At 39.2% G+C, this 973,622-nt stretch overlaps 3 protein-coding genes and 1 pseudogene across 18 annotated transcripts in view; 2 read left to right on the top strand and 2 right to left on the bottom strand.

Annotated features, from left to right (window-relative positions):
• Window positions 1-12,216: 12,216 nt before the first annotated feature.
• Window positions 12,217-507,655, bottom strand: RELN (reelin). 3 transcript variants are annotated; one of them, XM_004739578.3, is made up of 65 exons: window positions 507,141-507,655; window positions 440,993-441,103; window positions 374,824-374,959; window positions 306,485-306,555; window positions 282,440-282,472; window positions 279,656-279,734; window positions 261,430-261,526; window positions 256,301-256,352; window positions 229,489-229,585; window positions 225,938-226,178; window positions 207,532-207,677; window positions 192,801-192,952; window positions 185,286-185,398; window positions 183,280-183,488; window positions 181,943-182,071; window positions 180,896-181,005; window positions 176,613-176,679; window positions 172,205-172,438; window positions 171,411-171,572; window positions 166,450-166,686; window positions 144,301-144,493; window positions 143,137-143,249; window positions 136,425-136,562; window positions 135,307-135,493; window positions 128,720-128,925; window positions 123,405-123,576; window positions 122,687-122,887; window positions 117,618-117,850; window positions 108,828-108,985; window positions 107,354-107,561; window positions 105,946-106,022; window positions 99,859-100,017; window positions 99,483-99,671; window positions 98,676-98,949; window positions 96,041-96,181; window positions 95,757-95,934; window positions 91,933-92,017; window positions 90,898-91,080; window positions 88,560-88,731; window positions 88,343-88,445; window positions 86,392-86,621; window positions 82,256-82,476; window positions 80,529-80,676; window positions 77,948-78,206; window positions 76,834-77,083; window positions 73,128-73,296; window positions 60,039-60,179; window positions 58,642-58,819; window positions 56,387-56,580; window positions 51,272-51,528; window positions 48,115-48,269; window positions 46,635-46,849; window positions 44,275-44,452; window positions 41,571-41,746; window positions 41,312-41,418; window positions 39,802-40,044; window positions 39,144-39,319; window positions 30,530-30,603; window positions 29,548-29,709; window positions 28,659-28,816; window positions 25,761-25,980; window positions 23,791-23,988; window positions 23,063-23,161; window positions 18,591-18,596; window positions 12,217-13,333 (listed from the first exon to the last, which is right to left on the bottom strand). In XM_004739578.3, the coding sequence occupies exons 1-65, from the start codon at window positions 507,364-507,366 to the stop codon at window positions 13,237-13,239; spliced, it is 10,383 nt and encodes a 3,460-aa protein (XP_004739635.2). In that variant the 5' UTR covers window positions 507,367-507,655; the 3' UTR covers window positions 12,217-13,236. The 3 variants fall into 3 exon arrangements, with proteins under 3 accessions (XP_004739635.2, XP_004739636.2, XP_044945628.1); XM_004739579.3 differs by lacking the exon at window positions 18,591-18,596; XM_045089693.1 differs by lacking the exons at window positions 12,217-13,333; window positions 18,591-18,596 and adding an exon at window positions 18,936-22,453.
• Window positions 314,991-324,162, top strand: LOC106006290 (annotated as a pseudogene).
• A 112,961-nt stretch (window positions 507,656-620,616) lies between the features above and the next one.
• On the bottom strand, window positions 620,617-721,444 carry ORC5 (origin recognition complex subunit 5). Of its 13 annotated transcripts, XR_006609599.1 has the most exons (15): window positions 721,248-721,444; window positions 717,874-717,966; window positions 716,423-716,623; window positions 706,826-706,900; window positions 701,918-702,029; window positions 697,503-697,633; window positions 688,198-688,246; window positions 688,019-688,109; window positions 680,557-680,609; window positions 679,103-679,215; window positions 678,094-678,141; window positions 677,907-677,939; window positions 677,693-677,785; window positions 675,478-675,647; window positions 671,301-671,411 (listed from the first exon to the last, which is right to left on the bottom strand). XR_006609599.1 is itself a non-coding variant. In XM_013060370.2 (14 exons), the coding sequence occupies exons 1-14, from the start codon at window positions 721,317-721,319 to the stop codon at window positions 620,768-620,770; spliced, it is 1,371 nt and encodes a 456-aa protein (XP_012915824.1). In that variant the 5' UTR covers window positions 721,320-721,443; the 3' UTR covers window positions 620,617-620,767. The 13 variants fall into 13 exon arrangements, 10 of the variants coding, with proteins under 10 accessions (XP_012915824.1, XP_012915865.1, XP_044945626.1 ...); XM_013060370.2 differs by lacking the exons at window positions 675,478-675,647; window positions 677,693-677,785; window positions 677,907-677,939 and adding exons at window positions 620,617-620,876; window positions 640,367-640,479 and having other exon boundaries at window positions 721,248-721,443; XM_013060411.2 differs by lacking the exons at window positions 675,478-675,647; window positions 677,693-677,785; window positions 677,907-677,939 and adding exons at window positions 629,563-630,371; window positions 674,064-674,112.
• Window positions 721,445-822,575: 101,131 nt separating this feature from the next.
• LHFPL3 (LHFPL tetraspan subfamily member 3) overlaps window positions 822,576-973,622 on the top strand; it is a 572,439-nt gene continuing 421,392 nt past the window's right edge. The window contains exon 1 of one of the 2 annotated variants that reach the window (XM_004739574.3): window positions 822,576-823,350. In XM_004739574.3, the coding sequence (XP_004739631.1) occupies window positions 822,909-823,350 (442 nt within the window). In that variant the 5' untranslated portion in view covers window positions 822,576-822,908. The remainder of the gene's footprint in view (window positions 823,351-973,622) is intronic. The other variant, XM_004739573.3, reaches the window with a different exon arrangement.

Genomic DNA, 973,622 nt, shown 5'->3' with positions numbered 1-973,622 from the left:
AAAAAGAAAAAAGAAAAAAGAAAAAAAATTAAGTAAAGGAACAAAGCATTCTATTTGAGAGAAAAGAATATACCAGAGGGGAAAACGGAGAATGGAATGAAAGAACGGAGAGAAAGACGAATAAAAGAGGAAAGAAGGGAAGGAGGAAGAAAAGCGAGAAAGAACGTGTGTGTGTGTGTGTGTGTGTGTGTGTGTGTGTTTTAAAGATTTTATTTCACAGAGAGAGGGAACACAAGCAGGGGGAGTGGGAGAGGGGAAGCCGGCTTCCCGCTGAGCAGCGAGCAGGATACTGCGGGGCCCAACAGGACCCCGGGATCATGACCCAAGCCCAAGGCAGAGGCTTAACGATTGAGTCCCCCAGGCGCCCCCCCCCTCGTTTTGTTTATAACAACTGAGTTGCAAGAGGGCCCCACAGCCTGAGGGCCTAAATCCTCGAAGGTGAGGGTAGAAATGATTTCAACGTAACAACTTGCCCCTGGTTTTAAGTCCTAGTGAGGGTTACAGTTGGTTCACCAGCGTCGACTTCTTTTCCGCTTTGTGCATTTCTGCGCGTGCACACTCTACTCACACATGTGATGGGCTATTTGGCCGCTAGGCTTAAAGATGAAAAGTGCACCTGGAGACACCACTGGGGCTGATAAGCAGATGCCACCTCCAGAGCGGAGGCCAGGCATCAACCTAGGGGCATCCGTGCTGTCCTTCCGGCACCGGAAGAAGAAGAGCTGGAAATAAAAAAAGGTGTCTTCAAGGAGCTCCGAATCCTGAGCGGAGGCATCACTGACATCTGCGCATATATGTAAAACCAGTTTTGCTCGTCTTCAGGCTTTGAACATCTCTGAATAAATCCTAACAGAATGACACACTAAGGGGGGAACTGGGCTTCTGTGACAGACCTTTCTGGTGCTACACGTTTGACACTTGGTCTTTGCCACGGTATGAGATGATCTTGTCACATGCATGGCTGGAAGCCCAGTACTTCAACTGTAATGCAGATACCAATCACCTGGGGATCTTGTTAAAAATGCAGATTCCTAAAAAAAAGAAAAAAAAGGAAATGCAGATTCTAATTCAGGAGGTCTGGAACAGGGCCTGAGATACGCATTTCTAGGGGCTGAAATAAGCCCGTAAGTGGCGCTGGTGTATTTATTTTATTTTATTTGAGAGAGAGAGGGGGGAAAGAGATGAGTAGGGGGAGGGGGCAGATGGAGAGAGAGAGAGACAGAAGCTCAAGCAAACTCCAGAGAGAGCGGGGAGCCCTGCGGGGGCGGGCGTTGGGGGGGGCGCGGGTGGATCTCACGACCCTGAGATCACCAGCTGAGCCAAAATCTAGAGTATCCTACCGAACTGACTGAGCCACCCAGGCGACCCTGATTTGCTCTTGGAAATAGCACCAGATTATCTGCTGTAACAACAATTGTTTTTTATATACTACCTGGCAGATAAATTGCTCTCAGGGAATTTGCCACCTAATGGGGGAGACGACAGTTTGGTTAGGTAATCATATTAATAAAAGTAAAATTGCAAACATGGATAAATGCTCTCAAGGCAAGCAAACCAAAATCCAGATGGATGGACACATTTAAGTACACAGTCCAGTCCAGATCGGGATGGAGTGTCAACAAACAGAGCGGGAGGCGGCATGGGAGGAGCTAGTATGTGCAAAAGCCCGATTAGTGCAAGTAGCGCCCTGCCATGGAGGAGCTGGAAGAAGCCTGGGCACTGCCGCTGTCGGAGGAGCGCGCAGAGACCAGGGGCAGAAAAAGTAAAGCTGGAGAGAAAGGTGGGGCCAGATCACGAAAGCCCGCGTGGGTCAGTTATGGATTTTGATTTTGGGAACTCTCTGAAGAGTTTGAGCAGGAGGCGTTATGATCATATTTGCATGTTGAAAAGATCCATCTAGGGGCGCCTGGGTGGCTCAGTTGGTTAAGCAGCTGCCTTCAACTCAGGTCATGACCCCAGGGTCCTGGGATGGAGTCCAGCATGGGGTTCCCTGCTCAGGGGGCAGTCTGCTTCTCCCTCTCCCTCTCCATCTGCCTGCCGCTCCCCCTGCTTGTACTCTCTCTCTATATATCAAATACATAAAATCTTAAAAAAAAAAAAAAAAAAAAAAGGAAAGATCCATCCAGTCACTGCTCCAAGAATGGATTACCAAGGACCAAAATGGATGCAGAGGAGAACCAGAGGCTGGTTACTGTAATAATTCAAGTGGGAGAGAGGCAGAGTCTGTAAAGACTAGGACAACACAAACAAAACAGGAAGATGAAAACTAGAAGAGAGTAAAGAGCAAGCCAATCACCAAATTTTATAAGAACTAGAGAGATTACTACCTCTCCTGGGGTTCAATCCCATGACCCTGGGGACATAATCTGAGCTAAAGGCAGACTGACTGAGCCACCCAGGCACCCCTCAGGCAGTTCCAGATAATGTTTATGGCATCTCTCAACTTTCGGATTTAAATTTTTTTTTTCATTTGGAACGTGTGTACATGTATACATTTAGAACATGTTGTGATTTATTTTCCTTTCCTAAATAAATATTCACATCATGACCTAATTTTTCATTTATAATTTTGAGTTCAGAGTGCACCAAATTGTGTAAGCTTCAGGCCCAGACAGGGATGACAAGAAGCATGGAGATAATAAGGACTTGAGAAGAATGTGCAATCCAAAGATTGGGCACAATGATATAATTGTTTCTGCCTGAGACAGTGCCTGAGTATCTTTCCATGGAGACTCGGGTCCAGGTTCTTTATTATAAAGGCTCACTTACCAGGGCAGTGAAAGGCAAAGGAGGGAAGACATGCCACTGTAGGTACTTAAAATATGAAAAAGTGACCATTTGTGTGAATTAAGTCTTTGAAACGGGTCCAGTGGACTGAGTGGCAGGTCCCCTCTCACAGGCTATCTGATCCAAGCAGAAGACTTTAATGGCATTTTTACCAAAACATCTACCTCAATCACCTAAACAAATACTTAAAAGTTCACCATTAAAACACTCATGCTCTTGGATCTTGAAGCATTTCTGGAAGTTTAACCCTATTCATTAAAATAGAAATCTCTCTGGGGAAAGTTCTAGTTTATTCTATATTAACACTTTTTCTGAGATGACCATGTCAATGCCTACCACTGTGTCTGACATTTGGTAAAGCTGAGTTGCCCCTTCTCTCACCTATGTGAGAATTAGTTAACACCTGTAGGACCAGGACCCAAGCTGGTTTTCTCTGTTGTGGGGATGTGGGCATGTTCTGGTTCTGTGGGTGTGTCTTAGGGAGAGAAGCCAAAGCCCAGCTGTCCTCCGTTGATGTTTTGCCAACACCAAACATGCTAGAATATAAATGTTGTTACAGTTGGAAATTTAGAGGCGGACCAAAACATCAACTTTAAGTCATCTAAAATATGAATGTGGGAGAAATTGTATTAGAATTCGGAGATTCTAATTAGACTTTAATTAATGAGTTTCTTCTTTAACATTGGCTAAAGGTGTTTAGTTTCTATTGAGGTGATTCTTAGGTTCTATTAAAGTATCTGACTTACCACAATATGTCTTCTTTCCCTGGACGGTAACATTAAGGGATTCTTGTACTAACTTTGGTGTAAGTTAGTTTACTGTCCCTAGATTTATTGAGGCAATATTTCTTATGCACATTTCTGTGCCTTTTTATTATTCACATCTATATATCTCCATATATTATTCTACCAGTATTCTTTCCATGAAAAATTATGTTTTCGGACTTAACTTCCTCTTTCTCTGCTGTACTGACATGATTTCTAGACAGTGGGTCCAGACACTGAAATAAAGTAATAAGAACACTGGAAGACTGGCAGACTTTCCCACAGTCACTGCACAGTCTTCCGAGTCTGTAAAGAGGGTATCAATTTCCATCATGTTGGATTAAAAAAAAAACTATAAAAATTCATTTCTAATAACCACCCAAAGGACTAAATGGGAGATGCAGTAAGAATGACAAAACTGTCTCACCTCTGAATTGGAGTTCTTTTAATAACAGCTGATTTTTTTTTTCCCCTGAACGATAAATAAATGCATAGTGGCTTTGGTATTTACTACTATATTTTGTATGTGAAGCAGTCTGTTGTTACTCTGGAGAAGTATGAATCCTTAGTAAAATCCATTCCAGACAATTTAAAATGATACTATGGTCCCAGGTCTACCAGTCAATTCTAGTGTCCCAGCTTCTTTTTTCAATTGGCTCCAACCACTCTCCATCCCTTGGTCAGTGGATTTATTCAAAGGTTATGGGCTTAAAACCCTCCCACAGCTTCCCAGTGCCTCCTAATTACAGTTGAATTTTGTCGGTATGAGAAATTGCTTCTCTTCCCTTGCTCCCAACTAAACCCCCCACCCCAGCACTGGCCCCCCAGGAACTCTCCTCAGCAAATTCAAAAGATCTGAGACTCTCCTAAGGAGCCAGGCTAGCTCCTGCCTTTGTGTTTTTGCATACGTTGCTCATTCCTAGAATAGTCTCCCCACTGAATCAGCCTCACAAATCCTATTTATTCTTTTCTTTTCTGGCTATAACATTTAGATCTTCACGTGAAGCTAGTGAATAATACAAAGAATACTTTTGTATGCACACAACTCAGTCCAACCTGAATATTTTACTGTATCTTATTCTGGCTTTTAAAAAAGAAAAAAACATTTTAAATAGAGTTGATGTCTTCCACATACCCCTCTCTGATTTTATTCCTCTCCTGAGGAGACCATTGTCATGAATTTGGATTTATTATTCCCACACATGCTTTTAGATTTTTGCTATATATGTATGTATTCATAAGCAACAAATTGTACAATTGACCCTTGACCAACATGGGGGTGAGGGCGCCACCCCCCCCCGACCGTGGAGTCGAAAATCTAATTTTTTGCTTTTGGATCCCCCAAAACTCATAGCCTAATGCTGACCATACGCCTCACCCATAACATAAACAATCATTGACACACATTTTGTATTTTTTAAAAAGATTTTATTTATTTATTTATTTGAGAGAGAGAGAGAGAGAGAATGAGAGAGAGCATGAGGCGGGGAAGGGTCAGAGGGAGAAGCAGATTCCCTGCAGAGCGGGGAGTCCCATGAAGGACTCCATCCTGGGACTCCAGGATCATGACCTGAGCCAAAGGCAGTCGCTTAATCAGCTGAGCCACCCAACTGCCCCTGTTTTTATGTTTTCTATCTTATATACTGTATTCTCACAATAAAGTAAGCCTGAGAAAAGAGCCTGTTATTAAGATAATCACAAGGAAGAGAAAATACACTTACAGTACTGTACTATATTTATCCAAAAAAATCTACACGTAAGCGGACCCACCAAATTCAAATCCATGTTGTTCAAGGATTGACTGTGCTTGTTTGCAAAGCTTAAAAATCCGATAAATGCGATAAATGGCATCATGCTATACATTGCAACTCGTTTTGTTGTTATTGTTAATGGGTGTGGTCGTTTTAACACCCACAGAATATTATACAAATAAACCACAATTTATCCATTTTCTTGTAGATGGACACTTGGATTGTTTCCAATTGTTTGCAGTTATGAGCAATACCTCTGTGAACACTTGCACACATCTCTCTGCGTGTACATGTGAGAGTTTCTCTGTGATAGAGATCCGGAAGTAGCTGGGTTATGCTGTTATATACATATTCAGCCTTATTGATATTGTAACATATTCAATGTTACTGATATAACACTGCTTTCTAGAGGTTTGTGTTAGCTATGCTTACTGCTTCTTCTTTTTTTTTTTTAGACTATTCTTTTTTAAGTAATGTCTACACCCAATGTGGGGCTCGAACTTCCAACCCCAAGATGAAGAGTCACATGCTTTACCGACTGAGTTAGCCTGAGTTATTTGTGTCAGCAAGGTGATCTGGCTGGCTCATGACAGAGTTCCTCAAATTTCAGTTCAATTTTTATTTTTTATCCTTTATTTATTTATTTATTTATTTTAAAGAGCAATCTTTCAGCATTTTCTCTGGATGATAGAAGCCCAATTACAGGATTCTAGGAGTTGAAAGATGAAAGGGTGCTGTGGTGAGGGACCGAGGCTTTTGCCCTTCAGCTGGTAGGCTTTTGCTTAATACCTTATTTTTTATATTCTTGATGCCCTCACATCTGGGGCCCAACTGACAGAGAGACTGCCCCTCCCAGGGTTAGCCAATTTCTAGAGAGAGCAAACAACTCTCCAAGGATTTCCCCTCTCATATGCAAACAAACCAATGGACTTGAACTGCCTCCTACATCTGGCTTTTAGGTTTCAGAACCTAAACATTCCAGGGTCTTAGAAACAGTCCCTAAACCCCAGAACCTGCAGAAGTCATTCAAACTAGCCAGTTCTGAGCCTGCTTACCCTGCCTTGCCTTGCCTTTCTTGGGGAGGCCACAATCAAGTCTCAAGTCCAGGCTTTCTTTCCGCCTCTTCACCAACCTTGGTGCTCCCCATGTGACCACTGTGTGGTAATGGCATGCCCCCTGCTCTTGGGAAGGGTCTGAAACAAACTCTCTTTTCAATGGCAGTGGTATCCTGCCTGATCCGCTGGTCTCATCAGACCTGGCAAGTAATAAAACCTACATTTTATTTTATTTTATTTTATTTTTTTAAGATTTTATTTATTTATTTGACAGAGAGAAATTACAAGTACACTGAGAGGCAGGCAGAGAGAGAGAGAGAGAAGGAAGCAGGCTCCCTGCTGAGCAGAGAGCCCAATGCGGGACTCGATCCCAGGACCCTGAGATCATGACCTGAACCGAAGGCAGCGGCCTAACCCACTGAGCCACCCAGGCGCCCTAAAACCTACATTTTAAAACAAGGTTGTATCAGCGTAAACCGGGGGGTATGAGAGTTCCTCTTTCCTGCACCACTACATTCTGGATTCTGATTTTGTCTCCCTGGTTAGGTACGACATCATTGTTTTATTTATTTATTTATTTATTTATTTAAAAGATTTTATTTATTTATTTGACAGAGAGAGATCACAGTAGGAGAGAGGAAGGGAAGAGATCACAGAGAGAGAGGAAGGGAAGCAGGCGCCCCGCTGAGCAGAGAGCCCGATGTGGGACTCGATCCCAGGACCCTGAGATCATGACCTGAGCCGAAGGCAGCGGCTTAACCCACTGAGCCACCCAGGCGCCCCATTATTGTTGTTTTAAATGATGTTTCCGTGGTTATTAGCGAGGTTGAACATTTTAATCTTTTGTCATTTCTGTTTTTCCTTCAGTGAATTTTCATTCCTGCTCTTTGTGATTTTAAAAAAAAATATGTTATTACCTTTTTTTTTTAAAGTTTATTATTTTTTAAAGGAATTTCTACACCCAGTATGGGGCTCGAACTCACAGCCCCGGGATCCAGAGTCACGTCCTCCACCAACTGAGCTAGTCAGGCATCCCCATCCCCACAAATTATGTCATTACCTTCTATTATCTAGTTGCATGAGTTTGTATTTTCTAGAGCCCAGTCCTTTATTAATAGCATATTGTGGCTTAATTTTCTCCCCTTCAGTGGCTGGTTTTTAGACTTTGTGGTCTCTCCTGTTATGCAAAAGTTGACAAATAAATCCAGTTGAACTACAGACCAATAACCCTGTAATCTTTTCTTTCTTTCTTTCTTTCTTTTTTTTAAAGATTTTATTTATTCATTTGACAGAGAGAGATCACAAGTAGGCAGAGAGGCAGGCAGAGAGAGAGAGTGGAGGAAGCAGGCTCCCCGCTGAGCAGAGAGCCCGATGCGGGACTCGATCCCAGGACCCTGAGATCATGACCTGAGCAGAAGGCAGCGGCTCAACCCACTGAGCCACCCAGGCGCCCCCTGTAATCTTTTCTTATGGTTCCGTCAGTTTTATGTCATGTTTAAGAAATCCTTTCTTCCCATGATCCTGCAATGATATTTCCTTCTAAAAGTTGTGAAGTTCTATTTCTGCCATTTATGTCTTTAATTTCCCTGGGGTTTTTGTGTAATGATGTATCTAGGGATCTATTTTTGTTTTTTTTTTCACTTGAGTAACGAAATGTCTTTGTACCACTTGTTGGCTAGTCCATCCTTTCTCCACTTCTGACAAACAAAACTACTATGAGTGAAAAAGGTTGATAGGGAGTTATTTGTATCAGCAAGGTGATCTGCTGGCTCATGACAGAATTCCTCAAATTTCAGTTCATAAGTCTTTTTTTTTTTTTTTTTTAAGAGAGCAGTCTTTCAGCATTTTCTCTGGATGATAGAAGCCCAATTACAGGATTCTAGGAGTTGAAAGATGAAAGGGTGCTGTGGTGAGGGACCAAGGCTTTTGCCCTTCAACTGGTAGGCTTTTGCTTAATACCTTAAGAAAAAGTACTAGACATATCGATCTGCCTGAAATCTCTGGATCTTCTTCAACCTCTCTCAAGATATCAAATAAAATAAAATAAAATAAACCTCTTGTCCCTTGCCAAGATGGAAAGGATAGTTTCCTGTTGGTGGTGGGATGAAAGAGGTCTGTTCCTTAATCAGAATTTTAACCAACAACCTTATTTTCATCCTCTTGCCTATTCCTTGCTTGCAGAGGAAGTTTTCTCTCCAGTTCCAGAATCTTCTGTGTTCTATGATGCAAATAAATCCCTTCTCTGTAGACAGTTGGATTTTAGCTTTTTACAATATGATTAGTTACTACTCATCCATTCCCTTTTCATTTTTCAAAATTTTGTTGGTATCTTTTATCTGTTTGTCTCCATCCTATATTTTCTTTGTCCTTTTATGGTTTTATATCATTTAAAATGTTCTAATCCTTGTTTTATTTGGGTATTGGGTTTTAGTCTAGTTCCTGTTTTTTTTTTAAATTTTTTTCTACTTGGTTACATTTAGAAATGGTTATTTTTATGTTTATATATGGATCTTGTATCCAGAGTTTCTTTTTTTCCTTCTTTTTTTTTTTTTGAGATTTTATTTATTTATTTGACAGACAGATCACAAGTAGGCAGAGAGGCAGGCAGAGAGAGAGAGAGGAGGAAGCAGGCTCCCTGTTGAGCAGAGAGCCCGATGCGGGGCTCAATCCCAGGACCCTGAGAACATGACCTGAGCCGAAAGCAAAGGCTTTAACCCACTGAGCCACCCAGGCGCCCCCAGAGTTTCTTGAACTCTTAATTTTTGTGCTTTTCCCTTTCGAGTTCCTTGGGCTTTCTATGAAGATAAGCTTATAACTGCATCTAGGGAGAGCTTTATCTCTTTTCCAAATCTAATACCTGTTATATCTTCTTCTTGTTTTATTGCATTGGCTACAGCTTCCAATATTAGGTAAGCACTACTCTAGCCTTGTCTTTCATATGCAAAGATTTCCCACATTCAGCCTTCCCTTCTTATTCCCACTTCCAGATAGAGCAGATTATTCTCTTTTCTGTGCCAATGAGATCTAGAATACGCTCCTATTGCACTATCTTTTTCACTGTATTGTATTTGTTGGTATTTCTGAGTTCCAATTAGACTACAAACTGAGGGAAGAAACTATGGTTCATTCATTGTAATATCCCCCAAATATATCTTAGTATGGTAGTACATATTTAATAGAAGCTTACCAAAAGAATGTTTATTGCTACATGAAGTACTGCCACAGTTACAAGTTTGTGTGATTATTGGTGAATATCTTCCTTCTCCACTAAACTGTGAACTTCTTTAGGGAAGACTGTGTCTCCCCTTGTTTACCAGTGCATCCCTGATGCCTTGCCCAGGGTGTGGCACATGGTATCCCTTAATGTAATATGAACACATAAACAAAAAGACTGAAGTGGGCTCTTGTATGAAGGATCAAAATAAAAGTTACATTCTGTCACACTTAAGCATTTAAAAAAGGTCCCGTCCTTCAAGGGGTGTATCTCCTCTCAACAGATTATCAATTCGCTCACTGTAGGTGTATTTAGGCTCAGCGTTAGTGGTGTCAAAAGTATTGTGAAAATTTGCCATTGCTGAAACCTCTGGATTTAACAAATTCCCCCATAAGTGTTGTTTTATTTATTTTAATTCTGGGATAATTTATTAACTATTTGGAAAAAAATTAGCTAGGGTCATTCCTCACAACAGATAACAAAGTAAATTCCACAATAAATTGTTGGAATATAAATAAACTAAAGCAAAATATAGAATAATATTTATATAATGTGAGATGTAAGCCTTTTAAGCACATGCAAAAAACCCCAATACCCATCATAAATAAATGCACATGAATACACTAAATATCTAGACACCATATGCCCAATAAACCTATATGAAAAACAAATTTTACTTGAAATGCATCCTGAATACCCATCTCAGTAAATAGTATACATCTTTGTATAAAAATTAGATAGGAAAAAAGAATATTATTAAGTGTTAAAAGTGGCAATTGCCAAGTATGGCAATGTTAAAAAGATAAAGGTACAGAAAGTCAATACAAAATGCTGTCAAAAAACTTCAATTGGGCGCCTGGGTGGCTCAGTGGGTTAAGCTGCTGCCTTCGGCTCAGGTCATGATCTCAGGGTCCTGGGATCGAGTCCCGCATCAGGCTCTCTGCTCAGCAGGGAGCCTGCTTCCTCCTCTTTCTCTCTCTGCCTGCCTCTCTGCCTACTTGTGATGTCTCTCTGTCAAATAAATGCATAAAAAATCTTTAATGGGAAATGCTAAAAAACAAAACAAAACAAAACAAAACAACTTCAATTGACAAACATTAAAATGAATGGGCACATATTTTAGTGATCCCCTATATATTTTTTTAACCTTGAGGCATAAGGACAAGAGTGACAACCTCAATTTGGGGAATTTCCCAAGTAACATATATATGCTCCTTCTTAGATAAAGGGTAAAATATATGTGATATTGGTTATGTTTAAGATCAGATATTGAGTATAATTTACATTAAAATGTACAGTGAAGAAGAGATAACTGTGTAGAAATCATGGAAACCTGGCCATGCAAATATTTTTTAATCTCTGCTATTACTAAACCTTGTTTCCTTTATTTATTTAGAAAGGTAAGTCTGTTCAACCAACAATACTTGAAGCCCTACTTAATGTTTCAAATTAAATAAGCCAATTACATATAAGTCGCCACTTACACTATTAAAACTTTGAGGAGATGGACTGATAGGGAGGTCAGCCCTTTTCTGATGGTGAGAAGACAGGTGGAAGGGAGCACTATAAAATACCTTGCCCGAGTACCCGGTAGATCTATGGCACACATACAAGACTTGGGAAAAATTCAACCCCTTCTACCAATGAGAAAATGAACCAAATGTGCCATCAAATGGTGAATGAGCAGCAAACAATTTGTGAAACAAGAAACAAGAATCAACAACTAATATACAATAGTTATAAACATTCTTGGGCCAAATACCACATTTAATTATAAAAAAATATCATATGTTAAATTAGGCAGAGAAAAGAAGGTCTTGTATCTCCAAAGCAATGATTCACAATGGATTTGACAACAGGCTCAAAATATAGTTTAGCTAGACTTCTCAGAGGGATCATCCTTCATCATTTCCCTGTTCAATGAGAAATACTACTGCCATCTATTACACTATTATGCAGATACTTTTTTTTAAAGATTTTATTTATTTATCAGAGAGAGATGGGGGAGAGAGCGAGCACAGGCAGACGGAATGGCAGGCAGAGGCAGAGGGAGAAGCAGGCTCCCTGCTGAGCAAGGAGCCTGATGTGGGACTCAATCCCAGGACGCTGGGATCATGACCTGAGCCAAAGGCAGCTGCTTAACCAACTGAGCCACCCAGGCGTCTCATCCAGATACTTTTTTGATCCCTTGAGAAATCAATACATTCCACACTACCCACATACTTTTTATTGTGTAGACTTTAGAAGCAGGAAAAATGCCTCAATTACCATTTTTATTGTCAACACATAACACAGTGCCTGTCACATAGCAAGCAATCAACAAACATTTGCTGAATGAATGCGCGAGTGCTTATTATGAGCCAGGCATTATGTTAGCAGCTAACAAAATTCTCTAAAATTCAGTAATTTTCAGAATTCTCTGTTGGCTGTTCTTGGTGTAATGAGAATGATTAATAGGAAAAGCTGAATAAGAGAAACACAGCTCAGTTGAAAGCGTAGCTTCCTAATAGTTACTAACAATGATGAAACAGAACCCCAGAAAATATATGAGATACTACTGTTCCTTCCAAAACTGATCCGGCTTACAAATCCTACACAAAATTTAATTAAATAAAAAAAATGAATAAAGACAAATGAGCCTCAGGTGAATTATGGACATAATTTTTATTTAAGCATGGGCTTTTTAGCTTGGCTCACCCTACAGGACAACCTTTCAGTTAGGTTAATAGAGAGTTCAGGGCTTACAGGGCCATTATAATGTTGCTGGTGTTGGTACAGCTTCATCAGAAGGTATGCTTATGACCCGCAGGAAAAACAATCCACAAAGAGAACACAATGAAAACATCCACTGTTTTACAAATCACTCTGTTACCACAGACACGAAATGGCAGTTACTGTTAGTAAATCAGCCACAGAACACTTTAAAAGAACCTTTAGACAAGGAGCTGGGAACTTTGTGGGAAATAGGGTTTTCATCCACAATTTTTAAGTAGAAAATATTTCAAGGTCAAGCATTTTTCTTATCCACAAAACAACGCTAAACCAACATACATTTTAAGGAGTAGATTAAAGGAGATACAATATCTTTACAACTATCTTCTTGAGTAGGTATTTCAACGAATTTTCTGCAGAATATAAGTAGCCGGAAATTCAGCAGCAAAATATTGCAACGTAACAAGTAAATACAGTGTCAATGTGTTATACTGTAGAAGAGAATACATAAAGGAACAAACGATGATAATTTAATCATAGAAAACATGATAAAGAGTTGAAATACAGTCCACTTAAATAGCTTTGTGACCAAGAATGTTAGATTCTGTACTAAACGCCATTTTAAACATAAAAATCTCTTAAATTTTTGTGCTTAAACTTTTTTTTTCTGTTAAACTATCTCTTATTTTTAATACTGCCACTGTAACTGATATTACAACAGATCACAATTTTCACGGACACAGCAACATGAAGACATTTACTTATGAGAAAATAAGTCACTTATCATTAGTTCACAGTGTGGGAAAGTGGTGTACACTCGGTCATGAGAAGGGCTTTCAGTTAGTCACCAAGTCCTTCACAAGAATTTTCCTGATATCAGATGCTGTGCGCGATTTAAAAGAACAGGAAGCAACACATCACATGTCGGAAGGAAAAATAAATGTTTTGATTCTTCATGGGTATCGTCTAAGTGACCTTCGTCTTCTGTTGTAGAAGTGCCTGAGCCCATGTTGTCGTGAAAAATTCATCATGTAATTTTGTTTGCGAGTGCTGTTCAAATCGGAAAGGACAGAGGCAGAGCATATAAGTCCCACCATGGAAAGCACAATCTAGGCTATGTTCTAAGTTACCCTGCTATTTGTCTGAAAATTTTCATTGTTAATAGGTCATGCTGGTAGTGCTACCCCAGGACAGGATAATTAAAGGTTGACACCTGTATTCACTGCCTTTGGCTTTGAAGAAATCCCCTTCTTTTCATTAGTGAGCTCCAAATCGGGGTGGGGGAGGGAAGGTAACTTATCTTGATTCACAGTGAAAGTGGATTGAAATTGTTTTGGCTTTTTGAATTTTATTCGTGAACTTTTTCTGAACACTTGGACGGATTTCATTTGAGAGGAAGTGGGTGCTGTACCCATCACCTTATTTAGACACATCTTTAACAAGTAGGAAACATAACTTTAGCAAACTTTCTCATTCGAACTTAAAAAGCAAAAACCAAGTTGTTAGTTGAATCAGCTTGACCTTCCTATTTCATCAGACTCAGGTGCAAAATAAAGTAAGTTTTTCTCACGGCCGTCCACAAACAGTAAGCCTTTGGGGTCTAGAAACATAGTCTTATGAAAAAGACACTCCATTGGAAAAAAGATCGTAATATGCTAAGAAAGCGTATAGATTGTATAATTGTGCATGTATTGTGTATATATTTCCTCCACATACATACATACGTACATACTGTACGTGAAGCTGATAAAAATACTGAAAATGGATTTTCAGAGTCTGTCAGAAACTGCACAATATTGGTAGAGAAAGCTATTAAAAGTTTTGGTATGGAAAATATACTTCACAAAGGATCATATCGACATCACTGAAAAGAATCTCACTCCTTTCACACACTGGCTTGAGTGACAACATATCTCTATGTGGCATTAGAATGTGGTTTTGAAATGTGAACCTATCAATATTTTTCAAATTCACTGAGTCTCTTCAGTGCTTTCTGGACACAGAGTTTTTTCCTTCTTAATTTCATGGAAACATAAAATGCTTCTGGAGTGGGATGATGTCATGTGCTGTGATTCCACTGTGAAGGTCAATATGACATGAACTTGAGTCAGGATAAAGAGGAGGCAATGGGTGATTTTTGTACCGAGCAGCATATTCTGGGTTATTAATGATCAATATATTAGGCAAGGTGTCAAATGTTTTACCTAGTATATTATACTAGGTATTATATTTAAACACATTATACTAACATTTGTAATACACAAAAACCTTTAAAATTAGGGTTTTATAGTTTGAGCATTAGAAAATTTATAATAAAATGTCTCCAAGGAAAATGACATAAAAAATAACATGATTCACATAAAGTGAATGTCATCAGATAAGCTTAATCAAAAAGCAATAGCATCTCTACTGAAAACCTGATAAAAAGACAGACTCACAGTGATATATTTTATAAAATAAAATGAAGTGCTAATAACATTCTACTCTGGTTTTCTATTTTATCAAAGTGCAAGAAACAGGACACCTGAGTGGCTCAGTTAGTTAAGCATCTGCCTTAGGCTCAGGTCATGATCCCAGGGTCGAGGGATGGAGCCCTGCATCTGGCTCTCTGCTCAGCGGGGAGCCTGCTTCTCCCTCCCTCAGTCTTCCCCCTACCCCAGGCTTGTGCTCTCTCTCTCTTTCTCTCTCTTGCTGTCTCTCTCAAACAAGTAAGTAAAATCTTTTAAAAGATGCTGGGAACTGGGGCACCTGGATGGCTCAGTCGTTAGGCGTCTGCCTTCCGTTCGGGGCATGATCCCAGAAGCCTGAGATCGAGGCCCGCATGGGGCTCCCTGCTCTGCAGGAAACCTGTTTCTCCCTCTGCCCCTCCCCCTGCTTGTGTTCCCTCTCTCGCTATGTCTCTATCAAATAAATAAATAAAATCTTTAAAAAAAAGTTGCTGGGAACTATAGAAAGGCAGCTATAAGATTTATCTTCATTTGCTTTACTCCCCATCCTTTCTTCCCTGATACGACAGTGTTACATATATCAAAAAAGTCACTGGTTTTAATCTCATAGTTGAAGATGAAATGAATTTATCCACTATTTACCATCAGCTGTAAGTACTAATTGCTGCCTAGGTACAAAAGAAGAGCAGTGACCTTTTAGTCTTGAACTAATTAGTCGTGAAGGAATCAAGGGTTAGGAGAAAGAATCCGGTTACCTCTTTCATTACAAAATGCTGGTTCTGGCACTAGCCATCTTCCTCCCAGCATGGTAGGTCACTTTGTAGCCCTTTCCTGCGTTATTATAGTGGCCCCCTAAACTAGCCACCTCATTTTCTCTCCTTATGGAAAAAAACACTGCTGCAAAGAAACCATGAGATCCTGAGAATGTATCACCGAACACACAATGGTATGCACGTGTGTGCATGTCTTCCCACATCCATAGGGCGCATTTGGCACACCAGTCTCAGTGAACATTCCCTCAAATGCTGGCTTTACCTTGGTAACAAGCCACTCACAGTCCTTTTGTCCATGGACCCACATCTAAGCCAACTTAGCCAGATACTTCAAGTTCTCTAGGATTTCATCTTATTCTGTTTGTCAAGTCCTTTCTTCTACTACATTCCCATGCAGACCCCTTATTCAAACTCATCCGGAACCTTTTCCATCTGTCTCACTGGTCAACCCCTTACATCACTTCTTAAATTTCTACATTTTTTCCCCAAGAATCACCTTTTATGTATTACTCGCTGAAGGGATTTCCCCCCAACTTTCAACCCTCATAGTGCTCATCTTCTGCTTTGGCTGGAAATCAACTGTGTTCTTTTGGGGGAGTGGCCTGTCCCCCACTCCCCCCACCCCCACACCATAGAACTGAGCCTCCTGCCTCACCCGTGGGTGGTCAAGGCATGTCTGTTGAACTTTTGGTGACTTACTGATTGGACTCCTGTTGTAAATCATTACTCTTTAACTATAAAGAATAATTGCAAAGTTAAAGCAATGAAAATTATTCTGTTGAAAACACGTTTAAATATATAAGGTACTCAGAGAATTTAAAATGGTTAAAGTAGTTTACATAGAAAAAACTTGTAACACTCAAGATATTTAGTTATCCCAATGCAACCTAAATTGACATGAAAGTGACCTCAGTACATGGGAACAAAGGAACATTCAATTTTTAACAAAAAGTGATATGTGTGTTTAATTGTTTTAAATCAACTTCTCTAATAGAATGATTGACTCATTATCCTCCATCATTATATATAAGAAAATAAATATTAACGGGTTACAGATCTTTAATACCTTGACAGTCCAGCATGGAAGCTTATGTCTCATTTAGGAGGCATTTTGATTCACTGGATACCTTTTAATTTTGAATATATTTAAATATCAGCAACGTATCTTTGGATCCCTGTGAATGCTGATGCACACATGTGTTTGCTATAGATGCCTCATGTTTCTCTAGTCACATTAAAAATGGCCACATTTTCAAAGCACTTTTGAAACTAACTAGTTCTTTCATATGTAAAATATAAGTATATCTGGAGTCTGTTAGGTCAGACTCTAAAGAAGCAGGTTTCTCCAGTTCAAAACGTTTTTAAAATCAAGCACTGTGGGAAATTATACCAAACTGCTGTCTGCCTCTTAGGCCATTTAATAAACTAATGTGGTCATTAAACAGGAATTGTGGCTTCTACAATGTCTAACTTACAGGACTGGGCAATCTTAAGCTGAAATAGCTCATGTTTACTTATGTATTTATTTTTTTTTGTGGAGCCTGTTTTTGTCCCTGATACAATGTAGATATATAGTTACAGAAAACCTTATAACCAAACTAGTAACAGGTGTGATGGAATTAAGATTTGTTTTTCCAGCGCAGTTACAGGGGAAAGTAATTTTTTATTGTAAGTCCACTGCAGGTAGGTAATGTTTATCCCAAGGTATATCAACTACACTCCTTGACCTGTCAACTTGCTCTGGCTGTGCATAGAACTCAGTCCATTTTAAAATTCTCCTATTGTTAGTCCTTGAAAGAAGGGAGAATGAACACCAGTGGCATCTTGGAAATGCTAACTTAAATGTCCATTATCGCTGAGTGAGTTTAGGAACTTAGATGATATGGAAATATAAGATACTTCTTCTTTTCTGCATGGGAAATGCAGATATTCCAAGAATTTTCAAGAATGACTGTGCTCTTTTGAACTGTTGCTCACTAAAACCACTATCTTGGTCATTAATTATTAGGAAAAAATCCAGTTGATTTTGAATGGGTTCTAATGGAAATGGGAAAGATAGAGACTTGGTGGAAGTAATTTGAGCTCATAGAAGTGTAGGTATTTTTACTGATATGTAATTAATTTACTTATTACCAAAACATATGATGCAATAAATAACACCTCAGATGAATGCAGAAGTAAGAACTCAGGGGACTGTCGTATCTTCCAAAGAAATATTGGTGAGGGTCAGATGAGGAGCTGCTGTTCAAACTAATCAATGAAACTCCCCTGCACAGAGGATGCTCAATACTTCATTTTCAAGACCATGCATTTTCAGGAAGTCTTCACAGAAATAAGTGTAGGCTCATGTTATCTCACAAATGTTGAAGATTTCATGTTTATTTTCTCTGCTCAGGGGGAAAGAGAATATCTGGTAACGTGTGCGCAGGGAGTTTTAAGGACTAAATGGAAACTTTTAGCATAAAATGCGGATGATTAATAAATGAAAATCATTTTAACTTCTTTCCTAAGTCTAAAAGTATTTTCATTAGAGGACAAATGCAGCTATATATTAAGGAGGGCAAATCTTACCTAAGGATAGGATCTAGAGCTCACAAATATTTTAAAGTCCACTACTTTCTGCCAATTCACTTATTTAGAATAGAATTAAAAAGTCAAGTGACCCTCGTGCATCTCCAGCACAATAGATCTTTTGAAAGACATTACATTTAATCAGAGCCCCTAGGTCTTTGGCACAGATTTCTAGTTTTAATTTCCTTTCACAACAAACTTATAAACTATGAGCACTTCAAAAGCACCGAATACAGTCAAATTTGTCACCCAATGAAGCAAGGCTGATTAGCGCTCTGTCTACGTTGTTTTGTCCAGTATTTGCATGTACATTAGAGAATTGCCACAAGGTTGCTGAACCCTGAGTTAACTTGATATAGGCTTCAAATGTCCCAGTGTATCTCAGTATCATATATAACTTTGTTTTCACACTATATCTTTTTAATTGCAAAGGTCTTCGACAACACTTCTGTTAACGTAGGTAACACTGATGAAACTATTAGTCTATGGTTACCCAGAATTAGTAAGAGGACTTACCTTACTCTAGTGGAAAACCAATGACAGCAAATAATGAAATATAACACAAGTTAAAAAATGCCTTTCAATGCATGCAGCACTGTGATTAGTCATAAAAGTCTGATCAGGTTTAGATGCAATATAGGATTTTTCATCTCTTTTGAAAATAAAAATTAAAGAAGTTAATTCTTATTCTTTGATACCTAATATATACATATATTTAACTTTTTAATGTAATGCAACATGCAATATTTGCTCATAACCATATGTCAAGGTACATGTAGCTTAGTACTACATTTGGCATAAATGTTGCATATAAAGCATAAATATGAAAGTAGCAGTTAATTACTGACATTAATTTTACTATCTGTTTTTTTCAATTATTCACATTTTAGAAAATCCTTATTTCTGAATATATTAAGGAATGGGCTTTAAAAAAATGCAGAAGTCCTCTATGTCAGATAACACAGTCAAATTAATAAAGGATAAATATGCTTTGCAACAAATGTACTCTGCTCATTTCTAGAAATCATTTGTGCCAAAAATGACAGTATTTTGATAATGAATAGCATGAGGGGATGGTCATGATGGTACTGCTATTATTAAAATCTGATAGATGCGTTTAAGACCATAGTTAGCAACATACTGGTTTTCATTCCCAGTAAATGTGGTAAAATTTCAATTCTTAGTAAATCAATTCACAAAGGCTCTTTACTGAGCAATTTGCTTTCAAGGTACACATGCAAAAATTGGCCCACTTCATTATACAAATGACAGGTTGTGACTTAAACACGTACACAAAAAAAATGTGATGTGTGAATGAAATGCATAGTTGGGTGAGGGAGATTCTTAGGATAGAAGAATGAGTGCCCAACAGAAAAGATTAGAACCCCAAATTTTCTTTTATCCTAAGAAGAACCCCACCAGCATGGATCTTGTGAGGGGTCTGCCCAAGTGTGTTCACAAACATTTACTGAAAAATGTTCTATACTAGCAAGTGAATTCAGAGAAATTAGGTTTCTGACATGATTGTCAGTGACTGTATTAGACTACATTGTTCAGACTTTACAGAATAAGGTTTTTTGGTAAGCTAGTGAGGCTGGAAGAAACTCATCTGTCAATTCAATCCACCTGTTTTATGCCAGAATAGTGGGGCCCAATCGTCACAAAGTGCTTTTCGTGGGCAGGTTTTCTTGAAAAACATCACGAAAATGAAAAGATTTCACTCTCAAACAAGCATAAAGCATAAACTAACTTTGCTTGTTAAATGCTAAATGGTGCTTTTTATCTTCATGGTGTGGGGCCTGTTACTCCGTACATCCATATTTATGAAATACAAATCCTTGCATATGGAGCATGTTAGAATTAAACCGTTAGATTACACATTTATTATGTATGTTGTCAATTTCGGATGCATTCCTAAACCTCAAAATATATTCAAAAGTGCTGAATTTGTTCTCATCAAACTCTTTTCTCTTCTTTGTTAATTTGGGCAGTAGTGAGGTTAAACTCAAGATACCATGCGTGACCACAATTTTTCTTTCTAGGGATTTTTAGCATGTGTCCTTAGTGCACATGCACAGAAGCAAAACTATGGTACTAAAACTAGATTAAGGCCAGTCTGCACTCAGAAAAGAAAATATGTTCTAAAAATGTAATGGTTTTTCAACCATTAGTTGCAAAAACATATTAGCAGCCCCCTTTGTGGTAATCTGTTAGGGGAGGGCTTGTATCTCTTTTGATTTGTATCCCAGTCTCCTCTCCCGTCCACACTTGAGGAGTTAGCCATTCTAGTTTATGTAACTAAATGTTATCATATAAAAGCATAGTGAATTTGAGGATATTTTGAATTATTAGGGATATATGGGCGTATTCTATTTCTAAATATACATCCACTGTAGCAAAATTATAATTGGTAATATTTGTGAATCATCAAATGAACCTTGGATAGTTTCTTTGTGCCTCATTTGGTTGAAAGACACTCTGGAAAATTATTGTGATTTACTTTTCTGAATTTTCTGGACCTTTCTTTTTTATTTTAAGCTCATCAAGTGAATAACTTGAAGTAATTATTCTATAGAGCTTCAATAGCATATTAATTAGTAAATGCCTTAAAAGTTTTGACTCTTCTGAAAAGAAGTACTTGAAAGGGTACAGTGGTATATGGAGAAATGTTAAATCCCAAGACAAGAGCAAAATATCACAAAGATAGTTCTGAAAATATAATTTCTCTGTATTGGTATTTCTCTCCCCCCCGCAAAAAAGAAAGAAAACCAAGTGACTCCTTTAATTTTAACAAGTTTTAAAAATATCATTAAAGAGACAGTATTTGCTTCTAAAATTACATGTGTATTATATAAAAATAAAATTATATGGTGATATGTGTGAAGCTATAATTTTTTTTTATTATTCACTGAATATTTTTATATTATTCACTGAAAGTATTCATGGGTGGCGATGCTCTTTCCTCACTCAAAATGTTTCAGTGTCCTGAAAGTCTGAGAGAATCGGGCAGAGTAAGAGCAGAAAGGTGCCTGGTAAGTGATAGATTCTTGAAAGTACTAAAAGTCTGGAGATGGATTGAAAGTGAAGTCTTTACAAATACAGATTATTTCTCCAGAAAAATACGGGAAACAATAGGTATGATTGATAGGATAGATTCCAGAGAACCTGAACTTGATTCTTCCAGTAATGTCATGATGCTGGCGGCTGCTTCTAAAAATTAATACCAACACCAGGTATTCTTGAACAGGGAACAAAGAACAGAGTTCTGTTTCAAAGCTGCAAAGGGGTTGTTTCATACCAGGGCAAGATATTTGCACAGCTGAGCCCACTTGCTCTTTAACTCTGTCTAAGGAAGGGTATGACGGTGATGATAAGCCTCTGAAATCTGAAACTGACAACTGAAATTGCTTGGCTGGGTGGCAGAAGAACTATCTACTCGCACCCATGCTATGCCTACCCCAGGGTGTATTAGCTGCCTTCTCTTGAGGACTGTCAGGTTTTGAAGTTTCCATAGGAGTTGGTAATGCTTTGTCAGGCACAGGAAGCCCCATTAATGTAAACTAACTTGGCAAGAGACTTGAAAGACAGAAAGTGTTTATTGACTCTAACTCCAATTCTCAACCAGTTTATTAGAATCACCCGAGGTGCTTTTATAAAAAGACTGATGCTCAGGTCCCACTGTGGATCAGTTTAAATCATCTTCGGGGATATTTCCTCCCCCAGGCTCCCAAGTGATTCTGGTGTTGGATCAGACTGAGAAGTGCTGCTCTGAAGGGCGAGTAGTTAGGGCAGAAAGGCTCTGGGGATGGTTTTTCGGTCTATTTGGACACATTTCTGGCCTTATCATATGTAGATATGTATTCATTTTAGAGCCCAGGTATTCTCCTGGAAGCATGTATTCTGAGGAAGTCAGTGTCTCAGTAAAACTCAGCCTCATAAAGATCCAAATGAGTGTGGACTTTTATTTTAAACTTCAACTTTGTCTTGTGGAGGCAGAGCCCAGCAAGTTGTCCAAAGCAGCAGAGCGCACAGTGGGGGCTTGTGTGGGGACCAAGTTGTTCTTGGATTTGGGGGTTGATATGGATGCCATGCAAGCAGGTGCCTCAGTGAAAACTAAGACGAGGGCTAACTCAAGACTGGAAAATTCAGCTCATGGCTATGATTGAAAGAAAACAAATCTGGTAGTTTGCCTACCAATCGATCATTTAAGTTTGCTTTCAAAATGACTGAAATCAGCCAAAGGACTGATTTCATTTTCGGTTTGGTAAACAGAATGAACATTTGAACCTATCTACCGAGAAGATTCGCCTCTCCTTGCCAACCACTTGGAGCCATCAGTCCGAACCCGTCGAGACATAAGCATTCCAGTTCTACAGGAACTAGATTGTTAGAGAAAAAGCAAGTCATCTCTCTGCAGAACAGTCAACCCGGCTAGGTGAGAGCGGTGCCAACTTTATCGTACAGGAGAAACCACAGGGGAACACCTTCCACATGCTCCGTGCGGGGGTTGGTCAGGGGGACTCTGAAACCACAAATTCCTTGCTCTGGTGGCGACTGTGGCATTTCACAGAAGAATGCCTTGGGCATCTGTGGCTCAGACAGGTGTTTGTAACTGGGCGCCTTAGCTAGAAATAGACCCCTTCTCTGTTCAGGATATCATGCCATTTTATAAGGCAACCCAGATGTGACAAGGACATTGTTTCCCATTTATCTCAGGACTTTTGTGTCACCCAATTTCACTAATGTGGTCGAATCTGCAGATACGTCTTTTGCTTATTAAAGTTTTCTAAGGCATATTAAATTATTTTGGGACTTTCCTATTTCAGGTTGACTCGAGCTACAAATAGCAGTTGTGGAAAGGGAGAAGACCAAAGTCTCCTGGGGGCTTCTTATCAGGAACGGTTGTTACTGAATTAAGAAGCATGCCATAGCAAAGGAATATCAAACCTTCCTGAAATGGACAAGGGAGCTATCTATCAGATACTCACAGGACAACTTCCACATGGTCCAAAGCCCATTGATCATGACCTGTTCCATTGTGGCGAGGTTGCCACCAGCGCAATAAAACTCCTTTCATCCGTGCCTCCCTGGGTCACAGAAGGACAAAGAGGTTAGCTGCTAGAAGACAAACTTCTGGTATGCCATTTCCAGACCTCGAAGATAATAGGCCCGTCTAACTCAACATGACTGAGCGTATGAATTCGGATTCACTTAGTTCACGGTACCCTTTTGAGCAGTGTTAAATTTCATTGGTGACTCAGGGATCTGGAATCTGTTTCCCTCTCCCTCCCAGCTTCCCCTCACTCCAGGAGCAGCTGGAAGAGCATCGAATTTGGTCCATGTCCGGGCCATGCCTTCTGCATGAGAGGTGCTGAGCTAGAACTGGGGGTGCGGTGCTCAACCAAAGGGACCCCATTGCCTAGCCTCAGAAAACCTGCAGAAGAGTGCACCAGAAAATTAAAAACGTTCTTCTCTAAAAGACTAGAAATCCCCGTCAGAGAAAGGGAAATCAGCAAAAAGCGCCCCTGCATTTTCTTGTTAGGTTCTCTTCTCTCGTGAGCCCGCACCCCCACCCCGCGCCTCACAGGGAGCAGCGACACAACTCTGGAGATCTGGGTTCGTCAGGGTTCTGCCGCCACCTGCTTGGGTGGGGTCGGCACAGTAACCTCAAGCTCCGAGCTCCATCTCACGGATTTCTGGTGATCGGGCCACTTACAGGGGCACGTTGTAGGACACCCTCTGCGCCTGCGTGAAATCCTTGGGCTGGTGCTGCGCGATGACGTGCCACGTGATGCCGTTGTTGACGCTGTACTGTAGCAGCACCGCCTTGTCCACGGCGTGTGGGCCGCTCACGTCGCTGTTGCAGCTGTCTGTCTGGGACGTGCTCCCAATTTGCAGAACAAACATGATTTTGCTGCAAATACAGGGAAATGCATGTCAGACAGTAGTAGATGAGTTCTAGTTTTTTTTTTTTTTAAACCTTTCCTGATCCTAAAGTCCATCACTTCTGAGCTGAAAGAGTAGAAATGGAAGCATCCCGTTTTAGGAGTAAGGCATGTAAATAAACTAATGTATTTATATTAATCTTTACTTCCTACCTATGAGAAATAATCTCAGAAGGTGGGCTTTCTACACCAAGAGAACAATTTTGACTTCTATTCTCTGGAAGGTAAAATGGGCCAAATAGGCATGAGGAGATAGAGAGGACTAGGAACAAAACCACAATATTTATGCTACATACTTTTTTTTTTTTTAAACCAAACAGCTCCAAGCTGAACAGCATCTGCACAAGGATAAATCATTAGGTCTATTTTAGGAGAGGCTGTCTGGAGATCAGAAAAGAGGGAAAGCTGAGTTGGATATGCAGGCTCTGGACCGTACCTGTGATTCTGTTTGAAGTGTCTTTTTGCTCTTTACAGGCATTCTTGCCCTCAGAAGACACAGTTTTTAAACACAGGGAATCTATTCTAATAAGAGTCCTAGTGATTAATAGAGTGGTGCCATTTACAGGAGCTGGTGACATAAGGCAGCAAACTTAACACTTGTAAATTCATAAAAACAAACTTGCTTGCACAACACGGTGTGCAATTATTTGTTAAGCAGCTACTTGTTGCTGTATATGGGGTCAAGGGAAACATCAGGCTGTCCGCAGATTAAGTCCATCTTTCTGGCGGGAAAACATGGGATGGGTGACTGTAACTTCTGGCACCTCTGTGGTTACCACAAAGGACTTAATTGTATTTTCATTGTTTATCACACCGAAAGACACTAAACTTGCCTTTCTGCTTCTGAAAATACATCACGAATGTTTTCCAAAGTCAAAAGCCTTGAGTAAATTATGTGTACATTTTTATTAACCAAGCATCTGATTCTCAATGTCCTCGTAGCTCTGGAACACCTTGCAGTAGTCAGGGAATACTCTAGCCAGCACTTTGCAGTCTTCATGGACCCTTGGAATCTTTTTTCTGAATTATACAGACAGAAAGTCATGTTTGCATGGATAAGGTGGCAGAGCTGGGAAGGAGCAGGTGGGGAAGGGAATCCAACCTTCCTGGGGTCCTTCTGTCTCTGTCACTTCCCAAGTCGATTTGCACAGTCCCCATCCACTCTGCTTTCCATTAATAAGCAGTTCCGAGAACATTTTGAAAGTTCCCATCTATCCTCCATTTCTGTTTATTGTAACCATGTATGCTAAATATAGTTATATGTTTGCCTGATTATAAATCTACTCCATAGATACATTTGTATTTACATACTTGTAATTAGTCAACATGAAATTATCTATAGAGTGATCTACAGCCCATTTAACATTTTTTTGTTATTTTTTTTAACTTTACTGAGATCTGATTGACATAAAACATTGTATAGGCTTAAGGTATACAGCACATTGATTTTATCCACATCAGTTTTTATTTTTGGCCACTTCTCCTGGCTTATGCCTATGTCACCACCACTCAGCCAGAATACGTGAAGAAAAACAAGGTAGTTCTACAATAAATTGAAGCAAAGCATAACTCTGAGTGGGGAAAACATTGCTTTCTCCTACCAAATTCAAGTGACATTTAGGTCTCCACTGCTTTGTGACACCCATGCTGTGAAGTTCATGGTTATATTTGACAGAGAGCAGAAAGTGACCAGTCTTGTGGCCAGTTCTGGGTCTGAACTACAACACAGGAGTTTGGTTACCTTGCTCGGGTGAGATCCAGAGGCTTGGTGGCTGCCTGTCGTATCTGACAGCCATTAAAATAGAGTGAGTCTCCATGGGCGTAGGGTGCCAGCTGCCCACAGCCACTTCCTATCACGCCACCTTGGATGGTCTCCCAGTTTGCTTCAGTGACTCTTGCTGACTCGAAATTATCTTTGATATAGCTGGGAAGATCATGACTGAAAACAGAGCAATCATCACCTAGAGGGAAGGGAATAATTGCAAAAGTTAGCTAAAAGAAGTGGCATCATTAAAGACGATTTTTGGCTTAATCCATTATTGTTACTATAAGAGCAACAACATACTAGGCAGATACAGACTCCCAGAAATAAATGTTTTCTTTGTATTGGAGCAATTATTGGCTTATGTTCTTTTTTAAAATTTATTTTTATTTCTTATTTATTTTTAAAGACTTTATTTATTTGACACAGAGAGATCACAAGTAGGCAGAGAGGCAGGCAGAGAGAAAGAAGGGGGGGAAGCAGGCTCCCTGCTCAGCAGAGAGCCCAACGCAGGACTCAGTCCCAGGACCCCGAGATCACGAACCTGAGCCGAAGGCAGGCTTAACCCACTGAGCGACCCAGGCACCCCTGGCTTATGTTCTTGAAAAAAATCCCACTTTCTCTGAGTGAATGTGTGCTACACTGTGTAGGGGCTAATGTACTTACTGCTCACATGAATCGACTATATAAATACCCAGCATCGGGCCTACAAGTTTACCAATGATGGGTCTTGCAGGAGAGCTCTCACCCTGGCATGAGAAGCCAACCTAATTTCTTTCTCCCCAGCATGCCTTTGCAGCAGGAAATAGGATAAGTCATGTTCTTGTTCTTCCAGCTCTATACTTGAGTCTTGAGAGCAGAGTCTGCATTTTATTCATTGCTGGGTTCTGGCACCTAACACAATACTTAGCACATGTAAGATATGCAATAACAAGATGATATAAATAAATGAGTGGTGAATAGGCTGGAAGGATGAGAACACTGAGCTGAAATATTGGCATTTAAGAGAGAACATTAGCAAATGTGTATGTGTTTGCATTCGCCCTTGATTTGAACAGAACAACTTCCCTAAACATCTATAATAGTTCTATATCAAAAGGTCATGGCTCTAGCTCTGTGGATCAGGGGAGAGGGCAAATTCCAGACATCTGGGACTCCTTGTGAGACATATGATTTGTTCATGTGTCTAAAGTTCAAGGTGTCCAGCTAATACATGGACAGATACAGGTGGTCTCAGTGGTAATGAGACCAGAGGAAAGAGATCATGGCTAAGTAATTTCTGACATGAGAGGTGTGCAGTCGTGTACATTAATCATACTCATTTCATTTGGAGGCCAGGAAATAGCATCAACAAGCAAATCTAACTATATTCTACTCCAGAAGTCAAATCTGTGGATTTTTCCATTGTAAAAACTTACTATTAGGGAAGTTGTATAATTTTGCTCCTCTTTGGATTAATCTCCCAGTTATGGGAGACAGCAAAGTTGACTGGAAAGAACTGAGTAATGGTCATCTTTCTGACACTGACTAGCTGTGTCATCTTGGGCAAGTCACTTAAGTTCCCTGAGTCTCAGTTTCTTTACCCATGAAGTGGGAATAATTATATTAACCACAGCTAACTTATGGGGATATCATAAGTCGTAAATGACTGCTGAATAAATAGGGGGACACTGTGTAAGTAGTAAAGTACAAGGCAATGTAAGAATTCATTCAAAAAGGATTCACTGAGCATTGCTATATGCCAAGTATTAGGCACGGAGGATATTATGGTGGTTCTGTAGACTCTGTAACAACAGAAACCTGTTGGAAACCCTGCATCAGAGGAAAGCAGACTGCAGGCCTTCTCTCAGGCCAAGGAAACAGTTTCCTATGATGTTAGGGGTTGAGTAGATAATCAGTCCCAAATCATATACTTGGCTTCTAGAAGCCCAAGCAGTAAAAAGTTTTTTTTTTTTTCTTCTTCTTCTTTTTTTTTGTGTGTGTGTGTGTGTGTGTATGTGTGTTTGTGTGTGTGTGTGAGAGAGAGAGAGAGAAAGAGAGAAAGCAACCTAGAAAACAGAATATATTGAATCATCAGCTACATCTTGGGAGGATGGGGCAGCTGCTACTGGAGAGACTGAGAAAGGAATACCGGCAAAGTATCCAGGGATGGGCAGCCAGGACAGGAAGGAAAGAGGCCCAGAAGTGAAAATAAAGTGTTGGGGGTAGTGGTTGAGTCAGGGAGTTATATAGAGAATGGGGAATGTGAAGTGCTATAGATTTTATATTATTTTTAAAAGATTTTATATTATTTTTAAAAGATTTTATTTATCTATTTAGAGAGTGCATGAGCAGGGGGAGGGGCAGAGAGAGAGGGAGAGAGGATCTTAAATGGGCTCTACGTGCAGCGTGGAGCCTGACATGGGGCTCCATCTCACGACCCTGAATCATGACCTGAGCCGAAATCAAGAGTCGACCATCTAACTGATTGAGCCACCCAGGCAGGTGCTCAGAATTCTGCATTTAAAAAATACTTTAAGGAACACGGCAGAAAATTATCCTTGACACTTCATTCCAAAGATAAAGAATGCTGTGATCAAACGGTGTGTCATCCACCCCAAATCCCTCAGGGCTGGAGTTTTTCTTTGTGGCCTTTTGCTTTTTTAAATTTTTAAAAAAAGATTTTATTTATTTATTTGACAGAGAGAGCACAAGCAGGTGGAGTGGCAGGCTCTCTGCTGAGCAGGGAGCCCGATGCTGGACTTGATCCCAGGACCCTGGGACCATGATCTGAGCTCCCCCAGGTGCCCCACCCCTCCTGATGGTCTTTGTATATGTGTTGATGTGAGGAGAGCCTCATGGTCTTTTGTATTAAAAGTGACAGCCTGGGATTCAAACCTTGGAAACTTTCATCACAGATGCAGACGGCGCCCGTGGTGCAGTATCCGTGCCCACTGCAGAGCCTGGGGCAAGCCTCTCCGATGTACACGTGGTCGATCGCCCAGCTTTGCTTCTCCGTTTCTTCCCCCTTCTGGATCCAGCGGAACTGTGTTGCACTAGAAGTCCAGAGAGAGCAGGAGGGTTCAATAGCCTGTTATTTCCTGTGGCTGTGTCCCTCCTCCAGCCCTGGGAATGGGGACTATTTCTGAGAAAAGGATGCCCCCAAGCTTCTCCTTGAAGCCCCCAAGTCAATGGGAGTGAACATGTACCCCCTCAGACTCTGGGGATATCTCTCAAAATGCCATTCTGGAAGCTTGTACCTTCCCTGAGGGTTTGATGTGAATTTCCTATTCTATTCCATAATCAATTTGTGTCCCTTTTTCTTCTTATTGAGGTATATCATTTTCCAAATTTTTGAGTAAAGTGAATGCTGCTCTAGGAAGATCGCACTCTATCATGTTTAGCCTGTGGCTTCGTGTAATCAAACCAGCCCTGCATACCCCAGAGGGTATCTGTATATGGGATGAGGAGTGCAGCTTTTGGGAATCACAGAACACTTGAGCAGATACGGTGCTAACTCCAGGTCTTTGAGTGTCTGTGATTTGGGGCCTGTGATTGAGCTTGGCTTGTGCTGTGGTATTTTATCCAAAGCAAATCTGAGATCTGTAGCATTTACAGACAAGATCCTATGTCTTCCTATTTCTTCTTGGGACATGCCATTGCCATATGGGGACATGGGTTGGTGAAAGGAGGGAGAGGGTACCGCAGCTGTGATGGAAGGTCACTGCAGCAGCTCTGTAGAGACTGCCAGATAATCCCACCAAGTTTACCTTCGTATGCAATTTACCTGGAGGAGACATGGTCAGGCAGCTGAATGGTGATTCTTTTCCAGCTCGAGCTGTTGACAGAATTGTAGATGGTGGCTTCATGGAACTGGAAGGGGGAGCAGCCGATGCTGTTTGAAGAGGAAGGAAGGCACTGGGTCTGAACGAGCTGCCAGGAATCCGACCTGTGGAAACCAGAGAAGTTATGGTAGACAATTCTCAAGAGGAAATAGATGACTTGACTAATGTCAAAGTAACTCTTTGGGGTTGGGTTAAATTGAGGTATTTTTATGTAAGTTTTCTATTTCCTGTATATATTTATAAACACAATGAAAAGTAAAACTGAAAATAATTTCAAACAAGATATAACTCTTTACAAGCACAGGAATATATTCACAGATAATAGAATAAAATAATAGCATGCCCGCTACTGCATTCAAACGGCTTCCTCCTGGTATATTTATTACCAGAAATATACCTGCAGTTGATTGACAAAACTCTCTGTTTACCCAAACTTAACTCTCCATAATTCATTTTCAAAAGTGGTGGCGGGAGACAGGGCTCTCAACATCCCAATAAAGTAACTGCACTGGGTCAGACTTTTACTAGGCTTCAAGACATGTGACTCTGGCTGCAGCATATTTAGATCTTGTATTGATTTTAATTCTCATTAAGGTTGGTTGAAAATGAGCAACATGAATAAAAGAGAAATCTACTTTGAGGACAAACGTAGTCTCTTACTTAGTTTAAAAGACAAAAAAAATTTGTTGGCTTGCAGCCAGTCTAGTAGGAAAATGAGTTTTCTGAGTTTGAAGGAAATTTCTGAAAATAAGACATTCATGTAAGTTTTATATAAGGGAAATGAGTACATGTGAAATAAACATAAGCTGTACTTTTAATATAAAAGGTTGCTCCCCTGGAGTTGCTTTAAAAATAGACATCCATCTGAAGTTGTATTCAAGTTTGGAAGAACATAAAAATTTATTCCAGAATGATTTCACAAACCTTGCATCCTTAGTGTACTCCAACATTACGGAATGAAGGTCACCACAGGAAGTAGCTTCGCAACCTACCACAATCTAAAAGAAACATAAACGAAAACTGTGTACGGGGGAGATTAAATACCTGTCACTAATTAATTAAATCCCTCTCTCTAAATTATGCCTCTAATGGGAAATCAACAAATATTCGGAGCAGCTTTTACAGAGCAACCTGCCAGAATACCAATATTACCTTTTTTTTTTTTTTGAGTTCCGTTAAAAATATGCAACTTTGTGTGAAGATGAGAATCAAGGTTTAAAAAAAGCACTAATTCTCGGGGCGCCTGGGTGGCTCAGTCATTAAGCATCTGCTTTCAGCTCAGGTCATGATCCCAGGGTTCTGGGATTGAGTCCCTCATCAGGCTCCCTGCTCAGCAGGGAATACTGCTTCTCCCTCTCCCACTCCTCCTGTTTGTGTTCCCTCTCTCACTGTGTCTCTCTCTGTCAAATAAATAAATCTTTTTTTAAAAAAAGTATTTATTCTAATCAAGAGCTGGTTGTTTTAAATGATGAGATTGATAAGCCTTTAGTTAGACTCCTCAAGAAAAAGAGAGAGGATGTAAATAAATAAAATCAGAAATCAAAGAGAAGAAATAACAACTGACATCACAGAAATACCAGGGTTATAAAAGAATACTATGAAAAATTATATTCTGACAAATCGGACAACATGGAAGAAATGGATAAATTCCTAAAAATATATACTCTTCCAAAAACGAATCAGGAAGAAAGAGAAAATGTCAACAGACTGATTATAAGTAACAAAACTGAGGCAATAATGAAAAACTCTCCCAACAAACAAAAGCCCTCTCAGATGGCTTCATAGATGAATTCTACCAAATACTCAAAGAAGACTTAATATCTGTTCTTCTCAAACTATTCCAAAAAATAAAAGAGGAAGGAAAATTTCCAAATTTATTCTACGAGGCCAGCGTTAACATGATACCCAAACCAGACAGAGACACTACAGAAAAAGAAAACTACAAGCCAATATTCTTAAAAAAAAAAATTATTTATTTATGAGAGAGAAAGAGCACAAGCATATGTGAGTGGGGGGAGGGGCAGAGGGAGTGAATCCTCAAGCGGACTCCCTGCTAAACACAGAGCCCAATCCCACCACCTCTAAGATCACAACTTGAGCCAAAACCAAGATTGGAAACTTAACTGACTGAGATACCAAGCATCCCAGCCAATAAACTCTTTTTTTTTTTTTTTTTTAAAAGATTTTGTTTAACCGAGAGAGAGAGAGAGAGAGAGATCACAAGTAGGCAGGGAGGCAGGCAGAGAGAGGGGGGGAAGCATGCTCTCTGCTAAGCAGAGACCCCGATGTGGGGCTCGATCCCAGGACCCTGAGACCATGACCCAAGCTGAAGGCAAAGGCTTAACCCACTGAGCCACCCAGTAGCCCCCTCTTTTTTTTAATTTTTAAAGGTTTTATTTTTAAGTAATTTCTATAGCCAGCGTGGGCTTGAACTTAAAACTGAGATTAAAAGTTGAACGCTGGGGCTCCTGGGTGGCTCAGTGGTTAAGTTTCCGCCTTCAGCTCAGGTCATGATCTCAGGGTCCTGAGATCAAGCCCCACATCAGGCTCTCTGCTCAGCGGGGAGCCTGCTTCTCTCTGTCTCTCTGCCTACTTGTGATCCCTGTCAAATAAATAAATAAAATCTTAAAAAAAAAAAAAGTCAACATGGATGGAACTAGAGCGTATCATGCTTAGCGAAATAAGTCAAGCAGAGAAAGACAACTATCATATGATCTCCCTGATATGAGGAAGTGGTGATGCAACATGGAGGCTTAAGTGGGTATGAGAAGAATAAATGAAACAAGATGGGATTGGGAGGGAGACAAACCATAAGTGACTCTTAATCTCACAAAACAAACTGAGGGTTGCCGGGGGGAGGGGGTTTGGGAGAAGGGGGTGGGATTATGGACATTGGGGAGGGTATGTGATTTGGTGAGTGCTGTGAAGTGTGTAAACCTGGTGATTCACAGACCTGTACCCCTGGGGATAAAAATATATGTTTATAAAAAATAAAAAATTAAAAAAAAAAAAAAAGAAAGGAAAAAAAAAAAGTCACATGCTTCTGAGCCAGCAATGATGAATGTAAATGCAGAAATCCTCAACAAAAATTAGCAAATTGAATTCAACAATACACTAAAAGAATTATTCACTATAATTAAGTGAAATTTATTCCAGAAATGCAGGCATAATTTAATATTTGCAGATCAATGTGATATGTAACTTTAACAAGAGAAAGCATAAAAACTATAGGATCATCTCAATAGGTGCAGAAAAAGCACTGAACAAAATTCAACATCCCTTCATGATAAAAACTCCCAACAAAGTGGGTTTAGAGGGAACATGCTTCAACTTAACAAGGCTATATATGAAAAATCCACAGCTAACATCATACTTAGTTGCGGAAAATCTGAGAGCTTTTTGTCTAAGATCAGGAACAAGATAAGCATTTCCTCTCTCACTGCTTTTATTCAACATAGTATTGGAAATTCTAGCTGCAGCAATCAGACAAGAAAAAGAAATAAAAGGTATCCAAATTGGAAAGGAAAAGTGAACCTGTCACCATTTGCAGATGACATGATACTATCTATAGAAAACCCTAAAGACTCCACCGAAAAACTGTTAGAACTGAAAAATGAATCAGTAAAGTTGCTGGGTACAATATTAATATACAGAAATATGTTGTATTTCTATATGATAATAACAAAGTAGGATAAAGAGAAATGAAGAAAACAATCCCATTTACAATTACACAAAAAAAAGTACCTAGAAGGAATTTAATCAAGGAGGTGAAATACTTATACTTTGAAAACTATAAGATCTTGATGAAAGAAATTGAAGATGATGAAAACAAATGAGAAAACATACCATGCTCATGGATTAGAAGAATTAATAATGTTAAAATGTCCATACTACCCAAAGGCATCTACAGATTCAATAGACTCTCTATCAAAATACCAAATGCATTTTTTTTTTCAGAAATAGAACAAATAATCCTAAAATTTGTATGGAACCACAAGATGCCCCAAATAGCAAAAGCACTCCCGAGAAAGCACAAAGCTGGAGGCATCACAATCCAAGATTGTAAGATAGACCACAAAGCTGAAGTAATCAGAACAGTATGGTACTGGCACAAAAGCAGACACACAGAACAATGGAACAGTATAGAGAGTCAAGAAATAAACCCACTTCATGATCAATTATTCTATGACAAAGGAGGCAAGAACACCAAATGGGAAAACGATAGTTTCTTCAACAAACGCTGTTATGAAAACTGGACAGCAACATGTGAAAGAATGAAACTGGAACATTCTCTGAACCATATACAAAAATACATTCAAAATGGATTTAAGACCTAAATGTGAGGGGCGCCTGGGTGGCTCAGTGGGTTAAAGCCTCTGCCTTCAGCTCGGGTCATGATCTCAGGGTCCTGGGCTCAAGCCCGAACTCAGCGGGGAGCCTACTTCCCTTCCTCTCCCTCTCTGCCTACCTCTCTGCCTACTTGTGATCTCTGTCTGTCAAATAAATAAATAACATCTTTAAAAAAAAAAAAAAGACCTAAATGTGAGACCAAACTCCTAAGAGAAAACATAGGCAATAATCTCTTGGACATCAGCCAGGGGGAAGAGAAAAAAAGCAAAACCAACTAACTAACTAACTTATTCAGACTACACCAAAATAAAAAGTTTTTGCACAATGAAGGAAACCATCAGCAAAACAAAAAGGCAGCCTACTGAATGGGAGAAGATACTTGCAAATGATATATCTGGTAAGGGATTAATACCGAAGATATACAAAGAACTTACACAACTCAAGAAAACAGAAATCTGTCTAAAAAATGGGCAGAGGACCTGAATATGTTTCCCAAGAGGACATACAGATGGCCAACAGACACATGAAATGATGCTCAACCTCACTAATTATTGGGGGAATGCAGATCAAACCATAATGAGATATCACCACACACAAATTAGAATGGGTAGTATCAAAAGATAAGAAATAATATGTATTGGTAAGGATGTGGATGAAAGGGGACCCTTGGGCACAATTGGTGGGAATCTATACTGGGTACAGCCACTATGGAAAATAGTATGGAGGTTCCTCAACAAATTAAAAATAGAAACACACAATGATCAAATAATTCCACTGCTCAAAGAAAATGAACATACTAATTCAAAAAGATATATGCACCCCTATGTTCACTGCAGCATGATTTTCAATAACCAAGATATGGAAGCCATCCAAATGTCCATGAACAGATGAATGGACAAAATATGGGGTATATCTACAATGGAATATTACCTAGCCATAAGAAAGAATAAGATCTTGCCATTTGTGAAAACATGGATGGATCCAGAGTGTATTACGCTAAGTGAAGTAAGTAAGACTGAGAAAGACAAATACCACATGATTTCACTTATTTGTGTAATCTAAAAAACAAAACAAATGAACAGACAGAAACAGACTTAAAAATACAGAGAACAAACTGGTGACTTCTAGAGGGGGTAGAGGGAATGGATGAAATGGGTAAAAATACTGTAATAACACTGGAAGTGACTTAAGATAGTGGTGAGCACTGAGTAATGTAAAGAATGTCCAATCACTATGTTGTACATCAGAAACTAACATAACATTTTATGTCAATTATACTTCAATAATAAAAACAAAAAAGTTAAAAGAGCAAGCTATTAACCTTTGAGAAACGTCTTTTTTTCAAAGACATAAAAGTTTTTGTACAGAAATGACCAGGCCCCATTTTTTTTTCCAGGCTTAATTTTGGCCTATCGATCTAGCTAGTTAATTTTAACTTTTCTGGATTATGCTGTTGCTCTTCAGCTTTTTCTACTTGCCAAATTTGGCAGTTATGGTTAAGACTAAGAGTCAGATGCCTCTCCAGGAGAAAAAGGCATTCCATACCAATCAGAGCTGGCTGTAAACAGAATGATATCCATGACTAAGCAATAAAACAAACAAAAAAAGTGCTATTTCTATTTACTGGATAAATATAACAACATATTAATTATAAATTTGGGGAAGAAAATTTAGCCGAAAGCAAAGTAACACTTGGAGAATTAATGCAAAGAAACTCGAAGTATGACTGCTTCAAGACATTTTCATTGATATCCTAACTTCCTGAGGCTACTACATTTCTGGCACAGAATTTCTATTCTTGTGGTTTTTTCATTTTCATATGAATAAGAGCTTTCCACATTATATGCAATTAAATGTTTGAATCATTAATATTGCTATAAAACTTCAGCAATTTAAATTTAAGTCCTAATCATCTAATTATTAACATGTCCTATTTTAGTGCTGATACAGGGGAAGGTTAGTGCTAAAAATTTCAGGCCACACACTCATGAATAAAACAGCCCTGGCTTCAGAGAGAGTAAGAAGCATATTCCAATAATGAGAAAGGAAAAAGATATAATTAAAACGCTGTGGTGCTTCTTATGAAGGAGAGACAGTATCTGGTTAAATGGATTGGAAAATAATTAATCAGAAGTGGAAGATCTTAATTATTCCAGCCACAAGAAAGAAATGATAATTACGTGACATGATAGAGGTGCTCTCACTACAATGGCAATCATATGACAATATATGTATGTATCAAATCAACATGTTGTACAAATTAAATTTGCACAAAGTTAAATGTCAAATATACTTCAACTAAAACAAAACAGAAAAGAGTTAACCAAATAGGGTGCATGTGAGCTGCCTCTGGAGAATGGGAAGAGTGTGAGAGGTGGAGGTAGGAGAAACACAGTTAGATGGGAGGAGCGTGAGCAAAGACACAGAGGTGGGAAGACACTGTGTCATGTCTATAGGAGAGCATGAGCTATGTTTTGGTCCAGCTGTAGAAGGTGTAGAATACTGGGAGAGAACATGAGACAGATTAGTGAGTTCGGTAGACCATGAACTGTAGTCTTTGGCTTTTGACCTTAATTTGGTAAGCAATGGGGAGCCATTAAAGGTTTATGAGCAGTGGAGTAATGTGCTCAGAGTTATGCTCTGTAAAGATGAGTCTGGCTGTGCTGTTGAAGGACAGGTGGGAGTAGAAAGGAAGACTAGTTACTGGACTACTGATTTAATGAGTGCAAGTGGGAATAGAGCAAATGGAGAAGATGGGATGGGTGCCAGGCACACTGGAAATTACAAGGCTGCAGTAGCTGGTTAGATGTGAAAAGTTAAAAGTGAAAAATCAAAGACTATTTCAACTTTTAAAGCTGATCAGTAAGTCAAAGGTGGTGCCATCAATAAAAACAGGAGAATCAGAAAGAGGAGTCGGTAGGGAGAGGGAGGAGATGAAGTTCACTATTTGCCGCTACGAGCTGAGATGCTGGACAATGAAAGTGTAGGAATGTACACAGAATGTAAAAGTACTGAATTAATGGTTGGTGAATCAGTCAGGGTTGGAAAGGCAGGTCTGGGAGCTGGTCTTAAACATGTCCCGGAAGCCAAAGGATGAATGGAATTTCCCATGGGGAGACTATCTAAGAGAGAAGAGAGCAGAGAAGTACCGCAAAATGCTAGAGTACTAGTATTATACTAGTACTAGAGTACTAGAGGTCTAGAGACCTCTAGAGCGTCGGAGGAAGAAGAGGAGCCAAAAAGGAAGCAGAAGTATATTCCAAGGAGGAAAGAGGAGAACTGGCAGAGAACTCAGAGCTGGAGAACAAGTGGAAAACAAGCGCAAAGATGGCCCCAGCTGTGGAGGGCAAAGACAACAGTGCCCAGGGGTACAGATCAGAAAGGAAAGGCAAGAAATGGGTGAAGTTTAAAAAATTGTTGGTGACTTAGAAAAATGGAGTGTTGGTGATACTTTAAGTACTACATTTCTGGGGATGAACTTTTTTCTTTTTTTTAAACAAATGGATTTGGTTAGAGAAGTTGATGTCCATCTCTTCAGTTTGGGTTGACAGAGGCAGCAAGACAGGAGGCTCCAACCAACTTAATCAAATATGACAACTTTGATAAGGGCCTGGTGTGGGCCTGCTAGAGGGAAAATCTTCACTCTTAAAGGAGGTGGCTTGGAATTAGGGGTGGGGTAACACCAGACATGACCTTCAGCATCCTTTATGCAACTTAGTTAAGGATAGACCTATAGAGTGGTAGTATTTGAGGAGATTCCCTCACTCTTTAGTTTCTGAAGGAAAATTTAACAGAAAGCTGAGGAAAACACTGAACATCCCTAATCCCCCTCTTTTTTGCAAAAGATCTGAACTCTTAAATCGAGCAAAATCCAAAGCTCTATACCCATTAAATAATAGCGCCCTATTTTTCTCTCCTACCAGCTGTGAATACATTTTTATTCCTGCTAGAGAGGATTCTTACTATTAACCATCATTGAAGGACATCTTTTTAAAACATTTAATAAATTTTTTAAAAAAGATTTTATTTATCTGACAGAGAGAGATCACAAGTAGGCAGAGAGGCAGGTAGAAAGGGAGGTGGAAGAGGGAGGTGGAAGCAGGCTCCCTGCTGAGCAGAGAGTCGGATACGGGGCTCGATCCCAGGACCCTGGGATCATGACCTGAGCCGAAGGCAGAGGCTTAACCCACTGAGCCACCTAGGCGCCCCAAACATTTAATAAATGTTTTAAATAAACAATCAATTGTTTTTGAGTAACAAAGCATTTTTCTGTAATACCCTTTTTCAAAAAATGTTTTATAAAGAGAAAAACATAATTGATATTGCTTTATCTTTCTCTCTGATTATCTGAATATTAATGATCTCCTATGACTTTCCCTTTACTCTCCTTTATGAATAAAATATGCATGTAAAAGATTTGAGAGTCCTTTTTAAATGAGGATTTGGAGGAGTTCCAACTGGGCTACTGTATATGTTTGTGTTTAGAAGTCAGAGATCAAAAAAAAAAATAGGCATGATAAAGAAGGATAGAAAGTGGCTTAACATATGAAATCAGAGTAGAGTAAGAGATACAGAAACTGTGTGTATGTGAGAGAGAAAGAGAGAGAAAGAAAAATAGGCAGAGCAGGCCAGGGTACCTCTATAAGCTTTCATTTCCAGGGTTTGGGAAACTGAACTCAAGATTACATATATGAGAGAATAAATGAAAGAAGATGGGATTGGGAGGGAGACAAACCATAAGTGACTCTTAATCTCACAAAACAAACTGAGGGTTGCTGGGGGGAGGGGGTTTGGGAGAAGGGGGTGGTATTATGGACATTGGGGAGGGTATGTGTTTTGGTGAGTGCTGTGAAGTGTGTAAACCTGGTGATTCACAGACCTGTACCCCTGGGGATAAAAATATATGTTTATAAAAAATAAAAAATTATATTAAAAAAAATAAATAAAAAAAAAGATTACATATATGAAATACAATACAGTTACATTTCTTGCTATGTCCCAACAAACTAATTGATTTTATCTGTGCTCAAATAATCCTATCTGATAAAGGCCTTTGCTAAAGATTACTTCTTTTATTCATAAGATAGTCTCTTTTAACGAAAGAAATCAGTCATTTCCTTAGAGTTGTTCAATTAAGCATTCTCCCCATCCTCTACCCCCAATGTCTGGAGGAGCGACGTCCCCTTACTTTAAACTGCATCATATATCCTGGCTGTATAATGAGTTCTCTGGAGGAGAGAGCATTGTGAGTTTTGTCCTTCTTCTTATTCGGCCAGTAGAGGTGGAAGGATGGATTGCCACAGAATCCTGCTGTTCTTACTGCATTAGGGTAAAAACTCCAGTTTTCTTCATGGGAAGTACCTTCTGTCAAGGGAAATTGGAAGCAATGTGGCAAGAATGTTTTCTATGTAATTGGTATAATATATAAATCCAAGGTGATCAATAAAATCTAGAAGATATTATTAAATGCTCACATAATGATTAACCAAGTTAAAAAATGTAACTGCTAGTCTGATTGACTTGTACCATTACAGCATTTTTGACACACTCTTAAAACAATGCAATGTGCATCTCTGTGGTGCAGAAATTCCTAAAGAAACTAAAATTCTTCCAGATATTGAAATTTCAAATTATATTTATAACTAGACATTTTGTCTTTAACAGAACTTATTAAATTCTCAGTTGACAATTCAGCAAACAGTTAATATTGAAGATTTATAAACCACTGAGTAAAAGAACAGCTAACATTTGTTGAGCAGTGAATATGTGCTAGGTACTTTCTGAATGCTTTTCACGTAGTAACTCACCTAAAGACATAGCAGGCAAAAGGCTCACAAAATCCTTACCATCATCGAAAGTGTCAACCAGTTGGCTAGGATTGATTTCTGCTCCTCCAATCAGTATGTTGTCTAGTGCCCACTGCGCACGCTCCACTCCAGACACCACGAGTCCATTGCTGATCACAAAAGGCTGCCACCAGCGAAGTCGAGTTGTGTTGGTGAGGGCGTCCTCAGGAAGAAGTATGTAGTCGTGTCTAACAGAGATGTATTTCTGGTAATCCATCTCATGGAGCAAAGTCCAAGTAATTCCTATAGTAACAAATACACAACATAGTGACATATCTGGAAAAAACTCCCCAAAACAACAGTAGACTGCAGCTACCATAAGCTTCCCAAAGAAATCTTTGACTGGAAAATAATAATTGATTTCACTGACTTTAATATAAATGCTCTCTACTGTTTCAAAAACCAGGCTGATGGTATGAGAGGAAGGGTAGTTAGAAATATTTGGCCAAAAATAGAAACACTGAAATAAAAATTACATATTTTCTGCTCCTAACATTTTGTTCTAGATTGCTATGTATATTCTTTTTCATAAATAATGAGATACATCCATGTTTTGCATGTTTCTGGACAGGAACTCCTAGGAATTTAACATTTTATTTATTTTTTAATGTAGTTTTAAAAAAAATTTTATTTATTTATTTGACAGAGATCACAAGTAGGCAGAGAGAGAGAGAGAGAGAGAGAAGAGGAAGCAGGCTCCCTGTGGAGCAGAGAGCCCGATGTGGGACTCGATCCTAGGACCCCGGCATCATGACCCGAGCCGAAGGCAGAGAATTTAGCCCTCTGAGCCACCCAGGTGCCCTGGAATTTAACATTTTAATGTAGCTATTTTAAATCTAGGCAATTTTTATTTCATTGGACTGATAAGTTTTCCTCTTATCAATTGACAAGACTGTAGGTGGGATGTTGAAATTACGTCAGGAAACACTTCTGAATACCCTAAAATACTGAGTTCATCAAGATCTCTGCTAGTCAGTAAAGTGACACCTATCCGCTAAAATTCATTTTCTAAGGACTTTCATGGTATTCTTGGTCTGGTTTTAGCTACTTCAAAATAATACAACTGAATTTTATTCAAATATTCTTTAAAAAACTCATGAATTCAGACCGTCTTCTTTCACAATAAAGTTTTCTTCTAGATTTATTGTTATTTATTGCTCACACAAAAGTTTTAAAAGTGTTTTTAAAATGATCTTACTTAGAAACCTTATCAAATTTATTTCTGAATTGTACCGTTTATAATCAAACTTCAGTTACACAGATTTCTTTTCTTTATTCAGAAAGTATGGAGCTTATTTTTTAGTGTGGTTTCTCTCTTATCCCCTTGTGGGTAGATTCTGTGGAACACATAGGTCTCATGTAATTTGACTAAGATCTGCCGTTTTCTCTCTGTGATTTTTGCTATTCTCATTGCAAAGGCAGCAAAAGTTTGCAGAAACTTTTCTGAGGGGCACTGGATGTCAACTGGGAATCTGAAAGCCAAAGTGTGGCTTTCACCCCTGAAACGTGCCTCCATCAGTAGAGTAGTCCAACAGCACGCCTTCCTTCCGGCAGATGGGCCGATGGCAGGAGGTCATGTTGTTCTCACTCCCGATGCGTCCCCAATATTGCAGGAATCTGAATGCAAACACACATTATGATCCATCAGAACAGTGAATTAGAACAAGTGGTCTACTCAAGTCCTGGATAACAACTTCTCCAGTAAGTGCATTCCTTCCTTTGGGGGCCAACTTGTGATGCTGTGATTAAAATAACAAAAAATGACTTACTTGGCCCCTCTGAGGTCCAGATCTTGAGTAATAGCTTGTCTCACGGTGGATCCCCCAAAATAGAGTGCAGTGTCCTCAGCAAGAATGCCACACTCTGTACAAGTACTCCCACCTTCTAAGGACATCCATAAATCAGGCTTGATTTCTTCACTGTCAAAGCGTTCCTTCAGGAAAGTCTGGGAAAAAAAAAATAAGTGGGATGTGGTTAAAGGTAAAAATTTCAGATAATAACTGTGGAATAATTTAGACAATGTAGTTTCATCTTGGACTTAAAAAAAATAGGGCCAATTTCAAATGCTTTTCCAAAGACATTAAAAAAACCCTGATATTTCTCTACAATGTTCTTTTTCATCATATATTATGAACATTTAAAGTGATTAAATAATGTTTAGTCATTGGAATTTTAAGTCTAGAAAGAATCATAAAATAAAACACTATAGTAACACTATAGTAACACTATAGTAACACTATAGTAACACTCCTATTTGTGAAGTTACTTAAGCATGTATTCTCCAAATATATATATATCTATTTATATTGTATATAGAAGTACAGTTGTAATTTATTATATGAAACATGCACAAAAAATGAAAATGTAAAGGAATAAGATAAAATAAAATGGATGTTCAAGCACTTTTTTCCCCTAACATTTTTCAATGGATTGTTCTGTTTTCTCCCAGGAGTGTGTGCCCCCTACCTTGGAGACTGCTTTAAGCAACCAGGACCCTCTAGCTTCTGGGACAGTGTGAACTTGGAAGGTCTATATGGTTAGACAGGGATGTTTGAAACCAAAGTTTTTTGTATGAATCAAAAGAAGATCAACTTTGGAAGTCAGGTTTTACGTGTTTATCAGGTTCAAGATTCAGGATGATGATGAGAAGTACTCAAAATCTGGAATATTTCCCCTACATCTCCAGTTTATCTTAACTGAGAATGACCAACAATCAGGAATAGTCTGTTTTCCAAAGAGAGTAGATAAATAAAATATTAGGGTTTGTTATGGCTACATTTTATATGAAATTATTTCATCCCCTCACATCATAGTAAACATCTTGATTTTTCTATTTATTTTGACCATGGTACCTTCATTTTGCCCATAGTAGTTTTGCACTGTGTTGAGGTATAATTCTTCTGTTTTTTGTTTTGTAAATTACAGAAATGATGTATCATTAAAACAAGTTGTCACAGTTGCAACTGCAGTAACTGTATAGAGAAAAACTATAGTTTTTCATTTCTTTCAATGAGTTGTCTAGTTGGTGTCTTACTGTGTAGTTAAAATGATTTAAATGGACTCTCTTCAAACTCAGAACATAATCCTCTTTATAGTTAAGGACATGTAGTCACGTGTCAGACTTACCTTACCTTACTGATGTGAGAAAATAAATGTAATAACTTTTTTTTTTAAAGTAGGCTCCAATGCAGGGCTTGAACTCACAACCCTGAGATCAAGACCTGAACTGAGATCAAGCGTTGGATGCTTAACCAACTGAACCACCCAGGCGCCCCACCCCAGCAAATAAATGCAATTTAAAAAATGGAGGTTTACATGTAAAAACATGAGTCAGAAGACATGCACTGTTAACCATGTAAACCCTCATTAGAAAGGTCTGATCAGAGTTCATAATATAGACTTGTATAATTTTTTATCCAACTGAGGAATATTAATAAAATTTGAATGCTCATGAAAGAAACTAGACTTTTTTTAGTTAATTCATTATCTAGGGCTAGGTTTCTCATATTATAATCTCATTTGATAACAAATAGACCAACAGCTTCAGAAACAAGTGAGCATTGCTCCAATGTTATTTTTTTTAACTTATTAATTCCGAAGTTGTTGCTGTTTTATAGAAAAAAAATAACAGAACAGGTTTGGTTTACATCATTTGCCACTTACATGTTCGATTTCAGCAATTTGTACTTTTTTGGCTTAGTTGCTTTTCTGTTATTGCAATGAAGAATGCCCTATATTTGTTCACAGACACAGAGTGTATATATGGCAACTGTGTTGAGCATTATTTGCACAGTAAATAATGACATAACAGCTAAAGTTTCCAAGAATGACCTCTCTATTCTTAATCCACAGCCACGTTTCAGCTGCAGTCATCAGAGCCCTGAATTTTCCGAACAAAAATTCAGGTAATGATAATATTGTAATTATGTTGGTTGGTGACATAATGAGGACTATACTTATCGCGGTGAGCACCGAGTAATGGACAGTATTATCCAATCGCTGCGATGCATACCTGAAACTAAAATCACATTGTATGTCAATTATAATTCAATTTTAAAAATGCAGGTACTGTTTAGTCATTTTTCAAAATTTGTTTCTTTGTGATAGCGAATCTAGGTTATTTGCTTCATAACATCAGCATCCTCCTTCAAACTGTCCATCTACAGAAAATGTGAAGAGGACTTAATATTGATTTCAAACCAAGAGTCTGCTTTAAAAAAAAAAAAAGCAGAGTATTAATGTTCTTTAATTGATACAGTCTAGTTAATTTTATGAACTGATAAGTTGTACCAGACTCGGTCCTAATATTCTGGGCTCTAAGAAACCCAAGGCATATTCTTTAGTTGCCATCCAAAGGATTTACTTCCTGGGGCCCCCAAAGAATGCTGTTAAGAAGTATTAGTCTCACACAATGTCTCTTCAGGCATGACCTGTAGTGTGGGTAAACGCTTCTTTTGGGGACTTTAATATTACCTTTAGAGTGTGAGTCAAGTAGCAATTGGGCCCAGAGTATCCCGGATCACAAATGCACTGCTCCTTTAAGCAATCGCCATGGCCTCTACAGTTGTCCAAGCATCCAGGGCCCAGGTAGAAATTATCGATTGCCCACTGCATATCTGAGTACTTCTGATAGAACCTCAATCTTACTGGACTATAGACAACACAAAAACAAAGGAATAAGAACCAATGTTAACTTGATTCAGGTCCACTTTCCTATGTGTACATTCAGTACTCAAGAGAAAAAATAAAACAATATTTAAGATGATCGCAAAAGGATGAAATGGGTAAATAAAAAAATGTTTTCTGACCACTATTAGTTATTTCTAGTAGAGGAACACTAAAGCCAGTTTCATTTAAATTTTATGCTCTGTGAGCAAACTTGGAAAACAAAATGAAAATGCAGTGGGATCTCTATTTCAAGCAACAGGAATATTTTAAAACACGAAACTGTAACTATCGTAAATTAAGCTGGTTATGAGCTGGAGTCCAGGGGTTGTGTTGCTTTTTAGACCCATTAAGTAACATTTCTGAAATTGTACAGAAGACAAGTGACTCCTTTGACAGATACCTGTCAGCAGGCACACAGTCCTCAGCTGGTCAGGGAACAGCAACTTCTGAACCCCCAGAGATAACCAATATTCTCAGAACAACTCTGCTAATTAGAAAATAATTCTGAAAGGGTTTTTTAAAAGGGCAATTTCCCTAAGATTTTGATTTCATCTTTGCTCTTCTCTGTCTTCTGGGGAAAATACAAGCCTCATAATTAACTCTATACAAAAATAAGCTGTACTGTCTTGGTGTAAGAGTTCAAAGGGCATGAGGACACTCTCTGGGGTGATGTCAATGTTCTGTATCTTGGATTATGGGGTAGTCACACGGGTTACACAATGGTAAGGACTCATTGTGCTAAAAAATTAAGATGTGTGCATCTTAATGAATCTAAGTTATATATCATTATAAAAAGAGAGAGGGAGAACGGGAGGGGTAAAATGAAGCAGTGACCTTAGGGTGGCTCCCCATCATCCATTCACCCCAGGTGAGTCATACGAGTAATAGAACATCTCCAGCCCATTGGCTGTGTCAGGGATGGACTTTCCTGAGCTAATATGTACCAAGAGGACATGCTCCTTGCAAGGAGGTAGTTGCTCTGGTTCTGAAAGAAATGCAATTCTATTTCTCTTCCTTTCTCTTACCAACCTTATGTAGGTAAGGATGCATTCTGCTTAAGTTTTCTCAAAGCTATCTATGTTCGTGAGGACTGAGTGTGACACCAGTATGGAGACAGTGCAGCAAGAGTCAAAGAGGAAGAAGTAACAACGTCCTGGAGGACATTTTTGAGCTTGTGAATCAACCCATGTTAGAGTTCACTCATCCTTGTCTTTTCATTAGAGCTATAAAACATTTCATTTTTAATTGAGTCCACTTGGATTGGGTTTTCTGTTACCTGCAGCGGAAAGTATCCTGATCTAATTTCCCAGCATGTTAATTGATGAAGCCTTTCATATTTGTTGCAGGAAACAGTGAGTGATCATGTAGTTAATGATATTTATGGCAGACTGGCAAAGCCAAGTGCAAGCACCTTATTTAAAGGTTCTATATGCTCTGATCATATATCATAATTCTGTTTCATAAGAAGATTTTGCATTTAGCCAGTCTCTATGATTCATATGATGGAGGTATACCTGTCATTTTCTCTAGTGTATCTCCAACCCCCGCCCCTCCCCCCAATTTTATAGTTAAAGGGAAATCCTTTGGAATTGCTTTAAATTAACTTAGCCACAGACTTCTCAGGGAATGGTTGAATCATCTTGGCTCACCACTGCTCCAGGCTAATGAATTTTCACTGCGGGTGCATAACATAATGCTTTGGTAAGAGAAAAATGAAATCTACAAACCACATTTGCAAAGACAGCACGAAAAATTACGATTTGTACGAACATCATGACAAGTTAGGATTTGCTCCTGGTTCCATCTATGGAGTGACAAGGCAGTAATATGGAAAGCATGTGATGCATGGTGGACCACAGTCTATAAGATTCATGAGGAAGCATACACCTTTTGATGTGGTTCTAAGACTATCACTATTGGTCCGTCCCCATGTTCAGGGATTAAAGCATGGGAAATGGCAGGGCCTGCCAAGGGCCAAGTCTGAGGATTAAAACTTGAGGTCTCCTCAAGGTAGCTCATCATGGAGGTCACCAATTAAAGAACCTTTAGAGTTGGGTGTAAGAGAGTATTATTATCCACAATTACATAAAATTTCAGGCTAAACAGGTAGCCCTAATGAACTTCTGGATGCTTGGAACAAGGCTTTATTTTAATTTTCTACTTACTTCCCCACTAAGCTTTCAGGAAGTGGGTAGGTGATCCTTTTCCACCCTTTGGTTGGAAAGAATACAGATGGCTGAGAAACACTTCCAGAACATTTGGGGTCTGCAGGTAAGCACTGAGGGACCAGATAATTCCAGCTCACACCGAAGTCAGTAGAATACTGCACATGAATTTGATTCTGGGCAACTTTTTCAGATACTTTACATCCAACAGAGATCTAATACACAGAAAAGAAAGATTGTCAAATGATTAAAAACGTATTACATGTTTCTGCTCTAAGGACCTACCAACGAGAAAGTTTCTGATCACTTGATAGATGCTACAACCACATCCATCCTGTATTTCCAGGTTCATTATCTGTTCTGCTGATGGACGGGGGAGGTGAGGTGGTTGCCCAAGGTGACAAATTATAGAAAGTGCCAAATATATTGTGCAGGGACTTTGGAGAGAAGCTGAAAGCTGTGCTTCTGCCATGGCTGGCCAATTGCCGTGGAAGGCCTGGGCCCACTCTCACAAATTGTTGTTTGTTGTGCTAATGGTTTGGCACTACCATCTGGCAGAATACTCGATCAAGAAGGATTGCTATCAGCTTTTCCAAGTTTACTATTTTGTTGTACAATTTATCACTCTCCATAAATCACTTTCAACTACAAGTAAGATGCAATGAAGTGATAACAGAAGGTACTTCTAATAAGGCACAATACCCTTTGTTGACGCAAAGAGATATACTGCAACATTTGTTGTTAATACGGTGGAGTGAGATAGATAATAATTGGTTGACATAAAACAAATTGGCTGACATAAAATCTTGGCCAAAACTGACGTTAGCTTTAATGCTAATCATGCCTTTGTTTTCTAGAATTTTCTTTCTCTAGAAACATTAAAATGCTCTTGTAAAAAAAAAAAAGAGTTATTATGACCATAATAGCTTTAAGCTTCTCTTAAAGGAAGAAATTGGCTAACGCATAATGATTATGGGAAACTGGAATCAGTATCCTACATTTTTTTTTTAATATTTTATTTATTTATTTGACAGACAGATCACAAGTAGGCAGAGAGGCAGGCAGAGAGAGAGAGAGGAGGAAGCAGGCTCTCCGCGGAGCGGACAGCCCGATGCGGGGCTCGATTCCAGGACCCGGGGACCATGACCTGAGCTGAAGGCAGAGGCTTTAACCCACTGAGCCACCCAGGCGCCCCAGTATCCTACATTTTTATTGTCACTATTTTTCTCTATCAGTATTTAATCCTGAGGAGAAACACATTTATGAAAGTTTTATCCTGGCATAGTTCAGAAGTAAAATCATCTTAATTACTTTTAATCATTAAGTTAAATATAGTTGAGATGGACATGACTGAAACATACATTTTATTTTTCGAAGTAGAGATTAAGACAGTGAAATGTATGATCTTTATCTCTACAAATTGTTTTTTCATTTTTATATTGCTAGTGGATGGTTATTTATGTAACCATAACATTTTCACCTTGAACTGCATGATCCAGCCTTCCGTGGGAGTCAGGTCATGGGTAACTGCATACACTTCTCTTCCATCATGGCTGCCGCAAATCATGACGCCATCAGGGGAGTCACAGAATCTTTCTACTGTGCAATCATCATGGAATAGCCAATGCTCATTCACTTGAATGAAGAAAAATTTTATTTGTTTTATTTTATGACAAATTCATAGCAAAATTACTTGAAGCCATTTTTCAATCTATGCAATTCAAAAACAATCTATGCAAGATTGTTTTCAGTAGAAATCTCTCTTACATTACATACAATCCATAGGCAAAACACTAATATAAACATACCATTTTAGGAACATGGATACCAGGAGGTTGAGATATATAATATTTGTAAGTCTACATTTAGGAAAAAAGTGTATTGTATGTGTTATAAATGAAAAGCAAAGGGACATGTATACCAATTTTATTTATTTACTTAATTTTTAGTAATCTATACACCCAGTGTGGGGCTCGAGCTATGACTCTAAGATTAAGAATCACATGCTCTCCTACTGAGCCCACAAGGTGTCCCTATATAAATTCTTTTTTTTTTTTTTAATTTTATTTATCTATTTGACAGAGAGAGAGATTACAAGTAGGCAGAGAGGCAGGCAGAGGAGGGAGAAAGCAGGCTCCCTGCTGAGTAGAGAGCCCGACTGGGGACTTGATCCCAGGACCCTGGGATCATTACCTGAGCCTAAGGAAGAGGCCCAATCCACTGAGCCAACCAGGTGCCCCCAAATTCTTTTCTGATAAATATTTAACTTATAGGGAGGATTTAAAGGACAAAGAGTTGTTAGTAATATGATAGGGAAATAAATTAGCTATTTCTACTGAAATACTCATACTGTAATCTGCATAATTAAATAAATTATAATATTCAAACTCGTAGAGTAGAATAGCAGTTACTAGGGGTTGAGGAGAGGAAGAAATGTCAGTCAAAGGGCATGCGTAAAGTTTCAGGAATACAGGGCAATAAGTTCCAGAGATCTACAACAGAGGGCCTATAGTTACCAATACTGTACTGTATATTTAAAAATTTGCTAAGAAGGTTAAAAAAAGGTCGGGGGTGCCTGTGTGAAGAAGCTTTAAGAGGTGATTGATCAATTTGTGACCGTGGTTGTGGTGATGGTCTCTTGGGTGTATACTTATCTCCAAACTCATCAAGTTGTATACATTAATAACAACAGCTTTTTGTATGTCAATTATGCCTCAACTAAGTGACTAAAAACAGGCTTGTAAGAGTCCAAGGAAAATGTAGGCAACAAGACTATGACCTGATTAGTGCAGAGTACATCCTATCATCTCTCCTATTTCTCAATCACACACAAGCACACATCTACACACACACACACACTCACACACCGTCCACAATGTCCTTTCTGAGACAGGTGTCTTTAACAGTATGATTTTATTCCAGAAAGTTTAGGAATAGAATATTTCTGTAAGTTGCATCTAATTCACAATATACTCTGATTTTATAGGTCTCTTCCTCTGAAAGTTTCCTGGTTAGCTCTAGCATTCTAGCGATGAACGGGTATAATTGGAGGTGTGGGGTCACTGTGTGAGTCACAGAGTCGTATGGCATCAGAGAAGTCAGAGGAGAGACCAAACAATATCACTGAAACTCAGCCTTCACCTGTGTGGTGTCCTTTGGAGTTCATCTGAGCATTAACCAATGTCACAGAACAAGTAGTTTATGTCTGGGTTCAGATGGCTAACACAATGCTATTGCCATTACCTGCTAATTTTCATTCCATATCCCATCCTGATTCATGGGATTTGGAGCTAGATTTAATCCTGCATCTACTACTCAAGATTCAAGGTGCACAGAAACTTGAATTCCATTGAGAATACCCCGCACCCGTTTATTCCGGGGCACACGTTTTATGCTAGAACTCTGAATCCTGATGAAAGCAGGTTTCATTAATCAACTCCCTCATCAATCCCTTCTGAAATATCAGAAACTACTTCTGTAAGCAGATATCACAGCGTCTAGAAAACCAGTGTTGCAATTCTCCAATTGCACATCACCAGTCAAATCTAAAGTAAAACCCCATATTTTAGGTACTTGAAAAAATAATCTGTATTTGCTTGTATTCACACAGAGGCAGTGCTTCAATAATTCTCTGACCAGAAACTCACTTACATAAATCTTTACACAGGGAAAAAAATAAATTAATAATTTAGCCAGGGTCTGAACCGGGTCTGTGTAAGTCAATCTTCTTCTTCTTCTTCTTTTTTTTTTTAGATTTTAATTTATTTATTTGACAGACAGAGATCACAAGTAGGCAGAGAGGCAGGCAGAGAGAGAGAGAGGAGGAAGCAGGCTCCCTGCTGAGCAGAGAGCCCAATGCGGGACTCGATCCCAGGATACTGGGATCATGACCTGAGCCGAAGGCAGAGGCTTTAACCCACTGAGCCACCCAGGCGCCCCTAAGTCAATCTTCTTAATAACCTTCTTCAGAGAACGATTTTCAGATAACTCTTTCAGATAACACTTGCAGTACTGGTAGGAGCTGTATAATTCAACATCACTGCTTTGCCTGAGGATACCATGTTTTATGTAGTATAACCAAGGATGTGGCATGATAAAGCCACAAACTTGACATAAGACACCACTTTTAAAAAAGAGACCAGATTTTCAGTTAAGTGAAACAAAGACAAGACATTAAAAATGATCATGGCATGTAGAGATCTTTTCTGGTTTGGCAGGATTACTGCTCTACTTTTAGAGAGAATGAAGAGTAACCAGCAAGACCTTTAGACATTCTTATAAACATGAAATGCCATCTCAAAGGTATCGGACATGTAGTAAAACAAGACACTTGTCTTTGGGTATAAGTGACCAGGAAATGTTGGCTTTCTACCCAAAGGAGAAAATATAGGAAGCACAGAAACGAAGACTCTCTTAAAAAAAAAAGAAAAGGGATTATTATAGAATGCTATTTATTAAAACATTCTTGCTGCTTGAATGAAAGAAAAGATGTAGTTACAACATACACCAGGGAGTGTGAGAGAAACAACTATACCATTTGAGAACCTGTAAGAGGCACATATTCTACTTTTTTGAAAAGACCCAAATCTACACTACATTTCTGTTGGATTTTTATTTAGCATTAGGGAAAAATGTACCTGCAGTTTTATCCTCCATAAATGTGTCGAAGGCAATTCTCCCAACGGGGCCAGCGTCTGCTGGGGAGCGCTCATGCTGGGGCACGGGGGCGCTGCTGAAAGTGTCCAGCATGACGGTCCTCTGGTCAGCAGAGCCCGAGATGAGGACATTGTCAATGGCCCAATCATTCTGATCCAGGCCGTCGTGTCTTGGCTGCCACCAGCGGAAGCGAGTAGCAATCTCTTTAGCATCAGGAGGGAGAAGGATATTCACAAATCTGTGAGAAAATGATGGGGGTGAGAGGGTGGGGGATCATGTCAATATCTCATGAGTCAAAGATTTACAACAAGAGATAAGATGTTACAAGTCATGTGGTGGGTTGGGGAGGGCATGAGATAAAATTTAAAAATTTTTAAATTTAATTTAAAAAATTACGGTGTAGCCACTTTGGAAAACAGCGTGGAGATTCCTCAAGAAATTAAAAATAGAGCTTCCCTATGATCCTGCAATTGCACTACTGGGTATTTACCGCAAAGATACAGATGTAGTGAAAAGAAGGGCCATCTGTACCCCAATGTTTATAGCAGCAATGGCGATGGTCGCCAAACTGTGGAAGGAACCAAGATGCCCTTCAATGGATGAATGGATAAGGAAGATGTGGTCCATATACACTATGGAGTATTATGCCTCCATCAGAAAGGACAAATACCCAACTTTTGTAGCAACATGGACGGGACTGGAAGAGATTATGCTGAGTGAAATGAGTCAAGCAGAGAGAGTCAATTATCATATGGTTTCACTTATTTGTGGAGCATAACAAATAGCATGGAGGACAAGGGGAGTTAGAGAGGAGAAGGGAGTTGGGGGAAATTGGAAGGGGAGGTAAACCATGAGAGACTATGGACTCTAAAAAACAATCTGAGGGTTTTGAAGGGTCAGGGGGTGGGAGGTTGGGGGAACCAGGTGATGGGTATTAGAGAGGGCACGGATTGCATGGAGCACTGGGTGTGGTGCAAAAACAATAAACTATTATGCCGAAAAGAAATAAAAAAAAAAAGAACTAATATTATATGTAAGAATGTTGCTACATGAAAGTTTTTTGTCACTTGCAAACTATCACTCAAATAGCTTTAAAAGTAAAAATGTCACCCAATATTATTTAAAAAATTAAAAAATTTTAGTTTAAAATGTAAAATTTTTAACTTTTAAAAACCATGATAAATTGGCTTGAGTTTATGAAGGTTCAGGAGTCCCTAAATTGGAGAAACAGAATGTGAACAAATTCAAGAATTGTGGAACGACCTACTTATTCTAAGTGTCCCTGGCAGACCATAAAAGGACTTTACAATTTTCTGCTTGCCCAGGGCATCTCTGGATCTGTAGGCCTAGGGATATGCACTTTGGTAGACATAAGCCAAGACTAACTTTTTTTTTTTCCTCTCTCCTACGGATTGGTTTCATCTCTTCCTTCCCTTGGCACCTTGATTTCATTCTACTTCCATGAGTAGCAGCAATTTGCTTAGAATTTAGACATTGGATTGTGGCAGGACATCTGGGCTCTAAGCTTGAGGGTGCCAGGTTTTTGTAATTATTTTACCAGTTGCCTGTAGTTTGACATTGATTTTGTCTTTATGTTTTATTGAAAACACTATACTAAATACGCTGAGTAAGAACCGTGGGCTAAGAAAGAAGCCCAGCTTGCTGTCCCCAACCCAGTCACGAAGAACAGACACAGACAAATCTGACTCCATGCTCCAATATGAATCAGAACCAGCTAGACATGTGGTCTAAAATACCCCTTCATCGCAATTATGCATTTAAAGCTCAAAAAGGTATCAAACCCTTTTGAACTTGTATTCACAGCCATGAAGCTGGCTGGGGAAAATAACTTCCTGTGGTTTAACCTTCTTTGCACAAATTCCTATTTTTTAAATCTATGCTAATCTACTTTCCTTTACTTTTTTTTTTTTAAAGATTTTATTTATTTATTTTGACAGACAGAGATCACAAGTTGGCAGAGAGGCAGGCAGAGAGAGAGGAAGGGAAGCAGGCTCCCTGCCGAGCAGAGAGCCCGATGCAGGGCTGGATCCCAGGACCCCGGGATCATGACCTGAGCCGAAGGCAGAGGCTTTAACCCACTGAGCCACCCAGACGCCCCTCCTTTACTTTTAAAGACTGCCTCTTAGTGTTAGTGTTCCAAGACGTAGCCAGTAAGCCCAAATTCATCTTGTGAAGAACCCTTAAGTTGAATGTTCGTGGTGGCCCCTTTAGTTTTTGTCTTTCACACTGAAGAGTGTTCACTATTTTAGTTTTATTTATATAGTATCTCCTTGTTGATTTTATTTTTCCTTCCTCTTTTCTCTTCTATGTCTTTCTTGAAGTACAGAGATCAGAAGAGTAGGCCATATTCCAGATGGGGACCAACTGAAACCCATTCAAATCAAGAATGCTTTTGGTTGGATTTTCAGTACTTGAATTTTAAATACTTTTTGAACTATGTCCCTCATTTTGTGTATCCCAATACCAAGATGCATTTTGTGTACTAAAGGGTAAACATGGAAAATACAGACTGTGAATCCTAGATCCTTACCTGTATAGTTACTGTCACTCTGGAGACCATCAGTGCCTAGGCAAATAGTCTTTCCCAAAGTTTATTTCCCCATGCATTTCAGTTTTGAAATTCATCTGCACCTCTCCTTGCCCCCTTTTTGTATGCTCACCTTGTAAGATCTTTCTAGAACTTATCTGCATTGATTTGGCATGTTTAACATTTTAAAGTGTATCAAATAATATCAGAAATCTATATGCTCCTGGAGGGACATACAGTCAGACTTCTTTACCCAGAGCAATGATCTTTATCTTTTTTTTTCTTTCCAATTTCTAAATTAGTTTCCCTTCTCTGATAAATCCTTGACCACATTTTACAAACTTTTGGAATGGAAATTTAGCTAACTAAGGCTGTTAGAAGTTTAAATAAATTATGACCAACTGTTCCTAATTTGGTCAATTTGTTTCTCCCTGAGAGAACGAAAGTGGATCAGACAGTTCTGATTATATCCTAACTTAACTTCCTTTTTTCTGTATATTATGCTAAATGTTCAAGAACTCATACCTGAGTCTTTATAACTTTTTCCATAAAGACTAAGGAAGTGGTTTACTGGGCTTATCTACTGTCTTCTACTAATAGATGAGCATGTTTTTTGCACTTTTACACTGTGTTCCTCTAAGCGTCTCTGGATTCCTTTATTGGTGTCCAAATTTAACGCAGGTGCAGGATTTAAAAACATTTGCTTGTGGTTGGCATTTCCTCAACTGCCATTTCCGCCTTCTTCCTTCATAATAGGAGCCTATCTTTTTCACAAGGTGAACAGTCACCCAGAATAAAGACGGTATGTCCCAGACTCCCTCGCATCTAGATGTGTTTCCATGGCTAAATTCTGGTTAAAGGAATGTGAATGGAAATGGGGGCAACTGGTAGGAAGTGTCCTTGGAGAGAGCGAGCACGCCCCTCCCGCCCATCCTCCCTTCTGCAGGAGGGAATGTGGAGGAGCTTCAGTTGCCCTTTTGGACCATGAGACAGAGGTCATGTGTCGAACGTGGCAAAAGTAATAGGTAGAAGGAACCTGGGTCTCTGATGCTTGTGGAGCCACTGTAGCAGTCCTGGGTTACTTACTTCTGGATTTAATTTATATAAGAGAGAAAACAAAACCCTTCTGTTTAAGTTGCTTGGGGTTTTCTGCCATTCACAACAACTTCTTAATGGATACACTGAGTTTAAATGAACATTTATAAGATTCTTTCATTGTTTTTACTTTACCTAATTTTTAGTCCATACCTGGTTTGCCATGCACTGAGGGATTATCTATGCTTTGTCTTCCTTTTTGGGTGCTTTTAATTATTGTATGTTTCTTGGTTGGGCCATATTCATTCCTCCTTTCCCCTCTGCTCTGCTCTCTCCTTTCCTCCAAACTTCTTCTTTCTCTCTCTCTTACCTTCTTCTCTCTTCTCCTTCTTCCACTTTAATAAATATGCTATTTTACTTTTGAAGACCCTTTTTTAACTTTTATCATTGGTCACAATGAGAATATATATATTTTAAATGACTCATACATTGTGTTTATTAAACCCATTGTGAGGGTTTTCAAATAAATACTCAAAAAATGGCCTCTGTGCTTCTTTTTTTTTTTTTTAATATTTTATTTATTTATTTGACAGAGAGAGATCACAAGTAGGCAGAGAGGCAGGCAGAGAGAGAGAGGAGGAAGCACGCTCCCTGCTGAGCAGAGAGCCTGATAAGGGACTCGATCCCAGGACCCTGAGATCATGACCTGAGCCAAAGGCAGCGGCTTAACCCACTGAGCCACCCAGGTGCCCGGCCTCTGTGCTTCTTAAAGATATTTACAATTTATTCTTCCTCATATCAGGGAGATCATATGATAGTTGTCTTTCTCTGCTTGACTTATTTCGCTAATAAATGAAACAAGATGGGATTGGGAGGGAGACAAACCATAAGTGACTCTTAATCTCACAAAACAAACTGAGGGTTGCTGGGGGGAGGGGGTTTGGGAGAAGGGGGTGGGATTATGGACATTGGGGAGGGTATGTGCTTTGGTGAGTGCTGTGAAGTGTGTAAACCTGGCGATTCACAGACCTGTACCCCTGGGGATAAAAATATATGTTTATAAAAAATAAAAAATTATAAAAAAGTTAAAAAAAAGATATTTACAATTTATCCTGTTTATTTCCAAGTCCTCGATTCTCTATAGGATCGAACACTCTATAAATGAATGAATGAATATATTGTTTTCCTGTTTTGATTTTCCCAAATGTCGTTGAAATTAATACCATATATTCATTAATTCACATGAGTTTTTGCACTGGGTCTATTCACGACTGGCATTGTGATAACATATTTTATCTTATTCTAGAATTAAAAAATTAGTTGTTCTTAAAATAAAAACCCAAACCAGCTGCTCACTCAGCTCAGAAACCTTATCTTTATGGCAGTCTCAGAAGCATCTCTATGCATGGGTATGGTTCCAGGTCACTCACAGTCCCTATGACGAAAGCTGGCCGACCTCATCAATCCTCTTTGCTCGACATTCTCATTACTAAAGATAAAACAGAATACAAACCCAGGTTTACTGTATTGATCATAGAAAATTTCCATTAGCAGGTTCCAGGTAATGCCTCCGTTGACAGAATATTCCAGGAGAACACCTTGGTTACGGTTGTTCGGTGTAATCAGGCATCCGTACATGAAGTAGAATTGGATAAACTCGGCATTAGTGAGGTTCAGATCCACGGTGACTAGCAGTCGACTGCAACCCTAAGGGAGAAAAGCGGGAGAAAAGCAGAATCCAACAAAAACAGTCATAAAGAATCGTAAGTGCAGGTTAAAGGTTTTCTCTGGCTTCCATCATTTTATATTTCTTTTGTAATACAAGTCCCATGGTATTGTAATATTGGTGTTTGCATCATCTCTCCCTTATCCAAGCTCCCAGCCTGGCCTCTAGCACACAGCAGGTACTCAGCAAATATCTGCTAAACTTTGAAATTTCATTATTAGAACTTACTTACAAAGAATGATTATTCTAAGGAGATTCTCTCTTTTTTTTTTTAATAAGCAAACTGAGAGCTGAAATTAAAGTAACTATTCTGTTTAATTAAATTATTTCCAGTTACTCAGAGGCATTTTTAGATTTTTTTTTTAAAGATTTTATTTGCCAGAGATAGAGAGAGAGAGTACACATAAGCAGGCAGAGAGGCAGGCAGAGGCAGCGAGAGAAGCAGGCTCCCTGCTGAGCAAGGAGCCCGATGGGGAACTTGATCCCAGGACCCTGGGATCATGACCTGAGCCGAAGGCAGCGGCTTAACCAACTGAGCCACCCAGGCGTCCCCATTTTTAGATTTTTTTAAAAGGTAATAACTATTAATAAAAGAGCATGTTGAGATAACTATTTTAACATGAAATTTTAAAATGACTACATCTAAGGATTTCATATAATTTAATTGTTAATTACAGATAATAGTTGTAATGATTTTTATTTAAACTTTCATAGCTGATTTTAGTGTCATCTATATTAATTTATTAGTGTAGATAGCCCAATATTTCTCAGTTGAACACATGCAGAAAACTTGGCCTCTTGGGAGTTCTGCCTACGCTAGGAAGAGTATTGTAAACGTGCTTTCTTAGTGTTAAGGATTATAGAAATCTTGTATTGTTACGGTCAGCTAAAACACTGAAAAATAATACACTTTATTCGACCAAAAGCAAATTCCAAGCTAGGGAATGTTAGGAAAATAAAGACCTGACAATGAATTTGTAATTTTTGAAAAACAAAATTGCTTATGATTAATCATGATGTTGAAGAAATTATATTTTTAAACACTTTATCTTCAGCAGCAATTAGAAAGACCAAAAAATTTCTCAAAGAAATTTTTTCTTTTTTTTTTTTTAAGGTTTTATTTATTTATGAGAAAGAGAGAGAGAGAAGCAGAGGGAAAGGGAGAAGCAGACTCCCCGCTGAGCGCAGAGCTCCACATGGGGCTTAATCCCAGGACCCTGGGATCATGACCTGACTTGAAGGCAGACGCTTAACCGACTGAGCCACCTAGGAGCCCCATCAAAGAAATTTTCTAACATTGCTGTTGACATTTGCAAAATAATTTGCTACAAATAAAAATGTCTAGTCATTACTGACAGTTATTCTTTCTTTGATAATTTATAGAAGGAATTAACTGGGGGTGCCTAGGTGGCTCAGTGGGTTAAGCCTCTGCCTTCGGCTTGGGTAGTGATGTCAGGGTCCTGGGATCGAGCCCCGCATCAGGCTCTCTGCTCAGCGGGGAACCTGCTTACCCCCTCTCTGTCTCTGCCTGCCTCTCTGCCTATTCGTGATCTCTCTTTGTCAAACAAATAAATAAAACCTTTTTTTTTAAAAAAAAAAAGGAAAAATTAACTGTTGTTAATAGGTTCAGGAAACACTGAAGCCCATTTTCCCAATTCCTGGCTCCTTAAATCCCAAATCTGTTGCAAGCTCAAGAGTTTTCAATTAGAGCATCATGTGGATGGAAGACCCTCGCACACTGTGCAAGCACTCTCTCCGAGGATGAAAAGTCACTTAAGTCCTTTTTAATGTGTGTTTACATATGCCTTGTGCCGATACTACCTTGCATAATTAAATGGTCTCGACTGAGTTGCAATGGGAAACATGTTGGAAATAATTAGTATTTCCAGATTTGTGTAACGTTTCAAGTTCACATCAGGGTTGTGCGTTTAGCGTGTCTAATTCTGCATCTTGATTTGCCAATTAAGCTTTAACAGAGACTCAGCTCTTTCGGGGGAACCTCAGCCAATGCAGAAACGAATGACCAGTAGCCAAATGCTTACCCCACTGAAGTGGAGAGCCATTCCTGAAGCCACGGCGCCACACACGGTACTGAGTTTCCCTCCGTTAACAGTCAACCAGTTCTGGCTGGATGGAGCCCTGTTGAAGTTGTCTTTGAGCTGGGTTGGAAGGGAGATCTCGGGCTCATCACAGTACAGGCCACCCCACTGCTCGTCACAGCTGGGTATGGAGAAAAGAAAGGAAAAGTCAACATTAAACAAAACCTCCACAATTGTGTTCTCAAACTAGTGAAGACAGCTGCTATTCCTAGTCTGGGATGATGAAATCTTACTTATCTTCACAGAGCTTTCCAGAGTTCATCTGCTTTTCTAAACAGTGCTTTAGGTTAGAAATAATCTGTGAATTAACTGCCTTTAGGCATTCCTAAAATAGGAATGGGCTTATAGGGAAAGAAGCAGCTTCAGAGGATTTACTAGAGCCCCGTCTCTACAGGACACAGCTCTAGCAAGCAGACAAGAAATTGTGGCTGCCAAACTGAACCGGTAGGTCCTAATAACTTAGGAAATTGGTCTTTTGAAAGAGGCTTTGGGTCAATTAGGAATCCAAGATGCTATGTTCCAAAAGGCAGTGGGTGCTTTGGGTAGTATCTGCCATCTTTGACCGAAGGACTGACCTTCGTGTTCAGTGTGGGAAGAAATGGGAACGTAGGATGGAGGCTCTGGGGTCTCAGAGGTCATTCTGGATACGGGCTAGAATCATTATCCAAAAGAAAGACCCCCCCCCAGGCATGTGGAGATTAGTGGAGAAGGGAGTATGAATTCTCTATCAGCATCTTCATTCATACTACCCTAACAAATGCAAAATCTTTGAAAATAAAGCACAAGGGCCTGTGGTACATAAGACACGTGCGCGCGCACACACACACAAACACACACTTTATTTAGATCCTTCCAAAGATGCTAAGGCTCGCGAAGTAAAATATTAGGTCTCTCCATTAATGGCAAATTGAGCAAGCATTTAAAAACCTTCTTATACAAACCACAGGGAATACCAATTCAACCACAAGTAATACGTATCTATTACATACATTCAGGCCTAAGTGAGAAAAATACTTACGACATACTATTTTTGGTCAGAATATACTGAACTCCTGAACCTCTTCCAACATCCTTTTCTGGGGTATCATAGGAACACAGAAGGAAATAAAATACAGTTGATGCTAATTCACCTTTTGCCTGACAAAATAGTTATTGTTCAGTTCCTGATCTCTGAGCAAGAAGGAAGATACCATATCCATAAGCTCTACAGTTATCAGATTTCAAGAAAACCATACAACTGGAAGCTTTGGAGTGATTACAGACCCAGGTTCGGAAAAATCTCCCGGCTGGAACAAGAGTCAGGAGCTTCCTACGGAAGGAGGAAAACCCAATGGACTTACACACAGCTTCCTTGGATGCACCTTCCGTGGCCACTGCACATATCTATACAGCCGTCCCCGATATAGACGTTATCTATGGCCCATGTCTGCTGCTTGTCAAAAGGGGCTGGTTGATGCCAACGGAAACGAGTGGCTTGGGACCTTTGAAGAACAAGAGAATTATAATGAAGGATGTGGTGGAAAAGAAAATGTGTTCTGGTATATTTGAACAACTGCACAGATAGCTGCAAAGAAAATGCGGGTACGTCTCTAACTCACGTTCTGAGAAAAGTGTTCGTTATTGTAATTGCCTAGGCAAAACTCTAACCACACCACACCAAACTGAACTGCAATAGCTTGAGAATATATTATCTTCACAGATAATAGTTAAGAATCTTTCACAGCCTTGTAAAAACAGACGAAAACAGAAACCCACACTAATCCTAACCAGTAGCCTCAGGGGAACAGTGAGTCCTGAATTTTGGGTGGGCACCATTGTGGAATGACACCAGGGCGGCTGCTAAGTTTTATTTGCAAATTAGGGAAAGATGTCTGTCCCTGAGCCACCCCAGCCACTCTGCATTTGACTTGGAAAGCTTGACTTCAACTCCTATGTGCTCCTGAAGATCAGACACTTTTGTATAGTGGGCATACTGGCCCACCTCTGATAGCATTCGTGAGGAATGGAAGTCTTAAGAAGACAGTAAGAGACAGTAAGAGTATAAATCAGAGGGATCCATGAAACTGTAGATAACTGGATGGAGAAAAAATAGAGAGGGTAATGTGGCCAGACTTATTTTATATTAATTCATATCTTCTGCCCATTTTTTGATACGATTGTCTGTTTTGTGTGTGTTGAGTTTGAGGAGTTCATTAATTCAAATGTAATATAAATAAAATAAAAACAGAGATTCTCCCATTCCAAAAGCAGAAAGGTATTTGCTCATTTGCACAGGTTTGAGAAGTGTCTTATTCAGAAACACAAATAAACTTACGTTCTCAGAGACACTAGATGGCAGTAAGTCCAAACAGTGCTCAAGGCTCAAAGGATGGTGAACATTCAGAAGCCCGTAGACAAAATAATTAGAAAAAGCAAAGTTTTATTTTATTTTTGAGGATTTTATTTTTTAAATCATTTCCACATCTAACATGGGGCTAGAACTCATGACCCTGAGATCAAGTCTTATACTCCACTGACTGAGCCAGTCGGTCACCCCTGTTTCATGGATTATGAGACTGTTAATCACTTGACTGAGAGATATTTGTTTTGAGCAGGACAAAGACCAAACAATAGCAAGGGTTGTGTATTTTCTAATTAAAAACATATGCATTAAGTTTAGAAACTAGAAAAGAAACAGACCAGAACTAAGATCTCCATTCTGAAAATAAATAGTTCTTTTTGATATTTGCTTACTGAGCATCTATGCACTGACTTTTCCCTAATACTTCTTGTTCCTCAGCTCCCATAGACTACCTAACATCCTCCCCTCACTTCCTGTGGCATTTAACTTCAACCCCAAACTCCTCCTGGGCCCCATCCTGCATCACTCCATCCCGGCTACTCAGTGTGGAGCACTGTTCCTTCTCCCATTCCCAGAGCTCACAACACTCTTTCCCATCTTCTGCCTACATTTCCTTCCTCTCTCTGCCTGGTTACCCCTTCTGTGTCCCTCAGGTCTCAGAGGCAGTCTTAGGTCCTCAGAGAAATTTTCTTTTGGGTCCCTTTAAAAATCACATTTATTCCAGACCAAACTGTTCTTTTCCTTTTATAGTATTTATCACAATTATAGTTATATATTTATTTGCAAAAGTATTTCTTAAATGTCTGCCTCCTCCTCGGAAGAGCAAGTTACAAGGGAACAGTGTTAATCCCCTTTTCCCAACATTATACCCTCTCTGCACAGTGCCTAGCACTTAGTAGGTGCTCTATAGGTGCAAGCAGTTAAGGGGCACCTGGGTGGTTCTGTCAGTTGGGCATCTGACTCTTGGTTTTGGTTCAGGTCATGATCTTGGGATTGTGAAATCCAGTTCCATGTTAGGGCTCTATGCTCAGTGCAGAGTCTGTTTGAAATTCTTTTATCCTCTTTCTCTCTCCCCCTGTACTCCTACCATTGTTAGAATGCATGCACTTTCTCTCTCAAATAAATAATTAAAATCTTAAAAAAAAAAAAAAGTTGCAGGGAGTTGGTATCAAGGGGCCACCATTCTCACAATTAGCAGTTGAAGAGGCTCCTCTGGGGCTGTGCTGTGCTAGTCAGTTAATTTTTTTTTTTTAAGATTTATTTATTTTATAGGGAGAACATGCAGGGCTGAGCAGAGTGGGTAGTGGGGAAAGGGGAGGGCCAGAGAGGGAGGGAGAGGGACAAGCAGACTCTGTTTGCTGAAGCTGACCCAGGGCTCGATCTCATGAGCCTGAGACCATGACCTGAGTCAAAATCAAGAGTCAGACACTTAACCAACTGAGCCACCCAGGCACTCCTGTTCAGTTACTTCTTAATGATGAAATTCATTAATAGTTATGCCTGTTTACATGCAGCAACATTTTATAAATAACATAGTAGAATATCATATCTCCATAGCACATGGCTACTTGGATTCTAATAACAAGTCAACACTTATATTCCTTTTCTTTCAGACTATAAATTTCTGAAGGGCAGGAAACATCTCTATCCCTTCAGGGAATACTGTTCTGTATCTCCAGTTCTTATAAAGGGTAGTCAGGTAATCTTCATTCCCCTAATGTTTTAGGATACTCCATCAAAGCCTTCATTACTTCTTATTCCAAGTGTTTATTTTTGTATAGTTTCCTATCTTGGATTATTTTTCTTGTTTATTATTTTATTGTTGGTGACACCTATAGATGGGACTTCATAAATATTTTTTGAAAGAATAGTAAGTTGACAGCAATAAATATGACCTGGAATAATCAAATAAGAGATGTCTTCAGGGTGGGTGGGCAGGGACCGGGGGTCAGTGCTGGAAGGGGCAGTGATTTGATGGCTGTCAAAGCAGGAGAAGAACTCCCAGGAGTTGAGAGATGGCGTGAGGTGCTTAGTAGGGAGCAGTTTTCTGAATGTTGGTTGTGTTGAATCACAGTCTGGGCAGCCACTTAACAGAGAGATTGTAGAGAAGATTTAAGAGCTAGACACATTGTTGGGGTTGATAGCTTTTATGGGGACTTCCAACCATGACATGTTCAGTTTGTACAACTCTGTGGCATTCCACAGAAAAGGAAACAGTGGGAGACCATGTGTAGGAAATACTAAAACCAGAGTTGGCCACTAAGAGTACAGATATTTAGGGACGCTAATCTGTAGTCTGGCACTAGTCAGTCCTGTGTCCGCGGTGAATAATTTAACATAAGTAATGAGGGGTTTAACTTAGAGGACTTCTAGGGCCCTGTCTCAAATGTGATTTTATATTCTTAGGAACACTGCACTTAGTAATTGTGTACCCATAAAACAGGGGTAAAAATACTATCCAATATTATTTTATAGGAAAGGGAGACACTTTCACTAAGGGGATGAGTTGGAATATAAGTTGAAAAATGAAGGTCTGGAAGTTGAATTTCTAGGACTTCTTAGTCCCAACCTTGTCACAACTTCACTATATAAAGGGGCCAAATCATTTATGTTTATGTGCTGACACTTCCCCATCTGTAAAACTAAGAAAATGCTACTTCCCACCTCACAAGGGTGTTGTGAAAATTAATTAGCTTGTGTTTACCAAGACCTGTGAGTGTCTTGGTGAAGTCCCTTGGCAGGTGTCATCATTTATCCTGAAGCTTCCTTATAATGACAGCCACCACCAGCTGCTGCTTCTTGGAGTTTGGGGAAAGTGGCCCCAGAGCATATTTCTCCTTTTCCATCTCCTTGAAATGTCTCCCTTTGCTTCTTTTCTGAATTTATATCATTTCCTCTCCATCAACTGCACATACTAAGTGCTCCATAAGTGTTGTTTAATAATTGAACATCCATTGCTATGAAGTTAAAAAATGTTACCCTCGCTAGTACGGCTTCCATCTCTGCTCTCCCAGGGAATTTTTCCCCACATTGCCTTCACACCTTTTAATAGGTTTCTAAACACATTTCTGAGTCTTTGTATCTGCTCTTTTTTCCAGGACTACTCTTTCTACCTATAAAGTCCTCTTGTCATCCTCATCATCAGGAAAAAAAGCCTTGTGATAGGAACCATACAGAATTAAAAAAAAAAACATTTTCACTCTTCCTTGATGCTTCCTTTACGCTCAGAAATACATAAAATATTTAGGACTAGTAAATATAGCCACTCCTCTTACTCTCAACGGAAAAGTTGAAGCTCAGCGCTTCATAGGGCTGTAAGTCTCACTCACGAAACGGAGAGAAGGCAAGAATCTCTTGGTTTGTTACTACAATGTATTTGAGTAAACTCAAAACCAACTCAAACTGTACAAAATCATCCTATCCCTACCACGACCTCTAAATATGAGCAGCTGTTCAGCTACGGAAGGCCGTGTATATTGTTGCTGTGTGTACACCCAAGTCTGTCTGTTCTTTCAGCAAGTTAATGTCCTAGCTGAAGCCCTTGGCCCTCTGTATTTAGTTAGAGGCTCTACAATGTCCCAAGGAAGCCAAGGTCCTGCCTCTATTATTTCCCTTGGCAGCCAAGGTCCTGTCTTTATCCTGGAAAACCATTTCCTCCACGAGCCTATTTTTCTGTGTTAGGCAAAAGTGAGAATACTCCAAAGGAGTTCTATAAATGGCTGATAAGTGTGTGTTCAACATCATTAGTCATTAGAGAAATGCAAATCAAAACCAAAATTAGATACAACTTCCTACCCACTAGGTGGCTGTAATAAAAAAAGACAGTAGTAACAAGTGTTGGCAAGGATGCGGAGCCTTCATATACTGCCAGTGGGAATGCAAACTGGCGTGGCTGCTGGGGAGAACATGTTTTTGTTTCTCAACATGTTGGACATGGAGTCACCATATGACCCAGCGATCCCACTGGTAGGCGTACACGGGGGAGGAAGTAGAGATCAGCGCACCTGAACAGAGTGGACCCACGGGTGACACCCATGACATCCAGATAAGAGCTAGAGAAAAAGTAGGCTCCAGAGAGGAGGCCTGAAATTTGGTACCAGGAATGTGAATGAATTACTTATGGCGAGGGGCTTTTATTAAAGGGATGGGTAGTCTGCCAGGGGATCCCTCCTCTGAAGGAGATCCTCATGAAGAAGACACTGAACTATGAACAAAAGAAGGAGGTTGAATTTTGGGGTGGAAATGAGAGGATGACTCTTAGAAACTTCTCTGTACAACTGACTCATTTCACAGGTGGAAGGACTGCCACTCAAGGAGGGGGCCGCGATAGCTTCTTAGTTGAGAACTGGCTCTAGAACTGTTATCTCCTGCTGGAGCTGATGTGTTATTGAGAACCCGAGTTGTCTTGAATAGCAGGTAAAGGCTGGAAGACCACTGATTTGGCAGCGAGCTTGGAGTTCTTAATTTAGGCATTCCAGACCTTTTGGTAGAAAATTCCTTCGGTGATTATAATTAACACTAGGAATTTGTAGGACACTAAATGACTGTGACATTTTGGGATTTTTAGGTAACATTAATCTACCCTCGAAAGAATATTTACTTATTTACTGTCACCTAGTCTTCCCTACTTCTAAATTTCTTACAAAATGCTGGGGTCTGAATACTGGAATGAGAGGAGAAAGTGTCTGGACCACAGGTTATGACCCCAAACAAATGTGATAAAGGTAAGGTGTCCTTTTAAAGTGACCTAGATCCTACAAGATACCTCCCTGGAACTCTGGTGGAAAGCACATAACAGAGTTAGCAACAGAAGAATTTAAACAGGCCATCCCACGTGGCCTTTCTTCCTTCCTGGTTCAGCCACCGACTATATGTCTATGGGGAAAGTAACATAACTTCTCTGTGTCTTAGTCCTCATCTGAAAAGGTTAACATTGAGACCTCAAAGTTAAAGAGAACTTGAGACACATATCAACCAATTATATTGATTTATATTCTAACTTGAAAAAAATGATAAAATGTTTTATGAGACAAACAGGGACATGTGAATACTGAAGACTAAGTAAATATTGAGTAAGAAAATATTGAATAAGAAACTCATTTATTTTTAGGTGGGATATTGATATCATAATTATATTTTTTAAAGTCCTCTTTTAGAGCTGCATACTAAAATATCTGCAGTTGAAATGATCTGATTGGGGACTGCTTCAAAATAGGGGTTCCAGGGCGCCTGGGTGGCCCAGTGGGTTCAGCCTCTGCCTTCAGCTCAGGTCATGATCTCAGGGTCCTGGGATCGAGTCCCGCACTGGGCTCTCTGCTCAGTGGAAAGCCTGCTTCCCCCTCTCTCTCTGCCTGCCTCTCTGCCTACTTGTGATTTCTCTCTGTGTGTCAAATCAATAAATAAAATCTTAAAAAAAAAAAGGGGGTTCCAGAGTGAGTGGTGCTATTGAAGAGACAAGACTGGTCATAAATTAATAACAGTTGAAGCTGGGTGATGATTATATTGAAATATAGTTTGTTATTTTCTAAAATTTTGTAATTTTAAATAGATAAATGTGAGCCAAAAATAATCTGTGGTCCCTTGAAATGCGAGAGTAAAATTTTGATTTGATTACAAAGAAAGGAAAACAGTTATCCTCATTTTAGTAAAATAAGGAATTATTATTTTTGCTGATAATTATAATTAGTAATGATAATTTTAAAAACTATAGTGTTCTGAGTAGGCCTACTGAGAGCATCAAATACAATGGACTCTCCTTCAAATAAAAGGAATTTCCTATAATTTTTAAAATGCCTTCTCAATGAAGAATGACTTATATTTAATTATTAAAGCAATCTTAAGAATTCATACATAGCAATATGTACAAAGCACAGCCAAACCTCAAATTTTCCTAACAAAACTTTGGCAAAAAGGTTGACAACTGAGAAAGCTTAGCTGGAATGCAGAATTTCTATACGCAGTTTTATTCTCCATTGTAGTGGAAATGGAAATAGGTTTTATTTATCTTCACATAATGTGAAAGTATTAATATATTCAGTATGTGAAAGTCTATAGTACCATGGTTTATACCAGACAAAATTATTTTATGTTCTGTTGTACTGAAAGACCAACACGAATTTGGTAAAGTAATAGCAATGGTATTCAAAGTATCAAAATGATGCATGAGAAAATGGATATAGAAGAGAAGTCCATGGCTTCCTTGACTTGACTGAAAATTTTTAACAAGATGTTCAGTAATATGAATGCTTTCAAAAAGTCTTTTAAAAGATAACTGGGAAATTGGAAGTGACAATGGAGATAAATAGTACTGAGGCAAGTTTTAAGAATCTGTCCTTTAAAAAATGAACTTGTAATTCCTTGGAATATCTCTCCATGACAAACCCTATAAATACTATATGTAGTCATTTGGTTTTCTTAGCATAAGATCCTTTCTTTGCCTATAGTTGGGATTATCATGGAAGAATATCCTCCCTCCTTAAATCTGTTTACCTAAAAAGAGGACAACCCAATCCTATTCCATTATCCCAAACCTTCCACAGTCTTTTTGCTGTTTCTGGTGCTTATCACTTCTGTAAACTGCAAACGTTAAGCAGTGTCCATGCTGTGGCTAAAACCACCTGGCTTCCAAAGCGTTACAGTTAATCTTTAAAGACAATGGTATCAGCCAGGTCATTAGGGCCAGTAGGAGGGAATGGATCATCTTCAAACTGTGACTTAAAATAGCCAAGTCACACCTGAGCCTTCCAGTGGCAGCACCTCCCTCCCCGCCACCTTTCTCAGTGGATTTGAATTACCTGTCCTTCCAATGACCCACCCTGGTTCTCAGATGACATTTCAAGAACCCATGCTACTTGAGCCACCTGTTAATTTTAGATCCGGGATTAGTGAGTAGGAGGAGGCACATTCAGATTACGGGCTGTGAAATTGATTTTAGCATCTCTGCATTTTTTTTCAGCGTCTCTCAAGATACCCCGCCTTCTTCCCTCCTATTTCTTCCAGGACCATATTTCCTAGGTAAGCAATAAAAATGTAGGACTAATATAGTGGGTAAGCCCATGGGCTCTGGGACCAGACAAGCTGTATTTATTTTCAGTATCTTTTGAAGGTCAGTGACTATCTCCTTGCTGAAAAATCTAGCAAATTTACTGTGAAACTTTTTTCTTCTTTAGTCCCAGAAGCATACGTCACAGGTGGTGACTTATTCCTCCGTGATACTCTATTCTCGCTTGCATACGGATGCCATGCTCTTGTGATTCTTCCTCTGCCTCCCTAACTGTATCCTCACGGTCTCTTTAATAACCATTTCCACTCCTTCTGCCATTAAATTTACAGGTCCTTTCTTTTCTTTTTAAATGCTCTCCTGTGGAGGGCTGACAGTTTTATGACACTGCCTATCACCTCTGTGCTCCTGCCTCCAAAGCTGATCACCTTTCCCTGGGCTCCGACCTTCCCATCTCTGTCAGATGGATGCCTTCATTTGTATTTCCAGCCATCGCATTGAATTCAGCTTCATTTGGTTAAGTTTGTCACACTGTCCCTCCTGGAGTCAACTGTAGCTTTCTCCCTGCTCTCTCCGGCTTCAAACTCCAGAGTCATCTCTTGATGTGTGCGGTGGAGAAGCAGCTAGTGAGTTTTGTCAGTTCTTTCCTTGAAATGTCCTGTAATATCCATCTCATCCCCTTCTTGTTAGCTGTAGCCCAGACCCTTGTTACTTCACATAAGTCATGATCACAACACCTTTGCCACCTTCTCTTACGTAAGAGAATTGTTTTCCTTGGAAGAACATTCTCCATTTCAAAACCCACCACAGTTTATTTTCCCATCAAGTCTAAACTCCTCTGCTTTGCTTCAGTGCTTGTAAGTTCAGCCAGCTCCACGAACAAACAACTTTCCACAGCTTCCAGGTATGAGCTCTCCGCCTTCATCAGCAACTCCTGGGCGCTTGCCAGGCCCTTATGTCCTGTTCACATTGTTTCCCTTGTTTAGAATGTTCTTCTCCTTACCCACCTAATAATTCCTAGCCATCCTTTGAGGAGAGCGCCCATCTTTTCCACAACCCCCCCTCTAAGTCTGCATTCAACACTGTCGCCCATCTCTCAGTATCTATGGCATCCCTAGCCCATTCCTCATTGAAGCTCTCAATTACATACGGCACATTTTATTTTTAAGTTGTTAATTTTTCCCCAATCAGATGGTAACCTGCTTCAGGGCAGGAACTTAAGACAGTGTCTGACCATTACCATTGGCTTCTCTTGTTAAGCGAGCTTAGGAAGACTTCTTAATCTGACTGAAGATAAAGCCTGATAATCCCGAGTGTGATCATGTAGTCAATGTATAAATATAATGATGATCTATGTAATATAAATGTTCACAATGTCCCAAGCTCATCCTTGCACATTTATTCGAGTTTTTATATGGCAAAAAGTCTCTTCACTTTTCATATGAGGACCCTACAGCTTTGGGACATGGAATGACTTCTTTAAAAGCTCACAGGGCTGAAAAGCCAGAGTCTCCACTAAACCACAATGATCTCCATTCATTTTTTAAAAATTTCCAGTAAGATCTAACTGAACCAGTATATATGGGAATGATAGAGATGAGGATTCTAGCCCTCTCAGTTTATTTAGATAGAAACGTCTAGGGCAGAGTGTGATGTGACTTGTGATCAATCTCAGTGCTCCCTGCCCAGTGAAATGCACGAGCATCCATTCAGTTCAACTCAGAAACCAGAGTCATCTTCAACATTGGCCCTGGCCTCATCTTCTTATGTCCACTTCACCATGAAACTCAGTTTTGCTTCTATTTCTCTTGAATTTCTCTACTTCCCTTCATGTCTCTAGCACCTTAGTCCAAGCTACCAGCGCTCACTGCCTCTTCAAGAGTCTCCTTCCAGGAACTCTTATCATCCCCAATTTGTCTTCCAATTAGAATAAGCTTTTCTGGTGCAAATCTGAGCAGCAACAGTGTCCCTCTATTCCCAAGCACTTTAGTAGGTTTTTAAGCACCTACCTATATGACATATTCCCAAATTGTTTAAAAAATTTTTTTCAAGATTTTATTTATTTGAGAGAGAGCACAGAGGGAGAGGAAGAGAGCACAGAGGGAGAGGAAGAGAGCACAGAGAGAGAGAGAGAGAGAAGCAGATGCCTCATTGAGCAGAGAGAACAGAATAGGCAGAGAGCATGATGATGTGGGGCTCGATCCCAGGACCCTGGGATCATGACCTGAGCTGAAGGCAGACACTTAACTGACTGAGCCACCCAGGCATCCTTGACATACCCCCAAATCTTCAGTATGACGTGCAATACTCTTCATGGTCTGACTCCATCTCACTCCACTTTCTCTCTAGGTCAGATCCATTCTTTCAGTATCTCAGATATGCCTGCTACCTCCTACCATAGGCTGTCTTCCTTGTCTGGAACACTGCTCTAACTTCAATTATGCTTTCCTCCAAAGGGTGTCCCTTGACTTTGCTGATTAAGACAAATCTCCCTAGGACACATAATCTCTCAGCATCATGCAACTGTCCCACATCACCTACTGCAGTTGAATTTTTTATTTACTTCTGCGATTACTTGTGATTTCTCTCCCACTGCATGTAAAGTTTGTTGAGGCAGGGATAAGTTCAGCCCCTCGTACAGACCTAGCATATAAATGTTTCAAAAATATTCATTTAATGGATGACTAAATGAAGGAAGAATCTCCATTGTTGACTACTGGCCATTTTAGACTGGGTAGGGGTTTGATGTCAGTTTGTGGATACCAACAAACATCTACAACTACATTATGCACGGTGCAAGAGTCTCAGTTGACTCTTATTACTGCTCTGCCAACAATACGGGGATCCTAGCCTTGTCTTTCTACCATAACTGAGTGAGCGGACAGATCTACCATCGGCACATTGTCATGGTCACTCCTCACCCCTACTTAACACAAAGTTTCAAGTCTTCAGCCTCGTTTTTGTTTACAGCAAAGAGCTACAAACTGAAATTCTCAATTCTGTCCTAGTGACCATGCAAGCACAGATGTCTCAATACTTTGCAGATGTTGAGGCTGTAAGTTCAGCTCAAAACACAGAAATGCCATATTGAAAAAGTAATAGGATACTAAGAGCACGTATAGTTGAGATACACTAACTTGTGTTTGAGACAAAGTGCTCCGAGCCTCGCACATTGTTCCAATGATCTTTGGCATATGGCAGAGCATAGTAAGAGGTGGGTCTGGCTTGGGCTCTATGCATGTGCATTTCTTTCAGAATCACCCAGAGGGCCTACTGTAAGGCAGTAAGGCCATTGTACAACAAGGGCTTTGAGGGTAGCATGATAAGCAAACTGCATATTTTCAATATGATAACAAGAAGAAATGGATGCTCACCAGATTTTTTAAATGTCACTCAAAAGGGTCAAAATTCTTATGGGTATGTGCAAAAGACAATTAAAATACAGATTTAAAGATGAGGAATAATTACCTTTCTTGAGTAGAAGACTCAAGGGTATAATGACTAGCTGGAATAAATCTTAGAATGTCATTTATTTGCAAAATGCTACCAAGTAGCTGGGTAATAATTCACAGAATTCATAAAGCCTTAGAAGACTACTGCCTTAATAGAGTTTTTTTTTCTATTTTACTTATTAAGATCGCCTTAATAATTCATGCACGGCAATACCTTTAATGAGCAACAAAATCTCACGTATCTCATTTAAACTTGGCAACTCTACTGACAGCTAATATAGTCTTGTACCTCTGAGCCAGCAATTGTAGGAGCCCTTGGCTGTTAGTAACCACAACCAGTCCATTTATGATAATCCCAAGAAAAGTTATGTCCTAGATGAATAGTTGAATTTTATGATCATTTGCTAGGAAGATTTATTCATTTTTCATTTGTGGGGAGCCCAAACTGTACCTTCTATTCCACAGAAGCTTTGCTTCTCTCTTAATGGCAACAAATGATTACCATTTTGCATTTTTTTTTTGGAGGTAATGGGAATTACTATCAAGATTTTAAAGCTTCCCTATGATTAGTACCTACTTAGCGAAAAGGGAGTGTCGTTAGCCCTATCCCTTAGGCAAGGTGAAGTCTCTGTTTTACCCAAATAAAGCATTTACCAGGCACTTTTATGAAGACACCGTCATTTCTTAGAGGCACCATGCATGATGTAGTCATCATTGTTTTCCATAGAAAAAGAATGCTCCAGGCAATAATTCTCAAGATACTCTTAAAAATACAATTTCAAAAGCAGACAATAATTCTAATATACATTTATTTGCTCTATCTATTTGATTTGACACTACTCACTATTGTCTCTACAGTAGTCAGACTGAACAGAAAGTAGACTCCATTTAAATCTATTCTGTATTTAATGTGACTCCTTTAAATTTAAGTGAATCAAGCTGGCAATTCTCACTGATTCAGCCACTATTTTCTTGGATATGCCATTTTTTCAAAATATGTTAAGTAAAAGTCAGTATAGACCTGGCTTTTGGGATATCACAGAACCATGTCACCACAAAAACTGGTTTCTACTTCGCTTTTCTATTTTTATTTTTTTTAAGAAAATAAACTTTAAAATTATTTACTTATTTAAGTAATCTCTACACCTAATGTGCGACTCAAGCTCATGTCCCTGAGATCAAGAGTTGCATGTTCTTCTAGCCAAGCCAGGTAGGCACCCTGTTTTTTTTAAATTCTCTTTCTTTCTTTCCTTTCCCCCCCCCCTTTTGTTCTTACCATAGCACATTCCCTCCCCAGCTGAGCTCTATGCCCAATGTGGGGCTTGAACTCATGACCCCAAGATCTAGAGTCACATGTACCACTGATTGAGGCAGACAGGTACCCCCTATTTTGCTCATTTTTTAAAAAAGTAAACTCTGTGCCTAATGTGGGGCTCAAACTCACAACTCTGAGATCAAGAGTCACATGCTCTACAGACTGAGGCAGCCAGGTGCCCCTGTTTTGGTTAGTAATTCATGCCTGGCAATACCATCACCAAGGAACAAATTGCATGTATATCATTCAAACGTGTTGTCTTAAAATCCAGCATGTCAAATAATATCAAATGGGGTTCACTACATGCAGAAGCACCCATACCTGGTATAAGGAGGAAGAGGTAGAGTGATTCTGGTCCATTTGTTGAATGTGTCTGACACCAGGATCCGCTGCAGGTGATAGCGGCTGCACTCAACACTGGTAGGTAGACAGTCCCTTACCAATGGGTGCCATGATAATCCAAGATCTACTGAGTATTCCAATTCAATAGCTGGAACAGAAAATGTTATTCTGCATAGAAATACATGTACGTAGACCCAGGAACCATAATTACTTATGTTTTCTTATGTTTTAATTCAAATGTCAATTTGATTTTCCTCTGTATTTATGTTTCCTATTTTGAAATATTTCTTGGTTTTATTTTTCCTTCTATATAATGCTAGTTACTAATTTTTACTTACCAGATTAAAATCATTTTTCTTTCAAGGGGCTAGGATCAAGTGAAACATAAAATAAAATTTCCTGAATCACTCTGTATACTGAGAAGCTTTCTAATCATAACAAAACCATTGCTCATATGTAGGTAAGCAATAGTAATGGTAGTTATATATATACTTACTGTGTGTGTGTGTGTGTGTATATATATATATATATAGTATATTGTATATAAATAGTTAAGGTATGTTATGAAATTATAAAATTATATGTATATATACTATAACAACTATGTCTGTTTATTTCATGGTTAACTTGCAAGTACAAACATAGTAACCATACTTTTTAATGATTACCTTTACATAGCTTAAAAAAATTGATCTACTTTCTCAAAATTTGACCATTCCACAGGGACCCTGACTAACAATGCCAATTTTGCTCCTGCTATAGGTAAAGCTTCTTAGAAATAGCAAAATCCCTCGTGCTCACATATCCTGCTGTACGGTATGAGGGAAGGTACTGGGGAATCAGAGAGGTATAAGGAGGTAGCCAAGCATGCAGTCAGGCTGTGGGTCTAGGAAAAGCAGTTTCTTTCTGTTTTGTCTGAAAAATCCAACTTAGAACCTATGTTTTGTATTCCTCTTGATTCCCTGCTTCAGTCTCTGTCAAAACTACTCGAGCCCCGACTTCTGTCTTGAAATTGCTTCCTCTAAGGTCATGATTCTCAAACGTGGCTGCACACTGAAATCACCTGGGTACCTTTAGAAAGCACTAATGCCAGGATCCCAGCCCCAGGGACTGTGATTTCACTCTCCTGGGGCACAGCCAAGGTGTTGGGAGCCATGCAGCTTCCCAGGTGATTCTCACGCACAGCCGGCGTGGGACCCCTCACTGCAGCACGGTCCCTAGCAACCCTTCTAGTGAAATACAGTGGTCCTGCTCAGACTTCATTGTTCTTGTCCTTCTTACAGTGATGGGCATTATTGATTATTCCTTGGTTCTTGAAACTTTCTTTTCTTTTGGAGGACATTATTCTGGATCTCCTGTCTTACTTTCCCTCTGACTCCCGTACTAACGAGCCCAGTTATGGGCATTCTTCCAAACTCCATTTCTGGCCTTCTATTCTCTGTGTATACTCCTCGGGCTTTAACTATTATCCCTGTGCCCAGAACTGCCAATTTTATGTCTCCAATTAATTTCCTTCATTCAATAAATGTTTACTCAGCCTGGCATCGCATCGGATGTTGGCATATTGTAATGCACAGTTTAGACAAAGTTCCTGCTTTCTATATTGTAAATCCTCTTTAGTCAAGGGCACCCCCACTTAAAGCTACTTGCACCCAAACTAAATAAAAACTCACCATTTCCCCCCATAAATAAACATCTCTTCTTAACTACCCAAGTCTTTCAATGGCCATACCTTTGGCACTGGTTTTCCGGGTTCAAAATCCAGAAATTATTTTAGAAATTTACTCTTCTCTCTTCTTTACTCTCTATATTCAAACTGGCACCTGGTTTTGAGACTTTTCTGCTTCTCTCCTTTGTGCTTGCATTGTCTCATTCAATTTTATCCATTCCAGTTTTCTTCCTGCCACACAGTGAAGACCGTATCACCTCCTACAGAGGTGACCACTGAGGTTCTTTATTAGGATTCTTCTCTTAGCTCCTGGGCTAATCTCCCTAAAACAGACCATGTCACTCGCCTGCCCTTGTGCCCTTTTATTCATGTCCTCGTCAAGCACAGATTCTAGTATGTGCCTTTCAAGGCTCTTCTTCCTTAGCTGCCAACTCTGCTTATCTACTTTCCTCTTCGATTGTATCATTCAGTTCAACCTTTCTCAAGAGGATGCACCAGCCTGCAGTAGAAAATACAGAGGACTGGACTTATGAGGGCAGAGCGTCAGTCCTGGTGCTGCTGTACGCCTACTGGGTCATAACTTACCTGAGTTCTCATTGCCTTCCCAAGCTATGGAGGAAGCAGGTATCTAAGACCCTAACGTCGTTTTCTATTTTCAAAAGCAGCACTCTTCTCTCCTCCACTAGATGCAAATATTGCCTGTTCAGGCTGTTCTGCTCATGGTTTTCCCTATGGATGAGGAGGACACCATCTCTGCTTCTTTGTTTATGCTGCAAGCTTGGGATGTCCTTTCTTCTCCATCCACCCTTCAAATCCATTCCAATCATCAATGCCCACTTGAGACTAAGCTTCTTTGTGAAATCTTCCCCAGATCCTTGGATTGGCCATCCATTGGTCATCTCACTCTCCTTTGAGCTTTCAGTACATTATGCTGTAGTACCAATGCATACAGCACTTGACTTCATCATCTACCGGACTCTAACTTTCTGATGTACCCCTCAGCTATACCTGTTGAAGACAGATGTGTACCTTATCCTTATTAAAGTTCCACCCCGTTGATGAATTTAGAGTTGACTGACTGAATCTGAGGTGGAAAGAGCACTTCTGGGATTCCCTCTAAGATATGTCCCTTAAGTTAAAACTAGGGTAAATCTGAAAAATGTGGATTTTGCAAGACCTTGGAAGTAACCAAATTTGTCAGATGTTGGCCCTCTGGAATCTAAAACAGAAAATAGTCCTTGTGGACATTCTAGTCTGGCTCTCCTGGAGGAAGAATGATACTTCCAGGAAGAAGTCTGGATCTTCTGGAGGTAAAAGACCAGAAGACCCTCAGAATCTGGACAGGTTTGCAAGTTACAGTGAAGGGCCCAAGTATGCAGTGATGTCAGTCTTTATACCTTCTAAGATAGGTGTGTCTATGTGTGTGTGTGCATGTGTGTGCGTGTGCACCCACATGCAAGGTATATGTGAGTGTGAATGAATGAATGTGCACAATTCAGAGGATGCACACTGGCCACAATGAAGGTGGCCTAGAATATGCTATGACCCAGAATGGCAAAAAGTGTAAAGTAAAATGGGGACAGCAAAATTTCACGATTCCTGGGATGATGGAAAGAAGACAGTAGCTGAACTAATCTAAAGCCCTATGAGTTAAAACACATGTATATACCAATTCATGTGTAAATCCTATTGCTGATGCTGGCATTCTCTATGTGACGAGAGTCCCTAATTCTGCAAGTCTGATGGTAAAAAAACAATCCGGATTTTCCAAAGGAGATAAATGAGGCATTATTCTTTATACGTAAAAAAGTCTTCAAATACATACACTTAAAGATAAGCTCACATTCTGATGCTTTAAAAAAGAAACTTCTAAAACTTGACGTATATACACCATTTTCAAGAACGCGATTATGGTTGGACTGATGCACGCTTCTGTTTTGCTTATAGACTTGTCAGAGGGGCGATGGATGACCATTTACACATGTCTGTCCCTCTCCCCGGAGATGGAATATTTACCGTAACAAGAGTCGGTGACCGAGCAGGAGGCGGCAAAGTCAATCTGTAGGAAGGAATCCTCGTTCACGGCAATGTCTGTGGTGACCACGTAGCGTGTGCTGGCCTTTTCGATGAAGACCAGGGCGTCACCGGTAGAGCCGCACACAGGCATCTTGGTGCCTCCTGGGTGCAGCAGCCATTTCCTACTATCCAGAGTCGTGAAATCATCCTCCAAGACTGTATTGCCAGAAATATTTCCTCCGATAAGAATCTGAAACGCATTTTTTTAAAAGAAAATGAATTTTCAATATGGTTTTGAGATATGAGAGAGTTTGGTGTTCTTGTTTGTATTTACCCGTTGGACTGCTCAACACTGGCATCACGCGGCGAGCCTCCTGTTGGGGGTCTTTCAGAATGCTTTTGTTTATGTGGCCTGCCTGCCCATCTGGCAAGAAGCGGCAGAAAACAAATCGAGGTATTGACAAAACCATTCACAGCCTTCGTGGGCCAAACTGTGCCTTTGGAAACTACACGCGCCCAAGCTGGGAAAGCAAAACTTGGCTTTATGTGTGATTATGTTCCATGTGAAATTTCTATTTAAGGACAGTTGTATCCTAAGGCATTTCAGTTCCAGGTCTTTGCCTGGATTCTACCGTTTGTTAACAGGTTCTTTTGAGTTCTCTTTCATATGCGGTTTATTATGTATGAAGATCCTTTAGAACTCTCCATAAGGATGTTAGGAAGATTTATTTATTTCTTCTTCAAAGGCTAGGAAAGAGGATTTGGAAATGACTGGATGTGGTACCATGGCTAATTTGCACATTTTCCCTTTCAGAGAATTATAACCTCACATCACGCTTGATAAAGTCCCTCTACCCATATGGCAGATTTCTCTATGCGCAGGACCTGGGCCTTCTGTTGTGCTGTTTGTTTTTATAGGCTCAGCTGACTGAAGGAAAAGAGAACGAAAGGAAGCTAAATGGCATATCTAATCTAGCTGTGTGGCCGTGGGCAAGTCCTTCAATGGTGGGTCCCGGGCTCCCTCGGCTGAGTGAGGGGGCTGGACCGAATGCGATCTAGGCTGCACGCGGCTCGAGTGCCAACAATTACAATAGATAATCTTGAATGGACTGACCTGGTCGATAACCCAGGGACTGTAGAAGTGACCGTTTTCAGACGGCTGCCACCAGCGGAGGCGAGTAGAAGCAGAGCGGGCTTTCAGGGGTATCTCCAGGGCGATATACCTGCCCACGTTGCTGGAGTTGCTGAAAAGGAACTCCTGAAGGAGACTCCATGACAGGCCACCATTGAGCGAATACTGAAGCAGCACAGGTTGGCTCCGGGGGTCAGGGACACCTTTACCACATCCCAGTCTCATGAAGAACTGCACAAATCTGACACGAGGAAGACTGACTGTAGATTTTTTTTTTTAACACACTTCAGTGACAAATTCACGCTATTTACAAAAGAAAAGCCCACAGGATCATGGCAGGTTGTTGGGGGGGGGGGTGGGCAGAGGAGTGCATGGCTTTAATGAATACGATGATTTAATCAATGTCCCGAGCAATCATTTCAAAGTCCAATTTTCCTTTTTAACATGAGGGAGTTAATAAAATGTGAAGTCTGGAAAAAGGCAACTCTGTACCAATTTTTGTATTTTGGCCCCCTCCACACAGATAAGTCTGAGGGAACTGAGCATTCACTGTCCCCTCTGGTTATCCTGTAAGAAGAAGGAAGGGCTCCAAGACTCTCCAAGCATGGGGCTGTGTATTGTTATCTATTTAAGATGAATCTGTCCTTAGTCTCTGAAACTGGAAGAATGTTATGAATGTAGTTTATGCCATTAATTGGCAAAACCATACACCTTCTGGTTTTACCAGCCGTTTTTCAGATCTCCAATTACTGCCTGGGGGAGACACATTTAAATGCAGCAGCTGTAGTGCCTTTTTGTGAAAGGCCAGGCATCTCTTGGAAGAGGTGTATCAAACTGGGCCTCTTTGCCATCCTTTGTGCCAGGGGCAGGGAAGCATGAGCGTGGGGTAGTGATGGGGGGGCTGTGTCAGCCTCTGACTATTGCCGGGTCTGGGATGGATGATACTGGCCATCAAGAACTGTGGCAGCCGGCCAAGGGCAGCCTTCCCAGCTGGCAGGGAGGTGGACAGAGTGGCAGCAACAAGCTGGGGTGCCAACGAAAACTAGATCACATGTTATCTTTGGCAGGCAAGCTGCTGGTGCTTGGTCTGGCCTCCGTGCTAGCCTGTAATGCGGAATAAATTTCATGTGTAACCCAACACACACGCCCAATTATGTATGCATGTCAAACACAGGAAGCATATTGGGACTTATAATAAAAGTTATCAGTTCCATATATAAAGCCATGCACTCTTTATGGGTTCCTCCCCTCCCCCATCCCATTAACTAGGCATTCATTTATCTTATAACCCTGAGAAAATTGGGATTTTACATGGAGCATTTTGAGGTCAATGTATGCAAATCCTACACAGCATGCTACTGAGATGAGATAAATAATGGAGCTTTTAACATTGGATTAATGAAAAAAAAAATACATAGTTAGTGCCTAGTGAATGTCGATATCTATAAAAATAATAACCATTTACAGAAAAAAAATCTTTTGGTCTATTGTCTACTTGTATCAGGGAATGTTTGTAGATTAATTTAGTTATGGATAAATCCACATCAGAATTATTTAGAAAAATCCAGTAATTTCTAAATTAGAGAACTCTGCAGCCAATGATAAATCTGAAATAAAGAGCATCAGATTAAACTATGTGCATTAAAATAGGTTGAAGAGAAAAAAAATTTTGCTTTCTATTACTGTAAAATTATTATCTCACAGAATTGTTTTTTTATGGAGCATGGTCAAATTAATAATTCAATAAATAAATGATTTAGGTGAAAGAGGAAGATACATATGTTAAGATCTATTTTAAGATACTCGGAAATGTTTTAAAAAACCCAAAACACGACTTCTTTTTTCACTTGCAAAAATAGGTCAGGGTTCCATTTTACACATGTTCAGTGGTCTTCTTTATTTTCCTGACTAAGTTTTTGGCTCGTCAAATGATCAAGGGATACACATCTTGACAGGACATAATCCTCTGAGCCAGTTTAAAATGTTTGTTTCTGAGAGGCTGTGCTCAAATCAGAAAATGAGTGCCTAGAAAGCATGAGCAAATCATTGGAAAGAAATGGTTATTAAGAATAAGACCACACTTCAAATATTCTTAACTTAAATTGCCAATGGACAGAAAATTAATGGTTGGTAATTTGAGGATGTATTGTATTTCAATTAAGCTTTCTATTAAGCATGTAGATAACTTTCCACATCATTCAAGTGCCCAGACAAAGTATTCTCTAGAAGGTGGATGAAAAAGATGCAACATTATTTTCTTGAAGTGAAAGGAAGCAAACCATTGTCATTTCCTAGAAACCACCTTGTAAATATCACCGATCTTATATTAACTTTTGTCTGTTTAGCTATGTTTCATTTCTGATCTAGCTTATTTCACCAAGCTCTCTCGGTTTTAGGATCAGAATTAAATGAATTGTGTCTTAATGGAGTCTTAGATAAGAGAGAGGCTCAGCATTTCCAGCGGAAGGCCTTGTCCTTGAGATGTTGGCTTCTTTCTGATTTGATTATGTTCTGTTACTGTACATCACAATGTGGTTTCTCAACAGCATCTAAAAACGTTTACCTAGCATGTGATAAATCCAGATCTCTTGTCATCAACATGCGCAAGCCATCTTCATTGAAAAAGAGGTTGTTTCCGCTGGAAAGGATTCCACACTTCCGAGAAGGCTTTCCACCACTCATTAGTAAGAATCTATCGGATTCTAGCTGACCTGAAAAAAGTGGTAAGGGTGATTTACCTATGACCCCAAAGACAGTCATACTCTTTTTTTTTAAAGGAATGAGGTAAAACTGCTTTGGGCAGTTTTAAAATACAAAGCCATGAATACTATTTATGTAAAGTCACGTATTTTGGGAGAAGAGGTCTCTTCAACAGTTCAGCTTTCTGAATTCTTTAACCTAAGGGGCCACAAGACAGAAGGGGGGGTGGGGCTTTTCCCGAGTAGCTATGGTCCAGCCAGATGGGTCCTTCGCTCAGCTTTCCTACAGTGCAAAAAATGACACTGGCTAGTCAGAGAGTGATTCAGGCCAAAAGTAAGAGAGGGTAATTTATGTAGCTTTTCCACTGGCCTCTTCATTCTGTCTTTGCTACTCTGAGGACCGTGTCTGGCACGTATTATAAAATATTTTAAAAAACCACAGTTTTAATGGAAGAAATTACAGAGTAATTTAATATTTTCTATTAAATAATGTCTTTCAAAACCAGCTCACAAATCTCTCCAGATACTTACCTTAGATCTAGGGTTTTCTTCTTCTTTTTTTTTTTTATTCTGGTAAGATGTACACAATACAAAATTGGGTCATTTTCAACATTTTAAAGTGAACAACTTGGTGGGATTTAGTACATTCATATTCATGCTGTGCAACCATCACCACTACCTAGTTCTAGAAGCTTTTCATCACCCATGAGGGAAACCTTATACCCATTAAGCGGCCACTCCTCTTCTCCCTCTCACCCAGCCCCAGGCAACAGCTGATCGGCCTTCTGTCTCTATGGATTTGCCTACTTTGGATGTTCTATGATCGTATGACATTTAGCCTTTTGTGTCTGACTTCTTTCACCTGGCATGTTTTCAAGGTTCATCCGCCTTGTGGCATGAATCAGGATTTCATTCCTTCTTATGGCTGCATCACACTCCACTGTGTTGATATACCTAAATCTAATATTAAATTGTACCTTGAAACCATAAGTCTATTATAACAATTGTATAAACAACTTGGGAAAAAGAAAGAAAAAGAAAAAGAAAAGAAATCTTTTCGGGAAAAAGAAAGAAATCTTCTGATCCCACTATCCTAACATGCATAGTTATTACAGTTGTTTAGACTTTCTCTTATGAGAATGGTTTCCCATTGTTTTATCAGAGTACATATCCATATACATATCTATATCTATAACATCATCAGACATAATGATGTGAGATTCTAGAATATAAAACTGAGGTACAGAAAGTGATGAGAGGCTGCTCAATGAGTTGATGATGAGTGACTCCTATCTAGGATTAACTCTCTAGAGATAGTTTTTTAAAATTATCATCAATCAGCGATTCCATGTGATAGAAAAGTGGTGAACAGATTTATTTCCCTCAAGCATGGCCTGACTCATTCTCACTGCATTGCTTTGAACACAGAACCCCATATAATTCAGAACTAAATGAAGCCATGGGTGGTCCCAATTGTAAGGCTAAATAATGGAATGTTAAAATGGGATTCGTGATTACTTCTGTATTACAAATTACATTTAATACGTAAGTTCTTTCACAAAGCTACCTAGGTTTTATTTTAAAAGATTACCTTCAAAATCATCCTTGAGAAAATCAGGATTTTTGGTGCTTATTTTACAGGTGGGACCTGAGTAGCCGGGATCGCATATACACTTGGTTCCATTGATACAACTCCCATGTCCACTGCACATCTCTTCACATTGGGGACCAATATAGACATTATCAATGGCCCATGTCACTGGCTGAGAGCCAGCGGGGTAAAATCCTTGGTACCATCTGAAACGCACAGATCTGGAAAAGAGGCACAAGGCTTTTAAAATTGAATCAACATAACAACACAGCTTCAAAGTAAGGCCATCCAATCAAGGAGCAGTGGGCAGTTACTACCTCTGCACCACACTCAAGAAGTAGAAAACACAATTTGACATCTCAAGAACACAAACTCTGTTCCTCAATCTCCAAGATAATTGCCAGTTTATGTTCCTGTTTCCTGTAAGCCCTTCCCAATCCTATCGTTGGGTCAAACTCCACCTGACCCTCCACCTTTTTCAATACTGACTTCTTTGGTGATGCTTCCTCCATTCTGACTATCTACACTCTGTATAACTCATTTTTTCTTCATAAATTGAGGAAAAATTCACGTTATACAAAAGTAAGCATTAACCATTTAAAGAGTACAATGGGGTGGGAGTCATCCCATTCAGTGTTTAGCAAACCACCACCTCAATCAAGTTCCAAGACATTTTCATCACCCCAAAAGAAAACCTTGTGTCTATTAAGCAGTTACTCCCCATACCATCCTAGTTCCAGCCCTCAACAACCATGAATTAATTTTATTTCCAAGTATATTGCCCTATCATCTTGTGGATGACAGCTTCTTGAAAATAATCTACATATTTAGGTAGTCATCCAAAAAATTTTAGTATATTTTATCAGACATAAAACTCAATTCAAAGAAGACAGATTTAGTTTTGAGGGGATGGATACAGAGACGGCATGCACATTCATTTTTGCACCCTATCAATGTGTCCCATTTCCAGTGATCATAGAAACCAAATTCAGAATAATTTTTTGAGAAACAGGAATTAGGAGTCAATTTTGGAATTATTTACTAGGCTTCTAAAGCTTAGTAGATAGTAAAGCAGAGGGAGTCAAGTTCCCACATATAATTTTAACCCAAATTTCATTGTTTATCTCAAGACTCCAACCATACTGAGCTGCTGCCAAAATGCCAGTTCATAATTACATTTTATTTTCAAATACTTGTCAGAGTTTATAGTCTTGGCAAGAAGCACTTTCTACCCTTTGAACTTTCAGACTGCTGAGCTGAGGGAAATGGCTAGAGTTTTCCTTTGAACAAAAGCCTACATGGATTTTTTTGAACTTCTTATTTATTCAAATGTTCTGAATACAAATGAACCACGTTGGTTGGATATTTATTATTGTTCACCTGTCTTGACACAGAAACCGCAAGCACTATGATAAATGGGCTGAAGGGTCTGGTTTCACTGCACTTCCCTTCTGCTGAAATCTTATTCTGAAAATTTCCCGCTGCCACCCTCCCTGGTGAGTGTCAGCGTCTGCTCTCCCAAGCCAGTGGTATTCAAAAGGATCTGTTTTTTAAACACAAACTTAAAATTTCAAGCACACAACAGTGCTTTCTTTAGACAGAGGTTTTGGTTGACTCATTATGAAACTGTATAAAGCAAAAGCAATTAGGAAGTTTTACAGACAAAAAGACTCCTAGTTTTATTCATGTCACACAAGGTGACATGAATAAAACTCAATGGAAGCTCAATACTTCATGCTTCAAATGTGACTTGACTAGATGTGGAGGCAAATATGGTCTGTTTCGCACCTGAAAACATTTCTGATGCTTTTTTGGTACCTGGCATACAATAAGTGCACAGAAAAGGGTAATTTAAACATGGTTATATATATATTTTTTAGCATCTAGCTTGTACTGTCACTATGGGCCATGTTGAATACAAACCAAGCAATGGTTCACTGAGTTGGAGAAAATTTAACTTTTGCCTTCCAGCAATTCATGCTTGTGTGGGTTTTAAGAAGAGTGCTAATTCTCTTCCTGAAACAAGGACCAGATAACACTATTAAGGCAAATTCTTCTCTTCGCAGAAATGGTTGAAGGCAGCTGGGAAGGTAATTTCATACCATTCTCAGAATGGACATGTCTCAGCAACAGATTTCTTTTTGTAAAAATAAAAATGGCAAAACAATGGCCCAAGTTCTGTACCTTTACCATTGGAAGAGGTATATTTTAAACTGACACTCAATGTGGGTGAAAGTACATGCATTTCTAATGTTCAAATTATATTGCCTTATGATTTCTCTCATCAGATTTCCAAATGGTATTTCCTAGTGCGTCAGCACTGCCCCGTGGATGTCACCAGTTCTATGTGAGGTGGTTTCCATGACACTGCAGCAACTGTCCTGTGACTTTATCCCATATTTTTAAAAGAAGACTGTTGTCATGTGGGAACGTGCCGAGGCAAGTCTCAGTTGTTAAAACAGTGTAAACTCATGGCCTCTACCCTATCTTTAGGGTGGTCTGGTACTTAATCCAATTCTTAGCTGAGCACCAGCAGGAAATGAGAGGTCCTTTAAAGAGAAAATTTGGAGCTTTTCAACAACAACCATAATGGTCACGATCTTGGTCATAGGTGCCTGCTTGATTGGCCAGCAGGCCTTTCCCTGTCTACACTGCCCGTAAGTATGGATTTCTGGCAGCTGGGGTTCTCTTGCAGAGATTAGCTTTCTGGCTACAGCTGATGGATTCAGACTGTCTTTTCTAGAAATGCGGAATTAAGAGTTCCAGCACATGAGAGTGGTCGTTTGCTGAAAAATGTTAAAGTCAGCATGATAAAAATGAGAATCAAACACTCCTTTTGCTGAGGTCCTCACACTTTTGGAGTGGGGCATCCCTGAAATTCCCCAGTACGCTTCTAGTAAGTTCTTCCACTGTTTTGGTAAGCCCTTTCATATTTCCTGCAACATAGGATCTTAAATAATACAACTGATCTTGGATAAAAACTTTTTCCTGACTCTTTCTCCCTGCCCTGTTCTTCTATAGACAATCCTCCCCACCCCCAGCAACAACAGCTTTCTGGTTGTGCCTGCTTTACCTTCTAGAGAACCGTGAGGACATTCTGCTTAGTAATGCTCATTTTTTTTTTTTTTGGTTGGATTTTCCATTGGAATCATATGCTGGTGTAATAGCAAGAATTAGTAAATGACATCCTTGACAGCTCAAAATATTAAAGTCCTTAGCAATCAAATTATAAAAATTATGCTGATGATATGATGAAAAGCAAATGGATTTATGTTAAAAGAGAACACAGACTTGTGAAAATTCACTTTCACCCTTTTGGAAAAGTTCTAGGTATTAGTCATTTTGCTTGAAGACCCAAGACTTCTAATTATGCTGAGTTTCACATCGGGAATATAAATCTATTTCCATCTTGAAAGTATATTAGTACTTTCTTCTTTTTTTGACATACCCTGAAAGAACAGGTTCTTTCTTCTGAGAGAAAAGACAAATTCCGAGGCAGCCTGCTTTGTTGACTTCCTCTCTTTGTTCACTTATATTATTAGGTTTCGTTTTTGAACAATTCATTTCATTTCTATCAGAATTGAAGCCCTTTATCCCCAAATAGCCTTTCAACAGAAGAGTCAAATATATGGAGCAAGAATGCTGAGAGAAGTTGGAAAAGCAGAAATGCTTTGGGGGAGGGAATGGAACAATTCATATTTTTTTTAATGAGGCACCTAGAATATTCTGTGGGCTTCCATCCTCCCGCTGTGCCCCCTCCCTCCATAAGAGACACAGGTAGATGTCTGAAAGTCATAAAATTCTCACTGTATTTATATTGGGAGGTGGGGGCAGGTGCTGTGCAGAATTACAACATTAGGAGAAAACCATACTTCTGTCGCTTCCTCATGGATCTAGTAAAGACCCGTGGGGGATACGAATCACTACAGAGTGCAGCCATGATGTACTCTTTGAAATCTATCTTCAAACTGAGTAGTGTGTCAGCTCGGAGTACCACGTTTGGAGTAACCACTGGTGTGCTGAAGTGGAGAACTAGAGGGAAATCGCCCCCCCACATAGAGTGGCAAGTCAGTGGTAACATGAGGGAGAATGTTGTCAATGGAGAAAGATGGCCGTGTGAAGCGGCAGGTCCTTACCCGCAAAGGTGCAGCTTCCCGAAGTGCACGACCTCCCTCCTCCAGCCCTGGGTGGTCCCGGCATAGTAGGTGCTGCTCGGGTGGTGCTCGGTGGAGCACAGCGAGCTGACGTGGCTGCTGCTGTGGTAGCAGAGGGGGAGCAGTGGGTGCCACGTCGCCCCAAAGTCCCTTGAGAACTCCAGTCTGACTGGATCGGAAGAGGAGCTATCGGTGGAGCAGCCCACGTTGATCTTCAGGAGGAAGGGGAAAAAACAGATACAAATTACTTCAGAGCAAGAGGCTCTGAAATGATTCACCATTTCATTATTTTCTTGAGAGTCCATTTTCCTGGGAACTGCCTTGCTGAAATATTTAACACTGTAAAATTCTGTTTTGCCTAACTGAGTAATATCATATATTACCTTCAAATAATAATTTTTTCATAAAGAACCTCAAAGGGCCTCATAAAAAATTTATTTTCCCTCATTTTATAAAAAGCTAGGAAGTGGGTAAGGCAGAGGCTGGCATGGATTCCAAATTGTACCTCTGGCCTACTTTCATAGCCAAACCAAGCAAACTGTAATGAAAAGACTGTTTCCTGACTTATAACCATTAGCCTTTTTTTCAGTCCGCTAGATAGGAAGACCTTCTCTTTTCCTTCGTGTGACACCTTCCAAATGATCCTCAAAGTTCTGCACGTGAAAAAAACCTCAATATGTATTCAACAAAACACAATTATTGTCCCTCTTTGTCCTGCACAGGGAATGCGTGTTCAGAAAGACCTTAGCCATTAGGGAAATAACCACTTCATTCCTTTCTCCATGCTTCCAAATAAATAAACTAAAACTTAAATAAATAAATGCACGTAATTCTTCCTATGCAGTTCTCCCTTCTTGCAGGTGAGATTACTATTTTCTTGCTGTTGTAGCACCCAGATATATTTATATTTATAATTTCTGTTGTTGAACTTACTCCTTGTACCTTTTGAAAAGTATCAACATTAGACAAACTTTTCAAATATAGGCATTTGTTTCTATCCAAGTCCTTCTGATAACAGAAGAGGGCCACAGGTGCTATTTTTTATTAACATTTAAACACGTATTTAGAAAATAGAAGGAACTTAAAATAAAACTAGAAAACATTAGAGAAAGTTTAAAATAGATACAGAATAATTTCTCTATGAAAGTGCCATTTGGTTTCTTACTTTTTAAAAAGAATTTAACATTTTATTTATTTATTTGACAGAGAAAGACACAACGAGAGAGAGAGAGAACACAAGCAGGGGAAGTGAGAGAGGGAGAAGCAGGTTTCCCGCTGAGCCATCGAGGTGCCCCACGGTCTCTGACTTTTGAGATGCAAGAGACAACTCTAATTTAGAGGCTACCGACGGTAGCTAGAGATTTCAGCTAGGAAACAAGCATTTTTGAAACTTTATCTAAGTTTTTGAAATACATACAAGTTTTTCTTTATACATTATTAATTTGCTCTCTTCCAAATTATAAGAGGTCCATGAATATTAGTGAAATACACAAAAATTATAAAAATAGTGTAGTGTTGTTTTATCTGTAAAATTCATGGCACCATGATAAATATTATATAAATATGCCAGCCTGGTATAAGAGTAGTTACATTGACTGAGTCTTAAGTAACACATAAAGATTGTGAAAACAGTCATATTAGAATAGTATGGCCTTTTTCATTTTTATAATGTTTAAAATAATTTATTTCAATAACTTCCCACTGTAGTAGGTAGGAAGATTATATCATAAATAAAGGACAAAAATTCCGATGTAAGACTTAGTAGGACAACTGGTTCTGCTAATAAAAATGAATTATGATGTAAAACCTCTTTTGTCCTTGGGAAAAAGGGAAAGTCATAATGCAGGAAAACTACCTGAGATTTTCCTTCTCTTTCCTGGCTTTTTGTTCAAGATAAAATTTAAAGCATTTCTGATAGAACAAAGTCAAGTACCTCGAACTGTATGATGGTGTTCTCATTCACATCCAGGTCGCGAGTGGTGATGGAATGCTCACCGACCTCATTGGAAACAAACACCATAGCTGAATCTTCCTCGCTGTTATGGAAGAAAACAAGAAGAAATCCGCTTGGGCAAAAGTTCACTGTGATTTATATAGAGCAAGCAAAATTTGTATAGACTTTTGTTTTAGAGTCTTAATGAAAGACTTACGGTGCTCCTTTTGAAGAATATGGGCAATAAAGACCAATGTTACCACCGGGATAGAAAAACCAATTGTCTTCTCTGGGTCCAAAATCAAATGTATCCAGAAGCATCAGAGGGTTGTTGAGATTGTTTCCATCAATAATGAAGTCATCAACAATCCAGATTTCTTCTTTCTTACCTAAGGCATTTTTGGATTAAAAAAAAAAGTTTTCCAATGGTGAGAACTGGAGGGACATGTTTGCTCTTTGGAAGAAAGTAAATGACAGAAGGGAATCAGTAACAACAGGTTAAATATATGCTTTCCAGACAAAGGAACACAAACTACACAACACGTCTTTAAAGCGATTCGAGTATGGAAAAATCAAGCTGTCAATCACCTTAAGTTGACAGAGCAAGGAACAGCCTCACTGATTTCAGAAAGCTGATTCGGTTTGAGAAATTGTGCTCCCCTTCCAATCAGTGCTGTGGTGTTAGAGCCTGTACTGCCACGAATGGGGTTTATGTTTTCAAGGTTTAGGAGAACCTGTAAGATATCTGAATCTGTGAGCACAGGGGTCAAGCCTGCAGATTTAAAACTGAGGTGCACGAGTCGATCTGAGGAGCCTCTTACTACCTTTTAGAGTCAGCTCATGACTGAGCGTCGTGCTGTAGTCGGGCTGAAGGGCTGTGGTCATGAAAACGCTGGTCTGATGCCTAATTTTATCTAATTGTTAGAACTACACAGAAGAAAATACTCTGTGTTATATCCTTTCAAATGCTTTTCAAAACTTCTATGCTTATTTAAAGTTATGTGGAACTATCTAAAAAACTAGTGAAATCACTCCTTGGGCTGTCATAGAACTTGATTCGGCAACCCAGCCTGGGTGTTGAAGGCAGGTACCTACTTTGCAGGGAGGACGGCAAACCCAGGCTGCCTTTGCAAAGCACTGTTTGGACTCAGGGGGAAACAAGGAGGTAAGACCATGCCAAGCAGAATCATCAAGATTCCTCAAGGATGCTTCTTTATTGTTTTCTACATTGATTACAATTCTTAGAATATATATATATATTTTTTTTTTCTGTACACACACACACACACACACACACACACACACACACATACATAATCTGTAAACAGGAACCTGTAGAAATAATCTGATGATTTAAATGAAGTTGCATGTGTCCCTCTCTCTCTCTCCTCAACCTATCACTTTTCTAATTCTAGCAGCTTTCTTCTCTTTTCTTGTTTTGGAAGCAGCTGGTGAAAACGATAAAGAAAAACCAGGTAAGCATTCCAACCATAACATGAAGACAATGATTCTCTGGATTGTGAAACTTGGTAGTATTTATATTTATTCATATTTATTTGGTGATTATAAAAGATTATTTCTTTCTGTTTATAATAAGTTAAAAATTATTTTTGGTTTACTAGTTATGAGGTAAATATTCAGGTTAAGCTTTAGAGCTAGCGGTACGTTTTTCTTATTCATTTCTGTGTTACCTTAAGCAAAGAATCTGCTTAATGGGATATCTCTATGCTTACTCAGGCCATTAAATGCATGATTTGGTAGAGTCTGGTCCTTTATAATCGGCAGTTAATAGAAATATTGGAAGCAATAAAACATTACAAATTTGTAAAATCATTTTCTGTAACCATCTGGAAATGCTGTTAAATTATACATTCACTTTAACTTATCAACGGAAGCGGGGTATGTGATAAGAATATTTTATCTAAGGCACTTTCTGCTTGGTGTGAGTCCCTGTCACTTTGTCATGGTATTTTGCTGCAATGTTGTTCTGTCTCACTAATGAAATGCCACACTCAGAAGAACTATTTATTCCTAAATGAATTCAGCAGGAATGTAGTTACAATTGATGAGTGACTAATGATAATGCTGAACTTTTTTTTTTTTAAGATTGTATTTATTTATTTAAGAGAGTGTGCTCCTGAGAAGGGCAGAGGGGCAGAGGGAGAAGCAGGCTCCCCTGGAGCTCTACATGGGACTCGATCCCACGATCCTGGGATCATGACCTGAGTCGAGGGTAGACGCTTAACCGACTGAGCCACCCAGGTGCCTCAGTGCTCAATTGTTTTTTAAAAACCTTAGCTCTGAAAAAAAAAATTAATAAAAACCTTAGCTCTGTAAGTGGCTTTAGCTATATTTACATCATCGAGAACTGACGAGTCAAGTACAAAGAGACACTAAAGATACATAAAGTTAATTATTCATTGAGACTCCTTTAGGTAAAATGTGTGTCACAGACAATGAAACTTCCCAGTTGACAAACACTTCCTCCACATCTTAGAAACAAACATGTTAAAAGCCAGTCAGTTTGGATCACAGGAGAACAAGTGCCTTCTTACCATTATTATAAGGTTGCCAGAGTCTGAACCTTGTAGCGTTGGTCTGGGCAGTATATGGCAAGGGAACATTAATGAAAAGTATGTTGGTTGTTTGAGGGAAGTAAAATTCATCCATCAAGTGCCAAGTGATTCCCCCATTGATGGAGAATTGTAGTAGAATAGAGTGAGACCGTTCTGGGGTACCTAGAGAGAAGACACCACAGGCATAAAACATACTGTGATAAAAGTGGGCACAAGGTATATTCTAAGACTATCCTTTTGGCATTGATGCATAAGCTGACTTATATTGCCATAGGGGCTTTAGAGTCCAAATGCTTTGGAGGCAACTTTAAGCAAAGTCAGGTGGGGCTTTCTGTATGACTGTATCTCAAAACACACACCAGAACTCAGATTTTCACACAATAGTATCTCCTTCTCTTTCTCAGATATGAACACGTATCTTTCGGTATTTCATTTAGGAAATCTTACATCAGAGAATTTTGCTTCTACGGGCATCACGATTTTATAAAAGGTCAAACATTTTAAATCTCAGGATACAAACAAAAATCTACTTGCAAGCTTATTATATCCTTAGGGCATTATTTGTCAGGGAAATGATTTAGTTAATACAAAAGGTCATAATGGCAAAGAGTTGTCTTTTAGGGGTTCACATCTATAAAAGAAAATCTAAAATGTCCCTAAGTTAAATTTTTAAAATTTAAAATTCTTACAACTAGGAAGTAGTGGTGGAAAAAAAAAGACTCAGGGATATAATGATAAATGTAGCTACCATAGAATTAGTATGATTACTACAGCTATATGAAATTTTTGCAAAATCAGTAGTTACCTTACCCTTACATTAAGATGAACTTATATAAAAAATTAATTAAAAAAAAAGATGAACTTATAGAAGCACATCTACATCTAGTTACTCAAATTTATGTCAGCTCTCCCATGCAACAGAATTTATGGGCCTCAAATCCATCGTTTCTTTGTGGGGGAGGAATTGTGTAAGGCAAGGGGAAATAATGAATTCTACCCATACAAATGACTTACCTTTTGCTATAAATCTAAGTGAAAACTGGACATACATAGTATTGGTACAGTCCAGATCTCTTGAAATAAGCATCCTCAGTCCTTCCTGAAAACAGAGACATATACATTAAACGACCTTATTTCATATGCAAAATTATTTTCCTTTGACTTTTATACACCTCACTTGCATTAGCTAAGTAATAGATGCATACACGTAATGATTCAATTATGTGTATTCACTCAGTTCATTCAAGAAGCAATGTTGGGTCCAGTTGAAAAGGAAAAATGGATCCTTTCCAGTTTCTTAAGGCTTTCATTTCTTATGACTGCATAACCCAATTTCATTGTCTCAACTCGACATCCCACTTTGCTGTGACGTTTATAAAAAGCAATGCAAAAATGACAGCATTACCTATCTGCAGGCCTTTTTAAAAAGTAGTCTCCTTTGACCACAGCATGCCATGACAGGCGTAATGAGGAAATGGATGGAAATTCTCTGCCAAGTGCTCCTGCTGGAAGTTGGGAACTAATAGGTAACTTTTTCAGGTTCCAAGGAGTCGTAGGGACTCACTACTCCTTTGTGTGCTCTGACAGCGCTGGGAAGCTCTCATTCAGGCTGACACAACACCCTCCAGTTGGTCAAGATAAATAAGGCATAACTAAGCGAGTCCCCATGCCTCAGCTGTAACTGCTCAGGCAGAGAAGCCAAAGAAGGAAGAAAGCGATCACATTAGCTTTGGCAATTTTTTCTGCTAATTAACTATTTCTGGATGCCTGGGATTGACAGCCCTGTAGCTTGTTTTCTCTGCATGTACACAGGACTGCAGTGACAGCCAGTAAAATAGAATTTCACTGTGCAAGTGTCCTAAGGTGCAAATAAGCCTTTTAGGGTCTTAGCTGTGACATCTGAATGAAGTGAATCTTTAGTGGTATAGGGCTGTGTGATACTGAGTGGACACCAGATTTCTTCCTTCCTTTCTCTCTCCCTCTCTCCCTTTCCAGATTTATTTATTTATTTGAGAGAGAGAGAGAGAGAGAGAATGAGCAGGAAGGACAGAGGGAGGGAGAATCCGAAGCAGGCTCTTTGCTGAGCAGGCAGCTCGAGGCAGGGCTTAAACCCAGGACCTTGAGATTATGACCCGAGCCAAAACTAAGGATCAGAGGCTTAATCAGCGGTATTATCCAGGTGCCCTTGGATTTCTTAGTGGTCAACTAACAAACACCAAATGTAATTTTAGCTAGAGAAAAGAAATTCATCCTCTTTTTCTTATTACCCAGCACAAAACCCCAATAACTGAAAAGCTTTAAATAGGACTAATTTTGTCATAGCAACCATATTACTGAATGCCTATAACATGCTAGGTTCTAAGACACTTTCTTCCTTTAATGCACATCACACTCATAAGGGTGAGATATTATTATCTTTATGATGCAGAGAAGGAGCCTAGAACTCAAAGAGAGTAACTTGCTCAAGACTGCACAGCTTAAAAGTATTGATGGGGGAAATCGAGCCCAGATGTGTTAGACTGTGAAACTTGTCCTCCATCCTTCATAGGATACCAGTGTTTCATTTACTAAATCATCTTCTGGTTTTGGGAGAAGAAATCCAGATAATGCTAAATTTAGAGTCTGAGAATCATTTAATACTGTCATGAAAAAGGAGCGGCATGTGAACCTGTCCCTGAACTTCAAAAAGCATCAACTCAAACTTCCAGGATTGAAGGTTACACTGTAAAGCCTTATATTTTCAGTCTTTTTTTTTTTTTACCCTAATAACTCATCGCCATACTCAGTCCATGGCACCGAGTCCATGCCTGTTCTTCCTGTCTCATGGTCGAGAGACACTCTCTCCCTCCTACCTTGACAGGCACAAAGCCTTGAATGGTTTTACAGTGTGGTGCTATGTGGACGTTGAGGTGATGAGGAAAGGCAGCTTCTTCAACTTACAAGGAATAAGCTTCGAGGTGGCTAGTTGGCAGAACAGGCTAAAAAAGATCCCTTGCTAACAACAATTAAAGGAGTATGATCACTCTTCCCCCTTGATTATGGAACCTAAGTATGAAGCTGTTCCCATAGGCAAGTACAAATCAGCCATGAAAGGACCACTGCACACCGCATCTTGTAGGAACAGTTATGTTGAAAGTGGGCACGATGAAAGTATCTTTCATGTTTGTAGTATTTGCTTGTAGTTCAGCACTTGGTATTAATTACATGGTGGAAATGTCAAGCCCTGCTTCTGTGCATATTCAAGTTCACGAACAGGTTTCTTTCCTCATCCCTTTTCCGGGCTCATTAATCCATTTGTGCTAAATGTGGGAGTTCTTTGGCATCCAACAAGCTATTTGAATAGCTGATCATACTCCTGAATCTATAAACATTAAAGTGAGACTATCACTTCCTTTTTAACGAAGGAGTGCCTTTCTAGGTCAAACTGCACCCTACTGAGTGGCCCACGCTGGGCCCTCTCTACATCTTGCAGAACTGAGAGATAATGTCTAATACAGATAATGCTTGGCTGCTCTTGCATTTGGACGGCTAAAGGGAAAATAGAAAACACTGTGCGTCTTCTTCCTTCATAGGATCTAGGGACCAGGTTAATTCACTGGCTTAAAAATTTATCAGGTAAAGATATTTAAATCATGAAAAGTCATGGGGCTCCTGCTTTTCGGTCTTGTCAATGCTGTAAGCAGATCGGAAGTGAGCTAGTGGTGGTAATCACAGCTAATGCCTCCAACAAGACTGAAAAAACATACACATGAAAACCAGCAGTTTCCATCCTGAAATGTTACCTCAATTTCTTCAGCTTCTCAGAGCTCGTAGGGACTAGTGAATCTCTCCGACCTCTAAGTGTTTTTTTTTCTCTCTCTCATCCAAACTTGAGACAAATTAGGTATTTAAATCAGAACGGTAGGCAGCCTCTATCAGCTATAACTGGGAAAGTTCCACCAGGCGCCTGGGTGGCTCAGTTGGTTAAGTGTCTACCTTAGGCGCAGGTCATGATCCCAGGGTCCTGAACTGGGCTCCCTGCTCAGTGGGGAGTTTGCTTCTGCCTCTACCCTTCACCCCTGCTCGTGCACTCTCTCTCTCAAAAATAAATAAATGAAATCCTAAAAAAAAAAAAAAGTTTCAGGGTATCTAATTTTCTAAGCATTGGATGTTAATCATGAAGGTTGTATGGGGGCCCATGCAGATTTTTGTGACAGATTTCACTAGCGCACCCTGTATTAGCCGACTTCCCCATGGTGGGAGAGACGGGATACGGCCTGTATTCACAGGGGAAGGTACAGTACAACCAGTACAGCACTTCACACAACTGCTTAACTCTTTCTCAGCAAACATCTAGGTTGAAACACAAAAACAGACTAACAATGTTTCAGAATGGTATTTCACTTGACTCCGATGTTTGGTTTTCTTCAAGTCACCAAAGGGTTCTATTGGCCGGAGGAAAAGGAAGAAAGAAAGAAAGGAAAAAGCAAAGCCCTTTTCTAAAGTCATTTTTTACAGTTCTCTAAGTTATATATTCAATAACACAGAAAATGCTACATTCTAGAAATTGCATATGCATAATTCATGTGTGTGTGCGTGCATATATACATATATATGTATATAATTGCAGCAGAAAGTAACAGGGGTCTGATCACCAAAGCGGAGGAAAGATTTTATGCCTAAGTGATCCTGAAAAATGATGATGGCGAACAGAGGAGGAAACGTGGTCTGGGCTAGAAGACAACAGCTTCATATAAAGTAATACACTATCTGAGCCGGTTCACAAACACATTTGTGTGGAGCAGTAAGGGAAGGAAGGAATCCCGATAGCAGAGTATAGAAGTAGAATCTTATCTGACCCCTTTAAAAATGAGCGATGTTCCCGATTTGATGGTTTCACCATTCAGGTTCCCCCTCTCGGCACCATATACTTCAGGCCAAAGGTCGGGATGTAGGTTCCCGTTGAAATCATCCTTAAGAATCGAGGGCAGAGGAACAATGGGCACACAGTAGGCTCCTCCAAAGCCCCGGTCACATCTAAAAGAGAAGAAGGAGGGGCGGAAAGGCATTATTTGTCATGAGTTCGAAAGTCATTTTTGCTTTTGCATCCTAAACAAAGAAACTGCCGGTTTTATGGACTTACACGCAGCGTCCCGCGTCGCAAACTCCTCTTCCAGAGCACAGCCAGGGGCAGCCCGAAGCCAGCACAACATTATCAATAGCCCACGTGTCAGCCCCCACAGTGTAGTTGGACTGAATCCATCTAAACCGGGTCCTGGGAGACCTGACCAAAGAAAACATACTTGGTTCGACAGGCATCCTTGAAAGCAGGAGAACATTTCCTTTAACTCCCCTTTCCCTCTGAAGAGCCCTCCTCCAAGTTCTCCTTCCCTCTTCTTGGAGACACTTAGTTCTCACACCAAGTGTTGGATGTTCTTTCCTGATGAACCCACCACTGCGAGAGAGTAGAAAACATGCTTGGTAAATATGTCACCCTTCTTTTCATACAGATGTCTCCTAATACGCCTGTGATGGGAAAGTTATCTTGGACTAGTGATTTATTGTGTGTTTGAACCACGCGCCAAATTTGGGGTTTTGGGGTTCAGGCTTTTCCTGCCATTCAGGATGAGGAAAGAGGCAGAATGGATGAGAAGCATGAGGAAAAGCACGAGGAAATGAGGTCCCGGCACTACTGTCCCTAAATGGTTTCTGAGACAGAAAATGGAAACCCCAGGGAAGTTCTGCCTCCATGATGGTGCCTGAGGTCTGGCTGCCGAAAGGTGAGGGCCAGAACCAGGTGAGGCACGCCCACATTTTCCATTCCATTTGTAATCTGCTCTTTGGACTACCCTGTCAGATCACCTTATCCAGAAATATACGCAGCCTGGGCCAAACCACAGTAACAGTCTCTAACTTAGAAATAGACCACAAAGCGGAAGTGGAGGAATCACTTGTTTGGAACGTGGAACCCAGCATCCTTGAAGTAGAATGTCAACAGCAGCATTTCCAGTGCTATTGTTTCCAGACACAGGTTCTCCCTCAGTGCAACACAGCTACGGGTGTGGTAGCTTTAAAGTAGAAATCGAATCCCATCACCACTCCACAGAACACCCTTCCAGTGATTCCCCAACAAATGGAATGTCAAGGCCAAGCTGCAGAATGTCTTCCCTTCCCACATGCCCTCTTTACCAGGACTCGCTATTTATTCAGAGTTGGGCCCTTCCAGGAAGTTCCCTCAGTCCCCCTAAACTCAGGTAGTACCCCACCCCGCATTTCAGTAACATCCCTGGGGACTAGCAACATCACCATTTTATATCATAAATAACTGCTGAGACGTCCAGTGTCCCAAATAAGATCTTTGGATGCTGGCATCAGTTTGTTAATTTTGTAATAGAGTTCTAAAACAAAGTAGATATTCAATAAATGTTTGTTGAATAAAAATAAAGCGAATAAATGAGCTACCAGTAAGCATTCTTTAAAGCACAGGGCGTCCACAGCGTTTAGCTTCAATGCTAAAATGCTCTGGTTTCCTGCATTTTTCCCTGCCATTTGGTGGTACATCTCTGAATCAGACTCAAATCAGCAACATGGAAACCACTATGAGTATTTAATTCTAGTGAGTGTTTAACACAAGATGCTGGAGGTTAGTGCCAGAGCTGAGAAGCCAACGGGCAGCGAGGAGACCAGAACTGAGCAAAGTTGGGACACTGCTGCAAGTCCGAAGCTGGAGGGACACTGTTGGCTGGTGCCCAGGGGCCAGGGTCCTGGTGGGGGGCCTTCTTTGGGAGTGGGAGCCACTGAAGTTAGCCAAGATGCTCTTGAGACAGAAAGGGAAGAGAAGGGATATCCTGTTTTATCTCTGTTTCCACTCTGATTATCACGCCAGGTTCTGCTACTAAATCTATCTGGGAGCCTACAGACGCAGGAGCCTGGTAAATGCAGCCTGCAGAGGCCAATGTGGCTGAATTCCAGAACACAGCAGTGGCAGGGCACGGCGGGAATGGCACGCTCTCTAACCAGCCACCTCAGGACACACTGGTTCCTAGAAAGATCCCCAAATTGAGCCTGCTGTAAGCCCGAATACAAGTTTTGAATATAATCTGAAATCCCAGGAGGGGAAAGAGAGATGTAAAAACAATATGAACATTCTGAAGGAACCATCTTTTTACTCTCACTGTGGTACTGAAAATAAAGAAAAAACAAACAAAAAAGAGGGGCGCCTGGGTGGCTCAGTCATTAGGTCTCTGCCTTCAGCTCAGGTCATGATCCCAGGGTCCTGGGGTCGAGCCCCGCATCAGGCTCCCTGCTCAGCAGGGAGCCTGCTTCTCCCTCTCCCACTCCCCCGTTTGTGTTCCTTCTTTTGCTGTCTCTCTGTCAAAAAACAAATAAAATAAAATAAAATAAAGAAACTAAGGCTACTATTCTTCCACGTGTGATGATTTCACATACTGCTTCACATGAACAAATATTTCTCTGGTTGTTGGGTAGATATGTATTTTTACAACAGAACAGGACTACTTGTACAACTGGCTCTGGTGGGCAGGCTTCCTGTTGCCAGAAAACAGGAAAGTTCAGACCTGAACTTTTGGAACTCACTAACACGTTATAAAATTGCAACCCCAAGTGCCTTGTTCGTTCCCCCTCCCCACCGCTCCACGCAGACTCCCTGCGTAATTATCATGAGAGCGTCACAGAATTGCCAAGCGGAATCATGATTACTTTCACATGAGGTGACAGGAACCTAGAGTTCTGAAATGAAGCCACATGGCAATTCTCACATGGTGGAGAGTGGAAGGTAGACGGTGATCCGCTTCCAATTCTGGAATCTTTCTGAGGTGTACACAGAACTTTCTGTGTAGTGCAGGCAGCCAATGGTGGGAGGTACACACTCCTCGGTGACCAGATGCCAGTCCCTGCCATTGTTCAGGGAATACTGGAGCTGGACGCTGTGGGCCTCACTGAAGGGCTTGCTGCAGCCCATGCTCATCTCAAACTGCAAGAAGGTCGATGCCGACACGTGGAAGTCCCAGGTCTCAGCGTAACGAGGTTTTCCTGCAAAAAAAAAAAAAAAAGAAAAGAAAAAAAAAGAAGTTGAGTGGTAGCATTTAATGGTCTTCTCTTTGCTATTGGGCGTTTTTGCTTGGAACGAATACGTTCAGGAGCGAACAAGAACCCTGTCTTATTCGAAGCGACTTTTGCTCCCGCAATAACTGCTTTCATTTGGTTAGCAGAGGCTTGGACCCGCGGAAGGCTGCTAATTTGAAAAGCGTGACTATCTTGGAGAGTCTTCTCTCTGCCAGTTCTGCAAATTACGAGACATGGGAGTGAGTCTTCCGAGAGAGATTTTATTGCTCTGATTTGAGGAAACCTTATTAGATCACGCAAGGAGGACAGTTCAAAGGCAAGCGGCCGCTAGACGCACCAAGTTCTCTTAGAGGTCAACCCAGCTCCTTTTTTTCCAGAATCTCCCTCAGCCCAGGCAGTTAGGTACACAGTTTTGCATTAGGGAGTCTCCTCTTGGGCTTTAGTTAATTTAGTCCTCTAGTTAATGAAATACTCTCCCTTTAGCTGGTGAAAATATATACCTATGTTTTCAGTGAATATCAGAGCAGTATCCATGGAGAGACAGTCAATACCGACTTGACCTCCTTGTATTCGGTACCAGCTGGCTTGCAAATCTATGGAGCCATCAAATTTGTCTTGAAACCCAGTTTGAGAGCTGTCATTCATTCCGATAAGGACATCATCCAAGGCCCACTGGGCTGAATGCTTTCCTGAAATCCAATGAATAAAGGCAGTTAGAGAAAGTTTGTTATCCAGCCATATGAATATCTTTATGACTATGCTTTTAAATCAAATTGTCTAGGAAACCGACAGCAAATTACAAAGCATACGGTACAACGCGGCTTTAACTGTATGCTCTCAAGGCCACTGGGAAGGGTGGAGGGAGCAGAAACTTGCCATGTTGGGGTTGCCACCATCGAAAAGCTGTGGCAGGGGTCTTAGCCTCCCGTGGCAGGTCAATGGAAATGATCTGTGGCTCCAGAAATGACATGAAGTCCAACTCTCGCAGCAAATGCCAGAGTATCCCGTTGTCATTTGAATACTGAACAACAAGCCCTGAGTTAAAAGACATAAATCCAGTTACTTGGACAGCTTTCCTAGAGGCAAAGAAAGGCAAGGAACAGTATTTTTTAAATGGCAAGACTGCAGCAGAAACTTCAAATTGCATCTCATAGAACGAGGGCACATTCATCTAACTTCCTAGGAATGAATTAATAGACCTGAAGGCTCATCAATTCCTTGACAGTTTCTAGTGCACCAACTCCCAGGAAATGGAAGATGAAGAAGGAAAAAAAAAAAAAAAGAAAAAACATAAGCTCTTTTAAAGACTACTCAGCTTTGTATGAGTGATGAGTGGGTTGATAAGGGGGACATAAAAATCCACATGTATTTGAATTTTAGATTCTGTCCGGAACATTATCAAGTCTCATCTCATTATTATACACTCCGAAGAAATATCTCAATTTCCCCAGCACAAATCAAGTAGGGCTTTTTTCCTGCCGAAGCACCAGACAGTAAGCAGGGCCCAATATGAAATTCTGTTACATGGGAGGATCCTTTCACTGGCCCTTTATATTTGGTCAGGCTTTGGTTACTAAAGCTGAAATGAGGTCACATTACTAAATAGCAAAGCAGGGGGACACCTGCGTGGCTCAGTTGGTTAAGCGTCTGCCTTCAGCTCAGGTCATGAGGCCAGGGTCCTGGGATCAAGTCCTGCATCAGGCTCCTTGTTCAGTGGGGAGACTGCTTCTCCCTCTGCCTGCTACTTCCCCTGCTTGTGATTTCACTCTCCCTCTCTCTCTTTTTGACAAATAAATAAAAATAAAATAAAAATCTTAAAAGAAGTAAAATAAATTGCAAAGCAGAAAATTCACTCCCCTTCATATTAGTTCTACTCTCCTTTCTGTGTCAATCTTTCCCTCTCTACCCACCCCCATCTACCCAATGTCCCTCCTCCACCTGTTTCCATGGTGACATGATTTAGTGACCTGCACATTCAAGTTATAGGACCATCTGCACTGCCCCCGCTACCTCCCCTGGAAACTTTTTAAATTTTAATTAGTTTTTTTAAAAAGTAGGCTCCACACCCAGGATGGAGCCCAACATGGGGCTCTGGAACTCAGGACCCCGAGATCAAGTCTTGAGCTGAGATCAAGAGTCAGACGCTTAACTGACTGAGTCACCCAGGTATCCCGAAACATTTTTTATTTTAAAAGAGGGGACAGGGAATAGGTAAGGTTGAATGCAAAAAGAAAAAAAAATTGCTAATGATGGGAATCAACAGGATATCTACTTATCTATCTGTTGTTATTGATGGGAGGAGTAGAGGGTTTTCTGGGCATCTAACTGCCTATTTGTACAACTGGCACCACATACTCATAATTATGACTGGAGATACTGAAGTACTTTGAGTATTCACAGAAATTATATTCAGGAAAGTTGTATTTGTTACACTAATTTTGTTATATCTTAACCTTTTCAGAAAAAGGTTTTAAATCATTCATGAAATATATGATAACTTTCTAATTTCCCCATTACTGACTGTGGGAATATCTCAATCCCTTTATCATGCTGGGCAACAAAGAGTTTACTAAAATTAAATTTCAGGAACTATTAGGATAAAATACAGAACACAAAGACAGCCTTTTAAGGCTAATTGTTAGCACATGGGATTATTATCACCGCATCTGACAAGGAGGATGCCAGGAACAACAATGACTAATATGCAAAAAGTTAGAACTCTCGGGAGAATTAATCTTACTGTATTTAAAATAGAAGAAACCACCATTTATAATGAGAGGATAAAGACAGCACAAAGAATAGCAACTCCCTGGGGCGAGAGCATGACGGATCTAAGTGTAGAGATTGGCAGTTATAGCTTCAGTGGGTGGCTGTAGACCCATGAGTTGGAGCAAGAGAGTCACAGTAAAGTTCATGCAGAAAATGGAAGGTAGTCTGTTTCTAGTCTTCATTCTAGTTAAGCTGAGGAACTTCTGGAGGAACTCCAGTCTCCAACCTTTGATGTTTGCTCGAAATATGTCCTATTGGCTTTTAATATGAATTTGGGTGGCTGAGAAAGCCAGACAGTTCAAAATTTAGTTTTTCTTGTGGCTATTAATCTGTGTTGATATGGTTTATATTTAATAAGATGGGAAAGAGAGAGAGAGAGAGAGAGAGAGAGAGAATAGAGAATAATTTAGATTATTCTAAAGGTAGATTACCTTTAGAAAGGTACCAGAGAGGAAGCATCATGAGAATAAAATCTCATTGGCTAGTCCTTTCTAGTACCTTCTACTCAAAGTATGGTCCAAGGACCAGCACCTGCGTCACCTGGTAACAGGCCCTGCCTGTGGTGGTTATAAAACATGTCCACAAATTCTTTGACACTCTTCCCTTTAAAAAGTGGAGTTTATTTCCCCCCTTTTTTGGGGTGCTGCTGAACTTAGTAACTTGCATGCAATACATAGAATATGGTAGGAGTGACAGTGTGTGACTTTTGAGACTAGGCCATAAAAGGCTTTGCACATTTATCCTTGTGTCTTTCTCATGGATCTCTTACTCTGAGGAAAGCTGACTAACAGGTAGTAGGGATGGCGCTCAAACAGCCTATGGACAGGTCCACCCAGTGGGAAACTGAGGCCTCTTTCTACCAGCCATGTAAGTGAGCATCTTGGAAATAGATCCTCCAGCCCTGCTTGGGTCTTTCCATGATGGCCCCTTCTCCCGGCATTTACCCTGGCTGCAACCTTATGCAAAATCCTCAGTCAGGACCACCCAGCTCAGCTGCTCCTGAATTCCTGACTCATAGAAACCAGAAGATAACTGCTGTTTCTTGTGCTAAGCCACTCAGTTTTGGAGTCATTCATTATGCAGCATAACATCCCTAGTCCTGCTGACTCAGAACTTGCCTTTGAAAGCTCCCTAGAGGATCAAGTGTACATGAGAAGCAGGACTCAAGGGGTCCATATTCTGTTTTGTTTCTGTTTGCAGTACTTCTCAGTAGCTTTTTTAGGAGGGACACAACCAGGTCTGCAGAGATTAGGACCCAATCCCAAAGGACAATAAAGGAGGGCTTCCCAGAAGTCTGAAACAATGGGGGAATGCAAGAAAGGAAAACAGCAGTATCTCTATTTCATATAAATTGCCGAGCCCCATTAGCTGGGTCATATGACACACTGCACATCTGAAAAATAAAACCAAGCCATTTTAGCTCATCTCCCAAGTGTTTCGGGCATGTACCACATTTCTCTTTTTGAATTACAACCCCATCTACGTTCTGCCCAGTCTTATTGAAAATAGCCTAATTTTGATTTTAATTCCAAATATGTAAATTAAGGCTTCAGCTTGAGTAAGTTAAAAAAAAAAAATCTGTACTTTCATCAACTGGAAGAGATTGGTTCAAGGATTTAGGCAGATTGACATTTTAACAACCAGTTTTCAATAAAAGACTGAGAAATGCCTGTGGGATGTGAATTAAATGGCTAGCAAGGAGTTCAAGAAAACAGCTCAAGGGTAGTAGAGAAAAAGTTGCTTGTTCCTAAATGGGTCCTCAGAGAATCTACCCGGCAGGACAAGCAACAGCATTTGTAGTCAGAGGCTAAGTGTCGAGCAGAACTTCATCTCTATGACAGGTAGATGTTTCCTAGTCTATTCTGGTCAGTTTTTAATTTTTTTTTTTAAGTTCATATCCAGGGATCTACAATTTTTAGAAGAGTCACGCACACAATTGTTACACAGTTCCAACCACCCAGTATTTTATAGTAATTTTATTACAGAGGTTAAAGAAAATGTTAACATGCTCTACCTCTCCAATCAGAAAATAAGATCGTCAGGATGAGACCCTGTCATCTGTACACCTCAAAGTTCTCACCTCTGCATGGGCCGAGCATGTGTTCATACTTCACACATACTTCTGTGTTTTGAACTACTTATTATTTTTGTGGGTCGAGCTTGTAAAAATTTAAATCAGATGATGTTGTCCCCTGGGTTCAAGGCCTTCAGCTGGTGTTCATGACCCTGGACTCACACCCCATCTCCCTACCATAGCTAGCAAGGCCCCACGTGCCTGGGCTCCTGCCCCTCATTCTCCACGAGTCCCAAGCCATACCAGTCTTCCTTTTGTTCTCCAACATCACAATTCTTTTCCACTTCGTGGCCTCTGCTGCTGCTTCTCATTGGAAAACTCTCCCTGGCCTCGTCATGTTGCTGGCTCCTTTCCATCCTTTAGATTTCAATTTAAATGTTACTTTCTCAGTGAGCCCCCCTCCCAGACCGCTTTATCTAGATCACATCTCTCAGCCCACAGCTGTCCATCTCATCAGCTTATTTTTTTCCGTCTAACCATCAATCTAACATCTTGCTTATTCGTGTGTTTTCTGACTCCTCTCACTAGGAGCGAAGTGCCCTTTGAGGCCTGGTTTTTATCTGCCGTGGTATGAGGGCCACTCTGGTTCTTCTTCCCCTTTTGGCCTGTGGTGGTTTGGACCTCTAGTCCCCTGTGACACACTCTCTCTTTCCCTCTGCTACATGGCGGGCAACATCCAGGATCTACCCCGCATCCATCCTTGGTGCTAGAAGGAGAACCTCAGAAGAGCCTCGATGAAATGTAGCAGAAAGAAGAAATCTTTCCTTTCCGAACCTATTGAGATTTCGAGGGCTGTTCGTAATAGCTCATCGCCGAGCTCATTGTGACTGCTGTGTCAGACATTTGGGGACACGGTATCCACAGCCTAGAACATGTGTGGCTTAGAGCAGACTCTTGAAGAGACATTTGTTGAAGAGATTAGGGAACACAAAATGGGTCTGTAGAAGTTTCTAGATTGCTGCTTCAGTAAATCAATGATCTGGACAATTACTAGACTAAAAGTACTAACATATTCAGAAAAAGTCATGAAAGCTTTTAGTCAGCAATAATACGGCTGAGGACATGTCCGATCAGTTATTGAGCTCTCAGCAGCTCCACTGATTAACAGGGATTGTTTAGGCCAGCATGTTACACACAGTCATGCCTGAGATAATAACAAACTCAGAAGCTACACAACCGGTCATGTCCCATTCATGAGATCAAGTTTTGGAGGAGGCCCCATCTGAGAAGCCCAGGGGTTTTGTGCTAGGAAAACTCGCCTTCAGAATTCCTTAGGGCATCCCCAGTCTGTAGGGCTCCAGGAGGCTACTAACATATGCTACAAGCCTTTTGCATTTCTTTTAGAACTGAATCACGGAAGCAGAAAATGGCATGGAAGCCTAGAGAAAACAGAGATCTGGGCAAGGAGAGACGCAGGATGTGGGTGGTTAAGGCGTCCATTCTGGAATGAGCTTCTGTAGTTTGAATCCCTGCTCATCCACTTAAGACTACATGATCTTGGCTAGGTTACTTGATCTACCTGTACCTCACTTTCTACATCTGTGAAATAGGACTAATAATACCTTTGGCAAAGAGGTATGATGAAGATGAAATGGATTAACAGATAAAACACTTGGAACAGTACCTTGAATATAATAGGTGCTTAGTAAAATTTAAGGTTTATCACTGCCAAGAATTGTTCCTTCTACCAAAGGATGCTAGTACCCCCAGAACCTTTATGGGCACGAAGTAGAGTCTGATGTGCGTTCAGTAATGCCCTTGCAAACAAGCTTCTAGCCCCACACTAAATGTAAAAGGTTCTACTATTTTTTTCTCCTTATTGAAAGTTATAAAGGAACAGCATTCCTTAAAATGAATATACTCTGACCACAAACAAATACTTAGAACAAAAAAAAAAATATTCTGACATGATCCATAAGCTTTTCCAGTTTAAGGACCTAGATAAGGGGCCTAAAAGATCATGGCTCTATGCAGCTAGTCATTTAATGATGGAGAAGAGAAGAGAAGAGAAGAAATGATTCAGGGTATCTCAGCTTACAAAATCCTGGCCAAACTTTGGGAAGAAAAACGAGTAATCTACCCACAGTAACTATAATTTCTAAGGAAATACAGCAACTTACCTTCATTTCTAGCTCTCGGTTTGATGCAGGTAATCCCTGAAGTTTTGCTCCCAATTTGTATATAAAACTGAACGAGTCTGTAAGGGAGGAGGGGAGAAACTCCAGTTTACTTACAAATAGAGAAGAAGAAATTGAACTTTTGCATTTTGACACATTAAAAAAAAGCTTCTGTAATTCCAAAATAGTACGTTTAAGCACCAATGGCATATGAGAAGTAGAAACTACATAGATTATATAGCGACCTAATTCTGTAACCATTTTAGAAGTGGTTACTTATTAACCACTAATTTTATACTATAATAATGATTTAAACAAAAAGAAACAGCTGAATTTTACTTCAATGTGAACTTTGATGTAATTGAGTGTAATCATGGAAATGCTCATTCCTTAGATTGAGATAATACTGTTCTTGGAAATTCAGGATGAGGAAAAATCTAACCTTATGCTACATTAGTTTAGGGACACATAATTATCTATAGTACTGATTTAGAGTCAGAGGTTTAATTTTTCACAGCTGAGGGGCACCTGGGTGGCTTAGTGGGTTAAGTCTCTGCCTTTGGCTTGAGTCATGATCTCAGGGTCCTGGGATCGAGCTCTGCATCGGGCTCTCTGCTCGGCGGGGAGCCTGCTCCCCGCCCCCTCTCTGCCTACTTGTGATCTCTCTCTCTCTGTCAAATAAATAAATAAAATCTTAAAAAAATTTTTTTTTCACAGCTGATACTCAGTGTGATGTAAATTAAGCCTCAGTCCATAGTAAACCAACAGAGAGGGCCTATGCAATAGTTGCTCCTCTGAGAGAACGCAGAAGGAAGGGGAAAGAGATCAAAGGCAGAAATAAAACAGGACATAGAACTCCAGACTTTAGTGATGACAAGTCTAGAAGTTCCAAATAGTTCTTCAGTTTCTTTTCTTCTGATTCTCAAATATTTTAACTGACAATAATGAGAAAAGCACAGTTTCATTTTAGGCGTGATACGATTTCATTTGACCTTAAAACCAAGCATTTATTTATTTTACCAGCAGGTGTCAGTGTAGGTATTTAAAATTTCTGGAGCAGTTTTTAATAAATGAATACATAAAGTTTCAATCAATGGAATACATCATTCTTGGACACAGAATTTAAAGTTGAAGCTATAAGCATAAAAGAAAACACTCTTCATAGTAACACAGAACTTTAGAAAACCAAGCAGACATACTTTAGACAGACTTTGGTGATGTAATGAATTGTGGTTTTGCAGAAACTAATGCATTATGCTATTTAAGTTATGCTGCATTTTTTTACATATCAGAATGTATATAGAGAAACCTTGGATTATGTAAATCCTCAATAACAGTACAAAGAGTTTTAAGTTAGACCAAAGGCATGGTAAATACTATGTTCATGGAGAAGTATACAAATAAACTCTACCTGATATTCCTGGTGTCCAGAGGGACAGTCCTTGCTTCCCTTTTCCCGGGGCCATTGAAGTAGAGAGATTTGCCATCATTAAGTGTCCCACAGCCAGTTCCAACCTGGCCCCCAGTTATTTTGTACCACAGAGGGCTGAGCTTCCCCTCAAATCTATCGAACATCTCACTGTGATTAGGGACATTAGACACACAGGTTCCTTGCGCGGCTTCCGAGAAAAAAAATACATAGGAGAGAGAGGCTTTGTTGAAACTGTTACATGTAAGAAGGTACAGTCAGAACATGGGCTAAGAAAGCATTTTCACAGGTGTTAGGGGCACACGAAACCACATGGAAGTCTGTATCCCACAATTGCCTGTCTGAAATACAGCCACCACTACCATCACCAAAAACATTATTCCACCTCTGTAATTTTTTATTCATGTGTAAAGAGACAGTAGGAAACACACATTTCCATGGTTCTTGTTACCAAGAGGAGGTGGGCAAACTGAAAAATAGATTTTGTTCATCATAAAATTTGCTCCTTTGTTGTCCCTCTATCAGAGGATCAATAAGGAGAGTTAATCCCTGACTTAAAAAAAAAATACCCTGAAACCATGAGTGGCAGTACTCCCCACAGAAGGCCTGCAACGACATATGTTTGTCTTTGGTCACAAGCCAGATGAAGAGCAGAGAGCTGAAACTCTGGGAATCATCCTTTTGAAGTTGTCTCTAGGAAACACTCTAAACAAAATTTTGAAGCTTATAACATTTTCTTCAATTTTACTCTTTAATCTCAGTTCCCTTTTTATTTTTGCTTGTAGCAATAGCCAAGGGTGACTGTGGTCAGAAAATCTCTCTCTTGTAAAGTTTTCTTTTGGCAGCCTTGGATTTATCATTTCAGGCACTGACTTTTACTCTGCATGTGTAAAATTACAGTTCTTATAAAAAGCACTGTAAAGAGCACAGAGAGTCCCTTGCAGCCAGTGGTCAAGGAAGAGCTTAGGTCTGAGTGTTAGAGAATGACTTGCCAGAGTCTGAAGCCTGGCTTTAGCAACTCCTCGCTGTGTGCCTTGGGAGAGGTACTAAGCCTCTCTTTGCCTCAGTTTCCTCAAACATAAACAAGAAAATAACAGTATGTACTATGGAACAGGGTTTTTGTTAGAATTCAGTGAGATGATATAAAATGCACTTACTACTTATAGTGCCTGCATAAAGTAGAGCTGAAAGCAATGTTAACTATTACCACTATTACTAATAAATTAATATCTTTTAGGGAGTGAAACTGGTGTTACCTTGTATTTTTTTCCTTAGGTAACTCAAAACTATAAAATATCTCTCAGCACCTCCAATGCCTGGGTGGCAAATTCCTACAACTAGGACTTAAAGAAGAATCATCTTGGAATATATTTCCTTGGAAGAAGCAACATGAAAGGCAGTAACTAGAGATGAATATTTTACAAACAAACCATCAGACACATGCCTGCAGCCTTACCGGTGTACCCCAGGTCACAGAAACACACCCCTGACACACAGTCTCCGTGGCCACTGCAGTAACTGGGACAAGGCTCAGATATATATACTCCATCCAAACCAAAGGGAGGCACGTTCTTCTGTGAGCTGCTCTCCTGAATCCATCGGAATCTGGTTTTACTGTTGGGGAAAACAACACATGTGTCTCTTACACCAATACCACATGCAAAAACACTGAAACAGAGCAGTTCAGAAAAATTTAAGAAAGGTTTCGTGTTTGACTGGACACTTAATCTTTATAATAAAGTGTCTCTCACAGAGCTTTCTTGAAACTTGTTGATTTCCTCTTCAGCCTTAATGTTTCAACACCCGGAGAAATCAGGTACAAAAGATTATTGACAGCCAGACACCTATTATACATTATAGCTTGTATATGTTCTATCTCACATGCTTTTTTTAAAAAAAAATGTATAGACCTTCCTTTTTCTTTTTTTAGATTTATTTTATTTATTTATTTGAGAGAAAAAGCAAAGGGAGAGAGAGAACATGAGCTTGGGGAGGGGCGGTGGGAGAGAGAGAAGCAAACTCTCTGCCAAGCAAGGAGCCTGGCATTGGGCTTGATCCCAGGACCCCGGGATCATGACCCTAGCTGAAGGCAGATGCTTAACTGACTGAACCTCCCCGGCACCCCCCATCTCATATGTTTTTAGTAGTAAAAACCAGAAATGTATTCCTTTTGCATAATTAATATATTACCCTTCCATTGCATTGATTTTATGGGCATTTTCAGAAGAGGCTATTTAGGAATTTCTGAGATAATCAGATAGAATATTCTTTGTTGAGACACATAAAGGGACTCTGGCTATTTGCCACTGACATGATCCTGGCAGGAAAGAGTTAACAAGTTTGTACTGACCGTGCTCCTCCCACCTGTTGCCTTCCTCCTCACCTCCCAACTTCAAATCCCTAAGACTGCTCATTCTACTAGCTCTTAGCAACGAGATAGGCTGCCAATACTGGTGACTGCCAATGAACAAAAGAGGGACCTGGTCCCAGTGCTTCAAACCTTGGAACACCAGTGGGCTGGGCTGCTGCCCGGTACTTCTTCCCCCACAACAGTCTTGAGGCTGCCAGACTAACTCTGGTCTCAGTGGCTCTCCAGTCTTTGTGAGCCTCTCAGCATATCTCTTTCTTCTCAAATATATGGAAACCTGTGCACATCTCTAATGTCACACCTCTTCCTTCTCAGTTCTACTGACAACAAGGAAGGAAGATGGATTAGGTTATCTGGAGTCCAATTAATTTCACTGCCAATATTTATAGACTTTTGAGTGAATCCAGTTTCTTTGTGAACAAGGGTAAAAAATCTTAAAGATTAATGAAGACTGCTTGAGAAAACTATAGACAAAGTTGGTTCCTTCTTCTCTCCATTATTGTGGAAATAATATGGCAGAGTCAGAATGCATTTCTTTCTAGCTCTTCGAATAGCTTTGATTACTTGGCAACCAGAACCATAAACCTGGATTTTTCTTCTTCATTATTCTAAGTTATCTACTCCTGGCAAATTTGCGAAATGTGACCTACAATATTTTTTACTAGGTTCAAGTATTCAGAGACTAATCACTCATTAAGGCAAGTCTTAGCATACATTTGTCAGCATTAAGAAGAAGGTGAACACATCTTCAACTTTCCTCTACCCCTAAGTTCTCCCATTTGGATCAGATGAGAGTATCTCTATCAGCTGCCCTCCTTCATGAGAGAAGTGGGCTCTGGTTGAGGCCCAGAAGCTTTCAGAAGGTTGAAGAATCCCACTTTTAAGTAGAATTCTAGAAGCTTTGGTAATTTGATAATGAAGAAGAGCAAGTGAAACCCTTTGACTCATCTCTGTTTTTTGAGGTCCCCATAATTTTCATAACAATGAAAGAATCAGGATCTGGTGTAGTCGGACCAAGGAGGCACCCCCAAGTCTAAGGTTCCTATAGACCCAAGAAGCAGAGTTTGCAGTTAGATATTTGAGAATGTGAAAGACCTCAGGAGCTGAGCTTTAAAGAATCTATTTTTAAATAAAGAAAAAAAGAACAGGGCAAATCAAAGTGATGAGTTATTGGTTAACAGGGCGAGTCCTGGACATGATGAATCATAGCAAGGAGTCCTAGCTGAGAGCCCACGTTTCAGAGTAAAAGGGCAAGAGATTGTATCTAAAGGGGTACAATCTTTTAATATCTGCTAGATGTTTTTTAGTTTTTTTGTTTTGTTTTGTTTTTACGATTTTATTTGTTTGACACAGAGAGAGACAGTGAGAAGGGGAACACACGCAAGGGGACTGTGAGAAGGAGAAGAATGCCTCCTGCTGATCAGGGAGCCCAATGTGGAGCTCAATCCCAGGACCCTGGGATGATGACCTGCAATGAAGGCAGACGCTTAATGACTGAGCTACCCAGGCACCCCTAGATGGTTTTTAGTTAGTAGGTGCAAATCAAAGCAAGAAAGTTTTTACCCATCATGACATAGGCAACTTTTGCTTCATTTAAATTTTTCCCAGTTATGTCTGGTTCCTGATGCCTACTGCTGCCTGTCCTACTCTCCCTTGCACTGTTTTGGAATTGAGCACAAATAATTCAGAAACTGAGGGTTGCTGGAATAAGAGGAAGAACTAGTAAGAGATTCACTAAAGAAAAAAACTGTAGACATGGAGAGACCATCAGAAGAAGTAGGCCCAAGTGAGGTGGGTGCTTGACTTCTTCCCTGAAAAAACAAGTGGTTTCTGATGGTTAAAGTTATCATGCCTGTTTCTTGAAATGTCTTCTAATTCCTTGCTTAAGAGCTATTTTTTATAATAGAATACTTTTCATCAAACTGTTTCTGAATCTTTGCTTGAAAACCTCTTCTTATACCAGCAAAAATCTACTGTGCTTGGGATCCTACATGCTCCTAATTTAAACACTATGTTACAAGAGACCCGGCATGCAGGGAATTTCCTGACTCCGCACCATGAATTCATCATTCTCTCTACATTGGGATATTTGCTGCTCACTACTGGAATGGCTTTGTTAACTGAAGACTGAATAACTTTTATCCTTGGACTAGTTCTTTTCTGGGTACTCATACTCCACACAGGAACAGTATGGTGGAACAATGGAGAAGGCTAGTCAAAGACAAGCAAAGTATGATGCTGTCCACTTACAGAATGAACCTCCAACTGAATCTAGCTGCAGGAACCAGAATGAGTCTGTTATCCATTCCCGTGTGCAGAACCAGGCCTCAAGTGTATCTTACCTTTATTTACTTTTCTTAAACATGAAATAACATGTAATTTTCAGGCTATAGCAACAACAACAAGAAGTGGGCCAAAATTGAGCTAATAAGCATGTCTAGATTCCATATAGTTTGTCCTTCCTAAAGTAGAAGAGATGAAGTCTTAAAATTATTAATGCTATTAATGTGTGTGTGCCCATGTGTGCACGTGAAATCTGTGCCTTTTCAGGGAGATACAGCAGAATGCAGAAGAATGTTTTTTTGCTGAACGGCACTGAATTTATTTTGGAAAACACATTTTAAAAAGGGAGGTATCAAAAAAAAAAAAAGGGAGGTATCTTCACTGTAGGTCATCACCTACTTTTGGTCCTTATTCCTCATTCAGGATCCCTTCATTCAACTGGCATTTACGAAGTGTGTCTGGCACACCAGGCATAGTGCTAGGGCAAGGTGTAGGATGGCAAGCAAAACCCAGCACAGTTCCTGCCATCACGAAGCCTGAATTCAAGTGAGGAAACACATTATTCAAACCCCGAACAAAGAAATGTCCATGTGCAACCCTGTTTACTACTGTGATTGAGAAGGACATAATGCTAGAAGAGCATCTTTCACCTGACAGGAAGGATCGAAGGAGATGAGGATTGGGGAAAAGATGAGTTTAATTTTACATAATTTTACTAGATATAAACCACAGTGGGGCTTGACCATTCAAATCATTGAACAAAACTTCCCCTTTGTCTTGCTTTCCCAGATGAGGAAGAAGTTTTAGAAGATAAGACTATATCTGACTCCTTTCCCAATTACTTTTGTTCACAGGATGCCTGAGTGACCAGGAGAATAGGATTCTATACCTTCCCCTTCCACCATCACACCTGAGAGTACTGTTGTACTGACCTCTCCAACCAAGAAGATTCCTGTGAACCTGCTTGTCCTGTGGAGAGGCGCACAGGTGATAGTGGCCATGGAGGAGATATTCTGCTGAACGCTAAACAACTGTGTTTCTAGCACATTCTCCCTTACTGTGCCCCCCACCCCGGCCCCAGAGATACCAACATTTTGCATTCTGCACAGGGAATTTACAGCAGGCTGCGTGACAAGACATATTGTATTGCCAGAATGTTGCTGAGTGTCAGGGATACACCAGGTTATATCTACAGCCACCAAAGTCTCTCCTTTGAAGGTAAGAACTAAGGTAATGAGTACAAGGACAGAATGCCCCTTTGAGAAAACCACCTTAGAATTGTTTGTGAGAGAATAATGTTCTAGTAACTATTATAAGCACGCTGCCTCATGGCAAAATAGCTCCCAATTTTAACAATTTTCACACTTAGAATTCTCAGCTTTCCAACACTGCATTTGGAGATAGCAGAGCTGAACATATTGCAGAAGAAACAACAACCGCTCTCAAAGTGGAAACATATTTACTACTCTTCAGTAGAGAGCTCTTTGTCATGGATGCCACTAGCCAGCTGGCTGGATGGTGTTCAAATCAGCCAGGAAGCTGGACTCTAATGAAGACTATTTCTTCTTCCCAGGGCTGAGGTCCAAGACAATATGGATACATTGGAAGCCTCAAAATATTGGCTCACTTTGCAATATTAAGGAAAACCTTTTAGTTCTCATATATAGCTTTACCACTACTTTCATAGCAATGTCTTGTAGTTCCCTGATATTCCATCATTGCAGGAAATATACACCCCGAGCTGTGCGCCAGGTTCAAGGCATGCTGCACCCTCTATATGGAAGAGCTGTAGTTGGGCCAAAGTTTCAGAAAAGCGTCAGAGGAGGCAGTCATCTTGGTGAGGTTTAGAGGGCTGCACTGCTATGTGCCCAGCTTGCAATGAGCAGAAAGAAGGATGAGATGGTTATGAGGTTACCAACACAGATAAATTCTCATGGCAAAGGAAAGATGCCTCAGACGTCTTTACCTACAAAGCAGAGGTAATAGCTGGGAAGAACAACAGATTAGGGAACCACTCCTAAGGAGTAGAATTTAATCAAGGCAACGTTCTTGTCTTGGACATTGCTCATGCAGGGGGGAGTCCTAGTAACAAGTATCTTTTTTAAAAAAAGATTTTATTTATTTATTTGAGAGAGAGAGAGAGAGAGAGAGAATGAGAATGAGAGGAGAGAAGCAGTCTCCTCACAGAGCTGGGAGCCCGATGCGGGACTCGATCCCGGCACTCCGGGATCATGACCTGGGCCAAAGGCAGTAGCCCAACCAACTGAGCCACCCAGGTGCCCTAATAATAAGTATCTTAATGGCTTTTAGTATTCCTATTGGCCAGTGGCTGTTGCATTTCCTATTCCCCACCCCTCAATTTTTTTTGAGTGGAAGTATCTATTGTCATCAACCTGTCAGTATCTCACCACTGTACGTAGGATATGGATTATTGTCTTTTTTAGTTCATAGGCCTCTAGATCATGAGAAGCCCTATCCAGACCATAGCCTGACCTGATAGAGATCACGAGATCAGTGACTTAGTGCCTGATACTGTAATGGGATGACACTTGGCAGGTCTTGGGAGAAAAGTGAATTGAATGTATCTGGCCGTGGGAGATGTGAGTCACTGGAGGTAGGACAGATTATCATAGATTGTGACAATAATGCCCCCCAGTGAATTAGACATCTCCTCATTGATATGTTCCTTGGTAGTCTGACTTTTCTGCACTTCCTGTCAAAAAGGGGAGTCTGTTTTCCCACATTCTGAATCTAGAGTAGCCTTGTGACTTGCTTTGACCAATAGCATGTGGCAAATAAGATACTTTTACTTCTGTTTTCTTGGAATTCTAGAAATACCAACTGCGATAAATACTGGGCTAAAGACGACACAGAGAGAAAGGTCCTGCTGGGCCCAAACACTAACTAACCCTCTGACTAAATACAGTTCCATGATGGAGCCCAGACAGAGCTGTGGCAGGACCACCCAGATAATCCACAAAACCACAAGGAAGTCAATCACTTGTTGCTTTTGTTTGGAGAGATAAGATTTGGAGACCGGTGGCATAGTAATAGATAACTGTACATATATCATCCTAGGTGGCTGTACTTGGTAATATAAACAAGGAGTAGGATGATTTTTTGAAAAGTAACCTATCTGAGCAACTTGGTGGCACAGTCAGTTAAGCATCCAACTCTTGCTTTCGGCACAGGTCATGATCTCGGGGGTTGTGATCTCAGAGTTGTGACCTCTAGCCCTGAGTCAGTCTCAGCACTTAGCGGGGAGTCTGTCTGGGATACTCTCTCTCCTCCTCCCTCTCCCACTGCTCCTTCCCCTGCTTGAGATCGTTCTGTCTCTCTCTAAAATAAATAAAATAAACTCAGGGCGCCTGGGTGGCTCAGTGGGTTAAAGCCTCTGCCTTCAGTTCAGGTCATGATCCCAGGGTCCTGGGATTGAGCCCCACACATCAGGCTCTCTGCTGGCTGGGGAGCCTGATTCCTCCTCCCTTTCTACCTGCTTCTCTGCCTACTTGTGATCTCTCTATGTCAAATAAATAAATAAAATCTTGAATAAATAAATAAATAAACAAACAAACAAACAAACTCAATCTTAAAATTTTTTTAAAAAAAGTATCTATGCACCCCTGCTTCCTTTTTCCTTCCTCCGGTTAAGAGATGACGAGATCTGGAATGCTGCCTTGGAGCCAGAGATGAGACTGTTGTGCTCAGAATTGCAGACCACCCTGTCGGCTCTGAACCGCTCCCCTCTGGACTGTGATAGGAGAAAGACTTTCTATCTGATTGAAGCCTTGTTAACCATTTGTATCTGTTTTTCTGTTAGAGTAGCTGGGCCTGTATCCTTCCTAAAGCACACTGCAAGTCAAATTCTTACATTTCACCAAAGAAGGCCAACCCAGCAACATCGCCACCATACATCAGTTCATCTGAGTCTCTCTTTAAGATACTGCAAAGAACATTGGGATATAAAGACAAAAAATTACTTAGAAGTGGACTTAGATCCACCAACTGACAAGCTCTTTCCTGGGAATAACTGGTATTTAAAGATTAGGCTTCAAAGTTTAGTAGATTAACCCAGAAATTTGTACATCCTTGACTAAACAAGTTCTCTCCCGATCTGAGAAGTTTGTCTACCAAAGTGTGCGGTGTAATTTTTGAGAGATACACACCTAAGTATGAGGGAAGGAGAGAACATAACCAGCTTCTCTAGCTAGATGATGCACAGTGAGTTTGGTGATCAATTCAGTGAACGATGTCACATCCAGAATGGTTGGAATGGAAGAACTCTATGAATAAAGCAGTCCTCTAGCTTGCTAAGCTGTTACCACTGTCAGGATGAGATCAGTCCTTGTTGACAAACTATCCCCAATCTCAGTGGCTTAACTCAAAACAAGTTTATTTCTTGCTTATGCAAGTATGTTCACTGTAGGCCAGCAAGGAAGTCTGCTTATTGTAGACAGTGACCCAGACTGATAAATATTACATCTCCAAACACGCTTTCAGAAGGCAGAGAACACGGCAAAATGCACACGGGCTCTCAAAAATCACACATTTCATTACCATTTACATTTTATTAGGCCATGTCAAACTTTAAAAGGTGTGAGGAAAATATAAATCCTTCTATATTCCAGCAAGGAAGCAAGCTGGAAATACTGCTGAATGGCACTAATGAATATTCCAAGCATATATTAAGCCGTGACCAGAAAGCTGTACAAGTAGATTTGTACATCTAGGCTCTGCAGAAATGCTTTAACTTAGTCACAATTTAATGCTACATTCTGGGATTCAATTAAGAAGTGTCCACTTGAAGAATGTTTCTTTATTTTTCATAAAATGATAGAGTTAAAAATCCTGGTCTCTGTGTTAGCTACTTTACTTGCCTTAAGGATACCTATGCATGCTATACATTTATTCTAGAATAAATGGAATGGAGAATGGAGATGGAAAAAAAATTGTATATTTTTTCTTAAAAATCAGAATGTATTTTTTTCTTTTTACTCAAACATGAGAACTAAATGACCCTGCATTTTCTCCCTTTGTCTTAGCTGCTAGAAAACTGGGTTAAATTTATTGCCCTATTAATGAAACTAATTCACTTCAAGTTTTTTTATCCATTTATCTCATTTCTCTGTCAACTAATTTTTAATCTTTCTATTATTTTAATAGTCATTTAAAGGGATCTTTTATATTGCAAGATATCTCAAATTGTCCACACAGGGAAGCATTAAGTTATCCAAAATCTCTAGAAAGTCAAAGTCAGAGATTATAATGACTTGCTATTCTCTTAGACTTTAACATCTTTTGTTCACTGCCGCAATCCCAATGCCCAGACTGGTGCTCACTAAGTATCTGTTGAGTGGATGAATCAATGAGCAAGTTTGTTTGTCAAGCACACAGGGCTGTATGTGCACAGACACCAATGCACACACCCTGACGTTGGGAATTTTGCCCCAGGGCTTTTTTCCTCAAGAGTCCTTTAGTGACTAGATATAGCTAGCCTCTATAAACTCTTGTAGGCTACTGAAATGATGATATTGAGATAAATTTCTGCTCCCAAGAAAGAATGCCTATGGCATGTAATAAGAATGTTCACTTTACCTGGATGCAAGAGACCTTGGAATGACAATGGTGATTCTTGTCCACTCCTCAAAGTCCCCCGTGTGATACACGGTGGGCTCGCTTAGTTCTCTGGAGTTGCCCTCACATCCTTTGCCGGCAGAAGCTGGGTAACAGCCTTCTTTGACCAGAAACCAGGACATACCCGCATCATGAGAGTACTGAAGAAGAACGGGGGCAGCACTGCTGAACTGATTGGCACAGCCTATGTTTAGCTGTCAAAAGGAAAGACAGGATTAGACAAGGTTTTGGTTCCAAGTTAGCACTCAACACATTAGGTGCTACAGCAGACAAGGCTCTTGCTACGGAGTCTGCCTTATATTGACAATGATAAGACTTTCAGCTCCATTCCAACAAAGATCCTTCCACGGGTTCTAGAAATCTTTAGGTGACCAAGAGATGCTTTTTAATGAAATGCTCAGCCAGTTGCCATTTGGGGATTTCTTGGGATTACAGGAGTAAAAGTGGAAGCATACTATCTATGATGTTAGAGCCAGGGATAAAATCCAAGAAGCCAAGAAATGGTTTTCTTCTCTTATTCCAGGCATATAAACAGAGGGAAGCAGAAGATGAAGAGCTATTCTTTTCAGGACAAGAAGGTAACCTGAAGAGAGGGCTATCTTCCCTGCTTTCAGTGGAACAAGTGTCTTTACTCTATTTTCTTGCCAAAACTCAGTAAGAAAGCATTGCCACCTTAGATCAAAGAGCTAAGTTTTTGCCACTGCATCAAAAAACCAAAATGATCCAGAAATAGAACTACTATTGTTCTGTGTACTCATGTAGTGGAATGTCATCATAGAATTAACAATGTGAAAAAAATTTGGAAAAAAAAAAGAAAAGAAATAACTTAAATCCGAATACCCTAGCATAAGTGTTTTTATTTTTTCTATTTTCTCTTCTAAATTTTAGAAAGAAGTATGTATTTTGGTCATGTAGTTGAAGTTATCACACGTCTAGAGCTTTCCTTCTACTTTCTATTTAACCTGTTATTTTATTATTATATGTAGCATTGCAAAGAATGTATATTTTTTTCTTCAGTTGATCCATTATCACCAGATAAATTTCTGACAATAGTATCACTGAGTGAAAATGTAGAAACACTTAAAATTTTTTATTTGTATGTGTTCATTTTTAATCAGCTGGGTTCAAATGAATCAGTTTTTACCACACCTTTGAATATTATTTGAGTTTAAAACAGTTTTTTTCTAAATTGGTAAATGTATAAATGATTTTATTACTGTTTTAGTTGACATTTTTTTGGTAATTACAAATGTCAAGCTCTTTTCCTGGTATTTATTTAATTATCTGCCATCTTATATGAATAACCCATTCATATCTTATTTCATTTGTTGGTGGGAGCCACCATAGAATTTTATTGTTTAGACTATAGATAAGAACAGTAGAATTATATAGAAAAAAACCACTGAAGTAACCACTCAAAGGAACATGATAATGGCTGGAGAATAAAGGATCAAATCAAAGTTAAGGGCCGTAGGCAAATAATATTGGCCCAGAGCTCAAGAGATCAACCAGTTCATCCCTGTGACTGTTGGCAGCTTGATCCAGTCTATCAAAAGAAGATTCTCTCTTTTCCTTATTCCCATACCCACAGCTAGAAAGCATCTCTCAGAAGAGTTTGTAACTGGGTTTGTAGAAATTTTATTGTGATACGTTTATCTAAGTTTATATAGTTCAATGTCAACAATATAAGCAAAGACTTGACAATCTCCGACGCGTGATTAAACTCGTCTAACACAAATTCCTTTTTACGCGTAAGTAAGCATAGCTTTCGGTTGGTGTGTGCTGACAGTAATTACAACAGACACACACAGTGAGCTTTTTCTCATAGGCCTCTTATGACTGCTGTTGTTTCTAAAGTAGGCAAGTCTCAGGAACCTTCAGTTCTTGACAAGTCTTTGCCTTTTTTAATTGATCATTTAGCCTGCCTCTTAACTGTCAGTGTTTTCTAGTATTCAATTCTGGCTTTAGTCTGTACATGCTCCCAAATCTCTTTCACAATCATTATTTCAAATCCCTTCTGAATATCTGTAACTCCCAGACCGGACCCCTCTTCAGCTCTCTGGAAATGTCTATAACTGATTCCTACGAATTTCCCCTTCAGTGGTCCCCAGTCACGCCTCGTTCCACAGATCCAAGTCTGCTCTCATCATCTGCCACCCTCACACAAATCATTCCTCTGACTGGATCTCTAATCTCAGCGACTGGAGCCAGTGTAGTGTGGGAGTCATTCTCAACTTCATTCTATCATCCATCAGCTCACCAGAGAACATGTTGACTGTGGCCCTTTAACATCTCTCAGGTCCATTTCCTTATTGTTATAATCCCACACAATGCCTTAATCTTCCTTTGATGCCTACTCTAGCATCCTTTGTTTGCTCAGAGTTTATTCCACAGTTGGAGCACCTCTCTCCGCCTCCTCCACTCCCACACCATCTTCTTTATCTTTTACCTGGATCACTGCCATAGCTCTGCCCTTGCCTCTGTCACTGCACTCTCAACACTGTCACTAGGAGGCTTTAAAAGTCTCAGTCACAGTATGTCACTCTCCTGCCAGCCATTTTACTCAGAGTAGAAGCCCAAGTCTGACCTCCTTTGTGCTACCTGTTCCCTCGTTCTGTATCTTTGTGCTGTAGTCACAGTGGGGCCCTTCTGATTTTCTGAACCTTTCCAAGCACACTACAGATTCAAAGCCTCTGTACTTTTTGTTCCCTGTGCCTGGAACGTGCTTTTCCAGACAGCTGCAGGAATCACCCTTTTAACTTTTATTTAAAAATTTTTTTCTATTAAGATTTTTTTATTATTTATTTGACAGACAGAGACAGCAAGAGAGGGTATACAAGCAGGGGTAGTGGGAGAGGGAGAAGCTGGCTGCTCACTGAGCAAGGAGCCTGATGTGGGGCTCCATCCCAGGACCCTGGGTTCATGACCTGAGCCGAAGGCAGATGTTGAACAACTGAGCCACCCAGGTGCCCCATCACCCTTTTAACTTTTACAGGTTTCAGTTTAAAAGTCATTTTATTAGTTAGGGGACCTGACCATCCTTTATAAAATAACAGTTCACGCTCTCTATTCCTATTTATTTTCATAGCCTACAACAGACCCTGGTGCATAGTAAAGGCTTTATAAATATTTGCTGGATCAGTGAATAAATGTACTTGTTGATTACAGCTTCTCCTCTTGCTAAGTCAACATCCATACTGCTGCCAGGATGATATCTCTAAAACAGGTCTGATTCTTGCACTTAATGGATGAAAAATCTCCCATGACTGATTGCTCTTGGGTTATTGTCCAAGTGCCTTAGCGTATCATATAAAGCCAATTTGGATCAACTTTCTCTCTTACCTCTCTGGCACATACTCCAGGCTCCTGAAAGTTTCCCAATTATCTAGTTGCACTTTCATGTATTTTCATATATTTGCACATTCTGTTCCCTCTAACTGGAATTCTTCCCCCTCTGTTGTTCATCGGGCTAACTCTTTCCATCTCAATCCCTGAGTTTCCATCTCAAGGAAAAGTCTCAAGGAGACTTTCCATCTCAATCCATCCATCCATCCACCCATCCACCCATCCACCCAACCATCCAACCATCCAACCATCCAACCATCCAACCATCCATCCATCCATCCATCCATCGAACAGTTGTTTCTGGAGTACCTGCCAGGCACCATGCCAGGTACTCTCATAGGATCCAGGGTATATTTCTATGACAATACTCCTTTGATAATGACTATTCTTTTTTTCTGGCTCACTTGCTAGTTTCTGAGCTCCTTGAGGGCTAGGGCCATATTTTTCATGTCCATATTCCTAGCAACTAGTGTTTGACAAATGGCATGCGTTGCAAAAAAATGTACCAGCACTGTGTACAAATGACACCAAGTTCTTGTCACAGATTCTAAATAGACATTCATCATCAACTCCCAAGTGAACCATAATAAATATCTACTATCAACTAATAGCCACAATCAGAAGTTTTTTCCTGGTATGATTTGAGAATGGAGATTTTTCTCACGTGTTGTGTGTTCTTACTGGTTAAGTACTTGGAACATTTAATAATGTTTTCTTGACTTAGATTTTCTAAACATCAGAACACCATCTTGCAGACTTTAACGCCTACACTATCATGATTTTGTGACTAATTAAATCAAGAAGGTGTAAGGTGAGAAACAGCACAGTATTCCAGCCAACATATTTGCTATTGCTATTATCCTGTTACCATTTTAAGGCGGTACCAACAAATTAATACCGAGGCACATACTGCTATTAATGGTTTTTTTCACTGTAGTTTAGCATCAGAATCTAAACAAGGAAGGATAACATTTCAGTAATCATTTTATTTATGACTAACTTCCTTGTTTACAGACCTGTGGAAATTATATTTGAAGAGCTGCCTATAAACATCTGATCTCTTTAGTAATTCCATTTGTAAATTATTTAGCATCTCCATCCTGTCATTACATAAAGACCATGTAGTTGTGTTAGCTCATTAAAACTGCATTACTTTCGACCCCAGAGTTCACCGATGGGATTTTATTATAAACAAAATGAAATTTTGATTAGGCTTCTGAAAAAAAGAGCTTGTCAAAGGAAATACTTGCTATACATGTTGACATGTGATCACAGTGCTGAAAAACAGCAAGCTTTTAAGAGAACGGTGATAATTATGGTACAGCGTTACTAAATCAAAGGAAGGGCAATTGTTTGAAAGTCCTATAGTAAAACCACAAAATAACTCGTAAGTCCAAAAACTCAAACTGAAAAAGAGAACTTCTCTCTTACCATTCAGAAGCATGGGGTTCATTAAGTCACAACAGACTGAAAATCTAAAAGTCAGTTTTCAAACTGACCAGCTTTTCTCCTTGTGGGTAGTGCTAACTTGGGAGCTCTGCTGTTCTAGGACTGTTGAACCTCTGTTCAGGTGGGTCCCTTCCTTCTGAGAGTTGGAAAGATTTGTATCCATTTGATTTCACCTAAGAGTCTGGAAGATATCCTGTTCTTTGACCCACATTGGGAAGAGACCTGTGCATAAATACCTTGAACTGTAGCACATATCCAGGTTTCAAAGTCAAATCTCGAGTTACGGCAAATCGATCCCCGTCTGATTTTCCAAATACCATGGCTGATGGCGTGGCAGAGCAGAAAGTTTCATTTTTAACCATTCCTTCATTAGCCAACATCAACCACACACTCATCTGATTCATTGGGTAATCAAAAGCTGGCTTCTCATAAAAGTTCTAAGAGGAACAATATAGACAAGGCAGAAAGGCAATTGGATAGCTTTGAAAACAACAAAGAAATTTTCAGTTCAAGATATGCAGGTACCATTTGTATTTCCAGAAAAATACAGCAGAATCTCTATATTATTATTATTATTTTTTACTGCCACAGACCTTTTTCCCTGATGATTTAACAACTGAAAATACTATGTCACTGTGTATCTAATTTTATAAACACAGTAATAATCATGGTTGATGTCTTGGCCAGACTTTCTAGGCTTTCACTCCCTCCCTCCCTCCCTTTCTTTCTTTCTATTTATCTATCTATTTATCTATATAATCTGTGAACTGGCAGCATAGAGGGATAACAGAACAATTAAGAGCAAACCAGAAAAGTACAGACACTGAAAATTTAGTTTACTTATAAAACTTAGATTCAAGGGTCAAGCACTGAATCTCTGGGGGAAGTGAGAAGTTCTTGAATCCCATCTACTCACAATCCTGTCTTCTTGGAGCTCAGACATAAGAAAGATACCTGAGGTAAAGTTGGGTTCACAATCGGGATGACCTGCTTTTGCTTCTCTGACAGGATGATGATGTCATCGACTGCCCACTGGTCGTAGCCCTCCCCTGAGAACACAGGCTGCCACCAGCGAAACCTGGTGCAAGGGGTCTTAGCAGCCACTGGGAGCTCCAGGTAGACGAATCTGCACAAAAGCAAATCATTTATGGCTGGGAAAGGAAAAGCTGATTATTAGCAGCTCTTAAAATAGCAAGGGTAGCAACAAGAGAAAGTTTAGTTTTGTTTGATCTCTGGATCGTTTTTAAAGTTGTTTTTTTTTTTAAAGGTCTTTTTTTTATTTGAGAGGAGAGAGATTGAGAGAAGGAATCAGGAGAGAGAAGCAGACCTGCTGCTGAGCAGGGATGCTGACATGGGGCTCGATCCCAGGACCCTGAGATCGTGACCTGAGGTGAAGGCAGATGCTTAAGCATCTGAGCCACCCAGAGGCTCCCAAATTTTCCAAGTTTAGACACATCAAGAGATTTAAAGTTTTAAGTGACTTTAGTCCTTGTCATATTTATTCCATTTGGAATTGTATCTTTTGGAGGCAAATATTTCTACTAAACTTGATTTATGAACAGTCTTTTGATTACCATGGTATCACGTTTCTAAGAAAAACCTGAAGAAACTGTTCCTTTGTATGTTTTTACATTAAAATAGCATTAATTTTTTTCCAAAGCAGTTCTAACTGTGGGTTAATATGAATTAAAAATGAAACAGAAAATCACCCAAATCTTCTGCCTGGGGTTGACCTCTGTTAATGTTTTGATATATATCATGAAAGCATGTAATCTTTTACATAGGTGAGATATATGTAAAAAATGGTTTTTATTTTAGTTTAAAATTTCATATTATATCATAAACACATTTTCATGTCAGTATATTTCTTTTTTTTATGATTTTATTTGTCACAGAGAGAGAAAGAGAGAGAGCAAGGGTGTACAAGAAGGAGGAGGAGTAGAAGAAGAGGGAGAAGCAGACTCTGCTGAGCAGGGAGCCCAATGCTGGACTTGATCCCAGGACTCTGGGATCATGGCCAGAGGCAAAGGCAGACGCTTAACTGACTGAACCCCCCAGGCATCCCTAATTATTTTTTAAGATTTACTGTCCATATATTTTCATGACACAGACATACTATTGTCTATTTTACTTTTCTCTGTTATAAATAATTCTGTAATGAAAATCTTTTTTTTTTCCTAAAGATTTTATTTATTTATTTGACAGAGAGAGATCACAAGTAGGCAGAGAAAGGCAGGCAGAAGAGAGGGGCAGAGAGCCTGATACGGGGCTCGATTCCATGATCCTGAGGTCATGACCTGGGCCAAAGGGAGAAGCTTGACCTGCTGAGTCACCCAGGTGCCCCTGTAATGAAAATCATTATGCATAAAGCTTTACCTACACCTCGGTTTCTTTCTTTCTTTTTGTTTTTTAAAGATTTTATTTACTTATTTGAGAGAGAGACAGCAAGAGAGGGAACACAAGCAGGGGGAGTGGGAGAGGGAGAAGCAGACTCCCCAATGAGCAGGGAGCCCGATGCGGGGATTGATCCTAGAACCCTGGGATCATGACCTGAGCCGAAGGCAGATGCTTAATGACCAAGCCACCCAGGAGCCCTTCTCAGTTCATTTCTTTAGGGAAGACTCCTAGAAATGGAAGTATCAGAGTGAATGAACTAGTTATGGTTAAGGCTCTTGCTTTTTCCAAATTTCTTCCTGGAAGAGTCCTACTGTTTGCAGAAACACAGGAGAGGACCTGTCCTGCTGCTCTGTGTGTAGACAACACTGGTGTAATCATTGAGAAATGACCACCAGACTGTTGAAAAATGGTCTCTCTTTTAGTGCAACAGAGTTTAGCTATTATTCATGTTTTATTAAACCTCTAGGCTTCCTCTTTTGGAACATCAACTCATTTCTTTTACCCATTTTTTAAGCTCTTCCCAGGAACACCAGCCCTCTGTTGCTCATTATCAGTGGCAAGTATCATCTCAGTTTTTTTTTCTTTCACTGTTTTCTGTTTTCTTTGACAGAGACGTGTTATGTGTGTATGTAGGTTTACGTCTGCAGATAGTGTATTTCTATATGAGCAGCCCTTTCCTCTGTTAATTCTTCTATTGAATTTGTGTTTAGGAAGTTTAAATCTCTTTCTAAGATCACATACTCACCCAAATGTTTAAGTCTTCAACCGGTCTTAAACAGTTTTTGATGGGGTCAGGTAATGAGCTAAAAAGATAATTTTCCCCAAAAGCCTACCCATTTTTTTCCAACACCACTTGATTGAATAACAATTTTTCATTGATAGTTCATGGTCTCGTTTTAATACACATTTTTTTTTTTATATATATGTGAGTTGACTTCTAGGTCATGCATTTGGCTACATTATTTGCTCTGTCTATCCATGCACTATTTAAATTATTTTGGTTATATAGTGTGTGTTTTAATATTATGTAGGGGTTTTCTCTGTTTTTTTTTTTCCCCAAAAGTTCAAGCTATTTTTGCCAGTTTATATTTCTAGATCTAAAGTTCCCCAAAACATATCACTAAGATTTTCATTGGAATTGCATGAGACAAAAATTAAGAGATATCTTCATATCACAATATTTAGTTTTCCTATCCAGAAATGTTGTATTATTTTCCATTTATTTGTTTTCCTTTATATCTACGAGGGAAGTTTTGTAGTTCTTCTTTAAAGAGATGTTCAGTACTGTTGGTTAAAGTTCTTCCTTATATTTTATTTGTCACCATTAATGGGGTCTTTTTCTGATATCCCCCAACTCAAAATTTCCCCGCCATTTTAGTGTCACAGAACTCTTTGAGAATGTGGTGAAATATTTTGGCTCTAAAGAAAAATTTCCATAAATAAAAGCTGAATATTTCGGAAATTTGAAGAAACTATTGAAGTTTTGTTAGTCTCTACAGTAATCTAGTAACTTTACTGAATGTTGACTAACTTCCCAAACGACCATGACAATGTTTGGAAAAAATAATTTGAATTATTTTAAATTGTTGTTTAAACTAGTTTGGCACCATTATCAATTCCCTTTGTCCTGTCCTAGGAGAAATCTCACCTGGTTCTGTCTCACAAATACTGTTTCTGACATTCTCCCTAGAGGTTATGGCTCTCGTTTTTCCTAGTTTCCTCCCTTCTGGTTTCTGCCTCTCTCCGTGTCCCTTAGAAGAAAAGCTTTTTGTTAGCTGTCTACATGTTCACTTATGTTACATAATGAAAAGTTATGTCACCTTTAAATGACTCAGTGTTTTAAAACAACAAACTTAGGAACCTTCCAGGTGCAAAAGAGCTATATGTTACACAGTATGCTCAAATATATTTAATCTGTAAGAACTGGATGTATATAGTCTTCGATAATATTTTTTCTTCAGTAAAACAAGGTTCAGTTGTAAAATGCAAAACAAGACTTGACACAGTTGATGGTCAACATATAAAGAAAGATTCTGGGGATGCCTGCGTGGCTCAGTCATTAAGCATCTGCCTTTGACTCAGCTCATGATCTCAGGGTCCTGGGATTGAACCCCACATTGGACTCTCTGCTCAGTGGGGAGCCTGCTTCTCTCTCTTCCTCTGCCTGCTGCTCTGCCTACTTGTGATCTCTCTCTTTGTGTTAAATAAATAAAACCTTAAAAAAAAAAGAAAAGTTGCTCTCTTTATGTTGAGGTGCAAATACAAAGATTATAAAACAGAATACTCTAAAAGTTATATCTGTGAATAGATTTTAATGACATATAAAATATAAAGTACAAATGTTGAATTTCAAAATGCTACATATTTGTAAAATAACTAAATTTAAATATAGAAAAATATCGTGATTGCCTGGTATAGGTATTAGTATTAAACATGAGGCATTTTCCTAAACTCCTTAACTGTCATTGTTTTTATTTATTACATATATTCTTCATCCATGAAAATGAAGGTAGGAATGAGCCAATAAAAAATTTTAGAAAAATCTGAGCCCCACAGATATTTTGTTTACCATTAGCTCTAGCGCTATATGAAAACTTTAAATAAAATCTATCTTGCTGGGACTCCTGGGTGGCTCAGTTAGTTGGACGACTGCCTTTGGCTCAGGTCATGATCCCGAAGTCTCAGGATTGAGTCCCGCATGGGGCTCCCAGCTCCACAGGGAGTCTGCTTCTCTCTCTGACCTTTTCCTCACTCAGCTCTCTCTGTCTTTCTCTCATATAAATAAATAAAATCTTTAAAAAAAAAAAAAGAAAGAAAAAATATCTATCTTGCTGTTAAATCTAACCAATGAAAACATATATTTATGTGGTAATATGTTTATATTCTATATATAAAAATAATGTTGCTTTAAACATATTTTTACATGTTTTTATTTTCATACATTATATAAATTTATATTTAATACATATTTAATTTTACAATAGTTTACTATATAACAAATAACTTTTTTAAAAAAAGTTTTTATTTATTTAATTTGACAGATAGAGATCACAAGTAGGCAGAGAGAGAGATGAAGAAGCAGGCTCCCTGCCGAGCAGAGAGCCTGATGTGGGGCTCCATCCCAGGATCCTGGGATCATGACCTGAGCCGAAGGCAGAGGCTTTAACCCACTGAGCCACCCAGGCGCCCCTATACAAATAACTTTATATGTATAATATATGGTATGTGTATACTTAAAAAACCCGCAAATGGGAAAAGTGAGTTTTTCTTTTATTTACTTATTTTTTAATTTTCTGTAGTAAAACTGGTCAACTATTCTATTTTTCCCCTAGTCATGATTTTTCTTAAGTTCTTTAAAGAATACAGCCATAAAAACAAGGGCTTTTTGTCCAGAAACAAATTAAATGAAAAAAAAATTTTAAAGATTTTATTTATTTATTAATTTGACAGAGAGGGGCACAGTGAGAGAGTGAACACAAGCAGGGGGAGTGGGAGAGGGAGAAGCAGGTCTCCTGCTGAACAGGGAGCTTGATTCCAGGACCCTGGGATCATGATCTGAGCCGAAGGCAGACGCCCAGTGACTGAGCCACCCAGGAGTCCCTTAAATGAAATTTTTATCTGCTGGGCCATTATTTATGTCAGGCACTTATGAATTTGTCTACTTTCTTTAAAAAAATTTTTTTTCTTTTATTTACTTATTTTTTAATTTTCATTTTTGTACTAAGTTCAGTTAGCCGACATATAGTACCCATCATCAGTTTTCGATATGGTGTCTCCTTTTGTAAGAGTTAGCAACATTTTAGAAACAGTGCAACAAAAACATACTCTTTACCCTTCCTGGGAACCACCAGGAGGCCATCTGGGGAAGTTACCTGGGTTTGCTGAAGTCTGAGAAGTACATCTCTGCCAGCAGGTGCCACTGGATGCCCCCGTTGTTGCTGTACTGGAGTAGGACGCCCTCCTCTCTGCTGTCTGGCTTGTTGCACGCAGCACTCTCTCCACCAATCTGAATGTAGAACTGGACAAAGTCCACCCAAGATGTATCCAGATCCCAGCTTACCAGCTGTCTTTTTCCAGCCTTCCCAAAAGATGGAAGAATCACAGAGTCAATCATCTGGGAGCTCTTTGGCATTTTGCTGTTTCAGTTTCAAGATCATACAAACATCCTAGTACTCTGGGGAGATGATTTTGTTCCCACTTAATGTTTAGAGGCACGAGTCACACCATTTAATCCTTTGCTCTGGTTATGGTAACTGTTCCTGCCTATGTTTGATTAGTCTCTGCATCATTGACTTCCAGACTTGGTTATGAGACCCTTGGGAACTGCTAATCATAGGAACAGTATTCAAAAGTCTTTAAAAATAAGGCAAAATTAATTTTAATTAAAACACTCCCTCTATTTGCTTTGTAAATCTCCTCCAGGCAGAGTAGCAGAGAAGAAAGATCATCTACTTTGAAATCAGTTGGAGTTGGGTTGGAATTTCAGCCAATTATTCATGCTCTTCACTAGTTGTGTGACTTTCTGAGCTTTTTTCCCCCTCAATGATACAATATGGGTAATAACACCTTCCTTATAGGGTGCTGCAACAATTAGATGAAATACACGTCACATGTAATTTGCCTAGCACGTGGCATTGCTGAGGAAACATCCTCTCCACGGATACACCTGGACCCTCCTCCTCCTTGGGAATTAAAGTGAAACTGGCAAAATAGGAACTTCCTGATGAAAAGACAAGAGTACTCAAGCTCCTGGTCTCTCTGGTTCTTTCTTGGAATCAGAGAGGTTGGGTGGGATCATTTCAATAAGTTTTTGTGACTATGAAATGGTCTTTGTGTTTTAAAAAATATGAAAAATTTCCTCAAATTCAGCAAGTTGCTTCCTCTGCTCCATGTGTCCCCTACATGTCACAACCCTGTTGTGAGTAAATGGGTTCATGCTAATGGGACGGGAAAAAGGTTTGCTCATGAGATTCCAATGCCCAAACAGATATGCCAAAGCTAATCCACAGGCTGCACTGAACGGGTTTTGGAGAGCTCCCAAGGAGTTCAATTTAAAAGTCAGGAAGAAAAATGGAGATAGGATACACAGTATAGAGAAAAACACCTCTCATGCTTATAATTTAAACCCTACTCTAATCCACTAAGTTAATTAAGAAAGGGTTTCAGTTATTAGAAGTCACAGGGGGAAATACTTGGGGATAATTAAAACAGTACACTGTTACTGATAAATCTAAAGCCAATTAAGAGATTCCAAAATAAACGAGGGGGCCAGTAAAATGAGAACTTAAGTTGATCCTGAGACAGGAACTTATTCTTTGGAACTCTCAATCTTAAGTGTATTTTTTTTTTTAAAGAATTTTATTTATTTAGAGAGAGAGAGAGAGCATGAGAGGGGAAAGGTGAGAGGGAGAAGCAGATCCGATCCAGGACTCGATCCCAGGACTCCAGGATTATGACCTGAGCCAAAGGCAGACGCTTAACTGACTGAGCCACCCAGGTGCCCTTAAGAATATATTTGAGAAAGGCTTATAAGTAATATAGATTTTCAATGTGCTAGGTGCACTTTTAATTTTTCTTTTTCTTGATTTGAGATATTATAAGCAAGAAACACCTGAGAGGTTATTATAATCTGGTCTAGAATTTTCATGCCTCAGGATCATTACAGGAAGAATGATTTTCAGGGGCGCCTGGGTGGCTCAGTGGGTTAGGCCGCTGCCTTCGGCTCAGGTCATGATCTCAGGGTCCTGGGATCGAGTCCTGCGTCGGGCTCTCTGCTCAGCGGGGAGCCTGCTTCCTCCTCTCTCTCTCTCTGCCTGCCTCTCTGCCTACTTGTGATCTCTCTCTGTCAAATAAATAAATAAAATCTTTAAAAAAAAAAAAAAAAGAATGATTTTCAGAAGAAAACCTACAGAACCTAGCTAGTTAATTCTAATACAGCAGACTTCTATGAAAAATTTGGCATGTGGAAATGAGCCAGAAGGATAAAGATGTAGGGTGAGGAGAATTATAAAAATCCAATTATCACAATTAGCTGGTTGGAATGATTGGTCTATTGTGAAAATCACAGAGCAGTATTGTTTTTCCAGGAGACTATGGTGTCGGTCTACAAAGGTTTTTAAAGTGTTTTGTGGGATTTTTGTAAGTGGAAAATATCACACAAATGCTTAGTTTGGCACTGAAGATGTTTTTTCCCAGAGAAGAACACAAATCATTTTCTTTTGTTTAGTGACCTGAAATGCTGAACACTGTTTTACAGGGAGATAAAAAAGAAAAAGGAAATGGCTCATGGCAAACTTTTTGTCAGAATTTAGAATGTGATGTAACACATGCTTTGCAGTTTCTCTCTTCTACTATGATCAATGTGCTTACGTGTGTACATGTGGATCTGTATACATGCGTAATGGGCACACATGTGTGTTAGAGTAATTCCTTACAGATCTCTTTGCTCTTGGAATGTCAAAAATACTCTCCTACTTCCCCCCAACATTCTAGGTCAAAATGTCTCACTGCTTTCAGGGTTTAGATAAAATAAAACACATTCAAAGGAATGTGTTTTATTTTATCTAAATAAAATGACCTCTAAAACATTTCATGAAACTTTAACCTTTTGCCTATTAAAATCTTCTTTATTCAAAATCTACTAGAAAAATGATTCTACTATATTTGTTTGAAAATAACCATTTCTTTAGAACCTCTTGTTTTCTCACTTTCTTTCATTCGTTCATTCATTCCTTTCTTCGGTAATAATTATCGGGTGCCTATCACACCAGCCACGATAGCTACAGACTTGAAAGGAGAGTTCACAAGCATGTGCAGTGACAATAATGACAGACAGGGCTACAGACCAAAGTCTGTTCCTTGTAGAGTCCCACTTTGTCATACTATCATGTATCAAATCCCCAATCTATTCTGTCTCAGAGGTACTTACTGATTTGTAAATGCCTACCATGTGGCATGGTTTTCTGAGCTGAACATCTTATCTAGCATTCAGTCAGTCAGTAGGACTCAGCATCTAGCTGGGTCCTATGAGAATAAAAATAAAAACATGATCGATGTATGTATAGAACACTGATGAGGGAGGAATTCAAAGAACAGGGAGCTCAGTATAGTTTGCCATAGTCCCAAAAAGCTCCATGGAGCAGCAGGATTTGAGCCAAACGCTACCAGGTTGATAGAGAAACAGAGCTGGTGGAAGGCATCACTGTAGGCAATGGAGATTAAACAAAGGCAGGGAAATTGGCAAAACCTGGGATGTAGAGGAGAGATTTCTGTTTGGATGAGAGGTCTGATGTTTCAAAAAAGAAAGTAAGTTGTATAGTTAGGGCAATGTCTGTGATAGAAGAGGGATAGGATGGAACACATTTTAGGTTTAGGGTGGTTTGCAAAAGGTGGTGGATATGCACAGTGTCCCCGCGGGTGGGGGGGTGCCAAACCCTGTATCCCACACCTCCCTGGCTATGCCACCCAGAGTACGCCATTCCCCAGGACACTGTGATTGGCCAGTCAGAAACGGTCCTGAGGTTTTTCCATGGGCCTGCTCAGAAAGCTCTGTGGTCCCAGTACCACTTTCATGAAAACTGACCTGAAAACAGAGAGGGTAATGTGGGCATTTGAGTTTCTGATTCCAGATATCTCTGAGGCCAGTTTCATCTAAGCCCTCCCTTTTTTTTAAGTATATGAACCAATTCCCTCCTTTTTTGCTTAAGCTAGTTTCTCTCACTTAGAATTCAAGACAGATCTGCTTGATATAAGAGGAAAAAGGGAAAAAAGTGCTCTTCAGATATTTTGATAAAAATTTAGAAAGAAAGCTGGATTAGGAGGTGAAAAGAATGATTTTACTTTTGAAATTGATTTTATTCATTTATTTGAGAGAGTGTGAGAGCATGAACGAGAAAGCAGCAGAGGGAGAGGGAGAAGCAGACTCTTCACTGAATGGGGAGCCCGATGTGGGGCTTGATCCCAGGACCCTGGGATCATGACCTGAGCTGAAGACAGACACTTACCCAACTGAACCTCCCAGGTGCCCCTGAAATGCTGATTTAGCGGCAGGGAATATACATGGAAATATCTAATGACACCAATTTAAAATATATCCTCATAAACTGTAATTGTGATAGCTAACACTTACTGAGTGATTTCTATATGCCCAACACTATTCTTTATTCTTTACCTTCTAACCCACTGATCCTCCCCAAATCCCACTTTACAATAGAGAAAACAAAAGTACAGAAAGATGTTATAAATTTGCAAGATGAACCAGCTAACAAGTTTTGGAGCTTGGGTAAAGATTCAGGTAGCTTTACTACATAAATCACCTTGAATTACAGTTATACACATGTTGATATGTAACCTTTCATATTTGAAATATTTGTGTGTATGCATACATGTTTACTGGGATGTTTGGTACATACTGGAAAACTGATGCTTATGGGAGACATAATCTTCCCATTTCTGAACAATTACCCAGTGTATCCTGATCTGTGCAATGACTATTGGTCTCTTGTGGACGATTATCACTAACAATAATGACCAGTGGATGTTCATTGTCAATAGATAGGAAATACCATCAAGTAGAATTCATCCCTGATTTTCTGTCATTCTCTACCTTGTTTGCTTGCTGCTGATTCTTTGTTCTGCACCTGCATCAAAACAAAACCTGTACCTATTTTTGCATTTGCATAAATTAACTTATTTTGGATTTCTGCCCAGATTCCACAACATATGAGCCCTACAGTGTATCACCCACACCTGCGTATTTGTTAGGTGATGTAGACTGGGACATTTCCAGTTGTCCTAGAACTGGTGGCTACAGTCCCTGCTGGAAAGAAGTGGTTTTAAGCACCTTACATTCTAAAGAGAGCTGCTAATAAGTAGGGTTAGATATGCAGCTCAGGTTGGAGAACTGGACCTGCTCCTGCTCTAGTCCTTTTGAGGACTAAAGAGATGAACTGGAGGAGGGAGAAAGAAAATAATGTTCTGCCTAGATGGTAGCAAGGGAGGAGGAAGGTGGTTTGCTCCTCCCCATTGCTAACCAAGCAACAGGGGTTGGGGGTGTTCCAAGAAAATCAGTCTTAGAGATTCTAGGTGGCACCATAGTCCCTTGGGGGTGTCTACTGACCTGTCTGCCCAACTTGGTGCTGTCCCTAGTGAAGATGAACACCTCAAGAAAAACTTCTACACTGTCTCTGTACAGACTTCCTGTCTGTGTGCCCCCAAATCTGTATGTTGAAAGCCTAAAAGAAAGCCTAAAGAGATGGCATTAGGGCATGGAGCCTTTATCAGGTTATTAGGTTAGTCGGTTATGAGGGTGGAACCCTCACCATGGTATTAGTGCCCTAATAAGAGACACAAGATAGTCTGCTTTTTCTCTCTGTGCTCTCTCTACCACAAGTGAGGATACAATGAGAAGATGGCTATCTGTAAACCAGGAAGCAGGCCCTCACCAAACACTGAATCTACTGGTGCCTTAATATTGAACTTCACACCTTCCAGAACTGTGAGGAAAAAAAATTCTATTTAAGCCACCAAATCTCCGTATTCTTGTTACAATAGTCTGAGTGGGCTAGGGAGTGGCAGAATCAGATTGTGGCAGGAACTTGCTACTCTTTTTTTTTCCCCCATGGAAAAACCCTCTTGTTTATTTGATTAAACAAAAATAAAATAAGCTGCATAGGAACAATTTTAAAGTCCAAAGAGACACCAACTTTGTTTTAAGGCTGTAGTAGCTGATACAGCATCTCCTTGCTACCTTCTCCCAGTCAGCAAAATAATTTTTAAGTGTAGAACACATGACTTGTTTATTTTTTGTTTTTGTTTTTTGTTTTATGGGAAAGGTGAATGCAGAATTGGAGAGGTTAAATTAACATGGGCATGTTGCCTGATGTTAGGATGACTAAGTTAAGCCTTTAAAAAACTTTTTTAATTTGTCCAAGACAGACCTCATGTAAGGAATATGCACCACCAGACTAACTCTCCGGGCCACAGGAACTTGATACTCTTAAAGTTGAGGCTTCACCTTCACCACCACCACTCACCCCTTGCCCCCAGGCTACATGCTCATGCACCCTCCAATGCCAGGGCTAGAAGACCCGGAGTCCCTGTCCCACTCAAAGACCCTCAAGACATAAGCCCTGCTGGCATGGCAGGAGAGGAAGGCAAGGAGGTTTAAATCAGGGACAAGAAGGGCAGGAATTTTCAACTGCTCTAACCTGGATTTGCAGTAACCCAAAACAATCACCCAACTACAAGAGTTTCCCAAATGTAGTTCAGGGATAAGGTCAGACAAAGGAATTTAAAAGCAAGCAGTGTGGGGAAACATAAAACCGACCCACGTTTGTACCTTCTGAGTTCAGGCTGCTTCATAAACACTCACAAATGGAAATAGCCATTGCGCGGATCACATATTCCCAGAGCTTAGTCAGACCTTAGTCATCACTCACCCCCCACCCCCAGCTTCTACCTTGCTGAAATACAGAGATGATCCAGAAGAGATGACCCCACATCCTTGTTCTGGCTTTACAATTTCTCCCCCAATGACTTCTTGCCAGTCAGACTCCCAACCATTCTGGTTCTCAAAATCCGACATGATCGTGGAAGGAAGAGCAGCTTCTGGGTGGCATTCTGTGCCTTGGTATCCCTGGTCACACCTAGGAGAGAGGAAAGGCCACATCAGCAAGTCACAGCCTCTTTTCTGGGAATGCCACGGCCACGCTCCTGCGATGTTTCCCATGTCTCACTTTAACTCAGACCTTAGCATTCACACGAGATTTTTCTCGACAAAGTCAGTCTGTGTTGGCAGGTCGGAATAACCTTCAGTTTTGGACACTGAGAAGAAAAAAAGGACAGAATCCTTTCTTGAAAGAAACGGTGCTGTAACAGCAGAACGGAGGCATCAAGAAGTAATTAAGGACGTGGATATGTGCGTATGTGCATGCGCGTGCACGCGTATGCGTGTGGGGGTGTTTCGGCGGCTGGGGTGGGGCGGGGCGCGGTGGGGCGGGGCGGGGCAAAAAGAGTGGGATCTTCCTGTAGGTCTTGAAAGTCACGTGGAAGTGTTTGCTCGTTCGACAGCCATGTTTTATGGCTCTTTCTGACTAAATTACATCTCTTTTAGAGTCTAAGTATTAAAGTGTGTTCCTTTCTCATCCCCATTAGCGACGATCACCGCCTTCCCCTGCCTACAGCCTTCAGCTTCTGGCCACGCGGCACAGGACAGCACGCAGCAGGGCTCTGACTCGTGTTTTAAGACTGTCAGGGGAACGGAAGGCAAACAATAGCAAGGCCCTTTTAAACCCCAAAGACGACTTTGGGGTAAATTAATTAACTCTGGGATGTAAACTCAGGAGGCCTCGTCTTGAGGTGCGGTTTTGAAGGGTAGGATATCTGGCTTCACACTACACTTAAAATGTAACAGCACCTTTTACACCTAAAATAAGAACAGAAAGAAGGATTGTGTCCTTTTGCCTCCTTCATTATTTATCAGTCTGTCCCTACCGCTCTGATGACAACTGCTGTGTCATCCCTCTGAACACAAACCGCGAGAAGCAGACAGTTGATCACAGGTGGCCGTGTGTGTACCTGCACACGCCGTGGTCACATGAGCCGTGCCCACTGCACATGTTGGGACACTGCTGACCAATGTAAATGCTGTCCAAAGCCCACTCGTCTTGGGCTGTGTAATAGGTCTGACTCCAGCGGAAGCGGGTGGCACTGGACCTATAAACAAGGGACGGGAGTGAGAATAATATATATACAGTTATATATATATGTATATACACACATATATGTATATATTCAACATACTATTGTCAATATACGATATACTATATATATATTTAAAGATTTTATTGATTTGACAGACACACAGCAAGAGAGGGAACACAAGCAGGGGGAGCGGTGGGGGAGAGAGAGAAGCAGGCTTCCCACCAAGCAGAGAGCTGGATGAGGGTCTCCATCCCAGGACCCCAGCCCAAGACAGATGCTTAACAACTGAGCCACCCAGGGGCCCCGAAAACAGTACTTTAATGGACACAAAGAATTTCAGAGTTCAGACTCTTTCAGATGACGAACTTTCTGGAACTTGCATTTAGCTGCCAATAATTTTTCTGTGGTGGTTGAAAGTCTGTCAACAATTCAATGATGACAAAAAGTTAAAAAGAAACATGGGGCTTAGATATATACCTCCATCTTAATTTAATTTGTTACATTTTGGAGAAAAACAAAATATCAGATTTTGTTGTTACACAGAGATTTGATGCCAGGAAAAGAAAGGAAGCAAGAAAGAATAATAATTTTTTAAAAAGGTACATACAAAAGAGCCTCTCTTCCACAGAGGAAAATCTGAGGTTTTAGTTATAGTAATAAAATTTCTTTCGATAATTGGAAATTATTGAAATTGGAAATTGGAAACGTCCAGTGAGCTCTCAATATCAAACAAAAGTTTTGTTTGGGGGTATTGTTTTGGGATTGAGGGACACGTTACAATGTGCTATAAGAAAAACATGTTCCAGAAGTAAGAACATCTGGGTGCTAAATTCTGTGGATCATTTCAGACACATTAACTTGGGTAGATTTCATGGACAAGCTGTTGTTAAGTGGAAATAAAAAGTTAAACTGTCCATTACACATAAAGAAACACTTGGGACCTCCATTCCTCTAAATCAGACAGAAAGTCTACAGAAGAGGGTATTTTGGGAGCAATGTCAAGAAAGTTTCCATCCACTGACAGTCACAAAAAATTCTTTTCAGTTCCCATCAGATTTTTTGCCTCTAGAAATTTTCAGAGAGTGTGATGTATTCTTTTTGGTCAAAGTGCAAAACAAAAGAAATCAAAAAGGATTTGCCGAATTAATGTGCATCCATGGATTAAACCCTCCTTAAGCACACTATCTACACATACACTTGATCTTGAATGCTCTGAATGATCCCTTAATGTCTACTGCATCAATTACGCACATATTAAATACTCCCTAAGTATGTAACAGATTGTTAAAATCCAGACTAAGCCTTTATTGTTTATTTTGCCAATGATCTGTGGCTAATAAGTTGCACTTTCATTCCTAGCAGGATAATTCCAGGACTCGCTGAGATGCATCCAATAGACACCGATTTGCTGCATATCAGTGCCTGTCATGATACATGCAAGACACAGATACACCTCCTCTGTGATAATAGTTTATATCTGAAATCGAATAGCCATCACAATTTTCATAGTCCCATTAAGAAACGGTTTGTAGAAGATCCAACGATAAAAGTAGGTATGTTGTTTTAGAGCATGGAGCCCTAGAGAGAAGCAGCAAATTAAGTTTGATACATCAGTATCAAGCAAGGAAAGATGACCATATTTTGTCAGGATAATCTGAGTCAAGTCTGAGGCCACAAATGTCTAGACTGTGGGCTTTTCTAGGGACAAGGTTATCTTTGGTCTCAACTATTTGCACAGGAACAGAATAAAGTAGGTATACTGAAAGAGACTGTGAAAAAAAATGAGTCAATGAGTAGATGAACAGGCCAGGAAAGGGCAGCCTGTTACTGCCTTCTGTAGGTAATGGAGTAAAGAATGTGCTAGGAGTCTGGGGACTCGACCCCTTGGACCCTAGCTCTGCAATTTATCAGCTGTGTGACCTTTAGTGAGAAATTTAAGCTTTAAGGCTTTCTAGGTCCTCACCTCTCAAATAAAGGGATTGGGCAAGCTGATTTCTAAGATCCCTTTTAGCTAGAAAATTTAGTGATTGTTCTGGTGGCTGCTGACTGAGGTGATGGTTTATTTTCTGTATAGTTACATGCCTATGTGAAACCATGGCATACCTTGTTCTGAAGTTTGGCTATCTCAAACATTAAAATGGGGTTGGAGGGTTTCAGACATCTGTCCCAGATTTCCCAGTTTATTTATGTTTCTGAACAGTCACATGTAAGTAAGCACATTCTAAATTCTTTTACTAAGTAAATTAGTCCTTACATGCATCTTGTGAACTCTCAAAAAAGAGAATATTTCCTTAAGAAGAAAAGCTGTGGATTTTTCCGTTTAAAATTATAATCCACAGTTTAATGTGCTGATGTTAATTAACAGAAAAGGAAGCAAGAAAAGGTTGAATATTGGCTTCGTTTTTAGTGAGAAAAAAAAATTAGTTGTGTGAGCTATCTCCAGCTGGTCACACATGAGAACCCAAGGTGTGATCTCACTGATTTGCAGCTGTGTCACTGCTAAATATTGCCCTCAATACAAATATTTAATTTGCCAATCCCCCCACCCCCAGCCCAGATCTAAGCATTCTTAGAAGGAAAATCTTGAGCACTTTGGATTGGGTCTGAAAGTGAGACCACTGTTATGTGGATCATGAGATGAAGTTGACTAGCATTTCAAACCCAAACTCTGTGGATTTCCCAAAGCAACAAAACTTGTCAGTCTTGCTTTTATTTGATTTTTTGCCCCATATAAACTTCTAGACTGAATTAAAATAGCATCCAGTCATCTCTTGATAGTTAGGTATCAAGGTATCAAAGCTGAGGAATTGCGGTAAATGAAGGCAGACCAAATTGTATTTTCCACCTTCAGAGTTACTGTAATCACATTTACCCAATTATTCTGAAACTCATTCAGCCATTAGGTGTAGATTTGTTTTTGAAGTCAGCAACTGACATCTGTTTGGGTCTCATTAGGCCCTGTTCTTATGTAAATGCCTCTCATAAAAACAAAATTAATTTTCATTGGGTAACAAATGTTCAGTTCATATGCAATATAATTTCTCCAAGCAGGTGTATATATATTCAGTACTTCTACTCTAAGTTGTCCTATCTAGCATATTTTCCAAAGTTAACAGATCTTTGGTAATGTGGGGACCACATTTGCTCGTGTGTATACAATTTAGAGTTGTGTATGTGTGAATCAAAGCAGCAGAATGAAGATTTGCCAGAAGGAATACTGTTTCAAACTAAACTGCACTCCCTTTTCCCCGATGCTTGAGAGAAACATGCTTTTGCAAAAATTTGAAATGATGATAATAAATAAAATGATCAAGAATGCCAGGAACACTAAATGCACTTTATCTTTACAGCAGAGCTTTTAAAAAGCATTAGAAATCCCAAACCAATGAAAACAACCAGATAAATGCTATTTTAAAAAAATATATAGCAATCACGTTTAGTTTAAGTATTAGCAGGAATATTAAAAGAAATTATCTTATTGGGTTTGTTTTTAAAAAATATTTTTACTCTCTTTACCCAGGGCGTTGGAAAAAAATTTGGAAAAGCAGAGTTCAGTTAGATTGCAGGAATAATGTGGTAGACATTGAGGCACCCTGAATTAAAACTTTACTCAATGACTCAACATTGAATGAATACCCAACATGTGGCAGGTAGTGTTGGAGCTGAAGTGTTTATGGGTCCAATAGATTTCTTCTCAAGTGCTGAATAAACATTGATGAGAATTGATCTTTTCTGACTATACTAAAACTTTGAACTTAGTGCTACTATCTTGTAAGCTAGGAAATAATAATGCAAGATACAATCTAAATGTGAAATAACAGGCAAAGGTGAGGTGTTTTTCTTTTTTTGATAAAGGATAATATTTTTTGGATACTGCCTAAATTCCACTAATAAAGAAGAATAGTTTAGTGGCATCTGGGTGGCTCAGGTGGTTAAGCATCTGACTTCAGCTCAGGTCATGATTTCAGGGTCCTGGGATCAAGCCCACACCGGGCTCCCTGCTCAGTAGGGAATCTACTTCTCCCTCTCTTTCTCCCTTGCCCCTCTCCCCACTGCTGCTCTATTGTGTGCACTCTATCTCTCTCTCAAATAAATAAAATCTTTAATAAGACAAGAATAATAGTTCATAACATTTCTGAGGAGGAAAAGACATCTCTAAGATATACTATCAAGATGACCTTACCATCATAATTTTGAAATTATACCCCAAATGTCAATAAAGAAAAATCAACATTTTTAAATCATGAGGGTGATACACTTAATGGTGAAATAAACATAAAGAAAAAACCACAGTAGTCTTAAAGCAAGTATGACTACTTTCGATTGTTTGATCTGTTGCTTTTTTATAATCGTGATTGCTATGCTTGGAATATCATTGAAATTAAATACAAATCTTGATTATATTCCCAGCAGTAGACATAAAAAACTAGGATGCTGGAGAAAGTAGCAACTTGTTATACAAAGCATTAACAGAGTATCCAGGAAGTGGCTCACAGTTGGATATAAAAAAAAATCTGTGGAAATCAAATTTTAAGCATTTTGTTCCAACTGACATAATGATGAATCCTTAAAAATAATCAAGGAGGCATTCTTCTATAATTCAGTAATTCAGTCTCCAACTAAAGGATGTATAATAATAACTCAAGGTTGTTATCTAACCAATTGTTTTTGTACAGAGCCCAACTTCCATGAAAAATAATCGAAGAAGGCTTTATTTAGTAATTTTCTCTTTACGAAAGGGCTCTTGGAAGGCTGATGGCACAGAAAAATATAATTCTTGTCTCTTTCATGCTTTTTCTACTACCCACATTACAGAATCTTAGAATTCTTGAACTGAAAGGGACTTTTAAGATCACCTAATTAAATTTCTTCATTCTACTCCTAAGAAATCAGACTTGAGGGGGTTCGAATGGTTAAAATAATATAATTAATTAATCATTGGTAAGGAAAGACTGAGAGCTTGGGCCTTCTGATTTCTAGTCCAAGGTTCTTTCTTGGGTAAGCTTATCCTGTCCCAGGACTTCAAACAGTACTCATAGTATTTAATTTTCAACCCAAACCTCTTTTCTGAGCTCTGGATGTGTAAGTCCAGTTGGCTTCTTGGCATTTCTGCTTGGATAGAAAAGTACCCTCAAACCCCACATCCCCTGCAGAACACTTCATTTCCTGCCCCAAATCCACTCCTTCTCCAGGCTTCCCCACCTCGGTCAGTGGTATCTATCACTATCCAGCAATTTCCCTAGGTCTCAGACTTACAAACTGGTTTTGACTCTTACTTTCTTACCACAACTCCCATCTAGTGCATCAGCAAGTCCTATTTGATTCAAATATATTTCACAATGATGGCTCCTGTCTTGTCTGCTACAGTCATGCTCCAAGCCACCTAAAAGTCAAACTCCTGGAAACTTTTAACACGACTCCCTGTCTTCACCCTTTCTCCCACAATCTCGTCCTCACAAGGCACCCACAATGAATCTAACACAAAATTATGTAATATTAAGGGGAAAAAAGGTGTTTTGCTCTCCTATATTATCAAATATTTAAATTTCTCCCTAATTACTGAGGCTTTAGCTTCCTGGGGGATGATTTTTATGGTTATTGAGAGAATGTGAATAGGAAAAAAAAAAGTGTGTATTAAGCTTTTAAAATAAAAAGTAGGGCTTTCCAGTGAGAAAACAGCCTTGAAATCCAAATTGTCTTGACATAGGAGATATTTGGATTCCTGTATCCTTCCTTTCTACATATGCCAAACCTAAAGGAACAGGTCATTGAGTTGGGGCAGAAAGGGAGGTCAGAAAAAGCTGGGACATAGAGGGTATTATGTTAAGTGAATTAAGTCAGACTGAGAAAGACAAATACTACACAATTTCACTCATATACGGAATCGAAAATACAAAACTGGGGCTCTAGGTGACTCAGTCGGTTAACCATCTGCTCAGGTCCTGGGATTGAGTGCCCACAAGGGGCTCCCAGCTCAGCAGAGAGTCTGCTTCTCCTTCTCCTGCTCCTGCTGCTTGTGCTCTTTCTCTCAAATAAATAAATAAAATCGTAAAAAATAAAATAAAATACAAAAAATGGAATAAACCACCAAAAATCAGAATCAGAACAACGAACACAAAGAACAGCCTGCTGGTTGCCACAGGGCGAGGAGGGTGGACAATGGGTGGCGGGGAGTGGGAAATAAAGTTTTCTATTTAGGGAAAGGATAAGTCATAGGAATAAAAGGCAAAGCATAGGAAATAGGTCAACGGCATTGTATTAGTGCTGTATGGGGACACATAGTAGCTACACTCGTGCGAGCAAAGCATAACGTCCAGAGTTGTCGAACACTAAGTTGTGTAGCTGATATACTCATGTAACATTGTGTGTCAACCCTACTAAGGTCAAAAACAAAGTAAGACAGTTTGGAAATCAAATTTTCATTAGCTCTATTTTTCAAATAGAGTATAAAAGAACGATCTGGGTCTTTCAATGACAAAGAAAATTCCTCTTGCCATTGTGCTTAACTCTTCTTCACAATCAAGTCATGCTAATAGGGACGGTAAAAGTTAAAGTCACAACCATATCTATAGATATCATCTCTCACCAAGTTTTCTGGGGAAGAAGCACTGTGACTCTTCTCCATTGTGTGAACTCAGTGGCATGGTAAATACTTGCTGACGTGAATTCCTGACAACTCGGCATACTTGGAAGACATTCCTAGAAGAGAGGAAGGCAAAAGTTAAACTTGGCTTCTGTTCCTCCAGGCACAATATACGATGACTCAGTCACCACGAGTGATAAAGGCCTTAAAAAAATCTATGTCATAATCTTAACCATTTGCAATATGGATGCAATCCATGATTCTTCCTTCTGTGAAGCTAAAATATTTGTGAAATAATGGAAACAAGTGTCACCGTGAAATTAAATGTCTTTTAATTCTGACATATGAAAGCGGACATGGATTAGGATCCACGTTTTTGACCTGTTATCACAGCACAGGCATTTAGTAAAATTTTTCTACGCGGTGTGCTATTTATGCATTTATTCCAACATTCTATCACTATGTATATACATAAAGGAGTACATTTGATCTTAAGAATCTGGGGGCACCTGGGTGGCTCAGTAGGTTAAAGCCTCTGCCTTCGGCTCAGGTCATGATCCTGGGGTCCTGGGATCGAGCCCCACATCGGGCTCTCTGCTCAGTGGGGATCCTGCTTCCTCCTCTCTCTCTCTCTCTGCCTGCCTCTCTGCCTACATGTGATCTCTGTCTGTCAAGTAAATAAATAAAATCTTAAAAAAAAAAAAAGAAGGAATCTGGATCTACGTGCTTCTTTTCTTTTTTTTAAAGACAAGACATGCCAGATTCCTAATACAGTCTACCTACAGGTAAAGAGAGTTAGAAAGGCACAGACAAAGACATGCTATAGGGAGAGAAGAAAGAGTGGAGGGAGGAAAAGGGTCCGAGAGGAAGGAGGAAGGAAGGATTAGAGAAAATTTATGGAAGAAGAGGGTTAGAGAAAATAATATCCCAAACACCATCCTAAAGTATCCAGTCCTGAAGTTATTCCCATTTCTTTATTTTCGATTACAATTTAGTATCCGAGAGTGCAGAATGTGGAATCCTTGTTGCTGACTTGATGCCAGTGCTAAGTCACAAATAACAGTGTTCCTTTGGAACAAAACCTAAACTTTTAGAATTGTAACTCTTTGCTTCCTATGTAAAAAGAAGCAGCCCACCTGTTACAAGCATGAGAGAAAACAGACTTACCTCTTGGACCAGGTGCCAGGTGAGGCCGTGATTGGTTGAGTACTCTAGCTTCACCTGGTTGTCCATGTGCGGGGTGTACTTCTGGCCACAGCCCATCACCAAGCTGAACTGAATCATGTAGGACGCTCCTATCTGCATTGATTGTGTTTCCACATAGCGCATACTTGAGGCAAGTTTGGAGTCTCCCGTGAAACTGAAAGACAGAGGTGGGAATCAGAAGATTAGAAAGATTAAGAAGAGCTCGAGTGAAAATCACTCTTCATTTCATACCACACACCAAAATAATTTCATTTTGCTTGTTTACACCTTGCCAAGCTTGAGAATGGATTTCAGTCAATCTAATAAATGCAATTTAAAACAATCTTCCTGTCAAAGAAGCGATGTTTTTTTTTAACTTAATACCTAGAGTTGTCAAATATACTTGAAAATGGGACTCACTCATATAATGTTCATGGGTGTAAACCCTTTGACTTATTAATATTACTGCTTAAAATCTTTCCAAAGGAAATCATCCTAAATTCAAGGACAGTTTTATAAAATATGATGAATATTGCAGGTCTACTTATAAGAGTAATTGGTAACCATTTCAATGTCAAATTAAAGGGAAAATAGAATCCTTAAGAAAACTGGGATAGCCTCCTGACAGATTATCCATATTGCAAATATTTATGAAGGTAATGTAATCACATTAACATGCTTATGAGAAAATACATTTTTAAAAACCCACAAAATGATCTATAAAGGAAATTCACCAGAATGTTTGCTGTGGCTCTGTTTGGTGGTACGAAACTAGATAGTTTACATCTTTTCTTTCTTCTTTCTTTCTTTCTTTCTTTTTTTTTGATAGTCTTCAATGCTTAGGCATTAAATACTGAAAACATCATAATGTAGTTTAATGACTGTGCTTCAAGCTGGTAAAATTTTACTGGGTCCCAATTGAGTCCACGTAATTATAAACTATTTGAAGATAGACACAATTACTTTTTTGGAGCAAACTGCTCAAGGAATTTATAATCCATCAGAGGAGATCAAAATATGGACACATTGTCACTGTGGTTAATAAGGGTCAGTGTAAACATTTCCAGGGTTAACCACACTGAAGTTTGTCTGCCATAATGCTTGGTACTGCTATCGTGAAGCAGGGACAATACCATGCATCAGGAGTAGTTCCTATTTGTCAGGGGGCTGAGCCGATATAAAGGGAATGATGCAAAAATCTGTGACATCTTTGAAGCATATTTGCCCTTTGCTGACTAACTACTCTGCCTTGCTTCTCGTAGACATTAAGATGTTATTTAAAGATGGAACATTGTCCATATGGAGGATCATCACAGGTTTGGGCTCAAGGTCACAAAATGCAAGAGGTTTTTTCCTAACAGTGACTAATTACTCTTTACCAATTTTAAATTAAGTTTTTACACTTGGACAACGAATAGAGGAATAAAATGGCTAAGAGCCGCAAACTCTGCTTTTGCTGAAGGGTCAATAAAAAGAAGGGACATTCATGTTTATAACTGCTGGTCTTAAACATTTGGTGCTTACAACTTGTTTTTTGTTAATAATACAGATGCCCACACGTTGTTGAGTCTAGGCCATATCCTCAGACTGTGCTAAGCACAATACCCACATTATTGTCCTTAGTTCCATCCTTATAGTAACTCTGTGAAGTAGGAATAATATCTCTTTAACAGATGGGGAATGGGGAAATGGGGATAGTAAGTGGTAGAGAGTCGGTGTGAACTCAGCTCTACCCAAATCTAAAACCTCTCAACCAATACATGATCTCTCTTTCTTCCTATTTCTATAAGATGGAGAAGAAAACACTGCAGTTTTGAATAACTTTCATATATAGTTAATTTAAAAATCATTAACTTTTACTGTTCAATGATACTTGGTGTTAGAGATGTACGCCCATGAGTGTTGCTATGTGACAGAGTGTACAGAACACATTCTAGCAAACACAAAGCTGTAGAACGCAATTTTTAGTAATACTACAAAATAAAAGAATCAACATAGAGGAAAAACACTAGTAAGCTCTACATGCACAAACTTGCCCATATAAATTCCACAGTCTTTAAAGTAAGCAAAAAGCCCCCAAAACCAAAAAAACCACAACAAAAACCCCCCACATCCTGACTGCTTCTCCCCATGAGAAATGAACGCTGCCTTTTTTTTTTTTTTTTTTTGTATTTATTTGACAGAGAAAGAGAGATCACAAGAAGGCAGAGAGGCAGGCAGAGAGAGAGGGGAAAGCAGGGTCTCCGCTGAGCAGAGAGCCTGATGCGGGGCTCGACCGCAGGATCCTGGGATCATGACCTGAGCCGAAGGCAGAGGCTTAACCCACTGAGCCACCCAGGCATCACCATTTCTGAAATTTAAGAAAATAATTTAAGATTATTTTCACAATCAGTTCCTTGTAAATTCCTCCCTTCAGAGATGGTTTAGTGTCCTTGCAATTCTAGGAGAAACAGAAAGAAATGCTATGTTTTGTAAATACTGCCTGCACCTAACTCTTGCATGATTGCACTCAACCATGAACCCAATTGAAGACAGTAAGTATTCAAACCTGAGAAGGATGCCCTCTGTGAGCTACCCTCACAATAACAGCTTTTAAAGTGCCAAGACACCAAGAAAGAAACAACATAAAAATGATATAAAAGAATAAAGAGTCTCAGGTGGCTGGCTGTCTTGGTTGATACCACATGTGTCAGGTTGTGAGTTTGAGCCCCACATTGGGTGCAGAGATTACTAAAAATAAAATCTTTAAAAAAAGGTCAAGAGTCTAAATGAGGTCTGTTAAAGAGTGACAATAAAATCCTTAGCACAAATATCTGTTCCACCAGCAGTTATGTCTTTTCTTGATTTTGTTGTAAATTAGAGCTGAATGCTTTTTAACCAAAATGCCTGTCATACTTCATGGTACCATATCATATGTGTCCCGATATCTTTTTTAATAAAAATCAAAATTCAATTAGCCAACATATAATACCTTTATTTTCAATGTAGAGTTCAATCATTCATCAGTTGGATATAACACCCAGTGCCCATCCCATCACATGCCTTCTATAATGCCCATCACCCAGTTACCCCATCCCTATAGTTAAGGGTTTCCTATAGTTGAGTTTCTTCATCTCTGATGACTTCCCATTCAGTTTTCCCTCCCTTCCCATATGATTCTCTGCCCTGTTTCTTATATTCCACATATGAGTGAAACCATATGATAACTGTCTTTGTCTGACTGACTTATTTCACTCAGCACAATACCCTCCAGTTCTATCTGCATTGATGTAAATGGTAAGTATTCATCATCTTCGAAGGCTGAGTAATATCCCATTACACACACACACACACACACACACATTATATCTTTTTTTTCCAATCAGGGAGATTTAAATCAAAACCACATTGAGATACCACCTTATACAAGTTAGAATGGCCAAAATCAACAAGACAGTAAACAATAAGTGTTGGAGAGGATGTGGAGAAAGTGGAACCCTCTTACACTATTGGTGGGAATGCAAGTTGGTGCAGCCACTTTGGAAAACAGTGTGGAGATTCCTTAAGAGATTGAAAATAGAGCTACCCTATGACCCTGCAATTGCACTACTGGGTATTTACCCCAAAGATACTGATATAGTGAAAAGAAGGGCCATCTGTACCCCAATGTTCCTAACAGCAATGGCCACAGTTGCCAAAGTGGGGAAAGAACCAAGATGCCCTTCAATGGATGAATGGAAAAGAAGATGTGGTCCATATATAAAATGGAGTATTATGCCTCCATCAGAAAGGATGAATACCCAACTTTTGTATCAACATGGATGGGACTGGAAGAGATTATGCTGAATGAAATAAGTCAAGCAGAGAGTCAATTATCATATGGTTTCACTTACTTGTGGAGCATAAGGAATAACCAACCAGGAGGATGCTGGGAGATGGAGAGGAGAAGTGAGTTGGGGGAAATTGGAGGGGGAGACAAACCATGAGAGACTGTAGACTCTGAGAAACAAACTGAGGGTTTTGGAGGGTAGAGGGGTGGGGATTGGGTGAGCCTAGTGGTGGGTATTAACGAGGGCATGTATTGCATGGAGCACTGGTTGTGATGCATAAACAATGGATTTTGAAACACTGAAAAAATAGAATTAAAAAAAAAACCCCTACATCTTCTTTATCCATTCATCTGTCGATAGACAACTTGGCCCTTTCCATAATTTGGCTATTTTGGACATTGCTGCTTACAAACATTGGGGTGCAGGTACCCCTCTGGATCACTACATTTGTATCTTTGGGGAAAATGTCCAGTAGTGCAATTGCTGGGTCTTAGGGTTACTCTATTTTTAACTTCTTGAAGAACCTCCATACTGTTTTCCAGAGTGGCCGTACCAGCTCACATTCCCACCAACAGTATAGGAGGGTTCTACTTTCTCTACCTCCTCACCAACATTTGTTGTTTCCTGCCATGTTAATTTTGACCATTCTGAATGGGTATGAGGTGGTATCTCATTGTGGTTTTGATTTGTATTCCCTGATGGCTAGTGATGTTGAGCATTTTTTCATGTCTGTTGGACATAATACGTCTTCTTTGGTGAACTGTCTTTTCATATCATCTGCCTTGTTTCTGTAGTGTAGTGGTTTTCACCTTCACCTCACCTATCCTGATACCTTACTCAGAAGCAAAATAACACAAGAAAAGTACAGACATCTATGCCTGAAAATCTTGACCATTCATAGTAGAGGTTCACTCAGTTGTTTATCATTTATTCAAGACTAGCTGGAAGCTGGTAATATTAGGTCAGCTTTTGCCCTCCTGAATATGCTGATATTCTTACTCAGCTGGAGTTTTAGAGGTGAGAAATTCACAGACTGCCATCCTTTCATTGATAAAACTGCTCCTCTTTGTTGCTTGTGTAAGTCAAGATAGGTTCATAAAGGCAAAAACGAAGCTGAACTTCTCTGTTAGAATCAGAGAAAAGAAAAAGAACAGTTCACATCAGCCTTTTGTGGAGAAATTCTAGAGACAGAATGCCCTGGGAATCAGGATGCTTAGTTTCATTTATGTTGATTTTCAGGAGTGCCTCTAAAATAAAGGAAGAGTAGAAAAGCTCCTGCCTGTAATTACAAGATTTAAGGAAAGAATGGGGATAGATTATTCTTTCCACTTGGAGAAGGTAACCTTTGGTAAAATGGGTGACACCACAGTGTAACTCAGGTCTCCACGATTCTATATAGTCTTTAGCATGGCTCCTTTGCCTTCTCCTCCCTTGTTAATGTCACATATTGCCAAGGACCTGTTTTCCCAACTAGGCTGGAAGCCTCTCTGCAGGGAGAGATCATATCTTATTTCATCTCTGCATCCCCTAAAGCACTCAGAACCTGGGCCCCTCACAGAAGCACCTGGTGCTGTGGAAGGACATCATGGGTTTCCAACAGCTAGATGATCTTACGTGACCTTTGAATCAAGGCCATTTGGGAGGCCATCAGGCATCCTGAACACTGGGTAATGGAGATTAAAAAAAAACAAACAAACCCAGAAGCTGAGTTGCTGGCCCCAGAATCGTACAGTAACTAAAAAGCTAGAAACCAGGCCTTCTCATTTCTGCTTGGATGTCCTTTCCAAGCTGTCATGCCTGTTAAAGGCACTTAAAGAATGTTGAATAAAATGAGCACATGAGTAGGGCTTCTCAGTTTGCGAAGAAGGCAAGTTTTACAAAACCACAGTTACTTACATGTTATAATGACCACAGACAAGGTTTTGAGGTTATCCTTACTTAAAAGAAATCACTCTTCCTGCATTTCCCCAGTGGCCCTTTCCCATCTCCATAAAAAAGGCTCTTTTATATGAAGAGCAGATACACAGAGCCAACCTAAGTGGGAGAATGCTTAGATCATGATGTTTCTTCAAGGCAAATTCACCCAGGGACTGAGCCGTTTTCAAAAACTCATCCCATCTCTTTAAGAAAGTTTTGGTAATTGGGTGCCTGGATGACTCGGTTGTTTAAGCATCCAACTTGATTTCAGGGTCCTGAGATCGAGCCCTGTATCTGACCCTGGAGCCTGCTTGGGCTTCTCTCTCTCCCTCTCTCGTGCCCTGCCCCCGCTCGCAAACATGTATGCATTCACTCTCTCTCTCTCAAAAAAAAAAAAAAATAGTAAGTTAGACAGTGTGTCTGAAGTCTCACTACCAATACACCACAAGACAAGATAATGCTTCAATATTTATGTTTCTTAGAAACCTAAGGAATATTCTGCTATTTTCAAAGACCCCACAGAAAAGAATAGCTCTGCAAAGCCCATTTCCACAACAGAAGAGCAACACAAAGCTGGTTTTGGTTTGATACCATTCAGAAGTTATATTCATCTGCAAAAGGACATGTAAATGAATCTAAGCCTCTCTGATATCCTGCTTTTCATTGTGTTTTTGCAATTATCAAAGAAATATTTGCTGGAGTTGACTGTCTTGTTGATATTACGGAATTAGAGTGAGTGGCATTTTAACTCATTTGTTATTTCTATAATATTCTATCTTAAAACAGAAATTACTATTTTAGTGGATTACATAAATTTTAAAATTTATCAGAAAAAATAATCTGACTATATAGTTTTTTTTTTTCAAGTAAAAATTCATTGTTCTACTACCTAAAGATGATCACTGCTAACATTCTGGCATACATACTTCCAGACTTATTTTTATGCACACATAAACACTTTTCCTTCTTTTAAAAAAATTATTATAAAATAATAATAAACCTGTTCTTTTTTTTTGAGAAAGGGACAGAGAGTGCATGCACATGAGCAGGAGTAGGTGAGGGGCAGAGGGAGAAGGAGAGAGAATCTTAGGCAGGCCCCACATTCAGTGGGGAGTGGAGGTGGGGCATGATCCACCGGAGGTCATAACCTGAGCTGAAATCAAGAGTCAGCTGCTTAACCGACTAAGCCACCCAGGCACCCCTCTTTTTTTTTTCTCACAACTATTATATTGACATCTCTCCATATCGAAAAAATGTTGAGACTAAAGCCTATCTCCAATTATGGAACTCTTGGTAGATTTCTCCCTTTTTCATTATTATAAACAATGCTTCTATAATATGCATTCTTATATATCTTCAAGTACTGTTCCAATTATTTCCCTAGGATAAACTCCCAGACGCAGAATTACTTGGTCAAAGCAAATTTTAAAAATGAGCATTTCCTGCCAAGTTGCCCTCAAAAAAGGTGGTACTGAGTTAGGGCAATGGGAAAGATAGCCTTCACGTTATGGAATGAATAAGTCACAGGAATGAAAGGCACACCATAGTGAATATAGTCAAAGATACTATAGTAGAATTGTATGGTGACAGACGGTAGCTATACTTGTGAGAATACCAGAACGTACAGAGAAGCTGAATCACTATGTTGTACACCTGAAACCAACACTGTGTGTCAACCATACTCAAATTAAAAAAAAACTTAATTAAGTTCTTGCATATTTCTAAATAGCTAGACCACTCCTTATTTATTTTTGTTAAACTGGTAATCAAGGGCATGGCAAGAGAGAAAAAATACATGAGGAATCTTTGAAATTCTCTCTTTTTTTACCCTTCCAACTATGAGAAGCCAAGCAGGGCCATGTTAAGACTTTTAAAGGACCTTGATAATTATAATGTTGGAAACTCCATTACACATCACGGCAAACACATTAAAGTATACCCATGTCCATTAAATATATTTTTTTTACTGCAAAAACTTTCAAATGGTTTTTATAACTTTGCTTTTAAATTTTATTTGGCTAGTAGAAATGCATATAATTTACATTTAGTTGTAATTTCTCAGCATACTCAGGAATCTGACCAAAAACTTACTTTCGGTATCATGAAATTTTATGAATATTCAAATTTAGCAATGAATGGAGTTAACATATATTATGTCTTGTAGATAGTTAATTTAAATTTATTAATTCTATTTTTGCAATTTTCTTATCCTATTTTTGAGACAATATTCATTTCCCCAGACCCTGGACTTCTTCCAGGCCCCTGGAAAGATTGCAGGCCCTGGCATGTACCCAAAATGATTAATGAAAGAACTTCCTAGGAAGAGGCAGAGCTAATGCAAAGGTGCTAGAAGAGGAAAAAGCTTGACTTGTTGGAGTAGAGAGAAGGAAGATCAATATGGTTGGGAAGGATTGAGTGAAAGGCAGGAAGGCAGGAGAGGCCGACTGGGACAGGTCACTCTATCTAACCTGGAGATCTTTTGAATCACATCCATAGAAAGTAATTGTCTCAGCCTACTGAATTTCTGTTTCAATAAGCCACACATACTATGAATCTAAATCATCAAATGTAGAATTCTCTTATTAATTTGTCTAGTGGTGTGTTGTCTTACTTCCAAAGACTCACTTGGCTACTTAGTCTAAATGGAGATTTTTAGGGAAATCTAACTTTGGAGAAATAAATGACTTTAAAGTTAACTATCTGAGGGCACCTGGGTGGCTCAGTGGGTTGAGCCTCTGCCTTCGGCTCAGATCATAATCTCAGGGTCCTGGGATCGAGCCCTGCTTCAGGCTCTCTGCTCAGCGGGAGCCTCCTTTCTTCTCTCTCACTGCCTGCCTCTCTGCCTACTTGTGATCTCTGTCTGTCAAATAAATAAATAAAATCTTTTCTTAAAAAAAAGTCAACTGTCTGGACAACAATAGGACATGAGTGTTGAAACACAGCCACTTTATCCATTTCTTTGGCAGGTCCTAAGTTTTCAATATCTTCAATATCTTCAAGTGGTCCATTTTCCACTGCATCATTCTGTTCCTAACACCATTATAAGCACATCAAATGACACCATTAGCCTCCGAGCTGAGCTCCTTCTACTGCTTCTCCTATTACCCTCTACCATCTATCAAAAAGCAGCCATAATTATTTTTAAAATATAAGTATGATCACATCACTCCTCCGCTAAAAGCTACTTACTGGATTCCCATAAAACTTAGAATAAATTCTAAAATCTTTATGTTGCTCTATAAGCTCCTAGGAGCACTTGCGTGGCTCAGTCGGTTAAGCATCTGACTCTTGATTTTGGCACAGGGCATCATCTCGGGGTATAAGATCGAGCCCCACGTCAGGGTCTGCTCTGAGTGTGGAGCCTGCTTAAGATTCTCTTTCCTTCTCCTTCTCCCTCTACACCTCCCCACTTCTCTAAAAATAAATAAATACAAGGTCCTAATATAATCTAATTTCTTATCTGCCTCAGGGCCTTTGCTCTTGCTAGTCTCTCTACCTATGAGGCTTTCCTTCTACACTTTTATATATCATTGTCTCTCATTATTCTGATCTCTGTTCTTATGTTTTCCTGACTATCTTACCTAAAATCATTTCACTCTCCACTTATGCTACCTAACACTCCATTCATTTATCCTCATAGTGCTAAGCCACTTTTGTTTAATGGCTGCTGGAGTTATTCCCCTTTAGAAGCTCTGCAAACAACAGACTTTTCTATCTTCATCTCTAATACCGACCTCGACACCTCCAGTACAAATAGTGCCAAAGTGCAATCAATAAATAGTCAAATGTATAAATTAGTCTATCAATGAATGAAAAATCTCACATAACAAAATCCTCATGTTGAAAAAGCCTAATAAATAGACTCTCTTTTAGGAAGTCATTTGTAAGCCTATTTAGGGGAATACTCAATTATATTACCAATTCTAGAGAGGCACTGATACGCTTGGGTACTTTAAATAGTTGTTGAAAACAACAGTAAGTGACTTTTCAGTTTGTCACTCAATATATTTACCTCATCTATCCACTAAGCTTCCTAGAACGATCACTCACCAGGAAATGGCAGTTGAAGTGGCCCTTGGGAGCCACCTCACCCCAACTGGCTTCCTTGAGCAGCACAATTTAAATTGATTTACTGCTCTTTTTTAAGAGTCCCTGCAAAAAATAACTCCAAGAATACTGTAGGCTTACTAATAAACTATTTAAACTGACAAAATTTCTACATGAGAGATGGGTAGATGTTCACTGGAAGAAGAATCCTAATGAAAGGACTTGACTATGCCTTCTGATAGAAGCAGCTGGTGGCATTGCTAAAACTGAGGATTTGCAACTTCAGAACCTTGACTGCTCTGAACCTCACCAAGAACCATTTTTTGTGAGGGACAAGGAAGTGACACATTATTACCAGCCCTCGACCAAGACCATGAATTCTTTTCTTTTTAAAGATTTTACTTATTTATTGGACACAGAGAGAAAAAGAGAGTGAGTGTGTGTGTGCACATGCAAGAGTGGGGGAAGGGGCAGAGGGAGAAGTAAACTCCCCACTGGGCAGAGAGCCGGAGAGGGTCTCGATCCCAGGATCCTGGGATCATGACCTGAGCGGAAGGTGGGATGCTTAACCTGCTGAGCCACCCAGGTGCCCCAAGATTGTGAATTCTTACACTGCTTAACAACTACCACCACAACAAAAATACCAAGGCCCCACAAGTTCTAAACCAAGACCAATCCCTAGAAGGTAAGAACTCCTATGTCTTGGCATACTGCAGGTGGAAATCTTTTTAAACTGAACGCTAATAAGACACATAAAAAAATTAGCTTTTTCAATGTGAGGATTTCAGTACATGGGACACCCACACTTTGGCTCTTCTCCCCCTTTTACATCTCTATTTTCCTACATCCCCTGTGGCTGGTGTGAAAAACGAGGCTTCCCAGATCCCCCCATTACAATACTAAATACCACATAATGTTACCCCATTTTCTCGAGCCTGTTGTCATTTACAGCTCATTTCAATTTTGCATGTTGCTCTTCTATTTCTCTGCACTTTCATGACAAACCTTAGGAAATTTCCTTCTAAAAACCAACCTTAACATGACAAGTGCTACTGTATAAACAACAAAATTACACATAACAAGGAATGACTAAATTCTATTTTAACACCCGTCAAAGTACCTAGGAAGCCTTTCAACATTTCTACGTCTCATTGATCTCTAAGTCTTTTAATTAAATTTGCTTTTCTATTTCTAAATTAGCACCACTAAAGATAAAGAAAAGCTATAGCTTTTCTTATTTTTCCATTTTTAAAAATTTTAATATTTTCCAGTTTTATTAAGATATAACTGACATATACTATGGTATTAGTTTTAGGTACACAACATAATGACTTGATATATGTATACATAGTGACATGATTACAGTAAGTTGAGTCAACATCCAGTCACTTCACCTAGCTACAAATATTTTTTTCTTGTGATGACAACTTTTAAGATCTACTCTCTTAGCAACTTTCAAACACACAACATAAGCATACCTTGTTTTATTGTGTTTTGCTTTACTGTACTTCACAGACATGTGGTTGTTTGTTTGTTTTACAGACTGAAGGTTTGTGGTAACCCTGTGTCAAGGGAAGTTCTATTGGCATTTGCTCATTTGGTGTCTCTATGTTACATTTTGGTAACTCTTGCAATATTTAAAACTTAATTATTATTAATATGTTTGTTGTAGTAATCTGTGATCAGTAATAATGATTGAATGAAAGCTCAGATGCTGCTTAGCATATTTTAGCAATAAAATTTTTTTAGCAATAAAATACTTTTTAATTAAGGTAAGTACATTGTTTTCTAGACACAATGCTATTGTGCACTTAATATACTACAGCATAGTGTAAATCTAACTTTTACAGGCACTTGGAAACCAAAAAATTCGTGTGACTCGCATTTTCCCTGTATTTGCTGTATTGGGGTGGTCTGGAGCTGAATTTGCAATGTCTGAGGTATGCCTGTGCAGTCTAACCACGGTCTTCATGCAGTACATTATACTCCCATAACTTATTTATCTTATAACTGAAAGTTTGTGCCTTTTGATCACCTTCACCCATTACATCCACTCCCTACCCCCTACCTCTAGCAACTATCAATCTGTTCTCTATATCTATGAGTTTGTTTTTTTTTCAGCGTCAACCCACGTTATTGTGAATGGTAGGATTTTCTTCCTTTTTATGGTTGAAAACATACTATTGTACATATATATCACATTTTCTTTATCCACTCATCCATGGATGGACACTTAAGTTGTTTCCATGTCTTGGCTACTGTAAATAATGCTGCCATGAACATGAGAATATGAACATACATCTTTTCAAGATAATGACTTCATTTCCTTCATATATATTCTCAGGAGTGGAATTACTGAATCATATGGTAGTTCTATTTTTAATTTTTTGAAGAATATCCATATTGTTTTTCAATGTGGCTGTGCCAATTTATATTTCCACCAACAGTGCATGAGGGTTCCCTTTTCTCCACATCCTCACCAATACTTGTTATTTTTTGTCTTTTTGATAACAGCTATTCAAACAGGTGTGAAGTACTATCTCATCGTAGTTTTCATTAGCATTTCTCTGATGATTAGTAATTCTGTGCACCTTTTCATATCCATTGACCATTTCCATGTATTCCTTGGAAAAGATCTACTTACATCTTCTGCCTATTTTTGATCAGATTTTTTGTTTGTTTTTGCCATTGGGTGCTACGTGTATTTTATTCATTTTGGATATTAACTCCCTATTGGATATGTGATTTACAATTATTTCCCTGCATTTCATAGATTCTTTCCATTTTCTTAATGGTTTTCTTTGCTATCAAGAAAATTTTTAGTTTAATGTGGTCTGACCTGTTGATTTTTGCTTTTGTTGCCTTTGATTGGTATTATATCCCACCCAAAATCACTGTAGGTCAAGATGCTTACCATCTATGTTTTCTTCTAGGAGCTTTATGGTTTCAGGTTTTATGTTTGAGTTTTGATTCATATTTTGAGTAAACCTTTCTGAATGGCATAAGATAGTGGCCCAGTTTCATTCTTTTGCACGTGGCTGTCCAGTTTCCAAATACCATTTACTGAAGAAACTGTCCTTTCCTCATTGTACAATATTGGCTCTTTTGTCAAAAATGAATTGACATTCTTGACATTTATTTCTAAATTCTCAATTCTGTTCTTTGTAGATCTATGTCTCTGTTTTCATGCTAATACCATACTGTTTTGATTACTATACCTTTGTGAGGTAGTTTGAAACCAGGAAGTGTAATGCTTATGGTTTTGTTCTTCCTTCTCATGACTGAGATTGCTCAGATTGCTTCTCCTGCTCAGATTGCTTTTTGGGTCTTTTGTGGTTCCATAAAAATTTTAGGATTGTTTGTTCTGTGAAATTCAAAATGCTTTTGGAATTTCAACTGGGATTGCATTAAGTCTGTAGATTGCTTTGAGTAGCAACTAAATGAGCATTTAAATATTAATTATTTCAATCCATGAACATAGAATATCTTTGTATTTGTGTCTTTTAAAAGATTTTATTTATTTATTTGAGAGACAGAGACAGATAGTGAGAGAGAGAGCACAAGCAGAGAGGAGAGGGAGAAACAGGCTCCCCACTGAGCAGGGAGCCCCATGTGGGGCTTGATCCAAGGGCCCTTGATATCATGACCTGAGCTGAAGGTTAGTGCTTAATCGACTGAGTCAGCCAGGTCCCCCTTTTGTGTCTTCTACAATTTTTTTCATCACTGTCTTATTGATTTCAATGTATAGGGTCTTTTACCTCCTTAGTTAAATTTGTTCCTAGGTATTTTGTTCTTTTGATATAATTGTCAATGGGACTGTTTTCTTAACTTCTTTTTCTGATAGTTCATTTTTAATGTATAAATATTTGATTTTTTTCTATATTGATTTTATATCCTGCATTGTTACTGAATTTGATTACCAGTTCTTACAGTTTATTGGTGAAGGCTTTAAAGTTTTTTATATATACCATGTCACCTGTAAATAGAGACAATTTCACTTCTTCCTTTCTGATTTAGAGACTTTTATTTCTTTTTAATGCTTAATTGCTCCCACTAGGACTTCTAGTACTATGGTTCATGAAGGTGGGGTGGGCATCCTTGTCTGGTTACTGATATTAGAGGAAAAGTTTCAGCTCTCACCATTAAGTATGATATCAACTGTGGGCTTTACAAATGTGACCTTTATTATGTTGTGGTATACTCCACATATACCAAATTTGTTGAGAGTTTTTATCATAAAGCCTGCTGAATTTTGCCAAATGCTTTTTTTGTATCTATTGAGAAGGTCATGATTTCATCCTTAATTTTGTTTGTGGTTTATCACACTGATTGATTTGCACATGTGGAATCAATCTTACATCCTTGGAATAAGTCTCACATAATCATGATGTTTGATCCTTTTAATGTATTGTTGAATTCAGTTTGCTAATATTATGTTGAGGATTTAGTTTTGGTAGGCTGTATGTTTCTAGGAATTTACCCATTTCTTCTGGGTTGTCTAATTTATTGGTATATAATTGTTCACAGTTCTCTTACAATCCATTGTATTTCTGTGGTATCAGGTCTAACTTCTCTTTCATTTCTGATTTTGAGTCTTATTTATGTATTATTATTTATTTATATTTGTGAACCTAGCTAAAGATTTGCCTATCTTTTTTTTTTTTAATTTTTTATTTTTTATAAACATATATTTTTATCCCCAGGGGTACAGGTCTGTGAATCACCAAGTTTACACACTTCACAGCACTCACCAAATCACATACCCTCCCCAATGTCCATAATCCCACCCCCTTCTCCCAAACCCCCTCCCCCCGGCAACCCTCAGTTTGTTTTGTGAGATTAAGAGTCACTTATGGTTTGTCTCCCTCCCAATCCCATCTTGTTTCATTTATTCTTCTTCTACCCACTTAAGCCTCCATGTTGCATCACCACTTCCTCATATCAGGGAGATCATATGATAGTTGTCTTTCTCTGCTTGACTTATTTCGCTAAGCATGATACGCTCTAGTTCCATCCATGTTGTTGCAAATGGCAAGATTTCATTTCTTTTGATGGTTGCATAGTATTCCATTGTGTATATATACCACATCTTCTTGATCCATTCATCTGTTGATGGACATCTAGGTTCTTTCCATAGTTCGGCTATTGTGGACATTGCTGCTATAAACATTCGGGTGCATGTGCCCCTTTGGATCACTACATTTGTATCTTTAGGGTAAATACCCAATAGTGCAATAGCTGGGTCATAGGGCAGTTCTATTTTCAACATTTTGAGGAACCTCCATGCTGTTTTCCAGAGTGGCTGCACCAGCTTGCATTCCCACCAACAGTGTAGGAGGGTTCCCCTTTCTCCGCATCCTCGCCAGCATCTGTCATTTCCTGACTTGTTGATTTTAGCCATTCTGACTGGTGTGAGGTGATATCTCATTGTGGTTTTGATTTGTATTTCCCTGATGCCGAGTGATATGGAGCACTTTTTCATGTGTCTGTTCGCCATCTGGATGTCTTCTTTGCAGAAATGTCTGTTCATGTCCTCTGCCCATTTCTTGATTGGATTATTTGTTCTTTGGGTGTTGAGTTTGCTAAGTTCTTTATAGATTCTGGACACTAGTCCTTTATCTGATATGTCGTTTGCAAATATCTTCTCCCATTCTGTCAGTTGTCTTTTGATTTTGTTAACTGTTTCCTTTGCTGTGCAAAAGCTTTTGATCTTGATGATATCCCAGTAGTTCATTTTTTCCCTTGCTTCCCTTGCCTTTCGCGTTGTTCCTAGGAAGATGTTGCTGCGGCAGAGGTCGAAGAGGTTGCTGCCCGTGTTCTCCTCAAGGATTTTGATGGATTCCTTTCGTACATTGAGGTCCTTCATCCATTTTGAGTCTATTTTTGTGTGTGGTGTAAGGAAATGGTTCAATTTCATTTTTCTGCATGTGGCTGTCCAATTTTCCCAGCACCATTTATTGAAAAGGCTGTCTTTTTTCCATTGGACATTCTTTCCTGCTTTGTCGAAGATTAGTTGACCATAGATTTGAGGGTCTATTTCTGGGCTCTCTATTCTGTTCCATTGATCTATGTGTCTGTTTTTGTGCCAGTACCATGCTGTCTTGATGATGACAGCTTTGTAATAGAGCTTGAAGTCCGGAATTGTGATGCCACCAACGTTGGCTTTCTTTTTCAATATCCCTTTGGCTATTCGAGGTCTTTTCTGGTTCCATATAAATTTTAGCATTATTTGTTCCATTTCTTTGAAAAAGATGGATGGTACTTTGATAGGAATTGCATTAAATGTGTAGATTGCTTTAGGTAGCATAGACATTTTCATAATATTTATTCTTCCAATCAAGGAGCATGGAACATTTTTCCATTTCTTTGTGTCTTCCTCAATTTCTTTCATGAGTACTTTATAGTTTTCTGAGTATAGATTCTGTGTCTCTTTGGTTAGGTTTATTCCTAGGTATCTTATGGTTTTGGATGCAATTGTAAATGGGATTGACTCCTTAATTTCTCTTTCTTCTGTCTTGCTGTTGGTGTAGAGAAATGCAACTGATTTCTGTGCATTGATTTTATATCCTGACACTTTACTGAATTCCTGTATAAGTTCTAGCAGTTTTGGAGTGGAGTCTTTTGGGTTTTTGCCTATCTTTTTTATTCCAAAAATCCACTCTTATGAGGTACCTCGGTGGCTCAAGTCAGTTAATCTCAGTCAGTTAAAGGTCTGCCTTTGGCTCAGGTCATGACCCCAGGACCCTGCATTGGGCTCCCTGCTCAGCAGGGAGTCTGCTTATCCCTCTTCCCTCTCCCCTCGGTCATGCTCGCAAATAAATAAAATCTTAAAAAAAAAAAAAACCCTCACTCTTTCATTAATAGACCTTTCTACTTTTTAATATCTATTTCATTTATTTCTGCTCTGATTGTTATTTCCTTCATTCTGCTAACTTTGGGCTTAGTTTTTCTTTTTTATCTACTTCTTTGAAGTATAAGTTAGGTTGTTTATTTGAGATCTTATTTTTTTTTTTAACTAACACAACTGTTTTTTTTTTTAAAAGATTTTATTCATTTATTTGACAGACAGAGAACACAAGTAGACAGAGGCAGGCAGATAGAGAGGAAGGGAAGCAGGCCCCCTGCTGAGCAGAGAGCCCGATGCAGGACTCGATCCCAGAACTCTGAGATCATGACCCGAGCCGAAGGCAGCGGCCCAACCCACTGAGCCACCCAGGCGCCCCTGTTTTTTTTTTTTTTTTTTAAGTATTTTATTTATTTATTTGACAGAGATCACAGGTAGGCAGAGAGGCAGGTAAGGGTAGGGGGAAGCAGGCTCCCTGCTGAGCAGAGAGCCTGATGCGGGGCTCGATCCCAGGACCCTGAGATCATGACCTGAGCCGAAGGCAGAGGCTTAACCCACTGAGCCACCCAGGCGCTCCTCTTGTTTCTTAATGTAGGCATTTGTTGTTTGAAACTTCTTTTTACTGCATCCCATACATTTTGGTGTGCTCTACTTCCATTTTCATTTGTCTCAAATTATTTTTTTGATTTTTCCTTTGATTTTCTCCATGCATTGATTGTCTAATCTCCACATTTATGAAATTTAAAATTTTCTCCTTGTAGTTGATTTCTAATGTCATACCATTCTGATAGTTTTTAAAAAGTTGCTTGATAAGATTTCAGTCATCTTAAAATTTTTTTTTTAAATATTTTATTTGTTTATTTGACAGCTAGAGAGAGAGCACAAGTAAGCAGAGTGGCAAGGAGATGGGGAGAGAGAGAAGCAGGCTCTCTGCTGAGAGCCTCATGCGGGGCTCGATCCCAGGACCCTGGAATCATGACCCGAGCCAAAGGCAGCTGCTTAACCAACTGAGCCACCTGGGCGCCCCGTCATCTTAAAAATTTAAAGACCTGTTTTGTGTCTTAGCATATTATCTATTCTGAAGAACATTTCATGTGTGCTCGATAAGAATATGTATTCTTTGCATGGGATAGAATGTCCTGTAAATATCTGTTAAGTCCTTCTAGTCTAATGTGACCTTTAAGTTCAATGTTTTCTTACTGATATTCTGTCTGGATGCTCTATCCATTATCGAAAGTGGATTACTGAAGTCTATTATTATTGCATTGTTGTCTATTTCTTCCTTTAGATCTGTTACTTTTTGCTTTATATATTTGGGTCCTCCTATGTTGGGCATAGTGTTGTATCCATTTGTTGGATTGACTCCTTTACCATTATATAGTGACCTTCTTGACTCTTATTATGCTTTTTCCCTAAAGTGTATTTTGTCTGATACAAGCTTAATTAACGCTGCTTTCTTCTGGCTTCCAACTGTCTGGAATATTTTTTCCATCCTTTCACTTTCAGCCTCTATGTGGTCTTAAAGCAAAGCTGAGTCTCTCATAGGCAGCATGTATTTGGGTCTTATTTCTTTTTATTCATTCAGCCACTCGATGCCATTTGATTGGAGCATTTGTCCATTTACATTTAAGGTGACTATTGATAGGTATGAACTAACTATTGCTGTTTGTTAATTGGTTTTTGGCTGTTTTTAATTCATTTGTTGTTTTGCTTGCTCTTTTCCTTTGTCATTTGATAATTTTCTGTAGCGGTATGCTTAGATTCCTTTCTCTTTATCTTTTGTATATGTACTATAGGTTTTTACTTTGTTGGCACTGTAGGCTTATATAAAATACCTTATATTTGTAACAGTCTATTTGAAGCTGATAACTCAAGTTTGGATGGGTACTATAAAGCTCCACATTTTTACCCACATTTTATGTTTTTGATGTTATAATTTATATCTTTTTATCTTGTGTATCCATTAACAAATTATTGTAATTAGAGTTATTTTTACTACTTTTGTCTTTTAATCTTCACACTAAATTTATAAATAATTTAGCTTCCATCATTACAACATTGAAGTATTCTGAATTTAACCATATACCTACATTTGCCAGGGAGGTTTATACTTTCAAATGTTTTTCTGTTACTAGTTAGTGCCCTACTGTTTCAGCTTTCAAAGTTCCCTATAACACTTCTTGTAAGGCCTGCCTAGCAGTGCTGAGTTCCTTCAGCCTTTTCTTTTCTTTTTAAAAAGTAGGCTCCATACCTAACATGGCATTTGAACTCATGACCCTGGTATCAAGAGTTACTTGCTCTACTGACTGAGCCAGGTAGGTGCCCTGAACTCCTTCAGCTTTTGCTTGTCTGGAAAACTCCTTTTGTCTGCTACTAAAACCAAATGTCAATTCTAACATGCTATAACAACCATCCCTCACAGTTATAGACATTTTGAAATCAAAATCTTATATATATAGACAGCACAGTCCTTACCACCTGTATACCTCACTAGTCTATTAGATAAGACAGACGAATGTCAATGTCCCTTAGAGTTATCATTAATAGTATTAGGCAGATAATCTTTAATAAACCTCAACTAAAATTATTCCCTTAGTGATCTTAAAATATATAAAGGAAGTTTTAAAGGCTATTTTTAGAACATAAAGCAGATAAAGGTTGTGATTCAGATACTGGGCATGGAAGAAAGAAAGTACTACAAATAATTAACAGCAATTCATCTCTCTGTGGAAAAAAGTGCTCTATGATGACACACTGTAAAGTGATTTATAGCATATTGACTCTAATTCTTCTAATGAAAAAGCAATTGTCCAAGTTCTCCCTGGAGAACACTCAGCAGCCACAATCCATGCACATGGAAAGTCATGAGTTAGAAAACGAGAACCAAATGAACTCACAGCTGGGAAAGGCCAACAATAATTAATTTAACACCAACCATTTGTAGAGAACATGTATACATTTCAAAATTTCCCCTGAGAGGAATGAGGTCATTGAAGGGCAGAGGGGACATACTTGAACATGTTCAAAGAATGTTTAATAAGATAATATGCTTCAAAGGTTTTACGTAAAAAAAAAAAAAAAAAAAAAACAACTCATCTTGGACTAGGTAGTTAGGATAAATAGTTTGTAATACCACCACTTGAATTTCAGTACTGTAACAAGTATTTCTGAAAAACATATCCGAAGTGAGTTCTCATTGAACTTGAACAATATATTCCTCAACAGCAGCAGAGAGAAAACAGTGTCATTAAAAGGGGTTTTATTCTGACTCACTGGCTAAGAAAATGGGAACAGTTTGAGATCTTCCATGTTGTTTCATTTTAATGAGCAGCGAGAATTTTTCATGTCCTTATTAAAGTGGTTAATGTATTTCTCTAGTCTCATTATCACCGCCAGAGTATACTCTGTTGTTTCATAACCAAGACAACTCCTTTTCGTTTCCGAGGAGATCAGAAAGTCAAATCTGATTGCTCACACGTGGTTGTTAATAAAACTCCCACGGGGCTGCTTAAGGTGCCCATGGGGATTGTACAATTATTTATATTTTCTTATGGTTTTCTATAATTACTGTGATTGTATTTTCACAAAGTAAATGTATCTCCACCAATTAAAGCAGTGGTGGGTTAAGAATATTCATCAGACTCATGTGAAAGGATATTGTTCTTAGGGTTTTGATCAAAGCACACAAATTAAACTGCTGTTATCATGCATTCAACCCGAGTGTTAAATTAAAATGCTCAGCAACTTTGGAGTTTATTTGAGCAGATGTTAACTATTTATGAAAATAAACATGATACAGGACTTGCATTCATGATATGACTCTTTGTTGCATTAAAAGTGCTGGGGGAAAAACCTGCTATACAAATCTTGGGGGATATGGCTTATGATATATGACTGATTTGTGTTACTGTTAATTCAGGTCAATTTAAATTTTCAGAAGCATATAAATCTAACAAATCTCATTTTGGTTTACATCTTTGCATCTTCTTACTTCAGCTCACCCCTTTGTCTTTGAAGGCTCGAGGACCAAGAACGAATGTCCATAAAAACAAGCATCTGAGGCTATCAAATAAAAATCACACAATATAGCCTTTTACACTCTCCCATATAGAAATTTCATTCTATCTAGTTCAACAGTGCTTGCAGCAAAAGTGACCGGCCATACTTCCATTCCATTAGCTGTCATTTTGACGCTAGACTGTTAGCCTGCTGTGTGTGCGATGTGATGTCCATGCATCATTCCCATCAAAGGTAATTTTCTGTGCAATGGTGTGTAAAATTTGCCTCTAATTATGATAAGGCCACTGATGGGTCATTTATGGTATGTTCTCTGGAGACCACTGCAGTGAATAGCTTTCGGTGAGATTTGTCGGCAGAAATTAAATTGGTCTGACCATGACTCCATAGAAAGTAAAACTCTCTGAGAAAATTATTCCTCAATCACGTTTAAAGCCCTAGAGGAACTCAGAGAGGGACAGTATGTACACTGCTGAAGGCTGTGCATTTTGGAATGATGCAGACCTGAGGTTTAATCTAGAGTCACCGGGCCTAGAAGTCCTATGTGGTCTGGCCTCTACACAACTCTTGGCTTCTGTTCCTGATATCCACTCCCTCCCTTCCTGGGCTTCCTGGTCCTAGAATATGCCATGGAGTTATATACTGCAAATTTTCCTGCGGTTAGAATGGTCTTCTTTCAGATCTTCATGTGGCTGGAATTTCTTTTTACTGCTACGTTCTCATCAGTGGAATTTATCACATCCATCAACTGAATTCCCTGGACATAGCCTCCTCCTTCTTCCTACCCAACGTATCCACCTCCTGATGCCAGTTAATCACTGAACATCATTCTGCGGATGTTCTTAAAGTCCTAATCATGGTCTTCAATTATTTATTTACTATTTATTATATTTATTTACTGTTTAATGTATAGTTACGTTTGCATTTGATGATAAATCTAAGATGGAAAATATGTTGACTAGGATAGTCCATACCCTTGAAACCCCAACAACATTAACTGTATGGGTGAGTGGTCCAGTATTGCCCGATATGATGGGTTTGAAAGGAGATCCTCATCAATAAATAAGGGATGAAAAAATTCCTGGGCTTTATGCAAGATAGCATGAAAATAGAACTAGTTATGACAAATTTTATTAAAATAGTCATAAGAGTGATCTCACATTTCACCATGGTCATGGTGGGCCTCCAGGATGGGACAATGTGTTAGTCACTTTAGTTACTAACACTTTTGGAAGAGGGTTTTTATATATAACAGTGGGAAATAAAAATTTGAGATTAATAACTATGGTGAAATTTATACTTATTTAAATCTATCAGTATTTTGCTTTCAGTCCTCCTTCCCAAGATACTTTACTTGCAGACATAATGACTTTTGAAATGGTTTGTATTCAGTAAGTATTTGTCAGCAAATGACTAAGTGCTGGGTGGATTAGAAGATCATTCTTATGTTCCAATCCTCAATGCAAATTATAACAATAATAGAGATGAAATTCTTACCAAAGTGTCCAGTCATGGCCACAGTATGGCTGAACATTTCCAAGGTAGAATCCCAGAGATTGAGTAACCTCCACAAGATTGGTAAAGTCAAGGCTAATGCTGTTGAAAAGGACAGATGTCATGATAATCTCATCAATGGCCCACACGTCTTCTCCCTGGGAAGAATGATATGGTTGCCACCATCTGAACTGAATTCCAAACTGTCTTGCATCATCTGGTAACTCTACAGAGATTATTCTGAAGAAAAAAAAAAAAGTAAAAGTTCTGATTACGTTGATATCTTAAAACATGAACATTCATAGCAGAGTATTTTTTACCTTGTGGCACAGCATTTAAAAAAAATAGTTCTCCCTTTATTATCCACATTCTTCTGAGATTCCCAATTTCTTGTCTGACTCAAACAAAGTCCTCTAAACACATCCAAAAATGTGAGTGCTTTCACTCATCTGCTTTCAGAAAAGCTAACTCAATAAAACCTAGTTGTCAAAGTAGCACGATTTGTCTTCGTCCGAAAAAGGATCACGGGCATCTTGGTCCATATATTACAGTCTGAGGCTGGTTGGAACTGTGGCACTTCCTAACTCCTGTGAGTCTAGCCCAGTGTATGAGGGGACTTGCTGTGTCACGGTGGCTATGACAACAAACCTGGATGTGACAAATGGGGAAGAAAATTAAGAATAATATCTAATTTCCAGGAGCAATTACTGTACACAGCAGCAGGAACCATACATTAATTGCCACTGCAACGACATCTGCTTGAGAGCTCCATAAATCACAGGACCATGCTGCTCACATCCATACACAAGGTGAGATATGAAGCAAATGGCAAATGGAACATTTGTCTCCATCAGTGTACAATTAAGCACCAGGAGAGGTGTTCGCAGTAAACACACGCTTAAGGGACCAAGTCTTTTTCTCAGTGAGCAAAGGAAAGCTCCCTAAGACAGGTGACTAGTTGGATAACTTAGAAACAAATTATTTATAAACTTCAATGTCTATGGTGGGATTTAATTAGAAATTAGATTGATTTTCACATTTGTATTATATTTACTCATAGTTATTGCATAAAAAATGTCAAATCACATCTTGGAAACATAATTTTTAAATACTCAGTTACTGAAAAATAATATCTATTTTCTCTTTAAATAATTTTTATATGGAAATGTGGGTTAGAATAACATGATTTTCATCACTATTAAGTACACAAACTACCAGTAAAAAACTGGTAGAAGTTTTTTGCAATGTGAGAAAATATACTTTTTAAATAATTGAAAGTCAATATTCAAATACAGAAATAGAAATTTTAAAACACTGCTTAAATTAAAAAGACATAGCCATAACATTTATGGTTTTTAAATACCTTTAAATACTTATGGTTTTAAATACTTTAAGTCTGTTCATTTTTTTACCAATGTGAATTTATTAGAGGAGTAAAGTTTAGTTAAGTTGAATATTTTAATAATTTTCACTTTAATTCCTAGGTATTTACTAAATAATCAAGTAAGTATGTTTATTTATATTAACACATATCAAATATGTAAAGAAATAAAATAACTGAACTATATTTAAACTGGATGAATAATGAAAACATACATTAATAATTTAATTTGACCATCACATTACTAGAAAATTATAATCTTCCCTCATATTAATAATTTTAGAAGCAGTTACTATTCTCTCTGATGAAAATAAATATAATTTTTAAATAACAACTGAAAAGTTGAATTTCTCAGGCAACTTCAAAGGTTATTTTCCTTCATTTCCTTTATTTTAGCACATACATATGTGTGTGTGTGATATCAGATATTGAAATGACCAGTAAGTTCCTTGGCAGAGACATTAAGACTATGGGGTCTGTAATCAGACTCTTAGATTAAAATCCCCACTCTCACTGACTTATTAACTAATAGTTAATAAATTTTATTAGCTAGTAGTTCATATTAACTAGTAGTTAATAAGTTTGCAGCTGCAAGGAAGGTACTCAACTTCTGTGTCTGTGAAGTTGGGATAATAGCCCTATAGCAAAAGTCAGAGACATTTTCTGGTTTTTCATATTATATCTTAGTACCTAGAACAGTATCTGGGACACAACAAAAACTCATCAAATTCTTGCTGCGTAAATGAAGTACATATTGTTCATAAACCCGAAGAGAAATCCGAATACTGAGGCACAGAAAGATCAAATGTTCTCCCAATTGCTAAGCGGTTTTTACGTGCCAGTGCCCAGAGCTGGATCTAGGAGGGATGGCTATAGAGCCCGTGATCTTGACATTCACTTCATATCTGAGGTAGGGTGGGAATCTCTGCTTTCACGGCTCTGTGCAAACTGCAGCTGCTGGTCAGGATGGCCGTGGAACCATCTGATCCGAATATTCCTAACCTGGGTCACCTTTCTGTTATCGATCTTGCTTTTGGGGAAGATACTAACCTCAGACATGTCTTGCCATCACAGACAATAATCAAAGCAAAACTAAAATAAAAATAGGCTTTATAATAATTTTAGAATAAGAAACAAGCCCTACGCCTGGGTGGCTCAGTGGGTTAACGCCTCTGCCTTTGGCTCGGGTCATGATCTCAGGGTCCTGGGACTGAGCCTTGCATCAGGCTCTCTGCTCAGCAGGAAGACTGCTTCTTCCTCCTGTCTCTCTCTGCCTGCCTCTCTGCCTACTTGTGATCTCTATCTGTCAAATAAATAAATAAATAAAATCTAAAAAAAAAAAAAAGAAGAAGCCCTATAATTAAGAAAAATCTAGAATAATTTTAGTTTTGGCAGTGATACCAAGTTTTACATTAGAAATACCAGTTAGTTCTTGACATTCTAGTCAGTCTGAATTACAAGATCAGCTTAGATAAATGTACAGGCTTTACATTTTATGAACTGCAAGCAGATAGAGTCCTCCTGTTTACTGAGTGACTCAGAGGCAAATAAATTGTTTGAAATCAGTGAGGAGTAATAGTGGTTATCTAACTAGCATCTCTAATTTATGGATCATACTTCATTTTCTAACAGCCAAGGCTGAAAGGGACAATATGGGATTGACGTCAATTACAGGCAGCAATTTATACTGAAGAAAATACAGCAAATGGCTAAAGGCATCAAGATATATTTAAGTCTCCTATGAAGAACTTACATGGTTTGTATTATTTATCATATAAAATAATTTAGAATTTAGAATATATCAAATTCTACTTCTGCCATGTCGCCTTTTATTAATATTTGTAAGAAAGAGGGAGATGGAGGAAGAGTCTCGTGGACAGAGGTACATGCGTAGAAAATAAAAGTGTTCCTGATACCTCCCACCATGTTCTCTTTTTTAAAAAAATCTCCACTTGATCTTAATCTTTCAAGCTATGCACATACCTAGTGCTGAAAAGCCAGGTTGATTCTGCGTAGAAGAAAAATGTTGCTGTCAAATGGCAGGCAAGATTAAATGCACCTTTGCAATAGCACATTAAATGTGTAATTATTTTTCATATCAACAAAGATTAATTAAATTTCATGATAAAGATTGATTATTGAATTTTGGAGCTGTCCATCCTGGTTAGAAAAAATTGGGTTTTAGGCCAAGTTAACTTAGACAACAATATTTTCTTCATGCTTTCATCATTATTATGATTTTCATTTAATTTTATTTTAATATTTATTATGGAGAGTCTATGAAATGTTTCTTTGGTATTCATATGTGTCTATGGAATGAGAAAATTAAGCTTCATCTTTCATTTACCTTTATAGGGAAAATATTCAGCACATCTGCTGTGATTTTAAAATTTTATAAAGTAAATAATTGTAATTCATAACATTTGTTAACTATTATCTCTGTTACATGTTACTTTATTTTCTAGGAAAAGAAAAGTTGTCATTTACTTGTAAACACCTAAATGTAGGGACTGCTGTCGGCAACATTTTTAGGTATATAAAATCTAACATCGGTGCCCCTATCTTTTTGCATTGGTGTCAGTGCAAACCTCAGAGTCCAAAGCCCTCACTCAGTTTTACCTTCCCTCGTGATCAAAATGTACTTCCGGAAAGGCAAATGGTGTCAGTTCTTTACTAACTGGGAATATGCCCCAGTGTTACCTCTTCTAAAGATACTTTATTTTCTCATGCTTCTCTTCTGCAACTTTAAAAAAAGAATTTCAGTGAGCAGGCCAATATGGAGGGCATGTATTGCATGGAGCACTGGGTGTGGTGCATAAACAATGAATTCTGGAACACTGAAAAAAATATATAAAATAAAATAAAATAGTGTTCTAGAAGAAAACAGAACTTTTGGACATTTCTGAAATTGTACCACTAATGGGGATTACTACTCTGCTCACTTCAAAGGATGGCTCTGCTTCAAATAAGACTTAAATCTCACAATTGCACCTATAGATTATGAAATGGATAAGCTAAAAAAAAACCAAAAGTGGCCTGAAGAAAGGACCTTAAGTAAATCCTCACATTCCATTTTTGCCAGGAACTCGATACCGGCTAGAAAAACTTACCTATGATAATTACATATTCATATTACATGCAAATTTTAAATATATACTGGCTATCAGGTTTTATGAATTACTGTCTCATGAAATTTATTATAACATATTATAATATATTGATAACAAATACTTGTTAACAGCATTTATAATTTAGTACTATATAAAAATCACACCCAATAGGCTGCAGTAGGGTTGAAAAGGATTATAGTGTTAAGTGTTTTTCTCTTTCCTGGACATCAAAATATTTCCCTTAGATATACATTTCAAGATACTAGAATAAATTTCTTCAACTTATCAGAAATCAGTAGGACAAATAAAATAGAAGAATGTGACTTGCTAGCTTTTTATTGCAATACGCATCAATCTTCATCCTCATCATCCCTCAGTGGGAAAATATCTTGAATATTACACCAGTTGAATGATGATTTCCCCAGAGAGGAGATAATCACTCTAACCATTTTTCCAAAAGCTTTCCAACGTACCTGGGCTCATGATAGTTGAGATAGGAATAGTGCTCCAAGAGTTTCCAAGTTATCCCATTATCATACGAATAATGCAATAAAACTCCTTCACCAGGCTGGTCAGGGGCTCTGCATGTGCTCAGAACGGACTTGCTCCCCAACCTCAGTGTGAACTGGAGAAACCTAGACATGAATTGTCTGTAATTAGTGTGTGCAGAAACATTTTTAATCATAATGCTCATTTTGGCTTTTAAAGAATTCCAAACAAACTACTCAAAAGCTGCATGCTCCCACTCATCTCCCTTTTATAAAATGTAAGTAATTTCACTGTGAGATGTATGAATATGTATAGAAGATGAGGTCAATGCATGTTTATAGGCAGATATACCCATACAAATGCAAGTGTATGTTTATACATACTTGCACACTATGTACTTGTGTACGTACACTTCAAATGCCAATCATTCCTTTACTGCATTATTTATTAGGCACTGGGGGAAGGGAAGATGTAGAGTCAATCTAATCATCCTCTGCAAGCTGTCAATAAATAAAGCTACATAAATAATTAACTAACCCTTGGCTTAAGAACACAGTTTTGATGTTAACAGTTCCTATGTTTAAAAACCTCATCAGTCATCAGTAGACTTTTTAATTTATTAAAAACTAGGGCAAATTAACCCTGTATAAACTGTGAACTCCCTCTCCATTAAAAATTGGAAGATGTACATGTCAGCCAAAAAAGGAAAAAAAAATGGAAAATAAATTCAATCATTAGCATCCGGTTTCAATATGTGTTCCAGCCTGTCTTAACTCACCTGGATTGTGAGCTGTCAAGGAACGATGTAATCAGCTGACGCCTCCCATCTTTGTTGAAAACCAGGGCCTTCCCACTGGCCAAGACACCACAACCAAAGCTGACTTCAGCACCACGGATAGAGTAAAAGTTATGGTAAGAGGAGAGCCTGGAACTGCCAAAGCTTTCAGAAATAAACATTGGGAATGTCTGGGAAGCCATCTCACAAGCTGGGCCAGAAAATCCAGGGTCACACCTGAAAGAGATACCATAAAATAAAATTGTAAGCTGTTGGTCCTTCCAGAGATCCTTGAATCTAATTCAGGGAGGAGGAGGTCCAGGGGCCAGGATTTGACTAAATGGTAAGTGAGGCTCATTAGTCTTTGGAAAACAATGAATCTGAAGACTTGATAAGGGTGACTGATGGCAAATATTCCAGAAAAATATAGTCTTTGCACAACCCTGATATAAAAAGCTGTTGATTAAAACAATAATTCAGCACTCAACCTTAGCCAAGGCCAGTGATTTATCTGTATCTACATTTGTGCACTTGCTAGTTTAAAATCTTTGTAAAAATTATATTATTATGTATATAACTTTATACACAATGATGTTAATTAAATTTGTAAAAGAAACATCAATAAAATACTTCCAGAGATATCTAGAATAAATTTCCTCTAAGAACAAATATAAAAATATGTATTATGTTTGTGATAGAAATTATTGGAAATACTTGGGAAAGATTGGAAAATAAATCTATTTTTATTTCAAACTTAGATTGACACTATAAAGGGAATGTAAACACCTTGACCCAGATAGGTGCTCTTAGCAGAACTGTGCTGCTCACAGTGGAATCCCAAATTAGTAGTGCTTCAGGAAGAACAAAAACAAAACACAACAAACCCCATACAGCAACTTGCCTCCTACTGTATTTATATTAGAAAATTCACCACAGATAAGTCCATAGTTGAACATCACAAACTTCTTATATTTTAAGGCATTTACTCATCGGGAATTAGTATTAGATTTTTTTTTTTTTTTTTTACTGCACTACTACCAAAAAAGTATTTTTTGTAGCAACATGGATGGGACTGGAAGAGATTATGCTGAGAGTGAAATAAGTCAAGCAGAAAGAGTCAATGATCATATGGTTTCACTTAATTGTGGAGCTTAACAAATAACATGGAGGACAAGGGGTGTTAGAGAGGAGAAGGGAGTTGGGGGAAATTGGAAGGGGAAGTGAACCATCAGAGACTATGGAATCTGAAAAACAATCTGAGGGGTTTGAAGGGCAGGGGGTGGGAGGTTGGGGGAACCAGGTGGTGGGTGTTAGAGAGGGCACAGATTGCATGGAGCACTGGGTGTGGTGCAAAAACAATGAATACTGTTATGCTGAAAATAAATAAATAAATAAATAAATAATTTTTAAAAAAGTAATATTATGGTATAACTCTGAACCTTTTTTTTTTAAATTTTAAAGATTTAATTTGTTTATTTGACAGACAGAGATCACAAGTAGGCAGAAGGCAGGCAGAGAGAGAGAAGGGGAAGCAGGTTCCCTGCTGAGCAGAGAGCCTGATGTGGGGCTGGATCCCAGGATCCTGGGTCATAACCTGAGCTGAAGGCAGAAGCTTTACCACACTGAGCCACCCAGGCACTCCTTTCTCTGAACCACTTTTTTTAGTTCTAGTGCTGACACTGGATCTATGGTGGCCTCACAGAGGGTCCACAGAGTGGATGAACAAATGCCAAATTGTATGTATCTTGGATATTATGGATATTATGGGGAGAAGGGCTATAGTAACTATCATATTATCATGGAAGTTGGACCCTAAAATGCCAGAAACTACTGCAGCATGAAGTCTGGAGGTTGATGGGCATTAGGGATGGGAGCGGGGAAGAAAACCCATATTTATGGAGCTTGTAAATTAAGCCTCAAACAGTTTACTTCTTTCACACGTTATCTCACCGACTTAGAAGGTAAATAGCCAAGCAGTTTCCAAAAAGGGTAAAAACTTAGCTAAGGAGGACACATTTTGACATTTGAAAACTGAATGTGGTTTTCCATGGCCACACACTGGAATCAGGGTCCCCCAACAAGGCATGTATTTCAGGGAGAATGCATTTCTGTGTCTTTTAAATATATCTTCTTAGAACCAGTGATTGGGACACATTCGTGATGATTTAGAGATGACTCATGTCGGAGTCCGTTCCCATGTAATGGTTTTGAAAGTGTACTTATAATTGAAAGTTATATAATTGGGATAAAATGCTGATCAAGATTTCATTCATACACTTAAAATACACTTGCAGCCTTTGTTCTGCAGCAGAACAGTAAGGTAACACAGTCGGGAGATTCCAGGAATGGCCCAAGGCTCTCCTGAGTCCAGAAATATCCCCTGTTCCTTCAGCTACCCAACCTTAAATGTAGTATTATGGTCGGCTTGTGTGTCAGGAGAAAAGGCCCCAGGGTTGAGCTATGTGGAAGACACCCAGGCAGGAAAGTTTCTAATGCTTTTTGCCCTTCTCACTAGTACCTCTAACAGGGGTGGGCTTATCAGGATAAAGAATGGTCAGTTTAGACACCCAGGCCTGGGGATTATACACAGGCAAGAAAGTGTTAAGCAGCAGGAGAGGCAGAATCCTGGCAGCCAATAACAGCAGTGATGAGAGGAGCAAAGGGGGAAGAGAAACAAAGTTTCAAGGCTCCAAATTCAAGGATCCGTTTAAAAGAAATAGTACTGAGTATAAATGTCTTTTCTATGGCATCTTGCTCATACGTGACAAGTCACATATTGCTGGAAAAGGATGTAGTAGCCAAACATTTAGCACAGCCACTAATGAACAAAACCGATGAATATTACATAAAACATTGTCAGAAACAGGGAAGAAAACTCAAGTTCCAACTGGTGAAAATATTCTGCAAAACCTCAGTAGGAGGAAAAGGCAATGATTGTTCAAGATAATGTACAGTGTCAAAAAGAACAATGCCCAAAGGCATAGAACTGCCATTCAGACTTCCGTTTGCCTCCAGTATTAGCGACACAGATGCTTGCCTTAATAAGCCCACCAAATGCTAACAGGGAGACTGTACACAAAAGAACGAAGGATGAAGTATAACTATTCTAATTACAGATGGGTCTTTTAGAAATAGCACTTTCTATTTTCATTAATAAAAGCATCTGTCATTTTAGATAATTTGTTTTCAAAACTTTTTAGGACAACTTCGGGAATTACACAGATGTCTGGTGTTCTTGTGTTAATTTTATTTGAGAAATGCACTAAATGAGGGGATGGCCTGGTTAGGGATGACAGATGAAGAGAACAACTTGAAGAAAGCACAAGCTAAGGCAGCAGAGACCCAATGAGTAAGTGTTTTGGGGAGGGAACTGGCAGTTTTATTGAAAGACGGAGAGATGCATGTTCAGTTTTGAAATATGAATAGGAACTTTTCAATTCCTTAATACTTTCTCAAACATTTCTATTGTGCAGAGGTTTTTTGTTAATTAAATTCATTGTAATATAGTTAAAAAGTGAACACGACACTCTAATGTCAGTGCTGACAAGTGTCTTGCCTCATATAATTTCCAAATGATCAAGTAGAAATATCTTTTATGAGTTCTCCATTAATTAATTATTACTGTCTTTGTTTGGAGGACAAGAAGACAGACTAGATGAAGAGTGGTTGAAAACTTGTCTATATAACAAAGATTGTGGTTTCAGGAATTTCCAGGATATTTTATAATTAAATATTAATGAGGGAATGACATAGTACATATGGATATCCATTCTCATTATAAACATAACAGAATGCTTCAGTGGTAACTAAATGTTAACTATTTATATATGATTTCAGACTTCATATTCAACATCATTATTATGTAAAATAATTCATATATCATTTTGAAGACAAATGATTTTTGAAAGTAAGCAAGACTGCAAAATTATATTTAAAGATGACTTTTCTTACCAAATCTGCTAAATTTGGCTCATTCTAGTATCCTTTAGCCTTGGTCAGTGCTGATTTGCATAATTCATTTACGAAGCATGGTAGGAATTAAAATATGCTTCAAGAACACTAGAACAAGTTTATGGAAAAGCAGTATATTGAAGAAAGTAACCAAAGACAGAAAAGGCAGTCATCAAACTATGAAGAATTCAAATTTGTTCACAAATTTACATGAGGCATGCTAAATTTTTCACAATTTAGCTTCATAGAAAAGTTATTTATTCATCAACTTCCACCTACAAAAGACACTTAATATTCTACTATGCTTAAATTCCCTTTGGAACATCCTAGTTTGGTCTTGAAAAGACCTCAAAAGCCTAAAAAGGAAATCAAAACAAGTTAAAATGACTTGTGGCCACAATAGCTAAAGTATATATTAAAATAAAAATAAGTATAATTATTATTTTAAAAAAATGCTTACTTGCAACCATGTCGAGTACACTGTCCTCGGCCAGAACAGAATTTGAGACACGATGGACCAATATAAACTGCAGGCAGAGCAAAAGACAGCATGTGAAAAATAAGGGCAAAAACCAATTGGAAAAACCAAGAACAACACAAGCATGTCAATCAATTTTGTGCAGTGATACCCATAAAATTGAGCTCATTATATGCATGTTGTACGCAGGAAAACAGGGAGACATATAGAGTGCTGTGTGACAAGGTATGTGCTTAGCTACAAATCTGCTGGAAATGTTTTAAATTAATTCTTTCAAGATTTTAATGTTCCATAACAAAAATAGGTAGGAACATGCGATTTGGGTTCCTTAATGGAGTCTCTTCAGCTAAAATGATTTCAGGCAGAATACTATGCTTCTGACTTAAACTTTCTTTAAAGTTTCATTTTTTTTTTAAAGATTTTATTTATTTCATAGAGAGAGAGATCACAAGTAGGCAGAGAGGCAGGCAGAGAGAGAGGAGGAAGCAGGCTCCCTGCCGAGCAGGGAGCACGATGTGGGGCTCAGGTCCTTGGGATCATGACCTGAGCCAAAGGCAGAGGCTTTAACCCACTGAGCCACTCAGGCACTCCATAAAGTTTCATATTTTTTAGGTAGAAATAAAGAATTTGCAAAGGATCAGTTTGATATATCACAAAATGGAGATGTTATAATTAAATTTAAAAATCACAACTTCCATTCTTATCTGGGGAAAATCTCTAACACATTGCAGGTGATTGATACATATCTTTCTAAAAATAAATCCAACCTTCCTGAAATGGGAAGTTAAAAATCTGTTGTTGTGCATCAAGTTGTCTCTGAAATGCAGGTTTTTTTTCTAAACGATGGGACTGACTGATAATGATATTAAAAACCTCAATTCTAACCTTTGGAATGCCAAGAAAAGGGTTCCCAGTGGTTGAATGGTAGGTTCTGAGATAAATAGACTCAAATACATTTAAAGATAGTAAGCCTCTTGATAACCAACCAGTACAATGAGTAACACACTGAAAAGTACAAAAATGGAACTAAACCAAGACGCAATGGTTGTTAAGACTCACATATTCAATTTCAGGCACAAACAAATTTGCATTCCATGATCATTTTTTCTGTCTTGGGATGATGTGATCATGTCAAAATAGTCCAATAATTTAATTTAAAAATAATTTTCCCTGTGAATAATGCTCCTACAAACACTTGTTCTCTGGAGCCAATTAATTAAAGTGTGACACAAAGCAGGCAGGAACAACTCTTGCTGAAGGAAGCTGATTGTTGAGGAGGAGATCAGATAGCAGGCGGGGTGGTTAAAGTTATGGGTTTCAGGTGTCAAATAACCCTAGATTCAAATTCCTTCTTCACCTGGAAAACTCTGGATAAGTGATTTATCCAGTCTAAGCCTCAGTGTTCCTATTCTTTAAAATGGGATATTTTCCTCTTTTCCTTGGAGGAAAGGGCAAAAGAAATGTTCATGCTTAGCTTGCTGTCTGGTACCACATGGTTATGATCACCATAACACTGGGATCAAGAATTCTTCCTGCTCCATCTGCCTCGTTGGCCCCTATTGGACAGCACCAGTACTGAGACATCAGGAAAGGGCTTCCTTCTTTTTTAGCCTGGTAAAGTTTATGGATTATTTTCCCAGCACACTTGATTTTATGGCTGCAGTAGGATTTATTCTAAGTCCTGTAAATGGTCCATTCCATTTTGTGGGATCACTCTGGAGGGCTGCCCTAGAATGCACCCATGTCATAGTTCAAAAAGCTTCCATTGTAAAAAAGAAATTTCAACAATAAAACAAGATTTTCCAAGTCAATGAAAATATTGCAGTTAAGAATCTTGTCATCCCTCACCACTGATGATGGGGTCATTGGGATTCACGGCATGAGTAAGTCTATAGGCCCTTTTTCCTAAGAGTATGGAAAGGACAAATTTGTTTTTATCACTATTAATCAAGTCGAAAAAATTAAAAAGTGATAACAAACATACTTTGCCCCAGGATTTTCCATTTTGCTAAGAACTTCAGGGTGATTCCAAAAATACTTCCTGTACACACTAGCAGGAAAAACATTCCTAACAGACGTAGGATATTGACCTGTTTTTTTCTCTCAGTTTATTTTCCTTGACATGACTTAGAATTCCATAGAGAAGTGGGAGAGATTTCAGAAGTGTTCTTTGGCAAGCTGGCACACATTTCTCTTGGGAAGGACTAAGTGTGTGTCCTTTCTTTGTCTCGTGAAGAAGCCAGAGAGCGGGTCTTTTTGTAATGTAGGATGATAACAGAATTGAGGAGATTCTGCCCCATGTTTTGCATTTGACCTTCACTGCTAACCATTCTCATTCCCTATATTCTTACCTTTTCTCATTCGATTCACAACATGATGGTGGGATACATTCTGACTTGGAATCATGTAATAGCTTTCCTCAGGAAATTTAGATAATTCTTTTCATAGGCTTGTATGTGCTTCATAGCACTCTTAATTTCCTCATTTGCTTTATTATAGGTTTTTTGATTTCTTTTATTATTATCAAAGTAACATAAGTTCATCACAGGACTTCTGAAAAGTACGTCAGCAGGGGGAAAAGTCACCCATATCCTACTACCCAGAGGCACACATACTTATTCCCCATAGCTAATTAACAGGTGTTGTAACTCAAATGCTATGCAACATACTCTACCAATGGAGGAAGTCCATTTTACCAAATTAATTTTTATTTATTTTTTAAAAGATTTTATTTATTTATTTGACAGAGAGAGAGATCACAAGTAGTAGAGAGGCAGGCAGAGACAGAGAGAGAGAGAAGCAAGCTCCAGGCCGAGCAGAGAGCCTGATGCGGGGCTCGATCCCAAGACGCTGAGACCATGACCTGAGCTGAAGGCAAAGGCTTAACCCACTGAGCCACTCAGGCAACCCAAATTAATTTTTAGATGGTTTTGCAAATGCACTATGTTAAATGAACTATGTTAACTTACGTGGTCTCTGAAGTCTGGGGCTCTTAATGGTCTTCTCTGAATACAGACTGCTTAAAGAGTTTACGTTGGGTTATCAGTAAATTATCTTGCCTGAAATTATTCCTGAGTTTCAAGAATGTATTTCATTAAAAGTGTATCAATTTTTTTTTATTATTTAAGAATAGCATATATACTGGGTTGCCTGGGTAGATTGCTCAGTTAGTTGGGTGTCCGATTCTTGGTTTCAGCTGGGATCATGATCTTGGGGTGGTGGGATTGAGCCCCCCATCAGGCTCCAGACTCAGCCTGGAGTGTGCTTGTCCCCCTCTCTCCTGCTTTGCTCCATCTCCCCCTTCCCTGCTCATGCTCTCTCTCCCTCTCCAATAAATAAATAAAGTCTTTTGTAAAAATAGCAGAAACATTATAAAAACATGGAAGTTAGCATGAAACAATGATGTATCCAACTTTATAAAATCGAACAAAGTCAGTGGCTATGCTAAATTTGCTGAAGTATTGACATTCTGTTGCTCTTCCTCCCTTTCTACTTCCGCGTAGTGTAACTGCTCAGTCAAATTGATACACTCTGAGAATAGGAAATCTATGAATCTGCCTATAATTAGAATGATTAAAAAACCAGAGTGGGTTATTAATAACAAATATAAGATATTTATGGCCATGCCCCCCAGTACCTTAAAATATCTTCTCTCCTGTACAATCCTTCCAGGTGATACTGGCTTTAAAGTCACGTAAAAACCATCAACAACTCACTTAAAAACTGAAGATAACATAGGATATTTTATGCATATCTGCATTTTCCTCTTACACTGTTTTCTGAGAAGGAAGTTTAACTTTTGTTTCGGAAGTTTCATTATAGAGATGATATTCCCTTATGCGTGGTGTCTGCCTCTAAACGACAAGCCTTCCAGATGTTGCAGTAGTTACTAAGAGAAGAATGGATCTTATTTCAATACATGCAGTATGGGAAGTGTTTATGTTAATTTTGTGTAAAACATTCAAAGAAAATGTTAGGATATCCCATCATCAGCTGTGAATTTGCGTTTCAGGGCTTTACGCATTTCTACATTATGTGTGTTGAAACATTCTGGCATCTAATATTGCTGACGTTGCTGCCTTTTTTTTTTTTTTCTGATTGTGCATCCCTGGGCTTCTAACGGAATGCAAAGGAGAAAGGGAAGAAAGGGCGTTTAATGAATCGCAAGACCATGACTTAGAAATGTGATTAAGTCTGTGCCAGTGAACAAAAGCACAGGAAGACTCTGCATCAATGGCATGTGATTATGACAGGCGTAAACTAACCATTATCAATTGCCCACATGTTTCCAAGGATGGGTCCCGTTTGTCTCCAGCGAATTCTGGTGTCCCTGGTTAGCGCTGCGTTAGGAAGGGGAATCGTTATGCGGTTCCACCTGCAAGAAATTTAGCACAAGACAGCTTCACAGCTACATTCTCATCTTTTGAACCTCTTCTACGTGCCTTTGATGTTCTAGTTTCTGAATGCTTGGGGCAGCACTAAAGTTTGGCAATAATCTCTTCAACTGCACCTGTGGAGCTTCTAAAAACACCCGTATTGCACTGGACAGACATAGAGCTGCTAAAAACACCCGTATCGCACTGGAGTAATGCGTTTGTTCTTAATAGCAAGTGATATTTTCTTTGTTTTTAGACATTCTTTTTAGGAATTTTTACATCAATACTCAGACCTTACATATTATTCTATGATATGCATTTGGGCCGACATGGGGCTTTCTGCTTTTTGCTCTCCCCTGGTCCTGTGCACATTTCAAGAGAGGCTAAGAAAGAAAATCATTCTCAACTTAATTTTGCCAGTTAATCCAGTGCTTATTCTGTAAGGTGGAAGGTGTTTTGCACAGTCATCTTTAATTCTCTAAACAGCCCTCAAAGGGGGTGTACCATTGTCCTTAATTTAGAAGGGGAAAGTGAGAGAGTAAATATCATTACTCAAGTAGATGGCAAAACCAGGTTTGAACCTGGCTTCACTTTCTTCTACCTCTCTATGCTACATCTTTCCCTAAGTATCTTGGCAAGAAGCTTTTTTGGCAATAAACATGCAATCATGATACAGAATTTAAATTTATATATCCAAAATATAAAAGCCAAGTACGTAAAGAATGAGTGACCCTGCAAGCTGTGATCTTGCATCAGATTTACTGAAGTTATTGTACCCCCTGCGCTTTTTTTCCTAAGTGAGATCCTTCCTACATCACCTGAAAATGAGAAGGCAGCTTCCTTACCTATTATGAAAAAGTAGAATCTCAGGTTTACTCCTGGATTTTGAGTCACAACATGGATTCAAGTCTCCCGGTTCAGGGAGAACGTACTCACCCGCTATAGTTTTCGGAGGAGTAGATCGTACTATGCGGGAGGTGGGGTCCAGCACAGATCTCGGGCAAACACTCAGTGTGGAGGAGGGACCAGGAGCGCCCATGGTTGGTGGAAAACTCCAAGCTGATGCTGGTAACACCAAGACAAGCACAACAAAAAAGTACAAAGATGGGAAAACGAAGAGACTCACCCTTCACTAAGTATCTTAAACATTTGTAGAACTAGGGTCACAAATTTTAGGATGCTGTTTCCAAAATGATCACTTCCCCTCCCCTGCAGTCTGACCAGCCTTCAAAGGGCAAACAGTTAAATTACCGTGAGGGAAACAGACTATCTTTTAAAGCCAACAAATGAGAACTGGATTGGCGTGCTTCAATCTGATAGATGGCAAGGCAATTACCATGTCTCACACCGCCACCTCATCCCGTGAATGTGAGATCACAAAATTCTTCGAAAGGACGAGCAACACTTGTGCGAAGTGAAACTGAGAAGTCATAGCTCTTGAAGTGCTAATTTATTTCGGTGCCTATTATTAGGGGGTCACTAACCCGCATGAGGTCAACTTTTTTCAGTTTTATTTGTTTTTCTTCTCTCGGCAATCTGTCAGCATGAATGGCTGCCACAGCGCATGCAAACACTTCTGATACTTAAGACCAAGCTCGTAGAATGAACTCATTTCTACTTAAAATTATCCAGTCATACTCTACATATTAATTAAGAGCTCCTCTTTGTGGAGGGAAGTGTGTATTTTTTTTCTTTTTTCTTTTTAATTTTTTATAAACATATAATATATTTTTATCCTCTGGGGTACAGGTGTGTGAATCGCCAGGTTTACACACTTCACAGCACTCACCATAACACATACCCTCCCCAATGTCCATAACCCCACCCCCCTTCTCTCAATCCCCCTCCCCCCAGCAACCCTCAGTTTGTTCTGTGAGATTAAGAGTCTCTTATGGTTTGTCTCCCTCCCAATCCCATCTTGTTTCATTTATTCTTCTCCTACCCCCTTAACCTCCCCTGTTGCATCTCCACTTCCTCATATCAGGGAGATCATAATCAGGAAAGTGTGTATTTCTTTTTAAAGGATGTTTCATTAGAAATACAGCTGGAAACCTACTGAGAAGTTATCTGACTTAATAGCCAAGTCCACATGTTCGTTTATTTTTTTTAAAGATTTTATTTTTTAAGTAATCTCTACACCCAACATGGGACTCGAACTCACAAGTGAGAGATCAAGAGTCCCATGCTCCACTGACTAAGCCAGCCAGGCACCCCCACATGTTCATTTCTAATCAGTGTGAGAGTTTACACACTCACGGAATAGGACTTCCTACCTGTTACCAGGCTGATGTGTTCCACAGCCCAGATTAATGGAAAACTGTATCATGTGAGACATCGTAGAAGGGAGAACAGGTAAGACGTGGAAAAAGTCGACAGCCCAGACGTTCCTGTTATGTCCTTGATGGTTCTTTTGCCTGAGACAAAATCTGGTCGCAGGTGTCTGAAGTTCGGGATTGATGACGACAGAAACTAAAGATGGAACCTTCAAAACAAAGGAAACCGAAGTCACTCGTCGTCCCTCTATGTGAGTCTGTGTGAATTCTCCTAGATTCTGTCTTGCAGCTACTTAATATATAACTGCTGTTTATGAGCCCCGGGCAAGTTCCTGCGTGTTTCACTCTTATTTCACGGAGTCCATGTGGTCTTTAGTGGGTATCTGTTTGAGTCACTCAGGAGTCCTCCTTTGCAGGCACTTGGAACTCTCTATGTGTGCCTGATCAGGCCCTCTCTACCTGAAGATTAATTAGTCTAAGGTCTTTAAAAGTTATCAGAGCATATGCATTCATTTTATACACCTTGGCCCAAGACAAAGGCAACTTCATGTTATCCTTTATCATCGGCCTTCTTTTCTTTTCTTTTTTAAAGATTTTATTTATTTATTTGACAGACAGAGATCACAGGTAGGCAGAGAGGCAGGCAGAAAGAGGAGGAAGCAGGCACCCTGCTGAGCAGAGAGGCCGATGCAGGGCTTGATCCCAGGACCCCGGGATCATGACCTGAGCCGAAGGCAGAGGTTCCAACCCACTGAGCCACCGAGGTGCCCCTATCATCAGCCTTCTTTTTAAAAAAAGTGAATCTGAATGGCACTAACGGTTGCCAAACTACGTATTCTGAAAACAGGATGCTAAGTGGTAACAGCCAGTGTCAACCAGTTAATCCATAATAACCAACATAACTGACTTGGTCTGAGGCATGCAGCTGACCAGAGCGGGTGTAACCCTAGCTAGTCACCAGTGGAAAGCTAGTCCATTACAAAATCCCAAAGGGTCTAACTTGAATGACCCTAGCAGATGGGGTATGCCAGATACTTTCTCTGATTGTTCCATATTCTAGCCTCAATGTTTATCTCCCATCTTCCTAACTGAAACCAGAAAATGCTAGGTGCTGGCTGTGTTCAAGTTCTTTACGGTATCGAGGGTGCCATCAATGTGGAGAAAAGCCTAACTAATAATGAAAAAGCCTAACTAATAATGAATGTGTGAGCATAGTCTCAGCGCAAAGAAATCTACAATAGATTTCTAGAAAACTATAGAAACAATAAAAACAATATAAATTAGAAAACAATAGTTCTACACCTAATGATGAGCGTCACACATAATTTTGAAGATGTTTGCAAATAACCGGATCTAGCACATGCCCTAAATCCAAAGGGCAAAGGAAAAAAACGTCAATTTCAGTGGTTATAATTAGAAAAAAAAAGTGACAATAATCTGTACTTCTATGATGCCTTCTGCCTAGGAAATCCTAAGATGCTGGATAAATAGTCATTATGCCCGATACGTCTGTGAGGTTCTATAATGAAAGCTATAATGAGGGCTTTCTAGGGAACAAGAGTAAAGAGTACCGGACTCCATCCTATCATCTCTAATGGGCCGTACTTCATTTGTCCTGATAAAAACCTCCTTTTTTGTTTGTATCAGGAAAAAAAAGTGAATATTAAAATGTCCATCTCATTTTTTTTTTTTATTTGACAGAGAGAGAAATCACAAGCAGGCAGAGAGAGGGGAGGGTAGGAAGCAGGCTCCCTGCTGAGCAGAGAGCCCCGATGTGGGGCTTGATCCCAGGACCCTGAGATCATGACCTGAGCCAAAGGCAGAGGCTTAACCCACTGAGCCACCCAGGTGCCCCATCCATGTCACTTTTAAAGAAATCTGGCAATTTCCTGGGCTTCTAAGAGAGTGATCTCCTCCGCATCTAGCAGGATGTCCATGGTTTCGAACTCGGACTGTCTAGGGAGATCTGGGGTGGGGTCATTTGGTACCTGAATCGGCATCAGTACCTTATAGGAGGAATACGAAAGAGTATCCAGTGTAATGTGCTCTTTCCTTCCTTCAGTCTTTGCGTACAGGCTGACATCATTTTCATGAGAATCTCCAGGGTCACAGACTCCTCCTGAACAAAACAAAAACTCTAAGTTCTTGGTACCAGACTGCATCCATAAACACGTGTGGTGTTAACGTTCAGAATAAAAAAATACTTACAGAACCCAGATGTCCCTTAAGAATGACCCTAAACAAAAGTAACCAGACCCAAGGAAATAATTTATCAAGATAGTTCAAATAGAACTCTCTCCTGCTAAAGATCGAAGGCTTGCTATTTGGCAAGGCCAAAGTAACTGTGTGCTTAGTTAGTGAGGTTGCTCAAATGATAGTTTGCAATGAGCTGTGGCGGCCTGTCTGTATTTGAACACACATTAAAAAAGATATGCTCTGCTTTTTAAGAAACTGTCACTTCCTTATATTTAAGGTCTTACTGGCTCAAATTCAGACCTGATTGATGATGGTTTTGAAAAAATGTGGTGACTCACTGCATCAACTATTTCTTTTTTTTTTTTAAAGATTTTATTTATTTATTTGATAGAGAAACAGTGAGAGAGAGCATGAGCAAGGAGAAGGTCAGAGAGTGAAGCAGACTCCCCATGGAGCTGGGAGCCTGATGTGGGACTCGATCCCGGGACTCCGGGATCATGACCTGAGCCAAAGGCAGTCGTCCAACCAACTGAGCCACCCAGGCGTCCCACGTCAACTATTTCTGAGTGATTACTTAAACAGTTGCACTTGGTATCCTTAATATCTTAGCATATAGTAGGTACTGGCATCTTTTTTAAAAAAACTTATTTATTTAATTTTAAAAAGATTTTATTTATTTACTTGACAGAGAGAGACAGATAATAAGCAGGGAGAGAGGCAGGCAGAGAGAGAGGGGGAAACAGGCTTCATGCCGAGCAGAGAGCCCGATGCGGGGCTCGATCCTAGGACCCTGAGGTCATGGTCTGAGCCGCAGGCAGAGGCTTTAACCCACTGAGCCACCCAGGTGCCCCAGGTATTGGCATCTTAACTGCAGTTCATTCTACATTCTTCATTTTTATTTTTGTACCTCATTTGGTTGTTGGAAAGTACACAGAGTAGCTAATTCTCTTTTGGTCTACTTTACAGTCAAGTGGAACATTCGAACTGTAAGGTAATTAAGATTATCCTGAGGACGAAACTGAACAACAGAGCAGGGACCTGAAACTGACCATTCAAATAACCGATGGAAAAGCTGTGAGTCAATGGTATGACTTTTAGCCCTTGACCTTACTCTTTTCACTACTGCATCCAGCCAGTCATCCTTACTATTGCTGGCGTCCGCGAATTGTCTGCAGAATCTGGATTTTAAAGGACTTCATTTCTACACAGAGGCCTCTCCCCACCCACGGCTACCGTTCACAACGGCACCAATCATTGTAGCAGGAATGTAGGTAGGTACGTGGATTTCCTGGCAAATATTCTACCCTTATGGTCCAAAATTTATAACATTAACTCTTGATTTTATTCCTATCTTCCAAAATAACTCCCTCCAGTTCTTAAATTAATCACCATTAATGTTAACTTTTATCTATAGGCAATTTCTGTTGCTAATACTCTATGGGGACAGTAGAGTAACCTTAAAATTCTAGAACAAGGTTACCTTCTGATAATTAATCTAGTTAAATCAACAAATAATGGTTGAGACTCACCATCTGAAGGAAGAAAGGAAGGGAGAGAGGGAAAGAGGAAAGGAGGAAGAATGGCAGAATCTCAGTCTCGGACACTGGGGTCTGATGTTGGGAAGAAATTACTGACATGTGATGCTTTAAGTAAGAAAGCTAGAACTTAATCAGTATAAGAAAGATCATAGTAATAGAAGTAACTTAGATCCTGGTTATCTATGAAGCATAGAAATACAGCATGTTACATCTGTTAGACATATATAAGTTGACATATTATACATATTTATTGAGTTAACTAATCCGAACTGAGAAGAGAGCGGCCAGATGTGGTGATAATGTCACCTTCATCCTAACAGATGTTTATTATTTAAGGGCAACAACTGGTAGAGAGAACCTTATGCTTTTGCTATCTGATACCAGATTTTCTTTTTTCTAAGCATTTCATTACGCATGGCTACACTGTGGTAAACAGAGCTAGTCAAAGTCATTCTAGATGACTGTTTCTGGGAGAAGAGATCTGCATGAAAACTAAACCCCCATCTAAAAACTGTAACTTTATGAGGATGTATTCAAGACTTACCAAAAAGAACACAGGGAAGGTGGAAGGTCACAGGCAGTGTGGATTTAAAGCACCACACCCAGAGACACAGGAACTGCACCTCAGTCCTCTCTAATTTCACTGATTTGTTCCCTGTAAGTCTCTACTCTCTTAAGAACAGTTCGTGAACTTCACCTGCCTTTCAGAGGGAGAAGAGACACACGCGAGAGCTCCTCCCGCCCAGAATGACAGAAGAAGAAAGTCCAAAAGGAGCCAAGACTTTAAAACGATGACAGACTTTATCTAAAAGATCCCTCAGGGGGCAATTTATCAGCTCTGTGAAGTTTCAGTGACAGCAGCTCACACAGAAAGACACGGATTCTTCTTCAGTTTCATTCGCTTTGATGTATTGTGGGGAGGTATGACTCAAGGGGCATTGTGTACAGCAATTACAGAAGATTTCAATAAAAACTAGGTGGACAGTTAGGTTTCAAATAGTTTAAGTCCTGCTTTAAGTAGCTTTTAAGACATTTATGTTAGGAGAGCAATTTTGTTACTTACTATGTACAGGACATTGGGCTTGAAGGTAAAATAAAAGGTAAAAGTTTGTAATTTAGCAAGGAAACAAGAATAATACACATGGAAGAATGACAATTAGCAGTAAACTGTGTTGTGCTGTCATAATCACAGACAAAATTCAGAGAAAAGAGATACAAGTGGGGACAAAAGAGATGGGTGTATGGGAGATGTCCGGTGAATATGGGGAAGGCATAGTAAAGGAATGAATGATGAGTGTTCGATTATTTTTATCTCATTCACCCATTCTGACTCTAAGAACAGTGTCGGATACTGGTCCTCAGTGAATTTGTATTGAATGAATATATGAATGAAGGAAATAGACCTCAACCAAATTTTGAAAACTGAGCAAATTTCCCAGAAATTGTCCCAGTAGATCGATCTGAACCAAGGGATGAGACCAGGAAGAAAGCACAGGCAAGCCAGAGAGGAAGGAAGTGTGATTTTGTCTAGATGAACAATCAGACAATGATTTTCTAAAGATGCCCGTATAAGCTGTCTACCATATCTTAGAACTCTTTCCATGTTGCTGTCTTCTCCATCAGCTACAGAAGTTTGGAAGTCTTTCTAGTCTTACCGTACCCATTTTCCCCTTACTGTCCTGTCCGATTACATTCTCTCCTACCTTAAAAACCACCTTTGCTAGATCCTGCTTTCTCTGAGCTCAAGATCCAGACCCCATTTCTTTTCTTCTGTAACTGATGAACTGCTTGAAGGAGTAGCCTTTTTTCAGGGATACAAGTCTTTTATTTCTTTTAACTCTATGTGCTTTGGCTTCCTGAGCACCATACCATGGGGAATACTCGCTCAAAAGTCCCTTCGCGGGGGTGGGGTTCTCAACCCCTATCCTGGTTGGCTTCTCTGTGGGCTGGTCCCCACCCTTTCCCTTCCTTCTTCAGTGTAGAACACCTTCCTCCCACATCTTTGTGTCCTTTCTCAGTATCCTTTGTCTAGCTCCACGCCTTCCACCTTTACCTAGATGAGGGGTCCCCCTAAGAATTTTTCCTGTCCTTTGTCTATTCCCCCTTCTGTTTGGGAGAACACAGCAACTCTGCTGAGTGGCTCCTCTTATCACCTACGTGCTGATGACTTTCAAATCTGGTTCAGACCCTCAGAAAAATGTCTACCTTCGTATGGCTTTCCAGAAGCCTCAACCTCAACATACGTAATGCCAAAATCTTCTACTCCATATCTGCTTTTTATTTATTTATTTTTGGACATTTGCTATCTTGGGAAATAGGAAGGAATCCAAGAAATCCAAGGAAGAAATCTCTTTCCTTCCCAATACTGATCTCATAATCCCCGTAGTCTTTTGGGTGTGAACCTCAGTTGGTTCCTTCTCTTCAGCTGTTTATTCTCTGTCCCCTCCTTCATATTATTACCACTGTCACTGTCCTGTTCCTTTGTTGCTTGGAATAGTGCAATAGTTTCCTAACAGACTTGCCAGATGAAATATATTGCACAAACAATATTTATATGAAAAAATTATTTATCTGAAATTCAGATTTAAATAGGTAAAGGGGATTAAGAGGTATAGACTTCCAGTTATAAAATAAATAAGTCACGGGGGGTGACAGCATAGGGAATGTGGTCAGTAATACTGGAATAACTGTGCAGTGACAGATGGAAACTAGATTCATCACAGGGATCATTTTATCCTGTTTGAAACTCCCGAATCACTATGATGTACACCTGGAACTAAGAGGATATTGTATGTCAGTTACACTTCAATTAAAAAACTTTTAAAAGACTATTTTAGAAAGAGAGACTGTGCATGAGTGGGAGGGGCAGAAGGAGGAGGAGAGAGACTGTCAAACAGACTCTATGCTGAGTGTGGTGGCCAACATGGGGCTCAATCTCATGACCCTGAGATCACGACCTAAACCAAAACCAAGAGTTGGATGCTTAACCAACTGCACAACCGAAGTACCCCACATTAAAATTTTTTTTTTTAAAAAGCTGTTTTTTTTTTTTTTCTCCTTCTAACTCTGACAACCCTATCCTAACTGGCCTCCTACCCTCTAATTTCTGAGTGTTTCCGTCTTTCCTTCACATTCATGCTAGAGTTATCTTTCTAAAACACAGATGAGAATACATTACAGAACTGACAGGAATCATCTGGTGCCTCCACACGGCCTAGAGAAAGAACCCAAACTCCTCAGTCCTCAGTTAGTATTAAAGAAAATCGCCATTCTGGTTCTGGTTCTCTTTTCTTGTCCCATCTTCTACTTTTGTACTTGGTTGTATTGGGAAAATCACCCACCCCAAACAAGTCATGCGAATTTATACCTGTGCTTTTTCTCAAAATGCTGGCTTAGCTTGTCATTCTCTTCTCCCTTCAAACCCTTAAAAACTTGTTTTTAATATTCACAATTCACCCTGTTTCAATATGACACTCGAAATGAACTCTCCCGTTTATATATCGGCAGAAGTATAGGGGCGTATTTTTACATTACAGTTTCTGTTCTGACTTTGGATAAAATAAAATGCCCTTTATTTCCCTCTTCTTTGAGAGATCTATCATCTTCCTCCTCTCTCTCTTCCTTAGAGGTAAGTTATAATTTTTTTGTTCTTAAAATTTTTATCCAAGTGTAATGAAAACAGTGTGATATTGGTTTCAGTTTATAAATCCCTTTAGATTTAAATTATGGCCATCCTTCAAGTACCAGTTCAAATGTCATCTCCCTCATGGAGTGTTGCTCTGATCCCGACACTGAAGCGACCCAGAGTGTCCTTGGCACATACCATTTCATTTCATTATAGCCCATAACATTCTTTCTTCTTAAAAATTTTTATTTAAATTCCCAGGTTATCTTAGTTTCAGGCGTACAATACAGTGATTCCACAGCTCTGCACAGTTCTCAGGGCTCATGATGACAAGTGTACTCTTCCTTCCTTTCACCTATTTCACCCATCCCCCACTCTCTCCCCCTCTGGTGACCATTACTTTGTTCTCTAGAGTTAAGAGTCTGTTTCTTGGTTTGTCTCTCTCTTTCTTTGCTTATATCTTAAATTCCACATATAAGTGAAATCATACAGTATTTGTCTTTCTTTGACTGACTTTTAGATGTTACTTGTGGGCAGGAATTCTAAGCAATTTTTATGTATAAAAAAAGATACAGTGAGTCATACCTATTTGCATTAGGTGCTGTTTTAAGGGATTTGCCTGAATTCAATAACTGATCAGCAACTCTGAAATGTAGGTACCATTATGACCCCTGATTATATTCTCCACATAACTTAGCTCAGTGGACTCCAGTCAATCAGAATTAATTAATTTTTAAAATGAAATGGAGATGCTTTTATTTGGGATAATATATTGTCGGCTCATTCAGATGAGATTTTTCTTCATCATCAATATTATTTTAATTGATTCATTAATAATATGCAGAAAGAATTATAGATGATTAAATTCGTTCTACAAAGACACTTACATAAACATGTCAGTGCTTTACAAAGGTGCTGAATGGGGTTGATTTAGTATGACTGATCTTGAAAAAAAAATCAAGAATTCGAATATTACGTGAAAAATGGTAAAAAGTGAAAATGCTTAGAATTAGAAGCACTGACAAGCTGAAAGTTTATCACAACTTTTTTGAGAGGAGGGTTAAGCTTTCCCAGGAATCTTTCTTAATAAAACGAGAGCCAGTTTGAATTCTAATTTTGTAAAGGAAATGAACTTTGGGTCTCTAAGTATACAGTCCATTTCAGAGTCTAATTGGGGAGATCCTTAATGTAGGATGATTACATTATTATATTTTACAGGCACAACTTCCCCATTATCAAACAGATCATATGGAAAATGAGGTAGCATCAAGCAGACAGTGTTTTGGAACATGGGATAATCTGAACTTAACTGTGCCACTCTAACGTACAGGAAGTAAGGAATGTGAGGGAAATAAACAGCCAGTGCTAAAGCCCAGACTCAGGGGGCCTGTTTGTCCTGATGAGCTGACATCTTTGTGAGTAAGTTCAAAGGTGGTAAATGTTTATTAAATGTTTATTTCCTGTTTCGCTTCCAGGTGTTGCCTGTGCTTTTCTAGTCACTCAACAAAAAAGGCATGTGACACCTACTCACATATCTGGAATGACATCCAGTGGAAGAATACGTAACCAACACAATAATTTTGAGAGGGCCCTAATTTCAACCCCCTCATTCTTCCTTGGGTATTTTTCTAAATGTTTATCTACTTATATGCTCCACAATAATCTGGGGAAAAGTACATCTTATGAGCACTTTCTTTGTGTGTTTGGCACATATTAAAAAGCGGACAGTGTTATTAAGGTATTATAAACATGTTTCTTAACTTCCCATTCATTTCATCAGTGATGAAATCATGATATATCCATGAAAACAAATGGTTTACTTGGATGAATGCTTCTGGGGGAAGCCAGGGTCTTTGGACAAAGGAGTGATTTTGTTCTCAGCTTCTCTCCCATTGTCTTTTCAGCTATGACCACTGAGGGAGAGGTGGTCATTGAGGTGGCATTTTACCTTCAGGACTACCATGGCATTTCAGGACTAGCTCTCTTATAGGATGGTACTAGTGGGGCTGGTCTGAAGCAGGTGTGAGCTTTTGTTCTTCTAATAGAACTGTGATTTCATGAATTTCATTTTATGTTGTTAGATAACAATCTTACTTCCACAGGAATACGGGCTGGTGTAGGTTCTGCCTTAGGTCAACAAAATTTGTTCAAATTGTACCTACCCATAACAAAGTAAAATCTCAGGTTCCCATAACCGGTGGTATCCATATACGGGGTGCATAGTTTCCTCTCTCCATCTTTGAGGAAGACCATCGATAAACCTGATTCTACTGTTCCACATTCTGTACCAATGACAGCTCCCAAGATGTCCCACCTTAAAAAAAAAAAGTGAGAATCATGAACAATTGGAATATTAAGTCAAAGATTCATAGGTTATGGCATTTTATTTTTACTGAGGAACATATACTTAATAATCAATCATTCTGAAATAAAGATGTGGTACAACCGATTTAATAATGAACAAATTTTAAACACATTCCATTCACAATAATGATTTTTCTGCAGAGGATAAATTTAATCAATACTATGTATAGTATGTCTACTACATGATAGTCTTTATTCTCAAAGTACCTACAGTCAAGATTGGTGTGTGGGGGGGTCAAGTCTGAACTGAGGAAACAGGGAACCATAAAAGAGAGTATCATAAGATCATACACTTTTATGGTATTTTGCACATTACCAAAATGTAACTAGAATGTAATGTAAATAATAATGTAATAATGCAATAATAAAGTAATAATGTAAAAAATGTAAATAGAACGTAAAGTCGTAGGAGTGGCAAGAGTCTAGCAAGTTTTCCAAAGAAGAGGAGATTTAAACTGGATCATGTCAAAAAATATAGAATCAGATATACAGGAGAGAACAAAAATATCTAATATTTTAAAATTCCTGTTTCTCCTTAGTGTTTATTTCTGCTTGTGTCTAATCTGGACATTGCTAGTCACATAACTCGCCTGCCCACACATGGAGGAAATTGGGACACACAGAGGTAAGTGGCTTGCCTAAGGCTAATTGCCTATTTAGCTCTAAAATTGAGATCTTTTGTTTCTCAGTTTGTTGTTATTTTAGTAGTTACGGTTCTAAAGACTGTATCATGTCAGGGAGATTATGTTGACCCATTTCAGTTTATAATAGATTTGGGACCAAGATGTTTAGGAAATGTCTTTTTTTTTCATATTTTAGCGGATTATATTAATCACTCAAGAAACTCAAAAATAACTTTTTGAAGCAGCTCTTCATAGTGCTAGACCACTGTAAATTAACAAGAAACCTCTCTTGACTCATACAAGAAAATCTCACACTGGTTCATTGGTCTTTTACTTGCTCCATTTATCCCAATTAAACCACTCAGCCTACTGATCCACAAAGCAAGTTAAGCTTATAAATGATGCATATGATGACTCCTTTTAGGCGTTAGAGTATTTTTAAAGTGAAAAATTGGATAGAAAAAGATGGAATTGTCCTGGACTAAAAGAACCTTCTATTCAGGTGAAAAATGAGATTAGTTGTCTTTTTCTCATTATTAGTTGTAAATGAATAATTCTTCTAGATGAATCTAAATGAATTATTTTCAAGACTTCCACCACAGACAGAGCTGTGTGAGATATGTTCAGACTGTATATTTCTTTCTTTCTTTTTTTTTAAGGTTTTTTTATTTGCGAGAGAAAAAGAGTGAACACACACAATCGGGAGGGGCAGAGGGAGAGAGAATCTCAAGCAGACTCCTCATGAGAGTGGAGCCTCATGCCGAACTCAATCTCACAACCCTGAGACCACAACCTGAGCCTATACCAAGAGTTGGACGCTTAACCGACAGGGCCACCCAGGCATCCCTGTATGTTTCTTTTCAATCTTTATTTTAAGTCCAATATATTCAATTTTACTCTACATTAGTCTTTATTTCTCCACTTTTAAATGTTGGAAGATAACAAAAGTGAAGTTATTTTCTTTAGAAACCCAAATATTTATAATCAAATGAAATGGAAAGTTGAGTCTGCTTTGAAGAGAAAGAAGCAGAGAGAGGGAGATCTAAAAAATCATTTTGCGTGTCAGTGATTTGAATAAATTATCTTGCATTTATTAAAAATTCAGGCGAAGTCTGTTGTGGCATAAACTCATTCTTTCATGAATTTGTGTAGACACCGGCTCAAGCTTAGTTAGAGACAAAGTATCCTTGAGGGATTGCAGAGCAAGGCTTTCAGTCCCTGGACTTGAGAGTCCAGATCCATGAGGGTGCCAAGTTGTGGGTCTTTTCTAGATAGTCCCCAACCGTCTCTCCATAATCACTTACATGAAGTAAAATCATAACATAACCAAATCTTTGAGGCCAGAAGTAGTATCTGAGGAGCTCTAGAGTTTTAGTAGTATTTTTGATGGCATGGCATTTTCCTGAAAACAAGTGTTACTCTTCTACAGCCTAATTTATGTCTTTCTCAGGTAAATGTGGTTGTAGTGAGTTGCATTTGAAGGACTGTCTGCCTACAGGGGAGAGACCTCTACAACATAGCAATTTATATTTATGCTTTATGCTTTGATGACTAAGTCCAAAAAAAGAGCCCCTATATTATTTATTATAGATACAGTGGTATCTATTATTTATAATACAGTGGGTAGAATTTGGAACATAGGAAAAAAATTTCATAATCAATAAAATGCCTTAAGGCAACTTTGTTCCTTAGATGTAGCAAGGTTATAATGCTGTTTAATTTAGATCTTTAAAATATGACTTTTCTATTCTTGTGTCCAAAAAAGAGGAATATTTTTGTAAGTAAAGATGATTTAAAGCAGTTTCTTAGCTGGAAAGTGGATGGTCCTCTCTATCAACTATTTTGGAATGCTTTGAGAATACAATTAATTATGTTTTAATCAGCTCATACTTTGATATTTTTAAGAAAGGTACAAGAAGGTAGAAATTAAATCTTTTCACACAGAAAAGATAAATATGTTAGGCGATGGATGTGTTAATTAACTAGATGGAGTTCTTTCACAACGAATACATATATCGTGTCACGATGATGTGCTTTAACTTTCTCACAATCTTGTATGTCACTGATGCCTCAGGAAAGCTGAAATTAAAAAAGATTTCTTTCATTAGCTTAAAAATAGAATGAGATCTATTCTTTGAAGGGCAATTTGGCAGTAACTATCAAGATGAAAACTACATACCTCCATGTATGTATATGCACGTGTATGTATCTGATTCTCTAATTTTCCTTTCCCTTTTAGGAATCTACCTTTCAAAAATACTTTAACAAGTATGCAAAAATTTTCATTACAATATTTTTTGTTTGTCAAAGGAGTTCAACCAGATAAACTGGTACATCACCCTTTTGAAATCCTGATCTATATTTACTGACTAGAAGATACATTCATTATATGTTTGTGGTCCTAAAAAATTAAGTTGTGGCACAGTATACAAAATATGACTCTAGTGGGTGCTGTGTTTGTGTGTGTGTACTCACAGAAAAATTTCTGAATGAATATATGTGTACAATTTAACTGTGAGAAACGGGATTAGCATGGGGGACTTGGGATTTTTCCTTTACGTATCTGCTTTGCAGTAAGAACATAATTTTTAGGAAAAAAGAAGAAAGACATTCAATTTATAGGTATTATAATGCAGAATGAAAACGTCAATGATCTCATTATACGTTGATGAAAATGCTAAGAATATGAACAGAGGCAATAGAAGTCATATTTTAATCAGATATTCTTTGCCTACAAATATGGGCATAAAATGCTCTAAAGCTAATGAAGCATTTCACATTATCTCTGAAAATTTGTTTTATTCTATTTTCCAGACTATATCAAATCACCTAAAGTTGGCTCCTTTAAGTGTGAGCTAAGATATAGGATAAAGCCTGGCTACTGAGATCCCACATTTACCAAATTCATAAGATTTTTTAAATCCCTGTGTACTCTCTGAGGTTAAATAAGTTCATTCTATCCATAAGGTCTCTATTTGGGATAAATGCTGTTATTTAATAAGGAATGTGCCATAGGTAAAGACCCTTCCACATTCATTTATATTCATGAGGTTTATCTTGAGCATGAGCCCTGTGCGGTCTGGCAAGGTGTGGACTTCGACTGAAGCTTCTCTACCTTCATTTAGAGTTTTTTCCCTTAGCATGACAGCTTAGGAGAAGGTAAAGGATGAACTCTATCTGAAAGCTTCCCTGCATTTCAAAAATTCTTTTCTTCAATTGGTTCCCCTGTATTTCACTCAAATTCAATTTTGTTTTTGGTTTTTATTACATGCATTATGTTGATTTACTCTCTTGTCGGAATAACATTAATAAAGAACATTGTCTTTGGAATGGGAGAAAGCACTCAGCTTTCTCACCAATAAGACAGAAATATGACCCAGACTGGAGGACGGTTAGAGAAAATAATGTGCTGCCTGGGATGTGACAGCACGTCAGTAAGTGTTAGATCCCCGTCCCCCTCCCCCCACCAAAACGTAGTACTACTGCTGCTTTAAAGTAAGTGGAAGAGACCATTCAAGTGAACTTCTAAGTTATAATGAGTGTTTTTAATTTTTCACACCAGAATTAGCAAAGCAGCAAGACTGGACAAAGTCACAGTACCATGTACAAGTGCTACTACTTCATCTTTAAGCAAAGGGATACTGAACTGAAAGAAAAATGACACTTCATCTATCGTGGATCTTTGGTACTATTCATGATTTTTGTCTGTAATCTTCTGGGCTCCTCAGTTTATTATTTATGTTATCTAAATGGTCAGGTTGGTTTGGCTTTAATAAAAATGAACATGCTTATAAAAGAAAAAAAATCCACTTAATACAATATTAACACAGACTGCCAACCTATCTCTAGTCCACTTACCTTGAATTATAAGCTTAAATAAAATCCTTTTTTAGCTTTATAAGCATTTTTGTGAAAAGTGTTCTAAGTCAGAGGGAACATAACTTTTCTGGGTAGAACAGAGGGAAGAATTTGTAGAAAATACAAGAAGATATTCAAACTGTTCTGGAGAATTCTAAATAATTTGAAAACCCATTTTCAATTAAAGCACCAACTTATATTGAAGGGGGCTATAATACAGATTGTTCTTGTTGGTTTATATGCGATTTTGGTTTTCAATGGTCATGTGTAAGATTCTTTGCTACTATTTCCCTGGAACAAGGAAGCCAATATAAAATTGTTTTATTGAGTTTATATTGACTTTTACTTGTCCCCCTGCCCCACTGGATAACTTTCAATATTCAAGAAAGACATATTGAGTCAGATGTAGGTGTAATCCAGTTAGCAAGCAGTGCTATTAAAACATATAACTGATACTTTGAATTTTGGTCTCTCTGTAGTAAATAATCTGTCAGAGACGAAGCTGTGGCACACCTCGGAAAACCACTGTCTTACTCAATTTTTTCTTCTATAATCTTAGATGAATTAAAAAAAATATATACTTAGAGCTTCTTCAAAGCAAATTCATAAAGCAGTTACCTTAATAGGATATGGGTGGTAGCACAAGAGGATTGTTAGCAATGGAAGTTGGATGGAAGTGGAACGAACTGGTTCAGAGACTGCTCTCTTTCTAACCATTGAAAAAGCCAGCAACACCAAATATGGGAAAGCAAATGTGACCTCAGGATGAGTCCTGTTTGCCCTCCAAGCATCTTTTCTATATCTTGCTGGTGTATTGCCCTTATAAGCATTCCGTCATGTGCAGTACTTGCCAGTCGTTGCTTTTAATTTTTAAGTAGAGGAAGATGCTTCACAGAAATGACATCTGTGGCCTGGGAGGGGTTGGCTACATGTAGAAGTACAGTTGGCAATATTTTTTGAAACTTATAAAAAGAAATTCTATTTTGTTTTCTATTAAAATGCCAGTATTCTCATTACTGAAAAACTGGAAAATAAAAACGCCGGGAAAACATTGCCCATAACCACACTCTCCCCGAGACAAGCACAATTTTAGTATATTTATTTCTAATATTTTTGTATGTATATTTCCAAATGGTTGTGTAATGTGATATAGATGGTTTATACTCTGTCTTTCTTCACTTCTATTAGGAATGTTCACATTTTCCAGGCTACTATTAATTCTTTATAAATGAGCCACACAGGGGCACCTAGGTGGCTCAGTGGGTTAAAGCCTCTGCCTTCTGCTCGGGTCATGATCCCAGGGTCCTGGGATCGAGCCCCGCATTGGGCTCTCTGCTCAGCAGGGAGCCTGCTTCCTCCTCTCTCTCTGCCTGCCTCTCTGCCTACTTGTGATCTCTGCCTGTCAAATAAATAAATAAAATCTTTAAAAAAATAAATGAGCCACACAATATTTTATTAGGTATATGCCAAACTGTACTTAGTCAATTTTCTTATTTTTGAATTTCAAAACATAATAATAAATAGTTATACTATTTAGCATACTTTATGGGTCTGGGGAATTAAACCGTCAATTCCCTAATGCTCCTGGATGTGTTCTAGGATACAGGTAATTACAGGGTAAGCTTCTTGAGGTGTTAGAGCTCTGCTCTTACTTCACAGAAACCCCTAGATCATCAAGACTGACTTGTGGTCAGTGGTGATCAGGCGAACCACTGAAGAAGGGCTATGGAGAACAAAGAAAAGGTTGAAGACATGGGCATCTAAACATTTCGGTGCCAGCAGCCTCCTCCAATACCTTCCACAGAGAAATCCCATCACTGGCTGATGTTGTGCCAAGCTGTCAGAAATTAAATCACTTTGGAAAGACTCAGATTTCATTCTTTCTTTCTCTGTGACCTCAGTAAAGATTCTATCTTGGAAGGGAAGCCAGTGGAGGTATTCTGGATGTTCGCATGGACAGCTGGTTTTTGGAGGGGGATGAGGGGGGGCTACAAACTAACTCAAGAATGGCAGAACCAAAAGCAAAGATGGTGTGTGAATGTGCTGCACATGAAAGGTTTAACATTTAATTTCTATGAAGGAGTTCCAGAACAATACAGTGCTTACTTTTTTGTTATTTGAAATTTTAGTTTATATTTTTAAAGTATTAAAAAAAATGGCCTCAAGACTAAGCAACGTTAGAACTCAGGGCCAAAGCAAACCAGAACAAGATATACATTCTTTTAATAGCTTATAACAAGATTACTCAGATCCATTTTAGCACTTTCACGGTTTTAAAATATATCCAATTATCACTTTAACTAATATGGTCTTTTTTCTTAATGACACTTCATTGGTTTATTTAGAGAATCCAATTTAGGTTTCATTGGCCACTTCAACTTTATTTGTTTGCGTTTCTTCTATAGCTCATTAATTAATCTGAGTATAATTTTCCTTTGAGCACTACTTTGCTCATATCCCATTACCAACAGTAATTATAGTTGGGATAACAGCTAATTCTAAGTTTTTTGATTGCATATTATGTGCTATGCATTGTGGCAAGTGTCCTACATATACTGTTGCATAAAATATCCCCTTTTAGCCTTTTTAGTGCTTAAATTTGGATTTTTAAAATCTGATTCGAATGATCTGATTTTTTATTTATTTTTTATTTTTTTTAAAAGATTTTATTTATTTATTTATTTGACAGACAGAGATCACAAGTAGGCAGAGAGGCAGGCAGAGAGAGAGGGAAGCAGGCTCCCTGCTGAGCAGAGAGCCCGATGAGGGGGCTCCATCCCAGGACTCTGGGATCATGACCCGTGCCAAAGGCAGAGGCCTTAACCCACTGAGCCACCCAGGAGCCCCTGAATGATCTGATTTTAATATGCCTTCTTCTCTCATAGTTTTCTGGTGTATTTGTTTCTCTTCTTTGATTTTTAATTTCGTGTGTTATTGCAAATATATAGCTTACTTTTATTAAAAACTTACTTTGGAAATCTCATTTAATAAATGAATATAACTCAAATTTATTGAGTTACTGGTATGTTTGAAAATATCATTTAATAAATATAACTTGGTCAAATTTATTGAGTTACTGATATGTTTAGATGGATTCTTGACAAATTGTTTTCTGTTTTCTATTGACACTGTTTTTTACTCTTTCCTTTTGTTCCTTTCCCGGCATGTAGGCGACTCAGTCTTCCATGTCCTATGTGACCCTGATGTTTCAGAAGTTACATAGTCTGTTTCTGGCTAATCTATTATTTACATATTTACACTTAAAAGTTTTCTATTAACCTTAAGAGTTAACCCAGAGCTGTATCCTCATTCTAAGTAAGATAGGAACTTTGGCAGTATTTCACTTCCTTACTCTTCTTTCCTTCTTGTCACTTTCCCTTTGTACTTCTCACTGAGGTCATCTGGGCTTTAATTGCAAATTTTTATTAAATTACTTTTTAAGAATCAATACTTATTTAGACTGAACTAGAGGCTTTTCTTTTCTTTGATCGCTACTCCTTTTTGAATCTATTGTATTTCTCTTAGATTAATTACCAGGAACATATTACCTCGCAATTCTTTCAGAGAGGGTTTGGGGGGTAGTAAATTTTTTGAACCTGGTGAGTCTGAAAAGGTTTGTTTTCATTTTGTTTTTTTTCCAATTGAAGTGTAATCGACATATGATATCCTATTAGTTTCAGATGTAGATCACAGCGATTTAATATTTTTATGTATTAAGAAAAGATCTCTGTAAGTCTAGTTACCATATGTCTCCATAAAAAGTTATTGTAATATTATTGACTATTTCCCTATGCTGTACATTACATCCAAAGGTAGAAAGAAAAGTTAACAATGAAATCCCATTTATATAATATCCAATTTCAGTAACTGTCAAGTTGTTTGGGTTCTTTTCATATTGAATTGTGTAAGTTCTTTATATATTTTGGATTTTAACCTCTTATTGGGTATGTAATTTGCAAATACCTTTGACCATTCAGTAGGCAGTCTTTTTGCTTTGTGGATGGCTTCCTTTGCGGTGCAACAACTTTTAGTTTGATGTAACTTCATCTACTTTTCACAGATTTTGAAAAGTTGTATTTTGATTTTCATTTGTTTCAAATATTTTTTTAAATTTTCTCTTTGATTCCATGTGTTTGTGGTTTTTATTTCAGTTTTGTTCTTGTAGTTGACTTCTAGTTTCATATGTTATGATTAGAATAGATACTTGATATGATTTCAGTCTTCTTGAATTTACTGAGACTTGTTTTGTGGTCTAACATATGATCCATCCTGGTGAATGTCCCATGTACATCTGAAGAGTGCGTGTTCTGCAGTTTTTGGATGAAATGTTCTCTATATATCTATTCAGTCCATCTGGTCTAGTGTGTTGTTTAAGGTCAGTGTTTCCCTATTGATTTTCTGTCTGAATGATCTATCCATTGAGGTAAGTGGGGTATTAAAGTCTCATGCTATTATTGTATTGCTGTCAATCACTCCCTTTATGTCTGTTAATATTGCTTTATATACTTAGGTGTTGCCATGTTGGGTGCATAAATATTTACGAATGTTATATCCCCCCTGGGTTGACACTTTTGTCATACAATCTTCTTTGTATTTTGTTATAATCAGTCTTAAAGTCTATTTTATCTGAAATGAGAATTGGTACTCCAGCTTTCTTTTCATTTCTATTTGCATGGACTACCTTTATCCATCACTTCACTTTCAGTCTGTCTGTGTCTCTGTATCTCAAGTGTCTCTTGCAGACAGAATATAAAAGGGTGTTATTTTTTTCATCCTCTCAGCCACTGTGTGTCTTTTTATTGGAGCATTTAGTCCATTTACATTTAAAGTAATTATTGATAGGTATGTACTTATTGTCATTTTGTTATTTGTTTTCTGGCTATTTCTATAGTTCTTCTCTGTTCCTTTCTTTTTCAGCTGGTCTCTTCCTTTGTGGCTTCATGATTTTCTTTAGTGTTGTTTGGGTTCCATTCTTTTTATTTTTTGTGTTTCTATCGTAGGTTTTGGGTTATGTACAGAAAACACGGTTACCATGAAGTTCTTGTATATGTATAGGAATAAAAAGGTTTTTGTTTCTTCCTAATTGTTGTATGATTATTGACTGGAGAAGAATTTTATGTTCCAAATAATTTTTTCAGAACTAGATAACTTCTTCATTTTTTTTAAAAAACTTAATGCTTAGTGCTACCAAGAAAAGTACTATGAATCTCACCTAGAAGCTTTTAGGATTTCTTCTTTTATCAGTGTTCTGAAGTTTCTTCCTGATGTTCTGGGACTGGATAAGTTCCCATTCATCTTGCTAAACACTTCATTCACAGGAACTATGTCTTTTTTTTTTTTTTCTTTTTTCAATCTTGGGAACTTTTCCTCAGCAATATCTTTGAATATTTCATTTCATATATTCTCTCTGACCTCTCTTTCTGGAATTCTTATTTTTCTAACATCAGAAGAGCCAATTTCCCCCATACTTTACAACTTTCTTTCTTATATCTAGTGATCCCAAGTTTTGGGTAGATTTCAAGACTCAAATTTCTAGCTCATTAATTTGTTCTTCAGCAGAGGAAAAAAAATGAAGTTTGTTTTAACAATTATATATTTTCATCTCACATCTCTATGCTTTCTCATAAAATGTCTTTTAATTTATCGAATGCAGTACGCACTCTTATCTGTCTGAGGATATGAATTATGCCTCTTATCAAATCTCCGTTTGTTTATCCTACTCTGTTTTCTCAGACCTTAGTTCTTTAGTTTGATGATTTTTAAAAGGAGTTGACTTTCCTCAGATTTGTTAATTCTAGATCATTTGCTTAAATTTGTATCTGTTATTATTTTTATAATTTTGGTATAAAAATGGCTACTGGGCAGGTGGGCCTTTATATGGAACTACCATGTTACCCCTTGAGATTTCCAGTTACCTGGATTGCCCTGTTTCTCCACTGCAAGTGTCCACATTCATTGCTTCTTCCTGGGAATAGAGGCCTCTACTTGGAAGTAGGTATACTGAGGGACTCTCCTCTTTGGCAGTCATTATCGCAAAACCTGAGCCCCATCCTTACTCCTGTGACCAGCATCTGAGGCCCGGGTCAGGGCTGAGCCATCTTTTCAGTGTCTTATTTCAACATCTGTTTGGGGCTATAGTTCCCTCCTTCCATCAGATCTTCTCTTCCCTTTTTGGGTACAACACTTTATAATTCCTGACCCAACTAGGGCACATTCACATTTTTTTTGTTCGTTTTATAGTGTCATTATACATATGTTTGCTCATTTTCTGTAATTTCCAAGGATTTGGGGCAAGTGGTGAAGACTGAAGCATGCTGCGTCGATTCAATATTCTAACATTCATTACATTTGTGGAGTTCCTCTTTAACGTGAATAGTGACAACTGTAAAGGTAGTTGAATAGTAAAAACATACAATGTTTGCATTTGGGATGAAAAAGAAGTTTACAAAATCTATATGATAGTAGTGTGTGTTTCTACAAAGCTCTTTCCCACCTAAAGGCAGTCTCTGCTAGGTAAGATATGGTGGTGGCTAATTAAATGAGATATTTGTAAAGTTAAGCCGAAGCTTAGAAAGATTCACATAAATTATCAGTGTATCCATTAAAGTTTCTCTCTTGCTGAAGTAACAGATGTGTCTTGTTGTTGTTGTTTTTTTTCAGATGTGTCTTCTTAACGAAAAAGAGAAAAAAACCTTTACGATCCCACTTAAAAAATAAACCTACCAACATTGGATTTAGGACAGTTTTATGATATAAGAGGCAAACAGCTCTTACATCCCTGTGATGTGAGATCAAATAGTTTGACTCAAATGGTAGAAAAAGAGGAACATTTGGGAAACCAGATTCCCAAAATAGTGGCTTTCTTTTCTTTCTTAACATTCATATGAAGTGTTTTGAAATTATTAGAGAGACCTGCATATTCATTTTTCTCTTTCATATTCTTACAGGTGAAAAACATCATTAAGAGAAGTAAAAATATATACAGGTTAATAATTTAATTAAGTCATTAAAATTCTTTTTTTATTTTTAAAATAGTGACCTCAAGATTCACAGAGCTCCATCAATTCAACTGGCTGTTCTTGAGCACAGTTGGAATTTACTGTCTACATTTTCTATGTCAGCAGGTGAGCCAATAATGATTAATTATCAGGGTGGGTGATGATGACGGAGATGAAGAATGAGACAAATATTTAGTAAATCTGGCTGGTAAAACAAAACACATCAAGAATTTCACTACCAAATTCCTAATCTCATTTTCTTTGCCGGCTCTTACCCTAGGTAAAACAAATTTCACATTAATTTGATTTTGTGGTGGGCTTTTGTTCCCCTCCAAAGTTATAAATAAAAATTATCATGACAACATTCTTCCCTGGACCAGTAAAGCAACGTTTGGGAGTGGGTGAAAGGGATGCAGAGAGGGGAGACACACACACACACACACACACACACACACTCACTCTCTCTCTCTTTCTCTCTCGGACTAAACCAGCATTTTTATCATCACTGCAAACACTGAAAACACTAGATCTTCTCATTATCCTCCTACACCTTTATGTTATAACAGCAAGTTGGATGACTGGGCAACCAGATGAGAGCACAAATGAGGTAAATCTGGGGGCTATGGCCTGATAACTTAGGGGAAAAGCTGCAAATAAACCTACAATGTAGTTGCTAGGATAATTTATTGCTTTTAGGACTGGGAGGGGTTAATTGTACAGCAATTAGAGCGCACAGGTGCTTTTGTCAAGCACATTAGTCTATGTTATTGGAGCAGAGATCTGCTGACAAGGCCATGGCCGGAAAGTATTAGCCTCTTAACTGTGACCAAAATCCTGATACATCCTCAGGACTGAGAAGGGGCCAAAGAGCATAATTGCAACCACCTGAGTCACTGAGTGGGTGGAACTTGTGCTGACGTTCCTCTGTGTGCGTCCTAACTTTAGTTCTTTTTTCAGGAATACTAACAGTTCCCTCTTTGTTCTGGGGGATGTGTGTGAATAATTTAGTTTACCACAAATTCTCTCATAACATTAGTGCTCTGTGAAAATGCCTCCTCTGCTAACAGAAATAACTTTTTGCAAGCTATATCTCTGGACTAGTACACTAATTTTCTAAGATATGTTCAGTTTCTTCTAAAATAAAATCAATTCCTTTCTAAGCTTAACTCGTGGTTTTCTGTTTGTTTATACTAAATCTTCACTAATGTTACTAGAAGATTGCTGGATGGACCATTAATCCATCCAAAAAAGCTTTTCTTTGGTTCTTTTATAGACAAGCTTTGATGATACAACAAGCTGAAAAAAAAAAGAAAAGAAAAGAAAAGAAAAGAAAAAGAAAGCATTGTGCGACAGGGAATAGGTAGATATGAAAGCCATAATTAAAAATAAATTTTCTCTCTCCCCAAAAGAATAGGAATAGTAACACTGAAGTCTTTGACAAAAGAGATGGATAGGCAGGGATTTAGGTGGGTAAGAGAGTTGTCCTCCTGGAGTTAAACTTGTGTTTTTCTCTCGGCTTTAGTGGGATGGGGGCTGGGTATCATGAAATCATCTTCATCCCCAGGGGATGTGGGTCTCACTGAAGAGGATGGCTCATCACTTCCACATGGATGGTATTAGCTTGGAGAGATGAAGGAGTGGAGGTCAACAGATCTCTTGTGCTCCCAGATTTGGGACTCTCTCATAGGCAGTCAGGCTCCATAGCCAGGAAAGGGGTTTGAATTGGTCTTCTGTATCAGGAATCAGAAAGGAAGAACTGATCTACTGGTGAAGGTTATTTATCTCCACTAGGTAGGTAAAGAAGCCTTGCGTGCACTGTCAAAATTCTGGACCCCATCAAAGCCCACTGGTTTGAAAGGGGAGTGGAGTGAGTCCTGTGTAGTGTAGGATTTATGAAGGAAAGCAGCCTAACTCTTGAGAAAATCCTGGAAATGGAACAGAGGAGCAGTACTTGCTGGTCCCTCAAGGAGACACCCGGGCCACACTGGACATGGAACTGCCGGGGTGTTGGGAACTTCCAAGGAGAAGAACTTTATGGACTGAAGGGCTTGAGCATCACTGCTAGGCTCTGAACGAATGAGGTCCCTCAGAGTGTCAGCCTTCTTCAGAGGTGTAACCTGGCCTGCCCCACAGGCTGGACTTCCTTGAGACAGGGCTCTGTCAGCCACAACAGAAATCTAGCTTTCAACAAGTGAAACACCCTGATGTAGCAGCAAAAGGTCACAGCAGTGGTGGCAGCTCAGGCTGCTGGCCAGATCTCTGTCTATAAATCTCAGGCCCCAAGAAGATGACTGAAAGTCTCAATATAAGAGTAGTGGAAAGATTTTGTGTTCCATACACATTGAAAAAGAACATTTCCCCAGTAAAACCTGAATCAACAAAGCTGAACTAAAAGTGCTTCAACTGTAGTTAAAAGGTACTTGCGATTATAAATTTTTTAATATACATTAAAGTAGTTGATTATTTTTTTAAAGATTTTATTTATTTATTTGACAGAGACAGACACAGAAAGAGAGGGAGCACAAGCAGGGGGACTGGGAGAGGGAAAGCAGACTCCTTGCTGAGTAGAGAGCCCCACGTGGGGCTTGATCCCAGGACCCTGGGATCATGACCTGAGCCAAAGACAGATGCCCAATGACTGAGCCAGCCAGGTGCCCCAAAAGTAGCTGATTATTTAATAAAGAATGTTTAGGGCAAGTCTAACCATTTGTCCTGTCTATAAGAACAATTGGCTTTGGGGCACCTGGATGGCCCAGTCAGCTAAGCACCTGTCTCTTGATTTCAGCTCAGGTTGAGATCTCATGGTCAGGAGATGGAGCCCCATGTTGGGTTCTTCACTCAGCATGGAGTCTGCTTCAGATTCTCTCTCTCTCTCTCTCTCTCTCTGCCCCTCCTCCTCCTGCTTTCTCTCTCAAATAAATCAATGAATCTTCTAAAAGAACAATCAATATTGATTTAACTATGCTTTTGCTATTTAATAATATGCATTTAAAATATGTCCAGTGGATTAATATGAGTGCTATCCACAGCATGGGATAGTAATTACTTACCCTGTAGGCTGGCTTTCAAATTCTTCTGACCACTGCTCTTGAATATCCTCTGTAGAAAGATCTATATCCCGGGTGGTGGCAAAATTGAACTCACTGCCTTCATTTCCATGGAAATAAATGGAGTTCCCATCTGATTGACAGCTATGCTGTAGATGAAAAGAGAGCATGGGGTGGCTGTTGAATTGGTTTTGTAGCTGTGTCTGTATTACTCATGTATAATTAGAGTTTTTAGAAAAGTCAACGATATTATTCCCTTTATGATGGGTAGTCAGATCAGAAGAGCTTGTTACTTCTCTTTGTGTCTTAATTCAATTACAGTTTCTTTCAAACTTATTAAGTTATCCCCAAAAAAGGAGCCAAGAGGCCATCTGAGCTTTGGCACTTCAGCCTTTGGTGTGAAACAAGAATATTTTAATTGGAATAACTTCCCATCTTCACCCAGTCCTTGTCGGGAATTAAGTGTGATAATGACTTGTCATATATTTTCAATACTGTGCTTATGGGGCTAAATCTCACTGACCTTTTCAATATTCTATGTATTTCTGGTTTGCCATTCAAACCTTTCACAATTTGTCTGTAAGTGGGATAGGAGTTGAAGAGCCAGCTAATCAAAACATGGAATATAGAAAAGGTCAAAGTAATCCCTGATATGATCGTATATTCTCAGCTACCTTTGGAATAGAAGTTTCTGGCAAGAAACTCTATTGTGATGCGCCCAGTGAAGAGCTGGGAAATTACAATCTTTGTTATTCTCCCCAAAAGCACAAGGTTTACAAAGAATAGAGAAAAAGAGTTTCTTGTAATGCTTTTTTTTTAACCTCTAGTTTTTCAGATTAAAGTCAGAAAAAAGTTCAAACTTTGGAGCTGAGTAAAGTGAGTATTTACTTTTTTGAAAATATATTTTTGGTAGTAAGTCATATATACAGAAATACTAATAAAACAAAGAACAAATATCCTTTCAGTGTGATATATTCTTTTTTTTTTTTAAAGATTTTATTTTTATTTATTTGTCATAGAGAGAGAAGCAAGAGCAAGCACAGGCAGACAGAATGGCAGGCAGAGGCAGAGGGAGAAGCAGGCTCCCTGCCAAGCAGGGAGCCCGATATGGGACTCGATCCCAGGACGCTGGGATCATGACCTGAGCCGAAGGCAGCGGCTTAACCAACTGAGCCACCCAGGCGTCCCTCAGTGTGATATATTCTTAATATGAAATAGAAATGAAGAAAAATAATTGGACAGAAAATATCAGTGACTATAAGTTCTGTGGCGCTGGGGTCGTGTCCATTTTGTTCCTGCTGTGTATACAATCTTTGGCTTATAGTAGAAATTTAAAAAACAATTTTGTTGAGTAATTCAATAGTGAATGCATGAATGAATGAGTGAATTAGATGGCTCTACCTTTTCAAGTAATCAGTTTTTCTTTTACAGAGAACTTATTATGTAGAAGGCATTTAGGAAGGTAGTGGAGGGAGGGGTTTATAACGAAGTACAACAATACATAATCTTTGCTCTCAAAAGAATTCCAGTCTCATTGAGAGATATCAAAGATAGGTCGCAACACTAGGCAACAGACAGTAAGTGCTAATGAGTGAGAAAAGGTAAGAATCACTGTCCAGGGCTGGTCAGTGTATAGGTTTCATGGGCAAATAGGTCTTTAACATGTTTTAAAGGATGGATAAAGATCCAAGTTGAATGACAAATATGAATGAACAACAAAGATAATCAGTAGGCATGATGTTGAGAATTTGACTGGAGGCTGACAATAAAAAAATCTTTAGTAATCTTAGGGATCTCTACAATATCCTGTTGGCAGTGGTGTCCTAAAACAAGGGAGTGATGTATGCAAAGAAATGTTTTATGACAATTAAATTGGTTAAGGCTGATAAAATCAGTTGAAGGAGGTAACAGAATACCATTTTGAAACAGCAAATATTGCTTCTAGAAGCTTCCAAAAGTTCAAGAGTCAGAGCATATGATCTTGGAATCATTTCACAGCGCTAACACATAAGACACACCAACAGAGCCCGTCATCATCTTAGATAATATTGTAGCACGAAGCATGCATCACCTGCCCAAGAATCTTCTTCACACCACAGTGAATACAGATTATTCAAAGAAGCTAAACTGAACTCATTTTATGTGATCCTAAACCCACAGAAAAAAATCAAAACTAGGGCTCCGTTTTTTTGACTGTAGAAACTGTCAAAAGGTGACAAACCCAAGGGTCCACTGCTATTATCCTGTAAAGACTACATATGCTAACAAAATAACAAGGATTACTTTCCTAATAAGCCCACCAAACTCTAAGTAATTTTTTTTTTTTACAATTATCTTTGCATTCAGGAATCCTGATCAACTATAGCCTATGTGTATCTGGGATTATATAAGAACACTGATATCAGTGTAGATGACACATTTAGCCATTGTCTAAGGAAAAGCCATACATGAAATATCTTTTTGTGTGAAAACAGAACAATTTAATTACAATTTAAAAGGGCATATTTACATAATAAAAAGAGTGACTCACTTAACTTGGTCATTTCTGGCTAAACACCAACTTAATTATTTCGATTTTGGTTTCATTTGCCTCAGGATTGTTTGTTAATATTTTAAGACTGTTATAAATGAGTGTTTTGCCACTCTCCAAATTTTATATTATTAAGATATTTGATATATATTTTTATTTAGTTGAGATGGAAGATTTATGTTAAAAAAGCCATTATACAACTAGATACTGTTTAACTGAATATTGTTAAACTGATTTCCAAAAATTAAAATCAGTTGGTGTTTTAGACAAATAGAAAAAATTTTTAAAAGATTTTATTTATTTATTTGACAGACAGAGGTCACAAGTAGGCAGAGAAGCAGGCAGAGAGAGAGGAGGAAGCAGGTTCCCCGCCGAGCAGACAGCCCAATGTGGGGCTCAATCTCAGGACCCTGGGATCATGACCTGAGCCAAAGGCAGAGGCTTTAACCCACTGAGCCACCCAGGCACCCCAAAACAGAAATAATTTTAAAGGATCTTTTTGTTATGTTGCTATTACCAAATACATTTGGTAGCTGAATAGATCACTTTTAATTGTATAATTATTGAAAATTATCTACCAAATATACATTTTTGACACTATGACTACAGAGGGCTAGCATATGAAACAAGTAATATTTACCATATCAAGGGTAAATAAAGCAATCTGAAAAACTATTACCACTCAACTGAATGTCATCCAATTTTCACGCTAACATAATAGGATCTAAAAACTAGTAGGATCTATCTTTGGTAAGTTTCCATGAAAGAGATAATGATATTGTTTGGGGCATAGTTTAATTATTTCTATAGGGAAGGAGTTGTTCTTTAACAGTTTGTAGTGAAAGAAGAATAATGCCAAATCTAAATTCAAACAGAGGGGGCAGTGGTTTAGAACAATCAGTGCTGGTCTTTCCCCAGCAAATACCCTAATCCTGTCTGTCGGGCTGAAGGGAAGATTCGCAGTTGGCTCTCTTCTCCCTTCCCAAATAAGCCCAAAGTCTTCTGAGTGTGGAGGGGAAGAAGTACTGCTCTTGGAAGGTTTTCTTCTTCATAGTCTTAATGCTGCAATGCAGTACCAAAAAAAGGTTGTGACATACGCAAAGTCAGCAGCCACAGCTGAGCGGGAGGCAGCTTGACCTCCCCTCTCCCTGAGCGAGATGAGGCTGCCATTTTCTGGGCAGCGGGGCGGCGGGACCCACAGAACACTCACAGCAATGGATGGCTGCCTGACTCCCCGCCATGCTAACAGATCGGGAGACAACTTCTGACTCTGCCATTCCGAGTAGAGCCCAATGTTTTCAAGGTGTGGAGTCGGTAATATGAACCAGCAGGGTCATATTGGGATGATAGAGCAGGGATAGTGTGTGGGAAACTGGTGTATTCCTGAGTCATCTGAGCAAGAACAGGCCTCCTGAGAGGCTGACTGTATATAGGCCTTGTATTTAAGAATCCTGGGAAAGGGGGTGCCTGGGTGTCTCAGAGGGTTAAGCCTCTGCCTTCAGCTCAGGTCGTGATCTCAGGGTCCTGGGATCGAGCCCTACATCGGGCTCTCTTCTCAGCTGAGAGCCTGCTTCCCCCTCTCTTGCTGCCAGCCTCTCTGCCTACTTGTGATCTCTCTCTGTGTCAAATAAATAAAATCTTGAAAAAAGAAAAAAAAGGAATCCAGGGAAAGGTAGGGGGACCGTTGAGGGCTCGCATTCTGAGGATCTCTAAATCAATCACAAGGCAAGTTAGAATTCCCTGTGAATTCTATATTACGATTTGTCACAGGGGTTCAAAACCTTAGGATGGGCCTGGTTTCTCAGATGCTCTCTGAACTCAGAACTTCTTCTTCTTTTTTTTTTTTTTAAAAAAAAATATGTATTTATTTGACAGAAAGAGAGCACAAGTAGGCAGAGCGGCAGCGTGGGGGAGAGGGAGAAGCAGACTCCCCACCAAGCAGGGAGCCTGATGTGGGGCTCGATCCCAGCACTCCGGGATCATGACCTGATGAAGGCAGAGGCTTCACTGACTGAGGCACCCAGGTGCCCCCAACTCAGAACTTCTGCCTGAATGCATTTGGACTGAGATAGAATTGGCTTGTTTGATAGTACATTTCTGCCTCTGGATGGGAACCCGTGCTCTGAAAAATTGACCTCCATTTCTGCCTCTGGATGGGAACCTGTGCCCTGAAAAATCAGCACTTACGTGAATTGAGGAGATGAAGGTTGGAAAAGAACAAAATCCTAGAAACCAAAACCAATCAAGATGACAAGAAATGAAGACTCAGTTGCTTTCCATCCTCAAGGAGTCTGAGGATTGGAATCAGAAGCCTGTTTCAATGTGTTTGCTCTACTTAATAGCTACATGCTTTTGCATAGGTCAGTTAACCCTTGTAGGCTTCGGTTTCTCAGGCTATGGAATGATGTCAATAATAATCTGTTCCCTGGGGTGCTGTTAGAAGCACAAGTAGTAGTATGACCTGTGGAGGTGTGTTTCTGAAATGTCTGTGTGCTATACAATAATCTTTTTTTTTTTTCTGGATAGTTTTTCCAAAAATAAGCAGTTATAGTCCATACTCTTAGCAGTAGGGGAAAGAGAGATGGAAACATATGTAAACCCATTTTTAATTGTGTTTCTCATTAGAATAGTCATTCAAATGCTTCAGGTCAACTTCAGAACTTTAGTAAAATGTAAAAGAATATGTCCCACGATAGCCATATGGTAAAAATACTGCAAACATTCATTCACATTTAGGGCAGATAGAAGCATCAATTAGAACTTTAAAGGCCCTCCAAATTTTGGCAGGTTACCAAAAATCTTCTGAGGACAGGAAAACTTAATAATGGAAGATGTCATTGCCACTTTTTTTTTTTTTAACAGATGAACTTGCATTGTGTAGTATCAGTATACTATGTTAAAATCCAAGAGAAATGTGCACTGAGAGTATGAGAAGAATTTCAGAAAACTGCCAGTGATTTTAATACCCAGCTGTTTTTGTTTAGCATCTATTCAAACTCATGTCATTTCTACGTAATAACAATTAAAATCTAAACAAGTTTGTAAGACAGTTATATGTCTAACTTTGTGAGATACATGAGCTCTTGATATGATAAAAATAGGAATATTTTGGAATTCAGGAGTATTTTGAGCATACTAAGAATCCATCAAGGTTTTGTTTTGTTTTTTTGTTTTTTTTTTTTGAGCAAATGATCATAAAATTTGATTTCCTGAGTTACAGCTTTTGACTGACTCATGGTGAATACATATCAGGTAAGTAAACACGTATTTGGGGCAAAATAATGGTATAAATTCTGAAGATGGCCTGAAGCATTTCACTATTTTAGCACTGATCAATGACATCAATGACATATACTTCATAGTTCCAGGCACCAGAGTTCGCCAATTTTGAAAAATCCCTTAAATATAGTCCTTATTTGTTCCTATTTGTCAATTGAAAATATTTTCCTACTTTGCAGCTCAACGGGTTTCCTCTACTTGAAAAGCAGAACACAGTGTAGCTAAGTGACAAGAATTTGCCATTCAGAAAACCATCAACAGGAAACATCAGTGCAAATTCCTCAATATAACAAGTCCTTGGCCACAATTCAGGATAGCATTTTTCTAAGATTGCTCCCTTTATCCTCTGCAAATGTTAATGACTTCACCTCTGTACTTGTAAAAGTACTCACGATTGCCCCCACCATAGTTTAATTAGCCTTTCATCAAAGACGAACACTGAGGCACCTCTTAATATTATCTCCCTGGGGTCTAATGGCCCTGATGCTTTTTTCAGGCATCTGTAGCCTTACAATTTATTTTTTTGACGCTATCCTTTTTGTTGGAATGAGTATATTGGGCATTTGGGCAATGCCAGCTTGCAGAGAACTGGTGGCAGATGGAATGAAATCTGCCTAGTATGCCTTCCCCTCCACATGAGCAGAGAGCCATCCATTTCCTCCATTAAGGAGTTGTCACTCAGCCCACCCAGCTGGAAGACCATTTTTGATAGCCAAGCTGGCTGGTGGCAGACAATTCAGATACAAAGTGCACTTTAAAAGGAAGCTAAAACATCATTTGTAGGAAAATTGAAAATGCATGGCCTCCACCACAGCCAATGTTTTAATGACTGTAATATTTTAAGTGATTATTTTTGCCACTTCAGATTGCTCCTTAGAGAGGAGAGCTTTTTTAATTAAAATCTAGGCAAGGCAAATAGATGAGATATGAGGAGCAGAGGAAAGAGAAATAAGATGAATAAAATTAATTAAAATGGCATTGTTGGTAGAGTCATAAATTAGCCAATATCTGGATGAAAATAAAATAAGTTGGTGGAGGAGCTTCTAGATTACACTGGGATGTGTGATTGAGTGACTGGAAATTGACTGACTTAGAGCCTACATATTGCTGTGTTTCCTAAGCCTTTCTCTAAGCTAGAGCTATCATCATATAGAAATATGCATTTCCTACATCCCGGGTCAATGGTCTTTAAAGAATCAGCCTTTCATGCTATATTTAAAAAAAAAAATCAAAATAGGAAGAGAATGATTTCTCTCATGAGGAAAAATGAATTTCTGCCATTTTCCACACATTCAATTTCTAGGCAATTTAATGCCAGTTAAAAAACGGAAAACTTGGCTATGAACACAGTCCAGGTGCAGGAGGGCTGAAGTGCATTTTCTCTAGTCAACACAATAGACTCAGCCATGGTGAGTGAATTTTAGGGAGCTTAAAGAATAGATTTTCTCATTATTTTCTGGATTCATTAAGCATTTGCATTTGAACCACTTTGTACCAAGATTCATAAAGTTTCGATTTATGGTATATTTTGTGACAAGTGTATAATTACTTGGCAACAGTTATGACAACTCCAAAGTGGCAACAGTGACAAATTTGAATTGGAGTAATGAGAGTAAGAATAACAATGTAAAATTCCATAGGACGGTTGTTAACCTTGTCTTTGGAGATCAACTTGACTTTCACAGGGTCTGAGGTTTTTGGACTTGCCTTCTCAAATTAAGGCTGAGGATGCCAGGTACGATGTGGGAGGCTACAAGAGACTGAGGAACGAAAGGGCTGGCTTTCTAGTAAAACACATGTCAAAACTGTTTGATCTTGGAGAAGCCATTGGCCTCTCTGAGCCTCTGTCTTTTCATCTGTGAAATGGGAGTAATTGTGAGGATTAGATGAGATACTGTTGGTGACATGCCTCCTAAAGACTGGGGTATCTCAAGAAATCAATAAATGTTCATTGCCTCCATCTTCATTCATTCGCTTAACAAACTTTACTTCATTCATTTGCTTAACAAACCTTCCTCAGTGAGTGTCACTAGGCAGGTTACCGTGCTATGTCCTGTACTAGGCACAGAAATGATGAAAAATGTTCTGATGTTCATATAAAGTAAAATAAATCTCATGGAACATGGCAGTAATTAGTGATTAAATGTGGCAGCTTCAGATCAAAACTAAACAAAAAAGGGTGCAGCAGTCAGGGAGGTTCTGGGGGTTTGTTTGGCGAGTTACTTCCAGTAGAATTTACCATAATTATTTGATTCCGTGTTATTGCCATCCTTGTCATGGTGATTTGGCCCAATTCCATATTTCACTAATGTTATTCCCCATTAATTACTGTACAAATAGGCAGCATCGGAGGGAAATTGTGAAAAGCACACTACTTATGTTTAACCCTTCATCCCCAAAGTACTCTTATTAGCTTGACAAATTATATTCTGGCTCATTCTATGATATCATGCACTCACCTCTTGGGGGAAACATGACAATAAGAGCAATGCAATCCAAAGTGAAGAACATCCCAAGCAAAGGGAATTTAGGTAGACAGCATGCAATTAACCAGGCTGGAACCCGGCCAGAGAGATCATAGCTAACATTCCGATTCTTAATGGAAAAAGACATGGGAACATGGACTAGCCACAAGTCTTACTGAGTTCAGGTTTATCCTCATTAGAAAGCCGGGACTCAAATCCCTCAAGTTACACAGCAGATAGTTTCCAGTACAGCGATTTGCAAAGCACGTTTCTGGAAAGCACATTTGATTTCCTCCTGTTTGTCCTGATACTGTGAAAAATATCATAAAATCATTGACTGGATCGTCTGGGGTGCTTGATTTCTGGAAGACAAGTTGGGCATTATAGTAGGCAGGTCCTGATCTGCTAGGGGATTACATCCCCCAAAAGGCACGTTTAAAAGTGAGCTCTGCTTTGAGTGTGATCCCCCCTTTCACCATTCATCTTGGGTTTTCCTCACTAGCCTCAACCTGCATGAAGACTTCGAATTTTCAGACAAATTAATTTACACGTTTTCTTAATTTGGACATAATCACCTTTTATTCTGCATTAATAGTTCCACAATTCATGACAAAAGTACTAGACAGGTGACAGCAGAATCCCAGAATGAAAGCTCCAATTCTTATTCAGGACTGGAGACATGCCTAGTGTCCACTGGGACAATGAATTTGGCAAATGCTTAATGTACAAGAGCTATAAGAAAATTAATAGACTCTCCTGTTCTGACTTAATGCTCCCCCTTAATGGGTTGTTGATTTACCTAATGGCTGTTGTCTTCATTAGAGCCTTTGGTGTTTGTTAAACAGGAAAATTGTCATTATTACTGTGTATTTATCAACAGTAAATGTAATAAAGAGGAAGCAGTAACAGAGAAAAGATTAACATATGACCCTTCTAAATTCTGTATACTTAGTTATTCCAAATCCCTGGACTATTTTGGAAAAACTTAATAAATCACTTTTAAAGGAAATTTCTTTTAAATACATGTGATCAAATCACAGCCTATGCTAAAGGACAAACCTTCCTCACAGAATCTGTGACGTCTAGCACTGATTTACTTCTCAACCCAAGTTGACATAAATGTGTAGAAGGAGTAATCTGGAATTCTTTGCTAGCTACGCAATGAACTCAGGTAATAAAGAGAGAAAGATTAGCAGGTGTAGGCCTAGCAATCAGAGTGGGAAGAGTTCTTAACAATAAAAAATATGCGGAACGGCACCTATCTCACAGTGATCTGCATTTAATCTGCGGGTCAATTCCAGAGTAGACAGAAGCCAGTGATTTATGCCTTTGCAAGCCGGATGTAACCAGGCTGGCTGAGCGGGTATAAACATTTATTAATGGTGACTGAGCAAAACATATGCGCGCTCTCTCTTGCTCTCTCTCTCTCTCTCTCTCTCTCTCACACACACACACACACACACACACACAGATACCTAAGAGTCATGAATGATTCATGGTTTCAAAATACAAATTTGGCTGCCACCAAAGACGAGAGTAAACAAACAAAATGAAGCACGTGCTTGACCAAGAGTCGCCTCTGTGACATACTGATCCATTTGGAAACTCTGTTTTGTGGGTACTATGAAAAGGTGAGGAAAACAAAAAAAGAAAAACAACAAAACCCAAATACTTGTTCACAGCTCTTTCCTCATCATCCGCCCCTGGGTTCTCCTGTGAGTGCCTTACTGATCTTTGTGGCTTTTCTCTTTGACAGTGAGTTACGGACAGTAGGCGGCTAGCTGAAGGAGCTCCAGGATGGCCCTCCACGAACTTACATTTAGTAGCTGTCTTTGACCTTGAAATGAAGGATGTTGTCAGATTGCAGGCTATATGTTTGAGGAGCTGGAAAGAGATAGCTTTGATGGAATTGTCCAGATGTTTCAAGAGTGACTCAGGAAAATGGAGCGCTAAGCCTCCAGTTACGGACATGCAGTGTTTACCGACTAGAGAAACAAAACTTGGATGATAGAGCCTTCCCCCTGGTGCTGGCGCGTACGAAGCCTTCATGAGATGCCATCACGACTATTCTTCCTATTGTCATTGTCACTACTGTTTATCACCATTGGGTCACTATTTTTATTATTGCTTAGCACCCACACTAGTGCAAGTATCATTCCTGGATATGAGACTCCTACCCAAGGTGAAATGGTGATCCTCGATTCCTCGATACTCTAAGTCTTTTTTTTTTTTTTAAGATTTTATTTATTTATTTGACAAAGACACAGCAAGAGAGGGAATACAAGCAGGGGGGGGGGTGGGAGAGGGAGAGGTAGGCTTTCTGCTGAGCAGAGAGCCTGATACAGGATTCGATCCCAGGACCCTGGGATCATGACCTGAGCCGAAGGCAGCCGCTTAATGACTGACCCACACAGGCGCCCCTCGGTACTCTAAGTCTTAACTGGAAAGGGCTAGAAAGTTGATTAATTTCCCATAAAGCTTGATGGCAAAACCAAGACCACTGTCACAGAGTTGGAGCACCAGAAGTTGCCCTAAGATGAACTGTTGCCCCACTTTAGGCAGGACAAATGTGCCTCCCACTTTCGAATGTTACACAAAGACCCGCAGCCACCTGACCGGGAGATGTGTGCCCGCAGGCTGGGGGATGGCCGCTGTGGGCACCCTGAGCTCTTCTAGCAACTGCAGATGAACCGGCAGAGGACACTCCGTGTCTTTTGAATGGGAACAACGGACACAAATAATTCTTGATTCTTCTAGAAATCATATACCAAAGTTAAAAAGGGACGTGGTATTCTGGAAACAAAGCCAGAATCATCTTAACCAGTAATTAAGGCAGGTGATTCAATACTGAGTAGGCATCAGTTGCTTGCCTTGTGAGGCCACAATCTGCTTCCTTTGGGGTCTTGCTAATGAGAGTGGTGCTCTGGGGGGCTTTTCAACTTGAAGCACTGTATTTCTTGGCATTTAGAACCCCACCTACTTGGTCACGAACAAAGGGCTGCTTAGGGATTTGTGGGAAATAAATTACCATCATGATGGTAGTTAGAAGCATAAGAATGTGGTGTGCCTTTTCTTCCACATGGACAAGTTTTCTGGAAAAACATTGGAAGATGAGTCAGGCAAGGCCATGCACTTGTAAAGAGAACAGAGGAGAAACATAGGAAGAACAGATGAATCCCATAACCTTTTGAAGCTTACCAACCCCAAATCAAAAAGCACAACAAATGTAAGGCCAGATTCGATATTAAAAGCCAATACTGTTATACATCTATTTTATGTTAATTACCCAAGAGCCAACAGATGGTAATGGCCTTCTACCAACCCAGGGCAGATTTAAACCGGTGACCTATAATTGCAATTCTCCAGATCACATAAACTCCTTAAGTTAATTACTCTATTTGGTCTTATATCATTCTGCCCTACTTGAGATAAACAAGAACAGGCTCAGATGAAATGAATTGAATATTCCCAAAGAAACTAAAGCAAAAAATCTAAAGAAGACAAGGAGAAATATGCACTGGGAATGTGAATCATTTTCATCTTTCCTATCTGACCCGACACCCTCAAACACTATTTTCAAGGTCATCAGCTAGGCAGTTTACATACTCCCTCCTTTCTATTCCCTTGTTTTATGAACAGGAGCATTTAAGAAAATCATTTGTTGTTAATAATAGAAACCATTACAATTCTGATTACATGAGTGGCATTGAAACTTAATTTCAGTGGAAACCACTTCTTATTTTGATTGCCAAAGGTTACATGTATGGGCAACACTGTGTCCGACCTAATCATTTTAATGCATTTGATTCTGACATTACTTCAATGATGTATAAGAATGACATAATTTGGGACGCCTGGGTGGCTCAGTGGGTTAAAGCCTCTGCCTTCGGCTCAGGTCATGATCCCAGGGTCCTGGGATCCAGCCCTGCATTGGGTTCCCTGCTCAGCGGGGAGCCTGCTTCCCCCTCTCTCTCTGCCTGCCTCTCTGCCTACTTGTGATCTCTGTCTGCCAAATAAATAAATAAATCTTAAAAAAAAAAAAAAGGAATGATATAATTTGTGAGGTCTGTATTTTTTCTATCCCATTTCCCCCCATCTCATAATCTGAGTTGTTAGCTCAATCCTTCGCCTTCCACACATTTTCCTCCATGTTCACTTCTTTTTGGAGCCTATTCTCAAAGTTTCAATAAAGAGGACACATATTTATTAAACTCTTTCTAGGTGCTGGGGCCTGTTGTAAGGGTTTTATATGTATTTTCTTATTTAATTATCACAGCTTGGGTGGATACTGTTATTATCCCCGTTACAGATGAAGATACTGAGGACCCAAGAGATTTACTAAGTTGCCCCAAACCACGTGGCTAATAAATGGTAAAGCCAAGATTTGAACTGATGTAGTTAAACCCATTTTCTTCAGAGTTTTACTGTCTTCAGTTTCATTCACAGTATTTTCAGCTCCCTTCAAGTCATCATGGAATATGAAAGGCATCTTCCTCCGTCATAAACTAGATCCTCTGGTTATTTTTTCCACTTTTTCATTCATTCCGTTAACACCTAACAAAAATCCATCACATCCCAACACTGGAGATTCAAAGAGCTGACATAGTGTCCGAGCTTAAGAAGATGAACTTCTGACCAGGGAGAGGGACATGTAAATGGAAAGCAAGGTTGTAAGTGCTCTCATAGAGGTATATGTCCCGGTAAGAGAATACACGAACTACTCCACATTCTAAGGTGAGAGTGGGACAGACCAACTACAAGGACCACGTGAAAGAGGTAAAAAAGGGCTTAGTTACTCAGTCACACTGCTGGGATACAAACTCAAAGTTGGTGTGAGTGGGAAGCTGGGCAGCAGAGAAATGATTTTTTTAGAGAAGGCTGGTGGTGAACTATGCGTCCCACCCATGAACGCAGCAGCAGGGGAAGGTCCTCTTCTCTCCTCAAGCCTGGAGCACTGGAATTCAAGGACAGCACTTGGATGATATGCTGAATGTGCTTGGACTTGTGCCTGGACCTGCTTGGAGGACGGCTACATAAGAAGAGGGCTGTGCTTAGAAGTAACTACTTTCCCCCCAATCATGGACGCAAGGTGAATGTTTACTAGAGAGTATGCTTGGGTGCATGGACACAAGAAACAGCCTACTTTGCCTATGATCCTACCCCAAATGCCTCCCGGGAGGGGCAAGAAGCCCTCAGTGGAAATAGGTTATAATCACTAACCCGAGGCCCCATGGCTGGAAGAGGAAGCAGTCATGAGAGATGCATCAAAGAACAGCAGGTGAGAGATCCCAAGCATTAGTGAGGAGCCGGGAGAGCTCCAAAGAGCCCAAAGGTAGATTGAAGAGAGAGTCACAACTGTGATGGCTTGCCAGGCCAAGGCATCAGTAATTCCGGCTTCTAACAGTACCTGCCTCCTGCTTCTTCCGCTTCCCCCACATGCAGTCCTGGAGGGCTCAGGGGCTGACATGTATGGGATGGTGAGGAAGGAGAAGGAGCTGACCACCGCCCCGCCATGCAACAGACCTAAGCTGGAGGAGGAGAGAAGCTATGGATGAAGCTCGGAGCTTAGGTGATTACGGTGAACCGATCACATCTATTATTGAACTGAGACTGTCTGAGAGACTAAAGTGGTCAGATGACTTATTTGGTCTCTCGTCGGTCTTGGGACCTGCAACGAGGACAGAAATGAAGAAGCTCTCAGACTGAGCCTGAGTGGTCACTGGTGGTGGTGGGGGGGGACAAAGAGACCTGTTTTCCACAGCCAGTCTCCAACCCCAATTCCTGCTTGTTCAACCCCATAGTTACACCCACACAGAGAGGAGGGAGACATGAACCATGCACCACGTTCACACAGACAGTGACTTTGGAACTGGGTCCTGAAGGAGGCTGGGGAATTACTAGGCAGAGCAAAAAGAAGGTGGAAAGGCCTTTCTAAAGTGTAGGCGTGTGAAATTCTGTGTTGTGTGTGTGAGGCTGGAGCAGAGCGGAGCAGGATATGAGGATGGAAGTTCAGTGGGGCCTAGACTACGGGGCCTCGGATGACATGCTAGCGAGCATCATGTAGGCCCCCACAGGAAGCCATCAGAGGTTTTGAGTATGGAGGGAGCATGATGTGATGCCGGTAAAGGAATAGTGCTGAAGTTTTTGTCAGTGGCATCTCTGTATCTGGTCCTTGCCTCTTAACACCCTCGTCTCGGGCAGTCTGCAGCCATGAGACTGTTGATTTCTCTTTCTTGAGCATCTTGTCATTATTATACTGTATCTCCTCCCGCACAGGCTACTGCAAATACTTCCTCCTTCCACAGGGAAAACATGTTAATACTCCCATCCCCTTGAGGTCAGGAGTCAATATCTGTGACGGTGCAGGAACCACAACCATGAAAATTAAATCAGCTGGAAGAGAAGAAAGAGACTAGTGCTTGGGCCGAACTTAACTAAATCCTAATGTATAAAAATCAGTCATCGGGAGGGAGGAACATGCGGTGCAAATGGAAAAAAGCTGGAGCCAGATCGAGAAAGAGAAAAAACAAGAATCTTTTAACCTAAGTCAGAGAATGATGGGGAAGAAAATGGGCAGATAACAAATGGATGTTGGGAAGAAACACAGGACACACAGAAACATACCAGTTTCTATTGACGACCTCTAAGAGTAAAGCCATATGGCGAATTGGAATCAAGATCAAGTCAGATTCCTCTATGTGAGTCTCTGGCTCTCCCATGAGTGAGAGGGATATTTTGGACACGTTACTCGACACCTCAATGTCTGCTTTCCACATCTGTAAAATGGGGCTAATATAACACCTGCTTTATAGGCTTATAAAGACAGAATTTTTAAAACAAGATAAAATATATGAGATGATATATATGAAATCCTGTATCTGTGTGTGTCTGTGTCTGTGTGTACGCAAGCGTGCTCCCAGAACAGTGAGCCCTCAGTAAAAAGTAGCCCTTATTACTTAGACTAAGAATATTCTGTCTCTGCTTGGACATTTTTTTCTGCAACTAAGCTCTGTTTTGTAATTAAGCATACTTTCTCAATTGCTGTTAGGCTCACTTGTTGATTTAGTTAGGATGTAAACATCTTGGAGACTTTTACTGAATACAGAAAAGGTATTATGTAGGTAGAACAAGCAAACAGACAATAACCCTAAAAACTAAAAGCCCCCAATAAAACAATGTTTAAAACATGCCCTGTGTCTAACAGGAACATGGAGATGCACTTATGCTTTTTAATTGGTTGTATTTAGTTTTTGTTTCCGATGCCATCAAGTAAAGGAGAAATATTTAATAAAGGGGTTGCATACAGTTTAAATAAACAATTTTTATTGCTAGAATTCCAAATCACTTGGCAAAAGCAACTTTTTCATGCTCAGATATTTGAACCAGAAGGCAAGAGGGCAGTCAGGCAAAGGAGGTGAAATGATAATTCTTAGATTATGTTATAAAATTTTACACAAAGTCTTAAAAAGAATTTTCAAAAGAAACATCAGAGAAAAACTTCTACCTGATAGCCAGTCAAAGAGCGCGATAGATATCATTACTACAATGGTTTTGTCCACAGGTCACCAGGCAAGTCTCGAACGTATGATTGGTAAGTTTGGGAGTAAGATCATGGACCACAAAGCAAAACTATCAACCCACACAAAGTTGTAATTTAATTGAATATCACTGCTGGAGTAAAACCACATTTCATGCATTTTTAACAGGGATAGTACTAAAGTACAATCCATTAAGAAACTGAATGGCTAATTAGATTAGTGTAACAGCTTGTAAAACAAGGCATAAAAATTGCATTTATAGAGTAAAGGGTACTGAGTCCGAATGATAAATGAGAATCCTGGGAAAAGGATGTGAATCCCAGGCCCTGAGGTCCCCTTGTGTTTCCTGGGTTTTTGTGTTTTCTTGCCAATGTTGACAACATCAACAGAAATCCTTCTTCATCAAGCGGTAGTGAGATAGGATGTGGGATATCCTTACAAAGGTTCTTTCCTACACCCATATGAAAGGAATCCATGGACTCTCTTTCAAGGGACCACTAGGAATATGGACAAATTTCCATAAGGTTTACCGGGTGTTCCGAATAAGGATGATGCCTGTTCCTAATGCTAGGCAACCGGTGTGATTTCATTGACTTCAAATAAATTGTCTGGCACTTGATTTGTTAAACAAGAAGTGACTGTGTCAGGGGAGTTCCTGTGTTGATGGGTTCTAAATAATTTGGAATCATTTTTCTAGAATTTGAAAGCATTATTAAAAGGAGGTGAGCAGGGGCGCCTGGGTGGCTCAGTGGGTTAAAGCATCTGCCTTTGGCTCAGGTCATGATCCCAGGGTTCTGGGATTGAACTCCGCGCACCGGGCTCTCTGTTCGGCGGGGAGCCTGCTTCCTCCTCTCTCTCTGCCTGCCTCTCTGCCTACTTGTGATCTCTGTCTGTCAACTAAATAATTTTTTCTAAAAATCTTTAAAAAAAAAAAAGGTGAACATGAATGTTTATGTTCTACTTGCTGCTACTCCTGTAAGCTCACTTCCTTCAAGCAGCAGATTGTACCACTGAGTTGCATTTTTAAAAGTTCTCTAAGCTGTATCTGCACTTTAATTTCATATATTGGAAACTCAAGAAGGTCCAGCTGAGGGTCTAATGGCATTCTTTATTTGCCTAGGCACAGTTTCTTCTTCTACACTCTCTGGGGAGGCAAGCCCATGACTTCAATGTTCATTCAAAAGGCTGGTAATTGCCAAATTGCCTCTGAGTCCCTGATTTCTTTATCTAACCTCCCACCAAATACTTCTTTTTGACTGTCCCCAGGATTATCAAGATCAACATAGCCACAAGCTCTGGTGGAGCACAGTTAATAATACCATATTGCATCTTTGAAAGTTGTTAACAGATCCCGAAGTTCTCATCACAAGAAGAAAATTTTGTACACAAGGGAGGTGATGGATATTAACAAAACTTATTGGGATGATCATTTCACAATATAAGTAAATATTAAAGCATTACATGTCACATCTGAAGCTAACATACTATTATCCATCAAGTGTATCTCCATTAAAGAAAAGATCAACATGTCCAGAGTGAATTCATCAACTTCTGTGAACCTGCATCTCCTTCTGTCTCTTGTTTCCATGAATGGCAGTGCCGTCCACCCAGCTGCCCAAACCTTGTGCTCACCACCTGCTACATGCTCATCATCTCAGGAAGTCTTGAATCTTTTCTACTCCCTCTCTTAAAAATCTCTGAAGTCCATCCACATTCTCCCCTAAGTCTGGCAAACAGGGTCTCCCACTGGATTTCTGTTACCAGCCTCCTATGTGGTTCCTCCACCTGCACTTTCTCCCTTCCATCACATCTGCTGTCATTAAACATATATTTAAAAAGTCAAATCCGATGGTCAGACATACTTGGAGCAAGTCAGCGACTCCCTTTAAGATAAAATTCAAACTCTACAGCAGCTTGCAAGATCTTCAAAGTTTGTCACTGGCCATATCTCCAGACTCAACTATCACAAGTCTCAACTCAAAATCTGTCAGACAAAAGTGAACACTGAATGTTGTCTAAGACCTGGCTTGTGCTCTTGCCATCCAGGCCTTATGTATATGATTTCTGATTCTAGAAACACTATTCCTCCAATCTGGCCAACTTCGAATTACCTTTTGGTCTCTGCCTAGATTCTCCATCTGGAGCACCTTCCTAATCCCTTGAGACTGGATCTGGTATTGAATATTGTACTTCCAGAGCTCTAAACGTACCCAGCAAATCATAGAAACTGTGCTGTTTTGTATTTGCATAATGACACGTCTAACTACCCCCCACGAAGCTGACAACCATGTGAAGGGAAGAAACACATCTGCCTTTTTGTGGTTACGTTCCCTAGGTTCAGCCGAGGACACGGCACAATGGGTCCTCAAAGATACTTACTAAATGGGTGAATAAGTGAATTTTTTTTGGACCAATGACTCCCAATCCTTAAAAGAGAAGGTAGCATAAATAAGAATATTACCTATTCCTTTATTAGTAGATTTGTTACCTTTGTAACAAATTATAAAACTATTAGTAGAATAGTTACCTTTGTCTGATCTCATTGATGAAGCTTTAGGTTTTAAAGGGAAGGAGAAGAAACAAAAAAGAGCTCAAACCTTAACGGTAGCTCCTGGAAAAAAAAGCCAGTTGCCCGTGTCTACTGGATCAAGACTGTCTTCTAAAATGACTTGTCTGTGAGCTGAGTTGATGATCAAGATGTTATCTAAGGCCCAGCAGGCTTCATACACTTCGCCTACATGGAGACTTTCCTGCTTCCACTGGAACTGGATGTTCTCCCCTTTGGCGTCTTCAGGAAGGTAGAGGATATGGATGATGGTGCTGACATTGGAAGGGGCTCTGGAACATATGGTGAGATGGGAATTGGTGCCATATAATGAAGAGCCACATAACAAATGAACAATAAAGGTCAACAGTATCCATTTTTTCTTTCTTGTAGATCAATTTTGTTTTTTAATTAAGATCATAGTTTCATTAGCCTAACATGGTAGGTATTGCAAATTAAATATTCATACTCCCATAGCCCTTAAATCTTTTGGTATATGCTGATGATTAAGATGGTCCTACTAAGTGATGACAGTTTAAACATTAAACATCTTCAAGAGATCTTCTTTTAACACAAAGCAGACACCTAGTATATTCAAGTAAGCCAGTAAAGGAAAAATGGAAGAGAAAATGTCACATACTTCATGGCACCTGCAAAAAATCAAAGTGTCTCCAGCACAGTTTTTTGCATGTGGTAGACACTCAATCACAAAAAACCAATCAAATAATCTCACAGTTGATTTTATTTTATGTTATTTTTCCCATGTATCACATTTATTGATTTCTACTTTAATCTCATTATGGTCAAAGATATACTTTGGTGATTACAATTCTTCCAAACTCTTAATGTTATCCTTTATCTCACTGAATGCTCCAACTGCCCTGAAAAGAATTTGTATTTCTGCTGTGGTTGAGTAGAGTGTCTACAAATGTTAACTGACTCAACTGACTGTTCAATTTTTAAAAACATTTTTGATTATTGTTTTGTCTACTTGTTTTTTTAATAAAAATTATTTTTATTAACAGATAATGTATTATTTGTCCCAGGGGTACAGGTCTGTGAATCATCAGACTTACACACGTCATAGCACTTACCATGGCACATACCCTGCCCAATGTCCGTAACCCAACCACCCTCTCCATACTCCCCTCCCACTGGCAACCTTCAGTTTGTTTTGTGAGATTAAGAGTCTCTTATGATTTGTCTCCCTCCCTCCTGATCCTATCCTTTATTTTTTAAATCAGCATATAATGTATTATTTGTTTCAGGGGCACAGGTTTGTGATTCATCAGTCTTATACACTTCACAGCACTCACCATAGCACATACCCTCCCCAATGTCCATCACCCAGACACCCTATCCCTCCCACCCCCTCTACTCCAGCAACCCTGTTTGTTTCCTGAGATTAAGAATCTCTTATGGTTTGTCTCCCTCTCTGGTCAGTTGATTTTATTTGATGCTAAAAAGAAAAATAAACATACAAAAACTATAAAATTATCTTCTTAATCTTGATTCGTTCCTTGAAATTTTGTATCTATGAGAGACCACTGTATGCTGTTTCATAATCAGTGTTTAATAATAGTTATTTTATTTCTAATAAACAGGTACATTTTTGTTTTGTCTACATCAGTGTGAGATTTGCTATGAAAATTAAACATGCTATATAATTCTTTACAACCTGATGCAGCAGATCAATCTTTTAAAGCTTGATATAATTTAACATGATTTTTATAGTATGTCTGTTAGAATCTAGGCCCTTCTGCTATATGATAGAGTATTTTTATTAAATATCTTATTCTACCAAAGTAGAAACCTGCTATACTAAAAATGATTGCATAGCCAAGATTAAAAGTGGTACTAAAATGCAAACTAGTAGTACCCTGGGCTTACTATAAATCAGTTTTGAAAGGACCACAGAAAAGACATATTTTTCACTCACCGATGAAGCATATATATATCCAAAGAATTGTCAGTGTAGGTTATAGATGGTGTACCTTACCTTTGGGGGTAATCAATTTCCTTTTCTTTTAAAATATTTCACAATGACTATGTTTTTAGGTTCAAAAAAGAATTCAAACCAATGAAAATAATGTATTTTAGTTTTAGGAAGTGACTGAAAATATGTTCACTCTGATCATGACTGGTAAGGAGCATTAACGAGCATGAGAGTTTAGAGGATGGTTTAAAATTGAAAGTCTCATTTAGTGAAAAACCCAATGGAGTCAGCTGAATGTGATCTTGATATGTTGTAATTTAATATGTATGTTGACTATATGTTATATCAAAAATATGTAGCTGTTTTCCGTAAGAAATGTCTACTATAATTTACCTAAACTATGATACATAGCTATTGGACAGAGAAAAAAGAAGGTATGGATAAAATTTTCAATATGCTGCCTTGTTTACAGCCATTTATAAAAATAAGTATCTAATATGAATGCTTTTTTATAATAACTACTAGAAATTAGGAAGAATAGCAAAATGCTATTATAAAATTGACAGAGCAGGTAAGAGCTCAGCTTGTACCCAGTCCTTACGGATTATACGGCATCCTGTCTCGCAGAGAGTATTAAAATCCATGAGGTAGAGTCACTTTTCTGTTTCTGGTTGGAGTAGATTTTGGACATGTGACAGTTTTAAAAATCTGAAATATGTCTGGAAACTTTGGGCAGATTTGTTTAGCTTTAAAGACTAAGAACCTAATATTGACTCTTCTTCCCTAAATAAATCACAATTCTTTTAATAGGGAAATACAGTAAGGAAATTAGCATGCCAAGAAAGAAAACCGTACAAAACTGTTGGAAAAGGTTCTTCTTGAGTCATACAAATTTAAGAACCAAACCAAGCAGATTTAATTACCTTATAAAAGTCCAAGGCAGGTTTTTTTCCTTTAAATATCTTACCAGGCCTGAAATTAAGCATCCATTTGGAATTGTTTTATGATTTAAACTCTGTAGAAGGAGTAAATGTCTTTTTTTTTTTTTGCCAATTTAGCCACATTTTTTCAACTTGAGTGAGATTCTTCTTTAAGCATTCTACTTCATTCCTTTACTGAGGGATTTTTTTTTTTTTTTAATAAAGAAAATGTAACAAAATGACTACAAGTTGCATCACAATTATGATAATAGAATTTTAGAACCTGCCTTTGGGAGGTTGGAAGGGAAATGACAGAGCTAAAGATGAGATGCAAAAGCCCCAGGGCTATGAACTCATTACCATCTCAGGCTGGAAGGAATTTATGTGGTATTCTTGTATATTCCTAGGCCTCTGAGCCAGCCCATAGCCAGGCCACCTGGAGACTGGACTGATGTTATTTTGTGGAGCATTCCATCCCGAAAGTCATTCTCCCAAGGGTGCTTTTACCAAAAATGGTTTGTTATAGCTACTACTAATCGTGGGAGGTTCTGAATGGAAAATGACACTTTTAACAATACTTCTTCAAAGTGGGCAGAGGGTAATGTGTGCAAGCAAGTAATTCAGCATAATTAACAACCATGATCCTTCTGATCGTGAAGAATAAAATCAGTGGTAGAATGAAGGCAAACAGGGAAGTAGAAATCCACTTAGGTCAGGATTCATGAAACTACCTGAAATATAACAAACCTAATTCTCTCAAGCTGAATCCAGTCTGCGGTATTATTCTTGGCGTAGGACACAATGATGCCGGGGTCGGAATAACTAAAGCGACAGGAACCTGAGCCTGTAAAGAAAAATCACAATAAGTTTCAAATTTAAAAAACAGTGTAATTGCCTATTATCCGTCCTCATAAATGTGAAACAAAGTTTTGGGACCATTTAAATATTTTTTTTAACTGCTTCCCCATTCTTTCATCTAGCTGAAGTTTCTTTGGTTCTGCTTCGGTTATTGGTTCTGAGAAATACTATTAGATAAATAACTTTAGGAATCCGGAAAAAGGCAAGAAAGCTGTAGATTTCTTGAGCGTCATACACAACTCAACTAAGTCATAAAATAAACACTGAGTTCTATGCCGAGAAATAACTACATATTCTAGAATGATTAATAATGCCATTACGGTTCTTGCAAGTTAATATTAATTAAAAGCAATCGTATTAAATGGTATAGAAGTCATTAAATTGAACGAGGACTAAAAACACTCTACTTCTGTGTGTGTGTTATTCAAACGATTAGACAGCATGTGAGAAACTAAGATACTGTAAAGGAAATTCAAGTACCAAATGAATGAGAACTGTATATTATTATTCTACTATAGCCCAACATCAAAGATTTAAAAGAAAGACATTACATCGTGAACATTTGGTGATTATTTCTCTCTGATTTTCCATATAGAAAATATGACCAAAGAAAGTTTTAAAACACTGACAAGGATTTTTTTTTTCTACATGTTCAATGAATTCATAAAATAAAACATAGCATGACTATCATTTCAAAGATCTTCTCAGAATACCCCAAACAGCCATGAAACATATGCCAGAAGTAACTGAATAGCAGTTTTTTTTTTCATACTATCTTAAAAACAAATGAACCAACAGAATAAGAAATAGTGCAATTTATGTTTAACTTTCACCCATCTGCTAGAGGAGCCTCGGTTTCAGCAAATGGCATCTGTTGACGGCTTTTACATTTGTAGTTCTCAGGAGTTCCAAGCTTTAATAGACTCATTTATTTTATTTCAGTGGGGTTTAGTACAACAACAGTCAGTCTGCAATCGCCAGAGCTGGCAGTGCGCTCAGAGGCCAAAAGGCAGCTTTCCCAGACTTATTCTCAGCCAAAATGTGGGCGCAAAAAGTACAAAAGAAAGGGTACTCGAAGGACAGGTCTCCAACAACCCTACGCTCAAACACAAACCCACCTTAGGACATTCTGATCATTGCTAAATTTTACCTCCCATAAGTAGCTGCTTAAAATACCTATCAGGCTGCAAGGCAGGAATTGGAAGGGGCCAGGATTATGCGGGACCCACTACAACACAAACAACAGTAAGGACTGGCAGACAATCTGTTTATTTCAAAACAAAGTTCAAATCAGCCCCAAGAATTTCAATGGCATGTGTGTGCCTCCTTCATGTTGTGTACACCCCAAGCTCTCAAAAGCAAATGTATAAGGTGAATCCTTGAAAAAAGAACAGGCAGAACAAACATTGATCAAAAATGTTCCTTATAGAATTCAATTACTTGCAGACTGCTTTCAAATTATGGGAGAAAGACGGCTGACAAACATCAGAATAAATGTGTGTCCAAATCTGACCATGATGACAACATGACTTCTCTCCTATCTCCTTATGGTTCCATCTCAATGTTGGGAAATTCAGTTTATTATGCACCCGAAAAACACAAGGGCACCTGGCAGGGGACTCGATTTTCCTCAGCCACTTAGCCATTAAATGCTTGCATATCTAAAATATTAATATCTATATGAATCCCGCTTCTCCTCAATATAGTCAGCAGACCCTCATTAGCTTGGGCCAGGGCTCTGTAAGAGTGATTAGTTAGCCTCTCTGTCTCCAGCCTCAGAGCCCCCCTCTCTGGCCACATTGCTGCCAGTGCTCTCCCTACAAGCAAATTGCATCATGTTATCACCCCCTAGACTCCTTCAACAATCACTCAGTACTTTCAGAGAAAACTTCACTTGCACCCACAGTGGGACGAAGATACACAGTTCCTAGAGACCAGAGGTGTACCCTGCAAACAGAACTAGCCCAGGGTCATTGTAAAAGATTTCCATGTGCAAAGATGGTCAAAGAGGGGAAAGGGACTCCGACACAGGGATGGACAACCGGATACCAGGACCGCGGTGTGGGCTAGGAGGGGACAGTCCTGGAGGAAGTACCCCCACGAGTCAGCTTTGGCTATCTGCCTCACTCTGAGGCCACCCCCACCAAACTCCCATTCCAAATGGCACCAGTCCAATAGTAAATGATTCCCCACTCCCACTCTAAAGGTAGTTGTTCCGATTGTATTGGGTACAATTTTTCTTCACAGAAACCCTTCTGCGATTGCAACCCCACTGTCCCCCAGACTTCAGCCAGCAGAACAAGATCTTCCTTGCCCAGACTGACAATGGTTCCTTGAGTCTGTGTGGGATGAGGGGACGAAATCAGATATTCAGTGTCCGTGTGCCCAGGTGGCTAATGCCTGCTCCTGAATTCCCTGCCCCCCTTCGCTGTGGTGAGGAGCTGTCACAGACCTCAAAGCACCCTTTACACAGTAAGGAGCCAGTGATAACCAGGTGCCACCTGCCCCAGGTACCTCCCCCCTCTTCCTCTTAAACCAAAGACCTTTAATTGCCAACACTGGAATTCAAAACCAGGAAGACAGACCCAAATGTCAAACACAAAGTGTCTTCTTCTTGCAGATCCATTTTCTCCCCTCCAGATCCCTTCTGATGTCATCCTCTACTCTAAAGTAGCAAATTTGCAAGGATGGAAAGAACTGCAGAAGGAGGGAAGAGAATTCAGGTTCATGGTTCTAAAATTACAGTCTGATAGCCACTAACGTAACTGGTCAAAAAAATTCAAACGCCTCCTTTGGTTCATGATGGGCAATGAAGGAAATAAAGTCCACTTTATTTCATTTCAGCCCATGGCAAGGGTCCAAGTAACCTCCAAAGTGATTAAGGGCTCCTCAAGCTTTGTATTCATAAATAAAGTCAGTGAAATTTTAGGATTTGTGGAGGATCCCAATCCAGCAGTCTAAGAAATCTGGCTCTCCTGTAGAGCTACACATAAAATGTTACTGAAATACCTCGAGTGTTAGGGAGGACAGGACGTTTTGTGTTACAAGCACTTCATTAATATTGTTTTCAGTTGGTCTTGGTTGTCAGCTCTTGATTTAAAATGGACAAATAAATTGATAAACTATAAAGATAAGCCTACAGTTATTTACAGCAACTGTCATTGACATTATTATTAGTTATTTAGTGAACCCCACAGTATACAATGATGGATATTTTTACTAAAAATATTTCTAGTCTATTATTGTCCTATAGTTTCTCCTACGGATTAAGAAATACGTGCATTGCAATATAAACATGAGCCACCTTTACCCCTGCGCTAAAGAAGATATCTGCATAATGCCCTACGACTACTTTGCAACAGAATTAATGATGTCCTAAATTTGTGCTACTGAGTTTGTACTATTTTAAAGACTTGCTTTGCATTATCAAGCTCATATAAAAATACTGGATTGTTTTTTAAATTTTTCTTAATTTTATCTTATTTTTTTTCAGTGTTCCAAGATTCATTGTTTATGTACCACACCAAGTGCCCCATGCAATACCTTAATACCCACTACCAGGCTTATCCATCCTACCATCCCCCGCCCCTCCAAAACCCTCAGTTTGTTTCTCAGAGTCCACAGTCTGTCATGGTTTTTCTCCCCCTCTGATTTCCCCCAATTCACTTCTCTGCTCCATCTCCCAATGTCTTCTGTTATTCCTTATGCTCCACAAGTCAGTGAAACCATATGATAATTGACTCTCTCTGCTTGACTTATTTCACTCAGCATAATCTCTTCCAGTCCCATCTATGTTGATGCAAAAGTTGGGTATTCATCCTTTCTGATGGAGACATAATACTCCATTGTATATATGGACCACATCTTCTTTATCTATTCATCTGTTGAAGGGCATCTTGGTTCTTTCCTCAGTTTGGCGACTATGGCCATTGCTGCTATGAACACTGGGGTAAAGATGGCCCTTCTTTTCACTACATCAGTATCTTTGGGGGTAAATACCCTGTAGTGCAATTGCAGGGTCATAGGGTAGCTCTATTTTTAATTCCTTAAGGAATCTCCACACTGTTTTCCAAAGTGGCTGTACCAACTTGCATTCCCACCAACAATGTAAGAGGGTTCCCCTTTCTCCACATCCTCTCCAACACATGTTGTTTACTATCTTGTTAATTTTGGCCATTCTAACTGGTGTAAGGTGGTATCTCAATGTGGTTTTGATTTGAGTCTCCCCGATGGCTAATGATGATGAACATTTTTTCATGTGTCTGTTAGTCATTTGTATGTCTTCTTTGGAGAAGTGTGAGAATTTCAGACCAATATCCCTGATGAATATGGATGCCAAGATTCTCAACAAGATCCTCGCTAACAGGATCCAACCGTACATTAAAAAGATTATCCACCATGACCAGGTAAAATTTATCCCTGGGATGCAAGCATGGTTCAACATTCGCAAATCAATCAATGTGATAGAACAAATCAGAAAGAGAAGAGAGAAGAACCACGTGGTCCTCTCAATTGATGCAGAAAATGCATTTGACAAGATACAGCATCCGTTCCCGATTAAAATAATTCAAAGTATAGAGATAGAGGGAACATTCCTCAACTTCATAAAATCTATCTATGAAAAACCCACATTGATATCATCCTCAATAGGGAAAAGCTGACAGCCTTCCCTTTGAGATCAGGAACACAACAAAGGATGTCCACTCTCGCCACTGTTGTTCATTTTAATGTACAATCATAAGTCTGAATTCATTCTTACTAGGTTAAGAATGCAATACACATAATTAAGAAAAACACAAACACAGACATGAATGACCTCATCTCTGTGTCCACATGATAACTGGTATCATGTTCTCCATCCATCAGACCAGTGTTTTCTGCTTGCTTCCTGTTGTAGCGGTTGAAATGTTTCCATTCTAAGCAACGCGAACTTCCTCCTATGGTCTAGATCCCACCTCCTCCTGCTCCTTAAAATTTCCCCTTTCTTTTTCCTGAATCATCCATGAGCTTCCCAGATCATTCCTGTCATCATACAAACATGTCAGAAACATACAAAGCATCACCCATCTTTAAAACAAAAACTACTTTCTTGATGTCACTCTCTTTCTTCTCCTTCTCATTCTATTTTTGTTCGCCTGTACTGCAAAGCTCCTCAAAGGGTTATCCAGTGATTGCTGACACATCTTCACATCCTATTTTCTTCTTGCAAGCCCCTGCCCCTCGCCCCCTCCACACAGGCTCCTGCTCTCAAACGCTACCATGAAACTCATTGGGGTGGGGCGGGGGAGGTCCATGTTGCCCAATTAACAGATCCCAGATTCAAGAGATTTGTCACAGTCGATCTCTACCTTTCTCCCCTTGACTTCCCTCACCTTCTCAATTTCCTCCCCATTTACTGGCTGCTGATTCTCAGTCTCCTTCATGTCCCATTTCCTTCTTGATCTCAAACTGTTTTCACGCCTTTCTCTTCTCTTACCTACAACGCCTCCTTTGATGAGCCTTCCACTTTCAAGGCTTTAAATAATATCTACAACAGATAATACTCAAGATTATGCCTCCCATGATGTTCACATTTATAGATCGAAACTGCAGTTTTCATCCCTAATGAATATCTCAAACCCACTCTGTCAAAATTGGAAGTATTGGTTTTCTGCTTCCCCAATGGCCATGATTCTTTTCATTTCAAATGAAACCACCCCACACACTCAAACAAATGAACAAAAAAAAATCTAGGAGTCATCACTGGTTACCCCCTTTGCCTCAAGTCCCATTTCAGCCCACCAGACTCTGCTGGGAATTCTGCCCCCCCCAATACTATTCAGTTTATATCCCTCTTGACTGCTACTGCCTGTCAAGTCATGAGCACATCTTGGTGATTTTCTTGTTCCCCCTTTTGTCCTCCTGCCATCCATCATCCTCACACCAATCAGGGAGGGGTCTTTTAAAATGTTTTAACAACCGTACTGTTTCTTGCTTAAAACTGTCTCAAGGCTTCTCAGCACCCTAGGAACAAAAGGGTGAGCCCCTCATCTTGATATATAAAGTTCTTCATGATCTGCTATACCAATGATGCTTGGTACACAGTAGGAGCTCAATAAATTCTCATCTTAGACCATCCCTTGTACCACTCTTCCTCTCATTTATTATGTTCCAGCCATAAAGTGCTCTGGACTTTCTTTCTCTTCCCGTGGAGAACATTCCATCATCCCAGGGCCTCTTCAGTCCTTTTCTCTGCGTGAGAGTACACTTATGATGTCAACTTCCTTACACCCTATTCTTTCATATCTTTCCCCATAGAGTCTCTCCTGCCCGGGTCCCTCTTCTCCCTCAGGTATTCTGTGCAAATGTCACCTCCTCAAAGAAGTCTTCCATGAGCACCCAATCTAGATTAGTCTATCCCAATCACCAACCATTCTCCATCCTATTACTCAGCTTTGTATTATTCATAGTAACCTCAGGATTTAAATTTATTGTGTTTATTTAATCATTTACTTGCTCATTGTCCATATCCTATTAGGGTGCAACTCCATCAGAGTAGGAACTGCGTCGGTCTTGCCCATTACTTATGTCCCCAGTACCCACAATGATGCTTGGTATATAGCAGGAGCTCAAAAAACTAAGGCTAGATCAACAGTAAGTTTGCTGTAATTTATTTACTTCAAATTCTCCACTTCTTCATTTTTTACTAAGGTATGTTTCTACTAAAAACTAGGTTTTTACCCGACTGGGTGGCTCAGTCGGTTAAGCAATTTGCCTTCAGCTCAGGTCATGATCTCAGGGTCCTGGGATTGAGTCCCGCATCAGGCTCCCTGCTCAGCGGGAAGCCTGCTTCTCCATCTCCCTCTGCCTGCCGCTCCTCCCCCTGGTGCTCTCTCTCTGTCCTATAAATAAACAAAATCTTAAAAAATAAAAAAAGGAACTACGACAGCAGATGACACTTAAGGACTTTTGACTTGCCTTCAAGAGTCAAAGTGAAAAGACACTTAACAGCTATCCTTTAGGATACTGGGATGCTCATTTCCTCACCACAGATGAACTCTGGTACTGTTGTTTAGTCACCTGGGTAATAATTCCCCCAAATTAATTAGAAGATGCCCTAAGAGGACTTTACTGGTTCCATAATCCAGTCTGCTTTCAGAATAAAAATATCAGAGACAAATTACATGAATAATTATGGTTCATTTTTGTCAGCCAGATAAAGTAATATGAAGAATAATGATAATGAGATGATTTATTTTGCTTATTAGTAAGGCCTTATTATAACGGCACAGCCTAATTGAAAATAAGCCATTTGCAAAGTCATACAAGGCAGTCATAAGCCATGTAGAGTATCACCCCCAAGGCACAAGTTCTGACCTCTCCATCAGGAATTGGTTTCTATTGCATGAAAAATTTTCTCAAATGTAGTTACCTTCTTGATTGTGACATTATCTTGTCTCTTTAAGCTGATTTATTTCATTTCATTTCTATTGGAATATTTGAATACATTAACACATTGTTTTATTTTAGTTTTTGTTTAGAGAGAGAGTGTGTGGTAGGGGAGGGACAGAGGGAGAGAGAGAATCTTAAGTAGGCTCCACGCCCAGTGTGGAGCCCAATGCTGGGCTTCATTCTACAGTCACCCTAATACACTGTTCTAAGGGGGAAAACCCACCTTTACATTTAAGAACAAACTTAATACAATTGTAACCTTACAGAAAAATGTTACTTTTCTACAGTTTATTTATTTAAGCAATTGCTACGCCCAGCATGGGGCTTTAATTCACAAGCCCAACATCAAGAGTCTCACGCCCATCTGACTGAGCCAGCCAGGTGCACTGAGAAATGTTACTCTTAATTGTACTATTATAGATTAATGAGAGAATCTGTGATGAAAGGTGCATGTTAATGGGTCAGATAGCTTTAAAAAAAAAACAAAAACATTTATTTATTAGTTTTAGAGAGAAAGAGCAAGTATGTGGAGGGAAGGGCAGAGGGAGAGAGAATCCTAAAGCAGACACCCTGTGGAGCATGGAGCCCAATGAGGGGCTGGACCTCACAACCCTGCGATCATGACCTGAGCTGAAACCAAGAGTCGGCCTCCCAACCAAGGAGCCACCCAGGCACCCCCGTGTCATATAGATTTAAACATAGCTTATTTAATTTGTCTCATATGAGGGAAGTCTACATGATAGTAAAATCAGTGTTTGTTAGCATTACTGATAGTTCTATGTAATTTCTTACTTTACTTTTTTAGAGTGAAATATCTTCTGATACAAGTTATCTTTCAGAAAGGAAAGTCTGCATGGGGAGACTTGGTGGAGGATACATGGTAGAGGAGGTGGGGTGCCAAGTTATGATCTGGGTTTGGACACTTCTTAGCTACATGACCTTGGAGATGTCATTTAACTATTCTGTGCCCAGTTTCCATGTTTGTGAAACGTAAATAATAATAGCAATCTCTTCTTAAAACTAATGTGAAGATTAAGGAGTTAACACATGAAACATGCCTAGGAAATGGTTCTTGGCCCACACTATTTAACAGATTTCAGCTATGATTCGGTATTATTTTGTTTCACTTAACGAATTCATTTATCCTAGAAAAGGAACACATTTCTGTCCATACTTGTTCTTAGGCTAAATATTAAATTGAATTATTGCTTATCGAAGAAATTATAGTGCATTTTTCCTATGGCTTCTTATATTTTGGTGCTATTTCTAGGCTCTTCAATAGAAATGCTATAAATTCAAGAAATAAATAAAATCTGAGACTAAAATGAATAAACTACTTGTTTGTTGGCATTACTGGTAAAGTATTCATGGGGAAGAGAAGAGACTACCTGATAAGAAAAAGAGGGTGCTTTGGGAGAAGGATAGCAAGACAAATTGGTAGAAGCAGATCCATTTCATAAGATCCATATAATTGCTGGAGTGGAGTTGAAAATTTGATTTTACAGTCCTAGCATCCAAACACAACTGAAAATCTGATGATAAAGAAAATAAGTTCTAATAACTCAAGAGAACAATAATGGTTGTTATGAACAGGTAAGTACCACTATGTACATGCCTCCTTTACAAGGAAGGAAACAGAGGCAAAGAGAAGTTAAGAAATGTACTAGGGGAGTTATTGGGATTCAGAATTAGAAAGACCAGAACCACACTTTTGATCCCTTCACTGTAACTGCTTCTGGTGAACAAATGCACCCTTAAAAAAATTTATATATATATATATATATATATATATTTTTTTTCATGTGTCACAACAGGTTGGGACAGGTTTCTGTCCTGTGACTTCTACTCTGGCTTATGACTTGAGACCATAATGGCCAGTTCTTGGTACAGAGAAGAAAATCTAAAAGACTGAACCACTGCTAGCCTAAATATCCTGCCAGTCACCAACTCTGCTTTCAGGTTTTACAACAGGAGTTGAGTGAAATTGCACCCAGAAGAAATGACACATTGGGGAGCCTGGGGGGCTCAGTCAGTTGAACATCCAACTCTTGATTTCAGCTCAGGTCATGATCTCTGGGTCGTGAGGTCAAGGCCTGCATCAGGCTCCATCCTCAGCATGGAGTATGTTTGAGATTCACTCTTTCCCTCTCCCTCTGCTCCTCCCCAGCAAGTGTGTGCTCTCTTTCTCAAGTAAATAGATAAATAAATAAATAAATCTTTAAAAAAGAAAGAAAAAAAGGAAGGAAGAAAGAAGCATGTTTACTTGGGTATCACATTCTTTGCAGGTGCCCTGAAGATCCCTCTCCTTCCCTTGTCCCACAGCCAGCCACCCAAACCTCTGGACCCCTCTCCTGAATATTTATTAAATTGCTACTTTTCCTTTACCTTCACCACTACCTCCTTAGATCAGCTCTCACCCCCAGACTAATGTGATAACCTCATGCCTGGGTTTCCAGAACAAACACAAAGGTTGACCTTCCTCCAAAGAGTTCCATTGTTGTTTGCTTTTAAATCTATAGAAAGGGGGTGCCTGGGTGGCTCAGTGGGTTAAAGCCTCTGCCTTTGGCTCAGGTCCTGATCTCAGGTTCCTGGGATTGAGCCCCGCATCAGGTTCTCTGCTCAGCAGGGATCCTGCTTCCTCCTCTCTCTCTGCCTGCCTCTCTGCCTACTTGTGATCTGTCTGTCAAATAAATAAGTAAAATCTTTAAAAAAAAATCTATAGAAAGGCATTTCGAAGAGATTTCTTTTAGAAGTTTTGCATTCCAAAAAAAGCAATATCTGAACATTTCCCAATTTAGACTATTTTAATTATGTGAAAAGCATTCACCTGATATAATACTGCAATCAGGATTAAATTTAAGATACCAGATAATCCACATTTGTATTCTAAATAACAAATTCCATAATAACTTGTAAATCTGTTTCTAAAATAATCACTTACCATGAAGAAACCATTAATATTTACAAGTATTAAATAGCATCTATTACTGTAAAAGTAAAAGAATTTTAAAAAATGGCAAAGCCTATTACTCTATGGCGGCTTCCTTTCACTGTCTGATCCATGAATCATCTTCCTCAATTTAAAGTTATGATTGAAATTGGTATCAACTTCTACCCTGGTTATATTTACATAGAATACTACCCATAGTATAATTTAGAAAAAAAGAGACAAGTAAATTTCCACTTTTGTTATATGGAGCCAGGCCAAGATGATTACTCTATCAATCAAGCATTTAATCAATGAGTCGATCAATTATCACAAGTAGTTCCCATGTCAGAGGTACATGTGAACTCAAAAGCCTAGTTAGCTTTCTTGTGATGAAGTCCCATTTCTCTTGACTTTGGCTGTCATTCAGTCATTGCTTTGAGCAACCTTTGCTACCTAAGAAGCAAAATATCGTTTAGTGCTCACATTTACATAAGGCTCTTGTGGTGCCACAATGGCACTCTGTGTGGCTCTGACATTGGCTGGTCCTTCGACCAAGCTAACTCTCTTACACAATTTGGGCTTCTGCTCAGTGGTTATGCCCTTGGGAGCCTTCTCCCAGTCACTCCAATAAAGTGCTACCCCTCACTTGCTGGCCCTGATGTGTTTTCTTCATCGCATTTATTACTCGCTGACATATTCATTCCTCCGATGGTTGCCTCCCCCCCATCACAATGCCGGCTCAACCCGGGAAAACATTTTGTCTTGCAAATCCCATCTCCCCACATCGCGCTCTGCACTGACCATGGAGCCTGCTTAAGATTTTCTCTCTGCCTCTGCCCCTCCTCCCCCTTCCTCTCCACCACTACTCTCTCTCTCTCTCAAATAAATAAATACAATCTTAAAAAACAAAAAAAGGAAAAGTGCATAAAATAAATCTAGGAATCAGTAAAACTCTAGGAATAAAGTCTTTTGGAAATACAATGATACCATTATCAACTTTAAAAAAAATGTTATTTAAATAATTTTTTCTTCCTCTTCCATTGTTATTTACTTATTAAAAATCTTATTAAAGTATAATTAACATACAGTGTTACACTAGTTTTAGGTGTATAATGCGATGACTCAACAATTCTGTACCTTACTTGGTGCTCCTCCTGGGAAGTATAGTTTTATTGCCTCTTGTACACTTCTCAGCAGATTAAGGAGATGGGGTTCACTTATAGCCTCGATCCACCAACACAGACACTGCACTTTTTATTTATTTATTTTAGAGAGAGGGAAATAGAGAGAGAGTACAAGCAGGGGGAGGGGCAGAGGGAGAGAAAGGGAATCTCAAGCAGTCTCCCTGCTGAGTGCAGAGCCTGATGACATGGGCTCAGTCTCATGACCCTAAGATCATGACTGGAGCTGGAATCAGCATTGGACAGTTGACCAACTGAGCCACCCGGGGGCCCTGAGACTGACACTCTTACAGGAGTCTCTCTGGCTCCTAAAGTTTTTAACTCTTTTAGTTTTTAACTAAAATAGACATCACAAGCTTATGTTCAGACACAATGTTTTTCTTAATTAACTCCTACTTTGTTCTTGTCACACAGTCCCAGGATTTAGGACCACAGGGGAAAGGCACTTAAGAGTCATGAAGATGAACACTTTCACTTGAAAAACTAGTTGCCAGAGGTCTGGCAGCCCTTAGCACTTGCCCAAGGTTATGTGGCAAGGTCAACTGGCAAAGAAGGACCAGGGGGCCTGACTCCCAATCCAGTGCTCTATTCCCTTCCCTGTTTATTCCAACAGCCAAAGTTGTCTATCAATAAACACGAGCCTTAGAGACACGGAAATATATGGTATAATAACTGTAAAGAATACATGATTTAGAATATCTACACTTAAAAAGTACTATATTGCATTAATGATTTGGATTAATAATTTATTGGGAATCAGAACACTAGCTGCAGCAGTATGTAGAAATCTCCATGGGCCTTACACGTAACTTCTGAGATAAGCAAAACAATAGAATGTTAAGGGGAGGTGGCACTTGCAGTTGAGGCAACTTGCAGAAAGGTGTGAAAGAAGAATGGAAATGACATACGTTTATCAGAGTGTAAACATACAGTCATCGATACAACTAAATAAACATAATGCTCAATTCTAACATGTTGGTGTAGACACCACTGGATTTACTATGAAGCTCCAAATTCAGGATCCCGATCCTGTTTGTGAGCAACTCCCAAGGCTCTGGAAGGATCTCTAGCAATGTGTTCACATGACTGTGTTTTATAGTATTTGCTAGTTTTTTTTTTTTTTAAGATTTTATTTATTTATTTGACAGAGAGAGATCACAAGTAGGCAGAGAGGCAGGCAGAGAGAGAGGAGGAAGCAGGCTCCCTGCTGAGCAGAGAGCCCGATGTGGAACTCAATCCCAGGACCCTGAGATCATGACCTGAGCCGAAGGCAGCGGCTAACCCACTGAGCCACCCAGGCGCCCCAGTATTTGCTACTTCTTAAATACTTAAATTTAGTTAACATATAATATATTATCGGTTTCAGAGGTATAGATCTATGACTCAGCAGTCTTACATAGTACCCAGTGCTCATTACATCACATGTCCTCTAATGTCCCTTACACAGTTACCCCATCCCTCCAGCTACTGATATTTTTTTTAAGATTTTATTATTTATTTGAAAGACAGCCAGCAAGAGAGCAAAAGCAGGGGGATGGGAAGAGGGAGAAGCAGATTCCCAGCCAAGCAGAGAGTCCCAAGTGGGGCTCGATCCCAGGACCCCGGGATCATGACCTGAGCCGAAGGCAGTTGCTTAACTGACTGAAACACCCTGGTGCCCCCGTATTTGCTACTGGTTAAGACCAGCATCTCCCTCTGCCTATTCCCTCACCATATTCCCCTCATGCTGGATAGTGTTGGAGCAGCCATAGCTGCTTTTGAGATTTAGCTAAGGAGAGGCTGAGTTTGAAAATGGGTTATCTTGATTTAGTGTGATATGGTTATGTAGTTATGCAGGTCACTTCTATTTCATAGTATAGTCATTCTCAGCATAGAAAGAACTTCCAGGGTGCAACTGGGTGTCTCAGTCAGTTAAGCATCTGCCTTCGGTTCAGGTCATGATCCTGGGGTCCTGGGATCGAGTCCTGCATTAGGCTTGTTGCTCAGCAGGAAGTCTGTTTCTCCCTCTCCTACTGTTTCTCCCCTCACTTGTGTGCACTCTCTCTCTCTCTCTCTCTCAAATAAATACATAAAGTCTTAAAAAAAAAAAGAGAGAGCTTTCAGGTACACTCCTGCTGTCCACTGGGCTGATGTACCTGGCATCAAGGACAATGGTGACAAACTGTTTACTGAGTGATGCCAATTCAAGAATAATTAAGCCTACTGACTCCAAGAAAAGTTAAGAAGCCCCGAAATCTTACAGTTCATACCTGAAAGAAGTAAGATAAGGATTTTTCAATCTGATGATGATCCTACACATTTAAAGGACATTATCAAAAAGGAGTTGTGAAGGGAAAATGTTAAAATTACCCCCCAAAACCAAAAACAAGGCAAAACCCCTCTGACCCACCAAGCTAGAAGCAGAATTATCGTTCTATTCCTTCTATAGAAAATATTATAAAATTGTCATGGGAAGAGGTGATTGGAGAATATTCAGCCAAAAATTCCAAGGAAAAAAGTGTTATAGAGCATTTCGGTCAGTTAATAAAGATACTACGCTATATTTGCAGATTTGTGATTTGGGGGTATTGTTAGCTTCTAAAAATGTATTGTGATTTCTTTTTTCATTCTAAATAAATACATTTGCACCTAATTTTAAATGTGTGACTGTGTATGCTTTTCCTCAAAGAGATCCTTGCCCTTCCCCCCAATTCTATAAGCTTCCAATATGGACTCATAAAACCTGAACCCTGTTCAAGAGCACACACTTCATGCACCTTCCTGCCTTTCATAAATGTCTTAAATCACAGGTCCGAAAGCACTAGATCAGTCTAGATTGCATAGGACATATTCCACGTTGTTTAGCATACCACATTGAAGCAATAAATAAATGTATTTCATGCAGGACAGCATTGAAAAAGCCAATGGCAAGTTATCATTTCTTCTCTGTTACTTAAGGCAGATTTGGCCCAATGCAAACATTCTTAAAAGGAAATGATCTTGCATTAGGATTGATGAAGTGACTTCTAAACAATTGTTTTCTTACCCTAGACCCAGGCCACTCTCTTTTGGCCCCTGCCAAAGCTGAACCTGAATGCAATGTACATTGACCTTCTTGAACCTCAGGGGCTCAGCAGAAGTCCCAGAGAACCTGGACCTTCTGGGTCTCGCTCACCCGGAATGCTGCTGAGCAGTGCTGACTGAGAAGACCTCCCAGCGCTGTCAGAGTTTATAAGCCAGGAAGGCACGAACACACAAGCGGGTAGCAGTTATGTGCCAGTGCACGAAGCCCCTAGGAAGCACTTGGAAAACCTGTGCCCTTCGCACTAGTCCATTAAGCACAAAACACGTGTATGGTGATTGCAAATGTCTCCTAGAGCCGGGAAGTTTCCCAGACTCACAGAGGAACTTCCCCCTCTCTCCCCGTCTCTCCTGGGTAGTGAAGCCAAAAATTGCTTAATTTGGTATAAAATCAAGGCCACTTAAAAAAAAAAAACAGAAATATTAGTAATTTCTTCTGTTAAGAATTTAAGACTTCCTTCCTTCCTCAGACTCATAGCCATGCAGGCCCATAATCCCTTGCGGGAAGATGAATTTCAGGATCCAAATTACTTACATAATTAATGTATGGATTTCACAAAGGCAATGTGGTGCATAGAACCACAAGTTCGGCAGCAACCCCAGCAAAGTCTAGGGCAACGCTCGGCAATCACATTAGTATTTCTGCAGTGAAATGCAGGAAGATCTCACAAGTAATATGTAGAAATGAAGATTATGAGTAGCTTTAAATTATTTCAAGTCAGGATTTGCTGACAGACGAATCCAGGTCACGTTAGCTTTGCCATCATGTATTTTTTTTTTTTTTAAAATAGGCTTATGGTGTTTTTTTTTTCCTGAGGTTTTTTGTTTGTTTGTTTTTTTGGTAATACGGAATTACAGATCAGGGACAGTGAGCCTGTATCTCCAGGAGCTCTATTTCCTTTTACTCTTATTGTAGAAAGATAAATCATACGGTTTTAGTCTCTCAACGCCCAAGTCATTTTATTTTTATTTGGTTATGCCCTTCTCCAAAAAGCCCCGGACTTTTCAAAGTAAATCAGAACAGAAACAATAAGAAAGAGCTACTGTCCTCTCGGGAGGCCCTTGTCTCTTTCCTCAAAGCTCTGCCTGAAAAACAAAGCTGCCTTTTAAAAAGCGTCGCAGAGAGCCACGGAAGAAGGCGAGAATTGATCTCGCGGAATTTATGGAAGGGGAAAAGCACCGCCAGAAATCATGTCTTTGGAGAGCATAGCGGGGGGCCATAAATACTGAACCCTTGAGGACTACTTGGACAGAACCCTGCTGAGGGTCCTTGCGGCTCACATGCTGCCGCTGACATCGCTCAAAACTCAGACCTCAGAGACAAACAGGGCTCCGGGAAGCTGCACGTAAACCAGGGCATTTGATAGAGAAAGATCATAAAATTAGGAAATGGATGCAGTCGGGCTTCTTAGAACTCCCTGCTAGGACCAGTGTAAATCTTGACAGGTGCAACGCATCTTCTCATCTTTTCAAGGGAGGGGAATGGAAGACAGGACCATTAACTTGAGGTTGGGGGGTTGGAAAGAGGAGCGATGCACGGGGAACTTTCAGAAGAACCTTTAGGAAGCTAGACATCATCCCTCCTATGGGGTAGGACACGTTACTCAGGCCAGGGCATTCAAGAAAGGGACTTGCCTCATTCTGCATTGTGAAAAATGGGAGGAAGCACATGGAAATGTTGGTAAAACAGGCAGTTCTGGCAGTTATCCGCCCTAGTCTTGCTAAGAATCATTTTTGAGGACAGGACTACTCACTGAGGAGAAAATAACCTCGCTGTACCCAAAAGCATCAAGGAACACAGTAAAGGCTTATTTGCTACTTTGCAATGCATCTGCTTCAAAATAATCCTGCCATAGGCTGAACCATAGAACATTATTATGCAGGTGATCAACATTTCTATAGTTTTACAAACTTCTGTTCAAATATTTTGCTGGAGGCAGTGGCACATGTTAATTTCCAGAAAGAACAGTAATGTAGAACAATGATTACGTTACGTTTAGGTTTTTAGTTCCTTTGTTACTAAGCCTGCCAGAGAAATCCTAAGGGTACTAGCCCATGGCATCAAAATAATCTCCTATAAATAGAACGACATCTTGATAATAAGTATAAAAGTACTACCTGATGAACAGTACTTAAAATGATGACTCCCACTTTTAAGCATAAAAGGCTCTCATTTCCAGGATAACTGATTTAATGTTTCTTTTTTTTTTTTTTTTTTTTTTAAAGATTTTATTTATTTATCAGAGAGAGGGGGGGAGCAGAGAGCAAGCACAGGCAGGCAGAATGGCAGGCGGAGGTAGAGGGAGAAGCAGGCTCCCTGCCGAGCAAGGAGCCCGATATGGGACTCGATCCCAGGACGCTGGGATCATGACCTGAGCCGAAGGCAGCGGCTTAACCAACTGAGCCACCCAGGCGTCCCTGATTTAATGTTTCTTAGCTTTCATGTTTGTTTTATTCCTCTCCTAGTACAAAAACCTCACCTTTATTAGCATTTATGTATTATGCATAATGTTTTCTTCAGTGGCATATCTACATACATCTGTTCCATTAGTTTGTAAATTTCATAAAAAATGTAATCATGTTTATCCTCCAGCAGTGAGCCAGCTTCTTGCCTTACACTCCTTGAAACCAATTGTTTTTGCTACTTCTTGGCTTCCTGCACACAGTTATCTGCGGAGCACATTGGAATGCAGAATTCAATGAAAAGGGAAGAAAAATCTACCCGCAAAGGTGAGAATTTGACCGGACGTGGACTGTTCCATGAATTCTCAGACCATGGGTGGAATACATGTGTGTGAAAAGGCTCGCAGGGAGTGTGAGCCAATAGTGTCCCCCGCTTCCCAGAGGCAGTCTGTGGGCTGCTTTCCCATGTCTGTGTCTACACAACCTTCAGGCTCTCAGAAAGCATGGGCCTGGTTCACCTGGCCTGTGTCTGTACAGCGACAGCAGCTCTTGCCTTGCTGAAGCTCAGGGGCTGTAGCCAAAGGGGTCACAGTCTGATTTGTGGATAAGAGGCAGGGAAGGGAAAAAAAAATGGTTACTGTATCAGATAATGCTTTGTGGCAGCCCCGGGAAGCTTCCTGGGGCTTTTGGGTCCCAAATGACAGGGATGGGAATTGTGACTGAAAGGAGCCCCCAGATATGATTTTAATTAAGAACAGGTCCATTCCACATGAGAGGAAATCCTCGAATAATGCTTGGATCTGTCAAGAGCAAATGAATTCAATTTTGGTAAAAATACGATGATTGAACTTAAGATAAATCATTATTTTATCAATGAAAGGGGTCTATTTAGAGAAATCATGTCCAAAATCTTTGATTGTCTCGAAAGATCAAGTAATCGACTGTTTGAATATGGAAATCTGGAGTTTATGTCTATACTTCTGTTTTGCCCACACAGACAAAAATACCCTTTGGGATGGAATTTAACACATTTTTAACTGAAGAAGCATATTTCAAGGACAGTGCTGTGAGAAGGACCATTATATGGAAGTGAAATTTCCTTTTCCAGCATCTACTACAGACAGATACTAAGGATTAAGAGAGGTCACATAAAGTAGAACGGTAAAGCTCCTCAAAAATATTCTGTACTAACATTAAAAACAGGTTTCCTTTAAACTCAAAAAACCTCTCTTATGGTATAGAAAATGAGCTGGGTTTTAAAAGCAACTTGCCTTCACCTTCTGTTTTATATTTGTTTATTAGAATAAGGCTACTGGCAATAATTTCTGTTTTGACTGACTTTATTAGTAAACAGGCTACTGGATCTACAAACCTTTCTTTCTGAATAAGTGTGACAGTCCATGATTTATTGTACTTAATATTTTGCCCCTTAGTCACTTCCTTGGCTGAAATCCCCAAACCTCATTAGGTGACTTCTTTCAGTTTTTGACAGATGGACAATGACCACAGGATATAAAATGAACAGCTGTCCTCCTCCCCTTTTGTACCTTTCTCCCTTTCAGCCCTCTCCCTATTCCCTCACTTCCAAAATATTTATATTTTTTCCTCTTGACCACCACTCCTATCATAAGGAAGAAAGAAACCAATTCTCTCCCAATTTATGGGATACCATGCTATTTCCCACTACCTTTGGCGGTCCACCCCCTTTGCACATTTCCTCCCAAGCCCACAGCTTAGAGCTTTCATCAGATCCTATGTTGGGAGAAACATAAGGAAGAGAAATGCAAAACGTGTCAGGCTTTGCCAGGTTCCCTGCCAAGCAGCCCTCCTTTTCCTAGGGCCAAGACCATACAATCTAGCTAGCCCTAGTGGGTCAGGTCTGGCTCATTTTCTGGGAGGACTGATCCCCACCTTAGGCAGCAGGTGTTAAGTACTGCCCCTCCCGTCCCCCAGAAATATGGAAACTCAGCATTACCACCCTGGCTGCAGTTCTGGCTTTGATCTTGATCTTCAGGTCTTAGAATGGCCTCTGCCTTGTCCTCCTGCGGGCTTCAGTCTCTCTGACCTTCATGGCAGTGTTTAGCCTCTGCAGCAGTACTACTCCAGAGTACTACTCCAGAGCAGTACTACTCTAGCAGTACTACTAGTAAGTACTCTTACTAGTCTCCCTCCCACATGATGAAGTCCTACCACTGGCCCTCTCTCTGTCTGGATTTTTCCAGCACACTGGAAGTGTAGTCTGCACCCCTCCTTGGCTTCTCATATATGGACATTTCCTCTCCACCCTCCATCTATTTGATAAATAAAGTCCTTGCAGGCTGGGCAGTGTCTTGGGTTTGGCTTCCTCCACAGTGGATGCCGACACATCACATTATATAGAGCATAAGTCTCAAAGATCCCCCTGAAAGAAGAATTCTTGATCAAGAGGTGTTTGACTTGACTGGTAAGAACATGAAAGTCGCTGGCTTGGATCCGGTTCTCATGTTGCCCCTGGATTTCATGCAGCGTGCTCCCTTGCCTCAGCAGTCAAGAGCGGGTATAGTTTTGAGCACCAGCGTGGAACGTCACTAAGTCTCTTTCCCAACCTATGAATGAGATCCCATACTGTCCACAGTTCCTTAGTTGTAGCTGTGTGCAAAATTCTGCCCTATAAAGCAAGAAGGATGCTTGTATGCTACTTAGCCCTCAAGGGCTTTAAACATTTAAGCTTTAAAGGGTGCAAGTGGATGTGCAGAACTGTGTATAAGTGGGTATAAATCAAAGCAGAGTGAAGTAGGTGTGATAATATAGAGAAGCAGGAATCAGAAATACCAGGCTAAGGCAATGAGCTGAGTTTTCATAGGAGGGACTGTTTAGTCTAGAGCAATGATCAGTTTCTTCTCATCTTATAGTTTACTGCTTATATCCCTTCTCCTAGAACAGCCCTCAATAAATTTTAGTACAAAGTATTTATGAATGAATTGCTGATATTTATTTTTTAGCCCTATTAAGCAGAGCGACAAAGAATTAAATATTTTAAAAGGAATTGTAAACTGTATTTTAATTCACATAATGATAATTACTTAGGTATTGGTTTTATTCAAGAATGCTTATAACTAATCTCAACAATCTCTGCCAGAACCTAATGTTTAAAAGTCTTTAACAATATTTGAGAATATTCCCTTTTATAGCTTAAAACAGGATTTAAGAATTTGGGATGAAGTGGAATTTGAAATATATAAAATAAAGTTTATTTAAACTGGTCATTTAAAATAGACATTCCCAGAAAAGGAATAGATCAAATCCAGGGTGAAGAAGCAGGATAACCTGAGTTATCAGTTCTAAAGTTTAATTACTGAATTTAGATAAGACAGAAGTGTTCTCTATATAAAGATTTCAGTCTTTGTGTTAATATGGATCTTGGAAGATCTAAAACTCAAGTCATAAACAAATCTTATTTTAATATCTTTCATATCCAAGAATCTTACACTCAAATAAACACATTATGTAACCTTAAATTCATATGTATTAAACTAATTTCACCATTAAATATTTCTAAACTTCTGTATTTTATTAATATTTGTTTTGAGTTCAAGTCATCAGAGATTTTGTTCGTCTCATACTTTGAGATTATGTTTTTAGAAATGGTTTTCACTATTTCATAACAAATTCCCCAAGGTTTTACTCACTTACCAAGGAGAGTGACTCCTGAAAAAAATGAGAATCTAATTTAGAAACATAACTCAGGAAGCTCACAGAGGAAATGAGCAATAATTCCTACCAAGACATGGAGAGCTCAATTTCTCCTTCCTCTGAATTAGCTGTTCCAAGAGTAGAAAGCGACTTTCTCTATTGGATCAACTTCTGAGTAATTAAGATGTTTATGAATTAGGCTTGAGGGAAAAGCTGCTTCCCGTATGCTAAATGCAGTATAATACCTCATACAAGAAGCATTTTATTCATTATACCTATTTAAAACATTTTAAAAATTTATTTATTTATTTGACAGAGATCACAAGTATGCAGAGAGGCAGGCAGAGAGAGAGGAGGAAGCAGGCCCCCTGCTGAGCAGAGAGCTTGGCAGGGCTTGATCCCAGAACCCTGGGATCATGACCTGAGCCAAAGGCTTTTTTTTTTTAAATTTTTTTATAAACATATAATGTATTTTTATCCCCAGGGGTACAGGTCGGTGAATCACCAGGTTTACACACTTCACAACACCCACCATAGCACATACTCTCCCCAATATCCATAACCCCCCCAACCCCCCTCCCCCCAGCAACCCTCAGTTTGTTTTGTGAGATTAAGAGTCACTTATGATTTGTCTCCCTCTCAATCCCATCTTGTTTCATTCATTCTTCTCCTACCCCCTTAACCCCCCATGTTGCATCTCCACTTCCTCGTATTAGGGAGATCATATGATGGTTGTCTTTCTCCGATTGCCTTATTTCACTAAGCATGAAGGCTTTACCTCACTGAGCCACTCAGGTGCCCTGTATTTATTATACCTATTTAAGAAAAAATAGTGCCAGATCTCTTTTCTTCTACAAGGCAATCTTCCAATTCACCAATAATAGTACCCCTAAGCTTTCCTTATTTTCTAGCTTTTATTTTTCAAAATACACTCATACAAAGTGAGAAGCTCTCATTTATCTCAGAGATTGTAGCACATAAAGTGCCAAAGGACATTTTCATATCTTAATCTGTAAAAGTAAAACATTTGTGATTCAATGACTGTCCCCTGTCTTGAGATGGTTAAAAACAAACAAAGAAAAAAGACAGTACCAAAAAATGCCTACAGAAAACCCCAGATCTTTAAGATATTCATAAGCAAAGCCAAAGAAAAGAGGTTCTATTTCTATAAAGTATGAACAAGTAATAGATTCTAACTAGTTTTTAATAACAAACTGATAAGTACATGGACATATATTACTGTCCACTAGGTTCACGAAAAGCATAGTTCATTGGTGGTTTCATGTTTCTTTCTGGATCAGCTTTCCATTGATTGAGGTGTTCAAATCACCAAGCCCAAATCCTCTCTTGGCATGAAATGTCTGCATTGGACCAATTCAGCACTTAGTTACACACTATTACAGTTGTCTCTGTAATAGTTACTTGTCATTCAGGCAAGAAATATTTATGGGCGTCTATTTTGAGTCCCTGGGCTAGGGGTTGAGACTATCATGATGGACAATACAGATTTATCACCCAAGCCAAACTCTGTTCTTGATGGCATATGTTTTTAAAGGCTTTACCTTTAACCCCCAATCTGCCTCCGAATTCTATCAACCCGAAGAAAGAGCTAAGCTAAACTGAGCAAGCACAGTACTTGGCAAGATCTTACTGAGTGAGTCAAGCAGATTGTTATCAAAGAAGAGACAAGTCCACCCTGAACACAACTGTCCAAATGATCTTTCTTAAGAATTGATTTCATTATACTTTTCTATTGCTCAAGCTGACTTCTACTGACTATTCAGTAAGTTTAAACCCCCCACCAATTACAGGTTAACTCTTTAAACGGACACACTCTTATCTGACATTGACCTCAGCCACCCCCTGGCTAGTCCTTCTGCTCCGGGAGGGGCTCACGTTCCCATCCTGTATCTTGCTCATGTCACTCTGTCTTCTCACCTGGAAAACCTCTGTCCCTTCCAGTGACTCATGTCGTTGGCTTTCAGGGATTCTCCTCTCTAAGAAGCCTTCCTGACCTGCTCTACTGTGTGGGACTTGTCACCACGGGGACCTGTACACACGTCCATCTCTGTTTAGAGCATTCATGCAGTTCCCTAACAGAGCCTTCCACCAAACTGCTAAGCACGGCAAACACCCCTCTGTTTTCTCACTTTTTTGTCTATTTATAGTTAGTTAGCTCAGGAAAAGGTTGGGGACGCAGCAAACACTCAGTGAAATCTTGTGAAGTCAACGAATGATACAAAGCATTATCAGCACTTCCCTTGGACCCAGGATCCTGCCTGAGACAGCAGAGTTTGGAGGCATCTGTGAGATAATGGTTTGCAAGGACATCATCTCAAATTTTTCTTCCTATCCCAGAGGAAATCTAGAGGAAACGGGTAAATGTCTCTAAGGCTACGAGCATAAATTCCACTAGGTGACTTGAATGAAGCAAGTGAGGACTGTTGCAGATCAATGCTTCAGCACAGAAATGGACAGCAGACCTTTCACTGGAACAGAAAAATGAAAAGTTCATCCACAAACATTTTAGGACACTTCTCAAGATGCTTTAGCTATTGATAACTTGATCAATTTCAGGTTGCCCAGCTGTGTTTCCAGGATGCTTTAATGTTCAAGTTCATTTGGTGAAGGTAGCTTGTAGGTTTATGTATATATTTACGCGCGTGTGTGTACGCACGTCTGTGTGTGTGTATGTATATCTATTTAGAAAGGGCTGGGAGAGGACTGCTATGAAACAGTGGCATGGTACAGTTTATTTGACATGCTTAGTAATTTAAGCCATTTCTGGACACATAGCTCTGGGGTACTTGAATAAGGCTTGCGATGGAACTGAAAATGTTTACAAGAGCAATATAAAAGTATCAAGGCAATAACTTATTCAATTGTGGCTATATGTCCATAATTGTGAACATAATTCACCAAGAAAGCTAGGAATAATGACAGAATTCCCTAGAAAATGGCCCATATTACAGCTGAATCATCACACTAAACAATGAACATTTAACATCCTTAAGGAATTCCAAGGAGGGACACTAAATCTAACTCACCATATTGAACCATTAGTATAGATTTGGGTAATCCCACAATCCATGAAGAAATATAAATGTTGGATTGTCTACAAGCGGTGTTTTTCTATAGCACACGCAATAAATTTGTGAACTGAGTATAAGCACAATGGCTGCTACTTGACTCTGCATTTGCTTTTTTGGTATTTGGTTATCATAGGACTTGTAAAGCTCAGAATGAAATCACACGATTACCACATCTCTAGAATCTGTGTGTGTGCCCTCATCTAGCCCCACACCATCCATATAAACAGAATGATGCTAGCCCAAGCACTCATAACAAGTTACACAAAACCATTTCTGAAAATTGTGCCCACGCTACTGTATTGACCGTTTACCCCCATTTTCCACACAGCTAATGGTTTGTCACTACATTGTTTCTTGGCCACCCTAATCCTTCTTAGTTCCCAAGACTTTTATTCTCAAAATGCAGTATGCAAATTCCCCAGTGAAGTCCAAAGCAATGAGTTATAATTCTTCATTAAATACTTTATTTCAGATGAAACCAGAGAGGGAGACAAACCATCAGAGGCTTAATCAAAGGAAACAAACTGAGGGTTGCTGGAAGGGAGGGGAGGGGAGTGGGGAAATGGGGTAACAAGGTCATGGCCATTGGGGAGGGCATGTGCCCTAATGAGCACTAGGTATTATATAAGACTGATGAATCACAGGCCTGTACCTCCGAAACCAGTAACCCATTATGTGTTCATTAATTGAATTTAAATTAAAAAATGTTTTTAAAAAATTAAAATAAAATAAATATTTTGTTTCATTTCCAATGACATGCTAAAATTTCTCTTTTGATTCTAAACCCGCCACTCAAAAAAGATTTCTAAGTATTTTTTTAGTTACAAACTTGAGATATTTTTACCTGTCATCTCTTCATGCACTGATCTCTTCCAACATCCTGATTCTGTTACTCTTCTAGTCTTCTAACCTAGGCTTCAAATCCATGGTTTAAATGATCCAAGAAGATCTCTGGCCTGATGTGACAAGAGTCCTTGGTTTGCAGTGAAGTCAAGGGCTCTTACTAAGTCATATGTTTGGGTCTAGTCCCCAGCCCTTGGTCATGGTGCTTGTTCAGGCTTTGGGATCTCCAGCACCAGATCCTGAATCCTCTGATCGTTCCCTTCCCAGCCCTTTGGTAGGGTGATATTAAAAGGAGAGGAAGTTAATCTCTGCCAATTCCTTAGTATACTCCTTATTATTTATAAAAATAGAGGTTTTTAATCCTTTTAAGATAGGGCAATTTCATTGGTGGTGGAATAAAATTCCTACCTACCTTGAATAAAATTCAAATACTAGTAGAATTGTGAAGCATATATTGTAAAGAGGATTCTCATTAATTGGTTAGAGATAATATCTGAAATTAATGTTCATTGCCCTAACAAAAAAAGTTTAGAATAAGTACTTGGAATAGAGATAAATAGGAAAAAGCTTTTCAGCATATTCTTTTATATTAATAGCATTATAAGTTTAAACACATTGGTTCTGGTTAAGAACCTTGAAGTTACTTGCCTGGCCAACTTGAGTTTTTGAAAGAATTGTTTTTGTAGCACCACAACTTTCAAAAAACGAATTTCACATGTTTCCGATTATAAGTCTTACATGCTTGTTACAGAACATTCAGGATACACTTGTTAGCAGATCAAAGAAAACCCTCCTAAGAAAGACTCATTATTTTGTTTTTGCTAACGCTTTCCTTATGACCACAGATGGACTTCTGAACAGTGTGTAAATTGTTGTAGTCCCGTTATCGATGTGAGAAGAAAACAACCTAAACTGTAACAGGCAGTTTCATCACATAAGACCAACAGGAGAAGCTTCAGTGAGGCACGTGGATGAGAAGGTGACAACAAATGGGCTCTCTTGGGGACAATCAACCCCAGAGAGCTCCGGGCTGGGAGAACACCGCCTTGTGATCAGGACTCAGAGGCTATGTGGGAAACAGTCCTTTTGCTAATGCGGGTTCTCCAAAGACAAATGGGGAAAGACCCTGGGGTGGGGGTGGGGGATGGGGACGGGGGGGGGCATTGGGGGATGGGACTCGGGGACTAAAGGAAGCTGTCCGTCCCCTGTCCCTGAGGCCAGGCTGCCAGCATCCTCTTGTCACAGGCAGAGGCCAGGTAGAGGTCTCCCTATTACAGGACCAATATCATTAAGACTAGCCCCTATTGAGAAGGCAATATCTTTCTTAACCTAGAACATTCCTATTGGAAACTCATCCGTGTTATTTATTAATATATGCCTTTGGAGATGAGGACAGAAGGTAATAGAGACAGCAAAGCGGTATACACTTGACCCAAAGGTACTTTATTTTACTGAATGCTTTGGGTAGGAATTTTTAGCTCTAATATAAAAGCACTTAAAAGAAATATTGCCAGATACAGTCATTTTAAAATTATCCAAGTCTGAATTAAACATGGATTATTTATGTCAAACACAAAGCCCAAAACACATATAATATGCTAATTTTAAAAAACCTCATATACCAATATATATGAGGAAAAACCGAAAACCAAAAACCAAACCAAACAAACAAAAAAACAACCCCACAAAGCCCTCATTGGTTTCTCTCAGACAACATCTCTTTCACTACCAGCTAGTTAAGGTGCAGGAAATTTAACAGATTTTAGTCTTAATCTGAGCAAAACACAACCAGTCAGGTAATTCTGCTCTAACAGTACAATCCCAATCATTCTTAATCTATATGTAAATCACTTTTTTAAATGTTTTGGATTATCTGTATCATTCTTAAATACCGCTCCCTGCTGGAGAGCAGTGAGAACAGAAAGCAGCATTTCCGATTTTTAATTTCATTTAAAAATGTTTTAAATTATTTATAGCAACGTTAAGACGGACTCTAAATCTGAAAGCATTTGGCACTATAATCAGATGACACACTATGATTAAAACAAACACGTCCAAGTTAAATTGTTATAATTGCTAAAAATACTTACCAATGGAAAACTGGAGGACAGAGGCTGTTGTTGTATTAAGGCTTGTGGTAATCTAGAAGAAGAAATATACCAAAATAAGACAAGATAGAAAGATAGGAGGAGAAAGAGGAAAGGGGACTGAAGAGAGGAAAGAAAAGAGCCATAAACAGAGGTGATATTTACCCAGTGGTTAGCTTACTTTCATCAGTATGTCTGAACATAGACACATTTCATGGTGCCCTGTGGGGAATAAACTGTGAGTTCCTGCTTTGACTCTCAGGTCCTGTTAAAAACCATTTTCAGTGTGATCTGCCGGGTAACCTTGGGAGGGCACTTAACTCCATCCCCTCCGTCCACTTTGGTTACACCAATAGATCGAGAGTCCAAAGCGAAGGTCATGAGAAGGCTCCCAAGCAAAAACTGGGAGGTAAATTAAGAGCAAGTGAGGAGAATAAGATTATTTTGAAAAGTAAATAGAAATACAACAGCTAAAGTATATAGGATTTTGTTAGGGGATGATAAAATGTCTAAAATTGATTGTAATAATGACTGCCTAATTTTGTGAATGAACTAATAAACCTTGTGTTCTATAATTTAAATGAATGGCTTGTAGAACATGTGGATTATTTCTCAATAAAACTGTTACCTCTCCAAAAAAAGTAATCAAATGAGCCTAGAAATATCCTTCCAATGTATTTCTGTTACTGTACTTTAATCTCATGAAGAGGCATGCTTAAACAATTTCCCCCTTCTGAAAGAGGAATGATACCTTATTTAATTTGAAATCCATTTAAATTTTAAACAATTTTTTATTTATTCTGTGGAGCACTGACTTTGACCCTTACCAGCTCACACGAGATAAGAATTACGGTTCTCCTTTTCAGTGACTTTCTTGTTGGGTTCCTGACCCCTGTAAGCTAATGAATGGAATGCCTCCTGTGATTGCACCTATAAATTGGAGAACACAACTGTGTTGTCACCATGGCAAAACCAGTAAGTGGTCTTACTTCCGCTTCTTATATATCACAATATAATCCCTAGACTTATCCCTGCACTTTGCTGGCCCCCCTGTGATGGAGTTCACGACCGTGGTCGGGTCAGGAGATACCCAGTTTATGAATCACTGTGGGAATTAGTGGGAAAATGAGAGAACAAGCCTCTGGTTTCGCCAGAATTCAGCTGAGATGTGAGTATCCAAAGTTCAGATGTGTGCTTCCCATTTCTACATTATTTAGAAAGATGACTGAATGTATGCTTTAAACATGTGACTTTAAAATCCATGAGAAAGCAGAAAAGGTAAAAGAGGGGAGGGCAAGAGAAACTTTTTAAATTATTAGATTATCAGTATATATATCAGGTCCTAACTGATTTTAACTGTAGCAAAACACACTGATGTTAGGGTGTCAGAGCAAATTCTCCATTTAATTTAAATCCCTCATGATCGCAGATTATCTGCTAAAAGAAAACTGGCCCACCATGCCCAGAGCTGTTTCCTGCTCTCTTCCCCTCAACCAGAGTTATTGGAGAAAAATGCGCCAACAGATTTTCTTTAAATAACCAGGATACTAGCTCCTTTCCAAGATTCCTTTAAAAGGAATCTCCACCACCCCCTACCACACACACACAATTTTTACAGTAAGTTCAACTGTTTGTCCTCCTGGTTTTTCCACTTGGATAATTTGATCTTATAATCCAGAGAGGCACATGAAAATTTTTACTTTTCACACAACTTGAATGAATGCTCTTTCCACCTCTGATTTTATATTAACTGAGTAAATTCCCAGGTGAATCATGAAACACTCCTGAATGTAAGTTCTTTGAAACAATGGTATCCTCTGTAAGCTACAAGCACCGTGGGTTACTGCTAAGGCTGGTGCATGAAATATACTAGAGAGTCTGAGATACTTATCCTGCTGGTGTAATAAATGACACTGTGTCACCTGCATAATGAGGTCCCACAGACATGACCGCTGCTAGCAAACAGCAAGTTCCTTGGAAGATTGCCAAATTTCAAATTACATGTGCTAACTGAGAGTGAGTGACCCTGGACCTAGATTAGTCATTGATTCTACATTTTTCCCCCCTCAACCAGGGAAGCTAAGTAAGGGTAGAATGGTTAAGTCTCATTTCTCTACCATTCCCTTTTAGCTCTTTAGTAAAAAATGTTGGCTACAAGGAATAGAAAAGTTGAAGAGAAAAAAGTAGCAGGAAGCATTGCCTATAAAATTTGTTCATCCTATGTTTACATTTGGGGATTATCAATTATTTTTTATCCTTGAGTTCACATACATAATTTTAGTTTGTGAAGTTATTAAGTCTTTATGTCTGATGTTCTCAAAATGGAAAGGGTCTCTTACATGCCTTTTGACAAATAATACAGAGACTATGAATGTCTGACAGAACTTTTCTCCTACCAAATCTCAGTGATCTTAAGTTATCAAATAGACCCCAAATCACAGAAATTAGTAGGATCACAAAATGAATATGAAGTCGCTACAGGCTGAGGCTATTTATTTTGCATGTTTTCTCTGCAAATTTGGGGGTGGGGTTGATGCTGTTTTAGCCCAAACTCCTCCTTGCAACTAAAATGCATTTCCAAGTATATAATAGTTTAAAAAGTAATTTCTTTAAAAAAAGTGGGGGAGGGAGGTCACATAAGCCACCTGTTTCATGCTCTGAGAGAGCATATTTTCTCTTAAAGTAGTGGGTAAGTGAATTCCTCATGACTTTCACTTTGGACCAGCAAAATGAATAAAGTTGGGGTGTCACCACCTGAAATATGGGGGAGACCTCACTGAGTTAAATAAAACACGTGAGGGCTGCAGCCACAGCAGCAGTGGGCACATAATGCCTGGTGTGCCCATGTGATGACAGATGCCACCTCTCACTGATTCTGGCTTTTACTGAAATAAAATGCCATGTGACTGAATTCACAAAATGGAGATTTTTTGCTGGCTTTAAAGACGATATCGCATCAGCCTCTCAACATTCCTTGCCTGTGGCCCTTTGTTTCACAAAATCAGTAAGAACTGAATTTATGAAAAAGAAGGCAAATTTGTTAAAAAGTGATGTTTGGGGGACTGATACCTTTCATCCGTTCTCATGCATAACAGTTTTGACTGTATTCAGTCTTGAGTGCCAAGCAAATATCTGAATTTTAGTAAACATAATAGCATGTTAACTGACAACTGAATTCCTTTTTCATTTGGCTGATCTGTCTTCTGTAAACACAACTTGGGTATAATATGTATTTTTGCTCGTGAGACACCAACACAGTATAAAAATTATTGAAAATTAGAAGTTGCTAGTGTGTAAAGTGTGAATGTCATTCCTGTCTTTATTAATTACCTTCACTCTATTCCCTCGGCGTCCACAACACAATCCTTCGTACTTATGAGGGGAATATAAATCTATGTATTTTTTTTTCTTTCTTGGATGAAGAGAATTATTTCGGGTATTTTCTTTTTTACTTGAAAGGCTAATCTCACATTAATTACATAATATAATTCAAAACTAGCTTACTGGGTATATAATAAACTCTAAGGCTAAATAAGGAATAAATAAATAAATAAATAGAGAAGAGTGAAAACGGGATTAAAGTATACGTGGTTCAAATAAACTAGATACTTCAGCTTTTAGTTTTACAAACTGTAGAAATATGAATGCTGGTATTATATCCTTAGATATGTTTATATCTTATTTATCAGTGGAAACAAGAAAGAACTTGCCAAGCATCTCCAGAAATATTACCAAATGGGAGAACATTCTAAGAAAAGCATTTATTCTAAGCTCAATTAACTACAGTAAATTTTTATTTTGTTTTAAGGTTTACAGATAATTAATTCAGTCATGGTACATTATTTAAAAATGCACTAGCAAATTTATTTTTTCAAGAAGAACTTCACTGCCAGAGTCACATTTGTCTGCAGGAATATTAGAACACCTTGTTGAGACTTGAATTATGAGCACCTATTATTTTAATTTGCATCCAATTAATTCTGTTTGTGTTCTAACTTCAGCTAAAAACTTCAATTTATCAATGTTCTGCAGCTCCTATCTTTAATAAATTAAATGTATCCATTGCCATGAAAGGGGTATTCAAGCAGCATAAAATAAGAACCATGTTATAAAAATTAATTGACTTTCACTTTGATAACTAAATCTTCTAATTGCCTAGCTAGTTTTTCTCCCTTCCGTATTGTGGAAGTGTCTTCTGGCCACTTTTAAAGGTAATGAATCTGAAACGCAATGTGTGATGTAGGGGTGAAAAATAACAACCTGTCACCAAAAAGCCCCATGATAAGGAAGAGGTGAGAGGAGAAAAAACGCTGAAGCTCGAGCTGAAAATCAGAAAAGCAAAGCGTAAGAGACCCTGTGAGTAGAACATGTCTCGCAAACCAACTGAGCCAGGAGTATAATACAACAATTGCCTTTATACCCTTTTTCAAGAATGTGAATGTAGTCTTTCTGCCAGAACCAAGCAACAACAAAAAGCTCATTAGCCGCCTGCTGATGGCCAGTAGTTTCATGGCTTTTAATTTAGAACGCTCATGTTTCATTTTACATATAATCTAAGAACTTCTCCATGGCAGGCAAAGTCTAATCAGTCTAAATTAAAGGAAAGTAACCCACTCCTCAACAATCTGGCACAAACCAAAATTTGTTCAAAACTAGTTTATTCAGTACACTTTCACTTCTTTAAAAAAAAAAATTCAATGAACTTCCTCTGTGGGTGGGAAACAAAGTTTTAAAATAATTTGATAAAGTTGCTCATCTAACATTTTTGGCTTGCAAAGAGAATATAAGATGGTGAAAATTAAAGCTTTATATAAGAATTTAGGAGCCATAAATTATTTAAAGATGATATATATGTGTGTCATCTATGTTACACGTATGTCATACCTGTATTTTTAAAAAGCCATCTAATCATAATGATGTACCACGTGTATCCATGAATTTTTTACTTTTACATTTGAAAATAAACTATAAAACCACTGCTCCCCATTTTGAGATATTTGTAATAGGATTCATAATATAAACGATGCTGCAATTTCCTATGACTTACAAGACCATCAAAGAACCTTCCGTCAGTAAAAAGCTCCATAAAGACAGTATATTTGGGAAAATGTACATAAATAGCATGTACTTACCAATTCTCTTGGACCATATGGCTCACAGAAGGTGACAGCATTGCCATGCATAATTGCACCACATTGTTCTCCAATCTCACAGTTGTTACATTCAACCCTGTGAGAACACAGAATGCAACCCCAGTCTGAGAATTAAGCCATGCAAAGTGGTTTATTGCTCAGGTAAGGAAAGATGGAAGTTACTGTTATTTGGTTCAAATAACATTCTAAGGAAGGTTGTAGTTTTTTTGGATTGTGACATGTTTGTGAAACCAAGAAGACTTAAACTTAAATCCTGGTTCTTTCGGTCATTCACAACTGTGGACAAGTTAATTTCCCAAAGTATTGGTCTTCTCACCTGTACTATGAGGATAATAATATTAGCCTAAATCCCACATGAGGATTAAACAAGGAAGTGCACGAAACACTGAGTACAGAACCAATCTCCTATTGGCACTTAATAATGACAGATGGTGTTTTCATTAGCAATTATGTATAATATATACCATATCCAATACAAGGATATTTGCAAATATTAATGATAAGCAAAGTAATACACACTTAGATAATGAACTGAAACTTGTATCTCTGAAAACAAAAGCTGTTTGACCAATTTTAATTTTCTTTTGAGTTGTTATAAGTGTAAATGTTTAAAATTGCCATCCTCAAATGAATCTGAATGTCTATAAAATACACCATGCTAAAAATAATGGACTCAGATTATATTTAATTTACATATTAATATGAAATATATATGAATTCTAAATCAAGCAAATTTTGGATAGTGAGTTGTTACATTAACCTTGCAAATGATTTAATTAGCTGTATTTTTTATTACTGTAAAATGAAGTGATCAATACAATCTTAGGGCAGAATCTCAAAAATACACTTATTCATGTTTTTAGTAGAAATCGAAGGCATGAAAATTCTAGATTTGACTTTGTATATTTACAGTAACATCTCCGGATCGTGACATCTCAACCTGCAATGATTATATACCTAACATGGAGATAGGATAATCTATGTTTCCTCTGTCTGAACCTCAAACCACATGTGACCTATATTTCATGCAGAAAGGACATTTTCAGACTTTCACATTCTAGGTGCCAAACATTGTGGAAAGGGTAGAGTGCCCTTTGTTTGGGAGATCACTGTGTTTCAACTGTTGGCTAATTCAGAGAAAGAGGGAGTAGGAATTCCCATTTAAGGAAGAAGACGACGAAAGTGTGAAAAAGATACCAGGTATCCCATAAAGCCAAGAAGGACGGTAAATAAGTAAAAACTTGGCAAATAAATTTAAGTATTTCCTAGGTGTGAATCGCATGGATTAAGTGGTATTATTTTTTTGAGTTGTGTTCCCATAAGCAGATCAATAATGTTAAGAAACTTTGAATATTTTTAGAATAAAGAGAACAATTTCTGATATGAAATATATAATGTTAGTATCTCCTGGCATCACAAATCTTAGCGGGAGAATTAAATCTTCTCTTGATTACTATGGGAAAAATTAAAAAAAAAAAAATCTTTGACATTAGAAGAGACATGATAGTAGCTTCATAAAAGTGATAAAGAGATGACTGTTTTATGCCTGACATGTTGTATTCCATAAGTATCTACTGAATGAAGGAATAAAAGATAATTTCATAAACTGTACTATTATTAAGGCTTGAGGTCTTAGAATAGGACCTGCACATAGCTAACATGATGTGTTATCATTATTACTACTATCACAGATTTCCACCAGAACCAGTTTACTAGGGTTCTCCCCCCAAAGAGCCCATTACATGAACTTATTATTGTTTCTCTGTCTTTAAATTGTACATCAATGTTTTCAAGGAATGTGATTGTGATAAAATTAGAGAAGGAGCATAAAAATTCTAGTGGGGTTCTTACTTAGTGATAGATGAGGATTAACTGGTCTCCAAGTCATTATGAAATGACTTGAGAGAAACATCAACTTTGACAGAGAAAAATTTTAAAAATGTTCAACCCTCACAATGGCTATCTGTCATTTTCCTCCAGCGACTGAAAACTAAAAGCTTCATTGTTAATAAAAAGCTGGAAGATTTTCCTCTAAGATCAAAAACAAGATAAGGATGCCCACTCTTGCCACTTTTATTCAACATAATACTGAGAATCCTACCCATAGTAATCAGACAAGAAAAAAAAAAGGCATCCAATTTCATAAGGAAGAAGTAAAACTGTCATAGTTTACAAATAATGTTATATTATATATAGAAAACCCTAAAGATGCTACCAAAAAACTATTAGAACCAATAAATTCATTCAGTAAAGTTGCAGGATATAAAATTAGCATACAGAAATCCATTGTATATGCTATATAACAAATACATACTAATATTATTCACTAATTACAAGCTAGCAGACAGAGAATTAAGATAATAATCCCACTTACAAGTGCATCAAAAAGAATAAAATACCTAGGAATAAGTTTAACCAAGGAGGTAAAAGACCTGAACTCTGAAAACTGCAAAACATTTATGAAAGAAACTAAAGATGACACAAATATATGGGAAGATATACTGTGCTCATGAATTAGAAAATATAAATTGTTAAAGTGTATGAACTAAACAAAGCTATCTATAGATTCAGTGCAACCCCTATCAAAATAGCAATAATATTTTACATGAAACTAGAACAAATAATCTTAAAATTTATATGGAATCACAAAAGATTCTAAATAGCCAAAGCAATGTTAAGGAAGAACAAAGCTAGAGGTACCACAATTCCAAATTTCAAGATACACATCAAAGTTATACTAATCAAAACACTATGATATTAGCACAGAAACAGATTCATAGATTAACGGAACAGAATAGAAAGCCCATAAATAAATCCATACTTATATGGTCAATTAGTCTGTGACAATGGAGGCAATAATACACCATGGGGAGAAGACAGTCTTCTCAACAAAATGCTCAGAAAACTGGACAGCTACATGTGAAAGAATGAAACTGGGTCACTTTCTTACATCAGATACAAAAATAAACTTAAAACTGATTAAAAACATGAATGTGAGATCCAAAATCACAGAACCCCTAAAAGAAAACATAGGCAGTAAACTCTTGGACATGGATCTTATTAGCAATATTTTTTTGGATCTGTGTCCTTAGGCAAGGGCAACAAAAGCAAAGTAAATTACTGGGACCACATCAAACTAAAAAGCTTTTTCACAGCAAAGGAAACCATCAACAAAACAAAAAGGCAACCTACTGAATAGAATAAGATCTTTGCAAAAGCTATACCTCATAAGGGTAAATACCCAAAATATATAAAGAATTCATACAACTCAACACCAAAAAACTAAATAATCCAATGAAAAATGGGCAGAGGATATGAACAGATATTTTTCTAAAGAAGACACAGACAGGGCCAACAGATGTACGAAAAGATGCTCAATATCACTAATCATCAGGGAAATGCAAATTAAAACCAAAAAGAGATATCACCCTTACATCTGTCAGAATGGCTAACCAAAAAGACAAGAAATAACAATTGTTTGTGAGAATGCAGAGAAAAGAGAACTGCTGTGCACTGTTGGTGGGAAAGTAAATTGGTTCAGTCTCCATGGAAAATGGTATGGAGGTTTCTCAAAAAATTAAAAAAAGAAATACCACACAAACTAGTCATTCTACTCCAGGATATTTCCCCCAAAACCCAAAAATATAACTCAAAAAATATTAACTCAAAAAGATAAATGCACCACTATGTTTATTGCAGGATTATTTACAACAACAAATATGCGGAAGCAATCTAAGTATCTATCAATAGATAAATGGATAACGAAGATCACACACACACACACACACACACACACAGAGGAATATTACTCAGCCATAAAAAAGTATGAAGGGGTGCCTGGGTGGCTCAGTGGGCTAAGCCTCTGCCTTTGGCTCAGGTCATGATCGCAGCGTCCTAGGATAAAGTCCCGCATTGGGCTCTCTACTCAGCAGGGAGCCTGCTTTCCCCTCTCTCTCTGCCTGCCTTTGTGCCTACTTGTGATCTCTCTCTCTCTCTCTGTCAAATAAATAAATAAATAAAGTCTTTAAAAAAAAAAAGAATGAAATCTAGTCATCTGTGACTGCATAGATGATCTAGAAGGTATTGTGGTAAGGGAAATAAGCTGGTCAGAGAGAGACAAATACCATATAATTTCACTTACATATAGAACCTTAAAAAAAAAAAAAAGAAACAAACAGAGAGAATCATAAATACAGAGAGCTGGTGGTTTCCATGGGGTAGAGGAGGAATGATTTAAGTGAAAGGAACTGAAAGGTACAAACTCCTAGTTATAAAACAAGTCACATGGGTATAAGATACAGCAGAGGGAATATAGTCAATATGACTGCAATAACTTCATATGGTGACAGATGGTAAATATCCTTATCATGGTGATATATTTCATAACATCTATAAATGTCAAATAAGTACGTTATATACCGGAAACTAATATAAACATTATATGTCAACTCTACTTCAATTTTAAAGATATAAAATAAGCAGATTAATTACTTAATAATAAAAGCATCATTGTTGATATGAAGCCTGAAGCTTGATGTTTGAATTCCCTTAGCAATCATCAATCTATCCACAAATATTGATCATCAGTTTCCAAATCAACTGTATATCAGAAAAGTAAGACACCCTCTTCCCCATAGCTTTTATTAAGTGGAAATCAGGTGCAACCTAGAAGTCTGTATATTGTTTCAAGGTGATGCTAACATTGATGGCCTACAGCCTGGCATTGGGGAACCAGTGGCTAGACAACAGATGTGTGATGTGTTAGCAGAACCACTTTGATTTTGTAAGGCAACAGGAGTTAGAAAACCAGCAAACACAAGAAAAGAGCAAACAGGTAACAGCCCTTCTTCCTGTTTGGCTCAACAAACTTTCCAGACTTTTTTCTTAATTTGTTGTGCTATAGATCCAGAAACTTGAAATAAAATTTATAAAGGCATTGATACCCTGTTGAACTTAAAGCTTTAGAATTATCATGTATTTAGAATTACTGACTTGGTTGCTGCTTCTTGGAAGAACAATGGCTTCAACAAGGACTGATGGAACAAATCCATCAACTTTCTGCCAATGTCTTTGAAATGTCCTTTGCTCGAATTTCTCACAGTCTGAGAAATTTATTTAATTTATCCTGAATACCCATCCCTCCGGGTGGTTGAATCCAACATACTCTTGGCTGCCAATGTGTTATTTGTTTGTTCATCATTCATTAATTCATTCTTATAATTACCAAACTTGTGTTAAGGACCTATAGGCACTATGGCAAGCTTTAATGGTACAAAGACCAATAGAAGAGTGTCATTTTCTTCCAGCAGAGAAACAAGCACACAGTTACAAAATAGGGTGCCAATGCAATGACAGTATTTATGGCCTTCTTTATGCCAGGCATTCTAAAGCCCACGTAAATCTCTCATCCTCTCTATAAGATAATTGTCAGTGTCCTCATTTTACGTATAAGAACACTGAACCTCAGAGAAGTTAAACATTTGCTCAAGTCACCCAGCTACGAAGGTGACGGAGTTGCAGTTTGGCCCCGGGCTTGCTAATTCCAACAGGCATCAACATTTTCCATAGCCCCTCACTCCTTAGGTAGGTATGTACAGGTTATGTACCGGCTATCATGGCACCTGATTCAGACTGAGGATGGAAGGGAAAGTTCCTGAAGGAGATGGTCTCAGATCTGGTCCTGAATGAGAACTAGAAGTTACTCAAGCAAAGAAGAAAGGTGAGGGTGTGACAGGGCACAAAGAACACAGAGGGATGACACAGAAGTGGAACTGCCACTTCAGTGAGTTAGTATGACCAGAATCATACTGCTACATACACAAGGGTGGCAAAGGATGGGGCTGAAAAGTGGGAACCAGTTCGTGGAAGGCTGCTTGCACCATTTATATACAATGCCTCAGTAAATTCATATAAACCGCTGCCTCCATTTTTTAATCCCCTTGAGAGGATGTTTAAACTGAGATTTAGAAATATTAAATGATTGTCCAAGGTTATATATCTTATAAATTATAGAACTGGGATTCAAACCTGCATTCTATTTCCAAAGTCGTGATACAAATCCAGCTTTTAGTAAAATTACTCTGGCAGATGATGGATTAGAAGTAGAAGAAACACGACAACTGATGTAACACAAGTAAGACGTCGTAGTGCCTTGAAATAAGGTAGAGATGGAGAAAAATGGGCACATTCTAGAGTATTCTTGTTTGACAGAAATTTAATGTAAGCCACACATGTAATTTTCAACTCTCTAATGGCTACATTTAAAAGTAAAAAGGGGGATGTATAGGTGGCACAGATGGTTAAGCATCTGACTTTTGATTTCAGCTCAGGTCATGCCCTCAGGGTTGTGTGATCAAGTGCTGTACTGGGCTCTGCACTCAGGACGGAGTCTGCTTGAGATTCTCTCTCCCTCTCCCCTCCCTGGGATCATGCATGCTCTCTCCTTCTCTAAAATAAATAAAATCTTTTTTAAAAATGGTAAAAAGAAACAGGTGAAATTGGTTTCAATATTTTATTTAACCCAATATATTTGAATTCTATTTTAATATGTAATTAATGGAATATTATTAATGACATAGCTTACATTCTTTTTTCCTACTAAGTCTTCTCATACTAAGTGGGGTGCATTTTATACTTAAAGCACATCTCAATCCGGACTGGCCACATGTCAAGTGCCCAACAGCTGTACGTGACTAGGGGCTGCCATATGGGACAGCACAACCCTAGAGAATTACGGGGCTTGAAAACTGACTGTTCTCTGGTTCTGCCCAACATGCTGCTGACAATGGTCATAAGTACCTGATCTTCAGAGAAAGGAGATCATCACTGATCCGACAGTTTAAGTGGTTGAAATCACTGGAGTGCATGGGAGTCAGGAAAGAGGGAAGGATATTACGAAGTGAGAAGAGAAGAGATCCAAGAATGGATCCTGAGGGAGCAATTCATCATATTGTCTCTGGTCTGGTTGTGGAGAGCTCTAACCATCATCGTGACCTTTCAGCGTATAGCAGTCTGAGCCTATCTCCTCTTCCTTTTCCATAACTGTTGGCAGTGGGTTCGTTTTGGTTCCTAAAAATCTGTGCTGCTCATCAAGGTGACTTCCCTAATAATGAATCTATAACGTGACCTTCCTTATGTTTTTTTCTATAAAGTTAAGCATTGTAATACTATGCATATGAATGCCATTATCAGAAAGGAAAAGATACCATAATTTCATCATGAAACAATGATCTTGATGAAGACTAGACAGTACAAAGGGCAACTAGTGCTCATGGGTTCCCAGAAGAAGTGACCCATGTCAGAAAGAGAAGGTGAGTTTCGAAAACCTACTGATGTAAACAAACATTCAAACTGTGGCCTAACAACTGAATTTTCTCAGGAAAATGACAGGGTTTGTAAATTTAGGTATCATATTCTTCAGAGATTGGTGGGAAGAAGGAAGTTTTAAATAATCCAGTTAAACAGACTTTTATTTTTCAATTTAAAAAGGAATGTGACCTCGTAGGCTAAGGATTAGAAATGAATTGTTTCTCTGCCTAATAGTTAAAGTAATACTTTCCCTAATCTAAGAAAACTTCCCCCTTCTTTTCCTTTTTCCCAATATGAAAAATAGAATATAAGAATTTGACAAATACCATGGCGTATCATCTGAACTGTATACCTTGAAATACATTCCACCATGAGCAGTGTGATTAAAAGAGATTTTGAAGGAAATGCTTGCTATCTCCAAAGACCACGCAAAGCCTGAATCTATTAAGCTCTCTCTGAACCCATTTATCACACCCTTAGTTTCCACATGAAGCTTATCTATTACTAGAGTTAACAGATCATTGCACGTTCGAGTTAGAGGGCATCTGAAATATCCCCGAGTCTCGTCACCTTTCATTTTACAAATGATAGAACAGGACTAGAATTCGGGTTTCCTGACTCCTTGTCCAACATTCTTTACAGGCCACTCTAACACAGTCAGTAAGAGGAAAGAACTCTAATCCCCTAGAAACAATTTTCACTGAAAAAAAATGTTAGTCATTCTTTTTACTGTCAAGAGTTTAATTTGAAAAGCTACGATTATTTTTCTTATAAGTTTTTTTTATTTGATAAAAAGATTTTGTTATGAAAATGTACAAAAATAAGAAAGATGTCATGGACTTCACAGGAAATGTTAAGAATGAATTTGAAGTACATCTTCAAATTCAATGTTCTTTCGCTTATGTACAACCTTAGATAATTCTTCACTCTTTTAAACACTTGTTTTTCACTAACGAAAACATAAAAGGATCAGTAAACATAAAGGCAGGTACTTGTTGACCAACACATCTAATGTCAAACTATAAACATAAAGGAAAAAAATAAAGAGAAAAAATTAATTTATTTTTATTTTTTTATTGTGTTCTTAGTCATCATACATTAGTTTTTCATGTAGCATTCCAAGATTTGTTGTTTATGTGCAACACCCAGTGCTCCATGCAATATGCGAAAAAAATTTTAAAAAGAAAAAGAAATGTTTTGAACCAAGGTTTTGTTTTTCACTGTAACAAGGTCCTTGGCAATTTGAAACTTGTTATTTGGTGTCAATTCTCTATCTTTGTTTTTTATTATTTAGGTGGCTCTGTCTGTCTGGGATAAAGAATTATATGTGATGTGCATTTTTGCTGGAGAGCGTATACTTCTGAAGGTATAATTATGTTTTCAATCCTGATTGAAAAATTATTAGGCTGGAAAACACGCCAACCACCCATTCTGTAGGCACGGAGGAAGCAGAAGTGGAATGTCCCTGGAGGACATGGTCCCCACGTAAGGCAGTGACTCACACAGGACTTTAAGGACACAGGAAAGAGGAGGAGGATTAATGAGAAAATTGGGCTCCTTCACACAACAGAAGATTTATGAATGGTTGGTGGTGACATCATCCTCCTAACAATAAATAAATAATTGAAACACTATTTTCTCAAGAGCAGTCTAATTACATGGCTCATTCTTCTTTCTAGAGCAGAGTGAAATCACTTCAGCCTTTAGTCAGGCATTCTGCTGAGACAAGTTAATCACCTGGAAAGTCACTGACGATCAGTTATCATCAAATTCTCATTTGAGATACATGCCGTTTGTCCCCAAGATCGAGGACATCGGATGATCTCTCCAGAATTTATTGCCTCTGAGTAAGTCAGTGCCTGAGACTCAGCCTCCAAGAAGCAATCCAGCATTCTACGAGCCAGAATTGTGTATCTACCAGCATTTCCAAGTGGAGATATTAAAATAATTTTAATATGGGCACTGACTAGAATAAGTATTTGAAAATGGAAAAAGTAAAAGAAAAATCTCTTGACCCCAAGGATAACATGACTTTTCTCTCTGGCACCGCTCACATTATGTGTCTGACAGACTCTGATGTGTGAGTCTGCAAGGCAAGGCCAGATGAGGGATGGTGAATCCACTAGAGTAAAGGGGGCCCTGAGGGCCATTTGGTAGCTGGACAGTCCACTGGCTTCTTCTGAAGACTCCAGAGCTCCTGGTACTTTCCACTCAAACCTTAACAATGAGAACATTCAACTTTTGACCACATTTTACAAAAAAGAGACAATGTTTCAAAATGAAAAGGGCATAACTATTTTCTTGTGAAAGATTAAGCTTTTAAAAAACCCTCTTCTCTTTGTAAATGGGGAATATTTTTAGAAAAACAGCAAGGAAATTTCACTCTCTAAGACTGAGAATAATATCACCTTCAACGATGTCATGCCTTTTTTTTTTTTTAAGAAGCTAACACATGCCCTCGATGTGAAAATGACAAACCCCATTTATGGCTCATCCTCATTACTTCTCACCGAGGAAAGGAAGAGAGCTCTTTTTATTTCACTAGGGAGTTTTAAATTTTGATCTCTCTTTGTTAACAGGTACAATGACAAATACTATTTGGGTTGAAAATAACCCTTCTAATATCCTACTCCTGCATGCAATATTCTGACCTCCTACTATGGTGAATTCCACTACATGCTGCTCGAAGAAATATTTTCTCCCTTGTTTCAAATGTACTTGACATTTAATTCTATTGAGTGAGCTCTTACTTCTGTCATCTAAAACAGAGATTAAAGAAGGAGATAATAAGCCTCAAGATTCACACCTTATTTTATTGGTAGGACACCTCCTGGTTAACCTTTCTATTGTAGAAGAAGCTTTTCCCCAGAGCAATGACATCATGGTAAGAGAAGAAGAGGAAGGAGGGGGAGGAGGCAGGAGAGGAAGGAAGAGGAGAGTTTTGTAATAAGAGAAAAAAGTTATTAACAAAAGAGAAGAAACAGAAAGAGTGGGAAGAGGTGAAGAAGTCAAGAGGGAGGAAGTGAGAGGAAAAGTAGAGCAGGATGCCATAAGATCAGGACATTGGACCAGAGACCCTAAAAAATTCAAATTATAATTTTATAACTCACAAATAGATAGATACATTAGAGATTCCGGCAAAGATGTCTTATCTCAGAGAAAAGATTTATTTTGCCTGACTATTCACATCTATTTATGATCTCCCTTGGTCACCTGCTCTTGAAAGAAAATGGAAGGTTTATACTCTGTGTTCCACTAGGTAACGCAGAAGTCTATGAGGTCATATGTCTTCTACGTGATCAGCATTACCAACAAAATCCGCCAGAAATCCTTTAGCAGTGCTGTAGAGCCCTTGGTGTCCATGGTCAGTCCTCCCCTTCACCCATCCCTGTCTTCCAGGCTTCCTGCCCCTGGGCCTCCTGGACCTTGAGCAAAGTGGATGGCCTTTTATCCAGTTTCCTTCCCATTGACACCACTCATCAATCTATCTTGTTATTTTTCCGATTTCTTGGAAACCACTTACATTGTGGTTCTCACACTTGCCTACTAAACGGGGGTCCTCTCTCTGTTTTTGTTTTTTCTTGGGGGGCGGGCCTCCAAGATACCAATGAACCAGGAAGCAATTTTTCTGCTTGCTTGACTTGTTCTCTCTTATGGGCTAAGCTTTTAGTCACTGAATAGAGCTCCAGCTAGAATAACTCACCCCCTCCCATCCTTAGATCTCAGTCTTTTTATAGTCTTTGTTCAGACAGTCCTTCTTTTCAAACAAAATAAATTGTGATCAGCCAAATCACCATGTTTTTGCTCTATTTCAGAATAACTGCTCCAATAAATTAATATTTTTAAGACAATACGAGTTGCAGCAGACACGTGATCTCCCTTTTGCTGGTCCTGTAGTATGATCGATCCCAGATACAAACAGAAATCTTCTAGTCTCTTCTGGATTCAAGCAACCTTACACAAAGTTACCCATGGCTTTAGCTTCTTTAGCTATAGACTGAGGGGCTTTCTGTATGCTAAACCCATGGACAGAGGTCTTCATGTACCAGAGGACCTGAGAAAACTTCATTTGCATCTTTCCTCCTGATGTCTCATCTTCCTTTGGCATCACGACCTACTCGCTGAAGACGCTTGTTCTGAGGACTGACTCCTGTTCTTCCCTGGTCTCTGCTGAAAAGGACATCTCTGCTATTATTATTGTGCTGGAGGGAAAACATCTGTTGTCATCAAGTTGCCATTTATCATCATGTTTCCTAACAGTCCCACGTTTCCCACTAGAACATCAGAGCCTAGTGATATTACAGCCCCAAATGCCTTCTGTGATCTTCGAAAACAAGCATTAAAGGGATAATCCGTTAAGCAAAACAAGGATTCCTGTTTGACTTTGTAATTGCTTGGAGGATAAAGGCACTTCCTAAGAAAACTTAAGTCACTTTTCACAAATTATTCACTTTCTAGTTCCTTTAACTTTCTTTTGCTCTGAACTCTTCATAACCACGAGTTATGAACCAATAATGTCTCCTCTTTCTTATCTTTTCTCATTTTCTTGTTATTGCTGAATTTATTCATTGAGGTACATTTGGACAGAGTGACCTGTACAGACCTCAAGCTTTGACAAGTGCACACATATCTATGTAACCCAGGCCCCTCAAGAAATATACAACAGGGCACCTAGGTGGCTCAGTCATTTAGCGTCTGCCTTCAGCTCAGGTCATGATCCCAGAGTCCTGGGATCAAGCCCTACATTGCGCTCCCTGCTCGGTGGGAAGCCTGCTTTTCCCTCTCCCACCTCCCCCTGCTTGTGTTCTCTCTCTCGCTGTGTCTCTCTCTGTCAAATAAATAAAGAAATAATATTTTAAAAAATATGTATATACAACACATTTGTTACCCCTAGAAAGTTCCTCCTGCCCTTACCAGTCAATCTCTCTCTTACCCTAGAAACAATCACTGATCTAATTTCTAGCATTTTAGATAATGTTAACCTATCCTAAATTTCAGTCGAATCACATAGTAAGATCAAATAAATGAAATCTTAAAAAAAAAAAAAAAAGAACTATTCTGGGTCTGGCTTCTTTCATTCAACCTAAAGTTTTTGAGATTAAATTGTGCTGTTTCAACTATCAACAGTTCATTCCTTTTTATGGCTGAATAGTATTCCCTTGTGTGGTTATGTCACTGTTTATCCATTCTTCTGATGATGGGTACCTGGGATGCTCCCATTTTGGGGCAATTAGTTATGTTTCTTTTTAATAAAACAAAACCAAACTTGTGCTCCATTCATATGAAATACTGGTAGTGTTTATATCACATGAAAAAGTTTAATTTATTGAAAGGAACTATGGAAGTACAGTCAATGTACAAGTGGTAGATGCTTCAGTGAAATGTTAATGAGATAAAGCCTATTTTTAGGTCCTTCATATCTTCTAACTGTAGCTATATGAGGGTTTTCTTCTCACTTTCCCTTTTTTAAAAAAAGGATTTAATTTATTTATTTGAGAGAGAGAGTAAGCGAGAGAGAGAGAGCACAAGTGGGGGGTGGGGGAGCAGAGGGAGAGGGAGAAACAGATGCCCTGCTGAGCAGGGAGCCCGATGTGGGGCTCGATCCCAGGACCTGAGCTGAAGGCAGATGCTTAACTGACTGAGCCACTCGGGCACCCAGTCATGTCCCTTTTTCTGGAGGTTGGGTGATGGCTTCGATATGAATGAGACACTCCTGATCCCTTCCATCACAGTAACACACTTGAAATGATACTGGAGACTTGTCAGCAGTGCTGATACTGCTCTTGCCCCCTCCTGGCCAGGGACACATTCGAATGGATGAAGTCATCATTGCCGTGTAGAGGTAGACTTCCATGTGGTCCGACATCAGGGCACCGGAGAAGTGAAGAAACATAACTCTCAACAAACCTGAGCCACCGCTATACTCCTCTGAGGGGGCTTTGTTGTTCTCTCCCTTTGTAACTTCACATGTCATCACCCATTCAAACAAAACAATCAAAAGTGCCTGGGGGGAGGGGTGGGGGACAGCCGCTTCCTGGCAGAGCCCCAGAGATAATGGGGAACAAAGAGCAGAAGGACAGACACTCTGCATTTCGGGGAGGTAGAAGGACACCCGCTGCGTGACAGTGTACCGCCGGAGCGCAGTGTCGCCAAGATGCCCGGGGGCCCAGATCCAGGAGCGGCAGTGCAGTTTCCTGGTCCTCAAGCCGGCATCAACACAGAGCCCTGCTCTGAACAAATGAGTAGGACAAGGACAAAGGCTGTCTGTGTGGACCACTCACCAAAGACTAAATGAGACAGGGAGACGCCATGGGTATCAGCAGGACAGATGACTAGAAGCCCAGAGCTACACCCTCATACCACCCCCACCTTTGAGCCAGTAAGTCCTCTGGAACTTTCTTACAACATCAGGAAAATGGAAGAGGGTTAGCCAAAGGTGACTGAAGTTAAGTTTTCATCACTGGTAGGAGGTGGACAATAAAAAGAAATTAAGTTGGGTTATGAAAGAATAAAGAAAGTTTCATTTCTCTGATGCCCAAGTTTGTGGAGAGAATGTCTAACTGCCGCACTTGTGTAAGCACAAACAATTTCTGGAAGGACGGGCGGAAACGGCTAACAGTTGTTGCCCCTGGAGGAAGGCGATATAGGTGCTGTGTGGGAGGAAGGCTTATTTTTATTATTTACTTTTTAAAAACGTGATTGGACTTTTTGCCAGGTAAATTTATTATTTTTTAATGAAATCTAATATTTAAACTAAATATATAAAGCATTCAACATTGAATTGATGGAAAAAAAGTTTCTTGGCTCTATTCCAACTGCAGCCAGACACTTGGAATAGTAACTGGGCTGTTACGTTCATTCATAATAATAGTCATGTTGTTTTATGGTCCTTGTTTTCTATGTACAGTGTTTTGTACATGAGATAATAAACTTGGCTGTCAAAAATTACATGTAATGGAGTGAAAAAAATTGATTTTATTAGATGACATTAATGGAAGCAAATAAGTTGTGAGAGATTAATTTTTGAACGGCTCTACCTCTCCCTCACTGCGCAGACGTGACTTCAGTTTCTTAATTTATTCTTTAGCTTGTCCTTAAAAATTACAAATTAAATAATGCATATGATGACTTTTAAACCCTGGGGCAGAAACATGGTTATAAAAGCAGTACGTTTTTCTCTTGTGGCAAATTCCCCGGTGATGTACTTAGTCACAGGAATTTGGCCAGCGGCCGTGCCCCAGACCCTCTGCTCTATGTGGTAGGAGGCACAGAGGCACAGAGTTCCAGACTGGGCAGCAAGGTTTTCTCCTTCCCACATTGTCCAAGTTGTCCAGTGATTTCTAATTCTGCGGGGTCGGGGAAGAGAATCAAAGACAAGATCACGGAGAACAAAACTCATATGCCAGTACGCATTCTTAGAAAAGGGATTTCAGGAGAGTCAAAACTGCCCATAGAAATCCAAAAAAGTAGGGCTTCCTTACGTTACTTGAAAAATTTGACTGGGATGTCTGATTTTATTGGCTACTGGTTTCTGACTTTAGGGAGTTTACATCTATTTTTAAGGATTCTGAGACAGTGCCTATCATCTTTTTTCTCCTTCTCTGTGATTCTACTCTATTTTCACAAACATATGACCATATGTTATATAATACAGATGCATTTACTCTGATGTCTGTTTTTCATCCAAATGTAGTGAGGGAAGACTTGAGGACTCATTTAAATAAATTGGTTGAGAAATTTTTTTAAAAGATTTTTATTTATTTATTTTTCAGAGAGAGAGAGAGAGAGAGAGAGAGCGAGAGAGAGCGCGAGCACAGCCAGGGGAGCAGCAGGCAGACGGAGAAAGAGAAGCAGGCTCCCTGCTAAGCAGAGAGCCAGACGTGGGGCTCAATCCCAGGACCCTGGGATCATGACCTAAGCCAAAGGCGGCAGCTTAACCGACTGAGCCACCCAGGCACCCTGACAATTTTTAAGCTAATAATGACTTGGGGTCTCATGTGGGCTTAGAGGAGGCAAGGAGAACACTGCACAAATCAGCACAGGAGGAAGAAAGGAAGAAACAAAGAGAAGGAGCGAGAAAAGGAGAGAGGAAGGAAAGCAGGGGAAGAGAGCAGAGCAGGTAAGGGAGAAAGAAAGAGAAAGAGGGAAAGAGAGAAGAGAGAAGAGAGAGAGAAGCGAAGAGGGGAAGGAACAACATGTTCTGAGCACCTGCGATACCAGGCTTGACGCCAGACCTTCGCAGCCAAAGGTCTCATCAAACTAGAATGAAGCTGTAAAAACCGTATTTATCTCACTTTTACTGACCAGGAAACAGGCTCAGTGCGGTAAAGGAGCCTTGTCACTTTTCTCAAGGTACCCAGCTGGCCCATGGCGAGCTCAAGAATCAGAGGAGACACGCCTGACATCAAAACCTCTGCCACCTTTTTGCTCAACAAAGTCGTCTCTCAAATGATGAGAGGTTCATAGGGGGGAGTGTTTTTGTTTGTTTTGTTTTGTTTTGTTTTGTTTTTTAAAGGGACTACGTGAAGGAGATTGTGAGCAGTAAGGGTTAAAGTAAAATTACTCTAAGTATATTTGATAGAAAACAGAAGTACGTGGCTTTTTAAAGTTAACAATTTTTTTTTAAAGTGGGATAAACCATAGCTTAAGTGAAGGGGACACAAAATCCATAACTTCGGTCAAGGAAGCATATATCAGATTAGTCATGAAAATGGGTGAAGCAAAATCAATCATGTTTTATTGATTTCAAAAACAAAAGAATTTGAACCACATAAAAGTCACATTTTGTATCTGTCAAGAAAATTTGGTGAAGACAATGAATTAGCTTGACAGAAATGAACTTGCCTTGAAAGAAACAAATCATCTGATAACATCTATATTAATGGAATATAAAAAACCCAAATGTCAGGGAGAGGAAGAACTTTTCCTGGGTACAAGCAGTGCTTAGAAAGTTTCACTGGCCTTTTCTTAATAAAGATTTTCAATTTATTTTAAGAAACTTATATTTAGGATATGTTCACAGGGAAGTGAAATTTTATTGATAAATTATTTCTTAAATGGCAGATAAATTATGAGACTTTATGACTCTGTCCAGTCTGATTTTTATTATATAGTACCTAGATCATTCTAGAAGACAGAAGAAGAAAAAAAAGGACAGAAGACATTCCTCCATCTAGTATTGAAGCACAAGCCCTCTCTATATATCATCTTCAATGCTCAGGTCAAGGGTTACTTTCTCCAAGAAAATCCCACCAGAGTCATCTTTCTCTTTTTTTGGAACTACAGTACCTATGCTATTTGTACCCCTCTATTATACTTAAAGAATTTCTATCCTGGATCATATGGTTTTTAAAAATGTGTTCTTAGTATATCTTCTACTAAACTGTAAGCTACTTGAGAAGAGGAAGTATATGTCTTCTAAATTTATTGTATCAATAAAAAGATTATTGCTTAATATTTGTTGAACAGTAAAAATAAAGAAATACAGACATGAATATTACGTGCTGACATTTGAGGATGGAATTCTAGTCTTTTTTAAATTTTTAAATTTGAGTATAGTAGACACATAATGTTATATTCATTTCAGGTGCACAACATAGTGATTCAGCTTCTATATATTCACGCATAGCTCAAGCATAGCTAGCTACCACCTGTCACCATACAATGCTACCACAATATCAATGACTATATTCCCTATGCTAGAAGGAATTTTATTCCCATTCCGTAGCTAGAAGCCTGTATCTCCCACTCTCCTCCACCATTTTGCCCATCCCCCCTTCCCTCTGGCACCCATCAGTGTTCTCCGTATTTATAGGTTTGATTCTGATTTTTGTTTATGATTTGTTTGTTCATTTGTTTTGTTTCTGAGATTCCACATATATGTGAAATCATATAGTATTTATCTTTCTCAGTCTGACTTATTTCCATTAGCATAATACCTTCTAGGTCCATCCAGGTTGTTGCAAATGACCAGATCTCATCCTTTGTTGTGGCTGTGTAATATTCCATCACTCACTGTCTCTCTCTCTCTCTCTCTCTCTCTCACACACACACACACACACCCCTTCCTTATCCATTCACCAATCAATAGACATTTAGGTTACTTCCATATCTTGTCTATTGTAAATGATGTTGCAATAGCATCGCATATACAATTTGAATCAGTATTTTTCACTTTCTTTCTTTGGATTTTGGCTGTAACTCGAAAGTTCACATTAGAGCTTCAAATTTATTTTGATTGTGTATACAAAAACATTTAGTGTCATAGAAAATCCACATTCAGACATTCCCAGAAATTACACAGATTGATTATAGCTCTAGGTTGACAGACCTATTTCTCTAGTCAGCAAAAGTACAACAAATTGCCAACAAATTCATGCATCCATTTACGTATTCAACAAGTTTTTAATGAATGATTTTGGTTCATTATTTCTTTGTCCTCAAATATCCCACAGAGTTACATCTAAGCTGCCTTCGAAGGAGACAATGGAGTATAAAGAATGAGGTGGTCAAAAAACTTAGAAGTTATTTGTATGACTCAAATCACCTGTCATTTCAGACATACCACTTCCCTTCTTTTGCTCAGCATAAACACAATTGTTAGACACACTAAAGCATAATTTTTTCTACATAAAGAACTTGTACAACTGAAAAAAAAAATCTAACCATACACATGGCTTTGAGGTGGCACCTACACTCAGCTCTTAAAGAAGTCATGAAATAGACACCATGCAGTCTACACAGCTCTGCTTCCTAGTTGAACAACTCACAACTCTCACTGATCCCTTTTTGCTAACATGCAACTTAATGTTACGAACTGCTCGAAGGAAGCAGTCAGCATCATGTTTTCTTGGCATTGAAAAAACTCACTGAAGTGAGACACATTCCTGTAACTTACCATATATTTGGATTCAACTCTAGTTGGCGGTAGGAGTCAAAGTCATCTCGTAGGATAATGCTGTCACTATGTACTTCAGCTAAAAGAAAAATAAAATACTTAGAAAAAAATTACACTAAACAATAGATTCAGCTACTTGAAAGGGTCAATATGCTGCCTTTACAAGGAATAACAATATTTTAAATTAAAGCTGAATTTTAAATGAGTGGTTGATGATATTTGTTTTGCCCCTAAACTATGAAGGGAAAAGGGTAAAGGCTCTGCAGTTTAGACACACAGAAGTCTGGAAACCAGAGTTCCCAAAGAGAAATTCTACCAACTTGTCACCCACTAGACGAGGGAAGAAGGCCAAGGTCAGTACTAACCTACAAAGAGAGGTCAAGCAAGACTTGCCTCTGGTAGCTCTATATGCTCAGAAAAGATTCAGTGTTAACTCACTTTACAGTGCAGAAGGAGATGGAACATTCTGGCTATTCACTTGGCTAATATGTTTGGTATTTTACCCATTTCCTCTTCTATTTCCTACTATCCCTCTGTCCCTGACTTGTTTTCTCTCATTCTCTATAGTCACTCATTTTTTAATTTAATGTGTTGCAAATTGTTAACATTTCTTCCCCCAGAGCTGCATTGGAGAAATGATCTACATGAGTCGATGAAAGTCCCAAGTAAAGTCATGTTAAAAGTCAGAAGGAATACCAGGGAACCAACCACAGTTTAAAGCATGCCATCGTTACACTTGAACTGGTATTAAGTACCCATTTTCCAGCTTTAGAACAACTTGAGCCATTCTAAGGGTAAAAACTATCTTCAGAAAATGTAGAATATGTGCTTTTTCCACTGAATAGAAGGCGGACAAGTTAAAAAAAAAAGTCACACCTCATTTTTAAGACTGTGTGAGAAACTACCACTAGCTCTATTCAAGTTGTAAAAAATGAATTTAGTGCTTAAAAACCCTCTCTCATCCAATTCCCATGATCTGCTTGGGAAGTTGTTTTGGCTAATATAAATTCTCCAGGCCTGTATAATTTTGTTTGAACGAGTTTATACACACTTTTTGGAAGAAATTAAAATCATAGGATATGATTAACCAAAAAAAGTAACAAAAAAATTTATTATCAATTTTATATTTTTATTTATATTTTATAAAATATATTTTATCATATATATTTTATTATATATATATTATTTGGGGGGGGACTCACTTGAAAATAATTTTTTAACTCACTGGGTAATTAAAGTAACCTCCAACTATCAGGAAGCATACTTCCAGATTCTCTTTGGTGACACGGCCACCCATGGCCACCCTCGCTCTCTTGATTCCAGGTACGCCAGCAGGTGAGCCCATAACGACGTCTGAGCAATCAGCGAATCAGCACGTATTCAGAGCAATGGCTGCTCAGACTCGAAGCCTTAGGCAGGACAACAGGGAGACTATGGATTTCCGCTGGAGAGAACGCTGTGATGTGTTCTGTGCATGGGAGTGATTTAATGATTCCTCTGAGCCTTCGGATGCGGGGCCTGAATTGCCTGCAGGGTCCAGCTCTCCCGGACACCTAAGCTGGCCGAGACTGGGCTGGGCCACGGCGGGTCACCAGCCTGCCTGGGCTGCCAGAAGGCAGGCTTCTAAGCGCTGGCATTCGTCTGCCAAAGAAGAAGGGCCCCAAGTCGTAGTATTACATGAAAGTCAAGCTTCTCGAGGCAGATTCTCCAAAGAGAAAAATAAATTAATTGGGTTTGTATGTTGAAAGGAAAAGCCCGAGAGCCAAATAACTGACCCATCTCCAAGTCCCAGCGCGAGAGACATCAGAAAAGGCGGGAGCCAGCTGGGATGACTTATTCTTCATTCTTATGACATATGTAGCGTAGGAAATGGCTTTTAAAATAAATCTTCACCAACACAGATGAGAAACTCTTAACTCTTAGAGATCACTTGTTTTCTAGAGAATGTTTGACAAAGGTGTGGGTAAGCCTCAATGGTTCTTGTTCACGTGTTCACTGCTTTCCAAACACTGTTATGTCATTGCGCACTTTACACAAAGGAATTCATTTCAGCCTCAGGATAACCCTAGGAGGTAGGTATTATTATGACTTCCACTCTACAGATGAGGAAACTGAGGCCTAGAAAGGCTAAGTAACTTACTTTGTGTACGTGGCTAGCAAGTGGGAAGGTGAGATGAGCCGAGGTAGCAGCTCCAGAAACTATCCCCTTAACTGCTATATAACATTGCCTCGCACGGCCGTAGGCAAAGAACATGAGAAAAATGAGAGATGGGAACTTCACGTGGTGCCTTAAAATAAAGCTTACAGCTATTTAAACAGCCTCATTTGAATTTTAAAAGAAATGACCAAACTCCTTCTCTTTTTGCAACCCAGCACTGGCCTGAACTCTGAAATGAAATGATGATCTGAAGTCTGAAATGATCTCCATCCCTCCACACCCTCCTGACCACTATGCCCAAGTCTCCTATTTGTGATGGGCAGGAGCTCTGGGGAACATTTAGCATAGAATACAGGATGAAAAGGTCACAGTCAATAGGATCCTGAGGCTGAACGTACTAACAGGTTCAAAAGTCCCTCCATTAGCCCCAGCTGGGCAGCATGACCGCTGCCATGGTGAGGTCCCGTTTCAAGCATAATCTGAACCCAAGACTGATGCCAGTGAACGATCAGAGAAAATCAGAGAGGGCAGGAAGTTTCCTCACCTCTGTATCATCTGGCCACATAGAGGAGTGAAACATGCATATCTAGTACCAACATTAGTGACCTCAGGGTCTGACCACTTACCTAGATGTGGGTGCATCGTGGCTTCTGTTGGAGCTGGACCAAGAGAGAAAAAGGGAAAGATGATTGATTAGCAATGAAAGCAAAATCTAGTAATAATCAAATACAATGACAAAACTTAGGCCATACTATACAAATTAAATGGTTGAAACTTTTTGAGAGGAGTAAGAAAAAAATGTCAATAAAGGCCTATAAGTAAAGCATCCAACTCACTCTTTATTCCATTTAAAAGTAATGCATTACTCCTACACTGAAGAGTAGCACCCCTTACGCTCAGGATAGTTGTTTATTACATAAGCTCAGTCAGGTATCCCTTGAAAAACACAGTATCAATGCGATGTGATAGTTAATTTAATGGATATGCCAAAACTCTTTCCGAGCATCCAGTATCTGTCGGGGCTGTTCTGGGTGTTAGGGAAATAGATAAAAGACCCCCTCTGCTCTCAAAAGAGCTTCCCATCTGGTAGCTAGAGTGTAGTGTAGTAAGGGCTATGGCAGTGTGTCTGGAGGAGGCTGGGGGCAATAGACGACAAGGAAGGCATACTAATTCCAGACTGAAGAGAAGACGGTTGTCAGAAGACGTTTTCCTGAGAAGATGATTTCTCTGATGAAGGATTTTTTTTTAATAGTTTTATTTCTTTTTTTGAGCCAGAGCCAGAGCCAGAGAGAGAAGCAGACTCCCCCCCTGAATGGGGAGCACTACTCGGAACTCGAGCTCTGTGATCATAACCTGAGTGGAAGGCAGACGATCAACCAACTGAGCTACCCAGGCTTCCCCTCTGCTGAGTTTTGGAAGATGAGCAGAAGGAAGAGAGGTGGTAGTAAGGGGAGCAGAGAGGGGCTTCTTTCTGGAATAAAAGGAAATGGCATAGAGAAGCAAAAGAGAGCGTCGCCTGGGTGGTGCAGTTTGTTGTGTCCGACTCTTGGTTTGGGCTCGGGTCATGATATCATGGTTCCTCTGAACTTGGGCTCTTGTGTTCAGCAGGGCGTCTACTTGAATTTCTCTCTCCCTCCCCTCCTCACTGCCCCCACATTGCTTTTTCCCTCTCAACAATAAATAAGTCTTCAGAGAGAGAGAGAGAGAGAGAGAGAATGGCTTTGAGGGGAACCACAACAATTTCAGTGTGACTGGATGAAAGTTTAAGAGGAAAGAGTAAAAAAGGTGATACTGGGAAGATGCAGGGGACAAGACCATAGAAGTGAATGCTGGGGAATTTGGACTTAACCATGCGAGCCTGATGATTTTCTGAGCACTTATGAGCAAAGGAGTGGGTGTTAAATATATTCATTTTAAGAAAAGACGCTTTGCAAATAAGGGACACGGCCCAATTAATACTTTGGTTATTTTTTTTTTTCTCGAAGAACTACTGAGTCTATGAAGAAATGTTGGCAATTCACTATCTAAAAATTAGAACTTATGACACAAACATTTTTAAATCTCTTACATCAGTTTAGGAAGAATTTCAGTCAGATATGAAAAAAATTAGTTTCTATCACACAATGATGGAGTACTTCAGCTATGTTAGCTGAAAAATCCAGACTTAACAGAGTTTTAAAACTATAGGCTGATCTTTGTCTTATTGCTTCATACCAATATATTATACATATTGAAAATGCCTGTGTTTGGTTTTTTGAAACAGACTCTATGGTAAGTGTCATGGATACAACCGGAAGAAAAATGGAATGATCTCGTGTTTTGTGCTAACGCTTATTGGTTACATCACAGAAGAGTTTTATGAAGATTGACTGAACTGCTAACTCTAATTTGATGTGTTCTTGAAACAAGAGGAATAATTGCTCATTAACTAATAATCAATGACAAAAACATGGCACAATGATGTATGTTGCCTGACCAGTATCACGGTGCAAATGAATGAGCTGAATTTGGAGCTTCAAGAAAGGCAAGAGTTTATTTGCAAAGTGGTTGGAAAAGTAGGAGAACTCATACTGAAAGTAAAATCTCTAAAATACAAATAAGCAATGATTTTATACATTGCCTTAACATGAATCAATAAGCAGAAGATTTTAACTGCAATTGACAGCATTTTTTAATTGTCTGCAAAAAGACTCCAAAAATATTTTAAAATGTGTTGATGTGATAATCTTGGAGTAGGTTTTTGATTTAGGTAATATCTAATGCTAGGTTGACATAAGAGTAAATAGATTTACTTGGTCAAATATAGTTTTGAAACTGATAGGCCTTCATATTGAAGTTAAGTCATCTCTTCTAAAAATATGTACTCATTTTGTCAAGGTGGATATGAGTATTAAGGAAAAATAATTTTTTTTTAAAGATTTTATTTGTTTATTTGACAGAGAGAGACAGAGAGGTCACAAGTAGGCAGAGAGGCAGGTAGAGAGAGAGGGAGAAGCAGGCTCCCCGCCAAGGAGAGAGCCCGACGTGGGGCTCGATCCCAGGACCCTGGGATCATGACCTGGGCCGAAGGCAGAAGCTTAACCCACTGAGCCACCCAGGCGCTCCAAGAAAAATAATTTTTTAAAGATTTTCTTTATTTATTTGACAGACAGAGATCACAAGCAGGCAGAGAGGCAGGCAGAGAGAGGAGGAAGCAGGCTCCATGCTGAGCAGAAAGCCTGATGTAGGGCTTGATCCCAGAACCTGGGATCATCACCCAAGCTGAAAGCAGAGGCTTTGACCCACTGAGCCACCCAGGCACCCCAAAGGAAAATAATTTTTTGCTGTTTGGTTCAGTTATTGGAAAACCTGTAAGTAGATATGGAACAACTGGGTATGTGAATCTAATTTTTAACTCTAAATTTTACAGAATCTCAATACAAAATATTCCAATATGTAAGATGTACTCTAGGTGTAAAATTCATACCAGATTTGGAATACTTTGTACAAAAAATTATGAAAATTTTCTCATTAATAATTTTATATTGACTATATTATATTGAAATGTTTACTATTTTATATATTCCCTGTTAAATAAAATAGGTTTTTAAACTTCATCTATTTATTTTTGTTTTTTAAATGTGGCTACTAGAATATTGAAGATTTTATATGTGGCTTGCAGTATACTTCAACAGGACAGTGCTGAACAGGAGCTAGGAGGGAGGTCCGTGCTGGGTATCATCCGGGAATCATTACAGCGCAGGAAGTGGAGACACAGAAGAAGACTGTGTCACCCAGAGAGAATTGGCATAAAAACAGAAGTGAAATGAAGAGGTAAACACCCATTTAAGGGATTGGCAGAAGAAGAGGAGCTAGTATACGAGACTGAGAAAGACTAGGTTTCATTACAGAAATAAGGAAAAGAAAGTTTTAAGAGAGGAGGGTTGAATCAAAGTAAGATAATCCTAATAAAGATGCTATCTATTGAGACTACGCTCTTAGCAAGGCACAGCCAAGCAGAGTCTAGAGATGAACCCACGGAATTAGGCTTCAGAGGTCACACTTGTAACTATAATGCAGACTGTTCTTTCAAGAAAGTTCACTGCAAAGCAAGAGATGAGATTTTAATACCTAATGAGGAATGAGGACCAAAGAAATTTTGTTGTTGTTGTTTGCTTTGTTTCTAAAGCTGTGACAGTTGTTCACTATGCCTAACATCAGCTACTTTTAAAAAAGATTTTATTTATTCCAGAAAGACAGAGAGAGAGAGAGGCAGAGGCATGGGGAGAAGCAGGCTCCCTACAGAATTTGACCCCAGACTCCAGGATTATGACCAGAGCTGAAGGCAGATGCTTAACAGACTGAGTCACCCAGGTACCCTAATATCAGCTATTTTACAAAAGGGGTACTCTGTGTTCACAGAATAAATTCTGAAGAGGGAAGAAATAACACTGGTATCTATAAAATATGTAACCTCAAAAAGACCTGGGAAAAAAAGGTAAAATTTATAGCAATTATCAATTAAAAATACTTACTGGTCCGTACCATAGTTAGATAAGTACAACAAAATATCTGCAGAGACATCAGAACCTACTTGACTTTATATGACTGGTGATTAAGGCCTGAACCCAATAAAAAATAAGTTATAAAATGTTTAACCTACTTTAAGAAGTCTATCCATAGTAATAGCTACCTCTCCTACATTATTCTGGCACGAGGCATCTTACACTGAATAACCTATAACGTTATCATCAGAGCAGGGCCAATTAGAAAAGACCCACTGAGTCAGAATCTCTGGGAGTGGAGGTTTAGACTTTGTCTTTGTTTTTTTGTTTCTGGGGTGTGTGTGTGTGTGTGTGTGTGTGTGTGTGTATGTGGTGTGGAACAAGAAAGGTATTTATTTCAGTGAGGCCAACACCAGGAAGACAGTAGACCAACGTCTCAAAGACTGTCTCCAGATTTTGTATTTTTAAAAACCTTTCCTGCTGATTCTGACAGAAAGGCAGATTTAAGAACAATTGGTCTGAATCATACAATCCAGCCCTTATTTTTATAGTGTGCAGAACTATTCTCTGTCTTAATTATGTGTCTTTTCTCCCAAGAAAAAAAATAGCTCCTCAAAGGCAGAAAATATGCCCACCCAAGACACCCGCCTAAGCTGCTAATTGGTTCTCAATAAATACTAAATTAAACTGAGAGCTACTTCCGTGCGTGCGTGTGTGTGTGTGGTGGGGAGAGAAGAGGGAGAAGGAGAGAGAGAACCTCAAGCATGGAGCATGGAGCCCAACAGGGCGCAGTCTCACAACCCTGGGATCGTGACCTGAGCCAGAAATCAAGAGTCAAACACCTAGGTGACAGAGCCCCCCGGCACCCCACTACTTCTTAATTAAAATGTATTTTATGAAATTTTGGAAAATGAATAATTGAATATCCAAACCTATGGGGGAGAAAAGCCCAAATGTATTCATGACATTGTGAAAAATTCCTTTATTAATATAACCATCTGGGTAGTTTAAACCCCCAATAAATATCCAGCTGAATTTAAACAGACTCTATGGCAATTTAACAAATTTAAATCATATTTTAAATCACTAGTTAGGAAAAACTCAATTCAGTATTTTAAACAAAATCCACCAAGATAATGAAACATTATTTCATCAGAAAGAGAAACCTAGTATGCATTAAACTTGCTGGAAGGACAAGTACAAATTTCCTTGAAAAATATTCATCCACATACGGTGTAAACACAGTCCAAAATCTAGTCAAGTACTGGGCCTGGGAAGCTTATTTTAACCATATCTCAATAAGTTATTTTATCAGTCTAGTTTTATAAAGTATAAAAAATTTCTGAGCTTATAGGAAGTTCAACCTTTTTTCCCCACATTTATTGGGGTAAATGTACCAAAGAAAAATTAGAATAAGTAGCCTGAGGAAGAATAATGTAGTTTAACATTATTTATTACACTTCCACTGGGACAGTACCTGCTTTGCCTCATATTAGTAACATGGATGAATTATGTAAATCTGGCATTAAGGCCTTTGCTCTTTCCTTTATTAAATATAACATGCAAACCGTATAATCTGTCAACCTTCCAAGTGCTTGCCTGGTACACCACATCTCCAGCTACATATACCACATGTACTTTCCTGCTCCCTTGCCATTGAACTAGTTCTGACTCATCTTTATCAATTGCTTGAATTTTTTATCTCAACTTTTTGTTGGTCTGTTACTGCTTCTCTGCCTCTCCAAGGACCTTAGACTGACTGCCCCCACCCCACCACACCCACCTTGGTCCAATATCCCAGTTCCTCTCACCTGAAATTGCATGACCAACTCTAGCTATCACATCAAGTTGTCAAATGGCTTAGAATGGGAAGTTTTGTTCTGAGAGAGAGTAAAAATATTCCTAAAGAAGCAGGCTTTGGCTTTGGAGAAAACAGGGTAGGACACATCTTTAACAAAAGTGTAAAAGACATCCCAGTTCTTCCCAGGTGTGTCTCTCCATCAGGAGAAGAACACCAGGTCATATAATTGACCAGATATATAGAGGGGAGGAAGCACTGAGGGTAGAGGTCCTGCTAAAAATGAATTAGAGACAGAGGAAGACAGTTGGAAAGCCTTTGTACTCAAAGGTATCATTGAAGGGACCCTTCATAATAGGGTCCTGATTTAGCTTCACTGGTGAATCCCATGAGACATCAAGCCTGGACAGAACTTTAAGTTGTGGGAACTCACTTACTACCTTAACTCAAAGCTGTTAACGAATTTGGATAGTCCTAGAGTCACAAAAATGAGTAGTTGCACATCCTCTACTACAAAAAAATTCACTTCTGAGAAAAATACCAAAATTTCACTTTAGTTTATACCAACATGTGATTACTTACTAAATCATTTATCTTCCCATAAACGTGGGGGCAATTCCACTCAATAAGGAAGTTTCTAACAATAATTTATAAACTATAAACAATGCAAGGGTTAAAGGCCAAGCTTTGAATGACGTTTTAGAATCAAAGTACAATGATCATGGGATGCCATTTCTTACAGTTGGAGTTTATGGATCATTCCACAGAGATCCATGAGTATTGGCCATGGATAAATAAACCCAACTTAAAATTCTGAGTATCTACTAACTTGTTATTAATCCTACACAAGATGACAACACTGTGTTAACCAGAGGATAAAGGTGAAAATGAGTTTATGTTTTAGTGAAGCTGATGTCATTCAAAATGATCATACATCTCTATAATCTTTAGCCACAGACTTAATGTCATTTAGATTTATGAAAATTACATAAGGGGCACCTGGGTGGCTCAGTCGGTTGGGCATCTGACTCCTGATTTTGGCTCGGGTCATGGCCTCGTGGTCATGGGATCAAACCCTGTGTTGAGCATGGAGTCTGATTTGGAGCCTCTTCCACTCCCTCCTGCTCACTCTTTTTCTCTCAAACAAATCAATAAATAAAGTATTTTCAAAAAGATTATAGAAACTATGTCCTCTGTAAAGCTTGATCAGATTCAGATAATTGGACTGAAATGGAAATTGTGCTTAAGTTGTATTGTGATATTGTGATAACATCAAGAGTATGCCAAATGTCATTAAAATGAATCAACTTAGTCCAAACCACAGATAAAATATTACATGCTAAACAGGCTAGTTAAAAATGAACTCTCTACTTTGCTTTAAAGAAGAGTAAAAATAAGTCAATAGAATATAAGAATCATGATCAAATTTCACTAAAACCTCCAATGTTTTTTCAAAAGTCTATTTCCTGAAAAGGATTAAGAATGAAGGTATGGCATACTATGACTTGTTTTTAGTTGAAAAAAGCTGAACACTTTTAAAATGTTTTAATTATCAATGCAATTTGGTAGCAGTTTCACCAGGAAAGCATTAATAAATGTGGATCTATGAAATTTCATTAGTCAAATATCTCCCAAGAGCAGTTAAACAAGAAAAAATAACAGGAAATTTTTAGAGTTTTATGCACAATATAATCTTTCCATACTAAATAGGTAATAAATGTTCTAAAGAGTCTCAAAGTCATTCATAAATACACACTTAATTTTTCCAGATTTCTGTTGATGTTTGTGATAGTGCCACTTAAGTATAACTTAAAAATTACTTGTACTACAAATTTTCCAGCAGGAAAATTTTCCACCCAGATTATTCATGTTGGTAGAATACAAAGCTTTAGATCAATAATTAAATGGTTCAGTGATAATCTAGGTTTTGTTTAGCCAAATGTTTTCTTAGAGGTTAGGGTATTATTAAATGACCTGAAGATTAGATGTGTAATTTTACTAAGATTTTATAGACTATGTAAAGAGGACAGGAGTGAATTTTCTAAAAAATATTTTAAAAATTCAACTGCAGTAGAGTTAGCATTCAGTGTTATATTAATTTCAGATGTAAAATACAGTTTTTCAGCAATTCCATACATTCCTCGGTGTTGATCGTGGTGAGTGTACTCTTAATCCCCTTCAACTATTTCACCCATCCCCCATCAACTTCCCATCTGGTAACCCCCAGTTCATTTTCTATAGCTAAGAGTCTGATTTTTGGTCTCTTTTTTCCTTTGTTCATTTGATTTGTTTCTTAAATTCCACATATGAGTGAAATCATGGTATTTGTCTTTTTTCTGACTTAATTTCTGACTAATTCTGACTAGAACTTAACATTTTTCGCTCAAGATCTATACATATTGTTGCCAACAGGAAGATTTCATTCTTTTTTATGGCTGAGTAATACTCTATCCCATTCCATTCCAATATGCCACTGTAATAAAGAATATCACATAGTCTTAATCCATTCATCTATTGATGAACACTTGGGTTGCTTCCATAATTTGGCTATCCTAAGTAATGCTGCAGTAAACATAAGGGTGCATGTATCTTTCTGAATTGATGTTTTCATATTTTTTGGTAAATACTCAGTAGTGGTATTACTGGATCATATTGTAGTTCTATTTTTAATTTTTTGAGGAATCTCCATATTGGATAAGAGGGGATTTTTTTAATTGATAAGCTAATATAGTTGAAAATATAAGAAACCTGAATCACTGTTTTTATCTTTTTAAGATATCTTATTTATTTATTTGAGAGACAGAGAATGAGAGAGAAAGACAGCATGAGAGGGAAGAGGTCAGAGGGAGAAGCAGACTCCCTGCCAAGCAAGGAGCCTGATGTGGGACTCGATACCAGGACTCCAGGGTCATGACCTGAGCCAAAGGCAGTCGCTTAACCAAGTGAGCCACCCAGGCGCCCCTGAATCATTGTTTTTAGAAGGTACTTTAAGATACGCTTGAAAAAGAAAAAATTCCTTGTAGAGCTTTCTTTTTATTCAACTGTGCTATTCTTGAAATGGTTTGCTAATCTTCATGAGCTGTTTTAAGAACAAGACTGGAACTGCCTTGAATGAATACAATGAGTACAATGAAATCTGTACTAATGCAGATTTTATAAAGACAGTTGTGCCAGAGAGAGTGAAGGTGAATGATTATTATGTGACACACTTGTAAAGAAAGGGAACCAATTCACATCAAAACAAGCAATTCCTATCACAGAGACTGAATAGGCCTAACATGAAAACACGTAAGTTCTGTAGCAAAATTTTCAAAGAAAAACACGTTTCTTGGTTTCTGTAAACAAGGTTACCATTGATTTGTTTAAAATCAAGTAGAAAAAAAATGTGTACTGATACTTAACATTGAGTAAATGGAAAAAATACTTAGGCCATATATGTTCACGCATCTGGGTGTTGGCGTTGGTTCTAGAATCACAAGAATTACAGGTTCTTTCCTAAGGAATCTCTTCATTTGTGGGTGTGTGTGTGTGTGGAGATTTTAAATAGTGTATTATTTTTCAATTACAGTGAGTTGGTTAATCTGACCTTCACCATATTATGCAAATAACTACTTATCAATCCCTTTCCAAACATTTAAACACAACTGATGTTAAATATCTGTCTGTGGCTTGGCTCAGAGTTACTCTGTGAACACTACCTTTCACTTTGCTAAATACCTTTTCCCTATTATCTCCAACTATCTAGAGCACCTCACAGCCTGTCACAATTCGTCTTATGACACTGGCAAGAGAGCAGCAGTTGAGCTTTGTTGATGGAAGTGGAAGATCAGGGATGCTGGGTGGCTCAGTCGGTTAAGTGTCTGCCTTTGACTCAGGTCATGATCTCAGGGTCCTGGGATCGAGTCCTGCATCAGGCTCCCTGCTCAGCAGCAAGCCTGCTTCTCCTTCTGCCTGTTGCTTTCCCTGCTTGTGCTCTCTCTCTCTCTAACAGTTAAATAAATAAAGTCTTTTTAAAAAAGAGGAAATGGAAGATCAGAATTCTTTGATAAACTTAAAGGGCAGTAAACATGTCTCATGTCATATTAGTTCCTATGATTTCATTTGGATCCGTGACCACACAGTCAAGCTGTTCTTAATCACTTTCCCATAGGTTACATCTTTGTAACCTGTGTTCTTTAGAACCTGTTCTAAAGTAAATATCATAAACACGGATCATTACATGGTTTTTCAATATTATATTGAAGCAGAAATTCTTCCCATCATTTTGTCCAAGAGACATATTACATGCTGAAAGAAAAGCTTGGTTTCTTAAAAAAGCATTTCTGCGTTTATGCTTTTGCCAAATTGAGAACGCCACATCTCACAAGATCACAGCAGCCTAGAATAGGCACATTACAAAGAAGGAGGTTACATTTAATTCGCCCAAAGCTTGTTCTTTGGACAAAAGTGTTGAAGTTTCAACTCACTTATTTTGGAGGGAAACTTCTAAGTAATCATGTTACTTCAAAATATGTTTCTGCCAATCTTTTCAACAAATAATTGAGTGCAAAGGATAGAAATTTCAATATGCTGAGAAGAAAAAGGAAGGGTTGTCCACAAACAAATTGAGGGGGTGCCTGGGTGGCTCAGCGGGTTAAGCAAGTGCCTTCAGCTCAGATCATGATCCCAGAGTCCTGGGATCGAGTCCCACATCAGACTCCCAGCTCCATGGGGAATCTGCTTCTGCCTCTGACCTTCTCCCCTCTCATGCTCTCTCTCACTGTCTCTCTCTCAAATAAATAAATAAAATCTTAAAAAAAAATAAAAATAAAAACAAATTGAGGGAGTGGTTGATGAGCTTTGTGATAATATTATTGATTACTTTAAAAAAAAAAAAAAGCCTTGGAGTCTGGCAACCAATATACATATGACAGGCACTTCTTACAAATAAAGGTATTATGTTATGGGAACTATATCTCCCGGATCATTTTAGAATTCAAAGGCCCTAGGTAGTTTTGCCTCAGGTATCTCTTCACCTAATTTGAAATTCAAATGTATGAAATTTCCAAAGCTAAATATGACAAATTAGACACGGTCTGTGAAGTTACCATTTAATGAGCTATGAACCTAGACTTTCATCTCCCCAGGAATAATTTCTTTATTACTTTTGTATTTTATTGCAATAAAGAACCATTTGACCTTCAAGTATGATAATTAAGCTTCCAAAAATGTTATAAATTCAGAGTGAAAATAGTTCTCTCTCTGTTCAGGAATAGACTTACGATCAGTATAAAAAATTCCTTAATATTTAAAGACAGCTAAATTATACACAGAACCAGCAATATTAGGAGGTATTTTTCTCTTCCCCTCCCCCCCATTTCCCATCCCAATTTGATTTGTGTCTCATAACAACTTATCATCTGTCATATTGTAAAATAAATGGAATAGGAGAAAAAACTAAAATATATCTTTATAATCTGCAAATGGGGGAACAGAGAACTCTGTCAGGTAAGATTTATTCTACCACAAGCTGTCAATAATGAAATCTTAAATACTCACACTTGTGACTCCTTGTCTTGCTACGCTCATGCCCTGAACTTTTCTGGGGGAAATAACCAAACATTTTTCAAAACTTTGCCTATATGAATAAAAGTGAAAAATCAGAACACAAAACAATTTACCATCTGAATTGTTGGTAAATAGTTTTTTAAAATTTTCAAATCACTGTGTAATAATTTCTTTAAAAAACATCTTAAGACCTTAGAGAACTTGAGGAGATGAAGTTCATGGATGGGGCAGAGGAGAAGAAGTAGAGCTAAAAATTGACCTGTAGGCTGAACGCATATGATTTTTAACTAATAATCAGAGATAGGAGGGAATATTATTAGGATCATCACCATCATTATATAATTAATAACAATTACTACACTACTAATACCACTACTACTAAAAAGAACTCTTGTTGCTAATGTGAGCAGAGCTTTGCCAGAGGTCTGCCAACATCTGTTCTCCTTTTCTTTGTTTTAAATGAACTGTGGCCTCCAGTTAGAGGTATCTACCACCCTGTCCCCTGCAGTGTCCTGTGACAAAGGAATTAAGCTCTGATCGTAAGGAGGAGCAAAAGTGACTTGGGTCACATTCAGGGATGGGTGATGCTCTCTAAAGGAATGGCCATGCTTTCCTGGCCATTTACCCTTCCTTCTAGGACATGGTAAGTGCTGGAGCAGCCAGCTTGGGCCCCCGATATGGAATCACAGACCCACTCCACCAGCCCCGGCTCACCTGACTCCAGACTGATTTATGATGGAGAAATATACTTCTAACCACTTAAGCCCACAGTTGGACGCACTTTGCCATAGAAGCTCTATACACTAAGGGAAGAGTTAACTTCCTATGGGTTGGGGAAGGGGTCCATTTGGAGAAAAAGTAATCCCTCTGTAGATCACAATCCTAGAAGCTGGAGTGAAAATGAGGGCTGCTCAGATTGTGAGTTTGTATGGCTAGAGAATGTGTCTTGTGCATCTCTGCATCCCCTGACTAGCACGTCTGGCACACAGCTGCTCCAAAGATGTTAGTTTATTGGGAAATGATAACACCAACAAGAGAGTAATTATTGGGCACTAATAATACCAGCAAAACATTGTTGTTAGGAAATTTTAATGTTCTCTGTTCCCTCCTGTCTTGGTCACATGAACCTCTGTTATCATCTTCACATTACCTTACTTCTCACTTTCCTTTATATGTCTAAGGATACACTGCAAAATTCAACTTGTTCTAAAATAGATACAAGGCAGTTTACCAAAAAGCACTCCTCCCACCCCACCCCCGCAAACAAAACAAAACAAAACAAACAAAAAACCGAAAAAACCCCAAAACACCCAAAAGCAAAAATCACAAGAAAAAAAACCCTAATAGTCCAATCAAACAAGTTAATAAAGGGGAAAACACAAAGACGATGACAAATGAGGGTCAGAATGAAACTAAGACCAGGTGAGATGAGCAAAGTGCATGTTCTGAAGTCTGAAGTTTGGTCCTGCTATAACGTTACAGAGGCTATAAAGTTACAGAAATTGAAGGGTTCATAAAGTGAAAATTAAACACATTGCTCAGGAGTAGGGCAAGTCCTTCCCCAGATTTGGGGAAAAGTCAAATTCAGTTTAGAATATATTGAGTTTAAGGTACCTAAATGGACCTAAATGGCATCCAAATATAAATATCCTAGTACTAATAATGACAGTTAACATTTAGTGAGTATTCTGTGATAACCACCATCCTATGCACATCACTTGCGTTTAACCCTCGCAACTTGACCATGTTCCTCTGGGCACAGAATATTATGCCAGGCTCTTGGGAATAGTATGGGACGCAGCACAGTATGTATTAATATTAATGAATTCCAACTCTTAAAAACCTGATTACGAAAACCCATATTAACTATTACACTGAACAACTGAACCTTTGAATGTAAAATTACGGTTGGATTAATAGGTTTCCTGAAATAGTATCTTGCAATCCAAAATAAAATTATAATTTATGGTATGTTCAGTCCAGCTTTGCTCCCCTCTAGGCTTTTTGCCCTTCAGAATAGGGGGGAATCCAGCAGATTATATAGCAACTTCAGTAGAAAGTGTACTTCTCTCGATCCAAAAGAACTCAATGTCAAATTCTTCTTGGGCATAAATCCTGGTGTTTTGACTTTGGACTAGATAAAGCTGTCAAGTGGGAATGTATATAACCCTGAGAACTGAAAAGAAGGACGTTTAAATCTAGGTTCAATCATCTTGGGATAAACAGCACCAGTTCAAAACACCATTCTTTAGGAAATTAAAAAAGTGGTCAGACGCACCTAGGGCCAGTAGCAAGAAATTTTACTGTGGCCCCATGAGTCAGCTCTTTGATGTTGCTTTAAATCTTATCTGTCCTCAGGTTCACTTAGGAAAACTTTTTGCCTGCCCCATCCCCAAGGAGGGCTTAAGTTCCTCCCCTATTGGTAGTTTGTGAGACCCTGAAGCAAGAGTAAGGTTTCCAGGATGGTTTTACCAAAGTCTCCTAATGCAGCTCTATTCATTTGTCAATTACAAAGGCAGGATGTCAGGAAAAGGCGACTGTAACTGCAGAATGGAAAAGTAAACTCTAGAATAGTCATGGGGAAAACTAGCCTTTGAAAAGCAAAAACTTAAACACTGGGTAAATTCAAATGGAACTCATCATTATTTTTCACTTTAACTATTGAAGTAAATATGGTTGAACCCAATTCTATTAGTTGATTCTGACTTGTGTAGTATGATTAATAAAAAAATTTGCAGTTTAGGGTACTGGAAAGACATTTAGTAATATAAGTTAGCAAATAAGCAAGAATAGGCAAGGGAGAATTTTGGTAGATCTGATAAAAAATCTCATACCATGTTTGGTTATAAAAGGTATTCTTTTTTTTCCAGCTTTATTGAGGTGTATCTGACAAATAAAAATTGTATATATTTAAGTTATACAATTCAATGTTGTGATATATGTATAGACGGTGAAATAAACACCACTATCAAGCTAATTACCATATCCATCACATACTCTTAATGTGCTGAAAAATATCTAGGTAATTTAAATCCCTTTTTCACTTTATGGACTCGCTTACCGAACTTTTTATCTCCCTCCATCTCACAGCTCAAATAAACGTTCATTAGTCCTCATTAGAAAGAACTTAAAAATTTCAGTTCCCAAATGAAGTAAATTCACTGTCCACCGTCGGGGCCCTTAGAACATATAGCCGCTCTGTCTACCCCTCTGTTGAGAGTGATGAACAGCAGAGCAACTGCTGAGCATGGCAGAAAGCAGCCAAGGTTTTTGTCTCCAACTATACGCCTGACCCCTTCCCCTGACATAAAACATTTGCCTTTGGTTATAACCACTTCCATCAACCCAAGAGCAGAGAGTTCCAGCATGGTTTATAAATGGCATGCATCCTTTGGGGGCACTACAGGGCATGACTGCTGTCCGCCGTTAAGCCTGCCATCTGGCCTTGCTAAATAATCAACGTGTGTGTTTGAAGGGGGTATGCCAAGAAGCTCACAGGCCAGTGAATATACATGATTCCCCCCCCCGCCCCACCCCCACCCAGCCCCCACTGGGACATGTGCGCACCGCGGGACCAGCAGCCATGTTGAGAACGCCCACATCAGCTTCACAGTCACCACCTCTGTCTTACAAGGGCTTCGCAAAGTGTGTATTCTCTCCTAGGTGTTCAGGAAAAGGAGGCAATGGCAATGATTCTTATTTACTGAAGCTGGGGTTCCACAGGGTTTTAAATGTCTACTTCTTAAATGTTAAGAATCTACTTTGTATAATGAAACCGACATTGGGGGTGAGCCCTGAGGTTTGGATTCTAGTCCAGCCATAGATGAGTAGTGTTCGTCAAGCTAATTTGCTTGGTTTTGTTGCTAATCTACAAGGAGGAACTGACAGGTGCAGGGTCAGAGCATAAATTCAAATATGCCCTCATCTCCAGCTGATACATTAACTAACCACACTCATCTCAACATTTTCTTTTTATTATTATTTTTTAAGATTTTTATTTATTTCAGATGGATAAGAGTGAGCACAAGCAGGGGAGAGGGGAAGAGGGAGAAGCAGACTCCCCAGTGAGCAGAAAGCTTGACAGAGGGCTTAATCCCAAGACCCTGAGATCCTGACCTGAGCAGAAGGCAGACACGTAACCCACTGAGCTCCCTAGGCATCCATCATCTCAACATTTTCGACAGGACTCCTGATAGGTGATTCTGAGGGATATGACCTCGGATATGCAGCTCTTTCTGTATTGCTCAATAGTAATACCTGTAAAAGACTGACTGTCACTAATTTCTTTCAGGTTTTCAGTCTATTCTGAAGTTGCCTATTACTCTCATCACCTCTAACAGTAGTTAACAAAACACTACCATGTTTGTTTTTAAAATCACTTAGTGGTGGGGCAACTGGGTGGCTCAGTCGGTTAAATGGCTGACTCTTAGTTTCAGCTCAGGTCATGATCTCAGGGTTCTGGGAGTGATCCCTACCTCAGACTCCCTGGTCAGTGGGGAGTCTGCTTAAGATTCTCTCTCTCTCCCTCTGCCTACCCCCCCCCCCGCCCACTCTTTCTCTCTCTCTAAAATAAATAAATAAATCTTAAAAAAACTAAGATAATATCATTTAGCGGCATTTCAGATAATCCCCCAGATAGTTGTGTGGCTAGCTCCCTTACCTGGTCTTTGCTCTACTGTCAACTTCTGGGTGAAAACCACCTGACTTGCTACCTTAAAATTGTAATATGCCTCTTCTCTTTCCACCCAACTGTGTCATCTTATCCTGCCCCATTTTTAGTTTTAGTTTTTTCCTATAGCATTTACCACCTCCTAACATGCATCATGTCTGATGATGTATTATGTCTCATATTTATTCTTTCTTTCCTCTCCACTGCAATATAGACTCCAGGAGAGCAGACACCTTTGTCCACATTACTGATGTGTCCCAAGATCTAGCATGGAACAGTGCAGGGGCCACGGAAGGCATTCCACAATCCCTGTTGAGTACTGAATGTTCAATGAATTCAGTTCTTTATTGTCTACTGCTGGTGAATGAACCTAAGCATCTTCCACTTTCAAAACAATCTAGCACCTTCCCACCCCCACCCAGACTAGAAATGAGAACTCACTGGCTCCTCAGAAACACCGTGACCCATCAGCAGAGCTCAACTAGAGATGTGTTTGCAATTATTCAGGAGTTCATGACTCAAGGTGAAAACCTGAAACCTCTGAACTTGGAGTATGTTCCAAGAGCACTGAGGGGACCCATTGGATGAAAATCTGTGAATAATTTTTCTGATTTTCTGAAAATGGGATGTATACATTTTTCAAACTGAAGTTAGTGTAAGGACATTCCTTAGGGACACTCTTTCTGTTACAGCCACACTGACTCATGGTGTTCTATGGCTTAAGGTCAGGGTTAAAGGAGATTTTTCAGGAACGGCAGTGATTTTTCAACTGCAAGACGTTTAAGGTGATCATTCAGCAAACATGTCTGCTTTTATGCCAAGCATTGTTGGGTGTTCAGAAAGACAAAAAATCAAGTCATGGTTCTTGCCCTCCGAAGCTTTCATGGGAGGGCATGCACAGTTAAATAAATAATTATGACATCACCAAGACCAATCATGTTAAGAGCGTCAGGCAAGTCTTCACAAAGGAAGAGGCATGGGAGTTGGGGTTTAGAATTTTCCTCCAGTTCTCTGAAGTCCATCTGCTTCAATAGAATTGTCCCTCCTCCTTGTTAAATATAACTCTATATTTGTTATTTGAGGGAAGGGGAGAGAAACTTCTGCTATTTCCTTATAACCCAAATAATATAAGTTCACTATAAAAAAATTTTAGAAAATATAGTTAAGTTTCAAGAAAAAAAATTGAACATCCACAATCTGACCACACTGATCTATTTGCTCAGACTTTTGATTTCACACTGACTGACCTTGAATAAAAGTTTGCTCCAGAAAGATCCCTCCCCCTTTATCATTAACTGAGCCTGTACTCTGTGTCCAGGCTCTGAAAATAAGGTTACCCAGAGCTTGGATCCATTCCAAAATCCTGACAAAGCCTGAATCCAGAAGTAAATGACTGTGTACTAACACTCTCTCCTGGGCTTCAAGAAAGGAAAAGCAGCCCCTGGAATCCAGGAGCTGGTCTGGCGCTCACAGCTGGGTCTTGCTGTTCTCCCAATGAGCAGAAATGATTTCACAGGGCGCCTGGGTGGCTCAGTTGGTGAAGCGTCTGCCTCCTGCTCGAGTCATGATCCCAGGGTCCTGGGAGTAAGTCCCTTGTTGGACTTTCCGCTCAGTGGGGAGCCTGCTTCTCCCCCTCCCTCCATGTGCTGCTCCCCTTGCTTGTGCTCTCTATGTCAAAATCTTAAAAAAAAAATCTTAAATAAAATAAAATCTTAAAAAAAATGATTTCACAGAATATCAACTGCAGACAACGCCACTCTGGGAACGTGATGGGTCAAGACTGACACAGGGCCACTTTGTAATTATACCCGAACACAGACCCACCCAGAACACTGTCCAACTCACAGTCCACCAAGCGTCCCCTTCTGGTGAACAGTGGTGACTGTTCTGTCTTTTCAACGATTACAGCTTACCCTCACTCCAGTCTGCCTTCCCTACAGATAGGATTTATTGAGATCCCGAATCAGAATTCCTGGTTAGAGCATCCAACATAGAGCAAAGCCCCACTTCCACAAATCCTAGCCAAAGTCATCAGATAGAGGCCCTAATGTCATAGTAATTCCTCGGTAACATCCTCTTATTGAGATGCCCCATGGCTGGATGGCGTGCCTTCTCCATCCTGGAACTAGCACTAACCCTAACCTGTCAATTCCAGGAGTGCTCCTAGTGGTCTTTGGCTACAAGGCACTGGATGGTCATAAATATGTTCTGGTTCTACCAGGGGGTGTGCGAGGGAAAGAGAGGGTGCTCACCCTTCCCTTGAGTCTGCTTTCTCCTCCACTTGCCCTATCTCTCACCTTCGCATTAATCCTCGATTTTTTCAAAGCCTCAACTTTAAACACTGCTTCACATTTACTTCTCAGTTCACAGTAATCTTTCTTCCCTTGCCTGTATGTCTCCAAAGCCTGGGCAAGAACTTTCCAGACTACAAGGCCGTTTCAGGTGGTCCAGCCTCTCCTGAAACCATCGCCGATGGTTTATAGTCAAATCGCCATGACCTTCTAACTGCAAAATCTTAAAGGCTTTTCTCAGACGTCAACCTCTCTGTTATTTCAGAAGCCTTTGTCCCTGTTGAACACCTCTACCATGTTGAGATGTCTTCCTTGAGTCTCCCAGTCTCCCAGGCTGGTCCCTTCTCCAGAACTCCTTTTTCTTCCTGCTCCTATACCATCACCGCCTTCCACACTGGGGCCCTTCCTCCCTTCTCCCAAGGAGATCCTTGGATGAGCACATTCCATCCTAAAAACCAGCATGCTGACTGTTCTCAGATGAGACTCTCATCCCAGCAGGTTTCTTGGGAGAGTCCTGCAGGGTGGAAAGTAACTTCCTCGGGGACAACGTGTTGACGTTCAGTCCTTTATTTTCTCTTCCAAACACCTATAATGTTTCTTCATTTCTTCTCTCAGTCCCTGGCATTACTGGCCACAAGCCAGCCCAGAGAATCACTCTGGACCCTCTTCCTGCCCTTATTCCCTACAATGATCACATCTTCTCCGAAGTCCCTCTATCATATCCCCTTCTTTCTAGTCTCCAAGACCCCAATTTTTGAGAAAAGATTTTATTTATTTGACAGAGAGAGAGAACATAAGCAGGGGGAGCAGCAGATGGAGAGGGAGAAGCAGGATCCCCACTGAGCAGGGAGCCCGATGTGGCGCTCCATCTCCGGACCCTGGGATCATGACCTGAGCCAAAGGCAGATGCCTAATGGTTTCATTTAGCTTAAAATTTAGCTCTCACCCGGGTGACACAGCAGCCTACTACTGTGTTTAGCTTTGTCCAACTCCTATCTCTGCAACCCATCCCACACGGCATCCCCAGCTTTCTTGCAAAGACACAGACTGCTCATGTCACCCTCCTATTTCCCACTTACCCACAGAACAGGGTTTAAACCTCTGAGCAAACAGAGGGCCCTTTACAACCTGTCGCACTCACCTTCCCAGCTTAGCTGTAATGACCTGCCGGGTAGCTTCTTCTTTCCCGCATCTATCAGACCAGTTTGATTCAACTGTTCATTCATTCATTCATTCAGTAAACATTTACCGGGTGCATACAGCCACTGTGCGAGGCTTTAGCAACTCGGTAATAAAAAAGCACAGTCCCTGCCCACAAGGAGCCTGTATCTGATGGCAGATGAGGTACCTGTGATCACGTTCTTATTAGAACATGCATTAAATGGTTGTCAAGTTAAATGAGTGCATGCTGAAGTAAGTGCTTCATTGGAAAGGCGGTGTCACATGAGGGTCAATATCATGGGCTACTAGCCAAACGGCCCGAGCTCCCGTCCCAGCTCTGCCAATTCCTAGCTGTGTGACCTTAAGCAAGTTATCCTCACTGTGTCTTTGTTTCGTCATCTTTAAAGTGGAGGTCAGAGCAGTTCCTTCCTTAGAAGGTTGCTGTAAAGATGAAATGAAGCCATGTGTGTAGAATGAATGGGGAGAATAGAGTCTGGCATTTAACAGTGCTGAGAGTGTTTTCATTTGTAGTATTATTGTGCCTTTAGAGGTAGGTCCAAGGGTTATGTAACCATGTATGAGACTCCAGGATCAGCTTCAGGAGGAGCCTGAGGGAGATCAGAGATGTTTTTTTTGTCAAGAGGAGGCAATACCCAAGCAGAGTCTGAAAGCCTGAGTGACCCAGACAAGCCACATAAAGGTAGTCCAGCCCAAGAAAACGGGAGGCATAGTGTGTGTAAATACTATGAGGGTGATGGAATGAGGTACATTCTGGGAATTTTAAGGTAGAACCAATAGGATGACAAGAAATGAGGCAGAGAGGGGCACCTGGGTGGTTCAGTTGGTTAAGTATCTGATTCTCCGTTTCCATTCAGTCGTGATCTCATGGTCATGGGTTTGAGCCCTCTGTCGGGCTCTGTACTCTGTAAGGGTCTGCTCAGCCAGAGCGGCCCCACCCGGTTGAACGGCCATTTTGTTGTTTATGCAGTAAAACTTAAATTGACCCTGCCCACCCCCCATCCCACAGGGGAACTTACTTAAAAGCAAGTCGGGGAAACCAGTCCCAGGTAACAAAGCCCAAATACAAAGGTGGGTCAGGTCAGGTCGAGATAACAGCCCAAATTCAGGGATGAGTCAGGTCAGGTGGAGACATCCAATCAGTAAAGTGCACATACTGTCTCCTTAGCTACCAAGGATGTGCCCCCCCCCCCATTTAGGCACCAATTCTGACCAACGTGATAAGCTAGTTCAAATATCTTCTAGGGTAGGGATGCCTGGGTGGCTCAGTTGGTTGGATGACTGCCTTCGGCTCGTCATGATCCCAGAGTCCCAGGATCGAATCCCACATCAGGCTCCCAGCTGCATGGGGAGTCTGCTTCTCCCTCTGACCTTCTCCTCGCTCATTCTCTCTCTAACTGTCTCTCTCTCACAAATAAATAAATAAAATCTTTAAAAAAAAAATCTTCTAGGGTAAATTGTAATTCAATTGGTCACTTATTTGTGACCTAGCATGACTGTGCAGTTTTCTCTGTGTGTTACAATTTCATTGGCCACCTGTGCGTGGCCAGGCCCAACCACATGGCCTTTGCTCTATAAAATTTACTTTGTGAGGCAGGGAGGGGTCGCCCTCTCTGTAAGGGGTGGCCCCGACTGTTCTGTTTGATGGTCAGTTTGATTCTTGATGCTTGGCGTGAAATAAAGCTTTGCTTGACCTTGGCTTTGTATCAGTCGTGCTCCTTTAATCATGGACCCATTATTGGGGGACCCAGCATTGGGAGACCCAATACACGCAGCATGGAGTCTGTTCAGGTTCTCTCTCTCTCTCTCACTCCCTCTCTCTCTCCCTCCCTCCCTCTCTCTCTCTCTCTCAAATAAATACATTAAATCTTAAAAAAAAATGTAATGAGGTGGTGGAGGCAAATTGAAGCCACATTGTAAGGGACTTTCTTTGTATGCTGTGATAAGCAGTAGAGATTTTTACCTTGAAGATGAACTATTGCCTCCAATTGAGATACTGAAGGGTTTTCAGAAGGGACATGATAGATCATGTTTCCATCTTAGAAAGCTCATTATTGCAGCCCTGCTTAAGGTGTTGGGAAGTGGGAGCCAGAAATTCCAAGAGGCGGCTATGAAGCAAATCCCCAAGGAGATGATGGGGTTTGATCCAAGGTGGGTCAGTAGAATTGAGAAGGAGATAGATGGAATTCCTTTCCTTTTTTTCTTAAACTGCTGCTGACCCTTCAGGACTTGCTCCCTGGGGAGCCTTTCCTAAAGCCCCCTGGCAAACCTAGCTGATCTGCCATTTATACCCCACCCCCTCGGGAACAGAAATGGGTCTTTCTTTACTTTTATAGTCATATTTAGCATTGTGAGCAAAGACAGGGTGTTGGAGGTGTTAGATAAACGTTTACAGAATAAAATCCTTCAGCGAATGTCTTCTAAGGAAAAGGATTGAGACGACAGACCATCCAAGACTAGTATGTTTTCTGATCCTTTTACTTTGTCAATATGCTTAGCCACCAATACAGTCTTATAATAATAGCTGTTCCCAAGCTCCACAAAGCAAAATTTGCTTTGTTTAAATTGTTTCATTTAATTAAAATCAACAAACCTACTGACTATGTTGTAATTGAAAGGCATTATGCTTTGGTATATACTGATTGTCATTTTTTCCTCTCTCATAAATGCATTAAATACTCTCCATCCAATGCATAAGAAATTATAACACGTTAAATTTATGTTATTTTATTTAAGGAGATAATTAATGTTCTAATTAAAAGTAGATAGGTCCAAAATAGATCTGTGGTTTATAGCACCAATTATTTCCCTTATTATTCTTGACAGCAGGAAGCCATCACTCTTGTTAGTATTCTTTCCACCCTATCTTGGATGGATTGATATGATTTCAATTGATTAGGTGCTGTTGGAAAGCTCAGTGTTTTGCTTTGGTCCTGGGCTGAATAGTACTTTTAATAATATGCACATCTACCACTGTGTAAATCATATTCGTGTGCAATCTGACTATATAAGGCTTTTTTCTTCTTCTTCTTTTTTTAACCCACTGGTTGAGAATTTTTTTCCCACTGGTTTTTCTTATCTTTTTCTTTTCATTTTAAGTGAAGCCAATTCCAACAATTCATTTACGAAAGAAAAGACTCAAAAATCCAACGCCTAAAAGAGATCAGCTTTTAAACAATGTTAAATGTTAATAAAATTAGACACATCTTTTTCTAAACTATGCATTTTTCAGAATATTAATGTTCACTGTGTTATACAGTGTTCTACATTTTCAATATTGTGAACTTTTTCAGTCTAGAAAAAGATCTGTGTTGTGATAGATATCTTGAGCTTACTACAAAGGCTACCACAGTTTTGCATTCACAAAAGTTACAGTAAAAATCTACTCAACCCAAGAACCCTGATAATATATTTGAAACTATAATCAGAATGAGGTTTTCTGATTCAAGAGTTATATATGTAAGCAATCAGAAGTTTACCAGTAATAACTGTCCAGTACCACATTACCTAGGTAAAGCCATATTGAGGATGTATGTATTACTACCAATAATGAATGGTATTTTTTTAGGCCTTTCAAAAACCAATATAATTTTCCCTCATTTCTTTCCTAGGCCCATTAGATTCTTTTTAACAGAAATTTCCTTTAAATTAAAAAATGTAATTCTTAAGCTAACAAATTTCCCCAAAATATTGCTGTGTAAATAAAAATGGATATTAGACCTATGATGATGGTGAAAATGGCATGACATTAAAAAAAGACTGGCTTGAAATGTATTCATTGTCAAACGCTTAATCAATGAATAGATGAATGGCTGAGAAAAATTTGTATTCAGTCTATCAGCATTTTTTGAATAGTCATATGCCAGGTTCCAGGGAACCACAGAGCTCTAAAGGCATATAGTTTACACTTGAGAAGCTCAGTCTCTGATGGGTAATATTCACTTTTTTTTTTTCAGAGGAAAATTCTATGTGAAGCAGTAAGTGCTACAATGAAGACACAAACGAAGTCAGGTAGAAGCCCAGGAAGCAAAGTGAACAACTTTGTGTTGGGGTGTGGCTCCCGTTTTCCACCCTTTCATGGCATGCATACATGTGTGTACCTGTGCATATATGCATCTGTGTCTGGTATAGGTGAAAGTTAGGATGTGTATGAGGCACTCACAAAGTAGAAGTCATTGAATGTGACTACTTAAATGTCCATTAGTTAATGTATCCAAAATGATACAGTATCTATTCACAAATCTGAAATTAATGGTGCACACAATTGAAACAAGAACATAAATACTGAACCCAAGGGCATGTTTAAAAGCAATAAATAGAAACATTTTCAACAAATTTGGCAAGAAATTTAAGTGGTAAATTAAGCAGATACATTTCTGTAGAATTCTAAAACTCTAAGATTTATATTTCCAGGACTAATGGAATTAATTACTAAATGTAATTAGTTTGAGAAAAAAAATAGTAAAAAAAAAGATTAATTTTTTCTTGGTTTATTTTGCTCACACTTAGTCTTTTCAGAAGTCTACAGATATTTATCAATGACTAAATATGTAATTCTTAGGAATATGAAGGGATCAATAATTCCATTTTTAAAGCATTGTGATCAAGTAATAGTAATGAAACACAGTACATAGAACATTGGGCCTACCACGAATAATTTTGACATGACCAACACAGAGAAGTCAGAGATGATTCTTACTTACCTCCTTGTTCACACAGCTGCTGGGCTAAAGCATCTTTGAAAATGATCTGGCCCCTGTGTGTCGCCGTAGCCCTGAAAATGAATGGGAAAGGTTAAATTAAATCTTGTAATAAGTTAGGTGATAATTGAATTGTATTTTTAAAGCTTTTTTAAAAACCTCATTTTTAAATGTTTTTATGTAGATACACTCTTTTAAAAAATGAGTGCATTTGACCAGAGATACAAATGAACAAGAGTTAAGGCCTAGACGAAGACCCCTGGGTTGAGAAATATCTTCTGTTTTCCTTTATAAAAATATTGTAACATTTGTGGGCTTATTCCGAAAGTAGATGTGAGCAAATCCTGGGTAGGAGAAAAAAGTATGGAAAGGATGTTTTTTAAAGTTTCTTCCTTGGAAGACCGACACAAAATGCTTTGTGAAACAATGATGCTGTTACCACTGGAGAAAGGTGCTCAGAATGTACTTTTTTCTGAAATGAACAGTCACCATAATACATACAGAAGTTAGAGAATTACATTTTCTCAAAAGCATTTTTTTTAAATGGGGCCATTCAGAGCTTTCATAATTACAAACCTGTCATAATAAAATATACCCTTTCTCCCTACAGGGTCTAACTCACCATTTGAAGTAGATGGGTATCTTTCACCTCTTCTAATCAGAGCTGTGCACATTTATTGGTGAAAAAATAGCATGCTTGCAGTGGATGTATTACTCAATGGCTATAACAGGAACAGTTTTATTAAAGGAAGACTTACTTATGGCTTGTGTTTGAGATATGTTTCCTCAAAAAGAACTTTTCAGCACAAAATGCAATGTTTGAACAAGTTTAAAAGAGAAAATCATGCCTCTTTATGAAAATCCATTAAAAAAAATAAGCCATACACAAATCTTTTTAATAACAAAAGCACATTAAATCTCAACTTGAGTTCTACCAAAACCACGTGAGGACAAAAAATAATTTGACTTAGCCATCGTTTACTGAAGATGGATTATGTACAAGGCACCGTGCTAGGTCACCAGCGGGCAAAATTTGGCCTCTGCATTTCCCCCTCCACTTGCGTATCTTTCAGTCAACAGCTTATCCTTTGTGAGGCCCACAGGACCTCCTGGCTCCCAACATTCCCCACTTCAGTCTCTCTGTGGATGTCCTTTCCTCCTCTGCGCTGCAGACCTTTCCCATTTCTAGTCCCCCATTGAATTGTTACTATCATTGGCATCAGCTGCCAGGACCCAACGCTCCAAACGTAATCTGACAAACGAAGCCACACTGGAGTGTTAATGGGTAATGTCGCTCCAAGATAAAGAATTTCAGCAGAGAGACAGAAAATACTACACTTTAACACACGCGGGCGCGTGCACGTGCGCGCACACGCACACACACACACACACACACACAATGGCACGATAGTGAGAGCTCCGAATGGTGGAAGGGAGACAGAATCAGAGAGAAAAGTCACTGGGAAGACTTCATCTCACACTGCATATGAAGTTTGTAAGGTAATCCGCCCTTGTTTTTGCATAGTAATCATTATCAAAATTACTGATAAACAGACGTTACCACACCATATATTCACATATGTTTCTAGGTTTTCCTTTGCTTTTAGCAAGCTGACAATGAAGAGGACTAAACATGGGTCCAATCCAAGCCATAACCATGGCCTACGGGCTCACTAATCCATTACAGGTGTTATGCCCAGAGGGCACATGGAAACCTGACTGACCTAAACACATTTCATTGTCAACTCTCTATCAAGTCAAGAGCTTCTGAGTTCACACACACCTGTAGCAGCAACGCGGCAATCGTAAATGGAAACTTGTAATTTGACATTTGCTTTGGCAGGAACATATTTTCTAAAATCACTAACCACCAAGGAAAGTCCCACAACATAACAATGTAATTGTTTACTCTAGCTGTCTTCTGATTCTAAGTGTAGAATATCCCTATTATGATATTTCTCATTGATCCACAAACTTAATTATCATCGTGCCAGTCTCTGTTCCCATAAACACAATGAGACCAAAGGATCTAGATAAAACTCAGGCAACAGAGGTTTTGGCTTTTCCCTGAATATCAGAAGTACAGAAACAGCCTTGTCACAGCACCTTGTGACTAGTCCACATAGCTTGCCCCTCACTCGGTTTTGTCAGATTCAGTACTTGTTGCTTTCATCCGTGTTCTCATTTTTGTTCCTTTGGTTCCATGAGGGACTAGGGAATAACTGACACTGAAGGCCCTTTGATCATCTAGTCACAATTTCTTGAGCAGCAGTACTCATTCTTCAAACAAATACATGAAATCTCAGTATATTCCTTTCTTCCTAGCTTTTGAAGTCTTTGGGTTCCCTCTGCTCAAACACTTGTTCCTCGCCACCCATTCCCCAAAACTTCTTAGGACACACTTCTTGAGACCTCTCAGGGCCTTAGAGTGGCAGAGTGTGAAAACTACTGAACTCATCTAGCTCGTTACAGTGTCCAAATCACGGAACCGAGGCCATTGAGAACATGCTGAAGGGTACATGGCCCGGTAATGGCAGAGAGGACCTGATTCAAGGTCTTGATACCAGGCCAAGGATTCTTTCCAAGTTTTCAAAAAGTGCTCCATGGTGGTATCTTGGGGTTTCCATGGGAGTCCGAGAGAGAGGCAGCAGGCACCCCCATTCCAAACCAGAATACCTGTGCTTTACATGTTCTAAAATATTTGATGTTTGAAGCAAGGGCTCAGCAAGTAGGAACTGGCTTAAGAAACACACCAAATGCCCAATGTTATCAGCTGAAGTCCTCTGCTTGGGAAAAGTCAAAATAGTAATAACAATAATGTGACTGGTAAATGTTTATATATATATACTGTTTATATCTGTTTTTATATGTGTGTATATACAGACATACACACATATATTTTTATATATACATTTAAATACACATATATATACGTAAATATAAACACATATATACCATGTATATGTACACATACATATAGTTGTGTTGTTATTATTATTCTAACACCTATTAAGAAATGAAATCTACCCTTTGCAAAGTACTATTGTAACAGCTCTAAATAAATTAGCTCAATTAATCTCGACAACAAGTCTACAAGGTAAACAGTATTATTCCCATTTTTCTGGGACAGAGAATTATTGTGTGATTTCCCTAATGTCACATGATTGATTAAACTCAGGCAGTCCGAGTGTAGGGTTCTTGCTTTTAACCATTAAAATGTAAAATTTAATATAAAACCATTATTTAAATTGTCTTTGATCTGGTTCAAAGATTTGAAGGTAGCTTTCACTCTCTTTTCAGAGGGAAAGCCTGCTTTCAGGGCCTGATCTTTAAATTCATGAGGCCTGTGGCTTGGGCTCTCTACTCCATCCCTTTCCTTTACAGCTAAGCCCTTTTATTTAATCCCCTTTGGGACAAACTTCTTTTCTGTTTCCAGTTGGAAATTTGGCCACGTGGCCAGAAACTCCACGGGATCTGCCTTTAGTATTTTTTTTTAATTTAATTTTTTTTTCAGTGTTCTGAGATTCATTGTTTATGCGCCACACCCAGTGCCCCATGGATTTGCCTTTAAAGACAGCATTCCTCCCTCTTTTAAATTTTAATTCCAGTATAGTTAACATACCATGTTATATTGATTTCAGGTATAAAAATTAGCATAGGCCATGGTTGTGGCTTGGATTGGACCTATCTCACAGTACTCTGTGAGTCCCTTGGCTTCTGATCAGCTCACCACAGCCCCCTTCCAACTCTGAGCGACATTTGCTCCAAAGTCCCCACCCCACCCCTTGTGCAGTCCTCATCTCTACTAAAGACAAGAGCACTGGATGCCAACCTCATCCACACCACTACCCAAACTGGAGGGACACAAAGGACAAAAACACATGTTGAAGATAGTTATCATATGCATGACTTTCTTTACAGACCCTTAAACCCCTTAGATAACGTTTTAATATAAAGGTGCCCAACCCTCTGGTAGGTACATAGCTAATCATTTTAAGGGCCTGCATATTCACATCTTCTCTTGGGGAAAAGAAAGAACAGAATCCAGGTGACCAGCAAGAACACAAGTTCTACTGCTTTGTACCATGAGATGACGGCCCCACACTCAGGCTGCAGCTAATGTCAATAATGGCAAGCCTACTTTGAACATATTTAGAACTATGAAAAAATTCATGGTGGCCTGCCTACAGAATTACAGCATGTATTTCAAAAACTTTATGACTATCTATACTTACATAATGACAAATAAATATAAATATATCTAAATATATAAACACAAATTTATACTTAACAGAGAAATAGATTTATATATCCTACATACTCAAAAACTGTTAATAGCACAGTAAGTCAGAATCTAAAGTCCCAAGCATTGTCTTCCCATTTTTAATCCATACTATATTTTTCTTTTTGTATAAAAATAAACAGCTGTGTTAGATGGTGACAGCCTTATCATTCTCAGAATTACTTCAGTGTAATTTACAGCTTTCCTTTGGGGGCACGCCTATCAAATTTCTGGTGCTAATAACTATGTTGGCACTACTTCCACTTAATTTCCTCTAAGGAGCAGTAATTGTTCAGAAGAGGCGAGAAAAATCCTCATTGTTCCCTGTTCCAAGGAGTAGACCAAATTTATCAAACAAGTTTCTAGTAAGTACTTCTCATCTACTTGGGAGATACAGATATTTCTAAGGCAGGTTTGCCAACAAGAATCCCTATTAAATAAGTAATTTTAAAATTCCTTTGGGCTGTTAAGATCTATAATTTAAAAGCTTTGTAGATTTCACAAAATGAATAAAGTTCATTATGATCATCACATTCAGAGCTCGAAATAGCCATTGTTATGAATTTGAAAGAACATTCCAGATTCTAATTTTAAGTGAACTCCTAGAGCAGCTGTGTGCCCCAGCCATTTAAGAATTAGTGCATATCCAGGGGAGGCACGATGTTGAAGCTCAGTGTCTAGAAGAGCAAGACCAGTGTTTACACGCAGTAAGCTGCACTTACGAGCTAGCTGAGTTTGCCCAACTTCTTTGATTACTCTAGGATTCAGAATCCCTACATGAAGACAGGGCTTAATAATAGCAATTATTGTTTAAAGATATTAATATTCACTCTTCAGATACTTATAGTCTGTCTACCTAAATAGATTTCAAGCTTTCTGGAATAGCAGGCATAGTTCATTAAAGAGAAATATCTCCCATAAGGCACACGCCATAACGACTTCAGCATTTGAAGGAATCAACACTAAGCTTTCCAGTTCCCAATTCATTTGCAATGTGCAATACTGTCATCCAGTTTCCAAAAACGGAGTAAGACAGGAGTTTAATATAGTTGTTACAATGCCTACCCAAGTGTATTGTTTATTTCATGAATCGTTTTGCTCACAAAGTACTTAAAGAGTCATTTTTAAACCCAGGGCAACCCAGTAGTGGGTTACTTTTCCCAACATTTTCTCCTACTTTACCAATGAGTTATATGGTACTGCTCCTAGTCCGTTCACAGTTGGAAGGTCATTCATTAATCAGCAATCTCATGTTAATCACCCACCAGGAAATGTTACTAAATGTGGAATATGGGAAATGTTACTAAATGTGGAATATGGGAAAGGAGAGAGGTGGTCTGAATTTGGTAAATTTGATATTCAAAGGAATCAGTTCACTTGAAAATATTCTTGCCCCCTCTTCATCAGCAAAATGACATCAGCAAAATGTCATTAGGTTGTGGACGCAGCTTGACCCTTATTATAACAAAACAAAAAATACCAAATTCTTAAAACATATGAAATGGAGTAATGAATAACTTCAGGGAGAAATTTTTTTATATTAAACTCTCAAACTATGCCTAGGCCATCACAAAATGGTAAAATTGTGTATGTTTTCATAATGCTTTTGTTTTTCAAAGTTCTTACTGCTCTTTTTAATTACTTTTTATTTTTAATAATTTTTTAAAAAGATTTATTTGTTGGGGTTCCTGGGTGGTTCAGTGGGTTAAAGCCTCTGCCTTCGGCTCAGGTCATGATCCCAGGGTCCTGGGATCAAGCCCCGCATCGGCTTCTCTGCTCAGCAGGGAGCCTGCCTCCCTCTCTCTCTGACTGCCTGTGCCTACTTGTGATCTCTGCCTGTCAAATAAATAAATAAAATCTTTTAAAAAAAGATTTATTTGTTTATTTGAGAAAGAGTGCATGCATGCACCAGCATGTGGGCAAATGGGAGAGGGGCAGAGGGAGAGAATCTTCAAGTAGCCTCCCCGCTGAGCACAGAGCCAGACACAGGGCTGGGTCCCACAACCCATGAGACCCTGAGCTGAGCCAAAACCAAGAGTCAGATGTCCAACTGACTGAGCCACCCACATGCCCCTGCTCTCTTTTTTATAATTACATCTTTTATTACTAAGCCATACCATTTTTTCCAACTGTCAAATGTATAAATATTTCCTTCCCTTTAAAACAAGTTTCAGCATTAATGTTCACTAACCAGTAATCACTCTCACATTTATCCTTTTTCTCCATCTCCACAGCCACTGTTTTAATTCAGGGTTCAATACTTTGTCATCTGATAAACTGCAATCCTCTCTTGATTGGAATCCCCCTCCAGACTGACCCCCATGCCAATCCAGCTTCCACATTGTGCCAGTTTTCTTGTGAAAATTGCTTGAAGTCCTCCTGTGGCTCTCTATCACTTAAAGGATTCTGTCAAATTCCTCAGCGTGGCTTGAAAAGTTGTTTGGGATCTGGCCCCTGCTCACGTGTCCAGGCTCATCTCTCACCACGCCCTGCAACTGAGTACTGTAGTAGTTCTCGCAGGTTCCAGAATGTTTGACTTCTCTCATGCCCCCGAGATTCTTCATGTCCTGTCCCCTGTGCATGGAAGTCTCTTGCCAAAACTTTGATTCTTTCTTTAAAATTTATCCAGGAATCGGTCAGCCAGCTATCTTTGTCAGGATGAAACTGACCCAAAGGAAAAGGAGCTGAGGCCAGCACAGCCTGCAAGTTGCAGACTCTTATGGAGCCCTGCATGAGTTGTTCTTCCAAGCTCCCTCTAGCTTGGAGCTTATGCTGGCCCTTCCAGAGTCTAGGGAAGCACCTTGTACCTTCACGGCCTTCAGAATGCCTCCTCAGCTACACAGTGTGTGAGACAATGAAGTGTGGGAAGCAAGAACAGCCGCCTGAGTCAAGGGTGGAATGTACTCCTTGAACCTGCCTGAGCCTGTGGCTGGTATGAAGTCTCTCCCCCCAGTGTCCCCATTCTAGACATGTCTAGAAGGTGCTGCCATGGCAGATATCACTAATCAAGAAAAGCATTCATTGTAATGGAACCCAGACACAGGCTGCCTCACTACCCACAACCCTAGGCTCTAAGCAGCCTCTCTGTTTATTTATACATAACATATAGCCTACTTAGAATTTCTGGTGTAAGGACACCTCAGGGGTGACAGGACCTTGGCAGAACCCCAGCACAGACAGAACAATCAAAGGGGAGGACCCAGTCCTTGTGCTGGAAAGCCATGATCTCTTTGAGGAATGACATATACCTACCTGATGAAGTATATATACTATTGGGAGAAAGTCTCTACTGACCTAGGTAGTGAAAGAAGAGCAAAGTCAAAAGAGGAAAACCAAGTGTTGGTTTGAAGTGGTCACATGTGAACAGAATAAAGCAAAAGACAGTTATTAAATATAAGTTTGAGTGTCATTTTTAAAAAAAGGGGCTGCTTTTATCTTTTTAACGAGAGAAGTCATTGGTCTATAGTTAGATTTCTGGGATGAATTACAAACACTGATTTAAAAGCATAAAATACTCTTCTAGAAAATTCAGCAGAAAGCACTGAAAAGAAAGCTTATTGTTTGTAACAGTTTAATCTCCATTGAAAAGTGAGCAAGGCATCACTGAAAAAGATGCTATGAGTGATCTTCCTTACCCAATTCAGAGACTTTCAGAGGTCTTTGGCATACTGAATCAGTAATGGGAATTTTTCAAAGGATAATTCCAACTTGGAATGCAATTTGAAGGTCCGTGAAAAAAACAAAGAAGAAGAAGAAAGGAAAAGATAAAGGAAAAAAAAAGTCTGGGCTTATTAGAAAAAAAGCCATTTTCTGTACAATGATCATTAGATCCAACCCATGCAGAAAAAATTTCTCCCAAGAGGGTATTTGCAATATAGATTTTACACCTTTGTGTTTATACATAGTAGTTTTAAAAGTATACATTTGTGTTCTATTGCTACAATTAATTTTGATATTTTAGTGTGTGAAAAGAGATTTCAGGCATGGAAACCCAGCCAACAGCTTATGAATTTGACTGGAGATAGTTTGATTTGACACCAGGCCCAAGATCATAACTCCCTTTCCTCTTTTCTGAAATGGATCATTTTTCCACAACAATTTTGTTTGTGATTTCTGGGAGTGTCTTCCTATACATGTCAAAAGAAATTCACCAGGTTCCCAGAAGAGATGTGGGTCTCGATGTGTGACCACTATTGCCTGCACATGTGGAAATCTGGCAATGCATAGATGGTCTACATTCATCTGGCCATCAAACTGAAGGTAAAGTGGAGGTCAGAAAACCTGATCCAGACACACAGTGATGGTAGCCCCAAGGACTGGAAGCTGGGGCTGGAGGCCGAGCAGATACCGCAGGACGGTAAGACCAAGATTGACATCATCCACCTGCATTTCCACCAGGCACTGGAGGCAGGCCAGCTGGTGAGTCAGACAGCCCCAGATGAGCCCCAAGGGAATCTAGACGTGGGGGCCATAGAGCTGCGCATTCAGGACCTGGGACAGCACTTCCGAGTAGAACATGCGGTGCCGAGGGTACCAAGAATCACAGATGATACTGTCTGCATGCAGCCAAATGTAGCTGGAACTCTGATTCTCACTCAGTGTCTTCAGTAATTACTATGTGATGCTGCATTGCAATAAAGAATAATCATTTTGGTGAAAAAGCACTGATAGTTACAGGACAGATAACATGAAAGAGGCGAACATTTATCACTGGCAGAGTTTTTATCTTTCTCTGCTTTGCAAATCAACGACAAAGCAGATCTAGGGAGGGAGGACACCCCCAAGCAGATAAACCGTGTTTTGTTTTGTCACTGTGCAAAAGGATAGCTCTCATTAACTATTAAAAGAAGCAGAAATGCCAAATTTCTCAGGAGTGATCAGAGAACTTTAGAATAAGGCAAGGCTGATTGGACTGATTGATGTATCAAGAAGGATTATATCCAGGCGCCAAACATCTGTCAAAAGCTCCCAACTCACATGCTAGGTTTCTAAAACTGAAAGGAGGAGTGTTATATGACAAGATAAAGGACTTTTTATTGTCTAATTTCTAAATAGCTTCATATGAGCATTATCAACAATGTGCATGGTTCATAGATCCTTGATTAAAAACAACAAAAACCATGTACAACTTTTGTTATTAAAAAGATCGTGTTATCTCTGCCTCCACTAAATAATTCAAGAAGCCCTTAAGGATTATGAATCTGAGGAGGTGCCCATGTATTAGCCTGCTCTAAGTGCTCACATTCCTTAGTCTGACTCTGTTGACAGAGGATAGGTGTTCAGCAAATTTTTTTTGGTTAATTTGGAATGTACCTTTTTTATTATTAATTTTTTTATTAACATATAATGTAATATTTGCCCTGGGGTATAGGTCTATAAATCATAGGCTTACACACTTCACAGCACTCACCATAGCACATACACTCCCCAATGTCCATAACCCAATGAACCGTGTCTTCTAAACAAGGCTGTATGTACCCTAGACTAGGGATTTTTACCCCTTTTTTTTTTCTATATTGGTACTCAGAGCTTGACACATGGTAGCCTCGCAGCAAATGTCTGTGGAATACACAGATGATTAGTCTGTGTTATGCTTATTATATAATGTTAAATGCTTTAATAACTAATGAGTAAACTATCACATAAGAAACATTTTGAAAGAGATGATTGTATGATAATAGTAAATGGTCAAGATAAACATTATTATAGGCAAGGTTTATCTCAGAAATCAAATCAGTTAGCAGTAAGAACAAGGAAAGTAATTAAGCTAATGCATTTGCTTGGCCACTGCAAAATGTTGTTACCATTTAATACCTTCCAGAGTTTTTTAAAACCATTTATATCCCAGAAATGCCATCCAAAACTTCACAGTAAAAATAGTTTTCATATCCCCTTTTTAAATCACTAAAATTCATCAAAGAAATGTACTTGGGTGACTCTACTCTTTTAAACACCTTTTTACTAAGTAAGCCTTGTGTTAATTTGCCTCAGAGGCATCCTTAGGCAAGACAAGGACAAAACTGATAATATCGTTCATCAATTCCAAAGAACACCTTAGTAAAAATTATGTTATCTACTGGAGAGTGAATTAAAGAGTCTGCATATTTGTTAAAACACTAATGCAAAGTATTTAGGTACCACTTCTGAGTGGACTAACAAAAAGAGTACAAATTTCAGATACAAAAGAAGGGAGATTGAAAAAAAAGAATGGAGATTGCATTTTAGGTCTGGCATTCATTCTCTCCATGACTTAGGGCATATCATTTAACTTCTGTATGTCTCATTTTCTTAATCTATTATATAACTTGATTGTCTTGGATAACTTCTAACAGTAAATCTGGAATCAGGACAAACATTTTGGGTTAGCACTACAGCTCAGTGGTTTATGTTGACCTTATGTAAGTACTTATTTTTTTTAAAAGAAGACTTTAAAATTTGCACTACCTATTTTTCAGGACTGTGGTCAAAATCAAAAGAGCTCAACTCTATAAAAAGAGTGGAAAAAAATGTGAAGAATTATAATGATGGTGTTCTGACTGGTCATTTCAGAAAGTATCTGCAGAAACATGAAAGGGGATTTTTGGGGGTGCCTGGGTGGCTCACTGGGTTAGAGCCTCTGCCTTCAGCTTGGGTCGTGGTCTTGGGGTCCTGGGATCGATCCCTGAATTGGGCTCTCTGCTCAAGTGGGGAGCCTGCTTCCTCCTCTCTCTCTCTGCCTCCCTCTCTGCCTGCTTGTGATCTCTGTCTGTCAAATACATAAATAAAGATCTTTAAAAAAATAAAGGAAAAAAAGAAAGGGGCCTTTTCAAAATCCCTCCACTCTCACCACTTTTATTCAACATGGTACTAGAAGTCCTAGCCACAGCAATCAGACAAGAAAAAAAAATAAGAGGCATCCATATTGGTAAATAAGTTAAACTGTCACTATCTGCAGATGACAAGATCCTATTCACAGAAAATCCTAAAGACATAAAAAAAACTACTAGAAGTAATAAACAATTTCAGCAAAGTGGCTGAATACAAAATTAATACCCAAAGATTGGTAATGTTTCTATACACTAACAATGAAGTCGTAGAAAGGGGAATTAAAACATACACACGCACACACACCATTTACAATCACACCAAAAGTAATAAAATACCTAGGAATAAATAAAAGAGGTGAAAGACCTATACTCCAAAACCTATGAAACACTGATGAAAGAAATTGAAGATGACCGAAATAAATGGAAAGATATTCCATGCTTATGGATTGGAAAAATCAACATTGTCAAATGTCCATATTATCCAAAGTAATCTACAGATTCAATGTAATCTCTGTCAAAATACCAATAGCACTTTTTCACAATACTAGATTAAATAATACTAAAATTTGTGTGGAACCACAAAAGATCCCAAACAGTCAAAGCAATCTTGAAAAAGTACAAAACTGAAGGTATCCCAATTTTACATTTCAAAATATACTACAAAGCTGTATCAATCAAAAAGTATGGTCCTAGCAAAAAAAAAGACACATGGATCAACGGAACAGAATAGAAACCCCAAAACTAAGCCCACATTTACAGTGTCAATTAATCTATGGCAAAGGAATGCTCATTTAGGCAGCACATATACTAATCTATGGCAAAGGAGGCAAGAATACACAATGAGGAAAAGATGGACTTTTCTATAAATGGTTCTGAGAAAACTGGTCAGTTACATACAAAAGAATGAAACTGGACTACTTTCTAACACCATACGGAAAAATAAACTCAAAATGGATGAAAGACCTAAACATGAGCCCTGAAACCATAAAAATCCAAGAAGGGAACACAGGCAGTAATTTCTCTGATGTCAGCTATAGCAACACTTTTCTAGATATATCTTCTAAAGTAAGGGGGGAAAAGCAAAAATAAACTATTGGGACTAGCAAAATAAAAAGCTTTTGCACAACTTAGGAAAACATCAAGAAAGCAAAAAGACAACCTACTGAATGGGAGAAGATATTTGTAAATGATAAATCCAATAAGGAGTTATCATCCAAAATATATTAAGAACAGATACAACTGAATACCAAAAAAAAAAAAAAAAAAAAAACCCAAAACCAAAAAAACACAACAAACCCAAAAAACCAAAAAACCAAAAACAAAAACCAAACAATCTGATTAAAAAATGGTCAGAGGACCTGAATAGATACTTTCCCAAAGAAGACAGACAGATGGTCAACAGAAACTTGAAAAGATGCTCAACATCACTCATCACCAGGGAAGCACAAATCAAAGCCACAATGAGGTTTCACCTCAACCTATTAGAATGGCTAAAATCAAGAAGATAAGAAACAACAAGTATTGATAAGGATATGGAGAAAAAGGAACCCCTGTCCACCGTTGGTAGGAATATAAACTATATAGCCACTGCAGAAAACAGTTTGGAGATTCCTCAAAAAGTTACAAATATAAATACCATGTTATCCAATAATTCCACTATTTACTCAGGGACAATGGAAACAGTAACTAAAGATATATGCAACCCTATGTTTATGGCAGCATTATGTACAATAGCTAAGACATGGAAACAACCTAAGTGTTCATCAATAGATGAATGGACAAGGCAAATGCGGTATATGTATACAATGGAATATTACACAGCCATAAAGAATGAGATTATGACATTTGCAACAACATGGATGGATCTAGAGGGTATTATGTTAGGTGAAATAAGACAGAGAAAGATAAATACTATATGATTCCACTCATAAATGGAATCTAAAGAAAATGAGTAAATAAACGAAAACAGAATCAGAACTATAAATACAGAGAACAAACTGATGGTTGCCAGTGAGGAATTGGGCAAAATAGGTGAGGGAGAAAGGGAAATACAGCCCTCTTGTTATGGAATGAGTAAGTCATGTGAATAAAAAGCAGAGCATAAGGAATATAGTCAATGATATTGTAATGGTGATGTAATGAGACAGATGGTAGCTCTACTTATGGTGAACACAGAATAATGTATAAACTTGACAAATCACGAAGTTGTACACCTGAAACTAATGTACTGTTATGTGCCAACTATACTAAAAAAAAAAAAAATCCAAAGCATTTAGAATGAAAAGTCACCCCCTTATCTTCAAAAAATAAGACTATAAACTCTAAAATGTTTTATGACTATGACAAAGCTCATGAAAGCTGTAAGAAAGGAGAGGATATCTAAACTAGTTAATCATAACAAATTAGGACAATATTGGTATAATCTTGTAAAACAATTCTGAAGATTCTTATACAAGGGTTACTTTGAAGAAAACAAGTTTTTAATTATTTTTTTCTGTTACATAAATAGTGTGTGTATTATGAGAATTTAAAAATATACAAAAGGATTAGTGTGAAAATAAAATTACTCATATTCATACCCAGGAGAGATAATCATTATTAACATTTTGGTAAACTATATTCTAGCATTTTAAATTAATTCATGAATATAAAGTTTTTAGAAAATTGTTTGCCTAGGGGTGCCTGGTGGCTTAGCTGGTTAAGCATTTGCCTTGGCTCAGGTCATGATCTCAGGGTCCTGGGATCCAGTCCCTCATCAGGCTCCCTGCTCAGTAGGGAGCCTGCTTATTATCCCTCTCCCCCCTGCCCTTCCCACCGCTCCTTCCCTCTCCCATATAAACAAGTAAAATCTTTTTTAAAAAAATGAAACTTGCTTGCGTAAAAAGCAGGTTTCTATTCCTTTATATTTAATCTTCATTATAAATAGCTCTTATATCATTAAATATTTTTTAGAACAAGATTGTCAAAAGCTAAATAATGTTTCACCATATAGCTATGGCATACTTTCTTTAACTATTACACTGCTGTTGGAATTGTATTTGTTTCTACTTTTTTGAATGTTTTAAATAGTGAAGTATATAAATATCTGACCCTATCTTTAATTTTCCCCCAGATTTACTGAGATATAACTGACACATAACACTGCATAAATTTAAGGTGTACAACATGTTGATTTGAAACATTTACACACTGCAAAATGATTACCACGATAGCATTAGCTAACACTTCCCTTCTGTCATATAATTACCATTTCTTTTTTATGGTGAGAACATTTAAGATCTACACTCTTGGCATCTTTCAAGTATGTGATACAGTATTGTCAGCTATAATTACTATGCTGTACATTAGATTCTCAGAACTTGTTAATTTTATAACTGGAAGTTTGTTCCCTTTGGCCTATATTTCCTCATTTCCTCTACCCATCAACCCCTGGTAATTACCGCACCACTCTCTGTTTCTCTGAGGCAGACATTTTGTGCCTATCTTCTATTTTAAGATGGGATTCCAGGACTGGGATAATGAAATTCAAGGCATAAACACAGAGGCCATAATTCTAAACTGCATATAAGGAAAGGCAGGTTTGCCCACTGTTGTACCAGAGAGCATCCACCCCACAATAGCCCTGGTGGCACTGAGTGTTAGCAGTCTGGTTTCATTCTAAAGGTGTCAGGTTAGTTTTAATTTCCATCCCACTGATTATTAGTAGGATACTTCACATGTTTGTTGGTTACATTTTTCAGTTGGGGGAATTAACTATTCATGTCCTTGCCCATTTTGCTATGGCTTTTAATGTTTTTTTCTAACCAATTTATAAGAACTCTTTAAATGTGAAGGCTATTAACTCTATGCTATATATTTCTTACCAACATTTTCTATGCAGTTTATAATTAGTCTCTTACTATATTAATGGTTTTTTAATAAAAAATTAAATTTTCATGTGATCAAATCTTTCAATCAATTCCCTCCTAAATTTTTTCCAGGCTTTTCATGCTTAGAAGCTCTTTCCCCTTCTAAACTCAGTTGAATAGATACATACATGCATTTTCTCCGTGGAATTTTTTTCTATTCATCTGGAATTTATTTTGGGATATGGGCATTCAGTGGATTTTTAAATATATTTTTCTCATTAATAAAATAATTTCCTTACATATTTTATTGAATATTTTATAACTTTACTTATTATAGAATATTTCCTTTATTATGTTTTCAATATGTATCACAATTATTTCCTGAATTATCTATACATTCCTATTGATGTGAAAGGCTTCAATAAATTTCTACACTAAAGACTTTGCACAGTAAAAATTATATGGATACAGTAGTCAGGAAATTGGGAATAATTTTTTTCATTATTTCTGACTTTAATAGAAATAAAGAGTCCTTGTATTAACCATAATTAAATTAGATACATGAAGTAGAAATGCATAATGAAACTTCCAAAATCTGTAGATTATGCTTATTTTTAGTTATTCAATATCTACTGATTCAGATAATTTTAGGCAGTTTGAGAAGACATATTTGTCAGCTGAGCATTTATGTGGGTAAATTGCAATGAATTTGGGGGAAATATAATAATTCTGAGCCTTCTTCTCTAAAAACTGAATCAGGGGTACCTGGGTCATGCAGTTAAGTAAACCACCACCTCTTGGTTTCTGCTCAGGTCGTGATCTTAGAATCATTGGATCAAGCCCCAAGTCAAGCTCTGACTTCAGCACAGAGTCTGCTTAGGATTCTTTGCCCCTTTCCCACCCCCGCCACTCTAGCTCTCTTTCTCTCTTGTTGACTTATAAATCAATAAATCTTTTTAAAATAAATAAATAAATAAATAAATAGAAATACTAAGTCAGAGAGGGTCTGAACTTGAAATACGAAGTACAATATGCGGGGCTAAAAACCAGAAGATGGAGAGAACACCTCTGCCTCCTACTTCCTGTGCATTAAACACATTGTCAAGAAATTGAAAACCAACAAGCATGAAGAGAAGATCTTAAAAGCTTCCAGGCAATGAAAGTACAATAACTTTCAAAATATGAATAAAATTGTGTCATTTTCACATTCTCAATTACAGCACGGAAAGCCATCAAAATTTTCAGAGAGTACTATTTTTAATCTGGAATTCTATTTCTAGCCAACCTATCATCAAATGTAAGGAATCAAACATTGTACTTGCCAGGTATAATCTCTCAGGAGGCAACTGAGAAAGTGCTCCAGGAAAAGTAACAGAGTAAGTTAAGAAGGAGAAGAAATAATGCAAAGTGAAAAGTTGCTCAAGAAGGGAAAAAATCATAGTACACCATTTGGTTCTGCAGTGAATAATATTTATATAATCATTGATCAAAACACTGATGATTTTATTTAAAAATGTAATATATTTATATTGGGAGGATATGGGGATGAATTTGTGTGTTGGAGGTTAATGGCATAAAGGAAGTATACCTTCTACTACTACCATACGAAGTCACTTGGTTTAAGTATATTGTTTTAAAATATGAACATCAATACCAGAAGCAGTGGATAAAATGATGACAATAGCTTAGTCTGGGAGTGTTTCTGAAAGGAGCAGAGGTGGGAAGTCTTCTAAATTATTATAAGCCTTTTCTAATGATATTTATTTATTTATTTATTTATTTTTAAAGATTTTATTTATTTATTTGAGAGACAGGGCATGGGGGTTGCTGGCAGAGAGGGACAGAGGAAGGATGCAGAGAGAAAGAAGAGGTAAAAATGTTGTGATTAGCTCTCAGTAACTAGAAGATTTATTTATATGATGGTACAACAAGAAAACTTGAATGTGATTCGTGCCAAATGCGAAGGCCAAGGTGGTAAGGAAGGAGGGGTAGAAGAATGCTGTCCCAGGAGCTGAGGTACTGGAACGCAAGTAAAGAATTCATCAGAGAGGACCTGGAATGATTCAGCAAACTCAGTCTGTGTGCATGGTGTGTCAGGGCCATGCGGAACCGATCAGTCCTAAAGGTAGATGTAAAAGTTGCAATGGAAGGAAGATAGTTGGAGAGAAGATTCTAGAAGTTCATATTGACAAAGGCATGAAAGATGGCCAGAAGATAACATTCTATGGTGAAGGAGACAATAACCAGGACTGATATTATCATTGTTTTAGATCAGAAGGACTATGCTGTTTTTACCTGGCAAGGAGAAGACTTTACCATGTGTGCAGACATACAGCTGGTAGAAGCACAGTGCAGCTTTCAGAAGCCAATATCTACTCTTGACAATGGAGCCATACTGCTCACCTCTCCTCTAGGTCAGATTGTCAAGCATGGGGATATCAAGAGTGTGTGAATGAAGGCATGCCAGTTTATCATAGACCATGGGAAAAGAGTTGGCTAATCATCAAATTTCAGGTAACCTTTCCTAGGAATGGCTGTCTCCCTCCGGACAAACTCTCTTTGCTGGAAAAACTCCTCCCTGAGAGGGAGGAAATGGAAGAGACTGGTGAAATGGACCAGGTAGGACCGGTGGACTTTGATCCAAATCGGGAAAGATGGAGCCATTACAGTGAAGAAGCATCTGAGGACAATGAGAATCACCCACAGGGTGGTATTCAGGATCAGATCTCTTTACAAGGCCAGTGAGCAACACTGTTGCCATTTTATACATGGTAGTGAATGAGGGAAGGACTAGAATCATAGCTCACTATTCGCTATTGTTTTTAATATTCAACTACAGTAGTGTTTTAAAACTTAGATGAAGGATCAACTCAAATATGAAAGCTCTGACTTTGCCCTCTATGTAGGGTGACTTGAGTGTGCAAGGTAAGTTTAATACTTGTAAAAATGACTTTTAAAATATCTCACATCTTGGCAACTTCAGTATGCATCTGTGTTTGTAACAAATCAATACTGTTTTAGTATTAAGAGTAGGCCACAGAACAACAGGAAACTGATAAAAGTGTATATAAATATGCTATCAAATTAATAAACTTTGTTGGAATATGCACTTGAGTACCTAGGCACCCCTATCTTTTTTTTTATATCTATTTATCTATCTATTGAGATAGATAGATATCATATAAACATATCACATATATATATAGATATATGTATATCTATATATATATCTCAATCCTGGTTATACTTTTTTCCCCCTTCTCTTTGGACCATAATAAGCTTTAGAGTAGTGACTTCAGGAGCAGGGCAACTTGGGAGTGAGGAGACATGAGAAGTAATTTGCATGTATGAGATAGGAAGGTGTTTTTTAGGTATGATACAGGCTTACTTTAAACCATTTACGTTATGCTCTGAAGTAACTATAATTTAATGTTAGTAGGATAGCAAATTCTGATGCATAGCTTTAGTTGTCTGTTTAAAAGTCATATTCACAGGCTTAAAAATCTGGGTATCAGAATAAAATTCTTGAAATGTATGAGTGTCTCCTTAATATACTGATTACAAAGCAAAAAAGAAGAATGAAGTTGGACCCCTACCTAACACCAAATACAAATATTAACTTGACATGGAACATAGACCAAAATGTAATAACTAAACTTATAAAACTGTTAAAAGATAAGAGGTGACTCTTCATGACATTGTATTTGGCAATACTTTCTTAAAGACAACATGAAAAACACAAGCAAAAAAAAAAAAGTAAACAAACAAACTGGATTTAAAATATATACATTTTTGTGAAGCAAAAGATACTATCAAGAAAGTAAACAACAACCCATAGAATGGGAAATATTTGCAAATCATATATCTGATAAGAGACTTGTATCCAGCATGTATATATGTTTGTATGTGTCTATGTATGTATGTATATACATATACATCTCATATATATAACTCAAAACAATAAAAAATAACCCAATTTAAAAATGGACAAAGGATTTGAATAAACATTTAGCCAAAGAAGATATATGAATAGCTGATAAACACATGGAAAGATACACATCATCCTTCATTTGGGAAATACAAATAAAAACCATAGTGAGCTATCACTAGACCAATACCAGGATGGCTACAATAAAAAAGACAGACAATAATAAGTGTTGACGAAAACATGTAGTAGTTGAAACCTCAGATATTCCTCGTGAGAATGTAAAATGCTATCTAGTCAAATTTGGAAAATTTGGCAATTCCTCAAAATGTTAAATATCAAGTTACTGAATGAATTAACAATTCCATTTCTAAATGCATACCCAAGAGATTTTAAAACAGAAGTTCACACATAAAAAAAACATGTATACAAATGGTCCTAGGAGCATTATTCATAATAGGTCAAAGTAGAAACAACCCAAATGTCCATTAACCAATAGGTGCCTAAATTAAACATGGTATATCCATACATTGGAGTATCATTCAGCCATAAACAGGGATGAAGTACTGTTCATGCTATTCACATGGACCCTTCAAGGATGAACCTTGAAAACATGCTAACTTTAGAAAGTCACCCATCAAAGGCTACATGTTATATGATTTCATTTATATGACATGTCCAGAATAGGCATTCCATAGAGACAGGAAGTAGATTGGTGACTGCCAGAGGATGGGGGAAATGGGAACTAATTGCTCATGTGTAGCAAGGTGTCCTTTGGGGGTGATGAAAATGTTCTGAAAATTTTGATGATTGTATAACCCTGAATTGTGCTAAAAAAACACTTAAATTGTATACTTTAAAGGGATGAATTCTATGGCATGTGAATTATAACTCAATGAAGCTGCTATCAAAAAATAAAACTGAATTCCTCATATCAGAGAAATCATATGATAATTATCTTTCTCTGATTTACTTATTTTGCTCAGCATAATATCCTCTAGTTCCATCCACATTGAGAGACAGGGCAGGGGGTTTGTGGGGCTGGGGGAGGAAAAAATGAAACAAGATAGGATCAGGAGGGAGTAAAACCATAAGAGACTCTTAATCTCACAAAACAAACTGAGCGTTGCTGGGGGGTGGGGTGGGAGGGTTATGGACGTTGGATGGCTGGGTTATGGACACTGGGGAGGGAATGTGATATGGTGAGTGCTGTGAAATGTGTAAGCCTGATGATTCACAGACCTGTACCCCTGGGGCAAATAATACATTATATGTTAATACAAAAATAAAATTAAAATAAATAAAATTGAAATATATTCTAGAAGGCTATAGATAAGCTAATAGTATATAGGCATACAGTCATTATTAAGAATGGTCAGGAATTTTGGGGGTTATCTCTACCTTCTTTCAAATGATGCTATAATGGACAGAAAGAAGTGCTTTGTTGCTTGAAACATAAAGAGAAAGAGCTAATTTAGCATTTTTTTAATGTTGCCATCCTTCAATGCTTCATTAAAAAGAATGTAGTAGGTGGCCCAAGGAAACTATAAAGCCTCAAACTGCAACCAAATTTCAATTAAACCAAAGTTCAATTTCTGCATATTATATGCAACTCTGAGCCCAGGGAGTGAAAAATCTTTCTTTTGCAATGTATAAGTAGTGCTTCTTTTACCTGCCTCAGGACACATTTAGATGAAAGAAAACACATTAAATTATTGATGTAATGATTAATTGAAAGTCCCCTTAAATTATCTAGCATATTTATAGCAACGTCCTTTGGCCCCAAGCAGGCAAAACTACAACTCTTACAATTATGTTCAAAATCAGTCATGTATACCTTTCCTTATTCCTTCTTTCTTTCTTTCTTTTTTTTTTTTTAGATGAATTACCATATTGAAGGAAGCAGAATGAATGCTTAGGATGTCGCCTGGATAATGGCTGGTGTTTTCTCTGCCTCCTCACATTGACTACACTCCTTTAGCTCAATATAGAACCATATTTGGACTGAATCTCCTTAGTGTTTCAAGCCAACTCTAGTGCTTCCCATGGTGCTAGACCGAGGGTCCAGGTGGGATTTCTGATGCTAATCCCCAGTTCTGTCACTAGGGAGTCTGATCTTGGCATAGCAATATGGATAACAAGAACCATTTACTAGCCTATGAAAAACAAACAGTGGCTCCTGTGAAGCATATGTAACTCACTGCCAAGTGTTACACTCAGGCAGGTGTATTTTCAGGGAACTGAAGGGGGATGGGAGGTAGGAATAGAGTGGTCACCATGAGTAGGAAAAGTGAACATCTTGCTAGACAGATAATATTTTTTTTGTTTTTTTTTAAATTTTTTTATTATATTAATTTAGCCACTGTATAGTAGTACATCATTAGTTTTTTTTTTAATTTTTAATTTTTTATAAACATATATTTTTATCCCCAGGGGTACAGGTCTGTGAATCGCCAGGTTTACACACTTCACAGCACTCACCAAAGCACATACCCTCCCCAATGTCCATAGCCCCACCCCCCTTCTCCCAACCCCCCTCCCCCCAGCAACCCTCAGTTTGTTTTGTGGGATTAAGAGTCACTTATGGTTTGTCTCCCTCCCAATCCCATTTTGTTTCATTGATTCTTCTCCTACCCACTTAAGCCCCCATGTTGCATCACCACTTCCTCACATCAGAGAGATCATATGATAGTTGTCTTTCTCTGCTTGACTTATTTCACTAAGCATGATACATTCTAGTTCCATCCATATTGTCGCAAATGGCAAGATTTCATTTCTTTTGATGGCTGCATAGTATTCCATTGTGTATATATCCCACTTCTTCTTTATCCATTCATCTGTTGATGGACATCTAGGTTCTTTCCATAGTTTGGCTATTGTGGACATTGCTGCTATAAACATTCGGGTGCACGTGCCCCTTTGGATCACTACGTTTGTATCTTTAGGGTAAATACCCAGTAGTGCAATTGCTGGGTCATAGGGCAGTTCTATTTTCAACATTTTGAGGAACCTCCATGCTGTTTTCCAGAGTGGCTGCACCAGCTTGCATTCCCACCAACAGTGTAGGAGGGTTCCCCTTTCTCCGCATCCTCGCCAGCATCTGTCATTTCCTGACTTGTTGATTTTAGCCGTTCTGACTGGTGTGAGGTGATATCTCATTGTGGTTTTGATTTGTATTTCCCTGATGCCGAGTGATAAAGAGCACTTTTTCATGTGTCTGTTCGCCATCTGGATGTCTTCTTTGCAGAAATGTCTGTTCATGTCCTCTGCCCATTTCTTGATTGGATTATTTGTTCTTTGGGTGTTGAGTTTGCTAAGTTCTTTATAGATTTTGGACACTAGTACTTTATCTGATATGTCGTTTGCAAATATCTTCTCCCATTCTAGACAGATAGTATTTTTATTCTAAGGGTATTTAAAAGGTTAATCCTAAACCATCTTGACTAGAAATTGGAAACTTAAAAATATACAGAATGCCAGTCAATCCCCAATCAATTTCTTCAGAATGTTGGTACAGGGCTTGGCACACATGGTCTTATTTGTAGCCAGGCTTTTAAAAACTACTAGTCTGAACAGACACACAGTTGTACCTTCTTCCCTGAGTCAGAAATGTTTCATCATCCCTCTTAGTAATATCTTCTACCCTGGTAACAACCACCATCATCCATAAGTTATTTTATTCCTTCCTTCTCCAGCCAAAGACTCTTTAGAAAGGATTAAAAATTTATCCCACAGACTCTGGCAAGGGATCGCCCCTCATTTCCCCCTTGATTTTTCACTGTCTTTGGTAGATGAGAAACACATGTATATTTAACTCACAATAACAGCAACAGTTAGAGTAATTTTTCAGTGAAGTAGGACTCCCCTATTAACCTAAAGGGACACTGTATGAAATGATGCGTTTTCACAGTTGTCTCTGGTACTCACAAGGTAGTGTGTGGCAGGATTTCTCAAGCTTGCACTACTGACATTTGAGCTGGATGTGTCCTCAGCATCCCTGGTCTCTAACCTCTAGATGCCAGGTGTGACAACAAAAAATATCTCCAGATGTTGTCAAATGCCCCCTGGGAGCAGACATAAAATTCCCCTGGTTGAGAATCCCTGGTGTATAGTATTGCAAGAATGTAGCTCCATATCGAAATTATAATATTTACACTAAACCTTCTGTTTACTACACTGAATATCACTCACTTTGACATTTATATGATGAAAAATACTTGAAATTTGGCTCATGTCTAGGAGTCTAATTATATATAATATCTCCTAATGCCGAGTAGCATTTTCTATGGAAGTCAATTTCTACAGCACAGTCATAACTGGCTTCATGCATTGCTCCAGGCCAAAGAGAAAAATAATATCTGACACACACACACACACATACATTTTGCAATAGATGTCTGTATAAATGTCCCTTGCTGGCTCAAGTTGAGACTCAGTTTTAGGAAAGCTGTTTTGTCTGATTCACATTTTCTGTGAGTTTACTCTTTGACTAACAGTAGCCCTTAGGGTTAGGGCAGTTGAAGTGTCTAGTATTTTTGTTTAAAAGGCCTTTCTTGGAATTGAACACAATATTGTTAGAGAAAACCCAGTATGGATAAATGGGAGTGAATGAAAATACAAGGTATAAACATCAAAGCTCAAAGTCAAGAGCATACCAGGGATTTCCTAACAGAGCAAAGAAGATTGAGCTAATTAACTAGAAAATTAGGTATTTTAGAGTTGAATTATTTGCTTCATGATTTTTTTTCTTCCCTTTGCTGGGAAGACATGAACAAATCATCCAATTCCAGAAACTTAGCTAAAAGAAAGCCTTTATTGAAAACAAAGGCAGAGACAGTGTAGCTAAAAGTAAAAAGTCATGGAAAATGAATATTTTAAAATTCCTTTGGAATTACAAGGCACAGCCCCCTGACTAATAGCACAGAAATGATGACCCACACTTACAATTTTTGCCCCAGTAAATGAACACTATTTGCATTACATTCAGGATAAAGTAGCAACAAGGAATACCATTTTGACACAGCTTGGTGCTTATAATGTCATTCTTTGCCTTCCCGTGAATATTCCATTTTATACAATGCTAAAGAAATCACATTTTCATTTTTCTGTAGTTCATTATGGCTCATTGCTGTGGCAACTGCCAAACCAGTCCATTTGTATAAATAATAGAACAAGCTTCCATTGTCTCTCCTCTGACACAGTGCCAACTAGTCGCTCTACCTTTTCCAGGAGGGAAATCATATTTTTAAACTCTTTATCTAATTTTAATGTCCCTGGAGTTATACACAGTAAATTCTTCTGGAACCCTGAACTGAGGGTATGTATTCAAGCGCTTATTCCTTTAAATTAGGTCATATCAAGACTACTCATTCCCATGTTGCCATTAGATAAAGAACAAAACTGTATGTGAGTACTTGAAAGCCCAAGTGAATTTGTTTTCCTCCTGATTTTTTGAAACAATGCCACTTCGGTGACTTTTTGGTTTTTCTAAATTACTCATCTCCCAGCACATCAATTAATGTTTGCCTAGTTTAGATTTCTTGAACAAATCATACCTCCCTGAAGAAGTAAAAATGACTGTGTGCTTCCTGGGTGACAACTTTAATTCTCAGCTTCGTTTTTGTCTTTCAGCAATAGCAGTGAGTATATCGATACACTCTTCTTTCTCTGCATATAATTCAAAGTATCCCAAATTTATGAAACAGAAATACTGAGTGGTTAAATAAGTAAGAGTCTATAAAAGTGAATGAGTAGGGGCGCCTGGGTGGCTCAGTGGGTTAAGCTTCTGCCTTCGGCTCAGGTCATGATCTCAGGGTCCTGGGATGGAGCCCCACATTGAGCTCTCTGCTCAGCGGGGAGCCTGCTTCCTCTCCACCTCTGCCTACCTCTCTGCCTACTTGTGACCTCTGTCAAATAAATAAGTAAAATCTTTAAAAAAAAAAAAAAAAGTGAGCGAGTACCTAGCTACTGGGTCATCCTAACATACTTATAACTTACATACCTAAAATTTTTAATTAGAGATTTATTCCTTTGAATAGCAATTCATTTCTCTTAAAAATCCCTTTTGCTACTTTAAAAGTGTTATTTGCAGATGATTTTAGACTTATGGAAAAGTTGCCAGGACAGTACAAGAGAGTTTCCATATACCCTTCACTCAACTTCCTCTAATGGTAACTCCTCACATAACCATGATATGTTAGTCAACAGAAAGGATTAACATTCAGATTTTACCAGTTTTTCTGATGATGCCCTCCCCCACTTTCCACAAGTATCCAATCCAGGGTACTACCTTACATTTAGTAAGATTCCTTTTATAAATACAAAAATTTCCAGGCAGCGTAATTTATTAAATTACCAACCAACCCTATTATGAACTTATTTATTACATCAATCTTCTTCTGGTAGGAAAAGATAAGGGCAGCATAAAAATCCCGGGCATGTGAGGGAATTGTGAAGGGAGGGAAATGCTGCCAAGATAGGAGGTAACAAATCAAAGCCAAAAGACATTCAATTTTGCCTGGGGCAGGCCCTGTGCAGCTATGTGTAATTAGCTTCCTCAATTACTACATCTGACAAACTAATTTTCATTTGAGAGAAAACAACAAATCATTAATTATGGTAATAAGTCATGGATTAAAATCTTTGTGTGTGGATTCTACATGCTCTGTGATTTGTGCCCTTGGTCAGCCGCCATTTTGTTTCTTCAGCGTCTCCAGCACTTCGTTCCTGGGAATCCCATGTGCAGACATCTCTGGTGCCCAGCCCTGGACAGAACTGACTCTGGACCAACTCTGCTATTGGATTTACCTCCTTGTGATGCCTTTAGTAGCTACAGTCTTGTTCTGATAGCTACTTGAAAATGAAAGATGTACTTTTAGAAGCAGCAAAGTTTTGTGATTAAGGGCATGAATTTTGTAGTCAAATTTGGGTTCAGATCATGGCCACCACTTAACAGTCTTGATCTTGGTCAAATCAGATGACCTCCCCAAGCCTCAGTTTACTTATCTGTAAAACAGGGGCAATAATGGGACCTCACTATTTTTAATAAGGAGCCTGAATAAGATGATCTCCATGACTATGTGCTTGACATATTAGTCATCCCTAACACCCTTAAGGTCAATCTTATCTTTGTTCATAAACCAGTCCTAGCGTCAGGAAGGACAAAGGACATTGTCTCAGTCCTGACGTCCAGGGAGGTTTAGAATTTACTTGTTTTGTCAGATGGAGGATGTCAGGGATCAGCCATGATTCTTGAGAATCTGTGTTGCTTTCCATAGCTCTTTTACTGCCTGGTTGACCTGGGATCCCTTTCTTGCATGAGCATCCCGAAGGCACTCCCTTCCACATTGTCTCAGTGGACTTCAGACTTGTACCTAAGCCCTTGCTAACAAGACCTCCTGGTCATAAGGCTAAGCACTATTTAAGGCACTCAGGATAAGGATAAAGCAGTGAACAGAAGATGTTTTACAAGCACACACAAAAAAAGAAGGTGTTTTACACCAAGATTGATACTATAGTCAGCCACAGCTGGAGTTCTAGATCAAACCACCCTTTATCTAGGTTGACTGGGTTGGCTGCCCAGATGTGTCACTGGACTCCAGTTAAGGGAAATTCCAAAATCAGCTTTCCTTGGCCTAAACTGTCTCCTACCTGGGCCAGAGCCTCTAGCCATTCTCTGCTGTAGGGTCAAGTTTGTGAGCATTGGTGTCAGACCTATCCCCCTCCTTTCTACTTGTTTTCCATATGTTAGGGATTGCCTAACATATGCATAGAGTTTCCCTTTACAAGAGCAATAAGAATATCCACGAGGTTACAACCTTACTAGTAACAATAAACTGAAACAGTGTCAGAATTACCTACCTTAAGTAGCTGGTTTAAAGATTCAAATACTTCGTACTTTCAGGTTTTTTTGAATCTTTAGTAGGAAACTTGTGGGGAATCACACAGCTAGTGATAGTCCTCGTTTCTAATCCTGCACTGTCTATCAATAATATGCATTTTTGTATGAATAGATCTGCTTAATACAAAAGCAATTATATTTAGAACAATAGCAAAGTTATATTGTTTATAAGCTGTGCCTCTATGGGAAGAGACAAGTTTTTCTGGAGTACACACTTCTCCTCAGTATTCCTTCATCACCTATTACACTTTTAGTCTGGGGCCTGCTTTCAGTTCCTCTGACACCTAACCATTTCCTACCACAGGATATTTGTATGTGCTGTGCAATTACACTTAAGGGAATTTTCTTCCAGAGACCAACTTATAATCAACCTTGAGGTCTCATCTTAAATGTCTTCCTCAAAGAGGCTTTCCTTACTTTCTAGACTAAATCAAATTCCTTGTTATGATAGCTTTCATTCTTTCTTCATGGCATTTGTTACAATTATAATTGTTTTATTTGTGGGCAGCATACTAGAGTAATCAAGAGCACAGGCTCTGGGTCTGAATGCCTGAATTTAAATCCAGTTTTAGTACTTCTTAGGGTAAATGACATGAATAAATGACTTAATTTCTCTATACCTCATGAATATTAGTACCTACCTCATAGAGTTGTGATGAAGATTTAAAGAAATTATCTACATAAAACGCAGGGTATGTTATATAGTAAGCCTTCAGTAAATGCCAGCTACAATAATTATGATATAATATAATAATAGCAATAATAATATAAGTTCTATGGCAAAGACTACTTCTATTTGTTACTGATGCATTTTTTTAAAGATTTTATTTATTTATTTGACAGACAGAGACCACAAATAGGCAGAGAGGCAGGCAGAGAGAGAGGAAGGGAAGCAGGCTCCCTGCTAAACAGAGAGCTCGATGCAGGGCTCGTTCCCAGGACCCTGAGATCATGACCTGAGCAGAAGCCAAAGGCTTTAACCCACTGAGCCACCCAGGCACCCCTGATGCATATATTTTTCTTAAGAGTTTATTATTTATTTGAGAGAGAGAGCATGAGAGAGAGATCACAGGCAGGGAGGAGGGGTAGGGGGAGAAGCAGGCTCCCTGCTGATCAGGGAGACCAGTGCGGGACTCCATCCCAAGACCCTGGGATCATGACCTGAGCTGAAGGCAGATGCTTAACTGACTGAGCCACCCAGGTGCCCAACTGATGCATATTTCTAAGGCTTGGGAAAATCTATGGCACACAGTGAATGATAAATAAATAAATAACTGCTGAATTACTGACTAGATGAGAAACAAAATAAATATAAATCGGGTTCCTCTTGGTCAGTTTACTGTTTAAATAGAAGGAAATATTGTTTGTTGATGAAATTTAGGTAAGAAAACAAAGGTAAGAGCAACAGGAGAGATCAATAACTTTCACAAATTCAGATGGAAAAAAGTAAAGGAAACAATTTACTATATTCAAAATTTAGCAACAGACTCTTGAAAAACTTTTTAGAGGGGAAAAAATGATCAAGTGCTAAAAATTATCATTTTCAGTAACAAAACTAATTAAGATATGATCAAAAAAACAGAAATTGATATTTACTTTGCATGATGCTATGTGTATGTTTCTGAAAGGTATATGAGGGCATTCAAAAAAGGAACTGTACAAATGGAAATTGCTAGTTAAAGGATTACTACTGTGGTGCCTGGCTGGCTCAGTCTGTAGAGCCTGTGACTCTTGATCTCAGGGTTGTGAGTTTGGGCCCCATGTTGAGTGTAGAGATTACTAAAAACAACAACAACAACAACAACAAACTCTTAGGAAAAAAAAAAGGATTACCAACATAAAACAAATCCTAATCCTTTAATTGGTCTTTTTGTATAAACTTGGATTTTCATACATTGAATTAATCTTAGACCAAGGTTCACGAGAGCTTAAATTAATTTAAACATACTATAAAAGTCACATAAATTCAAGATACCCAAATGTGAAATTTTGAAAAGCATTTTGTTTAGCAGCAAAGGATAATATTAGCACTGTGCATTAAATCCCTAGGAAAATAAACTAGGCTTCTAAGTACCAATATAATTACAATACTCCTTATGAAATCAGAGTGCTGGTTCCATTTATAGATTGGGTTTGGCTTCAGGGATAGGTATATAACTACAACTGAAATATTCAAACAGGGATTTTAAAAGCGTATCTTTCATATAAAGTATAAATACAAGAAGAACTCCAATGCTTGTTTTATTAAAACAAAAACAAAGCCTCAGAAGTAACCACGGTCACAATACAAAACTATTTTTTAAATGCTAGCATTTTTTAAAAAGATTATTTATTTATTTATTTGAGAGGGAGTGGGGTAGAGGAAGCAGTGGGGAGGGACAGAAGGAGAAGGAGAAGCCAACTCCCCGTTGAGCAGGGAGCTCAACACAGGGCTCCATCCCAGGACCCTGAGATCATGACCTGAGCCAAAGGCAGATGCTTAACTGACTGGGCTACCCAGGCTCCCCTGGCATTTTTTAAAACAAAGTAAACAAACAGTATTTTAAACTAGGTAATATAAAATTATCCTATAATACATTATTTTCATATTTCCAATTAATATATAGGATGAGCACTCCCAGGACCTGTTTCCAAGTGCATTTAAATTTGGTCAAAATGGAATCATTTACACAAATGTATATATAAAATAAAGTTTTAAATCTCTCTCATGGGTCTAAAATAAGCTCCTCTTTCCCTAAAACCTTTTCTAGTTTTATGACTGCAATGCTAAAATAATCCATATCTTTGCTCCCCCTCAAGCTCAAACTTTCTAAACACATTTCCATTTCCTGCTTTTCACCTGCCATCTCACTAAAGGCATTTATCTTTGGTCCATACTAATGTACTCACAATGATAATGATTAAAACACTCTAATACATCCAGTGTTTTCAAACACAGCATCACTCTTGACTTGTTTAATTAACTGCCTTCATAGGCTAGGGTGTCTTTAATTTACTTGGCATTCTTTCCTTATAAATTCTTAGAGGCTGGGAATCAGATGATTAACACAGTATTAGATAATAAAAGACACCTGATGGGAGGGAAGATAATGGAAAACCTTTGAGACTAACACCACGACTGCCTAGTATCTCAAGGGCTGACTCAACAAATACTCTTCCACACCTTCTAAGTGTGAGCCTTTATGTTACATTCTATGGGGGATGGATGCCCAAATCTTGTTATCAAATTGCTTAGAGACTGCAGTTCAATATCTAGCTTCCAAGGCTAGAAGGAACTTAGGGAAATACAGGATTTTCCAGGCATTTCTGCAAATTTTAATGGGTGACGATCATTATGAGACTGGGTGACAACCTTGGCTCTTGCATTTCCAGAACAACAGAAATTGGCAAGGTTATAGATCTTAGGATGCTGTCATTTTTTTTCTTCTGCTCCTCTCCTAGCAACAGATGCAGTTACAGGAAAAGCTTTAGAAATTGGGGTTCATTAGCTATTTTAAAAGGTGAAAATTTTTATAAAGGGTGGAAATTGCACCCAAAAATATCTCGAGGCTATGAAAACCACTCAAAGAGAATCTTTGAGTTCTGGGTTTAAGATCTTCAAATGATGTGTAATCGGAAAGGAGACCTCCATCATATAATTAGCTTCACCTTCACTCCTGCTGAGGGAGACGCAGTCTATCATACCCATTTATTTCCCCTTCTTGTAGGGGAAAAAAAATTCCTATTGCTGGAATATTTTTAAAGTGTTCCAATCTCCATCTTTGAGACTTGTATTTGCTTATTGACAGTTTCATAAAAGTTGATTCCATTTGAAGAGAAAGGTTATTTCAAGGACATACAAGAATCGTTCTAATTTATATCTAACATAACTGCCAAGATTGCTAACAAAGCCAAAATATTAATGAGAAATCTCAAATTTCATCTGAAGTTGCCAGACATCTTTTCTATTTCAAATAGGATGACACTATGTAGTAGTCAGAAAAGAAACCTGTAATTTATGCTCTGAATCTCTGACAAATTGGGAGTAATGTCTGTTACACTATGCAGGTCACAGCCTGTCAGGTAAGCATTTCTTACTGTGTGGCAGCGACAATGCATATATTAGCTATGTAAATGGGAGACTTACACACAATTTCCAGGTTAGAATATGTTTAAAGAATATGGTCATAAATAATGCGTAGTAATACCAACCCTGATTCTGCAACGTCTGGGCATCTACAAATTATTCATAAGGAATAAGAAGCAAATCTTTTAGACAGATCTAATGAACTAATACATGATATCACTAAGAAATGATAGAGACTAGAGTTATAGGTTATTTCTTGCTAACAAATGAAACTACTAAATCTTAGTTACAAAATTAGTTAGGAAACAGCCTGCCCCACTTACTCAGTGCGGGGTGTATTTCTTTCCATTCTTTTGTTAAACATCACCTCACGCCAAGACATTATTAATTTGGGGGAACGAACAAATGATCATGGATGATCAAGACAAGCAACACTACTGGTCAAGAGGCCTGGCAGGGACTGCCTTCCACGAAAGAATTTAAAAGTGCTATTCAGGTGTCTCATACCTATATTCCTTCAGGTTGAGTAAAAGAATACCTCGGTGTCGAGAAACAATTCAAAATCTAAGCAAAAGAACACTAGACTCTATTCTCAGTTTTGCCACTAATAGTCTAGGTGGATGAAACCAGGGAAGGTCATATAACCTGTCTAAGCACCAGATTCCTCATCTGTAAAATGGAGACAAGAGCTGGGCTGACTATCTCATCGGGGCGGGGGGCGGGGGGAGAGGGGCGGTGAAGATCAGTTAAGACAACAGACCTGCAAGCATTTTGTGAGAGCTAGAAGGCTTACTGCACAGAGAAAATTAACATCTAATCTCAAGAACCAATGCTTTTTAAACCAACACTAGATACCTGAATGTATGTGGTCCATGAGTACATCTGAGGAGCGCGTATACCCAGGAAAGCACACAAAAGTCTGGTGTAGCCAACCCTCGATTTGCAAAACTGTCAAAGTCCCAAATCCTCCTGAATATTCCAGCCACCTTCCAGCTGTTCAGATTTTAGTCTAAGAAAAGATTTTAGTCTTCTATTAGCCAATGGTCTGATGACGGTTTGATCTTGGGGGTTGTGAAGATTGTTTATACCTCCCTGGGTCACAGGCTCTTTTAATATCAAAAGGTGCTTTCACTGGTCACAGAGCCACTTTTAAAATGAAGAATAAGCCAAAATGATTGGTTTATCCTTATGGGACATGTGGCATATCGTTACAGAGAGAGGAAGGAGGGTCTAAAGGGACCATGGACTGTTCCCAACAGCCTTTCTCATCAGATACTCCATGGGAGAGAACACTGACCCACTGTTTGAAATAATTATTATTTTTATTTTTTTTAGTTAAGAAGAGAAAATATACAAAAGAGAAAATGTAGATTTTGAGTTGCTAAGTAAGGAGGAATAAAGGTTTCATATCTGCAGGGAGTTTTAACCCATCTTGAAAAAAAAAAGTCCCACTTATTAATAAGGAATATATAGTGTGTATTTTTAGAAAAATTTAAGTAAAGTCAAGCTTCATTGTTCAGATGAGAAGGTCACTGGACTACAATATGTGTTGAAAAGTAGAGAAAAAAAAAAAAAACCAAACATTTTCTTAACATCTAAGTGCTACCTAAATGCTCTAACTATGAGTACTGGAGAGAGGGAAGAGGGAACTTAGTTTAGTCACTGGTTAAAGCAATTAGTCTTGGTATTGAGGGGAAACAGCACCTCCTGTAAGTACTTTCTTACAATGATAAAAAAATAAGTTGCCTCTCTCACATTCTAAAGGAAGAGGAAAAACAGTGAGCTGAGTAACTGTCAGGAGAATCTGAAAAAAATGAATTAAAAACTTTTTTATTTTTAATTTAATTTCTATTTTTTATTTTATTTATTAAAAAAAAAAACAATACCCAAAAATCAATCCATCTTTTTCTTGGCCTTAAAAATCAAGTACCACTGCAACTAAATCCTTAAGAGTCAGTATAATCTCTTCAGGATAGATGGAATCACTTAAGTCTTTCCTCTTTAGTATCCTAACATCTAAGCTCATTAGCTTCATGTAAGTGCTGGGGACAACACAAATAATACACAGCTTTCAAGTGAATGACCTCACAGACTAATGGCATATGAAACACATGAAATGGCCATTATTATGAAAGGACCTACATTCAATAGCCGCACCAAAAAAAAAAAAAACAAAACAAAACAGGAAGGAAGGAAAAGACTCCTAATTCAAAGGGGAAGAAAGAGAGGCTATATCTGAGATATCTGGGCTGAGTTTTAAAGTAACAGAATTCTACCAACCCTTCAAAGAAGAAATAAAACCTATTCTCCTGAAGATGTTTCAAAAAATAGAAACAGAAGGAAAACTTCCAGACTCTTTTCATGAAGCCAGTATTACCCTGATCCCCAAACCAGGCAAAGACCCCACCAAAAAGGAGAATTTCAGACCAATATCCCTGATGAATATGGATGTCAAGATTTCAACAAGATCCTTGTATATTAAGAAGATCCAACAGGATCCAACAGTACATTAAAGAAGATTATCCACCACAATTAGGTGAGATTCATCCATGGGATAAAAGGGTGGTTCAACATTCACAAATCAATCAATGTGATAGAACAAATCAGTAAGAGAAGAGAGAAGAAACACGTGATCCTCACAGTTGATGCAGAAAGAGCATTTGATAAGATACAGCATCTGTTCCTGATTTAAACACCTCAAAGTATAGGGATAGAGGGAACATTCCTCAACTTCATAAAATCTATCTATGAAAAAACCCACAACGAATATCATCCTCAATGGAGAAAAGCAGACATCTTTCCTTTGAGATCAGGAACATGACAAGGATGTCCACTCTTGCCACTGTTGTTCAACATAATACTAGAAGTCTTAGCAACAGCCATCAGACAACAAAGAGAAATGAAAGGTATTCAAATTGGCAAAGAAGAAGTCAAACTCTCTCTTTGCAGATGACATGATACTTTATATGGAAAACCCAAAAGACTCCACCCCAAACTACTAGAACTTATACAGCAATTCAGTAATGTGACAGGATACAAAATCAATGTACAGAAATCAGTTGCTTTCTTATACACTAACAATGAAAATATAGAAAAGGAAATTAGAGAGTTGATCCCATTTACTATAGCACCAAGAGCAATAATATACCTGGGAATAAACCTAACAAAAGAGGTAAAGGATCTGTACTTGAGGAACTACAGAACACTCATGAAAGAAATTGAAGAAGACACAAAAAGATGGAAGACCATTCCATGCTCTTGGATCAGAAGAACAAACATTGTTAAAATGTCTATACTGCCTAGAGCAATCTATACTTTCAATGCCATCCCAATCAAAATTTCACTGGAGTTTTTTTAAATTTATTTTTTATTGATTTTCAGCATAACAGTATTCTTTGTTTTTGTACCACATCCAGTGCTCCATGCAATCTGTGCCCTCTCTAATACCCACCACCTGGTTCCCCCAACCCCCCACCCCCCCCCCACTTAAAGCCCCTCAGATTGTTTTTCAGAGTCCATAGTCTCTCATGGTTCACCTCCCCTTCCAATTTCGCTCAACTCCCTTCTCCTAACTCCCCATGTCCACCATGCTATTCGTTATGCTCCACAAATAAGTGAAACCATATGATAATTGACTCTGCTTGACTTATTTCACTCAGCATAATCTCCCCCAGTCCCGTCCATGTTGCTACAAAAGTTGGGTATTCATTCTTTCTGATGGAGGCATTTAATACTCCATAGTGTATATTGACCACATCTTCCTTATCCATTTGTCCGTTGAAGGGCATCTTGGTTCTTTCCACAGTTTGGTGACTGTGGCCAATGCTGCTATAAACATTGGGGTACAGATGGCCCTTCTTTTCACTACATCTGTATCTTTGGGGTAAATACCCAGGAGTGCAATGGCAGGGTCATAGGAAAGTTCTATTTTTAATTTCTTGAGGAATCTCCACACTGTTCTCCAAAGAGGCTGCAGCAACTTGCATTCCCACCAACAGTGTAAGAGGGTTCCCCTTTCTCCACATCCCCTCCAACACATGTTGTTTCCTGTTTTGTTAATTTTGGCCATTCTAACTGGTGTAAGGTGATATCTCAATGTGGTTTTAATTCGAATCTCCCTGATGGCTAGTGATGATGAACATTTTTTCATGTGTCTGATAGCCATTTGTATGTCTTCATTGGAGAAGTGTCTGTTCATGTCTTCTGCCCATTTTTTGATATGGTTGTCTGTTTTGTGTGTGTAGGGTTTGAGGAGTTCATTATAGATCCTGGATATCAACCTTTTGTCTATACTGTCATTTGCAAATATCTTCTCCCATTCCATGGGTTGCCTCTTTGTTTTCTTGACTGTTTCCTTTGCTGTGCAGAAGCTTTTGATTTTGATGAAGTCCCAGAAGTTTATTTTGGCTTTTGTTTCCTTTGCCTTTGGAGACATATCTGGAAAGAAGTCGCTGAATTTTTCAAAGAGCTGGAACAAACAATCCTAAAATTTGTATGGACCCAGAAGAGACCCCGCATTTCTAAAGAAATACTGAAAAAGAAAAACAGAACTGGCGGCATCACATTGCCTGATTTCAAGGTTTACTACAAAGCTGTGATCATCAAGACAGCATGGTACTGGCACAAAAAGAGACACATAGACCAGTGGAACAGAGTAAAGAGTCCAGATATGGACCCTCAACTTTATGGTCAAATAATCTTCGACAAAGCAGGGGAAAATATACAGTGGAAAAAAGACAGTCTCTTCAATAAATGGTGCTGGGGAAACTGGACAGCTATGTGTAGAAGAATGAAACATGACCATTCTCTTATACCATACACAAAGACAAACTCGAAAGGGATAAAAGACCTCAATGTGAGGCAGGAATCTATCAAAATCCTAGAGGAGAACATAAGCAGTAATCTCTTCGACATCGACCACAGCAACCTCTTTCAAAATATGTCTCCAAAGACAAAGGAAACAAAAAGTGAAAATGAACTTTTGGGACTTCATCAAGATCAAAAATCTTCTGCACAGTTAAGGAAATAGTCAACAAAACAAAGAGGCAACCCACGGAATGGGAGAAGATATTTGCAAATGACAATACAGACAAAGGGCTGATATCCAAGATCTATAAAGAACTCCTCAAACTCAACACACACAAAACAGATAGTCACATCAAAAAATGCACAGAATACATGAACAGACAATTCTCCAAAGAAGACATACAAATGGCTATCAGACACATGAAAAAATATTCATCATCATTAGCCATCAGGGAAATTCAAATCAAAACCACATTGAGATACCACCTTATACCAGTTAGAATGGCCAAAATTAACAAGACAGTAAAAAACATGTGTTTGAGAGGATGTGGAGAAACGGGAACCCTCTTACATTGTTGGTGGGAATGCAAGTTGGTGCAGCCACTTTGGAAAACAGTGTGGAGATTCCTTAAGGAATTAAAAACAGAGCTACCCTATGACCCTGCAATTGCACTACAGGGTATTCACCCCCAAAGATACTGATGTAGTGAAAAGAAGGGCCATCTGTACCCCAATGTTCATATCAGCAATGGCCACAGTCACCACACTGAGGAAAGAACCAAGATACCCTTCAATGGACGAATGGATAAAGAAAATATAGAGATATAATAGACTATTATGCATCCATCAGAAAGGATGAATATCCAACTTTTGCATCAACATGGATGGGACCAGAAGAGATTATGCTGAGTGAAATAAGTCAAGCAGAGAGTCAATTATCATATGGTTTCACTGACTTGTGGAGCTTAAGGAATAACATAGAGGACATTGAGAGATGGAGTGGAGAAGTGAGTTGGGGGAAATTGGAGGGGGAGATGAACCACGAGAGACTGTGGACTCTGGGAAACAAACTGAGGGTTTTGGAGGGGAGGGGCGTGGTGGGATGGGTGATCCCAGTGGTGGGTATTAAGGAGGGCACGTATTACATGGAGCACTGGGTGTGCTGCATAAACAATGAATGCTAGAACATTGAAAATAAATAAAATAAAATAAAATGTAAAAAAAAAAAAAGTAACTGAGAAATCCTCAGGTTTTAAAGGTGGTAAATTGAATGCAAATATCAACTTCCACTCCTTTCTGAAACTTCACTAAAATACAGTCTTTTAAAAAGGCATAAACCCAAAGAGCCAAGAGGACAGGAGAAATGACAATTACATCAAAATATGGGAAACTAGAAAGCACATGGGTGAGTCACAACTAAGCCAGCACACATGGAAACAGAGTCCTAACCCAGCAGTGGGGTAGACTGAGAAAGATTCAGAAATTCGAAACACTAAGTGTTTTTTGAAGTGAGGATGGAGCTGAGACAGAAAACAGAGTCTCTGTTGAAGCTCTTTCCTTAAGAGCTCTTCTCCCTAATTCTGTGAAGTTCAGTAAGATCTTCAAAACAGCCAAAGATTAGAGGTTTATTTTCCAGAGACACCAGCCACATCGAAGAGCAGCACACAAGGGACAAGTGAAAGTTTACAGACTGAATGAGACACCCCAACCTTCCTTTCTCCTCTTGGCTCCCATAAAGCTGGAAACTAGGTTTGCACCCTCCAGCAGGAGATTGGGAAATCCTTTTTGGAGATTCTATCTTGCCTAAGGGGAAAAAGCTAAAGATACTAAAATCTTTGACCTTCCAGGGAATCAGTCAAATCAGATCAACCTACAATGAAACAACCACCAACTCCTCTCATTACCCCCACACTTCACCTACAAGACAACCAGGTGGTTTTTCAGGGTAGTGCAGACAAAGATCACTGGACTTTTGATAAAATTCTCTGTTGAGAGAGAGAGAACAAAACAAATCGGCAAGAAAGAAAATGGAGATTATACAGAGATACAAAAGGAAAAAATGGTGCTGTTAAAATATTTTTATTAAAAAAGGAATACCCAAAAGGAAAAAATGTATTAGGAATTTGAAATATTATAGCAGAGCTGAAAGGAAATATAGGATTTAGAAGATGAAGCTGAGAAAGTCATTCAGAAGGTAGAGCAAAAAGACAGAGACTATAAGAGGAAAAAGAAAAGAAAACTAGAGAGCAAAAAGGAAAAGAAAACCAGTCTGATTCAGAATGTCTAACGTATGAGAGAGGAATTTCAGAATGAGAACAGAGAAAATGAGGATGGGAACGGGATAAATCCTTAGTGAAATAATTTGATACAATTGTCTAGACCTGAAGACCATGAGTTTACAGATGGAAGAGCCAAGTGAGTTCCTAGGACAGCAGGTAAAACAGAACCATAACAGTATGTATCAATGCACAAATTCCACATTCCACACATTCCACAAATCCTACAAATTTATACAGAACAAAAGTTCTCCTAGGAAGTGTCAAGAATCAGAATGAGTTTGGTTCTATCAAGCTGTTCTGGAGGCTAGAAGGCCCTGGAACATGGCCTTCCAATTCCAACTTAGAATTCTATACACAATCAACCTACTAATAAGACATTTTCACACCAACAAAGTTTAAAAACTTTTTTTTCCTACTCAGAAAGGTATCAGAGGCTGTTCACTTTCAAACAATAGCAGCAACAATGTCAAAAGTGGGGGTGTGGTTGCAAGGAATGTATCCTGCAAAAGGAATATGTGAAATAAAGGACACTGGGGTCCAAAGCAGGAGCAAGGGAGAGGGAAATCCCAGGGTACCAGCTGTGCAGCAGGTCTAGGGAAAGCCAGTCCAGATTCCAATAGATCAGAGCAATCCAGGAACACTTCCTTCAGGAGGTTCAAACAGATGGAAAGCTTAATGGTTTTGAATGTGTTGAGAGAAGTTTACACAAGTAGGAGAGAAACACATACTTAGAAAATAAAGCAAATAAAAAGTAATGATGTTATTAATTCCTGGGTAAACAAAAAGCCAAGGAAAGAAAAGAAATAACAGTGCTATGTATGACTTAGTTGTGAATGGAACTGACGTAGTCAATATTACAGAGTGTTAAGATTGGTCCAATCAAAACCGCAAAAATAACAGTCAAGCTTTCCATTCAGGAAACTCAATAGATAATGTTTACAATAGGAAAACCAAGACTGGGCAAAATAAGCATGTTACATAGTAAACCGGTGCAACATTCTGAAAGAATCAGCTAACAGAGGAGCCCCGTTGTGACAACAAGCCGCGGAAACACACACAGTGGCCGATGTGTGACATCCATGACTTCTTGAATGAACAAAAACAGACATATTTTTTTAAGACACTGAAAGTCAGGTTTTTTCTTGGTGTAGGTGGAGCCTATTCCTAAATAATACAAATTTTAGGAAGCAGTTCTTCCAGTTGATAGTGTTTACAGAAATTCGCTTTTAGTGAATTTTTAATCTCACAATTTATACATACAGAACTACTTTGATTATCCTGATGTTACCAACCACCCTCCTCTAGTGATTTTCCTCCCTCTGAGGCATTTTATTCCCCAATGCTGCTCAAGTGCTTCCTTTGCCCTCCGCTGAGATGCCTGGGGCATCCTCTGCTCTCACTGCATGCATGTACCCAGCCCTTTGCCCTGAGCGTTATGAAATCAATTACTTATTACACTACTAAGTAATGTCATTTCCTCTCATCTTTTTGTCACTCAGGCCTTGAAAGCAATAGCTCATCCATCTTCTTTTCAAGCAAGGCCCGACTAGGTGGATCTTCCAATCATCAGGACCTCAAGCTCGGTCTAATCAGCTGGAACCAGAGGAAGCAGAAGACATTTGTGTCAGTTTCTTGCATATGTTGGAATTATTTTCTTTGGCAGGAACATGTCACATTCTTTCTTTGTGACAGTCAGCAGAGGGGATCACAGGGCTACACAGCGGGCCAGGGATGAGGCTCGTCAACCTGGCAATCTCGCCATTATCCCTGTGCCCTGGTCGCAGCACAGCTAGAGCTAGATTACCCTTCTCACCAGGAGAAAAATCCACATCTTTTGCATGGCTTATACTGCCCTCGCACTAGTTCAAAGAATCAGTATCAGTCATCGTAGTGATAGTAACAACAATACCAGTAAAATTCTTGAGGACAGTTAAAGTTTCCTTCTTAGAAAACCCGCACATAAATATACCTTGAATTCTATTCTGTGGAATTGTTCGCTTCTAAACAAGCAAGAGATTGACTTTCCTTGTTGTATATTAAGTTGTCATAGTCTCATTTCTTGGACTGGACTAACAAGCAAAGATAACCAAGCCCATTTTCTGAAAGTTAATCAGGCATTTTTCAAGTTCTCACTGAAAGGAAATTTTAAAAGCTTAAAATAAAAACTATTTTGACTCAGCATTAATGTCTACTTATTCTAGTTTTTAAAACCTTATGCTTAAAAAAGATCCAAAAACCAAATTATAAATATTAATTCGTCTTTAACTACTTAAAGAATACACAAGAATTTCAAACGCAAAGTAAAGATTCTTTCATTATACCTCTCTCACTGTTACTCTCTAAAATATATCCCGCTTGTGGGACAACAACAGAAACCAATCGTACCTAAATAAAAATAAATTGCATTTATCTGAAAAATGGCATAGCGTAGAGCAACCTATTATTTTTATCTGGTATATAAAGTCATATGGAAGGGCCTGGGTTTAATCACAAGAGGTACTGTAAAACACATTTGTGACATCCTCTAACCTAACTCACGCCTACATGAGAGATTGGTACATCTTATGAATTAAACATAAGTTCTGATTTATGTTCAGTTATCCCTCATATCAAAAACTACAGTAGCAGAGCTGTGTCACTGTGAATTCATTTAATGATATTGATGAGACAGCCAGCACAGAGATTGCAAAGTAACCGCCAGTGCATAGCTTGGCCCTATAAATCACTTCTGCAGAGTGTTTGAGCAATAAATAACAAGTCATTAATTCACTGTAAGTTATGCTAAGAAGCTCAAACTACATATGTACCAGACTGTAAATAAACGCCTCTGGTAGAATATTTGAAACAGGCAATGTTTAGCATTAAAACAATTTTATAAGAGCAAAAATTTCATTGAGCAGATTTAATTCATTGTGGATTTCCCTTGGCAGGCATAAACCAACACAGAATTTAAAAAAAACAAAAAAACAAAAACACCGCCCCCCGCAACTTCTTTAATCCAAAGGGAAACACATTTCAGTTATTAAATCCAATGTAACTTTTTTTTAGTGTCTGAAATTATGAATCTATCCAGTGAGTCATACAATGATTCTGCCATAAAGTCCTCGAAAAAGCTTATAGCATTTCTGTAAAGAATAAACTGGTGAGAATGAGGCTATTTATTCAAATGGTTTGCCTTGCTGCAACCACAGGACCAGCAGAAAATGGGTAGCTGTGGCCACAGCCATTTTGCTCTCTGATGTGAATCAGAAAACATTTACGTTCAAGTGACTTTCACTGACCTACAATTATCACTATCCATTACCACCTAGTAAGTGCTCCCTAATCACACCTTCTCCCCAGGTCCTCGGAAATGGAGTCCCTCGAGAGGCCCAGGGTGACCCTGTCTGCCCCCATCCGTCCCTTCTGAGCCTCCTGGAGACCCCAGGCCACACACCTGTTGTCCCCCACTCTGCTCTGAGTCTTGCCTCTAGCCACATGGCTGCCAAAGAGTCTTTCCAACAAATTCATTTCCAGATTAAGTCTTCCCAGGAAATCAATGGGCAATTTCATGGGAACTGTTGGCACAGCAACCTAACTGAAAAGTGGTACTCCGAAGATGAGAGCCTTGTGTACTACTTCCCACGGGTAAGAGACATATTTTAAGGGAAAAGGGGCCTTTTATTGGAGCATGTTGTTGGCTGGCCCTGGATTTTCCTGGACTGTAGGATAGTTGCGTGCACATGACAGACTCTAATATTTTCTTTTTCTTACAGCTTTGTAATCTGTAATCAAGGAAGTCTAAACGAGGTCTCATCAGCCAATAGTGTTTATCTGATTCTTTATGCAAAATCTGAATACAAGGGTTCTAAACGCAGTAGCATTTGAACTATATCACATTTCAGGCTTATGTCTAATTTTCTGCTTACTATTAGCTGAAGGCTCCTTTAATCATTATGCATTCTAATTGTAGCTTATCTAATATCAGTGTTTAAAATTGCTTCCTCTCTAGATACATTGGCTTGCATTTTTAAGCTTCAATTTTGTTGTTGTTGTTGTTGTTTTACTTCCTGACAATCTCTAACACTCTCTGGGGGCCTTTTGAATTCTGTCTTGTTCCTCACTGGTATTTAGCAACAAACACTTCTTTATTTAGCATTATGTGAGAACTTAATTAACTTGCTGTTTTCTGTTGGTTCAGGTCAATAATGAGGACGTTAATGTACACGTGACATTAGTCTCCCCAGAAGGTCACTAGAAGCCTGTACTCTAGCTATGTCCGACGCCAATTATCCCCTGTGATCCTCTGATCAGTTTTTTGTTTGTTTCTTTCTAATTACAGGGTAATGTTCACATCCTTGTCAACTTCAAGTTTCTGCACTGGAACTGAGAAAAGATAATACCCAATAGACAGTGCTTGTGTTTTAACAGTTACTAACACCCAGGAGTACCAGGAGGCATGCACTGAAACAATTCTTTATGGTTTTCTCCAAATAAATTGGGCAAATGCTAAGTAAGAGTAACTTTATATTTGGAAGGGGAAACTGAGGCAGGGAAGCCCACGACTTCAGAACTTTAACAAGTCTATCTGACTACCTTTGTCTTTACTTATTCTTAAGGGGACGTTACATATTATTCATTAAAGGCAACATAAATATGTATATAATAACGCTCTATTATTTGGACATAGTCAGAAAATTGGATTTTCCACATAAGCAAATTTTCCAGCAGAGTCCAGAAAACTGAGGTTTATGCCATGGGCATAAAAGAAAATCTTAAATTTGGAGTACAAGAAATATATCCAGAAGAAGATTTTTGAGAAAAGGAGAAATGCTTGAAGATCGCCTTTCTCGCTATTTTTCTCATCTTCTTTCTTTCTATTGTAACATGCCAGTCCTTAAATGACTCAGAAAGCCATGTCTTTTTTTCCTTTTATTTGAAAGCTCTTTTTTCTCCCCCACCCAATAGCGGTTTTCCTAAACCTTCGAAACAATCCTTATTAATCAATTTATTAACCATATAACTAGTCTCCAGACTATAGTATTTTTGAATGTCTATTTTTTTTGTTTCTTGTCCTGTCTTTTTTCATAGCCAACAATCAACTTTGTGTGGTCATCAGAAATGCATTGATGAAGGGCTCAGGCTAAACCTGAGCTAAAGTTCTGCCTCTGACCAGCTACAAGGAGAGAGCTGTTTAAATACCAAGACTCTGACTGTTATCATGGGGATCATAATACTGCTTAGTTCATAAGACTGTTGTGAGATTGAAACAAGGAGAATGAGGTAAAGAGCCAAGCATAGTGGATGACACACGGAGAGACACTTGGAGAATTATATATTCTTTTTTTTTTTTTTTTTTTTAATTTGACAGAGAGAAATCACAAGTAGACGGAGAGGCAGCCAGAGAGAGAGAGAGAGGGAAGCAGGCTCTCTGCTCAGCAGAGAGCCCGATGCGGAACTCGATCCCAGGACTCTGAGATCATGACCTGAGCCGAAGGCAGCGGCTTAACCCACTGAGCCACCCAGGCGCCCAATATTCTTAAATAAATATAAAGGTAGATAATCTGGCAAAAGCTTCTTTCTGATTTGGAATTTATTCTGATTGACTTACAAACTACTGAATATTACATTTTGCATATTTATTGGTGAGTTCTATACATTTAACAAACGACCTTCTCGGAGAGAATACAGTCTTCTGAGCCTGTCCCAAAAAACCCAGAGTATAAGGTCATGGTCTATGAAGATTAATAAATCCAAATGAAACATCTCCATTTTTTGTCAGTAATCAAGGATCAGCACTGCGGTGTTTAAGTGTAATACTTCACTGTCTTGGCTGTGTTATTAATATGTGCAGGAAAGATGGAGGGCAGGAGAATGGAACTCAGCTGGCAATGCCCTCCAAGTGCCCAGAGGGCCAACGAGCTGAGGACTCAGGTCACTGGGAAGTAGAACCCTGGGTCCACCTTGGACTCTCATCATTTAGCTCTGTCTTATTGAGCTACATTCTTTGGTTTTCAGTTACTTCATCTTTAATATAAGAGTTTAGAGGACACCTACGTGGCTCAGTCGGTTGAGTGGCCCACTCCTGATTTTGGCTCAGGTCATGATCTCGGGGTTGTGAGATCAAGTCCTGCATCGGGTTCTGGGCTCAGTGGAGAGTCTGTTTGAGATCCTCTCTTTCCTTCTCCCTCTGCCCCTCTCCTTGTTCATGCTCTCTCTCAAATAAATAAATAAGTCTTTAAAAATAATAATAAAATGAGGGTTTAGGTCTTCCTAGCTACGCTTAGAACCAAAGTAATGCCATGCTAAGAAAACTAACAGTACAACTACTTGGCAACGTTTTTTAAAAGGTAACATTAGACAAGTCTACCCATACACATCTTTGACTGTTTAGAGGAATGGCAAAGGCAATTAGGGATGGAGAAAAGTGCAGAAAAAAAAGAAGCAATCTTTAAGACAACAGAGAGGTATGTTGGGATTTTGGCTGTATGATTTTTCCATTATCAACTTATGGTTAATTATCACTTAAGAAACTTTACATACTGAGAAGATTTGTTCACAAAACTGATTAAATACAAAACTAAAAAGCAACCTATGGAATGGGAAGAGATATTTGGAAATGACATATCTGAAAAAGGGTTAGCATCCAAAATCTATAAGAACTTATCAAACTCAACACCCAAAAAACAAATAATCCAGTTAAGAAATTGGTAGAAGACATAAATAGACTTTTTTTTTTCCCAAAGAAGATATCCATATGGCTAACAGGCACATGAAAAGATGCTCAACATCACTCATCATCAGGAGAATACACATCAAAACCACAATGAGATACCACCTCACACCTGTCAGAATGGTTAAAATTAACAACACAGGAAATATCAGATGTTGGCGAGGATTCGAGAAAGAAGAATGAACCCTCTTTCACTGTTGGCAGGAATGCAAACTGGTGCAGCAACTCTGGAGAACAGTGTAGAGGTTCCTCAAAAAGTTAAAAATAGAACTACTGATATTCAAGCAATTGCACTACTAGCCATTTACCCAAAGGATACAAAAATATAGATTCGGGGGTGCCTGGGTGGCTCAGTCAGTTAAGGAACTGCCTTCAGCTCAGGTCATAATACTGGAGCCCTAGGATCAAGCCCTGCATCAGGATCCCCACTCAGCGGGGAGTCTGCTTCTCCCTCTGCCCTTTGTCCTGCTCATGCTCACTTTCTCTCTCTCAAATAAATAAATAAAATCTTAAAAAAAATACAGATTCAAAGGGGTACATGCACCCCAATATTTATAGCAGCTTTGGCCAAACTATGGAAAGAACAAATTGCCAAACTACGGAAAGAGCCCAAATGTCCATTGACTGATGAATGGATAAAGAAGATGTATTTTATATACATATATAAAATACATTTTGTATACATACACATATACATATGAAATATAAATATACACAAAGTATATACAAAATACATATAAAATACATTATATATGTAAATATTTACTCAGCCATCAAAAAGAATGACATTTTACCAATTACAATGACATGGATGGAGCTAGAGTATTTATGCTAAACAAAGTAAGAGAATGACAAATACCTTGTGATTTCACTCATGGAATTGAAGATATGGAATTTAAGAAAAAAAAACATAGGAGCATATGGGAAGGGAAAAAAAAAAAAAAGAAAGAGGGAAACAAACCGCAAGAGATACTTACTGAAGAGAACAAACTGAGGGTCAGTAGAGGGAGGTGGGTCGGGGTTTGGGTTAAACAGGTGATGGGTATTAAGGAGAGCACTTTTATGATGAGCACTGGGAGTTACACGTAAGTGAAGAATCATTAAATTCTAATCCTGAAACCAATATTATACTATACGTTAACTAAGTAGAAATTAAGTAAAAATTTTAAAAAAAAGTAAAAAAAAAGTGGTTTAATTTGTGAAAATACAGACAAATATTATAGAGCTATTATAGAACTATTTCTCAGTTGATTTTATGGAATTTTTTTTCCATTTTCAGATTTTTGAAAAGTTCAACTCTCAGCCATATAATCATATTTTGATTAATATTTGACCTTGTAAAGTTTTACACATTTCACAGTGTCGCATAAAAGTTTTACTCCTTCCAGGAAAAGAAAATAAATGTTTACCCACATGTTGAGGTGTCTAAAAAAAGCAGAGACTATGGACTCTGAAAAACAATCTGAGGGGTTTGAAGTGGTGGGGGGGTGGTGGGAGGTTGGGGTACCAGGTGGTGGGTATTATAGAGGGCACAGATTGCATGGAGCACTGGGTGGGGTGAAAAAATAATGAATACTGTTATGCTGAAAATAAATAAATTTAATTGAAAAAAAAAAGAAATTCCTTAATCTCCATTAAAAAAAAAAGCAGCTGGGTGGATGTCTTTAAGATGTAATTTTCCTCAGATTTATTAATTTTTAAAGATTTTTAAATTTTTTTTATTTTTTAAAGATTTTATTATTTGTTGGAGAGAGAGAGAGTGCAAAAGAGCACAGGGGCCCACAAGCAGGGGGAGCAGCAGAGGAAGAGAGAGAAGCAGGTTCTCCGCTGAGCAGGGTCTGACACTTAACTGACTGAGCCACCCAGGCTCCACAAATTTAAAGTCAAGTCATGAGTTCAGCTTGAGGCATCAAGGGAAAAGTAAGTTATCTGTGAAATGTTAAATGTATGAGCATCATTAGTATATTTACTATAACCTTATTAAACATTTGATTTACCAATGATTCATACTTCTTGTTCAAATACTGTTATTGTAACCGTTTTATACTTGAAAATAGAACTTCTTACTTGTGAGTTAGCATTATGGATTGTGGGAAGTCATTCTTGGGAGCCAGCAAAGGGGCAACTAATGTACGACAACAGTAACAGACTCTGTGCAAAAATAATTTTATCTAGGGGCACCTGCATGGTACAATAACTTAAGTGTCTGACCTTGGTTTCGGTTCAGGTCATGATCTCAGGGTCATAAGATCAAGCCCCGCATCAGACTCCACACGGAGTCTCCTTCCCCCTCTGTTCCTCCCTTCTCTGCTCCTTCCCTCACTTGCACACACACACACCCTCTCTCTCTCTCAAATAAATAAGTGAATAAATAAATAAATAAAATCATTAACAAAGAATTAAATAATTTTATCTAACATTACAACCACTACCTCATAGACTATTGCCTGTGTTCCTGTAAGACATTCATTTTTCACTTTCTAGTAGCCACTGAGAGGCTTCCCAGAATCTGGAGGATCTTGAAATCCACAATAGCACTGTCTGAAGCTGAAGACACAGGCCATCAATGCTCCTTGAATCTCCCTCTTGGAATAGAACTGACAACTCACAGACCATGATTGTGTAATAACAGCTCAAATTATTGTTCTTAGCTCGTATTTCTTCAAATCTACCTACACATTGATACACATTTTGCCACTCTTCTTCTCACTCATGTTTACAGTATCACCCTCAAATTTATTCATATCAAGCTAGCATTTCACTCCCTGGAAGAGTCTAGCGTGACCCATAAACTGGAAAATTTCAATGTGAATTCTCACTTCGAGGTGATTTATGAATCAACAAGTCGAGACCCGTGGCAAACAGATATTCAAAGCAGCAGGCCAAGGTTCTAAATATGTGGCCAGGCCCTTTCTATGTGAGGTAACACCCTCTTTTTAATATAGCAGAATCAGAGATGAAGGTGAGAAAGACTTTCACCCAGCTGAAAAGGACTTTAAAGATTCCTCCCATTGGTGAAATTGTCCATATTAAACATGCTCACATTTGTCTATATAATAAACCAGAATTTCTAAGATTTGGCCTGTAAGATTTCCTTTGGGAAAAGCTTAAAGACACTTGGATTAAGAATTTACTTTTCCAGGAAAGACTAAATTGAGTTTGGAAGAAAGGATAGATAATGACAATGCTAGGATGAAATAGCATTAATAAATAGAAAAATGTAGATGATGTCAGTTGTGACAATCTTAAAGGCTCTACTCTGGGCCTATAATCATTAATAATTAGGACATTAGAGATTGAATATTTATATAATATAATAAAGTCAATTCTTATTTACTAGTGGAATATACAGTCTCTATCGGAATGTCACATTCAAATTACAGAGCTAAAACAAAGATTTTTTTGTCTTTTGTTTTTTTATAATTTACTTTTTTAAAATTATTTATTTTTTAAATTTCTTTTCAGTGTTCCAGAATTCACTGTTTATGCCCCATACCCAGTGCTCCATGCAATATGTGCCCTCCACAACACCCACCACCAGGCTCACCCAACCTCTCACTCCCACTCCTGTCCACAACCTTGTTAGTTCCTCAGAGTCCACAGTCTCTCCTAGTTTGTCTCCTCCTCCAATTTCCCTCAACTCCAACAGCAAAGATTTTTTTAAAAATATAAACATTAGACTAAGAGGTTCACTCACTGCTGACTAGTTAGCTACAATGCCCTGTGTTCCAGGGAGCTTTGGAAAGCAGACACAATGTATTGTTTTTCAGCTGAATTAGTTTGCCTTATAAAACAGATCTTTAAAAAGCATTTATTAAAATTTAACAATGGAACAGAAAATGTTGCAAGGTGAGAGAGAGTTTCCTTCTTTCTGTTCAAGTTTTTATATAAATTCCAGTTAGTTAACATACCATGTAATATTAGTTTTGGGTGTGGAATTTAGTGATTCATCACTTATATACAACACCCAGTGCTTATCACAAGTGCCCTCCTTATTTCCGATCACCTATTTAGCGCGTCCCTCTACCCACTGCCCCTCCAGCAACCCTCCGTGTGTTCTCTATGGTTAAGAGTCTATTTTCTGGTTGGCTTCTCTCTTTTTTTCCCCCTATGTTCATCTGTTTTGTTTCTTAAATTCCACATCTGAGTGAAATCACATGGTATTTGCCTTTCTCTGACTTATTTCCTAATACAAGAGCATAATATGAAAGACAGTTTTTAAAAAAAAAATGTTTTATTTATTTATTTGAGAGATAGTGAGCAAGAGAGCAAGTACAGAGGGAGAGTGAGAAGAAGTAGACTCCCCACTGAGCAGAGATCCCGATGTGGGGCCTGATCACAGGACCCTGAGATCATGACCAGAGCCGAAGGCAGATGCTTAACCAACTGAGTCACCGAGGTGCCCCAACATAAAGTTTTCTTAGTTAAAGTGAGACTAGGTATTAGAGCAATGATAAGGATACTGGCATTTCTCTTAACTTCTGAATAATTATCAAACTTTATTATAAAGGACTATCACTGTTAAAAGTTGAAAGGTTAACTACCATTAGTCTTGTGATCCTGGTCTTAGCACAAATCTCATATTATAGTTTTATTTTAATTAGGTTGACTTCATAGCTTAGGGTTTCATTTTAATCAGGTAAACTTCATAGTTAACTTTGGCTTTTGCATGAAAGCACATACTCTCGTAATTAAGCATGTGCAAAGAGCATTAGCCACAAGACTGCTCATTAGAAAGCTGCTAAAACAGTGAACACTGCAAACAAGCAAAATGTCATAAATAAGGCATTGATTAAATACAGTACAGTGCAGCCATATAATAGAATACTTTCCAGATGATGAAGCAGATGGATGTTTATTAGAAAACATTTAAAATATACTGTTAGGTTTTAAAACAAAGCTAGATCATAAAATGGAATGCATGGTAGAGCCCCAAGTAGTAAAAATAAAATTGAACACATACATACATCTTAAGAAATATACCCCAAAGTACTTGCTATTCCTATTTCTGGGAAAAGGAACACATGTGTGTGTACAAAGGAGCAAGTGTTGGTGTGAAGGTGGGTGTGGACATACATAGGTATTCGCTTAGCTGTAGTTTTAAACATTTTCTTCAATAAATATTACTTCCCAACCTGAAGATAAAATGAATTTTTTTTTAAAGATTTTATTTATTTATTTGAGAGAGAGACAGTGAGAGAGAACATGAGCGAGGAGAAGGTCAGAGGGAGAAGCAGACTCCCCATGGAGCTGGGAGCCTGATGCGGGACTCAATCCCGGGACTCCAGGATCATGACCTGAGCCGAAGGCAGTCGTCCAACCAACTGAGCCACCCAGGCGCCCGATAAAATGAATTTAAAAGGAAATAGTATTCACTGTTAAGTTTAAATGTGAAGAACAGTCTGTTTGTAGCATACATTTGTCTACTGTCATTCTTTTAAATTCTAAGTGCAAATAAAGGGCTTTCGTGTTCTGACCCAAACATGAAATACAGAAAGCCAAAAAAATGTAACTTGACATTTTTACTAAAAAATAAACTCAGAAGAGAGAATGTCTAAAAAAAAGAGTTGGCAGGGGAAAAATATATATTATACATTTATTTATTTATATTTATATTTATAATTATATTTACACACACATACATTTTCCAAACAACCTTGGCATTAGAAAATAAGGTTTTTTTAAATATCCGATTTGGAGTTGCCAAAGTGTACTATACAGAACTGAAATCATAGAATAAATACTCCTTGAGAGAAAATTCTGATTCCCTTTGATCTTTAAAGAAGTCATGTCGTCATGCTCCAAATAAACCATTTAGAAATCTCCCCCTGCTGTTGATTTGTATGGGAACTCAGATTTCACAACATATTTGAGATCCATTATATTAAATAAAGAAACCTGCGTTTTAGTAGAAAACTATAAATTCAAAAGTTAGGAGTTGTTTTCCTTGAACAGATGATAGTAGTTATTTATACTCAGAGTTTCTCCTAAGAGGCTTTTATTTTTCCTAAAGCCCATAAATATTGTTTTAATGTATTATAGCCAAGATCTTTAAATGGAGACAAACACTAAACACCTTCTATTTATAAGTTCTGGTGATATGTAGATAACACAGTTTCAATTCTTCATCTACCATCTAACTATACAATTTAGAAACCTCTGTAGAGCTATCCTTTAGAACATACATATAAAAATTTCTCCAATGTGGTATTTATTATAAATCAGAAGGTCTTAAAAATAACAAAAATTTCCAAAAAATCAAATATTTAATTGTAATATTTTAGAATTAAATGTTACCATTTCAAATGCCCGAAGATATATCTACTTAGATTTCTTTATCAAAATATATTAATAACATTTCATTTTAACATCAGAAAATAACGAAAGTCATAGTTGCCATAATACTTGAAAGACTTGATGTTTTCACCTAATATGATTGTAGGTACATTTTTCTGTTCCATCTTGCCCTCCCCCACAGGAAATGATTCCATGCCAAATCCCTAAATTCCTCTTTTGAAGTTTAAAATTAATTCCCATGGTTGCTCTTCTATAATCCCCCATCTTTTAAAAAATGCAAAATATGCTTATACTTTTTGAGAAATCAGATGAAATCCCAAATATCCTATATGAGTGTGTGCTATGCTTTTAAAAAGAAAGCCCACATGCTCATTCTCAAAAGCTATTCATCAAGGAGTCTAATTCTGTAATTAATAGGAACAAGGTAACAATTTGCTTGAAGTGTCCACTCATAATGTTAAATAATGTTAAATTATAAAGAACTTCCATGGAAATACATAAGACACACACACTGATTCTAAATGAAATTCATTATGAGCAGCTCTATCAGACTGAATAGCAAATGAATTCTTAATAATGAGGCACTTGATGTGTTATCCAGAACTGGGGTTGACAAGAAAGCCACTTAGCTTCACTTTCTAATAATATTACACAGCAAGTAACTGATACAGTGCATATATTTTTCAATTTGGAAGGAAAAGTTGAAAGAAAATTATGTCTTACCAAACCTTTTTAATACTGTCTGTTACCTTCACAGACTTGTCGAAGGTTCTGCTCTCTTTTATAAGCTCATCTTGCCCTCACCATTGGAAGTCCGTAACAACAGATGCTGGAATAATTAAAAACCTATCACTATAGACTCTTCCATCACATCACAGACTAGGAAAATGAAGGCAGTTTATGGGTGTCCTTGTCTCACTTTATCCACCCCTTCGTGGTTGATGTGTAGGCTTTAATGTGCATCTTTGCACCTCTCCTCCAGCAGGAAGCCTGTCTCTGGGGATCACTTGCAGAAAATAGGACATTGAGTCCATAATTAAAGTAATCTCTTTCCAGGCAGATGCTGCAGTTGGCTCTGTTATCACATATTACAAAAGGCATCTTGAGGGTTATAAAATGTGCAGCAAATAGCTTTGGAGATGAGAAACAGCAATTTTTCATCTAATTTTGATCCATAGACATGTAAGCACTGTATTGCTACTTTTTGGTTTCGAGCCAAATAACTATTATGGTGCTAAGATGAGCCGGGCAGTAACCAAAATTAAAGAATACTTTAGCTTTTATCCTCAAAGTGAGAAAAGCTCTTTTGTAACCATCTTTGCACTTAGCAAATAAGGATGCCATCTCAAATCTGAGCATTAATGCCTGCAGGCGGATTTAGAAGAAAGGCTTATGTAGCTTAGCTTTACAGCCTTACTTTCAATGTATTTGCTTAAGTTAAAACCAGAGGTTGATTAAGGGACCTACCATCTTGGCTCCTTTGCAACCACAGCAAACATTTTTAATTAGAAGCATTTTTACTGTTTATCATTTGTATAATATTTTTGGACATTGCTCTTTTGAAATATATGTCAGCCCAGATAACTAATACGCTCATATTATTCCTAATCCCTTCTCTAAATACTAATAGTGGGAACAAATGGAGGACATTTGACAAACCCAAGTCCAGCTTAGGACTTGTCAATGTGGGTAACCAAACCTGACCTCGATATTGAGAAGTGCTAAAATGGAGATGGAAATAATTTTAATATTTATTCCTCAGTGCTAAACAAGACAACATTTGAATATGCAGTGATGTAATGTTAAAAAGTTTATCTTAAAATTCCAGAAAATACATAGTTTAAATTTATTTCCTCAAAGAGCAATTGTTAAAAAAATTTTTAACAGCCAAGTTTTACATGAACTTGGGCCTTTCAATGAAAAAAATACTATTGATAATATTAACCTTTATATTTTATGTTAGCATAACTAACTTTCAAAAACAGGATACATCCTATTTGGCTTAACAACAAAAATATTGTATTCTAGCGCATTTAAGATGTCAGAATTATTATTTAGAAGAATTTATATATCGCTTGAATTTTAGAGAAAAATTAATTGCAAATCAGAATTTTAAGTTATTGAAAAAGTTTTGTTAAATAACAAAATTGTTATTTCCAGAATGCCTAAAATATTATAATATAAACCCAACTGTCATCAGTGCAATAATTGGAGGTTTAAATAGCAGAGTATAAATCCAGTTCTCTAATACAGCCTTCTGATACATTTACGCATTCTTGCAATTTTTCATTTATGCATGCATGCATTCACTTATCCATTCAAGATATAATTTTTAAAGAATTTTTGTCCAAACAATTGTATAATACTATTGTATTTGAAATACTAGAAAATATGTACTCAGTATCTTGTCACTTCAAAGGCAGTTTTCAATTTTGCATTTTTCTTTCAGTTTTATCTATATTAATGTCATTTTGTCCCTGTGGAAATTACCCCTAATATTTATCTCTGATATTATTACATTTTATTGTCTGGAATTAATATTCCAGACAAAATAAATAAAATGTAATAATTTCTTTTTGTTAGAATTTGTCTGGTATATCTTTTCCTATCTCTTTACTTTCAATGTTTTTGTGCCATTGTGTTTAGGTTTGTCTCTGGAAAGCAGTACCTTGCTAGATTTTTAAAACTGGATTTTGAAAGTCAATGTGTATTAACTGGTGAATTTAATCTGTTCATATTTATTGTAAATATTGACCCTTGAGCAGCACGGGTTTTAACTGTGCAGGTCCACTTATAGGCAGATTTTTTTTTTAATACAATAGAGTATTGTAAATGTTTTTTTGTCTTCCCTATGGTTTTCTTAATGACATTTCCTATTCTCTGGCTTACTTTATTTTAAAAGTATAGTACATCGTGAAAAGAAGGGCCATTTGTACCCCAATGTTTATAGCAGCAATGGCCACGGTTGCCAAACTATGGAAAGAACCAAGATGTCCTTCAACGGATGAATGGATAAGGAAAATGTGGTTCATATACACTATGGAGTATTATGCCTCCATCAGAAAGGATGAATACCCAACTTTTGTAGCAACATGGATGGGACTGGAAGAGATTATGCTGAGTGAAATAAGTCAAGCAGAGAGAGTCAATTATCATATGGTTTCACTTATTTGTGGAGCATAACAAATAGCATGGAGGACAAGGGGTGTTAGAGAGGAGAAGGGAGTTGGGGGAAATTGGAAGGGGAGGTGAATCATGAGAGACTATGGACTCTGAAAAACAATCTGAGGGGTTTGAAGTGGGGGGGTGGGAGGTTGGGGTATCAGGTGGTGGGTATTATAGAGGGCACAGATTGCATGAAGCACTGGGTGTGGTGAAAAAATAATGACTACTGTTATGCTGAAAATAAATAAATTAATAAAAAATAAAGTATAGTACTTAATACATACAACATGCAAAATATGTGTTAATCAACTGTTTATGTTATCAGTAAGGCTATGCTAAGTTCTATGTTATCAGTAAGGCTTCTGATCAACAATAGTTAAATTCTGGGGGAATCAAAAGTTACAGGCAGATTTTCAACCATGCAGGTGGTTGGTGCCCATAAGCCCTCTGTTGTTTGAGGGTCAACTATATACTTATTTATCTTACATTTTATACTTCTATGCTTCTGAAGTTAACTTTTTTCCTTTCTTTGGAGGGATCAAGTTTTCTTTCATCTTTTCACCAATTCTTCCCCTGTTTTGGAAGTTATATTTTGATTTAATTTCTATAGATTTATGTTTTTAACTGCATCTACAGCTTTCTTCCAGAATAATTTGAAGACCTTAGAAAATTTTAATACTGACTTCTCTCCTTCCTCCAACTCACACACTCATGTTGCTCAGTATCTTAGTTATTCTTTGCCTTTAAATTCTATCTGAAAATAGTTATTGGTGTATGTTTTATATATAAATTTATTTACATATCCAAAGCTTATTTGGAATTTCTAAAATGCTTGCTAATTATTTTTAATTAACATAATTTCTCACATCACAACATAATTTCTTATATCCTATACCTTTCTTCTGAGTTTGTTTTCTTCTTAAATCACGTCTTTTAAAAACTTGCCTTAAAATCGTCTGTTTCTGTGTGTGATAAAAATATCAAGCCTCTTTTTTTTTTTTAACGTCTTTAGTTTTTCATGCCTAACTGATAATTTATCTAGGTACAGAATTCTAGGATGACAATGCATTTCCTTCACGACTTGGAAGATACTGTCCCATTGTCTCCTGGCATCTCTTGCTACTGATGAAAAAGCCACTACCAGACTAAAATGTCAGGAAATCTATCTTCTGTCTTTGGTGGTCTTTGAGATTTTCTCTTTGATACTCTGAAGGTTCACCATGATATGATTCAATACTAACTTTATTTAGTATTGAATAAACTTTACTAAATAAAGTTTATATTACTTAGATAGAAAAGACTGACATCTTCCTTAGTTCTAGAAAATTCTCCACCATGATCTCTTCAAATAGGTCTGTCCTCATTCTTTCTATTCTTTCCTTCTAAAGTTTCCATTAGATGTTACTTTCTTAACTTGATGTTCTATACCAGGTTAATAAGGTAAAGTCAAGTCAGACTCCTCACATAGAGAGTTTTAGTTTCTCATAAGTGACTTACTTTACCAAAAGTCTCGGTCAGATGATAAGCTTTGCTGTTCTCCCAGGCAGAGATGGATGATACTTTAAAGCTCCAGGCTTCATATAGTGGGCCCAGTGCCAGCTCCGTCTCCTTTCCTTTCTCCTACTGTCTTTGAAGAGGTTCTCAGTGATGGCTCCATATCCCACTCAGGTTAAAACTCCAGCCCTACGACCTAAATCTAAGTTTAAAATACGTGTAGACCTCCCATATTTTCTGCTCTCACTTCCTGATCCAATCTCCATACCTCTCCTTTCTTCTGGTGCCTCATGTCTTCACTTTCTTTCAAATCCATTTTATATGTATTTTAAATGTGTACTCATTTATCTAAAGTTTCTATGTGATTTTAATAGACAGAGTTTCTTCCATGAGAGCTCAGTCTTCCACGATGCCAGGAGTTCTCACAAACATAATTTTAATATGCATGAAATAGCAGAAATGCATTTTTTAAATGTTTTTGTCACTTAATCCTCCAAATATCTCTCAAGTTGCTACACTTATCTTTACAATGACCATTTTAGCAGTGACACAGAGTGGTAATAAAGGATGGAAGCCAAAAGAACATGTTTTCAATGAAAACAGACCTATTTCTGTGAGCTGTTCAAGCTCATTCTTCAGTAACAGTGGTTCTAGGAAAGTACAGGAACTGAATAGGTTGCCTGGTGTACAGGTGCTCACTAAGTGGAAACTGCTATTTTTACTACTGCCATCATCATCATTATCATCATCACCATCAAATGGTATTCCAAATTTTATTATTGTTTATTTTCATATTAATGATTAGCATTCTAGACAAGCTCATTTCAAATCTTAGGTTCATGGTGGTAAATTGTCACGGGGTAAAGGCATATTTGAGAAGGTCCTGAACTTTAAAACACTGTGGCAGGAGATAGCAGGGACAAGAGTGAGGGCAGAGAGAAGGACAGTGTCTTAGCCCAGAGCAGCCAATGCTTAGGGTACTAAGCCCTGAGCATTGTATGAGAAGGTAACCAGAGGGGATCCCTACCTGTCACACTTGGCCTATATAAAGTTAAGGTCCCCATAAAGTTAAGGTCCATAGAAATCTCTGCCTTAGCAAACAAAATTAAAATGAATAGTTAGGTAGGGACACCTGGGTGGTTCAGTCAGTTGAGCATCTGCCTTTGGCTTGGGTCATGATCCCAGGGTCCTTGGATCAAGTCCTGCATTGGGCTCCTTGCTCAGCAGGGAGCATGCTTCTCCCTCTGCCTGCGGCTCCCTCCACTTGGGCTCACTTTCTCTCTCTCTCTGACAAATAAATAAAATCTTAAACAAAAAATGAACAGTTAGGGGCGCCTGGGTGGCTCAGTGGGTTAAGCCTCTGCCTTCAGCTCAGGTCATGATCTCAGGGTCCTGGGATCGAGCCCCGCATCAGGCTCTCTGCTCGGCAGGGAGCCTGCTTCCCTCTCTCCCTCTGCCTGCCTCTCTGCCTACTTGTGATCTCTCTGTCAAATAAATAAAATCTTAAAAAAAAAAAATGAACAGTTAGATAACCAGCTTTCTACAGAATTTGCCCTGCTTGGCCAGGTTAGCAGTTATGATATTTTTAAGTTCACAGGGCTGTTGCAAAACCTTAGCTTTACTTCACTTCTTCTATATGTTCTTTGAAGTACATGGTTACATTCTACAAATGTTAAGGTAACAGAGGAGAAAGTAATTCATTAGATTCTCTCAGGGCTGCACATTAGAATTTTCTGTAATGATGGACATATGTGTTCTGGATCTGTGCTATCCACTGTAACAGTCACTAGACACACGTGACTCCTGAGAACTTAAAGTGTGACTAGTGCAACTGAGGAACTGAACTTTTTATCGTATTTGACTTAAAATATAAATAGACACATGTGCCTTATAGCTACAGTATTAGAAAGTATAGTTCTAAACAAATTTTAGAATATATATATGTTTGTGTATATATGTACATATGTGAATATACATATATTCTGCATGTAAATATATACATAAATATAAACACAACTACATACCATGGAGGTATTGCAGGTTTGGTTCCAGACCATGGCAACAAAGCAAATATCACAATAAAATGAGTCAATGAATTTTTTGGTTTTCCAGTGCCTATAAATGTTTGTTTACATTATAGTGTGGTCTATTATATGTGCAATAGCATCACGTCTTTAAAAAAGTACATACCTTAATTTAAAAATACTTTATTGCCAAAAAGTGCTAACCATCATCTGAGCTCTCAGCGAGTCATGATTACTGACCACGGATCACCATAACAAATACAAAAATAATGAAAAAGTTTGAAATATAAGAATTATCAAAACATGACAGACACAAAGTGAGCAATGCTGTTGGAAAATTGACACTGGCAGACTTGTCTGATGTAGGGTTGCCACAAACCTTCAGTTTATAAAAATCGCAGCATCTGTTAATTGCACTAAAGTGATGCACAATATAGAGAGATATGTCCATATATATCCAAGTAAGTCACAGTGGACAAGATAAGTTCTTTAAAAAATTCTTATCTAGAAGAAGCAATTGAAATTCTACTACACAAAAATCAAGACGTAGTAGTCAGAGATTTTACCAAAAAAAAAAAAAAAGGTAAATAAAATCTTGCTGCTAGTATATATTATCCAGTCACTGTATTGGCAAACCATGGAGTTGTTGCTGTCATGAGAAAAATTTATTCACCTGGTTCTCAAACATCTTTGTCATCACTATTTTTGACTGCGTAGGCAATTTGAAAAAAAAAATAATAATTTCACACGCAAGGCCTTTAAAACTGGTTTCACCAATTCTACTAATGAAGAAATAACCCAAATTTCTGCCCATATCTCACTTAGGAAATTTCTATTAGATACAGAGAGCTGCTAAGAATTGTAATACATAAAGCTTTTAGATTTACCAGCTTTGGTCTTTTTTGCTTTCCCAAATGTTCCATGTGATTTCAAATAATAAGAGCCAAGTGGAGTAGTAATCCCATCTAAACCACAAGGCCTTGTAATAAAGAACATCTTGAAGATTTCAAAACTCAGCCCATTTACTCAAGCACCCCCTCACAGGTTATGATTCCACTACACATGGGGAAGGGAAGAATGAAAGGATGGGTTTGCCGTAAGCTTGTTTGGTTTTTGCTTCTAGACTTAACATTAGGAAAAACTGGTATTTCTACCAAAAAGAAAAAACAAGCTGAGATTTACCAAAAAGAACAAATTCGCTAATTACAATTATTTGTTGTGGGACAGACTTCCACAAATAGAGGTCTGTCTTTGGATCCTAGTTAAACACAGCTCACTAGTGAAACAGAAAAATTTTCTCACTATAAAGCAGTTCTACTTCTCAGATGGTCTTATGCTCTGATGCAAAGAAAATGGTCCTATAAAACTCCAGTAAATTGCCCTAATATAACCAGTGATGTTCACACTGTGGTTTCTTGGAAGAAGCAGGTGATAGGAATGGAGAAGACAGGTAATACAAAGGGGTTAGTTTTTCCTTTTGAGTATCTGTTAAATTTTTAAAAATATGTGTATAACTAATATAAAAATTAATTTCTTTAGACCTTACCAGAGATTAATGGACATATTCTATCTCAACAATTTATCATACTCTCTAATATTACAACTTAAATTCTCAGGAAGCATCTTGACCTCATTTGCCAAAAAGTTGATAAATAAGAACACACATTAGACCCTGAACTTGGACTCTGTCCTTGTCCAAGCCTAATTGGCTATTCAACTTTGATGAAAAACAGGGGCTTACAGGGAGTGGGAATCATCAGGGTCCCATTCATTCACTTTTAAGGGTAGATAATATTTTTTTTCATCCTGTCATTTTTGAGCAGCACCGAAATAACTGTCTCAGGTTGCAAAATGTCTGTTTAAAAAAGAAAACTAGACCATCAAGGAAAAAATAAGAGACTTGTGAGTTAAGAGGCAGATAAAATTCCTCCTATGGAAAATAGCATATCTGGTTTTATCGAACAGTGTGGATACAATCATGTTAGCCTTCCATGAGAAGTGATTTATTTTTGCAGTAAGCTACATAAACCTAGAAAGTAAAATAACATTTGTATGACTCAACTGTTGGCAGCCTTATCTGTAGGTATGAATTCACTCCCAATAAATGCACCCATGGGAGCATCCCTGATCTCATTTCGAATGTTTAAATAACAAGGCAAATACATCTGTGATGCTTCCTTCTGATGGATGGAAATAAATGGGCAACCTTACTATCTTTCCTGAGGAATCCTCCAGACACAGTGGAATGGCTCTCATCAAAAATTAAAGGCTTCGGAGATACACTCAAGGCAGCACTTCAAATCTGTGCATCGGTATGATTTCCAGCCTGTCTGGTATTCAGAAACTGCTGTTGTCTTCCATTTTTTAAATGATTTTTTGTCTTCTTATTTAGTATAGTTTTAAAAAATTAGTTTTCTAGGAGAATCTTCCCTTAAAATGTTAAATGTTCAAATACAGTCCACTTGTGTACCTCTTCACTGGCCTGAGTTCATTCTTTGTTATTGCTTCTGTATTTTAAATAGAACGTCACTTGCTTCAATTCGGTTCTTGCTTTTCAGGGATTTGACTTACGGCTAAATTGTCACTAATTTGGGCATGAATCTGATCTTTTCTGCTCCATTTTAACTCTAAATATTATGTTAGCATCTCTGTCCAAGCAATTAAACCTAACTCTACTAGTGATAAATTTTGTCTTTAATACACACATTCCCTCCCTAATGGAATCCCTTTATGGGGGGGGGGTGGAATTCCCTAATGGATAGGATATAATCAGCATCCGAAGAATGAACCGGCATCACACTATATTAAGATCAAAGCCATGTCTGACATATAAGTCTAATATGTTCTGCACATTTCAGAAATTTAAATAGATGCCTCATATATTTATAAAAGAGCCTAATACACTGCATTTTAAAAAATTTTTAAGTTTTAATTATTTAAGTAATCTCTACACATAACATGGAGCTCAAACTCATGACCTCAAGATCAAAAGTCACATACTCTCCTGACTGAGCCATCCAGGTGCCCCAACAGTGTTTTAATCATAGTAAATGCTCACAGATATTCCTTTTTTTCCCCTTCATGGCCTCATAGACTTACCCAGATTTTAGTTTTCAGTGTCTGATTTGTCATCAATTTCCCTGTTTTTGCTCACATTATGTTACTTTTTTGGAAAACTTCAAAACTTTCAGTAAATATTTTGGCCTCAAAAATTTTTAAATAAATAAATAGGCGCCTCTTGACATTTGAATGAGTTAGATAACATCAAGAGATAGATCTCAAAATGAGGATAGGAAACCCACACTGGTCGGTTAAAAAATCTGAGAGATGCTGATACCAACTACCAACTCCATATAATTTTCACTGTATCACTACTGTGGATGTATTACCATAATAAAATAGAGAAGAGATCATTTCAGAGGCAACTGCAGTGAAGAGGAAAAACCACCTGCTTGAAACTGGACTACCTTCGAATCCAGGCTGTCTCAACCATTAGGTGAGTGATATTAGGCAAATTATTTAACATGTCTCTACTTCAATTTCCTCATCACCAAACTGAGATAAGAACAGCGCCTTCTTGGGTGCCTGGGTGGCTCAGTCTGTTAGCATCTGCTGTTGGCTCAGGTCGTGATCTCAGGTCCTGGACTTGAGTCCTGAATTGGGCTCCTCGCTCAGCGGAGAGTCTGCTTCTCTCTCTGCCCCTCCCCGCTGCTCCTGCTCTCTCTCTCAAATACATAAATAAATAAAACCTTAAAAAAAAAAAGAAGAGTACCTACTTCATGGAATTTCTGCAAGAAGGACATGGAGTAAAAGGTATAAACTACTGAGAACAATGGCCAGCACATTTTCAAAAATATTAATGTTACCGTTATTATTTTACAACTTCTTTTCCCTGGCAGTTACTCACTAAATTTGCAGATTAGAGGACTGGAAGATGTCTTTCCTTCCTTTGTTCCCTTTTCTCCTTGCCCTGTCCTTTTCTTTTTGCCTCTTCCCTCCTCCTCCCCCTTCCCCTTTCTTCCTCGTTCTCTCGGCACCCTCTCCTTGCCCTTAGGATTTGGTGGAGGGTGGGTAGTACATCCAAGAAATTTGGATAGTTAAATGTCTCTTTAGACTCAAGGCTTACTAGCCACTCAAGACTAGTCAAATAAAAAAGTAAAGACAAACCACACTGATGTAAGATCTGAATACTAAGCAGTTCTCTGAGTAAAATTATCACTTAAAACATAAAGGATATCTGGAGCACCTGGGTGTCTCAGCTGATTAAGCATCCAGCTCTTGATTTCATTTCAGGTCATGATCTCGGGGTTCTGGGATCAAACCCCCACATCAGGCTCCACACTGAGTGTGGAGTCTGCCTCTCTCCCTCTGCTCACTCTATCAGTCTCTTTCTCTCTAATAAATAAATAAATCTTTTTTTAAAATGTAAATGAAAGGTGTCATAAAGTACAGATAAAATAATTTTAGTTACTGATCCATTTAATACATCTGTACCAGTGTAGCCAGCAACTTTATCCTCAGGACATCCTCTCTTCAATGTCTCTTATTTGATTACTTTTTTTAAAATAAATTTATTTATTTTCAGCATAACAGTATTCATTATTTTTTCACCACACTCAGTGCTCCATGCAATCCATGCCCTATATAATACCCACCACCTGGTACCCCAACCTCCCACCCCCCCGCCACTTCAAACCCCGCAGATTGTTTTTCAGAGTCCATAGTCTCTCAAGATTCACCTCCCCTTCCAATTTCCCCCAACTCCCTTCTCCTCTCTAACTCCCCATGTCCTCCATGCTATTTGTTATGCTCCACAAATAAGTGAAACCATATGATAATTGACTCTCTCTGCTTGACTTATTTCACTCAGCATAATCTCCTCCAGTCCCGTCCATGTTGCTACAAAAGTTGGGTATTCATCGTTTCTGATGGAGGCATAATACTCCATCGTGTATATGGACCACATTTTCCTTATCCATTCGTCCATTGAAGGGCATCTTGGTTCTTTCCATAATTTGGCGACCGTGGCCATTGCTGCTATAAACACTGGGGTACAGATGGCCCTTCTTTTCACTCCATCTGTATCTTTGGGGTAAATACCCAGGAGTGCAATTACAGGGTCATAGGGAAGTTCTATTTTTAATTTCTTGAGGAATCTCCACATTGTTCTCCAAAGAGGTTGCACCAACTTGCATTCCCACCAACAGTGTAAGAGGGTTCCCCTTTCTCCATATCCCCTCCAACACATGTTGTTTCCTGTCTTGCTAATGTTGGCCATTCTAACTGGTGTAAGGTGATATCTCAATGTGGTTTTAATTTGAATCTCCCTGAGGGCTAATGATGATGAACATTTTTTCATGTGTCTGATAGCCATTTGTATGTCTTCATTGGAGAAGTGTCTGTTCATGTCTTCTGCCCATTTTTTTATATGATTGCCTGTTTTGTGTGTGTTGAGTTTGAGGAGTTCATTATAGATTCTGGATATCAACCTTTTGTCTGTACTGTCATTTGCAAATATCTTCTCCCATTCCGTGGGTTGCCTCTTTGTTTTTTTGACTGTTTCCTTTGCTGTGCAGAAGCTTTTGATTTTGATGAATGTCTATACTGCCTAGAGCAATCTATACTTTAAATGCCATTCCGATCAAAATTCTACCGGTATTCTTCAAAGAGCTGGAACAAATAATCCAAAAATTTGTAAGGAATCAGAAGAGACCCCAAATCGCTAAGGAAATGTTGAGAAACAAAAATAAATCAGGGCTGGGGCGCCTGGGTGGCTCAGTGGGTTAAGCCGCTGCCTTCAGCTCAGGTCATGATCTCAGGGTCCTGGGATCGAGTCCCGCATCGGGCTCTCTGCTCAGCAGAGAGCCTGCTTCCTCCTCTCTCTCTGCCTCTCTGCCTACTTGTGATCTCTCTCTGTCAAATAAATAAAATCTTAAAAAAAAATAAATCAGGGCATCATGTTACCTGATTTCAAGCTTTATTACAAAGCTGTGATCACCAAGACAGCATGGTAGTGGCATAAAAACAGATACATAGACCAGTGGAACAGAGTAGAGAGCCCAGATATGGACCCTCAACTCTATGGTCAATTAATCTTCGACAAAACAGGAAAAAATATACAGTGGAAAAAAGACAGTCTCTTCAATAAATGGTGCTGGGAAAACTGGACAGCTATATGTAGAAGAATGAAACTCGACCATTCTCTTACACCGTACACAAAGATAAACTCAAAATGGATAAAAGACCTCAATGTGAGACAGGAATCCATCAGAATCCTAGAGGAGAACATAGGCAGTAATCTCTTTGATATCAGCCACAGCAACTTCTTTCAAGATATGTCTCCAAAGGCAAAGGAACCAAAAGCGAAAATAAACTTTTGGGACTTCATCAAAATCAAAAGCTTCTGCACAGCAAAGGATACTTGATTACTTCTAACAAGTAAGGCTGTAAACAGATGGCCCAAATGACTATGTGGCTAAGTGGTTTATCAATAAAACCTGATTTACTCAGTGAGTATGCCACTTACTCTTCTATAGGAAAAGCACACACAGCACATTATATAATTTTCTTAGACTTGAGTTCAAATGTTCCATAATTCTTTTTTTAAAAAAACATTTATTTATTTGACAGAGAGAGAGAGAGAGACAGCGAGAAAGGAAACACAATCAGAGGGAGTATGAGAGGGAGAAGGAGGCTTCCCGCCAAGCAGGGAGCCCAATGTGGGGCTGGATCCCAGGACCATGGGATCATGACCCGAGCTGAAGGCAGTTACTTAACAACTGAGCCACCCAGGTGCCCCTGTTCCATACTCTTACTATGTTTTGTTTTGTTTTTTCTTTTTTAAAGAATTTTAAATAGAAAACTGGGTTTTAAAATCACAGAGTGTGCATCACACATTTGCTGTACTAACATTAGATTATAAAACTGGGTGCAGTGTCAATTTAATTGCCAGCTGTAGAGAGACCAGATACATGGTAAATGATCAGTATTCATTGCTCGGTTTTCTTCATGTCCAAGATGCCATCACAGTTGTTAAGACCTTAAAAGATAAAATTAGGATTGGCAATTATAATTAAAAGATGCCATCGAAGGTAAGATACAACTCTACTTCAGAGTTCCCAAAATGTAAAAAATCTGTATCTGGAGATCAATGAAATATGATACTGTTATTAGCCATTAAGAAATACTTACTGAGGGCCTTCTATTGTCCATAGTTTTAGCATTGGGAACTGTTAGGTATATAAAAATACTATACATAGTCTCTGACCTTGGGGGATTTAAAGTACAGTTAAGGGGTGCCTGGCTGTCTCAGTCAGTTAAGTATCCAACTCTTGATTTCAGTGCAAGTCTTGATCTCAGGAGCAGGAGATGGAGCCTGCTTAGGATTCTCTCTCTCCCTCTCCCTCTGCCCCTCCTCCTTTCCCTCTAAAAAAAAAAAAGAAAAAAAAATGACAGCTTTAATTTTGGGGATTAGTCCGAAAAGAGAATCAGGGCATATTTACATTCAAATGCTACAGATTCTGTGCTATTTTATTTTTGTTTAATACTCAAGAGTTACTGTTGAACATTAATACTCTCCGTCAGGTACTGCTGGGCATATACTAATTACAGATACTAACTCTTATACAGAGTTCTACTGAACACATCATAAATACTGGAGAAAGAAACAAAGCAAAAATTGCAAGACTTGGGTCAGAAAATTTCAAATAAATTGCTTTAGTGTTCCTGGACTCTCTAATTAGGGGAAGAGGTCAACAAAAGCATCCTGCCCACATGGGAAGCAGCTACTCTATGTAACATTCAATACAGTCATGGCTTACAATAAGGAAGAATTGACTGCTTATTAAGAATGCTAAGGGACGGCTCGGTGGCTCAGCAAGTTAAGCACCTGCCTTCGGCTCAGGTCATGATCTTGGGGTCCTGAGATCAAGCCTTCTTAGGGCTCCCTGTTCAGCAGGAGTCTGCTTCTCATCCCCCTCACCTCTCGTTCTCTCTCTCAAACAGATAAAGTCTTTTTCTTTTCAAGAAATGCTAAAAAGTGCAAACTGCATCATCAAAATTTTATTGGGAAATATGAGTGAGGGCATATGAACTTCTTTGCAGTTGGTAAATATTATTTCTGATGAAACAGCATTTTTGTAAGAAAACATTGCTTGCGTTAAGACTTTAAAAAAACCTAAGTTATGGGGTGCCTGGGTGGATCAGTTGGTTAAGTGTCTGACTCTTAATTTTGGCTCAGGTCATCATCTCAGCATCCTGAGACTGAGAATAATGTTGTTGGGATCTGTGCTCAGCGGTGTGTCTGCTTCTCTCCCTCTCCCTCTGCCTCTGCCCCTCCCTCTGCTCAGGTACGTATGTACACTCTCTCTCTCTAAAATAAATTAATAAATCTTAAAAAAAAATACCTAAGTTATTTCTCAGGAGAAAACAGAGTTTGGGACCCTGGGAACAGTGAGGCCCAAGGACAACAAATATCATTTTAAACAAAAACTATATCTACTTGGAATTAGGCAGTTGTATGCTGCTGATACAGATTTACTTTATGTTATAGTTTTTAAAAAAGTAATTCTTGTCTTAAATGAAGAAGTAACACAGGGCAAGGATTTAAAGTACCTTTCCGGTGCCAACACGAATAAGATAGAGCATGCCAAAAGCGAGAATCAGAGATCACTATTAAACTAAAGGAAAAGACAACACTGAACATCATTTAATTCAAGGGTCATCTTCTGTGATATCTATGTATGAGGTGTTGTACCAACTGTGGGGAGAATCACAAAGACATAAAAACATATCCCTGTCCAATCTGATCTAATAGCAAAGGCAAGAAATTAACTCAAGTAAGTACACAGTAAAATATAATCAGCATTACAACAGAGTTACAAGAAAAGTGATCATACACATCACTTCTGTTGTTGATATCTTGGAAAGCTTGATAGAAGAGTTGGCATTTTATTATTATTTTTTAAAGATTTTATTTATTTGTCAGAGAGAGAGAGAGAGAGAGAGAGCATGCACAAGCAGGCAAAGGCAGAGAGAGAAGCAGGCTTCCTGTCGAGCAAGGGACTCGACCCCAGAACCCTGGGATCATGACTTAAGCCAAAGACAGCGGCTTAACTGACTGAGCCACCCAGGCATCCCAAGAGTTGGCATTTTAAACAGGCCTTAAAAAATGTGTAGGACTTTAATAACTGGAGTTGGGGGGAAAAAGCATTTTGGGCTAAGGGGAAAGCATGGAAAAAGAGAAAGTCATGTAATATTTAAGGAGTTGTGGGATGTCCTGCAATTAGTGCCCAATCAGGATGAGCACACAGGAGATAAAACAGAAGATACACATCAGGAATTGGAAGACTTTTCAAACCCAAGCCAAGAGGCTGGTCCTCAGAAAGGAGGCTTAAGGGATCCAGGTTTCAAGTAATCAAGGTTATGCCTTAGGAAGACTAGCTAGATGACAATGTCCAGGATGGACCAGAGGAGAAACAGGCTGCAGGAGAAGAGATCACTTAGGAAGCTACCATAATCATCCTAGCAAAAGGTACTACTGGAAAGAGAAGGTTCATGTATGAAAACTTTCTGAAGAAGAAATGATGGGATTAAATGTCAATCAGCTGGATAGGATTAATTTGATGTTTGCAGCTTGGGTATCCCAGAGGATAGGCAGAAAGTCTATAATCGGTGATGTGGGAGCCATAGGAGCCCTTGACCCTGAACTGTATAGTAATAAAGGGGAAGGACGGGTAGTAGTAAATTTTAGAGTATGCAGGCTTTATGGGATGTTGTTGTCTGAGCAGAAGGTTCAGAACAGAAAATCATTCAAGATGGCTTCCAGCTCTCTTTTGCCTGACTGCCCACAGAACAACTGTTTCAGAACTGCCTTTGGCCTTATTCCTTTGGCCTACTCCTCCATGAAATAAATATTGAGTGAGTGTGTACTGAGTGCCAAGGACTGTTCTAGACAGTTGGGGCAAATCAGTTAACAAAACAGAAAATAAAATTCTTGCTTTCAAGGAACTTGCATTTCAGTTGGAAGAGACAGACAAAAATTACAGATAATTAAATGAACACAGTATATTATGTTAAAAGTCAAAAATGGGATTACAAAGAGAAAAGACTAAGAAGTATGAGGAGTAGAGATTCTGGGGCAGGGGTAGGGGTAGAGATTACATTGAGAGATGCAGCAAGTCACAGCCTTTGCTTCCCAGCCCAGTGTTATTAACAAAGGGTACTGTTGGGACATCGTTAACCACATTCCCCAGCTTCGTCTTAATGAAAGCACATGAGAGGGTCATTAAGTTTCCACAGACTCCCTGACTTCTCACCACCATCCCTCACCTAACTGATCACATTCCTCTCTCGGCATTAATGGCCAGAGAGCTGAAAGCTAAATTTGTGATCTTCTTCCAAAACACAGATGGAGCCTCATGGCATTTTTTGTATTTGTTTCCATCTTACTTTCCAAACATTCGTTTTTCTACTGCGTTGATTTCATCACATGCTTTTACTCCTATTGTGTATTTTTTGTCGGTTAAAATCCAATTTAAATCTCCTGAAGTATAAAGAAATATGCAAAACTAAACTGTTCAAGTTATTTGTTTTTTATGATCTGGACCTCTTTTTCACACCCAAATTAGTGGTTTTAATTAAGGTCGAACCTGTTAATACACTTAAACGCGTAGCCTGTATGTCATCCAGTGAGAGGTCTATCTGCCTTCCCTACTGGTCAGACAGTTTGGATACTTACATGAAATTCACACAGCCGGTGCCAGCAGGTGGAGCGATCCAGACGAAGCTGAGGTTGGTTGTGGGCAGATGACTCACATGTGAGGCCACCACACTGCACATAAACTGGTTACCAAACTGGTGGTCAGACATGATCCCTAAGACACAGAAAGGAAGAGAAGCTGTCATAAAAACAACAAAACAAGCTCTTTCTTATCATGGCATGAACAATATTTTCTGGACATTTTTCTTGTATGCTAAGATTCATCATGTTGATGAATCTTTGGCTGCTCTGTAAGTTATGCAATTTTCCGTGTCCTGTTGGTAGAAGGATTTTAATAATTTAAAACATTTTTGTTACGGGGTAATCTACTAGTTTCATTGCTCTCGTAGTTGCTCTGCTTTTGATTTTCTTGATAGGTCTCTGTCCGTCAACAAAGACTACCAGGGCCATATCTACCGTATAACAAGGGTGGACTTAGTGGAAGTGTTTACAGCAAACAAGACTAAATTATATTGGGAACTGGGAAGTATCTCAGTAAGAGGATATCAGCAAAGGCTTGTTAAACTCTTTGGGCTTAAGGTAGGTCATTTTAGACAGTAGGGGGATCAAGTTGTCCTGGGAATTTCCTGATTTTAGTACTGAAATTCCTGCATCCTGGGACCACCTAATCTTGCTGGGGAGGTTATAGGGATACGTGGTTTTGCTTCTGGATTTGGTGCCATCAGAAAGTGGGGGCAATTTTATCACGGAGTGCCTTATTAATCTGTATATGGGAGACATGAAGAGTGACACAGCCTAAAGTTGTGATTGATAAAATTCAAGTCAGCATGGAGAGGGGGATGGTCATTTTTGTGATTTGCACCATGTTCTTGCTTTTGTTTGTATGCAGGTTTGATTACAAAGTGGTCTTGGTTTTGGCTCAAGCCATCAGTTTAAGGTGGCCCTGTCTGATGTTGATTGTCTGATGTCTGATCTGTAAAACCGTTTACATTCCATGTGAGAATACCACAGCCCAGCTGTGAGGGCCAGGTCAGCTCCCAGCTGAGCTATCTGGAGATGCTTTTCTTTTTTTAAGAAGATGAGTCTCTTAGTTGACATCTGATATAAAATATTTATTTATTATTATTTTTTTTTCTTTTTAAATTAGCATTTTTGTTTTCCTTGGGTAAATGAAATTCCAGTACCCAATAGTAGAATTACTGGATCATATGGTATTTCTATTTTTAAATTTTTTTTATAAATATATAATATATTTTTATCCCCAGGGGTACAGGTCTGTGAATTACCAGGTTTACACACTTCACAGCACTCACCGTAGCACATACCCTCCCCAATGTCCATAACTCTACCACCCTGACATAAAGTATTAACAAATAACTCAACACTAAGAAAATAAACAACTCAAGTTTTAAAAAATAAGCAAAAGACCTGAATAGACACCTCATCAAAAAATATACAGAAGACAAGTAAATATGTGAAAAGATGTTCAACATCATAGGTCATTAGAGTATTGCAAATTAAAACAACAATGAAATGCCAATTCCCAAACTATTAGGACCATAGTACAAAACAATGACAACACCAAATGCTGGTGAGGATGTGAAACAAAAAGAACGCTTGTTCATCGTTGGTGAGAATACAGAATGGTACAGCCACTTTGGAAGACAATTTGGCATTTTCTTATAGAAATAAACATATGCTTACTGTACGATCCAGCAATCATGCTCCACAGTATTTACCCAAATAAATTAAAGATTTCTGTCCACACGAAAACCTGCACATGGATGTTTACAGAAATCTTATTCATACTTGTCAGATTGGAAGCAACCAAGCTACCCTTCAATAAGTGAATGGAATGGAACTGTGGACACTCCAAACAATGGGGTATGTATTCAGAGCCAAAAGGCCATGAGCTACCAAACCATTACAAGACATGGATAAATAAATGCATTTTACTAAATGAAAGAAGCCGATGTGGAAAGACTACATATTGCATGATTCCAGCTCTACGACATTCTGGAAAAGGCAAAACTATGGAGACAGTAAAAACATCCCCAGTTGCCAGGGGTTAGGAGGGAGGCAAGGATGAAAAGGCAGAACATAAAGGATTTTTAGGGCAGTGAAACGATTCCATTTAATACTACAATAGTGGACACATGTCACTATATATTTGTTAAAACACAAAGAATGCACAACATTAAGAGTGAATCCTCATGTGAACTAGGGACTCCGAGTGATAATGATGTGTCAGTGTAGGTTAATCTGTTGTAACAAATGTATCACTGTAGTTCAGGAAGCTGACAATAGTGGGGAGTTGTGGGGGGAAGGGGAGCATATGGGAATTGTCTATACTTTCCATTCAGTTTTGCTGTGACCTAAAATGCTCTAAACCCAAATTTTATTAATAGTAATATTAATAAAAGTATCGCCAGGAATGAGCAATTAGACAAAAAATTCACTTCCAGGCTTCATGAACTTAGGCAAATGACTTACTCTGAAACCCAGTTTTCTTGTCTATAAAATGGAAATACCATGGCCTTTTCACCCCAAAGTTATTGTGAGAATGAAGTGATCCAATACATTGAGTAGAGTCCCCACCATGTTTGCACAGTTACCCTTTCTACACGTCATCATAACAGTTCATACCTGATCATCACAGCACTTGACCTACAAGGGGGTAGATCTTTAACTGCTATATTCCAAGCAACTATCTTAATGTCTGACACATCACATATAGTCAAGAAATGTTTTTTTCTGAATCAATACAAGAATGACTTAACTAAAAACATTAAAAGCAACAGAAAAGATATCACATATGTTATATTACCTAGTGAAACAGAATCTTCTAGAATAAAGGAATAGGTCATACTGGATAAAGAAAGAGAAAAACAAATCTGTATTTTGACATAGCCTAGTGGTGCCTTTTTTCTCATGCAAGTTTTTATTTTTTTAAGCTACATCTTGAGACGAAATTCATCAAGCCAGAGAAACCACAAGGTTAGGGAGGATAAAAGACTCCCCTGGGAAATCATAGAGTGCTGTAGCAGACTCAAAAGCCATGACTCAGGAATTGCCACTCGACTCTGTTTGGGCATAAAGCAGAAATCCTGCGTGTGTGTGGAAAATGACACATCTGACCAAAAAAAAAAAAAGAAAAAAAGAAAAAAAAATACAAGTATTCCAGCCGCAATCGTGTGGGAAGGGAAATGAATCAAACAAATAAGGCTTCAGGGTTTCACAGCCTTGGGAACAGAATTCACATTCAAGTAGCTCCCTATTCTTCAGAACCCCTCCTAGAAAGTGAGTCTATGTCTAGGCTGCATATTACTTCACAATATTTTATAAAATAGCTACACTGTTGTAATTATGACACACCCCACTCTGGGTAAATTTGCCACAGAACAACATTCTTGCCATCCAGCTGTCTGGCACAGTAGTTCCTCCAACAAGGTTGCACAATGGCATCATCTGAAGAGATGGGATAACTACTCTACTGGTTCCTAGAGATTCTGAATTAACTGGGTGGGGATACAGCCTGGATACTGGGAGTTTCAGAAGCTCACCAAGCAATTTCAATGTGCAGTCAAGAACATGCAAAAAATGTGTCTTAGAAGATGTTGTCCAGGCTTCAGAGCTTGGAATAATTCCAACAGGGCACCAATAGAACAGTTCAAAAGTATCCAGCACTGTCTTATACAAGGGCCCTGATAGTAATGCAAAATATTCAGTCCTTTTACCCACTAATCCTAGAACCACCCAAACATGTATTCTGAGGGCCTTATTACATACCTTCAAATACTAGGAGTGTGCAGTGGTCTTTGCTTTTTTTAACAAAGAGCCCTAACCTACTCTACTGCTTTCACATTTTCTTTTTGTTTTTAATTGAAGTATAATTATCTTACAGTGTTATATTCATTTTAGGTGTATAATGACCCAATAATCCAATACATTACCCCATGCTGATCACAAGGGTAATTTTTTTTTCACAAGGGTAATTTTGATACCCTTTATCTTTTTCAGTCATTCCCCCACTCACCTCCCTCTGCCAACCACCAATTTGTCCTCTGTATTTAAGAATCTGGTTTTCCCTTCTGTTTGTTTTGCTTCTTAAATTCCATATATTATGGAACCATATGGTAATTGTCTTTGTCAGACTTATTTTAGTTAGCATTATAACCTCTAAGTCCATTCATGTTGTTGCAAGGTGCAAGATCTCATTCTTTTTTTGCGGCTAACATTCTATCATATATATACAACATATGATAATAAATTTTTTTATGCATTCATCTGTGGATGGACATTTGAGTTGCTTCCATATCTTGGTTACCACTTTTTTTTTCTTTTCAGTGTAACAGTATTCCTTGTTTTTGCAGCACACCCAGTGCTCCATGTAATACGTGCCCTCCCGATTTTAACTGGCATTTTCTTTGAAAATATCTAAAAGTTGGTCAGAGCTGCAACTATTAGCAATCTGTTCATCTTAATATTGACCAGCAGGAAATAACAGTATTTACAGAATACCCACTTGGGCTCAAACATTCTGTTAGGCCCTGTGGAGGTGCACAGAAGAAACACAGGCTGTGGTCCCTATCCCGAAATGAGTGAAGAGTTATGAAATAGGAGAAGAGTGACTAATAGAAACAATTGCAATAACGGTTATGATAATACTTAATTGAGCACTTAGTATGGCTTAGTGCTATTGTAAGCATTTCATGAATATTAACTTACTTGAGGCTCTTAACAACCCCCCATGATGTAGGAGCTGTTAGTTTCTGCATTTTACCTGTGATGACCCTCAGACAATGCAGATAAAAGAATGTGTTCCTGGTCATAGAGAAAGTGGAGAGTGTAGTGTGGGTTCAGACCAGAGCCCTTGCAATCCAGTCAGAAATGGCACTATTGAAGAGGGAGGCTGGAGCAGAGTCTTGAGAGAAAAGCCACGATTTCCCATGTTTGTTTTTACATGAGGCAGCAGAGTATAATCAAGAGACTGTCCCCTCACTCTGCCACACATGGCTGAATGACCTTGTCAGGGTACCCCCTCTCAAGTTTCAGTTCTGGCATCTGTAAACTGCTGGTCCGTGATCACTAAGACCCCCTTCAGTTCCATAGCTCTCTGAGTACAATCCAAAAGAATAGAAGAAAATATGGAAGGAAATCTCACAAAGGCAGACATAATGAGCAGAGGTGCAAATATTAAATGAGTACGAAGAGGAGGGCCGTCAGACTCAGCTTCTAGAGTTCTATGAAACAACAATTTACTGCCTCCGCCACAGTGATCTTAATGGCTTGTGTCATGAAAGACGTATACCATCTAATTAACATAGGTGATTTGGGAACCTATTCTTGGGACAACTGAAATTTGAATTTGATAATGAATTTAAGTTTACGATGGTGCTTTCCCTGCTGCATGCTGGATAATAGGATATATACTGAGTTTTTAATATTACTAGGAAAAGGGAAAATCAGATCCGCAATAGAACTTAATTACATGTATCTCAGGGATATACATACTTATTAAATGTATATGTGTGTGCCACAGTAATAATAAAAATTTTATTTCCTTGCTGTGTGTACATGTAAACTCTCGTGCAAAACACTGTTCATGTGGAACTTCTTCCTCAGAGAAAAAAGCTGTACTTTTCCAAGTACATTATGGACTCTGAGAGACAATAAGCACTTCAAGAAGTATGGCTCTCCTGACCTACCTTTGGGTAAAGAAAGTCAAGTACAATTTCAAACTCTGAAGTTCTACAAATTAATAACTTGTCTAGCAAGATCTTAAAGCATCCATGTTATAAACACATTTTCTTTTTGAATATTGTGTATATACACTTGAAAAATAGAATATTCACAATCTAGCCACACTTTCTATATTAGAGTCAGTACAACTTTTTGACATAGTATGAGTGTTTTAAATTCATCAAGGCATTCGAACCACTGGATATCTAGTGTAAAAATATCTCATATTTGTCTTCTTAATGATTACTGTGGTTAAAGGATATAAATCTATGCCAGAGTTTCCTTTACCCACATTATACTTCTGCAAGATGAGGCTCACAGTGTCTTTAATTGTTCTAAAGTTGCTTCCATGATTCCTTTCAAGACAGTGATACACATTTCTTTGCCTTCTGGGATGTCATTTTCCTTGACAAGTCTTCAGTTATTTTAAGTTTGTGACTAAACCTTGTATGAACTCTATTTTCCCAAAGGAATAGCTTTCTAAGCTTTTAATGTGCACACCTTGGATCTTCAGAACTGTAACTGAAAGTTCTATAATTTCCTCCATCTCTACAACAAAATGCACATAATTTCATAAAAATGTAGGCCATTCACTTCTAAGAAGCACACCGAAGACTTTATTACTCAAAATAACCAATGTAGTGGAAAAGTTACACATTTGTGTTGGGTTTATTCCATATTTTGTAGATTAAAGATGTGGATAACTCCAATCTGTTTAGTGTGTGATTTGCCATGGTTAGTGTGAAAGTGGGTAGAAACTTGCCCTGGTTTAAACTAGTTTATTTTTCACAGATTTCAAGCACTACGATATCTGTGTATGAGACACTGCCAAGGAAACAGCAAGTACCATAGTATTACAACTTTTTGTTCGTGAAAAATGTAGCTTGCATATTTTTAAATGATGAAAAGTTAAAAGAAATATTATTTTACTATTTCAAACACTTTCAGAAAGTACAGTAGAATGCTGTTGTGTCAAGAAGTTTTAGTAATCTATTAACTTATGTCTACATGAAGAGCAGAAGATAAGATAAATATTTAAGGTGATTTCTAATTCATTTAATTTTTATCATTTGCTCTTTCCTTAAAAGGGGTTTCTAAAGGCTTCAATCAGTTAATTAAAAAAAAAAAAACTGGGGCGCCTGGGTGGCTCAGTGGGTTAAGCAGCTGCCTTCGGCTCAGGTCATGATCCCAGCGTCCTGGGATCGAGTCCCACATCGGGCTCCTTGCTCAGCAGGGAGCCTGCTTCTCCCTCTGCATCTGCCTGCCATTCTGTCTGCCTGTGCTCGCTCTCTCCCCCTCTCTCTCTCTGATAAATAAATAAAATCTTTAAAAAAAATAAATAAAAACAAAAATAAAAACCCAGACCCTTTGGCAAATCTGGTTTGGAAAGTTAGTGTTGTATTGTAAGTGAATAGGGAAAATGAATTATGGAGTTCCTCTTAGTCATTTTTTAAATCTTTTCATTTGATTTGAATAAGAGTAACTGTTTACTTACAGAATTTGACTTGTCTATTATTTGCCTTCTTCACTAAGTTAATATACTCCAACATTTCAACAAAGGTAACGTGATTTTACAGGCTGAAAAGTCATCACAGAACTTTCTGAAAACATCCTTACTGCAGCTTATCTGTGAAGCACCAGCCTGATGAAAATGGATATGAAAGGAACAGCTCTCGAGTTGTGCTACTAGATAATGAATAGTTCGTGCACACATGCTCGCCTATATACACACTGGGTATTGTTTCATTTTTAAAACATTGATTTAAAGGCATTTGGTTTCAGGCGTAAGTCTAGACGCAAAAAAGCACGAAAACCTTTTAAAACCATTCTGAAATTGTATGTCTATGGGCATAAGTTAGAAAACGTATGAGGATTCACGCTATTTCCACCCCTCTTGTCAGTTATACACAAAAAGATGTTCTTTGAAGTCAACCTGATTCTTTCCTCACTCACCGCTGTTACAAAGATGAGAATTACTGCTGTTGCCTTCCCTCTCTTGTCCTCTTCCAGCCCTGCCATCGGCTGAATGCCTTCTCCGCGCCCAGTGTTTTAGCCCTACTATTGCCTTACTAGTACTAGAGGGACAATCGTCCGGAAGGGTTAAAGCATAGACCCTGCAGCCAGTCTGCCTGGGCTCAGATCCTTGCTCCATTACCGAGGAGCTATGGAACCTTGGGCGGGTTACTCAAAAACTCTGTCCCTCAGTTTCCTCTCCAGGAAAATGGAGATGGTTGTAATAGCGTGGTCACGAAGACTGAATGGGTACACAGCACAGAGTTAGCACTATACATGTTGAATATTATCATTCCCATTTTGGAGACCAAGGAGAATTATCCAGAACTAGTGATTTTAAGTGACTTGCAAGGATACCAGAGCTAGGGAATGACACTTAAACACATCTTCTATTTTACACTGTGCCCTGGCTTCTCCCCTACCTGTATCCTTACATGGAAGTACCTCAATTCTGGGACAGACCCCAATCCTGATCCAAAGGAAATCCTGTCCAAACAGAATGATGGAGAGCAAACCATCTGAGAGTAAGCAGGAGGAGGACCCCTTTCTCCAGATATAATTTTAGGTCCTCCTCCTCCATCCCCCTCACCCCATCCAAACCCCTTAATTTCTCATCAAAGAATTATTGGATACTCTTTGCCCTCTTGGTAGGCACATCTCTGAATGAGATATGGATATGAGTGAGACATCTTTAGGTCAAAAGTGCTCCCCTAAAGATCAAAGCCATTCAGTTATCCTTAGGTCTATTTGGCCACTGAGTTTGACAGAGGAGCAACTTTTCCAAAGAGCTAAAGTGCAAAAGTTTGCACTAACTCAAGTTCTCTGATCCACTGGTTCAAAGTATACCTCCACTGCCCCCTCCTAACACTGCATACCACCTCCCCTCTCCCATTAACTTCTGCTGCTGGCAGGGAATCACCACATACCGTCTGCACCCAGACTTTGCAAACTGACCACACCACACTGACTACCTGGGCAGAACTCTATTTTGCCTCCTTACCTGCTGCCTGCTCCTCTGACTTGCCCTGGTATATGTTGGATTCACGGTACAACTTCCAGGCTAGAAGTCAGATTTTACACATTTGCAGGAAAGAAAAAACCAAAGAGGGAGACGCTTCAGAGATATAAACCCAAGCCCATGTAGGAGGTTGAAAAGAACCTCAGAGGCAAGGCTTTCTTAACAAAACAAAACATCCTGCATAAATAAAACTTGATACCATTGGAATAGCAATTCTCCATTTCATCTTTCCCCCCAGTCCCAGGCAACCAGCATTCAAGTCTCTGCTTTCATGAGTTTGACTATTTTAGAAACCACATATAAATAGAATCATGCAGAATTGTCCTTTTGTAACTCGTTTATTTCAGTTGGCATACTGTGGTCTAGGTTCACCCATGTTGTCACATATGGCATATTGCACTGTAAGTATATAGCATATTCTATTTATCCATTCTTCCGTTGATGGACATTTAGGTTGTTTCCATTCCTTGGCTATTGGGAAGTATGCTGCAGTGAACATGAAAATGCAGATATCTCTTCAAATTCTGATTTAAACTCCTCTGGGTATCTACCCATAAGTGTTATTGCTGGATCATATGTTATTTCTATTTTATATAAAATACGGTATCACTGAGGCTCTGGGGATACTACTGATACCTCAGTTATAAACCACAGAATACAATCTAGCTAATTAAAGGAATGTTGAGTGAGATGAGGCAGCTTCTCTGGGAGACACACAGAAATAAACCTGGATGCCGCCCAGCAAGGAGTTAAGTCCACAGGACCGGGCCAACATAAAACAATAGCTGACACCACCCTCTCCTTGACATCAACCATATATGGACTAAAATAACAGAACATTCACCTCAGCTATTAAAAAAAAAATAAGAACTTTCCATGACTGTACTTGATGGAATATGGATGTCCCATGCTCAGTCCCCAGCTCATACTGCACTCTTCTGTATCCAAGTCTCACGAGGTTGTTCTAGATAGCAGGAGGAAACTAAGTTACATGCCTTCACCCCTACATAGGAAGTATGAGAATTCTATTTTGGAATAGTGGTACTCACAATATGGGAAACTTTATAAACATGTTGGATAACCATAGATGGCCTATGTCTACCACAGAGCAAGTTCAGACTCTATGAAGTTCTGATCCCAAAACAGCTAAAATAACTCATAGCTTTAAACAACCATGATTTTTAAGACTATGTCCATGAATGTACATATTGGGTTCCTTATCCCTTACCTTGCGTGAGCATTCTGTCACAGGAAAGATACTGCTTATAGCACCGAATCTATTTGATAGAACAGGCAAAGGCTCCCCATCCCCTTCCTGGAAGCCTAACAGATTTCCCAAGGAATCACATCAGAACAGATAGTGTGCCTCTGCTTTCCAACTCTGGATGGCATAAATCTGCAACAAATGGCAGACATCCTCTTAACAATCAGAGTTCCTGCTAAAGAAGGAACATCAGTGAGTTAGCATAATTTTATTAGCTCAACTAAAGAACACTATCTATCTAGTCTTGGAGTTTTTATTGACCTTTCCCCCAACCTATCAACCAATTAGAAAGTCCTTCTGATGTTCCCTCAAAATTTTCTCAACTCAGCCCCCTCTTACCTAATCTTCCTACTATGGCCTTATTTCAGGCTTTCATTATCTCTTTTTTGACCAGTACCAACAACCAGTACCAATTGGTCTCTTTGAGTTCAGTTTTGCTTCTTCAGGCTAACTCTCAGTCTCTTTGTAAAATGCAAATCTGATTTTATCATTCCACTGATTTCAATCCTTCAATGGCAATCCACATTTATAGAAGGAGGCCTAAGTTCCTCAGGGTAACATTCTGTCCCCGCTATTTCTCTGGACTCATTTATCATGATTCTTACTCACTTCACATTCCATCAAGACAAAATTGTATAAAGCTGTATGCACACACCTCTAGTTTTGCTCTTATTCTCTCTGCCTAGTCTAGGAGTCAGCAAACTATTGGCCCATGGTTCAAATCTGGACCATGGCCTGTGTTTGTATTACCACTGAGCTAAGAATGAACTTTATATTTTGAAAAAGGTGTAAAGCAAAAAGAAAAATATGTAATAGAGACATATCATCATGATCTAAAAAGCCTAAAATATTTACTACCTGGCCACTTACAGAAAAAGTTTCCTGACCTCTGGTCTAAGTACCCTTTCTTCCTCTCACATGTTTAAACCCTTACTCATCACTTAATACGCATATGAGGTCATAATTCATCTCCTCCATGAAGTTCCCCTGTAGAATCTCTTCCTGTATCCCAGATTAACGTTAGGAACAGCCCCATGCTCTCACAATACCCAGAGAATTGTGCTGTTATTGAACCTACCCATTGCATTACAAAGAGTTACCTGTCTTCCTCATTAAACTGTTAAATTTGTGTTATGAATTTTTTAAACACCAAATCTATGACAGGCACATGATAGATGTTTATGGAATGAAATGGTGCTGAATAAAGGTGTTAGTAATGACATCATGTGGTAACACAGTCATTTACATGGCAGGAGCTCTCCGTGGTACTGAAGATCCTTCCTCCAGCTTCTTTCCAGAACCTTAAGTTTTGTATTTCTCAATTATCTTCACCAGCTTCTGTAATCGCTTCATGACTTCTCCTGACACTTTCCACTTGACTTCCTGTAGAATACAAACTCTTGCCCAACTCTCTTCTTCTCCAATTAACTATACATACCTTTCAGTTAAGGCATTTATTGTCTACCAAACAGTCATAGGCTCTCCCACACTCTCTAGTCTCTCTAGTTCAAAAGGGCTGGGTGAATAATTTTGACCAATGGGATACTAGCAGAAATGATGCACACTCTTTACTAGTTGAAACTCAGAATAGAATGAGTTCTCTGGGTTCCTGTATTCCCTCGCCTTGATGGCAAAAGAAGCCACACACTAAGTTGGCATAGTCACAGTATGGAAATACCTTAGATTGCTGAGTCCCTGCATGGAGGGCAACTACCCTAGAATCTCTGACTTGTATAGAGCTGTTGAATAAAGCTGCAATTTGGGGGTTAATCTCTTACCATAGCAAAACTTAATTTCTCTGATTAATACATCCTTTTAATATAATAACTCTTATCACAGTTCATTTACTTCTAGTTCCTTCACTAGATTATAAATTTCTTAAAAGAAGTGGTTTGCTCCTATTGATTTTCACAGCACCACTCAATAATTGTTTGCTAAATGGATGAACAGACTGCTAAGTCTGCTTTCCTCTTTTCCATGACATTTCCTACTTTCAAAAAGAACAACAATCTGTTTATCTTACAGCTGTCAAAGGAAAACTGTGATGAGTGTAATTTCCTCATATGTGAAATATGGAAAACAATAGTACCCACCCCACTGCGTTCCCCAATTAATGTATGTAAGGTATCTAGAACAAAACCCAGCACATAATAAATATACTACATAAATGTTGGCTATTATGACATCACTAAAACTTCTTTTTAGGATCCCTAAATTTCTATCCATGTCCCCAGTGACTTACAAAATCAATGATTTTTTTTTTCTGGTAAAGGCATTGATTCAATAACTCTAGTCTTTGTTTTCTTATAAAATTAATAAATTTAAAAATGTTAAATCACATATAATATAAAAATACAGTTTATACATGTATAATGTTATAATTATTGCAAACAGTTTATCTATTTATATTATGGTAGCAGCTTAAGCACCACAAGAAAACATTGGCAATGAATGAATTCTGACAATGAAACATATTTCATGTTTTTAGCTCATGTGATTCCAAATCAGATAAAATATCAATACATTTTAAAAGACAAATCACAGGAAAATATGATGTACACTACTTTCATTAAATTCATTCATTCATTCATTATTCATTTATAGAGTGTGAGTACTCCTGGGGGTGCGGTGGGGGTGAGAAAATCTTAAGAAGGCTCCACGCCCAGTGTGGAGCCCAATGTAGGCCTTAATCTCAAAACCCTGAGATCATGACTTGAGCAGACATACAGAGTTGGATGCTTAACTGATGGAATGCCCCATCTTTTTACATCTTTTAAATTCTGTTGTCTATGACTTTCTTGAGATGGCATCATTAGTCACAGTGAACTATGATGTCCTTACATGCAGGGCTCAATCTAACGACCTGGAGATCATGACCTAAGCTGAAATCAGGAGTCAGATACTTAACTGACTGAGTCACCCAGTGGCATGAAACAAATTTAATTTTATATTTGAAATTATTTTACCTACAGTTTCTAACTGAAAAGACACCCCAAATATATATTTAAAATACTCATATACACATTTCTACAGTTGGGAAGAAAATATTAGAACTTTTATACTTTATTATCAAATTTATATGTCCTATAATATACAAAGTATGTAAGTACAGGAATATATGTATTGAACTTATAAATTAAAAGTAAATAAACAGACATATATTTAATTACACATGTATGCTCAAAAATTTTACTAACAGAGGAATTCTACGTTTGGTTTAGAAACTTCACCAGGTCAGGGAGGAAAGCAAGAGATTAAGAGATTTGATGTGAAAAAATCATCTCCCTTATGACTTTCTGAGACAAGAGAACTGTCAAATTTTTATGTTATCCCCCATGGTCAGTCAGGAGATAATATTAGTGATGAGAATAAGACAAAAGGCTTTGATTTGAGTCCATTGTTGTATTCTTCAAGGGAATGAAGGGAAACATGCCAGGAGGAGCCCAGCAGAACTGTGCAACTAGCAGTGTGTTTCTGGGTGTGCTATGGAATTATGATCTAGCAAGAGGATGCCAGATTTCTGCCAACAAGCATTAGAGATGCTATGAGGGCTTAATACAATGGAAGACTCATGCAAAGATATTGATAATCCAAAGCAAATTACTTTAAGTATCATAAGAGAAGCCTACATTATTTTGTGATCCCAAAGAGAGAGCAAATGCATCTCCTTAAGACAGAGAATCAATAAGCTATTACAGCAATGTTTGAGACATTGCTAGTTGAGAAAGGGAAACCAAATTATCTTGGGTTTTTGTTTCTTTTTTTCCAAAAGGAACAGCATTCTCAAAGTGGAAGAGTGCTGATCATCCTGAGACAACGAAGGAGATGTGAGAGTGGCTGGGATATGGGAGTATGTACAGCAGGCCTGGGAAGGGAAGTGCGGGAAGAGCAATTGAGGAGGCCAGAATAGAAAGATGCTGGATGCCTCGTCAAGAATTGGTACTGCTCAGGGTGCCTGGGTGGCTCAGTGGGTTAAGCCGCTGCCTTCGGCTCAGGTCATGATCTCAGGGTCCTGGGATCGAGTCCCACATCGGGCTCTCTGCTCAGCGGGGAGCCTGCTTCCCTCTCTCTCTCTCTGCCTGCCTCTCTGTCTACTGTGATCTCTCTCTGTCAAATAAATAAATAAAATCTTAAAAAAAAAAAAGAATTGGTACTGCTCACTCTGGAAAACAGCATGGAGGTTTCTCAAAATGTTGGAAACAGAACTGCCCTATAACCCAGCAATTGCACTACTGGGTATTTACCCTAAAGATACAAACGTAGTGATCCGAAGGGGCACGTGCACCCGAATGTTTATAGCAGCAATGTCCACAATAGCCAAACTATGGAAAAAACCTAGATGTCAATCAACAGATGAATGGATAAAGAAGATGTGGTATATATACACAATGGAATACTATGCAGCCATCAAAAGAAATGAAATCTTGGCATTTGTGACAACGTGGATGGAACTAGAGCGTATCATGCTTAGTGAAATAAGTAAAGCGGAGAAAGACAACTATCACATGATCTCCCTGATATGAGGAAGTGGTGATGCAACATGGGGGCTTAAGTGGGTAGGAGAAGAATCAATGAAACAAGATGGGATTGGGAGGGAGACAAACCATAAGTGACTCTTAATCTCACAAAACAAACTGAGGGTTGCTGGGGGGAGGGGGGTTGGGAGAAGGGGGGTGGGGTTATGGACATTGGGGAGGGTATGTGCTTTGGTGAGTGCTGTAAAGTGTGTAAACCTGGCTATTCACAGACCTGTACCCCTGGGGATAAAAATATATTATATGTTTATAAAAAAAAAAAAAAAAGAATTGGTACTGCTGTAGGCACAATGGGGAGTGAGTCCCAGAATTCTGTATACAAAGAAAGAAATATAAATATGATAGTGTGTATAAAATTTATGGATACAGACCAAAGAACATCAAGGACAGTGCCTGGAAAATTAACACAAGAGACCAGGCAAGGCATGAAAAGGATTGGAATTCCAGCGTTAGAAAGGTTTTTGATTTGCATTCATTGTTTCATGCCTTGTATTATGGTCCTGGGGCTGCTATAACAAAGTATTACAAATTGGATGGCTGAAAAAAACAGGAATTTACTGTTTCACAATTTGGGAGCCTAGAGTCCAAAATCAAGGTGCCAGCATGCTAATTCTTTCTGAAGGCTGTGAGGGAGAACCTGTTCCATGTTTTTTCTCTAGCTTCTGGTGGTCCAGGGCATTCTTTGGCTTATAGGAATATCATTCCAGCCTTCCCTCCTCACACGGCATTCTCCCTGTGTCTCTGTGTCTTCCTATGGTTGTCTTATAAGAACACCAGTCATACTGGATTAGAAAACCACCTAAACCTAAACCACCAGTATGATTTCATCTTCACTTAATTATATGTGCAATGACCCTATTTCCATATAAGGTCACCTTCTGTGGTATTGATGATTTAGGACTTCAACATATCTTTTTGGGGGAGACTCAATTTAACCCATAATTTGCCTGGGTTCTCTTCTAATGAAGAGAATCATGAGGAGCTACAGAGTTCTCACTCAGAAAAATAAGTTCGTGATTATGAAAGTATGGATGGTGTTCTGTGACTCAGTGTTAGGTAGAAAGGCTATGATTTATTAAGATGCTATTAAAGAAGAATAACTCATTTTCTAAATATTAACTTTTAATTCAAACTTCCGTAAAATATAACGTATATGGTAAATAATAACCACATAAAGTCATGGGGGCAGCAGGAAAGGGAGAGAGAATTCACACACACACACACATACACACACACACACACAAATTAAGTTGACAAAAAGTCCTAGAAAAAATTCGAGCTTTGCATTTAGAAATTGCATGCAGGAGTCCACAAGATTTTTAAAAGCAATATGTACCTTTAAGGAGAGGTAATCTATTGTCACCCATACTTTTCCTTAATAATGGAATCACTGGCTAACATAAACCCTACAAGAACAAATAAAGTTACCGTAAAATGATTATTAATGATCATTAATATCAGAGACCTTCAAACGGGACCTAGCAAAGTTATTAGTAAAAACTATCCTAGTGGGGCGCATGGATGGCTCAGAGGGTTAGGTCTCTGACTTCAGCTCAGATCATGGCCACAGGGTCCTGGGATTAAGCCCAGCATCGGGGCTCTCTGCTTAGCGGGGAGCCTGTTTCCCCCTTTCTCTCTGCCTGCCTCTCTGCCTACTTGTGATCTCTCTGTGTCAAATAAATGAATAAAATCTTAAAAAAAAAAAAAAAAGAACGATTCTAGTATATTTGCCCACTCAAGTAACTACACTACCACGCCCCGACATATGTTACTGATAAGAGCTATGCAAAGGTTAGGTTTACATGATAATAATATAGCTCCTTATAAAGATGTCACAAGAGGTGACATCAAGATCTCTCTGAAAACTGACTGCACAGCTGGGAAATACCACTAATTAAACTATTATTGAATGTCGATTTTACCCAAAAAAATTTCTGAGTAATAAGGAGCACTTCCTAAAAGACTGTGATTATATTTCATGAGACGTGACTGCAAAAATCCCACCCATGCTGTACAGTTTTTAGAGAAAGTTAACTGAGCGTCTTTTAAGCAGACTATTTTTTCCTTTCCATCCAATAAAGAAGGGTGTAATACAGTGTCATCAGAGAGTACAGGGATTTACAAACACAATTCCAATTACAAGGAACAGGATTTGCACACGTAAGGGCCTGCCCAGAGCACTATGAATTCACCTTCTAATTTGCAGCGCTGCCCCCAGAGGCTGAGCGTGATTCTGCCTGCATATGGTGAGTGTGTGGATGCCAGTGCCCAGTGCACCGGGTGGGCGGTACAGAGCTCCCAGTCAGGGAGGCTGAGCAGATGATTTACAGCTGACGTCTAAGAGCTCCACGGAGAACTGCCAAGCGCTGTACTAAACGCCACCAATCAGGCAAATCCAGTCGTGGCAAACAAGCTTGGCATTAACAGCAGAAATAAAATATGCTAATCAGTGTTCTACTCCAGGAAAACAAGTCACCAGGGAAGGAGGTTGGGGGGAAAGCCACATCTTTAAGGCTCTGCAGAGGTTTTGGGTTAAATTTCTACGTTTATCTCTAGTTGGGCTTCACTGATATTTCCGCCTCATTTACAACATAGTAAATGGTTCACACAACTACCCAGTTTGGCAGTCTCTCTGGAAATCTTTAAATCCCCTTCCAGGCTACCGGGAGTTAACTATGGCATTTAAAAGACACAGATCATGTCTACTTTACATTTCAATACTCTCTATAGGGTGCAGTGGAGTGTCAGAGTTAAGCACTGCAGGACTGGCACAAGGCCCACCAAGTTCAAATCCTGCCTCTGCCATTAAATAGCTCTGTGACATTGGCCGACTTAAACTCTCTCAGCCTCCACTTCCTCACCTGATACTCAGAACAGTTGGGAGAACTAAAGGAGTTAACATAAGCAGTCCTAGAAGAGGGCCTGGCACAAGGTGTTCAATGAACGTTAGCTACTATAATTCAATAGCTGTCTGTTCACCTTTAACATGATAACTGCATTCCTAATAAATATAACATTATACAATTTGCGTAATCAAACCAAATAGTTAGATGGCTTATAATGGGAGCTGGGAGTAGAGCTAACCAGAAATAAGATCTTTTTCAGGGAAGTAATGGAGGGTTGTTTCTTTCTTTCTTTCTTTTTTTTAAATTTTTATTTTTAAGGTATATAATTAGAAATCCTGAACATCATGAAAAAAAATAATACAGTATTTGACTGTACTTAGCTTATTTACAGCTTTCTGACTTGTCCCAGCACTGGCATTAATATATCTCTTCCTACACATCCTTATTGCATCACCTTGATTACCCACTGCTTTCACACATAAAATGCAAAGATACTCTAACAACGTAGCAATGATGTTCCAATAGCTGGTATTCTTTGTTACAGCAAATGTTGAGGATATGATGCAAATTTTATTTACTAATTAATTGATCTTATCATGTCCAACTGGCCTTAGAAATGAATACTAGCCCTACAGAAAGAACCCCCATACCCTTTATTACACGTGCTTAAAGATCAAGCCCAGGCTTGCCCTCCATTACACATAAATAAAACACCAGAGATAAAAGACCCCAATTCTGTATTTCAAGTGTTCATGACTGTGGGCCAGCAGTAATATTTGAGACTTTTAGCTTTAAAACTGAAAACATTAAAAAAAAAAAAAAACCCAACTGCTCAGTTGAATGGGTAGGCAGAAAAAGGGAAGAATATAGAAATTATCAGATTATCTTTAATGGGAAAACAATGCATGTGTTTTGTGACTTGCCTTCAGTTCACTGGGAAAAGATTACACACAGAAGAGAAGGTATCCCACGGAGGACACTGAGACGACTCCAGTGTTTTTTTCAAAACATGCACAATGACGACAATTAACATTCCTCAAATCCCCATGAACAAAATGCCAAAGCAATGTAAGTAAACCATTAAGCCACATCCATAAAGACATTAGTACAATTACTTGTTTTATTGGCTTTAAACATGCATGCCAAGCCACGATGAACTGAACTAGGCATATGTTGTTCATTACATCATAACTATAAATGGAAATTTTTAATATTCCCCAGCTGCTTCTATCAATAGCAGAAGGTAATTAATGATGACAAGACTAAAAAAAAACCCTAAAATAACTTCATATTCAACCCTCAAAACACTTAATATTCATCAAATTATGAAATCTGTGAGGCAAATACATTAACACTTCTTTACTATATCCCCTATGGCATCAAGGTATTTAAGTTTTTATTTTAATTATAATGTGCAGCATGCCAATTATTATATGGAGTAAGCCAGTGAATGGGATCACACTGCTTTATGGGTCCTTTGATAGTACTGGGAACTTTATGTTCAGATGCAAGGAAACACATAATGAGGAGGAACTTGTTGAAGAACTCTCTCAAGCGAGAAGGGGATCTCATTAGGCTTGAAATAATCATAACTGTGAGAGCTACCATTTACTGATGCTTAATATGTGAGCTGCACTTTTTTCCCCCAGTAAATCTTACCACTACCCTATGAACTAGCACCGATATGGTGGATCTAGCTTACACTAGCTACAGAACACGGATTGTACACATCTCTTCCTATGCCTCCCCAATTCGATGATACCACATCGGAAGCTTGAAATCAGCCACAGTGTGAGTATTTATTTATTCATTTATTTATTTTTTTCCCATGTGAGTATTTATATTATACAAATTGGCAAATGCTACAAATTAGGGCACTTCCCAGAGAACTGGTTCTTAAACATTTATCAGCACACCACTGAAACAATTTTTCCCACATTATAGAGGAGACAACTGACATTTAATAAGATGAAGTGATTTGATCAAGGTCACCAAATTCAAGCCTGAGATCTGCCTCAAAACAGTCTAGCAGAGGGACACCTGGGTAACTCAGTCAGTTAAGCAGCAGCCTTCAGCTGAGGTCATGATCCCAGGGTCCTGGGATAGAGCCTGGCATCGGGCTCCCTGCTGAACTGGGAGTCTCCTTTTCCCTTTCCTTCTGCCCCTTCCCACAGCTCATGTGTTTTCTCTCTCTCAAATAAATAAATAAAATCTTTTAAAAACTAATCTAGTAGAGAAAGGGAAAATGCATGACGGTATAGCTAAAACAAAATTGCTTCTGAGTTGATGATCACTGAAAATGAGAAATAGATGCATGAGGGTTCATTGAGCTATCAAGCTTTCTATGTTATAGATATTTTTTGTAATAGTTTAAACACAAACATATACACACAAACTAATGAGACTTGGATAAGCAAATCAATTGAATATAATAAAACCCTACTGAGTCAAAAGTTGAAGAAACAGGGCTCAGTAATATCTTCTGTGGTGAAAAGCTGACAACCACTACCTTATACTACTATTTTTAACAGCAAGAAAGCTAAAACAACCCAAATGACCACTAACTGGTAATAATGAATAAACATATTATACACAGGAAAGTATTATACAGCTCTAAAAAAGGAATAAAGAAATGCCCACGTATTACCCTTGATTGGTTTCCTAGAAATACTGTTAAATTTTTTTAAAACATCACAGATATAGAAACTTTATAGGTCTCTATTTATCTAAGAAAAGGAAGAAGATATACAGATAAAGATAAATTTAAAAAGCAGAGACAGTTGCTAATATAAAATAGTGAAAAGATAAACCATAATTTAAAAAACAGTGTGTGGGGGGAAATGATCAGACTAGAGGGAAAGTAGACTTCTTGAATAAATCTTGTTTTGGGGATTTTATAGATGCTTTGCAACCATGTAAATTATTTACCTAATTCTTAAAATTAAATAAACAGCAATCTCTAATAACTGAAAGTAAAATTAAGCAAATTAACTTAATTATACATCTACTTGGTGGCACAAATACAGAAAATAACTCTTCTAAATTACTCTAAAATACAGGAACTTGATTCTACGTCCCTAGGGATTTAAACTGTTTTAACTTAAATCAGAAGTGATGGGGTTATTTACATTACAAGACTTGGCCAAAACTACAAATCAGGATATATACCAATCCCCACTTCAAAGAACAGCTTGTTAAATATTTACTACTCCAGTTGGATAAAGCTCACCACTAATGTTAAGTAAAAATCTTGCAAGCCTAAATTTGAAATAGAACAACAGTGAAAACTCATATTTTATCTTGGACCTGCAAAGACATGTGTGTAGCACTCTCTTTCTCTCTGTGTCTCTCTTCTAGGTTCTGTTTACTGGAAAGGCCTAAAAATAATAACCAACCCTGGAACAACACCCATATAGTATTGTCAAAATAGCATTTCCCGTGAAAAGTAAACAGTAAACCTTTCGAGAGGAAAGTTCTGGTAAATGAAACATTCACGATGAGCCTAGAACATCTTGCCATACCAGAAAGCAAGCAAGCCACCAAGGATGCAGGGCTTAAATTAAATAGGCTTCTAATGGCCAAAAATGAGATAATTTGAGCACTAATTAGGATAATGAAACACATCAGATATATTTAAATCATGAGTTTAAAATGATACTTTAAAAAAACTCACAAAAACAAATTGCCCATTCTTGGAAATTAGTACATTATTCTTGGAAACTAAAAAAAAAAAAAAAAAAAAAAAATGCTGCTTTAAGACCTAAACTCTGCCTCAGAGTAACCAAACTGTTTATGAGGAATCATTTATTTTGAGGAAATTATACTAATTAACAAATTAAGAAGGAATAAAAAGAAGTGGGGTGTTACCATTTTGTAAACCATAATGAACTGATGGATCTAAGCAATGATCATCATGGCTCCTAACATCACAAAAAAAGAGAACCACACACTATACACTTCCTGATGGAACCTCCCAATAACACCTATGAAGAGGTTTTGCCAGAAAATAGCAACGCCATTCAAGCTTCCAGATCTAACAACAAATACAGGGGTCAGAGGAACAAGACACCTGCAACATTATCACAAGGATACAATTTAGCAAAGACAAAAATTAGGAAACAATTAGTCTAGGACAAAAAATAGGTTCTTCAACAATAACAACAACAAAGCAAGAGGAAACAAAGAATGAAGGGAGAATCTGTAGTTTAAAGGAGATTTAAGAGAGAATGATTTATAGCTATGTATATATTTTAATTGGATCCAGGTTCAGAAATGTTACATACACACACACACACACACACACACACACAGCTGTTTAAAAATGTAAGTTCTATCTGGATATATGATGATATATTAAGGAAATACTGTCTTATATAGGCATGATAATATTAGTCCGGTTATTTTTTTTAAGACTCCCTAACTTTTAGATACATATTGAAATATTTACAAGTGAGCTGCTATGATGTCTGGAATTTGCTTCAAAATAATCAAGGGCAAGGGGGAGAGGCAGGTAAGTGGATAAAACAAGAATAGCCAAGAATTGATCATTATTAGAACTGAGAGATGGACATATGGTGGTTTATTAGAGCATTCTCAATACATCTGCATATTTTGGAAAATTGTTATAGTAAAATATTTTTTAAAGAGGAAATTCTGGGGACGCCTGGGTGGCTCAGTTGGTTGACGACTGTCTTCGGCTCAGGTCATGATCCCAGAGTCTGGGGATCGAGTCCCGCATCGGGCTCCCAGCTCCATGGGGAGTCTGCTTCTCCCTCTGACCCTCTCCTCGCTCATGCTCTCTCTCACTCTCTCTCTCAAATAAATAAATAAATAAATAAATCTTCAAAAAATAAATAAATAAAGAGGAAATTCTGTATTTCAGCAAGGTACTAATGACAATGTACCAAAAAAGACCAAAACCACCCTAACTTATTAAAGGACAAGTACTGAATTAAATTTCACAGCCCTTGGTATAGCAACTGGAAGGGACAACCAGCAGCCAATATATTAGAGGACTAGATACAAATTCAAAATTTCCTTCATCCTTCTTTTTTTCTCTTTTTAAATAGCTTTACAATGTAATTTAGATGCCATCAAATTCACTCATTTTAAGCACATCATGATTCAATCATTCTTAATACTTTTAGAGTGGTGCAACCATCACCAAAATCCATTTTTAGGATATATCCATCACCCCCAAAAGCTCTCCTGCCAAGCTTTCCTTTGATTTATAATAAGTTCCTTTCAAAGGTGAAAAAGTAGAAAGTACTAACATTGGGCCTTGGCTCTTATACTGGTATCTATATTTTTCTAGTCAAAGCAGCCCTAGGACACATGTCCAGATTGGAGTTAAGGTCCATGGGGGATAATTCTGGGATGTAACCCCCAACATTTCACAATGGTAATTAAAATTCCTAACAATGATTTTTAATTCATATAGAGGACCGCATTTGGGGATGTGAGATAGCTAGATATTTCCTGGAAAATACACCAATCATAATTCTAAACCAAACAAAAACATAAGGAACAGGATCATAAGAATGCAGTGGTTATTTTAATTATTATTATTATTATGGACGATCGTGATGATAAATGACTTACTGATGCCCTACCAACTCCCTCACAATAATCAACAGCATGATATTAATGTGAAAATTTCATAACATCCTGAGGATAAGTCTGCCATGTATTTAGCATTGCAAAAAGTAACATCAAAGGGGCGCTTGGCTGTCTTAATCCCTAGAGCATGGGACTCTTGATCTCAGGGTCATGAGCTCAAGCCCCATGCTGGGTGTAGAGCTTACTTAAAAAGAAAAAAAAAAGTAACATCAAGAATACAGACAATGCAAAGCTCCTGGTAGCAAAAATATGGAGGAGACTAATACACATTAAAGTACAAGAGAGAAGATAAGTGCTAAGTTATAAGCGCTGAAGTAAGGTCAGAGTAGGAGGCACTGTCTTTTGCATAGAGGGAGAAGGGATGGCTTAAAATAATAGTATTTTTTTCTAATGTATGCAGTTTTGATCGAAGGTGCTACAAGGTTTCTAGAAACTGGTGTTAGAACATCCTTTCAGTTCTGTGAGGACTCTATCTCAAGGAACTAGAAATATTATCCAAGTTTAAAAAAAAAGTCCCAAATCTCCAGTATGCCAACAAGCTCTTAAGGGTTCACTTTTAGGAAAGAATGTAGAATATTACAGATTACTGCATTATTGTCAGTTGAGGAAGAGAGAGAATAAAAGCTGGACTTAGCCTGGAGGTTGGCATAAAGCAGGCCATGAATTGCACTATTCGCAACTGAATAGTGAATATATTTTTCAATAAGTGGCACTCTGCCCTAGTATATTCTGGGTAACGTAACATAAGTTGCCATAGTAAGACTGGTCATAAACAGTTACAGAAACTCCTGTTTGCCAATAGGAAAACCTGGCTTTTGTTCCACAGCAAAAAGGTAAGTTCTCAATAAAGTGGACACCAGTGTCCAATTCTGCCAAAAGACTAGGAAAAGTGAGATTCAAAATGGAATACTATGCAGCCATCAAAAAATACAAAATCTTGCCATTTGCAATGATGTGGTTAGAACTAGAGGGTATTATGCTGAGGAAAAAGGTCAATCAGAGAAAGACAATTATATGACTTCACTGATATGAGGAATTTGAGAAACAAGACAGGAGATCAGAGGGGAAGGATGAGAAAAATGAAACAAGATGAAACCAGAGAGGGAGACAAACCATAAGAAACTCTTAATCTCAGGAAACAAACTGGGGATGGCTGGAGGGGAGAGAGGTGGGAGGGATGGGGTGGCTGGGTGATGGACATTGGGGAGGGTATGTGCTATGGTGAGAAAATAAATAATAATAACAATTTTTTAAAAATAGGCCACTGGATTTGGCTAATAGAATGCCATTACTGACTTTTATGAAAGTAAAATCAACAGTGTCATGGGCAAAAAGAAAGCTTTACAATATTGTATTAAGTGGTGAGTAGCAGGTGAAAAAATGATATTAGTAGGTAGCCTCGGTGGCTCTGTCAGTTAAGGGTCCGGCTCTTGATCTTCACTCAGGTTATGATCTCAGGGTCCTAAGACTGAGCCCCACGCTGGGCCTCATGCTGGGTGTGGAGCCTGCTTAAGATTCTCTCTCTCACTCTCCCTCCTGACCTACCACCTACTCTCCCTCTTAAAAAAAAAAAAAAAAAAAAAAAAAAAGAGAGAGAGAGAGAGAAATTTTAAAAAAGAATTAAAATTTTACTCTACATCTCTCCATCTAAAGGCAAACATATGAGTGATTCCTAGCTAAGGTTCCCAGGAAAAGGGACACAACTGAAAGGGAAAAAGTCAAGGAGTACTGAAGCAGAAGTTGAGAAGAAACAGAAATCAAACCTTAGGCAGCCTTCCAGCAGAAAGGAGGTTAAGAAGCAGATGGTGTAAAGGATTCTTACCATCCTTTACCATAACCACAACAGCAATTGGGAAAATTGTACAGAAAAGCACCTTGGAATCCAAAACAATCAGGAAACCAAAGAAGAGACATGGCTCTTTCTCCCAATCAAGAAATGCAAGGATTTACTTAGGGAGAGCCACATACTCAACAGTGAAATTTCTTCAAGTATCTACCCACACTTCCCGGGGATGAGAATGTTCTAGGCTAGGCAGCAGGAGAACCAAAAGAGGCCAAACACAGAGTGGGCAAATGGAAGAAAGGCTTTAAAAACTTATAAAACCCAACAAAAGGAACTAGAAAGAACAAGCAATGTGGGTTCACCAATAAAGAACAACTTGGCAATTACGGAAAAAGTAGTGGGTCATTTTGAATGAAGGTGTTAAGATGCTTATGAATCTAAGAGGAAAAGACACGATGCTTGAAAGCAAAAGGCATATTATGGACATTATGATCTCTACCCAAAAGATAACTCTGATGCCATATACTCTGTGATCATAGAATATTCGAGCTGGAGGGGACCCAGCTCAGATGGAAACATCTGACTTAATCTCCTTTGACAGATGAGGAAAGTGGGCCTCAAGAAGATAAAATGATAAGGCCACTGATGAGAGAGCTGGGGTCTCAGAATCTCAGGCTGTTGTGCTGATAATCCCCCACCCCAGGAGGGGAGCAGTCCTTGGAATGGTCTCCTATTAGTGTTCTCCTCAACCACACTGGAGTTTTGATGATTTTTACAAAAAAGCTAGAGAATGGGGCTTAAATTGGGGGTATCTAGAGGACTTCACTTGCACTGTGGAATGTAGACTGCCCAGTGGGATCAGACTACAAAAAACACTCAATACTTATATATCCTCTAGCTGTATAGTGATTTTTTCCAAGGTGCTTTTCTGTACATTTTTTAACCTGAATCTCCCTTGAGTTGTTAAGGTGGGTATTACTAGCTCCATTCAACAGATGAGGAAGTTTTACTCCAAGACCGTATGGTGAAGTCCCATCTTCTATTTCTCATAAAAAAAAAAATCATTCGTAATCAATATTTTCCTTTCCAAAATTCCCTAAGTTGCTCAGCACTGGAAGAGATCACTGTTTTGTTGGCTGAGCACCAAATCAGGTAGTTGGCTTACACAAATGTCACATGTTATATAAAACATATGCATCCTTTTTTTTTTTTTAAGATTTTATTTATCCATTTGACAGATCACAAGCAGGCAGAGAGGCAGGCAGAGGGAGGAGGGGATAGCAGGCTCCCCGCTGAGCAGAGAGCCCAATGCAGAGCTTGATCCCAGGACCCTGAGACCGTGACCTGCACCAAAGGCAGAAGCCCAAACCACTGAGCAACCCGGCCGCCCCAAAACATATGCATCCTTAAACCATAAAGTTGCATTGAGCGTGGGGGATGTTCACACTATTGGAACCGTGAAAGAATTCAGACAATCCCAAGCAACAGCAGACTCACATCCCACATTTCCCCTTCACTCAGTCATCCATGCTCTTTGGATGTGAAGACATCTAGAATCACTCACACCCATTTATTTTTATTCTTCTTTCTGTCTCTTTCACTTGTACAGTTGATCCATGAATAACACTGTTTTGAACATCCAGATCCACTTACAGGCAGATTTTTTGGGGGTACAGTATAGTACTATAAAATGTATTTTCTCTTCCTTATGACACCTTGATAAATTTCTTTTTCTTCAGTTTACTATATTTGTAAGAATATAGTCTATAGAACATTTAACATACAAAATACATGTCACTCAACTTTTATATTGTTGGTAAGGGTTCCTGTCAACCATTAAGCTATTAGTAATAAAGTTATGGGGTAGTCAAAAGCCAGATGTGGATTTTCAACTGTACAGGGTGGCGGGGATAGTAGTGGGCACCCCAACCCTCACCTTGTTCAAGACTCAACTGTAGTTGAATTCCCATAATTTGAACACATGTATGACACAACTCTACTCCAAGTGATTATAGCCCGCACCATGAGACTAGTTAGTGTCATTTCATGTCCTTATGTATATGGTATCATGAAAAAGTTGATAGAAACTGTTTATTTGGAAAGACAAGAGTGTGAAAATCCCTGAGCTTGGGAGTTAAGACACCTTAATTTAGAGCACCCACATCACTGTTTGGAAACTATGGAACCTTGGTCAATTTCCTTAACCACTCAATTTCAGTTTCTTTACCTGAAAAATGAGGTTAATATTACCAAGCTTTCATTTATAGTATGTCCTGTGGATCAAATGGAATAATGGCAATTAGAATATTTTAGAAACTGGAAAGCCATAACAGATGCAAAAATTATTATTACTTTAAAAATGTCAGTTGCTACCTTGGAATTGGTCCCGGAAATGTGGTCAACTCTTCAGCCCATTACTAGAAGCGAGCAATAAGTACTATTTTACCATATACCTAAGAGCACTACAGCTTTTTAAAAAAACAATAATCCAAATTGAACTTGGGAAAAACGTATCAAACAGATTTGCTTTGCCCTGATGGTTCTTCCAAATCAAGTCAAGGTGCATTTTAAAGACACCTCTAGGGCACGTTTTTTGTTTTTTGTTTTCCATTTTATTTTATTTCTCTCAGTGTTCCAAAATCCATTGTTTATGCACAACACCCAGTGCTCCATGCAATACGTGCCCCCCATAATACCCACCACTAGAGCATGTTTGAGAGCAGACATGAGCTTGCTTCTTTATGGGGATGGATGTAGCTTTGATAACCCAGTTTATTAAATGCCCAATTGGTTATATTTTATAAAAACCAGGTATTTGTGATTGTACTTCTGAAATCATTTAGACCCCAGTAAATCATTTAGGTAACCAAAACATACAATTTACAAAGTAGTTATCTTTCTCTCATTTTCATATTTTAAGTCAAAAAGAAAGGTGTTGTAACCGGATCAAAAAATCAGGCATCCCTGCCAGAAAAATACTTTTGGAATACTTACCTTAGTATGTATGTTTTTATTTTATTTTATAAAATATATTTATTACTATACTATTATATTATGCACACTATAAAATAGGCCCAAAATAGAAATTATAAAAGGACAGGACAATAACAAAATAAAACAATACATAATTTCTGGTATTTTCTTCACATCATTCAAAGTATCATCTTCTCTGCCCTCTACATTGTATGCACAGCCTCCCTCCAGACCTTCTCATACACACACTTTACAGACAGAACTAGATGGCTCTTTGCTCATTAATTAATCAGAGAGGAAATAATTAAGTATCTCTAATTACTGCTTAATAAGTGAACATATTCCACCTACTAAATAAAACCAGCTGATATGCCAAATACAGATATATAACTTAAATTAAGCAACCTAACCAAAAATGAGAACTGGTAATACTGAAATTAGACACTTGAAACACAACCATAACTGAGTAGATCTTACTGAAGTTCCACAACAACTAAATTAATGACAGTTAATATTTACTTAAAGCAATTTGACTAAACATTTCTTTATGGAGCTTGTTACAAAATAAATATTATTTATGTATTCTTATTGTTGCACACAGTGCATTCAGACCATAAGGCAGTACCTTCATTTAAGAGAGAAACTCAATAAAGCACACCATTTATATTTCCCAGTTTGATAATAGTACCCCAAAATGTCAACCATTCAGAGAAAGATTAGTTCATTATATTGCCTTATTGAAAAAAAATTACTCACACACAGGTTTGTTATGTGTCCTTTGGGCATGAAAATATGAAGTCATTGAAGATTCTATGCTACTTTTTATTTGGGAATATATATCATGAGCCATTTAAAATGTGCTGGATCAAAGTTGCTGAGCTTTCTAAGCAACTATTATATTTAAGTAAGAAAAGAATAAAAATTTAACTGGGATATTAAAAAATATTTTCTAGAAGAAAAATTAGTATTTCTTCAACTGAAATAGCTAAGTTAATCTTTGGCTCAGCATTCTTACCTTTGAATATGCTATTTAAAAAACAAAATCTTTGTTGTTTCTACAATTTGGCATATTTTTCTCTGTGTCTCTGAAATTTAATCTCCTCTTGACCACAGGCGGCAACAATGTTTAGTAACTATACACATAGATACACTCTTGATTTCATTTTACAGAAGAGCAAGGGGTGGGGGGAAGAATCTCTCTCAATTTTGTGTGATAAAACAATGTGTAACAATCGCAAACTGCCTAATTCATATTCTAAACCAGAGCAGACCCCAGGCAACACTGTGAAGTCAGCCAAATTCGTCCACTGTGTCCTCCCACCTCCCTTTTCAATGCCTTTTTTCCTCCTGGCGCCAAGTGCCCTCCTGCTCTGTCCAAGTGCTCCACAAAATTCAAAGCACTATTTAAAAAAAAATTTGGCCCTGCCCAAAGGCACCCCTAAGGCCACCTCCATGCCCAAGTGTGATGGTGCTCCATATGGACATAAATACAAAGAGAGTGCCTGAATTTTCATAATGAAGTGCCACCTGCATCTCTGTTAACTAAAACACATGGACCTCATTTTAATCCATAATATAGATTATGAAGAATCAATTTGAAGATTTACCCTCAGACTGACCCAGCCAAATGTTTGGTTGAACCATCTGATACCTACTAAGAAAGCTTCTCAAGACTTTGTTAATATTTTCAGCCTTCCTAAACTCTATCTCTGTACTGATATAAACAAATTTAAAGGGCAAAATGTTTTCTTAACCTACTTCCACAAAGAAATCAATTAAATGTATTCTATTAAATTTTATTTAATAGAAAATGTAGAACAAGAAAATCAATTTAAAGATTGTTTGTACATCATTTCAGAACATTAATCCATGAAGAAAGTGTCCTTAGTTTAAGTATCTAGGCCATAAATCCCTCCCAGAATTTACTGCTAGTCTATTCATCTAGGTCACCTTCCACTAACCGCACAGGACTAGCTAACGATTGTTTTCCTTTTTGCCTGGTATGCTATGGAACTCAGACTTAAATTCAAAATCTCCTACGATTTTGAATTTGTCTATTTCTCCCTTAGTTCTTCCAGTTTTGCTTCATGAATTTTGAGATTCTATTAAAAGGTACATATAAAATATATGTATTTAAGATCATTAGATTTCTTACCAAATTGCATTTCTTATTCTCATTAAATGTTCCTTTTTATTGTTTGCAATAATTTTTGTCTTAATATTTTGTCTCATATTACTATAGCTGTACCTGCTTTTTATACGTATTGTTTGCATGGCATATCTTTTTCTATCCTTTTATTTGCAATGTTTGTATTTTTTGTTTAAACTGTACCTCTTGTGACAGAATATATGTGGATCTTGATTTTTATGTCCAGTCTGACAATCTCTGCCTTTTAATTAGAATATTTATTCTACTTATATTTAATGTAATTATTTATATGGTTAGGTTTAAGTCTATCACTATTTCATTAGTCCCTTCTGTGCCCCAAAGTTCAGGGGCAAGTAATAACCTGACAAATCTTGTGAAGTGTGGAATGTAAAATTTAAAGGTGTGAAGAAGTTGGAAGTGTGGAGTGGTACAATAAATAGGCATTTTTAAATCCTATATTTTAATATTATTTTTTCTTTTCTTTTAGGAAATTCATTATATTTTTATGTTCACCCACTTTCATACCATTTCCAGCGCTCTTCTTTACACTTTATTTTATGTAGATCAAGGATTCCACCTACTATTATTCCCACTTCACTGGAAAAATGCCTTTTAGAATCTCCTGTAGTGCAGATCTGATGAGAATAAATTATTTCAGTTGACATTTATGGAAAAATACCTTTTTAAATTTTATTCTGAGAATATCTATGCTGGATACAGAATTCTGGGCTGACACTCTTGTTTTCTCTTTTTTTCCTCATCTTAATGATGGCATTCAAACTTCCTGGCTTCCACTGTTTTTGACAAGAAGCAGTCACTCTTACTTACATTTAAGGTATCTTTTTGCACTGGATGCTTTAAAGATTTGCTTTTTGTCTTTGGTTTTCAGGTTTTGACCAGTGGCTTGAAGTATGAATTTCTTTGTATTTAACATTGCTTAAGATTTTGTGAGCATCTTAAATCTCTCAGTCAACATTTTTCATTGAATTTGGAGAATTTTTGATGATGATTTCTTCAAATATTTTTATGCTCAACTGTCACTCTCTTCTTCCAGAAATCTTATTCATATTTTAGACATTGGCCTCAGGTGCCTGAAGTTTTTCTTTAAAATTTGTCCTATTTGGACTGCAGATTGAATGCTTTCCATTAATTTGTCTTCAAGTTCACTGAATGAGAATGGGAAATAAGACTAGACTAGAATTGAGAGGAGGAAGACAGAAGAGCAAAACAAGGTTTTAGCAACCATTATGTCACTCTAATAATACTGGTTCATGTTTGGAAGGGTGGGCAACTCTGGTGTTACATTCTGGCTTGCTCATTTGTATATTTCAACATTTCTTTGTTGCAAACTACATGATTGATAAGAAGTTTTAAGTACTAGAGTCCATATTAGAAATAATGCGTCCAATTTTTGGTATTAGAAATGAAATCAATGACAAATAATCCTAATTCAATCACTTATTATTTATATTTTTACAATATATGAATAATATATAAGCATATCTTTGAATATAAGTTTCAAATGTCTTAGAAGGCCACATTTTGAAGTACTGTCTAGATATTAAATATAGGTTGATACTATATTTAATACAGCCTTAATGTGTTATTATTCCCCCAAAATGCCAAATATTAATTACAATCTAGGCAAACTCATGGTGCCTTATTAAAATTAACACGTGGATATAAACCTGTGACTTCTCAAATGATCACAACAAAGGAAAATATACACTAGACTTAGGAATTTTTTCCAAGCATAGTCTGGAAATATCAAAGATTGCAACAGTTAAAACTCAACACCCTGACTCTCTCCTTCATAATTGATGAATGGAAATCATCTTGGGAGCTTCTAAATGAAATTTCTTTGGAGTAAGGTGATTCTGAAGAGATTCAAGAGACTTAGGGCATAATTCATATTTTAAGTACATGTGAGAGGCAACTCCCAAGAGTCAGTGAAACATCACATAAAAGCCACTTTCTAGCAAGTGTTCTTGCAGAAGCATTCTAAAGACAACATAACTACACGAATTCCCACAGTAATCAAGATGCTTTGTTGCAGGATAGCTATTTGTTTGTTTGATTATGTACTCCTAAGGGACTATTGATCCTAGTTTCAGTCTCTCACTTTAACAATTGGCCATTACTGATACTTTTTAAGGATTAACTTGTATGGAAAGACTGAAAGAGAGGCATTTCATTAGGGATTCAATTAAAATGAAATGTCAGAATATATCTTTTTTATCCCCCCAAATATATGTTTGCTTTATCCTCTGGATACGTATATCTGTGGAAGGTTGTATGCAAGGGCATCCTCTCAAAGGAAAAAGATGGAGAGCATTAACTTTCGGATTTACTATATTCTGAACACAAAGAATGTAAATGGCTGTTTTCCTTAATCACAATTATCTCATGCTCCTCCAAAAGTATTTATTTGATTATAAGCTTTTATTCAAGCTTAAGTGGATACTGAAGTAAAAAATATTAACAAATATAAGTTATTACTACTACCAAGGTTTTATTGCTTTTGTAACTTCTATTGATATTAGTAATAATTTATATTGTAATTATACTGATCATTAACAGGATAAAGCCTGATGAATGGTTGATTTTATTTTTATTGTGGGAACTTATCTCTATCTAAAAAATTTAACAATATGTATTGTTTGAAGAAATATACCATGTAATACTTATCGTTATTTGAAAAAAAAAAAAAAACTGATTCAGGGGCGCCTGGGTGGCTCAGTGGGTTAAAGCCTCTGCCTTCGACTCAGGTCATGATCCCAGGGTCCTGCGATCGAGCCCCACGTCGGGCTCTCTGCTCCACAGGGAACCTGCTTTCTCCCCTCTCTCTCTCTCTCTGCCTGCTTCTCTGCCTACTTGTGATTTCTCTCTCTCTGTCAAATAAATAAAATCTTAAAAAAAAAAAACTGATTCAAAATATGAAAAAATGATAAAATCACACTAAAGCTAAAAACTACCAAATCACACTAAAACTAAAATTTTATTTTTTTAATCTCCTCAGTTAAAAAACAATATTTCAGGCTTTAAAATAGAAATAAAAATTAGTTACTTTTACTTACTGTTTAGTACTTGAAAAATTCCTAGACATAGAAAGTCTTACTCAAGGCAACCACACCTCTATACTGATATAACATACAGACACTCTTCAGGCTTTATTGTACTTGACTTTACCCTTTGACCTGCTGGCCTCCTCACCTTTTCTGGAAATGCTCTCTTCTTTGGCCTATGGGGTACCCATCCACTCAAGTATCTCCTATCTTTTAACTCTCTTTTCTCAGGGTCTTCTGCAAACTCCTCCCTGCCCCCCCCCCACAAGCATTGGTATACCTTAGAGTTTAATCCAGTCCTCTCTTCTCTTTCCCCTCCAGGGTGATCTTATCTAACCTATCTATGGCATCAGTTGTCATCTATGGAAAATAGCTCATTTCCAGTTTATATCACAAACCAAAGACATTCCCTGAGCTCCTTGTTGTTGCATATTGGACAGTTCCATTTGAACATCCCAATATGTATGACTCAACTCATCATCCTTGATATGTTCCCTGTCAGAATGAAGACCATCACCTTTACTCAGGTCAGAAACCTGAATGTTATTTCTGACCCATCACTTGCTCCCTCAACTCCAACTTCCAAACCTATAGATTCTATTTCTCTGATAATCTCTTAAATAAGTGCACTTCTCTCCATGTTTTCCAACATTACATTTGCTTATGCCCATCCCTTCTTCCCTGGATTTCTACCAAAAGTGTCCCTCTTCCATTCCTGCCTTTAACTAACCAATTCTCCATATTCTGTGCCAGTGATCTTTCTAAAATGCAAATTGGTCCTATGACTTCCCTGCTGAAATATCCTTAAGTCTAGACACCCTAGTACGGCCCATAATCTCTTTCCGGCTCCAGCATTCTTCTTGGGATCCCATTTTCCATCTCCTCTCAAGCTATGCTCAATTTCTTCCAGTTTTTCAAAAATGTCATGTTTTCTCCTGTCTGACACATGCTGGTCCTGCTTTCTGGAACATCCTTCTCCTTCCTGACTCTTCAATTTCACACACAGACAGAATTAAGCCTCTTCATGTTCTAGCTGAGAAGAAACTGTTCCTCTTATGTTCCCTTAATATTTGTACTTACCCTGATCTTTACAACAATGGCACAGCCAGTTTGCCCTCAGACTAGAACTCTGACTTCTTCAGCATTGTCTCTCTAGTGTCTACTTTGATAAGTAGTTATTAAGTTATTGAATACTCCTCAATTATAGGTATCTGTCCTCTTCCTGTCCTAACTTTCAAGTACAGACATCTCAGAGCTCCTGAGAAATGACCCATCCAATAACATAACAAAGGAGTTTCTGCCTACACTGACAATAAGTGTAGGTAGAGATCACTAGAAACTCCCACCTAGAGTCTAATAGAGGCTACCTAGAGGTGGGTGAATGGGGCTCTTCCAACTGCAAGGCCTGATACATTAATGGCAATGGAAATTTCCTACTTCAGAAACTTTTAGCTCTAATATGTGCATCTAAATTGCACAATCCTTTGTGCCTAGGATGGGGATGGGCTATTACAACACCAGAATTCAATACAGAAATAGTACTGAATTTATTTTCCTATCCTCAGGTAAGGCAGATTCACAAAGCCCTTCTAAAAATATCCAAATGTTTGTCTCCAACAGAATATATGCTTCCATCTACAGATCAATACCAGGTTGATTTCTATTCTTAATTATTTCCCTGCAGATGGGCAGATGATCAGGGTTTGGCTCTACTCTTGCTCGATTTCCAAACACTAAACTTGGGGTCAAGTCATAACTCTGGTTTTTATTAGAAAGTGAACCTCAGGCTGAGCCCCAAATGCTCAGTAAGGCAAAGGGTAATGGATATGTCTGAACTCTCTTGAATTTCAATCCATCTAGAAAATACTGTCAACCAAATTCTCTTCAGACATGGAAAGGAGTATAAGTTTATGGCTGAGCTCCGGAGTTAGACCCAGATTCTATTCTCAGCTCATTCCCTATACAGCTTTGGGCAAGTTGGTCAAACTCTCCTAGCATTGGTTTCCACACAGATTACACCTTTTCCAAAACATTTAAAATAGAGTAATTGAGTTAATACATGTGAAAGTCTTAACACAAAGTCACGAATAGGTATTAGCTAGTTTTAATAATATCCTTACCGTTCCTTCCTCTTCTATTTTACAAACCAGGCAGAGATAACTGCAGTTGGCAAAGAGCAGGGAGAGGAAGACATGTTTTGGTTTTTCATGTTCTGATGTTTGTATTAAGTGTCATACGATTACCCACCATAGTGAGGGACCCAAACCATACTTCCATATGCCCTTAGAAGGATGATATACCACATGCAAGACTCTAGTGCCAAAACATTTTTTTCATTTTGACTCAAAGGGCAGAGAATGACCTGCCAAAACACCAAATCAAAGCTTCCTGCAACACGTGAAATTTCTCTGACAGGTGTCTGCATTCCAAACACTGACCAAGCCAACAGTAGCTAGAACAGATGGCCCAGTTGGCAACATACACATTTTTATCATTTTGCAGTTTCTCACAGGTGCTAGAAGTAGGTGGGATAATTCTCTGTTTTCTCGTGTTTTGATAACCTTGACTGCTGTCTTTTCCATGGGCAAATTCTGTTTTGGACATATATCTAATTTTTAATCAGTGAATTCACTGATAGGAAATATAAAAATGGTTTTCTAAAAACTGATCTTCCACACGTATAATCAAACAGCTGGCTCCTTCCCAGACATCAAAATTTCCTTTCCCTTGAGCCATTTTTCTAACCAATGTATCATGGCACTATTTATCAAAATACCACACACACAAAAAACTGCTTATAATCATTTTCCACAAGCTGGGGGTTGATACTATAGTGTATTTAAATAATACACTCATCCTTTTCTGAAATGAAAAACTACATTCCTTCCCAACAGTCGCCAAGGCCAAGCCCACTTGTTCTTTATCTTTGTTACTTCTAGACTACAAACAGATGGCTTATTTAAGAAGCAGGCAATTTTAACATCCACCATCACAAGCAGAAAGGTGGCATAGCACATCTGAGTAGAAAAGCTTACACATCCCAGGTGTGATGTATAAGTAATTTTTATTTAGAACCTGAAAAAAAATATTTAAAACACAGGTTAGAACTTAGTACATGCAAATACTTCACATCTTTTTAAACCTCTTTTTAGCTGTTCTTTTATTTTTAGCTCAGTTGTGATATAGGTCATGAATCATTATCATTATGAAGCTACTCTTCCAAGTGTAAGAAAATTCAGGCATCAATAATTATATGCTGCATATACACAATATCCACTTCCTTATTCAAAACTCAGTGGAAGAATCCCTCCCTTACCATCATCATCATCAACTTTGTTAGCAGCAGCACCATTCAAATCCTTTCTCCTTCTCTTCTTAGCTGTATGACCTAGAACAGGTGGCTTAATTTCTCTGAACTTCCATGTCTTCATCCAAGGACATACTAAAAACTCAATAAATGTATTTTGCTTCATACTTATCAGTTCATTTTACAGTATGCTAAGGCCTCTCCCATCTTAAAACAAATGAACCAATTTTCTCCATCCCCATCTCCCTTGAGCTACTGGTTTTTTTGTTTTTGTTTTTAAGATTTTATTTATTTATTTGCCACAGAACAGAGAGCCCAATGTGGGGCTCGATCCCAGGACCCCGGCATCATGCCTGAGCAGAAGGCAGAGACTTCAACCCACTGAGCCACCCAGGCGCCCCTCAAGCTACTGTTCTCGTCCTCCCTTTCATTTCCTTACTTCTTGCTAAGTGACCAATCCAGTGTAATCTGGCTTCTGTTCCTACTAAATCTGGTTTTAGTAAGGCCACCAACAGCACTCCTCATTGCTGAATCTAACTATTACTTCTCATTCCTCATCTTCCTTGGCCTCTCCAGAGCATGTGGTCCTATTGATCATGTTGTCCTTAATATCCTCTCCTCCGATTTCTGTGATAACCCTGTCTCTTAGCTTTGTTTCCTACCTCCACCTGTAAACTCCTCCTCCTCCTCAACAGAGACTTAACTGTTGCCATCACCAACAATCCCTGCTTTAGACTCTTTCTGACCCTTTGTGATCTATCCCTGCTTAATTCTGTAGCCTTAGTTCCTACAATTATCCACATACTCCTTTTTCTGCCTCCTTTCTCTGGACCCTTCACACACTGACCTACCCGAAGTTCCCTAAATACATGATATTATATACTGTTTCTCAGTCTTGCATGTATCATTTCTTGTTTTTCTTTCATTTCTTCTTCTTCTTCTTCTTCTTTTTTTTTTTTTTAAGATTTTATTTATTTGTCAGAGAGAGAGGAGCGAGAGTGAGCTCAGGCAGACAGAGAGGCAGGCAGAGGCAGAGGGAGAAGAAGGCTCCCCGCCAAGCAAGGAGCCCAATGCGGGACTCGATCCCAGGATGCTGGGATCATGACCTGAGCCGAAGGCAGCCACTTAACCAACTGAGCCACCCAGGCATCCCTCATTTCTTCTTTTTAATGTTCCTTCTCCTTCCCTTTGTTCCTCATGTTTGTCCTTCAAAACTCCGCTTAAGCGTGACCTCATTCTCCAGCCATCTTAGTGAAGGCACCATATTTCTGTTGAAAAATTCATCTTTGATATTCCATCCACAGGAGATACTTCATGCAGTAGAGACTAATTTCCCCAAATTACAGAATCATGAACAAATAAATGATTTTTATTGTTTTTTTTTTTAAGATTTAATTTACTTATTTGACAGACAGAGATCACAAGTAGGCAGAGAGGCAGGCAGAGGGAAAGGAGGAAGCAGGCTCCCCACAGAGCAGAGAGCCTGATTCGGGGCTCGGTCCCAGGACCCTGGGATCATGACCTGAGCCAAAGGCAGAGGCTTTAACCCACTGAGCCACCCAGGTGCCCTATTGATTGTTATTGTTTAAGCCAACTAAGTTTCAGATAGTTTGTTAGTAATAGATATACAAAACACCCCCAATCCACTAGATTATAAGCTTCTCAGAGGCAAAATCATGTTGAATATTGTATTCAAACCAAAGCTCCCATGAGTGAATGAATCAATCAATCAATAAACTAACCAACCAACCAATCAGCTAACCAATCAGCAATCTAGGTTCATGAAGCTCCCATCAATGATGAATAAAACAATCAACCAATTAATCAAGCAACACCCAACCTGCTAACCAATCAGCCTCAGCCAATCAGTTAATTCCCTAAATTTCGTATTTTTCCCTTGTTTCAATAAAGTGTTTCTTTGAACCAAAGAACAAGGCAGGCAACAAACTGAGGGAAAGGGAGAGTTAAATTAAAAAACTAATGCTACTTAAATTCATGCCCATGGTAGCACCTCCCAGTCTAAAGCCCTAGCTCCCATCCACTTCTATGGCCACAGTCTCACTTCCTCTAGTTCCTACTACACATTTCCGATCAGGTGTGTCCACCTCTATTACCTCAAACTGGAGGTATGTATTTATTTACATATTTATTTTTACGTATTTACATTTATTTATGTATTTATTACATATTTATTTTTACATATTTACATTTATTTATGTATTTATTTTTACGTCATTGTAAGGACATATCTCATTACAAATCCTCCAAACCAGGGCCTATTTGATGATTCTAGTTATAATACAACCATTGCTCATTCTCTAAAACCTAATTTTATCTTTGCCTCCCCCTTCACCTCATCATTAAGGTATCCAGTCTTTAGTTCCTACCAACTTAGTTTGGCTACCTTCTTTTTTTTTTTTTTTTTTTTAAATTTATCACTTCCTCTAAAATCCTTCTATCTCTAGCTTAATTCAGATTATCATCGTCCCACTCCAGGATTACCATAATAGATTTCTAAATATTTTATAATTTTTAAATATCCTACCAATAAATGTATTGAGAGCCTTACAGTTGCATTTCCAAGTCACATATGTGTCCAACCTGAAGCTCTTTTATAAATTAAACATTGAATGTCCAGGTAAGGGTGCCTTGGTGGCTTAGTAGTTAAGTGCCTACCTTTAGCTCAGGTCATGATCCCAGGATTCTGGGATCAAATAAGATCTTTGAAAAAAATTAATGTCCAGGTAATTAGGTTACTGTTGTGATTATTTTAATAGCTACTCTCCTCTTCCAAAAAGAAATTATATTTTTAAGGGTGAAAGTAAATAGATCTTAAAAATAATTTCTGTGAAGTGATACAGATTAGAGTCTATTATTTAATGAGTTTTTGCCATCAGCAGTGCCATAAGAATAGATGATAGATGATGACTGCAGTAAGGAAGCAATTAAACTTGTTTCTGTTAGTCTTAAAACCAAAGTGAAATAAATAGGCAAAAAGAAAGGGAAAAAAAAAACCAAGTTGGAAAGCCATCTCTTTGGTATTCATGAGTCCAACCTCTGTTAATAGGATAGGGAATTCATTATCCATATCAAGAGGAAATGGACAAACAATTTATGCCTGATAAGATTTTTTTTTAATGCATCAAAGTCTTTAAAAGATATCCAACTGAAAGATATTTTTCATCGTGGGAAGTTTGGAGAAGGGATTTATCCATATGTTAAAATCTACCAAAGCTATTTCCTGAGTCTGTACTAACAGAAGCTAACCCCAATTAGCCTTTTTCAATCAAGGGATTATCTTTCATGTACAAAGCAATGCACATCTTGATTTTAAGCTATGGTGTATTATTTGTTTTGTGGGAACATAAAAGTCATTTTGATATTCACAACAGAAAACTAATCCTAATTAAGTAAATCCTATAATATTATAATCTTATCTAGGAAACAGCTATGAGATAAAGATAGTTGTTTATGAACTAACAACTGTGATAACAATTAAGGTCACTTAAACTTATCACTCCCTAAGGTAATGTCATTATTTTTAGTCATTGTAAGGACATATCTTATCACCAATGATAATTCTATACCCACAATGTATCTATCTTCATAACAGATGTTACAGAGTTTATACTATCAGCTGCCACCCTGAACTCATTTGCTAGCAATCTAGTGGAGATACAAAGTGGACAAGGAGAAGTTAAGAGCAGGGAGAAATAAATGTTTGTAGCAAGAGAATACAAATAAAGACAAGACAATGAAAAGACAATGTGAAGACCAATACAAGATGACTTTTCTGCTTCATGCAAATGTTATTTCTATCCAGATTACTAGCAAGAGTCTTTATTAATCAATAGAATGTTTACTCTAAAACCTCTGCTTGTTCCCATCTTGGATTCTGGCAAATGATTTAACTGTCAAAGAAAAAGCATGTCATGATACAAGGTAGCTGTTAAAGAGCTGAAACAGAGGTTGGTGGAATTAAGAATTCATGTCCAACTATACCAGAGTTGCAACTTCAATATTTGACACCCCAGACAACCTCACCATATCACTACTAGACGATTAATGGTCACAAAATGGTCATAAAACAATCAACCAATTAAGAAGTAAGGGTTAGCTGAATGCCCTATGATGGGAGGTTGTGGGTGAATGGAAGAAAGCTGCCTCACCCCTGTACCTGAGACAATGTGAAATGGAAGAGTCTGTTCCTGCTACAGTTGTAAGAAAAAAACCAAAGGTACGCTGCAGGAGAGAAGGACACTGGCATTCATGGGAGGACACTAACTCAAATACTAGCAACTTACAGGGAAATTATATAGAGGAGAGCCAAAGGACCAACTGACTGTGGCATTTGGGATGGGAGGAAGAGAAGTAGAAGTAAGAGTAGGATACTGTCTAAGTAAGAGGTTTCTGTGGTCAGACATGAGATCAACATAGTCTAGACAAAAAGGACAGTCACAGAATGTCATATAGAAAAAAGATACTCTGGTCTTTACTCTAATTAAAGTGTTTTGGTGTGGACATGGGAATCCCTGGTGGAAAAAGAGATGGAGGGTTGGATTTAATAAAACAGCATGAAGACTGGAAAAGATCTTCTGTTTCCTCACCTTTGCCTTTGACATTCTCAGAAGAGTTTTAGGAAGAATATGTTCATCTCTCATTTTACACACAGACGGAAAAGGGCAAAATAACTAGGGTTGAACTAGCCCGGAGGGTTCTGAAGAAAGCTCTCAGTGAAATGGATTTACTTGGTATCTTTTGCTTCGCAAGCTAGGGAAAAAACATTAATTACCCTTGACCTCCAGCGCTTTCATTGTTTTATCCTGTCCTCTCAAGGTTCGCTGTAGCTTCTGATATCCTAAACATAATGAGAGTTCTAAAGATTTTATTTGTTTATTTGACAGAGACAGAGAGACACAGCAAGAGAGGGAACACAAGCAGGGGGAGTGGGAGAGGGAGAAGCAGGCTTCCTGCCAAGCCTAATGAGGGACCCCAATGTGGGGATTGAGCCCAGGTCCCTGAGATCATGACCTGAGCCAAAGGCAGCCGTTTAAGGACTGAGCCACCCCCACGCCCCCATAATGAGAGTTCTAAGTTCACCTTCTGGTTTGTCTCAAATTCTCATACAAATCTTCCTTCCCCTAAATAAAATCCCCAGGTCTCCCACACTGACATATGGATCTGAGCTCTCCTGTATCAGCTCATCTAAGAAAAACATATAACCTGGAATCTGGGAACCTGGAATCAAATGGGTTTATGGAGCGAAGGTACAGCAATAGGGAGGAATCAAAAGGAACTACTATTGCTCTCCCCACCTCGCCTGGATCTTCAGTGTCTCCTCCCACAGAAGCAGCTCGGGCCAGGACCTCTGAGATGGACCACTGAAAGCCACAGAGGATCCCAAAAGCTGAAGCAGAAACTGCTTTCCTGTTTACATTTCCTTGATGCCAGGACATTGATAATATGTGGCAGTGCCTAATCCCAAGTAAATTTAACAACTTTTCTAACAACCAATTATTTAACACCGTGCTAAAGAGATGGCCTCCAAATCCATTCGTCCACTGATGGAAATTTAGGTTGTTTCCTCTGCTATTGTGAATAATGCTACAGTGAACCGGGCGTGCAGATATCCCCTGGAGATTCACATGTCAATTTCTTTGGATATCTACTCAGAGGTGGGATTGCTGGATAAAACAGTAACCTATTTTTAATTTTTTGAAGGACTTCCTACTGTTTTCCCTCCCACCAACAGTACCTGACTCCCCATCCTCATCAACCCTTGTCACCCTTTATTTATTTATTTATTTCATAATAGCCATCCTAACAGTGGGAAGTGATGTCTGGTCATGGTTCTGATTTGCATTTCTCTGATGACATGTAACAATGAGAACTTTTTCATACCTTTCAGATTAGTCATTCTTAAAAGGAAAATCCCGTCATTTGAGAGAACATGGAATGGACTGAGAGGGCATTATGTGAAGTGAAACAAGCCAGACACAGAAAGACTAATATTGCATGATCTCACCTACCTGTGGACCTGCGGATTCTAAAACTGTCAAACACATTAGCAGCAGAGAGTAGAACAGGATTTGCCACGGCTGGTGGAGGGTGAAATGGTGAGGTGTTGGTCAAGGCCACAAAGTTTAAGTTATGCAAAATAAATAAGTTCTAGAGACGTAATGTAATAAGAAGATACTCGGATTTATCAGAGCCACTGCTAGCCTATTTTTGGCCTCTGTAGAAAGTGGAAAGACATTCCCTCTGGATGGATGAAGCCCTGTGGCCCCACATCTTGGTAATCCTTGGTATTTTCTCTTAGAAGACAGAGTTCTGCACCAAAGCACAAGAGTTGGGATGCACATCCGATTTCAGCCCCACTTGCCAGTAAACTTTGTATAGAGCTCAAATGCATGGTCATTGACAGCAGCTCTGTTCCCCCCTTTCCAGCCACATGTCCTATATCTTTGGATGACTGTAACTGACCCCCCTTATCGCTCTGGCTTTCTGGTTCCCAGATCCTGGACTGCCTTGACATTCTCACTTGGCCTGCTAGCCACTGACCCGCAAACCATGACCTCAACATACCAAGAACTCATGAGTTACAGCTCCCTATTCTGATCCTCTGACACCCAGCCCTGATTTATGATGAGAGAAAAAATGCAGAGGCCCAAACAGCCAATTATACAGGCTTACATTTATCCAAAGGAATAACGTCAGGAATGAAAAGGCAGTTTATAGCATCTTTTAACCAATCTAAGTACTAAGATCTCAGACTTCTCTCAAAGATGAAAAAGGCTATACTTCATGTCATGTTTAAGTAAAACACTCTTGCTTTTCTGATTATCATCCCTTCAGGAGGCTATTAGCTTTGTGGGCAGCTCTTCAGGGACACGGAAAGGCTGGTAGCAGGCAGGCAGCTGTATCTACCCATTCAGAGCCCTAACAACAGAGGACTGAGGGTCACCACCTTTATTTCTCTTCTGAGAATGCTACCAAGAATTTAATGCATAACTTAAGAGCTAAAGTGCACAATGCATGGAACGTGTGAAAAGCCACATCAAATTTTACTCTTCTGAGAGTCAAGAGGGGTTTAGTGAGGAAGGGCTTAGTATAAGCCTGCGGAAGGAAACTTCTTGCTTTTCTCACTCTGTAGTCACTACTCATAGGACCAGACTTACAGGGAGCCAGAGACTCCTCCAGAAGATATTATACCCTTCCAGGGGCTATAGTATTATTTCCACATGACAGAGACAGACTAAGGGAGAAAGAGAGAGAGGCAGACAGACAGAGGGAAGCAGTTAGGAAGAGACACTAAAACTACAAATGGGAATGACATTGTAAAGATTGGTAAAGACTCGGGGTGCCTGGGTGGCTCAGTGGGTTAAGGCCTCTGCCTTTGGCTCAGGTCATGATCTCAGGGTCCTGGGATAGAGTCCCGCATCGGGCTCTCTGCTCAGCAGGGAGCCTGCTTCCCCCTCAACCCCTTCTGCCTGCCTCTCTGCCTACTTGTGATCTCTCTCTCTGTCAAATAAATAAATAAAAATCTTTAAATTAAAAAAAAAAAAGATTGGTAAAGACTCAATCAAATGGTAAGGTTTCTGAGGTTATTCTACCAAGACTCAGATATATCCCTGTTAGAGAAGACTAAGACACTATGAAGACACACAATCTAAAATCCTTGTCTAATGGCCTGAAACAAGAAACATTTTCCCAGCCTCCTCCAAATAGGTAGCACAACACAAAAATCTGTACCAGCTAAAGATGTGACCTTTCCAACACTGATTTAACTGGTACACTTAGCAGGCACTTCTCTAAGATCAGAGCAACTAGTTACCACCAATTCTATTTTTCTTGCAATTCAATGACTTTTTTGTTAACATACTCCTCAGGAGTTCTCTTATGTTCCCTTGACTTCACTCCTGTCCTTCACATGACATACTTGGGAATAGTTTTCCCATGCTCCTGGTCACTCCCCCAAGTCTTTTATGTATAGCAGCTGTACCTCTGTCTTGGGTCTTCCTAGGCACATAGTAGGCAGCACATAGACATTCTTCAAAGGTTTTTCTTATTAATTAAGCAAGACTCTCATTTCACCTCACTGCAGCTCTAGGGCAGTGTGTCTACCAAACTGCAGAAGACTGTCTTTGAGTCACAGTGGGAGACCCTATGATAAAGGGGAACAAGGTCCTTTTGATATTTGAGCCAGCAAGCACCCTGGATATGTAAGCCCTACAGAAAACGGTATGGCCCTTAAGTTCCCTTCTCTCCCTGAATCAAAAGGTAAGGTAGTAGCAATTGAAAGTAGAATTCCATCAAAGTTTTTATTTGCCCGAGGAGAAATTAACAACTGATGTAATTGGCTCACCTTCATTTATATCTAAAAAGTCTTCCTTGGCCACCCTGCCTAAGCTAGAATAAAAAATGCTCTTACCTTTTAAAAAACAACAGTGTTCAGTTTAGACTCCTTAAGGCTTAAATAAGTTGTATTGCATGCGTGACACTGGTTTATAAATTGCATCATATCACATTTGTGTGTGCAGATATCACACAAATGGTGAGTCTCATCTCACTGCACTACAGATTAGTAATTAACATCCCCATGAGGCAGGTGGATTATCTCAATGACCAATGACTTGGATCAGGTTGGAGGTCTTCTCCTCAGTGCAACCCCTGCCATAACTGTGAGTGTGCTCCATGCCTACAGGGACACCCGCTCTCAGAGCCTTTCCTCCCGGCTCTATGAGAAACTCAACACCAATTACCTTCTTCTCCACTCCACTTCAGCAATGCTTCAAATGACACACCAGGTCTTTTCCTGGAATTGTTGCACCTGTGAAGTATTAGCTCTCCATAACCCAACTCCTACCAAACGCCCTTATTCTTCCCGTCCTTACTACCTTACCCCCACCTCACTATTTATTCATGATTCGTTTATTCTACAAATATCTACTGCCTTTACAACCTCACTGAGCCCTCTGATTCTTTTACTTCTCTCATCAATCCCCATTTCTAGGGCCCTCCAGGCCTTCATTCCTTTCCCAACCAGTTCAGACCCATTGTGCATCACATCATCTGAACCCCGGACCCTCTCCGGCCAGCACCCTAAATTCCCTTGCTTTGGCCCACAGTGTAATAGAATAGCAAGAGAAGGGAAGAACATAGTGTGCTAGGGCAAAGGTGGGAGAAGAATGTATCAGAGGCAGCTCACTGTGCACAGAGTCATGCTTCCCTTGGCACAGAACAGAGTTATTACTGGTCGGCCGCTGCCCCAAACTAGAACTGTATTTTCCAGCGTGCCCCTGCCCTACCCCAAAGCAGTCAGACTAAAGCCATACAACTAGTTCTCACTCACCGAATGTGAGTGGAAGTGATCTATTGTTTCTAGCCAAGATTGTTAAGAAGTAGCTGTGTCTTCTTGACTCCGTTTTCTCTCTTCAATCAGCTGGAAATTGATGCCCAAATTCACCTCAGAAGCTTTGTGAAGACATCAGAGCCTCCGTGCTGACCAGAAACACCCATGAGAAGCTGATTCACAAGTGAGGAAACAGATTCGAGTTTCAAGCCATGGAAATTCTGCAGGCGTGAATGACAGCTCCTAGCAATTTGCCAGCAAACTGAACCAGTCGGAGCAGAGACAAGGAGACAACCGTTGAGAGTATACGTTTTATACTAGGTGTTTTCTTCTCTCTATGATTGCCGCCAATTCCTACCACACCTGTGTAAAGATACATCCATTTTGTAGATGTCTGTTAGGGAATGTCGGTAACTTCAGATAAGGTCACAATGAATTCGGATCTGGTTTGTTTTGGAGTCCTTAAGAATTATGCAGGACCAATACATTTATGATACTTTATACCTCAGAATTCATTTCATATTTCAAATATTTTTAGGAAAAATTATGAACAGGGACCACACAAGCTTATTTAGTACTTTTAAATTTACTTTAGAATGTGTTCATATAGTAAGTATACTTGTTACTTCAAAGCGTAATTTTAAAATGTGCTTTTATCCACATTATGGTCAATCATGTGACAATGGCTCAGAGTTTCAGCCTTTCACCTCGGGCATACCTCTTGATGCATCTTCGTAAGTCTGCTTTGCTCCCAACATGCTGTAAACATGGACCACACTCTACCTGATTATGTACACTATGAACCTAAGTCCATATTATATACCCAGGGACCTAAATACCATCACTCTGCATAATCCAAGGAGCAAATGTGGCTTACATAATGAGTGAAGGAATGAAGGGACAAGAGTAGGAAGTGCATTGAGGCCAACAGAAAAGGCACAGTGCAGAGGGATGAGAAAAAGTACAGGTAGGGACAGTGGAGAAGAGAAATACAGGATTAAAGGAAGGATGAAAAAGAATAGAGAATTGAAAGAAATGAGCAGCCACCTAGAAACAGGAGAGAAAATAAGTAAAGGCACTAATGGGGAGCTAAAAGGAAACCATCAACAGAAGGAAAAGGCAATCTCCTGAATGGGAGAAAAGAGTTGCAAATCACATATCTGATTAGAGGTTAATATCCAACATATATAAAGAATTCATGCAACTCAATAACAACAACAACAAAAAAAACTCTGATTTTAAAATGTGCAGAGGATTCAAGTAGACATTTTTCCAAGACAGACATTCAGATGGTCACTGAATACATGAAAAGATGCTCAACAGCAGTGATCACCTGGGAAATGTAAATCAAAGCTGCAATATCACCTCACACCTGTCAGAATGGCTAGTATCCAGAAAAGAAATAATAAGTGTTGGCAAGGATCTGGAGAAAAGGGAACTCTTATGCATTGTCGGTAGGAATGTAAATTGAAGTAGCTACCATGGAACACAGTATAAAGTTTCCTCAAAAAATTAAAAACAGAATGACCATATGACTCAACAATTCCACTTGTAGGTATTTGTCTGAAGAAAACAAAAACACTAATTTGAAAAGATACATGCACCACCATTTCACTGCAGCATTATTTACAATAACCAAGACATGTAAATAACCCAAGTGTCCATCAAAGAATGAAAGGATAAAGAAAAGACAGACAGACAGAAACACACACACACACACACACACACACACACAGAGGAATATTATTCAGCCATGAAAAAGAAAAATCTGCCATTTGTAACAAAATGGATGGACCTTGTGGACATTATGCTAAGTGAAATAAATCAGACAGAGAGAGAATAATACTGTATGATATGCATGGATCCCAAAAAGCAAGCAAAGGAACAAAAATCAAGCTTATAAATACAGAGAACAGATTGGTCATTGTAGGAGGAGAGGAGGATAGGGAGTGGGCAAAATGGATGGAGGGAGTCCGAAGATACAAACTTCCCGTTATGAAAGAATCATGGGCATGTGACAGCATGGTGACCATAGTTAATAATACCATATTGCACACTGAAAGTTGCTAAGAGAATAAATCCTGAAAGTCCCCACCACAAGGAAAAAAAATGTTCTAACTATGTAGGCTGATGAACGCTAACTAGACTTTTTGAGAGGACTCTTTTACAATAGATACAAGTATTAAACCGTTATACATTTACACCTGAAACTAATATGTGATATGTCAACTACACCCCAACTCAATATATTTAGAAAGAAAAAAGAAATGAGCAACCAGTAGAGGCAGAGAGAGAGAGAGAAAATAAGGAAAAGCACCAAAGAAGGACTAAAAAGAGGAATTTAAGAAAGAAGAGATAAAAGTAAAAAGAAGTGGGACAGGGCAGAAATGAGAGAAAAGAGAAGAAAAGAAAATGTAAGGAGCACCCAGAAAAGTCATCACGCCGCTTCTTCTCACAAACCTCGTGTGACCTATCTACCAGCCGCTAACCATTCTCCTCTCCCTCTCCTGTCCTCCTGCATGGCCTCAGCCCCCTCTCTTCCCCAGGGATGGGTCTCCTGTGGAAACTCCAGGGGAATATCAACATCCCCATTTATGAGGTCGTCCTTTCCCCGTTCACTATACGTAAGGTAACTTAAGATCTGAACTTTTTTTTTTAATTTTTGGGACCAAACCCCTTAAAACATTTTTAGGTTCAAGCACATATTCTGCTTTTAAAAAATGATTTCAGCTCCACAAATGAGTGCAATCCTTCAAGATTATAATTTACTTCACTTTCTTTGCCCTACATATAAATTATATCTCATTTAATAGTAAAATCACTAGCTCTTGGCCAGCAAATAGTACCTTTCCTATTTACAGATGCATAGTACCATGCTGAAACTAGGATTGCTTTAGGAAATTCCTATGATGTCCATAGGAAATGACATAGTTCAGAATATACTTGCTATCAATCATTAATCTGTACGCAAAAATAAAACAGAAAAACTGATGGCCTACCCAAAGGGGTCTTTAGGTCAACCCAAAATAGGAGTATCCAGAGACAAGAGAGTGACTCTGGGACAGGCTTCTGTGACTGCTATGTAAAATGAGCTTTTAGGGGAGGCCAGATGGATCCCTCTGTATCCACCCAAAGGGCATCCTTTCCAAGTGTATGCGCAGGGACAGAAAGATGCTGCACAGGGAGAAAAGAAAGAAATTCAGGCTTCCCCTTTCTGCTCCCAAAAGCTGTGTTTGCTGCTGACTCCAGGAAAGGATGGACTATAAGTATGCCAGGATTCAGCTAGAGATGAGTCAGGCCCCCAGACACTCTCACGGGATGCAGAGACCTCATAAAGTTGGAACCATAGCTTCCAAAGTTGGAACCATAGGGATGTGAGCATCCGGGCTAAGACTCTCCACTTTCCCTCTTGTCCATCTGTAGTTCTCGGGGAAACTGGCCATTGTCACAAAGAAATCAAAGTTCTCATCACTTTCACATCACTTATCACTACATGAGAACAAAATGCACTCAAATATGGGTAGTGAGCAGTTACTCACCAAGTCTTGAAATGTGTGCTATTCAAAATTTGTGCTCTAGCTGAACAGCAAGTTATTACATGGTCTCGGTCTCTGAGGAGGCTTACTGGTCACTGACACTACAGTTAAATTTCACACGCCAATGATCTAATGAGTGTTATGTGCACATACTTGCACACACACGCAACCACAATGTTGGGGGGACATCCTCTTAAGGCTTTCCAAACGTCTGTAATGCCACAACCTAGCAGAGAATATACTTTTTCTGGGCAACCAAGAATGCACAGAAAAACACGAGACCAAAACAAAAATCATGAAATGATCTGTACCTGTGTCATGATGAGTTGAAACATTAACTAAAGAGTACTGTGTATCCTAACGCTGAGGGTCATTAAGATTAGAAATGTGTACCACTGATAACTCAATTGGTTAAGTGATTCCATCTCATCAAACTAATTAGCAGACTAGTAAAATGGAGTAAAACAATTACTACATTGATTCTCCTTCCCTCATTCTTTGAGGAGAGTCTTTGAAGACGAAGGCATGGCTAAGGTTTGAACATAAGCAAATAAAATATAAGATTAATTTTTCTACTACAATAACCACTTCCAGAATTCTCAGTGTCTTAAGTGCTACGTGTGTGTACAAGGATTAAAATGTTCCTGCTACAAAGCTTTCTCTACACTTTCATGTATTTCATAAGAAATTAGCACACATATTCTTCATTTCCACCACACTCTATGAAACCATAGTTTTATGAATTGTTCTATCATCTTCCTCTCTTCTGAACAATTCAACATTTTATTATTCAAGGAACTTCTAAATTCTGCAAGATCTTTTTTTACCTATAGTAAACTCTTCACTGCAATGAAGATATTGCCAAAAAAAAAAAAGTTTAAAAAAAGTATGCATTCATAAAGAAATAATTGAATTTTTAGTTTCTGTGCAGTAATTAAGACTCCCCCAACAAATGGAATTTTAAAACACTTAAATTATCAGGCAGTGTGTATTTAATTCTCAGCACTACCCACTTACTCATTAGTCTAAATGAAAAGATCAAAAATAGGTTTAAAAGCAAGCTATTCTTTAACAAAAATGTTAACTTTTAAAAAACAGTTTAATGGATGTGTTTTCAAATACTTGTGAAGAAGAGCGTAATTGTAACTCCCACATTAACAAAAAACAAAGAAAACTGGCAGTCAAGCTTTTGATTTCTTCTTTGTGAATCTCCAGCTTCCCATTTCACACACTCAAATCACAACTCTCGTAAGCAGAAAAACCAAGAGGAGGCTGAGGTCCAATTTCATGAGGACATTTCAAGGTTGAGAAAGCCCATGCAATTATTGGGATCAAGAGAAAAACAAATTAATGAGGCCTCAAATCTTATGTGTTAACAGCAGAGTAGAAACCAGCAGTCAGTGTTTTTAATATTTAGCACCAAAGAGACACTAATTCTTTACTGTAATGACTGCCCACCTTGAGCACCATAAGGCTAGGTCAGGGTCACAGTCTTCCCTCCACCCATGCTCTGTTTGGGCTCAACGATGTGATCTTCACATGATGCGTGTATTTATTTATTTATTTATTTTACAAGAACTTCATCTGTAAACTTTCTTGACCAACACTGACTTGGCATCAACTCATCAGTTAATTAACTGTTAACAGATTCTTCTAGATATGACTGCTACACAGATATTTTATCTTCCTGTTAATTAGTAATTATGCACTGGCAAGAAAAACAGTGTTTCTTTCCAATTATCCCAGAACGCAGTGATTATTTAAACTTGGCTAATTAGCATTTGAGGGCTGTACATCTTCTGGGCAAATTGTGTTTGATAATCCCTATTAAAATATACATGGTGGTTGTTGACTTGTAACAAGAAAAAAAAAGTGGCAGTTCAAAGGGTATTAGATACAGCACGAGGCAAATGGGGGCCCATTAAAATTTCCCCAACTGCTCTAATGAGAATGCCGAGGGTCATTTCTGCCTAGTTTACCATCTGTTTGGTTTCTGGCATGCGTCTCTGGTGTGAAGGGAGTGTCCTAAAGCCCATTTGGCTTATCACAGCCTAATCCGTAAGTCTGAAGCAATTTTGGTCACTTATAAAGTGGCACATTAACATCAGAAGCTTACACATGTGGGATGAAAAACTTTTAAGGGCAAAAATGATGTCACATTAAGGAAAAAGCTAACTTTTTAAAAAATAAGCAGGCAATGGTTAATGAGAAACTTTTAGAAATACTGTATATGAACTCTGATATCTGCTCTATACTCACCCAAAGATGATGAAGATTTAAAAGAGCTACTTTTAAAAAGTCAAGAAAAACAGCTACTTTTTAGGCTCCATCACTTGGCGCACATTAAAAAATTAGACTTGTATTAGGACAGGCAATGGCTTCCTTAGCCAGGACACAGACAGCAATAGCCATAAAAGAAAAAAATTGATGATTTAGGGTTCATCAAAATTAAAACTTTTACACATCATAAGATACTGCTGAGGAGAAGAGCAGGTAAGTTACAGGTGGGACAATATATTCACAAAACACATCTAATAATGGACTAGTAGCCAGTCTATATTAAAATGCCTGTAATTCAATAATAAGACAATTCAACTTTTTAAAGTGGTTATAAGATTTGAACAGATACTTGACAAAAGTGGCGAAGAGGCACAAGGAAAAAGTGCTCAGCATCAGGTGGGTCAGTTGAGCGTCAAGCTCTTGGTTTTGGCTCAGGTCATGATCTCATGGGTCAAGGGATCAAGCCTTGCTTGGGACTCCATGCTCTGTGGGGAGTCTGCTAGAAGATTCTCTCCCTCTGTCCTTCCCCCAACTTGCCCCCGCCTTTCAATAAATAAATAAATAAATAAATCTTTTTAAAGAAGTTCTCAACTTCCTTAGTCAGTTGGGGAATGCAAATTAAAACCACAGTGAGATACCACATCCCCACCAAAATGGCTAAAATTAAAGACACTTGGCAACATCAAGTGTAGATGAAGATGCAGAACAATGAGGAGTCTTTCATAATCTTCTAATGTTCTGCAATTTTTATACTCAGAGTATAAGAAGTATAACCATTTTGGGAAAAGATCTGGCAGCTTCTTATAAAACCAGACCCAGCAATATCACTGCTAAGTATCTACCCAATAAAAATGAAAACAGGAGGGCCTAGGTGGCTCAGTCAGGTAAGTGTCAGACTTTTGATCACAGCTCAGGTCTTGATCTCAGGGTTGGGAGTTCAAGCCCCGCAAAGCAAAACAAAAACATAAATTCATAAAAGGACTTAGATGACTATGTACATAGAGCAGCTATATGCACAACAACCCAAACCAAGAAACAACCTGGTGTCCAAAGCAATACCACCAAGCAATAAAAAGGAACAAAGTACTGATACACACAACATGGAAAAACCTGAAAATTATGATGCTGAGTGAAAGAAATTTATACAAAAGGGTACATATTCTATACGACGTTTATACAAAGTTCCAGATCAGGCAAAACTAGTCTGTGGTGGAATAAAATCAAAAGTAGTTGCTTTTGGAAAGTGGAAGTGAGAGCCGATGGAGAAGAAGCACGAGGGAACTTTCTGGGGTCAAGGTCATGTTCTATATTTTAATTAGGGTTTGAGTTATACAGGTTTATACATTTATCAAGTCTAGCCCTATATATCCCTAAGAATTGTGCATTTCACTGCATACAAACTTTACCTAGCCAGTGGGTGCTCACTATAAAATTCTTTCAACTTTGATGTAGGCTTGAAATTCTTCATAATAAAATGTTTTTAAAAAAATAGATTGAGGGGTGCCTGGGTGGCTCAGTGGGTTAAAGCCTCACCTCAGGTCAGATCCCAGGATCCTGGGATCGAGCCCCACATTGGGCTCTCTGCTCAGTGGAGAGCCTGCTTCCTCCTCTCTCTCTCTCTCTGCCTGCCTCTCTGCCTGCTTGTGATCTCTGTATGTCAAATAACTAAATAAAATCTTTTAAAAAAATAGATTGAGATACTTCAGTCAAATTCCTGTTACATCTCATTTAAAAAGAACATCAGTTCATTAGATGAGTACCTATACATAATATAAAATCATGTAAATATAACTGGGATAGCATTTCTTTGGCCAACTCATTTGGTCCTATCAGTCTTGCACGTGGGGGAGCAGGTACCATTGCCTTCGTGTTTGATTTTTATGCTTGCATACATGTTCTTCTCCGGAGTGTTCTGACATGTGCATTCGTTGAGGGTGTGCCCCAAAGTCTGTTTATTTCATTTGAACCTCTTATTATCCTAATATAATTTCATTAATCACTATATAAACTGATTTGACATGAGCATTTCTAAGAGATTTGTTGTTTAAATATACACTAACTTAAATGCTCTGGACAGACTTAATAAAAAGAACCTAAAATGGAAGGCTTAGTTGGTTAAGCATCTGCCTTTAGCTCAGGTCATGATCCCAGGATCCTGGGATAGAACCTGTGTCAGGCTCCCTGCTCAGTGCGGAGTCTGCTTCTCCCTCTCCTTCTGACCTCCTCACCCCCCCCCCCGCTCATGCTGTCTCTCGCTCTCAAATAAATAAATACAATTAAAATAAATACAGTTTTTAAAAAAGAACCAAGAGGTGTTGTTTTCAAACTATGGTTGAGAAGGTACCTGAAAAAGATTGCAAACAAAATAAAACAAAACAAAACCAAAAAAAAAAAAAACCAAAAACCAAAAACCAAAAAACCATGAAATATCTAGAATCCTGCACTCAGAATTCTTCACAGGTCTGTTTATACTCTTGCTCCATTTTAAAGAAACTAAAACTGGAAATATGGTTTATTTGGACCCATATTTAAAGAACAGCCCTTTGCTAATATCTGAAAACTTGCAAATTTATTGTCCAACCATCCTATTTAATATCAAAACCTACACGAGTACCCCTAGTACCCTCTCCCTAGCCTGGACCCTACCCATAGCATGGAATGCCTTTTATTTTTATTCTTTGGAATGCCTTTTAAAACACTATATTGTTTAATCATTCCTAGAACATGAACAATAAACATGTCTAATCAATTCCTTTCAACTGACTCAATACCAGTAGTGACCATGTCAAATAAGAAGGATTCTATAGTTTCCTCAGTAGGTGAGTGTGGGTGTGTATTTGGGGCAAACTGATTCTGCAAACTGTGTGTGAGTGTATGTATGTGTCTGTGTATGTCTATAGTTATTCAATTGTACCATAACTAGTTTCTCATGCCATTATTACTCAAAATTTCACTTTAATAGGAGTATTTTAAAACCTTCTTTATGTGAGCATAATCGACACAATATTGCACTAGTTTCAGGGGACAGCAGAGTGATTCATCTTCTCTATGGGTTATGCCATGATTCACCACAGTGTAGCTACCGTTTGTCACCATACACGCCATTATAGTATTATTAACTATACTCCCCACGCTATGCCTTTTATCCCTGTGATTTACTCATTCCCTAAATGGAAGACTGCATCTCCCAACTCCCCTTCACCCATTTTGCCCATTCCTCCAAGACCCTTCCTTCTGGCAAGTCTAGTCTTTGTACTTACAGGTCTGATTCTGCTTTTTGCTTAATCATCTTTTTTGTTTTTTAGATTCCACGTGTCTTTCTCAATCTGACTTATTTCATTTAGTGTGACATCATCTATGTCCTCTAGGTCCACCCATGTTGTCACAGATGGCAGAATCTCACCCTTTCTTCTGGTTGCATAATAGTCGTGTGTGTGTGTGTGTGTGTGTGTGTGTGTGTGTGTTGCATCTCTTTATCTATTCATGGATACTCGGGTTGCTTCTATAGCCTGACTATTGCAAATATTGCAATGTCAACTTATTATTATTTCTTATTGCTCTAGCTTATTTCATCATTACCTTTTATTGACATTTAGATTAGGTTCGAGTTCTTCCTAACATAAATAGTGCCCTGGTAAACAATCACATGCATCAACCTTTGTCCGACATTTCTGGGTTTGTTAAAATTTCTAATAGATTCCCAAAGGTAAAAGAACTGTGTCAAAATATGTGAAAATTTTAACTACTTTCTTTACATATTGCCATATTGCCAAATTATTTGCTAGATAACTAATATATACCATATCAATAAATAACCAATTATCTAGCACTGATATCAGAATTAGGTACACATGGTTTTAAGCATTATTGCCAGTTTTAAAAAATGATTCATTAATTGAAAAAAATTTAAAACCTCATACTTGTTGGGGTGCCTGGGGGCTCAGCCGGTTGAGTGTCCGACATTGGTTTTGGCTCAGGTCATAATCTCAGGACCTGGAGGTGCAACCTGGTGAGATGCTCTCTCCCTCTACCCCTCCCATTCATACTCTCTCTCTCTCAAATAAATAAATAAATCTTTTCAAAAAATCCTCATAATCATTTTAATCATGCATTTTTATTAGCAGTGAGTTAAATATTTTCCTCACAGTTATTAGATATTTGTTTTTCTTCTTTTGTAAATGGTTTGAGTTTTTACTAGTTTTCTGTTAGGGTATTAGGGTCTTGGTTGTTTTCTTTTGTTTGAATAAAAGCTAACAGCCCCTTCACACCTAGGGCAAAATGTCTGTTTCGTCTTTTTAATTTTTTAAATTAACATTTTTTTATTACATAAAGAGTACTTTGCTGTCAGAAGATTAGAAAACAGGGAAGAAACATTCAGATGGGGGAAGATTAAACCAGCCTTACAGTCCAGGGATTCAAAAAAAATCAATGTAGTCAGGACGGACTCTTCTTCACATCACTTCACTATTAATCTAAAAAAAAAAAAAATCAAAGCAGAGAGCGAGTGTTGTTAAGGATGTAGGTAAATTGGGAAATCCCATATTGCTGCTGGGACGATAAATGGCTCAGGTGCTACAGAAAACAGTCTGGCAGTGACTCAAAAAATCAAACAGAATTACCACACGACCCAGTAATTCCACTCCTAAATAGAAACCCAAGAGAATTTAAACCATACGTTCCTACAAGAAACTTGTACACAAATGTTCCTAACGAGTGTTAGTTGTTGAATATTTGGAAACAATCCAAATATTCATCAACAAGGAATGGACAAATAAAATAGGGACTGTCCAAACAATGGGCATTTATTCAGACATAAATAAGAATGAAGTACTGCAGGGGCGCCTGGGTGGCTCAGTTGGTTAAGCATCTGCCTTTGGCTCAGGTCAGGAACCCAGGGTCCTTGGATCGAGTCCCACATCAGGCTCCCTGCTCAGTGGGGTTCTGCTTCTCCCTCTGCCTGCCTATGCTCTCTTTCTCTTTCTCTCTCTGTTAAATAAATAAAATCTTAAAAAAAAAAAAAAAAGAATGAAGTACTACATTCTTCAATATGCTTCAATATGGATGAACCTTGAAAATATGTCAAGTAAAGAAAGACAGTCATCAAGGCCTCATACTATATGATTTCATTTACATAAAGTGTCCAGACTAGGTAAATACATAGAGACAGAAAGTAGATTAGTGGCTGCCAGGGGCTGGGAGGAGAGGGATGCAGAACTGACCGCACTTACTAGGTACAGGGTTCTTTCTCAGGGGATGGAAATGTTTTCAGATTGGTTAGTGGTGATGGTTGCAGAACACTAAACATACCAAGAACCACTGGGCTTGGGCACCTGGGTGGCTCAGATGGTTAAGCGTCTGCCTTCGACTCAGGTCGTGATCCCAGTATCCTGGGATTGAGCCCCACATCTGGCTCCTGACTCCTGGTTCAGTGGGAGTCTGCTTCTCCCACTCCCTCTACTCCCCCTCCCCCTGCTCATGCTCTCTCTCTGTATCTGTCTCAGATAAGTAAATCCTTTTAAAAATTGTTTAAAAAAAAAAAAGAACCACTGGGCTGTCCACTTAAAGATTCTAAGAAGTACTATTTAATTTTGCTTAACCAGCATACTCCAAGGTGGTTTTTGTTTTGTTTTGTTTTGTTTTGCAATACACTTCTGCTACAGATTTTGTTAGTAACGCATCATAGGACACTGATGACTACAAGAGGCAGTGTAGGAAAAGGTACTTTTAGCTCAGTATTTTAAAATTCATTCTAAGATGGGTCTAATATCATCTCTTTGTTTAAATGGGAATAAGAAATGAGAGAAAAGGGAAGGGAAAGATATACTTGGTCAACCTCATAATGACTCCAGAGCGGCTCATTTGTCCCATTCTCTAGAAACAGAAACCCAAACCCCAATGGAGTTCTTCCTTTATTAGCAACAGATTTCTCTCAATCTTTGTTATTAACATTAAAAATGGTACTGGATCACATAGACTAAAAGTCTGGTTACAAAGCATCTTCTCATAATGCAAATAACTAATTACTTCAAAAAAGAAAGCCATCAAGGATAAACAAAACATCGTCCCAGAGCATGACCTCTGATAGCTCCATTTATTTCACTTTTAACTTGCTGTTTACTGGAGTTCATGTGGAGAGGCACTGTTCTGAAGAAGAACCAGAAATAACATAATTAACTGGATAATAGCAACAATGTGGTTCCAACGTCTGAAAACATGTGGAAGGAAAAGCAGGAGGGAAGCGCAGTCTGAACTTTTACCAAAATACTAACAATTTTGCTATTCTGTTTTCCAAAATGGCAACTCCCACACAAGCAAGTATCTTTCCATTCAGACATTACACAGTCCCCAAAACAGTAATTTAGTTGTGTGCCTGCCTCAGAGAGCAGCCTACACATCTATTAAGCGACATGCAGAGCTCAGCATCGGAGGGCGGAACACAAACTACACAATGGAAGACGGGAGTGGAAACAACAACCAACACTTGGTGAAGGGTCTCTATGGACTCCTACCGCTGTTTTCAAATTCATACGCTGCACCCAGAACTATCTTCCAGGTGACACCAGGGATTTCCTTTCACTACTTTTTCTAAAGAAATACTTCCGAGATTGTTATCAGAATTATTTCTAGGAAGTCATAACATGATACAATTATTTTAAGTTGCTGTGAGATTTAACTGCCAAGAAAGAAGTAGCCAACTTTAACCAAGAGTATTTATAAATCAGTTTCTATGAACATGGAACATAAACTCATTTATCATTATCTAGTTACCCCGAAGGAGGACTGGAAAACGTCAAGAGTAAGCCTCATTACAAACAACATGACGGCCAGATCAGAGTCAGAATTCAAAGTTTATTCCCCTAAACATAGACTTTGATCTTTCCTCCTGTTAAAACGGACAGTCTGGCATACTATGAAAAGCGTCACTCTTCTAGAAAAGAGTATCTCTTATCAGCAAAGAGCCATGATTCTTAAGTGCTTTTTTTTTTTTAAAGTATTATTTAAGAAAGAGAGTAAAATATTGCTGACTCTGTCTTTATCCAGGAAGGGATAAGACCTCATTTACAGAAACTTATTTTCCAGAACCACTTTTGAAAACTTTGACAGGAGAAAGTACCCCTGCATCAAAACCCATTGCTCTGTCCTTGTTTGTTCAGTGCTGTTTTGGGGGGCAAATACCTTCTTTAATAAGGTTACATTTGCCAGACAGAGGAGTCTCTTCATAATCTGTTCACCCTACAGACAAAACTGTAACAAAATAATCTCAAAAAAAAAATCACAACTTAAATAGCACAGTGGCAACTTCCATTAGAATCCACTCTAAAAATGTGACTTTCCTGACATTCATATTTATGAACAACCCGTTCCCTGTGATTCTGAGCACCTGAATTTGAGCAGGGATAAGGAGGAGAAAGGAATCAAAAGAACTCCCCTGCCTTAGGGAGACATTTTTAAAGTATCTACAAGGGTTTCAGGGCCCATGAAGCCTCATCAGGGCTAAATTCCAGAATCTAGAATCTATGGAGTGTCAAGAGATAACTGACAAGGTGAAGTATGAAGGAGCAATGAAATGGAGAAATCTTTCGAGGAGTGTGGTTTTTTAGCCTAAAGGAACGAAGATAAGTTGCTTACTGACTTTTTAACAAACTTTACCTTTTTCAATTACTTATATGAGAAAAATGTTGAGTTGACACAGGGGGTTACATGTACATACCAAGAAACCTTCCTTAATCATCTCACTTGATGTAATCTTAGAATATGTTCTTGAGAAATCATAGAGTCATCATTTTTGAAAGAGCTAAGAGATCTTTCTTAGGAAAGAAAGAATTTGAGAAAATAAGAACTTCTTAAGAAAATAAGAACTTCACTATCATGTATCATTAAGACATTGATCTGTCCTATTAGGAGGTTGGAGTGGACAATCTCACGAACTTCTTTCTATCTCGATTCTTTTTTTTTTTAAAGCATTTTATTATTTTTTTTAAAGATGTTATTTATTTATTTGAGAGAGAGACAGTGAGAGAGAACATGAGTGAGGAGAAGGTCAGAGGGAGAAGCAGACTCCCCAAAGAGCTGGGAGCCCGATGCGGGACTCGATCCCGGGACTCCAGGATCATGACCTGAGCCGAAGGCAGTCGTCCAACCAACTGAGCCACCCAGGCGCCCCCTTTCTGAGTTTTTAAATAATGCCTATGTCTAGGTGGCTCAGTTGGTTAAGTGTCCAATTCTTGGCTTCAGCTCAGGTCATGATCTCAGCGTCATGAGATTGAGCCCTATGTCAGGTTCCATGCTCAGTGGGGAGTCTGCTTGAGAATCTGTCTCTCCCTCTGCCCCTCCCACTGCTCTTGCTACCTCTTTAAAATAAAATAAATAAAATCTTTAAAAATAAATAAATAATACCTATTTTAAGCACATATACTAGGCACTTGAATCAATAATTCATTTAATCCACCCAACAATTTTGCAAGTGAGGCACCTCTCATTTTACAAAGGCAGACATGGAGGCTTAGGGAAAGAAAGAATGTGACCCAAGTTAGGAAAAAGCAGCGGCAGGGGGGCTTGGGACCTGAGCTGCCTAGCTCTGGAAGTCATGTGATGAACTCCTGACCTGAGCTGCCTTTCCCCACCAACTCCTCCACTTGGCTCAAATTTCATGCCCCTCAACATTTGCTTCAGCAATCTGTTGACTAATTCAACAGCTTTATATTCATCATGTCCACTATTCTAGTAAATGATTCTTTTTAGTTATTTAGGAATTGGAAATAATCCCTGAATTCCTTAGTCATATGTCAAATACAAACTACATTATACTATTTCGTAATGAAGGTAATGCTGGCATATGCAAATGGAATTGAGACTTAATGACTTAAGACCAAACTGAGGTTAATACCCAGTAAATAGGAAAAATTAATGGCAATTTCAACTCTTCAGCTATGCTCTTAGTATCATTGACTATAGCAATTTGTTTAATTAACCTGAAGTCTTCTTGTTAATTATAGATCATTTACCATATCCAATAAGAGGTCATGCCTTCAAAATCCCTGAATATGTTCAAAATTCCTCAAGCATGTTACAATGCATTTCTTTGTAAGGAGACAGATAAAATAAATTTAACAAGCTCATTCTGAATAATTTAGCCTAATTTAGGCTGGTGAATAAAGAGCATTACTACCCAGGACCCCATTTAATGAAGTTGTTAATGGCTGCCCCTTCTTTATATTTTTTAAAGCCTAAATATATGTATGTATAACATATGTGTGTGTCTCAAAGGCACAAGGATAGGCACCTAAGACTGAACTGTATTTAACGCCCAGGGATATAGGGTCCTAGTGACAATCAGTAAAGTTGTAAAAGGTTCTACTTAGTTTCAATGTGAAGGATAACTAAAACTTAGCTTAAACAAAGCCTGTATTTTTATTTTTAATGACAATAAAACAAAGGAGTGACAAAAATTTGCACCATGGCAGTGAAACATTAACATACAATCAAAATCTACTAGTAAAGTACACATTTTTATTAACTAGCGATCAACATAAGATTTACTAAAATTTTAAATCTTGAAACACTAAAATAATTTGTTTTATAAATATATCCTCTCTCATCTAAAGTCAGAGTGTCAGATTTCAGTGGGAAAAAAATCAGATCTTTCAGTTAAAAAATTCTACTACCCTGTTTCAAAAATAATATTGAAAATATTAAATTTTTAGGGGCGCCTGGGTGGCTCAGTGCGTTAAGCCGCTGCCTTCGGCGCAGGTCATGATCTCAGGGTCCCGCATCGGGCTCAGCGGGGAGCCTGCTTCCTCCTCTCTCTCTCTGCCTGCCTCTCTGGCTACTTGTAATCTCTCTCTGTCAAAAAAATAAATAAAATCTTAAAAAAAAAAAAAGAAAAGAAAAAAGAAAATATTAAAATTTTATGATTGGTGACTCCGTTGGCTAAGCAACTGCCTTTGGCTCAGGTCATGATCCTGGAGTCCCAGGATCAAGTTCCAAATCAGGCTCCCTGCTCAGCAGGGAATCTGCTTCTCCTGCTGACTTCTCTCTTCTCATGCTCTCGCTCTCTCTCATTCTCTTTCTCTCAAATAAATAAATAAAATCTTTTTAAAAATGACATGATTGGGGCGCCTGGGTGACTCAGTGGGTTAAGCCTCTGCCTTCGGCTCAGGTCATGGTCTCAGGGGTCCTGGGATAGAGCTCCACATCGAGTTCTCTGCTCGGCAGGGAGCCTGCTTCCCCCTCTCTCTGCCTTTCTCTCTGCCTACTTGTGATCTCTCTCTCTCTGTCAAATAAATAAATAAAATCTTTAAATAAATAAATAAATAAATGACATGATTAACTGAATGCTTAAGAGAAAAAATTAAAAAGAAAAGAAATATTGGTCGCTTCACCATATTTTCTCCCCAAAGTTAGATTTCATCAAATCTTGCCATTTTAAGAATTTCATAATTTAACAAATGACTGGATCCAGAATGCCTCATTACTATAGAAAAAGGAAAGGAAACACATAGAAAATTATAAAAGTTTACACGAAAAACTGTTAAAATGGCTCACATATTAGCTGAGCACAATGATCTAGCAATGGCAAAGCACAACATTAAATTTATGGAAGGTCTAACAATTGGAAGTGTGGCTGCCACTCATCAGACCTGCAAACCCAGTTCTCCGGTTTTAGAGCCAGAATACCAAAAACTAAGTAAAATGCTTTTAGAGCCAGAATACTAAATATTGAGTAAAATGCATTTCAGCCTCTGGAAAAGGAATAATTTTGTATGAAAGGATATTCAAATAGCCCTTCTTTGAGCGACCACAAAGAACCTTGAAGATTTACATGATTGAGCTGGAATTCAATGCCAAAGACAAGAGGAAGCATTTTTTTTTCCTTCTGGGATGCACAAAGAGATATCCATAATTAAACATCACTCTTCCCTAGGGCAGCATGTTTTCTTATATTGACAAGCAAAATGAGGTATTTCAAATCACGCATTGTTGGCATACAGTCATTTTTTGCATAGCTATTGTTTTAATGTATTTCTGGCTATTAGGCATTTGTCTATTTTTGGTCAGTGAGGCATGTATTTTAAAGAATTCTGGTTTTGCATAAAAGGCTGTAGTTATGTTAGTGGAATTACTTTTATACAACAGTATCTTAAGAATAATTATAGCCTTATTTTGGCTGGTCACACAGCCAAATACATTTTATATTTAAAGGAGAGCAGCTATAACTTTCATGTAATTAGTACAATTAAAATTATCTATAAAGGAAAAAACTTTCAGAAGTACTTTTTAGACTCAACTTTATGTTTTACTTTGTCTTATTTAACACAGCTAGTTAAATATATCCCACCCTAATCCTATGCTGTTGGGAAAATGCCAAACAAACCAAATTTGCTTAACATTCTATCAATTAAGTCAGAGCCTAATGACAGATTACATATTCAATAACTCTGTTGTTCTAGATCAAAGAATGCCACATTTTTTTCAACCTGACCCTACTGTAACTACTAAACTACCAAAAAGCAACATTTTTTTTTTTTTTACAATTTACCTCCTGTAGGAATTTCCTCTCCTTTCTTACCAGCACCCTACTCAGATCTTCATTTTCTTAAATTGTAAAGAGCATGTTAAACTTCAAATACCAAAAAATTCAAGTGCTTTTGTTTTCTAAAGTGACCATTTATCTAAAACAGACATTTTATGTCCTGCTCTCTAGTCAAAAACAGCACTTCCAAAGATTAACTCTGTTTAATAATATTGAGGTGTGTACTTTAAATTTTTTTAAAGGAATTTACCACTATCATATAAGTCCACATAAAATTACGCAGCTATTACTGGAATTTACAAAAGATCTCACTTATCTATCCATCCATATAAAAATCATGTCCTATAAAAATGCCGGTTGACTGGTAGGAGACCCGAGCTGTGATTGTGGAAGTCAAATGACCATGAACGGACTTCATGTTTTGAAACCTCTTCGGACCACCAGCCTCATGATCCAGGGTTCACGGTGATGAGGAGACCAAGTGTAACTTAAGCTAATCAAAAAACATTCTAATTCAAATGCAAATGCCTTTGTACAGCTTTCAAAGTCATGCAAGAAAATGTCTGGAAGCCCAGGTGTTTCACATAACTCCTGACAACTGGGGGACCTGGGTGTCTCAGTCAGTTGAGGCCCCCAGTTGGGCTCTGCATTCAGCATGGAGCCTGCTTGAGATTCTCTCTCTCTTCCTCTCCCTTTGCCCCCCAACCCCAAAATAAATTAATTACTTAAAAAAAAAATAACTTCTAACAATTGGATTTCAAGTTTTCCATTTGGCTTACTAGCTAAAATCAGAAGCAATAAGACACATGCATTTTATGTGTCCTTTCAAAATGTGTTTACAACAACATACTGATGAATGATATTTCATGATTTTTCTCATTGAAAGCCTCCATTGTAGCCTGTGATAGTTATTTCATCCAGCCAAGTCCTCTCAAATCACGTGGATCTACAAACCCCAGATTAATGGCTCCTAAGATCTGTTTTTTGCCCCTCCAAGAAGCTATAGACAAGTCCTGGGCTGGGAAAAGCAGCTGCTTCCATTATAAGGATAATTTTGGAATACCTCGGTTTACTGAGTATTTCCTATGTGCTAAGGGCTTCCTGTAAATTACCTCCTTTAATTCTCACAAATCTTATGAAGCAGGTGCTTTACCAACCCCTTTCACAGATGAGGAAGTCAAGCTCACATCTTAGCTCAATGCTACTTCCTCAGGAAAGCCTCTCCTAACTCTATCCAATTTCACTGCAGACCAAATCTAGTTCCTCTGGCATAGCCTCTCTCAGCCCTCAGGACTTCAGCAAGCTGGCCTGTGGCATGATAACAAGATTTGCTATTATGTATGTATATGGTCAGTTAAATAATGTCTATCTCCTCTCATTTAATGAATGTAGACAAGTGGTTCTCAATCTTCGGTGTGCACCAAAATCAACTGGACTGCTTCTCTGAAAGTGGTCACTGGGTCTCACCCCCAGCACATGTGGCTCACCAAGTCTAAAGACAGGCTTGAAACCTGTCATCATGGGCTCTAGGTGCTGCTGCTGCCGCCAGACCTGGACTGGCCCAGTACAGCACTTCTTAGCCTTGCGTGAACACTGGAACATTCCAATCTAGCAACCGAAATGGCATTAAAAACAACCAATGCCCATGCCCCACTTCCAGAGGTTTTGATTTAACTGGGCTAAGGGAGCACCCAGAATGTCTTATTCCAAATACCGTATTCTTTTACTAAAAAAATTGCTTATCTAAAAGTCAAATTGAACCAAATGGCCTATAAATTTTTATTTGTTAATCTGGCAACCCTTCTTCTGAGGCCTGTTGTAACATAACAGGTAGTACACCATGTACGTGATGCACGTAGATAGGACTGTAAGCTGACCTTTCACCTCTACAGAGCACAAAAAGGATGGGGCTAAATAAGCAGAATTTTTAGATCAAATTTTTTTTCCTGAGGATTAGAACCTAAAGTAGTTCTCAACACATTGTATCTGAGATCTTTTAAAAACAGGGCAAATTCTCAATGTCACATAATTTAACGTGATGACGAAATGACTTCCAGGTTCTGTGAAGCCCCGAGGCTATGAACCTCATATTGGGCCAGTAGGTGATGAGGGGGTGACAATGGGGCATCGACAGCATTCGTCAGTGAGTCACCTGGCCACAGCTACTGCTAGGATTTGGCACAGAGTCAGCACCCTTTCATTTATCAAAAGTAGGTAAAAATTATCTATTTAATAAATACCCAGAAAAGATAAAACTCGGAACACATGGCTGCCTCTGATAATGCAATTCTATCTTTTTCATATCAATGGAGGGAGCCTTGTGGTTTCCAATTTCAGAATAAGATCAGTGATTTCACATCTTACATAAACGGAGATATTAAATTTGCATTTTTGATGCTGAAAAGAGACTATTTAATTCCAGCTTGGCATGTTTATCGCATAATGGGTAAACCGGGGATTTCCAGACTGAAAATCCTCTGGGCACGTAATGATCATGTAGCCTTCTGCTTCCCCATATAAGTAACCTGCCAGGGCTACGATTCAAGGACGAGGACTCATGTAAGTGCTTTAAATATTAAAACACATTCTTTCATGAATACTCATAGAATTCAGTCACCAATCATTACTACCTTCCACTTTGTACAATGCTCAATTGCCAAACTTAATGTGACCCTTTTCACCTAACCCAGGATCATAAGAACTGTTTCTAAAAACAGCTCATTGGGGGTGCCTGGTAGAATATGCAACTCTTGATCTCAGGGTCAGTTTAAGCCCCATGTTGGAGGCAGAGTTTATTTAAAGTGATAATAATAATAAAACTTAAAAAATAGGTTATGGAATAATTGCATGCACGTCAGAGTGAATTCCAGTTCCAGTAACCTAAATGACAGAACACAAAAATCCACCTGATTCACCAAGACCAAGCATAACAGCCAGCGTCAACAGATGGAGAGGAATAGAAAGACTGTCACACTTTGCTTATGTTTGGCTGTTTAGTCACATGACTTATTTCAAGTCACCTAACATCAAGCAAACAACACAAAAATCGCTTCAGATTAGTTACTCTGAAATCATCAATGTCTGATCCTTTTAAAACAGATGTTTCAAAAAATAAGATCTGGTGTTGTTTAACCATGGACAATTCTTGATGGTATATGTCAGGATAGCTTACCAAATCCAAAAGCATTAGAACCTCCAATGCTCTGTGAAGCCTGCACACTTGTGGACGTGTACAGTCCTGTCACCAGCAAGCCGTCAAAGAAGGTGCTTGTTGAAATTGTCACTGAAATGCAGGGAGGGAAAAAGAAAAGAAACCTCAATTAATACAATCCAAATACTGAGACACGTTGCTCAAGAGTTAAACACTGTCAAAACAATTTTTACTCATTATTTAAAAAACTATTTTTATACTGTTGCTAGTCAGTGTTTTCTTTCCATCAGGAACTATAAGCAGAGGAGCAAAAAAGAAGCTCCGATCTCCAATGTCTGTAATTGCTGGTCCTAAATTTAGTACATTAGATCGCTCTTTCTGCATTCATTTACACGTTCCCCAGCTATATGCAAAATCATCTGAAAATAATGTAGTATTGAATAGCTAGCTTCCCACCTCCACTACCACCCCTGAAGGCAGTCAAAGGCATTGCTGGAGTTTTGGCATTGCTATTAAACACTTTTTTTTTTTTTTTTAAGTATTTCATACTGTGGGAAACAATCTTACAGCGGCTGAGAGAAGAACAATAAGATAAACTGTATTTCTTATTGTGCATCCACATTTCATAGATGAATCCCCCTGAAGTTTTTCAACAAAAGCAGACTAATTTGCATGAAGACAGATAGCCTTTTTCCTTCTGAGAACAAAAAAGGAAGACCACGGCATGCCTTAAGGTTCAGAACAAAGTCTGCAAGAGGACTCCAAATGGTTTCCTAACCAGAAAATCAGGATGTTCCTGGGAAAAAAGGGTCACACACAATGGATCTGTATGCCACTCAGGTCTGGCTTCTAAAAATTTTATCTTGCTCACCACCCTAAAATAATGATTAAAATTTCTGCCTTGACATAATATTTTCTCCTGCATTGTTTGATAAGATTAAGATGATGCCATTTATAGGAAGCAGCCGGGAAAAGGTAATATTATTTTGGTAGTGCACAGTACAAGGCTATCATCGTGCTTGGTGGCAGTAGGAGAATGGCCAGATACACATTAAGTGTGATGAGCATGTTTAAATTAAACTCCAGGAAATCCAGAGACTGGAGCTGAAGGGTCTCAAGCGCCCATATTAAAAGCAACTAACAAGACTCATAGATCAACAGAACATCCTGACATCACGCTACCCCCACAACGGCATTGGGTATTGGAACAAATCACCTTCACATCCTTTAATAATAGCTAATATTTTGACTGCTAGCACGTAAACCACTCAGCTGGGCACTGAGATAAGTAGTGAACATGTATTATCTCATTATCAAAACATTTCTATAAAAGGGGTACTATCATTATTCATGGGGCAAAAATGAGGAATTTGTGGCACAGAGCAATTTAGAACCTTGTTCAGGACCATCTGATATCATCCAAACATGTTTGATGCTGATTACCCCTGTTTTCTCTCAGCCTGCACACCACTCCCTCCCCCACTCCCGATCCCACAGAAGCCAAATGATGTAGCCAAACCCTTGTTTAATACACTATTTCCCAGATTATTCACATGCATGAGGAGTACTTGAAGAAAAGGAGAATAAAAGCTACAGGACCCAGTGTCACTGATATTAGAGAGGAAGAGGGCTAAGGGTAGCCAGGAGGTGACCCCTATACCCCTATGCCATGGTGGATGGAGCCCTAGGCTGGTTATGGGATCCGGGTAACAGGTACTTATCTGCTACTATTTTTTCTCAAGGAAAAGCACTTCATCGCTTCGAGTCTCAGTTTCCTCATTTAAGGAATCACACTTTCATCATCAGCCCCGTTTTGGCTGCCCCAGATTCCCACAGTTGGTTCTATTGCTGTCTCCAACCTTTGGTTCAGTGAGTTACCTTGGCCAAGGTAAATAGTGCTTAAACAGCTTCTGTGTCCCCATCCGTGGAGTTTAGAATTAAATTGCTTTCTTTTAAATCAACTATACTAGCCACTCATGTCTTAGATCGTCCTTCCCAGCAAATCAGACCCAACCTACAGTTCTCACTGTGGACCTATGGGACCCTGCTTTTTCCCTCTTCCTCTTCATCCACTCCACTCCAGTCCAGTTAGACAGCAGCAATTCTGTATTAAATGCACAAATACAGCCCCAGTGGACTCCTCCACTCCATGCTTCTACTCTGGTTCTTATTTCCAAGATACTACAAAAATCTAAGAGTTTTATGAGTTAGGAAGTGAGGCAAGCCTGAACCTGAATTTCACCTCTCTCTACTTCAGATCAGTGTGTGACCTTGGCTCAGATTCCTGAAATTTACAAAAAGAGGAATACTATCCAATTTACTGTAAGAATGAAAAGAAATATATCTACAAACTATCTGTTTAACAAAGTATCATGCATATAGTAACTCATCAGTGAAATTCAGCTCCCTTTCCCTGCCCTCTTTCAGACCTTGAAGCTCTGCCTTGCTCTTCCTTCCGCAGACCTGGAGTACTACAGAGAACTCATGACATCTGCTGAAGACAGAGCCGATCACTGGACGGCCCACATCAGAGTCCCGCTTCCTGCTGGGATGGTCTACTACCCTCTCAGGCGCCACTTCATTTCCACCCACAGTCTACAACATGTCTCAGCTGTAACCCCAGCAGGATCCAGATAAGTGGCATCCCCAGCTTGCTACTAACACCCCTTCGCTTCCAAAAGATACTTTGCTGAGTGTTGACTAAAGCAGAGGGTAAACACTCTTGGAGAAAGGGCTAAAAAAGAGGAGGACCATGCATGACAGCCCTTGGCTCTGCTCTCAAACAATGATGCATCCCTCAGTCTACCATGACGATTGATAAATTCAACTTGATGGCTTATACATATCTAGTGATATTTCAATATCTTAGACATGTGCACTTAGGAAGCTGCCTGCATGGCCTGGGCCTCATTTGGGGGTATTGAGCACAAGCAACATCTGCTGTACCCTTTAAATGTCCACCTGGGCTGTCCATCCCTTACCAGGCCTCCCCTCTCATCTGCCGCTAAGTGCCTCTCCAGACCCAAAGGATGATGCAAATTCTGATCTTAATGCCTCCATACAGTGCAGTGCCTACTTCAGATCAATTCTTTTCTTTACATAGGTTCTTGGGTGCTGAAACAGCAAGGTGTAGTGAAAACATCCCAGAAATAAAAGGATTGGAATATATCACCAGCAATATGTGGAAGGTCAGATCGGGTGAGATCTTCTCCTGCTTGGTTCTATTCCTAGTTGTAGTGAGACGAATATCAATTGTTTGGTAAACTCATGGCTAGGTGGACATATCATTCTTTTTAAACAATTTTTTTAAAAGATTTTATTTATTTCTTTGGCAGAGACAGATCACAAGTAGGCAGAGAGGCAGGCAGAGAGAGAGGAGGAAGCAGGCTCCCTGCCAAACAGAGAGCCTGATGTGGGGCTCGATCCCAGGACCCTGAGATCATGACCTGAGCCGAAGGCAGAGGCTTTAACCCACTGAGCCACCCAGGTACCCCCATATCATTTCTAAACATTGAGTGTCTTAGAAAACAAAATTGAATACTGTGAAAAAGACTTCTTACCCTTAGAATGTCCTGGCTTTAAAAGGCCTCCATAAACTGACTATTCTCACATTTCTGTCTCCTGTCCTGATCTCTACCAACCCTCTTTGTACATACTCCAGATATATATCAAGATACTGCTCAACATCCTCACTTGGACATTCAAGAGATGTCTCAGTGTCAATGTGACCAAAACTGAATGCCCACACCCACCCTCCAAAACTGCTTCTTCTACAGCCTTCACAAGATCAGTGGTTGGCAGCACTGTCCGTCCTGCTGAGTCACCTCAGGAATTACCTTCTCCCATATACTGCATCTAATCCATCAGTAAATCCTATCAGCCCTACCTTCAGAACCTGACCACATACTACCTTGTTCTAAGATTCCATCATTTCTTACATGGATTATGGTATTAGACTTTGATGTGGTCTTCCTGGTTCTACCCTCCTCTCTCTAGAGTCTATTCTCAGTATGAATCAGAGAAATTCTTTAGAACATTCATTGAATCATGTCACTCCTCTACTTACAACTTCTTCACAAAGTCAATGTCAAAGTTTTCACAATGGCCTACAGAGTCCTCCGTGACCTGTCTCCATTCCCTCTTACCTCATCTCCTTCTGCTCCCTCCTGGCTCACCTGACTCCAGACATACCAGCCTCCTTGTTGTTGCTCAGACATGCCCAGTCTTCGCACCCGTACCTTCCTCTGCCTTGCACTCCCCTCCTTCAGATTATCAAAGTAATTATCACCTTCTAACATATTGTAATCATATATTTACTCACAATGTTTTTTGTTTATTATGTTTATTGTCATTCTTATTCTGCAGAATGTGAACACTATCAAGGTAGAGATCTTAAGTGTTTTGTTCAGTAGTACATCCCAAGAATCTGGAACAATTCCTGACACTCTTGGGTGTTCAATAAATATTTACTGGAATACATATTAATGAATAACTCATTCATACAAAAATGACAGAAGGTTGTCTTATCTTCAACTTGTTTTCAGAGGAAAAGGATGTTGTGAATGATAACTTTGTATGTCAGTTGAATCCCATTTGGAAAAGCCATGTGGAAAAAAAAGAAAAGAAAAGGTGGCTAGTTATATATATATATATATATTTTTTTTAAGATTTTATTTATTTATTTGACAGATATCACAAGTAGGCAGAGAGGCAGGCAGAGAGAGAGGGGGAAGCAGGCTCCCTGCTGAGCAGAAAGCCCGACGTGGGGCTCGATCCCAGGACCCTGGGATCATGACCTGAGCCAAAGGCAGAGGTTTTAACCCACTGAGCCACCCAGGTGCCCCGGCTAGTTATATATTTAAAATGTTTTCCAGAATGCAAAAATGATTGATGCAGAGATCAAGAGACCAATCTAAGACATTTGTGGGAGGAAAAAAAAAGGCAGATCACTTTAAGTATAGGTTATACGTTCACACAAATCAACTAAACAAAGAGTTCCCTATTAGAAATTAATTGAGAGGCATCTGGGTGGCTCAGTCATTGGGCATCTGCCTTCAGCTCAGGTCATGAGCCCAAGGTCCTGGGATCCAGCCCCACATCCGGCTCCCTGCCTGGAGGGAAGCCTCCTTCTCCCTCTCCCACTCGCCCTGCTTGTGTTCCCTCTCTTGCTGTCTCTCTCTCTCTCATTCTCTGTCAAATAAATAAAATAAAATAAATTTTTTTTAAAAAGATACTAACTGAATATAATCTATTTCTCTGTTTGCTAGAGTCAGGAATTCATTTTTGAGGGAAAAAATGATTATTTGCCTTTGAAAAACTGCTGTCTTTACAAGCATTCCTTCTCCTTCTTTAAACACATGTAATGCATAATCCATATGTAAACTGAAAATCGGTCTCTTTCTTTCAGAAAGAGGATCTGTTGCCCAGACTCTTATGGGTTATGAGACAGAGCTTTCCGATCTCTGGCTTCCCTTTTACTCAAGAAGACAACGGGTCCAGCTTCTGCATTCAAAAAACATCTGACACAGTTTGGATTCCCTGACAGCTTGCAGGAAACTTTAGAATGTCTGCAGCCTACATGCTTTTCCTGACGAGAGCACCAGCAGCAAACACAGGAACAGTCTGAGCAAGATGCTGAAAACTTTATGCTGGGGCACTCCGACTTTGAAACTACGGCAGGAATACACATCCCTCTGTCCTTTGCTTTCCCTTTCATCAGATGTTTCCATTTATCTCTACTTGCAGCCTCTGGTTAGTCTGTCAGGGTTTCCTAAACAAACAAAACCCCCACAGAAACAAGTAACTGTTTCAGGCATCCAGGCTGCTCTGGCTCACTGTCCCTCACCTGAGTGATTCTGTAACATCAGTCACTGTCAGTTTCTGTTTTCACACTTAATAATTACCTTACCCTCTGATATCTTCCTGATTCCTTTCACTCAAGCTCCATCTGACCCCCAATGTGCACCAGTTCTTCCCCTTCCTATGTGCCCTGACTTGACTTTCGTTCCTCTGATCCCACTGGGACTCACCCTTCAAGCACTATCTGACCTTCCCCAGTCTCAGCTCATCAATTACATCTACACACTGCTGCCAGCCAAGCAATTGAAATAATCTTCTTGAAAGCCGAAGAGTGATCTCTGATAAATTGTTTTAAAGTTTACTATATACAAGTTCCAACGTGGCTCATGATAGGAAAAAACCTGGAGCTCACATCGCTGAATGTAAAGTTATATGAATATGTACATGAACTAGAAGGAAAATTTAGAACTTTCGTATTGTTTTAAGTTTATGATTCAGAACGTAATTGTCTCGCTATATAATTTAAAATGTTGCAAAGCTAACGTCATTTAAAAAATGTTTCCTTTAAAAAATATTTTATGAAACTACCTTTGCATAAGTAGAAGTTTTCGTTAAAAGATATAAATTTGGGCACATTGGGATAGGGGGAAATTGTACAGAGGTTTTGGATTTGGACTACATTTAAGATGAACAACTATTAGGACCACCTATATCTATCTAGCTGATATCTAACTAGCCCAGTTAATACGCAAACCCTTCCTTTCCAAAATTACGAGCCATGTGCTCCAATACTAAGAAGATGGGAAACAACACTTAGCAAGTATCAATTCACTTGAAAAGAAATTTATTATGTAATGAGAATAATTGCTGAATCTATGTGCTAGTCTTTAAAATTTTACTGTGATGATCTTTTAAATTTTCTTTCAGAAAAAAATCCTATTAAAAAGGGAAAGGAAGAAGTTTATTATAAACACACTTACTACAAATGCACTTAAAATGAGCAAACTAATCAAACAATAAAAGGGACTAGAAAGTACATAATACATTCAGACTTAAGGCAATATATATGGAAATATATGTATATTGCTATATATGTATGTGTGTATGTAGATACAGATATACATAAAACCTTCTATTAGCCAAGAACTGTGTTAGAAGTAAAATTTGGATTTTACTAGCTAGTAAGGAAAAAAAGATATTTTGAACTAGTTGCCTACTGGCAAAATGCTTACAAACTCTACCTGACATCCTATAAATTCTGGTTATTTCATAAAAATTGAAATATATCACCACCATATGACAGGACCTGCCACTCATCCATTTTAGACACCAAAAATTAGTATCAAATACTCAAACATTTCTATGATTTTAAATAGGTAAGCTTCTACTTAAACGTGTCCGTCTGCCATATCATCTACTTTTCACGGTTTCACAAATGTTTATGATAAATTTATAAAACCCTCCCCCAGGAGACTTTTTTTCTTTAGAGTCAACTTTTATGTCTTTTATATTTCTGCATTAAAATGTTCTACAGAGGGGTGCCTGGGTGGTTCTGCTGGTTAAGCCACTCACTGCCTTCAGCTCAGGTCATGATCCCAGGGTTCTGGGATCGAGCCCCACATCAGGCTCCCCAGCTGAGCCAGGAGCCTCCTTCTCCTGGGCCTGCAGTTCTCCCTGCTTGAGCTTGCTCCCTCTCTCTTTGTCAAATAAATAAATAAAAATATATAATAAAATGTTCTGCAGAGAACTAGCTACTCTAAGAGGGGAAAAAATCAGTATGAACAGTACAGATTGCAAGTAGAATTTTGAACCTACCAGTATATTTTAGAGGAAAAAGAAAACATGTATATGATTACCGATAATCAGAAAGCAAATGTGTCTTTATCAGATCACATCAATCCTTTGTTCAACAAGTATCTTTAGCTTCCTATTGTCCATAGAGTAAAATCCTGTCTTCGGTGTGATTTCAAAGACCTTAAGGTTTGGCCATAACCATTCTCTCCCGTCAAGTTTCCCTCTTTCAGTGAAAACATCCTTTGACCCAATTAAACTAGAACATTACTTCCCTGTCTCTTCTTTCCTTAAAGGGAGTCCTCACCTAAAATGACTTCCCGGTTTTCTTTGGTTAAAGTCCTCCCCATTCTTCAGGCACAGACCCCAACGCCATCTTTCTCACAAAGTCTCTTCTGATCTCTTGGGGAAACCCCCTTTCCCCTCCCCAGTGACCCGGCCACTCTCAGAAACTATGGAACACACAATTATTCTCCACCCTCCAGAGCTTGGCTCAGAAGAGGAGCTCAGTCAGCATTTACTGAATTCAACCCTACAGAAGCACTTGTGAACATAAAATAACATTAAAATAAAATAAAATATAATAAAACGGAGAACATAGGGTAACCAATGAAAATAAAATTGTGATATCCAGCATCCCTTCGACAGAGAAAAAAGAACCAGTGTTATTCACCGAGCTGTATGAAAATGCAGGTTTCTCCTGAAAGGGCACAAAAACTAAAAATCTATGTGGTATTTTATTATGATACTCAAAAATCAGAAATGTCTGAGAAAATTTTGGTGGAATTTTACATCTAACGAAAATAGTGTCTCTTTCACCCATGTGTACTTTGTATGTGGATGTATACACACACACATTTTATGGACATACCAAATTAATCTTCCAGTGATTTTGTCACTAAGACACCTTCTGCCTTATCCTCACTCTGAAGTTACTCTGCCATTTCCTCAAATAAGAAATAAGAAGGGATCAAAAGGCTGAGGAGGTTGTGCATATCGCTCCCACATCTGTGTTAAATTGGCAATGAGCTCAGCTCCGGGGGTCTATGAATATGGATTGCTGGGCTGTGACAGCAGAATGAAAACATGATGTAGCGACACAATTCAATTCTTATCAGTGGCTCAGAGAGTAACTCTGTCTTGAAATGACTAATTACAGAGTCAGTTATTATCTATTAGAGCTTCTATTAACTGTTCCCAACAAGACCCTAATACCATTCTTGCAGAAAATCACTGTAAGATGAAATTCTGGGAGAAAATAAATTTCGACGTTTAATGCTGTTGCATTTCATCCTAAAGCTTCTCGCCTACAAATGCTCTACGGGCCATTAAATTTTGATCACTTCAAGCATATTCCATTATGACTTTATAGAAAAGACCTTTAATATGTGCAGAAAAGAAACATATTATACAATACACGGACTGATGTTACCATCTTTTTCAAGATGACAAACATCAGAAGACAGCAAATTGCAAAAATGTTGAAATTAAGTAGCAGTGATCGTGCAGCAATGGCAGAGTTTCTATTTCTTATTTTATATATTTTTGAAAAGGAAAAACACCAGAACTAATATTGTCAATATTAAAAAAAATGTTGCCGCATTTTGCCTTATGAGCAGAAACTTGTTTGCCTTTTGAATACAGAACAGATTAAATAGCCTGAGGAACAAACATATTACTCTAAAAATGAAATAAACTGAGTTTATTTGCTGCAAAATTTCATCAACACAGAGTGTTCAACTACTGGCTCCTCTTCAGTTAAAGTGCCCCTAGCTCTGGGTACCAAATAGAGACCATCTAAAAATACATTATAATTTAATTCAAAACCTCTATGACCATGATCCCTGAACTACTTCTCATTACATACATTAATTCCATTATGACATGATTTTATGTAGCTTTCAAATAGGAAGCCAACCATTTCAATAATAACATCCCCAAACCAACAACTGCTGAGGAAAAAAACATTATCCCAGTAAATATTTAAAAGGAATGACTGGAGGTCAAGATTCTCTGAGGGAGGACATGAATGCCTAGTAGTAAACTGAATAAAGGATCCTAAAAAATTAGACCAGAAGCAAAGGGACACCAGTGAGTCTTTTGTGAAGGGAAGAGAGAGGTCACACATGCCCGACCCACGTATTCCAACAACTACCCAGAACACTGGGCAGCAAGTGGCATATGAGAGGAGGAAGAAATGGAAGCCATGCTTCTCAAGAGGGATGGACTGGATGAAACACAGCAGCCTGTGTCTCCTGGAGGTCCTCAGAGGATGGCAAGGGCATCACCTCCTCTTGGAAGGCAGTGGCATCGCGGTGCCCGCAGGTGCCCCTGTACCCCGAGCCCCAGCCAGGTACATGGACATGATTTCCCGGGAGCATGCCCAGCAGGCGTTTAACCTGCTGTCTGCTGCAACAGTCGTCATCACTGCCCTTTATTATTGGTATTATTACTCCTCTTTTTCATTTTATATGGATTTCTCCTGTTCCTTGGGGGACAAAGGAGGCGGAAAGAATGGCCTCCAGGGAGGGCTAAATGCGGTGTGATGGAGGACAAGGCTGATGATCAAAATAATAAGGTCAAAGAGCTCTGGATGAGCCCACCTCAGAGAGCAGGGGGAGAATGCCCTGGCAAACACTCTTCCACCTTTGTCTGCCCTGAAAGGAGAGGAAACCCAGCGCAAGATCTGGGAATTGTGACAGATGCAGAAGGCTGATTGCAGGCAAAATTTAAGGATGGACTAACACATTTTCTAGAGTCCGTAAAAATGCTCTTTGCTGGCTGGAAGACGAATCCAGCATCTCCGTGGAAGTCTCTTACGATGCATTTATTATAGATTCAGAGATTTAGATGAACCACACATAATCTCGAAGTTTTCACTTCCAGCAGCACCAGTCATAAAAGGAGAGCCACTGAGATTTTTTTCCTCCTTTAAATTCAACTTAGGAGATAAAATGGGTGCAGTCAAATGTGTTCATGAATTTATCATTTTAAAATCAAGGCCCTTTGGAAGGAAGTTTAAATGACAGCTTTTGGTGAATGTGAAGTAAATCTGTTTATCCCTCCACATTGCCTTTCTGTTCTTTACTCCCTAGGGCTGTCTGTCTGTCTGTCTCTTACACACACACACACACACACACACAGCTACATACCCACACAGGCACACCCTCAGCATTTCTGAACACACTAACCTGGAGGGTAAAATCTCACGTAACTTAATCAGGCATCCTGCCCTGAGACTTAGAAACATATGTCAGAATAGGCACCTGACATGAGATCTTGAACATTTCTGAAACCTCCTTAAGACTGTCCAATCTATGCCAAACACAGATTTCTTAACCAGTCATCTTAAATATAAAAAAAAGAGAAACAGAACTCTACAACTCTCCAAGGTACTAGTACCAATTGCAGTTATAGTAATGATGATGTTTTTATCTTCCACTTTTTTTTTATCTTCCACTTTTGACTTTCATAACTAATTCTGATTTTTTTAAATGCCTACAAATAATGATAAAATTATTTAGTTCCTAGAACCAAAAATACTTATTTTCCTCTATAAATTACAAGCAATTGTAATTTAGAGAACTGCAGACAAGAGTTACTGGTATTTGTGACTTATCTCCAACCTTATTTTTCATATGCTACTTTCATATGAGGCTGGATAATACACATACATGAAAATTTCATATTGTTGGTCCTGCACTTGATAAATTATTAAAGTGATGTGAATGAATGTGGTGTTCAGGTTTTCAGCAATTTTTATATCCTTTTGTTCTTTTTTAAAGAAAAGACTACCTTGTCTGTAAATCACAACTTTTTAAAATTTAAGCAAAGATCAGCCTTCAAAGAAAGCATTTTTAGATTTCTTATCCCTAACCTTCTCAAAGGAGTCCTAAGAATATTTTCTTTGATATAAGGATGTTAATTAAGCTTTTCTAGAATGAGAAAAATACACCTAGTAGTTCTCATAAGCATATATACAGGTAAATATATTACAGCACAGCTGCATAAAGAAAAAAAATGCATGTATAATTTTTTCCATATAATCAGATTGTAAAGACTTTACACAATCAAAAAGGCCTCTAACAGTTTTGTTTATATTATACTCTCTTGATTTTTTTTTTCTTTTTAACATGAAGTGCCCCCCAATTCCTACAAAATGCAGTTTTGACTGGGGGTAACTAAGGAAAAGTTGAACTCACATAACAAACCACAGGATGACTCCTCATAGTGCCCCAAATTGTTCAAGACATAAATACATGCTCTATCTGTAGTTTTATTTGGTTTGATGATATATCACTACAAATTTCCAGAATATTTCCTTATTTGTAACAACTGTATACTTGTTCAAGAACATGCCCAAAGGTGACATTCCTGGTACTCATGTGTACGTCATATATTTCTGTTATGGGACAGAGATATGCATTATACATATTACATATATTATATATTATATATCTCTGTTATGTTTGTAAACTGACTAAATCAACGTTATTAATAATTGATAGAGGGGCGCCTGGGTGTCTCAGCGGGTTAAAGCCTCTGCCTTCGGCTCAGGTCATGATCCCAGGGTCGGATCGAGCCCTGCATCAGGTTCTCTGCTCAGAGGGAAGCCTGCTTCCCTCCCCCCTCTCTGCCTGCCTCTCTGCCTACTTGTGATCACTGTCAAATAAATAAATAAAATCTTTAAAAAAATAATTGATAGAAATCCGAAAAGACAGTTACATTGACTATAACTGTAAAAATACTACAATTTTTTAAAAACGTTTTTTCCATAGTATTCTCATTTGGCATCTCGGTATGTTCATTTAAATACACTTAATTAATTATAAGCAACTGTGCTAAAATCAAAGAATTCATTTAAATACATACTGAGTCAATTAGACATATGGCATACATATGAGTAAACTAAAATTCTCATTTACTTTATGGTCAGATCTAATGTTTGTGTGCGTGTGTGTATCTTGCTCAACTCATTCATCCACCGAGCAAATTAGCAAGTGCTACTATTTGATACTGGTGACATAATGGGAACCATCTGCATGTTTACAAAAATAACATTTGAGTAGTTGCTCCTGTCCCTTTTCAGAAGAAACTTTTGTTCCATATTTCAAAATTCAATTCATAAAATCTGAAATTGCTAACACTAAAATTCACAAAATAATGTTTAATAAATGATGTGACAGAAATTTTCAGGGACAGGCACAGCTAATTGCTCTTGGGATAAGTTATTACTAAATGCTCTTCCAAAATCTCAGATAAGAATAATCACTAAACAAGAATATAACTTAGATGATATTTACATTGATCGATGGCATCTGATAGCTATTGGATAAATTATTAAAAAGGAATAAATGCACTACTAATTAATAGAACATCAAGTTGTAATTACATATATTTCTCCTATATGTAAAATGGAAAATGCCACACTTCATATTTTACAACACAGCATTTAGTAACGTGACTCTTAAAATCCTTCTTCAAATAAAAAAAATCTTGCAGTTTAATACGAATTTGGATTTTCAAGACAATTTTTCCAAGGACACAGATAAAGAAAAACTGTACGAATATTTATCAGGAAATGTCTTGAGACTTGGAATTTTAGGAAAAAAATTAACTGATTAGGTAAAAATTTTTCAAATGAAAGCAGTCTGCAAAGGACTAAACAAATTTTGCACCTGTGCTATTCCTTATTTGCTGGTATAGGATTTCTAAGTAAATTTTAATCTATTCTTAGCACCTACTTGTTTTTGCTGTTTTTATCTTTATTTTATTTTATTTTATTTATTGATTGATTGATTTTTAAGTTTTTTAATTTATTTTACAGAGAGAGAGGGAATACAAGCAAGGGGAGTGGGAGAAGGAGAAACAGACTCCCCACTGAGCAGGGAGCCCCAAGTGGGACTCGATCCCAGGATGCTGGGATCGTGACCTGAGCTGAAGGCAGACACTTAATGACTGAGCCACCCAGGCACCCATTTTTGTTTTTTGGTTTTTTTTTTTTTTTAGAAAATTCAACTAAATTCTTAAGTCGAATACTTGCCATAGGAAACCAGAATTGGATGAAAGGCAAACTTGCGTACAGACACATTTTTATAAACTTGTACATTTTGTTTGCAAGTACTTGTAATCCCTATTGAAATGGCTATTTAAGAATTTCAAATAGAATTTGAAATGTCTGTTACAATATTTATTCAACACAGACAGAGTCATACTCTACAAGTGCTAACTAAAACTATTACTTTAGGGACGCCTGGGTGGCTCAGTTGGTTAAGCAGCTGCCTTCGGCTCAGGTCATGATCCCAGCGTCCTGGGATCGAGTCCCACATCGGGCTCCTTGCTCGGCAGGGAGTCTGCTTCTCCCTCTGCCTCTGCCTGCCTTTCTGTCTGCCTGTGTTCACGCTCTCTCTCTCTGATAAATAAATAAATAAATAAAATTATTACTTTAAATCAAATAATGAGTATATGGTAGAACTATTAGCCAAACTAATTTCTCCCACAGATTATTTTACTTTTTCAACTAGAAATTTCAATCACCTGAGAAGATTATTAAGACTCAGATCCCTAGGTCTCCCCCTCCCTCTTCCCCTCCCCTGGGGATCCTGATTCTGTAGGAATGGGATAAAGATCAGGAATAGCATGTTTAACAGCATTCACCCTGGGTAAATTTTGTGTAGGTGGTCCTGGGATAGACCAATTACAGTGATATGAAATGCTCCAGATTGATACCTCATGGGAAATAGAATTTCCAATGAAGGCCATCCATGGGACTAAAAATTATAATTGAATTGAGTTGAAGCTACATTAGGAATTCCACTACAGTAAAAAGCCACTTTGCCTTTTATTATACTGCAGGTTCCTCCTAGTGCAAATGATGTTTAACAAGATGAGGATATAATGGGACACCTGTTCTTAGGAGACCTCATGCGTGCCAGCACATTTTCTGTCACTGATGAGGACAGAAACAAATCCAGAATGAGGAGAAGCAGCCAAGCTTGCAATGGATTTGGGGAGCATCCACTCGAGAGCTGTGTCAGGGCCTGTGGTGACATTTTTGGCAAACAAAGACCACTATATGTCCTAACCGTGAATTAACAATAAAGGGAAGAAGGTGACCTGTTTCTGAACTTGAGGTATGCCTTTAAAGAACATTCACCCTAAGTGACATAGGTTATGAATTCAACATCAAAAAGGAGGAGGAGAAGGGGAAGAAAGGGAAGAGGAAGGGGGAAGGGGGGGGAGGAGGAGGAAAGTTAAGTTAAATTAGCACAGCATATCTTGTTATAGAGAACCATTTCTGGATGCTCTGGGACACCTCTCTTTTCTGCTTACTAGTAGAGATCATCAGAATTTCTAGAATTTACTAATAATGCAATGTCAAATTAAATGGGCTGTGGCTGCTGGAATCTTTATCATCCGAAGTAGTTGTATTACTCTGCTACCTATGGGACAGAGAAAGTGGCTCAGTAACCCTGTGGGTATGTTTTTCACAGCAGGGGTAGAGTGTCTGGGACCTCATTACCTTCCATCTACCTCGAGCTGCTCCTCTTCACCCAAGTACTCACGTTCTACATTTTTCATTTGGAAAGAGCTTCTTGGTAGTAGAATTTGAATTAGAATCAGGTGAGCACAGTTAAAGTCCCTCATGACTCCTCTATCTCGTTTTCCTGCCAGATATGAGAAAATCATCTCCCATGTCTGCCATCTGGCTGGCTGGTTTGTTGTTGATTTGCACAGGATAGCATACTTCTGCCTCTTTCCTGATCCAAAAGTTCTCCTTCTATTTGGCACTACTCTCCTCTGTTTCACACACACTCTCAGAAGTGGACCCTGAGGCAGGGTAGAGGGAACATCAGCACAGAAGTGAACAAAGTGATAGAGGGACCGGAGGGCATCCAACAGAAAGCACAATATGAAACAGGTTATCACAGTGGGCAACTGAAATGTAATCCTGTGGGAAACTTCAGGAAACAGTGTCAAACACTTGCCCAAATTATCCCCCAGAGGATGAAGGGAGCTGGTGTTATCTATACACTGGTTCCCATCATGCACTGGTGAGAGATGCTCCTTGGGCGGGGAGCGGATATTCCTGCCCGGAGTGCACAGTCCTCTGGCTCTGAGATGTAGATACTGGGGTTAGAGGCATGCTGGAGCACAATGAAGTGGCAACGCTCAAGGTTATGGGCACTGGTGTGCAGCTAAATGTGTAACAACCGCCTCTCTGGACCAAAAGGCCCTAGTGTTTTCTAATACCACAAACTCCCACCATCCGTGATTTCAAGGCACCTGCTGCTAACTCACTGAGCACTGAATGGGGAAGAAAACCAAGGCATGTATTTTTATCACTCGGCCATTGGATATTTTTCCCCAGAGATAAATAATAGTAAGATATAGTATAGTAATAGTAATAATAATAAGATATAGTATAATAGTAAGATATAGTATAACAGCTGGAAAGTGATGAGTTTTGACTGCATTACTCTTGTTTTAATATCATTTACTTATGGGTAACTTTACATAATTTGGTTTTTAAAAATCACTGTGTTTAACAACCAACACACAAAATTCCTGAAAATTTAACAAATGGCATGTGTGAGTTGATTAGCTATGGAGACGGGAGGCACTAAAGTATCTGTCGCAATGTCTGTTCTTTTTGAACAAAATAGACCCTTTCCATTTTATATACTAACCACATGTTTTATTCTACCTGTGGGGCAATGAGGAGAATTGTTTAAAAGTCCAAGTGGCCTGGGAACTAGCTGGAGGCGGGTCCTTCTGCTAGGAGGAGAGGCTGTACCCAAGCTCAGCTTCCTATAGAACTGGGGAGAGCTTCCTGCCCCACACCGGGGGCCACAATACTCCATGGGCCCTAGGGGCTCCCAAGGCTGGGCAGGGACTTCCCAGAAAACTCTGATTTCTGACTGCCTGGCCTGAAAGCAGACTGATTATTCCTCCACTTACAAGACTGCTTCCTTTCACCTACTCTATAAAAAGGGAGAACACGTGGGGAAAAGAGGGCCCCTCCACGGAAACCTACACCAAGTGTTCCACAGCACCCTGGTCTCTGCCCACTTCTCCTTGGCACAAGGAGAGAAGGAATAAATCTCCTATTTGTAGCTGCTTGTCTTTTAAGCTCTCCTAACAATGCCTACTTATTCATCCACACCACAACATGGTAGAACTTGTCCCAAACTCTTTCAAGGTCGCGACCCACCTTGTAGGATACCTCCAAAGTCCAATAATAGCTAGGAAATAAATTAATGTCTTGTATCAAAATTTCATGTTCACTGTGTATATCTTCTCCTCTGTGGTTCTTTCTACTTCACACCTTGTATCCTCTATAAAATCTCTCTTTTGGGTTTTTTGTTTTGTTTTGTTTTTCAGATTTATGTAGGCATCTCTTTCCCACTTTCTCATATTCAGCGAGAATCACATGCCTGTTAGACACATTATTTCTTGTCTTCATGAGACACAGTTTATCCTCTGCCAGGAGCCCATTATTCTCGTAGCTTAAGCCAGAGGCAGAAACCCAAATTCTGCTTTTCAGTACTTCTCTATGTAGCCAGATGATCATATCCTATATTCCCCTTTCGCTTCCAAATATGGCTTCCAAAGACAGTCCAGCTTCCCAGCCTCAGAACCACCACTTCCAAGGGCAGACATGGAAGGTCCATGAAATCTCTGTGACCATCAAGCACCTGGAACAAGACTATATTGTGCTCCCACATTGAGGGACATCAGTAGCTCTTCTGTTGCTAGGCAACCAGGCTGACCAGCGGCACGTGTGAGCTCCTGTTAGTCCAACTGGTGGTGGTGGCAGCACTTAACGCAGTGGCTCTGGGGTCAGAATGGCTGGCAGCAGCAGGGGAGTATATGTCACTAACTTGGGACTCCCATTCCGCTGTAGACATAAAAGGAGCTCTGCATGGTAAGGATAAGAATGTTTGCTTCCTCTGCTCCTGCAGAGAATCACGATCTGGGAGAATCACAATCTCCCAGAATCTATACTAGGAGAGATTACAAATAGATAAGTATTTTAACCTCTATCCTTACTAACCCCTGAATGTATAACAACAATTGGCTGAAATACAGAGCTACACACATCTCCAATCACAGCATCCACACAAGAGAAAAGCCATCAGCATGACTTGCTTATTGCTCCGGCACAAAAGAGTAAATGTTCGGTTTTAAGTAAATCAAATTTCTCTGCATCCTAAGCATTTATGCTAAAAGTCTTTGTAGTTTTCCTAATTCCTGGGCTTTCAGTTACTGTCCTTAGCCTGGAATCTGCTTTTGAAAGCAGATAACATGTACATAACAAATTAAATAAATATTTAATATATTTCATATATTTCATATATTTATTTCAAATAAATATATGAAAATGTCTGGTAGAAATGGGCACTGAACAGATAATTAATCCATTAATTGGAAGTCAGAAAACCTGGTCTCTAAACCCTCCTCATACTAACTTTACCAGGAGATGTGTTCTTAAAAATAAGATTAGAGAGACTGTAAAAACTGAGCACCTGTATGCCAATTATGGCTGTGGGTATCATTAGGACAGCAGTGTCTGGATAAACCTGAACTCGACGCTTTTAGGTGGGGCCCAACTCTCTACTTTCCATAGTCACCATCACTTCCTACTCTACTGTCTCACCCGAGACAGTAACTTCATGTAGGTTCTGCTGGCCCTCGAAGGCATTTGAGTTGGAGAATCTAAAGACTGTCCAGTCTCTAAGGTCCCCTCCAACTATAAAAGTCATCTATGCCTGTATTGTATATGAAGTAGATACTAGAAATAATAGGGGAGAACAGGATTTGGTTGATATCAAAATCCAGAGCAAAGAATAAACAAAGTTAGGGGGCACGTGGGTGGCTTAGTGAGTTGCTTAGTGAGTTACTTAGTGAGTATCCGGCTCTTAGTTCAGGCTCAGGTCATGATCTCAGGGTCCTGGGAATGAACCCCCAGTCAGGCTCCAGTCTTGGTATGGACTCTGTCTAGGATTCCCTCTCTCCCTCCGCCACTCCAGCCCTGCTCACTCTCTTTCTCTCAAAACGAATAAATAAAATTGTTTTGTAAAAAAAGAATAAATAACACATAATTCTCAAAGTTAACATCCAGATAATTGGAGTGCAGAGAAAACTCTGGGAAATTTATTTTCATAAGAGAAAAGAAAAGCTTAATGCTTATAACATCTGGAGATCAGAATTTTAACACAGGGATTAAAACACACATGTTAAAATGGCCTCATCCTAATGGGCTCAGAACTGGAGGTTATTTGCCCATCTTACATAACACACAGTACAATCTGCCAGTCCTGGCAGCCTCTGCTCAGTAACCAGGCTCAGGACAGAACCAGAGGCAAATGGAGATACATTCAGCAACAAGAAACAGACCCCCCACCTCATCTCCATTGACCCTTACCTTTGTGAATGAGCTCTTTCTTCTTTTATTAAAATTCCACTGCCTTCATGCAAAAGCTACTTTTAAAAACTCCAGTTCCTGAAATATTTAAAGAATCCTAAATTTAAAAATTCCTAATATGTCTCCCCAATATGGTAACAAAAAATCAACTATATCTTTAAAGCCTGAAAAACAACCTATCGTAATGTCTCCATATACTGAGCAGCCAACTATAAAGCCTTTGATATGTATCATTTTACTTACAATCCTCCTTAAATTTCAGGAACGAACATAGATTTTTCTCCAAAAGAGTTGTTTTCTCTAAAACAGCATGCTTTGAAAAAGTGATCATAAAGAGTAAACTTATTTCATTACTTTCCCAAAATTTTAATGAGCTTAAGAAAATTCTCTTTAGGAGCACCTGGGTGGCTCAGATGGTTAAGCCTCTGCCGCAGGCTCAGGTCAGGATCCCAGGGTCCTGAGATCGAACCCCGCATCGGGCCCCCTGCTTGGCGGAGAGCCTGGTTCACCCTTTCCCTCTGCTACTCCCCCTGCTTCTGCTCCCTCACTCTGTCAAATAAATAAATAAAATCGTCAAAAAAAATTCTCTTTTAACTTTCATCAGCTTTTATATCCCAAATAATTTTTTTAAATGAGTAAGGTGTAATTTTATATATTTTAATTTCTACATGCAAGAAACAGAAAAATAAAATAACTGCCCAATAAACATATGAAAGCATATTAATTTCACTAATAATCAAGGGAGACCCAAGCAGTGGTCAGATATCAATTTCTAGCTGTCGAAAAGGAAAGTCACACATGTGTGAGTGTGAGCGTGCTCATATACACACACGCAGGCGCGCGCGCCCACACACAGAAAACACAGTACTGTGTTTTGGCTACTCATAAATTCTGATGGATTGGCATTGTCATCCTTTGGGGAAATTTGTCAAGATGTATCAAGAGCCTTAAGATAGTCATGCACTTTGATCTAGTAATTACACATCTAAAAGTGTATCCTAAAAAAAAAAAAAAACTGATAAAAAATGCAGCCAGAGATTTCTGTTCAATGCTACAATCTACGACAAGACTACAACAATGAAAAACCGAAACAGCCTAAATGTCTAAGATACAAAGAACAGTTACATAAATTATTGTATATCCACTTGAAGGTCTGTCACACAGCCATTAAAAAGCTCACTTCTTGAGGAATATGTAGTAACATGGGAAAGATGTGGCAATAACACATTAGGTGGAAAAAGCAGGATGGCAAACTCCAGGCAACATCTATGTTATTCGTATCTTTCCGTATGCATGATATACATCCATAAAAGATTCGTTAAAGGTTGATTTATTCTGGTTTATAAAACACCCAGTTAAAAAATGGAAATTAAAAAAAAGATTTTATTTATTTTTTAAAAGATTTTATTTATTTATTTGACAGAGATCCCAAGTAGGCAGAGAAGCAGGCAGAGAGAGGGGGAAGCAGGCTCCCTACTGAGCAGAGAGCCTGATGTGGGGCTTGACCCCAGGACCCTGGGATCATGACACGAGCCAAAGGCATAGGCTTAACCCACTGAGCCACCCAGGCACCCCCTGCCCCCCAAAAGAGATTTTAATATCTAGTAAGTATCTTGGTAATTTGTTAGGAGTTGGAGGAAGGCCTACCTAAAAAGCAAAAAGGAGTATCTAGAAAGCAAAAAGGAGCCACAGGAATTAAATGAGATAATTTCCATGAAGTTTTCAGAATACTGACATCCACACATGGTGTAAGTTCAAAACTGTTGGATTCATTATAAATCCTTTAAAATCACCATTGAACAGAATTTGAATTCTTACTCAGAAGGAGGTTATTTATTGAAAGCAATCACTAAAAACAGATTTGGAGAGGATACTGTGCTACTGAATCAGTTCCTGGCCCAGATTACCACGTTACCACTGCCCCAGATTACCACGTTACCAGCCACGCTCTCACTTCCACACTCACCTCCTGATGGGACCCTCCCCCCTCTCCTTCCTCATCGCACCTCACAAAGTTCTAGGGCTAGCCTGGCACATCAGCTCTCCACTGATCGATCCCTGGTAAGACAGCCAAACCTGAAACCTTAAGGATAACCAGATCGTTTAAGTTTGTCTCCAGATGCAATGAAATCACGTACTTTGTTGGGAAGTGGCTGGATGGTAGGTACTGGATTCAGAGATCTCTAAAACCAAAAATTTCCATAGCTGAGTTTATTAATGAAGTAATCTTACAGGGTATCAGCTGTGGGTAATATTTCCTTCCTTTGTTAAGTTTTTTTTTTTTTTTTTTACATTATGTAACCTTTGATGGACATTTTGGATTCATTCCTAGCCTAGAAACTACACTGCTAAATTAATAATAACCTCTTTTTCTAAAGGTCAAATATGATGGAAGTTAGTTTTACTCAATAAACATTCAAAGCCCAAATCTTCCTCTCTGGATGCTATCACTCCCTTGGTCACCCTTCCCTTCCTTTCCATCCTCATACTATCAAACTATCAAACTATCCTCTCAGAAGAGATAAGACTTTCTAACTGTCACCATGGGAGAGTTATCACACAGCTGAAAAAGAGAAAGACATGCTGAAATTTCTATTACATTTACTGAGACCATCAATCCCAGACCTCCTGTGCTTCCTCTAAATGGTGGCTCAAACATTTTTAGACAAATTGGAACTTATTAAGATAAATACACATTGTCAAGATTGTCAAAGGGCAGCAAAGAATTCAAGCTGTTTCTTCCCTTTTAAAGGAGACTAGTTTGTTCCTCCTTTAGTCAAACTCATAAGTAAAACCTCCATTTAGAGCTAACTGATTTCTTCTCTTGCCTGAATTGCCTTTCTATTCTGTTTTTATTTTATCTTATTGATAACTTTTAGTCTCTATCTCCAGCTATACCTAACCAGAAGAAAATTATTTTTCACTTACTAAAACTAAATTAAATTTTTATCATTATAAATGTAATGCCTACTCATTCCAAAATTTTGAAAAAAATTTTAATGTTTAAAAAAATCATAAAATCACTTGAAATACCATATCCAGAAATCACTGCTATCAATATTTTGTTTCATGCATACATTTAAAGTCATAACATTTAACCAAAGAACATTTGTCCATTACTTCTCTGATAATCAAAGAACTCCTAACTTTTTAAAGCTAAAAAGGTGAAATTAAAGCTATGAGCCAGTTGATACTGCTACCAGACTGTGTCAAAGATCCATAAAACACTAGGTCACTGGGACAAAGACAGTTTCCCAGGCAGGAGTATCTCTTTAAGTAAAGCTGATAGGTGCACTTCACAATTAAAACAATAACAATATATATATATATATATATATATATATATATATATATATAAAATTAAAACAATAACAACATATATATTTATATATATATAAATGTATAAGTAAAAATATATATAGTATTTGGCTTAAGTATCAGCTAAGGCTTAAAATACAATTTGAATTACTATATTTAATTTACATATCCTAATATACATCTATTCTTAAAAAAAACAAAAACTAGATTTTTTTCCATAGTACTTATTAAGGGATGCATTTCTTAACCCAGTGATTCTCAAAATGTGGCCTACAGAATACAACCTACATCTAGGGGAGTTGGTAGGAACGCAGATGTTCAACCCTTACCAAAGATCTAAGAAAACAGAATTTCTAAGGGCCAAGTGGGAGTGGCAGGGAGGGAGACCTGGGGAATCTGCATGTTTTAGGTATTTCAAGTAATTCTAAAAGCCCTAAAATTAAAGAACCACTGCTTTGTTTCTTAATTAATAGAAATGGCAACGGTTATTGCTTTTAGAATCAAAACTCCAAAAACCATGTCTATATTTTTTGGTGTCGCTGTACAGATTTGGCTAGTAATAACTGCACACCTAATACAGATTTATGAGAATGACTTTCTCCCAATTTGAATAAAATCAACAATATGCAAAGAGATAAAAAGAATCATATCATTGCAATCCTAATTTTCCCTTTTCCAAAGAGAAAATTTTCTCCCTTGCAAGAGAGAAGGAAGACTTTAACCTTGGTCATGACGAAAGTTAGAGATAACTGGGGTACAGATCACAACTTGGATTAAAATTGTGAAAGTGGTAGGGGCGCCTGAGTGGCTCAGTGGGTTAAAGCCTCTGCTTTCGGCTCAGGTCATGGTCTCAGGGTCCTGGGATCAAGCCCCGCATCGGGCTCTCTGCTCAGCGGGGAGCCTGCTTCCTCCTCTCTCTCTCTCTCTGCCTGCCTCTCTGCCTCCTTGTGATCTCTGTCTGTCAAATAAAGAAATAAAATCTTTAAAAAATTAAAAAAAAATTGTGAAAGTGGCCCTAATCTAGAAACACATTTTAATCCTGACCAATAACCATGCAAAGCTCTGTGCACAGAATTTAATGAATTTAGCACCATGATGTTTAGTGGCTTAGCAATGGAAATTTAATGAGATCTTCTTGAGATTACACTCTAGATCATTTCTGAAGATTAACTATACCAGCCAGAGAACCAAGTACTATGTTAGTTCACAAAATTAAATGTCCTTAAAAGCCCCTTTCAGAAGTGATAAATTAATAATTACCTGTTTCCCGCCATTTCTAGAGACAACAGTTTCCCTCCAATTTAGAATCCTTTCTGGATGGCACAATAAGGTTGGACCTGGTCAGACTAGTTGAAGGTTTCAGTACCACAGCCTAGCCAAGACCAGACCCCTGGGGATTTGATGGCTGTCGTGCAGTTTGGGATTAAGCAGGTGTCAGAACTGTGCAAATGGACCAACTGCCTCCAGAAACATGAGACCCTCTTAGCCACAGAAGACTGGAGACGGAAACCATTATAAGTTAAACCATTATAAGTGATACAGACAGTACTAGAAATTCTTATTGTTAAATTAATTAGTAATCCTCAATAATAACTCTGATCTTTATGCTGAGAATTACAGGAGTGTGGTGGACAGTGGGTAGACAGTGACTAGGATTCTTGGGCCAGATTTATGGCTTCAAGGAGTGCAGAAGTGCTGGGAAGAGAAAGTTCTGACACTGGGTTCTCTCCCCGGGATAAATACTGCATGGGGCGCCTGGGTAGCCCAGTCAGTTGACTGGGGGGCTTCAGATTTCCGATCAGGTCATGATCCCAGTGCTGGGCGTGGAGCCTGCTTAAAGCTGTCTCTTCTGCCCCTCCCCCATCCCTTCATCCACACGCATACATGCGCACACGCTCACTCTAAAATAAAAGAAAATACTGCAGTTGTCATCTGCCAAGGGGTGGCAGGGTAAGACCTGAAAGTCGACAAACACCCAAGTCCAGTTTCAAGTCAGAGTGATTTCGGTCAGGAACTGATACAGTTTTGGGGTTACACTGTGACCGTCAAGGGGCCTTCTAAATTCTCACCAGCGGTGGCATTCATCAGGGCTGAGAAGAAAAAGGAGCGCACTTTAGTGCCTATCTTGCAAGGGAGGACTTTAGGAAGCCAGATGTGATACAACTATTCCCCTACCTCTTGAAGATGAATCCTGGCAAACCTCTCAGGTTCGATCCGTAGTTTCTCAGGTAGTGGTCTGACTTGGCTTCCACCGCGGCAAGGCGAGCCATAAGCAAGGAGCCTCACTCCTCAGGTTGGCAGGCTCCCATGTGAGTGAACAAACACCGAAAGTGCCAGCACTGTCTGAGCTCTGGGTGTTGGCAACCACCCTGTGCCTGCTTCAGTCTGGGATACTAGGACCCTCTAACTTCTCTACTAAAGCCACTGAAGGGACAGTCCTCCATGGCTGTTCCCCGAGGAGTCAAAATTCTCAGCCCTCGATATTTTCTTTAAAAACATACGGATTCCCTTGTACCTCCACTTGGCATTGTCTCCAATGCACCCCCAAAACAGAATTACAAGAATTAGCATAACTGTTGAGCACCGTCACGGAAAAAGAGATGACAAGCCGCAAACAGCAATCTCTGAACCGCACGGTCAAGTATGAAGAACTCGCAGGGTGATGGAGGAACTCTCAAAAGACCGACCGGGCAAACGTACAGCAACATTGACTGATGTGAGAAAGTTCTTCCCTCACTTCCACCCCTGCCAAAGAAAGCCTGACATGTTATCAGTCTTGATCACGAGTCCTCAGCCTCCGTTATTACAAACCGAGATGACGCAGTGAGTTGTAGTCTTCTGACAGTTTCCAAAGGCAAATGCTAACCTACAGAGGAAAGCCATTCTCATCTGTAATAACATTTTGGACTGCAAGTTTGATCCAGTTTACTCCTCCCCCAAAGACGTGTGGCCCTCACGGCCTTTATGTGTGGTGTTCCCTGCCCAGAACACTCTCCCTTCGCTTCTACTTCTTCCCCTGACCAGGGGTTACTCTGCCTGAAAGTCGTATCATAACTGTTTTTCTTCAAAGAAGTTTCCCTAATCCCCTCTGACCAGGCTATAAGCTCCATTAAATATTCCCACAAAATCACACACTTCTCCTACTTGGCACACACCATACGGTAATTCAAGGATTATTTGAGTAATTATTTGTTCAATCTCTAAATTCCTCATGGACCGTAAGCTTCACGAAGCCGTGACAGTGTCTTACTCATTCCTGACTACGACCCCAGTGCTCAGTACATGACAGATGCTGAGCGATAGCTGCGGGATGAATAAAAAAAGCCTTAAAAAGTAAAATTAAGGTCAAGTTATCACTAAGGTACTTTTACTTTATTAAGACTATGCAAACCTAACTTCAACTATTAATTTTAATTATGGTGTAAAATGTTTAACAGATATGTTAACCTTTAATTTTTCATTCTGCTTTAGACGATAAACTGAACTCAAAATGGTGAGAAGTTCAAAACAATATCTACCTAAAACAGAAGGAATCACTGCATGAACTGGGCCTGCAAATAAAAATGGTAACTAAGTAGTCTTATGGTGACCATGGTTCCAGTTAAATAATATCCAATCAAGGCAAGATATGGGTATTAAACATTCATGAGCTGCTCAGAATATTATGAATTAATCAGCGTTTCCTCATTTAAATGTTTAATATTTAATGCTAGTGCTTCTACAATCTCTTGAAATTATTACACTTTACTGTGTACCTTACAACTGAATAACAATAAAGTTGATATGTAATATCTGAATACTCCGGCTCCATAGTGATCTGTACATTATAGGAAAACATGATTGCAGTGTATTAAGCTTTTGATGAAATTCTCAACACATTTATCTCAGATGCAAAGAGATAATACAACAACAACAAAAACAACTCATGATAAGCAAAAGCAAGTGCTTGTGGGATGTGATTGCCTTTCATTCATGATGAATTATTTGCAGAAGCTTACTAAAAATCTGGCTTTCGTGAGCTCCCCTAGCCAAATGTAAGTGGTATGCTAAAGGCATTTTAGGTAATACAAAGCATTCCAGCTTGCATGTCAGTCAGTAAATCTTCTAAACACTGGCTGTGGAAATAGAATATCCCCCCAAATGAATTAATTTATTTCAAGTCCTCTCAGGCACCTGGCATTTAAAAAATTCAGTAACAGTCACAAATGTTTCATTCTTACATATACTCTACCACTCAGAAATCTCAAGGAAATTAACTGCAATTCATTTTATCTCACAACATACCCAATTCCTTCAACCCTATTAGGGAAGCACCTTTGTGCATCAAATATCAAACAATGGTGGCTATTATGGGTGGAATTGTGTAGGACCCCTAAAATTCATATGTTGAAGTCCTAACCCCTAGGACCTCAACATGTGACCTTATTAGGAGACAAGGTCTTTACAGAGGTAATCAAGTTAAAGTGAGGTCCTTAGTGTGGGCTTTAAGCCATCTGACTGGTGTCCTTACACAAAGGGGAAATTTGCACACAGAGACACACACATACAGGGAAGACAATGTGAAGAAAGGACTCGGAGGAAGACAGCCATCCATCCACAAGCCAAGGAAAGAGGCCTGAAACAGATTTTTATGGCTCTCAGAAGGAATCAACCCGCCTGGGGATTTCAGATTTCTAGGCTCAGAGCTGTGAGACAATACATTCCTGTTGTTTTAAGCTACCTAGTTTGTGGTACTTTGTTAGAGTTGCCCTAAAAACCAAATACAGTGACACAAGTAAAATACTTTTCATTACAACAGAAATATTCCATTCATAAAATATGTAAAAATTGAATCTCCTAGTGAAGCTGCACTTGCCTCTAGCACATAGATTAACATAAGAAATTATTATATAATGTATATCATTAAGTGTGACTTCTTACAATGTCAGTGTTACTTAGGAGAGTTGTAATTGCTATGGCACTTGTTCCTCCAAAATATCTTTTTGATATATAATTTTAGCATGACATTGTCTTTTTCCCTTTTCAAATTTAATTTCAATTTTCAAAATAATTTTCAAAAATATAATTTCAAAAACAAATTTCAAAATAAATTTCAATTTTCCCTTTTAAAATTAAGTTATTTCTGTCTATATCTATTTATAGCAAAACATCTATTTTTATATATTTATTATACTTATATATTTTATATATATTTATATATACATAGATCTACTTATATCTATTTATATCTGTATCTATTTACAGCAAAGAATGAAATATAAAACATGGTCATTTTCATCAGATGAATAACACAATTTTTCATTAAGTAAAGCAAATTTAGAACAGATACACAAATGCATAAACAAGTATATCTACATGCATATTAATTGTCCTGCACTGTTGATACTATGACTACAATCCTTCACGCATTAAGAATACTCAATAGGATATGGGAAACATTTTTAAGCACTTAATACCTACATGTGTTGCATCTGGTTGCTTTATGGTAGAACTACATTTTCGTGAATGAAATTCACATTCTAGGTGCTCTACAGAGTCTTCTAAGTAAAGAAACATTTGGTGAATAAACACACACACACTTCTTTCTTTATATAATCAGTGTGTGTGTATATAGGTGTGTGTGGGTGTGTGTATGCATCTATTTTTCAACTTCCTTCATCCTAACTCAATTGATTTTTTTTTTAATAATTTAGGCTTTCATCTCAAGTTTGCATGAACTAGAGCATATATTCATTTTTTTAGTTAAGTTTAATAAGTTTTAGTTCTCAAAATGCCTATGTATGAAAAAATCCAGAATGAAGAATATTATTTATAATCTGAAATTTCCACTGAATGAATAGTAATTTCCCCAACATCATAATTCAAAGGCCTAATGTGGGACTAGGCTGTTCACATGTGATGGAAGAGAGGTGATGATATTCTAGATTACAGCCTTTCCTTTCATTTGAGTGGACAAATTAACTGATATGATATTTTAAGAATATATGTTTGAAAATAACCCTTTCTTTCCTACTTTGCACCTCTTACATACTCTGTATACAACATTTAGCTACAAGATACATGGTTAATACTCAGTTCAGTGGTCAGCATTTATACTGCTGTATCAAAATGCTAAACAATGTAACTCATGGCAAGATTTTAGCACACGTTTTCAAGGAAATCATGTTCTCGAAACATTACCAAATGTAAAACAATTAAGAGTACAGTTTACTAAGATTCTATAAAATAAACAATCTGCTAAAATAGAATTTCAAGAAATGTATGGAAATGTGAAACTACTATTAATTCATGATAAAGATAAGAAAAAATTCAGCAGTATAAATTTAGTTATCCAAAAGAAGATGTATAAAATAGTAAATCTAGGGGTACATGGGTGGCCCAGTTGGTTAAGTATCTGGTTTTGGCTCAGGTCCAGATCTCAGGGTCCTAGGATTGAGCCTTGCATCAGAATCCCTGCTAAATAGGGGTCTGCTTCTTCCTCTCCCTCTGTCCCTCCCCCTGCTCATGCTTTCTCTCTCAAATAAATAAGCTCTTTAAAAAAAATGGTAAATCTAGAATAGGGTTAGGGTTAGAATAGTATATTAGTTCCAGGCATACAACATAGTAATTCAACACTTATATCCATTAAGAAACACTCATCATGATTAAGTGCAGTCACCATCTGTCACGATACGAAGTTACTAGATTATTATTATTGACTACATTTCCTATACTGTACTTTTCACTCCTGTGAATTAGTTATTTTATAAATGGAAATCTCTACCTCCTCATCGCCTTCACTTATTTCACCCATTCCCTCCCATCTCCTTCCTCCCCGGCAACCACCAGTTTATTATCTGTACTCATGTGTCTGTTTCTTTGTTCATTTGATTTTTAGATTCTACGTATAAGTGAAATCATATGCTATTTATCTCTTCCTGTCTGACTTACTTCACTAAGCATAATACCCTCTAGGTCTATCCATGCTATTGCATATGGTGATGTTTCATTTTTTGTGTGGTCTATGTTTGATCTGCATTTTCCTTGTGATTAGTGATGTTGAGCGTCTTTTCATGTGTCTGTTGGCTATTTCTATGTCCTCTCTGGAAGTCTGTTCAGATCATCTGCCATTTTTTTGGTGTTGAGGTGTATGAGTTCTTTACATACTTTGGGCTTAACCCTTCATCGGGGATATAATTTGCAAATATCTTCTCCCATTCAGAAGGTTGCATTTTCACTTTGTTGATAGTTTCCTTTGCTGTGCAGAAGCTTTTTAGTTTGATGTAGTCCCAATAACTTGTGCCTTATCCCCAGGCAGGAGATCCAGAAAAACACTGCTACTGTCAACATATATGTTTTTCTCTAGGATTTTTATGGTTTCAGGTCTCACACTGAACTTTTCAATCCATTTTGAGGTTTCTTTAATTGGTGTAAGAAAATAATCCAGTTTCATTCTTCTGCATGTGCTGCCCAGTTTTCCCAACACCATTTGTTGAAGAGATTATCTTTTCCCCATGGCACATTCTTGCCTCCTTTGTCATACATTAACTGACTGTATAAGCTGGGTTTATTTCTGGGCTCTCCATTCCGCTCCAGTGATCTATGTGTCTGTTTTAGTGCCAGTACCATACCATTTTGACTACCTATCTTTGTAGCATAGTTTGAAACCAGGGAGCATAATTTCTCCAGCTTTGTTCTTCTTTCTCAGGATTGTTTTGGCTATTTAGAGTCTTCTGCAGCTCCATACAAATTTTAGGATTATTTATTCTAGTTCTGTAAAAAGTACTATTGGTATTTTGATAGGGATTGCGTTGCATCTGTAGATTGCTTTGGGTAATAGGGACTTTCTTTCTTCTTCTTTTTTTTTATAACCAGTAGGTTCCCCGTCTTCTCCCAAGTCTACCAGCAATCAGATCTCTTAGAAATCCTAAAATAATCTGACACCACTTCATTAACTAGCTTCATTATAGTCAAGCACTATAAGCCAATAACATCTATTTCAATATACTGTCTTTGGGTTATAACTAAATGCAAATAGAGAGGGAAGAATCATATCCTAGAGGGTAAACATGTATTTTTGAGGGGAAATAAAATTCCATATTATTTTATTTAAATCTCCGAATTGCGTTATTGTGATACAATTACTACTTTAGATATTTTACATATCACCAAATCATAGTCCTAACAAATCACACGTGGGAAGGTAGGTGTTACGTTCCTCTCAGTTTTTTCAACAGCAGTCTGCTCTAAGGAGATATTCCTTTCACTCCAATATTTAGCCTGAACTTTGCTTATCAAATCTTCCAACACTCCTTATCATGAAACCGTTTTCATTATGTCTTTTGTGTGTGCTTATGTGATTTAACTCCCAGAAGCATCTGTGTACCAAGCCTTCTTCGACTTCAGAGCCCCTATATTTAAAAGTCTAATGCATTCACACCTTCAGACACCCAGTTCTTATTTGGATAGCCAAGCATCTCTTTGTTATAATAATTGTTAAGTTAATCCTAAAGAAAGTAATCTGCATTTGGTGCTATTGCTATTTATTGATTTCTATTAGCTTGTTTCAAATCAGTGGTTGTGTTGTTGTTCCAATTTATCTTGATTTTGTTTGTTAATTATTTGATGAATTTTGAAACAGCAAAGAGTGGAGTAGACGAATCCGTAAGGACCTTAAGATTGATTTTTCATATCATCCTATGGTCTATTTGCAAAGTCAGGAAATATAAGAAAATGATTTTCCAAAGTATGTTAGTTGTGTACAACACCCTATGATTCTTGACTTTGCCAACAGTCTTTGTACAGTCTTTGTACAACAGTCATTTTGAAAAAAATTTATTTAAAATTTGGTACTTTAAAATTTAAAAATTGGTACTTAAGCATTCACGAGTTAATAACTTGCTCTCAACCTTTTCTAATTTCCAATAAAATGAATAACTCTTCAGATAATATTTCTATAATCCTTTCTTTAAACATACTCTCTCTGCATTTTTTTTCTCTTCTAATATAAACTGAACAATAAAAGAAAGTCTCTGATGTCTTAAAATATGTCACCAGAAGTGACTCCAAATGCATAAATTCACATTAAGCAAACGTTGACACGAAGACTCAGCATCTCTCCATATAAAGTGTTAGGGAGATGTACAGCAATAAACCACACACAGTGGTTATTTACACTCAAAAGTTCAGGATAAATTTTTAAATCATTTATATTGTTTAAACAGGAAGGATGTGAGGCAATACCCTCATGTCTCAGACACTTTCACAGAAAGATGAAAGAAATTTTCTGATTAAAAAAAACAACAACAACAACACCTTTTTGCTTCAAAATGATCATTCTTTAAATCCTACCTTCTTGAAGAAAATGGTATTTTAACATAGAAATGGACTCTGCCCTCATTAAAAGGTGTTTCCCCTCATCAAATGAACTCACAGTCTTAAATGATGTCACAGCCATCACAACATCCAGCTCCTGGGGGCTTTCTAGTGGGGACCAATCAACAAGGCCTGGCTCCCCCTTCTCTTTCTCATCCTGTGTATTGATCTAAGCCCCAAGATTCCTGCTGACTTCAAAGGGAGATGTGCTCCAAGATCTGTACCCTGGAAGGCGATGGGTGAGTCAGGCAAAAAAAAGCTTCCAAAGGAAGACAAACCCTTGAAGGTATCCTAAATTCACCTGAAAAGGTTAAACCATTGCCCTACCCAAAGCTAACAATAATGATTCGAAGGGCTACTGGTGTTTGTTTGGTTTTGAATCCATATGCATAGCCTGTTGGATTCTTTGCCATAAAGCATCAGGACAACCCAGGGCAACTTAGACCGTGTGATTCAGTCACCAACAACATTCAGTGTTCTCCAGAGCTTTGCTAAAAGCAGTTTGAATGTGCTCTGGATCAATTATGTTTTGGCAGGGCTCATAGTTTTAAGGCACTGGTGAGGGAAATACACACACACACACACACACACACACAGAATTTTAAAGAATATTAAATGTGCCAATCTAAATATCAAATGAGAATGTAATCTTAATTAGCAGCTACAGTGGATTTGTTGTGGTAAAAATAAATAATCAAAAAACCAAAATGAACCCATTTTCCAGTTCCACAAATAAAGAGAAGAAAAAACAGAAGAATTTTATGATGATGCGATACAGCCATAACGTCTGGTCAAAAACCAAGCATTCCTTCTGAGAAAAGCAGCTGGCACCTACAAGATGCAGTTTTGAAAAAGAGAAAAAGAATGAAGTAACTTCCAAGCAAATTTTCATCCCAAGAAGAATACTACATTTATATCATTATTTTGAAAATTAATCAAGGTTGTCTGTTTACAGACAAAGTCCTAAAGTACTTTATTGTGAAATAAACTTGGTAGCAGTTTAGTGTTTCTGTTTTGGAGATGGGTAGTGCTGGGAATGTGTGAAATGTAACCGGTAGTGGTGTTGTAAAATCATTTTCACTTAGCATTCATGCAAAGAAGAAAAATGCTGGGTGCCTGCTGATTGGCACTACAGATACAAGAACGAATGAGCCATAACCCTCCCAGAAGGCATTCACAGCCCGTTTGGGAAATGAGAGGGGGCAGATGTGTGTCGGATGTGTATTGGAGTGCAGTGTAAATAGTTCTCTAAAAGAGGTAGGTCTGTGCTTCGCTGGGGTCGTAGAGGCCTCTGCAGGGCATGGGAGTTCAAGATTTTCTCTTTAAATGGGACAGTGTTACAAGAGTAAGAGGTTCTTACTTGTATACAGGCTTACCTGCTCAGAACAGGTCCCTGCTGTACAGGTTTTTCATAGCCAATTAAACTTTTAGTCCATCCAAAAACTGTAAGTATTTTTTTGAATGCCGGATATAGGCTTTTTGGTTATGACCTTGCTTTTTAAATAGCCTTAAGTATAAATAAACAGTAATCGTGGAGTGTCTTTAGTTTGTCATTTGGATCACCATAGAGGAAAAAGACGTTGGATTGGTCTCCTCAGCCTGCCTTCATGCTGTGGTATTTTCAGCCCACTGTTTGCTTTGTCTCAATAAAAGGTTCCTAATCTCAAATAAATAAATAAATAAATAATCAAAACGTACAAGTCTTATTTAATTCATATCCTACTTCTGTCTCTTTCAGTTGTCAAGTGCAGTTGCCAAATAGGCTATGAGGACAGACACCTAACTAAACACTTGGGAAGAGAACGGTGTGAGTGTGTATGGGTGAAACATTCACTCCTATTTTCCTTTACTGGGAAAAAAGAATATTCTTCTTCTCTCCTTTCTAGCAATCCCCTGACAATCATTTCCCAACTGCAGACTATCTGAATTAAGATCTGAACCGGTACAGAACAAACACACATGAAAACACTCTTGAAAACAGGTCTGAGGGACACCTGGGTAGCTCAGTCAGTTAAGCGTCTGCCTTTGGTTCAGATCATGACCCCGGGGTCCTGGGATGGAGCCCCACGCTGGGCTCCCTGCTCAGTGGGGAGTCTGCTTCTCCCCCTGCCTCTGCCCCTTCCCTCTGCTCGTGCGCGCATGCTCTTTCTGCTCTATTTATTTCAAATAAATAAATAAAATCTTTTTTTACAAAGGAAAACAAAAGGTTTGATATAGAATATAAAAATGAATAATTAGACATAAAATTAATATACCACAAACAGACTTTATAACTAGATTATCAAAGTGCTTAAATCTAGGTGGGCAAAAGTCCATTTTTGTGTCTGGTAAACTAAAACAGAAATGATGAGTAGTTATAAATCTGGATATAGGCTAAATCTTCAATATTTCAAAAGCACACAGAGAGAAGTAAATGTCTCCATGTATATTTTATGCTGATTTTCTTTAAGAACAGTAATTTCAAGCACCTCAGAAAACAATTAGCAACACGGAGAATAATTTTTTTTAGAAAGCCAACAGCTATCCTTTATAGAAGAGGTTTCAGCTAATGGCAGACCATTCTGCTCACCAAACACAGGAAAGGATAGCAGCCAGCTGCTGCAGCCCGGTGTTCAGCCCTTAAAGGCATCCAGTACTTTATATTTTTCAAAAAGTATACTATTTAATTCAATCTTAACCACATTCCAGTCCTATATTTCCATAGCCATGAGACCTTGAGTAATCCAAACAAGTTTTCTAGACTTCAATGTAATAAACTGTAAAACATAAGTAGATTCAAAGACATCCAAAATGTTTTCTAGCCCCAAATCTCTTACGACCCCATGGTGTTCTTATGAGATGTTTTAATATATGACCATGAACAATTATTGAATTTCCTTCTCTAGAAACTCAAAATGAGCAAAAATAATGTCTGCTAGGACTGGAGGCTATCTTCTCCATCAACAGAGGAATGGATACACCTTTCTAATTCCTTGTGATGTTACAGCATCCAAACTGTTACGGCTCAGTTAGAGTCAGTGTCTAGATTCAACCTAAGGACTCAAAACTTTCTCCAATTCTAGGAAATTCTCTTCAACTGTCCCTTTGAAGATTTCACTTGCCTCATGTGCTGCACTGTTTCTTTCTTGAACTCCTATCAGATCTAGGATCATTAGTTGCTATTTTCTTGCTTAGGTCTCTGTGCCCAGAGCAAGATTCAGGCCTTTGTGTATGTGTCCCACAGCCTTTAGCTTCTGTTTCTCTCAAGTGACCTTTTTTTCCCACCCAAGAAGCAGGACAAGAGGCCTACTTCCACGTCACCTATCAACTCTCATGGGCAGAGATCTTCAGGTTCTCATGCAGGAACAGGAAGACTCCGTCCCAGCTTTGGGGTTTATGCTGCAAGCTCAGGTCCATCTTTCTTTTATTTTTAGAGATATGATTCCTTGATTCAGACTTAAACATCTCAGTTCTAGGGCACAGGCAGGGATACAGATAGCCCTGTGGATCTCTGTAGCTTCTATTCTTTCTAACCACTACATCTTTGGGTCCTTTCTTGTTGCTGGCACCTGAAAATTTCCCCTAATTTGCTTTTGAGTTCAACTATGTACTTAATTTTTTTTTCTTTCATATTTCATCCAGCATCTAGTATGTGTGAAATGGCATTAGGGCTTTCCCATGTTGGTGCTCTCTCTACATTCTACATAGACAATAAAGTGTTACATCCCTCAGGCACATTTAATGATTCCTCAGGCACATTAAAAAATTCAGTTGCAATGTCATTTCTACTTACGCTGGCATTAGTCACCAGAGTCACCCATTTACCTACAAGAGCAACTACCTGAAACGAACAGACTCCCTGAAAGACAGAAGACCACATAAAACAGATGTTACTATCAGAACTCAGTGTTCAATAAGGAAATATGTAACAATATTGCCAAATCAATCTACTATGAAGGAAGAAAAGGCCAGGATAAAGTCAAACCGAAATAAACACGATCCAAAAGTGTGAGTTTTAATCTGCACAACATAAAAGTACCTCCTTACAGAATGATTTCTGGGTATAACAAAAAAATAATCTTAGGAGAAAATCTCTCCTTTGAGTTGGTTTTGAAAACTTTTTAATTAGGAATCATTCCGATATACTATAAGCTTTGGATAGAAGTTTGGTCAACAAGGAAAAGATATGAAAGTGTGTTAGGCTAAGACCATGTTTACATCTTTCTCCCAAAAGGGGTTATTAGTGAGGATTTAAGAAGGCTCAGAAGTACTAAAATTTCCAAGTAGCCTTAAAAGGGAGGGAGCCGCTCAGAATGAAGCTGTAGATGGCATGGACTGTGGTCCTGGACCAGAGTAAAGAAGAATGAAATCACTGGAGTGTTAAAAGAGAACAGTCCTGGCAACTTTACAATTTGTTCTTAGAAATGACAGTCAAAGATGAACATGAAAAGAAAAATCTGGGTGGGGGAGGAGGAACGGGATGTTTTTGGTGCCTTGGGATTCTCTTAGAGGGAAGATTAATACTTCATCATGGAACAGGAACCATAAACCCAGGTAAGAGGATACTAAGAAATCTGCCATAAAACTGGCAGTGCACAGAAAAGGATAATGAGTCATGCTGTAGAGGTAAAACTGGAGGGGCACTGGGTTGTTTGCCTTGGCTTCAGCAAGCCATTCTCATTGGAAATATTTCTGGAATTTAGTTCCCTTGAGTCAAAAAAAAAAAAAGTGCTTCACTGAAATCTGTCTCAAGTGAAAAAAAATGTTTTTCAAAATTTTTCTCAGCACTCCAGAAGAAAATTAATATATGAAGGAAAACAAATCATTCTTTCTGTATTTAGTTTGCTGAACAAAAATAAGTGGAGGTACAATAATTACCTCAGGGATTGCAACTAGAACAATTGAGTCTGCTGGTTGGTAACTGCAATAAAAAGTCACCTAATTCTAAGAGGGTTGATTCCACCATGACAGTAGACCTTCGCATGCATGTAAAGTGTCATAACGCACAGCCACATGTCTACTTTAAACCTCAGATTACTCTTGTAATATAGAGAAATTGAAAATTACCTGATCTCTTTTGCCTTCTTGTGAATCAAGGCCCAGAGAAGGTAAGTCACTTACCCTGGCTAGATGCGTGTACACACACACACACACACACACACACACACACACACCATCAACAGCCCACTGATTACAATGTATGTCATGGGAAAAACATGAGCTCAGAAGCCCCGCAGCACTAATTCCTAAATTTACCAGCCCTGCTGGTATGACCAAAGGCAAGGAATTTAAGGTGTTTGTGCCTCGGGTCCTCATCGACACAACAGACAACGTATATGAAGCACCCAGCAGCGCCCACCTGGACTAAGGGCACAGTGATTATTCCGCTCCCCTAGAAGTGAGAGTCACTTTTCACTGGCATATTGGAGAGTGCGTCTGTCCTGTCAGTAACAGGACCCTGGGCTGGTCCCTGTTCCTGAACCTTTAAAAATCTGGTAGAGGTTTGGCTTCCGTGAATTCAAGGAAGGACAATAAGATCCATGGGCTAAGGTTCCTAAAGTATGAGTGAAAGTCTGTTTTGTTACTGATTTCTTGTAAATGTAGAGAAAATGCACAGGTAACAGCAGAATGCTTGTGTCCAACGTGAATGAAGCAGCCTCCCGGTAATTCTCTATGATTCACTGTTCGCTTAGCCTCCCAACCAGCTCCCCTCCCCCTCCCCGCAAAGAGCAGGAAAGTCTCCACTGCTGGGAGGCTCTCAAAACCTTCCCAACATTTTTTATTTTAGTGATTATCTATGTGTGTGTGACTGTGTGTCTGCATGTGTATATACATGTGTGAGAGAGTGGAAAGGTGAAAAGGCAAACTGATGAAAAGGGATTCTTATCGGAATGTGGGTCCGTGTGCATGAGCATGTGCGTGCACGTTTGGCCTGATCTTGGGTTTAGACAACACAGAGATTAGCATCAGAGACAGTATCTGTAATCAGCCATACACAATTGACTCATTATAGGATAAATAATCTTACGGAACCCAGATTCAAGTAGCTGAGCTCCCCTGCCTGAAAACTTAAAAAAAAAAAAAAAAAAAAAAATGAGAAACTTTAAACTTTATATATGTAGAAAAATTTTATATTGTAGAGTCCTAGAAATCATTTAGTCCAAGAAAGGGATGTCTGACATATGTCCACATTCTATAGATAGGAAAACTGAGTCTGAAATAGATTTGTTAAAAGTCACACAAACCTCACAACACTCTACCCAAGCATTTTTTCTTAATCACTCACTGCTCCTTTCCTTCCTGCATTTCTTAGTAAATTCCATGGACTGATAACCACACTCACTCCTAAGGATATCATTTACATACGGACAACACCCGTATTTATATTCCCAGCCCAGACCTCTCCCCGCCGAATTCCAGACTTTTACGTCCATCTATCTTCTAGAAGTCTCTACAGGTGTCCCAACACTTCCCTGAAACTTAACATCAAACTGAACTCCTTGGACTCTGCCACCTCTTCCCGTCGTCTTCTCCATCTCAACAAACGACAACTCAACTCCCCAAGTCATTCAGGACAGAACTCCTGAAGCATTCTGACTTCTCCCTGCTCCCCACCCCACATCATCTTCCAAACATTAAAATCTGGTCCCTCCCTGGTCCAACTCACTGTCCTTTGCCAACCACATTGTTATAGTGGTCTCCTGTCTCCTCCCTGCTGCCTTTCTTCCTCTGCTACAGTCCCTTCTCTCTCTCTCTTTTTTAACAGTACCTTCTCAATTCAACATCCCAGAATGATCCTTTTTTAAAAAATTTTTTTAATTTTTAATTTTTTTATTAACATATAATGTATTATTAGCCCCAGGGGTACAGGTCTGTGAATCGCCAGGTTTACACACTTCACAGCACTTCCCATAGCACACACCCTCCCCAATGTCCATAACCCCACCTCCCTCTCCCCCCTGCCCTCCCCCGCCCCCCATCCCCCCCCCCCCCCCCCCCCCCCCCGCAATCACCCTCAGTTTGTTTTGTGACATTAAGAGTGTCTTATGGTTTGTCTCCCTCCCAATCCCATCTTGTTTCATTTATTCTTTTCCTACCCCCCCAAGCCCCCCACGTTGCACCTCCACTTCCTCATGTCAGGGAGATCATATGATAGTTTTCTTTCTATGATTGACTTATTTCGCTAAGCATAATACCCTCTAGTTCCACCCACATGGTCCCAAATGGCAAGATTTCATTTCTTTAGATGGCTGCACAGAATGATAATTTTTTAAAGGAATAAAGTCAATGGACTTGCTCCTTGGCTCAAACCCTTCACAAGTTTCCCTTCCGCTCAAGTCCATACAAAGGGCAATGAAACGCTATAGGAGTGCCTCTGTCTTTCCCCATTTTCCTCACCACCCTCTGCTGTCCCACCCAGACACAGAACCCACCCTTGCTGTGACTCAAATACAGAGGCAGGCTCCCATATGATTATTTTTGCTTCATTTTTAAAAATTATTTATTATTTACTTGAGGAGAGGACAGAGGAGGGGGGACAGGCAGAGGAAGAGGAAGGAGCTACACACAGGGCTCAATCCCCCCGGGATCAGGGCCTGAGCTGAAGGCAGATGCTCAACTGACTGAGCTACCCCAGGTGCCCTGTGATTATTTTTGTTTCTGCCAGAAAAGCTCTTCCTCCAGATCACTGCAGAGCTCACTCCTTCATCTCCTTCAAGTCTTTACTCAAAAGCCATCTACTCAAGGTGAAGCCTTCCTTCCGACTCACCCCCCTTCCCTATCCCTCTTCCTGGCCTTTTTTTCTCCTTTAGCTTTATTTTTCTCATCTAACATCTACACTTTTTGTTTACTTATTATTTTCTGACTCTCCCATCTTGGCTATAACCTCCATAAGAGTGGAAAGTTCCTGGCATATCTGATAAGTGAATGAATAACAATGAATGAAATAGTAGAATCCTTGCTAAATATAACTTGTTCCCAAAGCAGGATTAGACTGACCAAATGCTATTAAAAAAACTAATCCAGCTTATAGTAACTGTGTCTACATATCTTTATCTAGATTTATGCGTGTGTATATCCATGCCTGTGTATGTTCATGTGTGTGTCTGCCTTGAAGATTCCTACGAGTCACCGAAGTTACCACTCTGCTCTGGCCCCTCAAGTCCTTCTTTACATAGAGAAAAAAAGTACTGTAAACTACGTCCCAAAGAACTAGAAATAGCAGAGTGAACGTAATTAATAAAGAACGCTGTTTTACGGTGCTTTCTTTACATAAAGCTAATTGTGCTCTTTAGCAATCACTAACAAGCTTGGGTAAAATCTTACGGATAGTTGGTGTTTTGGGGGTGACTGTGTGCGAGATGGATATGTAAACTGTTACGGCAGATGAATTTCTTTAAACACAAATATGGACTACGTGTTTGATCAGCAAAGTGCTAATGAACAGGGGAATTTAAAATGTTGCTTGTGCAAGAAATACAAGAATAGAAAATATATCTTACAGACCCATGTTCTTGGCTAGTTAAGGTAAATGGCTGACAAATTTGAGAGAAGACAGAATTAAGATAATATACTACAACAGTCCCAGGTCCTGATGAAGAACTAATCCATTTTTCCCTTAACTGTATGATTTTACTACACTTCAGATTTTAAGAAATTTAAGGAAAAAACCTCTAAAATTTATGGTTGGCAACAACCATCTGAGAAATATTTGTGTATTTTTGCTTTACTCATGGAGAAACTAAACTAAGGCTCAGAAATCACAAACCAATGAATTTAGGTCCCTTCCTACCTTGTTTGCAATTACTTATATTCTTATGGCAGCTCATAAACAATAAAATAGGCAAGATAAGACAAAAAAAACAAAAGGAAAGAAAAGAAAAGAGAAGCTAGCTGACTGAGTAAGGTACTCACCAGGTGCTAGGTAATTCCCTCATGCATCATAGACAATGGTATAGTTTCATAAGCCCAAGAACAAGGCAAATAAAAGCATAATGTGCTGCTGAACTCATTTCTGAGTTGTTTTTTTGTGGATTTGTTGGGGGTGTGGGTGGGAAGGAATTGGTTTTGGTTTTTAGCTGTTTTTTTGCTTTGAGACAAATGCATCAAAAGTAATTTAGGATTGTGAGTCCAAGCTCTAGAAATCATTCCCCTGGACCTGAACTCTGGTCCTCCACATATTTATTCTAGGGTCTTAAAAAGTCACTTAATTCTCTTGATGCCTCAATCTCTCCATGTGTAAAATGTGCATAAACAGCACTTCAAAAGAGTTGTTGTGAAAGTTAAATGAGAAAATGTAGATAAAGTACTTAACAACGTATCTCTAAATAGGAAGCATGAAGAAAATATTAGCTACTTTTTAGTAACGCTTTCTAAATTCTGAGTGCCCCAAAGACCCACTGAAATGGGTCTTTCTGTCCGTCTTCTCAAGACCACAGAATAAAAGTTCTTACTTTAAAACATTTAGGTGGAGAGATTTTCCCAGTTCTCTTTCTTCTTTCTGAAAAATGATCTTCCTTCTTTTCTTTCTTTCTTCTTCTTTTCTGGATTATTTTATTTAATCCCTCACACATTCAACCACCTGCAGGTGGCTTATAGAAAGCAATCTCTTCAGCAAACAAACCAAACATCTACAACCAAACATACTTCCCCACTCCCTTTACCACACCCTCCTCCCCCTCTTCCCTGCTCACTGCTATCCTTCACCTGAACTCAACCACACACTGGTGTCTTCTACTCATAATTAGTCTCATCCTCTGACCCCTCCCACACATCATCTTCACACACACACACACACACCCCTCCCTTGACAACTTGCCAGACTCTTCCCTTTCCCTTGCCACACTGCCATCCCACTATCCCTGCTGCCTTCCTTGTCTTTGTTCCTTATGCTCCTTGCTTGCCCTTCCAACCACCAGCAAGTGTGACGTAGGCTCTGCCGATGGCTTGCTGTCACCAACAGTGGTCTGCCACAAAGTCCCTGTCCTGAGGCGCCTCACCAGTACAAGATTTCGGCTCTGTATCCAGAGCCATAATACAGAATGTTCATGAACCCAAAGGAGAGAAGAGGATACTTCCCAAAAGACATTTTAAAGCAGATTTCTTGGGGTATTCCATTTAGAAGTCATTATAAGTGTATGTGTGTGCATGTGTGTGTGCATGTCTGTGAATATACTATAATATAAATAATATATTAGGTAGGCTAATGAATTCATGGATCTACCCTTACCAAAACACAGCAGGACAACTAAGAATTAGTCTGAAAGTCACAGAATATATTTTGAAATGATAACCTAACCAAAAAATAAAAAAGTAAATGAGAGTGAAAATTTATGACTTCATTTTATATTAAAGAAAATGATCATGATTAGAGCAGTTGCTATTAAAAAAAAAACAAAAAAAAAAAAACAAACAAAAAAACAAACCTTTGAATGTGCCTGTGACAATAAGGTAAAACTGGCCATATTATAAAATTTCATCTAGACCTTCTACTGACATAGTACCCTAAACCAGTGAAGATCCTGAGGTAAGACTGAAAAAAAGTCCAGCTCTGTTAGCTGGGTTAGAGAGAGAAACACCAGGAATAGGAGGCAGAAGGAAGCCAGTGATGGGAACTAGAAGACAATCTTCCTGCCCCCTCCCCCACCTCTGCTACTTTCCTCTCTTCTTCCTTCCCATTCTCTTTGCTCTTACTGCATGTCTCTCTGTGCTCCTTCTCTTTCCTGTCTTTGTTTTATGTTCTCTTCCCACCCCTGCTTTTTTTCCACAATCAATTGCAATCACAAGATAGACCTTAAAACTACATTATAATAACAATGCCTTACATTTCTGAATCACTTTACAGATTACAAAACATTTTCACATAATGATAGGTCACCCTCTGAGATAAGTAAAGCCAAGATTTTAACCCCCAGTGTATAAACAGGTGAACAAAGGCTTAATGAAGTTCATGGGTTCTCTAGGTTAGGAGTTTTCATAGATGTTACATTTTATTTTATTTTATTTTATTTTATTATTTTATTTTATCAGAATAAGCCTTGTGGGCACAAGCCCCCTGCTATCCCCAGACAGGTCACATGGGTTGTGATGGGAGTAACAGTGGGATGGGGATAAAAAGATGTAAAAATACATCTCTATTCTTTCTCTTTTTTAAAAAATCTGAGCAAATGTGGCAAATATTCATATCTGTTACATACATCTGGTGTTAAATCAATTCTTTTTGTTTCCTCTACGTTTGAAATATTTCACAATAAATACAAAGGAAGGAAAAAATAACCTGGTCAAGTGTGTGTTAATCTCTCTCTTTGTTCAGATGAGGAAACTGAAGTACAGACCAGTTAAGTGATTTGCCATTCTTTCGAAGTTACACCAATACCGTAAGCTGTACATAGAGCACACATACTCTTCAACTATTAATAACCAGGTTTATTGTGAGGAACAAATAATTTATTTGAAGCCACACAAAACTACGAAGTACTATAAAGAAGTAAAACAGAAATGTTATTAAAAACACATTTTCATGGGAACACACTATACTTTTGAAACTCATGGATTTTGGGGCCAAATTTTTCAAAATGTCTTAAGATGTATATTTTTCTATCAAAATTAGAGGGAGTTTTAAAAATGGTGCATATGGATATACTCATAGGCTACTGAACACAAAGTACATTAATGTAAAAACTTCAGATATCACAAGAAGTGCTGAAGAGAACCCAGAATTTAAAATCAACAAATTGCCTTGGTCCACGTGAACAAAATGGTTCCTGAGCACTTTCATCTATACTTGGTAGAAAATACATTATAGCCTTTTTAAATGACAAAGTAAATAAATAAGACTGAATATTATAGTGTTATTCTCATAAAATCATGTCTCTGAATAGAAACGGTATAATGAAACCATCATCTTTATGTAATTTAAGTACTGTGTCCCATATTTTGATTCTTGGTCTCTTGGTATCTTAGAGGCCAGGGCTCCATTCTAAATAATCCATTTGGGCTTAGAAAATTAATCTTGATATTAATGGCAATAGTAACATATTTTATTCATTATTTCCCTACTCACCTGGCTGGATCAGTCCAATTCCCAGACCTTTTCTCTTTCCTGCCAGCACCACAGAGCCCTTGTTTCATAAAAAGCTACAGAATCTAGAGCACTTTGATGAACAGTATTCAATATTTGTGGGAAATTTTATTTTATATCAAAAAGTAAAATTTTAAATTATTTAAACAATTCTTTAATTTCATGAGTGAAATAAGAATTTATTTGATCTAAATCAATATTCTTGGCCCTTTTCCTATTCCCAGCATCTGAATTATTCCTACCTATATCTATGTTTACTAAATCAAAATAATAGATTTAGAATTTATTATGAAAAATTATTTATGTTGTACATTGCATATGACAATAAAGATTTAAAATACAAAAAAAAATCCATTGTAATTCTTTTTACAATGTACAGATGAATGCCTCAGATTAGAGATAAATGTACCAGAACCCCTGGCTATAGAACTTCCTTTATTTTCCTAACACACATTTTGAATGCCCGTTCTGGAAAACTTGGTTCCTCTAGAGTAACTCACACATCCCCCCCGCCTCTGCCCCCGAAGGAAAAGAATACACAAAATGAATCCACAACCTAAGAATCCGCACATCTTTCTGAAATTTCAACTTCCGAATGCCACTATTTCCACCATTTCTTCTTCAACTCAGATGTTGAAGGACCTGCTGATTTTATCTCCTGTTTTTGCCTCTATGCCCAATTAATCAAGCCTCTTCATCCTTCCTTCATAATTCCTGGTCCCTATCACCTCTCCCAGGCTCCTCGTTGCCACCGGATATATATTCAGTGCTCACTCTGCTCCAGGTAATGGGCTCAGAGCTCTGCCCGCGCTCTCTGAGAGAGGAGCGCTGTAGTTGGGCAGACACTGAAACTCAGTAATGGTCGCCGCAGAACTGGAACACACCCAGACCAACAATCAAGTCATACTCCTCTCCGCTCTGCTAGAGGACTCCCCCTTCATTAATACTAGTACCCTAGCATCTGGTCTGCATTCCTCAGGCTTCCACCACCCAGGCCACTTTACACAGCCCCACAGGAAACCGAAAAGCTTCCCAGGGACGTGAAGGGTTTCTGTCACCTTCTGGCCCACCGAACACCAGCTAATCTACGCAGTTGCTTGCTCTTCCCCCAGACAACCCCAAAGCTGCACACTCACCAGCTGTCCTCAGATCCAGCAGGTCTCTTCTTCCCTCAAGGTTCAGGAGACTCCCAGAAAACCAAACAGTTTTTCAAGGTCCAACTATGCCGCTAATCAATTTTCAGAGGCTCCCCGCAGCCCAGAGACAAAGCCCGACTTGCCAAACTCAGCCCCACCTCTGGCCTTTTGTTTAAATAATTCCTCACCTCCAGCAGGAACGCTCAGTGTTCACTAAACCCTTCCTACAAGTCTCACCACAACTGCTCTGCTTGTTCCTATTTCTGCTCTTATATTATAAACAAGTATCCTTTTCAATATCCATGTAGTGCCCCCTTTCTTTGCATTTCTCTACTTTTTGTTGGTGATTTCACTGTATAAAATGGTGCTCAGTCACCATACTGAAATGCTACCTAGTGTCCCGAAGTGTAAGAAGGCTATGATGTGCCTTACAAAAAAAGTTCATTCATGCCTGAGTTATATAGTGCTGTAGGCCATGAGGTCAGTGTTAATGGATCAACAATGTATGTTAAACAAGGTATCTTTAAACAGAAACACACATAAAACAAGGTTGTGTATTAATCAGTTGATGAAAATGTAACCAGAAGCTCATGGAAATCTAACTCAATATTTCCTCCAGGAACAATGGGTTAGTGTTTCCTCAGTGTTTGGGGAGACATTATAGAGTATAATTACCACAAATAACTAGAATCAGCTGTTTAAAAAGGGGGGCGGGGAATTGCAGAGCCAGGATTAGAATCCTGACATGTCTGATTCCAGAGACCATACTACCAAACAATGTGTCATTCTTGCTCTGTATAAAGGAAACAACTGATAGGTGTGACCGAATAAAAATCAAAAGATAAAAGACAAACTGGGGGAAATACTCAAAAAATATATCAAAAAGGATTTACTAATATTAACAAAGATTTCTTCAATTCAATATGAAAAAGAGGAACCCTAAAACAAAAAAATGAGGGGCGCCTGGGTGGCTCAGTCAGTTAAGCATCTGCCTTTGTTTGGCTCAGGTCATGATCTCAGGGTCCTGGGATCAAGTCCCGTGTCAGGCTCCCAGCTCAGTGGGGAGTCTGCTTCTCCCTCTCCCTCTGCTGCTCTCCTAACTTGTGCCCTCTTGCTCACACACTCTCTCGCTCTCAAATAAATAAAATCATTTAAAAAACAAACAAACAGAAAAATGAGCAAATGATCTGACAGATAATTCATATATGCACGCACAAACTAATAATGAGATTTAAGAACAGTATTTGATCTCTCTAGTAATCAAAGAAATAAAAATAATTACAAAATGCTATTTTTCAAACCGGTACATTTGGCAAAGACGAAAAGGAATTAGATCACCCAGCACTCCCGTTAAGTATATGGATGGGCTGCTGAACAAAATGTCAACTAGTGATCTTTTTGGAGGAAAATTTGGCAGTAGGTATCAATATCTCAATGTTAATAAATTTTGAACCCGAAATTTCAGTTCTAGTTATTTATACTGTGAAGGTATTTAGGCATCCGTGAGTAAATAATGAACATAAATGAAAACAATTTCTTGCACTGCTGTCTGTATTACCTCAAACAAGAATAGTAGAGAGGATCAAGTACACTTATATCAAGGACACGATGTGATAGTATGTTGCCACTAAACGAAGATGAAAAGCTCCTCATCTGTTGGCCTGTGAAGATACTGGAAATATGGAGCTGAGTGAATCCATGCATGCAGTTTGAATCCATCCGTGCACGTGTATATATGTGGATAAAAACACAGATTGCTTATAAGAGATCAGAGTTAGAAATTAGCTGAAGAGCTCAGTCTGACAACAAAGAAGATTTCATAGGATCTCACAACTCGAGTTTTAAAATTTTCCCACTGAGTATTTCTTTGAATTCCAGGGCATAGAGGCACAGCGCTGTCCCGCTGAGGATCCCTGATGAGGCTGGAACACAGGTGAGGCAAGGGCAGGTGCCACGTCACAATGACTGGCATCGGTCATCTGACTTCTGTTTGGGACAGAATCCGTTCAGGATTCCTGAAGTGTGATGCCACTAGGTTTAGGAAAAGAGAAGGCCATGATAAAAGACAACATCACTGTCAGACAGAGGCTCATGAGGCACAGTGAGAGTTGAGAGCAACAGGAGTAGTTTGAGGGCTAAATTGGAAAAAATGAGAACCCTGTACAGTTTGCATTTCTTTTACGTTCACTTTCTGACTTACCCATCTTTCCTCTGATAAAGAGGCAGATGCTTCACACATTGCTATCATATGTGGGCACAAGATAATATATATGTGCTAAAAGATTAGATAGAAATGCTTTAAGGTTGATACCCAAAACAGGTACCAAAAAGCATACACTCATGAGGTGGGCAGTCTCCCTGATCCCTTGGTGTTTCACAATTGAGAATATTAAACTCCCCAAAAGTTCTGTACAGGAGAGTGAAATAGACCCTGTCAAGAGAAGCAAAGGTCCCCCAAAGGCTTCAGAAAGGCACCAGGCACTCAACCACTGTAATCAGTAGCAGTAATTCAATCCATATGGTGCATATGCTCTTTTTCAAGAGCATTCCCGATAGCAGCTAAGACAAAATAGGTGATGGCAGAAAGTTACTGTAATAATGGAGAGGGCCTCTGTGGATCTAGGGAACCACTTGTCCCACATGAAAAGAAACACGAACAAATGAGATCAACACACTTAAGGATGTATGCCAGTTATTATAATCCACTACTTAAAATATAATGAAATAGGGAAAATGTTTATGTGAGTATTTACCTAGTCTTTAAGGTAGGAAGAGACTGGCCAGGCACAAAAGCACTGTGAGAAAGCCAAAGAAAGATTATCTGTTTTTGTAAGTATATTAATATAACCTACCTATAAAAATTCATGAAAAAATAAAAATAAAGCTGCAACTTGGGGGAAAGCATTTTGCCAAAATTTGAAAGAACTGTAAGGTATTCATCAGAGTGTTCACCCCATTGAAAATAAAATGACTCTGCTAAAAATGTCAAACATACAATTTTATAAATCATGCTACAAGCACAGAACAGAATATTATGTAGCCATTAAAGTTCTGTTTTTGGAAAATGTCAATAATGATCACATAATGTTAAAAGAATAAGAGAAAAAAATTATAAATCCTGTAGCTGTAAGTATAGATCTACTTACATGGGAAAAGATCAGAAAGTATACCACAATAATAATAATACATGACATCAATGTGCCAGGCATTGTGTTATTCTTTATATGTACTATCTCACTGGCATTCCATAACAAACCTAGGAGACAAATACTATCATCACTGCTATTTTTGAAAAGAGAAAAGTGAGACATAGAGAGGTGGTCTCATGCTCAAGACAACACTGCTTGAAACACTGAAGTCCAGAAAGGAAGCCAGCCAGTCTCCTGAGCTTCTGTGCTATGTGTCACCACAACTCCCAAAGATTTAAGTCTCCTCTGACTTCAAAGGTTCATAAAGTATCCAAATATGTGAGAAACAGAGTGGGAAGTTTCTTTTCAAATCTTCTCCGTAAGACTCGAGCAATTCTCACCATCAACACCTGAAAACATTCATATTGACATCTACCAGCTTGGAAACTCTGATCTCTCGACTTCCCGGGTATCCGAAAGTGACATTAAATGAAGATCCAGAGTTCTCAGACGCTATTTCTTTCATATATCCATCACTGCTCAGAGAGATCTCTTTTAAAAGATGAAGTCTTTGGAGAAATTTGAGGGTTTTGTGTGTGTTTCCTATAAGGGGATTGCATATCTGTGGAGTACGGAGCCAAGCTATTTTGGTCTCTGCTCTTCCCATTATTTATTCCCATTCAGATGAAAATTTAAATACAAACTAGCTACCCATTCATCAAAATTGCTTCAAATTTATTTATGGTGCAGCACAGAGGAGCTTCTGGGAATAAGAGTTTCAAGTCTATTATAGTTTCTATTAATAATTGCAGTCACTAATTGCTATGAGAACTTTTTTGGATTTGCTAACATATAGTTAAAGCAAAGCCAATCCAACAGACTGCTAAAAATAGCATTGCATGGTCTCACAAAAGTCATGAGAATTTTGTAAGTTTGGAGGGTGGGAAAGTAGAGACACGGTTCTCAGATTTTTTAAACACTGTTATCATGGATTCAAAAGGCCAAAATTTAGAATTACACTCACAAAGTCTTTATAAATAATCTTCTGGATTGCCTTATTTATTTTAGAATTACCACTTTCATAAGACAGTTTTCACCATAACTGAGATTAGACAGGGTTCCCAAGTGCTATTTTCACTCACTGATTCATTAAACCAAAATGTTTAAAGTGCCTGCTATGTGCCAGGCACTATTCTAGGCACCGGCAATAAAGCAGCAAACAAAGAGGACAAAAACGCCTGTGGTGGTGGAGCTTAAAGGCATTATAGTGATGGTATTCAGCAAGCAAGCATGGTCAAGAATATAATGTAAGATGACGATAGCAGCAATGAAGAGAAACAAAGCAGTTCGGGAGAGATGGCGTACAGGGGAGAGGGGGCCCACAGTGGTACCGAGCATGGTCAGGAAGGCCTTACTGAGAAGCTGACAATTTGAAGACGGACCTAAATCAGGAAGGGCGGCAGCATGCAGCTCTCTGGGGAACAGCACGCTAGACAGGGGAAGCACATTCAAAGGTCCTGAGACGAGACTGAGCCCATATGTGTTTGAGGAACAAAAAAGAGGCTTTAATGGTCTCAGGGGAAGAGTAAGATAAGTCCGAAAAGTAACAGAGAAGCCAGGAGTTGTTTCTTTTTTTTTCCCCCTCAGAGAGACATAGCAAGCAACAAAGGGATGGATAAAATTACCATAGAATTGGGTGCCTGGGTGGCTCAGTGGGTTAAGCCGCTGCCTTCAGCTCAGGTCATGATCTCAGGGTTCTGGGATCAAGTCCCGCATTGGGCTCTCTGCTCAGCAGGGAGCCTGCTTCCTTCTCTCTCTCTCTCTGCCTGCCTCTCTGCCTACTTGTGATCTCTCTCTGTCAAATAAATTTAAAAAAAAAATCTTAAAAAAAAAATTACGACAGAATTTACCACTCAAATGTAGGCATCTTTGCTGGTAAAGATGATAAGCTGACGGGTCACTGGGAACACAGAAGTGGACCACAGCTTTTTAGGCAGCGTGGGGGAATGGACCAGTTGCGGTAGGTATGATGTGCTGGTTTGAGCTGGATCCCTCTGGCTGCCCGTCTCAGATCAGAATGAAAGTGAGCAAGCACTGGGGGGCAGGCAAGCGATCCGGAGCCTGGCATAATCCAGGTGAGAGGCGGTGGCCACGGCAGCTTCTGGATGGGTCTTAGTGTAAAACCAGCGGGACTCAGGGGTTTTACAGAGGAAAGGCAGGCAGAGGAAGAAGTTTTAGGTACTGAATAACTCTATGTCCTCAGCTGGCAACAGTGAAGTTCAGGAGACTCAGGGAGGAGCTCCCTTGCGGGTGGCAGGAGGAGGGGTATGTTAAGTCTGAGACGCCAACAACACGTGGAGATGCTGAACCACATGGAAATTCTGAATGGGGAGCAAGACACAGCAGCTCAGGAGCCGTGGGACTCACCAGCACGGAGATGGCCCTCAAAGTATCGGGATGGAGGACGTCTTTAGGGAGATGGGGCAGAAGAAAAAGAGAAAAGGAAGAAAGGACAGAGCTGAGCACCCCAATACCACGGAGTCAGGGAGGAAAGGAAGACACAACAAAGGATGAGAAGGGGCAGCCTGGGAGAGAAGGAGAAACTGGGAGACGGCGAAATCCCACAGGCCAAATGATTAGTGCGTCGAGGAGAAGCGGGTGATGAACCAGGACAAGTGGCACTTTGGTCCTGCCACGCTGAGAAACAACAGAGGCACTCTGACATCCTTCTAGTGAATACAGGAGTGGTCTGTCTACACTGGCGCATGAAAAGAGAGGCATATACGCATTCGTTTATCTCAGATATTCCTTGCAGGTCAGTAGGGGTGACTGAAGAGGAGCACACACACCCCAGAGAAGCTGGGCTTCTTGTACACATATAGGTAGTCTGCACCCACCCTGCGCAGCTTTCAGAAGAGAATCTGCCATGTTCACCAAACTACAAAAGCATGAGAAATCATTCTTGGGCTGGATCTGCCCCCTCCCCACTCCTAGAATCACTAAACTCTTCCCATCTGAGGAAGGATGCTACGGCACCCCAGAGAACACAGCTTCTCCACTTGGCCTGTGTGATAAACATCACATTTACTACCCCAGAGGTCATTCTACATCTTAGTTCTTAAACATACATGCCAAATACTGTGGCAGTTATCTGCTGTTTTGCCTGACCCACTCCCACTCCCTCTTCTTTGCAAAGATATCCCTCCCACTCCACAACCATCCAAGGGCGAAGGCCAGACCCCAGGTAAGACCATGAGACTTGTGGTCCCAGGGAACAGAGTTCAGGGACACAAGAAAAGAGAGGAGTTGAAGAGGATTCATCCTGTGTGGCCAAAAAGGCCTCAAAATCAGAAAGAAAAAAAAGGGGGGGGGGCCAGAAATTATCAGAAAAACCAGAAAATCATGGTCCTTACCACCTCAATTCCTTTGGCAACTGACCACTCCCTCTTCCTGGATATACTATCATCATTTCTAATATTTGGGTTTTCCTTCCTTGCTGCACATTAACCCACCTTCTTCTTCTTCTTCTTTTTTAAAGATTTTATTCATTTGACAGAGAGAGAAAGAGCGAGAAGAGAGAGAGAGCATGAGCAGGGGGAGGAGCAAGCAGAGAGGGAGAAGCAGGCTCCCTGCTGAGCAAGGAGCCCGATGTTGGACTTGTGGGGCTCGATCCCAGGACCCCAGGATCATGACATAAGCTGAAAGCAGACACTTAACTGACTGAGCCATCCAGGTGGCCCATTAATCCACCTTCTATTAATAAATTCCTTTAGCCCATGTTACCCAGAGCTGGTTTCCATGACTGGAAGCCAGAGTATCCTGGTACACCCACCACTCTCCAGACTCTGGTAGCTAATAAAGCTCATCAATTCGCAAGTCAGGTCCATTTTCCAATAGAAGTAAAAATGGAGGTCTAGGGACAATTTTTATATTGGCAAAATAAAAGCTTAAGAAATTCTTTTACGTGGTAATATTTGAATAACCATTCTTAAATTTTGATTGTAAATGTTTCTTTCACTAACAAACATTTCTGTTGTTTTTTTTTTAAGATTTTATTTATTTATTTGACAGAGAGTGATCACAAGTAGGCAGAGACAGAGGAAGGGAAGCAGGCTCCCTGCCAAGCAGAAAGCCTGATGTGGGACTCAATCCCAAGACCCCGAGATCATGATCTGAGCTAAAGGCAGCGGCCTAACCCACTGAGCCACCCAGGTGCCCCTCACTGACAAACATTTCTAAGAAGAAACATTCTTTTTACTCACTGGAAACATTTATTGGTCTTGAATCAAAGTAATGGATTTTTTTTTTTTTTTTTTGGATGGCTGTTTCACCAGGATGGCAACCAAGCATTTATCTTATGCAAGACATGTCTTCTTTTCCTATTCTGTAGGGCCTCCACTGTTTTCATGCTTGGGAACAACTTGTATTATAGGGACAGGACAAACTTCTTTAAACAAGCAAAAATAATTCAGCAATTCAGGTCAGGCCAGTGGGTATTATTTTAATAATTGAGAAGAGTTTGATCTCCAGAGCATTTACATTTTACTTCAATGAATACAGATAGGTATCCCTTGGGTACTCATTAGTGATGCCAATTTTGGAATTTCATTGGTTGTAGTTTTCTATAAGTTTAAAGTATTTCACAATGTATTTGGAATTGAAGTGTCTGCCTCACAGTTCCCATTCAAAGGCTGAGAGAAGCCATTTGTGTTTGAGAGAAATATTCTAAAAGCTTGAATGCCCGCATCAGGACAGATCACCAGGGAAAGCAGTCTTAATGGCATCCTGTCCCACACCCGAGGCTCACAGACTTGCCCAGCAGACCTACAACTTGACACAACTCCCCACGGAAGGTTAACATGAGAAATGATCTGGTTTGGCCCACCTGAGAAAAGGAAACATCTAGATATAGACCTTCTCTATATTTGGGGGGCAGTATCTTTATAAAACGCACTGTCCTTTTGTTAAAGTCCAATGCGGCCAAGTTTTCTCTCTTGGGAAAAGCATGGGCCTCCCTTCAGGCCCTCTGAGCCCCTCGGGGGGCTCCAAACAGGAAGCTTTCCTGTGAATCTGTCCTCCATTCCCTGGTTTGGTTTCCACCAGGAGTCAGTGGACCTCAGTTTAGATCTGCAGGTTAACTGAGATAAACTATGGTGGTGACAAAGCAGGAAATATTTGCTTTACGAATCTAAGTACCAGGCAAGGGCAGCCCCTGCTTCTGGGCACTTGACGCTGATGGCCTTGCAATCCCTCATATGTCACCCTGGCCCAGCTGCCACAAGCCTAAGGCTGCCCTCTGCCCTCTGTGGCAGGAGGTGAATGATTTGAGGTCAAAAGCAGAAGAGGATGCTTGGCAGTTGCTTTTTTTTTCTTATTCGAATGAGCTCAACAGAAAGTGGTTTTTAGGGGCCCCTGAGTGGCTCAGTGGGTTAAGCCTCTGCTTTCGGCTCAGGTCATGATCCCAGGGTCCTGGGATCAAGTCCCATATCAGGCTCTCTGCTCAGCAGGGAGCCTGCTTCCCCCTCTCTCTCTGCCTGCCTCTCTGCCTACTTGTGATCTTTCTGTCAAATAAATAAATAAAATCTTTAAAAAAAAAAAGTGGTTTTTAAAGATCAGGTGGGAATGCAAGTTGGTGCAGCCTCTTTGGAGAACAGTGTGGAGATTCCTCAAGAAATTAAAAATAGAACTTCCCTATGACCCTGCAATTGCACTCCTGGGTATTTACCCCAAAGATATAGATGTCGGGAAAAGAAGGGCCATCTGTACCCCAATGTTTATAGCAGCAATGGCCTCGGTCGCCAAACTATGGAAGGAACCAAGATGCCCTTCAACGGACGAATGGATAAGGAAAATGTGGTCCATATACACTATGGAGTATTATGCCTCCATCAGAAAGGACGAATACCCAACTTTTGTATCAACATGGACGGGACTGGAAGAGATTATGCTGAGTGAAATAAGTCAAGCAGAGAAAGTCAATTATCATATGGTTTCACTTATTTGTGGAGCATAACAAATAGCATGGAGGACATGGGGAGTTAGAGAGAAGGGAGTTGGGGTAAATTGGAAGGGGAGGTGAATCATGAGAGACTATGGACTATGAAAAAACAATCTGAGGGGTTTGAAGGGGCGGGGGTGGGAGGTTGGGGTACCAGGTGGTGGGTATTACAGAGTGCACCGATTGCATGGAGCACTGGGTGTGGTGCAAAAATAATGAATACTGTTATGCTGAAAATAAACAAATTTAATTAAAAAAAAAAAAAAGATCAGGTCCCTGTATGAAAAAGAACCCTACAAAGCCAAGTGCCAAACAAACATGTCATTGGTGTCGATGATCCCGTGGGAGCTGAGCAGGTTAGACAGTGCAGAGAGCTCTGGACTCAGAATGGGCCACATCCCTCAATGTCACAGACTATCCCCGCCATCTGAGAACACATAAAGGAACTTCTTGAAGGAAGAAATACATTACAAGTAAAGAAACTTCAGTGAAAAATTTTTGAATTATCTCTCTGCCTCAGTTTAACATTCTGCCCTTGTATTTCTCTTCTATTCTAGTTCTACTTAAATTCTATTAATGAACAAACATCTATTAGAGAACAAACTTGCTGTTTACTTAAAAATCTTCATAGAGGAGCACCTGGGTGACTCAGTCACTAAGCATCTGCCTTCGGCTCAGGTCATGATCCCAAGGTCCTGGGATGGAGCCCCGCATCGGGCTCCGGCTCTGTGGGAAGCCTGCTTCTCCCTCTCCCCACCCCCCCACAACTTGTGTTCCCTCTCTCTCTGTCAAATAAATAAATAAAATCTTTTAAAAAAAAATCTTCATAGAAATTACGTTCATCAAAAGGTTATAAATAAATATGAACAGAATCTGTGAATCACTCTTTTATAGTTTTAGTTGTCATCATACTTCGAAGGCACGTTAACTCTTTCAGGTCAACAGTGTACTAAGTGATATCCAGAAGATAACTGTGTCTTGGACAATGAATATTTAGGACTGAAATTCTGACTTTGTTTGGCACAGATATCATCTCTCTGGTTTAAGTCTGCAATCTTTATTTTAAATAACAAAACTGGTTTTTACTGCTCTCTCTTCTTTCTTAACATGTCTTTTATCATTTCTTATTATTACCCCTTTCCTGAAACAAGAGTGATTTCTACAGATAAATGTATACCGGCTAGAAGCATGGATTCCAAAGCAAGACAGACTGAGCACTCCTATCTAACAGCTCTGAAATCTTGGACAAAACACTTAACCTCTCTGGGATTCAATTTCTGTATCCATAAAAGGAGGATAATAGTACCTACCTCATGAAGTTGATGTGAAAATTACATGATTAATACATGCAAAGATTTTAGATCAGTGCCTAGCACACACTAAGTCCCACTTTAGAGTTTGCTATTAATATTGTTGCTATTATTTCCAAGGCCTTGAGTTGCCTTTTTTATTTTTTGATAGTATCAGTGCTTAGAATGGGAATGTGAAGCCACTTTTTCTAAAAGAGGCTAAAGCCCGCTAATCTCTGTATATTGCTCCATCACAAACACTAGACGTATAACTTTTTTTTTTCTCCCCCAGTATGAGAATGCAGGAAGTGTTTATGTGAGAAAAGGAAGTAAGAAAGGAACTGGAACTATGATCATAGGATATTTCAACATTCATAACAAAGGTGGCCTACACAAAAAGATGATATGTTCCTAAAGGTAAGACTGGAATGCCTGTTTCCTCTGTCAATACACAGCAAGCAAGAGAAAGGACAATGTTGGATTCAGTCCTAGAGGCTGAGCCAGACAAAACAAGCAAGGTTAAGGGTGGGGCAGAGCTCACATTCATAACCATATCACACATCTAGGTATTTTAAATGTCAACAGGATTTATATAAAGTGATGCTGCATTTTGGAGAAAAGGCCGTCTCGAAACAGTCTGGTGAAGGAAAGTAGCATAAACTAGAAACTTCAGAAACTGAAGGCCAGGAACAGGTTACCTTCTCAAAGCACTACTAAAAAGTTAATATAAAATGCACTATTTTTGCTACCCGCAGAAGTAGCACACCTTGAGGGATGTTTTTAAAATGTATTATCAAGGGACGCATGTGTGGCTCAGTCAGTTAAATGTCTGCCTTTGGCTTAGGTCATGACTCCAGGGGTCCTGGGATCAAGTCCCACATTGGGCTCCCTGCTCAGCAGGGAGTCTGCTTCTCCCTCTGTCACTCCCCCTGCTTGTGCTCTGTCTCTCTCTCTGACAAATAAATAAAATCTTAAAAAATAAAATAAAATAAAATGTATTATCAAAACTATCTTAGATAACATCCTAGTTCCACCAAAGTGGCCGAAAGCAATTCTATGGGAAGACCAGAGCAATTCAGAACTTGATACAAGAATTGTGACAGACCTGGGGTGCCTGGGTGGTTCAGTGGGTTAAAGCCTCTGCCTTCGGCTCAGGTCATGACCCCAGGGTCCTGGAATCAAGCCCTGAATCCAGCTCTCTGTTCAGCTGGGAGCCTGCTTTCCCTCCTCTCTCTGCCTGCCTCTCTGCCTACTTGTGATCTCTGTCTGTCAAATAAATAAATAAAATCTTAAAAAAAAAAAAAAAAAGAATTGTGACAGACCTAAAAGAGAAGGTAAACTGGGTTTTCTGGGCATTTAGAATAATTAGGACTATATTCATGTGCACATAATAGGAAACTGACTAATTTTTCCTAAGATAAAAGAAATCCAGAAGAGATAATCCAGGGCTGGGATAGCTAGTCAAATGTACAAATAATAACAAAGGCTCCTTCTTGGGGCGCCAGAGTGGCTCAGTTGGTTAAGCGTCCAGTTCTTGACTTTGTCTCAGGTCATGATCTCAAGGTTGTGAGACTGAGCCCCATGTTTGTCTCCACACTGGGCGCTGCTTAAGATTCTCTCTCCCCCTCTCCCTCCACTTCCACCGCATATGTGTGCGTGCTTTCTCTCTTTCTAAAAAGTAAAAGATTAAAAAATAAAGATCAAGGTTCCTTCCCAATTCCTGGTCCCCACTTACTACGTGACCCTCATCCTCAAGGTCACGGGATGGTTGTACCACACCATGTTTAGAGGAAATGGGTAAGAGTAGAGCAAAACCCAAGTATCTGTGGAGTCTTTTTGAAAAAAAAAAAAAAAATCATCTTTATCAATTTTGTCAATAACCTCTATAAAGATCCCATTCAGCAGACTGCCACTTCATCTTACTAAATTGTATTGTCAGGGAGCCTTGGAGGTGAGTATTTTTAATTGAACACATAGTGGTTCTCAATAGAATCAGTAAGAAAAGGAGTGTCAGTAAGGACTAAGTAGACAACAAGCAATGTGTGTGACATAATGAGGCATTCTGAAGTCCTACAATAGGATAGCCTTCCTCTACTACTGTCTAGGGAAGAAGAGGTCAACCAGCCCAGATGTGAGTTGGCTGGAGAAGCTTTCCTAGATGGATGCTGGAATCTGCCATTGTGATCCTCTAACTCCAAGCTCCCAAACAACCTCTAATAGTCACTTGCCTACCCATAAAAACTTTCCTCCAGTAGACAGACAGAAGGAAGTGGACATCCAAAGCCTTTATACTGACGAGTGCATTTTTTATTGTAAATGAACTGACTTTCCACTTCACCACCAAACTGCTTGTGGATCTAAGTTTCCTCAATTAGTCCTTGGGGACCTGGAACTCTGGGTTCATTATTAAAACCAATCTCTCTCAGTCGAGTTTGGCTAAAATAGTTTTGTATTTTAAAATCATTTCACAGGGGCTGAAGACATACATATTATAGGATTTGACAAAATATATTAAACTGATGTCAATATTTACTTATCTTGGCATTTTTCCCAGAATATACTTAAATACACAAAATTTGGTCATTATTAGGACCATTAAATAAAGAAAAATACTCAATTTAGGAATAGGGAGGTTTGAGTTAGGAATGGGCTAAGTTAATAAATGTTTTGTTTGGACTAAAACCATACTAAAACTCTTAATTCTAGGCAAGTCATATATGTATTTTGGCTGGGAAGCCCTTTCTGATCATATGTACTGAATGAGGAATTGTTCTTTTTTTTTTTTTTAATTTGTATGACTCTCCTCAATAATTAAAATGAAATTTCTCTTGAAATATGTCACATATTGACAAGGCATAAAATGGGCATGCATGGGATAAATGGCTCCCAGCTCCTACAGTGCTTCAACTCTCCTTACCTAATGCTGGGTGATTATACCAGATGATAAGAGCTACTACTGAAAAAGTACTTATTGGGTACCAGGTACCTCATAAGCATGACCTCAGTGGGTGACCGCAACCCTGAAATATGAATATTATTATTTTTAAGTTAGAATCAGAAAACTGAGATTTAGTTGCTGAAGGCAAGCAACTAATAAGTGGCAGAGAAAGGATATATATAGGCGGTTCTCTTTGCTGCCAAAGCTTGAACTCTTGCCACATGGCTGTGCCTCCTGGGATGGTCCTTTGTAGTGTAATAACTCTGAACTCTCCGCCAAGGCATCTTTAAAGTTCTGAGCTGGAACAGACAATGCCACAAAACAACAAAATTGATCTTGCTCAAGAAAGACTATGGTACTCCCCTCAGAGCAACACATCTCCAATCTAGTGTTTGCTTTAGACCAAGGCCCCTACTCCCCTCTTTTTGACCTGTTAAATGCCAGCAACCAGAAGAGATGGCAGCTCTATTTCATACCTGGGCAACTGCAGTTATGAACCTTGGTCCAAACCAGCAAGAAAATGAGAAGACTTGAGGTGACTGAGGTGATGAGAGAGAAAGTCCTTCAGTTTACTAGATGAGATTCCTTGCACCCAAGCATTCAGAAATCTCCAGGTTGAGCTGTCTCTCAGATTCAGGCTAATTTAGTACACGGTTTTCTAATTTCTATAACTCCCTACCAATGTGTACTTCTATACTCTTGTGCACAATCTTCAGAATCTATAGTCTGGCCAAAATAAGGGACAGCGGGAAAGTGGCAGACTCAGAAGCAGCCACAGGCTTGAACGTTCTTCCAAAAGATTTTACAGTGTAGAAGGAAGGGTCTGCTTTTCTTTGAGGAGTGATTAACCCATATTTTTTTTAAAAGGGCAAGTGTGTGTCACAGAAACACAGCACTATGTTTTTAAGAGAATGATACAAAAGCCTACACATTCACTGATTGCAAATATCCAAGGAGTATGATAATTGCTATAAATCTGATATTTTTCATGTTATAGTCAACGGAGAGAAAAATAGAGATGGTATCAGAAGATCTGAAGAGAAGAAGGAAACAGAGAAAGAACAGGAAGAACAAGAGAAGAGAGTGGTAAAGCAGGAAAAGGGAAGAAAGAGGAGAGGAAAAGCAAGGACCTGTGATATGGTGGAAGGGAGAAGATGAAGAAAGACAATGAGAAAATTTAGGAGGAGGAAGAAAGGACCAAGGAAGAGAACATGTGAGATACAGCTGGAAGAACAGACAGAGCAGGAAAGGCAAAGAAAGTCAGTTCTGAGGTGAGTGCAGCACAAACTGGTCAACTATGGTCCTCCCCTCCTGTCACTCGGTACGTGGGCATCTGTATACATCAATGGCAATACTCATGACTTCTTCACTAATGGCAAAGTCTTCTTTAATCAATAAAATTTAATTTATTGTCTTCCAAATAAAGTTTTCTCTACGGAAAGGTAATTTAGTATGAAAGGGTAAGTTGGGTTTCAGTGTCTACTTTGGAAAATCAGAGTTCCTATGACTATTTCTTTGTGGCATCCAAAAGCTACCTAATTACCTTCATTTTGTTTTTGGAATGATTAGAGCTGCCTTAAGCCACACAATGACATCTGTATATGTTCGTACTGATCCTTCTACACATTCCTACATCTGGTGTTACATTGGTTCCTACGTGAGATTGAATAAAGAAGGAAAAAAATATGTATACTTTTAGCAAAGCATATCTTAGAAATAATTGGTTAACCCACAGGCACAGCATTCAATCCTTTAGAGGCTCTCTTGCCTTCAATGAGAAGGGCATGGCAGATACGCGGGCAAAAATGACTCTCTGAGCTATACAACTGAAACCAAAGTAAGATCACCTCAGGGGGAATTACCTGACAGCCAAGACTCATTTTTTAGAAAAAATACACCATTCTTGTGTCTGGACAGTCATTATGAAAGCTTCATATCTGAGAATTCAATTCCAATTCCTGAAAATGTGTTTTTAATACTGTTTTGCTTAAGCTCAATAAGATGGAAATTATACAGTTTGGTTGTTTAATAAATCATTCTAAAATCAGTGGAGTAGATTAATCATCCAAATGTTTCTTGAAACCAAAATATTTAAATAAATGAATTTCTCTTTTTATCTCTGTTATGTCGTTACTCAGACGAAGCCTAAATCATTTCTCTTTGTTCATAGTGAACCTTCCATTCTAACAGAATGCCTACCTACCTTCTCTTCCTGACACAGTGTAAGGCCACCCACTTTTGCTATTCATATATTACATAAAGAACTTTTAAAAATGCTTAATAACGTGATATTTTGCATGAGAATACTTACAATTTTTTAAATGCCAGTGTTCAAAAAGTGCTGGTTACTCAATTTATTTACGCTTTTCAAATGTAAAGATTGTATGAAATATTAAGAGTTCAATACATCAGCAACCATCGGTTAACATTAAAGACATAGTATTTGAAATAATCAAAAGAACAGTTATGGCTTAATATGCAATACATTCTAAATAATTGATAATGTAAGGTTCCCAGGTCATTCTATACATTTGATCAATTCCAGAGAGGGAAAATATAAAAGAATACTTTCAGGGGCGCCTGGGTGGCTCAGTGGTTAAGCCGCTGCCTTCGGCTCAGGTCATGATCTCGGGGTCCTGGGATTGAGCCCCGCATCGGGCTCTCTGCTCAGCAGGAAGCCTGCTTCCTCCTCTCTCTCTGCCTGCCTCTCTGCCTACTTGTGATCTTTGTCTGTCAAATAAATAAATAAAATCTTTAAAAAAAAAAAGAATACTTTCAGATCTATTCTTTTGAATGAACTAATTTATGAAAAAAATTTTTTTTCTCTTTTAAAGACCTGAGATCATGAGTCAGACGCTCTATTGACTGAGCCATCAAGGCACCCCTAATTTATGAAAAAATTTCAAAGTCGATAGTGTGGACTTTAAAATCTTGTCACAATGCTTATCACCTACTTTTTAAAGGTGAAAAGAAAAAAATATGGGAATAAGATAGTTCTGTCAAAAATATATGATTACAATTATGCAACATTATTTTTTCTTTAATATTTTTAATGAAAATAAAAACAGTAGTTTAAAATAAAGAGTTATAAAAATTGGAGAGAATCATATAAAGCAAGATTTATATGATGTAAGCAATAATCTGAACCACATAGGTAAAATATGTTTGAAATAAACTATAGAGAGATGAAATATACAACAAGCAAAGCAAAATGCTTTAAAACAGTTGATTTTCACATACAAGTAGGACACCACTGAAGTTCACTTATAAATTACAGAGAGAAATGATCCTTAGAGTTTAAATGTGCTGATTCTGGAATCTGAGACAGGTAAAGGACAAATAACCACACACCTGATCAAACAATACAGTTACCTTAGCAACATGAGATTACTTTAATTCAAATGATAATACTATTCCTTTGAAAAGAATTTTATTTGGAGTATATTACCGAAAATTATGTCTGACATATATCATTCCTATATTTGAAAGGTCATTACCTCGCAATGCCTTTGAACAGTGATTTTTAAATAGCAACTGGTTGATTCCAGAACACATATATTTATACTAGTGATACTGTCAATGGTTACGACAAAGTGCTCTTTCTCCAATTATATCTTCTACATTTAGGTTAATGCTCAGTTTTAGCAGCAGGAGCTGATTTCCGCAGTCACCCCATAAAATGATTAAATAAATAATGGAATGGAAACATAGCATGCAAGAACTACCAACCGTGCTACGAAACACAATACAATCCCCCTTTTAAAGCATTATACCGTATCAATAATTCAGTTCTGCTTAAGACAGAATTTTTTACCCCCACCAATATTTTAGAACATTTTTTCACTATAAGAGAACACTTCCTCCACCTTAACACCCCCTTAAGAACAGGGATTCTAGTCTATTTCTGGATTCAGATAAATTGTCTTATCCGAGCTCAGGCACTTTCCATAGACTCCTTTACATACTCTTGGCTTTCACAGATGCTTTTTCTAATGTCTGACCTCTCCTCTCTGATGGTGGCTGAGTAAAGCCAATCTTGTGAGCAGGTAGGTTATTACATGATTTCAAGGGTTTCTAAAAGTCTTTCTACCCCAAAATGTATTATCTGCCTGCTTAGTGATATTTAAAATTCTTCTAAACAAACAAAAAAGGGGGGGGGGGACAACTTTCTACCATTATAATTAAGACTGTGGGAGAATTTAATGTTGATGAGTCACATTCTCTACAAATCAGTTGAGGGAGGAGGCTGCAAACAAAAATGGATAGGTAGATACCTGAGAGTAAAGAGGAGGAAGAGGGGTTATTGTGGGAGAGGAAAAGTGCAGACATCAACTCGACCTTTGTATGTTTCACAATACTGCCCTGGTCCCCAGCAGAAGGAGCAGGGAATTGCCAGGCGTGTCTGGGAAAGAGAAATGGCCACCTGGCTAGACCAGCTAGGTTTCCATTTTCTATCTTCTTGTTATTTGCAACCTTCTACAAAAAAATTCAGGGCTGGTTGTGGAAACCAACCATGTTTTGGGACTTGTACAAAAACAGTAAATTCTTAAGATAAAAAGAGGTTCTGATCCCAAGACCTTTCTAATTCAACATGATGTATATAAGACCTCCTTTTGCTGAGTTTCTGCGATGTGGTATACTCATGCAAGGACACCATAGTTCACTGTGACTAATGATACCATCTCAAGAAAGTCATAGATGACAGAATTTAAAAGATGGAAGAAGATGGGGCACTCAGTCAGTTAAGCATCCAACCCTTGATTTCGGCTCAAGTCACGGTCTCATGGTTTTGAGATTGAGCCCTGCCTCAGGCTCCCTTCCTTCTCCCTTCCCCCAACTCTCTCCCTCACTAATTAATGAAGAATGAATAAAAGAAAAAAAGTGATATAAGAAGATGACAACAGAGGTACCAAATGACACCCTTTAGGATGAAAACTAGGAGAAGTAACCACGTACTGTTTATAGAGTTGCCAAAACTGCAAATACATAGATCTACTAAATGCTGGAAATATATGACAATTCTGTTAGACATGCAAGCTTCAAATGCTCTAGTATTAGGTTTTTGTTTTTGAAAAGGTTTTCTTTAAGATTTTATTGATTTGTTTGAGAGGACAGAGAGGGTGAGTGTTTGAGCAAGCAGAGGCAGAGAGAGGAGCAAAGGGAGAGAGAGAAGGAGACTCCCCACTGAGCAGGAAGCCTGACTTTGGGGCTGGATCCCAGGACCCCGGGATCATGACCTGAGCCGAAGGCAGACATTCAACTGATGGAGCCACCCAGGCACCCCAAACGATTTTCAATAAAATCTTTAAATAAAGATGACATATACAGAGACCTGTAATTTTGAACCACTTTTATACTAGACTGACATTTGCCTCTCCATTTCACATGCTGAGCTCTGTCACACAGCAAAATCTCAAGGGGCAGCTGACACAGTCTGATCTACAGTCATGTTCCATGTTAGGGACATACCACTTCTATCTCAATGCATTCTCTCAGGTAAAGAAGGTGACAACCATCAGCCGTACCCAAACACCATTCCTCCAAGGGATGAGTTCAACATAAATCACAGATAAGACTGATTTGTTCTGATATAATTGTTACCTTTAAAGATTGAGAAGGTTAGAAATAAAATCTCAAGCTAATATTTTACAGATTTCTGAGCTTTAAAAATTTTTGGCTGAATGACCTCCTATTTTGGTCTCTCATAAAATGAGCCAATCAGAAATGTGTATTAGGTTAAGTTTTTCCATTACCAGTTCAATTCCTAAAGATGCTACACAATTAATTTTAAGGTTTATTTTTAGAAATCTGAAAGAAAAAGAGACACCGGAAAGCATCACTTCGTTTTCAAACAATTCTTCAATCTGTCGAACATTTTACAGGGAAAAACTCTTAATGAAGGCCTGTTTCAAGCAGGCAATTTCGAAGTCTAAGTATTTGATAAAACAGATAATGGGAATTTAAAATATGACATGAACAGTTCTCAACGTTTATAACAATTTGACCTTGTTGAAGTTACATAATAAAACTTCTCTACCTTTTCTGATGGCAGAAAAGTGGAAGAAATTGAGGCTTCCCACACAATGTCCAACTTGAAGTATTACACTTTTTTCTTACTCTCTATCACTCATTCTTTTTCAGACTTAGGGATGTGATTATGGTCGGTCTTTGGCTGACTTGTATTTGCTAGCTTTATAGCGAAAGCAAAGTCTAGGTCACATTTTAGTATTTTTAAGTTTTCTTCTGTGCTAGCATCTTACAAAGGATGTGAAAAACATTAGAAAAAAAAAAAAAAACAGGGCTTTGTATTATCACATGGTCTTCCATCACAACCTGAAAATCATACCTTTTAGCCCAGCTCAGGCTCACTTACCTACCACTCTCCCTTAGAACTAATGACAGGCAAGCACCTTTGCTAAGGGTCATACCAAGTGACAAGCTCAATCAATCAGTCTTAGGGTTAGGTCTGGGTTACCATCAAACTGGCTGGTCTTGCCACTTAAGGAGTCCCGGGACCTTAAAAAACACCAGAACATTCTTGGGAAGCGAGCCTGGGAAACACTTTATTAAAGAAGGGACTAGTTACAGACAATTAATTTTTCAAAGTCTAAAATTCCACCAAATTAGACTCCTGCTTTACAGACAAGGCTGCCACCATGCCACAAGAAAGTTGTAAAAGCACTCTTGTAAACCTCCGGAAAGCATTTATTTATGTAAAACATTTTAGTGTAGACACAAAGGTGTTTTTCAGAAAACAGAAAACTTAAGGACTCTTATTGTTTTTACACGCATGTTTATCTGAAATGCCAGCTGCTCCGTGTATTATCTCCTGCTATGTCAATAATTGTTAGCCTACAAGACATCGAAACCATGAGATTACTAGGCAATAGTTTCTATTTGGTTGGGTGTAAGTATTTTTGCCTTGAAATTCTAATCAAATGGTGCCTGTCCCACCTTAGAAACACCATGGAAGTGAAATATTCAGAAGTGCCAGAGGAAATAACAGAAAATAGTATCTTTATCTCCCCACATACTCGATTTACTAGCTTAAAACAGCTAAAATACATGCATGCACCATATAAAATTCTATTTCTTGGAGCTATATTTTACTTCCTCAGCAACGTTTAATTTCGATGAAGGGCTCCATAACGATCTTTTTTTTTTTTTAAGATACCTTTAAATTATAAGGGGCTTCCAGCCCTCACCTGGAAATTAAAGCTGTGCAGATAAAAGACAAAGTCATCAATACACAACACAGAGGTCACTTTAAAAACAAGCAGCACGTTAAAAGTAGGAGGAATTTGTTAAAAACCCATCGATTACGGACATTTTAAGGGACGCTTCATAAAGCACAGAGAGCGCTGGAAGCTGCCGCTCCATTTCAGGAGGGCCGTTGGACACTGGATGAAATGGGGGATCCTGGCTGGCGAGCAGCGGGAACTTTGCAGCGGGCAGGCGACGGCGCGGGGCAGCCGGGGACCGGGGCGCGCCAGTCTGTCACCAGCCCGTCCGCAGAGCCCGGCGCCAGCCCCAACGCCACCCTTCAGGGGGAACCGGGCAGGACAAAGGTCTGGAATCCGAGCCCCGGGGTTAGGGAAACAAGACGCACGGACCCACTAAACGTGTCAGCGGCAGGGACGAGGAGTGAGGAGGGAAAGATGCCAACCCCCAATTCTCAGGCGTTTCCCCCCAAGAACGGGCTTATTACGAGGAGATGCGTGAGGGGAGCGTGTACTGTGTGGCGAGTAAATCCCAACTCGCGACTCGATCCTCACTAACTTTGTTCCCTGTCCCTCCACAGAGCGCAAGGTTGAGGGAAGGGCTCTCCTGGCTCCCGTTTAAATGGCCCCTTGGAAGAAGGAAAGGGATAAAAAGCTGCGCTCGCGGGCGCACCGGGCCGGGCGGCGAGCGCGGAGCCGCTGCGGTACCTACCATGATATTCTTGTCCCGGTACGTAGTAGGTGGGGTTGCCCGCAATGTGCAGGGAAATGAGCACCTCGCCCTGCTCCCCATCCCCTTCCAGCTCCCCGTGGTGGGTGCACAGGAAAAAGAAGGGCGAGAAGCGGGGGTAATAGCCCACCGCCGCGCGCGCCCTCAGCGTCGCCCCCAGCAACAGCGCCAGGAGGAAAGTCTGCGGGGTCCAGCAACTGCGCTCCATGCCGCCGCCGCCGCCGCCGCCGCGCGCCCCGAGCGCCGCTCGCTCATTCAGTTTGGGAGGCGCCGGGACGGAGGAGCCACGCGGAGAGAAGGCGAGGAGGCGGCGGACGCGAGCAGAGCGGGCTCGGGCGCGGAGCCCCGGAGTTCCGCGGAAGACCGCGGCTCGCAAAGTTTCTTTGGGCCGCGGGAGAGCGAGACCCGGGCTGCGGGCTCCGAGAGCGCGTCGTCCGCCGCCTCCGTGCGCCGCCGCAGCCGCGCCGCCTCTGCGCGACGCCCCTCGGCCAGGCCTGGGAAAGCGCCCGCCCCCCTCCACACCTTCTTAAAGCCCCGGGCGCCGAGTCTCCCCCCGCGCCGCTGCCACACGTGTCCCGGCCGCTCCCCCGCCCCCACGCACCGCCCCGCGCGCGCCCGCCCGGCCCCCGCCCTCTCGAGCTCGCACGCCCGCACCTCGGGAGACGCGGGGCGTACACCTCCCGGGGCCCCAGCGCAGCAGCGCGCTTCCCCCCCGGAAGGACCGCCGAGGGGCGCGATCCGGAGGAGGGTGTGGGTCTGGGGGTGCTGTTGGGGGCCACGGGGGCCGTCAATCTACAGCAAGGGACGGAGAAACCTCGGAGAGAGAGAACCTCCCGCCAGCTGTCTGGAGGAGCACAAGGAGAAGACCGTCCCCTTTGGCCCTCAGATTTCCCTCTTTTTCCTGAGAGGAGGCGCGGGGGAAGGAGAGGGCTGGTGGGGCCGGCGCTGGCGGCGGCTTCTTTGTCTGCGCCGTCTGCGTCCCCACGCCCCTCGGGGCTCGCCCGCCTCGGAGCCCGGGCGGCCTGCACTTGTTCTGGGGATCCGCCCGCGGCCCCGAACCGCGAGGGGCCCCTGCGCTCCCTTCCCATCCAGGCCTCGCGTCCCTCCCGCTGCCCCCCGCCCGGTTCCTCGCCGCAGCGACAGAGCCTCATCTGTAGCCGGATTTTAAATGAGATTAAGCGAAAGTGGAATTGGCAGCCTCGAGTGGTGCCTGGAAATGGTGATTTGTGCTGCTCGGGTGTGGGGGAATTGTGTGGCAGGAAGGGCTGGCGGAGCTGAGCCCCGACAGGCGCTCTTCGCTGGACTGTTCGGTTATTCATTGCTGCTGGGTTCTTCAGGCGGAGAAGGTTGTAATTTTTAAAATCCGTGTTTATTTCCTTTAAATGTCAGCTACGACCAATGTCCCTGAAATGGGGGAAGGGGAAAACGTTCTGGGGAGATGCTGGCAGGGGTGATTGAAGCGGGTGGTAATGAGCTGCTGCACAGGAGACTGCGGGGAAGTGAAATAAAAAGCACGTTTTTTAACCGAGGACGGCTGGCAGGAGCCCTGCGGCATCCGGAGATGGGGGAGCTGGATTGCCAGGTTTTAATGCTTCTCCCCACCCACCCCTGGCTTACCACCAAGCCCAGATAAACCCGCACCTACAGAAATGAGTAGATTATAAAACTGAAAAGAATGGTGTCTTTGCCTATTTGGGGGTGGGGGGGTGCGAAAGACAGGGGCCAGGGGGAGACGTTTGTAGTCATTTAGGTTGCAAAAGGAAGAGATTGTTTTTCTTCCTCTTACCCAGACCGAGCTCACACAGGGCCCCACTTCTAGCTGCCTCCTGGTTTTCCTTCCTTTGAACCCCCCGAGGGCCCAACTGTTATATATATTTGATGTAATAATAATCGTTACTCTGAAGCTCTGGGCTGGGTGTGGGGTACATGGGCCTGTAGGTAAATTACCACATATAATACTCACACCACCCCCAGAGGCCAAAATTATCCCCATTTCACAAGGGAGTGAACAGTCAGAAATGTTAATTTGCCCAGTATCAGTAACAATCAGTAACAAAGGCTGGATGCAAGATAGCCCGGCTGCTGGCTCTAGAGGCTCTCACCCAGAACTGCCCTTAGCTAGAAGGAGAACCACCACCACCACCTGTCCACAGCAGGCAGTGTCGCCCCAAACAGAATTACAAGAAACTCACCCCACAGCTGGCATGACTGTTACCGTGTCTTCCTGTCCAGTTAGGTGAATATAACCTAACACAAAAGGAATCACTTCTAGAAAGAATCCAAAACTATTGCACATTTTTAGCTAACACTTAAATGTTTACTTGTGCTGAAGTGCTGTCCTAAATACTTAATAGATTCAGCTCTTCTAATCCTCATAACAACTTTATAGGGAAAGTACTATTAATATCCTCATTGTTCATATTATGAAAATGAAGCACAGAGAGGTCAAGTAACTTGTCCAAGGTCACACCGCTGATAAGTGAGAGAGCTGTGACTTGAACAGTCTGATTCCAGAGACCCAACACTTAACCACTGTAAACCACTTCTAAGGAATGCATGCTGATGTTGTTAGAGGGATGGGGAAATAACTCTTCTTTGCTCATATCTGATTACCTCATTAAATCCTTACATTACCCTGTGAAGTAGATATAGTTATCCTCACATTTTAGAAGAGAAAGTTGAGATTCATAGAAGTTAAGTGATTTGTCAAGGGCACTCAGTAGGAAGAGGGGTCTGAGATCAAATCTGACCATGCTTGTTTCCAAGGTTGCTGCTTAAAATAAATTGTCTTTAGGGGCACCTAGGTGACTCAGTCAGTTGAGTGTCCAATTCTTGATTTCAGCTCAGGTCATGATCTGATGGGTTGTGAGATGGAGACCTGAGTGAATCTCTGAGCTCAGCGAGGAATCTGCTTGCGATTATCTCTTTCTGCCCCTTACCCCACTCACATGCATGCTTGCTCTCTCAAATAAATAAATAAAATCTTTTTAAAAAATTGTCTTTAGTAAAAGCACTGATAATTGGTCCAGGACATAATTGGCACTTAATTCCCAGAACATTGTCAGTTCCCAGAGGTCCCCTCTTTCTGTTCTGTAAGAAGTACTCTTTTGTGAGTCTCTTACCATGGGTTTCTTAGCATTCAATTTATGTAACAGTTTATTTTCCAATCTTCCCCCTTTTTTGTGCTTTCTTAACTTTTTACAACATTACCTTGCTATGTGCATTTTGGTGACTTTTATACTCAACTACTCAGGCTCAAATCTCTGACTTCAGCCCCATGGTTGATCATTAACAGGCACAGAGACTGTTTAAATAATGTCTTGAGTGGTGCTGAGTTGCTTAAGAAAAGGGTAGATGGTGGTACACCCCACTTAGCAGTCCCTTGGACAAGCACCAGTACTTGTCCTCTTATAGTAACAGAAGTCCAAGTTTACACATCTCTGATACTGTCATGGTTAAACCCAGTTCAACTAGCTATTAGTAATACATTTTAATAATCTTAAAAATAAATCAGGAAAATACATGAGGTCTATATAGAATCACCTTGAACATAAGGAATTAGCATCTTCCTAGTAGAGCATTTTAAGTCCCACAATAGGAGGCAAAGTAGGTTACAATTCAAAATTTCCAATTTCCCAGCTCCTGTACTAAGTCTTAGGTCTTATTTCTACTTAGTAAATCACAATAAATATCTTTAAGAATATTTGGTCCAGAAAATCTACAAGCTTTCAAACTAAATAGAAAAATAGAGAAATGTTTTTTAAGGAAAACTGGCTTTCATCAAAAAAAAAAAAAAATCTGCAAAAAATAAAAAGTGGTGTCAGGGGTGAATAATGAGTAAATCTGTGGGAAAAGGAGCTTAAACTGTGGCAAGATTCTTTTTTAATTACAACTGCTAGAAGTGGTAATTAGCCTACTAAAAAAAATTACACTTAGGCATTCTTAGACTATAAATCCTTTCTTGCTGATAAGTAGAAATCATTGCCCAGTATTGAATGTGAAGAACCATAACACAATGGGAAATATATATATATATAGTAAATGTATATGCATATAAAATCAGATCTACAGCTTTCAAATCATTGGGAGATGACGAATCCAGATAAAATACAAAACAGACGTTGAATTATATTTAAAAGTTGCAAGAGTTCACTCACTGTCTACCTTTTACTGATCTTTTGAGCCCAAGTAGCGAATGTTTTGGTATGTGTGAGAAAGGAAATCTCTACTCTTATTTAGTATGGAAAAGTTAAGCAGAAAGGCTATTAAATTTTATATAGATAGGTTTATATCTATCTATATATTAGAGAGAGAAAGATGCTGATATATTTGATGTCTATGGAGAAACAGAACAAACTGGAATCAGTCCATTCTTTGAACTTTAAAATAGTAATAAAGAGACAAATAAGAGGAAACCCTTCCTTACAGAGAAGTAAACTTCTCAAACCTATTACTTGTAAGACATGGTACAATCTGAAGAAGTTAAGACTCTCCAGTGAAAGAAAGGTTAGCTAAGTCTTCAGGGAATGCAGCTCTACTGGGATAGGACAGCCTCTGATGAGCATGTCCTACCAGAACATGTTAACTGCACATCAAATTTAAATATGAAGATGAGATAAACCATGGGTCAATAAAAAGTCATTATATCATAACATTTCTTAAAAATATCTCAATTCCTCAACACTAAAAATCCCTTTTGAAAAAGCTTCTCCACTTTCAGGGATCTGTACATTCTGTTTCCTCTCTCTGAAACGTCCTTCCCAGTCCCTGTGCCCTAAGTGCACACCCTCAGCCTTCCCTCCTCCACCTTCCTCCTCACTTGGATGCTGTCAACTCATCCTCCACATCTCCACTGACACGTTTTTGCCTGAGAAGACCTTTCCTGACCCTGCCCTTCCCCCATCCTAAATCAGGTTCTCTAGAGCTGCAGTGTCCGTTAGAGTAGGCCCTCACCTTCATGTGTCTATTCAAATTGAAATGAAACAGAACTCAAAATTAAGTTTTTCAGGTACACTAGTCACATTTCAAAGATCTAATAACTACACGTGGCTAGTATTTACTATACGGGACACAGCAGACTTAGACTAGGCTGGTTAATTTATGTGTCAACCTGACTGGACCAAGGGATGCCTGGTAAAACATTTCTGTCAGGGCACTACCGGAAGAGATCAGCACTTCAATCAGTGAACTGAGCAAAGCATATGGCCCTCCCTAATACTGGTGGGCATCACCCAATACACTGAGGCCCCTAATAGGAAAAAAAAATTTTTTAAGTAGAGGAATGGAATAAGTATTTCATAGGAATTACTTACTCTGCCTTCCTGCTTGAGCTGACGCATCTATCTTCTCCTGCCTTTAATCATCTGTGCCCCTGGTTCTCAAGTTTTTGGACTCAGATCAGGACATACACTATTGGCCTTTAGACTTAGACTGAATTATATACCATGGACTTTCCTAGTTCTCCGTCTTGCAGATGGCAGATTGTGGGACTTCCCTGCTTTTATAACCACATGTGCCAATTCCTATAGAAATCTCCTCTTATATATGTCTAGGTAGGTAGGTAGGTACGTAGATAGACAGACAGACAGATAGATATAGAGGTATCCTAATGGCTCTGTCTCTTTGGAGGACACTGTCTAGTTCACAGACTATTTCCATCATCCCAGAGAGTTCTACTTTAGCACTGCCCTCCACGGAAAGGATGAATGAATGCCCCATCTAACACATTCGTTTAAGCATTTAGTCACTATAGATGAAGCACCCTCTATGTGCCAAAATGCTAGCTGCCGTAGACAGGGAGTGAATACGTCAATACAGTTCCCGCCCTCAGGGAGCTGACAGTCTGGTACTGAGGACTGAAGAGTAAACAAGTACGAAAAACAACATAATTTCCGACACGGGTCAATACCGTGAAGAAATAAAACAGGATGATGTGGCGCAGAGTATTGAGGGCAGGCAGGTTCCTTTGGATTGAAGAGGCAGGGAAAATTGCCCTGAAGAACGAAATTGGAGTTGAAACTTCTTGAGTATGGGAGGGCCCACCATGTGAACGTGTAGGAGGAAAATAGTCCAACAAGACCATGCAACTAGCATGAAGTCCCTAAACCAGGACCATGCTGGGGATGTTCAAGGCTCAGGAGGGGCAGCAGGACAAGGGAAGAGTGATATGGGACAAGGCCAGAGAAGCGGGTAGGGACCAGATCCCATCAACTGGATGGGGAAGATTTAGGTCAAGGAGTGACATGATCCAAAGGAATAATGGATTAATTATTAAATGCCAGAAACCTCTTGAGAAAAAAAAAATATGCTCCTAAGTTTTCCCTGAGATTTAAATAAATGTGCCACATAATATTTTAATATAATTGTCTCTTAGCACAGTTTCTGTTACAGTATAGCCAAGAACATTCTTCACTCATTCTTTTATTCAGCAAATATTAACTGAACAGCTATTACATGCAAAGTACTGCGTTCGATCCTGGAAAAACTGGTGAACAAGACAGATACAACCTTGCTCTGTAAATCTTACATTTCGGTAGGGAGAGATAGGTATCAACATCGATTACTACAATCAGTGAGGGACTTAGAAAAGTGATGCATGCTTTAATGGGGAATAAAGGGAAACGGAACAGAAGAGATTTCCCTGAGCAAGAGGTTGAAGTTATGATTTAGGAGCCATTAGTTGGGTAAAAAGGAGGAAAAAAACGTATTTTGGGCCAAAGCACCTATGTGTCAAGAAGAAGTCGATGGGGGGCACCTGGGTGGCTCAGTTGGTTAAGCAACTGCCTTCGGCTCAGGTCATGATCCTGGTAGTCCCAGGATCAAGTCCTACATCAGGCCCTCTGCTCATCAGGGAGCCAGCTTCTCCCTCTGCCCCTTGCCCCTTTCATGCTCACGCTCTCTCTCTCTCAAATAAATAAAATCTTAAAAAAGAAGAAGAAGAAGAAGTAGTCGTCGATGGGCAAAGCAAAGTGGTGGATTCCACGCCTGAAAGAAGGTAGGTGCTGATGGAGGAAAGAGCATCACAGGAGACTGGCCCTGGTGAGCTGTGAGCACAGCAGTGGACGCCTGGGGCAGGGCATTTTCAGCCCCGGCAAGGACAGTGGTCTTCTTGCTGAAAGCAGTGGGGAGACACAGAAGGAACTGTAAGCAGGAACATACCCCGAAGTCATGGTCACACATTTGGGGGGTCATCTTGGTCATCTTGGGTCATCTTAGAGGGCAAGAAGGCAGAGGCAGGGAGAGGACTCAGATATGGTACGAGTAGCTCAGGTGAGAGATGATGGTCTGGGACGAGGAGTGGGGAGGAGGGTGGAACTGAGAATATTTAAAAGACCCACAGCCCCACGTGATAGACTGAATCACTGGACACAGGGCTAAGGCAAGAGAGAAGACACTGCCCAGTTTTCAGGCTTTTTCCAGCTTAGTGACTATTGTTGTTAGATAAACTATTTTCTAAATACTTTTTATTAAGCAAACTTTTTTTTAAAAGATTTTATTCATTTATTTGACAGAGAGAGGAAGAGGGAGAAGCAGGCTCCCCACTGAGCAGGGAGCCCTATGCAGGACTCGATCCCAGGACCCTGAGATCATGACCTGAACCGAAAGCAGATGCTCAATGACTGAGCCACCCAGGCACCCCTTAAGCAGACCTTTTAATGAAGTATCAATGTGCACAAAAAAGTGAGCAAACCATGAGTGTAGAGCTTGATGCATCTTCACCAACGGAAGACCCCATGTGAGCAGCATTCAGAAATCATGAGGTAGAAGAGCCGGTGACCCACTGGAGCCATCACTCTTCCCCCAGACATGGAGGGATTTTAAGGGCCATGATATGTCTTCAAAATGGCTAATTAGGCCTGCTTTCAACATTATGTAAGCAGAGTTGTGCAGTAGGTACGATTTTATACCTGACACCTCTGACTCAACATCATGTTTGTGAGAAACATCCATGTTTTTGTCTACCGCAACAGTTCACTCATTCTTATTACTATATAGTATACGGCAGGGGTCAAATTTATTTATCTACTGTCAATGGAAACTTTTACCATCTTCAGTTTGGGGCAACTGTGAATACGTGGTTAAAAACTACTCTTCTGTGGGGCACCTGGGTGACTCAGTGGGTTAAAGCCTCTGCTTTGGGCTCGGGTCATGGTCCTGGGGTACTGGGATCAAGCCCCGAGTCGGGCTCTCTGCTCAGCGGGGAGCCTGCTTCCTCCTCTCTCTCTGCCTGCCTCTCTGCCTACTTGTGATCTTTGCCTGTCAAATAAATACATAAAAATTAAAAAAAAAAAAACTACTCTTGTGCATGTATTTTGGTGAACGTAGGCATATGCTTCAGTGAGGAGAGGGAGCCCTGGATTATGGTGGAATTGCTGTTTTTTTGTTTTGTTTTGTTTTTTTTAGATTTTATTTATTTATTTGAGAGAGAGCGAGAGAGAGAATGAGAGGTGAGAGGTCAGAGGGAAAAACAGACTCTCCACTGAGCAGGGAGCCTGACATGGGGCTTGATCCTGGGACTCCAGGATCATGATCAGTCGCTTAACCAACTGAGCCACCCAGGAGCCCCTGATGGTGGAACCCCTCCTAATGTGCTGCAAAACTAGTGTGATATAAAGACAAATCTATAGTTGGAAAAAATGAAGTGAAAGCAAGAGTCAAGAGACAAGCAAGTACATGCCCCACCCACCCAGGACTCTGACATCTCCCATTTCGACAAATCTCGAACTTCCATCTTGATGGCTATGTGGAGTGCAGGAATAGGAGATAAATCTTCAGGTCTGCCAAAGGTGGGAAGAACGATGAGATAGTCCTACTCAAAGTGGGGCTTGCAGATGGGTCTGTAAATTATCTGCCGCCAGTCCACGTTGAGATACATATAGAAATGAAGTGTTCAGAAATGTTTATAATAATTTTATAGTGCAGTGATGTCCAAGCGGCATTCCATTTTTCTAGTAACTAATTTTGATTGTATTTTATAAAAATATCTGGGATGCCTGGGTAGCTCAGCTGGTTAAACTGCTGCCTTCGGCTCAGGTCATGATCCCAGGATCCTGGGATAAAGTCCCACATCCGGCTCCTTGCTCAGCAGGGAACCCACTTTTTTTCTCTCCCTCTACCTCTGCCTGCCACTCTGCCTGCTTGTGCTCACTCTCTATCTCTCTGTCAAATAAATAAATAAAATTAAAAAAATATATATCTGTTGGTGACCTACCACAGATGTTTCTAAAGCACTGTGATAGGAAACCCATGCATAAAGCTATGACTGATCCTCAAATAGCTAGACCCTCAACAAAGAGGTGAATTAGAAAAATTTTCTCATTTGTCTCAATGTGGCATGGAGTAAAGATGACAGGGGATGGTCTTACCGAAATTTGAAACCACAGTCTTGCTCTCAAGAATATGTGGCGCAAATTCATACTTCCGTCTTACTTGAAAACCCTCAAGCCAAGAATTAATTTTAGAGAGGTCCTGGGTTAAAAGCCCTCCCAGGCATCTAGAAGAAACAAATTCAAATGGTCTCTTAGAAGGAAGAAAACCTCCTTTAACTCACGCTTCAAAGAATTACAACAGATAAAGATGCACTGAATGTATGTTTGCAATCCAAAGTCACTAATACTGCGAGAAGGCAGAACCCAGTGAGTCAGCAGAAAGAGTAGATAACCAGAATCGGATCCACAAAGACTTCAGATATTAGAAGTATCAGCTGTAGAATACAAGATGTATTTATTTAATAAATGAAAAAAAAATAAAATGGCTCAAAAGTATAAGAATAAGGGACTCTCAGGAATGACCAGGCATTCTCAGAGTGAAAAACCTGATACTTAAAATTTAGAACTCCAAGGACATACACATCAGCTTCTGGCAATCTGGACTATTAGACATTCTGGGAGGCCTTTTTCCTACAAAACAGTTAGATCCAGCATAAAATGTAATTTTCTTGTGTTATGGGGCTTATAGGAAATCACTAAGAGACCAAGAAATTTTAAAAAGGAACGCACCATGAGGGGAAACAGGAACCACATGCAGAGAGCATGTATGAACATAGGTTCCCAATTACAGAGAAAATTCATGTACAACAGTTGGCAATACAGATCAAAGGAGGAAAAAAATGGACTTTTCCACAAATGTGTGGAGACCATCGTTTATCTATATGGAAAATAATAAAACTGAAACTCCACTTCCCACCTAGAACCACAGCCTCAAGTATAGAGTGTTTCACGCGTATAAGCTTCTCTCAAGGCTGTGGAAGGGGCGGGAGGGGGTGGTGGTTCACATAGTCACAGGTTTTTGTAAAATTTGGAAAGATATTTTGACCACATGGTTAAGATCTCCATTCCTTTCTATTCTAACTACCTGTCCACATTTCTCCTTGTGTAGATTGTCATGGCAGGGGCTGTGAGCATCGTTTTCGATCCGGCTAAAGGGAAGTTGATTTAGAGAATTGAATTTTGTTGGGTAATTTTACCTAGTTTGCAGTCACTCTTTTTGCACTTATGTTCCTGCTAGCTGCTGTCCCAGTAAAGAATGACTTTTAGATATACTTTTTTGTTGTTGTTAAAGATTTTATTTATTGGGATGCCTGGGTGGCTCAGTGGGCTAAGCCTCTGCCGTCGGCTCAGGTCATGATCTCAGGGTCCTGGGATCAAGTTCCGCATCGGGCTCTCTGCTCAGCAGGGAGACTCTCTCTCTGCTTGCCTCTTTGCCTACTTGTGATCTCTCTCTCTCTCTCTCTGTCAAATAAATAAATAAATAAAATATATATTTTTAAAGATTTTATTTATTTATTTGACAGACAGAGATCACAAGCAAGCAGAGAGGCAGGCAGAGAGAGGAAGGGAAGCTGCTGAGCAGAGAGCTCGATCCCAGGACACTGGGGTCATGACCTGAGCTAAAGGCAGAGACTTTAACCCACTGAGCCACCCAGGCACCCTTTTCAGATATACTTTTACTGTCTGCCACGTGGACCTAACCAGAGTCATGATACACAGGTATGGTTTAGATGTCATAGTACAGCCTGTCCTATGGCCCCTGGCACCAGAAATGTGTGACAGGTGGAAGAGTAACATGGTGTGAAATGTACAGAGCTAAAAGTCAGCATGTGGAAAATTCTCCCAATCACCAGATATCTTGAAATGTCAGAAATGCTTGAATTCATGCAGTATCTACAACTGCAGCTGTCTTTTGACAGGATCACTTGGGATGTAATTTAACTGATCCAGAATACCTAGATTTGAAGGGCACAAGTCTGTGGTATCACTACAGAGAACAAATGTATCTGCCAGTAATATCTCAAATTTCGTGATTCCCCATCTGCTGAACCACATATTTAGTGTGTCTGATGTCTTATGCTCTGGCAGTCTGATGGGTCCAAACATCGAGCACACACAACTGTCACTGGTACCACGACAGGAACCAAAGAAACAAGTGTCCCCATGACAAATCTCCTCAACATGTTCATCTATAGAACTAGATATGTAGTATTAGTCTGAGTGAATTTGGTGATCCATTGTACTTATTTGGTTTTGGCATGCCTTAAATTCAGTTGATTTTAGGTTTTTCATAATGGTTGATTATGCCAAAATTTAAATGCGATAAGGAGAAGGTATTATAAGGAATATAAAAAACATAAAACTAAATAAAGAAAATGGGCTGTGTTTTGAAATGTCAAAAACTATTTTCTAGAACAATGGGAACCCAAGGTTCTGACAGTCCATGTCATGAAGACCAAAGAATTAAGATAGCCAAGAAAATATAGAGGATAAACATGATAATAAGAGAGAAAAAAACTATGGGAATTTGTATCCTGCCAAACAGGAAGTGAAGATGAAAAGGAAGATGAAAATAATAATAAAGAAAAATATAATTTATATGATCATACATGAAGGTCTGAGGCAGCTTCAATTTGGTAAATTTGATAGTTCTATTTTTAATTTTTTGAGGAACTTCCACACTGTTTTCCATTGTGGTCACACCAATTTACATTCCCATTACTAGTTCACAAGAGTTCCCTTTTCACCACATCCTCGACAACACTTGTTATTTCTTGTCTTTTTGATACTGGCCCTTCTGACAGGTGTGAGGTGACATCTCTTTGTGGTTCTGATTTGCATTTCCCTGACGGTCCATGACGTTGAGCCTCTTCATGTCCCTGTTAACCTCCTATTTGTTTTTCTTGGAAACATGTCTGTTCTGATCCTCTGCCCATTTTTAAATAGATTGTTTTTTTTAAAAAAATGTTTTTGCTATTGAGTTGTAGGAGCTATTTATATATTTTGGATTTTAACCCTTTATCAGATATCTGGTTTGCAACTATTTTCTCCCATTTGGTAGGTTGCCTTTTCATTTTACATATTTTGAAAATTAAACCCTACTCATGCCACAGACAAAATATCAATTTCTAAAATAAAGTTCCAAAGTTTTAGAAGAAAATACTGTGCTGGATTGCTTTCATTTGCTCCCTACCAGATCAATTTCCATTCTTAACTACACTCAAGACGCTGACCTAGGTGATGGCATCAACAAAATATGTGTGGCCTCTGTTTTCTGAGTGAGTTCGGTCAATAGGGAGACTGGGAAGTAGATCGAAAGGAAAAGGAAAATGAGGTACAGGATTTTACAAGGAAGCGATAAGGGCGAGGTTAGTGAGGCATTATTCTTCGACATGTGCCTCTCTCCCAATCTCTCTGGTCTTCCCTTCTGGAGCTCAGATGTGATGTAATCTATATTTTTTCACTCACTCTTCCATATCTTTTAATCTCTCTGTTATAGTTTCTGTTCATTTGTGTCTCTGTGCTGCATTTGAGAGAATTTCGAATGGATCTTCCAGATGTGTCTTCCAACACATTAATTACGTCTTCCCATTTGTGTGTCTAAGCTGCCATTAACCTGCCCATTGTGTTTTCTTTTTGTGTGTGTAATTGTAAAATTGGGTATATACTGAAGGAAGGTCTGAAATATAAGAAACAATACTGTATTGTATACTTAAAATTCTACTAAAAAGGTAGATCTTACATTAAGTGTTCTCATTATGGGAAAGTAATGATAAATAATATGAGGGCAGGAGGAAACTTTTAGAGGTGCTAAATATGTTTGTGGCATAGACTGTGGTGGTGATTTCATGGGTATATATATGCCTCCAAACTCCTTAAGCCATATATATTAAATATGTTCAAGTGATTTTTTAGAACACAATGAGCTGAATGGTAATAAGCATGAATAATAATAATAATGAATAAATGTACCTATCAGAAATTTAAAAGTTAGGTTGTGGAATCCATATAGAACATTTAATTTGAAACTGTAGAGTGTTTGGGAGGAGCACACTAACTTTAATCTTTACTAATAAGAGTTTAAACACTATGTTCAGTACATGTGTATCTGCGGGGCTTACAGTGAGAAAAGCAAACACTGAGGGGACATGAAGGGCAGATGAAATTAGCCTGGGGACCATTTGCCAAGACAACAGGGTAATGGAACATTATGGACCAAACACAAACCCTCATGCACAAATCACAAAGATGCACAAATACAAAGCAAACTGCTACTAAATGGAATTCAGCAAAATATAAAAAAGAGAATATAGGATGACAAAGTTGGGTTCACTCTAGGACTAAGAATACTTGAACATTAGAAAAGCGCTTCATTATATTAACAACTAAAGAAGAAAAATTAAAGAATCATTTCAAAAGATATAGGAAATTTGGCATCTGCTTAGGGCAAACCAAATGAAAATTGAAAGGGACTCCCTTGGGGACCTGAGTGGCTCAGTCGGTTAAGCATCTGCCTTGAACTCAGGTCATGATCCCATGGTCCTGGGATGGAGTCTGCTTCTCCCTCTCCCTTTGCCTGCTGCTCTGCCTGCTTGTGCATACTCTCTGTCTAATAAGTAAGTCTTCAAAAAAGAAAGAAAAGGATTACCTTAATATGATGAAGGTAGTTACAAAAATTTCTACAGAAACATTATTCATATTGGTGGAACATTAAAAACATTCACTCCAGATGAATGAGCCAGATGCCCTCCATCACCACTTTTCTTTAACACTATATTAAAGGTCCTGGTCAGTAAAATAAGACCAGAAAAAACTGAAGTAAAAATATAAGGATTGGTAAGGAACAAACTGAATCCTTATGTGGCAGTTAATTTTCAGCATATTGAAGATAGTATATTGTCCCTTGGCTTTCATTGTTACCATTGAGAAGTCAACTACCACCTTAACTGCTACTTATTTGAAGGTAATCTGTATTTTTTCCCGTTACTCTTTTAAGACTTTTGCTTTCTTTTTGATGTTCTTCAGTTTAACTATAACACTTTTTTTCAGCATAAAAATCTAACTTTTTTAACTCACCTATTCTTCTTCTACAGTTTGTGTATTTCACAAGTGATTTGACTACCTGCATGGAAAACAGGGTAAAATATAAAATGATACTACTCGGAGAAGCACAACAACACAAGAACAAAATGGGCTCTGTAGGAATAAGTTAAAATAAAATGTGAAGCTATATATGGCTAAAATTATAAAATAATGTTCCTAATTTACAGCCTCTAGGAAGTGGTAGAATCATAATTCAAGCCTAGACAGAATGCTCTTAGCGTCTAACCACTACGCTATCTTGCCTTGAGCCACAGAAGGGAAAACAACAGCGTCTCATACCAGATGAAAATATTGCAGTGAAAATTAAAATAAGATATCCTTTCATACTTACTAGATTGCAAAAGTTAAAAGTCTAACAATAGCAAGTATTGGTGAGGCTATACATTACAAGAGCTCTTTTTTTTTTTTAAGATTTTATTTATTTATTTGACAGAGAGAGAGAGAAAGAGAGGGAACACAAGCAGGGGGAGTGAAAGAGGGAGAAGCCGGCTTCCCGCTGAGCAGGGAGCCCATTGCAGGGCTCGATTCCAAGACCCCAGGATCATGATCCGAGCGGAAGGCAGAGGCTTAACGACTGAGCCACCCACTTGCCCCACATTACAGGACTCCTTATACATTATTGCTGGAATATAAATTGTTGCTGGAATATAAATTGTTACAACCATCTGGAAAGCACTATTTCAAAATCTGGCAAAGTTGAAGCAATATAGTAATATTGCCTGTAGCTATACACCATAGAGACATGCTCACAGGGTGCAGAAGGCGATATGTACAAGAATGCTTATAGCAATATTACTATTAATAGCAAATACAAAAATGAAAACCACCTTTAATAGAAAAATAATTAAATGATTTGGTTGTACAACTGAGCAAAGTTTCTTGTTGTTTAAACAGTTTCATTGAGGTTTAATTTAAATACCACAAATTTCATCCATTTTATTTATCATTTTATCACATATTAATGATTTTTAGTAAATTATTTACAGTTGCACAACATCATCACAATCCAATTGTAGAATGTTTCCATTAGCATAAAAAAAGATTCCTCGTGCCCATTTGCCGTTAACCCTACCTTCCTCTGCCCCAGCCCAAGCAGCCACTAATTTACTAGGTATCTACATGTTTCTATATTTATACTTGTCTTTTTTGGACACTTAATATAAATGACATTTTAAAGTTTGGTCTTTTGTATCTGGCTTCGTTCACTTAGTGTATCATGGTTTTGAAATTCACCCATGTTATAGCAGATATAGTTCTTTATTTTTTTGTTTATTTTATTTTATTTTATTTTATTTATTTGACAGAAAGAGACACAGCAAGAGAGGAAACACAAGCAGAGATACGGGGAGAAGCAGGCTTCCCGCTGAGCAGAGAGGCCAATGTGGGGCTTGATCCCAGGACCCTGAGATCAGGACCCAAGCCAAAGGCAGATGCTTAATGACTGAGCCACCCAGGCACCCCAATGGTTAGTTCTTTCTTATTGTTAAAGTATTGTCTTAATGTATAGAGAGACCCAGTCACTTTTTTGGCTATTATTAATAACGTTCCTTGAACATCCCATATAAGCCTTTGTATGTATGTGTGTTTTTATTTCTTTTGGGTACATGCCTAGGTGTGGAATTGCTTGAGAGCAAAGGTTCTAACTTTGTGCCCAGGACCTCTCTAGCAGTCTGATGAGAGCTATATGAGCCTCTTCCCAAGGATAATGTTTAAAAATTTTTAATGCCTTTAAATAAAATATATAGGAATACAAAGAAACAAATTGTATTGAAAAATGTTTATTATCAGCATACTAAAAATGTCATGGGGATATATGTGTTTTTATTAACTCATTAGGGTAGCAAGGTAAACAACTATCAGCAACAAAGTAGCTCATGAGATTAATCTATATTTCAAGATCTCTCTCTGTATTCACGATAATGTGATATGGAAATATCTATGACTTCTATTGGTGATAAAGTCACATATTACTTTGTTGGTTGTCTACTTTATAATTAAAGAAAATGCCAAATTTCAGTTAAAGTTCAGCAAAATTTCTCTTTCATAGATTTCTCCCACCCCCTGGCTGGGTTCTCAGTCTATTAAGAGCTTGAAATATAATATTATACTGCAGTGAAAATGAATGAAGGAAAGCTACTCATCTCAACATGAATGAATTAAAAGGTTTAAGGTTTAAGTTAAAAAGCAAGTTGCAGACGAAAACATACAGTATTATACAGTATTATACTATTTATGTAAAGCTTATTTAACTCCTAAATAATACTATTTGTTGTTCAGGCATTCATACATATATGGTAAAGTATGAAACAATGGATGGTAATGGTAAACAACAAATTCAGAATGCTAATTACCTCTAGGAAGGAGGAGAGGGATTTGTCCAAGAAGACAGTAAAGGAGTTTCAACCTTACTTGTAATGATACATTTCTTAGGCTAATAGGTACACAGGCATTGGTTGTATTATTCTATATGTTATTTAAAATGTGTGTGTGTGTGAGAGAGAGAGAGAGAGAGAGAGTTTTAAGTAGGTTCTACGTCCAGCGTGGAGCCCAATGCAGGGCTTGAACTCATGATTCTGAGATCAAGACCTGAGCTGAGATCAAGAGTCAGACGCTTAACCAACTGAGCTTCCCAGGCACCCCTCATGTATTTATATTTTATGTTTCTAATGTATTTCCATATGTATGAAATATCTCATAAAACATTTTTAAAAGAGTGAATTAACCCTACTGAAAACAGTAAAAAACATTATAGCCTCTACTTAACTATCAATTACAATATTAAAATATTCATGCCCCAAATTGGACCAAAATACTTAAAATGGTTGTACTCAAATTTGTGAAAGTAAAATGTCTCTTCTTACCCATCATTACCAGTTGAGAATTTGTCTAATTTTTGAAACGAACTGGAAAATTTTAGAGATGTTTAATATTCATTCTCTTCCTATTTTCTTTTACTTTTCAATTATTTGAGCTCTCCGGACTTTCTCCAGACATCTTTTCCAGATAACTTTTAAATTTCATTACATGTTATTTGCAGATTGGAGTTGACAGACTCTTGGTTCTAAGCAATGGAGACCCCCCCAAGTCAAATCAGTTTAACCCAATAAACCTATTTATATTCAAGGGGCACCTGGGTGGCTCAGTCAATTAAGCAAATGACTTCAGCTCAGGTCATGATCCCAGGGTCCTGGTACCAAGTCCCACATCGGGCTCCTTGCTCGAGGGGAAGCCTACTTTGCTCCTTCTCCTTCTGCCGTATCCCCCACTTGAGCTCTCTGTCAAATAAATATATAAAATCTTTTAAAGAGAGAGAGAGATGATTGAAATGTTCAAGGGAAGTTCTAGTTTCAGGCACAGCCTTAATAATGTTGCCAGAACTCCACTCACTCCTCTCCATTTCTCAGTTCTGTCTGCCCCTGCAGCGGTATCACTCTCCGGCAGGCCCTCTCAACATGGTAGCCCCTCGCAAACCCGGACATACTTTATCATTACTGGACCGAGTCTCATTGCTTTGGCTGACAGTTGTGTGCCGATCCCTGCACAGTCGCTGAATGCTGATTGGCCCCATCACAGGCATGTTTCCTAGAGCCTAGGGTGACTAGTGTAGACCCACCAAAACCACACAGACTGTGACAGAGGAGGGGGTGGGGCCCCGAAAGAAAATATATTAAAAGACACGAAAGGATATGCTAACCAGGACAAACAATAAATGTCCACTACATCATCTGAGGATTGAAACGTCCTCCCATTGTCTAGCAGTGGAGGTTCATGCCGGTGTCATGTCGTTCTTAGTAAGTGCAGGATGTCAGACACGTCGGCGTGGGTTCTTCGGCTGACGATGCGTGCTGATCAGGACTGGCTTTCAGAACTAGCATTCATGGCAAGAGAAATTTCAACTTGGTCAAGAAAAGTCTGGACGATTGTAAAAGAGAGGCCAGGACTCCCATGTTCTGTAAAATTTAATAATATTAATGGTGTTTCCTATTTGGATCCTCCATTTGCTTACTTCCATGATAAAGTCCTACATGAATACTATATAATTCTGTGAATCTTTCCAGTAAAGTTAAATAAAAAAGAAGGATGTGTTTAATACCAATGGATTCAATACTGTGTGCTGACATAATGGGAAAATTATTCAGGAACATTTCATTTTGGAGGAAATACTGCCCACATTGACAATGCCTCAACATACCTGGGCTTATAAAAAAACAAACAGACAAACTATAATCCATACTTTCTGAGCACATGAGTTTGTTGGCAACAACAACAAAAAAGTTATCTTGGGATTCAACAGCTATTAGGGCTCAAAGAGTTTTCTGTAACAGAAAAGGACACATATGATATTTACCCATTCTTCGCACAATAGTCAAGGAAATTTCCTGAGGGATTCTCTATTTATGAACATTCTTCCTATCAAAAGAGGTAGCCAGAATTTTTTTTAAGATTGATTTATTTTTAGAGAGAGAAAAAGAGACAGTTGGGGGAGGGGCAGATGGAGAGAATTTTTCAAGCAGACTCCCCACTGATTACAGAGCCCAGTGCAAGGCTTGATCTCAGGACCTACAAGATCATGACCTGAGCCGAAATTAAGAATCAGGCACTTAATCCACCAAAACACCCAGGCGCTCCCGGTAACCAGAATTTTGCTTATAAGAGACCAAACTGAGGGAGAAGAAAAAATATGATTTACTACTGTATGTCAGGCACTCATGCTAAGTACTAGGAATATATGAGTGAAGAGAGGAGCTTATAGTTTAATGGAGGAAACCTACAGACAAGTAATTATAATAATGATCAATATTTTGATGAAATGAATAACGTGCATTGTGATACGTAGAATAAGGGTCAGCAAGAAAAAGAATGAAATGGGATGGTAAAGGTACTGGGAAGGCTTTGATGGGGAATAAATGTCTTACTGGAGACTTGGGCTAAGTCTTAAGGACAAATAGGAATTACCCCTATACAAAGGGTAGGGCGGGAATGGAAAGAGAAACTCAGGGTCAACAGAGAAATCAGCAAATACGGCGCGTTTGGTGAACTAAAAACAGGCTTTATTTAGTAAAGGAGGTACATAACTGAAGACATAGGCTCTTCCTGGTAAGCCCTGAGAAGGGTACCTACTAAAATGTAACTGTCAAGTACCCATTGAGATTCTATTCATGTAACTGCAATTAATTTTGACAAAGAAAGAGAGAGAGAGCACAGGTAGAGGGAAAGGGAGAAGCAGGCTCCCTGCCGAGGAGGGAGACTGATGAGGGGCCTGATCCCAGAACTCTAGGGATTATGACCGGAGCCAAAAGCAGATGTTTAACCGACTGAGCCACTCAGGCACCCCAGACTCATTTCTGCTGTTGTGTCACAAAAGCAGCTACAGACAATACATGAGCACAGGGACACGGCTTATGTCCTAGTAGAACGTGATTCACAGACAGGGGCCACTTCACCAAGGTTTCTAGTAAGTGAAAGAGCTTTGGATCCCCCCAAATAGTGGTCCTTCCTAGCCTCCCTAAGCCCCACAAAAAAAGCCCTGAACTTTTAATATCTGCCTGGATACACTTGCCTCTCACTTTTCTCTCACACTGTCACCCACCAGAGGCCATCTGAGATCTTGGTCTGTTTAGAAAATGGTGCTCAACAGAGAAGGGAAACCCTGCGCCTCTCCTTTCAGTGCATCCTGTGCTCTGGAGAGGCGGGAGGCACAAATTCTATACAGAGAATGGCTTCTCTTGTCCCAGGGTAAGCACCTTACAAATTTCCGACTTCTTCCCCCTCCTCGGCAGCCTGCCTGGGCTTGGCACCTAAGTGCTCCCGGAATGGATTTTGGCTGCGTGCAGGTTACAGGGAACACCACATTCTGAATCTGATTTTATTTTCCTCCCTTCATAGCCTCCCGCAAATAGAGTAAATCACAGTTAGCGTGCAAGCCTAAACATAAAAGCCTATTAAACCCATTACATAGCTGAAATATAGCACTCTTCCACCACTAGAAGTTCTGTCATGTTTAGTAAAAGTGAGGCTCTTGGACCATGAAACTCACACTGAAAGGCATAAAAATATTTAAGAAGTAGGAACTCCAAGCCTTTGGGGGAAGGGAGAAAAAGAATGAAACCGGCTACCTTTAATAATTTATTTCTCTCATTCTTTATCCTCTTTTGAATTTGAGAAAATCCTTAAGGCTTAGAAGGGACTTGTGCATGCCAAACAATTTATCTCTATGAATTCCTTTTTTGTGCACTTCACATGTCACAGACATACAATAATGCCACCATTACTTGCCAGTTGCATGAACTTTGATCTCAAATGGGTCATGGGTCGGTAGCAAACAAAGCACTAAATGTGAAATGATAAGCAACTTCCATGCCTATGATATTACGAGATTTTATTTTTCACACAGTGGGCACAATGGCGCATTTCTGTTTTTATTTTTCAGTTAATGACTATACTGTGGATACTGCTAGAAGTTGGGGACAGGTCTAACAATTTCCTTGAAAACTCCTCAGCATTACACAATCCAGTATAAGATATCTTATTTCCTAACCATTTAATGGACATTTCATCATTCATGAATATTAGAGGATGTTATAAAAGAAAGGCCATTGACACAATTTGCCTTATAATTGAAAATCTCACATTTTAAGAGTTATGACATTGGGTTTTTTGAAGTTTTTATTTCAGTTCTAGTTAGTTAACATACAGTGTAATATCAGTTTAAGGGGGGCAATATAATGATCCCACACCCATACATCACCCGGGGCCCATCACAGCAGGTGCACTCCTAAATGCCCTCCCCTATTTCACCCATCCCTCCATACTCTCCAGAGTTAAAAGTCTGATTCTTGAGGAAAGCCTGGGTAACATCTGCCTTCGGCTCAGGTCATGATCCCAGGATCCTAGGATGGAGGCCTCCGTTGGGCTCCCTGCTCTGGGGGGAATCTGCTTCTCCCTCTGTCCTTACCTGGGCTTGTGCTCATGCTCTCTCTCAAATAAATAAATAAAATCTCAAAAGCAAAACAACAACAAAAGGAGTCTGTTTCTTGGTTTCCCTCCCTCTCTCTCTCTCTTTTAAAACTGATCGATGGTAAGACCCGGTTTCACAAAGCCGTTACTGAAGCTGTGGGTATTTATGTGCGAAGCTGTAATAATTTTAAAACCTTCAATTAGCAGAAATCTCTATCATTGATGTAAGTCATACAAGAAGTGTTAAATAGCACACATTTTATATTAAAATGTGAGGCAGGGTATTTATAGCAAGACCACTATTGTAGCTTCAATATTAAGATATGGAAATGAACTTGGACCTATGACCAAAAGTGGTCAGGTTCAGCTGCGTGTGCTGAGTAACTGAGTGTTACGAATGGTCACGACATCGTTTCAGAGTATAACCAACTATCTCTATGCAAACTCCCCATCTTTTTGCTCATCCTCTGTGGTCCTGGATTATTTTAGAAGGTTTGTGAGTTTTGTCTTATGAGAACCCACAAACCTAAGAATCCAATAATATAGCTCTGATTCAATTTAATTAAGTGTACTAACTCTGAGTTATATGCTCATTTTAAAGAAATGGCAGTTATGATTATTTCTAAAATATTATTTTAGTACTTTATGAATTATATAGATGGTAGTTTGGCCAACCTGAAGCCTTTAAAATTATCACCATCATTATTATTTTGTACTAGTAGGTTAAACGTGAACAGCCAATGTGTGCAACCATGTCCTCACAGTGATGAATTTTATAACTCTTCAAGTTAGGGTTCTCAGTTATTAGATTTTGTTAATCACTTTTCTCTTATTAAAGTCTTTTTAATAAGACTCACAAAATTATTAATGACATCGCTCCTCTTTTATAGTTAAACTCCTACTCCAATTCACCAAACTACTGCGTGCAAGATGGGTTGACAACTTCTAAAATTCTTGTGATTATTCTAGATAGGCTTTATCGGAAGCATTTTTGAAATACTGATGATCACAAAAATGTCCTCCCATTTTACACCAGTTCCTAACTTCATGTAAGGTACATACAACGTAAACCACTAGCCTCTTGCCTTTTCAGTAAAGGTAGAATTCACACCAAAGGGATTCAACCATTTATAACATTCTCTCTGTTCAGTAGGATTATTTTTACATCTTTAGGGCATTGTAGGTTAAGAAAGCTGGCACAAAAGATTACATTTTATGCTTTTATAATGCATAGCTCTCCGGAATTACACTGAAACACTTCGAGAGTTAAAACATCCCTATGTTTAAGGTTGGCTGTCGGATGTGTTATATGTAGCATAAGGATTGAGTATGAGGATTTTCTAACTCTACCTTCATGAAAATCAAGTCTAGCCACCCTGCTATATTTTGTAGGACCCTCTCCACTGGATAAGACATGGTTCTTCAAAGAGTTATTTAAAGTGGTTGAGAAAAGATTTTCTCACCAGTTGGGCAGTTGAGAAGCTCCACCTGAGGTGAGCTCAGAAACGCTTCCTGGTCAGAAGGCCCAGGGGGCCAGAAACCCCACAGGGAGGACAACACACTTCTCTGTGTAAGGGATCCGTGCTCTCTGACCTCAGCAGAACAGCTGATTCATACCCAGGGGGACAAGGCTGAGGAGTTACCTCAAGCAAGCTGCTTAGCTTGCTGATGCGAAAGCCTAACTTAAGTATGTCAACAAGCAACACTTTCTGAGTGCTCAGGAATGGGTTTCTACCACAGCCCTTCTGGCTGCCTCTGTTAATCATTGAACTCTCTCTTTTTCTGAATTTGAGAATGAGTCATGACTTTAACTCGTCCGGCCTCAATGGCCTGCCCTAGGATTTCCAGGTCAAAGGAAAAGGAAAAAAGAGGAAAATGACAACTGTCAACTGAAGAGAGGCCGTGACAAGGGTTTGTGTTGAAAAATAATGCCGACCTCAAGATGACCTTCAGGACAACAGCACTCCCTGCTCCTGGATAACTGAGCCTCGATGACAATACAACATCTAGAAGGAGAATGCAGCTTTCTTTTACTTAACACATTTTGAGTTTTGCTAATATTTAGTATGAATGGCTACTCTTGATGGGAAATCTGCTGTCCTGATCTATATAGAAAGCAACGGGTTCCCGGAAATTCAAAGGGAACATGTGTGACTGATTCTCCAAGAGAGAAAATCATATGTAAACATACAAAGGTTTTGAAGGCCCTGGCCTGGTGACTGCATCACCCGGTACTTACTGTTGATAAAACTGGGTATGATTTTGTTTTCTTCCTGGTTTTCATTTTATGACAGTCATTTTAGGTATCCAATTGTCAGTGTTCTTTAGAGATCCTGAAGCCAAAATGATGCCCCCCCCTTGACCAAATTAGATATAAACAAGGAAATCTGAACTTAGGAAAGAAGAAAATCACATTTCAAAGATTCAATAACCAGTATAATGTTCCTAATTATCCTGCCAGATGAAATTTTAAGACCTCAAATGAGAGCAGAATATGTCAAGTTAGGTCAATGTGGTTTTCTGGTCAAATATATTGTTTGACCTAATTACTAAATTTAAAAAATACATCCAAGATAAACTTTAGGAACTGAGGAAGCCCTGAGGTCACATCTCACCATCTACCACACAGACCCCATCTGCGGCCCCCAATTCCAATGAGCGATCCACTGCTGCTGAAATTTATTCTCTAAATTGCTTATTATCAAATGATAAACTATTAAATAGGGTCAGGGAAATAAACACAATAAGTTTTCCATACATGACTCAGCGGGCTAGCCGCTTAATTTTAGTAAGTTCCAAAGCACAGATTTCACATTTTCCTAACCATCTAGAATGGAGTAAACACTTGCTGTCACAAGTCATCATTCTATCTTATCTTCAAAATAAACCCATGAGGTTGGGATCACTGCTCCATTCTACAGATGCAGATGGCGAGGCTCAGTGAGCTTGGGAACATTCAGTAGAGATTCACTCATCCCAACAAATATTGGTTGAGGACCTGCGATGAGCCAGGCACAGCTAGCAGATACCCTTAAACCAAAATCTAATAAGCACCCCTATTATCAGAAACATGGCGGCAGTATTTTCCTCAAGACAGAGAAGCAGCGCAGTTTCCAATCTATTTGAGATGCCCCACGAGCTGAAATCTCTTTGCTGTCCCAGTACTGTGCCAAGCAACCTCTGACAATCTGAGAGCTGGGAGGTAATGGGTTTATCTAGCCTCTGGAATACTAATTATAGGCAAAATGGTGAGGTGGGGCTGTGAGCCAGCTGTCCCCTTCCCACCACAGGGCCTTCCTCTGGACTTGCTCTCCTCTCTGCCTATGTCACACCTCTTCTATTTCTATTAACTCTTATTTGAAAAGCAGTCTTCTAAAAAGTAGGTTCTTGGGGCACCTGGGTGGCTCAGCAGATTAAGCATCTGCCTTCAGCTCAGGTCATGGTCCCAGGGTTCTGGGATCAAGCCCCACACTGGGCTTCCTGCTCACTGGAGAGCCTGCTTCTCCCTCTCCCACTGTTGCTCCTGTGCTTATTCTCTCTCTTTCTGTCAAATAAATAAATAAAATATTAAGAAAAAAATAGGGTCTTTACAGGAAAAAAAGGCCTGATTAAGAAAAAAAGAAAAATACACATGGTTAAAAAAAGAGGTTTAACTTCTTTTTCTCTATTTTTCAGCAAAATATAAATTACCAAAATTAACCTAAGAAAAGAATGAAAATCTATACCAACAAATAGTGATAAGAGATAACTAAAGACATACCTTTAACAAAATCTTCAGACTCAGGTGGTTCCAGATACAGTCTTGAAAAACTGATGATTCATGTCACTTAATGCACTCTAGCTCAAGAAAAAAATGCATTAATCTCCATTTTATCCAGCTACACAACACCTTATTAACAAAACCCAATAGACAGTACAAACAAGAGACTTATAAATCTGTTTTGTTTATGAATATAGATGCAAAATTGTAGGTCAAATATTATCAATCCAGCAATAAATAAAAAGAGAAACAATTTGGTTTATTCTAGATATGCAAGGATACTTCAGTATAAATAATCTTTCCAGAGAAAGCATTATACCAAAAACTTCAGTGTGAAAATGAATATTGCTGTAATTATAACGATAGTATACTAAAATGAGATTTATCAAAATTCACTAATTTTAAAATCCTCCAAATAAAATAGATGTGAGAGGAAAATCTGATAGACACTGTTTGCCATGACCCAAGAGCAACATCAAGCTAAACAGTGAAACCAAAGCGATTTTCCTATTAAAATCAGAATATCCACAGCAGCATTATTATTCAACATAATCTCAGAGCTAATATATTAGATAAGAAAAAAACTTATAAATATTGGGAAAAAAAGATAAAATTATTATTTTTTGCGGGATGTAATTACAGACACAGAAACTCAAAGAGCTGGTTTAATAAGTTAATACTATAAAAAATTAGCATACTGTATGACAGATGCTTTTCCACATGTTTACATTTACTAAATCATTTATTCCTCATTTCATCCTATGAATTTTATTTTTTCCAGATAATATACCTAATTCATATGATGAATCTATAGTCCCAGATCGCACAACCAAAAAATAAGGAACCTAGAATATAAACTCATACTCTATAGCTCCAGAAACTGGGCACTACCTTAAATTGCTTCTTGCATCATTAACTAGAAATATATATTTAGGGATGCCTGGGTGACTAGGTCAGTTAAGCATCTGCCTTCGGCTCAGGTCATGATCCCAGGGTCCTGGGATCAAATCCTGCATCAGGCTCCTTACTCAGCAGGGAGCCTGCTTCTCCGTCTGCCTGCTGTTCCCCCTGCTTGTGCTTGGTCTCTCTCTCTCTCTGAAAAATAAATAAATAAACTTTTCTTTTAAAAAAAGAAAAATAGCTTTTCGGCCTTTTGGCTAAGATCAAGTGTAGTAAAAAGAAAAATATATTTATAACATATAATAACAACCATCATACCACCAATATACAATGAATTCTAAAAAGTAATAATAATAATAATAGTAATATGTAAGCAACTCAATAGAAACACTGGATATGAATGGTTAAATCACAGAACAGTACGTTCAACTGGCCAATTAGCATAAAAAATGTTCAACCTACCAGACAAATACAAGCAAAAGCAGTAGGTAAATTACAAAGATTGATAAAAATCAAGTGTTGTCAAGGATACTGGAAAACAGTATCTTACCATCTTATACTCAGATATCCTGGTGGGAGCTTAAGAATGAATTGCTATACTTTTAAAATCTGGCCATAAAACTGAAAATGTAATATACACATACTCTTTTACCCACGAATTTCACATTGGGGAATCTCTCTTATCAAAATAAAAACATGGGGATGTAAAACTACTGCATATGAATACTTATTACAACATTGTTCTAGTTGCAATTAGTTACGATACAACCATTGTAAGCAATACTGTGTAGATGAAAAAGGAAAAATAAGATTTCATATCTGTTACTCTTTAGGGATGTCCACATATCGTTAGGTGAGCAGGCAATTGCCAAATACTGTATAGATGATCCTATCATTTTTAACAATCAGACGTTGTAAGGTATTTGCTTTTATCTGGGCGTTGAGAAAGGCTGTTAATACTGGCTTCCCCTAGGAGTGAAATAAAGGAGGCACGTACAAAAACAAACACTTAAATACATGAACAGTCCCACTTGAAAAAAAAAATGTAATCTGAAACTGAATACCTGAAAGGGTGCCAGGCTTTCTCAGTCAGTGAAGCATGCGAGTATTGATCTTGGGGTCATGAGTTCAAGCCCCACGTTGCAGGTAGAAATTATTCTAAAACAAAAAACAAAAAATTAAAAAATGGAATACCTATAAATGCAGAGAACACTTCTGGAAGATACCCAAAAGGGGAGTAGAATTTGACGATGGTAAGGGAAGAAGATTTTTCTCTTTATAATTATTTTTAAAAATCTGATTAACTAGGGGCACCTCAGTGGCTCAGTCGGTTGAGCATATATGACTCTTCATTTCGCCCTAAGTCATGATCTCAGGGTCATGAGATGGAGACCTATGACCAGCTCCCCTCTCAGTGGGCAGCCTGCTTCTCTCCTTCTTCCTCTAACCCCTCCCCCTGCTCACAAGTGTGCACTCTTTCTAAAATAAATAACTAAATCTTTTTTTTTTTTTAATTCTTTTAGGGGCGCCTGGGTGGCTCAATGGGTTTAGCCTCGGTCTTCAGCGCAGGTCATGATCCCAGGGTCCTGGGATCAAGCCCCGAATCTGGCTCTCTGCTCAGCAGGGAGCCTGCCTCCACCTCTCTCTCTGCCTGCCTCTCTGCCTACTTGTGATCTCTCAAATAAATAAATAAAATCTTTAAAAACAAATTCTTGGGGCGCCTGGGTGGCTCAGTGGGTTAAGCCGCTGCCTTCCGCTCAGGTCATGATCTCAGGGTCCTGCGATCGAGTCCCGCATGGGGCTCTCTGCTCAGCAGGGAGCCTGCTTCCCTCTCTCTCTCTGCCTGCTTCTCTGTCTACTTGTGATTTCTCTCTGTCAAATAAATAAACAAAATCTTTAAAAAAAATTCTTTTAAATATTTGAAAAATCTGATAAACTAATTCCAGTGATTTAAAAACAACTTCATGTTACTCTTCAAGGGATATTTAAATGTTAATGGGTAACACAGCTCTTTTTATCTGGGAGGAATAAGTCCATTTCAAATACAGCATCAGGGCCAAGAAGAAAGAGACTCTCCACATCATACCAAAGGGTGTGATTGACTTGGTCTACCTACTCCTACCTCTTTTAAAATGTTTCCTGTGTCACATGGAAAATTTCAGCTCTTGAACTTAAAAGGAACTTGTCCGGATTTCAAGGAAGCCTGGAGGGGTGCACTTGGCATTGGAGTAATAATCCATGAGACATGGAGGGAAGATGTTGATAAACACAACATACACACCTATTAGCACTCTTCACACCACCTACCGCATGTCATTTTGGCATCAGGCTGATTAACACATCAGAAAGAACCAGAAACCTTTGGGTGTCCAAATTACTTTTTGTTTTCATGTCTCAAGGAAACCTGAAGTTGGTGATTGCATTGCACAAGAACACTGGTAAAAGCCATTTGTAGCTATCTAACTTAATGTGACCAACAAAAGGTAGGCATTGATCACACAAAGAACAGAGGGCAATATTAAGAAAAGAAATATTCTGCTCTTATTCCTGGGCAAGTCCAGTGGGCAGAGATTATAATTATCAATACATTAAAAAAAAAAAAGAAACCAATTACTTACATAAGTCATGCTATAATATCTGAACTGGTCAGATATGGGGAAGCACAAAGAAACACTTAAAAGTTCTTATTTGGAAGTCCTCAAGTTCAATTTTTCTCTTTTTTATTGTCTTAATAAATCACACATCAAATAAATACTGTTGAAGGTAAAAAATTAAAGGAAACGTGTTGAATGTCAGGTTGAGTAGGAAATTTTAATTGCAGAATAATGGATATAGAAGGATATAGATGACACTTTTAAGTAAAGTTATCACTTCCTTTCTCCCATCTCAGCTCCTAACACAAAGTGATAATTGCTTTAAAGGCAAAATAGTTCTGGATACACTGATAGGTTGTTCCCCCCCCCCCCAAGGACTAAAAGTAGCAAATTTCAACACCCAATGAATCATGTTATTTCTCATCTCACTTAACAAATTCTAATAGGTGGCTAAAAGTCTCTTACAGGGTATTCATTTATCTCAGTACAAAACATCTGAGGTTGAAATCTGGCCCAGAAAATGGAGCAGAAAGATCAGGAAAGGGAAATTATAAAACCATCATCACAAGTAATATTCTGTTCTGTGGAACCTGAATCATACCATTTTCACTATCAATAGATTTCCTTTTCAAAAAAAAAAAGAAAGAAAGAAAATCAAAAATTTAGAAATCTCAATAAAATATCGACAAAGACGGAGTCTCCTAAATGAACTCATTGTGAGAGAGTTCAAAGAAAATGGGAAAAATATACTACATAAGGGCTTTTTACAGAAATGGAATAAACACTTGAAACATTCACAGAATGGACAGAAGATAATTGTGGTCAATTATATTATACTCCTACTCCTGAGAAAATATCTCACAGTCCAGGAAATGAGTTCTGAGATCCTTCCTGGATGTGGTAATATGTCCCAGTGAGCCTTATTGTCTATTAAATCCTTACTCTCACACAGTCAAAGAGTGGATATGCATTTTTATTGATTTTTATGAACCACACCTTTTGTTCCAAAACAGACTTTTAAGATAGCTTAGAATAGGACAAACGCAATGTAAGACGACCTCATCAATTAAAAGTACAAACAAAGGAGAAAGGAAAATATGGATGGAAGCAGAAATGGAGAAGAATCAAGGCCAAAGAAGACACACTGTAATAACCTCACTCTTGCTATCATGGGCTACAGATTTGGTGCTAAGCTCTCTAGCAGCACCTGAGAAGAGGAAGACATCAAACTCGAGTATATTCTTACAAAGGGAAAAAAATCCTAATGAAGCTTCAGCATTGGCTCCAATCATTTCATTTGTAGTAATACTGAAAAATATAGCAATGGAGGGGCACCTGGGTGGCTCAGTCATTAAGTGTCTGCCTTCGGCTCAGGTCATGATCCCAGAGACCTGGGATCGAGCCCCACATCAGGCTCCCTGCTCAGCAGGACGTTTGCTTCTCCCTCTCCCACTCCCCCTGCTGTGATTCCTCTCTCACTGTGTCTCTCTCTGTCAAATGAATAAATAAAATAAAATAAATAAAATAAATTTAAAAATAAAAATAAATAAAAAAATAAAATTATATATATATATATATATATATATATATATATATATATATATAGCAATGGAGTAGATCTAACTCATAGAGTGTTTACTATAATTTCAGGTCATCTTCTGCATACGTTACATGTATTAAATCACTTAATCCTCACAAAATCAAATGAAGTAAATAATACTATTATTCCTTTTTTATAGATCAGGAAACCAAGGAACAAAGAGGTTATGTATCTTGCCCAGGATCATGCACATAGCAGGGGATAAAGGGAGACACTTCTAAATGTGGACTTAGATAAACAAGGTATAATCTTCAGGTCTGAGTAAGTACAAACCTACAAAAACAAGCCAGCTAATAAATGATCCTATTTGAAACTAAAAGCTGCTTGTAACATTAATGTGGCATTGAGTGTAATGAGGAAAGTTCACTGGAGTTTGGAGTGCTACAACCTGATGACTCAATTTCCCCCCCATTTTTCTCTAATTAGACTACTGAGAAACCTAGGTCATATGGCCTGTTGGGATACCGTTTGGCCTTCCTTTGGTGAGAAGACATTCTCAATATATCAAGCACACCAGTGGTTTTTTTCCTCATTAGCTGGCAGCAACTCAAGAAATAGCACTTGGCATCAGCCCTTTTAAAAACACAAACAGAAAGGCAGGCTGTGCAACTACAGAGCAGTTTCCAACCATAAGATTAAAAAAAAAAGATCCAAAATATGCATATATCATTTTGTTTTCTAGAATGTCATTTAAATAAAAACACAAAATTTCAGCCCTCTTGTGAATAACTATCAAGTACCCTCTCTTGGAAATCACTTTCTTTTTTTTTTTTTTTTAATTAACATATAATGTATTAGTAGTCCCAGGGGTACAAGTCTGTAAATCATCAAGCTTACACATGTCACATCACTTACCATAGCACATACCTTCCCCAATATCCATAACCCTCTCTGTAGCCCCCCACCCCCAGCAACCCTCAGTTTGTTTTGTGAGATTAAGAGTCTCTTATGGTTTGTCTCCCTCCCCATCCCATCTTGTTTCATTTTTTTCCTTCCCTACCTCCCAAACCCCCACTTCGCCTCTCGAATTCCTCATATCAGAGAGATCATAAGAAAATTGTCTCTCTCTCTGATTGACTTATTTCCCTCAGCATAATACCCTCTAGTTCCATTTACATCGTTGCAAATGGCAAGATTTCATTTCTTTTGATGGCTGCATAGTATTCCATTGTATAAATATATACCACATCTTCTTTATCCATTCATCTGTTGATGGACATCTAGGTTCCTTCCATAGTTTGGTTATTGGGAACATTGCTGCTATAAACATTCAGGTGCACGTGCCCCTTCAGATCACTACATTTGTATCTTTAGGGTAAATACCCAGTAGTGCAATTGCTGGGTTGGGGAATCACTTTTTTAGAAAAAACCTACTTGATAACGTTCTTCATTTAAAAATTTGAGGCACCTGGGTGGCTCAGTGGGTTAAACTTCTGCCTTCAGCTCACGTCATGGTCCTAGGGTCCTGGGATTGAGCCCTGCATCGGGCTCTCTGCTCAGCACGGAGCTCTCTCTTTGCCCTCTTTGTCTACCTGCTGCTCTGCCTACCTGTGAATTCTCTCTCTCTGCCAAATAAATAAATAAAATCTTTAAAAAAATAAAAATTTAATTCCTTCAAGTATGACTAATCTTTAGAGTAGAAGACAGTTGTTTCTCACGGGGGGGTGGGGGTGGGAGCAAAATAAAGAGTGCGCGTGGAATTACATTACTAACAGTGTAGGCGCTTCTACCAAAAAAGACAAGGATCTTGAAAATAGAGTGATGACATCACATCAATGGGCAACTCAGTAAAAATAATGACGATGATCTGGTTGGATCTGGGGGCACATTTTTAAGTAGAGGGAAGTCAAGCTTTGGGGAAAGAAGTTTGCGGCGATGAACTTAGTGATGTCAAGTATCTGAATTCAGCAACCACGTGTTGTTGGCTGACTATGGACCCACGACTTCTTCGACATCCAGAGGCTCTTGTACAGAAAGCAAAAGGGTCTGACAAGAAACTGAAGCTGAATGGACACATTCTATTTGTATTCACAGATGGGCTGAGGGAATGTTCCTTAGAAGTATGCCATCCAAGAATATATATTTATATGAAGTCCTAAGCTTAGACATCAACACCACCTTAAGGACGCATCATTATTTCATTTGTTTCAATTTCCATACTCTTAACAGGATGCTTTTAAACTGACTTAAACAATAAGAGAACATAGTGTCTGATCTAACGAAAAGTCCACTGGAGGTAGGGCTTCTGAGTTGGCTGATTTAGCAGCACAAACAAGTCCAGGCTTCCATCAGTCATCTCACTCCAGCTCACTGCTTTGCCTTCCACAATGGGGACTTCTTCTACAACAGGTTTCCTGGTGATCAAGACCTGTTTGTCCGAAGTAATGAGGGTATAGGAGTCCTCTTTCATATTTACAGGAAGCAAATACATTTCTCCCCCAATTATGCAATAAGATTGCCTCCTTTCAGTCAGGCCCAGCATAGGTCCCATTACCAACAGAATGCCATGAGCTGATTGCTTAAACCAGGTTACATAACCATCCCAGGTAAGAGCTACAAGATCATCATGATTGCTTTCAACCAGTTAAAAGTCTATGCAGAAGTTGGGTTAAACTTCTGCCTTCAGCTCACGTCATGGTCCTAGGGTCCTGGGATTGAGCCCTGCATTGGGCTCTCTGCTCAGCACGGAGCTCTCTCTTTGCCCTCTTTGTCTACCTGCTGCTCTAAGTCACTTGGGCTGCATTTTGTGGATGCCTGTATAAAACCAGGGTTCCCCTGTGAAAGGGTAAGCTAGGATAGGGTGCTGGGTTGACAGCAGATCTTCTAGCCACAAAACCTTTTCCTGAGAATGTCAAGGGAAAGTATTTTGTGTTATGCCCTGGTATATCTCGGATGGGCTATAGGGGGCAGTAGTGACTCAGCACTTCGTGAATTTCTGTGGTGTCATGAAGGACACTTCCTGGAGAGGTATTTTTCCTTAAGGGTCAAATACCACTTGCTGTTACTAAATCATACCAGAAATAACTGGCATTTTCATCAATTAAAATCACAGCTGCTTAGAGTCAAAAGCATTGAGATACTGATTGGTTCTTTTTTATCAGTATCTCATTATAGGGCCTTTCTGTATTTTTCACTTAACAGAATGATTTGTGCTAGCAAGAACAGTTTGTGCATTCACTTGACATATTAGAATGGGTGAACAAGCAAAGGATACTTCTACGTATTTGTTCTATAGAAAGGAACATGCTTAACATTAAACTCAAATGGTACAAGTGTCCAAAAACTAAGCTAATAAACATGCCAAGTGCTGATTTAATCAGGAAGACCTCTTAAATGAGTTAGCCTCTGAGCTGGAGATAAATGAAAAGGAAAATAGAGAGGGAAGATATTCCAGATAAACAGGCTCCAGTGGACAAAGAGAAAAGTCAAAGCAGGGTGGTAACAATCTGGGAAGACAGTCGTGGATGGGAGGAGAGAAGAAAGGACCACGGGACCAGTTCACTGTTAACTCAAGGTGCATTCTGAATTACTGGGTAATGAGAAACCTTTCGAAGGAGATAGGAAGGAGACTGACATTTGCTGGTTGTCTCAAATGTATCAGATGCCTCATATATTTCTTTTATTCAATCATCACAAGATTCTAGCTCAGTGAGTTTTATCATTATCACCGTCTTTTACAGATGAGAAAACCGAGGATCAAAGAAATTAATTGTCCAACTCACAGCTAGTAACTGGCAGAATTTTAATCCAAATCTGTTTACACCAAATCCTGAGCTTTTCCCCTACTGTCCCCTACTGTCTCCTGTTAGAGGAGAGAACGAGGTAGCAAGAATCTTAGCATTCACAACTGACCACAGGCCATTGAAGGAAGATTGCAATAATCTAAAGGAGGGGGTGGCTAGCAGACAGAGCTTGTGTGAAAGGCTTGATTATGGAGATGGAGATGAGATAATGTCCAGGTTATCGAAGGATTCTAAGGTAACTCCAGGTTCTGTGCTTGGCTCATTAGTCAAACGGTTCTGCTCCAACCAAAGCAGAGAGGACAATATGTCAGGAGCTGATTGTCACTGCCATCAAGGAAAGTGATCGGGCCAAGTGACATTTGGAAGATATTTTTGTATGTAGCCGCATGGGTAATATTCCAGAGATTTCTCTCACTTGGAACAGAGCTCAATTTCAAATCTTCTTAAAATGTACTTAGTACCCAATCCAGTTGGAATTTGCTCTAATTTGGAAAAGGATTGAGTTAAATTTCCTTTTTTTTCTTTTACAGATTAATGATATAAAAAAGATATGTTAACATCTAAATTCTCTTACTCTAAAGTTTAAAGTAGAAACAGAGTATTACTTAAGGTCAACTGACAAGGAAAACAAAGTAGTGTGAATATTCACAGCAGAATCTGATGCATAGCAGTACTCCAAGAAATACCAAGTTCTCCTTGTCAATTTTTTAAAAGATTTTATTTATTTATTTGACAAACAGAGATCACAAGTAGGCAGAGAGGCAGGCAGAGAGAGAGAGAGAGAGGAGGAAGCAGGCTCTCCACTGAGCAGAGACCATTGATGTGGGGCTGGATCCCAGGATCCTGGGATCATGATCTGAGCTGAGGACACAGGCTTTAACCCACTGAGTCACCCTGGTGCCCCTCCTTGTCAATTCTAAATACATAATCCGCACCCATCACAAAGTCTGATCTGCTTTTTGATTGTGTATGTTACAAGTGAGGTTGGTTCACAGGTCCGTTTTCCTCCGCAGGAAATTTCAGGGCAGAGATCACCTTTTAAGAAAAGGTCTTTAGTGATTTAGTTTAGGAGGTGCATGGTCAATGCCTGCGGACCCAGAGCACGTTTGGTAAACGCAGATCGAACATTGTATATGAGTGCTCTCGGAAAGGAAAGAGCTCCTGTTCCTCGGTTTTCGGCTGCATAACTTCAAGAAAGTTCTTTAACATTCTGAACACCATCAGTAACGCCTACAGAGCAGCATTCTGTGCAGACACACAGAGCAATGTAGGCAAAGACATCATAGAATTTATTTTATTAAATAAATCAGGTTACAACTGTGCAAATGTTTTTGACAGTACGCTGTTGATCACCTTGGCCATGGCCACAAGGCAAGCCTTGATCACGCACTCTGAGGATTTGATAGTAAGCAAGAGACCTTCTCTCCTAACATATTCTATACACCAACTGTCTTATAAATTCAGACTGGCAACCCTCAAAAGAGTCCTTCTTTCTACTGAAATGAAGTTTAATAATCATAAAAAATGGGGGGCGGAAGACCCAAGAAATGAATACATGCCTCTAGAATATGAGTTGTTTTCTTCCCCCCACTTTCCCTTATCTGTTGACATTCCCTTGAGCAAAGAAACTATTTCTTTAGATTTCTGCAGCACATCCACTCTATACATTTCAAGTCAATGATCACAGAACTCCCAAATGACTGGAGTCAGTTTTGGACTAAAAACAAATGTCAATGTTAAGAGTATGAGAAATAAAAAAGGACTCCACTGGGGAAGACTGGAAGACAGAAAGAAAGAGAATGATGAGGGTAGCTAAGAAACGACGGTTTCAGTCTCTGCTTGGAGGTTGGGAGGGAATGGGAAAAATCAGAAAGGCCATCATTCTGGAGAAGCTAGCAACAATCCCTGTGATGAATTCTGAAAGTGTGATCCCCTCAGACACAGATGCATCTTCAAATCACCATTCCTTTCTAGTGCCACGCAAAAAAAAAAAAAAAAAAAAAAAAAAAAAAAAAGAAAGAAAGAAAGAAAGACTTTTTCTATAAGAGCTACTATGGTTCTGGGGAACAAAGAATAAATACAGAATTAGCACAAAGGTCAATGCTGTTTGCATCTAAGTCTAGGCCATACCATGAAATCACTACCTATAACCTTCCCCTGAATCCTTACCATGGACACAGAGAAAAAAATATATATAAAAGGGAGGCAGGTGGGGCACCTGGGTGGCTCAGTGGGTTAAGCTGCTGCCTTCGGCTCGGGTCATGATCTCAGGGTCCTGGGATCGAGTCCCACGTTGGGCTCTCTGCTCAGCAGGGAGCTTGCTTCCCTTCCTCTCTCTCTGCCTGCCTCTCTGTCTATTTGTGATCTCTCTCTATCAAATAAATAAATAAAATCTTTAAAAAAAAAAAGATTTTAAAAAGGGAGGCAGGAATTGGAAACCTTTGGCTGCAAAGGTTCTACCTGAGACTGGCAGCTTTTCTACCATTTACAAATGAAATGTCATTAAGACAATCAAGCTTAGAGTAAGATTTTTAATAAACATTTTAATAAAAATTTTTTCTAGATTTTTATTAAAAATCTAGAGATTTATTAAATATTAGAATGGCTCTCTGAAGACTTTTGATTAGACATGAACCTCTTTACTAAAGGGGCTCGCTGTGCTCTCCATCCCTACCTGGAGGGTGGTTATTCTGCCTCTTAGTTCTCTGGGTAAGGAAAAACAACAGTGTAACTGCCCAAAACTCAAGATCTGCAAGCACATAGCTATAGGACTGAATCTGATGCAAGTATTTCCTGGCTGGGTGTTGTTCAGGAAGTGACTCCACGGCTCCATGCCTCAGTTTCCTCACATGTAAGTAGATGTAACAAGAGTACTGCCTTTTGGAATTGTTAGGAGTGTCCTTGAGCTCTGTACCTGACATGTAAACCCAATAACTGGGACCATTCATATTAAACATACGCCCTATTAGCAGAGTAGGAAATCGAGGGGCTGCTAGCTTGGGAAATCACGCTTACCTTGAGAGGTGCACCAGCAGGTTCAGCACAAGGACATAGAGCGAGCCCCCCACCAGGAGTCCCTGGATGGCTTGGGTCTGTTACTGGAAGGGAACATCGGGAAGGGACAGCCCCACCACTTCCCACGAAGGGCAGAGAAGACACAGCTCGCCCATTGTTGCACCTCCTTGCCTGGATATCTGTGAGAGCAATAGGTTGTTTAAAGTTCTGACTTCCCACTTTTAAAGCTCCTGAAGGACTGCTTGCAAGTAAGCTTTACAAACTCAGGGCCAGCTCTGGTCTTCAGGGGTTTGAGGAAATGGAGTGTCGGACTTTGGGGTTTAGAACATTAAAGGGATCGTACATCTCTTTCCTCATACAGCCCCCAGGCTGAGAGGATCATCTCTCATTTTAAAAAGCTTTCATTTTTCAGGGCCTCTTGGTACCTCAGATTCATTTTGTATCTGAGTTTTATAGCTGTTATTTATTTATTTGGGGGGGGTAGCCTACATTTATCTTTTCTCTGCTTTCCTTTTGTGCTCTCTTCTGGGGTATTGTTTTTTGGGAATGCGCTTTGGGTTAGAACCCAGCTAATACGCTCTAATGACAAGGAGGTCCACGGTGAGTTTTTGAAACTGATGGATAATAAATCAGCAGACTACTTTTTGAAGTCTTTTCAATGACCTCCTTAACAACTATTTTTAAAAGTCAAGGATATGGCTTTGCAACATGTTCTGTAGCAACTTATTTTAACACGTATGATTTAAGAAATGGCAACATGTGGGACATTTTTAAAGCCTTTTGTCAGAGCCTCTCTGAATAAGCTTTTATTGACCTGAGCCCACGGATGCAACTTACTGTGTTGAAAACAGAGGTTCCAAGAAGCTGACAGAATTACCCAAGATCATCTAATAAATGGTAACCAATATAAACATGGAATCCAGGACCCCTGACCAGAGTAAGATGCTTTATGCGCATCAGAGTAACTGAAGAGCTTTTCAGACTGGAGGTTTTCTCATCTCCATGCTACAAGAATCCATTTCAGGAATGTGGGAAATGGCCCAGGAATATCCACTTGTGTACATATGTATACATACTATATATTTTTTTACCATACATACTATACATTTTAACTAATCCTGAGCCTGGTGATCCACCGGCCACATTTCAAAAGCTGCATCTTTAAATTGCATACAGAGCTCTGAGATCGTGAGTCTCCAACTGCTTGGTTTCAGGAACCATATAAACCGTTAAAAAATATTGAAAATCCCCCAAAGCTTTTGTTTTTGTAGGTCATATCTATTATATGTAGTGTATTAGAAGTGTGGCTGGAGATGTTTTTCAAATACCTACTTATAAATTCATTTTTTTTAAAGAACTTATTTATTTATTTGACAGAGAGAGATCACAAGTAGGCAGAGAGGCAGGCAGAGAGAGAGAGGAGGAAGCAGGCTCCCCGCTGAGCAGAGATCCCGATTCGGGACTTGATCCCAGGGTCCTGGGATCATGACCTGAGCCGAAGGCAGTGGCTTAACCCACTGAGCCACCCAGGCGCCCTACTTATAAATTCATTTAAAAATAAAATAAAAATATGTTACATGTCAACATAGATATGCTGGTTTTGAAAACTAACTATTTTCTAAAACAAAAAAAAAATTGGTGTGAAGAGTGGCATAATTTTATATTTTGGCCAATATCTCTAATAACGGGCTTGATGGAATGCACCTGGAGTCTCATATCTACTTCTGTATTCCTTCTGTTGCAAAACGTTGCTTTGGGTTGAAGTACATGAAAGAAAATTGGGCTTCACACAAATACTTAGTTAGAAAAGGAGGGACTATTTTAATAACCTTTTTATATACTTGTGAACATTCTTTGGTACTACAGCAGAACTCAACAGGTGGAAATTTCTTAAAGGTTCTTTGCAATGTGGCTCTGAAACTATATTAATGAATTTTTTATATTCTATCACACTGAAATCCATTGGTCTCTCTTATATTTTGGCTATCTTTTTGATCCATTCCTGATTTAGCATCATATGTTAGTCATTTAGAAAATATTGGGTGCCTGGGTGGCTCACTTAGTTGGGCAACTGCATTTGACTTGGGTCACGATCCTGGAGTCCTGGGATCGAGTCTGGCGTTGGGCTCCCTGCTCAGTGGGGAGTCTGCTTCTCCCCTGACCTTCTCCTCTCTCATACTCTCTCTCTCACTCTTTCTCTCTCAAATAAATAAATAAATAAAAATCTTTTAAAAAGAAAATATTGTTTCACTGAATTATGCAGACCTTCCAAATTCTGGCATTATTTCACTATACAATATTTTTAAAAATCACACCCATTAATATCATTACCCATGTTGTCAGGAAAATCATTACATTTTGAGACACTGCTAAGCTCCTGGTGGCAGATATGAGCTTTCCAAAACCCTAATTTTCACCTGAAAACTCAAATTTATCACTGGCAACAAATATCTAAAGTTAGAATTGGTGCTCGCTTGGTTCATTTTTGCAAAGTGTAAAAATCGTACTTCATATGTCAGTTGTTCTTCAAATTAAACCGTGTTTCATTAAGAAAGTGGCTAGTTTAGCTCACAAATCAAAAATTGCACTATTGCTTTACCTTCCATTTTGGTCCCTTAGGAGCACTTCCCATTTAGGCACACAGATTTAAAAAACATGTTCTCAAAAGATTGCGATTTCACAAAATTAATCATTTTTACTGCTTTATCAAGGACATTCTTAACCGAAACTTTAACTCGCAGTTAAATAAAAACTCCAAAAGCATAACAGTGAAGAATGACAACTAGTACAATTTGGTACCATGGCCTTGATTTGGGTTAAAGTGCCAATAGCATGCTTTTTTGCACTCTCAAGGCCAACGTCAAAACTGAAGAGAAAAAAAAAAAGGACAAAAATAACGTCTTGTGTTTTTATAAAATTAGTTTTGATTTTGCAAATCTTCTGGAAAGGTCTTCAGGACTCCTAGGGTCTATGGACCACACTGTGAGAACCACTGCTCTAAAAAAAAAAAAAAAAGGTATGTGCTATGGTGAGTGTTGTGACTTGTGTCAGACTGATGAATCACAGACCTGTACCCCGAAACAAATAATACATTATATATTAATAAAAAACAAAGCAAAACAAAACAAAAACCAGTTTGCCATTATTCTAATATAATCTAGCCTGGAAAATAAGAACACAAATTTAGTGGGTTGTCCTCATTTTTATTGGTTCATCTTCCCCAAAGAGGTAACACACGAGTACAAGTAATTAACCCATCATTTCCACTAAACCAATTAAAACAATCACATGTTCCTGTAGAGCTGACAAACTGGGAATTGTGTAATGGGATAAAAATTCATCACTGTTGGGGGCACCATGGCTCAGTGGGTTAAAGCCTCTGCCTTCAGCTCAGGTCATGATCCCAGGGTCCTGGGATGGAGCCCTGCATCGGGCTCTCTGATCAGTGGAGAGCCTGCTTCCCCCCGCCTGTCCCCCACCTGCCTCTCTGCCTACTTGTGGTCTCTGCCTGTCAAATTAAATAAATAAAATCTTTTTTAAAAATTAAAAAAAATTCATCACCATTTATAGAGAGATGATAACCCAAGTGTCAAATGATGGTTATATTGTATGGAGGATCCACCCATTATAGTTTCACTCTTGGCTCCATACTAAGTGAGGGATTAAAAAGAGTTTGGGGGGGTGGGGGAAGTTTAGGTCACAGTGGCCCTTGAGGCTGTCTCATCGCAAAGGAAAATATATTCCTTTGCTAGGCACCACTGTGTACCTTAACCAATACAGAGAAAAGCCATCATCCATGGGCATAAAATGTTCTCTGAAGGGTGGGGGTTAAGGAAATTGCTATCAAAAAGATATAATGCGATGGGGAGATAAAAAATATATTTCTCCTTGCCCCTTAGGCGTTCATCAGCCAATGACTGTATATTACCCTTGTATGGCTTTCTCCCTTAAGGCACAAAGAATGGGAGGTACTTCGAAGTCAGAGTAAAATTTGAATAGGCTAGATATCTGCCTTCCAGCTAGAACCTTCTACATAGCCCAAACTGCTAAGAGCCTTCGAGCCCCTGTCAACTTATCATAACCGGGAAACTTTATTTATTTTATTTTTAAAAGATTTTATTTTTAAGTATCTCTACACCCAACACAAGGCTTATTATAGTTAAACACCAAGATCAAGAGTCTCATGCTCCACTGACTGAGCCAGCTGGTGTCCCATAACTCTAATATATATTTTATTTTTTTATGTGCACTTTAAAAATTGAGAGATTGCTGGGCGCTTGGGTGGCTCAGTTGTTAAGCGTCTGCCTTCAGCCCGGGTCATGATCCCAGGGTCCTGGGATCAAGGCCCATATCTGGGCTCCCTGCTCAGCAGGAAGCCTGCTTCTCCCTCTCCCACCCCCCCTGCTGGTGTTCCCTCTCTCTGTCAAATAAATAAATAAAAATCCTTTTTAAAAAAATTGAGATTGTTTAATGACTTTGCAGTTAATTTTCAGTTATTGCCTTCAGCCCATGGGTCACCAGTTTGGAGAGAGGATAAGAGTCCTGAACACTAGTGTTTTCTCACTTCCTTGTGGCCTTGAGCAGGCCTCAAGTCTTCCATCTCAGGTATAATTAGGGGGCCTAGACTCTAGAATGCACAAAAGCCCTTAGTTGGTAAGTCTCTGGGGAATATTACCTGCTTCCGTCCCCTTTTTGTTTGTGCAGCCATTGCTAACTGACCACTTACTACAGCCATGTGTTACCTAACGGTTTTGTGCATGTTAACTCAATCACCAGCCCTATGAAAGGGACCATTATTGACACTACAGCCAGTTATGCTCTCAGTGATGTACCTGTTCCTAAACAACCAGGCAAAAATCATGCAATGGGAAGTGGAATTGGGGTATAATACTCAAATGCTTCTCAGTGTTACATTTTTAAAAAGACAAAAACCTAATAAAAGTGGTATCACAGTTTTATCGACGTGAAATAGTTAAGAACCCCATGGTCCTGACAATAAATCTGGCACTTTACCTTGAAAAAGACTCGAAGCTTGCTTGTGGGGGTGGACGCCTGCATTCCTGCCACGGCCCACCTGCTCCCAATTCGTCATAACAAAAGAAATACAAGAGCATGAGAGCATGAGAGAAACGAGATCCCGAGAGGAAAAGTATAAAACTGGCTGGGGCGCCTGGGTAGCTCAGTGGGTTAAAGCCGCTGTCTTCAGTTCAGGTCACGGTCCCGGGGTCCTAGGATCAATCTCTTTCAAATAAATAAATAAAATCTTAAACAAAAAACAAAAAAACAAAAACGCACAAAAAAAACTGGCTGGGGAGGAAGAAGGGAAAGGATTGACGGGGGGGGGGGGGGGGGTTTCTACTGCATGGACTCAAGCAGCCTCCTGGGTGGCCGTGGAGTGGGGAGGAAGCGGTATCAGCAATCCGCCCCTCCCCCAGGGGGCGGTCCTGGCCAGGTGTGTGTGTGTTCCATGCGGGGTTAGGGGCTCCCGGCAGCTGATGCATCTTCCTGTTTTCTTCCAGCGTCTCTGGCTCCCAAATGGGGCACTGTGCTCAACTTCTTTAAAGAAAGTCACGTGTTCTTAACAGGCAGGGCAGCGGAGTGGACTGTATCTCCAGTTTATATGTGAGGAATCAAAGGAGCAGAAAGGTAAATGATTGAAACTAGACAGTTAAAAGAGAGGCACAACCAGTACTTGAACGTGGGCTATGAGCACCAAAGGCCACGCTTTCCCTCACTGTCCCGGCGCCCTCCTAAACTCATAGAGCCTATGCACTGCAGCCCCAAATCTGGAGATCTCAATGCAGGGAAGGAGGCAAAAACTGAAAGCAGGTGGCAGCTGACACATGGTTCAGAGGGAGAGGGAGGAAGATCAAGTGACTCCATAACTTGGGCCAGTACTCCTCCACCATGAATATGGTGTTTATACCCCATACTCAGAGCCCAGGTCTGCAAAGCTGAGCTCTCCATGCTTCACAGCCCCACCTGCCTTCTGTAACACATTCTTACTCTCCGTTAGCCCGCAGCTAAAATAATGTGTGTTGTGCCCCCTTACAATTTTGGGAGAACGCAGGAAGGACAAGCGTTTTCTTTCTCAGTGCAGAGTATTAGCATGGCTGAGGGACAGAGGAGGCATTGCTCAAGGCACCAGGGCAGTGATATACTGAGGAGGGGTGAGCAGAGCCCAGATTTGTAGCATCTGCCAATTTTGTGGAGTAAACACTCCCAGCATGGCTAATTTCAAGCTGCTAAGATTTACAACCAACTTTCAAAAGTCCTGATTATTTAGCATTTAGTTCTTCCAAGCCAGTAAGAGCAGGTTCTGGCACCAGCCTGGGAGCTCCCTGACTCCCAGTGTTAATGGGAACTGGGAGCGAGGCCGGACTCCAAGACAATCAGTAAGCAAACAGCTGCAGCTACAGCCAAGCCAAAAAAAAAAAAAAAAAATCCAAACAACAACAACAACAAAAAACCTCAAAAAGAGCAATCCCAACTCCACAATTTACAGATTGGTACACTGAGGCCCAGAGAGGTTGTTGCATTGCCCAGGACCACACAGGATGATTAGATCTCATGTTTACACTCCTGTTTCATTGAACTGTCTAAAGCAGTAGTTCTCAAATGGTCACTTACATTAAATCACCTGGGGGACTTGTTAAGCCACAGGTCACCAATCCCCACTTCCAGGGTTTCCGATTCAGTAGATCGGGAGTTGAGCTCCAGAAGATTCCCAGCTCCCTATATGCACACCCTGCATAAGCTTTTCCCTCACGTGACACTAGGTTTAGGCCAGGAGTTTAGCCCCTGTGATGAAGTGTGCTACAAGGCAAAGTGAAGGGAATGTGTGGAGGTAATCAAAGTCCCTAATCAGCTGGCTTTGAATTCATGAAATGGGTATTATTTGGGGTGAGCCTGATCTCATCAGTGAGCCCAGGAAAAGAGAGAGGAATGGAAAAGAGAGAAATGCTTTCCTTCTGGGAGAACTGGAAAGGTTTCGTGGAGCAGAGATTGGGTCTGAGCCTGCGAAGTGAGGGAGTCCCTCACAACGGGCTCACGGAGCAGAGAGAGTTTATTGAATAAAGGCCCAAAGATATGAAGGCACAGAGGAATTTGGAATAAAAAGCAGGCAAGAACAATAGGTATAGAGTTGTATTGTGTTGTGATGTCCTAAGTTTGAGGCTTTCTGCAGTGCTTGCTTATGGGGGCCGTGAAGGTTAGGACGGAGGTCAGGGACAGCGACAGGAAAACAGGGATGGCTATGCGGAAGCCACCGTAGCTGAAACAGGAGTGAACACTGGTGAGACTACCAGGTGAGAGAAGAAAAGGGCCAGAGAAGCCCCTTGAAGAGGAACCACATCAAAAGCTGAAGCCTCTCTCTCTGCCTGCCTACTTGTGATCTCTCCCTCTCTCTCTCTCTCTCTCTCTCTCTGTCAAATAAATAAATAAATAAATCTTTTTAAAAAATAAAAAAATAAAAAAAAAGGGGCGCCTGGGTGGTTCAGTGGCTTAAGCCACTGCCTTCGGCTCAGGTCATGATCTCAGGGTCCTGGGATCGAGTCCCACATCGGGCTCTCTGCTCAGCGGGGAGCCTGCTTCCCTTCCTCTCTCTCTCTGCCTGCCTCTCTGCCTACTTGTGATCTCTCCCTCTCTCTCTCTCTGTCAAATAAATAAATAAATAAATCTTAAAAAAAAATAAAAGCTGAAGCCTGTGTTTTCTTAGATGTGGATTAAAAACAAGGAATGAGTCACTACAAAATAGTATAAGTTCCATACTGAGACCTGAAATCTGAGAATATTTCTGACCTAGGGTGAGCTTTACTCACTTCTAGTCAAAGTACTACAATTTAAACTAGAGTGTTTTGAAGGTTGTGTTATAATAGTGGTCCCTGGACAAAGAACCTGAGTACCGCCTGGAAAATCTTAGAAATGCAAGTTCTTAGGTCTCACTCCAGATTTAAAGCTGCCAGCAATCTGTTTTGCTTTTTTTTTTTAAGATTTTATTTATTTATTTGAGATAGAGCAAGAGAGCATGAGCAGGGGTGGGGAAGGCAAAGGCAGAAGGAGAGGGAGAAGCAGACTCCCCACGGAGCAGGAAGCCGGATGTGGGGCTCAAACCCAAGACCCTGAGATCAGGACCTGAGCTGGAGACGGATGCTTAACGGACTGCGCCACCCAGGCGCCCCGGCTAGCAATCTGTTTTAATAAGCCCTCCAGGAGATTTTCTAGCACCCTGCTGTTTGAGAAGCAACACTGAAGTTAGGAAAAGAATGGTCATGTTAGTTAGGCTGAGACTCTCAGTATTGGTTGCAAATAGTAAGAGAAGGATGGTCTGATCTAAGGAATGTTAACTATCAGGTTACCAGAAAAAAATCAATCTAAATGTAAATCGAACACAGGATCATACTGATAAAATATTCTCAGAACAGACATTACTTTCCTGACAAGGCGTTATTTGATAATCTATCACCAAAGCCAATGTTCATAGAAACATTAGAAAGCAATCATTAAAAAAACCCCAAATACAAAAACAAAAAACTAAGCAGGTGATTGGAAACCATTAGCCGATCATTACCCCATAGAGTTCTACAGCTAGCCAACCCCAGACTCAGCATAATAGGATGGGAGAGGAGACATAAGTCACACCCCATGGATGGTATTTTCTCACCTTACCCTACAGCACACCCAGCTGAAAAATAAAGCCCAAGAAATTCTGAAAGCCAATTCGCCACACGTAAACTGAGAACATGGCACGTTTTAACGGGTTATCAGAACTGGATCGTCTCCTTTGTGAATACTTGGATTCAACACTTTCCTTGCAGAAGCTCTTGGAAAGTTTGTTATAGAGAAACAGAAAACCTCATAGGAATTTCTCATATATTGCTGCTGCTGATTATTATTACCAAGATTTTGTTTCGGACAGTGCTTTTGCCTGCAAGGGAGAGAAAACCCCGAGCCAGAACCACCTGAGTGGCAAGAAATGGAACTAGGAACACAGAGGTAGGGCTGCTCCGAGCCCCCGTCCTCAGAGCTCCCTGCCCTCCTTGCTATACAGCCTCGGGCACGGGCTGGCTGCAAGATGCCTCCAGCTGTTCCCATCATCACACCCAGGCATGACAATGTCCAAAGAAAGAAAAGAGGGGCCAGCTCTTTCTTGCAGCTCTTCTTTGGCAGCAAGAACATCTTTCCCAGAAACCGCCCCCCACCCCAGCAGACTTCCGCTCTTGTCTTATTGTCTAGAATTGGGGGACGTGCCAGCCTTATTGACACCATTCCTGCTCAATGGCAACAGCAAATCTTTGGGGATTTACATGCCAGACTCATGCACCCCCTGGCTTTCTAGGCTCCCCTGGGATACTCACCAAGTGGAGCTGGCATTTAGGCAACATTATTGATTTTTTTTTCTCCCTTTTCCTATTGAGAAAGATACAGTCAGGCACAGAAAGGGTAAATGTATACCCATGACTAGATCAGACTATCCCTTGAGGTAAAAAGATACTGGAAAGACAATCACTACTATTACTACAAATAACCTCCACTAACAGTTACGACGCATACTTCCACTGTGCTGGGAACTGTGTACACCCCCCTATAAGTGGGATATCATTTGAAAATAAATCCCAAAGAGATGCAATTTTATTAATGTCACGTTACATGGGAGGAAGTGTGGGCTGAGGTCGGTGAAATCACTTATAGTTACACACCTAGTACACCCAGTAAATGCTGAGCCAGGACCCAAGCTTAGAGACCACTCTGCTGTATGGAGAGAACACACTTAAAACTACTTTGTAAATCTGAATGTACAGTTCAAATATCAGGACTATGTTCAAGGCAAGCATGACGTGAACTTCTGCAAAGGAGAATGGAAAGACAGGAGATAAGAGGAGATACCAAGGAAGCGTAGCCTTTGTTGCTTTCAATGAGTCCAACCTTTCAAGCTCGAAAATTTGTATCCTGGTGGCACCTAGGTGGCTCAGTCGTTTGGTGTCTGCCTTCGGCTCAGGTCGTGGTCCCAGGGATGGAGCCCCGTGTTTGGCTCCCTACTCTGCGGAGAGCCTGCTTCTCCCTCTCCCTCTGCCTACTTGTGCTCTCTCCCTGTCAAATAAATAAATAAAATCTTTATAAATATTAATAATAAAATTTGTATCCTTAAACACGGACAGGAGCTGTGTATGTGACTTTGAGGCTATCACAAAGGTAAAAAGCACCAGAAAACTGAAGAGAAGCAAGTGCCTGAATTTTCAAGGAGCAAAAGAGTAGACTGTGAACCGAATAATAAGAGTGAACATGTATTGAGTGCTTCCTCGATGCCTGGAATGGGTCCAGCGATTTTGTGATGTAGAATTATTATTCTCTGCGTGTTACAGATGAAATACGGAACTCATGGGGCTTCTGAAAGGATTAAATAAGTGGTTAGATAAGGAAAGTGTTTGGAATAATTCCTGGCACATAGTAAAACCCTCCATAAATGTCGGCTGTTATTGTTATGGAGAAACCAACGAAGTTCTCTTCTTTATGCCCGCAGCGTGCCATCTTTATTTCAATTATTTAATTCTTATTTATTCCATTTAGAGCCGTGATCTGCTTTCGTAATTATTTTTCATCAGCAATATTTTGTAGCAATAGGGTATATCAAAGGAGGGCAGATTCATTTTGCAGGTAAAGAAACAGGCAAACAGATTAAGCAATTGCCCTGAGAGTCTGTGATTTGCTTAGCTGGAGCAGCGTTAGCACGGGGAACAGTAGGACACGAGAGCTCTTAACAGCTCCCCTCTCTGACTCCACGGTATTAACTACACCCGACCAGGGAGCTGAACTCCTCAGCTGAGCTTAAATTGCTGATCTGTTATTTACTAAACTATTCTCTTTGTCTTTCCTTTGTGTCTTCGGCCTTTGTCTGCAAGCAGTCGTAAAAGTTTCCTATAATGACAGGTGAGGGACTAGAAAGAGAGGCAGGCATACGAAATCTGACACTCAGAAAGATATATTTGTCCTGCAGTATGCCTCAAACAAAGCATTTTCCTGGGTATTAAAACAATAACAGTAAAAGAACCCCAGCCCCAGCCAATGCTAAATTATTTTGGCACAAAACTCATTCTGCTTCACCTCATAAAAATAGGTGTGTTTGGTTCTTGGACGCACTCGATTCTCTGGGATGTCTGACCAGCTCAAGGATGAAAAATGTTACAAATTCTGAGGTGTGAGGACAGTGGTTTTATGTGTTTGCCTGCTTGCTCAGACAGGAATTTAGACCTTTTCCATCATGGGTTTTATTAGCACGCATTTCCCACTAGATGGCTGCAGCAAATCTCTGGAGATTCATTCTATCAGGAGGAGTGGACCATGCCAAATTCATGGACCTCCAGCTTTTGTAGGTTTTCCTGGGATGTTTTTCACATAGAGTTGGCATTTTGATAAAAGTATTAAATCGTTTTTCCTTTTTCCAGCAGTTAAGATATTAATTCTGAATTCAAGCCCTTTCTTTCCCCCTAATTTGAAATCACTCTCATCGTCATCCCAAATCTGTTTGTCTACCAACGGAATCAGAGATCACCTCATAAAGGAACCTGTACAGCTGATCCTCCAACATGTGGAAACTATATGTAACCATGATTTGGATAATATAAAATCAAGAGAAAAAAAATTTAGCTTTCATCCCTGACATGAATTTATATTACTGAAACCAAGAAACTAGGCCCTTTAGCAGGGAAGAGAATGTTCATCCGTCCCACTCATGGCTGCCTTCACTTCCCCGTCCTCAGACTAGAGGAACCAAAGAGCTTGTTGTTAACCTAGGAGTGATGGTAAGCCTGACTTACCCATCCCTACAGCTAATCAAAAACAGGTACAAAATCCCGTCAAATGTTATCTATTGCTACCCCAATGTTAAGTAATAATAATATTCCAGCCCACTCAGAACAATCAAGGTGGCAAAGATTTTCAACTAACCACCTTCATCAACGTGGGTTGTCTCTAATTTCCACTTTCAGACACAAGGCCTTACTCCTAAACTCTCAGGTAGCCTCCATGACCTCAACTATCAGAAAGTATCCCCCCTTGAGTCCTCTGCCTGTGTCTCCTTCAAAGTATCTCAGGCTCGAGGCTCTTGGGTGGCTCAGTCAGCTAAATGTCTGACTTCTGTTCAGGTCATGATCTTGCGCTCCTGGGATTGAGCCCCACATCAGGTTCCCCATTCAGCAGGGAGTTTGCCTGTCCTTCTCCCTCTCCCTCTGCCTCTACCCATCTCCTACTTGTACTCTATCTCTCTTTCAAATAAATACATAAAATCTTAAAAAAAAAAATCCACAACCATTTTTCACCTACCATAACCTTCCACCAAGATCTCATCTTGTGTCCTGCTTCTGCTGATGGCTGTAGTCACTCTGTGTACCATCCAGGTCCTCTAACACACTAGGGGGAAAGGGAGCTTTCCAATCCCATGACTGGAGAGAGAAAAGCAAGAAGCTATGAAAGAGAACAGGTCTAAGATTGGAAGCATCTAGCAATCATTCAGACACTTCATAATGCAAAGGTTAATTGCCTTAGACTATCCAGCATAATGCATCAGTATCTGTCTCTTGCCCTTAGTTATATTAGAAACAGCTCCTTTCTATTCCCTCCTATTCCCTCTGCAAGCTTGAGAAGACCAAGTTCCATGAGGAAACAGGTGGGGGGGATGGAGAAGGGAAGAGAGAATCCTTCCTACAATATTATATCACTTTGGGAACCCCTACCTTCACCTGTATCATTGACTACAAGATAATTTACTTTCTTATGACATTAAATGTATGCTGTATCATATTTCTACATATACAAATACAAATGGGACAGAATAGAAGTGTTTGTGTGGAAAACTATACAGATTTCCTTCTTGTCCCCATCTACCAAAAATACCCTATAACTTCCAATTGGTACCCTGTCCCCTTCAGTCTTGTGAAGAGAAGAGAATGACTTTCTTCTTACTATGAGAGATGCTAAGTTTATTTACACAATGAAGGGCTTACAGAAAAGGGAAGTAGTAAGAGAAACTAAAAACAAACATCTCTTGCAAAGTTCAAAGAAAAAGGTAGTAGATGTAAAGAGATAGGGCAATGGATAGAGAACTATATATTTGGATTCCTTTCAGTTTGTCTTTTTTTTTTTTTTTGTAAGAGTCAATCATAAGGAATAGAATTCCATATCAACTATTTTTGGCTATTAAGTATGTATCTTCATTCATATTTTTAAAAATAGCTTTTTTGAAATGCCAGTCACAGATAATGCATTTCTCCATTTTAAAGCATACAATTAAGTGGTTTTTAGCATATTCACAGAGTTCTGCAACATCACCATTATTTAATTTCAGAATATTTTTATCACCCAAAAAGAAACACCATACCCACCATTATCAATAACTCCCCATTACCCCTTCCCAGTCCTTGCAGCCATAATATACTTTGTTTCTATGTATTTGTCTGTTCTGGAAACTTGATGAAATATTATAATATTTGGCCTTTTGTGACAATTCAGTAACATAATAATCCCCCTTAGCATAAGAATTTCAAGTTTTGGCACACCTGGGTGATGCTGTCGGTTAAGTATCCAACTTTTGATTTTGGCTCAGGTCATGATCTTGGGGTTGTAAGATCAAGCCCGGCCTGGAGCTCCATGCTCAGTGCGGAGTCTGTTTGTCCCTCTACCTCCCCTTCTACTCCTTCCCATGCTCATGCTCTTTCTCTCCTTCTCTCTCTCAAATAAATTACATAAAATCTTAAAAAAAGAATTTCAAAGTTCATCCATGTGGTAGCATGGATCAGCACTCCTCTCCTTTGTATGACTGAGTAATATTTCATTGTATGGATATACCACACTTTGTTTATCCACTCATTCACTGATGGGCATTTGTTTCTAGTTTTGGGCTATTAAGAATACTGCCACTATGAACATTCATATGCAGGACATACAATTTCAGTTCTCTTCGATATATACCTAGAAGTAGAAATGCTGGGTCGTATTTTAACTCTATGTTTAACATTTGAAGAAACTGCCAAACTGCTGTGCTATTTTACATTATCATCAGCAATATGTGAGAGTCCCAATTTTACCACACCTTTGTCAAAACTTGTTATCATATATCGCTTATTCTATATACATACATCCTAATCATTTTGAAGGGGGATCTCATTGTGGTTTTGGTGTGCATTTCCCTAACGTCTAATGATGTTGAGCGTTATTTCATGTGTTTATTGGCCATTTGTATTTTTTTTAGGAGCAATGTCTATTAATATCATTTATCCATATTTGAATGTGTTATTTGTCTTTATAGATTCTGGATACAAGTCTCTTATCAGACATGTGATTTGCAAACATTTTCTCCCATTCTGTGAATTGTGGAAAGTTTTCAGTCTTTCACCATTAAGTATGATTTTAGATGTGCGGTTTTTGTAGATGCCCTATTTCAGGTTGAGAAAATTCCCTTCTGTTCTTAGTTTGTGTGTGTGTCTTGAAAGAGTACTGAATTTGTCAAATTATTTTTCTGCATCTGTTAAGATGATCACGTTTTTGTGTCCTTAGTTTTATAATATGGCATATTATATTGACTCTAGTATATTGAACCGGTTGCATTCCTGGGATAAATACCACATGGTCATGTTATATAATCTTTGTATATGGATTCAGCTTGGTAGTATTTTGTTAAGGATTTTTTACATATATATTCATAAGAGATATGGTGTGTAGTTTTCTTGTGATTTTTGTCTGGTGTAGCTATCAGGATAATCCTGGCCTCATAGAAGAAGTCATGAAGTGTGCCCCTCCTTTAACTGTTGGAAGTTTGTGAAGGATTGGTATTAACTCTTCTTTAAACAGTTAGTAGAATTGACTACTGAAGCCCTCTAGGCTTAGTAGGAACTTGGTAGGAAGTTTCAAAATTACTAATTCAACCTTTTACTTTTTATATGTCTTTTTAGATTCCCTAGTCCTTCTTGAGTCCATTTCAATCATTTGTGTCTTTCTAGGAATTTGTCCATTTTATTTTAGTTACCTAATTTGTTGGCATGTCTTCTATATTCCACACAAGGTTTCAGGTTCTAGGACTAAGGGGTGAGTCATACCTTGCCCTTCTGGAGCATACATTCCCTCATAAGAGAGGTGGACAAGCAGTATAAAAAATAAGTTATATATTATATAGATAATGTCAAAAAGAGTTTTGGTTATAATGCACAATTTAATAGATGATAGCTATAAACCTCTTGGATATCATATTCCAGTCATAATAAGTTAATGAATAAGTAGAACATGCTGGTAGGATGCTTATAGGTTAAACACATTGTCATAATGAATTTCCTTTCATATGTCAAACTCATAATGAATAAATTTGCACATGTATTTTATTTTTAAAATTAGTGTGTGTCCACAAAGATATTAATTGGTCAGTTAAGACAATTCATTGCAAAGAAGCACAAATGAAGTCAAAACAGCTGTCTTCTTAATTGGCTAGCTGTTGTGGTGGCCCTTAATTCCATTATACAGCTCGTGTGAACCAGTTTATCAGTGATCCCACTTCAACTTAGCCAAAATAAAATAGATACAGCCTGACTGAATGGAAGGCCATTAACTTGATAGACTGTACATACTGTACAGCTCTGGGCAAGCCATTTGTATTGTGTCATAATGGTCTATGATACAGAGCTCACGTCAGCACCCTGGACAGCACCCACTTAAGTTCTCATGCTAGCACAGGGGAAAAATATCAACTTTAATTACTAATTATGCAAAATTCCTTATTAACACAATCTCATTATCCATTATAACACTATAAGGTAGGTACTATCATTTTTCTGTATTTACAGATGAAGAGACTGAGGCTCTGAGAGAGGCACAGAGTTAATGGTTGGCTGAGATGGACTTGGAACCTAGGGAATTTGATTTTAAGCCAGTATGTTTTACCACTGTATTTTCCTGCCTCCTTTGTAAGTAACACATTATGTGTGTAAAAAGTCCTTGCTTTGTCAGTTAAATGTGCTAACCTCACTTCCCTCAAGTTACACTTATTAATTAAGAAATTTGCATATATAATTTATTTTAAAAGTGTGCTTGTGTCCACAAAGCTATTATTTGGTCTGTTAAGACAATTCATGGGGTGGGGGAAGACAGAATAAATCACAACAGCTATATTCCATCTAAGCCACTGCTCCCTAAACACCCACACATCCTTACCCTTGTACCCAACCTCAGAGGCAGCATTTTCAAAGACCTCCCAAGAGGACATGTTATGCTAAAACATGTGATGGAACTAGGATAACCTTAAAATAATGACGAAGTCCAATCATGTTAGCAATTCCTAGACCTACAGATAATCTATGTGAATGTAATGGTCCCCTAACTCTCTTCAACCACTACAGTGTGAAATCATCATTAAACCATGTCATTAAAAATTCAAAATAATTATCTGCAACATGTGTAAAATGGAGTAAAAGTCACTCAAGCTATGTGTTTCTGAAATTAAAGGGGTTCACTGTTTGTGGTTTTGGTCCCTTTGAGTTACTTTAGTAAACAAAGATGGGGGTGGCTAGACTATTTCTAGAACAATTAAGAACAGTCTATTGTCCTCATTATTTATGACAAACTTGAAGTCTTTCATAACAACACAGAGGACATGTTTTCCCCTAAATAATAGAAAACACACAGTGAAATCCACCTTCATACACTACTAGTAAGCAAAGGAATACAACCTCAAACATGAGGACAATCTGTTGTCAGGGCACTCGTGGTATCCTTCTGTGGAGAGACTCACCTCTATCTTAAAGCAAATCAAGCAGTATGCTTTAGTCAAGTGTATTGTGCTTCCCCTGCCTGTGTAGTTCACAATTACCATAATAGGGGCACTCGGTTCTCCGGCTGCCCTATGATGAACACAACTGAGGAGCTTGTGGGAGAATGTTCGCAAGCACCATCAGTCATTGTCTGGAGATTTATGATCCACATACAAGATCAACAGTCTGGTGCACACTGATTATTTTACTGCTGAGCTGCACCATCTGTCTCCACCCAGGAATCTTAAAGATTTCTTAGATAATGTTGCAGGATCATCTTTTAAGAGGTATTGTCAATGGCCCTCCAACCCCTTTTGACTAAAGCGAAATTGATAGAAGCGTGTTAACCAATGAGTCTTGGAAATTAAAGGACTTAGTACGAATAAATATCCAATCCATGAAAATAAGCTTTTACTAACAGGTTTAGCAAAGGGAAAAAGAAAGTGTACTCCACAGTATCTGAAGATTAAATTAGTCATTCCAATATTTACTCTGATTATAGATTTAAGGATATAAAATGTAGATTTTGATGCGGTAAGAATGCCTCAATAAAATAAACCATCACTCAATAAAATAAACCAGCTAAGCACTGTAGCTGTGCTTAGCTACAGTGACAGAGACCACACTTACCAAATACTCATGTGCTCTTTCTATGGTAGCACTTTCAAAAATTATTTGGCATAGCATTCTCAGGGTATATTTTTCTAAAGATGAGTCTACACCGTCATTATGTATTTCCCCATCCACCTTGCATGTAGGTTAGGACCATAGGACTAAGTTGACCAGTGGGCTCCAACTGTATCTCTTCCAGACTGAGGCATGTAGGAGCTGGTATGCCTTCTCCATCACTCCCTTCCCCAGTGGAGACAACCTAGGAAAGCATACACAGATGCTATAGAGTATGGAGGCCAGCCTGGCCAGTGGTGGGCTGTGATGAGAGTGAGAAATAAACTTTTATTGTGTTAAACCCCTGAGAGTCAAAGTTATCTGTTGCAATTAATTAGTCTGAATAATACAGCCACAAACATTAGATGGCACTGAGATTTCTCACTGCTAAGAACAAATCTTATTTTCACTACCAGACTGGGAATAAATCAGGAAAGAAGAGTTTCTCTTATGGAAGGAGTTAAAGTTTTGTAGCTATTCTATGGCATTGCCTTGAAAAACTAGGCTGATCACAAGGGTCTTTGGGTACTTTTTTCTAAAGGTCAGTTTATAATTTAATTACTGTGAGAGAGGAGCAAAATAAAGATCTCTGCCTGGAGATCTTGTTGTTATTGTTATTCCAGTCTTATTAGCAGTTTGGAACAATGATATCTAATTCTAGTACCATGAGCTACCAGTGCCAGCTGCCTCCAGACCATGGTAAGCTAAACCCCCTGCAAGAGCTTTAATGTCAAATACTTCCTTGATCCATATTTCTGGGCTCATCATATCATATTAATTGCCTAGATTCAAATGTAGTATGGACAGGGTCGCCAGGAGAGGAGGGCAGAGAAACCAAGCTTTTGACAAGCTGCTTTCATGAGCTATCTGCCTACGAAGAATGAATTTTATGGAGAAAATCTCATTGTTATTTCAGAAGGCATCTGTCACATTATCTAAGCCACAATAGGCGAAACACAATGAAACAATTGTTTGCAAGAAGGCCTTGGCCATAAGCTACATTTGGTGACCCAGAACTGATTACAGTATTGTAAGGGTTGGAAAAGACTGTGGTAGGAGTAAGAATAGTGCCCATAACTCATCAAAGGAAATTCTCTTCCATGAGATGTGATTAAGAAGTCTTGATCAAGAATATGTCAACTTCCTATACCTACTCTAGATGGTGAAATCTCTAGTTGCAAAGATGTCTCAAAATGTTTTCCCAATATTCACTGAACTTTTGTGTGTCTTCTTTTTTCCATAATGGCAGCCTTACTGCTGCATTAGGGTATGCAAAAAGGATCCTCCCTCAGTGTGCAGGATACAGCAAGGAACAGAGAATCAGCAGCTTCAGAGGCTCGAGAGGAACTACATGGAATGAGTATTTTCCCCTCCATAGGTTTCTGTCCTGGTAGAGGGACAGTCATTGCATAACACTCCTGGACTCTATCACCCCTTCTTCATCCCCAGATGAATTTCTTATCTTCTATGTGACTTTAGGAGTGGGAACTATGACTGTGCAGCTTAGTCCCACCTTCTCCCCTTTTCTCTTTGGGATCTGTCTGATTGCAAAGAAGATGTGCCACAAGGTAAACTTCAGGGTAAAGCCTCTGGCCCTGCAGGAGGAGGTCACGGTTTTCTCGTGCTGCCTGTGAGGGGTGAAGAAATTTGTCAAGTTCTAAGATTCAGCATCAGGAAATCCTCTCTTGTCACACACCTAAGTTACATCCTCCTAGTCAACATTAGTTGGCAATAAGCCTAAGATTTTTATCTTCACTTGCCTGACTCCTCTATCTTCTGGTTCAGGACTTGGTATGGGGAAAGAGGTATGCCAACCCAAGGCAGAAATCCACTTCCAAACTAGGGGAATATGTGCAGAAGGCAGTCTCAGAAGTCCCAAACAGGCCCTAAATCTGACTCTTTGTATTAGCCAACTGAACCCAACTCAAGCTGGGGGGTGGGGGAGTGAAGGAGGGAATGGATTTTCAGATGAAGGAAGATAACAGTAATGTTTCATTGAGCTCGGGGTGAAAAAGCTCTTGGACATCAGGCAGAAAATGCAACCAGGAACCTGAGCCCAAACAAATGGGATCTTGTCTACCTCTTGTCTAGGCATCCCTGTGGACCTGCTTCGCTCTTCTTTCTCTGCTTTTTCAGACCACACAGGGTTGTGTGTATGTGTGTGTGTGGTGGTGGGGGGTGTCCACAATGATCCAATCAATTGTAACCACAAGGAGAAAAATCATATAGAACAATGTGTCTGTTGTATCAATAAATCAATAATGTAGGTTACCAAGTAAGTGTTAGGAATGGGAAACAGCTGTATGAGGTTTGAGGCAGATAGTGTGAAACAGGTGGAGGAAGAGAGAGACTGGAAATTAAGTATTGTAGCACTGGTAGACTGTGCTGAGGGTCCTGTACTCAGAGACCAGTCACCCCAAATGCAGTTGTCTCCCCAGTCAAGAGCAGCTCCTGACGTGTAGACACAGCATAGGCAGAGAGCTGAGTTTAACCTACATTGCTTTGTCAGGTGAGTAAATCAGAGGAAGAGAAGATATTGATGGTATTTCACAGACACGGGTAAAGCTACCTTTGTTCTCTTTTAGTTTTCACTTAAACCCACTCTTACAGGAGTCCCCTGATTTGCTATTCCAATTTGGGCCAATGGCTTGGCTTTCCAGGCTTGCTGCTCAATTCTCCCCCCTGGAATTTCTTTAGAGTGGGCACTGAGTTAATGCCATCATTTCTTGCACCCTACAACCCCTTTCAAATTCTTTTTTTTCCTTTTAATCTAATTTTCTCGGGAAGTTCTTTACAATGAAAATTTTATATGCAAATTTCCTGAGACTCTGTATATCTAACATTGTCTTTATGTGACCACCAATTGTTGATGAAAATTGACTGGATGGAGGATTCTAGCTTGAAAATCATTATCCTCAGAATTTGGAAAGCATTGCTTTGATGCCAGTCTGACTCTTACCCTTTTATATGCTGACTTCTTTTTATTTCATGTAAGTATTTAGGATCTTTTCTTTACCCCTAGAGTCCTGAAATTTCACAATCATGTCAATTTGTGGGTCTTTTTTCAGGCACCCTTCTCAAAATTCGGTAAGTAAACTCACTCTTAATTTAAAATAATCCAGCTCAGCTTAATACTAACTTAATTTCACCATTATATAGGAACTTTTCCCCAAAACATGTCCCTTTCTTCCTCCCTTCTTGGGCTGTTACTGTCACACAAACTACACCTTTATAAGTCATAAGTCCACCAGCATAGTTTTATTAGTTATAAATTATTTTTTTAAGATTTTATTTATTTACTTGACAGACAGAGATCACAAGTAGGCAGAGAGGCAGGCAGAGAGAGACGAGGAAGCAGGCTCCCCATGGAGCAGAGAGCCCAATGCGGGGCTTGATCCCAGGACCCTGAGATCATGACCTGAGCCGAAGGCAGAGGCTTTAACCCACTGAGCCACCCAGGCGCCGCTATAAATTATTATTAATTATAGTTTTATGCAGTTCCCTTTTAAAGCAGTAGAAGAGAAGAACTGTGAGAAAGGCAATTTCAATCAAGATTTATGTCTCTAGCTCTGAGAAATTTTCTTCTATCATTTCTTTAATAGTATCTTCCTTTTTCCTCGTTTTCTTTTCTTGAAGTTCATTTTAGTGAGACTAGTTGTCTCTCTGTAGCTTTGCTGTGCTATCCAAACTCTTCTGCTATTCCACCACTGTTTACTTTCCAAGAGTTCCTTCTTATCTTCTGTTCCTCTTCTATAGTACTTTGTTCTCAGTTTATGGCTATATTATTATTTTATTAGTTTATTAAGTTAGATAGTAATATATGCTCCTGGGACAAAACTCAATAGTTAAAAAAAAAAATGTAGGGGTGCCTGTGTGGGCCAGTCGGTTAAAGCCTCTGCCTTCGGCTCAGGTCATGATCCCAGGGTCCTGAGATCGAGCCCCGCATCAGGGCATCAGGCTCTCTGCTCAGCAGGGAGTCTGCTTCCTCCTCTCTCTCTCTCTCTCTGCCTGCCTCTCTGCCTACTTGTGATCTCTGTCTGTCAAATTAAAAAATAAAAAATGTAGTGGCAACTAAGCTCTCTTTCAACCAGGTCCCAGCGCTAGGGACGAGCTTGTTATCAAGTCGTTGTGATCCCTCAGAGATATTTCATGAATTTTAAAAATATACATATGCTTCAAAATACATTCTTGAATCTCTCTGAAAGTCTAATTTTAGCTTTGCTTCTGTTTTTTATTCTTCACTAAATTATCTCATATATTTTCTAAAGATTTTATTTATTATTTGAGAGATGGTGAGAGAGAGCATGAGGAGGGAGAGGGGAGAAGAGGAAGCAGACTCCCCACTGAGCAGGGAGCCCGACATGATCTTGATCTCCATGGGCTTGATCTCCAGACCCCAAGATCGTGACATGAGCCGAAGGTAGCCACTTAACTGACTGAGCCACCGAGGCGCCCACTTATCTCGTATTTAATGCGGATCAGATATTTTCTTTATCTTAGACTCTGATTTCCAGATTCCTGTTTTCTTCCTATGATTTGTTGTCCATTCACATGTAAACATGGACTAGATTACTCTTTCTGCAGAGCAGATAAGGATTTTCTCCTGTTGCAAATGTTGGTATATTTTCTTGATCAATCTCATTCCTGAGTAGAAAAGCTGCCTCGGAGCTCTGTTTATGTGTGGCAACAGTGGTAGAGTCAAGAAGAAGGACTCAATCTAGAATGAAGTAGGCTGAGAGCTGGTCTGTGTGCTGGCCAAGTGAATGCATGCAGGGGCAGACTCCGCCAATCAGCGTCCTGAGGGGCAGTCCTCTCTATGTGCTTACACTGACTTCTACTTAATGCCTGCTTTCCATCTCTCTCCTCACTCCCACATTCCACCCCTCGCCAGCCCTCATCCAGAGCCCCTCTGGATTGTGTTCAGCAGCTCAGCAATTGTCCTTCTTTACATTTCCACCAAGCTTCCACCAATCTGTAGTAGCCGTTAATATCTTCCACCAGATGAAATCCCACCCCCCGACTTGGAAAAAGTTCTGGGCATTGGAAAATAATGCAGTGTAAGTACCCCAGACTTGCCTGTCAGGACACTGGGGTCGTACCGTGGAAGAAGAGCCCAGAGTGGGGGTGGGTGCTTCTCTACAGAGGGATTTTGTGTGTGTGAAGAGACAGTCTGTTCTTGGGGATTCAGAACCATATTTTGGGGGGACCCCCAGACCAGAAGCGGGAGAAGAGTGTTATTTTTATTCATTGGCTCCTACATTGTCCCCCGACTCCCCATCTGGAAGTTTGGTATTTTCCTGAGACACTGGGCATGCCTGTCTGTTCCAGGCTTCCTCTGTTTCAACAACACAGCAAACGCACTCTAATTATTTCTTCCTAATAAATACAACAACACGCAAAGCTAGCCACACTCTGGATATTATTATGGCCCTATCTCCCTGGGAATAGCTCTCATTTCCTAGTTCAAGGTACATTGTTCTCTTCTTCTGACAGGAGGACCTTCGCTCATCTAGGCTTCTAGCAACACTATAAAATTAGAAGAGGGGGGAAACTTCAGAAGTTGCAAAACAGATGATTAACAGTAATGTCGTGGCCTTATTAAGTTAAGGAGATCACGCTGTTTGCCCATTCACACATGCTTATTGATTTAATGTTTTGTAAATTTAGCTCTCTCGAGTCTCAGCTGATGTGTGGGCGCATAAACCAACCAGACTGATATTTGTGCCATAAGTGAGAAATAACTTGATAATTTATGAGTGGTGAAACCCAAAGTCGGACAGGTTTTCCCTGGGGAAAGGAAAAAAAACACGTGCAGCTCATCGTAGACAACTCTTTTCTCGGGCTCTTTGATTTTAAGAAAGTATGTCCTTTCGGGTGCAGTGGCCAGAGGGGAACTATGCCATTAATCATCCCGCATTTTCTTTTCTGAAGCGTGGCTGAGAGGAATGTGCACGAGTGGCGGGGTTTTCTTCTTGCTTTTCCCCTGCATCTGTGCAGAGGCTGCCCTTTGCTCCTGAGGACATCCTGGGAGTGCAAGGGACACATCTGGGACATCTGGGCATTGCTACCAAGTGACTGGCCAATGGAGATCCCCTGCTGAGGGAATAATTAGTAGATCAGCTCCTTTGCAATGTCTGATATGAGCCCCTCTCTTTCTTACATGCCCTGTATTTGACAAAAGAGCTCTCTGGGTGTTTTTTTTCTTTTAAAAGTATGGGACACAGATTTGGTTATAAAGGGGCAAAGGAAGTTGTTTCATTGGAGAAGGGTACATACCAGTTTGGGAAGGAGAGGTTAGGGGAGAGTTGCTGGAGGAACCTCTTGGAAAATCACCACTCCCCCCAGACATACACACATGCATACACACATGCTTGCACACATATTCACTCTCACTCAATGATGGTGAGGATGGGGAATCTTGAAGGCAAAAAAGGAGGAGCCAGTTGATCTGTCCCCTTCCCCTGACAATCTTGCTCTCCTTCCATTTGGAAGGTCTGTGGCAGCTCAAGGGCTCCTGAGCCAGAACACAGATCTAAATCACAAAAGCTTGCGTCACAAGTTCCTCACCAGGATGCTCAGGTGACTAAGTTGGTTGAGCATCTGCCTTCGGCTCAGGTCATGATCCCAGGATCCTGGGATCGAGTCCCACCTCAGGCTCCCTGCTGAACGGGGAGCCTGTTTCTCCCTCTGCTCCTTCTCCGCTCATGTATGCGCTCTCTCTCTCTCTCTCTCAGACAAATAAATAAATAAAATCTTACAAAAAAAAAACACAAAACCTTACCATCAGAGTAGCACTGTGGGCTCAGAAACTGTGGGCTCTGGTGCAAGACATAAGCTACTTTGGCTAAGTCTCGCCACTACCATCATGGAGGAGAGGTAGGTCTGGAAGTCAGGAAGTTGATTCAAAGGTTGAAGCTGAAACCGGAGGAAGCACTAGGGGAAGCTTGCAGCGGTCACAGGTCTGAGGTAGTTCTGGTGAACAGTTAGGCATGTATCACTCACTTCTTGATGAAAGCCTGGTGCTGTGCCTTGGTTCTTCACACTCAGCTCAAGCTCCCAGCGCTTCCAGCAACAAACTTCTCTTGTGTTCTGGGGGTTCTCCATGCGTCATGTTATCAGTTTCATGTGCACATGGGTCGAGATAGCCACAAGCTCAGATCTCTTTAAGATAAGCTCTCTTCCACCTGCAGACCTTATAAATCACTGTGTGACAATCCCTTTGGAGTCTAAGAAACTCCACTGTTCAACAGAGTCAGTGAGGTACATCCTGACTTCTTCAGAAGAACTTCTGTCTCTCTGAGAGAGTCTAGGAGGTGGCATCTTAAGTTATTCTGAGGTTTTTACAAGAAGGAACTTACAGGTCCAACCTAGATTTGATCTTTGCCTGGAAGCCATTTCTTAATTTGAGAATAGCTTGCCATCTTCAGAGACTAAGAAAATACACACTTTTCTTTTCAAGTCGAAAGAGTCCTGGTTCCTTTACAATTTTGCTGGAGATCAAAAAATTGCTGTATTCATTTTTTATTTCTGCATATCAAATTATCACAAACTAGCTCAAAGCAACACAAATGTATTATCTCACAGTTTCTGTGGATCAGGAGTCCAGCATACTCTAACTGGGTGCTCTACTCATGGTCTCACCAGGCAGAAGTTCAAGGTGCCAGCCAGCTTTCCTCACCTGGGTGCTCAACCGGAGAAAGACCTGCTTCCATGCTCCCTCGGGTGATGGCAGAACGGATATCCTTGGGTTGTGTAACTGAAATCCCATTTCCTCCTGCTCTCAGCTTTCAGGATCTTGCCATGTGGCTTTTCCATGGACCCTCACACTTCAAGTGTCTTCACAGTAAAGGTCTCACCTGATTGGGTCAAGCCCGCCTAGGATAATCTCTTGATGAGCCGAAAGTTAACTGATGGGACACTAATTACATCTGTGAAATTCCTTCTGCCATATCACTCCTTCTGCTAGACCAACCTAGCCTTGGGTGCAACACCAGGACATAGAGATCACGGGGCCATCTTAGAGTTCTGGGGGCCATGGTTCCTTTTTTTGGTTTACTTTTCTTTTCCTATATTATTATAGGCAGCTAAAAACTCCAAGCAGAACCATCAAAGTTCTTCATGAAAACTTCCTTAGTTAGATTATCAAATTTATTACTATATTACATTTTCTATTTTTCATATTCTGCCACTATATAACAAGGACCCTGTTTTTCTAGCATCTAGCAATATTTTCCTCTCCTTTCCTCTCCTTCCTTTAGGCCCCTTTAGGCCCTTACTGACAGCTTCCTCAAGGCCTTTTAGACTTCTTGTAACACTAGGCCCTTTAGTTTTTTGCTAATGTTCTTCTTGTGACCCTTACAGCTTCCACAACCAGCCATGTGGTGTCAAAGTCAATGACATCTTTGGGTTTTTCTCGTGGCAGTTCCCAAATCAAGCACAAGTACCAAATCTGCAGTCCACAGGCCATGGGGATAGAGCAAGTCATTCTGAAACTTAGAGACTTAAAACAGCAACAATCATTTTTTTTTTTTTTTTTTTTTTTTAGCTCTTGAATCCGCCAGCATAGTTCCAGACATAGTTCTGTGTTTACTGAACCAATTAACACATAAGATGAGATGAGGTTACTTCGTTAGCATAAAATTCTCTGGTCTAGGAGTTCTACATTTTTGCCATTGAAAATTAGTTTTTTGGGCCAAATTCCCCATAGAGAACTAATAAAACCTGGAAAACACACACACACACACCCCGCAAGACAGCTAAGATGTGTGGGGAGAATATCCTAGGTAGAGGAAGGAAGCCCCAAGAGGTGAGTTTGGCATTTGGTACCATGATCCTTTCAAGAGAGGTACTATTGTTACAAGCAGCCAATGAGCAGCTGAGCAGAACTTTTAGCAGATACAAGTCTATGGTGCAAAAGCTGAAGTTCAAGGTTTGTCAAAGAAAAGGAATCTATCTCTAAAGGGATTCCAAAGGATTATATACAAGGACTAAGAGTAAACTGGAACTAGGCCAGCCCCCTCCCAGGTACTGACATCCAACTTCAGATCACTGTGATTCCTGAATGTAGGGTGAGCTGGAGATCCTAGCTCAAGGTCCACTTGCAGAGATAAAAGATAATTCTCTTTGAAGGAAGGTAACATTATGCAGAGCTTCCATTTCCTCTCCATTTTTATATATAATGTCTGGTACCCAATAAAAACATTTTGGTATTTGAGAAGATGGGCCTTATTTGAAAGCCCAGATCATAAAACAGATGATAGATGTATATTATTTTGTCCAATGGAGTTACCAGCCATGAACTTTAAAATAATAGTTTCAAGGAACCAACAGAATAAAATAGAGAATTTCAGCACAGAAATAAAAAAGAGGAATGAAATAGATGCTCTAGCTATAAATCCTAGTGTTAATAATAACTAATACTAAGAACTCAATGATTAATATGGTTGACCTATCATATGTAGAACAGTGCACTCAACAGCTGTACAACCATTTATGAAAACTAACCACATGCTAGTTCATCAGCTTCTCTAATACATTTCATAGGATTAAAATTAGAGAGTATATTCCTTGATCATTGTGGAAGTCAGATATCAGTAATACCACATACACACACAGAAAACCTAGAAAATTTCTGTACATTTGGAACTTAAATAACACACTTAAAAATAACCCATGTGATCCAGAAGTTATAATGGAAATTAGAAGCTACTTGAATTGAATAATAATGAAAATCAGACTTTAAAAGTTCATATAATGAAACCAAAGCAGTGCTTAGAGGGAAGTAAGTAGATGTCAATATATATGTTAGAAAAGCAAAGGGGCTTCAAATCAGTGACTTAAGTATCCATCTGAAGAAGTCACAAAAATAAAATAAAATGAAACCCAAAGTAAGTACAAGCAGAGAGCAGAAATTTCTTAAGAAGAAAAACATAGAAGAAAGATTAACACAGCCACAAAAAGTATTCCTTAGAAAAACCACGAAAACTGGTAATATCTTGGTATGACTGATCAAAGAAAGAGAGGGAAGGCACATATAACCAATAATACAAATGAAAAAGAAATATTACCACTGGTCCTTCTTACAATGAAAAGGACAATATGAGGATATTAGGATTACGACGAGAGATTAGGAAATTTAGGTAAAATGGAAAAATTCCCAGGACACACTTACTACCACTGACAGTGAAAGGTAGAAATTGATCAACATTCTGAAATGTATATGGAAATAGAATAATTGCTAAGATAATCTCGACAAGAAAGAACAGTATTGGAGGTACCAGGTTACTGGTATAAGATCTGTTATAAAGCTACTATAACTGAGACTGGAGTGTTGGCACAGAGACAGACTAACAGACATGGAATGGAATAGAATTCAGCAAAAGGCCCTCCCTCATATGGACCCCTGATTTATGTGACGATTGATGGTGGGTCAATTGAATATCCACAAAAGAGAACACAAAGTAAGATTCAGCTACTGTGAGACTGTAGGAAAATTTAAAAACAAAAAAAAAAAAAAGGAGAAAATCTTCATAAAGTAACTTTGGTGAAGAGTTCTTAAATGGAACACATAAAGCACTAACTGTTAAGGAAAAGATGAATAAATTGGAATAAATTAAATGTGGAAACTCCCGTGCCTAAAGGAAAAGACACCTATAAGAGGATGAAGGGCAAACCACAGAGTTTTTTAGATATTTGAAATTTGAAAAACATAGACAAAGGGCTTGTATCCAGAATATGTAAAAATACTTTCTACAACTCCATAAGAAAAATATAGAAATCCTCCAGAAAGATACCAAGTGGCCAATAAATACCTGAAAAGCTACTCAGTATTATTACAAATTAGGGAAATACGCAAACTAAAACCACAATGAGATACCAATACACTCCCACCGGAATGGCTAAAATTAAAAAGACTGGCAGCTCCCTGAACCCTGCAGCAAAAACCTCAGACTCTGGGTTCCTTCCTGCTGAGCTGAGGTCTGGAAATAGCCTCCAGGCAATGGAAGGGCTCAGCTCATTTGTTTGCCTCCTTCCAGGGATCACAGTCTTGCACAACCTGTTACAGTGTCTAAAACCATACTTCCATATAATTTCCCTAGTTTTCAAGTTGTTTATGGCAGTACTGTTATATTAAAGGTGCAAATATTTGGATCCTTTTCCTAGAAATTCTGATCCACTAAGTCCAGAGGGAGGCCCAGGGATCTGCCTTTTGAAAAAATATATACAAGTGATTCTAAAATTCAATTCCCCAGTTGTCAATGATTTTTTTTTAAAAGGCCATTGTCATTTATTGACAGGCACCTATGGTTCCCTATTTGAAACACTGATGGTCACATTTACATTGAAACATACACACACACATACAGTGTGCATATTCAGTTAGCATATAATCATTTCAATTATTTTGTATTTATATACATGTTATTTTTTTTTAATATCCTATTTGTTTATTTGAGAGAGAGACAGTGAGATAAAGAGCGGGGGGAGGGGCAGAGAGAGAAGCAGACTCCCCACTGAGCAGGGAGCCCAATGTGGGACTCCATCCCAGGACCCTGGGTTCAGTACCCAAGATGAAGGCAGCCACTTAACCAACTGAGGCACCCAGGTGCCCTAGATGTTATTTTTTTATATGTACATGTTATTTTAACTACAGTGGGCATAGCAAATCTATGAATTTGAATTATAAATTATAAAGTAAAAATATATTCACTATTTTAAAGTACAACATCAAAGTGGCCTGATGTGCATGCCTAATTTTTACAAATCATGTTGGATAGCCCTATACAGATGACACTCTATTCAAAGGTTTTTAAGACTTATTGATCTTTGAGGAAAATCGCTGAGCCCACTTACATTCAGATTGTTATCTATAGTTTTTAAATTATGCAAACACACACACTCTAATTTACATACATATAAATTTTGAAATAATATAAAATAATTGCATTGATAGCTCATATTTGCTGAGCATTTATGTGCCAGACACTGAACTAAATTCTTTATAATTATTATATCTTTTGAAACTCAAAACCACTGTAAAATCTGGGTGTTATCATTACATCCTTTTATAAAGACTGTTATCTGGCCCCGTGTTAGGAAATGAGAAGGTTAGAACTACAAATCAACTCACGTTTGTGACTCCAAACATGAGCTTATACTAACTTTGTTGCCAAACCCACGTAGAATTAGAAAAATTCCCTCCAGTGTTTTGAAATAAGAAGATGAAACAGTGAAAGACTTTTGGCCAAACTCTCTTTTCTCAGATTAATAGGATTTTTAAATAAACCCTTTTTATGGAAAGAAGTAGGGTAAAAAACAATTGCAAATGTTAAGTTCCTTTCCCTCAAGTAAGCAATGACCCCTCCGGTCAATATTTACCATTACTGACTGCAATCTAAACATACAGTGAGTTCAACTGAAAAAGGAAGTTTTGCCATATCAAAGAACTTTGATGCAGATAAAGAAGAAAATGATTAATCCTGGAGGAATCAGAACTTTGATCCTGTGTTTACCCTCAGGTGAATGGCAGCAGACACTCTACCAAAGAGGAGTCATTAAAGTGAAATCAGTGACTTCAGGAATCCCTTGGATCAATACATAGCTTTCCCTCTGTTTGTAGAAGCCTGTCATCTGTCTCTGCACAGGCTGGATGGGGTCTGTTCAGACATCTCCCAGTACCCACATTCTCTGCTCATTAAAGCCACAAAGGCTGAACTCAAGAGAGCTCAGCCATCAGATGAGGAATTGTCCCATCTCTAAAATAAATGTCTTGGGGCGCCTGGGTGGCTCAGTTGTTAAGCGTCTGCCTTTGGCTCGGTCATGATCCCAGGGTCCTGGGATGGAGCCCAGCATTGGTGGGGGGGGAGGGGTGGTCCCTGCTCGGCGGGAGGTCTGCTCGGCGGGAGGTCTGCTTCTCCCCCTCCCACTCCCCCTGCTTGTGTTCCCTCTCTCGCTGTGTCTATTTGTGTCAAAAATAAAATAAAATAAAATAAAATAAATGTCTTATTAATTTTCACTAAAAAATCAAGGCAGTCTATATATATGTGCTTCAGAGACTACCATAAAAGGGGAAAGGAAGGGGATGGTTTTCCATTGCTTCTGGTTTTTTTTTTCCTTTTTTTTAAGATATACCAACTTCCTCTCCTTTGTCCTTCCCCACCCAGAAACACTTGCCTGTTTTATAAAACTCAGTTCGAAGAAACTGAGGTTAATGAGCTCCACATGAATAGAAACGATGTCCAGGTTTCCATAGTGAACATTTAGGGTTGTTCATCTTCTCCACCTCTTACAGCAACTGCAAAGTGAGAGCTACACCAGCCCGGAGGCCTAATGAGCACCTGTTTCATTTACTAGGGATATAACTTGAGCTGCTGCAAAAATTGCTTTTGGAGAAAAGATGAGAAATGATAAACAAGCTCTTCTTCCCAGAGGCAGCGTAGCTTATCCATAACTATCACTTCATAAACAGATTCAATCCAATTCTCATCTTTTGGTGTCTCCGAGGAAAGCAGTTGCCTGCCTTGGAAATAGGGCAGGAAAACATTTGCTCAATGGCTCGGACTCCTTGGATTTGGATCCCAAGACAACCACCTGCGAGCTGTGTAATCTGTGCAAGTCACTTAGCCATCATGGGCCTCACTTCCTTATCTGGAAGGTGGGAATAATAATCATGTCTGTCTCACAGGGTCTTGTGAAGATGAGTAGGCATGTTTTTTAAAATAAAATCCAGCTTTATTGATTGTTCCCATGGTCATTGCAAGGATACACTCTCCCAAGTGTGTATCCATCTTATTGGAAATAAGATAGTATCTGATAGAGTTAGGAAATCTCTAAATCACCACATTTGCAATTTGCCCTAGCGGATTTCATCAAGCCTCAAGACCCTTTACAAATCCCTCCTTTATACAGAATCTAGCTTGTCTAGCCTTGACCAAAGGGACATCGCGCCTATCCCTTCAAATTCCCAAATTACTGTAACTACTGCCCATCTCAACCCTGTGGCTTATTGTCTTGTATTCTCAATTATTCTTCTTTTTATTTATGCATCATCTTCCTAACAAGACTGTAAGCTACTAAAGGCGGGGTCTATGTTGAATAGTTCTTTGATTCCTCCGTTAACACTAAGCATCATCCTCATTGTCATCATCATCATATCTCTTATCTCTTCAGTTAAGGCAATCTCCCAAAAGGGCTGATGCCTAAAGACTGTCTTTTGCTAGCAGCCCTCCCAAGAGGGGTAGTAAGTCCTTCATTCCTGAAAGGGGAACCTGGATGATACATCAGAATGTCCACTTTATTATTCAAGACAGTGGAAGGTAGAATACACACAGAAGGTACAGCCAGACCTTCCCATACCTGAGCAGAGATTTCCTAGCTGCCTCTTTGTGATACAGTTTGGTGCAGATTTTCCAAGGAGGGTAGACTGCATGACCTCTGAAGGTTGGCCTTGTCTATTATCAGGGGGGAGTCAATGGCAGTGGAGAGGCTGCCTTGGGCAAACAGTTATTGCCCTGGTGAATCAGAATGTCAATGCTGAGAAAACATAGGTATCTGTTTGAGCAACCACATTCAATTTACAGATCCAAGGAATTCCATGGATGATTCCTGTCGCCAAACTGGACCCGAGAGAAACTGAAGAGCTCAGAGCTGGTTCTCCAACTTTAAAAAACAAAACATAACAAAAACAATGAGAGATTCTTTGAGAAATAGGAGGTGGTTGGGTCTGGGGTGGGTAGATGGTGACGCAAGCTCTGAAGCTCCAAATGGGGACAGACCAGCAGAGAACTTTTTAGTTTAACTCTTTTCTCTCCCCAGCATTGCCCTGAGTTGACTTCTCCGCTACAACCACAAGGCCAGGCAGAGAATATCCTGGAAGCTCTGAAGCTGTAGAGGTAAAGAATAGAAGCATAAAGGCAGATGAGTTGGCAAACGAGAAACCTGCCCCTCCTCAAACCACCCCATAGTTTGAGCAATTGCAACATCTCTGGATAAAAGCAGTTCCTGAGAAGAGTGACTGAGCTCCCAGGACAGAAGGAATGAGGCAAGGGAGGCTTAAGCCTGAATTTCAACACAAGGGCCTTTCCAGCAGGGGGCACTCCCTCAAAGTCACTTGGTATCATGCTCCCTGTCTAACTCACTTGGAGAGACCTTAGGCAGAGTCGAATCAGCTTTAGTCCCTTTCTCCAGGTAAATAACGCTAGTTGAATATGCTAGTCAGGGTCCCAGCAGGAAATGGTGGCATACCCAAACTGATCATTTGAGAGGACTTTAGTAATAAGACTTTAATAAATAAGACTATTTATAATTATGTGGCCAGCACATAGCAGTACACAAGTGCTAGTCACAGCCTGGGAGAGGGAGAGGGTAGGAGGTCTCAGACTCACAGGAAGAAAGTCTTTGGAAGAGGTCTTGATAGGAGTTCTGACATTCAGTCAAGGACACAGCCAACACCATAGGGAGAGAAGTGAGAGAATAAGCGTCCTTGACTGCACATTCTTCCCTCCCACCGTTCTCCTGCTGGGTCTCCCTGGTGACTGAACTCAACAGGAAGCCAGAGGACAAGGGATCATGTAGATGTCATTTGCACAGGCCAGGCTCAGAAACACTGAGCAGGGTGGGGAAAGTGGAAAGTGGATCTAGAAGGGCAAATAGAAGGCCTGCAGAACACCAAGTTAGCTGATAACCTCAAGGAACAGACAATGAGATAGCCTGTAAACATAAACACTATAAAATGGAAGCAAATAAAAAATTTGCACTAAAAAAGCACAACTAATGTAACTAAAAGATTTTAAATAAATAAGTAGATAATATTCAGACATATAAGGAAGAATATTGGAAACATGATACAGAGGAAAGCAATTATGAAAAATAGGCATTAGGACATACTGTGATGGAGAATAATACAACAAATGGCTTTAAAAACAGAATTATTGTAGTCAAAGAACAAATTAATGAGCTGGAAGATCAGGTCAAGGAACTCAATCCAGAACATATTTAGATGGGGTAAAAAAATAAAGAGAATGAAAGAGAAGTTAAAAGACGTGAAAGTCATGTCAGTTTCCATCTGGTAGGAGTCCTAGATGCAGATAAGGGCTAAGTGAAAACAAGAACATTTTTTAGGAAATAATCTCCAAATGTCTCCCGGAATTAAAGAAACATCTAAGGGACACCTGGGTGGGTCAGTCTTTAAGTGTCCAACTGAGGTCATGATCTCAGGGTTGTGAAATCAAGTCCTATGTCAGGTTCACATGCTGGGATTAAGCCTACTTAAGATTCTCTCTCTTCCTCTCCCTGTTCCCCTCATCCACTCCCTAAAAAAAAAAAAAAAATCCAAGACTCCAGGATGGCAGGATTTTTAATGCTGAATTAGGGAAGAAGAAAAAATCTATTCTAAATATTTTATAGTGAAATTTTAGAACATCAAAGAAAAAGGAAACCAGATTTCTCAAGAGCATAGAAGATAAATATGTAATCTCATTAAATTATTAAAGGAAAACAACTTTAATCTTGAACTTTATAATCAATTAATCTATCATTTAAATGTAATAATGGAATAAACATTTTCAGGTATGTCTCAGAAAGTTTACCACACCACCTCTCTGAAAGACCTCTTGGGATCTGTATTACAGCAAGAAGAGGAATAATATAGGAGGAAGCGACAAGATATAAAAAGAAAGGATAAATAAAGACTATAGTAAGATCTACTTTTGTTTAGTTAAGCCTTGGCCAAAACAAACAACAAAAAGTATACCCATAATAACCCAAAATTAAAATTTTAGCTGATATCCATAGGGTGGGGAAGGGATAGGGGAACAGGGAGGAGGAAATGATAGTATGCTGTCTTCTTTGCAGGGACTCATAGTTTCTGATAACTTTGGGACACTGACAGAGAAATAAAGTGAGATTTAATAGTTGAGATCCTGGCAACAGATAGATTCATGAATATATAAGAACTAAATACATGATAGAGGTAATATCACAACTAGTAGGAAAAGAATGAATCATTTAGTAGATGGTGTTGGAAAAATAGGCTCACTATATGGAGAAAAATCAGATTGGCTCTCCATACCATACTAGTTAGCACTAGGGTATTGGGTTTAACTGCCTATGTATTACTCCCCCCACCAAAAAAGTGGCAGTGGTTAAATAAGGCATAAGCTTAGTTCTCTCTCCTGTAAAAGAAATCCAGAGGTAGGACGCAGGGCTGATACTGGAACTCTGTAATATCACCAAAGCCTTTCTAGCTTTCTGCTCTGCCATCCTCAGCATATTGTACCTAACCTCAAGACTCCTCCATGGCTCAATACGGCTGCTGATACTCCGGCATATTTCAACAGTCCAGGCTGTTGACAGAAAGATTCAGAGGGAACTTGTCTCCTCCATTTTTTTTTTTTAAAGATTTTATTTATTTACTTGAGAGAGAGACAGTGAGAGAGAGCATGAACGAGGAGAAGGTCAGAGAGAGAAGCAGACTCCCCATGGAGCTGGGAGCCAGATGCGGGACTCGATCCCGGGACTCCAGGATCATGACCTGAGCCGAAGGCAGTCGTCCAACCAACTGAGCCACCCAGGCGTCCCTGTCTCCTCCATTTTAAAGTCTTCTCAGGACTCTCTCACATACTTTTGGCTGTATCAAATTGTTGAGAACTAAGTCATGTTTTGTGTGGCTTCACTTAACTGTAAGGAAGTCTATAAAATGTGAGTGGCACATTATCATGGATAGCAGTATGCCCATCTAAAATGTGAGATGATATGTCTAAAGAACCAGAGAAGAGGATTAGTATTGAGAAGTAACTGTAGTCAGTCAATACTGACTACAAAAATAATAAGATCCAAATTGATTAAAGATACAAATGTGAGAGATATAGAGTCAACTAAATAATAGAAGAAGATGATACAATGCAAAAGAATATCTTTGTGATATTGGGGCAGTGGGAAGAAAGCAAATTTTAGAAACTAAACATGAAAGAAAAAAAGCCAGAAGAGGAGAATGGATGGATTCTACTAGAGCAAAAGTCAAGATTCCTCCTTAAAGAAGGGCCCTATGGGTCAAGTTTCCCCTGGAAGGGAAACCAACAAGGATTAATGCCTAGAATATACAAAGAACTTCTCAAATTATCAAGAAAAAATAGGACAATTATCAAAGTATATAGACACTTATCAGTGAAGAAACCTTAACGGCTATTAAACACATGGAAAGGTCCTCAACTTTAGTAGTGGTCAGAACTGTGCTAAACACAACAACAACAAGATACTTATTTTGCTCATTAGACTGGAAATGATTAAAAAGTGGCATTAAGTGCTGCTGATGATGTTGGGAAAGAGGAATCCTCCTCCACAGCTGGTCCAGATTCTGGAAAGCAATCTGGAGCTACTTACTGATCCTTAACATGTGTGCTTTGCATCCAAGCAAGTCCACTTCTGCTATATAATCCAGAGAACTTCTTGCAGCCCCACAAGGAGCTGTATACAAGCATGTTTTTTGCATCATTGTTTGTGGTAGGGTAGTAAAGGGTCTGGGGCAAATTAGAGGGTCCATCTTTTGAAGAATGGACAAGTAAAAAATGGCATTGTCTATACGTTGCATGTAGTAACACCGATAGAGGTCCAAAACAGAATGTCGACAGAGAGAGAAGAAATGATAAGATATATAGTATGTTATGGACTGAATTCTGTTCCCCTCAAATTCATATGTTGAGGTCCCAACTTCTCGTTTCTCAGAATACAACCGTATTTGGAGATAAGGTATTTAAGAGGTGATTACATGGGGTGCCTGGGTGGCTCAGTGGATTAAGCCTCTGCCTTCAGCTCAGGTCATGATCTCAGGGTCCTGGGATCGAGCCCTGCATTGGACTTTCTGCTCAGCAGAGGGCCTGCTTCCTCCTGCCCCCCGCCTGTCTCTATGCCTACTTTGTGATCTCTCTCTGTCAAATAAATAAATAAAACCTGTTTTTTTTTTTTAAAGGTTATTACACTAAAACAAGGCCATTAAGATGGGCCCCCAATCCAGTTCGACTGGTGTCCTTATAAGAAAAGATTACGATACACAAAGAGACACAGGGATACACACACACACACATAGAGGAAAGGCCATGTGGGAACTAGAGCAATAAGGCAGCCATCTGCAAGTCAAGAAGAGAGGCCTCAGGAGAAACCAAACCTGTTAATAACTTGATCTTGTACTTCCAGCTTTCACACTGTGACAAAATACATTTCTGTTCTTTAAGCCACCCAGACTGTGATATTTTATTATGGCAGCCCTAGCAGACCAATACAGAGCATATACCATTCACTGCCTTTAAAAACATACCCAGTGAAGCTAAACACACACACACACACACACACACACACACACACACACACACAGGGTGTTTAAAGGTAGGAGAAAGGAAAGAGGCAGAAAATGATCAAATAAAAGAAAGGATGGCTTTGCGCAGACTGATGGTGCTAGAGTGCAGAGAGTATAATCGACTCAGTCTGAGTGAGTTATAATGAAGCACAAAGGAGGTGGTATGTTAGGTTGTCGATCAACTCCATTGATGACACAGGTAACCAGAGCCACAGCCTCAGCCGAGAGCCCTCTATAGGTGGGAGTGAGGAGATGCTCCTGGGTCAGAGACAAGGTATTCACCAGAAAGACACTCTTGTGAGCACTGATTTCTTCATTCACAGACATGGTGGGATACTGGTAAATGTCAGTGAGCCAGGGGTCAGTCTCCAAGACTGGCATTAGACTGTTTGTTAGGTTAGGACTCTGGCCAATGGGAGATAAGAGAAGGTTAAAAAAAAAAAAAGCAAGCAGGTGGACTCCAGCAATCCTACCTTGACACCCAGGACCAAGGTCATGGCCATCTCCCCTGTGCTTCTTTTTGCTTCCTTACCCCCCAAACACTACACCACCCTCTCTCTCAGCCCTCACCAACTCCTTCCCAAGTATGGAAGGCCAAATTTGTTCCCCAAAACCTACAAAGGGAGGTCCTTGAATGTCAAGAGAGCCTACCAGTAACCAGAACTCAGAGATTTAGAGGCTAAATCCTTAAAACCTTGTTGTGTGGAACAAAACAAACTGGAATTAACTCACCAGCCACAGTAAATTTGAAATCAGAAACTCAGCTCTAATTACCAAAAAAGTAGACTGTCAAAGTTCAAAGGATCCTTACAAATTACCTGATTTATAAATCCATTTAGTTACCCATTCATTCACTCAACAACTATTTTCTGAACACATACAATGTTCCAGGTACAGTGTTAGGTTCTGGTGACTCCCTGATGAATCAAAACAGATTGATATCTTGCCTTCACCAAGTTTTAATTTCAAGGCAAAGAGAGTAAAACTCCTTCCTGTCTTTGAGCCTTCACAAATATTGATTCTTCTGACTACAAGAAACTTCAAATGAATTATCCTTCTGAAACTTTAGGTTGTATCTGAAATGTTAGAAACCTGTCCTAACAACTCTTTCTAAAGTGGACCCAGCTCCCAATACACACAATGGTATTCTCCTATATGCACCATATTCATATCCTTCACAGTACACTTATTACTTGTATTTGTAATTATACATTCATTGACTTGTTTTGCTCAATATCTAAAGTTCATAGATGGTAAACCGAGATCCAGGATATACAGCAAGCTATTATCAGAATCAGGATTAAAATCCAAGCTACCTAAGTACACAGAAACTTTAAGAAGCTACATAACTTTCCTGAATCTCAGTTCTTCCATCTATAAAATATGGTTGATAATCTATCTTACCACAGAAATCAGGCAAAAAAAGATACAAAGGGCATCCGGATTAGAAAGGAAGAAGTAAAACTATATCTCTGTCTTGGATTACATATATGACATATGCTTGTATGTAGAAAATCTTAAGAAATCCATACACATTAAAAAAAAAACCTGGTGGAGCTCAGAAACATTGAAGGGCACAAGATCAATATACAAAATTCCATTGTATTATTATATACCAGAAATCAACAATTTGAAAAATAAATTAAGAAAATAATTCCACTTATGATAGAACTGGACATAATAAAATACTATAAGGATAAATTTAACCAAGAAGGGCCAAGACTTATACACTGTAAACTACAAAATATACTGGACAGAAATTAAAGATCTAAGTAAAGAGAAACTCATCCCGTGTTCGTGGATTATAACATTTAATATTGTCAAGATGGCAATTCTCCTACAGAATCAACATAATCCTTATTAAAGTCTCAGCTGGCTTCCAAAACATTTTGAAAAAGAGCAAAAAGATGTACACTTTCCATTTTTTTTTTACACTTTCCATTTTAAACATTGTTACAAAACTATAGTAATCAAGACTGTGGTACTGGCATAAGTATAGGCATAGAGATCAGTGGAATAGAATTGAGAGTCCAGAAATAAACCCAATCATTTATAGTCAATTGATTCTGACAAGGACGCCAAGATAGTTCAACATAAGAAAGAATAGTTTTTTAAACAAGCAGTGCTGAGACAACTTGGTATTCACATATAAAGAAAGAAGCTCGACTCCTACCTCATACCATATACATAAATTAACTCAAACTTTTACCTAAATGTAAAAGTTCAGACTAACTCTTAAAAAAAAAAACAAATCTGGGGCGCCTGGGTGGCGCAGTGGGTTAAAGCCTCTGCCTTCTGCTCAGGTCATGATCCCAGGGTTCTAGGATAGAGTCCCGCATCGGGCTCTCTGCTCCTCAGGGAGCCTGCTTCCTCCTCTTTCTCTGCCTGCCTCTCTGTCTGCTTGTGATCTCTGTCTGTCAAATAAATAAAATCTTTAAAAAACAACAACAACAAATCTTTGTGACCCTAGACTATGCCACTGTTTCTTAGATATGACACCAAAAAAAAAAAAAAAAAAAAGATGGAATGTCCTCGAAATTAAAAACTTATAGTTCAAAGAGCACTATCATGAAAGTGAAAAACAGCCCATGGGATGGGAGGAAAAATTTGCAAATCATCTATCTAATAAGAGCCTAGTATCCAGAGTATATAAAAAAAAATCTTACAACTCAATAATAAAAAGACAGCCCAATTTTAAAATGGGCATAAAATTTAAAAAAAAAAGATTTTATTTATTTCTTTGACAGAGTGAGAGAGCACAAGCAGGGGCAGCGGCAGAGGGAAAGGGAGAAGCAGGCTCCCCACTGAGCAGGGAGCCCAATGCAGGGCTCCATTACAGGACCCTGAGATCATGACCTGAGCCAAAGACAGATGCTTAACCAAACGAGCCACCTGGATGCCCCCCAAATAAGCAAAGGATTAAAATAGATAGCCCAGGGAGAGGAGTCAAGATGGCGGAGAAGTAGCAGGCTGAGACTACTTCAACTAGCAGGAGATCAGCTAGATAGCTTTTCTAAAGATTGCAAACACGTACAAATCCAACAGGAGATTGAAGAGAAGAAGAACAGCAATTCTAGAAACAGAAAATCAACCACTTTCTGAAAGGTAGGACTGGAGGAGAAGTGAATTCAAAGGGATGGGAAGATAGACTGTGGGGGGGAGAGGCTGGCTTCCCGCAAGCGGCGGAACAACGGAGCACAAAATCAGGACATTTAAAACTCTTTTCCGCTGAGGGACATCGCTCCAGAGGCTAAACCGGGGTGAAGCCCACGCGGGGTCAGCGTGGCCTCAGGTCCCGCAGGGTCACAGAAGGATTGGGGAGTTTGAGTGTCACAGAGCTTACAGGTATTAGAACAGGGAAGCCAGCTACAGAGACAGAGCCGAGGAGTGAGCTCTCAGCTCGGGGTTACCTTGAACTAGTTGCAGGATTGGTGAGCTCGGAGTGTGGCCGGAGGCCAGGGAGACGGGAGTAAATGGGCATTGTTCTCTGAGGGCACACCGAGGAGTGGAACCCAAGCTCTCGGCTCCTCCGGGCCAGAGACTGGGAGGCTGCCATTTTCATTCTTGTCCTCCAGAACTCTACGGAAAGTGCTCAGGGAACAAAAGCTCCCCAAAGCAAACCCGAGCAGATTACTCAGCCTGGCCCCTGGTAAGGGCGGTGCAATTCCGCCTGGGGCAAAGACACTTGAGAATCACTACAACAGGCCCCTCCCCCAGAAGATCAACAAGAAATCCAGCCAGGACCAAGTTCACCTACCAAGGAGTGCAGTTTTAATACCAAGGAGAGCAGCGGAATTCCAGAGGAGGAGAAAGCAAAGCATGGAACTCATGGCTTTCTTGCCATGATTCTTTAGTTTTGCAGTTAATTTTATTTTTTTTCTTTTTCAATTTTTTCCCTCTCTTCTGCTAATTTTTTTTAACTTTTACCCTTTTCTTTTTTTAACGTTTTTAACTAGTTTATCTAATAAATATATATTTTTTTCTTTTTTATATTTTTTACTTATTCGTTTTCTTTTTTTAATAGTTTCTTTCTTTCATTCTTTCTTTTTTTTCTTTCTGAACCTCTTTTTATCCCCTTTCTCCCCCCTCACGATTTGGGATCTCTTCTGATTTGGTTAAAGCACATTTTCCTGGGGTCTTTGCCACCCATTTAGTATTTTACTTGCTCCTTCATATACTCTTATCTGGACAAAAGACAAGACGGAAAAATTCACCACAAAAAAAAAAAAAAAAAAAAAAAAAAGAACAAGAGGCAGTACCGAAGGCTAGGGACCTAATCAATACAGACATTGGTAATATGTCAGATCTAGAGTTCAGAATGACAATTCTCAAGGTTCTAACCAGGCTCAAAAAAGGCATAGAAGATATTAGAGAAAACCTCTCGGGAGATATAAAAGCCCTTTCTGGAGAAATAAAAGAACTAAAATCTAACTAAGTTGAAATAAAAAAAGCTATTAATGAGGTGCAATCAAAAATGGAGGCTCTCACTGCTAGGATAAATGAGGCAGAAGAAAGAATTAGCAATCTAAAAGACCAAATGACAGAGAATAAAGAAGCTGAGCAAAAGAGGGACAAATAGCTACTGGACCATGACGGGAGAATTCCAGAGATAAGTGACACCATAAGACGAAACAACATTAGAATAATTGGGATTCCATAAGAAGAAGAAAGAGAGAGGGGAGCAGAAGGTATATTGGAGAGAATTATTGGAGAGAATTTCCCCAATAGGGCAAAGGGAACAAGCATCAAAATCCAGGAGTTGCGGAGAACCCCCCTCAAAATCAATAAGAATAGGTCCACACCCCCTCACCTAATAGTAAAATTTACAAGTCTTAGTGACAAAGAGAAATCCTGAAAGCAGCCCAGGAAAAGAAGTCTGAAACATACAATGGTAAAAATATTAGATTGGCAGCAGACTTATCCACAGAGACCTGGCAGTCCAGAAAGAGCTGGCATGATATGTTCAGAGCACTAAATGAGAAAAACATGCAGCCAAGAATACTATATCCAGCTAGGCTATCATTGAAAATAGAAGGAGAGATTAAAAGCTTCCAGGACAAACAAAAACAAAGAATTTTCAAACACCAAACCAGCTCTACAGGAAATATTGAAAGAGGTCCTCTAAGCAAAGAGAGAGCCTAAAAGTAGGAGATCAGAAAGGAACAGAGACAATATACAGTAACAGTCACCTTACAGGCAATACAATGGCACTAAATTCATATCTCTCAATAGTTACCCTGAATGTCAATGGGCTAAATGCCCTCAATCAAAAGACACAGGGTATCAGAATGGATAAAAAAACAAAACCCATCCATATGTTGCCAACAAGAAACTCATTTTAAACCCGAAGATTTAAAGTGAGGGGGTGGAAAACAATTTACCATGCTAATGGACATCAGAAGAAAGCAGGAGTGGCAATCCTTGTATCCGATCAATTAGATTTGAAGCCAAAGACTATAATAAGAGATGAGGAAGGACACTATAACATATTCAAAGGGTCTCTCCAACAAGAAGATCTAACAATTTTAAAAATCTATGCCCCTAACATGGGAGCAGCCAACTATATAAACCAATTAACAAAATCAAAGAAACACATCAACAATAATACAATAATATTAGGAGACTTTAACACTCCCCTCACTGAAATGGACAGATCATCCAAGCAAAAGATCAACAAGGAAATAAAGGACTTAAATGACACAATGGACCAGATGGACATCACAAATATATTCAGAACATTTCATCCCAAAGCAGCAGAATACACATTCTTCTCTAGTGCACATGGAACATTCTCCAGAATAGATCACATCCTCGGTCCTAAATCAGGTCTCAACCAGTATCAAAAGATTGGGATCATTTCCTGCATATTTCCAGACCACAATGCTCTGAAGTTAAACTCAATCACAAGAGGAAATTTGGAAAGAACCCAAATACATGGAGAATAAACAGCATCCTTCTAAAGAATGAATGGGTCAACCAGGAAATTAAAGAAGAATTGCAAAAAAATTCATGGAAACAAATGATAATGAAAACACAATGGTTCAAAATCTGTGGGACACAACAAAGGCAGTCCTGAGAGGAAAACATATAGTGGTACAAGCCTTTCTCAAGAAACAAGAAAGGTCTCAGGTACACAACCTAACCCTACACCTAAAGGAGCTGGAGAAAGAACAAGAAAGAAACCCTAAACCCAGCAGAAGAAGAGAAATCATAAAGATCAGAGCATAAATCAATGAAATAGAAACCAAAAAAAACAATAGAACAAATCAACAAAACTAGGAGCTGGTTCTTTGAAAGAATTAATAAGATTGATAAACTTCTGGCCAGACTTATCAAAAAGAAAAGAGAAAGGACCCAAATAAATAAAATCATGAATGAAAGAGGAGAGATCACAACTAACACCAAAGTAATATAGACAATTATAAGAACATACTATGAGCAACTCTACGCCAACAAATTTGACAATCTGGAAGAAATGGATGCATTCCTAGAGACATATAAACTACCACAACTGAACCAGGAAGAAATAAAAAACCTGAACAGACCCATAACCAGAATGGAGATTGAAACAGTCATCAAAAATCTCCAAACAAACAAAAGCCCAGGGCCAGAGGGCTTCCTGGGGGAATTCTACCAAACATTTAAAAAAGAACTAATTCCTATTCTCTTGAAACTGTTCCAAAAAAGAGAAATGGAAGGAAAACTTCCAAACTCATTTTATGAAGCCAGGATCACCTGGATCCCCAAACCAGACAAGGATCCCATCAAAAAAGAGAACTACAGACAATATCCTTGATGAACACAGATGTGAAAATTCTCACCAAAATAATAGCCAATAGGATTCAACAGTACATTAAAAGGATTATTCACCATGACCAAGTGGGATTTATTCCAGGGATGCAAGGTTGGTTCAACATCCGCAAGTCAATCAATGTGATACAACACATTAATAAAAGAAAGAACAAGAACCATATCATACTCTCAATAGATGCTGAAAAAGCATTTGACAAAGTACAGCATCCCTTCCTGTTCAAAACTCTTCAAAGTGTAGGGATAGAGGACACATACCTCAACATTATCAAAGCCATCTATGAAAAACCCACCGCAAATATCATTCTCAATGGAGAAAAACTGAAAGCTTTTCCGCTAAGGTCAGGAACACGGCAGGGATGTCCATTATCACCACTGCTATTCAACATAGTATTAGAGGTCCCAGCCTCAGCAATCAGACAACAAAAAGAAATTAAAGGCATCCAAATCGGCAAAGAAGAAGTCAAACTATCACTCTTCGCAGATGATATGATACTATATGTGGAAAACCCAAAAGACTCCACTCCAAAACTGCTAGAACTTATACAGGAATTCAGTAAAGTGTCAGGATATAAAATCAATGCACAGAAATCAGTTGCATTTCTCTACACCAACAACAAGACAGAGGAAGAGAAATTAAGGAGTCAATCCCATTTAACAATTGCACCCAAAACTATAAGATACCTAGGAATAAACCTAACCAAAGAGGCACAGAATCTATACTCAGAAAACTATAAAGTACTCATGAACGAAATTGAGGAAGACACAAAGAAATGGAAAAATGTTCCATGCTCCTGGACTGGAAAAATAAATATTGTGAAAATGTCTAAGCTACCTAAAGCAATCTACACATTTAATGCAATTCCTATCAAAATACCATCCATTTTTTTCAAAGAAATGGAACAAATCATCCTAAAATTTATATGGAACCAGAAAAGACCTCGAATAGCCAAAGGAATATGGAAAAAGAAAGCCAAAGTTGGTGGCATCACAATTCCGGACTTCAAGCTCTATTACAAAGCTGTCATCATCAAGACAGCATGTTACTGGCACAAAAACAGACACATATATCAATGGAACAGAATAGAGAGCCCAGAAATAGACCCTCAACTCTATGGTCAACTAATCTTCGACAAAGCAGGAAAGAATGTCCAATGGAAAAAAGACAGCCTCTTCAATAAATGGTGTTGGGAAAATTGGACAGCCACATGCAGAAAAATGAAATTGGACCATTTCCTTACACCACACACGAAAATAGACTCAAAATGGATGAAGGACCTCAATGTGAGAAAGGAATCCATCAAAATCCTTGAGGAGAATGCAGGCAGCAACCTCTTCGACCTCAGCCGCAGCAACATCTTCCTAGGAATATCGCCAAAGGCAAGGGAAACAAGGGCAAAAATGAACTATTGGGATTTTATCAAGATCAAAAGCTTTTGCACAGCAAAGGAAACATTTAACAAAACCAAAAGACAACTGACAGAATGGGAGAAGATATTTGCAAACAACATATCAGATAAAGGGCTAGTGTCCAAAATCTATAAAGAACTTAGCAAACTCAACACCCAAAGAACAAATAATCCAATCAAGAAATGGGCAGAGGACATGAACAGACATTTCTGCAAAGAAGACATCCAGATAGCCAACAGACACATGAAAAAGTGCTCCACATCACTCAGCATCAGGGAAATACAAATCAAAACCACAATGAGATATCACCTCACACCAGTCAGAATGGTTAAAATTAACAAGTCAGGAAATAACAGATGCTGGCAAGGATGCGGAGAAAGGGGAACCCTCCTACACTGTTGGTGGGAATGCAAGCTGGTGCAGCCACTCTGGAAAACAGCATGGAGGTTGCTCAAAATGTTGAAAATAGAACTGTCCTATGACCCAGCAATTGAACTCCTGGGTATTTACCCTAAAGATACAAACGTAGTGATCCGAAGGGGCACGTGCACCAAATGTTTATAGCAGCAATGTCTACAATAGCCAAACTATGGAAAGAACCTAGATGTCCATCAACAGATGAATGGATCAAGAAGATGTGGTATATATACACAATGGAATACTATGCAGCCATCAAAAGAAATGAAATCTTGCCATTTGCGACAATGTGGATGGAACTAGAGGGTATCATGCTTAGCGAAATAAGTCAATCAGAGAAAGACAACTATCATATGATCTCCCTGATATGAGGAAGTGGAGATGCAACATGGGGGGTTGAGGGGGTAGGAGAAGAATGAATGAAACAAGATGGGATTGGGAGGGAGACAAACCATAAGTGACTCTTAATCTCAAAAAACAAACTGAGGGTTGCTGGGGGGAGGGGGATGGGGAGAAGGGGAGTGGGGTTATGGACATTGGGGAGGGTATGTGCTATGGTGAGTGCTGTGAAGTGTGTAAACCTGGTGATTCACAGACCTGTATCCCTGGGGATAAAAATGTATTATATGGTTATAAAAAATAAAATAAAATAAAATATTTAAAAAATGAAATATAAAATAAAATAGATAGCCCTCCAGAGAATATATACAAATGACCAGTAAGCACATGAAAAGATGGTCAACATTATTACTGCAATGAGATACTACTTTATACATGTTAGAGCATCTGTAATGGAAAAGATGGACAATCACTAGTGTTGAAGAGGTGGAGAAACTGGAACCCCATAGACTGCTGGTGAGACTGTAAAAAAATGGTTCAGTTGCTTTCGAAAACAGTTTGGCAGTTCTTCAAACTATTAAACAGAATTCCCATAAGTCCCAGTAATTCAACTCCTAGGTATAGAATAAAGAGGGTTGAAAACATATATCCACACAAAAATTTGCACATGAATGTTCATAGCAATATTCTTCATAATAGTCCAAAAGTGGAGTCAACCCAAATGTCCATCAACTGTCAAATGGATAAAGAAAATGTGGTATATCCATTCAATGGACTAGTATTTTGCTACTAAAAAGAATAAGGTGCTGATTTGTGGATGATCAGTCCATCAACATGGATGATCTTGAAAACATACTTTGAGGGGTGTCTGGGTGGCTCAGTTGGTTAAGCAACTGCCTTTGGCTCAGGTCATGATCCCGAGTTCCGGGATCGAATCCCACATTGGGCTCCCTGCTTGGCAGGAGTCTACTTCTCTCTCTGACCCTCCCCCTTCTCATGCTCTCTCTTTCTCTCTCTCATTCTCAAAAAACAAAAACAAACAAACAAAAAACCCCAAACATACGTTGAGTGAAAGAAGCCCAGGACAAAAGGCTACATGTTGTCTAATTCCATTTATATGAAATGACCAGAACAGGCAAATTTATAGAGATAGTAAGTGAATTAATGATCAGTAGGGGTTAGGAGAGGAGAGAATGAGGAGTGACTGCTTGTGGGTGAGGGGATTTTTTGGGAGGTGAGAAAAAGTTCTGGGATTAGACACGATAATTACATAACTTGGTGAATATACTAAAAACCACTAAATTGCACACCTTAAAAGGGTGAATTTATGATATGTAGATCGTAACAACAACAAAATTTTAAAGATCTTTCTGGGTAGGGGGCACATGGGTGGCTCAGTTGGTTAAGCGTCGGACTCTTGATTTCCACTCAGGTCATGATCTCAGGGTCCTGGGATCAAGCCCCACATTGGACTCTGTGCTCAGCAGGGAGTCTGCTTGAGGATTTCTGACCCTAATCCCATTCTCTCTCTCTCTATCTCTCTCTAAAATAAATAAATCTAAAACAAAATCTTTCTGGGTATAATGCATACCAACTTCTCATTCTCCCCAACCCTGGTGTTCTTGAACTTGTCTCACTCACCACCTCCCATCCCCCCACCTCATCAACATGGCAATATTTAATAGGACAGTCATATTTTTATAAAACCCTACTTCCTGGCCTCCATCTATTGGTCCCCATAAATCTCTAGGAACCAGGATCTTTCCCCACGATTTTGAACCTGGGAATAGCTAAGGAAGCCATCAATTCTTCATCAGTGTTACAGGCTGTCAGAGGTAAGCCTCACTTGAAATTGGAAGCTACTACATTCCATGGGAAGAAAGCCAGTCTGTAAGGAGAGGCAAATTAAGATTATTTCAGACAGCGGACAGTGAAAGACAAAGGGGCCTTCTGGGGGCCTTCAGGTCCTGACTCCAGAGGTCCTGAACATGAGAGACACCCAGGATCTTCCCACACCGCTCAGGGTGTCCAATCTCCTTGGCGTCCATAAATCAAGAAATTGTCTCTCTTCCTATACTGGTTCTATCACTGGCTACCACACCAATACACTTGAGCACTGTAAAGCTTACTGTGAATGACAAATGAATGTAGGGTATGAAAAAGAGAACAATAGTAAGAGCTAACAGCTATGAAGACCTTCCTCTAACTGTCAAACATGCTCAGCTGCACACAACAATATTCAGAGGTAGATGATACTATTATTCCCGTTTTAGAGATTAAAGAGAGAGGGGCACAGAAAAGCTAAGACATTTATCCAAGGTCACACAGGTGGTAATTAGCAATGTCTGTGTTCTTAATCATTGCACAATGTTGCCTCATGTGAAATAACATACGGTATGTGTGTAAGGCATTATTATTACTGGGAAGAAATCAGAAAGGAAATCCCTGTTGTTGTGATTCAACAATTATTCTGAGACGTGGGTTTCTTTTAAAAAGCAATATCTTGAAAGAAACTTTCCTGAAAGAAACTTTCAGGAACTATTCGTGATATTTGATACTTCTGACCGATGATTTCAATTCCCTGACTTCAAATACTTCTCTTACTGGAATCCAAGTGAACATTCAGGGTGGTCTCAGTTATTCTGGGTGATCTATAATTGTATTTTGGCTTTCACAGCAGCATACAAGGTCTGTCTCAGTTAAGTTCCCCCAAAAAATAAATGTTCATACTCTGATGTTTTTCTTATCAGGAGACTCCATAAATGATCTGCACCAAGTTCACACTACAGCCATGGAGTTTGCTACAATTTGATCACATTGTCTACAACACATGTAGGGTCTGCTACTGTGGCTGTAAATCAAAACAACTAACCCTCATGCTCCCTGGTTCTCCTTGAGAGAGCACCTCCAAATTCATGTCAAACTTAGCAGCCACTTTCTTGAGACGATTAGAAAATCAGATTCTGGTGAATCCCAGTGCATACCCCATCCATCCCCAGCACAGGCTGGAACATTGCACATTAAGCTTTTCTTCCCCTTCCTCTCCACCTTCCCCGCCTAAGAAGGTGTCAACTTTTTGTTGAAGGATGAGCTCAAGGGAGGGAGGCTGTTTTCCTCCAGGCTGGTCGGTCCCCTGTGTCCGATTTCCTGCAGAGTGTTAATTATTGGTGGAAACCTGTTAGATGAAGTGTGTGCACTGGGCATCTTTTTACAAGGAACAGGAAATGAAATTACCACTTCATTTCAGAGAAATATCCAGTTGCAACCAAGAAGGCAACCACTAATGCCAACGGCAGATAGGAACTGGTGGTCCCCAGGGAACACAATGGCTTTAGACGAAATAAGAAGTGTGTTGACTTGGGTGAGGAAACTAAGCTGGCCAGAAAATACTTTCTCCTCTTGCAGGATGTATCCCAAATTCCATGGTTTGAGTTTCACTCCTTAGTTTAAGACTTTGCCAGGTTGAGTTGCAGCTAATCTAATGAAAGGAGACATTTTAAATCTTATCAATTCTTTTTATCTGATTTGGATGGGTTTCAGGTCCTATCCTGTGTTTTAGGAATGCAAAGAGAAAATAAGAACACACCCCAGGATGGAGACATGAGGGATAGGAGCTTAACAAGAAACCCACTATGGCCTCAGTCCTGCCTTGCCATGCTGTGTCCGGTCAGTGTCTCACTCAGTTGCTCAGCCACTGAACCAAAGGGAAATCTGAGGCATAGCCACCCCATGGAAGGAATTTGACAGAATTCTCCCAGTAAGGGAAATCAAGCAGGCCTCTAATCAAGAGAAGGGTAGGGAGTCTGCATTGCGTTGTGGTTGGGAGCACTCAGGTAGGTCATAAGCCTTCACACCTGATCAATAGTAGTGAAGTCATGGCTTTCAGCCAAGTCCTTCTTGGAGGTGGTGAAGGAAGAAGAATGAAATGAAATAGAAATGGAAGCATTCGTTGCCCCTGTCCTTTGAAATGTCAGTGAGAACAATCGTATCGATACACCAAACAAGTAACAACAGTTCAAAACAATGCGCCTGTGCCAACCAGTCACTAAAACAAAGGCAGGGTAAGTCCTCTCTGTTCTCATAAGTTCCTGATCCAGTCCGCTCATCAATCCTATTCACCAGATGCCTAACACTCATTTAGGTGCAGCTCTTCTCAGGAATCCCATGATGTGAGTTTCGAGCTGAGTCTAATGTTTCTGTTTTTACTCTCTGAGGACTGCCCTGATGAATTTTCCCCCCCAGCTGCTTGGAAAATAAAGTTAGCCATCAAAATAATTAGTGCTAACTATTCATCATCTTACCCTAAGCAGCCCTGGAATTTTTCTAGAATTTGAATAAAAAAGAAAACCATGTCTTAAGCTTAAAAAATAAAAGAATGATGGTAGAAAATTGACTTAGCATAAAATAATGTCACAACTCATTTGTGATGGCCGCTCTGATCTCTCAAAATGCAGAATTTTAAAATAAAACCATTAAAATCTTTATAGCATTTCACAAATTACCTCTTGATTCTCGCAATCAACCCATCCAGGAGACAGGACTATTTACAATGTGACAAACGATGAAACTTTGAGGGCTTACTTTTCTCTTTTTCCTCAACTTTATTTTGGAGAATTTTCAAATAAAGTCAAAAGAAGAGTACAGAGGTCACTCAGATGCCCATCTCCTGATTGTAACATTGTTAATATTTTGCTAATTTTGTTTTATTTATATGTGTAAAAAAATATTTCTCTTTTGCTGAGCCATTGGAAAATCAGTTGCAAACATTATAAACTTTATCCCTAAATATTTCAGAATTCCTCAATTAAAAATAATGACCTTTTTCTTTTATAGCCATATCATTCTTACCCTCTGAAAATTAGAAATTATTACCTAATATTGTCTAATATTTAGACTATGTCTAAATTTCCCCAATTGTTCCCTTAAAGGTCCTTTGTTTTTGTTTTTTATTGAGATACAATTCACGTTCCATAAAATTCACCTTTTCATAGTGTACAATTTAGTGGTATTTGTATTTACCATCATGATGATCTAATTCCAGAATATTTTCACCCCTTCAAGGGAATCCCTTACTCATTAGCAGTCACTCCTCATTCCCTTCTCCCCACAGTCTCTGCCAACTACTAATCTACTTCCTGTCTCTGGACATTCCATTTAAATAGAATCATATAGGTAGGTGCCCTTTATATCTGGCTTCTCTCACTTAGTACAAAGGTTTCGAGGTTGATCCATGTGGTAGAATGTATGAGCACTCTATTTCTTTTCATAGCGGAATACGACTCCACCGTATGGATCTACATTGTATTTATCCATGGACATTCAGGTTGATTCTATTTTCTGGCTTTTATGAATAATGTCACTATTGAACATTAACGTACATATTTTTCTGTGGCTGTATGTTTCCAACTCCCTCGAGTCCAGACCTAGCAGTGTCATTACTAGAACATGTGGTAACTCTGTGTGCATATTGTGGGGAACTTCCAAACTCTCTTCCAAAGCAGCTGAACTATTTTACATTCCTGCCAGCATAAGGTGAGCGTTCCAGTTTCTCCACATCTTCACCAACACTTGTAATTGTCCACCTTTGGATGAGTCATTCTAATGTATGTAAAGTGGTACCTCACTGTGGTTTTGATGTGCATTTATCTAATGGTGATGCTGCTGAAAATATTTTCCTGTACTTATTGACCACTTATATATCTTCTTTGGAAAACAGTCTGTTCAAAGCCTTTGCTCATTTTAAAATTAGGTTATTTTCTCTTATTGTTGAGTTGTGAGTGTTCTTTACATATTCAGGATGTCAAACCCTTATCAGGTACATGATCTGCAAATATTTTCTCCCATTCTGTGAGTTGTAGTTTCACTTTCTTGATTCTATCCTTGAAAGCACAAAATTTTCAATTTTGATGATACTCAATAAAGCTGTTTTTTTTTTCTTTTGTTATTTGTCCTTTTGCTGTCACACATAAGAAACTACTGCCTAATTCAAGGTCACAAAGATTTGCCTCTATGCTTTCTTTTCAGGGTTTCATAGTTTTGGCTCTTCTGTTTAGGTCTAGGATGAATTTTGGATCGATTTTTGTATACAGTGCGAAGTAGGGGTCAGACTTCATTTTTCTGCACGTGGATATCCAGTTGTGCCAGCATTATTTGTTGAAAAGACTATTCTTCCCCCATTGAATTCTCTTGGCACCCTTGTCAAAAGCAGTTGACCATAAATGTGTGAGTTTGTTTCTGGACTCTCAGTTCTATTCACTGATCTCTATGTCTAAACAGATGCTAATTTTATGCTAGTCTTGATTATTGTAGCTCTGCAGTAAGTTTTGAAATTGTTAGGTGTGTGTCTTGTGCCCTCCAACTTTGCTCTTCTTTTTCAAGATTGTTTTGGCTATTCTGGATCCCTTGTATTCCCAAATGAATTTTAATATCAGCTTGTCAATTTCTGCAAAAAGGAGCACTAGGGTCCTGATAGAGACTGTGTCTAATATTTTTAAAACTTGCAAAGACTGACTTTTAGATGATAGCCAATAAGCTTTTCCTAAGCAAAGAGGTTTTTCAGGACAATCACTTTTAACTATTTTAATTGTTTTAAAGGACTAAATGTGGGGTATTTATTCTCATTTTTAAATAACTTCATTCATTCTGAAGAAAAAATACATTAAATATATGCAAAACTGAATTTCAAAGGGTGTTCATGAATAAAGATGTGTGTTGCCAAGTAATCTACAGCACTCTTACCAAGAACTAGTGCTTTTTAATCAGCAACTTTTTTATTTAAAAAAAAAAGATAATTTTGTGAGGGATTTTTTTTTTTCCTTTTGAAGAAATCTGATTGCTAATTATTAAAGCGAGTACTACATAGCTCTAGCAACTAAGTGAGAAACAGGCTGAAAGATGAGTTTTCAGCGAATGAAAATTCAAAATGCAACAACCTCACTTCAATCTGTTGGTGTAAGCTCTTAAAATGCGACTTTATAGAAGTCTGATTGCCTGGGATTTCAGTTAGCAATACTGTCAAAGAAAAAGATTTAAAAATGCTTCCTTATGAGTTTGGTGCCAAACGCTTGCAAATGATTTTGTTTTCGCTGCTTTTTCTCTTCCTCATCACTCCCATCTCATCCTCACTGACTGGTTCCTTCCCCCACCCCCCTCCAGGGAATTTCAAGTATAGCATTTTTTTTAAAGTATCATGAAATAAAGTTAAAATACATTGTTACTGAAATAATTGATTTTCTTACATCTAGGTCAGTGTTAACTCATTCTAACACCAAGCTTTGGGTCCTTTCTTGGGAAAGTGGCAGGGGCTGGGGGCAGGGGTGGGAGGTGAGGGAGGTCCTGGGCAGGGGTGGGGGAGTGAGTGGTGTTCTGATCAACTCATGAATACTGAGGTACGATGCTGTCTGCCCCCTACTCCCTCTACAGCAAGACAGATTTAGACGTAAAATTTCCTAATAATAAACATTTTTTGGTACTTCTAAGACAAATTCATCTTTCAACAGGACTCATGCTTGCTTAGATAAATTCAGTTTTTCTCTATGGCAAACACTATGTAATAGAAGAAATACCACTCAAACGTCTATGTCATAAACGTGAATGGCATCAGCTGCAAAATCTCTTATACCATAGCTACTTTGTGGACTATATGAGGCAAAGTTTAAACTCAAAGTGGCAGCTTTCAATCCCTTAGTTTGTGTCTGAGTCATCTACATCCCTCCACTGTCAGAGTCTGTGTTCAGGGGAGGAAACTCATTTTCTTACAGCTCCACAGGAAAGGTACACAGTGAAGTGAATCTAGTAAGAAAACTCAAGGAGCATATTCCAAAACCAATACAAGTGATATTTTTATCTAGTATCTTGTATTCTCTGGTCCACCGGCCCCCTTGTATTATTCTAAGTCACTGTAAGTTGAACGTATGTAGATTTAATGTGTTTGGGCTTCAAAAGGGAATATGTATTAAGTCAAATAACTACTCACACAGAGATACGTTCATCCTTATCTGTGGTACTGAAAGGGTGAACTGGCCAGTTACGTATCATTTCTGAGGACATTCTTGTTTAGTCTAGTTTGAAACAACTCAAGCCTGGGCTCTCCTTGCTACAAAATCCTTGTGGAAAATTATAATAAAGTACATTTTTCCAAAGAACCGGGATTTTAGTGCTTCCAAATTTTCAAACTTGTGATTGGGAATCATTAAAAAAGCTTTGGAGTTTTTTTTTTCCTCTGACCCATGTAAAATCTACCTTTACATTGCATATGTGTGTGTGAAATGACAGGTTTTTTATTTTTTATTTTTTTAATTATTTTATTTTATTATTTTTTTTTAAAGATTTTATTTTATTTATTTGACAGAGAGAGATTACAAGTAGGCAGAGAGGCAGGCAGAGAGAGAGAGGAGGAAGCAGGCTCCCTGCTGAGCAGAGAGCCCGATGCGGGACTCGATCCCAGGACCCTGAGATCATGACCTGAGCCGAAGGCAGCGGCTTAACCCACTGAGCCACCCAGGCGCCCAATGACAGGTTTTTTAAATGAAACAGTACTTACCCTCACTACATGCAATGCATTCTGGTATTTTTTTTAGTCTATTTCTTTAATTTCGTGAAAATGCTGAGTAATCCACCCAACTGATTTCACAACTCATTAATGGCGCCCAACCTCCGGGGTTAATAAACACTGTTCAGAGGAAGGCAGTCTTATCATCCCAGAGTCATTGAAGAAACAGACTTCAGTTTGTTGGCTGATAACCCCAGCCTGGACTCAGCGGCTGCCTCTCTTGGAGTGACAGAGAAGGCTTATATTCTTCCCTGGTTTTTTTCTTCTGTAAGAGTCGCCATGCCACGTACTGCAGGTACATGCAGACATTCAAGGAAAGAAAACTGAGCAATACCATAGCATCAGTCACAGGCTTTAGGGGGAAAAAAAAAAAAAAAGAAAGAAACATCCTTCGTCTTCAACATAACAATCTAAAATCAGTTGATTATGTAATCAGCAATCCAGAGAAGGGCAAATATTGAAGTTGAAGTAGAACCACAAGAGCAAACCATGCCTAGTGTCAACATTCTACAAGTCTGCCTCTCTCTAGACCCATTTCTTATCCTCTGGCCTCTGTAACGTCAAACTTTTTGCTCCGTGGGTAGAATACGGTTGCCTTCTTTGCCCTAATGTCTCTTTTTTTCCCCAGAAAGTTGCTTTTCTCTTAGACTCATGGCAGCCTTCCATGCAGTCTCTCCCCATCCATCCCCAGCACTCGCTGAATAATGGAAACTCTTTTGTTCAATCCAGGGCACTAGCTCTCACTTGACTCCTCACCCACTAATCAATCACTCATTGCCCAAGGATTCCCAGTAAACTCTGGCTCCCCTTCCTCCCCTGCCACATCTCTCCAGCTTTCCTCACACAAAGGCACACAATTGCGTAGCCAACCTAGATAAGAATAGTGCAAAACAAAAGACGGATTTAAATTTTTTTTTTTAATTTTAAATTTCATTACAGACAACATCATCGTCTATTGGGTACATATTAGTCACTGTATCTTCCCAGCATAGGATAAAGGTTTTATTTTATTTGCCCAGGGATTAGGGGAAATTAATTGAGCCCCAGGGAATTCCCTCCCCAGGTTCTGGCTGGAGGAAAATTCCCTTTGGTCATCTGTCTTTCTGTTTAACTGCACGTATCACCTGGCTAGTGAGACTGTGTCCCTGCTAATCTTCCAGCTCATCACTCGGCGGTTTTTGTTAATTACTTTTCCCTTTCCTACAATGACTTCTTTTTTTCTCGTTACTCACATGGCCAAACTAAATACAAAGTAGATTTGTACCCTAGAACAACTAGACTCTCAGCTTTCTCATCAAAAAGATTGATTCGGGGGCACCTGGGGGGCTCTGTTGGTTAAGCATCTGCCATCGGCTCAGGTCAAGATCCTGGGATCCTGGGATGGAGCCCCACATCAGGCTCCCTACTCAGCAGGGAGCCTGCTTCTCCCCTGCTGCCATTCCCCCTGCTTGTGCTTGCTCTCTATATCTCTCGCTTGCTCGCTCGCTCGCTCTCTGTCAGATAAATAAATAAAATCTTAAAAAAAAAAAAAGGTGTTTCAGCACCTGCCATGTTATCTTTCTGGAAGTCATATTTGATTACATCATTACATCTAAAAAAGATGGACTACATACCATTTCATATCAGGTGACAAACCTCAAGAGAGAAATAACTGGCTTCCCTGTTTTACTTTATTATTTTTTCCCTGATTTTAATTAAAAGATAATCACATGTGATTTTTCCTCATGTTATATGAAAGTACAGAGATCAAAGTAAAAAATCAATGATCGTTCCACCACCTAGAAATAACCGCTGACAACAATTTACATATCCATGGAGACATTTTCTCATATGTCTCACATACACACACTCTTGAATACAATATTTCAGAAAATCTCAAAAATCAGCCTTTGATTGCTTGGACTAGGGATCATTTTTTTCTATTTCTTTACATCTTTCTCTGCTTTCCACAACTTTTTAAATGTCCCTACATGGTTACAAGTCACAGTAAAAGAAAGCCAGAAACTAAAATGCCTGACCAACGGAGGAGCCACAGTGATGTTGGCAGAGGTCAGGTGGTGGGGTTAGCGGGGGCAGCTGGCACCCGTGGGCTGCGGGCAGGGAAGGGGGCACCCCAGGCAGGGAAAGGAGTGTGCGTAGGGATGGGGAAGAGGCTGTAGAGACAGGAAGTCCCAATAATCATTCCCAATTCTCAAGCTCCTTCTGATACTCTCTCAGAACTTCGACACTTGGCCACCTTCACAGTGACTTTCTCATATGTTTATATTTACCAGGACTTAGTTTAGGACTTTCTGATAAGAACAAAATTACCTAGATCTTTTGCCAATGTCAAGAAGTGAGGAATAAATGGACATACGTTTCCTTAACTTCTGCTATTTGGGTCCTTATGAAAAATCCCACTCATAGGTCAGATGTGGTTGCCAGGAAAGATGTGAGTATTATCTGCATCCCCTCCCCCAGGCTCAGGGAGAAGGAAGTGCACACATCTCCACAGGGCGAGGACTGACTCCCCACAGGCCACTGTTTCAATCCAACCCTGTTAAATTACACTCCTGCGCCAAACCCAGGAAACTCCCCTCCTTCCCTAATGAAGCATTTATCACCCCTTCCACACTGAATCTACAGCCTGTTCCCTCTCCTGCAACTTCATATCTCAGTCCCATCCATCTATTCCCTTTGTTTTACTTTCGGAGGGAGGCCTGTTATATATTGCCTGTATAATGCTTTAATCATGGATTATGGGTTGCTTTACAGCTCCCTGAATACCTTGGCAAGGTCTCTATATAAATAAAATTATTATTATTAAAATCAATTAATCAGAGGCACAATTCACTTTTCAGTGTCTGACATCCTGAAAGCTTACTGATGCAAGAAGTCTTTTTGTTCACCTTCCATGGAACAACATTTTGAGAATCAATAATATAAAACATGGCACTACAGAGGTCCTTAATTAGATTGTAATCTGCATGTACATATGGATGCATTTCTTTTTGTTGACCTGTAAAGGATCAATGATTGATCAGCAGTGCAATAAGATAGGCTACTGAGTAATTATGTTTGGGAAGTGCTGGGGAAGCTTGTCATATAATTTGCAAGCTATTTTAATTCACACTCAGCAAAAGAAAGGAGAGGCAGCTCATTGTATAATTTGAGTCTCTCATCCACATCGATTGCTTTTCGTTGGGTCTCTCTGGAACAGCTAATTATTTGATTTTCCTTTTTTTCTTTCAGTAAACTTTTTTAGCAAAGCATGTAGAACAGATATATGGAAAAGCGTGCAAATCACCAGCAGACAGCTCAGTCATTTTCACAAAGGAAACACAAAACAAGTACCACCCAGATCAGGCCATAGACCGTCACCATTCTTCAGAGGCCCCTCACACCATGTCCCATTTGATATCCTGCTCCTCAGATTAGTTTTGCCTGTTTTGGAACTTTCTTTTCTTTCTTTCTTTCTTTTTTTTTTTTTTTAAGATTTATTTATTTATTTGAGGGGGTTGGGTAGGGGCAGAGGGAGGAGACAGAAACTCCAGTAGACTCCCCATTGAGCATGCAGAGCCGCAGGCTGGGGGCGTCTGAGATCACCTGAGCCAAAAGAGTCAGGCACTCAACCAACTGCAGCACGCAGGAGCCCCCGGAACTTTTTATACATAAAATAACACAGGACATATTCTTCTGTGTCTGCCCAGTGATTTGGCTTTTATTGGACTTGGGTTTTTCATTTTTTATTTATTAAGTACTTGCCATGAGGCAGGAATCCTATTAAGGCAGGGACTATAGAGACGTATTAGAGACAAGCCCTGCCCTTGACAGTCTTTCAGTTCATTAGGAGAAGGAGGGATTAACACACACCTGCACACTGATGGTGGCAGGTACCTGTTAGCAGTTTTGTGAAGGAAGGCAGTAGGTCTTCAAGTAAACAGGGTTCAGTCCCACCGGGGTTCAGCTGGGAGGTTAAAAAGACTCCCCAGACACCTGTCTTCTTATGTCTTATAAAATTCTCTAAGGTCTTAAAGAAAGAGTAGGAGGCATAATGGTGTCGTTTGGACAAATGCTGGAGGGGCTTCCCTTCCCTTTCAGCTCATTCCATCCTCGTCTTCCTTCTAGTTTTTCCACCACCTTCCTCCTCTACTTTCCCTTTCTCTAAGCTACCCCCTCTTCCTTGGTCTCCCCCCCATCGGGATCTGTGGGTTCTCCCCCAACATGTGTTCTGGATCCTGCCCTCCTGACCGACCCCGGCTGCTTCCAGGGAAAAAGGAGACAAAGGATCGAAGCCTCCGTGCTCTCTGTCCACATGTTCTGTCCACACACCTTCCTGGGGGGGCTCCTTAGGGTTCACGGGCTTGTAGCTCTTCTGGTGGCTGAGGGCTGAGCAGGTGGAAAGGATAGATAAAGAGGACAGACGGGAGCGCAGGATAAACACAAGGGATGAGCAGAACCATTTCAATCAATTCTTTACAGTTTCCCGCTCAAGTCCTGTGGTCAATCGAATTGAGTCTGGCTGATTTCATATTTATTGTGCTGCTCCTAGTACCACCGCCAAGCGCTATTCAATTTCGGGTGTTGAGGTGGAGCGGAGAGAGCCCTTTGTCTTATTTTGGCTCCAGCAAATACATCCTTCTCTCTGGAAACCCACAAGGTGGTTTGTGATGATTGCTCGTCCACTGAGGGGATGCCACTCTTGTGTCTCTGGCCAGAGGGATGCGCCCTGTCCAGTGTCTATAGGAGACCATTTAAAACACCAGCAAGGGACCTGGACCTCCTGCTTCACCATTATGCCAACAATTCCCAGCCTGTGTTTCTTTTTCATCTGATTCCAACAGGGTGGTTTTTGTATTTTACCCACTGGCTGCTTAAATTGGAGACTTGGCTGAGAATGAACTGGCTGAAGTTCAATCCAGACAAGATGAATGCCCAGGGTTGGTAAACTATAGAAGTTGGAAGAGATAGTCCTGGTCCCTCTTAAATGGGATTTTCCGCAGGGGGATGTTGGTGTTCCAGAGGACAGAATGTGACTGCCACTTGGCAAGTGTTAGGTTATGTTAAGAGGCAGAGGAGTGAGATGGTGAACATCAAAGGGCTTTGGATGAAACCATCTGAGTTGAAATCCTGGCTGCATCAGCTAGCTGGGTGACGACAGGCAAGTTGCTTAAACCCAAGTCTGTTCACTGGTCTGTCACTTGGGATGGTAATGCAGGCTTAATCTTAGGCTGGAGTCAGAGAGATCATGTGGGGGAAGGGCTTGGTGTAGCGTCTGGCATGACTCCTCTGGTGAGGTGTGTCTTCATCTCTTCTGGATGGGATTCTGTTTTTAATTTGTTACATCTCTTTTTGTTTTTTCAAAGTGATATATAATTGACTTACATTATATTAGTCCCAGGCGTACAACATAATGACTTGATATTTGTAAATGTGGCGGAACGATCACCACAGTAAGTCTAGTTAACATCAGTCAACATACATAGTTACCCAACTTTATGCAATACAGTATTATTAACTATAGTTGCCATGCTGTACATACTGCCAGTCTGTTCTCTGTATCTATGAGATTTCTTTTTTTAGATTCCACATATAAGTGAGATCATATGGTGTCTGTCTTTCTCTGACTTATTTCACTTAGCATAACGTCCTCAAGGTCCATTCGTGTTGTTGGAAATAACAAGATCTCATTTTTTTTCATAGCCAAATAACACTCCATTGTGTGTGTGTGTGTGTGTGTGTGTGTGTGTGTGTGTGTGTGTGTGTGTGATACCACATTTTCTTTATCCATTCCTCTGCTAAACGACACTTAGGTTGTTTACATAGCTTGGCTATTGTAAATAGAGCTGCAATGAACATTGCGGTGAATATATCTTTTTTGAGTTCGTGTTTTCATTTTTTTTCAGATAAATACCCAGAAGTGGAATTGCTGGATCATATGGTAGCTTTATATTTTATACATACTGTTTTTCATAATGGCTGCACCAATTTACATTCCCACCAATAGTACATAAGGGTTCTCCTTTCTCCGTATCTTCACCAACATTTTCTCTCTTGTCTTTTTGACAACAGTCATTCTAATAGGTGTGAGGTGATATCTCATTGTGGTTTTAATTTGCATTTCCCTGATAATGGGTGATATTGAGCATCCTTTCATGTACCTGTTGGCCATCTGAATGTCTTCTTTGGAAAAACATCTATTCAGGTCCTCTCCTATTTTAATTAGACTGTTGGGTTTTTTGCTATTGAGTTGTATAGGTTTCTCCATATATTTTGAATATTAATCCCTTAGCAGATATATAACTTGAATGTATTTTCCCTCAGTAGGTTGCTGTCTCATCTTGTTGACTGTTTCCTTCGCTGTGCAGAAGCTTTTTAGGTTTATGTAGTCTCAGTTGTTTATTTTTGTCTTTGGTGTCAAATCCAAAAAATCATCACCAAGACCAATGTCAGGGAGATTGCCACCTATGTTTTCTTCTAGGATTTTTATGGTTTCAGGTTTATATTCAAGACTTAATCCAATTTGAGTTACACACCTGGTGTAAGATAGTGGCCCAGTTTCATTCTTTTGCGTGTGGCTGTCCAGTTGTCCTAGCACCATTTATTGAAGACACTGTCCTTTTCTCATTGTCTAAGATTTTTTTTAAAACCACAGGAGGCTCTGGCGCTAAATGCAAAAGCTTACTGACGTCAGGGCCCTATGATAAAGGGCAGGTTTCTAAAGGGGACCGATTTCAGGTCCAGTTGAAGTTTAAATTTCTCCCTGATTGCATGTGTAAGGAATGGATCTTTCGGAAGGCCAAAGAACCCACACCTCTACAGTGTGTGTGTGATCTGCTGGGCTCACTGAGCCATCACCAGGATCCAGACCCTGCATGACAGTGGGGTGCTCTTAAAAAAGAATCTCCTTTTGCTTCTTCAAGCTGAGACTTCCACTAAAAATCAGAAATGATAACTTAACTAATATGGCTTGGAAGTCATAATGGAAGAAAAAAAGAAAGAGTTGAGACTCAAACAAGTGATGTCTCTTTTTTTCTTACACAGTCCATCCTCACAGGTCAGGAAATCCCACTAGCTGTACCATATAAATAGAACTACCATCGATGCACTTCTCCTCACCTCTCCCGCTACCACTATAGACCAAGCCGCCATCCTCTCTCACCTGGAATAGCCTCCGAACCGGTCTGCCATCCTACTCTCTTCTACATATGACAGCCCGAGTGATCCCTGAAAGTGTGCCATGCCATTTTCAGAGTAAAAACCAAAGTCCTTATAGTGGCCCTAAGAGGTCTGGCACCTCACGATATTCAAATTTCTATTCAAATGTCACTGCACACTGAGGCTTACCCTTATCACAGTATTTTAAATTATCCTTATCTCACACACACACACACACACACACACACACACACACACAGCCCTCCCCTCACCCCCGTCCCCGGGGAACTCTGGTACGCCTAAGTTGTGCCTTTTCTATCACTGATTTGCGGTTCTAGGTTTGTGTTCTTTACTCACTCCTTGTGTTTATTGTCCACTCTTCATCTCCTTTCACTGGAGTGTAAACTCCATTTTTTGCTATTTTATTCACTAGTGTATTCTGAGCATCTGGAACATTTAATAATAGGTATTTGTTAAAAGAATGAATTAATCACATAACCAAGGTAGGCAGATACCTTGGAAATAATCTGACCTCCCACCTGATACCCCAAACTCTCCAGGATGCCTTTAATACACAGCCTGAGGACAACCTGTACTTCTGTGCTCTCAATTCAGTTCCACTAAGAGCACACTCCTTGGCAATGGATTTATTTATATTCCATCTAATTTTGACCAGTGCTTCCAAAATCATCTGCAGTGAAAGTTTTTTTTTTTTTTTAAAGATTTATCTATTTATTTTAGAGAGAGAGAGAGTGAGCAGAAGGGGCAGAAGGAGAGAGAGAGAGAATGTCAAGCAGACTCCCAGCTGAGCACGGACCCATGGTTCTGAGATCACAGCCTGAGCTGAAACCAAGAGTCAGATGCTTAACCAACTGCGCCACTCAGGTGCCCCTGCAGTGAAGGATTTTTAATTACAACCTGCAGTGGACCAAGACCTTTAAACATTACAATAAAAATTATTACTAGAAAAATAAAATTTAAATATAGATGCATAAGAATAATAGTTAAGTTAATAATAAAAAGGGGCACCTGGGTGGCTCAGTCGTTGAGCTTCTGCCTTCAGCTTAGTCATGATCCCAGGGTCCTGGGATCGAGCGTGGCATCGGGCTCCCTGCTCAGCGGGGAGTCTGCTTCTCCCTCTCCCACTCCCCCTGCTTGTGTTCCCTCTTACTGTGTCTCTCTCTGTCAAATAAATAAATAAAATCTTTTAAAAAAATAAAATATATTATTATTGGGCCCAATTGAAATACAGGGAGTTTGTGCAGCTGCTGTAAAAGTTCTGAACACTTCATTCCTACAGTTAGGTCCTGGTGGTCACAGGACGACAGCTGGAGAAACAGGCTTTGAGGAGCACTAGTCTAGTCAGGGTCCACCACTCTCCTGCCCTCCAGGTTCTCAGCATGTCCCGTGCCCTCAGCTTAACGAAGGGTGGCCTATGTGTTTTGCTAACCTTGTCCACAATTTCCTTCTGGAGAAAGCTTCCAGAGGGCTTCTGAGGAGCCCGTGCCAATTCCAGTTGGACAGAAGCCCAGTGAGTTGACCTTCGGAATGTGGGACAAAGCCTTATCTTTCCAAAATCTTCTATTCTTCCGCCAGGGAACAGCAAGGCCACTGTTTTTGTACTTTATTTTATATTTCATTATGCTCGCTGATACTAAAAACCGTATTTCTTAAAATGCAGCATGCCTGATACAGCTTGTCTGTATATCTGAAAGCATCCGAAATATATCTAACGTTTTATCCATAAGTATGGAAATAGTAGACAATGTATTTCTCTGATTTCACAGTAGTTACTAGTCTATCGCCTGAATACAGGAATCTGAAGTCTTGTATCCACAAAATGGTGTGACCATTTTTAAACTGCCATATATGTTTTGGGGGGAGGAAGTGGAAACGCAATTTAGAAATGAAAGAAGGCGGTCCATGCATATTTCTCTGGACATTTATCAAATACGACCTATGCTGCAGAGTTCATGTTCAGTGGGCTACGATTTCTCCTCTTAACAATACCCCAATTGAGCTTTTGTGAAGTTACCAGGCATTTGTTTTCACTTTATGTACGGGATTTCTCCATGGAGATCTGTCCATAACATGAAGGCATCCAATATCGATAATGACACGCAATGCCTTTATTCTTGCGGTTTAATTAACGCCGTGACAACCAGTAGGCATTGCCCGCAGAGGAGCAGAGGCCTCTGGAGGGAACTGCAGGTTATAAGCAGTAAGGAAACTGTCAGGCTGCTCCTTGGGGTCCCAACAGAGCAAAAACCCAAAGCTCCCTTTGCAGCATCACAGGAGATAAATCCCAAGAAAAGCAAGCAATTTGGAAAATTGGGTTGTTCGGTCTACCAAAGAGCAAGCGAATGACGGCTGAAGTCATGATGTTTTATGCATTTCAAATTTCTAGAAAATGGTTGCCTAACTTTGAAGCAAGAAACCTTGGACCAAGCTAAGGTGAGTGCTCGGTGCCCTGAGTTCTTTGAGGACTGTTCTTCTGGGATGAATTTCTGAGCTGCAACATGGTGTCGGGCTTACCTACAAAGGAGACAGTTCCTACTGCCATATAGGGTCAGCAGAGCACAGGGCAGGCCGGTGGGACGACGCAGTGTGCCACTGCAGACACGAGCGTCAGAGAGGGTGATGGGGACATGTGAACTGACCCCTAAGTGAAGGGAGATCCATGGAAAGAGGGGTCCAGGCCAGGTGAAGAGAGGGGGCCAAGACCTGAAGCAGGACCCTGTTTGCTAGGCTGGACACAGAGCCTGAAGCCGGTGCGGTGGGAACAGACGGGATAGGTGCAAAGTGGGTGGAGGTGAGTGAATTAGCAGAGGGCCCATCCCTGATGCATCTCCCTTCTATCAAACCAAAGCCCCTTTTACATAGCAAATGTTTTCAAATGACACTTTCACTCTTTTTTAGTTATTATTTTTAAAATTAAGTTATGTTAGTCACCATACAACATCATTAATTTTTGATGTAGTGTTCCATGATTCATTGTTTGCATATAACATCCAGTGCTCCAGGCAATCAGTGTCCTCTGTAATACCCAACACCAGGCTCACCCATTCTCCTAGCCTCCTTCCCTCTAAAACCCTCAGTTTGTTTCTCAGAGTCAATAGTCTCTCATCCTTCATATCCCCCTCCAACTTCCCCAAACACCTTTCCTTTCCTTCTCCTAATGTCCTCCATGTTATTCCTTATGCTCCACAAGTAAGTGAAACCATATGATAATTTACTTTCTCTGCTTTTCATGCTATTTCACTCAGCATAATCTCTTCCAGTCCCATCCATGTTGATGCGATATTCATTGGATATTGGGTATTCATCCTTTATGATGGCTGCATAATATTCCATTGTATATATGGCCCCCATCTTCTTTGTTCATTCGTCTGCTGAAGGGCATCTCGGCTCTTTCCACAGTTTGGCTATTGTGGACATTGCTGCTATGTATGTCATGGTACTGGCACAAAAACAGACACAGACCAATGGAACAGAGTAGAGAGCCCAGAAATGGGATCTTTCACTCTCTTGTCATGAAATTCATAGATAATACAACCTTTACTCATAAGTTTAAAAAAAATTAACACAATGGGGCGCCTGAGTGGCTCAGTGGGTTAAAGCCTCTGCCTTCAGCTCAGATCATGATCCCAGGGTCCTGGGATAGAGCCCTGCATCAGGCTCTCTGCTCAGCGGGGAGCCTGCTTCCTCCTCTCTCTCTGCCTGCCTCTCTGCCTATTTGTGATCTCTGTCTGTCAAATAAATAAATAAAATCTTTAAAAAAAATTAACACAATAGCCTACCTCCAGGAAGAAGTAGAAAACGCTCCATAAAATAAGTAATTCCCGGGGCACCTGGGTGGCTCAGTGGGTTGGGTCACTGCCTTCAGCTCGCGCCGTGGTCTCAGGGTCCTGGGATCGGGTCCCGCATCGGGCTCTCTGCTCAGCGGAGAGCCTGTTTCCCTTCCTCTCTCTCTGCCTGCCTCTCTGCTTACTTGTGATCTCTCTCTGTCAAATAAATAAATAAAATCTTTAAAAAAAATAAGTAATTCCCAGCAGTACTAGAAATTATGAGTTAGTAAGACCCTTGAACCTACACATAAAATCACTGTGAATCTGACAGTGAACCGAGACCAGTATGCTGGCAACTCAGTAGCACAGTGTTGCTGTCAGGATAGAGATTTTCTGAAACAGTGACTCGATTTTGAAGACTAGCTTTTTGTGTACTTGGATAGTGAGGCACGCAGTAAAAATCAGTTTGTATTTACATATGAAATAGAGTTGGGATTCAAACTTAGGTCATAATTAATAGATTTCAGGACTTTCAAAAGTCTTGCTGCAAACAGGACAAATGGGGTTGTGTGAAAGTATTCTGAGCACGGCAACACATCTGCCATTCCTTGTTCCCACGCACTAAATGCCAGCAGCACCTCCACGTCCTTCCCAGAAGCCTCCCGGTGGAAGTACCCTTGCCGGGGAGACCTCGGGGATTGGCCACGACAGGGACTCTGGGTTTTCTGAGAAGGCGTTGGGGGTTTGGAGCATGACTATAGCCCAGTGTTGTCCACAGAACTTTCTATAGTGATGAAAATTTCCAGATTGGCTCTGTCCAGGAATGCAGCCACTGAAATGTAACTAGTGCGGCTGAGGAGATAAATTTGTCATTTTATTTAATTTTAATCGATTCAGATTTAAATAGGCACAGGTGACTAGTAGTTGCCATGTTGGAGAGAATGGCTAGAGACTATAAACACTGATGCCTAATGACCAGCTTTTTTCTTTTGTAGTTATCCCTTCCTTGCCTTATTTTCACGATCATTCCTTTTTTGTTTTTTTTTTTTTAAAGATTTTATTTACTTGTCTGACAGAAAGAGAGAGAGAGCACAGCAGGGGGAGCAGCAGGCAGAGGGAGAGGCAGAAGCAAGCTCGGTGAGCAGGGAGCCTGATGAGGGGCTCGATCCCAGGACCCTGGGATCCCTCTGTGATGGGGGCACCCACCTTTGTTTTTTTTTAATACTCATATTGCGCGCCTGGGTGACTCAATTGTTAAGAGTCTGCTTTTGGCTCAGGTCAGGATCCCAGGGACCTGGGATCAAGCCCCGCTTTGGGCTCCCTGCTCAGTGGGAAGCCTGCTTCTCCCTTGGCTGTTCCCCCTGCTTGTGTTCCTTCTCTTGCTGTGTCTCTTTGACAAATAAATGGATAAAATATTTTTAAAAAATGCTCATGTTGGCTGTCATTTGTCTACATCAGTTATTTTCCATTTTACATAGTCTCCTCTCTTGTCCACTGATAGTTTAATTTCACTGCTCCTGACACTAATTTGCAGCCAGAATAATTATTAAATGCTATGAATCTTCCATTCATCTGAAAGAGCCCATGTACAGACCTAGTTCCCACACGAGTCCTGACCTAAGCCCCAGCCTCCACTGAACACTCCTCATTCTTGAGGGCGCTACTACTGAATTGTCCTTTTATGGGTTTAATATTTTAATCCATACACTTTGAGATGTATTCCTTTATAAAAACCAGTTTGGGAAAGGCTTTTTTCCCAGATGACTTTATTTTGAAATAGACCTGCAACGATTTTTCTCGTTCAATAAGTTTGTGAATTTACAGATACAAGGCCGGGATGTTCAGGACATAATTTTCCAACCCTTGCTGTGTTCTTAATAAGTCCGTCACATTGACTCAGTGTCACAAGTCGTAGATTTTTTTTTTAAAGATTTTTTATTTATTTATTTGACAGAGAGAGATGACAAGCAGGCAGAGAGGCAGGCAGAGAGAGAGGAGGAAGCAGGCTCCCCGCTGAGCAGAGAGCCTGATGTGGGGCTCGATCCCAGGACCCTGGGATCATGACCTGAGCCCAAGGCAGCGGCTTAACCCACTGAGCCACCCAGGCGCCCCACAAGTCGTAGATTTTTAAAGTAACGTGTTACACGCAGTGCATTTTTTTCCTCTCCCCACCAGCCTTTAAAATAGTCAGATTCCTTTGACAACTGAACCCCACTGGCTGCTCCTGATTTACAAGAAGACTGAAACCCAGCTGAGATTGACTGGGGCGGGGGGGCAGGGGCACCAGCTCCAGTGGTAGCCCCTCACCATGACCCAAGAGCATTTCCAGCAGGAGGGAGACAAGACACATCTTCCCCACACAGGAACTTCCTGTCTGTACACCCTCTCTGAGCTACTCAGGGGTAAGCCTTCAAATGAGGAACACGAACACGTTGAGGCCCCCTAGAATACAACATCATGCAGATATGCTGACTCGTATTTGGCAAAGGTGAACTAAGAGACCCTGAAATTGACATCTGTGGTGTTGACATTCCCATGAACTAGAGTTCCAAGGCTTATCTCAAAGACTCAACCCGGGACATACGCAGTTTCTAGAGCACGTGGTATTGAAATTATATCAATCAACCCAGCCTCGTCAAAACTATAGCCAGACTCTAATGGTGTACAGAATGGCTTGGGTTTGAAACCTGGCTCTGTATCTTATTAGCTATGCCTTGGAATAGCTTTTTCTTCTTTTTGAGAGGTGTGGGGGTGTCCCTGTTGCAGGTTTGTCCCCACCATATTTTTAATTGAAGTATGATTAAAATACAATTCTATACTAGTTTCAGATGTGCAACATACGGATTCAACAATTCTGTACATTACTCAGTGCTCACCATGGTAGACTTAGTCACCATCTTGTCACCATACCGCGTTATTACACCACGACGGACTATAGTCCTCCTCTGCTCACTTTTCGTTTCCATGACTTAATTATTTCATAACTGAGGTTTATACCTCTTAATCTCCTTTATAGAGGAAATAACTATTAAGCCCTCCAAAGCTTTGGTTTCTTTATTGATTAGAAGAAAGAAGAGTATCTCCCTTGCAGGGTTGTTGAAAATGTAGCAGAATTCCTTTAAATGGGGAACATAAACCTAGTGTTTTCTTTTCCCCTCTTGATTTCTGCTTTTTCTTTATTTTGCTATTATGAATAAAACCACTAGAAACATTCAAATATAGTTGTGTTTATTTTGTTTTTGTTGGAAAAAGGTTTTCATCTCTCTTAAACAAAATCTTGGGAGGATTGCTAGATTGTGTGGTAAGTGTGTGTTTAAGTTTTTACAAAACAAGCAGAGTTTTCCTAAGCAGCTACCATTTGGCATTTCCACCAACATCAACAACCTAAGAGATTTTTTTCTGGTCTCTCTGAACCCTTGCTGGCACTTGTTATTTTTGGTTTGTTGTTGTCTGTTTGTTTGCTATCTCTTGCTAATCTAATTTGAATGTAGTGTTTTAACATGCATATTTCTCCTGATTAATGATGTTGAGTATCTTTCATGTGTCTCCTACCCACTTTATGTATTTTTTGATAAAGGTGTCTGTTGAAATCTTTTCTCAAATTTTTAATGGATTGTTTATTTTATTGAGTTGCATGAGTTCTTTATATATTCTGGATACCAACCTTGTGCGTTTTGCCAATACGATCTCCCAATCTGTTGCTTGTCTTTTCATTTTGTCAACAGTGTCTCAACAGTGTGTGTTTTTTTTATCTTTAATATAATTTTTTATTTTTATAAACATGTATTTTTATCCCCAGTGGTACAGGTCTGTGAATCACCAGGTTTACACACTTCACAGCACTCACCAAAGCACATACCCTCCCCAATGTCCATAATACCACCCCCTTCTCCCAAACCCCCTCCCCGCAGCAACCCTCAGTTTGTTTTGTGAGATTAAGAGTCACTTATGGTTTGTCTCCCTCCCAATCCCATCTTCTTTCATTTATTCTTCTCGTACCCACTTAAGCCCCCATGTTGCAACACCACTTCCTCATATCAGGGAGATCATATGATAGTTGTCTTTCTCCGCCTGACTTATTTCGCTAAGCATGATACGCTCTAGTTCCATCCATGTTGTCGCAAATGGCAAGATTTCATTTCTTTTGATGGCTGCATAGTATTCCATTGTGTATATATACCACATCTTCTTGATCCATTCATCTGTTGATGGACATCTAGGTTCTTTCCATAGTTTGGCTATTGTGGACATTGCTGCTATAAACATTCGAGTACACGTGCCCCTTTGGATCACTACGTTTGTATCTGTAGGGTAAATACCCAATAGTGCAATTGCTGGGTCATAGGGCAGTTCTATTTTCAACATTTTGAGGAACCTCCATGCTGTTTTCCAGAGAGGTTGCACCAGCTTGCATTCCCACCAACAGTGGAGGAGGGTTCCCCTTTCTCCGCATCCTCGCCAGCATCTGTCATTTCCTGACTTGTTGATTTTAGCCATTCTGACTGGTGTGAGGTGATATCGCATTGTGGTTTTGATTTGTATTTCCCTGATGCCGAGTGATATGGAGCACTTTTTCATGTGTCTGTTGGCCATCTGGATGTCTTCTTTGCAGAAATGTCTGTTCATGTCCTCTGCCCATTTCTTGATTGGATTATTTGTTCTTTGGGTGTTGAGTTTGCTAAGCTCTTTATAGATTCTGGACACTAGTCCTTTATCTGATATGTCGTTTGCAAATATCTTCTCCCATTCTGTCAGTTGTCTTTTGATTTTGTTAACTGTTTCCTTTGCTGTGCAAAAGCTTTTGATCTTGATGAAATCCCAAGAGTTCATTTTTGCCCTTGCTTCCCTTGCCTTTTGCGTTGTTCCTAGGAAGATGTTGCTGCGGCTGAGGTCGAAGGGGTTGCTGCCTGTGTTCTCCTCAAGGATTTTGATGGATTCCTTTCGCACATTGAGGTCCTTCATCCATTTTGAGTCTATTTTCGTGTGTGGTGTAAGGAAATGGCCCAATTTCATTTTTCTGCATGTGGCTGTCCAATTTTCCCAGCACCATTTATTGAAGAGGCTGTCTTTTTAAAGGCATCCAAATCGGCAAAGAAGAAGTCAAATTATCACTCTTCACAGATGATATGATACTATATGTGGAAAACCCAAAAGACTCCACTCCAAAACTGCTAGAACTTATACAGGAATTCAGTAAAGTGTCAGGATATAAAATCAATGCACAGAAATCAGTTGCATTTCTCTACACCAACAGCAAGACAGAAGAAAGGGAAATTAAGGAGTCAATCCCATTTACAATTACACCCAAAACCATAAGATACCTAGGAATAAACCTAACCAAAGAGACACAGAATCTATACTCAGAAAACTATAAAGTACTCATGAAAGAAATTGAGGAAGACACAAAGAAATGGAAAAATGTTCCATGCTCCTGGATTGGAAGAATAAATATTGTGAAAATGTCTATGCTACCTAAAGCAATCTACACATTTAATGCAATTCCTATCAAAGTACCATCCATCTTTTTCAAAGAAATGGAACAAATAATTCTAAAATTTATATGGAACCAGAAAAGACCTCGAATAGCTAAAGGGATATTGAAAAAGAAAGCCAACGTTGGTGGCATCACAATCCCGGACTTCAAGCTCTATTACAAAGCTGTCATCATCAAGACAGCATGGTACTGGCACAAAAACAGACCCATAGATCAATGGAACAGAATAGAGAGCCCAGAAATAGACTCTCAACTCTATGGTCAACTAATCTTCGACAAAGCAGGAAAGAATGTCCAATGGAAAAAAAGTCAACAGTGTGTTTTGAAGAAAATTTTTACTTTTGATGAAGAATGACATCATTTTTCCCTTATGTGTTCTGTGATTTTTGCATCCTAATAAACCTTGACCTAACCCAAGATCACAAAGGTCTTCTTGTTTCCTTTGAGAGTCTTATAGTTTAGGCTTTAAGTTTAGATTTACAATACATTTTGAATTAATTTTTATACATGATTCAAGCTGTGTATCAAGGTTCTTTTTGTGTCTGTATGGATGTCCAATTGTTCTAGCATCACTAATAGAAAAGACTATCCTTTCTCCACTGAATTATCTTGGCACCTCTGTCAAACATCAATTGATATCTATCATCTATCTCTAATCTATTTATAATTTATAATATATACAATGTATATTTCTGGAGTCTCTATTATGTTTCATTGACCTAAGTATAAATACTTGAAATCTATTCATGTAAATTCTCCAATTTTTTCTCCTTTTTAAAAATTTGAGTATTCTATTTTCTTTGCATTTCCATATAAATTTTATAATCAGCTTTGTCAATTTTTACAACAAAAAAATTTCACTGGGATTTTGAATGTTATTGCATTGAATTTATATATAAATTTGGGGAGGACTGACATCTTAGCAATATTGAGTCTTTCCATTTATGAACACAATATACAGTTGACCCTTGAATAGCACAAGTTTGAACTCCATGGGTCCACTTATATGTGGATTTTTTTCAATAAACATAGCATATTTCTGTAAATCTATTTTCTCTTCCTTATGCTTTTTCTTAATAACATTTTCTTTTTGCCTAGCTTTTTATTGGAGGGGGAGACAAGCCATGAGAGATGATAGACTCTGAGGAACAAACTAAGGGTTTTGGCGGGGGGGGGAGTGTGTAGGGGGTTGGGTGAGCCTGGTGGTGGGTATTATGGAGGGCATGTATTACATGGGGCACTGGGTGTGGTGCATAAACAATTAATTTTGGAACATTGAAAAAAAATTAAATTAAATTTTAAGAAAAAGGATGAATTGAAAAAAAAGATTATAGCACATAATATATATGACATACAAATTATGTGTTACTCAACTGTTTATGTTACTGTTAAGTCCTCTAGTCAACAGTAGGTTATTTAGTAATTAAGTTTTTAGGGAGTCAAAGTTATACTGAATTTTTGACTGCTAAATTCAGTTACGAGTCCTCGAAGATTTTTTGTAGATGCTTTGGGATTTCCTACATAAAAGGTCGCTGCAAATACTGACAACTTAATTTCTTCTTTTTCAATCTGCATGATTTTTATTTCCTTTTCCTCTGTTATTATGTGGGCTGGAATCCCCAGTATATTTAATTTGTTTATTAACATTATATTTAATAGGAATGATGAGGGTATTATAGGAGGGGTGAAGGTAGACATCTTTGCCTTATTTGTAGTGTTAGGAGGAAAACATTAGATCTTTCAACATTAAGTATGATGTTAGCTATAGGTTTTTCACAAGTGCCCTTTATCAAGTAGAAAAACTTCTCTTTAATTTCTCACTCACATGGAGTTGTTTTTTTAAGTCATCAATGGATGCTGGATTTTGTCAAATGATTTTCTGCAACTATTAAAATAATCATGTGTTTTTCTTTAACCTATTGACATGATGAATTATATTGACTGATTTTGAGTGTTAGTCTTATGTTTCTCAGAAAACTCCACTTCATCATGATGTATAGTCATTTTTATATATTTACTGGTTTGACTCATTAATATTTTGCTAAGAATTTTTTGTCTCTCTTACAAGAGATAGTGGTCTGCAAATTTCTTGTTATGTCTTTGGTTTTATATCAGAGTTATGCTGACCTTCTAAAATGAGTTGGAAAGTATTATCATGTCTTCTCTTTTCTGAGTTTGTACAGACTAGACTATTATTTCTCCTTAAATAATCATTAGAATTATTAGTGAAGGATATGGCTATTCAGGTTATCTACTTCTTGTATTGATAGTCTATGTTTTATAAGGAACTGGCCCTTTTCATTTAAATAATCAAATTTGTGGGCACAGAATTGTTTATAATATTCTCCTTTATCCTTTTAAAGGCTGTGGGATCAGTGGTTATGCCTTTTCTTACAGTAATCTGTGTCTTCTCTCTCTTTCTTGGTTAGCTTGACTACAGGCTTATCAATTTTGCTAATCTCCCCCAGTGATTGAGAGATTTTTTTTTTCTGTTTCTTTCCCCTAGCTGCAGTGTGCCCTTAAAGACTATTGGGCTTGCTGCCTTTCCACCAGTGGCCAGTGGTTTATGTCTTTTTTTTTCATGGAGTTATAGGAAAGCAATATGTGAGGGAGGCTTCATGCCTTTCCACAGCAGCTGCTACTCCCTGCCCCAAGTTGGTGCGATGAAGAAGGATTTCTTCAGTCTCTCGTCCACCAATTCTGTGAACACTTGGCCAAGAGCTTGTGAATGTATGCAAATTCTCCTTGTGTCTGCAACTCCCAGGAATTTTATACTCAGCCCACACTGTCTTTAGTAATTTGTTAAAAATTTTAGCTGAATTCTTCTTACCAGCTTATATGACACTCAGCATCTGGCCCAGAATCTTACCAGCTTATATGACACTCAGATTCAGGTTCCATTTTTCTTTGATTTCAAGTCACCTCTCTTTCTTTAGATTTTAAGCTAGTTGGTGGCTCTGTACCTCCTTATTTGACGGGCTCATGAGAAGTCATGATTTTGCAGACTTTTTGTGATATAAGGTTAGGAATGCTCTCATTTTCTAAACAGAAGCTTAAAGTCCCTATATACAGTTTTTGGTCTAGCACACAGATTTTTTTTTAAAAGATTTTATTTATTAATTTGACAGACAGAGATCACAAGTAGGCAGAGAAGCAGGCAGAGAAAGAGAGGGAAAAGCAGGCTCCCTGCTGAGCAGGACCCTGGGATCATGACCTGAGCGGAAGGCAGAGGCTTTAACCCACTGAGCCACCCAGGCGCCCCCACACAGATGTTTTTCAATACCTATCAGGAAGAAGTATCACATGCATTTATCATTCACCTATGAGGGACAACTATAAACATTCATGATCTTACTCCAGAATTGTGCTAATTCTCCTGCTCTTGCAACATAGCCAATGGGCCCTGAAGCATCTGGATATCACATAGAACATAATATTGGTTTATTGTGTTGGGTAATATGGTATTAATTGGGCCAACCCAGCAAGAACTTGCAAGGAAGCTGGATGCCTCGGTATGTCAACATAAGTCCTTCATGTGCTGGATGGGAGATCCTCAAGATGATTCAGAAGTCTTCCACATCAGTGAAGTTTCAGGGAACTGATGGTGTTCTGGGATATCGTGTGACATCCCTTCCAAAGTAAATGGAAGCCAAAGTAAATGGCTCAGTTGGTTAAGCATCTGATTCTTGATCTCAGCTCAGGTCATAATTTCACAGTCGTGAGATGGAGCCCCACGTCAGGCTCTGTGCTGGGTGTGGAATCTGCTTAAGATTCTCTCCCTCCCTCTTCCTCTGCCCTTCCTCCCCAATTCTCCCTCTCAAAAAAAAAAAAGAGTAAATTTAAAGCTATCATACTTGTATCTTCCGTTGCTACCAAAGAAACACAATGCAATGCTTCTTCAGGTTCTGGGGGCAACGCAGACCATTTCTACCCATTTACCAGTGGCAGGAAGGGCTGCTATTTTTGAATGGGGAGCAGAGCAAGAAAGAGAATTATAGAGGATCTAGACTTCAGTAGAAGCAACCCTGTCTCCTGGGCCATACAACCCAGCATCCCATAATAGAGATCGGTGCGGATGTTGTATGGAACCTCTGGCAAGCTCCAATAGCTAAGTCCCTTTCAGGGCTCAAGCCAACAACTCTTGGTAGAAGCAGAGGAGCTCACCGTGGGATCAGGTGTCCGATGAACTGTGTACTCTCAGACCTACCAATTCACATGCAGCTGTGCATTTTACGATGGAAGTGATAAGATGGTGGTCAATCTCAAACAGGTCCAGAGAACATAGGAAAGCTGCGGGAACAAGTGGCCCGGGTCCACTATGGCATCAATGCCTCTCCCTCAGCTCACACCTATAGCTTCATGGGTGGTTTCCCCCATGATAAACTTGTGAAGAAAGCACAAGGCTGGTTTTGTTTCATGGATGGGTAAACTCTGTATGTGGGTGCCAAGTTAAAAACTGTGGTTGCACTAGAGCTCTACTCAGTGGAAGTGAAAGCCGCTAGCGAGCTGAAATCCTCCCAGTGGACAGTTTGAGTGGTAGCCCCCTTCATGAGGAGTGAGAAGTAGCAACATGGAAGGTTCCAGTCAGACTCAGAGGCCCTAGTGAATGGCCTGAATGGTTCGTCAGAAGCCCACAAGTAACTAGACTAAAACAGTCAATGGAAAAGGCAGGTAGAGGGACATAGGAGAGTCGGCACAGACTGAGGAGCTTCTGCATCCACAGGTAGAGGAAACGCTGAATCACATTCAGGAATAGCAGAGAGTAAGATTATGCATGGGCCTAATGAATATCAATGGAGGGAGTGGAAAACAATCCAAGGAGCTGAGTTTAAACTGGAAGAGGCTGAGTTAATCTTGAATTGGCTAGTTAGTCTCTACAGTCACAGAAGTGAGGGCTCAAAAGCTAAGTGAATTTCAACATATATACACTGGGGTGCCTGGGTGACTCAATCAGTTAAGCTTCTGCCTTTGGCTCAGGTCATGATCTCAGTCAGGGTCCCCCGACTGAGCCCTGCATTGGGCTCCCTGCTCAGCAGGGAGTCTTCTCCCTCTCCCCATGCCCCTCCTCCCTCCTCGTGCTTGCTCTCTCTTTCAAATAAATAAAATCTTTAAAAAAAATAAACAGAGAAACAGAGAGATAGGGCGAGGAAACAAGCATGTGATGCTTTTGGCTTGGGATTGTCACACCCAAGATGTGTCTGAATTCCTTGAATGGAGGAAAGAGGTTTGAAACTTAAATTCTCATGGCCACTTCTGAACAATTTTTTTTTAAAGATTTTATTTATTTATTTGACAGACAGAGAACACAAGTAGGCAGAGAGGCAGGCAGAGAGAGAGAGAGGGAAGCAGGTTCCCCGATGAGCAGAGAGCCCGATGCAAGGCTCGATCCCAGGACCCTAGCATCATGACCCAAGCCGAAGGCAGAGGTTTTTACCCACTGAGCCACCCAGGTGTCCCTCTAACCAATTTTTAATGTCAGCTATCTTTGTGATTTCCACCTGGTGTCCTTTAAAAGAAGTTTACTCTAGTGTCAACCCATTAGTAGGAAACAGCTTCTTTTTGATGATCTCCAAAACATGGCTGTTGCATGCAACAGACTGTTACAGAAGTTTAAGGGTTGCACAAAATGGTCACAGCTTGAATTGTAAAGCAATAACTTAAAATTTCTCTTTGGCTGTATCACCTGTACAGTAGCCCAGCCTAAAGACTCCTTTTGTTTATCATCTTGCCCTGATCCTTGAGAGCAAAAATAATTTTTTTTTTTTTTAAATGCAAAAGGGTTTAGCCATGTTTCTGTTGCCTTACTTCTTTCCATGAACTTCTTCCCAGAGTCTCATCCTCTGCTCTTTCTGCTGCTTCTTTCCTGTACTGGGCTCCTAGCTGCTCAAAATGTATTTTCTTCTCCAAGAGGCATTCTAGGGTCAGCAGCTCAGTGAATTCATCTTTTTCATCCAAACCATATCAGCATTAGAGATGATGATTGTGAATTGTCTATTACAGGTCCATCCATACAAATGTCCAGTTGGTATTCTTATAATCACACGGTTTTAACAGTGAAAAGCAAAAGAGGAAAAGAAAAATCAATCTCTGTCTCAAAGGTCAGTATATGTCTAATAACCCCGGTACTTTCATCTTCATCTTCCTTACTCAGGTAGGTGGCTCTGAATTATTGTGTGAGATGATGGAACCATATTTATAGTTTCAAATATTATACGGGCCTGACAGTTCCACTCTATTCTGCCTCCTATAAGTCTTGCTAATGAGCACCACTGGTCACAACTGCAATTAGGGAAAACCAAGATAAACCAACCCAGCATCTTTTTTTTTTTTTTTTTTAAGATTTATTTATTTGAGAGAGAGAAACAGGGAGAGCATGAGAGAGCATAAGCAGGGGGAAGCTACAGAGGGAGAGGGAGAAGCAGGCTCCCCGCTGAGCAAGAAGCTTGATGCGGGGCTCAATGCCAGGACCCTGGGATCATGACCTGAGCCAAATGCAGACACCTAATTGAGCCACCCAGGCACCGTAAACCAATCCAACATCTTGAGCCACAACTCCAAGCATGTCCCCTTTCAAGTGGGAGTCAGTGGTGGATTTATCATGATTAGAATAAAAATATATATATATATATATAACAAAAGATGGATGGATATTTCCAGGAAAAAAAAATAGGTACTAATAACCAAATATTCCATACTTAGATCCATTTACAAGGAACTTTAGATATAATGCAGAAATTCTTCATATGATCTTATTTCTGATATGGAGAGAAAGTAAATGTGTAGTAATAGGAACAACTTTAAAACAATGGGCATTTGAGATTTAATTAGCATATTTAATCTATGAACTCAGTATTTAGAGGCCATTTTGTCCGGGCTGGGCACGGTATATGTTGTTATACTTAAACCTACGACCCACTTGTGACTTTCCTGTCATTTTCTTATTAATATTGCAATGACCATTTGAAATTTTAGGTTAAAAGTTAGCATGTGAAATTTCAGTATTTAAATAAAGGAAGCTGTAATTGTATCATGCATCCTACGGGAAGACACAGGGAAGGCTGACCAAAGGTTCCTTACAGTTTAGCAGCAACTCCGCCAAGAAGTCGGGGTTACCTTCCCAGGGGGTTTGAATGCTGCCTTGAAGGAGCTCAGCCAGTGAACCAGAAATTTTCTAACCCAGAAGAGGTGACCATATTTCCTTTATATACACATTTCCCCTATGTGCTTTCACTTGGACACTGACAACCCCCATGTTCACATCTCCAGCCTGGGTTTTTATCCTGAACTCCAGACATATCTACCTAACTGCCTCCATGACATCTCCTCTTAGATTCCTAATAGAAATTTCCAACTGATCACATCCACACTTGAACCCCTCATCTTTTCTCCCCTCCAAACTTCTACACGTTCGTGTCAAAAACCCTGGAGTCATCCTTGACTCTCTCCCAACTGATCTCCAATTACTTAGCAAGTCTTGCATATATTTCTTTCCTATTCTATCCTGCATCTGACAACTTCTCACCACCTCTGCTGTTAACACTCTTACCTGAGCCATGATTATCTCTCACTTGGATTATTTCGATAGCCTGCTATCCTGCTTCTCCTGCTTCTATGGCCTATTAACAGTGTAGCATTCAGTGATCCTTTTCAGAAACCTAAGCCAGATCATGTGACTCCCTGCTCAAGGCTCTCCCATCTCAGACAGAACAATAATAGGGTGCTTCAGTGCCCTGCCAGGCCACACGGGACGAGGTCATTACCTCTCTGCTCCCACCTCCCACCATAGGTGCCTTTGCTCCAACTACACTGGCCTCCTCGCAGCCAGGGCTCCCGTGCTGTGGAAGGCAGGGGAGACACCTGGCAGGAGTGGGAGGGCAACCAGCAGTCCCTCCCGCATAGATTCAGATTTTGAGAGGACATAAAGTATACTCCATCTGCGTTCCATAATGTTATTTTCAGTCTGTTATGTTTTGTGTAGTGATTTAAAGCATGTTGGCAAGAAGCAACCCTTCCTATTAGGAGAGGTGGGGCGAATTCCCTTCCCTTTAAATATAAGCACGCCTTGATCACAAGGCGGCCAAAGTGACGACGCTAGGAAATGAGAAAATATACAGAGGGACGAGAGCGGTCAGCCAGTGTCTGTCTCCAGACAACAGGAGCCCACCTCCGTGCCGCCTTGACTCCTCTCAAACTGCTCCAGGAGCCGTGCCCTGCCCAAACTGCAGGAATAGGAATGATTGTCGTTTTGAGGCTGTGAAGTTTGGAGTGGTTTGTTTTCCGGCAGTAGAGTAGCAGGAACGTCCCATTTCGTGTCTCTTGTGGTTCACGTGTGTACAAGGGAGCGTCTGCTTCACTGCCCTCCTCCTTCCATCCTTCAATTCCTCTTCTCTCTCTTCCTCTATTCTAGTGTTTCTTTTGTTCTCTTTCCCCTTTTAGTAACAGGATAAGCATTTTTAAAGAAGCGATTCTGTTAAAAGAGACCTATTGGTCATACATGTTTGAGAATTGGTTTTTGATGCTGTATCTTTTGAGATACTAACTTTTCATGATATTGATGTGGTTTCACACTTCAACTACTTGTATATAAATTATTTTTTTTAAGATTTATGTATTTATTTGACAGAGAGAGAGAGAGAGATCACAAGTAGTCAGAGAGGCAGGCAGAGGGGGAGGGGGGAGCAGGCTCCTGGCTGAGCAGAGAGCCTGATGCGGGGCTCGATCCCAGGACCCTGAGATCATGACCCGAGCTGAAGGCAGAGGCTTTAACCCCCTGAGCCACCCAGGTGCCCCTATAAATTATTTTTTGAAAAACTGTTGTCACTCTTGGGACGCCTGGGTGGCTCAGTTGCTTAAGCGGCTGCCTTCGGCTCAGGTCATGATCCCAGTGTCTGGGATCGAGTCCCATATCAGAGTCCTTGCTCAGCAGGGAGCCTGCTTCTCCCTCTGCCACTGTCTGCCTGTGCTCACTCTCTCTCTTTCTCTCTGACAAATAAATAAATAAAATCTTAAAAAAAAAAACAAAAACAAAAACCTGTTGTCACTCTAAACAGTTTTGGTGATGTTCTGATCTCAAGTCCCACTGAGCATACTTTACAGGTCTCTGTGAGCACCACTAGTCTCTTCGTGACCTGTCCTTTCTTTCCCAGTATAAAAGACACGATTATGGGTTTTCTTTAAATTACGAGAATATAGCAACCATAAGTAAATATACGCAACGGTGACTTACAGAGATAATCTCTGAATGTTGCTAACTGCTGATTTTTACTTCTTCATGACTGCCTCCAATTTTTGCATTAACTTGTGTTCCTTTTATAATAGAGACAGATTCTCTCTATATAGCAGCATTATGAAAGACACGTTTGAAAGCATTTTCTCTTTGAGGGTGGAGGTCTTTTCACATTCTCTCCTTCTTAATTTCTTTCTGGTCTAACCTAGATCATAAATGAAATTCAGGCAACCAGCCCATGCTGCAGGGAGCTGTGGACAGGATCCTCTTCCATTCAACAGTTCCAAAATTTCATTCCTACCTCAGCTGGAGGTTTCTCTCATGGCCTTCCTATTCTTGTAGTCTAAGAAACTTTCTTTTTTACTGGCACATATTTCATTTCTCCCATATAACTTTTAGTTATAATATCACAATTAAAAAATTTAATTTCTTAGATCTACTTAATTCCTTTCTCTGTAGGTCACTTCAGCTTAATATTTTTACATTCAAAGGCATTCATAGCAGCTGCCTGTTTTATCCAAGACATGTGGCTCTTTTTCACGTCTTTCCACCCACTCGACGACAAGTCTTCAGTTAGTCAACGTTGTTCAATTAAAAAAAGACTGATGTAGTAGCAGAGGTTTCTATTTCAGCTTCCTTCCTCCTGGGTGTGTATGGGGTTGGTACAACTCAGTTCCTCTGAGGCTTTCTTCATTTCTAGCTGAATGAGTCCCATGAAGGATGGCGAAAACTTCGGTCTCAGAAATTCCAGGGCACACCTGAGCCACAGCAACACCTCTCTTATTGTGAGAGTCAGCCCAAAGTGATGAAATGTTTGGAACTAAGTTCTCCATAGAAGACAGACTCTAAGTGGGTCTGATTTTTCATTTTGGGACCAGATACTAAATGGGACTTAGCGCATGTCTCTTTCGCTGCCACTTCACATACTGGAGAGAATGGGGTGTATATGAACAGTGAAGTATTGTTACTTAAAAAAAATAAATTTAACCTGCAGTTCTGTGGTGGGCTAAACGGCAATAGCTATAGGCACTTTCTATGTATTTTCTTCAACTCACTTCCAAATGGTTTCTTCCTCACCATGTCAAGGACATGACTTTAAGAACTAAGACCTCTAACTCACTAAAAAGCCCCCTCTATTTTGATGACCTTTACATTTATACTTGACTGTAACTCAGATCTCAAACGTAGATGGAACTACCTACTTTACACTTCCACCTGATTAAGCATCTCAATGGCAACATGTTCAAATTGAACTCATTATCCTCCTCATCCCACAGATTTAGTTCTTCCGCCAAGATTTCCTGTCTCATGGAATAACTCTACCGATGCTCAGAGCACTGGTTGTCCAGGACAGACATTGACTCCTGTGACCACTGCTGTCTCTCCTTCCCCACCAACACAAAGCCGGGCACAGAGATAGTACTTAGTATTTTTTTTGGATGAATATTCGCAATATTTGTATGGAAAATGCCATTAAATTAGACTCTCAACTCCTTCAAAGACCAATGAAAAGGTTTGTGGTTCATCCAAAACCCCAGCAGATCTTCACTAAAGATCTCTAAAATCCAGACTCTTTCCTCATGCCAAAGCTACCACTATTTACTCAAACAGTTGAATGCCTTCTAAAATTCCCATCATTACTGTGCATCAACATGCAGTTAAATGAATGAATTGATTATAATTTTCTCTGCTCTACCAAATTTCTGCTTCTCATACTGTGCTTCATGAATGTGCCACTGCTGGAAAATGAACACTAACTGTGTATTCAGGGCACTTAATAGCAAATTTGAGTGAAATGTTGGTATCTTGATAGGAAAGAATTTTTTTGAGCTCTACTAAGCATTTTTGAAAGCAAAATGTGTCAGCAGACTGAAATTACATGCAAAATTATCTAAACTATTTACATATGATAGACAGTCCCACTTTGTAGCAGATGAAGCTTTCAAAATGTAGGGGATGAAGCTGAATAATATCAACCTCTGGTCTAATTACTTCCAAGTCTTTGCTCATGGCTAAAGGCATAAAGTGCAAACAATTATGACACACAAATAGTGTGAGTCTTGAGGTAGCACTGGAGGACACTATTATAGCCCTAATTGCACACACAGGGGCAGCTGCTGCCTTCCAGATACTATTTAGAGACTTAGGACTTTGTGTGACAAGGGATGCACTATCCCTGGACTTGGTGCATTACTTTTCTCTGCATAGTATGAGCAGCGGTGCACACCTTGAAGGGACTAAAGAGGCTGCTTCTGACGCCCATTTTCCATGCTCCGGACACCTTAATTACATTAAACAGTCGTGGGTTAACTAAATCCGTTGGAGGTAAACCACTCATTGCTCCACCACCCACCTTTCTCTGATTTGGTCACTCTCAGCACATGCTTTTCACTATTGGACAAAATCTTGAAAAACAAATACTGAAAGCCGTGCATGAAAAAGAACCCAGTAGATAATCCTTCAATTTCAAAATAAAAATCCAAGGTCCTGTGTCCATTTGCATAATTCCAAAATCTGAAACGATACCTTAGGTGTGGTTGGGTAAGAGTACCTCTTTCCTTTCTAGTTGGAACGTTTCTACATTCCCTCACTTACCTGCTTTCTAGGCCACAAATATTTCATGTTCGTAACAGCCAACATTTACTGAGCACTTACTATGCCAGGTAAGAACCTGAGAACCTTGGATCAGGTTTCTCAGCCTCAGCACTACTGACATTTTGAACGAGATAATTCTGTTGTGGGGCAGGCACATAAGGTGTTTAGCAGTACCCCATCCCTCCACACATCCCATAGCTGGGACCAAAATGTATCCAGAAATTGCTAAATATCACCTGGTGGGAAAAACTGCCCCCTGGCTGAGAATTATACTGCTTCCCATATATCAACTTACTTAATCTTCTAAACTACTCCAGGAGGTAAGTTCTACTCTCCACTGTACAGGTTTGAAAAGAGATGCACAGACAGATTCAACTTGCCTAAGGTCACACAGCTTGTAGACATATAGTTGATATTTGATCCAAGATAGTCTGACTCCAGAGCCCCAACTCCTCTAACTCTTAGCTAGAACCCTGACCCCTTTCTGACTTCAGGGCTTAATGAGCATAGGCTTGTTGGATCTGAATCCCTTCCAGAATTAATGAAAAGGAATTGCTTCAGCAATGAAGACTGACTGCAGAATTAAAACTAACTTGAAAGTAAGAGACAAGAGGGCATATGATTTCCACCTAACTAGGTATACACCTAAGTCACAGTAATTGAAAGAAAATATTTTTCAAATGGTCAACCATATATGAAAAAATCTAAAACCCCACAGCATGCAATCCTTCTTCTTCTACCACCTAAATCATTTTTTAGATCTAGGTAGAATACTTGGGGAGCATAATTTGAGTGCCTCCTCTCTTTTTACAAATGATACACCAGAACATTAATTGCATAACAAACAAAAATGATTTCCTGATTAATTTCAACATATTTCATATATTTTTATCATGTCTGGTGTTAGAAATTAAGATGTTTAAAGATTTTATGTATTTGGGGAGAGAGAGAGAGAGAGAACAAACACACGAGCTGGGGGAAGGATGGAGTGGCAGAGGGGGAGGAAAAGAATTTCAAGCAGACTCCCACTGAGTGGGAAGGCCAAGGAAAGGCTAAATCCCAGGACCCTGAGATCATGACGTGAGCTAAAATCATGACCTAAGCCACCCAGGTACCCTTAAGATGTTTATAAACTATATATTTATAAACTATATTTATAATTAGGGTTGAAAAAAGTTACATTCTTTTCCTATGATGAGAACTTTAAAGATTACTCTTATAGAAACTTTTCAATATGCAACACAGTATTATTGACTGTGGTTACCATGCTGCATAATATCACTTCCATGACTTATTTGTTTTATAACTGGAAGTTTGTACCTCTTGACTTTCTTTACCCATTTCACCCCCTACCCACCACACTGAATGACCTTCCCTGGTGGCAGCCATCAGGATGCTCTCTGTATCTAGGAGTTTGGTTTCACTTTTGTCATTTCTATTTCACATATAACTGAAATCAGAGTATTTGTCTTGCTCTAATTTCACTTCATGTAACATCCTCAAGGCCTGTACACACAGCTGCAAATTGCAAGATTTCATCCTTTTTTATGACTAAATAGTACTCCACTACATATATGTACCACATCTTTATCCGTTCATCCATCGATGGACACTTGGGTTGCTTCCATATCCTGGCTACTGGAAATAATGCAGTGAACACACTGGTACATCTACCTTTTCAAATTAGTTTTTCACTTTCTTCAGATAAATTGCCAGAAGTAGAATTGCTGGATCATATGGTGGCTCTATTTTTAATTTTTTGAGGAAACTCCATACGGCTTTCCACAGTGGCTGCACCAATTTCCATTCCCAAGGCATCTCCTCTCTTAATGGAAATAGCTGGCCCATCAGCCAGCCGTAATTCTCACCATTAGATTCCTTCTTGTAATTGGAGATTCCTTTCTTCCCATTACAGAATGCATTTGCAGATGACCCTTGTTAAAATGCTAATACCCATATTAAGCTCTGTTAGCCTTCATTTAAATAAATTAATCAAATTAGTTAGTGAGTCATTTAGCAAGCCATTAGAAAGGGAATTACAAACAGAGAAGTTCTTATGGTCCAGTCAGGAGCAGGGAAAATCTGGTTACAAGGTCTCCTGCAGGGAAGCCACACATGGGCCTGGTGGCACCTGGTGTGGCAGGACGGGACAGGCAAGGTCCTGGGCAGGGGACAGGTGGTCAGCAGGCATGGAGAATTACTTCCATTACAAAGTACACTGTACTTTGTCTCCTTTCCGTCCTTCACCCCTGTGCCTCATTTGGCGATCTCTTCTCCTTCTGACATTCCAGAGTTTTTCCCTCAAAATGCAGATTGGTCCCAGCCTATCCAAGAAGGCTGCACAGCAGACCTGCCACTTCATAGCCAACTATGAGGGGCTGAAAACTCCCCCAAGTGGCATTGCTCCTCATTGAATCTGCTACCCACACTGCTTTCCACTTTAATGACACTTGGATTTTTACAGGCAGGAAACCTAAGCCTGAAATCACAACACACATGGCTTTCCCCTGGTTCTGGTTTCTCCAAACATCTTCTGGAACACAAAATTTCACTGCCTTCAGTGGGGCAAGAGTTGTAGGGTGAGGGCGGATGCCATCCTTTGGGAGGCAAACAGGAAGTCCATTTAGTCATTACCTCTAAACAAATGCAAGCTCACAACTGCTTGTCTTCCTTGATCCAGAATGTGGCAGACAATAACTACACGAAAAGGCTTCCTACCTGGCAGTGTATGTTGGGAGAATTTTTCTTCAAAAAAGGAATGAAAGAATAAAATGCCCCTGACATGTAAACTAGGCTCTGTAATTAAGCACTTTAAATCTGCTGAGAACAATTTTTAGTATTCAACTGCTAATGGAACTCTTCTTCAAAAATATGAAAAGAAAACCAGACCCAAGGTTCATAACCGATATAACAGGAAAACATTTTATTGTGGAACTCTTAAAGGCCAATGATTAAAAAAGGAAAAGAAAACTATCAGGCAGATTAAAAAGCTAAGCTGGGTGGTTAATTGCAAGAGTGACCAGAAAAATCGCACACGAGCATACCACAGATATGAAGCAGGCTTAGAGATGGAAAGCTGGCCTATATCTGATCAAACTACCTTGTGGTTGTGAGAAAATCACGGTGAGGAATAAGCATACACAAGCTTGGATTTTTTTTAAAAATCAACTTCTATTTATTATATTTTGCAACTATGATCTTTTAAAATGGTGGCCTTAGGAAAATCTGCTTTGGCAAGCAACTGCAGAGGCTCCTGTGGAGAGGAAGTGAAAAGACTGGGCTTATATACAAGGGCTGCTGGCACGTTCAAAGCGCAGGGGATAGTTCACAGAGCAAAATGTAGTCCTAAGTAAATGGGTTTCAGGCAATTTCAGTGTTAAGATAACATCATTAAGAGTAGAACAGATTGTGCTCAAACCCTGCTGTTTATAATTAACACGTTGCTTCCAAATACTCCAGGGTCCCTGGTAAATAGTCTTCTGCTCACATCCACCCAGACCAATCAGAGTATTTTCATCAGATTCCATGCTGGGCCAGCACCTGTCTGGACAAATCCAATAGAGCCAAAGAACTCCTCTCCCTGGCCAGCTAAGTAGTTGGATGAACACAGCTTGGCTTAGTCATTGTCACAGTGTCCATATGGCTTTGAAGCTTGTTTTCACAAGAAATCATACAAGTATTTTATTATGTCAAAGTTCACCGTCCTATAAACAAAAATAGATAATATGTTAGCATCCTCACCCCCTAGACTGCTCAGCTTTGTTTGTGTGGTTCTGGGAAGCACATGCAAAATAATTTACAACCAATGCTAACCAATTCTATAGTGCTATCAAAAGCACCATAATAGGAATGGAATTAATTTTATAAAATGTCACTTGGAACAAAGTTTCTTTAAAAAGTTTCCTTTTTTTCTCCCATGCATAAAGTTTGCTTTTCTGAAAAAAAGGAAACAAAGTTAGAACTATTCAACATTCTGTATTTTAATTATACTACAGAAAGTTTAGATTTCATTTGAAAGCTATTTGTTTGTCTAATAACCAGAGTAAAGTAATTAGAGATGCAGAAGTATTTAAATCTTCTCTGCTTCTGAACACTGTTTATCTTCCCAAACACCTGTTTTATCATTACATAATGCATAGCTCATCCATCCTTGTTCGTAGCTTTCATTCTTTTCAGTCTTCTAACACTGGGTGACCTGTATGTGTATTGTAACTAAATCTGTATGATCCAAGAATACGATACAACAAACAGACGATGTGGATGTATATTTTTGTACTCTGATGGCAGGCAGAATAAAATAGCAGAGAGACAGAGACATATAATTATTCTTCTTTCTCCAAACTCATTCTTCACTATAAATATTCAGACTTGGAGGTTTATTATTTGAATAAATGGTCAAAATAATTAGTCATAATGATCTAGCAATAAGTATAAAATTAAAGCCTTAAAGTATTCAATTCTGCAAAAATAATCATCCATGGGAGAACAGTCTTTTAAAGATTCACTAATTGCACACTCTTATTTATTAAACCATCATCAATTAATGTTTTTGTCTATCATTTTGTAATACACGTTCTAAAAAAGTTTCTAAGCAAATGACTGACATATCAAATATTGTTTAAAATGTGGATTAGGGAACTATGGATACTGCTTATGAAAACACATTTAAAAATAGCTCCAGTGAGATGCTCTGGCTATTGTGGTGCCTAATGTAGGACCAAAGAATACCTTACTGTTTCATATCTTACTGCCTCTGAAGAATAATAAACCTTTCCAAGTGGTATAAAACACTTCGGAGACAATCTTGTTGTCATTAAGAGTAACAGAATAACTGAAAACAAGTATTAAAATAAAATTCTCAAGCATAAAGACATAAAATATGTGGTTATTACCTCATCATCTATTTTAATGTTCTGCTTTCGTTCAATTCTAGGACCTCCCCAAAATACTGGCAACAAGGTACCACAAGGCATTTTTTTAAAAATAAAATCGTAAGAAGTACAAACTTCCAGTTGGACAAAATTACCAAAAAACATAAATCATAATGGTCCAAAAGATCTTTTTTTAGAGGATCTTAGAAGGAAATGGATGTAAGAAGCTATTTCTAACCACAGGCAGAAAGGGAAGGGGAATGTGTGTGTTTCTCCAGGGATATATACCCACCATAACTTTGGGTCTTAAGGTTATAAACCTAAAGTAACAAGATAATGTGGACTTCATGTTAAATCTTATTATTTTGGGCTTTGGGGTTTTCTTGACATTGTGTGGGGAAAAAAATTTAGAAGCAGCTAAGATGAAAACATTTACATTCCAAAACTACAGGATTAGAAGCTATTATTTGATAGAATGGGAGACAGTCATACAAAATGACCAATACAACGACACACCTACAATACTAAGGAGGAAAAAGGAGAACAGAATTACAACTCAGTAGTGACAGCACAGGAATAGCGTTGGTATCACGGACTAGGACCAGAAGAAAACATGAACAAATGAAATACTGTGATTTGTTAGTGGTGGGGCTCCTCGATTCTACTCAGTCTAGTTGGGTAACTTTAGTAGTTTCTGCGATAAAGTTTTCTTTGGTAGAACAAATGGACCGATGGAAAAACACTACACTCTTTAAGTGTCTTTTACTAGACACTTAAAGAATCTATAAAAGTTTCACTATGTTCCCTTTCTCTGCTTTGCCACTAGAAAATACTCAAGCAAACTAAATGATACCATTAAGATTTTTGGATTTTTTTCAAGACAGTCAATTATTCAGGAATTGGATATATAAGATCATTCCTTTAAGAAACATTTACTGCCCAACATGTATGAATGTCTTTATCATCCCTCCATCCCCCAGTGTAAACAGGTGACTTGCCAACTGGTCCCCACATATATTATTCTAAAACAAGGTAGAATTTGAAAGAATAACCACAAGGAAAACATCAAAAATTATGTCACACATTCCAAAGATAACTTTGTGCTTTATAGGACGCAGAGATAGACAATTTACTGTAAACAACACTTTAAATTTCTACAAAGAGAATTATGTGCTTCATAAGTACTTTCCTCTGGCTTTTCACGGCTTCAGATGCATATTAAATTTATATAAATATGATGTTAAGGTTTTGGATAGTTTTTATATAATATAGGAGATTCTTAGAACTAAAATGAATCATTTTCTAAACTAAGCATATAGAAAAAATAGGATAAACACAAATAATATCAGTGACAATTTGCCTAGGAGTAATTAATTCTTAAATCAGAATTCAGAATACTTTAAATACAAGTTAGTTAAATGAAATGCCTAAATATTTAAGATTTAATTTTGCTTTTATCCTTTGATTACACTTTATCAATTCTTTCACTACACTGAAATACTTTTTTTCTCACAGGATACTACTTTATTTCCTTTTACTTTTGTGGGCAGTTTGAGTTATTTTTTAGTTTGGTTCCACTGACAACTTGCAACCAGAAAACTTTAAGCAATCTTCTTATGTTGGCATAAGTTCTTTCTTAACTGTGTAAGAAAGAAACTTTAAACTACCATTCACATTAACAACAACCCAAGGACAATTATTTAATAAGTTTCTCATCATTTTTCTTCTTCCATATTCTACCTCCATATTTTGTGCTTCCTTTAAAGCCTCCCACTGCTTCTCTGTCCAAACCTTTCCCCTGTTCCCTTGGTCAGTAAATTTCTCTACATCCTTTACCTCTTCCATGAATGTTTTTTTTTCCTCTTCTGGGCTTACTGTAATCTGGCTACCTCTGAAGGATCTTGTCTCCTCTCCAGCTCTTTCTAATGATTAAAGTCCAGGCAGTCCTTTGGGTAGGGTTGGTGTCCTGGTGCAAAAAGCTCTGCTCCTCTGACACTTGGTTCATTCCGCTCACCACCTTGTGTCCCCCTGCCACTATGTCTTAGTCACTGACTCATGCCGCAACCCAGTTTGGTCTTCCTCTCCATCCTAAGCTCTGCATAGTGACCTCATTGCATATGCGTCTTTCTTAACTCCAATGCCTTCTTTATCTCATGATCATACTCAGAAATAATCTACCTCTAATAACATAAATTCAGGCATGCTATCCTCTGATCCCCAAGCTCTTTCTCTAAGCTACCTGGAACACCTTGACAAAACCAGTTCACAAGCTCCCTCACTTACTTGTGACCTACAAATACTTGAGTATTATGTGCTAGGCATTGAACTACTGGCCCTCTGCTGGCTTTATTTCCTTCCTTCCCTTCCTAACTTAGACTCCATGGTCCATCACTTCAAGCACTCACTTGCTAGCATCCACCAAATTTACCTGGCAAAACCTCAGTCCTAAGTGATTTCAACAATATCCCTTTGCTATCCCAGTACTTAGCACATGGAATGCTATTATAGAAGATCTTAAGTTCCACAGATTGGTGTCACTGTAAATTCAAGGTCAGGAATTTTAAATGGGCCCTCAGTACTCCCAGCAAGTTCCTTCTCCTCATGGCACCTTCTTCTATTCCCCACAGCAGTTATTTCAAATACCCATATTCCTCTCGAACTGCTATTGCTTCTGTCCTTATTCTCAGTTTTGTCTCCCTGTTTATTTTTTAAAAATATGTTATTTATTTATTTGACAAAGAAAGAGATCACAAGAAGGGGGAGTGGCAGCCAGAAGGAGAGAGAGAAGCAGGCTTCCCACCAAACAAGAACCCTAATGTGGGGCTTAATCTCAGAACCTGGGGATCATGACCTGAGCCGAAGGCAAATGCTTAGCTGACTGAGCCACCCAGGTGCCCCTTTGTCTTGCCATTTAGAGGCAAAGTAGAAGACATCAGAATTTCCTCAACTTATTGCCACCAAACTTCCAAACTCAGCTCCATCTGAATCCACTTTTTCCTCATGTTATAATGCAAAAAGAGCCCCCTCTTTCATCTGGGACTATTTCTTTCAACTCACGTTTCTAAAATCCCATATTGATATACCATTTCAGACTTTAATCTCTCTGTCCTCTGTATCATTAATTCTTCTCTATCACCCTTTTCCCATCAGCATTTAAATACGTTCAAATTTTTAAATAATAATAACCCTCCCATAGCTCCACGACCGCTTTAGTAGGTAATAATCCTCTCTTCCTTTTCACAGCAAAAAGAATCCTAGAATACAGGCTCATGAGGATAAGATATAAATCTGTTTTACTTGTTGCTATATTCCCAAAGCCTAGCACAGTGATCATAATGGGCAACACAACAAATATTAAGTGAACAAATGAATTAGAAACATTCTATCTGCTGCATCAATTTTCTCATAAATACTATTTAAATATGCTATAATCTGACTTCTAAACCACTATATTCCTGTAAGTATTCCTGATAAAGTTACAAATGATTGTTTTTTTGTTTTAAGATTTTATTTATTTATTTGAAGAGATCACAAGTAGGCAGAGAGGCAGGCAGAGAAAGAGAGAGGAGGAAGCAGGCTCCCTGATGAGCAGAAAGCCTGATGTTGGGCTTGATCCCAGGATCCTGAGATCATGACCTGAGCAGAAGGCAGATGCTTAACTGACTGAGCCACCCAGGTGCCCCCTACAAATGACTGCTTCATCATTAAATCAGATGGACTCTGATTTCTTGGCATCAGTTTGTCAGTTTTGACCATCACTCCCCTCCCTTAGGTTTTCCTACTTTTCTTGTGTATGTAACTCCATATATAACTGCTTAACCCACTTAAGCCTGTATCAACAGTATTTTTCTGTTTTTATCCTTCCAAAGTATGATTTTTTTAATAACTGTGTAGTATTTTTTTTAATTAGAATTTACAATAAATTATTGATCCATTCCCTTGTTTTGGGCATTTAGGCTGTGTCCTCTGATCTAATCATTCATTCTCTACCACAGGAGTCTGAAACTAGACATACCTACCTCTTCTTTGCTAAGTATCCTTGCAATCTCTTATTTCCACCACACCTTTATTTGGAATGAAACTCTGTCTCCTTAGCTCCCTTCTTGTTGCTGCCCCAAAGGACAAGCTCACAATGAATGGTTCCCCATCATCTGAAGTTTTACTGCTAATCACTATAGGAAAACATGAACTATTTATATATTTAGCAGGTTTAAAGCATTGTTTAAGTTTAGTAACGGCAGTAACTGGCACAAATACAGTCTCTGTTTTGAGCTTCACAGACTTAAACGCTGCAGAAAGATGAACTCTAATTATTAAGTAAATAATTAAAACTATGATAAGTATCAGAGGAAAACAATGAGACCTGTATACTTGTATACCTGTATACTCTGATTAGAGTGGGGAGGGATGATGGTGGTCATGGTATGTTTAGGAATGCTTCTTTTCATTTAAATTGAAATGTATAGGTTATGTGGTGGTTAGCTAGATAAAAGAGAGGAGGTGATGGAAAGTGCTGCATTTGCAAAGCTGGGAAGCAGAATGGTGAATATGAAGAAATAAAAACAGCCAGCAAGTTAAAATGCAAATACCTAGGGAAGCAGTGTGTGTACCAGATGTGGCTGGGCAACATAATGATATTGCAGGGGCCAGATCACTGGGGCCTTGTAAGCTACATTAAAGATTTTTGTTTTTTTTAAATCCCAAGAGTCATAGGAAATTACTGAAGACTTTTTTTGGGGGGGGGGAGGGACGTATAATGGACGTATAATGTTATATTATTTTCAGGAGCAAAACATCAACATATTGATTCCACAATTCTATACATTAGTCTGGGCTCACACAATACATGTAGTCACCATCTGTCACCAAACAACATTACCCCAATCTTATTGACTACATTTCTTATTCTGTATTTTTTATCTCCATGAATTATTTATTTTGTAACTGGAAGTTTGTACCTTTTAATCCCCTTCATCTATTTCACTTATCTCCCCACCTATTTCTCCCCTGGCAACCACGAATTTGTTGTCTGCATTTAAAGAGTTTGTTTTTTAGATTCTACATATAAGTGAAATCATAGAGGATTTGTCTTTCTCAGCCCGACTTACTTCCCTTAGCATGGTATCTTCTAGATCCTCCCACCATGTTGCAAATAGCAAGATCTCATCCCTTTTATATGACTGAGTAATAGTCCAATGCATATATGTACCACATCTTTATCCATTCATCTACCAAAAGACATGTGGGTTCCTTCCATATCTTGGCTATTGAAAATAATGCTGCAATAAACACAGAGGTGCATATATCTTATCAAATTAGTGGGGGCTTTTTATCATAAGGAGTTAATATCCAAATATATAAAGAACCTACACCACTCAACATTACACACACAAAAAAAATCTAAACCAATTAAAAAAGAGGATTAAAAGAAATTTAAAAATTAACAGAGGACATGAAGAGACACTTCTGCAAAAAAAAGATGCTCAGTCACCATCATTGAATCATCAGAGAAATGCACATCAAAACCACAATGAGATTATCTCCTCACACCAGTCAGAATGGCTAGTATCAAAGATACAAGAAATAACAGGTGTTGGTGAGGATGGGGAGAAAAGAAAACCGTTGTGTACTGCTGGTAGGAATATAAGTTGGTATAGCCCCTGTGGAAAACAGTATAGAGGTGCCTCAAAAAATTAAAAATAGGAATACCGTATGATCCAGTAATTCCACTATTCTGTATGTACCCCAAAAAACAGAAACACTAACTCAGAAAGATATACTGCAGACTTTTAAGTAGGAGGGTGCCATTAAATTTGTATAATTTCATTCTGGCTATAGTGTGGACAAGTTATAAAGGGTAAGAGCGGACAGAAGATAGGTCAGGAGGCTACTAGAGATGAGATGGTGGTGGCCTGGTCTACAGAGGTAACAGTACAAAGTAAAAGTAAAAAGTGAATGAATTTGAGGTCTACAGGAGGGACTTTGTAGTCAACAGGACTAATGCTTGGACACTACAAGTGTGGGAGAGAGAAATGTGAAGAATGACTCCCAGGTCTGAGGCCTGTACGACGTGGCAGACTGCAGTGTTAACCACTGAAACAGGCAACACGAGAGGAAAGCTGAATCATTCTTTTTTTGTTGGCAGGCAGAAGTCAAGGTTAGAATTCCAGAGTTCAGTTTTGGAAATGTATTGATTTAGCTGAAAAACAACTAATAAAGGTCAAGAACATTAGAATTAAAGGTCTGGCCTTTAAAAACTGAGGAGTTATTAATATGGAGATGGTTGTTTAAGTCATGGGTATAGCTAAAACTGCCTAAGGGAGAAGTACAATAGGAACAGAGAAAAGAGCCAGGTCTCAAGGACCAGCTACATTTAAAGGTCGGGTGGAAAGGAAAAACTGGCCAAAGAACCTTAGAAAAAATAGCTAAGGCAAGGGGAAAATCAGAAGACTGGAATCATGGGCTTTAAGAAAAGCGTTTTAAGGAGAGTGATCATCAGTGTTAGATGCCACTGAGAAGACAAACAGCCTGAGAACATTTCAAAAAGTTCCTGGGGAAGACGGAGGAGATAAAATTCAGATCACAGGTGGAAGAGAGACTGCCCACCTACTGAAAAAGGAAAGAGAGAAGATGAACACCAATGTAGGTAACTGAAGGAGTTCTCAACTGATGGTTACAATTTCGTTCTGTAAAACAGGTGAATGCTGAACAGAGTAAACTGGAAAAGAGTCAAGAATCTAGGTTAAAAAGAACGCTGTGAAGCATGTGCTCTATTCTTCAATACATGAGGTGGGATGGGTGGGAGGCTGGTAAAAGATAAACAAGTATAAAGAAAATGTAGAAACAGAGCCAGACTGCACAAGGCCCAAAGAAGTCCACATTTCACAATAACTTGGGGGCACGGGCAATCTGGAAGTGGCAACAAGAAAGAAGGGTGGCACTTAAGGAGCACCCAACCATGAGAGCTTGGTGCATGAGAAAATAAGTAGCTACCATTAGAGGTAACTCCAGGGGAAGGAATATCCCCACATAAGAATCAGGTTTTCATTAAGGCAACAAGGAAGACTATTAGAAGCAGGATACAGGAGGAACAGAAAGAAAGAAGGGAAAGTTTTATGAGCAGAAAAAGAACACAAAATATCATGGGGATGAGGAAGTGGAAGAGGGAAGATGTGGGAGGAGGGAGGTGGTTATTCTTTGGACACTGCCCAAGGAAGGCAAGGAAGAAAGAATAAAGTAACAAAGCAAGTTACAGAGATCCCAGGTTCTATGACAGAATCCGAGGTCTGTAAGTCCTGCTCCCTTCTTAGGTGGTAAATGGAAGCACACTTCTCTGGGTGTGTTTAGTATCACTGATGCTATGAATCAAGTTCCTGTTTGGTTCACTGTATATTCATCATACTGGGCATTCATAAGCCTCTGTCCTGAACATGTTTATGTTGGGGCACAACCCAACATTCAGACAAAATCCCTGAAATAAGTACGCTTCATTCAAAAGTTATGTCTTTGACAGAGGCTTGTGCATACAGAGTTTTTAAAATCATTGTTTAGAAAAAGAAAGGTACTGCCTTACGGTCACACTGAATACACCCCAAGTTTCTGTTCAACTTCTTCTGGGTAAAAGTTTGCCCAGTTTTGCCACGACAACACGACAACATTTTAAAACCCTCATTTCAAGTTTTAGAGTCTACATGGCATCAAAATATCTCAAATACCTCCATTATAGTATCACAGAGCTTTTTCCTCTGCAAAGGAGACATCAGGGCAGAGGACACCAACCTGTGGACTTTAGAACGTTAGGAAGCTATCAATCTCATTTTTTGAAGTTATAATTTTAAAATTTTTTGAAGTTATAATTTTGAAATGCATGTAAATATCTTCAATATTAATTTGAAGAATATTAAAATTGAGTCTTCATTATTTAAAAGGGTTGGGAAAGCACTGTCTTACAGACTGTCTTGTTCCACCCACCATTCTACACGCACATTGCCTCTTCTACTACATGGTCTAACAGACTGCTGCTATCCAGCTGCAACCATGAGATGAGGTCATTTATTCATATAAATGGCTGGAACATTTTTCATAACAGTAAGTAGACCTCTCTGTGAGGAAACTCATTACATTTTAGACAGCTCTCATTTTGACAGACATAATTTTTTCCCTAGAACTTCTAATGTTCTAGAATTATTCAGAAGTAAACTCATCCACTTTGTACATGAAAGCCCCTGAAATACTAGAGATGGTTACTGTAACCTCCCTAGAACTTAACTCTCATACCCTGTCCCTCAGTGAGGGAGGTGACATGATTCTTCACTCTACCATTCTCTTCTTGCCCCTTCTTGGCATGTGCCCATCTGTCAATGCCCCTTTTAAAATGCCAAGCACAGAACAGCACACCAGATTTGTTCTGCCTGTGGGAACACAGCGCAGACCTATTTTATCCCTTGAATGAGACACCAGGAGCATTAAAATCTTAGGACTTAAGCCAGGTCTCTCCCACCTTGTTTTAGGACATTTGAGTTTTTTGTAGTCAACTGTCCATTAAATCCTACCTTGCTTCTATGGGACCATTATCCCAGTCTTTTAAGGTCTTTCAGAACCTTCATTTTTGCCATCTAACAGATTAGCTACTTCTCCCAATTTATGTCATTTGTAAATTGATGAGAGGGTTCATACTACAGTGAAACTTATTCATTCTTGGCATTTAAATGATCTTCTCTTGCTTAACTGACTAATGATGCTACATTAGGAAGAACATTAATTTTTATATTTAGTATATCATTTACATAATTCAAGACATTTTACATTAACGATTATTCTCTGCTTACCTAGCAATGGCTCTGATGAAATCTAGAGATACTGTGCATTTGTACTTTGGTCCATCAAGCTGATCGTCATGGCCAACCAGGGTTAATAGCTGAAGGGTCACTAGAGAGGTAATCTAACAATAAGAAAACATTTTTATGAGCTATTTTGATGAGATTACATGATACCCTCATTTCTAAAACATTTTTATATGTAGTTCCTTTGATAGAGATACATAACTGAATTCACAAGAATAATTGCAAAGAATATAACTTTGAAATTGGCAAACATAAATCTGTACATATGCTTAGAGTTCTGGTTAACCTAACAATCAGTCTTTAAGGATTCCACTAGAGACAGCTTTGCTGCTTCATTAATGACTCACACAATTGCTAATTTTTAAAAACTACAAATAAAGCACATTCCTTCTGTGCTCAGAATTTTATGGAGTCTCTATCTTGACACCTCAGAATATCAAATCTATACTCTCTTTGAGAATTCAGTGGTTAAAACGTGGATGTGGGCCCTTTTCAGAGTTGGGTAACTGGTTAGATAAGAGATAAATACACCTTTCAGATCTGGGCTTAGTCTTGATCACCAATTGGTTAGTCAGGAAAACACCAAAAGGATTAATACTGGCAAAACTAAAAGTGTATTTTAACAGGTCAAATCAAAATACAAGAGAACTTCACATTCATAAGCCCAACAAAAATATTACGTACGCTAATATCCAAGAAAGAAAGTTGATTCAAGACCTGGAATTCTTTGAGCAGCCCATTCTCTTTTCCCAATATCTTGCCCCATCCCTCACCGCCCCCCCCAATTTCTTAGTCTCATCTGCTAGATAACAGGAGAAGAGGTCAGCAATGGCAACAAGAAAAGATAAGGAAAATTGCTTTGTGGCAGTATTTGGGATAAGAGTTTTTAAATCTGTAATACCTAATCACAAGTCTTAAGAATTAAAAATACTCACTAATTTGAGGCAAATACTTCGCAGATGCTCAATAAACATTAGGTAAGTGATTAAAAACAATAATAGCAGTAATGATTTGCTTGGTATCAAGTACTTGATAGAGTATCTCATTTATTCCTCAAAACCTTAGGAGGTAGACATTATTACACTCACTTTATAGATGACCCTTACACTATTACATTCACTCTACAGATGACCCTTAAAGGTGTTAAATAACTTTCTCCAGATACTAGAGCTGGTAGGTGGCTTAGCAAGACTTCAAACCTACAGTCCCTGCTCATCCTAATACACTACACAGACTCCATTCTGTCTCCCATTAAAAGTGTTATGCAGTGTTCAGTCAGCTGTCATTACTTTATTAACAAATTAAAAAATGAACAGATGGTAGATTTCACAGTATTTTATATACAGAAAATTCTATATTTAGCAAATATGAAGCATTTTTGCTAATTAGAAAAACATTTTGTGTTAATACATCAAAATATGAAGCTCTGCATTCAAAAAGCTAAGACTTCAATTTCTAAATCAATATCACAAATTAGGTTATGCCTTGAAACGTTTTTTTATAGATGTGTGTGTTGAAAAGAGTTATGCATTCTGTAGCTGTTGTACACTGTTTTACAGGTCTATTAGAACAAGCTTATTTGCAGGTTTTTATCTTTCATCTATCAAAATTGACAAAAGGCATTAAAATCCTCCCATTATGAGGAGTCTGTCCTTTTCTTTTTGTAGTTGTTAGGTTTTGCTTTATATTTTTGAATCTGTTATTAAGCGCATGCACTTAAAAACCACTGTGTTTTGCTGATAAATTAAACCTTGTCATTACTATCTAATGATTGCTTTCTTCAGTAACGCCTTTGCCTTACAGTGTATTTTTTCTAATATTAATATACCCGTATCAACAATCTCTCAAGTGATAATCTTTTTCCTTTTTCAACATCTTATTTTCAAATTTATATTTTCTTAGCTTTAGACAGTTCTCATGTAAACAACATGTATACATGCAAGTCTGACAATCTTTACCTTTTAAGTTAGACTATATGCTCTACTTGCTTTTATTACAATGATATTCTAAAATTTTATTTCTACCATTATGTCAACCTCTCTGTTTTTCTTTATGTGTCTTTCTTACCTTTGAAAAAGATTTATTTGAGACAGAAAGAGGAAGAGGGACAGTGTATGTGTATGCACATGAATGGAGGGAGGGGCAGAGAGAGAGAATCTCCAAGCAGACTTCGTGCTAAGCTCGGAGCCTGAAGCTGGGCTCGATCCCAGGACCCCCAAGATCATCACCTGAGCCACAATCCAAAGCCAGATGCTCAACCAACTGAGCTACCCAGGCGCCCTTCTTTTTTGCCTTTTACTGAACTGAATTATAGTACCTTTCCATTCTATCATTTGCTCTTCTATCTCAGAAGTAGTTACTTAGTCCAATTCTAATTTCTGTTTTGATTTCTTCTTTGGCCCCTAAGCTATTTTAGAATTCTTTCATTTCCAACTCATGGAATTTTTAAATTTGGAGATTTAAATTTGGAGATTTCGGGAGGGGCAGTGGAAGAGAGTGCTAGAAGTCATAGGGTGTGGTCTGTACACTGGAAATCCTTTGAAATTTGTTGGGACAGCTGAGTTGTCCAGGAGGAAAGAAGAATGCAGAGAAACCTGAATGTCACTGTGACAAAGAATAAAGCTGACCACGGTAGTCACCCTGCCAGGCCCCTTCCTTCTTTGTCCCCAAAATGTCTCCAGCTGATGGCAACAGAGCACAAAACATGCCCACAGAATGTGATGACCTCACACCAGGCAAAAAGGTTGGAGATAAGAGTCTTTTCTCTTACTTACGTAAGTACCTATATAATACACCTTCCATTTTGCCTCTTTGCCTGTAAAACCTAAAATATTACAATGGGCTCTTTACTGAAAAAGTCTGCCAGCCCCTCTATTAGAAAATTGCTAGATACAGATAATTAATTTAACCACTGTGGTAATCAAGATGCTCACTGACTTGCCTGAAGTGATAATGATGGGACAGTGCCAGAAACTCAATTGGCTAGGATTTAACTTTCCTAACTACAACTCAAAACTTCTGAAAATCCTAACAAAACTGTGATCACAGCTAAGAGAGCTAACATCTAAAGAGGCATATTAGACACTTGCCTGAAAAACAGTATGTGTTGAACGAATGGGGATGATCTGTACAAAAGGTAACGTTCAAGAGCCGTCTAGACTTGGTGGTGTGCCTCCAGCAACAGGACTGAAGGGCTCCTTGCGCATTAGCTCAGAAATCTGAGTAGGTGCTCACTGTGGAGGTGGAGTTGTTTGGCTGTCATTCAAAGTATTAAGATCATCCAATAATCTCCTTCCCACTCCCACTACTGAACCCACTCTGATTCCATGCTTAATCTTCTCATTTCAGACAAGAAATAAGGAACATTCAAAATTAAAAAGACCTATCTTCTTCCTTCAGTTCTGATTAATCACTTCAACAAACTGAGCCTCAATTTTCAAAACTAAAAATCAGAAGAATAATAAAAATCCAACCATGCAGTATGTTCTATTTATGAGATAACAAAAAATGAGCAGAAAGTCAAGGTACTATTGCAATGCCTGGCACAGAGGAATTGCTCATTAAATCATACCTATTAAGAAATCAGTACTTTGTGGGGTGTGTGGGCCTGGTGATTCACGGAACTGTACCCCTGGGGATAAAAATATATGTTTATAAAAAATAAAAAATTTTAAAATAAAAAAAAAGAAATCAGTACTTTATTTTTTTTTTTTTTTTTTTAAAGATTTTATTTATTTATTTGACAGACAGAGATCACAAGTAGGCAGAGAGGCAGGCAGAGAGAGAGAGAGGGAAGCAGGCTCCCTGCTGAGCAGAGAGCCCGATGCGGGACTCGATCCCAGGACCCTGAGATCATGACCTGAGCCGAAGGCAGCGGCTTAACCCACTGAGCCACCCAGGCGCCCGAAATCAGTACTTTAATTCTGAGTTTATTGAGCTGATCAGTAAATTTAAATATCCTATCTGTTTAATAATTTTTTCAATATCTAGTTTCCTTAACAATATTTATCAAAGAACTGGCATTCTGGCTTACACATTTTTCTCCTGAGATTTGAACAGTATAATTAATTCCCATCATATTCCTGAGATACTGACCACCTCTAGGAAAATCTACAAAACCAAAACCTACGAAAAACCTAAAAGCTAAAAGCTAATGAACGGCCAGTTCCTAAACAACAGCTCTAGAGAGTCCTGACTCTGCAGGCTACACCACACCTTACCACTGCTGCCCCGTAGGCTCACTGAGCTGTCTCTCACTTTTAATCTTCCAAAGTGTAACATGAAAATTTTAAACTTGTTTTTAGGACTTGGAGATAACATTAAGTTCTAGATGTGATATTAGTGTGTTTGACTGAAGTCCATAAACATAAACTGTATCTAAAGGGAAATCAACTCCTTTATTCAAATAATTATATAAATTATTTTAAGTGATAGGAAAAGTTTAAAAAATGACCAAAATTAACGAACTAGTAACACTGCTACCTATCTAGAAACTTAGTCATCATAGATTTTCTATGGGGATAAAAATCGTTAGAAGGCAATTTTATTGTTTCTCAACAAATTTCTATTTACATCTTAAGAGAGTCTTTGTTAAAGGGTGGTCATAAGAAAAGACTCAAACTTTATTCCATCTTCTATGATGGAATATCATATCCACTACAAGAATGGAGCATCAGATAATGAAGTGAAATGAATAACTGAAACTCCTCTCAATATGCAGGGCAGAATTAAGTGCTTCTTTATACCATCATCATTTTTAAACTTTAACTGGACTCACTGACCTCACCCCTAGAAACACGTCTGTTTAGTATCTGCCTGGCTTCTTAGGCCACACTTTCAGAAGAGATTTGCGTCTATGACCCTGCAATTGCACTCCTGGGTATTTACCCCAAAGATACAAATGTCGTGAAAAGAAGGGCTATCTGTACCCCAATGTTTATAGCAGCAATGGCCATGGTCACCAAACTACGGAAAAAACCAAGATGCCCTTCAACAGACGAATGGATAAGGAAATGTGGTCCATATACACTATGGAGTATTATGCCTCCATCAGAAAGGACGAATACCCAACTTTTGTAGCAACATGGACGGGACTGGAAGAGATTATGCTGAGTGAAATAAGTCAAGCAGAAAGAGTCAATCATCATATGGTTTCACTTATTTGTGGAGCATAACAAATAGCATGGAGGACATGGGGAGATAGAGAAGAGAGGGAGTTGGGGGAAATTGGAAGGGGAGGGGAATCATGAGAGACTATGGACTCTGAAAAACAATCTGAGGGGTTTGAAGTGGCGGGGAGGTGGGAGGTTGGGGTACCAGCTGGTGGGTATTATAGAGGGCACGGATTGCATGGTGCACTGGGTGTGATGAAAAAATAATGAATACTGCTATGCTGAAAATAAAAAATAAATTAAAAAAAAAAAAGAAGAGATTTGCCTCAGGCATCACAGGGCCTGTGCTATTATTCACATTAAGAAAGTAACATCTAGACTTTTACTAGAAACTAATCACAGATCTTTTCTGAAATTAAGCTAAAAATGAGTAGTATCTGTTTTATAATGACCTACTATATATAACATTTTAAAATTCACTAGACAAATATTTACTGGACTCTTAGTATGGATCAACCATTTTGGCATATATGCTAAATATCTTCCAGTCCATAAAATTACAAACAGTATACCCGTTCTTTCCTAGGGTTTGCCCCCAAATAATAAAATGGTGTTCACAAATACCAAAATCGATATGTATTACAACAGGGATGTAAAAAGAACATTTTTTAATCATTACCTTTAACTTTAATTTTTGAAATTCAAGAACAGGTATTAATAGGCGAAAAGTGAAAGACCTTTTCTTGATTGATTTTGAATTAGATAGGCAGTAAAATGAAGAGTCAAAGAGGTAATTAAATCATTTTAATCCCATAAATTCCTTCCCATTTTCATTAGAAACTCAAAGAGGAAAATGAAATGATAGAAATGAGAATTCAGGTGATACAAAATCAGAGAGAATCCAAAGTAGCCTACAGCTGGCACACATTATTGCTATTTCCTAAGTGACATTATTTCTACAGTTAGTACTCTTACCTCATCCTATGAAGATATAAGGAAAGTAAAAATGACTCAAGGCAAAAATGATTTCATAAGCTAGTAAATGCTTTCCTTAGTAACATTTTATATGTATATATAAATGAAGTTAACGGATGGTAAAAAAATTTTTTCAAGTTACTCTACATTTTTATAAAAAATAAGAGCTTCCATTTATCTAGTGTAGGAGTTAACGTTCAATGAAACAAAAATGGTTAAAATCAAACTGGTTGTTAAAAACGTGTGAAATAGTGATATGCCCATCAAATGATGTCCTCTATAAAGCACTCAGCACAGTGCCTAGAACACAGTATTTAGTAATTTGAGGTATTATTTATATTATTACTACCTATTAGCATTATTTTTCAATTTCAAATTTTATTTTTATTTTTCATTTTTTAAAAAAGATTTTATTTGACAGAGAGAGACACAGCAAGAGATGGAACACAAGCAGGGACAGTGGGAGAGAAAGAAGCAGGTTTCCCGCCAAGCAGAGAGCCCGATGTGGGGGAACGATACCAGGACCCTGAGATCAAAACCAGAGCTGAAGGAAGAGGCTTAATGACTGAGCCACCCAGGCACCCCTCAATTTCAAATTTAATGAGTTTTTCTAATAGTTCATTAATTTATTTAAAACTATATTATTTTATTTGAAAACACTGAATTTCATATAGCTTTCTAAGATACCATACTTGACTTATTTAGAAACAAAGTAAAACCTAAAACTATCTGCAGGTTAAAAATATCTATTAAAAATATAACAAATTAAGAATTATATGGCAGTTTGGGAACATGAGAACAGTTCTGAAGAAATTAACCAAAATGCAGAGTACACAGATACAAAGAGGGAAAATATAAAAGAGATAATTGAACATATTTATAATCAAAGATATAGAAGGAAAACAGAGATGGACAAAAGGGAGCAAAAGCAATATCTGAAGAGATAACAGACAGGAAATTCATTTGAGGAGATGAAAAACACCAAAGCACAGAATTAAAGAGCTAAATAAATCCAGAGAAAGAGGAATCAAAAGAAATCCACACCTAAACACATCATAGTGAAAAAGTGCAGCCTACAAGGTAAGAGGAGTTCTTAAAAGTAGCTAGAGAAGAAAACACATTACTTTCCAACAAGTGGCAGCTGGACCTATAGATACCTGAAGAACAATGAAAGCCATAAAATCATGAAAAGATTGCTTTCAGTTTACTGGAAAAAAAAAAGTCACTGTTAACTCAGAACTGTATACCCAGAAAAAACTAATATTTTAACACTGAGGATGATTAAATGCATGTCCAAACTAAGACCAATCAAAGGTTTGCTACCAAGAGATACATACTCAAGGAAATTCCTAAAATGCACCTCTAGGTGAAGGGGAGTCATCCCATTAAAAGGCGAAATGCAAGAAGGAATGAAGAATGAAGAGGGTGGAAAAAACAATGGTAATTGAAACGAATGTGCCTGCAGAAATGATAACAATAATGTATTATGGGTTTAAAAATAAGATTAAAGTGTACAATACCAGTAATATATAGATTGGGAGTACAGAATATCAAGTTAAAATGTTCTAAAGTTCTATGGTATCTGAGAAAATAATAGTACTTACTAAATTTTGACTTTGATAAGCACGACTGTTATAATTTTTAAAGTAACAACTAAGAGGAGAAAAACAAGAGTACGTACTTCTAAATTAGTAAAGAGGAAAAACTGAATTATAAAAATAATCAACCCAAAAGAAAGAAACAAAAATAGAAAGTATAAAATAACAGACAAAAACAAAATTATATTAGTAATTATATTAAAAGTAAACTAATTGCTTAAAATGAAAAACAAAGATTGCCTGAAAAAAAAAATCCAAATTTATACTGTTCAGAAGAGATACCTCTAAAGCAGAAGAATATGAGAAAGTTAAAAGTCAAAGGACAGAACGAGATACATCAAATACTAACTAAAAGGAAAAAGGAAGGTATATCAACATAGATAAAACAATTTTAAAAGAGACTGAAAGAAAGGTTCATTTAATAATGACAACATGCCTGCCCAGTGCTCATCTCTCTTACAAGATGAGTTGCTTGAGATCTTTACTATGAAGGAACGAGACAAAGAGCAAGACTGGCAGCCAAGGAATAACACGGGTCTTTGGGGGAAGAGTACACATCACTGAACATCAAGACAAACTCGTTATCCTTCCTATTTTGGAAGCAGGTAGGAATCATGACAGAAAGTAGGCCTGAAATTTTAAGAAGGTTATATAGAAAAGAATTAACACAGTTTCCTACAGCAAAATGCATACATTAACTTCAATCTTCTCTATTTTTCTGTAAGGTATTCATTTGCTAAAGTAGGTTAGTAGTAGTCATTTGAAACTCACACAGTAATCTTCCTTACTATTAAATGCAGGTTTCTTTAGCAGTTTCCTTTTACAATAGAAGAAAACATTAATTACCTTTTTACTCTGCCAGTGGCACTTCCTTGTAATATTTCTTATAACTTCTACTTTCCTGCAATTCCAATATTCTCATATATTTAATCCTTTACTTGAATTGCATGCTAAATTATTCTTATATATTTTTTCATAAAGAAACACAAAAATCTGTCTTTAGTTAAGTTAGAGTTTAAAGAATATTTTTGGATAGCTTACTTTTACTACTTTATCACATTAGTTGCAACAAAATTCCAAAGGCAGTAAGTTGAACTAAATAATCCCTGAGTCACTAGAAGAATTCCATGGATAATCGTGTAAACTGTGTGAAGGATAGAGTATCACTTTAAGATACAGCAGTCAAAAATTATTAATTATTTATAATTATAAATTATTAAACATTAAGATGACTGTTCAATGAGGGGGGAGAGTATGATTTACAAAGAGCTAATACACACACAAAAAAATCTAAAACCAAATGAAGCAATTAAATTAGGATGTGATATTTCAAATTAAAAGTGACTAATTTCAGAGACTTTTTTATTCCTTGACTTTACCATATGAACAAAAATACACAGAGTTTAAGAGAATACTACACAAAGCAATGTACAAATGTACCAATTTAAAAGTACTCTGCCAGTTTATTAAAATATTGCTAGAATAAAACTGAAAAAAGAATCATGTACAAAGATTAACTTATGGCATGAACACTTTGAATCTCAAACATATTAACTTAAGAAGAAAATACATGAAACTTTTGGAAAATTATTTCTATACATGTATAAGTTCATGAATATCTATCTATCTCAGAGGACTGCTCTCTTAGAGCTAGATAGAGTTCTATACTTAGTCATTAAAATGGCAGAGGGGGCAGAAGAGGGGTGAAGGGAAGGGCTTTTTGTTAGCATCTCCACATCAAGAAGATGATTTTGGGTTATAACCATAGGTCTGTGTATGCGTTCTTATGAAGTACCTCTGTTTGTTGTGCACAAGGTTCATTTTTTTGCAACATCTAAGCTTTTTGGATGTCCTGAGGTGACAATGTATGATAAAATGTACAGCTAGTGAATTAATCAATTTATAAGTTTCTTTTTGTTACTGATAGGAAAGAAGCATCCGGGGCATGGAATTGTTAAGCTGTCTCTGAGAAATGTCAGGACTTATTAAGATGACAGCAGAGAGGCAGAAGAAAGCGTAGAAGGAGAGATGTGTGCGGATGTGTTCATATTTACATTGTAATGATAACTGTTAATGTGTGTCTCTCTCTGGCTGTACTGTAGGAATACATTAAGTGAGTCAATGCAAACATAGCTCCTTGCTAATCATCTGAAGAGTACAGATTGGATAATGAATTCTTTTAGAAGCATCATACATTGTGTACTCTTGTTACTTTATGTCTCAGTTTCAATTGAACATTAAGGGAATACAGTATTTTAATTGTACCTCTGCCAGTATCTTTATCTAGAGGGTTGCCATTTTGTCTTTTAGGAAATTTTTGTTGCCAGGAAAAGCAGGATTACATTTTTTTTTTCTTTCAGATGGAAATGGTGTAATGTATTCTTGGTTATCAAAATACTCATAGTTTGAGGACGCTGAAATGGTAAATATTCATGGTGTGTAAAAAAGCATTATCTTAACTACATTAAAATGCTTACTTGTAGATACACACATCGGACCTAGAAGTCAAACTATAAACTGTGATTAGGGGTAACTTTGTTCTTCGTTTCTTGTGTTTTTCAGTTTCCGTTTACATGTTAACTTTCATTTTTTAAATTTTTAAAAAAAATATTTTATTTATTTATTTGACAGACAGAGATGACAAGTAGGCAGAGAGGCAGGGAGAGAGAGAGAGGAGGAAGCAGGCTCCCTGCTCTATCCCAGGACTGCAAGATCATGAACCAAGCCGAAAACAGAGGCTTAACACACTGAGCCACCCAGGCACCCTTCATGTTAACTTTTAAAAAATAAAAATTTTAAAACCTAAAAAAGAGTATCTATATTCCTCTCCATTAGCCAATTCATAAAAATCATTTGATTATTTCTAATTGCATATTCATGAAACTTTTTACAGCACCTCCTGAGTTGCTCTAAGTACTGTGGATCTACTAATTTACTTCTTTGCCCAACTTAAAATGTTCATGATAACATAATGGAATTGTATCTCCAGGCTGGCATTAATACCTAAATAGTTTGATATGATCAGTGGGAATATGGCAGAAGTCTCTAGATGGTGAAGGTACTTGGGACCAGATTCATTATATATAGTGTCCCAGTTGTGTGTGTGTCCATGTGCATGCATAAGGTAGAGGTGGATGACAGTCTTTCCCATCTGCCACAGCAACCAATACTGTTGTTAGAGTCGTTCCCATTGGTAAGGCCCCAAATGCAAGATCTGATTCTGGGTAAGACTCTGTTTCTAGCAAAGAAGAATAAACTGGAATATACTGCAATCAATAAAATTAATGTCTTTTTAAAAAGATTTTATTTATTTATTTGACAGACAGAGATCACAAGCAGGCAGAGAGAGAGGAAGGGAAGCAGGCTCCCTGCTGAGCAGAGAGTCCTATGCGGGGCTCGATCCCACGACCCTGAGATCATGACCTGAGCCGAGGCAGAGGCTTTAACCCACTGAGCCACCCAGGCGCCCTAAAATTAATGTCTTGAAGGGATTTAATCTTGACTGGGAGTAAACTCCCTAAATAATAATGGTAAAATGTCTTTGAATATTCTGAAAAGAATGTTAGCACTAATTTACAGAAGGTTTCTCATGCAACTGAACTTTGAATTACCCTTGAATATACTGTATAAACAAATACTAACAAAGAGCATAGAAAGTAATGTTAGAAAGAAAATATAAAAAATAGGAGAACTTCTGGTCCAGACAATATGTCACAGATTCATATTTACTGTTCTTCCTTAGACAACTACATACCCGGGAAATAACCTAAGAAGCAACCAAAGGAGGACTCAGGAAGGCAGACTACTTAGGGACCAAGGACTAGAGGAACAATATAAAAAGCAGGGGGTCCTGTGATTCTCCACCCAGCAGCACAAAGTGATCCAAGCTGAGCATTCCCTAATTCCCAATACAGAGCAGAAAGCTACCCATGTAGGCTTATTCCTCCCTGGACTGAACACAAATCCTGCCCCCCACAAAACTGGCAATTGTGAGTTCAATATCTCAAAACACTGTCCTTCCTGAATAAAGTGGAAATAAAGACATTCTCAAAGGAAAACTAAAGAATCTGTACTTAGCAGACCTACCCTCAAAGTACAATCAAAGGAATTTTTCTTCGAACAAAAAGGAAAATGTTAGAAGGAACCCTGAATGCCAGGAAATAAGACAGAAGAGTGGAAAGAGCAGAAATACGGATAAATCAAATAGGCTATCTCCCCCATGAATTTTCTAAATCACATCTGATTAAAAACTATACCACCACCTGATACTCAAAAAAGTATCAAAAACACAAGATACCAGCTCATACCGGTCAGAATGGCTAAAATTAACAGCTCAGTATACAACAGATGTTGGCGAGGATGCAGAGAAAGGAGAACCCTCTTACACTGTTGGTGGGAATGCAAACTGGTGCAGCCACTCTGGAAAATATTATGGAGGTTCCTTAGAAAGTTAAAAAATAGAGCCACCCTATGACACAGCAATTGGCACTACTAGGTATTTATCTAAAGGATACTTACATAGTAATCTGAAGGGGCACATGTACCCCAATGTTTATAGCAGCAATGTCCACAATAGCCCAACTATGGAAAGAGCCCAGATATCCAATGACAGATGAATTGGTAAAGAAGACATGGGGGATGTATGTATATGTGTGTGTTTGTGTGTGTGTATGTAATACATATATACATATATGTCATGGAATATTATTCAGCCACCAAAAAGAATGAGATCTTACCATTAGCAACAATATGGATGGAACCAGAAGGTATTACACCAAGTGAAATAAGTCAGTCAGAGAAGACAAATACCACATGATTTCACTCATATGTGGAATTTAAGAAAAAAAACAGATGAACAAAGGGAAATAGAAGAAAGAATAAGATGAAAATTGAGGGATATCTGGGTGGCTCAGTTGAGTAAGCATCTGCCTTCAGCTCAGGTCAGGATTCCAGGGTCCTGGGATCGAGTCCCACATCGGATCCTTGCTTGGCGAGGAGCCTGCTTCTCCCTCTGCCTCTGCCTGCCACTCTGCCTGCTTGCGCGCTCTCTCTCTGACAAATAAATAAATAAAATCTTAAAAAAAAAAAAAGAAAGAAAGAAAAGAAAAGAAAATTGAGAGGGAGGCAAACCATAAAAAATCAGAATACCAGGAAACAAACTGAGGGTTGCTGGAGGCGAGGAAGAAGCGGTATGGGATAACTGGGTGATAGGCATTAAGGAGGACATTTGATGTAACGAGCACTGGACATTATATGCAACTGATGAATCACTAAATTCTACTTCTAAAACTAAAAAAAAAAAAAAAAAAAAGAGAGAGAAGAAAAAAATGGATTAAAAAAAAAAGCCAAATAAATGGATGAATCTAAAAAACAAAGAAAAGGAAAGAAAGTTGGAAAGCAAAGGAACACTGACGTCACTTATAAAACAAATATACAATTACCACCTAGCAATTACACCATCAGGCATTTATCCCAGCAAACTGCATGTTCACACAAAAACCTATACATGAATGCTCACACAGCTTTATTTCTAACAGTCAAAAACAAAACTATATAAAACAAAACAAAGAATGGGGAGCCTAGATGTCGTTCAAGGAGTAAATGTTTAAACAAACTGTGGTACATCCATATCACAGAATATAACCCAGCAATAAGAAAAATAATGAACTATAACAATTTGGATGAATCTCAAAGGAGTTAATTTGCTGAGTGGAAAAAGCCAATCTCAAAATATTACATACTAAATAATTCTATTATAAAAGTTCTTTTTTTTTTTTTAAGATTTTATATTTTTATTTGGCAGAGAGAGTACAAGCAGGGGGAGCAATAGAGGGAGAGGGAGAGGCAGACTCCCCACTGAGCTGGGAGCCTAATTCAGGGCTTAACCCGGGACCCTGGAATCATGACCTGGGCCGAAGGTAGACGCTTAACTGACTGAGCCACCCGGGTGGCCCTATAAAAATTCTTGAACTGACAAAACTCTAGAGATGGAGATTGGTTGTTGCCAAGGATTGACAGAAGGAGTAGAAAGGAGGTAGGTATGGTTATAAAAAAAATCGTAGTGATGTCACTGGTCTGTATCTTGACTGTACAAACCTACACATGGGATAAAATTTCACTAACCAATTAGGCACAGACATACATATAAATAAATATATGTAAAAGTGGGAAATCTGAGTAAGAGCAGTGGATTGAATGAATGTCAAACTCCTGTTTTTGACACTACAATTTTATAAGATGTAACCTTTGGGGGAAACGGAATAAAGAGCATATAGGAAGAGCCCATATTATTTCTTAAAAATGAACATGAATCTATAATTACCTCCCACAAAAATGTTTATTTAAAAAATAGACACACAAGATCCAATAAAATAAATACACACAAAAAATTTTAATGACATATGGTGAAAAATGTTATCTAGACTTACTATGGTGATCATTTCATAGTATATGCAAATCTTGATTCCTTGTGTTATACACCTCAGACTAAGATAATGTTGTATGTCAATTATACCCCAATAAAAATGTATATACATACATACATTGATAAAATACACAAAATACAGAGGGTTTTGAGAAAGACCTTACAAACTGCCAGAATAAATACTCTCTCAAAACGTTTAAGTATCTATGAAGTTACAAATACCTACTTGTAGAAATTATAAACACTTTTTGACTCATATTTATAGGGATTTAAGAAATTACTCGAAAAAATATTGCTTAAAATAGACAAATCAGAAATGTTAATTATTTCAATATTGATGTGTTACTGTGGTGAGGCTATATAGATTTTAAAAAGCATACAGATTACAGATTTTTCTTACTGAAAGCCAGATGGTTAGTTATGACTTGTGGCTCAGCAGCATAGGATTTGTAGCTGCTGGTTTCATGCTCTGAGCCCATAACGGTCTCACAAAGTTGTTACAAACCTGTGACTTGTACAACTTATTTCCTCTAGAACATATGATTATAGCAAAACTATTATTATATAAATCCCAGCCTGAGTATTCCACATTTTCCCAAAATTTACCTTTTATTTCTATTTCTTAAAACTGTGAAAGTTTTCTGTTTGTGTGTGGGCTATAAAAACCAAATGCTTCAATACAAAAATGACTACAAGATAAAATTCTGAGCTAGTCCAGGACTGAAAACCTTGGAGATCAATGCCTCATTTTACGGATGAGAAAACAGACATCATAAAAGGATGAATGGCATTATCAGTCCCTGGTCATTCACCCCAAACAAATATGTTGAGGCACTTCAGCAGATGCTGCAAAATTATTTAATCCAAAAGTCCCCGTGAAAAAGAATACATACAACGTGCAGACCATGTTAGAGGTTTACCAAAAAAATTTCTGAGTTGTAATAATTTTAAATTAAGCACTTAATCTTAGAATGTTTAACATATTAAAAGTGCTTAGCCAATAATAATGCCTCCCTTTGACTACTGATGAATATTAGAAGGTGGTCTGCCAAAGCTATTAACTACTGTACTGAAGACCCCAGTCAGTGTTTTTATCTTGTCTTCCAGTATTCCTCAAAATTCCTGAGAATGCTATATATGTAAGCTGGCATTCCTTCCCTCCTTCAGGATCTAGCAGAGGTGGGGGAGGTAGGGTGGGGAGAGTTATAGGACTGGCTAATATTAGAGATCATGGGTAACAGTGATATGGGGACTGGAACTTATTCTTGAGTCCAAGCTACAAATCAGATACAGACATTGACAGATCTAGACCACTAACTTATAGACACTGTGATAGGTATTTTAATTTCTTCAGTCCTCACAAGAACCCCACCATGAATTAGGTACTATACATAAACCTCTTTTTCCAGATGAAGCAACACCTTCAAAGAGGTTAGTAAATGTCTAAGGTCACTGAGTTAACAGTTGTAAGAGCAGCACTGAATCTGAATACCATCTAAATCCAAAGCTGATATTCCTTACACTACACCAAAAGGGAGCTGCAGAATACAGGAAGTGATAACTTTGTTGGGACAGACTAGGGAAAGCTTTATAGAAGGAGTAAAACGACAACTCTGGAAGCATTACACACAGAAAGGGGGTTCTGTGAGTGTGCTGGAGGTTAGAAACCCAGCAGCAGAGACACTACAGACAAAACAAAGACCTTAATGAAACTGTAACAAAAAGGATAAAATATCTCCACACAGCCAAATGTCCTGACCCAGGATACAGGTAATAGCATTAAGAATAATCAACAACCCTGTCAACAAAATTATCAGATGTGAGGGGTGTGATGTCACCAAAGTGAAATATTAAAGTGGAATTTACTAATCTAATGAAATGTTAACTTTTCATAAATCAGACTGCATATTAGACGTAAAATTAGTTTTCTTTTTAAAGATTTTATTTATTTATTTGACAGACAGAGATCACAAGTAGGCAGAGAGGCAGGCAGAGAGAGGGGGGAGGCAGGCTCTCCCCTGAGTAGAGTAGCCCGTTGCAGGACCCTGGAAATCACGACCGGAGCCGAAGGCAGAGGCTTTAACCCACTGAGCCATCCAGGCGCCCCCAAATTAGTTTTTAAGGTTAGATTTGTAAAAGACAATTTAAGGTGGGGAAAAGCATGATTTCTTAAAATCTAAAATTACGTAACACTAAAAATGGTATTACAAAACAAAATTTCTCAGACATTTGTGGATTTAAGACCATTTACAGTTGAAAACATTAAGTTAGGATAAACATTAAAATTTTTAAAGGCAAAAGCAATGAAAACATCTTTCCTGAAGCACGGACATCATTCTCAAGAGGTGTCATTTTAATTATTTAAGTAAGTTTAAATTTTCATAGGGAAATTATCACCCCCCTCTTTTGTCAGTAATTTTCAGATTTTAACCATTTTCCACAGCTGCTTTTCTTGTCTGTTGTGTCAAGCTCAAATTCAAATGAATATGAAAGTAGCCCAGGGAGTGGATTTTCTTTTTCCAAGTCAGGATTTAGATTTGGTGCCAGGAAATACAGAATCAAGTTTAAAAAAAAAAAAAAAAAAAAGCTGTACTAGAAGAAGTCAGGATCTAGCCGAAGATACGGACAAAGGTTGAGAAATGGGGAAAAGAGTTATGGGAACCATTTAATATTAGTGTTAAGCTTGAGTCATATGCTGCCATTGATGTTTTTCCTCAAAATAAGATTTCTGGTTTTTAGTCCTTGGTTTAAAAATAAAACGCCTAAAAATCTGAAGCATTCTGCTTTCAAAGAAACAGTATTTCCCTAGCTTTCATGTGCTGCCAGCAATATTGACCATAATTAAATAATTTTATTTTACTTTATCTTAAAATAATCAATCTGCCTAAAGTCACATGCCAAAGTATCTATTTTTTCCCTCTGACTAGCTTCTTGGTCATGAGGGAGGCATTCACAAAGAAAAAGTACAAGTGAAAACTTCCTCATACTTGGGTATTTTCTAATTTACATGTTAAATGGGCTTGTGCAGTATTTACTTAGTTAATCTTTGCTCTGTGTACTATTACGTTCTTTGTTCTCATCTATGTAGGGGATGAGCTGATTATTTATGTCTTAACAAGAGGAGTTCATGTACCACAGTGAGGATTTTTTTTTTCTTAATCTGAGAGGCAGTCACTAACAAGCTTCAGCTGGAAGTGCTTGATGTTAAAACAGTGTGAACCTGCTCCTGGGCTAATAAACTATGTTCTTTCTGCCAACAAAAGGAAATCAATTTACAACTGTAATTAATTTTTAACATGCTCATTATTTTTATACTTTCATAGGTTGGTATCTATGTCAATTGATTTGTGAAATACCCTGTCCTGTTTGTCCTGGAGGAGATTTACAACCTGAAACCTATTAAATTATTTAAATAAAAGAACTTAACACATGATATGTTAATGCATGAGGTTCATACAACCCAACAAGCACCACATTTGATTTGATTTCAGATGACGTGATCGTTCATGAACACGTGGCGGACACCAAGAGAGTTCAACTGACAGTTACACACACACAAAGTAGAACTGATGAGTGTGGCAATAGAAGGGATAGGCAAATGCTGTCAAAGACGCTCAACTTAAAATCATCACCTCTGGGAATTCACCTTTGGAATTATTTCCAAAAAAAAAGTGGGGAGTAGACTATTAGTCTTCACATATAGACAGATAAACAAAAACTGGCATATATGTTTTTACAATAGAGAACTAAAGAGAGCGCCTCTTTTGATTTCCTCTCTGGAACTTAGCACACAAATGACTGCAAATCATTCATATCTAGAAGACCATAACTGCAAGCTGAGGAGAATGGGAAACCATTCATTCAATGAGTGAATCTCATGTTGAAGGCGCTGTGTGAGAGACACAAAAATGAAAAGACAAGGGTTTTTGTGGCGTCAAAGAATTCAACATGTCAAAGAAGAAAAACACATAATAAAATGGTCATGACACAATATGAGAGGGATGGATGCTAGTGATATGTACAGACTCAACTATCTGATTATAGAGAAGAGAATGAGTCACAGGGAGGAAGGCAAAATGTGGAGTCATTGAAAAATGGCATTTGGGGGTGTAGAGCATGAAGCATAAAAGAGAGCTCAACAGTGGTAGGGAGACAGTACATATAACAATACAAAAGAAAAACTGGTGGGTTTTCAGAGACCAGACAGTTGATTGTGAGTGGTACAGAGGGTGAATAAAGAAAGTGGCAGAAGAATGTTACAGGAAAATGTAATGCTATGGAATGGAGAATTGATATTACAGATAATACAGCTCATTTTAAAAAGTGAAGGCAGAAAAACAAGATCAAATTTATTTTTTAAGATTTATACTGACGACTGGAAGATAAATTCAGAAGTACACGGTGACAGGGATACCAGTCATAATGCTGGTGCATTCGTCTAAGAAATAATGAAGCTACGTATTTAAGGTGATACAGGGTGGGTGGGAAGAAAGGAATAAGTCCAAGAGACATTTGTACTTAGGAGGAAAAACAGACTGGACTTGGTGACCGACTACAGTGAAACAAAAGTGTTCAGAGTTGATTTCTCCATTGAACTGAAAAAAAACCTATATTATTTCTGTTTTTCCAGCACCTAATATCATGCATGCCACAAAGCATGTGCTTTGTTAAAGGATGAATAAATAGATGATTAGTTCTGAAATCCAGGTAAGGCTGAAAAACAGTAAAAAGGTTTAGGGACTAATTTTTGGTTTGGATAGATCAGTGTAGGATGGATGTGGCACGTTCAGGTATGTTGTTCAGTTGGCAATTTCGGTCCAGAACTAGAGAGGATAATGGCTAGAAATACAGGATTAAAAAGACATCAGGAGCGCCTGGGTGGCTCAGTGGGTTAAAGCCTCTGCCTTCGGCTCAGGTCATGATCCCAGGGTCCTGGGATCGAGCCCCACTTCAGGCTCCCTGCTCAGTGGGGAGCCTGCTTCCCCTTCTCTCTCTCTGCCTGCCTCTCTGCCTGCTTGTGATCTCTGTCTGTCAAATAAATAAATAAAATCTTTAAAAAAAAAAAAAAAGACATCAGCAGGCACATAGCATCTGAAGCCAAGGGACGAGATAAGACAGTTGTGTGTACACTTATTTCCCTTTCTGATTTCTAAAAAGGCATGATTATTTTTGATTCTAAGAATTCAACTCTATCACATTTAAGGTATCCAAGGTGAGGGAGCAATTAAATGCTACAGATGACTTGGCACTGAGAACCCGAATTTTTCACTATGAGAAATGAAATTTGTCTTTGTATGGGCAGGTGAGGCGAATGTCCTCCAAAGGACTCCAATTAGTTGCAAGCTGACAAGAAATCAAGACAATTTCTCAGTGGAAATCTCCTTAAGCATCAACATTTCTTCTAACCATCTTTTTATAAGTATTTTAAAGTATAGCACACATTTCCTTAACGTAGATTTTTCCAGCTCATTTATCTCCTAAACTATTCTTATTAAAACTCCTTTCCTCATGAAAATGATCTAGTCATACAGCTCTAACTAAGGTATGCATTTGCATATATAGTCACTATATTAGTAGTACAGGGCACGCGGGTGGCTCAGTGGGTTAAGCCTCTGCTTTCAGCTCAGGTCATGATCTCAGGGTCCCGGGATCGAGCCCCACATTAGGCTCTTTGTTCAGCGGGGAGCCTGCTTCCCCTTCTCTCTCTGCCTGCCTCTCTGCCTACTTGTGATCTCTGTCAAACAAATAAAATCTTTTTTAAAAATTATAAAAATAGTAAAGGTTTTCTTAAATACACTCATGCAAGCACACACCCCGATATGTTTAGTGCTTTCAGCAAAAAAAAGAAAAATCTGCCAAGTCAAAAAAATGTATTGGTGTTGAATACATTTCCCCCAAAAATGTGAACAAAGGGTATATATTTGGAATATTTATTAGAAGCACTACTAAGGTCTGAGAAAGGTGGCTATGAAATATTGCCTACAAAAATAAGGTACCAATGTATTATTTTACTCAGAAGTTGAAAGCATAATTTATGCAATATTTTTTTATCCCTTAGGCAGTATTTTATATGTCACCCTGAAGCAATGGTTCCATTTTTTTAGATTTCAGTAAAAACGCCTATCCTAAGTTAATACATCCAGAAAGGCAAAGTGGCTACACTGTTGAAATTTCATCCCAGATTTAGGGAAGACAAGGGAAGAGCTGAGTAGGGGTAACCCCTGTTCTTTTACCAGTGATGACAAGAAATTCAACCTTTACCCCTGGCAACAGAGTAAAATATACTATGCCATTTTTCATCGTTGGTAATAACTAATACTAGATTCCTTACCACTAAAGTAACTTTACTCTTTTCAAATATGAAATATCCCCAAATAGTTTTTTTTTTTTTAATCTCTGGGAATAGGCACAAACTATGGAGTGTCTGATGGCAGAACAGTAATACACCCACATCAGGGGTAGGAGTGGATTTGAGAATCTAATTTACTGCACCAGTGGAGACTGAGCACCATGGCAGTCAGGCCCTTCACTGCTAGGGAAGGGTCTGCCTCTGTCAAACAACACCCCTGCCGACCTATTCATCAGTGAAGTAGGCATTAAGTAAGCCTCCTTTACCATGTTTGCAATGAAATGGTCCACAGTCTCAGTTATGGTTAAAAATAGTAAAGTTATTAGAAAATGTTAGTATTCAAGATATCGTCTGTGATTTATATAATTTACCTTAATAGCATCAAGTATTTAAGTTGGATAATACAGAGAATATTGGAATGCTGGCACATGCCAAATGAAGCATAAAGAAATCACAAAAGAATAGCTTTTCACATTTTCTAATACTCTAGTATGCAGGGAATTTGTTTTCAGGAAAACTGCTGTTTGCCAACCTTAATATAAAGAAAATTACCATACTTCAAGTCACTTCATATGAATATATTATAGCTAGATTTTAGGAAGTCACCCTTTATGTTTACAAGATTCAAATTCTCACCTAATCAGTACATGCATGGGATAATATTTCATCAACTATGATTTCTGATGTTATGTGACTAGCATTTGACAACTGTTATTACTTTTTCTGTAAAAACATAAATCAAACCACTATAATATTATGCAATAAACTAAATTTTTAAGGTAAACAGGTTTTTAAGTAAAGTCTATAAAATCAGCTTATTTGGTTAAAGTAGCTTTGGTTAAAAATTTGCTAAAGTAGATTGAAATACTGTATGTAAAAGAGTGACACAATAGGGTAACTTTTTTTTTTTTACTTTAAAAAAAATATTTTATTTATTTATTTGACAGAGAAAGAGAGAGCACAAGCAGGGGGAACAGCAGGCAGAAACAGAGGGAGAAGGAGACTTCCCACTGAGCAGAGAACCAGACACGGAGGCTTGATCCCAGGACCTGTGCCTAATCTGAGCCAAAGATAGACGCTTAACAACTGAGCCACCCAGGAGCCCTAGGGCAACTTTTAATCATAAAGTATTTGAAATACACCAATGTAACTTTTTTTAAGACCCACTTAGTTTAGCCAAATATAATACACCGATTATTTGTCCATAACTTGATAAGTTTCAAGGCTTAACTGAGATTGTTTGATACCAACAGACTGAACTAAGAGAATCTAATTTAGTTATAACTAAATCTAAGTGGGTATTAGCAAAACTTAGTTAGGACACAGGTATTAAACAATCATGCTCCATAAACACTAAGTTCAAGGAATGTCAGAAGGAAAGATTCAACAAACAGGTTTGTTCATTTTACTTGGAAGAAGACATTCAAATACCTATATTATCAAAGAACAGGGACTACTGAAGTGAAAAATTCTATTTTTATCTATTCACCTTAGATATTTTAATATTAATTTTCCCTTTAAGTATTTAAGTATCAATTCCCTCATTCAGCATGTCTGTCCTCTCACTAAATACACACATAGGCCATTAACCTTAGTACAAGCTAGAAGCTGGCAGCTGCACCAAGACCAAAAGAAGGGCAGTGGAAGCCACAGACTGACTCGGAAGTCCTGAGTGGAGGAGCAGCACCCTCTTCACATTCATACTCTTTATCTAATAGCAGGCCTCAATAAGAATCTGTTAAATGAAATCTTAAGCAAAGAAAAAAAAATTAATTCCAACCTGGGAAAGAAGATAAATACTAACCCTGAATTTGAAGTATGAATTAAAGTAGATTATATTAAATTTTTTCTTTTTAAATGTTTCAAGTTAAATAATATTAACAAAATCCCTTCTATACCGTAAAAAGACCAGAAAATTATAGAAATTTAGTGAACAGCTACCTATATTAGAAGAAAAATGCCAAAAATATGTTTTTGGTTGGATAAAAGGTTAACAGCCCTAACAAGTGTAGCAAAAACACCTTCTAGCTTAGAGACAAAGCATCTACTTCAAAAACCTCTCACATTATGCTGAGTGAAATAAGTCAAGCAGAGAGACTCAATTATCATATGGTTTCACTTATTTGTGGAGCATAACGAATATCATGGAGGACAAGGGGTTTTAGGAGAAGGGAGTTGGGGTAAATTGGAAGGGGAGGTGAATCATGAGAGACTATGGACTCTGAAAAACAATCTGAGGGGTTTGAAGTGGCGGCGGGGGGGTGGGAGGTTGGGGTACCAGGTGGTGGGTATTATAGAGGGCATGGATTGCATGGAGCACTGGGTGTGGTGAAAAAATAATGAATATTGTTTTTCTGAAAATAAATAAATTCAATTAAAAAAAAAAAAAAGCTCTCACAAACGGGGGCGCCTGGGTGGCTTAGTGGGTTAAAGCCTCTGCCTTTGGCTCAGGTCATGATCCCAGGGTCCTGGGATCGAGCCCCGCATCTGGCTCACTGCTGGGCAGGGAGCCTGCTTCCCTTCCTCTCTCTCTGCCTGCCTCTCTGCCTACTTGTGATCTCTGTCTGTCAAATAAATAAATAAAATCTTAAAAAAAAAAAAAAGCCTCTCACAGACGAAATAACTAAATTATAATTCTGCATTCTAACTGATGATGATTTGGAATATATCACAATTATCAGTTTAAGTATATCCTATACAGATTATAAAACCAACAACTAAATGAGCAGAAAGCTTAAGGTTATCTAAATGCTACTACAATTAATGTAACTTTTATGGGGAAAGATCAAGTTGATTCATGACCAAAAATTAAACTGATGTAACAAATATAGTTTAAATATATTCCATTATGTATATGTATCATGATGTGAGTTCAAAGCAGAGAAAGTAGAAATGGATATGGATAATGTACAGATAATACTTTACTGTAATCTGTACATTATACTTTGCTCAAAAAAATTTTACTCTTAAAAATGAAAATTTACAAAAACACTTTAATTTTAATAAAATTTAATTTTATTAAATTATACACACCTAAATAAAAAGCCATTCAGAAATGAGATATTACTGAAAAAATTCAACTTGTCTATATGGTACATAGAACTATTTTTTAAAGGAACAATGTATGCTCCTTTTCTTATTTTTCAGCTACTTCTTTTTTTTTTAATTTTTAATTTTTTATAAACATATATTTTTATCCCCAGGGGTACAGGTCTGTGAATCACCAGGTTTACACACTTCACAGCACTCACCAAAGCACATACCCTCCCCAATGTCCATAATCCCATCCCCTTCTCCCAAACCCCCTCCCCCCAGCAACTCTCAGTTTGTTTTGTGAGATTAAGAGTCACTTATGGTTTGTCTCCCTCCCAATCCCATCTTGTTTCATTGATTCTTCTCCTACCCACTTAAGCCCCCATGTTGCATAACCACTTCCTCATATCAGGGAGATCATATGATGGTTGTCTTTCTCTGCTTGACTTATTTCACTAAGCATGATACGCTCTAGTTCCATCCATGAAGAGAGCTATAGACCAATATCCTTGATGAACACAGATGCGAAAATACTCAACAAAATACTAGCCAATAGGATTCAACAGTACATTAAAAGGATTATTCACCACGACCAAGTGGGATTTATTCCAGGGCTGCAAGGTTGGTTCAACATCCGCAAATCAGTCAATGTGATACAACACATCAATAAAAGAAAGAACAAGAACCATATGATACTCTCAATAGATGAATGCTCTCAAATGCTGAAAAAGCATTTGACAAAGTACAGCATCCCTTCCTGATCAAAACTCTTCAAAGTGTAGGGATAGAGGGCACATACCTCAATATCATCAAAGCCATCTATGAAAAACCCACCGCAAATATCATTCTCAATGGAGAAAAACTGAAAGCTTTTCCGCTAAGGTCAGGAACACGGCAGGGATGTCCATTATCACCACTGTTATTCAACATAGTACTAGAGGTCCTAGCCTCAGCAATCAGACAACAAAAGGAAATTAAAGGCATCCAAATCGGCAAAGAAGAAGTCAAATTATCACTCTTCGCAGATGATATGATACTATATGTGGAAAACCCAAAAGACTCCACTCCAAAATTGCTAGAACTTATACAGGAATTCAGTAAAGTGTCAGGATATAAAATCAATGCACAGAAATCAGTTGCATTTCTCTACACCAACAGCAAGACAGAAGAAAGAGAAATTAAGGAGTCAATCCGATTTACAATTGCACCCAAAACCATAAGATACCTAGGAATAAACCTAACCAAAGAGGCACAGAATCTATACTCAGAAAACTATAAAGTACTCATGAAAGAAATTGAGGAAGACACAAAGAAATGGAAAAATGTTCCATGCTCCTGGATTGGAAGAATAAATATTGTGAAAATGTCTATGCTACCTAAAGCAATCTACACATTTAATGCATTTTCAGCTACTTCTTAAAGTGCATTCTTATAATACCAGATACAATACACTATTTTCAAACTTCTGAAGTGTACAATTACAGTGAACTTCAAAAATAAATCTTCAAAATGCTAAGTGATCAAATAGGATCAATGTTAATATGTAATATATGTGTACTTAAATCTCCTTAAATTTTTAAAGTAATTTTCCCTTTAAAAGTCACTTTAGAAACCACTATCCCGACATCTGGGTGGCTCAGGTGTTCAGCGGCTGCCCTCAGCTCAGGTAATCGAGCCCCACGTAGGGTTCCCTGCTCAACGGAAACCCTGCTTCTCCCTCTCCCACTCCCCCTGCTTGTGTTCCCTCTCTCGCTGTCTCTCTCTCAAATAAATACATCAAATATTAAAAAAAAAAAGAAACCTCTATCAGTAATTTTAGAAATAAATTCTTCAGCAAGTTTATTCTCTATGAAAAGAGAAGACAGTATGGCCTAATATTTTAAAATAAGTAATATACATGATTACAATATTAAAGAACTGTTCCTACTATGTTCACCTAAATAGAAGACTATGGAGGAAGTCAACAAGGATGAGTAAGAGAAGATACTGAAATATCAAAAGGATGAAATAGATCATGCAAAAATTTCCAAACAAATTATCATTTTTCTTCAAGGAAAAAAAAGAAAATAAAAAAGCATAACCTGGTTTTAATATACTTCTGGGGAAAAAAAAAAAGGACAATTCAGCAGTATTTCTTTTTTTTTTTTTAAGATCTTATTTATTTATTTGACAGACAGAGACCACAAGTAGGTAGAGAAGCAAGCAGAGAGATGGGGGTGAGAGGAAGCAGGCTCCCCGCCAAGCAGAGAGCCGGATGCGGGGCTCAACCCCAGGACCCACAGGCTCACGACCCGAACCGAATGCAGAGGCTTTAACCCAATGAGCCACCCAGGTGCCCCTCAGCAGTATTTCTTTTAAAGATGATAAATGGTCTTCAATAACATATCTGATCAAATTAAAATTTGAAAGTAATACCTCTAAACTTTATTACTTCCTGCATGTAAATGGTAGAGTTTACCCATTCTAGCCATGCTGACAGGAAAAAAAGAATGAAAACACCAGAATTAATGCTTTGCCATTCACAAAGTTCATACACATATATAAGAGCTACATTTGTTTTATTTGAGTGATAATTGTTAAAATAATCCATGATCTTGACAACATGATGACATTAAACTGGATAAGGCTAGACTTATCTTAAAAGTCTCAGAAAAATTTAAAAACCATATTTCAATCTGAGCATTAATCTAATAAAAAGTTAAATGTGCTAACATTCTTTTACCTATTTAAGAGACTAAAAAAATTAATGAATAGAATTGTATCTAAAATTTTTTTTCAAGGTTTTATTTATTTATTTGACAGAAAGAGATGACAAGTAGGTAGAGAGGCAGACAGAGAGAGAGAGAGAGGAGGAAGCAGGCTCCTCACTGACCAGAGAGCCCAATGCGGGGCTCAATCCCAAGACCCTGGGATCATGACCTGAGCCGAAGGCAGAGGCTTTAACCCACTGAGCCACCCAGGTGCCCCATATCTAAAATTTAATAAAGAATAAATTCACAAGAATACCAACTATAATACAATACTGTTACTAATACTATTATGAATTTGATTATTATTCTCACTTGGAATTTTAACTTCAAAGATTCCTTAAGCTACTATTTTTATAATTTTTTTACAGAATAGATTTAAATGGATTTGAATAAAATGCAGTGGAAATAAAATTCCACTTCAAGTAAACTGTGAACATATCTACCACATCTGATCAATTTGTTATATATAAAAAATAATTGGGGTGCCTGGGTGGCTCAGTGGGATAAGGCCTCTCTGCCTTCGGCTCAGGTCATGATCTCAGGGTCCTGGGATCGAGCCCCGCATCGGGCTCTCTGCTCAGCGGGGAGCCTGCCTCCCCCTCTCTCTCTGCCTGCCTCTCTGCCTACTTGTGATTTCTGTCTGTCAAATAAATAAATTTAAAAAAAAAAACCTTAAAAAATAATTAATTATGTAACTGGTAAGTCAAACTAAAAGAACAGCATATTATTATGAAACAAACCCTTAAAACAGTTGCATATGGAATAAATGATTAGAAAAATAACACATTATCTTCTCATTAAAGACACACAACAGGCAACAGAAAACATTTTACTTCCAGGTAGAAAATACTCATGCAATACAATTATTTTCCAATCTTATTTACCTTTTCATGAACATGTACACATGTATGCATACATACATGTATATATCATTAAACATCTTCAGGCAATTGTATTTTTGTCCAAATAGACCAATGTGTTCATTTAACAAACAGCTTTCTCTAAACAGGAAACACTATTGAAGATGTAAAGTGGTTGGTTTCCTTAGTTCATCTTAAAGCTAGAATGCATCAATATCGCCATCTAGTGTTCATATCAAAAAAGCAAGGCCAACACAAATGTGGGCATCCTCCTCTCACTTAAAAAATTAAGTGAACTCAAGGAAATTATCATTCCTATGGGCAAGAGTAAAGTCTGATGGCTGAATGAAACAATAAAAATAGAAAAAGTCAGGGATCCTGGGTGGCTCAGTGGGTTAAGCCTCTGCCTTCAGCTCAGGTCACGATCTCAGGGTCCTGGGATTGAGCTTCACATTGGGCTCTCTGCTCAGCAGGGAGCCTCCCTCTCTCTACCTGCCTCTCTGCCTACTTGTGATCTTTCTGTCAGTTAAATAAATAAAATCTTTAAAAAAAAAATAGAAAAGGTCACTGGGAATCAATGGGAATGGACAAAAGTAAACCTGTGGAAGAAATAACCCTTTTTCTGAATGTGGTTTCTGCCACATTTTGTTCTTAAACACAGTATACATGCTGCTTAATTTTCTTGGATACTTTATTGACCAAGCAAAAGTGGAGGTCAACTTCATAGGGTTAGTTGCATCTATCCCTCTGTATCCGAAATGGGAATCACTGAGATCAAGTCCTAAATGATTTGTCATCAAAGGAACACAAATTCATTTAAAGCTGTATCTTAAATATATAAAATTATCATTTTGATTACAGCTACTGAGAAGAAATAAAGAACAAAAACTTCATTTAGGTTGTTAAGGTTGAAGAGAGTTTAACTTCATTTTAAAAATAAAGATACATTGGGGCACCTGGATGGCTCAGTGGGTTAAGCCTCTGCCTTCAGCTCAGGTCATGATCTCAGAGTCCTGGGATCGAGTCCCGCATTGGGCTCTCTGCTCAGCAGAGAGCTTGCTTCCCTCTCTCTCTGCCTGCCTCTCCATCTACTTGTGATTTCTCTCTGTCAAATAAATAAATAAAATCTTTAAAAAAAATAAAAATAAAAATAAAGATACATTTAGGCCAAGCTGTATCTTAATTATATTACGGACACTGTTGAAAGTATAAAGACTAGTGATACTGTTCTTCTCTAATCAAAGCCTCAGAGTAGCTAGTAAATTCCCAAATCAGCAACCTCTTGCTGGTTTTGACTGTCTATCCCTATAAACTAGACCTGCTGCTGGGAACATCTGCATCCAAGTCTGGATGCTGCCAGTGATTTGCAGTGTGGCCTCGGGCAGATCTTTGAGACACTGAGCTTCAGTTCCCTCTCCAAGACTAACCAAGTACATGGCAAACTTCCTAACATGCAAAATACTCTCGCAACATAAGGTCCGACATGGAAGGCATCGAGAGCAAGGCGTTATGTGTGGCGATGGCAGTACTACCCGTCCTGGACCACAGCGACAGTGACGGCCGTCATCACAACGATACAACCCCATCCACTCTTCAACAAAATCGGGGCGACAGTTCACAGATGTGTCTTGTTTTTTCCCCACTCCCATCCCTTTACTCTTATCATTTCCCCTTCTTAAATTTCTAAAACTACCCACTGGAAGTAAGATGTCAGCTTTATCTATTTCTTTTCCTTTTTATTTATCCAATTTCTCATTTTTTTGTACAACAAACACCTATCACTTACATAAACCAGAAATACTTAAAGAAATGACTCCTACTCATTCTCCACAGACCAGCTCCATATTTCACCTTTTCTGTGAAGCTTTCCCTCACCCTGCCCAATCCAGAAGTGCTCTCTCTGCTCTAAAATTCTCACCCACACTATCCAGCATCCATACACCCTTATATCATTATTCTTATGTACATGTTTTATTCCCCCAGGACAAATTACAAGCTTTCCAAAAGGAAAAAAGAAAACATTTATTATCATTCCCTCTCTCTCCTTTACACAAAGGTAATTTGGGGGCACTTGAGAAGTATAATCACATGTGATGTAAAGGCCTTCCTTAACCATGTACCTCACCTCTCTAGGCTTTGGTTGTCAGCGATTTACTCATTGTGTCATTCTGGGAATACCATTTAACCTCCCTAAAGCTCAATACCTTTTAATAAAGATAATAATACCTGCTGTTTCATAGTTATTGCAACAGCAAAAACAAAACAAAAAGTCACCTACTATATGTAGAAAGCTATTAACAAATGTAAAGTCTGATTAAAAATTAATTTCAGGGGATGCCTGGGTGGCTTAAGCATCTGCCTTCAGCTCAGGTCATGATCCCAGGGTCCTGGATAGAGCCTAGGTAGGGCCTCCTGCTAAGCACCCTCTCTCTGCCCACCCTGCTCCCTTACTCATGTTCTCTATCTCTCTCAAATATAAAATCTCAGAAAAAAAAAAGTTACCAGCATACATTAGATTACAAGTCAAACATTCATTCAGTGTCTAAATTTATTTGCAGGGAATTTAAACATAAATGTTATTATTTATGTATTTCTCAACCTAAAAACATATACAGAGAACAAAATGCTCATTGCAAAGTCCGAAGTGCTTTTTAGTAATACTAGTCACATCAATTGTTTTATCTTCTAGACATTCATACCATATGCTAGGAACTGTTTTTCTGGACCATTTAAGAAATCTATTGTGAGGGGCGCCTGGGTGGCTCAGTGGGTTAAGCCGCTGCCTTCGGCTCAGGTCATGATCTCGGGGTCCTGGGATCGAGCCCCACATCGGGCTCTCTGCTCAGCAGGGAGCTTGCTTCCCTCTCTCTCTCTCTGCCTGCCTCTCCGTCTACTTGTGATTTCTCTGTCAAATAAATAAATAAATAATAAAATCTTAAAAAAAAAAAAAAAGAAATCTATTGTGAGGGGCGCCTGGGTGGCTCAGTGGGTTAAAGCCTATGCTTTCGGCTCAGGTCATGATCCCAGGGTCCTGGGATCGAGCCCCACATCGAGCTCTCTGCTCAGCAGGGAGCCTGCTTCCTCCTCTCTCTGAATGCCTCTCTGCCTACTTGTGATCTCTGTCAAATAAATAAATAAAATCTTAAAAAAAAAAAAGAAATCTATTGTGACTATATTTTTAATAAACAGATTTTTCTTAGAAAGTCAACTAAAAAAAAAGCTTAATGACTTTATTGTAAAAATACTTTTTTTCATGTTTTTCACTTGATCTTAGTCAAAAGGCTGAGAAGCGATTATATTTCGTATTTTTATGCTACTGCTGCCATCTAGTGAAAATTTTGAGAACTTAATCATTCTGGAAAAATTTTTTTTAAAAATCATACTGTTGACAGATATATGAGGAATAAAGATATTATAGATTACTTTCTTACAAATACTTTTTTTAAATTTTGTGTTCATTAGATTATAATTCTACATAATAATTCATCAATTTCATCATGAAGCCACTTATTTAAGTCAGCAAGATAATTATAATCATTTAATTTAAAAATTCTTTTACTGATAAAAGAAAACATACGGAAACATCAAGTTGGTTTTGTCATCAAGTTATACCTGTAAATAGAAGCAAATTCAGGGATACCCTCAAAGATTCTGTATTTGGAATTTTCAAGTACTTACCAAGAACATACTGTTCATGACTTAGTTAAAAGAGTAACATATGCTACCTAAAAATCTAAATGCCTGGAACTATACCAACTATATTACCTGAAGAATTCCATAAAGACATAGAGGACAGATAATAACTATTATTAAGCTTACCTGGGAAAAGATGTTTGCTGTTGGAGCAACTCTACTGTCCACGATACTATATAATATTGCTAATAATCTGTCTAGTGGAAATGGTTTTGGTCCGAGAAGATGATTGCTTGTCTGTAACAAAAGAACATGGATTTTCTTCTTATAGCAAACTCACTTTCTGTACCACAAATTCCCAGTAACAATATACATACAATATACCCCAAAGAGCCTAACAATTCTAACTTTGAGTCTCAATGCTAAAACCTTAGCTGATATAATGGCTTATCAGTCAACATTTTCTTCAAGATTTTCTTAGTATAAACAGGTATTAAATAAACAACTCACAAGTTGTCCATCCCTAGTCCTGAACATCATACATATTCTGTTGTTATAACCAGATGGTAAGTGAGTTAAGCTAGGTCATCTGTCAAAATAGTCCATAACCAAAACCAGGTGTGGGTCCTAATTCCTTGACTAGAACTTAATCCTTACTTTTCACTATTCACTCCTTTTTGTGCCATCACCAGGAAAATACATTTGTTCAATATTAATAGTTCTAAAAAGATCAGCTATAGTAAATACTAGCTTGGAAAACCAATAAAAGATTTGATAACTTGTGAATAAGCTGTCACCCTGTAATAATGTAAAATTTAAAAACTGAAAGATTATAAAATGTGCATATTTGTGTACAAAGCCATACGGTACAATGTCTTGTCATCAGAAAACTGAAGTGCTCAAGGTCCACTCCAAGACAGTTTTAGTAGCACTGTTAGAATATAAGTACTCTATATTAGCACAATGGTAAATAAATGGAAATCTGCATTTACATGCATGAGAAAAACTATTTCTTCAAAGAATGACTGTAAAGAAAAATACCTACACAGAATTACAAAATGAAGTGTGTGTTTACCTCAGCTATTTATATCTAAAAAATAGTTTAGAAATCATTCTCCAGGTCTTAAACTTTTTATCCTTTCTCATTAAATACTTCAATCATTTAGAAAAGTACAGGGGCTGATATAATAAATAATAATGCACCCAGGACCCAATTTTATCAACCGCTAACAATATGGGATATGTGCAAAGAAAAAACATTGGATCACATTACAGATAAACCAAAGGTCCTTTACACTCCTCTTATATCCCACTTTCTCCCTAAAAGGAACCACTATCCAGAATTTGGTGTTCTTGCCACTTTCATGACAATTTTTATACAGCTACTACAGATGCATTCATAAACAAATACAGCACTATCTGCAAGATCTAACCTCATATAAATGATATTATTTTGGACATACCACTAGTTGCTTTTTTTCCTTCAATATGTTTTTGAGGTTTATCCATATTGATACATGCACTTCTGAGTTCTGTTCTGAAGCAACCCTACAGAATTCCATTTTAAGACAAATCACTGTCTACATCTAAAAATTCATCACTGTAATTCATCACAAGTAATCCTGTGATGGACCATCCTGTGATGGACCACATTTCCCCTTGTGCACATGTGTGAGTTTCTCTAAGTGGGACTGAGAAACTAAAGCAGAAAGCAGAGGGCAGAGACAATGCTGTGTGATCATCAACAGTTCCATCTGGGGCACAGAGAAAACTTATTTCTCAGTATCTCCTTCCCGTTACATGACTGGGGGTGAATGTGATATCACCTATTTCCAAGCCTGGCCTCTCAGACCTTTAATCTTCTTTTAATCCTTTAATCTTCTTACCCTTTGGTAGCCACTGTAGAAATCACCATGTTTTAACTTGGCATCACTACAAAAGAGGGCCACCCAGCCCATACGCCATTGTGTCATGAACAACATATAAATCTTTGTTGTTAATCCACTGAGGGTTTGTGGTTTTTGCTACAGCACAGCTCAGCCTATCGTGACCAATACAAAGTACACTCCCATATTAACTTTATTATGGCCAACAAACAGAATATACAGGCTCTTCTTCTTCTACATTATTACCAATAAAATCATCAGGGTTTTTTTTTTTTTAGTTTTGCCAATCCAAGAAGATGAAATAATGGCTGTTGTTCTAAGTTTCATTTCTTTTTAAAAAAAAAAAAATTAAATAAATAAAAATAGAGATTAATTTCTCTCATTGGTGAATGAAGCTGATAATCATGTCAGGTCTGTTAGGCAACTGAAAAAGGCAGATGTTACCCAAAAAATCAATCACAATAAAACACCTACAGAGCAATTAACTTGATTGTCAGTTTCAGGTATACTCGCCATGATCAGCCATCCTTTTTATATCATTTACCCACTTATCGATTGGATTTTTGCCTTTTTCTTAAGGGTTTATATAACTCTTAAAAAATAATTCTAGATACTAATCATTTGTTACTAATCATTTGTCTGTTGAATGAGTTTAAGAACTGTGGTTAACATCCAGGCGCCTGCATGGCACAGTTTGGTTGAGCATCGGACTCTTGGTTTCAGCTCAGGTCACGATCTCAGAGTCATGAGATCCAGTCCCATGTTGGGCTCCATGCTCAGCACAGAGCCTGCTTGAGACTGTCTGTCTCCCTCTCCCTCTACCATAGAAGTACTGTGAATTCTGTCCCCACATCACTGTTAAAACCTAGTTTCTAGTTGAAATTCTCAGGGAAGACTTTTGTCCTCGTTTCACACAGAGTCAGAGCCTGGCAGGGAAATTTCCTTACCAAATCCATTTGCTTGGAATGGAAAGATTTTCACTTTTTACATTTTCTGGTTAGAAAACACACATCCAATTTAAAATTAAAGTGTCCTAGTGGCACGTGAGGCATATGATATTTACCTTCCTCAGTGAACTGGTTTTGTGCTACACACGCAAACTGGCTTCCCTCCTAGAAGGGAAGGCAAAGTCTGAGAAATGCCTACTAAATTCATTATAGAGCTCATTAAGAGAATGAAGGCCTGTAAAAATAGATCAAAAAAAGGAAATCAAATCAAATTTTTGAGGAGTGAAATGGCATCAAATTTGGTGTCAAGTTACACCAAGAAAAACAGAGAGAGAAACTTAAGAGTTATGAATATTTATACTAGAAAAAACTTAAACTAGAAACAACTCAGAGAAGAGGGGAATGAGACTATGGGCAAGGAGAGGGGGAAAACTTGCTTTTCTACATAAACTGATGGGCAAATAATCTGGTTTCACACACAGGCATTAGTTGAATTAAAAAGTAATATCTTGAAAAAATCAGTGTCAGCTAAGGATAGAGAAAAGGAATTACACAATCGAAGATATACAGTATTTTCAAAACAACTGTTATAATAATTATTCATACGGTCTGCTTTTTAATGTGTATTGTCATGAAGGAAGAGACAAGGGCTATTCTGTTCTCCGCGCTATCTATAGCATCCGGCAGAGTGCCTGGCATAAGATAAACATTCAATCAAGATTTCAAGGAAGAGAGGGAACAAAAATATAAACTAGTAGGTATACACAGGGAGCTTTCAGTTAAGATCAGATTTTTAAAAGGACATGAACCAAAGACAAAAGAGGCTACTTACTATGAAGGTCAAATCAGTAAGAATCTCATCAGAAGAACTACACTTCCTTTACAACTAGACATTCTCTAGCATGAGGTCTTTGCTCATATGGTTCCCTCTGTCAAGACTGCCCTTCTCAGGGAAGGACAAACAAGTGCAACTCCACTCGTTCCATAGGGGTGGTCTCAATTGCCAGGATGTCACAGTCCTCAGTGACCCTCATAAAGCCCTCATGTATCTCCCCTCCCCCTCAAAATCCTTAAATGGTTTTCTCTGTCTAAAGAACAGACCTAAAATTCTTCGCCTTCAATTCTTCAATTTTCTTTATTCTTACCTATTCACTTGTAAACACCCGCAAATACCACCAAGTGCTGAGACACAGATGTGATCAGATGGGCTTCCTTCCCTTCAGGAACTGGTGAGTAACAAAATTCTTCTATAATCTAGCCTCACATGACTTTTCTCTGAAACTCACTTCACACTTCAGCCAATTACATTTTGCTATTTCTTTTATATGCCCTACACTTTCTCACCTCTGCTCTTGGCCCTAATTATTACCTCAAGTGGAATACTCCCTCTCCCATCTTTGCACATCCAGTTCCTGTAAGGGCCTACTTAAGCCAGAGTGACTTCATCTCGGTTGAACAGCCATTTTGTTGTTTGTGCAGTAAAATTTAAACTGGCCCTGCCCCGCCCCCTCCATCCCTGGAAGAACTTACTTAGAAGCAAGTCCGGGAAACCAGTAAAATATGGTCGACCAGTCCCTAATAACGGAGCCCAAATACAAGGATGGGTCAGGCCAGGTGGAGATGATCTCATTGGCCAGGCTCAACCACATGGCCTTTGATCTATAAAAGCCAGTCTGTGAAGCTGAGGGTGGTCACTCTCTCTGTAAGAGACGGCCCCAAAAGGTCAGTTTGATTCTTGATGCTGGTGCGAAATAAAGCTTTGCTTGACCTTCACTCTGTATCAGTCTTGCTCCTTTGATCACGGACCCCATCAGTTCCCACCATTCTTTAATTATTATTATTATTTCTTTTTAGATTTATTTATTTGAGAGAGAGAACAGAGAGAGCAAGCGAGAACAAAAGTAGGGGGGAAGAGAGAGAGAGGGAGAAGCAGACTCCCCAGGGAGCCCAACACGGGCTTGATTCTAGGACCCTGAGATCATGACCTGAACCAAAGACAGATGCTTAACCAACTGAGCCACCAGGTGCCCCAGTCCCTACGATTTTTGAGTGCCATTCACATGCAAGCCTACCACAGATCCTTTCCTGACCACCCCAGCTGTAAGCACTCCCTCCTAACAATCCTTTATTACCCAAACCAACTACACACATAAGAAAAAAGGTACAAAATCAACTATCTGCCTATGGTGGAAAGCCTAATCAGAGATGTCTCAATGAAGAGGCAATACCAGAAAAAATTTCCCATTCCAAGCAAATGGATCTGGTAAGAAAATTTCCCTGCCAAACTCTAACGCTGTGTGAAGGGAGGACAAAAGTCTTCCCTGAGAATTTCAACTAGAAACTATGGCTTAATGTTGATATGGGGGCAGAATTCACAGTACCTCTGTGATCTGAAAACCCCCAAGGCTAAGATCTGAATTTCAAATGATCACAGTTACTGGCATTCTTAAGAGCCTGCACATAAGTAAACATAAAACTATTCTAAAGGAACACACTTCAGGCCTCAAAAATTCCAAGATGAAGTTCAGTCAACAATTAAAAGTAATAAAATGTTCAGGAGCAAGGCATTACATACATGAGTGAGTAAAAACAGAAAATGGAGATTTCGTAGATTGACAAGGACTTCTAATATCAGAATATAAAATATTTCTATGTTAAAGAAAAATGGGACTAGGAAAAATATAAAAGTGATCAGATGAAACATCTAAAAATTACAAATGACATTACTGGAATTATAAAGGTGATTTAAACAAAAGAAACAAAGCTGGAGAGAAAGTCAGAACATAGAAGTGAAGAGATCACCCAGAATTCAGCATACAGAGCCCAAAGGTAATAAAGAATGAAAAAGACTTAAGAGATGAGGACAGAGTGGGAAGATCTGACTTATATCTAATCAGCATCTCAGGAAGACATTGTTAGAGAGAATGAGGGAGAAGCTAATATTTGAAAAGTTAATTCATCAGAACTGAATAAAGGCATCGTTATTCAAATTCAGGAAACAAAATGAACCCCAATTAGAAAATTCAATCCCAGATCCACCACAGTGAAACAGTAAAAACACTAAAGGAAAACAAGAGGAGAACTTTTAAGAGAAAAACAAGAACTTGTAACAACTTGTAGAAAAAAACACAGGTATCAACAAAGGAATAACAGACTAACAGCAAATTTTTTAGTGGCAACAATAAAGCCAGAGACAGCAAAAAAAAGGTCTTCAAAGTCATGAGAAAACACTACCATTTTAGAAAGGCATACTGAGAAAAGCTGCTTTTAAGAATGGAACTGAGGGGGCACCTGGGTGGCTCAGTGGGTTAAAGCCTCTGCCTTCGGCTCAGGTCATGGTCCCAGGGTCCTGAGATCAAGCCCCACATCGGGCTCTCTGCTCAGCAGGGAGCCTGCTTCCTCCTCTCTCTCTGCCTGCCTCTCTGCCTGCTTCTGATCTCTGTCAAATAAATAAATAAAATCTTAAAAAAAAAAAAAAAAAGAATGGAACTGAGAAACAAGACTCACAGCTTCTATGGCATGAAGTTTACAGATAGAACTTCTCCACCTTTTCCCAAGAGAGGCAGAGGTGGTTTTGATATACAGAGCAGAACAAGTATCTGAGCAGTCCACACACTCCTTCCGCTAGTTTCAACGTGGCCCTACACCCCACTTTCAAATGTGCTCAGGGCCTCTGATTTCTAAGCTATTCCACATTCCTCAGGTCAAACATGCTTGCTTGGGGCTTGGGTGCCTGCCCTCTCACCTTTTCAGTCATCTGTGCATCTACCTACAATGCAGTTCGAAGTTGTGTGGGTCTCTTGTCCACTTAGTCCCCATATGTTCACCTTTATTATTTCTTCAGATTCATTTTTGTGAGGGTTTCAAAGGAGGAAACAGGAAAACCAGCTGTGTTTAGTTAAAAATTCCAGGGTAATCTTTTTCATTTATGAATTCACTGAAAGAACTTGTCAACTCACTTTTATCTCCAAAACCAGCTCCCCCGAATGTGTCTTCATCACCATGTTCAACGTAACAAAATACAACATTATAACGGTACCTTATCAATTCTTATATCCAAATGACTAATAAAAGCATGCATTTATCCACTTTCCACAGTGACCTGAATTCATGAGTTTTTCCCAAGAGAAATTAGAAGGTAAATACCTTTTCATGTTTCTTTAGAAAGTTGGTTTTCTTGATTTTCCCATGATGCTTCAATTAAGGAAAATAATTGTTAGGATGGAGGAAAAAAAGGTAATACTCCACAAAAACAGAAAACATAATTTAAAACCTGGCATATATAAAACTAATTTACATATGTTAGGCTTTCTTATTTTATTTACTACCACCTAAAATAGCAACATATTTTAGGCTGCTTTGACTTAGATTTCAATCATATACAAGATTACTTTTGTATTTAAAGAAAAAGGTGTTAAACTAAAATAGTGATACTTCCTAAGAGATTAACTTATTATTTTAATATTAACTTATTAACTTACTAACTTATTACAGCATATTTGTTTCTACAAAAACAAAACTTTCACAGATAAATGGGTTTTTATTCATCCTTAAGGCAGGCTGTCAATTCACCTAAGAAACACTTAAGAACATCTGGTTAAGCATTTGGGATTTAATAGTGGAGAAAAAAATAGATGTGGTCTTTGACTTCATGAAATGAAGACTACTGGGAGAGATAGGCAAAACATCAAATAAAAATTTATTAGAAATATATTTAATAATGAATCAAACTGCATTTTTTTTCCCAAAAAGAAAACAATTCCAAAATGGGATTTCTCCAACTAATGTACACACAGATGAGTCTTCTGAATGTTCTGGATAATGCTGTATGGAGTGTATGGCACTACTGAAGGAGCTTTAGAACAATAAAGGAATTACCACCCTTAAAATTATTCCCATCTCTCATACTTTACACAAAACCTTATTTATATATTTTTTAAATCTAGAACTATTACCTAAAGTATACCTGTACTCTTCTGTGAAGCAACATACTTTCAGGTTGTGACCCTAATTTAAAGTCTTTGAAGATTAAGTCCTAAATATATATTTAGCAATCTCTTATTCTAATCTCTGCCCCTGAGAACTTACGGGTGTTGAGAAATTTCAAAACATCCCTGGAATCTTCAAAAGCAAAGTAAAAAGAAACAATTATTACCTTAAGGAAGAACCTCTTATCAGTTCTTGCTGGATTGTATGAAGCGAGGTATGCAGCAATTAGAATAAACTTAGAGTAATAGGGAAGCTCCACGTGAGTATATGCTGAAAGACCTACATAACAAAGATCTTTCATGAAGGCATTTGGTAGGCTACCACTAAGATTTTAATTATCTCTTATCTTTTCTCACTGATCTTTTAATGGTGTCCTCTGGTAAAAATGACCTACTCCCTGAGTTTAAAGCGCCATTATAATGGGCAGTGGTGGTGAACATTACTATTAATCATATGCTTGCTCACTCTATTATTTTTGCTTAGCTCCTCCTATTCTGAGGTCTAAATCCTACCCATCCTGTCCTTCGAAGCCATACTTTCCATTAAACTTCCTGCTGCTCTCCTGTCATACCAAAATAAAAAAAAATCTATCCCTACCTTGTGAATTTCACTTGTGACCCATGTAACTTTATACCTTGTATTAACAGTGAGTTGTATATATATTTCTTACCAAGCTATAATATTTGCTGATGCAAACACATCTGGGTTTTGTTTTTTTATCCCTATGGAAATAACTAAATGAATGGATAAATAAAGGAGCTGGTCAAATACCATCGATTTTTACAGGAAAGCAAGGAATCTGATATTTACTGAGTATCTAGCATAGACAATGTGCTAGGTGCCACCTTATTACTGAGGCATCTTCAAATCCTTGCCATAACTTAAAGTTAGACATTCTTTTTATTTTAGATGAGGACACTGAATTAGACTCAAGGTCATACAGTTAGGGAATAGTGAAGACCAGTTATTGCAGATTTTCTAAGGCTAGCATCTATTTTTTTCCACTGGAACACACAACTGAAAATCACTTGTACAGCCCCTAGGGCATTTAGAAACCAAAATAGACAAAAGAGAATTGCACCACCACTTAATTTTATACCATTTTCTCCAACCACTAGCCAGTGATATACTTTTTCCAGTAAGAATATTTAAGACACTTGCTCAATTTTTTTTTAAGTCAAGTTGTTCTACTGGGATAAATCCAAAATAATAGTTTCTTTAAATAAAACAAAGCACAAAGCTTTTTAAAACATAACCAACAAAAATGCATCCCCCAAACTGGATTAACATAAAACTCAAGAAATACATATATACTGAGATAAAATTGTGGCCCAGAACTGAACAAAAGCATTTAAAGAAATTAAACTGCTTGATTTTTACATGACATAATTCAACATTTAGAAAATAGAAAACTGGTATTAGAGAATTATTTCCTCTCATAAATTGGGAGTTTCACTTAAGAGAAAATCATTAATTAAAATATCATCACAATTTCTAAATTCTTTTCCATAACACCATTTACTGACTGAAGCTATCTTTAGTATTAATTTCAGTATCTTGCTTATTAGTAATCAATTAAAGAAATGTCTCTGGTGACTGTTTCAATACTTCCTCTGATACCTTTAAGTTGTGCTGGATCTATGTCATCTTTCTGTAACTTTTCCCACTGTGAACTGAAAGAAAATAGAAGAGCAAAAATGGTTTGAAAATATATGAAATCAGTACACTGTACTTAAAAGAGTCCTAGAAAAAGTAATTTTTGGCTTAAGAAAATAATTTCCTTATAAATAGGACAACACAGACATGCAATGAACATGCTGTGCCTTAATGAAATCATTGAGGGAATATTAAAACAACACAAACTTACATATCAATATCCAGATGTTAATTTTTTAATCTCTTTTCCTGATCATTATTTTAAAGTTATCAAAAAGTACCAATAAATAACATCACCTATCCTTCAGTTAAAACTCCCAATGCTCCAGTTAGCATATTAAATGCAATTGTTATACACTATTTCTAACTCCATAACAATCACTCTTTAAAAAAAAAAAAAAGATTTTATCTATCTGAGAGAGAGAGAGCTCAAAGGGAGGAGAAGATCAAAGGAAGGAGAGGTAGGTGAGCTCCCCACTGAGCAGGGAACCCAACGTGGGGCTCAATCCCAGCACCCTGGGATCATGACCTGAGCCGAAGGCTAATGCTTAACCAACTGAGCCACCCAGGTGACCCTACATAACAATCTCTTAAAATAAGTACCATTACATCAGAAAATTGAGGCCCACAGGTTAAGCTGCCCAAGGACACGAGGCCAGAGCTAAGACCTGAATCCTTACAGAATGCCATTTCATTTCCACTGCCCCTCTCTGATCTTACCTGCAATTAAAACTACTAAACACCCTCAAATATTATTAAGAATATGAAGCCATGATATGACAAAATTCATTAGGAAACACACTATAGTGTAAGGAAAAAGACTGCCCCGAGAGACGTTTTAGCTATATGACCTTGAATAAATCAATAACCTTCTCACCAAAAAATAAGGCAGTTAGATGCAAAGATCTGTAAGAACCCTCTCCAACTCTTTAACTCAGCTCTTAAAATACCAATTTAAAAATAAATGCCAGACCAGAACTAAATATCCCAAATCAAACTGTATGTATTTTTATCAAAACTGCAAGCAGTGCTAAAAATTATGGAAATAAAGGCATACCTCATTCTTACTTCACTGTGCTTTGCAGATAGTACTTTTTAAAATTTTTTTTTAAACAAACTGAAGGTCTGTGGCAACCCTGAATCAAGTACAATCTATCGGTGCCATTTTTCTCACAGCAACTGCTCACTTCATGTCTCTTTGTCACATCTGGGTAATTCTCATACTATTTCAAATTTTTTCATTTTTATTATTTCTTATGGTGATCTGTGACCAAGTGACCTTTGATATTACTATTCTAATTGTTTTGGGGGTCATGAACTGCACCCACAGAGGACAGCAAACTTATCTGCTCCACTGACTGGTCATTCCTCCATCTCTTCCTCTCCTTGGGCCTTCCTATTCCCTGAGACACAATTATATTGAAACTGGGCCAATCAGTAACCCTACAACCGCCTCTGAGTATTCAAGTGAAAGGAAGAGTTGCATGTCTCTCACTTTAAATCACCAGCTGGAGAAGGTTAAAGCTCGTGAGGAAGTCCCGTCAAAAGCTGAGATAGACCAAAAGCTAGGCCTCTTGCACCAGTTAGCCAAGTTGCAAAAGAAAAGAAAAAGTTCTTCAAGGAAACTGAAAGTGCTACTCCAGCATACACACAAAACAGTAAGAAAGCAAAACAGCCTTGTGGCTGATCTGGAGAATATTTTAGGGGTGTTGGATATGGGATATGGCCAGTGATATGGACAGAAGATCAAAACAGCCAAAACGCTCCCTTAAGCCAAAGCCTAATCCAGAGCAAGGCCCTAATTCTTCAATTCTATGAAGGCTGAGAGGGGTGAGGAAGCTGTAGAAAAAAAGAGGTTGGTTCATGAGGTTTAAAGAAAGAAGCCATCTCTATAACATAAAAGTACAAGGTGAAGCAGAAGGTGCTGATGTAGAAGCTACAGCAAGTTCTTCCAGAAGATCTAGCTAAGATCATGAATGAAGGCGGCTGCACTGAACAAGAGGTTTTCAGTGTAGGTGGAACAGCCTCCTACTGGAAGAAGATGCCATCTGGGACTTTCATAGCTATGGAGCTGACTCTCTTGTAAAGGGCTAATGTAGCTGGTGACTTTCAGTTGAAGCTAATGCTCACTGACCATTCCAAAAATCTCAAGGCTCTTAAGAATAATGCTAAATCTACTTTGCCTGTTCTATCAATGGAGCAACAAAGCCTGCTGACAGCACATGTGTACAACATGTTATACGGAGTATTTTAAGCCCACTGTTGAGACCTACTGCTCATTAAAGGTTCAACACATGACTGCTCACTGACAATGGACCTGGTCACCAAGACCTCAGAGGGAGATGGACAAAGAGATTCATGTTGTTCTCAGGCCTGCTAACACAATATCCATTCTGCAGCCTCTTGATCAAGGAGTCACTTCAACTTTATAGTCTTATTATTGAAGAAAGACATTTCTCAAGGCTAGAGCTGCCAGAGATGGTAATTCCTCTGATGGATCTGGGTAAAGTCAATTGAAAACCTTCTGGGAAGGATTCACCAGTCCAGATGCCATTAAGAACATTCATGATTCACGGGAAGAAGTCAAAATATCAACACTAACAGGAGTTTAAAAGATGATTCCAACTCTCAAGAATGACTTTGAGGGATTCGAGACTTCAGTGGAAGAAATAACTGCAAAAGGGGTGGAAGAGCAAGAGAACTAGAATTAGAAGCGGAGCCTGAAGATATAACTGAACTGCCGCAATCTCATGACAGAACTTTTTAATAGATGAGGAACTGCTTCAGATAAACAATGGAAGGGGTTTCCTGAAAGGGAATTTGGTTAAGATGCTAATGAAGATATTTGTAATGACAACAAAGGATTCAGAATACTATATAAATTTAGTTGTTAAGGGGCACCTGGGTGGCTCAGTGAGCTAAAGCCTCTGCCTTCGGCTCAGGTCATGATCTCAGGGTCCTGGGATCGAGCCCGACATCGGGCTCTCTCTCTCTTCTTATAAATGCAAATAAATAAATAAATGCAGGGAGCCTGCTTCCTCCTCTCTCTGTCTGCCTCTCTGCCTACTTGTGATCTCTGTCAAATAAATAAAATCTTAAAAAAAAAAATTATTTGTTAAGGTGACAAGAGGATTTAAAAGTACTGACTCCAATTTTGAAAGTTCTACTGTGGGTAAAACGCTATCAAACAGCATTACAGGCTACAGAGAAATCGTTCATGAAAGAAGAGTCTACAGATGCAGTAAATTTCTCTGTTGCCTTAAGAAACTGCCACAGCCGCCCCAATGCTCAGCAACCACCACCCTGAGCAGTGAACAGGCATCGACATAAGGCAAGACCTCTGCTAGTGCAGGGGCCAATTTCATGTTAAAACCTGTTAAACCGCTAGGGCCTGCCTGGGCCTGCTTAGCCAGAGTGACTCCATGTTGCCTAGATAGCCATTTTGTTGCCTAGGTAGCCATTTTGTTGTTTAATAAACGCCTCAGCAGTTAGTGATATCGGTTCCAGGTAACCGTTGCTAAAACACACACCTAAAATAAGGCCAGACAGGTAAGACATCCAATCAGCCAAAGCCACATATGTAGAGGTCTGTGCTTGTGCCCTATAAAACTAGCCTGTAAGACTGAGGGGTCGTCGCTCTCTTCGGAGGCAGCCCTGGCCAGTCAGTCTGACTTCTAATGCTTAGCATAGAATAAAGCTTTACATAATTTTCACTTTGTCTCAGTCTCATTCCCCTGACTGGTCAGTCTAACTTCTAATGCTTGGCATAGTATAAGGCTTTGCATAACTTTCACTTTGTCTCAGTCTCATTCCTTTGATAATGGACCCAACACTAGCATTCCTTTGATAATGGACCTAACACTAGTTGCAACAACATTGCAACTCACTGAAAGCTCAGATGATGGTTAGTATTTTTTAGCAGTAACATATTTTTAATTAAGGTATATGTACACTGTGTGGTTTTTTAAGATAAAATACTGTAATCTTAACAGATGAGAGTACAGTGTAAACTAACATATATGCACTGGGAAACCAAAAAACTCATTTGACTCACTTTATTGTATTATTATTTTTTTTTATTGCAGTAGTCTGGAACAGAATCTGCAATATCTCCAAGGTATGCCTGTACAGTAATACGGGAAATTATGACATACTACTAGTAACCTATGTGGAGAGCAGAGCTAGCACAACAAGCTGACTTTCAAAACAGATCACTTCTTCTACCTTATAATTCAATATTGCTTCACAGATTATAAGGCATTTTCATATTCATTACTTCTTATAAATGCAAATAAAAATAAATTTTTCATTTACATTGTTATAACTCAGACTTTGAGGCAGTTCAAATTGGTAAGAGTTTCTTACGTAACAATTACCCATTTAACATTATTTACACTTGCAAAACAAAAGGATAAAATGACATCTTTAATGAGAAGAGAGGAGACTAACATTTATGTCTCTTATGAACCCAGTTCTTAAGATATTCCATTTAATATTCATGAACTTATAAGACAGAAACATATCCTTTTTTTTTCCTTTTTTACAAATGGCAAAACTGAAAGAGAAGTTAACTAACACAAAGCTTCTACGTGGTAGAACTAGTTTCAACTGAGATCTAACTAAAAAGTCTATCCACTGGCACCTGGGTGGCTCAGTCCTGGTTGAGCATCTTCCTTCAGCTCAGGTCATGGTCCTGGGACTGAGCAGCACATCAGGTTCCCTGCTCAGTGGGGAGTTGGCTTCTACCTTTCCCTCTGCCCATCCCCCTGCTTGGGCTCTCTCTCTCTCTCTCTCTCTCCCTCTCTCCTCTTGTATCTCAAATAAATAAATAAAATCTTCTTTTGAAAATGTGGAACCAGGTCTTTTTTTCACTTCTAGAAAATCTTGGATAACAGTTTTAGATCTTTATTCAAATCCATTGTTTTCATTCTTTAGGAACTCCAATTACACATACACTGAATCTTCTTTGCCTATCACATTTATTACATTCTACTTGATTATTTTTACCTCTTTATTTAGTTTTGTCTTCTTGGTTGTTTTCATTCTTCTCTTCAATATTCTTTTTTTTTTTTTTTAAAGATTTTATTTATTTATTTGACAGAGAGAAATCACAAGTAGATGGAGAGGCAGGCAGAGAGAGAGGGAAGCAAGCTCTCTGCTGAGCAGAGAGCCCAATGCGGGACTCGATCCCAGGATTCTGAGATCATGACCCGAGCCGAAGGCAGCGGCTTAACCCACTGAGCCACCCAGGCGCCCCTCTTCAATATTCTTTATTATATTCTCAATTGAATCTACTCTCCTTTGGATATCTTAAAATTTCATGTTCATCTGAGGAAATTACTTTTGCTTTAATTCCATTCCTGAGTTTGGTCAATTTTGTTTCACATCCTCCTATTTTTCTATTCTGAGTTGCTGAATTTCTGATTTAAAGTACTTTTTCATATTAGAAGATGCTTGTTTAAAATTTAAGTGAGGTTGTTGTACTTGTTGTACTGTGTTATATCTTCCTGTGCTTTATCTTGGTGGGAAGGGAAAAATTCTTATCAGCAAAAATTTTTTTATTCACATTTTCTATTTCTTCTTATAATACCTTTGTGTGGATTTTCTATATATTCTCTTCATTTTGAAATGCCCAACGTTTGCTTGGATCAGCAAACAGGTGATACTATGAATGCGGGGGTGAGAGGTTTGGGATGGCTTAGTAGAGTTCTTGGTTCTAAAACGCCTTCTTCTGTAAGAATGAAGTACATTTTCTTTAAAACATAGTGCCTTTTTGAGGGGGAGGGATTGGCTTATCTTCCGATTTCATCACTTTTTTTTTTTGTTTGATAGGGGGGTGGTGCCATGGCTATCTTAATTTCTACCCCTTGCTTTTTTATTGACTACCCACCTACTCTTCAGGGGATACCCCAGCTTCCAAATCATCTTTCTATCTTCCCTCAAAAACAATCCTTTAAAAAAGCAACAACAACAACAACAATCCTTTTCCAAGACTACCATGATAATTCTTGCCATACATACTCTTAAAACACTTCCTTTTGATTCTTTAGTAGCCAGTGCTCTAACCCTCTGGGTCCCACTTGTTCTCGATGTTTTCCCTCTCAGGGCCAGACTCTCATCCAGAGGTGATTTCATCTGTCTTTCTTCACAACTAATGAGCCCATCCTCTTCTTGCAGTCACTGCTTAACATTTTACTTCAACATGAGCTCAGGAGCTGGCTCCACTGGCTTAGGTTGTTTCACTAATTACACATAAACTGAAGTTTGTAGTCAACTCCATAGCATCCCAGTTATACTGCAGACAGGAGTTATGAGTGATTTTATCTCATCTCCTTATTGATCATGTGGGGAAAACTGGATTTACATGCATGGTCATGACTATCCTATGAGAAACTCTAAGTACTTTATTATGTAAAAATCATTTTAACAAGCACCCAATTTTTTTTCTATCTTTAAAAGAGCAGATCACAAGCTTTTCTATTCTATGACTTCCAAAAATCCTCATCAAATGACTTTTATTATTGAAAAGCGGAATAACAGTATCTTTGTAATGTTTCTATTTATTTTAAAACTATTGACTTGCTCCCTGAATTATAATCTAATCAGTTAATTAAATGAAAAGCAAAGTTAGTAAAGAATAGTAGTTACATACGGATATTGGGGAGGATATGTGCTATGGTGAGTGCTGTGAAATGTGTAAGCCTGATGATCTGCAGACCTGTACCCGTGCAGCAAATGATACATTATATGTTAATTAAAAAAAAAAAAAAGTAGTTACAGATTAAGGTATTTATGAGAGAAAAATGATAATACAACCAACCAGAAAGTGAGAAAAGCAGATCGTGTTGCTGATGTTTGTAACTGAGGCTTAATCTACCACCTGTAAGGCACTGTATTATTCATAAATTGTTCTCACACACTTGGAAAGACTATGAAAGACTATGAAAGACTTGGAAAGACTATGAGAGGAGGGAGTTGAGGCCTAGAGGTAGAAAATGGCTGATATGGAAATCAAACCCTGTTCTTCTCACTAAATGCCACCACACTCCTGAGCAGTTTCACTACTATGAAATTCTAAAAGCAGACAAGTGCAGACTTAGGATTTGATTTACACATTGCTTTAATAATCGAGTTTTCATTAAACCTATTCAAATACCCAAACCAAATATAAAAAACAAAGCTAAAGCTGTTTTTCCTGTAGCTTTCCAGACCTAAAAAAAGTTAGCAATTGTGAAATAAATGCCTTGCTTCAAACTGTGTAACATACTGGTTAAAAACTGTCTGTCCTTCCCAAAATAAGAAGAAATGATTAAAAACTCATGAGTTTTTTCCTAGTCTGAAGAAGGTAAAGGAAAACATGTAAACTTTAGTAGACAAAATATCTACATTAAAGATAGAAATATTATACATACTAACAGAAAATTACCTTGATATTTCCCTGAGATAAACAGTCTGCATGGCTCTCTTCAAATGAGGTTCAATATTTCTCCAGAGTTTGCGAGTATCACGTTCATTTGCTACCCGAAAAGGGAGAAAATTTCAAAAATTCAGATCTTACAGAAATTGTTTCAAAACAAATATTAATAAGTAAAATTATACAATTACCTTCTCCTTTAACCACAGGTTCACAATATTTAGGAAAATTAAGTACTGCCTGTAAATAAAGGGGAAAAAAAAGAGAGAGAGAAAGCACTTATTCACCACAAATAGGAATTTTTCCAAGTACAATGTTAATTAGAATGTAAGTAATTTTCCTTCAATATAATTACTCAGGTAAAATATTATTATAGATTATTATAATAATAAAACAACAAATACAAAAAATGATAGTAAAACAACATACAAAATACTCCTGAATTGGCTAAATCCTGCCTAATTTATTAGCCTCTAGATATAAAGTAGTAGAGCAAAGCATAATTTGTAATTTTAGTTTATAATTCTGTCATAAAGGACCATAAAACACACAATACCACTAAATTTAACCTGTTACTTTCCAAGGGCTGAACATTTTCACAAATCAAACATTATCTCATTCAGTAAAATTCAAAATTATGAGACTGACACCACCACCTGAGACTACTATAAATGCAAGTTCTTGGCACCATACCAGGCACACACGATAAGAACCTCTAAGAATGAGATCCAGAAATCCACTTTAACAATCTCTCCAAGAATTCTATGTATTCCAAAGTCTGAGAAGCACTAACTAATCAAAATTAGTTATGAGTTTTCCATGAATCAACAGGAATTCTACCAAGAAGTTGTTCAAGCAAACTTATAAAAACAAGCTGCTGCCATTAATATGAACTTGATCACAAGTATTTCATACTGAAATGATTCCATAATGAAGCCTGGGGATAGACAGAGGTAAATATTAACATATTAACTATCCAACCTCAAATCGAGAAGGTAAGAGAGAGCTGAGAACTAATTCTTGAAACAGTTTTTCCTATTTTACTCCATAAAAAGCAACAGTTTGGGGCAGAAAAAAATCTTCCAAACTCTGTTAATATTAAGTGGAGAGAGGCCAACTTTCTGAACTTAGTTTCAGGTTTTCAAGATCTAAACACTGCTTAATAACAGTAACGTCACGATATCAGAAGTAATTGGTAAACAACTTGGCAAACTGCTTTTTTTTCTTGGCCAAACCATTAAAATACATGTTTAATCATTTACAAATAGCAGTAAAAAGTAATGCAGATAACTATAGAAGACTATTTTCTCATTTTAATTCAGTAAATTCTTATCTTCCCCATGTCATTCCACAAGAACTTATTGAGTATATAAAACTATAACATTATGAGTACCCATAACTGTCCAAATACTATCTTGGTATTTAAGTAAATCATAAATCCTAGCCCTAACAAACAAGGGAAATTTGACAAAATAATCTGTCCAAATACAAAATACTTTTCACAACTTTGGCTATTAACATTCAAATGTGCTCTCTAATATTACCCATTTCTCCTATATTAATCCTCAAATACAAGCAAATCTTACTTCCCTATATATAGGATTATTTACACCAAAATCTAACTTTAGGCCCATTGATATTTTAAACTGTCCTCCAAATTGCCCAGAGACTGGAAATAAAAAGCCTGCTAATAAAATCACAAAAATAATTCCAAAGCCCAAGCAGAAATAATTTTTAGAAAATTTTTTGATATAATAAATTTCTATTCCCACTGAACATTCCCCCCATTTATCTCCCCATTATTCCTTAACTTGTAAGTATATATTTCACTCTTACCTGAAAGGGGGGATGGGGGCAAGACAGCGGCATAACTTTATTAAGAAATGACCATGGGCTCACTAAATATTCATGCTCTCAACAGGTGAAGCTTAATTATCAAGAGTTAGTTATGGCCACCTGCTACCTCACTTATTCGTGACAACTGCACTTTTATTATGCCCATTTGTTGGCCAAGAAAGCAAAATATAATTTGCCTATAGGCACAGAGATTCCAGTGCCTGAATTCATGATCGTGATCTGTGAGATGTCCTGGGAATTTATTTCTAAACCAATAAGGGCACTAAGTTATCAAAGCCTGATCCAGGTGAAACAGAGAGACTATTTCCCTTACACTGCAAAGAAAAACTTGCATTGCTTTAAGAGGCCAAACAATCCATTTAGATAGGCAATTTAGGAAACTTTCAACTCTCTCTCAGTGAGATTTTCCAAAAAATTCATTATTCTACTTGAAATTATTTGTTAGAAAACCATCTAAAAGGGGCACCTGGCTGGCTCAGTCAGAAGAGTGTGCCTCACAATCTCAAGAGAAAAGAGTTTGAGCCCCATGTTGGGTGTAGAGATTGCTAAAAACAAAACTTTAAAAAAAAAATGATACATGTATACTGCAGTAAGCAAAACTCTAAGATAGCTCCCCAAGACTGCCAGCCCCTGATATATATGCATACCTTCTCTCATTATTCAATCAAACACTAATTTAGGTACTGCTATAAAAGAATTTTGTAGATGTAATTAAAATCCCAAAGATAGTCCCCAAAATAGAGATAATCAGATGAGTCTGACCTAATCACACAAGCCCTTCAAAAACAAAGTGTTCTCTGGCTAGTCACAGAAGTCAGAGATTAGGAGTATAAGGACTGAACAATCCCTTGCTGGCTGGTGGATGGAAAGTATGTGGCAAAGAACACAGGTGCTCTCCAGGAGGCCTGGGACTTGGCTGACAGCAGGCAAGGCAGCTTCAGATCTCATTCTTACAGCCAAGAAAACCTGCATTCTGTGAAAACCTGCATTCTGTCGAGTATGAACGAGCTCGGAAGCTATTTTCCCTAGAACTCAAGATGAGAATAGAGTCTAGCCAAAATTTTAATTTTATCTGATATCCTGAGCAGAAGCCAGTAACAGTACCTGGATTTCTGACCTGCAGAACTGTGAGCTAATAAAAGTGTATTGTTTTAAGCCACTAAATTTGTGGTAATTTGTTACACAGCAATGGAAAGCTAATACACATGTTCAAGTACAAATGTAAAAACATATTTCAATATTCCAAGGCCACACAGAAATAATTTCTGAACTCTTTTGCCTTTTAAGAATGCCTAAATTTCATCTCTGAAATATTAGAGAAATAAAAATCAGAACTGAGAACATCTGTATTAACACTGATTTAATCAATGTTAATTTAATTAATTAATCAATTTAATCATTGATTAAATCAATGGAGCCCTTATTACAGGCATTAACTCATTTAATCCTCTAAATGAGCCTATGGGGTAGACATTATTATTATCACCCCATCTTACCCAGAAGTTAAAGTATGCTCCCAATCTCTGACTTCCCCTTCTTTCAGCAGCCACAGAAAACTTTCCTTTTAAAGTGCTCATGTGATTATGTGATACCCACCTTGGTAATTGTTCTATCTTAAAACAGGATATCCTGTGGTGTCCTGGGTGACTCAGTGGGTTAAGCCTCTGCCTTTCGCTCAGGTCATGATCCTGGGATCAAGCCCTGAATCAGGCTCTCTGCTCAGTGGGAACCTACCCACCCCCCACCCCCCGCCTGCCTCTCTGCCTACTTGTAATCTCTCTCTCAAATAAATAAAAATTAAAACACACACACACACACATATAAAACAGGATATCCTAAAGCCAGGCAGATATGAAAAATGATTAAGTTGAAATTCTGATGAGGAGCAAGGTATTTACAAGGTTTTGAGATACTTCCCCACAACAAGGAGAAAAGAAATGCCATCTTAATCAAGTGATCAAAGTGAACATGACCAGTTATAAAATAAAATGAAATTCTGTAACACCTGACAAGATGCAATGAGAAGAAAGCATCATTTCTGTGATATTTCTGTTAGATGCACAACCTGAATCTGACCATAAGCAAACAAACGAAAGGTAGTTCCACAAAACAACTGGCCTGTAATCTTCAAAGGTCTCAAGATCATGAAAGCTGAAGACTGAACAACTATTCCAAATGAAAGTTCAAGAAACAGAGCAACTTAAATGCAGTATGTTGTTCTCAATTGGATTCTTTTGCTCTCAACTACATTATTGTTAACAACCGGCAAATCCTGAATAGGGTCTGAGGATCAGATTGGAGCAATGAGTCCATTTTCTCGTTTTGATGGCTGTACTGTAGTTATGTGGGAGAATGCCATTCTAAGATACATGCGCTAAAGTATTTAGGGTCACGGGGCATCAGGTCACAAATAATCTGAGATGAGTAGGGAAAAGAGAGGAAAAATTATTTTCAATGTACCTGCAACTTTTTGTAAATTAGAAATTGCTTCCAAAAAATTTTTTTAAGATTTTATTTATTTATTTGGCAGAGAGAGAGAGAGCACAGCAGAAGGAAAGGCAGAAGAAGAGGAAGAAGCAGGCTCTCCACTGAGCAGGGAGCTGGATGTGGGGCTCAATCCCAGAACCCTGAGATCATAACCTGAGTCAAAGGCAGATACTTTGACTAAGCTACTCAGGTGCCCCATAATTGCTTCCAAAAATTTTTAAATAAATTTTAAAAATATCCAATACTTTATCTTGTAAAAACTATATCTAGTAAAATAATGAGAGCAAACTATTAGCATGTCAGTACCAACAAATATGGTTGTGATACAAAAAGAATTCTTAATTATTCAAGGCCAAAAATAAAGGTACCCTATGAAGGCCCAACTGGGAAAGATAGCTAAATACTGCTTCTTGCTTACCCTTTTGTCTAAAGATGACCATGGGACCACTCAAGATATGCCACAGCTTCATTTAACATGGATGAATATCTCAAAATATTGAGCAAAAGTAGACAGATAAAAAAGAATGCATACTATATGTTTCCCTTTAGATAAAAGTTCAAAAACAGGCAAAACTAAGCAAAGATAAAGTGATTATCTCTGAGGAGGGAAGAAGAGGTAGAAATTGGGAGGAAGCATGAAGTAGGCTCCTTGGATGTTAATAATTTTCTACTTTTTGACTTGGATTTAATTTACACAGCTGTTTTCATTTTGTGATAATTCACTGTGGTGCATATGTATGGTTTACGTGCTTTTCTCTTTTTTTTTAAGTAGGCGGAGCCCAATGTGGAGCTTGAACTCGTGACTCTGAGATCTAGACCTAAGCTGAAATCAAGAGTCCAATGCTTAACCAACTGAGTGCCATCCAGGTTCCTCTTGTGTTTTTCTATATGTATGCTACACTTTAATTAAAAAAAAAAAAAATCAAGAAAAAAGTAAAAGAAAACCAAACCTAACTAGGTTATTTCTCCTAATTGAAGATTCTGTCTCCCCCTTAAGAACGTTTCACCAAAAAATAGCTCTTTTCTATGTGGAAAAGACATCCTTGTTGATAAATCAATCAGTATAAAGACATAAAACAATGGGGAAGGACACCCACTCATCCAGCCATCTGTCAAACCAAACCTGGCCATCAACAGAATGATAGCTGTTCTGCCAGATCAACCTTCAAACTTCATATTCTTTAATATATGACTTTAACATATGATGCAAACCTAAAGCAGTTTTGGTTAGCAGTCTCCATACCCAAGTCTAGTTTATGATCTTGGAATTAGTAAGATTACAATATATTTTTAAGTCCATGAACATTTGCTCAGCAGCGGGAAGAAGAGAACTAAAATTAACTGATCCCTTTCAGCTATCAGGCATTTTACATGTGCTCCCCACTCCCCTTTTTTTTAACTCACAAAATTCCTCTGGGGCAGATAATATACCTGCTTAACAGAAGAGAAAACTCAAGTTCAAAAAGTTTAAGTAACTTGCTAAGAACAGAGCTGGTAAATGACACATCTTGTGTTTCTTCATCTATAAAATGAAAATTCATGATAATGCCTTCCTTCACAGGGTTTTTGTAAGAATTGAGTCAATATTGGTAAAAGGCTTAGAACAGTGGCCAGTACACAGAAAGTACTCAATAAAACTGGCTATTATTTAAGAGGTAGTTGTAACATAATGCTTATAGAACATAGGCTCTGGAGCCAGACCTCATGATTCTTTATTTGCAAAGTTTTATGATCTCATTCATTTTAGTTCTCAGGGACCATTTTTCCCTAGCATACAATCATACTGTAAAAACAAAGAAAAAATAACCAGTATATATAGAAACACATTGGTGTGTACTGTCTTTTGAGTCAACCGAGAGCTACTGGACAGATCTGTAACCATTTTCAGAATTGTGACAATCTCTTCCTCATTAAAAAAAAAAAAAAATATCATTTGAAAAATACATGAAAGAATTTGAGATTTGGGAGTTTCATGACTGAAGTAGAAATTACATCAGGTTGGTCAGCTGCATGTGAGACAGGTAAGTTACGGGCAAGGCAGAAGACTGTACTCTGAGCAGCTTCTCTGTACCAGCTCCCTTCGCCATCTTGTGACCCAGAACCTACTTCTTCCCATGCTCTAAACATCCACTGGATGATTTATCTAGTCCCCTGCTCAAAGATAAGCTGCTATTTCCTAGGCAGTGCTAGGTCCTGGCTACATAAAGACCAACTGTATTAGTTCATTTGATTAATTCACAAAAAGTAAATGATCCCCCCAGAAATTATTTGTACTTTAAAAGAATATCTATTCAAATAACTTACTGTTATCACTAATATCACCTAACATATTTTTATATAAGTATTTTAATAGAGAGTATTTCATTTTATCCTCATAAAAATCATCTGAGGTAAGTACTCTTGGCTGCCCCAAGAGTTTAGAAATAAGGAAATTGAAGTACATAAAACTACATATATAGCTTGTAAGTGGCAGAGCTAAGTGGCATATATATACATATATGTGTGTGTATATATATGTATATACATATATGGGGTGTGTATATGTATATATTCTACCATATATACATATGGTACATGGTATATATACATCATATATACCATGTATATTGAATATACAAATATTCAATTATCTGGCATCCACTTCTTAGTCACTATGTCACAGTTCACCACAGGCACATGGCCAAACAACAACAAAACCTGGCACCAGGAATTTGGAATTGCACTCTAAAAGATTACTAAGCACTGCCTAAGCAGTTAATTTTTCTGAGTAATTTCTAAGAAAACTATGATATTTAAGAAGAAAAAAGTTTAAAATACAATAAACTTAATGTGTAACAGATTTGTTTTAAAAGAACCATGCAAAAATTTTTAGAAAATAAATCATTCTGTCTTTGGCACTCATAAATGAATATAAAAATAACTTCTTCAATTGACCCTTTTAAAAATTATAATTACTATTTTTAAGAATATCATAAAGATAGAGAAGACAAATCTAAATGAATATTCTAGGTAGTACTTTACTTTCTCCTATCTTGGGCTACCTACAGATTTAGCCTCCAAAAAATAGTACTTAAAGAAATAAGTTGTAAAGCAAACTTAAAAGTGCGTATGTAGAAAAGATGCCTAAAAAGAATCCTTTCCAAGTAATTTATTAAACTTTCAATAACTATGCTACTTACAAACTTTGAAATAAACAATAGCATCCACTTGAAAGAAAGCATCTTTGTTACCCTATGTTCCACATATGGAGGAAAACAAGAATACTGTTATTTTTCTTCCTGTGCTTAGAGATAATTTCTTAGATATATTAGCATTACTAGTAGTACTAAAAGCTTAAACCACACTTTAAGCTTCAAACTTATGAACATGATACAATAACAACAATAACAAAACTATAATCTCATCCCTAAATATTTTCTCAGTAAAACCTAAAGGACTAAAAATGGACTATATAAAATAGAGGACTATAAAAAATAACATATTTAAATATATATTTTCTTCTACACTTTCTTTAGAAATAGTTCCCCAAACACTTCTTTATTCTTACACTTTATGATCTACTTTGAAATGGCTGCAGGCAGAGATTCCCACAGGATTCAAGGACATCAGTGATAAGTTGTGGCAACTGCAGGTTACTTACTAGGCGAGATGTGTTCCCTCTGACTTTACCTCATGCAGGGACCGTGTACTGACCCCTCTCCTCTCTGTAAGCCCCTCTGTTGTCATTTCCTTCGGACACCAGGGATTCAAGACATTCAATTGCTGGAGAAATGTCAGTAACAAGCCTGAACTAAAACAGCTTGTCTCTTGTTTTTTCCCTACTCAGAAGATATTTGCTATCTACATCTAAATCAGAAGAAGCCTAAAATCTAAAACTTAGAAAAACATACTAAATGTTAAAACAATTTTAAATGGTCACCTTCTTCTACATTCTGTCTCAAACACACATTCAAACACATACTGAATCCCTCAAAGAAAAGAGTAAAACGAAGAAAATGTGCTAAAATCTATAGAATCTGTTCCTTTTAAACAAACTATTTTCCAGGGGTACCTGGGTGGCTCAGTCGGTTAATCATCTGCCTTCAGCTCAGGTCATGATCCCGGGGTCCTGGGTAGCCTGCTTGCCCCTCCCCCTGCTCATGTTCTCTCTCTCTCAAGTAATTGAATAAAATCTTAAAAAAAAAAAAAAAAAGGTAGCTGCTTCCCAGGCTTAGATATACTATCACTTTCTTACATGTAGACAAAATCTTAGTATAAATGGAAGGTTTCTAAAAGGGAAACCAGACACTCTTGCCTCCTTCCCTTCACATTCATTAAAAAATAGATCAAAGAAAAATTAAAGTAAATATGATTTCTTCAGTGAAATATAAATAGCTTTACTACTCTTTTAAATAATGTTTTAGTAATCATTTACATAAATATTAAAAGTAATCCTTTATATATAAAGATAACTAAAGGCGAGTGGCTCATGAAAGACCTGTAGTTAAGGCTTCTGACTATCCTGATTATTCTTAAGTTCATATGGATGCCAGACTCCTATTGCTACATACCCAAAACCTGAGAGAAATGTTATAAAAAAAATAAAAAACATAAAATTACTTATTAAGCTTTTATACCTTCTATTTCTCTTCACTTTGATTTTAATGAAGTTTTACATTTTCTGCAATTAGAAAAAGAGAAAGAAGGAAACAAAAACACTCCTAAGGAAGAGTGAGAAGACATAACTAAAAATGAATGAAGGTTTTCTGGTCAGGCTGAAGTTTGTACTAAGGAAGAAACTACCACATACTATGTTAGCCTCAAAAGGCCATATCCAAATATCTAGAATAAATTTTCAGCTGCTAGCCTACCTCACACCATTTCTATATGGAAAAATATTAAAAGATGTACCTTTTCTTTTTTTAATTTTTTTTAAAAGATTTTATTTATTTGTTTGACACAGAGAGAGAGAGATCATAAGTAGGCAGAGCAGCAGGCAGAGAGAGAAGGAGAAGCAGGCTCCCTGCTGAGCAGACTGCCTAATGTGGGGGCTTGATCCCAGGACCCTGAGATTATGACCTGAGCCGAAGGCAGAGGTTTAACCCACTGAGCCACCCAGGAGCCCCTTTTTCTTTTCTTTTTTTTTTTTTTTTTAAGTAAAAATCTCACTCACCAGATGTCTGAGCTCTTTCAAATCTCGGCAGACAGTGTAGAAAACTCCAAGAAGAATATTAATGTAAGCTGCATAGAAATCAGCTGAATACTCTGGAGGATGATCATGTGACAGGATCTTTTGAAGGTTCCCTGTTCAAAGGACACACATGAACTTAAGGATTAACCCAACACTCCAGAAGTTATATCTTCTAGGATTTTATAACAAGGGTATAAAACAATAAATATACAGGCTCGGCAATTATTAAGGAATAAGAAACCTGTTACAAGATTAGAAAAGTAACACAACTTTTGAATCTGAAGTAAAAAAATTATAAATCTAATGTTCTAAAAACATTACTAAAAATTGCTTAAGACAAATATTAAACAATGACATCTAAATAAAGACTCAAAAACCTCTACAGGCAAAATCAGTATCAAAGATGAAAAAAGCATATATTATCCTAATTTTTCTGCCTAATAAGTAAAGTAACTAGAAAAAGCAAGCAGGGGTACTACATAAATGACCACCAAACTGGAAAATGCTCTTCATTTTCTGAAAAATAAAAAGAATTCCTAAGTTTTTACGAAAATCATCATCTTTACTTCATCATTTCCCCTTTTATAAATCATGTTTTCTTCCTAAAGCTTTGGTTATCTTTACTGTATTTCTCTTCTACCTTAAACTCTTCATACAACATCACAGGTTTAGAATCCTAAACTTTACTTTATCCTGCTGGAAATATCATACTGTAGAAGCACAGTTAAAATTAAAAGAGAAACAATCACCCAGTATTCAAAAATCAATGACACAAAATCAGTAAGTCATTCATTCCTTACTGCATGCAATTCCCTCTGGCTCCCTGGTGCAATGGTCTCTTTAGACTCCTCCATTAGGAGTTCTTTGACCAGTTTCACAGGTTCAGGATTTCTGCAATACTTTCAGCGAAAACTCTTAGACGATGTTCTGATCAAGTCAATTTCCTTTTGTCTAAGATTCCCTTTAAGAGGTGAGTTATTTTCATCATGGATACTATGCCATTTACCATCGGCTCCTGACTCTACCACTCTCTCATTCCTCATAGTTAGATACAGATCTACCAAGACTGAACAATACATATGGCCTATCACTGGACATATACTAAGAGAAACTTATATATAGTTATATATCAAGGCCTCTTTTTGAGAGGGCTGATGACTGAAAAAAACAAAACCTAGCGCATTTCAAAGCCCAGGCACATGCCTGGAATATTATCCTGAACGATTCTGTATGGGAGGCTGTTACTAGATCTGCATCTTTTATATCACAACCACTACATAAAAAACACAAAGTCCAACTTAGCTTTGGAGTTCATGTAAATAGCCCTGAAAGAGTCAGATAAATCTTCAAGAAATTTAAGCGCTTCCTAGAAAAATGTCCAACATACAACATAAAACAGAGTATCTATTATTTAATCAAAAATTACTAAATACATAATTTAGCATAATGAATACCATAATGATAAAATTAGTCAATAGAAACAAATCCAAAATGAAAGAGGTCATGGAAATCAATAGACAAGGACATTAAAACAACTATTATAAACATACTCATAAGGTCAAAACTACTAGGGAAAACCAAAGTATAGTAGGTTTTGTAATGATAAATTCCACTGGATGGGATTAACGGCAGGTTAGACACAGAAAAAAAAAAAAAGTCAGTGAACTTAAAGACAGAGAGAAAGAACTATCCCTGATAACACACAGAGAAGAAAGATATAAAATTTAAATAAGTAAACAGATTCAATGAGACAATATCATATGGTCTAACATAACATGTAATGAAGTCCCAAGAAAAGGCAAGGAAAAGGGACACAGGAAAAAAAAAGAAAATATTTGAAGAAATATGGGCTGAAAATTTTCCAAAGTTGCTAAAACTATACAATTCATACATCCAAGAAGCTCAAGCCAGATAAACAATAAAAGATTTTATTAAAAAATAAAAAAGTCCAAATAATTTAATATGGGTTTATAACAAGGGCACCTGGGTGGCTCGGTCAGGTAAGTGCCCAACTCTTCATTTCAGCTAAGGTCATGATCTCAGGGTCATGAGTTCAAGCCCTAAATTGGGCTCTGTGCTCGGCACATAATCTGCTTGAGATTCTCTCCCTCCCTCTCCTTTTGTCACCCATTTTCTCTCTCAAATAAAATCTTTTTTAAAAATATGTGGTTTATAATAAATGTAAAAATAAAACACGGGACAAATACAGCACAAAGGTTGTGAAACGGGAAACTCTAAGTCACTGAGGTATTTAGATTATTTATTGAAGCAGAATTTTTCCTGAATGGTACAGTAACTAAACCAAACCAAAAAGCTGATAAAGTACATTGTAAATCCACCAGGGTTAAAGAAAAAAATGCTTTACCAAAAGAGGAGTAGTCTGCATGTGGTAGAGATCAGAAACAAGAATTCCAAACTGGGCCCCCAGTGGTCACTGCTGAGAGAGGGCATCCTGAACATGAAATACCATATTTTACAGATGGTAAGTGTATCAACTTATGATTGGATGACATTAGCCACTAAGATTATCCCTTTACTCTGGTTCCATGCTTACATAACTACAATTTGGTTTATCAATTAATGTTTCCTTTTTGAAAGCCTTTCTATGGAATTATGGTGTTTTGTTTTTTTAAAAAATCTTGGTATGTAGAAGGCCCTGAATTAAATCATCAGATTAAACGTGGCTCAATTATTATATACTTTTCAACAACCTAGTAGTCTAGGGGCCCCTGGGTGGCTCAGTGGGTTAAAGCCTCTGCCTTCAGCTCAGGTCATGATCCCAGAGTCCTGGAATTGAGCCCCGCATCGGGCTCTCTGCTCAGGGGGGAGTATGCTTCCCTTCCTCTCTCTCTGCCTGCCTCTCTGCCTACTTGTGATCTCTGTCTGTCAAATAAATAAATAAAATCTTAAAAACAAAAACAAAAACCTAGTAGTCTATACTCTCTGAAACTGGCAAGATCACTTTTATTATTTAAATATGTCCCCAAATTTTCTCCATCTATGATGCTTTGTATCTTTACTTTCTAAAATTTTAAATCAAATTCTACAATTATATCATATTGTAATGCCACTAAGATATAGAAAATCAGCTTTTTAAAAAAAAAAATTCCTTAAATTCTAAATAGTTTTTCAGTACTTAAACCCTAAATGGGTCATTAAAAAAGTTAACTCTAAACAGTGATGGCAAAGATACAAAGGAATTTTTTTAATGAGATCCTTTGATTTATTCCTTTTCTTCCTACCCTTTTCTCTTCTTCCTATTTGTAATTTTCATGGAAGAGAAGCTATTGAAAATAAGGGCTCCCTTCATCTATTTGGGTACCTTTCTTCTATTTCAGTTAATTAGCTAAGGCAAGGTGTCATTTGATTGCTCTTCCTGTGTAAATAGGCAAAAATGTGTTTATCTTAACAATGAATGTTTACAGCTGATTAGTTCAGAGGGCTAGTGTTAATGAGGCCAAGGTTAAGGAATGCATTTTTTTCAGAGCTAACCACTTTAGGCTTCACACTTATAAACTTTGAACCAGAAACATCATATTTGTATAGTGACAACACAATATTCAGCAACACAAAAGGCTCCAGTGTTCTTCCAAAGACAAAAATAATCAAGATCTATGAAATTTAAATGTTAAATACATTTAACATTAAAATGTTAAATATAAATGTTAAATACACACACAAAACACCACTGTAAAATCAATCAATCAATTTAAAATCAAACCAAAAAGAAATAAGAAACACAAGGCCTAATAATTGGTACTATCAGATGAACACTAATGAAAAATAAAATGAGGGGCACCTGGGTGGCTCGGTGGGTTAAAGCCTCTGCCTTTGACTCAGGTCATGATCCCAGGGTCCTGGAATGGAGCCCCACATCTGGCTCTCTGCTCAGCAGGGAGCCTGCTTCCCTTTCTCTCTCTCTGCCTGCCTCTCTGCCTACTTGTGATCTCTGTCAACTAAATAAAAAAATCTTAAAAAAAAATAAATAAATGAGATTTACAAAGTTAAAAGATACATAACACAAATAAATGGTAAATTAAAATTTCCATACAATTTAAATGTGCTTTGCCAACCCAGTCTGGCTCTTACTTGTATAGATGTCAAGATCACAATATATATATCTTACTATATTCACTAAAAAATATGAAAATACACCATTAGCACAAATATGTGAAGAATATTCTTTCAAAAAATTTTAGTAGCTACATCGGAATAACCCCTCACAGTTCCAAAATAAAACCTCTGTAACTGCAGATACATAACATTTTAAGATTGGCAGCAAATCTGAAGAAATTAAGACATCAAAGTATTTTATTTGAATATACTAGCTTAATCTTTCAAACAACAAAAATTATTTTAGTGAATATCATTTGTCAAAATGAAGTTTTAAAATTTACCTATGCTATAATCAGGGAAATACAAGACAAATGGCTCAAAACACCCAGTATTTGGACGAAACTTTTCCCAAACAATTTCACTGAGAAACAGAACAGTCACATTTCTGTCAGTCTGTAAAAGAAAGAGAAATAAAAGTAACTCTGCATTTAAAAATCTTAATCAGAGCAACAATTTCATTTGAATTTTTCTTTCAAATAAACCCAGCAAAGTTACAAACATATAACAAGTTATTTGCATATTAATAAGCCTTATTTATAAAACCTAATCAAGGAGCTCATCCACTTGCAAATTTTCATACATAATTACTTAGAATTTCCATAAAACTTTCAGGTACACCAACATTTCGGTTATCCATGAATGCTAGGACAGTCAGACAGTTTATTTTACAGAAATTAAGAAACACATTTGCTTAAGAATTAAGACAAGATCCTTTTATGGCACTTTTCAAAGAAATTATTAGCTTTCAATCAATAAACAAAAAAATGTACATCTCTCATCACTAAAATAGCTACAGGAACCCAGAGAGGAAATAAGAAAAATAGATATGCTGTACTTATAACCATATAATATTAGGAAACTTTTTTAAAGGCTATTTTCACACCAACTATTCAACATGTTGAGTATATATTAGAAATGTTAAATACACACACAAAACATCACTATAGTGTTAACAGTCATCTTCTGAGGTATATTTGGAAAGTATTAACAGTATACCAAAATGAACACTTCAGAAAACAAGCTCAACAAGTATACTGTCCTACAGAGTGGCCCCAAATACCTTATGATGCCAATTCAAATTTGTCTGTAGACACACCTCTGCATTTTCAACACAGATTTTAATTTTTTCCCATTTTTTATTATTAACATATAATGTATTATTTGCTTTAGGGATACAGATCTGTGATTCATCAGTCTTACACAATACACAGCACTCACCACAACACATACCCACATTTTTTTTGACATCTCCCAAGTTGGCAGAACAGACATGACAGCTGTTTTGTTCGTAGCTATTCTTAGGATCCAAACATGTAAATTACACTACACTTTGATGCTGATTTACTATTTATTAATTCCTAACTTATATGTAATCTTATGTTTCAATTTGCATTACTTAAAAAAACATTCTTTGAGTAACAAAGACAGATGAGTTCAATATAATAATAATTCCACAAAAATCTAGCTTCTTTATGAAAAAGAGGAAGAGATTTTTACTTTCAAATGCTTTTTGTCTCCTTGAATTTATTTCTATAGGGATTAAAAAAGTATGTTCTAAATATAATCTTAAAGTTATCAAACTCAACAACCAAAGAACAAATAATCCAATCAAGAAATGGGCAGAAGACATGAACAGACAGTTCTGCAAAGAAGACATCTAAAAGGCCAACAGATACATGAAAAAGTGCTCAACATCACTCAGCATTAGGAAAATACAAATCCAGATCACAGTGAGATACCACCTTACACCAGTCTGAATGGCTAAAATTAGCCAGTCAGGAAAAAACAAATGTTGGTGAGGATGCAGAGACAAGGGAACCCTCCTACACTCTGGAGGGAACCCAAGCTCAGGCAGCCACTCTGAAAAACAGCATGGAGGTTCCTCAAAAAGTTGAAAATAGAGCTACCTTACGACCCAGCAATCACACTACTAGGTATTTACCCTAAAGACACAAATGTAGTGATCTGAAGGGGCACGTGTACCCCAGTGTTTATAGTAACAATGTCCACGATAGCCAAACTATGGAAAGAGCCTAGATGTCCATCAACAGATGAAGAGATAAAGAAGAAGAGGGATGTGTGTGTGTGTGAGTGTGTGTGTATAAAATTAAATACTATGCAGTCATCAAAAAAGAAATCTTGCCATTTGCAATGATGTGGATGGAACTAGAGGGTATTATGCTAAGGGAAATAAGTCAATCAGAGAAAGACAATTACCATACGATCTGTCTGATATGAGAAATTTGAGAGGCAGGCAGGGGGTCATGGAGATAGGGAGAGAAAAATGAAACAAGATGGGATCAGGACGGAGACAAACTATAAGAGACTCTCAAACTCAAGAAACAAACTGAAGGTTGCTGGGGAGTGAGGGGAAGGGACAGGGTGACTGAGTTATGGACACTGGGGAAGGTACGTGCTATGATCAGTGCTGTGAACTGCGTAAGACTGATGATTCACAGACCTGTACCCCTGAAGCAAATAATACATTATATGTTAATTAAAAAAATTAATTTAGGGGCGCCTGGGTGGCTCAGTGGGTTGAGCCTCTGCCTTCGGCTCAGGTCATGATCTCAGGGTCCTGGGATCGAGTCCCGCATCGGGCTCTCTGCTCAGTGGGGAGCCTGCTTCCTCCTCTCTCTCTCTCTCTCTCTGCCTACTTGTGATCTCTCTCTGTGTCAAATAAATAAATAAAAATTTAAAAAAAATTAATTAAAAAAAAATAAAATCTTGATCATACAACATTGATCATTTATAAGCATTTCATAAAACTTCAAAAATAGGTGTAAAAAAAGAGAAGATATTTATCTGAAAGAATTTCAAGTTGATAATGTTCTTATCTGATCTCACCTTCAATATACAATGATACATATATCAAATAAATATTTTAATCAAATAAATATTTAATACATTTTAATCAAATAAATATTTACTATAAAAAACATGAAATGCTGGGGTGCCTGGGTGGCTCAACCAGTTAAGCATCTGACTTCAGCTCAGGTCATAATCTCAGGTTCTAGGATCAAGCCCTGAGCCCCGCACCGCGTTGGGCTCCCCACTCAGGGGAGAGTCTGCTTCTCTCTGTCTCTCTATCCCTCCCCTAACTCATGCACATAGGAGCAAGCACTCTCTCTCCTTCAAATAACTAAATCTTTTTTTTTTTTTTTTAATTTATTTGACATAAAGAGAGACACGGCGAGAAAGGGAACACAAGTAAGGGGAGTGGGAAAGGGCGAAGCAGGGTTCCGCTGAGTAGGGAGCCCGATGAGGGTTCAATCCCAAGACCCTGGGATCATGACCCCAGCCAAAGGCTGACACTTAATGACTGAGCCACTAGGCGTCCCTCAAATAAGCAAAATCTTAAAACAAAACAAAACAAACAACAAAAAAAAACCCCATGAAATGCCTTTATTAGATTTCTCCTAACTGAAATATATTTTTAAAAATCAAGCAATTTAAAATCAAAACAATTCTCTTTTCTGGTAGAGTTGAGATTACTATGAATCTTTTCATTTTCTTCAGTTTCCATAATGACAACTAAAAAAACAAAGTGAAAAGACTAACTACTACGAAGGGATGCATGATCACCATCACTAGGCATGAGGGGGAAAAAGTGAGGTAAGCTATAGTGGAAGAGCAAGAGGACAGCAAGAATGCACTCCGACACCAGACAGGGAATCCTAGAGCAATGGGTATGAAGGAATGTGGATGAAAGTATGCCCAAAAAAACCCACAAATGCAACACAAGAACGCAAAACAAGAGGGATGTCTGGGTGGCTTAGTCGGTTAAGCATCTGACTCTTGGTTCTGGCTCAGGTCAAGATCTCAGGAGTCCTGAGACAGAGCCCAGCACCCAGCTCCATGTTCAGCAGGGAGTCTGCTTCAAGATTCTCTCCTTTTGCCCCTCCCCGCCACTCATGAGCACACACACGTGCAGTGCATGCTCTCTCTCTCTAAAATGAATAAATCTAAAAAAGAGAGAGAGAAAACGAAGAAAGAAATGAAGAAGGAGGCATCTACTTAAAGAAGATGGGTTCCCAGCCTCAGTGGTTAAATGCCAAGAGTAGCAAAGACTAGACTATGTGAGGAAATTTCCAAGATGGCTACCAAGAGCTAGAGCTGTCTTTCCTCCTGTACTCTCACAGCTCACCCCTGCCCAATACTATTACTAAAAGTGAATTTTAGGAATTGACCTTAGGCACACAATGATTTCAACAGCACTTGGAAAGCCTCTCTGAACTTCTAAAAGTTTCTCAAATTTCAATAGTATGTTCAGTAAATGTTAAATTTTTCAAAGGTGGAAAGGCTGTAAGCACTGTCTCTCCAAATATTAATTTTCTTTATAATATTACTTAATACTTAACACAGACATAAAACTAGGTAGGTATAAATTATGCTCAAAGTACTTATAGGATTATAAAACAAAAACAAAAGTAAGCCTGTAAGTTAAATACAAAACTATAAAATTTAAATTAACAGTAACTGAATATGATTAACAATACTGTTTTGATCAAACTAAATATTTGCTCACTTGTGATTATGGTACAAATAGGAAATAGCCACAATTCTTTTGATTTTTAGCATTCCTATACCAATTGGTATTGGTGAACAATGAATTCTCTCTCCAGTTATCTTTATTCAAACTTCTGCAAAACCCTGATTTGCCATATTACTATTATTTGGCTTATCCCAAATATGCTTATTAAATTCATCCCTACTCTTTTCTCATCAGTCCATGGCAATTAGAGTAGTATTAATACTATTCATTGCCAACACAATTATAAATTGAAATACAAAGCCAGTTTTGACACTTGACTGACCATGAGGTAGAACTCTGGAGACCCAGAATGGACATACCATTCTTTTTCTAGATTACTGAAAAGAAAATTTAAAAATTCTTCAGGAAGTCTGAAGTTTAGGCCCCCACCATTTACTCCAGCAAACACCTAAAACCTTTAAAAGAAAGCAGGATTACTCACTTCACAATTAGAAATAAAAAGCTAAAATAAAGAATAAATGTTGCCAAGTCACAAACTGCTTTTACTCTGGAAAAAAAGCTCAACAATATTCATAATAGAGAAATACAAATTAAAATTATGTTAAGATTCATTTCTCTCCTGTCTGATTGACAAAATGATAAAATTTAACAAAGACAATCTTATAGGGTGAAAAGATTCTCATACATAACTTACCAGTTCTTGTAATCTAAGAAACCCAGGCAAAAGATTTGCTTCCATATCTCTTAGATATTCTGCTTTATCTAGAACCTTAAAAAAAAAAAAGTGTCAAAATCAATTTACAAAGCTTTCTACAAAATGTTAACATTATATAATGCACAATTCAAGGCTTGCATTTTCCATGTTAAAATGAAAACTTGTAACCTGTGAATTAATTTTTAACTGGTATTTATTTTGTAGAAGACATTTTAAACAGGTCAAATTAGTAAAATTACTTGGGCGCCTGGATGGTCCAGTAGGTTAAAGCCTCTGCCTTCGGCTCAGGTCATGATCCCAGGGTCCTGGAATCAAGCCCCACATCAGACTCTCTGCTCAGCAGGAAGCCTGCTTCCTCCTCTCTCTCTGCCTGCTTCTCTGCCTACTTGTAATATCCATCAGTCAAATAAATAAATAAAATCTTTAAATATTCTATCAATGCTCTAAAGATATCTTACTAGGTATATGAGAAAAATAATTGGATGCATTTTTTTATATCATTTGATGAAAGAAAAGTTAAATTTTTGTACAGTTATAAAACCACTGGTATTATGTTATTTTAAAAGATATTCTCTATACGTTATTTTAAAAGATAATTCTCTTTCACAGATATACAGTATATATACTATATATACTATACATCTCTACAGAAATAGCATATATATTCATGGGTAACATATATATGAGGTATATAGATATATAGAGAGAATGTATGTATGTTATTAGGATAATATAATATGATGCAGGGAACAGTGTACAAGGTAAAGATGACACAAGTTTGACCATGTTAAGAATAACTGAAGCAGGGTGATAAGTTCATTGGAGTACATTATTCTCTTTCTGTGTTTGAAGTCTTGATTAAAAAAACAAAAAAGTTAAAAAAAGGGGGGACTTCAAGAGGTCATCCATTAGTCCATAACAATAAAATCAAGGTCTTCATAACCTAACCCTTATTTTTACTTTTTGTTATGGAAATTTTAAAATATACAGAAAAACAGGGAGATCAGTAACTCCCACACATATATTTCATCCAACCCCAACAAACAGTAACATATGGTCAAACTTGTTTCTTCTAAACTCCTCCACTTTTCCCCTCCACTATCTCACTAGATTATATTAAAGCAAATCCCGAAATACCACTCCATCTGTAAATATGTCAATATGCAGCTCTAAGAGATGAAGACCCATTTAAAAATAATAATAATAATAATAATAATCACATTATCATGCCTAAAAAATTTAACAATATTTCTTAACATCATTATTACATGGTTATTACACCAAATTCAAATTTCCCCACTTGTCCCAAAATGTCTCCTTAAGAGTTCATTTATTTGATTCAGGGTCCAAAAAGGTTCATATGTTGAATCTTATTGTATTTGGTCTATCATCTAGTCAATTTTAAATTACAGTATTTCCCCTGTCCCTTCCTTTTTTGTTATATATTTGTTGAAAACAAGCCATCCATTGCATAGAATTTCCCAAATCCGGAACTGGCTGATTGTACCTCTTTAGTACCATTTAACATGTTCTTATATCCAGTATATTTCCTATAAAATAGTCAATAAATTAGAGGTTTGATCAGATTCAGGTTCAAGTTTTGGTCAAGAATACTTTCACAAATTGTGCTCTGCATTTCTTATTGAATCACATCAGCAGGAACACAACACCTGACTATCTCTCTGTGATGTTAAGACTGATTGATAGGTTCAGGTATTGTCAGACTGATCCATCCACCAAAAAGCTCCCCAGCAGCCTTTCACCAAATAATTTCTGCATCAATTGATGATCATTGCCTACATCCAGAACTTCCTCAGGTATTGCAAAACTTAATTTTCTATGATCCCTTCTGCATTTGTTGGAAGACATTTTTCTAGAAAGAATGCTGTTACTCAGAAAGTAACTTAGTTACTCAGAAATAAAGTTCACACAGGACAGAAGGGATAAATGCTTGATTCTTTCCTTTTATCTACTAATTTTCAGGGTAAGTTTGTGCCTCTTTTCGTTTTCCATGGTTGCTATAAAACATTACCACACAAACTTGGTAGCTTAGAAGAGACTAAAAATGTGTCTCATCACAGTTCTGGATGTCCTAAGTCTGAAATTAGTTTCATGGAGCCAAAATCAAGGCGTCCGCAGGGCCACACTCCCTCCAGCAGCTCTAAGGTAGGATCCATTCTCTGCTTATTAATTTTTTTTGAATTTTAATTAATTTATTTATTTGAGAGAGAATGAGAGAACAGAGTGGGGGGGTGGTCAGAAGAAGCAGCAGACTCCCTGCCGAGCAAGGAGCCCAATACAGGCCTCAATGCTGACACTCAAGGATCATAATCTAAACCAAAGGCAGTCTCTTAACCAACTGAGCCACCCAGGCACCCCTTTCTGCCTCTTTTAGCTGCTGGTGGCTGCCAGTACTCTTTGGCTTGTGGCTGCACCGCTAGATAATTCAAGGCAAGTATCAAAATTTTAAGTTTCTGCTCTCTGCTTGCCTCTGCTTCCATCACCTAGACTCCTCCTGTGGGTGTGGTTTAGTCAAATCCTCTCTTTGCTTCTCTCCTACACAAACATTTGTGGTTGTGTTTTGGGATCACCCAGATAAACCTGGTAATCTGCCCTTCTCTAGACCCTTAATCACATTTGCAAAGGCCCTCTTTCCAAATGAAGGTTCATTTACAGGTTCCAGGAACTCGGACCTAATATCCTCAGGGGCCATTACTCAGCCTACTGCTGTGCCCTAGTAAATGAAACTCCCATGGTAACCAATAAACTGAGGTTTTGTGTTTTTTATATACTTGTTTAGTATCATTATAAATTCATGGGTTTTAACACATGTAATGTACCTCTATTTACTGAATTGTTTTTTGGGTTTTTTTTTTTATAACCAAACTATACCATGTTTGGCCAGTGGAAGCCCCTTCAGACTAGTTGCTGGGTCCTTTTTATACCACCCCCGCCTCCAGCTTTGAGATGTAACTAACTTATAACACTGCATAAGTATAAGGCACATAACTGTTGATTTGATAACACTTATATACTGTAAAATGATTTCCATGATAGCTTTGGCTAACACCTCCAGCACCTCACATAATTATCACTTCTTTTTTGTGGTAAGAACATTTAAGATCTATTCTACTCTCTTAGCAACATTCAAGTATATATAACACAGTATAGCATAACTATAATCACTATGTTGTACAACAGATTCCCTAAAACTTGTTCATCTTATAATTAGAATAGCTTGTACTCTTTGACCAACATCTCTCCACTTCCTTATCCCACAGCCTCTAGTAACCAACCCTTTTCCTTTGTTTCTTTAAGTTTGGCTTTTTATATTCCACATATGATTAAGTGTCTCTGCCTGATTTCTTTCACTTAGCATAATGCCGTCAAGGTCCATCCATGTTGTCACAAATGGCAGGATTTCCCGCTCATGGCTGAATAACCTTCCAATGTGTGTATACACACACACACACACACACACACACACACACACACACAGTCTTAACTATTGCAAATAAAACTGCAATGAATATGGTAGCGCAGATCGCTCTTTGACATCCTAATTTCATCTCCTTTTTTATGTATCCAAAAGTGAGATTGCTGAATCACATCATATTTCTATTTTTAATGTTTTAAGGAACCTCCACACTGTTTTTCTCATAGTGGTTATACCTCTATGCACAAGGGTTCCCTTTGCTCCATATCCTTGGCAATACTTATCTTTTGGATAATAGTCATTCTAACAGGTGTGAGGTGTATCTCATGGTTTTGGTTAGCATTATCTTGATGATTAGTGATGTTGAGCACCTGTTCATGTACGTGGCCATTTGCATGTCTTCTTTGGAGAAATATCTATTCAGGTCCTCTGACCATTTTCTAATCAGATTTTTTTTTTTTTTGCTACTGAGTTGCATGAGTTCTTTATATATTTTGGATATTAGCCCCTTGTTCAGTAGATGACTACAACTATCTTCTTCCATTGTGTAGACTGTCTTTTCATTTGGGTGATTGTTTCTTTTGCTGTGCAGAAGTTTTTAGTTCAATGTAGTCCCACTTATTTTAATTTCTGCTTTTGCTGTTGTGCTTTCTGGTGTCATATTTAAAAAACCATTGCTGGGGCGCCTGGGTGTCTCAGGCAGTTAAGCATCTGACTCTTGATTTAGACTCAGGTCATGATCTCAGGGTCAAGAGATCCAGCCCCACACTGGGCTCCATGCAAGTTGGGAGTGTCCTTGAGATTCTCTTTCTCTGCCCCCTCCCCCTCCATGCGTGCACACACACTCTCTCAAATCTTTAAAATAGATAAATAAATAAATAATAAAAACCTGTTGCCAAGACCAATGTCAAATAACATTTTCCCTATGTTTTCTTCTAGGAGTTTTTATGGTTTCATTTAATTCTTTAATCCATTTCAAGTTAACTTTTATGAGTCACGTACAATAGGACTATCCAGTTTTCCCATCACCATTTATTTGAAGACACTATCCTTTCCCCACTGAACATTCTTGGTTTCCTTACCAAATATTAGATAACCATACATATACGGAAAGATTTATTTCTGTGCTCTCAATTTTGTTACAAAATTGGATATTTTATGCATCCACTTTTATACCAGTACCATACTGTTTTACTATAGCTTTGCACTATAGTTTGAAATCAGGAAGTATAATGCCTCAAGCTGTTTTTCTTCTTTCTCAACATTGCTTCGGCTGTTCCGTCTTTTGTGATTCCATACAAATTTTAGGATTGTTTTCTCTATTTCTGTGAAAAATTTCATTAGAATTTTGATAGGGATAAAGATGGCGTTGGGTACTATGGACATTTTAACAATATTAATTATTTCAAAACATGGGCTCCTGTATGTTTTTGAAATGACCCAAGTTGTAGTTGATAGTTACCTAGCTTTCTATAATGGCAAAATGTTCTAGGTTCATCTTATATATTTTCTTCTCAGAACTGAAATTTAAAAAGCTGGGTTTTTTTTTTTTTAACATTCACACTTTATTAATAAATCTTATTGGAAACTAGAATTATTTAAATTAGGAATAAAATTAAAATGCAAAGAATATGATATTGTTTCCCTAGTCCAAATTGTTTTATGTTTTATTGATTAATAGACAGACTGAAACAATCTATGAGTAATCAGCTTAAGATATTTCACTCCTAATTAGACAAAATAAAGCTAAAATTATTTACTGCTAAAAAGATATAAATTACTTTCTCCACTATGCCATTATGCAATTTCCCCATCAATCTCCATTTAAGTAACTCTTTAATCCAGGACACAGATTAATTAAAATAATTGGCCCATTTTTATGCCAGTTTTAATGCAAAAAACAAAGCTGAAGAAATAAATTAATAGTTATTCTTCTAATTTAATTTAGTTAACCCAATATAATTAATGATTTTATGATATTCTAATAAATGATCCTTCTTCAAAAGCAATTATCAGATAACATTCAGAGAAGCAAAAATTTTAATTCAGATTCAAACATTTATCTTAATAATTTACACAAAGGCATTCTAACAGACTTAATTTGCAAGCTGGTTTACTGACTAGAAAACATTCTCAGCTACCTTTCTGTAAGTAAGTACTGAAGCTTATCAATTCATATATATTACGTAGCTGAACTGCCTTTAGATGTACTCTAAAAAACGTTCCACACTAAACACCTGCAAACTTTCTCACACTTAATGTTTAATGTTTAGCCAACTAACAAGTACTTACTGAATACCTAACTTCTATCCAACAGATCTGAAAAATGAGTAGGGCCCTATTTACTCATCAAGGCTATTTATAGAATATTGATTTTTCCTCCTACCTAGACATTCAGCTTTGAAACTCTCCCTGTTGTCACCCACATATACTAAGGTCATTCCTCCTCATTCTTTAAATATTACAATTTCTTACTAACACTTCCCTATTATAACTCCAACATTTTTGGATATTTCAAAACCCACGTTAATGTCCCCCTTCTGATATGAACTCTTAATTCCTTAGATTCCTCTCCACCAGTGATCTTGTTTCCTACCTTATCTCACTGAAAGTATACATTTATTACTTAGAACACTGGTTTTTGAGGTATGGTCTGTGGCCCCCCGGGGGAAGGGTGTCCCTGATATCCTTTCAAAAGGTTGGCAAAGTCAAAACTATTTTCATAACATTTTTTGCCCTTTTCACCATGTTGATATTTGCACTGATAGTGCAAGTAATAGTGGGTTAGAGTTGCCTTGGCATAAATCAAGGTAATGGTGTGGAACTGTACTAAGAGTAGCTGTAGGAGCACCAGGGTGGCTCAGTTGGTTAAGCAACTGCCTTTGCCTCAAGTCGTGATCCGGAAGTCCTGGGATCGAGTCCTGCATCAGGCTCCCAGCTCCATGAGGAGTCTGCTTCTCCTCCTGACTTTCTCCCCTCTCATGCTCTCTCTCAAATAAATAAATAAATAAATAGATTAATTAATTAATTAAATCTTTTTAAAAAAATAGTAGCTGTATAAGAATACACTTATGCACTTGTGGTGTTGTTGTTGTTTTTTTTAAAGATTTTATTTATTTATTTGACAGACAGAGATCACAAGTAGGCAGAGAGAGAGAGGAGGAAGCAGGCTCCCCAGCGAGCAGAGCCTGATGTGGGGCTCAATCCCAGGACCCTGGGATCCTGAGGTGAGGGCAGAGGCTTTAACCCACTGAGCCACCCAGGCGTACCTGCACTTGTGTTTTAAAAGAAATTAGACTTCTACCTCCGAAGATGGGAGTAGACGTATTTTTTCCTCTTCCTCCTGCTAAGTAAAACTAAGAACCTTGAATATTATATATAAAACAAACAGGGCTCTGAAAGGTAGAGAGAAGACAGACCAGCTAGGGACCTTAAGAGGAGAGGAATGACAACTCACTTCAGAGGGCGTATTGCCTCAGCTGTCTTTTTGCCTCACACAGCACACATGTGGGGCTGAAGAAATCAGCAACATATAAAGGCTAATGAGCATAAATCAAAAAAGCCCCAACAAAATCCTGCTCCCCCTAGTCAAAGGACCAAGAAAGGGGCAGGGTAGCAAGATTTCCAAGACACTGCACTTTCGCAAATTTTCTTTATACATCATCAATTTCTTCTCTGTCCTCATTCATTCTTCCTCATCTCCTCATCACATAACCAAGAAACTGCCACAAGGCTTAGGCGCTTGGACTCACCTCTCTTCTAACTCACTCCCTCTCCTGGTGATGTAATGGTCTCATAACTTTTTTAAGAACTACTACCTCTATACTCTGAAATCCTATCTCCACAATGGGCCCCTCTTGACCTAAGACTGTAGTCTCCAAGTGCCAACTGAACTTCTGTACTTGGGTTTAACGTGCCCTGAACCAAACTCCTGATCACTCCTTCCCTACCCAAGAAGACCTCCCACTGTAGTTTTCTCCACTAAGATAATGACAACTCCATCCTTTCAAGAGCACAAAAAACTTCTGAGTACCCCTTAACTTTGCTCTTTCTCTCCTCCTCTATAGTCAATCTATCAGAAACTCTGTCAAAATACACTGAGATGACTTCTTACCACATCTACTGCTACCACCCTGGCCTAACCAACATGATGTTTTGCCTAAATTATAATAAATGCCTCATAACTAGTTTTATTAGTTTCCTACAGCTGCCATAAAAAAGTACCACAAGTAGGGTGACTTAAACTACAGAAATGAATTATTATCTCATAGTCCCAGAAACTAGAAGTCCAAGATCAAGGTATTGGCAGGGCCATGCTTCCTCCAAAGGTGCTTGTGGCAGCATAACTCCAATCTTTATGTGGTATCTTCCCTTTGTGCATACCTATACCCAAATTTCCTCTTTTTATAAGGACACCAGTCATATTATTAGGGGTCCAAACTACTCTAGTACAACTTCAACTTAATTAATTACAACTGCAATGACCCAATTTCCAAATAGGGTCATTCTGAGGTACAAGGGGTTAGAACTTGAACATATGAATTCTTGGACAAAACAATTCAACCCATAACATTAGTCTGCATGCTTCTATCCTTGCACTCTTCATTTGATTCTCAACAATACTACTCTCCCCTGTACTTGAACTATTCCAGCCACAACGGCCTCCTTGGTATTCTTTGAATACACAAAGTATGTTCCAGTGTATGTAGTCTTATGTAAATCTCATTACCTGGAATACTCTTTTTTCACCTATCTTCATAGCTTGCTCAATTCCTTCCTTGCTCCTCAGATCTCAGCTCAGTCATCATTATCTCAGGGAGATATTCTCTCTCTTCTCTATTTTAGAAAAGTAACTACTCTCCCCCACATAAGTGATTCTCCCTTACTCTATTAACATAACTGACATCCTACATACTAACTTGTTTTTATCGATCTTCCTCAACTACACTATAAACTACAGGAGAGCAGAGACTCTATATTGTTCCATGTTCTATCTCCAGTATCTAAAATAGTGTCTGGCATTTAGGAAGTGCCCAAGAGTTATTTGCTGAATAAATAAATGAATGAAACTAAAATGTGGAAGGAACTGTTTTATACATATCAAGAGATGCAAGAATGCATAAGATCTCATCCCTTCAGTAAGTTTACAACTTAGCTGTTCTAATACGGCATTCTATTAAAATTTAATTCCAATTCCAGAGATGATAATTTTTTTTAAATATGGCTAAAGTATTATAAACAAATCCACTAAAAAAACCCAACATTACACATTTTCAGTTGTCTGCTAATCATTTTCACATTGATGTAACAACTACAATTCAGACTTAGCCACCCCAAAATCAAATGATTCATCTTTCCCCACAAACCTCTACTCCATACACAATTGAAAAATTTGACCTTCATGGTCTTTTCCATTCCTCTCTGCATCTCCCGCTCCAAGTCTAGTCCAGGCCCAAATTTCCTCTAATTTAAACAGCAATAAGACCCCGAAAGCCAACTTTAAGACTTCGGTCTGTCACCACCAGCCCCCAATCCATCTCTTTAACATGAGTTACAGAATAATCTTCCTAAAACAGATTTGTTGTTCTAAAATCTTCCCTACCTCCGCACTGCCTAGAAAATGACGTTAGTAGAGTTTCACATTAGCAGAGTTTTCAAGATACTCCATGATTTGCCTCACCTACTTTCCTAGATTTTTTCTCACCTCATCCACTGTTACCCACTAAAACTGGACTATTTGCATTCTCTGGCCTCCAGTGCATCTGCATGACTTCCTTACATAATTCCTACCATCTGAAATCCCCTTCTTCAGTTTCCTCCTATAATCCTTTAATCATCCTTTTAAGTCTACCTCAAATGTTATCACCTCATGAAGCTGTACCACACATGCCTAAGTTTGTGTTTTGCATTTCATGGTTATCACTTATCACACGCCGCACACAGTCACATGTAGTACATGTCGAAACTCTTCCATTAAACCGAAGTTCCCTTTGGATAAGAAATACATCTAAAACATATTTTGTATCCCAAAAGCACCTTTGTACAATGCAATACACATAAGGAGACTTGAAACAAATATACAGAAATTGACCTAATAAGCAGTTTCCAAATAGATGGTAAAATGAAATTAAGTTACTCACAATATATACAGTCTGATCCTTGAGACTTTCAGCTTTGGTTACTTGTTTAAACAAACGAACAAAATCATTAAATGTTTCACAGGTTATTTGAGTAGAACAGCCACCCTCTGAAGAACTGAGATGATTCAATTTGTTTAAAATTTGTTCCAAAAGCAGCCTCAAGGAAAAGCATTCAACACAATTCACGAAGACATGTGGGAGCTGAAAACAAAAATGTAAAAAACACGTAAATAGGGAAGAAAACCCTCATATATGGTAACGGCTCTGTTGGATATTCCCCAGGTGTTCTTCTACTACTCTACCTCCCTCTATCCCCCAACCTGCTCTGTACCCCAGGAGGCTGACCACTACAGACTGTACCACCTAGACTCTCTTATATTCTGGTTCTGGTTGGATTCAGTCAACAAGAAGAACCAGGAGCTTGAAAGAGAGTAATAAGAAGAAACAAAATGAATATTCTCTTAACTTATCCCTTATCCCTCAGTGGCCTATAGTTCCACCACAGCTACATTCTTCTACCAAAGGCCACAGCTCCAGCTGGGCAGCCCTCCCCATCTAATACTATAGCTCTTACAGTGATTTGGTATCAGCTACTTCCCTCAGTCCATTCAGGTGTAGGGGGAGTAAAAGCTCTCAGTGCTTTATCGTCTCTTGTTGGTTCTCTTAACATTTTTTCAACCTTTGTACAATAGCACCTTCATTAAACTCACTTCAATTATTTGAGTTTGCCATTTGTTTCCTACAGAGATTCACAGCTAATGTGTACTTTACTCTAGAGAATTATTAAGAAACCCAAGTACATTTTAAAATTCTTAGTAGGAATTTCATACTAATAACTTTAAGATAATATTCTAATGATAAACAAACCCAGATCGAAAAGAATTATAAGAGTTTGAAACCACAGTAATCCTCCTATGAGGATTAAGCTAGCTCTTCATTTAGAGATCAAAATAGAGGTTAATTCCAGAAATAACAAGGAAACAAAAGACATGCTTACATATATAGTCTGTTCCCAAAATGAAATCACAAAAGCAGTGCTACTCATTCTGAGGAAGATAACTTTGGCATCTAGGACAAATAATGGAACTTAAAACTATTTTTAGTGATATTTATAACTATTTTTAGTGATATTCCACAAATCTCACCCAAGAGTGAAGCTTTTCTTTCTCTTTCAGATTAATAAGTAATAATAACTAACTAAGTTATAATAACTAAGGCTACCTTCTATCTCTTAGTCACAGTTTCACTAACATTTGCTGTCTTTTTTTACCCCTTTTCCCTGATGAACTAGAGTCTACAATATCTCAAACAAAAATTGGTCAGAAATATTTCATATAGTAGAAAATATCCCTTCAGAGAAAGGTAAACTATACTAAATCTCCCAGATTCCTCCCACTTCTAGGACTCTATGAGGTTTAAAAAAAAAAAAATCAATTAACAGTTATTCTTACCTCTAAAGTTCTCAACAAAGTTTGTGTTACATAGGTCTTTCCACTGGCAGTATGTCCATAAATAAAAATTGATGGAAAGCTGAAATGATGCCTCTAAGAGAGAAAAGACAAATATTAGTCAGCACATACAAAACAGTAAATAATTATCAACTCATGAGAAAGTTTTACATGGCAAAGTAAAATATTCAATCCAAATTATTTCAATAGCGACTACACAATGGATCCATGATTACACTTTGAACTTACCTGAATTCAATTCTAAGTACTTTCTCTGTTAAATTAAAATGTCTGAAGAACTGTACTTGGCAAACTTAGTATATATGTAATATATAGTATATATACTATATAGTATATATACTATATATATTATGTATGTATTTATACTTTTTATTATTGTGCAGGTTTATATGTCTGAACTCTTGTATTTTCAAATACATAGATTGCAAAGATTTTTCAAGGATAACTTTAACCATAATCCATTTTTATCTTAATTTTTTGGAGAATCTAATCTCACATGCTGCAATTTCACTACACAATTAAACAAAGCATATATAATCACAGAGTTGGAAGAAATTTCAAGAGTCCTCTCTTTTTAGGAAAACTTAGCAGAATACTTTAAAATTATGCATACTATATTTACCCTAGCCTTAATGTACACATTTCATCAAATAAAACAATAAAATATATATATCATGTATTTCAACACACGTATTCCCAAGAACCTCAGGATAAATGTTAAGAGTCAGCTGTCCAGTAAAAAGATTGTCAGTAAAGATTGTCAAATAGCCCCTCTCTTAGACTCCTTAATACTACAAATAAGCTTCATTCATTTATTAGACACCTATCAAATGCTGAAAACCATAATGCACTGAAGAGTACAAATATCTGTTAAAGACAAAATCTGCTGTGGAAGTGGGACAGTCTAGTGGGATGCACTTGTTTTAAAAAATAATTACAAGATGGGACACCTGGGTGGCTCAGTGGGTTAAAGCCTCTGCCTTCGGCTCAGGTCATGATCTCAGGGTCCTGGGATCGAGCCCCGTGTCAGGCTCTATGCTCAGCAGGGAGGCTGCTTTCCCCTCTCTCTCTGCCTGCCTCTCTGCCTACTTATGATCTCTGTCTGTCAAATAAATAAATAAAATCTTAAAAAAAAAATTACAAGAATATAGGGTGATGCAATTTTCACAAGAAAGCAGAATCTCTATGATCATAATCTACCACCACAATAATAGTCATGTGTTTATTATTATTTATATATTCACTATATGTATATTTTATTTTAATTAATTAAATAATTATTAGCATTATTATTATTTATTAAACATCTATTACATTCTGGCCACTAAGTTACACATTTCCTTTTGCAAGACAAATCAGGGACTTAGATTGATACAGGAGAAAACTTTCTAATAGCATATGCAAAAACAGCCCCAAAGGAGACTTACGATGGGTGTTTTTGTATATTAATCCTTTTTTTATGTTTATACCTGACTATCCTGTAAATGGCTCAAAAATGCTATTCCAAGAATTAACCCATGCTTGCTGAGCATCTCTGCTATCCAAATATTACAGTTCATCTTTATTTTTTTTTTTTAAGATTTTATTTATTTATTTGACAGACAGAGATCACAGGTAGGCAGAGAGCCAGCCAGAGAGAGGAAGGGAAGCTGTGGGGCTCCATGCGGGGCTCCATGCGGGGCTCCATGCGGGGCTCGATCTCAGGACCCTGGGATCATGACCTGAGCCAACGGCAGAGGCTTTAACCCACTGAGCCACCCAGGCGCCCCATACAGTTCATCTTTAAAAAGAAGGTCAAGACATCCTTTAGGAAATATTTCCAAGCTACACTAAAACACTCCTTTTCTGAAATCCTGCCACACTGGTCTACATCCACTATTTGTTGCTTAGTAATATTCCACCCTATGACATCTTTTCTATTGCTACCTAAGATTGTATTGAACTCTTGCACTGTTACTTAACCTTTCACCCTCATAAATTTCCTTAATAAACTCTAATTAGCCAGGATTCAGCACAGTGCCTAACACAAAGAAGGAAGGTGCTCAGTAAATATCTGTTGAGGAAATAAATGAATCTGCTTAGAAAAAAAGGTTTTTTTTCAGTTTTTGCATCTCCTACATGCACACCACACCTTGAAGAAAAGTGGTATTAATATAGTTAAAAGTGATCTGCAGTAAGAGTAAAGATCGAAACCCTTTCTGTGATCAACACTAAACCAATACTAGTCATCTCTATTTGTCAATATTCTTTTTTCTGGAGGACGGCTCTAGTTGGGAGTGATCTGGTTTTAGATCATCTCCAAGGAAGGAATGCAAAAAGTGTAACCGAGAAAATATTTCAGAGATAATAAGGATAACTCTAACTGAAAACATTATAACTAGAATACTGAGGATGCAGTCACTGACCTCTTACTTCCCTAACTACTATGCACCTTTATAGGAAGGACAGAGTTTTCCATTAATACTTCAGACTCAGAATGCCATCCAACAATTTTAGTTGGATGCAAGTACTCAAAGTACTTAAGAAAACAAACCAGAAGATGGGTGGGAAGGAAAGATAACAAGTATTGCGCCTAAAGTCTCATTTACTCTCCTCACAGGAAAGAAGACCCAAGTCTGACTGACTGAACTCCATGTCTAAGGCTGAAGCAAAAGGCTTACCACAGGCCACCAGAACATAAACAAAAATAGCTGGAAGTTTTGAACTGGTGAATGCTACCTCCTGCCTGTGAAAAGGAGTCCCTAGCTGTGTCCATTCAAAGACACTTACTTAACCTCTTCTTTCAGGCGTCACCTGAACTGCTCGTCAAGAATTCTAGACAAGCTCTCTTCAAGGCTTCGGCAATTCTGGAAAAGCCGGTCAAGTTTTAAACCTGAAGCCTGCCCTGGCCCTCCCTGGGCTCGGTAACCACCACCTACACCCACGCTTGACTTACACCGAACACCTCAGTGAAACGTGCGAACTCACACCAGGAAAAAAAATAACACTGCCAACACACCTGTTACGTACAATCTTTTTCAGCTGGGGTAAGAAACTAAGCAACTTCCAGTCGCTACTTTAGGGTAACGCCATCTCAAAAGCGTGGCGTGTTTTAGTAAAAGAATCCATCCTGGGCCAACGTCCTGTGGTGCCGGCCGGTCCTGCCCGGGCCGTTCTTTTCAAGGGGACTAATCAGAAGTTACTTCGGGTGGAGGAGTGGGGTAGACCTACAACAACCCTTTCCTCAATGCAAAAAAATGGATTCTTGCCTGCCCCTCAATCCGAACACGAAGACAGAAAATTGAGAACACGTCACAAGACCACGGAAATGTTTGCCTCCAGGATTTGGAAGAGAAAAGGTAGTTTGACCACAATACCTCTCCAAACAGGGACTGCAAGATGGACACTTGGGACTCGCGACAAAGCACCGTGTTTTCCAAGTGAGGCATTCCGGCGGGTACCAAAGGGCAGCGCAGCCCTCAGACAGCTCCAGTACCGGAGCCGCAAACTCCCCTCTCCCCCCTGAGTCCGCGCTCCCGCCGGAAACCAGACTTGCGAGGGTGTGGGCGGGGCCGGCGTACCCGTGCGTCGGCGTAACGGCAGCGCGCACGGGAGCGTCGCCCCGTCCCCAACTCCCGAGGGCGGAGGAGGCGGGCTCAGTTTTTCCCCTTCGAGGAGGGGTGTGGCTGACGGTGCTGTTGGTGATTGGACATCTCGGCTGCCGCTTTTTGCCATCCAAAGGCCCGGAGACCACGCCGGGATGCGAGACCCATCAATCGCCTGGCAGGAGCTAAGGGGACTCTGCGGGTTCCTGATCACCCCCAAACCCGTAGCTTTGATTTTCTTGCCTGCAGAAACTGAGTCCCAGGAGCTTTCGTCCTGAAGCGCCATCGTCATCAAGGAAAAATAATGCTCCCACGCTGGGCATGGAGCCTGCTTAGGATTCTCTTTGGAGGGGTGCCAGGGTGGCCCAGTGGTTAAGCGACTGCGTTTGGCTCAGGTCATGATCCCACGGTCCCTGGGTGGAGCCGGACTTTGGGCTCTCTGCATGGCGAGAGGCCTGCTTCTCCATCTCCCACCCTTCCTCTGCTTGTGTTCCCTCTCTCACTGTCTTTCTCTCTCTCTATCTCTGTCACATAAATAAACAAATAAATAAATAAATAAATAATCTTTAAAAAAAAAAAAAAAGATACTCTTTGGAGGCTATTGAGTGGCTCAGTCAGTTAAGCGACTGACTTTGGCTCAGGTCATGACTTCAGAGTCCTGGGACAGAGCCCTGTACTGGGCTCTGTGATCTGCAGGGAGTCTGCTTGTCCCTCTCTACCCCTCCCCATGCTCATGCTCTGTCTTTCAAATACATAAATAAAAATCTTTAAGAAAAACAAAAACAGATTCTCTCCCTCTCCCTCAGCTCCTACCCCCCTCCCCTCATATGCACTCTCTCAAAAAAAAAAATAAAATATATATTGAATTAATGACTTTTTCCAAATGACTAGCATGAGTTCTATTACAGAGTAGATATTTAACCACATTTGCTGTATGAAATGAACAATTAAGGAAAAATTCCTGCTAAAGTAAAACACCAAAAAGGGCCCCAGTATCCTAGTTTCAGTTGCAAAAATGCTTTCTGTGCCTTGAAATACAGCATTCCATTTTTACTCAGTAGTCTGATTATCATAGTTTTAGTCACTTTGAAGACTCTACTGAGCTCAAAAGAAAGTATAAATGGTTGTCGAAAAAATAAACAAGCATATAAAATCCAATTTTACTCTGAAATGAAGCAACCATTAGGTCCTTTGGCTATTTGCTGTTAAGGAAATTTGAACATGAAGGACCAAGATGGTCTTTAGAAACTGGGTAATAAAGAGGCGCCTTGTTGACTCAGTTGGAAGAATATGCAACTTTGATCTCAGCGTCTTGAGTTGGAACCCCAGGTTGGTTATACAGATTACTGAAAAGAAAGAAATTGGGTAATATACCCTCAGTACCACATTACACTCATCCCTCCAGGTAGATGAGGACATTGCTTAGAGTATTATTTTAAAATAAACCAAATATTGACTTCTTTCCAAAACAAATATATTTTAAGAACATGTAAATACTAATTAAATAATAATTACCTGTATGCATGAATTTATATTAGGAGAAAACATAATATGAAATAGATTTGAAAGCAATGTCATACTTAGGCAGATTGCTATATTTTATGTACCCTCTCTGAACTTACTATACGTCTGTCTAGTTCAATCTAGGCACTATGTCCACCTTTTCTGCTCCTTCCATTTACCACCTGTGATAGTCAGAATAATGGCCTTCCAAAGATAGCTGTAACCTAATTCCAGGGCCTGTGAATATGTTAGATTACATGGCAAAGGGGAATTCAGGTTGCAGGTGGAAGGAAGGTTATAAGGTAATAACTTTGGCAGAAGGCGTTTAGACTGTATTATCCACATGGACCCAGTCTAATTATAAGAGTCATTATTAGTGGAAGAGGTAAGCAGAAGAAGTAGAACCAGATGGGTGGCAGTGTAAGAAAGACTTAGACCGATGTTGCTGGCTTGAAAATGGGAAAGGGGACATAAGCCAAAGAATGCAGACAGAAGCTGCGAAGGGGAAGAAAATGGATTCTCCCCAAGAGCCTCCAGAAAAGAACGCAGCCACACTGAAGCCTTGTTCTTAGTCCAGTGAGACTCATTTCAGACTTCTCACCTCCAGAACTATAAACAAAATTGTGTTGTTTTAAGCCCCTAAGTGTGTGGTAATTTGTTAAGGCAACGATAGAAAACTAATGCACCACCTGTTCCTTTCGAGTTCATCCTGATCTTTCTGCTGGATTAAAATATATAGAGACTTCACTCATTAATACTCCTATTGGTTCGCCTTTGTAGTAATCATGTTTGGAAGTAAATTAGGGAAATTAAAGTGGTTTAAAAGAACATTTGTCTCTACTCACCGATTTCAAGAGTGAGGATCATAACATAGACCCTGAAGTAGTACAACTTTTTTTTATCACACCAAAATTATGAAACCACCTTATTAGAATTCTATCAAAACCTAAAATGCCAAAAATGGTGCAAATTCAAGGAAAATTTGTCAAATCTATTGCAGAAGATTTCAACAGCATCTCCTTCAACTATTCTTCAACTGTTAGATGAGGCAGACAAAAACAGTAAGGATACAGTAGGTTTGAAAAACACAATTAACAACCTTGATTTGCCAGACATACATAAAACAATTGCTTTTTCCAATATTGTTCCATCCTCGATTCTTGGCTTTCCTGTGGACTTGCAATCCAGAGGCGGTCTCTCTCCACATTCTAGCCTCTCCGAAGAGACACAGAATGCTGCTCTTTCCACACCCCGCCTGGCTATTTGCCTGTCTGATCAGAGGGTAGGAAGTATTCTCGGCTGTCCTGTCCTGCTACAGTCTTCAGCCGGCCCTGGAACTTAGCAGTGGGTTTTTTCTCCATAAATCTGTCCTTCTCTCCATAGCGGCTAAACTCTGCAGTGTGTCTTTGGGGGATCTTATTTGGGATTTCCTGCTCTGCTCCTAAGAGCAGAAGGTGTTTTCCATTTACCCTTCTCCCAGCTGTGTTTTTAGGTTTTCACATGTACTCTGTAGGTAAGAGGGTTTGTTGCCTTATTTCTGAAGGCTTAAGACTTTTGTTTTATACAGAACAAGAGTCTGGGTGGAGTTTTGTTCATTTCGAAATTTCCAATATTTCTCATTTCTCATCCTCATTTCTCATCTCCTCTACTTTGTACCCTAGGGAAGCTTTCTTCTGCACTGCCCTTGAACTTTCTTGTGAGCATCCAGTGGAGGTCTATGGAGATGACCCTGTGAGTGTGAGCTCTTTTGGTTTGTGGCTTTATCTTAGTTATAATTAACCTTCACTAAATCATTAAAAATTTTAGCTCAACATTTTTACCTGCTTCTATGGCACCTACCTTCTCCCCTACCCTGCATTTTGCTACAGGTGAGTCAATGCTTACATCCATCCCTCCTCAGAGGAGCCCATCTTTCCTTAAATTTCATGCTAGTTGGTTTCCCTGTGACCTTAGCTCTTCTTTGACCCCTGTGGATTAAAGAAAAATTATTAGTTTATCCAGCTTTTCTTGTTAGAGTGGGAGTAAAGCTCTTCCCAGATTTTTACAATCTAGATTATAGTGGAACTCAACTAGTTATTTTTTAAATGCAAGCTCACATCCGTTCTCATTTCCCTTTTTACTTTTTCTGCCTTTGGTTTGAAACTTCCATCTGAAAGCATTTACATGATTGACTTCAACTGTATTTTCTAGGAAACCAAACCTAAATACCTATTTCAAGTCCAAGCTCCAGTCCTACAAAACTCCCCCAATTTTGTCAACAAAACCTTTCCAATCTCTCAAGTCTAATAAGACAAATACTTTACACTTGTAGAGCACCTGATGTTCCCAACCTTGTATTACAGATATTTGTGCTCATGGTTTTGGGGGCAACAGTTGGATTAAAATACTCAGATTCACTTGTTTATCCCTTCCTTCATTTATCTAGCATTTGAATGGAGTGCTAGAGATGCAGTGTGACCAAGAGAGACGTTGAACCCCATCCTTGTGAAACTTACAATCTAGTAGGGAAGACAATGAAGACATAATTAGAAGCTTATGTCCTACAGATGCCCATTCTCAGTAAAAAACAATAAATAAAATACTTATAGAATGAATAAATTAGTGATTGAATAATTCTTCACAATTTTCCCCTCTCTTTTTTATGTTACATTTTGCCTCAAATATAATGTTTCTTATGGTCCCTATCAGAATTTATGGTCCCTATGAGAATTTCACTGAATGTACCCCAGGAAATAATTTTCACAAAACATCTTCTTTTAAAAAATTATTTATTTTTATTTTTTATTAACATATAATGAATTATTAGCCGCAGGGGCACAGGTATGTGAATCGTCAGGCTTACACACTTCACAACATTCACCATAGAACAACCCTCCACAATGTCCATAACCCAACTACCCTCTCCCTACCCACTCCCCAAAACCTACAGTTTGTTTTGTGAGATTAAGAGTCCCTTATGGTTTGTCTCCCTCCCGATCCCATCTTGTTTCATTTTTTCCTTCCCTACCCTCCAAACCCCTCATGTTGCCTCTCAAATTCCTCATATCAGGGAAATCATATGATAATTGTCTTTTTCTGATTGACTTACTTCACTCAGTGTAATACCCTCTAGTTCCATCCTTGTCATTGCAAATGGCAAGGTTTCATTTCTTTTGATGGCTGCATAGTATTCCATTGTATATATATACACCACTTCTTCTTTAGCCATTTATCTGTTGATGGACATCTAGGCTCTTTCCACAGTTTGGCTATTGTGGACATTGTTACTATAAACACTGGGGTACACGTGCCCCTTCAGATCACTACATTTGTGTCTTTAGGGTAAATACCTAGTAGTGTGATTGCTGGGTCATAGGGTAGCTCTATTTTCAACTTTTTGAGGTAACTCCATGCTGACAAAACTTCTTCTTTGATAAGTGATCAAAAGTAGCTCTTCCTAAGTGTTGGATTATCATTATAGGACCCCAGTTTCCAGTGCTTCTTACTCTCTGAAAGCTACTAATATGTATGAGAAGTCTTTTAAAAAATTCCACTGAACAGGACAAATATTTTGAAATTCAGGTCAACTCAAATTTATTTCTATGAGATAGTTTTTAAAATTATATCACAAAAGAAAAAGTAATAAAAATACGTCTTGAAACTATATTCAAAGTAATTTATGTAGTAAAATATAAGAAAATCCAATATCAGAATGAGATTAAATCAATATTAAGTAGGAAAAGCAAGTCAGTTAACTTTTCCACTGCAATAGCCAGATCCATTATTTTTACATTACTTCTTTCTAGTTTTTTAATATTGCATTTCTAAGAACAGTTTATGGGACAGCTAATTTAACACTCTTTAAATGACTTTATATTCACTTTAGTGAATATTAATGAATACATTCTTATTCAGAAGATAAATAATGGGACGCCTGGGTGGCTCAGTAGGTTAAGTGCTAAAGTCACAATCCCAGAGTCTTAGGATTGAGCCCCGCATTTGGGCTTCTCCAGCTGCAGCTCCCACTCCTTGTGCTGTCTCCCACGCATGCACTCTCTCTCTCTCTCTCTGTTAAATAAGAATGTATTAAATCTTTTTAAAAAATAAATAATAAAATATTGGCTCTGGTGTTAAACAGATGAGTTAGAAACTTGGCTCCTACATTTATGAAAGGTGACCTTAGATATATTAATTTTCTAAGCCTTGACTCCTCATCTATAGAGTGAGGGGAAATAGAAAAAATCCTACTTCACAAGACTGACAACTCTAATATCAGTAGAAATTAGTCAGGTAATGTCATGATCAAGCCATGATCCCGGAGTCCCAGAATCGAGTCTGGCATTGGGGTCCAAGCTTCATGGGGAGTCTGCTTCTCCCTCTAACCTTCTACCCTTTCACGTTCTCTCTCTCAAATAAATAAATAAAATCTTAAAAAAAAAAAAAAAAAAAAAAATCGACAACTCTAACTCCAGGAAGAGAAGATTCTCACTTCGAACTTCCTTAGCTGCCTGACTAGAATGCAAACACTATACTAGGAGGCAGGGATCTTAGTGGTTTTGTTCAATACTCTAACTCCAGATCCTGGGATAGTGACTAACATGTATAAGGTGCTCAGTTAATATGTGTCCAGTAAATGTATATGAGGTGTTTATCAGAGGCCCCAGCACATGACAAATATGCAACAAATATCAGTATGATTATAATTATTTAATTAGCCTGACCAAAAGCAAACTCCTAACTCTTGCCCTGCTGCTACCACAGTCATTCCATCTCCAATAAATTTGCACTACGTGTTTCTAGTTGCCTAGGCCAAAAATGCAGAACTCACATTTATTTCCCTTTTTTCTTAATACCTAACAAATTCATCATAAATGCTCTGTCTTCATATTCTGTTGTGAGATATTTCTCCATGGGTCTCTCACATTCCTGCATATCTTTTGTTTGTTTGTTTTGTTCTTTGGATTGTTTGGTTTTTTGGGAGGGTAAGATTTTATCTATTTATTTGACAGAGAGAGTGTGTGTGTGAACACAAGTAGGGCGAGCAGCAGGCAGAGGGAAAGGGGGACCCCGATGCAGGGCTTGATCCCAGGACTCTGGGGCCACAGCCCAAGCCGAAGGCAGACACCCAATGACTGAGCCACCCAGACGCCCCATAATTGTGCATATCTTTTGAGCAAGACACTGAATGTTCTTTTCTCAAGACTGTCTCTTCTAAGAACCTGGTGGAATAAACAGCTTAGAAAAATAGAGATAGTGTCTTTCTCTGGAGAAAAAGGGCAGGCAAACTTTCAGCCTGGTATAGTAAAGATAATGTCACCTTCAGGAGCAAAAGCAGACATGTTTATTGCCACGATAAAAGACTCTGGCTTCCCTGTCACATAACAAAACCCACTGTATGTGTGTAGTTGTTATCTGATCTTTGTTGTGTTGCTTTTTAGGAATTGGAGCTGGGGCAATTTACACAAAAAGACTAATACTGAGGCATAGAATTAAATGTGTGTGTCATAGAAGTCTTTCTAGAGAAAGTGGTATCTGATGTGAATACTGAAATATCAGTAGAAATTAGTCAGGTAAATAAGAAGAAAGTGCAAAATTTCAATCTGCAAAAGAGCATGAAAACAAAAGTTTAGAGGTAGACTTCTATTGTCTATTAAAGTATTACAAAGTAGCAAATATGTAAAAATTCACATGACCAAGCAAGATAAGAAGATTCTGAAGAACATTAATGTTTTAGTGTCTTCCTTGTGTGTAACATATCAATTATTTCTTGAGAAAAGGACAGGGCAGATATGGTCTTCCAGTGCCCATGTATCAAGTTCATCTTTTTCTCAAATGAGTGTAGAATTCTTCCATGACAAATAGCCAAGAGTCTTGGCCCCACAAGGTGGGAGGTTGAGGTTTTCCTGGGACCCCATAGTCTGTCAGTGTCCTAATCATGTAATGAAGCCATCTATTAGATAATCTAACAGCAGGAAGAGGAATGAAGATAAATAAACAGGTTTGAGAGCTATTCGGATGGTAAAATTGACAGATTTGTTTGGTCAAAAAGAGAGAGAAGATAAGAATGGCTGCTAGGATCCTGAATGGAGGTGGTGGCCATCACCAAGATGAGGAGTAGTGGCAGAGCAGTTTGGGGAGGACAGGGAAGATGAGTTCTGTTTGGGGCAGGCGAAGTCTGAGGATCCTGAAAGACAACCAAATAGTGATGTCCAACTGGCTGAATGGTTCTGGAATTTAAGAAAACCATTGGAACTAAACACTCAGATTTGAGATTCCCTAACATTTACAAGGTTGTTAAATTCATGTAAAAATTTATGTCACTTGGGGCACCTGGGTGGCATAGGTGGTTAGGCACCTGACTCTTGGTTTTGGCTAAGGTAAAGATCTCAGGGACAGGAGATCAAGCCTCTGGCTCCATGCTCAGCTCAGAGTCTGATTAAGACTCTCTCTCCCTCTCCCTCTTCTACCACCCCCCCACCCAAGTGTGGGCGCTTGCCAGCTCTCTCAAATAAATAAATCTTAGAGACGGAGAGAGAAGTCACTCAAGGAGAGTGAACAGAATGGGAAGATTAAAGAAGGAGAATATGGAAATCTAAAAAACATCAACATTCAGAAGTGTCAAAAGAATTGAGAAAACAGCCAGAGAGAGGGCAGGAAAACCAGGAGTGAGGAAAGAGGCATCATCAAACTAAGAAAGTTTCAAGAAAGGGAATGATCAACAGTGTCAAATGCTGCAGAGGACAAATGAAATGTATACTGGGATCATATAAAAAATGCTATTCTGTAGATGGTCTTTTTCATTACACAAGGTTGCAAATATTTTTTCATTCCAGTAACTACAGATCTGCGTTATAATTTTAAATAGCTACAATGTAGCTGCTACATAGACTTCAATTGTATGAGTACATAAGGATTTATCTAACCAATCATCAACTGAACCCCAAAATTATTTCTAATTTTTGCTTTTATAAAAATTTCTGTTAATATCTTTGTATATAGACCGGGACATGTGTTCAAATATTTCCTTAGGTCAAAACCCTAGAACTGGAATCATTAGGTCAAAATGTCTATAGACTTTGAAGATTTTTTATATATGCTTACCAAATTGCCTTCTAGTAATTTGCTCCACTTAGCTAAGCCTGGGACTTCTGCACTAAACCAGGGAGACTAGAAGAGAGGAAGGGTTGTCACAAGCCAGGAACACCACGTGATTCTGGGCAAGAGGAAATGGACATGCTTTCTAAAGAAAAAACATCTATTAGCAGGTCTCTATAGATTGAGATCCACCAATCCTAGCACCTGCTACTCCAGGATAAATTGCTGGACTGACCAGAGAGGAAGAGGCAGGCTATCCCCATTCTTGAACAGTTTGGGTAGAAGCAGAAGAACATTCTCTGAGCCTGAGGCTGTACCATCTGGAGAAAGCAGCCAAATTAGGAAAATCCCTCAGTTGAGCTGGATTGTCAAGTAGAGTGCTGTGCTCCTGGCTCTTGGCCGAATTCTTTGGGTTTTGCAGGCAGCTGCAGCTGTAGGGTAGAGAAAGAGAAGCCAGAGGACTGATAGAACGATCCACAAAAATGGGCTGTGTACCTGGGAAAGAGAAAAGCTGGGGCAGTTTTAGGAGAGAGAAAACCTCTTGGGAGGTCAATGAGGAGAGAAGAAAGCCATGAGATAGATAATAGGAGAGGAGGCCCTGGGGATGGGAAAATCAGATTCCATTTAGAGATCCAGACCTTTGTCCTTGCTTTCCAAACCCACAGCCTCACTGTCCCTGAATGTGAGGGTGACCCACCAGACCTCTCCCCATCCATCCAAGTCCGGTACCAGTCTGCAAATTTGGCCAGGACAGAACCAGACAATCTCTACTCTGGTTGGGTCTGTTGGGACTAGAGGAGAGCAGAGTGGAGCTTGGTCGTCCATGCCCTGCCACCGCAAACCCTGGGTTGCTGATGCTCACAGAAGGGAGAACCCCACTTACAAGGCTTAGTGTTGGGTTTCTTGGCTGAACCATGAGAGTTCATCACATCTCCCTGCCGATAGCTTTTAGAATGGAGGGTCAAGCCTACCCGAAATGCAGTCCAAAATTGGCGAGAGGGGGTCAGATGTTAAGGGGGCAATCTTGGCGCTTAGCCACTTTATCCTGGCAGGAGCCCTTTCACCTGGGAAAGGACCTCAGCACACTGCTGGAAGGATGATGGAGATCCAGAGGGCTTCCCACAGCTCTGTAGCTACTCTTCTCTACCTCTAGATGTCGCCCTTAGAGTCAGAATAACAAATTGTAGCTCTCCTAGATCGTATCACCCCAAGACAAGAACTCTGAAGCTTACCTTACCCCTCAGGATGACAACCCTAATTGGTAGAACTTACACTCACCCGACCACAAAATTGAAGGGCTGCGGAGAGGGGGGCAAATAATTGCTTTCTCTTTCCCTATGTCAGATATGTGAGGAGACTGGAGATTAGGGACTGGAATTATGGTACAACAATTGAATTATTTGAAAAGACTCCATCTCTCTGTTGCCTGGGCAAAAAAAACTAGTTTGGGCTGGTAGCTCCCTCATACTCCCCAACAAGAGGGGCTGTATCGTCTTACTGGCCCCAGGATCTCCAAGGTGCCTGGCAGCGAGGTTCTCAGAAAGCTCCTTGTAAACAGCTGACATCTTAATCAGCATTTCCTAGAAATCAAGGAATCTGCAGTTGCCCCAGTGAGAAGTGTATTCTTCTCCTTGCCCACTAAAAAGGCTGCAGGGGGAAAAAAGGGGGGTGCAGGGAGGAGGCAGGTGTCTCTTCGCTGCAACTTTGTTGTGTGGCCCACAGCAGCATAGATTTCTATGAGATGGAGGAAGAGTTAGGATACCAAGGTTCTTGCTTGTTGCCTTTGGCTTGTGAGTGTCCCCCCCCCCAAAAAAAATATTCCCTACCATGTCGTGAGATATTACAGAATTCACCTTTATCCTCTTCACTACACTGCAAAAAAAAGGGAAAACAAACAGAAGATCATAAACACAGCACAAGAGAAAAGTCAGATACCTAACATGCAGCCACAAATAGAATGACTGTAGATTCCTACTTAACAACAAAGACCAGGAAAGAAAGACCATATACAAAGAGCTGGGAGGAAATAACTGTCTTAAATTGTGCACCCAGAAAACCTCCTATCGAAACTGGGAGCCAAATAAATGAATTAATCTGTTTTGGTAAATAGAGAGTTTTCACCAACAGATCTATGCTTAAGTTACATGTGAATGATGAACTTGAAAAAGAAGGAAAATTATATCAAAAGGAAGGTCAGAAAATGCAAGAAGGAACATTAAGAAAAGAGAGCAGTAAACACAGGTGAATCTAAAACATTGCAAACAAAAGTGATGATAATGATGATGATGATAGTAATAATGTCTAATTTGAGGAGTTTGAAAAAGGATAGAACTAAAACATGGGGCAAGAATGGCATGTAAGGTGACAGGGAGTTGATAGGAGTCTGAGTGTTCCAAAGACCTTTGTCAGAGGTCTTCAAGATATTATCTTTAGACTTTGACATATAATTTTGTTTACACAAAAATTTTTTTTGTTTTATTATTTTTTTGTTTTATTATTTTGTTTACACAAAAATATGTTATATTTTATATTTTTAATATTTTATATTTATATTTTTGTTTTGTTTACATAAATTGTATGAATCATACCTTAAATAGGCTATTTTCTTTCTTTTTTTTTTTTAAAGATTTTATTTATTTATTTGACAGAGAGAAATCACAAGTAGATGGAGAGGCAGGCAGAGAGAGAGAGGGAGGGAAGCAGGCTCCCTGCCGAGCAGAGAGCCCGATGCGGGACTCGACCCCAGGACCCTGAGATCATGACCTGAGCCGAAGGCAGCGGCTTAACCCACTGAGCCACCCAGGCGCCCCTAGGCTATTTTCAAAAAGGAAAAATAGATTGCATATCTGAAAACTTTGGAAGTGTGTAAAGTGAAATCTCTCCCTAATTCTGTCATATATTCTCCCCAGATGGAATTTTTTATTTACTTACGTATATGCACACAATATACAAATATCAGAGCTTTTTAAACAAAAAGATCGCTCTTCAACTTGCTTTTTCACTTAGAAATAAGCATAGATATTTTTGCAATTCAACACACATACACACATGCATACATACATTCATACACATATGCCCCATTCTGTTTAATTGCTGCATAATATTTTTTTGCCTGAAGGGACCATAATTTTAAAAATTCCATTGATTTATAGTAGCTTGGTGATTTTGCTGTTACCACTATTATTTCAGTGTCACAACAGATATTCTTATGCATATCTCTGGCAATTTGTGATTATTTCTATAGGGTAGATTCCCAGAAACAGATAATAGGCTACATGTAACTTTAATTATGACAAAGTCATATTACTCTACAATCCACAGCTCAACAATGTATGAGAATGTCTGTTTCCTTGCACCTTTATCAACCCCAGGAATTATAAATCTTCTGGATTTTTCCACTTTAATACGCAAAAATGAGTTTTGAAATTTAGTGTTTTAAATTGTGTTGCCTTGATTGTTAATAAAGGTACCTTCTTATTTTATTGGCTGTTTACTTCTGTGATTTCACTATGCATTTTCTTTACTTGTTTTTATTGGCTTTCAGTCTTGTTCAAGCTGATTTTTTAAGTTTTTGTGGGAGGATATAATCAATACACAGTAAACTGTACATATTTTAAATGATTTAAATGTACAATTTGAGAAATGTTGGTATAGTATGTACTTTGAAACCATCACCACAATCAAATAATGAGTATTTCCATCACCCCAAAAAGTTTCCTCATATTTTTTTAAAAGAGTTTATTTATCTATTTGAGAGAGAGAGAGTCAGGCAGGGTGAACTGCAGGCAGAGGGAGAGAGAGAAGAAGGCTCCCTGCGGAGTAGTGAACCTGATGCAAGGCTTGATCCCAGGACCCCAGGATCACAACCTGAACCAAAAGCAGACACCCAACTGACTGAGCCACCCAGGCACCCCTTGTACTTCATTATAATTCCATCCTTCTGTCTTTTCACCTCCCTCCGGCCCCAAACATTGATCTGTTTTCTGTCACTATAGGTTAGTTTGCAATCTCTAGAATTGTATGTAAGTGGGATCATGCAGTATGTAGTCTCTTTTTTGTCTGGCTTTTTTTCATTCAGCATTGTTACTTTGAGATTCATTAATATTGGTGCTCAAAAGAGCTATTTCTGTATTTTAAATATGAGTTCTTTGTTATATATAATGAAAAGATGTTCTTAGAGTTCTTTCTATATTTTATGGTGGACTTGATTGTGCTTTAAAATCTGATTTTATGTTTGGAGTCACAATTAAAAGGCCTTCCACATTCCACAATTGCAAAACACTCAAGAATTTCCTAGTGCTTGTTTCTTGGAATTACATTAAATTTATAGATTAGCTTGGGAGAGAATCAATACCTTTAAAATATTTACTCTTGGAGCACCTGGGTGGCTCAGCCTCTAAGCGTCTGCCTCCAGCTCAGGTCATGATCCCAGGGTCCTGGGATCCAGCCCTTCATGGGGCTCCCTGCTCAGTGGGAAGCCTGCTTCTCCCTCTCCCACTTCCCCCTGCTTGTGTTCCTTCTCTGGCTGTGTCTCTCTGTGTCAAATAAATAAACAAAATCTAAAATAAAATACTGATTCTTATTATCCAGGAACATATGTTTCTCCATTTCTCCATATCTTCCTTTATGTCTTTCAGTACGGTTTTACAGGTTTGTTTATTTGTTTGTTTGTCTAAGTTTTATTTATTTAATCTCCATACCCATCGTGGGGCTGGAACTCACAAGGTAGAGATCAATAGTTTCATGCTCTTCCAACTCAGCCAGCCAGGTGCCCCTATAGCTTTTAAATATAAACTTCTCCTTTCCTTTTGACCTCACTCACAAGAACTACAATTGGGCGTTAGTTATTATGAATAATATTTGTCCTTATATTCCTCTTACCAGTTTTCTAATCAGATTAAAATGTATATTCTGATTGTTGCTCTGGATCTTGTTGGTTTATGTAATTTTGTGTCAATTCAATACAGTCCTCACTTCGCATAATTCCAATATGCACAAAGTTCAGTCACTGTGATTTAGTTAATACAACACCAGTCCCCCAACAACAGGATTCAAATCTCAGTTACCAGGGTATATTGGCTAGGAGTAATTGCATATAGAACCCAGTCTGCAAGTCAGAGCAGAAATAACAGATGAGCGTCAGGATCGATGACCAATCATATCACTTCTTTCAAAATCTGTCCCTGATTGGTCACCTTGCCTTTGTTACTAAGTTCAAACGCGGAATGCAAAGCCTGCGGTTTGCTGCCTCCTTGACTCCTGGTGATAAACTTCCATGACATTTTACCAAAATGAATACTCAAAGGAGGGAATTGGTTACCAAAGGTAAAAGTGCAGCAAAGAAATGAAAAGTGATAGCGTTGAAGAGAAATTTGTATCACGCGTGAATGGAATTAGTTAGAGCTGACTATGGGTAAACTGCCAGCGCCTCCATTCAAGAAATTCTAAGACATACAGCCAGAGGAACTTTGTGAAGGTGAACTTGTTGACATAAACAAGGATAGCAGCTTTTTTTTTTTTTTTTAAGATTTTATTTACTTATTTGACAGACAGAGATCACAAGTAGGCAGAGAGGCAGGCAGAGAGAGAGGAAGGGAAGCATACTCCCCCCTGAGCAGAGAGCCCGATGCGGGGCTCAATTCCAGGACTCTGGGATCATGACCTGAGCTGAAGGCAGAGGCTTTAACCCACTGAGCCATCCAGGCACCCCAATGATAGTAGTTTTAGTGAAAAGAATGAAAAGGAAGTGACACCAACAAATATCTTCACCTTAAAGGAACGCTCAGAAATATTTCACAACATTGAAAACACAAGCGATGAAAGTAAAAAACATTTGCACCGGTAATAAACAGTGTAAAAACGTAATTTAGAAACTATTTGCCGAACAACAATCGCAATAAAATAAGCTTTTAGCAGTGAATCTATAAAAAAAATAAATAGATAGATAGATAGATAGATAGATAGATAAAGACTTTTAAGAAACCATGAACTTGGCGGTCTGAAACTATATACCTGTAGGAAAACTTTGAGCTACTTGGTCCCACCTGCGCTGATGCATATGCAACATGGGAAAATCCTCACGGTCACTTGCAGGAAGACCCTGGGGGGAGGCAGGATGCTGAGGAGGCCTTAAATGAAGCTGGATACCTGACCAATCAGGAAGCTCTCTATAGGTATTGCTCCTCTTTTGCGATACCTCCCAAGAGTCTGCTGGTGGCTTCTTCCTAAGGAACATACGATAACATCTTGGGAAACCCCTTCCCGTGCCTAGGAAGCCCTTTCTAGCCCCTGATACACAATTACCAAGGTTCATCATTCACACTTTTTTGTTTTCAAAGGCATAACACTACCTGAGTGCTGTCTACTGTGGAGTATTGTCGCACTTATAGAAGATTGGTTCAGGGCACTTGGCATGTACTTATACTGCTATTTTCCACCAGCCCAGTGGCAAGCAAGGAGCACAGATCTACTAAGTACTTAAAGGCTTCCCATTCTCACACTTAGTGCCTGCTCCCACATCCTCGCCCAAGCCAGAGCCTTATCTCGGAGAGGTCACTGATGGTTTAAGGGCCTCAGGCACAAACAAATGTAATTTAACTATTTGTTTTGTGTTATGGGAAGCCACACTTAGGCTCTTGAATGCCTGAGCTCTATCCTTGCTCTACTGGGTCATCCCAATATTTCTGAGAAGAGATTCTTTGGGAGCTAAGAAAGAATGTGAAGATGTGAAAAAGCATAAAATAGAAAAAAAAAAAAGTCAAACTGTAGGTATCAGGACTGAGATGACAGCATATCTAAAAGAGCAGCCAAGGGGGTGCCTGGTTGGCTCAGTGGTTGGAGCATGTGACTCTTGAACTTGGAATTGTGGGTTTGAGTCCCACTTTGAGTGTAAAGATTACTTAAAAAAAAATCCTTTAAAAGAAAATCAGCCAAGAGAGGAGAAAGATGTTGGAAAATTAGTGATGGCAAATATGAATCCAGATTCAGCATGCAAAATAATTACCTCATGTTATTTTTTTAACTCTGATTTAATATAACTTTGGTCCCCATTTCCATGACCAGGTTGACTGAAAGTTTAAGCTCAATCATGTTGGAAACCTCTGCTCCCACTCAACCCCATGAATGACTCCAGGGAATATATGAGACAGGAAGCCTGCTTCTCCCTCTCCCACTCCCCCTGCTTGTGTTCCCTCTCCCCCTGCTTGAGTTCCCTCTCTCGCTGTGTCTCTCTCTGTCAAATAGATAAAGTCTTAAAAAAAAACTAAACTAAACTAAACTAAACATTTTTAAAAAAGGAAAAAAAAAGAGCAGTTTTGAGGGACAATGGCTGATCAAAGTCCCCTGATTCACTGTGCTAGCCACGCAAAAGCCCCAGCAGGTGATTGGCCACTTCTAGATAAATAACCAGGCCCTGCAATGGGCAGCCAATTCATGATTAGCTATTGTCTATAATATATGCCCTAGATCTAGAAAGTTCTGAAAGATGAAAGCCTCCTGGTAATCATTTGGAAGTAATATATGGCCTGGTAGGTCTTGAAACAGTTTATAATCTTTATTTGCCTTGTTTCATGTTAGTAGTCATATATTTTGCTGGAAAGAGATTCGTGTGTTTGATGAAAGGGTGTGGTGTCAGATTTGCTGGGGATATTGAGGAATATATGGCCCACATACTATATTTTCTCCAGAAAATTGAAAAAAAAAATCTGAATTCCCAAAGATTGTGAAATTTGTGCACAGGGATTTACTGGCTCGTGCACGAAACTGTCCCAGGATAGACTCCTCAAGTCACTCGTTCCCAACCATGAGGAAATACAACATCAGAACACATGTCCGGGTAATCGGTCTCAAGACTGATGAACCTGAAGGTCTAGTCTCTCCTGGGGGCAGACAGAGAATAATGAATGAGGAGAAGGAGCTTGTGGCCAGGGCTCCAGGGCTCTTTATGTAAATCTATGGGCCAAAGAAGCAATACACGCAGGATAGCAGGAACTCGCTCCCAGCTGGTTTGGGCTTTAGTCAAATATTAGCAATGGAAGAGTAAGGTGGGGCTATGTTCTATGGCCTTGAGATGGAGGTGAAGGGTAGGAGGGGAGGAGAGGTGGGCAGTCACTGTTAGCCAGCATGAAGCTTATTAGCAGAAAGAGATCTTTCAGAGAACATAAATCCAGGTTTTACAACTTACCAAGGGGTTTTGCTGGGTAGAGACTGCAAACTTACTAGATCTCAGCTTTCTATGAAAAAGGTGATTGGGCGAAAGAAAGCAGTAAAGGATATGAAATGGCGGGCATTTCCATAGGAAATGGGTTGTTTCTTCACATGAGAAGACGAGAGCTAACACACAAAGAGGACATTCTGTAAGAGGTAAAAATGCAGACAAGAGCCCAAGAAAATCAAAAGGAGAAGTACTTACCTCACAGCTATTTCACAGTGTGAGGAGAATCTGGGGGTTATTTTCACAGTTTGAAGAAGCATCCATAATGTGAAGACTTTGTGTAAGAAAGCATAAGCACAAGCTGGTTCAAATGCTTTGATGAACAAAAGAGGTGTAGACAAGTAAATAAACATGGATTATTTAAGGTCATTTACCACAACATACATGAAACATGCTTATTTTGTGTTTTGTTTTGTTTTTTTAAGATTTTATTTATTTGTCAGAGAGAGAAAGCGAGAGCACAAGCAGGCTGAGGGAGAAGCAGGCTCCCCACCGAGCAAGGAGCCAGACACAGGGCTCAACCCCAGGAAGCGAACCTAGGACCCTGGGATCATGAGCTGAGCCAAAGGCAGATGCTTAACTGACTGAGCCACCCAGGCGTCCCTCTTATAGAATACCATCACTGTGAGCTTCCAGAAACTCACCACGGGATTTGACTGGGTTAGAATCTTTCCTCAGAGTTTAAGACTAGGGAATCTATGTTTCCTGTAGAGATCCTTGTTAACCAGACACCCTAGAGTAATGGTTGCTATGTAACACACATTCTTGCGTAGAGGTTGAGGATGGGGTGTAACATACCTGATTTCCTCAACAGGTCAGGTATGACTGAAGCAAGGGTCCCATTCTCTAGGGGCAGGGTGGTCTTCTACTTCTCTTCTGTCACCAGGGTCCACTGGCACAGGCTGTAGGAAGGGCCACTGACCTACTTTCAGGAGCTAGCTGCTGCTTCTCATCGGACATTACCTCCAACATTCTTGCTAACTGTCTTTACGCTCAGTTTCTGTTTTCTCACTTTTGGGGAGCTACCTCCTGAGATTACCTTCTGTTCACTCTTGGTTTGTGTTTTACGTCCTGGCTTTGGAACGCCATCCATATTGCTTGCTTGCCTGGCTCTCATCCAGCCTCGTCTCTGGCTAGGTTCAGGGTACCCCCGTTTGCTCAGCCCCCTACCTGAGAGATGCTATATTATTTTTCTCTCAAATTTGCCTCTTTCCTCTATATCACACTCTTAACCAGCCTCTCTTTGATTATTTACACATTCAGAGACTGGAGACTGCCTGATAAAATCTTTTAAATTCTGCATAATACCTATCAATATTACTGGACACTATTGATTGCTCATTGAATATGTGTTGAACATCAATCAAACTCGTTTTCATGATCAGTTGTGGTCATGAAAACACTCTGGTGAGTCAAGACTAGGGCTTGGGCTGTGTGTGTATGTGTGTGTTTAATGAAGTAGAATGTGATAGAATGAAAAATACTGGGGTACATGGCAAAAGAGTATTGTTTTATAAAATTTGTGTTTCACAAAGGTTAGGAATCTTAGTTTCGTTTCTTTTTCATCCCTGTAGGTCATGGTTAAAAAATGCAAAGCAGGTTAGATGAGCTAGGCTTTTGTTGTTTTTGTTTGTCTAACATCTCCAGCTATATTTCTGGCAATGGAACCTCTTCCATTCCTGTCTCCCATTCCCAGCTCCCATTCCTGGTCAAATTTTTCCCCATTCATTCAGCTTTGTCACTGAAGAACTCCACCCCCTTGTCACCATGACTGCCTGAGGAAGAAAGAAGTGCCATAAAGCATTCCAGTCAGAGTGCTCCTTGAGATTTTTTCACCCTAGAGCTATCACATTGAACTCTTTCTTTCCATTGGAGTTGCCAGATTGGTAGACTGATTTTTATGGCTACCTGTGAACATACTGGAGAGACTTGGAGAGAGACAGACAGTGCCCATGTTCCCATCGTTACTCCTGGACTTTCCCATTACAGGAGCCAGTATACTTCCTTGGTTTAAACTGGAGTTTTGGGGGCACCTGGGTGGCTCAGTCAGTTAAGCATCTGCCTTCAGCTCAGGTCATGATCCCAGGGTCCTGGGACCAAGCCCCGCATCAGGCTCCCTGAGCAGTGGGGAGTCTACTTCTGCCTCTTTCTCTGCCTCCCCGACTTGTGTTGTTGCATGCTCTGCTCTCTCTCAAATAAGTAAATTAAAAATCTTTAAAAAGGGGTGCCTGGGTGGCTCAGTGGGTTAAAGCCTCTGCCTTCAGCTCAGGTCATGATGCCAGGGTTCTCGGATCAAGCCCCACGTCGGTCTCTCTGCTTGGCAGGGAGCCTGTTTCCTCCTCTTTCTCTGCCTGCCTCTCTACCTACTTGTGATCTCTGTCTGTCAAATAAATAAATAAAATCTTAAAAAAAATCTTTAAAAAGAAAAAGAAAAAAGAAATTGGGAGTTTTGCCTTTTGCAACCAGAAGAATCGCAGCTAATGTGCAAGAACAGGGGACAAAGAGTGGGGAAAGCTGGATTTAGGCTGAATAGTGTCGCACCCTGGATATAGGACTCTTGGAGAGGATCAAAAGCTATACAGGTCTCAGTTTTCTCTTCCTCTGAGAAAAGAGAAGTGGGTTCAGATGGTCTCTCACCATCCTTACTGGTCATCAGAGCTCCCCGTGGAGCTTTAGAAAATGCAGATGTCGGATCTCCATGTTTAGGTTTTCTGAATCAAAATCTACGGGAGTAGATTTGGCTAAGGCAGTGTTCGTCATTGTAAAATGACCTCATATGATTCTGATGCATGACCAACGTGGGTAAGTTACATCATCGCTAAGGTATTTTCTATCCTAATCCTCAGTGCTCTGTCATTCTTCTGACATGCACAGTCTGATCAAATTTCCAGCAGTTGACAGAGTGATGATGGCAGACTCAGGATTCGCACTATTTTTGTTGACTAGCCTGAAATAAATGATGTCATGTGAATGCTAATAATGAGTAATAAAGATTTGCTATCACTCTTTCTAATTAGCCTTATAGAGAACTAACACCCACCAATGCATCCATCACATTTTCTCAGTGCAGACTCCCATGGTATGGTCTGCTATCATAATACACTCTCTTCCCCCACCCCCCTGCCACCCCAAGAAGTAGAGGCTTAAAGGGAGAAGTATGGAAAGAAAAAAAATAATAAGTGCAAGAAGGTCAGATGATTAAATTTGCTTTGTGTCATTACAAATATTTCTAGTGCCAGAAGCGACACATTTCCATTCTCTCCTGTGCTGGAGCACATGTATAAATTAGAGTTGTTAGCCAAGTGATAATACATTGACCTCAGTGACTTTTCTTAAGTAATTGTGTCTTGCCTGAAGATTTCATTCTATATAGAAAAAGCATATTTCTCTCATTAATAAAAAAAAAATCCACAGAGATAAGTCTCATCACCCCTACAGATTTATGTCTATTTTTCTCTTTAGTATGCTCCAAAATAATTCATTAGTCAGTTCATTGTTTTTCCCAGGAACACTAACAAGACTAGCAGATTTGAAATTCTTTGTCTGGGAGACTGATGTCTTAGTAAATTTTCATTACGCTCCTCTCACTGCCAGTCTTTGGTGGAAAAAGCAGTGAGTTATCGGCTAGCTGCAGAGAGATACATTAGGCCCTCAAATGCACGTGTTCCATTCAGTATCCTGGGGGCTACAGGGTAGTGGCCACAGAGGGGAGAAACAGGGTAGCCTCTTGAATCAAGCCCCTCTGGAATGGAGGAGGATATGGGGACCACCAAGCAGGCAGAATGAGGGAGGCAAGATAGGAGACAATTTTGCACTGAGGGAAATAACTATTTTTGAAATGTTAGAGTAGCCTGTCAGCCTTGACAATTTTTCCCCCCAGATTCAGAGGAAACCAGGGTGAGTAATTATAGACAGTGACTGTCATTGTCGAGATAGTTCTGTAATTAGAGAAACACAAAATATGCCTCATTCAGAGGCACCTCAAATAGAGGCCTGGGGACAGCCATCAGTTAGTAAAGGTTAATAAAGTCAGAACAGTCAGGCGATGGTGCGGAAGCTGAAGACTGCAGCGATGTCCCTGACAGGAGAGGACATTCCGCCCTCCTTAAAGCAGGGAGTTTGCTTTCAAGCAAGTCTGGATGGAACAGTCTGGAAAAGGAAATGGCTCCTGGAATTCTGCAGTAAAATGGAAGGCAGGGCAGAGAAGCAAAGCCCACCCCATGTCTATGCATTAACTAGTCAGATTTTGACAATTCTATTTCCTTTCTTAAGTTCATCTAAAAAATACTTTGGGAGGGGGAGCAAGAGTCTTTCCTTAGACTCATGATACCACAGCAATCCATTTCAGCTCATGTGTAAATCCAACAAGAAGGTTGAAGGGAGGTAGCTCACGACCTAAGCCGTCGGTGTTTTAATAAACATTACCTTGAAACCTTAAGTATCGCACAATTTGGAAACACAAGGCACTTTCACTGTGAAAGTGTGTAAGAAGAAAATGTGCATCAGGTGGAGTTGGAGAGAAGTCATTTTCCTCATTTACTTCATACACAAGAGAAGCAGCTGGGTGTAGCTACCTTACGGTATCTGTTCCAGATTTAGCGACGCTCAGATAGACCTCCTGAATTCTAATAAAGGCACACGGTTGGATTAACTGATTGTACACACCATCTTCTTACATGTGGTTTTTGTTAGTTTTTTCAACTCATAGTATCTCTCTTATTCTTACCACACCAGTAAAAGGAGCTTATGAAGAAAACCGTATCTTTAACCTTTTGCGTAATCCCGTGCTTAAAATGATTTTCTATGTGTACGTCAAGTTCAAGGAAGTTTGTTTCCTGTAAAGCCAGGCAATACAGTATCCCTTCCTCCTTCACCTCCTCCTTGGCTCCTCTCTCCTTTGCTTTGCAATTTATATTTAGGATCTGAAATTTCTCTAAGCAAAATGTGAGAACTATGTGAAAATTAGGCTAAAATGGAAAGCTTTATTTGTTTTGTTTAGGAAAACTTTATTCATCAGTCACGAGTAGATGTGATCTTTAAATACTTACAGGGTATCTTAGTCTGGATGTAAGACTGATTTTAAAAGTTGTGTTTATTCTTTTTCTTCTTTCTAAAAAAGATCTATTTATTTGAGAGAGAGAGAGAGCATGAGCCGGTGAAGGGGTAGAGGGAGAGAGAGAGAATCTCAGGCAGATTCCATGCTGAGCACAGAGCCAGACATGGAACTCTATCTCAAGACCCTGAGATCAGGACCTGAGCCAAAACCAAGAATGGGACGCTTAACCAACTGAGCCACCCATATATCCCTAAAGTCATGTGGTTTTTTAAAAAATATTTTATTTATTGATTTATTTATTTGACAGTGATAGAAATCAAAAGGAGGCAGAGAGGCAGACAGAAAGAGAGGAGAAAGCAGGCCCCCCGCTGAGCAGAGAGCCTGAGGCAGGGCTCAATACCAGGACCCTGAGATTATGACCTGAGCAGAAGGCAGAGGCTTAACCCACTGAGCCACCCAGGTGCCCCTAAAGTCATGTTAAAAAAAGAAATCTAGGGGCTCCTGGGTGGCTTAGTGGGTTAAAGCCTCTGCCTTCAGCTCAGGTCATGATCCTGGGGTCCTGGGTTCAAGCCCCGCATTGGGGTCTCTGCTTCAGCAGGGAGCCTGCTTCCCCCTCTCTCTCTTTTATCTGCCTCTCTGCCTACTTATGATCTCTGTCTGTCAAATAAATAAATAAAATCTTTTAAAAAAATAAAAAGAAAATCTAAAGTATTAAGATTTGAAATGATTCTACTAGAGTGAAGATGTCTGCCCACATATGGAACTTTTTTCCTCTCATGTAATATTGAGTATAACAAAGTCCAGTTTTCATTCTGCACTTGAGCTAATCATGTCATAACCAGTACTCAGTTCTATATAGAAATTGTGTTACCTGCCAGTAGGTTTGGAGGAAGCCATTGAACATTATTGAGTAAAATGATAGTTATGGCTGTGGTTTCTAAAAAGAAGCAGCTAGAGTTTAAACTGTTATGGCTGAAGGAGTTGTTTAAAAAAAAAAAAAAAGAACAAAAAACAAAAAACAGGGGCACCTGGGTGGCTCAGTCGTTAGGCATCTGCCTTTGGCTTGGGTCATGGGCCTGGGGTCCTGGGATCGAGCCCTGCATTGGGCTCCCTGCTCTGTGAGAAGCCTGCTTCTCCCTCTTCCACTCCCCCAGCTTGTGTTCCCTCTCTCACTGTCTCTCTCTCTGTCAAATAAATAAATAGATCTTTAAAAAAAATAGATTAAAAAAAACAAAATAAAAAAATTTTCTGACTCAAATTCAAATGTTAATTACTTGCAAAGAACATAAATTAAAAGCAGTGTTTTTATCAGTCCAACATTATTACCTGAGAGACTCATGGCAAAAAGTGCCATTGAATAGTTCCATTTCTGTTGAACTGACAACCAGAAGCTGGGCATTCTATCTCTCTCTCTTTTTTAAGATTTCCTTTCCCCATTTATTTTTTTAGTAATCCTTATACCCAATGTGTACACCTCGAGATCAAGAGTCACATGCTCTTTAGTCTGAGCTATATTTTTTTAGTAATCCTTATACCCAATGTGTACACCTCGAGATCAAGAGTCACATGCTCTTTAGTCTGAGCTAGCCAGGCACCCCTGGGTATTATCTTTATAGATACCTCAGTGTAATTGCAAGACTCCCACCTTAAAACATGTTGGAACTACTCTTTTATTCTTCAAATATTCATTAAGACACCAGAGTAGAGGGGTGCCTGAGTGGTTCAGTCAGTTAAGTGCTTGTCTTCAGCTCAGGTTATGGTCTTGGGGTCTTGGGATTGAGTCTCACGTAGTGCTCCCCACTCAGGGGGGAGTCTGCTTCTTTCCCTCTAACTCCCCCACTGCTCGTGCTCTCTCCATCTCTCTCTCTCTCTCAAATAAATAAATAAAATCTTAAAAAAAAAAAAAAAGATACCAGGGTAGAGATACTGAAGACATGAAGATGAAAGAGACATAATTTCTACCACCAAGAAGCCAAAAATTGGGTGCCTAGGTGGCTCTGTTGATTTTGGCTCAGGTCATCATCACAGGGTCATGAGATCAATCCCTGTACTAGACTCCATGCTGAACGTGGAGCCTGCTTGGGATTTTCTCTTTCCCTCTTCCTTCTGCCCCTCCCCCGCCAAAAAAGAAGCCCAAAGTTTAGCCAAGAAGAAAGACATTCGTATACCTGTGTGTTAGGTTCAAACATGGAAACATTTCTAAATGCTTAGGAGAGTCTAATTCTGTGAGGGAGAATGAGAAGAAAGTTCCAGGGAGTATTTGATGTTTTAGTTGACTCATGAGGAATAATTAGAAGTCTCACAGGCAAACAAGAAAGTTCCAGAAAGGTGAAGCACTTGTGCAAAAGCATGGAGTGATAAATGAATGTTGGAGAGAAGGAATTAGTTTAATTTCACTAGAATAGAGATAAAAAACTTGGCATTAACTAAAGATAAGGAGACAAGAAAGGTAGATGGAGGTCAGATGGAGTTTGCCTTTTATCCAATTGGTCAGTGATTCTTAGCTCAGGGAAGTGCACACATACCACACTGCAAAAAAATTCCAGCATGATTCATAGATTTCCTTTCCCCATCCTCCCGCCCCCCACCAAAGTCCTCAGGTTAAGAACCCCTGCTGAAGGCAGTAGGGACCACTCAAATATTTTAAGCCAGAGAATGATATAATAAAATTTGTGGCTTAGAAAAAGTACTCTTACAGCAGAGTGGAGAATATTACTTGACACCTCTCATGTGCCAGGTTTGAAGGACAGGCTGGAGGCAAAGAGATCCATTAACATCTCACTCAGCTCAGTTTCTTTAAAATCTGGCTCTCGCTCCCATAGGTAATTAAAACACACCTGAGAAGAACATCAGGATGCAAGTGGTGGTGCATCTCTGCTTTCCAGCATAGCCCCTCTCAACTGCCACACCAAGTGACTTTCCTCCTGGCTCATGCCCTTTTGATCCACTGCCTAGATTCTGACAAGGATCTCTCTTTTTGTAGCAATCTCTCAGAGTAATAACTGCTTACACACCCTCTTTTGGCACAACCTCAAGACCCCCCATGTCAGTGTATGTTCCTCAAAGGTTGATGACACCAGATTTTCTCTAGTTCCATGAGCTGGCCCCAAACAGTAGGGAGACTAATGTCACTTCTAGGTGAGAGGTGACACAAGATTAAACAGAGATGTGGGTGGGGAACAGATGGGTCACAGGAAGAATTAAAGGACCTTAGCCACCTGGGGGCACCTGAGTTCAGATCTATTCTCAGGGTCCTGAATTCAAGCCCGAAGATCGGGTGTTAAGCCTACTTTAAAAAATGGGGGTGGGGGGTTTTGCCACCAATTGGATGTAGAGGATGAGGATGAGGGTGTGACATGAATGACTTCCAGGTTTCCAGCTCAGAGAAAGGGATGCTCATAAAGGATAGAAAAGGAAGTGGAATTGTGCCTAGTTGGCTCAGGTGATGTAATGTGCAACTCTTGATCTCCAGGTTGTGAGTTTAAGTCCCACATTGAGTGGGACTTAAAAATAAAATCTTAGGGATGCCTGGGTGGCTCAGTTGGTTGGACGACTGCCTTCGGCTCAGGTCATGATCCCGGAGTCCTGGAATCGAGTCCCGCATCGGGCTCCCAGCTCCACGGGAAGTCTGCTTCTCTCTCTGACCTTCTCCTCGCTCATGTTCTCTCTCACTGTCTCTCTCTCAAATAAATAAATAAAATCTTAAAAATAAAATAAAATAAAATCTTAAAAAGAGAGAGAGAAAAAGATACAAGGGGTATTTTGGACCTGCTGATTTTGAGCATTCTTCGATTTATCCAGGTTCTGTAGGGTGTGTTCTACTTCTCGGTTAAATGTTAATGATCCTGGGGTTTGATTCTCAATTACCTTGTTTTACTCTTGCACAGACTCTGCATGATCCTCTTCATTCTCATGGCTTCATCCACCACCTGCCTGAATGCTATACTCCCTGCTTCTAATCTCTCCCCTTTGTTAAGTGGATAATAGGAACTCAATGAATACTCATCAAGTAAATGAATGTATGGTTGACTGAACTCTTCTTCCATAATGTCCCAAGAATTCTCCTTTTAAAAGGTAAATATGAAGGGTAGGTTGGTGGCTCAGTCGCTTAAGCGCTTGTCTTCAACTCAGGTCTTGATCTCAAGGCCCTGGGATTGAGCCTTGCGTGGGGCTCCCTGCACAGTGGGGAGCCTGCTTCTCCCTCTGACCTCCCTTCCACCCCACTCATTTTCTCTCTCTCTCTTTGTCTCTCAAATAAACAAAATCTTTAAAAAAATAAAATAAAATGTAAATAGGAGTCAGAAGTTAAAAATCATGGTCACTCTGAAATCGAAACCCATTAGCATGGAATCGATTAATGAAGCCTTGGCAATGGAGAAGTTCACCCAGGGATAATACGTGATTAGGGAAGACAAGATAATAGAGGACAGAACCTTGGATGTCAATAGTATTTAAGAGTTAAGCAGAGGAAAATGAATCAGAAAGGAAGAAGAAACTTATAGGAAGGTGGAAGAAAAACCAGGGGATTCTCATATCTTTGAAGCTAGACAAGAGGTTTAACTGTTTTGGAGAGGAGGGCCCATGAATGAAATGGCCATGGTGGCAGGTATGGAGGATACGAATGGGTCCAGCAGCGTGGACTTCCAATTACCAAGACTGTTCTAGTTGTTGCCACTGCCGAATATCCAACTTGCTATCAGTAGAAACCAATGCTAAGCTCCTGTTATGTTACTATCTCTTGAAGGATCCACTTGCCATTTGGTGGCAAGTTGACTACACTGGGCCTCTGCCACTCAGGAAGAGCCAGCAATGCATGTAGAAAGAAATGGACACACATTCAGGTGTAAGTGTGCCTTTTCTTTCTGCAAGGTGTCAGCCAGCACCACTATTTAAATGCTTAAAGAATGTTTGATCCACAGATATAGGATCCCAGATAATATCATTTCAAACCAGGGGACCCACTTTATAGAAAAGGAATAGAATAGGACTTTAACCATGGGATCACCCGAAGCTAATGGCCTGAGCATCGGAACATCCTATTAAAGGCATAGATAACGTGGAAGCTTGGAGATAATACTTTACAAGAATGGAAGTATGCCGTATACACTCTGAGTCAAAGAACTTAATGGAGTGTTGTGTCTTGAATGGGAAAAATAAATGGGTCCAGGAACCAAGGTATGCAAGGAAGAGTGGCTTCGTTTGCCATCACTCCCAAGTAACTCCCATCGCTTTCCATGTGAGGCATTGGTGTTTCCTATCCATGCAATTCTAACCTCTGCTGGTTTAGAAGTTCTAATTCCAAAAGGGGGAATAGTTTCACCAGGGGACTGCCATGGATCCTTGAGCCAAGGGATTATCAGGTAAGAAGGGAAGTCACCATCCTGGCAAAGGCAAGTGAATGTAGGCATTGAGAAGAGGTAGAGCTTTACAGTGGGAGCAGGGAGGAATATGTGTGACACTTAGGTGACCCACTGGGGCGTCACTTGGTATTTCCATGCCCAATTTTTAGGGTGGATGGGAAAGTGCAGCAATCTCATCCTGAGAAAATCCTGGTGACCAGGGTCTGACCTTGTGATGAGACCTTGAGACCAGCAGAGGTACTAGCTGAGGGGGCAGAATGGACAGCTGGGCGGGGAGGAGGAAGGAGAATGAATATCAATTGTAGCCTTGAGCGCAGCTGGAGTGGCAGGGGTATAACTCACCCACTAACCTTCTCTGCAAATTTAGAGAAGTAGAAGTCAGGAAGAGCTGCTTCCAGAAAAAATATAAAGAGGGGGATCCGAGCGGCACTGTGGTAGATGCTGTGAAGCACCGTCCAGGTCCCTCTTCAATTAAGAGTTGGTTGCACTAGTTGCTGGGAATGCTAGCTACAGAGGGCCTTCAGCTGTCGGCCCTTCCAGGGACTGCCTGCAGGAGTGGCTTTGCCCAAGGCCATACCCCTTCCCAGGGTAGCCCACATACGGTGATTACTGGGGAAGTATGAAAGCCTGGTTATCCTGGTGCACCTTGGGCTAACACTGAAGGTCCATTCTGGCTTCAGTTCTCCTGCAGTCAGCAGAGGCTGTCGTCAAGCTACACTGGCAGCTCCACATTCCCTCCCTCTGTCCCACTTCCTTCCTCTACCTTTCACAGGTATTGATCTTAAGGACTCATTTCAGCAATCATCTGCATGCTTCTGCTCAGATTCTGGACTTAAAATTCTGCTCCCCAGGGAACCCTGTGATGCTTCCCTAATGACGATTCACATCATTAGTCCGAGAGGAGGGTTCTTGTCACACCACTGTTCATCCTTTTTTCAGACCTGGGATCAATTCCCCTTGGAGATCAAAAGACCTTGATTGCGGCACTCATAGGGTCCTGCTCAAGGGGTCCTCTTCCAGCTGGAAGTCCATCTGGCCTGCCATCTTCTCTCAGCCAATTTCAATCATTCACATTTTCCCCGGCATGACTGTTTTAGGATGTGGAGCCTTGGAACACCCTACTGTTCTGGCCAGGGTTTACACTGCATTCAGAAGATCACACAGAAAAGGAAATCCAATTCAACTAATGTTTATTGAATGGCTACTGCAGCAGAGATAACCCCCTACGGTCTGGGAGTTTACAGAGATGAATTAAGTCTCTTCCCAAAGAGCTTACAAAAATGTGCTGGACTAGCAATTTTCTCTTTTGAAGGCTAACCCAGGAGCAGCAAACATTTTAGGTTTTTACACATTATGTGCTTCCTTCCTTCGGAGTGTCACTATTGCTGGGAGCTTCAAAAGCAACATTCAGAGAGACTGAACTCATCCCAGCCTCTATGCCCTTCTGTCTTGCCAACCACAGGATCAGACATCCAGCAGTTTCTTTCAGAGATACTTCAAGCCTGAGTCCGTTAATAGACTAAACACCACCATTGGTGGTCTCCTGCCTTGTCTTCACTGGGTGGGAGATGAAAACGATGATTCCACCCAAGGTGCTCATAGATAAGTACCAAGAACCCTATTCTGTAGGCCAAGGAATTCCTAAGTCTGGGTGGCTCCAAGAGTCTATTTCCATTGACCTGTATTTGAGCACAGCAATTAAAGAGGTCAAGCATCCCAGACAACAAGCAAAGTCACATTCAGCATTGTATACTCTTCAACACACGCTATGCTGAAAGGCGCCACAGGGAGCCTTCCTCAGAGACCGGATGCTATCCTGATAAATACCTTAGATTGTTTTATTGGGATAATAGGTATAACTGCACCCAGGGAGTCTGAAGGGGGCTATGACATCAGTTTCCTTTGCCTGTCCAGCCTGCCTTAGAGTGTATTGTGCTGGTCAAATGAAAACATATGAGTTCGTTTCATAAAAACTAAGGCACTAATTGCACTACTGGGTATTTACTCCAAAGATACAAATGTAATGATCTGAAGGACCATATGAACCCCAATATTTATAGCAGCAATATCCACGATAGTCAAACTATGGAAAGAGCCTATATGTCCATCAACAGGTGAATGGATAAAGAAGAGGTGGTGTGTATATACAATGGAATATGCAGTCATCAAAAAACCCAAAATCTCATCATTTGCAACAACATGGAGGGAACTAGAGAGCATTCTGCTGAGTGAAATAAGTCAGTCAGAGAAAGACAATTATCATATGATCTCACTGATATGAGGGATTTGAGAAACAAGACAGAGGATCATAGGAAAAGGGAGGGAAAAATGAAACAAGATGAAACTAGAGAGGGAGACAAACTGTAAGAGACTCTTAATCTCAGGAAACAAACTGAGGGTTGCTGAAGTGGAAGGGGTTATGAGGGATGGGGTGGCTGGATGATGGATACTGAAGAAGGTATGTGCTATGGTGAGTGAGCTATGAATTGTGTAACACTGATGACTCACAGAACTGTACCCCCAAAACAAACAATACATTGTAGGTTAATAAAAATAAATAAATAAACTGTATGTTCTGCACTTAAAAGAAAACAAAAACAAAAACAAAAAGTAAGGCACGGCCTGCCTGGGTGGCTCAGTGGGTTAAGCCTCTGGCTTCGGTTCAGGTCATGATCTCAGGGTCCTAGCATTGCGCCCCTCATCAGCCTCTCTGCTCAGTGGGGAACCTGCTTCTCTCTCTCTCTCTCTGACTGCCTCTCTGCCTGCTTGTAATCTCTCTCTGTCAAATAAATAAATAAAATCTTAAAAAAAAAAAAAAGTAAGGCACTAAGCCAGTGATCTCAATCACACAGCCCAGAGACACGCTTGGTTGTGACAGAACAGTATTTCAGTGTTTTGAAATTCAGGTGCCTTCACGTGAATGACAATCCACAACAGATTTAACACCTGGTAGGCTTCATTAATTTATATAAACTGCCCGGTCCTGAAGGTCTTTGAGCTTATAATTCTGCTTATGCCAATGTAAAATCTTAATATTATCAATGCTTTAAAAGAAACCCCTACTATTACAATGGTGCATGTGTCCTTAACAAGATCTAATAAATTACAGGTAAGTCTCTTTCTTTTTTTAAGATTTTATTAATTTGTGGTAACACAGAGTGAGGACAGGCAGAGGAATGGGGAGAAGGAGACTCGGGGGCCTGATCCTAAGACCCTGGGATCATGACTTGAGCTGAACTCAGACGCTTAACCAACTGAGCCACTCAGGCATCCCAGACAGCTATCTTTCTGTATCAACCATAAACGCATCCCATTTGAGTGTGAACTCACTGAAGGGAAATAAAGCATCTTATTCATTATTATATCTCCAAAGTCTAAGACGGTGTCTGGGCATTGTGAACACTCAATAAACACTTGTTGAGCCTAATTGAACTAGATGGTGGGGAAGGTGGGTCATTATAATAGGGTAGATATTAAGGAGAAGCGAGTCACGAACATACAAAAAATAAGTTATGAAAGTGTGAAAAACGTGGAAATACCTGTAGAGAAAAGAAAAATACTACTATAACAAATATTGAGCACCAAGTGGACACGGGGACCCATCCTGGACAGTTTCGACTCCAGGGGTCAGGTTCAGGGCCAGGGAAATGGAGCAGGTCTCTGAAAGGCAGGACACAGAGAACTGTGTCTGTCCTATATTAGGGAAGTACAGCTTCTGAGGGCTGCTGATTGGCGAGCAGTATCTGCGCTTGTTGGCGAGACACATACGGGGCTGGCTGGAGGTGTTCTGCTGGGTGTGTGTAGGTGCCCGATTTAGGATTATGACATCAGCTGCCTCTGCTTTTACATAAGATGCCTGTGTGAAAATGAGGGTGTTCGGCTCACTTCTGCTCTGGATGCAAAGTGCCCAGATCAAGATTACGTCACCCAGCCCTGCATGTACGATGGCCGGGTCATGGTTCTTTAGCCGCCAGTCTTTCTTCTTTCTTCAACTTCACATCCTCAGTTCCCCAAGGCCTTTGCTCTACCCCAGCAGTAAGCCACGGTTTGGACTGGGGAGTGAATTTCCAGGATTCCACACCACAGCCTGGATAGACACCTTCTGACTTCCAGACCCCCAACTTCTTTCTGTCTCCACTCTTATTACGTTGGGTTTATCTCTCCACCTAACTTGCCCCCGACTTGTTTTTCAAATCAAATTAAAATGCCATCCTTCTCTTCCCATAGAAATGTCCTGCTTCTTTCATTCATGCCAAGGCATGGCCTTTGCCCCATCAGCTCGTTCCCCCTGCCCTCATCCTCTCCCTCTCCTGGGGGCTGGGCCTAGTCTAGTTCCCATTTGCAGTGGGCTCCCCACTTTTCTTCACTAACTACTTGTCATTTTAATTTTAATTTCATATTTTAACTTTGGAATGTGGGCTTATGGGTGCTTTCTGGGTGGTCTGGCATTGGACTGCCCTGACTCAGACGGTCACTGTCATGAATGAGGCTTATCTATCTGGGTAGATGAGATGGCCTTGTCTCTTTGGGAAGGACACACATCCCATGGCAAGGAAGGATGGGGATTCTGCCTGTGCTCCCACAATGACCGTTCACAGTTGGGTAGGTAGAGCAAAAGTACCTTCACCTGGGGTTGGTGGTCAGCAAACTAGGGTCTGATGGTCAAATCCAGTCTGCCACCTGCTCTTGTAAATAATGACTTGATTCAAGCACAGCCACACTCATTCATTTACATACTGTTTGTGCTTGTTTTCATGCTGCAATGGCTGAGGTGAGCGGTTGCAATAGAGACCATACGGCCTGCAAAACCAAAAATTGGAAAATCAGTATCTAGCCCTTTGCAGAATGTTGGCCAACACCTGACCTAGAGTTTCCTTGTTTTAGCCTGTCAGGACTCCCCCCATCAGGCTGTAGCCTGCTTAAGAACATGCCCATATTTCCCTCTTTGTGACTCATAATACACCCCATACAATGGAAAACTGAATTTCTGATTGAATGACAGGCATTCATCCAGGGAACATTTCTTTTTAAGATTTTATTTATTTGTTTTACAGAAAGAGAGAGGGGTCACAAGTAGGAAGAGAGGCAGGCAGAGAGGGGGGGGGAACAGGTTCCCTGCTGAGCAGAGAGCTGGATGCAGGGCTTGATCCCAGGACCCTGGGATCATGAGCTGAGCTGAAGGCAGAGGCTTAACCCACTGAGCCTCCAGGCGCCTCCCAAGGAGCATTTTTAAGTGGACCAGACGAGCAGGAAAATCTAGAAGGGATTATAATTTTATGTGATCGAAAGGCTATTTCCATGCCTTTTCTTTTCAATACATTGAACTTCTCAAGTTTTACTCCACAGGGACACCATGATAAAAACATCTCAAACTTTGTTGAAGACGTTTCCAGAAAATATGATCTCTTCGAGGAAAGAGACTCTCTGGTTCACTGCTGTGGCCACGTCCGACTGCAATGCTAGGCACAGAGGAGATGCTATATGGTATATTAGTTAAAGGAATGGTGAGTAAATGAACTTCCTCTTCTGGTTGCAAATAATTTTGTTTGAAATATGTTGTTTGAAAACATATGTAAACTTGAATTTCACAATGTTCATAACTCTGTGGTTAATTAATTAACACCCAGGCATATGTTTATTTGGAAAATACCAGCATTTTTGCAGGGAGAGCATCTGAAAAGCAGTGCTGATATAAGGAACCCATCAGGCCAATTCTGTGTATTATGATGAACCCCCTTTCCATCCCAGAACAAAGAGCAGCATTACAGTCAGAATGAACATAGACAGCCTCCCTTTAAAACACAGGTTGCATTTTAGAATTTCACTTATAAGCCAAGACTTTGACAAATGTTTCTGCATTGAAATGCTCTTATAGGGAATGGCTAGGTTCTGGTCCAAAAACACCACTGTGGCAAGGAGGACTTTGCTTAGAAGAAAATGAATCTGGGCTCAATCAATCCTGGCTACATTACTAATCAGCTGACTTGGGCAAGCTATTCTCTTTCGCCAAGCTTCTAGGGATGATTTTGCTTTGTTTTTAATCTGTAAAGTGGGAGAAAATAACACAAGTTCCTCTGGGGGAATCAAGTGTGATCATATACACAAACTGACTTTCACAATTCCTGGCACATATTAGATATTTAAGGAATGTAGCTTCCCCTTGTTTAGGCAGTGATGGAGTTGAGTTTGAAGCTTCCCCTTCCTTTCTGCAGGCCACATTCAGCTCTAGCACCTTCATTCCAGGGAGATCAGTGATCTAGATCCATGTCCGGATCAATTTCGTTTCCCAGAGCATTCCACATTCTGGAATAACTAAAAACCTTGCTCCCTCATTCAGCTGATCTTGTCCAGGTGTTTTTTAACACCCAGGCACTGTGATTGAGTTAACTTACACTACAGTGTTAATGGCTCACCAAACATTGTTTGTATTTTCAAAAAGAACTACAAAATCATCCCAATGAATCTCTAGCAGTCCAACTCACATGCAGGCAGAGGAAATATCATTCCATTTCTCCCTCTTATGATGATCCTTCCTCGGGGTGGCTCAGTTGGTTAAGTGTCTGACTCTTGGTTTCGGCTTAGGTCATGATCTCAGGGTTGTGGGATCGAGCCCCACATTGGGCTCCACATTGGGCATGGAGCCTGCTTAAGATTCTCTCTCTCTCTCTCCCCCTCCTCCTCTAAAAGACAAAAACAAAACAAAACAAAAACCAACCAAAAAAACAACAACCAGAAATTTTTATTTGCAGAGATCCCAAATCCAAATACCTATAGTGTTAGGCAGGTAATACACAATGTAAAGTTCTAGGTGACTGTAGGGGGTCCATAGCCAAGCATACTGCCTGCCCTTCCTAAAAGCAGTCAAATTCAAAATTCTGCATTTGTCACTTTCCCTTTCAGGTAAAAAAAAAAAAATGAGAAAATAGTACCTCCCTATCTCCTTTGTGACATTCAATCATATTTTATACTGGTAGGTAATAGAACCTATACAGGTGGAGAATGATGAACTGAAATTAGAGGTTTTCTCAGACTTTCAGTCGTTAACATGTAAACAGGAGAATTCTGCCTCTTGCAAAGGTCACAAAAATGTTCTACCTGAAAACCTAAGCTGACTGAAGAGACTTCAAACCTCTGGGACTTACTACCTCTTCCCACAACCCCCCAGTCCAACCAACTTTTGAAAGTCTGTGCTCAGAAAGCCGAGAAAACTTGGAACATGAAGTTATCCATCTTCCACGTGGCTGGTCCTGAGGCACATTTCTCATGGGCCTATGTCATCTGGTAAGCTGTGCCCAATCAACAAAGGCCATGATGAATTTCAACCCTGTCAGGATAGCCTTCAAATTGGCCCTTCTAAAATACGGGCCTGGGCTTCAGATCTGAGATGAAAGAGAGGGACTTTCCACGGTTTATAAGGAGCAAAGGAGTAGTCACTCTACCGTGGGTAAAATGTAGAGTGAAAAGGGAAACGTCCACGGGAAAAACCACTTCAAGTAGAAGGACCAAAAGCTAGAAGAAAAACCACATGAAGCAACGCCCCTATTGTCTCACTGATAGAGGAGGTTTAGGGAAAGGAGCATAGTTACCTAATTGGAATGTTCAAGCAAGTTTCTTTATTTGTCATTTATTTATTCATTCATTTGTTCACCCATTCATTCATTCGTTCATCCATCCAACAAGTATGTCCTTGAGCTTCAACAGCTCTCCTGGCCTGTGGCATGGGAGAGAAGAGGAAAGGGTCTAAATTTTCCTCTTTATGTAGTAAATTCTAACCACAAGATTGACAGTTATCAATGTGTGTTAATTGTTTTAGAGGAAGAATCTCACGGTGTGGTAGAAGCATCTTAGTCTGGCTGGAAAAGATGGAAGTTTTGACAGAGGATGATATTCTGGGCTAATCCTTAAAGAAAGAAGAGGTTGCCAGCACTGACTCCCCAAGGGGTTGATTTATGGAAATTGTGTGCCAATTATTAGCAAGGAAAGAATATTTCCTCTCCCCAAACCCAAACAATCAACACTTTAATGAATTTCTTTTTGCTTATGTATTATTTTCTTCAGACTGCTTTATCTTGTTTGTTTTTTTTTTTTAAGATTTTTATTTATTTATTTGGCACAGAGAGAGAGAGCACAAAAGGGGGGAGCAGCAGAGAGAGAGGGAGCAGCACGCTCCCCGCTGATCAGGGAGCCCCCATGCGGGACTTGATCCCAGGATCCTCGGATCATGACCTGTGCCGAAGGCAGCCGCTTAACCAACCAAGCCACCCAGGCACCCCAGAGGCTATTTTAATTCAGAATGAGTATCATTTAGGGTTCACTTTAGCTGCTCATAACAACCAAACCAAATCAGCAACATTAAAAATTTTAAAAATTTTTAAAAATCCATAGAAGTGGCTTAAACAAGATGGGAGTATATTATCTCTGTACGTTCTTCTCTTGTAAAGGAACTCTGGAATAAGAATACCAGGGCTGGACGGGTAACCTCACGGCTGTCGGGCAACTTGGCTTTTTCTGTTTTGTGGCTGTCTTATGCTCACTGTCAGGCTTCACAGTTCAGGATGGATGTCAGAGTTCTGGCTAGTCTATATGCACTTCAACCAGCAAGAAGAAAGACGGCAGACAGGAGAGATCTCCCTATCTTGTAAGGAGACTTGGTAAAAGTTCCTGGATAAGTCACCTCATGTGTCATTGGCCAGAACTTCGTCTCAAGGTTAGCACACATGCAAGGGAGGCTGGGAAATATAGTCTTTTAGTTAGCTGGCCATGGGTCAAACTAAAAAATGAGCTTGTTGCTCAGGGTGAGTGGGTATTTGGAGTCAAGCAGCAATATCTGTCACAGATTATCAACTCGCCTGGGCTTGAACACACAGTGCCTGAAGACCACATTACTGTCTCCTAGAGCCCCAGAGTGGCAACTTAGTGGAGCAAGGCCAATGGAGCAAGTTTCATGAAAAGTAGATACCATGTAAAATAAATTGGGGAAAAATTGTGTTACAAAGTTAGACAGGTCTCCTTGTGGATTTTTCAAGACCCTTTATTTGCTAATGTCCATTAAGGTTCTAGGGAGCTCTAGGACAAACTTCCCATATATATTTAACAGGTAAGTAATTTATTTAAGTCTTTTTACCCCCCAAGAGATTTTAATGGGCTTAGTGTTCCACCGTACATATTTTTTTAAAGGTTTTATTTATTTATTTGAGAGAGAGAATAAAAGAGAGAGATAGAGAACACAAGAGGAGCGAGGGTCAGAGGGAGAAACAGACTCTCTGAACAGACTGAGCAGGGAGGCTGACGTGGGACTCCATCCTCGGACTTAGGATCATGACCTGAGCCCAAGGAAGTCACTTAACTATCTGAGCCATCCAGGAGCCCCTCCACTGGACATATTTTGAGAAATGTTCATCTAGTGAAGATACAATGGGCTTTGCAACCAAACTAAGATATATTAAATCCCCTGCTTTTATTTACTAGTAGTGTATCTCTTGAGGACAAGATAAAGTAATATTAGAATTAATCCAAGTATAGTTGCTTGCAAACAGCATGCATCTATTTTTTTTTAAATGACCAGAACTCACTTTTTAGAAGTTTCTTAGATTTACAGAAAAATTGAGCAGCTAGTACAAGGAATCCCGGTGTATCCCTTCTACACAGTTTCCTCTATTATTAAGTACATTAGTTTAGTAATTTGTTAACAATTAATGAAGCAATATTGATACATTGTTGTCAACTAAAGTCCATTGTTTATTCAGGCTTCCTTAGTTTTTCCCCAATGTCCTTTCTCTAGTCCAGGGTCCCACCCAGAATACTAAATTACATTTAGTCATCGTGTCTCGTTAGTCTTCTCTTAGCTGTGACAGTTTCTAAGATGTTCTTTTCAAAAACAAAGAGTTTTGGGGCACCTGGGTGCCTCAGTTGGTTAGGCATCCAACCCTTGGTATCAGCTCAAGTCGTGATCTCAGGATTGTGAGATCAAGCCCACGCTGGCCTCTGCTCGAAGCACAGAGTCTGCTTGGGATTCCCGCTCTTTCTCTCTCTCTAAAAGAAAAAATAAACATTTTTTTAAAAATAAGGATTTCTGAGGAGTCCTGGTTGGATGTATTATAGGATGCCCTGCTATTAGAATTAGTCTGATGTTTTTCTCATGATTAAACCAGAGTTATGGGTTTTGAGAGGAAGATCCCAGAGGTTAAGTTCCATTTTCGTATCATCGAAGGGTACATTCTATTAACATGATTTGTGACTTTTAACTCTGACCCTGATCAGCTGACTGTGGGGGTAGTGTTTGTCAGGTCTCTCCATCATCAAGTTACCCTTTCCTTCCACTTTCTATACTGTACTTTGGAAATGTTGCTGTGTGGGAATGTCGCTGTGTAGGCCCACACTTAAAGAGCGAGGAAGTACACTCCCCCTCTTCTCAGGTGAAGCATCTACAAACTTACTTGAACTTTGGCATGGGAAATTTGTCTCTTCTCACCAATTTGTTAATTTATTCAATCATTTGTCTGCATCAAATGGACTCATGGATACTTCTTTAAATTTTGGGTTATAATCCTATACTACTTTACTTTGTTGCTTAGATTACTCCAGCTTGGTCATTGGAAGCTCCTTTGTGTCCCTTTGACATAACCACACTGGTGTGGGTTGTTTTGTTTTATTTTGAGCATTTCCTTCCTCTCTAGCACTACACGATGCTCCAGACATCTCTGAAATATTTCCTTACCCAGTCCTCGAATCAATCATTTCTTTTCAGATCCTTCTTTCTTTTATTGGAAAATGGTTTTCAAAACCCATACTAAGTGCTAAATGTGCTCATTGCTATTGAAATATCATTTAAAAAATTATTTATTTGAGAGAGAAAGAGAGCCCACACAAGATGGGGGAGGGGAAAAGGGAGAAGCAGACTCCCCGCTGAACAGGGAGCCCAATATGGGGCTCGATCCCAGGACCCCAAGGTCATGACCTGAGTTGAGGGCAGATGCCTAACCAATTGAGCCACTCAGGTGCCCCAGAGTGTCATTTTTTAAAGGCTCTGTCAGCTGACAAAGGAAAAAAATATATTCATAAATACTAATGTATGTATATGCCATATCTATAAAATAATTTCTATATGTAACCATATTATCTGTATGAAGTTAAACATGAGCTCTTACTCAGATCTCCAACTCTAATACATTATCTTAAAGACCATTCTAGCTTTCTCCCCTTGCTGATCTGTCAATTTCTCCTCCAGCAGTAAGATATCTGACTCCCCCCAACCACAACTGTCCCATTCCAGTAAACGTGTAGGGCCATCTCTGAACTGTTGACCCACACTCCTGGGGGAAACAACTCTATAGACCGGAGTACATTACTTATGTGCAGTTCCGTTTGCCTTTCATGTTACATTCATTTCCAGTGTTACTTAGGTCAATACGTTTTCCCCATCACCTTCAGTGAGACCATTTCATACATTTGTAAAAGGATCAGATTCTCTTTTCACAGACTGCTCTTTTCCTGGGAACTTCAAACCTCCTAAATGATTTTTTTTTTTAAATATGTCTACATCAAGTCACTGTTTGTAGAATTCTCTGGGTTTTGACTAATGCATAATGTCATGTATACACCACTACAGTACCAGATGGAAGAGTTTCATCACTGTAAAAATTACCTGTGCTGGGGCACCGGGTGGCTCAGTGGGTTAAGCCTCTGCCTTTGGCTCAGGTCATGATCTCAGGGTCCTGGGATCGAGTCCCGCATTGGGCTCTCTGCTCAGCAGGGAGCCTGCTTCCCCTTCTCTCTCTCTGCCTGCCTCTCTCCCTACTTGTGATCTCTCTTTCTGTGTGTCAAATAAATAAATAAATAAAATCTTTAAAAAAAAATTACCCGAGCTTCACCTATTCATTCCTTCAGCTCTCCCCTGAACCTCTGACAACCACAATCTTTTTTATTGTCTCTATACTTTACGTTTACCAGACTATCATGATTGGAATATAATTCTAGAATATCTTCTAATTGGAATCATACAGCCTTTCACTTGGCAATATGCATTTATGGTTCCTTTATATCTTTCTGTGGCTTGATAGCTCATCCATTTTTATTGCTAAATAATATTATTTTGTATGGATGTACCACAGTTTGTTTATTCATTGCCTATTGAAAGATGTCTTAATTGCTTCCAGGCTTTGGCAATTGTGAATAAAGCTGCTATAAACATTCCTGTGCAGGTTTTTGCATAGACATATTTTCAGCTTAATTGGGTAAATACCTAGGAGCATAATTGCTGAATCATATGCTAAGTCTATGTTTAGCTTTGTAAGAAACTGTCGAACTGTGTTCCAGAGCTGTTATACCATTTTGCATTCCTTACTGACAATGAAAGAATATTCCTATTGCTTCACATCTTTGCCAGGTTAGTGTTATTTAATATTCTCAGTGTTTTTTTTTTTAATTTTAGCCATTCTCATAGAGATGTCATCGTATCTCCTTATTGTTTTAATTTGCAATTCCCTAATGACAAATCATGCTGAGCATTTTTTCATTACGTGCCATCTGTATATTTTCTTAGGTGAAGTGTCTGTTCACATACTTTGCCCAATTTTTTCTTGGGTTGTTGGTTTTCTTATTGTAAAAAAGTTTAAAAAAAATATTTTATTTATTTATTTGAGAGACCATGAGCAGGGGTGGGAGTTTTGGTAGAGGAAGAGGGAGAAGCAGACTCTCTGGTGAGCCGGGAGCATCCATCCCAGGACCCCAGGATCATGACCTGAGCTGAAGGCAGTTGCTTAACTGACTGAGCTACCCAGGCACCCTTAAAATTTTTTAACAAAAAAACTTTCTTTAAGTTTTTATTTAAATTCCAGTGGATATACAGCGTAAGAATCAGTTTCAGGTGTAGTTATCAGTAGTATCAGTTTCGGGTGTACAGTTTAGTGATTCAACACCTACATACAACACCTGGTGCTTTGCAGAACAAGTGCATGCCTTAATCCCCATCACCTATTTAATCCAGCCCCACACCCACCTCCCCTCTGGTAAACATCAGTTTGTTTTCTATAGTCTGTTTCTTAGTTTGTCTCTCTCTCTCTCTTTTTTTCCCTATGACTGAAATCATATGGTATTTTGACAACATTTTTTGACAAAAGTATAGTCATAGTTGGGATGTATTGTTTTTATATACAGTAACACTTTAAAGAGCTTTCCTTAAATATTATTGACTAGGTTATTATTCATAAAGATAAAACATAACTATTGACTTTAAACATAAATATTTTATGCTGAAATTTAAGTGATTTTCCATACTCTTCTGATTCATTTCTTTTATGTTTTAACTCTTCTTCCCATTCAAGTTTTTCTTAAAAAATTTCTTCCCTTAGAAAAACCAGAAAATAATCTATTTTATGTGTATAGATAAAGACTGGCTGAAATTATATGAGTAATGAAAGGGTAGAATCAGACTTCCAACTCCAAAATAATCTACTTCTACGATATTCATTCATTAAAAATAGAAAGATAAAATTAGAGTAATCCAAGAGACTTTTAAAAAGGCATTTTTAAAAATTGCTTTGCACAGATAATAATAAGTAGATTTCATTATAGAGCCTTCATTGTAAAGCTAAAGGAACAGAAAATAAATGGTGGCAGTCCAGGAACAGTTGATAGTGGCAATTAATATTCATAACAGCCATCATATAGCTATAAAATATTACTGATTGTTATAGCTAGTATATAAAATCCAATTGACTTCCTCGGGATTAGCACAGTAATGTCATTATAGTCTGAAATCATGTTATAAAACTGTAATCATGCTGGCCTAAATAAAATGAGAGTTTGTCCCCCCCAAAATTAATCCATTTACTTACATTTTGCATTTGACTTAACTGAAATGCCTCCTATCTAAATTGTACATCACATAGGCCTATTAGAATCCTACAAACTGGGGTGCCTAGGTGGCTCAGTCGTTGGGCGTCTGCCTTCGGCTCAGGTCATGATCCCAGGATCCTGGGATTGAGTCCCATATCGGGCTCCCTGCTCGGTGGGAGGCCTGATTTCCCTCTCCTAGTCCCCCTGCTGTGTACCCTCTCTTACTGTGTCTCTCTCTGTCAAATAAATAAATAAAATCTTAAAAAAAAAAAAAAAAAAAACAAAAAAGATTCCTACAAACTTAGTAGAAAACTGAAGTACTAACTAAGGTGCCATCTATAGGTATTATAGAAAATGCAAAGGTTATCTCCTGCCAGAATATCTGGTTAAGAGGAAGCAAACCGATAGGGTACTGTCTGGGATGGAGGACACGCAGGAACAAAGTCTCAAAAGACAAAGCAAAATATAGAATCAAAGGAGCTGGTTAATTACTTTTGAGTTCAGTGAATGGAGTAAACTGCGCAGTTCAAGAAATGAGTTCCCAGCCTCATCTGTACATGGTTTTAGAGTTTTCCATGTACCAAATGAATGGGGGTGGGGGAAGTCTGAGAGGAGTTCTTTGTGTATGTCTGAATTGTCAAGGGGGCCTTTTGATGAAATAGAGACGCTCAGAAAAAGAGTTAAGAGATCTGGGTTCAAGTTCGGTTGCCACTTACCGGTTCTGTATTCTTGGGTTATAATGTTGAAAGTGTGGGCACTGGAGGCTGGCTCCTGGATGTGCATTTTCACCATTTCTTCTTCCCCTAGCTCTTCCTTTCAAGACCTCCTACCCTCTTTCTAGCTTCTATCCCCAACATGTCCTTAACTACTTTCCTCTCCCTCCTGTTTCTCTCTCTTCCACCCATGCCCTCTGTGCTTTCTCCTTTTCTTTCCCCTCATCACTGTTCTCCTATGTCTTTCTCCTTCTATTTCTAAAAGATACTCACAAACCTTTCTCTTTTTAACCATTCACTAAATGTTGATAAAATAGTCAAGTAAACACAGTTTCAGGTCTTTCATTAATTTTCATTATTGCGATGGACCTCTGTGGTGTGTTCTGACTGCCCAGCATATTTTTCCCCAATATATTTTTTAACACCCTAGCTATATTTGAGGAAATCATGGCTTATGAATTCAGCGAGCCCCGTCCCCAACCCTCTCCCCACACCAGGTTTCTTTGCAGCTAAAGCACAGGTGTATGACTTCGTTAGCTTCCCCCTATGGACTCACCTACATGAGACTGCAGATTTGGAAGAATGTTATATGGAACCGGAGACTCTGCCTGCAGGCAACACAAGGTGACAGGAGTGTGGCCACCATGAGAATGCACGCCAGACCGCCAGCTGTGGGAGCATAATTGATCACAGGCCCCAGCTGCTGCCCTCTGGGAGCCAATGCAGCATTTATAGTGAGGCTGTGCTTTCCGCACGTCAGTGAGTGACACAGAAACATTCAGGAAGGCCTATTCCTGTCCTCTCTCTGATCACTAACTTTAATTGCAGGACTCCCTGAAGGACCTTCCAGAAACCTCCTTAGACTGCAACAGTCTAGTGCACCTCTACTCACCTTCCCTCCCTTCTCCCATCATTCAAGGTCAGACTTGGTTAGAGATCTGAGAGCTCCCCACTCCTAGTCCAGCACCCTCCCATTTTCTCTCACACAGACATTTCCCTCATAAAATGCTTGCATGTCTTATCTCTCTTGGTGTCTGTTTCTAGGAGGATGTAGAGTAACACAAGAGGCGTTGACGGAAGCTTTGAGGGAAGGCAGTGGCTTCCAGGTCGAGTCCCTGGCACTATGGGGTAGCTATGGGGGATATGTCCTCTTCAGAGCAGTTCTAAAGTACATCTTGAGGCAATTTTCCCTAGAAGAGTAACCTCAAACCTCATTCTCTGGCTATCTCTCTAATTCTCTGAGCTCCTTAATTCCTAAGTTCATGCTTAATCAGCCAAAGTAACTTTTTCTTCCTTACAGTTAAGAACTCATAATACAGAAATCAATTACAGAGGTAGCCACAGGCAACAAAACCTCAGAGAAAGGGAGCAAATCTGCAATGGGCTATCTGACCTCATTGGGGCGGGTGGCTCAGAAAATCCAGCTAATGTTAAAAGATTGTGACATTGTATGACATACACCATGGCAAAAGAGCTAATTAAGTTAGTCAGTCCAATGAACAGCTATAGTTGTGTGGAATAAAGTGCCCATTGAAGGCAAAACTGAATGACCAAGCAGCTATTACCACAGCACAGAAAAAACAAAACAAAACAAACACACACACACATACACAAAACTCCAGGAAAGTTGTGACGGCTTTAAAGGGTATAGGATAAAGTGATTGTTTCTACCTGAGGTGGAAAACTTAAAGAAAGAGAATAAAAGTCTCCACCTATCAAATTCTCACCTCACAGAACACCATGCATAGTCTACTACTAAGATATAAGAACTTCTTCCCAAAAGTAGTTGCAGGAAAATACAACAGAAAATCAAACTCAAAATTTGATTCTCTGTGGGTGGTTTCATTCCATCAGCATAATTCACAGCCAAGACTGTTCTCTTAGAAGAAAGTAGAGGGGGCGGGAAGAGACCCCAAGAACTGGAATGGGAACTTTTGGAAAGATTTGAGTGACTCGGAGTATTCCAAACCCACAAACTCTGCTGAGCTTCTCATCAGGAGAAGGACCATCTGCTCTTCTGTCTGAGAAGACTCCTGCCTTGTGTAAAGACCTTGGGATGATCACAGTTTCCTGGCAAAGGGAAGGCACTCCTCCTGCCATTTACACCATTTCCCTCCATCTCCAGACCTGGAGGATCAGTTACCTGGAATTAGTTCCCAGAAAGTCAAATTAGGCAAGTGGAATGTCAAACTCAAGAATTGAAGGCTCACGTACCCAAGGACTTGTAAGATATTGCTAATTGTGTTTATGAATGAAAGAATTGAAGTATGTTCTAAAAGAGATAGAATAAAGAGAGGAAAATAAATAATTTTACTGGGCCATGTTTGTCCGTGTGAGCGCACTTATCCGAATTTTCTGGTTTCATGTTTGAGAGAATTACATAAGTACTGTTTGCTTAGTTGGTCGAGTGAAACTTAGACTCAGCAGTGCCTACTATGAACGCTTGTTTCATTTGGTGAAAATGCCTCTCTGAGGATCCCCTGGATCCACAAGTAGAGGCTGTCAGATAACCTCTTTCCTCTGCTAGCCCAGGGCTTTCTCAATGGGCTTCTGGAAAATGTAACTAACTCAGCCACGATCAGATTCTGCTACTAGGAAATTGAAGACTCTACGACAATATGTATCTTTAATTTTAAAAATTAAATACAAGGTGTATTGTTCAGTGTTCTCCAGGAAAACAGAACGATTAGGTTAGGTATATACATAGAAAGATACTTATTTTAAGGAACTGGCTCACACTATTATGGAGAATGCAAGTCCAAAATCTGCATGGTGGGCTGAGAGGCTGGAGACCTGGAATAAGCCAATGTTGTAGCCCAAATCCAGGAACTATCTGCTGCAGAATTCCCTCTGACTTTGGTAAGGTGGGTCTTTTGTTCTTTTCAGGTTTTCAGCTGATGGGAGGGGTCCCATCCACCAGTGGAGGTCCCTTTGCTCTCCTCAAAGTCCACCTATTTAAATGTTTATCTTATCCAAAACATTCTCATGGAAACTTACAGAATAAGGTGTTTTTTTTTTTAATTGCTAATTCTTTATTTGACAGAGAGATTGAGAGAGAGAGAGAGGGAACACAAACAGGGGGAGTGGCAGAGGCAGAGGGAGAAGAAGGTTCCCCACTGAGCAGCAAGCCTGACATGGGGCTCAGTCTCAGGACTCCAAGAGCCAAAGGCAGACGCTTAACCAACTGAGCTACCCAGAAACCCCCAGAATAAGGTTTAACAGTATGTCTGGGCACCATGACCCAGCCAACTGACAGATAAGATTAACTCTCATACCAGATAAATAAAGCTTTTTATCAGAAGAATACTGAACATCTGCACTATAAATTAGAATTATTTCTAGGGATGACTGCATTTAGCCTTTTTATAAGTAGCTCAAAAAGTGAATGACGAGGACAATGTAATTTCAGTCCAGTTTAAAATGTTGAATTTAAATGCTACAGAATTCCCTATTATCCACTTTTTAAAATTGCTTTTCTAATGATTAATGGCTAGAATAAGAGGGCACCAGTCTACCATGCTTACTTACAATTCTTTTTTCTCAGTCGATATGCTTTATTTAGAGATTCCAAGCAGGTAACTTGGTATTCATGGCACATCTCTAAATAGAAACCTGTGAAAGATAATAGGTAAACATTAAGACTCCAAAGTTCTGATCCATGGGGTCATCAAGCTATTGATCTTGCTTGTTTATATTTGTCTTGCCAGTGGAAATCCTAAGATATGTCTCCTTGATGTGTATTATGGACAATAACTGCAAAATCACAGGATAGATCATACACTCCAGTGCAGGAGAGGCAAACAGATAAAAATGATTGAGATTTAGAGAACATTTTTGTCCCTAGACAAACGGAGACTTAACAATGCAAGCATATTCTTTTTATTTAATTCAGTCAAGGTCACTTTTTCATGATGTTAGAGTGATAGAGGCCTTACAGATAATATTCTCATAAAAATTTCTCCACCGAATACATACACTCAAATGAGATATAAAAAGAATCAGTGAATTATTCTGTTGAAAGCAACTTTTTTATAATACAATCTGCAGAAAAAGATGAATTAACTTTATGCATTATGATATAATTATTTGACCTCCCTTGAACCCAGATTCTCAAGGATTTCTGAGAGCCAGACAAAAAGCTTTTTAGTCTCACTGAAGGCTGTGTAAGTCGCTCCTTTAAACCAAGCTTAGATTCAAAGTTCCAAGTAATTGTTACTTAGTGACTCACAGAAGGAGGTTCTTGGCCACTAGCAGAAGTAGTACACTAAGCATGTTAGTTGCACATGAGGCATCCCTTGTCAGAGCTTACAGGTTCTCTCCACCACTGCCTTTGAATAAGTGTGACTATTCTCGAGAAAGTCTTGTAACAATGAATAAATAAATATACCTTTCACAGTATAACACTTAAGAAGAACAATAACTTAGTTATTATTTCAAATCATCTTCAACAGTTTAGTGTTATAGCTGGGTATGACATGGTAAAATATTTTCTCTTATGTCTCAGTTCATAAAATGCCTATGCAATTTGTGGCTATTACAGTAGATGGCAGTATTTTAAAACTTCCTCTATTTGCAATCAGGACGATTGGATGATTATCTTTAATCAGACTATTTATATTTTATATAGATGAGTCCATACAAAACCATCATGGTTTGATTCTCACATTTTTTACTTGCTGGACAAATGCTAAACAGCAATAAAACCTGAACTAACAAATGTTATCTATATACCTGAGAGGTGCTAGGTGTCACTTGGGGAGACTTGGATTTCCCTGAGCCATGGAAGCAGGTAAAGTCAGGGTTAAATTGTGCTAATGATGGCCATCAGCATAGATTAATAGAGCCCAGACAACAGTAAATGTGTTTTTAAAAGAACAATTACTGAAATAAGGGTTTACCTTTTATGAAATGGGCTGTTAGCAACCCAGGAGTGGTAAAATCATTCTCCTCATTGCAAAATATTCTGACACTCAGATTTACATTGGAAATCTTTAGAAAATGCTTTTGGCTGAGTATTGTGCAGCATCAGTAATATGTTATTTATTTTCACTACTATAGACCTATGTGTCTGGCTTTTACCAACCTCACTTTTCTTTTCACTGTATAGCTATAACGAAAATAAATTTTTTTCATTATCCCTGGAAATAGGTGGATATTCCTATAATTGGAGGAAAATAATTCCTGGAAAACCAGTAGTCAACCAACATAGCTCATGTAATTAAGCATTTTGTAGAAATTTACTCTTTTCCAGCCTGAGACTTTATTTTCTTCGAGCACTTCCCGAATGCAGACTATTAAACACTTCAACAATCAATGATGAGTAACGATTTTGAAAATTGCTTCGTACACACCCAGTATGTGTTCTTCCTACTTTTTAGATCAATACCCAAGTCATGCTCTTGGTCCCACTTCCTACTAATTCCTTTGTAATTTTGCTCCACTAATGATCCATGCTATCTACTGTCTCCCCAATTTTTCCTTTGCCATTGATTTCTTCCTTTTTGCTCAGAAATGTGCTCAATCTTGTCCATCCTAAAAAATTAAATTAAGAGCCTTTCCCTTAACCAGACCTTATTTTGATTATTGTCTGTTTTAGTCAGCTCAGGCTGCCATAAAAAAATACCATAGCCTGAGTGGCTTAATCCACAGAAATTAATGTTCTCACAGTTATGGAGGCTGAAAGTCTAAGATCACGGTGCCAGTATAATCATATTCTGGTGAGAGTTCTTTTCCTGGCTTGTGGATGTGTCCTCAAATGGGAGAAGAATTGCTCTTTCTTCCTCTTCTTGTGAGGCCACTCCTCTCGTGATCTTATCTAACTCCAGTTACTTCCATCTGCCCATCTCCAAATATCATCAGCCTATCTCCAAATACTATCACATTACTGGTTAACACTTCAACATCTCAATCCAGCAGGAAGGAACACCAACATACAATCCTTTTCATCCTCATTTTCCTTCCTCTGGAACTTCTCAGATGACATTTGGAAAAGGATAACTCACTCCCTGCTCCTCTACCTCACATATCATTGTCCTGCAACTCTCCGTACTTTGGCTTCCATCCTGATAGTGTGACTGGCATCACTAAGATAACCAGTGACCTTATGTTTGTGAAATTCAAAGATTGCTTTTCAGTTCTTGACTTACTTGACCTCTCTTGACTGTCCAATGCTGTTGATCATTCTGTTTATTTGTGGCGTCCTCTTCTGGCTTCTAAGAAATGATATTATTTTCTGCCTCCTCCTAGTTCTGGAGTTTCTCCTTAATATCCTTTGCATTGTCTTCCTCAGGGACCCCAGTGTCAGGAATCCATCCTTGGTACCCTTTTCCTTGTCATCTATATCCTCTCCTTCTACTTACTCCCATGTCTTCATTACTGTCTCTGTGCTGTGGTACATCTCCTGTAGACCTCTCTCAGTCCATGACATAAAGTCTAGTTATTTAGATACATATTTTTTCAGACAGAATTGGAATCTGTCACTTAGTGATTATGGTTCTTTCCTTTGTGGCAATATAAAACAAATTTATCCTCTCACTTCTGTAGCAAAGCTCTTAAATTTTGTATTTTAAAGTATTCATCTTATGGCCTTTCTTTGTTTTCTCTTACCAACACTAAGTAGCATGTTATCTTTTATTTCTCCTCAGTAGGTATGGGCTCTATAGACTGCTCTAACCACCTCTAAATACTTCACTATTTGTCAATGTCTTTCATAAAATGTGCCACTAAGAAAATCAAATACAGTACTCCAGGAGTGAAGGAATTATTTGTTTCATGCCTGAACTCTATTCTTTTTTTTTTAATTTTTTTTTATAAACATATATTTTTATCCCCAGGGGTACAGGTCTGTGAATCACCAGGTATACACACTTCACAGCACTCACCAAAGCACATACCCTCCCCAATGTCCATAATCCCACCCCCTTTTCCCAACACCCCTCCCCCCAGCAACCCTCAGTTTGTTTTGTGAGATTAAGAGTCACTTATGGTTTGTCTCCCTCCCAATCCCATCTTGTTTCATTGATTCTTCTCCTACCCACTTAAGCCCCCATGTTGCATCACCACTTCCTCATATCAGGGAGATCATATGATAGTTGTCTTTGTTCTGTTTCTAAACTACATTTCCAAAGCACATGTTTGGAGTTATTTTTTTTTTAACCAAAAAACACATGAATTTACATTTATTTCTATTAAGTTTCACTCTCAGACTTTCAATCCAGTATTCTAGCTCATGGAAATAATACATTGTAATTGTGTAATCTGTTGCATAGTTTCTTTCTACTGAATAAATCGTTGTTCTTCATTTTACCTTCTGAGATTTGGATAATCTTGCTTTCTGGGACTTTATCCAAATCACTGATGTTATCAAATAGGATGAAATCAAGGAAGAGCCTCTAATACTTTTTTGAAGATGCTGCTTCACCAGCAGCGCTCTGTACTTTCCTCAGGATTTGCTCTGGAAGTGACTGACCCACATGGTATCATTCCTTAGCATCAACTGTGGTTGTATAACTGTCATAACTCACTAATGATACTTTCATGTCAACAACATATCCATAAGGCCGTCATGGAAATCTTCATCAAATAGATGAAGAACACATCAAAATATGTTAAGTGTCTATGATGTTTCCATGTTCCTTGAAACGATAAGTCTTATCCCCAAGGAAAAGACTACTTTAATATGATGTTCTCACTGAACTCATTTTGAGTTCTCATTTGAGTACTACCATTAATTAATCTGTCTTATCACATTTCAAAAACTTTCCAACTTATCTTAATTTTTATTTCAGTTTTCAGACAAATTATAATTTGCCTTTGTCTTTCCTTTCTCATTTGCCTTTCTTAAGGCAAGATACTTGCCTTGAATATTTAGTCCATGTACTGGCCAGAGACAACTCCTTTGTTAGGAACTGCTCATTGTTCTAGGATATCTTGGTGACACAGTTCTGCCACATGGTTTGTTTCAGTGACAAGAAACTCTTGATAACCTGAATAATATGGATCCCTCCTCTTGAGTAAGTCTTACCACTGTGTCACACAAGGGTCCCCCGAAATATAAAAACCATGCTTTTATTGTCTCTTACAGATCAGAAAGTCTCCCCAGTATGTTAGGAGATTCAAAATGTGATTTTTCTTCAGTATTTTAATCCCAGGCACATGAACATAAGTATAATTCAGGAAACTGATTGTTCATACCATGAGTTCATTTCACACTCTGTTGCAAACATTCCAAACACTTTGATTGGAGTATAAATGCTTGGCCTCAAGATTCTTGCACATTCCAAAATATTGCCTCAAAAATGATGGTTTAGGATCCTTCCAATTTTCACAGCTTTCCAGAAACATCTTAGCCAGGCATATACACAAGTATAAATGCCCACACCTTTCCATTTTGCCTCTTCTAAACTTCCTCTGATCTATTTGTCCATTTGTTATTAGAGAGTTGCCCAATAGGACAGAGCTGCGGTAGCAGCTCTCTTAGCTTTCTTAGCTCTCTTAGCTTTCCAGCCATCTGCTACCAGGCTATTTCCCCTGGCACTTCTCTTGTACTGTTGCTTGCCCATCATTGACTGCCTCCCACCCTCACAGTTATTGGTCCATCTTTCTGTTTTCAAGCCTACATAGTCAACGCCCACAAGCAACACTTGCAGTTAGACTCAATCTCGTCTACACTGAAGCTTAATTCTTCCAGGTGCTTGCCCTTGATTTCTAGCTGTGAAATGAGATACTTTGATTCCTGTGAAAAGAATTTCAGGCCACAGTCAGCAGGTAAAAGAAAGTTCTGCTTCTGGTGGAAGAGTTATTTTCTTCTTGCTCCTGAGCCAGATATACTTAAGGTGGGCTCTGAAAGTAAAGCTCCCTTACTCACTTACTTAGGGTGCCTGAGATAAAGGGGCGCTTGTTCAGAAAGGGCAGGCAAGAGTCTAGACCAGTCCCTTAAAACAGCTATTTCGAGAAAGCTATAGGTCAAAGGTTTGGGGAAGAAAAAGACACACACCAGGGGTGCCTGGTGACTCAGTCATTAAGCGCCTGCCTTCGGCTCAGGTCCTGGGGTCCGGGGTTCGAGCCCCACATCAGGCTGCCTGCTCAGCAGGAGGCCTGATTCTCCTTCTCCCATTCCCTCTGCTTGTGTTCCCTCTCCCACTGTGTTTCCCTCTGTCAAATAAATAAAATCTTAAAAAAAAAAAAAAGACACACACCATCCCTCTGCCAAAAATCTGGTCATAAGTAGCCATTAATTTGACTAATTATGTAATCCTTAGATTGATAGCTACCCTAATGTACACAGACGTCCAACACAGGGAATCACAAAAAATCTCTCAGGTAGAATGAAAACGGGTTGCCATTCAATGTCTAGAATATCCAAAAGGGAACCTAACAATTGATACCTCCTTCATAATTTTCAGGCCTTTAATTAAGTCTTTTAAGAACTCAAAAACTGTATTGAATTGTATTTTTGTTTCCCAAACCTCACGGGTTATAATGAGGTATCGAATAGCATAATGAGAAGCACTCGACTAAAGCTGATTCTATGTGCCTGATGGAAAAACAAGTCCCATATGAGGTCATCTGTAATTTCTGATAAAAAAAAAAAAAAAAAAAAGACTAACTCATGGCTCTTAGTGAGAGTCTCTGACAAGTTGCCATGTTGGAAATCCAAAGATGACTCTTCCAACCAAAAGTTAGGTTCTACATTAGCGGTCTACGAAAGGACAACCAATTGGTGAGTCCCCATAAATGGCCAATCTTATTCAGAAAAAAGAAAGCCCAGGAAATATAAAATAATCTTTCTTTTATAAAAAATTAGTCTACTTCTCAAGTTGACTCAAGTCATGAAAAATGCAGCATCTCTTCTAGAAAATACATATTTGAACTTCCAATATTCTGCATTTTTAAAGAAGTGGTATGTCAGTAAGTCTGACATTAGTGATAGAATTAGTTGGCTGTTCAGATATAAATCCTTTATATTTAAATCTATACTAATAAAGTATAAAGTATTAGTATAGATTTTCACAGGCACAGTGAGGATCCATGTTTATTACATATGAAGAAGGCTGGCAACTTGAAATACAACTACACTCTTACGATACAGAAATAACTTGGAACTTTATATTTGTTTGGTTGATTCATTTTTGGAAAATGAAATAAAACCTAGATTGCTGAAATTTCTGTGACTCTCACAAAATTTTTCTGCTTAGACATTCTGAGCAAATATTTTTAGAAAAAGCCTTCCCTAGAATGGTACGGAGGAACCACATACATAGATATATTTATCTTCATTCATTTATACTGGCATATTTTCAAGGAAATTTCAACTGGACTAAGGTATGAAATCCATTATGTAAATACACAAGTCCAGTTTCAGTGAAATTGGTATTCTATCAGAATGTGGGACATTGGGACACCTTCTGGGTGGCTCAGGGGTCAAGTGTCTACATTTGGCTCAGCCGTGATCCCAAGGTCCTGTGATCACGTGCTGTGTCAGGCTCCCTGGTCAATGGGGAATCTGCTTCTCCCTCTCCTGCCCCTTCCTCCCACCCACACTCTATCAAACAACATAATTATTTTTTTTTAAATAAGGTAGGTCATTGTCTACTTACCAAATGTGAATCAATGAATGACTTGATGACATATCTAATTCTACTTATACAAAGCAGATGGACTTCTCAGGTCCCTCACCATCCCTCAGTCATCTTCCTTTGCCCTAAATACAATTAACATCCATAGATTTATAAAGATGGTGGTCTTACACTCTTCCTGTTGCTCTGCTATGAGCCTTTGCACTTTTTCTCCTTTTTTAAAAAAATGTTACCCCTAGAAACCAGTCAGAAATCATTCTTCAGAAATGGGTTTATCTATTCTCATAAGGGGAAATAGACTTAGTCAAGTAGGTAGTCACAAGCGTCATATGCAACATTGAAGAGCTTTCTACCAGCAAAAGCAAGTAGTCCAGAAGTTGAAATCTGGAGGTTCTTTAGTCCTAAACTTCATGAGAATATCTGGCTAAATAGTTTCACGTTTGATCCAATGTAGCACTAAGATGAGATACTGCTGATCTTACATAAGAACTGGCATTGTCTTCACACCAAAGCTGTGGCTTATTGGGGAACAGCAGCAGCAGGGAGATCAGAGTGGCAACTGGGGACTCCTGAAAATTTTTAGTAAAGACAGATCATGAGGCTGTGAGCACATATTTTATATAATTCAAGATCTGCAAATAGCAGTCTATCTTAGGGTCCTCTGTCCTATGGGGAAAGAAGAGCTAGTCACAAGGGTGTCTGGCTCTCTCAGTTGGTAGAACATGTGACTCTTGGACTTGGGGTTGTAAGCTGGAGCTCCCTGTTGGGTGTGGAGATTACTTAACATAAAATCTTTTAAAAAAGAAAAAAGAAAAAAAAAGGGCTGGTCACAAATGGACATTTCAGCCTTGGATGGTCTCCTGCCCTCCAGAAGTAGCAACAACAGAAGCAGAAGGAACAGCCGTAGTGTGAACGTGTGGATTTGTATGCTGTTGGTATGTTACTTACATTTACCGACGAGATACATTTCCAGTTGTGTGTGAAATTTGTTTATTTAAGAAAGAGCCATTACCACAGTATTTTATCTTTCAATAATCTGTGTTCTTCTCTGATTTGAAAATAACCCAGTATTTGTGGTAAAGACCCATATTTGCACTGGAAAAAGCTAAATTTGCATTGGGAGAGTATTAAAATATGGGATAGCATGGAAGGTGATGAGCAGAAGAATAGATTGAGTTGATCCTTGATTCCCAAGTGCATGGAAATCAACATTTTCACCTCTTGAAAGGATAAAAGGAAAAGCAAAAAATACATTGAGCAATGTCCTGGCATTTGCTATTAATTGGAACATAACCCAGTTGCATATTGAAGAGCAGTTACAGTCCTTCAAGATTTATGTAACACTTATAACGGTATGATTTATTTACAAAGAGCTCCTTTGATGTGCTCTTTGAAACAGCCCAGCAAAGTCATATCTCTTCCATCCAAATAATGTTTGATTTGAATTCCAAATTCAGTCCTGGAAAGGAGTGTAGGCAGTCAACTACACTTGTTTTGGACAGGAGCCATATGAGGAATCCAGACCTCTCAGATTCTATGCCCACTGCTTTGTCCCCACTGGGACCAGCAAGGTCTCCTGGGATTGCGTTCCTTATCAGCACGATACCCTGAAGACAGGGGTTCTGGACACAGTGATTTTCCCCTGATTAGCATCTGATCCCTATTGTATCATTACGCCCCAAGTTTGCTTGGGACAATTAGCCCTTCCTTGTTCACTGGATACAGACTTGATGTGTATAACCACCAAGATACTCTGCCATCGCACATTAGGTCCTTAGAGGGATTTTTTTTCCTGGTAATCTGACTCTTGCACTAAGACTGATGCAAGGAACTGGACCATTCCGGTGATGGCACTTTGAAGAAATTGTCCATTGGATTTTGTTATCCATATCCCAGCTTCTCTCCACCCAGTCCTTACTGCATACTTGTTGATTTGAACTTGAAAGTCACCTCAACGACATTCTTTTTTTCTGAATTCCTTTTTTTTTTTAAACTTAAATCAGCTATTTTTTTTCCCCTCCTGCTTGCAAAGAAGCCTAACCACTGAGTTATGCCTCTCAGCCTGTAAAACCTTGCTGTCTGGAATACCTGTCCCCAAGGTCAATCTTCTGCATTCAGTCCACTCTCCTTGAAATCTCTAATTGACTCTTGGTGAGTGGCCTGAGGACTGATGAGCCGAGATTCCTCAAGAGACTATAGTTAAGGTTAGGAAAAGAGATGAATAAGGATCTTAGTAACAGATATTTAATGTTTTGGATGCCAGATCCCTTTTTTCGCTAAGATTGGAGGTACTTCCTTATACATCTGAACCCTGATATACCAAAATTGGCTCCTACTTCATCAGCAATTCAAATACAAATGTTCATCATCAACCATCAGCAATTCAGATAGGCCGCTGGCACACTGCCAGACAAACTCTGCACACCCTACTGTTGTCAGGAATGGTTTATGCTTACTCCTCTCTAGTAAATTGTGTACCGGGCAGGCTTAGGTGGGAGATTTCCCTTCAGGGATTTCCTGGAAACCACCTTGGTAAGAGCCTACTGTGCCCTCTCAAAGCTTTCTCTTTTCCCGCCTTTTCTGCCATAACTTCTGGTCCTTCAGAGCTTTCCAACTCCCATTCCTTAGTTCCTTTCCTTAACATCTAGTACATTCTGGTACAAAGTACAGAGGGCTGATTTAAGTTTTTTTTTATATAGAGACATTGTTTTGCCTTAATTTCTAAGTTCAAAAGCTCATCAAATTCTATTATGTAAAATAAGATTAGTAATCCTTCCTTCCCAAACTTCCCATACTTCCCCTAAAGTGATTACTAGCAGCACCATTTACATATATCCATTGATTACAAATCTCAAGTCCCCTTTAATTTATGTAAGTCAAAAAATGCAGTAGCATTGTATTTACTGACCATCCTTTTCCCAGCTCTACTTTCACTATCTGGGTTTTGGGGCTCAAAACTTGTCAGTTGTCTCATTGCAACTGCTTCCTAACTGACCTTCTTGTCACCGTTATATCCAGTCTTCCCACTGACACCAGTCGTGTTGAGATAGAAAGCTGATCATAGCCTTGTTCTGCTTGCAAATGACTAATGGCTCCTGACTTTCTATAGGATAAAATACAAGCTCCTTGCAGAACACCTAACTAACCCTTTCCAGATCCCCCACCGTTCCTCTACTGGAGCCAAACCCAATTTCTGTCTCTCACATTCATCAACCTTTGCACATGTTACTCTCTTTGCTTATTTTTATTTTATTTTATTTTTTAAAGATTTAATTTATTTATTTGACAGAAATCACAAGTAGGCAGAGAGACAGGCAGAGAGAGAGGGGGAAGCAGGCTCCCCACTGAGCAGGGAGCCCAATGCGGGGCTCAATCCCAGGACCCTGAGATCATGACCTGAGCCAAAGACGGAGGCTTTAACCCACTGAGCCACCCAGGCACCCCTCTCTCTGCTTATTAAAGGAGAAGGTAAGGTGGCTTGTCATCACTGAATGTCCACTGTGTACCAAGCCATTGTGTTATTCATTTCTCCTTCAATACGCCTAGAAATTAGTTCTTTTTCGCATTTTGAAAATAAGGGGGGAAAATCATGCTTAGAAAAATTTTAAAACTTTCTAAAATTCATAGAATGACTAAGGGCTAGAACTAGGACTCCCAACTTCAGTTGTCTTGATTCTAAAGCTCAAGAACTTTTTATAAAATCCGACTGTGCTCTGAAACTTATCCCCTCTTTGCCCTTTAAGACCCAATCTAAAATGCCACCTCTTCTGTAAATCTTTTTCAGATGCCCCCAAGGCGGACTTAGTCATTCCCTTTTTCCAGGTCTGGTGCCACAGTCTACACCTCTCAGTGAGGGTTCTTGTCATATGGCATTGTAGTTATGGATGAGTTTGCATTCCCCACAGCCTATGGGACAAAGTCCACACTTAATTGATCAGCAGGAATGCCAGGTGGGGAGATGAAACAGCAACAGTTTGACAAGAGTCGAATCCCCTTTCTTGTATTTACCAAACGTGCAACCTCAGCCAATTTGCAGACAATTTCCTCACCTGCCCCATACTGCTAATACCACAGGCAAGTTTTCCCCCTACATAGAAGGCTCTCAGTAAATGTTGAAAGAAAAACTGGCAAGACTAGTCAATAGTTTTGTGGTCCTCTCAAGACATAAATTTGCATTTCAAGGGATCTTCCCCAGAATTTTAATAGTGGGATGTTTGATATTTATAAGAGGATGGAGGGAGGCATGGTGGTTCGCTGCCACGATCATCCTATACTCTCCCCCCACACAGTATTTTGGTATCCACCAATGCTTCCCGTAGCAGAATAGACAGGACCTCCACAAGAAAAAAACTTACTCTTAGATCTGTTTGGCACCTCTTTACAAAGAGTCAGAGCCCAGTCCTGTGCTAGGCAGGCGTGGGGAATGTACTCACTGATTGGCTGATTTGCTATCTAAAAACTGTCAGCTTCATCAAGAAAAATAATGTGCATTTTACTGTACCTTTATGGAAAATGTTCAGTAATAGACTTTGTTTCACCAAATATCTGTGAAGAAAAATGTATCCCCAAAATATCCTTTGTAAAGCTAATTATTATGTTTTCCCATTTCTGTGAATCTCCGTATTTTAAGAGACTCAAGAGCATTTTGCAAACAGATTTATTACTATGTAGTGTGTTCAAGTCAATTAAAGCAAAATTCAATTAAAATGCAACCACCTCCGAAGTGGGGCACAGCAGATGTTCAACAACCCACAGTGACACCTCACAGCAGTGACACTTAAGCGGCTGCTGACGAACAAAAATGAAGAATTCCGTTTTCTATTTAAGCCACGGGAGCGACAGAGAGAAGCAGAATGTAATTATCCAAATTAGAAATTTTCTGTGACACTGAGGTCACCCTCTTTGCTATTCACAGAGGGGCCAAAGGATATTTATTGATCACACGCGGCCAAGAATGCTGCTTTATGTCTCTGCGGATGGACAGCCCCTCAGGCACATGGCCACCAAGGACTCGCCGCGATGAAGACTTCTACAGATTCAGGAAGGCTGTTCCACTCTGCAGAGAGGCAGTCCCTTCTCCTTCTTCTTCTTCCCCTGGGCTCCAAACACGGTTGACCACCAGACTGTCTACTGAGGCACACATGCAGAATACAGTGTGAGACAGCCAGATGTATCTTTTTGTCCACTGCAGGAGAGACGGGACTGGTATTCAGCTCTGTCCTGGTGTGAGGGAACCTGGACTGGCCCTCAGAGAGGTTGGAGGGTCGGAGATTTATTTAACACTGGTGGGCTCAGAGGACAGTGATCTCCAAAGGTCTGAGCCCTAAGCACAAGCAGGGGTGTAATTTATACCTTTCTACTTCCGAATACTTCTTACTTATGGCGCCATGGGAAATAGGGTAGGGAAGAAGAACCGGGAAGGGCTCTGAAACAGGCACTGGAATTCCCTGCTGGTTTGGTCCACCATCTTGGAGTAGGTTTTTCTCTTATCTCTGGGTCAGGTTGGAGCAGAGAACTTCCTGACAGCTCCATTCTGGGATTTCTGCCTTCCCTACTGCTTAAGACTAAGAGCTATTGAGATGGAACGTGGGTCAACATCTCTTTACATGTAGAGATACGATATGAGGAAAGTCACTACACAATATCAAGCAACCTATAAAGAGTTTGAAAAAAAATCAGCCACTATATGAAAAATATGTCTCCTGGACATGTCTCCTCTTCTTCCCTTCTTCTGGGAGCTGTTTATTTCTGCAACCACAGGCTAGCTGGATCATCTTATATGTACCAAATATATGCCTATTACATCTCATTTAACTTAAACATCGGATAGAATAGGTTTTCCACATAGAAGAAGGCACCTCTTGTCTTCAGTTTATGTTGAACTGAATGATAATTTGACTCAGTTTTGCCTTAATCTGATCAAATTCTAAAATAGGAAGCAAGCAGAAACATGTTAATGGATTTGTCCCTCGGTCAAATTCTACATCAACTCACCATCGTAATGCCATTATTTAATTAACTCATTTTGGTAATGGCCACTTGCAAACAACTTACTGATACATATAGAATGAACAATTACTCTGTCCCAGCTTGTTGCCTGTTGAGGAAAGGACATCTGCAGAGTCTGAAGGAGAGGGGAACCAGCAGTTTCTGGGAGAGGCGCCATCTACTACTAAACCACAGTCTATTTAGTCCTTGTTATAATTTCACCTAATGAGAAATACAACAAAAGCTGCTTAGGTATTATGATATGAGCTCACCTCTAGCATATACATTGCAGGGATTAAATACTGAGGGAGATATTTTCCTCCCATGCAATAAAAATGGAAGTCTTCCTTAAGAGTTTCACAGACAACTTGATGCTCTCAGGATCAAAACAGAGGCAGACCAACATGGTTTTACATCCCCACAGTGTGTATAAAACTGTGCTAAGCACGAGACAGATGTAAAGATGAACACAATGATCTCTGGAATCCTTACAAGATTTCAGGGATCTAAGGAGGTAAGGAGCAAAAATGAAGAAACCAGGATCACACAAAACGTTTCTGGTAAAGCCAGGAATCATATTAGAACTTCTTTTTTGTCGTCTGGCACTTCCCTTCAGAAGCAGAATTTTGAATTAGGCTTTAGAGATATCAAATGGTTTTCAAGAGCATACATAAAGAGTCCAAGTCCAGTCCACCTGGAACCAGGTGCTTGGTTCAGCCCTTAAGCAACTGCCTTTGGCCCAGGTCATGTTCCTGAGGTCATGGGATCCAACCCCACATCGGTGGGAAGCCTGCTTCTCCCTCTCCCACTCTTCCTGCTTGTGTTCCCTCTCTCACTGTCTCTCTCTCTCTCTCTGTCAAATAAATAAAATCTTAAAAAAAAAAAAAAGGAAAGAAAGTCATGGAACCAATTAGGTCACCTTTAAGACAACAGAGAAAGAATCACTCCTAGTCACACAGAAAGGAGACTAAATTTGGAAACCAAGATGGAGGTGTTACAGAATGCGGACTGGATCCTGAGAGAAGAACCAAGCAGCGCTTGGAGACTTTGGAGGATCAGAAGTTTATTTAACTCTGGCAGGCTCAGAGGAGAGTTATCTCCAAAGGTCTGAGCCCCAAGCACAAGCAGAGAGGGTAATTTATATCCTTCTATTTCTGCATACTTGGTATTTTTGGTGCGTGCAGGAGACAGGGTAGGAAAGAACCCAGAAGGGGTTTGAGACAGGGATTGGAATTCCCTTGATGGTTTGGTTGGCCATCTTAGAGTACAGTTTTCCCCATATCTTTCCCCTCTTTGATGCCCCCTTAAACACCTAGTTTAGAAGGCATCATTATCATCTACTATGGACCAATAGCCCTACAAGACTAGTATCTGGGCAGTGGCTTGCCTGGTAACAGTATTTTCTATGATCTTAGCAATCCATCCTAAGGTTGCCCAATAAGCAATAACAATAATAAGTTTCTGGGAGAAAGTCCAATCAACAGCATAAAGTCTGACTCCTTAGGTGAGTGATGGATGACAGCCAGGGACCATCAGTTGGTGGGGGTCTCACTGAAGGTGGAGCCAGAGCAGGTCCATAGGGTCTGGTTAGACTTTCCACTGGTGTGATTTGTCTGACTGGTGAGCCTTCTTTACTCTAAAGTGGTAGACCCATTGGGTTATACCTGAGACCTTAAGGGCAGTAGGGGTGGTTAGAACAACAGTGTGGGGCCCTGTCTACTGTGGTTTGGGGGGTCCTTTCTAAAGCTTTTCAGGAGATGGACCTTAGAGTTTTTCCCAGGGCCTGGAACAGTTGGGACACTTCTAAGTTTCCAGTCTGTTTAAGGTCTCCTCTAAGCCTACTTATTTTGGGGGGGGGGGAGGGGCTGCCATAGAGCCTATAATTAAGCTATAGTCCCATAGCTTAATTATAGCTATGGGAATCTTTTAAATCCAGTTGACTGGAATAAATAAGATTGATGACCTCCAACAGTTATGCTCTATAGAAGTACAATGTTCAGGTCCAGCCATAAGGATAGCTGGGTTTAAAGTTTGACAGTTGAGGTATTATTTCAGGCATATATATAAGTGTAGCCTGGTATTTAGTAAGTTGGCCTCCAGCATCCATTGATGGCCTTTGGTTTCTAAGACACTCTGGACCTGATGTGAGGTCATTACAGTCAGGGACTATCCCATAGTGAGCTTTGAGGCCTCTTTTACCAGGAGCACTCTTGTATGCCTAACTAAAGCCCTTCTTTGCAATTGTATCTCAATATAGGCGACTTCTAGGATAAATATGACTAAGGAATAAAACAATTAAGGAAGATGTATTTGGGGTAAAGCCTTAATATCATAACCACAAGGAATCACTGGCAAGTGGGGGAGGACTTATCAAGAGGTTAAGGGCATTCCCAAGTACATTATCCAATCCAATCATAAAGAAAGTGGGGTCATCCATTATCTCCACAAGTCCATAGTTAACCCTATGGAGTGGGGTATGTTCTGGCTTTTAGGAATGATTTCATTATCCCAGCCACATAGAATTGGTCAAGGTGATAAGTTATACAATTGTTGGGAAATCAATCCCAATTTCCAGTTGTTTAATCACATGCCATAGGGTCCTGTTATTATTATGCCCACAGAATAAAAAGCAAGAAGATTGTCTAAATGAGCTATTGCACAACTTCTCTGAAGTTTACCTTCAGCTGTTTAGGTTAGGTAAACAACAAACATTTAAAGACATCAAAATCTAGAATTTAACACCCACAAAGGTAGGTTATTTATAGAAGATTCTTCTCTCTAAAATAACCCTGATTTCCAGAGATAGCCAAATCAGGACTAATTTATTTGAAAACAAGTCCAGTTTTAACAAACTTAGCCTCATTATTTACATAAGCTCAGCAAGAACAGTGAGCGATCATACAAATATTTTAGAATCTGCTTTGCGGGAACTTCTTATAAGGAATCTCTAGGTGGAACTTTTCGTTTCCAGACCAGAAGCCAAGCCACGTACTTGCCATCAGACATGCTTGCAATACCTGTAGATTTAGGCAGACTCCTCTTCCTGAGGTCCCCAGGGTATCCTGAGGTTCCCACACCTGCCAGGAAGTGATATTCTTTACTCACCTGGTGAGACTGCTGGGAACTCTGGAAGCAAGGTGTCAGGCCAACAGTTCCAAGGGGCTTTTTGGCTCCATGTTTAATAAAGTCAACCTCCATTCCTTAAAGCTCTTTGGTCATATCTGAGTCTATGCTTGTCTCTCGAATAAGACATTCCAGGCAAAGCCTTGGTAAAATAACCAATGTTTTCAACGGTGTCCTGTTACAAGAACAGATTCTTATTGAACTTATGCAAATGACTAAGACTGCCATGGAAGAAGGTATATTTGCTGAGACCTTTTGAGTTTCAGAGGGTTTAGATAGAAAAGTTGAATGCTTTAATTTGCTTATGAATGATGATTTTATCATGTTTCTGTAAGTCATAGAAATCTTAAGTTTCCTTAATCAGGAAGTGAACATTAAGGAACCAGCAATGTTTTTCAAACAAGGATCACAAAACTATAATTGTCTTTTTAGTTCATTTGGTACCATGTTATTGATTCTTGTTCAGTTTGAATGCAGCATTTACTTAGTTCTGGAAGTTTTTGCTATTTCAGTTCTGATCTTAAAGATACTGAATACCTGTATTGTCCTAAAAGTCCTTTATATGAACCTCTTTGAAGATGAAACTCATTTTGCAAGACAATAAGAACAATTATAAAGGACAAAAAACTCAGAAATGGACATTGTTAATGATCTCATAGGAGAGTTCACTATGATACAATGGACAAGGAAACTCAGTTATTCTATGATCCATAACATTTCAATAGCCAGAACCAGAACGTAACATACCAAACAAGCAAGCCTAATTAGTCAACAAGATTTTGTTCATGATTTAAATCTTGGGGAAGTTTGTTAAAACCTTAGAACCTTTTAAAGCACATGCCTACATAGGACTAGGGTGTTAAAGACCTGATAAAGGCAAGACGTAGAAACTGGTTTTTCTAGGCAGGCAGAGAGAAAACAATGATTTGTATTTTCTAATCAAGAGCAGACCAACAAATGGAGAATACTTTGTCTTTTTGAACAGAGAGAAAGCAGACTTTCAATCTTATACCAATGTACTTTACAATCCATTCATTTCAACCTTGGTCCACCCCGACCACATCTAAAATGCTGTTCCAAAGTTTTCCCTCCACAAACCTCCTTTTACTTTCCTTTACATTGAGATTTTGTCCCAAGTCATTTCTTTCCATACAACCATCTCATTTAGGACAAAATTACCTTCTTTTACCTTCAACAAGAATGCATTCCCATTCCTTATCTTTCTTACATATCTCCTACTTTTCCAAATATAGGGTTGTTTCCCTTATTTCCATCAGTCTTAGTTACAGTAAGCAGAATTTTCCACTCTTTTTTTTAATTTATTTTTATTATTATTTTTTTTAAGATTTTATTTATTCATTTGACAGAGAGAAATCACAAGTAGACGGAGAGGCAGGCAGAGAGAGAGGAGGAAGCAGGCTCCCTGCTGAGCAGAGAGCCCGATGCGGGACTCGATCCCAGGACCCTGAGATCCCAACCCGAGCTGAAGGCAGCGGCTTAACCCACTGAGCCATCCAGGTGCCCCAAATTTTCCACTCTTTAGAAACCTTAATTTCCAGTGAAGACTAAGGAATAACCAATTGTGAACTGTTACACCAGAATTCTTTGGATGGCAAATCTGGGAATCAGTTAGGCACAAAACATGTTTACCAACAGATTTAAATATCCTTCATTTCTTTCCAATAAAGAAGTCAAAAGCACAAACCTATGTCCAGTAATTAATGACTTAGCACTTTATCCTATTTGGAAAAGACCCAGATGTCCAATGAATTTAATTTCATTTATCACCCAAGCAAAACTTTGAAGTTTCAGGTTACCAAAGACTTTGAAAGCTATCTTAACAATCATGCATGAAAACTTTGAGACAGACAATTAACCATCAGTTTGGGTCATCTTTTTGCTAACAAATTGCAACAGAGGTAATATGAGCTCATGTGACTTTTGGCAAACCTCTACCGAGTAAGTTTCACGTTTACTGCTGCTGGCTTAAAAGAACTTTTTATCTTAATTAAACCAACAAACTTCATTAAAATACTGAATTATGTTCCGCCTGGATCCTCCCCATGGTCAATTTTCACCTGAGACATGTGGGGAAATCTGTAGTGGGTGGTTTAGGTCCAAGGGACACTCTTTTTGCTCCTTGACCAGGAAGAAAGAAGGAGCCATTGTACCTGAGGCACCGAGGATGGTGTAGAAGCCAGTAATGCAGGCTGCACCCAAGGTGCAGAACTGGGAGAAGGGGGATGGAGGAACCTGAAGAGACAAAGTGCTGCCAGAGGGCAGAGGGAGGGTTCCCAGTTCAGGAGATCATCAACTCCAGAGGAGCAGTCTCCATGATTTCCTGCCAACAAGGGGGGAAGGGCCAGAGAAGACAGGGAATTCCCCGGAAACAAAGGGAGTTTCGGCAGCTGCTTGGGAATATTCTTTAAAGTCCCTGTCCTGAAGGACACCTGGGATCATGACCTGAGTGGAAGGCAGACGATTAACCGACTGAGCCACCCAGAACCACCCCCCCAACCTTAAATTTAAGTAGGAGAGCTCCTGTTATTTTACATCCTGTTTCTGTCTGGATTAAGTTTCCTGGGGGCTATCAGAGCTGCTAAATCAGAGATCTCCCCACACATGCCACTTAGAAGCAGCAAGAGCACTGTCTTCCTGCAGTTCAGCTTTAGGCCCTGGGTCAGAGGAGGACTGTGGTCCCCACACTTCTTGACGGGGTCATCCATGTCGAGAGCTCATCCCTGTTGCTGCCTCTGATGCCTCCAGATGGGGCCTCCCTGATAGGCTTTGCTTCCTCACAGCCTTTGGGCTCTTTTACCTCGGTTGCAAATATCCTACTTTGGTCCTTCCTATTAGCACAGAATTGGACCTATGGGGGAAGAATTGGGGCTATCTGAAGCCAAGAATCAATAAATGGGAATTGGGCAGGGTGTCCAGGAGTCTCGACCATAATTTTGTAAATGACCTGGACCTAGTGGGGGTGTCTCAGAGCACCCTCGGAGGGCCAGTTGACACCAAAGGTGGCTTATTCCGGCTCACATACTGTGCCTAATTTTCCAGGAGACGTTTTGACTCCAAAGTCTCCTGAGAATCCCTTCTTAAAATTTTTGAGCATCAGTCTCAGACTGTATGTATGTTTTGAAGAGCTCGCACCCATGATGAGCAAGGGCTTTCTTGTCCACCCTGTGTGTTCTCTCCCTGTGTCACTGATGTAAAGACAAAAAAGGGTGGGTGTCCCTTCAGAAGAGAGACCAGTCAGATGCCCTCTTGTCTGTAGCAAGTCCATATAAACCCCAGAATGGTGCCCAGAACGGGCTCGCCTTAGACCTTATGAGGTCACTATGGAAACAGGTCAGGACCCACTCGGACTCCATAGGCTTCTGGGGACCCTAAGGATGCCTGCCTGTGGAGCCACAGAATCAGTCCACCAGACAAGCCAAATTGCACATTCACTCATGCATTCACACCAAAGTTATTACAGTTCCTCCCACCCTAGGAGGCCCTGACCTGTCGAATTCCTTTCAGAAATTCCTTTCTGGGGGCACCTGGGTGGCTCAGTGGGTTGAGCCTCTGCTTTCAGCTGAGGTCATGGTCTCAGGGTCCTAGGATCGAGCCCCAAATTGGGTTCTCTACTCAGCAGGGAGCCTGCTTCCTCCTCTCTGTCTGCCTGTCTCTCTGACTACTTGTGATCTCTATCAAATAAATAAATAAAATCTTAAAAAAAAAAAAAAAAGAAATTCCTTTCTGATCCCCTTTTTCAGGACATTCCTGACCTGAGGCACTTCCTTAACTGGGAAGCCCTACCTGTGAGACGTCTAAGAGGTCTCTGTGAAGTGATCAGTTTCCCCTTCCATCCTGACAGGTGGGCCTGACTGGGTACTGGGGTCCCAGGCCTTACCGGAATCCGACATTGGGACCAGGTCTTCACCTGTGGGAGTCCTGTGGGAACGGCAGGGTGGGGGCAGTCTGAGGCGACCCAGCAGGAGACTGCTGGAAATTAGGCAGGGCGTGCCTTGTCCCTTAGGACTCCTCGTTCTGTCACGGACCCACCGTTGTCCCAAAGCGGTGGCAAAAATGGGCCAGCGTGGTTGGGTTTCCCGGTCAGGGAACCAAATGTTACCGAAAGTGGACTGGATCCTGATGGAAGAAGCCAGGAGACCTTGGAGGATTGGAGGTTTATTTAACACTGGTGGGCTCAGAGAAGAATGATTTCCAAAGGTCTGAGCCACCAGCACGAGCAGACAGGATAATTTACACTATTTCTACTTCTGCATACTTGGTACTTTTGGGGCATGCAAGGGAGATAGGGTGGGGAAGGAGAATGGGGAAGGGCTTTGAGACAGGGTCTGGAATCCCCTTGCTGGTTTAGTTGGCCATCTTAGAGTACAGTTTTTCCCTTATCAGAGGCTGCCATTTCTCTCCAGAATGAGATTTCTCTTGTCACCTGAAAGATGTTACTCCATAGGTAATTTCTTCTCTTGGATCTGCCACCCCTCTCTTTGACCATGGGGTCCTTCTCAGCACAGAATTTGGTAAACTCCCTTATCTCCAAACTAATTATATAGGCAAACAAAATCTGAGCCCCCTGGACATAGCTCTCCATCTTTCTCCTTCCAGCCACAGCCAGACTCAGGGAAAAAAGCTATCTGTACTTACAGCCCCTCCTTATCTATCGAAGTCTTCCCTCACGCACCAGCAATGGGGCACCACACTATGGAGACTGCTCTCCTAAGATCTCCAACAACCACTTTTCTATCGTTCATCTCCGAGCAGTGACGATCATGCCGACAGTTTGGAATCATGCTGCCTTTATGATCCCACTCCTAATTTCTCCTCACTTTCAGACCACAGTCTGTAGGACTTCTCTAGCTCCACTCACCTCTTTGATTCTTTTTTTTTTCCTAAAGATTTTATTTATTTATTTGACAGAGAAAGATCACAAGTAGGCAGAGAGAGAGAGGGAAGCAGGCTCTCCGCTGAGCGGAGAGCCCGATGCGGGACTCGATCCCAGGACTCTGAGATCATGACCTGAGCCGAAGGCAGCGGCTTAACCCACTGAGCCACCCAGGCACCCCCACCTCTTCGATTCTTGGTCCTCTCACTTTGTCAATCTCCCAGAGCACCGTGGAGAATGGAAGTAACATGAGCTCCCAGAAATATTGGTTGGAATGTTGATTCTAGCCCTTATTGGCTATGTGATTTCAGGCAAATTATTGACCTCTCTGCACCTGTCTCCTTGTCCTCAGTAAGATAGAGCTAACCATATGTAAGTCATCAAGTCTATATAAGAAATAAATGTGAGGGATGCCTGGGTGGCTCAGTCAGTTAAGCATCCACCTTCAGCTCAGTTCATGATCCCAGGGTCCCGGGATGGAGTCCTGCATTGGGCTCCTTGCTCAGTAGGGAGACTGCTTCTCCCTTTCCCTCTGCCCCTCCCCCTGCTTGTGCTCAATCTCTCCCTCAAAGGAATGAATACAATCTTTTAGAAAAACAAGAAACCTCTAGAATCATTTATCCTCTCATTTTCCCACTTACACTCCTGACTCACTTTGGGGCATCTTCATCTTTTACCTGGACTATTGAAAGTCTTCTGGTTGGTTTCCCACCAGTCATTCCCACTACCACCCCCATTCCTTCTCCCTTCATAGCTCCCAGCAAGTGTTATCTTCTCTACTGGAACATCTTCACTGGCTCCTCATCCTCTAGAGAACAAAGCTTACATCATTTGCATGGTGGGCAAAGCCTCTCAGAGTGTTCCTTCTTATCACAACTTCCTACCTTTATCTGTGGCACAGATATCTTTATCTTTTGCACTGACATCCTGTCCTCCATTCTTACCAACCGCCTAGTAAGTTTCCTAACGCACATGTCCTTACTTTCTCTCTGCCTTTTACATTCTGATTCCTCTGTTAAAAGAGAAATATGAAGTGTCCTAACACTGCATGGTGTGATGTGTGTGTTTTTGTAAGTGTAAACTCCTAACACTTTGTTTCCTATGGTGGGGATAAAATAACCTGAGATGGAGAGTGAGAGAAAACACCAAAACCCAAAAAGGAAAGGGAAAAAATAGACTCTTGGGATCTTGAATAATGTTTTACCAAAGTAATTAATAAAATAAGAAGCATTTCCAATGCAGACCACTTAGATAAATTTCCCCAAGCTGGACCCACATGTTAGGAATTTAAACTATTGAGTGTGTCAGGAACATTGCTGCTAGGTTAAAATACAGGTGGTTTTTTCGAATTGATGTCTTAGTATATTAATGGCTCCCAATTTTCAGGGACCATTTCTTCTCTGAAAAATCACGAAGATGGACAATTTATTCACTTGAAGCACCAGGCTGCCTAGAAGCTACTGGTCTTTCTCAAACTGTCATTAAGAGTAATTTTAACAAGACCTATGACACTTTGCACCACCAAACCTGGGATATCAAAGTGTATTCCAGTTTGTTGTGCATTGAATTTACTTAACGTAGGCCATTTTCTTTTCTTCTTCTTCTTTTTTAAAGATTTTATTTATTTATTGGAGAAAGAAAGAGATAGCAAGAGAAAGCAGGAGTAGGGAGGAGAGGGAGAAGCAGGCTCCCCACTGAGCAGAGAGCCAGATGTGCGGCTCCATTTCTGGATGCTGAGATCCCTACCAGAGCCAGAGGAAGACACCCAACTGACTGAGCCACCCAGACACCACAAAGCAGGCCACTTTCAGTTCAGTTGAAAATCAGGAATAATTACACTTGGTTAAGAAAAAAAAGGACATCTCCATTTATAACAGACATGCTCACAGGCTCACATTGCTTCTTACACTTCTCTTTCTCTAATTTTATTACTCAGAAAGAGGAAGCATTCGTTAACCAATTAAATTTGGTGGTGGTGGAATTGGGAAAGAGAATTAATGGCAAAACAAAATTGGTCTCGGAGTACAGACGTTGAAGGAAATCAGCTCAGTTATCTTCCTCCTTTCCAACTTGGATATATCCCAACTTTGGGTACAGATTACACGTTGTCACTCCTACTCATGAAGGAAGATCCCTTCTCATTTCACCTGGGAAACACTTCCTGTAGGACATGAAATTTCTGAATAATGGGAAGGAAAGCAATAAGTATATTTCCATCCCAAGATGTAAAGTCTGGGCACTGGAACCCGACTGCTTGGCACCAAATCCACATTTTCCACTTACTGAATACCCTCACTATATTTCAGTTTCCTTCTCTGTAAAGTGGGGGCAATAATAACAGAACATATGTCAGAGGGTCATGATGGGTTTTAAAACTCATTGATTAATATCAAGTGCCCAGAACAAGTCTTGATCTGTAGTAGGCTTGTAATAAATGTTAGCCCTTGTGATAATCTGTGGCTCTTCTGAATGACCCAGTGATTACTTATAGAATGTCTGTATGATTTATCTCATCAAATCATGGAACGTTTGTGGTGGAAAGGAAAATCTGAAAAATCACCTGGTTTTAAATTAAGCGAAGTTGGCTTCTCCCCTTCAGGCCCCTCCCCAATCCTTTGTTTTTTTTTTTTGACACAGTAGTCTGAGTAATCCTTCTAAAATGCAGATGTGATCAATGACTCACCACCCTCAAAGACGAAATAATTTCCCCTGGTAATAATACTCTAGCTGCTTCCCTCCGCCCCCATCACATATCAAATATTTAAGTCTGTTTTGCTGAGATACCCCCTATATTTTCAAGAGCTGTTGCTTCTGCCTCACATACCTTCTCTTCATCTTACTTTCTCATTCCTACTTATCTGAAGGTAGGACCCCTCCTGTGTGCTCAGGGAGAGCTCCAGAGCTTTCTCCTTTGGCACCCATCAGGCTGAAATGTAGTCTCTTTGTATCGGGCTACTTAACCCCAGATCTGAGGGGAAGAAGCGTCTCCATCTCCTCCATAGCTTTCTCTTCAAGACTAACTGCAGTGTGTGGAACACAATGGTATAAAACAAATACTTGTTTTGTGAATGAATTGATACATCAATGATCTTTACCCCCAGGTTACTCAGGGCAAAGATGGGTTTAGAATTAAGGTCTTTCCAAGGGACCTGGGTGACTTAGTTGGTTCAATGTCTGTCTTGGGCTTAAGTCATGAGACCAGAGTTCTGTGACTGAATCTTGCATCTGGTTTCTTGCTCAGTCTGGAGTCTGCTTCACCCTCCCCTTCTTCACTCCACCTCTTCCCCGTCACTTGGCTCCAATGCACTCACACCTGTGTGAGCGCGCTCTCTCTCATTTTCTCTCTCTCACATAAATAAAATATTTTAAAAAAAGAATTAAGTTTGGTTCATTGAACATAATAAAAAATAAATATAAAAACCATTAAATAAAAAATAAATAGGGGTGCCTGGGTGGCTCAGTGGGTTAAGCCTCTGCCTTCGGCTCAGGTCAGGATCCCAGGGTCCTGGGATCGAGCCCTGCACCAGGCTCTCTGCTCCCTGGGAGCCTGCTTCCCCCTCTCACTCTCTGCCCGCCTCTCTGCCTACTTGTGATCTCTGACTGTCAAATAAATAAATAAAATCTTAATAAATAAATAAATAAATAGTCGTCCTCACTAGCCCCCCACCAACCCCCAAAGGAATTAAGGTCTTTCCTGCATAGGTATTTGATCAGTTCTTTGCGCAGAAAAGAAAGGTTTTGTTCAAGAGTCATTGAAGTTGTCAGAAGAAATGCTTTACCAAATAACAAACATAAACATTCTTACAGAAAAAAACACCAGGATTATATTTTGAATATACTCCTTATTTCTTCCTATGTCTATTCCTCATCTCAGCTGCTTACAAATATGAACATATTTTCATTTCTTGATGATTTTATTCTTTCCACTTGGAAGATAACCATTTCCCCCTTTGTGTGTGTATGTTTAACAAAGCTGAGATTAACGTGGATATTTTTGCTTGACAACTTCAATTTCTGAAGCTTCTTATTTTAACCAAACATCTTTAATTTGATGCTATGTCTGCAATTAGGGAAAGTTTCTGTGATGGGGAGTAAATGTCTCAGTTACTGATTGTGGTGTTTGTGAGAAAGAATAAAATCATTCACCTGATCTCATAAATGTGCTGCGAGTTTTAAAGGAAGCCAATGCTGTTTCTCCCCTGTGCAGAACTGAAGAGCTGCAGAGTGTCTAATGCTCAGTGGCAGCCATTCCGTTCTATCCATTCTATCCATTCCATTCCATTCCATTCCATCCCAGCCTTACATCAACTCTGCTGGAAGGAAATAGGACCCCAATATGCCTGCCAACGCCCTCCCCTGTCCTTCCCACCCACAAGGCAGAGCCTCTCATGCCTGCCCTGCTCTGACAATCCCTCGGCTAATTTCATTCTGTTCTTTACCCCTGCTTCCTTGAGTGACAGGAGGAGTCCAGAATGCCAGGTGATCTATGCTCCCATGCACTCTCCAAGCAATTTGGCATATTCTCCTTTCAGATTTGATCTCACTCCTTCTCTTCCTGCAAGTTCTCGGAAACTCATGCTCCGTCATCAGGAAATCTCAATCTTCTCTGAACATTTCCCTCACCCAAAGGTGGCAGTCCCCTCAGGACTCTGCTTCTACTTTGGCACTCTCCAGTGAAGGCTGCTTTCCTGCCCGCACTCTGTGCAGCAGGGCTTGTAGGTGGTTGTTGGCTCTCGTTGCCCCTTGCAGACCATTCTTCCTCTTTCCTCCCTCCTGCAAATACCAGCTCAGAACTTTGAGTCATCAGAATCTTCCATCCTCTACTTCTCTGGTTGATATTACCTGCTGACTCTCTCATTATTTGAAAATCTTATCTTAGTCATAATCTTAGGCTTGGGTTTCCCATGAGAGGACTCTGGGATATTTGCATGCAAGAGGCTTACTGCAGCCTGCACTGTGGACCCAACACTTGTGAGGCAGGGAAGGAAGTAGAGCTGCACTGAGGAGAAATTGATTAGTGAAGAAGTTGCAAGAGAGGATTGAGCTCATTCCACAGATAGTGGTGGAGTTGGGATGTTCCTTCAGAGTCATCCACACTTGATGGAAGGGAGTCAAGAGTTTGTACTTTGCCATCAATTTCTTACTCTCTGGAATGTGAGTATACTTACCATTTCTCGCTCAACCCAATGTGATCAACATGATCTCATGCTGTTGTGGACCCATGAGATGTTCTGCAGAATGTCCAGATGTTCCACATTCTTCAGACTATGACAGAGAGTAAGAAAGTTACTATAGCCTGGATCAAGACATAAATGTGTCCTCTTGTCTGTGACACATTAGTATAAACTATTCCTGATTTTTCTTTGTGAGAACAGTGAAAAAGGATGCACTTACCAGATCAATGACTGCTTACTGTATGTCTAGGCTGCGTTAATCTGCCCCAGAAGAGACACCATAGTGACCTGCTGCTCTTCCTTGGTTGAATTTGCCATAGTCCATATTCATCTGTCTGATTTTGCAGGGCTGAACTGCTGAATGACATGAGAATATGGTGGGAACCACCAGCCCTGAATCCTTTGTATCTTTTTTTAAAAATTATTTTTATTAACATGTAATGTATTATTTGCCACAGGGTACAGGTCTGTGAATCATCAGGCTTAGACATCTCACAGCACTCACCATAACACATACCCTCCCCAGTGTCCATCACCCAGACACCCTGTCCCTATCCCCCCACTCCCCAGCAACCCTCAGTTTGTTTTGTGAGATTAAGAGTCTCTTATGGTTTGTCTCCCTCCCAATCCCATCTTGTTTCATTTATTTCCTTCCCTACCTCCCACAACCTCCCACCCTGCCTCTCAGATTCCTCATATCAGAGAGATCATATGATAATTGTCTTTTTCTGATTGACTTATTTTGCTCAACATAAAACCCTCTAGTTCCATCCACGTCATTGCAAATGGCAAGATTTCATTTCTTTTATTGGTTGCATAGTATTCCACTCTGTGTGTGTGTGTGTGTGTGTGTGTGTGTGTGTGTATCTCATATCTTCTTTATCCATTCATCTGTTGATGGACATCTAGGTTCTTTCCATAGTTTGGCTATTGTGGACATGACCACTATAAGTATTCAGGTCATGTGCCCCTTAGAATCCCTACATTTGTATCTTTAGGGTAAATACCCAATAGTGTGATCGCTGGGTCATAGGGTAGCTCTATTTTCAACTTTCTGAGGAACGTCCATACTGAATCCTTTGTATCCTTAAAGGTGGGAGTGACCTTTGCCATTCCCTTTCATGTCCTGAGTAGGGGGACTCTTGATATCACAGTCCTAACCGAACCCCTAGAAGACTCACCTCTGGTCTCTGTGTGGAGGACGGACTGACTGATCTGTCTCAGAGAGGCAGGCAGCCTGATGCAGGGTCAGGAGTTACAGTCCCACTTCAATAACAGATCATCTGCATCATCACCTCCAGAAATGGCCCTGGTGGGTATCGGTAACAGTTAGGTCATAGCCTCACTGGTAGCATTTTTATGGGCTTAGAGAAAGTAGACACATGAAAGAACCAACTTGTAGAGGACTTGAAGGTAACACAGGAGAGTTTGGAATTGATCCAACTCACAGTGGGGAATTTCTTCAGCAGAACAATGAGTTGGTGAAAGTAGGGCTTAATGACTTAAATATCCTGGAACATGGCAATCGATGGGGCCAAGTATGATAGAAAATATTACAGTATCATAGGCATGTGGCGACAGGGTCATGGGCTAAGGTCGTAGCTGTAGGAATTGGAAAAATGAGGTAGGAGTAAGGCACATCTTTAAAAACAATGGATCTTGGGGGCACCTGGGTGGCTCAGTGGGTTGAAGCCTCTGCCTTTGGCTCAGGTCATGATCCCAGGGTCCTGGGATAGAGCCCCACATCAGGTTCTCTGCTCAGCGGGGAGCCTGATTCCTCCTCTCTCTCTCTGCCTGCTTCTCTGTGATCTCCGTCTGTCAAATAAATAAATAAAAATCTTTTAAAAAAAATAAATAAAATTAAATTAAAACAATGGAGCTTGATAATGTAATAGAATCAGCAGATGAAGGACAGAGAGTTATCAAAAGCGATTCAACTTTTTCACACCTGAGTGATGGCAGAATGCTATCCTCTTTAAGATAATTCAGAAATGAAGAAGGAGGTGGGGAAGAAAAAGGGAACATTTGAAATGAAGGACGATGAACTTGCTTTGGAAATGTTGAGGGTGAGTTGATGCAGAATATCCTGTTGGAATGGACCTGTAACAATTGTAAGAGTGAAATTATACACTTGGATGAGCATTTGGCAAAACTATAAAATTTTAAACCTATAAAGAAATGCTTATAGATGTAATATTTTTAGGATTTTACTTTTTGCAATCTCTACACCCAACTTAAGGCTCAAACCCACAACACCGAGATCAAGAGTCACAAGCTCTACCTGCTGCTGAGCCAGTGAGGTGCCCTAAAGCAATCCTTTTAAAGAGATCAATTAGAACTCATTCAGGTGCTTCAGTGGAGGATAACAGTGCTGGTTTTTAAGAAATTTTGGACTGTTTGTGAAGTATGTGCCTGGGTAATATTTGGAAACATTATTTCATATTCTGCCCACCTCCCCAGCATTTTCCTGTTCATTTTCTTCTATTAATTCAGTAGTAAACTCTATGCTTGGTTGACTATGGGAGAGTAAGGAGAAGGCAGGAATTCCAAAGATAGTCTAAAAGACCTACTATCTCTAAAAGCAGAAGCCGGGTGCCTGGGTGGCTCAATCTGCTAAGCGTCTGCCTTCGGCTCAGGTCATGATCCCAGGGTCCTGGGATCAAGCCCCACATCAGGCTTCTGGCTCAGTGGGAAATCTGCTACTCCCTCTGCTTGTGTTCTCTTGTTGTGTCTCTCTCTGTTGTATAAATAAATAAAATCTGTAAAAGGATAAATGAAATCCTAAGCATGAAACAGTGGACTGAAAGAAATAGAAGGGAGAGAGAGGCTCCCACAGATTAAAAGAAGACCCTTTTGAGATAAAGAAGAGCCAAGTGGTCTAGAGTGTCCTGAGACAGGTCAAATATAACTGCATGTCAAATAATATGGAAAGAATTTTTTGTTATTTATTTATTTATGTATTGTTTGTTAAGATTTATTTTTGTTTTGGTTTGGTTTTGCTGTTTGTTTTTTCTTGTTTTTAAATAGCAATATCCAAGTTCACCTCCAAAGATTGATTTAAATATTCTGGTTTGGGCCCAGGAATAAGGTGTTTTTGTTTTCTTTTAGGAATAGGTATTTTTTGAAAATGCTCTAGGTAATTTTTATGAGTAGTCAGGGTGGAATTTCTTAGTCTCATTATTATTAACATCTTGGATGGATAATTCTTTGGTAGCACGGGAAGTCGTGCATCCTTGCATTGTAGGATATTTAACAGCATTCCTGGTGTTTACTCACTAAATTCCAGTGGCACCCTACCACTCCAAGTTGTGACAATCAAAAATGTTTCCAGATATTGCCAAATGTTCCTGGGGACAAAACTGTCCCTGTTGAAAAGCACCTGGGCACCTGGGTGGCTCAGTAATTAAGCGTCTGTCTTCGGCTCAGGTCATGATCCCAGGGTCCTGGGATCAAGCTCCTCATCAGACTCCCTGCTTAGCAGGAAGCCTGCTTCTCCCTCTCCCACTCCTTCTGCTTGTGTTCCCTCCTTCCTTCTCTCAGTCAAATAAATAAATAAAATTTTTCAAAAAGAAGAAGAAAAGGAAAACACTGGTCTTGGAAAACATAAGATTTGAGGTTCTAGGCCTCACCCGTGAGTGACATGATACTATTGGGAGGTTGTGGACCTGGAGGAAACATTGGAGAACTCAGAGAAGCTACCGTACAGAAGACTGTGACGTATGTAAACCAATGGCTGATGATCAGAGTGTCCGCCTCCCCACTTCTCACAGTCTAGCGCTGTCCACTGTGAACATGTCTGAGGTTTTGGCATAACTTGAGGATGATAGTGAAGGATGGAGAACCAAGAGACTCCAAAGTAACTGGAGTGGAGTCTTCTGCTATGCTGGTGGGACGGGGGCTTAGAGCTGAAAGTGAAACATTAAAGAGAGGGAAATGGAAGAGTGATATTTCTTGAGTACCTGAGTTTGTGGCCCAGTTTTCATGCAATATACGAGCTCATGTCCTATTGCCCTGTTAATTATCGGAAATACATCACATGAAGCTCTTCTGTGCATGCATGTGCATGGCAATCGCAGTAGACTGGAAGGCCAAAAAATGTTAACTAAAATGGAAGCAGAGCTGCTACAGTGACTGGTAAAAAGTCTACAAGTGACATCTGAGCTTATCCAGGCAATAATGAAATGGCAGGTGTGTCTGGGTCATTCAGTTGGTTTAGCATCTGCCTTCAGTTAAGGTCATGGTCCCAGAGTCCTGGGATCCAGCCTTGAGTGGGCTCTCTGCTCAGCAGAGAGTCTGCTTCTCCCTCTGCCTCTCTCCCTCACCCCTCATGTGCTCGTGCACATGCACGCTCTGTTTCTCTCTCAAATAAATAAATAAATATTTAAAAAATAAATGAAATGGTGTCACAAAATAAGTGCAGTAAAACAAAGACATTTGGGGCTCTCTTCAACAGCTAACACAATCTGTCATGTCTTACCCTCCAAACCTTCCTGATACCTGGGAGCTCCATGATCTCTGGTGGACAGCTGGGAACTCAGGTAGAGAACTGAATGAGGAGGGAGGACATCTACGCTCTAGAAGCCTCATAGCTCCAGACTAAAATGCCATCCCCAAATGGCAACTGTCCATCCACTCACCTGTTAAATTTATAAGTAGGCTTGTCATCCAAATGCATTGAGATCAAGGACATTCTTAATACCACCCAGTTGACTCTCATCGTCTAAGAAATAAGAATCCCGAAGTCCAGAGATTAAATGCCACTCACGTAAGTTTATAGTCCTAGTAAGTAACAGCACCAGGACTAGAGTTTGGATGACAACCAGATTGGCGGTAGCTTTTTCACTCATCAGAATATCTCAAAATACAGATTTTCAAAACATTTGTCTATTTACACTAGAGAAAAACAGAAAAGGAAAGGCAATATAATGTGAGTGTATAGAGATTCTTAATTGTGGGGTTATTTCAGGCAGTGGCCCAGATTCCAAAAACTCCTGAGCAATAGGGACAAGGAAATAGCTCATACATTTCAGCAAAATGGTAAATCCCAGAAGTTTTGCCATGGGTAGCCTTGGCTTATGATAGATCGTGAAGAAGGAAAGTTTGTCTTTGCTTCCAGCATAGTTGTGGTCCACGTGCAAAAGAAAAAAAAAAGTTGGCTCTCAGGTTTATATATATTCCCCACAAAAAGTTACTTTTATCATCTTATATCCCTCTTTGCCTCTATATTACCACTTCCCTTTAAGGCACATGTTAAGGGCCTCCAGAAAGTGTTTGAGACTAATGCTAAGGTTTCTCACTTTCAGAGGAAACTACATTCTCCCTCCTCCTCTTCTTCTTCTTCTTCTTTTAAGATTTTATTTGTTTGACAGAAAGCGAGCATGAGCAGTGGGAATGGCAAGCAGAGGGATAGGGAGAAACAGGCTCCCCACTGAGCAGAGACCCTGACTAGGGCTCAATTCCAGGACCCCGGGATCATGACCTGGCCACAGGCAGATGCTTAACTGACTAAGTAGCCACCCAGGCGTCCCCAGAGTAAAATACATTCAAAAGGAAGTGGTGACGGAGCTATAGGGAAATGTCTGAGGGAGGAAGGGGCCTCCATAATGCATTGAAATTAATCAGACTCAGAAAGCCCATGACCGCCTTCAAAATACCAGTGATTGCCAGGGTGGTCTACGATATCCATGGCGCCAGATGATGGCTCTTCCAAGTTGTGACACCTGAATTCCTTCACTTTTGAAGTGAATTCTCTTAGACTCAAGGCTGGGTATTTTCATGGGTTCCAGAGACTGCTGAACTGTGACGCTCTAGAGATTGAAGTTGTGCTAGAGATGGGAATGAGCTGGTTGGCAGTGCTAGGACCAGAAAAGATAAGGAACCAGAAGTGGGGTCAGCAGGTGGCATTGGAGACTGAATTTACATTGTAGCCAGACCTGAAATGATGATGTAGGTAGGCCACAGGGGAGCAATACCACCTACTGCTTCTTCCAGTAAAACCTGAAGCTAGTATAGCATAGGTCTGAGGGTCACTTCCATGGCCTGCCTGCTTTACTAGGGCCACAGCCTTCTAGCCTTACCTTTGTCTGATCAGCCCTATCTATCTCAGTTCTGGAACTAGCAGGTGCACGATGAACTCAAATGAATTGACCGGGTATGCAAAGAATTTATACCCTCCCAAGCCCATTTGCATTTAAAGAGGACCCTTTCTGGAACTAAACATTTATTCAGATATCCCTTCCTGAGACTTGAAAACAAATAAAAATGCAGATTTGAAAAAAAAAAACACAATTTAAGGATATTAAAAATTTAAACACCAAAGAATTGACATAATAGTGGGGGAACTGCCAGTCAAATTAAGAATTAGGAAATTAGGAAAACCTAATTCCAAAGAGGCAAGGAAAGTCACTAGGCATGTTGCTGACTGAGGTTATTTGCCAATGTCAGAAAACATACCAGGAAACCTACATTTCCATTCATCAGCCTCAGGGGTCGGGGGACAGATATCAAGTCCTTTGCCAGCAAATTCTACCTAATATTCAACAATGAAATATTTCAGTGATGAAATCGATCTGGTACAAATTCTTATAAAGAATAGAAGGAGGGAACATTTCCCAACTCCTTTTTGCGAGGATAGCGTATCCTTGATTCTAAAACTCAGTAAGGATGGTATGTAAAGGGAAAAATAAGGCTAATTTCAAAAATGAAAATAGTTGCAAAACCCAGGAATGTGAAATTGGATTTGCATTAAAATCAATTAATTTATCACAACAAAAGATTGAACTGGAAAGATCATAGGATCAACTCAAAAGATGAATCTGTAACCCAAATGCTGGTCACCAATAGAGTACAATGGAACACTATATGAACTCTATGCTATGATCCACAGAGCAGGGACTGGACTTGGACTCTTGACCTTGACCACTAAATCCAACATTCCTCGATGGCTAAAACTCCATGCCCTTGAGTAGCACACCTTGCAGTAAGGTAGACAGGATGCTTACTGAAAGCAGGGACTCAACTACAAAGACTGGCCAGGGCCAGACCAAGCCAGTCTGCACCAAGATGGACCCCAGAGCCAAATTCTCACCGACTTTTCCCCTCATTCTAATAGTAACAATCATATACAGGGATACAGATGGTACATATTAATTAGACACACAATGCATGAGGAAGCATGACTTTTAAGTGCACAGGTGCTAAAAATACCCGCCTCTCCATGCTTAGACATCAACCTTTTCTCACCTAAATTTCTTTAAGAAACTCTCCTGACCTCTCCTTGGAAACTCAGCCTGAGGATTCTTTCTTTTGTGCTCTCTTGTACTCCAGCATAAGCCAGAAAAAAGCTCTGCCTGAAACTCCTGTTTGACCTCTTGTCAATTTCTGTTGCTTAGAGAGTCCAAAGGCCACGGGAACAATGGTAGTGAGTAAACTGTAGCAAAATGCCACAACCCAAATGAGTCTTACATACAATCTTAGCAAAAGAAGCAAGACACTGAAGAATAACTATAGCATGACTCCACTTATGCAGCTTTTAAAAAATAAGCTTTAATATAAATATAGCTTTTTAAAAATGTAATCATGTTCTTTAGGAATGCATACATAGCAGGTAAAAGTATAAAGAAAATAAATTTATTACTGTAAATATAAAAACACTATTACCTCTAGGAAAGAAAGAAGGGACTGTGAATTGATGGTGGTTTAGGAAAAGATATCAGGGTTCAAAGCCAACAGTCAAGAAAGAATTCTTGAGATATCTTTAGTGCAAAAAGGTGATTTTATTATAGCACTGGGACAGGACCCATTGGCAGAAAAGAGCTGCACTGGGGTCATGAAGAGTGGCCCATTGTATACTTTCAAGTTGGAAGGAAGTTAGGGATAGCATAAGTCTCTTAGGAATTTTGGAAAGAAGGTTTCCAGGACCTTAGCTATTGTGCAGGAAGGGTCCTTTATTGCTATCTAATAAAACCTGAGTCATGAGACCCTTCAGATGTATATTGGTGGGTCATATGCTTGGGGGATGATTGCCAACATGTATCTTGGTGGGGAGAGATAAAGGAAGTTAAAGAAAGAATTTTTTTTTAAGATTTTATTTATTTATTTGACAGAAAGAGAGAGCACAAACAGGGGGAGTGGCAGGCAGAGGGAAAAGCAATCCCAGGGCTCAATCCCAGGACCCTGTGATCATGACCTGAACCAAAGGCAGAAACTTAACCAACTGAGCCATCTGATGCCCCCCCAAAGAATTTTTATATGCTAATGTAGAGTTACAGGATCCTGGGGGTTGAGCTGAGATTGCCTTTTGTCCTTAGCAAAGTCTTAACATGGAGGCAGTTGAGTTCCTAGAGAAATGTTACCCTGCTTGTTTCACGGACTATCAATGGGCTGTAGATAGTACTGAAATTTAATAAATTCTCTTCTGCCTTTGTTCCCCACATCAATGGGACACAGGGAGGGTTTGGGGAAGTACTGTCATTGTTTAATATCCTGATTTAAGTGGTGGTTACTCAGGTGTTCACTTGGTAATTACTGTCATTGTTAAACTTCATTTAAGGTTTATGCACTTCTAAATATGTATCTTACATTTCACCCTCCCCCCCAAATCTTTTTCAAGGAAACCTTTTGAGACTCACAGAAGTACAGCTCCAATGGTGGCATTTCAGGTACCATGTCTGACAAGTAACAGGAAAGATGCTTTGGGGTAGACTGGGCAGATCCAGACTTCCTTCAGACACATGACATACCCAACCTTTTACTCTCCTACTGACATAGACAACTCCGTGTCTACAGGCCAGCTCACTAGACTGAAAAACCTGGTCCTGGTCATGTATGCAGTGGTCAATTGATTTCTGCTACAATCTTTCGGAACCAACCAAGCCAACATCATGACTACTTCAGCCATAACAGATCTTACATTTAAATTGAAAGCATAATAACTATTTTTTATGTTTTTTAGAATTTTTGAGTCATGCAAATTGATGAGCATGATCCCAAAGCCACTAAGACGATTATTCATGCCTTATAGTTTGTCTGGTCATGGGTCATAAGAAATAAGAAATAAAACCTACTGAAAGTCAATGATGGAAAATAAAAATGCAAAACTTAGTATTTTTTTGAATGATAACAACAGCTCATCAGAGAAGAGCCTAGCAGTCGTCATGGCAACAGTAATACGGGAAAGTAAGCCTCCAGCCTCCGAGTCTCCTTTCTCTCTCTCTCCTAGTACTGGCACTAAATAGTAAAGAACGGTCCCAGATGAGGTGTAAAACCCATAATGTTTATAAATTAGTCTCAGTTAACTCATACAACAACCTTGAGTTTCTAAACAAATAACATGTTGATGAATGTTAAGAGAGTAGGGACGTCTTTGATGAATGTACAATGCATCTAGGTCTCATAAAATAAAATAATGCAGCATATGGTTGGTTTTACCGATGGTCTGTGCATATCAACCCTGACTAACATCACGTATAGTTCCAAATGTTGGATTCGCTCCATCTTTATGACACTTTACTGTAATACACTCATTTCAGCCCTCCCATATAGACTCTTATCCTTGGTCTCCAATGATCACACAGCTTATCTATTGTACAATGAATAGGTAGTAGGGTATTCTGGTTAGGATAGTGAAATCTGGGACCAGAGAGATCTAAGCTCAAATTTAAGCACTACCAACTTATTTGCTGGGCAGTCTTGGGTGAATTACTTAATATTTCCAAATTTCAAATTCCTAATCTGGAAAATGGAGATAACTATAATTATACCTCTTGCAGGATTGTTGTGAAGGCCAAATGAGATCATGGGTATAAAGGCATTAAGTGGGGCACCTGGGTGGTTCACCTTGGGTCTGCCTTGGGCTCAGTTCATGATCTCAGGTCCCAGATGGGGATATCTGGATCCAAACCCACATGGGCTCTCTGCTCAGCATGGAGTCTGCCTCCCCTTCTTCCTATACCCCTCCCCTCTGCTTGTGCACGCTCTCTCTCAAATAAAAAACATTTTAAAAAGCACTTGACACATACTAGATACACCAAATATTATTTTATTATTATTATACATAAAATACTGTCCATGGCCTCTAGCTATAGCTATTTCAAGCAATATTTGAATGTCACAGAAAATTTTAGTTCTTAGAATTGTAATTCTCAGCCACTTTATTCAACTTCTGTTTCAATTCCTAATTTGGTGTTTTATTTCTCAGTTAATGCTTGGAAGCACTATTCAAAAACCACTCTGCCAGCCCTCCTCTATAGCTGTCACTGCTTATGAGATTTGTTTGGGTCCCAATCTCAATCACAATTAAGAGCGGCAAGCTCTGCGGAATCCTGGCAGGCTCAGTTGGTAGAGCATGTGATTCTTGATCTCAGGGTCATAAGTACAAGGCCCACGTTGGGTGTGGAGCTTACTTAAAAATTAATAAATAAGTACAATGTGGGAATATTTAAAAAAAGGGGGGGGGGCAAGTTTTCTAAGGGACAAGGCTAAGTTTAATTCTTATTCTGACCACAGTTTGGTAAGTGAGATAGAGTACAAACATGTCGTGTCTATGAGTATAAAAAAATGGGGTATTGGGCAACTTGCAAATCTATTTGATGTACCATCAGCTAATGGCTATGATGGAGGAGCATAGACTTGAGTCAGGCAGGCCACTTGCCCTCTCTTTCTTTTTAATCTAGGTATAACTTATATACAGAAGCACAAATACTTTGTGTAGAACTTGATGAATGTTTACAAAGAGAAGATATTCATGTGCCCGTTGCCCAGATGAAGAAATAGAACATCATCAGCTCAAAGGAAGCCTCCCTTAGACCCTTTCTCAGTCATTACCACCTTCTGTGGGAGTCACTTTTAGGGGTTTGTCAATTACTTCTGCCTGTCTTTTAATTCTGCAAATAGAATCATACATATACTCCTGTGCTTGGTTTCCATTTATCAACAGTATTCTTGTGAGGTGATACTGTGATTTATAATAAGAAATACATATATCATCTTTGACTCCATTTCTGGCTCAGAGTTCCTAAAACCCTTGGAATTTCCTGTGATTAGAGTGGTGCCCTTGTTATGTCAATGAGGTAACTTCCAGAAAGCCTTGGTTAACCTGAGGCTAGAGGCTGGTTGCTGTGGACCAATGACTTGATGAGCTGGTAGCAGAGTAGGCAAACGCTCAGGTTTAGCAGACACTGGTTTGCCACTGCACCAAAGTGGTTTTGCCAAACTGCACTCTCACCAGCAGTGTATGAAGCTTCCAGAAGCTTCTCATTTTCACTAATACTTGGCAGGTCTCTCTTTTGAACTTGACCTTCCTGGTGGGAGTGCAAAGGTATGTCACTATGGTTTTGATTTCATGTTCTTCATAAATAATAAGGCTGTGCCTGTTTTCATGATGGGTTATCCTCTTATGAAGTGCCATGTCCAGAGCTTTTTGCACAGTTTTCTTCTTTTTTTTTCCATTTTCTTTCTTTCTTTCTTTCTTTCTTATTTATTTATTTTGTTGTTGCTGTTGTTGTTTCAAGTTTTTATTTAAATTCCAGTTAGTTGGAGGGCACCTGGGTGGCTCAGTTGTTAAACATCTGCCTTCGGCTCAGGTCATGATCCCAAGATCCTGGGATCATCGAGGCCAGCATCGGTCTCCCTGCTCAGGGGGAAGCCTGCTTTCCCTCTTCCACTCCCCCTGCTCATGTTCCTGCTCTCGCTGTTTCTCTCTCTGTCAAATAAATAAATAAAATCTTAAAAAAAAAAAAAAAAGAGAATCTTTAAATTCCAGTTAGCTGGGCACCTGGGTGGCTCAGTCATTTAATCATCCAACTCTTGGTTTTGGCTCAAGTCATGATCTCCTGGTCAATATTTCAAGCACCCCCCCTTCAGGATCTGTACTCAGCATGGAATCGGCTTCCCCTCTTTCTCTCCCCTGCTCCCTGCTCTCTCTCACTCTCTCTCTGAAATAAATAAATCTAAAAAACAAAACACAGGGTGCCTGGGTGGCTCAGTGGGTTAGGCCGCTGCCTTCAGCTCAGGTCATGATCTCAGGGTCCTGGGATCGAGTCCCGCATCGGGCTCTCTGCTCAGCAGGGAGCCTGCTTCCCTCTCTCTCTCTCTCTGCCTGCCTCTCTGCCTACTTGTGATCTCTCTCTGCCAAATAAATAAATAAAATCTTTTAAAAAATAAAATAAATAAAATAAAATAAATAAAAACAAAACACAAAAAACTCTGATTTTTAAAAAATTTAAAAATATAAGTTCCAATTAGTTAACATATAGTGTTATAATGTTCAGGAGTAGAATTTAGTGATTCATCATTCACATACAACACCTAGTTACACATTTTTCTAGTGTCCTTTTTTACTGATTGATAAAAATTTATATAACTCTAAGTTATTCTGGATGTGATTCCTTTGTCAGATATAGATACCACAAATCATTTCTGTCAACAACTGCTTTTTCTTCTTACTTCTGTAACAATGTTTTTTGAAGAATAGACGTCCTTAATTTTAATGCAGTACAGCTGTTCAATTGGATAGTGTTTAAGAAAGGCTCTAAGTTGGGGACAGCTGGGTGACTCAGTGGGTTTAGCGACCCACTCTTGATTTCGGGTCAGGTCATGGTCTCAGTGCTGGTGCGGGGGTGGGGAGGATCAAGCCCTGCACCAGGCTCCAAGCTCACTGGGGAGTCTGCTTGTGGATTCTCTCTTCCTTTCTCTCTGCCCTCACTTTCCTGCTCCCCACCCTCCTTTCACTTGCACATGCGTGTGCTCTCTCTCTAAAACAAATAAATAAATCTTTAAAAAAATGAAAGTCTCTGAAGTTGGAGAAACAGATGTTAAAATCCTAGTTCTGCTAATTGTTTTACTTCTCTAAACTCGAGTTTTCTCATCTATAAAATGGGAATAGTAATCTCATCTCCCACACAGTAGTGCTAAGAAGATTTAAGAGGACCATTTGTGCAAAGCATCTAGAATAATAATAGGAATGCAAATTGTCTACTCATTATCAACTAATACTCATTATTTTATTCCCATGTTAAAATATACATGTAGTGAAACATAGATTCACATCATGGGTAAACATAAGTAATTTGTTCATATTAACTGTAATATGTAAACAAATTTTCTGACACTGATATTGTATTGCAGGCTTGGATCCCACAGTGGAGTTGAAGAGAATTTCCTCGTTGTCTAGAATCTAGTTGATTTGCCAGCCTAGTTGATTTTAAGTCTTTGCTTTCTTTTTTTCTTTCTCCCTTTCTTTCTCCTTTTCTTTCTTTCTTTCTTTCTTCCTTTCTTTCTTTTCAGATTTATTTACTTATTTAGAAAAAAAGAAAGAGAGAGAGAGAACCTGAGTGTGAATGGAGGAAGGGACAGAGGGAGAAAAGGGGGAAAATCTCAAAGAGACTTCTTGCAGAGCACAGAGCCTGATGTGGGGCTCGATCTCACAACCCTAAGATCAGGACCTGAGCTTAAATCATGAGCTGGATGCTTAACCAACAGACCAACCAAGGTGCCCCAAGTCTTCAGTTGTCTTAAATCTATTTTATTGTATGAATTATGCTCTAATGTAGTAAAATTCCACAGCATTATGCAGATAAAGCCTTTGAGAAAGGAAACAGTGCATTATTCTTTTAACCTTACTGGGAAAACATTATGGTCACATTTCAACAGTTATTCATCTGGATTTACTTGAAACTTTGTTAAACAATTCCCTGAAAGTAAGGTAAGCATTTCTGGGAATTTGTTGAAAACACTATAGTATCATTTGTTGGTCTTAATTTTGTAAATGATATTCTGGCTCCCCAAGTTACTAGAGCAAGAGCTAGGGTTGTTCTTCCCCAGGTGAACTTAAAATTGCAACAAACATGAAGACAACAGAAAGGGGTTGGGGAATGATTTGATACAGTAGGAGGTGGTCTTAAAAATTATAAACTGACTTCTTTATTTCAAGATTGTTTCATAACATTATCATTCTATAAAGTTCGTGCAGAGATTGTCCAAGTAAGTTGAAACTGGAAGCAATGAGTCATGATGACTACAATGAAAGAGTTGGTATTTACTGAGCACTACCTATGGCTATGCCTCTCTTCAGTGCTTCATATGGATTATCCCTTTTAACCTTCTTGGCAAACATCCAGAAGGGGTACCATTTTGTACCCATTGTATAGCTAAAGAAACTGAGAGCCTTGGAAAGAATAAGTAATTTGGCTACAGTGACACAGTTAACAAATGATAAGCCAGGATTCAAACCCAGGTAGCTAGATTCAAGATCTGGCATTTTTTTTTTTTTTGTAAGTTTTAAAAATTTTATTTATTTCTTTGAGGGAGAGAGAGAGAAAGAAAGAGAGAGCAAAAGCAGGTTTGAAAAGGCAGAGAGAGAGGAAGAAGCAGACTCCCCACTGAGCAGGGATCCTGATGCAAGGCTCAGTTCCAGGACCCTGATGCAAGGCTCAGTTCCAGGACCCTGAGATCATGACTTGAGCGGAAGGCCAACGCTTGGCCAACTAAGCTACCCAGGTGCTCCGGTTGCTTCTATTCTATTCAATTATTAAAATGGCTGGTTGAAAAGTGTTTTTGTGAGTGATCAGATATTCAAGATTTAGCCATCTTGACAACCTAATCTGGATATTTTGTCAGTTACGCACAAATCTCTTTTACTATATATTCCAGTTATCTGTTGCTGTGTAACAAACCATCCCAACTTCATGGCTTCAAACAGGAGCCATCATGTATCTGTGGACAGGTCTTTGCAGAGGTGGTTTCACACTGCTCCACATTGGGCTAGTGAGGTGGATCAGCCCAGGGGCTGGAGGATCCATTTACAAGATGGGTCACAAACATCGCTGCAAGATGGCGCTGGCTGTCAGCTGGGAGTTCAGCCCGGGCTGTGGAATGAGGGCTGAGTTCTTCATCTTAGGGACTGTTTGGACTTCCTCATGGCTTGGTGGCTGAGTTCCAAGGACGAAAATCTCAAAAGAACCAGGCACAGGCTGTTGCCTTTTCTGGCCTAGATTCACTTCTGCTTCTGCATCACGCGACATCACTTCTGCTATAGTCACAGCCTGCCCAGATTCAAGAGGAGGAAACATAGTTCCCACCTCTTTGCAGGAGGCGCCTTGAAGCCACACATTGAGAGAGCCTGTGGGATGGGAGACACTGTGGCCATTTTTGGAAAGTGCAACCTGCCACACCATATGTGTTCATTCATTCATTCATCCAATAAATATTTATTGAGCACTGAATTAGGAGTTGTTTTTGCTAGTAAGGAAAAATATACGCTCACCGTGTGGTGAGGGAAATAGGCCTTATTCGTACAGTTACATAAATAGATCCATGATTATAACAGTGATAAATGGTGCAAATGAGAGACCATGAGGGAGTGTGAGGAGATCTCAGACGTCAGTAAAGGCTTCTTTCCAGAAAAAGAAATGTGAGTTACACTGAGCTCTAAGGCTGAGGAAGGGTACATTTCTCAAAGGGCATTCCATGCACAGGGAACAGCATGTGAAAGGCCATTCGGCAGAAGGGAGGGACATGGTGAGAGCAAGGACACAAAGAAGGCCCGTGTGGCTGTAGAAGTGAGTGAGAGAGAAAGTACAAGTCGAGGCTGGAGAGGCTGGTTTGAGGAGCTGGTAGAAGATCAAGCAGGGACACCCCAAGGCATTTTGCCTTTAGTCTCAAAGCAGAGAGAAGCCATTGAACTGTGATGAGCAGAGGCGATGGCAGAATCAGATTTGCATTTCAGAAGGTCACTGTCCTCAGTGTGAAGGGCAAACGGGAGAGGGCTAAAGAAGGAGAACCATGATATGGTTATTGTCATCATGTTTCAGGCAAGAGGTGATGGGTAGCATAGACCTGCCTGGTGGTAGAGATGGAGACAATTGAGCAGATTGGAGAAACAGATGGGAGGTCCCTCATTTACTAGGTCTCTCCTCAAACGCTGGATTCTGGTTCTCCAGAGTAATAGGGGTCAAATCTTAATAGCATTTGAATATATGCTACTTAGCCCAGCCTCTGGAATGTGAGATAATGAATGAGGGTTTGTGGGAGGATGGGCGGATGGATGGATGGGACAGTAAGGAAACAGACACACCTCCCTTTCAGTTCCAAGCTCCTTAGTTCTCTCCTGCCTTAGCGCTTAGCGCTTTTACTCAAATTTCTCTCTTCTTGCAACATCTGCCGTCTTGGTCTTACATCTCTCCACCCCCCCGGTTAACCCATCCTTCATCAAGGGAGCATTCTCTGATCTCAAGCAAGTTGGATGTTTCCCTTCTGTCCTTCAGAAGTAATCTCTGTCAGATGTCAGAACTGACCACACTGCATTGTGATACTCAGTTTATCTGTTTACCTGATTGTGTGAGCTCCTTCATGCAGGGACTGTTTCTTGTTCACAACTGTAACCCCAGCAGCTAGCACAGTGTACAACCTACACGTGGCACTAGTTAGTATTGGTTAATATCAGTGAATGGAGGGAATGAATTCTACGTGTGTAAGACACCCACATGCAAAGGGGTCATAGCTGACGTTCTGGGGGTGGGGGTTGTGTGTGGAATTAGGCGTACAAATAACTAGTCTTCTTTCCCAAGTGGTTGCCATTGCCTTTGCCAGGGAGTAGGCCAGAGGTTGCTGGTGAACTGTCTTTACTTCCTGGTCTCCCTCCCCACCATGCAGCCACCCTTCACCCCCAGCTGAGAATCTGCTTTAGCACTGGAAGGAATACTTGGCTGAGATTTCAGAATTCCCCATCAAAAATAACAGTAGGAATGAGCTGGGCCTGAAAAATATTTAAAAGCAGGTGTTTTCAATAAAAAACTTAGTATGTAAAATACCTTTCCCAACAGAATAATTCGCTGAAGCACTATTTCATGCTTTTAGTGGGGACACTAATGAAATATACTCATGAAACTTGGAAACACTACCAGGAGAAATGCATAATGATTTAGGCCAGTGCCTCTTAAACTGTGATCCACACGACATGTCCTTTAGCATTTGTGAGTTTTGCAGGAGAATTTTTTTTTTAAGATTTTATTTATTTATTTCACAGAAAGAGATCGCTAGTAGGCAGAGAGGCAGGCAGAGGGGCGGGGGGAGAAGCAGGCTCCCCCCTGAACAGAAACCTCCCTCCATGTGGGGTTTGATCCCAGGACCCTGGAATCATGACCCGAGCTGAAGGCAGAGGCTTTAACCAACTGAGCCACCTAGGCACCCCTCTGCAGGAGAATTTTTAATTTTAGTTTTTAATTAGGTACTAATTTAAAAATTAATATGAACCTACCTCAAATTATCTGATAGCGTGGGGGAAACAGGCTGAAAAGCAGTACTGACAAACAGTTTTAGAACAGAGGAAGACTTCATCTATATGATTTTTTGATGCTCAATGATCCACCAAAGACTTTAGCCTTAAATGTGTTGGTAAGCATGTCCAACTCCACTACCCATGCTAATGTCAAGATGATAACACTCATTCCACAACTACCGTTATTTAACTCTTCCTAGATTTAAAGATAGAAAATAAAATACCTCTTTTTTTTTTACAGTGATAATTTGTGATTGAAAATCGCTTTCATAGAATAAGATGTTAGTTTCTCATTTCCTGACTATGATACAGTCATTTGAAAATGATATAGTCTTTCAGAGTCATGCTGTGAAGTAATAGCACATAATAGAAGTGGTCTTTTTTTTTTTTTTTTTTTAAGTTTCACTTGTTTAAGTAATCTCTACATGTCATATGAGGCTCGAACTCATGACCCTGAGATCAAGAGTTACATGCTTTCCCGACTGAGCTAGCCAGGCACTCCAGAAGTGGTCTTTCTGTGTAAATTCATTCATTCATTCTTTCGATATGTGCCAGATGCTGTGCACCGTTCTCTGGTTTGGAGATGCAGCAGTGAATCACAAGTCGTCTCTGGGCCTGTGCAGCTTATGTTCTAGTCAATGACATCTAGGCACTAAGTAAAGTGAAATCACGTTGTGGTCCAACTGTATAAAGAAAATTTTTACAGTAGTTTGGAGAGAGAAAAGCAATCAGAGAATTGAACTGCCACAGGGCACATTGTAGTCCAGACATTCTCGCCTTAAAAAAATCTGTGCCAGGGATGTCTGGATAGCTCAGTCAGTTAAGAGCCTGCCTTTGGCTCAGGTCATGATCCCGGGGCCCTAACTCAGGCTCCCTGTTCAGTTGGGAACTTGTCTCTCCCTCTCCCTCTGCTGCTCACCATGCTTGTGCTCTCTTACTCTCTCTGTCAAATAAAAACAAACAAACAAACAAACAAAACTGTGCCAGATCAATAACGGTGATATTCACCGTGAGAGAGGATTTTTTAAAAAAAGATTTCATTTATTTATTTGACAGAGAGAAAGAGAAAGAGCAGGGGGAGAAGAAGAGGGTGAGGGAAAAGCAGGCTCCCCGCCAAGCAGGGCGCCTAATGTGGGACTCGATCCCAGGACTCTGGGATCATGAACTGAGCAGCCGCTTAACCGACTGAGCTACCCAGGCACCCGAAAGAGAGCTTTTTCTAGTTGATCTTGTCTTTATGCATATCAGCTTGTGGCATCATATAAATGAATAAATAATATTTAAGAAAAATAGTTTTTTAGATGGTATCTTTGAATTTCTCAGTTGTATTCTAGAAAACGTTAATTTGAATTTTATGAGTTTGGCAGTTTGACCTATGCTTAATTTCTAAATAACTTTTGGGTTAATAATTTCATGAGTAGGTCTTCAAAGTATAAGCATTGGGTGTTTACATTTAATTTTGTAAACAGTTTTATTCAAGTATAATTTGTACACCACAAAAGTCAACCAGTGTAACTGTGCAGTTCAATGACTTTTTAGTAAGTTCCTACAGTTGTGCAATCAAATGCGGTTTTGGAGCACTTTAATTTTCCCCACAAGATCTCTTCTGCCCATGTGAAGTCAATCCCTGGTCCCCCCTCTAGCTCCAGGCAATCACTTACCTACTATCTCTAGTCTCCTTTTCTGGAAGTCTTTTGTACATGGAATCTTTTGCATCTGGCTTCTTTCATTTAGCACAATGCTTTTGACAGTCATACCTCTCATAGCCTGTATCCGAGGTTTTTCATGTCTACGGCTGAATAAATTCTGTTGTTTGGATAAAACACATTTTATTTATGCACCAGACATTTGTATTATTGTCTAGCTGGTCTGACAGTCTGTCTTTTGATTGGCCCATTCATTTTTTTTTTTTTAAGATTTATTTATTTGAGAGAGGGGTGCGGGGGAGGGACAGAGGGAGACAATCTCAAGCAAACTTCCTGTGGAGCATGGAGATGGACTCAAGGCTCAATCTCACAGTTCAGTTCACAACTTGAACTGAAATCAAGAGTCAGAAGCTCAACCAACTGAACCATGCAGGTGCCCCTTAAGTTTAAAATATGTCTATGTTGGGGCACCTGGGTGGCTCAGTGGGTTAAAGCCTCTGCCTTTGGCTCAGGTCATGATCCCAAGGTCCTGGGATCAAGCCCCGCGTCGGGCTTTCTGCTCAGTGGGGAGCATGCTTCCCCCCGACTCTCTCTGCCCGCCTCTCTGCCTACTTGTGATCTGTCTGTCAAATAAATAAATAAAAATCTTTAAAAAAAAATATGTCTATGTTTAGGGGAGCCTGACTGGCTCAGTTGATGGAGCATGTGATTCTTAATCTCAGGGTCATGAGTTTGAGCCCCACATTGGGTGTAGGAATAAGTTAAAAATAAGATTTTTTTTTTAAAGATTTCATTGGTTTATTTGAGAGTGAAAGAGAACACAGTAGGGGGAGGGGCAGAGGGAGAGGGAGAAGCAGACTCCCTGCTGATAGGGGAGGCCTACTCAGGACTCAGGGATCATGACCTGAGCTGGGGGCAGATGCTTAACTGACTGATCCAATCAGGTGCTCCTAAAAATAAAATCTTTTAAAAAAATGTATATATTTATTTTTACACTGAATTTTTAAAATTAAACTTTTTATTTTGAGATAATTATAGATTCACACTCAGTAATATAATACAATAATATGGAGAGGTTCTTGGGTACCCCTTATCTGGTTTCCCCCAGTTGGTAAAGTTTGCAAAACTCTAGTACTATAGCTCAACTAGGATATTAACATTGATACAGTCAAGATACAGAATGTTAAATACAAGGACGCCCTTAGTCAGTTGCCTTTTGGCAGCCACACCCACTTACCTCCCATAACGATTCCCTTCTTAATGCCTAGCACCTGTTGTTAATCTGGTCTCCATTTCTACCTTTTCTCCTCCTCCCTCCCTCCCCTGTCCCTCTCTCTCTCTCTCCATTCTTCCTTCTTTCCTTCCTTCCTTCCTTCCTTCCTTCCTCTCTCCCTCCCTCTCTCTCTTTCTATTTTTCTCTTATATTTTAAAGTTATCTTTACACTCTAGGTGGGGTTCAAACTCATAACCCCAATAGCAAGAGTTGCGGGCTCCACTGACTAAGCCAACCAGGCATCCCTGGTCTCCATTTCTAGAATTTTGTTATTTGAATAATGTCATATAAATAAAATCATGCAGAATATAATCCTCTGAGACTGCTTGTTTTTTCTCTCGACACTCAGTTTAATTCACTGGATATTCACCCGCATTACTGCATGTATCCTTTTTAAAAATTGCTAAGTGATATTCAATTTTGAAGGATAGTTTTCCTGGATATAGAATTCTTGGTTTATAATTTATTTCTTGACAGCATTTTGAATATATCCTCTGAATGCCACTGGCCTCCACTGTTTCACGGTTCCTATGAATTTTTTGAGACAGAAAAATCTCAAGCAAACTTCTTGCTGAGCATGGAGACAGACTCAGGGCTCAATCTCACAACCCCTAGATCATGACCTGAACTGAAATCAAGAGTCTGAAGCTCAAACAACCAAGCCATGCAGGTGCCCTGTAAGTTTAAAATATGTCAATGTTTAGGGGGGCCTGGCTGGCTCAGTTGGTTTTTCAAAATTTCCCCTTGTCTTTAACTTCAGCAGTTGAACTATGAAAAGCCCAGATACAGATCTCTTTGTGTTTATCCTACCTGAAATTTGCTGCCCTTGGATCTGAAATTTTTTTCCTCAAATGTGGGGTTCAGCTATTATTTCCTCAGAAAAACTTCCTGTGCCTTAATGGGGATCTCATTACACATTCCTTGGTACGCTCGATATTGTCCTACAGATGTCTGAAGTTCTGCTTATTTTTCTTCGATCTTTTTTTCCTCTGTGCTCTTCAGAATGGATAGCTTCTCTTGATTTATCTTCCTTCTCACTGTTGCTTTCTTGTATGATATCCAATCTGCTGATGTTACTGAATCTGCCTAGTGAATTTTTCACTTCAGTTATTGTACTTTACAACTTTAGAGTCAATATTTCATTCTTTTTTTAATTTTGTTCTTTTTTGTATTTTTTGTTTCTCTTCTTGAGATTCTCTATTTGTTTCACAGTTTATTTAAGTCTTTAAGCATGGCTTTCTTTCGGTTTTAAAACATTTTAAATAGCTGCTTTGAAGTTTTTTGTCTGCTAAAACCAACATCGGGGCCCACTCAAAGTTTGTTTCTACCAATTGATTTTTTTTTCCTGAGCAAAGATTAGACGTTACTATTTCTTTGCATGACTCCATTTTTGGTTGCTGTTGAAAATGAGCATTTTAGATAATAACTCACAGAAACTCCAGATTCTGACTTTTCTCCCCTGAGGGATTTTTTTTTTTTTTTTTTTTTTCCAGTAGCTTGTCTGAACTTAACTTACAGACTCTGTCTCCCTCATGGTCTGTGGCTGCTGATATCTCTGCTCAAGGTTTTTTGTTTGTTTGTTTGTTTGTTTGTTTTTAAGATTTTATTTATTTATTTGTGAGAGGGGGAGAACATGGGGGGATAGGGGAAGGGGAGAAGCAGACTGCCTGCTGAGCAGGGAGCCCATAGGGGCTCCATCTGGGCACTTTGAGATTATGACATGAAGTGAGGGCAGAAGCTTAACTGACTGAGCCACCCAGGGGCTCTTCTGCCCAGGTTTAAAATAAAAAAGTTATTATTCTTATATTTATTTTTTAGTGTGATTTCCTAGAGGTTTCCTTCAGTCTTCATAGCTTATACATCAAACCTGTAAGACTTCCTTCCTCTGAACATGGATTCAAGCATTTTCCAATCTTCCTCAGCTTTTTTTTTTTTTTTCTTAAGTAGGCTCCATGCCCAATGTGGGGCTTGAACTCACAACTCTGAGATTGAGAGTCTCATGCTGTACTGACTGAGCCATCCCAGAAGCAAGTCTTCCTCAGATTTTTTACTTTCCACCAAATCCTTTTTTATCTTCCTTGCATGTGCATGTCATTCCTCACTTGTCCAGGAGTCTGTGGAGGGCTTATCTAGTTTGTGTATGGCTCTTTCATTTCCAGACTGTCCCATTAAATTTGTGAATAGTCCACTGCTTGCCCCAAGTGGGACCTCAGCCTAGTAGAGCCATGGGTTTTCCACACTTGTTTCCTACTAGCTTGCTAATTTTGGTAATAATACTGTTTGGCATGAACTTTTGTCCTTCACTCCAAATGAGGCCTTATCTTTCTGGCAGAAGCTGCTGGTGTTCACTGCCAGCCCTGTCCTGCTACAGCAATACACCAACTGAGCCGGGGGTGAGTAGGAAGGAAGGTACCTCAGGCAAAAAGACTTCAGACTTCCGATTTTTTTACCAAATTCCTACAGTTCCTCATGAATAAACACCTCTTAGTTTGCTTTTGCCCTTGGTCAACTCTCAGAGCCTTAAAATTACTGTTTGAACACTTGCAATTTTTTTTTAAGATTTTATTTATTTATTTTACAGAGAGAGACACACAGGGAGAGAGAAACACAAGCAGGGGGAGTGGGAATGGGAAAAGCAGGCTCCCCAGCAAGCAGGGAGCCCAATGTGGGGCTCGATTTCAGGACTCTTGAGATCAGGACCTGAGCTGAAGGCAGATGCTTAAGGACTGAGCCAACCAGGTGCCCCTTTACTCTGTACATTTAAGTAACATTACAATAATAATTACGCTGTCAGTGTACTAAGGTTTTTTGTTGTTGTTTTATTTTTAAGAAGGATTTATATGTTTAGAAAATACTGTAGATTTGTGAGAATTCACAAGGCAACATGTATTTTCTCTCCTTTGAAACTAAATGCCATTTCAGATCAAACACACCTAAATAGGACGAATCACCTAACATGTCTGAATATTGTAAAGTGAAGAAATTCATTATGAATTTAGTTTCCCATGAGACATTTTTTTGCAGCGTATTAATTTTCCATGAAATAAAAAGTAGTGTCAGATTCTCCAGAAAAAGAGTGAATGGGATGAAGTGTTTATGTAAAATGAAAGAGTATACACCAGTCAAATGAAAAATATATATACACATAGTCTTTCCAAGAAACATTTGAAAAGTAAGTTGGTAGTAAGGCTTTATCAGAGACTGGATGTGGTAGATTTGGTTAAAATTCTTGACTTTTTACTCATCTGTTTCCTGTAAGAGAATTTTATAGCCCTATCACATTGACTTTTGCTTTCTGTCTAAGATGTGCTTTGGCTAAATTAATATGAGATGACATGCTGCATGCTGTATTTGAGGAGAAGTTTTATTTTTTAATTTTTTATAAAGATTTTATTTGTTTGTTTATTTATTTGACAGAGAGAGAGATCGCAAGTACACAGAGAAGCAGACAGAGAGAGAGGGGGAGGCAGGCTCCCTGCTGAGCAGAGAGCCCGATGTGGGCCTTGATCCCAGGACCCTGAGATCATGACCCTGGCTGAAGGCAGAGGCTTAGCCCATTGAGCCACCCAGGTGCCCCAAGCAGAAGTTTTAGATATAGTTTTTAACTTGCCTCAGCCTCTTATACTTCTGTCCTTATGCCAACAACATGTCCCAGATGGGAGCTGCTTCTTCAACTAGGAACTCTGAATGAGAATACAAGCAGACCTATAGTTAGGTCCTCTGCCTGGAGAAGAACCTTAGCCAACCAGGAGCCATCACGTGGTGTGGGGGTAGAAGTAAATGTTCGTGGTTATAAACCTGTTAGTTTGGGTTTACTTTTGCAGCAAAAGCTGACTAAAACAGGCATAAAATTGTGACTCTTCAACAAAAGCACTGAATTATCAAAATTAATATTTTTGTACTGCTATGGCAGCAACAGAAATCATGTGGGTGGGGTTCCTTTACCTTTAGAGGGTTATCTGAGGGTATAAGACTTTATATATATATACACTTTGTGGGTTGGGGATATTCTCAGAAAGGCTGAACCTGAGGTTTGAGAGACTCAAGTGATTGCCAAGTGGGAGAAACAAGTTTTGTGAAGAAGGAAAGATGTGTCTAGCAGAGAATCCAGCAGTGGTTTCAAATATGAGACTGAAATTGGAAGTACAAGGGTAGATAGTCCAAATGAAGGTGTTGGTTGTCAGTCAAGTGCACCTTGAATGGGAAACTCGATGAAGCAGTTTTAGAAAGAACAGTAGATAGAATTAATTTTTTTAAAGATCAAGACCAAATGAGTGCGAGATTGAAAGGGAATGGAACATACACAATGAACTGAAAACTTTGATACAAATTATTTCATTACAGACTTAAAAAAATCATACCTCAAATGATGATTATGTAGTCTTTTATTCAATAGAGGTCATTACTTACCCTCAGATACAATTGTTTGGAAATCATCAAGGGCTGAAAAAGGTTACCAGAGAGATGGTTCTTCTAACACAGGCTGTAAAGGTTTCAGCCTATGTGAAAACAAATTATGTTCTTAGCTGGGTTCTGGAAAAGTGGAAAGAACTTATAAAAGGAGGGATTGTTATACAGAATTCAATTCAAAATAGAAGAAAAAGGGGGAGGAACTGGGGTAGGGTAAAGAGAGGAAAGGGGAAAGAAGAATGATTGATGTTCCTGTATCTCATTTCTTTCCATACACGGAACTCCCATCTTTTTGCAAGTGAGATAGACTAAGGTGCCTTGAAATCAGAGCCTTGTGATCAATGTGATCTTGATTTGCAGGGGGCTTTGAAACACTCAACGCATTTGATTGCCCCTGCTGACCTAGCTACTGATTAACTAAGAGGTGTTTCCTGTTGTTTGAAAAGCCCCAACAGAGAACTAAGGTGGGAGGGTGGGCAGAGGAAATCCTTGGTGAGTGAAAAGAGATTCATTATTAGAGTTTGTACATTCTGGAGTGGGATCTGATGATACTGACCTTGTTAATAGCCCTAGAAATTGATGAAATAACAGATTTTGGAAATCATCTCTTTCTCCATTTTCCAAGGTCATCACAATGACTTACCTGAAAACACTAAGTACTGATTGCCTGAAAAATTATGACGATTGGATTTCAGAAGGGATTTTCAATTTCAAATAAAATGTCTGCATCACAAGTCTGATATCTCTTGTTAGGTCTTGCCTCATTTTTCTGCAGGTATTGGGTTTTATCATTTTCTGCAAAGTCATCCTAGAATAGTCTTTGTAGAACAGAATAGAATCTACTGCAGAAAAGGGACCTTGGAATTCATCTGATATGCTCTTTCCCTCATCATAATTTTAGAGATGAGAAAACAGAGCCCTGCGAGCCTCAAGCTTTAGTTATGCAGAGATGGCACTGGATCTGGATTCTGTCTTTTGCCCTCCAAGGTCTTCACATTCTCCCAAGCCATCACAGATAGTTTGGGATCAAAATATTTCATCCTTAGGGGCGCCTGGGTGGCTCAGTGGGTTAAGCTGCTGCCTTCAGCTCAGGTCATGATCTCAGGGTCCTGGGAGGACCTGAGAGCAGAGACCCGCATCGGGCTCTCTGCTCAGCAGGGAGCCTGCTTCCTCCTCTCTCTCTCTCTCTGCCTGCCTCTCCGACTACTTGTGATTTCTCTCTGTCAAATAAATAAATAAAATCTTAAAAAAATATATTTCATCCTTGGATTTACATAGCATCTTTCTTAGTTGTGTTACACAGTTCAACTATCCTTTTGTTGTTTTCTGCTTTATGGTCCTCACATTCATTAAGACACAGTTTGAGAAAAGAGTGGGTCTCACTACTGACTCTTTGTGGTAGTAAGAGAAAAGCATTTTTAAGAGTCAAGTTTGAGATTTGAATGTTCAGTGTGTCTAATTTGAGGCTGTCAGTGACACTGACTTCTACTAGTTATTTAGCACATATGAATCATGTTATAGTTTCAAAATATGCTTCTATCAATAGTAACTTCTTAGCATGAATCAGGCTAATTTTATTATTTCCTCTTCCCCCAAACAGCTTTCCTGGTCACATCACATTTGATGAATGTAATGAGCTGCCCAGGCGCTGAGCTGTCTGAAGCCCTAAGGTGTGCACGGTGTCAGACAAAAGCTTTACATTCAGTTTAGGGACAATGTCACCTCTGGGAGTTCTGGTCGTAAAGGGCAAGGTTGGGATGGGCAATGGAAGGATTCAGGAAGAGGTAGAAGGACAATTGCATTCACTGATGGCAATTGAAGAGCTTACAGGAGCTCTACCTCATCCCTAGTTCCAAGAGTCTTGGGAGACCCTGCTCATCCTGGAAATCTGCAGGGCAGGCTAAAGGTCTGGAGAATGGCCACTGGCAGCATTCAGTTCATCCATGACCAACCCCCTCACTTCAAGGAGCAACAACTTAAGTTCTCAGGGGAATCCATGGGTGCACTGAAATTCATCACGACACCAACCCCAGTCTGTTCCAAGTTGCTGTTGACCAGAGGGGACACCTTGAGTGTGCCCATTGGTGTAGTGATTCTGAGCACGAACCTAGAGGCAATTCTAAACCTGGAATAAGAATAGGGCTCTCCTTGGGTATGACTCAAATAGAAAAGCTCTTTGAATCACAACATTTGAATCTGAGTCACTCGCCAGTCTTTTCTCTGTCCTATAAAGGCAATTTAAGCACTGAGGTCTAAACTAGGCTTTCTGATGCTCAGCCTTTCCCCTCTCAGCAACTTTCCATCTCAACTACCCCATGGGAGCAGTAAGATCTCTTTTAGGGATTGATTTTAAAGAAAGACCACTTCATACAAGGTTTGGGGGTTTTGAGGCCTTGGGAGAATTGTTAGAAATTATTGTCAGTTCATGTTGTAAAGCTATGTCTGCCCTTGGGAACCATGGTCTGCCAGTTGGCCCCATAAATCCAGTTGCCCTCACCTTTCCTCTTCTTCCTTCCATGCTAAAACAATTCTGATTTTCTGATTTACCAGCAACTTCAGGGAGTTAAAACAAGTAACACGTAACATAAGTTCTGACCCTCCATTGCCACCAATGCACTGATGATGCATCATCGTGAATTTTATTTTTAGAGGCTTCCAAGTGTTATATTGGGCTGGCTGGCTCATATTTAGGTCACCTTCCCCACCTCCCCCAAATCCTTCTGATTTTTTAAAGACATTCTGAGAGTCTACCACCATACTTGCATAAAATTCTTAGTCTTCTAAACTTACACGTCTCATATTCCTGTTTAACTCTGTTCCCTTGGTTTCCAAAGACCTGCCTAAAGGACCTGGAACTGTATTACCTGAATTTCATGCTTATAGGACAAACTGAATTTATGATTCCAGCGCTAATCCTTTTACATTCTTTCCTAGTTTCAACAATAGCTAGCAGGCCCTTCATTATCTCACGTGTCCCATATCCATTTTTCCACTCCCTTTCTCTTCCCATACAATCTCAAATCTTCAGGTTATTGGATGATGGGCATGGCTGGTCTTCATCACTTAGGGTATGACCTGAGTCTTCTTCCATATGATAGGTATTCAGGTGGCAGAATACCTTTTAGAGCTTTCCTTCCTTCCTCCCCCAACATCCTCTGTTCCCACCGAACCATTCTCAGGCATTCTTATCCATTCCTAGTAGTTTCATATTCCAGCTGGTATCCTTGTTTCTCTCTTCTTGTAAGGCCAGCAGTTTGGGTATAATGACAAAATGATGTCAAGGAGCTGATACAGGTTTTCTTATCATAATAAAGTGTGGAAGTGAGTGTAGACTTAGGGGTCAAAATCTTTTTTTTTTTTTAAGATTTTATTTATTTATTTGACTGAGAGAGACAGAGTGAGAGAGGGAGCACAAGTATGGAAAGTAGGAGAGGGGGAAGCAGGTTTCCTGCTGAGCAGGGAGCCCCATGCAGGGCTTGATGCCAGGACCCTGGGATCATGACCTCAGAGGAAGGCAGGGAGGCAGACGCTTAAAGACTGAGCCACTCAGGCGCCCCTAGGGGTCAAATTCTTTTTCTTTAATTAAGATTTTATTTATTATTTGACAGAGCACAAGTAGGCAGAGCGGCAGACAGAGGGAGAGAGAGAAGCAGTCTCTCTGCTGAGCAGGGGGACCGCTCAGGGTCTCCATCCCAGGACCCTGGGATCATGACCTGAGCCGAAGGCAGCCGCTTAATCCACTGAGCCACCCAGGCGCTCTTAGGGGTCAAATTCTAACAGAATTCTCTCCCTTCTGCTCAGAGAATTCCGTGGTCATCTGGTCCAAAATGGTTTATTACCACTGATGGCGCTGCTGCTGGGCATTCTCATTTCCTTGCTTTTGGGGGGGGGGGGTTACATGTTTTGTTTTAGTATCAGAGTCAGAAACCAAGAAGTAGCCAGTGGAAATAAAGAAATGGAGATTGAAAGGCAGGAACTGTTAAAAGAGCAACACTTTGAGCAATGAGTGTAAAGGGAAAACATTAAGCTTAGGAAATAGTACAAAAGCGCAGGTGTAAAACAGCAAGGCTACAGTGAAAGTGTAAGGAATTACACTGTGGCTCGTTTGGGGGAAATGACTCTGGAAACAGCTCTCCGGTTAGCTGGAGCTTTGTGTTGTGGGGGAGAAGAGGATACCTGGACAATGAAAACGACCTGTCCTCCACATGGTAGCCTTAGCACCCAGCACAGTGCCTAGACACAGAACAGCTGCGTGAGAAAATACAGCAGGAGCCAAAGTACCCAGTGTTTTCAGATAAACTACACATTTCTGTGACACAGCCACTTCCGCGCCCAGCACGCTCCATCCATGGCAGGATCTGTGGGGGAAAGGACCTGACTTAAAGGAGAGTCGAGGGCATCACTGGCTACGGTTCATTCGGTTGCGCGGAGGGGGAAAACGCGAAGAGGAAATAAGCTCAGCTGAGCAGATACGAGGCCAGCCTTGAGGTGTGCCTTTTACATGGTCGTCTGTCACGCTCCTATCCAACTTCTGTCTCCACCTCGTGGAACACCTGGCAACCGAGGAGTTAGCCAGGGGGCAGTTCTGTGGTTGTAACGGGGAGGCTCTTGGGGGCAGCATGTCTCCTCTTCCTTGCCTCTCTCGCCCGCACCTGCCGCGCGCAGCCCCTCTCGCCTCCGCCAAGATGCCGAGGTCGAAGCACGTTGCTGTGCGGTGCTGAAACGCTCCCAGAATGAGCCTCCCACGCCCGCTCCCTAACACCAACGGGAGCCGGGGCTCGCCTCTAGGATCCTGTGGGGGCTCGTGCGTCCTCCTTAGGCTTTTTCCCCCTCCCCAACTCCAGGCCCGCGTCTCCGGCCCACGCCCGCCACTCGAGGGGCGTCCCCGGGTCGCCGCGGTCCTCCGCGCCCCGGGGCACCCGGCTGGGGGATGGGGCGGAAGGCGGGAAGCCGAGCGGTGGGCGCCGGAGCTCGCGCGCCACGCTGCCCCGCGCGGGATTTGCCGCCTTCAGCTGCAGCAGCTGCGGCGGCGGTGGGAAGAGGGGTGGAGGGCGGTGAGGAGGGCTGGAACCCGGGCCAGGAGGGAGGAAGAGGGAGGGAGGGGGGCCGGGAGGCTGTGCCAGGCGAGCCGGAGGGGTGCTCAGCGCTCCCCCGCCCTCCTTCCGGGAGCGAGGATGCAGACTCTGAAACTGGCGCTGCTGGGCTGAGGCAGAGGCAGGGGAGTTGCAGCGCGCGCGGCTCCGTGAGTGTGTCTCCTGAGCGCGGAGAGGCGGGGGGAGGCGGAGGACGAGGAGGAGGAGGAGGAGGAGGAGGGGGAGAATGCCCGGAGCCGCCGTCGCTGCCGCCGCCGCCGCCGCGATGCTCCCGGCTCAGGAGGCTGCCAAGCTGTACCACACCAACTATGTGCGGAACTCGCGGGCCATCGGCGTGCTGTGGGCCATCTTCACCATCTGCTTTGCCATCGTCAACGTGGTGTGCTTCATCCAGCCCTACTGGATTGGCGACGGCGTGGACACCCCGCAAGCCGGCTATTTCGGGCTCTTCCACTACTGCATCGGCAACGGCTTCTCCCGGGAGCTGACCTGCAGGGGCAGCTTCACGGACTTCTCCACGCTGCCCTCGGGCGCCTTCAAAGCCGCCTCTTTCTTCATTGGCCTCTCCATGATGCTCATCATCGCCTGCATCGTCTGCTTCACCCTCTTCTTCTTCTGCAACACGGCGACGGTGTACAAGATCTGTGCCTGGATGCAGCTCACCTCCGGTGAGTGCGCGCTCACCTCGGTGGAGGCGAGGGGGACGGCAAGGCGCCCGAGCCCGGAGGGGCGGGAGTGGGAGGGAAGGGGGCCGTGCGCGCCGCTGGGTGCCGAGCAACTTAATCCGCTCAGGCGTTGGGGTGGGGGCGGGAGCGCTGGGAGGCCGGAACCCCCGGGGTTCCCCAGCCCCGCTCTGGCGCCTTGTCCCGGGCTTTCCAGAACCTCCCGAGCGCCGGGGACGCCACCCGGGGGGACGCGCGGGAAGAAGGGCTGCTGCTGGGCCGAGTCCGCCGGGAACTGAGGATGGGGAGAAGAGGCCGGCCGCTTAGGGCGCGAGCCGAGGGACTAAGGAGGGGCTGACACAGCCTGGCGGAAAGCGGATTTGGAGAAGGTTGTAGTGTGGATAGAGAGTCAGGCTGCTCGGTCCCTCTCTGGGACTGTTTCTGTCTTTGCTTCAGGAGGGGGTGGTGCTGGAGTGAAACTGTTTCACTCTGTCCCGGGCAGTTACAGAAAATGCATCATCCATCTGGAAATGAGTAAATGCTAATTCTGTTTTGGGTTTCACTCTTTTAAGCAAAATGGAGCTTAGAATGTTCCTTAGCGATTCCCCAACTGTCTAGTCAGTTCTCCGTTTGCTTCTCTGTCAAAAAAGGTCCTTACACCAAATCCTTCAACAGAGATCTTGAGGGAATCAAAATTTCTCAAGATCTCGTTTTGGGAAAGTGGCTTTAGAGAGGATGGGTCGAGAGGAAAACCCCTTTCAGTAGCATTTCTGATGACTTTTTGCCTGTGGAGGATAGATTGTTGCTAGCTGGAGGATATGAAAGTACTTTTTCTGAGCATCAAAGTTACTTCTAACCCAGAAAGAATGGGGATGCATTTCCCGGTGGCTTTGGAGACTCCTGAAACAAAACTGACTCCTTTCTCTGCTTCCGGTGATGCGGATTCCCACTCTGCTAGCCACCTTGGATGCCCTGCCTTCTAAAGGCAGCCTCCCTCCTAGGACACTTGACACCCTCCTGGTCCCACGTTGTTGGGTCTTTTTGATTTTATGGGTGATCTGGTTGTGAAAGAATATAGGATATCCCAGGCAGTCAGACTGTCTAATTTGTGTTTTGTTCTATTTTGTTTTAATTTTTATTTGTTTTTAGTTTTAAAAGCTGTTACCTTAAAGATTTGGTACTTATCTTTCTGCCTGGGGAGGTTTTTCTGGGGACTAGGGATTTGATCCCTGAGTTTACCAGAGTGTTGTACTTAAAGGTGCTGGACAAAAGCATTAAGGTTCATGATCTTATATTGCTGGTTGATATGAGAATCTTGTGGGAGACTAAGCTTGTATTAGGGAAGTATTTGTTTTGTATGAAGTGTGTCTCATCTAATTTTGATTTGCCATGTTCTGGGAACATGTGCGGGTGAAAGGCAAGAAGCAAGCACCAGCAGAGAAACATGCCCTTCCCCTTCCCCCATATTGCTATCCTCCTGAATTGCTCCAAGCACCCCACAGACGCCCTCTGTTTTATATATAATGGTGACTTTTATGACCATTTCAGAAGCAGACTAACTTTGAGATTTGGAATAAATTCACATATTACGGTTGTTCTTGACATTTGGCTCTGGTTTGACTTTGAAGACAATAGGACATTGAGGATGCAGATGTTTTAGAAAAAGAATTGACCCTGCACAGCTAATTTTAATTTTTCTAAGTTAAATGACCTATTTAGACTGAGGATTCAAGTTAGATTGTTTTTCTGGAGGTCTGAAAGTAATTTGCAGGTAATTTCTCAACAACATATTTTAAATATTTTATTTTTATGAGTTTCTGTACTCTAAACCCAAGTTTTTTTGTTTTTGTTTTATTTTAAAAAGGAAAGAAAACTATCTTTGGAAGAATTCCCAGCTTAGAAGTTAATACACCTACAACTATTACAGTGTTTTTTTTTTTTTTCTTTCTTTCTTTCCTTTTTTCTGGAATTGAGCACACAGAATATTCCGGGGTAGTGAAATATGACGTTGTGTTTCCAAAAGTTTGACATAAATATACTATCCTGTTTTCCATATGTCAACCTAAAATGTGATGATGGCCTGTGTACTAAGGAAGATATTTGGACATTTTTAGACTTCATTTTTGGAGGAGTACAGGTCTTTAAATTCTAGGCAAACTTCCTAAAACCTTTATTTGCAATTTATTTGGTATTTTATTCCTGGATAAACCACAGAAGGACATAATTTTATTAATGCAATTTATTAATTAAGGAAGAATGATTATGATGATGGGCAGTTAAGAATCAAAGTCAATTTGATCAAAGTCAAAGATTTTTAAGGAATGGGTTATAGAAGATAGTTTTGAAGAATGTCACATTTAACATGGTTTTCTTTTTTAAAGTCTCATGGCACTAATAAGAAATTTAGCATAATGGAAGCTATTTCCAAAGTTTAGGTTCTAACCTTTAAACTATTCCTCTTCAGTGTTAAGCCTTCTGGTACTTATAATTTAACTGTACCTAGGTTAATCTCAAGTGCAATTTGCAAGCTGTGAAAGATGAGACTATTTGCTTATTAGAGACTGTTTAACCCTCACTGGAAGTCAAACAATTAACTTGTGTATTTAGGTATGTAAGCATTTTCACATAGTAACATTGTAAGCCAGAGCCAAGTAGAACATAAAATCCCATATGAAATGTTAAGAAGATGATGAAACAGGAGATTCAGTACCAAGAGTTATCCTTTTTATGATTCTGAACAATGAACTAGAAAAAGTACTTAATTTATTGCATCTGAAAATGATGTTGCTCTTCTATCTAGATACGTGAATCACATATAATTAATGGTGCTATTATGAACACCCTGCCCTGTCCCTCTCACTCTTCCCTGTAAATCATTATTAACCTCAGTAGAGTGAAGCTGCTGAATTAGGAGCTAATATGTCATATTACTTCTGGATATAATCCTATACTTATGGATCATGCCTAATATAAAGACTGAAGACATAAAAATAATACCTAAAATAAGCAATAGCAATCAGAGATGCATAATTTTCCTAATCTACAGAGAGATTTGAGAAGAAGAGAGACGTTTCTTTTTTCTGTATCATTTCTCTAACACTAAGAGGAAAGAGGTAGATCTGTAATTGGTCAAGTAGGGTAATAAAGTCCAGATCTTTTTTTTTTTTTTTTTTAAATAATCAGGATGGAAAGGGAATTTTGTTTCTCTGGGAACTTGGTTCTTTGTTTCCATGTTCTTGTTCTTTAAATCAGTGTTTTGGTCTGTTTTCAAGTCTATTAATAGCCAGGTCTCATAAAAGTGTTGTTTTGTTTGTTTTATTGACTATAAGCCATGTCTGTAATTGTTTCCAGAAGCCCAAGTGTTAACATTGTAGACCAAAGAAAAAAAATATTTTTTTTTTTAAAGAAGCTAAAGGATTAAGTAAAGAAGGTAACTCTTTATCTTGGGGTTGTAAATTCGAGTCCCATACTGGGTGTAGAGATTATTGAAAAATAAAAAAATCTTTAAAAAACAAAATAAGCCAAAGCATTAAGATACAATTTAAGGTTTTTTAGACATCCACGATGGATTTTCTGGTTAAAAGCAGAAGATGAGGAGATAAGTGCTGTCTTCTGTGAAGAAGGGTACCAGACCCATGTTGGCTTTCTTTATTCAGGAAGGATAATGTTAGGAGAAGAGATTGCATTAGCCATATCCCTCCCCTCTTGTCATTTGGAGTATACCAACAAGAAGGGCCACCAAGATGGCAAGGGTTAAGGGCTGAATTGCTTAGTCACTTTCCCCAGGTCTGCACCCTTAGATTTCCCCCTACTCTTTTTAGCCACCTTGCTTTCCTAAATTGTATAACTTTGTTGCTTGGATCAGATGAGAATCATCAGGAGGTAACCACTGCATTTCTAAGCCTGCAAGGAGAAGCTTTGCAGTGTTACATTGATACTATCTCATGGCACCTTGCTCTTAAAGTCCTTACCAACATTTGAGATGATAAATATGTTTGTGTGTTTGTTTAATGTATGTCATCTCCAGTACACGGAGAGTTCTATAAAACCATGTCTGTTTTTCTTCATATTGTATAAAGATCAAGATCATGGACACTGGAGTAAAATGATGTGGGTTTCTACCCTGGCTCTGATACTAAGTATAAGACCCAGGGTAATAATTTCTCTGGACTTCAGTTGCTCGTCTGCCAAGTGGACATGTCCTTACCTCAGGGGACTGGTTCAAGGATTAAAGAGCTAATGTGTCTGCTGAGATCAGTGCCTGGTGCAGAGTAATCGAGAGTTAGGTTGTTCGTGTGCTATTACTGTTCTGTCTTAGGTATGTCATATACCCAATAGTAGATATTCAATAAATTGTTGTTACTGAATAGAAGAAAGGATGAATGATTAATGGGGTAAAAAGTGAAAGGAGAGATTTAAAATTTCCCACATACCATGTTGAGAAGTGAATGTCATATATTCTTTGAAGCTGTGACGCTCATCTTCCTCATTGGTTTGTGGCATCAGTAATCGCACTAAAGGATCTCTTCCAGCATCCTTTGACAGCGGTGATCGTGACATGACAGCTGAATTTGTGATGCACTTCTTCCCCAATGGGGCTCTTCTCTAAAGCAGGGATAATGATCTTTAGTACAACCATAGGACATAATCAATTGTATTTTAGGATTCAGCAAATTTTTCCTTACTGTTTGATTTCTCATGAAAAAATGTCATTCAAAGTGGAGGTTTTATGTAAGACCAGGTTTTCATAAGAGCAGGGACCCCATTCCAGCCTGAATTTTCTTACATATGTTCAGGAGCAATCCAGACAGAAGAGAATGTGTCTTCTAGGCTTTCCTTTTCTCTTTCTGGGCATCACTGCAGATGTTTTCTTGGACATGCCAGGGATCCTGCCCCAGTCCTGCTCATATGGGTGACCTTGTGTGTTCAGAGTTGTGATGTCCCCTCCAAAGGGAGACCAGGTTGGGATGGACTAGCCCTTGGGACCACCACCAATTTTTACTGTCTGGTTTGTGCCGGGCATATGAGAAAGTGAGGTTTTGCCTCAAAGGGCTGCTAACCCATCCTACATTCAGAGTTGCAGAATGACTTTAAAGGGGGCTTTTTCCAATACCAGTGCATTCCAAACCCTTGCCCACATGCAGCGGGACGAGAATACAAGGGGTCAGGGCAGTTTTCATTTTCTAACGACATGTTCTAGTTCTAAGAATTTTCTGTTTACCAGGTCAAACTTACAAGAAAGTGATTCAAAATGAGAATTTAGAAACTTTTTCTTTTTTTTCTCTTTTGGTTCTATGCAGTGTGACAGGGATCTGACAATTGAAGAGATGTTGAAAAATATATTAATGTGAATGTCAAAACAAATGATTTTTAGAACTGCAAGATTTTAAGTGAACATCTGTGAAAAATAACAGGCCCTTTATAACCTATGTGGTATATTGTTAGGTGTTCTCTTCCTTTGGCGCGAGACTGCACGTTTAACAGCTTTTGAGAAATGTTAACAAGGTGTTCACATGTTCTATTACATAATAAATACGTACCTACATACATACATAAATGTTTAACCATAATGTGGTATCAGGTGCTTAGCATGAAAACAATTATTTGGTGATTAACACTTATGTCCGGTAAGATGGGATCAGAGAATCCAGATGGCCAGGCCAGTGTATTGCATTTTATGTAGATACTTTAGAAATCTTTCCAAGTGAGCAAAGTTTTCATGAAGGAAAGAGGAGAGCCAAGGAGACAGCTGTGGTGGGGTGGGTGGCTCGGTGCCCTTCTGTGTATGGTGTGAGGCTGTGGGAAAAGGAGTAGAGAGAACTTCAGATCGCACTGGCGTGAAGCAAAGAGCAAACACCCTGAGAGATTTCTAAGTTGGGGGCCTCATAACATGATCACTGGGAGAGATTTAAAGTGTAATTTCCATAATATATCTGAACTTTGAGGGTCAGCACCAGCTTTAACTAATGTGATTTTTGCCTATAATGAATCAACTGGAATTTTTATTTGATATGAGGAAAGACCAAGGAGCTGACCTTTATTCTTAATAATAACAAAAAGGTATTAATAATGGCAGAACGTAAGAGGCTGGTTCGTATAGCAAATGGGAGGTAAGTTATTTGATGGCTCAAACGTAAAACTGTTAGGAAAAGTCATTGGGGCATTTCAAAAAAGAAATAAACAACCTCTGCTAGCGTTCTTAATGTTTGCATAATTAATATTATGCAGCTGTGCTTGTGATGCTATGATGCTCCTACTGTGCAGGTCAGAGCGTTGTTCCTGGTTTAAATGGTCCTAACTGTAATCTTGAACACATTTCTCATCTCTTCTACTAAAATGAAACAGAAAAACGAGTAGTTTGCAAGAGAAAAATAATTTTTGGACCACCGCGGACATGAACCCTGTCTAACTGCTACTAGACAGAATGAAAGGAGTAAACCTTTTCAAAGTAGGGTGCAGGCCTGGGATCATCACGCTGGGTCTCACTTACCTGGATTCTACCATCTTTCCCACTCAAGTGAAACCAGATGTGCAGCGCTGTAGGGACTGTCTCTGTGGGCTGGATAGGAGAAAGGATCTTAAGTGATAGGCAGAGTGAAAGTAGACTAATTGCCTGAAATTATGAGTTTATGACTTATCAATGAAAGGGCTAGTGGCAGAGTAGTGAAAGGTAGTGAAGAAATTAGTGATAAATGGTTGTGGATCAGAAAAGAGGTCTCAGCTCAGAAACAGGAAGAACTTGAAGAATCAAGAGAGTTCTCATTTGTCCACTTAGAAAACAATGGCTCATGTAGTGTCTGTATAGAAGGCATCACAGGCCCATTTGCTTAAGTGTCTGGAGACACCTTGTGGAAATTGTCTTGGGGGGGTGGGGCGATGATGGGGGATGGGCAGAGTGCTCTGCATCTCCCTTTTTTGCTTTAATGAAGATCAGGAGTGAGGTTGCAAAAATCAAAATGGGAAATGTGTATTTTCATTGAAAGAAGGCTCAGTATTTGAGAAACAGGCAAATAGATCCAGCTGTGGAGAATGACAGGGAGGGCAAAGAGTGACACCAATAACAGAAGTATGAATAGAAAAGAGAAGAAATTCAAGGTTGCAAAGCCTGTGGCATTTGATAACATTAAAAGCCTGTTGAGGTTGATATCATCAATGGCTTAAAAAATATGCTGGCACAGGACAAGCAGTGAGCTGGAATATGCATTACAGTGCCAAACTGTGTGCAAACCTAATTCCCAAGAAGGAAAGATTAAGGCTGTGCTGCCCGCACCCTGCCCCACCTCTCAGGAGTTACAATAAATTCTAATACCAAGCTATTCAAAAAGATAGAGATGATCGAACTTCCTGTATGGCAGATGAAAATATGGAGGATTAAAATAAGCTGACCAAAGAAAGAAAAGGTCATTGTGAAACTTGGTTAATAGAATTCCTATAGTTTCTCTTTGAAAGTCTGGTTGCAGGTTGTGAAGCTAAATTGATTTCTATCATGCCTTTAATGGGGAAAGGGAACTTACGGGGAGTATTTAGGATAAATATATTTACAGAGCATTTTAAGAACATGGATAATCGTTGCAAGCTAGACTAGTTAAATTTAAGATTTGGATAATTAAAAACCAGCAAATTGCGAATCTGTATAATGTCAAATATTAGTTAATGGAATATCTACTGTTGGGTCTTCCAAAAGTTGGGTACCCCAATAATGGGTCCGTGATTAAAGGAGCGAGACTGATACAAAGCGAAGGTCAAGCAAAGCTTTATTTCGCGCCAAGCATCAGGAATCAGACTGACCATCAAACAGATCAGTCGGGCCACCCCTAAAGAGAGGATGACGACTCCCTGCTTTCCAGACTAACTTTTATAGAGCAAAGGCCATGTGGTTGGGCCTGGCCACACACAGGTGGCCAATGAGATTGTAACACACACACAGGAAACTCCACAGTGATGCTAGGTGACCAATTGAATTACAATTTACCCTAGTAGACATTGATTTAGCCTATCACACCTTGGTTAGGATTGGCTCCAAAAGACTCCCAAAGGGCGGGGGTCCCTACTCCTTGGTAGCTAGGAGACAGTATGTGCCCCCACTGATTGAATACTTCCACCTGGCCTGACCCACCCTTATACTTGGACTCTGTTACCTGGGACTGGTTTCCCGGACTTGCTTTTAAATAAGTTCCCCTGGGGCGGGAGGGGGGCAGGGGAGGGGGTGGGGGAGCAAGGTCAATTTAAGCTTTATAGCAAAATGGCGGCGGACTGCTCTGGCTGAATAGGCCCTTACACTACATTTTTAACCAGCTAACTGGACCAGAAGTAGCACTGAATAGTTGGCATTTCTTAAAAACCTTTGTGGAGAACAGAATGCTGCACTGCAATGTTTTACAAACTCTGGTTGGTGACCCTTTGATGGGTCAGTACATCAACTGAGTAGATCATGATCAACATTAAAGCTTGGATGAAAACAATGGAAAATACGAATGTAATGTAGACACGGGTTTTGTGAGACATTTATTTCTTAAAATATTTACATACGTGTATGTGGACTAGATTACAATGTATAATGTATTGCTCACCTGTGGGCTGCAGTCAAAATGCTTGAAAGACACTGTTCTAGAGAAAAGATGATTGTGTGAATTTAGAAATATAAGTATCTCTTCTTTGGACAATTGTGGAAGTTTTGCCCCAATTCATAGGTAATTTTGTATCAGAGTGTAGCTTATATAAAATATACTTAACCTAAGCATATTTGAGACATTTTTCTTTGCTTTTCTTTCTTTCATTAATGACCTTGGATGCTGATGTCTCCCAATTAGATTGCAGGTGCATTGAAAAAGGGAATTATTTTTCCAGCTTTGTTTTGACTGGACATTCATGCTATGAAAAATGACATGGTCCACCTCTAAGCAAACATTAAAACAAGTGTACTTAACCCAGTGCCAAATGGATATAGACTGAAAAGCGTTTAGGAGTTGGAAGGATGTTAATAATTATTTAGCCATCTCTTCATTTTCTAGGTAAAGGAATAGTAATGGAAAATACTATCAAGCAACTACCATTTGCAGAAAACATTTAGTTTAGTATATTTAGCCTTCACAGTAATTCTACAAGGTTGTATTGTTATACCTATTTTGCAGATGAAGAAATTGAGGCTTAAAAAAATTGTTCAAGGTCTCATGCCAGTGAGTGGTTTGAGCCCAAATCAGACTTTACCCCTTCCCTGCAGAATATTGCCTCTAAATGTGAGAGAAATTAAGAGTCTTGCCAAAATTACACCTCCGTAGACTTGAGACTAACACATCTGATTTCCTGGGGCAGTTCTAGTTCTACTTTCTTTTGTCTCCCAACTTGATGTGCCTTTGCTTAGTGTGTGCTTTCAATATGCATTTTCACCATGCTGTATAAGGGAGGGGACGGGTGTTTACAGGGAAAATAATTGCCAAATGTTTACCAGGCTTTTCTCTTCTAGCCTGCTTAGGAGTGGCGAGGTATTCCTTATCTCTATCATTTCATTTCCCTGAGCCAGAGCTTGGGTGGTTTTTTGCCCACAGCATCGTCTTGCTTACACCTCTGATCTCAGTGCTATTATTCTTAGACTGAATTCCTATAGGCCAAGCGCTCTGTCACTCATTCCTGTCCTGCATCAAATGTGGAAATGTTCCTGATAGATTTGCTTCCCAGTGGCAGTGATAAATTTGGTGATGCCTCTGGACAGGATCACCACATGAGACGCAGTTCCAGGAAGGTCAATAATAGACTTGGATAGCTTCTGGAGGCATCAGGGTGGGGAAGGGGAACTGGGCGTGTGGTCAGAAGATGCACATCTTGGCTTGGCCACTTACTGGCTGGATGACTTCGAACAAGTCATCTAACTACTCTCGGCTTTCCATTTTCTTCACCACTTTCATTTTTTAAAGATGTATATAATTGTGTTACAGATACATAAAAAGAGATTGCAAGCTATGGACATTAAAAATATATCATCTGCCAACTAGTAGTTGCTGTGCATTTACCTACAAAGTAGATGTTAGAAAACCCATCAAAGCTAGGGTGCAATTAAAGGAGAAAGCACATAAAGAACAATCCTAGACAGACAGGTATCCAGAGTTAGATTTCCTCAATATCATGAGACTTTAAATAAAAATACCTATCTATTAGGATTCTCAGGATTGTTGAATTAATGCACGTGAAACACTTATAATTGGATCTGGCACCCAGTAAGCCCTCAATAAATATTAGCGATGTCTACTCTTACGACTGTTACTGTACCACCACCAAAGAGAGCAGGGCTGGAGGAGTGGGTAGGATTTGGAAAATTTAGTAGACAGAAAAACTGAACTCAAAATACCCAACTTAAAGAAGGACAGTTTCGTTTCACAACTTGTATAGGCCAGACCTCACTCGTTCGGGGGATCCAGTAAAATAATGGCTGTGAGAGCCCTTTAGAAACTGCACGGTATTCTAGAAGGGCCATCTTCAGCTCAGAGTTTAAGCTGGTGTCCACAGGGTCTAGCCCTTCCGTTTTATTTGTCTGGGTAATGACTCAAAGGAACAAAAATGTATTTTGGAGATAATTTTGAACTACTTAATAACTTCAGCTAAACAAACTTAAAAAGGGAAGCTATGTTTTGAAGGCTCTGTGGACTGGATGATCTTTTGATTATGTCAAGACCCTTTCAAGTATTTAGACATTCTTATTAAGTTCCATCCAAATGATAGGGAAATTTTTATCGGATATTACTTAAATTATTTCCTCTTGACGGTTATCAAAAGCAACCTTGAATATTCTTGATCATTAGTAATGTCACGTAACGGGAACAATTTAGAAGTAGCATTTTTTTTCTGTGTGGTTTTAAGTGTAGCTGTAATATATTGAAAATTAGGTTTCTCCGTATTGTACCTGTGAGTCTTTATTTTTTCTTCCTAAGCAAAGAAAGTAGTGATTTAAGATTCTCAGATTAATGCTCAAATGGAGATTGTTGGTCCCTTTTTCATTAGCAGCATTGAATTTCTTTAGCTTTCCTAAAGAAGGTAAGAAAAACTACCTCAACATTGCTTCCTACTAATATTTTCATTTCAAGTTTAAAGTCATCAGCTATTGTAAGAAGAGAGTATCAGTTTGTTAGACCTGAACACTGAATTGAATAATGAACAAATTAACATTCTCTGCTCCACATAGTATCAAGATCCCATTTGTAGTAAATATCCAGAGTTGATGTTGACGGGAGAATGTATTAAGTAGGAAAGCTCCATCAGACTCTGCTTTTAGACATGCTGGTGAAGAGATGTTTGGTGAACGCTGCCAGGCAGTGTCACAACTGTGTCTTGGAGGTCGTAATGACTAGCTCCTCCCTTCCTGACCTTTCTCTCAGTCTGCAGGAAGGGGCTCTCCCAGCAAGATGAACTCACAGGGGGAGATGGGCAGGGATCTACGTTGCCCTTCGCTTTACTGAGACCCCTCCATTGAGTGCAGGATGGGCTCTAGAGGGAGCTCCAGCCCTGTCGTCTTGTGTGTCTCAGAACTTTCCCTATTACAAGGTCAGGTACAGAGTCATTTCCCCACGATACTCCTTGCAGGGTAACAATTTAGAGGGTAGAGAGTGAAGGATAACATATGAAGGGAGAAAAAAGAATAAGAAAAGGGATCCATTCAGAATACATGCAGGAGAAGGGAGAGCTTCTTTATCTGCCCAAAAAAGTCAACTCCTGGACTTTTCTGCAGCCCCTTTTCTTTATATAAACCCTTTGAAATGAACTCTCTGTAACTTATCCAACCTTTTAATAAGCTGGTGGGACTTTCCAGGGGCCTACTTTTGGAAAGGACTATTGGGATGGTCTTTACCTCTCAGAACATTTTGGCTACTTATTTCTTAGCCTGGAGATGGACACTTTGGAATAACTTGGACATCATTGGAGAATTAGCAGGTCACTGGAGACCTAGTATAGAAGGTTACTGGAGAATTCAAAAGAAGTAGAGGAATTCAGAAGTGGAGAATTGGAAATAGCTCTTTGATCTTGGTGGTCATGAACTATGTATGCATCATGGTTGGATCTCTGTACCAGCCTGAGCACATTTTGGAAATGAAAAAAGTAGAATTGGAAATTACATTCTTTGGGAAATTTTAGGGACTGTTCAGAGTTTAAAAATGATGTTTACAGGAACTCAGACCATGGACCCCAGCCATAGGCAAATAATATTCCATATGCTTAGATGGAAAACTGGACACCTGATTTCATTACTAGCTCCTACCTACATATATTAATGTCCATTTCCTTATAAATTATTATATTTATAAATTGTATTATATTATAGTATAGTATAAATTAATACTTTAAAATATTAGAAATAAATAAATATAAAGATCCATAAAGCAAAATAAAAAGAAAGAATGAGCGTCTGCTGCTGTAATTACACACAGTTGTCTCCACTGGAAGCCACTCAAAGAACACACATATTCCTTTCTTTTCTTCTTTTCTTTCTTTTTTTTTTTTTTTTTAAGATTTTATTTATTTATTTGACAGACAGATCACGAGTAGGCAGAGAGGCAGGCAGAGAGAGAGGAGGAAGCAGGCTCCCTGCTGAGCAGAAAACCCACCGTGGGGCTCAATCCCAGGACTCTGGGATCATGACCAGAGCTGAAGGCAGAGGCTTTAACCCACTGAGCCACCCAGGTGCCCCTTCTTTTCTTTTTTTAAATGGGACCTGAACTCAATCTGGTTTTTATTTTATCTCTGGGAACCTGAAGTGCAGAAAGTTCTTTAGAGGAAAATTCAGAAAGCACACTTCCTGCTCAATGCCAATCCTTTTTTCCCCCATCTCATACTCAAAAAGCACTTTTAAAAATCCTCACCAGAATTCCCCATTTTTAGACCTGATGCCCCCACTCTGGGCCCAGTGCCCACCAAAATGTCTGTGTCCGAACAGGCCAAGCAGAAACTCTGGAACTCTACTGGTACTGTGGTTCAATATAGCACGCTAACATCTCTGTGGGACCTCTTAGAATTTGGGGGTTGAGTTTAATATGCATACAACAAAGGGGGATGTTCTGCAATCAATAGGAGTTCATTTGACAAGGGCTGGTACCTTCCACTGTGTACTACTAAAGAATTGATTTTTTTACAAAAGGTTTCTAAAAAACCAACCTAGTGATGGTGAGAGGTGGTCCCTGAACACTAAAGTTTTGATCGTGATAGATTTGTTTAGGAAATAGAATGAGTCTCACATACAGTTCTTCCTCTCTAAGTCTCATGGTGACATGAGCATTTCCTTTGGAATTGATTCCCAAATGCATTAAAGTATTATCTAAGTTTACTGTAGAAATATGACTTGCACGGAGGCAAGCTTGAACTTGTCCAACGAAAGACAAGGTGATTTAAATTTCTATTATAGTTACCACATTATTCAGACTAGCCATCATTCTGGTCTGGCCAAACAATTGCAGAATGAATCATGGTTTCATTTCATCTGTGAACACATTATGAATAATATACTTTATGTTTGTGTGTCATGCCTGTGTGGTTTTGTGTGTAAAGTTTGAAAAATAATAAAATGAACACTTGCCCAGAGGTAGTTACTTCCTGAGTTTTGTGTTATTAACCTACGTTTCTTATAGTTTTGTCACTAATGTGCATGTTCTCCAGTCACAAGTTGGTTTTTTTACTGTTTCTGGGCTTTTTTTTTTTTTTTAAATTTCGTTTATTTGAAAGGAAGCGAGAGACAGCACAAATGGGGAGGAGAGGGAGAAGCAGCCTCCCCTCTGAGTAAGGGGCCAGACGAGGGGCTCCATCCCAGGACCCTGGATTCATGACCTGAGCTGAAAGCAGATGCTTAACCGACTGAGCCACCTAGGCACCCTACTGTTTCTGTTTTTAAGGGACATGCTTTCAATATTTCTCTGTTGAGTATGACGTATCCAAGAGATGCAAATACTATTTATTAGGTTAAGAAAGTTCACTTTCCTTCCTCCATTGATAAGAAGTTTTTAGATTTTGAATGTATTTTGAATTTTATTAAATGTACTTTCAGTACCTACTGAGATGGTTAAATGAATTTTTGATTTCAATTATTAATTAATCAATTAATCAATACCGATGAGATAGTTATAATACTGGATTTTCTAATATTAGTGCATTTTGAAAGCAAAGCCAACTTTCATGCCTATCATGAGTATCAAAGTATTTTCATGAGTAAGGTTGTGGGGTTTTTTTTTGTGTGTGTGGTTGTTTATTTGTTTTCATTGTCACACATCTTTATCTAGTTTAGGTATCAGTGTCATGTAAAATCCATAAAGGTAGTTTAAAAGTCTCTTTCTCGGGGCGCCTGGGTGGCTCAGTGGGTTAAGCCTCTGCTTTTGACTCAGGTCATGATCCCAGGACCCTGAGACTGAGCCCCACATCGGGCTCTCTGCTCAGTGGGGAGCCTGCTCCCCCCCCCCCGGCTCTCTGCATGTTTCTCTGCCTCCTTGTGATCTCTCTCTATCAAATAAATAAGTAAAATTTTTAAAAAAAAGTCTCTTTTTCCATTCTTTGAAAGAATTTGTGTATAATTGGAATTATCTCTTCCTTCAGTATTTATTTATTTATTTAAAATATTTTATTTTTTTATTTGACAGAGAGAGAAACAGTGAGAAAGGGAACAGGGGCAGGGGGACTAGGAGAGGGGGAAGCAGGCTCACTGCTGAGCAGGGAGCCTGATGCAGGGCTTGATCCCAGGACTCTGGGATCTTGACCTGAGCCAAAGGCAGATGCTCAACCTACTGAGCCACTCAGGTGCCCCTTCCTTGAGTATTTAATAGAATTATATTGTAAAACTGTCTGGGCCTGGTGTTTCTTTATAGGAACATTTTTAAACTACTGATTACATTTCTTTAATTGTCTTAGAATCAGTCATGTTTTTAATTTCATCTTCAGTTACTTTATACAGATATATTTTCCCTTTTTTTTTTTCTTAAGATTTTATTTATTTATTTATTTGAGAGTGAGAGCACAAGCAGGGGGAAGGGCAGAGGCAGAGGGAGAAGCAGACTCCCCTTAAGTAGGGAGCCTGATGCAGGATTCCATCCTAGGACCTTGGGATCATGTCCTGAGTCGAAGGCAGTTGCTTAACACCCAGGTGCCCCTAAAGATACATTTTTCTAAGAATTTGTCTGTTTCATCTGCGTTGTTAAATTTATTGGCATAGAGCTTTTCATACTATTTTCATTGTATTAGAACTGTTTGTGTCTTCTGTTTTCTTTAGATCATTTTGCCAAAAGTTTGTCAGATATATTATGTTTTTTAAAAAGGAACCAGGGGTGCCTGGGTGGCTCAGTCGTTGGCCTTCAGCTTAGGTCATGATCCCAGGGTCCGGGGATCGAGCCCCGCATTGGGCTCCCTCCTTGGCAGGAAGCTTGCTTTCCCTCTCCTAGTTCCCCTGCTTGTGTTCCCTCTTTCACTGTCTCTGTCTCTGTCAAATAAATAAATAAAATCTTAAAAAAATAAAATAAAAAGGAACCAGATTTATCTTTATTGTTCTTTTGCTTTGCATTTCTTTTTTCGATAACATTAATTTTTACTTTAAATTTTTATGTTGTTTTCTTTCTATTTCTGTCCTTAGGTTTATTCTCTTGTTCTTTTCCTAATTTCTTAATTGGTTACCAAGCTCATTAATTTTTATAGGCTACAAACTTATGAAAAAACTCCTTACCTATAGTGAGACTTTTGTAGAGACTATCACTAAAACTTTTGATGAAGGGTTGTATTCAACCATCTCAAGCATGACACAAAATGAAAAATATATATGTTCTTCATGAAAGATAGCTCAAATTACATATTTATATTTAATATTGAATATGCATTCAATATATTTAGTATTTAACACTTTATATTCTATGTGTCTGATATGAAGTAAATATGAATGTTTTTGCAAAATCACATAGTGATGCTCCCATTTATTCTTGCAATTGCTGTTGTAATAATATCATTTTCTCTGTCAAGATTTTTAAAAATACCAGAAAATACTCAAGATCACTAATGATCAGTGGATGGCACCAAGGTCATTAGTGGCTTTAGTGCTCACTTTCTTCTCTGGGTATTTGTTTTGTCTTTTTCATACCTATAAGGGATTTCTCTTACTTTACCAATGCTCAGCCATGCATGTGAGAAAAAAAAAGTTTTGAATTTTTATCCAACATTTTTAGGTATTCTATTTGGGAGTATTTTTGGGGTCATCTGATCTGCTACATTGCCCAAAATACAGATCCCATGGATAATATTAAGTTGACTTTGCTTAGTTCTGTGGCCACATGGCCTCTAAACTTCCAAGTGCCATTGCTGAAATGGGGAACAATCAGAGGATTATAGGTCAATGCATATAAACTAATTATACTTTCTGAATCTACTACTCAAAACTTGTGAATGTCCCATAGAGAATTAGTGTCATAGTTTTCTTTCTTCTACCACTACAACTACTATTCCTTCTCCTCATTATTATTATTACTATTATTAGAGAGAGGAAGTGGGGAGGGCCAGAGGGAGAGAGACAGAGACAGAGTCTCAAGCAGGCTCCATGCCCAGTACAGAGTCTCATGTGGGGCTTGATCTCAAAGCCATGAGATCATGACCTGAGCCAAAAGCAAGAGTTGGACACTCAACTGACTGAGCCACCCAGGTGTCATGTTTTTCTGAGAGGAACAATGTAGTAGGAGCAAAAGAATGGGTCTCCACTTCCAGTGGCATATGAATTTAATGTAGCGTCCTCATAGTTTTAATATAAAAATATCAAATTACATGACAGAAATATTGTCATTGGGTTTTCAATCCTTTTTTTCTTTCATCCATTCATTTATCCTTCCCTATTGCTTACCTCGTATGTGTATTAGAAGCCTAAAACATTTCTTATGGTAAAGATTTTTTCATGATTGGTTTTCTTCCTAGTTTTGGAAAGAATTCTGAATTCCTGCAAAGAAAAATGAGGAGGCAGCTGTAACGTGCTAGAGAAGTGCACAAGCTCTGAAATAAAAACATCTGGATTTGTGTGGAGGCTGCTTCATTCCATTGTATGAGCCTGTACCAGTTCCTTAGATGGTCTGTACCTTGGTTTTTCTCATCTGTAAAGTGAGGATAAATACAGAACCCATCTCATATCTGGAAAACAGAAGACACTCATAAATGTTAAGAATGAGTATGGGCGTCATTAGTGTTGTCATTATTATCACTAGAAAAGCTGTCATGGAAGGAACAAAAGAAGTACAGAGTACATTGCTGTTCTGTTAAAAGCCCCATATGACCTCAGATTATTTCTCTTTTAATCTAGAAAAGAAATCATGTACATTTTGAAGGTGTAAATTCATTGCTATTCTATTTTTTATTTTTATTTTTTATTTTCTATTTTTAGTCTTTTCCATTGTAGGCCTTTGTGGGGATTTTCTAACAGAACGAAGGAAGCCAAGGCTTTTTCCTGCAGCGGGTGCCGATTTAGTGCTCCTTTTGGGAAGGAGATTGGGGATCTGAAGAATGATGTCATTAGGGCTCAGAGAAGAAGGGTAGTAGTTAGCATTTGAAGCTTCTTGTGCCTTCTGGACGGAAGCTTCCTCAGGGCAGAGATCATGGTGGTTTTATTCACCCTTGTACATTTAGGCTCAGGAGGATTGTCACTACAATTTGCCTACTCTTTCAATGTCTTAAACTGATGCCAAAACTCAAAGCTCTATCCTAGGAACCGATATAAAGAAAATTTCTCAGCTCTTTGTAGAGAAGGAGTCAACATAGTGATTTTCCCACAGAGTCAATACCACTGGAGATCTTATAATTTCTATATGATTTAAGCTCTACTTACAAAAACAGGTCCAGTTTTTTAGGGGCACCTGGGTAGCTCAGTCATTAAACATCTGTCTTCGGCTCAGAATCGGGCTCAATTCTCCCTCTCCCATAGCCCTGCTCATGTTCATCTCTCACTGTGTCTCTCTCTTTCAAATAAACAAATACAATATTTAAAAAGAAAACAAGTCATATTTTTATTTCAAGTTTCAAAGTCAAGAACTATGAACCAAACTTGATTATCCTTTGATATCTTGTGTATATGAATATGGAATGACACGTTCTAAATGGCTCACCTTGACCAGAGAAATTTGGCATTGAAAAGTAGATGTTTTGTTAAAAACAGATACATGGGTCCATGGTTTGTAGTTTTTAACTTTAACACAAAGAATACAAATGTTACAGAACCGAGGAAACACTGAACACATTTGAATATAAACCTTGTTTTTAAGCAGATTATTTTCCAAAATGAATTCTTTTAGTTCTCTGCCTTCACTGAAACAGCCATAAAATCTGAGCATTGAGCAAGGTGGAAAGATTGTGAGGACAGAGGAAAAAGAAAAAGACACAGAGAGCAGAGTAGGTCAAGGCGCTAAACAGAGGGTCGGACTGGCATGGGACAGAAGCAGCAGTAATCGTGACATTCCAATTCTCTGAGAAGGATGAAAAATCTAAATGCCTAAAAAAGAAAAAGGAAAACAACCTGTATAGGTAGGGAGAGAACATTTTACTTGGAGGCTAAAATGAAGAAAATACAAAGTGGCAAAAAATTAATTCAAGTCTCCTTCTAAATACAATAACATCGGTTTGCTGCTTCCCAGGGCAATAAGAAAGTGGTGTCATAAAATAGACTTCATAATCATTTTCTTCTTATAAAATAGTTGTTTTACCTTTTTCCCTGTTGTGAGTTTTTTTGTTTTGTTTTGTTTTGTTTTGTTTTTTACAAAAGATGTATTTATCTATTTTTAGAGGGAGAGCTCGAGTACATGCATTGGGGGAGGGGCAGAGGGAGAGAACCTTTGAAGCTGACTCCCTAAGAGCAAAGAGCCCGACATGGGGCTCGATTCCACAACCCATGAGATCATGAGCAGAACTGAAACCAAGAGTTGGATGCTTAACTGACTGAGCTACCCAGGTGCCCCACCATTCTGAGTTTTTTTTTTTAAAAAACACATGAGTAAATCCTCAGAAATAAGAAAAATGTGTAGAATCTTGGGTGTACTAAAATAGATCTGGAAAACTGGGGACAAGTGCTAGGGAATGAATTATTTTCTGTGGTAAACCCCTCCCCAGTCAAGGGAGCCTTTTCCTTACATTGCTCAGTTGCACTGTTCACAAGGATTCTTTTAGGAAGATGCTCATTGTCTCCGATTTTGAAATGACTTTGTGATGTCTGGCTGCTATGGTAACTGGTATTTTATTAAAGAGTAACATTTGTAGTCGACTAAAATTGTCAGCTTGTTGGCATGCGATTCTAGACGTCCCTTACATTTACCAGTTTTCTGACTTCTCATGTATTTGATATAATCTTGCTTTTTGGAACTGCCTGTATTTCCTTATGTCTGTTTATATGTTGGATTCCTGTTGGTGTTGTGTCTGAGTGAGGATACAGTGTTATTGCGAAGCCTGCTTCTTTTGTCCACAGTAGTGCCATTAGTGATTAGGGAGCCCACCATGTACCAGGTGCTGTTTCTGGGCTCTGTCTATTGCCCAGTCTAATCCTCACTAAACCCCGTGGGCTGCTGCTGCTGTGCTGCTGCTGCTGTGTTGTTATTATGGTGATTACTACCACCATTTCGCTGATGGAAATGGAGGAGTTGGAGGCATGGAGAGATTAGGAAATGTAGCCCAGGATCACATGGCTACAGCTGGGCTTTCCAATACAGTAACTTCCAGCCACATGCTACTACCACTTAATTTAAATTCCAAAATTTAGACTAAAAATTCACTTCCTCCATTACACTAAGGCACACTTCAAGCATCCATATGGGTCATTGCTACTGTGTTGGATGGTGTGGAACAGAAGCTTTCTATCATTGGAGAAAGTTCTATTGGATAGTGCTGTTGAGGGAGAAGTGAACCGAGGCTTGAGACCCTGCGGTGTGGTTCCAGGGTCCATACTCGTAGCTACTGTGCTGCACTTTCTTATTTTTCCTTCTATTAATAATAAAAGGATTAGTACTGGGACACCTCGGTGGCTCAGTCGGTTAAGCGTCTGCCCTGGGCTTGGGTCCTGGGTTTGAGCCTCCTATTAGACTCCCTGCTTAGTGGGGAGCCTGCTTCTCTCTCTGCCGGCTGCTCCCCACTGCTTGTGTTCTCTTCCTGAAAATAAATAAAATCTTTAAAAAATAAATAAAAGGATTAGTACTGACAGTTGATGAGTTGGCTGTTAAAGTGAAGGATCAAGGGCAAGACTAATGACTAAAGACTGAATGGGAGATTCATTCATTCATTCCACAGATATTTATAGAGCCCCTGCAGAGTGATAGGTACTGTTCGAGAGTTGTCGCTATGGGAGTGGACCAAATGGATGGGTTCTCTGACCTCACAGAGCTTGCATTTGGCTGGGGGCAGACAGGGACGAACAGTAAAGTATATAATATATCAGGTGGTGATAAGTGCTCTGGGGAAAGCAGGGTGATGGTGATGATGAGTGAAAGATATCATTTAAGAAGAGACCCATGAGAAGGAAGACACAGGGAAGTGAGAGGAGCAAGCCCAACAGTGGGAGAAACGTACAGGGCCCTGAAACAGAGATCGTTGATCATCCTTGACATGTTTGGTGCCAAAGAAAATGGCAGGCACCCACAGACATTCCATCTCTTCCTGATTGTCCTACATCCCTTCAGCCTTCCTTGCACTTGCTGTGAGGTCACCTTTCTTGCTCAGTTCCTATACCTCTTCCTTTGTGCCGTCAGAGCCCATTGCATTTCTCTTGCAGATATTATCAGGTTTGGAGGTTGCAGAGTTGGGAACATAAAACAGATCTTACCTTTGTATGATTAACCTTGTCTTAATGGGATCACAGGATCCCATTTGTTGGAAAAAATCTTTCTGCTTTCCATGGTCCTCTTCCGTTTATAAACACCGAGATGATCCCATTGGATCAGAAGTCATCAAATGTAAAGTCAGGATAACATTTTTAGAAGAAAATAAAGATGAAAATAGACTAACCCATGGTCTAACATTTTTACTTCCAGACTCAAGAAACAGTCTTATGAATCTAGTTTTTCAATGTTAATTGTTTGATCAAACATGGAAAACGAATCCCAAGTCTTTGTGAATAAACTTAAATCTTTCCAGATAGCAACAACATTGGCAACTTGTAAGGATACACTGAGTCTCTCATTTGCCAAGTGTTAGGAAAGCTCTGCTCCATAAGACAATACTTTTTTTGCATGTACTCTCCTCCCTGACTCTTGTCCCTTTCTTCTCTACATCCTGTAAGGGCAAGTCTGTCCTCTCCTTTTCTCTGGTATGATCTAGCACAAAATGAATGAATGAAACAAAGTAACGTATCACTTTTATATTTGTATTGTAAGCATTTTACCTACAGAGTACATGTAAAATTCTTAGACTAGTATCAAGTACATGGTGAGAACTCCATAAATGTTCATTGCTATCACTGTTATTCCCGGTAATTTCCTCTCTTTTTTTTAAGTCGCCTTCCCTGAGTGCATTCTGCATTTCTTTGCTGCAGCCCCATTTGTGTCATCCAGCCCCACCCCTGTAACCCCCCGGCCTCACACACGGTGCATGTCTCCTTGGTGGGTACTGATTCCCCTCTACATCCTTCTAATCTGTCCTGCAGATGGGAGCTCCTGTACCCTGACAACTTTTAAAAAATCTTGTGCTAGGTCCTGTTGAGATTTCACTTATCCACAAGCATTTTATCATACAAAGGGAAGATGAAAAGGCAGAAGACATCTAAGCCTGTTTCTCCAGGGGCAGAGTTTTCTTCCTTCTTCTCTCTCCATGTAGCATGGGTCATGTGTGCCCACCACCAAGTCTCCAGCCAAGAGTCTGGATCCAGTGGATGTGGGCGGGGTCCAGTGGGCGTGGGCAGGGTCCAGGGAGAACCAGTCACGTGCTCCTCCCTAATCTTTCAATGACCGGTGAGGCTCCCACCCTGTTTAAAAAAGGTCCAGGAGGAGTCAAGATGGCAGAGAAGTAGCAGGCTGAGACTACTTCAGCTAGCAGGAGATTAGCTAGATAGCTTATCTAAAGATTGCAAACACCTGCAAATCCACCAGCAGATCGAAGAGAAGAAGAACAGCAATTCTGGAAACAGAAAAACAACCACTTTCCGAAAGGTAGGACTGGCTGAGAAGTGAATCCAAAGCGATGGAAAGATAGACTCCGGGGGTAGGAGCCCACTCCCGGCAAGCGGCGGAGCAACGGAGCACAAAATCAGGACTTTTAAAAGTCTGTTCTGCTGAGGGACATTGCTCCAGAGGCTAAAACGGGGCGAAGCCCACGCAGGGTCAGCATGGCCTCAGGTCCCGCAGGGTCACAGAAGGATCGGGGGTGTCAGAGTGTCGCAGAGTTTGCGGGTATTGGAACGGGAAAAGGGCTACAGAGACAGAGCCGACAGTAAGATCACAGCTCGGGGTTACCTTGAACTGGCCACAGGCTCGGTGAGCTCAGAGTGCGGCCAGAAGTCAGACAGACGGGAGTTACTGGGCGCTGTTCTCTGAGGGCACACTGTGGGGGGGGGGCGGGCTCTCGGCTCCTCCGGGCTGGAGACCAGGAGGCCGCCATTTGTACTCCCGTCCTCCAGAACTCTACGGAAAGCGCTCAGGGAACAAAAGCTCCTGAAAGCAAACCTGAGCGGATTACTCAGCCCCTGGTAAGGGCGGTGCAATTCTGCCTGGGGCAAAGACACTTGAGAATCACTACACCAGGCCCCTCCCCCAGAAGATCAACAAGAAACCCAGCCAAGACCAAGTTCACCTACCAAGGAGTGTGGTTTCAATACCAAGGAGAACAGCAGAATTCCAGAGGAGGAGAAAGCAAAGCACGGAACTCATGGCTTTCTCCTGTGATTTTTTTAATCTTGCAGTTAATTTAATTTATTTCTTTTTCATTTTTTTCTCTTCTGCTAAATTTTTTTTAACTTTTACCCTTTTCTTTTTTAACGTTTTTAACTAGTTTATCTAATATATATATATTTTTTCCTTTAAATATTTTTCTTTATTCCTTTTCTTTTTTTAAATTCTTTTCTTTCTTTTTTTTTTTTCCCTTTCTTTCTTTTTGAACCTCTTTTTATCCGCTTTCTCCCCCCTCACTATTTGGGATCTCTTCTGATTTGGTTAAAGCATATTTTCCTGGGGTTGTTGCCACCCTTTTAGTATTTTACTTGCTCCTTCATATACTCTTATCTGGACAAAATGACAAGGCGGAAAAATTCACCACAAAAAAAAGAACAAGAGGCAGTACCAAAGGCTAGGGACCTAATCAAAACAGTCATTGGTAATATGTCAGATCTGGAGTTCAGAATGACAATTCTCAAAGTTCTAGCTGGGCTCGAAAAAGGCATGGAAGATATTAGAGAAACCCTCTCGGGAGATATAAAAGCCCTTTCTGGAGAAATAAAAGAACTAAAATCTAACCATGTTGAAATCAAAAAAGCTATTAATGAGGTGCAATAAAAAATGGAGGCTCTCACTACTAGGATAAATGAGGCAGAAGAAATAATTAGTGATATAGAAGACCAAATGACAGAGAATAAAGAAGCTGAGCAAAGAGGGACAAATGGCTACTGGACCACGAGGGGAGAATTCGAGAGATAAGTGACACCATAAGACTAAACAACATTAGAATAATTGGGATTCCAGAAGAAGAAGGAAGAGAGAGGGGAGCAGAAGGTATACTGGAGAGAATTATTGGGGTGAATTTCCCCAATATGGCAAAGGGAACGAGCATCAAAATTCAGGAGGTTCAGAGAATGCCCCTCAAAATCAATAAGAATAGGCCTATACCCCGTCACCTAATAGTAAAATTTACAAGTCTCAGTGACAAAGAGAAAATCCTGAAAACAGCACGGGAAAAGAAGTCTGTAACATACAATGGTAAAAATATTAGATTGCCAGCTGACTTACCCACAGACACCTGGCAGGCCAGAAAGAGCTGGCATGATATTTTCAAAGCACTAAATGAGAAAAACATGCAACCAAGAATACTATATCCAGGTAGGCTATCATTGAAAATAGAAGGAGAGATTAAAAGCTTCCAGGACAAACAAAAACTGAAAGAATTTTCAAACACCAAACCAGCTCTACAGGAAATATTGAAAGGGGTCCTCTAAGCAAAGAGAGAGCCTACAAGTGGTAGATCAGTAAGGAACAGAGACAATATACACTAATAGTCACCTTACAGACAATACAATGGCACTAAATTCATATCTCTCAATAGTTACCCTGAATGTTAATGGGCTAAATGCCCCAATCAAAAGACACAGGGTATCAGAATGGATAAGAAACCAAAACCCATCTATATGTTGCCTCCAAGAAACTCATTTTAAGCCCGAAGACACCTCCGGATTTAAAGTGAGGGGGGTGGAAAAAATTTACCATGCTAATGGACATCAGAAGAAAGCAGGAGTGGCAATCCTTATATCAGATCAATTAGATTTTAAGCCAAAGACTATAATAAGAGATGAGGAAGGACACTATATCATACTCAAAGGGTCTGTCCAACAAGAAGATCTAACAATTTTAAATGTCTATGCCCCCAACGTGCAAGCAGCCAACTATATAAACCAATTAATAACAAAATCAAAGAAACACAATAACAATAATACAATAATAGTAGGGGGCTTTAACACTCCCCTCACTGAAATGGACAGATCATCCAAGCAAAAGATCGGTAAGGAAATAAAGGCCTTAAACGACACACTGGACCAGATGGACATCACAGATATATTCAGAACATTTCATCCCAAAGCAGCAGAATACACATTCTTCTCTAGTGCACATGGAACATTCTCCAGAATAGATCACATCCTCGGTCCTAAATCAGGACTCAACCAGTATGAAAAGATTGGGATCATTCCCTGCATATTTTCAGACCACAATGCTCTGAAGCTAGAACTCAACCACAAGAGGAAGTTTGGAAGGAACCCAAATACATAGAGACTAAACAGCATTCTTCTAAAGAATGAATGGGTCAACTGGGAAATTAAAGAAGAATTGAAAAAAATCATGGAAACAAATGATAATGAAAATACAACGGTTCAAAATCTGTGGGACACAACAAAGGCAGTCCTGAGAGGAAAATATATAGCGGTACAAGCTTTTCTCAAGAAACAAGAAAGGTCTCAGGTACACAACCTAACCCTACACCTAAAGGAGCTGGAGAAAGAACAAGAAAGAAACCCTAAGCCCAGCAGGAGAAGAGAAATCATAAAGATCAGAGCAGAAATCAATGAAATAGAAACCAAAAAAACAATAGAGCAAATCAACGAAACTAGGAGCTGGTTCTTTGAAAGAATTAATAAAATTGATAAACCCCTGGCCTGACTTATCAAAAAGAAAAGAGAAAGGACCCAAATAAATAAAATCATGAATGAAAAGGAGAGATCACAACTAACACCAAAGAAATACAAACTATTATAAGAACATACTATGAGCAACTCTACGCCAATAAATTTGACAATCTGGAAGAAATGGATGCATTCCTAGAAACATATAAACTACCTCAACTGAACCAGGAAGAAATAGAAAGCCTGAGCAGACCCATAACCAGTAAGGAGATTGAAACAGTCATTAAAAATCTCAAAACAGGGCGCCTGGGTTGCTCAGTGGGTTGAGCCTCTGCCTTCGGCTCAGGTCATGATCTCAGGGTCCTGGGATCGAGTCCCACATCGGGCTCTCTGCTCCGTGGGGAGCCTGCTTCCTTCTCTCTCTCTCTCTGCCTGCCTCTCTGCCTACTTGTGATCTCTGTCTGTCAAATAAATAAATAAAATCTTTAAAAAAAAAATTTCCAAACAAACAAAAGCCCAGGGCCAGATGGCTTCCCGGGGGAATTCTACCAATCATTTAAAGAAGAACTAATTCCTATTCTCTTGAAACTGTTCCAAAAAATAGAAATGGAAGGAAATCTTCCAAAGTCATTTTATGAGGCCAGCATCACCTTGATCCCAAAGCCAGACAAGGATCCCATCAAAAAGAGAGCTATAGACCAATATCCTTGATGAACACAGATGTGGAAATTCTCACCAAAATACTAGCCAATAGGATTCAACAGTACATTAAAAGGATTATTCACCACGACCAAGTGGGGTTTATTCCAGGGCTGCAAGGTTGGTTCAACATCCGCAAATCAGTCAATGTGATACAGCACATCAATAAAAGAAAGAACAAGAACCATATGATACTCTCAATAGATGCTGAAAAAGCATTTGACAAAGTACAGCATCCCTTCCTGCTCAAAACTCTTCAAAGTGTAGGGATAGAGGGCACATACCTCAATATCATCAAAGCCATCTACGAAAAACCCACCGCAACTATCATTCTCAAAGGAGAAAAACTGAAAGCTTTTCTGCTAAGGTCAGGAACACGCCAGGGATGTCCACTATCACCACTGCTATTCAACATAGTACTAGAAGTCCTAGCCTCAGCAATCAGACAACAAAAGGAAATTAAAGGCATCCAGATCAGCAAAGAAGAAGTCAAACTATCACTCTTCGCAGATAATATGATACTATATGTGGAAAACCCAAAAGACTCCACTCCAAAACTGCTAGAACTTGTACAGGAATTCAGTAAAGTGTCAAGATATAAAATCAATGCACAGAAATCAGTTGCATTTCTCTACACCAACAACAAGACAGAAGGAAGAGAAATTAAGGAGTCAATCCCATTTACAATTGCACCCCAAACCATAAGATACCTAGGAATAAACCTAACCAAAGAGGCACAGAATCTATACTCAGAAAACTATAAAGTACTCATGAAAGAAATTGAGGAAGACACAAAGAAATGGAAAAATGTTCCATGCTCCTGGATTGGAAGAATAAATATTGTGAAAATGTCTATGCTACCTAAAGCAATCTACACATTTAATGCAATTCCTATCAAAGTACCATCCATCTTTTTCAAAGAAATGGAACCAATAATTCTAAAATTTATATGGAACCAGAAAAGACCTTGAATAGCCAAAGGGATATTGAAAAAGAAAGCCAAAGTTGGTGGCATCACAATTCCGGACTTCAAGCTCTATTACAAAGCTGTCATCATCAAGACAGCATGGTACTGGCACAAAAACAGACACATAGATCAATGGAACAGAATAGAGAGCCCAGAAATAGACCCTCAACTCTATGGTCAACTAATCTTCGACAAAGCAGGAAAGAATGTCCAATGGAAAAAAGACAGCCTCTTCAAGAAATGGTGTTTGGAAAATTGGACAGCCACATGCAGAAAAATGAAATTGGACCATTTCCTTACACCACACACAAAAATAGACTCAAAATGGATGATGGACCTCAGTGTGAGAAAGGAATCCATCAAAATCCTTGAGGAGAACACAGGCAGCAACCTCTTTGACCTCAGCCGCAGCAACATCTTCCTAGGAACATGGCCAAAGGCAAGGGAAGCAAGGGCAAAAATGAACTATTGGGATTTCATCAAGATCAAAAGCTTTTGCACAGCAAAGGAAACAGTTAACAAAATCAAAAGACTACTGACAGAATGGGAGAAGATATTTGCAAATGACATATCAGATAAAGGACTAGTGTCCAAAATCTATAAAGAACTTAGCAAACTCAACACCCAAAGAACAAATAATCCAATCAAGAAATGGGCAGAGGACATGAACAGACATTTCTGCAAAGAAGACATCCAGATGGCCAACAGACACATGAAAAAGTGCTCCATATCTCTCGGCATCAGGGAAATACAAATCAAAACCACAATCACTTCACACCAGTCAGAATGGCTAAATCAACAAGTCAGGAAATGACAGATGCTGGCGAGGATGCGGAGAAAGGGGAACCCTCCTACACTGTTGGTGGGAATGCCAGCGGGCGCAACCACTCTGGAAAACAGCATGGAGGTTCCTCAAAATGTTGAAAATAGAACTGCCCTATGACCCAGCAATTGCACTACTGGGTATTTACCCTAAAGATACAAACGTAGTGATCCAAAGGGGCACATGCACCCGAATGTTTATAGCAGCAATGTCCACAATAGCCAAACTATGGAAAGAACCTAGATGTCCATCAACAGATGAATGGATCAAGAAGATGTGGTATATATACACAATGGAATACTATGCAGCCATCAAAAGAACTGAAATCTTGCCATTTGCGACAACATGGATGGAACTAGAGCGTATCACGCTTAGTGAAATAAGTCAAGCAGAGAAAGACAACTATCATATGATCTCCCTGCTATGAGGAAGTGGTGATGCAACATGGGGGCTTAAGTGGGTAGGAGAAGAATAAATGAAACAAGATGGGATTGGGAGGGAGACAAACCATAAGTGACTCTTAATCTCACAAAACAAACTGAGGGTTGTTGGGGGCAGGGGGGTTGGGAGAAGGGGGTTGGGGTTATGGACATTGGGGAGGGTATGTGCTTTTGTGAGTGCTGTGAAGTGTGTAAACCTGGCAATTCACAGACCTGTACCCCCGGGGATAAAAATATATGTTTATTAAAAAAAAAAAAAGAACAGTTCAGATGAGCTGCCGTTGAGCAGGAGCGGGTCTTTAACTGCACTGGGTAGGTATTCTATTTCAGCTGGGAGTGAGAGGAGCCTGGGAAAGTGGCACAGAAACGCTGTTTTTCCCTCTGCAGTTCTGGATGCCTCTGAGAGGCTCTCAAGCAGTTGAAATTCACTGATTTCTGTTTGTCATGTCCTTGTGAGGGAGCACTAAGAGGTCTGACATGTTCACGAAGCCAGGCATTTTGTCCATTTTATATTAAAGAGAGAGAGAGTCTGAAAGAGAGAGAAATATAGCACACTATGGGCCACTCTGTGAGGAAGTGTAAGATATTTAGCAGTAGCCAATGTTGGAGGAATTCACATTTTAAAAGCTCCTGAGCTCATAGGCCATGGCACCAAAGAGGAGTAAATTAGGGCACGCAGTGCTGTTGTGTGATGTTGGATGAGAGGAGATGAGCAGTGGATGTATGGGAGGGATCCCAGTTTTCTCAGAACTTCTTAATATTCTGTCATTGAATCATGTTAGTTCTTTTTATTTACGTTTCCTCAGGCCTTAATTTAGGTCTGTGTTCCTGATAGATAACAGCGATAAATTATTCATCTGTCCATAAATAAAGAACACATTCTGGATGCAAGAAGTATTTGCAAAATGAGAGTGATTCTTGTGAGAAAAAGGATCATCCTTTATAACTACCCCACATCTGAATGATGGCCCCTTATTTTCTCCATCGACGCTTGGTTAGCCAGAGATTAAATAAGCCGTGAGCATCGGTGCCTAACAGAAGAGGAAGGATGTGCTTCAAGGGGTGAGCAGAACCTGCATGGACTCCAAGTGATAATAGCTGTTTTCATTTAAGGAGCCCTGGGATATACCAGCGCTGTGCAGGGGAACTCACACACTGCACGTTCACTTTCCTTAACTCTGTCCAGTGGGGATTTTATTATTTGGTGAGGATGTGATGGAAGCTCAGAGAGGTTATGTGACTTGTCTGTGGACACCAGGTGGAAAAGCAAGGCTTGGTTCTGTGCCTTTCTCCTCTTTTATGTGCTCTTTCTTTTTCCTTCCTCCCTCCCTCCATTCCTTCCTTCTTTTCAGTTTTATTTATTTCTTTTAGAGAGAGTGAGAGGGCCTGTGAGAAGGTGAGCAGGGGTAGGGCAGAGGGAGAGAGAGAGAATCCTCGTGGAGACTCGCAAATGAGCTCCATCCCAGGACTCTGAGATCATGACCTGGGCTGAGATCATGAACTAAGCCAAAATCAAGAGTCAGACACTTAACCCACTGAGCCACCCAGGCGCTCCTGTGTATTTTTTCTAGTTAATCCCTTTTTCCGTATTTCCCACTCCCATTGCCTTCCCGGGGACAAACCATTAGAATGAGTCTAGTATGAATCCTTTTGTTTGTGTGGATTCTCCCCCACCCCCGCCCTGCCAAAAGTGCTTTCTCTTTAGTTTTCCTGTATTTTTAGTTTCAGTCAGTGGTATTTTGCTATAGATTTCTTTCTCTTTCTATTATCCACTTACTAATTTAAAGCATTTTTTTCATGCAGCAATGGGTCGTGAAGATCCCTCTGTGTGGCCTTATGTACTCGGGTCTGTTCTTGCTGCCGGCTACATGGGACTCCAGAGTAGTACCCACCACATTTCAGCTGGTGACAGACTTCCAGATTGCCCCTGGATCTCCAGCACACCAGATCACCCCATGGTGAACACTCTGTCCACCTCCCTTGATAAACCTGGTGTGAGGGGAGGGGTTATTTGACAAACAGTGGTCTGTAAGGAACACATGACTTTGACCACATTGGGTGAGTCTGCTGTCCAGGCTGGCTGCTCCCAGACACATGACCACCAGCCATGCAGGAGCTCTTGGCATCCTCTTGTCCCTACTGATACGCTCAGGTGTCTCATTTTTCAAATTACCCCCTCGGGCCAGTCTGTATGTATAAAATGATATCTCATTGTTTTAGTTGGCATTTCCCTAAATTTTTGAAGTTTAAAGAAAAAAAATCATCTCTCCATAGGCTTGTGTGCTGCACTTTTTAAATTGTGATGTTGTATCCAGTTGAGGGGATGAAGGTCATGGTCAGAGCCCATCTCTAGACCAGCACTGCCCACCCAAATACTATACAAACCACATATGTAGTTTCATATTTTCTAGTAACCACATTAAAAAACGTAAAAAGAGACAGGTGAAATTAATTTTAATGACGTATCTTGTTTAACTCAACAGATCCAAGCTATTATTTCCAGATACAATTGGTAAAAACAATTATTAATGATATCTTTTATATACTCTTTTCAAACGAAGTTTTCAAAATCTTGTGTGTATTTAATAATGAAAGCACATCTCAGTTGGGATGCTAAATCTTTAGTGATCAAAGTAAACTGTCACTTTATACAAGTAAAGTTTTGCTTAACAGAGAAATACATTGCTTATAAAATGTTCAATGTACCTGATTAATAGAAAGCCCCCTTCTCTCTGATTTTTACTCATTCATCACTAAATTGCTTTCTGTGGCCACACATAAAATGTTTAATCTGTCTTTGAAAGGACATCCTGACAAGCCTTGGATTATAGCTCTTGACTTTCTCTTTCCTCACAATATCTTCTCTTCTTTGTCCACAACATTCCACATCCCCTGGTCGTATCGCACATGACAGAGTTCCTTTACATAGTCACACTGGTCTCTTGGGTTGATTGTATTACAAGTTGCCCATGTCTTTCTAAGACAGGGCACTAGAAGCCACAGGTTTCTTTAGGTGCTGTCTATGCATAGGGCAGTGTCCAGATCAACGTAGCTTCCTTGACCCAGACACTCTGCCAACCACCAGAGTCACTTGAAACTAAATTACCTTTTCACAATCACATTTGGGCTTCATTAACAATTGCTTCTTGTCTGGTAATTCCTCTATTGACGCTCTTCAAGTATCCAATGTATGTTTAATAGCCTATAAAAGTACAGATCAGATGTGACCCCCCTTCCTGCAATAATTTCTAGCAAAGAGAATAAAAATTTATTAAGACTTTATTTATTTATTTGACAGAAAGAGGTTACAAGGAGGCAGAGAGGCAGGCAGAGAGAGAGAGGGTGGGAAGCAGAGGATCAATCTTATAAAAATAAAATTTCTGTGTATTTTTTAAAGATTTTATTTATTTGAGAGAGAGAGAGAGAGAGCGCACACACGAGCATGGGGAGGGGCAGAGGGAGAAGCAGTCTCCATGTTGAGCAGGGATCTCTATGCAGAGCTTGATTCCAGGACCCTGAGATCATGACCTGAGCTGAAGGCAGATGCCCAACTGACTGAGCCACTAAGGCTCAAATAAAATTTCTTTAAATAAAAGAGTCCCTCCCCTCCCCAAAAGCCTCCCAAAGACCCATCCTCAGAAATAACGGTAGCACATCTTAAGTGCTGGAGATATTTTTTGTGCCTGAAATTAGTGAAAAGACTCTTCCCGACCAACATCCACCCAGAATGAATGAGTAGAACAATCATTGAATATGTTGTTAATCTGATGTAAGGATTCATGTATTTTACTGCAAAGGGAAAGCCAACACACAATTTCATTTTAATAAGGAAAATATGATAGAGAAAGATACATTTTCATCTTGGTATCATTGATATAGTTCAATTACACAGATGTACCAAATTAAGAGATAATGAAATGCAATATGGTAGGCATAATAATAAAGAGAATGTGAGAGATTGTGGGACAAGTGTAGCATCTGTAAAATGCTCACGTTAACATGTAGCTTTTATAACAGGGGGAAACATGCTATAACAAAGGAATGGAAAATGTGGTTGCTTGAAACGTACAGTCACAGATTCAGACTTGGTCAGTGCTCAGCCCAGACGGTTGAAGAGAAAAGGACAGAATCCAGACTCAAGGCAACAGTATAGCCAATAAAAGAATCTTCTCCCTTGTTTTCTCAACTCCTTTGTGTTGACCACTGACTTCCCCTGACCACATATCCCAAGAAAGAGATGACAACATTCATCTTTAAATGGGGCAAGGAGCAGTATGAGAAACACATGATGGAAAGGAATAATTAAAGGAATGGGAAAATATGTGGGCCTAGAATCATCCTTACCTGACCTTCCTGAATCCCCCCATTTTCTGTCATTCCCAGGAAGAGTTTCATTTAGACCATGGAAACTATGGAGTTCCTTTAGCTTTGATAAAACAGAGGGACAGACAATAGCCAAACTATGGAAAGAACCTAGATGTCCATCAACAGATGAATGGATAAAGAAGAGGTGGTATATATACACAATGGAACATTATGCAGCCATCAAAAGAAATTAAATCCTGCCATTTGCCAGGAGGTGGATGGAACTAGAGGGTATTATGCTTAGCGAAATAAGTCAATTAGAGAAAGACAACTATCAAATTATCTCCCTGATATGAGGAAGTAGAGATGCAACGTGGGGAGTTTTGGGGCTAGGAAAAGAATAAATGAAACAAGATGGGATCAGGAGGGAGACAAACCAAAAGAGACTTTTAATCTCACAAAAGAAACTGAGGGTTGCTGGGGGGAGGAGGTTGGGAGAGGGTGGTGGGGTTATGGACTTTGGGGAGGGCATGTGCTATGGTGAGTGCTGTGAAGTGTGTAAACCTGGTGATTCATAGACCTGTACCCCTGGGGTTAATAATAAAACATTATATGTTTATAAAAAAAATTAAAAAATTAAAAAAAAATGAGGGGCAGGGAGAACGTTTTGGGAGGGAGTTGGGGGACAGAATGAATGAAAAAAAGAATAATGGAAAACCTAGTTCTGACCCCAATGGATTCAAGATGGACTCTTTGGTTCCCATTTCTCCCTAGACTCCTAGGACTCAATTTACTTCAGCAAACAGATGCTTCTTAGCAAACACTGTGCTAGTCTTTATAGGATCTTAAAATGAATGGTGCATTGCCCCCAGTCTAATGGGGGAAGACAAAGCACCAAAACACAGACAGTGAGAATCAAGGGCAGCATGTGCTCAGTGGCCTTAAGAGAGACACCGAATGTTGTAGGAGTTCAAAGGGGGGAAGCCTTCACATTAAATTTAATTTGGGAACTTGGGGTGAGCTATCAAGTAGATCATCTTTGAGGTGAATTTTAAAGGATTTCTATAGATAAAAATGAGCTGGAAAAAGTATGTTAGGCTATTCTGTCAGAGGGGAGACCCAAGTAGTAGTATGCAGGTAGTTTCTTATCTATTATACTTATAGTAAAGGTCCAAGTAGTCAAGGCATCCATGGCCATGCTCTACAGGTCTCCTAGCATTGTGAGGCTAACCCAGAGGGGGTCTCGGAGCTCTGAGACCAGGGCTTCCTTACTTCTTTGACAAGTTGTGTGCAATATTGGCCAGATACCTAGTCAGCAAGTATGAGTCTGAACCTAGGATACAGATGGAATAAGTCCTTTTCCCTCCTTTAAATAGTAATTAATTTAATGGTAATTAGTACTGACTGGGGTGTAGGGGCAAATGACTATCTAAAACAAACTTTAAGACAGATCATTAAGATAAGCACTAACTTTCAGGAAGGCAGCTTCAGTGGACTAGACAAATTGGAATACTAGGTATTTACGTTTCTTCTTTTCTTCCTCTATCAGTCAGGTTCCAACCAGAGAAACAAAACCAGTGGGAGATACATAGTAAGAGACGTATTCCAGGAAATTAGCTTACATGGTTGTGGGGACTAGCTGGCACATCTGAAATCCATAGGGCAGGCTGTCAGGAAGGGCAGGCCAGCACTATTGGCGTGAGCTGGAGCTGCTGTCCTGGGGTGGATGGTCTTCATCCTCAGGCTCTGCTCTTTTTTTTTTTTTTTTTTCATTTATTTTCAGCGTAACAGTATTCATTGTTTTTGCATCACACCCAGTGCTCCATGCAATCAGAGCCCTCTCCAATACCCACCACCTGGTTCCCCCAACCTCCCACTCCTGCCCCTTCAAAACCCTCAGATTGTTTTTCAGAGTCCATAGTCTCTCATGCTCTTAATGCCTTCTAACCGAGATAGACTCCTTCAAGTCTACAGAATGGCATCACCTAGATTAGTGTTTGATGAGGAATGGGAGTCTGTAGCCTAGACAAATTGACATTGGTAAAATGGACCATCGCACCTCCGGTGGACCAGCCCTGATGTTAAGGTGAGGGTGGGCAGTAACAATGGGACCAGGTGGATTACAGCCGTGACAGAGGGGAATCCATCAAAGGCATAAAATGCTACGTATTGTGGGAATCTATGCATAGGACGGTCCAAAACAGACAAATCCACAGTGATAGAAAGCAGATCAATGGCTTAGGATCGGGGAGAGAGAGAGAGAGAGTGACTGCTTAATGGGTGTGTGATTTCTATTTATTAATATCTTTTTAAAAAGATTTACTTGTTTATTAGAGAAAGAGAGAGAGAGAGGAGAGCGCATGCAGAGAAGGGCAGAGGGAGAGGGAGAGAAGCAGGCTCTCCACTGAGCGCAGAGCCTGAGGTGGGACTTGAGCCCACGAATCTGAGATCATGACCTGTGCCAAAATCAAGAGCGGGATGCTTAATAGACTGAGCCACTCAGGCACCACCCCCCTCTATTTTTTTTTTTAAGGTTTACTTATTTATTTGTTTATTTGAGAGTGTGGGGTTTCCATTTAGAGATGGTGTAAAAATTCTGGAGCTAGAGAGTAGTGATGGCTGCACAGCACTGTGAATGTACTTAATGCTATTGAATTATATGCTTTAAAATAGTAAATGTCATGTTCTGGGTATTTTTCCCCGTAATAGAAAAATGACCAAATATGACTTCCATGAAAGAGTGCTCTGTACAGCCAACTACAGCGGCCCTGAAATTGGAACACAGCTCTGGTTGAGGATCACCGGGGTGTGATTTCAAAGTGTCAGAGTCGTGTGTTTACCTCTGCTTTAGTGAGGGGTTCAGGTCCCTGACAAGTGGTGGCTTCAGCTGCCTGATGCTTGAGATGGACATTGTCCGAGCCTATGGTTCTGAATCCCTAGCCTGTAATGTGAGGACACAGGCAAGCTTTCTTAGACAGCGTGGCAGCAAACTGAGGAATAAAGATAACCCAGAACTGGATGGCTTTCACAGAGCCCGTGGTGGAGATCTTCTGATATGAGGAGCTTTTGTTTTGAGCATCCTGATGGGGAAGGGGTCATGGGTCTCTGGCCTGTTGGAAAGAAAACCGAGATTTAGCTTGGCAGTGGCATTGGGTTCCTGGGAATATTTTACTGCTGGGGCTCTTTTCCTCTCGATAAATGCTTTTCAGACTTGCTCTTTATTGGGAACTGTGGTATGTGGGTCTCCTCCGTGTAGAGCACATGCACTCGCACTATGTAGAGAGGATGTCAGCGTAATGATCCTTGGGCAGTCGTGACAGTTCAGAGAAATGTTTTTCAAATTCATCGTGCTACTGACAGACATAGATGAATTCCCAGCTGAGTTATGGATCACCATGAAAATGGGCTCTGACAGTGCCCGGGAGCCAGGCAGCGAGATGGACCTTCCTTGGAGGAGGCTGTGTGGAGCATACGTTCAGAGCCAATGTGCAAGGTAGACAGCAGCTTGGAGTGTTAATGCTCGGTTTACGTCCACGCGCCTTCCTTCTCCACTGGAAACAGCACACCGTATATGTAGTGTCCTCCATACAGAGCTCTCTCCTTGGAAATAGGTTCCTCTCCCTGAAGCAACAGTAAAGTATTCGAAGTCATTAAGGAAGAGTTTTATTTAGTGACATCAGAGTGACTTCAGACAACAGAAAGGATCTGTGTTGGGCTTTGTCTGTGGCCTTTTTACAAGTTAAAAATGAAATATAAAAGTTACTATTAATCAGCGTATATGCTGATTTCATGTATGACTGGTTTTAGCCTTTTTTTTTTCTTTTTTAAGGATTTTTATTTATTTATTTGACAGAGAGAGACAGCACAAGTAGGGGGAGCATCAGGCAGAGGGAGAGAGGAGGAAGCAGGCTCCCACTGAGCAGGGAAACTGATGCCGGGCTCGATCCCAGGACTCTGGGGTCATGACCTGAGCCTAAGGCAGACGCTTAATGGACTGAGCCACCCAGGTGCACTGGTTTCAGCTTTTAAGAAACAGATTTTAGACAAAATTAATTCTTTGCGGTGTAAATGTTCCTGTCCTTAATGACTCAATGACTCAATAAATGTACGAAAAACAAAGTACATTTAGATGTGGTTCATTCCACAAAATAGAATCTGCCAACTGACACATCTCAGGTGTCCTCTGACTTATTTAGGTCTCTAAATAAGTGAGCTGCTTTGTATTTATGGGAGGGAGAGTTCTTCCCAAATGCATCTACCCAAAGACCCAGCTCAGTGTTGAGATGGCCACTGTTAGGGACCTCACTTCAGCCTGGCCTCTCCCTTCCTGTTGGAAGGCAATTATTTAAGAGTGTGATATAGTAAGTATGTTAGATGTCTAAGATGTGCGATGCACTCCATACGTGTCATGATTTTTTTCTAACAATTTTGTGTGTTTGTGTCATATCATAAAACTGACACTCAAGTGAGTAACTTGCTCAATACCACATAGACAGTAAGTGACAAGAGTTGACTCCAAACTTAGGATGGTCTGATCTTCCACCTTGTAACTTTCCATTGCTCCATGAGAAACTAACAAGGATTTTCAGAACTTTTAGCCACACAGCTGATGTTGAGGTCTGTTCTGGCTCCTATAACAACATACCACAGACTGAGTTGCTTATAACCAACAGAAATTTCTTACTCAGGGCGCCTGGGTGGCTCAGTGGGTTAGGCCGCTGCCTTCGGCTCAGGTCATGATCTCAGGGTCCTGGGATCGAGTCCCGCATCGGGCTCTCTGCTCAGCAGGGAGTCTGCTTCCTTCTCTCTCTCTCTGCCTGCCTCTCTGCCTACTTGTGATCTCTCTCTGTCAAATAAATAAATAAAATCTTTAAGAAAAAAAAAAAAAGAAATTTCTTACTCAGAGTTCTGGACTCTGAAAGTCCGAGATCAAGGTGTCAGCATGGTTGCGTGAGAGCTCTCTTTGGGGTCACAGGGTTCTCCTTGTGTCCTCACATAGCAGAATGGGCAAGCGAGCTCTCTGGGGCCTCTTTAAAAGGACATTAATCCTATACATGAGGGTTCCTTATGACTTAAATACCTTTCAAAGACACCACCTCCCAACACTATCACCACTGGGGATTAGGATTCCAACATGAATTTTAGGGGGCATAAACTTTCAGACAGTAGCAGTTAGTCACCAGGAAAGAGCACATAGGGCACCTACAGTTTGAGAGAGGTCAATCCAGGAAAGTTTCCAGAGAAGATCTGTGCAATGGTAAGCAATTCACTTGAAGAGCTTCTGGTCTCTTAGAAAACACAACTTAAGCATAATCTCCCCTTCGGAGCCTTGTGTTCCCCCATATCATGCTCCACAGTTAACCATGTCTTCTGTGCTTCTGTGGTCACCATACTCCATTGTGCCTGGCACAGAACCTGGCATAGAGTGAGACCTTAATGAGTACATATTGAATTCATCAGGTTTAAGGCATCTTGGAGAATGGGAGAGCCAGGGGGAGACTGGCCAGGTGAAGTAGGAAACCAAGGATGAGCTAAATGGACTTGAGGATGAGGCACTCTTCACTGTGCTTGCCCAGGAATGGAGCAAGGGGCACCTGAAATATAAAGGCAACGAGAGGCATGATGATAAAGTCGGGCTTTCTAGTCATTGGATTTTCAGCTTTAGGGAGGTCAGTTTCCACAGTAGACTTATTCTGTAAGTAAGTGCATTCTCGTGTGTGTGTGTGTGTGTGTGCACACTTGCCTGTATATTGATCCATTCACATGCCTTCTTGCCTATGATAAAAACAAAGAAAGAATATGGAGAAAGACTTCAGGGAGGGTGAAAATGGGGAGATCATCTGCTCTGAAGATTCAAAAACTCCCATTTGGGCCTCCCAGCTAAAGGATTGGGTAACTATAACCTCTAGACCAAATCCTTCTTGCTGTTTTTTGCAGTCCTATAGAAACTGATCTTGGAATGACTTTTACATTTTTTTCATGATTGAAAAAAATCAAAAGAACTCTTTCATGATATGTGAGAATTATGTGAAATGCAAACATCGCTGTTCACAAGTAAAGTTCTCTTGGAACCGAGCGACACCCATTCATTTATGTATTACTTGTGGCCTCTGTTGTGCTTACAACAGCAGAGCTGAGCAGTTGCAAGGGAGACCATATGGCCCCCAAAGCCTAAAATATTTACTTTCCTCTTCCTTGCAGAAAAAGTTTGTCAGTCTCTGCTCTAAGACATAGTTGTGTCATCCTCTTTTAAGGCTGGTGGGAAAACAGAATAGCATTGTTTCCATTGTTTCAGGAGCTTCTGAGAGGAGCATGTGGATTGTGTTTATAGATTCCTATTGATTTTCGGTCATACTTTAATCTGTGTTGGCGTGAAGGGACTGGAATAATTGTACATTTTGAAAGGACGTTCTAAATAGCATCTGGAAAACCTCTCATGATTGATTTTGGTAAAGAAGTTTTAATTTTTAAATTGCTTTTGAACCTTTCCATCTGAGAGTGGGAGCTGAAGGGAGAAGGTGGAATGGGCGGAGCCGCCCTCGGCCCCTGTGCCGCCTCATGGGCTGCCGTGAGGATTTATGAGATAATATATAGGCAGCATATTCTGCTTCCCGAGGAAAGGCGCTACATCACGCATTATTCTTAATAACACACAGAGGGCCTTGAGGTAATGATCTTCATCCCTGACCCACAACATAATAAGTTTCTACTAAAACAGTTTAGATTGGCTCATGAAACTCATGTTTGTGACTGGGCCAGAGGAGCAAGGAAATCTTGAGCCGTGAGGGAGACCATTGTGATTTCAAGACATATAAATCTGTCTTGATTTTCCAAAAGACAATTTTGGAGAGGTGCTCCTGAGAAATAGAATTAAGGGAGCAGGGAGAGAGGAAAAGTAAGAAGAAAAGGCCGTAGAGGGTGTATTCCTTGCGTGGGTAACTTACAGACAACCGAGGCCTCTATCACTGAGGACACGTTGAGCCACTGTGCAGGATCAGCCTCATGCTGTCGTTTCTAAGGAGGTTGGGATTAGGAAATCCTTATATAAGAAAAATGACCATTGCCAAGTGTGGAGGTCATAGATTGTGCCAAGAGCTTTGTCTAAGTATTTTCATTAGTTCTAGTTCTGAAAAAAAATCAAGGAAGGCATCTTGTGTCACACTTTACAACCAGAATCTCAGGAGTTCGTATGAATTACATGAAGTCACTTAGCTGGCAAATAATAGGTCTAGGGTACAGATCTAGGCACGCCTAACTGCCCTGTTCATGTCTTTTCCTCTATGTTCTGTAAAAATGTAATTTCCTCCTCCTAAAATTGGTTGTTTCTTATTTGTAAGAAAATGGGTGTATGTGAGTAAATTATGCTGCAGTAACAGATAATCCCCAGTTCTCAGTGATTTAACCACAACTTATTGTTCTTAGCCCATATCCATGTGTGTGGCTGGGTGGCTTCATGTTGATAACATCTTCCCTTGAGGATCCAGGCTGATGGGATAGCCACTGTCTGGCAGTGGTGGCTCCAGGGTGAGGCCTGCAAGGAACCTCTGGCACTCATTCTTAGGGTCATGCAAGTGCTAACCCTAACTCTCCATTCATGTGACCTTGAGAATGAGTGTTTCCTAAATTTTATACCATAGGCGCCTTGCTTCCTAGTCCAGTTCCAGTGGTGGAGGACAGAGGGCCTGGTGAAGTATGTGTAGCGCTTTAAACTTTCACCCCGGGACACCTGGATGGCTCAGTGGGTTAAGGCCTCTGCCTTCAGCTCAGGTCATGATCCCAGGGTCCTGGGACCGAGCCCTGCATTGGGCTCTCTGCTCAGCAGGGAGCCTGCTTCTCTCCCCCCACCCCCAGCCGTCTGCCTCTCTGCCTACTTGTGATCTCTGTCTGTCAAATAAATAAATAAAATCGTAAAAAAATTTTTTTTCATCCCAGGTGACATGCTGTTTCTGTTCTTATATCCTTGAAAAAGCAGGAAAGACACCAGCTATCGGTGAACAATAATAGAGTCTCCTTGAGTAGGTTACAAGCCTCTTTTTCTTGTGAATAGGTTAACAAGTTTAAGCTATTAAGCAGATCATCATGACTTGGAATATTTTTAATTCGATTGTGGATTTTCCTTTGTGGTCTCATGAAAATTCAGAGTACCAAGTGCAGCAGATGAAACTTTTTGTATGTGGGTATTAGAAGTGGAGTAACAAGGCTGATGCTCTGTAAAAGTTCTTACTCCCAAATCAGCAGTCAAAAGCTAATCTTGGGATTTAGCCATTTCCTAGATGGCCTGGGGAGGCAGAAGAGACAGGCAATTATTACGCAAAGATTTTATCTTGAACATGTAATAACAGCCTTTGGCAATAGGCACAGTTTGATATATAACAGCATGATAGTGGTGGGGGCTCATTTATGAGCTATTGTCCTTTTCAGAGTGTGGTCTAGCAACTTTTGTTGTGGGCTGCATTTTCTCTGGGAGCTGGACATACAACTGGAGTAAATGTGGAAGGAATATTAACCACACACACATACACATGCATTTCCAAGAGGAATTGCAAGAAGAAAAATGGCTTTGAACAAATAGTAGTAAAGCAGATCATAGATATTAGATATTTATGTCTGCTCATGCCAGTTCAGAAGTCCAAATCCTCTACCAAAATTCTACTCTTGTCTTAGGGGCAAGTTCTGGTGGTGGGAAAATGATATGGTACAGTCAAGATTAGAATTTGGGCACTGGTCAAAACCCCAAGTAATCCAATTAAAAATGGGCAGAGTACTTGGATTTTTCCAAAGAATACATATGAATGCCCAACAGACATACAAAAAGATGCTCAGCATCGCTAATCATGAGGGAAATGCAAGATAGAAGTCATAATGAGATATCACCTTGCACCAGTCAGAATGGCTAATACCAAAAAGACAAGAAATAACAAGTTTTGGTGAGGATTTGGAGAAAAAGGAACCCTTGTGCTCTGTTGGTAGGAATGTAAATTTGTGTAACCACTGTGGAAAACAGTATGGAGGATGGAAAATACTGTATGATCCAGTAATTCCATTACTGGGCATTTACCCAAAGAAAATGGAAACACTAATACAAAAAGATACCTGCATTCCTATATTTGTAACAGCATTATTTACAATAGCCAAGATACAGAAGCAACACAAGTGTCTATCGATAGATGAATGGATAAAGGATATATATGGTATCTATATCTGTATCTGTATCTATAGCTATGTATAAAATGGGCTGTTACCCAACTATAAAATGGATGGACCTAGAGGATATTACGCTAAGCGAAATAAGTCAGACAAAGACAAATACTATATGATTTCACTTATATGTGGAATCCAAAAAAACAAAACAAACGAACAAACAATTATTAATACAGAGAACAAACTAGTGTTTGCCAGAGAAAGGGGGTATAGAGGTGGACAAAATAAATGAGGGGGAATTAAGAGGTATAGTTATAAAATAATTAAGTCATGAGGATGAAAAGTAAAGTGCAAGGAATATAGTCAACAATATTGCAGTAACATTGTATGATGACAGATGGTGACTGTGCTTAGATGAACATAGTGGAATGTATAGAATTGTTGAATTACTATGTTGTACACCTGAAACTAATATAACATGTCAACTATACTTCAACTAAAAAAAAGAATTTGGGGCACTTGGGTGGCTCAGTTGGTTAAGTGACTGCCTTTGGCTTAGGTCATGATCCTGGAGTCCCGGGATCAAGTCCCACATTGGACTCCCTGCTCAGCAGGAAGCTGCTTCTCCCACTGACTTTTCTCCACCCCTTACTCTCTCTCTTTCATTCTCTCTCTTCTCAAATAAATAAATAAAATCTTAAAAAAAAAAAAAAAGAAAAGAAAAGAAAGAATTTTGATGTTGGGGGAGAGGGCAGGGTGTTGGGAGAAAGGGAATCCTATCTTTGCATGTTTTATCCATAGTAGCACACACCGTTGTGTAACCATTTAACTGTGCTTCCTTCACTTGTAAGATGAAATTGGAGAAGACTGTAGCTCTGAATTTGGTGATGCAAATAAAGGAAGAGACTTGTCAGTTCAGAAGGCTAGCAGGACCGAGAGATTTCCTTTTCAGGAATAGAAGAGATTTCAGGAAGTGTGCCCAAAGACTGCATGAAGGAGTGGGTCGAGAGAGTTTCTAAAGGTGCAGGGAAGGGACGCCTGGGTGCCTCAGTGGGTTAAAGCCTCTTCCTTCGGCTCAGGTCATGATCCCAGAGTCCTGGTATTGAGCCCTGCATGGGGCTCTCTGCTCTGCAGGGAGCCTGCTTCCCCTCCTCTCTCTCTGCCTGCCTCTCTGCCTACTTGTGATCTCTGTCTGTCAAATAAATAAGTAAAATATTAAAAAAAAAAAAAAGTGCAGGGAAGGAGAATTTCTGCTGTATTTCTGCTGTAGTGAGGTTGTGAAGGAAGCAGGAGAGTTGCATCAGGAGACCAGTGTGGAAGGTTCAGCCCTGAATGGCCGGGGTGCTCCTCCCTCTGTGACAGGCCTGGGTGAGGACACTGTGGCTGGAAGTACAGTTGGTGAGGAAGATGAAGTTGCATCCAGAAGATCAGAAGCCTCATGCCAGCTTGGTCGTCTGCCTAGATGTTGGCAGGGAGGAGAGAGGGACCTGTTAAGGAATAGAGAAAAAGTTTGGAACAACCATGTGGAAAGTGACCAGAAAGTTACTAAGAGGTTAGTAGAAGCGCTTGGGAGCACAGCAAGGACTCAAATGAAGTTGAAGAACAAGAATTGTGGTGGAGCCAGTTGCCATGTTTTTCATAATTTAGCACACCAGGACAAGGGATGAGGGAGTCTAATTGTAGGACAGGGCCTCCTTGGAATGAGTGTCCTTGGCCATTTGGCTTGAGAGGAAAACAGAGCAGTTGAAGGTTTATTGTGGTCTCTGCGAGGGAGTAGAGAAGGTTTAGTAGCCACAAGAGTGTGGCCAAGATGGCGGGAAAGGAAGTTTTGGAGGCACAGGGAACCCTGGGGACGAAACGATACTTGGCAAAGAGGTACTAAGATCTGTGTGTGGTTAAAATGGAGTGGGAATTACACTCTTTCTGTGAGAAGGTTGAAGAAGAGGAGGGCAGAGTGTTAGACTGTGAGTCCAGTGAGGCCAGGGCTGAAGTCTCCTTTATCTGGGCGTCTTAGTCCGTAGCAGGTCATCAAGTGCGGAGTGGAAGCTCGGTTGATTTTTGTAGGAGTAAATTAAGCTAACATTATCCGGGATGATGGCGAAAGATGGAGTCAGGGGGCCAGCTCTGCAATGATGGGGCTGTCGATGAGGTTCATGTGTGCTGGTTTTGTCTCATTCAAGGGAGGTGACCTAGTTTCTCTTCTCAGGCAGCCATTCGAGGGCTTTCCTTAACAATTTTAACAACCGGCTCCACAGATAAGGGGTAGTTTCTTTAACTATGCCGATTTCTGTGAATACAAAATTATATCTTCCTGCTTTCCTGGATGAATACATTTTATGGTCTCGGCTTTGACGATATTCTTGTTAAAGAGTCATTCGTAGAGGCTCAGTAAATAGCCTGCAGAGAAGATGAAACACAAATGAGAAGCCAGCTAATTTGTATTAGAGATGGGTGAGTCCGTTTGTGGATTGCTGAATTTTGGAAAATAGCCAAGAAATAGAAAACAAATAAATCAAATAGCTAGCCCTGACAAATGTAGGGTTTTTTTCCTTCATTTATTTTGCTTTGTGTGGATGGCTGTTAATTACATATTTATGATAATACTTCATAGCTTATGATAATACTTCATGTCCTGAAGCATGTTTTCTAAATGTAATATAGTCTGGACTGTACAGGGCCCTCCTGTTCCACTGTTCTGCTATTAAATTTGATCTGGGAAATAGTTTAAATTTGCCCTGGTGTTTGTGGATTAATTATATTGGGGTGGGTTGAGCTGGGGTCTAATGATCAAACTAAAATACTAGAGAGGCATTCTTAATTTTTGAAAAATGCTATAATGTTTCTACCTTTACTGTACAAAAATAATGCATTTAATCACTGGAGAGAACAATTTCACTATTGAATTCTGAGGGTCTTATGGGCTAGGAAACACTTTTATTTCCAGCTTGGGAATGAGATGTTCTGTGTTGAACTTGTAACCTGCGTGAACATCTTTCTTATTCTCCTGTTTCCAAATTAGAGAACAGGTACGTTGTCATACTCAAGTTTCTGTGTCGTAAGATGGGATTCAGCATTAACTCCTACTTAGTATTGATGTTGTGCCAAGTACAGTGGCTGATAATGGCTTTGGGATACAGAATGTCAGATTGTAAGCAGGCAGAAGAGGGAGACTGATGTCTTATTGATGACCAGAGCCATTGGGTTTGGAAACATCAGCATAATGGATGTGTGTTTTCAAACTTAGAAATTCTAGCGCTGCTCACATAGTATTAGTAAGAAATGTGTGCAAGGGCACCTGGGTGGCTCAGTTGGTTAAGTGCCCAACTCTTGATTTCAGCTCAGGTCATAATCTCAGGGTCATGAGATCGAGCCCCAGCTTGGGCTCCATGCTTAGCACAGAGCCTGCTTGAGAATCTTTCCCTCTGCCCCTCTCCCTGCTTGAGCTCTCTCTCTCTCTTTACCTCCCTTCCTTTCTCTCAAATAATGAATATATATTTTTAAGATTTTATTTATTTATTTGGCAGAGAGAGATCACAAGTAGGCAGAGAGACAGGCAGAGACAGAGGCAGAAGCAGGCTCCTTGCTGAGCAGAGAGCCTGATGTGGGGCTCGATCGTAGGACCCTGAGATCATAACTTGAGCCCAAGGAAGAGTCTTAACCCATTGAGCCACCCAGATGCCCCTCAAATAAATAAATCTTTAAAAAGAAAGAAAGAAAGAAAGAAAGAAAGAAAATGTGTGTGTATTTTGGTTTATTTGTTTGGTTTTAGTTTTGCTGCCCAGACAGATAAAATTGAGTTGTCATGACTTGCAGAGGAACATGGCTGCTGCTGGGGGACGGCTGGGACTTGAGTTTGGGGAGTATCCCACAGTAAACATATATTTTTTTAGATTTCATCTGAAGACACAAAGAAAAAATTGTATCTCCGTAATGGTCCATTTACTCTAAGTAGCTCTATCACCAAGACTTACTTTCCCCTCATACTTCTGAACTTTGAGCCGTTCGCTCAGAAGCACTGAGAAATTTGTCATTGTAATTCTCCAGCTATCATTTCTCGCCTGTGAAGCCAGCTTTCCTCTATTGGGTGTTCGGTGCTCTTGCTGCGTTGTTTATCCAGAGAGAGGGGTGCTGAGTGAAGCTGTCAGCTCATTAGCAGCGGGGCATGGGACCTAGGTGTACTTGGAATTCAGGAAGGCTGAATTAGGAGGCCTTGCCAGGCAGGCTTTGCTGTGAGTCTTGCATTTTATTTTCCCCAGCAGGATGATCTGGGGTTGTTCTTATTTATTTTATTTTATTTTTTTTAATCCATTTATCTGACAGAGAGACAGCGAGAAAGGGAGCACAAGCAAGTGGAATGGAAGAGGGAGAAGCAGTCTCCCCACCAAGCAGAGAGTCTGATGTGGGGCTCAATCCTGGGAACCGGGGTAATGACCTGAGCCTAAGGCAGTCGCTCAATGACTGAGCCACCCAAACGCTCCGACAATCTGGGTTTGAATAACGTTTTCCTTGTGGTGAAAAACCCCGGTCCGGCATCCTTTGAAAGGAGGTGTGAGTGAAAAGGGAAGGAAGGGACCTGAATGGTTCAGTTTGGGACTTTTAAGATGAATTTAAGCTTAGCAAGAAGCTTCAGGATCTTGGCCAAGACAAGATGCTTGTAGACACCCCACCATTGGAATGGGTGGAGGAGGGGGCACTCACTTACCTGGCTTATCATCTGTTCCTTTATGCTCACCACCGCTTCCTGATTTTCATGTATGTCTTTGTTCCTGCCTCTGCCTGAGTCTTTCCTCTCCTTTTCTACCCCGGATTTCCAGCCTCAGCATCTTTACCCTGTTTCCAAACACGGTGTGTGTGTGTGTGTGTGTGTTGTTTTGCTTTGTTTTGTTTTCCTTTGCATAACATTCCCCAGACCAACATTTCTGTTGTTCCCAAATGGATTCCTCCTTTCGGATACCTCTTAGAAGGGCATGGACACCTTGCTGTGCACTGGTACTAGTATTTATTTAACACCTACCAAGTGCTACATACATATAATATTTAATTTGTGATAGACAAAGTAGTAACAATGCAAGACTTAACACTTAGGTAGCACTACAGGTCAGGCACTACTGTATACACCTTCTGTGTATTAACTTGTTCTATATTCCCAGCAACCCTATGAAAGATGTATCAGGCAGAGTCTATCCAGGAGACAGAACCCACACCATTTAAAAAATAGTTTTATGGCATATAATTTATATACCATAAAATTTACCCCTTGTAAGTCTATACTTCGATGATTTTTAGCAACTTTGTAGGTTGTGAAATCATCATAAGCCAATTTTAGAGTGTTTCCATCATTCCTTAGAATTCCCTCTTGCCTGTTTGCAGTCAGTACCAGCTCCCATTCCCAGCATCATGCAACCACTGGTTTGTTTTAAATCTCTATAGATTTACCTTTTCTGGATGTTTCATATAAACGGATCCTATACTCTATGCTATTTTGTGTCTGGGGTCTTTCACTTGCATAAATGCTTTTGAACATTATACTTGTTGTATGTATCAGAAGTTCATCCCTTTTCATTGCTAAGTAGGATTTCATTCCATGGATACAACACATTTTGTTTATGAATCCCCCATTGATGGACATTTACATTTTTTATAGTTCTATTATATGTGGGCATATGTTTTCTTTTCTTTTGGAGAGATTCCTAGGACTAGAATTACTTGGTTGTATAAGTTTATGTATAACTTTTTAAAAAACAACCAAACTGTTTTCCAGAATGGATGTACTATTTCACATTCTCATAAGTGATACAGGAGTGTTCCAGTTTCTCCATATCCTTGCCCAACTAGATATGGTCTGTCCTTTTGATGATAGCCATGTGAGTGGACATGAAATGGTATCTCAGGGTGGTTTTAATCTGTTTCTCGAATAATGATTTTTTTTTTTAGATTTTTTTTTTAAATTTATTTGACAGAGAGAGATCACAGGTAGACAGAGAGGCAGGCAGAGAGAGAGAGAGGGAAGCAGGCTCCCCGCTGAGCAGAGAGCCTGATGCGGGCCTCGATCCCAGGACCCTGAAATCATGACCTGAGCCGAAGGCAGCGGCTTAACCCACTGAGCCACCCAGGCACCCATCGAATAATGATTTTGAGCACTTTTTTCCATGTGCCTGTTAGCCATTTGCATGTCTTACTTCATGAGTTGATCATTCATAGTTTTTGTATATTGTTTGTTTTCTTATTTTTAAGTTGTAAGGCTTCCTTATATATTCTGGTTGCAAGTTCTTTAGAGTTCTAGAGTTTACAAATGTTCCCAACCTATAGCTGTTATTTTCCACACTATTTTAGTAGAAAGAATTTAAAAGGAGGAATTATTAACCTTGTGAACATACATGTCAACCATATATTGAAGAATCAACAAGGCAAAAAAACCCCAAAAATTTCACGGTGGCAAGCACTGTAAGAAGCAGCCAACACCTCTAAGGATGGAGGAACAGAGGGAAGGGGTGGAAATGATGGGACTTAGAAGCATGGAGAGAGAACCACAACTTAATCATCTGAGGAGAGGATCTTATGCTGTTGGGGCTGGTTTCTCTGTGAGGTACAAGGAGGATGGTTCTTGCTGTGTTGGGAAAACGGCAAACCAGAGTCAAGTGCTGCACCTGGAACTAACTGCCACTGATGGGAAGTGGGGGGGACCACTGGATGAAGATCAAGAAACCCTTTTTCCCTTTTTCCTCCTCCAGACTTCCCATCTCCATCTAACAGCCCCCGCCCCCCACTGCCAAGCAACAAGGTGGCAAAAGCAGAAATAGGGCTTGTAGAGCCATCTTCAAAGCCTAGAGTCTAGAAGGGAGGGATTGAAGCTGGTAGGCTGTAGCTCAGTGATTGTCATGAGGAGGTGGTGCCATTCTTCCTATTTTACAGGTGAGTACACTGAGGAGCAAAGAACTTATATAACTTTCCCCAGATATTCAAGCTGGTAAGTAACAGCTGGGATCTGAACTCACATGTCTGGCTCCAGCTCCTTTACTTAGTCAGCCCTTCCAATCCAGCCATATGTTGCAGAAAGACAAATGGTTAGCAAGCAGTGCTCCTTCCTGTTGTGAATTCTTGGATCATCTGTGGTCCTGTGGTCTTGTTAGTTGAGAAAACCACAGGTTTTCTGAATTCTTGAAAGCGTAGGAGAACTGTCGCATTCTTGATCCTAACTCAGATCCGGTCTGCAACAGAAACCAATCTACACAGTGTATTTCGCTTCCCCACCCCCTAACTCAGTTCCCCACTTTCTATTTTCCAGTTCCTACAATATTAAGCTGGTTTACTAACAAGGGTACATGGCTCTTCGCCCTAGTGTTACCCATGGGGAGTGGGCGTATTTGGCATTAGAGGACAATCAGGATATAGTTCTCTCTTAAGAGTCTAATTCACTTGATTCCATACTTTTCAGTTGCTTATGCCCTTCTCTCCTATTTTTTGGTTGCTTTTTAGTTCTCTGAGTTTCAGAATATAGTTCACTGTTTGAACTTTGGTCTCGAATTTGATGCTTTCATTGTTTAGCTTGCAAATTCTGGGATTTTGATATTACTGTGGTTTTTTCCCAGCTGAGAAATTAAGCACGTTTTCTTTCTCTCTTCCTTTATTTCTTCCTTTTTTTTTTTTTTTTTTTTTGGCCAAATGAGTCACAATATGGACGTTACCCATGCATAATTGGTTCAGCGTTCAAAAGTGACATTTTAGAATACTTGTATGAGTATGGGCAAATAATTTTCCATAGACAGATAGTGTTGCAACAAAATAAAATCAGCTGTCCGGGATATGCATACAGCATATGAACGTTTCCCCATTCTATGGCTATCCATGTAGGAGATATATATTTTCCCTCACAGATGTATCTAGACCAAAGTCTGGACCACAGTTATCCAAGTACACATTAAGAACATCAGAGAAGATAACAATTTTTGGCGGGTGGATTGTTAATGGTCAATTAATTTCAGCGACCATTACAGCCTACTTATCTAGCCCTTGGGGTGCTTAGTCTGTTGAGTGTCCAACTCTTGTTCTTGGCTCAGGTCTTGATCTCAGGGTTATGAGTTCAAGCCCTGTGTTTGGTTCCCTGAGAATGAACCATTCCATCTTTAGCAATAATTTGTTACTGTTTCAAATGGCCACTAAAAACTGCAAATTCTTCCAGAGTGGGGAGGACCAAAACCTGACTCCAGTGTTGTAGCTGGAGGCACTCATGGGTCCACCCACAACATAAAAATCTACCTCTAAGATCTGGGAGGGGTGAGGAAGCTACTTTGTCTTTTAGGCTCTTGTTCTTTTCTGGTCAGGGACCCTGTGAAATGGAAATTCAAGGTCACAGTTCTAAATGTATGTTGTTGATGGGGAACCAGCAGGAGTGATAGATCTGATACTTTCATTTAGGTATTAGTATAGTTCTTGATTCCTCCGTGACTTCAGTGTTTCCAGGATGCTGTTTATATCTTATTGTTTCTAGAATTGGCTGTTTGTGATTTCATTATACATTATCCTGTGAATGATCAAATAATGAATTAATCATACTCTGTGCCTGTCATTGATGCGCTTCTGAGTAAAGGAAAGTGTCTATGCTTAAATCAGGCATTTCCCAAAGTTTTCCTGAGAGATGCTTTAAAAAAAAAAAAGTTCCATAGGCCAACAAGTTTGAAATGCTCTATGCCCTAGTCTTCTGCTAAAGATTCGTAAAGCTTATTAACGTATTAAAGGTCTGAGAAGTCCCAAAACCAACAACACTGGTGAATTTTGTTAATCCAGTGTGTTCTAGTTATGTGACTATTAGGTCTCCACGTAACATCTAATGGAATAATGTGTATATTTGGCATATTCTGCTTCGGGCAAATTTTTCGAGACAAGGTGCTTGAATTTTCCTTGGAAATAACATCAAAGGGAAAAGGCTTTTTGTACTTATTTGCACAGTAGCTGCCCCATTTCGGGACAAATTGTGAAGTAAATGAAATGGACTTTTGATTCAATGAACCTAGGAAATACTTGGTTCGAAGGTATTATATCAGTTTTTAATATTTGTGAAGTTATTTTTGCTTTTTATTTATTTATTTAAAAGATTTTATTTATTTATTTGACAGAGAGAGAGAGACATCACAAGCAGGCAGAGGAGCAGGCAGAGACAGAGAGGGAAGCAGGCTCCCCGCTGAGCAGAGAGCCCAGTGCGGGGCTCGATCCCAGGACCTTGAGACCATGGCCTGAGCCGAAGGCAGAGGTCTAACCCACTGAGCCACCCAGGTGCCCCTGCTTTCTATTTATTGATGGTATAACCTGCCATCCTTTCAACTCCTGTGCTGGAATAAATGTGTTGAATATTGTTGATTTGGAGGATAAATCTCTTATTTATGAATGGATATTAAAGTTTATTTGCAGACTAGGGTTGGGGAGGTAAAAGTTACATTTTAAAAATGGACATAAGACACAGCATGAGACATACTGTGTGGGGGCTGCCTGGATGTGAGAAATACACAGAGCCCTGCTTTGATCTAATGAGATGGTTTTGGTAACAAAGACCTATGAACAGCATTACATACACTAACATGATTACTAATAATTTTGGAGCCTTCTCAAAGTACAGGGTCCTCCATCAGACTGTGTTCTTCCTAGGATGTTTCTGTGGTTTTGCATTCTGAGGTCTTAAGCACATGGTACATGTGAAATTATTGCTATTTTTTTGAATCTTCAGTGAACAAGTAGAATTGGAAGCCGAATGTTTTGACCCCACCTGTCATTCAGGTCCTATTTCTTTGCCTTGATAATGCTATTTGCTTCAAGCAATAAATACAAACTATTTGTTTATTTTAAATGCAATTCAGAGTAAATTTTATCTGTAGAAATGTTAATGCAAAATAAGAATGAAGATGATAAACACTGTGCATGGTAAAATTTGGTATGTTTGGAAAACTGATTTTAAAACCAAATCCTTGGAGCACCTGGGTGACTCAGTTGGTTAAGCGCCTGCCTTCAGCTCAGGTCATGATCCCAGGTTCCTGGGATCGAGCCCCTTATCGAGCTCCTTGCTCAGCAGGGAGCCTGCTTCTCCCTCTTCCTCTGTCTGCTGCTCTCTCTTTACTTGTGCTCTCTCTCTCTCTGTCAAATAAATAAATAAAATCTTTTAAAAAATTAAAAAAATTAAATTAAAATTTAAAACCAAATCTGGTAAAATTGAATCTGTGAAAACTGACCTGGGAAAAATTGGACCTGATGGAAAGTAATCAAAATAATATAAAATTAACAAGGCTCAAAATTGCACATGGTTAAAATTTATTATTGGCTAAGAGTTTACGTGACAGCATTTAGATCTGCAAGATTTGGTCCCATGAAAATAACTGAATTTGGTAGAAGCAATGAATTTACTTTGGTAAAGGAAGTCTCACAGACACTGTCTTGGATTCTTCATTTCGATGATGGGTTTCTGGAGGCAGACCTGCAAAGGCTGGTATTTCTTCCATTCTTTTCCAGAAAATGCAATATTACAGTTCTCTAGCATCCTGTATTACCTTTCCATTATCATAGCTGCTGCTTTCATCTCCTGTATTAAACTGTTTGCCATCCTCTTTTCCCTAGCTCAGTTTTCACCAAAGTGCTTTAGCATCACCTGGAATACTTGCTGAAAATCCAGATTCTTGAGTATTCCCCCTTAAACTACTGAATCTGAATTTGTAGGGTTTGGCTTAAGAGTCTGCATCTTTACAGCATATTAGGTGATCCTTTTGCAGATTGAAGTTTGAGAACTAATGGCTAATATGTAAGGGCGGTGATATTGGGTGTGGGAAAGGACAGGAACGGTCCCATTGGTGCAAGATGTGAGGACAGCACAAAGTCATCTGTTCACCGATGTATGCAATCTTTCGGCACACACTTTGTGAACACTTTCGTGTGGTAGGCTCTGCTCTACGTGCTGGGGGTGTGGGAGGTATTCAATAACATCAAGACCCTATTCGCATCAAGTTTACATTTTAACGTGCAAGACTGACTCTGCACAAGTAAAAAGTATGTATTTTCAGATAGTTTTTAAAAAAGATTTATTTATTCTGAGAGCATGTGAGCGATTGGGGGGAGGGGCATAAGGAGAAGGAAAGAGAGAATCTCCAAGCAGTCTGTGCTGAGTGCTGAGCCCGACTTGGGGCTCCATCCCAGGACTTCGAGATCATGACCTGAGCCAAAACCAAGAGTCAGACTCCCAACCCACTGAGCCACCCAGGTGCCCCTGTTCAGATAGTTTTAATTGCAATGTATAAAGTGCAAGGAAGTTTTCATATATAACTTTTCACCACATCCTCCAGGGCCAGGAACCCATAGGAAGGGAGATAGTAGATGAGATCCTGACATTAGTCATCTCCCCAGGAAGGGAAGTTTTCTCCTCTGCATTCTCCTGATAAGATTTCCTCTACTTTTCTTGGAATGTAGGTTGTCATGGTGATAACTTCATGTTGAACTGGTGGGGCGTTGTGAAAAGTTGCATCATGAGAAGGAGTTTCTATTCTACTAAAGTTTTTGCCAAAATATACTTTTTAGGTGGACATGAACAAGGTAATAAAGGCTGGTGAAGCATCTGCTTGGGGCTGGCAAGGCAGCTGTGGCTAGACTCTTCCTCCTCATTTCTAGAATATATTGGTAAATTATGTTATTTTAGTCATTTTACCAGGGATATTTATTCAACTGCATTCATAATATATTGCTTTTTCCTTGAAAGTTCTGGGGGTCCTGCAAAGCCAGTTAGCACTCTGGTAGGTATATAGCATACCTGGGTTACGCCTTTAAAATGTCAGTGTGACGCAGTATAAAGTTTAATTTTCATGTTGGTGATTTTGCTTGGTAAGGACAAAAAGGAAACATCACAAATTGGCTACATTTTCCCAAATACCTGGACGGTTTCCAGCTTTCCACTAAGTCCATTAGGACTGCAGGAAAGGTCAAAAATATCCTAGTTGTGGGTGGCGGGGGACTGGATGCATTGTGACATCTTGTAAAGTTCCAGGCCTCATGTAATCGCAGGATGGAAGGAGAGAATTTGCTGACTCATCTGTCATCCTCTAGGTGCATGAAAGGTGACAGAGAGAGGGATCACGGGGTGCTGTAAAATGCTGAATGTCTCTTGCAAAACTCAGTTTTTATTTCTCTGCTTATTTACTACTGGGAAGGAGACATAGTCCCATAGTTTATAGGAAAAGGAGGGAAATCAGGTTTTGATCTCTCACAAAGGCACACATAAGTAGGAAAAGGAAGAGTTTCAGGAAAGGGGTACTTGAAACTGAATGCCTGAAAAAGCATCTCTTCATCATAATATCCTTTTATTCTTTGGATTCAGTTTTTAAGGAAATGACAGAAGTCTCATTGCTTGCAATACTTAAAACCGTCTCCTGGCTTCTCTGAAGAATCGACTTGCACCTGTGAGGAACTGGGTCAATTAACATAAGTTGACTCTTCACCGTTTTCAGTGACAGTTGGTAAAACAGTGACTGCTCCACATTTCACCTCCATCCCCACCCCAAATCACTGCAGTGTCTTCTCGGCATTACATAACCTCTGGGAAGGGCAAATCTGCATATCAGAGAAATTAAGAGTGCTTCGGACATTTCCCTATGTCTTCCCAGTAACAACAGATAAGTTTTTATTTGCCTTACACTTAGAGACCTAGAATTTACTTGCTTGTAGCTTCTTCACGTCTTGTAAAAATTCCATCTTGTGAAAATAAAATGGACGCAGCATTGCACTAGAATTTTCTTTTTAAAGATTTTATTTATTTAATTATTGGACAGACAGAGATCACAAGTAGGCAGAGAGGCAGGCAGAGAGAGAGGAGAAAGCAGGCTCCCTGCTGAGCAGAGAACCCGATGTGGGGCTCCATCCCAGGACCCTGAGATCATGACCCGAGCCGAAGTCAGAGGCTTTAACCCACTGAGCCACCCAGGTGCCCCTGCACTAGAATTTTGAACTTGCCCAAATGAATTTTATTTTCAGCCTAATATTTTTTAAAATATCAACTCTTGGGAACCTAGGTGGCTCAGTTGGTTAAGAACTGCCTTCGACTCAGGTCACGATCCTGGAGTCCCTGGATTGGGTCCTGCATTAGGCTTCCTGCTTGGTGGGGAGCCTGCTTCTCCCTCTGACCCTCCCCCCTCTCATGCACACACACACTCTCTCTCTCATTCTCTTTCAAATAAATAAATAAAATCTTAAAAAAATTAAAATATCAACTCTTTGGGGGGTATAATTTTCATTCAATAAAGTAACACTCGCTTCAAGTGTGAGTTGAGAGTTTTGACAAACTTTATCCCTAAGTAATACTATTAAGAGGTAGTCTGTTTTTACCACCCCCAAAACTTTCCTTCTGCCCCTTCTGCCATCACTCCCCTCACCCTTGACCCAGGCAACCACTGATTTACTATTTGTTATCATCGATTAGTTGACATTAATGAAAACACACTTTCATTAGTTGACATTGGAATATGCAACGTGTACTTTTTTTGTTTTAAGATTTTTATTTATTTCAGAGAGAAAGAGACAGAGCACAAGCTGGGGAGACAGGCATAGGGAGAGAGGGACAAGCAGGTTCCCTGCTGAGCAAGGTGCCCCATATGGGACTCAGTCTCAGGATCCTGAGATCATGACCTGAGCCAAAGGCAGACGCTTAACCGACTGAGCCACCCAGGCAACACTGCAATGTGTCATCTTATGCTGCTTTTGCAGAGCATGTTTTTCAGATTCATCCAAATTGTTATATTTATCAGTAGTCCATTGCTTTTCATTGTTGAATAGTATTCTGTTGCATGGAGGTAGAACATTTGTTCACCTATTGATAAACATTTATGGTGTTTCCAGGCTTTGGCTATTCTGAATAAAACTGCCATGATATTCATGTACAAGTCTTTGTCAACACAAAGAAAACACATTCTCTTGGGTAAATATGCAGGAATGGAATTTCTTGGACATAGGGTAAGTCCCTGTTTAACTTCTAAGAAATTGCTGAACTGTTTTCCAAACTGGCTGTCTCATTTTACATTCCTACCAGCAATGTATGAGAGTTCCATTCTCCCCGTATCTTTGTTCACACTTGGTTTTGCCGTCCTTTGATTATAGCTATTCGAGGGATATAATGGTGGTATCTCATTGTTTTAATTTGCATTTCTCTGATGACTAGCGGTGATGTTAAGCATCTTTTCATGTGCTTATTGGCCACTAGTGTATCTTCTTCAGTGAAGTGTCTTTTCAAATCTTTTGTAAGATTTTGGTGTGATAGTTCTTCATGTGTCTCTGATACCAGTCCTTTGATACATACATAGATTGGGAATATTCTGCCGCCTCCCCTCCCCTGCCTTGTGAGTTGCTGTTTTGTTTTCTTAAGAGAGTCTTTCAAAGAATTCAGGTTGTTAATCTTTTTCTTTATGCTCTTAAGTTCAGTTTATTATTTTTAAAAATTTTCTTTGAAATGAAGAGAGAAAGTTGACCTTACTGTTTACTAGAGACAGTACTGTGCTGTTCAGGCACAGGCTTTGAGCAGCCCAGACGGTGAATCTTGTATTGAATTTTGAGAAACTGTCGAGTTCAGGGATTGGTGAACTTTCAGAGCCCTAAATGTGTTGACATCATCTGGAGAAGTGATACCTTGGGTGAAACTCTTGCTGATTGGTTGGCACTCAGAGACGTGTTTATTGAAGTGTGTCTCTTTTTTGGTTGGCTGATTTTCAGAATCAAGGGGTTGTCTTAATTGGGCTTGCAAAAACATTTTCACAAGTTGATTTATCATTGATCCATTGAACTGAAGTCTGGCTCTGATTTCTGGCTATTGTCACAGAAATGTGGGAACACATTCTTTAGTCTCCCAACACATCATCCGCTGTATTGCTCCTAAATTCTGAAACCAGGAACTGAGCATCTCAGGTGAGAATGCTGACTTTTATTTTATAAAGTTTACATGGAAGTTTTGAAAGAAATGGTGCCAGATGGCCTGGAGATGCAGGCCTTGCTTCCTTCAGTCCAACGAGGTCCACTTCTAGGGCAAGCTTGGAGATCTAGATTGATTGTCAGATCCCTGGTGCCACTCCAGGACTGAGCTAGGTCTCCAAATTGGTCTCTCAGGGAATTTGAGGTAATTTGCAGGAACAGTCCACCCTTCCTGGGTGTTCCTCAGTGCAGACCAGCTTGAACTAGAACAAACTAACTGCTGACATTGGGGAATTTCCCTTATATGTCTGTTAGTGTGCATGTCCATTATTGATGCTTTCTTGAGCATGACGACGGAGTTCTTCCCTTATTCCAAGAGGCTAGTGAAGGTTTATTTGTTTGTTTGTTTTTTGTTTTTAGGATCATGATGTGTGTTTTTTTTTTTTTAAAGATTTTATTTATTTATTTGATAGAGAGAAATCACAAGTAGATGGAGAGGCAGACAGAGAGAGAGAGGGGAAGCAGGCTCCCTGCTGAGCAGAGAGCCCAATGCGGGACTCGACCCCAGGACCCTGAGATCATGACCTGAGCCGAAGGCAGTGGCTTAACCCACTGAGCCACCCAGGTGCCCCTGGATCATGATGTGTTTGAGAGAAGTACCGTATCTAAAAATGATAAAGTGATTGCCTTTTCAAATCTTGGACCTGTCAGTTATTTTAATTGTCTAAGCTGACAGTGAGGAGGAAGGGCATCTGAGGGGTAGGACGGCTAATGGACTTCCCTGTGGTGCACCGGTTAATGGTGGTAGGCATGATCTAATAGAACAAAAGTCACTGAACCTCTCTGGGAGGAAGTCACAAGTTTTCATGTACATGTGCAAACCCATTTGGAATGTAAGGGGAAAGAGAGAAGGGGGAAAAAGGCTTCTTACCACTCTTGCTGTTCTGCTTTGTAGAAGAAGCAGTGGTTGTGTGTGGAGTCATAGTCTGGGACTCTCAGTCACAGTGCTGTTCCAGATTTTACCAAATGTCTTGCTCACCATGATGGGAAATGCCGTATTTGACTATTTACGGGACTGGTTATATGAAAATTCTCTGACTAGGACAGACAATCGAATTCGGTCCATGACATAGATTTAATGAGAAGAATATACTTTCTAGGGGCAACTGTGTGGCTCATTCGGTTAAGCATCTGCCTTCCACTCAGGTCATGATCCTGGGATCCTGGGATCCTGGGGTCCATCCATGCGCCTAGCTCCCTGCTTAGTGGGGAACCTGTTTCTCCCTCGCCACCCCTGAACTATTTCACATGCTCTCTTTCTCTCAAATAAATTTTTAAAAAGAGAGAGAGAGAAAAATAAACTTTGCATTTGTTGGTATTACAAAGTTTTATCTGTTTCACTAAGATACATATCGTATTCTTATTAGTAAGCCTGGTGGTTAAGGGCGCAAATGGAGCATTAGAAGGATTGTCTTCCTGTCATAATTCCATCCATTAGCAGCTCTGTGACCTTGAACACGTAATTGTATCTTCTCTGCAAAATGGCGATATAACAGAAACCATCATGTAGAGTTTTCTTACGAAGATTCATTCAGATAATCCATGTGTTGAGTGGTGATGTGGCATGTGATGAGTCCTTAATAAATAGTAACTATTATGTTATTTAAAATAATATACAGATATATATATATGTGTATTGAGAGATGAAAATGAAGAAATGTCAGATGTGGAGTTGGGAAAAATAATCCAGCACATGGTAACTGATGTTTCTAACAGAAGGTTCAAGAAGAACTGGAACATAAGCAGAATTTATAGTGTAACTAGAAGAAAGCATTCCAGGGCTCAAGGAAGACCTGAATCTGCCAATTGAGTTTACCATGTTTCAGGAAAAATTAATGAAAATAGCTGTAATCTAAACACAATCTGTGTGGTATTTTTGAATTTCAAGAGTAAGGAAAAATTCTGGCAAGCATTCAGTAAGGGAAAAAGGTTTCCTACAATGGAATAAAAAGCCAAGTTAATATTAGACATCTCCCTAAGATGAAGACCATATGTCAACAGAATTTTAGAAGAAACATTTTTGACAGAGGAATTCTAAACCATATATGCCTTAAGGAATCAGAAAGACATTCTCAGATTTGGAAGGGCATAGGAAATGTGTCATTTATACACAATCCTAAAAATTTTACTTGTAGGCATTCTCTAGCCAAGAAAGAAATGAATAAAAACAAAGAAGGTGAGAAATGTGGGGAAATCACATCACAAAGGGCATCACTGTGAACACTGAACTCAGTTGTATATACTTCATTCTTAATTGTTGAAAATTTGTTTATTGAATAGAATGTAATTGCAATAAATGATTCGTATGAGAGACAGGAAATACTAGTTTAGAATTTATGAACTTGGTTAGAAAATCTTAAATTACTTTTTAAAATAGCAAGTGTGTAGAAGTGGCAAGGAGAACATAGTAAATATGTTTATTTTTTAACCACAAGAGAGGGAGTTAATAGATAATGTTCGACTCTCCTGCTGCTAATTAGTGTCAGAGGCTCAATGAGTTGTTTCAAGCTGCAAGGTACCTGTAAGTAGAATTAGACATAGAACTATACCTTCCAAACAGCAGAGACTGCAAATAGGTACGTATAATGGGTAAGTTTTAAAACACATATAGTATACAATAAAACTGCTTTTTTTATATATATAATTTTTTATTTTTTATAAACATATAAACATATATTTTTATCCCCAGGGGTACAGGTCTGTGAATCACCAGGTTTACACACTTCACAGCACTCACCAAAGCACATACCCTCCCCAGTGTCCATAATCCCACCCCCTTCTCCCAAACCCCCTCCCCCCAGCAACCCTCAGCAGGCAGCAACCTCTTCTACCTCAGCCACAGCAACATCTTCCTAGGAACAAAGCCAAAGGCAAGGGAAGCAAGGGCAAAAATGAACTATTGGGATTTCATCAAGATCAAAAGCTTTTGCACAGCAAAGGAAACAGTTAACAAAATCAAAAGACAACTGACAGAATGGGAGAAGATATTTGCAAATGACATATCAGATAAAGGACTAGTGTCAAGAATCTATAAAGAACTTAGCAAACTCAACACCCAAAGAACAAATAATCCAATCAAGAAATGGGCAGAGGACATGAACAGACATTTCTGCAAAGAAGACATCCAGATGGCCAACAGACACATGAAAAAGTGCTCCATATCACTCGGCATCAGGGAAATACAAATCAAAACCACAATGCGATATCACCTCACACCAGTCAGAATGGCTAAAATCAACAAGTCAGGAAATGACAGATGCTGGCGAGGATGTGGAGAAAGGGGAACCCTCCTACACTGTTGGTGGGAATGCAAGCCAGTCTGGAAAACAGCATGGAGGTTCCTCAAAATGTTGAAAATAGAACTGCCCTATGACCCAGCAATTGCAATAAAACTGCTTTTTAAAAGTATAGAAAAATAATGGGGTTCCTGGGTGACTCAGTCAGTTAACAATCGGCCTTCAGCTCAGGTCATGATCTCAGGGTCCAGGGATTGAGCCCCGCATCAGGCTTTCTGCTCAGCAGGGAGTCTCCCTCTCCCACTCCCCCTGCTTGTGCTCCCTCTCTTTCTTTCTCTCTCTCTCTGTCAAATAAATAAAAATCTTAAAAAAATAAGAAGTATAGAAAAATAAAATATAATCCATGTTTTAAAAAAGAGACTGCAAAGGAAAGAACAGGGTCCTATGCAAAATAAAAAACACAAAGCATAAGATTAAAACCCAGTGTTCACTGATGACTGCAGTTAGTTCTGTCAGTTCAAGTGGGTACTCTTCATCTATGTACCCACCAAGATTTCCAGATCAAGTCCATTAACAAGAGAGTTCCACAGAATGCTATATAGAAAAGCAGATGTGAGTCAAAGAGCTCTACTACTATTGAGCGTCTAGCACTTCTGCCTTATATTCTTTTATTTATTTATTATGTACTTATTTAAAAGAGAGAGTGTGAATGAGAGGAAAGGCAGAAAGAGAGGGAGAAGCAGACTCTCCACTGAGTGGGGACCCCCCTACTCAGGGTTGATTCCCAGGACCTTGAGATCACTGCCTGAGCCAAAGTCAGGTGCTTAACCGACCGAGCCACCCGGACACCCCTCCACCTTATATATTTTTTTAAAAGTTTATCTTTTCCATGTTTCCATGTTAATGCTATTTAATACGTAAAGATTGATGACTGTTACCTCTGTATTGTAGATTGTGCTCATTAATCCCCTTTGCCCTCTTATTCTTTTTCTGCATTGCATTATGCAATGAGGGATTTCTTTGTCTCTCTCCCCTTCCTTCCCTCTCCACCTCCTCTCTTCTTCCCTTCCTTTGTTCAACATGCAGTTTATGGAATGTTTACTAGCTATCAGGCACTGCATGTATGGTGGGTATAAAACTGTCTGTAGACCAGCTAAAGTCCTTGCTTTCATGGAACTTAAAACCTAATAACAAGTTAAAATTGTGATTCCTGTTTTCATTATTTTCTTGATGAAGCTCTGCCTGTCCATCTATCATAAAATATTTTTGTAAGTAAATAATGAAACCCAGTCTCTTTCATTGTAAGCTTGGTGTTGGGAGAAGTCTCACTGCTTGTACTGTAACAGGCATGGGGGAATGATGGGAGACATTAATTTGATTTAAATTGCCAAAGATGGGCATACAAATGCAAAGCCGTGCTTATCATGTGAGGTAGTCTTTGGGAAGAAATAGTGAGGGAAACAGAAGTATGTTTTGTTTCCCGCTGTGTGTGCCTTGACTCCATTCTGGGACACTTTGCTTTTTTCCCTCTTCTCTCCTTATATTCGCCCTCCTACAACATTTTGCTTCCTCAGACTCACTCAGGTGCCGGGATGCAGAAGGAATTGTTGATGATGTAGGGCACTGATTCTTCAAGGGTTTTCTCTGAACAAGAAGCATGAGGATCACCATGGAGTTTTGTTAGAAATGCAGATTCTCAAGCCCTGTCCCATCTCTACTGAAGCTGAAACTCTTGTATTTAGGGACGCCTGGTTGGCTCGGTCTGTTAAGTGTCTGGCTCTTGGTTTCAGTTCAGGTCATGATCTCAGGGTCGTGGGATGAAGCCTGGTGTTGGGCTCCGTGCCCAGCAGAGACTCTGCTTGAGATTCTCTCTCTCCCTCTGCCTCTCCCCCCGCTCACATGCTCTCTCTCTGATGAATAAATAAGTCTTTAAAAAAAGAAGTTTGTATTTAACAAATTCTCCAGGTGGTTCTGATCTAGTGGTCTTTAAGCTGGATGCACGTGGAAATCACCTGCTAACTACGCATGATTGAGTTCCCACCAGCAAAGACGCTGGATTTAACTGTTCTTAGATGTGGCCTGACCATTGGGAGCTTTGAACTTAAACACACAAGATGGAGTACCACTGGCCTTGTTCTCTAGAGACTGTCATTCTCTTCTTATCCCATGTCTGATCACAGTCTGCATATCCTTTGTCCCATTTCCATAAAGAAATTGGGGAAACAGAGCAGCCAGCTTCATTACGATCTTACTGTGGTGAGATGGTATGCAAAGTGCACGCCTGGGCTTCGAGACAGATGGCCCGATTACCGCTGAGGGCTCTGGCTCCTACCTGCTAGGACTGTCAGTGGGCTACCTCATTTCCTTATGGCTCCGTCTTCTCATCTGAAAAATACGAATCAAAAGACCTGTCACATCCTTACCACATGCCAGCCACTCTTAAACGCAGCCCATCTGCGGCAATTAATCGACGGTTCACAGCGGTCCTATGAGATCAGTACACTAGTTGCCCCCTTCCACCGAGGCACAGTGAGGCTCTAGCACATGACGGAGCCAGGCTTCAAGTTAGTGAGTTTAATTCTACATCCCATGGTCCTCACCACCATGCCTTAAAGCCCCAGTGTCACCAAACAGGCTTCCCACTGAGCAGGGCATCCCACGCAGGGCTGGACCCCAGGACCCTGGGGTCATGACCCAAGCTGAAGGCTGAAGCTTAAGCGACTGAGCCACCTGGACGCCCCACCCTAGTAGTACTTTTATGTCTGTGTTTTTCCTCCCCTTCCTTTCCTCCTGTGAATAGTGCTCGATATAGTCAGTTCTTAAGGAGGCCCCTGTCGAACACAGTGAGAAGGACGTCGAGGTTTCGGGTGCCAGGACAAGCTATAGGTGGGGCCTTGGGCATAGGACTGTTAGTGCCTGACACAAATTAGTGGCCTCCTAATCTGCTCAGACATAGGCTGGCCTTGTCAATCATCATTAAAGTTAATTTTTTGAAAAATGTACCTGCTAATTGGCCCCTGCAGGTCTACGTCCTTGAACCGCATACTTGGATGAACCCGTGCTTCAAGATCTTCTGCTGCACAGTTTTTGCCCTCACATCTTAGCATTTCATTAGCATTTGCTGATTGATTACACAGCACCTGGCTTCTCTTTCAAAGTGTTGCTATGAAAGAAATGGTCTTTTCTCTTGAGGAGCAACATTTTAAATTCATTTGATTATTGGGTGGAAAAATGTTGCTCTTGGTAAGCCTGGAATTTGTTGTGATTTTGCTGCTCTTTTTGACAATATTTAAATTCTGTAGGTAAGATTACAGGAATTGCCTGTCTTGCTTAGAAACACAGCTTTAAATTGCAAGAAAGTAGTGGCACTAGTTTTTTTTTTTTTTTTTAAATTTGTCTTTTTATCAGGGGGAGTGGTGGAGGTCCTATAGTACCTCATTAAAGTTTAGTTTTGAATCTTCAGTATCAAGATGGCTTGTTTCCCTCTGCCTCCTGGAATTATTTTTAAGTACATTATTCATTGTCTGATCTCTAGTGATAGCCATTCAATTCTGCAAAGAGCATCTTGTGAATCCTGGAAGGTTGGGGGACAGGAGGATTACTCACCAGGCTTTACTTTTTCCACCTGCAACCGATAATGGTGGGCAGAACAGAAATGAGAGAAATTTTGAATAATTAGAGCAAAGTGTGTGGAAAGAATAAGTTAAACCAGTAATAGTGTCAAAGGAAAATAAATGAAACCAACCCCTGGCAGTGTTGAGGATGGGAGAAGTTGAGGTTCTGAGTGGATAAGCATGTCAAGAAAATGTTACTCACTCCAGGAATCAAGGGAGATTAAATAAAAGATTTAACAATATAAGGAGATAGAAGTCCAGACAGAGGGTACAGGGGAAAAGAGGAGAAGATCAGGAATCTTTTTAGATGGGAACACAAAATGCTCCAGTAAACTGTTCAGTGCAGTCGTAGAGTCAACAGGTGCTGGCAAAACTGAGGTGCCTCCCACAACCTGGGTCAGAGCTGCTTTCTCTAAAGTTGAGTGGAGAGTCTTGAGTGAACCCAAAGCAAGTCTAAAGAATGAAACATATCAAAAGAGGGGTTGTTCAGGAACAACATCTGTTAAAAGAGAAATCAGCACAGGCATCTGGAGGGTACCACTGAACCTTCCCCACAGGAGGGAAGTCCTTGGTGCCGGAAGGGTAAGGGGCAACTGGGAGATGAAACCCTTGTCCTGTTTTGTGGTGGGGAACTCTGTGGTGTACACCGGCTGGGCAAGTGGGCCTCTGGTTTTCAGTTGACTTTCATTCTCCTGGCTGGAATGGTTCATTTAAGAAGCTGGGGCTTCTGAGAAGGAAACAGGTACTGAATTCTAGCTTTCTGAAAGGGGGCCTATAGGCCTCTGCCATTTTGGAACCACTATGCCCAACTCTGTCCCTTCTCTCCCTTCTCAAGCTCAGGGAAACTGTGTACTCCCCAGGTCAGGCCACTTCCTCTTCACGTCTCAACATCAGTCTCCTCTCCTTCCTAGTCTGGCCCTTCCCAGCTTGACTCCTTGCTGGGCTCAACCTACTGCACAAAGACTGGGAGTGGCCTAAAGAAACGCAAAGAAGGCGCTGGTTCCCTGTCTTCTATCTCCCTGCCCTTTACTCTTCTAGGTAAGAGGAGCCTTAAATCTTACTTGGGAAGATTACCTTTTCACTATTCCCAGTCTCCAAAAACAACAGGAACAAGGCAAAAGTTAGAATTTTAATAAATTCTTAGGCCTCAGTAGCTCAATTATCGTTACACATTTGAATTCTCTAACATTTCTCGTCCTTTTCTCATTGTGCTTGTCTGGCAGACTTCTCAAAACGATTTGTCTTCCCATGTAGATCTATCTAGGGGAAAAAGGCACTCGACCTGCTGATATTGTGGTCCTCACGGCATTTATAGTTCTTATTGTAAATTAATATGTTGGCATTTCGATCTCTCTAAGCTGGGTTAATGAGAAGCTGTCCGAGAGATGTGGCCCCACTTACGTGCTGACAGACTGGCTTTAAGCTGAGTCTGCAGAGCTGAAGGCCAGACTTGGCACCAGAATAAAATCACCAAGACAATGATTGTCTCTCTCGAAGGCATTTTGGTAGACAGCCAGGCTGCCTCTCCTGATGATACTTGAGATCCCCGGGAGCATGGATATTCATCATGGCTGCGTGGGTTCACTCATTCATTCACCCACTTGGGTACCAATTCACTTATTCATTCAAGAAAATGGAGTTTTACTTTAATGCTAGGATGGATTAAGGTAACTGCACTTTCTTGTCTACATTATAATGCTGTGACCTATAAGTGCTTCTCAACTGAAGATTAATGCATGAAATGTCACATTCTGTTCTTTTTTTTTTTTTCCTGTCAAGTGTGGAAGTAAGTTTTAAGAAACTTCTTTTTTTAAAAGTTTGAGAGGAAGAAGTGCTTCTGGAATGGACTTTCAAAAATTGTACTTCCATAAAAGTAACAAGAACCCCAGTCAAAGTAATCAGAATCAAAACATTTTTCAGAGCTCTGGAAATTTACCAAGGGCTTGCAAAAATCTGAGAAGCATCGATTCAAGAAAAATAGTTGCATCTCAGTAAGAACAGTGAGATTTATGGCATTTTTACACGTCCTCTACCCATCTTCCTGTCCCCAGCTCTGTGGTGGCCTTGTGACAAACAGCAGCCTAGCAGTCACGGCGGTGGGCATCGTAGACTTCATACTCTTCAGAAAGTCCCATCTCCAGAGCACTGTTATTATTTGACCTGTCTTACAGCTCCCTAGAAAAGCTTGATTCACAGGGCATCGTCATTATTTAACAGTTTGGAGCTCATCCTGCAGGTAAAAAATAATCACTGGGAGTTGTTTAATATCACAGTTTCCTAAGGCTGCGGTGCCACTTGGGGTAAACAAGAGTCTGGCCAAATATCTACAAGGAAGATGCGAGAAGCAAGATGTCCATAGCCCTTTTTTGAAAAGCTCTGCCATAGTCTAGGGGACCTAGAAGGTCACATACACTTGCAAGGTTGTAATTGTGTCAGGAAAGACCAGAGAATCTCCTCATTTCTCAAGTTGGGCTAACCTTGAGACTGTCCAAGCAGGAAGGGAAGGCACTAAGCAGCGTTATAAACTTTCAGAGCATTATAAGTGTTCCTCAGTATACAGATAGAGTCCTTCAGCCAAGGCCTGGAGACTGTTGGTTCAAGGTATTTAAACTCCCTGTCCAGTCATTGGCTGACTGTTGAGTTTTCAAGACCAAAACAGGAAGTCCACTCCCACTGCTGCTATTCAGGACTGTACTGTAGTTTTTAGCCAGGTTAATTGGGCAAGAAGAAGAAATAAAAGGCACCAGGATTAGAAAAGAAGAGTTAAAACTCTCTATTTGCCGGCGGTATAATCTTGTATATAGAAAAATCCTAAGGAATCCATTAAAAAAAATTAGGACTAATAAATGAGTTTGTCAGTGTTGCAGGATAAACTAATAAACAATGATCAATTGTATTTCTGTACACTATCAATGAACAATATGAAAATCAAGAAATCAATTCCATTTATAATTGTATCAAAAATAAAAAATTCTTAGAGATAAGTTTAACAAAAGAAATGTAGGACTTGCACACTGAAAATTACAAAACATTGTGAAAAAATATCGAAAGACCAAATAAATGTAAAGACATCCTATAATTCAGGGACTAGAAGGCATAATACTATTAAGATGACAGCAGTCTTCAAATTAATCTATAGTCTCAATGCAACCCCTGTCAAAATCTCAGCTTGCTTCTTTGCAGAAATCAACACATTGATCCTAAAATGCCTGTGAAAGTGTAAGGGACTCAAAATAACCAAAACTCTTGAAAACTAATAGCAGAGCTGGAGGATTCATATTTCCCAATTTCAAAACTTACTCAAAGCTACATTACTTAAACCAATGGGGTACTGGGATAAGAATTGACATCTCGGCCAGGAAACACAACCGAGAGTACATTTCTGTGTAACTAACACAGTGTTTTATTAGTTTTAGGTGTACAATACAGAGATTCTACAATTCTATACATTACTTAGTGCTCATTCTGGTAAATGTACTCTTAATCCCCTTCACCTCTTTCACCCATCCTCACACCCACCTCCCCTTTGATGACCATCATTGTGTTCTCCATAGTTAAGAGTCTGTTGTTGTTGTTCTCTTTTTTCTTTCTTTCTTTCAATTCCCCATAATAGTGCCATCATATGATATTTGTCTTTATCTGACCCATTTCACGTAGCAGTATACCCTCTAGATCCATCCATGTTGTTGCCTATTGTCAACTGTTTTTTTTTTTTTTTTTTTTAACAAGGATGTTAAGGCCATTCAATGGGGAAAGAATAGTCTTTTCAACAAATAGTAATGGAATAATTGGATATCTACATGCAAAAGAATGAAGTTGATCCTCCTCCCTCACACCGTATACACTAACTTTCAATAGATCCTAGACCCGAACGTTAGAATTAAAACCATAAAACTCTTAGAAGAAATATAGTTGTAAATCTTTCTGACCTTGGGTAATGATTGCTTTGTAATAACGCCAAAAACACAAACAATAAGAGAAAAAAGTAGATAAATTGGATTTCACCAGAGTTAGAATTAAAACCTTTTGGGCTTCAAAGGGCATCAATAAGAAAGTGAAAATACAACACATGGAATGAGAGAAACTATTATATATCTGTTAAGGGTTTAGTACTTAAGATATATAATGAATTCTTGTAACTCAGCAACAGAAAGACAACCCAATTTAAAAATAGGTAAAGGATCAGAAGAGACATTTCTCTAAGAAAGATATAGAAATGGCCAATGAACACATGAAAAGATACTCAACATCATTAGTCATCAGTGAAATGCAAATCAAATCCACAATGAGCTACCACTTCATATCTAGTAGGATGGCTAGAATAAAAAAGGCAGATAATCACAAGGGTTCTTGAGCTGTGGAGAAATCAAAACTCTCATACCCTGCTGGTGGGAATGTAAGATGGTGGCACTACTTTGGAAAAATATCTGGCAGGACTTGAAACAAGTAATCATAAATTTACCATATGACCCAGCAATTCCATTCCTAGTCATGTACCAAAGAGAAATGAAAATGTATGTCCACAGAAAAACATGTACATGCATATCATAATAGCCAAAAAGTGAGAACAAAGCTCATCAACTAATGAATGGATAAACAAAATGTCACATATCCGTACTGTGGAACATTATTTAACAATAAGAGGGAACAAAGTAGTGATGTATCTGATTATGCTGCAACATGATCAGTATTGAAAACATGGTGCAAAGGGAAAGAAGCCCACCACGAAAGATCACATAATATATGATTCCATGAAAAAAAAAAAGGGTCACCTGGGTGGCTCAGTGGGTTAAAGCCTCTGTCTTTGGCTCAGGTCATGGTTCTAGGTCTTGGGACTGATGAGCCACGCATCGGGCTCTCTGCTCAGCAGCCTGTTTCCCCCCCACTCTCTGCCTGCCTTTCTGCCTACTTGTGATCTCTGTCTGCCAAATAAATAAGTAAAATCTAAAATATATATATGTACATACATACACACACACACACACACACACATAATTCCATTTATATAAAATTTCCAAAATAACCAAATCCTTAGAGACAGACAATAGATTAATGGTTGCTGAGGACTTGGAGGAAGCAGGAATGGGGACTGACCACAAATACGTGTGGGCTTTTTGGGAAGATGATGACAGTGTTCTAGAATCTGATAGTAGTTAGTGATGGTTATACAATGCTCTGAATATACTAAAAACTAAAAATATACTAATGCTGAATATACTAAAAACTGAATATACTAAAAACTGATTTGTATACCTTAAATGGGTGAATTGTATGGTATCTCTCTCAATGAAACTGTTACAAAAAAATTCTGGCTCGACATTTTGGCATTGTATGGTATCTCTCTCAATGAAAATGTTACAAAAAAATTCTGGCTCAACATTTTGGCATTGTATGGTATCTCTCTCAATGAAAATGTTACCAAAAAATTCTGGCTCAACATTTTGGCAAAGCAAACTAAAAGTCTACCTAGTAAGTAGTTCTCCGCCTTGGTGTACATGAAATCACTTGGTGAGTCTTATTAAAAATGCATATTCTGATTCAGTAGTTCTGAGGTAGGGCCTGAGATTGATTCAACATTTCTAACGAGTCCCTGGGTAACATAGATGCTTCTAATCCTCAAACTTCTAGACTTGCAAAAAGAAAAAGTCTGGAAAGAACTTCTGAAATATTATCAATTAATGGGCATGGTGATACAACTTAGGTCATTTTAATTTTCTTTTTTATACCCTTATTATGTTTTCTGATTCTTTGAAAGTTCTTTAAAAAAAAATAATCACAGGGGTACCTGGCTGGCTATCAGTAGACCATGCAACTTGATCTTGGGGTCATGAATTCAAGCCCCACGTTGGGCATAGAAATTATTTAAAAAGAATCAGAAAGAAGTAAATAGCCATTTCTGAAAAGGGAAGAGAAATCCTTTGCAAGCATGTTATATTTGTTTTAGGCTAGACTTCTTTTTCTACCCTGCATTTCTGTCAGGAGAATTAATTTTGTAAAGCAATTATGGATGAAAATCTAAATTATATGCATTCATATTATTTTTGCTTTTATATTTTCTTCTTAAACATTCCAGTTAGCTTTAATAAGGCAATTGAGTCTAGTTAATTATAATTACTACTGTTATTTCCTAAGGATCAACACTGTCATATGGTATGACTGGTTCTTGCCCAGAGAACTGGAAAATTAGTTAAAATATCTCACAATACCCAACATCTATTATGCTTCATTGCCATGAAAGACACCAAAGAAGAAGGGATTCTAAAGATTTGATTTATGAGAAGTTTATAGTGATTTTATTAGCCACTGGGTAGCTTATTACATAACAAGGCTCACTTTAATTTATTTTATTTTAGTTTTTAAAGCTTTTATTTATTTGAGAGAGAGAGCACAGGAGCAGGGGAAGGGGCAGAGGGAGAAGCAGGCTCTCCGCTGAGCAGGGAGCCTGACTCCGGGCTCGATCCCAGGACCCTGAGCCGAAGGCAGATGCTTAACCAACTGAGCCACCCGGGCGCCTCAATGCTCATTTTAAAGTCATTGACAAACATGGAGGTTTTTAGATTAAATGTGATTTGTCCTGAATACATGGGCCCACATCCTTTTGAAAAGCTGGCCTCTGGTTTGTCGCTTCAGAGTGTAGCTGCTGCTGCAGTAGTTAAATCCTCCCATTGAGGGCGCGACCTTTGAGGAAGTTCAGTGATTACCTGTGTGCTCCAGCCAGTCTGCCATTTGTGTCCCTTGTATCATTACAGGGAATGATTTTTTTTCTGAAACTGGAAGCCAATTTCTTTGCCACCTACTCTCAGACTTTCTCCTCTACTCTTACCCCAGAGACATTTTCTGCAGTTTTTATTTACTTAGTTATCTGAAGAGCCCACTGACTGACAGGAGAAGCAGTGGTTAGGAGAGGTGGGAGTAATTGCATAACAGGTGGAAGAAATAAATTGTCAGCCGCGGTGATACCAACTTTCTTCTCTATTTTTCTGTCTCAATTTCTGCTCCGTCCCAAACATACTTTATGAGAAGAAATTTCAATACTTTATGAGAGTAGATTTCCTCAGCCTGTTTTTTTTTCTAGGACACCAGGTTATTTCTCATATTGAATTAAGTCCCCATGACAATTACTCTTTATTTCCTAATGTTTATGGTCTTCAGCTAGCTTTAGATTTTAGAACACCCTCCAAAATAAAACCTTGATTTTTATGAATGTGTGTTGACTAGTGTTGACTCGTGCAGGCTCTTTCTGACTAAAAGGAAGAGAAATAGGCAAGTAAAACTAAATCCCAAAGGGGAAACCCAGGTTATCTCACTGGCTTCGGGTCCAAAGGAAGGAATATTGGAAGATCACAAAAACTCCTTCATACTTCTCTCTCTGTAGAACATCTCTCTTTGCCCTTGAATCTACGAGATAGAAAACTTGGCTACTCCATCACCTCTGAGTTTGTACTGGTAAGATTGTCGGTTCAGCCACAACGAGAGGGACCAACTTTTTCTTGGGCCTGTTTTGGATTCTTAGGAAAGGGAACTGGCCCATTTGTTTTCAATTGCCCACATTATTAGTTAGGTTTGTACAAAATAGTTTCCTCACACCACCGCCACTGGGCGCCATGAAGGAGGGCAAAGATAGGGAGATGGAGATGGTACAAAATGACATGAAATGGTGTTGACATAAGAGATAACAGCCCAGGAATGAAGGACTCCAGAGGTGGATATGCTAGGATACCAGAGAAAGGTGATGAGAGATTGAAGGTGCGGCCAGTAGTGGTAGAGTTATGATGCTTTACTCTGAGCTCCCCCAGAGGACTGACAGGGGTATCGTATTAACGGTGCATCACTGCTCATTCTAGGGAAATCAGGGACATCCTCTTTTCTCCAACACATTATCTTCATTATATCCTCTGTGTTTTTACCATGAAATATGAATGCAGAAGCACAAATAATGAAGAATTAAGAAAGGGAAAAGAAGGAAAAAAACATGTCCAGAGGTTTTCTTCCTTTTTTAGTTGTAGTGTTTTGCTTGGTTTGGTTGAAAAACATCAGATTAATATATTCAAGGAATACCAGTAAAAAGCTGAAATCAGAGAAGATTGAAAATAAGAGCAAGCATGAAAACCTATATTGGAGCATAAAGAACATTCTTATAGAGCTTGGAATGTATTTAGTTTGAAGTAATTAGTGACAAATGAGTTTTCCAATAAAATTATACAAATTCCATTAAAGTAAAAATTAGAGGCTATAATTTTAGATCATTTAACATTTTAAGAATTACTCTATATAGCTGGAAACCAACAGTGGAGAATCTTACTGGGGTTTTATTTTCCTTTTTTTTTTCTGTTTTATTACCCAACAGACCATTTCACCATGTTGCTATTAGCTTTTATAGTTATTAAACAATTTATATGAATTGAGCTTAAGTTGTACTTGATTTTTTACCTTCTCACCACACCACCTAAGAAAATCCAAGACCCTTGAGACATTCCTTGGAATTCCTGGGAGGTGGTGGCCATGTTTGCGGTGGTAGCATGGAAAGAAAATGTAATGATCAGTAAAGAACATTTCACCTACTTTGTCACATTCCCTCCTAGTTTTTCCCAAGTGACAGCAGTCTTCTTTCCCCCTTCTCCCCCTGCAGAAGCAGTCCATCCTTCTCCCACCGCACCTGCTGAGATCAGAGGGCACCTTTTTTACCCTTCCACTTACTTAGCAGACACTTGAACAACTGTCACTTGACAGGCAGACAGAGGGGTGTGAACAAGCAGAAAAGAAGCAGCCTGCTTGGGAATAAATCAGCGTGTGTTGTTCAAAAAGGAGATGAGATAGATTTGGGCCTTGAAGCGAGAGTGGGCATACGATAGTGAGCAGAGAATAGGCGTTCCGTGTTAAGCAAACAGCACGAGTAAAGGCTTCTGTCTGTAAACAGTTTATCTTGAGCTCCATGGAGATAGCAAAAACCAGAACCACTTCAACACACAGTTTCTCATAATAGAAAGAATGAATGTTTATTTTCAATTGATCTTTTTCAGGATGAGGAACCAACTGCTTTCAATTTTTAACATGGGTATATTTTTTCTATTCACTAAAAAATGGGTGGGTTTTTTTTTTTTTTTTTTTGGGTGAATCTCTTCAGTTTTTCCTCAATCTTTTTTTTTTTTTAAATATAAATATCACAAGACTCTCCTGTAAGGCTTTCACCAGTCATCAATTCCAGGGTGCATTGCGTGAGTGAATGAGTCATCCCCAGTTTGTAAAAAGCTCACAGTACCCTTTCTGCTTGTTCAGAGTTCAGTCTCTTCCCACAGGAAGCGACTCTGGATTATCTTCCGTGTGAAAAGCATAATGAGACAGAGTTTTACGGGTCACTCCCGATTTTCTATAATTTCCCAAACAGAGGGAACACACAGATTGCGCATACAAAGGAAAAGAGAATTTTGGTTAGCATTAGCAATCTCTCGCTGTTCCACCTGGATCATTTTCTCACGTTATTTGCGCATGTCCTTTTTCTCATTTTGTGCCGAAATTAGGACAAAGTGAGGAGGCAGGTGGAAAACTGTCCCAGTGAAAGTGGTAACTAACCTTTTTAAAGTTTTTCAGTTTACAGAGCCTTTCCACATATTGCCTCATCAGTTCTCACATCCGGCCCATGTTTATTGTCCCATTTTGCAGAAGAGAAAAGTGAGACACAGAGATTACGCAACTTCTCAGTTTCTTCTGGCCATCAGTAAGGAGGTTGAGCCCAGTCTTCCTGCCTTTCGCGGCTTATTATAGTCTAGTGGACAGCTGCCATGTCCCATTTTTCACTCTTATGCCTCTGTTCTTGGCTGGCAAGCTTCTATTTTCCCTTTTTCAGGAAACCTTCTCTGACAAAAAAAGTGTCCCCTGGGTGCTGTCATAGAAGCCACGTGCCCCTGTATCATAGCTCCCATCACACTGTCTTACTATGATTTGTTTGCTGGGCTTTCTCCCTTGTTGATGTTAGCCTCTTGAGAGCAGGAAGTGAGTCTTATTTGTTTTGATATCCCTGGTGCCTACCATAGGGTCTGACATAGTAGATACTTAAAAACAGTCCATTCTCTTTGTATTGATTGGGGTAATAGTCATGGTTGGAATAAAAACACCAGTTCCCGGGAGCTTCTGTGTGCCGCTGACAGGGGGCAAGGTGTGGGAGGGAAGATGTCGTTTGCTGTGCCGTTTTCTGAGGGATGGTTTCTGGGCACTGGTCCAGAAACTGCTGCCCCTGGTATCCTCTCCCTTCCCTGGACATTCTGGGTTCTCACCTGCTGGAGTCAACTTCTAGGCACTAAATTATTTGAAATTAGAACAAATGTTGGTATTTTGTGCTGTTTTACTTTTGCTGAGTAATTCAAGGCTTTTATAGGTCATTTATTTCTTATTGCTCTGAGGGTTTTCTTCACATCTCTTCTATCAGAGGGTGAAATCAGAGTAAACTGTCTGAGGATTCCATTGTGTTCTTCTGTGCTTGAGGTAATCACATTACTGGCAGGGTAACTCAGGTTGGTTGTTCGGAGGGCTGTATAAAGACTTCATGAGGGAATCATAACTTGTCCTGCCACATATTTTTTTCAGATTAGTAGCTTTGAGCAGTCTTCCAGGAGTTGAGTTATTGAAGTTCAAAGAAGACACGCATTCTCAGCTGTGATGATAAGATGCAAGAAAGTGTCCAAACCTGCCAGTTAGCTTGTGAGAAAGAACAATTTGGCATCGAGTATCCTGCAACTAAAATTGTTTGTTCTTGGGAGATTTTGTCCAACATTTAAAGGGAGAATATAATTGACCCTATCTGGTAGGGCCATTCTTTCAGCCACCTAAGGGCATATTCCTAAAGTTACTCATGATAAGCCATTCGATTGCCATTTTACGAAGGAAAAGAAAATATTCTAGATAGATCCTACTGAGATTGTTCCATTTATGAGTAATGCTTGCTCAACAATGTCCGTTTTCTGTTACCCATCCTCTGTTTTATTTTATCAGGTTGCATAAATAGTAAATGAAAACTCCAGAGATTTGACCCTGTAGACTGTATCCTTTCCACTCAGCCAAATTAACAAACTTCAGTGCCCCTTGACACTGTTTAAATGTTCTCCATAATTCCTGTGAAAACCGCACTTAAAAACTTTTCTCCATATTTTCATCAAAAAAGTTTCAACCTCCTTTTCCAAACTTTTTATAAGGAACTGTTTATGATTTTTTCATTATATGTCATTTGGAATTATTTTGTAAATACTCCCCATTGGTGAGGACAGCCACCATCTGCAAAGATGTACTGAGCTTTCAGTGTGCCTTACTACGTTGTTCTAATTTAGAGTTGTGAATTTTATATTGACATCTTCACGAGACTCCTGTAGAAGTAGCAAAATGTATGTAATTGTCCTGTTTGTTAGAAAGAAGCCCGAGAACCAGTTCTGGTCTGGGGCAGGAATTGGTCCTGAGCATGGCTCTTGGGTCACTTTATCTCTCCCTTGTCAGTGGCAAAGGCTCTCACTCCCTACAGGAGAAATAGTACAACTAATGAGTCATGTGTGGAGAAAATCAAGATTCTTAGCCATCAACTCTAAACACGATGGAACATGGCTATTCTAGGCCCATTCCTAGTATTTACCACTAATTAGTTTATAAAGATCTTTGAGATTTTTGGAGGAAAAGAAGACTTTGTTTTGGTGAAAATAAGAAAATACTATTTTTGTGCATTTTTCAAAGACTATAGGATGGAATTTTTTAAAAATGTGTTTGGCATAACATTTAAGATATTTTCATTAAATAAAAACCGCCAAATCAATTTCAGCAGTGTTCAGAAGACCAGAAAACAATTTATAATTTACTAAACAGAAAAGGACAGAGACCAATGGAGAAGAAAAAAAAATATGAGTGTAGCCTTTTGGGTGATTTAGAATTAAAAAAAAAAAAAAGCAGAAATCCTAAACACAAATGAATTTTACTGAAGGAAAAAGAAGATATCCAATACCAGATAATTTTTAGAAATTCAGTTTAGGGAAAGAAAATATTTAGAAAGTATAAGTCAAGACAAACTAGATTTACAAAAACAGCCATAGTTAAACTTACACATTCTCTTTTTGTTATTAGTATGAGTGGCTCAGCTGTGGACCTTTCATTAAGAGAAAGAACCAGAAAATTGTGAAAAGAATCCAGTGAGGAGAAAGTAAATAATAGAAATTATTAAGGGAACAATGGAATTAATTTATGAGGAAAGATTAAAGTAGGAAAGAATGTCTGGCTTTGCTTACAAGTGACTCAAGGGAGTGATAATAACAGTCTACAAACATTTAAAAGGTGTAAAACACTGAGAAGAAAGAGGAATTATATAGCGTGGATTCCACATGGGTAAAATAAAAAATATCAGGATAAACTCGAAAAGGTTATCAAAATGGCTTCCAACCAGTGAATACTCCGGGGGACTGAATATTTACTCCCACTGGAAGTGCTGCTGGATTTAAAACATTGGGCTTTCTGAGAAAATAAAACATAAAAAAGACCTTCTTTGTTATTACTTATTGGTCTCCTCACTTAGTCCACGAACATCCCAGATCCAAATTCCAGGGAGGTAGATCTGGCAACCTAATTAAAGTAAATTTATACAAATGTTTAAATTAGGAAATTGTGTCAGGCTTACTTAGCCAAGGGCTTGAGCCAATAGTCTCAGCTGATTGTTCTAGCTCACCTTATCTGTCCCTCTCGGCTTTCTTTGAGACTCGAGGTAGATATACTAGAGAAAACTTTGCCACCGGGTCAGGGTTGCATCCTCTCTAGGTGGAATGAGGATGCTGTTACCCTGGAATGGTACAATGTGATGGTGTCCCAGGTTTCCTGTCTGTCTCCCCTGTGAGACCCTGGACTGCTTCAGGACAAGGACGGTGTCTTTTTTTTTTTTTTTTTTTAAGATTTTACTTATTTGACAGAGACAGACAGCGAGAGAGGGAACATAAGCAGGGAGAGAGGGAGAGGGAGAAGCAGGCTTCCTGCTGAGCAGAGACTCCCCCCCCCCCATATGGGGCTTGATCCTGGGACCCTGGTATCAGGAACTGAGTCAAAGGTAAATGCTTAATGACTGACCCACCCAGGCGTCCCACAAGGACTGTGTCTTATTCAGCTCTGCATCCCTCATACTTCTCAAGGCTCTGTGCATGGAGCAGACACTCTACAAGTCTGCTACATGAATGAATGAATGAATGAATGAGTGGGAAAATGATATGCGTCATGATAGTGCGATTCAGCTCTTCTCCTTTTGAATGCATTACTTTGGTCTTTGGATGTGTTTTTGATGATCAAATTCTTTACACCATTCTTTGTGGCTAAAGATACCTTTGGAGCAAAAAAGAAAAAAAGGAGAGAAAGACTATAAGGTGACCCTCCAGGATTTGCTTGAATTTGTGGTTTTCATGGCCTTGGGGATCAAAGCATGTCCTCATGTGAGCATACGGCATCCTCTCTTTCCACAACAGAGTGGAGGTGCCTTTCCTCTGTTGTGGCTAGAACAGGGGTTGGCTAGAGCAGGGCTTTGGCCTGCTGCCTTGTTTTATATGGCTTATGATCTAACAGTGAGTTTCATATTTTTAGATGGTTAAAGAAAATCTAAGGAAGAATAATATGTTGTGAGCTATAAAAACGATATGGAATTCTAATATCAGTGTCCATATGTAAAATTTTTAAAAAACATTTTTCTTATGTATTTGACAGAGAGAGAGAGAAAGCGTGCGAGCACAAGCAGGGAGAGCAGCAGGCAGAGAGGAGAGGGAGAAGCAGGCTCTCCACTGGGCAGGGAGCTTGATGTGGGGCTCGATCCCAGGACCCTGGGATCAGGACCTGAGCCCAAAGCAGCTACTTAACCAACTGAGCCACCCAGGTGCCCCTATAGATAAAGTTTTATTGTAACACAGCTGTGTTCATTTGTGTACCTAGTGTCTATGGTTCCTTTTGTGCTACAACACATAATTTGAGAAGCTGAGAGAGATCACAGGGCCTGTAAACCTAAAGTGTCTCCCTGGTCCTTTAAGGAAAAGTGCTGATCCTTGCTCTGGGGAGATTATAATAGAGTTCTACAAACTGTTGCAAAGAGTGGTATCTTGCTTAATAAGCCAAATCTTTAAGGAGTTTATTTATTTATTTGAGAGAGAGGGAGAAAGTACAAGCAGGGTGAGAGGCAGAGGGACAAGCTGACTCTCCGTTGAGTGAGGATACTGACAGGGGACTCAATCCCAGGAATCTGGAATCATGACCAGAGCCAAAGGCAGATGCTTAACTTACTGAGCCACCCAGGTGCCCCATAAGCTAAGTCTTTAAAGAGCTATTTAAATGAGATTACTTAGTTAATTGTTTTCTGATTTTTTCTACTTCAGCAGTAACTATTTGGTGAGATAGCCATTATTTAAACATTTGAAACTAAACATTTTTCTGTTCTCAAAATATAATTACATTTAATTAAGAATCTCTGAAGTTTGACTCTTAGCCAAATGAAAAAACGTTTTTTTTTAATGCTTAAAAATTTTTTTTTTAAATGATCAGTAATGATTTGATTGTAGCTCCATTTTTACTTATGAAAATTGTTTGGGAAATGCATGCTATACTCTAGAGGCAGTGTTTTGAGAGAGACCAAGTCTGGCTTGAGAATCAAGGTTACTGACTTTCAAGTCTGGTTAGTAGCAGTAAATCACAGTCGTCACCTCTCCTGTCATAACAAAGAATCTGAATTGAGCCATAAAAGTGCGAGACAAACTACACTATTTCAGACTGGCAGTTCTGTCTCCTTGATGTTCTGCCTCTGCTGTGTCAGAGAGCAGCCTTTTTAAGAGGCAAAAGTAGCTGAGTTCTATGTTTCTGACCCGAAAAACTGAGGTGAGTAGGTGGTACTTCTCTTGCCAGTAATGAGACACATAGGCATCTAGCTAACTATTTACTGAACCATTTTGTTTTTTCATCCTGTGCTATCTTGTAGGGACCATACATGCCTTGTTTTCATACCTTTATTATCCAGGTAGTTTAAACAAGAATAATCAAAGAAACATCTGTGGGATTATCTGGATAAAGGACAGGAAGGTTAAGTTGTTCTCACATTTGTGGTTTCACCCTGGTGTATTGCTGATAGTTGGCAAATAACTGATCAGGTCCACATGACCTATTTAACATGTTGTTCCATCTGCCTTAGTTATTTTTGTTTTGCAGGAGAAGTGTGTGAATGTGTGAGAGTGTGTGTGTGTGTGTGTGTGTGTGTGTGTGTACATGCATATGTGTGTGTACGTGATCTGTTTCTAATAAATTAGGTAGTTTCAAAATAGTATTGATTCTATTTGTGAGATTTTTTTTTTTTACTTAAGGTAAAATCACAATGGGATCTGTCAGTCTGTTTTTCTAATGATTTGATTTTTGAGCCTACAAAAACAATTACAGTGTGATGGAATTATTGAGGGAGATAAAAACTGACATTTGAGATATTATTTTCTCCTAATTAGTATTTGATGGTATAAAAACTATTATTTCTCCTCCCTGTGCTTTTACTTAATAATGTGGAATTGACAGGGACTAAAATGTTTTTTCGACACTGACTTCAGCGGTACATTTAATACTTAATTTATCAGATGGCTGGCAAAGTAAAGTAAAATTCAGATGTTCCCAAATAGTGAGAGCTAACATTTACTGGGGTTATGTGCCTGACATTCTCTAGTGCTTTACATTAAAACTTCTCCTTCATCCTGTCAGCAGTCTAATGAAGTAGTTACTATGATCATCCTCATTTTATAAATGGGGGCAAAGAGAGGGTAAGTTGTTTAAAGTTACTGTGTATTCAGGATTCAGATTCAGACTGCTTAAATAGGAAGTCCATGATTTGAACCATTACACTATACTGCCTCCTAATCATTATCTTTCTGACAACTTTTTTTTTTTTTTTAAAGTAAATTCTACCCCCTGTGTGGGGCTCGAACTCCCAATCCTGAGATCAAGGGTTGCACGCTCTTCTGATGGAGCCAGCCAGGAGTCCCTTTATCACGCAACCATTCTCCACCTAGATCCTTGCCAGTTGAGAGCTGTTTAGTGAGCTGGGGTCCATGTGAACGAAGCTATAACTGTGTTCCAGATATATTCCTGTTGGTCTGGAGAAGCCCGTGAGTCTGAAGATTGCAGACTTGAACCACTAAAGCTTCCTTGTAGGCAGGAGATGGGGGGAGCGCTTTATCTGTGGAATGCAGGCCAAAGTGCACCTATTAAGAATTTTGGAGCAGATCTAAACAGTGCTTGTCCAAGAAAGGGTCAGAGAGATCCGATTATGAATTGCTGCCATAGGTTGAATGTTTGTCCCCGTCCTCTTGCTCCCCAAATTCATGTTAAAACCTAATCCCCAATGTGATGGTGTTAGGAGGTGGGGGCTTTCGGGGATGATTGGGTCATATAGAAGACCCCAGAGAGCTCCCTCACCCCTTCCACTCTATGAGGAGGCAGCAAGAAGATGGCCGTCTGTGAACCAGGAATTGTGCCCTTTCTAGATACCGTTATTATTTATTTCTCAAAATCATTGTAGGATGTGATAACTAGTTCCATTTTTAACTGATATATGATCACAAAGTCAAAGGGTGGCTAATATGCCCACAGCTGTATAGTAAAATTCAATCTATAGCTGCACTATTTGATTCCATGAATTTGATTTTAGATACCTCATATAGGTGAAATCATGCAGTATTTACCTTTCTCTGACAGACTTATTTTGCTTATTATAATGTCCTCAAGATTCATTCATGTTGTCACTTATTGCAGAATTTTAAGATTTTATTTATTTATTTGATAGAGAGAGTATAAGAAGGGGGAACAGCAGGCAGAGGGAGAGGGAGAAGCAAACTCCCCTCTGAGGAGGGAGGCTGATGTGGGACTTGATACCAGAACACTGAGATCCTGACCTGAGCCGAAATCAAGAATCAGATGCTGAGCCACCAGCTGAGCCGCCCAGGTGGCCCACTAATTTCAGTTCTTTTAATAAATATGCAGAAGTAGGATTACTGGATCATACAGTAGTTCAATTTTTAATATCATACTGTTTTTTCCTTAATGGTTCACCATTTTGTATTCCCACCAACAGCACACAAGAGTTTTCATGTCTTCATATCTTTGATAACACTCACCTTTTGGTTTTTTGGTCGTAGCCATCCTGGTAGATGTATGGCGATATCTCATTGTCTTTTAATTCGCATTTTCCTGATGATTAAGGATATTGACCATCTTTTCTATTTCAGTGGCCATTCCCATGTTTTCTTTGGAGTTATTATTCAAAGAACAAAGTTTCAGTTAAGCAAGATGAATAAGCTGTAGAGAGATCTGCTGTACAGCATTGCTGTCTATAGTCAACAAAACACACAAATGTGGGACATGTAGAAGCCTAAGAAGTGATTAGAGAGGAAAAAAAAGAAAAAGACATACTGGGAAAGAGTGATGTTAGTAAATTCAAGGAAAAAAGACTGCAACAAGAAGACAAAATTGAAGGTTACCAGTTAGTATAGTGAGGAAAGAAAGAACATGTAACATTGTTACCATGGGCAAAACAGGAGTACTGCTTTGTTTTTAGATAATATCTGCTTGCTTTCTTATAGTTTTCATCCTTTTAAACTGAGGATGATGGGCTCATCATTCAAGAAAGTTAATGTATAGTTTTCAGATACACTGAAACATATGTGTATATTAAATTTAAATTTAATTTAAAATTCGGGACAATTTTTCATTATCCAAGTCTAAACTAATCTCAGCATAAAACAGCTTTGACCCAGCTTAAAGCTTAACAGAATTACAATTTATTTATTTTTGCAAAATGAAATAAGGCTGCCTAAACAGCCTAAAAGGTGACTATAAGCTTTTATAAAAAGGTAGATTAACTCACAGAAGAAGTTTATACTACAGTCTGATTTTTCCTCAATCCTTGGCTACATTATATATTTGAAATAAATTAAGATTAACTCTTTCTCTTTACCTCATTAAAAACAGAGCCTTCAATCACTCCATTAAATTATGTCCTCAACGTGCTCATGTGTAGATTTAATTTCTGAGATTTACATAATAACTGACAGTAAAAAGCATGTGTTTCTTGCATCTAAAAAAGAAAAAAAAAGAAAGCTGAACAATTAGGAAGTGGCAGAGCCTGCACTTGGACACAAGTGGTATTGTAATTCCAAATCCAGTGATGTTTATTTCAACATACTGGCTGTCATTTTTTAAAAAGATTTTATTTATTTATTTGTCAGAATGAGAGAGAGAGAGGGAGAGAGACAGAGAATGAACAAGCAGGGGGAGTGGCAGGCAGAGGGAGAAGTAGGCTCCCTACTAAGCAAGGAGCCTGATGCGGGACTCAATCCCAGAATTCTGGGACCATGACCTGAGCTGAAGGCAGATGCTTAACAGACAGAGCCATCCGAGCATCCACTTGTTGCCATCTTATTCACTCTCTTTGGGTGTAGGACTTCAATTAGTTGCATCTTCCATACACAATGGAAGATTACTCAGGGCTTCTTCTTTTGAGCCCTCTTCTTGGATGGGATGGTCTAGAAAACCCAGAAATTCTTTGCTCACATGATTGGACCATCTGATTGACTCAGCTAATGCTGAGACCTATGTGTGAGCCTTTTCTTACCCAGTGTTGTTATCTGGCAGTTTGCAGTGACTCAGACCTTTATTTTGAGATCAGAACTTTTTTTTCTGTCTGTAATAACATTTCTAGTCTGTATAAGAACAGTATGTTTAAAATATATTTTTTCTTATTTCTGTTATTTTAGACTGTCTTTGTTATTCAGTTTCAGCCAATAACAAGATAGGGTTTGACCTACCTGGCTCTCGTGGAACAGAAGTTTGGATTAAATCCCCAGATTAGATTTAACTTTCACATGTGACTTTGTAGTATTTATGCATACCAGGTAATTATTTGCTCACCAAATCTTAAATTATCTAGAATAAATTTGATATAGTCTACTGCATCTCTGAAATATTGATAAGTATTGGACAATATGATACAATTCTGATGTTCTACCATGGTGTCCTGTAAATTGAGCAGATTATTTCTGTGGGCCCTGTCTATGGAGAACCAAAGAGGAAGCTTGAACCAAAGAGGAAGCTGTCTGGTTGAATTAATTTTATCACAGATTAATAATGTTGATCAATAAAGTCTGTCTCAGAAATAGCAAAGATGTTACAATACACATGCCAATTCTGAAGGACTGAGTTGGGGCTATCTGGATACCTGGAAGACTTGGGGAGAAGTCTGAAACATGTCCCCACTCATTGGAATGAGTGTTGTTATCTGAAGATCTATTCACGTTCTCTCAAATGGTAGGATTTTCTTTGTTTTCATGACTGAGTAATCTTCCATTGTGTATATATACTACAACTTCTTTATCCATTTATCTTTCAGTCGACAGTTATGTCTTGGTTATTGTGAATAATGCTGCATAATGCAGGAATAACGGGGTTCAGATACCTCTTTCAGATAGTGATTTTATTTCTTTTGGATATATACCCAGAAGTGGGATTGCTGGATCATATGATAATTACAGTTTTAACTTTTTGAGAGACCTCTGTACTGTTTTCCTCGGTGGTTGCACCAATTTACATTCCCACCAATAGTGCCCAAGGGATCTCTTTTCTTTACATCTCGCCAGTACATGCTATCTCTTGTCTTTTTGAGAATAGCCATTCTACCAGATGTGAGGTGATATCTCCTGATTTTTAGGAAGGGCATATGAACCCAAACCAGGAGACCTGGTCCAGATTACTTCACTAACCAGCTATATGACTTGAACAAATTATATAACCTCTCCACGTGTCTGTATTATCCATTGAAAAACCTGTCTTATTTGTCCACAGGGTTGTGATGAGATTCAACTAGATGACATAAAATAATGAATGTGAAAGCAAGTTAAATGTTAACATGAATAGAGGCCTTTAGTGACTACAGGGAGTAATAATCCACAAGTTGCAATATATTACCATAAAACTGACCCACCGAGTCATTCATGAGTTATAACACATCTTATTAAAGATTCTGACAAGGTCATGCAAAGGACATAAGTAGTGAATTATTTTGCAGCACTGAGGAAAATATTAATATCGTGCTGATTAATACGGATCATACAAAGATAATCAAATGATCTTAAGGACGCGGCTAAGAAGCATATTAGTACACATGTAAATTAAAACACTTGAAATATGGATTGGCAAAGCAAAATGTCTAATGCTGATAAAGATCAAGTGTCTCCATGTGATTCTGAATGATTTTTCAGAAATGTGATCCATCTTTTCAACCATGCAGGCAAAATCGGACCCAGCCAGGAATTATTTTAATGGAAGGTACCTCCTCTAGTGATGTAAACACTGTGGAAGAGAGAAGGTGTATTGACTATGACCTCATAAAAGTAGATTCTTTCTAAGTGGATTAATTTCAGTGAGTGTATTTTAATTAAAAGATAATATGGGCTTAGTTGTGTGGAACATGTTATAACCATTCTGGTGCTTACTGGCCATCAGTTAGTTTTGAATGTGTCAACTTTATGCTTTATGACTTGGCAGCTCAGTGCTGGGTGCCAGTGGTTTTCTTATTTTTAATTGATAATAGTGTTGAGTACTTATCTTTATACATGAGAGGATTAACAAGATGGTAGATAACTACAGTGCCAGTGACTGCTTTATGAGTACCTTGAAGTCATTCCTCTGTACGGCAGTTATTTTACCCTGATATGTTTTTTTTGCAAAACATCCAGAAAGGTTTATTGGTAGATCTTTTTGACTAGAGATGGCAGGAGGGGAAAAATAGTGTATACAGATGGTGTTTATTTTAAAAATTCGATAGTCTTAATTCTTTGAGACATTTGGGCAACATGTATATGTCTTTAGGACACTCCCTACTTTCCTTGTAAAACCACCCATCATAGATCTAATTGAGGCTTAGAATGAGAGTTTTAGAATAAAAGGAAATAGGCTACCCAGAAGAAGTACTCAGAAAACAAAATTTGCTCTTTCCAACTCCTTTAATGCTTGTGGGTTTGTTCTAATTTCATTTGAGGCTATCAGAATAGCAGCAGGACAAATAGCACACACATGAAAAGGAGTTCAGGCAAGGGCAGTGTTGAAAATAAACCAAAGGAATATTTTCCTTTTAGAAGTAATAGTGCATTACTGCAATTCAGCTGTTAAAAAGCAAAAAACAAAAACCATTTCTTTACATTGGCGGCGGTCTATAGAACTGGATTTGCTAACTCAAAAAACAAAACAAAATAGCAAAACCAAAGAAACCCACATACCCCCAAAAAACCACATGCAAAGCACGAAGCAATATTTTAAACTATCTTTAAAAATCTATTTGAGAAGGTTGAAATTCTATGTGTAAATATTTTAGATTTTTCAGATCAGAATAGAACACTGGCAAACAATGAAGATGAAAGGAACAAGATCTTTCTCATTTTACTGTCTCCCTTCCCTCTCTTATCTGCCAGTGAAAGGCACTGATCTGACTTCCAGGAAGATCTCCCCTTAATTTTAACAAGAGCTGTGATTTAGCCAGTGTTTACTGTGGTTTTAAGCACTGTGTTAAACTTTTTCAATATACCCCTATTGTTCATTGTTCAATGGTTCACAGCAATTCCTCAGGGGGCAAGGTTCTCCCCATTTGATACATGAGAAAGCTGAAGTGAAGACAGGCTGGACACTTGCCCACAGCTTTGCAAACCCTGAGTGAGAGAGTCACACCCAAAGCCCCTTCTCTTCACTCCCCTGCCTTCCTGTGGGAAGATGGTCACAGAGAGGGGACTCTAGAAACTAGAATTGCTCCTCAGTTATGCTGAATAAGCCTAGATAACACAAGGCATCAGATAGTGATATCATACCCACACATTTTATTTTTTTAATTAAAATTTTTAAAAAGATTTTATTTATTGATTTGAGAGAGCAAGAGAGAGAGAGAGAGAGAGCTCTCGTGAGCAGGGAGGAGGGGCCTTGGGAGAAGCATACGCTCGATCCCAGGACCCCCGGATCATGACCTGAGCCTAGGGCAGATACTACCCCGACTGAGCCAGCCAGGCACCCCCATACCCACACATTTTAAAGATGCTTATCCAGTGTCACGCTTCCCTAATAATTTCAAGGATATATAGTTTCAGGGCACAGGCTGAGCAGGGACCTCAAGTGTAGAACCCTGGGTCATTTCTTTCTGCACCAGGAGGGATAAACTGTGGGCCAGGTTCAACACAATAGGTATGTAAAGGATGGGTGCAGCTCACATCGCTTACACGGAAGAAGAATCTCCATTTTATACTAGAGAGTTGCATAGCTTATGTGACATCTTCTATTTCATGTCCCAGAAATCTATAGATTCCAGGTATAGGCTTCCAGGTAGCTGCTGATCTTTTTTCTGTCACTTACTGGCTTAGAAATATGCCAGGCAAAGGGAAGGAAAGTGAACCCAATTTATTGCTACATGCAGATTCCTTCCCCGTCAGATCAGTCAGCTTGGTAGCCAACATCAGTCAGCAGAGCGAGACCCTAGGTGGGACTGGCTTGCTTCTTCCCTCAAACGAATTTGATATTGTTAAACCAACATTGACATAAATGTCATGATCCAGGTGACAACTCCTGCACCTTGTTTGTCCCTGCCCATGTGGTGCCTGTTCCCTCAGTGGGCCCTCACCCTTTGGTTCTGTTTCTCTAAAGGTTCACCATCTACAAAAAATTAACACTCATTAAGACTTAGAAAGAATACCCAACTTTTGTAGCAACATGGACTGGACTGGAAGAGATTATGCTGAGTGAAATAAGTCAAGCAGAGAGAGTCAATTATCATATGGTTTCACTTATTTGTGGAGCATAACAAATAGCATGGAGGACATGGGGAGATAGAGAGGAGAAGGGAGTTGGGGGAAATTGGAAGGGGAGGTGAACCATGAGAGACTATGGACTCTGAAAAACAATCTGAGGGTTTTGAAGGGGCGGGGGGTGGGAGGTTGGGGTACCAGGTGGTGGGTATTAGAGAGGGCACGGATAGCATGGAGCACTGGGTGTGGTGCAAAAATAATGAATACTGTTATGCTGAAAATAAATAAAAAATAAATTAAAAGAAAGACTTAGAAAGTTACTTATTTATCAAATAGTCTTCCAAGGTCTTTTTATATTAGCTCATTTAATCACAATTATACTATTTAAGACTTAGAAACTTACTTATTATCCAAGATCTTTTTATAGTAGCTCATTTAATCCTCAAAAGAGCCCTATCATACCTGTTTTGTAGTTGAGGAAACTGAGGTATGAGCAGCAAGATAACTTGCTCAAGATCATGTAGTCTGAGGTAGAGTGGAAATAGGAGCTGAGAGGATTGGGGTCCGGAGTCCCTGCTCTTGCACTCAGAGAGCTCTGCTGCATGTCCCTGGTCTCCAGTGAAACGTGGTGTTCTGTGCAGCAAGCTTCAGCGGGTGCTCCTAGAAATACCATCTCACATTGTTTTTAGTTTCCCAAGGTCATTGTATGTGGCCCCTCTTCTGTTCCCATCGTAGTCAAACACCAGGGAAAGCTTCCAATGTAGGGATCACCTATTTTTTTTTTTTTTCCTGCCAGGAACCCTGTCTTTACTTTCCATTCGACCCACTGGCCAGATTCATTTCTTTTCTGCAGAAAAAGATTTAATATATAAGAATCTCTCATTCATTAGAAAAAGCAGCCTTTTGTAAGTATAACATTACAGTATAAATGAATACTTAAGTGAATTCTTTCATCTTTTCTAAATGCGGCACTATATTTCTTCATTATTCCTGTGAAAGAGAACTGTATCACACACAAAGCCTTATTTTTTCTTTCAAACCTGTTCATTGGCATTTAGTATGAATAGTAGATGGGGAATCAAAGTTATGCCCAAAGTGTTAACCGTCAGTCACAGTGGATTTCATATTTCATCCACATAAAAAATATGCTCTTAACTAGAATTTCCCTTCTGCTTTTTAAGAAAAATACAGAGCTTCAGGAATAAGAAGAGGAAATTGCCACTGATGAGTTTTTCAGGATCCCTAGCAGAGGAATTTCTGTGTTGATTTTTAAAAGAATCATGCAGAAGGAGAACATTGTTAGGCATTTCACAGAGTTCTTGGGAACCTCTGTATTCTGAGAAACATGTGATTGTGCCCAGCTCTGAGGACAGGGAACTCTGAAATGAAACACAGCTGTCCTGATATTTTTAAGAAAATTGTAAGGGAGACACTATGTGCAATCAATTAAATTGTTCTTTTCCCCCTTTCAGAAGACAGAAACAATTTGTAAATGCAGAGTTGCTGTTAAGAATATAAATTGGCTAGAGTATCTGTTTATGCTGTTAGATTTATGCATAACCTGTAGATGGCACAAACAAGGTCTTATTGACCTTAGCAGCTAAGCAGTGATCCCAAACAGGCTCATTGCATTCAATTTCATGCTGCCAACCAGCAGTCTTAACTTTTCAGTACTGAGGGTTGAATTCTCTTACTGATTTAAAAAGAACTTTGACAAATTCAGAAAATGTTGCCATCTAAAAATTATATCCACCAAGTGGGTGTGTTTCCACTGTTTAATAATGGTGTTGCTTAGGATGTGTTTGGATTTAATGATGGCATTCATTCATGGGTCACCCTAGGAAGAAAACAAATTGCCCCATGTAGTTAGACTACCAGTAAATGTAACTGTGATTAGCATATAATTGAGATCACGCTGAAAAACAGTAGATTCAGAAATTGATTTTAGAGCATAACTTTTAAAAATCATCAACTGGTATCTGTTTGAGCAGAGCCAAGAAATTGAAAATAGAAACAGAAAAGTAGGAGAAAAAATTCTTAATCCCACATCAGGCATACTTGCTTACTCATTTAGTTATCAATAATTTAACCATTCAGCAAGAAATATTTGTTGAGCACAGTTCTATATGTGAAGTCTGCACTAGGTGCTAACAACAAAATAGTTAAAATATAATCTTTGACTTTAGAGCCTGGACGAATGTCTGTCACTCTTAACTATTCTACAAATGATGCTTGATATTTTGTTTCTCAATACCAAAGTGTTGGTATTCACTTATCCCAAACACTATTATGAAATTCCTACTAAGAAAATAATAAATTATAGTATCCGATTGAAGGTAGACTTTGGATCATTTATTTTTTCCTTCTTACCTCTTCTGCAGTTTTTGAAAATTAAGAGAATCACATAATATGAAAGATACATGTGACAAATTAGGAAACCACAGCTATTCCTCACTCCAACCAATACAATACAGTATTTTCCTAATGTTACCTTCCTGTTCTTGGATATTTAAGTATACATTTTCACATGCCTACAAGCCATACAGCACATTGTTTTTCTGGTCTTTTTCATTTCATGTGAATCAGAAATATGTTTTTAAGTAACATTTGGGGAGATACTTTGAGGTTAACAAAAGAACAGGACACAAAGTACAGTGAATTCCCATGTTGTCCCCCACCTCCGTCCTGTACAGTTTCTTCTGTTAATATCTGGCATCTCATGGTATGCTTGCTTGTTATGATTGATGAGTATGCAGTATACATTGGGTATACATATGTATACATCACAGTATACATATCTACAGCATACCTTGGGGCTCACTCTTCACGTACTTTTTTATCCTTCAATAAATGAATGGTTAAACTGTGGTACATTGTGACAATGGAATATTATTCAATGGTAAAAGGAAATGAGCTATCAAACTGAGAAAAAATATGGAGGAAACTTAAATACATATTGCTAAGTCAAAGAAGATCCCAAAAGGCTACATACTGTATGATTCCAACTATATGGCATTCTGGAAAAGATAAAACTATCTAGACAGTAAAAAAGATCAGTGGTTACCAGGGGTTAGTGGGGAGGGAACGATGAATAGGTGGAACACATTGATTTTTAAGGCAGTGAAACTCTTCCATATAGTACTGTGAGTGGATACATGTCCTTATACATTTACCTAAACCCATAGATACATAAGTTTTTGTTTTTGTTTTTTTAAATGGAGAGGGAGAAGGGGGAGGGGCTGGGGGAAGTGAGAGATTCTTAGGCAGGCTGTACCCTCAGCAAGGAGTCCAGCACAGAGCCTGATGCAGGGCTCGATCTCACGGCCGTGAAATCAAGATCTCACAATCTGAGCTGAAATCAAGAGTCAGATGCTTAACTGACTAAGCAACCCAGGTACCCTGATACATAAGTATTTTTATATTTCTGAATAATTGTATAATGTTCTTTTGTTGAAAGCAAAAGAAATATAGCCAGTTCAAGTAGGACAAGGTTTATTAAAGGGCACTATTTAGCTTCTAGAATTTCCAGGATGTCTGTAGTTGACTAAAGACTCCAAAACAATGCTCCAGTCAGGTCCTGACCATAAGGAGTTAGGATGCCCCAACACTGCCCCTGCATTAGTCATTGCATTGGAGACACATTGGCATAGGTCAGTAGATATTACCTTTGGTGGCATTGTGTACCCCTGAAAAGATAGGTTGATGTCCTAACCTCTAGTACTTCAGAACAGGACCTTGTTTGGAAATAGTTACAGATGTAATTAGTTAAGATGGGACCACACTAGAGTAGGGCAAGTTCTTAATCCAACTTGACTAGAGTCCTTATAAGAAGAGAAAGACACACAAGGAGGAGATAGCTATGTGATGATAAAGGCAGACAGTGGGGTGTGATGCAGCTACAAGCCAAGAAATGCCAAGGACTGCTAGAGAATATCAGAAGCTGGAAGAGGCAAAGAATGATCCTCTCCTGCAGGTTTCAGAGGGAGTATGGCTCTGTTGACACTTCGATTTTGGACATCTAGCCTCAGAACCCTAAAATGATAAATTTCTGTTGTTTTAAGCCACGTAGTATGTAGTACTTCGTTATAGTAGCCCTGGCAAACTACTAAACCTCCCACCAGCATATCACCTACTCACTGCCCACCCCTCACTCCCCTTCCTTCCTATTAGCTCCAGAGAGAAAATTTCCCCAGTTCCTCTTTCCAGATCATCAGCTCTCCTCCAATGCATGGCAGGAGCATCTGAGCAGCAGTGAATCCTAGGGCAGGTGCCCATGCCTTCTTTACAGGGAAGGCTGAGAAAATGAGGATCTGACACTTCTGCTTCAACAGCCTTTCACTGAAACTCGTAAGGTATGGAATTCCCCAGCACAGGAAGGGGCTCAGATGTCAGGCAACCAAAAAGAGTGACAAATGTCCAATATAATTGAGTTTATAATTATGAACTTTATTATTTATTTATTTGAGAGAGAGAAAGTTTGCACATGTGTGTGGGGAAGAGGTAGAGGGAGAGAATCTTAAGCAGACTCCCCACTGAGCATGGAGCCCGACATGGGGCTCGATCTCACGACCCTGAGATCACAACCTGAGCTGAAATGAAGAGTCACATGCGTAACTGACTGAGCCAACGAGGCATCCCTGTAATTATGAATTTCAAGGGCTGCATAATATTCCATTATGTTGATGTTGTTACTGAAAAGCTTTTTCCATTTTAACTGAGAAGTTAAGAGTAACTTTCAGATTGTTGGTATTTTCCATGGAGACATTTGTGTGCCTGTATGTTTTTGCTTCTGTTGAGCCTTAACTTGAGTGGAATATTAGAGCTTTCATGACTACAACTCTATATTCATAGATTCTGTTCCAAAAGCCATTTCTCAGTTTACAACTTCATAGATAGTATATGTGTGTGCCTGTTTCATCATAAATCTAGTGTTAAGTTATTTTTTAATAAAAGTATTTAACGCAAAATAGGTATAAGGTGCTATGTTACAGTTGATTTGCTTTGCCTTGGTTGATCTTTAGAAAGAATAAATATTTTCCACATGTAGTTTATACTTGTGTTTCTGCACAGTAGACCATGTTTTGAGTCTGGACTGCATATGCATTCTCAGTTTAAATCTTCTGAGACAAATATCCTTATTGTTTCGGTCCTATCGATGAGAAAACTTTATCTCAGAGAGGTTATGTGATTTACCCATGGTGATGGACATGGGCAGCAGAGTTCATAGTTTGAATCCTTCTTTTTCTGATTCTAGAGCCCAAGCTTTTTATCATATTTGAGGAAATTGCCTCATATTAAAACTAGCAGATCTGATTTGGTGACTCTTTAGGATGCAAGTTGGAAATTGATGAATGATAAACCAAAGAGGAGGTATATTGGTGAAAAACTATGGAGGGTCGCTTAAGTGCTGGGGGAAGAATTTTGAACTTCATTTAGGAGGGACTAGAGTGCCACTGGTGTTCGGAGCAACAGAGTGAGAGGTTTGAAGTGTCGCTTGGGAAGGATCATCTGGTGAGTTGTGTAAGGTTTATGCGAAAGAGAGATACTGGAGTTCAGGAGATCATTTAAAAAGATAAATAATCATTGATTAGAAAGGTAACAAGAGTTTGGCTATAGTCAAGTGATTAATAGAGGGCTATTGTGAATTTGAAAGATATTTCTAAGAGGAGTGAAAAGAATTTAGTGACCCATGGAAAATGGGGGAAAAGAAATGAAAGAAGGAAGTCAAAGATGTACCAGTGTTTCAGTCTGGGTCACTGGAAGATTATGATACCATTAAAAACACTTATATAGATCTTAGAAGGAGAGTGGATTTTAGGGAAAAGATTATAAATTTGACTTTAGACATGTTGATTTTGAGGTGGATATCTTTATCAAAAAGTTCAAGAATAAAAGACCTTTTCTTGGGGGAAGGATGGAGATAATGCTACAGGCCTGGGGGTCCTCTGAGTAGAAATATTAGTCGAAGGCAGTGGCCATATGCATTGACTGAAGGGAAAGCTGTTGGGGATGAGCTGGAGGCTGGGAACTTGGACGTATACTGAATGGGAGGGAGGAAGAGAAAGCGGCAGGGAGGGATACAAAGAAGTATACTGTTAGGTCCATGATCAAAGGAGCGAGACTGATACAAAGTGAGGGCCAAGAAAAGCTTTATTTCACGCCAAGCACTGAGAATCAAACCAACTGTTCGGGGCTGCCTCTTACAGAGAGAGGGTGACCCCTCCCAGCCTTACTGACTAACTTTTATTTTTATTTTATTTTATTTTATTTATTTATTTATTTATTTTATTTATTTAAAAAAGGTTTTATTTACTTATTTGACAGAGATCACAAGTAGGCAGAGAGGCAGGCAGAGAGAGAGGAGGAAAGAGGCTCCCCGCTGAGGAGAGAGCCTGATGCGGGGCTCAATCCCAGGACCCGGGAACCATGATCTGAGCCAAAGGCAGAGGTGCTAACCCACTGAGCTACCCAGGCGCCCCCAGACTAACTTTTAAAGGGCAAAGGCCATGTGGTTGAGCCTGGCTACACACAGGTGGCCAATTGAATTACAATTTACTCTATGGTAGATACTATGCCTATATACTATACTATATACTATATACTATGCCTTCTACCCTATGGTAGAACTAGCCTATCACCTTAGTCAGAATTGGAGCCCAAAAGGCGGGCCCACACTCCTTGTTAGCTAGAGAGACAGTATGCGTGCTCCACTGATTGAATGTTTTCACCTGGCCTGACCCACCCTTGTATTTGGGCTCTGTTACCTGGGACTGGTCCACCATATTGTACTAGTTTCTTGGACTTGCTTTTAAGTAAGTCCCTGGGGCGGGCAGGGGATGGGCAGGGTCAGTTTAAGTTTTACTGCATAAACAACAAAATGGCTGTTCAACGGAGATGGAGCCGCTCTGGCTAAATAGGCCCTTACAAATACCTAAAAATACCCAGTCGTACCCTTGACAAGTTTACTGTCATCTTCAGGCTCCAAGTGGAAAAGAACAAGTTCAGAAAAGGCAAAAGCAGAGGAGCACTTCCTAGGAGAGGGCTTTGGCTCCAACCCCAGGAAGAGTTCCAGGGACCCAGACTTGGCCATGAGGAGGACCCCATCTTCCTAGGCTGGAGAAAGACATAGGAGCTCAGAGGCAAAGCAGGATGGAAAACACTTTTCTGGGCATTGTTCCAGGAGTTACAGACAGGCATTCTTAGTGCTTTTGCTATACAGAAGGGAGAAAACCAGAGGGCCCCACTGGCTGTGGGTTCTGTCCCACTAGCACAGTGGTTAGCAAAGTGTCCATTACTGCCTTCCCTCTGCTTGTAGGGGCAATGAAGGAATTGGGACATAGAACAGCTAGGACTCCACTCTGCTTTCTGGTTAACAAAGGGACAGGATACGTACACGAGTGGGTAACGAAGAAGCTCATCAAAGAGGAAAAGAGGAGCGGAGAGATAGAGGAGGCTAAGTGTTAAACTCTACATAAGGATGGAGGATGGCCATGAAGACAGGTGACATTTAAGTTTTAGATGGTTACTGATGGCCTTCTAAAAGGTAGATTTGGTAGAACAGTAGGTTTAAATGAAATGGATAGCATTGAAACAAAGGCAGGTGGGAGACGTGGAGAAGAATTAATGGGAACTACACCTTGGAGTGATTTGAGTTGAAAGGAATGAGGTGGGCTGATGACCCCAGGTTCTAGCCAGAGGGAGACTTTGTGGTCGTTACTGTATGTTGTTTGAAAGGCAAGGGAGGTTGGCAGAGAGAGGAAACAGCAAGTTCAGTATGTTTGTGCAAAAGAGAAATGTGTCCTTAATGAAGTAGATCCTGGCGCCAGGGAGAAAGGATAGAATTAGAAAAGGACACGTCATTGAACTTTTGCGAAAAAGGAACATGCTCAGAGTTTGAAATATAACTGTAGTCTATGAGGACTGGTGAGCAAGGGCAGCTTTGCTTCAATCCTGTAGATGGAAGGAAGAAAGATAAGATGTAGGCAGATTAGGGTGAAGATAGAGAGACAAGATGGAAGGCCATGGAGCAGGAGAAAAAAGACTTGATGCAGACATGCAGATAGCCTCCTGTTAGTGGCTGATTGTTAGGGAGAAGACCCAAAGGAGCACAGTGGGGAGGAGGAAATGGGCTGAACATTTCCCATCAGTGGAGGAGCATCGCACTGGGTGGGGGAAAGTCACGTAAAAGTTTCCTTGGGGGAGGCCATAGAGAGGATTTCTTTCCAAGGCGTCTTGAATGAGAGGAGATAAAGTCTTCACTAGGGGTTCAGAGTCTTGGCTAGGGAAGCCAGAGAGACACTGATGACTGTCAACACTGGAGATAAAGACTTAAAGCACTAGAAGGGAAAAAACCTCTGCACAAAAATACAAGGGGGAAGAATAACGTAAGTTGTCAAGACACCGAGGAGGAAGAAATGGATTTGGAAATTGTTCAGATGTGGAAAGCAAAATTGCCAAAGTCTTTGTAATGATGGTCTCCAATTTCCAGCTCCCCCAAAATAAATTAGGTTGGGCTATGTGGCTTATAGAGATTCACTTCTTTTCACCTGTCTTTTGTTGCAAAATCATTAAGCAAGAGTTCTAGGGTTGAACTGCCTGTGCTTGGCTGGGCTTGAATCCTAGCTTCATAGTGTACTGCCTCTGTGGCTTGTGTAAGTTACTCTCTTTCCAAGCCTCAGTTTATTCACCTATGCAAAGGGGATCATCATGGTGAAGAAGAAGTATGATGTTGCACCAAAAAAGGGTCACAAACTGGCAACAGGAACATTTGTTAGTACCCCCTCTTACCATGATGGTGGTGGTGGCGAAAGCCATGTGAATTACACTGAGAATTTGTGAGATGAATGAAGCACAGCCCCTGTCCTCAAGGACTCAGAGGCCATTGGGAAAAATATTCCTCTCCCTGAATGAACCCACAGTTATATGAAAACTAACTGACTCATTGAGCACATAATCATTGAGCCCCTCTCACTGTTCCAGGTGGGTGCTGGGGATATGTTGGGGAATGAAACATCCAGAGGTTCCCTCCCCACTGGGAATTTGCCTCCAGCCAGGGGAGAGAAGAAATCAGTGGTAGAGCAAATCAGTGCAGTCTGTGAGGAGGTGATCTCTGGTAATGGTAATGATAATCAGGATGAGGAGCATGATGGGATTGCCTGTTAAAGTAGAGAAATAGAGTGATGAAGGTAGGCCTCCTTGAACAAGATGCATGGCGGGGGGCATGATGCGCGTTTGTAAGAAGTCATCACTGGGCAAATGCTTATGGAAGTATGGAGGTGGGCTGTTCAACTTGGCCTGGCCATGAGAGAAAGGAAGGGTTTCCCTTCCCATCTAGGGGTCGTTTGAACTAGAAAGGGCCAGAGGCCATCGGAAAGGCTGGAAGAACTATGCAAAACAGCACTGAGGTTCCTCAAAAAATTAAAAATAGACATACCGTACGATCCTTCAGTTCTACTTATGGCTGTATGGCGAAGGAAATGAGGTCACTAACTCAAACAGATTATCTGCACCCCCATGTTCATTGTGATGGGGTTTTAGAATATAGGTGAGGTTCAGTGGGGTGAGGTCCAGAGCTGACTATCAAGAAAGAATTCTTGAGATGTCTTCGTGCAAAATAGTGGTTTGTTAAAGCGTGGGGACAGGACCCTTGGGCAGAAAGAGCTGCTGGCCAAAATAGTGGTTTGTTAAAGCATGGGGACAGGACCCTTGGGTAGAAAGAGCTGCTGGCCTGGGGTTGTGAAGGGCGCTGAATGTATATTTGGGAGTATACTTGGGAGTTTAAAAAAATGGAAGTTTCAAAAGGATGTTTGTATGTTAAAGAAGATTCACAATATACCACAGGCCTGGACATTGTCAAGTTAAGTTTATTTTTCTGTAAGGTAAGGCATTAACAGTAAGATAGTTGGGAGCTTCTTGGAGGGACATTACAATCTGCCCTCCTCAAGTATCTGTCAGTGGGCTATCTACATTCCCTTCGGGAAGCTGGGCTGTTAATAGAAATGTTTTGTTCTTGTAGACTGCTATGACATTTGTAAACTGAGATTATAATCTTGCAAGATTGTAATCTCTATAAATCAATGATTTGCTTTTCCTTTAGGGCAGCCAGGAGTGCCTGAGGAATGTCACATATATCCCATGGAGGGGGGGTTGTGAGGTATCCACTTCTGCCTGTCCTTGGCAAGCCTTTTGCTCCCTCAATTGCAGCATTATTTCTAGTAGCCAAGACCTGGAAAAACCTAAGTGTACATAGACAGATGCATGGGTAAAGAGAATGTGGTATTTACATGCAATGGAATATTATTCAGCCATGAAAAGAAGGAAATCTTGTGTCATTTGCAACATCGTGGATGGACGCTGAAGACATTATGTTAAGTGAAGTAAGTCAGAGAAAGATCAACACTATATGGTCTCACTTATATGAAGAATTTGAAAAAAGCAAACTCTTAGAAACTGAGAACAGATGGGTGGTTGTCAGAGGTGGGGTGGGTAGGGAAAGATTGGCCAAAGGGTACACATTTCTAGTTCCAAGATGAGTAAGTTCTGGGGATCTAATGCACAGCATGGTGACTGTTATTGACGATATTGTGCTGTATGTTTGGAGGTTGCTAAGAGATAGATTTTTAAAAGTTCTCAACACAAACACACACATACACACACACAGTAAGTCTGTGAGGTGATGGGCATGTTAACTAATCTTATTGTGATAATCATTTTACAATATATACATATATAAAATCACTTCGTTGTACACTTGGAACATACATGATATTGTATATCCTTTATATCTCCATAAAGCTGGAGGTAAAAAAGGAAAAAAAGAGAGAGAGAGAGAGAAAGAAAGAAAAGCCACATAGAATTGGCCTGCAGAGAAGGAATGGCCTGGGAGGGCTTTAGCTTTGTTAATAAAGGAGGCAATATGATGTCCGTAATGTGCTCTTCTAAAACAGAACAGTAAAAAAAAAAAAAAAAAAAAAAAAAAAAAAAAAAAAAAAAAATCACTCAACGAGTGCTTTAGATAAGAGATGATCCTATAAATGCTTCTCTCCTTTAGAAAAAAAAAAAAAAAAAGAGAAGGGGCTATAGTTTATAGTGTTTTTTTACATTAAGTTTCTTCAAACTATGGCTCCTTACCAAGCATGTGATTTACTGGTATTATTAGAGAGAAATTGGTTTTGTGATTTAGCTCTCTCTTGATAGGTACTTGCTGGGCAAGAGACGGCAGGATCCACTTGGCTTAAGGTACTTTTGCTGGGGAGTCCGAGCACTGTCTGTTGTAATTCACAGAAATGTTGCTGAATGGAGGTCCTGAAAGAAGAAAGGCCTTCCACTGAGGCACAGAAGAGCTCTCATGGGATCTGCCCCAGGACTAGCCAGCTTTTGAATTCATTCAGAATGCTCACAGCTTTCCCTTACAGAGGAGCTTGTGTAAGACCAAAGAAAGAGACATGATAAAAGGCTAGCCTGGCTGAATAAATACATTGTAGCCACCCTCCTCTCCCAACAATAAATCCAAATACTGCTTAATTTCAAAGGTCAGCCAGGTGTGGAGAGGTTTTTGGTTGGATGTCAGTTACTTCCATCTGGTGGGTAGAGGCTAACCCTCGGGAGTAGAGCTCAGGGGACAGCCCCCACCACAAAGAATTGTCCAGCCCCAAACATCAATCCTGCCAAGGTTGAGAAACCCAGCAAGTAAGGCTAGGAAAGGGGTGACCAAGACATAGAATACAGATGGAGCAGGGCCAAGTGGGGGGGTGACTAGATGGTAGTGTCCAGTATGGGGAAAAGTATCCTGGAGTTGGGGTAGCGGAGAAAGTGATGAAAGTGATGAAAAGGACTCCAGTTATTGATAGTGACAAAGGACGTTGACAGATGTGAACTTGAGCATTTATTCCAACGTGTAGAGACTCTGTGATCTTTGTTAACTTCTATGAGCCTGTCTTATCTGCAAAAACTGGACATTCTCCAAATTTGCCTCCTAGAAATATTGAATGAGATAGTGTATATACACTCTTTTTTGTTTGTTTGTTTAGATGCTGATTGTTTAGTAAGTGTTGAAAGTGACTTTGGCAGAGTACAAAGAAAGGAAAAGCTTGGCAATCTTTTAGAGACACTGATGAATTCTGATTCTGAAGTAACCACTTGTTGACATGTTAAGAATGCTGAAGCACTGTGGACTTCCCAGGCACCCACCCACCCTTCTTAGATCCAGTTGGGTTTATGAGAATAAGAGATGACGGCATGAGGGAAACAAGCCTTTCAGCAGTGTAACTATTTCTGCCAAACAGAAGTTGTACAAGCTGGGTTTCTTTCATTTTACTAATGATGTTTCTTCTGTGCAGCAGGAGCACTACAGTGTTTATTGCTTGGAGTTAAGTTGTTTATTGCATGAGAAATAACATTCTTTGATAAAGGAAACATACATTGGGTGGTACCATACATTAGCAGTTAGTTCACTGTAGTTTTTGTTTGTGCGTGTGTGTGTGTTTAAAAGAGAGAGAGAGCACACAGGAGTGGAGGGGGGAGAGGCAGAGGATGGAGAATCTTTTTTTTTTTTTAAAGATTTTATGTATTTATTTGATAGAGAGATTACAAGTAGACAGAGAGGCAGGCAGAGAGAGGGGGAGCATGCTCCTGACTGAGCAAAGAGCCCGATGCAGGCCTTGGTCCCAGGACTTGAGCCAAAAGCAGAGGCTTAACCTATTGAGCCACCCAGGCACTCAGAACGGAGAATCTTAAGTAGGCTCCACACCCAGTACAGAGTCTAACCTCGGGCTTGATCTCAAGACTCTTGAGATTATGACTTGAGCCAATATCCAGCATTGGATGCTTAACCATCTGAGCCACCCAGGTGCCCCAACCAGTTCATTGTATTTTTAGGCATAGGATTAATTTACATGCTGCATTTCTTTTAATTGAAATATAATTGATATACAATATTCTGTTAGTTTCCTGTATACAGAATAGTGATTCTGCATTTGTATATATTGCAAATTGATCATCACACTAAATCTAGTTACCATCTATCACCATACAAAGTTAATACAATATCATTGACTGTATTCCCTGCTCTGTACATTACTTCTCCATGACTTATTTATTTATTTTAAAAATTTAAATTTATTAAACCTTTTATTGATCCTTTTCCCCATAAACAGATAGAGGAAACAATGTTGTAGAGAATGAAGAAAGTCCTTAAACTCTACAAAAATCTTTTTCTTCATGACTTATTTATTTTATAAATGGAAGTTTATACCTCTTGATCCTTTTATTCATTTCGTGTCCCTCAAACCCCTGGTTTTACTGGCAACTACCACTCGGTTCTCTGTAGTATATGTATAAGTGAAATCACGTGGTATTTGTCTTTGTCTGGCTTATTTCACTTAGCATAGTATCCCCTAGATCCATCCATATTGTTGTAAATGGCAAAAAATCTTTTTTTTATGGCTGTGTAACATTACATTGTATAGATAAAGGTACAGATATAGGTCTCTCACATCTTCTTTACTTGTTCATCTGTAGATGGACTCTTAGGTTGTTTCCATATCTTGGCTGTTGTAAATAATGTTGCAGTGAACATAGTGGTATATATATGTTTTCAAATTAGTGTTTTCATTCTCTTTGGATAAATATTCAGGAATGAAATTGCTGGATCATATATCGTTTTTATGGAAACTTCATACTGTTTTCCATAGTGGTTATACCAACATACAGTGTATAAGGGGTTCTTTTCTCTCTACATCTTCTCCAACAGTTGTTATTTCTTATCTTTTTCATCACAGCTGTTCTGACAGGTATGAGGTGGTATAGCATTGTGGTTTTGATTTGCATTTTTCTAATGGTTATTCATGTTGAGCACATTTTCATGTACCTGTTGCTCATCTGTATGTCTTCTGTGGAAAAATGTCTATTCAGATCATCTGCCTATTTTATAATTGGATTGGGGTTTTTTGTTATTGAGTTGTATGAGTTCTTTATATATTTTGGGTATAAATCCTTACAGATATATGACTTTCAAATATCTTTTCCCATTAACTGAGTTGACTTTCATTTGTTGATGGTCTTCTTCACTGAGCAGAAGCTTTTTAGCCTGATTCAGTCCCATTTGTTTGTTTTAGGTTTTGTTGCCTTTGAAGTATGATTCAGAAAAGGATTGTTAAGACCCATGTCAAGGAGCTTACTACCTGTTTGCTTCTAGGAGTTTTGTGGTTTTAGATCTTAATTACATTCATGTCTGTAAACCATTTTGAGTTAATTTTTTATATTGTATAAGAAAGTGATCCAGTTTCATTCTTTCTCAAGTAGCTGTCCCGTTTTCTTCACTTCATCTACTGGAGACTGTCCTTTTCCTATTGTGTATTCTTGCCTCCTTTGTCATAAATTTATTGACCGTATATGTGTGTGCTTATTTCTGGGCTCTATTCTATTCCATTCATTTATAGGTTTGTTTTTATGTTAGTATGATACTGTTTTGATTACTATAGCTATGTAATGTAGTTTGAAATCAGGGAATGTGATACCTCTGGCTTTGTTTTTCCTTCTCAAGATTTCTTTGGCTCTCTGAAGTCTTTTGTGGTTACAGATACATTTTGTGATTATTTGTTGTATATCTCTGAAAGATGCCATTGGAATTTTGATAGAGATTACATTGAATGTGTAGATTTTTTGGATACGAAGGACGTTTTAGAAATATTCATCCTTCCAATCCATGAACATGGAATATCTTCCCATTTATTTGTGTCAACTTCAATTTCTTTCATCAATGACGTATGCTTTTCAAGATACAGGTCTCTCACTTCCTTGGTTAAACTTTTCCTAGATATTTTATTCTTTATGATGCAGTTGCAAATGAGATTTTTTTTTGGTTTCTCTTTCTGATAGCTTTTTATTGTTATATAGAAATGCAGTGGATTTTTGTATATTAGTTTTTTGGCCTGCTATTTTTTTGAATTCATTATTAGATCTAATGGTTTTTTTTCATGGAGTTTTTAGAATTTTCTATGTTAAAGATCATGTCATCTGCAAATAGTAACAGTTCTTCATTTTCAATTCACATATCTTTTATTTTTTTCTCTTGTCTAATGACTCTGGGGAGGATTTCCAATACTGTGTTGAATAGAAATGGCAAGAGTGGGCATCCTTGTCTTGTTCCTGCTCTGTTCTTAGAAGAAAAGCTTTTACCTTTTTACCATTGACCATATTAGCTGTGAATTTGTCATATATCACCTTACCATATTGAGGTAGGTCCCCCTGTACCCACTTGTTGAGAGTTTTTAATCACAAACAAACATTGAGTTTTATTATATGCTTTTTCTTCATCTACTGAGATGGACATATGATTTTTATCTGTCATTTTGTTGATGTGGTGTATCACATTGATTAATTTGCAGTTGTTAAACCATCCTTGCATCCCTGGAATAAATCTTATTTGATCATGGTGTATTGACATTTTAATATATTACTGAGTTTGATTTGCTAATATTTTGTTGAAGGTTTTTGCATCTATATTCATCATAGATCTTGGACTGTAATTTTCCTTTTTTTTTGTGGTGTTCTTGGATGGTTTTGGTATCAGGGTAGTGCTAGCCTCTTAAAATGAGTTTGGAAGCATTCCTCTTTTTTCAGTTTTTGGGACTACTTTGAGAAGGATGGGTTGTAAATCTTAGAATGTTTGGTAGAATTCACCAATGAAGCCATCTGGTCCTGGACTTTTGTTTGTTGGGAGGTTTTTGATTACTGATTCACTCTTCTTACTAGTATTGGGCTATTCAGATTTTCTGTTTCTTCCTGAATAATCTTGGAAGATTGCATATTTCTAGGAATTTATTTCTTCTAGGTTGCCTAATTTGTTGGTATATTGTCTCTTGTGTTTTTTTGTATTTCTGTATTATTGCTTGTAACTCCTCTTTCATTTCTGATTTTGTTGATTTGGGTCCTCTCCCTTTTTTCTTCTCTTTTACTTTGGTTTTCTAGCTCAACTTTTGTCAATTTTGTTTATCTTTTTGAGGAACCAGTTGTTAATTGCATTGGCATTTTCCCTTCTGGCATTTATTATCTCCTTCCTTCTACTAACTTTGCATTTCTTTTGTTCTTTTTTTTAGTTCCTTTGGGAGTAGAGTTAGATTGTGCAGTTCCTATTTTTCTTGTTTATTGAGGTAGGCCTATTTTGCTATCAACTTCCCTCTTATAATTGCTTTTGCTCTGTCCCATAGATTTTGGCATTTCATATTGTTGTTTTCATTTATCTCTAGATTTTTTTTTATTTCTCCTTTGGTTTCTTTCTTTCTTTTCTCTCTCTCTCTCTTTCTTCTTTCTCTCTTTCTTTTTCTTTTAAGATTTTACTTATTTATTTCACACACACACACACACACACACACACAGAGCCTGAGTGCAAAGAGTGGCAGGCAGAGGGAGAGGGAGAAGCAGGCTCCTTGCTGAGTAGGGAGCACAATGTGGGGCTTGATCCCAGGAGCATGGGATCATGACCTGAGCTGAAGGCAGACACTTAACTGATTGAGCCACCCAGGTGCCCCTCCTTTGATTTCTTTGAGGATTCATCAGTTGTTTAGTAGTATGTGTTTAATCTCCACATTGAAAACACATTTTTGAGTTTTCTTCTTGTAATTGATTTCTAGTTTGGATACCCTTGTGGATAGAAAATATCTTCGATGTGATTTCACCCTTCTTGAATTTATTCAGAACTGGTTTTGTGGTCTAATATATCATTTGTCCTGAGAGTGTTCCATAAGTACTTGAGAAAAGTATATATTCTGCAGCTTTGGGATGAAATATTCTGTTAGTTATCTATTGAGTCCATCTGGTCTAATGTGTTGTTTAAGGCTGATCTTTATTGGTTTTCTATCTGGATGATCTGTCCATTGATGCAAGTGGAGTGTTAAAGTTCCTTGATTATTAGGATATTGCTGTCAATTTATCCTTTTAGGTCTGTGAATATTCATTTTATATATTTTGGTACTCCTATGTTGCATACATATATATTTATAATGGTATATCAGCTTTCTGGATTGACTCTTATTTATAAGAAATGCCTTGCTTTGTCTTTTAGTGGTTTTTTATAGTTTTTTGTTTTGTTTTGATTTTTTGTCTGATATAACATGAGATTTCTTTTTCATATCCATTAACAGAATTTTTTTTCCATCCCTTCACCTTCAGTCTTTGTATATCCTCTTTATTTCTGAAATGAGTCTCTTGTCGGAACCATAAAGATGAGTCTTATTATTATTCTTTTTTCCATTCAGCCATTCTCTGTTTTGACTGGAGAATTTAGTCCGTGTACACTTAAAGTAATTTTGATAGGTGTGTGGTTATTGCCATTTTATTCATTGTTTTCTGGTTGTTTTCAAGTTCTCTGGTCCTTTTGTCTTCTGTTTCTCTCTTCTGATTTGATGACTTTCTTTATTGTTATATTTAGATTCCTTTCTCATTTTCTTTATGTATTCCCTATAAGTTTTTGCTTGTCATTACTGTGAGGTTCACCTGTAGTGTCCTATGTATACAACAGTCTATTTTCATTTCATAGCAACTCAAAACTGAACATATTCCAAATATTTTTGATTTTACCCATGCCCTAGCACATTTTGTGTTTTTACATCTTCTTATTTTATATATCCATTTACTAATTGTAATTTTTGTTAATTTGACTACTTTTGTACTTTTTGTACTACTTTTTTTAATCTTCATGCTAGGTTTATAAGTGATTAATCCACCACCTTTACTATAAATTTACTTTTTCCAGTGAGATTTTTATTTTCGTGTGTCCTCTGGTTATTAATGAGTGCCATTACTTTTCACCTTAATAAATTTCCTTTAAGATTTCTTGTAAGGCCAGTTTAGTGTTGACTGCCTCCTTTAGCTTTTGCTTATTCTGAAAACTTTTTATTGATAACCTTGCTGGGTAGTGTATTCTTGGTTGGAAGTTTTCTTTTCAGCATTTTGAATATTTCTACTCTTCTTTTCTGGCCTGCAAACTTTCTGCTGAAAATTTTGCTTATAGCCTTATGGGGTCTCTGTAGTACTTAGCAAGTTGTTTTTTTCAAGATTCTCTAACTTTTGACATTTTTATTATGTGTCTTGGTATGCATCTCTTGTGTTCATCATATTTGGAATTTTTTGGCCTTCTGGGACCTGGAAGTCTGTTACTTTCCCCAGGTTAGGGAAGTTTTCAGCCACTGTTTTTTAAATAACTTTTTTCTGCTTCTTTCTCTCCCACTCTTCTTCTGGATCCATAAAATACAGATATTATTTCACTTCATGTCCTGTAGGCCTCTTAAGGTATCTCCACTTTCTAAAATATTTTTGTTGTTGTTGCTTTATCTTTCTGACTTTCATAGCTTTGTCTTCCAGCTCTCTGATCCATTATTTTACTTTATCCAGTCTGCTGTTAAAACCTTCTGGTTTATTTTTTCCATTCAAATACTGTATTCTTCAGTTCTGTGACTTCTGCTTGGTACTTTCATATATATATATATTTTTTTAATTTTATTTTTTATAAACATATATTTTTATCCCCAGGGGTACAGGTCTGTGAATCACCAGGTCTACACACTTCACAGCACTCACCAAAGCACATACCCTCCCCAATGTCCATAATCCCACCCCCTTCTCCCAAACCCCCTCCCCCCAGCAACCCTCAGTTTGTTTTGTGGGATTAAGAGTCACTTATGGTTGTTTTATCTCTTTGTTGATGCTGTCTCTAAGATCATCAGTTCTTCTCCAGAATTTGTGACTGTTACTTTAAATTCTTTATCTGGTATGTTACTTATCTCCATTTCATTAACATCTTTTTGGAATTATTCCCTTGTTCTTTTGTTTGGAGCATTTTTCTCTGTTTCCTTATTTTGCCTGATTCTCTGTGTTTGATTTTGTATATTACATGAAGTATAAATTTTATTTTATGTATTAGGTGAGACTTCTCCCAGTCTTAAAGGAGTGACCTTGTATAGGAGATGATTCATGAGGTCCAGAAGTACAACACCCCTAGCTACCAGAGCCAGGTGCTCAAGGGGCATACCCTATGTGGGCTGCAGTTGCTCACCTTCCCACTGTCCCTCAGGGAGGTTATGGAGCACTCATCCAGCTGGCTATGGTGCAGCTACAGCATAGGGTAGGGGGTGGGAGGGATATGGCCAGGTGCTAGCCCCCTGTTCTCTCTGGCACAGCTCTCACAAGGGGATAGAGGTGCTTGCTTTACTGGCTATGGTGCAGCTGCAGTGTGAGTGTGGGGCATGGAGGCTGGAAGGAGACTACCAAAATGGTGCCCAATCCCACTGGCATTAGCAGGGTAGAATGAGATCACAGAAATGGTGCCTGCCACTGCTTCTTTCCTGGAGAGCATCCCATTGAGTTCCTGTCTCTCCCACTGTCACTTTAAGATTAATTAGTGTGTCTCATTCACATACAGTGTAGGTGCTTTTTAAACTGCTGCTTTTGCATTGGGCCCCAGGATGGGTGAGTGAGTCTGCACACAAGGCCTTTAAAAGTAGGTTCTCTATTTCTGTATAGTTGTGTGGTTCTCCTGAATGTACTCCCTATTGATTTTCAAAGCCAAACATTTTGGGGACTCATCTCTCCAGTGCAGGACCCATGCATTGGGATGCATGATGGGGGGCCAAACCCCTCACTTCTCAGGGAAAAGTTCTGCATTTCTGAGATCCTTATAACTGTGGGTTGTCATGTGTAGAGTGAAGTTTTTGGCTAGAGCATTTCTCTGCCTCTGCCCTTTTATCCTTTGTTGTGGAGGCTCTAGACATTTTGTTTTTAGGACATTTTCAGAGGATATTATTCCATATGTATCTATATGTATCTGTAGATTTGCTGTATCTGTGGGAGGGTGTAAGTTCAGAATCTTCCATCTTGAATCTCTTTCTATATAAGCTCAAAGTACAGTTCTGTGTCGTACATATTTGGTGCACAATAAATGTTATCACTATTATGATGATGGTTAGAAAGAAGACAGCTATGGTTATGTGCTATATTGTCACCCGAGGGGAAAGAAAGGATGAGAAAGGAAAGAAAAAGGAAGAGTTTAGCAGAAATGCTTTTCTTGAAGATTCAGCTTTATACTTAGCTCTAATATTACATCTGTAGTTGATTAATTATATTACTAATTTATTTTTTGTGTGATGAAACTGTATTTCTACTTTCATAGGGAAATGCCTGAGGGATTCTCTTAACTCTGGAAAGAAATGATTTGGTGAAATTATTTTCTACAGGGTGTTTTGGGAAGTTTTATATGTAGAAGACCAAATTAAGTATTTCTATCATCTTCTCATTTTTAACATTTTACTTAAAAAATAGATAGACTCTTATCTTTTCCTAGCTCTCACTTATATTTGGCTAAATATTCTGTAAGTATTGCACATAGAAGATAAAATTCAGGGAAGCTTCTATGAATATTGTTCCATCAACACTACCTATTACTTCTGTTTACAATTGCAAAATTTTAGCTGAATACCCATTTGGTAGTGTAAAATTCCTCATGTGATGCAGAGGGCATTAGAATATCTTCTAGCTGCCAAGGCCTTTTCTACACTGTCCTCTTAATCAATTTGTTCTAGTATATGGTGGGATTTAAATTTTATTTTATTTTTGGCTTATTAAGATTTGGAATTTTTTAGATTGACTTATATGCAATATTTTTATTCCTGCGTTCTGTACTATGTTTCAGAACATAGTGAAGGTCTTAAAAAAATAAAGTCAATGTTTATAAATTGAACCAAATTAAGAGCAGATCAAAGAATTTAAAAATAGGTGTACCGGGGGTAATTTTATACTGATAGTTTTCTGCCTTGTATATATTTTGTGAATAATTTTCTTTCCCCAAGACATCCTTTATTCTTTGGACCAAATGCTTGCTTTCATTTACATTAGTGGGTTAAAAAAAAACTTTTTGATGAATGTCTTAGCATTGAACTCTATACTGCTTTATAATTATCTGCTATGGTCTTTTCCATTTATTCATTGTGGTTCCCGGAGAGAGGGGAAATTGCATATGATTCACTCTCTCACTATTGTCCCAAGCACCCCTGGGCCAATTCATGACATGTAATAAGCATTCAAAAAATATTTTTTGAATAGGATTGCATTAATGGATAACTAGTAAACATTTATAGAGTAACTGTTATATTCTAGGTACTTTGCTAAATTCTAGGGATGCAAAGATATTATATCTTAGGGTGTTCAGAATCTGTCTTCAAATCCAGATGATTGTTCATTGTCAACTGTCAGTGAGGTTTATGGAGGGATGGAAGGCAAGGTGGAAGAAGAGAGGATGAGGGGGAAACAACATACAGTGTGCTCGCATCTCTTCAAGGAGAGCAGTCTAGTTCTCATTTGAAACCACCGTGAACTTGAAAAGCAGGCTTTATGGATGAGTGAAGTATCATTCTAAATCTATTCCAGCCCACATTCAGCTATTGAAGTAGAGGGTCTGCTAAGAAATTAATAGTTGAATCAGTGTAGAGCTTCTTCTATTCTTCCTAGAGGACGAAAATTCTTCTTTTTAATCTATTAAATTGCTTGTATAAAAAGAGATGGTGCTGATGTCAGATCATTCTTTAATGCAGGCCTGGAAGGGTCTTTTCTTGGAAATATTTTGTAAACATGTAGTTTGAATTACTATGTAATTTTGCAAGAAGTGAGCCACATATCTGAAAAAAGCATTCTGCATTCACGCTTTGTACTGACACAGACTGGCTTATTCCCTGGCTGATTTGATCCACGTTAGGGCTTTTCTTTGCTGTAAGTTGAAATCATTTGTTCTCCCTTCATCTGAAGTTATAAGCAGACCCGTGGTTTATGTGGAATCAGAAGTTCTGAACCCTATTTTAAATTCAAATCATCTAGTTCTTCAAGCACTTGACATTTTCATATGCAGGGTCATGGACAAAGTAGCTTGGATTGTTCAGTTCAAGCAATCATGGCTCGAAACACCTCATGCATCAGTTTTGCTGTGATGAGCATCATGAATGAGAACTGTCACCACAGTCTCAACTGCTTCTTCAAAATATGAAAGGTGAGATTATATAGCATGCACCAGGCTAGAACTTGTCTAATTAAAATAGATGGAAAGTGCCATACCAATAGAGCAGATAATACCTCAGTGTCACAATACATCAGGTAGATAATGGTAACACTTCACCTTGCTTATGTAGTTTTTAAATGGTCATTTAATGAACAGATATTTCTCCAAGGAAGACATCCAGATGGCCAACAGACACATGAAGAAATACTCATCATCACAGAGCATCAAGGAAATGCAAATCAAAACTATAGTGAGATATCACCTCAGACCTGTCAGAATGGCTAAAAGGAGCAACATAAGCAAGAGGCGGAGATGAGGATGTGGAGAAAAACGAAAAGTCATACACTGTGAGTGGGAAAGCAAACCGGTGCAGCCAGTATGGAAAACAGTATGGCGGTTCCTCAGGAAATTTAAAATAGAATTAACCCTATCATCCAGCAGTCACACTACTGGGTATTAACCCAAAGAATATGAGGACACTAATTCAAAGGGATAGATGCACCCCTATGTTTATAGCAGCATTATTTACAATAACCAAGATATGGAAGCAAGTGCCCATCAGTACGATTGATGAATGAATAAAGAAGATGGGAAATACACACACACACACACACACACACACAATGAAATCTTATTCAGCCATAAAAAAGAATGAAATCTTGCCATTTGTGATGACATAGATGGAGCTAAGTGAAAAAAGTCAGTCAGAGAAAGACAAATACCGTATGATTTCAGTCATGTGTGGATTTTAAGAAGCAAAACAAACATGCAAAGGGAAAAAAAAATAAGGAGAAAGGGAAACCAAGAAACAGACTCTTACAAAGTTTGTTCTTAAAAAGAACCAACTGATGGCTACCAGAGGAGAGGTGTTTGGGGGATGGGTGAAAGAGGCGATAGAATTAAGGCATGCACTTGTGATGAGCACTGGATGTTGTATGGAAGTGTTGAATCACTGTTTCGTTCACCTGAAACTGGTATAACACTGTATGTTTACTAACTGGAATTAAAATTAAAAAATAAAATAAATGGTCATCTAGCCACTTAGACGCTATAGTCATATTATGCTGTCTTTGCCTAATAGCATCCTAAATGATAGTCATTTTATAGATGTCTGTCTACAATTAGTTGAAATCTACATATATATTGTGGTAGTGGGGTCGAGTGGGGTCTCAGTTTTCCCCACTGAGGAAGAATAAATTCATGTATGAAAGCAGGATCTATGATAATCGTTACTTAAATTATTTCACCATATCCAAGCATGCATACCTTTTCCCCAGAGATGAGAACACTTCAGTCTTTTTGGTGAGTTAGGAGGTGACAAAACTAGGCATTTTCTTTTCAGGTTGGACAATTTAGTACATTTTTTCTCCAATATCTACCTCTGTGTGGTTGACACATTAGCAATTGCTATCCTGATGATTTTGTGTGATTAATGTTGAATCTAGAATTTTTACTTAACCAAATCTTCACAGAACTTCTTCATATAGTATTACAATGTATACACCAAGCCCAAGTCATGGCTTTTTTTTTTTTTTTTAAAGATTTAGTCATTTGAGAGAGACAAAGAGATAGCATGAGCAGAGAGAGGAGGAAGCAAACTCCCCAGCTAAGCAAGGAGCCTGAAATCATGACTCCAGCCGAAGGCAGATGCTTAACCTACTGAGTCACCCAGGTACCCCACGGATCACAGCTTTTGGTTTGTCACTTATGACTTGTCTTTTTTTTTTTTAACAGACTTTTTTTTTTTTTAAAGATTTTATTTATTTATTTGACAGACAGAGATCACAAGTAGGCAGAGAGGCAGGCAAGAGGGGGGGGGGAAGCCGGCTCCCTGCTGAGCAGAGAGCCTGATGTGGGGCTCTATCCCAGAACCCTGGGATCATGACCCCAGCCAAAGGCAGAGGCTTTAACCCACTGAGCCACCCAGGTGCCCCTTATGACCTGTCTTTGCAGAACAATTAGAATCAGCTACTTAGAATTTAAAGAATATATTTGCAGCTCTAGAAACTTTTATTTTTTAATTATCTTTTTATTTCTATGTTTTTTGTAGTTTAGAAATGAATGCCAAAATATGTTTCCTTATCCAAAAGACTAGCTTTAATATTATATCAGTATGGTTTTTTTCTGGCAGATTAATGGAACATTATTTTAAACAACTTAATTGATAAGTTATCTTTGGAAGCTTTCTTTATGTATACATACTGGCCTCTCAGAATTAAATACTGGTATCAGGGCTAGGTTCAGAATTTGACCAAAAATAAACAAAACTACCCTGACTTCCAAATGCTTGCATAAAACAAAAAATGCCTCTCAGAAACTAAGTAAAAAAACAAAAAAACAAAACAACCCCCCCGCCAAACACCACCACCAAACAACCCATAATAAAATCACAGTGACATTATCTGTTGTTTTTCTTGGTCATAAATATTTCTCATTTTATTCAAAGATATCTGTTTTTGATGATGAAACTGCTGATGTATAAGACATTTGAAAATACTGCCCATATGATAATTTATGGGGGGCATTTTTAAGTGTTTTATACGTCAATTATCATGTGGTTTCACTTATTTGTGGGGCATAACAAATAGCATGGAGGACAAGGGGAGATGGAGAGGAGAAGGGAGTTGAGGGAAATTGGAAGGGGAGGTGAACCATGAGAGACTATGGACTCCAAAAAACAATCTGAGGGTTTTGAAGGGGCGGGGTGGGGGAGGTTCGGGGAACCAGGTGGTGGGTATTAGAGAGGGCATGAATTGCATGGAGCACTGGGTGTGGTGCAAAAACAATGAATACTGTTACGCTGAAAAGAAAGAAAAAATTAAAAAAATAAAAAATAAAAATACCCCCCAACAATAACTGGAGTCACATCTGCTCTATTTAAAAACAGCAGCCTGGATTTTATTTTGTACAAGACCAGGTGTTAAAATGCTTTGAAATGTTCTGTCTTCCACCCAATTGAGACAAGGTTTTACTTTTTCTCATAGAAATAGTTGTCACCACCTGTTCATGAGCTCCCAGCATTTTCGCTCCACTAGCTAGAAGCAAACAAGTCCCCTAGGACACAGTCAAGGCATGGAGATTTTCCCTGCAGGCACTTTGAATAGATTTACACTCCTAGCCAGAAGTTTATATGTTCGTCATCTTGGATGCTACTTAAACCAAAGAAACAAAACAGACAAAAAGCATGGAAAATACTGGAGCAGATCAATAGCCCGTTGAGAGATTCAGGGAAGGATCAAGGAAACACACTTATGGGTCTGTCTGGGACATTTTAAAAGTATTTCTTACAACAAGGTTGTCATCTTACACCACCATTTGGCTGTAAGCAGTGCAGCTCTAGCTGGTTCTTTGACTTGATTTTTCCTGATCAGGGTAAGGTAATCACACCTACCAGGGTGGTATTGAAGCTTACCTGAAATTACATATGTAGATGAATTTGAACCATGACTGAGGCAAATCAACAAAGAACAGTGCAGGTGGACTTTGTAGTTTGCTGATCCAGGGAAGAAAGAAGAGGGACAAATGGACTTGTAGTTTATGAAAAGCGAAGGCTCTGTTGAAGTTTGAACTCTTCTTTACCAGCAAGATTCTTACTCTCCTTGAGCTATAGAAGGACGAAGTCAAAGAGACATGGCTCATGGGCTCCCCAGGCTGCTCTGGCCACGACTCCTGGCAAGGCTTCCATTTCAACTGAATGTGACAGGAATCATCATTTAGAAAACAGGGAGGAATCAACGAGACCACGGAAAGATGAAAAAAGCCCTAAATGCAAGACATATTTTTTTAAAATCTGGTTTGCAGAAAACATCCTTTCCATCTTTGTCCTGTCTGCTTGCAAGTTGGAGTCATTGATCGTGCATCCAGGAGACATCTGTTCTCTGTGGAAGATAATGAGGACATTAGAGTAGAAAAATGATGCACCAAGGCAAGGGTTTAGCTAGCTCCCAGAGCCTGTGTGCAGGCAGGTCAGTGTTCTGGTTAACATTCGTGTTTATGCACAGTGATTTTTAAGCCAAGGGTTCTCTGGCTTTGAGTTGGCTGTTAGGAAACCTGGTGCCTGCCTCTGTGCCCGCCATCTTTGCAAGCCTGTCAGGTATGCATTTGGTATATCCAGTCACTTGATTTTTTTTTTTTTTATGTTCATTTACCCTTAATCCCAACTTGCTCATCTGGTTTGTATTTATTTCAAAACCACCTCCAATTTATTTTATGATGATAAATAAAACGAATACAAATACTCAGTTCCCCCTTATCAGAGGAGCCCTCCCACCATGTGTTATTTCATCCATCTGTGGTTTCACCTCTTTTCCTTTAGAGACATTTTAAACGATTTTTCTATAGCTGCCCTTTGTGTTTCTTTATCTCTCACTTCTAAATCCACGGCTGTCTGGCTTCAGTCCCCACTGCCTTTTTAAAATTGATTATCATGAGAGTCAAGAATGACCTCCTTCAGTAGACACTTCTTATGGTTTCTCTTGGCCTCTCTGTCATAATTGTGCCATCATTATTTTCTTCATTGTTCTCAAATTCTTTTTTTTTTCTTTTTTTAAAGTAGGCTCCACACCAATTGTGGAGCCCAACCCAACTGTGGGGCTTGATCTAACCACCCTGAGATCAAGATCTGAGCTGAGATCAAGAGTTGAACTAACCGACTGAGCCACCCAGGGGCCCCTCATTGTTATCAAGATTCTTATTTTAGCATCATTTCTATGTTTCTCCATTGATATTCCCTCATCTATTTCGCTCCACACCATCTAGCTAATTTCTGTTTATTTAAAATTGTTTTTGGCCCTATTTTTTCTATTTCTTCCGCCCTTGCTTTTTTAGAGGATTATTTTTTAAAGATTTTATTTATTTGAGAGAAAGAGAGAGCATGAGCAGAGGGAGGGCAGAGGAAGGGGCAGAAGCAGACTTCCCGCTGAGCAGGGACTACATTCCAGAACCCTGGGATCATGACCTGAACTGAAGGCAGACACTTAAATGGCTGAGCCACCCAGGTGCCCCGAGGATAGTACATTTTTCTAATTTATTTGATTACTCTTGTTTCCCGTGTCTTTTGCCTTATTCCCCTGAATTTATTTCTTTTTTAGCACTTCTTTTTTTTTTTTTAATAAAAGATTTCATTTATTTATTTATTTATTTGAGAAAGAGAGTAAGCCCAAGAGCGGGATTGGGTGGGCAGAGGCAGAGAATTTCAAGCAGACTCCCTGCTGAGTGCAGAGCCCAACTCGGGGGCTCAATCTCATGACCCTGAGATCATGACCTGAGCAAAATCCAAGGGTCTGACACTTAACCAACTGAGCCACTTAGGTGCCCCTTATGCTGTTCTAAGAATGTTTCCGGAGTAGGCCTTTGTGTGGCAAGCTTTCTGAGACCTTTATAAGCCCGAGAGTATATTTATTTCACCATCACATTTATATAATTTGGTAGACATAAAATTGTAGGTTCAAAGACTTTTTCTTCAGTATTTTAAAATATTACTTTATTATATTTTGGCATCCAGTTTTTCTAAAGAAAGATATGCTTTCATTCAAGTGTCTCCCTTTGGAGACAATAAGCTCTTTCTGCAAGGCTTTAGATATTTCTCTTGTATTTTATTTCCCTTTCCTGCCAGTTTCCTTTTTGTGGTCTTCTGGTCCTGGAAGTTTGAAGGGGAGAAGAGGTAGAGAAATCAATGTCCTGGAGTCAATCAGCCTCCTTGGTATATTTTAGCCCCGGCCCCACTGGGCTTTGGATTGTCTGATACTGTACCATAGGAACAGGCCGCTGTTGCTAGGTTCTGTCATCTTTCATGGCAGTGCGGGGGGAAGACTAGAGCGAATTTAAAAGCTTCCCCTCAGCCTGTTCTCCCATTAACCCAGGCTATGCTTGACCTTCCTGATTCATGACTGCCTTTGGCCCACCTAGGATTTTTCTCAGTTTTTATGTTGCTGGAACTATCTGTGCATCCTCTTGCTTCTGTAATTTCTCCAGTATTGATTCTGGGGAAGGAAGTCATCAACCAGATTTGGTTTGCCATCTTGTCAGGACCTGGAAAACCCCCACTTAGCAATGTTTTACACAGTTGAATCATGCCTTTTTCCTAAAACACGACTGGCTTACCTCCCCAAGATCGCCTTGATGGGCTACCGTCTTTTCCTAAGAGTCCTTCTCTTCTGTCCTCACCTGTTCTCTTCCAAATACTGCTTTCTTGTCACACTCCCCATTCTCCAGAGATGATCTTAGTTCCTTTAGAGAACAAGCTGGTGCAACAACTCTGGAAAACAGCACAGAGATTCCTCAAAAAGTTGAAAATAGAGCTATTCTACAACCCAGCAATTGCACTACTGGGTATTTACCCTAAAGATACAAACGCAGTGATCTGAAGGGGCACGTGCACCCGAATGTTTATAGCAGCAATGTCCACAAGAACCAAACTATGGAAAGAACCTAGATGTCCATCAACAGATGAATGGATAAAGAAGAGGTGGTATATATATATACAATGGAATACTATGCAGCCATCAAAAGAAATGAAATCTTGCCATTTGCAATGATGTGGATAGAACTAGGAGGGCTGAGCGAAATAAGTCAATCAAAGAAAGACAGTTGTTGTATAATCTCCCTGATATGAGGAAGTTGAGAGGCAATGTGGAGGGGGGGTTGGAGGGTAAGAGAAGAATAAATGAAACAAGATGGGATCGGGAGGGAGACAAACCATAAGAGACTCTTAATGTCACAAAACAAACTGAGGGTTGCAGGGGGAGGTGGATAGGGAGAGGGTGGTCGGGTTATAGAAATTGGGGAGGGTATGTGCTATGGAGTGTGTAAACCTGGCGATTCACAGACCTGTACCCCTGGGGCTTATATCTTAATAAAAAAATTAAAAAATATATCTTAATAACAAAATTAAAGAAAAAAAGACCTCAGTTGCCACCTGCATTCTGAAGTTACCTGTCTTCTTCTAGTTTGAGAGTCTGCTGTACTCTAGACTCTAGACCCATGTAGTCAGCTCACCATTTGACATGACCAAATAGATGTAGCACACATCCACAACTGAACTCATTCCGTTCCTCACATCTCCTCCTGGGTTCCCTCTGCGATGCCTCCACTTAACTTTCAAAGCTAGAATCTGAGTGTCCTTCTTGACCTCTCTGTTATACCCCACATCTAAAAAATTACCAAATTCTGTTGACTCCACTTTTTCAACATATCTTAGACCCATTCCCTTTTCTCTACTTCTGTGTTAATCTTTAATGCAGGCCACTAGCATCACTCACCTGGAATGGAAATGACCCTCTTAACTGTTCCAGCTTTGCCCTTTCTCTTTCCCTCTGTGTCCATTCAGTACTGTTGAAGTGAAACCTTTATTTTTTAAAAATTTATTTATTTATTTTTTAAGTAGGCTTCACACCCAATGTGGGGCTTGAACTCAAGACCCTGAGATCAAGAGTCAGATGCTCCACCAACTGAGCCAGCCGGGAGCCCTTGAAGCAAAACATTTAATTCAGTCGTTCTTAAACTTTTTGCTCTCAGGCAACCTTTGCATTCTTAAAATTTGTTGAGGGCCCCAGAGAGCTTCATGTACGTGGCGTATATAGATATACAGACATAGACATAGATATAGCTATAGTTCTAGATATTATAGATGGATATAGACATTTACTTAATTAGAAATTAAGACAGAAAAATTTAAAACACAAGACTAACACTGGCATTTATTCTCGGAGCCATCAGACCAGTGGTATCATCACTCATTATTTAGCCTCTGGAAAACTCCACTACATACTCTTCAGAGAATGAAACTGAAAAATATAAACAATATTTTACTATTATTATGAAAGTGTTTTAGACTTCATAGCCTCTTGAAGGTCTTGAGAGACCTCAGACCATTGTGGACCGTACTTTGGGAACCACTGCTTAATTTTTCTATCTTACCCCTTTGTTTCCCAGTTTAACTCACTCTAATGCCTTGCCATGGTCTCTCAGGACGACATCCCAAACTCCAACAAGATGTGCAAGACCCTTTGTGTTCCAGTCTCTGTCCATCTCCCCAGATTCCCCTCCTGTGATGTCCCTGTCTGAACTCAGTTTCATCCGTGCTGAGAGGCTTGGGGGCCTCAAGCACTTGCCTTTTTGTCTCTTTTCTCCTGGCCGCTGCTCCTGCTTTCCTCCTAGCCTGGAATGCCTGCACCTCTACTCATTCTTCTGTGCTCAGCTTACTCTTCAACTTTGCCTAAAACGCTCCCTGAAAACCAGTCCCTGCCTCTGTTTTTCTTGAACTTAGCCCCATTTTAGCATTTATCCTCTCCTTTTGTAACTGTTGTTTACTTGCGTCTTCCTGTCTGGATTATAAGATGCTTGGATCTTCTTCAGGAGTTTCTAGCATGGTGCCAGGCACATAGCAGATGTTTTAATAGCATTATTGAATCAGTGGCTAAAAAGTATATGTATAGTAAAATAAGGCACTTATAACTGACTTACATATTTTTTCCTTTAATTGTATAGTAAGTTGGGGTTATGGTTTTCTAGAACATATGTATCAGTTCACCCCTTTTATTAAAAAAAAAATCCAATTTAAAACCACTAGTGAGATATTAGTTGTGGATGCTATGGACCAACTTACTTGGTTGTAACGGGGGCCAACTGCCCCTCCATGGGTCCACCGTCACCACCACCAGGAAATCAGTGTGGTGGGGCTAGGATATCAAAACAGAAAGCAGTTCCAAGTATGTGTGACTGCTTTCTTGGCCACTAGACCTTTGGAATATTTGCCTGTGGACAATCTTTTTTGTACCAGTGGTAAATTAGCCTAAGGGCAAAGGACCAGAGGAAACAGTATGGAAATTGCATGGAAAGCTTTTGAATATGTGAATTTTTCTGGGAAGGGAATACAAGGCTTTTACCTTTGTAAGGGTTCAGGGATTCAGAGAAGTATAAGAATCACTTCATGATTAATTAATTGTTTTCAGTATGTAATGAGTTCTTTTATTTTCTATGAAAAAGAGTGAACTTAGGTGCAAAATCAGTTGGTGTTCCAGGTCCCAGGTCCATTTTACAGTGACATATTTGTAATTAATATAACTCTGTGAGAATTTTTTTTAATTAAATACACAGAATTCTATACTGTATGTAATATGAACTGAGGATGTCAATCTTTCTAAATCAGATAGCTTGTGTGCAAATGGACTGTGCACAGCTACTCTGCAAATGGAAGGTGATTTAGAGGTATATTCAGACCTAAAGTTTCAGGTTAATGTTAATAAATCACATTCAAGGGGCGCCTGGGTGGCTCAGAGGGTTAAAGCCTCTGCCTTCTGCTCAAGTCATGATCCCAGCATCCTGGGATCGAGCCCCACATCGGGCTCTCTCCTTGGTGGGGAGCCTGCTTCCTCCTGTCTCTCTCTGCCTGCCTCTCTGCCTACTTGTAATCTCTGTCTGTCAAATAAATAAATAAAATCTTAAAAAAAAATAAATCACATTCAAGATAGCTTTATGCTCAAAAAACTATTTTGTAAGATCAAATTTCAGTTGCTGATCAATTCAGCAAATAATTTTAAAAACATCAATATTTTTCATATAGATACTCATTAACACTATGATTCATTTTATCAGCTCTTTACTTGAATATTATGTTTATTAAGTGTTTAATAAGTGTTTTGTTTGTATCTGGGATACTTTTTTTTGTTAAAGTTGTAACTCCTTTATTTAATACTAATACCAAACTTCAGTATTAAAGGAAAATAGACATTTAAAAGTGAAAATGAATGGAAAAATGAGATTAAGTGCTTTCCACAATATTCCTTTTTTTTTTTTAAATAAAGATTGTACTTATTTATTTGAGAGAGAGAGCACAAGCAGAGGGAATGGTAGGCAGAGGGAGAATCAGGCTCCCCCCTGAGCAGGGAGTCCAATGTGGGACTCGATCCCAGGGCCCTGGGATCATGCCCTGAGCCAAAAGCTTAACTGACTAAGCCATCCAGGTGCCCCCATAATATTCTTTTTAATATTCACTTATTTAAAAGTGTTAGGCTTTGATATTTTTTCTTCCAGATTAGATTTCTTTTTTTATTTTTATCACCTCTCCCCACCTAAGATATACACCTTGTACTCATTATTATAGGACATAGTCTATTTTTTTTAAGATTTTCTTTTTAAGTAATCTTAAACCAAGCATGGAGCTTGAACTCATAACCTAACCCTGAGATCCAGAGTCGCACACTCTACCCACTGAGTCGGTCAGGCACCCCATATTCTGTATTTTTTCAGGGCATAAACTCAGTTAATGGTCCCTTGCTTGACTTATTGAGTATCTTTTTTTTCTTTTTCTCTATTTTGAAAGTTCACCTAAAGAAAGTGTGTTTCTTATTGAATTCTTGTTCAGATGTACATTTCTTCTTTCATTCATTTTTTGTTTTTTGTAATTGTAAAATAACTGATTATTTATAGACTGGCCCCATTGTCTGATTTCATCTAATAAGGTCAAATGTGTTCCTTATGACTTTTAAACCACAAAAATAAGGCCATTTCCAAGATTCTAGAAAAGAAATGGCAAAAATAATACTATTATATTTGATCTAGGGATATGTTTTGGATTTGCATTTGAGGGTGAGGATGTCTGGTGTTTTGAAAAGTTTAGTAGTGGTAATAATAATAAAACTATTTCAAATAATAGCCATTATACATGTTTATTATATTCTAGACCTGCACTGGCCAGTGTGGTAGCCCCTAGCCACATGTGGTTACTGATCACCTGAAATGGGACCAGTGCCACATGTTGAAAGAAGTATTTTGGAGATATAAGGTTAAATAAAGCCTATTACTAAAATTAGTTTCACCAGGTTCTTTTTGCTTTTTTTAATGAAGTTACTAGAATATTAAATGTTGCATAAGTGGCTTGTATTATATATTTTTATATAAAGTTATATAATACCAATTGTTGTGATGACCATTAATATAATAATATAATGCAATACTATTGCACAATATTATATAAAGTTATGTAAGTGGCTAGCACGGGTGTAGGCACTTTGTGTGCATTTTCATTTCATTTACTCCTTGCAAAAATCCTATGAGTCATATATCTTTAATATTCTCATTTTTCATGGAAACTGATAATCATAGAGATTAAAGAGTTATCCCAAGGTGATTCATGCTAAAGCCAGTACTCAAACCTACTTTATGTTTTGTTTTTTTTTTTAACATTTTATTTATTTATTTGACAGAGATCACAAGTAGGCAGAGAGGCAGGTAGAGCGAGAGGAAGAAGCAGGCTCCCCGCCTAGCAGAGAGCCTGATGTGGAACTCAATCCCAGGACCCCGAGATCACGACCTGAGCTGAACGTAGAGGCCTAACCCATTGAGCCACCCAGGCGCCCCTAGTTTATGTTCTTAACCGGTAGTCTCTGCCTTTCTGATAGCATACCTGTCAGTTCTTTTTTGCCACCAGTGACAGCAATGTGATTAAAGAGCCTTCTTTATTTTTTAAAATCTTGGTTTCTTACTTTGTGATAAAGCAATTTGAAGGTCTCATTCATTTTTAAATGTATGCATTTAATGGAGCTGATGGCTGAAATATATACCCTACAACGATCTGTGCATCATAGAGGGAAAGGCCTCATTGACTGCATGTATTAAATCGTGATGCTCAATCTTTTTACCTACTCATTAATTATTCAAGGGTTTTATTGAAATTCAGCTAGTAGATTTCTCTTTCGCCTCATGTCATTAAGTTGTTCCTGCAAACTAATTACATGATGTTGCATTTTTGTATTATCAAATGGCTCCTACTAAAAACTCTTTGTTTAAAAGATTTTAAGCAGCCTTAAAATGATGTGAGACTTTTTAGAGGCAGTTTTTTTTTTTTGAAGTGGAAACAGTTCCATATGTTTATCTTTAAAATTCCATATGTTTAAACATTTCCATTTGCTTACCTTTTTTAATCTTTTGGTTCTCTGGTTAAAAATGACACCTTTACTTTTAAGGGACAGGCTAAGTATGATTACCTTTTTCCCCAAATATCTGCATTGTAGCATACTGCCGTTAACCATTTGTCATCACAGAGAAGTTCAGAAAATTTATAACACTTGTCCTTTCTCAAATAATGTGCCTCATCTTTAAGTCTGACAACTTTATTAAGTTCTATACATTGTCACAAGATACCAGAGATAAAACAATTTTTATAATTAGCAACAATATTATTTAAAAGTATTGTAAATACTCTACAAGAGTCTATGTTTTAAAAAATGTTGGTACAAAATGAGCAAAATTGATGATACTCTGTCACACTGGGGACTTTCCTCTTCTACGTGACTGCAGTGAATGAATTTCACATGTAGTGCTTTCTCTGTAACCTTACGTTCAAAGTACTTTTTTTTTTTTTTTAAATCCTCGTTTAAAAAGTTACTCAGGGACATCTGGGTGGCTCAGTCCCAGGCTCCTGGGCTTTAGCCTCACACCTGGCTCCCTGCTCCACAGGGAGTCTGCTTCTCTCTCTCCTTCTGCTCCCTCCCCGCATTTGTGCTCTCAAATAAATAAAATTTTTATATAAAAAAGTTACTCTACCACTGGTTACACTTTACAGGTTTTCCATAAAACAGTGTTCATTGAATAATTCATGTACTGTGAGCATATAAATTCTCTTTAGAGATTTATGAATATAATTATTGATGATTTCATTATTAGATACAATTTGCATATAGGGGGATTAGAAAATATATATATATATTTTTTTTTTTTGAGAGAGAAAATGCACACAATGATGGGAGAGGAGCAGAGGGGGAGAGAGAGAGAGAATCCTAAGCAGGCTCCACATTCAGTGTGGAGTCTTATGCAGGGCTGGATCCCATGACCATGAGATCATGAACTGGCCAAAATCAAGAGTCTGAGGCTTAAGCAATTGAGCTACTCAGGTCCCCAAAAATATTTTGAACTGAATGATAACAGAATACAGTGTATCAAAATTTGCGGATACAATGCCTAAAGAAATTTGTGGCTTCAAATACTTGAAAGGAAGAAATCATTAAAAAAATCACTGATTTATGTTTCCTTTTTAAGAAGGTAGAAAAAGATGAACAAATTAATCCCAAAGTAAGCAGAAAGGAAATAATAATAATTAAAGGCAGAAATCAATGAAATGGGATGCAAACAACAGAGAATATTAACATAGCTAAAAGTTGGTTTTTAAAAAACATTAACAAATTATTAATCTCTAGTAAAACTGTTCAAGAAAAAGAAGAGAAAATACAAATTACCAATATCAAGGAAAATGTTTTTCACTAGAAATTCTACAAACTAAAAATAATAATAAGGAAATAATATACACAGATGTCTATGCCAGTAAACTCAACAACTTCAGTGAAATAAACAATTTCTTGAAAAAACAATTTATCAAAATTGACATAAGAGACATAAGATGAAGTAGAAACTGTCAATAAGCTTATATCTTTAACAATGTTAGACTTATTAACAGAGATCCCTTTACAAAGCAAACTTCAGATCTACATAGTTTCACTGTTGAATTATGTCAAAGAGTTAAGGAAGAAATAATACTCTTCTATGAATTCCTTTAGAAAACAAAGGAAGAAGAAACACTTTGTGACTAATTTTGAGGTAGAATAACCCTAGATACCAAAGCCAGGTAAAGAGATTATAGAAAACTACAAATGAATATCCCTCATAAACATAGGTGTGAAATCCTTTAAAAATTAACAAAGCAAATCTACTAATATTTATGAAAACATTTTACATATATGTTTTTTATTGATATATATTAATGTATACACATGATATATATATTTTTATAAATTCCAGATACAGGTATCCCAGGAATAAAAAGTTGATTTAACATTCAATAATTGAATAATGTAACTTGCCACATTAACAGACTACAAATTAAATATTATATGATCTCAAACGATGCAGAAAGATCATTTGACAAAATTTAATGTTCATTCATGATTTAAAAAGAAGCAACTATCATTAAATGAAGAATGGAAATAAGCTTCCACAATGTGCTAAAGACATTTACAAAAAAAACTTACAGCTAAGTTAGTAATGGTGAAAGATTTCAATGCTTTCCTCCCTCACATCAGGAACAAAGCAAGGCTATCTATTGTCACCATTTTTATTCAGCATAGTAGTAGAAATCCTAGCCAATGAATAAGGCAAGAAAAAGAAGTAAAACAAAAATTGGTGAGAGAAAAACTGTCCCTATCTATAAACAACATAATGCACATGGGGCACCTGGGTGGCTCAGTTGGTTAAGCATCTGCCTTAGGCTCAGGGCATGATCTTAGGGTCCTGGAATGGAGCCCCCTGTTGGGTCCCCTGCACCGCAGAGAGTCTGCTTCTCCTTCTCCCTCTGCTCCCAACCCCACTTGTGCTCTCTCTGTCTCAAATAGACAAATAGAATCTTTTAAAAAACAAAAACAAAAACACAACATAATAGCATAGAAAATTCTAAAGAAGTAACCCCAACCATCACAACAAAACACACTAGAACTGATCAGTGAGTTTCAGAATACAAGGTCAGTATACAACACAGTCATAAACTTGCTACCCATAGATTATGGTTTTAAATGAACCAAAGTATTGGCCGTATGAAATATGAAATACTGACCTATTTGAACTAGTTACCTGGAGTGGCCTAATAATACAGGAAAAGGAAAACCTGAATAATTTAAGTTCCCATATAGCTAATATAAATATATCATGTGCATAATATTAATAAATATATTATGTGCATAAATATATATGTGCATAAATACGTGTATACATATGCAAATGATGGTCACCCTACAGTTTGTACATTCTATTTTGGACACTTATCATTTGAAGAGAACACTTTATTGGCTTGTTTTTCTCTTTGCTCCAATTTATCTCCTAGTAGTAGCACTGATTAGCACTGAAATGGTTTGAGAAGGAGAGGAGAAAAGGGAAAAAGAAGAGAAGGCAAGACTTTTTAGTGGCATGAACTGTGACTTCCTTCCTTCTTTCCTTCCTTCCCTCCTCTCCCTTCCTCCTTCCTTTCTTCTTTCTTTTCTTTTTTTTGCAAGAACACTTCGTTTGAATTCTACCCTCTTAACACAACTTTTAAATGCATAATACAGTGCTCACTATAGGGACTGTGTTGCACAGCAGATCTGTGCAAGTTACTCTCATTTTGCATAACTGAAACTTTATACCCAATGAACAACACCCCTCCATTTTCCCTTCCCCCAATCCTTGACAATCACCATTCTGCTTTTTGATGCTATGAATTTGGTTTTAGATATCTCATACAAGTGGAATCATCAGACATTTGTCATTCTTTGACTAGATTATTTTACTTAATCCAGTGTCCTGCAGGTTCATCCATCACATATGGTGGTATTTTCTTCTTTTTTCTCTTCTTTTTAAGGCTCAGTGATATTCCAGTGCATGTATATACCTTGTTTTTTTTACCCATTTATCCTTCAATGGATGTTTAGGCTATTTCCATATCTTGGATAATGTGAATATATTATTATTATTATTATTATTATTCACTGCAGTGAACATGGGAGTGCTGACTTCTCTTTGAGATCCTGGTTTCAGTTCTTTTGGATAGATACCCAGAATTAGGATTGCTGGATCATATGTTTTTTTATTTTTAATTTTTTGAAGAACTTCCATACTATTTTCCATAGTATCGGCACCATTTAGCATTCCTATCAACAGTGCACAAGGATTCCACTTTCTCTGTATTCTCACCAATGCTTATTTATTTTTTTTTTATAGCAGCTTTTCTAACAGGTATGAAATAATATATAATTGTGGTTTTGTTTTGCTTTTTGCTGATGATTAATTATGTTGGGAACTTTTTCATATACCTGCTGGTCATTTGTGTGTCATCTTTGGAGAAATGTCTATTCAAGACCTTAGTCCATGTTTCAGTTGGATTATCTGTACTTTTTGTAATGGAGTCATAGAAGTTCCTTATCTATTGTGGATATTAACCCCTTATCTGCTTCAATTCTTTTTAGAAAATCCTAGCCTAACTGTAATTCTCCTCCATTTCAGCCTATTTTGGTGGACATTGACATGAAGCTTTGCTACAGGGAATCTTTTCAATTTTTTCAAAGATTTTATTTATTTATCTATTTGAGAGAGAGTGCGAGAGAGGGAAAAAAAGAGAGAGAGAGAGAGTGGGCCGGGGGTTGGGGGTGAGAGGGAAAAGGAGAAACAGGGAGGCTAAGCAGGAGCCTGACACAGAGCTAGATCCCAGGAGCCTGGAACCATGACCTGAGCTGAAGGTAGATGCTTAACTGACTGAGCCCACCCAGGGGCCCTGAGATTCTTGCTCTTTAAAAGACAAAAGGAATAACATACTATATGTCGAATTGAATTGAATGAGAAGTTTATGGAGCCTGAGGAAGAAAGTATACAAAATCTAGAAGAAAATATCTAAAAGAAGAGGTGGCTGAGCTTTTGTATTATTTTTTCATGAAGCAATTTATATCTAGGAGCCTGTATTTGTGGCCTACCAGGTTGAATCTGGGTTTTTAGGTTGATGGTTCTCTAATTTCTTTAGCCAGATGGTTCTGCAGGCTGGATGCCATCTGACCAGACAGTGTTTAGTTAGATTATTTAATTGTGTGTTTATTACAGCTTGCTCTTTCTGGCAACATATTGTACCTTTTTAGTGTCTCCTTGGCAAACTGCTGAGTTTGAGGTGGTGATTGTTTTTTTTAAGTTTATAACTGGGACCTCCAGTGTTCACTACTTATCCTATGCTCTAGAATGCCAAAGAACAGGGTTTCCTTACCTTTGGGCCTCACTGTCCTCCTGCAAAAGTTGTTTTTAATTTTTAAGTCTTAATTTTTGCAGTATTTGGAGTTGTCCTTTGGAGTGATTGTCATAGATGATCTAGTGGATTGGTGATTGAACACTGAATCCCTTCATTGATTCAAGTTATCTTGGAGAGTACCAAATGTTTACACCTGGATAGTTGGCGACCGTGTCAGAACCCCATTTTCAGAAAGTGTGTTTAGGGTTAACCTAAGAAGACAGAGATCAGTGTGGCTGTTAGAAGCTTGAGAGATTTGATTTTGTGGTCTTTTGTAGCTGCTGGAGGGGAGAGAGGACAGGCAAGATGTAGCCCCAAGCCTGTCCCCATTGTGAATAGCACAATGTAACACAGTATTAGCATACTCCAAACCTATCCACATACTAGGACCACACCCACACTGGATGGCACAGTTTGGGGTGAATGAATTGTCAGAGGAGACAAGAAGAGTGGAGTCCATGACCATTATTTCCAGCGCATGGGTGGTTGACCAGCAGTTCTGTGTTCTCCTGTGAGTCCTAATCATTTTGTGACTGTCCATTAGCACTGAAGGAGGCAAGCACTATTAGACATCTTGGCATGAACCCCTTTACCCACCAGTTCCAAACTCTCAGATCAGGCACATGGCTCAGAAGTGTCTAAAATTTAAAGAGATCCTCTTTATAAGCCAAGACAATATTCAGAAGGCTTCAAGACAAAAGAAAAGGAGGCTGACCCTAGCTGTTGCTGTTTAACCAGTAAGAACATGCAATTGTAGAATTCCTTAATTCCAGAACAGTTCTGACTCCTGGCCCCTGGGAAGTGGGATCTGAACTCCATCCCCATTTGAGACGGAGGCTGCCCTAACAGCATTCTTTAGATGCTGGCAGCCTACACAAAAGTGATTACAGAGGTGTTCTTCGGCGGTCAGAAAAGGCAGAATGGGTGTGTTTCTTTTGGCAATGAAAAGAGAATAATAGAGGAACATACAGAAAGCATGGGAGAAATTATAGTGATCAAAGGATGATTTATCAAAGTCTAGCATCTTGATGGACCTATTGAACTGAAATGTAGATTAGTGCAATAGTCATCCCTCAAAAGTTGACTTATCATTACTATGTAATATAGGTTGTTTGCAGATTAACACAACTTTTGGGCATTTTATACAGGGTAGAAAAACTTATCACTCCACAAGCTGTTAAATACTATGAAACTGGAATCCTTTTATGAATTTCCCTCTTCAGGCCTGATTCAATATAGGAATAGAAAGACAGATAACATCCAGGGGTCACGTGTGACCAGCAGAACTTCAGCATTCATTAAAGGAAATCCATGCCTGGTGACTCTGGCCAGTGGATCATCCTTGTAGAAAGTGAAGAATAATAATGTGTGTCAGCTAAGTGAGCACTAGGTTGTGATTGCTCTGAAATCCCTTAACTGAGGGTTAGTTTAATTGACACCTACTCTGGGTGTGTGTTAGGGAAATAAGGTAGCACAATGGATAAGAACATTGGTTCTGGAATCAGAGTCCTTGTGCTTAGCTCCTGCTTTCCTTCTTATTAGGTGTGTTCTTGGGCAAGCCACGTACCTTTTGTAATCTTTGGTTCTTCATAGTTAAATGGGGGTATTGAAAACATACCTGAAAGGAAGAAAGAAAGAAAGAAAGAAAGAAAGAAAGAAAGAAAGAAAGGAAGAAAACATACCTTATAGGGTTATTGTGAAGATTGAATGAAGTAATCCACTTAACACAGGGCCTGGCACACAGCAAAAGTTCACTAAACTTTTATCATCTTGAGAAATGGTGCCTGCCTGTGAGGTTAATTCTTCCTTGTCTGGTGACTGCATTTATTTTAAGGAAGTGACATAAGACAGCCAGACTTCTAGAGTAGTGCTCCTATTTTATATACATAATACAAACTTTTTTTCCTCTACAATGAAATTTGTATCCAGGAAGAGTTGAAGATATAAGACATAGTAACAGTTCATCTCATTCTTTTATATGTCCTTTAAAAGGGGATTTTGCACATTGTAGTGTTCCACCAGTTTTTTGGACCCCACCTCTCTTAACATCTCTCCTGCAGGTTAATAGTAGCAAAGCAAGGCGAGAACCAAGACCATTTTTCTGTCCTTTGATTTAATCTGAGCCTCTTGACCTTCATCCATAAAGCAGTATCTTTCATCTTCTGCAGGAGCAACTAATGAAAGTCAAGTGTTATAAGACATTGTTCTTATCACCAGGAAGTCTTATTAGTCAGTACCTTCTCAGAGGGACACAGGGTAATTGGACAAAGCTGGATATTTATTTGATAAAATGCCTCATAGGTCAGTTTCTATGATTTCTCCTCATGAGGCCTGGGAATTATCCCAAAAATGAATTAAAAAAAAAATCTTTGAACTTGAGAGGTAATTTTCAGTAGAAATTGACTTAAGTGAAATCAGTTCTGTTTGTGTTTTCTGCTCTCTGATCATTTGGAATACCTTTTGGGCTACAGGAGGAAGGGGGCAAGTGGAAACAGTGATAAAAGCCATCACTGAAGCTGTGGCCAGCATTGGATTTGGCAGAATTGTATATGTTTTTTCTCTATCTATAACCTTTTGGGTAGGAGGATTCTTCATTAGAACTATTTATAGAAAACAGTTCTATTTGGCAGTGTTTTTTTTTTTTAAACTATCAATTACAAAATAATGCTTGCTCTGATTAACTCATGCTCATAGATAAGTAAATTCCTAACTTTAGGAGAATCTGAGTTTTCAGAAGCCAAGAGGAAAACTATGTCACCTTAGCGGCAGTGTTGAAATCAGTAGTTGTTATTTTGCATTAGGGCCTGACTGCAATTTTCTAATATATTTTGCCCTTTTCTACAACTCTTTTTCTAGCATATATCAAATTGAGCTTGGGTCTGAGACTACAGAGTGTGGGGACTTGCCCGTGTTACTGGGCTACCTACTGGGAAGAAGCTGATTTCTTTCTCTGAAACCTCCAGTGATAACTTTAATCTTCAGGAAATGAAAGGTTGCAAATTTCCCTCCCTGGTGGTCTTTGGGATTCCTTTCTAAATCCCAAATTTAAAAGATTATTTTTATTTATTTGACAGAGAGAGAGGGAGAGATCACAAGTAGGCAGAGAGGCAGGCAGAGAGAAAGAGGAGGAAGCAGGCTCCCTGCCAAGCAGAGAGCCCAATGTGGGGCTCGATCCCAGGACCCTGGGAGCATGACCTGAGCCAAAGGCAGATGCTTAACACACTGAGCCACCCAGGCGCCCCTCTAAATCCCAAATTTAAAAAAATGATACTTTCTCTAATTGGCCCATCAAAGCACCTAATAGACGCAAACATTTGGTATGAGACGAGCGATTCAGAAAACTTCAAATTTCAAAATTTTAAAGAAAATTATTGCATCCCTAGAGCCGAAATGACAGGAAGGCTAATTTAATCCTTTCTCTATAAAGAAGATACACTTAATATTTGGATTCATGTAAAAATAGAATGGGATGCTTCATAATGCCGTGATCTCGTGATCATGTTATCTCATGATCCTGTCAGTCAAAGTGATTTGAGAAAAGTCTAGATTGTTTCCTGCCCCATCTCTTGTGAAAGGGCTGTCTATAGTGAGAGAAGGCATTATTGGATTATCTTCAAAGCACATTTCAAATTTAAGATTCTGTGTTTTAAAGAATACTAGATGATTAAGATGTTCATGATTATTTTTGTTGAGAACAATACATAATAAACCACTACGGGTACCTATTTAAAAAAAAAAGAACTGCAGGTTTCTTACCTTTAAGAAGTTTCTCATATACTCCCTGGTACAAGTCAAAAAGTCAGGTTCTTTATAATCAAGGCCACCAGTGGTCTCTAAATGTTGTCTGATGACTGTTTTCTTTAGGTCTAGTAGCATTGAGTACCAATGTTGGCCCCTCATTCTGGGAACCCTAGGCTCATTACTTATCTTTTGACTTCTGAGTTCTCTAAATAGAGATGTCGTCAAAGTTCATGTCTTAGGCATTTCTATTCTCTCTGAAATCTTCATTTTTATAAAAGTGCTTTTAGAACATTACTTTATACTTTTTACATCTTTCTATCAGTCAGTTTAAATAAATGAAAATAACCACTTACCTAAGAGTAAATGTTCAGGACATATGTACAATATTAAGTTGGACCATATGAAATTACTATTTTTGTAGGTCAGAAATGGTCAAATATTTGTAATTTCCTCTTATATTTTATTTGCTTTCTCTACTACTGTGTAGGACCTCCATCTTCTGCTTTATGAATTGAGACATGATTTACCTTTAGACTTTCCAATACATTTTAGTGAAAATTTCTCATTTTGAACTAAGTTGATTTATTTTGTTGTTCTATTTCCCTCCTCCAGTCTTGTGGATAACTTCCACGATCATTAACATGGTACAAATATTGCAAAGGAAAAGGGCATCCTTGAGTTGTTTTAAAGTAAGATCATTTATTGGGCTCACAGATTGAACCGCCTTTTTGTATTCTTCTGAGTAGTACTGAATAGTGAAAAAGACAGGGAAATTCTTTTCCTTCCTTTGTTTTTCTTCACTCTGTAGTTTATTCATTCTCGTCTGCAGTACCAGAGTTAGAAATAACCGTAGCCACATTTCAAGGTCTCACCCTGTAGCAGGTTCATCTTGCTCCTTGGCAGGCACAGACCATGCTTTATATGATGACTCTATAATTACCCAGTTTTGGTAAACACACATTATTTAGCCAATACAGCAAAAGGGCTCCTTCAGAGCCATTACACTGCCGTTCATCAAGTAAATAGTGATTTAGCCATTTTAACGAAAAATGTGTGTTATTTCATTGATAGCCCGTCAATCTGCAATCCACAGCATTCAGCTAATTCCCTATCACTCCTTATGAATATTTGGATCATCTTTGTGAAAACCATTACTGTCCTACCTGAGAATTGTACAACGGTCTGTCTCAGTGCAAAAATCACTTAGGGCGATTGATTTTGTAGATGTCTCTATTATGAACCATCTCTCCGTGTTAGAAACGCCAGTAGCCAGCGCCAGGAGTATTCACATGAATCGCTCTGCTAGAGAAGAAGATGGTTTGATTGCTTTTAAAGAATGAAAAGACATGATTTTATAATGTTTAGGCCCTGGCAGAATTTTCACTTGATCATTTAAATCTGGAGTCATTTAATGACCAGAATGATCAAACCCATTTAGGAAGGTGTTCCTCAGGGTTTGCTGTCATTGTCTCCCAGCAGATGCACACTGAGGAGACTGAGCTCTTTTACTCGGAGAGTCAGTTTCACAGAGATGCCTTTCAGGTTAACATTAAGAGTACGTCTTCACAGATCTTTGGAAAGGATTGATCTCCTTCAGGATACAAATATGGTATGAGGTTATTGGTCTGTCTTGCTGAGGGACAAACACTAAGAAGTAGACTTCAGAACTCAAAGACAGAATTCTACAGAGACACTGGAGAGGAACCTGTGCTCATTTCTTTTTGTAGGAATGTGTCATGCAAGGGTTTCTAACAAAGCAGATGTAGGATGTAGACAAAGTTCCTGCCCACTCTAATGATTTTTTTTTAAATTTTTTTAATTTTTTAAATTTTTTAAATTTTTTTTAATTTTTTTCTTTTCCTGAAAGACAGAAATAGCTGCCTTGCCACATGGTGCTGCGGGCGCTGATGGAAAATATCATGCTGTTTCTTGCTTCTTTTCTTGACGGCATGATACATATACCGAGTACAGGTGTGACAATCTAAGTATGTGTAGCAAATCTCCACAGGGCACAGAAGTGGGAAATGAGGATGGAATCACATAAGGACTTCAGATTGGTGTCCCACAAACCACATCAGGCCTTGCTGCATTCAGTAACTCTCCAAGGACAGGGCAAAGAAGAAAATCTTGATTGTTCCTCCCATGTGAACGACCAGTAGTTCCTATGTCAGTATGTCATTTTGGCCCAAGTTGGAGGGTTTGCCTTAATCCATGTATGTTCCTGTGAAAATTCTTTTCAGTCCATCTTGCTAATCCATGTGTGATTTAATCAGGGCAGAAAACAAACTTTGAGGGTAAAGGGTATTTCTGCAATGGTCCTTTCCCGTCATCCCCTGCAGAGTATACCTTCTCTCTTTAGTAAGCGACTCTAGGCTGTCTTCCCTAAGAATGGTGAAATGTTAGTATGGATTTCTGTCTTGTATTACCATCATTGTTTGATAATCAGGAGTTTCTTCCTGGATTCTCTTGGCTGGTGACACAGGAGGACATTTCCTTCCCGGTTCAACATCATCCTTCAGCGCATACAACTTTCTGGTTTTGTTTTCACATCTTCAGCCTTTGTTTTAATGGATATACTCAGGGGAAAGGGTAAAAAGAAAACCTCTTTATGATGGTTACCATATGGCAAGTCTCTTTCTGTGCTTCCCCCCTACCCCTGCCTGAAACATCTGTGGTCTAATGAGTTTTCCTGAGGACTCTTCAGGAAGAAGAATCTCTTGAACCTGTCAGAGAATCTAGAAAGTAGAGAGGGCAGAGAAAAAAAAAGCTTTGCTATGGAACTTGGCATCAAAAGTGCCATCCTTAGCATTAAAAGACCCCTCTCTCCTGACTTATGAATTTTCAACAGTTCCTTTTAAAAAGTTGTGGTAGGAAGTGAAGCTACCCTTCTAAATCAGGTGCAAATTGGGACAAAAAGACACAGAATGTCGGTCTGTGTTCTGCCTCATGACTTGACCTTTGAAGGTCTTTTTTCCCATTCTGCCATGAGCTCTTATCACTCTCTCTCTCTCCCAAAAGCCTTCACTGAAGAGACAAAGCAATGTGGAAATGAATTGATAAGGCTCCCTTTTCTCACTCTTCCCTCCACCCTTCCCTTGGGAAGGGGGTGGGGGGTCCTCAGAGGTGGGATGCTCACAGGTGGACCAGCGCCCTGAGCAAGGAGCTCATAGCGCCTCCCAAAAATCCAGTGGGACTGGGACCAGAAAGAACAGAAACTGGAATTGGAATGTAGACCTGAATTTTGCTTTTCTGGATGTCATTTGAATGTGACTAATTCCATTTTCCATGGAGAGTGTCAGAGTGTTAACAGAAATGAGGGGACACCACTCATACAGAGTACTACTTTCAAAATGTCTTCCTGGTGATGAGATGGCGAGGCTGGAAAGTGAACTTGGCTGCCATGTTCCAAGTTAAGACAACTGAAGGAACTGGAATCAGTAAGGCAAGCCAATCAATTACAGATTGATTAAGCATATCTGCAAACTAGTGGGGTATTAGGGAAGGAAGAATGCCTTGATGCTAGTAATGCAGAGTTTTGTTCTGTTTTCTAGTGTGATAGACTTTTCTTATTTTAAAAGAAATCTATTTGAAAACAATACAGCAAAATTATGAAAAAGGTAAAAATTGGTAACCATCTAGTACACATAGGTAATAGGTGTCAACATTTTAGTAAAAAGATCTTTCTATGCCTAAATGTATATGATAAAATTGGTTTCATAGTATGTATTTTTGATTTATTTTTTGAAGATTTTATTTATTTATTTGAGAGAGAGAGAGAGAGCATGAGCAGGGGGAGATAGAGAGCCAGACTCCCCACTGAGCAGGGAGCCTGACATAGAGGTCGATCTCAGGACCCTGGAATCATGACCTGAGCTGAAGGTAGCCACCCAGGAGCCCCATTGAGCATGTATGTTTTAAAGGGTTTTATATTTATTTTAAGAGAGTGGGAGAGAGAGCATGCACAAGGTGGGGGGCAAAGGGAGAGGGTGAGAGAGAATCTCAAGCACGCTGAATGCAGAGCCCCATGTGGGGGCTTGATCTCACAACCTGAGATCATGACCTGAACCAAAATCAAGATTTGGACACTTAATGGACTGAGCAACGCAGATGTCCCTAGTGTGTTTAAAATATTTTACTGTTTTGGTAAAAATGACACATGTTCATTGTTTAACATTTTCAAATAATTTAGTCAAGTACAAAAAAAAAAAAGAAAAAGAAAGAGAGAAAAAGAAAAAATTTCCCCCAAATTATCTCCCTGTAGTAGCTACTGCTCACATTTTGGTGTTCTTTCCTTAGGAGCAGGTATCTCTGCATGCATAGGTATGGATTGATTTATGTGACTTTTATATGAAGGGCATCTGCTTATTTACTCAAACTATGGCAGGGGTACTGTTCAAATCAGACATCAATTTTAATGGCTACATTGTATCTCATTCTATGAATTTTATCTTACTTTCATTTTATTGATGGGCATTGAGGTTGTTTAGGATTTTCACACAGTGGTACAGTAACATTCTTGTATGTGGAAATTCTGTTTCAAATTATTTCCTTAGAGTCTGTTACTAGAAATGTAGTTTCTAGATCAGTGCCTATTTTAAAGACATGTTATAGCTAGTGATAAACTGGTATTTTATAGTTTCATTTTAACCTTTTCATATATTAATTATCCACTAGCATGTTTTTCTTTTATTTATATTTCATTGGCATTTTGATTATCCTTTTATTTGTATCTTTTTTGTGAATCGTCTGTTTTGTACCTTTTGATTTGAAAAAGTTCTTTAAAGAATAGATATTAGCTCTGTGTATGTATTTCAAATACTTCTCCAGTTTGTAATCTGTCTTAAAAACCTAATTAATAATGCCTTTACAGTTGGCTGGTTCTTGATCTGCAACTTGCTTGTGAACCAGAAAAATCACACTGGATCAGTTTAACAGGCAAGGAAGACTTTATTCAAGACTCTTGCAATAAGGCGGAGATTGAATTCACTGAGACAGAAGGTGGTGTTTTTAAGCACTTGAATGAGCTAGTGGAAAAGTACTAGAGGACTTGTAGGCTGGGGAGTGTAGTCAATGCAATTTAGACTATCTGTGTTTGCTAATCAGTAATTATGGAAGTTAGGCTCCTATCCTCCCACAGAGAATGGGAGACAAGGGTGCTACTTTGAAATGATTACCTTTCAAAGGGATGGCTCCCACGTCCTTGAGAAAGGTATAACTGTATCATAGAAGACTTATATCTCAAAGGGCCAGAGAAAGAATTTTACAAGTTTTGTAAAGTCAATGTTGTAAGAAGTGGGAGGTTTAAGGGTGTTTAATCAGAAAGAAATCTGTCTAACATTTAGTCAAGCTGAGGGGAATGTTAAGATTCTCTTGCTTACTGGGGAATGGTAATATCCTTCTCAGGAACAGGGAAGGTAATCAAAGAGAGAGGAGGGAGAGATGAATAGGCCTGACTTTTCCATATACTATTTGAGGTACTTCTCAGGCAGAAGCTAGGGTTGGAATTCATGTCCCGTATATACAAAAGTAAAAGGAACATGGTGGGGGCATCAGTGGGACCTTAGGTAACCTAGTGTTTGTCTCTCTGAAACCCTTCCTCAAGGTCAAGTTGTGGTAAATTAAGCAAGCGGTCAGAATAAATGTTTTAAGACTGGTCTTCACCTGTGAGAAATGGGAATTATTACTGGGCACTCAGAACTGGGATCTATTTCCTACTTGAGTCACTGCATCCTTACTGGCCACAAATTATAGCTGTAAAGGCTATCTAGAGGTCATATCCGTAACATTAAAGAAGAGCAAGAGTGTTTAGGCATGAAGGCCTGGGTTCTAATCGCAGCTCTATTATTTATAAGTACCTTGTAGACAAGTAATTTAACCTCTGTGAGGCTCAGTGTCCTTTCCTGTAAGATGGGGTTAATAACCCTATTCAAGATCATTGGGATAGTTCATTGAAGTCACATACGCAAAATGCCTGGTCCATGTCTCTTCCATAGAATGAACTCAATTATGTTTCCTTCCCTACCATATGGCCTCCCTAGCCCATAAATGCCCTTTCCATTTTGATTAAAAGACATGAAGAGTATAATTGCCTGTCTGATTCTTTAATTCCTGTCTTGCCCATCTGTAAAGCTACAAAATACTTGGAAATGTTATCCTTTGATTCCATGGTCCAGTCTATCGTGTGTGGATGCTGAATGGAACAGAAACAGAATGTTACCTGCTTTTTCCATTCTGTCTTATTAGCTTGGCCAATTAGCTGATGTCCTCATCTTGCATCTGTCATTTTGCCTCAGAGCCTCCTCAGTGTTTTTCCTTTATAGTTTTGTTTAATCTTGAGGCATGAACTAGGTGTGGATCACAACTTTTCACTTCATCACCAATATCAACATTGACTTACAAGCAGCCCAATTTGCCAAAAATGGATCTTGTGATTTAAAAAATGCACATTAATTAGCATTTTGTATTTAATGAGTTATTGGGGACGAGGCAAATTAATCGAGTCAGAGAAAGCTTATCCCAGGTCTATAATATGCAAATGAATAGATTCACAATTAATTGAAAAATTTCTGGTCTTAAAATTTGGACAATACATAGCCATCAGTTCAGAAAACAGAATCTAAAACTTGAAGAACCATAAAAAAAGAGGGACTTAGACTTTGAATTCTGTATACTTAACAGTTACTTCTCTTAAACAGCTTATGACAGAGACAAAGTATATTCTTTATGAGACTGTACAGATACTTTCTAAGAAAAATATTCAGAAAGTTTGATAAATCATTGCATGCATTATTTAGTGGTTATTATTTTATATTTTAAGTCAATTTAGTCAGTTGATTACGAAGTTTTTTTGTTTTTGTTTCTTTCTGTCATCTCACACAGCATGAAGCACGTAAGTGCCTACAATACTCATGTCATCCATACTTATTCATCTGGTCAGGGAGTCAGTTTTCAGGGAGTTGACTATTATATTTGCACATATATAGATGAAAAGTGTCTCTTGCAGTTTTATGCACCCCATGAATAAAAAAAGAATAATAAGCATACCTGTGCATATAGATATAGACACCTATACCTATCTCATTTATAAAGTTGTATTTTATACAGTCTGATACTTTATGTGTTTGACGTTCAAAAATTATGACACAGTAGTTAACTCCATATGGAGTTATTATGAAGCTGTCAGGGGGTGCCTGGGTGGCTCAGATGTTAAATCTCTGACTCTTGATCTCAGCTCAGGTCTTGATCTCAGGGTCATGAGTTCATGCCCCATGTGGGTGCTGGGTGTGAAGCCTACTTTAAAAAAAAAGTTTGGGGCTGCTTGGGTGGTTCAGTTGGTTAAGCGACTGTTTTTGGCTCAGGTCATGATCTGGGGTCATGGGACAGAGCCCTACATTGGGCTCCATGCCTGGCAGGAAGTCTACTTCTCCCTCTGACCCTCCCCCTTCTCATGCTTTCTCTCTCTCTCAAATAAATAAACAAAATCTTTTTTAAAAGTTTGTAAACAAACAAAACAATGAAAAGCTCTCAGGAGAGCTTTGATTTACCTAAAGATTAAAGGGTGGACAGGGGAAATGCACAGATAGAGGACTTATGTTGCACACCTTTTTAAAAAAATGATATTTAAGAAATTGAGACAATGAAAAGGTACATTAAGTATATTCAGACTGTAATTTCAAGAAAACAAAAAGTCCCAATATATAAAAACTAAGTTAGAAGATGTTGCCAAAGACCTGGTAGGAAATGTCCAATGGCTTCATATTGTAGCTTTATCAGGTTTCATCCCCAATTCATTTTTGAAAGGGTCTCTCTTCTATTTTTTTTTCTTTCTTTCAAACCCTGAGCACTAAGTTGCTCTTTTCAAACCCTGAGCACCAAAGTTGCCTCTTTGCTCTCAGCCATCCTGTGCTCCACCCCATCCTAAAGCTCTCAGGTTGCATTTCTCACATCCCGTTTTCAGTGGCTTTTTCTTTTTTAATATTTTATTTATTTATTTGACAGAGATCACAAGTAGGCAGAGAGGTAGGCAGAGAGAGAGAGGAAAGCAAGGCTCCCTGCTGAGCAGAGAGCCCAATGTGGGGCTCGATCCCAGGACCCTGGGATCATGACCTGAGCTGAAGGCAGAGGCTTTAACCCACTGAGCCACCCAGGTGCCCCTTTCAGTGGCTTTTTCACTGGAGTCTGCTAACTGGTAGGAGGAGGGAAGGTCAGGAGATGGGAGTCATCCTGGTCTGGGAGCATTTCTAGCAGTGCAACAGTGGTCAGTGTTGTGGGCCCCATGTCAGGGATGGGGGTGGGGCAGGTGTCCAGGCAGGAGAGCTTGCCCCAGCAGGTGCACACAACCTACTGTGCCAGGCATCCCTGGCCTCTGAGGGTTTCTGTTCCTCCACCCAGGAGCCCAGGGGTTTCTCCTTTTTCTTCTTCTTTTATTTCTTAATTTGAGAGAGAGAGAGAGAGAAAGTATGAGGGAACATGAGCAGTGGGGAGGGGCAGAGGGAGAAGCAGACTCTCCATTGAGCAAGGAGCCTGAGGCCGGTCTAGATCCCAGGACACCAAGATCATGACCTGAGCTGAAAGCAGGTGCTTAACTGACTGAGCCACCAGGGGTCCTCCCCACAGTGGTCTCCTATAGTTACTAATCTTTCAGTAACTTGACCTTATTGGCTTTAGCTTCTTAAATGCTTTCAACACCTGTGTAACCAACCAATTCCTCTATTAAATTTCTTCTTTTTGAAATATCTAGAGTGGTTCCTGTTTTGCATTCAGTTCCTAATACACAGTGTTCAATCCCACCTTTAAGTACCACTTGTTACTTGTTAATGTGTCCAAATCCTAATATGATAAATTTCACCTAAAGTAACAGATTAAAGTGGAAACGAAATTGCAGCCTGGGGCATTAGACTTCATTGTTGAGTGTTCTTCAAAGAAGCCAATATAACAAGGTGGGGTGGACGGAAATATTGGTCTGAGGAGATCAGAATTCATGGTGCAAACAGCCACCATTGACCACCCACGGAATATTTTATTAATGTTTTACTGTGGAGGATGTGGAAGGTGGGAAGTGAGAGGGACCCAAGTAATTTTACAGCTGACCTACCCATCTTGTCTGTAGCTGCCTCACACCTGGCCCAAGCTATGGCCTTGAAAACTGGCAAAAGGAGAAGGGGTCTCATTCCTGACTGGCACTGGAGAGAAAATAAGTAGCTAGGTGGTTATCTACTTGTTTTTGTTCCAGGATTAATAATGAGATCTAACACTGGAGCAGGGTATCCTTTTTTTTTTTTTTTTTTTTTTTTGGTATCTGATTTTCTAGGAGAGTGTTAAGCTTAATTAAAAAAAAAAAAAAATCTGTGTTCATTGCTTAAAAGGATTTGCCAAAAGAGAGAGAGAGAGAAAGAAAGAAAAAGCACCAGTAACACCTTTACTCAGCAACAATGTACATATTCGAGACTTTCCTCAGATCTCTTTAACTATCGCTATTAAGAGTGTGCAAAAAAAAAAAACCAAAACAAAACAAAAAAGAAACCCTGATATGGTTGAAAGGTATAAGTATGTTTCTGATTGCAGTTTTCTCAAAATATGGTGATTGAAGATCTCCTAGACGTTAGGGATATATTTGAATAGAAAGGAAACTCATCACATACATTTTTTTAAGACAATAGGTAACATCTTTGCCCTTCCCTAGCAGAGCTGAAAATATCAACATTGGAAGCAAGAGAAATAAGTAGAATGTGTTACCTTGCTTCAGACAACTCCGTGCACATCTGAGTCCATTCAGGCCATCATAACGACGTGCCAGACTCTGAGTGGCTTATAAAGGACTGAAGTTACTTCCTGCGGTTATAGTGGCGGGGAAGGCCAGCTCAAGGCTCTGGCAGATGTTGAGTTTGGAGAGGGCTGGCTTCCTGATTCATAGACAGCAACTTCTTGTCCTTGCAAGGTGGAAGGGTGGAGGGAGCACTGTGGGATCTTTTTTATGAGGGCCCTAATCCCATTCATGAGGGTTTAGCCCTCCTAATCTAATCACCTCCCAAAGGCCCCACCTCCGAATACCATCCCACGGAGTGGGGGGGGGGTGGTATCTCAACATATGAATTTTCCACTGCTAAAAAGTGACTTTTTTTCCACCTTCCTCTTTTTTTCCCTCCCTCCTTCCCTCCCTCCTACCTTCCCTCCTTCTTTCTTTCTTTCTTTCTTTCATCCATCCTTCCTTCCTTTTCTTTCTTTCTTCCCCTCCCCCCAAATTTTATAACCTCCAGCTAAGTCCCCTTTCCGGCACAGCCCTGCCAATATTTCTATTAGTTCTACCCAGCTAAAGGAAACTGGCTTTTATGTCACTGTTTTTTGTTGGGCCAAGACTTTCTGGATAAGTAGAACTGGGTGTTTGACTTAGCTATAATCCCTGGCTATGGATTAAAAGGGATTTTATCTGGAATTGAAATCTTTTAAAGTCAGTGATACTGAGTTGCAGGACTCCACATGTCCCAACAGCATAACATTTGCCCAGGATCAGCATCCAAGTTTTGATTCCTGTTTTCATTGTTTCATTTCTTGAGAACCATATTCCTGATGCTTTCCTTTAATTTTGTCTCCCTCCCTCCAAAGTGCTCATCGCTAGTAGGAGTAAACTCATCCTAATGATTTTCCAGTCTTCACCACCTTTATTAACATCAATTTCCTCTCTAGCTTCAACTTGGGGTCCTTTTCCCCCAACATTGTCTCTAGAACCAAGTGGTTTTCATTTTTGTATTTGCATCTGTGAAGTTCAAGAGTGTCTAACGTTGGTCATAAGTCAGGGCAAGGGCCGTGACTTTATTATTCTTGGGTGGTATCATGCAATTCACTTATAAGTGGGTACCCTCCCCATCTCACGTGGCTGGTGTGTCATCAGATGTGTTGGGCGTGGGGTGGGGGGTTACAGAAAGGTCCTAGGACTGGGGGAGAGGGCAGGAAACTTTAGCTTAACTCCCATCTCTGCAATGAGGTCACATGGGTCTTCCTGAGTGTCAGTTTCTTACACTGTAAAACAGGAGTAATAAGAATTCCTACCTGTGAGTGCTGTGAAGTGTGTAAACCTGGTGATTCACAGACCTGTACCCCTGGGGATAAAAATATATGTTTATAAAAAATAAAAAATTAAAAAAAATAAAATAAAATAAATAAAAATAAAGCTTAAAAAAAAAGAATTCCTACCTGTCCTGATGAAGACAAGGGGGGAAAGAGTCTTAAAGTCTGAGCTTTGAAGTGAAATAAAAAGAGTTCAAATACTTAAAAAAAAAAAAAAGAAAGAATTCCAACCTGTCCCATTTCACAAAAGTGTATCGGGAGCCAATGAGATACGTTATGTAAATAGAGCTCCTACACTGTGAAGTGCATTACAGTGTAGGTTATACAGGCTTATCTCTGTTTAAGAAGAAAGTGGCAAATTGACTATGAGGGATTAATCTGTGTCATTACCCCTGCATTAGATTGTGTTGCATGACAAGCAGGCTCTCTTCTGTGATTTGGCAAACTGTATGGATGCATAGCCAATTTAATAACATTTCCTGGGTTGGTGTCTCCTCACCCAATCGCGAAATTAGATACGTTTGGATAGGACCATATTTGAAAACAGGAAGATTTGAAAACACGCATTTGCTTTGAGCAAATGATCAATTTGGACATTAGGTCATTTTTTTTTTTCTTTATTCCTCCCCCTCATTCTGCTCTGCCTTCTCTTCCTCTTTGTCTCTCTCTGCCCCCCCCTTCTCACTCTCCCTCCCCTCTCCCCATGTCTCTTCTCCATATCCTTTACCATGTCTTTGACCTGTAGGCTGACTCATAGACTTAACTTCCCCTAACATTAGCAGCAGTGGGCAGGTTTTTCTCAGATTCTCGCCCAGGAGAGATGGATCTGTCAGTTTTCAGTGCATTCAAGGTATTTCAAACAGAAGGATTTGATAGAAAGAATTAGATATTCACACAATTATTGAAAGGGCTGGAGGAGCAGAAATCATCTGCACTATTGATTTTGAGGTTTAACTATCTTAACTGCAACCCAGAGGTTGGGAAGCTGCTTGCGCCCTCCCTCCCTCTGTTTTGCTTTCATTGGCTAGAAGCTGGTGACTGGACACCGGAATAAGAAATCCTGCTATCGAGGTTGTAAGTACCTATCTTGCCAGCCAGAACTCACATGAGCAGTGAGTTCTCGTTGGCAGGATGTATAGTGCTCCCAGAATGCTAGCTGCCACCGAATCTAGACATTCCTTTTTTAAGTTGCCATCCTCTACCAGAGTTGGGGGAGAATGAAAACTTGCCGATGGCTTCAGCTTGAGAAACTGGCTGGCTTACGTGGCCAGGTCATTCAAAAATTTTCAGAAACAAAAGGGCGGAAATGAGGGCTTTGAGTTCTAGAAAACCAGTAAAATGGATGTAGCCCTTGTGCCCTTGTGAGTAAGAGCAAAGAGGTGAAGTTCTGCCATCAGGCTCTGAGTCCTATGGACAAGTTTCAGCATGGAACGGTTTCCATGGAGAATGACCAATTCCCTATAGGAGGAAGGAGTTGGGAAAACATTTCATACCTTTAACCATTGAGGTGCTTCCCAGGGAAGAGAACTTTGATTCACTCAGCTCTTGTGTGATTCATTCCGTGGGGAATCCAATTTAACAAGCTCACATCAGAACTTGGCTCTGTAGACATATGGACAGTCTGATCCAGCCTCTGGTCACTGGAGTAAATAAAGTGAGGGCCAGCCGCTTCTGAGCTGATGGATTTATTTCTGCAGTGGCTGCTGGGGAGCATGGTAAGTGCGGTCTAGAAACACAGAAGCATTGTTGGGAGGTGGGGGTCATTGATGAAGGCAGACCCTATGTTTCCTGGCTCCTCAGGACTGTGTTTTCTGACCATAGGAAAAGGGCAGGGTCTGTCTGAGCCCTTGCCACCTTTTGTGGCAGGACCCACATGATCAGTGTATCAGATGATGTGCACCTGAATAATCTGGGCAATGGTACTTGTTTTGTGAGTCCTTCCTGGTAGGCATCAATTGGGAGTGGTGTCAAACCAGATTTTATCTGTGTGTGTGTGTGTGTGTGTGTGTGTGTGTGTGTGTGTGAAAGTTTCCTCCTCAAATAAATACCGTGTTAACTATCCTTAATGCTCTTTACCCATTTTACCTAAACTCTTCTCCCTCTGCCCCACCCCCGCACCGTCTAAAATAGATAAATAACGAAATAAAGTAAAAATAAGACATCACACTCTGAGAATGCCCAGATCCTAGGTAAGGGTGTCATGTGGACTTTAGACGTTCGATTAGAGCATGTGTTGCCGTGTGTTTCCTTTCTGAAGGGAAAGAACCGCACTGAGAGGTTGAAGGATGGACCAGCAGGGGTACTCAGAGAAGAAGAAAATGAATGTTGGTGGGAATTTTCCCCTCTGTTCTTTGTACCTGGCCCCCTATTTTCAAAAGCGAGAAAAGGAAAAATGATCACTTTGCGTGGCTTGAGCTAGAATTGTCTTTTATTGGTAATTCCATTGCACTTCTGTGTCATGGGCTAACTGAATTGAGGAAATGAACTCTTTCACCAACAAGGGTTGATCCATATTCGTCCTCGTAGTTCTAAATAACTACTCATTCCTTGTGAACCTCTGTTTCCTACATGGTCCCACTCAGGGAATGTAGTGTGCGAGACAGGATTTTAGAGTATTTGTGAATGTCTCAGCTGAAACTAACCTGGCTTAGAGAGAGCCGCTGACCTTCGCAAGTATCTGCCCTGGGAAAGGGACCAAGGGATTACATCAATCTAGCACTTTTTGTGAGCTGTCTATTCATGCAGCCGCAAATAGGACCTCTCTGAACTCGCACCACAACCTGTTGTTCCCTGTGGAACAGATGAGGATGCTGAGGGGCAAAGAGGATAAGGACAGACTGAGGTCACAGAGCTAGTGAGTCCCTGAGCAGAATCTGTATCCAGGTCCGCCAGCCCTAGGGTCCATGTTCTGAACCAGTCTGCCTCTGTAACACAACCACACGTATAGATGCTTGTCATTTCTTTTCATGGATGCTGTCTCTTCACAGCAACCCCTCTGGCTTTTCCACCTTTTCCCTCTTACTCCGATTCTCATTGCTGTCACCCAGTTTCTGATGGGACCTTTTCTGGGCAGCCTACGTACGCGTCCCATCCTGGCTGCTGCCCTCCTGGTTCCCAGCCCCCTTTATGGTGTGGTTGTTTCTACTCTTTCCCTTGTCTACGCTTTCTGAGTTTCCGCTGAGTCCAAGAGATCTCAGCCTTTCTACAGAGACATCCTTGACCAATAAGAAGGCGATCTCTCTTTATAAACGTGGAATTCTCATGATTTTTGGTTTCATCATATTCCTGATGTGTGATGATTATGCTGTATACAATAAGACAGTTAAATATTTCTTTCCATAGGGTGTGCTTTACTTTTGGTGTATTTATATATGGTATATTTTCTATGTGTTTGTGTTAATGGTCTTGTAGACTCTAGAAGTCAGGCCAGTACTTGTAATTCAGCTCAAAGCATCCCATGGAGTGTTCTTAACAAATGTCTTTGATGGCAGTGGTGATAGTTATTGACAATCTCTAGCTGCTGGGTGGGAATGGGATGTTTTGCTGTCACTGTCACAACAAAGCGAGGTGGTTTCATTGTTGTCTTCTTCTGTTTCTCCCCCTCCTCCCTCCTTGTGACCGTGTGCGTACAGGTGCCGACACTGTGCGAGCCACCCTTCTGATGTGCATTACTTCATTAAGCCTCATGGTCGATACAACATGGATATCATTCCTCTTAGTTTATACAGGAGGAAACAGATATTTAGGTGACTTGCCCTGATCATGTATGGCAATGCAAGAAATCAAAACAAAGATAATGACTTCAAAATCTCTGGTCTTGACAATCACTGCATATAGCGTATGGGAGCCTTGATGAACCTCAGATAAAATGTTCACTACTGTGTGACTCTGGGGAAATTACATAACCACTCTGGGCCTCGTTTTTCCTGGACACAATTAGTTTTAATTAATAGAATCAGAAAGCTGTGTAGTGCAGGTTCACACAGTACTTTCCACTTGAATTGATACTTTGAAACTGAATTACATTAACAAATGTGTGCAGATACTATGAAAAATCTTACACTGAAGTTAGATCATTAATGCTTTGATCAAATGCTTTACTCAGTATAAAATTTTCATTACTCAAGATTAGTGAATGTATGCTATTTTAGTCACTATGATTGAGCAAATAATATAGGACAGCCTCTTGCCACTGATGAATTTTATATGCTTTTAAGAAAGAAAGATAGGAAGTGGAGGGAAGCTGCCTTTAAAAAAATTTTTATTTATTTATTTTTTTATTTGAGACACAGAGAGAAAGAGAGCACACCAAGGGATGGGAAGGGGCAAAGGGAGAGGGAGAAGCAGGCTCCCTGCTGAGTAGGAAGCCCTATGTGGGTCTCAATTCCAGGACCCTGAGATCCTGACCTGAGCTGAAGGCAGATGCTTAACCCACTGAGCCATCCAGGTGCCCTAGGAAGTTGCATTTTTAAGAAGTTAGCCTCACTTTCCATCAAATAGGTGATATGAAGTACAGTCCTCAAAAGTTACTTTCTTCTATCTTTAATAAACTTTAAATATTACATGTGCTTTGTAGAATATTAGAAAACATAGGCAAGCAAAAATTAAGAATAGAATAAATCATTGTATTCCCACCACTTGGAGATTATCACATACCATTCTGTAGATTTCTCCATATACCTTGTGTGCATATATGTATATGGTACTTGCAAATATTTATTTTTTAATTAATCAAAATGTTAATACTCTTATATCTACTACCATATAATTTTTTTCAACCAATAATTTCCTTTCCAGCTAGGTAAAATTTCATGTCAAGTCCATATTTCCCCAAATGACCCAGGGTTTTTCTGTACTTTGGTTTTTTCAAACCAGTACCATTATATTTGGTTATTATCCCTTAAATCCCTTTTAATTAAGCATAGTCCTTTTTTTATGACCCTGGCTTCTTAAAAGATGCAGTTTCATTGTAAAATGTCGCATCCAATCCTTGATTGAGGATTTCAAGCCTTATCAAAATAAAATTTGATGGAACATTGCAGGAAACTCCTTCATTAGACCCTCTGCATGACTGGTAACAAATATTAATGATACTACTGAAAGATATTCCCAATTTCAAATAACTATAAATTTTAATGAAATTATGATTTCATTCTTTGTGGAACTAGAGACAGTAAAACAGAAAACTATTTTCAAACTAAGGGTTCAGAATTATACTAACATTTTTATATGTGCAAAACATATATAATAATGAAATATAAATCGGTCCATATTGAGAACAACTACTAGAATTCTGTGGGGAATACATGCTTCTTTCAAACTTAAGTTTTACCATCTGTTAAAATGTTTTCTTGTGTATTTTGTGATTGGGCTGTGTAAAGTTTTCTCTTAATGACAATAAAGATTTTCTTTGTGTACATTCTAACCAGTTTGACTTCTCAGTGGAAAATCTGTATATCCTACTTTTATTTTTTTAAACTTGTATTTACTACACAATGAATAGCAAATGGAAGGTAGGTCAACTAACATTATCAAATCTTTGGTACAATTGTGCTTGGTTCCTATAATCTTGCTATCTCATGAGTTGCTTTCACTATTTGCCAAGAAAACAGGTATTTATCGAATGTCAACTTTGTGCCTTTCTACCCATGCATCACAGTGGAGAACTTGTGCTCTGCAGTCAGAACATCCTGTTTTTAAATCCCATCTCTACAGTATAACCTTGGGCAAATTATAGAACAACTTTGTATCTCATTTTCATTGATTGTAAAATTAGAATAAAGCAGTCTCTATTTTGTAAGGTTGTTGTGGGGATTGGGTGAGATACCCATGTCAACCATGTAGAATAGGGTCTGGTCCATGGTACATGCTAAATAAATCTTACAGTAAATTTGTTTTAAAAACTGAGTTTGACAAACAGGATCTGAAGGGACTGCACATGTTCCTTGATGCTCACCCTTCACTAAAAGAAAAAAGAAAAGTAAAACATTTATTTAGGGAAAAGTATTTATAAAGCTGCAGGACATACCTATCCCTCTTATCGCACTTACACACACATACGCACACACACACACACAAAAACACACATACACACACACAAACACACAGTGCGCTTTTTGCCCCCAAGCTCACCATTCTGCCTTCAGACCTACCACTAGCAGGGAGGAGGAAAACTTCCCAAGCCAGGAGGTCCATGAGATCTACTTAACAGAGAGGTAAAGTGAAATAAATACAGAGACCTCTTGCTTCTTCCCAAATTCCCCACAGTACAAGAAAATCATTCCAGCCTAATTTAGCTTGTCCCCAGCCTTCTGGAAAGCGCAGGTATAAGTCATCCCTGAACAATTAGAATCTGATCTGCTTCTCAAGACCTTTTTGAAGGTCTATTTTGAGATTCAGTTCAATTCAGTTGCACAAATATTTGAATATTTATTATAAAAAGACACTTTGCTAGGGCCAAGGTGAATGAAAAGACTAAGAAATTATCCTTGACCTCAAAGATCCTGGGGCTTTAGAATAGGGATGTAGAGAGCAGACATATATGCTGAAAAGATATAAACAAGGAGTTACGTATAGGTTTTATTTTCTGGAGCAGAGAGAGAAGGTGGGTTCTTGGTGGAAAGCAGGGAGGAAGCACATTCCAAGATAAAATCATAAAAGAGATAAAGGCACAGGGGTTTAAAAATAGTATGCAGTGTGGTGGGGAATAGTGGTATGTCTGCTGCACTGGGTATTGAGAAAAAGGTCTAGAAATGTAAACCAGAATCAAATCACAAAGGGCATAGGATCCTTGCAAAAACTGTGTTTTAGGCAATGAGAACCACTGTAGGTTATTAAGACGAGTAGAGTCTTGATATGGATCAACTTAAACATACAGGCATACCTCAGAGGTATTGTGGATTCAGTTCAAGACCACCTCAATAAAGCAAATACCACAATAAAGCAAGTCAAATGATTTTTTTTCTTTCCTAGTGCCTATAAAAGTTATACTTTTTTTTATAAAGATTTCATTTTATTTATTTATTTGACAGAGAGATCACAAGTAGGCAGAGAGGCAGGCCGAGAAAGAGAGAGAGAGAGAGAGGAGGAAGCAGGCTCCCCGCTGAGCAGAGAGCCCGACGTGGGACTCGATCCCAGGACCCTGAGATCGTGACCCGAGCCGAAGGCAGCGGCTTAACCCACTGAGCCACCCAGGCGCCCCCCTATAAAAGTTATACTTATACTGTACTGTGGTCTATTAAATGTGCAATAGCATTATGTCTAAAAACAAGTATATACCTTAATTTAAAAATAATACTAAAAACTGCTACCTATCATCTGAGCTTTCAGCAAGTCATAATCTTTTTGCTGGTGGAGGGTCTTGCCTTGATATTGATGGCTGCTGACATATCAGGGTTGTGGAAAGTCAAAGTGCTTTTGATAATTACTTAAGGCAAAACAACAATGACATTCATGGTATCAACTGACCTCCTTTCACAAATGATTTCTCTGTAGATGCTGTTTGATAGCATTTTATATATTCTGTATATTTTAGAAACCATATATTTTAGTATTTATATATTATGTGTTTTGGATATTAACCCATTATTGGTTATATTCTTTGCAAATATTTTCTTCCACTCTGTACATTGTAAATTTTTAATAGTTTCTATCACTATGAAAAAGCTCTTCAGTTTGATGTAGTCCCGATTGTTGATTTTTGCTATTATTGTCCTTGCCTGAGGAGACAGAACCAAAGAGATACTGCTAAGACCTATTTCCAAGAGTTTATTGCCTATGTTTTCTTCCAGGAGTTTTATGGTTTCAGGTTTTACATTTAGGTGTTTAATCCATTTTGGGTTTGTTTTTGTATACAGTATAGGTGGTCCCAATTTCATTCTTTTGCATATAGCTATTTTCCCAATACTGTTCATTGAAGAGACTCTCTTTGCCCCATTGTGTATCCTTGCCTCTTTTGTCATAGATTAATTCATCTATGTGTGTTTTTGTGCCATTACCATACTGTTTTAATGACTATAGCTTTGTAATATAGTTTGAAAGCTGAGATTGTAATACCTCCAGTTTTGTTCTTCTTTTTCAAAACTTTTTTTGATTATTCAGGGTCTTTTGTGATTCTATACAAATTTTAGGGTTATTTTAGTTCTGTGCAAAATGCTATAGGTATTTTGGTATGGATTGCATTTATTTTTTCTAAAGATTTTTTATTATTTATTTGACATACAGAGGCCACAAGTAGGCAGAGAGGCAGGCAGAGACAGAAGCAGGGTCCCTGCTGAGCAGAGAGCCTGACGTGGGGCTCGATCCCAGGACCCTGGGATCGTGACCTGAGCTGAAGGCAGAGGCTTTAACCCACTGAGCCACCCAGGTGTCCCTATGGATTGCATTTATTACATAGATTGCTTTGGATGGTATGGACGTTTTCATGATATGAATTCTTCTAATCCATGAATGTGGTATATCTTTCCATTTATTTGTGTCATCTCCAATTTCTTTTATCACTGTCTTGCAAGTTTCAGAGTACAGGTCTTTCACCTTCTTGGTTAAATTTATTCTTGGGTATTTTATTCTTTTTGGTGCAATACAATTGTAAATGAGATTGTTTTCTCAGATTCTCTGCTAGTTTGTTATGTTTGTATAGAAACACAAGCTGTTGTTTTAAGCTGTTGTTGTTTTTTTTTTTTTTTTAAGATTTTATTTATTTATTTATTTATTTGTCAGAAAGAGAGAGAGAGAGAGTGCACAAGCAGGCAGAATGGCAGGCAGAGGCAGATAAAGAAGCAGGCTCCCCACTGAGCAAGGAGCCGAATGCAGGACTCGATCCCAGAGTCCTGGGATCACAACCTGAGCTGAAGGCAGACACTTAACACGTGAGCCACCCAGTCACCCTGAAGCATATACACTTCTGATTTCATTTTAGCGACTTTATAGTTCACAAAGACTCTGAGAAGTCCTGTAATAAATGAACACCTTTAACTTTGTTTAGAGATAAATTTCTAAACATAGTAGTACACACTACCTTTTCTCAAAGTAATATTTGGAAATGCTTTTCTAGACTGTATGACTAGAAGATGGTAACTGATTTATTTTCTATTTCTGAGTGGAACAACATGAAATTAATAAAACAGAAGGGTTTTTTTTGTTTGTTTGTTTTTAAGATTTTATTTATTTGACAGCAAGAGACAAAGGGAGAGAAGGAACATAAGCAGGGCGAGTGGGAGAGGGAGAAGCAGGTTCCCTGCAGAGCAGGGAGCCATATGTGGGGCTTGATCCCAGGATCCTGGGATCATGACCCAAGCCTAAAGCAGATGCTTAATGACTGTGCCACCCAGGCATCCCACATCAATGGTTTTTTGCTATCGTTTTTTAACCTTTATTTTTGAGAAAAATTTCTAACAGATATTGTCACTCACATTAGTCAATTTAAGAAGTAATTTTCTTCTTGCCTCAGTGTAGCATGTCTTGTGCTTACTGAGGTTAGAGAAATTGGAGCAGTAGCATTTGTTTATTATTAAAAACACTTATTAGAGGATCTTCTCGGCATTTTTCATTGACAGATGTCTAGCCACTTCTTTCGGAAATGGACATGCCCAGGGACACCTTTGTGGGTTAGTCAGTTAAGCATCTGATTTCGGCTCAGGGAATGGTCTCGGTTCTGGGACCGAGCTCCATGCCTGGCTCCCTGCTTGGCGAAGAGTCTGTTTCTCCCTCTTCCCTATACTCCTGCTTTCTCTCTCTCTCAAGTAAGATCTTTAAAAAAAAAAAAAATGGGCAGGCCCAAAGGAACTTCTTTCTCCATGATTATCACAGAAAAATTTAACAAATGAAAAATATCATCAAAGATTTTCCAACTTGGAGATACCACACAAGAGATATAATATAGCAAATTAATGTGACAGAACAGTCCTGGTGAAAGCATTGGGAAACTAGATTTCAGATGATGTTGACTCTTGATACTATTCCTGATTTTTTTCAACCATTATGTATTAAAAGACCCAAATATTGGAGGAAATGACAGTATGACTTCTAAAAACCTGATTATGAGTCTATAGATTCTCTCTTCTTTTTATTACTAAATGGAAAAGAGAAAAAGAAAGGACATGTTTTGGAAGAATTCTTTTCACTAAAATCTCATTATTAGATAATCTAGAAATAAATATACTCCATAGGAACACACATCTGGGCAATTGCTACTTTAAGGCAGGGAAGGGGCCATTTGATGAATTACTGTTGATCTGTGTTAAACAGTTCATTGTGATATTGGTCTGTACAGAATATAATTTCTTATAGGTGCCTCATTCAGTAAATATTTATCAATATTTTCTGTGTGCCAGGCACTGTGCTTGGCCATAGGCATAAAGTGTTGAACAAATCCAGT

This window comes from Mustela putorius, unplaced genomic scaffold (genome assembly GCF_011764305.1).
Source record: "Mustela putorius furo isolate JIRA1106 unplaced genomic scaffold, ASM1176430v1.1 tig00003845_pilon_pilon_pilon, whole genome shotgun sequence".
NCBI lineage: Eukaryota > Metazoa > Chordata > Mammalia > Carnivora > Mustelidae > Mustela > Mustela putorius.
This window is presented reverse-complemented; position numbering and strand designations above follow the sequence as displayed.

Excerpts from the sequence above, each read along its gene's own strand:
- RELN (XM_004739578.3), bottom strand. The coding sequence starts at position 507,366 with ATGGAGCGCAGTTGCTGGACCCCGCAGACTTTCCTCCTGGCGCTGTTG. Across the intron at positions 279,735-282,439 it reads CACGATGCACCCACATCTAG|CTGAAGTACATAGTGACAGC; the intron begins GTAAGTGGTCAG and ends TTTTTCTTTTAG. Across the intron at positions 58,820-60,038 it reads TGCATCCAAGGAAGCTGTGT|CTGTGACGAGCAGTGGGGTG; the intron begins GTAAGTCCATTG and ends CTCCATACCCAG.
- ORC5 (XM_013060370.2), bottom strand. The coding sequence starts at position 721,319 with ATGCCTCACTTGGAAAACACGGTGCTTTGTCGCGAGTCCCAAGTGTCC. Across the intron at positions 688,247-697,502 it reads TGAAAGAGCTCAGACATCTG|GCAGTACTTAATTTTCCTAA; the intron begins GTGAGTGAGATT and ends CTTTATTTACAG. Across the intron at positions 680,610-688,018 it reads TATCTCAGGGAAATATCAAG|TTCACAGTGGGAAAAGTTAC; the intron begins GTAATTTTCTGT and ends ATTTTCTTTCAG.